At 27.5% G+C, this 1153433-nt stretch overlaps 9 protein-coding genes across 21 annotated transcripts in view; 5 read left to right on the top strand and 4 right to left on the bottom strand.

The window, feature by feature from the left end:
- smash (smallish) overlaps positions 1-355241 on the top strand; it is a 395735-nt gene extending 40494 nt beyond the window's left edge. For 3 of the 6 annotated variants that reach the window (XM_075289506.1, XM_075289508.1, XM_075289507.1), the window contains 6 exons: positions 145772-145841; positions 249132-249994; positions 265517-265723; positions 293171-293313; positions 293437-293593; positions 312327-317728. In XM_075289506.1, coding sequence (XP_075145621.1) covers positions 249755-249994; positions 265517-265723; positions 293171-293313; positions 293437-293593; positions 312327-317525 — 5946 coding nt within the window. In that variant the 5' untranslated portion in view covers positions 145772-145841; positions 249132-249754 and the 3' untranslated portion in view covers positions 317526-317728. Of the gene's footprint in view, positions 1-145771; positions 145842-249131; positions 249995-265516; positions 265724-293170; positions 293314-293436; positions 293594-312326; positions 317729-337260; positions 338870-343299; positions 344846-344911; positions 345226-349078; positions 349406-353554 lie in introns of those variants that run through there. The other 3 variants (XM_075289509.1, XM_075289511.1, XM_075289510.1) reach the window with 3 other exon arrangements.
- Positions 355242-357620: 2379 nt separating this feature from the next.
- LOC142220394 (kelch-like protein 28) lies at positions 357621-363896 on the top strand. The gene is made up of 3 exons (XM_075289505.1): positions 357621-357884; positions 358001-358444; positions 362582-363896. Exons 1-3 carry the CDS (start codon positions 357741-357743, stop codon positions 363734-363736), a joined length of 1743 nt encoding a protein of 580 aa, XP_075145620.1. The 5' UTR covers positions 357621-357740; the 3' UTR covers positions 363737-363896.
- Positions 363897-368872: 4976 nt separating this feature from the next.
- Nep2 (M13 family metallopeptidase neprilysin 2) lies at positions 368873-486139 on the bottom strand. 4 transcript variants are annotated; one of them, XM_075289501.1, is made up of 13 exons: positions 486081-486139; positions 485596-485725; positions 394016-394149; positions 391374-391769; positions 391089-391303; positions 387590-387766; positions 387152-387528; positions 386751-386768; positions 380871-380900; positions 376218-376627; positions 375893-376143; positions 369771-369957; positions 368873-369707 (listed from the first exon to the last, which is right to left on the bottom strand). In XM_075289501.1, exons 2-13 carry the CDS (start codon positions 485610-485612, stop codon positions 369556-369558), a joined length of 2364 nt encoding a protein of 787 aa, XP_075145616.1. In that variant the 5' UTR covers positions 485613-485725; positions 486081-486139; the 3' UTR covers positions 368873-369555. The 4 variants fall into 4 exon arrangements, with proteins under 4 accessions (XP_075145616.1, XP_075145618.1, XP_075145617.1 ...); XM_075289503.1 differs by lacking the exon at positions 380871-380900; XM_075289502.1 differs by lacking the exon at positions 386751-386768.
- Positions 486140-492090: 5951 nt separating this feature from the next.
- On the bottom strand, positions 492091-493543 carry LOC142220392 (cystathionine gamma-lyase-like). The gene has a single exon (XM_075289499.1). The coding sequence runs from the start codon at positions 493448-493450 to the stop codon at positions 492266-492268; it is 1185 nt and encodes a 394-aa protein (XP_075145614.1). The 5' UTR covers positions 493451-493543; the 3' UTR covers positions 492091-492265.
- Positions 493544-495438: 1895 nt separating this feature from the next.
- On the top strand, positions 495439-507587 carry Wdr33 (WD repeat domain 33). The gene is made up of 8 exons (XM_075289498.1): positions 495439-495739; positions 495809-496109; positions 496181-496450; positions 499131-499282; positions 500585-500682; positions 505709-505835; positions 505909-506142; positions 506203-507587. Exons 2-8 carry the CDS (start codon positions 495828-495830, stop codon positions 507431-507433), a joined length of 2394 nt encoding a protein of 797 aa, XP_075145613.1. The 5' UTR covers positions 495439-495739; positions 495809-495827; the 3' UTR covers positions 507434-507587.
- Positions 507588-521297: 13710 nt separating this feature from the next.
- Positions 521298-528666, bottom strand: Xe7 (A-kinase anchor protein 17A). Of its 5 annotated transcripts, XM_075289493.1 has the most exons (6): positions 527802-528662; positions 527256-527716; positions 524373-524630; positions 523497-523704; positions 522779-523434; positions 521298-522685 (listed from the first exon to the last, which is right to left on the bottom strand). In XM_075289493.1, exons 1-6 carry the CDS (start codon positions 528000-528002, stop codon positions 521560-521562), a joined length of 2910 nt encoding a protein of 969 aa, XP_075145608.1. In that variant the 5' UTR covers positions 528003-528662; the 3' UTR covers positions 521298-521559. The 5 variants fall into 5 exon arrangements, with proteins under 5 accessions (XP_075145608.1, XP_075145609.1, XP_075145610.1 ...); XM_075289494.1 differs by lacking the exons at positions 521298-522685; positions 522779-523434 and having other exon boundaries at positions 523636-523882; positions 527802-528666; XM_075289495.1 differs by lacking the exons at positions 521298-522685; positions 522779-523434 and having other exon boundaries at positions 523636-523873; positions 527802-528666.
- Positions 528667-530277: 1611 nt separating this feature from the next.
- DIP-gamma (Dpr-interacting protein gamma) lies at positions 530278-1064710 on the bottom strand. Its single transcript, XM_075289492.1, has 12 exons — positions 1063812-1064710; positions 815475-815661; positions 622975-623002; positions 541748-542041; positions 541561-541679; positions 538666-538873; positions 538423-538596; positions 538217-538345; positions 537687-537873; positions 537465-537613; positions 537334-537393; positions 530278-535252 (listed from the first exon to the last, which is right to left on the bottom strand). Exons 4-12 carry the CDS (start codon positions 541881-541883, stop codon positions 535098-535100), a joined length of 1317 nt encoding a protein of 438 aa, XP_075145607.1. The 5' UTR covers positions 541884-542041; positions 622975-623002; positions 815475-815661; positions 1063812-1064710; the 3' UTR covers positions 530278-535097.
- On the top strand, positions 747493-747879 carry LOC142222011 (uncharacterized). Its single transcript, XM_075291926.1, has one exon. It carries the CDS (start codon positions 747493-747495, stop codon positions 747877-747879), a length of 387 nt encoding a protein of 128 aa, XP_075148041.1.
- LOC142221983 (uncharacterized) lies at positions 930661-935944 on the top strand. The gene is made up of 2 exons (XM_075291889.1): positions 930661-935784; positions 935852-935944. Exons 1-2 carry the CDS (start codon positions 930661-930663, stop codon positions 935942-935944), a joined length of 5217 nt encoding a protein of 1738 aa, XP_075148004.1.
- Positions 1064711-1153433: the final 88723 nt, after the last annotated feature.

Below are 1153433 nucleotides of genomic sequence, written 5' to 3'. Positions count from 1 at the left end.
TATGAAAATTGTAAGGAGAAAATTGCCGTTATGGTGTGCAAACTCTCATTGTGTTGTCAACATATCCCCCTTCTCTATTTAAGCTCTAAGACTTATCCTCTCTTTGCTCTCTCTCGCTCCTTGGCTTCGTAATTGTTATATAAAAAGACTTTGTATGGATTTAAGTAAAAAAAAAAAACAAAAGAAAAAATTGTTGGCTGTTTCATTTTTGGTCACGTTGTTGGCTTGGCTTTGCAAACGGGCTTGTTGGCCAAACTAAGTTTCTTTAAGCGCGAATCGAACATGTGTTAATCTTAAATGGCCTTTTTATCAACGACCTGGTCGTTTCCCAGACAACCACAACAAAAAATGGTCATTGCACAAAAGTTATGTATGTTAGCGAATAACAATAAAAGGCAAAAAAAAAAAAACAATAAAATTAACAATAATGAAACCACACCGGCAAGGCAATAGAAAAACAATCTACATTCTCTCCATTTTAGGATGGTGAATAGTAGACCATAATAGTTTTTCTTTTTTATTTAAATTGTTTCATTTTTTGTTTTATTATTATAAAACTTATGATAATTTTTCTTTTGTTAGTTTATTTCACACCCCCATAAGATTTAGCCCATTCGATGGTGTCATGAATATATCTAACAATCCACCTTTTTGTTGTAAGAAAAAAGTTAACCGATAACCAGGCCAAAAATCGTGACAATTATAGTTGGTATTAAAATAAATTTCATTTTGTGTTTTTTTTTTTCGTCTTCCCGCTTTAGATAAAATTTAGAAATGCTTGCATTTTAATAGTGATTTAAATGAATTTGCTAGGGAAATGTTAGCATAAATAAAATTAAATAAGATTACGATAATAATGTCATTCGGTATTTATATGTGTGAATTTTGTTTTGTTTTAAAGGATTTTCTAAGCTTATATTCAAGTATAGAGGAGAAGTATTTAAAAACTATATGTAGATGGAGTAAGAGAGCAAATTTATTTTTGTATGTCTTAACGAACTTGAATCGAGGGTGCTCACAATAATAGAAAATGGTGGTGATTTATTCTTTAACATAGTCCCTTTCTAAGTCTATACATTTGGTCCAGTGATGCTACAACGTTTTAATTAGTATGAATTTATATAGTGAGCGTCAAATAAAGGTATACAAAAGGTTTGCCTTAGAAAAGTGTTTTAATGTGTAAAGTTTTTAATTTTAGGTTTTAGTAGATTTAAATACTTAAAAAAATAAATAAATAAATAATGAAATCGTAAATGTAAAGGCTAACATAAAAAATATTTCAGTTGTTGTTCTGTTTTAATTATTGACCTTTTGTTCATATTCTTAATTATTATAGTTTTAAAACTAAGAGAATGAGGAATATATTTTTTTTAATTCTTATGTACACTTTATTATGACGCTTATTGTATATTCTCTCCTGCAAAAAAAAAGGACTTCGTGACATCCTCGATCGTGTTTTAGTATTAGCCAGCAAGTGACTTTTTCATCAGAGAGAAGTTTTAAGTCTAATTCGCATATTTTTCTTTGCTAATTGGGGTCGGTTTTCATTCATCGATCGAGTAGGTTAGGTTAGGTGGCAGCCCGATGTATCAGGCTCACTTAGACTATTCAGTCCATTGTGATACCACATTGGTGAACGATCGAGTAATATAGCAATGTACGGCTATGCCTTTCATTTACCCTGCTCCAGGTAATCGATGTGTATACTTTGGTATGGCGCTTACTGTATGCTTACTGCAAAACAGCCTTCGTGAATCGATGACCTCCTCGATCGTGATTTAGTAGTGGCCAGCAAGTGACTTTTTGATAGGGCAGATATTTGTCGGTTTTCATTCATCGATCCTTTTAACTTCTTCAGGTAATAGATATGGGTGACATAGAATTAATACCTAATCTAATCTATAGTCGCCATCCCACAGTTGTGAACTTCTCTCTTACCACTGAGCGTGCCCGATGTTCAGCTCATAGCCTAGTACTACGAACGGCATTCCAGATTTTCGCAATCGTGATCGAAATTAGTGTGAATTTGTTCGTGTTCACGATAGGTTCATGTGACTTAGCCACGGTTGCCACTCGAGCCAAACTTAATCAAACAAAATTTGGAGAAAATTTTACCAAATTTTTATTTTATATAAAAATTTTGTAAAAATGCTATTTCTATAGAAAATTTTGTCAAAATTTTATTTCTGTAGAAAATATTATTTCTAGTAACATTTTGTCTAAATTTTATTTCTATATAAAACTTTGTCAAAATTTTATGTCTATAGAAAATTTTTTGCAAAATTTTATTTCCATAGAAAATTTTTGCAAAATTTTATTTCCATAGAAAATTTTTGCCAAATTTTATTTCTATAGGAAATTTTTACAAAATTTTATTTCTATAGAATAATTTTGTCAAAATTTTATTTCTAAAAAAAAATTTGTAAAAATTTTATTTCTATACAAAATTTTTACAAAATTTTATTTCTATAGGAAATTTTTACAAAATTTTATTTCTATAGAAAAATGTTGCCAAATTTTTATTTGTATAGAAAAATTTTGTCAAAAAATTTTTTTCTACAGAAAATTTTGTTAAAATTTTATTTCTATAGAAACTTTTGTCAACATTTTATTTCTATAGAAAATTTTGTCAAAATTTTATTTCTGTAGAAAATTTTGTCAAAATTTTATTTCTATAGAAAATTTTGTCAAAATTTTATTTCTATAGAAAATTTTTGCAAAAATTTATTTCCATAGAAAATTTTATCAAAATTTTATTTCTATAGAAAATTTTTGCAAAATTTTACTTCTATGGAAAATTTTGTCAAAATTTTATTACTATAGAAAATTTTGTCAAAATTTTATTACTATAGAAAATTTTGTCAAAATTTTATTTTTATAGAAAATTTAGAAAATTTTGTCAAAATTTTATTTCTATAGAAAATTTTGTCAAAATTTTATTTCTACAGAAAATTTTCTCAAAATTTTATTTCTATAGAAAATTTTCTCAAAATTTGTCAAAAAAAAAATGTTGTTAAAATTTTATTTCTATAGATAGGTTAGGTTATGTGGCAGCCCGATGTATCAGGCTCACTTAGACTATTCAGTCCATTGTGATACCACATTGGTGAACTTCTCTCTTATCACTGAGTGCTGCCCGATTCCATGTTAAGCTCAATGACAAGGGATCTCCTTTTTATAGCCGAGTCCGAACGGCGTTCCACATTGCACATAGAGAAGTTTTGAAATCCTCAGAAATGTCACCAGCATTACTGAGGTGGGATAATCCACCGCTGAAAAACTTTTTGGTGTTCGGTCGAAGCAGGAATCGAACCCACGACTTTGTGTATCCAAGGCGGGCATGCTAACCATTGCACCACGGTGGCTTCCTTCTATAGATAATCTCGTCAAAATTTTATTTCAATAGAAAACTTTGTCAAAATTTTATTTCTATAGAAAAATTTGTCAAAATTTTATTTCTATAGAAACTTTTTGCAAAATTGTATTTCTATAGAAAATTTTTGCAAAATTGCATTTCTATAGAAAATTCTTGCAAAACTTTATTTCTATAGAAAATTTTGTCAAAATTTTATTCTACACAAAAATTTATTTCTATAGGAAATTTGTAGGGTAAACTACACTAAATACTACTTGCTTTTCATCAATTACTGAATAACGTAACGTAAACATTTTTGTTTTTTTTTTTTAATTTTAATTTTTCCATATTTGATATTTCATTATTTTTCTTATAATCGAAAAACATAATTCATTCATTGGCTCCTCCTTTTCTGGTTTATTAATAAACACATTTTTAAAGCGTATATTGTATATTAATACAATTTCCCATACACCCATTAGAAAGTCAAGACTCTGGTTATCTCCCACTGAGATGATGGATTCTGTTTTGGGACGAGGTCGTCCATATACAAAGATGCATGAGTCAAAGTCATCAACCTTCACCTCGTCGCAATACCCCTCCAAAATTGCCCTCTTTTTATCTCTCTAATTATCGATTGGCAATGGATAGCAGCATTTTGGTTTAAATCATTCACTAGATGACGGTGAAGATGTTGTTGAAGAACAAAGGAGAAAACAAAAGCGATTTTGAAAATTTGCTGCTATTTGCCACAAATACTTATTGGAAGCTCCCTCCTAAAAACCCCCCACGTTAGCCCTCTTCACCAAACGTTGAAAAAAAAAAAAACTTTAAAGATGTGCTCGTTATTGAAGGGATTTGTTTTTATGGCAATTTCCACTGAGGTGAAGAAAGAAATGAGCAAAAATTTTAGGGGCCATTAGCGTTAGTGCGCATTATTGCTAGGCGCATGGAGAAGAGCAAATAACCAAAGAAGAATCATCAACGTTCAACTAAACCGATCGACCGACATATGTTGGAAAAATTCAAATGCGTATACACTAGACCACCATCAAAGGCCTCTAAGGAGCGAACGAGTGAGGGAAGAGAGTTACATCTGCTACTTTGGTTTTAGGTCGGATACATTTCATAGCGGTTGTATGCGAATCGGATGTCTTGTATTGCTTTCGATTGAAGGCAACAATGGTAGAGGTGAAGGACGTTGGCTTGATAGTCTTTTTTAGTTCGTTTTATTTTGAGATTTAGGGATGTCGTTTGGGAATATTAACCCAAATGTGAGTGTGAGGGAGGAACAATTTTTGAGAACAATTGTTTCACTTCAAAATCTAAAAAAAAAAATCAAAACTGATTGACCGATTAATTCCCTCTTTAGGTCTAATTTAGATATCGCATAGTTTCAATACTAAAAATGTTGACAAAATTTTCTATAGAAAAAAATTTTGACAAAATTATCTATAGAAATAAAATTTTGAGAAAATTTTGTATAAAAACAAACATGTTGACAAAATTTTCTATAAATATAAAATTTGGAGAAAATTTTCTACAGAAATAAAATTTTGACAAAAGTTTTTATCGAAATAAAATTTGGCAAAATTTTCTACCGAAATAAAATTTGAATAAAATTTGAGAAATAAAATTTTGACAAAATTTTCTATAGAAATAAAATATTGTGAAAATTTTCTAGAGAAATAAAATTTTGACTAAATTTTCTATCGAAATAAAATTTTGACAAGTTTCTACCGGAATAAAATTTGACAATATTTTCTATAGAAATGAAATTGTGGCATAATTGTCTAATAAAATAAAATTTTGACAAAATTTTCTGTAGAAATAAAATTTCGGCAAAAGTTTCTATAGAAATAAAAATTTGACAAAATTTTCTGTAGAAATAAAATTTTGGCAAAAGTTTCTATCGAAATAAAATTTGGCAAAATTTTCTATAGACATAAAATTTTGGCAAAATTTCCTACCAAAATAAAATTTTGACAAAAGTTTCTATAGAAGTAAAATTTTGACAAATTTTTCTATAGAAATAAAATTTTGACAAAATTTTCTGTAGAAATAAAATTTTGGCAAAAGTTTCTATCGAAATAAAATTTGGCAAAATTTTCTATAGACATAAAAATTTGGCAAAATTTCCTACCAAAATAAAATTTTGACAAAAGTTTCTATAGAAATAAAATTTTGACAAATTTTTCTATAGAAATAAAATTTTGACAAAATTTTCTATAAAAATAAAATTTTGACAAAATTTTTTACCGAAATAAAATTTTGAAAAAAATTTTCTACTGAAATAAAATTTTGATAGAAGTTTCTACCGAAATAAAATTTTGACAAAATTTTCTATAGAAATAAAATTTTGACAAAATGTTCTATAGAAATAAAATTTTGACAAATTTTTCTATAGAAATAAAATTTTGACAAAATTTTCTATAGATATAAAATTTTGACAACATTTTCTATAGAAATAAAATTTTGACAAGTTTTTCTATAGAAATAAAATGTTGACAAGAACTTAATTAAAATTTTGACAAAATTTCCCAAAAAAAAACATTCCGACAAAATATTCTGTAGAGGTAAATTTTTGACCAAACTTTATGAAGAAATAAATTTTTGCAAAATATTATTTTTATCGAAATGAAATTTGGCAAAATTTTCTACCGAAATAAAATTTGAAAAAATTTTCTATAGAAATAAAATTTTGATAACATTTTCTACAAAAATAAAATTTTCACAAATTTTTCTATAGAAATAAAATTTTGACAAAATTTTCTATAGAAATAAAATTTTTCTATATAAATAAAATTTTGGCAAAATTTTTTACCAAAATAAAATTTTGACAAAATTTTCTATAGAAATAACATTTTGGCAAAATTTTTTACCAAATAAAATTTTGACAAAATTTTCTATAGAAATAAAATTTTGACAAAATTTTCTATAGAAATAAAATTTTGACAAATTTTTCTATAGAAATGACATTTTGACAAAATTTTATATAGATATAAAATTTTGACAACATTTTCTATAGAAATAAAATTTTGACAAATTTTTCTATAGAAATAAAATGTTGACAAGAAATTAAATAAAATTTTGACAAAATTTTCTATAGAAATAAAACGTTGACAAAATTTTCTATAGAAATAAAATTTTGACAAAATTTTCTATAGAAATAAAATTTTGACAAAATTTTCTATAGAAATAAAATTTGGAGAAAATTTTCTACAGAAATACAATTTTGACAAAAGTTTTTATCGAAATAAAATTTGGCAAAATTTTCTACCGAAATAAAATTTGAAAAAATTTTCTATAGAAATAAAATTTTGACAAATTTTTCTATAGAAATAAAATGTTGACAAGAAATTAAATAAAATTTTGACAAAATTTTCTATAGAAATAAAACGTTGACAAAATTTTCTATAGAAATAAAATTTTGACAAAATTTTCTATAGAAATAAAATTTTGACAAAATTGTCTATAGAAATAAAATTTGGAGAAAATTTTCTACAGAAATACAATTTTGACAAAAGTTTTTATCGAAATAAAATTTGGCAAAATTTTCTACCGAAATAAAATTTGAAAAAATTTTCTATAGAAATAAAATATTGACTAAATTTTTTACCGAAATAAAATTTTGACAAAATTTTCTATAGAAATAAAATTTTGACAAAATTTTCTATAAAAATAAGATTTTGAGAAAATTTTCTATAGAAATAAAATTTTGACAAAATTTTCTATAGAAATAAAATTTTGACAAAATTTTCTATAGAAATAAAATTTTGACAAATTTTTCTATAGAAATAAAATTTGGACAAAATTTTCAATACATATAAAATTTTGACTAAAGTTTCTACCGAAACAAAATGTTGACAACATTTTCTATAGAAATAAAATTTTTAAAAATTTTTCTATAGAAATAAAATGTTGACAATAAATTAAATAAAATTTTGACAAAATTTTCTAAAGAAATAAAATTTGGAGAAAATTTTCTACAGAAATAAAATTTTGACAAAAGTTTCTATCGAAATAAAATTTGGCAAAATTTTCTACCGAAATAAAATTTGAAAAAATTTTCTATAGAAATAAAATATTGACAAAATTTTCTACCGAAATAAAACTGTGACAAAATTTTCTATAGAAATAAAATCTTGGCAAAATTTTCTACCAAAATAAAATTTTGACAAAATTTTCTGTAGAAATAAAATTTTGCCAAAATTTTCTATAGAAATAAAATTTTGACAAATTTTTCTATAGAAATAAAATTTTGACAAAATTTTCTATAGATATAAAATTTTGACAACATTTTCTATAGAAATAAAATTTTGACAAGTTTTTCTATAGAAATAAAATGTTGACAAGAACTTAAATAAAATTTTGACAAAATTTCCCAAAAAAAAAAAAAAACATTTTGACAAAATATTCTGTAGAAGTAAATTTTTGACCAAACTTTATGAAGAAATAAATTTTTGCAAAATATTATTTTTATCGAAATGAAATTTGGCAAAATTTTCTACCGAAATAAAATTTGAAAAAATTTTCTATAGAAATAAAATTTTGATAAAAGTTTCTACAAAAATAAAATTTTCACAAATTTTTCTATAGAAATAAAATTTTGACAAAATTTTCTATAAAAATAAAATTTTGACAAAAATTTCTACCGAAATAAAATTTTGAAAAAAATTTCTACCGAAATAAAATTTTGATAAAAGTTTCTACCGAAATAAAATTTGACAAAATTTTCTATAGAAATAAAATTTTGACAACATTTTCTGTAGACATAAAATGTTGACAAAATTTCCCAAAAGAAAAACATTTTGACAAAATATTCTGTAAAAATAAATTTTGAACAAAACTTTCTGAAGAAGTAAATTTCTGCAATATAATATTTTTTTGGTAGTTTTTGATAAGATCTTCTACGAAAACTCTGCGATTTCCTCCCTATTTATGGCATCCCTATTTATGATACTGAGCTCTTTACTTTTCAGTTCAGTGGATCTGAGTAGAGTATCTTGCATACAATGAGTTTTGGGTTGTTGTTGCGAACGCAATAAAGGTATTCCATGTTTGAAAACAAATTTGTGAAGGTGTGTATCTGGTTGGTGTTGTCGTCGGCTGGTCCGTTTGTCAGTCCTATCGTTCAACCATTTCTCCTCCCTCTCCCTCCCCTCCAACATTTGTATATGCGTCTGATAAGTCTTCTCTTGAAATGTGGATATGTTCTCTGATGTTATTGAATGGATTTTGCTCTGGCTTAAAACCGAGAAAATACTCACAAAAAATCATCTGCTTAACATGACAAACCTTCCATCCACTCAAGTTTGCCATGAGAGAAGCAACAAATGGTCTTCTTGTTGTTGTTGTTCAGTAACAACAAAAGCAGCACATTGAATTTTACCAGGTTTTGCTGTCGTTTGTTGAGTTGTGCAGTGAAAATTATGCGCAAATGCCACATGAAAATTTTCGCAAAACAGATTGAATTACAAAATAATAAAAAAAAAACAAACTAACGGACGGATGGATGGATTGTTAGGTTGGATGGATATACAAGTAACGCATCATAGCAGACCGTAATAATATCATATGCGATATACGTAGTAGGGAACAGGCCTTTACAATCGTCGCTTAGCTCTGATGTTGATCTCCAGTATGTGTGGAAATATTTGAAATTCCACCATCACCACCTCCTTCACTCCTGGTCTTGATTGATGGAGTATTGGAGTCAATATCATTTTTTTTACTTCTTTGTTTATGCCATTGTGAGTGTGTGTGACGCTTTCAGATCATCTTACTCTTGGCATCATCATATCATCACCAGTGTAATCGTCACTTTGGAATTTGTGACCATTTGGTGATATATGAAGGGTTAAATTTCTTATTTTGTGGAAACATTACACATAACCACAATCACCACCTTCGCTTCGGCTTTGGAAGGTCATTCTTGAGTAAATTAATGAAAGTGTAGCTGAGAGTCTTTGGATCGCAGATCACCCGTTGGGGGATTTGGAAAGCCCTTAATAATTGATTAGACCACCATCACCACCGGATCTGAAAAGCAATCATGCGTGAATCATCAAAACCAAAGAGAAAAGAGAGAGGAAGAAATACCATATCGAAGGGACACAACAGGTGGTCAAACACGGAAATGCTAAAATATGAAACTGACATCCGTTGCAGAGGGCAATTTTAGAAGCATTTTTTTAGTTTTTTTATTGGGAATCAGTAGAAGAGAGTTGAAAGAAGATTAGTTTGAATTTTTATTTTTTTAATTCAAACATATACCCATGGTAGTAATAAGAGCTAAGAAACTAAACGGGGGCGGAGCGATAACAACTTAGCTTATAAAAAATACCAAAGGCGAGTTTTTTTCAGCATAGTCTTTAGCGTTTTTACACCTAATTCAAAAATGTCCTCTGTATTAGCCATGATCTGTTCATTGCATCCAGAGAAGGAATATGAACACCTCCCAGAGCAAAATGTTATTTTTGGAAGGTGAATGTTTGTCGCAACTATGTTATTTTCTCGGACATTATGTACCATACTTCGACAATAATATTACGTTTGGCGAGAAAACAAAATTTTTGCGTAAAATTTAATTTTCATCCCATACGTTTTGTCAAAATTTTATTTCCATAGAAAATTTTGTCAAAATGTTATTTCTATAGAAGATTTAATCAAAACTTTATTTTTTTTTTGAAATTTAATCAAAATTTTATTTCTATAGAAAATTTATCAAAATTTTATTTCTATAGAAAATTTTATCAAATTTTTTTCTATAGAAAATTTTGGTAAAATTTTATTTTAATAGAATATTTTGTCAAAATTTTATGCCTATAGAAAATTTTGTCAAAATTTTATTTCTATAGAAAATTTTATCAAAATTTTCTTTCTAAAGAAAAATTTGTCTAATTTTTTTTCTATAGAAAATTTTGATAACATTTTATTTCCATAGAATATTTAGTCAAAATTTTATTTCCATACAAAATTTTGTCAAAATTTTATTTCCATACAAAATTTTTTCAAAATATTATTTCTATAAAAAATTTTGTCAAAATTTACTTCTATCGAAAATTTTGTCTAAATTTTATTTCTATAGAAAATTTTGTCAAAATTTAATTTCTATAGAAAATTTTGTCAAAATTTACTTCTATAGAAAATTTTGTCAACATTTTATTTCTATAGAAAATTTTGTCAAAATTTTATATCTATAGAGAACTTCTATAGAAAATTTTGCCAAAATTTTATTTCTATAGAAAATTTGTTAAAATTTTATTTCTATAGAAAATTTCGTAAAAAAATTATTTCTATAGAAAATTTTGGTACATTTTTTTCCATGAAAATTTTGGTAAAGTTTTTTTCTATAAGAAATTTTGGTAAAATTTTTTTTCCATAGTATATTTTGTCAAAATTTTATTTCTATAGAGAATTTTGTCAAAATTTTATTTCTGTAGAAAATTTTGTCAAAATTTTATATCTATAGAGAATTTTGTCAAAATTTTATTTCTATAGAAAATTTTTTCAAAATTTTATTTATATAGAAAATTTTGTCAAAATTTAATTTCTATAGAAAATTTTGTCAAAATTAACTTCTATAGAAACTTTTGTCTAAATTTTATTTTTATAAAAAATTTTGTCAAAATTTAATTTCTATAGAAAATTTTGTAAAAAATGTATTTCTATAGAAATTTTTGGTAAATTTTTTTCCATGAACATTTTGGTAAAGTTTTTTTCTATAGGAAATTTTGGTAAAATTTTATTTCCATAGAATATTTTGTCAAATAAAATTTTGTCAAAATTTTATTTCTATAGAAAATTTTGTCAAAAAGTTGTATGGAAATAACAACTTTTTTACAAAATTTTTTTTTCTATAGAAAATTTTGTCAAAATTTTATTTCTATGAAAAATTTTGTCAAAATTCTATTTCTATAGAGAATTTTGCCACAATTTTATTTCTATAGAAAATTTTGTCAAAATTTTATTTCTATAGAAAATTTTGTCAAAATTCTATTTCTATAGAGAATTTTGCCAAAATTTTATTTCTGTAGAAAATATTGTCAACATTTTATATCTATAGAGAATTTTGTCAAAATTGTATGTTTATAGAAAATTTTGTTAAAATTTTATTTCTATAGAAAATTTTGTCAAAATTTTATTTCAATAGCAAACTTTAACAAAATTTTATTTTATTTCTATAGAAAATTTTGTCAAAATTCTATTTCTATAGAGAATTTTGTCAAAATTTTATTTCTATAGAAAATTTTGTCAAAATTTTATATCTATAGAGAATTTCTATAGAAAATTTTGCCAAAATTTTATTTCTATAGAAAATTTGTTAAAATTTTCTTTCTATAGAAAATTTTGTAAAAAATTTATTTCTATAGAAAATTTTGGTAAATTTTTTTCCATGAAAATTTTGATAAAGTTTTTTTCTATAGGAAATTTTGGAAAAATTTTATTTCCATATAATATTTTGTCAAATAAAATTTTGGCAAAATTTTATTTCTATAGAAAATTTTGTCAAAATTTTATTTCCATACAACTTTTTTACAAAATTTTATTTCTATAGAAAATTTTGTCAAAATTTTATTTCTATGAAAAATTTTGTCAAAATTCTATTTCTATAGAGAATTTTGCCAAAATTTTATTTCTATAGAAAATTTTGCCAAAATTTTATTTCTATAGAAAATTTTGTCAAAATTTTATTTCTATAGAAAATTTTGTCAAAATTCTATTTCTATAGAGAATTTTGTCAAAATTTTATTTCTGTAGAAAATTTTGTCAAAATTGTATATCTATAGAGAATTTTGTCAAAATTGTATGTTTATAGAAAAAATTCTATGAAAAATTTTGTCAAAATGGTATGTTTATAGAAAATTTTGTTAAAATTTTATTCCTATAGAAAATTTTGTCAAAATTGTAGCATAAAAGTAAATTTCATTAAAATTAAGCCCACGAAATGTTTTCATAAAGATAAAGAAAATTTTCGTTAATGGTACGAATTGTGTCATTGTTTAACAGAAAATTCGTTATAATAACGAAAAATTTCCTTATAGTTACGAATTTGTTACGATGGCTTAATTTTAATGTGTGTGAAGATAAATACGAATTTGAAATTTGCAGCAAAAACTTAGCCGAGACACAAACCAACGCCAAAAATATTTTTCAACTTCGAATTTAGGATTTCAAATTCAAATTTGGATTTTTAGTATTTGGCTTATTATCCAAAAACTAAGCCGCGTGCGTTATAGAGACTAGGTTCAGCTTTCATACCCACAAAAGTCTTCATTAGAAAAGTATTTGTGAAAAGCGCATGTTGGAAAATACTTTCTCAACAAATTTTTACAATGGAGCCCACTATGCCAAAACTAAGCCGCGTGCGGTATAGAGTTTATGTTCATTGGAAAGGGTTTGAGCTCAGCTTCCATAATCATAAAAGTCTTCATTAGAAAAGTATTTGTGAAAAGCGCAAATTTGAAAATAAAATTTTCCTCAAATTTTTACAACGGTCCCACTGTGCCAAAACTAAGCCGCGGGCGGTATGGAGACTAGGTTCATTGGAAAGGGCTTGAGCTCAGCTCAGCACGCGCACAAAAGTCTTCATTAGAAAAGTATTTGTGAAAAGCATAAATTGGAAAATACCTTTTCAACAAATTTTTACAACGGAGCCCACTGTGCCAATACAAGCCAAATATTAAAAATTCAAGAATTTAAAAAAGTAAATTCGTATTTAAAGTGATGGTTTGTGGCTCGGCTAAGTTTTTGCTGCAAAATTCGAATTTATTTTCACACACATTTAATTTTAATGATACATTTTGAATTGAAATTAAATATTAAAAAAATAATAATTAATCAAAAAAAAAACAAAATAATTAATAAATAAATAAAAAATTTAATCCATAAATTATTTTTTTAATAGCCATGGGTGATTGAAACTACATATTTCAATTTCAATATTAATTAAAATAAATTTGTTTTTTTTTCTGTGTACTATACGATATTCAATTTTTCTGGCGATATTCTTAGGATGTTTTTTTGTTTATTCAAAGAATGTTACGAGACAGTGTAAGTAGGCACAGGGTGTTAATAAATTCTAATTGAATATTTCTATGGGATTTTTTTGTTGTTGAAATATTTAACAGTTTAGCTTTTACTTTAGAAAAGAAATGGTAACAAAATTCTTTGAGAGACTTGTAGTTTCTTCTTAATCAATTGACACCTTGCTAACTGTGTAAAGCGATCTCCAATGGCTTCCTAAAAACCCTCGTCACATTCCATTTGCTAGCTACCTTAGATTAGTTTTGTAAACATCGTCGTTGTTATTGAGACTTGCACTTGGCACTCTGGCAAACCAGATCGTTAGCCACATTGCATCAGATGACTGGCCCCCTCCAGAGGATAATGGAATGCTCTGAACAAACATCATTATAATGGCATATTTTGTCAAACTTGCAAAAATGTTAACGCTTTGGCTATAATGATATGGTTGGATGGATCGATCTATGGTAGACTAGGTGGTGTTTTTTTTTTAGTTTTGGTTAAACATGAGATCTATGATCAGCATATTGACAATATCATTGGTTTTTGTTTTTCTTATAAAGGCAGCAACACCACTTATAATGGTCTTTAGCTGACATCTCTGTAGTTAAAACCGTGGTGGTGGTGCTGGTGCACTTCATTGAGATGATGATTTTATAGAGACAACAGCGAACAAGAGCTTTTTTGGAACCAAACTCCATAGATGGCAGATGGTAGATGATAGTAACGCTGATGATGATGACGATGATGTGTTTGCGCCTATGTCTATGAGGGTTCAATGACTCCACCAATCCACCAATTTAGCTCGTTTTCCAATCTTTCCACTTTTGTTTGTCAATTTGAGAGTTGTTGTCAATTTAGCTTCAACACAATCGTTGGCATTGTTTTAACGATGATCACACTCTGGCTGGGATCACTATCATCATGATTATTATTATGTTAATAATATGCTTAATTTTGTGATTTTGTATTTCAAGATTCCCCCTGTTTTTATATATACAAAAAAAAAAAAAACTCCATCACTAATGATTGTTGTATCATATATCGAGCTTATCGAGCAAGTGTTTCACGTCTGTCTGTCCTGTCCGTTCTTCCTATTGGAGTTTTTTTTTCTTTTATTTTATTGCTACACTTTAATGATCAGTTTGGAGAATCGAATCAAATCGAATCACTTTCAATACAAAATTCGATGCACTTGGATTCGATGAAATCGAAACCATACGAAAATTACTAGGAATTTTTGTGGAGTGGGTTTAAGAAAAATAAAACAAAAATTGGAAGAGGAGGATGAGGCTATTTCCTTTCATTTCCCATTGCCACTTTAAAAAGTTAACTTCACAATCACTATCTCCACCATACCCCTTAAGATCTTGACATTGTGAAGTGAGTGAGAGAGAGAGCTACAAGATTGTTGAAGCAGGGATGGAAAATGCAGTACTATAGTACTTTTTCAGTACCGTTGTACCCCAGCGAATGATTTGGTACCTTTTTTGTGTAGACATTTTTGAGGCGATATCAGATTTATGGTACAATAGTTTTGACAAAATATTTTAATATTTTGAAAAAGGCTTTAACAAACTTATTTGTTAATAGTCTTTTACACATTTGGCAAAACACAAGTTCATGCGGGAAGAAAATTTCGATTTTGTAAAAGCCATAGTCAAAAACACGATTTTATTGACTTTCAAGAATATTTTAATCGAAAAAAAAAAAACTTTAGATAATTTTGTCAAAATTTTATTTCTATAGAAAATTTGACAAAATTTTATTTCTATAGAAAATTTGACAAAATTTTATTTCTATAGAAAATTTTGTCAAAATTTTATTTCTATAGAAAACTTTGCCAAAATTTTATTTCTATAGAAAATTTTGTCAAAATTTTATTTCTATAGAAAATTTTGTCAAAATTTTATTTCTATAGAAAATTTTGTCCAAATTTTATTTCTATAGAAAACTTTGTCAAAATTTTATTTCTATAGAAAATTTTGTCAAAATTTTATTTCTATAGAACATTTTGTCAGAATTTTATATTGATAGAAAATGTTATTAAAATTTTATTACTAAGAAAATTTTGTCACAACTTTATTTCTATAGATTTTTTTTTAACGGAAAATTTTGTTTCTATAGAAAGTTTTGTTAATTTTTTCTAGATTATTTTGTCAAAATTTTATTTGTAGTTTGTCAAAATTTTATTTCTATAGAAAATTTTGTCAAAATTTTATTTCTATAGAAAATTTTGTCAAAATTTTATTTCTATAGAAAATTTTGTCAAAATTTTATTTCTGTAGAAAATTTTGCCAAAATTTTATTTGTGTAGAAAATTTTGCCAAAATTTTATTTTTATAGAAAATTTTGTCAAAATTTTATGTCTATGGAAATTTTTGTCACAATGTTATTTCAGATGAAAATTATGTAAAAATTATATTTCTATAGAAAATCTTGTCAAAATTTTATTTCTATAGAAAATTTTTTCAAAATTTTACTTCTATAGAAAATTTTATCGAAATATTATTTCTGTAGAAAATGTTGTCACATGTTTTTCTATAGAAAATTTTGTCAAAATTTTTTCTATAGAAAATTTTGTCAAATTTTTTTCGATGGAAAATTTTGTAAAAATTTTATTTCACCACCGTGGTGCAATGGTTAGCATGCCCACCTTGCATACACAAGGTCGTGGGTTCGATTCCTGCTTCGACCGAACACCAAAAAGTTTTTCAGCGGTGCTTAACATGGAATCGGGCAGCAGTCAGTGAAAGGAGAAATGTTCACCAATGTGGTATCACAATGGACTGAATAGTCTAAGTGAACCTGATACATCGGGCTTCCACCTAACCTAACCTAACCTATGTCTATAGAAAATTTTGTCAAAATTTCGTTTCTATAGAAAATTTTGTAAAAATTTTATTTCTATAGAAAATGTCGTCAATATTTTCTTTCTATAGAAAATTTTGTCAAAATTTCATATCTCTAGAAAATTTTGTCAAAACTTTATTTCTATAGAAAATTTTGTCAAAATTTTATTTCTATAGAAAATGTTGTCAACATTTTATTTCTATAGAAAATTTTGTCAAAATTTTATTTCTATAAAAAATTTTGTCAAAATTTTATTTCTATAGAAAATTTTGTCAAAATTTCATTTCTATGGAAAAATTTGTCAAAATTTTATTTCTATAAGAAATTTTGTTCAAAATTTTATTTCAGATGATTTCTATGGAAAATTTTTTCAAAATTTTACTTCTATAGAAAATTTTTCAAAATTTTACTTCTATAGAAAATTTTTCAAAATTTTACTTCTATAGAAAATTTTGTCAAAATATTATTTCTGTAGAAAATGTCGCCAAATGTTTTTCTATAGAAAATTTTGTCTAAATTTTTCTATAGAAAATTTTATCACATTTTTTTTATTGGAAAATTTTTTTCTATAGAAAGTTTTGTCAATTTTTTCGATGGAAAATTTTATTTGTATTTTGTCAAAATTGTATTTCACCACCGTGGTGATTGGTTAGCATGCTCGCCTTGCATACACAAGGTCGTGGGTTCGATTCCTGCTTCGACCGAACACCAAAAAGTTTTTCAGCGGTGGATTATCCCACCTCAGTAATGCTGGTGACATTTTTGAAGGTTTCAAAGCTTCTCTACGTGGTTTCACTGCAATGTGGAACGCCGTTCGGACTCGGCTATAAAAAGGACGTCCCTTGTCATTGAGCTTAACATGGAATCGGGCAGAGAGAAGAGAGAAGTTCACCAATGTGGTATCACAATGGACTGAATAGTCTAAGTGAGCCTGATACATCGGGCTGCCACCTAACCTAATCTATGTCTATAGAAAATTTTGTCAAAACTTTATTTCTATAGAAAATTTTGTCAAAATCTTATTTCTATAAAAATTTTTTTCAAAATTTTATTTCTATAAAAATTTTTTTCAAAATTTTATTTCTTTAGAAAAATTTTGTCAAAATTTTATTTCTATAGAAAATTTTGTCAAAATTTTATTTCTTTAGAAAAATTTTGTCAAAATTTTATTTCTATAGAAAATTTTGTCAAAATTTTATTTCTTTAGTACATTTTGTCAAAATTTTTTTTCTATAGAAAATTTTGTCAAAATTTTATTTCTATAGAAGATTTTGTCAAAATTGTATTTCTATGTTGAAAATTTTGTCAAAATTTGTTTCTATAGAAAATTATGGCAAAATTTTATTTTTATAGAAAATTTTGTCAAAATTTTATTTCTATAGAAAATTTTCCCATTATTGTATTTCCGTAGAAAAATTTGTCAAAATTTTATTTCTATAGAAAATTTTGTCAAAATTTTATTTTTATAAAAAATTTTGTCAAAATTTTATTTTTATAGAAAATTTTGTCAAAATTTTATTTCAGATGAAAATTTTGTCAAAATTTTATTTCTATAGAAAAATTTGTCAACATTTTATTTCAATAGAAAATTTTGTCAACATTTTATTTGTATAGAAAATTTTGTCAACATTTTATTTTTATAGAAAATTTTGTCAAAATGTTATGTCAGATGAAAATTTTGTCAAAATTTTATTTCTCTAGAAAATTGTGTCTACATTTTATTTCTATAGACATATTTTTATCAAAATGTTATTTCTATAGACATTTTTATCAACATGTTATTTCTATATAAATTTTTGTCAAAATTTTATTTCTACAGAAATTTTTGTCAACATTTTATTTCTATAGAAAATTTTGTCAAAATTTTTGTAAGCGGATATTCAACCACAAAAAAATTAAAATTGGGAAGTTGACAAACAAAATTTTATTTTCTTTAAAGGGAGCTCTTGACAGTAATCTTCCAATGGAATTTTTGTTGAAATTTAGTGAAAGTACTTTTTCGCTTAAAAAAACAGTTTTTGTAGTTTCATAAAAAGTGTATTTTCCATCCCTGGGTTCAAGCGCCTTCTGCTTTGGTTCGATGAATGTGTGAATGTCATTGAAAGGGTGATGTAGAAGTGCTTTAATTTCTTCACATTTAATTAGGTGTGATAGCAGTTGTTTTCCTCATGTAATTTGATCATTGGACTTTGGTGGAGATCAACTTCATCATCATCACTTGCATCCAATAAACCGTTTCCATTTCCCCCTTTTTTATTATTTTGCTTTCCCCCTTTTTAATAATAGGTTGTTTGGAAAATAACGCAATATGTTCAGTGACTTTAACTTCATCTAAGCCATCTCATTTTATGCCAACCATGTCAGGCCATTCTAATTTGATTTATTTGTTCCAGCGCCCCCCAACTTCATGGCATAGTTTGTTTTCTCTTCCAAAGTTTCATATAAGCCACAATTTGAAAGTGTCATCATTAGAGAGATTGTGTTGGGTGGTGGGGGCGTAGGTATAAACTTATATGCAGATTTTAATAGAGTTTGTAGTTATTTATAATTATGTATATTTTTTCGTGAGATATGAGGCAAAAATAGTTCATGGATTGATATGAGATGAGTAGTATTAGAGCCATACTTGAGTTTTTTGTTTTGTTAAGGAATGTCATTAAATTATTTTCTTCTCTTGGAATTTGGAAAACAACATGCATACGCTACATACTATACTAACGTTTTTATTAAAAGAATGCCTAACAAATTTTAACATTTTGATAATCATAAATAAAAAATATAGTTTGTATTACCAAATCTGTCAAATAGGAATACTCTAACTATAGAAGAGCAAAGACACTTCAGCATAGATCTAAAAATATGTAGAGTTTTTTAGATCCCAATTTCCTTAATTCCCTCATAGGTCATATCAAACAATAAAAGAGTAAAGAATGATTCAGTGTAGAACTAAAAAAAAGTATAGAGTTTTAGTTCTTCAGAAGAAGCACTAACATACCTGCAATCAAATCTTGAAATCAATGTCCTTGTGCTACCTATTTTATCTTGCACACACCGATCATAGATTCTTTTATTGATCGATAGAGTGCATGACCCCTCATTGTAGCTATTGTTTTTTAAATATCAATTCCAATATTTGGTTTGATACTATACTTATATACTTTTAAATATTTGTAGAAGCAAAAGTCCTAAATTTTAAATATTTTGAAAAGTGAGCTGCACACATTAATGGGAGTTTATTTCAAGGCAATAAAATAGGCAATGAAATGTAATGTAGTAGTCACTTTGCCTGTATTAATTGATATATTTGTTAAAAAAATGCAATAATTTGTTTGAACTAAAAAAACTAGAATACTAATGAAGAAATAAATTAGAAAAAACGTAATAACTTTTTATCACCTATTTCTTATCGGTCAATAATAATATTATAGGCAATGAAAGGTAATGTAGTAGTGGGTTTCCCTGCATCAATTGTTATATTTGTTAAAAAAATGCAATAATTTTTTGAACTAAAATAAAATCATAAGAAATAAATTAGAAAAAAGGTAATAACTTTTTATCACCTATTTCTTATCGGTCAAATATTTTATTATTGTCAATAATTCCCTAATAGTTATTTTATGATTTGTCCTGAACGAAATGTAATGAATTGTTTGGTTTTTCTTAGTGTATTCCAGTCTATGAAGTTAATAAACACTTCTGAAAACTAAATATAATTGTCCGATTTTTTTGATATATTAGGGAGTATATTATGCCAAAAGATGTTTAACTTTCTCTCTCTATCTCTTTTATTATAGGTATCAATACAAAATGTTGCAAATTTTTCATAGTGTATTGCACACATAATTGCAAGTATATGGCAATGATAGATAACAGATGTGAAAATTTTATATAATTATAATATTTTCTATAACAATTCTCACAATGATTTAAGAGGCACATAATTTCCGAATTGAGCAATTTGCAGGAAATTGTAAAAAACTGGTAATAATATACTGCACACAACACTACAAACATATGGCAGTGATAGATAATAGATATGACATTTTTATGTATTAACAGGATTTTCTATATCAATTCCTAAAATTATTAAAAATGCAAGTAATTGACTAATCAATTTTTTTTTGTAGAAATTTGAAATGGTAAAATGAAATGTCCTGAACGATAAAAAAATGAATTGTTTATATGAAGTTAATGTACACATCAGAAAGATATATAAAGATTACAGATAAAAGACATTAAACCCAATAGAATTATCAGCTTTCTGATATATTAGGGCGTATCGTATGTCAAAAGATGTTTCACTTTCTCTCTCTTTTATTATAGGTATCAATACAAAATGTTGCAAATTTTTCGAAGGGTACTGCGCACATCATTGAATGTATATGGTAATGATAGATAACCGATGTGAAAATTGTATATAATTATAATATTTTCTATAACAATTCTCACAATAATTTAAGAAGCACATAATTTCCGAATTGAGCAATTTGCAGGAAGTTGTAAAAAACTGGTAATAATATACTGCACACAACACTACAAACATATGGCAGTGATAGATAATAGATATGAAATTTTTATGTATTAACAGGATTTTCTATATCAATTCCTGAAATTATTAAAAATGCAAGTAATTGACAAATCATTTTTTTTTTGTAGAAATTTGAAATGTTAAATATTGGCCAGGACTTTGTAAAACTCAGAAATTTTTTAAAGTGCACTGCTTATAGCACTTCAAAAGAGTATAGATAATAGATAGATTATATTGAAACCTATAGAAGAGAAAAATTTTTTCAAACCAATTCGTATAATAATTTAAATTTTGCAAATATATGGAATTTGATTAATTTGTTATTGAAAATTTTTAAAAGTTTTGGAATTTGTTAAAAGTTTGATGCACACATCATTGGCAATTGATGTTAATAACAGATGAAACATATCTTAACTTATGGCTAGTACTGGTTTTCGAAAATCAATTCGTATAACGATTTGGAATGGTCACAGACATATTACGTTTAGAAAATTTCTCTAAAATTCCATACTCCATAGAATTAAAATCGTCCTTATGATATTTTAAAACAAATGTGTTTAAGAAGTAGAAGTAATAAACAATTATTACCAAAAAGTGTCACAGTCTAATGCACACAACATTAGGAACAAATATTAGCGGCTTAGAACAGATACATGAATTCAATGTATATTTTATTTTTGCTACATCAATTCTAATATTGATTGAAAAATCGATTATATTTCGCTTTTTAATTCAAAAAATTAATGCTCTACTTTTTTTTCACAGTTTCTTATACAAATAAACGAAAATTAAAAAAAATATACATAATATTGAAATTTAAAAAAATTTTTGAATTTAATACTCAATGGAAATCATACACAAAGAGAAAAAATACTTTGAATTTAAATTTGCATTTAATTTGTATTTTTTAAATAAAGCCATATAAGTGAACAATACCATAGATATTGATAATCAAATTATTAAGAGGGCTTTAGGAATTTATCGCTTTGTTTGTTTCCGAACAATGTCATTTGAAATATACTTTCGAAATGCCTAAGACCTCAACCCACTCTATTATCTAGGCTGCAACTATAGCCATAAAAAAAATCTCCTATTGTTACCAGAACCATTGGCATTACCATCGCCATTATCATTCTATACTGCTGGTCGGTTCGATTCGGTCAATTGAGTTGAAGTCATGTGTTGTGATCTAATTGTGATTCTTGTGATGATGATCGTCATCATCAATGCTTGCACACACATTGGTCACACTTTTGTAAAAGAACAAATGAACATAATACACCATAGTCAAAGCAGCATATATTCAAAAGCACGTAGTACATATATACCATACACATTTCATATGATCATGTCATGATGTTACGGTCTGAAAAATCGACCATGAATAGTGGAAAAATCTTTTGTGAGGTTTCCATCTCCATAAAGCTATGTGCTCTGTGAAAGTTTCCAATTTCATAGATTTCATTTCGTACCCCCTTCAATCTAAATTATAACTGTAATTAGTTTATGTTAATGTCTATATGTTCGCTCGTTTTGATAGGGTAGATAGTAATCAATAATTTATGGAATTTATTGGCGTAATAATGCGGCAGATAGAAGAGAATATGGCATTATGTAATAAGGGAATAAATAAATATGTACAAGTTGTCTACCTAAATCCAGAATAGCATGAAATAATATGTGAAAAATAAATTTCTGAAAATATATATTAATGACTTTATTATTTTTAGCATAAAAAAACATTTCCGCAATCAAATCTTGAAATCAATGTGCTTGTGTTACCTATTTTATTTCGCACACACCAATCATAGATTCTTTTATTGATCGACAGAGGTTATGACCCCTCAACGTAGCTGTGGTTTTTTAAATATCAATTTCTATATTTATTTTAATAATATATCTCATCCTTTTTTAGATATTTGTAGAAGGGAAAGTCCTAAATTTTAAATATTTTGAAAAGTGAAAAGCACACATAAATGAGAGATTGTAACAATGTCATATAGTAAACAATGAAGGTTAGGTTAGGTTAGGTAAGGTTAGGTGGCAGCCCGATGTATCAGGCTCACTTAGACTATTCAGTCCATTGTGATACCACATTGGTGAACTTCTCTCTTATCACTGAGTGCTGCCCGATTCCATGTTAAGCCCAATGACAAGGGACCTCCTTTTTATAGCCGAGTCCGAACGGCGTTCCACATTGCAGTGAAACCACTTAGAGAAGCTTTAAAACCCTCAGAAATGTCACCAGCATTACTGAGGTGGGATAATCCACCGCTGAAAAACTTTTTGGTGTTCGGTCGAAGCAGGAATCGAACCCACGACTTTGTGTATACAAGGCGGGCATGCTAACCATTGCACCACGGTGGCTCCCAAACAATGAAACGTAATGTAACAGTCGATACCGTGTATCAATTGCTATATTTGTTAAAATTCACTTAAGAATTCAAAGTTTAAGAAATTTTCATGAAGCTTGAAAAAAAAAACTGAATAATGCTGAAAAAAAAAATTATAATGACAGTTTATTTTCTATAAAAAAAATTTGACATAATTTTAAAAAAATATTCTATAGAAATAAAATTTTGACAAAATTTTCTACAGAAATAAAATTCTGACAAAATTTTCTATAGAAATAAAATTTTGACAAAATTTCCTATAGAAATAAAATTCTGACAAAATTTTCTATGGAAATAACATTTTCAGAAAATTTTCTATAGAAATAAAATTTTGAAAAAAAATTTTATAGAAATAAAACTTTTACAAAATTTTCTAGAAATATAATTTTGATAAAATTTTCAATAGAAATACAATTTTGACAAAATTTCCTATAGAAATAAAATTCTGACAAAATTTTCTATAGAAATTGAATTTTGACAAAATTTTCTCTGGAAATAACATTATCAGAAAATTTTCTATAGAAATAAAATTTTGTAGAAATAAAATTTTGACAAAATTTTCTATAGAAATAGATTTTGACAAAGTTTTCTAGGGAAATAGAATTTTGACAAAATTTTCTATAAAAAGAAAAGATTGATATAACTTTCCTCTAGAAATAAAATTTTGACAAAATTTTCTATAGAAATAAAGTTTTGTGAAAAATTTTTATAGAAATAAAATTTAGACAAGAATTAGAACTTTGACAAAATTTTGTATGGAAATGAAATTTTGACAAAATTTTCTATGGAAATGAAATTTTGACAAAATTTCCTATAGAAATGAAATTTTGACATAATTTTCCTCTAGAAATAAAATTTTGACAAAATTTTCCATAGAAATAAAGTTTTGACTAAATTTCCTATAGAAATAAAATTTTGACAAAATTTTGTATAGAAATAAAATTTTGAAAAATTTTCTATAGAAATTGAATTTTGACTAAATTTTCTATAGAAATAAAATTCTGACAAAATTTTCTATAGAAATAAAATTTTGACAAAATTTCCTATAGAAATAAAATTCTGACAAAATTTTCTATGGAAATAACATTTTCAGAAAATTTTCTATTGAAATAAAATTTTGCAAAAAAATTTTATAGAAATAAAACGTTTACAAAATTTTCTAGAAATATAATTTTGATAAAATTTTCTATAGAAATACAATTTTGACAAAATTTCCTATAGAAATAACATTCTGACAACATTTTCTATAGAAATTGAATTTTGACAAAATTTTCTCTGGAAATAACATTATCAGAAAATTTTCTATAGAAATAAAATTTTGCAAAAAAATTTTATAGAAATAAAGTTTTGACAAAATTTTCTATAGAAATAGATTTTGACAAAATTTTCTAGAGAAATAGAATTTTGACAAAATTTCCTATAAAAAGAAAAGTTTGATATAACCTTCCTCTAAAAATAAAATTTTGACAAAATTTTCTATAGAAATAAAGTTTTGTGAACAATTTTTATAGAAATAAAATTTTGACAAGAATTAGAATTTTGACAAAATTTTTTATGGAAATGAAATTTTGACAAAATTTCCTATAGAAATGAAATTTTGACAAAATTTCCTATAGAAATGAAATTTTGACAAAATTTTCTATAGAAATGAAATTTTGACATAATTTTCCTTTAGAAATAAAATTTTGACAAAATTTTCTATAGAAATAAAGTTTTGACTAAATTTCCTATAGAAATAAAATTTTGACAAAATTTTGTATAGAAATACAATTTTGAAAAATTTTCTGTAGAAATTGAATTTTGACAAAATTTTCTATGGAAATAACATTTTCAGAAAATTTTCTATAGAAATAATATTTTACAAAAAAATTTTATAGAAACAAAATTTTGACAACATTTTCTATAGAAGTAAAATTTTGACAAAATTTTCTATAGAAATAAAATTTTGACAAAAATTTCTATAGAAATAAAATCTTGATAAAGTTTTCTATAGAAATAGAATTTTGACAAAATTTTCTTGAGAAATAGAATTTTGACTAAATTTCCCATAAAAATAAAATTTTGACATAATTTTCCTCTAGAAATAAAATTTTACCAACAAAATTTACTATAGAAATAAAATTTTGATAAAATTGTCTATAAAAATATAATTTTGAAAATTTTTCTATAGAAATAAAATTTTGGCAAAAAATTTCCTAGAGAAATGAAATTTTGACAAAATTTGACAAACTGCAATTTTCACAACATTTTCTAATGAAATATAATTTTGACAAAATCTTCTAAAGAAATAAAATTTTCACAAAATTTTCTATAAAAATAAAATTTTGCTATGGAAATAATATTTTGACAAAATTTTCTATAGAAATTTTTACAAAATTTTCTGTAGAAATAAAATTTTGATAAAAATTTCTATTGAAATAAAATTTAGACATAATTTTCTGTAGAAATAAAATTTTGTCAAAATTTTTTATAGAAATGAAAGTTTGACAAAATTTCCTATAGAAATGAAATTTTGACAAAATTTTTTATAGAAATAAATTTTAATAAAATTGTCTATAAAAATATAATTTTGAAATTTTTTTCTACAGAAATAAAATTTTGACAAAAAATTTCCTATAGAAATGAAATTTTGACAAAAAATTTCCTATAGAAATTTAATTTTGACAAAATTTCCTATAAAAATTTAATTTTGACAAAATTTCTTATAGAAATGGAATTTTTACAACATTTTCTACAGAAATGGAATTTTGACAAAATTTTCTATAGAAATAAAATATTGACAAAATTTTCTACAGAAATAAAATTTTGACAAAATTTTCTATAAAAATAACATTTTAACAAAATTTCCTCTAGAAATAAAAATTTAAAAAAAAAAATCTATAAAATTAAAATGTTGATAAAAATTTCTATAGAAATAAAATTTTGATAAAAATTTCTATAGAAATAAAATTTTGACAAAATTTCTATAGAAATAAAATTTTGACAAAATTTTCTGTTGAAATAAAATTTTGATAAAAATTCCTGTAGAAATAAAATTTTGACAAAATTTTCTGTTGAAATAAAATTTTGACAACATTTTCTATAGAAATAAAAGTTTGAAAAAATTTCCTATAGAAATAAAAAATTTCCTATGGAAATGAAATTTTGACAAAATTTCCTGTAGAAAAAAAAATTGAAAAAAAAATCTATAAAAATTAAAATTTTGACAAAAATTTCTATAGAAATGAAATTTGGCAAAATTTTCTGTAGAAATGTAATTTTGACAAAATTTCCTATAGAAATGAAATTTAGACAAATTTTTTTTTATAGAAATACAATTTTGACAAAACTTTCTATAGAAAATAAAAATTTGCCATAACTTTATATAGAAAACAAAAATTTGACAAAATTTTCTATAGAAATAAAATTTTGACAAAATTTACTATAGAAATAAAATTTTGACAAAATTTTCTGAAGAAATAAAATGTTGGCAAATTTTCCTGTAGAAATAAAAATTTGGCAAAATTTTCTATAAAATTAAAATTTTGACAAAATTTCCTATAGAAATAAAATTTTGACAAAATTTTCTATAGAAATGAAATTTTGACAAAATTTCCTATGGAAGTGAGATTTTGACAAAATTTCCTATAGAAATGAAATTTTGACAAAATTGTATTTAGAAATGAAACTTTGACAAAATTTCCTATAGAAATAAAATTTTGACAAAATTTTCTATAGAAATAAAATTTTGACAAAATTTCCTATAGAAAATAAATTTTCACAAAATTTCCTATAGAAATGAGATTTTGACAAAATTTTGTATAAATTCGATTTCTTTAAAAATTTTTTTTCAAAAATTTTCGTATTATTTCATACTATCAATGTATGTACATTGGAGAAAGTTATCCCTTTTTGTAGAAGTAGTCCCATGTTGGTGCATGCTAAAATTGTTAAAAACTTTAAAATTCGACACATTTACAATTCATAATATATTTATACACCCAAAAAAATATCTCTAATAGGATGGGACATTCATGCATTCGAAGAAAATACATTTTTTTTTATACTAACCACGAAATTTTGAACGAAAGCTTAAAAAAATAAGATTTTTTAAATTTGGTAGACTTGTGGTAAAATTTTCTTCAAATTTTGGTAGGTTATTAATGGTACGAATGGCAACCATGGTCTTACTGCGTTTAAATCACATAAGTTTGGGGGCATGATTGCCATCCAAGGTGCTATTTTAAGAGAAAATTACTGCCCTTTAGAATCTCATTCGTTTAATTTATCTTGGCTCTGAATAAATTCAAAATTTTTTTAGGCAAGGAGTTTACTTCGAAATGGGAACCTTTTAGTGATGAAAATCTAGTAATATATCAGTACTAGACTTTTTATACCGAACTTTATCCTGGATATATCTGTGGTCACCATGAAAATAGTGCTATCAAAAATACAGATCCCAGAATGTAGAATCCATAGCTGACATGTTCTAAGTATCTGTCCGTCTTTTTACTTATTTTATTATAAAGCATAAATTTGTGATGATTTCCCACTTTTTTTTATTCGCAATTAATATCAATTCAAAATTCCTTTTTTTTACGATTTAGCTTACATTAAATTATAACAGATTAATAAAAACGTTTTTTTTTTGGTTAATTCGATTTTATGAATATAGGCTCACTAAAAGAATTTTACTAAGCTATAAAAAAAATTGGAATCCATTTTTTTTTGGTAATTTATTTGATTTTCCATTCAAATTTCCCGTTTGACCATTAGAAAGTTTTTTGTTTTTGTTTTTGGAACTATACTACCAGGTCGGTCATTGGCATTTTGGCCATGTTTAACCAAAAATATCATAAATTTGTATTTAATTTACGATTTTCATATTCTTTCGTTAGGTTTTTATGGTATTATTGTTAGCAAATTTCTTCATTAATATTTACTGCACGTCGCTTAGTTTTCTGCATTATTTATGTTATTCGTTGTTAATTCTTATTTTTTTTATTAATTCTTTGTTTTTCTGAAACCCATTCTCCATTATTGTTTATGGTTTGACCCACATTTCACATTTACCTGGCTCATTTAGCCAAAGTAATGAAAACTACGCGATTTTTTTTATGGATAGCAAAAAAAATCTCTGTGTAAGATTTAATGGTTAATGGTGATGGTTTAAAAACCACCACGATATTGGAGAAGTCTAAGCCGCCACTGTCTAAGGGGTGAGGAAGGGGGTTACCAAAGAAGAGAATTAATTACAAGATACCATTTTAAAGACACTATAAAAATAATCAATTGATATTAGAACAACTTATAGCCATTGTTTGTTTTCAGAGAATTTAGTGGGAAATAAAAAAGTAAGAATGGATCTAGTTGAAGTAGCAACGAATCTCGTATACCCTGTACCATGGATTTTAAGAATTGGGATGGAGGAAATCGGTTTAAATAGCATTTTTTGCGGAACCCTGTTCCCTATGTTGTTAAGAAATTTTTATGGAAAATTTCAAGTCAATATCTCTAGGTCTTTGAAAAATAGTGAAACAGACAGGCAGATGGACGGATATGTTAGAGAGAATCTCATGTACCTTCCAATGTCTCACCCCCACTTTTCTTGGGTAATTTATTATGGGAATGACAAAGTTTGTATAACCCTAAGACAAAAAGGTTTTGGAGACCAAAGTAATATCAAAAGACTAACAGACGAACGGACATCTCAAAACTTCTCTACGATCAAAAATAATCTTTCGGTTGTCTCATTCCAAAACTATTATGCCTTACAATCGAAATGGCAATATCAGTTCACCCCCACCCTGTGATGAAGTCTGTAACATAAAAAAAAACAATCTCCAAAACATCAGACAAAATTTATTTTCCTCAACGTTTCGAATAAAATAAAATCCAATCAAATAAATTGCATTCTTCAACGTTTTACTGTAGACCACCATCATTTTATAAATATTTTGTATTGTTAATGTTATGAATTGAAATGAAATATGAGTTCACACAAAACAGAGGGCTAGTAAACACAATTCGAAAACAACAACACCAACCATAACAATGACATAAATATATATATATATAACAAAATAATTGAACATTGGTTGTATGAATAAAAGAAACAAGTGTGTCGTTGCGGTTGTGAACCCACCACCACCATTAATTTTAACCGAAAATATTTTATTATTGTTATATATCGATTTAATGAGAATCCAAAATCATTAAATCAAAATGAAGCATGGGTGTGTTTTATGATTGCCATGGTAAAAAAATATTGAAAGAATTGAAATGAAACCCTATAGGAAACCATTAAAATCTAAAGGTGATGGAACAGAAAAATAAATAATAAATAAAAAAATTAAATTTTATATCAAATAACAATTAATTTCGAAAAATGTCAATAAAAGTATGATTAAAAATAAAATATTAACAAACTTTATTTCTATAGAAAATTTTTGCAAAATTTTATTTCTATAGAAATTTTTTTCAAAATTTTATTTCTGTAGAAAATTTTTTCAATATTATACATCTAAAGAAAATTTTGTCAAAAATATATCTCTAAAGATAATTTTGTCAAAATTTTATTTCTTTCGAAAATTTTGTCAAAATTTTATTTCTTAAGAAAATTTTGTCAAAATTTTATTTCTTAAGAAAATTTTGTCAAAATTGTATTTCTATAGAAAAATTTGACAAAATTGTATTTCTATAGAAAATTTTCCCAAAATTTTATTTCTATAGAAAAATTTCTCAAAATTGTATTTCTATAGAAAATTTTCTAAAAAATTTATTTCTATAAAAATTTTTTGAAAAATTTTGTATCTATATTTTCTGAAAATTTTATTTCTATAGAAAATTTTCTGAAATGTTTTTGTCTATAGAAAATTGTGTCTAAATTTTATTTCTGAAAATTTTATTTCTATAGAAAATTTTCTGAAACGTTTTTGTCTATAGAAAATTGTGTCTAAATTTTATTTCTATACAAAATTTTCTGAAAATTTTATTTCTATACAAAATTTTCTGAAAATTTTATTTCTATAGAAAATTTTCTGAAATTTTTTTTTCTATAGAAAATTTGGTAATTTTTGTTTATATAGAAAATTTGGTAAAATTTTATTTCTGTAGAAAATTTTCTCAAAATTTTATTTCTATAGAAATTTTTCTCAAAATTTTATTTCTGTAGAAAATGTTTTCAATATTATATTTCTAAAGAAAATTTTGTCAAAATTATATCTCTAAAGAAAATTTTCTCAAAACTTTATTTCTATAGAAAATTTTGTCAAAATTTAATTCTAATGAATTTTATTTCAAAACTTTATTTCTATAGAAAATTTTGTCAAAATTTAATTCTAATGAATTTTATTTCAAATTTTTATTTCTATAGCAAATTTTCCCAAAATTTTATTTCTATAGAAAAATTTCTCAAAATTGTATTTCTATAGAAAATTTTCTAAAAAATTTATTTCTATAGAAATTTTTTGAAAAATTTTGTATCTATAGAATATTTTCTGAAATTTTTTTTCTATAGAAAATTTTCTGAATTTTTTTTTTTCTATAGAAAATTGTCTGAAAATTTTTTTCTATAGAAAATTTGGCAAAATTTTATTTCTATAGAAAATTTTCTCAAAATTTTATTTCTATAGAAAATTTTGTCAAAATTTTATTTCTATAGAAATTTTTCTCAAAATTTTACTTCTGTAGAAAATGTTTTCAATATTATATTTCTAAAGAAAATTTTGTCAAAATTATATCTCTAAAGAAATTTTTCTCAAAACTTTATTTCTATAGAAAATATTGTCAAAATTTTATTTCTAAAGAAAATTTTGTCAAAAAAATTTTTGTCAAGAAAATTTTGGTAAAATTTTATTCTATAGCAAATTTTCCCAAAAATTTTATTTCTATAGAAAAATTTCTCAAAATTGTATTTCTATAGAAAATGTTCTAAAAAATTTATTTCTATAGAAATTTTTTGAAAAATTTTGTATCTATAGAATATTTTCAGAAAATTTTATTTCTATAGAAAATTTTCTGAAATTTTTTTGTCTATAGAAAATTTTCTCCAAATTTTATTGCTATAGAAAATTTTTACAAAATTTTATTTCTATAGAAAATTTTCTGAAAATTTTATTTTATTTTGAGAAAAATTTCTATAAAAAAATTTTCAGAAAATTTTATTTCTATAGAAAATTTTGTCCAAATGTTATTCCTATAGAAAATCTGGTCAACGTTTTATTTCTATAGAAAATTTGGTCAAAATTTTATTTCTATACAAAATTTTGTTTGTATAGAAAATTTCTTCACAATTTCACTTCTATAGCAAAATTTTTCAAAATTTTATTTCTACAGAAAACTTTGTCAAAATTTTATTTCTATAGAACATTTTCTATTTCCAAAGAAAATATTTCTCTAGATTTGTATAGAAGATTTTATTTCTATAGAAAATTTTCTCAAAATTTTATTTCTACAGAAAAATTTCTCAACATTTTGTTTCTACAGAAGATTTTCTCAGAATAAATTCAGGCAGTTCATTAAACCCAACAATGAACCGCACTTGAACCTCCCGAAAAAAAGTTTTGTATTATAGCCGGCTTATGCCGAAATAAATTCAAAACAAACATATCTCTTTTCCTGAATTTATTCTGATAATTCGTTGATAGTTTCGCTGCAAGTAGAGGATGCTGATGAGGAATGTGGTAATTCCGAAACGTGCGTCCATCCAACCATCTTGCAGTCTATAGGGCTTTGCCCAAATAAATTTGACAAACATTCTTTTCCTCTGTTGGTTAAGCTACACTGTATTTTTTTTATATAATAAAACTGTAGCAGATTTTCTATAAATAAAAGTTTAACAAATTTTATTCTCTTTAACAAAAATGATTGATGATGTTTCCCTATGAAAATTAATTTCGACGGAATTTCGTTATTTCGTATATGTGTGATCGAATGGTATAAAGTACAAACTGTAATTTTTTCTACTACGTACTTCTTATCGCTTTTGTGGTGATAACATTGGTGAAAATTGAATATTTTCCGATAGCAAAAATAGGTATATATGTAAATTGATTGGCGTTCTTCCTAAATGATGAGATAAGGCTCGTGCGAAACAGCACGTTTTGGTTTCAGAGGTTATTACGAAATTGAAATAATCGTATGAGAAATAATTGTTAATGTTAAGAAAAATTTGAAGAGTCAGTAATTTTTGTACTAATCAATCAAATCAATGGTAGCTGAACGGAATATCAAAGAGTTTAAAGTGAGGGAAATCAGACGATGTGGGGCCTAAAAATAATTACACTACTACTTGTTGTATGTAAGCGATTTATAGAGGTTTTCCACAAGAGCTGATATAGAAACGTTAAGCCTTATGACAGTAGCGCCATCTGTATTTTTCACATGCTATTGTTAATTTCAGAGTTTTAGGTTAGGTTAGGTTTGTTGAATTTTTCTCTTATCCATGACTGTTGACAATGACTATTATTAACTCAATGAAAAGGGACATATTTTATAGCCGAGTCCGAATGGCGTTTAAAATTGAAGTGGAACGACGTTTGCTTAATTCATATATAGATGGCTCATCAATAACTCCCCACCGCTATGGTATCTCTATGTAGCGAATAGTCTAAGTGAGCCTGAAATATCTGGCTGCCACTATACCTAACCTAACCTAACCTAACCTAACAACTCCTCTACAATTACAAAAATATTTATAAATTTTCAATAAAACAAATTTATATTTAAATATTTAAAACATTATGATTATTAATAATATTTCTTTTTTTATATTTACAGGTAAATAATCATTTATTTCGATTACTTAAAAACCTATTGGTAAATATTTTTATACTCATTTTATACTCATTATTCGCAATATGTTCATATTTTAGTCATTTAAAAAAATAAATTTAATTTTTATTACAAAGAAAATACGAGAGCTCTTATAATTACGCTAAACATAAAACGGGTAGCACTCGTTGAACAGCGAATTGAGAAATTTGACTTTTTTCTATAGAAATAAAATTTTGAAATAAATAAAGAAATAAATTTTTGGATTTTTTTTATAAAAATAAAATTGTGACAAAATAAATAAAATTTGTGAAAAAATTTCTATAGAAATGCAATTTGTGAGAAAATTTACTTAGAAATAAAATTTTCAGAAAATTTTCTATAGGATTAAATTTTAAAAAAATTTCTATAGAAATAAAATTTTCCAAAAATTTTCTATAGAAATAAAATTTTCCGAAAATTTTCTATAGAACTAAAATTTTCCAAAAATTTTCTATAGAAATAAAATTTTGCAAAAAATTTTCTATAAAAATCAAATTTTGGAAAATTTTGTATAAAAATAAAATTTCAAGGAAATTTTCTATAGAAATAAAATTTTGCAATAGAAGTTGCTATAAAAATAAAATTTTGCAAAATTTTGCAATGAAATTTGCTATGAAAATAAATATAAAATTTGACAAAAATTTTTATAAATATACAATTTTGACAAAATTTTCTATAAATATAAAATTTTGACAAAATTTTCTATAGAAATAAAATTTTGACAATGTTTTTTATAGAAATAATTTTTTTTAACCATGCATTGACTAAACTACAAGTGTAGCTTAACCAACAGGGGAAATGAATTTTTCTGCACTCAAATCGATGATTTGACAGTGGCACTTAAGCCAATATTTGGTCATATTTCCTAATTTATTCTAAAAAAATTTAAAACCTGAAGATCTTCTATAGAAATAATATTTTGGCAAAATTTTGTTAGGGAAAAATTTTATGTAGAAATAAAATTTTGGAAAAAATTTCTATAGAAATAAAATTTTGACAAAATTTTCTATAGAAATAAAATTTTGACAACATTTTCTATAAAAATAAAAATTTGACAAAATTTTCTATAGAAATAAAATTTTAACAAAATTTTCTACAGAAATAAAATTTTGCAGAAAGTTTGCTACAAAAATAAAATTTTGACAAAATTTTCTATAGAAATAAAATTTTGAAAAAATTTTCTACAGAAATAAAATTTTCTATGGGCATAAAATTTGCAAAAAATTTCTATAGAAATAAAATTTGTGAGAAAATTTACTTATATTTTCTACAGAAATAAAATTTTCTATGGGAATAAAATTTGAAAAAAATTTCTATAGAAATAAAATTTGTGAAAAAATTTACTTATAAAAAAAAATTCAGAAAATTTTCTATAGGAATAAAATGTGAAAAAATTTGCTATACAAATCTAATTTTGACAAATTTTGTATAAAAATAAAATTTAAAAAAAACAAATTCTATAGAAATAAAATTTTGCAATACAATTTACTATTAAAATAAAATTTTGACAAAATTTTCTATAGAAATAAAATTTTGCAAAAAAGTTTGCAATGAAAATAAAATTTTCTGTAGAAATAAAATTTTGCAAAAAGTTTGCTATAAAAATGAAATTTTGACAAAATTTTGTATAGAAATAAAATTTTGATAAAATTTTCTACAGAAATAAAATTTTGATAAAATTTTCTACAGAAATAAAATTTTCTATAGGAATAAAATTTGAAAAAAATTTCTATAGAAAAAAATTTGTGAGAAATTTACTTAAAAAAATTTTTCAAAAAATTTTCTATAGGAATAAAATTTGAAAAAATTTGCTATAAAAATCAAATTTTGACAAATTTTATATAGAAATAAAATTCTAATAAAATTTTCTATAGAAATAAAATTTTCTATTAAAATAAAATTTTGACAAAATTTTCTATAGACATAAAATTTTGTAATAAAATTTGCTATAAAAATGAAATTTTCTGTAGAAATAAAATTTTGACAAAATGTTCTATAAAAATAAAATTTTGACAAAAATTTCTACAGAAATAAAATTTTGCTAAAAGTTTGCTATAAAAATAAAATTTTGACAAAATTTTGTATATAAATAAAATTTTGATAAAATTTTCTACAGAAATAGGAATAAAATTTGAAAAATTTTTCTATAGAAATAAAATTTGTGAGAAAATTTACTTTTAAAAAATTTTTCAGAAAATTTTCTATAGGAATAAAATTTGAAAAAATTTGCTATAAAAATCAAATTTTGACAAATGTTATATAGAAATAAAATTTTGCAATAAAATTTGCTATTAAAATAAAATTTTGACAAAATTTTCTATAGCAATAAAATTTTGAGATAAAATTTGCTATAAAAATGAAATTTTCTGTAGAAATAAAATTTTTACAAAATTTTCAATAAAAATAATGTTTGAAAAAATTTTCTATAGAAATAAAATTTTGACAATATTTTTTACAGAAATAAAATTTTGACTAATTATATATAAGTATAATTTGGAAAAATTTTTCCATAGTAGAAAAATTTACAAAATATTCTCCAGAAATAAATTTTTCATAAAAATTAGTTTTTCTAGAAATAAATATAAAGCAAATCATCACTTAAGTCAATATTTTGTAATATTTCCTAATTTGTTATAAAAAAATCAAAAACCGAAAATTTTCTATAGAAATAAAATTTTGACAAAATTTTCTATAGAAATAAAAATTTGACAAAATTTGCTATAGAAATAAAAATTTGACAAAATTTGCTATAGAAATAAAATGTTGACAAAATTTTCTGCAGAAATAAAATTTTGCAAAAAAAATTTGTTTACAAAATTTTCTATAGACAAAAATTTTGACAAATATTTTCTATAGAAATAAAATGTTATAAAAATAAAATTTTGACAAAATTTTCTATAGAAATAAAATTTTCAAAAAATTTTCTATAGAAATAAAATTTTCTTTAGAAATAAATTTTGACAAAATTTTCGATAGAAATAAAATTTTGTCAATATTTTTTCTAGAAGTAAAATTTTGGCAAAATTTTCTATAGAAGAAAAATTCACAAAATTTTCTTCAGAATTAATAATTTCTGAAAATTTATTTTCTCTAGATATAAAGAGCAAATCATTACTTAAGTCAATATCTTGTCATATTTCCTAATTTGTTCTAAAATTCTAAATTTAAAACCTGTTTATTAATGTCCTTTCCTAAAATCTATTCTCCTACCATCCTTCTCAAACAAATCAAATAAACCTTAGTCCCTGGTTTTATTACCAATTTCCATATGTGTTTTTACTACATCCCCAATTCGATTAAATATTATTGTAAATTCTTCAAGCAATGAATTTATGTCTTCCATTAATAATTTAAGTAATTGAAAATTCTATATATGCCAGAAAACATTCAAATAAATTTTTAATCTCAAAAATTATGATGCTTTTGATGCTTTTCGAGGTAAAATAAAATTGTTGGGCCCCCACAAAAAAAAAAAAAAAAAAAAAACTCTAATATGCGCATATCAAATACAAAATTTATTTATTCCAAGCATCAAGTTGATATAATTTTATTTTACAAATGTAATTTGTGTTAGTATTTCTTCTGTCTTTATTTGGCTTCATAAACAATTCCATTCATTTTATATAAAAAGGGGCTAAGGAATACCAATATCTAGACAGATATTTACGAATAAAAACAAAAAAAATTGGGAGACAAGTAGCACTAAGGATGGACAGACTCGAATGGCGAGCAGTTTGCCAGCCCATCACATTGCTAACCAGCCTTCTGTTTTCTATTTCTTCGAAAAGTGGCGTCTTAACAAACTCTAAATATAAATTTACAAACGAAAATAGCCCAAACGAAATAGCCCATAGTCTTAGTGGCTTATTTTGTTTAAATTTCTTTGTAAGAAATCTAGACTATCAGAATTTTTTTTTAACAAGAATAAAAAAAAATACAATCAAAGCAAAAACTTTGAAAAATAGAATTCCCATAAATACTATGGCATATATATTTTTTTTGTAAGGGGAGGATATTCTTTTTTTATATATAAAAATATTTATTCAAAATTGAAACATTGAAGTTCATACTGAAGGGAGTTGTTTTCCAAAGAGGAGGGCTTTGGGGCTTTTAAGTAATAAAATTGTATACGTACACCTTATTGTTCTCCCCCTTTTGTTGGTATGATTTTATGGTAGACCTTATGTTTAATGTACTCATATATTGATTTTTAATATTTTTAGTTTCATTGATTTTCCTCTAGTCATTAAATTCCTACATCATTTTTTTGTACAAGTTTTATGTCTGTCATATCATAAAAGATTACAAAATGTATGTATGTATGTTGTCTGGATTAACATTTTATTTGATTTGTTCGAGTGTCTATCATAAATATAAACATTTTTTATTATATTAATTTTACAAATCTTAGTTTTTTTTTGTTGATTTTTAAGGAATGTAAAATTATAAGTATAACACAAATTTTATTAACTAAAAATAAGGTCAAATGTTCTGCCGGGCCAAATGTAGGGTACCCTAAATAAAGATGGCATAGAGGAAATTAAAAGAAGGCTTGTTATTGTACTGCTTAGATTCACATGAATAACACAAATTTTGACAAAATTTTCTATAGAAATAAAATTTTGACAACATTTTCTGTAGAAATAAAATTTTACAAAATTTTCTATAGAAATAAAATTTTGATAAAATTTTCTATAGAAATAAAATTTTAATAAAATATTCTATAGAAATAAAATTTTGACAAAATTTTCTATAGACATAAAATTTTGAGAAAATTTTCTATAGAAATAACGCTTTGGGAAAATTTTCTATAGAAATAAAATGTTGACAAAAATTTCCATAGAAATAACCCTTTGAGAAAGTTTTCTATAGAAATACAATTTTGACAAAATTTTCTATGGAAATAAAATTTTGAAAAAATTTACTATAAAAATACAACTTTGACAAAATTTTCTATAGACATTTTTTTTAGCAAATTTTCTATAGAAATACAATTTTGACAAATCCTATAGAAATAAATGTTGAAAAAATTTTCTATAGAAAAAAATTTTTGAAAAATTTTTCTATAGAAATAAAATTATTTTATTTATTTATTTGCATATTTATCATAATTAAAATTACAATAAATTAAAACAAGATTTAAGCACTAGCAATAAAACTATCGGCTTAGAAATAAAATTTTGATAAAATTTTCTATAGAAATAAAATGTTGACAAAATTATCTATAGAAATAAAATTTTGGCAAAATTTCTATAGAAATAAAATTTTGACAAAATTTTCTATAAAAAAAAAGTTGGCAAAAGATTATGTAGAAATAAAATTTGGAAAAAAATGTATACAAATAAAATTTTGAGAAATTTTGCTACAGAAATAACATTTTGAAAAATTTTGACAAAATTTTTTATAGATATAAAATTTTAACCAAACTTTCGATGGAAATAAAATTGTGACAAATTTTGCTATAGAAATAACATTTGAACAAAATTTTCTATAGAAATAAAATTTTGATAACATTTTTTATAGAAATAAAATTTTGATAAAGTTTTCTTTAGATATAAAATTTTGAGTAAATTTTCTATTGAAATAAAATATTCTATGAAAATCTAGAGAAATATTTTCTATAAAAATAAAATTTTGAAAAAAAAATTCTATTGAAGTGAAATTTTAACAAAGTTTCCCATAGAAATAAAATTCTGACAAAATTTTCTATGGAATTTTCTATGGAAATAAAATTTTGAGAAATTTTGCTACAGAAATAAAATTTTGAAAAAATTTTCTATAAAAACAAAATTTTGAAAAAATTTTTTATTATAGAAATAAAATTTTGACCAAATTTTCTATAGAAATAAAATTGTGACAAATTTTGCAAAAGAAATAACATTTGAACAAAATTTTCTATAGAACTAACATTTTGACAAAATTTTCAATAGAAATAAAATTTTGACAAAATTTTTTATAGAATTAAAATTTTGACAACAATTTTTATAGAAATAAAATTTTGACAAAATTTTCTATAGAAATAAAATTGTGACAAATTGTGCTATAGAAATAACAATTTGACAAAATTTTCTATAGAAATAAAATTTTGACAAATTTTTTTTATAGGAATATCATTTGGACAAAATTTTCTATAGAAATAATATTTTGCAAAATTCTCTTTAGAAATACAATTTTCCCAAAATTTTCTGTAGAAATAAAATTTTGACAAAATTTTGACGAAATTTTCTATAGAAATAAAATTGTGACAAATTTTGCAATAGAAATAACATTTGAACAAAATTTTCTATAGAACTAACATTTTGACAAAATTTTCAATAGAAATAAAGTTTTGACAAATTTTTTTATAGAATTAAAATTTTTACAACATTTTTTATAGAAATAAAATTTTGACAAAATTTTCTATAGAAATAAAATTGTGACAAATTGTGCTATAGAAATAACACTTTCACAAAATTTTCTATAGAAATAAAATTTTGACAAATTTTTTTATAGGAATATCATTTGGACAAAATTTTCTATAGAAATAATATTTTGACAAAATTCTCTTTAGAAATACAATTTTCCCAAAATTTTTATAGAAATAAAATTTTGACAAAATCTTCTGTAGAAATAAAATTTTGACAAAATTTTCTTTAGAAATCAAATTTTGACACAATTTTCTGTAAAGATAAAATGTTGACAAAATTTTCTTTAGAAATAAAATTTTCTTTAGAAATAAAATGAAACAACAAAAAAACTATTGAAGTACATTTTTAACAAAGTTTCCCATAGAAATAAAATTTTGATAAAATTTTCTGTGGAAATAAACTATTGGAAATAAAATTTTGACAAAATTTTCTATGGAAATAATATTTTGAGAAATTTTGCTACAGAAATAAAATTTGAAGAAATTTTCTATAAAACAAAATTTTATATAGAAATAAATGTTTGACCAAATCTTCTAGAGAAATAAAATTGTGACAAATTTTGGTATAGAAATAATATTTGAACCAAGTTTTCTATGGAAATAACATTTTGACAAACTTTTCTATAGAAATAAAATTTTGATAAAATTTTTATGGAAATAAAATATTGACAAAAATTTTTATAGAAATAAAATTTTGACAAAATTTTCTATAGATATGAAATTTTGACAAAATTTTCTATAGATATGAAATTTTGAAAAAACAAATTCTATAGAAATACAATTTTGACAACATTTTCTGTAGAAATAAAATTTTGAAAAAAATTTCTATAGAAATAAAATTTTGAAAAAATCTTCTGTAGAAATAAAATTTTGACAAAATCTTCTGTAGAAATAAAATTTTGACAAAATCTTCTGTAGAAATAAAATTTTGACAAAATTTTCTATAGAAATAAAATCTTCTATACAAATCTAGAAAAATATTTTCTATAGAAATAAAATTTTTACAAAATTTTTTATGGAAATACACTATTGGATATACAATTTTGACAAAACTTTATATAGAAATAAAATTTTGAGGAATTTTGCTATAGAAGTAAAATTTTGAAGAAATTTTCTATAGAAACAACATTTTGACCAAATTTTTTATAGAAATAAATTTTTGACGAAATTTTCTATAAAAATTAAATTTTTACCAAATTTTCTATAGAAATAAAATTATGACAAATTTTACTATAGAAATAAATAACATATGGTCAAAATTTTCTGTAGAAAAAACATTTTGACAAAATTTTCTATAGAAATAGAAGTTTGACAAAATTTTCAATAGAAATGGAATTTTTGGCAACATTTTCTACAGAAATAAAATTTTGACAAAATTTTCTATAGAAGTAAAATTTTGACAAAATTTTCTATAGAAATAAAATTTTGACAAAATTTTCTATAGAAATAAAATTTTGACAAAATTTTCTATAGAAATAAAATTTTGAAAAAATTTTCTATAGAAATAAAATTTTGTAAAAATTTTCTATACAAATAAAATTTTGACAAAACTTGCTAAAGAAATATAATTTTGACAAAATTTTCTATACAAATAATATTTTGACAAAATTTTCTATAGTAATAGAAGTTTGACAAAATTTTCTATAGAAATAGAATTGTGGCAAAATTTTCTATAGAAATAAAATTTTAACAAAATTTTCTATAGAAATGAAATTTGACAAAATCTTCTGCTGAAATAAAATATTGAGAAAATTTTCTATAGAAAAAGTGGCAACCGTGACTCCAAGGGTCATGTCTATAAAGATCATATCTATTAGGGTCATTAGTAATAAATTCCAAATACTCAACCCTATTGAGTTTATAAAAAATATTTCTCCATATTTTACCTTTTATTTTCATTTAATTTTATTTTTTGAAAAAAAAAAAAACACGAAACCTCATAATGAGCCACATAGTGCGTAGCAGCAGCAGCATTGAAAAAATATGTTCTTGCAAGGAATTTCAGTTTGTATGAAATTGGAAGACGAGCACACATATTAGGCCGGGAAGAGTGGTGCGGCCAGAGGCCATAAATTCCTAAATGGCCGGCGATGAACAAAGCAAAAAGCAAAACTGTGCATAAAAATAGTATTCTGATGAGTCTAGTTTTGATGACAACCGTCACAGCATCTTTGCCAGCCAGTCATCTATGGCATTACAATCGCCAACCAAAAGTGAGAGAGTGCAACAAATGTTGCTGTTTAATACCTAAAGACCTGTGTCGGGGAGGGAATGAGACTGCAGAAATTTCTTGATAACAAAAAAATCTTTGCTACCCATGATGGTGATGAGAATGACGATGATGATTATTATGACGATGGTGGTGTTGTTGATTTTGATCATTATCTTCGGTGTGGATATTGGGCAAAAATGATGACTTCTGTATTTTTTTTCTGATATTTTTTGAAAATATCTAACATTGCATGGGCTAGGTGTTCGTTTTTCCACCAACTATGTTCCTGGGCATTAAAGTAACAAAAAATTGAGGGAAAAAACAAAAATCTTGCTTCTTCAGAATTCTTCAAAGCCTACATTTCTGAAATTCGAATTGACTGGTGAAGCATCACTTCAGTCATTCACTTCGAATGACCATTATCCATTGGACTATTCATCCATCTATCCATCCATCCATTCATCCATCCATCTATCGTCGTTGTAGTCATCATTCTAGGCTGTTATTTGAAATTTATGTCTAATCATGTCTAATCACATGAACAGTAGCACCAGCCAGCCAGCCTGCAAACATCCATAAATTAATGTTTTATGTGAAATTCTTTTGAATTCCGAAATAAATTTTAATTGAAATATCTGTATTTTCGTCTTTGAGATATGAGTAATAGGGATGTCAATTGGAGAAAAAAAAACTATATGATATAACCAAAAAACATATTAAATATCCTTTTAAATGGATGATAATACACCCAAAGAAAAAAAATACTTTCCCCCGAAAGGAAATTTCAGACAAACAGAATTCCTATTTATTATAAGTTTTCTTTTTTTTATTTTATAACAAATTAACTCGAATTTGTGAAAAATGATATATTTTTAAATTTTTTTGTATCTAGTTTAGAAGAATATTTTTTAGAAATAAACTGTTTTTTTTTTTTTTAATATTTTTTTACATTTTAAAATCCCTATTAGGACTGTGATTTTCTCAAACGACATACCTATCCATCTAAGCCATCTCACATCATGGAGTCAACATCACGATTATGATCGATTAAAATGATGAGTGAGTGGAAGGCAAACCAATATATGTTAGCTTATGGTTAATGATGATGCCAGTATACTACATAGAGTTTTTCTTGCGTGCGTCTGGAAGGCGGCTTGGTATTTAATTGTAGCCAACTCCTCCTTTTATGGGTACTGACCCCTGAAATATTGGCAGATGTTTTAGCGAATATTAAAAACAGGCTCAAAGCTAGATTCGAATTTTTAGCTGATGATGAAATTTTTCTCAGAAAAGAATATATAGATAATATTTCTATGTTGCTAATGAAATTGTAAAAAAAAACAAACAAACAAACAAACAAAAAAACAATTAAAAATTCCAAAATAGATTTTGCAAAATATTCTTCTTCAACTAAGAGGTGCTTCAGAAATTTTTAATAGAAATAAAATTTTCTATAAAACTAAAATTTTGACAAAATTTTGATACAATTTTCTATAGAAATGAAATTTTGACTAAATTTTCTATAGAAATAAAATTTTCACAAAGTTTTCTCTAAAAATTAAATTTGGACAAAATTTTCCATAGAAATAAAATTTTGACAAAATTTTCTATAGAAATAACTTTGACAAAATTTACTATAAAAATAAAATTTTGACAAAATTTACTATTAAAATAAAATTTTGACAAAATTTTCTATAGAAATAACATTTTGACAAAATTTTCCATAGAAACAAAATTGTCTATAGAAATAAATTGTTGACAATATTGCCTATAGAAGTTAAATTTTCTATGGAAATGTCCGTCTGTCCGTCTGTTCCTCCGTCCGTCTGTGAACACATTTTTGTAATCAAAGTCTAGGTCGTAGTTTTGGTGCAATAAACTTCAAATTTAGCACAATTATAGATTTTGGGTCAGAATGGAAGCCTGTTGATTTTGGAAGATATCGGTTCAGATTTAGCTATAGCTCCCATATACATATATGTTTTGCCTGATATGTACTTATATGGCTCCAGAAGCCAGAGATTTTCCCTGATTTGCTTTAAATTATGCACAAAGAGTGCAAACGATAGTGTCGTAAAGTGTGCCGAATTTGGTTTGCAATCGGTTCAGATTTAGATATAGGCCCCATATAAGATATCGCCCGATTTACACTCATATGACCACAGAGGCCATAGTAGTTTGATCAAATTTCCTATAGAAACACAAATTGGCAAAATTTTGTATAGAAATAAAATTTTGACAAAAATTTCTATGGAAATAAAATTTGATAAAATTTTCTATAGAAATAAAATTTTGACAAAATTTTCTATAGAAATATAATGTTGATAACATTTTCTTTAGAAATACAAATTTGACAACATTTTCTTTAGAAATAAAATTTTGACAAAATTTTCTATACGAATATAATGTTGACAAAATTTTCTATAGGAATATAATGTTGACATTTTCTTTAGAAATAAAATTTTGACAAAAATTTCTATGGAAATAAAATTTTGACAAAATTTTTTTATGGAAATAAAATTTTGACAAAATTTTCCATAGAAATAAAATTTTGACAAAATTTTCTATAAATCTAAAATTTTGAGAAAATTTTCAATAGAAATAAAATTTTGACAAAATTATCTATAGAAATAAAATTTTGACAAAATTTCTTATACGAATGAAATGTTGATAGAATTTTCTATAGAAATAAAATTTTGACAAAATTTTCTATAGAAATAAAATTTTGACAAAATTTTCTATAGATATAAAATTTTGACAAAATTTTTCTATAGGAATATAATGTTGACAAAATATTCTATAGAAATACAATTTTGGCAACAATTTCTGTAGAAATAAAATTTTGACAAAAATTTCTGTAGAAATAAAATTTTGACAAAATTTTCTGTAGAAATAAAATTTTGTCAAAAGTTTCTGTAGAAATAAAATTTTGACAAAATTTTCTATAGACATAAAATTTTTGACAAAAATTTCTATTGAAATAAAATTTCGATAAAATTTTCTATAGAAATAAAATTTTGACAAAATTTTCTATAGAAATAAAATGTTTACAAACTTTTCTATTGAAATAAAATTTTGACAAAATTTTCTATAAATCTAAAATTTTGAAAAAATTTTCAATAGAAATAAAATTTTGACAAAATTTTCTACAGAAATAAAATTTTGACAAAATTTTCTATAGGAATATAATGTTGACAACATTTTCTTTAGAAATAAAATTTTGACAAAATTTTCTATAGAAATAAAATTTTGACAAAATTTTCTATAGAAATAAAATTTTGACAAAATTTTCTATAGAAGTAAAAAGTTTATAAACTTTTCTATTGGAATAAAATTTTGACAAACTTTTCTATAAATCTAAAATTTTGAAAAAAATTTCAACAGAAATAAAATTTTGACAAAATTTTCTACAGAAATAAAATGTTGACAATATTTTCCATAGAAAAAAAATTTAGACAAAATTTTCTATTGAAATAAAATTTCGATAAAATTTTCTATAGAAATAAAATTTTGACAAAATTTTCTATAGGAATATAATGGTGACAGAATTTTCTATGGGAATATAATGTTGACAACATTATCTTTAGAAATAAAATTTTGACAAAATTTTCTGTAGAAATAAAATGTTGACAACATTTTGTATGGAAATAAAATTTTGACAAAATTTTCCACAGAAATACAATTTTGACAAAATTATCTATGGAAATAAAATTTTGATAAAAGTTTCTGTAGAAATCAAATGTTGACAAAATTTTCTGTAGAAATAAAATTTGGCAAAAGTTTCTTTAGAAGTAAAATTTTGACAAAGATTCTTTAGAAATAAAATTTTGACAGAATTTTCTATAACAATAAAATTTTGACAAAATTTTCTATTGAAATAAAATTTCGATAAAATTTTCTATAGAAATAAAATTTTGACAAAATTTTCTATAGAAATAAAATGTTTACAAACTTTTCTATTGAAATAAAATTTTGACTAAATTTTGTATAAATCTAAAATTTTGAAAAAGTTTTCAATAGAAATAAAATTTTAAAAAAATTTTCTACAGAAATAAAATTTTGACAATATTTTCCATAGAAATAAGATTTTGACAAAATTTTCTATAACAATAAAATTTTGACAAAATTTTCTATTGAAATAAAATTTCGATAAAATTTTCTATAGAAATAAAATTTTGACAAAATTTTCTATAGGAATATAATGGTGACAGAATTTTCTATGGGAATATAATGTTGACAACATTTTCTTTAGAAATAAAATTTTGACAAAATTTTCTGTAGAAATAAAATTTTGACAAAAGTTTCTGTAGAAATAAAATTTTGACAACATTTTCTATAGAAATAAAATGTTTACAAACTTTTCTATTGAAATAAAATTTTGACCAAATTTTTAATAGGCTAAAATTTTGACCAAATTTTTTATAGGAATAAAATTTTGGAAAAATTTGTCAATTTCGAAGATCATTTCCAAAGGTGAAGAAAATATCGGTAACTTCATGGAATATCCACGATTGTCCAAGAGCAGAAGATGGCACACCAAAGCGATATACGAAAAAACACTTCATGGACCGAATATCCGTCATCCGATAACTTCAAGCGAAAACAGTTGTGGTCGAATCGCGGTAAGACGAAGAAAACGGTGATCATATCAGGAAGGTTTTGCTATGTTTTTTGGTGGGATTTTCGGAGAATTGCGTAGAGAGAACTGCTCACCTACGACAAAACTCCTAACTTGAAAATGTAATGTTAATAAATGGATAATCTGAAGGGAGCAACCATCCAAAAGTGGCTATCTTTGACAATAGAAAAGGATAGCAATCACATGGTAACACTTGTGCAAAAAAATAATCTACGAAAATTTTAAGAAAATTTGAAGAAAATTCTACCAAAAATCAAAATCAAAAATAAAAAAAAATATGTTTTGAAGTTTCTGATGAAATATTTGTCGAAATTTTATATCTATAGATTTTTTTTTTAATTTTATTTCCATAAGAAATTTTGTCAAAATTTTATATCTATATAAAATTTTCGAAATAAAATTTTAACAAAATTTTCTGTAGAAATAAAATTTTGACAAAAGTTTCTGTAGAAATAAAATTTTGACAAAAGTTTCTGTAGAAATAAAATTTTGACAAAAGTAGAAATAAAATTTTGACAAAAGTTTCTTTAGAAATTAAATTTTGACAAAGATTTTTTTAGAAATAAAATTTTGACAGAATTTTCTATAACAATAAAATGTTTAGAAACTATAAATCTAAAATTTTGAAAAAATTTCAATAGAAATAACATTTTGACAAAATTTTCTACAGAAATAAGATTTTGACAATATTTTCCATAGAAATAAAATTTTGACAAAATTTTCTATAACAATAAAATTTTGACAAAATTTTCTATTGAAATAAAATTTCGATAAAATTTTCGATAGAAATAAAATTTTGACAAAATTTTCTATAGGAATATAATATTGACAACATTTTCTTTTGAAATAAAATTTCGATAAAATTTTCTATAGAAATAAAATTTTGACAAAATTTTCTATAGGAATATAATTTTGACAAAATTTTCTATAAAAATAAAATGTTTAGAAACTATAAATCTAAAATTTTGAAAAAATTTCAATAGAAATAACATTTTGACAAAATTTTCTACAGAAATAAGATTTTGACAATATTTTCCATAGAAATAAAATTTTGACAAAATTTTCTATAACAATAAAATTTTGACAAAATTTTCTATTGAAATAAAATTTCGATAAAATTTTCGATAGAAATAAAATTTTGACAAAATTTTCTATAGGAATATAATATTGACAACATTTTCTTTAGAAATAAAATTTTGACAAAATCTTCTGTAGAAATAAAATTATGACAAAATTTACTATAGAAATAAATTTTTTATAAAATTTGCTGTAGAAATAAAATTTTGACAAAATTTTCTATAGGAATATAATTTTGACAAAATTTTCTGTAGAAATAAAATGTTGACAAAATTTTCTGTAGAAATAAAATTTTGCAAAAAAAAAATTTAAATAAACACAATTTTGCAAAAAATTGTTAAAGAAATAAAATTTTGCAAAACAATTCTATAACTATAAAATTTTGACAAAAATTCCTATGGAAATAAAAAATTCGTAAAAAATTTCTATAGAAATAACATTTTGCGAAAATTTTCTATAGATATAAAATTTAGACAAAATTTCTTATGGAAATAAAATTAAAAAAAAAATCTATAGATATAAAATTTCGACAAATATTTCATCAGAACCTTCAAAATAATTTTTTTTGAATTTTGGTAGAATTTTCTCCAGATTTGCGTAGATTATTTTTTGGCACAAGTGTTACCATGTGATTGCTATCCTTTTCTATTGTCAAAGATAGCCACTTTTGGATGATTGCTTTTTTCAGACTGTCTATGTATTAACATTTACATTTCCTAGTTAGGAGCAGTTCTCTCTAGATAATTCCCCGAAAATCCCGCCAAAAACATAGCAAAGCCTTCCTGATATGATCACCGTTTTCTCCGGCTTAACGTGATTCGAACACAACTGTTTTCGCTTGAGGTTATCGCACGACGGACGACTGGAGCCACCGTGGTGCAATGATTAGCATGCCCGCCTTGCATACCCAAGGTCGTGGGTTCGATTCCTGCTTCTACCGAACACCAAAAAGTTTTTCAGCGGTGGATTATCCCACCTCAGTAATGCTGGTGACATTTCTGAGGGTTTCAAAGCTTTTCTAAGTGGTTTCACTGCAATGTGGAACGCCGTTCGGACTCGGCTATAAAAAGGAGGTCCCTTGTCATTGAGCTTAACATGGAATCGGGCAGCACTCAGAGAGAAGTTCACCAATGTGGTATCACAATGGACTGAATAGTCTAAGTGAGCCTGATACATCGGGCTGCCACCTAACCTAACCTATCGTACGACTGACATTCGGCCCATGAAATTATCTTTTCGTATATCGCCTTCTTGTGCCATCTTCAGCTCTTGGACAATCGTGGATATTCCATGAAGTTATCGATATTTTCTTCACGAAATTGACCTTCCATCAAAACCACAAATAATTAGTCTTCAATAAAGCAGAGTAGTTCATGCAATACGGTCTCAGTAAGCCTTATCATATTGACATGCCAAAAAGAGGATGAAATACGAGACGTATGGAAATTCGTATTAACCAGCGATGAACTATGTATTGCCACGTTTGTATAGATTGGTGTCTAGCACGTTCTTTTCAATAACTTAACAATTGGAATTGCTAACAATAAGCTCTTAATAGAATTGTAATAAAATGTAGAATAATAACCTAATGAACAAAAACCCAGCCTGCATCGTTATGAGGCTACCATTAATTTTTTCTTAATACCAAACTTGCTAATTTTTATTGATGATTCTTTCATTTCCGATGACATCATTTGTTTCTTTTAATTTTCCATACAAATTAAATATTGCACAAGTGTGTGTATTGAAATAACTCTCCCACCCAGAATTTATTGATCGCACCCCAAAAATAATGTGAGAAAATATTTTGGCAAAAATTTCTAATGTTTGATTCATGTCTATTTACATTTGTGTCGACAATTAATTGAGTTTTTGTCATAGAACATATGTTACATTTCATGATGTTCTCTAACTAAGACTTTGCCAAAAAATTGAGGAAAAACATTCATCATTAGAGGCAAATTAAAACAAAATTAAAAAAAAAAAAACACGCAAAGCAAGTAAAATTTTTAAAAATATGCGAACATATCTGTTTTGTATTAACGCTCGCATATTTTCAAAATTAAAGGTCTATTTGTGGTTTATATTCCTCAGAAGTGTACAAAGCGAAACAAAAAAACGCAAACATCATGTAGAATAATTAGTTTATTAATAGTTTGGCAAAAAAAATGTCTTAACAATGCGGGCCATAGGTGTATGTATGTCTGCCGCCAGTTTTCTGTATTTTTTTTTGTAAATAAAAATTTTTGTTTAGCAAATAAATAAAAAAAAAATTCAATAAAAATTTTTAAATTTGTGCCATTGCTTTACAAAAGCCAATAATATAAAAGCATTTAAAATAACTTTAAAAAATGAGTATATTTTTCATTAGAAGAATTTTTATATATCAATGATTTCAATCAATAACTCATGATATTCATAAAGATATTCTTTCCTATTAAAGTAGAATTCTGGAAAAAATCATTTATTTCTTAAATGTCATAATTCATTATTTTTATTGCCTTAAAACATTGAAGCTAATGTGTCGGCTTATTTTGTGTTTTTTTATTAACTACGCATATCAAAATTTATTGTCTTGCTTTTCAATTAAAAATTTATAGCTCGAGTTTATTGTGAAATAAACTGATGGTCCAAAAGTAAAAATAAAAAAAAAAAATAAATAATAATAATGAAAAAAAAAAAATATTTGCACCCGCACACACATTTGCTAAATATTGTGGAGGTTTCGCGTTCTTCCTCAATTTATAACAAATTTTAAAATTCCATGTAATTTGGAATTAAAATACAAATAAATTAAGTATGAAACAGATTAATCGAAATGGATGTAGCCCCATGGTTGCCATAGTTGGTAGAATTCTACCAAAACTAGAAATAAAATTTTGAAAAACTTTTCTATAGAAATACAATTTTGAAAAATTTTCTATTGAAATTTTTCGGAAGTTTCATGTGTGGTTAATTTTGGGTTTAGTGAACTACCCGATTTTATTCTAATAATTGGTTGATATTTTTGCTGCAAGTAGAGGATGCTAATGAGGAATTTGGTAATTCCGAAACGTGCGTCAACCCAACCATCTTGCAGTCTATAGGGCTTTGCCCAAATAAATTTGACAAACATTATTTTCCTCTGTTGGTTAAGCTACTCTTGTAGTTTAGTCAACGCAATGGTTGTTAAGCTGACATCAAAACAACAAATATGATTGAACTATAAACCAACAATAAAAAAACAAAACGGAATAAAATTTTGCAAAAATTTTCTATAGAAATAAAATTTTGCAAAAATTTTCTATAGAAATAAAAGTTTTCTATAGAAATAAATTTTCGACAAAATTTTTCATAGAAATACAATTTTGACAAAATTTTCTATATATAATTTCGATAAAATTTTCTATAGAAATAAAATTTTACAAAATTTTTCTATAGAAATAAAATTTTGCAAAAATTTGCTATAGAAATAATTTTTTTTCGTTTTGTTTGTTATTGTTGGTTTATTCTTCAATCGTTATTGTTTTTTTGTTGATTTCAGCTTAAAACCATGCAATGACTAAACTACAAGTGTAGCTTAAAATTTTGGAAAATTTTTCTGTAGAAATAAAATTTTGCAACAATTTTCTATAGAAATAAAATTTTGCAAAAAATTTCTATAGAACTAAAATTTTGCAAAAAATTTCTATAGAACTAAAATTTTGCAAAAATTTCTATAGAAATAAAATTTTTACAAAATTTTCTATAGAAATAAAATTTTGACAAAATTTTCTTTGGAAATAAAATTTTGACAAAATTTTCTATAGCAATAAAATGTTGACACAATTTTCTATAGAAATAAAATCGTTTGAAAAATTTGCTATAAGAATAAAATGTTCACAAAAATTTCTTTTGAAATAATATTTTAACAAAATTTTCTTTTGAAATAAAATTTTAACAAAGTTTTCTATAGAAATAAAATTTGGAGAAACTTATCTATAGAAATAAAATTTTGATAAAATTTTCTACAGAAATAAAATTTTGATAAAATTTTCTATAGAAATAAAATTTTTGAAAAAATTTTCTATAGTAATGATTTCTATAGAAATAAAATTTTAAAATTGAACTCCAATTTTTTCCTTGAAACTATAATTTTTTTTTTAACAAGTGAAAAAAATTACTTTTTTAATTTCTGTAAAAATATTTACTTATTTTTGTGATATCGGCGTGATGTCAGCGTTTGTAATACTGATTAGTTAAAATTTTCGAAAAATAATCGACATTTTCTAAAATTATTCTTCCTGGTGGGTTCACTGTTTTTTCAGTGTTTGTTTGTTTGTTATTGTTGGTTTATTCTTCAATCATTATTGTTGTTTTTGATTTCAGCTTAAAACCATGCATAGACTAAACTGCAAGTGTAGCTTAAAATTTTGCAAAAATTTTCTGTAGAAATAAAATTTTGCAAAACATTTCTATAGAAATAAAATTTTGCAAACATGTTCTACAGAAATAAAATTTTGACAATATTTTCTATGTAAATATAAAATTTTGACAAAATTTACTGTAGTAATAAAATTTTGCAAAAATTTTCTATAGAAATAAAATGTTGCCATATTTTCTATAGAAAAAAAATTTTACAAAATTTTCTAAAGAAATAAAATTTTGCAAAAATTGTCTATAGAAATAAAATTTTGCAAAAATTAAAAAAAAATAAAATTTTGCAAAAATTTTCTAGAGTGATGCAATTTTGTAAAAATTATTTATTGAAATAAAATTTTGCAAAAAATTTTTATAGAAATAACCCATTTTCTCTAGAAATAAAATTTTGAGAAAAAAATTTCTATAGTAACAAAACTTTGGCAAACATTCCTATAGAAATAAAATTATTATAAATTTTACTATAGAAATAAAATTTTGATAAAATTTTCTATAGAAATAAAATTTTGCACAAATATTTTTATGGAAATAAAATTTTACAAAAATTTTCTTTAAAAATAAAATTTTACAAAAATTTTCTTTAAAAATAAAATTTTGCCAAAATTTTCTATAGAAATAAAATTTTGCAAAAATATTTTTATAGAAATAATATTTTGACAAAATTTTCTATAGAAATAATTTTTTTTTTTATAGAAATAAAAATAACGGAAATAACATTTTGACAAAATTTTTATAAAAATAAAATCTTGCAAAAATTTTCTGTAGAAACAAAATTTTGCAAAAATTTTCTATATAAATAAAATTTTGCAAAAATTTTCTATAGAACTAAAATTTTGCAAAACTTCTATAGATATAAAATTTTGAACAAATTTTCTATAGAAATAAAATTTTGAAAAAAATTTTCTATATAAATATAAAATTTTGAAAAAATTTTTTATATAAATATAAAATTTTGAAAAAAAAATGTCTATATAAATATAAAATTTTGACAAAATTTTCTATATAAATATAAAATTTTTATAAAATTTTCTATAGAAATAAAATTTTTACAAAATTGTCTATAGAAATAAAATAAATAACAAAACAAACCGAAGGAAATAACATTTTGACAAAACTTTCTATAGAAATAAAATTTTGCAAAAATTTTCTGTAGAAACAAATTTTTGCAAAAATTTTCTGTAGAAAAAAAATGTTGACAAAATTTTTATAGAAATACAATTGTGGCAAAATTTTCTATAGAAATTAAATTTGAACAAATTTTCTATAGAAATAAATTTTTGAAAAAAGGTTCTATATAAATATAAAATTTTGACAATATTGGAAATAACATTTTGACAAAATTTTCTATAGAAATAAAATTTCGCAAAAATTTTCTGTAGAAACAAATTTTTGAAAAATTTTCTATAGAAATAAAATTTTGCAAAAATTTTCTATAGAAATAACATTTTGACAAATTTTGCAATTTTGCAACAATTTTCTGTAGAAACAAATTTTTGAAAAATTTTCTATAGAAATAAAATTTTGCAAAAATTTTCTATAGAAATAACATTTTGACAAAATTTTCTATAGAAATAAAATTTTTACAAAATTTTTTATAGAAATAAAATAAATAACAAAACAAGCCGACGGAAATAACATTTTGACAAAATTTTTATAGAAATAAGATTTTGCAAAAATTTTCTGTAGAAACAAAATTTTGCAAAAATTTTCTATAGAAATAAAATTTTGTAAAAATAGTCTATAGAAACAAAATTTTGCAAACCTTTTCTATAGAAATAAAATTTTGAACAAATTTTCTATAGAAATAAAATTTTGAAAAAAAATTTCTATATAAATATAAAATTTTGAAAAAAAATTTCTATATAAATATACAATTTTGACAAAATTTTCTATATAAATATATAATTTTGACAAAATTTTCTATAGAAATAAAATTTTTACAAAATTTTCTATAAAAAAAAAAATAAATAACAAAACAAACCGAAGGAAATAACATTTTGACAAAATTTTCTATAGAAATAAAATTTTGCAAAAATATTCTGTAGAAACAAATTTTTGCAAAAATGTTCTATGGAAATAAAATTTTGCAAAAATTTTCTATAGAAATAAAATTTTGACAAAATTTTTATAGAAATACAATTGTGGCAAAATTTTCTAAAGAAATAAAATTTGAACAAATTTTCTATAGAACTAAAATTTTGAAAAAAATTTTCTATATAAATATAAAATTTTGGAAATAACATTTTGACAAAATTTTCTATAGAAATAAAATTTTGCAAAAATTTTCTGTAGAAATAAAATTTTGCAAAAATTTTCTATAAAAATAAAATTTTTCAAAAATTTTCTATAGAAATAAAATGTTGACAAAATTTTTATAGAGATACAATTATGGCAAAATTTTCTATAGAAATAAAATTTGAACAAATTTTCTATAGAAATAAAATTTTGAAAAAATTTTCTATATAAATATAAAATTTTGACAAAATTGTCTATATAAATATAAAATTTTGACAAAATTGTCTATATAAATATAAAATTTTGACAAAATTTTCTATAGAAATAAAATTTTCATTTTCTATAAAAATAAAATTTTGACAAAATTTTCTATAGAAAAAAAATTTTGACAATATTTTTAATTTCTATTGAAATAAAATTTTGCAAAATTTTGACAAAATTGGATCCTCAAAATGAAATCCTGGCTACGTTTCCAGCCCGATTAACCAAATTCGAATAAATCCACAAAATTATGGAAATTTCCCACCAAATCCCGTAATTCCCAACTCAAAAATTTAATCCCCATCCATAGATACATATCCCAGTATGAGGAAAAAATCCCCAATAGTGGCAACAATGGTTGCAGAAAATATCCCAAAAATTATAGAAATTCCCCACCAAATCCTGTAATTCCCAACTCAAAAATTTCGTCCCCATCCATGGAAATATATCCATAGTTTGGGGAAAAATAACTCCAATAGTGGCAACAATGGTTGCAAAAAAAAATCCCAAAATTTACAGAAATTCCCCAGCAAATCCCGTAATTCCCAACTCAAAAATTTCGTCCCCATCCATGGAAATATATCCATAGTTTTGGGAAAAATAACTCCAATAGGGGCAACAATGGTTGCAGAAAAAATCCCCAAAACTATAGGAACTACCCACCAAATCCCGTAATTCCCAACTGAAAAATTTCGTCCCCATCCATGAAAATATATCTCCCGTTTGGGGAAAAAATCTCCAAAAGTGGCAACAATGTTTGCAGAGTTTGTCATAATTTCACGTTTATTTTTCATAAATTCGTGTTTCTTTTATTTGTCTAAAATTTCATTCCGTTGGAAAATAATTTTTCTTTGGGTGTATAAACTTTGCTTTTTCTGCTAATAAATATTCCATATATCTTCATCAAATCTACATCATACTTGCAACATTTTAGACTATCAATAGAAATTAAAAAACTATTACATTCCATTCCAATTTGCAACAACGTTTCAAAACATTCAATTCGTATTGATTCTCAATCATCAATAATAAATATAAATCATATATTTCCAATACTTCGTAACAATTCTAATAATTCTCTATTACTTGGAGACATAACCATGGCAAACGAAAAAAAAATCCCAAATGCCTTATCTATGGCAATATGACCTAGTCACACTTCGCAAAAAGCAATAACAGAAATGGTGAAAAAATTCCACCCATAGATAAGTTCCATCCGTTCGTTTTTATCTTACAAACCGAAATTGACATATTTTAAAGGAAATGTATGCCATTGAAATGTTGATGATAGCGTTGCATTAGCAAAAATATGAAAACGCCAAAAATATTTACTTAGTATGAAAATACTTGCAAAAAAACACAAACATTGTCTGAATGTTATTGGGAAAATTGGGTTTCGGCAAGATCTATTGAAGTAGAAAAGCAAACTTGAAGTGTAAACTTAGTAGCAATGGGAACATTTTGAGGAGATAAAGCGGGTACAGTTTTTAAATTAATTTATTTTTTTATAGGAAACAATTTTAAGAAATATTAACTATAAAAAAATATACAAAAAATTGTTGAACTAATCAAAAAATTTATTTATTTTCAAATATAGTTTTTATTTCTAATTGAAACCAAGACGGTGGTGCGTATGATTATTTTTAATTTATTCTAAAATGAGAATTTGCTATATGTAGAATTATTAGACAAGACATTGGTGCGTATGATTATTTTTAATTTTTCCTATTACTACATCTTATTTTTAAGACAAATAATAATTGAAAATCCTTACGACTGTAATTAAAATAATAAATCTAAAAAAATTAGTTGAGTCAATAAAAAAATTAATTGAAAGTGCTAATGAAATCAATTGATTTTTTTAATCAAATATAGTTTTAAAATATAATTGCAACCTGTACAGTGTTCGTATAATTATTATTAACTTATTCTACAATTATAATTGTTTGGAAACCAAGTAATGCCATTGTTGCATATGAATATTTTAATTTTTATCACTAGTAGAATTGCAAAGAAACAAGGTACAAGATATCGGTGCGTATGAAATCAATTAATTTTTAAATCAAGTATTTTTCGCCACAATAAGAATTGTAAGGAAAACAGATTCAAGACATTGGTGCGTATGACTATTATTAATTTTGTCTATTATTACTATTTGTTTTTAATCCACTTAAAGGTCAAACTATTTTAAGAATAAGTGAATGATTAAGTAAAACCGACTTATGTTAGTTTTAATGACGAACATGTCAATAATAAGTTTATATAAATTGAAATTATTTATTAATCAAAATACAAAATTGTTGTACAAAGAATGGGAGTCAATTAAATACTGTGACGTAAATTTTGTTTTTCAGATTAAAGTTTTATTATTCTATTGTTATACAAATTTCTATTTTTATATCATTTTGTTATTTTTTAAATTTTGGTATTTTAATTCTATTTAATTACAACCAAGACATTGGTGCGTATGATTATTTTTCATTTATTCTACAATTAGAATTGTTTGGTATTGACATTGGGGCGTATGATTATTTTAATTTTTGTCACAACATTAACATATTTTTTGAAAACAAAGTATAATATATATTAGAAAAGAACTGTCTCTGCGCATTACTGGGAATTATTTCAACAATAGCGTATGGCTATTTTCGATTTTTGTTAATATTAAAATTTGGGGAAAATTACCGCATTTTTTCATTTTCTAATTCACTTTAGTACAATAGCCTATATGACACTAAATAATTTTTCCAAATTTCTATTTATATATTATATTGTTATTTTTAAAAGAGGCATTTATATAATTCTATTTATTTACAACCAATACAATGATGCGTATGATTATTTTTAATTTATTCTACAATTAGAATTGCTTGGAAACTAGGCAATGGCATGGGTGCGTATGATTATTATTGATTCTTTTTTTTTTTAAAGCAAACTATTTTATTAATGAGAGAATTATGAGCATCTAGCATTTATATTTGGAAGAATTTACATGGAAATTTCTTTTAAAAAGTCGCTGTACATTGGTGCGTATGACTATTTTTAATTTTTGAGTACTCCATGAAATTTATAGACATCCGAACATTTTAAAACTCTGGTGAGTGCTAGTTACCATTTGGGAAAAATGTAATTAACGATTCAATGGAAGTAGCAACTTTTCTATATTTCCAAGAATTGTCACAGAATTTTGCTTTGAAAAAATCTATTTACAGTGGTGCGTATGACTATTTTTAATTATTGACTACTCAACGAAATCCATAGAAATCCGATATTTAGTATATATCTTTTAAACAATGAATGATTGATTCGTTATTAAAATTCTTAAATTTCATTAGGCAATATATGAAAACCTGAACAATTGATTTAAATAATACCAATTTTCCTTATTTTTTTTCTACAAATATGTCTAGTAAAACATCCCATTAAAATATGTCAATGTAATCCATACCCCCATATGTGGCACGTTCTCTTAGAGATATTCGTTAAAAACTATTTCGCCGTGCTTAAATTCAGTAGCATTATAGTCTAAGTGTGGCTGATTAATTAGAGCACTGGGTGACACCATCTCAAAACCGCAAACATATCTATGATTTTCAATTGATACTTAGGAAACTACATGGAAAATATCATACAAATTATGTCTCGTTGTGGTTGACACATTTTCTATGGCCAACTGGATAAAATATCAACCGCAATTATTGTAGTGAGTATAAAATTTAGTTAAGTAAAATATTTTTAATGATTATTAAAAAAAATCTATTAGTAAAAATACAAGACTAGTTGTCAAAAATCTTACAAATTTTTTTAATTAAAAATATAAATTTCTTTAAATGAAATTTTATTTAGACTATTCTGTCCATTGTGATACCTCAGTGGTGAACTTCTCTCTTATCACTGAGTGCTGCCCGATTCCATGTTAAGCTCGATGACAAGGGACCTCCTTTTTATAGCCGAGTCCGATCGGCGTTCCACATTGCAGGGAAATCACTTAGATAAGCTTTGAAACACTCAGAAATGTCACCAGCATTACTGAGGTGGGATAATCCACCGCTGAAAAACTTTTTGGTGTTTCATCGAAGCAGAAATCGAACCCACGACCTTGTATATGCAAGGAGGGCATGCTAACCATTGCACCACGGTGTTGGAAATAAAATTTTGACAAAATTTTCTATAGAAATAAAATGTTGACAAAATTTTCTATAGAAATAAAATTTTAACAAAATTTTCTATAGAAATAAAATTTTGACAAAATTTTCTATAGCAATAAAATTTTCTAAAGAAATAAAATTTTGACAAAATTTTCTATAGAAATAAAATTTATAAAAATTTTTTATAGAAATAAAATTTTGACAAAATTTTCTATAGAAATAAAATTTTGACAAAATTTTCTATAGAAATAAAATTTTGACAAAATTTTCTATAGAAATAAAATTTTGACAAAATTTTCTATAGAAATAAAATTTTGACAAAATTTTTTATAGAAATAAAATTTTGACAAAATTTTCTATTGAAATGAAATTTTGACAATATTTTCTATAGAAATGAAATTTTGACGAAATTTTCTATAGAAATAAAATTTTGACAAAATTTTCTGTAGAAATAAAATTTTGACAAAATTTTCTATAGAAATAAAATTTTGAGAAAGTTTTCTATAGAAACAAAATTTTGAGAAAATTTTCTTTGGAAATAAAATTTTGACAAAATTTCCTATAGAAATAAAATTTTGGCAACATTTTCTTTGGGAATAAAATTTTGACAAAATTTTCTATAGAAATAAAATTTTGACAAAATGTTCAATAGAAATAATATTTTGACAAAATTTTCTATAGAAATAATATAATTTTGACAAAATTTTCTGTAGAAATAAAATTTTGACAAAATTTTCTATAGAAAGAAAATTTTGACAAAATTTTCTATAGAAATAAAATTTTGACAAAATTTTCTGTATAAATAAAATTTTGGCAACATTTTCTTTGGGAATAAAATTTTGACAAAATTTTCTATAGAAATAAAAATTTGACAAAATTTTCTTTGGAAATAAAATTTTGACAAAATTTTCTTTGGAAATAAAATTTTGACAAAATTTTCTTTGGACATAAAATTTTCTATAGAAATAAAATTTTGACAAAATTTTCTACACAAGTAAAATTTTGACAAAATTTTCTTTTGAAATAAAATTTTGACAAACATTTTTGTAGAAATAAAATTTTGACAAAATTTTCTATAGAAATAAAATTTTCAAAAAATTTCTATAGAAATAAAATTTTGACAAAATTTCTATAGAAATAAAATTTTGACAAAATTTTCTATATAAATAAAATTTTGGCAAAATTTTCTTTTGGAAAATTTTCTTTTCTATAGGAATAAAATTTTGACAAAATTTTCTTTTGAAATAAAATTTTGACAAAATTTTCTACAGAAATAAAATTTTGACAAAATTTTCTATAGAAATAAAATTTTGACAAAATTTTCTATAGAAATAAAATTTTGACAAAATTTTCTATATAAATAAAATTTTGGCAACATTTTCTTTGGGAATAAAATTTTGACAAAATTTTCTATAGAAATAAAATTTTGACAAAATTTTCTTTGGAAATAAAATTTTCTATAGAAATAAAATTTTGACAAAATTTTCTACACAAGTAAAATTTTGACAAAATTTTCTTTTGAAATAAAATTTTGACAAACATTTTTGTAGAAATAAAATTTTGACAAAATTTTCTATAGAAATAAAATTTTCAAAAAATTTCTATAGAAATAAAATTTTGACAAAATTTTCTATAGAAATAAAATTTTGACAAAATTTTCTTTGGGAATAAAATTTTGACAAAATTTTCTATAGAAATAAAAATTTGACAAAATTTTCTTTGGAAATAAATTTTCCAAAGAAAATGACAAAATTTTCTACACAAATAAAATTTTGTCAAAATTCTCTATAGAAATATTTTTTTTTTAATTTTCTATAGGAATGAAATTGTGACAAAATTTTCGATAGAAATAAAATTTTGACAAAATGTTCAATAGAAATAATATTTTGACAAAATTTTTTATAGAAATAAAATTTTGACAAAATTTTCTATAGAAATAAAATTTTGACAAAATTTTCTAAAGGAATAAAATTTTAAGAAAATTTTCTAGAGAAATAAAACTTTGACAAAATTTTCTTTGGAAATAAAATTTTGACAAAATTTTCTATAGCAATAAAATGTTGACAAAATTTTCTATAGAAATAAAATTTTCTATAGAAATAAAATTTTGTACAGAAATAAAATTTTCTATAGAAATAAAATTTTCTATAGAAATAAAATTTTCTATAGAAATAAAATTTTGACAAAATTTTCTTTGGAAATAAAATTTTGACAAAATTTTCTTTGGAAATAAAATTTTGACAAAATTTTCTATAGAAATAAAATTTGGAGAAATTTATCTATAGAAATAAAATTTTGAGAAAATTTTCTACAGAAATAAAATTTTGACAAAATTTTCTATAGAAATAATATTTTGACAAAATTTTTTATAGATTTGTGCTAAATTAAAATATAAAATATTTTTTTTTTTGCAAAGAACTAAATTTTATACTGCATTTGTATTTTTATATGGATGTGTCATAATCCGTTAAAATTTGGTTAATTTGTTTGATTTTATACAAAAGAATATTAAAGCAAAATAAAAAAAAAATCAAAACAAAACCTTATAACAAAACTTGTCAAACCTCTTGATACCTTTTGATCTTTTGTCGTTAAAATATTCGCTATATGTGCAACTAGATTTTTGTTGTTTTTTAAATAAAATATTAATGATATGCTAATTTTTTGATGTCTTGTTAATTTTTATGTTTATTGTATGTTTTATTGAAATAAAAATTTATCAGCTTTAGCTTTGACATTGAAATAATGAAGAATATGTAAATACGGTCGACAATTCGGTTGGGCATAATTTGGGGTACCCTTTACCATGTATAACATATTAGAGAGATAATAAATCATAACCGTATATTGAGGGCCTTGTATAGCCCTCCAGAAATACCAGTACCTATAAATTCATTACAACTTGATTGATTCGATTATTTTATGTTTTTGGTAAACTTTGAAGATGAGACTGACGGACGGACATACCTATATCGTGTCAGAATTTCAATGTTTTTACAAACATAATGCTAAAGTTAGTATACCTCCCATTCTAAACAGGGTAAACAAAAAAAAAAAAGATAGTTATGGAAAATTTTTAACACATTTTATATCAAAATACTATAGTAAAATTTACTATACTCTTATGCTAAGTATGTCTTAAACCCCCTTTTGCATATTCTCCTAAGAAAATAAATCTATAAATTAGCTGTTTTCGAATTTTGTTGTCATGCGAGGTGGGAGTGTATTCAACTGAATGATTTATTTTTATGACATTTTTATTCTTGAAGTTTACTAATTTAAAGATTTATCTTGTTCTATTTAAAAGCTGATTTAGTGATCCAAACATAAAATTCAGATTAATGTTGTTTCTCAAGGTCTTTGATAACATAAATTATGCATGAGGTTTAAAGAATACGGAATATGTGGTATTTTTCTCCTAAAATATAATTGTTAAGAAATATTAAAAAAGAAAGAAAAAAAATATTTTTTAATATTTGAAGTGATATTTATAATATTGAACTTATGCGAAAAAACATAAATCACTAAAAAGTCCAGTTAAGCATACTAAACAAATTTTAAAATATTATTATTATTTTTTTTTTAATATAGTGATTACTGAATAATAGACTATTTCCATTGTATTTCACTAATTATTTTATAGAAAAAATAATTTGCTATCTAAAGGCCGGTACTATGTTCGGTTCTCGAGTTGGAAATCACTTTATTTTCGTGCTGACTTTTTCCCAAACAATCAAAATTATAAATGATAAGAAATATATTCCTGTTAAACCTTAATCCAATCTGAATTAAAAAGACAATACGTATCAATTATTTTAATAAAGTTACCGAGGAAATTCCAACGTGAAAGGCGAATATAGTACCGTCCTTACAGATTGCGTTTGGAAAGCAAATTGTTCGAATTAGTTGCAGGGTCATGGGTGCGTATGACTATTTTTAATTAATTATTACTTCATGATTTTTAGGAAAATCAGTGTATCAATTGAGTTAAATCCTCTGCTTTTAATCGCACTATTTTAATAAAATAACCGTGGAAATTTCAACGCAAAATGCGAATAAAGTACAGCTCTTAAAGGTTGTTTTTGGAAAGCAAATTGCAGGGTCATTGGTGCGTATGACTATTTTTAATTAATTATTACTTTATGATTTTTAGAAAAATCCAACGTATCAATTGCGTTAAATTATCTGCTTTTAATCACACTATTTTAATAAAGTAACCGAGGAAATTTCAATGCAAAAAGCGAATTTAGTACCGTCCTTAAAGATTGTTTTTGGAAAGCAAATTGCTCGAATTACATACAGGGACATGGGTGCGTATGACTATTTTTAATTAATTATTACTTCAGAATTTTTAGGAAAATCAATGAATCAATTGAGTTAAATTATCTGCTTTTAATCGCACTATTTTAATAAAGTAACCGAGGAAATTTCAACGCAAAAAGCGAATAAAGTACCGCCCTCAAAGATTGTTTTTGGAAAGCAAATTGCTCGAGTTGGGCACAGGGACATGGGTGCGTATGACTATTTTTAATTAATTGGTGCTAATCTAAATTATTGAACTAAAAATTTTAAAAATTTAAGAAACATAACAGTGACATAGAGTAGTTTTTGTTTAGTCATGTGCAAGAAGTCTATAATTGTGACCGAGAAAATTGAAGATATTTGAAAGTAGAATATCCAACTTTCTTGGAATTCTATGTCTGTTATTTATACAAAAATTGTTATCAAATAATATTAATTTTATAATCGCTATTCTTTATGTGAATACAAAATTTAAGAAAAATGCTTTTACAAAATAGCATTTTTTTATTATAATTATTTTTGTTATATATTATACAATTTTTAAAGATTTTTTTTTAATAATATATCTATATATTTTTATCTTTGCAGGTAATTAATTACCGTTAAAAGGTAATTTTAATAATTTTTAACTGATTCATATGAAGACGATGTATAAAATGATTAGGAAAGAGATTTCAAATATTTTACCAATGTGGCGTATAAGTATTATTATTTATGAGATATTTAAAAAAATCGCTTATAAATCGCTTCTTTTATTACATTTTAGATATTTTGGTATTTTGAATTATTTTTTTGAAGCAACATCAAAATTAGGGTTAGACTTTAACAATAGGTCTAAAAGTTTTAAGCAGATTGCTTGCTGTTTTTAAACTATCAAAAGCTCTTTTCTTTAGTATGAAATGGATTATTTCCCGTGGGTTAGGTCCACTGGATCCTGCAATATACTTTAATTACACATTTTTCCATTGGCTTTCCATAAAACTACTGGACTGCAAAAACTTGACATATAATTACACCTTAATACTAAGTATATATCTTACTACTATATGTAGACTACGTTAGAAACAAAATTTGATATATAAATATAAAAATTTAGGAATTTAATTATTTGCAACTAAAAATTTAATATTAGTATGATATGATGGGCAATCTTGTTCCCATCTCATAAGCCAAGGCCTTCCAACAACTATTTATACATATTAAGCGCAAAAACTATTATTTTTAATGTCTAATTTAAATTATATAGCTTATTTGAATATTCAGCCCATGTGGCGTATAAGTATTATTAATTAGGTCACAATTTACTAATTCCGTAATAACTTTTATTTCTTGCAATATTTTTCAAAAATTTAAATGGATTTAAAACTTATAGAATTTTTAGTCAACCTGAGAAGAGATTATTGCTAAAAAAATGTCTAACTTCTCTAGTGAAAAAGTCAATATTTGGAAAATTTGTTAAAATGGTCCAAAAAAAAATCCTATTATGATATGATGGGCAATCTTGTTCCCATCTCATAAGACGAGGCCTTCCAACAACTTCTTTTTTAAGAGATATAATAATTTTTTCGTATAGCTAAATTTAAATTATATAGCTAATTTTAATATTTGGCCTATGTGGCGTATAAGTATTTTTAATTAATTATTTTAATTAATTGAAGAAATTATCGCTAAAAAAATATTTAATTTCTTTTTTAAAAATCCGAATTTTTGAGTTATACCTAGTATTCCTAATTTAAATTATATATCTATTTTAATATTTGGCCCATGTGGCGTATAAGTATTATTAATTAGGTCACAATTTACTAATTCTTGCAATATTTTAGAAAAATTTTAATGTAAATGAAACTTTTAAAATTATGGAAGAAATTATCGCTAAAAAAAATATTTAATTTCTTTTTTAAAAAGCAGAATTTTTGAGTTATACCTAATATTCCTAATTTAAATTTAATATTTGGCCCATGTGGCGTATAAGTATTATTAATTAGGTCACAATTTACTAATTCTTTAACAACTTTTATCTCTTGCAATATTTTTCAAAAATTTAAATTGATTTGAAATTTATAGACTTTTAGGGTCAACTTGAGAAGAAATTATCGCTAAAAATATTTAATTTCTTTTTTAGAAAGCAGAATTTTTTAGTTATCCCGAATATTGCAAATTTAAATTTTATAGCTAATTTTAATATTTGGCCCATGTGACGTATAAGCATTATTAATCAGGAGACAATTTATTAATCCCTTAATAACTTTTATTTCTTGCAATATTTTAGAAAAATTTTAATGGATATGAAACTTTTAAAATTATGGAAGAAATTATCGCAAAAAAATATTTAATTTCTTGTTTAAAAAGCAGATTTTTTAGTTATACCGAATATTCCAAATTTAAATTATATAGCTAATTTTAATATTTGGCCCTTGTGGCGTATAAGTATTATTAATTAGGAGACAATTTACTAATTCTTTAATAACTTTTATCTCTTGCAATATTTTTCAAAAATTTAAATGGATATGAAACTTTTTAAAATTTTTGGAAGAAATTATCGCTAAAAAAATATTTAATTTCTTTGTTAAAAAGAGTTATAACTAATATTCGTAATTTAAATTATATAGCTAATTTTAATATTTGGCCCATGTGGCGTATAAGTATTATTAATTAGGTCACAATTTACTAATTCCTTAATAACTTTTATATCTTGCCATATTTTAGAAAAATTTAAATTGATTTGAAATCTATAGACTTTTAAGGTCAACTTGAGAATAAATTATTGCTAAACAAGATATCTACTTGTTCTTAAAATTCCTCAACAATTTTTTTTTGTAATTTTAGAATTTTCATTTCTATATCAGTGAGAGTGCTTCTTTTTTATAATTTTTCTAAAATCAAATATTTCATTTTTCTTTTTTCCCCGACTGTCTTTAATTGACACACTTGTTTGAATGACACCAGTTAAAAGTAATTATTATCATTCAGCACATAAGTGATGGAAATATACAAATATTATTGTTTTTTTATAATTGAATACTACAATACAACAAGAGGGCTTGTTAACGCCCCATTTGGAAAAGTGATGGCCAAGATGTAGATGGTGGTGAAGCCACAGACAATATCGTCATCACCATCACCATCAGTATCTTCATCTTTCACTATAAAAATTCACAATAAAAAAATATGACGGTGATCGATACAATGAATGGAGAATAACAAAAATTTATAAAAAAAATTTAATGAATTATTTGTACAACAATCAATTGAGGTTAAAAGTTTGACAAGCCAGACCAGCAACAATAACACCATTAGAAAGAAACCAAGTCGTCAAGTCAGTATTGTCTATGGAGGAAGTACATACAAATTTATGTGATCGTTGGGCTTAAGATGTCGATAGTTTCATTTTTGATGGCTTCGATTGACAGTTGACTAGCTTTTTGTAGCATTTTTCTTTCGTTTCGTTTTTTTTTTTTTTTTTGGTTACAAAAGCCAAGCGTGTAATAATGGCAATAATTCTTTTTGCCACTAATTTATTTGTTATGGAAAAAATGTATAAATGTGCCGTATTTCAAACTCCATTGTAAAGAACTTTCGTCTGATGGCCACAAAAACGTTTTAATGTTCAATTGTTCTGCTGTGATGACAGGCATAAACAAAAAGAATTGACTCGCTCTCTCTCTCTCTCTCTCTCTCTCTCTCTCTTACACGGCACCAAAAAGAATTCTTTTGAATTTATCCAGCCAGCAATAATGTCCAAATTTCTCCTTTATTCAAAAAGTAGAAAATATGTGTAAATCTTTTGAAATACAAAAAAAAAACAACAAATGGAGAATTTGGGATTTCTTTTTTAAATTTATTTGCTTAGGCTTTGTGCAAAGAATGTGATTTTTTTTTTGGGGGGAATTTTTTGAAGACAATTCTCTGGCCAACAACGACCATCACTCAAACATCATCAATATGAATATTATTTTCTTTTCAATGAGATGTTTTTGTGTCATTAGGTTCAATATTCTTAAGTAGTAAAATTTTAATGGAAATTTTTAATAAAAAATCTAAACAAACCAACATGAACATTTTTTTGTCTTTTATAAGAGCGGATTAAATTTATCTCCCTAATGGATTAAAGCCTAATTTAAATTATTTTAGATAAAAAAGATTTTTATTTTTATGTTCGCTCGCCTTTATTATCATCATCAAAGACACACTCTTTTTGTTTGCTTACAGATTTTATCTTTTTTTATAATTTACCTTATTAGTTATGACTTTATTTTTTTGTTTATAAATTTTCAACGGTTTCTTGTTCCATATTTTAAATAAAATTTGTGTGTGTTTGAAATGGCAAAGAAGTCTATCCGCACAAAATGAGTCAGAGTTTAGGTATTGGTCATAACAGAAAACAGGTTTTGTCACCAAACTCTTTGCTTATAATTTCTGGAGCAAAATCTTTAGGAGAAATATTTAAATGTATTAAAAAAAAAACAACCTTTTGTGATCATCTTATAGCACTAACGTTTAACACGTTCCAATGACATAAATTCTGGTTTAATAATTGCTAGATGTATATCCGTTTCTTCATATAGCTTTTTTAATTTATGTGAACAAAAATTTGAAGATAAAACAAGACCTAATTAATATTTCATAGCGAGGGAGGTTATGCAAGTTTTAGTAAATTCTTAGGAAAACCTAAAAATAATATTTAAAAATATTCTGAAAATATTATCACCTATGGAGATTGAACAAAACAGTTGTGAACATGCTCTTTTTGGAAAATTCTGTCAAACTTTTATTTCTATAGAAAATTTTCTCAAACATTTTATTTCAATAGAATTTTTTTTCAAAAAATTTATTTCTATAGAAAATGTTGTCAAAATGTTATTTCTTTAGAAAGTTTTATCAAATTGTACGAATTTATTTCGGCATAAGCCGGCTATCATGTAAAACCTTTTTCCGGAAGGTTCAAGTGTGGTTTACTTTTGGGTTTCTACCCTCCACCATAGGATGGGGGGTATATTAACTTGGTTAAGCTGCACTTGTAGTTCAGTCAATGCATGGTTTTAAGCGGAAATTAAAAAAACAACAACAATTTTATTTCTATAAAATTTTTTTCAAAATTTTATTTCTATAGACAATTTTGTTAAAATTTTATTTCTATAGAAAATATTGTTAAAATTTTATTTCTATAGAAAATTTTAACAAAATTTTATTTCTATAAAAATATGTATCAAAATTTTAATTCTATAGAAAATTTTTGCAAAATTTTATTTCTATTGAAAATTTTGTTAAAACTTTATTTCTTTAGAAAATTTTGTTAACATTTAATTTCTATAGAAAATTTTCTCCAAAATGTTATTTCTATAGAAAATTTTGTAAAAATGTTATTTCTATAGAAAATTTTGTCAGAATTTTATTTCTATAGAAAATTTTGCCAAAATTTTATTTCTTTAGAAAATTTTCTGCAAATATTTTCTGCAAATATATTTATATCTATAGAAACTTTTCTTAAAATTTTATTTTTATAGAAAATTTTATTTCTATAGAAATTTTTGTAAAAATTTTATTTCCATAGAAAATGTTGCCAAAATTTTATTTCTATAGAAAATTTGGCAAGATTTTATTTCTATAGAAATTTTGCAAAATTTTATTTCTATAGAAAAATTTTTAAAAATTTTATTTGTATAAGAAACTTTTTCAATATTTTATTTTATTGAGAACATTTTGTAAAAATTTTATATCTATAGAAAATTTTTGCATAATTTTATTTCCATAGCAAATTTTATCATTTTATATATATAGAAAATTTTGTCAAAATTTTATTTATATAGAAAATTTTGTCAACATTGTATTTATATAGAAAATTTTGTCAAAATTTTATTTATATAGAATTTTTTGTAAAAATTTTATTTCTATAGAATTTTTTTGCAAAATTTTATGATTATAGAAAATTTTTGTCAACATTTTGTTTCTATAGAAAATTTTGTAAAAATTGTATTTTTATTTTTATTTTGATTTCTATAGAAAATTTTGTCAAAACTTTATTTTTATAGAAAATTTTTGCAAAATTTTATTTCTATAGAAAATTTTCGTCAAATTTTAATTTCTATAGAAAATTTTGTCAAAATTTTATCTCTATAGAAAATTTTAGCACAATTTTATTTCTATAGAAAATTTTAGCAAAAATTTTGTCTATAGGAGAGTTTGCCAAAATTTTGTTTCTGTAGAAAATGTTGTCAAAATTTTGTTTCTGTAGAAAATGTTGTCAAAATTTTATTTCTATAGAAAATTTAAGCAAAATTTTATTTCTATAGAAAATTTTAGCAAACTTTTATTTCTATAGAAAATTTTAGCAAAATTTTATTTCTATAGAAAATTTTAGCAAAATATTTTTTCTATAGAAAATTTTTGCTCTATAGAATTTTTTTCAAAATACTAATTCTGTAGAAAATTTTGTCAAAATTTTAATTCTATAGAAAATATTCTAAAAATTGTATTTATATAGAAAATTTTCTCAAAATTTTATTTATATATAAAATTTTGTCAAAATTTTATTTCTATAGAAAATTTTTTCAAAATTTTATTTCTATAGTAATTGCAAAATTTTATTTCTGTAGAAAATTTTAGCAAAATTTTATTTCTGTAGAAAATTTAAGCAAAATTTTATTTCTATAGAAAATTTTAGCAAAATTTTATTTCTATAGAAAATTTTAGCAAATTTTTTTTTTTCTTTAGGAGAGTTTGCCAAAATTTTATTTCTGTGGAAAATTTTTGCTCTATAGAATTTTTTTCAAAACACTAATTCTGTAGAAAATTTTGACAACATTTTAATTCTATAGAAAATTTTGTCAAAATTTTATTTCTATAGAAAATTTTGTCAAAACTTTAGTTCTATAAAAAATTTTGTCAAAATTTTATTTTTATAGAAAATTTTCTCAAAAATGTTATTTTTATAGAAAATTTTGTCAAGATTTTATTTTTATAGAAAATTTTCTCAAAAATTTTATTTTTATAGAAAATTTTCTCAAAAATTTAATTTTTATAGAAAAATTTGTCAAAATTTTATTTCTATAGAAAATATTGTCAAAATTTCAATTCTATACAAAATCCAGTCAAAATTTCAATTATATAGAAAATTTTATTAATATTCATTCTATTTCTATAGAAAATTTTGTCAAAATTTTAACAAAAATTTAACAAACAAAAGTGTCGCCAAAAAAGTTTTGAAAATTTTCTTTGTGGATCTGAAAGTGGTGCATAATTGCCATAGAAGCGATGAAAATTTTATTTATATAGAAAATGTTGTCAAAACTTTATTTCAATAGAATTTTTTTGCAAACTTTTATGATTATAGAAAATTTTTGTCAACATTTTATTTCTCTAAAAAAATTTTGTAAACATTTTATTTCTATTTTTACCCTACGGAAAATTGGGATAAATTGCCACTGACGGACCTATCACAGAACTGGTACCTGTGCTCCAGTTAGTTGCAATTTTTAAATAGTCGTAATTTATTTATTTCCGTACTCGCTTGTTATTAAAATCTTAAATCCATTAAGATTTTAATATCAAGCATTTTCACATTTAGTGAAATAAAATGACATATTTCATTTTTTTTTGTTATTTCGGGTTCGATTGGGATGCCCAAATGAAAAAGATTTCTAAGAGTTATTCCGAGACTGGTTACTGAAGACCTGTCTATGGAGTGCTCCTGCTAAATTGTCCTAGGACGTGTCCTTTGAGATGAGTTCAAGACGCGTCCTAAAATTTAAATTTACCGCGTCAATGACAAACCCATGTTAAAGTCACCGGTTCCTTCCATACGTTTTGACCAGAACTGGGACTGTTCCATACACACCAGGGACTAGTCCTGTACCGGTTCTATGGTTGATCCATTTCGCGTAGGGTATTTTTATTTCTATAGAAAATTTTGTCAAAATTTTATTTCTTTAGGAAATTTTAGGAAATTTTTATTTCTATTGAAAATTTTAGCAAAATTTTATTTCTATAGAAAATTTTGTCAAAATTTTATTTCTATATAAGAACATTTTAACAAAATTTTATTTCTATAGAACATATTAGCAAAATTGTATTTCTATAGAAAATTTTATTTCTATAGAAAATTTTGTCAAAATTTTATTTCTATAGAAAATGTTGTCAAAATTTCAATTCTATAGAAAATTCTGTGAAAAGTTCAATTCTATAGAAAAAGTTATCAATTTTGTATTTTTATTTGTCAAAATTTTATTTCTTTAGAATTTGACAAATAAAAATACAAAATTGATAACATTTTCTATAGAATTGAACTTTTGACAACATTTTCTATAAAAATAAAATTTTGACAAAATTTTCTATAGAAATAAAATTTTCTATAGAAATACAATTTTGCTAATATGTTCTATAGAAATAAAATTTTGCTAATATGTTCTTATATAAAAATACAATTTTGCTAAAATTTTCTATAGAAATAAAATTTTGATAATTTAGCAAAATTATTTCTGTAGAAAATTTAAGAAAAATTTTATTTCTATAGAAAATCTCAGCAAAATTTTATTTCGATAGAAAATTTTGTCAAAATTTTATTTCTATAGAAAATTTTATTTCTATAGAAAAGTTTTAGCAAAATTGTATTTCTACAGAAAATTTTAGCAAAATTTTATTTCTGTAGAATATTTAATTATATTTCTGTAGAAAATTTTATAATTTTTTTTATTTCTATAGAAAATTTTAGAAAAATTTTATATCTTTAGAAAATTTTGTCAAAATTTTAGTTCTATAGAAAATTGTGTAAAAATTTTATTTCTATAAAAAATGTCAAAATTTTATTTCTATAGAAAATTTTTTATTTGTGTAGAAAATTTTGTCAAAATTTTATTTCTATATAAGAATGTTAGCAAATTTTTTTTCCATAGGAGATTTTGCCAAAATTTTATTTCTGTAGAAAATGTTGTAAAAATTTTATTTCTATAGAAAATTTTGTCAAAATTTTATTTCTATAGAAAATTGTGTAAAAATTTTATTTCTATAGAAAATGTTGTCAAAATTTTATTTTTATAGAAAATTTTGTCAAAATTTTATTTCTAAGAAAATTTTGTCAAAATTTTATTTCTTTAGAAAATTTTAGCAAAATTGTATTTCTATAGAAAATTTTTGCAAAATTGTATTTCTATAGAAAATTTTAGCAAAATTGTATTTCTATAGAAAATTTTAGAAAAATTTTATTTCTATAGAATATTTAATTATATTTCTATAGAAAATTGTATAATTTTTTTTATTTCTATAGAAAATTTTAGCAAAATTTTATAATTATAGAAAATTTTGTCAAAATTTTATTTCTATAGGAAATTTGGCCAAAATTTTATTTGTGTAGAAAATTTTGTCAAAATTTTATTTCTATATAAGAAAATTTTAGCAAAATTTTATTTCTATAGAAAATATTGTCAAAATTTTATTTCAATAGAAAATATTGTCAAAATTTTATTTCTATAGAAAATTTTCTCAAAAATTTTATTTCTATAAAAAAAATTTTGTCAAAATTTTATTTCTATAGAAAATGTTGTCAACATTTTATTTCTATAGAAAATTTTATTTTAAAATTTTATTTCTATAGAAAAATTTATTAAAACTATATAGAAAATTTTATAGAAAATTTTGTCAAAATTTTATTTCTGTAAAAAGTGTTGTCAACATTTTATTTCTATAGAAAATTTTGTAAAAATTTATTATTTCTATAGAATAAATTGTCAAAATGTTTTTAGTTACGAAAATTTCTTTAACGATAATTTCATTCTTTTTTGTTTTTTGTGAGAATGCTTTAATCTGTTTTTAAAGAAATAATTTATTAAATTCATTTTAGCACCTTTATTCATTATATTTGCAAATTAAATGAAATGTTCTAAAATGGATTCTATACTAAAATTTCGTAAATATTTCATAATTAAAAACACTTATACGCCAGGGGGTGCCCGAGGGTCAGAAATGGAAATTTTGTTGATTTTCTTTTCATATTCAAATTCAATTCTCAACAAATCGTCAATATTTAAATTGTCAAATTAAAAGTTCTCTTTGACATTTGACAGCTAATTTATAACAATAAATGTCTTTTTTTAACGGGAAATAGAAATATACACTAATTTATCACATTTAAGTTAAATGTTCTGAAACAAAAGAAAAAAAAATACACATATGGTATTTTGAAAAAAAAAAAAAAAAATAAATAAATAAAAAATATTTTGCACGTATGGCATTTTAGCAAATCAAAAAAAAAATATTTAAATTCTTTAAGAAATTGTCATATAACCGTTGATTTAAAAAAAAACTACCAAAGAAGAAACCGAGCAGAAAAGATGTTGTCGTTTTGTTTGACTGAATAAAAGTCATCGAAATAACCGTTTATTTATGTTTATTAGCATAACAATTAATTGTTTGCTTCATTAAAACTCTGCAGCTTTAGGAATAATAAACTAAAAAATCAGCGGCCAATTGACAACCAAATTGTTGAAGAGGGATAAAAAGACAAAAACAAAAAACAGCTACAAATAAGATTTAATTGACCATTATGATGCTGCTATGCCATAATACTGGGTGATATAATCATTGTTTTGAGGAGTTTTCAATCCAATCCAATATTGCTGATTTTGGTTTGCCAAACTCTTGGCAATTAAATCTTTTGGGTCTTTCCACATCTCACATATGCTTCAATTACAAACGGGTTTTATTAAAACAATTTGTTATTCGTTTGTTGTATATTTAGGATTTTGTTTAATATTTATTCTTTAGTTTGAAGCTTAATGATTTAAGTGTTTATTTTTTATGAAGGCACAGAAATTTAACACAATCAGTTTGGGTCTGATATTAAAATGATGGCAGACAAAAGCGGGTTGTTTTAATTAAAAAAAAAAAAATATTATGTGTTTGCATTGACATCATTTCCAGTATGTGGTGCAAGAATTTCGTAGATCTTTTGCAATTATCAAAGGTGTATAAAGAAAGACGAAAGAAATTTATAAATAATGAGTTTTTATTATTTTGTTGCTATGAGATATTTTATATTTAATTTATGGAAGAGAGTAGAGATCTAGAGGAGATTTGACTATATTTATGGAATTTGAACAGTTTCCGCGCTGAAAATGAGGTAATTTAGCGTTTACTTTCTTTAATTAATGTCAAAAGGCTAAATGTTAGGCAATATATTCTTTGAAAATTTTCCATCCAAGTTTTGGCAAGATTTTCTAAATTATAATTGTCCTAATGTATAGTTTTGCACTTTAAATTTGAATTTTTGGTTTTGGAAAACTGAATATAGTATTCACTTTAAGGCAAGATTTTTTGACGAATGTGTAAAATCATTTATGCCTTTCATATCAGATAAAAATATTTATATTATCTTAATCATTATCATTGAAGATCGTCTACCTTTTCCCTAACTATCTAGATGTTTAATTTTCCGATCCCTCGAGGCGTATAAGTATTATTAATAACAAGACAGTAGTGCGTATAAGTATTATTAATAAAAAAAAATTATTAGAGCGAATAAGTAATATTAATAGAAGACCAGCTAAATGTTGTTGTAAAGGCACAGCTTAAAAAAAAACACTTCCAAAAATTTTAGTTATTTTAACTACACAGGAATTTCAAGTTTTTTAAACTGGTTTCTTCATAGTTTGTATGGGTAGTTTTATCTTTTTTTTGTTTCACATAGTAAGAATTTATAAAATGGTACAAATTATTTAAATTTTGTTGAAAAAATCCTAATTCCGTTCTAGGAAAATTGCGAATTTTTGAAAAATATTTGTCTTCAAATGTTTCATCCAAGCGTTAAAAATTATTAAAATTTATATTATTAAAAATTATTTATATGGCAAAATATCAGAATTTTTTTAAATGCACATTCAAACCACTAAATTCGGATCACACCTTAAGAAGTGATGCAAATTCAGTGCCACTACTGTGGAAATTGTGGACATCCACCCTATGAAAAAGTCAATGTTAAATTCATCACTTCTGCCCCAATTTTGCACCACTTCAGGATCAAAAACATTTGTACAACTTTTCTTGTTGGGAGGTTATTGACAAGGCGGTAGTGCGTATAAGATTTTTTAATAATATTAATATTAGGACTTTTGTTTTAATATAGGGCACAAGGGAATATTACAAAAAAGACCAATAAAGTATAAATTATTCTACTGATGTGTTGTATTTGTCTCTGAAGAAAAGTAAGACCAAATAGGTTTCTCTTTATTTTTTTGTATTGAAAATTTAATGTTCTAGAGAATTCGCGGCATTTGGGATGCATAATTATTATTAATTATAACTTAAATTAGTTATTCTTCTGGGTCAGTTTAGTTTATAATCAAATTTATACAAATAACAGATATAACGGTTGAATTTATGTGACCATTGGTGCGAATAAGTAATATTAATAAGAGGTTATTGCTGCGTATAAGTATTATTAATTAATGTATTAATACAACTTCACAAACTACCACGTTAAATACTTATTTCACAGAAATTCAATTTGACCTTTGCTTCAAAATAGGGTTCAGCTTGTGTGATAACATCGTCCTACTATGAACATTTCTTCCCAACGATCACGCTTTTGGATTCTGAGAAAAGGAAATAATCGTTGGGTATCCGAGCTGGACAATGCCGAGAAACAATTCAAGTTAAATTCATGGATTTCCACCAATGTTATCACTAAATTGTGAATCGGTGTACTATCTTAGTGAAGCATGGTTTTGATTGAAATGTGGGAGGGAAAATCTGAAGTTAATTGCGCTCGAATCTGATCTTCCATATCATCATTTTGTCCTTATTATTGGTCACAATGGACTGAATAGTCTAAGTGAGCCTGATACATCGGGCTGCCACATAACCTTGGTCAAAAGTGATTGTCTCTGTTCATTGTTCTTCTCCATTTTTGTTGTACGATTTGCTTAAAAATACGCATCGTGTAACATTAAGGAAAGTTTGCCTTTCCCTATCACTATATTTAATTTCCCGATCGCTTGCTAAATATTAGTATTATTAATAACCAGACAGTAGATCGTATAATTATTATTAATAATATACCATCAGTGTGAATAAGTAATATTAATAGTAGGGCATTGTTGCGTATACGTATTATTAATAATATGCCATCAGTGCGAATAAGTAATATCAATAGCAATTTAGTTTAGGAGATATGGCCAAAAGAAGTTTTTCATATAAAAATTTCTAAATTTTTAAGATTTGGATGGAATTTTCAATTTTTTTTTGGGGGGTTGGTCACGAATTAAAGTCATTTCCGGTTAGTTTGGGAGATATGGCCAAAAGAAGTTTTTCATATAAAAATTGAATTTTTTTTGGATTTGGATCCTACTGATCCTTTCGGATCTTAATTCTCTTGAAGGTATGTAGTATCAATATCTCAGGTCGGGGACTTATAATTGCCTTAGGTAAATTAAATTTCTCATTTTTAGACCATCAGTGTGAATAAGTAATATTAATAGTAGGCCATTGTTGCGTATACGTATTATTAATAATATGCCATCAGTGCGAATAAGTAATATCAATAGCAATTTAGTTTAGGAGATATGGCCAAAAAAAGTTTTTCATATAAAAATTTCTAAATTTTTAAGATTTGGATGGAATTTTCAATTTTGTTGCGGGAGGTGGTCACGAATCAAAGTCCTTTTCGGTTAGTTTGGGAGATATGGCCAAAAGAAGTTTTTCATATAAAAATTGTTTTTTTTTAGGATTTGGATCCTACTGATCCTTTCGGATCTTAATTCTCTTGAAGGTATGTAGTATCAATATCTCAGGTCGGGGGCTTATAATTGCCGTAGGTAAATTAAATTTGGCATTTTTAGACCATCAGTGTGAATACGTAATATTAATAGTAGGCCATTGTTGCGTATACGTATTATTAATAATATGCCATCAGTGCGAATAAGTAATATCAATAGCAATTTAGTTTAGGAGATATGGCCAAAAAAAGTTTTTCATATAAAAATTTCTAAATTTTTAAGATTTGGATGGAATTTTCAATTTTGTTGCGGGAGGTGGTCACGAATCAAAGTCCTTTTCGGTTAGTTTGGGAGATATGGCCAAAAGAAGTTTTTCATATAAAAATTGTTTTTTTTTTTTTAGGATTTGGATCCTACTGATCCTTTCGGATCTTAATTCTCTTGAAGATATGTAGTATCAATATCTCAGGTCGGGGACTTATAATTGCCTTAGGTAAATTAATTTTGGCATTTTTTAAATATTTCCTAGGAAAAAACTTTTGGCGATTAGATAAAATTTCCTGGGAGCTTGATTTCATGTGACAATTATTTCTTCCGACTTTATACTTTCTCATAAAAAGCCTGACAAAAAATTTATTTTAATTATACCCATTCACTGGGTCGTATAAGAATTATTAATGGCCCAATGAGTTAGAATATATTGTCATATTCTCTATACAGAAAAAAATTTCACGAAAGTTTTTCTAATTAAAATTTTAACTGAGTTCTAAAAAATGTTCAATTAAAAATTTAATTGATTCAACAAATTTTTTAATTGAAACAAAAATCAATCACACAAATTAATAGTACCAATGAATTTTTTAATTGGATCAATTAATTTTTTAATTGACTGTCAATTAATTTTTAAATTAATACTATCATTTCTGCGATTGAAGACATTTCAATTAAAAAATTAATTGGATCAATTAATTTCGTGATTGAATTAATTTTTTTTGTGTAGGAAGAAGTTTTGCCAGATTAATAAAATTATCTATTGCCCAGATGTTATATGGGAGTGGGAATCATAGGCAATTAATTCTAGGTAATCCGAATAGCCCAGGCCGGGTACTTGTAATTGACCTTTGGCAATCGATCAAAGTGAAATTTGCATTTTTTAGATAACATATTTTCTAGTAATAGACTTTTTTCGAATAGATAAAATTATCTGGAGGCTTGATTTCATGTAAGAATTATTACTTCCAACTTCATATATAAAAAGCCTAAAAAAAATTAATTTTTATTTTCCGTATCCCCGGGTGCGTATGATTATTATTAATGACCCAATAATTTGGAATATATTTAATTACATAAAAAAAAATTCTGATTCAATCACTAAATTATTTGATCCAATTAATTTTTTAACGAAAATGATAGTACCAATCATAGTTTTAATTGGACATACAAAAAATGTTTGATTAAAAAATTAATTGATTTTATTAGTAAATTTCAATTAATTTTTTACTTAATACAATTAAAATTTTACTTGATGTTGATTAATTTATTAAACGTAACTATTTGTTTTATGTGTTTTTAGTTCGATTAAAAATTGCTTATTTGAAAAAAAAATTAATAACAATTTAAAAAAGAAATCCATGACATTTTTTATGTGACTTAGTCTTTCGAGTTTGATTAAAAAGTTAATTGTATCAACTAATTTTTTAATTAAAAATTTAAAGTTTTAATCATTGGCTTAATTAATTTAATGTTTTTATCTTGATTTTTTAATCATTAATTGTATTAATTAATTTATTAAATGAAAACAATTTTCAACTTCAACCATCTTTTTAGTGGGAAATATTTTGGTCCTATTTTTTTCTGTGTACTTGAAGCTTTTTTTCATATATTCTCTAGGGAAGAACTTTTGCCAAATCGTTAAAATTATCTATAGGCCAAAAATTATATAAGAATTTTGACATTCCTCCCCTGTTTGTTCATTTTTAATTTCCCCATCCATGGATGCGTATAAGTATTATTAATGGCCTCATAATTTAGTATTTCCTTTATAGTTTGTTTACCGATAACAAATTTTGAGAAATTTTTATGTGTAGTTTAGTTTGATTAAAACTTGGTTTTTTAAAATAAATTTTTTATTAACAATTAAAAAAAATCCATCACTTTTTTTAAGTGATGGATTTCGAGTTTGATTAAAAAGTTAATTGTTTCAATTAATTTTTTAATTAAAATTTTACAAATGTTTAATCATTGACTTAATTAACTTAATGTTTCTATCTTGATTAAAAAGTTAATTGTATCAATTAATTTATTATATGAAAATAATTTTCATCTTTTTAATTGGAATTATTTTGGTCCTATTTTTTTCTGTGTACTTGAAGCTTTATTTCATATATTCTCTAGGGAAGAACTTTTGCCACATCGGTAAAATTATCTGTAGGCCAAATATTATATAAGAATTTTGACATTTCTCCCCTGTTTGTTAATTTTTAATTTCCCCATCCATGGCTGCGTATAAGTATTATTAATAGCCTCATAATTTAGTATTTCCGTTATAGTTTGTTTACCGATAACAAATTTTGAGAAATTTGTATGTGTAGTTTAGTTTGATTAAAAATTGGTTTTTTAAAATAAATTTTTTATTAACAATTAAAAAAAATCCATCACTTTTTTTAAATGACTTAGTCTTTCGAGTTTGATTAAAAAGTTAATTGTTTCAATTAATTTTTTAATTAAAATTTTACAAATGTTTAATCACTGACTTAATTAACTTAATGTTTCTATCTTGATTAAAAAGTTAATTGTATCAATTAATTTATTAAATGAAAACAATTTTCATCATCTTAATTGGAAATATTTTGGTCTTATTTTTTTGCTGTGTAATTGAAGCTTTATTTCATATATTCTCTAGGGAAGAACTTTTGTCAAATCGTTAAAATTATCTATAGGCCAAAAATTATATAAGAATTTTGACATTCCTCCCCTGTTTGTTCATTTTTAATTTCCCCATCCATGGATGCGTATAAGTATTATTAATGGCCTCATAATTTAGTATTTCCTTTATAGTTTGTTTACCGATAACAAATTTTGAGAAATTTTTATGTGTAGTTTAGTTTGATTAAAACTTGGTTTTTTAAAATAAATTTTTTATTAACAATTAAAAAAAATCCATCACTTTTTTTAAATGACTTAGTCTTTCGAGTTTGATTAAAAAGTTAATTGTTTCAATTAATTTTTTAATTAAAATTTTACAAATGTTTAATCATTGACTTAATTAACTTAATGTTTCTATCTTGATTAAAAAGTTAATTGTATCAATTAATTTATTAAATGAAAACAATTTTCATCTTTTTAAATGGAAATATTTTGGTCCAATTTTTTTCAGTGTAATTGAAGCATTATTTCATATATTCTCTAGGGAAGAACTTTTGCCAAATCGTTAAAATTCTCTATAGGCCAAATATTATATAAGAATTTTGACATTTTTCCCCTGTTGGTTAATTTTTAATTTTCTCCATCCATGGGTGCGTATAAGTATTATTAATAGCCTCATAATTTAGTATTTCCGTTATTGTTTGTTTACCGATTACAAATTTTGAGAAATTTTTAATTGATTTAATCACCTGACAATATGATTTATGATTTGGACAATCTCTTTGAATATATGAACCTGTTGCCAAGGCTCTGGAATAATTGTATAAATGTCAATAACATTGCATATGGCGAGATGAGAAAACGTAAGCCTTTAGCTATTTTAATTATTTATCTTTATGGCAAAATGACAAATTACAAATATCTGGTGGCATCTAGTAAACGTTACAAACGATACATTGATTAACGCTGAATAAAAATTTCAGTAATAAATTAGAGATGTGTTTTGTTTTCCTATTTTTGTCAAAGACAACATTGGAAGTGGTTGGAAATGCTGGACTGGCTGCTGGTGTTTGCTTTCTTTCACGTAGATTAATATAAAAAAAATAAATAAAATTCACTGATAGGTCAAAACAAAAGTAAACAAGCAGATGAACTGGCCATCATTTAGAGAGACATAATATAGACAGAAGGCCAAAATTTACAAAAAGCTTAAATGAAATGCAAACAAATTTCAGTTTGGATTGCTTTTTTCGTTTTTTTTTTTTGAAGTCAAATAGCCATTATCGTAACAAAGTACCAATATTTAAAACAAAATAAACTATTTCTGTGTTTTTCTTTGTAAAATTTTTACCTTTATTTTTTTTCGTTTAATACAAACATTTTCGGAGACAAAATCAATAAGGCAATAGGCAAACATTCATCCCAGTAGTCAATCAAGCAGTGAAATGGTCAAGCAACCAGTAAATCTTGGAAATTGCTGATGAATAACTAAAGATGGTTATGGTCTGGCTAACTAACGATGACTCGGTTACAGCGGTGATGGAAGATAATGATGATGTTCATGAAAAGTCATGATCTGAAATGATGCTCTTCATTATGGGATGCCCGATGATGATGCTTTTGTTAATAATTGTAGACTGTGTCGCTGCTGTTGCTGCTGTAACAGTCATCCTCACCATTATTACCTTGCCTTGGATGCCTCATGCTGTAAACATTACAGATAGACTCTCAACCATTGTAATATATATTTTTTTTTACTGTTTACACCGGTGTTGGAGTGCATTGAACCAACCATTGCCGTCATTGTTATCGTCATTCTGCTGCTACATTCTTCGGGTCTTTGGTTTATACATGCCTTAGTGCTTCGATGGTTTGGTTGTTGTGGGGTGCTGGAATGCCCTGGCCTATGATGGCCGGTCTCGATGCCTTTCTTTAGCCTTTATGGTGTTTTTGTAATATTCACCTCATACCAGGCCAAAGTTAATGATGCTTATTATCATAATAATGAAGTTTGCCACATACCATAGAGCTATTTGGAAGTTTAGACCAGGGAAGGAAAATACACTATTTAAGAAAGTACAAAAAAGGTATTTACTTGAGCAAAAAAAAAAAAAAAAACAATTTTTTACTAAATTTCAACAAAAATTTCATTGGAAGATTATTGTTAAGAGCTCCTTTAGACTGAATTTTAAAGAAAATAAAATGTTGTTCGTAAAATCTTCAATTCTAAATATTGTTTGTTTTTTAGTTATATATCCGCTTAAAAAACGGTTGCCACAGTTGCACTTCATGGTACTTCATAAATTTTCTGTAGATAAATAAAAATAAATCTACGACAAAATTTTCTATAGAAATAAAATTTTCCCAAAATTTTCTAAAGAAATAAAATTTTGACAAAAATTTTAATAAAATTTTCTACAGAAATAAAATTTTGACAAAATTTTCTATGGAAATAAAATTTTAACAAAATTTTCTACAGAAATAAAATTTTGACAAAATTTTCTACAGAAATGAGATTTTTGACAAAATTTTCTATAGAAATAAAATCTTGACAAAACTTTATATAAAAATAAAATTTCGACATAATTTTCTATAAAAATAAAATTTTGACAAAATTTTCTATAGAAATACTATTTTTACAAAATTATCTATAGAAATAAAATTTTGACAAATTTTTCTCTAGAAATCAAATTTTGACAAAATTTTCTATAGAAATAAAATTTTAACAACATTTTCTACCTAAGTAAAATTTTTGACAAAATTCTAATAAAATTTTCTATAGTAATAAAATTTTGACAAAATTGTCTATAGAAATAAAATTTTGACAAAATTTTCTATAGAAATAAAATTTTGACAAAATTTTTTTAAAAATTTAATTTTTTACAAAATTTTCTATAAAAATAAAATTTTGACAAAATTTTCTATAGAAATAAAATGTTCACAAAATTTTCTATAGAAATAAAATTTTAACAAAATTTTCTACCGAAATAAAATTTTGACAAAATTTGAACAAAATTTTCTATAGAAATAAAATTTTGACAAATTTTTCTATAGAAATAAAATTTCAACAACATTTTCTACCGAAGTAAAATTTTTGACAAAATTCTAACAAAATTTTCTATAGTAATAAAATTTTGACAAAATTGTCTATAGAAGTAAAATGTTGACAAAATTTTCTATACAAATACCATTTTGACAAAATTTTCTACAGAAATAAAATTTTGACAAAATTTCTATAGAAATAAAATTTCGACAAAATTTTCTATAGAAATAAAATTTTATATAAATTTTTCTATAGAAATAAAATTTTGATAAAATTTTCCTCAGAAGGTTGGGTTAGGTATAGTGGCAGCCCGAAATATCAGCCTCACATAGACTATTCAGTCCATTGTGATACCACAATGGTGAACTTCTCAAAAACTTCAACAAAAATTCCATTGGAAGATTATTGTCAAGAGCTCCTTTAGACTGAATTTTAAAGAAAATAAAATTTTGTTCGTAAAATCTTCAATTCTAAATATTGTTTTTTTAGTTATATATCCGCTTACAAAAACGGTTGCCACAGTTGCACTTCATGGTACTTCATAAATTGTCTGTAGATAAATAAAAATAAATCTACGACAAAATTTTCTATAGAAATAAAATTTTCACAAAATTTTCTATAGAATTAAAATTTTCACAAAATTTTCTAAAGAAATAAAATTTTGACAAAATTTTCTAAAGAAATAAAATTTTGACAAAATTTTAATAAAATTTTCTACAGAAATAAAATTTTGACAAAATTTTCTATAAAAATACAATTTTAACAAAATTTTCTACCGAAATAAAATTTTGACAAAATTTCTATAGAAATGCCATTTGGACAAAATTTTCTATAGAAATAAAATTTTGACAAAATTTTCTATAGAAATAAAATTTTTACAAAATTTTCTACCGAAATAAAATTTTGACAAAATTTCTATAGAAATGCCATTTGGACAAAATTATCTATAGAAATAAAATTTTGACAAAATTTTCTATAAAAATAAAATTTTGACAAAATTTTCTATAGAAATAAAATGTGCACAAAATTTTCTATAGATATAAAATTTTGGCAAAATTTTCTATAGAAATAAAGTTTTGACAAAATTTTCTATAGAAATAAAATTTTGTTGTTTTTTTATTTCAGCTTAAAACCATACATTGACTAAACTACAAGAGTAGCTTAACCAACAGAGGAAAAGAATGTTTGTCAAATTTATTTTTGACAAAATTTTCTATTGAAATAAAATCTTGACAAAATTTTATATAAAAATGAAATTTTGACAAAATTTTCTATAGATATAAACTTTTGACAACATTTTCTACCGAAATAAAGTTTTGAAAAAATTTTCTATAGAAATAAAATTTTGACAAAATTTTTTGTAGAAAAAAAAAAACTGACAAAATTTTCTAAAGATATAAGGCTGTGACAATATTTTCTATAGAAATAAAATTTTGACAAAATTTTCTATAGAAATAAAATTTTGACAAAATTTTCTATGGAAATAAAATTTTGACAAAATTTCTATAGAAATACCAGTTTGACAAAATTTTCTACAGAAATAACATTTTGACAAAATTTTCTATAGAAATAAAATTTTGACAAAATTTCTATAGAAATAAAATTTCGACAAAATTTTCTATAGAAATAAAATTTTGGTAAAATTTCTATAGAAATATAATTTTGACAAAATTTTCTATAGAAATAAAATTTTCATAAAATTTTCTATAGAAATAAAAGTTTGACAAAAAATAATATAGAAATTAAATATGATGTTTTGTTAAAATTTTCTATAGAAATAAAATTTTGACAAAATTTTGTATAGAGAAAAAATTTTGACAAAATAAATAAAATATAAATAAAATATATAAATAAAATTTTGACAAAACTTTACGGTACTGACCAGAGAGACAAAGTATTGAAAAAAGTACTATAGTATTGCATATTCCATCCCTGGAACCATGTAGTAGATACCATCAAAATGGATACTGTTTTTATTCCGTGGTTACTTACGTTTAGCTTGTGGCTAGCCTAAATGACGACGAATGTCTAACCCTAGCCTGTCGCGTAATATTGGTTATAGTTTTATTTTATTTTATTTTTTTTTTGTTTTAACCAAGACACATTGGGGAGGAAAGATTAAAACCAGACCAAAAGGTAACCAAAACCTTTCTACTGATATGGTGTTTGTGTTTCAAATGAAGATTTCTTTAAACAAACGGGCTTCCTTTTAGTTTTTATTAAAATTTTGATATTCTACACAATTTGCGGCCTTTGGGGCGTATGACTATTAATAATTATAGCTAAACTTAGTTTTTCTTCATATTCTCTTTCATAGATCAGTTTAGAAATACAATTCAATTGATACAAATAGCACACATGACCGTTGAATTTGTATGGCACAAAAAATCTAAGGATTTTTTTATTTTATTAGGGGCCTCGCATCAGATCAGCTGACACATTCAGGTCGTTGTTTTATCTAATATTCGCTTTTCGTCTTTAGGAACTACTAAATAGGGATATCTATATTTCAAGGAATAGTATAATATAAATTATATTTTTTGGTAAAAACTTTTGTAGACATCGACAACTATTTTACTTATATTATGAGTCCTTTGGAGCGTATAAGTAATTAGGATTTTTTAATTCCATGGGTACGTATAAGTATTATTGATTATATTTTAATGCCCTTAGTGTTTATAGGTATTGATAATTATGATTTAATTATTGATTGTGATACTTTTCTCTTTTAAATGTCTATTCATGTAGTAGCATTTAGGTCGAAAACCTTTATTGTTAGTACCTATCTCATTTAATATCATAATTTATTATGGTTTTAAATTCTTTAATAAATAAATAAATAATATAGTAGCATTATGTCGGGCCAAGACTTGCAATTGACCTATGACAATCGATCAACGTGAAATTTTGAGAAATTAGTTGATATTTTATTTGACAGAATCTCATTGGTCTCGAAGTATTCCAAAAACTTCTTTCAATCTTTGTTCAGTTTAGTTTTGAGTCAGTATTGTTTCTCCTCATCTCTGATAAGATTTGGTGGAGGTGCGTCATTCTTTTAGACATTAATATGTCTCATACGAATTCTTATGGGACTACAAGTCCAGACTTACTAATGTCGTTCAGTAGTTTGGCGGTTCTTATATTATTATCCGCAGTATCCTCGTCATCCTGGTGACCTACGTCGTCTTTGGAAAATGTAGAAACTATTTAGCATTTTAGCTCAATATGAAACTTGTTATTTGATGCGTATAAGTATTATTAATTTTAAGTCCATAGGGACGTATACATATTATTGATGTCCATTGGTGCGTATAAGTGTTATTAATTGTGATTTAAATTATAATTGCAACACTATGCTCATTCAATTGCTTATTCATGTTTAGTTTATGTATCAAAAGACCGGGTATTTTTGCTATACTATTTATGACAAGTCATATATCTCTTTCTGGAATTATTTCAATATTTAAGATAGGATCTAAACATTCATCCTATGGTCAATATTTTATTAATTAAATTAAAAATGATCTTTTTTCTTTTTACACCACGTTGCAAAATTGGCAAAACCATTGGAATGTGATCATCATTATTAAGAATAAAAAAAAACAACAACAACAACAAATCACGTAATTTTTTTAATGCTGCCTATATCGTATTGACTTTAATCCGTAAATTATCATTTAGCTACGGTATTTGGCCTAAACAAAAATACTAAAAAAAACTTTATTTTGAGTGGTCTTTTTTCCTTTTTTATACCCAACTTCATTCTGGATTCGAGTTGAGTAATGTTGTTGTTTTTTACTTCATTATCATCATCATCATTTCATTTTTCCCCATAACATCTCCATGATTTGCTCCATTATCTTTCAGATGCTTTATTTTTTGTTTTTGTTTTTTTTTTATTATTATTTGAATTTAGGATTAAACATCTCAATGTATAAAAAAAAAAAAAAACACACCACTCGATCATCATCACCATATCACATCAACGAGTCTTATACATAAACAATTACTATAAAGTAAAGTAAATAGCCTTAACTAATTTCAATAAATTAGGCATTAAAAATTCATTGCTTGGTCATATTATTATTATGGCTGTGGTTGTTAAAGAAAGGAAATTAATATCCATTTGAAATGCGTTTAACAAATATGTATAACAAATGAGATAATTGTTAAGATTTTATGGGTACACACTTGTTAAAGCAAAATATAAACATTAATTTTAATACCAATTGAAAATGTTTTTGTTATACAAAATTTTATGGTGATGGAGATAATTAAGATGAATATGATATTTAGAGGACGGGGTGGATGAACTTGTTTTAGGAGTAATGAATTTTTTCCTAGTAGGTAGGATAGGGACTGTTAACGTGGATTTTTTTTATTATAGTAGAGAGCTATACCTTCAGGTTAATGGTATATAAAAAGGAGAAAATCTTACCTCAATGCCCTCCCAAAATTCACATTTGTCATCACATTTTGTTGGAATATCAAAAGTTAACTTATTTTCTCAGTAACAATTACGGTATATATAATTTTCTAAATTTATTTTAAATAATATAAAATTATTAACACTTATACGCACCAAGGTTAAGGTTTCAGCCTTTAGTGCGTATAAGTATTATTAATTATCACCTAAAATTAAAAATGCATTGCATATTAATTTCTATGGCATTTTAAATATAAATTTTTAAAAAATTTATATAAAAATCATATCCAGGTATTCGTAAAAATTTTATTTCTATAAAAAATTTTGTCAAAACTTTATTTCTATAGAATTTTTTGTCAAAAATTTTGTCAAAATTTTATTTTTATAGATTTTTTTTTTTCAAAATTTTATTTCTATAGAAAATTTTTTCAAAATGTTATTTCTATCGAAAATTTGGTCAAAATTTTATTTCTATATAAAAATTTTGACAAAATTTTATTTCTATAGAATTTTTTTCAAAATTTTATTTCTATAGAGAATTTTGTCAAAATTTTATTTCTATTCAAAATTTATTTCTATACAAAATGTTATTTGTATAGAAAATTTGTCAAAATTTTATTTCTTTGGAAATTTTTGTCAATTTTTTTTTTTTAATTTTATTTCCATAGAATTTTTTGTCAAAAATTTATTTCTATAGAAAATTTTGTCAAAATTTTATTTCATTCGTTTTGTTTGTTATTGTTGGTTTACTCTTCAATCATTATTGTTGTTTTTGGTTTCAGCATAAAACCATGCATTAACTAAATGCATTTTATTTCTTTGGAAAATTTTGTCAAATTTTTTTTAAATATTATTTCCATAGAATTTATATAGAAAATTTTGTCAAAATTTTATTTCATTCGTTTTGTTTGTAATTTTTGGTTTAATCTTCAATCATTATTGTTGTTTTTGGTTTCAGCATAAAACCATGCATTAACTAAACTACAAGTGTAGCTTAACCAACAGAGGAAAAGTATGCTTGTCAAATTTACTCCGAAATGGTTGGATGTACAGCTGTTTCGGAATTAGTTCATTCCTCATCAGCATCCTCTATTTGCAGCAAAACTATCAACCAATTATTAGAATGAATTTAGGTAATTCACTCAACCCAAAGTGAACTACACTTGAATCTCCCGAAAAAAGGTTTTTGATAGTCTAGTTAGGCTACTGCCTTAGCAAATTTGCAATTTTATTTCTATAGAAAATATTGTGAAAATTCTATTTTATTTCTATAGTAAATTTTGTCAAAATTTTATTTCTATAAAAAATTTTGTCAAAATTTTATTTCTATGGAAAATTCTGCCAATATTTTATTTCTATAGAAAATTTTATCAAAATTTTATTTCTATGGAAAATTTTGTCAAAAATTTATTCCTATGGAAAATTTTGTCAAAATTTTATTTCTATGGAAAATTCTGTCAATATTTTATTTCTATAGAAAATTTTATTTCTATGGACAATTTTGTCAAAATTTTATTCCTATAGAAAATTTTGTCAACATTTTATTTCTATAGAAAATTTTGTCAAAATTTTATTCCTATAGAGAATTTTGTCAAAATTTTCTTCCTATAGAAAATTTTGTCAAAATTTTATTTCTATGGAAAATTCTGTCAATATTTTATTTCTATAGAAAATTTTGTCAAAATTTTATTTCTATAGAAAATTTTGTCAAAAATTTTGTATCTGCAGAAAATTTTGTCAAAATTTTATTTCTATAGAAAATTTTGTTAAAATTTTATTGCTATAGAAAATTTTATCAAATTTTTTTTCTATAGAAAATTTTGTTAAAATTTTATTTCTATAGATAATTTTGTCAATATTTTATTTCTATAGAAAATTTTGTCAAAAATTTTGTATCTGCAGAAAATTTTGTCAAAATTTTATTTCTATAGAAAATTTTGTTAAAATTTTATTTGTATAGAAAATTTTATCAAATTTTTTTTTCTATAGAACATTTTTTCAAAATTTTATTTCTACAGAAAATTTTTGTCAAAATTTTATATCTATAGAAAATTTTGTCAACATTTTATTTCTATAGAAAATTTTGTCGAAAATTTTGTATCTGCAGAAAATTCTGTCAAAATTTTATTTCATTAGAAAATTTTGTTAACATTTTATTTCTATAGAAAATTTTATCAAAATTTTTTTTCTATAGAAAATTTTATCAAAATTTTTTTTCTATAGAAAATTTTGTCAAAATTTTCTTCCTATAGAAAATTTTGTCAAAATTTTATTTCTATGGAAAATTCTGTCAATATTTTATTTCTATAGAAAATTTTATCAAAATTTTATTTCTATGGAAAATTCTGTCAATATTTTGTTTCTATAGAAAATTTTGTCAAAAATTGTGTATCTGCAGAAAATTTTATCAAATTTTTTTTCTATAGAAAATTTTGCCAAAATTTTATTCCTATAGAAAATTTTGTCAAAATTTTATTTCTATAGAAAATTTTGTCAAAAATTTTGTATCTGCAGAAAATTTTGTCAAAATTTTATTTCATTAGAAAATTTTGTTAAAATTTTATTTCTGTAGAAAATTTTATCAAATTTTTTTTCTATAGAAAATTTTGTTAGAATTTTATTTCTATAGATAATTTTGTCAATATTTTATTTCTATAGAAAATTTTGTCAAAAATTTTGTATCTGCAGAAAATTTTGTCAAAATTTTATTTCTATAGAAAATTTTGTTAAAATTTTATTTGTATAGAAAATTTTATCAAATTTTTTTTTTCTATAGAACATTTTTTCAAAATTTTATTTCTACAGAAAATTTTTGTCAAAATTTTATATCTATAGAAAATTTTGTCAACATTTTATTTCTATAGAAAATTTTGTCGAAAATTTTGTATCTGCAGAAAATTTTGTCAAAATTTTATTTCATTAGAAAATTTTGTTAACATTTTATTTCTATAGAAAATTTTATCAATATTTTATTTCTATAGAAAATTTTGTCAAAAATTGTGTATCTGCAGAAAATTTTATTTCTTTAGACAATTTTGTTAAAATTTTATTTGTATAGAAAATTGTATCAACATTTTATTTCTATAGAAAATTTTGTCAAAAATTTTGTATCTGCAGAAAATTTTGTCAAAATTTTATTTCATTAGAAAATTTTGTTAACATTTTATTTCTATAGAAAATTTTATCAAAATTTTTTTCTATAGAAAATTTTGTCAAAATTTTATTCCTATAGAAAATTTTGTCAAAATTGTATTTCTATAGAATTTTTTTTCAAAAATGTTGTATCTGCAGAAAATTTTGTCAAAATTTATTTCATTAGAAAATTTTGTCAGAATTTTATTTCTATAGAAAATTTTGTCCACTTTTTATTCCATAGAAAATTTGGTCTATAGAAAATTGTGTCAAAATTTTATTTCTATAGAAAATTTTTTCAAAATTTTATTTCTATAAAAATTTTTCTCAAAATTTTATTTCTATAGAAAAATTTGTACATAGTTGTACTTCTGCAGAAAATTTTCTCAAAATTGTATTTTATAGAAAATTTTGGCAAAATGTTATTTGTATAGAAAATTTTGTCAAAATTTTATTTCTACAGAAAATTTGGTCAAAATTTTATTTCTACAGAAAATTTGGTCAAAATTTTATTTCTATAGAAAATTTTATAAAAAATTTTATTTCTGTAGATTTTTTTTTTCAACAGTTTATTTCTATAGAAATTTTTTAATTTTTTTTTAAACAGTAAAAAATCTATACCATTCATGGTAAATTTCTATCAACTGTGGCAATTGATTGATAGCATTTTAAAACATTTACATATTTAACTTTTTTGAAATTTCCTATAGGAAGTTTTTTTTTTGTAATTTCAAATGATTTTTATATTTTGTATTGCTCACATGATATATCTGTGCACATTTTGAAAAGCTTTATGCATACGAAAGTAAATCAATATAAGATTTCCTATTTACAATTCGTTTGTTAAAGATATCAAATTATTGTTTACAATTCCATGGTAAACATATGGTCGTTGAACTTGTAAGCCAGTGGCATGGTATTCTACAACTTTGTGTTTTAGTATTGTTTTTGTAATTTATTTTGTTGTTTTTTTTTTTTACACAAATAATGTGGCATAAAAAATATATTGTTAATTGTGTTTTACTCGAATTTGCAAACTAATACAATATTTTTTTTTGTGTGTTAATATGAAATTAACATGCAATGTTGAAGTGTTTTATAAATTAAGCAAATGTTGTAGGTAATTAAAATAAATGTGTTTTGTGGCACAACAACTTAAAGTAGTCTCTGGGGGGAAAACGATGAAAAGGAAAACAAATGAAAAACTGCTACAAAACTAAAGATTTCATTGTATTTCCCCTCTTTAATATACAATAAAAAAAAACCAAAACAATACAAAACACCATAAATATTTTCCTTTATGGTAGTTTCTTCGTTTATATTTATAAAGTATACATAGTATTTTTTCTGTGTTAAGACTTTTGGCCTCAAGGATTTTTAATTAAAGGCTCATATACAATTAAAGGCAAGCGCTTTTATGTTGCATTAAAAAAAAAAATAAATGAAATTGAAATGAAAATAATAAAAATGCAAAAAGCTTTAGAAAACAAGTCATGGTCAACCTCACAAACCAGACAAACTTTTTTCTTTGGCTGCTGCATTCACCTCTGTGGCCACTATAATGCTCTCATTCATCCGGGGAATCCATTTCAAAGTATAAAAATGAGTTCAGAGTTTTTGTTGAATTTCTTTTGGGAAATTCCACTGAGGTGTAGAATAGAGAAAAGATTTTGCATTGTTACAGAATCATGCAGTAAAGTGTGAAAAGCTTTTCTTGATTTTTGCTAAGTTGTATTCTAAAGCGGTAATGGGTTCAAGTGTTTGCCCAAGCAATTATAAAGGCTGGGTAAGACTTGGAAAAAAAAGGTTGGAATTTTTATCTTCAAAAAAGGTAAGAATTAATTAATACACTTTATGTCATGACCTCTATATATATTTTTGGAACACGAAATAATTTTCGTAGCATTAGAACAACATATAAATTTACTTCTATTTATTAATATGTGTGTGTCAATTTAACGGAAGTCGCTTGAAGATATATAAAAAACACCAAAACCGGGCCTTTTACAAAAAAATTTTATTGTTTTAAAATTTATTTTATAAAAAATGAGGTTTCATAACAAAAATTCGTATAGTAAATGCAAAATATTTTCGATGCAATAGCTTTTATTTAAAAGCTTGGAATCTTTTTAACATAAAGCTAAAAAAAAACGAAGCATTTATCTTATATAGATGGCGATTTATAAGTGAATTATGATACAAACTTTTTAATTAATATTACTTATACGTTCTGGTGGCCTGCTAACATAGATTTGTAAATTTTATAGAAAGCTATAGCAAAAAAATTTTTTAACAATATAATACAGAAAGTATCTTCACATTATATGTATTACTATTATTTATGATTTTGGAGAATTTATTACCAAAAATGAAATAAATTGATTTTGGAGAATTTATTACCAAAAATGAAATAAATTGAAAATTCAATGTACTTATACGCTATGGTGGGCTAATGTCAGAAACTCGTAAATTAATTTATATTTTTATATATTTATATTTTTTTTTAGTTGCATATATAACAAAAAAAAACAAACAATTTTAAAACGTTTTTTCTTTCTTATTTACAGGTACGTTGTTATGATTTAATAAAAAAAATACTTTGAGCCGAAGGTGAGTACAGTATACGTTTGCCACTCAAGCCAACAAAAATCTACCAAAATTTGGAGAAAATTCTACTAAAAAACTACCAAATACAAAAAAAAAATCTTTAGAAAATTTTGACACATTTTAATTTCTATAGAAAATTTTGTCAACATTTTATTTTTATAGATTTTTTTTTCAAAATTTTATTTATATGAATTTTTTTGTCAAAATTTTATTTATATAGAAAACTTTGCAAAATGTTATTTCTATAGAAATTTTTTCAAAATTTTATTTCTATAGAAAATTTTTGCAAAATTTTATTTCTAAAGAAAATTTTGTCAAAATTTTATTTCTATAGAAAATTTTGTCAAAATTTTATATCTATAGAAAATTTTGTCAAAATTTTATTTCTATAGAAAATTTTGTCAAAATGTTATTTCTATGGAAATTCTGTAAAAATGTTATTTCTATGGAAATTTTGTAAAAATTTTATTGGAATAGAAAATTTTGTCAAAATTTTATTTCTATAGATTTTTTTCAAAATTTTATTTATATAAAAATGTTGTTCAAAATTTTATTTATACTGAAAATTTTGTTCAAAATTTTATTTATACTGAAAATTTTGCAAAATTTTATTTCTATAGAAAATGTTGTCAAAATTTTATTTCTATAGAAAATTTTATCAAAATTTTATTTCTATAGAAAATTTTGTCAAAATTTTATTTCTATAGAAAATTTTGTCAAAATTTTATTTCTATAGAAAAATTTGTCAAAATTTTATTTCTATAGAAAATTTAATCAAAATTTTATTTCTAGAGAACATTTTATCAAAATTTTATTTCTATAGAAAATTTTGTCAAATTTTTATTTCTATAGATTTGTTTTCAAAATTTTATTTCTACAGAAAATTTTGTCAAAATTGTATTTCTATAGAAAATTTTGTCAAAATTTTATTTCTATAGAAAATTTTGTCAAAATTTTATTTCTATAGAAAAATTTGTCAAAATTTTATTTCTATAGAAAATTTAATCAAAATTTTATTTCTATAGAAAATTTTGTCAACATTTTATTTCTACAGAAAATTTTATCAAAATTTTATTTCTTTTTTGATTTTTGTGATTTTTCGATCTTTGTTTTTCAAATGAAAATTCTATGTTTTTTCGAGCTTGAGATCTATATGTTTTTTATTTATATTTTCTTCAATATTTCGCAATTTTCTTGAATTGCTTCTTCAGGAAGTATTGATATCAGTTACAACAACTAAACACAACACATATTTTTGTTAGAGACAGCGAAACATCACTGCTCTCGTCTGTTTTTAATATTGCACTGAGTGCAATATCGTCTGTTTTTAATATTGCACTGAGTGCAATATTAAAAACAGACGAGAGCAGTGATGTTTCGCTGTCTCTAACAAAAATATGTGTTGTGTTTAGTTGTTGTAACTGATATCAATACTTCCTGAAGAAGCAATTCAAGAAAATTGCGAAATATTGAAGAAAATATAAATAAAAAACATATAGATCTCAAGCTCGAAAAAACATAGAATTTTCATTTGAAAATTTTATTTCTATAGAAAATTTTGTCAAAATTTTATTTCTATAGAAAATTTTGTCAAAATTTTATTTCTACAGAAAATTTGTCAAAATTTTATTTCAAAAAAAAATTGTCAAAATTTTATTGCAATAGAACATTTTAGTTCTATAGAAAGTTTTGTCAAAATTTTGTTTCTATAGAAAATTTTGGCACAATTTTATTTCTATAGAAAATTTTGTCAAATATATTTCTATAGAAAATTTTGTCAAAGTTTTATTTCTATAGAAAATTTTGTCCAAATTTTATTTCTATAGAAAATTTTTTCAAAATGTGATTTCTATTGAAAATTTTGTCAAATATATTTCTATAGAAAATTTTTGCCAAATGTGATTTCTATAGAAATTTTTGTCAAATATATTTCTATAGAAAATTTTTCCATAATTTTATTTCTATAGAAAATTTTATCAAAATTTTATTTCTATAGAAAATTTTGTCAAAATTTTATATCTATAGAAAATTGTGTCAAAATTTTATTTCTATAGAAAATTTTGTAAAAATTTTATTTCTATAGAAAATTTTGTCAAAATGTTATTTCTATAGAATATTTTGTCAAAATATTATTTCTATAGAAAATTTTGTCAAAATTTTATTTCTATAGAAAATTGTGTCAAAAATTTATTTCTATAGAAAATTTTGTCAAAATTTTATTTCTATAGAAAATTTTGTCAAAATTTTATTTCTATAGAAAATGTTGTCCAAATTATATTTCTATAGAAAATTTTGTCAAAATTTTATTTCTATGGAAAATTTTGTCAAAATTTTATTTCTACACGCTCACAAAAAATCGCTTCTGTAACATATACTCCCAAACATATTTTGCTTCAAGCATATACATTTTTGGGTATTGCCCAAACATTTATATGTTTGATCTCTTCCAATATATAATATGTTTGAAAGCATATTAGTCTAAACAATATATGTTTGGGTACTCTAAGTTCCAAACATTTTGTATTTTTGCATCCAAATTCAATAATGTTGTCTTCCAAAAAACAATATGTTATTATGTGAACATATAATATGTTTGGAATCATTTTGCACCCAAAAATATTATATGCTTAAAAAAATTCTCCCAAACAATATTGTGCTCAAAATTTTATTTATTTATTTATATATTTACAATCATAACGAATTATGAAAATAAACAGGTAATATAGGTGCTAACAACATAGGTTTTCGACCTGAATGCTCAAAATTTTGTTTCTGCCCAATTGTATATTCCCCCACATCTTTCTCACGTCCACGAGATTTTTTAGTTCTTAGCACCTTTTTCTGTAATACAAACATTGTAGAAGAAATTATTCAATTGTATGATTTTTTTTATTTTAATTTTACCTTTTGCCGGACGGGGATTCGAACAGCGGACCACACAGTTTGTAAGGATCAAAGAAGTAGCTGATCAATTGCCCAAGGAAAAATAAAATGTTAATTTTGTAATAACAAGTAACAACCACCAACTTAATTCAATATCGCTCCCTGTTAAATAGCGCTCCAAGCTACTAAACACATATATGTTTATAGGCTATTTCTAAATTAATATATGTTTGCATCCAAGCATATTATATTTACAAACATTTTATGTCCCAAACATAATATGTTCTAACATATTAACATATATGTCCCAAACATGTTATGCTAGTTTATGAACATTATATGCTTGCACTCAAAAATATTGTGTTTAAAAATTTGTGTTCCAAACATATAATGTTTATAGCCAAACATATGAAAAACAGCCTTTTTCATCCGTGTATAGAAGGTTTTATCAAAATTTTATTTCTATAGAAAATTGTATCAAAATTTTATTTCTATAGAAAATTTTATCAAAATTTTTTTCTACAGATTTGTTTTCAAAATTTTATTGCTATAGAAAATTTTGTCAAAATATTATTGCTATAGATTTTATTACCATAAGTCTCATTTAATAAACTTTATAATCATTATCTGAATTCTTCTTCTGTGGGCCATATATATGGCAGCGTCCGTAATTGGTTTTCAAATATTTTTGCTTACCTAGATGTCTCGCCCCTGCATTATTTATAACACTTTTCATTGTCTACCATATCATAAAAGATCCTATAAAGTTTTTGTTTTGAAAATCCCCATGGATTTTATCCCGCATAAAATTAGCCACAAATTATGTTGCTGTTCATCGAAACAATATTAGTAAAGGTCACGCCAACACAATGCTGCTGCAGATGTTGAACGGTTATGTTTTTTTCTGTCTGCCTCGTTTAATTTTTTGGCCTCTGTTTTCAACCTTTTTGAGTCGTGATTAACCGGTAAAATGAAAAGAAAAAGACGAAAAAAAAACTTAAAACAGGCGCATAAGGCTCTTTCTTTTTGGCAGTTGATGTTTGAGTGGTTGACGATTTGGTTGGCTGGTTATTTTTTATTTTTATTTGAGTGACTGAATTTTTGCAAATATGCATACAATGTTAAAGTCTGGTTTTTTGGGTAAACAGGATTTTTTCTTGCAAATTCATTGGTAGGGTATATTCAACATTCATTTTTTATTTATAATGAAAATTCGATATGAAAATATAATGTAATTGTCAGGTGTTAGGTTTTGTTAAATTATGAACTAAGGATATTTTAGGGTATTTTTTTATTAAAAATTAGATTATTATAAAAAGTTAAACATTAAGAAAAAAGACACATTATTCTACAATATTTTAAAAATTTTATTTCTATAGAAAATTTTGTGAAAATTTTATTTCTCTAGAAAAGTTTGTCAAAATTTTATTTCTACAGAAAATTTTGTCAAAAATTTATTTCTATAGAAAATTTTGTCAAAAATTTATTTCTATAGAAACGTTTGTCAAAATTTTATTTCTATAGAAAATTTTGTCAAAATTTTATTTCTATGGAAAATTTTGTCAAAATTTTATTTCTATAGAAAATTTTGTCAAAATTTTATTTCTGTAGAAAATTTTGTCAAGATTTTATTTCTATAGAAAAATTTTGCAAAATGTGATTTCTATAGAAATTTTTGCAAAATTTTATTTCTGTAGAAAATTTTGTCAAAATATTATTTGTGTAGAAAATTTTTTGCAAAATTTTATTTCTATAGAAGATTTTGTCAAAAATTTATTTCTATAGAAAATTTTGTCAAAATTTTATTTCTATAGCAAATTTTGTCAAAATTTTATTTCTATAGAAAATTTTGTCAAAATTTTATTTCTATAGAAAATTTTGTCAAAAAATTATTTCTATAGAAAATTTTGTCAAAAAATTATTTCTATAGAAAGTTTTTGCAATTTTTTTTTCCTATTAAAAATTTTGTCAAAATTTTATTTCTATAGAAAATTTTGTCAAAATTTTATTTCTATAGAAAATTTTGCAAAATTTTATTTCTGTAGAAAATTTTGTCAAAATGTTATTTCTGTAGAAAATTTTTTGCAAAATTTTATTTCTATAGAAGGTTTTGTCAAAAATTTATTTCTATAGAAAATTTTGTCAAATTTTTATTTCTATAGAAAATTTTGTCAAAAATTTATTTCTATAGAAAATTTTGTCAAAATTTTATTTCTATGGAAAATTTTGTCAAAATTTTATTTCTATAGAAAATTTTGTCAAAATTTTATTTCTGTAGAAAATTTTGTCAAGATTTTATTTCTATAGAAAAATTTTGCAAAATGTGATTTCTATAGAAATTTTTGCAAAATTTTATTTCTGTAGAAAATTTTGTCAAAATATTATTTGTGTAGAAAATTTTTTGCAAAATTTTATTTCTATAGAAGATTTTGTCAAAAATTTATTTCTATAGAAAATTTTGTCAAAATTTTATTTCTATAGCAAATTTTGTCAAAATTTTATTTCTATAGAAAATTTTGTCAAAATTTTATTTCTATAGAAAATTTTGTCAAAAATTTATTTCTATAGAAAATTTTGTCAAAAAATTATTTCTATAGAAAGTTTTTGCATTTTTTTTTCCTATTAAAAATTTTGTCAAAATTTTATTTCTATAGAAAATTTTGTCAAAATTTTATTTCTATAGAAAATTTTGCAAAATTTTATTTCTGTAGAAAATTTTGTCAAAATGTTATTTCTGTAGAAAATTTTTTACAAAATTTTATTTCTATAGAAGGTTTTGTCAAAAATTTATTTCTATAGAAAATTTTGTCAAATTTTTATTTCTATAGAAAATTTTGTCAAAATTTTATTTCTATAGAAAATTTTGTCAAAATTTTATTTCTATAGAAAATTTTGTCAAAAATTTATTTCTATAGAAAATTTTGTCAAAAATTTATTTCTATAGAAAATTTTGTCAAAAATTTATTTCTATAGAAAGTTTTTGCAATTTTTTTTCTTATAGAAAATTTTGTCAAAATTTTATTTCTATAGGAAATTTTGTCAAAATTTTATTTCTATAGGAAATTTTGTAAATTTTTTTCTATAGAAAATTTTGTAAAAATTTTATTTCTATGGAAAATTTTGTAAAAAATTTTATTTCTATAGAAAATTTTGTCAAAATTTTATTTCTATAGAAAATTTTGTCCAAAATTCATTTCTATAGAAAGTTTGCAATTTTGTTCCTATAGAAAATTTTGTCAAAATTTTATTTCTATAAAAAATTTTCTCAAAATTTTATTTCCGTAGAAATTTTTGCAAAATTTTATTTCTGTAGAAAATTTTGTCAAAATGTTATTTCTGTAGAAAATTTTTTGCAAAATTTTATTTCTATAGAAGATTTTGTCAAAAATTTATTTCTATAGAAATTTTGTCAAATATATTTCTATAGAAAATTTTTCAAAGTTTTATTTCTATAGAAAATGTTGTCAACATTTTATTTCTATAGGAAATTTTGTAAATTTTTTTTTCTATAGAAAATATGTAAAAATTTTATTTCTATAGAAAGTTTTTGCAAATTTTTTTCCTATAGAAAATTTTGTCAAAATTTTATTTCTATAAAATATTTTCTCAAAATTTTATTTCCGTAGAAAATTTTGTCAAAATTTTATTTCTATAGAAAATTTGTCATAATTTTATTTCTATAGAAAATTTTATCATCATTTTATTTCTATAGAAAATTTTTTCAACATTTTATTTCTATAGAAAATGTTGTCAAAATTTTATTTCTATAGAAAAGTTTGTCAAAATTTTATTTCGTTAGAAAATTTTGTCAAAATTTTATTTCTATTGAAAATTTTGTCAAAAAATGTTTATGTTTTTAATCCTTACAGTATAACAAGTTCGTCGTATTCCTAAATAACTGGTATTTTTTGTTTCGTAAATTGTTTTTACAAAAGAGTTTGTCCTACGATTGAGCAAAGAAATTTATGTTTCACCATTAAGGTTAGCAGACATAACCTTCAGATTTTTGTTGGGTATGCTTTCTTGATGCTGAAAGCAAAGCCTTCACTTAAACACCAAGACAAGATTGTCATAAATAAGCATTAATATTATGTGACACAAACCATGATGGCAAGACAAAAAAATATCGCAAAAAACGATGAACGATTTCCTTGTAAATTTAATGCAAAACAAAGTCAATATCAATGGACAAAAATGTAAAATGTCATATTAAGTTAAGATTTAAATGAAAATCAGTCGATGGGATTAAATAAAAATCTCTGCAGTTGAGAAGGTGGAGGCCATTGAAATGCATGATGATTTTATGGTGATTGTACGGGGTAATGCAAACTTGCTCAATGTCATTGCAAAAAGTTGTTCTCTTCATCATCTTGGTTTTCTTGGCATTTTTTTTTTGTTGACCTGTAATACCATTACATTAACACCAACGATTAATCTTTGTATCAAAGTACACCAACTCAAAGAATGATTAATATCCCACACCCCACAAAAAAAAGCCAATTGACCATAATTATTTTTCATTTAAAAATACTTGATGTCATGATAGAGGCAAATACAAACTTTTGAGTGATTTTTTTAATCCACATAGACCAAAAAAAGAAATATCACTCACACACACACAAAGAAGGCAATGACTCCATTCATTGGTGAACTTGTCTTTTGTAAGCTGTCTTAGAGGAATGATTGAAAGACCGCGCAGTTTTGCACCAGCTCAAATGGATATTTTAATAAGGTCAGGGTCTTTGGCAAATTCTCTTAGTTGTATTGCCATTTTTTTGTTGCCATGTTTAAGCCACATTTAAGATATCTTATTTATTTGATTATTTTATGTTGTTATTTTTTGTTGCTAAAACATTGTTGCCCACCTAATGTTTTATCATTATTAATGAATTGTCGTGATTTCGACCACATTGTGTCCATGTTTGACATGGATCTACATGATGGAAATATTTATTATGTTTTTGTGTTAGAGATCAGTTTATTTTTGTTATCTAAAATTAATTGCTCTATAGTGATGTATTATTTGTAGGTGATCTAAGAGTGTTTTGTTTTGAAATCACTTTGAAATGTTGCAAAAGGTTATTTGTGTTGGTAGATATGACAGAAATATATGAAATATTGGGAAATTAGTATCACTTATACGTACAGGTGGCCAAAAAATGGAAAAATTTTAGATTTTGTTGGAAATTCATGGTGTTTGGGGGGTTAACCAAGTGATATCGTAGTGTTGACGGGTTGTTATTGCCGTAAAGATTTTTTATATAGTTTCTTATGGAATTTACTGTAAAAGTTATCGTGTTAAAGTTAATAAAAAGTCGATTTATTATTCGAAATTTCTTCTTTAAAATTTGTACTTTTAATTGTGAATAGGTTTTTGTTATCCAATGTCAATAGTTTATAGTTAAATGTTAGTTGGGAGGATATCTAGATGTCTTCGGTTTCGAAAACCAACTTAAATTATACAATAATCCCATGTAGTTTGGAATTTATCAGCGAAATATATGAAATACTTAATAATTATTATAACTCATACGTACAGGTGGTAAACAATTAAAAAATGAGTGATTTCTTAAGGAAAATGTACAAGGCCAGATTAGGTTATGAATTTAATGCTTAGAGCTGCACAATCAAGCTTCGTTAAATCGAAATTTTATTTCCATAAAAAATTTGGTCAAAATTTTATATCTATAGAAAATTTGGTCAAAATATTTTTTCAATAGAAAATTTTGTCAAAATTTTATTTCCATAGAAAATCTTGTCCAAAAATATATTTCTATAGAAAATTTAGTCAAAATTTTACTCCTATAGAAAATTTTGTCCAAATTTTATTTCTATAGAAATTTTTTTCAAAATTTTATTTCTATAGAAAATTTTATTTATATAGAAAATTTTGTCAAAATTTTAGTTATATAGAAAATTTTCTCAAAATTGTATTTCTATAGAAAATCTTGTCTAAATTTTATTTAAAGGGTGATTTGTTAAGAGCTTGATAACTTTTAAAAAAAAAAAAACGCATAAAATTTGCAAAATCTCATCGGTTCTTTTTGAAACGTTAGATTGGTCCATGACATTTACTTTTTGAAGATAATTTCATTTAAATGTTGACCGCGGCTGCGTCTTAGGTGGTCCATTCGGAAAGTCCAATTTTGGGCAACTTTTTGGAGCATTTCGGCCGGAATAGCCCGAATTTCTTCGGAAATGTTGTCTTCCAAAGCTGGAATAGTTGCTGGCTTATTTCTGTAGACTTTAGACTTGACGTAGCCCCACAAAAAATAGTCTAAAGGCGTCAAATCGCATGATCTTGGTGGCCAACTTACCGGTCCATTTCTTGAGATGAATTGTTCTCCGAAGTTTTCCCTCAAAATGGCCATAGAATCGCGAGCTGTGTGGCATGTAGCGCCATCTTGTTGAAACCACATGTCAACCAAGTTCAGTTCTTCCATTTTTGGCAACAAAAAGTTTGTTAGCATCGAACGATAGCGATCGCCATTCACCGTAACGTTGCGTCCAACAGCATCTTTGAAAAAATACGGTCCAATGATTCCACCAGCGTACAAACCACACCAAACAGTGCATTTTTCGGGATGCATGGGCAGTTCTTGAACGGCTTCTGGTTGCTCTTCACTCCAAATGCGGCAATTTTGCTTATTTACGTAGCCATTCAACCAGAAATGAGCCTCATCGCTGAACAAAATTTGTCGATAAAAAAGCGGATTTTCTGCCAACTTTTCTAGGGCCCATTCACTGAAAATTCGACGTTGTGGCAGATCGTAAGTCTATTCATGATGAAATGTCAAAGCATACTGAGCATCTTTCTCTTTGACACCATGTCTGAAATCCCACGTGATCTGTCAAATACTAATGCATGAAAATCCTAACCTCAAAAGAATCACCCTTTATATAGAAAATTTTGACAAAATTTTTAATTTCTATAGAAAATGTTGTTTAGTTTTATTTCCAAACAAAATTTTGTCAAAATTTATTTCTAAAGAAAATTTTGTCAAAATTTTATTTCTGTGGAAAATTGTGCAATATTTTATTTCCATAGAAAATGTAATCAAAATTTTATTTTCATAGAAAATTTGGTTAAAATTTTATTTCTATAGAAAATTTTCCAAAAATTATATTTATATAGAAAATTTTGTCAAAATTTTAATTCTATAGAAAATTTTGTCAAAAATTTGATTTATATCGAAAATTTTTTAAAAATGTTATTTATATAGAAATTTTTGTTATTTTATTTTTAATTTATTTGCAATTTTTTTGGTGTATTTTATTTCTATAAAAAATTTTGTTAAAATTTTATTTCTATAGATAATTTTCTCAAAATTTTATTTATATAGCAAAATTTTGTCGAAATTTTAATTTCTATAGAAAATTTTGTGAAAATTTTATTTTCATAGACAATTTTGTTAAGATTTTATTACTATAGAAAATTATGCCAAAATTGAATTTCTATAGAAAATTATTGCCATAGAAAATTTGGTGAAAGTTTTATTTATATAGAAAATCTTGTCAAAATTTTAATTTCTATAGAAATTTTTCTCAAATTTTGTTTCTATAGAAATTTTTCTCAAAATTTTGTTTCTATAGAAAATTTTCTCAAAATTTTATTTCTATAGAAAATTTTGTTGAAATTTTATTTGTAGAGAACATTTTGTCAAAATTTTATTTTTATAGAAAAATATGTCAAAATTGTATTTCTATAGTAAATTTTCTCAAAATTTTATTTCTATAGACAATTTTATCAAAATTTTATTTCTATAGACAATTTTATCAAAATTTTATTTCTATAGATAATTTTTCAAAATATTATTTCGTTTTGTTATTGTTGGTTTATTCTTCAATCATTATTGTTGTTTTTGAATTCAGCTTAAAACCATGCATTGACTAAACTACAAGTGTAGCTTAACCAACCGAGGAAAAGTATGCTTGTCAAATTTATTTGGGCGAAGCCCCATATACTGCAAGATGGTTGGATGGACAGCTGTTTCGGAATTACCACATTCCTCATCAGCATCCTCTACTTGCAGCAAACCTATCAACGAATTATAAGAATAAATTCGGGTAATTTACTCAACCCAAAGTGAACTAAACTCGAACTTCCCAAAAAGGTTTTTAATAGTCGGCTTTGCCCAAACAAATTTCATTTCTATAGAAAATTTTTTCAAAATTTTATTTCTATAGAAAATTATGTCGAAATTGTATTTCTATAGAAAATTGTGTCAAAATTTTATTTCTATAGAAAATTTTGTCAAAACTTTATTTCTATAGGGAATTTTCTCAACATTTTATTTTTATAGAAAATGTTGTCAAAATTTTATTTCTATAGAAAATTTTTTTAAAATGTTATTTTTATAGAAAATTTTGTCGAAATTTTATATCTATAGAAAATTTTGTCAAAATTTTATTTCTATAGAAAATGTTGCCAAAATTTTATTTCAATAGATAATTTTGTCAAAATTTTATTTCTATAGAAAATTGTGTAAAATTTTTTTTCTATAGAAAATTTGGTCAAAATTTTATTTCTATAGAAAATTTTTTGAAAATTTTATTTCTATAGAAAATTTTTTGAAAATTTTATTTCTATAGAAAATTTTTTGAAAATTTTATTTCTATAGAAATTTTTTTGAAAATTGTATTTCTTTAGAAAATTTTTATTTCTATAGAAAATTTAGCCAAAATTTTATTTATATAGAAAATTTGGTCAACATTTTATTTCTATAGAAAATTTTTTGAAAATTTTACTTTTATAGGAAATTTTGTCAAAATTTTATTTTTGTATATAATTTTTGTCAACATTTTATTTTTATAAAAAATTTTGTCAAAATTTTATTTCTATAGATTTTTTTTTGAAAATTTTATTATTATAGGAAATTTTGTCGAAATTTTATTTCTATAGAAAATTTTTTGAAAATTTTATTTCTATAGAAAATTTTTAGAAAATTTTATTTCTATAGAAAATTTTTTGAAAATTTTATTTCTATAGAAAATTTTATTTCTGTAGAAAATTTTTATTTCTATAGAAAATTTAGCCAAAATTTTATTTCTATAGAAAATTTTCTTAAAATTTTATTTATATAGAAAATTTTGTCAAAATTTTATTTCTATAGAAAATTTGGTCAAAATTTTATTTCTATAGAAAATTTTTTGAAAATTTTATTTTTATAGATAATTTTTGTCAACATTTTATTTTTATAGAAAATTTTGTCAAAATTTTATTTCTATAGATTTTTTTTTTGAAAATTTTATTATTATAGGAAATTTGGTCGAAATTTTATTTCTATAGAAAATTTTGTCAAAATTTTATTTCTATAGAAAATTTTGTCAAAATTTTATTTCTATAGAAAATTGTGTCAAAATTTTATTTCTATAGAGAATTTTTTGAAAATTTTATTTTTATAGAAAATTCTGTCGAAATTTTAGTTCTATAGTAAATTTTGTCGAAATTTTATTTCTATAGAATGGATAGAATGGATGGACAGCTGGTTCGGAATTACCACATTCCTCATCAGCATCCTCTACTTGCAGCAAACCTGTCAACGAATTATAAGAATAAATTCGGGTAATTTACTCAACCCAAAGTGAACTAAACTTGAACTTCCCAAAAAGGTTTTTAATAGTCGGCTTTGCCCAAACAAATTTCATTTCTATAGAAAATTTTTTTAAAATGTTATTTTTATAGAAAATTTTGTCGAAATTTTATAAATGAAATAAAAAAACAACAACGAAATTTTATATCTATAGAAAATTTTGTCAAAATTTTATTTCTATAGAAAATTTTGCCAAAATTTTATTTCAATAGATAATTTTGTCAAAATTTTATTTCTATAGAAAATTGTGTAAAATTTTTTTTCTATAGAAAATTTGGTCAAAATTTTATTTCTATAGAAATTTTTTTGAAAATTTTATTTCTATAGAAAATTTTTTGAAAATTTTATTTCTATAGAAAATTTTTTGAAAATTTTATTTCTATAGAAAATTTTTTGAAAATTGTATTTCTTTAGAAAATTTTTATTTCTATAGAAAATTTAGCCAAAATTTTATTTCTATAGAAAATTTTCTTAAAATTTTATTTATATAGAAAATTTTGTCAAAATTTTATTTATATAGAAAATTTTGTCAAAATTTTATTTATATAGAAAATTTTGTCAAAATTTTATTTATATAGAAAATTTTGTCAAAATTTTATTTCTATAGAAAATTTGGTCAAAATTTTATTTCTATAGAAAATTTTTTGAAAATTTTATTTTTATAGGAAATTTTGTCAAAATTTTATTTTTGTAGATAATTTTTGTCAACATTTTATTTTTATAGAAAATTTTGTCAAAATTTTATTTCTATAGATTTTTTTTTATTATTATAGGAAATTTTGTCGAAATTTTATTTCTATAGAAAATTTTTTGAAAATTTTATTTCTATAGAAAATTTTTTGAAAATTTTATTTCTATAGAAAATTTTTAGAAAATTTTATTTCTATAGAAAATTTTTTGAAAATTTTATTTCTATAGAAAATTTTTATTTCTATAGAAAATTTAGCCAAAATTTTATTTCTATAGAAAATTTTCTTAAAATTTTATTTATATAGAAAATTTTGTCAAAATTTTATTTATATAGAAAATTTTGTCAAAATTTTATTTCTATAGAAAATTTGGTCAAAATTTTATTTCTATAGAAAATTTGGTCAAAATTTTATTTTTATAGGAAATTTTGTCAAAATTTTATTTTTATAGATAATTTTTGTCAACATTTTATTTTTATAGAAAATTTTGTCAAAATTTTATTTCTATAGAATTTTTTTTTTGAAAATTTTATTATTATAGGAAATTTGGTCGAAATTTTATTCCTATAGAAAATTTTGTCAAAATTTTATTTCTATAGAAAATTTTGTCAAAATTTTATTTCTATAGAAAATTGTGTCAAAATTTTATTTCTATAGAAAATTTTTTGAAAATTTTATTTTTATAGAAAATTCTGTCGAAATTTTAGTTCTATAGAAAATTTTGTCAAAATTTTATTTCTATAGAAAATTTTGTCAAATTTTTATTTCAATAGAAAATTTTGTCAAAATTTTATTTCTATAGAAAATTCTGTCGAAATTTTATTTCTTTAGAAAATTTTGTCGAAATTTTATTTCTATAGAAGGTTTTGTCAAAAGTTTTTTTCTACCGAAATTTTTGTCAAAATTTTATTTCTATAGAAAATTTTTTGAAAATTTTATTTTTATAGAAAATTTTGTCAAAATTTTATTTCTATAGAAAATTGTGTCAAAATTTAATTTCTATAGAAAATTGTGTCGAAATTTTATTTCTATAGAAAATTTTGTAAAAATTTTATTTCTATAGAAAATTTTGTCGAAATTTTATTTCTATAGAAAATTTTGTTAAAATTTTATTTCTATAGAAAATTGTGTCAAAATTTTATTTCTATAGAAAATTATTTCTATAAAAAATTGTGAAATACTTCTTAGATGGAGATGAATATTTTACAAACTCTACCAAAACATTAAAAATTCTACCAAACAGTAAAAGATCTATAATTTTTGGTAGAATTCTACCAACTGTGGCAACCGTGTATGTTATCCACGTGCGGGTGCAGAATTATTTTTTTTTGTAATTTTGAAAGAAAACGGTTCATGGGAAGATAGACCCACATTTATCCTTTGCCTTATATGGTTTTAAGGCCAAAGATTTCACAATTTCCCTCCGATCATTATTTTTGTCTCAGAGATATTGTGGAGTACTTTTCTAATTGGCAGATTTTGGCGAAAACATCCAGGGTTATATTTAATAAAGTCCGTCCGTCCGTCTATAGACACATTTTTGTAATGGCGTCCATTTGCAATTTCAGACCAATCGTCTGGAGCAAGTGGTGTCACAATTGATCCCTATTGATTTGGCTAGGGACTGGTTCAATTGAAAATAAATATATCACCCACTTGTATCATTTGCCCTATATGTCTCTTAAGGCCACCGATTTCAGATTTTCCCTGCGATTTGTCTTTTTATCTTGGGAAATAAAAGGCCTTTTTAAGTACTTGTTTTTAATGGATTTTTAAATATAGCGGAACTTATTTAAAATAAATGCAAAATAAACCTCATTCCACGCACATATATGCTAAGCAATTTCTTGTATTCAATAAATTTTTATTACCACCATGAGTGCGACCACAGTCACATTCAGTCCCAGAGTCATTTGCCATCAATATCAACAGTAGCTTCAATATCATCAACACTAACCGTAGCTAAAGTGTCTGTTGTATACTTGTGTGTGTGTGTTTTTGTTTTACTTTTTCTCTCTCTCTCTCGCTAGCCACATTTACGAAATTTTGAGATCGTGCCAAAAATAATAAAATAAACACCGCACTAAAATGTCCAGGAAAAAACGCTAGCCATCATGGAATACAAATAAACAAAAGCTGCATGAAAAAAAAATCTGGAATATAAGAAACAGCGGCCTATAAAAGAAGGTCATAAAACTTCTGGCGAATGAGTCACCATGCTCCACTGAATGGACGGACAGATTTTTGTCTTGCGTTTTGCCAAATCGCAAAGAAAGAACAACAAGAATGATAAATTTCTTGCAAAGATCTATGGTCATCATGATCGACTGATGATCATTGTGGAATAAAAAAAAAAAACAAATATGGGAAAACTAGTTTTTTTTTTATTTGCAAATTATTATTATGCAGAGGTGCCTTCAATCATTATGAAATGTTTTTAGTGTGAGGATCATTGGGATGGAAAGGAAGATCATCCATTCATTCTTTAGCCGATAATTATTATGCTGTTATTTTAGGAAGAAGATCTTCGTTTAATTTGCAAAAAATCTTTGCAGTTGCTTATTTTTCTGATTTAATGTCGATTTTTTTTCCCTTGAAATGTAAAATAAGTTAAAGATCAGTCGTCATTAGCCCTCTAAGATAGATTTCAAATGTCAATAGTAGAGATGAAATTTATAGACTAATCCGTTCTTTTTATAAGAAGGAAGAGATTATAAAAAAATTGGGTATACACAAAAAAAATTTTTTCTGATTCAATCACGAAATTAATTGATCCAATTAATTTTTTAATTGAAATGTCTTCAATCACAGAAATGATAGTATCAATTAAAAAATTAATTGAAGGTCAATTAAAAAATTAATTGAACCAATTAAAAAATTAATTGATACTATTAATTTTTGTGATTGATTTTTGTTTCAATTAAAAAATTTGTTGATTCAATTAAATTTTTAATTGAATATTTTTTAAAACTCAATTAAAATTTTAATTGGGAAATTTTTCGTGAATTTTTTTTCTGTGTAGGGAACTATGTCACAAGGGTCTGTCCTAAGCAATTTTAAAATAACAAACTTAATCTGTCCCAATCGAGCCATTAACATCGTGGCTTTGATAAAAAATGTATTGCCTAGACAATGAATTTTTCACATGAAATTGATGCACTCATTAAAATTAAAGAAATTTCGGCATAATTTTTTTTTTGATTTGAAAATTTCAATTAATTTTTTTTAATTGCTTCAATTAAAAATTTAATAGGTGTTGCTTGCAAAACAATTACATTCTTGTATGACTTTGTGTGTTTAGTTTGATTAAAAAAATTGATTGTTTGAAATACTTTTTTTTTTAAATCCATCACCTTTTTTAATTGACTTAGTCTTTTGAGTTCGATTAAAAAGTTAATTGTATCAATTAAGTTTTTAATTACAAATTTAAAAATTTTCAATCACTGACCTAACTAACTTAATGCTGCTATCTTGATTAAAAAGTTAATTGTATCCATTAATTTATTAATTGAAAAAAATTTTCAACTTTAATTAACTTTTTAATTTTTATACCCTCCACCATAGGATGGGGGGTATATTAACTTTGTCATTCCGTTTGTAACACATCGAAATATTGCTCTAAGACCCCATAAAGTATATATATTCTGGGTCGTGGTGAAATTCGGAGTCGATCTGAGCATGCCCGTCCGTCCGTCTGTTGAAATCACGCTAAATTCCGAACGAAACAAGCTATCGACTTGAAACTTGGCACAAGTAGTTGTTATTGATATAGGTCGGATGGTATTGCAAATGGGCCATATCGGTCCACTTTTACGTATAGCCCCCATATAAACGGACCCCCAAATTTGGCTTGCAGACCCTCTAAGAGAAGCAAATTTCATCCGATCCGGATGAAATTTGGTACATGGTGTTAGTATATGGTCTCTAACAACCATGCAAAAATTGGTCCACATCGGTCCATAATTATATATAGCCCCCATATAAACCGATCCCCCGATTTGGCTTTCGGAGCCTCTAAGAGAAGAAAATTTCATCCGATCCGGCTGAAATTTGGTATATTGTGTTAGTATATGGTCTTTAACAACCATGCAAAAATTGGTCCAAATCGGTCTATAATTATATATAGCCACCATATAAACCGATCCCCAGATTTGGCTTGCGGAGCTTCTAAGAGAAGAAAATTTCATCCGATCCGGCTGAAATTTGGTACATGATGTTAGTATATGGTCTCTAACAACTATACAAAAATTGGTCTACATCGGTCAATAATTATATATAGCCCCCATATAAACCGATCCCCCGATTTGGCTTGCGGAGCCTCTGAGAGAAGCAAATTTCATCCGATCCGGCTGAAATTTGGTACATGATGTTAATATATGGTCTCTAACAACTATACAAAAATTGGTCCACATCGGTCAATAATTATATATAGCCCCCATATAAACCGATCCCCCGAATTGGCTTGCGGAGCCTCTAAGAGAAGCAAATTTCATCCGATCCGGCTGAAATTTGGTACATGATGTTAGTATATGGCCTTAAACACCCATGCAAAAATTGGTCGAAATCGGTCCATAATTATATATAGCCCAAATATAAACCGATCCCCAGATTTGACCTCCGGTGCCTTTTGGAGAAGCAAAATTCATCCGATCTGATTGAAATTTGGTACGCGGTTTTACTATATGATATTTAACAACCATGCCAAAAGTGGTCCATATCAGTCCATAATCATATATATAGCCCCCATATAAACCGATCCCGAGATTTGGTTTTGGAACCTCTTGGATGAGCAAATTTCATCCGAGTCAGTTGAAATTTGGTACATTGTGCTAGTATATGGCCGTTGACAACTATGCCTAACTAGGTCCATATCGGTCTATAGTTATATATAGCCCTCAGATAAATCGATCCCCAATCACACAAAAATTGGTCCATATCAACTTCATAATTGTATATAGCCCCCATATAAGCGACTCCCATATTTCAATTCTGGCTCCCTACGTACTGTGCAAAAGTCCATATCGATTCGTAATTATTTGTAGACTTACATACATTTTTGTCTAATGTATACCACGTGTGGACTAACTCACAATTTAGAAAACGATTTAATTCGATTATGTATAACAGTCTTTCGTAGAAGTTTCTACGCAATCCATGGTGGAGGGTACATAAGATTCGGCCTGGCCGAACTTACGGCCGTTTATACTAGGTTTTTCTTTGAGTGTTCATATAAAGAGGATGTAAATCTCAAAAAAAGGATAAATGACAGAGAATTTTTTTGGTATCGAAATTTCAATATTATTATGAAATTGAATTTCGTAATACCTTCTTATAGATATATATTTTTTGTCTCAATTTTAATAATATAGTATTTTTTTTGGTATTTACCGTGACCATACAAATTTACAATCATTTCGTTGTTGATAATATCTCTTTTTGTATGACTCTTCTTTTCATTTTATGGTTCTTTCTACAATTCCCACTGCGCAATTTTTGCAAAACCAATTGCATTCATGTGGAACCATATTTGCTTATTAATATGTACTATTCTACACCCACATAGTGTAATCATCCAAGGAGGATTGCTTTGTCATTCTGTAGCCATAATGATCAATGTTTGTGTTTGCAGTAAAATCCATTTTTGTTTAGTAAATATAGTTTTTTTAATCGTTTTCAATATTATTGGTTTCTTTATTTTCTGGACATTTGTTTGTTTATGTTTCCTTCCAAAACAAAACAATGCCATATAAATGATATTTAACAAGTATATACGGCTGTAAGTTCGGCCAGACCGAAGCTTATGTACCCTCCACCATGGATTGCGTAGAAACTTCTTCAACACTGCCATCCACAATCGAATTACTTGGGTTGCGGTAACGCTTGCCGATGGCAAGGTATCTTAAAACCTCCTAACACCGTCTTCTAAATTATAATTAAGTCCATACGTGGTATATATTAAATTAAACAAGTAAGGAAAGTCTAAAGTCGGGCGGGGCCGACTATATTATACCCTGCGCCACTTTGTAGATCTAAACTTTCGAAACCATATCACATCCGTCAAATGTGTTGGGTGCCATATATATACAAAGGTTTGTCCCAAATACATACATTTAAATATCACTCGATTTGGACAGACTTTGATAGACTTTTACAAAATATAGACTCAAAATTTAAGTTGGCTAATGCACTAGGGTGGAACACAATTTTAGTAAAAAACAAGTATATACAGCAGTAAGTTCGGCTGGGCCGAATCTTAAACACCCACCACCATGAATCAAATTGTTTCCTTTGAAATTTGATAGGGTATGAGGACAGATCAAGCAGAGCAGTTGAACCAGTACACTTTAAGAAGATAAATTTAAAGATTTTACCTATGAAGACTATATCAGATTCTTGATTGATAAGAACCATTTTTGTTTGAGTTTTAGAGGAATCATTAACATCTCTTGCAAGTGTGGAAGAAAATTATAAAATAACGTCTTGATTTGAAATTTTAAATCTGTAGATTTTCACACGAGAAATAAAATCTGGAAATTTTACATTGAGTTTCAAGCAATTTTCATGATCGGTGCGCCTTCTATACTCTCAAGAAGTGAAATCGGTCTATATGGAGGCATTACAAAATGGACCGATAAAAACTTAATTCAATACACGTTTTTGTGAGCCTTAAATACCAGAATATTTATAATTTCAGGCAAATCGGATAACAACTACGGTTTCTAGAAACCTAAGGATTTAAATCGGGAAATCGTTCTTATGGGGGCTATACTAAAATACGGACCGATACTCACCGTTTTCGGCACACCTCTTAATGGTCCTCAAATACCTCTAAACTTCCAATAGCAGGCAAATTGGATAAAAACTACGGTTTCTATAAGCCCAAGAAGTAAAATCGGGAGATCGGTCTATATGGGGGCTATACCAAAACATGGACCGATACTCACCATTTTTGGCACACCTCTTAACGATCCTCAAATACCTCCAGATTGCCAATTTCAGGCAAATCGGATAAAAACTACGGTTTCTATAAGCCCAAGAAGGAAAATCGGGAGATCCGTCTATATGGGGGCTATACCAAAACATGGACCGATACTCACCATTTTTGGCACACCTCTTTATGGTTTCAAAATACCTCTAGATTTTCAATTTCAGGCAAATTGGATAAAAACTGCGGTTTCTATAAGCCCAAGAAGTAAAATCGGAAGATCGGTCTATATGGGGGTTATACCAAAACATGGACCGATACTCACCATTTTTGGCACACCTCTTTATTGTCATAAAATACCTCTAGATTTCAAATTTCAGACAAATTGGATAAAAACTACGATTTCTATAAGCCCAAGACCCCAAATCGGGAGGTCGGTTTATATGGGGACTATATCAAAACCTTGACCGATATAGCCCATCTTCGAACTTGACCTGCCTGCAGACAAAACACAAGTTTGTGAAAAATTTCAGCACGATTGCTTCATTATTGAAGACTGTAGCGTGATTACAACAGACAGACAGACATCCAGACAGACAGACGGACATGGCCATATCGTCTTAGAATTTCTCCCTGATCAAGAATATATACTTTATATAGTCGGAAATCGATATTTCGATGTGTTACAAACGGAATGACAAACTTATTATACCCCCGTCACCATTCTATGGTGGTGGGTATAAAAATATGGGAAACATTTAAATCTGAAGTAATTTTAAGGAAACTTCGCAAAAGTTTATTTATGATTTATCGCTCGATATATATGTATTAGAAGTTTAGGAAAATTAGAGTCATTTTTACAACTTTTCGACTAAGCGGAGGCGATTTAACAAGGAAAATGTTGGTATTTTGACCATTTTTGTCGAAATCAGAAAAACATATATATGGGAGCTATATCTAACTCTGAACCGATTTCAATCAAATTTGGCATACATGACTATATTACTAATTGTACTCCTAGTGCAATATTTCAACCAAATTCGGCCAAAAATCTGGCTTCTGGGGCAATATAAGTCCATATGGGGCGAAAGATATATATGGGAGCTATATCTAAATCTGAACCGATTTCAATCCAATTTTGCACACTTGACTATACGACTAAGTGTTATGTTTGTACAAAATTTCAAGCAAATCGGTATAAAACTCTGGCTGCTGGGTCCATATTAGTGCATATCGGGCGAAAGATATATATGGATGCTATATCTAAATCTGAACCGATTTCAATCAAGTTTTGCACACTTGACTATACTACTAATTGTACTCCTAGTGCAAAATTTCAACCGAATTGGGCGAAAACTCTGGCTTTTAGGACCATATTAGTCCATATCGGGCGAAAGATATATATGGGAGCTATATCTAAATCTGAAACGATTTCAATCAAATCTTGCTCACTTGACTATACGACTAAGTGTTATGTTTGTACAAAATTTCAAGCAAATCGGTATAAAACTCTGGTTGCTGGGTCCATATTAGTGCATATCGGGCGAAAGATATATATGGGAGCTATATCTAAATCTGAAACGATTTCTTCCAAAATCAATAGGGTTCTATTCTGATCCAAATTAGGAACATGTGCCAAATTTGAAGTCGATTGGACTTAAATTGCGACCTAGACTTCCTAGACTGTCTATCTCAGCGTTGCCAATTTAGCTTTTTTCCCGCTAGATTTGGCTTTTTTTGAAGACGTTTCGCGGGAAAAAAATGCATTTAGCTTTTAGCTTTTTTTCTGGCTTTTTTTCATGACCCTTTTAGCTATTTTTGGCTTTTTTTATTTTCGACATGTTTCTATTGAAATATGGATAAATCGGCGTTTTTATCTATGCCTTGCTGCAAGTATAAGGGTTTCCACATATTTCAAAGCTCAGTTGAAACATTAATAATGAGTCCAGCCATTATGCGGGCATTTTTGTAGCAAATACACCTTGTTGTAAAGTTTTTTTCATTATATACATAACAGTTATCGTAAACTTTAAATCTACTATTACCATACAAATTTGTTAGATAAACTGTCAGTAAATTATTGGGAATATTATCATTTGATTCGTTTATCCTTTTTATGTTATTATAATATTCTAAAGTTATTACGATATTACTAAATTAAAATAGTAGATGTGAATAGCTTTGTGCACTGAAAAAATATTGTCGTCTCCTTAAAATACGAACGCGAATTTTTGTTATAATAACATTTGTGAATTTCTTTTATATAAACTGTTTTCCTTGTCCAAAAGACGATAAAGTCGTTTTGTCCTTATAATTAAGTGATTCAACTTAAAAATGGGCATGTTTTCATGAAAGAAGGAAGAATTAATGAAGTAGTCTTTAAATGTGAGGAGTTTTTGCATCTTAACCACAAACCAAAATAGCGTTCAAAAATAGAAGATGTTTTTCAACACTTTATTTTAAAAACGTATATATACAATAATTTCTACTTGAAGTCGAGTCTGAATTTGGAAATTTAAGTTGGCGTTAGCACGTTTTTAAAGCACTTTGATAGCTCATGAAGAAACGGAAAATGTTTTTACTGGGAAATGTAAACTATAGGTATTTTCTACAATTTAAATAAAAGTAATGTATTTCGAATTTTTCACAATTTCAAAACCAAACTAAAATTTTATTTAAAAAAATGACAAATCATTTTTTTTACCAAATCCAAAGCATGCTTAGATCATTTAATATTTTAAAATAACAAGTAAATAAAATAGAGGTGTTGGGAAGGTAGATATTGTTACAGTCTCACAGAAGTGGAATTAAAATGAAAATAATATGCATTGTAAGTGAAATAAAGCTTTTAAGTTTGTTAAATCATTTCAATCAAAAATGTGACGTTTGATACAAAAAATTTAGCTTTTTTCTAGCTATTTTTTTAGCATTTTTTAGCTTTTTTTAACTATTTTTTTGGGCAAAACTAGCGGTTTTTGGTGAAACAATTCTGGCAACGCTGGTCTATCTCGTCTCCTTCTGGGTGTTACAAACATATGCACTAACTTATAATACCCTGTTCCACAGTGTGGCGCAGGGTATAAAAAGACCGATTAAATACGTATATAATTCAGTTTGACAAAATTTTCTATAGAAATAAAATTTTAACAAAATTGTCTATAGAAATAAAATTTTGACAAAATTTTCTATAGAAATAAAATTTTGACAAAATTTTCTATGGAAATAAAATTTTGACAAAATTTTCTATAGAAATAAACTTTTGACAAAATTTTCTATAGGAATAACATTTTGACAAAACTTTCAATAGAAATAAAATTTTGACAAAATTTTCTATAGAAATTAAATTTTAATAAAATTTTCTATAAAAATAAAATTAAAAAAAAAAATATAAAAAGACCGATTAAATACGTATATAATTCAGTTTGACAAAATTTTCTATAGAAATAAAATTTTAACAAAATTATCTATAGAAATAAAATTTTGACAAAAATTTCTATAGAAATAAAATGTTGACAAAATTTTCCATAGAAATAAAATGTTGACAAAATTTTCCATAGAAATGAAATTTTAACAAAATTTTCTATAAAAATAAAATTTTAAAAAAAATTGTCTATAGCAATAAAATTTTGACAACATTTTCTATAGAAATAAAATTTTGGTAGATTATTTTTGGCTCGAGTGGCAACCATGATTATGAACCGATATGGACCAATTTTTGTGTGATTGGGGATAGGCTATACATAACTATAGACCGATATGGACCAATTTTGGAATGGTTGTTAGCGGCCATATACTAAAACCACGTTCCAAATTTGAACCGGATCGGATGAATTTTGCTCCTCCAAGAGGCTCCGGAGGTCAAATCTGGAGAACGGCTCATATGGAGGCTATATGTAATTATGGACCGATATGGACCAATTCTGGCACGGTTGTTAAAGATCCTATACTAACACCACGTTCCAAATTTGAACCGGATCGGATGAATTTTGCTCATCCAAGAGGCTCCGGAGGTCAAATCTGGAAAACGGTTTATATGGAGGCTATATATAATTATGGATTGATATGGAACAATTCTATTACGGTTGTTAAAGACCATATACTAACATCATGCACCAAATTTCAACCGGATCGGATGAAATTTTCTCCTCCAAGAGTCTCCGCAAGCCAAATCTGGGGATCGGTTTATATGGGGGCTACATATAGTTATGAACCGATGGTGACCAATTGTTGCATGGTTGTTAAAGACCATATACTAACACCATGTTCCAAATTTCAACCAGATCGGATGAAATTTTCTTCTCTTAGAGGCTCCGCAAGCCAAATCTGGGGATCGGTATATATGGGGGCTATATATAGTTATGAACCGATGTGGACCAATTTTTGCATGGTTGTTAGTGACCATATACCAACACCATGTACAAAATTTCAACCGGATCGGATGAAATTTACTTCTCTTTGAGGCTCCGGAGTTTAAATCTGGGCACCGGTTTATATGGGGGCTATATATAATTATGGACCGATGTGGACCAATTTTTGCATGGTTGTTAGTGACCTTATACTAACACCACGTAGCAAATTTCAACTGGATCGGATGAAATTTGCTTCTTCTAGAGGCTTCGCAAGCCAAATCTGGGGGTCGGTTTTTATGGGGGTTATACGTAAAAGTGGTTCAATATGGCCCATTTGCAATACCATCCGATAATACCAATACCATCAATAACAACTACTTGTGCCAAGTTGCAAGTCGATAGCTTGTTTCGTTCGGATGTTAGCGTGATTTCAACAGATGGACGGACGGACATGCTTAGATCGACTCAGAATTTCACCACGACCCACAATATATATACTAGAGGTGTGCACGTGAGTAATATTTTACTCACGCTCACGCACACTCAAGACGGACAAATCTTACTCACGCACACTCACGCACGATATTGTTTGGAAGGACTCACGCACACTCACTCACGAAAATGTCGTGACTCACGAAAAATACCGTGACTCACGAAAAATATCGTGACTCACGAAAATTGTCGTGACTCACGAACAATTTTTTGAATAATTTACCTTAGCGACGTGTCTGAACAGATGAGCATTATTAAAGTCGAGACCGTTATTACACTCTTAACATCCCAGGTGTCACTAAAATTGTAAATGAATTTAACAATTAAGCGTTTTATGTTGGTGAGCGGGATTATTTTCGTGAGCGTAAATCTTTACTCACGCACACTCACGAAGATAATATTTTCGTGACTCACGCTCACGCACGACGTTTTGGATTTTTAATCACGCTCACGCCGTTGCCATGAGCGTGACTCATGACTCACGCGTGAGTCACGAAAATTTTCGTGAGTCACGACAATTTCGTGTCACGTGCATACCTCTAATATATACTTTATGGGGTCTTAAAGCAATATTTCGATGTGGTCCAAACGGAATGACAAAGTTAATAAACCCCCATCCTATGGTGGAGGGTATAAAAATAATAAAAAACAAGTAAGTAAAGTCTAAAGTCGGACGGGGCCGACTATATTATACCCTGCACCACTTTGTAGATCTAAATTGTCGATACCATATCACATCCGTCAAATGTGTTGGGTGCTGAATATATAGAGGTTTGTCCCAAATACATACGTGATATCTAAATGTATGTATTTGGGACAAACCTCTATATATTCAGCACCCAACACATTTGACGGATGTGATATGGTATCGAAAAATTAGATCTACAAAGTGGTGCAGGGTCGATCTGGACAGAATTTGATAAACTTCTACAAATTCTATAGACTCAAAATTTAAGTCGGCTAATGCACTAGGGTGGAACACAATGTTAGTAAAAACAAGTATATACAGCAGTAAATTCGGCCGGGCCGAATTTTAAATACCCACCACCATGAATCAAGTATAATAGTTTACTATGAAAACTCTTCGTCGTAGTGGGTTACTTGATAATATATAGAATTGTAGGGGGTTCGATGACAAATCTTCTCCCAAACGAGCCAGCTCCCGAAGACAAACTTTAAAGATTCTACCTATGAAGACCAGATAAAATTCTTTATATATGAGAACCAATTTTGTTAGAGTTTTAGAGAAAATATAAACATATCGTGTATATGTTGAAATTACGCCTGGATTTAAAATCTTAAATCTGTAGATTTTTCCGCTTTTTTTTTAAATACAATGAGTAAAATCTGGAACTTTTACTTTCAGTTTGAAGCAATTTTCATGATCAGTGCGTCTGCTATATCCTGAAAGAAATGTATTCTTTTTTGAGAAACGTAATTTTAGACAAGCAAAGTTTTCTTTTGACACAAATTTTAGAGACAATCGTTGAATAAACGAAAACACTTAATAAGAAAAAGAAATTTCGTTTGTCTAAAATTTTATTATAGATTACTAATTTCCAGCAAATCGGATAAAACCTACGGATTCTAGAAGCCCAAGAAATAAAGCCGGAAGATCGGTGTATATGGGGGCTATACCAAAACATGGACCGATAGGCACCATTTGCTACTCACATATTTGTGATCTTAAAATATCTCCAGATTTTCAATTTCAAACAAATCGGCCAGAAAATATAGTCTCTAGACGCCCAAGAAGTAAAAATCGAGAGATCAGTCTATATGGGGGTTATACCAAAATATGGACCGATATACCTCAATTTCGGCACTCTTATTTGTAATCTAAAAATACCTCTAGATTTCGAATTTCAGGCAAATCATGTAATAAATACAGTTTATTATAGTTCAAGAATTTCAGGCAAAGCGGATGGTAAATATAGTTTCTAGAAGCCCAAGAAGCAAAATCGGGATATCAGTCTCTATGGGGGCTATATCAAAACATGGACCGATGAGCACCATTTTCGGCACACCTTTTTATGGTCCTCAAATACCTCTAGATTTCCAATTTCAGGCAAATCGGATGGTAAATATAGTTTCTAGAAGCCCTAAAAGCAAAATCGGGATATCGGTCTATATGGGGGCTATACCAAAACATGGACCAATGAGCACCATTTTCGGCACACCTTTTTATGGTTCTCAAATATCTTTATATTTCCAATTTCAGGCAAATTGGATAAAAACTACGGTTTTTATAGGCCCAAGACTCCAAATCGGGAGGTTGGTTTATATGGGGGGCTATATCAAAACATGGACCGATGCGGACCATTTTCGACACACCTCTTTATGGTCCCAAAATATCTTTAGATTTTCAATTTTATACAAATCGGATAGAAAACACTGTTTCTAGACGCGTAAGAAGCAAAATCGGGAGATCGGTCTATATGGGGGCTATACCAAAACATGGACCGATATGGACCATTTTCGACACACCTCTTTATAGTCCCACAATACCTCTAGATTTCCAATTTCAGGCAAATCGGATGGTAAATATAGTTTCTAGACGCCCAAGAAGCAAAATCGGGAGATCGGTCTATATGGGGGCTATATCAAAACATGGACCGATACGAACGATTTTCGACACACCTTCTTATGGTCCTAAAATACCTCTAGATTTTCAATTTCGGACAAATCGGATAGAAAATACTATTTCTAGACGCCTAAGAAGAAAAATCGGGAGATCGGTCTATATGGGGGCTATACTAAAACATGGACCGATACGGACCATTTTCGACACACCTCTTTATGGTCCCAAAATACCTCTAGATTTCCAATTTCAAGCAAATCTGATAAAAACCACGGTTTTTATAGGCCCAAGACCCCAAATCGGGAGGTCGGTTTATATGGGGACTATATCAAAACTTGGACCGATATAGCCCATCTTCGAACTTGACCTGCCTGCAAACAAAAAACTAATCTGTGCCAAATTTCGGGACGATAGCGCCATTATTGAAGGCTGTAGCGTGATTACAACAGACAGACAGACAGACAGACAGACAGACAGACAGACAGACGGACAGACGGACATGCTTAAATCGTCTTAGAATTTCTCCCTGATCAAGAATATATATACTTTATATAGTCGGAAATCGATATTTCGATGTGTTACAAACGGAATGACAAACTTATTATACCCCCGTCACCATTTTATGGTGGTGGGTATAAAAATATTATTTATTTACAAAACTTTATTTGAACATGGAATTTCATAATAATATTGAAATTTCGATTAACAAAGAAAATATAACCACTCATCTTTTTTTTAAGATTTACATCCCCTGTATCGAACACTTCCAGTAAAGTACGGAAGAAAATAAAATTTTTGCTTGTTTATATTAAATCAATATTAAAATAATAAATAAATAATAAAATATTAAAATAATAAAAAAATAATAAATAATAAAAAAATGTTATTAATGTAAACATTTTTATTTGAACATAGAGACGTATGAATAACATTAATTTATAACAATTTTTATATTTGTTTTTTTTTTTTATTATTAATTTTAAAGTATGTATTCATTTGTGTTAAATGAAAAGTGAAATGCTATCGAATATGTTGTTTTTGTAATTTACCGATAAAAGAATAGAATTCTTCGAAATAGGATATTTTGCTGCGTAGAAATTGTTCACTGGTGCGTATGATTGCTGTATAATTGTATAATTTACCGATAAAAGAATAGAATTCTTTGAAAAAGGATATTTTGCTGCGTAGAAATTGTTCACTGGTACGTATGATTGTTCCCTTTGTATTTTTTTTTTTTGAATTTTATAATAATGGTCATTTGGTTTCTCCCGCAATATTCATTGGAATTTATGAAATAAAAATATTAAAACCCGTAATAGAAATCATGCTATGTTAGAGTTACAGGTAATTAGTGCTAAAAGAAAAATTCTTTTGAATAGTATCATGGTATTGAATTGCAAAACATTTCTCAGAATAACTGAGTGTTTTTTTTTTTCAAATGGTTCAATATTTTTCCTATTTTGTAGTAATTTATTTTGGATTATATTACGGTTCTTGGAAATCTATATATTTTTTTTTTTTGGGAATAATTTTCACGAAGATTCATTTTGTTAGCAAAGATATAAATAGGATGGTAGAACACCAGAGCGTATAATTAATTTTAATTATGAAATATGATTAAATTTTTGGAAAAGGGCCAACATTTTAAAAAGTTTTTGTATACAATTAAATATTTTATGATTAATAATTTATGTCTAGACAGTTTTTAAATATTAAAATAATTAAAAAATAGATATAATATTAAAATAATATGTATCTAAATAATTCATATAAATCATACGCTACCATATACCCTATAACAAATATTCCGAAAGTTAGGAAATAATTTTAAGGCTTATTTTTAATTTTAACTCTTGCTATGAATAGTGTTATGACTAAGCACCAATTTGTCTTCTCAATTGATTACATTCCATATTCAAAAGTCTTCCATTGATCATCAATTATTATTAATTTCCAAGCCTTTCCTTAGACTTAATAATATTTCCCGAATTTCTTTCATTCCATTTGCATCGATTAATTACATCGGACAAATATGTTTAATATGACATGACCATTATGAATGTAATGTAATCATTTATTTTCTTGAAAACGTAGCGGCTCCATAAAGTATCCAGGTGCAAGAAGAAATTTAAGACATATTTTCCAATCTATTGAAAACTTGGGCAATATCTTTAGAATCTTTATTCATGAGATGTAGCTTATTCTTAGTTTCCACAAAAAAAAAGGAATCTGGGAGGAGGTAGTCAAATGAACACATTTTTGCAGCTGCATCAAAAACCACTAAACATAAATAAATTGTAGTGGCTGGCTATATGGGTGTGTGTGTGTGTGTTATACTCTCGATATCTGTGTGGTAAAAGTTTCCTGCTGCATTATTGGCTTTGGAAGGTATGCTCGTTTGGTGATCCATTAAACATGGAAATAGGGAAAGCTGGAATCACAAAACATATGGAAAAGAGGTTCAATTTTCCTTGTTGTTACCAACAACACAAACTCCAAAATCAATATCAGCTCACATTTTACCCCAACCCCACCAACCGCCTAGGAAGGAATTTATGATGGATGTTTTGTAAATGAACACCAACAAATTGAGAACAAATACGTGCCCTGGCACAGAGAGAACTTTCATGAGGATGCTTTGCGAAAACATAGCATATATTGAACGTTTTGGTACCACACAAATGAAAAATCACCCAAAGACATGCCAAGCCAGCCTCCATCATCAAGCTTCTAAAAATAAAAGTAAACTTCCATGACTTGACTCATTTTCTCCTATACTATTAAGGTATACATTTTCTTGTACACTCATGGTCTAGCTAGATAGCCATTTTTTTTTAATTTTTCCCCTTCAAGTGGGTGGAGACATGTTGGCGTCAATAATTTTCTACCATGTTTGGGTAACTTTTTCCTGTCACAAAATATTATAGAGAAATTTACCAAAATCCCTATGAAAATATATAGAAAAAATCAAACTAACATAAGGCCAACAAAATTTATTTTGTATACCATGGTAATTGTTAATGACACAAAAGTGTCATTATGAATATAAGAAAAATTTTATTTAAAAAAAAAAAAAAAAAAACTTAATGATGTTAACTTTAATTATGGTTACCATATTCGTATTTCATGTCTATTTTTTTATATATTGGATATGACGTCAATGAACAGAATTAAAGTGAAGGTTTTTTGTGATAAAGTCTTTCTTAGAAATTTACTAGAGAAAGTGAAAGGAAATATTGTTTTGCATGGAATTATTGCGTGCTATTTGATACAAGGAAATAATTTTTATCAATCATACGCACTATGGGACAACATTTAATTTTCATTATTTCACAATAAATTCGGGATGAAAATCATTCAAAAATTTTTATTTAAAAGAAAACCTAAATAAAATACAGGTGTGTATCAATCATGCGCATGGGTGGACTATATATACGCACTATGGGACAAAATTTCTTTTAGAAAAAAATCCACATATATGATTTGACAATAAAGTCGCGATGAAAGTCATTTAAAAAAATTTATTGAAATGAAACCCTTGTGAAGATACAGGTGTGTATGGAATTATTGCGTGCTATTTGATACAAGGAAATAATTTTTATCAATCATACGCACTGGTGGTCTATTGGAATACGCACTATGGGACAAAATTTAATTTTCATTATTTGACAATAAAGTCGGGATGAAAATCATTCAAAAATTTTTATTTAAACCTAAACCTAAATAAATAAAATACAGGTGTGTATCGATAATGCGTACGTGTGGAGTATATATACGCACTATGGGACAAAATTTTTTTTGCGAAAAAATTCCACATTTATGATTTGACAATAAAGTCGCGATGAAAGTCATTTAACAAAAATTTATTTAAATGAAACCCTTGTGAAAATACAGGTGTGTATGAAATGATTGCGTGCTATTTGATACAAGGAAATATTTTTTATCAATCATACGCACTGGTGGTCTACTGGGATACGCACTATGGGACAAAATTTAATTTTCATTATTTGACAATAAAGTCGGGATGAAAATCGTTCACACATTTTTATTTAAAAGAAAACCTAAATAAATAAAATACAGGTGTGTATCAATCATGTGCACGGGTGGACTATATATATACGCACTATGGGACAAAATTTCTTTTAGAAAAATTCCACATTTATGATTTGACAATAAAGTCGCAATGAAAGTCATTAAAAAAAAATTATTTAAATGAAATCCTTGTGAAAATACTGGTGTGTATGAAATTATTGCGTGCTATTTGATACAATGAAATAATTTTTATCAATCATACGCACTGGTGGACATAGTTATACGCACTATGGGACAAAATTACTATTCGTAAAAAAACATATTTATGATGAAAGGCATTAAAAAATTGTATTTAAATGAAAGCTTAATGAAAATACTGTTGTGCTTGAAATTATTGCGTGCTATTTGATACAATGAAATAATTTTTTATTAATCATACGCTCTGGTGGACATAGATCATACGCACTATGGGACAAAATTACTATTAGTAAAAATTCCATATTTATGATGAAAGGCATTAAAAAAATTATATTTAAATGAAAGCCTAAAGAAAATACTGATGTGCCAGAATTTATTGCGTCCTATTTGATACATTGAAATAATTTTTATCAATCATACGCACTATGGGGCAAAATTACTAATAGAAAAAAATTCCATCTTTAGGATTTGACAATGAAGTCTGAATGAAAATCATTAAAAGAAATTTGCATTGTAATGATCCCCTATTGCTTTTTATAGACATAAATGTATAACGAGAAGGATCACTCCGACTCATAATAATGGAATAATTTTTATCAATCATACGCACTATCAATCATAGACATACGAACTATGGGGCAAGATTACTATTAGAAAAATTCCTTATTTAAGATTTGACAATAAAATTGGGAAGAAAGTCATAAAAACAAGTGCACTTTTTCGCACATAAATGTATTAAAACAAGGGTCCCTCCTAATCATACTAATATAATAATTTCTCCCAGTCATACATACTGGTGGACTAAAGATATTTGTTGCAATGATTTCAAAATTTCTTTTAGAAAAAATTCTCTATTTAGGATTTGACAATCAACTCGGGACGAGAGTCATAATTAAAAATGCTTTAATAAAAACATTGCCATCATTTCATACACAAATATATGCCGAGCTTTACTATACCGATTTGTTTAAATTTTTTGAAATGGACAGGGAGGGAGAAGTCAAAATAACGTAAAATATTTACTTGAACATTTTCAGCTAATGTATTGAAAATTTCTGAGGTGACAAAATATTAACTCATCTAGGTTCAAAACATTTGTCTCCCTGATACAGAATACCCGTTATGGGTTTAAACCAACATTTTTATTAAGACTACCTATATCAAATCTACCGATTTTCTCTAGATAATATAGAAAATTTTGAAAAAAATGTCTATAGAAATAAAATTTTGATAAAATTTTCTGTAGAAATATACTTTTTAAAAAATTTCCTATAGAAATTAAATTTTGTATAGAAATAACATTTAGAAAAAAACTATCTATAGAAATAAAATTGTGACAAAATATTCAATAGAAATAAAATTTTGACAAATTTTTCTATAGAATTAAAATTTTGATAAAATTTTCTATGGAAATAAAAATTTTGATAAAATTTTCTAGAGAAATAAAATGTTGACCAAATTTTCTAGGGAAATAAAATTTTATACAATTTTCTAGAGAAAAAAAAATGTTGATAAAATTTTCTATAGAAATTAAATATTGACAAAATGTTTGTATAGAAATAAAATTTGACAATTTTTTTTTATACAAATAAAATTTTGACCAAATATTCTAGAGAAATAAAATTTTGATAAAATTTCTATAGAAATAAAATTTTTACAAAATTTTCTATATAAATCAAATTTTGATAAAATCTTCTAAATAAATTAAATTTTGACAAAATTTTCTAGAGAAATAAAATTTTATAAAATTTTCTAGAGAAATAAAATTTTATAAAATTTTCTAGAGAAATAAATTTTTTATAAAATTTTCTATGGGAATAATATTTTTCAAAAATTTTCTATAGAAATAAAATTTTAACAAAAATTTCTATAGAAATTTTGATGAAATTTTCTATAGAAATAAAATTTTGACAAAATGTTCTATAGAAATACAATTTTAAAAAAAATTCTATGGAAATAAAATGTGGACAAAAAAATTTGGCAAAAATTTTCATAGAAATCAAATTTTGAAAAAAATTTCTATCAAAAAAAAATTTTTGACAAAATTTTCTATAGAAATTAAATATTGACAAAAATTTTTCATTGAAATAAAATGTTGACAAAATTTTCTATAGAAATAAAATTTTGATAAAATTTTCTATAGAAATAAAATTTTGACAAAGTTTTCTATAGAAATAAAATTTTGACAAACTTTTCTATAGAAATAAAATTTTTACAAAATTTTCAATAGACATAAAATTTCCACAAAATTGTTTATAGAAATAAAATTTTTACAAAATTTTCAATAGACATAAAATTTCCACAAATTTTTTTATAGAAATAAATTTTTTACAGAATTTTCTATAGAAAATTTTGTTAATATTTAATTAACAAAATTTTCTATAGAAATAAAATTTTAACAAAAATTTCTATAAAAATAAAATTTTCTATAGAAATGAAATTTTCATAAAATTTTCTCTAGAAATAAAGTTTTGACCAAGGTTTCTATAGAAATAAAATTGTGTGAAAATTTTCTATAGAAATAAAATTTTTACAAAATTTTCAATAGACATAAAATTTTCACAAAATTTTTTATAGAAATAAAATGTGGACAAAATCTTTTATCAAAAATAAAATTTTGACAAAATTTTTTATACAAATAAAATGTAGACAAAATATTCTATACAAAAATAAAATTTTGCAAAAAAAATTTTCAAAACATTTGTCTCCCTGATACAAAATACCCGCTATGATTTTAAACCAACATTTGAATTAAGACTACCCATATCAAATTTTCTAAATAAAAAAAATTTGCAAAAATTTTCTGAAGAACTAAAATTTTGACAAAATTTTCTATAGAAATAAAATTTTGACAAAATTTTCTGGAGAAATAAAAATTTGATAAAAGATTCTATAGAAATTAAATACTGACAAAAAATTTTTATAGAAATAAAATTTGGACAAATTTTTCTATAGAATTAAAATTTTGACCAAATTTTTTAGAGAATAAAATTTTGATAAAATTTTCTATAAAAATTAAATATTGACAAAAAGTTTTTATAGACATAAAATTTTGATGAAATTTTCTATAGAAATAAAATTTTGTCCAAATTTTCTTGAGAAATAAAATTTTATAAAATTTTCTGGAGAAATAAAATTTTATTTAATTTTCTATAGAAAGAATATTTTGCAAAAATTATAGAAATAAAATTTTAACAAAAATTTCTTTAGAAATACAATGTTGATTAAATTTTCTATAGAAATAAAATTTTCTCAAAATGTTCTATAGAAATACAATTTTAACAAAAAATTCTATAGAAATAAAATGTGGACAGAATTTTCTATATAAAAATAAAATTTTGCAAAAATTTTCTATAGAAATCAAATTGTGACAAAATTTTCTATAGAAATTAAATATTGACAAAAAATTTTTATAGAAATTAAATATTGACAAAAAATTTTTATAGAAATTAAATATTGACAAAAAATTTTTATAGAAATTAAATATTGACAAAATTTTCTGTAGAAATAAAATTTTAACCAAAATGTCTATGAAAATACAATTTTCTATAGAAATAAAATTTTGATAAAATTTTCTATAGAAATAAAATTTTGACAAAGTTTTCTAGAGAAATAAAGTTTTGACAAAGTTTTCTATAGAAATAAAATTTTTACAATATTTTCAATAGACATAAAATTTTCACACAATTTTTTATAGAAATAAAATGTGGACAAAATTTTTTATCAAAAGTAAAGTTTTGACTAAATTTTTTATAGAAATAAAATGTAGTCAAAATATTCTATACAAAAATAAAATTTTGCAAAACTTTTCTACAGAAATAAAATTTGGAGAAAATTTTTATATCAAAAATAAAATTTTCAATCAAAAATAAAATGTTGACAACATTTTCTATAGAAATTAAATATTGACAAAAATTTTTATAGAAATAAAATTTTGACAAATTTTGCTATAGAAATAAAATATTGATAAAATTTTCTAGAGAAATAAAATTGTGATGAAATTTTCTATAAAAATAAAATTTTGACAAAATTTTCTGTATAAATAAAATGTGGACAAAATTTTCTATATAAAAATAAAATTTTGAGAAAATTTTTTATCAATATTTAAGAATTTTTTTTTTGACAAAATTTTCTATCAAAAATAAAATTTTGCCAATTTTCCAAAAGAAATAAAAATTTGACAAAATTTTCTATAGAAATTAAATATTGACAAAAAAATATTATAGAAATAAAATGTTAACAAAATTTTCTATAGAATTAAAATTTTGACAAAATTTTCTATAGAAATAAAATTTTGAAAAAAATCTATAAAAATAAAATTTTGACAAAATTTTCTATAGAATTAAAATTTTGACAAAATTTTCTATAGAAATAAAATTATCACTTACTAATAAGGGTGACCCAGTAAATGTCCCCTAAATAAAATGCTAACGACGACACTTATCTAAAGGCAACTTAGATATGGAGAGTCAAAGTCACAGGAGTCACTACCATAATCATATAATGATGATCATATGTTGGTTACCTACATAATTACAACTGCTAACGTACGTAATAAGTGGAAAAGATGCTACTTGTGGTCTCTTACACATTACTTTGCCTCCTTTTGTTTTCCATTGTAATTCTCTACCATTTTTTTATTTGCTTATCTTGTTTTAAGATTTCAACTCCCTCTATTACTCCATTAGATATTTTTTTCTCTGACTACTACTGTCGCTAGTGGCATATTGGTCATGATGAGGCCATAACAAAGAATAGATCTTGTCTTTAAATCTCTGGTATGAGATCCAAGACCAAAGAACGAACTCATCATACATGGATGGGGTGTTTAACACAGATTTCAATGCCGGCTTACTGAGATGGCTAAGAAGGATAGATGATGGTTAGCCAAAAAACAAAGATGGTAACTTGGGTTATTCTTCGCTTAAGATGGATAGTTACAGACTATCCAACAATTTCAAAGATGTGGATCATAAAATGATCATAATCATTAGACTGACCGGTAATGTGGCATGATGATGATGATGATTATGACCATTTCGCTTATTTGATTTTCCTCTACAAACAATTGACCATCATTTAGAAGATTTATTTTTAAAATACACGAATCAAACAAACAAACAACAGACAATTGGCAATAGCAATGAAGATTGGGATGATGATTTTGATGGAAATGGAAATATCATAATGATGGTGATCATCATCCTCGTCATCACCATTATCATCATCTCTAAATGTATTCAATGGTTCCTTGGAAATCCAAAAAGAAAACTCAAAGTAGAGTAAGCTCTTGGAAACTTGTTGCAATACAATATAGGTAGCCTGGTTGGCCAGTTGCAGCAGTTTTCACCCATATTGGATCTCTGGAATTGCATGTTCTGTAGGTTGCCTTGTTATGGTAGACCATGGAAAACGGGTATCTATCAAATAGTCAATATTAACCAATTGACCTTGTTTTTCTTTTGATTTTTTGCTTCGTTTTTCTTTTTTATCAGAATTTATGTGGGTGTTTATAAAGAATTATGGGTATTTTCGTTTTGCAGCAAAATGTCCAGGAAATCAATTGACCAGCTAAAAATAGTACAAAGAGAAATAGTTCCATTATGATTGAAGGATTTATTTGCTATGGTTGTTTTTTACGAAATATAATCACCCAGGATTATTTATTTCTATGGAATGTTGAAGTTAGCCCAACAATTAAAGCGACTCCATGAAATGAGGATATTGAGTAGGAAAAGACTAGGAAAATGTCGACGAATGGACATATCATGAAGAAATTTAGTATTATATTGTACACCACTACTCTGGTATAATAAGTTTGTGAAATAAAATTTTGACAACATTTTCTATAGACATAAAATTTTCACAAAATATTCTATAGACATAAAATTTTGACAAAATTTTCTATAGACATAAAATTTTGACAAAATTTTCTATAGAAATAAAATTTTGACAAAATTTTCTATAGAAATAAAATGTTGACAAAATTTACTATAGAACTAAAATTTGGACAAAATTTTCTATGGAAATACAATTTTTGAAAAATTTTCTATAGAAAAACATTTTGACAAAATTTTCTATAGAAATAAAATTTTGCCAAAATTTCCTATAGAAATAAAATTTTAATAAAATTTTTCTATAAAAATAACAATTTTGACATACTTTTCTATAGAAATAAAATTTTGACAAAATTGTCTATAGAAATAAAATTTTGCCAAAATTTTCTATAGAACTAAAACATTGACAAAATTTTCTATAGAAATAAAATTTTGACAAAATATATTATAGAAATAAAAATTTTGACAAAATTTTCTATGGAAATAAAATTTTGACAAAATTTTCTATAGAAATGAAATTTTGACAAAATGTTCTATAGAACTAAAATTTTGACAAAATTTTCTATAGAAATAAAATTTTGACAAAATTTTCTATAGAAATAAAATTTTGACAAAATTTTCTATAGAAATAAAATTTTGACAAAATTTTCTATAGAAATAAAATTTTGACAAAATTTTCTATAGAAATAAAATTTTGACAAAATTTTCTATAGAAATAAAATTTTGACAAAATTTTCGATAGAAATAAAATTTTGACAAAATTTTCTATAGAAATAAAATTTTTGAAACCATTTTCTATAGAAATGAAATTGTGAAAAAATTTTCTATAGAAATGAAATTGTGAAAAAATTTTCTATAGAAATAAAATTTTGACAAAATTTTCTATAGAAATAAAATTTTGACAAAATTTTCTATAGAAATAAAATTTTGACAAAATTTTCGATAGAAATAAAATTTTGACAAAATTTTCTATAGAAATAAAATTTTTACAACATTTTCTATAGAAATAAAAATTTTGACAAAATTTTCTATGGAAATAAAATTTTGACAAAATTATCTATAGCAATAAAATTTTGACAAAATTTTCTATAGAAATAAAATTTTTTACAAAATTGTCTATAGAAATATAATTTTGACAACATTTTCTATAGAAATAAAATTTTGACAAAATTTTCTATAGAAATAAAATTTTGAAAAAATTTTCAATAGAAATAAAATTTTCACAAAATTTTCTATAGAAATGAAATTTTGACAAAATTTTCTATAGAACTAAAATATACACAAAATTTTGCATAGAAACAAAATTTTCTATAGAAATGAAATTTTGAAAAAAAAAAATTCTATAGAAATAAAATTTTGACAAAATTATCTATAGAAATGAAATTTTGGCAAAATTTTCTATGGAAAAAAAAATTTTGACAAAATTTTCTATAGAAATAAAATTTGGACAAAATTTTCTATTGCAATAAAATTTTGGCAAAATTTTCTATAGAAATAAAATCATTGACAAAATTTTCTATAGAAATAAAATTTTGACAAAATTTTCTATGGGAATGAAATTTTGACAAAATTTTTACAAAATTTTCTATGGAAATAAAATTTTTGACAAAAATTTCTATAGAAATAAAAGTTTTGACAATATTTTCTATAGAAATGAAAATTGTTTATTCTGATTCTGATTTGGAAAAAATATTCTATAGCATTAAAATTTTTGACAAAATTTTCTATAGAAATGAAATTTTGAAAAAATTTTCTATATTAATAAAATGTTGACAAAATTTTCTATAGAAATAAAATTTTTGACAAAATTTTCTATAGAAATAAAATTTTTACAAAATTTTCTATAGAAATGACATTTTGAAAAAAAAAAAAAATTATAGAAAGATTCGTAGATTTATGGGGAAATTTTATTCAAATCTTGGTAGATTATTTTTGGCACGAGTGGCAACCGTAGCAGTGGTACGAGAAACTAAATTTCTGAATAAATAGATCAAAATGCTTTTGTAAGGTTTTAAAAAATAAAATGGCTACGATCACTGGAATAAATTTATCAGCTGGCTAACGAGTGGTTTCGAAATGATAGCAACCTGATGGTGGTTGGAATACATATCAGCCACACTGTACATATTGGCTGTGATACTTTTTTTTCAGAGCAATTTTTCTCATATACAGGAGATTTCGATTATATGTATCTCAGACTTCTCCTGTTGAGTGGATAGTAATTCAGTGATAGTACAGAATGGAGAGTTGATATTATTTCTGGAGAGTTTTCTTATATAGTGGAGATAATTTTCTATGTACTGTCCATACGTGCCACAGGTAATAGAGATCTCTCCACGTAGAAGATCTCTTCTTGTAGAATGTAGAGTTATTCGGTGATAGTATAGACTTGCACAATGACTGAAGATTTTTCACTCTTGACTCTTCACATTTCAAAATGACTCTTCACAAAAATGGATATTTCCCATTATAGTGGAGGCTTAGATAATTATCCAGACTGTAGAGTTGTGGAGAGTTATTCTGGCTTTTATTATGAAAAGAGAATGAAAGATTTGGAAAAAATGCGATCTGTTTCCAAATATTATTTTTTAGAGATTAGATTTAAAGCTTCTTGACCCGGAATAATACCAAAGTCCTCAAGAGAAATAGCAGAGTCTCTGAGTTCAAAAAAATCCAATCGTAAACAAATTGATAGATCATTCAATTACGGGAATCTTTCGTTTCCCTCTATTTCCCTTTCCGAAAATTCTAAAAATATCTCTCCATATTTAAATACTCATCATCTTTAGGAGGAAGATGGGTTATTATGGAATAACACTAAACAACAAGTACTTGAAGTGTATGTTCTTTTGTGTTTTGTGTGTTCTTTTTTTTTTGTGGGGACTCCCAGCCATAACTTGTTTCCACTATTCCCGCCATCAAACTCCCATCAACTGCCACTTGGCTTAAGCGTTTAGCTTGGAAGTAAGAGGTGAACAAATTTTTAGCTTGTAGCTGTCATTGTAGTTATTCACTTCTTCTTGATGTTCGTCGTCTTCTTCGTTATGTTGGGCTTTTTTTATGGGATTTAGAAATTTCCTAAGAACAAACATTTTACTCAAGTAGCCAGTAGTAGTTGAAGTGGCTGGTATTGTTGCTACACTTGCCGGTTGGTTTGTTTTTTATGATTATTCAGAATTTTGTTTGATTGTTGATGATGTTGTTTTTGGAATAGATTTACTACTAACCAACTACTGGTGTTTAACACTCAACACCATTTGAAGAGACTACACTCAAGTACCAGAATACATCAGAGGACTCTCAGAGTTGCTAACATGTGTGTTCTGCAGTGTAAAAAAACAAAACAAAAACAAAATGAAGACTCCAAAGGGGCAAAAGGTTTCTAGGTAGACCGCTGCAATTACCTGCATCTACAAAAAAAAAAAAAACAAACTGAATAAATTTCTTTTTAAACGATATGCCAAAAAAGATATTTGCATTTTTTTCTTGGCTTACCAAAAGACGCTTAATACGAGCAGCAAGAAAAATTGGTCGAAACTTATAAACCCTCTAGCAACATCCACGCTTGGTAGAATTCTAAAAAATAGTAGATTTTTTACTGTCTGGTAGAATATTCGTTTCCAACCAAAAGGTACTTCACAAATTTTCTATGGAAATAAAATTTTGGCAAAATTTTCTATAGAAATTTAATTTTGACAAAATTTTCCATAGAAATCACATTTTGACACAATTTTCCATAGAAATCACATTTTGACAAAATTTTCTATAGAAATCACATTTTTAGAAAATTTTCTATAGAAATCACATTTTGATAAAATTTTGTATAGAAATAAAATTTTGACAAAATTTTCTATGGAATTAAAATTTTGACAAAAGTTTCTATAGAAATCACATTGTAACAAAATTTTCTATGGAACTAAAATCTTGACAAAATTTTCTATGAAAATAAAATTTTGACAAAATTTTCTATGGAAATAAAATTTTGACAAAATTTTCTATAGAAATAAAATATTGACAAAATGTTCTATAGAAAAAAAATTTTGGCAAAATTTTCTATGGAAACAAAATTTTGGCAAAATTTTCTATGGAAATAACATTTTGACAAAATTTTCTATAGAACTAAAATTTTGACAAAATTTTTAATAGAAATCACATTTTGATGAAATAAAGCTCGAAAAAATAATTGTATAATTAGATATAATGCATTTGGACGTCAATTGCCTGTTTCGGTATCAGTCTAACATGAAATATAATAAAATTTTGTATAGAAATAAAGTTTTGACAAAATTTTCTATGAAAATAAAATTTTGACACAATTTTCTATAGAAATCACATTTTGACAAAATTTTCTATAGAAATAAAATTTTGTCAAATTTTTCTATAGAAATAAAATTTTTACAGAATTTTCTATAGAAATTACATTTTGGCAGAATTTTCTATAGAAATCACATTTTGACAACATTTTCTATAGAAATAAAATTTTGACAAAATTTCCTATAGAAATAAATTTTTGACAACATTTTCTGTGGAAATAAAACATTGACAAAATTTTCTATGGAAATAAATTTTTGACAAAATTTTCTGTAGAAATCACATTTTGGCACAATTTTCTATACAAATCACATTTTGATAAAATTTTCTATAGAAATAAAATTTCGACAAAAGTTTCTATAGAAATAAAATTTTTTTTCTGGATGATTATCGTTGACCTTTTTATGTATCTTTAAGAATTATTTTTCATAGTTTCGGCTATAGGTCGATTAAAAAACATAAATATGATGCTTTTCTTTTATATTTATTTCCAATATTTCGGTTGACTTCGTCAAAACCGTTTTCAAGGATTTGTTCTGGTGTACACAGCTTCACACTCTGTTTTACACTGAAAGTTAAATTCAGTACACCAGAACCAATCCTTGAAAACGGTTTTGACGAAGTCAACCGAAATATTGGAAATAAAAATAAAAGAAAAACATCATATCTATGTTTTTTAATCGACCTATAGACGAAACTATGAAAAATAATTAAGAAATAAAATTTTGACAAAATTTTCTATGGCAATAAAATTTTGACAAAATTTTCTATGGCAATAAAATTTTGACAAAATTTTCTATGGAAATTAAATTTTGACAAAATTTTCTATAGAAATAAAATTTTGACAGAAGTTTCTACAGAAATCACATTTTGATAAAATTTTCTATAAAAATCACATTTTGAGAAGAATAGCTATAGAAATAAAATTTTGACAAAAGATTCGATGGAAATAAAATTGTGACAAAATTTTCTATGGAACTAAAATTTTGACAAAATTTTCTATAGAAATAAAATTGTGACAAAATTTTCTATGGTAATTAAATTTTTACAAAATTTTCTATCGAAATAAAATTTTGACACAATTTTCTATAGAAATCACATTTTGATAAAATTTTCTATTGAAATAAAATTTCGATAGAAATAAAATTTTGACAATATTTTCTATGGAAATAAAATTTGGACAAAATTTTCTATGGAAATAACATTTTGACAAAATTTTCTATAGAAATTTAATTTTGACACCATTTTCTATAGAAATAAAATTTTAACAAAATTTTCTATGAAAATAAAATTTTAACAAAATTTTCTATGAAAATAAAATTTTGACAAATATTTCTATGAAAATAAAATTTTGACAAATATTTCTATGGAAATAAAATTTTGACAAAAGTTTCTATAGAAATAAAATTTTGACAAAATTTTCTATAGAAATAAAATTTTGACAAAATATTCTATGAAAATAAAATTTTGACAAAATTTTCTATAGAAATCACATTGTGATAAAATTTTCTATAGAAATCACATTTTTACATAATATTCTATAGAAATAAAATTTTGACAAAATTTTCTATAGAAATCACATTTAGCAAAATTTTCTATGGAAATAAAATTTTGACAAAATTTTCTAGAGAAATAAAATTTTGACAAAATTTTCTATGGAAATAAAATTTTAACGAAATAGAAATAATATTTTGATAAAATGAGAGAAATCATCACTTGTGACAGGGGAGGTCGGCTTATATGAGGGTTGTACCGTTTAGCTCACATCAATAAGAACTCTAAGGACCATATTTCAGTCGATAGCCCGTCTCGGAAATCCACAGACACACGGACATCGCCAAATTCACCCAGAATTTTACCACAACACAGAATATACAAAATTTACGGGGATCTGAGATCAATATTTCAATGAGTTACAAACAGAATGACAATGTTAGTATACGCTCATCCTCAGTTCGAGGGTGTAGTAAACCCCAAAACCATTTTACAACTGCCATACAGCTTTACCACTGTGTGTACCCATGATTCTCGCCGCCAAAAAAAAAACTACAACAATAGCCTAGAACGCGTGGGAATATTTTTTCTCCTCATCATAATTTAAACACTTTGTTTAAGCAAATAATTCTTACATTCTCTACCAAGACGAATGCAAGATCAAGTCAACAATGGAGAGAAATAAGAAAAAAGAGGCCTCCAAGAACTCTTCCACTCTTTGGAGTAGTGGCAAGCACTACTTCACTTAAGCCACACACAAATTATGACAAAACCCTCTAATAGCCAGAAGGGAGAATGCTACGCAAAATAAAGTTATAAAGTGCTCTATAGTTGGAACTTGAGTGTGGGGTAACAGACATATTTGCTACTGTTTGGTTGGTTTCGTTTTTTTTTTGCATCATCAGCATTTCACATCGGCTTCTTTGGCGAATTTTTATTTTGAAAATTCGCACCTCCATGGGCGAATAACAAAAAAAAATTATGTACAAGTAAAAGAAAAAAGGAGAAAAGAATTACAAGTCATTAACTGGCAAGAAACAGCAAGCAGACATACAGACAGACAGCCAGCCAGACAGAAGAGATTTTCTCCCCAGATTTACCCTTTATAGCCACAAAATTTTTTGAAGCACTTGGTATTTGTTGTCGGTGTTGAATAATGATTTAAGAATCTCTCTACCCACTTCTTTTTTGCAGGGGAATTGTTTATGCACACCTCAAGATGCCAAATACCACACGTTCCAATTATGGATGCTTAGAATAGGGATAAAAACACAATTAAAGGGTGATTCTTTTGAGGTTAGGATTTTCATGCATTAGTATTTGACAGATCACGTGGGATTTCAGACATGGTGTCAAAGAGAAAGATGCTCAGTATGCTTTGACATTTCATCATGAATAGACTTACTAACGAGCAACGCTTGCAAATCATTGAATTTTATTACCAAAATCAGTGGCAGAAAATCCGCTTTTTTATCGACAAATTTTGTTCAGCGATGAGGCTCATTTCTGGTTGAATGGCTACGTAAATAAGCAAAATTGCCGCATTTGGGGTGAAGAGCAACCAGAAGCCGTTCAAGAACTGCCCATGCATCCCGAAAAATGCACTGTTTGGTGTGGTTTGTACGCTGGTGGAATCATTGGACCGTATTTTTTCAAAGATGCTGTTGGACGCAACGTTACGGTGAATTGCGATCGCTATCGTTCGACGCTAACAAACTTTTTGTTGCCAAAAATGGAAGAACCGAACTTGGTTGACATGTGGTTTCAACAAGATGGCGCTACATGCCACACAGCTCGCGATTCTATGGCCATTTTGAGGGAAAACTTCGGAGAACAATTCATCTCAAGAAATGGACCGGTAAGTTGGCCACCAAGATCATGCGATTTGACGCCTTTAGACTGTTTTTTGTGGGGCTACGTCAAGTCTAAAGTCTACAGAAATAAGCCAGCAACTATTCCAGCTTTGGAAGACAACATTTCCGAAGAAATTCGGGCTATTCCGGCCGAAATGCTCGAAAAAGTTGCCCAAAATTGGACTTTCCGAATGGACCACCTAAGACGCAGCCGCGGTCAACATTTAAATGAAATTATCTTCAAAAAGTAAATGTCATGGACCAATCTAACGTTTCAAATAAAGAACCGATGAGATTTTGCAAATTTTATGCGTTTTTTTAAAAAAAAAAGTTATCAAGCTCTTAACAAATCACCCTTTATTTGTGGTTTTCCTTCATCATTATATGGCGGACTAAATGAAAAGAAATTCCACAATGTGGTAATTCTTTGCAAATTTTTGCAAATACTTCAATGAGCTACAGGAAATTGTTTAAGTTATGCAAAACTGATCAAAACTAGCCTTTGCGTGAAAATATAATGTAGTATTATAAAAAAAAAAAAAAATAATTAATTTAAATAAAATTATCTCTAGCAATCGGTTTATAATGGGGGTTCTAGCTAAAGTCCATAGCTTATAGCGTTCGGAGGATAGTGTGATTTCAACTGACGGACGGATATCGCAAGACTAACTCAGAAATTCACCAGGACCAAGAATATATTTACCTTTTTTGGTGTCTAAGTCCAATATTCTGATATCCTGCAAACGGAATGAAAAATTTCGTTTACCTCTATCCTGTGGTAGAAGAACGGAAGGACGGACGGAGAGACGAACACCACTTAAGCAAATTAGTATATTATCTTTCGTAGTTTATAGTAAAAACAACGGTTTAAATTCGCTTCCACCTATAGAGTGGGGCGCCTACATTAAATACTAGGGGTCATAGTTTCGACAATGCAAAAAAACGTTAATTTATTTCCTCTTTTTATACCCTCCACCGTAGGATGGGGGGCATATTAACTTTGTCATTCCGTTTACAACACATCGAAATATTTCTCTAAGACCCCATAAATTATACATATTCTGGGTCGTGGTGAAATTCTGAGTCGATCCAAGCATGTCCGTCCGTCTGTTGAAATCTTGCTAACTTCCGAACGAAACAAGCTATCGACTTGAAACTTGGCATGAGTAGTTGTTAATGATGTATGTCGGGTGGTATTGTAAATGGGCTATATTGGACCACTTTTAGGTATAGCCTCCGTATAAACCGACCCCCAGATTTGGCTTGTGCAGCTTCTTAGATAAGCAAATTTCATACGATCGAGTTGAAATTTAGTACGTGGTGTTAGTATATGGTCTCTAACAACCATGCAGAAACTGGTCCATATCGGTTCATAAGCATGGCTGCCACTTAAGCCAAAACTAATCTACCAAGATTTTATTTCTATAGAAAATTTTGTCAAAATTTTATTTCTATAGAAAATTTTGTCAAAATTTTGTTGCTATAGAAAATGTTGTCAAAATGTTATTGCTATAGAAAATTTTGTCAAAATTTTATTTCTATAGAAAATTTTGTCAAAACTTTATTTCTATAGAAAATTTTATTTTTATAGAAAATTTTAAATTTTAGACAGTTTTGCCAATTTTTTTTTTCTATAGAAAGTTTTGTCAAAATTTTATTTCTATAGAAATTTTGTCAAAAACTATATTTCTATAGAAAATTTTGTCAAAATTTAATTTCTGTAGAAAATTGCATATATATATTTTGTCAAAATTTTATTTCTATAGAAAATTTTGTCAAAATTTTATTTCTATAAAAAATTATGTCAAAATTTTATTTCTATAGAAAATGTTGTCCAAATTTTATTTTTATAGAAAATTTTATCAAAATTTTATTTCTATAGAAAATTTTGTCAAAACTTTATTTCTATAGCAAATTTTGTCAAAATTTTGTTTTTATAGAAAATTTTAAATTTTAGACAGTTTTGCCAATTTTTTTTTCTATAGAAAGTTTTGTCAAAATTTTATTTCTATTAGAAATTTTGTCAAAACTATATTTCTATAGAAAATTTTGTCAAAATTTAATTTCTGTAGAAAATTGTATATTTATTTTGTCAAAATTTTATTTCTATAGAAAATTTTGTCAAAATTTTATTTCTATAGAAGATTTTGTCACAATTTTATTTTTATAGAAAATTTTGTCAAAATTTTATTTCTATAGAAAATTTTGTCAAAATTTTATTTCTATAGAACATTTTGTCAAAACTTTATTTCTATAGAAAATTTTGTCAAAATTTTATTTTTATAGAAAATTTTAAATTTTAGACAGTTTTGCCAAAATTTTTTTCTTATAGAAAGTTTTGTCAAAATTTTATTTCTATAGACATTTTGTCAAAACTTTATTTCTATAAAAAATTTTTTCAAAATTTTATTTCTATAGAAAATTGTATATTAATTTTTTCAAAATTTTATTTCTATAGAAAATTTTGTCAAAATTTTATTTCTATAGAAAATTTTGTCCAAATTTTATTTTTATAGAAAATTTTATCAAAATTTTATTTCTATAGAAAATTTTGTCAAAACTTTATTTCTATAGAAAATTTTGTCAAAATTTTATTTTTATAGAAAATTTTAAATTTAAAATATTAAATTGTAGACAGTTTTGCCAAAATTTTTTTTTTTCTATAGAAAGTTTTGTCAAAATTTTATTCCTATAAAAATTTTGTCCAAACTTTCTTTCTATAGAAAATTTTGTCAAAATGTTATTTCTATAGAAAATTTTGGCCAAATTTTATTTTTATAGAAAATTTTGTCAAAATTTTATTTCTATAGAAAATTTTGTCAAAATTTTATTTCTATAGAACATTTTGTCAAAACTTTATTTCTATAGAAAATTTTGTCAAAATTTTATTTTTATAGAAAATTTTAAATTTTAGACAGTTTTGCCAAAATTTTTTTCTTATAGAAAGTTTTGTCAAAATTTTATTTCTATAGAAATTTTGTCAAAACTTTATTTCTATAAAAAATTTTTTCAAAATTTTATTTCTATAGAAAATGTATATTAATTTTTTCAAAATTTTATTTCTATAGAAAATTTTGTCAAAATTTTATTTCTATAGAAAATTTTGTCCAAATTTTATTTTTATAGAAAATTTTATCAAAATTTTATTTCTATAGAAAATTTTGTCAAAACTTTATTTCTATAGAAAATTTTGTCAAAATTTTATTTTTATAGAAAATTTTAAATTTAAAATATTAAATTGTAGACAGTTTTGCCAAAATTTTTTTTTCTATAGAAAGTTTTGTCAAAATTTTATTCCTATAAAAATTTTGTCCAAACTTTCTTTCTATAGAAAATTTTGTCAAAATTTTATTCCTATAAAAATTTTGTCCAAACTTTCTTACTATAGAAAATTTTGTCAAAATTTTATTTCTATAGAAAATTTTGTCAAAATTTTATTTCTATAGAAAATTTTGTTAAAATTTTATTTCTATAGAAAATTTTATTAAAATTTTATTTCTATAGAAAATTTTGTCAAAATTTTGTTTCTATAGAAAATGTTGTCAAAATTTTGTTTCTATAGAAAATGTTGTCAAAATTTTATTTCTATAGAAAATTTTGTCAAAATTTTATTTCTATAGAAAATTTTGTCAAATTTTTTTTTCTATAGAAAATTTCGTCAAAATTTTACTTCTATAGAAAAGTTTATCAAAATTTTATTTCTATGGAAAATTTTGTCAAAATTTTATTTCTAAAGAAAATTTTTTCTAAATGTGATTTCTATAGAAAATTTTGTCAAAATGTGATTTCTATAGAAAATTTTTATCAAAATTTTATTTCTATAGAAAATTTTGTCAAAATTTTAATATATGTACTTTGGTGTTAATACTCTACTTCATTTGAATTATTTTTATTTAGTTTGTTACGTTTGTTACTACGGTTTGTAGTCGAGATTTATGTGACTGTGGGGCAAAATGAAACTCTTTAATTGAATTGAAATGCAATCGCGTTTTCCAAAAATAAATAATATTAATGAAAAATCGCATAATTTTGATTGCCTGAAACTAAATCTATTAATATTTATAATAAGAGATTAATCAATGGTTGTTAGCTTTCCAATATTATACCATGTGTTGTGTGTTCCGTTTTTTTTTTTTCAATTAGATATTGAATTTTAATTCAGATGCACCTCTTAAAAATCATTAATAAAATGAATAGTTGGCATAGAAATAATATAAACTAATATTTTAAACTACTACTCCAACGTTGGATTTTTATAAATTGTTTTCCTTGGTGCATTTTCTTTTTTAAAACCCACACTTAATGATTGTACCACATTTCCTTGGCAAACATTATCATCTAGACCATTAAACATTCATGAAGATACGAGCAAACGAACATTTACCCGCAATTAGTCAAATCGTTAGTTTCCCATGTTTATTTTTAAACTTTTTGCTCATTTTTATATTTTTTTTGTTTGCATTACAAGCGTGGAGGCTACGACATATATGTATGGCTGAAAATTTCTCCAGAGTTACAGACAACTATTCTGTTAAAAAAAGATTTGGCGGATAAAAGAAAATTATATGTGTGTGAGAATTAGAAAAGTTTAAAATTAATTAGAAATTTTATAATAAAAAATTACCAAAAAATAATTTTCCAAAATGTTTCCAAGATCATTAAGACAATTAATGTTTAAAATAAGAAAATAGAATAAATTTCAATTTTATTAGTATAATTTGAAGAAAAAATTTAAAAGTCTCCACAATCCATTTTAAATTATGATCGGGGAGAAATCTGTAAAATGTAGTCAAGCAATTTCGTATTTTTCTAAAATTTTCCGCTTCATCGCGAAAGTCTCCAAAAACTCAAAGTTGATTCATATGTTATGATAAAGTATTTACAACTGAAAATATTATATTTTGTATTTTTTTTTTTTTTGAGTTTCCGATATTTTAGAGACATATTTTGGACTTAATAAGGATACACTAAACATTTTCTCAATTTTAATAAAATTTTATTTGAGCCTCAAAATCAAAAAAAAAAAAAAAAAACAAAATTACATTGCTGTTAGAAACCATTCACTACTTAAAAAAATTTTCTATATTTCTAAATTAGTTCTTTATTCGTTATGCACCATTACGAAAATGTCTCCACTATTGGTTACGTTTCAAAATAATCAATAATGTCTCCACTGCTGCTGAAAAGTTTTTTCCACTCAGAATATTTTTTCATTATTTTAGAAAGTCTCTTTAATTGATTCGTTAAAAAAATCAAAAATGTCTCCACTAAAGTTGCTGGAAAGTCACAACTAATTAGAAAATATTTTCTTTATTAATTATTTATAGAAATTTATCCTTTATAGATTACAGAAAATACTCCATCTCCTCCGATTGTAAGCATCTTTGCCATTATTCTAAGGAAAGTCCTTGTGTTATGCAAAGTCTCCATAATCTATATCCAATAGATATGGTGTCTAGAAAAGTGTCAATCATCTAGGATCAATCTAAAATATTTTTTCAACAAGTTTCTGTTATTGCCGATAAGTCTCCACAACAACGAAAAAGTCTCCTCTGCTTGGAAACAGGTTATTTACTAGTGAAACATCTATAAGGACCACCATAAACTTATTCGAAGTTGTAAACATTTTCCCCATTATTTTAAACAGTTTCCTTATGTCATGCAAAGTCTCCATAATCTATATCAAGTAGTTATGATGTCTGGGAATGTTACAATAATCTAGGATAGATGTACAGTATTTTTTACACAAGTTTTTTGCAACATTCGACAACTCTCCACAACAATGAAAAAGTCTACACTACTCAGAAAACAAAAAAATTCTGTACAAGGAAAATATCTATAAGGTACCACCATGAACTTGTTCAAGTTGTAAGCATTATTTTAAACAGTTTCTTTGTGTTATGCAAAGTCTCCATAATCTATATCTTGTAGTTAAGATGTCTGGGAAATATCAAATCGTCTAGGATAAACTTACAATATTTTTTAATCAAGTTTTTTACAACCTTCGACAACTCTCCACTACAACGAAAAAGTCTCCACTACATTGGGAAAATCTCCACTGCTTAGAAAAAGTTTCTTTACTAGGAAAACATCTATAAGGTACCACCATGAACTTGTTCAAGTTGTAACATAAGCATTATTTCAAACGGTTTCCTTGTGTTATGCAAAGTCTCTCTTGATCTATATATTGTAGTTAAGAGTCTGGGAAATATCGAATTATCTACGATAAACTTAAAATATTTTTTATTAAGTTTTTTTTACAACATTCGACAACTCTCCACTACATCGGAAAAAATCTCCACTACTTAAAAAAAAAGTTTCTTTACTAGTGAAACATCTACAAGATACCACCATGAACTTGTTCAAGTTTTAAGCATTTTTCGCATTATTTTAAAAAGTTTCCTTGTGCCATTCAAAGTCTCCCTAATCTACATTAAGAAGTTACGATGTCTGGGAAATATTCAAGTTTTGTACAATATTCGACAACTTTCCACTACATAGGAAAAGTCTCCAATGCTTAGAAATAAGGTTAATTACTAAGAAAACATCTATAAGATGCTATCATGAACTTTATCGAGTTGTATGAATTTTTTCATTTATTTTAAAGAGTTTCCTTGTGCCATGCAAAGTCTCCATAATCTATATTAAGCAGTTACGATGTCTGGGAAAGTTCCATTCATCTAGGATAAACTTACAATATTTTTTAATCAACTTTTGTACAACATTCGGCTACTCTCCGCAACTATGAAAAAGTCTTCAATACATTGGAAAAGTCTCCACTACTTAGAAAATTTTGTCTTTACTAAGAAAACATCTAAAATGTAATGCCATGGTACTAAATGATTGTCGTTTTATATCGTCCATCAGTTGTAAGAAGGTTCCCCATTATTGTAAACACTTTGCGTAAGTCATGCAGTCTCCATAATCTATATAAAGTTGATATGATGTCTAGGAATGTTCCATTCATATGGAATAAATTTGCATTGTGTTTAAACAAGTTTTTTTGCATTATTCAACAACTCTCCGCAACAAAGAAAAAGTCTCCACTACATTGGAAAAGTCTCCACTACTTAAAAGTTTCTTTACTAAGAAACATCTCCAAGGTAAAACCATGGACTAATTGCTTTTCGTTTTATATCGCCCATCGGTAAGCAGTTTTCCCCCATTATTTTAAACAGTTTGCTTGTGTCAATGCTAAGTCTCCATAATCTATATAAAATTGATATGATGTCTGGGAATGTTCCAATCATATGGAATAAATTTGCATTGTGTTTAAACAAGTTTTTTTTGCATTATTCAACAACTCTCCGCAACAAAGAAACAGTCTCCACTACATTGGAAAAGTCCCCACTACTTACAAAAAAGTTTCGTTACTAAGAAACATCTCCAAGGTAAAACCATGGACTAATTGCTTTTCGTTTTATATCGCACATCGGTAAGCATTTCCCCCCCCCCCCCCCCATTATTTTAAACAGTTTGCTTGTGTCAATGCAAAGTCTCCATAATCTATATCGAACATATATGACGTCTAGGAAATTTTCAATCATCTTGGATAAATCTACTATATATTTTCAAAAAGTTTCAACTATTTTCGATAAGTCTCCACTATAATGAAAAAGTCTACACTACATGGGAAAAGTGTCGTCTACTTAGAAAAATGTTTCTTTTATTAAGGACACATCTATAAGGCACCATCACCATGGACTATACGCTTTGCGTTCTATATTTTGTGTAGATTTTTCATTCAAGTGAACAAATAATGTGTATAATTTTTGCAAAAAACCTAAGTTTTTCACATATGCCCCATGTTTATGTCTACACTTTATACAATTATTTCTCATACAAATTTACTGGAATTTATTAGCTTCTCTTCTTTTTTACACACGTCTTTGTTCTCGTTTACCTATCTATGATATAATCTCACTCTGAGTATTGTATTTAAATCACATAATAGAATATGTGAAAAAATGGTCGGACAATTTCAAAGGTAATTCAATAAGTGCATGAAGTTCAAATGATGTGGCGATTTTCGGATTTTAAATTTGTGCCATATCACAGAATGAATATAAAATATTTTCAATTATACGATAATTAATTTTGTTCTTTTCTTTAATGTTCTCTTTGCAGATTTTATTCTTTCTAATGGAACTCTTGACAAAAACTCAACTTAACATTGAAATTATCTGAAAAACTTTAGGTAAGTTTGGAGGAAGTTTTTAATCCAATTATGATTATTAATGGGGAGATTCAAGAAAATATAATATTTACATATTTTTCTCTACACTTGTTTTTTAGTTATCTTTACTTTGTATTTGTTCTTAAGAAAAATTTGAAAGAAAAACCTTTTCGCTACCTTCTTTAAAATTAAAATCAGCTTACTCAAGCATTTGACAGGTAGTAGGCGATGAGTTTTTAGCCCACTTTGACCCCAATTTACAAAAAAAAAAAAACACATATCGCAATGCTTCTCTAGCTTTGCTCTCGTTCTCTCATTCTGCCCTCCCTCCATCATATAGCCAAGAATGCTAACTGGCATATGCAACTTTATTCCCCTTAACCAAAATGAGTCTCGTGTCCATTATAGGTGGGTACGGCATATGGATTGCACCAGCAAATCTAGGGTATATTTTGAAAGTCTGTATTCATATGATTTGTTTTCTGATTTAGTCAAAACGTGACAGCTGGGCACAGCCCATGTAAAAATTTGTTGGTAAATCATTAACGTATACAAAGCCACCATGTAAGAAAAATTCATAATGTTGGCCTGTCTTGCCTTAGCCATCTCCAGCGATCTTGCAATTCCAAATGCATTTAAGTTAAATTCAATTTAATTGATTGCGAATGTGTTATGGGCAAATAGATATGAATAGGCAAATGTCAGTCAGATGAAAAGAATAAAATGAAGTGTTTACGTTTGTTGCTAACAAAAGGGTAACTCCATTACATGTAGAGAAGAAGAAATACACTTGAAAAAATTATGATTAGAGAACAATTATGATAATCATTCATGGTAATAAATTTTATATCAATGGTATTGACAACGATTATGATAATGATATACTCTGGTATGTATGATTTATATTTATTAATTATCTAGTGGGAAAGATTTATAACATTTAAAGAGGAATTTGTTTAAAAAAATATGCCTCTCTTAAATTCAAAGAATATTGCTATAATATTTTTATGACATTAAAAAGCATGGGGGAGGAAAAAATCCTAGTTATTAAAATTTTTCTTAAAATTATCCATAATTAATATAAATCATTCGCACTAGAGGATCAATTCATATAAATCATACGCACTCAAGTATTAATTAATATGTATGATACGCCTTAATGTACTTCAATAATTTTCTTTAAAATGCATTATTACTAGCATTATTGAAGTTAAAAGTTTTGAAAATATTGATGGGATTTTAATATACCTTTTAGAAGGTTACGAAAAGTAGGAATTTAAAATTTTTGATAATTGTATTCATTTCATTTACCTCAACGAATGAAAATTTTATTTTTGTTAGTGTAATATACAAACAAATTGCAGATGATTGAAGAAGAAAAGTACGCCTTGATTACCTCCTGTAAAGCCAGATGAACAGGCAAATAAACTTATGCCACCAGGAGGACGGACAATCTGCAGCGTAGACAGATATATATTCGAAAAGTGAGACTTGAATGGAAACATGCATATAACCAAACCACACATTGCGTGTCATTTCTTTATGTTTATGGCATAACAAATAAAAATTATTTATGCTATTTTGCAATTAATGAAAGTGTACATTCTTTATACACATTGCTAATAAAGATAAATAAATAATGCATTTTTCAAATTTAACAAAATAATGCAATAAAATTTTTCAATAATTAATCAATTAGTTTTGTTGTTTTTTTTTTTTTTAAATTATCAATTGTAATGTATTTTATTTTCTATAAATTAAAAAGATAAAATAGTTTTAATATTTTTCTTAAAATTAAATTTCTACATTTAACAAAAAATATAAAAAAATCCATAATTTCATGTGATATTTTTTTTATATTTTTTAATTAATCATAATTATTATTACACCGCAAAAACTCTTCCAAAACTTTTACAATTAAAATTTTAATTGAATTTTTAAAAACATTATTTTTTATTAACTCAATCAATTTTTTAATTAAAACTAAATTTAATAATATCAATTAGTTTCTATAGAAATAAAATTTTGAGAAAATTTTCTATAGAAATAAAATTTTGAAAAAGTTTTCTATAGAAATAAAATTTTGACAAAATTTTCTTTAGAAATAAAATTTTGACAAAATTTTCTATAGAAATAAAATTTTTACAATATTTTCTATGGAAATAAAATGTTGACAATATTTTCTATGGAAATACAATTTTGACAATATTTTCTATAGAAATAAAATTTTGACAAAATTTTCTAAAGAAATAAAATTTTGACATAATTTTCTATAGAAATAAAATTTTGACAACATTTTCTATAGAAATAAAATTTTGACAAAATTTTCTACAGAAATAAAATTTTGAGAAAATTTTCTATAGAAATAAAATTTTGACAAAATTTTCTATAGAAATAAAATTTTGACAAAATTTTCTATAGAAATAAAATTTTGACAAAATTTTCAATAGAGATAAAATTTTGACAAGATTTTCTATAGAAATAAAATTTTGTCAAAAATTCTATAGAAATAAAATTTTGACAATATTTTCTATAGAAATAAAGTTTTGAAAAAATTTTCTAGAGAAATAAAATTTTGAAAAAAAAAATTCTATAGAAGTAAAATTTTGAACAAATTTTCTATAGAAATAACATCTTGAGAAAATTTTTTATAGAAATAAAATTTTGACAACATTTTCTATAGAAATACAAATTTGGCAACATTTTCTATAGAAATAAAATTTTGAAAAAATTTTCTATAGGAATAAAATTTTGACAATATTTTCTTTGGAAATACAATTTTGACAATATTTTCTATGGAAATAAAATTTTGACAATATTTTCTATAGAAATAACATTTTGACAAAATTTTCTAAAGAAATAAAATGTTGACATAATTTTCTATAGAAATAAAATTTTTACAATATTTTCTATGAAAATAAAATTTTGACAATATTTACGATAGAAATAAAATATTGCCAATATTTTCTAGAGAAATAAAATTTTTGACAAAATTTGCTATAAAAATAAAATTTTGACATAATTTTCTCTAGAAATAAAATTTTGAAAAAAGTTGCATAGAAATAAAAATTTTGACAAAATTTTCTATAGAAATAAAATTGTGACAAAATTTTCTCTAGAAATGAAATTTTGAAAAAAAATTCTCTAGGAATAAAATTTTGACAAAATTTTCTATAGAAATAAAATTTTGAGAAAATTTTCTTTACAAATAAACTTTTGCGAAAATTTTCTATAAAAATAAAATTTTGAAAAAATTTTTTATAGAAGTAAAATTTTGACAATATTTTCTATGGAAATACAATTTTGACAATATTTTCTATGGAAATAAAATGTTCACAATATTTTCTATGGAAATAAAATGTTGACAATATTTTCTATGGAAATACAATTTTGACAATATTTTCTATAGAAATAAAATTTTGACAAAATTTTCTAAAGAAATAAAATTTTGACATAATTTTCTATAGAAATAAAATGTTGACAACATTTTATATAGAAATAAAATTTTGACAAAATTTTATATAGAAATAAAATTTTGACAAAATTTTCTACAGAAATAAAAGTTTGAGAAAATTTTCTATAGAAATAAAATTTTGACAAAATTTTCTATAGAAATAAAATTTTGACAAAATTTTCTATAGAAATAAAATTTTGACAAAATTTTCAATAGAGATAAAATTTTGACAAAATTTTCTATAGAAATAAAATTTTGTCAAAAATTCTATAGAAATAAAATTTTGACAATATTTTCTATAGAAATAAAGTTTTGAAAAAATTTTCTAGAGAAATAAAATTTTGAAAAAAAAATTCTATAGAAGTAAAATTTTGAACAAATTTTCTATAGAAATAACATCTTGAGAAAATTTTTTATAGAAATAAAATTTTGACAACATTTTCTATAGAAATACAAATTTGGCAAAATTTTCTATAGAAATAAAATTTTGAAAAAATTTTCTATAGGAATAAAATTTTGACAATATTTTCTATGGAAATACAATTTTGACAATATTTTCTATAGAAATAACATTTTGACAAAATTTTCTAAAGAAATAAAATGTTGACATAATTTTCTATAGAAATAAAATTTTTACAATATTTTCTATGAAAATAAAATTTTGACAATATTTACTATAGAAATAAAATATTGCCAATATTTTCTAGAGAAATAAAATTTTTGACAAAATTTGCTATAAAAATAAAATTTTGACATAAAATTCTCTAGAAATAAAATTTTGAAAAAAGTTGCATAGAAATAAAAATTTTGACAAAATTTTCTATAGAAATAAAATTTTGACAAAATTTTCTCTAGAAATGAAATTTTGAAAAAAAATTCTCTAGGAGTAAAATTTTGACAAAATTTTCTATAGAAATAAAATTTTGAGAAAATTTTCTTTACAAATAAAATTTTCAAAATTTCAATTTCAATTTTTGAATTCGTCTTTATTAGTCTTCATTTCTCATTTATAATTACAATGTTTGGATGAGATTTTATCTTTTAGATATTGCTACAAATAAGATTATTCATCAGAGATATTAACAGTATGTTTCAATCTATATTTATCTATATATTTTTAAAGGGAAAATTAGGATAAAACCTTTATATACATTATCATAATCAGTTCAAATATTTTGGAATATGTATGACTATACAGGGATATTGCGGGAATAGCCACGATAAACATACGACTTCCGATTTGATAATTCTAATGATTGATGTATTAATAAAAAGTCTTATTCGCAGCAAGACCTTATCAGCGGATAAGGAGAATATTTTGCTTTGTTCATGTAATTAGAATTAAGCATGGCAAGAAATTCTTCCAATTTCATGTATCCTGTTTCGTTGTGGAGTATAGATGTAGAGTATCTCCAATGCTTATTATTTATCATCTTTAGGCATTTGTTTTGAAGAACTTGCAACTTTCTCAAGTTCGATTTTGCTGCTATGCACCAAATTGGACACGCGTATGTAATAGAAGGTCTAATTACACTTTTGAATAGCAGATTTTTATTTTCGTGATTGAGATACGAGTTTCTGTGAAGTAGTGACCATAAAGCAGTGATAGTTTTGAGCACCTTTTGGCGGATATCATCAATGTGTTTACCAAATGTGAGTTTTTTATCAAGTGTGACGCCTAGGTATTTTACACTATCAGATATAGTAATTCTCTCATTACCAAAGTTTAGACAACGTCTGGGCAGACGTTTGGGAGATTTATTAAACGGGAATATAATTGCCTGGGTTTTGGCTGGATTGATTTTTATTTTCCATTTAGTAAGGTATTTGCTGCAAGCTGTTAATCCTTTTTCCATCTTTTTTAGTAAGGCTTTCGTAAGCTTGCTGGAGGTGATTAAAGCCGTATCGTCCGCATAGTAAGCCGTTTTAATATAAGATGGTGTTTTAAAATCAGATGTGAAAATGGAAAATAATAATGGAGACAGTACAGATCCTTGGGGAAGTCCAGTGTTAAGTAGTTTTGGAGACGAATTGGCTGAATTGACTGACACAATGAATGATCGTGCCTCCAGAAAGTTTAAAACAACTTTGCATAGATATTTGGGAACATTGTTAACTAGCAATTTATATACTAGTCCATTATGCCAAATAGTGTCAAACGCTTTCTCAATGTCCAAAAGCACAAGACCTGTAGATCGTTTGGCACTTTTATTGCGTTTAATTAAATTAATTATTCGGTGAACTTGGTTGACAGCGCTGTGCTCTTTTCTGAAACCAAACTGAACGTCAGAAATCAAAGCATTTTCGGCAGAAAAATCATAAAGTCTAGTATGAATCACTTTCTCGTAGATTTTAGACAAGTTGCTTAAAAGGCTAATAGGTCTATAACTTGAGGGGTCCGTTTTGGGTTTATTGGGTTTGTGAATGGCGATTACCTTAGCAACCTTAAAGCTTTCAGGGAAATAATTCAGCCGAAGACAACTGTTTATTATATTTACAATAACTTTAAGAGCCTTTTCAGGTAGATTTTTAATCAACACATTGGAAATACCATCGAATCCGGGGGATTTTGAGGACTTTAGTGTAGAAATAATTCCGCGAATTTCAGCTAAGGAAGTTGGTATGATGGAATCTATATCCGGGTTTTCATTTTTGACCTTTTTAACCAATGAATATACCTTTTTATCTATTGAATGTTTAAAATGTGAAGTGATGCCGTTGGATTTAGCAAAGGTTTCTGCAAGTAACTCCGCCTTTTCCATATCAGTTACTATTTTATTATTGCAGTGGTTTAATGGAGGGACTTTGTTTTTACCTTTACCTCGAAGACTTCTACTAACTCTCCAAAAAGATTTATCTCCAGGTTTCATTTTTGTTAGAAAGCTCGACCACTCTTTATTACGATGAAGTTTTATCTTCTGGTCAATAATTTTGCTTAACAATTTAACACATTGTTCATAGTGAATTTGCTCCGTAGCATTTCCTGCACGTTGTTTCTTTCTTTTGTATGACCTTCTGGCCTTAATGAATTTTATTATTTCAGCTGGCAAATTGTAGTTGAAGCAACTGTTAACTTTGGGAGTAGAAGAGTCCCTTGCGTGCAAAACTGAGGAAGTAAAGTTTTCAATTTCTTTAGAAACTGATGCCTTACTGCTGAAAAGCTCGCTGCGTATCGAGATACTGTTATTAATGAGAGTTCTGAATTTATTCCAGTTTGTACGTTTGTAGTTATAGAAGCGCGATTCGATAGTATTCGCAACAGAACGATCAATAGAGCAAATAACTGGACGATGGTCAGACGGAAATCCAAACTCCAACACATCAACAGAGAGTTTAAGGTTCGAATTGGTAATTACTAAATCAATTATAGATGGATTCCGATTTCGTTGATAGGGATAGTATGTTGGTGAATCTGGATGGAGAATGTAGAAATTCGATCGGCTATGTATATCGAACAATGATTTACCGGCGGAATTGTTTGATGGGCAATTCCAACAAACATGCCTGGCATTAAAATCACCTAGAATTATAAACTCGCTATTGTTTGATGTTAGCTTACAAATATCGTTTCCAAAACTTGTTGAGTATTTTGGAGAGTAAGCGGAACATACTACAATTGATTTATTATTTATTATTAACTCAATAGCTATATTCTCAATTTTATCCGTAGGATATATTGGAAGTAGTTTGTGTTGAATACTTCTCCTTACAGCCAGAGCAACACCACCGCCACGAGAATCGTATCTATAAAAATAAAATTTTGCGAAAATTTTTTATAGAAGTAAAATTTTGACAATATTTTGTATAGAAATACAATTTTGACAATATTTTCTATGGAAATAAAATGTTCACAATATTTTCTATAGAAATAAAATTATGACAAAATTTTCTTTAGAAATAAAATTTTGACAAAATTTTCTATAGAAATAAAATTTTGAAAAAAAATTCTATAGAAATTAAATTTTGATAATATTTTCTATGGAAATAAAATTGTGACAAAATATTGCTCTAGAAATAAAATTTTGGCAAAATTTTCTATAGAAATAAAATTTTCAAAAAATTTTCTATAGAAATAAAATTTTGAGAAAATTTTTTACAGAAATCCAATTTTGACAACATTTTCTATAAAAAAAATAAAATTATGACAAAATATTGCTATAGAAATAAAATGTTGACAAAATTTTCTATAGAAATACAATTTTTACAAAATTTTCTATAGAAACAAAATTTTGACAAAATATTCTATAGAAATAAAATTTTGACAAAATATTTCTCAAGAAATAAAATTTTGAAAAAAATTTCTCAAGAAATAAAATTTTGAAAAAAATTTCTATAGAAATAAAATTTTGACAATATTTTCTGTGAAAAAAAATTGGAATATATAATTTTTTGTTAGGCATTTTTTTTTGCAAAATTTTCTTCAAATTTTGGTACAATATTTTTGGGAAGAATAGCAACCGTGGTACGTATACGTTAGGTGTCCAATCGAAAGAGCCATGTCACGTATGACTAATATTATTAAAGTATGCTAGTTTTGTTTTTGTTTTGTATTATAAGATGTTTTTTTTTTATTTTTTCTGGGGTATATAAAACGATAAATGTTTTTTATATCTTAAGTAGATTGTTTTCGATTTTTTTCAACCCAATATGAGTTTGTTTTGCGGTAGCAGCATTAGAAAATTATTTTTTTCCATGATTTACCATAATTATTATTATTACGTATACGTTTGGTATCCAATCCAAGGAACCATGAAACTTATGACTAATATTATAATAGTATACCAGTTTTGTTTTTGTATTATCAGCTGCAATATTTTTTTCTAAGGAATATATAAAAAATAAAATAGTTTTTATATCTTACCAGTTTTGTTTTTGTATTATCTGCTGCAATATTTTTTTCTAAGGAATATATACAAAATAAAATAGTTTTTATATCTTAAGTAGAATATTCTCGATTTTTTCCAACCAAATTTGTTTGTTGTGCGATTATTTTATAAACACTATCCTTTTACAACCGATTACATTTCGAAAATCTCAAAAAATATATGATATAATTATTGAAAGGTATATCCTAACAGCATTAGAAAATGGGAATTTTTTCGAATTTATTAGTTTATTTTTCAGTATACCATAATTTTTATTATTAATTATACGTTAGGTGTCCAATCCATGGAACCATGGTGCATATGACTAATATTATTATTGTATATCACTCATGTAACCTCTTAAACAGCTAGATTTTTAACTATTCTCAACCGTTTTCTTATGTTTAGAATACATTTTATCGCCAAAGTCTATGTCTTTATATTATATATTAATTTCTATGAAAAAAAAATTAATGTTATAAAATAATACAAATACCAAGTAATACTCTTAAACGGCGGAAATGTTAATGCTTCAATGGAATAACATAAAAATATAAAACTAAATGGATTTTCACTGGAAAATAAATACAACAAATAAAAGAAAAATAATCCACCTAATGGAAATTGCTTTACAAACAACATTTCTTAATTTTTTTAATTGTTCATCTGTCTATTCGTCCGCCCGTCCATCCGTCTGTCTGTCTATGTATTATAACAACTAATTAATTGTTGCAAGTCAATTGCAAATCTTTTGCAACGCATACCACAACGCATTTACGTGAAATGTAACAATCACCAATATTGAATGAATGCATAAACTAGCGATAACATTTTACCAACATTTCCGTTGTCGGCTGTCGATTGTGATTCGATGTGAGAAAAATAAAAAAAAGTATTGAAAGAAAAAAATTTACCTGCAACAATCCACAATGCAATGCAAAACAATTGCAGTAGCTATACTCCCCAAATCACAAAACTTAAATAGTAAGGGGGAAGCAAACTACACGTAACTAAGCAGAAGCAAGCTAACAATCATCGGCAAAGATTTTGCAATATCAAGATACGCACTTTTGAAAATTTTGAAAACTACTATATCCAACCATTGGTTTGGAGTCTAGTAATATTAAAGTCAAGCATACAGCTAAACATAATTTGGCTTCACTCGACATGTAAAAATGCACTTTGGTTTCCAAAAGTTTTAGATAAATGCCTGAAGAAGTTGCAACTTGGCAAAAAGTCTACAATATATGTTTTATAAAAGGGGGCAGTGTAAGCACTTAGGAAAAATTTGTCAAAATTTTATTTCTATAGAAAATTTTGTCAACATTTTATTTCTATAGACAATTTTGTGTAAATTTTATTTCTATAGAAAATTTTGTCAAAATTTTATTTCTATAGAACATTTTGTACATTTTTTTCTATCGAAAATTTTGTCAAAATTTTGTTACTATAGAAAATTTTGTCAAAATTCTCTTACTATAGACATTTTTTTCAAATTTTATTTCTATAGAAAATTGTGTCAAAATTTTATTTCTACAGAAAACTTTCTCAAAATTTTAGTTCTATAGAAATTTTTGTTATAATTTTATTTCTATAGAAAATTTGTCAAAATTTTATTTCTATAGAAAATTTTGTCAAAATTTTATTACTATAGAAAATTTTATTTCTATAGAAAATTTTGTCAAAATTTTATTTCTATAGAAGATTTTGTCAAAATTTTATTTCTATAGAAAATTGTGTCAAAATTTTGTTACTATAGAAAATTTTCTCAAAATTTTATTTCTATAGAAAATTTTGTATTTTTTTTTCTAACGAAAATTTTGTCAAAATGTTATTTCTACAGAAAATTTTGTCAAAATTTCATTTCTATAGAAAAATTTTTAAAAATTTTATTTCTATAGTAAATTTTGTCACAATTTTATTTCTATCGAAAATTTTGTAAACATTTTATTTCTATAGACAACTTTGTCATAATTTTATTTCTGTAGAAAATTTTGTCAAAATTTTATTTCTATAGAAAATTGTATCAAAATTTTATTTCTTTAGAAAATTTTGTCAAAATTGTATTTCTATAGAAAATTTTGTCAAAATTTTATTTCTATAGAAAATTTTGTCAAAATTTTATTTCTATAGAAAATTGTGTCAACATTTTATTTTTTTAGAAAATTTTGACAAAATTGTATTTCTATAGAAAATTTTCTCAAAATTTTATTTCTATAGAAAATTTTCTCAAAATTTTATTTCTATAGAACATTTTCTCAAAATTTTATTTCTATCGAAAATTTTGTCAAAATTTTATTTCTATCGAAAATTTTATCAAAATTTTATTTCTATCGAAAATTTTGTCAAAATTTTATTTCTATCGAAAATTTTGTCAAAATTTTATTTCTACAGAAAATTCTGTCAAAATTTTATTTCTACATTAAATTTTGTCAAAATTTTTTTTTCTATAGAAAATTTTGTTAAAATTTTACTTCTATCAAAAATTTTGTCAAAATTTTATTTCTATCGAATATTTTGTCAAAATTTTATTTCTATCCAAAATTTTGTTAAAATTTTATTTCTATAGACAATTTTGTAAAATTTTTTTTTTCTATAGAAAACTTTGTCAAAATTTTATTTCTATAGTAAATTTTGTCCAAATTTCATTTCTATAGAAAATTTTTTAAAGATCTTATTTCTATAATAAATTTTGTCAAAATTTTATTTCTATGTAAAATTTGGTCAACATTTTATTTCTATAGAATTTTTTTTTTTCAAAATTTTGTCAACATTTTATTACTATAGAAAATGTTGTCAAAATTTTATTTCTATAGAAAAATTTGTTACAATTTTATTTCTATAGACAATTTTGTAAAAATTTTATTTCTATAGAAAACTTTGTCAAAATTTTATTTCTATAGAAATTTTTGTCAAAAATTTATTTCTATAGTAAATTTTGTCATAATTTTATTTCTATAGAAAATCTTCTCAAAATTTTATTTCTATCGAAAATTTTGTAAAAATTTTATTTTTACAGAAAACTTTGTCAAAATTTTTTTATAGACGATTTTGTCAAAATTTTATTTCTATAGACAATTTTGTCAAAAATTTATTTTTATAAAAAATTTTGTAAAAATTTTATTTCCATAGAATATTTTGTCAAAATTATATTTCAATAGAAAATTTTACCAAAATTTTATTTTAATAGCGGGTCTTTGTCCAAACGTCATATATAACCTTCTTAAAAAACTTCAGGCAAATCGGAGAACTTTACTTGGTTATTGGTATCAATTCTATATATTCAAATTCCCATTCTCGCTACACCAACCTCTTTGCTAATGCGAATGCAAAAGCCTCCGCAAGTTTCTATTGTAAATTAAATGAGAAATAAGAAGACCCCATTCACAGGTTTGTTGTTGTTTCTCTTCATTTGCTTGCATTGTTGTTTGCATTTCCAAACACCACAACTTCACATATCTGAAACAATTGTAGAGCTACTATAATAATTTTAAAAATATCTGTCCGTCTGTCTGGCCGTTCATTTATTCATCCCTGTGTTGAAAAAAAATATACGGTTTTTGGTTGAACAGATAGATGTTTGTTTTTTTTCGAATCACATTACAATGCACTGCCTATACAGCATAAAGCCACAACGAGCATCAGCCACAATTAATGCGAAAAATATAAAATTCTCATAAATAACAATGTTCGCGAAAATCCATAGAAAAATCTTATGGCTTTTCAATGCAGTTGTTGGCGTTTAATTTGTGTTTTTTTGTTTTTGTTGAAAATTTCTGACCGAAAAATGGTGTATAATTTGAGGTCTATGTTAAAATCAAATATAAACTATGAAAATGAAATTTGTTTGTATTTATTTTGTGAGAGCTAAAGAAATAATACAATAATACTTTAAAATTGTTATAGCATAAAATGCTTTCAATGTGCCGAAGTGGATTGGCTAGCTAAAAAGAATGATGGTAGTGGGGGAGATAATTTGATGTAAAATTTTCATTGAGGGGAATTTGAGGGCCTTTCTGTTTAAAGGCATAAAATTAATTGATGTGGCTATATCATTACTTTATGGTGATCCATGCTTGTGGTCTCTATTATAAAATACCATTAGAGTCTATGTGTGTACAAAGCAGTGTTTGAATTTTTAGTACTTTCTTGTCATTGCTATATTTTAGTATTTTTATACCCTGCTCCACACTGTGGAACAGGGTATTATAAGTTAGTGCATATGTTTGCAACACCCAGAAGGAGACGAGATAGACACATGGTGTCTTTGGCAAAAATGCTCAGGATGGGCTCCTGAGTCGATATAGCCATGTCCGTCTGTCCGTGAATACATTTTTGTAATCAAAGTCTAGGTCGCAGTTTTAGTCCAATCGACTTCAAATTTGGCACAAGTATGTGTTTTGGCTCAGAATAGATCGCTATTGATTTTGGAAGAAATCGGTTCAGATTTAGATATAGCTCCCATATATATATTTCGCCCGATATGGACTTATATGGCCCCAGAAGCCAGAGTTTTACCCTAATTTGCTTAAAATTTTGCACAAGAAGAACAATTAGTACTATAGTCAAGTGTGCCAAATTTTATTGAAATCGGTTCAGATTTAGATATAGCTCCCATATATATCTTTCGCCCGATATGGACTAATACGGTCCCAGAAGCCAGAGTTTTACCCAAATTTGGTTGAAATTTTGCACAGGGAGTAAAATTAGCATTGTAGCTATGCGTGCCAAATTTGGTTGAAATCGGTTCAGATTTAGATATACCTCCAATATATAGCTTTCGGCCGATTTACACTCATATGACCACAGACGCCAATTTTTTGCTCCGATTTAGTTGAATTTTTGCACATGGAGTAGAATTAGCATTGTAGCTATGCGTTCCAAATTTGGTTGAAATCGGTTCAGAATTAGATATATCTCCCATATATAGCTTACGCCCGATTTGCACTCACATGACCACAGAGGCCAATTTTTAACTCCGATTTAGTTGAAATTTTGCACAGGGAGTAGAGTTAGCATTGTTGCTATGAGTGCCAAATTTGGTTGAAATCGGTTCAGATTTAGATATAGCTCCCATATATATGTTTTTCTAAATTCGACAAAAATGGTCAAAATATCAACATTTTCCTAATAAAATCGCCACTGCTTAGTCGAAAAGTTGTAAAAATGACTTTAATTTTCCTAAACTTCTAATACATATATATCGAGCGATAAATCATAAATAAACTTTTTCGAAGTTTCCTTAAAATTGCTTCAGATGTAAACGTTTCCCATATTTTTTTACTAACATTGTGTTCCACCCTAGTGCATTAGCCGACTTAAATTTTGATTCTATAGATTTTGTAGAAGTCTATCAAATTCTTCCAGATCGAGTGATATTTAAATGTATGTATTTGGGACAAACCTTTATATATAGCCCCCAACACATTTAACGGATGTGATATGGTATCGAAAATTTAGATCTACAAAGTGGTGCAGGGTATAATATAGTCGGCCCCGCCCGACTTTAGACTTTCCTTACTTTCCAATATTTAAATTGATATCGATCAAATCTAATCGACAGGTGATTCGCCAACAATTGTTCTACTTGAATATGCTCCATTAATAAATGTGTGCACTAATTGACTCATCGAAAATAATTTTTTCTCATAAAACATTTTTCCTACATGTCGAGGCAAATTGATATGGACATGTCATCAGTTCTTGATGATCCGTGTTCATGTTCTCTATTATAAAATACCATTAGAGTCTATGTGTGCAAAATTATATTTGAATTGGTAAGTTTGTTTGTCATTGCTGTATTGTGGTATATGATTTTAAAGCATATATGAATTGATATCGATAAAATCTCATTGACGGAAGATTCACCAATAATTCTTCAACTTTAGTAAGCTACATTAATAAATATAGGCACTAACTGACCCACCGAAAATAATAATTTTTCATAAAATATTTTTCCTACATGTCAAGGCGAATTGATATGGACATGTCATCAGACCATTATGATCCGTGCTCGTGTTCTCTATTATAAAATATTATGACAGTCTATGTGTGCAACATTATATTGGCATTTTTAATATTTGTTTGTCATTGCTCTATTTTGGTATATGTTTTTAAAGCATATAAGAATTGATATCAATCAAATCTAATCGACAGACTAATCACCAACAATCCTTCTACGTCAATATGTTACATTAATAAATGTGTGCACTAATTGACTGACCGAAAATAATTTTTTCTCATAAAACATTTTCCCTACTTGTCGAGGCAAATTGATATGGACATGTCATCAGTTTTTGATGATCCGTGTTCATGTTCTCTATTATAAAATACCATTAGAGTCTATGTGTGCAAAATTATATTTGCATTGTAAAGTTTGTTTGTCATTGCTGTATTGTGGTATATGATTTTAAAGCATATATGAATTGATATCGATAAAATCTAACCAACGGAAGATTCACCAACAATTCTTTTACTTGAATAAGCTATACTAATACATGTGTGCACTAACTGACTCACCGAAAAAAGAACTTTTTTCTCCAAAAACATATTTCCTACATGTCAAGACGAATTGATATGGAAATGTCATAAGGCCACAAATATTCGTGCTCGTATTCTTTATTATAAAATACTATTAGAGCCTATGTGTGCAACATTTTATTTTAATTATCATCTGTGCAAAATTTTTTTCGAATTTTTAATATTTGTTTTTCATTGCTGTATTGTGGTATATAATTTTAAAGCATATATTAATTGATATCGATCAACTATAATCGACGAACGATTCACCAATAGAACTTGTACTTAAATATGCTACATTTAAATATGTGTGCAATAAATGACACACAAAAATAAAAAACAAAATTTGGACATGTTATTGTTATCGACATGTCATCAGCATATAATTATTCGTACCAATGTCCTCTATTATAAAATACCATTACAGTCCATGTGTGCAGCGGTATGATACTTAAAATAAAAAATTAAGTAAAAAATTAACTAAAATTGAATTTAAGGCTTTAAAACTATGCGCAGATCGCAACCCTTTTTCCATCACTGGATAATTAACATCGATATGTGTTTATTTCGAGTTAGGTTTACTAGCATGGCTAAGTGCAACCATGACATGTTTTTGTGGTTGTGGTGGTGGTCGTCGTCGGGGAAAAATTGCTCTAAAGTTGCACTCCAGTAGCAAACACTGAATCAGCAACAGCAGCAATGTTTTCGATGGTGTATTCACGACATGGGTTTGGATAAATGAAATTCATGCACAACGCATAATTGCTGTTACACCCTGATTACGCGACCATACATGTTACATGCTGCCATATAGAGAAAAAGAGAAAAGTATAATTTATGCATCTCCCATACGAATACACAGGGGAAAATTATTATGGATAAAAATAGAGAGTCAAAATGTGTTTTAATTTATAATTAATCAATCAATTTTTGATAAATGATAAAGGCGATATATGGGTGTCTACGAATTAATAATTTCATCATTTAGATTTTATTTATTAATTGGAAAGAAAAGGGAGAACAATTCTTTTGAACATTTTCCTTTTCATTTTTTCCGTGTATAATTTGTTTTGCTTTTGTTTTGTTTCTTTCTTGCCCTGTGGGAATTTATGTATATGCAATAACACTTAAACATACTGCATGACGTGCCTGTACATATGAACGCCTTCATTGCCAACTTAGGGCATAACCAACTTCGTACTTTTGCAATATATATTTTTTTCCAACATCTTGTTGCATAGTAAAGCGAGCAGCTGGTATCCCTTTAGCTATTGCCGCTGTTGCTTCTGTTTCTATTCCAATAGCAAATAATATTTCAAATTGGCATTTATTTTAAGTATATTTTTCTTTAGTTCTTTTTTTTCGGTATGGCATAAAGACCCACCACAATGCAATATGAGGGTGGGCAAATACCTATGTACTTATGTGGTATTAACTCATAATTTTATTGCCATTTCAAATTAGATTGTTCTCTAAATGATGCTATTTATATGGAACGCTTTAGTAAAGGGACTAAAAAAAATTATAAAAAAATTGTTAAATTCTAATAAAAAATCAAACAAAAGAAAAACTATTTTTTTTAGCTTTTTAACTATCAAAAATTAAGGTGCACGCCTTTTAAAATTTGTCTTAGTCAGAAAAATTTTTTTGTGTCACAATAAAAAAAAAAAAATAATTAGAAGAATTAAACTAAAATCTTTTCCAGCATTTATCGAACTATCATAACGATTCACACGTAGAATCCGACCATGATGAAGGCTTTTTGAGTTTCGTCTCGCCCAAATTTGAGTTCCCAACGTCTCAAATATTTTTGATTTTTTTTTTTTTAGATTTCACTACCTCAGTTTCTGAAAGATGTGTTCTCGAATTTACTTCTTGAAGTTTTTAAAAGCCACATTATTTCTGGTTTTTATGAAATGTTGAATCTAGTGTTTTTTTAGTATCTTACAATTCTTTTAGAACACCGACGTCTCAAATATTTTTTCGATCCCCATAATTAACTCATTCGAATGTAGCGCTATTCTAACTTGGTGTCTCAAGGCCAGAGTTTCTGAGTTGGCTAGCGAATTGTTATGTTACTACCAAATACTGTCTAAGAATTTTCTATTATCCCTCTCTCTGGGCATTTTAGTTTGAGAGATGTGTGCACCATAATCTAAGCTTATTCGTTGTTTAAATAAAAAAATATATTTTTACCTAAAAACTCTCTCAAACCATAATATTTCGGATATTTATGAAATCGGGAATCCGATGGTTCAATTTTTTTGGATTTTTTTAAATTTCAGTTCCTCAGTTTCTATATAATTGGTTTACGAATTTACTTCTTCTCGAAGTTTTTCCAAACCAAACTATTACGGATTTAAAAAAAAAATTAGAATCTGATGTTATTTAGAATCTAAAATTCTTTTAGAACCGTGACGTCTCAAATATTTTTTCGATCCCCATAATTAACTCATTCGAATTAAGCGCATTTCTGACATAGTGTTTCAACTTTTCAAAGTTCCTGAGTTGGTTAGCGAATTGCTACGTCACTGCCAACTACTGTCTTAGAATACCCTATTCTCCCTCTCTCTGGGTATCTTAGTTTGAGAGATGTGTGCACCCTAATTTAAGCTTATTATTAATTTATTTAAAAAAAGCTATATCTTTACCAAAAAAACTCTCTCAAACCTATAACATATCGGATAATTACGTCTCAAATATTTTTTAATTTTTTTTTTAGATTTCAGTTCCTCCGTTTTTACATAATTGGTTTACGAATTTACTTGTTTAAGTTTTTAAAAGCCAAACTATGACGGATTTTTATGAAATTTGGAACCTGATGTTATTTAGAATCTAAAATTATTTTAGAACCCCGACGTCTCAAATATTTTTGGCTTCCGATCCTCATAATTAACTCATTCGAATTTTGCGCATTTCTGACTTAGTTTCTCAACTTGAAAATTCCTGAGTTAGGTTAAAGTGGCAGCCCGATTAAGATTCAGGCTCACGTAGACTATTCAGTCCATTGTTCCTGAGTTGGCTAGTGAATTGTTATCTCACTTCCAAATACTGTGTAAGAATATTCTCTTCCTCCTCTCTCTGGGTATTTTAGTTTGAGAGATGTGTGCACTTTAAATTAAGCTTATTCGTTTTTTTTTTTTTAATAAAAAAATATATTTTTACCAAAAGAACTCTCAATTTCATATACATTTTGGGTTTGGGAGCAGTTCCCGAGTTGTCACACTAATTATTATAGTACAACTAACTATATAATTCGATACAAATGTTCTTCCTTTCTCTTTGTAATATAATTTATGTGTGTCTGATGTACAACTATGAATTAAATAGATTCTATTGCAATATATTTGATAAATTAATCATATATCTAAACAGATATATGTCAGCAGAAAAACAGTACGGATATAATAATATACTATTATATGCATTTGATTTTGTGCCTAATATTACCTCAACAAACAAAACTAAAAAGATACAGATTCTGTGGGTTCTCTAATTTACAGTTCCTGAGCTGGCCAGGGAATTGTTACGTCACAATCAAATACTGTCTTAGAATACCCTATTCTCCCTCTCTCTAGATATTTAAGTCTGAATGATGTGTGCACCAGAAATTAAAAAAAAAAATATTTTACAAAGAAGCCTCAATCTTATATAAATTTTGAATTTATGATAACTTAAATATAATGGTCTCCAACTCAAAAACACGAATTGTTATATTACAACCATATACATAAATCGATAAAATGGTTCTTCCTTTCTCCATCTTATGTAGTTTAAGTCATGTGTGATGATCTACTACTATAAATTAAATTAAGTCCATTCATTATAATAATGAAAATCGCGCACATCAATATATTTGATAAATTAATCATATCTCTAAGCTATTTCATCACTTTCATATATGCTAGTTTAATTGCGTGTCAGAAATTTAATAGTAATGATTCGCCCTAAAGGGAATTAGCCCGCTCCACCATATATTAAGTTAAGCTTAAGCCCTAGGATATTACAAAGATATAAAATCGATCATTACATTTTGTAATTAAATTTCATGTTTTGTAATATTGTTCTTATATTGCCATATAAATAAATTTAAGAAGCTTTAATTTTTTTCTCCAGCCTTTTGTTTTAGTTTTCGTTGGTTTTTTGCTTATAAGATTACAACTTTGTGCTGTGGCTTGACCCCAAAGGGTCATAATACAAACACTTTGATAATATTACAAAATTTCGTTTTTTTATCTTGCCTCTCAAATTACAAATTGATTGAAAAAAAATAAAGTACTTTACCATAGCCACCACAAAAAAAAAAACAAAAAACAACGCCACCAACCAAGTCAACGTGCTGACCAGCGGCATACCAAAAAAGACCACCACCATGGCAATCAAGTACCGCTGCTTTACAATTTTTATTTTTTTTTTATTTTACAAATTACTCAATTAACACACTTTAACACATTTACAAGCCATAGACGATGATGATCAATGACTATGATGAAGTTTGATAAAAGTGGCATTAATTAAAAATTGGAAATTGTGAACAATGACCATAAAATTGTTTTTGAAAAACAAAAAATCATGAAATATGCAAACTCTTATAATGGTATTAATAAAAATATTAGAGCCTTTATATACACTGAGAAAAATTTAAGTTTTTTTTTGTGAAGACAACTTTCCAGATTTTCGGGAAAAATTCTGCAGGTTAGCAAAAATTATTTAAGACTACACAGAGAAAAATTAAAGTTTTCTTTTTTTGTGAAAATAACTTTCCAGATTTTCGGGAAAAATTCTGCAGGTTAGCAAAAATTATTTAAGACCAAAATTTCGGGTGATTAAGTCAGACTTCGGGTTATTAAGTCAGATTTAAGTCTGTAATGGATTGCGTTTTTGCCCCTATCGAAGAAGAACTGTGAAATTTAGATTCTTTTCTCTTTTCTGGTATCCATTTTTGGCGCACCCTCAAATAAAACTGAAGCTACCAGCCCCAAAAATGTCAGAAAACTTGCTTGTACCATGAAATGTCATCTTGCTAACGCCATATAGCGGAACCAGGTTGGACTTATACAACGCGAGATACAGATATAAAAAGCCATGGAAAAATTATGGATTACTTCTTACTGCATCAATAGTTTTTACAGGGTATATGAACTGATCTAGAGCTACTTTGGATAATAAGCGATTCAGCAATAATCATTTTACTAGAATACGAAACACTCATATATGTGTACAATAAATATCTCACTAAAAATAATCGCTCCCCGATAAAAAAATGTTCCTATGTACTGAGCCGAATTGATATTTTCATATAACCAACCTATGATGATCCGGGCTAATGTCTTCTATTATCATATTCCATTAGAGTCTATGTGTGCAAAACTTTTTTTGAATTTATTGTATTTTGTGGTATTGCTGCATTTTGGTATATGTCCTTAAAGCTTATATGAATTGATATAAGTCAACTCCAATCAATGGATGATTCACCAGCAATCCTTCTATTCGAATGTCATACAATTATATATGTGTGCAATAATTGACTCATCAAAAATATTTTCCTCATAAAATATTTTTATTTTGATGTTGATGCGAATTGATATGGATATCTCACCAACCTATAATGATCTGTATTAGTGTCCTCTATTATGAAATACTATTAGAGACTGAGTGTGCAAAACGGAGTTCGATTTTTTAGTATTTGTATTGGTATAAATCCTAGAAGCCTATATGAATTGATATAGATCAACTCCAGTGAATGGATGTTTCGCCAACCATTCTTCTATTTGAGTATTCTACATTTATCGATGTGTGAAAAATTAAACTCATAAAACATGTTTCTTAACTCTAAGGCGAATTGGTATGGGCTTGTCATTAGCCTATAATGATCCTTATTAGTGTCCTCTATTATCCAGCAACATTAGAGTCTGTGTGTGCAGAATGTTTCTTGAATTTTTAGAATATTGTGATATTGTTGCATTTTGGCATATGTCCTTGAAGCGTATATGAATTCATATAGTTCAACTCCTATCAACGGATGATCAAAACAATGCTTTTCTACTGCAATATACCACATTTATAGATGTGTGCAATAATAGACACACCGAACTAATTTTGTTTCTAGATGTTTAAGCGAATTGATATAGGTATGACAAATACCTATACTCATTCGTTGTAATGTCCCTTATTCGAAAATACCATTAGACACTGTGTGTGCAAATCGATGTATGTTGAATTTTTAGTATTTTTCAATATTACTGCATTTTGGTATATGGTTTTGAAGCTTACACACAAAAAAATATCAATTAATTTGATTGTCAATACAATTAAAATTATGTTTAAATTTGAGCTAACAACGTATTTTGTAAATACAATTACGATTTTAGTCACTTTAGCAACTAATTTTGTTATATCAACAAACATTTTGTTATATCAACAAAAATTTAGTTGAACTTCAAAATTTTCTGTAACAACAATTTATTGTTAGCTCAAAAATTATAGAAGAGAAGCTTATAGAAATTGTTATTGATTAACTCTAATAAACAGATGATTCACCACCAATCCTTCTACTCGGGTATGCAACATTTATACATGTGTGCGGTAAATGACTCATTACAGAGAATTTTCTCATAAAATATTTTTCTAGATACTGAAGCGAATTGATAAGGATATGTGATCAGCCTATAAGGATTCCTGTTAGTGTCCTTTAATATAAAATACTTTTAGAGTCTCTGTGTGCATAGTGGTGTTTGAATTTTTGGTATTGTTTGATATTCGGAATTTTGCTAGATGTTTTTGAAACATATAGGAATTGATATAGATTAACTATAATCAACAGATGATTCATCAACAATCCATCTACTTGTATATGCTACATTTGTACATGTGTGCAATAAATGAATCATTATAAAAAATTTTCTCTGGTTGAATTTTTAGTAATGTTTTTTTGAAACCTGTAGGAATTGATATAGATCAACTCAAATCAAAAACTAATTCAACCCTTAAACTTAAATATGCTACATTTTTACATGTGTGCAATGAATGTCTCGCCAAAAAGTAATGAGTTCCCATGAAACAGGCGAATTGATATGGACATATCATCGGCCTATAATGAATCGTGTTATTGTCCTCTATTATAAAATGCTATTATAATTTGTGTGTGCAAAGCGATGTATTTTTTTTTGTTTTGTAAAAGTAAAACTTAATTTCAATATATGTTTGACATCATGCATGGGCATTTCCACCTCGTTCCACTTGTAGAATGTTATGCTGCCCAGCGAAAAGGGGAAGTCCCTGTAGTCTTATTAAGCTAAACACAAAATTGTTATTGAGTATAAAAACCATCTCATTCCTCTTATAGTGCTAGGAAATTCTTTTAGTCCCATTATAGAAAAGACACAGCCAAGCATATTTGTATATATTATCAAACACTTTACCTAAATTAACGCCTGTCTATCCTTTATTGTTATTTGCAATATTTTTTTTAAACTCTTATTATTAAATTCATTATTAAAATGGCTGGTCATTTATTTGAATATTCTCCAAAAATTTTTATGACCACTACCGCTATGTAATGACCTTTTAATACCTTTACCTCCTTTCGGACGGCATTTGATTGTCCTCAAGATTATCAAGCATGATGATTGATTTACATGATGGTTACAAAATTTAAAGATTGACCAAAAAAGCCACCAACGCCAATCATCTTGTTACCACTGACATATTGAAAGGAATGTTGTTGCATAGTCTGTAAAGTATGGTTAGGCTAGCAGGGGGTTAGTGCAATACTACAACGCTGATGAAAAAAAAAAAAAAAAAACAACAACAAAACCACCATAAGACATCCAAATAATTTATAAATTACAAAATAATTTCCCAACACAACTCACAGATTGTATAGACAACGCATGCCATGGCAAAAAATAATATTGACACATAATAACAACTTAGAAAATATTATTAATATAATGGTAAACTTTAAACCGCAATATTTATTTTCGGGGGGAAAAACTATAAAAATGATAATGGATGGATTATTTTGGGGCCGATGATGATGATGGTGGTTCAGGTTGCTGTATTGGCAATGATCGATAGTTAATTCTAACTGGATTTTATTTGGGAAACTAGAAGTAGGCATTTTTGAAAAGGTTACTGCATTCATTTGGTAACTGACATCCGCATTTACTTAAGGCGAGATAAGAATGAATTATTTGTGATGTGGAAACCTAACATTCATTAACACTCCCATACGGTAATTGACAAAGAATAAATTTCACAAAAAGACATATGTATCGCTAGTAGGCGAAGTTATGGTTTAATAGGCAAAAAGAATATCAACAAGTATATATGGCCGCAAGTTCCGCCAAGCCAAATCTTAAGTACCCTCCACCAAGGCTTGAGTAGAAACTTCTACTAAAGACTGTCGTCCACAATCGAATTACTTGGGTTGCGGTAACACTTGCCAATAGCAAGGTATCTTAACACTACTTAACACCGTCTTCTAAATTGTTAGTTAGTCCATAAACAAAACAAAAAGACCGATTAAATACGTATTTAATTCAATTTGACAACATTTTCTATAGAAATAAAATTTTGACAAAATTTTCTATAGAAATAAAATTTTGACAAAATTTTCTATAGAAATAAAATTTTGACAAAATTTTTTATAGAAATAAAATTTAAACAAAATTTTCTATAGAAATAAAATTTTAACAAAATTTTCTATAGAAATAAAATTTTGACAAAATTTTCTACAGAAATAAAATTTTGACAAAATTATCTACAAAAATTAAATTTTGGCAAAATTTTCTATATAAAATAAAATTTTGACAAAATTTTCTATAGAAATAAAATTTTGAAAAAAATTTCTATAGAAATTAAATTTTGAAAAAAATTTCTATAGAAAAAAAATTTTGACTAAATTTTCTATAGAAATAAAATTTTGACAACATTTTCGATACAAATAAAAATTTTGACAACATTTTCTATAGAAATAAAATTTTAACAAAATTTTCTATAGAAATAAAATTTTGAAATTTCTATAGAATTTTCTATAGAAAAAAAATTTTGACAAAATTTTCTATAGAAATAAAATATTGACAAAATTTCTATAGAAATAAAATATTGACAAAAATTTTTTATAGAAATAAAATTTTGACAAAATTTTCTATAGAAGTAAAATTTTGACAACATTTTCTATAAAAAGAAAATTTTGACAAAATTTTCTATAAAAATAAAATTTTGAAAAAATTTTCTATAAAAATGAAATTTTGACAGAATTTTCTATAGAAATAATTTTTTTTTAAAGCAATACTTATCATAGTTTCGGCTATAGGTCGATTAAAAACATAGGATTGATGTTTTTATTTAAGTTTTATTTCCGATATTTCGGTTGACTTCGTCAAAACCGTTTTCAAGGATTTATTCTGGTGTGTACAGCTTCACACTCTGTTTTACACAGTGTAAAACTATGAAAAACGAAACTATGATAAGTATTGCTTAAAAATAAAATAAAAAGGTCAACGATAATCAATCAGAAATAGAAATAAAATTTTGACAAAATTTTCTATAGAAATTAAATTTTGAAAAAATTTTTTATAGAAATAAAATTATGACAAAATTTTCGATAGAAATAAAATTTTGAAAAAATTTTCTATAGAAATACATTTTTGATAAAATTTTCTATAGAAACAAAATTTTGATAAAATTTTCTAGGGAAATAAATTTTTTACAAAATTTTTTATAGAAATAAAATTTTGGCAAAATTTTCTACATAAAATAAAATTTTGACAAACTTTTCTATGGAATTAAAATTTTGACAAAATTTTCTATAGAAATAAAATTTTGACAAAATTTTCTATAGAAATAAAATTTTGACAACATTTTCTATAACAAAAAAATTTTGTACAAATTTTCTATAGAAATAAAATCTTGACAAAATTTTCTATAGAAATAACATTTGGAAAAAATTTTCTAAAGAAATAAAATTTTGACAAAATTTTCTATAGAAATAACATTTTGACAAAATTTTCTATAGAAATAAAATGTTGACAAAATTTTCTATAGAAATAAAATTTTCTATAGAAATACATTTTTGATAAAATTTTCTATAGAAATAAAATTTTCGCAAAATTTTCTATAGAAATAAAATTTTCGCAAAATTTTCTATAGAAATAAACTATTGACAAAATTTTCTATAGAAATAAAATGTTGACAAAATATTCTATAGAAATACATTTTTGATAAAATTTTCTATAGAAATAAAATTTTGATAAAATTTTCTATAGAAATAAAATTTTGACAAAATTTTCCATAGAAATAAAATTTTGACAAAATTTTCTATAGAAATAAAGTTTTGACACAATTTTCTATAGAAATAAAATTTTGACAAAATTTTCCCACCGTGGTGCAATGGTTAGCATGCCCGCCTTGCATACACAAGGTCGTGGGTTCGATTCCTGCTTCGACCGAACACCAAAAAGTTTTTCAGCGGTGGATTATCCCACCTCAGTAATGCTGGTGACATTTCTGAGGGTTTCAAAGCTTCTCTAAGTGGTTTTCACTGCAATGTGGAACGCCGTTCGGACTCGGCTATAAAAAGGAGGTCCCTTGTCATTGAGCTTAACATGGAATCGGGCAGCACTCAGTGATAAGAGAGAAGTTCACCAATGTGGTATCACAATGGACTGAATAGTCTAAGTGAGCCTGATGCATCGGGCTGCCACCTAACCTAACCTAACCTTGATTATGAACCGATATGGACCAATTTTGGCATGGTTGTTAGCGGCTGTATACTAACACCACGTACCAAATTTCAACCGAATCGGATGAAATTTGCTTTTCTTAGAGGCTCCGCAAGCCAAATCTGGGGATCGGTTTATATGGGGGCTATATATAATTGTGGATCGATGTGGACCAATTTTTGCATGGTTGTTAGAGACCATATACTAACACCATGTACCAAATTTCAACCGGATCGGATGAAATTTTCTTCTCTTAAAGGCTCCGCAAGCCAAATCTGGGGATCGGTTTATATGGGGGCTATATATAATAGTGGACCGATGTGGACCAATTTTTGTATGGTTGTTAGAGAACATATCGAACAGATCGGATGAATTTTTCTCCTCCAAGAGTCTCCGCAAGCCAAATCTGAGCGTCGGTTTATACGTAAAAGTTGTCAAATATGCCCCATTTGCAATACCATTTGACCTACATCAACAACAACTACTTATGCCAAGTTTCAAGTCGATAGCTTGTTCGTTCGGAAGTTAGCGTGATTTCAACAGACGTATGGACGGACGTGGCTAGATCGACTCAGAATTTCACCACGACTAGGAATATACATACTTTATGGGGTCTTAGAACAATATTTAATATACCCCCCATCCAATGGTGGAGGGTATAAAAATTAAAAATTCTAATTTGGAATAATAAATGATGTGTGAAAACAACAGTAAATTTAGACAAAATTTAAAACCTAAGTAAATAATAATTGAAGTTTTCAAAAAACCATAATTTTTGGAATTTTTTCTATATAACAGACTGAAGAAATTGTTTAATTATTGAATTGTTATCCCCACTTCCTTGGTTATTTGATTTTCAATCCACTTCAAATGTCATTGTTGGACACTTGTAGCAAGTGTCCACCTTATGTTGGTCTTATGCAGTTTTAGTATTGGGTTCTTACTTTTCGCAGCTGTTCATTGACATTTGTTTTTTTTTTTTTTTGAATCTCAGTACTCTGATGTCTATCTGAAATGATTGAAAAATCTATAATTTCCAATGTTAATTCTACAAACTATATGGCGAAACTAAATTGAACAGCCATTGAATAAGTTACTTTAGTATCCCAATGGTATTTGGTTACATTGCTAGCCTATGGTACTCAAGAATTACGATAATCTACAAAAATATTATTATTTTCTCATTAACATTGCACTTGCTATTGTCATCATCGATGTTATGTTGGTGGTATATTTGCTTCATTAAGGTCTCAGAACCAGAGGACTTTAAGTATTATTTTTTAGATTTTTTACTTCACAGTTTTTTTTTTAATATTAACTGTCTCTATGGTATTCTGCCAAGACAATCGTTTGGATTTTGTTTTTTCTTCTACCATACAACATTCATGAATTACTATAGGTGTGGTCTTCTATGTTTATGAGGGGCTTCCTGCCGTCAACTATAGTACATACCTCTGACATGAAGTACAAACAAAAAAACTATAGAAGCTAGGAGAAGAAGTAAAGAAAAAAAAAACTGCCAACTACCACCATCACCCCACTCACAGAAGAGTCATTAACAATTCCAAACCTTAAGTTTTTTGTGTACACACATAGTCCAAACAAAATGTAAAGTAAAACTAAATCAAAGTCTCTCTACCTGAAACCAAGAAATCGTATTTATTCAAAGCTTAGGTTTGCTGCTAGTTTGTTCCTCTCATGAAATCATGAAAGAAACACTTGTTGTCATCATCGTCATCATATTTGTTGATAAACAGCGACAACAGCGACATCAGAAATAGCTAAAACACTAACAACAATAACTAAGAAACAAAAAAAAAAAACATCCACACAACAACATCACGTCGGCAAATTCATAGCGATATGAATTTGTGTTCTGATGTTGTATTTGGTTGCACGAATATCTTAAAATGCCGCAGGTAAATTGAAAAAAAAAATACACACAACAACCACAGTGGTAGTCACAACATCCAAATGATTGAGAAGTGAATGACATAATTTAATAGAAATAGAAAATGTTTCATAGAATTTACTATGGGGCGTGGGAAGGAAAGTGAACTGAAATCTTGTGTAAAGGAAATGTAAATGCACACATAAGCCTGTCTATGCAATTTCTAAACAAAACTATCACATCATTTACAGAAATGTAATAGATTGTAAAAATCAATTAATTTTCTTTGATTTCATGATTCAATATATCCGAGTTCTACTCAAACCTGAGATTTTAAACGAATTGATAAAGTTCCAAAATACAATATGTTTGATTTAATGGAGAGAATTGTATATGACTCAATAATTAACGGTTATGTGTGCAAGAGAATTTATAGATAAATTGGGAATTAATCTAATCATCGGGATCAAACATTGCCAGCTAGAAAATGCACACAAGAACCCGTATATGAAATTTCCAAACAAGATGAATATATCATTTATCGAAATGAAATAAATTGTACATATCAATTCATATTCTTTGATTTCATGATTCAATATATCTGATTTCTTTTCAGTCCTGAAGTTTTAAACGAATTGATAAAGTTCCAATCTGCATTATGTTTCATTTATTTGTGAATATTGTATATGATTCAATAAATAAGGACTATGTGTGCAAGATAAATAGGGAATTAGTCCATTAGTCCATTAACTGCAACTATTACAAGATTGAGAATGCACACATGAACCCGTCTATGAAATTTCTAAACAAAATTATTATATCATTTATGGAAATGTAATGAGTTGTGAATATTAATTCATTTTCTTTTTTTATGTTAGCCTGATATCAATGCAGGCTGGTCCAATGTCAAAATCATTTAAACTAGAAATTATTACAATATTTATTCGAGCTTATTGGACAGGACGATTAAGGGAATTGACATTATTAAGTTACTGACTATACATCTCGCAAGCCTGACTATACATATATGTTTCAGTGTTGGCCACTACACATTTTCATAGTTTTCAGAGAGATCTGGCCGGGTGAGATGATTCAATTTGTTTCTTTTATGTTAATTTCTTATGAAATTTACATACGAGAATTATTCTTCCCAAATTTAACAATTTTTTCACCCGCACTGTGCATCATCTTTTCGTATAACTTTATTTTCTTTGATTTCATAATTCAATATATCTGATTTCTTTTCAGTCCTGAAGTTTTGAACGAATTGATAAAGTTCCAATCTGCATTATGTTTGATTTATTTGTGAATATTGTATATGATTTAATAGTTAAGGAGTATGTGTGCAAGCATTTAAGGCCAAATTGGGAATTAATCCAATAATTAACTGCAAATATTGCAAGATTGAGAATGCACACATGAACCCGTCTATGAAATTTCTAAACAAAACTATCACATAAGCCATCAAAATTAAATAGATTGTACATATCAATTAATTTTCTTTGATTTCATTACTCAACATATCAAAGTTGTATACAGTTCTGAAGTTTTAAATTAATTGATTAAGATCCAACTTAAATTGTGTTTGCTTTATTGGTGAATATTGTATACGATTCAATAATTGAGGGGTATGTGTGCAAGACAATTTAAGGATAAATTAGGCTAAATGATACATTAGGAATTACTCCAATAATTAACTGCAAATATTGAAAGTATGAAAATGCACACATGAATCCGTCTATGAAATTTCCAAACACAACGAGTATATCATTTATCAAAATGTATTAGATTGTAGATATCAATTCAGTTTCTTTGATTTCATGATTCAATATAGCTGAGTTCTATTCAGTCCTGAAGTTTTAAACGAATTGATTAAGCTCCAACTTAAATTGTGTTTTGTATATTGGCCAATATGGTATATGACTCAATAATTAAGCGAAATGTTTGCAAGAGAATTTAAGGATAAATTAGGCTAAAGGGTACATTTGGCATTAGTCCAATAATTAACAGCAAATATTGCAAGATTGAGAATACACACATGAACCCGTCTATAAAATTATAAACACATCGAGTATATCATATATAAAAATGAATTAGATTGTACATATCAATTCATTTTCTATGATATTGTGATTCACGTAGGTTAGGTGGCAGCCCGATTTATCAGGCTCACTTTGACTATTCAGTCCATTGTGATACCACATTGGTGAACTTCTCTCTTATCACTGAGTGCTAAGCTCAATGACAAGGGACCTCCTTTTTATAGCCGAGTCCGAACGGCGTTCCACATTGCAGTGAAACCTCCAGAAATGTCACCAGCATTACTGAGGTGGGATAATCCACCGGTGAAAAACTTTTTGGTGTTCGGTCGAAGCAGGAATCGAACCCACGACCTTGTGTATGCACGGCGGGCATGTAACCATTAGGTTAGGTTAGGTTATGTGGCAGCCCGATGTATCAGGCTCACTTAGACTATTCAGTCCATTGTGATACCACAGTGGTGAACTTCTCTCTTATCACTGAGTGCTGCCCGATTCCATGTTAAGCTCAATGACAAGGGACCTCCTTTTTATAGCCGAGTCCGAACGGCGTTCCACATTTCAGTGAAACCACTTAGAGAAGCTTTGAAACCCTCAGAAATGTCACCAGCATTACTGAGGTGGGATAATCCACCGCTGAAAAACTTTTTGGTGTTCGGTCGTAGCAGGAATCGAACCCACGACCTTGTGTATGCAAGGCGGGCATGCTAACCAATGCACCACGGTGGCTCCCATTAACCATTGCACTACGGTAAAAAAATGCACACATGAACCGATCAATACAATTTCCAAACATCGCTATCATATTATTTATCGAAGTGTAATATATTGTGCATATCAATTCATTTTCTTCGATTTCTAAGCTATATACAGTTCTGAAGTTTTAAATGAATTGATTTAGCTCCAACTTAACTTGTGGTTGCTTTATTATTGAATATGGTATTTACCTCAATAACTAAGTGGTATGTGTGCAAGAAAATTTAAGGATAAATTGGGAATTAATGTAAATACGTTGGAGAATAATGTATTTTGCCTATTTTCTTATAAACCTATTAGTCAAAAGCAATTGATATAGAGAAAACATTTGATAAATTATATTGATAATTAAATAATAGTTATTAGTTAATACTTCAAGGTAATGTGTGCAAGCATTAATAATAAAAAACTTGATGTGAATTCAAAGATAACTAAATACAAAATATTTTTTCATCATTTTATTTTATTTCTTTGCATTTTTCCATTCACTGTGCACCAGTCAATTCTTTAATCAAATAAACTAGAAAAATAGTTTAAGTAAACTGAAACAGAGGCGTCATGGAAACCATCTCGAGGTCAGCCACTTTGAGACCGTAATCAAATGAGAAGATTTAATGTGCAACGTGCAACATAGGAAAAATAAAAACTTTATAGTTTTGTTTTTATTTCATTGTCTATACCACAAAATGAAGATTAAGTATGGTCGTTTTTTTTTTGTATTCGTAATACATGCAGTTCAAATATATCTTAGTTTAAAGATCGACTTCATTCCATCATAGTCTATGTAAAATATGGGAGTTTGTGTTGTATTTTTTCAGGTTTTTTTTGGGGGGTTCATAGATTCTTTACCTTTTATGCAACAGAAGCTAAAAGTAAAAAATTTTATATACAAAACAATTTTGTTTTTATATATATAATGGCCATAACTATATAGTATAATATGAAAATTATTTTGAAGCCAGTTACACAGAGTCCAAAGAATGTTATTACGGTCGACAATGTTGTGGACCGTTGTTGTCATCCGAAATAGTTTATCCATGTAAATGAACAAATATGTCCATAATTGTTGGTAATCATTTCGGGGTGTTGTGTTGTTTTATAAGCACACTACAATTTAAGATAATTTGAATGATAATCTCAGGTGTATGAATATTGGTCATTTAAAATACCAACGGAATTTCGAAAGGTGTTTGTAGCCGGCTATAGTTCTATACAATCACCATTTGTATTGCAAATGATCGGGCTTTCCTTAATCGTGTTGCAGTTTATGCAGAACTAATACTGTAAATGTTGGTATATTAATATACAAATGGTAGTAAGCAATAATCTAGTCGTATAGTTTGTGGGGCCTTTTCGTGTAAGACATGAAAATATTCACTCTAAAAGCGTTGATGAAAATTTCATCATTATTTACACTTAACAAGCCTGTTTTAACACAAAAATTACAAAAATTAGATAGTCTTTGAAAATCCCCAGGCATATAACATATATGGATAAAGAAATAAGGTACAAGGCTGCTATGCAAAAGTGTAAAATTAGGTCTGTATAGTTTAGTATTCTCCTACTGGGGACACACGTAGTCGATTGCTACAAACCCCTAGGTCCATAAAACTTTAATTTGATTTAAACATAAATTTAATATTATATGCGGTACCTTCCGTACATTCCATTTAACAACAATCCAATTTTAATTATATTTTTAATTTTAACTTTAATTTTATTTTAGTTTTGAATTTTATTATATTTGAACATACATTTAATTTTAATTTTTTTAAAATGCACTTTAATTTTAACTCTATTTTAATTTCACTTTTAATTTTAATTCTATTTTAATTTCAATTTAAAATTAATTAAAAAAAATTATTTCTATAAAAAATTTGGCCAAACTTTAATTTCGATAGATCCGTGGTGCAGTGGTTAGCATGCCCGCCTTGCATACACAAGGTCGTGGGTTCGATTCCTGATTCGACCGAACACCAAACAGTTTTTCAGTGGTGGATTATCCCACCTCAGTAATGCTGGTGACATTTCTGAGGGTTTCAAAACCTCTCTAAGTGGTTTCACTGCAATGTGGAACGCCGTTCGGACTCGGCTATAAAAAGGAGGTCCCTTGTCATTTATCTTAACATGGAATCGGGCAGCACTCAGTGATAAAAGAGAAGTTCACCAATGTGCTATCACAATGGACTGAATAGTTTAAGTGAGCCTGATAGAACATTTTCTCAAAATGTTATTTCTATCGAAAATGTTTTCAAAATTTTATTTCTATAGAAAATTTTGTCAAAATTTTATTTCAATAGAAAATTCTGTCAAAATTTCATTTCTATAGAAAATTTTGTCAAAATTTTATTTCTATAGAAAATTTTGTCAAAAGTTTATTTCTATAGAAAATTTTGCCAAAATGTTATTTCTATAGAACATTTTTTCAAAATTTTATTTCTTTAGACAATTTTGTGAAATTTTTATTTCTATAGAAAATTTTATCAAAGTTTTATTACTCTAGAAAATTTTGTCATGAAGCTCCGTTAGTGTTGCGTTAACTAACGAACTTTTAAATCGTATTATGGACATAGCTGTCATCTTGTCTATATATTCCATATGCCAGTTAGGAATTTTTCAGTTAAAGTTAACCGGAGAGAAGATATTTGCAATTTCTTTTCTGTTAACTGGAAGTTAAAGCCAAACGGAGCTACATGAAAATGGCCGTAAATCACATAAATTTAATTTAATTTTATATACGGTGCCTTCCGTGTATTTAATTTTAATTATATTTTTAAATTCAACTTTAATTTTGTTTTTTTTTTTTTTTAACATAAATTTAATTTTTTAAGTGCATTTTAATTCTATTTTAAATTCAATTTTAATTACAAAAAAAAAATCTATAAAAAATTTTGTCAAACTTTAATTTCTATGGAACATGTTGTCAAAATTTATTAGTTCTATAGAAGTCTTTATCAAAATTTTATTTTTATAGAAAATGTTCTCAACATTGTATTTCGATAGAAAATTTTGTCAAAATTTTATTTCTATAGAAAATTTTCTCAAAATTTTATTTCTATGGGAAATTTGCCACAATTTTATTTCTATAGAAATTTTGTCAAAATTTTATTTCCATAGAATTTTTTTTTCAAAATTGTATTTCTATAGAAAATTTTGTCAAAATTTTATTTCTATAGAAAAGTTTGTCAAAATTTAATTTCTATAGAAAATTTTGTCAAAATTTTATTCCTATAGAAAATTTTGTCAAAATTTTATTTCCATAGAAAATTTGGTCAAAATTGTATTCTATAGAAAATTTGATCAAAATTTTATTTCTATAGATTTTTTTTTTCAAAATTTTATTTCTATAGAAAATTTTGTCAAATTTTATTGTTATAGAAAATTTTGTTAAAATTTTATTTTGAGAGAAAATTTGGTTAAAATTTTAGTTCTATAGAAAATTTTGTCAAACTTTAATTTCTATAGAAAATATTGTCAAAGTGTTATTTCTATCTCAATAGAAAATTTTGTCAAAATTTTATTTCTATAGAAAATTTTGTCAAAATTTTATTTCCGTAGAAAATTTTGCCAAAATTTTATTTCCGTAGAAATGTTTGCCAAAATTTTATTTCTATGAAAATTTTTGCCAATATTTAATTTTTTTATAGAAAATTTTGTAAAACTTTAATTTCTATAGAAAATATTGTCAAAATGTTATTTCTATCTCAATGGAAAATTTTGTCAAAATTTTATTTCCGTAGAAAATTTTGCATTGAAAATTTTGCCAATTGTTTTCTTTAGAAAATGTCAAAATTTTATCTCCGTAGAAGATTTCGCCAAAATTTTATTTCCATTGAAAATTTTGCCAAATTTTTTCTATAGAAAATTTTGTCAACATTTTTTTTTCTAGCTCTTTAGAAAATTTGGTCACAATTTTATTTCTATAGAAAATTTTGTCAAAATTTTATTTCTCGCTCTATAGAAAGTGTTGTAACAATTTTATTTCTATAGAAAATTTTGTCACAATTTTATTTCAATACAAAATTTTTAAAAATTTTATTTCAATAGAAAATTTTGCCAAAATTTTACTTCCGTAGAAATTTCTTCCAAAATTTTATTTCTATGAAAACTTTTGACAAATTTTACTTTTTTTATAGAAAATTTTGTAAAAATTTAATTTCTATAGAAAATATTGTCAAAATGTTATTTCTATCTCAATAGAAAAGTTTGTCAAAATTTTATTTCCGTAGAAAATTTTACCAAAATTTTATTTGCGTTGAAAATTTTGCCAAATTTTTTCTATAGAAAATTTTGTCAAAATTTTATTCCGTAGAAAATTTCGCCAAAATTTTATTTCCGTTGAAAATTTTGCCAAATTTTTCTATAGAAAATTTTTTAAAAACTGTATTTCTAGCTCTATAGAAAATTTGGTTACAATTTTATTTCTAAAAAACTTGTGTCAAAACTTTTTATTTCTTTCTATAGAAAATTTTCTCAAAAATTTATTTCTATAAAAAATTTTTTCACAATTTTATTTCTGAAGAAAATTTTGTCAAAATTTTATCTATGAAAACTTTTGTCAAAATTGATTTTTTTTTCATAGAAAATATTTGCAACATTTTATCTCTATAGAAAATTTTGTCAACATTTTATTTCTATAGAAAATTTTGTCAAAATTTTATTTCTATCTCAATAGAAAATTTTGCCAAAATTTAATTTTTTATAAAAAATTTTCTCACAATTTTATTTCTGTAGCAAATTTTGTCAAAATTTTATTTCTATGAAAACTTTTGTCAAAATTGATTTTTTTTTTATAGAAAATGTTTGCAACATTTTATCTCTATAGAAAATTTTGTCAACATTTTATTTCTATAGAAAATTTTGTCAAAATTTTATTTCTATCTCAATAGAAAATTTTGCCAAAATTTAATTTTTTATAAAAAATTTTCTCACAATTTTATTTCTGTAGAAAATTTTGTCAAAATTTTATTTCTATAGATAATTTTTTCAAAATTTAATTTCTGTAGAAAATTTTGCCAAATTTTTTCTATAGAAAATTTTGTCAAAATTTTATTTCTATAGAAAATTTTGTCAAAATTTTATTTCTATAGAAAATTTTGTCGAAATTTTATTTCGATGGAAAATTTGTCAAAATTTTATTTCTATAGCAAATTTTGTTAAAAGTTTTTTTTTATGTTATTTCTATTTTTTTTTTCTTTATTATTTTTCTTTAATTTCTTCTTACTTAATATATCCGCAACATGCTTTGACGCACGTGGTTCGCCAATAAATCAAAAAAAAATCACCATGGTAATTAAAGTGTTCTCGCTGGAGTGTAATAATATTTAGCGCTAAAACTTTATAAAACAAAGCCTATTTCCTTTTTTCAGTCTATGGACAAGGAATAATGGCTGTTGGTGATTATTGCCGTCGTTTGGGAAAAAGCCCAAAAAAAATTTAATGCTACAATTTTCAGAACTAAAGGAGCTTTCAACATAGCAACAACAAATCTTTTTCACAACAAATGACCAATAAAGAAAACAAAAATAAAACCTTACAAGATACCATAAAATCGGAAGATGATATGAGAATATCTTGTCCAACACACAAATCTTCTCTAATCCACAATCAGATATTGTGGACAGATTGTTATAGATGCGTTTCGCCACCTGTTCTTATGTTTGGTGAATCATCACTGCTTAGTCATTTCTGAGTTGAATATTAAAAAATAAAATCTAGCAGCCTCTAGCCTTAGATGTAGACTGTATACATGAACTTGGTTATTATTATTTGAAAGCACAGAAATCTATAAACTACACAATTTATTAATGGATTATTTCCAGTAATCCACTACTTATAGAAACTACATTTTTTAGAGTTATTAACGAATTTTTCTTTATTCTTGCAGGTATGCTTCTAATTTTCTCAAAAAGTTTTTGGTTGTAAGTATAAGATTTTTAAGCAATTTTTAGACATCATAAAATACCAAATAGCAATCTCTTTACATTTAGTAAAGACACACTCCCACTACATTTACACAAAAATAGAAAATTTATAATTGACTTTCAGAAATCTTATTCTTGAAATAGTGACAATAGTCTTTGACAATTCACATTTTAAATTATAATGCAAAACAAATTTTTAAACGCATCATAAAAATTTTCTGCTTTACTACCAATATCTTTTAACGTCCTTGATGATGGGGGTGATGATAAAGATTTTAAATATTTCGTTTACTTGTATAGCAAATCATTTGACAATTTTTCAAAAGGGACCATCTATAAAATTAAAATTTACGTATAAATTTTTGAATTGTGACAAAAATGATGTAAGACTTATTTCATGACCAATTGAAACATATTTCAAGATGATTAATATTGAGTTGACTAAATACAGTGGAAAGTTACACCAGAAAGTTTTTGCGTTTTTATTTTATAGGCAATTTTGAATAAAATTTAAACATTTTTTTCCTAAACTTGAGAAAATTTTCTATAGAAATAAAATTTTGACAAATTTTTTTTATAGAAACAAAATTTTGACCAAATTTTCTGTAGAGATAAAATTGTAAAAAATTTTCTATAGAAATAAAATTTAGACAAAATTTCCTATGGAAATAAAATGTTGGCGAAATTTTCTATAGAAATAAAATTTTGGCAAAATTTTCTATAGAAATAAAATTTTGGCAAAACTTTCTATAGAAATAAAATTTTAACAAAAGTTTCTATAGAAATAAAATGTTGACAAAATTTTTTATAGAAATAAAATTTTGACAAAATTTTCTATAGAAATAACATTTTGAGAAAAATTTCTATAAAAATAAAATTTTGACAAAATTTTCTATAGAAATACAATTTTGACAAAATTTTCTATAGAAATAAAATTTTGACAAAATTTTCTATAGAAATAAAAATGTTGACCAAATTTTCTATAGAAATAAAATTTGACAAAATTTTCTATAGAAATAAAATTTTGACAAAATTTTCTATAGAAATAAATGTTGATAAAATTTCGTATAGAAATAAAATAAAAAAAATTTTCTATAGAAAAAAAATTTCGCTAAATTTTCTATAGAAATAAAATTTTGTCAAAATTGTATAGAAATAAAATTTTGATAAAATTTTCTATAGAAATATAATTTAGACAAAATTTTCTATTAAAAAAAAAATCGTTAAATTTCTATAGAAAAAAAAATGACAAAATTTTCTATAGAAATAAAATTTTGCAAAAATTTTCTATAGAATTTAAATTTTGAAAAAAAAAAATCTATACAATTGAAATTTTGCCAAAATTTTCTATAGAATAATATTTTGACAAAATTTTCTGTAGAAATAAAATTTTGACAAAATTTTCTATAGAAATAAAATTTTGACAAAATTTTCTATAGAAATAAATTTTTTGACAAAATTTTCTATAGAAACAAAATTTTGACAAAATTTTCTATAGAAATAAAATTTTGACAAAATTTTCTATAGAAATAACATTTTTGGCAAAATTTTCTATAGAAATAAAATTTTGACAAAATTTTCTATAGAAATAAAATTTTGACAAAATTTCCTATGGAAATATAACTTTGACAAAATTTTCTATAGAAATAAAATGTTGACAAAATTTTCTATAGAAATAAAATTTTGACAAAATTTTCTATAGAAATAAAATTTTCTATAGAAATAAAATTTGGACAAAATTTTCTATAGGAATAACATTTGGACAAAATTTTCTATAGAAATAAAATTTTGACAAAATTTTCTGTAGAAATAAAACTTTGACAAAATACAGAAACAAAATTGGAAATAAAATATTGACAATATTTTCTATAGAAATAAAATTTTGACAAAATATTCTATAGAAATAAAAATTTTGATGAATTTTTCTATATAAATTTCGACAAAATTTTCTATAGAAAAAAAAACTTTTCACAAAGTTTTCTAGGGAGATAAAATTTTAGCAAAATTTTCTATAGAAATAAAATTTCGACACAATTTTCAATAGAGATACAATTTTGAATAAAATCTTGACAAAAGTTTCTAGGAAATAAAATTTTGACAAACCTTTTTATAGATATAAAATTTTGAGAAAATTTTCTATAGAAATAAAATGTTGACAAAATTTCGTATAGAAATAAAATGTGGACAAAATTTTCTATAGAAATAAAATTTTGACAAAATTTTCTATAGAAATAAAATTTTGCAAAAATTTTCTATAGAAATACAATTTTGACAAAATTTTCTATAGAAATAAAACTTTGACAAAATTTTCTATAATAATAAAATGTTGAGAACATTTTCTATAGAAATAAAATTTTGACATAATTTTCTATAGAGATAAAATTTTCTATAGAAATAAAATTTGGGCAAAAATTTCTATGGAAATAAAATTTTGACAAAATTTTCTATAGAAATAAAATTTTGAAAAAAAATTTCTATAGAAATAATATTTTGACAAAATTTTCTATAGAAATACAATTTTGACAAAATTGTCTAAAGAAATAATATTTCTGCAAAATTTTCTAAAGAAATAATAGTTTGACAAAATTTTCTTTAGAAATAAAATTTTGACAAAATTTTCGATAGAATTAAAATTTTGAAAAAATTTTCTATAGAAATAAAATTTTGACAAAATTTTCTATAGAAATAAAATTTTCTATAGAAATAAAATTTGGACAAAATTTTTTATAGAAATAAAATTTTGACAAAATTTTCTATAGAAATAAAATTTTCTATAAAAATAAAATTTTGACAACATTTTCTATAGAAATAAAATTTTGACAAAATTTTCTGTAGAAATAAAATTTTTACAAAAGTTTCTATAGAAATAAAATTTTGACAAAATTTTCAATAGAGATAAAATTTTAACAAATTTTTCTATAAAAATAAAATTTTAATAAATTTTTCTATAAAGATGAAATTTTGACAAATTTTTTTATAGAAATAAAAATTTTGCAAAAATTTGTCTATAGAAATAAAGTTTTGGCAAACTTTTCTATAGAAATAAAATTTTGACTAAATTTTCTATAGAAATAAAAATTTTGTAAAAAAATTCTATAGAAATAAAATTTTGACAAAATTTTCTTTAGAAATAAAATGTTGACAAAATTTTCAATAGACATAAAATTTTGACAAAATTTTTCTATAGAGATAACATTTTAACAAATTTTTCTATAAAAGTAAAATATTGACAAATTTTTCTATAAAAGTAAAATATTGACAAATGTTTCTATAGATATAAAAATTTTGAAAACAATTTTCTATCGAAATAAAATTTTGACAAAAAATTTTCTATAGAGATGAAATTTTGTAAAAATTTTGATTTTTGTCCCACTATAGATGTGCAACAAATACTTATAAATGTTCTATAAAACGCTGTATTATGGGTGTATAATATGCATGTTATATATATCCACTCTTGATTGCATCAACAGATTGTTAACATTCTAAATTTTTTTATTCTTAAAAACCATGACATGATTCAAGGCCATATGCCCATACCCAGTGCACAATGAGAAAATGCAAACAAAAAAAGACGCTTGGACAAATTTATTTTATGAAAGGCCATTGCAGAAATATTTAATTGTAGAAACATATTTGTTTCATGCATTTTGTATTACAAAATGTTTAGACTGGCTCGGAGAGTTATATTCAAGAAACAGCAATGATAGAAATCCCCCAATGGCCACGACCCAAGCATTAAGCTGCAATAGTGACAATGTGGAATGAGAATTTCTGCATCGGCAGCAGTCACGTCTATTGTAAACAAATCATACATCATGAAATGCCTCAACAAATGTTGAAGACCAAAACAAATCTAACATCCAAAACCAAATGAGTAGGCTACATCTCATTAGAAAAAAATGCTTGTATTTTTGTATAATTTTTGTTTTTTTGTTTTGTTAAATCCCAAAAGTCTATAGGAGATAAAAAAAATTTCGTAATAATTTTGCCTAAAGAAATCTTAGCCACTGGCAAATTTAACCATTTATGGTGTTAGCGTTTTTTTGTTTTGTTTTAAAGAATAAAAAAAACGGCCCACAACATTGGGCTTACGTTTCTTATAATCACGCACATTAACAATTTTAATGCTATTTTAAAAATTGCGAAAATACACTGAGTCATTAAAAAAATTATGAGATAGCAGTTAGACTTTAATGGAGACTAAGCAAAAAAAAAAATTTGAAGATTATAAGATAAAAAAAAAAAAAAACAAATGTTCAAAATAAGTTCTCATCCATCTCCAAAAACTTTCGTGGTATTTACTTACCTTTAAGGAATTTGTCTTCATTATTTATAAATCCATTCACTTAACTATGGTAGTTAGACAACTTCTACTGTCCAAAACTTCCACCTATAAACTTAACTCAAAAGTAAAAAAAAATAATTGTTGGAATTTTCTTCCCTCTTGATATTTGGATATAGCAAAAAATATTCTTCTTATAGAATTTTTATGAAAATTAAATTCCTCAATTGCAAATTACATCTACAACTACCCACCAAAGCGAAATAGTAATAAACTTTCGGTTTTGATTGCCTACTTTAGCCTGAAACTTGCTGACTTGACTTGTCGACCCGCCAGCAACTAGCAATACGTTTTTTGTTTTGTCTTATGATTTCTGCCCTCAAGTGCTGATGTAGTATGATTTCAGATTTGATTTAATGCATTTCTGGTATTTGGTTAGCTGTATCGGAGTAGCAGCAGAAGCGGCAGAATCAACATTTTCAATAGCCCGCAACAAAAACTTTAATCAAAAATTACTATTCTTCTCAAGAGAAAGAATGTGCAAAATAATCGTGATCTCTTCATTAGAAGAGTTTATTGATGTGCACTGAAAAAATTATTTTTCTATGTGAAGAAGTGTCTCAGCGACATAAAAAAATTGTGTCATTATTTCTATAGAAATTTTGTCAAAATTTTATTTCTATAAAATTTTTTAAAAATTTTATTTCTATAGAAAATTTTGTCAAAATTTTGTTTCTATAGAAAATTTTTACAAAATTTTATTTCTATAGAACATTTGTACAAAATTTTATTTCTATAGAAAATTTTTACAAAATTTTGTTTCTATAGAATATTTTTTGTAAGTAAATTTCTACAGCAAATTTTGTCAAAATTTTATTTTTATAGAAAATTTTCTCATAAGTTAATTTCTATAAAAAATTTTGTCAAATTTTATTTTTATAGAAAATTTTTTAAAAATTTTATTTCTATAGAAAATTTTTGCAAAATTTTATTTCTATAGAAAATTTTTGCAGAATTTTATTTCCATAGAAAATTTTCTCATAAGTTAATTTCTACAGAAAATTTTATTTCTACAGTAATTTTTGTCAATATTTTATTTATATAGAAAATTTTTTCAATATTTTATTTCTATAGAAAATGTTGTCAAAATTTTACTTCTATAGAAAATTTTGTAAAAGAACTTGTTTCCATAGAAAATTTTGTCAAAATTTTATTTCTGTAGAAAATTTTGTCAAAATGTTATTTCTCTAGCAAATTTTGTCAAAATTTCATTTCTATAGAAAATGTTGTCAAAATTTTACTTCTATAGAAAATTTCGTAAAAGAACTTGTTTCCATAGAAAATTTTGTCAAAATTTTATTTCTATAGAAATTTTTCTCATAAGTTAATTTCTATAAAAAATTTTGTCAAATTTTATTTTTATAGAAAATTTTTTAAAAATTTTATTTGTATAGAAAATTTTGTCAAAATTTTATTTCTATGGAAAATGTTTACAAAATTTAATTTCTATCGATCATTTATACAAAATTTTATTTCTATAGAAAATTTTGTCAAAATTTTATTTCTATAGAAAATTTTGTCAAAATTTTATTTCCATAGAAAATTTTTGCAAAATTTTATTACTATAGAATTTTTTTTCATAAGTTAATTTATATAAAAAATTTTGCCAAATTTTATTTTTATAGATTTTTTTTTAAAAATTTTATTTCTATAGAAAATTTTGTCAAAATTTTATTTCTATAGAAATTTTTGTAAAAATGTTATTTCTACAGAAAATTTTTACAAAATTTTATTTCTATAGAAAATTTTGTCAAAATTGTATTTCTATAGAACATATTGTGGAAATTTTATCTCTATAGGAATTTTTTTCCAAAATGTTATTTCTATAGAAAAATTTTGTCAAAATTTAATTTCTATAGAATATTTTTGCAAAATTTCATTACTATAGAAAATTTTCTCATAGTTAGTTTCTATAAACAATTTTGTCAAAATTTTATTTCTATAGAAAATTTTGTCAATATTTTATTTCTATAGAAAATTTTGTGAAAATTTTATTTCTATAAAAAATTTTGTCATAATTTTATTTCTATAGAAAATTTTGTCAAAATTTTTTCTATAGAATATTTTGTCAAAATTTTATTTCTATAGAAAATTTTGTCAAAATTTTTTCTATAGAATATTTTGTCAAAATTTTATTTCTATAGAAAATATTGTCAAAATTTTATTTCTATTGAAAATTTTAGTTCAATAGAAAATTTTGTGAAAATTTTACTTTTATAGAAAATTTTGTCAAAAATTTATTTCTAAAGAAAATTTTGTCTAAATTTTATTTTTGTAGAAACTTTTGTCAAAATTTTATTCAAAATTTTATCCCAACAGAAAATTTTGTCAATATTTTATTTCTATAAAAAATTTTTGCAAAATTTTATTTCTATATACAATTTTCTCATAACTTAATTTCTATGGAAAATTTTGTAAAAAGCTTGTTTCCATAGAAAATTTTGTCAAAATTTTATATCTATAGAAAATTTTTACAAAATTTTATTTCTATAGAACATTTTTACAAAATTTTATTTCTATAGAAAATTTTTACAAAATTGTATTTCTATAGAATATTTTTACAAAATTTTATATCTATAGAAAATTTTGTGGAAATTGTATCTCTTTAAAAAATTTGTGCCAAAATTTTATTTCTATAGACAAATTTTGCAAAATTTTATTTCTATAGAAAATGTTTGCAAAATTTTATTTCTATACAAAATTGTGACAAAATTTTATTTCTATAGAAAATTTTGTCAAAATTTTATTTTATAAAAAATTTTTGCAAAATTGTATTTCTATACAAAGTTTTGTGGAAATTGTATCTCTATAGGAATTTTTTTCAAAATTTTATTTCTATAGAAATTTTTTTTTTAATTTAATTTCATAGAAAATTTTGTCAAAATTTTATTTCTACGGAAAATTTTGTCTAAATTGTATTTTTATAGAAAATTTTGTCAAAATTTTATTTCTATAGAATATTTTGTCAAGATTTTATTTCTATAGAAAATTTTGTTAAAATTTTATTTCTCTAGAAAATTTTGTCAAAATTTTATTTCTATAGAAAGATTTGTCAAATTATTATTTCTATAGAAAATTTTGTGGAAATTTTATCTCTATAGGAATTTTTTGCCAAAATTTTATTTCTATAAAAAATTTTGTCAAAATTTTATTTCTATAGAAAAATTTGTCATAATTTTATTTATATAGAAAATTTTGTCAAAATTTTATTTTTATAGAAAATTTTGTCAAAATTTTATTTCTATAGAATATTTTGTCAACATTTTATTTCTATAGAAAATTTTGTCAAAATTGTATTTCTCTAGAAAATTTTTACAATTTTTTTTTCTATACAATATTTTTACAAAATTGTATTTCTATAGAAAATTTTTACAAAATTTTATTTCTATAGAATATTTTTTATAAGTATATTTCTATAGAAAATTTGTAATTTCTATAGAAAATTTTGTCAAAATTTTATTTCTATAGAAAATTTTGTTAAAATTTTATTTCTATAGAAATTTTTGTCAAATTTTCTATAGATTGTCAAAATTTTATTTCTAAAGAAAGTTTTGTCAAAATTTTATTTCTGTAAAATTTTTTTTTATATTTCTATATATCTTTATATTTCTATAAAAAATTTTGTTAAAATTTTTTTTTCTATAAAAAATTTAGTAAAATTTTTGTCTTTGAGCCTTTTTTGTGGAATAGATTTTTTTGAGTCTTTTGTGAATGTTCTTTGATACGTTTCTGTGTGTGAAAAACATATCTCGGAGACTTTTGTATGAAAAGAGGGTCTTAAAGACTTTCTATGGGAAAAAGTGTCTGTAACCGTTTTGTGAAGGGTCTTCGAAGCGGTTTTGAGATTTTGTTGCGGACAGAGTGTCCGAAAGTTATTTTTTTCAGAAGTGTCTTTGGGACTTTTTTTGGAAAGTATCTCTGAGACATTTTTGTGAAAATGTTTCCCTGAATCTTTTTTTGTGACAAAGTGTCTTTGAAAAAAGTGTCCATGGGATTTTTCAGTGGAAAAAAGAGTCTCCTTGACTTTTTTGGAAACTTTTTTTGTTTAAAAGATGTGTTGAAATATTGTCTGCGATTTCGTTGGTTAAAACAATGTTTCTAAAACCGTATCATAAAAAATGATTAAATTGAAAAAAGTATCCATGGGATTTTTCAGTGGAAAAAAGAGTCTCTTTGACTTTTTTGGAAACTTTAAAAGATGTGTTGAAATATTGTCTGCGACTTCGTTGTTTAAAATAATGTTTCTAAAACCGTATCATAAAAAATGATTAAATTGTCCATACGTTTTCTTTTTGTCTGGAGAAACAGTTATTTTTTTTTGTTTGGAAAATGTGGTATTGAGTCATTTTTTCTGGAAAATTTTTTCTTTTTTCTTACACAAATGGCACATTGTTACTGAAGAGCTTATCTTTGAGATAATTTTTTCCCATACATTTGTTTTTGAAATTTGGTTTTCAGAAACTAATTCTGAAATATTTTGTTCGAAAATGTGTATCCAATATATGTGTTTTTTTTTTGGTTTTTGGAAAATATTGTCTCTGGCATACATTTTTTTTTTGGAAATATTGTCTCTGCCATAATTTTTATTTTTTTTTTGGAAAATATTGTCTCTCGCTTACATTTTTTCGTGAAAAATCTTTGTAAATTGCAGAAAATCCTAAAAACTAAATATCTTTTAAAATATAATTTTCCGGAAAAAATAGTTTTTTTTTTTTATTATTTTTCGGAAAAAAATTGTTTCCCGAATATTTTTTCAGAAAAAATTCAGACATACTTCAATTATTGTATGTCTGAATTTTTCCTGAAAAAAAAAAAGAAATCCTAAATCATTGTGTCTCAATTTAACCAACAACCACTTCCCATAATTACCAGTTCATGAGAGTTTTTCGCTTTACCTAATTTAGAATATATTCTTGGCATATTTTCAGGCGGTACACGTGTCCACTCGAAAACATTATGACATAGAAATTTACTTCAAATTATTTTGATTTTATATTTTATTATTTTAATTTACTAAAATTTAATATTGAAAATTTTCCGAAAATATTGCACAATAAAAGGAATTAATTAAAAAAGTGGCACAACATGACAAAAAGTGTGGCACAAAAATATAAAAAGTGGTACACACAGACATAGAAATTTATTTCAAATTATTTTGATTTTATATTTTATTATTTTAATTTCCTAAAATGTAATATTGGGATTTACTATGAAAATTTTCCGAAAATATTTCACAATAAAAGGAATTAATTAAAAAAGTGGCACAACATGACAAAAACTGTGGTACAAAAATGTAAAAAGTGCTATACACAGAAAAGTGACACATTTTATTCAAAATCTTGCAGCTCTTTTCTATGTTTATTTTTTTAGGAGAAATAAAGTATATGATATTTTGTCGGTGTATTATAATAACGCTGTATTGAAAAGCAGAAATATATAAAAATTGAAAAAAAAAGATTGACTTTTCCAAACACCAGATAGTTATGGAAGGGGGGGCATATTATGGACATATGTATTCTTATTGCAAATAAACTCATGATCATATTCGATATGAATAGATCTTCAAACACACACCCATAGAATTGGAATTGTAAATAACCAATAAAAAAAAAAAAACAAATCTTCATACGTTCTGTTTTTAATTTAATTTCATATGCGAGTTCCAGAATAGTTTATAGCAAATCAAAAATTTCATATGTGAGGGGGCAACAACAGAAAGGGCAGCACAATCAGAACAAAGAGAGACCCAGCCAAGAAGGCAACACTAAAAATACAGCAATGCCATTTAATACCATAACGAATGCAATCGGATCGTATTTTCGCTTTCATATGCAACAATTGACGTTGCCAGTAATTGATCATTTTCAGTTCAGTTTTTGTGTATAGTATAAAAGCTTATTTGTTTAGTGAATAAGCAGTTTTTTTTCGTCGATTTCTATCCTCGACATTCAAAGGGGATTTTTTTTTCGGAATTAACAACACCCACTATTCCTGGTTGTGTTTTCGATGCTACTGACAACTTGAGATTTATTTGAATTTATTTTTGCCGTTTGAGGAGTTTTTGTAAATTGGATTATTTGTGGCATGCTGCAATGTTGTCTGCTCTCAAAAGTTTAAGGTTACGACAATTCAAAGGAAATACGCCATAAATTTTGGTAAACAAATCGCAAGATCACTTTAGTGATTTATGAACTCTCGTGGCCAAAGGAAATAGAAAAAAATTGGATTTAAATTTTTTATTAAATAGGAAAAAAATAAAACTTATTGGCGTGGAGAAAGTGCTATATTTTATTTGTTATTAGTATGTGGCAATAAATTGTATATTCCAAAAACTTTCTTAAAATCAATTCAGAAAAAGCAGCCTCTACCAAAGAAATTCTGTTTGCTGAAAGTGATTTCAAAATTAGCCGATTTGTAGCAATTCACTACTCTGGTTTTTTTTTAAGTTCTTCTTGGTTCATTAAATTCCCCTCTTTACTGACGCTATGAATGAACATCATTTTTTGCAAAATGTTATTTATAAAGAAAATTTTTGAAAAATTTTATTTCTATAGAAAATTTGATAAAATTGTATTTCTATAGAAAAATTTTGCAAAATTTTATTTCTATAGAAAATTTTGTTAAAATTTTAATTCTATAGAAAATTTTTATAAAATTTTATTTTTTGCAAAATTTTATTACTATAGAAAATGTTTGCAAAATTTTATTTCTGTAGAAATTTTTTCAAAAATTTTATTTCTATAGAAAATTTTGGCCAAAGTGAATTTTTATAGAAAATTTTTGCAAAAGTGAATTTCTATAGAAAATTTCGGACCCACTGTGTTGCAATAGGAAAAAGATAAAATTAAATAGGAAAAAAATAAAACTTATTGGCGGGGAGAAAGTGCTATATTTTATTTGTTATTAGTATATGGCAATAAATTGTATATTCCAAAAACTTTCTTAAAATCAATTCAGAAAAAGCAGCCTCTACCAAAGAAATTCTGTTTGCTGAAAGTGATTTCAAAATTAGCCGATTTGTAGCAATTCACTACTCTGGTTTTTTTTTTTAAGTTCTTCTTGGTTCATTAAATTCCCCTCTGTACTGACGCTATGAATGAACATCATTAGAGTCTTAATGAGGCCGTCAAAAATAATTAACATCAAAGACTTTGCCAAGAAATTGTTTTGAAAATACTTCAATGTAATAATCTCTCCCTTTCGCTTCAAGAAATGCGTTACAATGATGGGTCATTGTTTTGTAAGACACGGCTATTAGAAGAAAAACATGGGGAACTATTTCAACTGAATGCGAAACTTTATTGCGCTCAAAACTTCTTTTGATGTCTTGATGAATTAGGCTTCAACACAAGGAGAGAAAAAGATTTCTTCATTGCCCTTCATTGTAAGATAAATACGCCCAGTTTTTTATATAAAATAAATTATTTTATTAAATTACGATGAAGTTTTATATAAAAACTGATAATCGACAAAATATTTAAAAGTTCATAAAATGTTCTTAAATGATAAAAAACTAAAAATAAAATCTTTTTAATTAAATATAGTCATGCAAGGTCGACTATATTCGACTAAATTCGTGCGGTGTCGACTATATTATGTCCTGCACGTGGGTTACAGTTGCGAATATCCAGAAAGTGGCACAAAAAGTGTCTCCCGCAATACCAGGACATTTTTAAAAAGTGGCAAAAAAGGTGGCACATTTTTAGTTAGGAAAACTACGAATTAAATACATTTGCGAAAGTTTTGCTTATACCAATTGTAATAAGTAACTTTTCTAAATATACCCTAGAATCATTGAGTCTCAATGTAATCAAAAATTACTCCTCGTAATTAACAATTTTGGAGAGAATTCAAATTTACCTAGTATATAACTTTTTCTTGGGAGATTTTAATTAATAATAAATAATATAAAATTTCTATACTTATATATGGGGAGGCGACTATAGTATGCCCTGCACTAGTATGCCCTGCACTATAGTATGCCCTCCTCAACGGTAAGGATATCCCGAAAGTGGCACAAAAAGTGTCACACGCCAAATAAGGTCAGTAATCTTGCAAGAGTGGCGGAAAAAGGGTCACATTTTTCTCAAATTTATCCAACAATCATTGTGTCTCCATTTAACCAAAAATCTCTCGCCTTAATTAACAGTTTGGGGGAATTTTTCGTTTTTCCTACTATAGAATATTTTCCTAATATAGAATATTTGAAAATTTTATTTCTATAGAAAATTTTTGCAAAATTCTATAGAAAATTTTTGTAAAATTTTATTTCTATAGAAAAGTTTTGCAAAATTTTATTTCTATAGAACATTTTTGCAGAATTTTATTTGTATAGAAAATTTTTGCAAAATTTTATTTATAAAGAAAATTTTTGCAAAATTTTATCAAAAGTGAATTTCTTTAGAAAATTTTTGCAAAATTTTATTTCTATAGGAAATTATGACAAAATTTAACTTCTATAGAAAATTTTTGCAAAATTTTATTTCTATAGAAAATTTTTGCAAAATTTTAATTCTATAGAAATTTTTTGAAAAATTTTATTTCTTTTGGAAATTTTTGTAAATTTTATTTCTATAGAACATTTTTGCAGAATTTTATTTGTATAGAAAATTTTTGCAAAATTTTATTTATAAAGAAAATTTTTGCAAAATTTAACTTTTAAAGAAAATTTTTGCAAAATTTTATCAAAAGTGAATTTCTTTAGAAAATTTTTGCAAAATTTTATTTCTATAGGAAATTATGACAAAATTTAACTTCTATAGAAAATTTTTGCAAAATTTTATTTCTATAGAAAATTTTTGCAAAATTTTAATTCTATAGAAATTTTTTGAAAAATTTTATTTCTTTTGGAAATTTTTGTAAAATTTAACTTCTATAGAAAATTTTATTTATAAGAAAATTTTTGCAAAATTTTATTTCTATAGAAAATTTTTGCAAAATTTTATTACTATAGAAAATTTTTGCTAAATTTTATTTCTATAGAAAATTTCTGCAAAATTTTATTTCTATAGAAAATTTTTGCAAAATTGAATTTCTATAGAAAATTTCGGACCCACTGCGTTGCAATGGTTAGCATGCCCGCTTTGCATACATAGGGTCGTTGGTTCGAACCCAGTTTCGACCAAACACCAAAAAGTGTTTAGCGGTGGATTATCACACCTCAGTAACATTTTTAGAAAATTTTTGCAGAATTTTATTTCTATAGAAAATTTTTGAAAAATTTTATTTATATAGAAAAATTTTGTAAAATTTTATTTCTATAGAAAATTTTTGCAAAATTTTATTTCTATAGAAAAATTTTGCAAAATTTTATTTCTATAGAAAATTTCTATAAAATTTTATTGCTATAGAATTTTTTTGCAAAATTTTATTTCTCTAGAAATTTTTGCAAAATTTTATTTCTGTAGAAAAATTTTGCAATTTTATTTCTATGGAAAATTTTTATAAAATTTTATTTCTATAGAAAATTTTTATAAAATTTTATTTCTATAGAAAATTTTTGCAAAATTTTATTATTATAGAAAAACTTTTGCAAAATTTTATTCCTATAGAAAATTTTGTAAAAAGTGAATTTCTATAGAAAATTTTTGCAAAATTTTATTTTTATAGAAAATTTTGTCAAAAGTGAATTTCTGTAGAAAATTTTTGCAAAATTTTATTTTTATAGAAAATTTTTGCAAAATTTTATTTTTATAGAAAATTTTGTCAAAAGTGAATTTCTTTAGAAAATTTTTGTAAAATTTTATTTCTATAGAAAATTTTTGTAAAATTTTATTTCTATAGATTTTTATAAAATTTTATTTCTATAGAAAATTTTTGCACAATTTTATTTCTATAGAAAATTTTTGCAAAATGTTATTTCTATAGAAAATTTTGTCAAAATTTTGATTCTATAGAAAATTTTTATAAAATTTTATTTCTATAGAAATTTTTTTGCAAAATTTCATTTCTATAGAAATTTTTTATAACATTTCATTTCTATAGAAAAATTTAGCAATTTTATTTCTATAGAAAATTTTGTCAAAACTTTAATTCTATAGAAAATTTTTGTAAAATTTTATTTCTATAGAAAATTTTTGGAAAATTTTATTACTATGGAAAATTTTTGCAAAATTTTATTTCTATAGAAAATTTTGTCAAAAGTGAATTTCTATAGCAAATTTTTGCAAAACTTTATTTTTATAGAAAATTTTGTCAAAAGTGTATTTCTATAGAAAATTTTTGCAAAGTGTTATTTCTATAGAAAATTTTTATAAAATTTTATTTCTATAGATTATTTTTGCAAAATTTTATTTCTATAGAAAATTTTTATAAAATTTTATTTCTATAGAAAAATTTAACAATTTTATTTCTATAGAAAATTTTGTCAAAATTTTAATTCTATAGAAAATTCTTGTAAAATTTTATTTCTATGGAACATTTTTGCAAAATTTTATTTCTATAGAAAATTTTTATAAAATTTTATTTCTATAGAAAATTTTGTCAAAAGTGAATTTCTATAGAAAATTTTTGCAAAATTTTATTTTTATAGAAAATTGTGTCTCCATTTAACCAAAAATCTCTCGCCTTAATTAACAGTTTGGGGGAATTTTTCGTTTTTCCTACTATAGAATATTTTCCTAATATAGAATATTTGAAAATTTTATTTCTATAGAAAATTTTTGCAAAATTCTATAGAAAATTTTTGTAAAATTTTATTTCTATAGAAAAGTTTTGCAAAATTTTATTTCTATAGAACATTTTTGCAGAATTTTATTTGTATAGAAAATTTTTGCAAAATTTTATTTATAAAGAAAATTTTTGCAAAATTTTATCAAAAGTGAATTTCTTTAGAAAATTTTTGCAAAATTTTATTTCTATAGGAAATTATGACAAAATTTAACTTCTATAGAAAATTTTTGCAAAATTTTATTTCTATAGAAAATTTTTGCAAAATTTTAATTCTATAGAAATTTTTTGAAAAATTTTATTTCTTTTGGAAATTTTTGTAAATTTTATTTCTATAGAACATTTTTGCAGAATTTTATTTGTATAGAAAATTTTTGCAAAATTTTATTTATAAAGAAAATTTTTGCAAAATTTAACTTTTAAAGAAAATTTTTGCAAAATTTTATCAAAAGTGAATTTCTTTAGAAAATTTTTGCAAAATTTTATTTCTATAGGAAATTATGACAAAATTTAACTTCTATAGAAAATTTTTGCAAAATTTTATTTCTATAGAAAATTTTTGCAAAATTTTAATTCTATAGAAATTTTTTGAAAAATTTTATTTCTTTTGGAAATTTTTGTAAAATTTAACTTCTATAGAAAATTTTATTTATAAGAAAATTTTTGCAAAATTTTATTTCTATAGAAAATTTTTGCAAAATTTTATTACTATAGAAAATTTTTGCTAAATTTTATTTCTATAGAAAATTTCTGCAAAATTTTATTTCTATAGAAAATTTTTGCAAAAGTGAATTTCTATAGAAAATTTCGGACCCACTGCGTTGCAATGGTTAGCATGCCCGCTTTGCATACATAGGGTCGTTGGTTCGAACCCAGTTTCGACCAAACACCAAAAAGTGTTTAGCGGTGGATTATCACACCTCAGTAACATTTTTAGAAAATTTTTGCAGAATTTTATTTCTATAGAAAATTTTTGAAAAATTTTATTTATATAGAAAAATTTTGTAAAATTTTATTTCTATAGAAAATTTTTGCAAAATTTTATTTCTATAGAAAAATTTTGCAAAATTTTATTTCTATAGAAAATTTCTATAAAATTTTATTGCTATAGAATTTTTTTGCAAAATTTTATTTCTCTAGAAATTTTTGCAAAATTTTATTTCTGTAGAAAAATTTTGCAATTTTATTTCTATGGAAAATTTTTATAAAATTTTATTTCTATAGAAAATTTTTATAAAATTTTATTTCTATAGAAAATTTTTGCAAAATTTTATTATTATAGAAAAACTTTTGCAAAATTTTATTCCTATAGAAAATTTTGTAAAAAGTGAATTTCGATAGAAAATTTTTGCAAAATTTTATTTTTATAGAAAATTTTGTCAAAAGTGAATTTCTGTAGAAAATTTTTGCAAAATTTTATTTTTATAGAAAATTTTTGCAAAATTTTATTTTTATAGAAAATTTTGTCAAAAGTGAATTTCTTTAGAAAATTTTTGTAAAATTTTATTTCTATAGAAAATTTTTGTAAAATTTTATTTCTATAGATTTTTATAAAATTTTATTTCTATAGAAAATTTTTGCACAATTTTATTTCTATAGAAAATTTTTGCAAAATGTTATTTCTATAGAAAATTTTGTCAAAATTTTGATTCTATAGAAAATTTTTATAAAATTTTATTTCTATAGAAATTTTTTTGCAAAATTTCATTTCTATAGAAATTTTTTATAACATTTCATTTCTATAGAAAAATTTAGCAATTTTATTTCTATAGAAAATTTTGTCAAAACTTTAATTCTATAGAAAATTTTTGTAAAATTTTATTTCTATAGAAAATTTTTGGAAAATTTTATTACTATGGAAAATTTTTGCAAAATTTTATTTCTATAGAAAATTTTGTCAAAAGTGAATTTCTATAGCAAATTTTTGCAAAACTTTATTTTTATAGAAAATTTTGTCAAAAGTGTATTTCTATAGAAAATTTTTGCAAAGTGTTATTTCTATAGAAAATTTTTATAAAATTTTATTTCTATAGATTATTTTTGCAAAATTTTATTTCTATAGAAAATTTTTATAAAATTTTATTTCTATAGAAAAATTTAACAATTTTATTTCTATAGAAAATTTTGTCAAAATTTTAATTCTATAGAAAATTCTTGTAAAATTTTATTTCTATGGAACATTTTTGCAAAATTTTATTTCTATAGAAAATTTTTATAAAATTTTATTTCTATAGAAAATTTTGTCAAAAGTGAATTTCTATAGAAAATTTTTGCAAAATTTTATTTTTATAGAAAATTGTGTCTCCATTTAACCAAAAATCTCTCGCCTTAATTAACAGTTTGGGGGAATTTTTCGTTTTTCCTACTATAGAATATTTTCCTAATATAGAATATTTGAAAATTTTATTTCTATAGAAAATTTTTGCAAAATTCTATAGAAAATTTTTGTAAAATTTTATTTCTATAGAAAAGTTTTGCAAAATTTTATTTCTATAGAACATTTTTGCAGAATTTTATTTGTATAGAAAATTTTTGCAAAATTTTATTTATAAAGAAAATTTTTGCAAAATTTTATCAAAAGTGAATTTCTTTAGAAAATTTTTGCAAAATTTTATTTCTATAGGAAATTATGACAAAATTTAACTTCTATAGAAAATTTTTGCAAAATTTTATTTCTATAGAAAATTTTTGCAAAATTTTAATTCTATAGAAATTTTTTGAAAAATTTTATTTCTTTTGGAAATTTTTGTAAATTTTATTTCTATAGAACATTTTTGCAGAATTTTATTTGTATAGAAAATTTTTGCAAAATTTTATTTATAAAGAAAATTTTTGCAAAATTTAACTTTTAAAGAAAATTTTTGCAAAATTTTATCAAAAGTGAATTTCTTTAGAAAATTTTTGCAAAATTTTATTTCTATAGGAAATTATGACAAAATTTAACTTCTATAGAAAATTTTTGCAAAATTTTATTTCTATAGAAAATTTTTGCAAAATTTTAATTCTATAGAAATTTTTTGAAAAATTTTATTTCTTTTGGAAATTTTTGTAAAATTTAACTTCTATAGAAAATTTTATTTATAAGAAAATTTTTGCAAAATTTTATTTCTATAGAAAATTTTTGCAAAATTTTATTACTATAGAAAATTTTTGCTAAATTTTATTTCTATAGAAAATTTCTGCAAAATTTTATTTCTATAGAAAATTTTTGCAAAAGTGAATTTCTATAGAAAATTTCGGACCCACTGCGTTGCAATGGTTAGCATGCCCGCTTTGCATACATAGGGTCGTTGGTTCGAACCCAGTTTCGACCAAACACCAAAAAGTGTTTAGCGGTGGATTATCACACCTCAGTAACATTTTTAGAAAATTTTTGCAGAATTTTATTTCTATAGAAAATTTTTGAAAAATTTTATTTATATAGAAAAATTTTGTAAAATTTTATTTCTATAGAAAATTTTTGCAAAATTTTATTTCTATAGAAAAATTTTGCAAAATTTTATTTCTATAGAAAATTTCTATAAAATTTTATTGCTATAGAATTTTTTTGCAAAATTTTATTTCTCTAGAAATTTTTGCAAAATTTTATTTCTGTAGAAAAATTTTGCAATTTTATTTCTATGGAAAATTTTTATAAAATTTTATTTCTATAGAAAATTTTTATAAAATTTTATTTCTATAGAAAATTTTTGCAAAATTTTATTATTATAGAAAAACTTTTGCAAAATTTTATTCCTATAGAAAATTTTGTAAAAAGTGAATTTCGATAGAAAATTTTTGCAAAATTTTATTTTTATAGAAAATTTTGTCAAAAGTGAATTTCTGTAGAAAATTTTTGCAAAATTTTATTTTTATAGAAAATTTTTGCAAAATTTTATTTTTATAGAAAATTTTGTCAAAAGTGAATTTCTTTAGAAAATTTTTGTAAAATTTTATTTCTATAGAAAATTTTTGTAAAATTTTATTTCTATAGATTTTTATAAAATTTTATTTCTATAGAAAATTTTTGCACAATTTTATTTCTATAGAAAATTTTTGCAAAATGTTATTTCTATAGAAAATTTTGTCAAAATTTTGATTCTATAGAAAATTTTTATAAAATTTTATTTCTATAGAAATTTTTTTGCAAAATTTCATTTCTATAGAAATTTTTTATAACATTTCATTTCTATAGAAAAATTTAGCAATTTTATTTCTATAGAAAATTTTGTCAAAACTTTAATTCTATAGAAAATTTTTGTAAAATTTTATTTCTATAGAAAATTTTTGGAAAATTTTATTACTATGGAAAATTTTTGCAAAATTTTATTTCTATAGAAAATTTTGTCAAAAGTGAATTTCTATAGCAAATTTTTGCAAAACTTTATTTTTATAGAAAATTTTGTCAAAAGTGTATTTCTATAGAAAATTTTTGCAAAGTGTTATTTCTATAGAAAATTTTTATAAAATTTTATTTCTATAGATTATTTTTGCAAAATTTTATTTCTATAGAAAATTTTTATAAAATTTTATTTCTATAGAAAAATTTAACAATTTTATTTCTATAGAAAATTTTGTCAAAATTTTAATTCTATAGAAAATTCTTGTAAAATTTTATTTCTATGGAACATTTTTGCAAAATTTTATTTCTATAGAAAATTTTTATAAAATTTTATTTCTATAGAAAATTTTGTCAAAAGTGAATTTCTATAGAAAATTTTTGCAAAATTTTATTTTTATAGAAAATTTTGTCAAAAGTGAATTCCTTTAGAAAATTTTGTCAAAATTTTAATTCTATAGAAAATTTTTATAAAATTTTATTTCTATAGAAAATTTTTATAAAATTTTATTTCTATAGAAAATTTGTGCACAATTTTATTTCTATAGAAAATTTTTGCAAAATGTTATTTCTATAGAAAATTTTATCAAAATTTTAATTCTATAGAAAATTTTTATAAAATTTTATTTCTATAGAAACTTTGCAAAATTTTATTTCTATAGAAAATTTTTATAAAATTGTATTTCTATAGAAAATTTTGTCAAAATTTTAATTCTATAGAAAATTTTTGTAAAATTTTATTTCTATAGAAAAGTTTTGCAAAATTTTATTTCTATAGAAAATTTTTGTAAAATTTTAATTCTATAGAAAATTTTTGTAAAATTTTATTTCTATAGAAAATTTTTGCAAAATTTTATTTCTATAGAAGAGGTTTCCAAAATTTTAATTCTATAGAAAATTTTGTCAAAATTTTAATTCTATAGAATTTTTTTGCAAAATTTTATTTCTTTTTGACATTTTTGCAAACTTTAACTTTAACTATAGAAAATTTTATTTATAAAGACAATTTTGGCAAAATTTTATTTTGAAAAAATTTTTTGCAAAATTTTATTTATTTTATATATATAGAGCCACTATGGTGCAATGGTTAGCATGCTGCCTTGCATACATGGGGTCGTGGACTCGAACCCAGTTTCGACCAAACACCAAAAAAGTTTTACCGGTGGATTATCCCACCTCATTAATGCTGGTGACTTTTCTGAGTGTTTCAAAGCTTCTCTAAGTGGTTTCACTGCAATGTGGAACGCCGTTCGGACTCGGCTATAGAAAGGAGGTCCCATGGAATCGGGCAGCACTCAGTGATAAGAGAGAAGTTCAATACTGTGGTATTATAATGGACTGAATAGTCTACGTGAGCCTAAAATATGGGGCTATCTAACCTAACCTATAGAAGATTTTTGTCAACATTTTATTTCTATAGAAAATTTTGTCAACATTTTATTTCTATGGAAAATTTTGTCAACATTTTATGTCAAAAGAAAATTTTGTCAAAATTTGATTTCTATAGAAAATTTTGTCAAAATTTTATTTCACTAATGAGTGACACAAAAATATCGTCGCTGAAAAAAGACAGAATGGTGCATTCTGTAGACCAAAAATTTTCATTGCCACTTGAACTCGCTTACATTTTTGATGCCTTAAAGCTAAAGATACACAGAAAAATATTTCACGATTTTTTTTTCAATTAAAGCCTTAATTGAGTTTGAAAAAATATTCAATTAAAAATTTAATTGATTTAACAAATTTTTTAATTGAAACAAAAATCAATTACAAAAATTAATAGTATCAATTAATTGTTTCATGGGAACAATTGAATTTCAATTAATTTAATTGATACTATCATTTCTGTTATTGAAGACATTTCAAAAAAGGAATATGATCACCTCGGAAATTGTTCATCTTATTTCGGGAAGCATGTATAATATTGACTAGAAAACAATATTTTTTACAAAAATGCTCTTGAAAAAATTAAATTTTAATAAAATTCCATAAAAAATATTTTCTGTAGAAATTTCTTGGACCAAATCATATTTGTTGTATATTTTTTATAAATTTTACTATTTTTTCTGTTTTTTTTTTTAATTCACATTTCTTACTTAACACATGATTTCCATATGGCCCACTGCATGATATTGCCATTTTTTTATTACACATAAATGAACAATGAACTAAATACATCTGGAAATATGCCATATTCTATTTAATTACAATGAATTTCAACACATTTGATTTCCTCGATTGTATGACTCTACAACTCTTTTGTTTCATTCACATGCATCTAAGCTCGGCCTTTTTGTTTTTTGTAATCATATGCAGCTTAAGTGCAAACGTATAATTAAACAGTAAAAGTCGCTGGCTTGTTTTTTTTTATTTAAATTTCTTGTTATGGCATGAAACTATAAAAGGCATGTTCAAGTCATAGCCATGGTAAGATAGAGTTATTCATTTATTATTGTTCATTCCATAGATTAATAATATGGCTTTGTCTGTCCATCAAATAGCTCACATATGCATTCGCACAATGGAACTTGTTTGGTTGTTTGTTGCTTTAGGCCAACAATGTGTTGGCCGGTTTTTTTTTTTTTGTATTGGACCAGAAATTCTTTAAGATTATACTTAATTATTCGTTGGATATAGTTGTAATAAGAAATTGTTATCACTATTGGTATACAATCGCGAGTAAAAGAAGTACACAGAAAAAAGAAGAATTTTTATGTATGGGAAAACTGATCTACATGCAGAGATGGAATTTGATCATTCCATACATGTTTCAAGAGCAAAATGTTATTTAAACATTTTATTTCTTTAGCAAATTTTGTCAAAAGTTTATTTCTATAGAAAATTTTTGTAAAATTTTATTTCTATATAAATTTTTGTCAAAAACTTATTTCTATAAAAAATTTTGTCAAAATTTTATTTCTATAGAAAATTTTTGCAAAATTTTTTTTCTATAGAAAATTTTTGCAAATTTTTTTCTATAGAAAATTTTGTCAAATTTTTATTTCTAAAAACTAAAAAAATCCAGAAAATTATTTTCAGTGTAAAAAATCTTTACTTAGTATGTCTTAAACATATGTCATGATAGGCTATGCCATTGTCTATATTGTTGCTGTAGAAAATGTTAATCACTGCAGTACATTGTTTATAATTTCTTACCAATATATTTACTTATTATCTACAGCAACAATGGTGAGATAATGAAAAAAACTGAAACCAACTGTATTTACTGTTACCATACAAAACAATCAAATTAGCCTCTTATTTTTTTAAACAGGTGTTAAATAATTATTACTAATATGAGGTAACAAAAGAACATGACATTTGTATAGTTTACAAATATTTGTAGATAAAAGATTTCGTAGATGAAAAAAAAAAAAAATAATAATAAAATAAAAAATAAAATAAAAACAATTATAAAATAAATAGAACAGTTTAAACTAGTAAGGCCAAAATTTAGGAGGGATTGAATTTTTAATCCCACTTCCATGGAATGCATACAAAAATTTTCTTTGAAAATCTGCGTCAAAATGAACTGTACAAAGTGTTTTTTTTTGTCAAAAATTTCTGTAGACATAAAATTTTTAAAAATATTTTCTATAGAAATAAATTAAAAAAAAATCTATAGAAATAAAATTTTGCTAAAAATTTTCTATAGAAATTAAATTTTGATAAAATATTGTCTATAGAAATAAAATTTTACAAAAAATTTTCTATGGAAATAAAATTTTGCAAAAAAATTTCTATAGAAATAAAATTTTAATTATACAATTATTATTCGAGCTTTATGGACAGATATAGATTAAGGAACATGGTTAATAGAGCCATTGAAAAGAAAACGCCAGATACAAATCTATACACGCCTGAACTGTACATGTTTCGGTTCGGGCGAATGAACCTTTCCACAGCCTTTAGTATAGATCTGGCTGGGAGAGATAACTCAATTTTGGGCCCTTTATGCTAACTCCTTATGGAGAAAACATTTGGGAAATTTCCTCTTACAAATTGAATCATCTTTTCTCCCACTGTACATCATCTTTTCATATAACTTACAAGTCCCTTAATCTTATTTTTTGCAAAAATTTTGATAGAAATAAAATTGTGCAAAAATTTTCTATAGAAATAAAATTTTGCGAAAATTTTCTATAGAAATAAAATTTTGTGAAAATTTTCTAAAGAAATAAAATGATGACAAAATTTTCGATAGAAATAAAATTTTGACATAATTTTCGATAAAAATAAAAATTCAACAACGTTTTCAATAGAAATAAAAGTTTGACAACATTTTCTATAGAAATAAAATTTTGACAAAATTTTCTATAGAAATAAAATTTTGACAAAATTTTCTATAGAAATAAAATTTTTACAAAATTTTCTATAGAAATAAATTAAAAAAAATCTATAGAAATAAAATTTTGCTAAAAATTTCAATAGAAATTAAATTTTGATAAAAAAATGTCTATAGAAATAAAATTTTACAAAAAATTTTTTATAGAAATACAATTTTTACAAAATTTTCTATAGAAATAAAATTTTGCTAAAAATTTCTATAGAAATCAAATTTTGATAAAAATTTTCTATAGAAATAAATTTTGCGAAAATTTTCTATAGAAATAAAATTTTGAGAAAATTTTCTATAGAAATAAAATATTGACAAGATTTTCGATACAAATAAAATTTTGACAAAATTTTCTATAGAAATAAAAGTTTGGCAAAATATTCTTTAGAAATAAAATTTTTACAAAATTTTCTATAGAAATAAAATTTTTACAAAATTTTCTTAGAAATAAAATTTTTACACAATTTTCTATAGAAATAAAATTTTTATCATGACATATGATTAAGACCAACTAAGTAAGGATTTTGTACACCGAAAATAATTCAAAAAATTTTTTATAGAAATAAAATTTTTACAAAATTTTCTATAGAAATAAAATTTTGCTAAAAATTTCTATAGAAATCAAATTTTGATAAAAATTTTCTATAGAAATACATTTTGCGAAAATTTTCTATAGAAATAAAATTTTGAGAAAATTTTCTATAGAAATAAAATGTTGACAAGATTTTCGATAGAAATAAAATTTTGACAAAATTTTCTATAAAAATAAAATGTTGACAAAATTTTCTATAGAAATAAAAGTTTGGCAAAATATTCTTAAGAAATAAAATTTTTACAAAATTTTCTATAGAAATAAAATTTTTACAATATTTTCTATAGAAATAAAATGTTTACAAAATTTTCTATAGAAATAAAATTTTGACAAAATTTTCTATAGAAATAAAATTTTTATCATGACATATGTTTAAGACCTACTATGTAAGGATTTTGTACACTGAAAACAATTCTATAGATTTTTTTAGTTTTTAGAAATAAAATTTTGACAAAATTTTCTATAGAAATAAAATGTTGACAAAATTTTCGATAGAAATAAAATTTTGACAAAATTTTCGATAAAAATAATTGTTTAACAACATTTTCTATATAAATAAAATTTTGACAAAATTTTCTATAGAAATAAAATTTTTACAAAATTTTCTATAGAAATAAAATTTTTACAAAATTTTCCCTAGAAATAAAATTTTTACAAAATTTTCTCTAGAAATAAAATTTTTACAAAATTTTCTCTAGAAATTAAATTTTGATAAAAAATTGTCTATAGAAATAAAATTTTACAAAAAATTTTCTATAGAAAAAAATTGTGCAAAAATTTCTATAGAAATAAAATTTTGCAAAAATTTTCTATCGAAATAAATTTTGAGAAAATTTTCTATAGAAATAAAATTTTGAGAAAATTTTCTATAGAAATAAAATGTTGAAAAAATGTTTTCATAGAATAAAATTTTGACTACATTTTCTATACAAATAAAATTTTGACAAAATTTTCTATAGAAATAACATTTTTACAAAATTTTCTATAAAAATAAAATTTTGACAAAATTTTCTATAGAAATAAAATATTGACAAAATTTTCTATAGAAATAAAATTTTTACAAAATTTTCTATAGAAATAAAATTTTTACAAAATAAAATTTTTACAAAATTTTCTATAGAAATAAAGTTTTGACAAAATTTTCTATGGAAATAAATCTTTGACAAAATTTTCTATTGAAATAAAATTTTGAGAAAGTTTTATTTTAAAGTTTTGACAAATGAAAATTCGATAGAAATAAAATTTCGACAAAATTAAAAACAAAAATCTAAAATTTTGCAAAACAATTTTTTTTGCTTTGGTAATTTTTGGTAAAATTTTCTCAAAATTTTGGTAGATTATTATTGGCTTGTGTATATATACCTGCGACAAACAGGTTACATTTCCTTGTCCCAAAATGACATTATGCTCTTGAAACATTTTTTAGGTGATCATATTCCTCCTATGGGTGTGGTTTAAATCGCCTCGGGACACGTCTGATTATTATTCTCAAATTTCTCCAGGTGATTTTCGCCTTATTTCGGGAGCTAATTGGGTTTGATTCTGGCCTAATTCTTTTTGAAATACTCTTTTTATCCCCGAGTATATGTAAAATATCCCAATATGTCACAATATTTTTAAATTGTATTTTTTCTATTTAAAGACATTACTACACAATTCCAAGGTTAATGGGGTGTTACAAATGGAAAAATGGATGTCAATAGCGGTGTTGGGTATTTGCTGATGAGATGTTAATGCTTCTATTTTTTGTTAATAGAATTATGTGTATGTGTATGTTGTTGAAAAATCACTTAAGATAATTGGGAAAATGTAAAGAATTTTAAAAACATTTATTTTGCACTCAAAACCAAATTAAGATTCCTATACAAATAAATTTCAAGGAGAATTTCACAACCGATAGAAAAATACTAAAATATTCAAAAATATTTTGTAACTCATAATAAGGCACAAAAAAGTATTAAAAAAAAATACTTTATTTTTTATTTATTTAATTTTTAATTTATTTTTAATTTATTTATAGAAATAATAAATATTAAATGTTATTTTTATAAATATTTATCTTAATTAAAAAAAAAAAATTATTTAACTTTTTTATTTTATAATATTCCTAAAAAATCCCCTCTACTTAGTCAATCGGGAAAATGTCATGTTAAATAGCCATTAACTTTTCGAGCCTATATTTTAGATATTTACTTAAAATATCGTAGCGTTAAACATTAAAATAGTCTTGTCAACAAAACAGTGCTCATTTTCCCTTTTGAACAAGAGACAAAAACTACCAAAAAACCATAGCCTAAATACCAAAGTCATTAACCAAACTTCCGTTTCAAAGTTTAGATCGACAACAAAAATACAATAAACAAAATATCTGAAAAACAAAAAAGACAACAACATAATGTAGAATCCAACAGCATTCTAATGATACTAAAAACACCTAAAAACAAACTTAAAACTAAATAAATAAAAACAAAAAAACAAACCCCATTTACCATTATGGGTGAGGGAAAGAAACGTGAAACATTAAACTTCCGGTCACCATAGAGATAATCTATGGGACAAAAGCTAATGATACATCAATCAAAGTCAATAAAACAATATATCAATTAAATCTAGACCACACTATATAAAATCACCTGTTTCTTTATTGATAAAGATAAAAAAACAACTTGATGTGAACACGTGGAAGTCGAAATGGGTTCAATTGCAAAATGCTATCAATTGCAAAGAAACATGAAGCAACTTTTAAAAAGAATTTTCTATTATGTATTATATAATTTATAACAAATAAGGCATTATTATGTCGGTGGCCGCATATGGTAGCTATTCATAATAATTTATTCCAGATAGTTGCAATTTCTTATAAATTATAAATTTCTTAAAATTATAATTTTTATGAATTTCCAGTTTACTTTGTTTATATTAAATTTATTTGCCTGTTTCATCTTTATTTGAATCTTGTACGTCATTTGGGATTTAGTCACTGAAGTCTTTTCATGTTTAATTAAATTCAATTTATTGAATTTTATTTTTGATTAATTTATTTTAATTTTGATTTCAATTTGATTTAATTTAATTTGCAATTGAATTTTATTTAAATTCCAGTTGATTAATTTTTTGGTTGAATTGTCATCGATTTTTTTTGTGGCAATTTCCTTTAAAAAACATTCGAAATTTCTTTGAATATCATTGAAAAATTTACTTGAATTTTATTTCATTTCCAGTTGATTAATTTTTTGTTTGAATTTCATTCGAATTTAGTTTGAGTTTCCTATGAATTTCATTTGAATTTCCTATGAATTTAATTTGAATTTTATTTAAATTTCATTTAAACTACATTTGAACTATGAATGTTATTTGAATTAGATTCGAATTTGAATTTAGTTGAACTTCAAATAAATTTTAATTATATTGACCTGGATTGATGTTCAATAATTTGATGTTAGTATGAAATTTATTTTTTTTGAAAATTTATTCATGTGGACTTTAATTTTACATAATTTTTTTTAACTTTATTAGAATTTTCTTTGAATATCATTTGAAATTCATTAGAATTATCATTGACTCTTTTTTATACCTAATTTAATTCAATTTATTGGATTATATTTTTAATTAATTTATTTTCTTTTAATTTCATTTAATTTCAATTAATTTCATTTGTTTTTTATTTTAGTTTAAATTATCTCATATCTCATTTGATTTTCATTTAAAAAATGTATATGAGCTGACTTTTGTGTGAATTTTATTTGATTTTTAGGGGCGAGTTTTTTAAGATTGTTCTCCTATTGTAGGAATTTCGTTTTTGAAAATGATTTGAATTTACTTTGGTTTTTATAAGATTTTTATATAGTTTTTTTATGCCATGTAAAATTATTTAGTTTTTTTTTAATAATATACGTCAAATTTCAATTTGAACACCTTTGCTATCTATTGGAATTTCCTTAAAAACTCTATTAAAATATAATTTGAAACTGATTTGAATTTTATATTACTTTTGCCAGAATATTCTTTGATTACTATTGTAATTTACTTTAAACATTATTTTAATTTTCTTCGAATATCATTTGAAATTCATTAGAATTTTTATTGAACCCTTTTTATACTATAATTTAATTCAGTTTATTGGAATTTTCTAATTAGTTTCTTTTAATTTAGAATTTAGTTCTATTTGTTTTTTATTTGAATTACACTTGCAATTGTGGACTTTCTTACAAACTCTATTAAAAATAATTTCAAACTGATTTCAATGTTATATTACCTTTGCCAGAATATTCTTTGATTACTATTGTAATTTTCTTTAAATATTATTTGAATTTTCTTTGAAATTCATTAGAATTTTTATTGAAGCCTTTTTTACTATAACTTAATTCAGTTTATTGGAATTTTTAAATTAATTTAGTGTTTTTTTTTTTTTAATTTAGAAGTTAATTTCATTTATTTTTCATTTGAATTACACTTGCAATTGTGGACTTTCCCACAAACTCTATTAAAATATAATTTGAAACTGATTTGAATTTTATATTACTTTTGCCAGAACTTTCTTTGATTACTATTGTAATTTTCTTTAAACATTATTTGAATTTTCTTCGAATATCATTTGAAATTCATTAGAATTTTCATTGAACTCTTTTTATTCTATAATTTAATTCAGTTTATTGGAATTTTTTAATTATTTTAGCTTCTTTTATTTTAAATGTTAATTTTATTTGTTTTTTACTTGAATTCCACTTGAAATTGTGGAATTTCCCAAAAACTCTACTAAAATATAATTTGAAGCTGATTTGAATTTTATATTACTTTTGCCAGAATATTCTTTGATTACTATCGCAAATTTTCTTTAAACATTATTTGAATATTATTTGAAATTCATTAGAAATTTTATTGAACCCTTTTTATACTATAATTTAATTCAGTTTATTGGAATTTTTAATTAATTTAGTTGTTTTTTTTTTTTTTTAATTAGTAGTTAATTTCATTTATTTCGTATTTGAATACCACTTAAAATTGTGGAATTGTCCACAAACTCTATTAAAATACAATTTGAAACTGATTTGAATTTTATATTACTTTTGCCAGAATTTTCTTTGATTACTATTGTAATTTTCTTTAAACAATAGTTAATTTTTCTTTGAATATCATTTGAAATTCATTAGAATTTTCATTGAACCCTTTTTATACTATAATTTAATTCAGTTTATTGGAATTTTATAATTAATTTAGTTTCTTTTAATTTAGAATTTAGTTACATTTGTTTTTTATTTGAAATACACTTGCAATTGTGGACTTTCTTACAAACTCTATTAAAAATAATTTGAAACTGATTTGAATTTTATATTATTTTTGCCAGAATTTTCTTTGATTACTATTGTAGTTTTCTTTAAACATTATTTCAATTTTCTTTGAATATTATTTGAAATTCATTAGAATTTTCATTGAACCCTTTTTATACTATAATTTAATTCGGTTTATTGGATATTTTAATTAATTTAGTTTCTTTTAATTTAGAAGTTAATGTCATTTGTTTTTTATTTGAATTCCACTTGAAATTAGTGAAATTTTACTTTAATGCTGTTATAATACTTACTTTTGCACGGAATTTCTTTGTCTTTATTGTAATTTTCTTTAAACATCATTTGAATTTTCTTTGAATATCATTTGAAATTCTTTAGAAGTTTCATTGAACTCTTTTTATACCAAATTGAATTAAATTTATTGGATTTTAGGTTTAATAATTTATTTTTTCTTTTTATTTAGAATTTAATTTCATTTGTTTTTTTATTTGAATTCCACTTGAAATAAGCGGAAATTAACTTTAATGCTGTTTGAATATCATTGTGAATTTTTTTGAATTTTCTTTGAATATCAATTTGAAATTGATTAGAATTTTAATTTCATTGAACAATTTTTATATTTATTATATTATTTATAATTAATTTTTATTAATTTTGTATTAATTTTCATTTAACTTCGTTTCATAAATTTCATTTGAATTCCAGTTGAAATCATTTGAATTTCACTTTAATAGAGTGTACTTTATTACTAGTCAGCTTTGATATAATTTAATAGTTGAAATCATTTGAATTTAAAATTTTTATTGGATTTTATTTTTAATTAATTTTGTATTCATTTTGATTTAATTTCGTTTCATGAATTTCATTTGTATTCCAGTTGACATCATTTGAATTTCACTTTAATAGAGTGTACTTTATTACAATTCACCTTGATTTAATTTAATATTTACCTATCTTTGCTTTACATTGTTCAATTATTACCATGAAATATTGAATTACTTATAAATATTGGTCGACTTCTTATGATATTTCCTGATGATATTATGAATTGATTATTTCGAACATTATCCAACAATTTTAATATATTCTCCTAAAACATTTTTGCATGCGTAAGTAAGAGTAACCCCACTGATTTTATAGGAATTTTATATACATATAGAAGGTGGTCATTATTTTTTTTGTTCTTAAGTTGAAAAAGCAAACCAGCGAGACAAGAAAAATATACAAAATTATTAAATTAATAATTCAACATGCTTGCTGATGACTCTTGGGTAACTTTTTTAACATTTTCAATTTTTTTTTATTATTTCTTTATTTTATGTTATGGGCGATCATAATATTTAATTATGAGGTGGATCCGATAACCCTTTTGTCCGTCCAGCTGTCAAGAGTTATTTTGTTTTCTTCATCATCTGGATTCACATTGAAAAATGATTAAAAAAAAATAACTATCGGGCACGTGTAGGGGTTAAACTGTAAAGATTTTTTTATCATAAAATTCTCCAAAACGCACACACACCTCTAACCTCTTCGTACGAAAGTCAATTTTTCACTTTATTTTGACCAACTTTTCTTTTAGGGCCACAAGCAGAAAGTATGTAAACAATTTGAAAATTTGAACGTGTTGTATATTTTTTTTTTGATGAAAGGGTTTTGAAGAAAGTCGTCTAGTTGCACATCCATAAAAAACGGTTTCGTTTACACTGTAATGTTTGTTTGGGATTCTGTTTTTGTTTGCTTTGCTTGTCTTAAATTTTTGTGTTACAAAATCCCCCCAATTTGGTTCACTCGAAGCTATAAGACTTTGTTCAGGATGCACGTCAATATTGGGGCCAAAGAGTTGATCTTTGTAGCCTTTTTAGCAGAATTTTTTTTTTTTTTGGGACCTCTTTGCAATTTGTCTGTTCATATATCATTTGGGGAAGCCTTAAAGGGTGAGCGATTAATTTGTTAAATATTTTTTAATATCTCTAAAATAACCTCCTCGAAATTTTGGCTTTAAGGAATTATTTTTTTTTCAGTATGCCATACGTGATTTTTGTTCATGATACTTTGATTGCAGACAGCTGCTTGATGTTATTATTATCTCACATAATTTTTGTTAAAGAGTTAACTTACGTGTAGGTAATTTTTGGTTTTTTATACCCTCTACCATAGGATGGGGGGTATATTAACTTTGTCATTCCGTTTGTAACACATCGAAATATTGCTCTAAGACCCCATAAAGTATATATATTCTGGGTCGTTGTGAAATTCTGAGTCGATCTGAGCATGTCCGTCCGTCCGTCCGTCTGTTGAAATCACGCTAACTTCCCAACGAAACACGCTATAGACTTGAAACTTGGCACAAGTAGTTGTTATTGATGTAGGTCAGATGGTATTGCAAATGGGCCATATCGGTCCACTTTTACGTATAGCCCCCATATAAACGGACCCCCAAATTGGGCTTGCGAAGCCTCTAAGAGAAGCAAATTTCATCCGATCCGGCTGAAATTCGGTACATGGTGTTAGTATATGGTCTCTAACAACCATGCAAAAATTGGTTCACATCGGTCCATAATTATATATAGCCCCCATATAAACTGATCCCCCGATTTGGCTTGCATAGCCTCTAAGAGAAACAAATTTCATCCGATCCGGCTGAAATTTGTTACATGTTGTTAGTATATGGTCTCTAACAACCATGCAAAAATTGGTCCACATCGGTCCATAATTATATATAGCCCCCATATAAACCGATCCCCCGATTTGGCTTGCAAAGCCTCTAAGAGAAACAAATTTCATCCGATCCGGCTGAAATTTGGTACATGATGTTAGTACATGGTCTCTAATGACCATGCAAAAATTGGTCCATATCGGTCCATAATTATATATAGCCCCCATATAAACCGATCCCCCGATTTGGCCTGCGGAGCCTCTAAGAGAAACAAATTTCATCCGATCCGGCTGAAATTTGGTACATGGTGTTTGTATATGGTCTCTAACAACCATGCAAAAATTGGTCCAAATCGGTCCATAATTATATATAGCCCCCATATAAACCGATCCCCCGATTTGGCTTGCAAAGCCCCTAAGAGAAACAAATTTCATCCGATCCGCCTGAAATTTGGTAAATGATGTTAGTACATGGTCTCTAATGACCATGCAAAAATTGGTCCATATCGGTCCATAATTATATATAGCCCCCATATAAAACGATCCCCCGATTTGGCTTGCAGAGCCTCTAAGAGAAACAAATTTCATTCGATCCGGCTGAAATTCGGTACATGGTGTTAGTATATGGTCTCTAACAACCATGCAAAAATTGGTCCACATCGGTCCATAATTATATATAGCCCCCATATAAACGGACCCCCAAATTGGGCTTGCGAGGCCTCTAAGAGAAGCAAATTTCATCCGATCCGGCTGAAATTTGGCACATGGTGTTAGTATATGGTCTCTAACAACCATACAAAAATTGGTTCACATCGGTCCATAATTATATATAGCCCCCATATAAACCGATCCCCCGATTTGGCTTGCGGAGCCTCTAAGAGAAGCAAATTTCATCCAATCCGGCTGAAATTCGGTACATGGTGTTAGTATATGGTATCTAACAACCATGCAAAAATTGGTCCACATCGGTCCATAATTATATATAGCCCCCATATAAACCGATCCCCCGATTTGGCTTGCATAGCCCCTAAGAGAAACAAATTTCATCCGATCCGGCTGAAATTTGGTACATGATGTTAGTACATGGTCTCTAATGGTCATGCAAAAATTGGTGCATATCGGTCCATAATTATATATAGCCCCCATATAAAACGATCCCCCGATTTGGCTTGCAGAGCCTCTAAGAGAAACAAATTTCATCCGATCCGGCTAAAATTTGGTACATGATGTTAGTATATGGTCTCTAATGGTCATGCAAAAATTGGTGCATATCGGTCCATAATTATATATAGCCCCCATATAAACCGATCACCAGATTTGACCTCCGGAGTCTCTTGGAAGACCAAAATTCATCTGATTCAGTTGAAATTTGGTACGTGATGTTAATATATGGCCTCAAACACCCATGCAAAAATTGTTCGATATCGGTCCATAATTATATATAGGTCCCATATAAACCGATCCCCAGATTTACCTCCGGAGCACCATGGAAGAGCAAAATTCTTCCCATTCGGTTGAAATTTGGTACGTGATGTTAGTATACGGTATCCAACAACCATGCAGGAATTGGTTCCTATCAGTCCATAATTATATATAGCTCCCATATAAACCGATCGCCAGATTTGACCTCCCGTGCCTTTTGGAGAAGCAAAATTCATCCGATCTGGTTGAAATTTGGTAAGTGGTGGTAGTATATGATATTTAACAACCATGCCAAAAGTGGTCCATATCAGTCCATAATCATATATAGCTCCCATATAAACCGATCCCGAGATTTGGGTTTGGAGCCTCTTGGAGGAGCAAATTTCATCCGAGTGAGTTGAAATTTGTGGATGACAGTCTTTCGTAGAAGTTTCTACGCAATCCATGGTGGAGGATACATAAGATTCGGCCTAGCCGAACTTACGGCCGTATGTACTTGTTTTATTCTGTATATTGAGCGGAGAGTGTAGCATAACTAAAAGTCGACTTATTACATTTATTCTCCTTTGGTACTGTATGTCAATCTTGGTATTTTTTAAGCAATTACGTGTAACGTGAACCAATTCATATAAAATTTCGTTGTTTTTTTTTCATCTGTTGGGAGGTTTTGGAAATTTGTATGTGTCAAAAGAATGTTTGGTGGGCTATAACAGTTCTTTCTTGTCGACGCATAATTGTCTGACAAATGGTTTTGACCAATTCATCTTTCTTGGGGTCTTCTTTGGATCGTTTTTTTTTTTCTGAGCTGAGTTTGTTTTTGGTTTATTAGGGTTGTGCTGTTTTGCCTTTTATGGATTTGGTATTCATTGGAAATTTTGCACGCTTCGTGTTTGTAGGCTGACGCTTCGCCCGGTGGGTGTGCTGTATTTATCAGCTACATGCTTCATTTCATGCCAAGCTTTGCATAAAATATTTTGGGCTGTGTTTTTTAAGCTTCAAAGAAATTTTGTACTTTTTTTTGTTCATCCATGTGATCGGCATCAATCAAAGTCGTAAATAGGTCGACATTCATTATTTTCGTTGATTAAATAATGAATTAATTACAAACAATTTTGAAATGTTCTTTATTTTGGGATGAGGTTAATTTAATTTGCCTTTAGGCGACACAAGGGAGACCTCCCAGAGAATTTACGCAAATGGGATTTTATCAAAACAGTGCTCCAATCAATTTGGGAAAATTTTGCATACATTTGAAGTAATGAACATTTGTACTGAAATGCCGTTATGAGCTAATATCGGTTTCGAAATAACCTTCAAATCTCATCTGAAAAGAACCTACAAAAGTGGTCTGATTAGTAAGTTCGGTCATCTATAGTGGTAGCCCACTATTTTAGGCTTACATAGTGATACTACAGGTGGTTAAGTTCTTTTATCATTGAATGCTTTTCGATTCTATTCTTAGCTCAAATGGCGTTGGTAATATTTCTGAGAGTTTCAGAAATTTTAATTCTATAGAAAATTTTCTCAAAATTATATTTCTAAAGAAAAGTTTGTCAACATTTTATCTCTATGGAAAATTTGGTCAAAATTTTATTTCTTTAGAAAATTTTGTCAAAATTTTATGTCTATAGAAAATTTTCTCAAAATTATATTTCTAAAGAAAATTTTGTCAAAATTTTATCTCTATGGTAAATGTGGTCAAAATTTCACATCTATAAAAAATTTTGGCAAAATTTCATTTCTATAGAAAATTTTCTCAAAATTATATTTCTAAAGAAAATTTTGTCACAATTTTATTTCTATAGAAAATTTTGTCAAAATTGTATTTCTATAGAAATATTTGTTAAATTTTATTTCTATAAAAAATTTTGTCAAAATTTTATTTCTTTAAAAAATGTTGTCAAAATTTTATTTCTATAGAAAATTTTGTTAAAATTTTATTTCTATAGAAAATTTTGTCAAAATTTTATGTCTATAGAAAATTTTCTCAAAATTATATTTCTAAAGAAAATTTTGCCAAAATTGTATCTCTATGGTAAATGTGGTAAAAATTTCACATCTATAAAAAAATTTGGCAAAATTTCATTTCTATAGAAAATTTTCTCAAAATTATATTTCTAAAGAAAATTTTGTCAAAATTTTATCTCTATGGAAAATTTGGTCAAAATTTTATCTCCATGGAAAATTTGGTCAAAATTTTATTTCTATAGAAAATTTTGTCAAAATTTTATTTCTTTAGAAAATTTTCTCAATATTTTATGTCTATAGAAAATTTTGTCAAAAATTTTACAACTATAGAAAATTTTCTCAAAATTATATTTCTAAAGAAAATTTTGTCAAAATTTTATCTCTATGGAAAATGTGGTCAAAATTTTATTTCTATAGAAAATATTGTCAAAATTTTACTTCGATAGAAAATTTTGGCAAAATTTCATTTCTATAGGAAATTTTGGCAAAATTCCATTTCTTTAGAAAGTTTTTGTTAAAAATCTCATTTCTACAGAAAATTTTTGTCAAAATTATATTTCTAAAGAAAATTTTGTCAAAATTTTATTTCTATAAAATATTTTGTCTACATTTTTTTTCTATAGAATGTTTTGTTAAAATTTTATTTATATGGAAAATTTTGTCAAAATTTTACTTCTACAGAAAATTTTCTCAAAATTATATTTCTAAAGAAAAATTTTTCAAAATGTTAGTTTTATAGCAAATTTTGGCAAAATTTCATTTCTATAGAAATATTTGGCAAAATTTCATTTCTATAGAAAATTTTGGCAAAAATTTAGTTCTATAAAAAATTTTGTCAAAATTTTATTTATATGGAAAATTTTCTCAAAATTATATTTCTAAAGAAAAATTTGTCAAAATTTTATCTCTATGGAAAATTTGCTCAAAAGTTTTATTTCTATAGAAAATTTTGTCAAAATTTTTTGTCTTTAGAAAAGTTTGTCAAAATTTTATTTCTATAGAAATATTTGGCAAAATTTCATTTCTATAGAAAATTTTGGCAAAAATTTAGTTCTATAGAAAATTTTGGCAAAAATTTAGTTCTATAAAAAATGTTGTCAAAATTTTATTTATATGGAAAATTTTCTCAAAATTATATTTCTAAAGAAAATTTTGTCAACATTTTATCTCTATGGAAAATGTGGTCAAAATTTTATTTCTATAGAAAGTTCTTGTCAAAAATTTCAATTTCTACAGAAAATTTTTGTCAAAAATTTAGTTCTACAGAAAATTTTGTCAAAATTTTGTTTCTATAGAATATTTTGTCTACATTTTTTTTATAGAATTTTTGTTAAAATTTTATTTATATGGAAACTTTTTTTTGTCAAAATTTTATTTTTATAGAAAATTTTGCAAAATTTTATTTTATTCATGTTTTGTTGTTTATTGTGGGTTTGTACTTTAATCATATTTTTTAATGCTTTAGAAAATTTTGTAAAAATTTAATTCTATAGAAAAAATTTTCAAAATTTTGTTTCTATGGAAAATTTTTTCAAAATTATACTTCCAAAGAAAATTTTGTCAAAATTTTATCTCTATAGAAAATTTTGTCAAAATTTTATATCTATAGAAAATTTGGTCAAAATTTCTTTTCGATAGAAATTTTTGTCAAAATTTCACTTCAATAGAAAATTTTGTCAAAATTTTATGTCTATAGGAAATTTTCTCAAAATTGTATATCTCTAGAAATTGTTCTCAAAATTATATTTCTAAAGAAAATTTGGTCAAAATTTTATCTCTATGGAAAATTTGGTCAAAATTTTATTTCTATAGAAAATTTGGTCAAAATTTTATTTATATAGAAAATTTTGAACAAATTTTCTATAGAAATTAAATTTTGACCAAATTTTCCATAGATATACAATTTTCACAAAATTTTATTTCTATAGAAAATTTTCACAAAATTTTATTTCTATAGAAAATTTTTTTCAAAATTTTATTTCTAATATGTTTTGTCAGCCACTGTGGTGCAATGATTAGCATGCCCGCCTTGCATACACAAGGTCGTGGGTTCGATTCCTGCTTCGAACGAACACCTAAAAGATTTTCAGCGATGGATTATCCCACCTCAATAATGCTAGTTACATTTCTGAGGGTTTCAAAGCTTCTCTAAGTACAATGTGGAACGCCGTTCGGATTCGGCTATGAAAAGGAGGTCCCTTGTCATTGAGCTTAACGTGGAATCGAGCAGCACTCAGTGATAAGAGAGAAGTTCACCAATGTGGTATCACATCGGACTGAATAGTCTAAGTGAGCCTGGTACATCGGACTGCCACCTAACCTAAACTAACCTAATATGTTTTGCCAAAAGTTTATTTCTATAAAATATTTTGTCAAAAGTTTATTTCTTTAGAAAATTCGTCAAAATTATATTTTTGTCGAAAATTTTGTCAAAATTGTACTTCTATAGAAAATCGTGTCAAAATTTTATATCTATAGAAAATTTTTGCAAAATTTTATATCTATAGAAAATTTTGGCAAAATTTTATTTCTATAGAAAATGTTGTCAAAAGTTTATTTCTCCTCTTTGAAAAAACTATTAAGACATAAAGAATTCTACCAATCTACCAAACAGTAAGAAATCTGTTTTGGTAGGATTCTACGAACTATTGCAACCGTAGCGTATCCATGTTTCGTCGACTATTACAAAACTATGTTTGGATTTGACAGCGGCAAATATGTTTATGTTTGGCGAGAGAACAAAATCTGTGCAACAAACATGTTTCATGTTTCCCGGCCAAAAATAACATTATGATCTTTAAATGTTTTTAAGGTGATCACATTCCTTCGCCAAATATATCTGGCTATAGAAATTCATGGTTGTGGGGGTTCAAGAGCTTCGGCCTTTGTTTTCTTTTTGTTTAATTTTTGTAAAGTTTTTTCTGCTTTTTTTTTAATGTGAGATCTTTTTTAGTCTTGCCTTCAAAGTTCTAACTCCTTTGTTTGTGGTTTTTGGTTTTTGTACATTTTTTTTTTTTCAATTCATATGCAAAAATATTATCAATTTTAATTAAATTTTGTGGTTTTTTGTAAGAGGAGAAAAATAACAATGGTTCAAGTCTTTTTCAATAAACTCTCAGGGACATAAAAGTAACAGCATCCATTTTAGCCCAATGCCATGTTTCACTCAAGCCATCCGAAAGAGATGAGAAAGGATCACATCAAACATTCGTTTGAGATATGGCGAGACAGGCGAGACAATCACAAACCACAAAATTAATGTAAACGACCGGAAAATATCGTTACAACAAACGTTTTTACTGTCAAGAATAATGACGACATTACAACAACTGTGCTGGTATAGACCATGAGCCATTGCAACTTTTCGATATTACAGCATAACCGCAGTAGAGATATAATAGACCCCTTCACCTCCACCTCCACCTCCACCCCACCACACACAACCACCTCTGTAATGCCATCAAGCTTAGAAAAAATTCAATGATATAAACAATCAGGGACCATATGCCTTGGCTCTCTATACAAAATAAAGTTAGCCTTTGAAGTTGAAGTTTTGCCTTTTGTTGGGGATCTTTCTTGCTTCAGTATGGTGTTGTATTGCATGTAATGATCACACATCAAGATCACACTCGATTCGATCGATTGAAATGTGGATAATGAATGGGGGGCCCCTCAATCTTGAAATGTACAAGAACATGCAAGTTATTCATTATCTTACACACACAAGCAAACATCGTATACTACTCATACATATGCCAAAAACCAAAAGCAACAACAATCAAACTCCACAGTGAGTATTTTATGCATATGAAAATTGCATCAATTTAGAACAATCGCTCTTGGGGTGAAAACTGGAGAGAACAACCTTGTATGAGTGTGGTGAGAATACCGGAAGTACTTTATTGATTGTGACATGCAAAGGTTTTGGGAGCTTTTTTCATAAAGTATCGAAGAATAATATATGGATGAATGAATATTAAGAAATGGATAAATGAATATTGATATTGAATGATAGAAAGGACATTTAATTGGTGTCTTTAAAATATTTCCGATTCTAATTTGAGGTAACCGTAGCCCAAAGTTTGGGAATATATAAAGCAATGAGTATATTATAAAATTTCTTTGTTTTTTTTTTTTTTTTAAGAAACTTGTCCCTAATATTGTGTACATTCTGGTTGTTGTCTTTGATATTTCGGAACCTTAACAACAACAACAAATGTTCTTCTTGCGCAAGCAACTTTTGTTGGATATGGCTCATCTTGAAAGTCGACTACTGTTTACTTTCGGGCTCATGCTTGTATATCCATGAGTCATCACCCGTTATGATGTAATAGATGAATCACTGCGATCGTATTTTCGCATTTCTTTCGGCCAATCAACGAGACTTTTTTGAGCGATTGACAAATTGTGTGGGATCACGGTTACCACTTGAGCCCAAAATATTGTACCAAAATTTGGAAAAAATTTTACCAAACAAAACAATCTTATTTTTCAAAATTTTATTTCTAGAGAAAATTTTTCCAAATTTTTATTTCTAAAGACAATTTTATCAAAATTGTATTTCTATAGAAAATTTTGACAAAATTTTATTTCTGTAGAAAATTTTGACAAAATTTTATTCCTATAGATAACTTTCTCAAAATTTTATTTCTATAGATAATTTGGTCAAAATTTTATTTTTATAAAAAATTTTGTCAAAAGTTTTATTTCTATAAAAAATTTTGTCAAAAGTTTTATTTCTATAGAAAATTTTCTCAAATTTTATTTTCATTGCAAATTTTGTCAAAAATTTATTTCTATAAATAATTTTGTTAACAGTTTTACTTCTATAGAAAAATTTCCCAAATTTTATTTTCATAGAAAATTTTGTAAAAAAAATTATTTCTATAGAAAATTTTGCCAAAAATTTGTTTCCATTGTTAATTCTGTCAAAATTACATTTCTATAGAAAATTTTGTCAAAAATTTATTCCTATACAAAGTTTTGTCAAAATTTTAATTCTATAGAAAATTTTGTCAAAAATTTATTTCTATAGAATATTTTGTCAAAATTATATTTCTAAAGAAAATTGTTTCAAAATATTATTTCTATAGAAATTTTTGTTAAAATTTAATTTCTATAGAAAATGTTGCCAAAAATTTATTTCCATAGTTCATTTTGTCACAATTATATTTCTATATAAAATTTTGTCAAAATTTTATTTCTATAGAAATTTTTGTTAAAATTACATTTCTATAGAAAATTTTGTCAAAAATTTATTCCTATACAAAGTTTTGTCAAAATTTTATTTCTATAGAAAATTTTGTAAAAAATTTATTTCTATAGAATATTTTGTCAAAATTATATTTCTATAGAAAATTGTTTCAAAATATCATTTCTATAGAAATATTTCTCAATACGTTATTCCTATAGTTTTTGTCAAAATTTTATTTCTATAGAAAATGTTGTCAAAATTTTATTTGTTTTTTTAATTAGTTGACCTTTAAACTTTTAATTATATTTGTTTAGTTCGGCTTGAGGTCATGTGAATAAAAACAGATGTTGTTGTTTTTTGAGTTGTATTTTTATATTTAAAATTTTCCAATATTTCGAGACATCTCCGATGCTCGTCTTCAGGGAAATTACTTTAAACAAAAAGAAAAAACATTTAACACATTAACAAAAAAATATATCATTACATGAAAAACACAGATAATTACATTTAAATTTAAAGAACAGTGAACTTCTTTACAAGGGAGTATATTTACAACTAAAAGCTAATCTGTCTTTCTATATTTTTGTACAATATTTCTATAAATATGTGCACAATGGTCCGTATCAGTCTTAAAATTCATTCGTCTTTCTGCAGGTACATTTATAATATGTAGCATCTCCAGAGTAAATCTCCTTTTATAATTGGTTTCTTGCGTCAAAATATCTACGTCCTTAAAGTTTCTATAGAAAATTTTGTGAAAAATTCATTTCTATAGAAAATTTTGTGAAAAATTCATTTCTATAGACAATTTTGTGAAAATTTCATTTCCACAGTTCATTTTGTCAAGATTTTTTTGGTGCAATGGTTAGCATGCCCGCCTTGCATACACAAGGTCGTGGGTTCGATTCCTGCTACGACCGAACACCAAAAAGTTTTTCAGCGGTGGATTATCCCACCTCAGTAATGCTGGTGACATTTCTGAGGGTTACAAAGCTTCTCTAAGTGGTTTCACTGCAATGTGTAACGCCGTTCGGACTCGGCTATAAAAAGGAGGTCCCTTGTCATTGAGCTTAACATGGAATCGGGCAGCACTCAGTGATAAGAGAGAAGTTCACCACTGTGGTATCACAATGGACTGAATAGTCTAAGTGAGCCTGATACATCGGGCTGCCACATAACCTAACCTAACCTTGTCAAGATTTTATTTCTATAGAATATTTGATCAAAATTTTATTTCCATAGCTCATTTTGTCAAAACTTTATTTCTATAGAAAATTTTTTTAAAATTTCATTTCTATAGAATTTTTTTTCAAAATATTATTTCTATAGAAAATTTCGTCAAAATGTTATTTCTATAGAAAATTTTGTCAAAATTTTATTTCACGGTTGCCACGTGAGCCCAAAATATTGTACCAAAATTTGGAAACAATTTTACCAAATACCTACCAAACAAAACAATCTTATTTTTCAAAATTTTATTTCTAGAGAAAATTTTTACAAAATTTTATTTCTATAGAAAATTTTCACAAAATTTTATTTCTATAGAAAATTTTCTCAAAATTTTATTTCTATAGAAAATTTTCTCAAATTTTATTTTCATAGAAAATTTTCTCAAATTTTATTTTCATAGAAAATTTTCTCAAATTTTATTTCTATAGAAAATTTTTGTGAAAATTTAATTTCCACAGTTCATTTTGTCAAAATTTTATTTCTATAGAAAGTTTTGTCAAAATTTTATTTTTATAGAAAATGTTTTCAAAATTTTATTTCTATAGAAAATTTTTGTGAAAATTTCATTTCCACAGTTCATTTTGTCAAAATTTGATTTCTATAGAAAGTTTTGTCAAAATTTTAGTTCTATAGAAAATGTTGTAAAAATTTTATTTCTATAGAAAATTTTGTGAAAATTTCATTTCCACAGTTCATTTTGTCAAAATTTTATTTCTATAGAAATTTTTGTTAAAATTTAATTTCTATAGAAATTGGTGTCAAAATTTTATTTCTATAGAAAGTTTTGTCAAAATTTTATTTTATAGAAAATTTTGCCAAAATTGTATTTCTATAGAATATTTTATATATTTCTTTAGAAAACGTTGTCAAAATTTTATTTCTATAAAAAATTTCGACAACATTTTATTTCTATAGAAAAATTTCTCAAAATTTCATCAATATGTTATTTCTATAGTAAATTTTGTCAAAAATTTATTTCTATAGAAAATTTTGTCAAAATTTTATTTATATAGAAAATTGGTCAGCATTTTATTTTTATAGAATATTTGGTCAAAATTTTATTTCTGTAGAATATTTGGTCAAAATTTTATTTCTATAGAAAATTTTGTCTAAATTTCATATATAGAAAATTTTGTCAAAATTTCATATATAGAAAATTTTGTCAAAAATTTATTTCTATAGAAAATTTTGCCAAAAATTTTATTTCTATAGAAATTTTTGTTAAAATTTCATTTCAATAGAAAATTTTGTCAAAATTATATTTCTATAGAAAATTTTTTCCAAAAATTTCTATAGAAAATTGTCTCAATATATTATTCCTATAGAAAATTTTGTCAAAATTTTATTTCTGTAGAATAATTGGTCAAAATTTTATTTCTATAGAACATTTTCTCAATATGTTATTTCTATAGAAAATATTTTCAAAATTTTATTTCTATAGAATAATTGGTCAACATTTTATTTGTATAGAAAATTTTTTCACAATTGTATTTCTATAGAAAATATTGTCAAAATTTTATTTCTACAGAATAAGTGGTCAACATTTTATTTTTTTAGAAAATTTTGTCAAAAATTTATTTCCATTGTTCATTTTGTCAAAATTATATTTCTATAGAAAATTTTGTTAAAAGTTTATTTCTAAAGAAAATTTTGTCAAAATATATTTTTATAGAAAATTTTGCCAAAAATTTATTTCCATAGTTCATTTTGTCAAAATTATATTTCTATAGAAAAATTTCTCAAAGTTTTATTTCTATAAAAAAATGTTGTCAAAAGTTTATTTCTATAGAAAATTTCTCAAAATTTTATTTCTGGAGAAAATTTTTTCAAAATTTTTTTCTATTTCTATTTCTATATTCTATTTCTATAGAAAATTTTGTCAAAAATTTAGTTCTAAAGAGAATTTTATCAATTTTTTTTCTATAGAAATTTTTGTCAAAATGTTATTTCTATAGAGAATTTTTGTTAAAATTTTATTTCTATATAAAGTTTTGACAAAATTTTATTTCTGTAGTAAATTTGACAATATTTTATTTCTATAGAAAATTTTGTCAAAATGTTATTTTATTTCCATAGAAAATTTTTTCAACAATTTATTTCTGTAAAAATTATTTTCTAAATTTCATTTCTATAGAAAATTTTGTAAAAATTTTTTTTTCTATCAAACATTTTTGTTAAAATTTTATTTCGTTGGATATTGTAAAAATTTTATTTTATAGAAAATTTTGTAAAAATTTTATTTCTATAGTAAATTCCGGTAAATTGGAGTGCTGTTTTCTCCACAATCGTGCAACATTGGGGTTTTAAAATTTAAAACAATTTACTAATTGATATAGCATTAACAATAATTAATCTTTTTACTCCGAGACATGTGCTTTAGTAATAACTAAATATATTTCTTGTGTGCATTCCAAGGTTGTTTCAATCTCATGAGAGGTGACTGACGATCTTGCAATATAAGTTGGCACACAGCATCAATGGCTTCCGGAACAACAACAGATTTTCTGCGACCTTCATGAAATTTTCTTGGAGTGAAGTACGAAGGGGCTTCATTTTCATTTCATATCACAATTGGGAACCAATTGTGAACCAATGGTGTTTTAAAATTTAAAACAATTTACTAATTGATATAGCATAACCTACCATTAATCTCTTTACTCTGAGACATATGCTTTAGCAACACCTAAATATAATTCTTGTGTGCAATATATTACCAAAGTTCATTCTTAACTCAATTTAATACCTCAAGGGCCTTAGGTAGGCCCTCTCTCACTTCATATGGATCACTCAAACCGCAATAATCTAACAGTGATGTGATACGTTTTTTTATTTTATTTCGAGCTTTCATTCTTGTATTTGTACGGTTTGCTGCTGTTGCCGTGGTTACCTTGGTTACTTTTCAAAAATATGTTCAACGGCAAAACCTAAAAAGAAGAAATAAATACCACCCGAAATCGAAAACTCTAAACTGATCAGCAACATTTGTTTAACTCACTCAGACACGCAACATCATTGCTTGCATTGGATGAACGAATGAAAAAATCTTAAGTTTGGTGTTTGGTTTTTTGTCAGAATGAAAATCAAATCAAGTTTCTATTTTCCACTTCTATTTCTTTAGATTGTTTTATATGGCTTCATTTTCATGATAATTATCCGGTCAGAATATTGACTTTGTACGAGTCTATTTGAGAGGTGCTTAGATTGTTTTTGTGTTTGGAGAACCGACATGGTATAGAATTCAATTTTTTTTAGATTTGGAAAAAAATTTACTTAATATCCGTTGGGGTTTTTATCGTATTGTATGAAAATTAATTTGCAATTGTTAGCATTTCAGATATAGAGTAGAGCAGTGTAAAAAGTGTGATTTGAATGAAATTGACAAATAATGATTTGTTAATTTTTTTGGAGCTATTGCATTTCGATGTGAAATAAAATTGGCAGCTTAAAGGAAATAATGGCGATATCAAATAATCTCGTTTGTTAAAATGGTTTAAAAAATGTATCTTAGAAAACTAGCTCAAAATTTGTCATTTCAATTAGAGCTTCCATATAAAGCCTTAGGTTGGGGGGTCATTATTCCCATTATTAAATATTTAATATTATTCAATTGTAGTTTCTAGCGACGTTAAATCTCCCTCCATTAAATTTACAATTTTAATAAACCCCTAAAAAGAAATTAATCTAAAGAAAAATCAACTCTGTTATAAAAAGACACAAAAAAAAAACAATTAAAAATATTGCTTTCTATTTTCATAACTTCAATTTAAATGTCACTTTAGTTGTTACTTATGTACATTTCAATTATATTTCCTTTTCTTTTTCTTTTAATGGCTCTTCTCCAACCGTGGATTTTTATTATATTATAATACCGTGGCCATAACCAAACTGCCCAAGAAGCATACATTTTTTTGTTTAATATTTTTGGTAATTTTTCTTGTTTTTATTCAAACAATTTAAATGTCATTAACAGCATGACACCAACTGGCAGTTTATTTTTCAAAATCATCAAGACACACAATATGCCGAGATGAATTTAGGTACCAAAATTAACTCCCACTAATATAATTACCTTACATGGGAGCCCTGGACTACTAGACCGTTATATATAACAAGGCTAATTAAATGTCCATTTGTTTGGGATGTTTTATTTCAAGAAAAGTAGGTTACTACGATAGGTGATTATGTAAAATTTTATCTAATTATTATTATTTTTTATTAGTTTTAAATTAAATTTAAAATGACAATATTATCTTAAGAAATAAAATTTAAACAAAAAATTTTTATAGAAATACAATTTTGACAAAATTTTCTATAGAAATAAAATTTTGACAAAATTTTCTAAAGAAATAAATTGTTGACAAAATCTTCTATAAAATTAAATTTTTGACAAAATTTTATAATGAAATAAAATTTTGTCAAAATTTTCTAAAGAAATACAAGTTTGTCAAAATTTTCTATAGAAATAAAATTTTTCAATTTTAAGAAAATTTTCCATAGCAATAAAATTTTAACAAAATTTTCTTTACAAATAAACTTTTGACAAAATTTTATATAGAAATAAAATTTTGACAAAACTTTCAATAGAAATAAATTGTTGACAAAATTTTCTATAAAATTAAATTTTTGACAAAATTTTCTAATGAAATAAAATTTTGTCAAAATTTTCTAAAGAAATACAATTTTGTCAAAATTTTCTATAGAAATAAAATTTTTCAATTTTAAAAAAATTTTCTTTACAAATAAACTTTTGACAAAATTTTCTATAGAAATAAAATTTTGACAAAACTTTCAATAGAAATAAAATTTGGGAACATTTTCCATAGAAATAAAATTTGAAAAAAAAAAATTTCTGTAGAAATAAAATTTTATCAACTTTTCTATAGAAATAAACTTTTGAAAACATTTTTTTTGTAGAAATAAAACTTTGAGAAACTTTTCTATAGAAATATAATTTTAACAAAATGAACTATGGAAATAAGTTTTTGACAAAATTTTCTATAAAAATAAATTTTGAACAAATTTTCTTTAGAAAGAAACTTTTGACAAAATTTTCTATAAAAATAAAATTTTACAAAATTTTCAATAGAAATAAAATTTGAGAACATTTTCTATACAAATAAAACTTTCAGAAAATTTTCTATAGAAATAAAATTTTGAAAAAATTTTCTATAGAAATAAAATTTTGTCAAATTTTCTATAGAATATACTTTTGACAAAATTTTTGTTTTTTTTTTATAGAAATAAAACTTTCAGAAAATTTTCTATAGAAATATAATTTTGACAAAATTTTCTGTAAAAATAAATTTTTGAAAATTTTTTTTTTTTAAATAAATTTTGACAAAATTTTCTATAAAAGTAAATTTTGACAAAATTTTCTATAGAAATAAATTAAATTTGACAAATATTTTTTTCCTCTGTTGGTTAAGCTACACTTGTAGATAAGTCAATGCATGCTTTTAAACTGACATCAAAAACAACAATAAGAAATAACATTTTTGCCTAAAATTTCTATGGAAATAAAATTTTCACAAAACTTTCTATAGAAATAAATTTTTGATAAAATGTTCTATAGAAATAAAATTTTGACAAAGCTTTCAATAAAAAAAAAATTGAGAAAATTTTCTATAGAAATAAAATTTTTTCAAATTTTCTACAGAAATAATCTTTTGACAAAATTTTTTTATATAAATAAAACTTTTAGAAAATTTTCTCAAGAAATATAATTTTAACAAAATTTTCTATAGAAATACATTTTTCCGAAACGTGCGTCCATCCAACCATCTTGCAGTCTATAGGACTTTGCCCAAATAAATTTGACAAACATTCTTTTCCTCTGTTGGTTAAGCTACACTTGTAGTTTAGTCAATGCATGGTTTTAAGCTGAAATCAAAAACAACAATAAGAAATAAATTTTAGACAAACTTTTCTATGGAAATAAAATTTTGACAAAACTTTCTATAGAAATAAATTTTTGACAAAATTTTCTTTAGAAATAAATTTTTGACAAAATTTTCTATAGACATAAAATGTTGACAAAACTGTCTATAGAAATAAAATTTGAGAACATTTTCTGAAGAATTAAAATTGTGAAAAAATTTTCAATAGAAATAAAAATTTGAGAAAATTTTCTATAGACATTAAATTTTGAGAAAATTTTCAATACTAATGAACATTTTTGAAAAATAAACTATAGAAATAAAATTTTGACAAAATTTTCTATCGAAATAAAATTTGAGAACATTTTCTATAGAAATAACATAACATTTTTATACCCTCCACCACAGGATGGGGGTATATTACCTTTGTCATTCCGTCTTTAACACATCGAAATTTTGCTCTAAGACCCCATAACGTATATATCTGTTATTGTGGGACGGGGTGAAATTCTGAGTCGATCTAATCTAATCTAATCCGCCCGTCCGTCCGTCTGTTTAAGTCACGCTAACTTCCGAACGAAATAAGCTATCGACTTGAAACTTGGCATAAGTAGTTGTTATTGATGTAGGTCAGATGGTATTGCAAATGGGCCATATTGGACCACTTTTACGTATATCCCCCATATAAACCGAACCCCAGATTTGGCTGCGGAGCTTCTTCGAGAAGCAAATTTCATCCGATACCGTTGAAATTTGATACGTGATGTTAGAATATGGTCTCTAATAACCATGCAAAAATTGGTTGATATCGGTCCATAACTATATATAGCCCCCATATAAACTGATCCCCAGCATCTTGGAGGAGCAAAATTCATCCGATACGGTTGAAATGTTGTACATTGTGCTAGTATATGGCCGCTAACAACCATACGATCCCCAATCACACAAAAATTGGTCCATATCGCCAAAAATAATTGTCAAAATTTTATTTCTGTAGAAAATTTTGCCAAAATTTTACTACTATAGAAAATTTTGTCAAAATTTTATTACTATAGAAAATTTTGTCAAAATTTTATTTTTATAGGAAATTTTGTCAAAATTTTATTACTATAGAAAATTTTGTCAAGAATTTATTGCTATACAAAATTTTATTTCTGTAAAAAATTTTGTCAAACTTTTATTTTTATATAGAAAACTTTGTCAAAATTTAATTTCTATAGAAAATTTTGTCAAAATTTTATTTCTATAGGAAATTTTGTCAAGAATTTATTGGTATACCAAATTTTTTCAAAATTTTATTTATATAGAAAATTTTGTCAAAATTTTATTGCTATAGAAAATTTTTGTCAAAATTTTATGTGTATGGAAAATTTGTCAAAATTTTATTACTATAGAAAATTTTGTCAAAATTTTATTTCTATAGAAAATTTTGTCAAAATTTTATTATTATAGAAAATTTTGTCAAAATTTTATTGCTATAGAAAATTTTTATCAAAATTTTATTACTATAGAAAATTTTGTCAAAATTTTACTACTATAGCAAATTTGTCAAAATTTTATTGCTATAGAAAATTTTTGTGAAAATTTTATTACTATAGAAAATTTGTCTAAATTTTATTGCTATAGAAAATTTTGTCAAGAATTTATTGCTATACAAAATTTTGTCAACATTTTATTTCTGTAGAAAATTTTGCCAAAATTTTGTCAAAATTTTATTACTATAGAAAATGTTGTCAAAGTTTTGTTACTATAGAAAATTTTGTCAAAATTTTATTGCTATAGAAAATGTTGTCAAAATTTTATTTCTATAGAAAATTTTTATCAAAATTTTATTTTTATAGGAAATTTTGTCAAGAATTTATTGCTATACAAAATTTTGTCCAAATTTTATTTTTATAGGAAATTTTGTCAAGAATTTATTGCTATACAAAATTTTGTCCAAATTTTATTTCTGTAGAAAATTTTGTCAAACTTTTATTTTTATATAGAAAATTTTGTCAAAATTTAATTTCTATAGAAAATTTTGTCAAAATTGTATTTCTATAGAAAATTTTGTCAAGAATTTATTGCTATACAAAATTTTGTCAAAATTTTATTTCTATAGGAAATTTTGTCAAAATTTTATTGCTCTCGAAAATTTTGTCAACATTTTATTACTATAGAAAATTTGTCAAAAAATTTATTGCTATAGAAAATTTTGTCAAAATTTTATTTCTATAGAAAATTTTGTTAAAATTTTATTACTATGGAAAATTTTGTCAAAATTTTATTTCTATAGAAAATTTTGTCAAAAATTTATTGCTAAACAAAATTTCGTGAAAAATTTACTATAGAAAATGTTGTCAAAATTTTATTTGTATGGAAAATTTTCAAAATGTTATTTCTATGAAAATTTTGTCAAAATATTATTGCTATAGAAAAGTTTTGTCAAAATTTTATTGCTATAGAAAAGTTTTGTCACAATTTTATTACTATAGAAAAAGTTGTCAAAATGTTATTGCTATAGAAAATTTTGTAAAAATTTTAATACTATAGAAAGTTTTGTCAAAGCTTTATTGCTATAGAAAATTTTTGTCAAAATTTTATTTCTATAGAAAATTTTGTCAAAATTTTAATTCTATAGAAAATTTTGTCAAAAATTTATTGCTATACAAAATTTCGTTAAAAATTTATTTCTACGAAATGTTATTTCTATGAAAATTTCGTCAAAATTTTATTGCTATTGAAAATTTTTGTCAAAATTTTATTACTATAGATAATTTTGTCAAAATTTTATTTCTATAGAAAAAGTTATCAAAACTTTTTTTTTGTGTGTATGCAATCCATGGTGGAGGGTACATAAGATTAGGCCTGGCCGAACTTACGGCCGTATATACTTGTTAAATTTTAATTTTTAAATCTTAAATATTAAATTTTAAATGTTAAATTTTAAATATAAAATTTTAATTTTTAAATTTTAAATTTTAAATTTTTGAATTTTAAATTTTAGAGTTTAAATTTTAAATGTATAAATTTTAAAATTTTAATTTTAAATGTTTTAAATTTTAAATATTAAATTTTATAGTTTAAATTTTAAATATAAAACTTTAAATTTAAATTAAATTAAATTAAACGGTCAATATTGATCCACGTTTCAGACAGCTCTTTCCATCCAAATTATTTCGTTCTATATTTTATTATTCTTATATTGTACCGTAGTTCTGTAGTCTTAATTCATAAAGTTGGCAAAAATTGTTAATTCATTCAAATAAAATTGAAATTATGCAAATGTCACAAAATGAATTTATTTTGTTTACATTTTGCGTGAGTTGGATTGTCTTACCAGAGGCTTTTAGAGCTAATAGTGCTGTCAAACGAAACGGATCTAAATGTCTTGGACCATTTAAAGGAATTAAAGTTCAACAGAGATAAGTCATTTTGTAGCTTTTTTTTTTCTTTTTAAATCATTGGGCGAAATTTGTAATGCAAATGACCAATCATGACGAAGAGAAAAAACTCCCACTCTTGAATTGTGTGGAACAGTCATCTTAAGAAAAAACAAAAAGGGACTTAAAAAAATGACTTACTGTATATGAAAACTATTTATGGGCAATTTTATGAAAACAAAAAATATTTGACTTAAAAAATCGTTCGTTTTTCTTTCGACGGCCTATTGATATAGATATTGCATTTTTTTTCGATCTAAATAAAAATTCTCTGTGTTTGTTTTTTATTGTCTTATCTGTCAAAATACATGTTTTGGATTAAAAAAAATATTTTTTTGTTTTGTGAATGAAATCAAAATCTCCATTTAAAGTCTAAATCTAAATTCATTCATTTGTTCGTGCTCTTTTTTTGGTTTCCACTTTAATGACAATTAAATTTATACGTTTTTATAAAGACTTTCATAGATGTTATCTGCAAGCAGCTTTATTTTATGTTTACATTACAGACAACGGCTTTTGTGTTGCCTTCTTTTTGTGTTAACAAAAAATTATCATAAATTTTTGTAGGAAATTGTTTTATGTTTATTGTTATTAACTTAACTCCGTAAATTAATGGTACGAAAACAGATGGACAATGGAAGTGAAAGAACTAGTGAAAAAAAGACGGATAGTCAAACAGTCTATATATTGAAAATCAGATAAATATGCAAGATAAATGAATAGCTATTTTTGGGAAAGCTTAAGTAGTACATGATTTGTATTATTATGGTTTTAATTTACCTAAAAAATTTGAAGGAAAATGGTAAAGGAATGTACTTCATATATTCTATGGGGTTTTGTATGCAAATGGAATCAATTGTTTTATTAAAAAAAAAAATATAATAAAATATTTTAAGTGGCCTAATCTCTAGATTATTAAAGTAACTTTGGAGTAAAATTTATTAAAACAAAAATATTAAAGTCTTAATCATTTTAATAATTTTGTCATTAATAATTTTGTCTTAATCAGAAGCACACACGCAAATTGCTTGCAGTATGCAATGAAATACAAGAACGAAAACTTCTTCCCTCTTAGAGCTCTGCTTTATCAATTAGTACACTGAAAGAAGAGGTTTCTTTTTTCTGAGGAACGCAATTTTACAAAAAAACAATCATTTACCCTAGAAAAATAAACAAGCAAACGGAAAAGTTTAAAAAGAATATTTTGAACCGGAGAAAATTATTTTTCTCCATGTGGTGGATCATCCGCCGTACAGTCCTGACTTGGCACCGAATGACTTCTTTGTATTCCCGTCTGTACAAAATTAAATGAGAGGTCATAGTTTTTCGACACCTGAAGAAGCGATTAATGCGTTCAATCATAGTGACAAAAGTGCATCGACAAGTGGTTCAAACGCATATAAAATTGTAAAGATCTTAATGGGGATTATTTTGAATAACAATAAAGCGATTTTCGATTTTCGATTATTGATATTTATTTATTTATATTTTTTTTTATTCAAATTAAATAATAAAATAAATAAAATTCAAATTTTATTTTTTTTTTTTTCAAATTACGAAATATATAAGGCAACCCTCGGATTATAATTACATTCAAAAAAATTTCACTAAAGCCAATTTAACTTTATTTTAGTTCACGACATGGGAGCCACCGTGGTGCAATGGTTAGCATGCCCGCCTGTGTATGTAACATAAGGTCGTGGGTTCGATTCCTGCTTCGACCGAACACCAAAAAGATTTTTCAGCGTTGGATTATCCCACCTCAGTAATGCAGTTGACATTTCTGAGAGATTCAAAGCTTCTCGAAGTGGTTTCACTGCAATGTGGAATGCCGTTCGGACTCGGCTATAAAAAGGAGGTCCCTTGTCATTGAGCTTAACATGGAATCGGGCAGCACTCAGTGATAAGAGAGAAGTTCACCAATGTGGTATCACAATGGACTGAATAGTCTAAGTGAGCCTGATACATCGGGCTGCCACCTAACCTAACCTAGTTCACGGAATTATTATGTTTGGAAAAAGTTTCATTTACTCTAATATATATTTTTTGTGTATGTTAGTTAAATTAACAAAAAACCGAAAAAAATTATACACAAATGAACCATAAAAATTTACTAAATTCGTACTTCTCACAAAATAGTTCATTATTTGTATAAATTTGTAAATTTTATTACAAATGCGCCCATCAAGAACTTCGTATGACACCAAAGACATTCTTGCAATTTTGAAATCCAATTGCTTCCTTACAACTACAAAATTTTCCTTATATTAATTACAATTTTAAATGCGAGCTAATTTAACAAGTGAAAAAAATTAAATATGTCTAATAAATTTTCTTGAATTTGTCGCAACATTTTTTCGTAATTTTGTGATATCGGTGTGATGTCTGTTTAGTTCAAATTTTCTAAAAATAATCAAAATTTTCTAAAATTAACAAAAAAATGTTGTACCTAGTGGGTTCACTGTTTTTTTTTCTTTCAGTGTAGTTGAAATTCTCTAAAATTCGGTTGCACACATATATAGCTATAGTGGCATTTAAAACAGAAGACATTGCAATAGGAGTATTTGTTAAGTCAATTTGCTTACACAAACAAAAATGTTATCAATATCTGCAAAAAAAATTGTTAGTGAAAATCAGGGCTGTGGAGTCGGAGTCGGAGTCGGAGTCTTGGAGTCGGAGTCTGAAGATTTGGCTGGAGTCGGAGTCGGAGTCGTAAAAATTTTGCTCGACTCCGACTCCGGCTAAACCAAATTTTTTAAAACACTTCACATTTTTGTAACTAAAAAAGTTTTTACGCAAATTAGTTTCCAATGCGTTATGCATTCGATCAATGTACACCATGATTTGAAATGAAAATCAACTTCCAATTACGGCTATCATTTTATGTTTCCTAGAATGTTAGACTAGCAAATGGGCTGGATCGATCCATTTGAATCCCCATATCAATTTATTTGAAATAATTCGAATTTATTGTTTTTAATTTTATTTTAAGGCTATATACCTACACACATATGACAGAAAAAATTGTCAAAACTGTTTTTTATAGAAAATTTTGTCACTATTGTATTTGTATGGAATGTTTTGTCAAAATTTAATTTATATAAAAAAATTATTCGAAATATTATTACTATAGAAATATTTTTTTCTATAGAAAACTATGTCAACATTTATTTCTATAGGAAATAAAAAATAAAACAAGTATATACAGCAATAAGTTCGCCCGGGCCGAATCATAAATATCCACCACCATGAATCAAATATACTAATTTCCTTAGAAAATTTCATGGGGGTTTGATGACAGATCAGTTTAACCAGTTCGCATCCCGAAAATAAATGCAAAGATTTTACCTATCAGATTCCGGATTTATAAGAACTATTTTTGTTTGAGTTTTAAAGGAATCATAAACATATCCTGTAAATGTGCAAGAAAATTAAGAAAAAATACCTTGATTTGAAATCTAAAATCTATAGTACACCAACTGTTTTATGATTACGAGAAGTAATATCTGGCAAATTTAGATTTATGGTAAATGCACCTTCTGTACCCTCAATATCCGAAATCGGTTTATATGGAGGCCATACCAGCGTTGCAACTACGAATTTTTATTTTGGACCAAATTTTTCCAAAATTCGTACCAGGGGACCAGTTTTCTAATTTAAATTAATATAATTTAAAAGTTACAATTTTTCTAAAATTTTTCTTCGAAAGAAAATTTTTTCAAAATTTTATTTCTATATAAAATTTTGACCTCATTCTATTTCTATCGGAAATTTTGTCCATATTATATTTCTATAGAAAATTTGGTCCAAATTTTATTTCAATACATTTCATTTTAGTCAAAATTTCAATTTAGCCAAAATTTAATTTCTATAGAAAATGTAGCCAAAGTTTAATTCTATTGAAAATTTAGCCAAAATTTAATTTCTGTAAAAAATTTAGCCAAAATTTTATTTCTATTACATATTTAGCAGAAATCTTTTTCTATAGAAAGTTATCGCAAAATTTTATTTTTTCTTAAAATTTGTACAAAATTTTTGCATAATATTGTATCCCAAAATTTTTTAAGTAGCTTATTTCTATACAAAATTTTGTTAAAATTTTATTTCTATGAAAAATTTGTTAAAATTTTATTTCTATGAAAATTTTGTTAAAATTTTATTTCTATAGAAATTTTTGTCCAAATGTTATTTCTGCAGAAAAATTCCATTTGGTCTGACCATCGGACCAACTTCAATAATTTTTTGGGTCTATGTGGTCCAATCGGACTAATGGGGCTACGCCAAAAACATGGAAGGATACGTACAGTATTCAGCACATCTATTGTAGTTCTAGTATATAGACCCCAAAACGGAGGGCCGGTTTATAAGGGGACTATATCAAAAACTGGACCGATACACAATATATTCGGCACACCTCTTAATGGTCCTAGAATACCTCCAGATTTTCAATTTCAGGCAAATTGGATAAAAACTACGGATTGTAGAAGTCCAAGAAGTAAACTCGTAACATCGGTCTAAAAGGGGACTATATCAAAACTTCGTCCGATAATGACCATCTTCGGCACGCCTTGTAATGGTCCTTTAATACCTCTAGATTTCCAATTTCAGACAAATTGGATAAAAACTACGGATTCTAGAAGCTCAAGATTAAAACATGGTCCGATAATCACCATTTTCAGCACTCCTCCTTATAGCCCTAGAATACCTCTAGGTTTCCAATTTCTGGCAAATTGGATAAAAACTACGGTTTTTATAAGCCCAAGACCCCAAATCGGGCGATCGGTTGATATGGGAGCTATATCAAAACCTGGACGGATCTAGCTCATCTTCGACATGACAAACTTATTATACCCCTGTCACCATTCTATGGTGGTGGGTATAAAAATATTTTTATGTAGAAAATTTAGCCAAAATTTTTCTTCTATAGAAAATTGTGCAAAATTTTATTTACACAAAAAATTTTCCAAAATTTCTATTAATAATTTTTTAAAATTTTTTCTATAGAAAATTGTGCCAAAATTTTGTTACTATAGATTTTTTTTATACAAAATTTATACAACATTTTATGTCGATAGAAAATTTAGTCAACATTTTATTTTTATAGAAAATTTAGTCTAAATTTTCTTTCTATAGAAAATTTTGCAACATTTTATTTCTTTAGAAAATTTTATTTTTATTTACTACACAAAAATTTTTCCAAAATGTATTTATATTTTTTTCAAAATTTTATTTCTATAAAACAATTTGTCAAAATTTTATTTATATAGCAAAATATCTCAAATTTTTTTCTTACTGATACTCACTGCTAAGTCGAAAACTGGTAAAAGTGACTCAAATTTTGCTATATAAAAAATTATGAATGTTTCCCAAATATTGCACGAGATTTTGTAGAAGTCTGATTTCAGATTTTATCAAAATGTAGATCTAAATACAAAGTTGTGCAGAGTATGTTACAATCGGCGCGCCCGACTTTAGACTTTCTTTGCATTTTTATTTTTTGCTATAATTTTGTTACGTCCCATAACGTTAGATTTAAATTTTAAAATTTTAGGTACAGAGATTTTCTAGAAGTATATACAATTTTGTCTAAATCGATTCAGATTCAAATTCATGCATATGGGAATATAACCCTTTATAATAATTTTCGTCCACAAATACATATACTCTCGGTATCTTCTCATATTATGATGGGTATTTATATCATTATTTTATTTATTAAACATTGCCCTAAATTTGAAATAAAGAGTTTAATTGGTATAAATGCGAAATTAAGACCTTTCTTGACACAAAAATAAATACGATGCTTTATATCGATCCATATATATATCCCATATATACCCCCTCAATAGAACTACAAATTAGTGGTACTAAAATGAGATTTAGTTATATTACCCGGAGTCGACTCCGGAGTCGGAGTCGGAGTCGAGCTGATGAAAAATGCTGGAGTCGGAGTCGGAGTCGAGCAAAATTGGCTCGACTCCACAGCCCTGGTGAAAATTACAATGTTGGTTAGTTTTACATTAAAAATTCGTTAATTTAGTCTGCACTCACAGGTATTTGATATAGAGCTTAAAATAAGAATAGCGGGCAAGATATCAGCTCGCAAAATTTCGGTTATATCAATTCGCGTACACTCACAAAATTTAAAATAAATTGGTATCTAATATTCGCACAGACATTTTTATTAATGCTTCATGAGCATTGTGATTTGTGTTTATTTTGTATTATTTCATGTTTTAAATTGATTTAAACGTACATTTAAGGGAGTCATCGTGGTACAATGGTTAGTATGTCATACAAAAGGTCCTGGGTTCAATCCCAGTTTCGACTGAACACCAAAAAGTTTTTTTTTCTCTCAGTAATGCTGATGACATTTTGAGTGTTTCAAAGTTTCTCGTTCGTTAATTCAGTCTGCACACACGAATATTTGAAATGGAGTTTAAAATAAGAATAGCGGGCAAGATATCAGCTCTCAAAATTTCGGTTATATCAATTCGCGTACCCTTACACTGACAAAAATTTTAGCAATATGTGAAAAAAAAATAGTTAGTGAAAAATTACAATGATGGTTTGTGTTACATTAAAAATTCGTTAATTTAGTCAAAAAAAAAATAGTCAGGGAAAAATTACAATGATGGTTTGTGTTACATTAAAAATTCGTTAATTTAGTCTGCACACAAATATATGACAAATGGGAGTTTTAAATAAGAATAGCGGACAAGATATTAGCTCTCAAAATTTCAAATATCAATTCGCGTACACTTACACTGACCAAAATATTATCAATACGTGGAAAAGAATAGTTAGTGAAAATTACAATGATGGTTAGTTTTGCATTAAAAATTGGAATATTTGAAATGGCTTTTAAAAGAAGAATAACGGCCAAAATATCAGCTCTCAAAATTTCGGTTATATCAATTCGCGTACACTTACACTGACAAAAATGTTATCACTACGTGGAAAAAAATAGTTAATGAAAATTACAATGATGGTTAGTTTTACATTAAAAATTCGTTCATTTAGTTTGCACACACAGATATTTGATATGGAGTTTAAAATAAGAATAGCGGGCAAAATATTAGCTCACAAAATTTCGATTATATCAATTTGCGTACACTCACAAAATTTAAAATAAATTGGTATCTAATATTCGCACAAAATTTTTCAATTATACTCGATAAGCATAGTGATTTGTATTTATTTTGTATTCTTTCATGTTTTAAATTGATTTAAACCTACATTTAAGGGAGCCATCGTGGTACAATGGTTAGTATGTCATACAAAAGGTCCTGGGTTCAATCCGAGTTTCGACCGAACACCAAAACGTTTTTTTTTCTCAGTAATGCTGATGACTTTTTGAGTGTTTCAAAGTTTCTCGTTCGTTAATTCAGTCTGCACACACGAATCTTTGAAATGGAATTTAAAATAAGAATAGCGAGCAAGATATCAGCTCTCAAAATTTCGGTTATATCAATTCGCGTACCCTTACACTGACAAACATTTTAGCAATATGTGCAAAAAAAAATAGTTAGTGAAAAATTACAATGATGGTTTGTGTTACATTAAAAATGCGTTAATTTAGTCTGCACACACAGACATTTGATATGGAGTTTAAAATAAGAATAGCGGCAAGATATCAGCTCACAAAATTTCGGTTATATCAATTTGCGTACACTTACAAAATTTAAAATAAACTGGTATATAATATTCGGAAAAAAAAATTTTAATTATACTTGATAAGAATTGTGATTTGTATTTATTTTGTGTTCTTTCATGTTTTAAATTGATTTAAACGTACATTTAAGAGAGCCATCGTGGTACAATGGTTAGTATGACATACAAATGGTCCTGGGTTCAATCCCAGTTTCGACTGAACACCAAAAAGTTTTTTTCTCTCAGTAACATAATGCTAGTGACTTTTTTGAGTGTTTCAAAGTTTCGCGTTCGTTAATTCAGTCTGCACCCACGAATATTTCAAATGGAGTTTAAAAAAAGAATAACGAGCAATTTCGGTTATATCAATTCGCGTACACTTACACTGACAAAAATTTTAGCAATATGTGCAAAAAAAAGTTAGTGAAAATTAGAAATGGGAGTTTTAAATAAGAATAGCGGACAAGACAAAAATGTTATCACTACGTGGAAAAAAAATAGTTAATGAATATTACAGTGATGGTTAGTTTTACATTAAAAATTGGAATATTTGAAATGACTTTTAAAATAAGCTCTCAAAATTTCGGTTATATCAATTCGCGTACACTTACACTTTTTAGCTTACAAAAATTTTAGCAATATGTGCAAAAAAATAGTTAATGAAAATTACTATGATTGTTAATTACATTAAAAATTCGTTAATTCAGTCTGCACACACGGATATTTGAAATGGAGTTTAAAATAAGTATAGCGGGCAAGATATCGGCTCACAAAATTTCGGTTATATCAATTTGCGTACACTCACAAAATTCAAAATAAACTGGTATCTAATATTCGCAAAAAAAAATGTTCAATTATATTTGATAAGCATTGTGATTTATATTTATTTAGTATTCTTTAATATTTTAAATTTATTTAAACGTATATTTAAGAAAGCCGCCGTGATGCAATGGTTAGCATGGTCTACATAGATACAAAGGGTCCTGGGTTCAAACCCAGTTTCGACTGAACACCAAAATGTTTTTTTTTTCTCTCTCACTCAAAAATGGTGACATTTTTGAGTGATAATATTTTGACTAAATGCCTTTCTGACACGGCTATAAAAAGGAAGTACTTTGCCATTGAGCTATACATGGAACCGGACAGTAAACTGTGATAAGGGAGAAATTCACCAATGTGGTATCACAATGAACTGAATAGTCTAAGTGAGCTTGAAGCAACAGGTTGCCACTAAACCTAATCTAAATTACATAGTTCAAAGAACTTTACTGGCATACACTTAGGATCCATGAAATCCGTTGTTTTCCCCCCATATATGGTGACACTATTTAAAAATTTATGTTCTTGTTGGTATTTTATTTATTTCCTCTCTGTAGTGATACGTCTACAATTTTCCATGGTGCCAAACTATTTGCAATAGAATTTGCCATAGAAAGAAAATTCTTTACAAAAAAAACCTTCAACTACCCCAGATATGATTTCAAGTTAAAAGTTTTTCCTAAAGAGGGGAATGTTAAAATTGGTTAGACTAGAAAATCGTAGCATAACAATTAACACGATAGCAAATACAGCAATCATGGAAGTAAAAGAACCTCTACAATTATATATATGTACATATTCCATGTTAGATAGTTTAGCTTCTCTCAATGCCAATAAAGAAGATTCCTCGCCAAGAGATATCATAGAGCCTGGCGGGGAAATGAAAATATGAGGAAGCGGAGAAGAGTCTGAAGGTAGGTATAACATGAACCGGATAAAAATACTCCTATAATTAGTAGATATCATTTAATAGAAGACACTTAAAGTCTGTAAGTCCAGCTACAAAGCTGACTAGATGGCTCTCAAAATAATCATCCAAGTGGAGCCACAAAATTAATACCTCTTCAAATGTCCATACGTACATAGAGGAAGAGGAGGAGGGAACACATATAAGTGATTTGTTCGTCGTCCAAGACAATTCAGTGTGTCTGTCTATGACGACCCTCTTTTTTGTTTGCGATTTTTGACGTATAATAAATATTTCAATTAACATTTTCTTTCAATACATCTTTGGCAACGACATGATGGGCATAGTACCCATATAGTACATGACGATGATTACGAGTATGATGACTACTCCTCCAGCATCCATTCATTTATTATATGGGTATTGTATACCGCTTTAAAATAAGTGCAAAATTGAAAATTATTAAATTATATTACTATTAAACTGATGCAGGCGAATACTTTAATATGAATGTGACCTGAAATGCGGTCCATGTTAGGCCAATTGAACTGCATTTTTGTTTTGCTCCTTCTCTTCCATTTTTGTGTGCAATTGACCATGATGACGTTGATGGGTACTAGAATGAAAGTACACCATAATTTCGTTTTAGAGGCACAGTTGTAGTTTATTTAAAATTTAAAGGCTTTTTAATACAGTTGGGAATAGAAGAATGTGTAGCCGCTAGTGAGATAGAAAACAAGAAAAAAGAAAATTTTAATAAATTAAGCTTGGTTAGTCACAGTGACCAGTTGATATTTTTCCATTCAATTATGTTAAAAATTAATATAATATAAAATTATAAAAAAAAATTGAATGTATTTATATCTATTCTTTTTGTTTTTTTTTTGTAAAAAAAAAAACTAGAAATTTATTTAATTTTTTTTGTTAAAAAAAAATAAAAAATTAATTTAATATAAAATTATTTAAAAAAAAATTAATGTATTTATTTCTATTTTTTTTGTTAAAAAAAAATTGTTAAAAAATTAAAAAAAATTAAAAAAAATTAGAAATCTAAAAAAAAATAAAATCTCACTAAATTATAATTTAAATTAAGATTAGGCAAAGCGGCCGATATAATGAAATTTATATATTTAAATAAATATTTATTACATTTCGAATGTATCCATTTCTAGGTTTTATTAAAATAATAAAAACAAATAGAAATAAATAAATTAGAAACTAGTAAACAAAAGAAAATCTCAATAAATTAAATTAAGGTTAGTCAAAGCTATCAATATAACGTTTTCCTCCAAATTTTATTTAAAAATAATATAACATTAAATTAAAATAGAATAATGAATAAAAATACTACTAATTTATTAATTTCTATTTTTTAATTGTTTTAATCTCAAAAATAAAAATTAATAAATTATTAATTTTTTTATTGATTATTTTATATTAATTTAATGTTATATTAATTTTAAATAAAATTTGGAGAAAACCATTACAATGCCAGCTTAGACTAACCTTAATTTAATTTATTGAGATTTTCTTTTTTTACTTAAATTAATATAAAACAAGTATGTACGGCCGTAAGTTCGGCCAGGCAAAGATTATCCCAGTAAAAAGTGCGTCGCTAAAAAAATAGTGAAAATGTTCTTTTTGGATCCGGAAGTAGGGCAAAATCGGCGCAGAATCGACGAATTCAACACGGGCTTGTCATAGGACGGATGTCCACCATTTAAACAGCCGTTGCACTGAATTTGCATCACTCTTACTCTGTGATTCAAATTCAGTGTTTTGGATGTGAATTAAAAAATGTTGTCATATTTTGACAAATAATTCTTATAATTTTTTACAATTTTTAAGGCACTCTAACCCTTGTCCGAAACGTTTGAATTAAAAGATTTTTTTCGACAAATTTAGCCCATCACAAAGAATTAAAAACTTAAAAATTTCAATAATTTGTACCATTTTATTAAAGCTTACTATATTTTTAACCTTTCTGAAATAAAAAAAAAATAAATTTTCCCATTAAAAATAAGAAAAATGCGAGTTATAATTAATTGAATTAAAAGAACTTCCTGTGTAGTTGAAATAACGAACATCTTTGGGACTACATCTCTTGGAAGTGCTTTTAAAGTTGTGCCTTTGGAATAATTTCCAATTTTTTTTTGCTGGGTATGACAAAATTGACAAAATTTTCTATAGAAATAAAATTTTGACAACATTTTTTTGACAAAATTTTGTTTAGAAATTATATTTTGACAAAATTTCCTAAAGACATACAATGTTGACAAAATTTTCTATAGAAATAAAGTTTTGACAAAATTTTCTATAGAAATATAAAATTTTGACAAAATTTTCTATTGCAATAAAATTTTGGTAGATTATTTTTGGCTCGAGTGGCAATCATGATTTTTCTGTGATTGTGGATCGGTTTATTTGGAGGCTACAATGAACCAAATTTCAACCGGATCGGATGAATTTGGCTCCTTCAAGAGGCTCCGGAGGTCAAATCTGCGGATCGGTTTATATGGGGGGCTATATATAATTATGGACCGATATGGACCAATTCTGGCCATATACCAACATCATGTACCAAATTTCAACCGAATCGGATGAAATTTGCTTCTTTTAGAGGCTCCGCAAGCAAAATCTGGGGATCGTTTTATATGGGGGCTATATATAATTATGGACCGTTGTGGATCAATTTTTGCATGTTTGTTAGAGACCATATACCAACATCATGTACCAAATTCCAGCCGAATCGGATGAAATGTGCTTCTCTTAGAGGCTCCGCAAGCCAAATCTGGGGGTCCGTTTATATGGGGGCTATACGTAAAAATGAATCGATATGGCCCATTTGCAGTACCATCCGACCTACATCAATAAAAACTACTAGTGCCAAGTTGCAAGTCGATAGCTTATTTCGTTCGGAAGTTAGCGTGATTTGAACAGACGGACGGACGGACGGACGGACGTGCTTAGCGCTTATAATTATAAAAAAAAAATATATAATGTATTTATTTCAATTTTTTTATTAAAATAAAATAAATAAATTAGTAAATTTGTATTCATTATTTTATATTAATTTAATGTTATATTAATTTAATTAATAATTTATAGAGATTTTCTTTTTTACTCTTTTTCTAACTAATTTGAATGAATTTCAAAATCTAATTAACGTGAATATAAATATAAATATAAATATAAATATAAATATAAATATAAATATAAATATAAATATAAATATAAATATAAATATAAATATAAATATAAATATAAATATAAATATAAATATAAATATAAATATAAATATAAATATAAATATAAATATAAATATAAATATAAATATAAATATAAATATAAATATAAATATAAATATAAATATAAATATAAATATAAATATAAATATAAATATAAATATAAATATAAATATAAATATAAATATAAATATAAATATAAATATAAATATAAATATAAATATAAATATAAATATAAATATAAATATAAATATAAATATAAATATAAATATAAATATAAATATAAATATAAATATAAATATAAATATAAATATAAATATAAATATAAATATAAATATAAATATAAATATAAATATAAATATAAATATAAATATAAATATAAATATAAATATAAATATAAATATAAATATAAATATAAATATAAATATATATATATATAAATATAAATATAAATATAAATATAAATATAAATATACATATAAATATAAAATATAAATATAAATATAAATATAAATATAAATATAAATATAAATATAAATATAAATATAAATATAAATATAAATATAAATATAAATATAAATATAAATATAATTATAAATATAAATATAAATATAAATATAAATATAAATATAAATATAAATATAAATATAAATATAAATATAAATATAAATATAAATATAAATATAAATATAAATATAAATATAAATATAAATATAAATATAAATATAAATATAAATATAAATATAAATATAAATATAAATATAAATATAAATATAAATATAAATATAAATATAAATATAAATATAAATATAAATATAAATATAAATATAAATATAAATATAAATATAAATATAAATATAAATATAAATATAAATATAAATAAATATATAAATATAAATATAAATATAAATATAAATATAAATATAAATATAAATATAAATATAAATATAAATATAAATATAAATATAAATATAAATATAAATATAAATATAAATATAAATATAAATATAAATATAAATATAAATATAAATATAAATATAAATATAAATATAAATATAAATATAAATATAAATATAAATATAAATATAAATATAAATATAAATATAAATATAAATATAAATATAAATATAAATATAAATATAAATATAAATATAAATATAAATATAAATATAAATATAAATATAAATATAAATATAAATATAAATATAAATATAAATATAAATATAAATATAAATATAAATATAAATATAAATATAAATATAAATATAAATATAAATATAAATATAAATATAAATATAAATATAAATATAAATATAAATATAAATATAAATATAAATATAAATATAAATATAAATATAAATATAAATATAAATATAAATATAAATATAAATATAAATATAAATATAAATATAAATATAAATATAAATATAAATATAAATATAAATATAAATATAAATATAAATATAAATATAAATATAAATATAAATATAAATATAAATATAAATATAAATATAAATATAAATATAAATATAAAATATAAATATAAATATAAATATAAATATAAATATAAATATAAATATAAATATAAATATAAATATAAATATAAATATAAATATAAATTTAAATATAAATATAAATATAAATATAAATATAAATATAAATATAAATATAAATATAAATATAAATATAAATATAAATATAAATATAAATATAAATATAAATATAAATATAAATTTAAATATAATTTTTTTATTATTTTTTCCCCGAGGCTTATCTGTCCCCATGTGAAGTGGTTAGTTTCCTCTTTTCCCAGTATCTGAAAAACTTAAATTGCCTCTACGTACATACTTCTATCACTTTTAGAAGCCTTGTCCTATGCTTTAGGCCGCCTCTTCATGCGTATGTGGAGCATGCATTTAAAAGAAAGAAAAAAATCAAACTGCCTAAAAGAATTAACTTTAAATGACCCTTTTATTCCACTTACATCGTGCAGAAATTTCTCCATGGCAATTTTTCTTCATTTCAAACAAGCTCCAAGAGGGGGCCATAAAACTAAAGTGTTTGATTGTCAGACGTTTTTATATATTGTTGAGTTTTTGTGTGTGTGTTTTTTTTTTATTTTTTTATTTTATTTGCCATAGCAAATAATGCTGGAGTGTGTGATGACACAAACCATGTCAAAAGTTCTTGGGCCTAAGTCCGATGCGTTTTGTTAGTGTGATGATGAAAATAATAGCATTGACCAAGATCCGGAGATTACAGTTGATGGCTGCTGCCAGTTTCTTTGTGACTATTCAGATCTGGAATTTAGTTAAATAGGAATTTTTCTTTTTTTTTCGTTTTTATTTTCTCTTTGTTGATTTCTAAATGCCAAAGAGCTATAGGTCAGTTTATTTAAGCATTGGAATCAAATGGAGTTCCTGGATCTTATAGTTATGAAATGAAGAAGATGGAGATTTTTTTTTTAGAATTTGGAATAATACGACTAGGGGGATGTAATGGAATTTTGGTTTCGAAATAGAAGAGAATTTTATTTTTAGGTATCTCTAATAAAAATGATAAAATTATAATAGTACATTAAAATCAAAATTGAAACAAGTGAGTAAAGTAGAAAATCGCCTTGCCTATATCGTAGCTTAAATCACCCCTAGTAATTTCGAAAATAGGGCTATAAATATATGTGAAAGCTAAACCACTATTGTCAATAATTTCTAATACCCATTTTTAAATTAGATCGGATAATATATGAGGAAAAAGAATTTGTGAAAATCTTAATCGATGTTATTTTTTGTATTATGTAAAACGAACGCTTTGTTTTGTAATTTTCATCTCAATTTTAAAATTTCTCAACATCAATAAATATCATAAGATCATAACTCTTTTTCCAAATGGCATTTTAATCGCCCATAATTTGTCGCCTTTTTGTACGGCGGCAACATAAGCCAACCCTAAAACCAATAAAAAAAAATCGTAGGTTATCCATAAAATTTAACACCTTCATTTCAATCGAATATCAATAGGCCTCCAACTCTATTTCCACCCACACATGACAAACGAAAACACACTTTTTGTAGATTTAAAAATAAATATTTTATGACCATTATAAAATATGTGTGTGTGTTTTTTTTTTTAATTTTTTAAAAAGCATAAAGATCTTAATTAATGTTTTTTTTTTATTTCTTTCTCCACTTTCAGATATACAACTCTCAAAGAAATACGACAATAACCAATAAGCCCCAAAAAATTTAAAAATCAAAAAAAAAACCAAACATTTGTATTTAGTAAATGTGTGGGTGCTGACCCTACTAGCACGAACTCAAACAACAACTCTATTACACTGCATTTAAAGCTGCTGTCGCACAACTACATCTACTATCCAATTCAATGTGACCTTGTCAGTGTTTGAGAAATTTTCATATTCAAATTTGAATAGAAAATGCCATTGTAAAATGTTTCAAATCTATCCACAAGAAATACTACGAAATCCGTACCAAAGTTTATTTAGAATAACGACAAAAGGGAGCCCCATTCCGAAGGCTTAAAAACGAGAGGCTGTTTTTTAACCATCGCTTAACCAACCAACCATCCATCCCTTAAACAGCCTCTATCCCTGAAAAGTTAAGAAAAGAAAGCAACGAATTTATATATAAAAGAAAACGACTATTTTTTGTTTGTTCGTCATAAGTACAGGAAGTACTCCTGTCTAGTGCCGCACCTCAATACAGTGGTGAGGTCAAAATCATATCCTTTAAGGTCAACTTCCTTCATCCTCATCGTATACTCGACTCGACTATATTTGAAAAGTAAAGGCATTTGAAATGCCTACAGAATTTGAGCGAAGTGCTACATCGCCTTCGGCAAATGGTGTAACGACACAATCGGCAGGAAGTGTGGCCTCAGCAGCGCTGATTGCCTCCGAATCAAGTCAATCATCATTATCACAATTCAATGAGGACGGTATGACAACCCTGCCAACATCAGTCATGGATGGTGATATGTCAACATCACAAACATCGACTACGTCGAATAGCAGCAGTTGTAATGGTGGTAGAAAAACGGTAAGTTATCGAAAGAATAATGTTATTTACATAAGATAAATAGAAATAATAAATATAATAATCAAATAATTTTTTTCAAAAAATTCTATAAAACAAAAAATAAAAATTGTTTATAAAGATTAAATTTGACTATGGAGATAAAATTTAGCAAACCTTGTACAGAAAAATCATTTTGCAAAAAATTTCTATAGAAATTAAATTTTGCAATATTTACAAAAATTTTTTTTTGCAAAAATTTTCTTTAGAAATAAAATTTCACAAAAATGTTCTATATCAATAAAGATTTTCCAATATTTTCTAAAATTTTTTTTAAACATTTTTAAAACATTTTATGTGCAAACAAAAATTTGAAGGTATTTTACTTGCAAATAAAAATGTGCAAATATTTTATTTACAAACAAAATTTTCATAGTTTTTGTCTATAAATATAATATTGTAAACCTTTTACTAAGGAAATAAATTTTGCAAAAATTTTGTATAGTAAAAAAATTTTGCAAATATTTGTTATAGAGATAAACTTTTGGAAATATTAGCTATGGAAAATAATTTTTTTTTATAGAAACAGAAGATTTTGGAAAAATTTTGTAGAGAAATAAAATTTTGGAGAAATTTTTTGTATAGAAATAATTTTTTTGTATAGAAATAAAATTTTTGGGAAAATGTTTGTATAGAAATACAATTTTGCAATTGTTTTCCTTACAAAAATAATAATTATTTTTTTACAACAAAATGTTCGAAGATTTTATTTAAAAACAAAATCCTGTTTTTCAGTTTTTGCAATAACATTTTTGTGATAACAATAATATTCAAAGGAAACAAAGATTTTCAAATATTTTCTTTAGCACAATATTTTTTTTTTTAACCAAATGATGCGCATTCGAGACTGTTGCTGTACAAATTAGCCTACAGTACGTTTTTTTTTATTATGGTGTTATCTAAAAAAAATCTGTAGAAATAAAATTTTGCAATATTTTTTTATAGAAATAAAATTTTGGAAAACATTTTGCAAAAAATTTTTTTTAGAAATAAAATTTTACAAAAATCTATATCAATAAGATTTCTTTATTTTTTTTTCTATACAAAAAAAAACATTTTATTTACAAACAAAAATTTGAAAATATTTGAATTGCAAATAAAAATGTGCAAATATTTTATTTTCAAGCTTAATTTTCACAATTTTCTCTAGAAATATAATGTTGTAAAACTTTTGCTAGGGAAATAAATTTTACAAACATTTGCTATTGTAATAAAATCTTACAAATATTGGTTATAGAAATAAAGTTGTACAAAAATTGGTATAGAGATAAACTTTTGCGAATTTTGGCTATGGAAAATAAAATTTTGTAATTTTTTTTCTATAGAAATAAAATTTTACAAATATTTTCCTTACAAAAAATATTTTTTAACGTCTAACTATTCGAAGATTTTATTTAAAAAAATGAATCTCAAAATTTTGCAAAACATGTCTACAGGAAAAAAAAAAAAAAACAGTTTGCAACCATTTTTTGTTCAAATGAAATTTTAGAAAAATTATATTCACAAAATTTTGCAAATATTTTCTTGGGAACAAAATTTTTGCAAATATTGAGTATAGAAATAAAATTTAAACACTAAAACAAAATTAACAAAAATGAGTATTCACAAATTGTTGCAAATATTTTAGTTAAGTACAAAATTTGGCAAAAATTTTCTTATGAAATAAATCCAAAATTTTTTTAGAAAATTTGAGTATAGAAATAAAATTTAATAAACACTAAAACAAAATTAACAAAAATGGGTATTCACAAATTGTTGCAAATATTTTAGTTAAGTACAAAATTTGGCAAAAATAAATCCAAAATTTTTTTAGAAATAAAATTTTGCAAAGATTTCCTTTAAAAATTAAATTTTGCGCGTATTTCCTTACAAATATTATTTTCAAAATGTTTATTTTCACAAAATGTTTTGCAAACATTTTCTACCGAGATAAAATTTTGCAAATTAAATTTAAAAATAAAAAATCTTTTATAAAACAAATTTTCCAAAATATTAGTTAAAACAAAATTTTTAAAAACAAAATTTTTAACTAATATTTATAAACACTTTCTTTAGAATTGATTTTTGACAAACAACAAACAAAATTTCAAAATTTTCTCTGGCATTAATTTTGGCCAAAAATCTTTGACGAAAACGAAATGAAATTTTGCAAAAATTTTTATTAGAAAAATAATTTGCAAAAATTTTTTTATAAAAATAAAATTTTCAAAACATTTATTTACAGACAAAAATTTCGTAAAAATTTTCTCTGGTCATTAAATTTGACACAAAATTTTCGATGGATGTTTTGCTAATATTTTCTTTTCTCTAGAAATGAAATATTGCAAAAATTTCGTTAGAAAAAAATTTCCAAATTTTTTTTAATAAAATTTTCGAAACATTTATTTACGGACAAAAATTTTTTGAAAAATTTACTCTGGTCATTAAATTTGACAAAAATCTTCGATGGAAGGTTTGCTAATATCTTCTTTTCTCTAGATTTGAAGTTTTGTCAAAATTTTTATTAGAAATAAAATGTTGCAAACATTTTTTACAGACAAAATCTTTGTAAAAAATTTTTCTGGATATTAAATTTGACAAAATTTTTCGACGGAAACTAAGTTTTGCTAATATTTTCTTTTCTCTAAAAATGAAATTTGGCAAAACTTGTTATTAGAAAAAAAATTGCAAAATTTTTTTATAAAAATAAAATTTTCAAAACATTTATTTACAGACAAAAATTTTGTAAAAATTTTCTCTGGTCATTAAATTTGGCAAAAAATCTTCGATGGAATTTTGCTAATATTTTCTTTTCTCTAAATTTGTATTAGAAATAAAATTTTGCAAACATTTTTTTATAAAAATAAAATTTTCCAAAAAAGTTATTTAGATACAAACATTTTGTAAACATTTTCTCTGGACATTTAATTTGACAAAAATCTTCGAATCATTGCTTTCTTTCTTTTCTGTTTTATAGAAATGAAATTTTGCCAAAATGTTTACTAGAATTAAAATTTATTTGCAGACAAAGTTTTCCAAATGTTTTCTATAGTTTTCGAAAAATTTCTGGAGAAATAAAATTTTGCCATATTTTTCTATAGATTTTTTTATATATTTTATTTACAAAATTTTTTGTTTAATATTTTATTAACTCACAAAAAATATATTTAGAAACGAAGTTTTGCTAATATTTGCTTTTCTCTAGAAATAACATTTTGTAAACATTTTTATTAGGAAAAAAAATTGCAAACATTTTTTATAAAAATAAAATTTTCAAAACATTTATTGACAGACAAAAAATTTTGTGAAAACAGTTCCCTGGCCATTAAATTTGACAAAAATCTTAGACAGAAACGAAGTTCTGCTAATATTTTCTTTTCTCTAAATTTGTATTAGAAATAAAATTTTGCAAACATTTTTTTATAAAAATAAAATTTTCCAAAAAAAGTTCTTTACTAACAAACATTTTCTCTGGACATTAAATTTGACAAAAATCTTCGAATCTTTGCTTTCTTTCTTTTCTGTTTTATAGAAATGAAATTTTGCCAAAATTTTAATAGAAATAAAATTTATTTGCAGACAAAGTTTTCCAAATGTTTTCTATAGATTTATTGTTATATATTTTATTTACAAAATTTTTTTTTTAATATTTTATTTACTCACAAAAATTATATATAGAACTTCAATTTTGAAAAAAAATGTCCATAGAAACAAAATGTTGCAGAAATTGGCAATAGAGTTGAAGTTTTACCAAAAAATCTATAGAAATAAAATTTTACAATAGTTTTTTATATAAATAAAACTTAAAGGAGGCCTATAGAAATAAAACTTAAAGACAAGTCTACACAGAAAAAAATTTCCAATTAAAGTTTTAATTGAGTTTTAAAAAATATTCAATTCAAAATTTAATTTATTCAAAATTTGTTTTTAATTGAAACAAAAATTAAAAAAGTAGCAATTAATTTTTTTATTGACTTTCAATTATTTTTTTTAGTTTGATACTATCATTTCTGTGATTGAAGACTTTTCAACTTTTTTTTTGTGTGTATAGAAATAAAATTTTAGAAACAGTTTTACAAATTTTCGTGTAAATATCCCTTAGAAATAAAATTTTCTATGGAAACCAAAGTTTTCCAAAAATTGGATAGTAGAAATACAAAAATCTATAAAAATAAAATTTTGAAAAAAAAAAACTTTCTTCAGAAATTAAATTTTACAAACATTTACTTCACCGTATATCGTTATCCTTATCCCTTTATTACCATCAATTACTCCAGTCTATACAGCTTATTTCTGCCTAAGCCTATTTAAGTTTTCTAAGCTAAATCGTTTTAGTTACTTTCCATAGTTATGTTTCCTGCAACTTTATGTTCAATTTGAAAACATTTTGTTATTTTCTTGGTACTTCTCGTTTAAGGCTATCGATTTGAATGGCTAAAGTTTATAGTTGGTTTAAATTTGCCATTTTTGCATTTCTTTGCTTAGAATTATTTTATGGCTCTTTTTTTGTGATGGCATATGGAAAAATAGACTTTTGCTGGCTGACTTACAGACCGGGCGGTCGGTCTTATGACTTTCAGTTTATCTACCTTTTGGTTCTGGTAATCATTCTGGTTGAATGGTTAGTTGGTTGGTTGGTTGGTTGGATTGCTTAGTTTGAGAGGTTTATTGACTTTTTAAGTTCATATATATATGAGCTCAGTGATGGATAGATGGGTTGGTTGCATTTGAATGTAATAGGTTTTGCATTTGTTTTTTTTTTTGGGGGTGTTTCTAAAGGTCTTCTATGAGAGTAGTGAGGAGAGTCATAAACAACTTTCTCTTAACCTACAAAAATTGAATGTAAATATAAGAGTGAATTGATCTGGGGATAAATGGGGATCACTAATGATGATATTTGGTTGGAAATAGGCCAATCCATTTTAGGGATTTCATTTTATTGTTGTTGTAATTGTATTTCCTATTGTTGTTGTAATTTTTTTTAAAGATATTTTTCAGGTTAATGGAGGAACATTTTTTTCTATCATTCTTAAAATTTTTCCCAGTAGGAATACCATTTAAGGCACCATTTTGTTTTAAAAATTAATTGATTAACAAAATTGTTTTTAGAATAAATATTTTGCACAATTTTCCATATTACTAAAAGTTTGCAATATTTTCCTATAGACTTAAATTGTTGAATGTATTTTTATTTACATTATTTGTAAAAATTTTTAAATGATTATTTTGCAAAAATTGTCTATAGAAATAAAATTTTGCAAAAATTTTTTTACAGAAATATATTTTTTATAAAAAATTGTCTGTAGATATACAATTTTTACAAAAATTGACTATAGAAATAAAATTTTTGGTTGGATGTGGACAGATGCCAATCAATTTTAGGGATTTCATTTTTGTTGTTATTGTAATTGTTTTTCCTTCTGTTGTAATTGTTTCCTATAGGAATGACATTCAACGGACCTTTTTGATCTTTCCATAGAGTAACCGTGCAGAAATATAATTTCTATAAAAACTTGTCTGTAGAAATACAATTTTTACAAAATTTTACAACAATTGACTATAAAACTAAAATTTTTAATTGGATGTAGACATATGCCAGATTTTAGGGATTTCATTTTATTGTTGTTATAATTGATTTTCCTATTTTTGTTGTAATTATTTTTTATAGGAATGACATTCAAGGGACCTTTTTTTGTCTTCAATCACGAAATTAATTGATTCAATTAATTTTAATTGAAATATCTTAAATCACAGAAATGATAATATCGATTAAAAAACAAGCATATACGGCCGTAAGGCCGAATCCTACACTGTTAGAAAAATATGTTTTTCATATGTTCCGATATAAACAAAATGTGTTTCGGGCACAATTTTTAAACACAATATATAGGCCAAAAATTTAATATGCTTAAGTCTAAATATTATTTAATTTGAATGTTAGAAGGAGTATTCGGAATAAAGAGAATAGACATTCGGAACAAAGAGAATAGACTTTTGAAAAAAAAAACCGACATATTTGTATTACAGAAAAAGATGCGAAGAACTAAAAAATTTCGTGGAAGTGAAAATTATGTGAGGGAATGAACACAATCTTCTTTGGGGAATTCTTCCAAGCATATACTATTTTTGGACTCAAAATGCTTCCAAACATATAATATGCTCACAAAAACAAACATATTAATGTTTCGGCGGTATCCAATAATATATGTGCTTCCTGCAAAATATGTTTGGAACATATGTTAGAGAAGCGATTTTTTTTGAGGGTGTATGTACCCTCCACCATGGATTGCGTAGAAACTTCTACGAAAGACTGTCATCCACAATCGAATTACTTGGGTTGTGGTAATACTTGCCGATGACCTTGCCATCTTAAAACTTCTTAACATCGTCTTCTAAATTGTAAGTTAGTCCATACGTGGTATATATTAGACAAGAGGTATAACATATATAGGAAAGTCTACAAATAATTACGAACCGTTATGGACTTTTGTGTAGTAACTAGAGAGCCAGAATTGAAATATCGGGGTCGCTTTATATGGGGGCTATATACAATTATGAACCGTTATGGACCAATTTTTGTGTGATTGGGGATCGGTTTTTCTGAGGGCTATATACAACTATAGACCGATATGGACCTAGTTAGGCATGGTTGCTAACGGCCATATACTAGCACAATATATCAAATTTCAACTTACTCGGATGAAATTTGCTCCTCCAAGAGGCTCAAAAACCAAATCAGGGTATGGTTTATATGGGGGCTATGTATGATTTTGGGTCGATATGGACCAATTTTGGCATGATTGTTAAATACCATATAATAACACCACGTACCAAATTTCAACCGGATCGGATGAATTTTGCACCTCCAAGAGGCTCCGGAGTTCAAATCTTGGGATCGGCTTATATGGGGGCTACATATGATTACGGACCGATATGAACCAATTTTGGCATAGTTGTTAAAGACCATATACTAACACCACGTACCAAATTTCAACCGAATCGGATGAATTTTGCTCTTCCACGAGGCTCCGGAGGCCAAATCTGGAGATCGGTTTATATGGGGGTTATATATAATTATGAACCGATATGGACCAATTCCTGCACGGTTGTTAGAGACCATATACCAAAACCACGTACCAAATTTCAACCGAATCGGATGGATTTTGATCCTCCAAGAGGCTCCGGAGTTCAAATCTGGGGATCGGCTTATATGGGGGACCGATATGAACCAATTTTGGCATAATTGTTAAAGACCATATACTAACACCCCGTACCAAATTTCAACCGAATCGGATGAATTTTGCTCTTCCACGAGGCTCCGGAGGTCAACTCTGGGGATCGGTTTATATGGGAGCTATATATGATTATGGACCGATATGGACCAATTCCTGCATGTTTGTTAGACACCATATATTAAAACCACGTACCAAATTTCAACCAAATCGGATGAATTTTGCTCTTCCAAGAGGCTCCGAAGTTCAAATCTGGAGATCGGTTTATATGGGGGCTATATATAATTATGGACCGATATGTACCAATTCCTGCTTGGTTCCTGCCAAATCTGGGGTTCGTTTTATATGAGGGCTATACGTAAAAGTGGCCCATTTACAATACCATCCGACCTACATCAATAACAATTACTTATGCCAAGTTTCAAGTCGATAGCTCGTTTCGTTCGGAAGTTAGCGTTATTTCAACAGACGGACGGACGGACATGCTTAGATCGACTCAGAATTTCACAACGACCCAGAATATATACACTTTATGGGTTCTTAGAGCAATATTTCGATGTGTTACAAACGGAATGACAAAGTTAATAAACACCCCATCCTATAGTGGAGGGTATAAAAAATATGGGAAACATTTAAATCTGAAGCAATTTTAAGGAAACTTCGCAAAAGTTTATTTATGATTTATCGCTCGATATACATGTATTAGAAGTTTAGGAAAACTAGAGTCATTTTTACAACTTTTCGACTAAGCAGTGGCGATTTTACAAGGAAAATTTTGGTATTTTGACCATTTTTGTCGAAATCAGAAAAACATATATATGGGAACTATATCTAAATCTGAACCGATTTCAACCAAATTTGGCACGCATAGCTACAATGCTAAATCTACTCCCTGTGCAAAATTTCAACCAAATTGGGCCAAAACTCTGGCTATTAGAACCATATTAGTCCATATCGGGCGAAAGATATATATAGGAGCTATATCTAAATCTGAACCGATTTCAATCAAATTTTGCACACTTGACTATACTACCAATTGTACTCCTAGTGCAAAATTTCAACCAAATTGGGCCAAAACTCTGGCTTCTAAGACCATATCAGTCCATATCGGGCGAAAGATATATATGGCAGCTATATCTAAATCTGAATCGATTTCAACCAAATATGGCACGCATAGCTACAGTACTAAACCTACTCCCTGTGCAAAATTTCAAACAAATTGGGCCAAAACTCTGGCTTTTAGGACCATATCAGTCCATATCGGGCTAAAGATATATATGGGAGCTATATCTAAATCTGAACCGATTTCAATCAAATCTTGCACAATTGACTATATGACTAAGTGTTATGTTTGTACAAAATTTCAAACAAATCGGTATAAAACTCTGGCTGCTGGGTCCATATTAGTGCATATCAGGCGAAAGATATATATGGGAGCTATATCTAAATCTGAACCGATTTCTTCCAAAATCAATAGGGTTCTATTCTGACCCAAATTAGGAACATGTGCCAAATTTGAAGGCGATTGGACTTAAATTGCGATCTAGACTTTGATCACAAAAATGTGTTCACAGACAGACGGACGGACGGACATGGTTATATCGCCTCAGGGACCCACCCTGAGCATTATTGCCAAAGACACCATGTGTCTATCTCGCCTCCTTCTGGGTGTTACAAACATATGCACTAACTTATAATACCCTGTTTCACAGTGTGGCGCAGGGTATAATTAATTGATACTATTAATTTTTGTGATTTTTTTTCCAATAAAAAAACTTTATTGAATCAATTACATTTTTAATTGAATATTTTTTAAAACTCAATTAAGACTTTAATTGGTAAAATTTTCATAAATTTTTTTTCTGTGTATAAGCTAAAATATAAGTTTTTAGATTTTTTTATTTATATATTTCAAAGTATGGTATATATTTCAATTATCAAAATCGTATTAGATATGATCTCTATTAGAACAATATAAACAAAACTCTCCATAAAATTAAATAATAAATGAATTTCTCAGTTAGTGAAGATTTCGCAAAAAAATCCTTCTATTTTTTTTTTTTTTTGAAAACAAAACTTAATTTAGTTAATTTTTTCCTGAAAACTCCATAAAATTTCCCTGTGGAGACTTTTTTAAATTGCCTTTAGAACAGTAACAATTTATAGGAGACTTAAATTTTTGTACACTCCACTAATTATAATACGCAAAAAATTTTTTTGCGAAACCTTTTTAAGTTTTTACTGAAAACTCCATAAAATTTCCCTGTGGAGACTTTTTGAAATTGCCATAAGAATTCTAATAATTTATAGGAGACTTAAATTTTTCTACACCACTAATTAGAATACCCCATACTATTTCTTTCAATTGTTATTATATTCCCTGGTGCACTTGTGGAGACATTCTAAAAATTTTATAAATCTCTACACATTTCCGTAGATAATTCTTCCTTATCCAATTTCTTACAATTATGTCCATTACATGGCGACAACAATTGTTGTTTCCTTTCTCCAAGTTAATAACATCTGGCAGTTATGTCAAAGAAAACGCAGTCATTGCCCATTCACTCATTTGAAAATGAAAATGGCTTGTTTTGTCTCTCCTTAAAATTCCTATAACCCCCTCCCCCCAACAATTCTTCCCCAAGCCATAACCTTAGGCACTTACATGGGGATAATGCTAGGTACGGTGCCTTTATGTCGTCTGGCAAATAGACCCGCAAGCGGTTCTTATACAAAAAAAAAAAAAACATTTGATGACGTATAGCAAGAAAGAAGACGTCAAAGCGGCAAAGCTGTTAAAGCTTAAGCACGTTTGTAAATAAGCAAAGTAAATGAACGTCCATCCATCCCCCTGATCCTAAGACTATCGGGTCTTAGCATTCATGGTGTCTTGGTTAATTTGCTGTTTCTTACTTTTTGTTTTACCTGATGTTTGTTTAATACACAATTTTTGCGCCTTTTCCCTTCTCTATTGTGTTTTGTGGTTTTTAGGTGTCCTCTTAGTTATCTCTTTGCCACCAAATAAACATATGACATTGTTGTTCTTTCGGTGGGGACAAGAGGGATAGAAAGAAAGAAATACTCACAAACCACAACATTACCATACTCAATGAGAATACTTCCGTCAACATGATACAGTACTTAGAAATGTAGAAATTCTCAAGGCGAGGGTAGGGAAATTCATTTGAGGAAATTTTATGAAATTTTGTAAAATTAAATAAAAATGTAATTAACATTAAGCAAATGATAACGTTTTTGGAGACTTTTTTATGGTGAAGATTCCGTTAGGTAATTGTTACAGTGGAGACTTCATATCAGTATCTCGGGACTTTATTTGTAGCGTTGTTGTATCTAGAAATCTTATTTATGGGAATATTTTTTGGAAGTCTCCAAACATGTTCTTGGAGACTTTTCACAAACATCTCATATCGTTGGAATAAGTTATTGAGAGTAGAACTCAAAAATAGAAGAAAAAAAACTTGTTGGAGACTTTCTTAATGCAATTTAAGATCTCTGTTTCAAATATTTTATTTAAATACAAAATTTGGCAAAAACATTCTTAAGAAATAAATCTGAAATTTTGCTAAGATTTCCTTTAAATATAAAATTTTCTACGCATTTCCTTAGGTTAGGTTAGGTTAGGTTATGTGGCAGACCGATGTATGAGGCTCACTTAGACTATTCAGTCCATTGTGATACCACAGTGGTGAACTTCTCTCTTATCACTGAGTGCTGCCCGATTCCATGTTAAGCTCAATGACAAGGGACCTCCTTTTTATAGTCGAGTCCGAACGGCGTTCCACATTCCAGTGAAACCACTTAGAGAAGCTTTGAAACCCTCAGAAATATTACCAGCATTACTGAGGTGGGATAATCCACCGCTGAAAAACTTTTTGGTGTTCGGTCGTAGCAGGAATCGAACCCACGACCTTGTGTCTGCAAGGCGGGCATGCTAACCATTGCACCACGGTGGCTCCCTTTCCTTACAAATATTATTTCCAAAATTTTTATTTTCACAAAAAAGTAAATAAAAATTTATTTAACATTAAACAAATGTTAACGTTTTTGGAGACTTTTTTCTGGTGTAGATTATGTAAGGTAATTGCTACAGTGAAGACTTTATATCATTATATTAGGGCATTACTTGTAGCGTTGTTGTAACTAGAAGTCTTATTTATGGGCATATTTTTAGCAAAGTCTCCAATAAATGATTAGAAGTTCTTGGAGACTTTTCAAAAGCATATCATACCAATGGAATGAGTTGATGAGAGTAGAATTCAGAAATATAAAAAAAAAATTGTTGGAGACTTTCTTAATGCAATTTAATATCTCTGTTTGAAATATTTTATTTAACTAAAAAAAAATTGGCAAAAATTGTCTTAAGAAATAAATTCGAAATTAAAAATGAAATTTCGTACGCATTTCCTTACAAATATAATTTTCAAAATTTTTATTTTGTCAAAAAAAGTTAATAAAACAGTAAATAAAAATTTATTTAGCATTAAACAAATGATAACCTTTTTGGAGACTTTTTTCTGGTGTAGATTCTGTAAGGTAATTGTTACACAAGAGACTTTATATCTGTATTACGGGACTTTACTTGTAGAGTTTTTGTTAAAAGAAGACTTATTTATGGGAATATGTTTTGGAAGTCTCCAAAAAATTATTAGAAACTCTTGGAGACTTTTCAAAAACATCTCATATCATTGGAATAAGTTATTGAGAGTAGAACTCAAAAATATAAAAAAAATGTTCGAGACTTTTTTGAGACAATTTAATATCTCAGATTTGATTTGTAAGACTGCAGTAAACTTTTTTTGGAAACCCTTGTGAAGTACTGAAATATAATATTTCAGAATTTTTAAAGGCTCAAGAAACATCTAAAGAAATCTACAATAACATCGCTGTTGAGAATCGGAGTCCTCAAAAAAAATATTTTTATTTTATTTTTAAAAAAATAATTTTTTTGAGGACTCTCATTCTCAAAAAAAAAAACAAATATTTGTATTTTTTTATAAATAAAATAAAAATATTTTTTTGAAGACTCTAATTCTCAAAAAAAAAATATTTTATTTATAAAAAAATATTTTTTTTTGAGAAATCTCAAAAAAATCGTGTTATTTAAAAACTAGGAAACTTTTGGAGACTTTTTTTGTGATTTAAATTACTTAAAGTAATCCTTACACTGGCGACTTTATAAGTCGATCTATACCTTACTTGTGGCGTTGTAAGAAAAGTTGTTGGCGTATTTAAAGCATGTCTCCAAAAAATGAGACTTTTGGAGACTTTTTAAAAGCATATTGCACCCTAGGGATGAGTCGATGAATGTTTTTGAGAACCCGAAAGTCTTCAAAAATATAAAAAAAATATTGGAGATTTTCTCAATGAATCGGAAGTCTTCAAAAAATTGTACTCTACTTTTTGATTTTTTCATTAAATAATTCCCCAGATTCTTCAATATATGCAAGTTTCGTGTAAAATTTTTTTGCCGAACTTTTGAAGTATTTTCATAGCATTTATCTTAAACTGTTGGAGACTTTCTTAATGAAATAATTCCGCAGATTCTTCAATATATGCAAGTTCCGTGTAAAACTTTTTTAGCCGAACTTTTGAAGTATATTCATAGCGTTTATCTTAAAATGACTGAAAAACACTGTGGGATTTTATTCGAAGCAAAATATGCAATGGAGACTTTTTTTTATAAATTTTCTTTACCAAGACATAACTCTCCAAAAATATATGACTTAAGATTATATAATAAAAACCAAATGACATTTTCTACACGTCACTAGAAAAATTGAAAAAGTCTCCAAAGAGTCTTAAAGAACCCTTTTGGAAACATTTCCCACATTTTCCCCATATAGATTGTGACTATAGATTTGTATATAAGTAGATTAGTTCTTTACCTTTGGCGTTGTAACAAAAATCTTAGTAGTGCGAATATTTAAAGCAAGTCTCCAAAAAAAAATGAATAGAACATCTTGAAGATTTTTTCAAAGCATATCGTATCCTAGGGATGAGTTGTTGAATGTTTTTTAGACCTCAAAAAGTCTCCAAAAATATAAAAAACCTTGTTGGAGACTTTCTTAATGAATCGGAAGTCTTCAAAAATGTGCACTCAACTTTTGTACAATTTTCTATAAATAATTCCGCAGATTCTACTATATTTCCAAGTTTTGTTTAAGCAAGAAAGTCTCCAAACAATATGAAAAAAGTTCATGGAAACTTTCATAATGAATAGGGCGTATTAAAAAAATTGAAATCAACTTTTTGATTTTTTCTTTAAATAATTCCGCAGATTCTTCGATAAATGCAAGTTTCATATTTATGTGCGGCGTTGTAACAAAAATCTTAGTAGGGCGAGTATTTAAAGCAAGTCTCCAAAAAAATGAATAGAACATCTTGAAGACTTTTTAAAAGCATATCGTATCCTAGGAGTTGTTGAATATTTTTTAGACCTCAAAAAGTCTCCAAAAATATAAAAAACCTTGTTGGAGACTTTCTTAATGAATCGGAAGTCCTCAAAAATGTGCACTCAACTTTTGTACCGTTTTCTTTAAATAATTCCGCAGATTCTACTATATTTGCAAGTTTTGTTTAAACAAGAAAGTCTCCAAAAATATGAAAAACATTGATGGAAACTTTCATAATGAATCGGGTGTATAAAAAAAATTAAAACAACTTTTTGATTTTTTCTTTAAATAATTCCGCAGATTCTTCAATACATGTAAGTTTCATATTTTTGTGCGGCGTTGTAACAAAAATCTTAGTAGTGCGAGTATTTAAAGCAAGTCTCCAAAAAAAATGGATAGACCATCTTGAAGACTTTTTAAAAGCATATCTTATCCTAGGGATGAGTTGTTGAATGTTTTTTAGACCTCAAAAAGTCTCCAAAAATATAAAAAACCTTGTTGGAGACTTTCTTAATGAATCGGAGGTCTTCAAAAATGTGCACTCAACTTTTGTACCGTTTTCTTCTTTAAATAATTCCGCAGATTCTACTATATTTCCAAGTTTTTTTTTAAACGAGAAAGTCTCCAAAAATATGAAAAAAGTCGATGGAAACTTTCTTAATGAATCGGGCGTATAAAAAATTTAAATAAACTTTTTGATTTTTTCTTTGAATAATTCCGCAGATTCGTCAACACATGCAAGTTTCATGTTCTACGATATTTGCAAGTTTCGTTTAAACCAGAAAGTCTCTAAAATATGAAAAAAGTTGATGGAAACTTTGTAATTGAATCGGATGTCGTCAAACAATTGAAATCAGCTTTTTTATTTTTTCTTTAAATAATTCCGCAGATTCTTCAAAACATGTATAATTTTTTTCATGTATTATTTTTTTAGTGGAACTCTTGAAGTATTTCCATAGCATTCACCTTGATATGACTGAAAACACTGAGGAATTTTACTCGAAGCATAATATTCAATGAAGACTTTTTTGTTTATAAATTTTCTTGTCGAATTATAACTCTCCAAAAATATATACTTTAAAAATATTTAATAAAAACCAAACGATATTTTCTACACATCACTAGAAAAATTCGAAAAGTCTCCTTTTTGAAAACATATAGATTTGTGACCAAGCCAAAGCTTCTCACCAAAACTATTCAAAAAGTGTACTTCAAAATAAAACATTCTGAGAATTTCTTTAAATCCTCCCTAGTATATGGCAAATTTTTTTTTATACATTCCTCATTTCTGTTTTGTGAATTATGAGACGCGTATATTGGGGTTGCTATTGGCGACAATTTAAATGGATGGAAGAAGATGCCTACAGTTTTTCCCTTTCTTCTTGCCCATGGTGTTTTATTGTTTATTGACAATTGGTTTGTAGTTATGCCGCTGTAAATCTCCGACTCAAATAACCCGCATTTTAAGGGTTAAATGTTTGTTCTAAAGTGCTATTGCTTGTGCTCATGAGCGTTTTTAAAACCCACTTTATATTATGAGGGCCATGGACTAAGGTTGCTTGCCATAGTTGGCAGGTTCGGTGATTTTAAGCTCACCGACAAATTTGCAGTATACAATGATTTCTTGTAAACAGAACACATTTAATCACGTAGGCCCTATAGATTTAGCCTATATTTGAAGCAAAAACGCAAACATCCCTCCCCAGGGAGAAGCAAGAAACGTAATGGCTAGACAGGTGGCACCACACTGGGTAGTTATTGAGAAGACAACACCAGCAGTTCCAGCTAAATCATTCTTCTTTTATTCGCATATAACAATGTAACAATTTAAAGTTAATTTATTACTTTTCTTTCATTTTCAGTCAATTACTTCTCCAGATCCTACAGCCTATGTGGCAAAGGCTCGTGTCACTAGACCTACACCACCACCACCACCCTATAATCCAATGCAATTTGTACAAATAAAACCATGCAATTTATATCAAACAGCACAAGAACAATTAAAGAAAGCCGAAGAGGTGAAGAAAATTAAAGAAATACGCAAAGAGGAACCAGAAGATTGGCAAAATGTAAGTAGACATGAAGTATTGTATATTAAAGTTGAGAAAGGTCAATGCTATGATGAAAGGAAAAATGCAATTAAAGGCAATCACAAAGGGTGAATAGTTTCAATGAAGTTCAAATTCTGTCGTATAAGTAATATTAATTCATAAACTGTTTTTTTATATCGGTATTGAAGAAAGCTAGCAATTGATATTAGTGAGAAAATTGCTGATCAAATACGACCTTAGCCTGTCTTTTTAGATTTTAGAACATTTTTTACTGTGTGCATTCTTAGTGTCTTGTAAATGAAATCGAGTATAATTTATAAGTTATATACTCGTATGTTGAAATAATAAATAAATTGAATATATGATGAAATAAATGCGAATATATTCAATTAAACTTAAAATTCTAAGGCGGAGAGGACTTAATTCAAAGAGATTTTATTCTCCTTTTTAGATTCTTCCATAAATGTTTAACAAATTTGAATGTTATACGTGTCGTATAAGTAATATTAATTAATAAACTATTTTTTATTTCTTTATTGAAGAAAGCTAGGAATTGATAATAAGAAGAAAGTTACAGAATATAAACGATACACATCCACTTTTTAACATATTGGAATATTTTATCCTGTGTGCTTTCTTAGTCTTTTGTAAATGATTATAGTTTACAATGTATGTATTTTGAAATAATAAAAGAAATCAGTGCGAATATATTCAATTAAACTTCGAATACTTTGGTGAAGAGTCCTCAATCCAAATAAATTGAATTCTTCGTTTTAGATTCTTCTATAAATTTTGAACAAATTTAAATGTTATAAGTAATATTAATTAATAAACTATTTTTTATCTCTTTATTGAAGAAATCTAGGAATTGATAAAAGGGAGAAAATTACTGAACATAAACGACACACATCCGCCTTTTTACATATTGGTAGATTTTCTCCTGTGTGCTTTCTTAGTCTCTTGTAAATGAGTATAGTTTACAATATACCCTACGGGAAATGGATCAACCACAGGACTGGTACAGGACTAGTCTCTGGTGTGCATGGACCAGTCCTAGTTCTGGTCAAGACGTATGGAAGGGACCGGTCACTTTAACATGGATTTGTCATTAACCGGGTAAATTTACACTTTAGGGCACGCCATGGACTCGTTCCTAAGGACACGTCCTGGGGCATTTTAGTAGTAGCACTCCATAGACAGGTCCTCATAAACCAGTCTCGGACAAACTCTTAGAAATCTGTTTCAGTTTAGTTATCCGAATCGCACCAGAAATGAAAAACTTTTGAAAAATGTTGAACAACAGGTTATATTATATGTATATCCAATAAGATTTTTATATTAAGCGAGTATGGAAATCATTAAATTATCACGCGACAAACTGGATCACCGGTACCAGTCCTGTGATAGGTCCGTCAGTGGCAATTTGCACCAATCTAGGGTATATTTGTTGAAAAAATTAATTTAATCAATGCGAATATATTCAATTAAACTTCAAATACTTTGATGGAGAGGCTTCAATCCAAAGAGATTTTATTCTTCTTTTTAGATTCTCCTATAAATTTTTAATAAATTTTAATGTTATATGTGTCGTATAAGTAATATCAATTAAAAAACTGCTTTTAAGGAACACCTGGAATTGATAAAAGAGAGAAAGTTACTGAACATAAACGATCTTCGTCCACCTAATTACGTTTTAAAGGATTTTCTCCTGTGTGTCTTCTTAGTCTCTTGTAAATGAGTATAGTTTCAAATGTATATATTTTGAAATAATAAATTAATTCAGTGCAAATATTTTCAATTAAATTAAAACAAATTTTATAATGGAGAGTCCTTAATCCAAAGACATCTTCTATCAGTCTTTGACAAATTTAAATGTTATACGTGTCGTATAAGTAATGTTAATTCATGCATTTTTTTATATCTATATTGAAGAAATCTAGGAATTGAAAATAAAGAGAAAATTACTGAACATAAACGTAACACGTCCGCCTTTTTAGATTGTAGAAGATTTTCTTTTGTGTGCTTTCATGGTCTCTTATAAATGAAACTGAATAAAGTTTATAATGTATATATGTGGAAATAATAAATTAAATCAATGTGGAAATATTTCCAATTAAAGCTCAAATTTTATTGCGCAGGGTCATCAATCCATCGACAACTCCTATCAGTTTTTGACAAATGTAATTCCTACATTTTTATATCTATATTGAAGAAATTTAAGAATTGAAACTGGGTATCAGCGTTGCCAATTTAGCTTTTTTCCCGCTAGATTTGGCTTTTTTTGAAGACGTTTAGCGGGGAAAAAATGCATTTAGCTTTTAGCTTTTTTTCTGGCTTTTTTTCATGACCCTTTTAGCTATTTTTGGCTTTTTTTATTTTCGACATGTTCCTATTGAAATATGGATAAAACTTCGTTTTTATCTAAGTCTTGCTGCCAGAATAAGGGTTTCCGCATATTTCAAAGCTCAATTGAAGCCTTAATAATTATTCCAGCCATTATGCGGGCATTTTTGCAGCAAATACACCTTGATGTAAAGTTTTTTTCCTCGTATTCATAAAAGTTATCGTAAACTTTAAATCTACTATTACCATACAAATTCCTTATATAAACTGTCAGTAAATTATTAGGAATAATAGCATTTGACTCGTTTATCCTTTTTATGTTATTTTAATACGTATTCTAAAGTTATTATGATATTACTAAATTAAAATAGTGGATGTGAATTGCTTTGTGCACTGAAAAAATATTGTCATGAGGCCAAAGATTTCATGTCTTTAAAATACGAACGCGAATTTTGGTTATAATAGCATTTGTGAATTTCTCTTATATGTTATAAACTGTTTTCCTTGTCCAAAAGCCAATAAAATCGTTTTGTCCTTATAGTTAAGTGATTCAACTTAAAAATGGGTATCTTTTCATGAAAGAAGGCTAGGGTCAATTCTAAAAAATTCTTAAAATTAATTAAATAGTCTTTAAATTTGTGGAGTTTTTGTATCTTGACCACAAACCAAAATAGCGTTCAAAAATAGAAGAGGTTTTTCAACATTTTATACACAGAATAATTTCTACTTAAAGTCGAGTCTGAATTTGGAAATTTAAGTTGTCGTTAGCATATTTTTAAAGCACTGTGATAGCTCATGAAAAAAAAGCTGAAAAAACGAATAAATTCAAATTTGACTCTGAATCAATACCAAAATCATTAGTGTACAAAATCTTTGGAACAGAACATAGAAATAATTAAGGAAATAAAGTTTTGAATGTGGTATTATTTTTTTAACATCAAAAAAATGCAATAAAAAATTCGTAGTGATAGGATCAAAATAAATCTGCTATTTATTAATGGAATGGATTTACATTTACGAAAATTGGACAATAGGTTTGTATGGGAATTTTTCGAATAAAAGTTATTCAGTATAAACTTGCAAGACAGTTAGAATGGGTTTTATTCTCTTGGGTAATATTAGGTGAAGTGTACACGTTCACGAATTTATCATTAATTCAGTTAAAACGAAATATATTGATATTTTCTAATGCAGTTCTATGCGACATTGGACTTGTTGACGATTAACCAGCTGATAATTGCAAGTTTACCGGGAAAAAGTTTTTTACTAGGAAATATAAATGAAGGACTTGTGATAGTAATCAAAATGTATCGAGTATGCAAACAGAGCTAATATGACATAGATTTTCTTACAGTCTCGCAGAAATGGAAATGAAATGAATACAATTAAAATAATATGCATTTTAAGTGAAATAAAGCCTTTAAGTTTGTTAAATTTCAATCAAAAATGTGACTTTTGATACAAAAAAATTTAGCTTTTTTTCTAGCTATTTTTTAACATTTTTTAGCTTTTTTTGGCTAGTTTTTTGGACAAATCTAGCGGTTTTTGGTGAAACAATTCTGGCAACGCTGCTGGGTATAGTCTACAACGTATATAAAAATAAATTAAATCAATGTGAATATATGCAATTAAAGTTCAAATTCTATGACGGACAGCCTTCAATGCACAGAAATATATTTTTATTGATTTTAGATTCTTCCATAAGTTGTCAACAAATATTTATACCACAGGTGTCGTATAAGTAATATTAATTCATAAACTGTTTTTTTTTCACATCGGTATTGAAGGAGTCTAAGAATTGATAATAAGGAGAAAATTACTGAACATAAACGACAAACGTCCGCCTTTTTAGATTTTACAAGGTTTTCTCCTGTGTGCTTTCATAGTCTCTTATAAATGAAACTGAATATAGTTTACAATGTATATATGTGGAAATAATAAATTAAATCAATGTGAAAATATTTTCAATTAAAGCTAAAATTTTATTACGCAGAGTCATCAATCCATCGACAACTCCTATCAGTTTTTGACAAATTTAATTCCTACATTTTTATATCTATGTTGAAGAAATCTAAGAATTGAAACTGAGTATAGTATACAACGTATATAAAAATAAATTAAATCAGTGCGAATATATTCAATGAAAATTCAAATTCTATGCTGGAGAGCCTTCAATGCAGAAAAATAAAATTTTATTGATTTTAGATTCTTCCATATGTTTAAAAAAAATATGTAAACCACAGGTTTCGTATAAGTAATATTAATTCATAAACTGTTTTTTTCACATCGGTATTGAAGAAGCCTAAAAATTGATAATAAGGAGAAATTTACTGAACATTAACGACACACGTCCGCCTTTTTAGATTTTACAAGATTTTCTCCTGTGTGCTTTCATAGTCTCTTTTAAATGAACTGAAAATAGTTTACAATGTATATATGTGGAAATAATAAATTAAATCAATGTGAATTAAATGTGAAAATATTTTCAAATAAAGCTCAAATTTTATTGTACAGACTCTTCAATCCAAAGCTAAAATTTTTTATAGATGTTAGATTCTTCTATAAGTTTTTCTTGTGTGCTTTCATAGTCTCTTATAAGTGAAACTGAGTATAGTCTAAAACGTCTATATATATAAAAAAAATCAGAGCGAATGTATAAAATTAAAATTCAAATTCAATGCAGAAAAATAAAATTTATTGATTTTAGATTCTTTCATAAGTTTTTAACAAATATTTATACCACAGGTGTCGTATAAGTAATATTAATTAATAAATATTAATTTCTCACATCAGTCATGAAGAAAACTAGGAATTGATAATTGAGAGAAATTTATTGAACATAAACGACATAGGAACGCGTTGTTAGATTTTATAAAATTTTCTCCTGTGTGCATTCATAGTCTCTTGTAAATGAAACTGAGTATAGTTTAGAATGTATTTATGTGGGAATAATAAATATTATTACTCCCAAATGTAAAACTCAAGCATTCAGTGCTTCCACTATGTTGCTAAAACTATTTTCAGTCCTTTAGGTCGTATAAGTAATAATAATTCGTAAAGTCTTTATAAACTATTATAAATAACAGAGTTTGCAATTGATAATACAAAAAACTAAAGAGATTTTAATTAACATGAATCTCATCTTTTGGATTCTTTATGTATTCCTTATGTGTGCATACACTGAAAAAAAAATTACGAACATTTTGCCAATTAAAGTCTTAATTGAGTTTTAAAAAATATTCAATTAAAAATTTAGTCTAGTGCTTTCATGGTCTCTTGTAAATGAAACTGAGTATAGTTTAGAATGTATTTATGTGGGAATAAGAAATATTATCACTCCCAAATGTAAAACTCAAGCATTCAGTGCTTCCACTATGTTGCTAAAACTATTTTCAGTCCTTTAGGCCGTATAAGTAATAATAATTCGTAAAGTCTTTATAAACTATTATAAAAAACAGAGTATGCAATTGATAATACAAAAAACTAAAGAGATTTTAATTAAAATGAATCTCATCTTTTGGATTCTTTATGTATTCCTTATGTGTGCATACATTGAAAAAAATTTCACGAGCATTTTGCCAATTAAAGTCTTAATTGAGTTTTACAAAATATTCAATTAAAAATTTAATTGATTCAACAAATGTTTTAAGTGAAACAGAAATCAATTACAACAAGTATATACGGCCGTAAGTTCGGCCAGGCTGAACCTTATGTACCCTCCACCATGGATTGCGTAGAAACTTCTACTGAAGACTGTCATCCACAATCGAATTACTTGGGTTGCGGTAACACTTGCCGATGGCAAGATATCTTAAAACTTCCTAACACCGTAATATATACCACATAGTCCATACGTGGTATATATTAAACTAAAAAAGGCCGATTAAATACGTATATAATTAAGTTTAAAGTTTCTATAGAAATACAATTTTGACAAAATAAAATGTTGACAACATTTTCTATATAAGTAAAATTTGGAAAAAAATTTATATAGAAATAAAATTTATAAAAAATTTTCTATAGAAATAAAATTTTGACAAAATGTTCTATAGAAATAAAATTTTGAAAAAAGTTTCTATAGAAATAAAATTTTGACAAAATTTTCTATAGAAATAAAATTTTGACAAAATTTTCTATAGAAATAACATTTTGACAATGTTTTCTATAAAAATAAAATTTTGGTAGATCATTTTTGGCTCGAGGGGCAACCATGATTATGAACCGATAAGGGCCAATTTTTGTGTGATTGGGGATCGCCTATATATAACTATAGGCCGATATGGACCAATTTTGGCATGGTTATTAGCGGCCTTATACTAACACCACGTTGCAAATTTCAACCGGAATGGATGAATTTTGCTCCTCTAAGAGGCTCCGGAGATCAAATCTAGGGAACGGTTTATATGGGGGCTATATATAATTATGGACCGATATGGACCAATTCTTGCGTGTTTGTTGGAGACCACATTCTAACACCACGTTCCAAATTTCAACCGGATCGGATGAATTTTGCTCCTCCAAGAGGCTCCGGAGGACAAATCTGGGGATCGATTTATATGGGGGCTATATATAATTATTGACCGATATGGACCAAATCTTGCATGGTTGTTAGAGACCATATACTAACACCACGTACCCAATTTCAACCGGATCGGATGAATTTTGCTCCTCTAAGAGGCTCCGGAGATCAAATCTAGGGAACGGTTTATATGGGGGCTATATATAATTATGGACCGATATGGACCAATTCTTGCGTGTTTGTTGGAGACCACATTCTAACACCACGTTCCAAATTTCAACCGGATCGGATGAATTTTGCTCCTCCAAGAGGCTCCGGAGGACAAATCTGGGGATCGGTTTATATGGGGGCTATATATAATTATGGACCGATATGGACCACTTTTGGCATGGTTGTTAGAGACAATGTACTAACTCCACGGACCAAATTTCAATCGGATCAGATCAGTTTTGCTCCTCTAAGAGGCTCCGGAGGTCAAATCTGGGTATCGGTTTATATGGGGGCTATATATAATTATGGGCCGATGTGGACCACTTTTGGCATGGTTGTTAGAGACAATGTACTAACTCCACGGACCAAATTTCAATCGGATCAGATCAATTTTGCTCCTCTAAGAGGCTCCGGAGGTCAAATCTGGGTATCGGTTTATATGGGGGCTATATATAATTATGGACCGATGTGGACCAATTTTTGCATGGTCATTAGAGAACATATACCAACACCATGTACCAAATTTCAGCCAGATCGGATGAAATTTGCTTCTCTTAGAGCAATCGCAAGCCAAATTTGGGGGTCCGTTTATATGGGGGCTATACGTAAAATTGGACCGATATGGACCAATTTTTACATGGTTGTTAGAGACCATATACTAACACCATGTACCAAATTTCAGCCGGATCGGATGAAATTTGCTTCTCTTAGAGCAATCGCAAGCCAAATTTGGGGTTCCGTTTATATGGGGGCTATACGTAAAAGTAGACCGATATGGCCCATTTTCAAAAACATCCGACCTACATCAATAACAACTACTTGTGCCAAGTTTCAAGTCGATAGCTTGTTTCGTTCGGAAGTTAGCGTGATTTCGACAGACGGACGGACGGACAAGCTTAGATCATCTCAGAATTTCACCACTAACCAGATATATATGTTACTTTATGGTGTCTTAGCGCAATATTTCGATGTGTTACAAACGGAATGACAAAGTTAATATACCCCCCATCCTATGGTGGAGGGTATAAGAACAGTGTATGCAATTGATAATACAAAAAACTAAAATTTTAATTAACATGAATCTCATCTTTTGGATTCTTTATGTATTCCTTATGTGTGCATACACTGAAAGAATTCTCACGAACATTTTGCCAAATGAAGTCTTAATTGAGTTTTAAAAAATATTCAATTAAAAATTTAATTGATTCAAAAAATGTTTTAATTGAAACAAAAATCAATTACAAAAATTGAAATCAATTATTAAATTAAAATCAATTAATTTTTTAATGGGATCAATTAATTTTTTAATTGATTTTCAATTAGTTTTTTAATTGACTTTCAATTAATTTTTTAATTGATACTATCATTTAAGTGATTGAAGACATTTCAATTGAAAATTAATTGGATCAATTAATTTCGTGATTGAAGACAACAAATATTTTTTTTTTCTGTGTATTCACAATTTCATAATAGTTTCGTATATAATATTTTGCAAAAATTCCTTGTTTAATTGCATACCTTGTCTGCTAAAATTTTTCATTTTTCATTATTTTATCATGCGTATAAGAAAAAATAACCAATAGCAATAATTTCTTTAAGAATTCCATAAAACTCACCCACGTGCGCTATCATAAAAAAAACTAAATTTAATATATGTATAAAATATTGCATTTAAATATTTATTTGATTGAATATCATCATAGCTACTGTAAAGATTTGTTTCTATTCATCATTTGGCTTAAATTTTGTTTCTCTCTTGGCTTTGATAAGTATAAATCTTTGGTAAAAAAAAAAAAAAACAAAAATTGCACAATATTTCAATGTGACATGTAGAGTTGCATACATGACACACGGAAATTTGATGTGAGATCTGAAAAAAAAATCGAAAGAGTTGGAATAGTAGTATTGACATGAACGTGCATATCAATTCATAAAACTCAAACCCATGAAAATCCCCTCATCGAATTATAGTATATTTGAACTAACAAAAATGAAACCATATAAACTAGAGCGCACCATATATGCTTTTTTTGGTTTTTGAATTGAAGTTTCTCATGAAAAAGAAAAAAAAACAACAGCCATTGTCTGTGCAATAAAATCCATAAATTTACAATAAAGCTGCCTGCACAGCCCCAAAGTTTATTTGCAGTAGTGAATGATAAAAGTAGACGATTTTATTTAATTTCAATGCGATTTTGAAGCGATGTTGACTAGAAAGCAAATAAACTGATAAACTGCAGATATGCTTTAAGTATAACGAGTGCATGCTATACATAAACAATTCCCCCAAGATGCAATACAACAAATAAATTTAAAAAACAAAATCAAAAGAAACACCAAAAATCAAAACAATCAACAAATTTGTTAAACAAAGACAAGCGGCAGAGGTTTATGTCATTTTGGCAATCAGACGACAGACAACTGACACCACCATCACCACGATTTTGAGTAAAATTCGACAATGAGTTGAATATATGTATGAGCGGTTTTGTGGTCTGAATTAGCGCTTTGGTTTGATACATATTCGTGACAAATGTACAAAAAAGATTCAAACTCACGTAATCGTTACCCCCGAAAAGTAACAAGACACTTTTCACACAAAAAAAAAAATAAAAAACGCAGAAGCAGAATAAACAAACAAAAAATACTTTTCCTATAGCGTTTATATTTCTTCATCGTGTTTTCATCGTATTGAGCAATTCTACATGTTTTGGATTGGTCATATCATTTTGGTGACATGCGATCGATTTGGAAGAACTATAAATATATTCCCCAAATAAAGAAAATATAGTAAACGATTTTTGTTCAACACTTACAAAGAGTTGTCGTCCCATTCCAGAATAAACAATGTATAAAAAATTAAATTAATAAAACCTATTTAAATTAAAAAAAATTAAAAGTGCAATAAAAATTAAAAAAATAATATAAAAACTAAGATTACAATTAGAGTTAAGCTCAAATTTAAATTAAAATTCAATAAACTACTTGTTAGTTATAATTACATATATAAGAACTTCAATTTTATAAAATTATATATAATTAACATTATGTATAAATAATTATAAAAAAATTAGAATGTGAATTTTTAATCTTTAATTAAAACTTTTTTTAACTAATTAAAATTATATATAAATAATTGTAACATTATTATAATTTGAATTTAAATTTTAATCTTGAAAACATTTATTTAAAAATTAATTCAAATTTAAAAACTTGAAATTATGCTTTAAATTGTAATTGCAATAAAATAAAAGTCAATTTTAAAATTAGGGTTAAAATTCAATTTTTAATTTTATAAAATTGAAATTAAAATTATAATTTTTTATATATAATTAAAAACAAATTTAATTTATTATTTTATAAAATTAAAATTGTCACAATGGACTGAATAGTCTAAGTGAGCCTGAATCTTAATCGGGCTGCCACTTTAACCTTAACCTATAAAATTAGAAATTTAATTTAAATTTGAACTTGAATTTTAATGGTTTTTAATTTAAATTTAAATTAAATTAAAACCATTTAAATTTAACCTTAAATTGCAATCGCAATAAAAACAGTTAATATAAACAATTTAAATTAAATTAAAACCATTTAAATTTAACCTTAAATTGCAATCGCAATAAAAACAGTTAATATAAACAACTAATATTAAAATTAAGGTTAAAATTCAATTTCAAGATTTATATGTATAAAATTGCAGTTAAAATTACAATTAAAACTATATATTGTTTTTATATACATAATTGAAATTTGAATTTTATAAAATTTAAACTAGAACTACAATTTTAATTATATTTTCAATTTTATAAAATCAAAAATTTAATTTGAATTTGAACTTGAATTTTAATATTATTATTTTTTTTTAATTTTAAATCAAATTTTAATTTATAATTTTATAAAATTAAAAATTTATTTTAAATTTGAACTTGAAATTTAATCTTGAAAAAATTAATTTAAAAACTTCTTACATTTAATAACTTAAAATTATACTTTAAATTGTAATTTCAATACAAAACATTAATATTAAAATTAAGGTTAAAATTCAGTATCAAATTTGAATTTTATAAAATTGAAGATACAATTAAAATTATAATTTTTTTTTGTATATAATTAACAATAATTAAAATAATATTAAAATTAAAATTAAGGTTAAAATTCAATTTCAAGATTTATATGTATAAAATTGCAGTTAAAATTACAATTAAAACTATATATTGTTTTTATATACATATATTTAAAAATAATTGAAATTTGAATTTTATAAAATTTAAACTAGAACTACAATTTTAATTATATTTTCAATTTTATAAAATCAAAAATTTAATTTGAATTTGAACTTGAATTTTAATATTATTATTTTTTTTTTCAATTTTAAATCAAATTTTAATTTATAATTTTATAAAATTAAAAATTTATTTTAAATTTGAACTTGAAATTTAATCTTGAAAAAATTAATTTAAAAACTTTTTACATTTAAAAACTTAAAATTATACTTTAAATTGTAATTTCAATACAAAACATTAATATTAAAATTAAGGTTAAAATTCAGTATCAAATTTGAATTTTATAAAATTGAGGATACAATTAAAATTATATTTTTTTTTTGTATATAATTAACAATAATTAAAATAATAAAATAATATTAAAATTAAAAATAAGGTTAAAATTCAATTTCAAGATTTATATGTATAAAATTGCAGTTAAAATTACAATTAAAACTATATATTGTTTTTATATACATATATTTAAAAATAATTGAAATTTGAATTTTATAAAATTTAAACTAGAACTACAATTTTAATTATATTTTCAATTTTATAAAATTAAAAATTTAATTTGAATTTGAACTTGAATTGTAATCTTAATTTTAATATTAATTTTTTTTTTAATCTTAAATCAAATTTTAATTTATAATTTTGTAAAATTAAAAATTTATTTTAAATTTGAACTTGAAATTTAATCTTGAAAAAAATTAACTTAAAAACTTTTTACATTTAAAAACTTAAAATTATACTTTAAATGGTAATTTCAATAAAAAACATTAATATTAAAATTAAGTTTAAAATTCAATATCAAATGTTAATTTTATAAAATTGAAGATATAATTAAAATTATAATTTTTTTATATATATATATATATAATTAACAATAATTAAATTTTTTTATTTCAATTTTGTAAAATTACAATTTTAATTTGAGTAGGGAAAAATAAAGTTAAAATTACAATTAAAACTAAAATTTTTGTATTTATATTCAAAAATAATTAAAATTTTCATTTTATAAAATTTAAATTGGTACAATTTTAATTATAATTTCAATATTAAATTATTTTTAATTAAATATTAATTTTAATGTTAATTTTTCAATTTTAATTCAAGTTGTTTTCACTTTAATTTTAGTTATAATTAAACCTAAATTGAAAATTGAAAAAAATTAACATTAAAATTAAATGTACAATAAAAATTAAAACTCATTTATATTAAATAACATAAAAATAAAAATTAAAATTTTGTATACCTACCACAGTCTAGTGAAGATTATAAAAATAGACAAACTATTGTAACAAAATTAATATTAATTTCAAAATTTATTTATATAAAATTGAAATTAAAATTATAAATTTAATTTATAATTTTATAAAATTATAAATTTAATTTATAATTTTATAAAATTAAAATTTTATTTTAAAATTTTAAATTTTATCATGAAAAAGTTATTTAAAAACTATTTACATTTAGAAACTTAAAATTATACTTTAAATTGTAATTGCAATAAAAAAAAAATAATATTGAAATTAGGGTTAAAATTCAATATCAAATTTTAATTTTACAAAATTGAAGATACAATTCAAAATAATAATTTTTTATATATAATTAACAATAATTAAAATTTTTAATTTCAATTTGAATTTGAATTTTAGCTTGAAATTTAATGTCAATAGTTGAGATCTCAAGCTTAATAAAACTATTGACATTTATTGAAAGAAAAAGATCGAATAAAAACACCAAAAAAACAAGAATTTTAATCTTAATCTTAATTTTAATTTTAATATTATTATTTTTAACTAATTATTTTCATAGTTTTTATAATATATAATATAATTAAAATTAAAATAAAAATTAAATTAGGCTCACTTAGACTATTCAGTCCATTGTGGTACCACATTGGTGAACTTCTCTCTTATCACTGAGTGCTGCCCGATTCCATGTTAAGCTCAATGTATATATATATTTAAAAATAATTAAAATTTTAATTTTATAAAATTTAAATTAGAACTACAATTTTAATTATAATTTAAATTTTATAAAATTATTTTTAATTAAATCTTAATTTTAATGTTAATTTTTTAATTTTAATTAATTTTTTTTTCATTTTAATTCCAATTTAATTATAATATGCTATTTTAATTATAATTAAACCTACATTTGAATTTGGAAAAATTAACATTAAAATTAAATGTAAAATAAAAATTAAAACTAATTAATATTAAATAACATAAAAATTAAAATTTTGTATACCTACCACAGTCTGGTGAAGAGTATAAAAATAGACAAAATGTTGTAACATATTAAAAAATTAATATTAAATTCAAAATTTATTTATATAAAATTGAAATTAAAATTAATAAATTTAATTTATAATTTTATAAAATTAAAATTTTATTTTACAATTTTAAATTTGAACTTGAATTTTAATCTTGAAAAAGTTATTTAAAAACTATTTACATTTAGAAACTTAAAATTATACTTTAAATTGTAATTGCAATAAAAAAAAATAATATTAAAATTAGGGTTAAAATTCAATATCAAATTTTAATTTTACAAAATTGAAGATACAATTAAAATTATAATTGTTTATATATAATTAACAATAATTAAAATTTTTAATTTCAATTTGAATTTGAATTTTAGCTTGAAATTTAATGTCAATAGTTTTATTAAGCTTGAGATCTCAAGCTTAATAAAGCTATTGACATTTATTGAAAAAAAAGATCGCACAAAAACACCAAAAAACAAGAATTTTAATCTTAATCTTAATTTTACTATTATTATTTTTAATTTTAACTAATTATTTTCATAGTAGTTATAATATACTATTAAATTACATTTTTCATTTTATAAAATTTAAATTATAACTACAATTTTATAAAATTAAAAATTTAATCTTAATCTTAATGTTAATTTTTTAATTTTATTTTTAATTCAAGTTTTTTCACTTTAATTCCAATTTAATTATAATATACTGTTTTAATTATAATTAAACCTTAATTTATTACTATTGTAATTAAAATTAAAATAAAAATTAAGATTATAATTAAAATTAAAAGTAAAATTTGAAAATAAATTAAAAAATACATAAAAAAAATTTAAATTGAAATAAAACTTAAAAGCTTGTATACCTATCACAGTCTGGTGTAGAGTATACAAATAGACCAACTGTTGTACATATGGCATATGTAACATATTTGGCTCAATTCATCAACACCCATTGTAGAAAGGTGTATAGATGGTTAAAATAAAACATCCAAAATAACTCACTGGAATACTAAAATAGACCCAAATAAATATTATGTCCAACATTTGAAAATTATGCAATAGACTTTTTATGAAGATCTTAACTCAAATACAAAAATTTCAATCCACAAGGCACATACCGAAGACACAAAAAGTGAAACAAAATCCATTGCGAGTTTTTTGCTTTGTGTGCCATAATACTGATGAGGAGCACCTACCATTACTTTCTGTGAATTTTAATTATTTTTTTCTCATCGCTGATTATTCCATTTTTTGTCACACAAAAAAATAAACCAAATTTAAAGATTAAATAATCTCGTTCACGAACCGTCTTATGAGACTATGAATGAATTCATTTTTTATTGTATTTTGAGCTGGTGTATGAATGAAACTTTACTTTCCTTATAGTCATTGCCCGGATTTCATTTTAGTTTTGCAAAACACCAAAAAAAAACAATATGAAATATGAGTGAAATCAAGCATAAGAAAAATTGAACTTCATCATGAAATTATAATGACAGTTAATAAAGAGGGCTTAGTTTGTAGTTGTTCATACCTGTACTGGGAGAAAGGGGAAAAATACACTAGACTTCAAAATAAAAATTCAATCAAGTGGAAAATATGAATATTGATTTTATAATTCCCACTTTTACTTAATGGGTAAAAGAAGCGAAAATAGCCCAAGGAGAAAATATTAGTAATAAGAGAAAATTTGTCAACAAATGATGACATACAGAGACAGACAATCTGCAATCAAATCTTTATAATTCTTGCTCCTTGATTCCAAAATCGGCCATCTCTCGACAAGATCGGATAGCAGTTTATTATCCAGCTGACATTTTTGAATCGGAAATCTCAACTTGCGTCCCTTTATCTAAAGATTAAATTACATAGCATACTTTTAGGTGCATTCAGGAAAGTGTTAGTAGATTTGTAATTATCACTAAAACATGGCTATTATTTGAAACCAGGCTCCGAACCAGAATCTTTACAGGCATCGTTTTTATACCCTCCATCATAGGATGGGGGTATATTAACTTTGTCATTCGGTTTGTAACACATCGAAATATTGTTCTAAGACCCAATAAAGTATACATATTTAGGATCGTGGTGAAATTCTGAGTCTAGTTAAGCCAAGTATCGACTTGAAACTTGGCATAACTAGTTGTTATTCATGTAGGCCGAATGGTATTGCAAATGGGTCATATTGGCCCACTTTTACGTATAGCCCACATATAAACCGAACCCCCCAGATTTGGCTTGCGCAGCCTCTTAGAGAAGCAAATTTAATCCGATCCGGTTGAAAATTGGTACGTGGTGTTAGCATATGGTCCCTAACAATAATGCACAAATTGGTCCATATCGGTCCATAATTATATATAGCCCCCATATAAATCGATCCACAGATTTGACCTCCGGAGCATCTTAGAGGGGCAAAACTCATCCGATCCGGTTGAAATTTGGTACGTGGTGTTAGCATAAGGCCTCTAACAACCATGCACAAATTGGTCCATATCGGTCCATAATTATATATAGGCCCCATATAAATCGACCCACAGATTTGAATTCGGGAACCTCTTGGAGGATCAAACTTCATCCGAACCGGTTGAAATTTGGTACGTTGTGTTAGCAAGCGGTCTCTAACAACCATGCAAAATTTGGTCCATATCGGCCCATAATTTTATGTAGGCCCCATATAAATCGATACCCAGATTTGACCTCCGGAGCATCTTGAAGGAGCACAATTCATCCGACCCGGTTGATATTTGGTACGTGGTGTTAGTATTTGGTCTCTAACAACCATGCAAAATTTGGTCCATATCGGCCCATAATTTTATGTAGGCCCCATATAAATCGATACCCAGATTTGACCTCAGGATCCTCTTGGAGGAGCAAAATTCATCCGTTTCGGTAGAAATTTGGTACATTGCGCTAGTATATGGTCGCTAACAACCATGCCAAAATTGCTCGATATAGGTCTATAGTTACATTTAGCCGATCCTCAATCACAAACAAATTTGTCCATATCGGTTCATAATTATGGTTGCTACTCGAGCCAAAAATAATCTACCAAAATTTTATTTCTATAGAAAATTTTGTTAAGATTTTATTTCTATAGAAAATTTTGTCAAAATTTTATTTCTGTAGAAAATTTTGTCAAGATTTTATTTCTATAGAAAATTTTGTTAATATTTTAGTTCTGTAGAAAATTTTGTCAAAATTTTATATCTATAGGAAATTTTGTCACAATTTTATTTCTATAGAAAATTTTGTCACAATTTTATTTCTATAGAAAATTTTGTCACAATTCTATTTCTATCGAAAATTTTGTCAAAATTTTATTTCTGTAGAAAATTTTGTCAAAATTTTATTTCTATAGAAAAATTTGTCAAAATTTTATTTCTATAGAAAATTTTGTCAAAATTTTATTTCTGTAGAAAATTTTGTCAAGATTTTATTTCTATAGAAAATTTTGTTAATATTTTATTTCTGTAGAAAATTTTGTCAAAATTTTATATCTATAGGAAATTTTGTCACAATTTTATTTCTATAGAAAATTTTGTCACAATTCTATTTCTATCGAAAATTTTGTCAAAATTTTATTTCTATAGAAAATTTTCTCAAACTTTTATTTCTATAGAAATTTTTCTCAAAATTTTATTTCAATTGAAATTTTTTTCAAAATTTTATTTGAATGGAAAATTTTCCCAAAATTTTATTTCTATAGAAAATTTTCTCAAAATTTTATTTCAATTGAAAATTTTCGCAAAATTTTATTTGAATGGAAAATTTTGTTAAAATTTTATTCCTATAGAAAATTTTCCCAAAATTTTATTTCTATAGAAAATTTTCCCAAAATTTTATTTCAATGGAGAATTTTCTCAAAATTTTATTTCAATGGAAAATTTTGTCAAAATTTTATTTCTATAGAAAATTTTGTCAAAATTTTATTTCTATAGAAAATTTTGTCAAAATTTAATTTCTATAGAAAATTTTGTCAAAATTTTATTTCTATAGAAAATTTTGTCAAAATTTTATTTCTATAGAAAATTTTGTCACAATTCTATTTCTATCGAAAATTTTGTCAAAATTTTATTTCTGTAGAAAATTTTGTCAAAATTTTATTTCTATAGAAAATTTTGTCAAAATTTTATTTCTATAGAAAATTTTGTCAAAATTTTATTTCTATAGAAAATTTTGTCAAAATTTTATTACTATAAAAAATTTTCTCAAAATTTTATTTCTGTAGAATATTGTCTCAAAATTTTATTTCAATGGAAAATTTTCTCAAAATTTTATTTCTATAAACAATTGTAAAGTACCTCTTAGGAATATTTTGCGAAATCTACCGAAACATCAAGAATCTATGAAACAATAAAAAAACTACCATTTTTGGTAGAATTTTACCAGTTGTGGCAACCACGATCCTAACCAGAATCTTTACAGGTATGGGTTTGAAATATAAAGACTATTAAAATGAGATTCCTTTAGGCCATTGAGCTAAACACAGAATCGGACAGCACTCATTGTATTATGCGACAATAGTATGAAAAGCCTACACTGAAAAAAAAATATTTACGTAATATTAAAGATAACGCATCCTAAAATTTATGATGCGTAACTTACAAAGTATTAAGGACAATTTTTTTAAAATAATGACATTTTAATTAAAATAAAGTTTAATTAAAATTTTATTATTTTAAAACTTTTATTTATTAAATTCAGGACACAAATTTAGGAAATTTGCGTCCCTCCTTTAAAGTTTTATGTGTTTGAACAAATTTTCTTTAAAGAACAGAGACACATTTGTTTTTAATAGTCGGGAATATTTAATCTTTAGATTTAAAATAAAAACGCCTGAAATGTAGGCTAAGATTTATTTTGAGGAGTGAGCATCTTTGTTTTAATTTTGGAATTAAGAAAACATTTTTTACTTTGAAGTATGCATTACAATTTTGATTTTTAAACTGGCATTTGTTTCTTCGTGAATAGCTATATTAATATACCGCGATAAGAGAATGAAAATTCGATAAATGAAATCTCTATCCTAGTTTTAATTTAAAATAAATAAAGCCACATAGGTCACCAAACATTGTCTTTATTTAAAACAAATAGTGGCATCTTTGGCTCGGAATTAATACCAGAATCCTTAAGGGAAGTTCACAATCTTTGGATCCCAGTAAACTTTTCTTTGAATATAACCTTTGTTAATATTCCATACTTGTTTATAATATGTTCAATTCCTTTCATATTTTTAACTATGTCTGGATTTGTTTAAATATAATTTCATATGTATTCCACGAAAAAAGTTAAGTAACTCCCAAGACATTATGTTGATCATGTCTTGAGTGATAATTTTTTTTTTCAAATACATTTTCCGTTTCAATGTTGATTTGCAGTAGCTCAACTGTGGGAAAGGAAATCATTTAAGTATTTAACAATTTACAAATATTGGCATAAAAACTGTGTTGCCAGTGTTTTTTTTTCACATTATGTATTATTTAATTGCACCATAAATACATTTATTTAATTTAAAATGCAATATATATAACTGCGTATTAGCCATCAGGGTGTGTCTGAAGAGAAATTTGTATACGTTTATTGAAAATAAACATCATAATTATTCGGTTCGATTTCGGAAAGATTAAACGTGATATTTAATATGTTTAAGGTGTCTGAGAAGTAATAGAGAGTACAAAGTGTTTTTTTGTGTAATGTCACACATATTTAATGTAGCTATATACATTTTTTTCAAATAGTTTGCCGAATAAAAAAAAACTTTTTAAATGAAATTGTATTGCGTGTTGTGTTAATGCAAATTATGATGACTTATCCAATTGTATACATTATAAGGCAAAATACCCTAAGAATTCTTAATTTGCAAATTAATTTATTTATATTATTTTTTTTTTATTTTACACCTTCGCAATTCTTCTAATTAATTTCAAAAATAAAATGCATACTTTTTGTAAAATAATTTGCAGTACATATATTTAGACGCCATATAAACACACTAATGTATTGAGATTACAAACAGTATTGCCAGGTCATTTTTGGTTTAAAAACTGTAAATTATACCTGGATGGAATTTGCGTACATTTCTACTAATTTTAGCAAAGAGAGTAAAATCCATTTAAATTCTATTGCAGGTTTTTACTGGATAACTTTGATTTTGGAAAAGCAAACAAACAGGCCTATTGCTATCCCTTAGAATTATAAAAAAATTTAAACAATTAAAATTTTGTCAATCTCATTATCAAAAAGTTGCACAAAACAATTATACAAAACGTATAAATTTACTACTATACTCGTAGGCAAAAGGCAAGATGAATTTAATCCTTATCCTGTAGTAGTGGGTCAAAATTGTCCAAACCAATTTTTTTATAAGAATTTTATTCTAAAGAACTAGTTGAATTTTAAGCTCTGTTTGGCTGAGCCCTATAAAAAAAGTTCCAAAACAATGTTTAAAATACATATATATGAATAAATTTTTATTGGGCAAATTTTACCCACTAATTCAATGTGCGACATTTTTTTAAGTACAGGATAAGGGTTTAAAAAAAATTAAGAATTTTAAACGAATTTTTTAGTTTTTTTATTTTCATTTAATTGAAAATTACTTTTTGAACTTGACTGAGTTGCAGTTAAAAATTTTTTGATTCCATACTTTATGGCTCTTGCGCGTGTTTTTTGGAAAGATTATGATATGAGAAGAGATCAATAGAATTCTTAATGTTTTGGTACTTCATAAATAAAAATAAAATTTTTGCAATATTTTTATAGCAAGAAAATTTCTACAAAAATAAAATTTTGTACAAATTTTCTGTAGAGATAAAATTTAGCAAAAATTTCTGTGGAGATAAAATTTTGCAAAATTTTAAAATTTTGTAAAAATTTTCTATAGAGATAAAATTTTGCAAAAATTTTCTATAGATATAAAATTTTGGAAAAATTTTTTATAGATATAAAATTTTGCAAAAATTTTCTATAGATATAAAATTTTGCAAAAATTTTCTATAGATATAAAATTTTGCAAAAATTTTGTTAGATATAAAATTTTGTAAAAAATTTTGTATACACACAAAAAAAAATGTTTCTGATTCAATCACGAAATTAATTGATCCAATTAATTTTTTAATTGAAATGTCTTCAATCACAGAAATGATAGTATCAATTAAAAAATTAATTGATCCAATTAAATATTTGATTGATACTATTAATTTATATGATTGATTTTTATTTCAATTAAAAAATCTGTTGAATCAATTAAATTTTTAATTGAATATTTTTTAAAACTCAATTAAGATTTTAATTGGAAAAATTTTCGTGAAATTTTTTTCTGTGTAGAGATAAAATTTTGTTAAAATTTTCGATTGAGATGAAATTTTGCAAAGAATTTTCTAAATAGATAAAATTTTGCTATAGAGATAAAATGTTGACAAAATTTTCTATAGTAATAAAATTATAACAAAATTTTCTATAGAGATTGACAAACTTTTTTTCTATAGAAATAACATTTTGCTAATTTTTTTTTTGTATAGTAGAATTTTGCAAAACTTTCCTATAGAGACAAAATTAGGCAAAAATTTTCTATAGAGATAAAATTTTTTATAAATTTTCTGTAGAGATAAAATTTTGCAAAAAAAAAATCTATAGAGATAATATTTTGCAAAAAAAATTCTATAGAGATAAAATTTTGCAAAATTTTCTACAGAGATAAAATTTTGCAAAAATTTTCTATCTATATAAAATTTTGCAAAAATTTTCTATAGAGATAGCATTTTGCAAAAAAAAAAAATTCTATAGAGATAAAATTTTGCAAAAAAATACTTTTTTTGTTTGGTAAAATTTTGGCAATATTTAGCAAAAAATTTCTATAGAAATAAAATTTTGCAAAAAAAAATCTATAGAAACAAAATTTTGCTAAGAACTATTTTTTGTGTTTGTTAGAATTTTGGTAAAATATCCACCAAATTTTGGTAGATTTTGACCATTTCTTAGGATTTTGGTATTGATTCTGAACCAAAGATGCCGCTTCTTTAAAATCTAGGATCAATAAAATTAAGTTATCGAATTTTCATTCATCTCTATAGAAAGTTCTATAGAGATAAAATTTTGTAAAAAAAAACTATAGAGATACAATTTTGCACAAATTTTCTAAGAAATAAAATTTTGCAAAAATTTTCAATAGAGATAAAATTGCAAAACTTTTCGAAAGAGATAAAATTTTGCAAAAATTTTCTATAGATATCAAATTTAGCAAAAAAAATCTATAGAGATAAAAGTTTCCTATAGAGATAAACATTAATAAAAACTTTCTATAGCAATAAAATTATGACAAAATTTTCTATAACAATAAAATTTTGCAAAACTTTTCGAAAGAGATAAAATTTTACAAAAATTTTCTATAGATATCAAATTTAGCAAAAAAAATCTATAGAGATAAAAGTTTCCTATAGAGATAAACTTTCTATAGCAATAAAATTATGACAAAATTTTCTATAACAATAAAATTTTGACAAACTTTTCTATAGAGATAAAATTTTACAAAAATTTTATATAGAAATAAAATTTTGCAAAAATTTTCTATAGAAATAAAACTTTGCAAAAATTTTCTATAGATACAAAATGTTAATAAACTTGTCTATAGAGATAAAATTTTGCATACAATTTCTATAGAAATAAAACTTTGCAAACATTTTCTATAGCAAAAAAAATTATGAAAAAAATTTCTATATTAATAATATTATAATAAAATTTTCCGTAGCAATAACATTTTGACCGACTTTTTTATAGAAATAAAATTTTGCTAAGAAATGCTTTTGTTGTTTGCAAAAAATTTCTATAGAAATAAAATTTTGCAAAAAAAATTCTATAGAAATAAAATTTTTCTAAAAACTATTTTTTGCGTTTGTTAGAATTTTGGTAGACTTTTACCTTCTCTTAAGGATTTTGGTAGTGATTCTGAACCAAAGATGCGGCCTTTTTAAAATAAAGCCAGTTTTGAACACCCTATCTGGCTTTAATTCTAGGATCAATAAAATTAAGTTATCGAATTTTCATTCATCTCTATAGAAAGTTCTATAGAGATAAAATTTTGTGAAAAAAATAATCTATAGAGATACCATTTTGCACAAATTTTCTAAGAGATAAAATTTTGCAAAAATTTTCCGTTGAGATAAAATTGGGCAAAAATTTTCTATAGAGATAAAATTTTGCAAAAAAAAAAAATCTATAGAGATAAAATTTTGCAAAAAAAATCTATAGAGATAAAATTTTGCAAAAAAAAATATATAGAGATAAAAATTTCCTATAGAGATAAACTTTAATAAAAATTTTCTATAGCAATAAAATTATGACAAAATTTTCTATAACAATAAAATTTTGACAAACTTTTCTATAGAGATAACATTTTGCAAAAATTTTTTGTAGAGATAAAATTTTGCAAAAATTTTCTATAGAGATAAAGTTTTGCAAAAATTTTCTATAGAGATAAAATATTAATAAAGTTGTCTATAGAGATAAAATTTTGCATACAATTTCTAGAGAAATAAAATTTTGCAAAATGTCTATAGCAATAACATTTTGACAAAATTTTCTATAGAAATAAAATTTTGACAACATTTTCTGTAGTAATAAAATTATGACGAAAAATTTCTATAGTAATAATATTATTGTTGGTTTTGTTCTTTAAGCATTGTTGTTGTTTTTTTATTTCAGCTTAAAACCATACATTGACTAAACTACAAGAGTAGCTTAACCAACAGAGGAAAAGAATGTTTGTCAAATTTATTTGGGCAAAGCCCTATAGACTGCAAGATGGTTGGATGGACGCACGTTTCGGAATTACCACATTCCTCATCAGCATCCTCTACTTGCAGCAAAACTATCAACCAATTATCAGAATAAATTCAGGCAGTTTATTAAACCCAACAAAAACCACACTTGAACCCTCCGAAAAAAGGTTTTACATTGATAGCCGGCTTATGCCAAATAAATTCGAAACAAACATATCTCTTTTCCTATGCCACTGTCAAATCATCGATTTGAATTCACATGGCTGGGTTTATTTTGAGCGTGCCTCCTCTTCTTTTTCCATTTGTTTTGTTTTGTTATTGTTGGTTTTGTTCTTTAAGCATTGTTGTTGTTTTTTTATTTCAGCTTAAAACCATACATTGACTAAACTACAAGAGTAGCTTAACCAACAGAGGAAAAGAATGTTTGTCAAATTTATTTGGGCAAAGCCCTATAGACTGCAAGATGGTTGGATGGACGCACGTTTCGGAATTACCACATTCCTCATCAGCATCCTCTACTTGCAGCAAAACTATCAACCAATTATCAGAATAAATTCAGGCAGTTTATTAAACCCAACAAAAACCACACTTGAACCCTCCGAAAAAAGGTTTTACATTGATAGCCGGCTTATGCCAAATAAATTCGAAACAAACATATCTCTTTTCCTATGCCACTGTCAAATCATCGATTTGAATTCACATGGCTGGGTTTATTTTGAGCGTGCCTCCTCTTCTTTTTCCATTTGTTTTGTTTTGTTATTGTTGGTTTTGTTCTTTAAGCATTGTTGTTGTTTTTTTATTTCAGCTTAAAACCATACATTGACTAAACTACAAGAGTAGCTTAACCAACAGAGGAAAAGAATGTTTGTCAAATTTATTTGGGCAAAGCCCTATAGACTGCAAGATGGTTGGATGGACGCACGTTTCGGAATTACCACATTCCTCATCAGCATCCTCTACTTGCAGCAAAACTATCAACCAATTATCAGAATAAATTCAGGCAGTTTATTAAACCCAACAAAAACCACACTTGAACCCTCCGAAAAAAGGTTTTACATTGATAGCCGGCTTATGCCAAATAAATTCGAAACAAACATATCTCTTTTCCTATGCCACTGTCAAATCATCGATTTGAATTCACATGGCTGGGTTTATTTTGAGCGTGCCTCCTCTTCTTTTTCCATTTGTTTTGTTTTGTTATTGTTGGTTTTGTTCTTTAAGCATTGTTGTTGTTTTTTTATTTCAGCTTAAAACCATACATTGACTAAACTACAAGAGTAGCTTAACCAACAGAGGAAAAGAATGTTTGTCAAATTTATTTGGGCAAAGCCCTATAGACTGCAAGATGGTTGGATGGACGCACGTTTCGGAATTACCACATTCCTCATCAGCATCCTCTACTTGCAGCAAAACTATCAACCAATTATCAGAATAAATTCAGGCAGTTTATTAAACCCAACAAAAACCACACTTGAACCCTCCGAAAAAAGGTTTTACATTGATAGCCGGCTTATGCCAAATAAATTCGAAACAAACATATCTCTTTTCCTATGCCACTGTCAAATCATCGATTTGAATTCATATGTTTGTTTCGAATTTATTTGGCATAAGCCGGCTATCAATGTAAAACCTTTTTTCGGAGGGTTCAAGTGTGGTTTTTGTTGGGTTTAATAAACTGCCTGAATTTATTCTGATAATTGGTTGATAGTTTTGCTGCAAGTAGAGGATGCTGATGAGGAATGTGGTAATTCCGAAACGTGCGTCCATCCAACCATCTTGCAGTCTATAGGGCTTTGCCCAAATAAATTTGACAAACATTCTTTTCCTCTGTTGGTTAAGCTACTCTTGTAGTTTAGTCAATGTATGGTTTTAAGCTGAAATAAAAAAACAACAACAATGCTTAAAGAACAAAACCAACAATAACAAAACAAAACAAATGGAAAAAGAAGAGGAGGCACGCTCAAAATAAACCCAGCCATGTGAATTCAAATCGATGATTTGACAGTGGCATAGGAAAAGAGATATGTTTGTTTCGAATTTATTTGGCATAAGCCGGCTATCAATGTAAAACCTTTTTTCGGAGGGTTCAAGTGTGGTTTTTGTTGGGTTTAATAAACTGCCTGAATTTATTCTGATAATTGGTTGATAGTTTTGCTGCAAGTAGAGGATGCTGATGAGGAATGTGGTAATTCCGAAACGTGCGTCCATCCAACCATCTTGCAGTCTATAGGGCTTTGCCCAAATAAATTTGACAAACATTCTTTTCCTCTGTTGGTTAAGCTACTCTTGTAGTTTAGTCAATGTATGGTTTTAAGCTGAAATAAAAAAACAACAACAAGTAATAATATTATAATAAAATTTTCTGCAGCAATAAAATTTTGACCAACTTTTTTTATAGAAATAAAATTTTGCTAAGAAATACTTTTTTTGTTTGGTAGAATTTTGGTAAAAATTTCTATAGAAATTAGAGAAATTTTGGTAGATTTTGACCTTATCTTACGGATTTTGGTATTGATTCGGAACCAAAGATGCGGCTTCTTTAAAATAAAGCCAGTTTTCATTTTCATTCTCTTTGTCGCGTATATTAATAACGTTATTCATATACAAACAAATGCCAGTTTAAAAATCCAAATTTTAACGGATACTTCAAAGTCGAAAAATATTTTCTTAATTCCAAATAAACTTTAAACCAAAAATGCAAAATTCTCAAAATAAGTCTTAGCCTATATTTGAAGCATTTTTATATTAAATCAAAGATTCAATATTTCGCTTAAAGCTTCAATATTTCACATTTTTTCTATAAATCAAAAATGTGTTTCTTTACTTTAAGGAAACTTATCCTTAGTTCGAAGACATACGAATTTAATCGAGGGATGCAAATTTCTAACATTTATTTTTGAAACAAAGATTGTAATCTTTATTTTAATTTAAATTTTATTTTATTTTAATTAAAATTAATATTAATATTGTGTAAATTGCGCATCCTAAATTAGGTTGCCTTAATTGAAGTTGCTTAGTCTTTAATATCACCTAAATATTTTTTCAGTGCAAATATCCATGTTATTTTATTTTATTTTATTTTAATTTAAGATTAATATTACTTTTGTGTAAATTTTGCATCCTAAAATTTAGGTTGTGTAATCTTTAAATCACCTAAATATTTGTTTCAGTGCAGATATCGCACACTAAGAATCATACGCCTCTTCAAATTTAGGGCAATAAATTTAAACTAAATAATAAAAAAACAATTTCAATAAATTTCTTTGTTTCTAGGAATACTTCTTGCCATTGAAAAAAATTTGTAAATGTATTTTTTTTTTTAATTTTGCACTACAAACCAAACCGTTGCCTTGAACCTGAATAACGATGAAAATATACAAAAGTTCTTTTGTCTAGATTTTTTTTTACTAGAGACGTGATGAGAATCATAAACCAAAAATAGAGTTCAATAATGACTTGAGGACAATGCATTCATCCAATGAATAGACCTGGGTGGAGCTAGAGTTAATGATTGGTGGTCATCATCTAATCATAGAAGCCACTGAAACCCACAAAAAAGTCTACAACTTTAAATAGCGAGAGTAATGGATAGTTTTGAAAAGAAAAATGTAATCAACAGGTGAAATTTTTCTGAAAATTGTTTAACGTTTCAACAATTAAACACCAATTTAATATTCCAAACACAGGCCTAATGTTGTTGAAAAAAACAACAAAATGATGGTGATGATATCGACAGTAATAAGCTAATGATTCTTGGGAACAAAGAAGGCTAAAAGCCTTAGTGTAATTGCATGAATGACACAACTAAATAAATACCAGCTCATCATAGAGTGTGGGGGTGGCTTTTAAAACTTTCTCCTTTTTTGGGAATATCCATCCAATAAATAAAATATTTACTATGCAGACAGTAGCCGATAATGAATAATTAAAAATTCTTATTAATTTTTTTTTTCATTTTTTTACAATTCTCTTTTCATAAAACCAATATGATGAATGTGATGACTGGCTTTAACTAAAACCTCATTTTCGTTTTGAAATACTTTTCCCCGATTGTATGTTTGTATGACTACCCCGGCTTTAGAATCTGGACAATTGGAAGTCATCACGTAGAAAACGTGTTGAACACATTATCGATCGTGTGGTGGAGGTTAAAAAACTGGAATTGGAAGAACATGATCGAACTCGTAGAAAATCGAAAACATTTTCCGAAATGATTGAAGACAGGTATGTTTTATGGTGATGACCTATATGTCTAAAAAAACTAAATTTTGGTATTATATTTTTACAAAAGAATTTCCATTTAAAATATTTCCAAGTTATAAATATTTTTTTTTGTATCTCCTATAGAGTCGAAAGAGTTGGTCGACCTGCTCTTAAAAAATTAGCATCATTGGCCGTCTACAATGAAGATGAATCAAATGATTTAAGCGATTTGGGTATTGGCACCAGTAGTGCCAGCGGCAAAAGCAGTTTATCTGAGGACTACGATAACAATAGTGTTATGGTGAGTACATTATTATTATATAATATTTTTTTATTTGTTTTTCTTGAAATGAAATATTTTTGAAAATAAAAGGGGATCTCCACTGGAAATAGCGACTAAAATTTTATTAAAAAAAAAAAAAAAAACAAGTAGGGAAAGTATAAAGTGGGGCGGGGCTGACTATATTATACCCTTCACCAGTATGTTATCAAAATTGTTGATACCATCTTAACAGCTTCAAATTTGTTGTGAGCTACACAAAAAAATATCACCAAAATATTTCCAATAAAATGGTTGATTGAAGTTGAAAATTTTTCAATTAATAAATTATTTGATAAATTAACTTCTTAATAAAGATAGAAACAATAAGTTAATTAATTTAATGATTGAACATTTTAAAATTTGTATATAACTATAGACCGATATGAACCAAGTTTACTATAGTTGTTAACGGCCATATACTAGCACAAATGTAAAGTTTCAACTGAATTGGATGAATTTTGCTTCTCTTAAAGGCTTCGGAGGTTAAACTGGGGATCGGTTTATATGGGGGCTATATATAATTATGGACCGATTTGGACCAATTTTTGCATGAATGTTATTCTAACACCACGTACCGAATTTCAACCGGATCTGATGAAATTTGCTCCTCAAAGAGGCTCCGGAGGTAAAATGCGGGAATCGGTTTATATGGGGGCTATTTATAATTAGGGACCGTTTTGGACCAATTTTTGCATTGATGATAGAGACCATATAATAACACCACGAACCAAGTTTTAACCGGATCGGACGAAATTTGCTCCTCAAAGAGGCTCTGGAGGTCAAATCTGGAGGTCGGTTTATATAGGGGCTACATATAATTTTGGACCGATTCTTGCATGGTTGTTAGAGACTATATACTAACACCACCTACCAAATTTCAACCGGATCGGATGAATTTTGCTCCTCCAAGAGGCTCCGGAGGTCAAATCTGGGGATCGGTTTGTATGGGGGGGTTATATATAGTTATGGAAAGATATGGAGCAATATTTGCATGGTTGTTAGATACAATATACTACCACCACGTACCAAAACTGGATCGGATGAAATTTGCTTCTCTAAGGGTCTCCGTAAGCCAAATCTGGGGGTCGGTTTATATGGGTGCTGGGAGCCACCGTGGTGCAATGGTTAGCATGCCCGCCTTGTATACACAAGGTCGTGGGTTCGATTCCTGCTTCGACCGAACACCAAAAAGTTTTTCAGCGGTGGATTATCCCACCTCAGTAATGCTGGTGGCATTTCTGAGTGTTTCAACGCTTCTCTATGTGGTTTCACTGCAATGTGGAACGTCATTCGTAAATGTGTTCACAGACAGACGGACGGACATGGCTAGATCGACTCAGGGGCCAGCCCTGAGCAATATTGCCAAAGACACTATGTGTCTATCTCGTCTATTTATGGGTATTGCAAACACATGCACTAGCTTATAATACCTTGTTCCACAGTCTGGCGCAGGGTATAAAACCTTAATCCAAAGACCTAAAATCTTCAAAATAAACTGAATGAACATATCATCAAACTGCTAGAAAGACTTTTTCAATACGTAAAGTCAACCTTCTAACATCATCTAGCGGAACCCGATCACATGCGAGGTATAGATAGAGAACGCCATCTTTTGGAAAAATAACAATTGTTTTTTTTTATTATTTTTTTTTTTTTGCTACACCTAATAATCAATTTAATCATAAATGAAATATTTGTATTATTTTCCAATAACTTTCATTTTTATGATAGACATTTTAAATTTGCCACCCAACAAAATGCTGCTCTTTGGGGTGTCCTCCCATAGCTTAACTTAGCCGCCTATTATATCTCCGTTGGAAATCCATTGAACTTTTCACACCTTTTCCATCCCGACGTAAAAAAATAAACTACGCCCAAATTTTGACAAAATTTTCTACAGAAAAAAAATTTGACAAAATGTTCTATAAAAATAAAATTTTGAAAAAATCTTATGTAGAAATAAAATTTTGATAAAATTTTCTATAGAAATAAAATTTTAACAAAATCTTCTATAGAAATAAAATTTTAACAAATTTTTCTACAGAAATAAAATTTTGCAGAAATTTTCTATAGAAATAAAATTTTGCAAAAATTTTCTATAGAAGTAAAATTTTTCAAACATTTTCTATAGAAATAAAATTTTGCAAACATTTTCTAACGAAATAACATTTTGACAAAATTTTCTATAGAAATAAAATTTTCACAAAATTCTCTACAGAAATAAAAATTTCACAAAATTTTCTATAGAAATAAAATTTTGCAAAAATTTTCTACAGAAATAAAATTTTGCAAAAATTTTCTATAGAAGTAAAATTTTGTAAAAATTTTATATAGAAATAAAATTTTGCAAAAATTTTCTATAGAAATACAATTTTGACAAAATTTTCTAGAGAAATAACATTTTGACAAAATTTTCTATAGAAATAAAATGTTAACAAAATTTTTATAGAAAAAAAATTTTAACAAAATTTTCCATAGAAATAAAGTTTTGACAAAATTTTCTATAGAAATAAAATTGTGACAAAAATGAAATAAAATTTTGCAAAAATTTTCTATAGAAATAAAATTTTGCAAAAATTTTCTATAGCAAATAAAATTTTGCAAAAATTTTGTATAGAAATAACATTTTGCAAAAATTATCTATAGAAATAAAATTTTTACAAAATTTTCTAAAGAAATAAAATTTTGCAAAAATTTTCTATAGAAATAAAATTTTGACAAAATTTTCTATAGAAATAAAATTTTGATAGCATTTTCTAAAGAAATAAAATGTTGACAAAATTTTCTATAGAAATAAAATTTTGCAAAAATTTTCTATAGAAGTAAAATTTTGCAAGAATTTTCTATAGAAATAAAATTTTACAAAAATTATCTATAGAAATAAAATTTTGACAAAATTTTCTATAGAAATAAAATTTTGACAGCATTTTCTAAAGAAATAAAATGTTGAAAAAATTTTCTATAGAAATAAAATTTTGCAAAAATTTTCTGTAGAAATAAAATTTTGCAAAAATTTTCTATAGAAATAAAATGTTGAAAAAATTCTCTTTTTCAATTAAATTTTCAAAAAATTCTCTATAGGAATAACATTTTCACAAAATTTTCTATAGAAATACAATTTTTGTTTTGTTATTGTTGGTTTGTACTTCAATCATATTTGTTGTTTTGATCTCAGCTTTGACAATGTTTGTCAAATTTATTTTGAGCAAAGCCCTATAGACTGCAATATGGTTGGATGGACGCACGTTTCGGAATCACCACATTCCTCATCAGCATCCTCTACTTTCAGCAAAACTATCAACCAATTATCAGAACAAATTCTGGTAGTTCAACAAACCCAAAGTGAACCACACTTGAACCTTCCGAAAAGAGATTTATGATAGTGGGCTTCTGCCGAAATAAATATTTGTACAAACATTTCTCTTTTCCTTTGCCGCTTTCAAATCAACGATTTGAGTTTAGCAAAATTTCTACAGAAATAAAATTTTAACAAAATTTTCTACAAAAAAATAAAATTTTAACAGAATTTTCTATAGAAATAAAATTTTGACAAAATTTTCTATAGAAATAAAATGTTGACAAAATTTGCTATAGAAATAAAATTTTAACAAAATTTTTTATAGAAGAATTTTTATTGTTGTTTTTGATCTGAGCTTAAAGTCATGCATTGACTAAACTACAAGTGTAGCTTAACCAACAGAGGAAAAGTATGCTTGTCAAATTTATTTGGGCAAAGCCCTATAGACTGCAGGATGGTTGGATGTACAGCTGTTTCGGAATTACCACATTCCTCATCAACATCCTCTACTTGCAGCAAAACTATCAACCAATTATCAGAATAAATTCGGGTAATTCACTCCACCCAAAGTGAAATACACTTGAACCTTCCGAAAAAGGGGTTTAATAGTCGGCTACTGCCTATTTTTCTATTTCTATTTTTTTGTTTGATAGTTGTTGGATAGAATCTTTTCCAAATTTTGGTTTAAATTTCTCCAAATTTTGGTACATTATTTTTGGCTCGTCTGACAACTGTGGTATTGATTCCGAGCCAATGAAACGGTCTATTGAAATAAAAATACATTGAAGGCACAATTTTCTTAAAGACAGTTTTATTAATTTTGAAGAATTTTTCTGAATTATTAAAGCCAAGTTAATAAGGTCAACCCCAAAAAAAATCTTTCATATTAAGATGCAAATTTTTAAATCGAATCACATAAGGACGTGAAATCTTTGGCCTCATGAGAACATTTTTTGCAGTGTGTATTATTTTCCAATAACTTTCATTGTTATGATAGAAATTTTGAATTTGCCACCCAAAAAAAAAATGCTGCTCTCTGGGGTGTCCTGCAATAGCTTAACTTAGCCGCCTATTATATCTCCGTTGGAAATCCATTGAACTTTTCACACCTTTTCCATCCCGACGTAAAAAAGAAACATTAAACTACGCACAACTCGTATGCCAATTTTCGTTTCTCCAAAAAGTCATTAGTTAGCCACCAAATAGACAAGATAGACATTTATGGCAAAGAAGCAAAAAAGAACAACAACAACAACGAATAATAATCTTTACAAATCCCAATGATTTTCGAAAGTTGTTAAAGGCGCAATTTCAGGCACTGTTGTGATTTTTCGCTCTTTTTTTGTTACAAATCTAGAACTGGGTCAAACTATTTAGCAAATGAAATGGACAAACATAAGTGGATAGTTGGATGAATGGATGAGTGTTTGTATGGATATGGTTTAGATGGAATGAAAGATGTCTGGACGGTGAATGCAGTAGCTTTTGAAAAATGCCATAGAAAAAAATGAATATTTCTCTATGAGTGACTGGCTTTGCAAAAAATTCGAGAAGCTTGAAGCAATTAGTCAAGACTGATTTTTTTTTTTTCGAGAAAAAAAAACTGTAGTCAAATCATTGATCATTCAGTGATATCTTAAATTGCAAACAGTTATGTTACCTTTTTTTGCGCGAATTTATTTTTAGCTACTCAAATTATAAATCATAGCTACGGTTTCGGTATAATGATAATAGGGATGTCTATTGAGAAACCGGCATAAAAGATGGAAAATCCCCCATAATGAAAAGATGACTTTGGACAACATTTTCCATAGCAATAAAATGTCGATAAGATTTCGTAAGCCAATAAAATGTTGACAAAAATTTATATAAAATAATAATAATTTTGACGAAACCTTTAAGAAAAATTATTTTTTTTATAAAAGTTTTCTATTACATTAAAATTTCTATAAATACAAACTAATTTTGATGAAATTAAATTATTTTAAATTTTTTAATTAAAATAAAGATTTAACAAAATATTTTATAAATTTAAATCTAAATTTCCGAAAAAAGTATTTTATATTATTTGTTAGGCCGATAGCCGATAGCCTCTAGTTGCTAGTGCCTGTAGAAATAAGTTTATTGTAATTTGTAATTATAATAAATTAAATAATAAATAAATAAATTATATTATATTGTTTGTTGGTTTCTTCTTTAACCTTTTCATGAATAATTTGATGTCAACTACAAAGAATTTTTTGACAATTTTTTTATTTTAGTTTATACAAAGAAAATTATAAGAGAAAATTTTCGAAGAAATTATATAAAATTAAAGTAAAAAATATAATTTTTAAATTTTCTACTAAATTGATAAAACTATGAAAACAAAGTTCTTCAAAATATTTTCAACAAAAATAAAATTTGATCAAAGTTTCAATGTAAATTTCAAACTACATTTTAGATATACAAGGAAAAAAAATTAAGAACAAATTGTTGACGATTTTTATAAATATTTTTTATTTTTTAAATTCTACAATGAAAATTATAGGAGAACATTTTCGACTCAATTGTATAAAATTTTCTATTATTAAAATTTAGTTTTATCAAAATTTTAATAGTAGAACATTTCGTAAAATTTTATTATTTTTTTTAATTATATGAGAGGTTGGCTGATAAGTCCCCGATCTAACAAAGAAAAACACATTTTTTTGTCAAAGTTCGTTTTTATTATTCAACATAGTTCCCTTCAAGAGCGATACAACGATTATAACGACCTTCCAATTTTTTGATACCATTTTGGTAGTACTCCTTCGGTTTTGCCTCAAAATAGGCCTCAGTTTCGGCGATCACCTCTTCATTGCAGCCAAATTTTTTCCCTGCGAGCATCCTTTTGAGGTCTGAGAACAAGAAAAAGTCGATGGGGGCCAGATCTGGAGAATACGGTGGGTGGGGAAGCAATTCGAAGCCCAATTCAGGAATTTTTGCCATCGTTCGCAATAACTTGTGGCACGGTGTGTTGTCTTGGTGGAACAACACTTTTTTCTTCTTCATATGGGGCCGTTTTGCCGCGATTTCGACGCTCCTTTCAAACGCTCCAATAACGCCATATAATAGTCACTGTTGATGGTTTTCCCTTCTCAAGATAATCGATAAAAATTATTCCATGCGCATCCCAAAAAAACAGAGGCCATTACTTTGCCAGCGGATTTTTGAGTCTTTCCACGCTTTGGAGACGGTTCACCGGTCGCTGTCCACTCAGTCGACTGTTGATTGGACTCAGGAGTGTAGTGATGGAGCCATGTTTCATCCATTGTCACATATCGATGGAAAAACTCGGGTGTAAAGGGTGATACGGTCAAAATTTGGTCAAGGGGAAACGCGTGTAAATCGGTGAAATCGTTTATTTAAAAAATCAAATTAAATTTCTTTTTCAAGTTCAATTAGTATAAAATTCAGGAAAAATATTCAGTTAGGCTTTCGCTTTTCCAAATCCGAATTGCCGGGCCTCACGCTTGACACCTGCCATCAGATTTTGTACAGCCACCTTGTCAACCTTCTTCGCCGCAGAAAGCCAGTTTGCCTTGAACTGCTGCTCGTCCTTAGCAGTTTTTTTGGTCTTCTTTAGGTTCCGCTTGACAATAGCCCAGTATTTCTCAATTGGGCGGAGCTCTGGCGTGTTGGGAGGGTTCTTGTCCTTGGGAACCACCTGCACGTTGTTGGCGGCGTACCACTCCATGGCCTTTTTACCGTAATGGCAAGATGCCAAATCCGGCCAAAACAGTACGGAACAACCGTGTTTCTTCAGGAAAGGCAGCAGACGTTTATTCAAACACTCTTTCACGTAAATTTCTTGGTTGACAGTCCCGGAAGCTATGAAAATGCTGCTTTTCAAGCCACAGGTACAGATGGCTTGCCAAACCAGATATTTCTTTGCGAACTTTAACAGTTTTATGTGCTTGAAAATATCTGCTACCTTTCCCCTTCCTTTTGCCGTATAAAACTCCTGTCCCGGAAGCTGCTTGTAGTCGGCTTTGACGTAGGTTTCGTCGTCCATTACCACGCAGTCAAACTTCGTCAGCATCGTCGTGTACAGCCTCCGAGATCGCGCTTTGGCCGTCGTATTTTGTTTATCATCGCGATTTGGAGTCACTACCTTCTTGTAAGTCGATAGTCCGGCTCGTTTTTTGGCTCGATGTATGGTTGTAAACGATACACCCAGCTTATTTGCGGCATCTCGGAGAGAGAGGTTAGGGTTTCGCTTGAAACTACCGGCAACTCTCTTTGTCGTCTCAGCGGCTTCCGGTTTTCGATTTCCTCCCGATCCAGACTTCCTGGCTGTCGACAAACGTTCCCCAAACACTTTAATTACATTTGTAACGGTTGATTTGGCAGCGTTTTAGCGATTTTGCCAGCTTTGCGTGCGAGTAGCTCGGATTTTCGCGATGCGCGAGCAAAATTTTGATACGCTGCTCTTCTTGATTGGACGGCATTTTGACAACTGAAGAGTGAATTCCAAAATCAAAATAGGAGCAACATTCTACACACACACACATCTTCAAAATGAGGGGTGTTCAGGTTTTTTAAATGCAAAATTGAAAGAAGTTTATATTGACCAAATTTTGACCGTATCACCCTTTACTAAACGATGGGTCTCAGATTTTTCCTTCTTGGCGTTACATACAAATGCACAAACTTATTATACCCTTTACCACAGTAGTGGTGAAGGGTATAAAAATATGAGAAAAATTTTGGACGGAATTATTTATATCATTTGTAGAAAAAAAAAATTGAAAAAAATTTTCTACTCAATTAAATCTTGTATGCAAATAATATTTTCACTAAATATCTACGAATATAAATTATGAAAAAAAAATCAATGCAAAGATTCTACAAAAAATAACTATAGGGATTTTTTATAAACAAAAATAAAAAAATATAATTGTATTCAAAAAATTGGACTAAAAAATTTCTTTGTTGCAAATTAAAAAAAAAAAAAATATGAGTAAACTAAAATAAAATAAATAAATAAATAAAATAAAAATATAATTTTAACGGACATTTCTTGAAAAATTAAATTTTGATAAAATTTTCTATAAAAATAAATTTTAATAAAATTTTCTATAAAAATAAATTTTGATAAAAATTTCTAAATAAAAACACAGTTAAAAAAACTTTCTATAAAAATAAATTTTGATAAAATTTTCTATGGAAATAAATTTTGTTAAAATGTTCACCAAATTGTCTATGAATATTAATTATGACAAAAAATTATGACAAGATTCTGTGAAAAAATAAATATAAATATATAAATATAGTTTATAAAAAATACACAAAAATTGAAAAATTTGATACAAAATTTAGACAAATTTTTCTAAATGATAAATTGCTAATAAAATACATTCCATTACAAAATATATTTGGAATTTGCTTTTTGACAAGGTTTCTTGCAAAAATCTCTTGGATTTTTTTTCCAATTTCTCAAATGATATCCCTATATTCCAACCAATCGAAACCTTAAACTTTAAAGTTCATGCAACTCCATATCTAGTTTAAGCTTAATTCATGACTTCGTTTTAGTCTTTTTTGCCAGTTTAGGTTTCTCCAATGAAAAAGAAAGCGTTTTTTGTGGTTAAAAAAAAAATTTCACAATTATTTTCGGTGCAAAGTTGTGGCATTGGCTTTTGTATTTTTCTTCAAATTTAAAACAGATTATTCGCAATTAACTTTGAAATATTATTGAGGCAATAAAGACTCCATAAACAGTTGTGGTGTGGTATATATAGTTTTTCTCAGGTTTTTTTTTGTGAAGATTTACAACGACATACATACATACTTCACGTTTTTAAAGTTTCTCAAGTGGAATTGACATGTTATAAAGCAAAAAAAAACGACTTATAAAGATTATCATAATAGAAATTATGAAAAATGATATGGTATATTTTCGCATGCCAACACTCTGTTAAGTACAGTGGTTTAAATACTATTTGTAATGCAAATATTTTATAAACAATGAATCTACCAAAATCAAACCATAACTGTTATACTTGAGTTATAACAGTCGAAATACAAGATATATATTGTTCTAATCTCAATCGATTTTCTTTAGTCAAACAACATTTCCATATTGATTTTTTTCCAATGAAAATAATAACCAATATCTTATAGCTACCCCAATCCCACTGTGTTTTATTTTTTTTTTATTCAATCTGTGCTAATTACGTTTAATTGTTGCACAAAAGCCGTCATTCATCGTCCCCATTGTCGCTGTCGTCGACATATCGTTTGCGTGTCTATCATAAAACTTTTAATTTGCGCCAAGTTTAGCGTTATTTTCCATGCTGCTTGTCAACCGGTATTGAATGATTAAAATCCAAAACATTAGCCACCTCTTTTTCAACTACCAACAATCACTCATTTCAGCCCAACCAGCCAGGCTAACTAACACCCATTCCAAGTCAGATCTGGTGACTGTCGGCACCAATAAAAAAAAAGCTACCGCTAAGGGAAAACTGAGAAGAGTATTATTGTATATCTCCTCACATCTAATTAAAATCGCAAGAATAAAATTGGATTGAAAAAAAAGACAAACACAAATGACACCTCAAAAGGTGTAACAAACCGTCATTTAGTCATAAACGGTACATCGATGCAGATATGGATAATCTCCGGAGGTATCGAGAAGCAATGAAATAATTCCCCAATTAATGAATAAAATTAACTAAATGAATTAATACAATTTCCATGTATGTCGATGGGTCCTGTTAGCGTTGCCTAAGGGGATATGTTGGGACAAGGGTGGGAATAGAATAGGTATGATATAGGTCTAGGATGGGGATAGTATAGCGATGGGGTAGGGATAGGATAGGGATAGAATAGGGATAGAATAGGGATAGGATAGGATAGGGATAGGATAGGGATAGGATAGGGATAGGATAGGATAGGGATAGGGATAGGATAGGGATAGGATAGGGATAGGATAGGGATAGGATAGGGATAGGATAGGGATAGGATAGGGATAGGATAGGGATAGGATAGGGATAGGATAGGGATAGGATAGGGATAGGATAGGGATAGGATAGGGATAGGATAGGGATAGGATAGGGATAGGATAGGGATAGGATAGGGATAGGATAGGGATAGGATAGGGATAGGATAGGGATAGGATAGGGATAGGATAGGGATAGGATAGGGATAGGATAGGGATAGGATAGGGATAGGATAGGGATAGGATAGGGATAGGATAGGGATAGGATAGGGATAGGATAGGATAGGATAGGGATAGGATAGGGATAGGATAGGGATAGGATAGGGATATGATAGGGATATGATAGGGATATGATAGGGATATGATAGGGATAGGATAGGGATAGGATAGGGATAGGATAGGGATAGGATAGGGATAGGATAGGGATAGGATAGGATAGGATAGGATAGGGATAGGATAGGGATAGAATAGGTATAGGATAGGGATAGAGATAGGGATAGGATAGGGATAGGATAGGGATAGGATAGGGATAGGATAGGGATAGGATAGGGATAGGATAGGGATAGGATAGGGATAGGATAGGGATAGGATAGGGATAGGATAGGGATAGGATAGGGATAGGATAGGTATAGGATAGGGATAGGACAGGCATATGATAGGGATAGGATAAGGATAGGAATAGGATAGGGATAGGAATGAGATAGGGATTGGATAAGATAGGGATAGAATAGTGATATAGGAATAGGAATAAGATAGGGATTGGATAAGATAGGGATAGGATAGGGATAAGATAGTGAGAGGATAGGAATAGGATAGGAATGAGATAGGATAGGTTAGTGATAGAATAGGGTAGGATTATGAATAAGATAGGGATAGGAAGTGAGAGGATAATGATATGATAGGATAGGAATATGAATATGAATATGAATAAGATAGGAATAGGATAAGGGTAGAATAGGGATATGATAGGGATTGGATAGGATAGGATAGGATGGATAGGATAGGGATAGGATAGGGATAGGATAGGGATATGATAGGATAGGGATATGATAGGATAGGGATATGATAGGATAGGAATAGGATAGGGATAGGATAGGGGATAGGGATAGGATACGATAGGATAGGGATAGGATAGGGATAGGATAGGGATAGGATAGGGATAGGATAGGGATAGGATAGGATAGGGATAGGGATAGGATAGGGATAGGATAGGGATAGGATAGGGATAGGATAGGGATAGGATAGGGATAGGATAGGGATAGGATAGGGATAGGATAGGGATAGGATAGGGATAGGATAGGGATAGGATAGGGATAGGATAGGGATAGGATAGGGATAGGATAGGGATAGGATAGGGATAGGATAGGGATAGGATAGGGATAGGATAGGGATAGGATAGGGATAGGATAGGGATAGGATAGGGATAGGATAGGGATAGGATAGGGATAGGATAGGGATAGGATAGGGATAGGATAGGGATAGGATAGGGATAGGGATAGGATAGGGATAGGATAGGGATAGGATAGGGATAGGATAGGGATAGGATAGGGATAGGATATGGATAGGATAGGGTTAGGATAGGCATAGGATAGGATAGGCATAGGATAGGATAGGCATAGGATAGGATAGGATAGGATAGGATAGGATAGGGATAGGATAGGATAGGATAGGATAGGATAGGATAGGGATAGGATAGGAATAGGAATAAGATAGTGAGAGGTTAGGATAGAAATAGGATAGAAATGAGATAGGATAGGATAGTGATAGGATAGGGTAGGAATATGAATAAGATAGGGAGAGGATAGGGATAGGATAGTGAGAGGATAGTGATATGATAGGATAGGAATATGAATAAGATAGGCATAGGATAGGGATAGGGTAGGGATAGGATAGGAAGTGATATGATAGGGATAGGATAGGAATAGGATAAGTGGAGGATAGTGATAGGATAGGATAGTGATAGGAATAGGATAGGAATATAAGAATAGGATAGGAATAGGATTGGAATAGGATAGGAATAGGATAGGAATAGGATAGGAATAGGATAGGAATAGGATAGGAATAGGATAGGAATAGGATAGGAATAGGATAGGAATAGGAAAGGAATAGGATAGGAATAGGATAGGAATATGACAGGAATAGGATAGGAATAGGATAGGATAGGGATAGGATAGGGGTAGGGATTGGATAGGATAGGGATAGGATCGGGATAGATATAGGCTAGGGATAGGATGGAGATAGGATAGGGATAGAATAGGATAGGGAGTGTGATAGGACAGGGATAGGGTTAGTATAGAGATAGCCTAGGAATGGGATAGGATAGGATAAAAATATCATAGGGATATGGTGGGAATTCGATGGGGATATGATAGGGATTGGATAGAATAGTGCTAGGTTACCTATAAAATCCGACATACATTTTTTATCCGTGTTATTATGTAGAATTTCCCCCATTTTAAAAACTCTATACATCTATCATGTGTGTCATCTACAAGTGTATGGACCATTTGTTTTGATTGTCCATTTGTTTAGCTAATGACTACTCGTACTGATTGCTAATTTTTCATTTCAAAATAAAAATAGGAGAATACGTCATAGCAAATACGAAGAATAAGTTGAGCAGATAGACAAACGGCATAGACTTTGGGATTACACAAAAGAAAATACTTGCATCCTAAGTGGTGAGATATGCTTCAATTGATTTCAATGATACTACAATTTTGATTCACAATTATTTCGTCATCATTTTTAAATTCTCTTGATTGTATACAACTCATTAATTAATTTTATGACGATATTTGCAATGACGATTAAGCAATTTTGCCATTTGTAATCGATATTTTTTGAATTCATTACTAAGCATTTAATGTGAGAGAGCAATGCAAGTTTGCTGTGGTTTGCCTCTCGACTCGAATTTTTTTGTTTTGTTTTCAATTTTGTATATAAACAAATAAAAACCGTTTGCATTATTTGTTTCCTTCTTAATGATCATTAACATCACCATGTGCCATTCAGAAATTATTAACAATAACAAAACACACCCCTACATATTTATATATTGTGTTTTTATTAATTTTTTATTATAAATTCTTAATGTTTTTTTTTGCTAAGAGATACCATTCATATGGCATCATCATTAACACTCGCCATCATTATCACAATCATGGTGGTGTTGATAATAATGATCATTATCTTTATTAATTTTTGTATTATTGAGATGAGAATATTGTTGTTGCTTTTGCCAATTTTTTATTAATTCAAGTGACTAGGTATACACATCTATCTTTCACGAAACAATGGCGTAGCTAAACATGAAATTGAAGAATTTCGTTCTGCGAAATATTTTAATGAGTTTTCATGTGTTTATTATTATTATTATTATTTTGTTTTTGTTTAATTTTGAAGAGGTGTTAAAAGAATATTTGAAAACCAGATTAGCATTCATTCATTAGGCTTTAACAGTTATGCTAAGCAATGCTTGTGCTAGTGTAGGTATGTGTATTTATATGCTCTCTCTCCCTCCCTCTTCTTATAGTGAGAGAAATATTTCTAGAAATCGACTTGTTTGAGTGTTCACATAAGATTTTTTAGAGTTTAGAGTGCATAAATATAAGTTTTAACGTTTATTATTATTTTTGTTTAATCTTGAAGAGGTGTTAAAAGTATATTTGAAAACAAGTTAGAAGAACCCTATCTCCACCTTAGCATTCATTCATTAGGCATTAACAGTTATGTTAAGCAATGTTTGTGATAGTATATTTATATGCTCTCTCTCTCCCTTTTCTTATAGAGAGAAAAATATTTCTACAAATCTACTTGTTTTAATATTCAAATTATTTATATTTTAGAGTGCATGAATAAACTTTATGTCACGAATTTCGATAGCATGATGAAAAATTATCGCTTTAGAAGATCTGGATATTGGTTTATATGAGAATTTCTATCAACTTATATGACAATATGTATAGTACTTAGCATTTCTTCTATGTTTATTAGAGAGTACATTCATTACTTTGGCAGTGAATTTCAGGCTAATAAATTCATAGATGAGTATTAAAGACTCGTAAGTATTAGTTAGTGCTGAAGAAATTTATCAGTTTATAGAGTTCTAGGAACAGATCCAATTTAGTTTTGATATAAGGCTGTTACTAGCTGGGTTGCCATTATGGTCCGATCGGACCAAAATTGGTCCAACAAATTATTAATTTTTAAATTTGGTCCGATGATGGACCAAATCGGTACTTTTTTCAAAACTTGCTATAGAAATAAAATTTTGACTTAATTTTCTGTAGAAATAAAATTTTGACAAAATTTTCTATAGAAATAAAATTTTAACAATATTTCCTATAGAAATAAAATTTTGTACAGAAACTTAAACAAATTTGTATAGATACAAACTTATGCAAAAATTTTGTAAAAATTTTATATAGAAATTAAATTTTGCGACAACTATCTACAGAAATAAAAGTTTGACAAATTTTCTATAGAAATAAAATATTGTCAAATTTTTCTATAGAAATAAAATTTTGGTTAATTTTTCAATAGGAATAAAATTTTGGTGAAATTTTCTATAGAACTGAAATTTTGACAGATTTTCTTCAAGAAATTAAATTTTGGCAAAATATTCTATAGAAAGAAATTTTGACAAAATTTTTTAATGAACTAAAATTTTAATTAAGTTTTCTACAGAAATACACTTTTGACAAGATTTTCTATAGAAATAAAATGTTGACCACATTTTCTATAGAAATAAAATTTTCTACAGAAATAAAATTTTGACAAAATTTTCTATAGGAATAATATTTTGATAAAATTTTCTATAGCAATAAAATTTTGTCAAAATTTTCTATAGAAATAAAATTGTGACAACATTTTTTTTAGAAAAAGACTTTTGTACGGAAACAAATTTGTATAGATTCAAATATTTTGTATAGGAAGAAAATTTTGTAAAAATTTTATATAGAAATAACTTTTTGCGAAAATATCTATAGAAATCAAAGTTTGACAAATTTTCTATAGAAATAAAATATTGACAAAATTTTCTATAGAAATAAAATTTTGTTTAACTTTCTATAGGAATAAAATGTTGGTTAAATTTTCTATACAACTGAAATTTTGACAAAATTTCTTCAAGAAATTAAATTTTGGCAAAATATTCTATAGAAGTGAAATTTTGACAAAATTTTTTACTGAACTAAAATTTTAATTAAGTTTTCTACAGAAATACAATTTTGACAAGATTTTCTATAGAAATAAAAATTTGACAACATTTTCTATAGATATAAAATTTTCTACAGAAATAAAATGTTGACAAAATTTTCTATAGAAATAACATTGTGACAAAATATAGGAAGAAAATTTTGTAAAAATTTTATATAGAAATAAATTTTTGCGATAATATCTACAGAAATTAAAGTTTGACAAATTTTCTATAGAAATAAAATATTGACAAAATTTTCTATAGAAATGAAATCTTGACAAAATTTTAAAATGAACTAAAATTTTGATAAAATTTTCTACAGAAATAAAATTTGGACAAAATTCTCTACAGAAACAAAATTTTGTCAAAATTTTCTATAGAAATAAAAATGTGACAAAATTTTCTATATAAATAAAATTTTGACAAAAATTTTTATGGAAGTAAAATTTTGACTTAAATTTTTATAGAAGTAAAATTTTGGTAAAATTTTAACCATTACATGTTGGTCCAAAATAAAAATTCATTGAGACAATGCTGGTTACCAGTTCAGTTTAATGATTGGCATTTGTTTATCCGTCTTTTTTTTAATGAACTAAAATTTTGATAAAGTTTTCTACAGAAATAAAATTTGGACAAAATTCTCTACAGAAACAAAATTTTGCTAAAATTTTCTATAGAAATAAAATTTGGACAAAATTCTCTACAGAAACAAAATTTTGCTAAAATTTTCTATGGAAATAAAAATTTGACTAAACTTTATATCGAAAATTTTGGAAAATTTTTACCCTTTAAATGTTGGTCCAAAATAAAAATTCATTGTGGCAACGCTGGTTACCAGTTCAGTTTAATGATTGTTATTTGTCCATACGTCTGTTTTTTGTCCTTTGTTCCAAGTAGAGGTTTCTATTTGTCCACAAATTTAAATCTTGGTCTCTCAACTTTTTCTTATCATAATCTATGTTTTTCATCACTACTGTGGTATAGGTCGATTTAGCGAGGTCCATTTGTCAAAGAGGAAGAGATTCCTTCTCATTGTGTACTAATGCTCAAATCACGTACATTCAAATCGGCACTCACACTTCAAAATATTCAAATTCTTAAAAACATTACAATTCTAATAATAATAAAAACTTACGTCATTTTATAAAGGGGCGTCCAAAAATAAAAAAAATAAAAAAACAAATAAACATTAGAACTTCAACAACAAACTAATCAATAATACTTTAAGCTTAAAAGCAAAGCCAAGTTAAATGCATATACCCTAATACCAGAGAGTTTCTCACTCTATCCCTTTCTCTTACTCTGTCTCTCTCTATTCACCACTCTGCTACTCGTATATCATACGGAAATCCATAGCTCAACACAAAAGTCACGAAATCAATCATAAGCTTAGGCAAAAACTCAATAAAAACTAAAACCATATTAAATAAATATAGCACTAAACTTAAATAAACAAATATGTGAGAAAATCATATTCTCCACTTCAATATTCGATCTGTCTCCCTCGTTGCTTTTACGGTATCGTCCCTACCACCAAAGAGAATTTTATGGACGCTACTGAACCAGTTGACAGTAGGGTATGTGTCATACAATGGAAATAAGTGTTCAAAGACCGAATAACATCAACCAAAAACCAACAACGTAAAAAATGACAATAGAAATGGCAAATAAAACACAAACAACAACAACACAAATTCTTGATCACTGTCTATGTCTGGGTTGTTGTTTTTTTTTATTGTAGAGAAACAACCACCACCAACATCATCATCATTATTCGTATATTTTCAAATGCTAATGTATTATTTCGCATGAAATTGTTTATAAATTATTTTGTTGAGAGAGAGTGAATGAATGAATGAGCTAAGAAAAAAAATTCACAAAAATCTTAACACTTTACACAGTCACGTATTAAACGTTCTACGAAGAGGTCTACTTTGTTTAATTTCAAATCAGACGAACAAAACATAAAAAAAAAAAATTTCGTTACTTTTTGAAATAAATCGAAAACACAAGCGAATGAAAACTTAAACTTAAACGAAATCAGTGGAGTTTATTTTTGTTGATTGATCTTATACCAACATATAACATCAATTAAACACTAGCAATTTGAAGGTAAAACGGAACAAAGAAAGTGTCAAAAGAAACACTTTCACACCAGTAACATTTTCGACAATGGAAAAGTGAAGGTTGACCAGCAGTGAAAAGTCATATGAATTAAGTGCAAAAAATGTGGTTGACGCTAGAAAAATTAAAATAAATAAACATACATATATACATATGTGTTTACTCAATCATATGGTTAATGAGCAAATTAAAAACAAAAAGAGAGAGGGAGAATCAAAAAAGTCATTGTTATGAATTGCATACCTTAAAAGAGTATAACGGTTTTTATTTGATTTAAGGGAAAAGGAATGTTTTGCAGCATTGATACTACAAAGGAAATAAACGGAGATTTTCCTATATAGCTCTCATTCTTATTTCAAAGAGCAAACACTGTTATTCTCTCACCTAAGCATATATGGCATTTAAGAGAATATTGAGTTGCTTATAGTGAATGAAGAAGCATAACTAGCTAATCAATCTATAACAAACGCATTGTTTTTGTATTATAATGCAAGGAGCGAGACAAACATGTGTTGTTTTTGTATAAAACGTTTATTTATTAATCTTTTTCGCACTTAACGTTAAAATATACTAATGTTTTTATTATGTCATCATAATATTTTTATATTAATTTGAATTCTCTTTTGAATTAGTTGTCTATTAAGCAATTTGCAATGGTAGGGTTTACTGTGAAAAAATATATATTTGAAATATAATAACAAAAAATGAACAATGGATGGGAAAGTACCTGATCTCAGTACTGTGAGAGAAATTTTCAAATTTGAAATTGTGCCGGTCCTTGAACCCCAAAATGACTTCATCATCATTTAATTAAATGGGAATCTCCGCTAATTATAGAATTCAATGTCAAATATTTTAGATGGGATGAAATGTTAATACATAGGCTGACACAGATCGCAAAAGAGCTTAAGGAAAATTATTTAAAAAAATCAGATTCGTTGAATCATTTTTAAGTACATATCGAAAAATTGCAGTGAAACAAAATTTTTGACAAAAATTACACTTTCCTTGGGTACATTCCATGAAGATCCCCTACTAAATCTTATATTTTGCTTCATAAAATCAAATGTTTTTCTATTTAATATCATATAAAAATTTTCTCGTTCCTTCCATTCTTTTGCAGAGTGACAACGCCGCCGAATTGGACAAAGCCATATCGAATAGCAATCATAAAGCCCCCACAGATAGCACAACACGAGAATACATTTCATCACCTGGCTACGAGACCTCTTCCAGCACAGCACCAGCTAGTACGCCCGATCCATGTGAATACACCTACGAGGGTGCCATACAAGATTACAAACAACGTGTCTCACGAGCAGCCGCCGCATCTGGTCAATCTTCACAGGTTCTAAATAAATTGGCCATAACCACTCAACCTTTGCAAAATCATTCGAAGGAATCAACACCCGAAAGAGCTTGCAAAGAGACCATCTCAGCATATCCTCCACGAAGAGGTAGTAAAATTGAAGATCGCCTCATAGGTTTTGAGGTACAATCGCCCAGCGAAGAGTGTGTGGTATTGGGTGAAAAGACTAAAGTTGATTTACCAAAAATTGATATATCCAAGCGTAAGGAAATCTTTGAGTCCCAAGCAGCTGCTAACGATACCAAAATCCAAAGTCAAACAACTGGGGATAATAGGACAATAGCCACAGCTAGTGGTGTGCCACGTGTAACATTGCGCGATCGTTTCAAGCCACAGGAGACAAGTGGTGAAAGTTCCGATTTGCCAGCAGCCAAAAAGGACGTTCGTCGTATGTCTGGTGATATAACCAGCATTAAGGAACGTCTACAAAGCTTGGAACAACAAAAGCAATTAGTCAATGGTGCAAATGGTGGTGCCAACAAATCAACTGCCAATAAATTAGTCGATATACCAGTGCCACCGCTAAAAGAGCGATTATCTAGTTTACAAAACGCTGTAACCAAAGAGGAAGTAGTACGCAAGGCGCCCGTAGCTTTGGTCGATGCCCGCCAGCTGGAGATAATGAAAATCGAAGAGGAAAAGGCCAAGCAACAGACGATTAAGAAGGAAGATTCAACAAAGGACTCAAGTCCAGTTAGCAATACGCAAACCACCATCAATACAACCATCACCACTACAATCATCCAAAACGAATTTAGCGAAGTTGATCGCGACGACAGTGGTATTCATACCGCCGATGATATAGACGTCCCAGAGGATCGTCTTCAAACCGAGCATATCAAACAGCAACAGGAACTCAAATTAAACGCCGCCATTGAAGCTTTGGCCATGGAAGAGAAACAATTCGCTGAGGCAGCCAATGCCGTGAATCAAATTGAGGCCGAATTCGAAGAACTCACTTTGGGCTCTTCGGTGGCTCTGCCACCTTTGGCTTCCAGTAATGGTCCTGCCTCTACGGCCTCATCGACCAGCATTACTAATGATCATATGGAATATAGTGTAAGTTCTACTAACCAACAATCAGAAAATATCCCTTGCTTAGATCCAACTTCCAACAACACCAAAACCAATCCTCCTAGTCAGAGTATTGATACTAGTAACCGTAGTAGTGATAATAATAACAATAATAGTTTGTTGCAAAATTCTGTGGTGAAGGGTAATATTACGAGTGAGGGAGCAGATGATAAGGCATTAACATCGGCCAAGATCACTCCTAATCTAAGGCGAAAGCCTACAAATGAAATGGTCCATGCTAAAAATCTTTTGAGAATATTTAAGGATACTTTTCAAAATGATATAGAATTGGATGAAGATGAGGATAGGCAAGAACATGAAACCAAAAATATACCAGAAAAGCTAGGAAATGATAAGGGTTTCCAAGGTAAGCTTTTACATTTGAATTTGGAAAAGATGGAAACTCCTAGTGAAAATGTGGTAGATTCCAAAAAATCCTCAATTACCCAGGCAGCTACAACTCCTAGCAAAACTCCTCTAAGTCCCATACTTTCTAGACCAAATCCTTCCTCTCCTCAACCTATATCTACAACAATGATTCCTCGTTGTGTTACCCCCTCGGGAAAACCTCCCATGTCCCCCTTGACAATACGTTCAACTACTAAATTTAGGGAAGAAACACCACCCAATAGCCCTTTGGCCAATCGTAAACATGATTCCCAATTTAGTATTAATGGTCGTGTAGAGATTTTTAACTCTAAGAACTATCAACCAAAATCTCCTATCATCACCACAAAGATAACATATTTGCCCCAGATTACTCCAGCCCCCAGTGGTAGTAATACAAGCGCTAATGTTGCAACTCCTAAGAATTCAGTTGCATCTTCGCCAGCGAATGGTAATATCATATTACCGCCAGGTCAACAGCAACAGCAACAACCATCAGTCGGATCAGCCACAGAGATAACCACAACATCTACAGTTATTCAACCACCGTTGTCAACTGAACAAGCAATGTTGCAAACAATTGCCGCCAAGAAATCATTGTTCGAAGCGAAATCAATGCCATCTCGGCAAATGGGTAATGAACCTCGGGTATTAGATAAAGCCCATGGCCCAGCCAGTAGCAAAGCCAAACCAAATCAGAATCAGAGTGAAGCAATGAAGCATCAACAACCACAATTACCAACGGCAAAAGCAACAACTTCACCAGCAACCCAACAACAGCAGCAGCAACAACAACCAACTGAAGTAGTTGTATGTGCTCCACCAATAACAATTGTCAATCCAGATGAGTTACCGAAACCGAATACAGTTAAAAACCTTTCTAGTTGCTTCCAACAACATGATGTCCCAGCTGCTGCTGGTGGTGGTAAATTGATATCACCCAAACCGATGGCGATGCGTTCACGCATACCTCAAGCCACGCCACCACAATCACCCATTACAGTTAAGCGCACTAATGGAGAGAAATCTACTTCTATAGAGGTTACAAAGAATGGCTCATCGAATCCGTTAGATGATGACGAAAAGAAGTTATCAGTGATTTCCTCATCATCATCATCATCGACGACGACATCCCAATCTACTGCATCCACTGTAATTGAGGTCAACAAAACATTATCGGTAATGTCAAATACTTCAACACTCTCCAGAGACTCGGCCATAATACCTCCCACAATAGTGGAGACAAATGCTCAAATACACAATGAACCCAGGAAGGAAGAAAAAGAAGAGACGCAAAGCATACAAATCAAGTCATCTACAAAGGAGGAAACTAATAAACAAGAACTCTCCAAAAATAAAACAAACGATATGAAAAAAGTCTCAACTACCAGCGAGGAAGACTCTAAAATAGAATCTCTCCCTCCAAAAGATGAGGAGAAGTCCTGCAAATCAACTCCAAGCCATATACAAAAATCGTCTACTAATGCTACTAAAGCATCGGAAGCTTCTACCAATTCAATTGCTACCCCTGGTGCTGAAGTAAAATCCCTTGAAGATATTGATATGAAAGCCTTAATGCAGGATTTCCTTCAAACCGAAATCCAGTTCTCCGAGACTTGTGAAACAAATCCCTTGGCACAAATCAATGCTCCTTTCATGTCCAAATTGGAACCTCTTAAAATGATTGATGATGTAGAAGATCAGGTCTACACACCCATTGCATCATCAGTAGTAGAAGATTTAAAGGCCAAGGATACACAACAATCATCGGATCAAGTTGATGCCAGTGTAAATCCTATTAAAATAACACCTGGAGTAAGTCTTCCTCAAAGCAAAAAGCCTCCTCTAACTATTGATGTTAGTCATGGCAATGTAACCAACAAATCTGCAAAAACACCGATTTCTCCAATCTCTCCCACATCTCCAGCTTCTCAGCTATTCAGAACAACAAAACCTTTGGTGGTCTCTACACTATATGATAAATATGTTTCCAATGATCAAAAATCTCCTATGAGGGACATGCAACCTCCCAGTAATATGAGACCTGTGGTGGCATCAAATAAACCAAAACCAAAATCTGAAGAGGAGAAGAATACAGTTCCATCTATTGTGGTACCAGCTGAATTACCTCATTTGGTAGATTGTCCTGCCAATGATTCTACACTCTTTAAATTGGCCTCATCAGCTCCACATTCTCCCATCAGTTCGCCTCGTTCTCCCCTTAGTTCGCCCTCTTCTCCTAGAGCGACTAATGAAAACTCCATGGACATGGATTCGGCCTTATGTTCCAGTATTTTAACCTCCATGGCAGCTACCCCAGATTTTGTCAATTTCGATCGTCAACATACTGTGGAAGAAGAAGTTTGCCAGAAAATCGATGTGGATGCTTTGCCCGCCGATAAACAAATACCCATAACAGGATTTAAGGATATCTCCAAAACGGATATTAAACAGACCAAGGGACTACCCAAGGTTATTTGTAAAATGCAAGATGCTCCAGCCACGCCCAGAGCGGTGGAAGAGGAATTATGTCAAAAGGTAGATGTCCACAGTTTGCCCGATGATAAGCAACAACATAAGACTGCTTTCAAGGCCGTATCTCCCACGGAAATAAAGAAATGTGATAATGCCTTATTTGGTACCTTTACCCCACCCCATTCACCCATTACAGAAGCAAGGGCGGCCCATTCCAAGGCCCTTATCGAGACATGTGAGAAAATTATTGCCGAGGAGAAGGAGGTCAATAATCAATGGAAATCCACATTACCCAGCCTATCGCCCAAGACCACACCGGTGGCGCAAAGGAAATCCAAGATTCCAAAACCTTTGCCTAATTGCTGTACCACCACCGAGTCCATGAATGAGGCAGATGTTAAGAACGATAAACCTGTGGTGACTTCGCGTCAGTCTCAACCTTCATCACCCAAAGATGATGCTGTGATAGCACGTATGCATGTGGTGGAAACACAAATCAAGGTAACCACCACCACTCCACCCACCTCTCCAAAATTGCCAACATCTCCAAAACCTCAAGCTTCACCCCATTTGGGCAGGAAAACTAAAAATATTTTTGATTTTCTAAAGAAAAATTTCGGTGTGGGCCATCACAAAGAGGAAGAGCCCCCACAAGCCGCGGAGGTTGAATCCTATAAACCTTTGGATCAGCCTTCCACTTCTCCCATAGAACCAAAAGCTATAGTTTTAACAGAAAAAGATTTACAAAGTCTAAATCAGGTTCAATACAATGAAATTCATAATGTGGATAATTCGAAATTCTATTTACCTGCTGATGATGTAGCTCCACCTCCATTACCCAAGACACCAGCTCCTGTCAATATTGAGATAACCCGTAAAATTATTACCAATGAAATTCTCGAAGATGGTAAAACAGAAATGGAACTGACTAGTGAGATTGATGCTTTATTGGATGTAGAATTGAATAAATTGAATCATGAAATTGAGGAATTGGATAAAGCGGCAGTAACAAAATAATTAGTTATGGAAAATCCCCCAGGGTGGGGGGAGGGTATACGAATATAGCTACTAGTACTTGAGAATACATATTTATTTGTGGTTATAAGTATGAATGAAATCTTCTATAGAAAATTTTGCCAAAATTTTATTTGTATAGAAAATTTTGTCAAAATTTTATTTCCATAAATAATTTTGACAAAATTTTATTTCTATAGAAAATTGTGGCAAAATGTTATTTCTATAGAAAATTTTGCCAAAATTTTTTTCTATAGAAATTTTTTTTCTATAGAAAATTTTGTCAACATTTTTATTTCTATAGAAAATTTTTTCAAAATTTTATTCCTAAAGAAAATTTTGTCAAATTTTATTTCTATAGAAAATTTTGGCACAATTTTATATCTATAGAAAATTTTGGCAAAATTTGATTTCTATAAAAAAATTTTGTCAAAATGTTCTCTATAAAAACATTTCGGCAAAATTTTATTTGTATAGCACATTTTGCCAAAATTTTATTTATATAGCAAATTTTGCCAAAATTTTATTTTTATAGAAAATTTTGACAAAATTTTATTCTATAGAAAATTTTACCAAAATTTTATTTCTATAGAAAATTTTGCCAAAATTTTATTTATATAGAAAATTTTTGGCAAAAATTTATTTGTATACAAAATTTTGGCAAAGTTTTATTTAAATAAAAAATTTTGGCACAATTTTATTTATATAAAAAATTTTGGCAAAATTTTATTTATATACAAAATTTTGGCAAAATTTTATTTATATACAAAATTTTGCTAGAATTTTATTTCTATAGAAAGTTTTGTAAAAAATTTATTTCTATAGAAAATTTTGCAAAAATTTTATTTCTATAGAAAATTTTGCTAGAATTTTATTTCTATAGAAAGTTTTGTAAATATTTTATTTCTATAGAAAATTTTGCCAAAACTTTATATTTACAGAAAATTTTGCCAAAATTTTATTTCCAAAGAAAATTTTGCCAAAATTTTATTTCTATAGAAAAATTTACAAAAATTTTATTTCTATAGAAAATTTGGCGAAAACTTTATTTATATAGAAAATTTTTGGCAAAATTTTATTTATATACAAAATTTTGGCAAAATTTTATTTATATACAAAATTTTGGCAAAATTTATTTAAATAGAAAATTTTGCTAGAATTTTATTTCTATAGAAAGTTTTGTAAAAATTTTATTTCTATAAAAAATGTTGCCAAAATTTTATTTTTATAGAAAATTTTGCCAAAATTTTATTTCCAATTTTTATTTTATTTTCTATAAAAAAATTGTGAAAAATTTATTTCTATAGAAAATTTTGGCAAAATTTTATTTCTATAGAAAATTTTATAAATATTTTATTTCCATAGAAAATTTTGTCAAGATTTTATATCTATAGAAAATTTTGGCAAAATTTTATTTCTTTTTTGGCAAAATATAATTTTTGTCAAAATTTTATTTTTATAGAAAATTTTACCAAAATTTTATTTTCATAGAAAATTTTGTTAAAATTTTATTTCCATAGAAAATTTGGGCGAAATTTTATTTCCATTGAAAATTTTGTCAAAATTTTCTCTATAAAAACATTTTGGCAAAATTTTTTTTATATAGCAAATTTTGCCAAAATTTTATTTCTATAGACAATTTTGCCAACATTTTATTTCTATAGAAAATTTTGCCAAAATTTTATTTCTATAGGAAATTTTACCAAAATTTTATTTCTATAGAAAATTTTAGCAAAATTTTATTTCTATAGAAAATTTTGGCCAAATTTTCTCTATAAAAACATTTTGGCAAATTTTATTTGTATAGCAAATGTTGCCAAAATTTTATTTCTATAGAAAATTTTGCTAAAATTTTATTTCTATAGAAAATTTTGCCAAAATTTTATTTCTATAGAAAATTTTACCAAAATTTTATTTCTATAGAAAATTTGGCCAAAATTGTATTTATATATAAAATTTTTGGCAAAATTTTATTTGTATAGAAAATTTTGGCAAAATTTTATTTGTATAGAAATTTTTGGCAAAATTTTATTTATATAGACAATTTTGGCAAAATTTTATTTATATACAAAATGTTGGCAAAATTTTATTTATATACAAAATTTTGCTAGAATTTTATTTCTATAGAAAGTTTTGTAAAAAATTTATTTCTATAGAAAATTTGGCAAAAATTTTATTTCTATAGAAAATTTTGCTAGAATTTTATTTCTATAGAAAGTTTTGTAAATATTTTATTTCTATAGAAAATTTTGCCAAAATTTTATTTTTACAGAAAATTTTGCCAAAATTTTATTTCCATAGAAAATTTTGCCAAAATTTTATTTTTACAGAAAATTTTGCCGAAATTTTATTTCTATAGAACATTTTGGCAAAATTTTATTTCTAAAGAAAATTTTATCAAAATTTTATTTCAATAGAAAATTTTGGCAAAATTTTATTTCTATACAAAATGTTGGCAAAATTAAATTTTTTAATTTGGTTTGCTGCAGTTTCACAATCACAATAAAAATGTATGTTTATAGCGTTTTTTGTCAACTGCTCAATTTTTCTGGTTATATAATGGTTTTGTGTTCTCTACTCTTGAATCATTAAAAATAATTGCATAATATTTAAACTTGAAATTTACAAGAAATTTACATAAAAATCAAATCTACATAAAATAAGAAATCAGACACCAACAATAACAGCCAAACAGGCAAAGTCAATTGCTTCGAAGCGTGTGCGGTCGGTCGGTGATTGACTTAAATATGAAAGGTGAGACATACTCAAGTTAATGACAACCTCGAGCAATCATATAAAACGCTATACAAATCCCCAAATGAAAACGTCAAGGAACGGTCAATTACTATGGTCATTAATTCAAATATAATAAATAAATATATCCAACTGGTTTTTCAAACCCGAAATGCCCTCTATTTTCCCCCTGCCCTATATAGTAACAAAAACTATGTCCTTCCTGTTCTTTCAATCTTTGTTGCTCTATTAAATTCAAAAGGAAACCCACACTTGAATGGTATACCATAATTAAATAAATTACAACACAGTCGTTTATAGAACCACAGAAAATTATACATTTATATGAGATATCAATCCCATAAAGATTTGAAATTCATTGGCGAGACACAACAAAATAGATATTTTAAAACTAATGGTTACTTTTTATATAAAAAAAAAGAAATTTATTTATTTTTTTTTAATTCTTTCATAAAACTAAAATTCAAATCGAAACTACTGTTTAATAATCGTCTTACAACTTTGAGAAGCATATGTAAATTTTCAAGACAATTATTCTCGAATAGCAAATTCCATGTCTAGGTTTTCAGATATACACATATGTAAATGCTATTTGTTTGATACCGGGAAATATCACAATCGAAACCTACACCATTTTTGAAAATAACTGTATTTTTATGTCTTTAGTTTTTTTTTTTCTTTCTTCTTTCTTTTGTTAGAGATATGGATTTAATTCCTTCGTTTTTATTGTTTTTTTTTTTTTTGTTAATATATTTTTCTAATTTTATTTATATGTTATATTATTATTTAACTTATGTATATTATATTCTTTTATGAAAAATCTAAAAAAAAATGTTTTTAAAACACTTAATAAAACATATGAAATTTACCAAAAAATTATAAAACAAATATATGAATAATGAATTTTATAAAAAAAACCCCAAAAAAATATTTCAAATGTTGTTTTCTTTTTTCCTTAATGAAAACAAAAAAAAAAAAAACAAACCTATACACAAAAACAAACAACATTGTCACATTACACATTTTATCAATCATCCAGTTCATCATAAAATCTTTACTAAAATTCATTTATTACATAATTAAACTAAAAATTGTTATAATATTAAAGAATAACAAATTATTAAACTTTTAAATATTTGTATATTTTACATTACACTAATCTAAATTATTATAACCAATGGAAATTCGTTTACCAGTGGCTTGGCATGTAATCATAACCATAGCGATTGGCGGCACATGCTCCCGCGACGAAGATATACAATATGCAGCAATTAATCGTCGCCAAAAAAAGTAGTGAAAATGTATAGGCTTATCATAGGACTAATGTGTCTACCATTTCAACAGCCGATGCACTGAATTTGGATCGCTTTTTAAGGTGTGATCGGAATACAGTTTTTTATGGCCTGTTCCTGTATATCGAACGAGAACTTTCTTTCGTATTCCAAACGAAAGAAAATTGATTTTTGTTCTTTTATTTCGAAAAGCAAGTCACTTCATATATTGTTGTCGAGTAATAAACGAACGTATACAATAAGTGTCAAAAAAAAGTAAAAGTATTGTTAACATTTGAATGAATTCTCAGGCCAAAAATTTTAAAATACTCATTTTTAATAATCAATGTATTCCCATACAAACGAATCGAACTTTCAAAAATAGAAAAACCCAAATTCATTCGAATTCGAGTGACTGCCTTTCTTTCGAACTGGTTTTCGTTCGATATACAGGAACAGGGCATTAGATGTGAATTAAAAAATATTGTGGTATTTTGCGAAATAAATAATTTTTTTATGATATTAAATGAATTTTAATGCATTCAATTGCTTGTTTGAAACGATTGCCATCAAATAAATTCGCAATTTTTCTAGAATGGATTTAGAATTTTTTTTAACGAAATTTAAATAAATTGTCTCATTTTAAAATTCTTAGCCTGTTTATAACTTGTTCGGAAACATAAAAAGTTAAAATTACCGATTTAAAATATAAAAAAGCGAATTATAAAAAATTTTATCAAAAGAACTTCCTAAGAAATTAAAACAACATTGGGAGGACATTTTTGGAAGTCCTTTTGTGGAAGTGCTTTTAGAACAACATCCATTTTTGCTGGGTATTTCTTATATCTTTTTTCTTACCACTCATTGTATGCACCAACAAAAAAAAAAATAAACCTCATTTTATGCTGTAAGGAGCAGATATTGAAAACGGCTACTCACGTTTTAGCTGATACCGGATATTTGTCGCCCGGCAAAGAAGGCGAAACATATGAATACTATCATTTTAACTTAATCCATGGATGATTTGAATCATTAAATTTTAATTAGACTATAAGATTGGTCATAGTCATACAACTAATCTTAAATACAATTGGAACACCTGTATATGAATTTTCATCAGATAATTGTTAATCGACAAATTTATTTCGGCTCAAACTTTTGCCGCTACTATTTACTATAAAAATTGGGTCGATTTCATTCTCTGATCATAATATCAGTAGAGAATATACAATATACAATATATTTTTTATTTATTATTTATTTATTGTTTTTCATTATCAGTAAAAAATGTTCATTTGTTCTCTCTTATGACATGATCGTTATAAGACAGAAAATGATTTATGCATTTTTTTCTGACATTTAATCGAAGTAATCTTGAATTTCATGGTTAATTGAAGAATAAGGACCATTTTATATATACATTATATATTTTATTAAATTTACAGAACTTTAAGGTTAATGCAAAATTGATAAATAATGCCTTACAGTATATAAAATTAAGATTTTGGTATTTCCGAATTTTTGGTGTCGACCAAGGAGTCAATTCATCTAATTTTAATGTTTTTATGCCCATCACACCGGGTATTTTGAATGTCGGCTATTCTCAGTATTAAAAAATTGGACTATTTTCCCAAATCTTGTTTTCATTTAATTACATATAACACGATTTTGATTAAAAAGCTTTCTTTACCTGCTACTAGTTATTAATTTTACTAGAACAATGTCAAAAACTCTCTCTCTCACACTCTCAAATTTTCCGAATAAAAGTAGTAAATGTTTTCTGTGCGTTTGATATTCGTCAACACAATTAAAAACAAAAGAATTCAAATTACAATCATCAATGTTTGCCAAATATTCATTCATTCATTTTATTTACATTTAACAAATTTTTATTAATACTCATATTCAGCAACTATTTACCAATTTTTTTATATTTCCCTGCCCAATGCTGTTAAATAAATTTTGTACACTTAGATAATTTTTGACATAACTCTCTTTTACTGATTTTACTGAGAGTAAAGTTAAGTTATCTGATATGTATCTCCACAATTATGATTGGTGAGAGCGTCATCTATATCAAAGAATGAGAGTGTTGTTGTCAATGAGTTCATAACATCTCCGTTATGTACATCATCACACATATGTGTCTATGAAGATCTCATCAGAAATACATATTACCCATAAGATTATTTAATTGTAATTATTAACCTATTTTATTAATTATTATTTAATGATTAACGTATATTAAATAAAATTTCATTTAATCATTTTCACATTTATTCAAGTTGTAGATGCGAATCTTTTACAAATTGCTCGAATTTACGTAACTACCTATTAAAAAAAAGAACAATTAACAGCATTTTTTTTTAAAGAAAATAACAGTAATTAATGTTTGATTTTCGATTATATGTTTAATATTTTACATTATGTCATGTTTAATGTTTCTACCATCTCATACTCTCAAAAATTTTAAAAAGAAGTTCAACTCGAAACACTTTTCACACTCTATACTCTATACATTTAAACTTCAATCAGTTTGATAAAAACATTACACATTGAAAGAATATATTTGAGGAACGAAATTTTAGACAAACAAAGATTTATTTTGATGCAACAAAAATTTTTGTTAAAGCAAATAAATCGATAAACAGATAATCGTTGCAATTCTTTAATTCTTATTGGAAATTAGGGTTTATTTACTTAAAAAAAAATTACATAGAGAAATTTTATTTGTCTGAAATTTTGTTTCGGTATTCTTTGGTTATACAAAGTGTTTTTTTCACTTATTGTCACAAATTAGGAAGCTCTCGTTCTCTTGCTATTTCTGTATTCATGAAATATAATTTTGATAGAAAACATGCCTTCCATTTCCATACCCTGCAAAAATTTAAACTGTTACCCAAAAAACTTATTATAAAAATTACTTTTAATTATTTATTTTGTTGGATTTGTTAACAAGAACAAAATATATTTATAATTAATGACATAATTCTATTCATCTCTTTTTCTCTTTGTGTCATTGTCTTGGAATCACAAAAAAATTAAAAACAAAAATCCAAAACAGTTTAAATTTAAAAATTTCTGCCCTCAATTGCTTTTGCGTCATGCTAATCAAGGTAAGCCTGTAAATTATATTGAAAACGAATATTGAATGAATATTGAATTGTATGAATTGTTTCCAAAGTTTAGTTTGTTCTTGTATTCCCATGAATGCTCTGAATTTTATTGGTTTTTATTTTGATGGTAATTGTGCATGAGGTATAAATGGTAATTATTTCTTTGATTTTATAATTAAAAAAAAAAATAATAAAAATAAATAAAATGTTTAAATTTTAAAATTTTGAACAATTTTAGCTTAGGTTTCCCTGGGGTCTTAAATTGTAAATTTAATCTAACTACCTCAGGCAAACTCCACGGGTTTTAAAAAGTGTATTCCGTTTATTATACCAATATGGAACTTTCCTCGCAATGAGTCTGATATCCGGTTTTGCTTAACGGGAAGCTTAAAAAAATTTTAAATTTTGCACCATTTTAGCTTAGGTTGTCCTGGGATCTTAAATTGTAAATTTAATATATGTACCTACCTCAGGCAAACCAATATGGAACCTTCCTCGTTATACGTCGGATATCCGGTTTTGCTTAATGGGAAGCTCAAAAAAAGCAACTCGAATAAAAATATCTTCTATTCCTTTGATGGCAAATGAGACTCTAATACCTCCTCCTTTTTTAAAATCAGTTCTAGCCTTAGCTAGTCATCACACATTTCCGTCGGGTTCCTGAGTTCCTATAATATTTAGGTTAGGTTATAGGGGATGAAGTCAACCCTTATAAAAAGATACATTTTATCAAATATTCGATTACCGCAGGGATGATAAATGATGTTGACAAAAAGTACTAAAAATGTATTTAAAATGTACTTTTCAAAGCCAAAAGGTGCTCAAATTATATAATATCAAATTTAAAGACTATTGTAAGAGTATACGTACATTTAAATCTAGACCTATTTGGACAATTTGTTTTAGATTTTCTAAAAAAATCTTATTTTTTTCTGCAGATAATTTTGTAAAAATTTTATTTCTATAGAAAAGCCAAGATTTTATTTCTACAGAAAATTTAGTCAAAATGTTATTTCTATAGTAAATTTTGTCTAAATTTTATTTCTGTAGTAAATTTTGTCAAAATTTTATTTCCATAGAACATTTTGTCAAAATTTTATTTCTATCGAAAATTTTGTCAAAATTTTATTTCTATAGTAAATTTTGTCAAAATTTTATTTCTATAGAAAATATTGTCAAAATTTTATTTCCATAGAACATTTTGTCAAAATTGTATTTCTATCGAAAATTTTGTCAAAATTTTATTTCTATAGAAAATTTTGTCAAAATTTTATTTCTATAGTAAATTTTGTTAAAATTTTATTTCCACAAAAAATTTCGTCAACATTTTATTTCTATAGAAAATGTTGTAAAAATATAGACAATTTTGTCAAAATTTTATTTCTATCGAAAATTTTGTCAAAATTTTATTTCTATCGAAAATTTTGTCAAAATTTTATTTCTATCGAAAATTTTGTCAAAATTTTATTTCTATAGAAAATTTTGTCAAAATTTTTTTTTTAGTAAATTTTGTCTAAATGTTATTTCTGTAGTAAATTTTGTCAAAATTTTATTTCCATAGTAAATTTTGTCAAAATTTTATTTCTATAAAAAATGTCAAAATTTTATTTCCATAGAACATTTTGTCAAAATTTTATTTCTATAGTAAATTTTGTCAAAATTTTATTTCTATAGAAAATTTTGTCAAAATTTTATTTCTATAGTAAATTTTGTTAAAATTTTATTTCCACAAAAAATTTCGTCAACATTTTATTTCTATAGAAAATGTTGTAAAAATATAGACAATTTTGTCAAAATTTTATTTCTATCGAAAATTTTGTCAAAATTTTATTTCTATCGAAAATTTTGTCAAAATTTTATTTCTATCGAAAATTTTGTCAAAATTTTATTTCTACCGAAAATTTTGTCAAAATTTTATTTCTATAGAAAATTTTGTCAAAATTTTTTTTTTAGTAAATTTTGTCTAAATGTTATTTCTGTAGTAAATTTTGTCAAAATTTTATTTCCATAGTAAATTTTGTCAAAATTTTATTTCTATAGAAAATGTTGTCAAAATTTTATTTCCATAGAATATTTTGTCAAAATTTTATTTCTATCGAAAATTTTGTCAAAATTTTTTTTCTATAGTAAATTTTGTCAAAATTTTATTTCTACAGAAAATGTTGTCAAAATTTTATTTCCATAGAAAATTTAGTCAACATTTTATTTCTATGTTATAGTAAATTTTGTCAAGATTTTATTTCTATAGTAAATTTTGTCAAAATTGTATTTCTATAGTAAATTTTGTCAAAATTTTATTTCTATAAAAAACGTTGTCAAAATTTTATTTCCATCAAACATTTTTCAAAATATTTCTATAGAAAAATCAAAATTTTATTTCTATCGAAAATTTTTTACAAATTTTATTTCTATAGTAAATGTTGTCAAAATTTTATTTCTATAGAAAATGTTGTCAAAATTTTATTTACATAGAAAAAAATGGTCAAAATATTATTTATATAGAAAAAATTTGTCAACATTTTATGTACATAGAAATTTTTTTGAGAATTTTTATTTCTATAGAAAATTTTGTCAACATTTTATTTCTATAGAAAATTTTTTGAAAATTTTGTCATAAATTGATTTCTATAGGAAATTTTGTCAAAATTTTATTTCCATAGAAAAATTTGTCAAATTTTTATTTCCATAGAAAATTTTCCCAAAATTTTATTTCTGTAGTAAATTTTGTCAAACTTTTATTTCTATAGAAAATTTCCTTCAAATTTAATTTCCATAGAAAATTTTGTCAACATTTTATTTCTATGTTATAGTAAATTTTGTCAAAATTTTATTTCTATTGTAAATTTTGTCAAAATTTTATTTCTATAGAAAATGTTGTCAAAATTTTATTTACATAGAAAAAACTGTCAAAATTTTATTTACATAGAAAAAATTTCTCAAAATTTTATTTACATATAAATTTTTTTGAGAATTTTTATTTCTATAGAAAATTTTGTCAACATTTTATTTCTATACAAAATTTTTTGAAAATTTTATTTCTATAGAAAATTTTGTCAAAAATTGATTTCTATAGGAAATTTTGTCAAAATTTTATTTCCATAGAAAAATTTGTCCAATTTTTATCTCCATAGAAAATTTTGTCAAAATTTTATTTCTGTAGTAAATTTTGTCAAACTTTTATTTCTATAGAAAATTTCGTCAAAATTTTATTTCCATAGAAAATTTTGTCAACATTTTATTTCTATGTTATAGTAAATTTTGTCAAAATTTTATTTCTATAGAAAATGTTGTCAAACTTTTATTTCCATAGAACATTTTGTCAAAATATTTCTATAGAAAAGTCAAAATTTTATTTCTATCGAACATTTTGTCAAAATTTTATTTACATAAAAAAAAACTGTCAAAATTTTATTTACATAGAAAAAATTTGTCTAAATGTTATTTACATAGAATTTTTTTTTTAAAAATTTTATTTCTATAGAATTTTTTTTGAAAATTTTATTTCAATAGAAAATTTTGTCAAAAATTGATTTCTATAGGAAATTTTGTCAAAATTTTATTTCCATAGAAAAATTTGTCCAATTTTTATTCTATAGAAAATTTTGCCAACAATTTATTTCTATAGAAATGTTTGTCAACATTTTATTTCAATAGAAAATTTTGTCAAAAGTTTATTTGCAAAATCTACTAAAGTCAAGAATACTACCAATCTACAAAACAATAAAAAATGTACCATATTTTGTAGAATTCGACCAACTGTGGCAACCGGCTCAGGGGCCGGCTCTAAGCATTATTGCCAAAGACACCATGCGTGTGTTGCGTCTCCTTCTGGGCGTTTCAAATATATACACTGTTCCTCAGTGTGGCGAAAAAAAAAACACATTTACAGACGAATGTGGTATAGACAATATTCAAAAATGTTGATATCCTGTAATAAAAACTAAAATATCCTCATTTTGGAATATGTTTATTTCTTCAATGTCCGTTATTTATAATTTTTTGAGTTGAGTTGATATTTGAGAAACGTTCACATTTAGGGCAGAATAACTCTATATAGAGTAATAGTGATGGAAAAGTACCAAATGGCTTGCGGTCGTACCACGGTGCTTTTGGCAGTCGAAATGTATCAAAAAAACAAAACACAAAAGTGTCAACTTTTTCAACCCTGGCTTACTGTCGCTATGCTTGTGTTTACTTCATTTGGCGATAGCCATTTCGCACATAAACCAGTGGTCGCTCACCGACAGACGCTATAGTTGTGTTTTTCAATATCCAAATGTTTGATTTACAAAAATCGTGTATCCTTACAAATTTTTTTTTTCAAAGGAGAAAGTAAAAAACCTCAATAAAATAACTCTATAAGGAACCCATCAAGCGACAATGTCTTCAAAATGTCGGTAATCAATTTTTCCCATTTACCACCCAGTCTAATCGAAAATGAAATCAGTGAAGCACAATTACCAATATGCAAGGTGCCATTTATCGTCCACCACCCCCACAAATGCATGTGCGTGTTTTGTTATGTTTAATGTATTTTTTCTTATTTCGTTTTGTTTGCTTACTTCTTGCCTATTTTTCATTCTAGTTTAAAAAAAAAATCTATATGTACATAAAATGCTTTCCGTATTGTCGTTAATGTTTAGTTTGTCGTACTATTTTAAATCTCCTTTTATTTCCCAAATGACCTCTCTGACTTGGTTGTTCTACGACTGTAGCCCCGCCATAAAGCTATTTACTGTTGGTATGCACTGAAGAACTAAGGAATACATTTTAGCTAGCTTTTCTTTTCCCTTTTTGGATTTTCCTCCAATAATGTTGACAATTCGAAAATATTTGTATGCATTTGTTAAGAGTAGACTACCATTAGACTCTTTGTAACGTGTGAATGCTATTGTTGAATAGTACGGCACATATAATATTTCAGTGCATACTTTTAGGCTTAAAGCACTAAAAGCATTTTCACCACATACAGCATAGTCACAATAGTGTTGCCACATCACAATGGGAGAAAGTAAGGGAAATCGTAGTAGAATAGATATTGGGAATAATAATATTAATATTAATTTATTAATTAATATTAATATTAATTTATTACAATTTAATACAATATTTAATATGATAAAATAGTAGGTATATGATGCCAAATTTTTATTTCATGTTAAATACAAATGTAATTGATTACTGTCTTTAATTGTTGTATGAGATATGAATATAAGTCTTCACAAAATTTTGTTCATACCAATACCATTAAAAGAACCTTATGCTTAAATATATTCATCTCATCCTCACGAAAATTTTAATAGACAATAGATTTCACATTCAACATCTCACTTAACAAATTGAGTGACCTCGCGAGCATAAGTAGGAATTTTAATGACTAAGACTTTTTGGCATTTTTTTAAATGTATTTAATTTTCTCTGAACTCAACGATGGCAATCATGTTTCTGCTTAAAATGTAATTCAGTCTTGTGCAATGTTGCTTCGTTGCTCTTTAACCCTTTGTTGGCCAAACTTTTAGGGTTTTCTTATCGAGATTGTATGTCACAGCTGTTAATACCCCATGTAGTTCAGTTCACCATTTTCATTTGTTTCCATTTATTTTATTTACCATCTGTCTCTTCGCTTAGCATGAACACTTACTAAAACAAGAACATTTTCGATTTGTTGTTATTTTATTTTGCTAATTATCAGTTGGTTTTTTGTTTTTCTTGTTTTCGTTTTTTATCTAACGTTTATATGACCAAATTGTCCATGTTTGCGATTTTTTTTTGTTCTAGCCTTTGTGCTTAAATATCTGCGTATAATAGAATATCCACACTATCAGTGCAATTTGTCAATCAGTTAGTTTGTCGATGTCAACGCTAAACGGTGTACGATTTATCTGTCTTTGTTTTACGATGAAAAATTAATTTTGACCGGAAATTAAAATAAAATATTTAACATACGGATAAGAAAAATTCCTACTTTTTTGTAAAGTAATACAATAAAACTTACTGTTAATATTTTATTTTAGTTGAGAAAGTTTTAAAATGGATAAATCAAAGAAATCAATGTTGAATTCAACTGAGGTGAGGACTTATTAACGTTTTTCAAAATAAATTAGACAAAATGAAATTTGAAAAATGTATAAAAACTCTATCTTTGGGGTTCAGAAAATAATTTCGCAATTTTATTGCTGAACAATTTACACAAAATAAATCTAAAAGTGTTTTTAGAATGGCAAAAAAGTAATATAAATTTTTTTGGGGTACAATGAGCGTATATTTAATATTATTTATAATCATATTACTTATACAACCTATGGTACTCTTTTATTAATATTAGTCATACAACACAATGTCCAAATTATTTTAATAGGAGACTGATTTAATTAAGGTTACACAAGAAGTAATGAAAAATGTTGAACATTGAAAACGTTGGAATACAATTTCCTTACAACTTATGGAATTTTAGAAAATATTCTTACCTTTTCTATAAAATAATAGATAGAAGCTAAGAGAAATATTAAAATGTATAAACAAACCAAATAAATGTTGAAATCAACTGAGGTAAGGACTTATTAATGTTTTTCAAAATAAATTAGACAAAATGAAATTTATAAAATGTATAGAAACCTTATCTTTGGATTTCAAAAAATAATTTCGCAATTTTATTGCTGAACAATTTACACAAAATAAATCGAAAAGTGTTCTTAGAATGGCAAAAAAGTAATATAAATATATATTTTTTTCGAGTACAAGGAGCGTATATTTAATATTATTTATAATCATATTACTTATACAACCCATGGTACAGTTTTTATTAATATTAGTCATACAACACCTTGTCCAAATTAAATTAATTGGAAACTAATTTATTTAAGATTATACAGGAAGTAATAAAAATTTTTTATTACATTTAAATTACCATCAATGATATGCTTTGTGAACATTTCATTATAACCCTACGGGAAATTGGTGCAAATTGCCACTGACGGACATATCACAGGAATGGTACCGGTGCTCCAATTTGTCGTAATTTTTAAATATTCATAATTTATTGATTTCCTTACTCGCTTGAAATTAAAATCTTAACCTATTGTTCAACATAGTTCCAAAGTTTTTCACTTCTGATGCGATTCGTTCCAAAAAGGGAACAGATTCCCAATAGTTTGTCCGATACTGGTTCATGATTACCTTTCTAGGGAGTGTTCCTACTAAATTGTCCCAGGACGTGTCCTTTGGAATGAGTCCAAGACGTGTCATAAAGTGTAAATTTACCCCGTCAATGACAAACCCATATTAAAGTGACCGGTCCCTTCCATACGTTTTGACCAGAACTGGGATTGGTCCATACACACCGGTCCTGTGGATGATCCATTTTAATTTATCGAATTTAAGTGAAAACACACAAATACCAAATCGTATAAAAGAAGGATTCTAATTTGGGAAACATTGGGATTGTTTATATTCTAATTTGGGAAACTTGTGATTGTTTTTTATGTTAGAAATATACAAATTGTCCAAATTTTAACTTCTTTACCAAATTGTTATTTTATAATACAATTTGTGAATCCTGTCTGACAAACGGACATCGTTCGATCTCCTCGGAATTACAACTTGTTTTTATAAGACATCTTCTTCCCTTTGTAGTAGCAATTTCTATTGAAACTTTTGGAACCCAAGTTCTGAGATACATACACTAAATTTGTAAAAATTTGGGAAGCCAAAGTTACAAATTTGGGAGTCATCATTCTGCAATGGTTAGCATTCCTTCATTGGTTCATCTCAGTTTCGACCATTGATGAGATAGAAGTTGACAATGGACTAAAAAGAGCCTGAAATAATTGGCTATTATACCAGACTTAATCTAACTTATACAAAATTCAAAAATAATCTATTATTTTGCAAAAATTTGTTTGCAATCCCATTGAATATTCAATTCTATAAAATATAAACTTATATAAAATATCATTAAAGGTTTTCTCATTTCCCCTCCAACTATTTGATTTTCGCCCTTAAATATCCAATTATCTACTTTAGTCCATGATAAAAGTTGTCCACATATGTATATGGTATATAATTAAGTTAATTATAAGTTTCAATATCACACGCATACAAGATTCCCCCTAAAATTGTCAAACGTCAGAACCATCCCAACTATGATTGATTCTTTACTCCCACCTCTAATGGCTACAAAATCGAAATATACTTATTTTTGTCTACATTGGGTGGTATGAAACCTTATCAATGGTATTCGCCTTTTTGTTTGTTTTCCATTTGTCGACAAAGAAAATTAGCAATATTGGCTTGGAGGGGTAAACTTAAATCGGTGTAATGGCGATAATGGAAGATAATAAGGGTTCACTTTTTCCAAATAGTCCCCCTCATTCTTTTAGCCCTCAAGTCTCCATAGACGAAGAATTGTATGTAATAGATATGGATAAATTTGAAAAAAGAGATTGAAAGTAATGGAAGAAATGGGTTTAGTTTAAGCTGCAAATATTTGTAGTAAAAACAGACAAAAACGTCATTTAAAAAGAGACAAAACTTGCACACATAGTAAAATCTACCATTTTCTGAAAGTAGATATAATGATGATTATTCTAAAATAGTTAATGTTATCTAGTCAATTCGTATAGTGTTTTAAGATTTTTTGAAGAAAATGATCAATGCAAATATAAGAGGGTTTCAATCTGAAGTCAAGATGTTAGCATTTAAAAATATTCTTTAAAGCGTATTTAAACTTGACAAAAATGTCATTTAAACAAAGAAAGATCTTGCACACTTATTAAACTCTGCCATTTTCTGTAAGTAGATATAGTGACTAATAATCCAAAATAGTTCATGTTATAAATTCAATTCATATAGTAATCCAATATTTAGTCTTTAAAGCGTATTTAAACTTGACGTAATTTAAATAAGGAAAAGTCTTGCACACTTATTAAACTCTATCATTTTCTGAAAGTCGATATAGTGACTAATAATCCAAAATAGTTCATGTTATAAATTCAATTCATATAGTAATCCAATATGTTTGTGATCTTTAAATCGGATTAAAATTTTCATAAATGAAATTGTTTCCATTTTTTTCGAAATATTTATAATATTCAAACGAACAAACAGCAACTGTTCATTGTAATGAAAATTATATAAAAAATATATGGGAACTGATCTATTCTAATATAGCGCGTAGTTTGTTATACTTTTATTTTCTCTTTAATTTAAAATAAAAATCGTTTATGTGTGCAGCTTAAATCAGTAAAATCTTTTATGCTTAAATTTTTTTAGTGCAAAACATTAAAATAAATTCTATTGCTATAATTTATAGATTATAGAAAAGTGTTCGAAATATTTTTTTTTTTCATTTTTATAAATATTGTGTTCCTCTAGTATTTTCTATACAATCTCTATAAATTTGTATTGATGTATTTATGCAGCTACTATCCAGCCCATTTTAAAGTTTTGAGAAAATTGGAATCTTTTTTAAAGCTGTTTTTTAACATTAACATCAAATTGGTATTTATACCAATACCGCAAGGTTTCCTTATAATGAATACTTCGATCATAAAATAATAAATTCATCACTCGACGAACATCAGATCTCGAAAATAAAGATTAATTTAGAATGAATTCGTCAGCCTAGACACTTGACATCGATAATATACATACATTTGAAAATATATTTGAATTGATGTATCACCATACTAGGCAATATTAGTTTGGCTAATGTCTTATGTACTATTCCGTCTATATTTTGATTCTGTGTGCACTTACTAACTATCATTAAATTTTAAATGAATTAATGCAATACATATAAAGGGTGATACGGTCAAAATTTGGTCAATATAAACTTGACGTATTTCTTTCAATTTTGCATTTAAAAAACCTGAACATCCCTCATTTTGAAGGTGTGTGTGTAGAATGTTGCTCCTATTTTGATTTTGGAATTCACTCTTCAGTTGTCAAAATGCCGTACAAGCAAGAAGAGCAGCGTATCAAAATTTTGCTCGCGCATCGCGAAAATCCGAGCTACTCGCACGCAAAGCTGGCAAAATCGCTAAAAGTTGCCAAATCAACCGTTACAAATGTAATTAAAGTGTTTGGGGAACGTTTGTCGACAGCCAGGAAGTCTGAATCGGGGGGAAATCGAAAACCGGAAGCCGCTGAGACGACAAAGAGAGTTGCCGGTAGTTTCAAGCGAAACCTTAACCTCTCTCTCCGAGATGCCGCAAATAAGCTGGGTGTATCGTCTACAACCGTGCATCGAGCCAAAAAACGGGCCGGACTATCGACTTACAAGAAGGTAGTGACTCCAAATCTCGATGATAAACATCGAGACGGCCAAAGCGCGATCCCGTAGGCTGTACACGACGATGCTGACGAAGTTTGACTGCGTGGTAATGGACGACGAAACCTACGTCAAAGCCGACTACAAGCAGCTTCCGGGACAGGAGTTTTATACGGCAAAAGGAAGGGGAAAGGTAGCAGATATTTTCAAGCACATAAAACTGTCAAAGTTCGCAAAGAAATATCTGGTTTGGCAAGCCATCTGTACCTGTGGCTTTAAAAGCAGCATTTTCATAGCTTCCGGGACTGTCAACCAAGAAATTTACGTGAAAGAGTGTTTGAATAAAAGTCTGCTGCCTTTCCTGAAGAAACACGGTTGTTCCGTACTGTTTTGGCCGGATTTGGCATCTTGCCATTACGGTAAAAAGGCCATGGAGTGGTACGCCGCCAACAACGTGCCGGTGGTTCCCAAGGACAAGAACCCTCCCAACACGCCAGAGCTCCGCCCAATTGAGAAATACTGGGCTATTGTCAAGCGGAACCTAAAGAAGACCAAAAAACTGCTAAGGACGAGCAGCAGTTCAAGGCAAACTGGCTTTCTGCGGCGAAGAAGGTGGACAAGGTGGCTGTACTAAATCTGATGGCAGGCTTGAAATGGATGATGGCTTGAAAAAGAAATTTAATTTGATTTTTTAAATAAACGATTTCACCGATTTACACGTCTTTTCCCTTGACCAAATTTTGACCGTATCACCCTTTATATCAATACCGCAAGGTTTCCTTATAATGAATACTTCGATCATAAAATAATAAATTCATCACTCGATGAACATCAGATCTCGAAAATAAATTTTAATTTAGAAATTGAATTTGAATGAATTCTTAAGCCTTGACACGTGACATCGATAATATACATACATTTGAATTGATGTATCAGCATACTAGGCAATATTAGTTTGGCTAATGTCTTATGTACTATTCCTTATATATTTTGATTCTGTGTGCACTTATTAACTATTATTAAATTTTAAATGAATTAATGTAACACATTGCGATATATAATCAATTTCTTCGAGATTTCGAGTTTCATTTCGTTTCAAATTGTTTGTGTGTGCAGCTTTTAAGAAATTTTGTGATTTTTTTTTTATTACAATATTTCTATGCAACTAGAAAATTTTGTTTGGGCGCATTTTAATAACAAAAATCAGGATTTTGAAAAGACAAATTGATTAGAGTAATTGAAATAAGAGATCAATTGCCTTAAAATTTAATCTTTCATATCGAGGAAATTTATTTATGAGTGCGGCACACATAAATTATACATTTTTGCTTTTTTTTAAGTTTTTAGATATAAATTTATTAAATTAAACTCAATTTATCTGAACCTTCACATTGTATATAATAAAAAAATAGCATATTAATTGATCTATAGCACTAGACTAAACGTCCTGCTTTACTGATATCTGTATTGGAATAATTATTAATTTTTATTTATGTGTGCATCTTAGATAAATAAAATTCAATATTTTTATTAATTTACAATGTCATACGAATTGTTCTAGAATATTTCACTAGATTGTTTATTTCTGTGATATGTTTATTTTAATTTCTTCTGACTTTCGTTTAAGTGTGCAGCATTTTTATATATTTTAGCTATTAATTATTTAAAATTTTTTTTTGAAAATTTTCTTTGTTTATCTTATATTTGATGTGCATGACTTCGTGTTTTTTTTTTTTTTTGTATAGCAAATGATTACATTTGATTTTTGTGTATATTGATGTGTGTGCTATATATGTGTGATGTCCTGGTCAATAATTGACATGTTTGTTTGTAATATTTATTCAAGGCACTGTTATATTTATTTACATGAAGCATTTAATCAAACTTAAATTTTTTTTGGAAATATTTCATTTGACAAATAAACCCAAGCTATGCAATTATTTTAAAAGTTACTTTATTTGTTTTATAATTAAACATTGATTTACTTTGGTATTTAATAAACTTAAACCAATATTAATAATATAGTTTTTTTTTATTAATTTTTTTAATTTATAAATATCTTTAAAATACTTATAAATTTCTGTGCAATAACCTGGGCTTTATTAAAAATGTTTATGTGTTTTTTTCTCTTTTTCTTAATTATGCCGCAAATTTTCTAAATCCATTTGGAACAAAAACGAATGAATTTTGGGATTATATATATATGTGTCTATGCTATATATGCTGCATTTAAAAAAAATGGCTTAACATAAAATGCTTGCTGCCTGAATTTCTTGTGTGTGGTTTGATTAATCCATTGATGTGATATGAAAAATTCAAATAAATAGATCAACGAAGCTCTGGAATCGGCGCTGGCAGCAATTGACAAAGAGTCCAGCCTCCAGACGGCGGAGGAATATTTCCCACAGCAGCCAATTGTCCCATCCAGTAATACTGATAGCATCAACAACTCTACCACCATCACCACTACCACCTGTAGTTCTAGTATCACTGCAAGCCGTAATAGCAAGATAATGCAAAAGACAGAAATTATAACATTGACAAATAAAACTGACGAAGAGAAATTTAAAAAGATACAAAACGAAATAGAACCACAAATTGAAAAGAATAATCAAAATGTTGTTCCTTGTATAATGGAAATGAAAGAAAAATCGGAAGAGGAAATTTCCAAAGAGCCCATTTATGAGAATGTCAATTCGACCACGAGTGTTATTGAAATATCGGTTAATCATAGTACCAAACAACAACAACAACAACAAATGAAGAATAATGATGGACAACAACAACAACAAAGAATCATTCCAAGTATGAACATTAAACAACAACAAAATCAACAATTACCACCTTCATCATCACAAATGAAATCCGATCAATTGTTAATGTTGCAATCTAATCAAACTGATGATGTATCCAATCAAAATTTATCTAATCAATTAAAAATTAGTCAAATTAACAACAGTTTTAATAGCTGTCCAATGACAAATAACCAATTTAGTAACAGTAACAATAATATGAATAACAATAACAACAACAACAAAAACAAAAACCAAATGAATATCAACAAAACCAACAACAACAACAGCAAAAACAATAATGATAGTACAGTAGTTGATGATTTAACAAACGCTTTTGCTAATACAACAACAATTTGCCCAATTAGCCCAAATAAAAATGCCACAAATGGCACCATTGAAAATGAGCCACTAACCCAAATGGCCTCCATTAATAATACCAACAACAACAACAACAACAAAACTTTAAGTAGAGACAACATTCAAAAAACCATTTTAAATGAATCTGTTACCATTGAACAGATAATGCCTAACACCAATATATCTCCCGAAGATATCTCCAACACAACAGCTGTTGCTGCAACAACCATTGATTCCACCGAACCCTATTATCAGGTTCCCAAATCAAGTGAACCCTATTATGATGCTCCCAAACATTTGAAACCCATACCAGTGTATGAAAACATAGAGATTTTCTTTAATGGCTCCAGTCTGACGGGAGAATCTTCAGTTCAGTTGCAACCACCCAAAGAGAAACCACCACCACCCCCTATAGAATCTCCTCCACTATTCGATGATGTGGATAGTACTCATACGACTGATACCTATTCGTCATCGGAAAATACCTATGAGACTTTGTCGCGACATCAATTGAATCAACATAATCAACACTATCAACAGAATCTTCAAGATCATCCTTCACCACCAATGAAACGTATGAACTCCACCAAACGTATTAAAAAAGAATTGCGTAATAAACGTTCCAGTTTTCTGGGTATTGAGGGTAGTTCCTTAGACGATGATGATTCATATTTGGAATTGACCGTGGCCCCACCACCCGACATGGCTCAATTGTTACAGGAGGAAAGACGTTTGGAGAAGCAATTGTATTTAAAGGCGGGATTGTGTGATAGCTCTGATACAGGTAAGTGAAAAAGAATTAGAAACAAAATTTTGATAAAATTTCCATAGAAATCAAATTTTGATAAAATTTCGTATAGAAAATAAAATTTTTACAACATTTTCCATAGAAATAAACTTTTGACAAAATTTTCTATAGAAATAAAATTTGATAAAAATACAATTTTGATAAAATTTCCTATAGAAATAAAAATTTTACAAAATTTTCTATAGAAATGCAATTTTGACAAAATTTTCTATAGAAATAAATTTATGATAAAATTTCCTATAGAAATAAATTTTTCACAAAATTTTCTATAGAAATAAAATTTTGACAAAATTTTCTATAGAAATAAAATTTTGACAAAATTTTCTTATAAATAAAATTTTGACAAAATTTTCTATAAAAATAAAATTTTGATAAAATTTTCTATAAAAATAAAATTTTTATAAAATTTCCTATAGAAATAAAATTTTTACAAAATTTCCTATAGAAATAAAATTTTGACAAAATTTCTTATAAAAATAAAACTTTGGCAAAATTTTCTATAGAAATAAAATTTTGACAAAATTTTCTATAGAAAAAACAATTGATAAAAATAAAATTTTGAAATATAGAAATAAAATTTTGATAAAATTTCCTGTAGAAATAAAATTTTGATAAAATATCATATAGATAAAATTTTCTATAAAAATAAAATTTTGATAAAATTTTCTATAAAAATATACTTTCCTATAGAAATAAAATTTTGATAAAAATTTCCTATAGAAATAAAATTTTGACAAAATTTCCTATAGAAATAATACTTTGGCAAAATTTTCTATAGAAATAAAATTTTGACAAAATTTTCTATAGACATAAAATTTTGACAAAATTTTCTATAGAAATAAAATTTTGACAAAACTTTCTATAGAAAAAAAATTGATAAAAATAAAATTTTGAAATATAGAAATAAAATTTTGATAAAATATCCTGTAGAAATAAAATTTTGATAAAAAATTCTATAGAAAATAAAACTTTGACAAAATTTTCTATAGAAATTAAATTTTAATAAAATATCATATAGAAATAAAATTTCGATAAAATTTTCTATAGAAATAAAATTTTGATAGATTTTCCTATGGAAATAAAATTTTGATCAAAATTGCTATAGAAATAAAATTTTTACAAAATTTTCTATAGAAATAAAATATTGATAAAATGTTCTATAGAAATAAAATTTTGACAAAATTTTCTATAGAAATAAAATGTTGACAAAATTTTTTACAGAAATAAAATTTGACAACATTTTCTATAGAAATATATATATTTTTTTGTTGGTTAAGCTACACTTTTAGTTTAGTCAACACAATGGTTTTAAAGCTGAGATCAAAACAACAAATATGATTGAAGTACAAACCCACAATAAAAAACAAAACACGAATGAAGTAAGAGGAAGCACGCTCAAAATAAACCCAGCCAACTGCACTCAAATCGATGATTTGATGGTGGCAAAGGAAAAGAGAAATATTTGTATGAATTTATTTCGCCATAAGCCGGCTATCATAAACCTTTTTTCGGAAGGTTCAAGTGTGGTTCATTGTTGGGTTTAATGAACTGCCTGAATTTATTCTGATAATTCGTTGATAGTTTTGCTGCAAGTAAAGAATGCTGATGAGGAACGTGGTAATTCCGAAACGTGCGTCCATCCAACCATCTTGCTGTTTATAAGGCTTTGCCCAAATAAATTTGACAAACATTCTTTTCCTCTGTTGGTTAAGCTACTCTTGTAGTTTAGTCAACACAATGGTTTTAAAGATGAGATCAAAACAACAAATATGAAATAAAATTTTGACAAAATTTTCTATGGAAATAAAATGTTTACAAAATGTTCAATAGAAATAATATTTTGACAACATTTTCTATAGAAATGAAATTTTGACAAAATTTTCTATAGAAATAAAATGTTGACAAAATTTCATATAGAAAATAAAATTTTAATAAAATTTTCTATAGAAAATAAAATTTTGACAAAATTTTCTATAGAAATAAAATGTTGACAAAATTTTCTATAGAAATAAAATTTTGATAAAAGTTCCTATAGAAAATAAAATTTTGACAAAATTTTCTATATAAACAAAATTTTGATAAAATTTTCTATATAAAATAAAATTTTGACAAAATTTTCTATGGAAAATAAAGTATTGACAAAATTTTCTATAGAAATAAAATTTTGATAAAATATTCTATAGAAATAAAATTTTGATAAAATTTTTTATAGAAATAAAATTTTGACAAAATTTTCTATAGAAATAAAATTTTGACAAAATTTTCTATAGAAATAAAATTGCCTATCAAAATAAAATTTTGATCAATTTTCCTATAGAAATAAAATTTTGATAAATTCTCCAATGGAAATAAAATTTGGAAAAATGTTCCATATAAATAAAATTTTTACAAAATTTTCTATAGAAATAAAATTTTGATAAAATTCTCTATAGAAATAAAATTTTGACAAAATTTTCTATAGAAATAAAATGTTGACAAATGTTCAATAGAAATAATATTTTGACAACATTTTCTGTAGAAATAAAGTGTTGACAAAATTTCCTATAGAAAATAAAATTTTAATAAAACTTTCTATAGAAAATAAAATTTTGACAAAATTTTGTATAGATATAAAATGTTGACAAAATTTTCTATAGAAATAAAATGTTGACAAAATTTTCTATAGAAATAAGGTTTTAGCAAAATTTTCTATAGAAATAAAATGTTGACAAAATTTTCTATAGAAATAAAATTTCCTATAGAAATAAAAATTTGATAAAATTTCCTATAGAAATAAAAATTTGATAAATTCCCCAAATAGAAATAAAATTTTGACAAAAGTTTCTATAGAAATAGAATTTTTGCAAAATTTTCTATAGAAATAAATTTTTGACAAAATTTTCTATAAAAATTTTACAAAATAAAATTTGTTTGATTGGTAGTTTTTTGTTAAAATTTTCTGAAAATTTAGGTACATTATTTTTGGCTCGAGTGACAACCGTGATTATCTAGGGCATTTAACCGCAATATAAAAAAATGCCTAGTTTGAAAAACACTGTGGTGAAGGTAACATTAAGTGGAGGATATTCGATATACAATCAAAAATAATTGCATATCGTAAGGAGAAAAAATTTTTTATCATGTTTAGCTAAGACGTGAACCTCATTCTAGACGTTATTTGGCAACGCTTTTATTGAAAAATGCAGTCAGTAGGAAAATACAAGAGAACAGTTTGCGTCGTCGTCAACCAGTTCAGTTTTCTGCCGGCTTTACGAAACGTAAGGAAAATAGGATTTAGAACCTACTTTTGTAGTAACAAATGTTCTTTTTATAAATTTGTTCATTCTATTATTGTTTTTTGGCAAACAATTTGAAATTATAACTGTCGATGTCTATATAACCAATTTATCAAAATAGCGCTTCGACCGCATTGTCGGTACTACCAAAGCTGCAGGCATTGTACGACATCTATAACTTTTGACATTTGTGTTCTTTGCAGAAGATATCATTTCGTCCTCTTGTATTTCCTCCTCTTTGGAAAAATGTTATATGAGGACTATCTTACAATCAAATAGCTGCACAGAAAAAAATATCACCAAAAGTTTTTCAATTAAAATTTTTATTGAAGTTTAAAAAATATTCAATTAAAAATTTAATTAGTTCAACAGATTTTTTAATTGAAATAAAATCAATCACAAAAATTAAATGCATCAATTAATTTTTTAATTGGAACAATCAATTTTTTAATTGACTTTGGTGGTTGATACGATCATTTCTGTGATTGAAGAGATTTCAATAAAAAAATAATGTAATTTCGTGATTAAAGACAAATATTTTTCTGTGTATGAGAAGCAGTGTTGCCACTATCGTGAATTTTTCCCCAAATTGGGTATTTTCTTTTGTGGATGGGAACGAAATTGTTGAGTTGGGGATTTTATGGGGAATTTCTAGTACACATACCATCTCCATTTTGCCCAGTTGTACTTCTAGTTTTATATCGGAAAAATTTCAGTCGCACATTTCGGCAATTTGGAGACAAAAATTGTCAAAGAAATGCAATTAAACTCGCACAAAATTTGTTTCATATCATAAGGAGTGTAATGCATCGGTTTTCTCCAGAAATAGCTTGATGTGTGAAGGACATCAAGCTATTGCAAGCAGAGAATTAAAGAGTTTTAAGGACATGGTTAGGAAACGAATTGCGGATGTATGTAAGGCAAAGAGTCAGTAGGATAATATCGTTTTGTTTGTATTATACAATCATTCGAACACTGTATCCATTTTTCGAGATAACCAAAATCGATCTTTTTTCAATTGAACTAATATCGCAGACAAAATGCAAAATGGTTCATAGAAATTTAAAAAAAAAAATTGGTTTATATATAGTTAAATAAATACTAATAATTGCATTCATTCCCAACTTTCAGGTGAAAGTCGTGACTCTGGAGTCTCTGAGAATCATTCGCGTCAAAGTAGTGAACATTATACAAATTCTTCAGAAGAGAATGAACCGCAGGATGACACCACATCACCTTTAACTTTACAAACACCCATCACTTTGGAAACAGCACCCAATGATATGATCTATCAAAATGAAGGTCTTCTGACAGTTGCCCCCACTCCACTTCTACAAACTGTAAAAGGTAATTCAGCAGAATCATGGACAGAATCGGCTACAGTAGCAGCTGCAGCTACCCAATCTTTAACGGAAGCCACAGCAACAGCTAATGCAAAAATGATGTCAATTGAAGAGAAAATACGTGAACAAGAAGAAGTACTAAGAGTCGAAAGAGAACTGTTACAGCTAGAGCAAGAAGAACTTAAACGACAAAGAGAAAATCTGATGCTAAGAGAGAATATGGCTCGTCGTGAATTACAACATGGAGCAAAAATGCTTATGTCAGCAAATCGAAGATCTTTACAGGATCTTAATGGTTTGGGTGCGATAACTGTGCCAACGGGTGGAGGTAATGTTAATATTGATAATAGAATTATGCCTCCGAGCAATGGTGACATATATCAAGTTAATCAAATGAATGGCTACCCTGCTGGTCCAGTTCATTATAATCAGTCACAGCCAAAGCAATTACATCAGCTGACACACCAACAGATCTATGCTAATATTCCAAATTTACAACAACAATACTACCAAATGGATACCGACTATCGCAAGTCAATGTCGGATATTAATGAATTCTCGAAGCGTATGATTCAGCCACCAGTGCCACCCTCAAAGCCTATGAGAGCCATGCATATTAACACGAATGTTAGCAATGCGAATAACATCAGCAGTAGCAACAACAACAACACCACGAATGGTGTAATACACAATGGCATTGGTGTCGGTGTTGTGGAACATGGATCAGATTTCTCTTCACGCCAAAGACATTCATTAAATTCCACACATTTTGGTGGTTCTTTGGTAAAAATTGCCTCGGGCCCTACAGCAGCTCCACGAAGTGGGGTGGTGCCTCATATCTATTCAAATTATCATCATCAGTCAGAGCAAAATTTGAATGTTTCAGTGAATAACACGAACGGTAGCAGCAATCCTCAAGCCATCAATCAGTCACTGTATCCTGGTAATATGTCACGCAATACGTTGCATGCTTTGAGTGCGACACCTAAACCCAAATACACAGATGGCTGGGTGCAAGTACAACAGCGAAAAAGCTACGATAGTAATTTAACCAATGATCCAGCTTGGATATCAGCTTATCAACAGAAACGCAAGTCTATGCCAGATGCCTATCATGGTCACAACAGTAGTAATCATTGGTTGGTTCAAGAAGCTGAGCAAAGGCGTTTATTGGAACAACAACAAAGACGTGTGCAATCTTCCTCTAATACACCAACACATGGAGCCAATAAGTTAACGAATTCAGGCTCATCCAATGGCAAACCATTGCCAGACTCCATAATACAGACCCTAACGGAGAGAGTGCAAAGTAAAGGCATTGGTGATCGTAAACGGTGAGTTATCCTTAATACAAAATTGCAATTATTCAATAAATGTTAATATTTTTTCCCCCATTATAGCAATAACATGGATAAGAGTCCTTTACATTCAGCCTCCCAGTATCATCATTACAATAAAACGAACCAAGTTCAAACAGGCCAAATACCCCAACAGCAGCAACAGTCCTCAACCACCACCGTCTCTTCATCGTCAGTGTCCTCAAATCTAGTTACAACACACCGCCATACAACAATGACATCATCCTCATCCAATGGTCAGTTAACCAGTACGAGTAACTCTGCATCCCAGGATAAGGTTTTGAGTGTCAGTGGCAAAAAGAAGTGCTCCCATTGTGGCGACGAATTAGGTAACTACTACTGCATCTATATGGGTTGTGAGTGTTGAATGTTTACGCATAATGCAAATTACGTACAAAAAAAATGCCAAGTCATGTAGTAATCATTCAATCATTCATAGATCTGAAATTGTAAATGGTTGACATATTTATAGTTTATTCACCGGATATTTAAGAATGTGAAACACATCGCCTTGCCATTTCATTTACTTTTGAACTTTTTAAATTATTGAAAATATCCACCATCTCAGGAATGAACCTAAGAAAACCCTTACCATATAATTAACCAGTTTGTCGCCTTGAGAGTTGGGTAAAATTTATCATAGTCCTTCCATACCAAAAATTTTTACGATGTCAGTTTCAGGTAGACGTTGCCGTGAAGATTTTCGAAAAACTGTTCAAGCATGGTGCATTATAGCTTCGGCTACAAATGTATAGCACATTATGGGTTAAGTTCCTTTGCTCGTTAGGATTAACATATAAATTTGACAAACTCTGGTTCTTCAACCAACCACATTCCGGATTAAGTTCCTCTGCGCTTTAGGATTTTAATTTGGACAAAATCTGCGTCTCCGAACAACCAACAACCACCGTCTTTCTTCTTACTTTATTCATTATTGTATCTGTTTTTCAATAAGGAAGCATGCATATAGCGTTGCCAATTTGCCTTTTTCCCGTTAGATCTGATTTAAGTCTTTTAGGAACAAAACTACGTTGTTATGTTGGTGTTGTAAAAGTTTTAATGTAGTTTCATTCATTTTATTCTATGGTTTGGTAGTTCAATTAGTAGCCAGATCAAGGAACTCTGCGACAAGGATGGGGTGTGTCCAGAGTGATCTGTTGGAGAGACGGGTAGGCTTAGCTGGGCAAGCGAGTGTCATGTGGCTCTTAATTACAGATGGGACACACGTCAGCTACGCTGCTATCAATCACTGATAAGTAGGAAATGAGGCGGCTGCACTTGCTTGATCTTAGTTGGGCCAAAACTACTCTTGTCTGCCGTGGGAGGTCTCTCTCCTCCGGTGCTATGGGCGGTGATCGAGCTCCGAGAACATGATTAACTTTGTAGCTTCTCAACGCTTCAGCTACATTATCCTCATAAATCCTCTTCAGACCTTTCTGGTATGCTGCCTGATCTAGAGACTCCCTTTTATAACGCTGGATCACGCGCTCTAGAAGGTGAAGATCAACCCTTACATTCCTGGGTGGAGGTTGCCTATCCACAAGATAGCAATTTGCATGACAACTTCGATAGAAAGAGGTGCTGCTTTGACAACATGTAATTGTGTCGACGTACTGGGATGATCTTGGTCTCCACATAAAGTTGATACAGGGGTGTACTGCGGTGACATGCTGTTGCAGTTCTAAGGTCAGCATTCTGACAGGTCTGTATGTCATTCCACTGCGTGTCGCTCGTTTGAGATGTCCACACTGGCGCTGCACTTACCCGCCAATTGCCTTATATGTAGTCAACAAGGTTTCTTTGTCCGCACACCAAGTGCTGCCGACAAGCGACTTGAGGACCTTGTTTCTACCGCGAAGCTTATCACAAGTTACAGTGGCATGGGCAGACGACTTAAAAAGGCTGTCGAATCTGACTCCGAGAATTTTGGGGAATTTGTAGTCGGAATTACTTCGACGTTGACTGCGGAGATATCTTGTTGCAGTTCTAAGGTCAGCATTCTGACAGGTCAGTATGTTATTCCACTGCGTGTCGCTCGTTTGAGATGTCCACACTGGCGTTGCACTTACCGGCCAATTGCCTTATATGTAGACAACAAGGTTTCTTTGTTCGCACACCAAGTGCTGCCGACAAGCGACTTGAGGACCTTTTTTCTACCGCGAAGCTTATCACAAGTTGCAGTAGCGTGGGCAGACGACTTAAAAAGGCTGTCGAATGTGACTCCGAGAATCTTGGGGAATTTGTAGTCGGAATTACTTCGACGTTTACTTTGACATTCGACTGCCTGCGTACTTCCGCCGACCATGTAGTGAATAGAGTGACTGAGGATTTGGTGGGAGATATCCTCAAATTTCTTGCAGTGAAATAACTGGTAGGTAAGGTTAGGTTAGGTGGCAGCCTTATGTATCAGGCTCACTTAGACTATTCAGTCCATTGTGATACCACATTGGTGAACTTCTCTCTTATCACTGAGTGCTGCCCGATTCCATGTTAAGCTCAATGACAAGGGACCTCCTTTTTATAGCCGAGTCCGAACGGCGTTCCACATTCCAGTGAAACCACTTAGAGAAGTTTTGAAACCCTCAGAAATGTCACCAGCATTACTGAGGTGTCATAATCCACCGCTGAAAAATTTTTTGGTGTTCGGTCGAAGCAGGAATCGAACCCACGACCTTGTGTATGCAAGGCGAGCATGCTAACCATTGCACCACGGTGGCTTAACTGGTAAGATCAGCGGGGTAGACATTCAATCGATCGCAAATGTCACTAGCGTTGTTATGGTTTTCCACATATTTCAAAGCACAGCCCAAACTCTAACAATAGTTCTTGCCCCACGACTTTAAGGTGGATATTAAGTTCGAGTTTAAATGGACAGTTAAAGAAAAGTAATCGCTAAAATCGAAAATAGATCTGTAAAAAAATGATTACATTTTTGTGGAAAGTTTTATTATAACGTGGTGGGGAATGATCCAAAGCAATAATTAAAAAAGATTATTTTAGTGCGTTATTTCTGGTGTTTAGATTTCTTAAGGAAATCTAGCGGTTTTCTGATGAAACAATTCTGGCAACGCTGCCTACATAGCTTCTAGATAGTAGGAATTACAAAAGGTCGAAATTTTCTCTTCTGCAAAGAAGACAAATGTCAACCGTATAGATGTCGCACCATGTTTGCTGCTTTGGTATTACCGACGTTGCATCGGCAGTTATAATTTCAAATTGTCTGCCAAAAAAGATTAATAAAATGAAAACATTAGGAAGTAGGTTCTAAATTCTATTTTTCTTAGGTTTCGTAAAGCCGACAGAGAAATGAACTGGGTGACGCCGACGCAAACTGTATGATATTTTAGAGAAACGCCGACAAAAACTGCATGATATTAGAAAAAATTTCCTCATGACTGCCACCTACTAATGCAATTTCACTTCCCAGTTTCGTTCTCTTGTATTTCCTACCCTCTGTAGCTTCATTTGTACCGACAGGGAGAAATATTTTATTAATTTTTTATTTTAATGGAATGGTACCCGAAGTTATTGAAAAAAACTGGCATATTGTAACTAATTCATGGCTATTATTATTGTTATGAACCTCCCGGTCGTCGTTCAATAAATATAAACATTTTGCCTGAAAGTAGGCTTTAATTTTTAAGCTCAGAACTTTGTTCTTGATATCATATCGAACACACATATTGCAAATAAATCGTAGGGTCTTTCCGAAAATGTCCACCAATCTTAAACTAGAGTAAAATCTTACTCATGTCATGACATTTCTAACGGAAATATTCCGTTCGAAATATAGTAATCAGCCAACCACTGTTATTATTTTTTTTGTATCACCCTGTTCTCGTTCTCATATTTATTGTTCATGCCTGAAAGTAGGCTTCACTTTTAACGAACCGAAATTAATCATCGCTCAAAATTGGTATTTATTTCTGCGTTAGTCTTTTTCTATTTTCGCTCTGCTATTAGAAATGAATTTAGTTTAAATTAAATACTAAAAAATAACTCGATATTTACTTGAAACCATAACCCTATTTATCCTCTGTTTTTTATATAAAAAATATAAATTACTAAAGATTTTTATATCTCTTCTTCTTGTTACATGCTTTACATGGGATTTACATGTTTTATTTTTTCATTTTCAAACTTGTATATTTTTATTTCTTGGTTTCGTCTTATTTATTATTTTTTGTTTTGAAATTTTTACAATCAAAGATATGGGTTGTACCAATGATAGATGTCGCCACACTCATCGCGAATTGAAATATATAGTTTGGGTGTAGTTATTTTACATCAAAATGAATCCATAATAATGATAATAATATGAACGAAATATACGATTTTTTTTACTATTTTACAACGACTACCAAGAAATTTTTGCTAAATGCTTAAAAAATCATAAATTTAAGAAAAAGTCTGATTTGACTGCCAATAAGATTTGCCGAAACCACCCACCAACCACAATAACCAAAACCTTTACACGAACGCATATTAAAATATCTACAAAACGAATTATACCGAAAAAAAAACGCCGCAATAAAAAATGGTTTCACACTTTTTTGAAAATCCCCAATTATATTTTGATGGTAAATATTTTTTATAAAATAAATAATAATAGCAAGACTACTGCAATCACTGGAGTTGTTATATTCTTTTAAAATACCCTATCAACTTCAGATGGTGAAATACAGAAATGTCCAATTATAGAATTTTTCAAATTTCTTATGTTTAAATTAAACCTTAAATTTTTAGTTTTATGGAATTTTAAATTCTTTACTCTTTTTTAACTATTTTTGTTTTTATTGATTATTTAGAGATTTTTTTATATTGTAAAAATAAAAATTGCTATTTTGTTTTTTAAAACTTCTTATCTGTCTGTATGTTATTAAAAGAAATTAAATTAAAGTAAATTACATAAAGTATACAAAATTTAGTTTAATTTTTGTTTTTGTTGCAATTTCAAATTTAAGCCTAATTTTTTGAGGTTTTAATCATAATCCAAAATGGACAAGTTTAAAGTTTTATTTTTTAAAATTTTACATATAATTATTATTTTTTAATTATTTTATTTTGTTTATTTAATTATTTTTTAACTTCAACATTTTGATATTTAAACTTTTACACTTGTATATTTAAATTAAAAAAAAAAAGTTAAAGCGAATAAGTGATTTGTCCTACTATATATTATTTTTTTAATTTATTTTAATATATATATTAAAATTGTATTTTTAATCATTATTCAAACTAGACATTTATAAACTTATTTATATTTTAGTGTACATTTTTGTTTAAATTTAAGAATCATAGATTCCTCTTTTTTTATATAAACTTCAGTTCTAATTTTTTACGTTTAAATCAAACCTTGAATTGTTAACTTTATCAAATTAAATCAAGTTAAATTAATTTCTAATTTGCACTAAAAATTAAAATTTATGTTTTCTATTTTTAATCGTTATTAGAATTGTGTTTTTGTTTTAGAATATTTTAATGTACATTTATATTTATTAAAAATATTTAAAGTATACACTAAGATATTTGGAATATGAGGACACAGAAAATTAACGAAACCTTTGATTTAATTAAGAATATTTTAAAATACACTTATGTTACAAATTTAAACTTAGACAATTTCTAAAATCACAACAAATTAAAAAAACGTTAAGTATATATCGATGCCCTCATTCCAGAGTACGCTAAGTCGACTTAGCATGTTTTGATGGAGTTCGCTGTTTGATGTGAATTGTATCCTGTCAAAATTTCGAATTTATTGGACATTTCTATCAAAAGTTATAGTTAATATTGTACTTAGCCTGTGTCTAAAGTTTTAAAAAATGTCCAATTGAAAAAGGGCAAAAAGCTTTGTTTGGTCTAAGTCATTTTTAGCCATGTTCTATTATTACTATTTTGAGTTCGTACATATCAAAAAAAAAATTATAAAAAATATGATTTTAAGACCGAAAATAAGGGAATTTCTATCTTATACGGGTTTTGAGAAATTTCAAAAAACAAAACTTGTTTCTTGTTTCCTGTAAAATTCACTTTTTAGATTTAGCACACTTTGAAATGTAGACATCGATATGTATTCAGTTATTTAACCAAGTAAAGGCAAATAAGCGATTTATCTTATTATATATTTTTAATTTATTTTAATATATTTTAAATTTGTATTTTGAAATATAACTATTTTTTAGTTTTAATTATCATTTGAAATAGAGATTTTTATATTTATTTATAATTTCGATTACAATAATTTTAAAATTTATATATCGTAGATTCGTTTTGTTTTTTATATTTCATATTTTAATTTTTATATATAAAAAAAAACTAAAATATAAATTTTATACATTTTTATATATCCTTATTAAATAAAAATTTTCAACATTTATATTTTGTTCTATTAAGAATATTTTAAAATACAGTTATGTTACAAATATAAATTAAGATAATTTCTAAAATCACAGAAAATTCCAAAAAAAAAAAACTTAAAGTATATATGTTCTAAGTTAATTATATATTTTTAATATATTTTCAATTAGTATTTTGAAATATAAATACTTTTATACCCTCCACCATAGGATGGGGGGTATATTAACTTTGTCATACCGTTTTTAACACATCGAAATATTGCTCTAAGACCCCATAAAGTATATATATTGTGGGTCGTGGTGAAATTCTGAGTCGATCTGAGCATGTCCGTCCGTCTGTTGAAATCACGCTAACTTCCGAACGAAATAAGCTATCGACTTGAAACTTGGCACAAGTAGTTGTTATTGATGTAGGTCGGATGGTATTGCAAATGGGCCGTACCGGTTCACTTTTACGTATAGCCCCCATATAAACGGACCCCCAAATTTGGCTTGCGAAGCCCCTAAGAGAACCAAATTTCATTTGATCCGGCTGGAATTTGGTACATGATGTTAGTATATGGTCTCTAACAACCATGTAAAAATTGGTCCATATCGGTCCATAATTACATATAGCCCTCATATAAACCGATCCCCCGATTTGGCTTGCGGAGCCTCTAAGAGAACCAAATTTCATCCGATCCGATTGAAATTTGGTACATGGTGTTAGTATATGGTCTCTAACAACCATGCAAAAATTGATCCATATCGGTCCATAATTATATATAGCCCCCATATAAACCGATCACCAGATTTGACCTCCGGAGCCTCTTGGAAGACCAAAATTCATCTTATTCAGTTGAAATTTGGTACGTTAATATATGGCCTCAAACAACCATGCAAAAATTAGTCGATATCGGTCCATAATTATATATAGGCCCCATATAAACCGATCCCCAGATTTGACCTCCGGAAGAGCAAAATTCTTCCCATTCGGTTCAAATTTGGTACGTGATGTTAGTATATGGTATCCAACAACCATGCAGGAATTGGTTTCTATCAGTCCATAATTATATATAGCTCCCATATAAACCGATCGCCAGATTTGACCTCCGGTGCCTTTTGGAGAAGCAAAATTCATCCGATCTGGTTGAAATTTGGTACGTGGTGGTTAGGTTAGGTTATGTGGCAGCCCGATGTATCAGGCTCACTTAGACTATTCAGTCCATTGTGATATCACAGTGGTGAACGTGGTGGTAGTATATGATATTTAACAACCATGCCAAAAGTGGTCCATATCAGTCCATAATCATTTATAGCCCCCATATAAACCGATCCCGAGATTTGGTTTTGGAGCCTCTTGGAGGAGCAAATTTCATCCGAGTGAGTTGAGCTGTGGATGACAGACTTTCATAGAAGTTTCTACGCAATCCATGGTGGAGGGTACATAAGATTCGGCCTGGCCGAACTTATGGCCGTATATACTTGTTTTTAATTTATTTTAATATATTTTAAATTTGTATTTTGAAATATAACTATTTTTTAGTTTTAATTATCATTTGGAATAGAGATTTTTATATTTATTTATAATTTTGATTACAATAATTTTAAAATTTATATTTCATAGATTCGTTTTGTTTTTTATATTTCATATTTTAATTTTTATATATAAAAAACTAAAATATAAATGTTATACATTTTTATAAATCCTTATTAAATAAAAATTTTCAACATTTTTTGATCTTTTAAGAATATTTTAAAATACACTTATGTTACAAATATAAATTAAGATAATTTCTAAAATCACAGAAAATTCTAAAAAAAAACTTAAAGTATATATGTTCTAAGTTATTCAATTAGATATTTTTATATATATTTTAAATTTGTATTTTTAAATATAAATATTTTTAAATATAAATATTTTTTATTTTGAAATAGAGATTTTTATCTTTATTTATATTTTCGATTACAATAATTTTAAAATTTATATATCAAGATTCGTTTGTAATACATATTTTAATTTTTATATTTTTTATAATTATTTATTTTGTATTTTGAAATATTACTATTTTTTATTTTTAATTATCATTTGAAATAAAGAGTTTTATAATGATTTATATTTTCGATTACAATAATTTTAAAATTTATATATCAAGATTAGTTTTGTTGTATTTCATATTTTAATTTTTTTTTTTATAAAAATATTATATATTTTTATAATTCATTTAATTTATAATTATTTATTTTTGAATATTTTAATTTATTTTTTGTTGTTTGTTTTATAATTGTTTTTTTTTTCATTTTGTTTCTTTTTATGTTCCGATTATCTCATCTTACCAAAAACTAGGACGTGGAGCTGCCATGATCATCGAATCGCTGTTACTATTTTATCACATCAATTGTTTCAAATGTTGTGTCTGCCATGTCCAATTGGGTGATGGCCTCAATGGTACCGATGTACGAGTACGCAATCACAAATTACATTGTCAAAATTGTTATTCCAGTGATGATGGCATTAAGTTCAGTTGTGTTTGAAATGCAACCAGCCAGCAAACAAATAGGGAGATATCCTCAAAGACGGAGAAAGAAATTTCGGAATCAATTACACTTCAAATATTCTTGGAAAAACTACTTACAAGAATTGTTGTTATTGTTAGTTAGTAAGTGAAGGCTTATAAAACAACAACAACAAAAAAGAGAAACACAACACATATAAGTATACAGGCAAAGAAAAATCAATCACATAATCATATACAAAAACACACATATATACATTTATATAAATATATACACACCCACACGCACTTACATATATATATATATACACACTTACACTATCCACTATACAACTCTTATACATATTTGTTAACTAAGTTAATCAATAATGTATTTGAATGTAATTTGTTAAATTTTTTTTAATGATAAATGTGTATTTCTTTTCTTATCTCATATACGAAAATATTGGAAGAACAAAAACAAATTTTTTAAATATTTTCTAAAAATGTTTAAGAAATCAAAAATATTTTTTTCTTTTTGTAAATTTTCTCTTATCCATTTTCAATCTATTTGTAATTGGTGTTTGTTTTTTTATTTTCTACAAAAAAACACAAGTCAATTTCATATTAAATAACGCTCGCTCTCTTTTTGCAAAATATCAATTCAATTATTGAATGTGTAACGAAAACCAAAAGAACGAAAAAAAAAATCTTATCTGAAAATTTTTGAAAATTTATAGAAATTTTGCTGTTTTTTAAAATGCAAAACATTTTATTGCTTAATAGTATTTATATACAAAAAAAAAATAAAATCAAAAAAGAAAATCTCTATATGGAATGTTACCCTAAATATGAATGTTTATGAAGTTTAAAAAAATTAAACCCCCCCCAAGCATGGATAAAACTTGTTATGAAATTTAAAACCGAATTATACAAAACAAACAAAAAAAAAAAACAAAACATAAAATATTTACAAATATTTATAAAATATTAACGACTTGCAAAAAAATCAAACAAAAATACGAAATCTAAAATTGTATCATATCATTATTTAATTTTTTATTTTTATTATTATTATTATACATATTATTACTATAAATATTAAGTTAAAAAAAATGTTTTAAGACAAAACAAAAAATAATAACATATTTTTTTTTCAACACAAATGTTTTTGAATATAATTATTGCATATACTTACTTATACGAATATCTAATATATTTGAAAGCCTAAAATAAACCTACGACTCTTTGAAACAGAAGTAAACCAAATTTGGTGGATTAAAGGATTTATGTATTTTCTATTGCTTCTTTATATATATACCCCCTAATGCTTTTAAATTATTTGTTTTTATATTTTGTTTTTATTTTTTTCTTCCTCCCTTTCTTTTTAACCTTTAATTGAAGAATACACTCTTCTCGAAGTTAATACAAACAGTGTTAAAACATAATAATTGTAAATTTCAATTTCTTAATATAATTTGGACCCAAGTCTATGTATAAGTTTAACAAATAAATAAAATAAAAAATTACAAAAAAATATTTATTCTGCTTAAATTTTCTTAGAAAAAAATGGTGAAAGAGTAGAGATGAAAAAATGATTAATTTAAAATTTTAAAGAAATACAATTTTAACAAAATTTTCTATAGAAATAAAATTTTAACTAAATTTTCAGAAAATTTTCTATGGAAATAAAATGTTGACAAACTTTTCTAAAATAAAACGTTGACAAAATTTATTATATAAATAAAATTTTGACAAAATTTTCTTTAGAAACAAAAAATAAATTTCTTATAGAAAAAAAATTTGACAAATTTTTCTATAAAAAATAATATTTTGACTAAATTTTCTATAGAAATTAAATTTTGACAAACATTTCAATATAGAAATAAAATTTTGACAAAATTTTCTATAAATATAAAAATTTTGACAAAATTTTCTTTAGAAACAAAAACTAAATTTCCTACAGAAATAAAATTTTGACAAAATTTTTTATAGAAATAAAATCTAGAAAAATGTTTCTGTAGAAATCAAATGTTGTCAAATTTTCTATAAAAATAATATTTTGACAATTTTCTATAGAAATAAAATTTTGACAGAATTTTCTATAGAAATAAACTTCTGACAAAATTTTCTATAGAAATCAAATTTTGACAAAATTTTCTATAGAAATAAACTTTTGTCAAAATTTTCTATAGAAAAAAAATCTTGAAAAAAATTTCTACAGAAGTAAAATTTTGACAAATTTTCTATAGAAATAAAATTTTGACAAAATTTTCTATAGAAATAAAATTTTGACAAAATTTTCTATAAAAATAAAATTTTGACAAAATTTTCTTTAGAAATAAAAAATGAATTTCCTATAGAAATAAAATTTTGACAAAATTTTCTATAGAAATAAAATCTAGAAAAAATTTTCTATAGAAATCAAATTTTGGCAAATTTTTCTATAAAAATAATATTTTGGCAATTTTCTATAGAAATAAAATTTTGAAAAAATATTCTATAGGAATAAAATTTTGACAGAATTTTCTATAGAAATAAACTTCTGACAAAATTTTCTATAGAAATAAAATTTTGACAGAATTTTCTATAGAAATAAAATTTGGACAGAATTTTCTATAGAAATAAACCTTTGACAAAATTTACTACAGAAATAAAATTTTGACAAAATTTTCTATAAAAATAATATTTTTACAATTTTCTATAGAAATAAACTTTTGACAAAATTTACTACAGAAATAAAAGTTTGACAAAATTTACTACAGAAATAAAAGTTTGACAAAATTTTCTATAGAAATAAAATTTTGACAAAATTTTCTATAGAAATAAAATTTTGACAAAATTTTCTATAGAAATAAAATGTTGACAAAATTTTCTATAGAAATAAAATTTTGACAAAATTTTCTATAGAAATAAAATTTTGACAAATTTTCCATAGAAATAAAATTTTGTCAAGATTTTCTATAGAAATAAACTTTTGACAAAATTTACTACATAAATAAAAGTTTGACAAAATTTTCTATAGAAATAAAATTTTGACAAAATTTTCTATAGAAATAAAGTTTTCACAATATTTACTATAGAAATAAAATTTTGACAAAATTTACTACAGAAATAAAAGTTTGACAAAATTTTCTATAGAAATAAAATTTTGACAAAATTTTCTATAGAAATAAAATTTTGACAAAATTTTCTATAGAAATAAAATTTTGACAAAATTTTCTATAGAAATAAAATTTTGACAAAATTTTCTATAGAAATAAAATGTTGACAAAATTTTCTATAGAAATAAAATTTTGACAAAATTTTCTATAGAAATAAAATTTTGACAAATTTTCCATAGAAATAAAATTTTGTCAAAATTTTCTATAGAAATAAACTTTTGACAAAATTTACTACATAAATAAAAGTTTGACAAAATTTTCTATAGAAATAAAATTTTGACAAAAATTTCAATATAGAAATAAAATTTTGATAAAATTTTCTATAAAAATAAAATTTTGACAATAGTTTCTATAGAAATAAAATTTTGACAGATTTTTCTATAGAAATAAAATTTTGACAAAATTTTCTATAGAAATAAAATGTGGACAAAATTTTCTATAGAAATAAAATGTTGACAAAATTTTTTATAGATTTTATTGTTTGGTAGAATTTTCTCAAAATTTTGGTAGACTATTTTTGGCTCGAGTGGTAACCGTGGAGATAGTTCTTTCCTATGATAGATCCGTCAGTGGCAATTTTCACCAATTTCCCATAGGGTATACACCGAGTAAATTCAGTAGTCATCTTTTAAACTCATTATGGAAACCCTCATATACCCTAACCGTTATTTTGACAAAGCATATGTCAAACATAACGGTAAACAAGGTACTGCGCATGCCATAAAAATGTCAAGGCATACCAAAACATTCAATGAAAACTGTTATAACAAGAGGACAAACCAACGGGGAAAGTTGTAATTTAATTATAAGAAAAAAATAAAGAAAACATCCTCCATAGAATCAACAAACAAATGTTGGCCAAAATATTGCAAAAATGGATCACAAAGAGACCATAACGAAGAAAACCAACAATAGTGTGGATTTAACCAAACAGGAACAAATGAAACCACGCTCATTTATACGAGGAACTAGTGGTCATTTGCTACAACAATTGAATGAGTTTAGGAAAAGGGAGCAGGTATGTATTCGGGGGTTGTATGTTTACTAAATAAAAAAGAAAAGCACAACAAACTCTACCCACCCCTTTTTTGTGTGCTTGCAATTTGCATATTCCTTCAAATCTTCAATTTCTAGTTTACCGATGTTGTCCTCTTGGGAAATGATGGTACACGGATATCAGCCCATCGTAATATTTTGGCGGCGGCCAGTCCCTACTTTATGGCCATGTTTAGTGGCCATTTCCCGGAGAGTGAACAGGCTGAAATCTATTTACCTGAAATTGATACACAATGCTTGCAATTGGTTGTGGAATTCATATATACTGGCCTGGTGGACATCAATGATGATTATGTCCAACAATTAATGCAGACAGCTTCATTTCTTCAATTGGATCATTTGTCGGATATGTGTGGTGAGCACATGGGTGAACTATTGGATCCGGAAAATTGTTTGGGTTTTAAACATTTTGCCGAGAAGCAAAACAATCAAATTCTATTAGAAATGTCTAAGGATTTCATTATAACACATTTCCAGGACGTGGTCCAGTGTGAGGAGTTCTATGAGATGTCCTATGAAGAGGTAAGAATGACATTTAATTTCATTTACAAACGACTCGAACTTTGAAAAATATCCAAAGAAAAAACGAAATTTTAGACAAAAGAATTGCCCTTTTAATATAAATTAGTTTCTGTAAGAGCAAATAATCCCGAATAGCAATTTAACTTTTCAATTGAAGTTTTCCAATAGAAGTTTTCCAATAGAAACTCTTTTTCAGCCAAGCTGAGCTGAAGTTTTCCTATAGAAAACAATATTCAGCTAAGCTGAATTGAAGTTTTCCTATAGAAAACTATATTCAGCCTTGCTGAATTGAAGTTTTCCTATAGAAAACTGTATTGAGCCAAGCTGAATTGAAAGGAAAACTATATTCAGCCAAGCTGAATTGAAGAAAACTATATTCAGCCAAGCTGAATTGAAGTTTTCCTATAGGAAACTATAATCAGATAAGCTGAATTGAAGTTTTATTATAGAAACCCTTATTCAGTTGAAGTTTTCCTCTAGAAACCCCTATGGAAAACTATATTCAGCCAAGCTGATTTGAAGTTTCGGAAATTGTATTCAGCCAAGTTGAATTGAAGTTTTCTTATAGAAACCCCTATTCACCTAAGCTGAATTGAAGTTTTCCTATAGAAACCTCTATTCAGCCAAGCTGATTTGAAGTTTTCCTATAGAAAACTGTATTCAGCTAAGCTGAATTGAAGTTTTCTTATAGAAAACTGTATTCAGCCAAGTTGAATTGAAGTTTTCCTATAGAAAACTGTATTCAGCCAAGCTGAATTGAAGTTTTCCTATAGAAACTCCTATTCAGTCAAGCTGAATTGAAGTTTTCCTATAAGAAATTGTATTCAGCCAAGTTGAATTTAAGTTTCCTTAAAGAAACCCCTATTCAGCTAAGCTGAATTGAAGTTTCCCTATAGAAAACTGTATTCAGGCAACCTGAATTCAAGTTTTTCTATAGAAAATTATATTCAGCAAAGCTGAATTGAAGTTTTCGTATAGAAAGCCCTATTCAGCCAAGCTGAATTGAAGTTTTCCTATAGAAAACTAAATTCAGCCAAGCTGAATTGAAGTTTTTCCATTGAAAACTGTATTCAGCCAAGCTGAAATGAAGTTTTCCTATGAAATCTCCTATTCAGTCAAGCTGCATTGTAGTTTTCCTATAAAACCCCTATTCAGTCAAGCTGAATTGAAATTTTCCTATAGAAAACTATATTCAGCCAAGCTGAATTGAAATTTTCCTATAGAAACTCCTATTCAGGCAAGCTGAATTTAAGTTTTTCTATAGCAATTCCTATTCAGCCAAGCTGAATTGAAGTTTTCCTATAGAAAACTATATTCAGCCTAGCTGAATTGAAGTTTTCCGATAGAAAACTATATTCAGCCCTGCTGAATTGAAGTTTTCCTATAGAAAACTGTATTCAGCTAAGCTGAATTGAAGTTTTCCTATAGAAAACTATATTCAACCTAGCTGAATTGAAGTTTTCCTATAGAAACCCCTATTCAGCCAAGCTGAATTGAAATTTTCCTATAAAAAACTTTATTCAGCCAAGCTGAATTGAAGTTTTCTTATAGAAACCTATATTCAGCCAAGCTGAATTGAAATTTTCCTATAGAAAACTTTATTCAGGCAAGCTGAATTGAAGTTTTCTTATAGAAACCCCTATTGAAATTTTCCTATAGAAAACTTTATTCAGCCAAGCTGAATTGAAATTTTCCAACTGTATTCAGCTTAGCTGAATTGAAGTTTTCCAATAGAAAACTTATTCAGTCAAGCTGAATTGAAGTTTTGCTATAGACAACTGTATTCAGCCTAGCTGAATTGAAGTTTTCCTATAGAAAACTATATTCAACCAAGCTGAATTGAAGTTTTCTTATAGAAACTCCTATTCAGTCAAGCTGAATTGAAGGTTTCCTATAGAAAACTTTATTCAGGCAAGCTGAATTGAAGTTTTCTTATAGAAACCCCTATTCAGCCAAGCTGAATTGAAATTTTCCTATAGAAAACTATATTCAACCAAGCTGAATTGAAGTTTTCCTATAGAAACTCCTATTCAGTCAAGCTGAATTGAAGTTTTCCTATAGAAAACTTTATTCAGGCAAGCTGAATTGAAGTTTTCTTATAGAAACCCCTATTCAGCCAAGCTGAATTGAAATTTTCCTATAGAAAACTTTATTCAAGCAAGCTGAATTGAAGTTTTCTTATAGAAACCCCTATTCAGCCAAGCTGAATTGAAATTTTCCTATAGAAAACTTTATTCAGCCAAGCTGAATTTAAATTTTCCAACTGTATTCAGCTTAGCTGAATTGAAGTTTTCCAATAGAAAACTTATTCAGTCAAGCTGAATTGAAGCTTTGCTATAGAAAACTGTATTCAGCCTAGCTGAATTGAAGTTTTCCTATAGAAAACTGTATTCAGCTAAGCTGAATTGAAGTTTTCCTATAGGAAACTGTATTCAGCCAAGATGAATTGAAGTTTTCCTGTAGAAAACTGTATTTAGCCATGCTGAATTGAAGTTTTTCTATAGAAAACTGTATTCACACAGGCTGAATTGAAGTTTTCCTATAGGAAACTGTATTCAGCCTAGCTGAATTGAAGTTTTCCTATAGAAAACTGTATTCAGCTAAGCTGAATTGAAGTCTTCCTATAGAAAACTATATCCAGCCAAGCTGAATTGAAGATTTTCTATAGAAAACTGTATTCACACAAGCTGAATTGAAGTTGTCCTATAGGAAACTGTATTCAGCCAAGCTGAATTGAAGTTTTCCTGTAGAAAACTGTATTTAGCCAAGCTGAATTGAAGTTTTTCTATAGAAAACTGTATTCAGCCAAGCTGAATTGAAGTTTTCCTATAGAAAACTTTATTCAGGCAAGCTGAATTGAAGTTTTCTTATAGAAACCCCTATTCAGCCAAGCTGAATTGAAATTTTCCTATAGAAACACCTATTCAGTCAAGCTGAATTGAAGTTTTCCTATAGAAAACTTTATTCAGCCAAGCTGAATTGAAGTTTTTTATAGAAACCACTATTCAGCCAAGCTGAGTTGAAGTTTTCCTATAAAAAACTGTACTCAGCCAAGCTGAATTGAAGTTTTTCTATAGAAAACTATATTCAGCCAAGCTGAATTGAAGTTTTCGTATACAAAACTGTATTCAGCTAAGCTGAATTGAAGTTATCCTATAGAAAACTATATTCAGCCAAACTGAATTGAAGTTTTTCTATAGAAAACTGTATTCACCCAAGCTGAATTGAAGTTTTCCTATAGGAAACTGTATTCACCAAAGCTGAATTGAAGTTTTCCTGTAGAAAACTGTATTCAGCCAAGCTGAATTGACTTTTTCCTATAGATAACTATATTCAGCCAAGCTGAAATGATGTTTTCCTGTAGTATCTCCTATTCAGTCAAGCTGAATTGAAGTTTTCCTATAAAATCCCTATTCAGCCAAGCTGAACTGAAATTTTCCTATAGAAATTACTATTCAGCCTATGCGGAATTAAAGTTTTCCTATAAAAACTCCTATTCAGCCAAGCTGAATTAAAGTTTTCCTACAGAAACTCCTATTCAGCCAAGCTGAATTAAAGTTTTCCTATAGAAACTCCTATTCAGCCAAGCTGAATTGAAGTTTTCCTATAAAACCCCTACACAGCCAAGCTGAATTGAAATGTTCCTATAGAAAACTATATTCAGCCAAGCTGAATTGAAGTTTTCCTATAGAAAACTGTATTCAGCCAAGCTGAATTGAAGTATTCATTTCAATTGCTTCTAATCTTTTTTATTTGATTTTAAAGAAAATTGTTTAGCTTCAAAATTTTAGAATCATTGCTTTTCTTTCGATGTGATTTTCGTCCGATTAACGGAAACAAGGCATACCATACCATGACGTGATGGTGTGTATTAATTAGGGTTTGGAGCAAAATTTTATTTCTATAAAAAATTTTGTCAAAATGTTATTTCTATAGAAAATTTTGTCAAAATTTTATTTCTATAGAAAATTTTGTCAAAATTTTATTTCTATAGAAAATTTTGTCAAAATTTTATTTCTACAGAAAATTTTGTAAAAATTTGATTTCTATAGAATATTTTGTCAAAATTTTAATTTTTATAAAATCGTTTTTTTTATGAAAAAAAATGCTACTAAAATATGTCCATCTTTCTTGCAGTTGGTTCCCATTCTCAGTAACAATGAGTTATTCATGCACTCTGATGATACAATTCTTCAAGGTATTGTACGCTGGGCCGAATACAAACCTGAGGAACGTTTACCTTATCTGTCACAACTCCTGCGTTTCATACATCCGATGTGTGTGTCAGCCGACATGACAAGATCACTGACCACCTTACAAAAACAGAATGATTGCTCACAATGGCTGAGTGAGGTTCAACATTATGAGGGTAGCTCGGAATGGCGTATATTTCTGGTGGATAAAATGGGAAGAAATCCAGAAACATGTCGCTTTGATCTCAAAACTGGGACAATGTTAACGCTCAAACCTCCACCCAGACCCGCATTTGCCATTAGCTTGGCGGCATATAAAAATATTCTCTACATCCAGGGAGGCAGTATAGGTCGAAGCACTAATAATTGTTACTATTACAATATCTATCGTGATCAATGGCATGATTTGGCTCCATTGCAAGTGAAAAGATCCCATCATCGTTCTCTGATTGTGAATGAGAAATTATATGCCATTGGTGGCAACTCTTCCAATGGCATTACAAATTCAGTGGAATATTTAAATTTGGCTACCAATAAATCGGATTTTTGTAAACCCATGTTGGTGCATCGAAGTTCCATGGGTGCTGTGGTGCATGGCGAATGTATGTATGTTATGGGTGGTGAAGAGGAAATACGCAGCTACAATTGCCTGGAACGTTATGATCCTCGAGAGAATTCTTGGCATTTCTTAGCTCCCATGAACGATGTCAAGGGCTATTGCTCAAGCGCTGTACTTGGTGACTATATCTATTGCTGTGAAGGTTTGGGTATGTGCATGGAACGCTATGATATGCGTGCCAATCGTTGGGAGGTTCTGGATTTTGGTGAAGAACGCGAATTCTATGAGATATTCACCGTGGACAATCAATTGTATTCGACTTGTGGTGATTTTATAGCCCACTATGAAATGGATACAAATAAATGGGTTGTGATCCACAGATTTCCTTTTCTACGAGATTGGGATTATGCTGTGGCTATGAATATGGTCAATTATGGTATGGAAGAGGAGGAGGGCGAGGACGAGGTGGAGGAACAAAAGGAGTCCTTAGAAAACGGGAAAACTATGGATGAAGAAGACCCCGAGTTAAGGAAAAAGTGACTATGGCAATAATTAAGCAACGAAATGTTGATGGTGTTTTTTTTATTTTGTAGTTGCAAATGTGAAATGTTAGTGAAAATATTGATAAAATGAATCTGTGTTTTTTTATCATTTAAAATAAACTTAAAATTACCAAAATAATTGTAGATGACAATATTAAGTTTTATTGTGTTTTATTATGGTATGGATGTGTGTAAATAGGCATTATGAAAATGGGCCCCTGGAAATAATCAGTTCAAAATCAAAATTTTCTTTCTAAAGAAAATTTTGTCAAAATTTTATTTCTATAGAAGAGTTTGGCAAACATTTTATTTCTATAAGAATTTGTTTCAAAATTTTATTTATATAGAAAATTTTACCAATTTTTTTTCATCATTGTTGTTGTTTTTTTTTTATTTCAGCTTAAAACCATACATTGACTAAACTACAAGAGTAGCTTAACCAACAGAGGAAAAGAATGTTTATCAAATTTATTTGGGCAAAGCCCTATAGACTGCAAGATGGTTGGATGGACGCACGTTTCGGAATTACCACATTCCTCATCAGCATCCTCTACTTGCAGCAAAACTATCAACCAATTATCAGAATAAATTCAGGCAGTTCTAACGAAAATTTTGTCAAAATTTTATTTCTAACAAAAATTTTGTCAACATTTTATTTCTATAGAACATTTTGTCAACATTTTATTATTGTAGAAAATTTTTAATTTTTTTTATAGAAACTTTTGTCAAAATGTTACTTTTATAAATCACCCCACACACATGTAGGGTGACGCTTCATAATAAATATGAGCCCCATGAATTTTAGCCCCAACAAAACTGAAGCATGAAAATCGACCCCAAAATAAAATTAGGGTTCATTTTCTCTTTTGATTAAAGGACCGTATGAAAATGCTGGTATCTCAAAATGAACCTCAAAACCCAAATAGAACGGAGCACTAATTATTGGATGACGCTTCATAATAAATATGAGCACCAAGAATTTTAGCCCCAACAAAATGTAAATAAAGCTCTCTTTTGATTAAAGAACCATATAAAAATGTTAGTATTTCAAAATGAGCCTAAGACACGGTTGACAAAATACTACCAAACAAGAAAATCGTATTTGATCAAAATTTTATTGCTGTAAAATTTTTGTCAATATATTATTTCTACAGAAATCTTAGTCCAAATCTTATTTCTGTAGTAACTTTTCTCAAAATTTTAGTTCTATAGAAAATGTCAAAATTTTATTTCTAAAGAAAATTTTGTCAAAATTTTATTTCTAACGAAAATTTTATTTCTATAGAAAATTTTGTCAAAATTTTATTTCTAACGAAAATTTTGTCACAATTTTATCTTTATGGAAAATTTTGTCAAAATCTTATTTTTATAGAAAATGTTGTCAAAATTTTATTTTTGTAGAAAATTTTGCAAAAGTTTATTTTTATAGAAAATTTTGGCAAAAATTTATTCTTATAGAAAATTTGACAAATTTTTTTATAGAAAATTTTGTCAAAATTTTATTTCTACAGAAAATTTTATCTAAATTGTATTTTTATAGAAAATTTTGTCAATTTTTTTTTATAGAAAACTTTGTCAAAATTTTATTTTTATAGAAAATTTTGTCAAAATTTTATTTCGATTATTAATTTTATTCGGCTTGTGGTCATAACCAAGCCGAACAAAATTAATAATCAGAATAATCATAAAATAGGTCAACAATACTCAAAAAGACGTACAAATTTTATATCTATAGAAAATTTTGTCAAAATTTTATTTCTATAGAAAATTTTGTCAAAATTTTATTTCTATAGAAAATTTTGTCAAAATTTTTTTTTCTATAGAAAATTTTGTCAAAATTTTATTTTTTAGGAAATTTTATTTCTATAAAATATATTGTCAAAATTTTATTTCTATTTGTTAGAATTTTATTTTTATAGAAAATTTGGTAAATTTTTTTTGTAGAAGATTTTGTTAATAGTTTTATTTCTATAGAAAATTTTGTCAAAATTGTATTTTTATAGAAAATAATTCACCCGAGACATTGTCTATAGGATGAAGTCTTAAACTCCGGCCGAACTCCCGCACGAATAAACCAAATTTGATGCTATCCTTTGGCAAAAGTGTGTATACACAATCAAAAAAATGATTTTTTTTAATTCCAAATATTGGGGTTTATTTTCATAAAGGCCGCAAAAATAAAATTAAACAAGTAAGGAAAGTCTACAGTCGGGCGGCGCCGACTATATTATACCCTGCACCACTTTGTAGATCTAAATTTTCGATACCATATCACATCCGTCAAATGTGTTGGGTGCTATATATAAAGGTTTGTCCCAAATACATACATTTAAATATCACTCGATGTGGACAGAATTTGATACACTTTTACAAAATCTATAGACTCAAAATTTAAGCTGGCTAATACACTAGGGTGGAACACAATTTTAGTAAAAAATATGGGAAACATTTAAATCTGAAGCAATTTTAAGGAAACTTCGCAAAAGTTTATTTATGATTTATCGCTCGATATATATGTATTAGAAGTTTAGGAAAATTAGAGTCATTTTTACAACTTTTCGACTAAGCAGTGGCGATTTTACAAGGAAAATGTTGGTATTTTGACCATTTTTGTCGAAATCAGAAAAACATATATATGGGAGCTATATCTAAATCTGAACCGATTTCAACCAAATTTGGCACGCGTAGCAACAACGCTAATTCTACTCCCTGTGCAAAATTTCAACTAAATCGGAGTTAAAAATTGGCCTCTGTGGTCATATGAGTGTAAATCGGGCGAAAGCTATATATGGGAGCTATATCTAAATCTGAACCGATTCCGACCAAATTTGGCACGCATAGCAACAATGCTAATTCTACTCCCTGTGCAAAATTTCAACTAAACCTGAGTTAAAAATTGGCCTCTGTGGTCATATGAGTGTAAATCGGGCGAAAGCTATATATGGGAGCTATATCTAAATCTGAACCGATTTCGACCAAATTTGGCACGCATAACAACAATGCTAATTCTACTCCCTGTGCAAAATTTCAACTAAATCGGAGCAAAAAATTGGCTTCTGTGGTCATATAAGTGTAAATCGGGCGAAAGCTATATATGGGAGTTATATCTAAATCTGAACCGATTTCAACCAAATTTGGCACGCATAGCAACAATGCTTATTCTACTCCCTGTGCAAAATTTCAACCAAATTGGGGTAAAACCCTGGCTTCTGGGACCGTATTAGTACATATCGGGCGAAAGATATATATGGGAGCTATATCTAAATCTGGACCGATTTCAATAAAATTTGGCACACTTGACTAGAGTACTAATTGTTCTTCTTTTGCAAAATTTTAAGTAAATTAGGGTAAAACACTGGCTTCTGGGGCCATATAAGTCCATATCGGGCGAAATATATATATGGGGGCTATATCTAAATCTGAACCGATTTCTTCCAAAATCAATAGGGATCTATTCTGAGCCAAAACACATACTTGTGCGAAATTTGAAGTCGATTGGACTAAAACTGCGACCTAGACTTTGATTACAAAAATGTGTTTACGGACAGACGGACATCGCTATATCGACTCAAGAGCCCACCCTGAGCATTTTTGCCAAAGACACCATGTGTCTATCTCGTCTCCTTCTGGGTGTTGCAAACATATGCACTAACTTATAATACCCTGTTCCATAGTGTGGAGCAGGGTATAAATACTCACCAAAAAACACAAAATTGTTGTTTCCCATTTAATTTTTCGGTGTACTACTCACAGTTGCCACAGTTGGTAGAATTGTACCAAAAATGGTAGATTTTTTAGTGTTGGTTAGAATTATAGAAATCCTGATGTTTTGGAAGATAGTCCTCTCCAACTAAGAGGCAAATCACCAATTTTCTATAGAAATAAAATTTGGACAAAATTTTCTACAGAATAAAATTTTGGCAAAATTTTCAATAGATATAAAACTTTGACAAAATTTTCTATAGATTTAAAATTTGGCAAAATTTTGTATAGAACTAAAATCTTGACAAAATTTTCTATCAAAATAAAATTTGGACAATATTTTCTATAGATATAAAATTTTGACAAAATTTTCTATAGAGTAAAATCTTGACAAAATTTTCTATAGATATAAAATTTTGACAACATTTTCTATATGAATAAAATTTTGATAAGATTTTCTATAGAAATAAAAATTTTGTCAAAATTTTCTATAGAAATAAAATCTTGACAAAATTTTCAATAGATATAAAATTTTGACAACATTTTCTATATGAATAAAATTTTGATAAGATTTTCTATAGAAATAAAAATTTTGACAAAATTTTCTATAGAAATAAAATTTTGACAAAATTTTCTATAGAAATAAAATTTGGACAATATTTTTTATAGAAATAAAATTTTGACAAAATGTTCTATAGATATACAATTTTGACAACATTTTCTATAGAAATAAAATTTTGACGAAATTTTCTATAGAAAAAAAATTTCTGTAGAAATAAAATCTTGACAAAATTTTCTATATGAATAAAATTTGGACAATATTTTTAATAGAAATAAAATTTTGACAAAATTTTCTATAGAATAAAATGTTGACCAAATGTTCTATAGATATAAAATTTTGACGAAATTTTCTATAGAAATAAAGTTTTGACAACATTTTCTGTAGAAATAAGATCTTGACAAAAAATTCTATAGAAATGAAATCTTCACCAGATTTTCTATAAAAATTATATTTTGACAAAATTTTTTATATGAATAAAATTTTGACAAAATTTTCTATATGAATAAAATTTTTGCAAAATAAGTTTTTTTTAGTTTGATAATTTGTTTATAAAATTGTCTCCAAATTTTGGTATTTTGGATTATTTTTGGCTCGAGTGGCAACCGTGGTCCCACTTTATTTAGGTTTTGGGGCTAATTTTCATATTTCATATTCATATTCTAGGGCAGTGTATACAAAAAAATTGTTAACTTGTCTAAATAAGGATGTGAAATATTGTGTCCCATTAGATAGACGGTTTTAACGCTATAGATGATAAAAACAACAGACTTCAGATGGATACTTATTTCTCCTGGGCCTTACGGAGTTAGATGTGAAATTGTGAAATTGGACCCCTAGAACCTTACAAAATAAATTCCAATCTGTATAAAATTTTCTTAATAATTTCACATTTATTTAATACAGTTTTTATCGACTTATTTTTTAATTACAATTTTATTTTTGTTTCTTCTTTTGTTCGGATTGCTACTAAATTGATATGCTATGTTTTTTTTATTTAAAAACGTTGAGATAGGTATAAAAAATGACAATGATTAAAATTTTTAATAATTTTAAATCAATGTGTTAATTCCAAAATATTTTTCATTAAATTCTTTTGGCATTTATCGAAAATAAAAGATATACAAATTTTAGTGTTTCCTTAAATAAAAATATATAGTACATGCATTCACATACATAGCGGTTTCAGGTGCATTCTACAAAATAATCTGTAAAAATTTGCACATAATAAGTATTTAAATAAAAACAAACAAAAAAAAGGGAAATATAATCAAAAGACATTAAAAAATAAAAAAAAAAATAATATAGATAATAAAAAAGCTTCATAAAGTGACCATGTTCATTTGTATAATTAAACTAAACACAAAATTACTCTTAAAACTAAAACAAATAATATTAAAGAGATTGTGTGTGTGTGAGAGAGAGTGTTGAGGTGAAAGAGAAAAAATAAAAAAACAATCGTATAGAGACAAAATTACAAAAAGTGTTTTAGAAACCTCTTTGATAATCCGTTATGTGATGTATGGGGGAGTGGTGAATATGGAAAGTATGGTGATTTACCAAACTTCACATTTGTTAACGGGATTCATTGGTGCTCCTTCGGGACACTGGAAATCACGTGAGAAATCTTTCATATTACTCATTGATCCCAAAACACGGAATTCATTGGGTGAATGGACACCAGTTGTAATACGCATTTTAAGAGTTTCTAAAAAGAAAAAGAGAGCATAATAATGATATTTCATACCATTTGGTTTTTATTTCCCCTTACCTTTTCTGTAAACGGCACACCAGGTCTGAGCAGCCGAAATCCAAAACATTTGCTCAGGGGAATAATTTAAACCTGGCAATTTTGGTTCTTCACCATTTTGTTGCACCCATTTTTTGTAGGCAATATATGACTCCTTAATGCCACCATTATCGGCAATATTTTCACCTTGTGTGTTAATACCATTGAGCTGTATTGATATTCAAAAATTACAAAAAAATTAAAAATTTTTACAATGTCCGAATTTTGTTAAATTTGTTGTAACAATTTTAAGTTTGTAGAAAAGTATACTGATTTTTTTCATAATATTGCGTTAAAGTTATTGTTTTAAGGAAAATATATATTCGTTGAATTTTTATTGGCATGCAATTTCAAATAATTTCAAATAAAAATAAATATATTTTTATAAAATTATTGTTAAGAAGTTATTTATGTTAATTTTCTTTTTAATTTCCTTGTTATAGAAATTTTAAATTAAAATAATTTAAAGTAATTAAATTTTTAAGTTGATAGGAGATTTCCTCGAAATTTTATTTTTATAGGAAAATGCATATATATTATTTAAACTCAGGCATTTATAATCTCCTCCTTTGTGGAAATTTTAGTTTTATAGAAAATTTTGTTCAAAATCGCTTTTTATGGAAAATATTTTAGATTTATGTTTATAGAAATATTAGGTTCATAAATTTTATAGCTGATGGCTTTAACAGCCAATGCTTCTTTTCTCTTTTCATTATACATTTACTGTATGATTAAAATAAACAATAAATAAATAGTAAATAAATTTTAATGTATGGAAAATTTCCTCGAAAGTTTATTTTTAAAGGAAATTTGATCAAAATGTAAAATCTTTCATTTATAAAAAAATGTCCTCCAAATTTTATTTTATAAAATATTTAATCACATTTCCATTTTTATAGGAAAAATGGACGAAATTTTATTTTTATAGAAAATCTACAATTTTATTTGTATGGCAAATGTCATTGAAATTGTATACAAAATTCTTCTTCAAAGAAAATTTTGTCCAAATTTGATTTATATAAAATTTTCTTTTATGATTTAAAAAAAATTTATGAAATTTGATACATATATAAAATTCCAACGAATGTTTATTTTTAAACAAAAAATAGACAAATTTTTATTATTTTAGAAAACACCTTATAATACGAGTATAATTTACTTAATGGAAAATTTCATCGCAATTTTATTTTAAAAAAAAGATATCTTCGCAATTTTATTTAAAAAAAAAGATATCTTCGCAATTTTATATTTATAGAAAAATTTGTGGCAATTTGATTTTTATGGGAATTTTTTTTAAAGATGTCTTCACAACTTTATATTTATAAAAAATTTTGTTGCAATTTGATTTTTATGGGAAATTTCTTCGAATTTATGTTTTTATAGAAAATTTGCTTAAATTTTTTTGTTATAGAAAATTTTGTCGAATTATTTATAGAAAATTTCTCCAATTTAAAATTTTTAACTTTTATTGAAAATTTCGTCACAATTTTATTTAAAAAATAAGTTTTCGCAATTTTATATTCATAGAAAATTTCGTCGTGAATTTGAAATTTCCCATAAATTCTAGTTATTTTTATAGAAAATTTCTTCGAATTTTTTTTATAGAAAAGTTCGTCAACATATTTTGCTTGTATTCTTTAACATTTCAATGTCAATTTCGTTTATTTATTACAAGATGTTCTCCAAATTTTATTTTATAAAACATTTTATCAAAATTCTATATTTATAGAAAAAATGGACAAAATTTAATTTTTGTAGAAAATTCACTAACAATTTTAATTTTATGGAAATTATATTTTTATAGATATATTCATTGACATTTTATTTTCAATGAAAATATTCTCGGAATTTAATTTTTAGCGAATATTTCGCCAAAAAATTTTATTAGAGAAAATTTCATACAAAATTTTGAAAAATTTCATCGAAATTTTCTTTTTATAAATACTTTCGTCGAAATGTATTTTTATAGAAAATTTCGTCGAATTTTATTTTTTATAGAAAATTTCATAGGAATTTTGATTTTTATAGAAAATCCCTATTAAATTTCTTAAAATTTAATTTTTATTTATTCATTTGTTTTTTTAGAAATTTTATTTTTTGAAAAAAATCATCAAAATTTAATTTTTGTAGAAAATTTCGTCGAAATTTGATTTTTACAGAAAAAATCGTGAAAATTTTATTTTTATAGAAAATTTCGTTGAAATTAGTTTTTTATAAAAAATGTTGTCGAACTTGTTTTTTTACAGAAAATTTCAACGAAATTGGATTTTTACAGATAATATTGTCGAGTTTTAATTTTTATAGAGAATTTCGTCTAATTTTGTTTATAGAAACATTTTATTTTATAGAAAAGTTCAACATTTTATTTTTATAGACAATTTCGTCGCAATTTTATTTTTTATTTTATTTAAAGAATCTTGTCTAAATTTTTATAGAAAAATTTGTCCAAATTTTTTGTATTGTAGAAAATTTTGTCCAAATTTGATTTTTATAGAAAATTTCGTCGAAATTTAATTTTCATAAAAAATTATGTCCAAAAATGTTATTGTTATTGAGAAGTTCGTCGTCGTTTTATAAAAAACATCGTCAAAAAACTATAAAATTATTTTTTGATGAATATGTTTTTGGTTTTATAGAAAATTTTGTTGAAATCTGATTTTATATAGAGAAACATTCGTCGAAATTTCATTGTTATTGAAAAATTCTTCAAAATTTTAGTTTTATAAAAAACTTCGTCAAATATTACTTTTTTATAATTTTGGCAAAATTTTAATTCGACGAAATTTGATTTTTAAGGTTCGAGTTTAGCCGCTTCAAGATTACTCTTCTAATAATTTATATTAAAGAATATAATTATGAAAAGTTACTTTGGGCTATTCCCCATCAAGTTTGCATCAAAAAGTTATAATTTTATATATTTTTTTTTACTTATTTAGTTATGATTTTAGCGGATAAACTTACTACCAACCTTTATAGAAAATTTCGTTGATTTTTTGTTTTTGTTGAAATCTCGTCGAAATTTTTCTTTTATGGAAATATTTTTACTGAAAATTTCCTCAAAATTTTCTTTTTATTTCTTCGAATTTCTTCGAAATTGTATTTTTATTGAAAATTTCATGTGTTTTATTTATATACCTTTTTATACCCTCCACCATAGGATAGGGGGTATATTAACTTTGTCATTCCGTTTGTAACACATCAAAATATTGCTCTAAGACCCCATAAAGTATATATATTCTGGGTCGTGGTGAAATTCTGAGTCGATCTAAGCATGTCCGTCCGTCCGTCTGTTGAAATCACGCTAACTTCCGAACGAAACAAGCTATCGACTTCAAACGTGGCACAAGTAGTTGTTATTGATGTAGGTCGGAGGGTATTGCAAATGGGCCGTATCGGTCCACTTTTACGTATAGCCCCCATATAAACGGACCCCCAGATTTGGCTTGCGGAGCCTGTAAGAGTAGCACATTTCATCCGATCTGACTGAAATTTGGTACATGGTGTAAGTATATGGTCTCTAACAACCATGCAAAAATTGGTCCATATCGGTCTGTAATTATATATAGCCCCCATATAAACCGATCTCCAGATTTGACCTCCGGAGGAGCAAAATTCATCCGCTTCGGTTGAAATTTGGTACGTGGTGTTATTATATGGTCTCTAACAACCATGCCAAAATTGGTCCATATCGGTACAAGTAGTTGTTATTGATGTAGGTCGGATGGTATTGCAAATGGGCCGTATCGGTCCACTTTTACGTATAGCCCCCATATAAACGGACCCCCAGATTTGGCTTGCGGAGCCTGTAAGAGTAGCACATTTCATCCGATCTGGCTGAAATTTGGTACATGGCGTAAGTATATGGTCTCTAACAACCATGCAAAAATTGGTCCATATCGGTCTGTAATTATATATAGCCCCCATATAAACCGATCTCCAGATTTGACCTCCGGAGGAGCAAAATTCATCCGCTCCGGTTGAAATTTGGTACGTGGTGTTATTATATGGTCTCTAACAACCATGCCAAAATTGGTCCATATCGGTCCATAATTATATATAGCCCCCATATAAACCGATCCCCAGATTTGGTTTGCGTACCCTCTAAGCGAAACAAATTTCATCCGATCCGGCTGAAATTTGGTATAAGGTCTCTAACAACCATGCAAAAATTGGTCCATATCGATCCATAATTATATATAGCCCCCATATAAATCGTTCTCCAGATTTGATCTCCGGAGTCTCTTGGAGAAGCAAAATTCATCCGATCCGGTTGAAATTTGCAACGTGGTGTTAGTATGTGGACGCTAATAACCATGCCAAATTTGGTATGATTATATAGTTATATATAGCCGATCCCCAATCACACAAAGATTGGTCCATATCGGTTCATAATCATGGTTGCCACTCGAGCCAAAAATAATCTACCAAAATTTTATTTCTATAGAAAATTTTGCCAAAATTTTATTTCAAAACACATTTTTTTTCAAATGTTATTCCTATAGCAAATTTTGTCAAACTTTATTTCTATAGAAAATTTTGGCAAAATTTTATTTCTATAGAAAATTTTAATTCTATAGAGAATGTTGTCAAAATTTTAATTCTATTGAAAATTTTGTCAAAATTTTATTTCTATAGAAAATTTTGTCAAAATTTTATTTCTATATAAAATTTTGTCAAAATTTTATTATTACAGAAAATTTTATCAAAATGTTATTTTTATAGAAAATTTTATCAAAATGTTATTTTTATAAAAAATTTTGTCAAAATTTTATTTTTATAAAAAATTTTATCAAAATTTTATTTTTATAGAAAATTTTGTCAAAATTTTATTTTTATAGAAAATTTTGTCAAAATTTTATTTTTATAGAAAATTTTGTCAAAATTTTATTTTTATAGAACATTTTGTCAAAATTTTATTTTCATAGAAAATTTTGTCAAAATTTTATTATTAAAGAAATATTCGTCAACATTTTAGTTTTATAGAAAAATTAATAATTAAAAGGTTTCTACAGTATATATTTCTAATAAAAATTTCGCCAATTTTTTTTTTTTAATTTCGTCGAATTTCCGTGATTATTTTAGAAAACTTCGACGAAATTTTGTCGAAGTTTGATTTTTTTTAGAAATATTTGTCAAAATTTTATTGTTATTGAAAAATTCGTCCAAATTTAGTTAAAAAAAATTTCATCCAAAAACAAGTTTATAGAAAATTTTGTCAAAATTTCTTTTATAGATCATATTGCAAAAATTTTATTTTTATAGGAAATTTTGTCAAAATTGTATTATTAATGAAAAATTCGTCAAAATTTTATTTTTATAGAAAATTTTGTCAAAATTTTATTTTTATAGAAAATTTTGTCAAAATTTTATTTTTATAGGAAAATTTATCAAAATTTTATTTTATAGAACATTTTGTCAAAATTTTATTTTCATAGAAAATTTTGTCAAACTTTTATTTCTATAGAAAATTTTGTCAAAATTTTATTTTTATAGAAAATTTTGTCAAAATTTTATTTTTATAGAAAATTTTGTCAAAATTTTATTTTTATAGAATATTTTGTCAACATTTTATTTTTATAGAAAATTTTGTCAAAATTTTATTTTTATAGAAAATGTTGTAAAAATTTTATTTTTATAGAAAATTTTGTCAAAATTTTATTTTTATAGAAAATTTTGTCAAAATTTTATTTTTATAGGAAAATTTATCAAAATTTTATTTTATAGAACATTTTGTCAAAATTTTATTTTCATAGAAAATTTTGTCAAACTTTTATTTCTATAGAAAATTTTGTCAAAATTTTATTTTTATAGAAAATTTTGTCAAAATTTTATTTTTATAGAAAATTTTGTCAAAATTTTATTTTTATAGAACATTTTGTCAACATTTTATTTTTATAGAAAAGTTCGTTTAACTTGTTTTTACAGAAATTTCGTGGAATTTTTATCTTTTGTGGAAATAGATTTACCTAAAATTCCCTCAAGTTTCTTCAAAATTATATTTTTGAAAATTTCATGTGCTTTATTTTTTAATTAATTAAAATTTAATGCAAAATATGCTGCATAGTTCTTGCTTCACTTTATTATCACATTATGCATATACTCACATTCAATCCAGTTTGTCTGTCTGTAAAGTTGCCATATTGTTCGATAATACATTTGGCCTTTTCCAAATAGGCCTTCTGAGTGTCGGGGGCCCACCAATCCACCAAGTTACCCTCAAGATCAAAAGTACGACCTTGATCATCAAAACCATGAGTAATTTCATGACCAATAACATAACCGATGGCACCATAATTCATATACTTGGGACGATGGGCATTAAAGAAATGACCTTGTAAAATACCAGCAGGGAATTCTGGAAATATAAAACGGAAAGATTAATTAGCATCAAAAATGTTTCATTTTCTCTAAAAAAAAAATTAGACTTACGTATACTATTTTCAATGGCCGAGTAGAAAGCATTCACCACAGCTGGGCGGGCATGACGAATCCAATCGGTTTTATTCACAGGCAATCGTAGCTTATTGAAGGAATAATCCGTTCCGAAGACATTCATCTTTAGGAACGATTCAAAATACTTATCGGCATCAATGTCTAGTTTACGATAATATTCAGCCAATTTTTCATTATCCAACATTTCATCGGGATAACCAATGTGGGTTACCATATGTTCCAATTTCCTTTTAGCTTCCGCTTTAGTCTTGTCATCCATCCAAGACACAGTATCCAAAATATGTTTGAAGACATCACGTATGTTATTGACCATTTCCAAAGCATTCGATTTGGAGTCTTCTTTAAAGAATTTACGCACGTACAGGGAACCCACTGAGATGGCTAAGCTGTTTTTGGTATTTTTTTTTTTTTTGAATTGGATGATATTTTGTTTTAAAGGATTGCGGTTTTGGATAGCAAAAGGGGGTTTGCAAAATAAATTTTTATGAAATTTTATGAAGTCCAATGGATGATAATTTCAGTAGAATTTGGATTTTTGCATTCACATTAAAACGACATTGATGTTTGGCAAATTTAAGAAGGGGTGTGTGATTTTTATAAAAATTGAATATTGAATGGTTGTGGCGGTGGCGGTGTTGTTTGGTATTTATGGTAAAGGAGTTTTAGTTATTTTATTTTAAAATGAAAATAAATAAAATAAAAACAATTGTTATTAGGTTTAGTTTACAAAGTTGTGAGATTTTTTTTAAATTGTTAGACAAGTATATGGATACCTTAATTGTAAAGAATATGAATTCGAAGGGCAATTGTTTTCATAATATAACCCTAATTTTAAATATTTGGTATATAAGCCAATAATAAGTGTGAATAAAGCTAAATACCGTTTGCTATACGAATATGGATTTACATAAAAAAGATGGATTTAAAAACAACCATAAGACATTATTTACGTGTTGGGAATTTTAAATAATCGAATTAACATTGTCCCTCGATTGTGGTAAATACAGTCACCTTATTTTGATTTTTAATTTTGCAAAATTCATTGGAATGTAATGGAATGCGTTCAATTGTCCATTGTTAAACAAAGGCTACATTTGAAATGGAAAAATCATATTGCCAAAATTGTATGAAAATGATTAATGGCTTTGTAACATAAATCATGGACAATTTCTGACATTTTTTTGTTCCACTTGATGTGGGGACGTGTCAAGTGGGACATGAATGGAAATTTTACTGGGAAGACAAACACGTGAATATTTTAATTATGAATATTTTAACCAAAATATACATATATATGTATGTGGGTCAGTCTTTAAGGAACACAGAGAGAAAAAAATATCACAATAATTTTTGTCATTAACATTTTGATTAAATTAAAAAACAAAATTCAATTTAAAATTTCATTGATTTAAATAATTCTTTAATTAAAACAAAAACCAATCACAAAACGTAATTGTAGCAATCAATGTTTTAATCGGATCTATTAATTTTTTATATTGATCAAATATTTTTTTAATTTAAACGTTAATGATTTGATATTAGGTTAGGTGGCAGCCCGATGTATCAGGCTCACTTAGACTATTCAGTCCATTGGTGATACCACATTGGTGAACTTCTCTCTTGATTTGATATTGTGATTTGTGTAATTCAATTGATCAATTAATTTTTTTAATTGAAACCTTGATTGAAGTTGCTAAATAAAGGGTGATTCTTTTGAGGTTAGGATTTTCATGCATTAGTATTTGACAGATCACGTGGGATTTCAGACATGGTGTCAAAGAGAAAGATGCTCAGTATGCTTTGACATTTCATCATGAATAGACGAACGATCTGCCACAACGTCGAATTTTCAGTGAATGGGCCCTAGAAAAGTTGGCAGAAAATCCGCTTTTTTATCGACAAATTTTGTTCAGCGATGAGGCTCATTTCTGGTTGAATGGCTACGTAAATAAGCAAAATTGCCGCATTTGGAGTGAAGAGCAACCAGAAGCCGTTCAAGAACTGCCCATGCATCCCGAAAAATGCACTGTTTGGTGTGGTTTGTACGCTGGTGGAATCATTGGACCGTATTTTTTCAAAGATGCTGTTGGACGCAACGTTACGGTGAATGGCGATCGCTATCGTTCGATGCTAACAAACTTTTTGTTGCCAAAAATGGAAGAACTGAACTTGGTTGACATGTGGTTTCAACAAGATGGCGCTACATGCCACACAGCTCGCGATTCTATGGCCATTTTGAGGGAAAACTTCGGAGAACAATTCATCTCAAGAAATGGACCGGTAAGTTGGCCACCAAGATCATGCGATTTGAAGCCTTTAGACTATTTTTTGTGGGGCTACGTCAAGTCTAAAGTCTACAGAAATAAGCCAGCAACTATTCCAGCTTTGGAAGACAACATTTCCGAAGAAATTCGGGCTATTCCGGCCGAAATGCTCGAAAAAGTTGCCCAAAATTGGACTTTCCGAATGGACCACCTAAGACGCAGCCGCGGTCAACATTTAAATGAAATTATCTTCAAAAAGTAAATGTCATGGACCAATCTAACGTTTCAAATAAAGAACCGATGAGATTTTGCAAATTTTATGCGTTTTTTTTTTTTAAAAAGTTATCAAGCTCTTAACAAATCACCCTTTATATTATATGATTAAAGGCGAAAAAATGTGTTTTTTTTTACCTATGTTGTCTTAATTATTATTACTAAATAGCTTGTCTTATTTATTTTATTACAGTTCTTACTATTAATGAAAAATGTCATTTCCTCAGTGAAAAAAAAATCTTGTTTCATTGAAAAAATTACTTGCCTCAATTTTGAAGCTTCGTAATATTAACGAGTTTTGACATTAAAATTAAGTCAACGCTACTGTTCCATATTTACATTGAAACTTTTCGTTAATGCAAAGATTTTTCTCGAAATTTGATTTTTATAGAAAATGCCCACTAAATTTCGTAAAATTAAATTCTTATAGAAAATTTCGTTGAAATTTTAATTTTATAAAAAATCTCCTTAAAATTTTATTTGTTTTTTTTTTTTAGAAAAAGTTGTCGAGATTTTATTTTTTGAAAAAAATCTTAATAATTTTATTTTCATAGAAAATTTGGTCGAAATTTGATTGTCATAGGATCTTAGTAGAAATTTGATTTTTATAGAGAAATTCGTAAAAATTTTATTTTTAATAGAATATTTTGTCGAAATTTGTTTGTTATCAAAAATTTTGTCGAAATTTGATTTTTACAGACAATATCGTTGAAATTTTTCTATTAAATATCGAAACCTTTCTTATAATTAATGAACATATTTTGTCGAAATTTGTTTGTTATCAAAAATTTTGTCGAAATTTGATTTTTACAGACAATATCGTTGACATTTTTCTATTAAATATCGAAACCTTTCTTAATGAACATTTTCATTGTCATAGCAAACAATGTTCCTTGTGTCAAGGAAAAAATTTCTTTGACTCAACTTTAGAGATTAGTAATATTAACGAAGTTTGACTTTAAACCATAACTTGAAGAAAAATTTACCATAAATCTAGCAAACAAATATTTCTATAGAAGATTTTGTCAAAATTTTATTCCTAGGGAAAATTTTGTCAAAATTTTATTTCTATAGAAAATTTTGTCAAAATTTTATTCTTAGAGAAAATTTTGTCAAAATGTTATTCCTATGGAAAATTTTGTCAAAATTTTATTTCTGTAAAAAAAAAATTGTCAAAATTTTATTTCTATAGAAAATGTTGTCAAAATTTTATTTCTAGAAAACGTTATCAAAATTTTATTTCTATAGAAAATTTTATCAAAATTTTATTAGGTTTTTTTTTTCTAATAATTAGCGTCTTGTGGGACGTAGGGGCACAATGTAGGGACTTTTTCACCCAACGAAATTTTTAATAATTTTTACATTTTGGTGGTTCTAGAGGAGGTAGTAACCATGCTTACCACTCGTGAAAACAAAATCTACCATAACATGAAGAAAATTTTACCATAAATCTAGCAAACAAATATTTCTATAGAAAATTTTGTCATAGTTTTATTTCTAAAGAAAATTTTGTCAAAAATTTATTTCTACAGAAAATTTTGTCAAAATTTTATTCTAAAGAAAATTTTGTCAACATTGTATTTCTATAGACAATTTTGTCAAAATTTTATTTCTATAGAAAATTTTGTCAAAATTTTATTTCTATAGAAAATTTTGTCAAAATTTTATCTCTATAGAAAATTTTATCAAAATTTTATTTCTAGTACAATTTTCAAATTTAAACATTTACAGAATATAAAATGAAGTGACATAATCTATGTTAGATAAAATGTTCATGTGATCGTATATGTGTCGAAAATATTAAATAAGTGTAAAGAACATATTTTTGGAATTGGACATGATTTTGAAATGAAGAAGCATTCTGAAGACATTTACCACATTTGAAGATATTTATTTATTTATTATTAGCAATATTCATGATTTAGACCCAAGATGTTGATTTTATGATTCATTAAATAATTTTTATAACTATTTTATATTTCTAGTCTTCTATTCTATTTTAGAATTCTACTCTTCTATTCTATTCTAAGGTTTTCTTCTATATTTAGAATTTACTAATATTAATTTCAAAAAAATATATAAAATTAAATACCCATAAAATTCACTCTCCGTACCCAAAACCCTGTAAACATAAAAGAAATAATAAAATTGTTGCATATATCGAAAAAAGTAGTAAAGAATTAAACAAATAACAAATCAACAATTTCGATCTGAACATAAAACGTATTTCAACTAAAAACATCAAATGTAAGAAATGGTAAATTAATGAGTTAATCAATCAAGAACTTACAGTTGATATCGAAGGGAGTAGAAAGAGCAGAAATTTTATATCTTAATATTCCTTACCCGTCACAAAATTGTCCTCTATTTAGGCTAAAAAAATGGCATACACGCAGAGAAGGAATATGATCACCTCAAATATGTTTCAAGAGCAAAATGTTATTTTTGTATGGTGACCATGTAACATGTTTGTCACTAAAATGTTATTTTCTCGTCAAATATAACCTGCTTGCCGAAATCAGATACATGATTTCCGAGAAAAACCATGTTACATGGTCACCACCCAACCATGTTACATGGTCACCACCCAAATATAACATTTTGCTCTTAAAACATGTTTGATGTGATCATATTCCTTCTCTGGGTGTAGATTCTATCTAATAACGAAGTTTTAATGCAGCAGCCTATTTTCATCCAAGATTTTATCAACCCAAGACTATGCAATTCGTCTTAAAATTATATTGTAATGCATAACACAAATCTTCCAGGGAAAATATTTTTTTTCTTTCGCACTGAAAACATTTAGGGCTATTGTCCTTAATTTAAAAATCTCAGTTTAGAAAACTAGACATTATTTAAATCTCAGCAAAACTGGTGACTTGTATTTAAAGATTAGATGGATTTTGGTATTAAATTTCCAAGCCCAAATATTTTAATGAAGCAACCCCTCAAGAATTTACACACTTCAATTTAGGATAACCATTGCAATTCTCATTTTTTTTTAGGAAAACTATCGTATTTTGAAATTTATTTATATTTTTTTTACTTTACCGTAAATATATTTGGTCTTAATAAAACCACTAAAGAAAGTCTGAATTTGACCATATTCTATCATAAACCAACACTTCGATTCTATATAAGTAAGTGGTGCGTGTACGTATTGGGTGTAGTAATAAAAATCGATTTTTTTTACAAAGGATGGATTTATCTATAGATTTTCAATTCAAATGAAACCTTTTCCAAAACAAATGAAACCTTTTTCAAATCAAATGAAACTTTTTCCAAACCAAATGAAACCTTTTTCATTCATTTATATTGGAGACTTATCGACTAACGAATACGGTTTCCACTGGTGCCAAAAATAACTTACCATAATTTGAAGATAATTTTATTACAAATCTACCAAAATTAAAAAAAAATCTATTTGAAGTCAAAGTTTTATTTCTATACAAAAACATTACAAAATTTTATTTCTATAGAAAATTTTGTCCAAATTTTATTCTATAGAAATTTTGTCAAAATTTTATTTTATAGAAAATTTTGTGAAAATTTTATTTCTATAGATAATTTTGTCAAAATTTTATTTCTATAGAAATTTTATCAAAATTTTATTTCTATAGAGAATTTTGTCAAAATTTTACTTCTATAGAAAATTTTGTCAAAATTTTATTTCTATAGAATATTTTCACAAAATTTTATTTCTATAGAAAATTTTGTCCAAAATTTTATTCCTACACTGAAAAAAAGCATACTCGGTTCCAAAGATTTTGTCTTTACTTTAAAAAATTTGGTATTGATTCCGAGCCAAAGAAGCGGAGAATACAAGTAAGGATACTTTTAAGACACAATTCTCTTTTAAATTTAGGTTTTGTGTACTTGCTTCTAGGAAGCAAATTTTAATTTTTCGCTTTCTCAGCTTTTTTTCTTCATATGCTATCAAAGTCCTTTAAAAACGAGTTAACGGCAACTTTGTTTTCCAAATTAGGACTCGACTTCCAGTAGAAATTATGCTATGTTTGAAGTAAAAAACTTCTTTAAAATAAAGTTTTGAAAAACATGTCCTATATTTGAACTATTTCTTGCTTTGTAGTCAAGATGCAAAAAGACAACAAATTTAAAGACAATTTCATTAAATTTAAAGAATTTTTCTGAATTATTAAAGTCAAGTTGACCTTAGCCTATACATTTTGTCTTTCATGTTAAGATACCCATTTTTAAGTCAAATTACTTAATTATAAGGACAATACGACTTCATTGAAAAGTTTATCGACTTTTGGACAAGGACAATAACTTTTTTTAGAAAAATGCATCTTCTATGCTAAGCAAAATTTGTATTCGTATTTGAAAGACATGAAATCTTTGACCTCACGACAATATTTTTTCAGTGTATAGAAAATTTTTCCAAAATTTTATTTCTATAGAAAATTTTGTCAAAATTTTATTTCTATAGAAAATTTTATTCTATAGAAATTTTGTCAAAATTTTATTTTATAGAAAATTTTGTGAAATTTTTATTTCTATAGATAATTTTGTCAAAATTTTATTTCTATAGAAATTTTATCAAAATTTTATTTCTATAGAGAATTTTGTCAAAATTTTATTTCTATAGAAAATTTTGTCAAAATTTTATTTCCATAGAAAATTTTGTGAAAATTTTATTTCCATAGAAAATTTTTCAAAATTTTACTTCTATAGAAAATTTTTCAAAATTTTACTTCTATAGAAAATTTTGTCAAAATTTTACTTCTATCGAAAATGTTGTCAAATTTTTATTTCTAATTAAAATTTTCTAAAAATTTTATTTCTAATTAAAGTTTTCTCCAAATTGTTTTCTGTATATAGAAAATTAAAGTACTTCTTAGTGGAAGAGGAAGATTTTGTAAACTCTACCAAAATATCAAAAATTTTACCAAATTTCACAAACTGTTATTTCTATAGAAAATTTTGTCAAAATTTTATTTTTGTAGAAAAATTTCACAAACTTTTATTTCTATAGAAAATTTTGTCAAAATTTTATTTCTATAGAAAAATTTGTCAAAATTTTATTTCTATAGAAAAATTTGTCAAAATTTTATTTCTATAGAAAATTTTCACAAAATTTTATTTCTATAGAAAATTTTGTTCAAAATTTTATTCCTATCGAAAATTTTGTCCAAAATTTTATTTCTATAGAAAATTTTGTCAAAATTTTATTTCTATAGAAAAATTTGTCAAAATTTTACTTCTATAGAAAATTTTGTCAAAATTTTATTTCTATAGAAAATGTTGTCAACATTTTATTTCTATAGAAAATTTTCACAAAATTTTATTTGTATAGAAAATTTTGTCCAAAATTTTATTCCTATAGAAAATGTTGTCCAAAATTTTATTTCTATGGAGAATTTTGTCAAAATTTTACTTCTATAGAAAATTTTGTCAAAATTTTATTCTATACAAATTTTGTCAAAATTTTATTTTATAGGAATTTTATCAAAATTTTATTTCTATAGAGAATTTTGTCAAAATTTTATTTCTATAAAAGTTTTATCAAAATTTTATTTCTATAGAGAATTTTGTCAAAATTTTATTTCTATAGAGAATTTTGTCAAAATTTTATTTCTATAGAAAATTTGGCAAAACTTTATTTCTAATGAAAAGTTTCACAAAATTTTATTTCTATAGAAAATTTTCACATAATTTTATTTCTATAGAAAAATTTCTCAAAATTTTATTTCTAATGAAAATTTTCTCCAAATTGTTTTCTGTATATAGAAAATTGAAGTACTTCTTAGTGGAAGAGGAATATTTTGTAAACTCTGCCAAAACATCAAACATTTTACCAAATTTCACAAAATATTATTTCTATAGAAAATTTTGTCAAAATTTTATTTTTATAGAAAAATTTCACAAACTTTTATTTCTATAAAAAATTTTTCTCAAAATTTTATATCTATAGAAAATGTTGTCTAAAATTTTATTTCTATAGCAAAATTTGTCCAAAATTTTATTTCTTTAGAAATTTTGTCAAAATTTTATTTCTTTTAGAAATTTTGTCAAAATTTTATTTATTTTCCTCTGTTGGTTAAGCTACACTTATAGTTTAGTCAATGCATGGTTTTAAGCTGAAATCAAAACAACAACAATGATTAAAAAATTTCTATAGAATTATTTCCATAGAAAGTTTTGTGAAAATTTTATTTCTATAGAAATTTTTGTCAACATTTTATTTCTATAGAAAAATTTTTCAAAATTTTATTTCTATAGAAAATTTTCACAAAATTTTATTTATATAAATTCTCAAATTTCTCAAAGTTTTATCTCTATTGCAAAATTTCTCAAATTTTTATTTCTATAGAAATTTTTCTCTAAATTGTTTTCTGTATATAGAAAATTTAAGTACATCTTAGTGGAAGAGGAAGATTTTGTAAACTCTACCAAAAATCAAAAATTCTACAAAATATCACATAATTTTATTTCTATAGAAAATTTTTTCAAAATTTTATTTCTATAGAAAATTTTCTCAAAATTTTATTTCTATAGAAATGTTTTTCAAAATTTTATTTCTATAGAAAATTTTCACAAAATTTTATTTATATAAAAAAGCTTCTCATACTTTTATTTCTATAAAAAATGTTTTCAAAATTTTATTTCTATAGAAAATTTTGTCAACATTTTATTTCTATAGAAAATTTTATCAAAATTTTATTTCTATAGAAAATTTGCACAAAATTTTATTGCTAGAGGGAGCCACCGTGGTGCAATGGTTAGCATGCCCGCCTTGCATACACAAGGTCGTGGGTTCGATTCCTGCTTCGACCGAACACCAAAAAGTTTTTCAGCGGTGGATTATCCCACCTCAGTAATGCTGGTGACATTTCTGAGGGTTTCAAAGCTTCTCTAAGTGGTTTCACTGCAATGTGGAACGCCGTTCGGACTCGGCTATAAAAAGGAGGTCCCTTGTCATTGAGCTTAACATGGAATCGGGCAGCACTCAGTGATAAGAGAGAAGTTCACCAATGTGGTATCACAATGGACTGAATAGTCTAAGTGAGCCTGATACATCGGGCTGCCACCTAACCTAACCTAACCTAACCATTGCTATAGAAATTTTTTCAAAATTTTATTTCTATAGAAAAATTTCACAAAATTTTATTTCTGTAGAAAAATTTCACAAACTTTTATTTCTATTGAAAATTTTCTCAAAATTCTAATTCTAGAATTTTTTTTTTAAATTTTTTTCTGTATATGAAAGATTGAAGTACTTCTTAATTGGAGAGGAAGATTTTGCAAAAACTACCAAAACATCAAAAATTTTACCAATCTACCAAACAGTCAAAAATAAACCATTTTTGGTAGAATTTTACCAACTGTGGAAACCGTGTTTACGAAACGATACGGATCTATTTCGCTTGTTTTTCATAGGCGTTATATAGCAAAATACCATAGCAAAAATGTATACAAAATATTTAGCAATAAATATTCACTGGCATGTCTCGAACTTGCTTCCTGATATTTTCAAAAGAAACCCCAAGATGTAGTTAGAGTGCTATACCCTGAATGACACACTTTTTTCCATAGCTGACTCAGCAAGTTGAGGCGTCCTTTTTATAAAGCCAAGGTTCATCCCAACTTTGAAGCGAACAAATTTTTAATATTAAAAAAAATAGTTAGACAAAAATGTAAAAAAAAAATATTTTTTTTATCGATTCAAATAAACATCCTAAATAAAAATTCTGAAGCAATAAAATGGATAGGAAATAAAAATCGAATTATTATTGTTTCCGTTAATGAACATAAAAGCATCATTAATTTTTATGAGAATCCACAAAACGAATATTTGTGTTAAGCAAATGGTGTAAATTAGTTCAACAAGTGATCGATAGATAATGCACAAAAAATAAAACGAGAAATGCAACTGAACATATTAGCGCAAACAAAAACAATGGATAAGGGTGAGATAGATAATAAATATTTATGATATTTTTTATCTTACGTATCTTCATCGTCATCGCTAAAAGAGTATGGAGAGAGAGATATAAAGAAAAAAAGAAAAGAAAAAGAAATAATAACATATACACATATCCTTAGAGAAACGTAACAAACACGACGAACGTTCGTTACCACACACACTAACACACATACACAAAGATCATACAACAAGAAACAAACGAGGTTAAATGAAATGAAAACGGAAACGGATTTTTTACACACATACATCGATGTGCTTACACATACATACTACATACTGAAGACATATGAACTACAACAAAAACCATTAAGAAAACATCAATAAATTGAAATTACTTCACATGCATATTTCTAAATAAAAATCCATCCCATGCAAATTTCCTCCAAACCAAACAAAAACTCATGAAATTTCTAACAAAAACCTACCTTCCTGAGGAAATGTCTACACATTCCTTCCAACGAGCCTCTTGCTCTTGACGTCCCGTCAAGGCGGTGGCATATTGTAATTGTCTCTTACGGAATTCCTCTGACAAAAAGGCCACCGAGAAGGCATGAATACGCCACATCATATAATTGGCAATGGTACGTTTATCAGTGCGTTGTAACAGCTCTCCCAATTCTTCCATAAAACTGGGTACCGATACATTGATAACCTCATCTTCTTCGACGCTGAGACCTTTGGGAAGTAGGGCATTGATATAGTCCAACCATTGGACATAGGGATAAGCTTCTTGAACTTCTTTAATTGTTCGCAAATTATATAATTTATTAGAGTCACGTCTTTGTTCATTGGACCAGGAGATCTATGGTATGAAAAATATTTCTTAAAATCACAGAATGTTAAAAAAATCTGATTTTACTTACATTGGCCAAATCCATTTCGAATTGCAGTGACTCGCCTAATTCCTTAGTGGCCTTGTCTTTATCAGCTCCAAAAAGAACAGCCATATCAACCATATATTCATAGTAGGCCTTTACAAGAGTCTCATTGAAGCCCTTGATTAAATATTCACGACTCAAACCAATGGAGGCTTGATCCAGCTATAGAAAAAAAAAAGAAAAAAAATTGAAAATAGGATCAAAGGGATGCCTAATGATCTTAGGTACACAGAAAACATATTTTTATCCAATTAATTTTATACCCTCCACCATAGGATGGGGGGTATATTAACTTTGTCATTCCGTTTGTAACACATCGAAATATTGCGCTAAGACCCCATGAAGTATATATCTGGTTAGTGGTGAAATTCTGAGTCGATCTAAGCATGTCCGTCCGTCCGTCCGTCTGTTGAAATCACGCTAACTTCCGAACGAAACAACCTATCGACTTGAAACTTGGTACAAGTAGTTGTTATTGATGTAGGTCAGATGGTATTGCAAATGGACCATATCGGTTCACATTTACGTATAGCCCCCATATAAATCTATCCCCAGATTTGGTTTGCGGAGCCTCAAAGAGAAGCAAATTTCATCCGATCCGTCTGAAATTTGGTAAATTGTGTTAGTATACGGTCTCCCATAACCATGCAAAAATTGGTCCACATCGGTCCATAATCATATATAGCCCCCATATAAACCGATCCCCAGATTTGAACTCCGGAGCCTCGTGGAAGAACAAAATTCATCCGATTCGATTGAAATTTGGTACGTGGTGTTAGTATATAGTCTCTAACAACCATGCAGGAATTGGTCCATATCGGTCCATAATTATATATAGCCCTCATATAAACCGATCCCTAAAATTTGACCTCCGGAGCCCCGTGGAAGAGCAAAATTTATCTGATTCGATTGAAATTTGGTACGTGGTGTTAGTATATAGTCTTTAACAACCATGCGGGAATTGCTCCATATCGGTCCATAATTATATTTATCCCCCATATAAACCGATCCCCAGATTTGACCTCCGGAGCCTCTTGGAAAAGCAAAATTCATCCGAATCAGTTGAAATTTTGTACGTGATGTTAGTATATGGTATCTAATAACCATGCAGGAATTGGTCCATATCGGTTCATAATTAACTATATATATAGCCCCCATATAAACCGATCCCCAGATTTGACCTCCGGTGCCTTTTGGAGGAGCAAAATTCATCCGATCTGATTGAAGTTTAGTACGTGGTGTTAGTATATGGTCTCTAACAATCATGCAGGTATTGGTTCATGTCAGTCCATAATTATATATAGCCCCCATATAAACTGATCCCGAGATTTGATTTTGGAGCCTCTTGGAGAAGCAAATTCCATCCGAGTCAGTTGAAATTTGGTACATTGTGATAGTATATGGCCGTTAACAACCATGCCTATCTAGGTCCATATCGGTCTATAGTTATATATAGCCCTCAGATAAACAGATCCCCAATCACACAAAAATTGGTCCATATGAAGTTCATAATTGTACACAGAAAAAAATTTCCGTAGTTAAACTAAGGCTAAATTTAACTTATTTTTATTGGAAAAAAATTATTTGCTTGTAGTTAAATTTTATTATTTTTATCGAAATTTTCTACAGCTTAATCAAATCTTACTTTTTTTAAGTATGTCTCAAAAATTTTATGAACTAAACATGAGTATAAAGTTCAATGACCGTACACATAAGTTTAATATGAACTAAAACAAATGAAAATTTTCGTACGATTCCCAAAAATAGTAAGAATGAACACCGTATGGTTAAAATGGTCATTATTTGGCGCCAATGATTTTCTTCTTTACTTTTAGTTAATTTTTTCTTCGATGGGATGATGTAATTTCGTCAACTGCAGTTAAAAAGTACAACAGGGCATTAAAATTTCCTGGTTTTAACAACGCTTTGTGGAAATCTCAAAATGTGGAGTAAAATTTAGTTCAATTTTCGTGCGTGGTAGTTCATTCTTCCTATAAAACAGTTAACTTTTTTTTCGGTGTATATAGCCCCCATATAAGTGACCCCCATATTTCAATTCTGGCTCTCTAAGCACCGTGCAAGAGTCCATAACGATTCGTAATTCGATTGTGGATGACAGTCTTTCGTAGAAGTTTCTACGCAATCCATGGTGGAGGCCGAAATTAAATTTTAAATTTTTTATTTAAAAAAATTTTTATAGCAATTATAAAATTAATTTAAAATTTTAATTGATTTAATTTATTTCATTAATTTCGGTGAAGAAGTTTTTTTTTATCAAAAATTAATTCAATTAATTAATTTATTAATTGAATACTTTTCATATTCAATTAAACCATTAAGGCTTTCCTATGTCAATTATTCACACAAAAAATATCAACACTATTTTTTCAATTAACATTTTAATTGAATTCGAAACAAAAGATCAATGAAATGATTAATTGACTCAATAAATTTTTTAATTAAAAAATATTATATCGCAATTATAAAATAATTTAAAAAGTTAATCGATTTAATTTATTTATTTAATTTCGTTAATGAATTTGTTTTGGGTCAAAAATTAATTCAACCAATTAATTTATTAATTGAATATTTTTAATATTTAATTAACCCATTAATTGAAAGGCTTTCCTATGTTAACACAGAATATGAATATACCAATTACCAAATTTTAATTCAACCAATTAATTTATTAATTGAATATTTTCAATATTTAATTAACCCATTGATTGAAAGGTTTTTCTATGTTAACAGAGAGTATGAATGTACCAATTACCAATTTTTTTTAAACATTTAATGGACTATTTTTTGTCATGTTTTTTTCGGATTCAAAAATTAATTCAATCAATTATTCTATTAATTGAATATTTTTCATATTGAATTAACAAAAATAATTAAAAGGCTTTCCTATGTTAAAATATTAACAATTTTTTTTTTCAAATAACATTTTAAATGAATTTGTAAATTTTAAAAATTAAAAATTTAAAGATTAAATGAAGCACAAAATTTAAAAAAAAAATTTTGAAAAGTTACAAATGGACTTAACTATTTTCTGCCATTTTTTTCGGATTTAAAAATTAATTCAACCAATTATTCTATTAATTGAATATTTTTCATATTGAATTAACAAAAATAATTAAAAGGCTTTCCTATGTTAAAATATCAACAATTTTTTTTTTCAAATAACATTTTAAATGAATTTGTAAATTTTAAAAATTAAAAATTTAAAGATTAAATGAAGCACAAAATTTAAAAAAAAAAATACAAAACTTTCTTGAATTAATTACATTTTTAATTGGATCAATTAAAGTTTTAACTGGTGTCAGATATTTTTATTATCAATTTCTTGCTTCAGGCAGTTTCAAGTAAAAATTAATTGGTTGAATTAATTTCGTGATTGAAACCAAAAATATTTTTTTTCTAAGTTCTAATTTGTTACCGCCCAAAGGTATACTACAAAAACGTCACCCCCTAAAAGCATACTTACATCGATAATGCGTTTTGTACTATTCTTTAAGTCTACACCAATGGAGAAATCCACAATGTAATCCATACTAAAGCCCATTTGACGGAATTTCTTCACTGTCTGATGCCAAGTCCAAGAATTATCGCTATCCCAGGCATCTCCTACAATAACAGGCCAACCACCTAATTTTTCAGCAATATCCTTGATGGGTTTAGCCCCCATCGATTCAATCAAAGCTATAAATTCAAAAAATTAATTATTATTTCTAAATTCGAAAAGGAAAAATTATTTTTTTTTATCTCTTACTTTTATTCATACAGGCTCTGTACAAAGCATTTGGTAATCGGAAATGTTTTGGATCAGTTTCGGGCCGTTGTTCAGCAACAATATCCTTCAATTGCTCTTGCAATTTATCCGATATAATGGAGAATGTATTAACAGCTACCTTATCATCGGGAATATTAGTCTCTTCAATATAGGTACCGCATGCAAAACGATAGAAATCATCACATGGTTCTATTTCCGGTTTCATTTTACTCAATACCGCCGAAGCTGTATGAATACATTCTGTAGACAGGCATACATTGGAGTCTTTTTTGGTATGTTCATCTTTTTTATGCGTAGACTCTGGAACTTGATTTTGGGTGGGTTTATTAGTTGCTCCATGTAAAGGTAGATTTGTTGGAGTGTTGGGTGAAAGTTCTGCAGAGGAAAAAATTATGGAATAAGGACAAATTTTATTTATATAGAATTTGTATAAGTAATTCAAGATATCGCTTAATCCGAGCACTTAAAGAAGATCCCCTAGATTTGGTTGATTTTTTTATTTTATAAGGCACTTTCATAGATGTTAAAAAATATTAGAATTTTTTATACCTTCCACCATAGGATGGGAGGTATATTAACTTTGTCATTCCGTTTGTAACACATCAAAATATTGATCTAAGACCCCATAAAGTATATATATTCTGGGTCGTGGTGAAATTCTGAGTCGATCTGAGCATGTCCGTCCGTCCGTCCGTCTGTTGAAATCACGCTAACTTCCGAACGAAACAAGCTATCGACTTGAAACTTGGCACAAGTAGTTGTTATTGATGTAGGTCGGATGGTATTGCAAATGGGCCATATCGGTCCACTTTTACGTATAGCCCCCATATAAACGGACCCCCAAATTTGGCTTGCGAGGCCTCTAAGAGAAGCAAATTTCATCCGATGCGGCTGAAATGTGGTACATGGTGTTAGTGTATAGTCTCTAATAACCATGCAAAAATTGGTCCACATCGGTCCATAATTATATATAGCCCCCATATAAACCGATCCCCCAATTTGGCTTGCAGACCCTCTAAGAGAAACAAATTTCATCCGATCCGGCTGAAATTTGGTACATGATGTTAGTATATGGTCTCTAATGACCATGTAAAAATTGGTCCATATCGGTCCATAATTATATATAGCCCCCATATAAACCGATCACCAGATTTGACCTCCGGAGTCTCTTGGAATACCGAAATTCATCTGATTCAGTTGAAATTTGGTACGTGATGTTAATATATGGCCTCAAACACCCATGCAAAAATTGGTCGATATCTGTCCATAATTATATATAGGTCCCATATAAACCGATGCCCAGATTTGACCTCCGGAGCATCTTGGAAGAGCAAAATTCTTCCCATTCGGTTGAAATTTGGTACGTGATGTTAGTATATGGTATCCAACAACCATGCAGGAATTGGTTCCTATCAGTCCATAATTACATATAGCTCCCATATAAACCGATCGCCAGATTTGACCTCCGGTGCCTTTTGGAGAAGCAAAATTCATCCGATCTGGTTGAAATTTGGTACGTGGTGGTAGTATATGATATTTAACAACCATGCCAAAAGTGGCCCATATCAAAAGTGGCATAATCATTTAGAGCCCCCATATAAACCCATCCCGAGATTTGGTTTTGGAGCCTCTTGGAGGAGCAAATTTCATCCGAGTGAGTTGAAATTTGTGGATGACAGTCTTTCGTAGAAGTTTCTACGCAATCCATGGTGGAGGGTACACTGAAAAAACAGTGAACCCACCAGGAAAGATAACTTTCGATTAATTTTAGAAAATTTAGAACTTTTTTAGAAAAATTTAACTAAACGGTATTACAAGCGCTGGCATCACTCCGATATGGCAAAAATAAGTAAATATTTTTCGACAAATTCAAGAAAATTTATTAGACATAACTAAATTTTTTCAGTAGTTAAAGAAAATTTTGTAGTTTTAAGAGAAATCTTGGAGTTCAAAATTGCAAGAATGTCTTTAGTGACATACGAAGTTCACGATGGACACATTTTTGGTAAAATTTACAAATTTAAAGAAATAATGTACTATTTTGTAAGAAATACTAAATTAGGAAATCTTTATGCTTTATTTGTGTATAACTTTTTCCCGTTTTTTAGTTCATTTAACTAACATACGCAAAAAATTATTTGACTAAAATAAACTTTTTCCAAACATAATGATTCTATGAACTAATATAAAGTTAATATGGCTTTAGTGAAATAGAGAGTTCACTTTTTTTTGAGTGTACATAAGATTCGGCCTGGCCGAACTTACGGCTGTATATACTTGTTTTTTATTAATAATTTGGAATTTTACTCAAGGATAATTAGAAAATGAAAATTTTCTATTAGAAGCAGACATTTGAAAAAAGCTTGAATCCAACTCGCTTTCTAAGGATAATTTTGAAATTTTATTAAACATAAGTGTTTATCACCATTGTTCAAAGTATGTACCATATATTGAAAATTTTGTTATTAATAATTTGGAATCTTACTCCAGGGTAATTTGAAAATGGAACTTTTGGAAGCAGACATTTGAAAAAGGCTTGAATCCAACTCCAACTAGATTTTCCCCAACTCTAAGTAAACTTAAACTAGCAATTTAAAAATAATTGCATTTTATTTATTTACCTTCAGCCATTTGATTTGAGAGTAAAACAAACGTCAATCCCACGACTAAACCAATCACAGCAATACAGGCGAAAATCGACACCAAGGTTAGACATCTCTCCAGTGTTGTACGTCTACGCCACCAATTGGGATTTCTGAAATTCAATAAGAAGAGAAACGATGGTAAACCACCAAAGAAAGTATAAGTCAAACGAAGATAAAAAAGCAAAATAAATAAATGTTAATATTCGATTGATGGTGGACAACTTAACTTCCTACTTCATGCAATAGGAAGTATTTCCCGTGTGGCAAAAAAGAAAAAAAAATATACAGCTTAACTGCCATAAAATTGAATAACTATAGAAATAGGCTTAAAGAAAGTAAGCAAATAAGGTCGAAAGTTTGAGCAAGACCGAATTGTAGATACCCTACATTATGCTTTGAACATCAAGAATTCTCCTAAATTCAATAGATTACACCGATTATTACTTTGGATGAGATTAGATCTAATGCAGATTATAGATCTACATTCGAAGAACTGAAATGGTTTTCATATTTCCAAATTTTAATGAATCGAAAATTCGGCTTCTAAAATTTCTAAAAAGTATTTTTAATTTTTAAAAAGTCAAAAAGTCGAATAATAAACCTTTCCTTCGGCTTTGATTTCTGATTACAACCCGAAAAATATGTTACCAAGGGAATGGCAAAAACAATATACCTGCTATCCTAGGATGGAGCATATGAAAAAAAAATCATTTATCTCCTTTGTAGACATTGTCATCCTCAAACTTCATCACATAGTCTAAACTTCATAAATATTTATGCGGTTTGCACATCAAGTCTGATGACTGACGGCCGTATCTCACAGTATCCATGCATCTTAAATCGCGGTTTTCTCTTCAATGCAAGTAATTGCATTGTTATCCACATGGTATATCCATGTTTATTTATATTTTTGTCTAGCTTCCAGAGATTTTTAATGTTTAATGAACATTAAAACCAGCTCATATAGACTTCCCTCTGACTACTATGGTGCATGCTACATATTATCCAGTTTTTTACTTCATACTCTAACCAAATCGTGCAACATTACATTAAATAAACTCCAAGATCTCAACAACCAGATAATTTATGCAAATCAAATAGAAATAGATTGTGACCAATGTTAACATTATACAAAAGAGATAATGGAAAGCATTTAATATTTGTCTAACAAATAATAAGCAAATAGCATCATCATTATAATTATTGTTTATCAATGGTGACAGTAACAATATTACAATTATAATTTTATACAATTTTATTTTTCTTTTAATTAAGCATATTGTGAAAGTTTATACAAATTAAATAGTCTGAAATTTGTATCCATTTTAAATGCATTTTTCTTGTTAGTCTTCAATAGGCAATTAACCTTTTTTCTTCAATAAACGATTGCACACAAATACAAGATTAATATACTATAAGAGGTTATTAATCAATTAACTCTATATATATTTTAGGAAATTCATAGCAATTATTTTAAATGCACGAAAATACCAACATAACCAATCCTGAACAACGGCGAAATTAACATTGCCAAAAAAATTGATTAGAAATATGTTATTTTAATACATTTTATAAATAAAGGAGCATTAATATTTATCAATGGTGACAGTAACAATATCACAATTATAATTTTATACAATTTTAATTTTCTTTTAATTAAACATTTTGTGAAAGTTTATACATATAAAATTGTTAGAAAATTGTGTCCATGTGAAATTTTTGAAATGCATTTTTCTTATTAGCCTTCAATAGGTAATAACATTTTTTCATCATTAAACGATTGCACACAAATACAAGATTAATATACTATAAGAGATTATTAATCAATTAACTCTATATATATTTTAGAAAATTCATGTCAGTTATTTTAAATGCACAAAAATAGTATTTTTTAAATGCACAATTAAACGGCCAAATTACGGTACCAAAAATAGATTGTAAATATTTTAATATATTTTATTTTTGACTTATTATTTATCAATTGTGACAGTAATAATATTACAATTTTAATTTACTTATAAATAAACATTTTTTGAAACTTTATACAAATTAAATTGTTAGAAAATTGTGTCCATTTGAAATTTTTGAAATGCATTTTTCTTGTTACTTTTCAACCTTTTTCCTTTTTCATCATTAAACGATTGCACACAAATACAAGGTTAATATACTGTAAGAGATTATTAATCAATTAACTCTATATATATTTTAGAAAATTCATAGCAATTATTTTAAATGCACAAAAATACCAACATAACCAATCCTGAACAACGACCAAAAAAATTGATTGGAAATATTTTAATATATTTTATAAATAAAGGAGAATTAATGTTTATCAATGGTGACAGTAACAATATTACAATTATAATTTTATACAATTTTATTTTTCTTTTAATTAAGCATATTGTGAAAGTTTATTCATATTAAATTGTTAGAAAATTTTGTCCATTTGAAATTTTTGAAATACATTTTTCTTGTTAGTCTTCAATAGGTAATTAACCTTTTTTCATCATTAAACGATTGCATACAAATACAAGATTACTGTCGTGAGACATCAAAATCATATATCGAGAATAAATAGGGTAAATAGGACTGCACTCATCTATATGACAGGTGCCATGAGGACCACAGCCACTGCCGCTCTGGAGGTACTGATGGGATTTATCCCACTCGAGTTACACGTAAGGAAGACGGCTGAACTGACACTTCTGAGACTTAGGAGCTTGAACACGCTGGAGAGGACAGCCTGCAGGCATACTGAAATTCTGGCCGGGCAGTATAGAGAGACGGGCCATAAGGCCACGGAGCATGTTTATCATCACAAACCGACATACATTATACCAAGTATGGAGGAGTGGGAAGACAGCAGGATACCCTTCGGAACCCTGAACATGTATACGGACGGATCAAAGATGGAGGAAGGAACGGGCAGCGGAATCTATTGTAGTGAACCAGGAATAAGGGAGTCTTACACGCTGGATAGTGATTGCAGTATTTTTCAGGCTGAGATTTCTGCGATCACAAAGGCTGCTGAGTCGCTGTTGCCTGACTGTCTCAGGCAGCTATAAAGGCATTGTGCAGTGCTGACATAAGGTCTAGGGTAGTCAGCCGCTGTCGTAGAGAACTCAAGGTTCTCACTGAACAGCATAATATAACTCTGTGCTGGGTACCTGGGCACTATGGGATAATAGGAAATGAGAAAGCGGATGTGCTGGCTAAGGAAGGTGCTCGTGGAACGAACAACGTCCTAGCGGACATTTTTCCTCCACTATCTTCCTATCATTACAGGATAGAGGTTAAATATGATGAGCAATGGCGAAGACGCTGGGTCTCTTTGGATGGTTGCGAGCAAACCAAGTTTGGGAGCCACCGTGGTGCAATGGTTAGCATGCCCGCCTTGCACACACAAGGTCGTGGGTTCGATTCCTGCTTCGACCGAAACCAAAAAAGGTTTTCAGCGGTGGATTATCCCACCTCAGTAATGCTGGTGACATTTCTGAGGGTTTCAAAGCTTCTCTAAGTGGTTTCACTGCAATGTGGAACGCCGTTCGGACTCGGCTATAAAAAGGAGGTCCCTTGTCATTGAGCTTAACATGGAATCGGGCAGCACTCAGTGATAAGAGAGAAGTTCACCAATGTGGTATCACAATGGACTGAATAGTCTAAGTGAGCCTGATACATCGGGCTGCCACCTAACCTAAACTAACCTAACCTAACTGTGAAATTTTGTTGTCGATGAACAGAGAGGAATTACCGCCATTGATTGGTATCATAACAGGACATAACACACTTGGGAAACACATGGTAAGAATAGGACTTAAAGACAATGATATCTGTAGATGGTGCCTGGACCCGGATGTTACGGAGGACTCGTACCACTTCCTGTGTCAGTGCCCAGCTTTATCCTTTAGAAGAAACAAGATACTGGGCTCCTTTTCCTTTCAGGCTCTCACTGATCTGCGGGGGTGCAGCTTAAGGAACATACTTGCATTCATCAGGGCCTCTGGTTGGTTATTCTGAGATTTCTTTCAAAGAGAACGAGCAGGTGGAAGTTTCTGGGACAAAGCGGACCGCATCGGAAGGAGAAAGATTGAAAAATCAATTCGAGGGATCACAAAGACCTATACTGGTCTAAGTGGGTATCAATTCAAGAACATTGATGTCACCCTCTACAACCTGACCTAACCATAACAGATTATTAATCAATTAACTCTTTATATATATATTTTAGAAAATTCATATCAGTTATTTTAAATGCACAAAATAGAATTATTTTAAATGCATAATAAAACGGCCAAATTAGCGTTGCCAAAATAGATTGTAAATATTTTAATATATTTTATTTTTGACTTATTATTTATCAATTGTGACAGTAACAATATTACAATTTTAATTTACTTATAAATAAACATTTGTTGAAAGTTTATACAAATTAAATTGTTAGAAAATTGTGTCCATTTGAAATGCATTTTTCTTGTTAGTTTTCAAAAGCTAATTAACATTTTTTCATCATTAAACGATTGCACACAAATACAAGATTAATATAGTATGGTAGAATCTATTGACTCTATATATATTTTAGAAAATTCATATCAATTACTGTAAATGCACAAAAATACCAACATAACAAATCCTGAACAACGACCAAATTAACGTGGCCAAAAACATTGATTGGAAATATTTTAATATATTTTATAAAAAAGGGAATTATTATTTATCAATGGTAAAATATGTATACTAAAATATGTCTACGAAATGTTCATAAAATTGTTTTATTATAATCAAGAATTTATTTAAATTAATATAAAATAAATCGTTACAAAAAGGTGCCCAATGTATCTTTAATTTTTTCTCTACATATTATGTCTTATTATCTTCATGATTAAATCAGTGCACACAAGAGTAGTTTAAATATATTTTTTAGCCTAATATTATCCAACAATCTACATAAGTGAGGCATAAAAAGCATATGACCTTACTATTAACCTTAAAATGGGTATTTTTACATAAAAAATGCAATTGAATTGGGGCAATTTGTTATAAAAAATTGGTTCGGAATCAATAACAGAGTCTTTAGTGTAAAGACAAACTCTTTGGAACCAGACAAGCGATTTCTTTCCAGTGTATAACCACAATTTTCATTTCATTAACTCTTAAATGTCCACTGTATCTTTAAAGATACATTCAGAAAAAAATTCTTACGTCTTGAAATTTTGACCGAATTCTATTAAATTAAGTTTGATGCATTTAAAATATCATAACGCTATTTGATAAAAAAATCAAAAAAACTACAAATTGGAAGTTAAATAATATTTTCCAAAGATGAAAGTAATGTTGGTAAAAAATGTTTGTAATAAAAAAAATATCTCTATTATCTACTAAAATCAAATTGTTTATTTGTAAATAAAAACCTAGTTAGCTGATAGCCTAAGTAGCTAATGCTAGATTTTTCTCTATTATTCTTATATTTACTATAAGTTTAATAAATAAATAAATAAAAACCTAGTTTAATGCGCACTGTACTTTTTAAGATACAACCATTATTTTTTTCCAAGAAAAAAAATTAAATGTGGTATTCATATCCCACCAAAAAAATTGGAAGTTTTTCTGAAGGCAAGACTTTAAAAGCACATCCAAAAATGTCTTCCCAAAGGTGTTCTTTATTTTAACTACACAGGAAGTTCTTTTAATTCAATTTTTTATAACTCTCGTTTTTCATATTTTGAATGGGTAATTTTAACTGTTTTGGTTTCAAATTGGCTAAAAACGGACTAAGAATTAATAATATAGTAAAAATTATTTAAATTTTGTCAAAAAAAAAAAATGTTAAATCCATTCTAGAAAAATTGCGAGTTTTTGGAAATATTTGAGATAAAACGTTTCAGACAAGCATTAGGATGCATCAAAAATTATAAATAAAATTTAAAAAATATTTTTTTAGCATAATATTACAAAATTTTTGATTTCACATCCAAAACACTGAATTCTGATCACACCTTAAGAAGTGATTCAAATTCAGTGCAACAGCTGTTAAAATGGTGGACATCCGTCCTATGACAAGTCTATATTAAAGTCATCGCTTCTGCGGCAATTTTGCACCACTTCCGGTTCCAAAAAAAAAAAAACATTTTCACTACTTTTTTGGCGACGCTTTTTTGCTGGGATGTTCTTTTTTAACCATTTAACCATTATATATTTTTTCGGAGGAATCGGTGATCTTGTGCATTTAAGGGTTAAATTATTTTATTTGGAAAAAAGGAAAGCCATAGACCATGCCTAAAGGGTGATACGGTCAAAATTTGGTCAAGGGAAAACGCGTGTAAATCGGTGAAATCGTTTATTTAAAAAATCAAATTAAATTTATTTTTCAAGTTCAATTAGTATAAAATTCAGGAAAAATATTCAGTTAGGCTTTCGCTTTTCCAAATCCGAATTGCCGGGCCTCACTTTTGACACCTGCCATCAGATTTTGTACAGCCACCTTGTCCACCTTCTTTGCCGCAGAAAGCCAGTTTGCCTTGAACTGCTGCTCGTCCTTAGCAGTTTTTTTGGTCTTCTTTAGGTTCCGCTTGACAATAGCCCAGTATTTCTCAATTGGGCAGAGCTCTGGCGTGTTGGGAGGGTTCTTGTCCTTGGGAACCACCTGCACGTTGTTGGCGGCGTACCACTCCATGGCCTTTTTACCGTAATGACAAGATGCCAAATCCGACCAAAACAGTACGGAACAACCGTGTTTCTTCAGGAAAGGCAGCAGACGTTTATTCAAACACTCTTTCACGTAAATTTCTTGGTTGACAGTCCCGGAAGCTATGAAAATGCTGCTTTTCAAGCCACAGGTACAGATGGCTTGCCAAACCAGATATTTCTTTGCGAACTTTGGCAGTTTTATGTGCTTGAAAATATCTGCTACCTTTCCCCTTCCTTTTGCCGTATAAAACTTCTGTCCCGGAAGCTGCTTGTTGTCGGCTTTGACGTAGGTTTCGTCGTCCATTACCACGCAGTCAAACTTCGTCAGCATCGTCGTGTACAGCCTCCGGGATCGCGCTTTGGCCGTCGTATTTTGTTTATCATAGCGATTTGGAGTCACTACCTTCTTGTAAGTCGATAGTCCGGCTCGTTTTTTGGCTCGATGCACGGTTGTAGACGATACACCCAGCTTATTTGCGGCATCTCGGAGAAAGAGGTTAGGGTTTCGCTTGAAACTACCGGCAACTCTCTTTGTCGTCTCAGCGGCTTCCGGTTTTCGATTTCCCCCCGATCCAGACTTCCTGCCTGTCGACAAACGTTCCCCAAACACTTTAATTACATTTGTAACGGTTGATTTGGCAACTTTTAGCGATTTTGCCAGCTTTGCGTGCGAGTAGCTCGGATTTTCGCGATGCGCGAGCAAAATTTTGATACGCTGCTCTTCTTGCTTGGACGGCATATTGACAACTGAAGAGTGAATTCCAAAATCAAAATAGGAGCAACATTCTACACACACACACCTTCAAAATGAGGGGTGTTCAGGTTTTTTAAATGCAAAATTGAAAGAAATACGTCAAGTTTATATTGACCAAATTTTGACCGTATCACCCTTTATAAGACGTTAAGTTCAACTACATTTTAAACTATAAAATTGTATATAATTTTTTTTTTTTTTGACAATATACATTGAGAGAAAAATTTCCATTTTTGAGGAACGAAATTTTAGACACTAAAAATATTTTCTTTAAAAGTGATTTTCTTGGGTTAATTTGTATAAGAAAGGGGAATTTCGTTTGTCTAAAACTTTCTTTGGTTGTATATAAAAATTGTTTTGAATATGGGCATATAATTTGTGTGTGTGTGTTTATACCCTTCACCACTACTGTGGTACAGGGTATAATAAGTTTGTGCATTTGTATGTAACGCCAAGAAATAGTGGTTCTGAGTAGATTTAGCGATGTCCGTCTGTCTGTCTGTCTGTCCGTCCGTCTGTCTGTATATGTAATTTTGTGCACAAAGTACAGCTCGCAATTTAAGCCCGATCGTCCTCAATTTGGCATAGGGCTGTTTCTTGGGACAGAGACAATCGCTATTGGTTTTGGAAAAAATCGGTTCAGATTTAGATATAGCTGCCATATATATTTATCCCCGATTTGGTCATAGTTAGCGTGTTTCTCAACCAATTTTCTTGAAATACCGTACATCCAAATATTTTATGAATCTCGAAAATCTTGCAAAATATCAACCAAATCGGTTCAGATTTAGATATAGCTCCCATATATATCTTTCGTCTGATTTATACTCATATGACCACAGAGGCCAAAGTTTACTACCGATCTTCGTGAAATTTTGCACAGAGGGTAGAATTGACATTCTACCAATGCTTGGTAAATTTGATTGAAATCGGTTCAAATTTAGATATAGCTCCCATATATATCTTTCGTCCGATTTGAACTTATATGGCCATAAAAGCCAGAGTTTTGCCGTGATTTGCTTCAAATTTTGCACAAGGGGTACGTTTAATAGTATTGTTAAGTGTGTCAAATTTTGTTAAAATCGGTTCAGATTTAGATATAGCTCACATATATATCTTTCGCCCGATTTGAACTTATATGGCCATAAAAGCCAGAGTTTTGCCCTGACTTACTTCAAATTTTGCACAAGCGGTACTTTTAACGATACTATTGTATGTGCTAAATATGGTCAAAATCGATTCAGATTTAGATATAGCTCCTATATATATATCTTTAGTCCGATTTGAACTTATATGGCCTCAAAATCCAGGGTTTTGCCGTGATTTGCTTTAAATTTCGCACAAGGAGTTCGTTTAGTAGTATTGGTAATTGTGCCAAATTTGGTTCAAATTGGTTCAGATTTAAATATGGCCCCAAATATATCTTCCGTCCGATTTGCACTCATATGACCAGGGGGGCCAAAGATATACTACCATTTACATGAAATTTCGCATAGATAGCAGAATTATTATTCTAACTATACATGTCAAATTTAGTCAAAATCGGTTCAGATTATATATAGCTCCCATATATACGTACACCAGAGTTGGGGAAATATGGTAGACTGTTACACATTTTAGACCCATTTTCAATGGAAGTTTCCCCCAATTAACTGGATAGCGTTAGCCGATTTAAATTTTTATTCTAGAGATTTTGTAGAAATAAAAAAATTGTCTCCTTTATATAGCTTCCAGCAAATGTGAAGTAGTTGAGATGGTAACACAAAGTTTGGCCTACATAGGGGTGAAGGGTATAATATAGTCGGCCCCGCCCGACTTTAGAATTTACTTACTTGTTTTTTTTTTTTTTCAATTTAATTCATATGTTTTGCTCTATTTGCAAAATTTATCAATATAATAATATTAACCGAATTTTTGTTGAAGATAAGTGAATATAAAATGTTGCGTGTGCAATCATCGCATGTTCATTAAAATTTTAGTTTCATAGAGCTATTAAAATATTAACAAAACATTTATTCATTAAAATAAAATAAATGCATAGACGAAAACTTAAATTAATTAAAAACTGTAAATAAAAACCATCACAATAGATTTTCGAAAAAGCATTGTAAAAAATCAAAATAATTTTGATTTATCGAAATCTTGATGTTATTATATTTAATCAAATTATTGAGTATGACAAAATCTGCAATCGCTGTTGTCATATTCACTGATCATATGCAACTTGGCGCCATAAGTTAAGACATGAATATCTTGTCTTATCTAAGATATTGCTTAAGATAGTTGCTTGTAATAGTTAATGCCTTTAATTGGACTTTTTTCAAAGTGCTAGGCAGTGAAAATATAATTTTTAATTGTTTACTTCCTTTCGCTTTAAACAAAACGATTAAAAAAGATCAAGCTGCTAAATAATGATGTTGCAACTGCACTATAATGAAATGAGAGGAATTTTTTTTTCTTAAAGTAATCCAAAACGTTATGTTCAACAGTAATTAAGTAATTGCAATTGTATACAATTTGTTTATATTGTAACACAAATATGTTCAAAGACACGAGAACAAATTTATCTCATAAAAACGAATTGTTCATGAATTTTCCCAAAGAAAATTAAAAAAAAAAATAAACTAGAGTTGTGAAATTTCGACAAATATATAGAAATGAAATTTTAAAAAAAATATCCTATATATAGGAAATAATTGATAATTTTCTATGGAAATGAAATTTTAACAAAATTTTCTATAGAAAGCAAATTTTGACAAAAATTCCTATAGAGATGAAATTTTAACAAAATTTTCTATAAATAGAAACTAAATCTCGACAAAATTTTCGGACATAAATTCCTATAGAAATAAAATGTTGACAATAAAAACGAATTGTTCATGAATTTTCCCAAAGAAAATTAAAAAAAAAAATAAACTAAATTTATGAAATTTCGACAAATATATAGAAATGAAATTTTAAGAAAATTTCCTATACATAGGAAATAATTGATAATTTTCTATGGAAATGAAATTTTAACAAAATTTTCTATAGAAAGCAAATTTTGACAAAAATTCCTATAGAGATGAAATTTTAACAAAATTTTCTATAAATAGAAACTAAATCTCGACAAAATTTTGGGACAAAAATTCCTATAGAAATAAAATGTTGACAAAAATTCCAATAGAAATACAATTTTGAGAAATACAATAGAAATACAATTTTAAGAAAATATCTTATACAGCTGAAATTTTAACAAAATTTCCTATGGAGATGACATTTTGATAAAATTTCCTATAGAAATGAAATTTTGATAAAATTTGTTTTGTTTTGTTATTGTTGGTTTTGTTCTTTAAGCATTGTTGTTGTTTTTTTATTTCAGCTTAAAACCATACATTGACTAAACTACAAGAGTAGCTTAACCAACAGAGGAAAAGAATGTTTGTCAAATTTATTTGGGCAAAGCCCTATAGACTGCAAGATGGTTGGATGGACGCACGTTTCGGAATTACCACATTCCTCATCAGCATCCTCTACTTGCAGCAAAACTATCAACCAATTATCAGAATAAATTAAGGCAGTTTATTAAACCCAACAAAAACCACACTTGAACCCTCCGAAAAAAGGTTTTACATTGATAGCCGGCTTATGCCGAAATAAACTCGAAACAAACATATAAAATTTCCTACAGGAATGAAATTTTGACAACATTTTCTATAGGCATGAACATTTGATAGAAATGAAAAATTTCCAAAAGAAATGAAATTTTGACCAAATATCCTATAGAAATGATAAAAATTCAAAATTTCCTATAGAAATGAAATTTTGTCTAAATTTCCTATAAAAATTAAAGATTCACTAAATTACCTATGGAAATGAAATTCTCACTAAAATACTCTAGAGAAATTAAAATTTGACAAAAATTCCTACGGAAATGAAATTTTTACAAAGTTTCCTAAAGAAATGAAATTTTGATAAAAATTTCCTATAGAAATGAATTTTTTATAAAATTTTCTATGGAAATAAATTTTTATTGTTGTTTTTGATTTCAGCTTAAAACCATGCATTGACTAAACTACAAATGTAGCTTAACCAAAAGAGGAAAAGAATGTTAGTCAAATATATTTGGGCAATGCCCTATAGACTGCAAGATGGTTGGATGGACGCATGTTTCGATTAAAGAACAAAAACCAACAATAACAAAACAAAACGAAATAAATTTTTGATAAAATTTCCTATAGAAATTAAATTTTGACCAAATTTCTTATAGAAATGAAATTTTTACAAAATTTCCTATTGCAATGAAAATTTGACAAAGTTTAAATTTTGACAAAAATCCTATAGAAAAGAAATTTTGATAAAATTTCCTATAGAAATGCAATTGTGACAAAAATTCCTGTAGAAATGAAATTTTGACAATATTTCCTGAAGAAATAAAATTTTGACAAAATTTTCTAAAGGAATAAAATTTTGACAAAATTTCCTATAGAAATAAAATGTTGACAATTTTTTTTCCATAGAAATAAAATGCTGACAAATTTTTTCCATAGAAATAAAATATTAACAAAATTTTCTTTAGAAATAAAATTTTGATAAAAATTCCTATAGAAATACAATTTTTACAAAATTTCTTATAGAAATAAAATGTTGACAAAATTTCCTATAGAAATGAAATTATGACAAAATTTCCGTTAGAAATGAAATTTTGACAAAATTTCCTATAGAATAACAATTTTTACAAAATTTCTTATATTTTGACAAAAATCCTGTAGAAAAGAAATTTTGAAAAAATTTCCTATAGAAATGCAATTGTGACAAAAATGAAATGAAATTTTGACAATATTTCCTGAAGAAATAAAATTTTGACAAAATTTTCTAAAGGAATAAAATTTTGACAACATTTCCTATAGAAATAAAATGTTGACAATTTTTTTTCCATAGAAATAAAATGCTGACAAATTTTTTCCATAGAAATAAAATATTAACAAAATTTTCTTTAGAAATAAAATTTTGATAAAAATTCCTATAGAAATACAATTTTTACAAAATTTCTTATAGAACTAAAATGTTGACAAAATTTCCTACAGAAATGAAATTATGACAAAATTTCCGTTAGAAATGAAATTTTGACAAAATTTCCTATAGAATAACAATTTTTACAAAATTTCTTATAGAAATAAAATGTTGAAGAAATTTCCTATAGAAATGAAATTTTGACAAAATTTCTTATACACAGAAAAAAATATCACCAAAATATTTCCAATTAAAAAGTTAATTGAAGTTGAATGCTTTTTCAATTAATAAATTAATTGATACAATTAACTTTTTAATCAAGATAGAAACATTAAGTTAATTAAGTCAATGATTGAAAATTTTAAAATTTTTAATTAAAAATTTAATTGATACAATTAACGTTTTAATCAAATTCGGATGACTAAGTCAGTTAAAAAAAGTGATGAACATTTCTTAATGCAAATCAAAACTCTAAGCCAATTCAGAAAGTAATTGAAAATAGTTACCTTTTTAAATAAAAAATTAATTGGGGTTTGCATTCAAAATCAATTAAATTTTTAATTGAATCAATTAAAAAATTAATTGAAAATTGCTAATAACATCAATTAATTTTTTAATCAAGAATTTTTTCTATGCCCAATTAAAACTGTGATTGATACTATCATTTTCGTGATTGAAGACATTTCAATTAAAAAATTAATTGGATCGATTAATTTCGTGATTGAATCAGAAATTTTTTTTTGTGTGTAGAAATGAAATTTTGAAAATTTCCTAAAGAAATAAAATTTTGACAACATTTGCTAAAAAATTAAAATTTTGACACAAGTTTCTATAGAATTGTAATCTTGCCAAAATTTTGGGACAAAATTTTCTATAGAAATAAAATTTTGACAAAAATTCCTATAGAAAATAAATTTTGACAAAATTTCCCATAGAAATGAAATTTTGATTTCCTATAGAAATACAATTTGACAAAATTTTCTATACACAGAAAAAAATATCACCAAAATATTCCCAATTAAAAAGTTGATTGAAGTTGAAAACTTTTTCAATTAAAAAATTAATTAATACTATTAATTTTTTAATCAAACTAGAAATAATAAGTCAATTAAGTCAATGATTGAAATTTTTTAAATTTTCAATTAAAAAATTAATTGATAAATTAACTTTTTAATCAAACTCGGTATAGTAACACAGTTAAAAAATATTGGATATATTTTTTAAATTCTTAATTAAAATTTTTTGAAATTATACATTTTTGAATCAAATTAAAAATGATTAAAAATAGTTATAGAAAGTTATTGAAATATAGTATAGCGATTACAAATAGTTTCGTTTTTAATTAAAACATTAATTGAATTTTTCAATCAACATCAATTAAAAATTTAATTGAATCAATTAAAAAATTAATTGAAATTTGCTAATGAAATCAATTAATTTTTTAATCAAGTATTTTTCTGATGTGATTGATACTATTTTTTTCGTGATTGAAGACATTTCAATTAAAAAATTAATTGGATCAATTAATTTTGTGAGTGAAACTGAAAATTTAAATTTTGACAAAAATTTCCTATAGAAATGAAATTTTGACAAAATTTCTTAAAGAAATAAAATTTTGACAAAATTTCCTAAAGAAATAAACTTTCGACAAAATTCCCCATAGAAATGAAATTTTGACAAAATTTCTTACAGAAATGAAATTTTGACAAAATTTCATATTGAAATGAAATTTTGAAAAAAATTCCTAAAGAAATAAAATTTTGACAAAATTTTCTAAAGAAATAAAATTTTGATAAAAGTTCCTGAAGAAATAAAATTTTGACAAAATTTCCTATAGAAATAAAATTGTGACAAAATTTTCTAAAGAAATAAACTTTTTTACAAAATTTCCTAAAGAAATAAAATTGTGACAAAATTTCCTAAAGAAATAAAATTTTGACAAAATTTCCTAAAGAAATAAAATTTTGACAAAATCTCTTAACAAAAATAAAAGTTTGACAAAATTTCCTTTAGCAATGAAATTTTTGAAAAATTTCCCACAGAAAAGAAATATTGACAAAATTTCCTATAAAAATACAATTTTGACAAAATTTCTTAAAGAAATAGAATTTCGACAAATCTCTTAACAAAAATAAAAGTTTGACAAAATTTCCTATAGCAATGAAATTTTGGAAAAATTTTCCCACAGAAAAGAAATATTGACAAAATTTTTTTATATAAATTTATATAAAAAAAAATAATATTGAAATTATTATATTGCCTACCAAAAAAAATAAATAATTTAAAATTTTTCCATCAATAACTTTTTTATATTTGACATTTCAGTTCATATTTGATATGTTACTTAATAAATTTCAATTTTAATTTTTTATGGATTTTGTCTATTGGTTTTGTCCTTTAAACAAATGCGATTACCAGTACAATGTGTCAGCATTGTAGGCATGTTACTTTTTTACTTAATTCTTTTTAATCCGTAATCTATAGACTACCTTGAACAATAGGTAAAAAAGGCAGATACACCCAGAGATAGAGGTTAAGTGAGTCTACTCAATGTGGTTTACATTGTTAGTGGAACATAACAATTTTGAGCAGAAAAAAATTGAAACACAGTACTTGACCCAAAAATTGTTCGAAGAGATATAAAACAAGACACATCAGTCTAAGACAATCGATTGAATAGGCTGATATATTCAATATCTTTAATATTGAAGGTTTGGATATAACATAAAAGGTTGGCATGTTGGCATAATTAGCTTATAAGGTAACGAATATAAAGTCGAATATTTTACCAAGTCAGATCTCAAATACTTTCCATCAAGGATCGCTTACAAAAAATATTTCAATGACATGTATCCTCTAAACGAAGCATAAAAATGTCAAGGATAAATCAACTACTCAATTTTCCTTATTTATAATTTAATAAATATATTTACCATATAATTATATTGGTTAATAACACTACAGTTAATTATTTAAATTTTTGTTCTATTACAAAAAAAAACAAACGCAAACGAACCTATACTTAATAGGCTTTGAATTTTTAGAACTCTATAAAAAAATCCAGTGAAAATTCAGTTCAAGGTTCATAGATTTAAATATTAATAAACAATTAAAACCGTGTTTTTGTTTTTGCTTGTTGCTCGAGTCTGTTCATTTATTTTTTATTTAGTTGTACTTATTTTAGATGTGAAACCCCACAATGGATTTGGTGCTCATTGAGCGTGTACAAATATAACCAATTTTTATTACTTTTCGTCTTTTTTTGCCGCAAAATCTAAGCCATCCAAATAAATTCAGCCATTCGAGTATGCTATGGTACACTACGAATAAAATGTTAAAATAAATATATATCTAATAGAGTAGCGAATCCATAAAAAGTGCTTAAATGAACATCAACAAAACAAATGAATTACAATTGCAAATAATGACGCACCTATGGCACCCAGATTTGATTCGAACGTAATTATTCTAGTTAATGTTGCCTTACATACCAAAAGTAAACAACAATAAAAACAAACAGCAGTAATTTTTTTTTTCAAAAATCAAAAAATAAAATAAGTTTTAATGGGTAACAGTGTGGGTCATGAAAAAAATCTACAATAAAATTTTTTAAAATATCCTATGGAAATGAAATTTTGACAAAATTTCCAACAGATGTGAAATTTTGACAAAATTTCCTATAGATGTTAAATTTTAACAAAATTTCTTATACAGCTGACATTTTAACAAAATTTCGTATGGAAATAAAATTTTGACAAAATTTATAGAAATGAAATTTTGAAAAATTTCCTATAAAAATTAAAATTTGACAAAATTTTGACAACATTTCCTATAGATGTGACATTTTAACAAAATTTCTTATACAGCTGAAATTTTAAAAAAATTTCGTATGGAAATTAAATAAAATTTCCTATAGAACTGAAATTTCGGCAAAAATTCCTATACAGCTGAAATTTTAACAAAATTTCCTACGGATATTAAATTTTGACAAAATTTTCTATAGAAATTAAATGTTAACAAAGTTTCATACAGGGAGCCACCGTGGTGCAATGGTTAGCATGCCCGCCTTGCATACACAAGGTCGTGGGTTCGATTCCTGCTTCGACCGAACACCAAAAAGTTTTTCAGCGGTGGATTATCCCACCTCAGTAATGCTGGTGACATTTCTGAGGGTTTCAAAGCTTCTCTAAGTGGTTTCACTGCAATGTGGAACGCCGTTCGGACTCGGCTATAAAAAGGAAGTCCCTTGTCATAGAGCTTAACATGGAATCGGGCAGCACTCAGTGATAAGAGAGAAGTTCACCAATGTGGTATGGACTGAATAGTCTAAGTGAGCCTGATACATCGGGCTGCCACCTAACCTATCCTTCATACAGAAATTAAATTTTGACCAAATTTCGTATAGAAATGAAATTAAAAATATATATATCCAATAGGACTTAAATTTTGACAGAATATTCTATAGAAGTGAAGTTTTGACAGAATATCCTATAGAAAAGAATTTTGGCAAAATTTATAGAAATAAAATGTTGACAAAATTTATAGAAATGAAATTTTGAAAAAATTTACTGTCGATAATACATTTTGACAAAAATTTCATATGGAAATTAAATTTTGGGAAATTTTCCTACGGAAATGAAATTTTGACAAAATTTCCTATAGATGTGAAATTTTAACAAAATTTCTTATACAGCTGAAATTTTGACAAAATTTCCTATGGAAATGAAATGTTGACAAAATTTCCTATAGATGTGAAATTTTAACAAAATTTCCTATAGAAAAGAAATTTTGACAAAATTTCCTATAGTGATGAAATTTTAACAAAATTTCTTATACAGCTGAAATTTTGACAAAATTTCCTATGAAAATTAAATGTTGACAAAATATAGAATATAGAACTGAAATTTCGACCAAATTTCCTATACAGCTGAAATTTTAACAAAATTTCCTATGCCAATTAAATTTTGACAAAATTTTCTATAGAAATTAAATGTTAACAAAATTTCCTACCGAAATTAAATTTTGACTGAATATTCTATAGAAGTGAAGTTTTGACAGAATATCCTATAGAAAAGAATTTTGGCAAAATTTATAGAAATAAAATTTTGACAAAATTTATAGAAATGAAATATTGAAACAATTTCCCGTCGATATTAAATTTTGACAAAAATTTCATATGGAAATTAAATTTTGAGAAACTTTAGATGTGAACTATAGATGTGAAATTTTAACAAAATTTCCTATAGTGGTGAAATTTTAATAAAATGTCCTATACAGCTGAAATTGTAACAAAATTTCCTATGGAAATGAAATTTTAACAAAATTTCCTATAGAAAAGAAATTTTGACAAATTTCCTATAGAGATGAAATTTTAACAAAATTTCTTAACAGCTGAAATTTTGACAAAATTTCCTATGGAAATAAAATTTTGACAAAATTTCCTATGGAAATGAAATTTTGACAAAATTTCCTATAGTGGTGAAATTTTAATAAAATTTCCTATACAGCTGAAATTTTAACAAAATTTCCTATGGAAATGAAATTTTGACAAAATTTCCTATAGAAAAGAAATTTTGACAAAATTTCCTATAGAGATGAAATTTTAATAAAAATTCCTATACAGCTGAAATTTTAACAAAATTTCCTATGGAAATGAAATTTTGACAAAATTTCCTATAGAAAAGAAATTTTTACAAAATTCCTATAGAAAAGAAAATTTTACAAAATTTCCTATAGAGATGAAATTTAAAAAAAATTTCCTATGGAAATGAAATTTTGACAAAATTTCCTATGGAAATGAAATTTTGACAAAATTTCCTATGGAAATGAAATTTTGACAAAATTTCCTATAGCAAAGAAATTTTGACAAAATTTCCTATAGAGATGAAATTTTAACAAAATTTCCTATAGAGATGACATTTTGACAAAATTTCCTCTGGAAATGAAATTTTGTCAAAATTTCCTATGGAAATAAAATTTTCCTATAGAAACGAAATTTTGACAAAATTTCCTAAGATGTGAAATTTTAACAAAATTTCCCATGGAAATGAAATTTTGACAAAATTTGGACAAAATCTCTCATTGATAGGAAATATTGAGAAAATTTCTTATAGGAATAGAATAGTGACAACATCTCTTATAGAAATTAAATCTGCTATAGAAATAAAGTTTTGACAAAATGAAATGAAATTTGAACAAAATCTCTCACTGATAGGAAATATTGAGCAAATAGGATAGAATTGTGACAACATCTATAGAGATGAAATTTAAAAAAAAAATTCCTATAGAGATGGCATTTTGACAAAATTTCCTCTGGAAATGAAATTTTGACAAAATTTCCTATAGAAATAAAATTTTCCTATAGAAATGAAATTTTTTCAAAATTTCCTATAGATGTGAAATTTTAACAAAATTGCCTGTACTGCTAAAATTTTAACAAAATTTCCCATGGAAATGAAATTTTGACAAAACTTCCTTTAGAAATTAAATGTTGACAAAATTTTCTATAGAAACAAAATTTTGACAAAATTTCATATAGAAATGAAATTTTGACAAAATTTCATATAGAAATGAAATTTTGACAAAATTTTTCTATAAATGAAATTTTTACAAAATTTTCTATAGAACTGAAATTTTGGCAAAATTTTCTACAGAAATGAAATGTGGACCAAATTTCCCATAGGAATGAAATTTTGACAAATTTTCCTACAGAAATTAAATTTTGACAAAATTTTCTATACAAATGAAATTTCGGCAAAATTTCCACTGGAAATGAATTTTTGACAAAATTTCCGCTGGAAATGAAATTTTGACAAATTTTCCTATAGAAATAAAATTTTCCGATAGAAATGAAATTTTGAAAAAAAAATTCCTATAGAAATGAAATTATGACAAAATTTCCTATAGAAATAAAATTTTGAGAAAATTTCCTATGGAAATGAAATTATGACAAAATTTCCTATAGAAATAAAATTTTGAGAAAATTTCCTATGGAAATTAAATTTTGAGAAAATTTCCTATGGAAATGAAATTTTGAGAAAATTTCCTATGGAAATGAAATTTTGAAAAAATTTCCTATGGAATTTGGAATTTTGACAAAATTTCCTATAGAAAAGAAATTTTGACAATATTATTTTTGGAATCTTTTTAATTTTTAAATACCATAAAATAAAATATAAGATACATTTATCTTTAATCTTTTTTCATATCTCTATATACCTTTTAGCATTAAGAAAATTTACCATATTTTTAAATTGTATAAAAAAAATTACAAAAATACATTAAATGTTTTAACAATTGCCTTTCACCTTACATTAAATTCTGCAACGTCAAACTGTCATTACTAACATTCATCTAAATAGGCCAATTAATCGTTAGCCGCTCATCCAATGAATGAATGGTATCTGTTGGGTGATATATTCATTGAAATGTTAGGACATTCGTAAATATCTGCCAAAACCACATGTCACATGTACTATATGACCACAACAATTAACCAAATATAGACAATTACATAAACAATTAAAGATGGTCTCTGTTGTTTCAGGGTGTTTCTTAAATTCATACTTTGATGAGGACATACAATGAGCATAAAACTAAAGTTCATAAACATTAATTTCTTTACACATTTTGTTGTCACAAAAACTCAAGCTAAAACCACGAATCAGTCATTACAAAATCTTACAATGAGGCCTTTATAGTGTACAGTCGTCATAATTGTAAGAGATTTCAAATTACAAGAGAATGTGAAATTGAAAGCAAATGTATTTGGTTTAGCAATATTAGGGTGTCCTCAAATTTTTAATCTAATTCTTATCAATATTTCTGTATGATATTTTGTCATAACTATCTCTACAGGATCTTTTTAAATTTTATTATTTGGGAAATTTTGTTAAATTATAATTTATAAATTACAAATTATCTCAAATTTCATTTCCACAAGAAATTTTGTTAAGAATGTATTTTTATAGGTAATTTCGACAACATCTCATTTATATATTTAGCACATTTTGTTAAAATTTCATTTCTATATCACATTTTGTCAAAATTTCATTTCTATAAAAAAGTTTGTGAAAATTCTATTCCTATAAGAAATTTTCTCAATATTTCATATCAATGGGAGATTTTGTCCAAATTTCATTTCTATAGGAAATTTTGTCAAAATTTCATTTCCACAATAAATTTTGTCAAAATTGCATTTCTATAGGTAGTCTTGTCAAAATTTCATTTCTATAGGAAATTTTGTCAAAATTTGATTTCTAGAGGGCAATTTTGTCAAAATTTTATTCCTGTAAGAAATTTTCTCAATATTACCTATCAATGGGAAATTTTGTAAAAATTTTATTTCTATAGGAAATTTTGTCAAAATTTTATTTCTACATGAAATTTAGTAAAAATTATTTTTCTATAGCGAATTTTGTCAAAATTACATTTCTATAAGAAATTTTATTAAAATGTTTATTAGTATAGGAAATTTTATCAAAAAGTAATTTCTGTAGGAAATTTTGGTAAATCTTCATATTTCTGTATGATATTTTATCATAATTATTTTTCAGATTTTTTTTTATTAATTTTATTATTTGGGAAATTTTGTCTTATGGAAATGAAATGTTTTCATCAAATCTTCATTTCTCATTTACCTATCAAAATTTCATTTCTCATTGTCAAAATTTTATTTTTATACAAACAATCCCATTTATGTTGCACATTTTGTGAAAACTTAATTTCTATACCACATAGGGGTTTCTTTCCCGGACTTTTTGCATTCCCGGGAAAGCGGGAATTTTTTTCGGATTTCCCGGGATCCCGGTCAAAGGGAAACCTTCTTTGATGTGGAATCCATTTAGACATTTGATATTGAATCGCCTAAAGCTACGGTTATAAGGCGCTCTCTGGACAACTAACAATATATATTATGTTGAAATGTTTTCAAAATTCCCTATCCATATCAAAATTTCATTTCTCATTGTCAAAATTTTATTTTTATACAAACAATCCCATTTATGTTGCACATTTTGTCAAAACTTAATTTCTATAGCACATAGGATTTTCTTTTTCCCGGAAAACTTCCCGGGAAAGCGGGAGCGAAAAAATAGCAATTTCCCGGGAATTCCCGGGGTCCAAAACCCTAATAGCACAGATTGTCAAATGTTATTAGTATAAGAAATTTTGAAATATTTCCTATCAATGGGAAATTTTGTCAATATTTAATTTCTATAGGAAATTTCGTCAAAATTTTATTTCAATAGGAAATTTTGTCAAAATTTAATTTCTACAGCGTATTTTGTTAAAATTTTACTTCTATAGAAAATGTTGCCAAAAATTCATTTCTATAGGAAGTTTTGTCAAAATTTCATTTCTATAAAGAATTTTGTCAAAATTTAATTTCTACGGAAAAAAATTCATTTCCATAAGAAATTTTGTCAAAATTTTATTTATATAATAAGAAATTTTATTTATTTATATAAGAAATTTCCTCAATTTTCCCTATCAATTTTGTCAAAATTTAATTTCTATAGGAAATTTTCTCAAAATTTCATTTCCTCGCAAATACAATCTAACATAATACTTGTCAATATTTCTGTATGATATTTTATTATAATTATTTTTCAGGATTTTTTTAAAAATTATTTTATTTGGGAAATATTGTCTTATGGAAATGATTTTTTTTTTTAATTTCCTATCCCTATCAAAAAGCATTTCTATAGAAAACATTGTCAAAATTTCATTTTTATAGCAAATTATGAAAAAATCTCATTTATGTAGCACATTTTGTCAAAACTTGGTTTATATAGCACAGTTTGTCAAAATGTCATTAGTATAAGACATTTTTTAAATATTTCCTATCAATGGGAAATTTTTTCAAAATTTTATTTCTATAAGAAATTTAGCCAAAATTTTATTTCTATAGGAAAATTTGCAAAATTTTATTTCTAGAGGAAATTTTGTCAAATTTCATTTCTATAGGAAATTTTGTCAAAATTTAATTTTTCTGGGAAATTTTGTCAAAATTGTCTTTCTTTAGGATATTTCGTCAAAATTTCGTTTCCATAGGAAATTTTGTCATAATGGCATTTCATGAGAAAACTTTATGAAAATTTCATTTGTCAAAATTTACTTTCTTTACAAAAATCTATTTTTGTGGATTTTTTGTGTTATAATTGTTGTTTTCGTAAGTAAGTATCCATTTAGTTATTTATGTTTTTTTATACCCTCCACCATAGGATAGGGGTATATTAACTTTGTCATTCCGTTTGTAACACATCGAAATATTGCTCTAAAACCCCATAAAGTATATATATTCTGGGTCGTGGTGAAATTCTGAGTCGATCTAAGCATGTCCGTCCGTCCGTCTGTTGAAATCACCCCAACTTCCGAACGAAACAAGATATCGACTTGAAACTTGGCACAAGTAGTTGTTATTGATGTCGGTCGGATGGTATTGCAAATGGGCCACATCGGTCCACTTTTACGTATAGCCCCCATATAAACGGATCCCCAAATTTGGCTTGCGATTGATCTAAGAGAAGCAAATTTCATCCGATCCGGCTAAAATTTGGTACATGGTGTTAGTATATGGTCTCTAACAACCATGCAAAAATTGGTCCATATCGGTCCATAATTACATATAGCCCCCATATAAACCGATCCCCCGATTTGGGTTGTAGAGCCTCTGAGAGAAGCAAATTTCATCCGATTCGGCTGAAATTTGGTACATGGTATTGGTATATGTTCTCTAATGACCATGCAAAAATTGGTCCATATCGGTCCATAATTATATATAGCCCCCATATAAATCAATTCCCAGATTTGTTCTCCTGAGAGTTTTGGAGGAGCAAAATTCATCCGATACGGTTGAAATTTGGAACATGGTGTTAGAATGTGCCAATGAGAATCTTTTCTCAATGAATACTGAGTGACACAATAGATATGGGCACTTGAACAACCAAAGCATACAAAAGCTATCGCGAGAGAAAATGGTGAAAGGGTTGAAAGTGAACCAATCTGAGGCTGTTGAAAAATGCAAAACATGTATGCTGAGTAAAATTCATACGTTGCCGTTTCCAAAGGAGTCAGAGACAAGATCGACTGAGCTGTTACAATTGATACATACCGACGTTTGCGGCCCTATAAATGTGAAATCACTTGGCGGTTCGAAGTATTTTGCAACATTTATAGACGATAAATCCCGATTCACGTTTGTTTATTTTCTGAAATCAAAATCTGAGGTCTTTGAAAAATTTAAGCAATTTCATGTGCTAGTAGAGAGGCAGACCGGCCAGAAAATAAAAGCATTGAGAAGCGACAATGGTGGTGAGTACGTGAGCAAAAAGTTTGATTCATATTTAAGAGAACATGGCATAGTAAGACAGTTGACGGTACCCTACACACCGCAACAAAATGGTGTAGCCGAGCGGGCAAACCGTACATTGGTCGAAATGGCACGTTCAATGATGATTCACGCCAATGTATCGAAGTCGTTATGGGCAGAGGCAATAAATACCGCAGCCTATTTGCGAAACAGAAGTCCTACGAGTATACTGGGAAGTAAAACACCGTATGAAATTTTTTGTGGCAAATGTCCATATGTTGGTCATTTGAAAACATTTGGATCGTTGGCGGTAAGTTTGAAAAAGTCCCATAAACATAAATTTGATGCTCGGGGAGAGGAATACACTATGGTTGGGTACTCTTTGGTTTCAAAAGCCTATCGTCTATATAATAGCCGCACACGAGGCATAATTGAGAGACGAGACGTCATGTTTGATGAGACGAAGTTGGTGGGCCAAAGAGACGAAGTTGCCGAATATGATGAGAAAGATGATTTTTTAAATGTTTGGTTTAAGAGAGACCCAATTGAGAGAGGCACAAATGAAATTGATTCAACCTCATCGACAAGCGACAGCAAGGGGGTGGTTAATGATGCCGATGCAAATAATGTTGTTAATGACGATTCGGATGAAGAAGTTAATGAAGAAGTTAATGATGAAGCTAATGATGATTTCGACACAGCTGATGAAAATTCTGATGAAGAGAGGCAAATTAAAATAGGACCTGGCAGGCCTAGAATATTAAGGACAGGCGCTCCAGGGCGGCCAAAGAAAATTTATAATCAGATTTTTACAATGTGCGACGACATGATACCTGATGATGTGAGTTCAGCTTTATCTTGCGAGAACAAAAATCAATGGAAAAAAGCCATGAGAGCACAAATAAATGCTTTAGAGAAAAATCAAACATGGGATTTGGTCGATTTGCCACAAGGGCATAAGGCAATTGGTTCGAAATGGGTTTTTGCCCTCAAACGAGATAAAGAAGGCATGATAGAGAGATATAAGGCACGGCTAGTAGCAAAGGGGTGCAGCCAAGAATATGGTGTTAACTATAAAGAGACATTTGCACCCGTTGTACGTCATGCTACTATACGCACCATATTGGCAATAGCTGTTCAGGAAGAAATGCATTTGCACCAGGTGGATATAAGCACGGCTTATTTGAACAGTAATCTCGATGACATAGTTTATATGAAACAGCCCGAATGCTTTATCAATGCTAGTGAACCGAATAAAGTTTTGCGACTGAAAAAAGCTATTTATGGTCTAAAGCAGTCAGGGAGAAACTGGAATGAAAAGCTAGATGGCGTTTTACGTAATCTTGGATTTTCACCGTGCGAGAACGAACCCTGTCTTTACAAGGGAGATTTCAAAGGCTACAGAATGTTGGTTGCAGTATATGTAGATGATCTAATAATAGCATGCAAGAGCAAGGAGGAGATAATGAAATTCAAAATGCGGCTAGCGAAAAATTTTGAATTAACGGACAAGGGTATTTTGAGCTATTTTTTTGGCATAGAAATCACACGTGAGGGTGAAACCGGTCCAATAAAAATATGTCAAAGTAAATACATTTCTAATCTTTTGAGGCAGCACAATATGGAAAATAGCAAAGCTGTGGGAACACCTCTTGATCCTGGTTATAACGGCAAATGTAATAATGACTGTGAGCTAGCAGATAAAGAAAAATATCAGTCAGTCATTGCAGCCTTATCATTTCTTGCTGTGACCACTAGACCCGATATTCAGCATTCAGTATCGAAATTGGCACAACATAATACAAATCCTCATGCTGAACATATAGTTGCCGTAAAACATATTCTCCGATATTTGCGAGGCACTGCCGAATTTGGACTTAAATTTGAAACAGGAGACAGCGTAGTACATGGTTATGTAGATTCCGGCTGGGGAAGTGATGCAATCGATCGAAAGTCCTACACTGGTTATGTATTTTTCATTGGTAATTCAGTTGTATCTTGGGAATCGAAAAAACAGCAGACCGTTGCGCTTAGTACTACTGAAGCAGAATATATGGCAATGTCGAACGCCTCCAAAGAAGCCATATATTTAGGAAAATTTTTGGAAGAGCTTGGATATTCTGATGGTTCACCGATACAATTAAATGTCGATAATCAAGGAGCAATCAAACTAGCTATGAATCCGGTATACCACAACAGGACGAAACACATTGACATAAAATTTCATCATGTGCGAGAGGTTATTCGCAGAAAAGAAATCGAGCTGAGATATTGCCCCACCGAAGAGATGATCGCTGACATCATGACGAAGAATTTATCCAAGACAAAGCATAATGAATTTATGAAATTAATGAAAATGAAATAAATTTGTAATTAATTTTCTTTTTGGTTTTTTGTTTGTAAAGAAACATCCAGTTTGAGGAGGAGTATTAGAATTTGGCAACTCTAGTTACAAACTGTATGATTCTCTCTCTCTTTCCTTTATATGTATTTATATTTTTGTACTCCAATGAAGTTCTTTGTTATGTTTATAATTTAGTCTTAAATGTTCACTTGAAATAAACACATATTACAACATAACAAACACGCAAGAATTGGTCCATATCGGTTCATAATTATATATATCCCGCATATAAACCGTTCCCCAGATTTGATCTCCGGAGCCTCTTGGAGGAGCAAAATTCATCCTATCCGGTTGAAATTTGCAACGTGGTGTTAGTATAGGCCGCTAATATCCATGCCAAAATTGGTCCATATCGGTTCATATTCATGGTTGCCACTCGAGCAAAAAATAAACTACCAAAATTTTATTTTTATGGAAAACATAGTCAAAATGTTATTTCTACAGAAAATTTTGTCAAAATTTTATTTGTATAGAAAATTTTGTCAAAATTTTATTTCTATAGAAAATTTTGTAAACATTTTATTTCTATAGAAAATTTCGTCAACATTTTATTTCTATAGAAACTTTAAACTTAATTATGGACTACCTTGTAATTTAGAAGACGGTGTTAGGAAATTTTAATATACCTTGCCATCGGCAAGTGTTACGCAACCCAAGTAATTCGATTGTGGATGACAGTCTTCAGTAGAAGTATCTACGCAATCCAAGGTGGAGGGTACATAAGCTTCGGCCTGGCCGAACTTACAGCCGTATATACTTGTTTTTTTTTTTTTTTAATTTGCCTTTTGTTGACGTTTGGTTTTGCTAACCATTTACTATGGCTAATGACTGGCACTACCATTAATAATATTATATTGTTGACAACATCATTGGGTTTTGTTTTTCGTTGCGTTCAACTTTTTATTGTTTTCAAACATTTATTTAAATAAAAAATTATGATTATTTAAAGCATAGAGGAAAACATGAAAAACAAGAAAGTATTACACTTGTCAGATTTTTTTTCTTTACAAAGTATGCAACAGACACAACATCCGCCGTGCATGATATCTGCAATAGTCGATGACAACACTCATAAGTGTGAAGAACATTTTTAAAAACCACCAGCCATTTTCAATTAATCTCAAAGATATTTTCAGAACCATTGACCATAATTTGGCGGCAAATATCCCATGGTAAGCGAGAAAGAAATTAATTTTCCTCCCAAAAAAAAAAAAAACAAGCAACAAGTGCTTAAAGCGAAGTATTTCGCAAATAGTCTGCTTGCAATTGGCCTTTGCGGTAAGAAATGTGCCAGCATCACTCAACTCGACCAATCTTATAGGTGATTAATGAGGGGGCTTTTCTCTATAACACTTTTTTTTTGCCGTCACACCTCTTTGAAGTGTATTTGCAATTTCATGCATCTCTTGAAATCAATTTAACACCCTCAAGAGCAAAAGAGAACAGTTGACTGTGGACAGAAAAAAAGAAGAAACTATATTGACTTTAATATGGTCGATTTGAAATTCAAATGAAATCTGGCCTTAGATTTTAACGACTCTCTGGTTGACTGATTGAATTCTCTTCAAAGTCATTTCCTTCCTGTTGAGTTGTGATGGGCCAACGTTTTTATGGCCAATCCTGGGGGGGGGGGGAAGCTTACTTTGTTGGGATTAACAAATGTGGATGAATTCATCATACCCATCGATCTACATCGCATTGGGTGCCAAGTGTCTATTCCCCTGAATATCTGCTAAATAAATGCAGAGAAATAACTACTATCCTATTTTCATATGATGTGTTTGTGTAAATTTTGGGAAAATCTCTGAAGGTCAGTCAGTGCTTAATTCATTGCCAAATGACTTTACAAAGGATTTTTGCTAGATTTTATGATATTTCGTGTGGAAATTTTGTGGATTATAAAAGAATTAAAAAGTATATAAGAAATATAATTTTGGAGTAAAGGCCGGTATTCGTCTTTCACAGATGAAAGCGAAAACAAAAATGCAAAAAGGAGTGAAAATATGGTTTTTGTTGACCAATATGAGTTGAAATAATTGATCCAAGGAATCAATTGCAAAATAAATCAATCAAATGGAACAAATTAAAAAAAATCCTTTCTATCAAACAAATAAATAAACAAGTAAGGAAAGTCTAAAGTCGAGCGGGGCCGACTATATTATACCCTGCTCCACTTTGTGGATCCACATTTTCGATAGCATATCAAATCCGTCCAATGTGTTGGGTGCTATATATGAAGTCTTATATAAAGGATTATGTTCCCATATACATACTCGTATATTTAAATCTGACCCGATCTGGAAAAAAATTGTTAGAGTTCTACAAAAATTTTAAACTTTAAATGTAGGTCGGCTAATGCCCTGGGGTGGAACACAATGTTAGTAAAAAACAAGTAAGTAAAGTCTAAAGTCGGGCGGGGCCGACTATATTATACCCTTCACCCCTATGTAGGCCAAAATTTGTGTTACCATATCAACTACTTCACATTTGCTGGAAGCTATATAAAGGAGACAATTTTTTTACTTCTACAAAATCTCTAGAATTAAAATTTAAATCGGCTAACGCTATCCAGTTAATTGGAGGAAACTTCCATTGAAAATGGGTCTAAAATGTGTAACAGTCTACCATATTTCCCCAACTCTGGTGTACGTATATATGGGAGCTATATATAATCTGAACCGATTTTGACTAAATTTGACAGGTATAGTTAGAATAATAATTCTGCTATCTATGCGAAATTTCACGTAAATGGGAGTATAACTTTGGCCCCCTGGTCATATGAGTGCAAATCGGACGGAAGATATATTTGGGGCCATATTTAAATCTGAACCAATTTGAACCAAATTTGGCACAATTACCAATACTACTAAACGTACTCCTTGTGCGAAATTTGAAGCAAATCACGGCAAAACCCTGGATTTTGAGGCCATATAAGTTCAAATCGGACGAAAGATATATAAGGGAGCTATATCTAAATCTGCATCGATTTTGACCATATTTAGCACATACAATAGTATCGTTAAAAGTACCGCTTGTGCAAAATTTGAAGTAAGTCAGGGCAAAACTCTGGCTTTTAAGACCATATAAGTCCAAATCGGGCGAAAGATATATATGTGAACTATATCTAAATCTGAACCGATTTTAACAAAATTTGACACACTTAACGATACTATTAAACGTACCCCTTGTGCAAAATTTGAAGCAAATCACGGCAAAACACTGGCTTTTGTGGCCATATAAGTTCAAATCGGACGAAAGATATATATGGGAGCTATATCTAAATTTGAACCGATTTCAATCAAATTTACCAAGCATTGGTAGAATGTCAATTCTACCCTCTGAGCAAAATTTCACGAAGATCGGTAGTAAACTTTGGCCTCTGTGGTCATATGAGTCTAAATCGGACGAAAGATATATATGGGATCTATATCTAAATCTGAACCGATTTGGCTGATATTTTGCAAGATTTTCGAGACTCATAAAATATTTGGATGTACGGTATTTCAAGAAAATCGGTTGATAAACACGCTAACTATGACCGAATCGGGGATTAATATATATATGGCAGCTATATCTAAATCTGACCCGATTTTTTCCAAAACCAATAGCGATTGTCTCTGTCCCAAGAAACGGCCCTATGCCAAATTTGAGGACGATCGGACTTAAATTTCGAGCTGTACTTTGTGCACAAAATTACATATACAGACGGACGGACGGACGGACAGACAGACAGACGGACATCGCTAAATCGACTCAGAATTTAATTCTAAGCCGATCGGTATACTAAAAGATGGGTCTATGACCAATATTTCTTGGCGTTACATACAAATGCACAAACTTATTATACCCTGTACCACAGTAGTGGTGAAGGGTATAAAAATATGGGAAACATTTATATCTGAACCATTTTTGAGCCAACTTCGCACAAGTGTATTTATGATTTATCGGTCGATAGATATGTTTTAGAAGTATAGGCAAATTGGAGTCATTTCTACAATTTTTCGACTTAGAAGTGGTGATTTTATAAGGAAAATGTGGGTATTTTGGTCATTTTTGTCCAAATCGGAAAAACATACATATGGAAGCTATATCTAAATCTGAACCGATTTCAACCAAATTTGACAAGCATAGTAACTATGTTGATTTTACTCCCTGTGAAAAATTTCACATAAACCGGATAACAACTTTGACGTCTGTGGTCATATTACTCAAAATCGGGCGAGAGATATATATGGGAGTTATACCTAAATCTGAGCCGATTTCAACCAAAATTAGCATACACATCAAGAACCTTAATTCTACTCCCTGTGCAAAGTTTAAAATAAAACGGAGTAAAAATTTGGTTTCTGTGGTTATATATGTCTAAATCGGGCGAAAGATATATATGGTAGCTATATCTAAATCTGAACCGATTTCAATAAAATTTGGCATATTTGACTACAGTATTAATTTTTCTCTTTGTGCAAAATTGCAACGAAATTGGGGTAAAACAGTGGCTTCTGGGGCCATATAAGTGCATATCGGGCGATAGATATAAATGGGAGCTATATCTAAATCTGAACCGATTTCTTCGAAAATCAATAGGGCTTTATTCTAACCCAAAACAGAAACTTGTGCCAAATTTAAAGTCGATTAGACTGAAACTGCGACCTAGACTGTGATCACAAAAATGTGTTCACACACGCAAAAAAATAATTCTTTTCTCCCAAACGAAATTTTAGACAAAGACGTTTCTAATTTGCTTTGCGCAGCAAGGGAGTTTATTTGGAAGAAAAGTATATACTTTTTGTGATAAACGTTTATTCCTTTCCAGGATGTAAAACAATTTCATAAAGACTAACTCAAAAAGACAATCTTTTCTGGCTAATTGCATTTTGCTTCACATTTTTCTCTCTTCCTCGAGGTTTTTTAGTTCTTAGCACCATTTTCTGTAATACAATGTAGAAGAAATTATTCAATTTTATAAATTTTTTAAATTTTATCTTTCGCCTGGACGGATAATCGAACCGGGTACCATGCAATTTGTAATCCAACACACTATCCACTGGGTTACGTAGCTGTTATTGTCATCAATAGAAAATTATCGTTCTAAGTTATATTTTTATAGCATAGTTTGCGGCGAGCACAAGACGATTAAACAAGTTTTATTTAACAGAAACATACATTTTTTTTGGGCACTATGGATCAGTGGTTGCTACGTCCGCCTTGCATACCAAGAGTCCTGGGTTCAATCCCGAAGACCAAAAAGTTTTTTTACATATATTCCAGATATGTTCGGAAGAGTCCGCAAAGGTGTTCAACATTACATACTACTATATTAAATTTTTACTATGTGTAACTATTTGTCTTATTAAAGACTTAAAGTCAGAAAAGAACAGTGCTTGATATAAACGAAATGGACTGTGTTGTTGGTTCAAAAGTATTTTTTTTTATTAAAAAAAAAAATAATAATTTTGTAACAAACGATTTTTTTTAGTGATAAAAGTTTAAAATGTTCCAATAAATTCAAAAAACTCTAACAAAAGAAAAGCATTTTCGGTACACTTTTTTTGCGTGCAGATAGACGATCGGACCAAAATTGGTCCAAAAAATTATTAATTTTTAAATTTGGTCCGATGGTCGGACTAAATGGAATTTGGTTGATTTTGGTCCATTTTCGTCAAATCGGTATTTTTTCTCAACATTTTTTATAGAAATAAAATTTTGACAAAAGTTTCCGTTGAAATAAAATTTTAACAATAATTTCTATAGAAATAAAATTTTGCCAAAATTTTGTATAGAAATAAACTTTAAAAAAATTTCGTATAGACACAAAATTATGCAAAAATTTTACATAGAAATAACATTTTGCGATAACTTTCTATAGAAAAAAAATGTTGACAAAACTTTTTATAGAAATAAAATTTCAACAAAATTTTCTATAGAAATAAAATTTTAACAAAATTTTCTATAGAAATAAAATTTCAACAAAATTTTCTATAGAAGTAACATTTTGAGAAAAATTTCTATAGAAATAAAATTTTAACAAAATTTTCTATAGAAATAAAATGTTGACAAAAATTTTCCGTAGAAATAATATTTTGAAAAAAAAATTCTATAGAAATAAAATTTAACAAACTTTTCTATAGAAATAAAATTTTACAAAATTTTCTATCGAAGTAAAATTTTAACTTTTAAATGATATTAAATTAATTTGGAAAAATCTTGATCCAAAATAAAAATTCATTAATTTCGTCATAGAATCAGAAATATATGTTTCTGTGTGTAGGAAACAAAAAAAATATTCCATTTTCAAAACCACAATAACTACATAAGGATAAATGAATCGTCTGAAATTTTCCTAGAATTTCACCCATCCTTGCAAGTGGGACCTCTTTCAACAGCACAGAAGCCATTAAAGTCACATAGAACAAACAGAAAACTTCTATGTTTATGGATGCTGGCAAAAACAAAAGGAAACTACTTTAAATTACATTTGCACATCTATTAAATTTGCCATAAAAACATTCGAAGGTGAATGAATGAAATGCCAAACTGCAGCGAGGGTTAGGCAGGAATCGGCTATTTAAGCAACAATTTAGTATTCCTCTGTTGAAATGAAAACAGCATGTTTTGGCTATGGAAGTGGAATCGAGCTATAAGCACACCGAAATAAGCCATATGACTTAGGCAACAGGTATATTGCCATAATGTCGGGTTCAAATGTTGGCATGACACGCATTTCAGTTGGCCACTGGAGATGGTTATTTCACATTTCTTTTGGCTAGCGGTAAGAGCCGTAAGCTACGCTGAGTAAGTAAACATTTTAACGCTTCGCTTATGAATTGGTATGCCAGTGGTTAGGTAGACATCGTGACTTTTGCTTTCTAGTTTGACTGTATATAGATGTGTGTGTTAAGTTGTCGGTTTAACTTTGACTTTAGTATTAATTAGTTAATAATTTAAACAATAATACACAGTGAGAAAATATCTGGTCTCAAGAGCTTAAAGTAAAATTGGATCCATGTCTTCCACCTTTAATAATTCTTTTAAAAAGTATTTAAATCGTGAAGGCACAAATTGGTACATTTTGTACTGTTTGGTAGTTTGGTAGAATTCTTGATGTTTTGGTAGATTTTGCCAGTTATTCCTTTCCAAATATGAGGTATTTCACAAATTTTTTACAGAAATAAAATTTTGACGAAATTTTCTATAGAAATAAAATTTTGACAAAATTTTCTATAGAAATAAAATTTTAACAAAATTTTCTAAAGAAATAAAATTTTGACAAAATTTTCTATAGAAACACCATTTTGACAAAATTTTCTATAGAAATAAAATTTTAACAAAATCTTCTATAGAAATAACATTTTGACAAAATTTTCTATAGAAATAAAATTTTGACAAAATTTTTATATTCTATAGAAATATAGAAATAAAATGTTGATCAAATTTTCTATAACAATAAAATTTTGACAAAAATTTCTATAAAAATAAAATTTTGACAAAATTTTCTATAGAAATAAAATTTTGACAACATTTTCTATAGAAACAAAATTTTGACAAAATTTTCTATAGAAATAAAACTATAACAAAATTTTCTATAGAAATAAAATTTTAACAAAATTTTCAATAGAAATAAAATTTTGACAAAATTCTCTACAGAAATAAAATGTTGACAAAATTTATATATTCTATAGAAATAAAGAAATAAAATTTTGACAAAATTTTCTATAACAATAAAATTTTGACAAAAATTTCTATAAAAATAAAATTTTGACAAAATTTTCTATAGAAATAAAATTTTGACAACATTTTCTATAGAAAAAAAAATTTTGACAAAATTTTCTATAGAAATAAAACTATAACAAAATTTTCTATAGAAATAAAATTTTAACAAAATTTTCTATAGAAATAAAATTTTAACAAAATTTTCTATAGAAATAAAATTTTGACAAAATTTTCTATAGAAATAAAATGTGACAAAATTTTCTATAGAAATACAATTTTGACAAAATTGTCTATAACAATAAAATGTTGACAAAATTTTCTATATAAATAAAATTTTAACAAAATTTTCTATAGAAATAAAATTTTGAAAAAATTTTTCTATAGAAATAAAATTTTGACAAAAATTTCTATAAAAATACAATTTTGACAAAATTTTCTATAGAAATAAAATTTTGACAAAATTTTCTATAGAAATAAAATTTTTACAAAATTTTTTATAGAAACAAAATTTTGACAAAATTTTTTATAGAAATAAAATTTTAACAAAATTTTCTATAGAAATAAAATTTTAACAAAATTTTCTATAGAAATAAAATTTTGACAACATTTTCTATAGAAACAAAATTTTGACAAAATTTTCTATAGAAATAAAACTATAACAAAATTTTCTATAGAAATAAAATTTTAACAAAATTTTCTATAGAAATAAAATTTTGACAAAATTTTCTACAGAAATTAAATTTTGACAAAATTTATATATTCTATAGAAATAAAGAAATAAAATTTTGAGAAAATTTTCTATAACAATAAAATTTTGACAAAAATTTCTATAAAAATAAAATTTTGACAAAATTTTCTATAGAAATAAAATTTTGACAACATTTTCTATAGAAACAAAATTTTCTATAGAAATAAAACTATAACAAAATTTTCTATAGAAATAAAATTTTAACAAAATTTTCTATAGAAATAAAATTTTAACAAAATTTTGACAAAATTTTCTATAAAAATAAAATGTGACACAATTTTCTATAGAAATACAATTTTGACAAAATTGTCTATAACAATAAAATGTTGACAAAATTTTCTATAGAAATAAAATTTTCTATAGAAATAAAATTTTGAAAAAAATTTTCTATAGAAATAAAATTTTGACAAAAATTTCTATAAAAATAAAATTTTGACAAAATTTTCTATAGAAATAAAATTTTGACAAAATTTTCTATAGAAATTAAATTTTGACAAAATTGTCTATAACAATAAAATGTTGACAAAATTTTTTATAGAAATAAAATTTTAACAAAATTTTTTTATAGAAACGAAATTTTGACAAAATTTTCTATAGAAATAAAATTTTAACAAAATTTTCTATAGAAATAAAATTTTGACAACATTTTCTATAGAAACAAAATGTTGACAAAATTTTCTATAGAAATTAAATTTTGACAAAATTGTCTATAACAATAAAATGTTGACAAAATTTTCTATAGAAATAAAATTTTAACAAAATTTTCTATAGAAATAAAATTTTAACAAAATTTTATATAGAAATAAAATTTTGATAAAATTTTCTACAGAAATAAAATTTTGACAAAATTTTCTACTGAAATTAAATTTTGACAAAATTTATATATTCTATAGAAATAAAGAAATAAAATTTTGAGAAAATTTTCTATAACAATAAAATTTTGACAAAAATTTCTATAAAAATAAAATTTTGACAAAATTTTCTATAGAAATAAAATTTTGACAACATTTTCTATAGAAACAAAATTTTCTATAGAAATAAAACTATAACAAAATTTTCTATAGAAATAAAATTTTAACAAAATTTTCTATAGAAATAAAATTTAACAAAATTTTGACAAAATTTTCTATAAAAATAAAATGTGACACAATTTTCTATAGAAATACAATTTTGACAAAATTGTCTATAACAATAAAATGTTGACAAAATTTTCTATAGAAATAAAATTTTAACAAAATTTTCTATAGAAATAAAATTTTGAAAAAAATTTTCTATCTGGTCTGGTCTCAAGAGCTTAAAGTAAAATTGGATCCATGTCTTCCACCTTTAATAATTCTTTTAAAAAGTATTTAAATCGTGAAGGCACAAATTGGTACATTTTGTACTGTTTGGTAGTTTGGTAGAATTCTTGATGTTTTGGTAGATTTTGCCAGTTATTCCTTTCCAAATATGAGGTATTTCACAAATTTTTTACAGAAATAAAATTTTGACGAAATTTTCTATAGAAATAAAATTTTGACAAAATTTTCTATAGAAATAAAATTTTAACAAAATTTTCTAAAGAAATAAAATTTTGACAAAATTTTCTATAGAAACACCATTTTGACAAAATTTTCTATAGAAATAAAATTTTAACAAAATCTTCTATAGAAATAACATTTTGACAAAATTTTCTATAGAAATAAAATTTTGACAAAATTTGTATATTCTATAGAAATATAGAAATAAAATGTTGACAAAATTTTCTATAACAATAAAATTTTGACAAAAATTTCTATAAAAATAAAATTTTGACAAAATTTTCTATAGAAATAAAATTTTGACAACATTTTCTATAGAAAAAAAAATTTTGACAAAATTTTCTATAGAAATAAAACTATAACAAAATTTTCTATAGAAATAAAATTTTAACAAAATTTTCTATAGAAATAAAATTTTAACAAAATTTTCTATAGAAATAAAATTTTGACAAAATTTTCTATAGAAATAAAATGTGACAAAATTTTCTATAGAAATACAATTTTGACAAAATTGTCTATAACAATAAAATGTTGACAAAATTTTCTATATAAATAAAATTTTAACAAAATTTTCTATAGAAATAAAATTTTGAAAAAATTTTTCTATAGAAATAAAATTTTGACAAAAATTTCTATAAAAATACAATTTTGACAAAATTTTCTATAGAAATAAAATTTTGACAAAATTTTCTATAGAAATAAAATTTTTACAAAATTTTTTATAGAAACAAAATTTTGACAAAATTTTTTATAGAAATAAAATTTTAACAAAATTTTCTATAGAAATAAAATTTTAACAAAATTTTCTATAGAAATAAAATTTTGACAACATTTTCTATAGAAACAAAATTTTGACAAAATTTTCTATAGAAATAAAACTATAACAAAATTTTCTATAGAAATAAAATTTTAACAAAATTTTCTATAGAAATAAAATTTTGACAAAATTTTCTACAGAAATTAAATTTGGACAAAATTTATATATTCTATAGAAATAAAGAAATAAAATTTTGAGAAAATTTTCTATAACAATAAAATTTTGACAAAAATTTCTATAAAAATAAAATTTTGACAAAATTTTCTATAGAAATAAAATTTTGACAACATTTTCTATAGAAACAAAATTTTCTATAGAAATAAAACTATAACAAAATTTTCTATAGAAATAAAATTTTAACAAAATTTTCTATAGAAATAAAATTTTAACAAAATTTTGACAAAATTTTCTATAAAAATAAAATGTGACACAATTTTCTATAGAAATACAATTTTGACAAAATTGTCTATAACAATAAAATGTTGACAAAATTTTCTATAGAAATAAAATTTTAACAAAATTTTCTATAGAAATAAAATTTTGAAAAAAATTTTCTATAGAAATAAAATTTTGACAAAAATTTCTATAAAAATAAAATTTTGACAAAATTTTCTATAGAAATAAAATTTTGACAAAATTTTCTATAGAAATTAAATTTTGACAAAATTGTCTATAACAATAAAATGTTGACAAAATTTTTATAGAAATAAAATTTTAACAAAATTTTTTTATAGAAACGAAATTTTGACAGAATTTTCTATAGAAATAAAATTTTAACAAAATTTTCTATAGAAATAAAATTTTGACAACATTTTCTATAGAAACAAAATGTTGACAAAATTTTCTATAGAAATTAAATTTTGACAAAATTGTCTATAACAATAAAATGTTGACAAAATTTTCTATAGAAATAAAATTTTAACAAAATTTTCTATAGAAATAAAATTTTAACAAAATTTTATATAGAAATAAAATTTTGATAAAATTTTCTACAGAAATAAAATTTTGACAAAATTTTCTACAGAAATTAAATTTTGACAAAATTTATATATTCTATAGAAATAAAGAAATAAAATTTTGAGAAAATTTTCTATAACAATAAAATTTTGACAAAAATTTCTATAAAAATAAAATTTTGACAAAATTTTCTATAGAAATAAAATTTTGACAACATTTTCTATAGAAACAAAATTTTCTATAGAAATAAAACTATAACAAAATTTTCTATAAAAATAAAATTTTAACAAAATTTTCTATAGAAATAAAATTTTGAAAAAAATTTTCTATAGAAACAAAATGTTGACAAAATTTTCTATAGAAATTAAATTTTGACAAAATTGTCTATAACAATAAAATGTTGACAAAATTTTCTATAGAAATAAAATTTTAACAAAATTTTCTATAGAAATAAAATTTTAACAAAATTTTATATAGAAATAAAATTTTGATAAAATTTTCTATAGAAATAAAATTTTGACAAAATTTTCTATAGAAATAAAATTTTGACAAAATTTTTTATAGAAATAATATTTTTACGAAATTTTTTATAGGAATAAAATTTTGAAAAAAAATTCTATATAAATAAAATTTTAGAAAAATTTTCAGTAGAAGTAAAATTAAAAAAAAAATCTATAGAAATAAAATTTTGACAAAATTTTCTATAGAAATAATATTTTGACAAAATTTTTTATAGAAATAAAATTTTGTCAAAATTTCCTATAGAAATAAAATTTTTACAAAATTTCATATAGAAATAAAATTTTGACAAAATTTCATATAGAAATAAAATTTGGACACAATTTTCTATAGAAATAAAATTTTAACAAAATTTTCTATAGAAATAAAATTTTAACAAAATTTTCTATAGAAATAAAATTTTGACAAAATTTTCTATAGAAAAAAAAATTTTGACAAAATTTTCTATATAAATAAAATTTTGACAAAATTTTCTATAGAAATAAAATGTTGACAAAATTTTCTATGAAAAGAAAATTTTATACAATTTTCTAAAGAGAATTTTCTATAGAAAAAAATGTTCTATACAAAATTTCCCTCTTGGGAAGACCCATTTAAAATTTAACACAGTTACAGTTGCAGGGCATATTTATGCTCCCAAAAATTGTCGTTAATAAGAAGTAAACTTCTAAAATAAAATGATAAAACTTTTTTTAAACACTTTTTCGGCCCCAATTAATTTTTTTAGTGATAAAGACTTGGACGTACTTTCGATTTGTTTGAAGGTGGTGTAAAATATTCTAATAGAGATCGAAAAAGGAATATTTTTAAAGATACAATTGAAAAATAAACTTTGAATTGACATGATAATGTAAAGTAGTTCCTTTTTCATCGAAACGTTGAAAGTTACAAAACCAAAGGTCGATTTTTTTCAGTAATAGCAAAATTTTAAAAATCCACTAAATGAGCATTGATAAATAATAAATAGGCCATAAAAAAGATTTCATAAAAATATTCAGTAGGAATGGAATATCATCGATGAAAAGAACTGTTCACCGAAGGGAAGGGGTGATCGCCAAAGCGGGGGCCTATCTTGAAGCAATACAAAACGCTGGTGTAATTTTTTTCTTTCAGAGAAACTATTTTTTATTTAAAGTGTACCCTTTAAGTTGCTTATACGTCTAGTGGAATTTCCTGATGATTATTTACTCTGTTATATGATTTTTATTTGCACTTCTCTTGTTAGCCTGCTATTTTTATGAAGATTTCATTTACGTGGAGTGCAGAATTATGGTTCGCTCGCAACAATAATTACCATAGGACACGTACAAGTCAAAAGTACAAAAAAAGGTTGTGACAAAAAGGTTGCATCGTAAGATGATGATAGAAAATAGGCAAGGGATTAAAGCTTTTACATTAATAATTAAACATTAATTATAAAAGGTCAAAGTATAAATCTTACTAAATTTATTTATATTTTGTTTATTTTACAAAAATGAAAAAAATTATACTAAAGGCTATGGAAATTTGAAATTTGAAATTGTCTACAAATGTGAGATCAATCAATATATTTAGATACAGGCTGCACTCATTGATATGAGAGATGCCCATTCTAATCATTTCGTGTAAAAACTTTTCTTCTATGGGCACATGTCATTCACATATTTTTTACTTTCGTTTTCGGAAGAACCAATCCTATTTAATATTGAATAATTTCCCAACTGGTGCCAATGACATATTGTGTCAATCATCCTCATATTGATATTTTGCTTCCTTTTATTTTCCTATTATAGTTTCTCAGACAAAATATTCTCGATGATTATTGTGGGTAAATTTAATAAAAAAAACAATAAACATTGACGTTTAAATGTCATTTTTATATTAACCACTAAATTTTCCACAAGATGTGCACATCATTTTATCTATTACAAAATATATAACAAAAGCAAATCAACTAAAACAAAAACTGTGATATTGTAGGTTTATTGTCAAAGTCATATGGGAAAATATTTGTTTGGAATATTAAAATTATTTCAGTTTTGTTTTTTGTTTGTATTATTTGTTTGTCATCATCACTTTTGTTTTTCATGGTGAAGGTGTCAATTTAGACAGCTTTATATGCCTTTCGGTTCGATTGTATTCATATTCAAAGGAGAAATAGGAAGATGAACAAGGTAATAAAGTCTTTGAATATATTTAAAAGGTATATATTACAAAATTCCCCATTATATAAAAAGCTATTGAGATTTTTTTTTGTTTATTAGCGAATGCCCGATTTTTTCATTTCATTTCGTTTAAGGGAAACCCTCTCTCTTCTATAGTTCGAAAAACACCGTTGTCTTGGCTATTATTTTATTTTGAATTATTGGCCTTACCGTCCCCCACATATTCTGGCTTGTTTAGAATTAATTTCTTTTCTATTTTTTTTTTGTCTTGTAAGTAAGCACGTACTTGTATTCAATATTTTTAATTGAAAATCATGATCATGATTCCTTGTTGTAACAATAATAATAAATCTTTTGATAATTAACAAATATTTCATTTATATTGAGTTTTTGCAAAATATCTATGGGCAATTCAATGATAAATCTACACAGAAAAAAATATCACCAAAATATTTCCAATTAAAAAGTTAATTGAAGTTGAATATTTTTTCAATTAATAAATTAATTGATACAATTAACTTTTTAATCAAGATAGAACATAAAGTTAATTAAGTGAATGATTGAAAATTTTAAAATTTTTAATCAAAAAATTAATTGATACAATTAACTTTTTAATCAAATTCGGAAGACTAAGTCAGTTAAAAAAAGTGATGAACATTTCTTAATCCAAATAAAAACTCTAAGACAATTCAGAAAGTAATTGAAAATAGTTACCGTTTTAAATAAAAAATTAATTGAGGTTTGCATTCAAAATCAATTAAATTTTTAATTGAATCAATTAAAAAATTAATTGAAAATTGCTAATGACATCAATTAATATTTTAATCAAGAATTTTTTCTATGCCCAATTAAAACTGTGATTGATACTATCATTTTCGTGATTGAAGACATTTCAATTAAAAAATTAATTGGATCAATTAATTTGGTGATTGAATCAGAAAAATTTTTTTTTGTGTGTACAATAGGTTTATTATATTTTAGTACTGGGTAGCTAAGATATGACGGACTAAGGAGAAAATTCAGTAATTGTTTATTCGGAACATGTACAAAAAAGGGGCAACCCTGGCATTTGCGGTTTAAACACAAGCACTTCAATGTTATTGGATAAATGGGTCAAGTTTTCCAATAAGAGGTGTTACTTCGGTATTATTTTTATTTTTTATCACTAATATCAATAAATGATAGGATGTTTTCTTACTATAAAGAGGAATGTATGATATTAATTAGAGGTGTGCGCGTGACTGAAGTGTCATTCACACTCACGCACATTCACGAAGCAAAATGTTCATACACGCACGCTCACGCACGATACGTGTGGTAGCCAATCCCTCTCACGCACATTCACGAAATGAAAACCAGTACTCACGCACTACCTACTTTTAATGACTCAAGTTCACGCACGATTCATGACAATTCATATGATTCACGACAAATTCACGAGACTCACGGCATTTTCCAAACGGAAATCAGCAAAGGTAACAAAATTCAAAAATAGAATATAGTTCGAGAGCTAAATTAATTTCAGTTAACATACGAGTATGAAATTAATCTCGGTTTTTTTTTCGTGAGCGTGATTTTGCTGAAATTTTATTCACGCACATTCACGAACCGATTTTATTTCTCACGAACACTCATGCACGTCATATTTATTTTAGTCCAATTCACGCACATTTACGAGACTTGCTTTGGATTTTGTTCACGACTCACGTGATTCACGTGTGAATCACGCGTGTCACGAAAATTTCGTGTCACGTGCACACCTCTAATATTAATAATGAAAAGCAATAACATCCAAATGACCACTACAACCACGTCTACAGGATAAAATTGTTCTTATGAAATTTCCATAGCCAAACCGCAAAAGTGGCTTCCATATACCCTTAATGGCACGGTGGCTGCAATGGTTAATGCCCGCCTTGCATACACAAGGTCGTGGGTTCGATTCCTGCTTCGACCTAACACCAAAAAGTTTTTCACCGGTGGATTATCCCACCTCAGTAATGCTGGTGACATTTCTGAATGTTTCAAAGCTTCTCTAAGTGGTTTCACTACAATGTGGAACGCCGTTCGGACTCAGCTATAAAAAGTAGGTCCCTTGTCATTGAGCTTAACTTGGAATCGGGCAGCACTCAGTGATAAGAGAGAAGTTTACCAATGTGGTATCACATTGGACTGAATACTCTAAGTGAGTCTAATACATCGGGCTGCCACCAAACCTATTTGCACTCAATAGCCTAAAAATTATATTTTCAAGGGTTGAATGCTGAGCTGATGACGTAGAACTTATGTTTCAAGTCGCTATAGGCTAAATCGCAAGATTTAGTCCGGATTTAGCCCGGAAATACAATTTTAAGAAATTTTTCTACAGGAATAAAGTTTGGACAAAATTTTCTATAGAAATAAAATTAAGATAACATTTTCTATAGAAATAAAATTAAGACCAAATTTTCTATAGAAATTTTGACAAAAGTTTTATAGAAATAAAAGTTTGACAAAACTTAATAAAAAAATTACGAAATTTTTCTATAGAAATAAAGTTTGGACAAAATTTTCTATTAAAACAAAATTTTCATAAAATCAAAATTTTGACAAAATTTTCTATAGAAATAAAATTTTTATAAAATTTTCTGTAGAACAATTGACACAATTTTCTAAAGAAATAAAATTTTGATAACAATTTCTATAGAAATAAAATTTTGACAACATTTTCTATAGAAATAAAATTTTAACAAAATTTTTTATAAAAATAAAATTTTAACAAAATTATCTATAGAAATATAATTTTGACAAGAATTTCTTTGGAAATAGAATTAAGTCGACATTTTCGATAGAAATAAAATTTTGACAAAATTATCTACAGAAATATAATTTTGACAAAAAATTTCTTTGGAAATAAAATTAAGACGACATTTTCGATAGGAATAAAATTTTGACAAAATTTTCTATGAAAATAAAATTTTGACAAAATTTTCTATAAATATAACATTTTGATAAACATTTCTATAGAAATAAAATTTTGACAAAATTTTCTATATCCCTTTCCGACCGTGTACGCACAATTCTGCGGGTAAGTTTAAGTCTCTATAATTTATTTAATATATAACGTACTGCGATAAGAGCGGCAAAAACATAATTGTGTATGCTCTCTCTTTGTCTAAGAATGTGAAGAACCGTTATAAATATTTGTTTTTCATATTAATTTTGTAGTTTCAGCAGTGAACTTTGCGTATTTGTAAAAATGAGTGGAAGAGGTAAGTTTGCAAATAAATTAAAATTATTTAAATTGTGGAATATTTCATCAAACAAGTTTTTTCAATAAGAAAACATATTAAATATTGTATGCAAACAGTAACTTCGTGATTATTTTGTGTTTTTTGTATTTTTACGTCCGGGCTTTTACCGGAATTTACGGGACTGCAACAATTGTGCGTATCCTGAAAAAACAGGATACAACATCAAACTGAACAAACTTAATAATTTAAAATGTTCTTTGTACACATAAATAACAGAATTCAAAAATTTAGGAAAATCTATCACGTGGATCGGCTATAAGTCGGAAAGGGATATAAATAAAATTTTAACAAAATTTTCTATAAAAATAAAATTTTAATAAAATTGTCTACAGAAATATAATTTTGACAAAAATTTCTTTGGAAATAAAATTAAGACGACATTTTCGATAGGAATAAAATTTTGACAAAATTTTCTATAAAAATAACATTTTGATAAACATTTCTATAAAAATAAAATTTTGACAAAATTTTCTATAAAAATAAAATTTTGACAAAATTTTCTATAGAAATAAAATGTTGACAAAATTTTCTATAGAAATAAAATTTTGATAATCATTTCTATAGAAATAAAATTTTGACAAAAATTTCTTTGGAAATAAAATTAAGACGACATTTTCGATAGGAATAAAGTTTTGACAAAATTTTCTATAAAAATAATATTTTGATAAACATTTCTTTAAAATAAAATGTTGACAAAATTTTCTATAGAAATAAAATGTTGACAAAATTTTCTATAGAAATAAAATTTTGATTAAAATTTCTATAGAAATAAAATTTTGACAAAATTTTCTATATAAATAAAATTTTAACAAAATTTTCTATAAAAAGAAAATTTTAACAAAATTGCCTACAAAATTTTGACAAAAATTTCTTTGGAAATAAAATTAAGACGACATTTTCGATAGGAATAAAATTTTGATAAACATTTCTATAAAAATAAAATTTTGTCAAAATTTTCTATACAAATAAAATTTTGACAAAATTTTCTATAGAAATACAATTTTGGCAAAATTTTCTATAGAAATAAAATGTTGACAAAATTTTCTATAAAAACAAAATTTTCTATAGAAATAGAAAATGTTCTCAAAATTTTACTTCTAAAGAAAATTTTGTGAAAATTTTTACTTCCATAGAAAATTTTGTTAAAATGTTATTTCTATAAATAAATTTTGTTAAAATTTTATTTCTGTAGAACATGTCAAAATTTCTCATCTTCTGTAGAAAATCTTCCCAAAATTTTATTTCTATATAAAGTATTCTCAAAATTTTATTTCTTTAGTAAATTTTGTCAAAATTTTATTTCTATAGAAAATTTTGTAAAATATTGTGTCCAAAAATTAGAAAATTATGTCTAAATTTTGTTTCTGTAGAAAATGTTCACAAAATTTCTTATTTCTATAGAAAATTTTGCCAAAATTTTAATTCTGTAGAAATTTTGGAGCAACTGCAGTTTATGGGCCCCTCACCGAATTGCTTAAAATTAATATATGTTGTGTCATTCGATTAGCTGATTCCAACAAAGTGACCCATACCCGGGGGAAGTACCCGGGTCTTGAGATATAGCCCTCCAAAGAGTCAATAAAAACTTGATATATCTCTTTTGTTTTTTGCCCAAGCGTGACAAATTTGGTATCATATGAAAGCTTATTCAATGCACTTTTATACTGTATATATATTTTTTTAATTTAATTTAGTTTGGGAGATAAAAATAAAAAAAGAAAATTTTTACCCAAATTTTTTGTTTTTTTCCTTATATCTCAAAAACGCTTCGATTATACCCTAACATTTTTTATATATAGATTGAAAGCCTATATTCTGGCGTTTTGATTGATGTACAACATGTATTTATAGGTCCACTTTTAGTAAAGTTATGAAATTTTTATTCTGAGTAGAAGAAGTTTTATTACTGAAATAATTTTTGTATGTTATAAGTATTAACCCAAAGGGGGAGAGTAGCCGGCCTTCGGCCGGGGTTTAAGACTTTCTCCTATGGACAGAGTCCAAAGTGGGCTAACGCTTGCCCAAGGGGTGAAATGTAGCCGGCCTTCGGCCGGGGTTTAAGACTTTCTCCTATGGACAGAGTCCTAAGTGGGCTAACGCTGGCCCAAGGGGGGAAATGTAGCCGGCCTTCGGTCGGGGTTTAAGACTTTATCCTATGGACAGAGTCCAAAGTTGGCTAACGCAAACATAAGGGGAGAAAATATTTCAGTAATAATACATTTTTCTTTTTCTTCTCAGAATAAAAACTCCATAACTTTGCTAAAAGTGGACTTATAAAGACATGTTGTACATCAATCGAAAGGCCAGAATATAGGCTTTCAATCTATGTGTAAAACATGTTAGGGTATAATCGAAGACTTTTTGAGATATAACGAAAATAAAAAAAAATAGGGTAAACATTTTATTTTTTTATTTATATCTCCCAAACTAAATTAAATATTAATTTTTTTGCGTATAAAAGCGCATTGAATAAGCTTTCATATGATACCAAGTTTGTCTAGATTGGGCAACAAAAGAGATATATCAAGTTTTTATTGACCCTTTGAAGGGCTATATCTCAAGACCCGGGTACTTCCCCCGGGTATGGGTCACTTTGTTGGAATCAGCTCACCGAATGACACAACATATATTAATTTTAAGCAATTCGGTGAGGGGCCCATAAACTGCAGTTGAGCCGAAATTTTTCTCAAAATTTTATTTCTTTAGTAAATTTTCTCAAAATAATATTTCTATGAAAAAATTTGTCAAAATTTTATTTCTATAGAAAATTTTGTCAAAATTTTATTTCAATAGAAAATTTTACCTAAACTTAATTTCTTTAGAAAATTTTGTCAAAATTTTCACTTCTATAAAGTATTTCGTCCAAATTTAACTTCTATAGAAAATTTTATTTCTACAGAAAATTTTGCCCAAATTTTATTTCAATAGAAAATTTTCTCAAAATTTATTTCTATAGAAAATTTTCTCAAAATTGTTGTCTAAACTTATGAGTTTAGACTTACATCTTGTATATCACCTATTGTTTATTACGTTTGAATAATCAAAGATGCTTTGAATTACTAGATTTAAAACCACTGTATATTATTGTGAATTGTTCATTTATGGTTAAAATATTTCATGGCAAGTAAATGTAGAACAAAACAACCACTTACATATCTGCATTACAACGGTGAGCACACACTACCCAAATACATTTGAATTCAAAATCTTAATACTCCCTCTTTTATTTCTCTACCTCTTGTACATGATATCTCTTTTCGAGAGATGTTATGTCTGGCTCAGCGCATCAATCTGAATTCTTCTTCTGTCATTGAAGCCCCCTCCCGTCTCTGAAGTTTACCCAAGCGACCTGCTCCATACATACAGTCCACTTGCCTTGCGGACCTCGGTACAGCACATCACTACTCTCGTCCCGACTCCCACTCTTACATATCACAACAATTGTATTTCTATAGAAAATTTTCTCAACATTGTATTTCTATAGATAATTTTGTCAAAATTTCATTTCAATATAAATTTTTGTCAAAATTTTGCTACAAACATTTTACAAGCTCCCCGCGAAAAAGTATTGTGAAACATGTTTGAGGTGATCATATACCTTCTCTGGTTGTATTCACGAGCTCATCACTCACACTAACTACGTGTCATTTGGTAATTTAAATTTTAGGAAAAATATTTGGAGGTTCTCGATAAGAAAACAAAAAATGATTCGTGTTCATTGCCACTATTACTTACATTATTTTGAAAGGAATAATTGAATACACTTTATGGGAAATACATACCTGCAAAGAAACAAAACGATGGTAAAGGTTTATTAAAGTGAACCTTCATTTAGTTTCATAATATTAAATATCAAATAATAATAAATAAATATTTTCTCCGAAACGAAATTTTAGACCATAGAATGGAATAACTTCAACAACAAAATAATACTTCGTTCGTCAAAAATTCCGTTTCCCAAAGTAAAAATTTATTTTTTGCATGTATTAATTAAGCACTAATCAATTAAATTCTAAATACTATATATTAAATTATTTAAATTAATAATTTACTACAAACAAATTTAATTTAGAATATATACATTATTTTTCTTATGGAATGATTCATATAAACATAAACATTTTAAATTATAAAGTTATCAATTTAATTTAATTAATTTAAAATATTTAAATTATTTAAATTAATAATTTACTACAAACAAATTTAATTTAGAATATATACATTATTCTTCTTATGGAATGATTCATATAAACATAAACATTTTAAATTATAAAGTCATCAATTTAATTTAATTAATTTTGTAATGAAACGAGCTGAATAAAGATGTTATAATATAAAATAATATAAATGGGAAAAAGTAATTAAGACGATGTAAGTTATTATCATCTCACATTTGAAGTGAAGTGGCTGTAGACAGTTACAAATTAATTACAATTTTTACACAAATAACATTCGTATAGAAGATTCTCCTTTCTCAGCTAATAAATAATGACTTTCAGAAATTGTCAAATTTACAAAGATGATCAAGCAGTTTTAAATATTTACAAAAAAAAAAAATTAATTATATTAAATCGAATGGAAATTATATGCACCTAGATTTTGTGTACAATTGGAAATTCTACCGGAAATAGATGTGATACATTACATTACTCCATACGAGCTCATTTACTATATGTGTGTAAGGCTATATTTGGATAAAATATTCATTAAATGATTTCTGGAAATTTTCGGAAATTAAAATTAAAAGTGTTTACGATATTGCTAATTAATGCTCATGGCCAATAGAGGCTTCTACGTAACTATTATGTTTTGTTTATAACCTTCATCTATCCACGTTCTAGTTCAATAGCTTACGATGATCAATTAGTTTCAATTTTGTATATTTTTTGATTGAGGTGTTTCGTATCGAAATTACAAATTCTATTCACAATAGACATTCTTGTAAATAATTTATGCCTATTAAAAATAGTTTTATTTTTGTTGGCTCAGGGAGTGTTGAAAATAAAACCATTGCTAACGTATTTAGCACACATATGGTAGACAATTGTCATCATAAAATCGAACAATTTGCAACCTTACATATTAATGTGGAAATTCGCGGCCATTATCAAATGACAGCAATTACAACGCAAGCACAACAAGGTGTTACAAAATTCATGTGTAACATGATTAGAACCAAATCTAATAATGAAAAACAATTTAACAAGAAATTTTGAAAATTAAGAAATACTGAAAGGTTTTTGAAAATTGTCGAGAGTTTTACTAAACAATTATTTTTTTAATAATTAATTAATTTTTTAACTGATTTAAATAAAAAATTATTATTAAAATTGAATTGAAGCTTCATTATATAATTAATTTGAATCAATTAAAAAGCTAAATGAGTTTTCCAATCGACATCAATTAAATTTTTAATTGAATCAATTAAAAATGTAATCAAATTAAATTTATCAATTAACTAAAAATGTTATCAAATTAAAATTTTAATTGAATCAATTAAAAATTTAATTGCATTAAATTAATAAACGTTTTAATTGAATCAATTAAAAATTTAATTGATCATATCAATTAATTTTTTTAATCAAATATTTTTTATGCCCAATTAAAACTTTAATTTTCGTGAATGAAGACATTTTTATAAAAAATAAATTGGATTAAATAATTTCGTAATTGAATCAGAATTTTTTTTTGTGTATTATGGCCAAATTTGAGAAAATCGGGTGACACTTAAATATGGAAACTATATCTAAATCTTAAACGATTTCGAAGATACTTTGCAGGTATAGTTACTACTATAGAAGATTAGATTTGGCCAACGGTGAGTAAGATCGATTAATACATAAACGTTTTATGGCCAAAATGTGGGAAAATCGGGCTATGTATCGCGTCACACATTTCAAAAAATTGTAAAAATATTTTGTTTTGCATAAAATTTTTCGCTATTTTTCGCTATTTTTCGCCGCCATTTTATGAACGAAAACACCCGTAAGCAAGCACATAGATTTTACAAAAATCATAAAATAATTAAAATTATTTTTAAAAATTACGCTCCAAAAGTTTATTTCTATAGGAAATTTTGTCAAAATTCTATTTCTGTAGACAATTTTGCCAAAATTTTATTTCTATAGAAAATGTTGTCAAAATCTTATTTCTATAGAAAAATTCATTTTTATAGATTTTTTATTTTTATAGAATTTTTTTTCAAATTTTCATTTCTATAGAAAATTTTATCAAAATTTTATTTCTATAGAAAATTTTGTCAAAATTTTATTTCTATAGAAAATTTTGTCAAAATTTTATTTCTATAAAAAATTTTGTCAAAACTTTATTTCTATAGAAAATTTTGTCAAAATTTTATTTCTATAGAAAATTTTGTCAAAATTTTATTTCTATAGATAATTTTGTCAAAATTTTATTTCTATAGAAAATTTTGTCATAATTTTATTTCTATAGAAAATTTTGTCAAAATGTTATTTCTTTAGAAAATTTTGTCAAAATTTTATTTTGTCAAAAGTTTATTTCTGTGGAAAATTTTGTCAAAATTTAAAAAATTTTGTCAACATTTTATTTCTATAGAAAGAAGAAGAATTTTCTATAGATATATTTATGAAGTACCTCTTTGATATTTGAATATTTAGAAGTAAATTTTCGTCCATAAATACAAGGTGACCAAATTCCCATTTTCATATTTCGAGCATTAGACTAAGAGACGATCACTACTCTCTTAGGGTTGCGGTTCAAAATCGTGACTTATTGAAGCTTGCTGGATTTGAAAAGATTGTTATTTTTAAATTATTACAGATTTTCTGCAGCAGAGCCTATTGCTTTATTTTTTTTTATTTTTTAAACTTGTCAAAAATGTGTTGGAGATTTTTGAGAGGAATTTAAATTTAAATTGGAGATTTTTGGGGACGAAAACGGCATAATTTGGGGACAAGAGTTAGAAAACTACTGGCAACTCTGGGAACTATATCTAAATCTGAACCGATTTCGATGAAATTTTGCACACTTAAGAGGTAGTGATTTAAATTACTTTACGCTACATTTGGAGAAGCGCAATGAGAGAATGAAGCCGACCCATATTTGTCGGCGGCGGCTGACACAAAATTTGATCCAATTTTTTCCAAATTCAATAGTGTTCGTTTTAGTGACACAAAAATGCCATGTACCCAATTTCATCAAAATCGGTTAATGATTGCGACCGTAATAACAAATAGATGGACAGACGGACACCACGGGCTAGAGCGATCGGTATACATATATTTAATGGGTTCTAAAATCAATATTTCTGGTAGACACATTTCTTGGCAGATCAAAGTTATTATACCCTGACTACTAATGAGGTTTTGGGAATAAAAAAATTTTCTGGCTCATATAATTCTAACGTACACGTGGTTTATTTAGTTCTTAGCATTTTTTTCTGTAACACTAACAAATAATCGAACCGCGAACACGGTTGCCACAGTTGGTATAATTCTACCAAAAATGGTAGATTATTTACTGTTTGGTAGATTTGTAGAATTCTTGAAGTTTTGGTAGATTTTGCAAAATTTTCTATCGAAAAAATTGTTGACACAATTTTCTATAGAAATAAAATTTTGACAAAATTTTCTATAGAAATAAAATTTTGACAAAATTTTCTATAGAAATAAAATTTTGACAAAATTTGCTATAGAAATAAAATTTTGACAAAATTATCTATAGAAATAAAATGTTGACAAAATTTTCTATAGATTTAAAATTTTGACAAAATGGTCTATAGAAATAAAATTTTGACAAAATTTTCTATAGAAATACAATTTTGACAAAATTTGCTATAGAAATAAAATTTCGACAAAATCTACTAAAGAAATAAAATTTAAATTTTGACAAAATTTTCTATAGAAATAAAATTTTAACAAAATTTGCTATAGAAATAAAATTTTGACAAAATTTGCTAAAGAAATAAAATATAAAATTTTGACAAAATTTTCTATACAAATAAGATTTTGACAAAATTTTCTATAGAAATAAAATTTTGACAAAATTTTCTATAGAAATAAAATTATGACAAAATTTTCTATAGAAATAAAATTTTGACAAAATTTTCTATAGAAATAAAATTTTGACAAAATTTGCTAAAGAAATAAAATTTTGACAAAATTTTCTATAGAAATAAAATGTTGACAAAATTTTCTATAGAAATAAAATTTTGACAAAATTTTCTATAGAAATAAAATTTTGACAAAATTTGCTAAAGAAATAAAATTTTGACAAAATTTTCTATAGAAATACAATTTTGACAAACTTTTCTATAGAGATAAAATATTGACAAAATTTTCTATAGAAATAAAATTTTGACAAAATTTGCTATAGAAATAAAATTTTGACAAAATTTTCTATAGAAATAAAATTTTGACAAAATTATCTATAGAAATAAAATTTTGACAAATATAGAAATAAAGTTTTGACAAAATTTTCTATAGAAATAAAATTTTGACACAATTTTCTATAGAAATAAAATTTTGACAAAATTTTCTATAGAAATAACATTTTGACAAACTTTTCTATAGAAATAAAATATTGACAAAATTTTCTATAGAAATAAAATTTTGACAAAATTTTCTATAGAAATAAAATTTTAACAAAATTTGCTATAGAAATAAAATTTTGACACAATTTTCTATAGAAATACAATTTTGACAAACTTTTCTATAGAGATAAAATATTGACAAAATTTTCTATAGAAATAAAATTTTGACAAAACTTGCTATAGAAATAAAATTTTGACAAAATTTGCTAAAGAAATAAAATTTAAATTTTGACAAAATTTTCTATACAAATAAGATTTTGACAAAATTTTCTATAGAAATAAAATTTTGACAAAATTTTCTATAGAAATAAAATTATTTTTCCATTTGTTTTGTTTTGTTATTGTTGGTTTTGTTCTTTAAGCATTGTTGTTGTTTTTTATTTCAGCTTAAAACCATACATTGACTAAACTAAAAGAGTAGCTTAACCAACAGAGGAAAAAAATGTTTGTCAAATTTATTTGGGCAAAGCCCTATAGACTGCAAGATGGTTGGATGGACGCACGTTTCGGAATTACCACATTCCTCATCAGCATCCTCTACTTGCAGCAAAACTATCAACCAATTATCAGAATAAATTCAGGCAGTTTATTAAACCCAACAAAAACCACACTTGAACCCTCCGAAAAAAGGTTTTACATTGATAGCCGGCTTATGCCGAAATAAATTCGAAACAAACATATCTCTTTTCCTATGCCACTGTCAAATCATCGATTTGAATTCACATGGCTGGGTTTATTTTGAGCGTGCCTCCTCTTCTTTTTCCATTTGTTTTGTTTTGTTATTGTTGGTTTTGTTCTTTAAGCATTGTTGTTGTTTTTTATTTCAGCTTAAAACCATACATTGACTAAACTACAAGAGTAGCTTAACCAACAGAGGAAAAAAATGTTTGTCAAATTTATTTGGGCAAAGCCCTATAGACTGCAAGATGGTTGGATGGACGCACGTTTCGGAATTACCACATTCCTCATCAGCATCCTCTACTTGCAGCAAAACTATCAACCAATTATCAGAATAAATTCAGGCAGTTTATTAAACCCAACAAAAACCACACTTTGCCCAAATAAATTTGACAAACATTTTTTTCCTCTGTTGGTTAAGCTACTCTTGTAGTTTAGTCAATGTATGGTTTTAAGCTGAAATAAAAAACAACAACAATGCTTAAAGAACAAAACCAACAATAACAAAACAAATGGAAAAAGAAGAGGAGGCACGCTCAAAATAAACCCAGCCATGTGAATTCAAATCGATGATTTGACAGTGGCATAGGAAAAGAGATATGTTTGTTTCGAATTTATTTCGGCATAAGCCGGCTATCAATGTAAAACCTTTTTTCGGAGGGTTCAAGTGTGGTTTTTGTTGGGTTTAATAAACTGCCTGAATTTATTCTGATAATTGGTTGATAGTTTTGCTGCAAGTAGAGGATGCTGATGAGGAATGTGGTAATTCCGAAACGTGCGTCCATCCAACCATCTTGCAGTCTATAGGGCTTTGCCCAAATAAATTTGACAAACATTTTTTTCCTCTGTTGGTTAAGCTACTTTTGTAGTTTAGTCAATGTATGGTTTTAAGCTGAAATAAAAACAACAACAATGCTTAAAGAACAAAACCAACAATAACAAAACAAAACAAATGGAAAAAGAAGAGGAGGCACGCTCAAAATAAACCCAGCCATGTGAATTCAAATCGATGATTTGACAGTGGCATAGGAAAAGAGATATGTTTGTTTCGAATTTATTTCGGCATAAGCCGGCTATCAATGTAAAACCTTTTTTCGGAGGGTTCAAGTGTGGTTTTTGTTGGGTTTAATAAACTGCCTGAATTTATTCTGATAATTGGTTGATAGTTTTGCTGCAAGTAGAGGATGCTGATGAGGAATGTGGTAATTCCGAAACGTGCGTCCATCCAACCATCTTGCAGTCTATAGGGCTTTGCCCAAATAAATTTGACAAACATTTTTTTTCCTCTGTTGGTTAAGCTACTCTTGTAGTTTAGTCAATGTATGGTTTTAAGCTGAAATAAAAAACAACAACAATGAAATAAAATTATGACAAAATTTTCTATAGAAATAAAATTTTGACAAAATTTTCTATAGAAATAAAATTTTTACAAAATTTTCTATAGAAATAAAATTTTGACAAAATTTTCTATAGAAATAAAATTTTGACAAAATTTTCTATAGAAATTTTTTGACAAAATTTGCTAAAGAAATAAAATTTAAATTATGACAAAATTTTCCATACAAATAAAATTTTGACAAAATTTGCTATAGAAATAAAATTTCGACAAAATCTGCTAAAGAAATAAAATTTAAATTTTGACAAAATTTTCTATAGAAATAAAATTTTGACAAAATTTGCTAAAGAAATAAAATTTAAATTTTGGCAAAATTTTCTATACAAATAAGATTTCGACAAAATTTTCTATAGAAATAAAATTGTGACAAAATTTTCTATAGAAAAAAAATTTTCACAACATTTTCTATAGAAATAAAATTTTGACAAAATTTTCTATAGAAATAAAATTTTGACAAAATTTTCTATAGAAATAAAATTTTGACACAATTTCTATAGAAATAAAATTTTGACAAAATTTGCTATAGAAATAAAATTTTGACAACATTTTCTATAGAAATAAAATTTTGACACAATTTTCTATAGAAATAAAATTTTGACAAAATTTGCTATAGAAATAAAATTTTTACAAAATTTGCTATAGAAATAAAATTTTGACAAAATTTTCTATAGAAATAAAATTTTGACAAAATTTTCTATAGAAATACAATTTTGAAATATTTTTTACAGAAATAAAATTTTTGACAAAATTTTCTATAGAAATAAAATTTTAAATTTTCTATGGAAATGAAGGTTAGGTTAGGTATAGTGGCAGCCCGATATTTCAGGCTCACTTAGACTATTTAGTCCAATGTAATACAACAGTGGTGAACTTCTCTCTTATCACTGAGTGCTGTCCGATTCTAGGTTAAGCTCACTGACAAGGGACCTCCTTTTTATAGCTGAGTCCGAAGGCATTCCACATTGCAGTGAAACCACTTAGAGAAGCTTTGAAACACACAGAAATGTCACCAGCATTACTGAGGTGGGATAATCCACAGCTGAAAAAGTTTTCGGTGTTTGGTTGAAACTGGGGTTTAACCCACGACCCTGTGCACCACGGTGGCTCCCGAAATGAAATTTTGACAAAATTTTCTATAGAACTAAAATTTTGACAAAATTTTGTATCGAAATAAAATTTTGACAAAATTTTCTATGGAAATGAAATTTTGACACAATTTGCTATAGAAATAAAATTTGGACAAAATGTTCTATAGAAATAAAATTTTGACTAAATAAAAATTGGAAAAAATTTTGTCTAGGAATAAAATTTTAAGAAAATTTTCTATAGAAATAAAATTGTTAGTAATGTTTCTATAAAATAAAATTTTTAAAACATTATCTACAGAAATAAAATTTTGACAAAATTTTTTATAGGTGAGAAATTTTGACAAAATCTTTTATGGAAGTACAAATTTTGAGAAAATTTTCTACAGAAACAAAATTTTAACAAAATTTATTATAGAAATAAAATTATTACAACATTTTTTATGGAAGTAAACATTTTTACAAAAATATCTATTGAAGTTAAATTTTGATAACATTTTCTATAGAAATTAAATATTGTCAAAATTTTCTATAAATTCAAAATATTAATTTTCGTGTTAGATCATCAATATCAAAATCGATTCTAAGTAAGGTCTCCATTTTTGTAGAAATAGAAACTTTCTCTTGTTGGTTGGTCCAAATCGTTATAACATTTACAATTTGACACATTTGCAATTCAAGAAATATTTATGTTATATAACCAAATAAATTGTCGCTAATAGAAGAGATCAAAATATATGGTACTATAAATACTGAAATAACTTCCAAAATAAAATAATAAAACATTTTTTTCGAAGAAAAAATTTTCATACTAACCACAAAAAGTTGATCAAATAATTTAAAATAAGGATTTTTTAAATTTGGTAGATTTTTGGTAAAATTTTCTTCAAATTTTAGTAGATTATTTTTGCTACAAGTGACAACCGTGACCCTGAACCCTTCTCTTTGCAATCAAACACACTATTAAATGGCTCATGTAGACCTTTATTGTCATCAACACGCAATAACGCCCAAACATCGCATACATTGCAGAAGTTCTCTTTTAGACCATATTGTTGGGCACACACAAGCTGGTGTAATGAAACTTTATTTATTATTATTGTTTTGAGTTTAGCTTAAAACCATACGTTGAATAAACAACAAGAGTACTTTGACCAACAGAGGAAAAGTATTTTTGCCCAATTTATTTGGGCAAAGCCCTTTAGACTGCAAGATGATTGGATGGACGATCGTTTCGAAACTTCCACATTCCAAAACTATCAAACAATTTTCAGAATTTAACAAAAAGAGATATCCTATAATAAATAAATAAATCTATATAAGTTTTCAAGCCTACTTCAATACAATTTCCATACAAAAACAAATACGGGTTTTCTACGCGATTACATTGAAAGATGATTGACATTGTCTACGTTGAAAAAATATTAATTAATTAGTAGCAATAGTAATATTGATGCCAATACAATATGCAGATCATGCACAAGTTTACGATAATGTATATTTGTGTCTCTGTCATATAGACAGCTATATATGATGAAATGGGTTAGTATGCCATATTTATAAGGTTTGGTTTGGTCTCCTCAACACTTAGCCTCAAGTCACAAATAGAACCGTTGCATATAAATAAAAATTATTTTTTATAAAAAAAATACAAAACAAACTACACCCTCACAAAAAATCGCCTCTGTAACATATACTCCCAAACATATTTTGCTTCAAGCATATACATTTTTGGGTATTGCCCAAACATTTATATGTTTGATCTCTTCCAATATATAATATGTTTGAAAGCATATTGGTCTAAACAATATATGTTTGGGTAGGCTAAGTTCCAAACATTTTGTATTTTTGCATCCAAATTCAATAATGTTGTCTTCCAAAAAACAATATGTTATTATGTGAACATATAATATGTTTGGAAGCATTTTGCACCCAAAAATATTATATGCTTAAAAAAAATCTCCCAAACAATATTGTGCTCAAAATTTTATTTATTTATTTATATATTTACAATCATAATGAATTATGAAAATAAACAGGTAATATAGGTGCTAACAACATAGGTTTTCGACCTGAATGCTCAAAATTTTGTTTCTGCCTAATTATATATTCCCCCACATCTTTCTCACTTCCACGAGATTTTTTAGTTCTTAGCACCTTTTTCTGCAATACAAACATTGTAGAAGAAATTATTCAATTTTATTATTTTTTTATTTTAAATTTACCTTTTGCCGGACGGGGATTCGAACAGCGGACCACACAGTTTGTAAGGATCAAAGAAGTAGCTGATCAATTGCCCAAGGAAAAATAAAATGTTAATTTTGTAATAACAAGCAACAACCACCAACTTAATTCAATATCGCTCCCTGTTAAATAGCGCTCCAAGCTACTAAACACATATATGTTTATAGGCTATTTCTAAATTAATATATGTTTGCATCCAAGCATATTATATTTACAAACATTTTATGTCCCAAACATAATATGTTCTAACATATTAACATATATGTCCCAAACATGTTATGCTAGTTTATGAACATTATATGCTTGCACTCAAAAATATTGTGTTTAAAAATTTGTGTTCCAAACATATAATGTTTATAGCCAAACATATGAAAAACAGTCTTTTTTATCCGTGTAGCTTCTTAAGTTTTTTTATATAAACCATTTTCTTTGCAATTTACACGCAATTTGTAGGATTTTCTGTTGCAAGAAGTCACGCAGCCAGTGGATCCTTAAAAGGCCAAAATTATTTGGCCACCTTGCTTGAAACACAAGGTCTATTATTACAATGCCATTTAGCTATTTTGAAAGTTTTTGTTGTAATTATTTTTGTTGATATTGGCATGCATTGGGTTAACCTTAAAGTGTTACCTTAAGTTTGCCTTATTGGCTAAAACACGAGAGCGTTGAATGGCGTTAAATGGACGTTTCCAGCGAATGACATTGAAATGCGTTATTGTGAATTTTGTCACCAATAGAAATAAATATAAACGGCCATTAATTCGGCCCGGTTAAATCTTATGTAGCCTCCTTCATGGATTGCATACAAAGTTCTACTACGAGTAAAGATCCACAATCGAATTACTCGTTGGTTGTGGTAACTTATCTTAAACTTTCGTAACATAATCTTCAAAATTGTTAGATAAAAAGGCAATTTAATGTTTAATTTATTTTGTACGTGTAATTATATTTAAATTAAATTTTTCGGTTTTTTCTACAATGCTCAAAAGTCAATATTTTATAGGAAAACTATTTTTAAATCTCAGAGAAATCAAATATTCTACTCAATTACAAGCCCAATAACATACCAATATCAATTTGACTAAAATAGAAATTTCAAAAGATAGCATCAACCTTAGACTATTAAAAAGTGATTAAGCAATTTGTTCATCCGTTTTTGTTTTGCTTTTGATTTCTATGCAGTTCATAAAAGCTAATTTAACTTGGATTGCAAACTAAACAATTTGGAATAGGTACATAGATGGATGCGAGGGATAAGCCATTGCTCTATTTGCAATAAATTGCAAAATCATTTTTGTCATCGATCAAATTGAGGGAAAGAAATATTTCAAATGTCTCCGAGTAAATAATGTTCTATTGCTGAGCTTAGATTTTTTAATTAGCCTCTACGCGACATAAACGAGATAATCTTCAATAATTTTGAGAAGAGATCAACTATCAGATAACTATTGAGTACTGAAAGTTTTGGAATAATATAGAAAATATTTAATTTGTATCAAGGTTGGTCTTCAAGGTGTGGGATTTGATATATTAATTTGTGGTTTATTAAGATTTTCGCAAGATTCGAAATTGTATACCCATATTGGTATTTATTACTGGCAATGGTTAGTAGCATAAATCTCATACATCCTTTCATAATATTTCTCTCGTATGCTCTTCTGAGAACACATTGCTAGGAAATCTACGGCATGTGTAGAAGGTTGAATCAATTAATCACATAATAAAGTTTTTTTTTTTCCTTGGCTAGAAGTCGATAAACCTTTCAATGAAGCCGTTTTGTCCTTATAATTAAGTCATTTGACTTAAAAAAGGGTATCATAACGTGAAAGAAAAATTTTTTTGGGTAAAGGTCAACTTGACTTTAATAATTCAGAAATTAAAATTAATTTATTAAAGTCAAGTTGACCTTTACCCAAAAAATTTTTCTTTCACGTTATGATACCCTTTTTTAAGTCAAATGACTTAATTATAAGGACAAAACGGCTTCATTGAAAGGTTTATCGACTTCTAGCCAAGGAAAAAAAAACTTTATATTAGAGAAATACGTCTTGTATTCTAAGCTAAATTCACATTCGTATTTTAAGGACATGAAATCTTAGGCCGCACGACAATATTTTTTTTTTTCAGTGATAGTGTGATTGCTTTATATTTGGCTGGAAACCCTATCGTTAGAACCCTCCATCATTGCAAATAAATCTCATATTCACATACACACAAAAAAATTTCACGAAAATGTTTCCAATTAAAATTTTAATTGAGTTTTAAAAAATATTCAATTAAAAATTTAATTGATTCAACAAATTTTTTAATTGAAACAAAAATCAATCACAAAAATAATAGTATCAATTAATTTTTTAATTGGATCAATTAACTTTTTAATTGGCCTTCAATTAATTTTTTAATTGATACTATCATTTCTGTGATTGAAGACATTTCAATTAAAAATTAATTGGATCAATTAATTTCGTGATTGAATCAGAAAAAAATTTTTTTGTGTGTACATTTCGTTAAAACCCTTTTACACTCCCAATACTGGAAGTGTGGCATCACTTCCAAAATGTGGACGAGAAACCGGGTAACAAAACCAGAAATGATCTGAAAAGTGAAAGCCACTCCGTATTGGTAGAAAACTTTCTCGTGAGCTGAACATATTGTGAGAATGGAATCAGCGGGTGAAAATTGAGTTTGGTCTAAAAAATTTCAACAAAATTTCAAAGACGTCAACTGAAAATTTGTATCTTCAATTGGCCATCAGAAATTATAACGGGCGATTGTCGCTTCCCGCTCATATTCATCGAACGTGGGGTCCAAATCGACCATGGGGTCCAAATGAATGAAAATGTCTTAAAGGCAGTATTGAAACCCTGGGTAGACAAACCTTTCAACCGCTGACCATGGACATTCCAGCAGGACTCAGCACTTTCGCACTCACGCACGTGTCTACCAAAAATGGCTTACAAAGAAAATTCGTCGCTTCATATCTACCGCATAATATCCACCAAAATTTCCGGATCTCAATCCATTAGACATTTGCCCCTGGGGCAAAACCTAAAACCAGTGCTGCCAGTATTTTTCCAGCTCTTGTCCCCAAATTATGACGTTTTCGTCCCCGAAAATCCCCAATTTAGAATTAAATTCCTCACAAAAATTCCCAATACATTTTTGGGAAGTTTTTGTTTTTTAATAAAGCAAGAGGCTCTGATGTAGAAAATCAGTAATAATTTAATTTAGACTTAAATTCCTCACAAAAATTCCCAATACATTTTTGACAAGTTTTTTTTTTAATAAAGCAAGAGTCTCTGCTGTAGAAAATCAGTAATAATTTAAATTTTGTCAAATCCAGCAAGCTGTAATAAGATCAAGATTTCGAACCACAACACAAGAGACAGGTGACAGTCTTCCAAATGCTGGAGATATGAAAATGGGAGTTCGATCACCTTGTATTTATTAACGAAAATTTACTTCCAAATATTCATGTAGTAAAATTGAGTGGTAGATACGTTGCCAAAGTTGATAGAATTCTACAAGAACAGGTAGATTTTTTTATTGTTTGGTAGATTGGTAGAATTTTTGAAAAAAAAAATCTAAATAGAAATAAATTTTTGAGAAAATTTTCTATATAGAAATAAAATTTTGACATTTTCTGTAAAAGTAAAATGTTGACAAAATTTTCTGCAGAAATAAAATTTTGACAAAATTTTCTGTAGAAATAAAATTTTGATAAAATTTTCTATAGAAATAAAATTTTGAGAAAATAAATAGATATACAAAAATAGAAATACAATTTTGAGAAAACTTTTTATAGAAGTATAGAAATAAATTTTATAGAAAATAAAATTTTGAGGAAATTTTCTGTAGAAATAAAATTTTTATAAAATTTTCTATAGAAATAAAATTTTGAGAAAATAAATAGAAATACAAAAAAAAAATAAAACTTTGAGAAAACTTTTTATAAAAATAAAGTTTTGAGAAATTTTTCTGTAGAAATAAATTTTTTATAAAATTTTCCAGCAAAAAAAGCGTCGCCAAAAAAGTAATGAAAATGTTCTTTTTGGAACCGGAAGTGGTACAAAATTGACGCAGAAGCGATGAATTTAACATGGGCTTGTCATAGGACGGAAGTCCTCCAGTTCAACAGCCGTTGCACTGAATTTCCATCACTTCTTTAGGTGTGATCCGAATCCAATGTCTTGGATGTAAATTAAAAAATTCTGTGGTTTTTTGTCAAATAAATAATTTTTATAATTTTTTGTAATTTTTAATGGATTTCTAACGCTTGTCTGAAACGTTTGACCTCAATCAAGTATTTTCACAAATTCACAATTTTTTCAAATTGGATTTAGCATTTTTTTCGACAAAATTTAAATGATTTGCACCATTTTATGAATTCTTACTCTAAAGCAAAAAGGTTAAAATTACCCATTAAAAGTATGAAAAAACAAGTTATAAAAAATTGAATTAAAAGAACTTCCTGGGTAGTTCAAATAAAGAACACCGTTGGGAGCGCATCTTCTGGAAGTGCTTTTAAAGTTGTGCCTTTGGAAGAACTTCCTAATTTTTTTTCTCAAGACGGCGTTTCGCCGGAAATGAAGAAATAAATAGAAATAAAATTTTGAGACAATTTTCTATATAGAAATAAAATTTTAATAAAAAAAAAGAACTCAGAAATTTCGTCCCCATACTGAAAAAAATATTTGCGTGATATTAAAGATTACGCAACCTCAATTTGGGGATGCGCAATTTACACACTATTAAGGACAAATTTCTTTAAAATAATAAAATTTTAATTAAAAGAAAGTTTATAATCTTTGCTTCAAAAAATTGTTTCATTAAATATAGGACACACATTTTTAACATTTGTGTCCCTTCGTTAAAGTTACATGTCTTTAAACTAAGGCAAATTTTCCTTAAAATAAAGAAATACATTTTTGATTTAAAGAAATTGTCCTTAAATTAACTGAAATATTGAATCGTTAGATTTAATATAAAAACGCTTCAAACATAGGGTAAGACTTATTTTGAGAATGTAGCATCTTTGGTTTAAAGTTTTTTGGAATTAAGAAAATATTTTTTACTTCGATGTATCGGTCATAATTTGGATTTTTAAACTGACATTTATTTGTATGTGAATACCTTTATTAGCATCCTCAATTTGGTGGTAAATCCCCAATACTGGCAACACTGACTAAAATTGCCAATGTGTCGATCATCTTAAGACGGCGTTTCGCCGGAAATGAAGCAAAATACCGCAGAGCCACTTTCGTGCAGCATGTGATGGCTTTGTCGACCTTTTGAAGGCCATAATTCATGCCAAAGGTAGCCAATTCGAATAAATCTAAACTGATTAGAAAATTTGATGTTATTTCCGATATTTTTTGCTTTGGATCAATAAAAACCTATAGCGCTTTACTTTGTTGTATTTCATATCAGCCACCCTGTATTTTCCGATCTAACGCACACACGCAGAGAAGGAATATGATCACCTCAATCATGTTTCAAGAGCAAAATGTTATTTTTGGATGGTGACCATGTAACATGTTTATGGCAAAATGTTGTTTTCTCACCAAAAATTATATGCTTGCCGAAATCAGACACATAATGTCCGAGAAAATAACATGGTTGCGACAAACATGTTAAATGGTCACCATTCAAAAATTACATTTTGCTCTTGAAACATGGTTGAGGTGATCATATTCCTTCTCTGGGTGCAATTAATTTAGAGAGTAGATGGTTCATGCACCACGAAATTGTCCTAACATACCAATATATCGGTAAACGGTTGCTAACCACGCTGCACACTAATTGCTTCAGTCGAAGTGAGAGCAAATAAAATTTGCTGACATGAGTCTTTTGAGAAAAATTAGTCTTACTAGACTACCCACGATCACTGTCAAAAAAAACAATATTTATATAGAGCTCTGCATTGATCTTATAAGGCACTTGGTGCTATGTACAAAATTGTATTTTTAACTTAAAGAGTCATATTATTTAGCTTATTTTGTAAGGTATTGCATGACTCTCATCACTTTCCTTCTGCCTGATGCCATCATAAGCAGTTCAAAGACCTTAAGTCTTGGGATTCTTTCAATTATTTCTATAGACAATAAGAGTGTCTTGTATGACTTAATAAAGGCAATTATTACTTCGTATTACTTGCAAAAATCGTTCTCTTTTTTTCGCTTCCATTGTTAGCTAACAATTACTTTAGATATGGTCAGTAAAAAATCTCATCATAATTACCTCGTCTGGTCTCTTACCTTTAGCAAAGATGTTTCAATTGCGTGTAAATCTCACCAAAAATTAACTTCATTTGGAAATAAATTCTTATATTGCCGACTATTAATATTCGCCATGAGTTGGCAACTCCTTATGTGGACATTTGCTATAACAATTACCAAACCGCAATAATCCAAAAAATGACTTTTAAAGAATTGCGAAAAAATATTGCCAGAAAAGAGTAAACACAAGAAATAATTTTTTATGCTAATTTTCGTTTCCCAAAAATATTTTCGGAACTAAATTTACATAAGTAAGTGTGGTCAATGTCATGAATTGACTTCATTAAATCAACATTTTTTTTTTTTCATTGAAAAAAATGTTTTTTTTTTTAAGTTTATTTCTCCAAATTTTGTTTGTTTGGAGTTGAATAACTTTCATCCTTTGATAAACTTGCTTCAGACAAGCTTTAGACTTGTTTTTGTTATTTTCGTATTTTCTTTTTTGGCCATATTGTTAGCCAAATTGGCAACCTGTTGTTGCTTTTTTGGATGCACCTTTGCGGCCAGTGGTTGTTGCACTTTATAACTGTAGTCTTTTCCACTTGATTGTTTTTGAGTGGATTGCCAACTTAAATGGATTTCCGGTATTTTTTTTTTTTTTTTTGTATTGCATTCATACGTTATCTGAATATATGTGCTTGAATTCAGGCCGTATGGGGGTCTGTCAACATTTCCGTTTTGTCGCATGCAATGATTTAATGACAAAATTTAACTAATATTATAGCAAATTGGTTTAATTTTTATTAACTTCATTAACTTAACAAAAAAAAATCGAACGAAACGAATCAAATTAAAATATCGAATAAAAGGAAAATGAATTCAAAATTGCCGTTATTAATCATAAGTCCAAATTAATTAAAACGAAAAAATCTTACAATCTTCCATTAAAACCAATTGATTAAATAATCAAAGTGGACCTGAAATAATGGGCTGTCACTATAACCTGCACTGAGAAAAATATATTAAATTATTATCATCTTAAATTATTATTAATTTATATAAATATTTATACATAATAAATTCTTATATACCAAGTAAAAAAAGCGTCGCCCCAAAAGTAGTGAAAATGTTCTTTTTAGATCCAAAGTGGTGCAAAATAGGCGCAAAAGCGATGAATTTAACATGGGCTTGTCATAGGATGGATGTCCACCATTTCAACAGCCGTTGTACTGAATTTGAATCAACTATTGGGGTGTGATCTGAATTCAGTCTTTTGGATGTGAATTAAAAAATGTTGTGATATTTTCCTAAATAAATAATTTTAAAATTTTCTTTATTAATTCCAATGCACTCTAACGCTTGTTTGAAACGTCTGACCTCAAATTTTTTCAAAAATTCGCAACTTTTCTAGAATGGATTTAGCATTTTTATCGACAAAATTTGAATAATTTGTTCAATTTTATTAATTCTTACTCTGTTTTTAATCTATTTGAAACAAAAAAAAGTAAAAATTACCCATTTAAAACATGAACAAGTATATACAGCAGTAAGTTCGGCCGGGCCGAATCTTAAATACCCACCACCATGAACCAAATATTAGAGCTTCCTTTGAAATTTCAGGAGGGCTTGAGGACTTGAGGACACTACCCGAAGATAAATTTAAAGATTTCACCTATGAGAACTATACCAGATTCTGGATTTATAAGAACCATGTTTGTTGAGTTTTAGAGGAATCATTAACATCTCTTGTAAGTGTGCAAGAAAATTTTAAAATAACGTCTTGATTTGAAATCTTAAACCTGTAGATTTTAACCCGAGAAGTAAAATCTGGAAATTTTACATTGAGTTTCAAGCAATTTTCATGATCAGTGCACCTTCTATACCCTCAAGAAGTGAAGTCGGTCTATATGGAGGCATTACCAAATGGACCGATAAAAACTTAATCCGATACACGTTTCTGTGAGCCTAAAATACCAGAATATTTACAATTTCAGGCAAATCGGATAAAAACTACAGTTTCTAGAAACCCAAGGAGTTAAATCGGGAGATCGTTCTTATAGGGGCTATACTAAAATATGGACCGGTACTCACCGTTTTCGGCACACCTCTTTATGGCCTGAAAATACCTCTAGATTTCCAATTTCAGGCAAATTGGATAAAAACTTCGGATTCTAGAAGCCCAAGAAGTAAAATCGGGATATCGGTCTATATGGGGGCTATACCAAAACATGGACCGATACTCAACATTTGTGGCACACCTCTTTATGGTCCTAAAATACCTATAAATTTCCAATTTCAGGCAAATTGTATATAAACCACGGATTCTATAAACCCAAGATGTAAAATCGGGAGATCGGTCTATATGGGGGCTATACCAGAACATGGAACGATACGGACCATTTTCGGCACGCCTTTTGATGGTCCTCAAGTACCTCTAGATTTTCAATTTCAGACAAATTGGATAAAAACTACGGTTTCTATAAGCCCAGGACCCCAAATCGGGAGGTCGGTTTATATGGGGACCATACCAAAACATGGACCGATGCTCACCACACCTTTTTACGGTTCTAAAGCACCTCTCGATTTCCAATTTCAGGTAAATTGGATAAAAACTGCGGTTTCTATAAGCCCAAGAAGTAAAATCGCGAGATCGGTCTATATGGGGGCTATACCGACACTCACCATTTTTGGCACACCTCTTTATGGTCATAAAATACCTCTAGATTTCAAATTTCAGGCAAATTGGATAAAAACTACGATTTCTATAAGCCAAAGACCCCAAATCTGGAGGTCGGTTTATATGGGGACTATATCAAAACCTGGACCGATATATCCCATCTTCGAACTTGACCTGCCTGCAGACAAACTACGAGTTTGTACAAAATTTCTGCACGATTGCTTCATTATTGAAGACTGTAGCGTGATTACAACAGGCAGACAGACAGCCAGACAGACAGACAGACGGACAGACGGACATCGTTATATCCTCTTAGAATTTCTCACTGATCAAGAATATATATACTTTATATATTCGGAAATCGATATTTCGATGTGTTACAAACGGAATGACAAACTTAATATACCCCCGTCACCATTCTATGGTGGTGGGTATAATAAAGAACATCTTTGTGAGGGCATTTTTGAAGTGCTTTTAAAGTTGTGTCTTTAGAAGAACTTCCAAAATTTTTTGCTGGGTATATTTTCGCATTGTTGTAATATATATGTACTTTGAATTGAATTATATATATTCATAATTGGTAGTCCATTGTAATTTATATAAATTTATTTTTGTTGTTATAAATTTTTAATATATCAATTTAATTTATCCATTGTTCACACTTTTTCTAAATCATTAATATAGTTTTTCATTTTTAAGAAATAGATGAACCTTGATTTATTTTTTGTTTTACCCAATTATAATTTATTATTGCTATTTTTTTTTTTAATTTTATATTAGTTAAATAGTTATATATGTAAAGTTATTTTTGTGGTATTTTTGTAACCATCTTCTATTGGCCTATATGCTTAGTTATTTTCACAATAAATATAAAAATAACAAGTATATACAGCAATATTTATTTTTCCTTTGAAATATTTTTCCGTTTGAAAATTCTTCGTCGTAGCGGGTTACTTGATAATATGAGTATAGAGAATTTCAGGGGGTTTTCCTCCCAAGCAGATCAGTTCAACCAGTACGCTTCCCGACGATACATTTAAAAATTCTACCTATAAAGACTGGTTCAAATTCTGGATTTATAAGAACCATTTATTTATTTGAGCTTTAGGGGAATCATAATCATCTCGTGTAAGTGTGAAAGCAAATGATTAAATAACCAGAAGTAAAATCTGGAAATTTAACATTCAGTTTCAAGCAATTTCATGATCAGTACACCTTCTATATCGGTCTATATGGCGTTTCTAGAATCTAGAACCCAAATCGGAAGACCTATTTATAGGTCCTAAAAAACCTCCATATTTTCAATTTCAAGCAAATTGGATAAAAACTACGTTTTCTAGAAGCCCAAGAAGTAAAATCAGAAGATTGGTCTATATGGGGGCTATATCGAAACACGGACCGATACACGCCATTTTCGGCACACGTATTTGTGATCTGAAAATACGTCTAGATTTTCAATTTCAGGCAAATTTGATAGAAATTACGGATTCTGGAAGTCCAAGAAATAAAATAGGGAGATCGGTCTATATGGGAGCTATATCAAAACATGGTCCGATAATCACCATTTTTGGAAAACCTCTTTATTGTCCTTTAATACCTCTAGATTTTTAATTTCAGGCAAATTGGATAAAAAACTACAGATTATAAAAGCCCAAGAAATAAAATCGGGAGATCGGTCTATATGAGGGCTATACCAAAACATGGACGGATACACGCCACTTTCAGCACACCTTTTTATGGTCCTAAAATACCTCTAGATTTGTAATTTCAGGCAAATTGGATAAAAACTACGGATTCTAGAAGGGGGCTATACGAAAACGTGGACCGATACACGCCATTTTCGGCACACGTATTTGTGGTCCGAAAATACCTCTATATTTTCAATTTCAGGCAAATTTGATAAAAACTAGGAACTTTAGAAGCCCAAGAAGTAAAATCGGGAGATCGGTCTATATGGGAGCTATATCAAAACATGGACCAATACTCACCACGCCGATATCACAAAAACAAGTAAATATTTTTCGAAAAATTCAAGAAAATTTATAAGACTTTACGGCCATTTTCATGTAGCTCCGTTAAGATTTAACTGCCAGTTAACAGAAAGTAAATTGCAGATATCTTCTCTCCGGTTGAATTTAACTGAAAAATTTACAGCAGTTAGCTTCATAACTGACATATGGAATATATAGCCAAGATGGCAGAGAAGTCCATAGTATGGTTTAAAAGTTCGTTAGCTAACGTAGCACTAACGAAGCTTCATGAAAATGGGGGTTAAATGTTTCATTTGTGTATAATTTTTTCCCCTTTTTGTAGATCACTTAACTAACGTACGCAAAAAATTATTATATAAACGAAATTTTTTCCAAACATAATAATTCCATGAACTAAAATAAAGTTAAATTAACTTTAGTTAAATAGAGGGTCCACTTTTTTTTGAGTGTATACATCGACACTTTAATAAATTTAATAATATACGAATTTTATTAATAAACGATATACTCTTAATAATAATGTTATAATACAAAGAAATAATGATAATATGTTTTTATTTTTTTAATGTAAACATTTAAGAGATTTGCATTCACACAATAGTCCTATAATTGACCACTAATTTTATTTCCGATATCTAAAATATTCTATTCAACGTTAGATTAAAAAAAAGCATCCCAACCAAACAATACGCCCTATGATCACGCAATCGTGCTGGGAAAAAACAATTGTAATATTTCCTATATACCTTTGTACATACATTAGTGCTATTATATTTTTTTTTTTGTGATCACAATTTACTATGGAGCATATTATCTTGTAGGGTGAATGATTGAAATGTACGCATGTCCACGAGAGCAAATCAAAAGGAAGATAGATATTGAGGCCTTGTTAGGTTATAGCATCGAAATAACTACCTCGAATCTATGCCAAAAAAAGATTAGATGCTTAAGACTCACGTTAATTTTCTATAGAAATAAAATTCTGACAAATTTTTCTATAGAAATAAAATTTTGACAAAATTATCTATAGAAATAAAATTTTGACAAAATTGTTCTATAGAAATACAATTTTTGATAAAATTTTCTATAGAAATAAAATTTTGACAAAATTTTCTATAGAAATAAAATTTTGACAAAATTTTCTATAGAAATAAAATTTTGACAAAATTTTCTATAGAAATAAAATTTTGACAAAATTTTCTATAGAAATGAAATTTTGTCAACATTTCCTATAGAAATAAAATTTTCACAAAATATCCTTTAAAAATAAAATTTTATTAAAAATTTTTTATAAAAATAAAATTTTGACAAAATTGTCTATAGAAATAAAATTTTGACAAAATTTTCTATAGAAATAAAATTTTGACAAAATTTTCTATAGAAATAAAATTTTGATAAAATCTTCCATAGAAATAAAATTTTTACAAAATTTTCTATAAAAATAAAATTTTGTATAGAAATAAAATTTTTGACAAAATTTTCTATAGAAATGAAATTTTGGCTAAATTTCCTATAGAAATAAAATTTTGACAAACATTTTTATGGAAATAAAATTTTGACAAAATCTTCTATAGAAATAAAATCTTGACAAAATTTTCTATAGAAATAAATTTCTGACAAAATTTTTCTATAGAAATAAAACAAAATTTTGACAACATTTTCTATAGAAAAAAATTGACAAAATTGTCTATAGAAATAAAGTTTTGACAAAATTTTCTATAGAAATAAAATTTTGACAAAATTTTCTATAGAAATAAAATTTTGACAAAATTTTCTATAGAAATAAAATTTTGACAAAATTTTCTATAGAAATGAAATTTTGTCAACATTTCCTATAGAAATAAAATTTTCACAAAATATCCTTTAAAAATAAAATTTTGATAAAATTTTTTTTATAAAAATAAAATTTTGACAAAATTGTCTATAGAAATAAAATTTTGACAAAATTTTCTATAGAAATAAAATTTTGACAAAATCTTCCATAGAAATAAAATGTTTACAAAATTTTCTATAAAAATAAAATTTTTTATAGAAATACAATTTTTGACAAAATTTTCTATAGAAATGAAATTTTGGCCAAATTTCCTATAGAAATAAAATTTTGACAAAATTTTTCATAGAAATAAAATTTTGACAAAATTTTCTATAGACATGAAATTTTGTTAACATTTCCTATAGAAATAAAATTTTCACAAAATATCCTATAAAATTAAAATTTTGATAGAAATTTTTTATAAAAATAAAATTTTGACAAAATTTTCTATGGAAATAAAATTTTGACAAAATTTTCTATAGGAATAAAATTTTGATAAAATTTTCTATAGAAATAAAATTTTGACAAAATCTTCCATAGAAATAAAATTTTTACAAAATTTTCTATAAAAATGAAATTTTCTATAGAAATAAAATTTTGACAAAATGTTCTATAAAACTAAAATGTTGATAAAAACGAATGACAATAAATATAAAATTTTGGAAAAATTTTCTACAGCCAAAAATATTTTGAAAAAAAAATCTATAGAAATAAAATTTTGTCGATATTTTCTATAGAATTAAAATTTTGACAAAATTTCTACAGAAAAAAAAATTGAAAAAAATTTATATAGAAATAAGTTTGATAAAAATGTCTATAGAAATAAAATTTTGACAAAATTTTCTATGGAAATAAAATTCTAACAAAATTTTCTATAGAAATAAAGTTTTAACAAAATTTTACATAGAAATAATATGTTAACAAAATTTCCTATAGAAATAAAATTTTGTCAAAAATTTCTATAAAAATAAAATTTTGACAAAATTTTCTATAGAAATGAAATTTTGACAAAATTTTCTACGATATGTTACAATAAAAATGTCTATGATATACAATTTTGTTTAGTAGTTTTTTGTAAAATATTCTCCACATTTTGGTAGATTATTTTGGGCTCGAGTGGCAACCGCGAGCACTATATGATCTTCTTGAAAATGGTGCTTAATGTTATTGTGAATTACTCAAACATGTTTAGCCAGTATTAAAAAAATATATTCATAGTAAAAACCTTACTTTACCTTCAAAGGCCCTCTGTATTGGCATTTTATACCCCCCCATTTACTCTCTGGATACTAAGTTAATTGTAAACGTATTGTAAATGAAACATCTTCCCATATATTCTTCAGTTTCTTTTTGATGACGAATCACCACGAACAATTTCAATAGTAGCACTCATGTTAATTGTTAACTTGTAGAAATCAGATTTCATCTGTTTTCTGCAAACACACCTTTTTTTATTGGAATTTTTTTCTTGTAGATTTTTTGTTAATTTTTATTATTTCATTTTAAATATTTAACCAATGTGTTTTGTTTCTACTGACAATTAACCAACAAGCAATTCTTTTGTTCAAGCTCTCGTTATACATATTTTTTTTTTAAATTTTTGGAATTGTTTGTTTTTAAGATAGCTCCATTGTGGTTACTGCGATTTCAAATAATATCGCAATTATTATATGAAAGGAATGAATTTATATATTGTTTGCTTTTTTTTTCAGGAATTCCTTAAATATTGTTTTGGGAGAAAGTAAGCGGTAAGCTTTAAAATTTCTGTAACTATTTTTGAAATAATATTTTACTAATTTTATAAAACCTACACCCAAAGAAAAAAATATTTTCCTACGCAACGAAATTTTAGACGAAAAATTGACGTTTTTTTTTTAACAATTAATTAAAAGCTCGAATTATGGACAAAGTAGATTAAGGAACTTGATCAATAGAGTCATTGAAAAGAAAACGCCAGATACAAATCTGTACTATTATTATTTATTTTTTTAGAGCCGATTTTGTGATGAGCAATTCAATGATTTAAATTTAAAATGTTTATTTTTAAAAGAAAGCTTTGTTTATCTAAAATTTCCTTCTTCACAATAGGAAACTCTTCATTTAGTGTAGGATTAAAGTTGATTTCCTTATCCAATATATATACCTATTTTAAATAGGTATTGCAGAAATTCAGCTGGGAATTAATATCAAGACGCTTGATTGAAGTTTAGACTCTTCGCACCATATGTACCAAGCATAGCTTTGCTCTCAGTGTATTCATAGTTGCACACATTTTTCTATTGTAATTCACTTTTATACTTCCTAGCAGGATGCAAGTTTTTATGCGACTTGTTTGTGGCAATTAAATAAAATGCGCCAATATAAAACTACACTCAAAAAAAGTTCACTTGGATCCTAAGATTTTTCACTTTCCCATAAGGGTTTTTTTCATATGAATACCAATCCAAAGATGTTGATCTTCCCTTAAGGATTTTGGTATTGATTCAGACCCAAAGATGCGGCTTCTGTATTATAAACAAAATTTTTAGGGTCCTATATATATATAGAAGATTTTGTCAAAATTTTATTTCTATGCAATTTTTTTTTCAAAATTTTATTACTATAGAAAATTTTGTCAAAATTTTATTTCTATAAAAAATTTTGTCCAAATTTTATATCTATAGAAAATTTTGCCAAAATTTTTATTTCTATAGAAAATTTTGTCAAAATTTTATTTCTATAGAAAATGTTGTCAAAATTTTATTTCTATAGAAAATGTTGTCAAAATTTTATTTCTATACAAAATTTTATCAAAATTTTGCTTCTATAGAAAATTTTGTAAAAATTTTTTTTCTATAGAAAATTTTGTAAAAATTTTGTTTATATAAAAAATTTTATAAAAATTTTATTTCTATGCAAAATTTTGTCAAAATTTTATTTCTATAGAAAATTTTGTCAAAATTGTATTTCTATAGACGAATTTTTTATATGAATAAGGATATTGATATTGATTCTGACCCAAAAATGCGCCTTCTCTATTATAAAATAAAGATATTTTTAGGGTCCTATATATATAGAGAACATTTAGTCAAAATTTTACTTCTATAAAAAATTTTGTCCAAATTTTATTTCTATACAAAATTTTGTCAAAATTTTATTTATTTATAAAGAAAATTTTGTCAAAATTTGATTTCTATACAAAATTTTGTCAAAATTTTATTTCTATACAAAATTTAGTCAAAATTTTATTTCTATAACAAATTTTCTCAAAATTTTATTTCTATAAAATTTTATTTCTATTCTCTATTTTTCTAAATTTTATTTCTATAGAAAATTTTGTCAAAATTTTTATTTCTATAGAAAATTTTATCAAAATTTATATTTCTGTAGAAAATTTTGTCAAAATTTTATTTCTATAGAAAATGTTGTCAAAATTTTATTTCTATACAAAATTTTATCAAAATTTTGCTTCTATAGAAAATTTTGTAAAAATTTTATTTCTATACAAAATTTTGTAAAAATTTTGTTTATATAGAAAATTTTTTAAAAATTTTCTTTATATAGAAAATTTTGTAAAAATTTTATTTCTATAGAATATTTTGTCAAAATGTTATTTCTATAGACGATTTTTTTATATGAATTGGTATTCAAATTGATTCCGACCCAAAGATGCGGCTTCTCTATTATAAAATAAAGATATTTTTAGGGTCCTATATATATAGAGAAAATTTTACTTCTATAGACAATTTTTTCCAAATTTTATTTCTATACAAAATTTTGTCAAAATTTTATTTATAAAGAAAATTTTGTCAAAATTTTGTCAAAATTTTATTTCTATACAAAATTTTGTAAAAATTTTATTTCTATAACAAATTTTCTCAAAATTTTATTTCTATAGAATTTTTTTTATATGAATACCGATCCAAAGATGTTTATTCCTTAAGGATTTTGGTATTGATTCCGACCCAAAGATGTGGCTTCTCTATTATAAAATAAAGATATTTTTAGGGCCCTATACAAATCTATGATCAATAAAATTAAAATTAGGATACAGATCACATTTATCGAATTTTCATTCTCATTTTGCCATCTATTAATAAAGCTACAAATGCAAGTTTAAAAGTCCAAATTGTGCCACAATACTTCAAAAGAAATTTTTTTTTGTTAATTTCCAAAAAAAATTTAAGCCAAAGATAAAATATCCTTAAAATGGGTGTAGCCTACATTTGAAGCTTTTTTCTCTTTAATCCAAAAAATCAATATCTCAGTTAATTTAAATACTATTTAAATCACAAATGTTTTTTCTTTAATTAAGAAAAATTTCCCTACTTCAAAATATACGAGTTTAACGAAGGGACTCCTATTTTAAAGATCCGTGTCAAAAATTTACAGAAACCCTTTTTTAAGCAAAGACTATGAAATTTATTTTATATAAAAATTCTTAATTTAAAAACAAAAATGTGTTCCTAATATTGCGTAAAATTCTTTAACAAAGGGATGCTAATTTCCAAGATCCATGTCGTAAATTTAAAGAAACCCATGTATATAGCAAAGATTATGAACTTTCTTTTATATAAATATTCTTAATTTTAAAGAAATTTGTCCCTAATATTGCGTAAATTGATTGTCCTGAAATTAAAGGTTCTGGTCAATAGTTTTAGCAGTGTAGTAATCAAAACAGTAAGAAAAAAATGTTTTCTTTACTTTAAGGAAAAATTGATGCAAAATATCAAAAATTCCTAAATTTAATGAAAATAGTATTTAAAATAAAGATTATGAACTCTCGTTAAAAAAATCCTTTATTTTAAAGAATTTTGTCCTCAACATTGTGCATTTGCAATTACATTTGCTTTCATATTAGTTCAATATTTTTTTCAGTGTGACAAGTAAATAAAAGTGCAAACAATTTCTTGAATCACCATCATTGATTTAATAAAAAAAACTCCAGCAAATCAATGTGGAAAAGTAGCTTTTCATTTCTGTTACATATTCACACAATGTTGGAGGAAAATAAATATATCATAAGAAAACTTGTTTGAAAATCTATGATTTTCCTATTGAGTTTGATCGTGTGAAACCATAACCTAACGGATTTAGAGAAGTCAAATGGTAAATCAATATTCAAATATTGTGATGAAAATGGCTTCTTTCTTAATCCATGAAACTAAATAAACAAAAGATTTGGTTGGTTAATAAATAAACTTACTCACAAATGTATGAAGAATTCGTACTCGCTAGAAATTCTCGCTAGAGATTATATGATATTCCTGCCTAAATTGGGAGGAAAAACATTTGGAACCGTGTTATCGACTGTTATTAAAACTCCTATTTTGCTGTAGATAATTAATGTTTCCAAGAGAATTTTTTGTAGAGCTACATACAGCCTTTTTCGCGACATGATAATTAATTCTATAAGATCGTTGTTATCGACTTTTTACCTTTTATTCCATAACAAAAAATCGCAGAACCATATGTGGTGCTTCACCTATCCCTTATCATTCATCTTTAAATCCAACTCAACAATTTTCATTTAATTAAAGACATATACCGAAATTTTAAATTCTCTTTAAAAAAAAAAGAAAAAATCCCAGAATTCTATGATTTTTCAAAGACTTGACCAAAAATGACATCTCTAAATCGTTTGGTACTGTGGTCTGTCTTAGTTGTACACACACACCTATTGAGACAGCGGTATAGCACCTATAAGCAAATAGCGGTTGGACGCATGAACAGAAAGACTAACGAAAAATTGAAATTTCAAATATAAACCCGTTTTGACACCAAAACAAAAAAATCTTGGTGCTGGTAAGGTTTGCAAGTCAATGAATTGCTATGAAATTTCCATTTACCGGCCGCCACAGAATCGAAAGGGGGACAATAGCCTAGTCGATGTGCCTATCACAGGCAACACAACTGTCACAAAGGTTCAATGTACAAGTTTGGCATTATTGTTTTTTGTGTTTTTTTTTTTTTTGTTATTTTTTTTTAATCAAAGACCCAAAAACTTGAATTGCTGCATTTATCGGTTAGTTCACCCGGTTTCAATGGTCATAAATTATTGTAATTCATTCAAATTTTTGTATTGTTTTGTATTGTTTTTATTATAAGGCATTGTTTAATTTTTTTTTCAGTAATCAAAAATGAAAATTTTTCCATAAATCTAAGTTAATAGCAGGTACTTAATCATTACTGTCTTTTTTGGAATTTCAATGAGAATTTTGTTTTTAATTTCCAAATTCATATTAATTCCCACTCTCATCTCCCATATGGGGTTAATGTGATCTAAATCAATAATCAAGTTTTTTTTTTATTATTTGAATATTTTCTTTCCTCTTTCTTTTGAAAGTTACAAACTTTAACTGTTTTTTCTAATATTATCATTAATTCAAAAACAAAAAAAAAACTAATTCAAACGCACCATACAACAACCCAGCAACCCGACTCATCGGTAGTCGGTTATAGAAAAAAAGTGAAACCAAAACTTGTTTATGGGTTTTCGATTAATTTTGTTGTTGTTAATTTACGTGTGTTGACTTTTTCTGAATGTAAAGAATTAATTTTATGTGTTTTTTGGATCAACTTTCTTATTTTGTTGTTTAACATCTTGAAAATAAATGGTGTTAAATTTCTGGGTAATTGATTTTGATACTGGTTTTATGATTAGCCTATCGTTGATGATAATTTGTGGAAGCAAAACTATTTAAAAGAAATATAATATTTAAATTATATTTCTATAGAAAATTTTGTCAAAATTTTATTTCTATAGAAAATAAATTTTAAAATTTTATTTCTCTAAAGGGTTTTGTCAAAATTTTAGTTATATAGAAAATATTGTCAAAATTTTATCACTATAAAAAATATTGTCAAACTGTTATTTTTATAAAAAATTTTGTCAATATTTGATTTCTATGGAAAATTTTATCAAAATTTTATTTCCGTAGAAAAGTTTGTAAAAATTTGTCAAAATTTTATTTCTATAAGAAATTTTGTCAACATTTATTTCTGTACAAAATTTTGTAAAGATTTTAGTGGTATAGAAAATTTTGTAAAAATGTTATTTCCATATGAAATTTTGTCAAAATTTTATTTCTATAGAAAATTTTTGCAAGATTTTATTTCTATAGAAATTTTTTGCAAATTTTTTTTTTCTATAGAAAATTTTTGCAAATTTTTTTTAATATAAAAAAATTTTGCAAAATTTAATTTCTATAGAAAATTTTTGCAAAATTTTTTTTCTATAGAAAATTTTTGCAAAATTTTATTTCTATAGAAAATTTTGTCAAAATGTTATTTCTATGTTATTCTATAGAAAATTTTGTAAAAATTTTATTTCTATTTGAAATTTTGTCAAAATTTTATTTCTATAGACAATTTTTGCAAGATTTTATTTCTATAGAAATTTTTTGCAAAATTTTTTTTTCTATAGAAAATTTTTGCAATTTTTTTTAATATAAAAAAATTTTGCAAAATTTAATTTCTATAGAAAATTTTTGCAAAATTTTTTTCTATAGAAAATTTTTGCAAAATTTTATTTCTATAGAAAATTTTGTCAAAATGTTATTCCTATAGAAAATGTTGTCAAAATTTTATTTCTATAGAACCTTTTGTCAAAATTTTATTTCTAAAGGAAATTTTGCAAACATTTTATTTCTAAAGAAAATTTTGCAAACATTTTATTTCTATAGAAAATTTTGTCAAAATTTTATTTCTATAGATTTTTTTTAACATTTTATTTTGTAGAAATTTTTTTTCACATTTTATTTCTACAGAAAATTTTGTCAAATTTTGTTTCTATAGAAAATTTTGTCAAAATTTGTCCTTCTATAGAAAATTTTGTCCAAAGTTTATTTCTACAGGAAATTTTATCAAAAATTTTATAGCTAGAGAACATTTTGTCAAAATTTGATTTCTATACGAAATTTTGTCAAAATTTTATTTTTGTAAAAATGTTATTTCTATATGAAATTTTGACAAAATTATAATTTTTTTGTAAAAATTTTATTTCTACATGAAATTTTGTCAATTTTTTTTTCTTTTTGTCAAAATTTTGTTTCTATAGAAAAGTTTGTCAAAATTTTATTTCTATAGAAAATTTTGTCACAATTTTATTTCTATAGATTTTTTTAAACATTTTATTTTGTAGAAATTTTTTTCACATTTTATTTCTACAGAAAATTTTGTCAAATTTTGTTTCTATAGAAAATTTTGTCAAAATTTGTAATTCTATAGAAAAATTTGACCAAATTTTATTTCTACAGGAAATTTTGTCAAAATTTTATTTCTATAGAAAATTTTATCAAAACTTTATTTCTATAGAAAATTTGGTCAAAATTTTATTTCTATAGATAATTTTGTAAAAATTTTATTTCTATAGATTTTTTTCAACATTTTATTTTGTAGAATTTTTTTTTCACATTTTATTTCTTCAGAAAATGTTGTCAAATTTTGTTTCTATAGAAAATTTTGTCCAAATTTGTACCTCTATAGAACATTTTGTCCAAATTTAATTTCTACAGGAAATTTTGTCAAAATTTTATTTCTATAGAAAATTTTATCAAAACTTTATTTCTATAGAAAATTTTGTCAAAATTTTATAGCTAGAGAACATTTTGTCAAAATTTGATTTCTACTTATATATGAAATTTTGTCAAAATTTAATTTTTTTTTGTACAAATGTTATTTCTATATGAAATTATTACAAAATTTTAATTTTTTTGTAAAAATTTTATTTCTACACCGAAAAAAAATTAAACTGTTTTATAGGAAGAATGAACTACCTCGCACGAAAATTGAACTAAATTTTACTCCACTTTTTGAGATTTCCACAAAGCGTTGTTAAAACCAGGAAATTTTAATGCCCTGTTGTACTTTTTAACTGCAGTTCACGAAATTACATCCTCTCATAGAAGAAAAAATTAACTTGAACTTATGAACTTATGTGTACGGTCATTGAACTTTATACTCACGTTTAGTTCTTAAAATTTTTGAGACATACTTAAAAAAAGTAAGATTTCATTAAGCTGTGGAAAATTTCGATAAAAATAATAAAATTTAACTACAAACAAATAAATTTTTTCCAATAAAAATAATTTAAATTTAGCGTTAGTTTAACTACGGAAATTTATTTCTGTGTACATGAAATTTTGTCAAATTTTTTTTCTTTTGAAAATTTTGTCAAAATTTTATTTCTATACAAAATTTTGTCAAAATTTTATTCCTATATAAAATTTTGTCAAAATTTTATTCCTATACAAAATTTTGTCAAAATTTTATTTCTATACAAAATTTTGTCAAAATTCTATTTCTACCATTTTTGGTAGAATTCCACCAACTGTGGTAATTCTGCATGCAAGAGCTGCATATCGGGCCTTGGGGGTAACATGGATACCAATAATGAGAGAAAATGTAAAATGTCGATAATAACAGTCTATTCGTTATATATCATTTTCACTTACAATACAGCATTTTACATTTGAAATGAAATCTTTTTCTTATAGGATTTAAAGAATTTCCTATTTGACAACGAACTATGGTGAAGTGAACAAAAATTTATTGCTGAATATATGCAATTACATTTGAGTTTCACATAGATTACACAATGGGAAAAACCATTGCAATCTCTAATATAAATATTAAGTAAGAATAATTTGTCTCTTCACGGAAATCATGCAACCATTAAAATATTTACATAAATAATTAATAATCATTAATTTTGTATTTTTTTTGTTTTTTTTTACATAAATATTGTTCTTACATATTATAGGATTTCTTATGAATATAGCTGAGTATGAACTTCATGTGAACTTAAGCCAAACCGCAACAAAAACTAGATTTTATGAGAAATTATACAGATTCAAAGAAGACCATTCTTTTTTAACATATTTTCCCAAAAAATAAGTGTTAATTTATTGACATATATAAATAGATAATTTGAAAAATAAATATTGGTTAAAAGAAAGCTGAAGAATTATTTTCAAAGCTATAACAAAGTAAACGTGTCAAGGTGTCTAATAAGCCTGGGATCATTTTCACCTACAAATTGTAAATATATTGCATTCAATCGATTGCATCTTTCTATCTTTATTTTGTTTATATTGATTTGAAATTATCAGCTATTAAATATTGAAAAGTATTCAATGTTTGTGTGTGTTTTTTGTTTAATATTAAAGAAAAGACATTAATCACATCACACAATCCATCTAAGTACACAAATCTGTATTGGATTTTTTTGACAAGCCACAAAATAAATGGGGTTAAAAGTTAATGGGGAATTTTGTAACACAAAATATTTATAAATTCACATGGTTATTATTGCTACACTTAAAACAAACAACTTAACCAGATTCAAAATATGTTTTTACTAAACAAAATTGAGAATTAATAAATCGTCAAAAATCATTGGTAGATTTTGCAAAGAGAAGAAATAAACTTTCGACAAAATTTTCTACAGAAATAAAATTTTGACAAAATTTTTTATGGAAATAAAAGTTTGACAAAATTTGCTATAGTAATAATTTTTTGATAAAAATTTCTATAGAAATAAAATATCCACAAAATTTTCTATAGAAATAAAATTTTGAAAAAATTTTATATAGAAATAAAATTTTGACAAAATTTTCTATGGAAATAAAATTTTGACAAAATTTTCTATAGAAATAAAATTTTTACAAAACTTTCTATAGAAATAAAATTTTCACAAAATTTTCTATAGAAATAAAATTTTCAAAAAAATTTCTATAGAAATAAAATTTTGACAAAATGTCCTATAAAAACAAAATTATCTGTGGAAATGACCTTTTGACCAAATTTCCTATAGAAATAAAATTTTGACAAACTTATCTATGGAAATGAAATTTTGACAATATTTTCTATAGAAATAAAATTTTGACAAAATTATTATATAAATAAAATTTTGATAAAATATCTGTATGGAAATAAAAGCTTGACAACATTTTCTATAGAAATAATTTTTTGATAAAATTTTCTATAGAAATAAAAATTTCACAAAATTTTCTATAGACATAAAATTTTGGAAAAATTTTATATAGACATAAAATTTTTACAAAATTTTCTATGGAAATAAAATTTTGACGAAATTTTCTATGGAAATAAAATTTTGACAAAATTTTCTATAGAAATAAAATTTTCAGAAAATTTTCTATAGAAATAAAATTTTGACAAAATTTCCTATAAAAATAAAATTTTGACAAAATTATCTATGGAAATGACATTTTGACCAAATTTCCTATGGAAATGACATTTTGACCAAATTTCCTATAGAAATAAAATTTTGACAAACTTATCTATGGAAATGAAATTTTGACAATATTTTCTATAGAAATAAAATTTTGACAAAATTATTACATAAATAAAATGTTGACAAAATTGTTTATAAAAAAAAAAAATTTGACAATATTTTCTATAGAAATACAATTTTAACAAAGTTTTCTATAGAAATAAAATTAAAAAAAAATGTTCTATATAAATAAAATTTTAAAATAAAATTTTGACAAAATTTCCTATAAAAATAAAATTTTGACAAAATTATCTATGGAAATGACATTTTGATCAAATTTCCTATGGAAATAAAATAATTACCAAATTTCCTATAGAAATAAAATTTTGACAAAATTATCTATGGAAATGAAAATTTCTATGGAAATAAAATTTTGACAAAATTATCTATGGAAACGAAAATTTCTATGGAAATAAAATTTTGACCAAATTTCCTATAGAAATAAAATTTTGACCAAATTTCCTATAGAAATAAAATGTTTACCACATTTCCTATAGAAATAAAATTTTGACAAACTTATCTATGGAAATTAAATTTTTACAATATTTTCTATAGAAATAAAATTTTGACAAAATTATTATATAAATAAAATTTTGATAAAATTTTTGTATGGAAATAAAAGTTTGACAAAATTTTCTATAGAAATAATTTTTTGATAAAATTTTCTATAGAAATAAAATTTTCACAAAATTTTCTATAGACATAAAATTTTGGAAAAATTTTATATAGAAATAAAATTTTTACAAAATTTTCTATGGAAATAAAATTTTGACAAAATTTTCTATGGAAATAAAATGTTGACAAAATTTTCTATAGAAATAAAATTTTCACAAAATTTTCTATAGAAATAAGATTTTGACAACATTTTCTATAGAAATAAAATTTTGACAAAATTTCCTATAAAAATAAAATTTTGACAAAATTATCTATGGAAATGACATTTTGACCAAATTTCCTATGGAAATGACATTTTGACCAAATTTCCTACAGAAATAAAATGTTTACCAAATTTCCTATAGAAATAAAAATTTGACAAACTTATCTATGGAAATGAAATTTTGACAATATTTTGTATAGAAATAAATTTTTGACAAAATTATTATATAAATAAAATTTTGACAAAATTTTGTAGAAATACAATTTTGACAAAATTTTGTAGAAATAAAGGGTGATTCTTTTGAGGTTAGGATTTTCATGCATTAGTATTTGACAGATCACGTGGGATTTCAGACATGGTGTCAAAGAGAAAGATGCTCAGTATGCTTTGACATTTCATCATGAATAGACTTACTAACGAGGAACGCTTGCAAATCATTGAATTTTATTACCAAAATCAGTGGCAGAAAATCCGCTTTTTTATCGACAAATTTTGTTCAGCGATGAGGCTCATTTCTGGTTGAATGGCTACGTAAATAAGCAAAATTGCCGCATTTGGAGTGAAGAGCAACCAGAAGCCGTTCAAGAACTGCCCATGCATCCCGAAAAATGCACTGTTTGGTGTGGTTTGTACGCTGGTGGAATCATTGGACCGTATTTTTTCAAAGATGCTGTTGGACGCAACGTTACGGTGAATGGCGATCGCTATCGTTCGATGCTAACAAACTTTTTGTTGCCAAAAATGGAAGAACTGAACTTGGTTGACATGTGGTTTCAACAAGATGGCGCTACATGCCACACAGCTCGCGATTCTATGGCCATTTTGAGGGAAAACTTCGGAGAACAATTCATCTCAAGAAATGGACCGGTAAGTTGGCCACCAAGATCATGCGATTTGACGCCTTTAGACTATTTTTTGTGGGGCTACGTCAAGTCTAAAGTCTACAGAAATAAGCCAGCAACTATTCCAGCTTTGGAAGACAACATTTCCGAAGAAATTCGGGCTATTCCGGCCGAAATGCTCGAAAAAGTTGCCCAAAATTGGACTTTCCGAATGGACCACCTAAGACGCAGCCGCGGTCAACATTTAAATGAAATTATCTTCAAAAAGTAAATGTCATGGACCAATCTAACGTTTCAAATAAAGAACCGATGAGATTTTGCAAATTTTATGCGTTTTTTTAAAAAAAAAAGTTATCAAGCTCTTAACAAATCACCCTTTACAATTTTGACAAAGTTTTCTATAGAAATAAAATTTAAAAAAATGTTCTATATAAATAAAATTTTGACAAAATTTTCTATATAAATAAAATTTAGAAATAAAATTTTGACAAAATTTCCTATAAAAATAAAATTTTGACAAAATTATCTATGGAAATGACATTTAGACCAAATTTCCTATGAAAATGACCTTTTGACCAAATTTCCTATAGAAATAAAATGTTTACCAAATTTCCTATAGAAATAAAATTTTGACAAAGTTATCTATGGAAATGAAAATTTCTATGGAAATAAAATTTTGACCAAATTTCCTATAGAAATAAAATTTTGACCAAATTTCCTATAGAAATAAAATTTTGACAAAATTATCTATAGAAATAACATTTTGACAAAATTTTCTATAGAAATAAAATTTTGACCAAATTTCCTATGGAAATGACATTTTGACCAAATTTCCTATAGAAATAAAATGTTTACCAAATTTCCTATAGAAATAAAACTTTGACAAACTTATCTATGGAAATGAAATTTTGACAATATTTTCTATAGAAATAAAATTTTGACAAAATTATTATATAAATAAAATTTTGATAAAATTTTTGTATGGAAATAAAAGTTTGACAAAATTTTCTATAGAAATAATTTTTTGATAAAATTTTCTATAGAAATAAAATTTTCACAAAATTTTCTTTAGACATAAAATTTTGGAAAAATTTTATATAGAAATAATTTTTTTTACAAAATTTTCTATGGAAATAAAATTTTGACAAAATTTTCTATGGAAATAAAATTTTGACAAAATTTTCTATGGAAATAAAATGTTGACAAAATTTTCTATAGAAATGAAATTTTCACAAAATTTTCTATGGAAATAAGATTTTGACAACATTTTCTATAGAAATAAAATTTTAACAAAATTTCCTATAAAAATAAAATTTTGACAAAATTATCTATGGAAATGACATTTTGACCAAATTTCCTATGGAAATGACCTTTTGACCAAATTTCCTATAGAAATAAAATGTTTACCAAATTTCCTATAGAAATAAAATTTTGACAAAGTTATCTAAGGAAATGAAAATTTCTATGGAAATAAAATTTTGACCAAATTTCCTATAGAAATAAAATTTTGACCAAATTTCCTATAGAAATAAAATTTTGACAAAAATTTCTATAGAAATAAAATTTTGACAAAATTTTCTATAGAAATAAAATTTTGACAATATTTTCTATAGAAATAAAATTTTGACAAAATTTTCTATAGAAATAAAATTTTGACAAAATTTTCTATAGTAATAAAATTTTAACAAAATTTTCTATAGAAATGAAATTTTGTCAAATTTTCTAATGTGATTTCATTTGTGAGAAAAAATTGCATCCATAACTTACGGACAAGCAATCTTAGTACATACCACAATATTTTTGTCAGTGTAATATTCATATTTAAATTAATAATTGTAGTTGTTTCATTATTGTATAACAAAAACAAAAAAAAAACTTGTAGACAAAATTCTACGTCAGCAACGAAGGGTCATCCCAAGGGGGTTCACCATAAGTCATAAAATTTTAATTGAGATCACTAAAATAAAGATTTAAATTTTTGTCAAAAAATTTAATAGCAAAAACCAAATGATCTCAAATATTAATTCATCAAACACGAGTCTTTAATAGTAGTGAAATTTCTTCTGGAAAAAAAATATAATACAAAATATTGAGCAGATGTTTCGCATGAATAAAAGTCGGCGGTGGGATACTCTAAGTCAATTGCTTTTAATCAAAAATCACTGGCTTAGAGCATCATTGGTTGGCTTGGTTGGTCTTTTATATTTGTGGTCAAGTCTGGTTTGTACTGGTTGTCACAGTATTTGCTGCGGTTTGGGCTCTTCACTTCTGTTTTAATTTCGTGGGTGGATCATTAATTTAGCTTCCAGCTTTGTAGTTTAAAACAATTAAACAGTATTTCATTTCTTTATTAATTATTATATAGAGGGAAGTCTTGCTTTCGCCGACAGAGACTTTGGGAATGGACTTTGAATCACAGTAAGAAATCTTCTTGCTTTTCAATTGGCAAATATACAAATATTAAGTGATTCAATGTAAACATTGTTATTAAACAAATGATATCATGGTGTTAAACCTGTATTGTTAGATTTTAATCCTGTCTGAAGAAATCACATGATTTCAATAAATATTGCATTGGAGTCAATGAATGCAGCCAAGTTTTACGTTTAGCCCATTTCTACACTAACTCGTTTACTCACTCTTTAAAGCGATTTTTATCCACTTTTGAAATTTATTTCAATAATTTCCTTCCTTAAACTTCATGGCCAATAAGCTCGAATAAATATTTTAATAATATGTTATTTGAAATATATTTTGAAAAGGGTATGTTCAGTAAGAAATTGGTCAAAGTAAAGTGGTTCACAGCAACTGATTTGTTTTTGAGAAAAATTTATGTTTTGGGCTTTTATTTTAGTATTTTGGGCTTTTATTTAGCTTGTTTTAAAATGCTTTATGTGTTGTTAAAACCTTTTTGCATTGCTTTTTTTAACAATTTATTTTATTAATTCGATATTTATTTTGAATGTAGTGTGTTCAGTTGAAGAATATTGGAATTTATGTGTATTTAGGCCTACCTGAGAAAACTTGCGTTTTGAAACATCTTTTTAGTATAAATAAAATGTCATGTTTTAATATATTTATTAAAGCTATATTCCTATACATATGTTCGTCATTCGACTTTGCAAAACTTTTCACCCGTTCATAACACTTTGAGATCTTTTTGTTTCACTTTCGCCACAATAACAAAAAATCAAAATTTATCCAAAATTCAAATGTATGCAAATTTTGCTCAAAGGAATCTTTATATACCAGTGTCGACATAGCTATAAGCATTTTTGTCTATTAGAAAAAAAATACCAAAAATTTCACATGTAGTACTTTGAAAATAGTATGTTCAGTGGGAGCACATTTAACTGTGAACACTTGGCACTCTGAAATTGTTGAATGTTTTGCTTATCCTATACTCATATACACTCTTTTTCTCATAATTTTTTTTTTTTTTTGCATAAATATTTCAACGTTCACATCGCTTTGAGGAGAGGACGGGAGAGAAAACATTGTTTTATAATTATTTTCAAAACTCGACACTGTTATAAGCGGGTTTTCTTTTAATTTATTTCTAAAATATGTTTTTCAATAATTCGGCATCTATTTTGAAATGAGTATGTTCAGTGGGAGAATAATTAAAATTAAGCAAGCTCAAAATCGGACTCTGTCTCTGCATAATTGTGTTGTGGGCTATGTTTTTAGTATGAGGAAAATGATTTGTTTTAAAAAGCTTATAAAGGAGAAACATTTGAATTTCCAAAAAAAAAAGATGCGTGGTGTGAACACCGTTTCAATCTCTAAATGCACAAGATCACCGATTCCTCAGAAAAAATATATAAATGCAAAATGGTTAAAAAAGAACATCTGCATACAACATTTTTTTTTTCAAACCAAAAATTATGTGTTTGTTTTTTTTTTTTTTTTTGAAAAAAGTGGTTGTATCTTAAAAAATTTAGTAAGCATTAAACTAAGGGCGTTTTCGATTCGCAAAAAATATGTTGCCTTGGTGTTACACTACTTTTTCCCTAATTGACATTTCGCCCAAATGATAGTGTAATTCTAAAGTTATTGTTAATTTATAATATTGTGAGGTATAAAGGATCCAAAATCTATGACAGTGTTCTTGATATGTTGCAATCAATTTCGAGAATGTTGCACCTTTTTTCCCAATCGAAATCGCCATAACTTTTAATTAACAAATAAACATTTGATTTTAGTAGAGAGTAGAGAGCAGAGAAAAGAGATAGTTTAACATTACACAATTTTTTACCAACATTACCTTCAACTCTACTAAATATTATTTAACTTCAAAATTTTAGTTTCTGTAATTTTTTATACCCTGCGCCACACTGTGGAACAGGGTATTATAAGTTAGTGCATATGTTTGTAACACCCAGAAGGAGGCGAGATAGACACATAGTGTCTTTGGCAATAATGCTCAGGGTGGGTCCCTGAGTCGATATAACCATGTCCGTCTGTCCGTCAGTCCGTCCGTCCGTCCATCCGTCTGTCTGTGAACACATTTTTGTTATCAAAGTCTAGGTCGCAATTTAAGTCCAATCGCCTTCAAATTTGGCACATGTTACTAATTTGGGTCAGAATAGAACCCTATTGATTTTGGAAGAAATCGGTTCAGATTTAGATATAGCTCCCATATATATCTTTCGCCCGATATGCACTAATATGGACCCAGCAGCCAGAGTTTTTATACTGATTTGCTTGAAATTTTGTACAAACATAACACTTAGTCGTGTAGTCAAGTGTGCAAAATTTGATTGAAATCGGTTCAGATTTAGATATAGCTCCCATATATATCTTTCTCCCGATATGGACTAATATGGTCCTAAAAGCCAGAGTTTTGGCCCAATTTGGTTGAAATTTTGCACAGGGAGTAGATTTAGCATTGTAGCTATGGGTGCCAAATTTGGTTGAAATCGATTCAGATTTAGATATAGCTCCCATATATATATTTCGCCCGATATGCACTTATATGGCCCCAGAAGCCAGAGTTTTGGCCCAATTTGGCCAAAATTTAGATCTACAAAGTGGTGCAGGGTATAATATAGTAGGCACCGCCGGACTTTAGACTTTCCTTTTTTACTAAAATTCCACCCTAGTGCATTAGCCAACTTAAATTTTGAACCTATAGATTTTGTAAAAGTCTATCAAATTCTGTCCAAATCGAGTGATATTTAAATGTATGTATTTGGGACAAACCTTTATATATAGCACCAAACACATTTGACGGATGTGATATGGTATCGAAAATTTAGATCTACAAAGTGGTGCAGGGTATAATATAGTCGGCCCCGACCGACCTTAGACTTTCCTTACTTGTTTTTGTTAATTTGATTTTCAATTTTGACTTTGACTCAGAAGTACTACAAACTTTATTTCATAGAATTCGGTTAAAATTTTAAAATGTATGAATTTAAAAAATTTTTTTGAAAATTTTACTTCTATAGCAAATTTTGTCAAAATTTTATTTCTATAGAAAATTTTGTCAACATTTTATTTCTATAGAAAATTTTAACAAAATTTTATTTCTATAGCAAATTTTGTCAAAATTTTATTTCTATAGAAAATTTTGTCAAAATTTTATTTCTACAGAAAATTAAGATGTATGAATTTAAAAAATCTTTTTGAAAATTTTACTTCTATAGCAAACTTTGTCAAAATTTTATTTCTATAGCAAATTTTGTCAAAATTTTATTTCTATAGGAAATTTTGTCAACATTTTATTTCTACATAAAATTTTGTCAACATTTTTTTTTTCTACATAAAATTTTGTCAACATTTTATTTCTATCGAAAATTTTGACAAAATTTTATTTCTATAGCAAATTTTGTCAAAATTTTATTTCTATAGAAAATTTTTCAAAATTTTATTTCTACAGAAAATTTTGTCAAAATTCTATTTCTACAGAAAATTTTGTCAAAATTTTATTTCTATAGAAAATTTTGTCAAAATTTTATTTCTATAGAAATTTTTCAAAATTTTTTTTCTATAGAAAAATGTTGTCAAAATTTTATTTCTATAGAAAATTTTGTCAAAATTTTATATCTATAGAAAATTTTGTCAAAATTTTATTTCTATAGAAAATTTTGTCAAAATTTTATTTCTACAGAAAATTTTGTCAAAATTTTATTTCCATAGAAAATTTTGTCAAAATTTTATTTCTACAGAAAATTTTGTCTAAATTCTATTTCTACAGAAAATTTTGTCAAAATTTTATTTCCATAGAAAATTTTGTCAAAATTTTATTTCTATAGAAAATTTTGTCAAAATTTTATTTCTATAGAAAATTTTGTCAAAATTTTATTCCTACAGAAAATTTTGTCAAAATTTTATTTCTATAGAAAATTTTGTCAAAATTTTATTTCTATAGTAAATTTTGTCAAAATTTTATTTCCATTGTAAATTTTGTTAAAATTTTATTTCTATAGAAAATTTTGTCAAAATTTTATTTCTATAGAAAATTTTGTCAAAATTTTGTTTCTATAGAAAATTTTGTTTCTATAGAAAATTTTGTCCAAATTTTATTTCTATAGAAAATTTTGTCAACATTTTATTTCTATAGAAAATTTTGTCAAAATTTTATTTCTATAGAATATGTTGTCTTTACCGCTTGCGGAAGCTGGTGAGCCCTCGAATTCTTGAATACTAGTAAATTATTCACTTCTAGATTTTTTAGGTTAAATCGCGCACAGAAATCTATGGATGTTTGGTTGCTGTATAACGGCGCGAGTCTTCTCCTGTGATGGAAACACCAAATATTTTCTTAAAAGGTTCAATGTAGTCCCGCGTCCGTTTTTTATATGAAATGTTTGAATGCCACGAAAGCGCAATCGAACCGGCTTGTACATCTTACCAAATTCAAATTAGTCAAATTTGTTAGGAACTTCTGGCCTATCTGCCTAACAAAGATTTGGTAAGAATTGAGGTGGGAAACTGCTTGCCAAGAGCATTTAATCCATACCGCATGCTTGGAAATAATAATTTGTCATGTTCGAACGGTTTCGATTACCATATATCAGATTTTCATGAGTCCTACCAAGTAACAAAAATAATTTGTATTTATTTCTCTCTGGACCAAGCGCATTGTCCCAGCAAAATAAATTTGGAAGTTCTTCTAAAGGCACAACTTCAAAAGCACTTCCAAAAATGTCCTCCCAAAGATGTTCTTTATTTTCACCACACAGGAATTCAATTTTTTATAACGCGATTTTTCATATTTTTAATGGGTAATATTACATTTTTTGTTTCAAATGGGTTAAAAATTAATAAAATAATACAAATTATTTAAATTTTGTCGAATAAATGCTAAATTCATTAATATCATTAAAAATCATAAAAAAATTATAATTTTTTTTATTTAGAAAAATAATACAAAATTTTTTAATTCACATCTATAACACAGATTTGGGATCACACCTAAATAAGTGATAAAATTCAGTGCAACTGCTGTTGAAATGATGGACATCCGTCCTATGACAAGTCCCTATTAAATTCATTGCTTATGCGCCAATTTTTCACCACTTCCGTATCCAAAAAGCTCACTTTCTCTAATTTTTTGGCGATGCTTTTTTTCTGGGGAGTTAGAAGGGGATTATAAACAAAAAAACCGCCACTATTCCAAAATTTCTCATCTTTTTTGTTGGCTAAGAACTTTTCGGACCACCTTCGTATAATCGTCTCTCCACGACAGTGGCTCTTTCTTACTCTTTTTTTGCTTTTAATCACACTTGATTATCCAAACTTACATGAATATTGTAATAAAATCAAGTTCATTAAATACTGAGTAGCGACCTCCAAAATTAGGGTCGTCATTAAGAAATTCAGCAAAATATATATATAAAAAAGAATAAACGGATTGCATAAGATGTTAAATACAAATAAACAAAAATATTTACTTATATTTTTTGTTTTTAATATTCCAATATTTGGATAAGTTCCTTTAATTTTGTAATTTCATAAAAAAAAAAACTTTATTATTTATAAATTATTTTTCTTAAAAATAATCATTAATAACTCCATTCAAACTTACTTGATAACGGTCTGCATTATGCGACTTTTAATAATCTGCTAGATTTAAAATGTGATTCCTTTCGCTGGTATTAGGAGCACTTTGGTATATTGGTGTTTTCAATAATGATTTTTCTTTTTTTTTTGATTTTCTTTAAAAAAGAAGACACAAATAAATAATTAAAAAATAAAAAAAACACAAAGAAATTATAATAAAAAACACACAAAAACTTATTAATTTAATTTATAAAAATTTCTTGATTTGTTTCTTTAAGTTTTATATATTAAAAAATATATAATTCGTTTTCCAAATCCACAATTAATGCTTTCCCATAATTCACCAAAAATTGTTTAATTTCTTTCGTTCTAGTCCACTGACTCTGAATTCGATTTTCAAAATCCATTAACAACCGTTATTTAAGCTAACACACCCGCACACAACAATCTTGTTGTTATTATTGTTACTATTTTACTACTATTTTGTTTTTTTTTTTCTTTTAGATTTACCGTTGTATTTCGGTTTAGTTTGGCATGCGTTGCGTTTTCATTCGTGTATTGCTGGCGATTAACGATCGAAAACTGAAGTTAAAATGTTAACGAAACATTGTTTTTATATGGGAATCGTAACAAGTCAAACCAACTAACAAAAGCAGCACCAAAAGCAGTGCAGCGACAGCGACGTAACTCTTGATTACCTACCAAAACAAAATGCCCACACTCACGCAACAAGCATCAGCCTAGGTCGTCGCCAACGTAAACATTTACGTTAACTAAATAGTCTCATATACACGCCGCAATGAGAATGGTGAAAAACAAACATGCCATTAGAAACCATTGTTGCGGATATTTGAATACAGATAACCCAAAAGGCCCTCACACTTGCTGAAATAACAAAGAAAAGGGAATACAAATAAAAAAACTTACCGGTAATTTCTTGTTTTATTCTCCCACCTATTGAAGGATGCTATGAGAACAGTGGCAGCGCTGTTAACAACGACGCTACGTTGCCAATACTGTATATCTTTAGGAATGCAAATACTTAAGCACACTTGGCAACCCTATTAACCGGAAATAGTTTGAATGCACACACATAAAATTTTGTTGCCTACTTTTAGGCAAAAGAAAACCAAGCTACCAGGGATGGAAAACGCTATCTTTAAGAAAGTACAAAAAAGCTATTTTGTTTTTGAGCGAAAAAGTACTTTTCACTAAATTTCAAACGAAATTCCCTTGAAAGATTATTGTCAAGAGCTCTTTTAGACTGAATTTTAAAGAAAATAAAATTTTGTTTGTCAACTCCGCTTCCGAAGACTACAGTAGTATTGTAATCACTGTTGCCTCAGTTGTACTCCATGGTACTTAATAAATTTTCTGCAGATAAATAAAAATACATTTTTGGCAAAATTTTCTAAAGAAATAAAATTTTGACAGAATATTCTATAGAAATAAAATTTTCTGCTATGACAATAAAAGTTTGACAAAAATTTCTATAGAAATAAAATTTTGACAAAATTTTCTACGGAAATAAAATTTGGCAAAATTTTCTATATAAATAAAATTTTGACAGAATATTCGATATAAATAAAATATTGACAAAATTTTCAATAGAAATAAAGTTTTGACAAAATTTTCAATAGAAATAAAATTTTAACAAAATTTTCAATAGAAATAAAATTTTGACAAAATTTTCTATAGAAATAAAATTTTAACAAAATTTTCTATAGAAATAAAACTTTGACAAAATTTTCTATAGAAAAAAAATTTGGACAAAATATTCTATAGAAATAAAATTTTGACAGAATATTCTTTAGAAACAAAAGTTTGACAAAATTTTCTACAGAAATAATATTTGGCAAAATTTTCTACATAAAAAAAAATTTTGACAGAATATTCTATATAAATAAAATTTTGACAAAAATTTCAATAGAAATAAAGTTTTGACAAAATTTTCAATATAAATAAAATTTTGACAAAATTTTCAATAGAAATAAAATTTTGACAAAGTTTTCTATAGAAATAAAATTTTAACAAAATTTTCTATTGAAATAAAACTTTGACAACATTTTCAATATAAATAAAACTTTGACAAATTTTTCTATAGAAATAAAAAATTTGACATAATATTCTATAGAAATAAAATTTTGATAAAATTTTCTATAGAAATAAAATTTTGATAAATTTGTCTATAGAAATAAAATATTCTATAGAAATAAAATTTTGATAAAATTTTATATAGATATAAAATTTTGATAAAATTTTATATAGAAATAAAAGTTTGACAAAATTTTCAATAGAAATAAAATTTTAATAAAATTTTCTATAGAAATAAAATTTTGACAAAATTTCTATAGAAATGAAATTTTTGCAAAATTTTCTATATAAATAAAAATTTGACAAAATTTACTATAGAAATAAAAATTTGACAAAATATTCTATAGAAATAAAACTTTGACAAAATTTTCTATAGAAATAAAAGTTTGACAAAATTTTCAATAGAAATAAAATTTTCTATAGAAATAAAATTTTGACAAAATTTTCTATAGAAATGAAATTTTTGCAAAATTTTCTATATAAATAAAAATTTGACAAAATTTACTATAGAAATAAAAATTTGACAAAATATTCTATAGAAATAAAACGTTGACAAAATTTTCTATAGAAATAAAAGTTTGACAAAATTTTCTATAGAAATAAAAGTTTGACAAAATTTTCTATAGAAATAAAATTTTAACAAAATTTTCTATAGAAATAAAATTTTGACAAATTTTTCAATAGAAATAAAATGTTGACAAAATATTGTATAGAAATAAAATTTTGACAAAATGTTCTATAGAAATAAATTTTTAACAAAATTTTCTAAAGAAAAAAAATTTTTACAAAATTTTCTAAAGAAATAAAATTTTGACAAAATTTTCTATAAAAATAAAATTTTGACAAAATTTTCTATAGAAATAAAATTTTGACAAAATTTTCTATAGAAATAAAATTTTGACAAAATTTTCTATAGAAACAACATTTTGACAAAATGTTCTATAGAAATAATATTTTGACAAAATTTTCAATAGAAATAAAATTTTGACAAAATATTCTATAGAAATAAAATTTTGACAAAATGTTCTATAGAAATAAATGTTTAACAAAAGTTTCTAAAGAAATAAAATTTTTACAAAATTTTCTAAAGAAATAAAATTTTGACAAAATTTTCTATAAAAATAAAATTTTGACAAAATTTTCTATAGAAATAAAATTTTGACAAAAATGGACTGAATAGTCTAAGTGAGCCTGATACAACGGGCTGCCACCTAACCTAAACTTTCAATCACTGAAAGCTACTTAACGCTTCTTACACTGAAAAAAAAATGAATGAAATTTTAGACAAACAATTTTTCCAATTATCAATTTCTATTTTATTTAGACTTACACACCGCTGAATGCCACATCTTATTTCGGGTTTTCACATGATAGAGTGTATTTTCCTCTATCTTATTATCGTAAGTTCAACATCACATTTTCTAACGTTTTTATCATATCAATTGATGATAGGTCATTCCGCTTTAAGAGTAAATAACCTGAATCATTTTTTTTAGAAAGTTGATAGACCAGTAACACCATATCAGAATGGTATTTGAGGTTCTTACTCATTAATGAATTTACCAAAATAAATATATATGTTCAATTGCAAAAACGTAAATAAATTATTTATTTTTTTGTGGAATATTATCAATTGATTAATTCCTTAAAAAAATATTTTGTTGAAGGTCATTACCTGGATTACTGGATCACATTTACATATTAACAAATGTATGCAAGTATAACACACGTGATTTACTCCTTTATGTTGTCGCACAATATCAATTTGGTAACAAACACTTTTTATGATCTCTTTTTCAACTTCTGGACGTTACTCAAATGTCATTGACTTTCTTTTGCGGAATATTCAATTATATACCGAATTTCCTTGTTTCCATTGATGTTGTTTTTGTGTATTGTGGCATATAATAAACCAAACCAAAAAGATGTCAGATTCTTGCTTTGGATCTAATTATTTATTCTAGCCACGAAACATGGATAATTTGTTTTCATGATCTTATTCATACGACGTCGATTACGATGAACAGTAGTAGTATTTCAGTGGAAAACAGTTAAAATGATATATTGATACCATTTTAACCTTTATTGAGAAGTAAACAAATAATTGAAATTATTGTTTGTTTATTTTTAACTGAAGGTAAGGATTTAGGTATGACTATTCAACCTGTGGCAATGAGTTATTCATTGTGTATTAAACTCATTAAATTCCTTATGTACATATTCAAAAAGTTGTCTGTCAATCGGAATCTATTTGTTTTTTCTCGGAAAACTCCTAAAAAATCAAAATACCTGGATCAAGATTGTGCCTGTAAGAAACAATATAAACCAATATTTTCGGTATTTGCTAAGAGAATTTTCTTCAGGATGCTGTTATCGTCTTTTTAAGCCCGGAATGAATAGCGTAAATTTCGTTTGCGTGCAAATAACACAGTTTTATCATGTATATCTTATGGGAGTACAATCGATAACAACGCCTCACGGAATTTTGCTTAGGAAATAAATAGCAAAACATTTCTTATGGATAGCGGAAATTACCGCTAGAGGTGAATACCGGCCTTTTAGAATGAAAGTACCAATTGTTTACATGTTCTCCCATTTCTTTCCTATATGGTAAAACTGCGTTAGTGGCTTGCAATAGGAATTTTGCCTTGCTGCATAGTTCTGACGAAGTTCTTGGGAAGATTCTTCTTGCATGCCAATGACACAGCATGTATCACATCGAAGCGATTATTTGCAGACCTCTTAAAACTTTTACACACACAATGATTTAATAAATTAAAGTTTTGCTGCCATGAGTTGTCAAAATCTCTCCAAAATATGTTTTTGACAACCCTGTTATTAACAAAAATTTTCATTAGAGGTGCGTACCAGCTTACGAAATTGAACGCTACCGAAAATTTCGTTAGCATAAATAACAATGCATTTCTTATGGGAACGAAATTTTTCGCTAGAGGTGCATACTAGAAGTGTGCACGTGAGTAATAGTTTACTAACGCACACTCACGACTGAAAAATCATACTCACGCACGATATTTTTGGTAGGACTCACGCTCACGCACACTCACGCACGGAAACGTCGTGACTCACGAAAAATACCGTGACTCACGAAAAATATCGTGACTCACGAACAATTTTATGATTAATTTACCTTACCGAAGTGTCTTAAAACATGAACATTATTAAAATCGAGAGTATTATTAAACTCTTAACATCCCAAATGTCACTAAAATTGTAATTGAATTTAACTCTTAAGCGTTTTATGTTGGTGAGCAGGAATATTTTCGTGAGTGTAATTCGTTACTTACGCACACTCACGAAGATATTATTTTCGTGACACACGCTCACGCACGACATTTTGGTTTGTTAATCACGCACACTCACGCTGTTGTCATGAGCGTGACTCACGCACGAATCACGAAAATTTTCGTGAGGCACGACAATTTCAAGTCACGTGCACACCTCTAGTGCATACCGGCCTTTAAGGCCGGTATGCACCTCTAGCGAAAAATTTCATTCCCATAAGAAATGCATTGCTATTTATGCTAACGAAATTTTCGGTAGCGTTCAATTTCGTAAGCTGGTACGCACCTCTAATGAAAATAACAGGGTTGTCGAAAAACATATTTTGGCAGCAAATATTTAATTTATTACAATCATTGTGTGCGTAAAAGTTTTAAAAGGTCTGTAAATAATAAACAATTTATTTGAGGAATATTTGGAACATATATTAACAATTTTTAAAAGCGATTAGCTGGTTTAAAATTTGTGTACACAGCCCTGTTTTTTTGTTGTATACTTAAATAAATTTTTGCTACCGAAAATTTCGCTAGAGGTGCATACCGGCCTTTAAGCTCTACTCCAATGATTGTGTTTAATTATTCGTATGGAAACAGAGTTGTAAACAAATTTAGCATTTTCAAACACTTTACATAAATATGTCGCATTGCAACACTTACTTTCCAAACGGCGCCTAACTAAATGACAGTAGATTTATATACTCTACACCACAGGACTCCTAACCAAGCAATGTCAATCGTTTTGTAATGCACTAAAATATTGGAAATATTGGTCCATTTGTGTTATGAAAGCTTATTTTTAAAACATCAGCAAAATTGGCTACCCTTTTAATAAAGTTAAGTATGTACCTTTAAGCCCACTATGCAGTTTTGTCACGCATTTCTTATGGGTGCAAAATGTAAACAATCAATAATACCGTAAAAAATGTGAACAATCGATAACAACGGCTCATGGAATTTTCGTTAGCAAATATGACAATGCACTTCTTATGTGTAGCGGAAAGTGCATAACGGCCTTTAGAAATTATAAAGATGGATACCGGTTTAAAATCGGCTTAGGATTTCTCTGTTAATATCATAATTTGTTACTCTTTCCGCTGCCTATATCGAACATTAAAAGCAAAAACAAATTGAAATATCAAAGGTTTTTTATTTGTTCATTTAACCAATTTTTTGCTGCTACGAAACAAACAAGACAAAAGTCCTTGTTGTTCCTTCCCTGTATCCTATGTACATCCTGTTTCAATTTTTTTTTACAAATAAATGTATGAAGAATAATACAAACAAAAACTTTATATAAATGCTTTAAACAGATTGAGCTTTTTTCAAAGCTTCAGAAATATCAGCAATCAAATCGTCTACATCCTCCAGGCCAACTGATAGACGAATCAAAGAATCAGTAATTCCTAACTTTTTCCTATCTTCTGCTGGTACAGAGGCATGTGTCATTATAGATGGTAGCTCCGCAAGGCTTTCATATCCTCCTAAGCTTTCAGCTAAAGCAAAAATTTTGAGATTTTTCAAAAATACACTCGAGTTTTCCAGATTTCCTTTAATGTAAAACGAGAATACGCCACTGTAACCATAAGTCTGTTTTAAGGCGATTTCATGTTGAGGATGTGAGGGAAGGGCCGGATGCAAAACCTTTTCGACATAAGGATGAGACTCCAAGAATTTAGCCACAGCAACAGAATTTTTAAAATGTTGCTCCATACGCAAGGCCAGAGTTTTCAGTGACCGATTAACTTGATAACAATCAAATGGTGATGGCACTATTCCAGCAGCATTTTGTAAGAATTTCAATCGATTGTAGAGAACTTCAGAATTCATGGTAACACCTCCCATAACAACATCAGTATGACCATTCATGTACTTCGTTAAAGAGTAGCATACTAAGTCTGCTCCCAATTCCAGTGGTCTTTGGAAATATGACGTCAAAAAGGTATTATCTACAGCAAATATAATGTCACCAGACTTGTGGACAATTTCACCCAATAGCTGAATATCTGCTACTTTCATCATGGGATTTGTGGGAGTTTCAACCCAAACTAATTTTGTGTTGGGTTTAATGGCGGCTTTAAACTCTTCAATATTAGTAGGGTCAACGAAGGTTGCCTCTATACCAAATCGAGTAATTACTTGTCTTATTAAACGATTAGTACCACCATAGACATCGTCACCAAGAACAACATGATCACCACTGGAAAGCATCGTTAAAACAGCAGTTGTGGCTCCCAAACCAGACGAAAATGTGAGTCCGTATTTGGCATTATCTAGAGAAGCCAAACATTGTTCCAAAACATGACGTGTTGGATTTCCACTTCGCGAGTATTCAAATCCCCTGTGTTGTCCGGGGCCATCTTGTTTGTAGGTCGTACTCAATGAAATCGGTGGAATCACAGATAAACTATTCCACTGTTCTGGATCCTGTCCAACATGGATGGCCTTTGTTGCAAAACCGGCCGGTTGTTGTTTAAAGCCGCCACTCATCTCGAAAATAAATAAAACTGAAGCAGGTGGTATGGCCCACGAGGCGAAGATGAATCTGTCGAACTAAGATATTGGTTAGATCTAAAAAAAAGATATCAAATCAAATACATATTGGGCAAAGATCATTTAGGGAAAGATAACATCTAGCTCTCTTTTAGTGAGATAGAATATTTAAAGGTTGTATTTGGGATTACCATTAGCGTAGCTAGACAATTTTCCTAGGGGGGGCTATAGCCCCCCTAGCTAAAAAATTATAGACTGAACTTATAGGTTCAATTATTGTTTAATTTCATAAAAAAGAATACAAAAATAGACATAAAAATAATATATAATAAAGGAACTAAAAGTAGTTCCACACTTTTCCCAGCAAAAAATTGGAATTTGTTTTAAAGGCACAACCTTAAAAGCACTTCCAAAAATGTCCGCACAAAGAAGTTAATTATATTAACTACACAGGAAGTTTTTTACTTCAGTTTTTTCATATTTTAATGCGTAATTTTTGTTTTCTTTTTTCAAATAGTTTAAAAACGAGTAAGAATAAATAAAATGGTAAAAATTATTCAAATTTTGCCACAAAAATGCTAAATCCATTATAGAAAAATCGATAATTTTTGAAAATATTCAAACAAGCGTTAGAATGCATTAAAAATCAAAAAAATATAAAAATTATTATAAATTAATGTTTCTTGAAGCTCGAGGTCTTTATAAATATTTGTATAATTCTAACAAAAGGTCGACCAAAAATCAAATAAAAAACGAATAAATAAAAATTATTTATTTGGGAAAATATCACACAATTTTTTAATTCACATTCAAAACTCTGAATTCGGATCACACCGTAAGAAGTGATGCAAATTTATTGCAACGGCTGTTGAAACGGTGGACATTCGTTCTATGACGAGTTCCTATTACATTCATCGCTTCTCCGCCAATTTTGCACCACTTCCGGACCCAAAAAGAACATTTTCACTTCTTTTTTGGCGACTCTTTTTTGCAGCATTATTAAGATATTAATTTATGAAAGAATAGTTTTAATCACAATTACTATTTTTAATTAAGATGACTAAACCAGACTAAACAATATAATTAATAAAGGAGCTTTACAGCCTGTTTCTGTATGTCGAATGATCTCTGTGGATCGACTAAAATGGAAACAACCAGCTGAATTTATAACCAAAAAACAGCTGTTTCTATGCATTTCAGTCGATCGATTGAACTCGTTCGACATACAGAAACAGGCTGTTAGTTATTCAACTAAACCATAAGTTCAATCACAGCTCTATTTCATAAATATCAGACTTCAAACATTGCCATCGGCAACTGCTACCACAACACAAGTAATTCGATTGTGCATGAAAGTCTTTAGCGGAACTTTGTGTGGTTGTATATACTTGTTTAATTTTTATAAAAATGTAAAATCGTAAATAGGTTTTCAAATTCTGGGGGGGCTAAATTTTTTCTGGGGGGGTCTAAGCCCCCTCCCCAGAGGCCTTCCTACGCTTATGGGGATTACTAGTATTAGAAATGCTATCCATAACATCCAGAACCCACAATGAAATCAATGGTCACAAAAAACCACTGTCTATAAAAATTTTTCTACAGTTATTTTTGTTCTACTTTGAGCAGTTTTTTTTTCTCGGTTAAGGTGGGTATTAAGTTCGACTTTTTTCACTAAAGTGAAAACTAAAACAGTAAAAAAAGGCATAAAATTATACATATTTGTTGCAGATTTTATTATAACTTGATGGGGAATAGCCCAAAGCAAGTTTTCAAAAAGTTTGTATTCCTTAAAAAGTATTATTAGAGAAAAGTAATCGTGAAAAAATGGCGATTTTAGCGGCTAAACTCGAACTTAATACTCACCTTTACCAATTTATAATAGTGACATCTATATACGACGTTGGAAGTAAAAACACGACATCTATACTTATATGGTCTAGACGCTAAAATAATACTCTTACCAACACTTAATCACGCAAACACTACCCGCTAATCGACGTTTTTATTGAAGAAGAAGAAGCACGAGCATAGTGCAAAAAGACAGCACGCATTGTTTAATTTAGAAAGAAAAGTAAAATTTGGAATAGAAAATTGGAGTGTGTAAATTTAAAAATGTGGTCTTTTGGTCCATCAAGCATTTGGTGAAAGTATAAAGTGAAGTCGAACATTTTTTTTGGATTAGGATTTCACAAAGAAACAGTTGGAAGGTCAAAGTGGCAAGTCAATTTTTCCACAAAGAGAAAGAAAACACGCGTCATAGTAAAAAATCCTAAATCCTTACATAAATTTGTAAGTATCAAAGTAATGTATATATCTCCTAATATAAACTTTATTATTTTGTTTTTTCACCCGCTGTAGACCTTCTTAAACATAAAAAATGGATGTCTCGCAACCCCCGCCACAACTGACAGCTCCCTCACACCTAGCCACGAATATAAGTGTACCTCCGCCCATGCCCGGTTCACATGGTCACTATAGGCCACATTATCACCATAACCATCATGGAAATCCCAATAAACCCTATTTCAAATCTTTTGGTTCGGGTGGTTTTCAAAGACCTCATCAAATGACACAGGATGATTTTGATGGTAAACGTCTGAGAAAAAGTGTTATGCGTAAGACTGTTGATTACAATGCCTCCATAGTAAAGAAATTAGATGTAAGTTGTAAAAACAACTCATTTAAATATTCTCGAATTAGTTCATTTATTGACGGGTTTACATTTTTTAGGCCCGCCTATGGCAACGCGATTCCAGAGATCGCTTTGCCTTACAACCGGAAAGCATATATGTGCCAGAACTTTTACCTCCTTCCAGTTATTTGGATAACCCTTCAAATGCTGTTACCACCAGATTTGTCAAAACTGCCACAAATAAGATGAGATGTCCCATCTTTACTTTGGCTTGGACGCCTGAAGGAAGGCGTTTAGTGACGGGAGCAAGTTCGGGTGAATTTACCTTATGGAATGGCCTGACTTTCAATTTTGAAACTATTCTACAGGTAAGTGATATTTGTTTTTCACCCTGTTCTGGTCATTGCAAGACTTTACCATCATCTAGAAACTTCGGCGAGAAGTTTAAATTATATACGTATGTATTAAAAAACATACGCAAACTTCTCAATAAGATTGGCATCTTTCGGTTAAGGCGAGCATCTGCCAACCATTCAAAATGTTTGGGAAAAATAAGAAAATCCCATAATATTTGGAATGGTACGATATATTTCTTTCATCGTAAATAAAATAGCTACAAGCATATACTTTGAGAGACCTTTACGCCCAATGCACGGATCAATACAAGTAAAATTTTTGAAAATGCATTTTTATTTATGTCGAGAAATTCGGAAAATCGAATTTACTGTAAAGTTGTATAATTGATTTTTCAAAAAAAATTAAAAATTACCTTCTCAAAATTTAGGACAAATAAAATTCGACTTTTTATTTTATTTGCTCGATAAATAAATTAATAAATCTATGGCGAAAGATTCTAATTATCGAGAAGTTGGAAAATGTTGTGCTATAGGGCGTTGGGTGATTAAATAAATGAATAAATAAATAAATATAATCAACGTCCATAGTCATCCATTGCTGCCGAACTAAGGCCACAAAATTGCATAGTAAATTTTATTGTAATTGATCCCCACGATTAGTTCTAATTTTTCATCCATATTTCTTCTTGTCCAGTCTAGCCATAGCATTTTAATGTAGGTCGCACAAAGAGACGACTGTAGTCTTTGACGGAGATAGTCGCTACGTGATAGAGGTTTTTTGAAAGATGTGCAGTACTAAAAGGTGATTTGTTAAGAGCTTGATAACTTTTTTTTTAAAAAAAACGCATAAAATTTGCAAAATCTCATCGGTTCTTTATTTGAAACGTTAGATTGGTCCATGACATTTACTTTTTGAAGATAATTTCATTTAAATGTTGACCGCGGCTGCGTCTTAGGTGGTCCATTCGGAAAGTCCAATTTTGGGCAAATTTTCGAGCATTTCGGCCGGAATAGCCCGAATTTCTTCGGAAATGTTGTCTTCCAAAGCTGGAATAGTTGCTGGCTTATTTCTGTAGACTTTAGACTTGACGTAGCCCCACAAAAAATAGTCTAAAGGCGTCAAATCGCATGATCTTGGTGGCCAACTTACCGGTCCATTTCTTGAGATGAATTGTTCTCCGAAGTTTTCCCTCAAAATGGCCATAGAATCGCGAGCTGTGTGGCATGTAGCGCCATCTTGTTGAAACCACATGTCAACCAAGTTCAGTTCTTCCATTTTTGGCAACAAAAAGTTTGTTAGCATCGAACGATAGCGATCGCCATTCACCGTAACGTTGCGTCCAACAGCATCTTTGAAAAAATACGGTCCAATGATTCCACCAGCGTACAAACCACACCAAACAGTGCATTTTTCGGGATGCATGGGCAGTTCTTGAACGGCTTCTGGTTGCTCTTCACTCCAAATGCGGCAATTTTGCTTATTTACGTAGCCATTCAACCAGAAATGAGCCTCATCGCTGAACAAAATTTGTCGATAAAAAAGCGGATTTTCTGCCAACTTTTCTAGGGCCCATTCACTGAAAATTCGACGTTGTGGCAGATCGTAAGTCTATTCATGATGAAATGTCAAAGCATACTGAGCATCTTTCTCTTTGACACCATGTCTGAAATCCCACGTGATCTGTCAAATACTAATGCATGAAAATCCTAACCTCAAAAGAATCACCCTTTATAAGTATCGGACAGAATTTACACATTTTGTAATATAGTTTTGAATAAAAATAGAAATGGTGAAATATAGAGCTTTTTTTACAGCGCTTCCCAGTGTAGAATTGTGAAACTCCTCCAGGGGCCAATGTATCTCGTTAATTCTCACAAACTCTTGACTTCGAACCAAAAAGCTGTGAATGAAAAGCTTCGATGATAGTCACTTGCACCAGAGATAGCTTAAAACCAATATCGATCTAAAGGAAAATGGCTTTCAAATTAAAAATTGATCTTTAGTGTTGGCCAAATGTCGGCAGAACAAGCATGAAAAATCGGAAATGACCTATTGAAAAAAATTGAATTTTGAAAGTCGACTTTCTGCCACTTTGGAACTGCCTGTTTTATTTTTGAAAATTTGAAAAATATCGACTTTTGATTTTATTCAATACCGACGTAAATGGCGATATGCGACTGTTTACGGCTATTCAGTAAAACCTCATTTCTATTAGAATTCACGTCGTAAAAATTAGATAAACTTTTTTGTTCACTATGAAAAGTCGGTTATGGGGATTTTCATCAGCATAAAAAATGTATCACCCGTGTAAAACAAAAATTAAAACCATTTAGGCGAATTTTAGGATCACGAAAAGTTAACTTTAATTTTTTCCAAGAACATTTTAAAAATTTTCAAAAACTTTAGTCAAAAATATTCTTCAAATTAGAAAGGAATCTTTAAGTCGACTTAGAATCAAATCCTTTGCTAACTTACAAAATATGGTTTTGTAGTTTCCACAAGCGTTATTGGCTTCTCCAAATATTAAATAGGTCGACTTTAAGGAACTCAACTACTTCAAATGTTCTCTCAAATAGTTTCCTATATACGACCTCTATTTCTTGCATTGAATCGGGAAATTGGGAGTACATTCACCCTATCATACAATTAAGTTAATAAAAAATGCATTTTTATTTTTCTTTCTCATTTCAGGCACACGATACATCCGTTCGTACAATGGTGTGGTCGCACAATGACAGTTGGATGGTGACCGGAGATCATGCAGGTTATGTCAAATACTGGCAATCAAATATGAACAATGTGAAAATGTTCCAAGCCCACAAGGAAGCGATTAGGGGAATAAGGTATAGCTTGTCATACATTTTTACTATTCTCATTATTTTGCATTATCTTAAATGTTTAATATCCAAATGAAAAAAAAAATATTTACAACATTTATTAGAGATGAAAACGAACGATCAAATAAATAAAATCGTTTTAGGGTTTTCCTTATAGGCTAGCATATCATAGTAGTTGTAAACAAAAATCATATTCTCTTTAGATCTGGTGATGGTTTGAGCTGAGCTTGTGTTGTGTGCATGTGTTCCTAATAAAAAATAAAGTTTAAGCACTTAAAGCCCACCAAACCAGCCACACCACCAGTTTTTCCAGTATTACAGTATTTCTCTTAGTCTGTAGTCTTCTCATGATAGAGAACAGCAATTAAAAACTGTGATAATTTTTACTGTTTCTATATAATTCAATAAAAAGCCAAAGACTGTTTTTATTTTTTTTAACCCAAAAATATTCATGTTTTTTTCTAAAATAAAAAGAACAATAAAATCAAATATGTTTCATGACAACAAAACCAAACTAAACGTTTTTGATTTTTCACTAAAATTGAAATGCGGTTGGTTTAACTCGGAATGAAGTCTACAAAATTATTACCCCCCATTTCCATAGTATATTCTACAACATCCATGCATCCTTTGGCGGCGTTAAGATACTAAAACATATCCATATTACTTCACACATACACACACTAAAATAACTTAGCTCTGCGTTTCATGGAGGCCGCTCTAAATTTTAATTATTTTTTCAACATTTTGTTTATCTTTCTAATATTAAAACAAAAATCTATTTTATTTTTTGATTTGTAAAACATAAACAATAAAGAACTATCTTCTCAATAAAAAAAAAGTATTAACCACAAACACCATATTTTTTCTAAATGTTTAGGGCTTTTTTTGTTTCATGTAAATAAAGTTTTAATTATTGAACAAAAAGCAAGGCTTTGGCATTTTTATTATTACTCGTAAAAGTCGTTTAAGCAAAAAGTATCCAAAATCAAACAACCAACATACTACAAAACAAACAACTCCTAATTATTTTTCTTAACAATTTTTTCTTAATAAACATTTTATTTCCTTTCTCCACGTTCATGTTATACCGATAATAAAATAAAAATATACCGAAAATATCGTCATTTGGGCTCTGCGACTCCGACCAATTCTACAATAAAAAATTCATATTTCAATTAATTATTTTTTGTATTAAAACAAAATATTAAACATCTTCTCAAATCAACTGAAAACCAATCGATCATCATAATCCATTACTTTAATATGTGGCTCTGCTGTCTCCGGTTCCCCCCGTAACGAATACAGTTTCAGTCCGTCGGATAGTAAATTTGTCAGCTGTAGCGATGATGGCACATTACGTATTTTCGATTTTCTTCGGTGCCAAGAAGAGAAAGTTTTAAGAGGTAAGTACAATTCATTTATGATTCATTCTAGAAATGGGATAGAAGATTTTTAATTGTGTTTTGAGGACGTTATTTTGCATTATTCCGTTGTTACGTGTTTTTAATGTTGAATAGTTTTAGTACAATTCCGGAATATTCTGAATTTTTAAAGGCACATTTATAAAAACAAAAAAAATATGTGGGTCAAATGCATAACAATCGTAGCCAGCTGATATAAAGTTGGCTGTATTTAAAAATTATTGTCTTTTTTTTTAATTTAATCTTGAATATCTCGAAAAGCACAATTAAAATGCCAATTTAACGAATTACAATGTACTACTCTAAATTTTGAGGAAATTTTAATTCATACAAAATTTTACTCCCTTTTTACAAAAAGTATTTGTTAGCTAGTCATTGTATACAATGAAGGCGATCCTAAATACCCCAGCAAAAAAAAAAATTGAGACTTTTTCCAAAGTCACAAATTTAAAAGCACTTCCAAAAACGTTCTTTATTTTAACTTAACACGGGAAGTTCTTTTAATTTAATTTTTTATAAATCGATTTTTATTTATTTTATTTATTTAACTCATTTTACAACCAAGCCGAAATGGCCATATACGGTTACAGGGATACTCAAAATAAAGAATTACATTAAATTTACTTAAAAAAAAATTATAAAAATAATTAGGACTACAATCAAGGACTGCAAAAACTTGACATTATTACACCTTATTACTAAGTATATATCTTACTACTATATGTAGACTACGTTACAAAAACCATTTGATATATAAATATAAAAATTTAGGAATTGATTACTACTCTCAAATGCCTACTAACGCAGGTTATTAACCAATAAGTTTAATTATTTGCAACTAAAAATTTAATATTTAAATAATATATATTTTTATGTTAACAATTTTTAATCCTCGAACTTATATATTTGAGTTATTTTATATTTGATTTCTAATTTTTGTTTTTTATTTAAAAAAACTAACTAGGACTGCATAAACTTGACATATAGTTGCACCTTAATACTAAGTATATATCTTAGGTTAAACAGCGTTGGGAACTACAATATGTAGACTACGTTACAAAAACAATTTGACATATGTATATAAAAAAGCAACAAAAAAAATTAACTGATAATTAGGAATTGATTACTATTCGCAATTTTTCATATTTTTAATGGGTAAATTTAACTTGTTCTGCTTCAAATAGGTTAAAAACGAAGTAAGAATTAATATAATGGTAAACATTATTTAAATTTTGTCGAAAAAAAATGTTAAATCCATTCTAGAAAAATTGGGAATTTTTAATAATATTTGAGGTCAAACGTTTTAAACAAGTTTTAGAATGTATTAAAAATCATAAAAAAAATATAAAAATTAATTATTTGGCAAAATATCACAGAATTTTTTTAATTCGTATTCAAAACACAAATGACACACCTTGATAAATGATGCAAATTCAGTTCAACGGCTGTTGAAATGGCGGACATCCGTCCTATGACAAGCCTATGTTAAATTCATCGTCTCTGCGCCAATTTTGCAACACTTAGGGATTCCTACTTTTTTGGCGATGCATTTTTTGCTGGGACGTAATGTTTTGTAACAACAACTATATGACCAAAAATTTCCAATTAAAAATTTGATTGAATTTGAAAACGCAATCAATTAATAAATTAATTAACTTTTTAATCAAATGAAAGAATAGAGTCAATTAAAATAATATCATTGAAAATTTTTAAATTTTTTAATTAACATTTAATTATCCCAATTAAAATTTTAATTATATTAAAAAATATTTCCAATTAAAAACATATGAAATTTAAAATTTTAAAAATTATAATAATCTATTCTTTATGATTTCTTATTCAATTATGGCTCAAATCTAAAACTAATATTTAAAAGAAAACACAAAATCGTATGAAACCTACAAGAAAATTATTCCAACTAATAGTAAAATAATTATAAATATATAATTGGTTATATTATTTAAAAAATTGAGTCTTTTGGCAAAAATCAATTACATTTTTAATCAAACCCATTAAAAATATCAGTAACATTTTTCCAATTAAATTTAAAAAGTTAAAAATATCACTAGCATTTTTCAAATTAAAATTAAAATTTTAATTGTACTCAAAAATTTTTTCAATTAAAAACTTATTTGGCTCAACAACTTTTTTTACCGAAACAAAAATCAATCACAAAACTTAATAATATCAATTAAATTTTTAATTGGATAAATTAATTTTTAATTGACGTTGGTGATAGATACTATCATTTCTGTGATTGAAGAAATATCAATTAAACATTAATTATGTATGAATTGTATTTTGTGATTGAAGACAAAAACTCAATCACAAAACTTAATATTATCAATTAAATTTTTAATTGGATAAATTGATTTTTAATTGACGTTGGTGATAGATACTATCATTTCTGTGATTGAAGAAATTTCAATTAAACATTATGTATGAATTGTATTTTGTGATTGAAGACAAAAAATATTTTCTTCTGTGTAAATATCAATACGTTTTTGTGTTTTTACCGTGCGGGGAAGGGGAGGTCTTGTTTTTGTAGAAGTGATTGTGGTCACAAAACTTAAATTATTATTTAATTGTCCTCCTTTTTCAATTAATTTATTGATAGATTCCATAAAAAAATTCTTATGATTTTTAGCACTTTCTGATGTGTTTTTTTTTCGATTATAATTATAGTTTTTCTATGGATTTGGATAAAAATTTTATAAAACACAATATATTAATAAAAATATATAAACGAATTATTTAATAACAAAGATTTTAAATTATATTTTTGATTGTAAATATATTTTTTTATTTAATTAAAATATTAATTGGTTTAATTAATATTTTAATTAAAAGGGTAAACTTTTGTATCATTTTCTTAGCTGATATTAATATGTAATTAAAAATATTAATTATGTCAGTTAATTTTTTTTTTTTTTGATTAATTTTTCAACTTCAAACAATTTTTTAATTGGAAATATTTTGGTTATAGTTTCTTCTGTGTAAAAAATAATCCCGAGGCATGAAAAAAACGCCAATTGACTTAATGCTTTATGTGTATACAGAAAAAAAATTTTTTGTCTTCAATCACGAAATTAATTGATCCAATTAATTTTTAATTGAAATGTCTTCAATCACAGAAATTATAGTATCAATCGCCAAATTAAAAAGTTAATCGTCAATTAAAAAGGTTAATTGTTCTAAATAAAAAATTAATTTTTATTGTTGAACCTATTAAATTTTTAATTGAATATATTTTTTTTCATTCAATTAAAATTGTAATTGGAAAATTGTTGGTAATATTTTTTTCTTTGTACCTGAAATAGCGAAAGTTCATTTTAACTAATCTAACATAGGAAAAACTTTGTTTTTGTAAACAATTGTGGTACACACAAAAAAAATTTTTCTGAATCAATCACGAAATTAATTTATCCAATTAATTTTTAATTGAAATGTCTTCAATCACAGAAATGATAGTATCAATTAAAAAATTAATTGAAGGTCAATTAAAAAGTTAATTGATCCAATTGAAAAATTAATTGATACTACTATTTTTGTGACTGATTTTTGTTTCAATTAAAAAAATTTTTGAATCAATTAAATTTTTAATTGAATATTTTTTAAAACTCAATTAAAATTTTTCCAATTAAAATCTTAATTGAGTTTTAAGAAATATTCAATTAAAAATTTAATTGGTTCAACAAATTTTTTAATTGAAACAAAAGTCAATCACACAAATTAATAGTATGAATTAATTTTTTAATTGGTTCAATTAATTTTTTAATTGACCGTACATTAATTTTTTAATTGATATTTCTGTGATTGAAGACATTTCAATTAAAAAATTAATTGGATCAATTAATTACGTGATTGAATCAGAAAAAAAAATTTTTGTGTACATAAATATAGTCAAAATTTCCTCCTTATGGACACTTTCTATTATATTTTTATTTTGGTGATATTTTCTTTTATTTTATTAATATTATTATTTTTTTTTTTAATTTTGATATTATGGGAGTTATTAAATATAAATTTTGTAGTTCTATATAAATCAGATTTGCAATTATAAGAATAAACGTTTTAAAGGACACTCAGGTGAAGAAAGGGGGTTGTCTGTTGCTCCACAGACCGATTTAAGGTTAAGAGATTCCTTTCTCAGAGCCGATTACGATTATCGTTTTGTTTTTGAAACACTCAGACATGTCATAAGAATTTCTGAAAAGAGATAAACCATAGTTGAAGAATTTTTAGTTTTCACCCGAAACTGGGTTATACTCCTTGACTATTTGTATGCATTGTAAGCTGATTAGTTGATTGAGTAATTCCCATTTCCATGAGGTTTCGTTTGAGAAAGGTTAGCTATTCAATGTTTAATCCATACAACGGATCTATATATAATCCTTCCTATATATTAATATATCAGATAGGAATATAACAGTGATGAAAATTTTCCTTTTTTTAACTGTCAATTAAAGCTTGAGTTACATGCAGAATTGCCGTTAATCGATTTAAAGAAATCAGAAATATCAATAAAATCTTCTACAAAAAATGTTTTTCTTTAAAGAAAAATTTCGAAATAGATTTTAGATATCTACACAGAAAAAATTCACGAAAATTTTTCCTATTAAAGTCTTAATTGTGTTTTAAAAAATATTCAATTAAAAATTTAATTGATTCAACAATTTTTTTAATTGAAACAAAAATCAATCAGAAAAATTAATAGCATCAATTAAATTTTTAATTGGATCAATTACTTTTTAAATGAATTTCAATTAATTTATTTATTGATAGTATCATTTCTGTGAATGAAGACATTTCAATTAAAAAATTAATTGGATCAATTAATTTCGTGATTGAATCAGAAAAAAATTTTTTGTGTGTATAGAACCCAAAAAGAAGCTTCCAAAAAATGCATAAAAATCCAACCTCTTGACATTTAAAAAATCCCAATTTAATTTATTTGAATTTCAAATTTTTCTACAGTAAGTGTTAATTAATTTCGTACTTTTTTCAGGTCATGGTGCTGATGTCAAATGTGTTCATTGGCATCCACAAAAGGGTTTAATTGTTTCAGGCAGTAAGGATAATCAACAACCCATAAAATTATGGGATCCAAAAAGTGGAACAGCCCTTGCCACATTGTAAGATCATTATTACCTAAAATCTTGCTGACGTAGAATTTTTAAATGCAACTTCTTTTTCTTTTACTTATAGACATGCTCACAAGTCAACAGTAATGGATTTGAAATGGAATGATAATGGTAATTGGCTGATAACAGCTTCTCGTGATCACTTACTTAAACTTTTCGATATAAGAAACCTAAAAGAAGAAGCTCAAGTTTTTCGTGGACACAAAAAGGAGGCTAGCTCTGTATCATGGCATCCGATACATGAAGGCCTTTTTAGTTCTGGTGGTTCCGATGGTTCAATACTATTTTGGAATGTTGGGTAAGTGTGAAGAAATTTAAAATTTTTAGATTTCCATATCAATTTGAGTAAATTTTATAGAACCGACAAAGAAATTGGTTGCGTTGAAACGGCCCATGACAGCATTGTTTGGACATTGGCCTGGCATCCTTTGGGTCATATTTTGTGTTCCGGTTCAAATGACCATACTATTAAGTTCTGGACACGAAATCGACCGGGCGATTTGATGAGAGACAAATACAATTTGAATACCCTACCAGCTAGTTTGGCAGCTTTGGATGATGGTGAATATGATGATGCCATTATACCTGGCATGGGTCCTGAAGATAAGGTAGAATTTACTGAAAGTTTAACGGCCGATAAAGGTTTCATTCCCGGCCTGGATTTGGATCCTTCGAAGAGTTCTATGCGCGATCAAGAAAAGAAGGTGCCGTATAGTAAGCCTATACCAAGAAACTTTCAAGTCCAATGGGCTGGTCCCCGTAGGCCGGACGATATGGATGACGATTGCTATAGTGTTCGCGATAGACGTCAAGACAATAGCGGTTTAACACCACAACAAGTTAGTGAAAATTGTATAGAAGCCATGTTGGCCAGTGGAGTGCTCACCACAATGGATCCCCAAGCTATTGTGGGTATTTTAGTTTATGGACGTTTCATACGTGTCCATCCGGACTCAAGACTTATGTTGGCTGTACGCCAAGGCCCTGACTATTTGAATAATTACATAGATGCTGGTAAACTAGAAGAGCTTAGAGATGTGGTACCAGCCAGAGATAGATCCAGTTCTATGTCGCCCACCTTAGAAAGTCGTGAAAGTTCTCCGCCCTCAAAGAAAAGCCGTTTTGAGCCGCGACAACATAATCCCCAGGCGGTTTTTGTTAAAGAATTGCTAAGTCTAAAGAAACCATTTCTGCCTTGTTTGCTCAATATGAAATCGTTAGCAACGTCATCAGAGCGTTCAGAATCACCAGAACCTAACAGCAACAACAACAACAATAATAGTAGTAATAACAGCAACAACAATGCGAATTTTCAATCACCAAATAATCAAGGCTCTTGGTCCAATAACAGTAATTCCCCTTGGAATAATGGACCAAATCATAATGGTTTTAACAATGACAAGAATAGTGACATGTATTCCAATCAACAAAACTCCAACTCACACAACAGCAACAACAACAAGAATAACAATAATAACAGTAGTAATAATTCAAATAGACGTAATCGACGTAACCGTGGTGGAAATAACAATGACGGCGGAGGCAGTGGTGGAGCCCGCAATCGTGGTCGCAGCAATCGTCGTTTTTAGATTTTTTTAATTCCGTTTATGAGCTTATTCTGACCTCTGCTACTTATGATTGTTGAGTGTTGTATGAGTTCATTGCTCTCCTTTTAATAAGAATGTCCATTGTTACTAATAAAGTTAGGAATATGTGATCGATGATCTTTGGAAATTGAGATAATATCGATGATGTTTTTAAGATTTTTAAACGTACTTTTGTCATTGCTTAATTTTTTATTAGCTGTCATAATACATTTAATTTATTTGGCCGAAAGGGCATTAAAATTCTTCCACATTTTGGAAAATTCGTCTATCGGCTTCTGTTATTATTCCATATTAAAAAAATTGAATATTTTTATCAATCCAAGTTTTAGATGACTTTCATGTTGCCGTTGTATTGAGAGTCGATTTTTTTGTCTTTGGCTACCATCCAATATGAACGTGATATATAGATTTATTAATTTTGAAAATTGTTGATTGTTCCATTTATCGATATTGAAGATAATCAAACACCGATTTACACCGATTTATAGATTCTATTTATCGATGTTGGCAATCGGATTTTAAGACAATAACATATTGATTTGTCATTTTGGCTCCAGAAGTTAATTTATCAATCATTAACAATCTATTTATCGATTTTGAAGTCTACTTATCGATATTGAAAATCGTCTTTTTCGGTCCATTTTTGAAGACCATGATAAGATCATTTATCGTTTTTTAAGATCATCCAAAATTTGTTAATCAAGAGATCGTCAAAATTTCATTCATCGACACTGAAAATCATCCAGAATCGATTTATCGATTTTAAAATCTATTTATCAATCTTGAAAATCGGATTTGAAGACAATAAAAGGTTGATTACGCTTTTAGGATCGATTTTGAAAATAACAAGTTAATTTATCGATCATCAAAAGTCTATTTATCGGTTTAGAAGTCTACTTATCGGTGTTGAAAAAAATTAAAACTTCGTACGTCGTTTTGGATCCATTTTGAAGTTTATTTATCGGGTTTGAAGATTATCAAAAATCGTTTTTTTGGATTTTTCAGATATCGGGGCAGATTTTTAAATCGTGAACAAAATATTCGTTCAGTTTCAAGATTGCGAAAAATCGTTTTCGGCTTTTGTAACTATTCCATATTCAAGAAAAAAAATGGTGAATATTTTGATAAATCCAAAGTTTAAAGGGCTTTCCCGTTATTGAGAATCAATTTTTTGTCTTTGGCTACCACCAAAGATCGATTTATAGATTTGAAATATTGTGAAAAGTCGATTTATTAACTTTGAAGATCGTCAAAAATCCATTTATCGATATTGAAGATCATCCAAATCCGATTAATCGATTTTGGAGTCTACTTATCGATCTTGAAAATCGTCTTTTTCGGTCCATTTTTGAAGACCATGATAAGATCATTTATCGTTTTTTAAGATCATCCAAAATTTGTTAATCAAGAGATCGCCAAATTTTCATTCATCGACACTGAAAATCATCCAGAATCGATTTATCGATTTTAAAATCTATTTATCAATCTTGAAAATCGGATTTGAAGACAATAAAAGGTTGATTACGCTTTTAGGATCGATTTTGAAAATAACGACAAGTTATATTATCGATCATCAAAAGTCTATTTATCGATTTAGAAGTCTACTTATCGGTGTTGAAAAAAATTAAAACTTCGTACGTCTTTTTGGATCCATTTTGAAGTTTATTTATCGGGTTTGAAGATTATCAAAAATCGTTTTTTGAATTTTTCAGAAATCGAGGCAGATTTTTAAATCGTGAACAAAATATTCGTTCCGTTTCAAGATTGCGAAACCTCGTTTTCGGGGTTTGTAACTATTCCATATTCAAGAAAAAATTGTGAATATTTTGATAAATCCAAAGTTTAAAGGGCTTTCCCGTTATTGAGAATCAATTTTTTTGTCTTTGGCTACAATCAACGATCGATTTATAGATTTGGAATATCGAGAAAACTCGATTTATCAGCATTGAAGATAGTCAAAATTTCATTTATCGATATCGGTATATCATCCAGAGCCTATTTATCAATTTTGAAGTCTACTTATCGATCTTAAAAATCAAATTTGCTTAGTCTTTTTGGGTCCATTTTGAAGATAATTTATCAATCATCAATTTCGATTTTGAAGTCTTTTTATCGGTGTTGAAGAGAATACATATCGGTACGTCTTTCTGGATCCATTTTGAAATTAATTTATTGGGTTTGAAGACAATCAAAAATCGTTTTTTGGATTTTTGAGAAATTGAGGCAGATTGTTAAATGGTGAATATTTTGATAAAACCAATGTTTAGATGACTTTCCCTTAATTGTGAAAACTGGCTTTATCAATTTTAAAGATCGTCAAAATTCCATTTATCGATATCGGTGATCATCCAAAGTCGATTTATTGATTTTGAAGTATACTTAACGATCTCGAAAAAAGAATTTGATTAGTCTTTTTGGGTCCATTTTGAAGGTAACATAATGACAAGTTAATTTATGGATCATCAAAAGCCGATTTATCGATTTTATGTATACTTATCGGTATTGAAATTTGGATTTGAAGACAATAAAAATTTGATTCGTCTTTTTTGCGTCCATTTTAATGATCATGAGAAGTTCGTTTATAGATTTTGAAGTTCATCAAAAAATGATTTATCGATTTTGGATGATATCGAGCCAGGTTTTTAGTCCATGATAATAATAATTTGTTCAGTTTCAAGATTGTGAGGCATTTGGCCTTTTTTTTTAGAAAAAGTCGATTTTGGATGCTAATGTTATAAGAGAATTACAGTGAAATCTTTGAAACCCGGACACCTCTCAAAGGTGAACAATTGTCGTGAGACGTTGCCTATATTAAAACATTAATCTCTCATAAGTGAAAACCTCCCAAATGTGAACAAAATTTAGACGACCCAGGGTGTCCACTTTTGGGCAGTTTCACATTTTGAGATGATGGTCTTGACTTCGTCAACTAATTTATAATTAGCTTCCGCAACAATTGAAAATTCCAGTTGGAAATTTAAAAAAGACAGTTAGGCCCTTCAAAAAAAAAAAGAAACAATGTTAGAAATTCCATAGCCAACCAGGATTAATCTTCTTATCGTTTTGTATAATATTCAATAATAAAATTATTTTTGAGTGGATTTATTATTTCAATATTTTGAACTAATTTCAATGTTTTATTTTTTTTTTTGTTTTTTTTTTTAATTCTTGCAATTTATTTTCAATTTTCCTTGTTTGGAAATAAATTTGATTCCTAAACCAAAATTTAATTTAATTTCTATATTGTATTTTTTATATTCTTGAAATTTATTTAAATTTTCCTTGTTTGCAATTAACTTTGCTTCCTAAATTAAAATTTAATAAAAAAAAATTATGTTATAAAATTTAGGATAGTCGAAAATTTAACTATTCATGAAAACATCGTACATTTTTCTTTATTTTCTAAAAAATTCTAAAAATCTTAAAAAAATGATTTTTAATGATGACCAAATTCAACCAAAAGGCTCTCAATACCACGATGAAAACTAGTCCAAAAATTAAAAATCATTTTCGGCACTTTATAAATTTACAACAACAAAACGTAACATCGGATATTGACAGCTGTTTCGCTGACGTTTTTCTATGAGTGTATATAACATCAGAAAATGGCATTTTCCTATTTTGCTATAGCAAAAAACAGCGAATGCTGTTTTGCAGACGATTTGTTTTTATGAGTGTATACGATATCTCAAAATGACATCTAATTTCCAATTTTTCTATAGTCGAAAATTGATTTATTTATAAAATTTAAAAATATCTCACTATAACTTGATTTTACAAAGATCCAATTAAATATTCCTGGTTTTTCATATACAGAAAAAAATTCTCGAAAATTTTTCCAATTAAAATTTTAATTGAGTTTTCAAAAATATTCAAATAAAAATTTAAATGATTCAACAAATTTATTAATTGAAATAAAAATTAATCACAAAAATTAATAGTATCAATTAATTTTTTAATTGACTTTCAATTAATTTTTTAATTGACTTTCAATTAATAATTTTAATTGATACTATCATTTCTGTGATTGAAGACATTTCAATTAAACAATTAATTGAATTATTTAATTTCGTGATTGAATCAGAATTTTTTTGTGTAGGATAACAAAAAAAGTTTAGTATTTAAAAAAACCCCCAATAACAAATTAAGTTTTGAATTATTTTATATAATAGAACAAAGAAACTATTTTTCAATTGTTTTAAAGCTATTGTTTCTCTAAAATAGGTTTATTTGTACAAAAAAAAATATATTATAATTTAATTTCCAAAAAATTTTATGTATCTCTCATATGAATTTGTTTTAGGGAAACAATCAATAAATTAACGATTTTAATTCCTCCTTCCTTCATAGTTTTTTTTCTGTATATCAACCCTCAAGTTGTTTTCTCAATTGCACGCTATTATTATTGTAAAACCATTTGTTATATTAATATATGCGCTATATTCTGAGCGCCTTTTGTTTTCTCTTTTTTTTTTATATTTTTTGTAAAGTTAAGCTAAATCTTATAATGAAAAAAAAATAAAATTTATGTAAAGAAATAAGATAACTAAAACAAAAGATGGAAAAAATATAAAAATATATATGATTAAAACCACAACAAAACTATGATGTAAAAAACAAAAACAAAATATATGGTTATTTAATTTAAATTATTTCCTACTTATATTTGCATCCATTATGCCACTACATAATTTCAAAATTCTTATGTTAAATTATATTTGTGTAATTTCATAGAAAAAAAGCAAAATTTGGATGTATACAATATTGTCCCATTTCCTTTATGAGCCTTTGGAATATTTTTATTGTGCTTAGATTTATCGAAAAAAAATCTTTCTCTTTAAAAGTTCAATGGTAAGTACTCTCAAAATTAAAAGTTAGTAAAACGGTCTATTTTTTGGAAAGACCAATTTTCAGAGTCACGGACACGGTTGCCACAGTTGGTAGAATTCTATCAAAAATGGTAGATTTTTTACTGTTTGGTAGATTGGTAGAATTATTGATGTTTTGGTAGATTTTGCAATGTATTCTTCTCCAAAAAATTTCTATAGAAATAGAATTTTGACAAAATTTTCTATAGAAATAAAATTTCGACAAAATTGTCTATAGAAATAAAATTTTGACAAAATTTTCTACAGAAATAAAATTTTTTATAGAAATAAAATTTTCACAAAATTTTCTACAGAAATAAAATTCTCTATAGATATAAAATTTTTACACAATTTTCTATAGAAATAAAATTATGACAAAATTTTCTATAGCAATAAAAATTTGACAAAATGTTCTATAGAAATAAAATTTTGACAAAATATTCTATAGAAATAAAATGTTGACAACATTTTCTAGAGAAATAAAATTTTGACAAAATTTTCTATATAAATAAAATCTTGACAAAGTTTTCTATAGAAATAAACTTTTGACAAAATCTATAAAAATACAATTTTAACAAAATTTTCTTTAGAAATAAAATCACAAAATGTTCTATATAAAAATTGACAAAATTATCTATAGAAATTAAATTTTGACAAAATTTTTATGTTTGGTAAAATTTTGACAAATAATTTCTATATAAAAATAAAATTTCTATATAGAAATAAAATTTTTTACAAAATTTTCTACAGAAATAAAATTTTGACAAAATTTTCTACAGAAATAAAATTCTCTATAGAAATAAAATTTTTACACAATTTTCTAGAGAAATAAAATTATGACAAAATTTTCTACAGAAATAAAATTTTGACAAAACTTTCTGTAGAAATAACATTTTGACAAAATTTTCTATAGAAATAAATGTTGACAAAATTTTTTAGAGAAATAAAATTTTGACAAAATTTTCTATATAAATAAAATCTTGACAAAATTTTCTATAGAAATAAACTTTTGACAAAATCTATAAAAATACAATTTTGACAAAATTTTCTATAGAAACAACAATTTTGACAATATTTTCTATAGAAATAAAATTTTAACAAAATTTTCTTTAGAAATAACATTTTAACAAAATTTTCTTTACAAATAAAATTTTAACAAAATTTTCTTTAGAAATAAAATCACAAAATGTTCTACATAAAAATTGAGAAAATTATCTATAGAAATAAAATGTTGACAAAATTTTGTATACAGAAATAGAATTTTAACAAAATTTTTATGTTTGGTAAAATTTTGACAAATAATTTCTATATAGAAATAAAATTTTAACAAAATTTTCTATATAGAAATAAAATTTGGCAAAAATTTTGTAAAATTTCCTCCAAATAGTGGTAGATTATTTTTTGGTTCGATTGGCAACCGTGACACTGAACCATAGAAGAACGTCTGAAACATCAAGCGAATGCAGTCGCCTCGTTTGGTTTGAGATTCGCGTTCACCTAGATGTCGATATCTCGAAAATATCGAAAAAAACAAATTCCCAAATATAAAAAGGAGGTAACTTGTCATTGAGCTAAAAATAAAATCGGGCAGCACTCATTCATAAAACAGAGTTCACCACTTATGGTTTTACAATGGACTGAATTTTCTAACTGAGCCTGAAATAACGGACTGCCACTATACCTATCCAAAATTTTCTATAAAAATAAAATTTTGACAACATTTTTTTATAGAAATAAAATTTTGACAAAATGTTCTATAGAAATAAAATTTTGACAAAATGTTCTATAGAAATAAAATTTTGACAAAATTTTCTATAGAAATAAAATTTTGACAAAATTTTCTATAGAAATAAAATTTTGACAAAATTTTCTATAGAAATAAAATTTTGACAAAATTTTCTATAGAAATACAATTTTGACAAAATTTTTTATAGAAATAAAATTTTGACAAAATTTTCTATAGAAATAAAATTTCGACATAATTTTCTATAGAAATAAAATTTTGGTAAAATTTTCTATAGAAATAAAATTTTGACAAAATTTTCTATAGAAATAAAATTTTGAGAAAATTTTCTATAGGAACAAAATTTTGAGAAAATTTTCTATAGGAATAAAATTTTGACAAAATTTTCTATAGGAATAAAATTTTGACAAAATTTTCTATAGAAATAAAATTTTGACAAAATTTTCTATAGAAATAAAATTTTTGACATAATTTTCTATAGAAATGAATAGAAATAAAATGTTGACAAAATTTTCTATAGAAAATTTCAATAGGAATAAAATTTTGGCAAAATTTTCCATAGAAAAAATTTTTGGCACAATTTCCTATAGAAAAAAATTTCGGCAAAATTTTCTATAGAAATAAAATTTCGACATAATTTTCTATAGAAATAAAATTTTGGTAAAATTTTCTAAAGAAATAAAATATTGCCAAATTTTCTATAAAAAAAAAAATATCGACAAAATTTTCTATAGGAACAAAATTTTGAGAAAATTTTCTATAGGAATAAAATTTTGACAAAATTTTGTTAAGAAATAAACTTTTGACAAAATTTTGTTAAGAAATAAAATTTTGACAAAATTTTCTAAAGAAATAAAATTTCGACAAAACTTTCTAAAGAAATAAAATTTCGACAAAATTTTCAATAGATACAAAACTTTGAAAAAATGTCTAGTTTTTATTTTCGTGTATCTATCAAAGTCCATTGCAAGTTCTCCCTTTTTGTAGAAGTAGTAACTGAAATAACTAAAATAAAATAATAAAACATTTCTTTCGAAGAAAAAACATTTTTGCATACTAACCACAAAATTTTGATCAAAAACTTCAAAACAGGAATTTTTATTTGGTAAAATTTTCTTAAAATATTTGTAGATTATTGTTGGCACCAATGGCAACCGTGGTTGCATTACCAATCACTCTCTAACCACACAAAACATGTCCATATCGGTCTATAGGTAGATCTAGCCACACAATACACCATAAATCGACTTCTTGAGTGGTAAAAAATAACGAAAATTGTCGTTATAGGCCAAAATTTCTTTGACTTTGTAGCCCGAAATGAAGCAACTTCCTTTTTCCGTTCCTTTCGAGATACTAGAGATACAACAGTCGAAAATCGAATTTTTTTCTGTAAAAAAATCGAAAGATCGAGTTCGATTTTTGTATTAGTGACCAAAGTCAACCACTGCATTTTTAATAGTTGGTCCCAAATATTTTTTTATTTTATTTTATTTCATATATTTTATAAATAAATTTACAAAATATATTGATAGGGTGCCGGATAGCAGAGATCATATGCACCCATCCATTTCCAAAAAAATACAAGTTAACTTAACTAAACTAATCTATGACAAAAAAAAACATTAGAATAGAAATAAAAGTAGATCAAGAAATTAAAAAGTTAAAAAAAAAACTATATTATTTAAAACTGTTTTCTGTTCTAAATGTCACATATGTTATGGATCCGAAGTGAAGCCCGAATCTTTGGAAGCATATCGGCTCTGGAGCAATCTAATAATTCAGTCAATGTAGAGTCAGTCCTTGAGGAAGCACATTCAGCAAGGATATGTTTGACCGTAAGAGGGATGAAACAAAATTGACACATAACAGCCTCAGTATCGTCATAATAATGTCTTGTGTTAAAAATACACTTGTTAACTCTAAGTCGGGAAAGTAAAATACACTCGGGCCTACTGAAAGAGGGATAATAATTCGGTCGATCCAATGATGGGTTGACCTCATGAAGAAAAGTCGTCGATTGACTCCAACAATTCATGTCCTTCCTTCGTCTCGCGGCTCGAAAAGGGGTGATAATCGATACGGGAAAAGAGGGAGGGTCAGAAAAGTGCGGGAGAGACAATGCCTCCCTAGCAGCTCTATCCGCGTACTCATTACCCCCTATGCCGATATGGGACGGAATCCAGAGGAGTGTAACTTCCGAAGACAGGGGGATAGAAAAAATAGAGTCGAAAGTTCCCCTACGGTTATTATGAGCGGATCTCATCACACTTAAACTATCAATACAAAGAAGAGTCCTACCTCCGACGTCAGACGCAAAGTCGAGGGCAGACATCAAACCTGCCAATTCAGCAGTAAAAATTCCAGTGCCATCAGGTAGTCTAGCGCTGATTATAGACTCAAATGCACCATCGGAATTACGTCTAACCACTGAATAAGAAGTGCGAGTCCCATCGAACGAACCGTCTGTAAACAATACGTTATCAGGTCGAAGAGCATCGACCTTCTCTAGAAAAAGTGTCTTGAAGCAGACGGAATTCGTGTCACTCTTCTTATATGTCGACAGACCGAAGTCAAATTTAAAATTCCTAGCCTGGGGCCTTGCACGACGTGGTCTATTAGGTACCCTTATACCATACTTATTCAAAAGGCCCAAAATCCTGTCAATGGAGGTGGGTCTACCATGTGTATCAAACTCAATGTGACGCCAAAAGGTATCATGCAGTCCGTCAGAGGGCAAAGTTATGGATCTAGAGGCCAGGTTCATAGAGTTCTTCTCCAAAAGAGAGAAAAAATCTACAAATCTGCCCTCAATTCTCAGAGCCTCCACAGGTGTGGCACGAAGAAGTCCGGTTGCAGTACGAAAACATTCGTTAAGAGACGCATTCAGGGCTGAAATATTCGACCTCGATGTCCAGCCATAAATCGTCACCACATGAGAGAGTACACCCGAGGTCAATGCTCTACAGATGTTGACGGCAGTATCCATATGGGGTCCCCTGGATCTGGGACAAATCAATATCATCAGATTATTAATCTCCGTAAGTCTGTTTCTCAGCCTCTTGACATGCCTATCCCATAAAAGATTCCTAGAGAAGATCAACCCAAGTATTCTCAGCTCATCCTCGACCGGTACGTCAGAGTCCCCCAGTGAGACATGTTCAATACGACACCCTCTCCGCCTACAAACGTGTAAGGCCTCCGTCTTTTCAATAGGAATTACTGCACCCGATGATGCCGCCCAATCCTGTACGGCCTGATTGAAATCAGAAAGGCAAAGCTCAACATCTTCTGGGTCACCAGAAGAGACGGCAAAAATATTGTCCGCGTAGATGCCGACAAAGTCAACACCCTCAACCGCGGAGACGGCTCTGCTCAGTGAATTCGCATAAACATTGTAAAGGAATACAGAGAGAGGCGAACCCTGGGGCACCCCATTATCAAGTGGAAAAGAGTCCGAGAGATATCCGTCGATCTTGATTAAGATCCTACGGCCAGAGAGAAACGATAATAATAAATGAAGCAAACGCTTCGGCACACCCCATCTATTAAGCTCAACTATAATTCCAGTAATAACCACTCGGTCAAAAGCCTTTTCCAAATCTTGTGAGATAACCAGACTGTGTCTGCCAGCTGACAGATTCGAACGTAGGATCTCCTCCAACTCATGACACAAGGTATGTACACCACGTCGTGGCAAAAAAGCATGTTGATTCAACGCAAATAAATGGACAGTCTCTTGTAAAAAACGTCTGACCAGTAATTTCTCGAGAACTTTGGAAATGACAGATATTAAAGAAATGGGTCTATAACCCTCAAGACCACCTGGGTCTTTACCTCGTTTCGGTATCGGACAGAGGACAGCTATCTTCCAATCATGAGGGAAAGTACCTGATAACAATATCATATTATAAAGTCCGCAGAGCCTCTTCCTAAAATCCAACGGAGCATTCTTTATCATAGGGTAAGTGATCCTATCCAATGAGGGCGTAGACCCCCTCAGAGTGGAAAGGGTGTCGTCAAGTTCACGAACGTCAATAGGACGTATGAGGCCTGGAAAAACCTCAGTGTACGTCTCCAGTCGACGAATATCAAGCTGATATTTGGAATCCATCACCATTTGGTCAAATGCGTCGTCCGAGCTAAGTGAGCTCCAGTAGTTACCAAATCCATTCGCAATGTCGCGAGGATGTGAAAAATTCACGCCGTCGATCCTGACAGCGGGAAAGTTCCTAACTCTGGCTGTCCTCAATTTAGTGACCCTGTTCCACAGGATCCTCACGTCCAAAAAGGGATTCAAAGAATTCAAAAAGTTAGTCCAAGTCTGTCTTTTCGATCTCCTGTAAGTAATACAATTATCCGCACTACGGAACCGCTTGAAGTCCCTCCAAGCTTTGGATCTCTGACGAATCAGCTTAGAAATGAGAGAATTAAACCAAACTGGCCTAGGTTTCGGGGTTGGCCTTCTCGTAGAAGGCATAGACTCATTGGCGGACCTCCTGAGCAAGCGTTTGACCTGGGCTGCCTCCCTGTTGATGTTATCGGAGGAATGGAAGATGGAGTTATATTGTGTAACCTTGGACTGAAAAAGAGACCAGTCAGCTCTGGAGTCTATAAAACGGGGGATAAATCCCCGTTTTGGCGTAGAATGGTGGGTGGAGATCTTGATGGGGAAATGATCGCCAGATTCCGGTAGCTCCAAGCAAGTCCAGCTCAGATAGGGCGCAAGAGCAGAATCGCACATCGTAACATCAACCGCAGTGAGGGTATTACGTGTATTCAATAGAGTAGGTGATCCGTCGTTAAGAATCAAAAGACCCCTATCATTCGCGAAATTCTCCCAAAGCTCACCACTACGGGAGGTAAAAGCCGAACCCCAAAGTGTGTTCTGAGCATTCAAATCCCCGAGAACAAGTCGGTGACCCGCGGCAAAATCATCAATCTGATGGATAATGTCCCGACTAACCCTAAGGTCGCATTCCTTGTAAATATTGGTAATCGACAAAGTGTTGCCAAAGTCGATGGTCACCGTCTGGAAAAGTAGATCGCCCGAGGAGGTGGTGTGTCGCGATACATTCAATCCGTTACTCACGAAAATCGCTGTTCCTGACTTAGAGTATGTGTATTCCTTATTATGATGAAGTGACCTGTAAAGTGGGAGATGTAATAGATGTAAGTCCCTCGACGTGATATGTGTTTCCTGAAGTACTATAATGTCCGGACGGTGTAAGGATACGAGAAGCTCCAGGGCGTATTTATTATTCAGAAAGCCCTGAATATTCCATTGAAGTATGGTGACATTTAGATCAAAAACCATAAGAAATTAATAAAAAAAGAACATAAATTATGCACATTCAAGGGAACAATATTAAGAAATAATGAAATTAAAAAGTAATAAAATTAAGTCTTGTATAGTGGATTTGAAGAGGTTTTCTTAAAAGTATCAGGTGAAATTAAAACATTTAAGTTGGGAAATTTTTTATATGCCTGACTGCAAGGCGATAAGGAGTTATCCAAATCGTTAGGTTCTGAATTGTCAGGAGAATTTTAATCTTTTGTTTCAGATGATGGCGTTTTTGAATACGGCAAGGCAGGGTTTGATGTATCTGTGGGAAGATCAAATTCGTCCATTGTAAAGTCAGTAATTGGAATATCTTGCGTGTCAGAAGAAACGGAAGTTATTTTGTTGGAAGAAGTTGATGTTTGTTTTACTAAATTGTTGGAAGGTGTAGAGTTGTGTTGAGCTGTCTTAGAGACTGGTGAGGCGGTTGAGAGTTCTTGTAGAATTATTTTTGAGGTAGACGATTGAATTATGGGGTTGAGTTTTACGTTAGGTGTGATAGAAGTGGTGTTTTGATTGTTATTGGTGATTGTTGATCCTTCTATAGTTTGTTCCTGGCTAGTATTCAGGTCAGCGGAAGGAACTACGGTTAGTCTTTCATTGTTAGATGATAACATTTGGGCATATGAGTGTCTTGGGGTAGAAGCTTCAATGAGGTGTGCAGGCGGGTCTTCGTTGAAAATGCGCCAAGCTTCACGAGCTGTACAACGGAAGTTTATTTTTATTTTGTTGACTGATTTATGTTCCAAAAAACTTTGGCATTTACTGTCGTTAGATGAATGAGTATCAATATTGCAGTTAACACAGAATTTTTTTCCACAAATTTCATGACTCGTAGTCACACCACATATCTGGCAAACCTGTATTCGTTTACAATGATTCTTGGTGTGTCCCAGACGCTGACATTTTTTACACCGAAGAGGATTTGGAATGTATTCGTTAACAATCACTTCTTGATATCCAACTTTCATACGTTTTGGTGGATGTATATCGTCAAAAGTTATCACAGCGGCGCCGGTAGCAACCAGTTGTTTGTTTTCGTTTGCCATGATCTTACGGACGTTTGAAATTGAAGGCATGTCTTTCTTTAATTCTGCAAGCAATTCGTCTTCAGGTATATTGATGATTTTTTTGCAAAATATTCTCCCGAATATTTTTTTATGAAGACAAAATTTCACTGGAATCGAATCAATATATTTTGCGTTCAAAAATTTTTGGGCTGCTTTGAGATTGTTGGCCTTGATAAGAAGATCACCACTTTTTAACTCTGTAACTTCTGCATAGTCTTTACTAATGTGTGTTAATCCACGTCCAATCTGGAATACGTTGTGAGCTCCAAGTGATTTGGTTTCATTAGTAGCATCAGTTGATATAGCAGTTGCAATTAAAAATCTAGGAAGGTGATCGTAATTTGGTAGTGTATTGCTTAAATTGGGGAAGTCATTTGGATCTAATACGCTGCGTTTGGTTCCAGCAAGCTTTCGCCTTTTGTTTGTTGGGTCCAGCGCACTGAACCTATTATAGTTGGGGGGATGAACCCCATTCATTTCGGTATATTAAAGCCCAATACAGGAGAAGAGTTATTAAATCTTCTTTAAACAAAAAAATTAACTCCAAAAAACAAATAGAAAGAGACAGGTATAGTTTCAGTACAAGAGTACACAACAATAATCGCCCGTGTCACAGAAAACAGATGTTTACTCGGCAAATGCCAGAACACGACTGGGTCCCAAATATAATCGAGAAGATTCCGAATTGGATGGGTATCTTTTTATGCTGACAACTCATCAAAACATTAAAAAAAAAACGTCGTCAAAAGTCGACTTTCAAGTTGAAAAGTCTACTTTTCCAAAATACCTCCACTACGTATGCTCTAAATTAAACTACTTCTAGGTATATGTTTCGATAACATTATTTATTTATTTTTATTTTTTATTAAAAATAATATTTCAATGGTTGTTTATATTTTTTTATATAAATTCTCAATCTCTAACTGTTCTACATTTTAAAAAATTACATTAAAAAAAAAGAGAAGAATTTGTTTAAACTAAAAAAATGGGGCGTAGTTTATAATTTAGCAATTATACAAAAACACTTTTTTTACACAAATTACCATGAAAATGTAAGTGATGTAAAAAAAACGTAAAATCTCCATAACTTAACAACTAGGACTGCGATCCAAAGAAGCTAGCCTCAAATTACGCCCTGATGTCTTTTTGTGACTTGAGACTGGTGGCGGCGATTTATGTTTGATAGTTGTGCCACTGCGTTCTGAAGATCTACGTTGCTTTGAACTACGCTCCGAAGATCTACGACGAGAATTATGCTCTGTAGTCGGATGTTTGTTGTTGCTGTGGTTATCCGATGTGGAATTATGACGTGAATAGCGATCCCCCGAAGAGGTGTTTTGAGATGAATTTTCCCTTTCGGAATTATGTTTATACGAACTGTGACGATGATGATCTGATGATGTTGAATGGTATCTATCACGCCTTGAGGATCTTTTATCATCCCTATCGTCACGTTCATCACGCTCATCTCTTGAGGAATTTTTATCTTGAGCCGATTCATTTGCCGAGTGTTCAGATGTAGCATGACCACTGTCTACATTGGAGGCCGAGGATGAATTGTTGATTATTATGGTTTGATTAGTGGCATTGTGAGCCAAAACATCTTTATGGCGTTTTGTGAAGGTTTCCCTGATCTCTCGTTTCTCATTGCGTATACGCTCTTGCATATCCTTTTCTATGGTACTTTTGATTATTTCGGCAGATTTTACCAGTTCTTCGGTTTCGATTACCACTTTCCGGGGTGCCGGCGACGAACGTCTATCCCTGCTACTGTTATCACGTCGAGACCAAGACCTTTTAGAATGTGTGCGGGATCGTGAACGTGATCTTGATTCATGGGAAGACGAACGAGAACGCCTTGTTGAGACTAGTTTTCTATTCACTTTCTCCGGAGGTCTCTGTTGTATGGGAGATTTCGAACGAGATGATTTGCTTCGGTTTTTATCATCTCGAGATCTGTCACGTGACCGAGAACGGGAACGTGATTTGCTTTCAGATCTAGAATAAGATCTTGAACGTGACCTGGAGCGTTTAGAATAATGACGATGGCGTGACCGTGAGCGTGATCTAGAACGACTACGACGATCTCTAGATCTTGAACGGCTAGAGCGAGAACGGCTTCGACGATCACGAGATCTTGAACGTGAAGACCTGGATCTGGAACGACTTCGACGATCCCTAGATCGAGAACGGGAACGTGAACGTGAATAGCGTCTGAAATTAAGAGGGGGAATGAAATTAAATGTCACGACAAACTTCATAAATCACTACAAATAGACTTGCAAAAGAAATGGTTATTCATCTTACCTTCCTCTGGAATAGGATTTATGATAGCTACCACCATCCTCATCATCATCGTAACGACGATCTCTATCATCATTATTATAATGATATTTACTATAATGAGATGAAGATGATTGTCCTTCATAGCCTCGACCACGACCACCACGTCCTCTTCCTCGACCACGTATACGTGGAGCAAATCCACGATAATTAACCGAAACGGGAAATGTGGGAGGACGATACATAGGGGCAAGACCGGGAAACAATGCAGGTATATTGCCATAGGAAAACATCGATAAAGATTTCATCCATTCACTGGCTGCTTCTGTATTATAATTGGCACCCAAAGCAGCTATTGTTTTGAAAGGATTTCCAGCGGCAGCAACATTAGCAGCGGCTACAGCGGCAGCTGCAGGATTGGCTATGGCTGGAACTGCTTCACCCGTACTATTGCCAACTTTGGGAATAACAGGTATTGGCTCTTTATCCTTTTTGCTCTTCAATAGACCCATTAATGGTGTCTTATTTTTAATATCATCGACCAATTTTTGTTGGTCGCTTAATAGTTTTTCCGTGGCAGTTTTATATTTCTCCACCAAACGTTCACGCATTGTATCACGGGCCATTTCCATTTGATATTTTTGTGAGGATGTTGAACCATGTTTGGCCAAATGTTTTAACTGTACAACAAAACAATTTCAATTTCAAAATATTCTGTGTGTAAACAATTTCATTTGCTTACCTTTATACGACTGAAAAGTTGTTCCAATATTCGTATACTTTCCAATTTCCTTTGGGCTATCATTAGCTTCCGCTCTTCGACGCGTATCTTTTGCGATATCTCTATGGAACCCTTTTCCTGAATCTTCTTTAGATGTTTCTCTTTACGTTTCTCTTCACGTTCTCGTTGCCTTTCCAATTCAGCAAGTTTCTCTTGTTCTTCTTTTTGCCTGTAATTTTGTTGTTTTGCAGGATTGCATTCTCTTTGCTTTGTTATTTTGCATTTTGTTTTTCTTTCTTTTTAATAGAATTTGTTTTCTCTTTGGTTTGGCATTTTTTTTCTATTTTCTTATTCTTTAACCAGGGCATGGTTGGTTTCTTAAGAAATGTGCTAAACTACTGAGAAAGCTTTGTAAAGACATGAGCATTTAGCCAATGGGAAAGGAAGGGCGGTTAAGAATGATTTCGTTTTCAATTGGGGAAAATTTCAATATTTCATTTTATGTTTTCTTTAATTATAAAAACTATACCTTGGCAGAAATTTTAGCAAACATTTTATGGAGGATTTTCGATGGTTCATAATTTAAATTCTTTTCTCTCTTACATCTCTTAAGATTTAAGGCCTACTTTTTCAATCTCTGACAACGATTAATAAAAAAGCTGATAATTCGATTAATTTAAATTAAAAAAGCAGACAAAAAGTGTTACTAACCGATGGTTTATCATACATCCTTAAAAAAATCCTACAAAAGTTTTTTTTGTCAAACAAAATGGCTGGCTCATGTTTTTACAATTGAAATTTAGCAATCAATAATTATTAGAAAAGACTTTTTGGGGTTTTTTTTTTGTAGAATATTTTGGTTGACCTTCACATTAGATGTAAAGGAAATATACGTACTTTTGCTCCTCCAATTTGAGTAGTTCCATTTTCTTTTTCCTTTCTACTTCCTCTTCTTCGGCTTTAGCTTTGGCTATTATATGTTTGCGAACTCGTTCTCTACGTTGAATTTGAGCATCACTCAAATGTTTTGTTGTATCGAACGTTACACCAATATTGATGGCTTGTGTCTTGTCAATGAATTTCTTAACCAATTTCATACCTCGAAACTCATCCATAGCTCTGACAAAGCCAACATATTCATCAAATTGGACATAGCTAAAAACAAACAAAAAGAGATTATTTTGAAAATAAAATTTGGACACTGAATCGATTTTTTAAAAAAGATTTTCAAATTTGCTTGTAAAGTCGTTTAAAAACTGTGTAAGAAAAAAAAACTAATAAAAAAATTTTGGTTGTATCGCATTTCATATTAGAACCTTGAGAATTTGGGTTATGAAGCTTTCTTGTCTTAATTTCCAAGCGGTTACCAATGCAAGAAAAAGAATTTAGGTTTTGTTGAAAACCCCGATATTTTGGATCCACGTTTGAACTATTCAGTCCATTGTGATACCACAGTGGTGAACTTCTTTCTTATCACTGAGTGCTGCCTGATTCTATGTTAAGCTCAATGGCAAGGTACCTCCGTTTTATAGCAGAGTCCGAACGGCGTTCCACATTGCGGTGAAACCACTTTGAGAAGTTTTGAAACACTAAGAAGTGTCACCAGCATTACTGACAGGGGATAACCCACCGCTGAAAAAATTTTTTGGTGTTCAGTCGAAACTGGGGTTGAACCCCCGACATTACGTATGTAAGGCGGGCATGTAAACCATTGCACCACGGTGGTTCCCGTGGTGCAAGCGGGGGTTACCAATGCAAGAAAATGACTCTAGGATTTGTCGAAAACTCCGAGTTTTGACTTTTGGATCCACTTTCACATCCCAAATTCTGATGGCGAATTATTTTAAGAACTTGTGTCTACCACAAAATTTTATAATGGATTAATTGGGGTCAGAACAAAAATATCCTTCGGTGGTACTGAAATTACTCTCAGTGATTTCACATAGTTTCCCGGTGCTTTTTTACACACAAGTGTGGTCTATAAATTCAAATTAGCGAAAGGGCGTGAAAAACTACAACAAGAAGGAATATAATCTAGAACTTCCCAAGGATATAAACCAGTTAAGCATGTAAGCTTTCATTTGATTACAAGTTCCTCAGACATATTGCAATGCTATATAAGGTCCCATGTTCCCAAATCCACTTCCAGGTGAAAGTTAATCAAATCCACGATTTTCGTGTCCTACAATCCACTTTCACCGGAATTTTCGTGAAATCAATTCACTTGCAAAAGTCTTGGTGAAAGTTGAATTATGTCAAAGATGGGTGTAGTTCCGGTTAAAAAAAGTACTCGCGTAAAAAATTTGAAATGTTTTATATTTAATACATGAGTTTTATTAAAACTGCGTCATTTTTAATTAAAAAAATAATAAATTATAATAAGTCTATTGATTCCACTTATTTTGATTTCCGCCTTAGTGACTCTTTGTATGAAGGCGGGCATGTAAACCATTGCACCACGGTGGTTCCCGTGGTGCAAGCGGGGGTTACCAATGCAAGAAAATGACTCTAGGATTTGTCGAAAACTCCGAGTTTTGACTTTTGGATCCACTTTCACATCCCAAATTCTGATGGCGAATTATTTTAAGAACTTGTGTCTACCACAAAATTTTATAATGGATTAATTGGGGTCAGAACAAAAATATCCTTCGGTGGTACTGAAATTACTCTCAGTGATTTCACATAGTTTCCCGGTGCTTTTTTACACACAAGTGTAGTCTATAAATTCAAATTAGCGAAAGGGCGTGAAAAACTACAACAAGAAGGAATATAATCTAGAACTTCCCAAGGATATAAACCAGTTAAGCATGTAAGCTTTCATTTGATTACAAGTTCCTCAGACATATTGCAATGCTATATAAGGTCCCATGTTCCCAAATCCACTTCCAGGTGAAAGTTAATCAAATCCACGATTTTCGTGTCCTACAATCCACTTTCACCGGAATTTTCGTGAAATCAATTCACTTGCAAAAGTCTTGGTGAAAGTTGAATTATGTCAAAGATGGGAGTAGTTCCGGTTAAAAAATACTCGCGTAAAAAATTTGAAATGTTTTATATTTAATACATGAGTTTTATTAAAACTGCGTCATTTTTAATTAAAAAAATAATAAATTATAATAAGTCTATTGATTCCACTTATTTTGATTTCCGCCTTAGTGAATTTTTGGGTGATTTGTGCAACCCAGTTGGTTACAGAAAAGTTCAAAAAAGAACATGGAATTAAGAACACAAAATTTTCACGTTCGTGGATTTGACGTGAATAGTGGAATTGAAGTGGATATTCTGCATAGAGTAGAATATACAATAACTTCTGTATGGTAGGTGATTATAATTACCATTACTCCCATACGACTCATTTATATCTGCCAATCAACTAAACTAAACTGCTGAAAATTGTTATCAGCTAAACTGCTGAAAATTGTTAAGTTAAAAATCACCGGAGAGAATATAAATGCAATTTACGCTTTATTAACTAACAATTAAAGCCTAATACGGCATACACATTATACTTCCAAAAACCACTTTAACTAGATTTCAACTGGCATTTGCTTTATAAAAAGTCTCGAAAATGTGGATTTTGAGTGTAATGTGTAGAGCCTATTACAGAGTTACATGAAATTGGCCTTTTAAGGGGTTTATAAAATACGGTTGCAAATTCTACATTTTGTTTACAGACCACCAGCACTGCCGACATAAAATTCAAGTAGTTTGACAAATGAGACTATTTTTTCTAGATATTTGTAAAAAATAAAATAGTCTTGTTTTTCTTTTTGTACTTACGCTTCAAAGAGTATCTCTTGGTCAAAACCAAATGTTTTCATGCCATTGATATCGGTATTCATTTTATTACGATACGGGTCACATATGGGTATATCCACGCAACGTATGCAGCCAAATTTTTCAAATATTCTCTTGAATATACCCTCCGATGGCTTCACATTATCATCGTTCTCCATGTGACGGGGACAAAACCATTTAATTGGCAAATGGGTAATATGTATGGTATCAGGTCTTTCGCCTGCCTTCATTTCATCCATTTTATGAGCATCACGAAAGAATGAGTCCCAATCATGACGTGTAGGAAACTCATCTTTGGCTTCAGACACCCGCACACGAAAGCTTTCATGAAATCCTGATATTTTCAAGGATACACCATCCAGGCGATTAATGCAAGATCTCAAACGTGATCGATCATCCAATTCGGCCTCGAAACGTATGAAATCGACTGTAGTCTTGGAGACCTGTAGGACACAGAAATTTGATTAACATTAGTTACATTTCCAATAGTTATTTAGGGTAACATTCCAGCCAAATTTCGTGTCTCACCTTCAGCACTAGGAATTTATCCGGTTTCAAAGCATGACTTAGCTTTTCCATGATGTCTAGATTAGAAATGGACTTGCCCATCTTATTCAAGGGCAATGCCACCGATATATTCAACTTGGCCAAAGGCTTGAGATATAGGCTGTGCGGCATATACAATGGAACACAATCGGCCACATGTTGTATGGTCTGGATATTCATCATTATAGATATTTATTTAAAAATTTTGTTAAGTTGTTTTTTGTTTGCCAGCGTCGCATTAAATATTTTGTGAAGGTCGTAGAGGTTTTACAAATATTTTTGTTTCGTTTTTTTTTTTGTATATTTTTATCATAAATACATTTAATTAACAAAGAAAAATAATTTATTTAATCGCAAAGCGATGTCCGAATGTATATATGTATATGGGAAGAAAAAATATGTAAAAATGGGGGGTACCTCACGAAATTATGAAATTTGGACAGTGGTAATTGGGGACAAAGAATGATTTAGAGAAAGGAAAAATCGATATTATCTATCTGTAGCTAAGTAAAAATAACATTAATATCTTAGAAAAACTATCTTAAAAACTAGAAAACTCCACAAAGAAACTCAATATATGTATTTTCCTTTTTTCCGGTCTCGCTGGGCTTCAGAAGACGATTTTATAATTTTTTTTTCACGTCACACAATTCTCTCTTGTTTGAGTCTCTGCAAACGCTAATTAAACGTTTACTTTAGCTATTAATACAATAAAAACGATATGTAGAATATTCTAATGAATATTTTCTCCACGAAATGTCCTTAGTTTAATTTTTGTAATTAATTAATTTTTTCCGCAGATAGCATGTAGACTGAGTTGATACCGACGACAATATGGCATTACTGTTACGCGCTTTACAGACTATCAGTTATTCCGGACGACAGTGCTCGTGTTGAACATATCCCATATATTGTGCACATTATAAGTTAAGTCCGAAGGCATAATCGATTCTGCTGTATGTTTATGGGATCGATAACACATTTACCAATTATTTAGTCATCGCCGACAAGTCTTATCGATCCGACACACTGTAAGATTCTTTACAAACACCGACATTCCGTCCGGAATAACTGATAATCTGTAAAGCGCATTATTCTAATAGATGTGGCATCTATGTTATTCATTTCAAGTGAATAGCAGTGTTTGTTATGCCACCTTCACACGGTGAACTAAATCGCCCTTTAGGCCGAAACACAATGAAAAAAACAGGCATATGATTTGGCTTTTTTCTATGCTTTAAAGCGCCATCCAGATTATAACTTTTCTTTCTTTACAAATACAGACATTCCGTCCGGAAAAACATTTAGTCTGGACGACGCATTATAAAAAAGGAAGCCTACGTGAATGGTCTATTACAAATCGAATCTTAGGGAGCGTTCAGACTTAAGGAAAAATTGTGTAATGCGCCGGATAGTTAAAAAGTTTTTCCGGATGGAAGATCTGTGTTTATAAAGAATCTTACAGTGTGTCCGAACGCTAAGAAATGTCGGACGTAAGTAAAATAACGATAAATGTGCTATCGATCCCATTAATGCACCGTCCAGACTATAAGTTTTTCCGAACGGAATGTCTGCGTGTGTTTGTAAAGAATCTACGCTGTCGGCGATGACTAAATACATGTCAACAAGCTGCAGTATCCATTATGTCGTCGAACATAACTTATAATGTGACCAATATCAGGGATATGTTTGACACGAGCACTGTCGTCCAGACGGCGCATTATGCTCTTTACAGACTATCAGTTATTCCAGACGGAATGTCGGTGTTTGTAAAGAATCTTACAGTGTGTAGGATCGATACGACTTGTCGGCGATGATCCCATAAATATGCAGCAGTATAGATTATGTCTTCGGACTTAACTTAAAATGTGCACAATATATGGGATATGTTCGACACGAGCACTGTCGTCCGGAATAACTGTAATGCGCATTAAGCCTAGACTAATGCGTCGTCCATATTATACGTTTATCCGAACAATAATGGCCGTGTCCAATTTTTTAGACATATCACAGATATTGGTCACACTCTGAGTTATGTTCGGGGCATAATGCACCGTTCAGATTATAAGTTTTTTTTTTCGAACGAAATGTCTGTGCTTTAAAGAATCTTGCAGGGTGGCTAAACTAAGAATTGTCGGCGATAAGTTAAATATCGATAAATGTGTTATCGATCACACTAACAAGTAGTAGCTTCGATTATGCGTCTTACAGACTATAAGTTTTTCCGGACGGAATGTCTGTGTTTGTAAAGAATCTTACAGTGTGTCCAATCAATACGACAATTCGTTGATGACTAAATAATCAGTAAATGTGTTATGGATCCCATAAACATGCAGCATTATCGATTAGGCCTTCGGACTTTCATGTTAAACATTACTAGCTCTATCACACAACTCTCCAAATTATCACTCCATGCAGTTCGTAGAGTTTTTCATTTTGTTTGGTTTTGAAATAAAACTAAATTTTATCTTATTGAATGCATGTTTTTTATTTCACTTTCGATTTCTTTACAATATCATCAATTTTCATTGCATTATATTTCGATATTTACTATTATATAGTATCATGAAATCATGTTTGATTTAGCTTGGTTTTTATTACAATAGCTAGACACAACATTATCCATTAAAAAAAATACAGATCATGTATGTCATCGTATTAGCTAGTTTGGGAAAGGAGGGACTTAAATACAGTATTTGTAATTTTTATAAACTAGTTTTAATACTTATGTTAACAAAAACAATTTACATGTTAATTGCAATTGAATAATATCGAACGAAATGTTAAAATGTACATGAATTTTGAAAGTTGCTATCAATTTATGTTGTTCGTATGCACCCAACAAATTGGAAAATTTTCAAAATATATTTGAATTAATCTCCTTTTCGAACATGAAAAAATAAGGGAGATACTGCTGTTAACCGTGATAATATTTGATTTTCATCTGTGAATAAACGTCAAAAATTTTACTACTACCTATTACACTCCATTTATGCGCCGTGCAGACTATAAGTTTATCCGGACGACAGTGCCCGTGTCGAACATATCCCATATACTGACCATATTATAAGTTAAGTTCGAAGGCATAATCGATATTGCTGCATGTTTATGGGATCGATAACACATTTACAGAGTATTTAGTCACCGCCGACAATTCGTATCGATTGGACATTCTGTAAGATTCTTTACAAACACAGCCATTCCGTCCGGAAAAACTTATAGTCTGGAGAACGCACTAAACCATGCTAATTTAGGTTTAAATGTTTTTGTATAAGCAATTTCAAATTTTTAATAAAATATTTCCAAAATTAACTTTAACAATTCATTCGATATATTTCTTGTTTTTTTTTTTTCAATACAATATTTCACTATTTCCTATGGGATTTTGACACATGGATTTGCAGAAAAAATATTTTGGTATTTTCTTTGGGTTGATTTTTTTGCTTTTTTAATTATTGTATTTATTTAATTTAATTTTTTATGTTTTTTTTTTAAATGCATTTAATATCATTTATTCTCTTTTTTTGGTTTTATTCAATTTGAATACTTACATTATGAAATTAGAATCTAACCTGGGTTCTCCATGTCAAACCAAACACTTTTGTTCGCCTGAAGTGCTTATACAGCTGACTTTTATTAATTATAAATTCAAAAGTTTTTAACATTTTAGTCGAACGATAGAATTCACTTTACACAGAGAATTTGGCCGTACTATAGGTTTGTTACGAACAGTGGATATGAAGATGCGTCAACAAATGAAGAAGATCTACTTTTATTGTCAGCAAATTGTACTACACAATATGGCTGGGGTATTCTTTTGCATTTTTTTACGATCAAACTATACTCGAAATGCTTTTTTGGGTTTGGCAAGTTTTATTTCGAAACAAAAGCGAGATTTTAAATGTCAAAAAGGTGATTTCGAACACAGTGTGACCAGTCAAAAAGGTGATTTCAAACACAGTGCCTTTAACTTGAGCTTACAACATGTTTCTGTATGCCGAACGAGGGCTATCAATCGACTCAAATGTATAGAAAAGGCTGATTTCTGGTTATAAATTCATCTGTTTGTTTCCATTTCAGTCGATCGATAGAGGTCGTTCGATATGCAAAAACAGACTGTTAATAAAAACATGCAATTTCTTATTTTTAAAGTCAACATAACACTAGCCACTCATAAGTAATACTATGTCTACACTATGCTCAAAATTTCGCTATTTCGAGGTTTACAAATCACCTTTCGTTATGTGCGGCTCATAGTAACAACTTAAGATAAGTACTATATTCGCTTTTCGAGTAGAAATTTTCGCGGTTACTTTATTAAAACAGTTCAATACAAAGCAGATAATTTAACTCAATTGATGCGCAATTTCTTGTTCCTCTAAATTTCGGCAAGACATTATGAGAATATGTTTGTTTTCATTTATAATTTTGATTATTTTAGGGAAAGTAATCGAGAAAATAAAGTGATTTTCAACTCGAAAACCGAACATAGTACTGCGTACGAAATATTTGTAAAAAAAATACAGTGTATTCAAATGCTAAGAATTGTCAGCGGAAAATAAAAATTTGATAAATGTGTAATCAATTATATTAATAAGCTGCAGTATCGACTATCCAATCGAACGGATAAACAGTAAGAACGCGTCTTATGCGCTTTACAGACTATCAGTTATTCCGGACGGAATGACGGTGTTTGTAAAGAATCTTACAGTGTGTCGGATCGATACGACTTGTCGGCGATGACTAAATAATCGGTAAATGTGTTATCGATCCCATAAACATGCAGCAGTATCGATTTGCCTTCGGACTTAACTTATATTGTGCACAATATATGGGATATGTTCGACACGAGCACTGTCGTCCGGAATAACTGATAGTCTGTAAAGCGCATTAAATGTGTATTTCATAAAGGACAGATATAATAGATATTACAGATTATTTATGTGATCGATAACAAATGTATCGATTTTATACTTATCGCCGATAATTCTTAGCGTTTGGCCACACTGTAAGATTATTTACAACCACAGACATTTCCTCCGAATAAACTTATAATATGAACGGCACACAATCCGTACAACATTTTGGAGATTTTATGTAAAACAAATACCAACGCTGGCTTGAATCAAATGGAATCGTTATGCGCCGTCCAGACTATAAGTTTATCCGGACGACATGCTCGTGTCAAACACATCCCAAATATGGGTTACACTATAAGTTATGCGTCTTACAGACTATACGTTTTTCCGGATGGAATGTCTGTGTTTGTAGAGAATAGTACAGTGCGTCCAATCGATACGACATTTCTTTGATGACTAAATAATCGTTCAATGTGTTATCGATCACATAAACATGCAGCAGTATCGATTATGCCTTCGGACTTAAGGGCACCTTATACGGTCGGATAAACCCTGCGACACAACACGTTGCGGCGACAAATCCGATAGTATAAGGTCGTGTTCGGCTGTCGTGGGGACGTGTTGGTATAAAATCAAAACAACTTTGATTTTTTCTGGTTTGGTGATACAAATTATTGAGTGTAAGGGGATGTTCGACAAACATTATCAAAGACAAATTTATTTTTACATTAAAAACAGGCATTTCTGCAATAAAATTTATGATGGATCGCCAATTCTGGTTGAAAATTAAAGAAATATATATATCTAAACCAGTATTGTGGCAAAAACGTGGAAAAATTCCACTTCCAATCAATGGAAAACCATGCGACAAGTATTTTGAAATTCATCAAGTAATTTGTAATATATTAAATGTGGATTACTTCAGGAATCATTGTTTTGACACATGTACCAAGATTTTTTGTATTATTTTCTTCCATTTTTTCAGTAATAAATGGTTTCACCCATAAATCTTCATACAACTTCATTGTTTGTTTATGCTTCTTCTTATTTTTTCATGTTGTCATCACATTTGTTCGTGCAGTGTATGGGCAAAACTTGAACGAACACACAACAAATAGACGAACCTCTGTCGGAGTGTTTATCCGACCGTCTAAGGCCCGCTTTATGCTCAAAGACACAATCGATATTGCTGTTTGTTTATCGATATTTTACTTACGTCCGACAATTCTTATCGTTCGGACATCCTCTTTAAAAACACAGACATTCTGTCTGTGTCATTCTGGAAAAACTTATAGTCTGGACGGCGCATTGGAGGGTAAATCAGCGTTGCCATATTTTTTATGTAAATCTCTAAAAAGTCTTCAAAATAGAAGTACGTTGTGTGAGACATATCATTCTAATTTTTTGTTATTAATTAGTATTATTTTATCGATTGCTGCTTTTAACTTGGATGTTGGATTAATTTGTATTTGCAACAAAAAATTAATTATAATTTATTTATATACACAGATACTTAGTATCCACTGTTCGGGGTTGTTGGAAGGAGAAGATATTTTATAAGTTAATTTGATACGTTTCTAAACGATATTTCTTCCGGTATATTATATATAATAATAAGATGCGTTGCTTAGCACGTCAATTTAATTTTTTGTTTCTTATTTGTTTAATACTTTTGAGCGTGTGGGATTATGTTTCGTTTTCTTTCATTTGAAATGTTTTTCAATATTCGGGATTTATTCTTTTGGTTTTTAACTTTTCCTTTGGTTTTTGTTTAGTTTTGTTAACAAACTTATATTAGAAATAATTTATTGTAAATAATTTTAATGATGACAATATGTATTTAATAATATTCTCTTTTTTTAATAATACACACGATGAGTTGGGAAAATACACTCACTAGATTTTCTATACCAAATGGTCAAAAAAGGGGATTTCATTTGGTAAAAACACAGTGAATGTGATTTTCTTCCATACCAAGCTGACTCTCTCTCTAGCTCTCTCACCGTTAATCACAAAAATGAAGCTTAATATGCATATGGATGTGTATGTGACATAAGTTTCTTTTTTTTGGTTTTTTCTCTAGTTTTTTTTTCTGCAATTATTAATCTTAATTTTTTTTTTTATAAATTATATTCGTAATTCATGAGTATTTATTGTATGACAGTGTAAGCGCAGGGAAAAAAGCGATGTTGCTGTTTGCCTTATTCCTTCGCTTTCGCTCTTGCTACCTCTCTTGTTGCAATCTCTCCTTTATGATCTCTTTTCTTTTCAATATATGTAAGATGATTGAATATGTATGTACTGAGTTTATATGGGCGTCTGTATGTATATGTAGGTATATTCCTTGTAAGTATATATATGTATACAATTATACATGTGTGTGGTGTATATGAGAATTTTATTCTGTGCTCAATTTGCATCATCTTAGAACTAAAGTTGTAAATAAGTATCTCAGGATCGTTGTGATAGGTGAGCATAGGATGTGTGTCGTTATCACAAGATGCACTGAAACATGTTGCCATGATATTCGATGTCTTGATGCCGATAGAGCTGAATTTCGAGATTCTTCTAGACCTGTAAGAAAAATAAATGTGAAATAATTAATTAGGACTTCAAATTAGACCATTTATAGTATTTACGTTAACATTATGCTCAAAAGATGAAATTTCACTTTCGAGCACAATGTGAACCTAGTGTTATATCTCATTCACATTATACTTCCAAAATCCACTTTACCCAGATGATAAAAAAAGGATTTCAAATCTACATTCAGTAGATTTTGAGCCTAATGTGAATGGGCTATTTTGCGCCGGCCAGACTATAAATTTATCCGGACGACAGTTCTCGTGTCGAACATATCCCATATATTGGTCACCTTATAAGTTAGGTCCGAAAGCATAACCGATACTGCGCATGTTCATGGGATCGATATCACATTTACCGATTATTTAGTCATCGCCGACAATTCATATGGGTTGGGCACACTGTAAGATTCTTTACAAACACAGATATACCGTCCGGAAAAACTTATAGTCTGTATGACACAATAGAATTGGAATCTTAGGGGGCGTTCAGATTTAAGGAAAAATTGTGTTATGCGCCGTCAAGATTATAAGTTTTTGTAATGCGCCGTCCAGACTATAAGTTTATCCGGACGACAGTGCTCGTGTTGAACATATCCCAGATATTGGCCACACTATCAGTTAAGCCCGAAGACATAATCGATATTGCTGCTTGTTTATAGGATCGATAACACATTAACCGATTATTTAGTCATTGCCGACAATTTGTATCGATTGGCCACACTGTAAGATTCATGTAGCTCCGATAGGCTTTAACTGTCAGTTAACAGAAAGAAAAAATTAAAATATCTATTCTCTGGTTAACTATAACTGAAAAAATTTAAGCAGTTACGTTTCTAACTGGTATATGAAATATATATGCACGATGACAGATATGTACATACCACGGTTTATGCGCTTTACAGACTATCAGTTATTCCGGACGACAGTGCTCGTGTCGAACATATCCCATATATTGTGCACAATATAAGTTAAGTCCGAAGGCAAATCGATACTGCTGCATGTTTATGGGATCAATAACACATTTACCGATTATTTAGTCATCGCCGACAAATCGTATCGATTCGACACACTGTAAGATTCTTTACAAACACCGACATTCCGTCCGGAATAACTGATAGTCTGTAAAGCGCATTAGAAGTTCGTTAGCTAACGTAGCACAAACGGAGCTTCATGAAAATGGGGGTTAGTGTGGCTAATATCTGGGATATGTTTGACACCAACACTCTCGTCCGGATAAACTTATATTGGATTGGATTAGATTGGTTGTACAACTAATCTCATAACCATTCCGATAACCTCAATTTGATTTTATAATGGAGAAATGTCCGCCTCCGGATATAAAAATTTATATCGGCTTAGCAGTCAAGCCGCTGTCGCCGAAGGCAAAATTTTGGTATAAGCCGCCGTCGATACAAATGGGTCGGCTTCATTCTCTGCTTTTGAGCAAGATTGCGAAATTATTTTAGAAACCGAATATTGAATAATTGTGAATCGAAACATCAAAATATTGACAGAAAATACAACAATTAATAATACATTTTTCTATTTTTATTAAATATTTTGGATTAATTGGCGGCTAAATTTGAGTCGAGATGAGTCGATATATTCGGCGGCGGCGTCGACTGCTAAAATCGGCGGCGCGAAGGAGAATAACCAGAGAATGAAGCCGCCGAGTCGCGCCGCCGATTTTAGCAGTCGACGCCGCCGCCGAATATGTCGACTCATCTCGACTCACATTTAGCCGCCAATTAATCTAAAATATTGATTTATATCAGAAAAATTTAATAATATTTGTTATAGTTTTTGCCAAAATTTTTAACTTTCCACTTTCAATTAATTAGTTGTACAACTAATCTCATTACAATTCGGAAAACTTCAAATTGATTTTATAATAGATAATTTTGCGCCGCCGAACAGACAATTTTTTATCGGCTTAGCCGTCAAGCCGCCGCCGCCGGAGACAAAAATTTAGTATTAGCCGCCAACGACAAAAATGGGTCGGCTTCATTCTCTGAGAATAACTTCGATTTCTTTGGTTTTTTCTAAGTAAAAATCTATATCCGTACTTACCACCAATAAAATTCAGCTGATCATCATTGATGGTTGCTATACCAGGATGTAATTTTATTTCTGGAAGAGGAAAAACGAAAAGGAGCCGTGTAAATAATTTAAACGTCTTTAAATTATTTCCAATTGTTTACCATATAATCGGAGGGTTCCTTCAGCTCGACCCAAAGAATTTGTGCTCACACAATGATATGTGCCCACGTCCGAAGGTGAAAATGAACGAACTGTGAGAAGCATAATACCACGATAGCCATCTCTTCTCTCAGTTATGGAATATTTTGGACTAGAATTTAAGATGAGATAAAGCATATGAATTGGGGATATTCGAATGATAATTTAGCGACAGATAACCATACCCATCTAATAGCATCTCTGGTCCTGGTTGTCCCATTTCCAATGCACTATTCGTATTGCTTGATGTTCGAGCACCTTTAAGCCAATAAGAGACGGGAGAGGGTGAAGCTTCAACTTGACATTCTAGCTGGACATCTGATCCCAAAGGCGTCCCTAATAACTGACTGGGAGCTCGAACCATTGGAGCAACTGCAGTGAAAAGAAGGGAGAGATAATAATGAAATTAACGAGTTTCAAAACAAGAACATAAAAATGAAATTTGGAACTGAAATGTTTTCTGGTAGCTCAAATTTCAGGACCATAATACTAACAGCCTGTTCCGAACGAGCTCAATCGATCGACTGAAATCGACACAAACAGCTGAATTTATAACCATAAATCTGCTGTTTCTATGCATTCCAGTCGATCGATAGAGCTCGATCGACATCGACAGAAACAGGCTGTAATACTTTTGCAGATTTTTACTTGTACTTCGAATTTGAACTCAGATTAAAGAATATTAGGGTGTTCGTTTAATTGTTTTTGGACTTACATTGCACACTTAGCGACACTCTTTTGCTAACAGCTGGTGGCACATCATTGGAAGCTATGCATAAATACGCTCCCATCTGTCGACGCTCTAGGCGAGCTAATTTTAAAGCAGGTCCTTGATATGAGTCCACTGGTGATCAAAAATCAAAAAAAAAAAAATCAAATGAGAATAATAAAAAATCTTCATGCTTTCAATTCCTAATATACCTCGCATCAGTTCTCTACTTCCTGGTTTTCGCAACAGAATCATTTCACCATCTTCTCGACGCCATGTTACTCTTGGTATAGGATTACCGGTAGCCTTACAAACCAATGTAGCATCTTCTCCCTCCTGAACAGCTAAATCGGATGAAGATTCTTCATTTATGATATCTGGAGGAACTATAAAGGGAGGGAATAATGGTTATAGAGAAAACATATTTTCGGAGGTCTGTCTCACTCAAGCCTTACCTTGAACATCGATACATCCAACCTGTTTTTTCATGGGACTCGTATTGATCTGGCACATGTAGCATCCTCTGTCGCTTTCACGTAATTTACTTATTTTCAATTTCCACGTGTGCATATCTTCATGCATGACACTAATGCGAGCATTATGGGTTACCACACGACCTTGAAGGGCCAGTACTGTCTGATCGGATGCACGAAGCCAACCAACCTGAAAAAAGGAGGAGAGTAATGGTAAGTATTATTTGATTGAGAGCAAGGAGTAAGGAGACAATTAAAAAAGAGTGATAGTAATTTCTTGTTTTTTAAACAATCATAAGATCAGTGTTTGCATTTAGGTGTTTTTTTTCGGAAATTTTAGCAAGACCAGTATTTATGTTGTTTAAGAGAGAGTCACCTCGTTTGATTGACGGAAGCAGTGAGGTGGCAGCGCAGAAATAAGGATTGCATAATTTAAATATGTTCAGTGGCGCCCGAGCAGGAAACGAATTACATAAACCTAAATATAATGTTGATGATGATGCCTGAAGTGCTTGGAGGTAAAGCATTGGAGCCACCGTGGTGCAATGGTTAGCATACCTGGGATAGATCATCCCCTCTCAGTAATGCAAGTGACATTTCTGTGTGTTTCAAAGCTTATCTAAGTGGTTTCACTGCAATGTGGAACGCCGTTCGGACTCGGCTATAAAATTAATCATTGAGCTTAACATATAATCGGACAGCACTCAGTATAACAAAGAAGTTCACCACTGTGGTATCACAATGGACTGAATAGTTTAAGAGAGCCTGACGTAACCTATGGTTTTGCAACAATAATCGGCAAGTAATCCAATTTTGCAGGGCGGAAATGTGGATTTCAAAATTTAAACATATTCAGTGGCGTCCAAGCAGGGACCCGACAATTTTATCTTTGATATAGAGTGAGGCATGTACTACATAAACCTGAATGTAATGTGTTGATGATGATGTCCGAAGTGCTTGGAGGAAAAGTTATGATTTTGCAGCAACAGTCGGCCATTAAACCAGTTTTGCCGGAACACAAAATTTTTCGAGTAAATGGGGATCGAATTTCGGTCAGTCTTTCCATAACTACGTACTCATAAAGTTCTAATGAGATCCTCCGACTACGTGGAGCAAAAGACGGTCTTTGAGGAGTGGTAACCATGACCGATACAATCATTCCATAATTATCAGCAGGATCTAGTGAAAACTGACCACTACTCGTGGACGAAACCAAAGTTGATGGATTGGATCTTCTTATACACCATACTGGAATATTTTTAGTGCAAACGCCGAAAGGCAATATTCAGGAATTACTTCCTATGGTGGATGCTATCCTCTCCAAGCTCCCATCGTTGTCATCATCTAGTAGAGGAAAACATTAGCAGATCGATCCTCAAATCACTCAATGACCACCCAAATGTATCCAAGAAGAAGGACACGGTACATTGTCAAAATCCACAATTCTACTCTGTTGGCTGTGTGGCCGGAGTGCTGGTGCTGGTGCTGGATAATTATAGTTGGTCATTAACTGGACTACTCTTATGGTGTATTTACATGGAGTGTCACTGATAGGTAGGAATTGAGGCCACAGTATTTGTCTGATCGTAGTTGGGCCAAAACTATCCTGGTATGATGGTCGAGCTCCGGGAAAATGATTAACCCAATAGCTTCTCACCGCTTCTGCTACTATATCCTGATAAATCCTGTCAGTCCTGTCTAGTTTTCTGCCTGATCTAGAGGTTCTCTTTTGCAAGGCTGGATCTTGCATTCTAGAAGGTGAAGACAAACCCTTACATTCCTGGGTGGTGCTTGCCTATCCACAAGATGGTAATTTGGATGGCTACTGCGATAGCAATCCTGGATAGTGCTTTGACAACATGTAATTGTATCTACGCACGGGGATGGTCTAGGTCTCCGCTTAAAGATGATCCAGGGTTGTTCTGCGGAGACATCATGTCGCAGTCCTACGGTCAACGTTCCGACAGGTATGTTATTCCACTGGGTGTCGCTTGTTTGAAGTGTCCACACTGCCACCGTATAGTTTACCTCTGACAGGCCAAATGCCTCGTATGTAGTCAACAAGGTTTCTTTGTCCGCACCTCAAGTGCTGCCGGTAAGGGCTTGAGGATCTTCTTTCTACCACGGAGCTTATCACAAATTGCACACACGATTGGCGCCCGCATAGAACCCAACGTTTGGTCACTGCTGGTAGAGACTTGTTCAAGGGATGTTTGGTCAAGTACTCAACCACCAGTATTCCCAGATGCTTCAACATTAGCAATGAAATTCCTTCAGGGCCTAGTGCCTTGTATGGTTTTGTGCTGTTGATGAAATGATAACTTCGGCTGTGGTAAATTGTGGTATGTCACTGACTCGGAGACCACGGCCATGAATGACTCTACTTTTCGCACTATCACTCTTGGGATGCTCAACAAACTGTGGGTTTAAAAAACTCGCGCATCTCTTCTGATCATTTGCCGTCAGTGTCCGAGATCCCATCGTCCTTTGTATTTGGGTTCGAGAGAGCTCTTACTCTTGACCACAGCTTACCTGTGGTGGTGGCTAGATTACAATGGTTCAGGTGCTTAAACCATGTGTGCCGCTTGTGTGCGTCTCACTATATCACTAATCTAAAGAATCAGTCCCCTGATTCTTGGGTCAGCTTTTGTTTTTCCTAATTTGAAGCGGTGGCAGCCCCGTAGTTGTCATGTTTTTGATCTTCATATAGTAAGTAGGCAACTCTGCTTATGTTTTCTCTTTATGCCACGATAAAGTCAATCCTCTCTCCCATTGTTATATAAATCTCTCCCTTTGTTTTTGATGAATTTTAATTTCAATTAAATTCTCTTTCTCATCAAACTCATCTCGGTTTCTTTACTCTTCTCTCTTACTCACCTTATTTTTTCCTAAATTTCTCACTGAACACGCCAATATCGCTTCTCTGCCCGCTGGAAATGTAACATTGTTTATTGTTCCTATAAATTCTGGATCTGGATCGAGCTGCATTATGGGATCTGAACATAAAATTAGAAAATATACGAATAAATATCAAATGCAAATACAGGACTATCACAAATCTCACCATTCATACCATTCATCATTAGTTGTGACTTTATAGATGGACAGTTTAGGGTCACATATAGGAATGTGACCATCAGGGTTCTTTGCAATATTTCCATGGTGCATTTGCTAAGTAGCCTTCTTGGATTAATATTCATTTTTGAGGAGAATCCTTGAAAGAATCACAGTTGTTTTAAATATATGCTCACAAACAAAACTAAACTATTATTGTGCGGTTTGAGTTACACGCAGCCCTCTTCTATTGGATGCGAGTTTTGTTTTTTTTATTTGGCATTCATGGGATTTTGATTGTAATCTGAAAATAAAGGAAATGAAGTTAATATTAATTTCCCCAATTTAATTCAAGTGAAATATAATTTTATTATTAATATGACATTATATTTAAAAGATTATAAAAAAATATGAAGCAAGAACAAGAGAAGTTTTTAGATCAGCCCATTCTATATGGAAATTTCCACTTTTATTTTGTAGAATTTATATAGAAAAATAATAAAATTTAAATTATATAAATTTTCTGCTCAATTCTTTACCGTCCATCGTTGCCACAGTAAACTTTAATTTTGGGCCATCATTTTTCCATAATTTGACCAAAATTTCGCACCAGTTGACCATTTATACAAATTAAATTAATATCGTTTAATAGTTAAAAATATTCCAAAATTTCACTTCGATAGAAAATTTTTTCAAATTTTTATTTCTATAGAAAATTTTGTCAACATTTTATTTTTATAGAAATTTTTGTCAAAATTTTATTTCTATAGGAAATTTTTCTCAAAATTTTATTTATTTATATATTTACAATCATAATGAATTATGCAAATAAACAGGTAATATAGGTGCTAACAACATAAGTTTTCGACCTGGCTCAAAAATTTTATTTCTATAGAAAAGTCAAAATTTTATTTCTATAGAAAATTTTGTTAAATTTTTATTTTAATTTTGTTAAAATTTTATTTCTATAGAAAAATTTTAACAAAATTTTGACAAAATTTTATTTCTATAGAAAATTTTGACAAAATTTTATTTCTATAGAAAATTTTGTCAAAATTTTGTTTAAATTTTTTGTTTTGTTTAATTTTTGTTTTAATTTTGTTAAAATTTTATTTCTATAGAAAAATTTTAACAAAAATCTATTGGAAATTTTATTTACATAGAAAATTTTGTCAACATTTTATTACTATAAAAAATTATCGCAAAATTTTATTACTATAAAACATTATCGCAACATTTTATTTCTGTACAAAATTTTTACAACATTTTCTTCCTAAAAGTTTTGCCAATTTTCTTCCTATACAAAACTTTTGCAAATTTTATCTATACAACATTTTTGTAAAGTTTATTTCTGTTCAAATTTTGACAAAATTTTATTTCTATAGAAAATTTTGACAAAATTTTATTTCTATAGAAAATTTAGTCAAATATTTAGCTCTAGAATACAAAATTTAGTCAAAATTGTATTTCTATAGAAAGTTTTTAAATTGCCAAAATTCAAAATCAACCAAATTCCATTTGGTGCGACCATCGGACCAAATTTAAAAATTAATAATTCCTTGGACCAATTTTACTGCGATCGGAACAAAATGGCAACCCTGTTGCCGTCTCAATTTTATTTTTGAATGTTAACGAACTTTGGGGGAATAACGTCTTAATATATTAAAGTTCTAAGTACGCCTTAAGTTTCGTCTGATTTTAGCTTTCTATCACTTGTTTCTATGGCACACATATATAAATTAAATAAATCATTCGCACCTATGTCAATGAAAATAATATTTTTCATACGCACCCAAGAACGACAATAAAATTAATCATTTCCTATTAATTTTACCTTATATACAAAAAAATCTTCCCTTTTATTACTATAGAGAATGTTGTCAAAATTTTAAAAATGTTAAAAATTTTATTTCTTTGAAAAATGTAAAAAAAATATTATCAAAAATTATATACATTTTATGGTTATTTTTAACGTCTCAGTTTTATTTGAGAATATTAAATACACACCACCTTACATTGAAGTGAAGGGGTAAGAAAGCCTTAAGCAAATGGGCGACTTTTTATCACTTTTTTTATAAATCATAGGCACCCATGTCAATCAAAATAAAATTCTTCATACGCACCCAAGAACAAAAAGAAAATTATACATTTCCTAATAATTTTACAATATATAGAAACTATTCTTCCCTTTTACTACTATAGAGTATATTGTCAACAGTTTTGCATTTTTAAAATATTTGTAGAAATATTATTCCTATAAAAATGTAAAAAAATATCAAAAATTATATAAATTTTCTGATTAATTTTTATCTTCTCAGTATTATAAAATTTCATAAGGGGTAATAAATTTTTTGAGGTATCACATCACATAACAATGAAGTGAAGGTGTAAGAAAGCCTTAAGTAATGGGCTGTTTCGTCTAATTTTAGCTTTTTATCATTTGTCTCTCTAGGGCACATACAAACATTTAATAAATCATACGCTCCCATGTCAATCAAAATAAAATTTTTCATACGCACCCAAGAACGAAAAGAAAATTAAACATTTCTTAATCATTTCACTATATAGAAACAAAATTTTTTCCTTTTATTACTACGTATTGTAAAAACTTTTGGATTTTTCGAATATTTTGTAGAAATTTTATTTCTATAAAAAAATTATAAAAATTTTCTGATTAATTTTTACCGTCTCAGTTTTATTTGTGAATATTAAAATTTCATAAGGCGTAAGTAAACTTTTGAGGAATCACATCACAATACAGTGAAGGTTCAAGTACAACCTAAGTAATGGGCTGTTCCGTCTGATTTTAAAAATTAAATAAATCATACGCACCCATATCAATCAAAATAATATTTTTCATACGCACCCACATCAATCAAAATAACATTTTTCATACGCACCCAAGAACGAAAAGAAAATTAAAGATTTCCTAATATTTTACTATACAGAAAAAAGTTTTCCCTTTTATTACTATATATTGGCAACATTTTTTGATTTTTCGAATATTTTGTAGAAATTTTATTTTCATAAAAAATGTAAAAAATATTACCAAAAATTATATAAATTTTCTGTTTATTTTTATCGTTTCAGTTTTATTTGCGGATATTAAAATTTCATAAGGCGTAAGAAAACTTTGGAGGAATCATATCAGAATGCATTGAAGGTCCAAGTGAGACTTAAGCCATGGGCTGTTTCGTCTGACTTTAAAAATTTAATGAATCATACGCACCCATATCAATCAAAATAATATTTTTCATACGCACCCAAGAACGAAAAGCAAATTATAAATTTCCTAATAATATAGAAATAATATTCCCATTTTATTACTATAGGGAATATGGTCAAAAATTGTGAATTTTTCGACTATTTGGTAGAAATTAAATTTCTATAGAAAATGTAAAAAAAACGCTATTAAAAACTATATGCATTTTCTAATTAATTTTTACCGCTTTAGTTTTATTGTTGATTAATAAAATTTAAGAAATAGTGTGTTTCCTATGAGTTTAGCTTTTTAAACTTAATCTTAAAATTTAATTTTTACAAAAAAAAAATAAATAAATAAAAAGATATGTATTATTAATAATTATATAATAATTATACATTTTCCGATCGTCTCATTTTTATTTGTGATTACTGAAATTTCATAAGGCGTAAGAAAACTTTGGAGGAATCACACATAGTAAAGGTCTAAATAAGCCTTAAGAAATGCTGGGTTTCCGTTGATTTTAGCTTTTTGTCTCTTGGTTAGGGATCAATATATCATATCCATGGCAATCAAAATAATATTTTTCATACGCACCCAAGAACTACGAACACATTAAATATTTCCTTTTGATATAGTAATGTATAGAAATAAGTTTTGCCTTTTATTACTTTACAAAATGTTGTCAAAATTTTTACATTTATGAAAAATTTTGTAGAAATTTAATTTCTAAAGAAAATGCAAAAAATATCAAAAACTATATACATTTTCGAGTTTATTTTTTTTACAGTTTCAATTTCATTTGTGAATGTTAAACTTTTATGAGGCTCAAGCTAAATTTTGGAGGAATCATATCACAATGAAGTGAAGGTCTAATTATGTATTAGGTAATGGGCTGATTTGTCCGTCTTTCACTTATTTCTATAGTCTACACATAAAAATTAAATCAATCATACGCACCTATGTCACTCAAAATAATATTTTTTATACGCACCCAAGGACACCATTTTATAATTTCACATCCGATGTTATTTTAAAACATTAAAAAATTAAATAAAGCAGTTTTAAAATAAATTTTTTATTCATTTCAACCAACTAAAGGAAGTCAAATTTTTTTCAGCCCATCTGTTGAGTAGACAATCCACCACATATAAATGTATAAACCTGATAAAAAAAATTTATGCAAATTTTTGGTTTGGAAGTCATTGGCAATAAATTGATATTATTGCTCAACACTTTTCCCTAATGCCAGTAAATCCATAATGATAACTTATAGAACCAAAAAATTTCAATATAATATACTACAATATAATATACTACAAAAAAAATATACAAATAAAACAACAAAGTTGGAATTTTATTAATAAAAACAAAAGAAACAAAGCCAAACTAAACTAAAAGAAACAAACAAATTTAAAGGATTAATTTTAACATAGATACACATGGCCGTGTGTATATTATGTATCAACAAATTTACATTCCCATATATATTGGTGTAGGTTTACAAAATTTGAATTAGTTACAAAATTTCCAAGTGAAAAAAAAATAAACATTGAAATATTTTTATTTTGATTATTTATAGTTTGTGATAACTCAAGGGTGTATTTTTGTGTGAGTGGTAAATAGAGTGAGTGGATGAGTACAAATATGAGAGTGAATATGAATATGAATCAGAGGGCATAAGCATATGAGTATGTGTTTGTGTATGCGTATGTTTGTGAATTGGTTGGTATTCTATGAAATAGGGATTTTTTTTCTGTAAAGTTTGCGATAACGAATGTGTAACATATTTCATATATGAATTCTGATGATAAATAATAACAAGGACAAGAACAACAACATTGCATACAACAACACCAAAAACATCATAATCGTCATCATCATAAATACGGTAACATAAGACTAACATTTATTATGTCAACTTTATTCGGTATGTGAAATGGTAAGGATTCGCTTGGGAGAATTTGTATATCCTTTTTTTGGAGAGTATAATTGCCAAGGATTCGTATTTTACCAAGAAGGATACTTAGTGAACCGTTTTCCTTTCATGTTGTTGTTGTTGTTCGACAATAATTTGCTTCTAGATAGCCATATATAAAGGTGTATATATTTATTACTTTGGATGATTTACAGTTATAGTTCTGGCCTTGTCCATAATCCATCAACAATTTATGGAAACGGAAAAGAGATAGAGGGAATGTGTGACCGTGAAGAAAATATGTTATTCTATATGTAATCATTTATTTTTGATTTCGAAAGCCGGTGGGTATAAAAACAAGGTAATATGAACTAAGGTGGGTATGGAAAATATTTTTTCCATATGTTGCCTATCTTCTAAGAAGATGAGTTTTCCAAGTAAATCATTAAGATTTCAAATGGTGCGACTATGATAAAAAAATTACCGGCAGACGACATATACATGTCATAGCCGTAAAATCTTTAAAATCAAACTTGTCAAAGTAAAATTAAAATTGAAACTAAATTAAATATTAACTTCATATCGAATATTTTAATATTTATCAAATATTTTTATGAATTCATTATTGTAAATTGTTTGAAATAAAGATTACTACTACTACTACTACTACTATGATAAAAAATATGACATAATTTCCTTTAAAAATGAAATTTTGGAAAATTTCCATAAAAATGAAATTTTAAGAAAATTTCTTATAAGAGTGATATTTTCATAAAAATTTCCTCTAGAAATGAAATTTTGACAAAATTTCCTATAGCAATGAAATTTTGACAAAATTTCCTATAGAAATGAAATTTTGACAAAATTTCCTATAGACATGAAATTTTGACAAAATTTCCTATAGAAATGAAATTTTGACAAAATTTCCTATAGAAATGAAATATTGACAAAATTTCCTATAGAAATGAAATTTTGACAAAATTTCCTATAGAAATGAAATTTTGACAAAATTTCCTACAGAAATGAAATTTTGACAAAATTTCCTAGAGCAATGAAATTTTGACAAAAATTCCTATAGAAATGAAATTTTGACAAAAATTCCTATAGCAATGAAATTTTGACAAAATTTCCTATAGAAATGAAATTTTGACAAAATTTCCTATAGAAATGAAATTTTGACAACATTTCCTATAGAAATGACATTTTGACAAAATTTCCTATAGAAATGACATTTTGACAAAATTTCCTATAGAAATGAAATTTTGACAAAAATTCCTATAGTTATGAAATTTTGACAAAATTTCCTATAGAAATGAAATTTTGACAAAAATTCCTATAGAAATGAAATTTTGGAAAAATATTAAAATTTCCTTTTGTTATTGTTGGTTGGTACGAATTTATTTCGGCATAAGCCAGCTATCATGTAAACCTTTTTTCGGAAGGTTCAAGTGCGGTTCACTTTTGGGTCTAGTAAACTGCCTGAATTTATTCTGATAATTGGTTGATAGTTTTGCAGCAAATAGAGGATGCTGATGAGGAATGTGGTAATTCCGAAACGTGCGTCCATCCAACCATCTTGCAGTCTATAGGACTTTGTGCAAATAGATTTGAAAAACATTATTTTCCTCTGTTGGTTAAGCTACGCTTGTAGTTTAGCCAATGCATGGTTTTAAGCTGAAATCAAAAAAATTTCCATAAATATGAAACTTTGAGAAAATTTTCTATAGAAATTAAATCCTGGCATATTTTCCTATGAGAAATTATATTTGCCAAAATTTCCTATATAAATGAAATTTTACCAAAATTTGACATAGAAATGCAAATTTTACCAAAATTTGACATAGAAATGCAAAAAATTTTCCTATAGAAATTAAAGTTTCACAAAATTTCCTATAAAAATGAAATTTTGAGAAATTGTTCTATGGAGATGAAATTTTGAGAAAATTTCCTATAGAAATGAAATTTTAAATTTCCGATTAAAAATATTTTAAAAATTTCCCAAAGTGAAATTTTGTCAAAATTTCCTAAAGAAATTCTATTTAGACCTATCTTCCTACAGAAATGAAATTTTAAATTTTGAAAAAATTTCCTATAGAAATGATATTTTGAGAAAATTTCTTATAGAAATGAAATTTTGAGAAAATTTCCTATAGAAACGACATTTTGACAAAATATTCCATAAATATGAAATTTTTAGAAAATTTCCTATAGAAATGAAATTGTGACAAAATCTCCTATAGATTAAAATTAAAAAAATAAATCGTATAGAAATGGAATTTTGAGAAAATATCCTGTAGAAATGAAAAATTTGACAAAAATTCCTAAAGAAATGAAATTTTGACAAATTTTCCTATAGAGATGAAATTTTGACAAAATTTCTTCTAAAAATGAAATTTTTAGAAGAAGTTTCCTACAGAAATTAAATTTTGACAAAATTTCATATAGAAATTAAATTTTGACAACATTTTCGGTAGAAATGAAATTTTGACAAAATTTCCTATAGAAATGAAATTTTGACAAAAATATCCTATAGAAATTAAATTGTGACCAAATTTCCTATATAAATCAAATTTTGACAAAAATTCCGTTAGAAGTGGAATTATGACAAAAATTTCTATAAAAATGAAATTTTGACAAAATTTCATATAGAAATGAAATTTTGACAACATTTTCTGTAAAAATGAAATTTTGACAAAAATATCCTATAGAAATTAAATTTTGACCAAATTTCCTATATAAATCAAATTTTGACAAAAATATCCTATAGAAATTAAATTTTGGCCAAATTTCCTATATAAATCAGATTTTGACAAAATTTCTTATAGAAATTAAATTTTTACAAAATTTCCCATTAGAAAAAATAAATTTGTGCAAAATTTCCAAAAGAAATGAAATTTTGATAACATTTCTCACAGAAATGAAATTTTGACAAAATTTCTTATAGAAATGAAATGTTGACAAAATTTCTTATAGAAATGAAATTTTGACAAAATTTCTTATAGAAGTGGAATTTTGACAAAATTTTCTATAAAAATGAAATTTTGACAAAATTTTTATAGAAATAAAATTTTGACAAAAATTTCCTATAGAAATGAAATTTTGACAACATTTTCTATAGAAATGAAATTTTGACAACATTTCCCATAAAAATGAAATTTTGACAAAAATATCCCATAGAAATTAAATTTTGACCAAATGTCCCATATAAACCAAATTTTGACAAAATTTCTTATAGAAATGAAATTTTTACAAAATTTCCCATTGAAAAAAGAAATTTGTGCAAAATTTCCAAAAGAAATGAAATTTTGATAACATTTCTTATAGAAATGAAATTTTGACAAAATTTCTTATAGAAATGAAATGTTGACAAAATTTCTTATAGAAATGAAATTTTGACAAAATTTCCTATAGAAGTGGAATTTTGACAAAATTTTCTATAAAAATGAAATTTTGACAACATTTTCTACAGAAATGAAATTTTGACAAAATTTCCTATAGAAATGAAATTTTGACAACATTTTCTATAGAAATGAAATTTTGACAAAATTTCCTATAGAAATGAAATTTTGACAAAAATATCCTATAGAAATTAAATTTTGACCAAATTTCCTATATAAATCAAATTTTGACAAAATTTCTTATAGAAATGAAATTTTTACAAAATTTCCCATTAGAAAAAATAAATTTGTGCAAAATTTCCAAAAGAAATGAAATTTTGATAACATTTCTCACAGAAATGAAATTTTGACAAAATTTCTTATAGAAATGAAATGTTGACAAAATTTCTTATAGAAATGAAATTTTGACAAAATTTCCTATAGAAGTGGAATTTTGACAAAATTTTCTATAAAAAGGAAGTTTTGACAAAATTTCCTATAGAAATGAAATTTTGACAAAATTTCCTATAGAAATGAAATTTTGACAAAATTTCATATAGAAATGAAATTTTGACAACATTTTCTATAGAAATGAAATTTTGACAAAATTTCCAATAGAATTGAAATTTTGACAAAAATATCCTATAGAAATTAAATTTTGACCAAATTTCCTATATAAATCAAATTTTGACAAAATTTCTTATAGAAATGAAATTTTTACAAAATTTCTCATTAGAAAAAAGAAATTTGTGCAAAATTTCCAAAAGAAATGAAATTTTGACAAAATTTCTTATAGAAATGAAATTTTAACAAAATTTCTTATAGAAATGAAGTTTTGACAAACTATCCCACACAAATGAAATGTTGACAAAATTTCTTATGGAAATGAAATTTTGAGAAAATTTCCTATAAAAATTTAACATTAACAAAAATTTCCTAAAGTAATTAAATTTTGATAGAATTTCTTATAGAAATGAGATTTTAATAAAAATTCCTATAGAAACGAAATTTTAACAAAAGTTTCCCAAAAAAATCAAATTTTGACAAAATTTCTTATAGAAATGAAATTTTAACAAAATTTCTTATAGAAATGAAGTTTTGACAAAAAATCCCACAGAAATGAAATTTTGACAAAATTGCTGATGGAAATTAAATTTTTACAAAATTTCCTATAGAAATGAAAATTTGAGACAATTTTCCATAAATATGAAAATTTGAAAAAATGTTCCATAATATTAAATTTTGACAAAATTTCCTAAAAACCTCGGTTAGGTTATGTTAGGTGGCAGCCCGATGAATCAGGCTCACTTAGACTGTTCAGTCCATTGCGATACCACATTGGTGAATTTCTCTCTTATCACTGCGTTCCACATTGCAGTAAAACCACTTAGAGAAGCTTTGAAACCCTCAGAAATGTCACCAGCATTACTGAGGTGGGATAATCCACCGCTGAAAAATTTTTTGGTGTTCGGTCGAAGCAGGAATCGAACCCACGACATTGTGTGTGCAAGGCGGGCATGCTAACCATTGCACCATGGTGTCCTAAATTTTGGCAAAATTTCCTATAGCAATCAAATTTTGACAATATTTCCTATAAAAATGAAAATTTTTACAAAATTTGCTATAGAAATGAAAGTTTGACAAAATTTCCTATAGAAATCCAATTTGAAAAAAAATACTTTAGAAATTAAATTTTGATAAAATGTCCTGTAGAAATGAAATTTTATCAATTTTTTTTTCTAGAAATTAGGTTTTGATAAAATTACCTTTATAAAAAAGTGAAGTGAAGGAAATACCGCTATAAATATTGTAGGGATATAATAGAAAGGCAAAAACGCACACATTCCTTAGGCCACGTACATGTGCGACATTCAAACCAAAATGCCATTATCCTTAGAAATGACAAATATGATACTCTCACACCGCTATAGGGTTCACACTCTTAGTGACATTTGCATTGAAACGTCTGTGGATCGGGATCGCATATCATTCACCCGTATACCCAAACCAGAGACATGTCTAAGTATTCTTAGTGACATGCTGATATATGGAAGAGAGGGCATAAGCCCACTTACTCACAATAATGCATACATATAATTCACATACACATGCCCATATATACATGTGCATATCTTTGTCAAAACAAGAAATTGTATTCTTAGGCTGTTAGTGATGCTTCTACCATACAACTGGTTTTATTATTATTTTTACTTTTTATCAGGATAAAATGTCACAATATATATAATGTTAAAGCTCACCTAAAGTTAGTCATCTTACGTACGGGAACTCAGACAACTATGGATTTAAATAACTTTGGGGTGAAAGGCTATGAAGAGAGGGTGAGAGTGAGGGAGAGTGAGTGAGAAATGAAGAGATATTGTAGAGGCTTGTTGGAAATCCATGACTTGAAAATGGATGGTTTACCTTCAAAATACATTTAGAATTTAGATTGCAAATATGCGTTACCGCATACAAAATCCACCAGACAAATACTCATACAGCTCAAACCAAGTGTATACATGTACTCACATACATGCATATACATTTAAATTCCTTACAAACTATCACACATTGCAAGAGACAACATGTGCAGTGATACATGGAAATACATACATAGCTTTGCTAATATAGCCGCACAAACAAATGAACCATGGTGCATAAAAGTGAATAAATAGTTCCAAAATTTTACATAATAAATTTCATAAATTTCTTTTTTTCTTACTTTCATTCCTTTAGAAAATTTTGTCAAATATGAGTTTTGTAGGAAGCTTTTCCAAAATTTCATTTCTATAGGAAATTTTGTCAAAATTTCATTTTTATAGGAAATATTGTCAAAATTTCATTTTTATAGGAAATTTTGTCAAAATTTCATTTCTATAGGAAATTTTGTCAAAATGTCATTTCTATAGGAAATTTTGTCAAAATTTCATTTCTATAGGAAATTTTGTCAAAATTTCATTTTAATAGGAAATTTTAATTTCTATATGAAATTTTGTCGAAATTTAATTTCTATAGGAAATTTTGTCAAGATTTCATGTCTATAAAGAATTTTCTCAAAATTTCATTTCCATAGTATTTTTTTTTTCAAAATTTCATTCTACAGGAAAATTTCTCAAAATTTCATTCTACAGGAAAATTTCTCAAAATTTCATTTCTATAGGAAATTTTGTCAAAATTTCATTTCTATAGGAAATTTTGTCAAAATTTCATTTCTATAGGTAATATTGTCAAAATTTCATTTCTATAGGAAATTTTGTCAAAATTTCATTTTTATAGGAAATTTTGTCAAAATTTCATTTCTATAGGAAATTTTTTCAACATTTTATTTCTATAGGAAATTTTGTCAACATTTTATTTCTATAGGGAATTTCTTTGAAAAATTAGCGCACTATTAAACATAATGAAAGCTATATCTTGATTTCACCTGTGTATGTAAACTTTTGCCCTAAACTGTATACCATTCACATGTTCTACTGTACACCATTCTCACTACCAATCACACGCATCCAAATGTGCATTCATTCTTCTTGCATTTGTTAGACATGTGTTGAGTGGTAAACGTGAAGAGGATTAATGTCATTTTTCCATATCTCAAAGTGCCACATTGCAAAGTGAATCCCAAAGAAGACTTAGACACCCATAGACCAAGAGGATTTACACTTTTGACCTAAGCTGAATATAGTACCTATGCTCAACAGCAGATATGAAGATAGAAATACTTGTTTTTTCCAGGTACACAAAAAGGAAGTGATGGATAATTTTCTATCCATTGAAATCTCTTCATATGTATCTTCAATGAAGCAATTGCAAATTAAAAGGAGTTGGTCATTTATGTAAGAGTGAAGAGGTTTTTTGTTATTGATGGAGAGTAAAACATGTGTGTGGCGATAATCCAAGGTAATAGAGATCAATGGAGCCTTTGTTCGGTTACCAAAGAAACTCGTTTTGTAGAATTGGAGCTGTATAGAGTTTTGCCATTTGCCATTTATAGTAATAGATCTTATTTGAAATTTAAATATATGGCATTGGAAATAGAGATTTCGCGTCATATACTCCGATCTTAGGTTTCTATAGAGATTTTGGAATTTCTGGCCTTTGATGAAATGAATGTTTCCAACTCTCATTTCAAGATAATGGTTTGGGAGACTTAAGGGCATTAGAAACCTTGAACTTCAGGATTTCAAAATTTTTTCCTGTTGATAAATAAAATTCACTCTATTGGACACTGTGCTATATACATACATAGAGTTATGTCTGTGTGCCAACAGCGGTCACTTGTTAGGAGCATTCAAATTTGTAAATCATTGTCTATGAAGAATTTGGAATTCGGTAGTAGCTTTGTATATGAGAGCCTAGAATCAGAGGTCAACGTCACGTTTTAACTACAGACCGAAGACCCAGTGTTTGAACTGTATATTAAAACCTCAGTGCTTGAACTACAGCTCGAAACTTGAGTGATGTAATGTTTAAATACCATAGACAAGACGATGGTTTGCTTTAAGATAACTTGGGTTTCGCAATTAGTTATTATATATGACAGTCTGGGGTCAGTAGCAGCTTCGGGTCTAAACCAGGGTTGAACCACAGGGAAATGTCTGTGTCTTTCAACTGAAGTTTGTGAAGGGTCAGTAATGGAACCACAGATCCAAGTGCCAGCGTTTGAACTGTGGATGTAAGTCTCAATGATTAAACTAAATGTCAAAATAAAATTTTGACAAAATTTTCTATAGAAATGAAATTTTGACAATATTTTCTATAGAACTAAAAAAAATTTGACAAAATTATCTATAGAAATAAAATTTTGACAAAATTTTCTATAGAAATAAAATTTTGACAAAATTTTCTATAGAAATTAAATTTTGACAAAATTTTCTATAGAAATAAAATTTTGACACCTTTTTCCATAGAAATAAAATTTTGACAAAATGTTCTATAGAAATAAAAAAATTTGACAAAATTATCTATAGAAATAAAATTTTGACAAAATTTTCTGTAGAAATAAAATTTTGACAAAATTTTCTATAGAAATAAAATTTTGAAAAAATTTCTATAGAAATAAAATTTTGAAAAGATTTCTATAGAAATAAAATTTTGAAAAAATTTTCTATAGAAAAAAAAATTTGAAAAAATTTCTATAGAAATAAAATTTTGACAAAAGTTTCTATAGAAATAAAATTTTGAAAAAAATTTCATTTTGAGAAAATTTCCTATAGAAATAAAATTTTGAGAAAATTTCCTATAAAAAGAAATTTTGACAAAATGTTCTATAGAAATAAAATACATTTCTACAGAAATAAAATCTTGGCAACATTTTCTACAGAAATAAAATTTTGACAAAATTTTCTGTAGAAATAAAATTTTGACAAAATTTTCCAGAGAAATGAAATTTTGACAATATTTTCTATAAAACTGAAAAAATTTTAAAAAAATTATCTATAGAAATATAATTTTGACAAAATTTTCTGTAGAAATAAAATTTTGACAAAATTTTCTATAGAAATGAAATTTTGACAATATTTTCTATAAAACTAAAAAAATTTTAAAAAAATAACTATAGAAATAAAATTTTGACAAAATTTTCTATAGACAAAAATTCTGACAACTTTTTCCATAGAAATAAAATTTTGACAAAATTTTCTATAGAAATAAAATTTTGGCAACATTTCCTACAGAAATAAAATCTTGGCAACATTTTCTACAGAAATAAAATGTTGACAAAATTTTATATAGAAATGAAATTTTGGCAATATTTTCTATATAACTAAAAAATTTTGATAAAATTATCTATTGAAATAAAATTTTGACAAAATTTTCTATAGAACAAAAATTCTGACAACTTTTTCTATAGAAATAAAATTTTGACCAAATATTCTATAGAAATAAAAAAAATTGACAAAATTATCTATAGATATAAAATTTTGACAAAATTTTCAGTAGAAATAAAATTTTGACAAAATTTTCTATAGAAATAAAATTTTGACAAAATTTTCTATAGAACAAAAATTCTGACAACTTTTTCTATAGAAATAACATTTTGACCAAATGTTCTACAGAAATAAACAAATTTGACAAAATTATCTATAGATATAAAATTTCGACAAATTTTCTGTAGAAATAAAATGTTGACAAAATTTTCTATAGAAATAAAAGTTTGACAAAATTTTCTATAGAAAAAAAATTCTGACAACTTTTTCTATAGAAATAAAATTTTGACCAAATGTTCTATAGAAATATAAAAATTTGACAAAATTTTGGCAATATTTTCTATAGAACTAAAAAATTTTGACAAAATTATCTATAGAAATAAAATTTTGACAAAATTTTCTGTAGAAATAAAATTTTAGAAAATTAACTATAGAAATAAAATTTTGACAAAATTTTCTATAGAAATAAAATTTTGATAAAATTTTCTATAGAAAAAAAAAATTCTGACAACTTTTTCTATAGAAATAAAATGTTGACAAAATGTTATATAGAAATACAATTTTAACAAAATTTTCTAAAGAAATAAAATTTTGAAAAAATTTTCTATAGAAATAAAATTTTGACAAAATTTTCGATAGAAATAAAATTTTGAAAAAAAATTCTATAGAAATAAAATTTCGACAAAATCTTCTATAAAAATAAAATTTTGACAAAATTTTCGATAGAAATAAAATTTTGACAAAATTTTCTATAGAAATAAAATTTTGAAAAAAAATTCATTTTGACAAAATTTCCTATAGAAATAAAATTTTGAGAAAATTTCCTATGAAATGAAATCTGAGCAAATTTCCTATAGAAATGAAATTTCCTATAGAATTAAAATTTTGACAAAATTTTCTATAGAAATAAAATTTTGACAAAATTTTGTATAGAAAAAAATTCTGACAACTTTTTCCGTAGAAATAAAATTTTGACAAAATGTTCTATAGAAATAAAATTCTGGCAACATTTCCTACATAAATAAAATCTTGGCAACATTTTCTACAGAAATAAAATTTTTACAAAATTTTCTATAGAAATAAAATTTTGATAAAATTTTCTATAGAAATGAAATTTTGGTAATATTTTCTATAGAACTAAAAAAATTTGACAAAATTATCTATAGAAATAAAATTTTGACAAAATTTTCTGTAGAAATAAAATTTTGACAACTTTTTCCATTGAAATAAAATTTTGACAAAATGTTCTATAGAAATAAAATTTTGACAAAATTTTTTATAGAAATGAAATTTTGACAATATTTTCTATACAACTAAAAATTATCTATAGAAATAAAATTTTGACAAAATTTTCTGTAGAAATAAAATTTTGACAAAATTTTCTATAGAAATCAAATTTTGACAAAATTTTCTATAGAAATAAAGTTTTGAAAAAATTATTATAGAAATAAAATTTTGACAAAATTGTCTATACAAATAAAATTTTACAAAATTTTCTATAGAAATAAAATTTTAAGAAAAAAATTTTCTATAGAAATAAAATTTTGAAAAAATTATTATAGAAATAAAATTTTGACAAAATTGTCTATACAAATAAAATGTTGACAAAATTTTCTATAGAAATAAAATTTTAAGAAAAAAAAATTTCTATAGAAATAACATTTTGAGAAAATTTCCTATAGAAATGAAATTTTGACAAAATTTCCTATAGAAATGAGATTTTGACAAAATTTTCCATAAATATGAAAGTTTGACAAAATTTTCCATAAATATAAAATTCTGAGAAAATTTCCTATAGAAATAAAAATGTGAGAAAATTGTCCATAAATATGAATGTTTGAAAAAATTTTCCATAAATATGAAATTTTGGAAAATTTCCTATATATATATATATATATATATATATATATATATATATATATATATATATATATATATATATATATATATATATATATATATATATATATATATATATATATATATATATATATATATATATATATATATATATATATATATATATATATATATATATATATATATATATATATATATATATATATATATATATATATATATATATATATATATATATATATATATATATATATATATATATATCGGTGCCCTCATTCCAGAGTACGCTAAGTCGACTTAGCATTTTTTGATGGAGTTTGTTATTTTTTATTCGGATTGATTGAATTGCATCCTGTCAAAAGTTCGATTTTGTTGGACACTTCTATCAAAAGTTATGGTTAATATTGTACGTAGCCTGTGTCTAAAGTTTTAAAAATTTCCAATCCATAAATGGCAAAAAGCTTTGTTCGGTCTAAAGTGGTCTAAGTCATTTTTAGCCATGTTCTATTATCACTATTTTGAATTTGTACATACTAAAAAAATTTACAATAAACATGATTTTAAGACCTTAAAAAGTGATATAAGATATAAAATCTTATACTGTTTTTGAGAAATTCCAAAAAAAAATTGAACTTGTTTCCTGTAAAATTCACTTATTAGACTTAGCGTACTTTGGAATGGAGATATCGATATGACATTTTAACAAAATTATCTATAGAAATAAAATTTTGGAAAAAAAATCCATAGAAATAAAATTTTGACAAAAAATTCTATGGAAATAAAATTATGACAAAATTTTCTATAGAAATAAAATTTTGACAAAATTTTATATAGAAATTAAATTTCGACAAAATTTTCTATGGACATATTTTGACAAAATTTTCTATAGAAATGAAATTTTAACAAAATTTTCTATAGAAATATGTATTTGGGATTTTTTAAATTTGGTAGATTTGTGGTAAAATTTTCTTCAAAATTTGGCAGATTATTTTTTGGCACGAGTAGTTAAGTTAGGTTAGGTTAGGGGCAGCCCGATGTATCAGGCTCACTTAGACTATTCAGTCCATTGTGATACCACATTGGTGAACTTCTCTCTTGGCATGAGTAGTAACTGTGGTCTTAGATCACAGGTTGGGGATATTTATCTAAACAATAAACCATGAAATTATATGGTTTCTGTGCATTTTATTTAAATAATTAATGAAACTTTAACCTATATATGTATATGTTCTCTCTCCCCTGTCTCACTTACATACATACAAAGAAAATGTCATTCAGAAAAGTTGTGCGACAAGCCTTATACCAATAAAATTCATTTCTAATCCAATCCTCGTTTCATAATATGTTTCGAAATTTCTTGTTCGTAAAGAATGAAAGCAAAAACAAAAAAAAAAAAAAAACATTTGAGATTGCTAGGACATCTAAACCTTGAACGTTTGTAGCATTTCCATTGCCTCCCGTCCAAATACATTGTATATACATGCATATGCTCATGTATGACAAATATGATACATATGTAAAGGGTGATTTGTTAAGAGCTTGATAACTTTTAAAAAAAAAAAAACGCATAAAATTTGCAAAATCTCATCGGTTCTTTATTTGAAACGTTAGATTGGTCCATGACATTTACTTTTTGAAGATAATTTCATTTAAATGTTGACCGCGGCTGCGTCTTAGGTGGTCCATTCGGAAAGTCCAATTTTGGGCAACTTTTTCGAGCATTTCGGCCGGAATAGCCCGAATTTCTTCGGAAATGTTGTCTTCCAAAGCTGGAATAGTTGCTGGCTTATTTCTGTAGACTTTAGACTTGACGTAGCCCCACAAAAAATAGTCTAAAGGCGTCAAATCGCATGATCTTGGTGGCCAACTTACCGGTCCATTTCTTGAGATGAATTGTTCTCCGAAGTTTTCCCTCAAAATGGCCATAGAATCGCGAGCTGTGTGGCATGTAGCGCCATCTTGTTGAAACCACATGTCAACCAAGTTCAGTTCTTCCATTTTTGGCAACAAAAAGTTTGTTAGCATCGAACGATAGCGATCGCCATTCACCGTAACGTTGCGTCCAACAGCATCTTTGAAAAAATACGGTCCAATGATTCCACCAGCGTACAAACCACACCAAACAGTGCATTTTTCGGGATGCATGGGCAGTTCTTGAACGGCTTCTGGTTGCTCTTCACTCCAAATGCGGCAATTTTGCTTATTTACGTAGCCATTCAACCAGAAATGAGCCTCATCGCTGAACAAAATTTGTCGATAAAAAAGCGGATTTTCTGCCAACTTTTCTAGGGCCCATTCACTGAAAATTCGACGTTGTGGCTCGTTAGTAAGTCTATTCATGATGAAATGTCAAAGCATACTGAGCATCTTTCTCTTTGACACCATGTCTGAAATCCCACGTGATCTGTCAAATACTAATGCATGAAAATCCTAACCTCAAAAGAATCACCCTTTAGTATCGCTGTGGTTGTGTTCGATAGGAATGTTGCACACAGCAATTTGACACTGCCATGAATGAATGAATGAATGTACATTTCACATCTGAATTGGTGTGTATGTGTGGGTAGGTGCGATTGGACAAAGTGTCCATATGGGTGGCATCACTGGTGTTTGTGCGTTAGGCGACAACTAACATAGCTCTCTCTCTCTCTGGATTGGTGTGAACTAAGAATAACACATTTTCTGATTGTGTCTATGCGAGGTGGTGTGTCATTGGGATTTTGGATGTCAGGGTGGGTGTGTGTGTGTGTGGATGGGGGCTTATATTTGATTGTATACCGGAAATTGTTATGCATTTTGTTGTTCTCAACATTGTTGACATTGATGTTCTTGTTGTTGGGAGTTATTTGAAAAATCAAAATGTTAAACCTTTCGTCATTTTCATGGTAGCAATCTTTTTCAGTGGCATAGGCGGCCAAACGAATGAATGCAAGTTTGGATGACAAAGAATGATGGTAATTTTGTTCGGAGTGTGTGGGTGTGTGTGTATTGGTGTCTGTATTCAAAAAAGAGAGTAGCAAGAAGATTAGAGATAACTATAGTGAGACTATGTCACAATAAATTGTTGGTGTTTTATAACCTCATGAAGCCATAGGCAAAAATATATTGAATATTGGCTTGGTATCTCAAGGTCGTTGTGAGTATTTTACTTAAAAATTAAATAAAAGCTAAAAATTAATTAAATTAAAAATAAAAATTAATTAAGTTAAATATAATATTAAAATTTAATTATTAAACATTTTTTCAGCTTTGCATTTTTATACACCAATTTAAATAATATAATAGTTTTTTCCTTTTTGTCTATCCATTGTTTTGATGCGGACCTACCCTAAGGTTCGTGTTTGCAAAACTTTCCATAGTTTTGTATATTTTATAGAAATATAATTTTGACAAAATTTTCTATAGAAATACAATTTTGATTAAATTTTCTTTACAAATACATTTTTGACAAAATTTCCCATTAAAAACTAATTTTTTGCAACATTTCCTATAGAAATAAAATTTAAGAAAGTAGAAATGAAAGTTTGACAAAATTTCCTATAGAAATAAAATTTTGACAAAACTTTGTATAGAAATAAAATTTTGAGTAAATTTCCTATAAAATGAAATTTTTACAATATTTCCTATAGAAATGAAATTTTGACAAAATTTTCCATAAATATGAACGTTTGACAAAATATTCCATATATATGAAATTCTAAGGAAATTTCCTATAGAAATAATAATTTGAGAAATTTCCATAATTTTCCATAAATACGAAATTTTGAGAAAATTTCCTATATATATGACATTTTGGCAAAATTTCTTATTGAAATGAAATTTTGAAAAAAAATCCCATTAAAAAATAGTATTAAAATTAAATTATTAAACATTTTTCCAGCTTCAAATTTTTATACAATAATTTAAAACATATAATATTTTTTTCCTACCCTAAGGTTCGTGTTTGCAAAACATTCCATATATTTGTATGCTCTACCAGGGATACAGGTACATAGTTTTGAAGGTGTGACATTCTATGTATGCCTGAAAATGGCTTTTGTGTTAATCTTTGTTTTTTTTTTTTCGTGTGTGCGGTTAAAGTCATTTGAAATGCCAAAAATTTCAAAGGCGGAACTAAAAAAAGCTTTTCATTTTTATTTTGTGCCTCAAAATTGGATACAGGCCCATATGTGGCAACAGCTATACAGTGTGATACAATGCTACACAGAAAAAAAAACACGAACATTTTTCCAATTAAAGTCTTAATTGAGTTTTAATTATTTATTATTCAATTAAAAATTTGATTGATTCAACAAATTTTTTAATTGAAACAAAAATGAATCACAAAAATTAATAATATCAATTATTCTTTTTATGGGATCAATTAATTTTTTAATTGTTACTATCATTTCTGTGATTGAATACATTTCAATTTCTGTGATTGTGGACATTTCAATTAAACATTAATTGGATCAATTTTCTGATTGAAGAGAAAAAAATATTTTTTTTGTGTGTAAGGACATACACTGAAAAAAATATTTATTTGATTTTTTATTTTAAATTTTAGGATGTGTAAAAAATAATAAAAAAAATTCTCTAAAATAATGAGATTTTAATTGAACTAAAATTTATAATCGTTGCTTCAAAAAATTGTTTATTTATTTATTATTTAATTTATTATAACTACAAATTACAATAAACTTTTTATACGGGCACTAGCAACTAGAGGCTATCGGCCTATCAAAAAATTGTTTTATTAAATTAAAGACACACATTTTGCAAATTTGCGTCGCTTCGTTAAAATCGTATGTCTTCGAACTAAGGCAAATTTTTCTTAAAGTAAAGAATTTTTGAGTTAAAGAAATCGTCCTTAAATTAACTGAAATTTTGAATCTTAAGATTTAAGATAAAAAATCGGACAAAACTTTCTATAGAAATACAATTTTAACAACACTTTCTATAGAAATAAAATGTTGACAAGATCTTCTGTAAAAATAAAATGTTGACAAAATTTTCTATAGAAATAAAATATTGACAAAATTTTCTGTAGAAATAAAATATTGACAAAATTTTCTATAGAAATAAGATTTTAACAAGATTTTCTATAGAAATAAAATGTTGACAAAATTTCCTATTGAAATAAAATTTTAACAAGATTTTCTTTAGAAATAAAATTTTGACAAAATTTTCTATAGAAATAAAATTTTTAACAAGATTTTCTATAGAAATAAAATTTTGACAAAATTTTCTATAGAAATAAAATTTTTAACAAGATTTTCTATAGAAATAACATTTTTACAAAATTTTCTATAGAAATAAAATTTTGACCAAATTTCCTATAGAAATAAAATAAAATTTTGACAAAATTTTCTATAGAAATGAGATTTGAACAAGATTTCCTATAGAAATAAAATTTTAACAAGATTTTCTATAGAAATAAAATTTTGACAAAATTTTCAATAGAAATAAAATTTTTACAAAATTTTCTATAGAAATAAAATTTTGACCAAATTTCCCATAGAAATCAAATGTTGACAAAATTGTCTATAGAAATAAGATTTTAACAAGATTTTCTATAGAAATAAAATGTTGACAAAATTTCCTATAGAAATAAAATTTTAACAAGATTTTCTTTAGAAATAAAATTTTGACAAAATATTCAATAGAAATAAAATTTTACAAAATTTTCTATAGAAATACAATTTTGACAAAATTTTCTAAGAAATAAAATGTTGACAAAATTTTCTATAGAAATAAAATTTTAACCAGATTTTCTATAGAAATAAAATTTTGACAAAATTTCCTATAGAAATAAAATTTTGACAAAATTTACTATAGAAATAAGATTTTAACAAGATTTTCTATAGAAATAATAAGGTTTTGTATAGAAATAAAATTTTAACAAAATTTTCTATAGAAATAAAATTTTGACAAAATGTTCTATATAGAAATAAAATTTTAACAAAATTTCCTATAGAAATAAAATTTTGACAAATTGTTCTACATAGAAATAAAATTTTGACAAAATTTTCTATAGAAATAAAATTTTGACAAATTTTTCTATATAGAAATAAAATTTTGACAAAATTTTCTATAGAAATAAAATTTTGACAAAGTGTTCTATAAAAATAAAAATTTTAACAAAATTTTCTGTAAGAAATAAAATTTTGACAAAATTTTCTATAGAAATAAAATTTTGACAAAATTTTCTGTAGATATAAAATTTTGACAAAATTTTCTATAGAAATAAAATTTTGACAAAATTTTCTTTAGAAATAAAATTTTGACAAAATTTTCTATAGATATAAAATTTTGACAAAATTTTCTATAGAAATAAAGATTTGAAAAATTTCCTATAGAAATAAAATTTTGACAAAATTTTCTATAGAAATAAAATTTTAACCGGATTTTCTATAGAAATAAAATTTTGACAAAATTTCCTATAGAAATACAATTTTGACCAAATTTCCTATAGAAATAAAATTTTGACAAAATTTTCTATAGAAATAAGATTTTAACAAGATTTTCTATAGAAATAAAATGTTGACAAAATTTCCTATAGAAATAAAATTTTAACAAGATTTTCTTTAGAAATAAAATTTTGACAAAATTTTCTATAGAAATAAAATTTTGACAAAATTTTCAATAGAAATAAAATTTTTACAAAACTTTCTATAGAAATAAAATTTTGACCAAAACTTCCTATAGAAATAAAATTTTGACAAAATTTTCTATAGAAATGAGATTTTAACAAGATTTCCTATAGAAATAAAATTTTGACAAGATTTTCTATAGAAATAAAATTTTGACAAAATTTTCAATAGAAATAACATTTTTACAAAATTTTCTATAGAAATAAAATTTTGACCAAATTTCCTATAGAAATAAAATAAAATTTTGACAAAAGTTTCTATAGAAATGAGATTTGAACAAGATTTCCTATAGAAATAAAATTTTAACAAGATTTTCTATAGAAATAAAATTTTGACAAAATTTTCAATAGAAATAAAATTTTTACAAAATTTTCTATAGAAATAAAATTTTGACCAAATTTCCCATAGAAATCAAATGTTGACAAAATTGTCTATAGAAATAAGATTTTAACAAGATTTTCTATAGAAATGAAATGTTGACAAAATTTCCTATAGAAATAAAATTTTAACAAGATTTTCTTTAGAAATAAAATTTTGACAAAATATTCAATAGAAATAAAATTTTACAAAATTTTCTATAGAAATAAAATTTTGACAAAATTTTCTAAGAAATAAAATGTTGACAAAATTTTCTATAGAAATAAAATTTTAACCAGATTTTCTATAGAAATAAAATTTTGACAAAATTTCCTATAGAAATAAAATTTTGACACAATTTACTATAGAAATAAGATTTTAACAAGATTTTCTATAGAAATAATAAGGTTTTGTATAGAAATAAAATTTTAACAAAATTTTCTATAGAAATAAAATTTTGACAAAATGTTCTATATGGAAATAAAATTTTAACAAAATTTCCTATAGAAATAAAATTTTGACAAATTGTTCTACATAGAAATAAAATTTTGACAAAATTTTCTATAGAAATAAAATTTTGACAATTTTTTCTATATAGAAATAAAATTTTGACAAAATTTTCTATAGAAATAAAATTTTGACAAAGTGTTCTATAGAAATAAAAATTTTAACAAAATTTTCTGTAAGAAATAAAATTTTGACAAAATTTTCTATAGAAATAAAATTTTGACAAAATTTTCTGTAGATATAAAATTTTGACAAAATTTTCTATAGAAATAAAATTTTGACAAAATTTTCTATAGAAATAAAATTTTGACAAAATTTTCTATAGATATAAAATTTTGACAAAATTTTCTATAGAAATAAAGATTTGAAAAATTTCCTATAGAAATAAAATTTTGACAAAATTTTCTATAGAAATAAAATTTTAACCGGATTTTCTATAGAAATAAAATTTTGACAAAATTTCCTATAGAAATACAATTTTGACAAAATTTTCTATAGAAATAAGATTTTAACAAGATATTCTATAGAAATAAAATTTTGACAAAATTTTTTATAGAAATAAAGTTTTGACAAAATTTTCAATAGAAATAAAATTTTGACAAAATTTTGTATAGAAATAAGATTTTAACAAGATTTTCTATAGAAATAAAATTTTGACAAAATTTGCTATAGAAATAAAATTTTGACAAAATTTCCTATAGAAATAAAGTTTTGACAAAATTTTCAATAGAAATAAAGATTTGACAAAATTTCCTATAGAAATAAATATTTTGATAAAATTTTCCATATAAATAAAATTTTGACAAAATTTTGTATATAGAAATATAATTTTGAAATATAATTTCTATAGAAATAAAATTAAAGTCGTATGTCTTTGAACTAAGTCAAATTTTCCTTAAAAAAAGAACACACATTTTTGAGTTAATGAAATCGTCCTTAAATTAACTGAAATATTGAATTTTAAGATTTAAAAATAGGCTGAGACTTATTTTGAGGATTTAGCTTTATTGGTTTAAAGTTTTTTTTTGGAATTAAGAAAACATTTTTTGCTTTGAAGTATCGGTTATATTTGAATATTTAAATTGATATTTGTTTTTACGTGAATACCTTTATTAATACACTGCGAAAAGAGAATGAAAATTCGATAAATGAGATCTGTATCCTAATTTTAATTTTATTGCTCCTAGATTTAAAACCAGATAGGTCGCTAAAAAATTGTCGACTTTGAAAAAGAATAACCTTAAAAAACAAAACTTAATATCCTTCAAAGAGTTAACACTCACCCTATACATATGCCACGTATAGGTTCTTTTCACATTCATAGGATTCCTTAGACTCTGGTCTGTTTGGTAATAATATTTTTTTGATAGGAATCTCCTATCTATGCCTGTTCTATGCCATTAATCTTAATGACAATTCGTATCTCATCTCTGTGTGAAATTTGAAAATCTACTAAATCTATGTTAAAAAAAATGTTGCCAATATAAATAACAAAACATTGGTTTTTGTGAACTCGCAAAAATCTCATATATATGCTCAATATATCAAACAATACAAACAAACATTGGAATACATCAACTTGCAATGTTATTTATTAAAGTAATTTTCTTGTTCTGCACCATGGGTTGGTTGATTAGAGGAGCATAGAAATGGATGGTTATCTACTGAAACAGAATCACATAGACTACAAAGGTATATGAAAAAAGCAAAACCTAATTTTTTCTACAAAATTATTTAAGTCCAAAAAAGTTCCTTTAAAATATTTTTCGGATGAATGTATTAAATTGTTATGAAATAAAATATCTCTCAAGTTTAAATAACATTTTGGGTATTGTGGAAAGAAATCGATCGAACAAAAAAAAAAAAAAAAAAAAACAGAAAAAAAATTAAGGTAGGCCACGTTTCCTTATAAATCGGGATCAAATCGTTTTACAATTTATTTATTTTTTAAGTTCTCAAATAGTATGGCAAATTTAACGAAATGTGTCTCATTGAACTTTTTTAACTTATTTAAATAACATATATGACCAAAATAACACTGCTTATTGGAAAAAATTAAATAAATCATACGCATCAGTGTCTGACTAAATAATATGTTGCATACGCACCCAAGTACAATATTGAAATTATTCTCATTTAATACCTCTAATAATATTTGAGAACATTTCTTATTGCAAACCCCTAATAAAAATTAAATAAATCATACGCATCAATGTCCTCCTAAATAAAATTTGTCATTCGTACCCAAGTACGTTATTTAGTTTATTCTCATTTTATATCCCAGTCATCAAGAACAATTGCAACATCTGGGGCTCCAAAAATCCAAGAGGTACTGTTGAGAAGTCTCTCCACCCTTAATGTGTGACTATTTTGTAAACCGGTGCGGTGGGGTCTAAGAGCCTTACATAAGGCATTCAATTTACTATTATGCAAAATTTGATGAAAAGGATATGACCCTGGTAGAAAGAAAACATTCATTGTTTTCTTTGAATACCAAACTAACACTACTTAGGAAATCTTAATAAAAATTAGATAAATCATATGAATCAATTTCCGCCTAATTAATATTTTTCATACGTATCCAAGTACGCTATTTAAATTTTTCTCATTTTATAGCCCTTGGGGTGATATGAAGGATATAATTAAAGTTGCACTACTTTGAACCTTTATTACTTCCCAGCACAAACATTTGGAAGGTGTTCTAAAGGCGCAAGTTTATAAACACTTCCACATATGTCCTCCAAAAGATGTTCTTTATTTTAACTACACAGGAAGTTCTTTTAATTTAGTTTTTTTCCATAACTCGCTTTTTACACATTTTTAATGGGTAATTTTAACTTTTTTGTTTAGTTTAAAAACAAAGTAAGAATTAATAAAATGGTACAAAATTATTTAAATAATATTGAAGAAATGCTAAATCTATTCTAGCGAAATGCAAATTTTTGAAAATATTTGAGGTCAAATGTTTCAGACAAATTTTGTGATATTTTTCCAAATAAATAATTTTTATAATGTTTCAAAATGTTTAATGCATTCATATTAAAAATTATAAAACATTATAAACATTATTTATTTGGAAAAATATCACAAAATGTCTTAATTCACGCCCAAAACACTGAATTCGCATCAGACCTTAAGAAGTGATGCAACTTCAGTGCAACGGCTGTTGAAATGGTGGACATCCGTCCTATGACAAGTCCATGTTAAATTTACCGCTTCTGTGCCAATTTTTCACCACTTCCGAATGCAAAAAGAAAATTTTCCCTACTTTCTTGGCGACGCTCTTTTTTTGCTGGGATCATTTAATATTATTTTAAAACACCACTGTTTGGAAACCCTAAAAAAATGAAATAAATCATACGCATCGGCTTCCGCCTAATTCAAATTTTTCATACGCACCCCAGTACGTTATTTAGTTTATTCTCATTTTATACCCCAAATATATGATTTGTCTGGGAATGTGATGCTGATATAAATTACCGTGGCTTATTGCTATAAACTTATATTTCCTCTACATGGAAAAAGAAATTGATAAAGGTCATTTGTACATGATAATTGGGGCTATAGGCGGCGAAAAATATATAGAGAAGATTTTGTCACCATTTTACTTCTATAGAAAATTTTGTCAACGTTTTATTTCTACTTTAAATTTTGTCACTATTTTATTTCTATTGAAAATTTTGTCAACATTTTATTTCTATAGAATTGTTTGTCTAAATTCTATTTCTATAGAAAATTTTGTCAAAATTTTATATCTATAGAAGTTTTGTCTAAATTTTATTTCCATAGAAATTTATGTATATAACATTTTTATTTCTGTAAAAAAATTTGTAAAAAATTTAATTTATATAAAAAAAATTACCAAATTTTTTTCAATAAAAATTTTGTACAAAATTTAATTTCTATAAAAAAATTTACCAATTTTTTTATACCCACCACCATAGAATGGTGACGGGGGTATAATAAGTTTGTCATTCCGTTTGTAACACATCGAAATATCGATTTCCGACTATATAAAGTATATATATTCTTGATCGGGGAGAAATTCTAAGACGATATAACGATGTCCGTCTGTCTGTCTGTCTGTTGTAATCACGCTACAGTCTTCAATAATGAAGCAATCGTGCTGAAATTTTGCACAAACTCGTCTTTTGTCTGCAGACAGGTCAAGTTCGAAGATGGGCTATATAGATCCAGGTTTTGATATAGTCCCCATATAAACCGACCTCCCGATTTGGGGTCTTGGGCTTATAGAAACCGTAGTTTTTATCCAATTTGCCTGAAATTTGAAATCTAGAGGTATTTTATGACCATAAAGAGGTGTGCCAAAAATGGTGAGTATCGGTCCATGTTTATGGTATAGCCCCCATAAAGACCGATCTCCCGATTTTACTTCTTGGGCTTATAGAAATTTCAATTTACCTGAAATTGGAAATCTCCTTGGGTTTCTAGAAACCGTAGTTTTTATCTGATTTGCCTGAAATTGTAAATATTCTGGTATTTTAGGCTCACAAAAACGTGTATCGGATTAAGTTTTTATCGGTCCATTGGGTAATGCCTCCATATAGACCGACTTCACTTCTTGAGGGTGTAGAAGGCGCACTGATCATGAAAATTGCTTGAAACTCAATGTAAAATTTCCAGATTTTACTTCTACAGATTTAAGATTTCAAATCAAGACGTTATTTTATAATTTCCTTGCACACTTACAAGTGATGTTAATGATTCCTCTAAAACTCAAACAAAAATGGTTCTTATAGATCCGGAATCTGATATAGTCCTCATAGATGAAATCTTTAAATTTATCTTCGGGAAGTGTCCTGAAGTCCTCAAGCCCTCCTGAAATTTCAAAGGAAACCCTAATATTTGGTTCATGGTGGTGGGTATTTAAGATTCGGCCCGGCCGAACTTAGTGCTGTATATACTTGTTTTATAAACAATTTTGTCAAAATTTTATATCTATAGAAAATTTTTTCAAAATGTTATTTTGTAAAAAATTTAATTTCTATAAAAAATTTATCAATTTTTTTCTATAAACAAATTTGTCAAAACTTGGGTACGTATGAAAAATATTAGTAAATAACAATTTATAAACGTATTTATTTATATATGAGTTTTAATATATTAAAATAATATTGGGTATTAAAAGAGAATGAATTCAATATCGAACATGGGTGTGTATGAAAAATATTAATTAAGCGGACATTGATGCGTATGATTTATTTAATTTTTATGGATCTAGGAATAAAGTAAGTCTAAATATTTAAATTATTATTTATTGTAGTCTCCTAAAAATAATCATTACAAAAACAAACAAGTATATACGGCCGTAAGTTCGGCCAGGCCGAAGCTTATGTACCCTCCATCATGGATTGCGTAGAAACTTCATCTAAACACTGCCATCCACAATCGAATTACTTAAGTTGCGGTAACGCTTGCCGATGGCAAGGTATCTTAAAACCTCCTAACACCATCTTCTAAATTGAATGTAAGTCCATACGTGGTATATATTTAATCAAAAAAGATCGATCCAATACGTATATAATTCAGTTTGACAAAGTAGACATAAAATTTTGACAAAATTATCTACAGAAATAAAATTTTCTATAGAAATAAAATTTTCACAAAATTTTCTATAGAAATACAAATTTTGACAAAATTTTCTATAGAAAGAAATTTTTGACAAAAATCTCCACAGAAATAAAATTTTAACAAAATTTTCTATAGAAATAAACTTTTGACAAAATTTTCTATAGAAATAAAATCTTGGTAGATTATTTTTGGCTCGAGTGGCAACCATGATTATGAACCGAATAAAATTTGAACAAAATTTTCTATAGAAATAAAATTTTGACAAAATTTTCTATAGAAATAAAATGTTGACAATGATGAAAATTTTATTATGAACCTAATAAAATTTTAACAAAATTTTCTCTAGAAATAAAATTTTGACAAAATTTTCTATAGAAATAAAATTTTGACAATTTGAACCGAATCGGATGAATTTTGCTCCTACAAGAGGCTTCGCAAGCCAAATCTGGAGATCGGTTCATATGGGGTCTATATATAATTATGGACCGATGTGGACCACTTTTTGCATGACTGTTAGAGACCATATACCAACACCATGTACCAAATTTCAGCCCGATCGGATGAAATATGCTTCTCTTAGGGGCTCCACAAGCCAAATCTGGGGATCGGTTTATATGGGGGCTATATATAATTAAGGACCGATATGGACCAATTTTTTCATGGTTGTTAGAGACCATATACCAACATCATGTACCAAATTTCAGCCGGATCGGATGAAATTTTCTTCTCTTTGAGGCTCCGCAAGCCAAATCTGGGGATCGGTTTATATGGAGGCTATATATAATTATGGACCGATGTGGACCACTTTTTGCATGATTGTTAGAGACCATATACCAACACCATGTACCAAATTTCAGCCGGATCGGATGAAAAATGCTTCTCTTAGGGGCTCCACAAGCCTTATCTGGGGATCGGTTTATATGGGGGCTATATATAATTAAGGACCGATATGGACCACTTTTTGCATGATTGTTAGAGACCATATACCAACACCATGTACCAAATTTCAGCCGGATCGGATGAAATATGCTTCTCTTAGGGGCTCCACAAGCCTAATCTGGGGATCGGTTTATATGGGGGCTATATATAATTAAGGACCGATATGGACCAATTTTTGCATGGTTGTTAGAGACCATATACCAACACCATGTACCAAATTTCAGCCGGATCGGATGAAATATGCTTCTGTTAGAGGCTCCACAAGCCAAATCTGAGGGACCCTTTATATGGGGGCTATACGTAAAAGTGGACCGATATGGCCCATTTGCAATACCATCCGACCTACATCAATAACAACTACTTGTGCCAAGTTTCAAGTCGATAGCTTGTTTCGTTCGGAAGTTAGCGTGATTTCAACAGACGGACGGACGGACGGACGGACGGACGGACGGACGGACATGCTTAGATCGACTCAGAATTTCACCACGACCCAGAATATATATACTTTATGGGGTCTTAGAGCAATATTTCGATGTGTTACAAACGGAATGACAAAGTTAATATACCCCCATCCTATGATGGAGGGTATAAAAATGTCGGAAAACTTGGGCTGAGATTGCTTGATCATATCACCATTGTCATTTCTTAAACTTTTGCCATATCTGTCTTTGAACTCGCTCGCCATATAGATCTTAATAAGTTATTACACAATTTAACTAAACGAATTGTTGCTATAGTTTTTATTACAATGTCATATAAATAAATTAAAATAAAATTCGATTATTCTTCCAAGCACTTAAATAAATTTGCCACATATTCTTTGTTCAAGCTAATTTCTTACAAAATATGAGAAGTAATCAAAATCTTTAGCTATTTATTACCACAAAATGATAAGTTGCATTTAATAAATCTACCTCAAGACCACTTGCAAGGCAATCGCATTTTATATCCATAAAGCTCTTACTCTTATAGTCTTGGTAACCCAGTGAACAGTGTTGAGAGTGTTTCTCGTTGTTTAGGTAAGGTTTGTAGGGAAAATGTTTGTGTTGAAGAAATAAAAATATGCCGATATTTACATCGGCTAAAGAATTCAAGCAAACAAAAAAAAATATTTTTTTGCAATATATTTTATAAATAAATAAAAAAATATATATTCATCTTTTTCTTATGTTGTATTGAGATACAACCCAGCTCTCTCTTATTGAGAGAGCAAATGTCACTGTTGTATAGAGCTATGGATAGAAATTGGTTTTTAACACAGTTTTTTTTTTCATGGAAATGCATTATGCTAAAGAAGCCAAATTGACTAGGAATTATTCGCTGGGAATTAACCACGTTAATGTATTTTACACATAAGTATATGTATGTGTGAGTGTGTGAAAGTTCAAGCATTTGGCATACAAATAATTACATTTACGCATACAAATTCATGCAATTGAGAATTCACCTATACATTCCAATATGTGTAAATAGCCTCTCACATTCTAAAGCAGTGTTAAGGGGAAACCCAAAGAGGCCTTCCAATAAAAGGCCTAATTATACGGAGCAAAAAACTCATGTATTATTATTTTGATGTTGTAGTTGAAGCACAATGGATTAGATTTACTGATATGAGCTAACAAATATTGACAGAATGTATCAATATTTGAAAATATTACTCCAGAGATCCTATCACTCGAATCGACTCACAAGGAACATCTCCCCACCGTTCAATATTCATTAAACATGTGTGTCTAGAAACTGGGATCTGTTCCATCCTTGCCGTGAAAAATAACATTATGCTCTTGGGGTGGTCATATTCATGCTCGGGGTTTAGTGAAACTTTCAACACATGAATGACTGCCTTTCATTGGAGTGAGCCTTTGGCTAGTTCGCTTAGTTTTGTAATCATGAGTTTGCTTCGTAAATGTGCGAAAATGTGTTGTAGAAAAAAAATTTTTGTCAAAATTTCTATAGAAAAGAAAATTTTGCCAAAATTTTCCATAGAAATAAAATTTTGACAACATTTTCCATAAAAATAAAAATTTTGCGTCCATCCAACCATCTTGCAGTCTATAGGGCTTTGCCCAAATAAATTTGACAAACATTCTTTTCCTCTGTTGGTTAAGCTACTCTTGTAGTTTAGTCAATGTATGGTTTTAAGCTGAAATAAAAAACAACAACAATGCTTAAAGAACAAAACCAACAATAACAAAAACAAAACAAATGGAAATTTTGACACAATTTTATATAGAAGGAAAATTTTTGACACAATTTTTTATAGAAATAAAATTTTAACAACATTTTTATAAAAATAAAATTTTCTATAGAAATAAAAATTTTGACAAAATTTTTTAAAGAAATAACATTTTGATAAAATTTTCTGTAGAAATAAAATATGAAATTTTGACAAAATTTCTATAAAAATGAAAATTTTGTAAATTTTTTTTTTTTGAAAAATTTTTTCTATGGAAATAAAATGTTGACAAAATGTTCTATAGAAATAAAAAAAAAATTCTATAGAAATAAAATTTTAACAAAATTTTCTTTAGAAATAAAATTTTGACAAGATTTGCTATAGAAATATAATTTTGTCAAAATTTTTTTGACAAAATAATCTACAGAAATAAAATGTTGACAAAATGTTCTACAGAAATAAAAAAAAACTATAGAAATAAAATTTTGACAAAATTTTCTGTAGAAATAAAATATGAAATTTTGACAAACTTTTCTATGGAAATAAAATGTTGACAAAATGTTCTATATAAATAAAAAATTTTCTATAGAAATAAAATTTTGACAAAATTTTCTATAATTATAAAATGTTGACAAAATTTTCTATAGAAATAAAATTTTGACAATATTTTCTACAGAAATAAAATTTTGAAAAGATTTTCTATAGAAATAAAATTTTGACAAAATTTTTTATAGAAATAAAATTTTGACAAAATTTTCTGTAGAAATAAAATATGAAATTTTGACAAACTTTTCTATGGAAATAGAATGTTGACAAAATGTTCTATACAAATAAAAAATTTTCTATAAAAATAAAATTTTGATAAAATTTTCTATAATAATAAAATGTTGACAAAATTTTCTATAGAAATAACATTTTGACAATATTTTCTATAGAAATAAAATTTTGAAAAGATTTTCTATAGAAATAAAATTTTGACAAGATTTGCTATAGAAATATAATTTTGTCAAAATTTTTTTGACACAATTATCTACAGAATTAAAATGTTGACAAAATGTTCTATAGTAATAAAAAAATTTCCATAGAAATAAAATTTTGACAAAATTTTCTGTAGTAATAAAATTTTGACAACATTTTCTATAGAAATAGAATTTTGACAATATTTTCTAAAGAAATAAAATTTTGAAAAGATTTCCTATAGAAATAAAATTTTGACAATATTTGCTATAGAAATATAATTTTGTCAAAAAATTTTTGACAAAATTATCCACAGAAATAAAATTTTGTCAAAATGTTATTTTTATAGACAACTTTTCTTTTCTATCGACAATTTTGTCAAATTTTTCTTTTCTATAGAAATTTTGACAAAATTTTCTTTTTATATAGAAAATGTTGGCAAAATTTTATTTCTATAGAAAAATTTGCCAAAATTTTCTACTAAAATGAAATTTTGACAAAATTTTCTATAAAAATACCGTTTTTACAAAATTTTCTATAGAAATACAATTTTGACACAATTTTCTATAGAAAGAATGTTTGTCAAATTTATTTGTGCAAAGCCCTATAGACTGCAATGTGGTTGGATGTACAGCTGTTTCGGAATTACCACATTCCTCATCAGCATGTTGTACTTGCAGCAAAACTATCAGCCAATTATCAGAATATATTTGACAAAATATTCTATATAAAAAGAAAATTTTGTCAAAATTTCTATAGAAAAGAAAATGTTGTCAAAATTTCTATAGAAAAGAAAAATTTGACAAAATTGTCTAGAAAACTAAAATTTTGACAAAATTTTCTATAGGAATAAAATTTTTAATAATATTTTCTATAGAAATAAAAATTTTACAAAATTTTCTATAGAAATACAATTTTGACAAATTTTTCTATAAAATAAAATTTTGACAATATTTTGTATGGAAATAAAATTTGGACGAAATTTTCTATGGAAATAAAATCTTGACCAAATTTTTTATAGAAATAAAATTTTGACAAGATTCTAACATTGCAATACTTCTTTCCAAAATTTAAAAATAAGATTTTTTCATTGGGTAGATTTTTGGTAATTTTTTTTTGTAAATTTTGGTAAAATATTTTTGGCAGTGGTAACCGTGACCACTAGACCAACGATGAACAGTAAATTCCAAGTGGTACTCAACAATTTGCTGGACAGTGGACTTCCAAGAAATCAGGAAAACAAATCGCCAAAGTTGGATAACTCTACACCACCTCAATGCGAGGTCTCATACATCGGTCCAAACAACCAATTTTTTGAGTACTCAAAACTTCGATGTGATGGGTCGTCCGCAGTATAGTAATGACTTGGCATCGAATCACTTCTTTTTATTCCCGTACGTGAAAAAATTAGTAAGAGGTCAACGTTTTTCGACACCAGAAGATGCTGATAATGCCAGTTTTGCAAATACCTCAATACCTCAAAATGGCAAAAATGCTTCTTGAATTGGTTTAAATGCATGCAAAAGTGTATATATATTAATGGGGAATGTTTTGAAAAAAAAAAAAACAATAAAACTATTTTTGATTAAAAATACTTATTTTTGTTTTCTAAACCCGAAAAATAAAAGGCAACTTTCGTAGGTATATTTCATATGACGCTACTTAAAATTTCAAGGCCCATCATAGAAGCCAATTTTCAAAACCCTTTTATATCCTTTCATGTCTTTAACATCCTTCTATGTACGAATTATAGGCCTGCAAAAGTATTGCACAAACATATGTAAATGTGTTTTAGGCCTATGTGTGTGTGTATTCGCATGCGTGTGAATGCAATGTACGACAAACATAATTGGAATTTCCTCATCGGAATCCCAATTGAGTAATAAGGCATCTGGTGCATTATAAATAATCCCATATCGGAGGCATTTCAAGCATGTGTAAATTCCTTAATAAAACCATAAATTAAATGCCATTTTGCTAAAACAAAGCTGAATAATAATACCTAACACATTTACATTTGGCAGTAGGTCAACGCAAACAGGAATCAAACAGCAATAGGTTTGATTTTTGAAATGCCTAATAGAAGTAACAAATGTCCTGGATATTGTTGTTGTTATCGCAGCACAAAACTGCAGACATGAGCGATGTTTTGAGTAGATTTTTATATAATCACTGTGATTAGTGAGTAACACATAACAAGGATGACTATTAACATACAGTACCAATTACTTTTTAGATTGCTACTCGGTTAATATTAATGTATGGTAGTATCATCACTGTTTCACTTTTCTCTTTGAAGCTTCTCTCACTCTTTTTCTCTCTATATCACATAAGAGTCACGGCTGCCACAGTTGGTACAATTCTTCCAAAAATTGTAGTTCTTTTTACTGTTAGATTGGTAGAATTCATGGTACGTAATAAATTTTTGACAAAATTTTCTATATAAATAAAATTTTGACAAAATTTTCTATATAAATAAAATTTTGACAACATTTTCTATAGAAACAAAATTTTGACAAAATTTTCTATACAAATAAAATTTTTACAAAATTTTCTATGGAAGTAAAATATTGAAAAAAATTTTCTATAGAAATGAAGTTTTGCCAAATTTTCTATAGAAAAAATTTTGACAACATTTTTTTATAGAAAAGAAATTTTTGAAAAAAATTTCCATAGGCATAGAAATAACAAATTTTTGACAAACTTTTCTTTAGAAATGAAATTTTGACAAAATTTTCTATAGAAAAAAAATTGACAACATTTTTTATAGAAAAGAAAATTTTGAAAACATTTTCCATAGAAATAAAGTTTTACAAAATTTTCTATAGAAAAAAAATTCTGACAAAATTTTCTATAGAAAAGAACATTTTGACAAAATTTTCTATAGAAAAGAACATTTTGACAAAATTTTCTATAGAAAAAATTTGGCAAATTTTCTACAGAAATAAAACTTTGAAAAAAATTTTTGTAAAAATAAAATTTGACAACATTTTTTATTAAAAATTAAATTTTGTAAAAATTTCTGTAAAAAGAAAATTTTGTCAAAATTTTCTATAGAAATAAAATGTGGACAAAATTTTCTATAGAAATACAATATGGACAAAATTTTCTATAGAAATAAAATTTTGACAACATTTTCTATATAAATAAAATTTTGTCAAAATTTTCTATAGAAATAACATTTTGACAAAATTTTCTATAGAAAGAAAATCTCGACAAAATTTTCTACAGAAATAAAATTTTGGCAAAATTTTCTAAAGAAAAAAATTTGACAAAAGTTTTTGTATAAATAAAATTTTCACAAGATGGTCGATAGAAATGAAATTTTGACAAAATTTTCTATAGAAATAAAATTTTCAAAAGATAGTCGATAGAAATAAAATTTTGACAAAATTTTCTCTAGAAATAAAATTTTGACAAAATTTTCTATAGAAAAAATTTGGCAAATTTTCTACAGAAATAAAATTTGGAAAAAATTTTTGTAAAAATAAAATTTGACAACATTTTTTATAAAAAAGAAAATTTTGTAAAAATTTCTGTAAAAAGAAAATGTTGCCAAAATTTTCTATAGAAATAAAATGTGGAAAAAATTTTCTATAGAAATAAAATGTGGACAAAATGTTGCCAAAATTTTCTATAGAAATAAGATGTGGAAAAAAATTTCTATAGAAATAAAATGTGGACAAAATTTTCTATAGAAATAAAATTAAAAATTTTTTTTTAAAATAAAATTTTGACAAAATTTTTTATAGAAATAAAATTTTGACAAAATTTTCTACAGATATAAAATTTTGGCAAAATTTTCTATAGAAATAAATTTGACAAAGATAGTCGATAGAAATGAAATTTTGACAAAATTTTCTATAGAAATAAAATTTTGACAAAATTTTTTATAGAAATAAAATTTTGACAACATTTCCGTAGAAATAAAGTTCTTACAAAATTGTCTATAGAAATACAATTTTCTACAGAAATAAAATGTTGACGAAATTTTCTATAGAAATAAAATTTTGATAAAATTTTCTATAGAAATAAAATTTGTCAACATTTTTTAAAGAAAAGAAATTTTTGAAAAATTACTGTAAAACTAAAATTTTGCCAAAATTTCCATTGAAATAAAATGTGGACAAAATTTTCTATACAAATAAAATTTTGACAAAATTTTCTATAGAAATAACATTTTGACAAAACTTCCTATAGAAATAAAAATACAAAAAAAATATTATTTTGCAAAAATTTATTTCTATAAAAAATTTTGTCAAAATTGTACTTCTATAAAAAATGTTGTCAAAATTGTATTTCTATAAAAAATTTTGTCAAAATTTTATTTCCATCGAAAATTTTGTCCACATTTGTTATAGAAATACAATTTTGACAAAAATTTTTTATAGAAATACAATTTTGACAAAATTTTTTATAGAAATAAAATTTTGACAAAAAAAAAATTTTTTTTTTTGATAGTTTTTGGTAAGAAGCGTAATATAGAATCACATGCTTTCTCCGACCAAAACTTTCTGGAAATTCAAGAAAATCTTGTTGTTGACTCTGGCTTTTACAAAATCGAGATTTTCTTGCCGCATGAACTTGTCTGTTTTACCAAAATATTAAAATACTTTGTAAAAACTATTGTACCATAAATCTGAATGGGCTGAAGACTGTATACACAAAAGGTACTAAATCATTCGTGGAGATACCACGGTACTGATCAGGATGAAAAAGTGTGTATTGAAAAAATTATTATTGTACTGTTTTTTCCATCCCTGCTCTGAAGCTAATAAGGAACTACTGCTAGAAATAATACGCTATCGCTGTCTCGCTCTAACACATTTATTACGGCAATTATTGGTAGCGCGACAGATGGACATATAATTTTTATTTTTAGCCAGCAGTCTGAAAGGATGTACTATTCCATAGACGAAATGAATAAATAAATATGTTAAATAAATAAATGTAATCAGGCTTAGATCGATGATAGTGATTCTCAATCAATCGGTAAACACAAATTAATGACCCCCACACAAATTTTTTTACCACTTCCCGTGAATATAATTTTAGTTACATTTGCTTTAATTCATCATTTCAATAAAGTAATTATCTTAAACCCCCACCCCCCACAAAAAACAAAAATCATTTGTCTTCTCTATGGGAATTCCCTTGTCTGAGCTGTGTGCCAGTGTGTTCATGTGGAGGTATGTGTGTTTTATTTGATTTTTTCTCTCTCTTTATATACACTGTTGGCCCCCTCCAAAGACCTCTTGCTCTTTCGTCTCTATTGTGTTGACGTTATGTTTACCTTTGAGCTTCAACCAAAACAACAAGAAAAAGTGGAACTCAAATACGGACACAAACAAAAATTGTTTATTTTGTTGCGGTCTTTCGTGGATGTCTTTTGCAGCTATAGAAGCTAGAATGTGAGTAAGTATTTTTTTAGATTTTTTGGCATAAAATTTGTTTAGTTCAGTCCTTGAGTTAGTGTGGCCGTGTGTGTGTGTGTGTGAGTGTGTGTGTGTCTAAGGTGAACTTGTGTTATACTCTTCTTTTTCTCTTTCTTTCTATTGCCCCATAAGGATATCAGATTTTCCAAAGTTATCCCTGTATTTTGTGGATTCTCTATTTCTCCCCTTTGTAGAATATATGTTAGTGTGTTAAATATATGGGTGACTGTCAGTGTGTGTGTGTTTATAAGCTTTAATGAAAATGAGCTTAAAAAAATTAAATGTAATTTTCATGTTGGCATTGGTCTTATTTTCTTTGGCTTTTATTTTTATTTGTTGTTCTCTTGTTTTGTTTTATTTTTTGTTTTTGGTAACAGTTTGTGGTTTTAACCTGTTTCTATTTGCCATAGTACAGTGGAGATATGTACAGGAAACTTAATGGGTACCTTAAAGAAATTTGCCAAAATTTGGGAATGTCTTATATAATGAAATATTTACTAAACTAGAACCGTTGGACTGTGGTATTAGGCGTTATTATGACAGCGTTCGTCCTTGTGCCAAAAAAAACCCTGTACCAAAATTTCGTCAAAATCGGTTAATAATTGCGACAGGAATCCTGCGAACAAAAAATACATGGACAGACGGACGGAGAGACACCAAGGGCTAGATCGACTCAGGAGGTGATTCTGAGTCGAACGGTATATATTTTATGCAATATTTCTGTTAGGCACATTTTTTGGCAGATCAAAGTTATTATACCCTGACCACTATGTGATTTAGGGTATTAAAAGTCACAGATCGAACAGCTTAAGGACAGAAGAACAAAAGGAAGGATGATGTCTAGGAATTTGAATATAAATTTTCTATATAAAGATGAATAGCTAGATGGATTGACGGGCATAAAGGGTGGCTGATATGTTTTGCAACTAACTTTAGTTTGCTATGATTTTTGTTCTTTAAAACCTAACAAAAGCATTTTGATCTATTGCATTTAGAAAACATATATTGGCGTTGAAATTCAAGGATAGTAGTGTGATTGCTTTATATTTGTCTGGAAAGCCATAAGAGGACAAAAAATACTTTTTTATGTGAAAAGAAACTATTAAAAAAGTCAGAACCTTTGGTCCCAAAATTTAGTCCATTTACGTCCATCTTAATAAATTACCCCACTGTGCTAAATTAAAGTCTTGATTTGTTTTATAATCTCTTTCTCTTTTTGTTCACTTCTTTCACCATTGTTTACTGCAGTTTTAGTTTATTTGCTCTCCTTTGAGTAGGAAGGAGCTTACTCTGTGGAGTTCTTTTGGCCTTACCTCAACTAATTGATAATGTATATTTTAGAAAAATTTTCGGTTTTGGTTTTTGTTTTTTTTTTTGCTCTCCTTGGTATGTGATGTGGTATTCGGGTATGAAGAGGTGAATATATTTTTATTTTTACAGCAGTAGCAATAGTAGGACTCGTAGTGGTCTTGTGTATAATTTATCCTTAGGGAATGACTCATTTCGACAAAATGCTAATACCCTCTGCCTCTCTCTACCCATTGATGGTTATTGAGTGTGGCAGTTTGGTTGAAAGGCGTTATCCGTAGGAGGTATGGAGTGTGAAAATTACAAATTATATTCGCCAATTTTCCTAATGGCTAATGGTGGTTTGGTTTGTTTTTTGGTTTTTGTTTTTGCGTTGCCTCCAAACGCTGCCGTTTTAAATATTTCCACCTAAGCCAAAAAATTGGTGTTAAAAGCCAACGAATTATAGAATTGCACATAAGGGAATTGAGTGAGAAAATTCGGGCAAATGTTTTTGTGGAAATGGTTATGGTTTTATGTGTCTCGATTTTGTTTTTTTTTTTGGGATCTTTTTTGAAGTGAAGACGAAATCAAGAGAAAAAAATCCTTTGGGTATTTTTTGGAACTTAAAGGATAAGAATATTAACCATGGATGCAATTTAGTTTGAGAACTAAAATGCTATCGTGTAGTACATACTTTCAAGCGGTTGCAGTCGAAATTGTAGCTTGATCAGACTCGTAGTCTAGTATCGAAGTGGGATTAAATGCTACGTACTGTAACTATTCTCGATCGATGTGTATCTTACAGTTCAATTTTTGATAGGACTCATTTTTGTTACCTTAATATAGTGTAAATTTCGTATTCTAAAATTTAGTTTGCATAATCTATCATATTAGCTGAATATTTTTATCAGTGCCCGTGTGATGAAGTTACCAAAATCTACGATGTTTTAATGACACTCTCCCAACTAGAGGTGTGTGCTTAAATCATAAGTTAGGCTTGAAAATTTTTAAAAAATTTTGTCAAAATTTTATTTTTCTAGAAAATTTTGTCAAACTTTTATTTCTCTAGAAAATTTTGCCAACATTTTATTTCTCTAGAAAATTTTGCCAAAATTTTATTTCTCTAGAAAATTTTGTCAAAATTTTATTTCAAAAGAAAATTTTGTCAAAATTTTATTTGTATAGAAATGTTTGTCCAATTTTTTTCTATAGAAATTTTTATTTCTATAGAAAATATTCTCAAAATTTTATTTCTATAGAAAATGTTTGAAAATTTTTATTTCGTTGTTTTTTGTGTTTTTTTTTTTTTGATTTCAGCTTAAAACCATGCATTGACTAAACTACAAGTGTAGCTTAACCACCAGACGAAAAGAACCAACGATGAAGAAAGTGGTAATTCGGAAACGTGCGTCCATCCAACCATCTTGCAGTCTATAGGGCTTTGTCCAAATAAATGTGACAAACATTCTTTTCCTCTGTTGTTTAAGCTACACTTGTAGTTTAGTCAATGCATGATTTTAAGCTGAAATAAGTAAAAAAAAACAACAACAATGATTAAAGAAAAAAAAACAACAATAACAAAACAAATTTTATTTCTATAGAAAATTTTGTTTAAAGTTTTTTTCTATAGAAAATTTTGTCAAAATTTTATTTCTATAGAAAATTTTCTCAAAATTTTATTTCTATAGAAAATTTTTGAAACATTTTGTTTTGTATAACCTTTTTTTTCAAAATTTCAATTCTATAGAAAAATTTTGTCAAAATTTATATTTCCATAGAAAATTTTGTCAAAATTTTATTTCTATAGAAAATTTTGTCAAAAATTTTATTTCTATAGAAAATTTTGTCAAAATTTTATTTCTTTAGAGAATTTTGTCAAAATTTTATTTCTATAGAAAGTTTTGTCAAATTTTTATTTCTATAGAAGATTTTGTCAAAATTGTATTCCTTTAGAAAATTTTGTCAAAATTTTATTTCAATAGAATTTTTTTTCAAAATTTTATTTTGTCAAAATTTTATTTTGTCAAAATTTTATTTCTATAGAAAATTTTGTCAAAATTTTATTTCTATGGATAATTTTGTCAAAATTTTATTTCTATAGAAAATTTTCTCAAAATTTTATTTCTGTAGAAAATTTTCTAAAAATTTTATTTCTATAGAAAATTTTTGAAAAATTTTATTACTATAGAATTTTTTGTCAAAATTTTATTTCTATAGAAAATGTTGTCAGAAATTTTATTTCTATAGAAAATTTTGTCAAAATTTTATTTCTATAGAAAATTTTGTCTAAATTTTATTTCTATAGAAAATTTTGTCAAAATTTTATTTCTATAGAATTTTTTTCCAAATTTTATTTCTATAGATTTGTCAACATTTTGTCAAAATTTTATTGCTATAGAAGATTTTGTTAAAATTTTATTTCTATAGAAAATTTTGTAAAAATTTTATTTCTATAGAAAATTTTTGAAATTTTTTTTTGTATAAAAATTTTTGTCAAAATTTTAATTCTATAGAAAATTTTGTTAAAATTTATATTTCTATAGATAATTTTGTCAAAAATTTTATTTCTATAGAAAATTTTGTCAAAATTTTATTTCTATAGAAAATTTTTTTAAAATTTTATTTCTTTAGGGAATTTTGTCAAAATATTATTTCTATAGAAAACTTTATTAAAATTTTATTTCTATAGGAAATTTTGTCAAAATTTTATTTCTATAGAAAATTTTGTTAAAATTTTATTTCTATAGAAAATTTTGTTAAAATTTTATTTCTTTAGGGAATTTTGTCAAAATATTATTTCTATAGAAAACTTTATTAAAATTTTATTTCTATAGGAAATTTTGTCAAAATTTTATTTCTATAGAAAATTTTGTTAAAATTGTATATCTATTGGAATTTTGTCATAATTTTATTTCTATAAAAAATTTTGTCAACATTTTGTTACATTAGAAAGTTTTGTCAAAATTTTATTTCAATAGAAAGTTTTGTCAAAATGTTATTTCTATAGAAAGCTTTGTCAAATTTCATTTCTCAAGAAAATTTTTGCAAAATTTTATTTCTATAAACAATTTTGCCAAAATTTTATCTCCGTAGAAAATTTTGTAAAAATTTTTATTTCTATAGAAAATGTGGTTAAAATTTTATTTCTATAGAAAATTTTTTCAAAATTTTATTTCTATAGAAAATTTTGTCAAAATTTAATTTCTATAGAAAATTTAGTCAAAATTTAATTTCTATAGAAAATTTTGTCAACATTTTATTTCTATAGAAAATGTTGTCAAAATTTTATTTCTATAGAAAATTTTGTCTAAATTTTATTTCAACAGAAAATTTTATCAAAATTTTATTTGTATAGAAAATTTTGTCAAAATTTTATTTGTATAGAAAATTTTGTCAAAATTTTATTTTTATAAAAAATTTTGTCAAAATTTTATTTCTATGGATAATTTTGTCACAATTTTATTCCTATACAAAATATAGTCAAAATTTATTTCTATCGAAAATTTTGTCAAAATTGTATTTCTATGGATAATTTTGTCAAAATTTTATTTCTATAGAAAATTTTGTCACAATTTTATTCCTATACAAAATTCAGTCAAAATTTTATTTCTATAGAAAATTTAGTCAAATGTGTACTTCTATAGGATAGAAGTAACCTAGATCATTCTCCCCCACCAATTTCCCTCTCATCCGAAAGACTCTTTCCATGACATCTCTATATGGTCTCCATATTTTCCTTTAAAAATGCATAAATCCATAACCCCATTAAATTAAAATTTTGAAACTACGTTTTCATGCATGTTACAACTATGAAGTTAAATTCCCATTAAAATAACGTTAATGAAAATGTACTTGCTCCCCCACAAAAAAAAAAAAAAACACTGCTGACCTTAACATCTACATTTACTCGCTTGGAAAATTTCTGCGAGTAACCAAAAAAGAGACCAAAAATTTTATAAGTACGTACGCAGAGAACCAACAATTTTGAGTACCAAAAAATGGTAATAGTAACTGGAACAATAGCATCAGTTTATATCACAAAAATAAAAAATACCGATACACTATCAACAAAACAAGAGCGAGTTGGTAGAGCAATCATATTGGAAAGTGGAGAGTGAGAAAGAAATAGAGGACAGTGCTAAGTAATGTCCTTCTTAGTAACTGCAATAAAATTTGAATATACTGGCCTAGATTAGAAGCCTCGCAATCTGAAGATTCCGAAATTCTGGGTATGTAGGATTTTCTACAGGTATCTATATTATCCTCTGATGGTATCTTTTGATCACGGTTACCACATGCTAGATTTTTTACCGTTTGGTAGATTGGTAGAATTGTTTATGTTTTGGTAGATTTGACTATATATTGACTTCTATAGAAATAAAATTTTGTCAAAATTTTCTGTAGAAATAAAATTTTGACAAAATTTTCTGTAGAAATAAAATATTGACAAAACTTTTTATAGAAATCATATTTGTGGCATTTTTTTTTTTTTTGAAATCAAAATTTTGACAAAATTTTCTGTAGAAATAAAATTTTAACAAAATTTTATATGAAAATGAAATTTTGATAAAATTTTCTATGGAAATAAAATTTTGACAAAATTTTCTATGGAAATAAAATTTTGACAAAATTTTCTATGGAAATAAAATTTTGACAAAATTTTCTATGGAAATAAAATTTTGACAAAATTTTCTAAAGAAATAAAATTTTGAGAAAAATTTCTATAGAAATAAAATTTTGACAAAATTTTCTTAGAAATAAATTTTTGATAAAATTTTGTATAGAAATAAAATTTTGACAAAATTTTCAATAGACATAAAATATTGACAAAATTTTCTATAGAAATAAAAATTTAACAAAAGTTTCTATAGAAGTAAAATTTTGATATAATATTCTATAGAAATAAAATTTTGACACAATTTTTTTGACAAATTTTTCTATAAAACTAAAATTTTGACAAAGTTTTCTATAGAAATAAAATTTTGACAAAATTTTTTTATAGAAATTAAATTATTACAATAATTTCTATAAAAAAAAAGTTTTGACAAAATATTCTATAAAAAAAAAATTTCTGTAGAAATAAAATTTTAACAAATTTTCTATGGAAATAAAATTTTGACAAAATTTTCTAAGAAATCAAAAAAAATAATTTGACACACATTCTTTTCCTCTGTTGGTTAAGCTACTCTTGTAGTTTAGCCAACGGAATGGTCTTTAAGCTGAGACCAAAACAACAAATATGATTGAAGTACAAACCAACAGTAAAAAAACAAAACGAATGAAGTAAGAGAAATCACGCTCAAAATAAACCCAGCCAACTACACTCAAATCGATGATTTGAAATTCCCAAAGGAAAAGAGAAATGTTTGTACAAAGATTTATTTCGGCATAAGCCGACTATCATAAACCTTTTTTCGGAAGGTTTAAGTGTGGTTCGCTTTGGCTTTGGTGAACTACCGGAATTTGTTCTGATAATTGGTTGATAGTTTTGCTGCAAGTAGAGGATGCTATGTGTACTTCGTCCAAACATACAAACAGTCTTGAATGCGCATCACTATGATAAATGCATTTTGCAATATTTAGTTAATTTAAACTAAATACTAGTTGTTTAAAATAGTAAAATTTAATTTCAAAACCTACTATTCAAGCTGTCAAATTGAATAAATACACAAACAACAACAGCAACAGCTGTGGCAAAATAATCAAAATAACCCGAAAAGTAGTGGCCATAAAAATGTACCCCAAAGCATCCAACCAACACGCAAACCAAAGAAGCCAACACATAAACACACAAAAAATAACAACAAAAACACATACCTGTGTGCTTTAGGGGAAACACTTCATTGTAGCCACACACACACAAACACCCATCTTCACATGGCCCCAGCAAGGGGAGTAAATTATAGTGCAAAGTACCATGAAAACACTCTGAGGCATACACTCTCTCACTCTTTCTCTCTCACACTCGCACAGACAAGCACACACTTATGTTATTTTCATTTTTAATTATAATCCAAAGAAAATTAAATCGTATGACCAAAGCACAAAAAAATAAAAACAACACCAACAGCAAAAGAGAACATAGAGTAAACACATGGACAAGTCGCACATTTACACATTCAAGTCTCTGCGGAATGTGGCCAAGCGTACAACATCAAATAAACGAGTAAAAGAGCCAAGCCGGCCACTGGCCATAAGTCCATGTAGCACAGAATGAACTATCGTCCAATACACATGGAAGCGTTTACACAAGCTCACAACTTAAGATGAACAAGTTTTTTTAAAATAACATTCACTTACTCATATCCATGAACAGACACATATAACATTCATACATTTATATATATACTCGTCCGTTCTCTTTGTATATCTCAGGGGATTCATTTGTCTATGATTTTTGGAGATAATAGAGATAATACAGTGACTCAAATGGGGAAAAAATGTGATCTGGACACCTTTTTAGGCGACTAAAAGGAATCTTTTTAGTTGGCTGACTTTATAGGAAACTGAAATGAGTCTTTGGAAGTACTTTTTATAGACGATTGGAACGAGATTTCGTAGACGACTAAAAATAGTCTTTGTAGATGAGGTAGAGCAATCATATTTGAGAGTGAGAGAGAGGGGAGAGTAAAGAAATATCCTTCTTAGTAACTGCAATAAAATATTAACATTCTGCATCCCCAGAAAATAAATTTTATATTTAACGAGAAAACAACATGTTTGCGGTAAAAATGTTCCATGTTCCCCCATCCAAAACTCTTTTTAGTTAGCTGACTTTATAGGAAACTGAAATGAGTCTGTGGAAGGAGTTTTTTTTTTTTTTTTTTTTTTTTGTTTATTTATTGTTTCTTTATAACGTTATAAATTTACAAATTTCATAGTATGGCCTCAGCGCCTTAAGGCATTGTAGAGGCTCGTTGGCAACATATAATATAATCTTAGATTTTTAAATTTTCATTCAATACATTAACTTAAAAAAAAACTCGAGGTTAGAACTAAAATTATATTAGGAGTTCATCGATGTTTGTTTTCAAAAATTCCTTTATTCTCACTTTAAAAACAGAGATACTTGAAACAGACTTGATTTCACTGGGCAAACTATTAAATCTTAAACTGCCAGAATATTCAATTCTTTGTTTAGTTGTTTCACTTCTGCATAAAACCACATTTAGCATATTATTATTACGAGTGTTTATGTTGTGACTATTGGACAAGAACGAAATTGTATGATGTCCTATTTTATGCAAACATTTGTATACATATAACAATAGTTGAAGGTTATAAGTTCCGTGAATTGGTAAAATAAGAGGGAAAACATCTTTATACAGGGCAAGCGTAGGGTATCCTATAGGCAAATTTGCCACTGCTTTTAATGCCTTATTCTGCATTCTTTGCAGAGTCCTTAACTCCGCACTCTTCCTGTGCGCATAAATTATAGCCAAATAGTTACAATGGCTTTGAATCAGAGCCTGGTAAATCAAAAGTTTAGTCCTTTGGTCAAATCTATTCCTAAATTTTCGCAAAATTCCTACAGCTGGGGCAATTTTGGATTTCACATACCGTATATGTTGATCCCAGGCTAGATTACTTTGTAATTGCAATCCTAAATATTTCAGTGAACCTGTCTCCTTTAATTCCTTCCCATCAACATTTATTCTAAACGTGTCACTAAATCGAAACCGTGGCCTGAAACGTATTAATTTTGTCTTGCAAGCATTTATGAAAAGTCTGTTAAGACGAGCGTACTCCAATATTAGAGCGGAATCTCGCTCCATATAAGGCCTAATACCGTCTTCATGTTTATATGGATATAGTAGACATATGTCGTCAGCGTAAATAAACATCCTCCCATACAACTGCAATCTACCTATATCATTTATATAAATTAAAAAAAGAAGTGGACCTAGCACACTACCCTGGGGAACACCATGACTTAAACTCCTGAAATCACTTTTCTCTCCATTAATTTGGACGAATTGTTTCCTATTCTCCAAATAGCTACCAATAAGTGAAAGTTCCCTGTTGCGAACACCGCAAAAACTAAGCTTTCGTATCAAAATCTCATGATCAATAAGATCAAATGCCTTACTGAGGTCATAAAAAATTCCAGCGACTCCACTGTTCCCTTTATCAAGTCCACGACATATAAAGTTAATAACATTCACAGCTGCTTCCTCGGTACCACATCCCCTTCGAAAACCAAACTGATAGTCATTGAGAAAACCAGTGCTATTTAGAAATGAGAACAGATTACTATATATCAGCTTCTCAAATATATTGCCAATTATTGGCAGTACTGATATCGGTCGAAATTTATCTACCGTTAACGAACGCTTCTCCTTCGGAATTGGAATTACCTTATGAATCTTCAATATATTAGGATATGTGGCAGTATCGATCATATTGTTGAAAATTCTTGCGAAGTAGGGTGACAAAATTTCACTACATACCGAAATAACCTTAGGGGTTATTCCGTCATGCCCACAGCTCTTCCCTAATACTAGTTCTGATACTATAGTTCTCACAACCTCTTCCGTAGCATATTGTAAGCGAAAAATATCCGAACTAAATTGTAATGTACCTAATGAATTACAATCGTCCCCCGGATAACTTATGATGTTCCCTTTAATCTGATTCACAGAATCCAAAAAATAATCATTCAATATTGCTACCTTCCTGGCATCACTCAAAATCGGCTCACCGTTACTGTCCATTAATGTTGTGAATTTATTAGGGCTTCTACCCAGAGTATCATTTTATAGACGATTGAAACGACATTTCGTAGACGACTAAAAATAGTCTTTGTAGATGACTAGGACGAGTCTTTGTAGACGACTAAATGGAGTCTTAGGAAGGAGAATTTAGAGACGACCAAAAACGCTTTTATAGACGACAGGAACAATCTAGACGACTATTCCTGTCTCAGTATATACGTCTCTAAAGACTCTCTGGAATGAGTCCTTATAAACGATTGGAAGGAGTCTTTAAAGACGACTTGAACGAGTCCTTATAGACGATTGGATGACCAAATAAGGGCGAGTTCTGTAAAAATATAAACATATTGCCCTAATGTTATATCACTTTTTCCCGACGACGACTAGAATCTAGAATCGAATTGATGTTCACTTAGACCACTAAAGTCCATTGTGATTCCTCGAGGTAATTTTCCCATTTTCTTCTTCGTGGGGTAGTCTTCTTTAAACTTGCTTAAAACGCCCAACCAGATACCCACATGGAGGTGACTATGTTTTTTAAGCTGCACTACCACAGATTGGCGAGAGCCTGAAAGAAAAATGAGCCCCGTATCTTGTTTGTTCTAACGGGTAATGATGGACACTGGTACGGGAAGTAGAACGAGTTCTCCGTAACTTGCTGGTCCAGACCACGGTTGCCATAGTTGGTAGTGTTCTACGAAAAATGGTAGTTTTTTTTTTATTGTTTGGTAGGTAGGTAGAATTCATGACGAGTTGGTAGGTTTTGCAAATTATTCCTCTCCTACTAAGGGGTACTTCTCAAATTTTTTTTAGAAATAAAAATTTTGTCAAAATTTTCTATAGGAATAAAATTTTGATAAAATTTTCTAAAGAAATAAAATTTTGAAAAAATTTTTTATAGAAATGATATTTTTGGTAAAAATTTTTATAGAAATAAATTTTTTACGTAATTTTCTATAAAAATAAAATTTTGACAAAATTTTCTATAGAAATAAAATTTTACAAACATAAAATTTTAACTAAATTTTCTATGGAAATAAAATTTTTTTATGAAATAAAATTTTGACAAAATTTTCTATAGAAATAAAATTTTGCCAAAATTTTCTAAAAAGAAAATGTTAACTAAAGTTTCTATAGAATAAAATTTTGACTAAATTTTCTATAACACTAAAATGTTTACACAATTTGCTATAGATTTTTTTTAATGAAATAAAACTTTGAAAAAATTTTCTATAGACATAAAATATTGACAAAGTTTTCTACAGAAATAAAATTATTATATAATTTTTGTATAGAAATAAAATTTTGACAAAATTTTCTATAGAAATAAAATATTGACAAAACTTTCTATAAAAATAAGATCTTGATATTTTGATTTTCTATAAAAATAAAATTTTAACTAAATTTTCTATAGAAATAAAATTTTGGCAAAATTTATTTATAGAAATAAAATTTTCACAAATTTTTTTAATGAAATAAAATTTTGACAAAATTTTCTATAGAAACGACATTTTTACAAAATTTTCTGTAGTAATAAAATTTGTACAAAATTTTTGATAGAAATAAAATTTTGACAAAATTTTGTATAGATAAAATTTTGACAAAATTTTCTATAAAATAAAATTTTGGCAAAATTTTCTGTAGATAAAATTTTGACAAAATTTTCTATAAAAAAAAATTTTGGCAAAATTTTCTATAGAAATGACATTTTTACAAATTTTTTTATAGAAATAAAATTTTAACAACATTTGCTACAAATAAAATGTTAACTAACTTTTTTATAGAAATAAAACTTTGGCAACATTTTCTATAGAAATAAAATTTTAACAAAATTTTCTATAGAAAATTTGCTATATAAATAAAATTTTGACAAGACTTTCTATTGAAATAAAATTTTGACAAAATTTTCTATAGAAATAAACATTTGACCAAATTTTCGACAGCACTAAAAATTTTACAAAATGTTTCTATAGAAACAAAAATTTGATAAAATTTTCAAAGAAATAACATTTTGAAAAAATTCTCTAAGAAATACATTTTTGACTAACTTTGCGATAGAATTAAAATTGTGTAAAGTAATATTTTTTGTTTGGTAGTTGTTGGTAAAATTTTCTCCAAATTGTGTTAGATTATTTTTGGCTCCAATTTGCCAATTAAGGGCCTCAATTTTTCTCTGTTCATCGCAAACGGATTTTCACAATAGTGCGAAAAATTCAAAAGTTACTATTAATTCATAATATCGTTGATGATCCAAAATCCAAACGCTCTGAGAAATTCGGTTATATCAGGTAAAAAATTGCGAAAATTTTCACCCTTTGTAGAGGTGAAAATATATATTAAAAGCTAAAAACATGATCCCCTATAGTCTTTCTTCGATTTTATAAAATTTACAATCTTCCAAATGCATTCAAATACAGTTGAGCAGTGCACCAATTTGTGCATCAATTTGTTACCCTAAAATTCTTAACCTGTCATCGTGGCTAAATGTATAGAAGAGAATAAAATACAAATGAAAACTATACCAGTATACTTAGTAGGATTATAAAAATCTTTGAGAATGATTTCCTAGAAACACCATAGTCCACAAGGCGGTCTTAAATAATGAAGAGTAAAAGGACAAATTGCTTGGTTTAAGCTATGGAAAACTATAAGACTCACTCTCTCTCTCCCTTTTCTCTAAACCACTATAACTTACCAAGAGAATAACTGTAGTTTGGATGTGTGGACTTGCTAATATCTGATGTAGCTGTATGAGTGTGTGTGTAGATGAGTCTGGTAGAGATGAGTGTTAATTCAAAGTATTACTGGGAATTTCAGTTTCCGATAAGAATAATTATTAGAACTCTTTGTTTTTTTGCTCTCTCCTTCTCCCTCTCCCTCTCTATCAAAGACATACAAAATGACCAATGTTGTAATTCCTTAAGTCTTCTGGTATAGCATGTATTTTTTTTTGAGTTTTTTGGTTTGTATTTAAAGTTTTTCAAATAAATAGAAAGGGATTTATATATTCAACAGGAATGGACAGTTTTAAAATAATACTCGCATTCTCTCTCACCAAGTTCTTTACTCTCTTAGTCATTATGCCCTAGAGTGTATTTTACACTTTTAATGGACATTTCATGTTAAACACCAAAGTAATGGAAATTAAAAAAAAATATTAAGTGGACTTTTGTTTTTTGGTAATTTCTTCAGGCATGTAAAGTTTAGAAGAGAATGTGAATAGATGTGTGTTAACTACAAGAGTATGTGAGTTGTTAACAAACCCCCCTCAGAATTACTTATAACTTGAAACATAAACATATTTTCATATTAACACACAGTTTTTATTATCATTTTTGGTCATACCAGAGAGAAAGAACTTATTAAACTGTCTAGTTTTTAGTTACCCTTGGTAATTTGTTTGGGTCCATCACGTACTAAGTTTAATTATATTGTTGATGATATCATGAGAGTTTCATCAATTCATTTAAATGTAAATGACAAGACCACAAATTTTATGCTGAAATTGGTAAAATGCTCCTCTTTGATAAGCATGGACTACATTAAAAGATATTTACATTTCAAAAATATTTGCTGGAAATTGCTCGGGGGAGTCTTCTACTATATTAGATGATAGTGCTACTAGAATTACTGCCGTATGCATTTTAATAAGGCCTACTTTTTAAATGCCGTGTGATAAATATGACAGCTATCGGATTATTATTCATTCATTGGTATTCTTAATTAAATAGTCAGAGTTTTTATTTTGGTTTCTTATGTTTCTAAAAGTATTGCACTGAGGTGGCGTAGCCTCAGTATTCTATAGAAAATTTTGTCAAAATTTTATTTCTATAGAAAATTTTGTCAAAGTTTTATTTCTATAGAAAAATTTGTCAAAATTTTATTTCTAAAGAAAATTTTGTCAAAATCTTATATCTGTAGAAAATGTCAAAATTGTATTCTTATAGAAAAAGTTTTCAATATTTATTTCTATAGAAAATTTTGTCAAAATTTAACTTCTATAGAAAATTTTGTCAATATTTTATTCCTATAGAAAATTTTGTCAATATTTTATTTCTATAGAAAATTTTGCTAAATTTTTATTTCTATAGAAAATTTTGTCAAACTGTCAATTCTATGGAAAATGTTGTCAAAATGTTATTCTAATTTGGTCAACATTTTATTTCTATAGAATTTTTTTGTATAGAATATGTCAGTATTTTTCAGTATTTTTTTGGGAGCCACCGTGGTGCAATGGTTAGCATGCCCGCCTTGCATACACAAGGTCGTGGGTTCGATTCCTGCTACGACCGAACACCAAGAAATTTTTCAGCGGTGGATTATCCCACCTCAGTAATGCTGGTGACATTTCTGAGGGTTTCAAAGCTTCTCTAAGTGGTTTCACTGGAATGTGGAACGCCGTTCGGACTCGGCTATAAAAAGGAGGTCCCTTGTCATTGAGCTTAACATGGAATCGGGCAGCACTCAGTGATAAGAGAGAAGTTCACCACTGTGGTATCACAATGGACTGAATAGTCTAAGTGAGCCTGATACATCGGGCTGCCACATAACCTAACCTAACCTAACATGTCAGTATTTATTTCTATAGAAAATTTTGTCAAAATTTTATTTCTATTGAAAGTTTTGTCAAAATGTTATTTCTATAGAAAATTTTGTCAAAATGTTATTTCTATAGAAAATTTTGTCAAAATTTTATTTCTATTGGAATTTTGTCATAATTTTATTTCTATAGAAAATTTGGTCAAAATTTTATTTCTATAGAAAATTCTGCCAAAATTTTATTTCTATAGAAAATTTTGTAAAAATTTTATTTTTATAGAAAATTTTGTCAATATTTTATTTCTATAGAAAATGTTGTCAATATATTATTTCTATAACAAATTTTATCAACATTTTATTTTAATAGAAAGTTTTGTCAAAATTTTATTTCTATAGAAAATTTTGTGAAAATGTTATTTCTTAAAAAATTTTATTTCTATAAAAAATTTTTCTAAAAATGTTATTTCTATAGAAAATTTTGTCAAAAACTTTATTTCTATAGAAAATTTTGTCAAAATGTTATTTCTTAAAAAATTTTATTTCTATAAAAAAATTTTCTAAAAATGTTATTTCTATAGAAAATTTTGTCTTAAATTTTATTTCTATAGAAAATTTTGTCAAAATTTTTATTTTTTATAGAAAATTTTGTCAAAATTTTATTTCCATAGAAAATTTTATTTCTATAAAAATTTCTAAAAATGTTATTTCTATAAAAAATTTTGTCTTAAATTTTATTTCTATAGAAAATTTTGTGAAAATTTTTTTCTATAGAAAATTTTGTCAAATTTTTTTTTTCTAAAGAAAATGTCCAAAATTTCATTATTTCTATTGGAATTTTGTCATAATTTTATTTCTATAGAAAATTTGGTCAAAATGATATTTCTTAGAAAATTTTATTTCTATAAAAAATTTTTTAAAAATTTTATTTCTATAGAAAATTTTGTCTTAAATTTTATTTCTATAGAAAATATTGTCAATTTTTTTTCTATAGAAAATTTTGTCAAAATTTCGTTTCTAGAGAAAATTATTGCAAACTTTTATTTCTATAGAAAAATTTGTCAAAATTTTATCTCTGCAGAAAATTTTGTCAAAATTTTATTTCTATTGGAATTTTGTCATAATTTTATTTCTATAAAAAATCTTGAAAATTTCTATAAAAAATCTCTAAAGAAAATTTTGTCGAAATTCTTTTTCTACAGAAAATTTTGTCAAAATTGTATTTCTATTGGAATTTTGCCATAATTTGATTTCTATAGAAAATTTTGTCAACATTTTATTGTCAGAATGTTATTTCTATAGAAAATTTTGTCCAAATTTTATTTCTATCAAAAATTTTATCAAAATTTTATTTCTATAGAAAATTTTGTCAACATGATATTTCTTAGAAAATTTTATTTCTATAAAAAATTTTTTAAAAATTTTATTTCTATAGAAAATTTTGTAAATTTTTTTTCTCTAGAAAATTTTGTCAAAATTTCGTTTCTAGAGAAAATTTTTGCAAAATTTTATTTCTATAGAAAAATTTGTCAAAATTTTATCTCTGCAGAAAATTTTGTCAAAATTTTATTTCTATTGGAATTTTGTCATAATTTTATTTCTATAGAAAATTTTGTCAAAATTTTATTTCTGTAGAAAATTTTGTCAAAATTCTTTTTCTATAGAAAATTTTGTCAAAATTGTATTTCTATTTAAATTTTGCCATAATTTTATTTCTATAGAAAATTTTGTCAACCTTTTTTTTCATTTTATCGTCAGAATGTTATTTCTATAAAAAATTTTGTCCAAATTTTATTTCTATCAAAAATTTTATCAAAATTATATTTCTATAGAAAATTTTGCCAAAATGATATTTCTTAGAAAATTTTATTTCTATAAAAAATTTTTTAAAAATTTTATTTCTATAGAAAATTTTGTCTTAAATTTTACTTCTATAGAAAATTTTGTCAATTTTTTTTTCTATAGAAAATTTTGTCAAAATTTCATTTCTAGAGAAAATTTTTGCAAAATTTTATTTCTATAGAAAAATTTGTCAAAATTTTATCTCTGCAGAAAATTTTGTCAAAATTTTATTTCTATTGGAATTTTGTCAAAATTTTATTTCTTTGGAAAATTTTGTCAAAATTTTATTTCTAAAGAAAATTTTGTCAAAATTATTTTTCTGCAGAAAATTTTGTCAAAATTATTTTTCTGCAGAAAATTTTGTCAAAATTGTATTTCTATTGGAATTTTGCCATAATTTTATTTCTATAGAAAATTTTGTCAACATTTTATTTCTAAAGAAAATTTTGTCAAAATTTTATTTCATTAGAAAGTTTTGTCAAAACTTTATTTCAATAGAAAGTTTTGGCAAAATGTTATTTCTATAAAAAATTTTGGCAAAATTTTATTTCTATAGAAAATTTTGGCAAAATTTTATTTCTATTTAGTTTTGTTAGTTGACCTTTGGAATTTTACAATTTTGGGATTATTTGTTTGGCTTGAGGTCATGGACTAATGAAAAATGCTCATGTCTAACTGATGAGCATTGTAAGGAGAAAGTCTATTACTTTGTAAAATATAATATCTCGCTGAAGATGATCACCGATGGTGTATCGAAATATCCGAGAACAGCAATATTTCAATAAAAAGTAATGAAAAACACTAACACCAGCATTTTTCATTAGTCCATGACCTCAAGCCAAACAAATAATCCCAAAATTGTAAAATTTTATTTCTACAGAAAATTTTGTCAAAATTGTATTTCTATTGGAATTTTGTCATAATTTTATTTCTATAGAAAATGTGGTCAAAATTTTATTTCCAAAGAAAATTTTGTCAAAACTTTGTTTCATTAGAAAGTTTTGTCAAAATTTTATTTCAATAGAAAATTTTGTCAAAATGTTATTTCTATAGAAAATTTTGTCAACGTTTCATTTCTAAAGAAAATTTTTGCAAAATTTTATTTCTATAGAAAATTTTGCCAAAATTTTATCCCTGTAGAAAATTTTTAAAAAATTTTTATTTCTATAGAAAATTTGGTTAAAATATTGTTTCTATAGAAAATTTTGTCAACATTTTATTTTGTATATCAAATTTTATCAAAATTGTATTTCTATTGAAAATGTTGTCAAAATTTTATTTCTATAGAAAATTTTTGTCGATATTTGATTTCTTTAGAAAATTTTATCAAAATTTTATGTTAATAGAAACTTTTGTCAAAATTTTATTTCTATAAGAAATTTTGTCAAATATTTTAATTCTATAGAAAATTTTGTCAAAATTTTATTTCTATAGAAATAATATTATTATTTCTATAGAATTTTTTCAAAATTTTATCCCTATAAAAAATGTTATTTGTATAGGAAATTTTGTCAAAATTTTATTTCTATAGAAATTTTTGTCAAAATTGTATTTCTATAATAAAATGTTATTTCTATAGAAAATTTTGTCAAAATTTTATTTCTATAGAAATATTTTTCTATTGAAAATTTTGTGTTAAATTTTATTTCAATAGAAAATTTTGTCAAAATTTTATTTCTATAGAAAATTTTGTCAAAATTTTATTTCCATGGAAAATTTTATCAAAATTTTATTTCCATAGAAAATTTTGGCAAAATTTTATTTCTATAGAAAATTTTGTCAATTTTGTTTGTGAAACGTCCGCTTTTCGTAGGGTCCAAGTTTGAGAGGTTTTATTGTATTTATTTTATTAAATCTGAAATCGAAATTGTGATGTTTAACAAACGGCAAAATGTCAAACTATTGGTTATAAAAAATCTAGAAGACCCCACTAGTTGATTGCTATGAAATTTCCACCTTGTGTTTGTTTTTTATTGTTTGTTTTTGAAAATTTTCTCATTTTTCAGTATTAACTTTTTCTCTGGGTGCTTAGTAGATAATCACCTGCTAACTTCAAATATAACAAATTGCTTCGCTTCATAAGTCCTTTTCAGACTTAGACCATAGTCTTTTTTAATATCTTTGAGTGAAGGTCTATGTATGTATTTTATGCATTTCACCAGTGTAGGTATGTACCCTCCATACCTTCTTTCTCATGCACAGTCACACACACTCCAACTCACCCAGTTGCATGATCTCATGAATAACTCAAAAATACCGAGTTTTGAAAAATGACTTCAATTTTGGTTTCACTTGTTGTTGGTGTTGGTTGTTGCTAGTTTTTTTTCTCGAAATTTCATGCTCTCATCCAATACAAAAGAGACTGAGAGCAATTTTTCATTTAAGCACTTTTAATTGTCTCAACTGCAGTTTTTCGTGTGCGAACAAATTTATCATAGAGTTATGTTGGTTATTAATTTTTCAAAATTTGTTATTGTTGTCATTGTGGTGGTGTCGTAACATTCCAAAGCTTACCTAATATTGAGAGAAATTGCAATCATCTGTGCCAGCTAGCTAGGTGCATTAAAAAGTCATTTTAAAATCCTTGGATTTACAGCATAGAAATGTGCTTGAATTACTTAAGTAATGAATGGAAACATGTGGGCAAGTTTCACTTTAATCTTTTGATTGAAGGGTAAAGCAAATAACTAAGGTTTAGAGTTAGATGAGGCGAGGCAATTTCTAGTAAGTTGCTATACACCGTTTGAATTATCGCCAAATTGATGAAAAAACTTAAGAAAATTGATTAATAAATTATGTGGAAGATTCGATAGTACTGGATCTGATCTCCATAAATCACTCTAACGTAGCTGATCCATTCCATATGGAAGTGGAGACTGTTGTTTTTATCAAAACGGATTAACAAATCCCCAGGATGCGCTATGAATACGTGCTCCATGCAAATGATTTTCATGGGGCTCATATTCATGATCATGTTTCATTTGGGGGTTTGAGACCTATTCACGGAATTTAGGTATCCGATTAAAACTTTTACCATGAACTTAGCTACTACAATAGAATTGCCTGACGATTCTAAGTCGATTTGTACATTCAGTGTAAGACTATTATATCCGGTAAGTATATCTTCATATCCTCCAAAGATTTTTTTTGTAGTCTGACCACATAGTGGTGTAGGGTATACATAAAAACTCGTTAGTTAATGTTTTATTTTCTTCTCCTCTAAACTTCATCGAAAAGCGTTTCCTATGTTTGCTTTTCACGTTTATTGTCGATGGTTATGGTATGGTAGGTGGAACACATACACAAGAGATTCTCACATTATAGTTGATGGTATGAAGGTGTTATTTCCGGTGCATAAGAGTCTTTAGATTTAGCTTTTGTGTTGCCTTACTTTGGCTGCAATTTTCTGCAATTTTGGTGAGTACGGAACATCCCATTCCTATTGTGGCATGCACAATGCGATAGGAAAGGAGAAAAACATTGGAATAAATGAATCAGAAAAAAAATGTTACTGGGTACTTTACATAGAAAATGGTTTGGATTCATGGTTGCCACAGTTGGTAGAATTCTACCAAAATGTCGATTTTTTGTTTGGTAGATTGTTAGAATTCTTGATGTACTAAATTTGAGAAGTACTAAGAGGTACTTCTTAAATTTTTCTATAGAAATAAAAATTTTGTCAAAATTTTCTGTAGGAATAAAATTTTGATAAAATTTACTACAGCAATAAATCTTTGACAAAGTTTTCTATATAAATAAAAATTAAAAAAAATCTACAGAAATAAATTTTGACAAAATTTTCTATATTAAAAAATTTTGACAAAATTTTCTATGGAAATAAAATTTTGACAACATTTTCTATGGTAGTAAAATTTTGAAAAAGAATTTCCATAGAAATATAATGTGGAAGACAAAATTTTCTATAGAAATAAAATTTTGACAAATTTTTCATTAGAAATAAAATTTTGTCAATTTTGCTATAAAAATAAAATTTTGATACAATTTTCTAAAGAAATAAAATTTTGACAAAATTTTCTATAGCAATAAAATTTTGTCAAAATTTTCTATAAAAATAAAATTTTGAAAAATGTTTCTATAAAAATAAAATTTGGATAAAATTTTCTAAACAAATAAAATTTTGATAAAATTTTCTAAAGAAATAAAATTTTGACAAGAAATAAACATTAAAAACAATTCTAAAGAAATACATTTTGACAAAATTTTGACAAGAAATAAACATTAAAAAAAATTCTATAGAAATAAATATTGACAAAATTTTTTATATTATTTTAACATTTTGACAAATTCTCTATGGTAGTAAAATTTTCAAAAAATCTAAAGATATATAATGTTAAAGACATAATTTTCTATAGAAATAAAATTTTGTCAACATTTTCTATAAATATAAAATTTTGAAAATTTTTTCTATAAAATTAAATTTTGATAAAATTTTCTATAGAAATAAAATTTTGACAAAATTTTCTATGGAAATAATATTTTGACAAAACTTTCAATAGAAATAAATAGAAAATTTTCTATAAAAATAAAATTTTCTGTAAAAATAAAATTTTGAAAACTTTTTCTATATAAATAAAATTTTGATAAAACTTTCTATAAAATTAAATTTTGATAAAATTTTCTATAGAAATAAAATTTTGAAAAAATTTTCAATAGAAATAAAATTTTGACAAAACTTTCAAGAGAAATAAAATATTAACAAAATTTCCTATATAATATATATAATTTTGACAAAATTTCCTATGGAAATCAAATTTTTACAACATTTTCTATGGTAGTAAAATTTTGAAAAAAAAAAAAATTTCCATAGAAATATAATGTGGAAGACAATATTTTCTATAGAAATAAAATTTTGACAAAATTTTCAATGGAAATAAAATTTTGTCAAAATTTTCTGTAAAAATAAAATTTTGAAAACTTTTCCTATATAAATAAAATTTTGATAAAACTTTCTATAAAATTAAATTTTGATAAAATTTTCTAAAGAAATAAAATTTTGACAAAATTTTCAATAGAAATAAATTTTTGACAAAACTTTCAAGAGAAATAAAATATTAACAAAATTTGCTATAATATATATAATTTTGACAAAATTTCCTATGGAAATCAAGTTTTGACAACATTTTCTATGGTAGTAAAATTTTGAAAAAAAAATTTTCCATAGAAATATAATGTGGAAGACAATATTTTCTATAGAAATAAAATTTTGTCAAAATTTTCTGTAAAAATAAAATTTTGAAAACTTTTTCTGTATAAATAAAATTTTGATAAAACTTTCTATAGAAATAAAATTTTGACAAAATTTTCTATAGCAATAAAATTTTGTCAAAATTTTCTATAAAAATTAAATTTTGAAAAATTTTTCTATAAAAATAAAATTTGGATAAAATTTTGATAAAATTTTCTATAGAAATAAAATTTTGGCAAGAAATAAAAATTTAAACAAAAAAAAAAATCTATAGAAATAAATTTTGACAAAATTTTCTATGGGAATAACATTTTGACAAAATTCTCTATGGTAGTAAACTTTTGAAAAAAATCTATAGAAATATAATGTGGAAGACAAAATTTTCTATAAAAATAAAATGTTGACAAAATTTTCTGTAGAAATAAAATTTTGTCAAAATTTTCTATAAAAATAAAATTTTGATAAAATTTTTGTATAAAATTAAATTTTGATAAAATTTTCTATAGAAATAAAATTTTAACAAAATTTTCAATAGAAAAAAAATTTTAACAACGTTTTCAATAGAAATAAATTATTGACAAAATTTTCTATAAAACTAAAATTTTGACTAAATTCTCTATAAAATAAAATTTTTGACAAAATTTTCTATAGAGAAAAAATTTTGATAAAATGAAAATAAAATTTTGATAAAATAATATAGAAATAATGTTTTGACAAAATTTTCTATGAAAATAAAATTATGTTAAAATTTTCTATAGAAATAAAATTTTGAAAAAAATTTCTATGAAAATAAAGTTTTGATAAAATAATATAGAAATAAAATTTTGACAAACTTTCTATAGACATAAAATTTTCACAAAATTTTATATATATATAAAATTTTGACAAAATTTTCTATAGAGATAAAATTTTGACAAAATTTTCTCTGGAAGCAAAATTTGGAAAAATTTTTCTATAGAAATAAGATGTGGAAAAAAATTTATATGGAAATAAAATTTTGACTAAATTCTCTACAGAAATAAATTTTTGACTAAATTCTTTATAGAAATAAAATTTTTATAAAATTTTCTATAAAAACAAAATTTGGAAAAAAATTTCTATGGAAATAAAATTTTGACAAAATGTTCTATAGAAATAAAATAGTGACAAAATTTTCTATAGGAATATGTTTTTTGTTTTTTTTTTCTCTAATCCCGAAATACAAGAGCCAACTCTCGTATTACTTTAGTTTAGTTTTTTAATAAAAATTATTTTACATATTATTACAATTTTTAAATACGAGCTAATTGGACATGAAGATTGAGGAATTGGTATTATTATGCTATTGAAAAGAAAATGTCAGATACCCATCTTACAAGCCTGGCTATACATACACCCTCAAAAAAAAAAATCGCTTCTGTAACATATACTCCAAACACATTTTGCTTCAAGCATATATATTTTCAGGATTGGTCCAAACAAAATAATGTTTTTATTGTTCAAACATATTATGTTTCACCTAAGGGCATACACTGGTAGAAAAAAAATTTAATGAAATTTTCTTTATGTGGATATATTTTTAAAACGTTAGTTGGTTGCTTCCATTATTTTACTTACAGCATACTCTCTACGTGTAGGTCTCTCTTTCTAAACACATATGTATATGTTTATAGGCTATTTCTAAATTAATATATGTTTGCATCTAAGCATATTATATTTACAAACATTTTATGTCCCAAACATAATAGGTTCTAACATATTAACATATATGTCGCAAACATGGTATGGTAGTTTATGAACATTATATGCTTGCACTTAAAAATATTGCGTTAAAAAATTTGAGTTCCAAACATATATTTTTTATATTATATGCTTGCACTTAAAAATATTGCGTTAAAAAATTTGAGTTCCAAACATATAATTTTTACATCCAAGCATATGAAAAACAGTCTTTTTCGTCCGTGTATGTTTCAGTGTCGGCCAATCCACATTTCCATAGTCTCTAGCAAGATCTGGCTGGGTGAGATGATTCAATTTGGGTCTTATATGCTAATTTCTTATGAAAATTACATACGAGAATCATTTCTCCCAAGTTGAATCATTTTTTCATCACCACTGTGCATCATCTTCTCATATAGCTACAATCCCTTAATCTTATTTTTTCGATTTCAATTTGTTACTACATTACTGCAACAATAGATTGAAATCTGAAGGCATTGCTGAATTCACCTGATTGGTGAACGATAACACAATGTCTTGTTTCTAGTCAACAACAACTATTGTGATATTTGTTTGAAACTGGTTTCAAGGTCACAAGAACAATTCTAACGACAACATTAGTCGTGTTTTGTTTTCCTTTTACGACGGGCTCATCGTAGCTTACTATTTTTAATTATTATTTTTATTATTTTCTCACAGAAACACACGGTCGTTTAAATTGGTAACACTGCGTGTCATATATCTGTCGATTTACTTCATTATAAAACAATTTCATTTATTGCTCTAAGGCATTTTACATGTTTATATATTAAAAAATATTTTCCTATATCATTACCCATAGTGTAAGGCAAAAAAACATATCTCACCCATACCCAATTATATATGGTAGAGTGAATGAATATAGGTGAGAAAATTATGGTTGAGTGTTGGAGAGGAGTTTCTCTAGGTGTTCATGGAGTGAGAGTGTAGTGTGTATGGTGAATTGAGCAAGCAAGCATACGTATTATAATGGTTATGGTTGGGCATAAAGTACCAAACATTTTTACTCTTCAATTGTTGATGTTGTAGTTGTTGTTGCTGTTTTTTTGCTATTGCTCTGGTGTGAATATTGTACTACTTGTTATGGTGTTAGAGTGAATAGTAGAGGAAGAAGCAGCAATCAGCCAGTGTTGTTGCTATAGCTATGCTACTTACTACTGGTTTTATTCGATGTTGCTGTTGCGGTGGTTTCTTGTTGAGGTAAAGTGCAATTTTTTGTGTAAACTGAATTTACCACAAACATACGCAATGCATTGCACTGCTGCTTTACTACAATCCCAACAACACCACTATTGCCTCAACTTGTTTTTGGGGTTTAAACATGAAAACACACACACACAGACATTTACACCCCCACCCATATTTACATTTATAAACACCCATCTAACGGAAATGTTTCATTTATGACCCTCCCCCCCAGAAGAAACAGGTGCCCAAAACTTCAATTACAATTTTGGGCAAAGGTGGTTTCTTCTCTACTAAAAACCAGTAAGGAAAGTCTAAAGTCGGGCGGGGCCGACTATATTATACCCTGCACCACTTTGTAGATCTAAATTTTCGATACCATATCACATCCGTCAAATGTGTTGGGGGCTATATATATATAAAGGTTTGTCCCAAATACATACATTTAAATATCACTCGATCTGGAAGAATTTGATAGACTTCTACAAAATCTATAGACTCAAAATTTAAGTCGGCTAATGCACTAGGGTGGAACACAATGTTAGTAAAAAATATGGGAAACGTTTAAATATGAAGCAATTTTAAGGAAACTCCGAAAAAGTTTATTTATGATTTATCGCTCGATATATATGTATTAGAAGTTTAGGAAAATTAAAGTCATTTTTACATTTTTTCGACTAAGCAGTGGCGATTTTACAAGGAAAATGTTGGTATTTTGACCATTTTTGTCGAAATCAGAAAAACATATAAAGGGTGATTCTTTTGAGGTTAGGATTTTCATGCATTAGTATTTGACAGATCACGTGGGATTTCAGACATGGTGTCAAAGAGAAAGATGCTCAGTATGCTTTGACATTTCATCATGAATAGCCGAACGATCTGCCACAACGTCGAATTTTCAGTGAATGGGCCCTAGAAAAGTTGGCAGAAAATCCGCTTTTTTATCGACAAATTTTGTTCAGCGATGAGGCTCATTTCTGGTTGAATGGCTACGTAAATAAGCAAAATTGCCGCATTTGGAGTGAAGAGCAACCAGAAGCCGTTCAAGAACTGCCCATGCATCCCGAAAAATGCACTGTTTAGTGTGGTTTGTACGCTGGTGGAATCATTGGACCGTATTTTTTCAAAGATGCTGTTGGACGCAACGTTACGGTGAATGGCGATCGCTATCGTTCGATGCTAACAAACTTTTTGTTGCCAAAAATGGAAGAACTGAACTTGGTTGACATGTGGTTTCAACAAGATGGCGCTACATGCCACACAGCTCGCGATTCTATGGCCATTTTGAGGGAAAACTTCGGAGAACAATTCATCTCAAGAAATGGACCGGTAAGTTGGCCACCAAGATCATGCGATTTGACGCCTTTAGACTATTTTTTGTGGGACTACGTCAAGTCTAAAGTCTACAGAAATAAGCCAGCAACTATTCCAGCTTTGGAAGACAACATTTCCGAAGAAATTCGGGCTATTCCGGCCGAAATGCTCGAAAAAGTTGCCCAAAATTGGACTTTCCGAATGGACCACCTAAGACGCAGCCGCGGTCAACATTTAAATGAAATTATCTTCAAAAAGTAAATGTCATGGACCAATCTAACGTTTCAAATAAAGAACCGATGAGATTTTGCAAATTTTATGCGTTTTTTTTTAAAAAAAAGTTATCAAGCTCTTAACAAATCACCCTTTATATGGGAGCTATATCTAAATCTGAACCGATTTCAACCAAATTTGGCACGCATAGCAACAATGCTAATTCTACTCCCTGTGCAAAATTTCAACTAAATCGGAGTTAAAAATTGGCCTCTGTGGTCATATGAGTGTAAATCGGGCGAAAGCTTTATATGGGAGAGATATCGAAATCTGAACCGATTTCAAGCAAATTTGGCACGCATAGTTACAACGCTAATTCTACTCCCTATGCAAAATTTCAACTAAATCGGAGCAAAAAATTGGCCTCTGTGGGCAAATGAGTGTAAATCGGGCGAAAGCTATATATGGGAGCTATATCTAAATCTGAACCGATTTGGCTGATATTTTGCAAGTTTTTCGAGATCAATAAAATATTCGGATGTACGGAATTTGAGGAAGATCGGTTGATATACACGCCAATTATGACCAGATCGGTGAAAAATATATATGGCAGCTATATCTAAATCTGAACCGATTTTTTCCAAAATCAATAGGGATCGTCTTTGAGCCGAAACAGGACCCTATACCAAATTTTAGGACAATCGGACTAAAACTGCGAGCTGTACTTTGCACACAAAAATACATCAACAGACAGACGGACAGACAGACAGACAGACAGACAGACAGACAGACGGACATCGCTAAATCGACTCAGAATTTAATTCTAAGCCGATCCGTATACTAAAAAGGTTGGTCTATACTTACTCCTTCTTGGCGTTACATACAAATGCACAAACTTATTATACCCTGTACCACAGTAGTGGTGAAGGGTATAAAAATTGTGGATATAAAATGAAAAAGCTGTGATTGTGGCTGTGTGAGTGCGAGTGCGAGTGTGTGCATCAACTGGTCATAGTTTGTTTCAATTTAACTAAAGTAAGATTTAGGTTTATTTTGCGCGAACATATACGTGGAACACAGCAATTTGGTGGAAAGATAGTTAGTGGTGTGGCGTGAAACAAAAAAATATATGAAATTATGGCAAAGAGATGCGTTGTTATCGGTGATGTTATCATTTGATTTGATGTTCATTGGTTGGAATTCATTATTAGGGGAGAGGGAAAAAAGGCAAAGTGCTTAAGGGGTTTGAGGCCATCATTTTAATGTGTTAAAAACAAATACATTCTATGAAACAGTAGTAAATGTACTTCCAGAGAAATCTTGTTAAAATTTTATTTCTATAGAAAATTTTGTCAAAAATTTATTTCTATTGAAAATGTTGGCAAAATTTTATTTCTATAAAAAATTTTATCAAAATTTTATTTCTATAGAAAATTTTGTCAAAAGTTTTATTTCTATTGAAAATTTTGGCAAATTTTTATTTCTATAGAAAATTTTATAAAAATTTTATTTCTATAGAAAATTTTGTCAAAAGTTTTATTTCTATTGAAAGGTTTGTCCAAATTTTTATCTTAAATCTTAAGATTTAAAATTTCAGTTAATTTAAGGACGATTTCTTCAACTCAAAAACTTGTGTTCTTTACTTTAAGGAAAATTTGCCTTAATTCAAAGACATACGATTTTAATGAAGCGAAGCAAATTTGCAAAATTTGTGTCCTTAATTTAATAAAACAATTTTTTGAGGAGGCTACCATGGTGCAATGGTTAGCATAACCTAAACCTATGGTTAGCATGCCCGCCTTGCATACACAAGGTCGTGGGTTCGATTCCTGCCGAACACCAAAAAGTTTTTCAGCGGTGAATTATCCCAACTCAGTAATGCTGGTGACATTTCTGAGAGTTTCAAAGCTTCTCAAAGTGGTTTCACTGCAATGTGGAACGCCGCTCGGACTCGGCTATAAAAAGGAGGTCTCTTGTCATTGAGCTTAACATGGAATCGGTCAGCACTCAGTGATAAGAGAGAAGTTCACCAATGTGGCATCACAATGGACTGAATAGTCTAAGTGAGCCTGATACATCGGGCTGCCACCTAACCTACTACCAGAGAAGGAACATGATCACCTTCTAGAGCAAAATGTTATTTTCGGAGAACATGTAACATATTTGTGACAACCATATTATTTCCTCGGACATTATATAACTGATTTTGACAATAACAAAAATCTTCCCATCCAAAAAAAAAAAAAAAAACAGGAGGCCATCACATTCCTTTCCGTAATGTAGATGGGGTAGAAATAATTGCATTTGGACCACGGTTGCCACTCGTGCTAAAAATATTGTACCAAAATTTGAAGAACATTTTACTTCTATAGAAAATTTTCTTAAAATTTTATTTCTATAGAAAATTTTGTTAAAATTTTATTTTTATGGAAAATTTTGGCTGAATGTTATTTCTATAGAAAATTTTGTCAAAATTATACAATATTAAATTATACAATATGATTGTGGGAGAGGAAACCAAACAGTAAAAAATCTACAGTAAAAAATCTTTTTGGTAGAATTCTACCAACTCAGGAAACGGTGATTTGCACATTAACTCCTCAATCAAAAAGAGCTTCCAAAAACAGTTTGATCTTAAAAAACTTATGATCTTGAAGTAATGTACATTTGAATCACATTCATTCAATTTTACATGCGTCCATGCTTAGGATGGAAATACGCAATTATCTCATCCGTGTCAGAGTTTATGGCTTGGAAGTTCTTTGAAAAGGATACGTTTGCTATTCCGTTTGTAATATGTTACGGTTTCAGGCGTTACAACGATGTCCGTCTGTCTGTTGTAAGCACACTAAAGCCCTCAATAATGACGATATGGTCTTGAAATTTGGCGGGTTTTCCACGAATTTTTCTCTAGAAATAAAATGTTGACAAAATTTTCTATAGCAATAAAATTTTGACAAAATTTTGTATAGAAATAAAATTTTGACAAAATTTTTTTAAAACAATAAAAGTTTGCAAAAAATTTTGCAACAATTTTCTGTAGAGATAATATTTTGCAAAAGTTTGACAACATTTTCTATAGAAATAAAGTTTTGACAAAATAAAAATAAAATCTTGACAAAATTTTCTATAGCAATAAAATTTTGACAAAACTTTCTATAGAAATAAATTTTTGACAACATTTTCTATAGAAATAACATTTTGATAAAATTTTCCATAGCAGTAAAATTTGACAAAATTTACTATAGCAACAAAATTTGGACAAAATTTTCTATAGCAGTAAAATTTGACAAAATTTTTTATAGCAATAAAATTTTGCAAAAGTTTTCTATAGCAATAAAATTTTGCAAAAGTTTTCTATAGCAATAAAATTTTGACAAAATTTTCTATTTTTTGTAGAGATAAAATTTTTCAAACATTTTCTATAGAAATAAGTAGAGGATGTTGATGAGGAATGTGGTAATTCCGAAACGTGCGTCCATCCAACGATCTTGCAGTCTATAGATCTTTGCCCAAATAAATTTGGCAAACATTCTTTTCCTATATTGGTTAAACTACTCTTTTAGTTTAATCAACGCAATGGTTTTAAAGCTTAGATCAAAACAACAAATATGATTGAAGTACAAACCAACAGTAAAAAAACAAAAAAAAAATTTTACTATAAAAAATTTTGTCAAAAATTTATTGCTATAGAAAATTTTGTCAAAATTTTATTTCTGTAAAAAAATTTTTTCAAAATTTTATTGCCTTAGAAAATTTTGTCAAAATTTTATTTCTATAGAAAATTTTTTCAAAATTTTATTTCTATATAAAGCTTTGTCAAAATTTTATTACAAATAGAAAACTTTGTCAAAATTTTATTTCTGTAGAAAATTTTATTTCTATATAAAATTTTGTCAAAATTTTACTTCCATAGAAAATTTTGTCGAAATTTTGCTTCTATAGAAAATTTTTTCAAAATTGTAGTTTATGAAATACTTCTTAGATAGGAAAATCTACCTTAATATCAAAAATTCTTAAAGTAGTGCGCATTTGAATCATATTCAGTGAATGTTATAAGCGTCTATGTCTTAGGCCCTCAATAATCCCATGATATGGTCTTGAAATTTGGCGGGTTTTCCAAAAAAAATCTATAGAAATAAAATTTTGACAAAATTTTCTATAGCAATAAAATTTTGACAAAATTTTCTATAGAAATAAAATCTTGACAAAATTTTTTATAGCAATAAAATTTTGACAAAATTTTCTATAGAAATAAAATTTTGACAAAATTTTCTATAGCAATAAAATTTTGACAGAATAAAATTTTGACAAAATGTTCTATAGCAATACAATTTTGACAAAATGTTATATAGAAATAAAATTTTGACAAAATTGTCTATAGAAATAAAATTTTGATAAAATTTTCTATAGCAATGAAATGTTGACAAACTTTTAATAGCAATAAAATTTTGCAAAAGTTTTCTATAGCAATAAAATTTTGACAAATTTTCTATAGAAATAAAATCTTGAAAAAATTTTCTATAGCAATAAAATTTTGACAAAATTTTCTATAGAAATAAAATGTTGACAAAATTTTCTATAGAAATAAAATTTTGACAGAATAAAATTTTGACAAAATTTTCTATAGAGATATAATTTGCCAAAACATTTTTGTAGTGATAAAATTTTCCAAAAATTTTCTATAGAAATAAAATTTTGACAAAATTTTAACAAAATCTTCTATAGAAATAAAATTTTGACAAAATTTTCAATAGAAATAAAATCTTGACAAAATTTTCTATTGCAATAAAATTTTGACAAAATGTTCTATAGCAATAAAATTTTGACAAAATGTTATATAGAAATAAAATTTTGACAAAATTTTCTATAGTAATAAAATTTTGACAAAATTTTCTATAGCAATAAAATTTTACAAAGTTTTCTATTGAAATAAAATTTTGACAAATTTTCTATAGCAATAAAATTTTGACAGAATAACATTTTGACAAAATGTTCTATAGCAATACAATTTTGACAAAATGTTATATAGAAATAAAATTTTGACAAAATTGTCTATAGAAATAAAATTTTAACAAAATTGTCTATAGAAATAAAATTTTGATAAAATTTTCTATAGCAATGAAATGTTGACAAAATTTTAATAGCAATAAAATTTGCAAAAGTTTTCTATAGCAATAAAATTTTGACAAAATTTTCTATAGAAATAAAATCTTGAAAAAATTTTCTATAGCAATAAAATTTTGACAAAATTTTCTATAGAAATAAAATGTTGACAAAATTTTCTATAGAAATAAAATTTTGACAAAATTTTCTATAGCAATAAAATTTTGACAGAATAACATTTTGACAAAATTTTCTATAGTAATAAAATTTTGACAAAATTTTCTATGGAAATAAAATGTTGACAAAATTTTCTATAGCAATAAAATTTTGACAATAGTAATAAAATTTTGACAATAGTAATAAAATTTTGACAATAGTAATAAAATTTTGACAAAATTTTCTATAGCAATAAAATTTTGACAAAATGTTATATAGAAATAAAATTTTGACAAAATTTTCTATAGAAATAATATTTTGACAAAATTTTCTATAGCAGTAAAATTCGACAAAATTTTCTATAGCAATAAAATGTTGACAACATTTTAATAGCAATAAAATTTTGCAAAAGTTTTCTATAGCAATACAATTTTGACAAAATTTTCTATAGCATTCGCTATAAAATAAAAAATTCTATAGCAGTAAAATTTGACAAAATTTTCTATAGCAATAAAATGTTGACAACATTTTAATAGCAATAAAATTTTGCAAAAGTTTTCTATAGCAATACAATTTTGACAAAATTTTCTATAGAGATATAATTTGGCAAAACATTTTTGTAGTGATAAAATTTTCCAAAAATTTTCTATAGAAATAAAATTTTGACAAAATTTTAACAAAATTTTCTATAGAAATAAAATTTTGACAAAATTTTCTATAGAAATAAAATCTTGACAAAATTTTCTATTGCAATAAAATTTTGACAAAATGTTCTATAGCAATAAAATGTTGACAAAATGTTAATAGCAATAAAATTTTGCAAAAGTTTTCTATAGCAATAAAATTTTGACAAAATTTTCTATGGAGATATAATTTGGCAAAAATTTTTTGTAGCGATAAAATTTTCCAAAAATTTTCTATAGCAATAAAATTTGAAAAAATTTTCTATAGCAATAAAATGTTGACAAAATTTTAATAGCAATAAAATTTTGCAAAAGTTTTCTATAGCAATAAAATTTTGACAAAATTTTCTATGGAGATATAATTTGGCAAACAATTTTTGTAGCGATAAAATTTTGCAAAAATTTTCTATAGAAATAAAATTTTTTATAGCGATAAAATTTTGACAAAATTTTCTATAGTAATAAAGATTTGACAAAATTTTCTATGGAAATAAAATATTGACAAAATTTTAATAGCAATAAAATTTTTGCAAAAGTTTTCTATAGCAATAAATTTTTGACAAGATCCTTATAGAGATATAATTTGGCAAAAATTTTTTGTAGCGATAAAATTTTCCAAAAATTTTCTATAGAAATAAAATTTTCTATAGCGATAAAATTTTGACAAAATTTTCTATAGTAATAAAATATTGACAAAATTTCCTATAGAAACAACATTTTGAAAAAATTTTCAATGGCAATTTGATAGTATTTTTGTAAAATTTTCTCTAAATTTTGGTAGATTATGTTTGGATGGAGTGCCAACCATAGTTGCAACCTTTACAATTCTCCCATGGGATATTTGCAATCATAAACATTTTTGGCTATAGTCACTTGATATTTAATTACATTTTTAGTTTCATTACGTTTTTAGGAAATAGTTTGGTGAAAAATTTTCCCTCATTTTCGAAAACTTAAATTTATGAAATTTTTCAAACAACACATAACCAAGACCAAATCTAATGTGGCTATAAGGAATGACTTGATTTCATATGTCGCACACTCAAATATGTGCCTGTGTGTGTGTGTGCGTCTAAGCTTTATACCACAGATTGCTAAATGTTATTAAGTAAATATGTATAAATGTCTTTATCCTTTGGAAAATATTACCCCAAATTAATTTCAAGGATTATTGAACTTATTTTCCTCAAATTCCAACGTCACTCTTTCCTATCCACCCCCGCCCCCAAAATAATCTAAGCCATAGCTTTGCTTTCATTCAATTCTTCCAACTGGATGTGGTGAGAAGTTTGATATGTATTAGTTGAGTAGTTGTGAGGAGGGGTGGGAAGGGGAGAGAAGTGGTTTCTGAATTTACTTAACACTTGTAGTTGTAACTTTAAGTTGCATAGTTCTTGAAATTATTTCCCTAGAACAAGAACTAAGAACATCAACCTATACAACTCTACTCTGTATGTTTATCATGCAATGCCATTTATTTGTGTGTGTGTGTGTGTGTGCGAGCGAGTGTGTGGCCATAAGCCATATAGATGGTAGTATGTATTTGTGTACATTGCGGATTCTAAATGCATGGTTGTGTGTGTGTGTGTATGCTTCACAATCATTATTAGAACAAACCATTTGTTTGTGGTTTGTGAGAAATATATTTGCTGGGTGATGACGGGTGACGAGTCTACCATAGGGGGTGTTATTGCAAAACCCAGAATGGTAACTAAGGTAATTTTTTGTAATTAATTTTTATATCCTTATAGAGGATACCAAAAATATTTTTATTAATGGTCAATGTACATACATTCCTTATACCAAAGGATTACGGATATAAAAAGAAAAATTGTGGTTACCAACATGCAACAGGTGGTTTAGATTTCCGAGAATTTAAAAGAATGACTAGAGAAATTAATGCCAACATGTTTAGAGAAAATATTTCTGCGGAATCTAGGAGGACAGAAGGCAAAATACTTCTAACATTAGCTTTGATTATTTTCGTTTCACCTTAGATGAGAAAGTGGTAAAAAAAGAAGTGTCGAAAAAGTTGCTACAATTTGGCCAGTTTATTGAAAATTCCTAGATAAAATTTTGATACAAAGATCTGCATGCTCAAGTAAAAAATGTAAAATAAAGCTTATATAAATAAGGGACAAGTTATGTTCTAAGGGAGCGAGATTTAAACGAATTAGTACGGTCGAAAGTTTGGCCAGAACGAATCTTATATACCACAATCGAATTACTTGAGTTGTGGTAAAAGTTCTCGATGGCATAATACATTGTTAACATTGTCTTCTTTAGTTCTTGATCGGGATCAAGAGGCTCCGCAATCCAAATCTGGGGGTGGGTTTATAAGGGAGCTATACTTTACGTAGTGGTCAGATATGACAATACCATTCGACCTACATCAATAATAGCTACTTGGGACAAGTTTAAAGTCGATAGCTTGTTTCGTTCGCAAGAGAAGCGAGATTTCAACAGACGGACGGACATGGCTAAATCGACCCAGAATTTCATTACGCATACTTTATGGGGTCTGAGAGAAATGAAAATCTTAATATACCGCCCATCCTATGGTGGAGGGTATAAAAAGGCGGAAGTTATGCAAAATCTGAACATTTCTTTAAAATACAGCATGTATGCTATCTCTGCTTGGATTCTCTCGTTGCGTTAGAATTAAAAGAGGATTTCGGTTCCCCTTGTCTGATATTGGCCTAAGCCAATATTCGGCTTGTTGTGCGCTCTAATATCGTATTTCCATCGTACCAGGAACTATGTGTCTCTAATGAATTCCCTAATTTGTTGCCATTTCCGGTTTCCCAGGTGGGCCAGATGCCAAATCATCTCTCTCCCGATTGGGGTAATTCCTTGCCTAGTAAAAGCAGAGCAGTACCAAAGAAAATGTTCCCATGTCTCATCATTTTCAAAACACGCTCTACATGCGTGCTGCTCCTCACAGATGCTCGGCATAGATGTGTCGTCCTACTACCCTTGAGTAGTTCTCCAGCCTTTTTCTTATCTGAGTCAACCCATAGTATATTCATCTTCCTTCCTACCCTTGCGTTGGTTTTTCTTCAAAATTTTATTTCTATAGGCAATATTGTAAAAATTTTATTTCTACAGAAAAAATGTCAAAATTTTATTTATATAGAAAAATATGTCAAAATTTTATTTCTATAGAAAATTTTGTCTCAATTTCATTTCTTTAGAAAATTTTGTTAAAATTTTATATCTCTAGATAATTTTGTTTATTTTTTTACAAAAATTTATTTAGGTCTATGGAAAATTTCTTCCAAATTTTATTTCTATAGAAAATGTTATCAAACTTTATTTCTATAAAAAATATTATTAACATTTTATTTCTATTTCCTATCTATAGAAAATTTTGTCAAAATTTTATTTCTATCGAAAATTATGTCAAAATTTTTATTCTATAGAAAATTATGTCAAAATTTTATTTCTATAGAAAATTATGACAAAATTTTATTTCTATAGAAAATTATGTCAAAATTTTATTTCTATAGAAAACTTTGTCAAATGTGTATTTCTATAGAAAATATTGTCAAAATTTTATATCTATAGAAAACTTTGTCAACATTTTATCTCTCTAGAAAATTTTGTTTCTTTTTTATTTTTATACAAAAATTTATTAAAATTTTAGGTCTATGGAAAATTTTTTCCAAATTTTATTTCTATAGAAAATGTTGTCAGACTTTATTTCTATAAAAAAATTGTTAACATTTTATTTCTATTTTCTATCTATAGAAAATTTTGTCAAAATTTTATTTCTATAGATAATTATGTCAAAAATTTATTTCTACAGAAAATTATGTCAAAATTTTATTTCTATAGAACATTTTTTTAAAACTGTATTTTTATAGAAAATTTTGTCTAAATTTTATTTCTATAGAAAATGAAATAGAAAATTTTTATAGAAAATTTTGTCAAAATTTTATTTCTATAGAAAATGTTGTCAAAATATTATTTCTATAGAAAAATATGTCAAAATTTTATTTCTATACAATTTTTTTTTCAATTTTGTATTTCTATAGAAAATATTGTCAAAATTTTATATCTATAGAAAACTTTGTCAACATTTTATCTCTCTAGAAAATGTTGTTTCTTTTTTATTTTTATACAAAAATTTATTAAAATTTTAGGTCTATGGAAAATTTTTTCCAAATTTTATTTCTATAGAAAATGTTGTCAAACTTTATTTCTATAAAAAAAAATTGTTAACGATTTGTCTAAATTTTATTTCTATAGAAAATGTTGTCAAAATATTATTTCTATAGAAAATTATGTCAAAATTTTATTTCTAAAGAATTTTTTTTCAATTTTGTATTTCTATAGAAAATATTGCAAAATTTTATTTCTATAGAAAATTTTGTTTCTCTTTTATTTTTATACAAAAATTTATTAAAATTTTAATCTATGGAAAATTTTTTTCCAAATTTTATTTCTATAGAAAATGTTGTCAAACTTTATTTCTATAAAAAAACTGTTAACATTTTATTTCTATTTTCTACCTATAGACAATTTTGTCAAAATTTTATTTATGTAGAAAATTATGTCAAAATTTTATTTCTATAGAAAATTATGACAAAGTTTTATTTCTATAGAAAATTATGTCAACATTTTATTTCTATAGAAAATTGTTTTCAAAATTTTATTTCTATAGAAAAGGCTGTGAAAATTTTATTTCTAAAAAAATTTGTAAAAATTTTATTTCTAAAGAAAATTTGGTCAAAATTTTATTTCTAAAGAAAATTTTGTCAAAAATTTTTACTTTAGAAAATCTTTTCAAAATTTTATTTCTATAGAAAATTTTATTTTTGTAAAAAATTTGTCAAAATTTATTTCTATAGATTATTTTCGTAATGTTTATTTCTATAGCAAATTTTGTCAAAATTTTATTTCTTTAGAAAATTTTCTCAAAACTTTAGTTTTATTACTTTAGTAAATTTTATTTCTTTAGAAAATCTTGTGAAAATTTAATTTCTATTGAAAAGAAAATTTGTCAAAATTTTATTTCTGTAGAAAATTTTGTTTCTTTAGAAAATTTTGGCAAAAATTTATTTCTATAGAAACATTTTGTCAAAAATTTATTTCTATAGAAAATATTGTCAAAATTTTATTTCGTTAGAATTTTTTTTAAATACTATTTCTATAGAAAAGTTTGTGAAAATGATATTTATATAGATTTTTTCAAAATTTTATTGCTATAGAAAATTGTATTTCTGAGAAAATTGGAGAGAATGGGTGTCCCAGGACCATCTTACTGCCCTCATAATGTCACATTCGGCAGCCATGGTCACCTCAGGTATACGATAATGGGTTATTGCAGCATCCGCTGTTTCACCCACCGTTTCCCCTATTATTCTTTGATGTTTCAGCATGTTTTTGGTGTTTCCGTCAATTCTGCCAACATCTTCAATCTAATCGAAGCCATTACGGCTACGCTTTAGATTTAATCTAGTTTGTCATTATTGATAATACCCAATTTTGCTTGACATAGTCATATGTAGGAGTATGATTTAGTTAACCTTTTCAAACTTACTAATTTACTATCCATTAGTATCGCTTCAAACCCATTAAAATCCCAACAAAACTTTCCGCATTTTCTAGTCTCACAATTTTTAATGAAGAATCTTTTACCAAAACCATAAACAAAATTAAAAGCCAATAATCGTTTTTAACACCTCAACCAATCATATGGTGATTATATTTCAAAACTTTCATCAATTAATACACTCTCATTCAGAGTTATTAAGAGTAAGTAAAATACACTCTCATTCAGAGTTATTAAGAGTAAGTAAACTTATTCAAGACTTAATCTAGGCTAATAACAATGAGATTTTGATAAGTTTACCTTAAAAACTTAATAAAAATGTTCAAAGACTTGTTGTCTTATAGCTTAAGCCATACATAGGTTTGTGTGCATGTGTGTGATAAACTATAAGAGAAGCTGAGAGTGTTTGTATATTTGTAGCTCTCCATGTTAATGTGACATTGCTAACCCTGGTGTGACTTTAAAATTTTTGTTTGTTTGCCCCATAAAACCGCATGCAGGTCAAACATACTCACATAAACACACACACACACGATCTAACCCAAAATATGGATGATATCTTCTCTCTCACTCTCTCTCCTGGTTGTTTTTTCTCTTGTGATGCTTTGCACTTATCTTGTGCCATAAAGACAACATGTAAACAATATAAATCTCTGCAGGTATATTTTGTTTGGCTTTTATTTTTGAGAGCATATGCTGTGTGTGTGAATGTATATTCGTGTGTTTGTGTACACAAGTGGTCGGTGTGGTTGGTTATTCAGCAATAATTCCTGTACCAATTTGTAATCGCATTCCAATCAAAGTTTTATCTTAATGAAAACGATGGTAATCTTTTGAAATGCCATAAGTAAACAACTCAAACTACAGCCAAACATACCAAATGGTATTCTGGCCATGGCTGGCAGGCAGTAGGAGCAACAGACAAATCCAAGCAAGGCCCCAAGCTCAAAGGAATGAATGAACACAATGGCCAACAATACAAACCAATGCAATGAAGCAACAAACGACCAAAACTTTTTTAAATGCATTGCTACGTGAGTGGCACTCAAGTAAATCTACACGTGTATGCATCTGTGTGTGTGAGTATATGCTCAAGAGGAAACCTCTGCGTTAAATTGGATCTACATTTGCCTATCTGCATGAGTTTGTGTGTAAGTATGTGAATCTATCCATTACAACCACACCGGCAACGTTAACATGGACGAGAAAACATCCATAAAAGTCTTTACATTTATGAAAGAATCGTAGAGAGAATGAAGAAAGGAAACAATGAAGAAGGTCTAGTAACAAAAAAAAAACCGACTACTACCAAAGACCATATCCTGTGGCGACACAATGCCATTTAAGACAACAACGACAAGAACAATTAAAAAAACAACAAACCCCAATGTGAACCTCCTCCGGATGACAACAATAAAAGGTATAGTCAGTGGTAGCTTTATAGTTTATGGAAGTGGAAGTAGTGCACTAGCACTGACAGCAATGACAACGACAACGACATTAACTACCGAGTCATCAGGTACGTTGAGCAGACATTGTTTTCCTTCAAAGGAAACGGAAACTCATACATACACGCACTGACACTCACGCATTCACCTGTACGTGGAAGTAGCTTTGATTACGAAGGTATTTAACGTATGTAACGTTTGTGTGGGCGCGTGAGTGTATCCGTAAAAGTAGTTTTGTAGGTAAAACCCCCACAAACAATTTTCCATAAAGGTGGGCTGTAGGGTGTACCGATAAATGTTTTTATCCCCGGTAACATATACAGGGTGGCAAAGCGAAAGCACAAAAGTCGGAAACAACAACATCAAATTTTAGAATTAATTTGGTACGAATAGTGGCCTCCAAAAGCCGACAAAGCCATCACAAACAGCTCGAAATTGGCCCTGCGTGGCTTTTGTACGGTAGAAATGAAGCGTGAAATCTCCTTTTTAAGCCATTTTTGTAGAAAATGTTGTCAAAATTTCATTTCTATAAAAATATTGTCAATATTTTATTTCTATAGAATATTTTGTTAAAATGTTATTTCTATAGAAAATTTTGTTAAAATTTTATTTCTGTAGAAAATTTTGTTAAAATTTTATTTCTATAGAAAATTTGGCAAAATTTTATTTCTATAGAAAATTTGGCAAAATTTTATTTCTATAGAAATTTTGGCAAAATTTTATTAAAAATTTTGTTAAAATTTTATTTTTATAGAAAATTTTATTTGTACAGAAAATTTTGTTAAAATTGTATTTTTATAAATAATTTTTTCAAAATTTTATTTCTATAGAAAATTTTGTCAAAATTTTATTTCTATAGAAAATTTTGTTAAAATTTTATTTCTATAGAAAATTTGGCAAAATTTTATTTCTATAGAAAATTTGGCAAACTTTTATTAAACATTTTGTTAAAATTTTATTTTTATAGAAAATTTTATTTCTACAGAAAATTTTGTTAAAATGTTATTTCTATAGAAAATTTTGTTCAAATTTTATTTCTGTAGAAAATTTGGCAAAATATTATTAAGAATTTTTTTAAAATTTTATTTTTATAAAAAATTTTGTCAACATTTTATTTTTATAGAAAATTTTGTTTCTACAGAAAATTTTGTTAAAATTTTCTTTTTATAGAAAATTTTGTCAAAATTTTATTTCTAAAGAAAATTTTGTCAAAATTTTATTTCTATAGAAAATTTTGTTAAAATTTTATTTCTATAGAAAATTTAGCAAAATTTGACTAAACATTTTGTTAAAATTTTATTTTTATAGAAAATTTTGTTAAAATGTTATTTCTATAGAAAATTTTGTTAAAATTTTATTTCTGTAGAAAATTTGGCAAAATTTTATTTCTGTAGAAAATTTGGCAAAATTTTATTAAAAATTTTGTTAATATTTTATTTTTATAGAAAATTTTGTCAACATTTTATTTTTATAGAAAATTTTATTTCTACAGAAAATTTTGTTAAAATTTTATTTTTATAGAAAATTTTGTCAAAATTTTATTTCTATAAAAAATGTTGTCAAAATTTTATTTCTATAGAAAATTTTGTTAAAGTTTTATTTCTATAGAAAATTTAGCAAAATTTTACTAAAAATTTTGTTAAAATTTTATTTTTTAGAAAATTTTGTTAAAATGTTATTTTTATAGAAAATTTTGTCAAAATGTTATTTCTATAGAAAATTTTCTGAAAATTGTATTTCTATAGAAAACTTTGTCAAAATTTTATTTCTATAGAAAATTTTGTCAAATTTTTGTTTCTATAGAAAATTTTGTCAAAATTTTGATTCTATAGAAAATGTTGTAAAAATTGTATGCATTGAAGAAAATTTATTTTTATAGAACATTTGGGTAAAATTTTATTTTTATAGAAAATTTTGTCAAACTTGTATTTCTATAGAAAACTTTGTCAAAATTGTATTTCTATAGAAAATTTTGTCAAAATTTTATTTTGATAGATATGCTTGCAAATTTGTTTAGGCATTAGCCTTGATAGTCGGCTAATGCCTAAACAAATTTGACTTTTTTCAGGAGGTTCAAGTGTAGCTCACTTTGGGTTTAGAGAATTACCCGAATTAATTCTGATAATTGGTTGATAGGTTAAGCTACACTTGTAGTTTAGTCAATGCTTGGTTTTAAGCATAAATCAAAAATATCAATAAATTTATATCTATAGAAAATTTTGTCAAGATTTTATTTTTATATATAATTTTGTCAAAATTTTATTTCTATAGACAATTTTCTGAAACTTTTATTTCTGTAGAAAATTTTTTAAAAATTTTATTTCTATAGAAAATTTTGTCAAAATTTTTTTCCTATAGAAAATTTTGTCAAAATTTTTTTCCTATAAAAAATTTTGTCAAAATTTTATTTCTATAGAAAATTTTATTTCAATAGAATTTTTTGTCAAAATTTTATTTCTAAAGAAAATTTTGTCAGCATTTTATTTCTAAATATAGAAAATTTTCTCAAATTTTTATTTCATTCGTTTTGTTATTGTTGGTTTTTTTCTTTAATCATTGTTGTTGTTTTTTATTTCAGCTTAAAACCATGCATTGACTAAACTACAATGCAATAGAAAATATTGTCAAAATTTTTTATCTATAGAAAATTTTGTCAAATTTTTATTTCTGTAGAAAATGTTGTCAAAATTTTATTATATAGAGAATTTTGTCAAAACTTTATTTCTATAACAAATTTTATCAAAATTTTATTTCTATAGCTAATTTTGTCAAAATTTTATTTCTACAGAAAATTTTGTCAAAATTTTATTTCAATAGATATTTTGTCAAAATTGTATTTTTTATAGAAAATTTGATCAAAATTTTGTTTCTATAGAAAATGTTGTCAAAATTTTACTTGTATAGATAACTTTGTCAAAACTTTATTTCTATAAAAAATTTTATCAAAATTTTATTTCTATAGCTAATTTTATCAAAATTTTATTTCTATAGCTAATTTTGTCAAAATTTTATTTCTATAGCTAATTTTGTCATAATTTTATTTCTACAGAAAATTTTGTCAAAATTTTATTTTTATAGAAAATTTTGTCAAAATTGTATTTTTATAGAAAATTTGATCAACATTTTGTTTCTATAGAAAATGTTGTCAAAATGTTATTTCTATAGAAAATTTTGTCAAAATTTTATTTCTATAGAGAATTTTGTCAAAATTTTATTTCTATAGAAAATTTTATTCCTTCCCTTACCAAGTTGCACTTCTGTAAGCTTTTTTGTGTATGTTTATTATGACTTCTTACGAACGAACGATTTTGTGCGAAGAGATATTAGTAAAAATAAATGGCCATAAGTATAATTGCATCACAAAATTGACTTACTTTGGTATTTTTTAAAAACCTTGGTATTCTGAAAATAAATAAGAAAAAATAAATAATAAGTGAATTGAACATTTTCAATTTATTTTCGTTAAACTCTAATATCATTTATTGCTGGTAAATACATGGTATGCAGGTATGTGGGTATATCTCTATTATCTGACAACACAATCTAACGATGGTTAAATACATGAGGAATAACAACGACAAAAAACGTTTATTCTGCAACAATCTCTCGCTCTCTCTCTCTTTCTCTCTCTCTCGGATATATACCAAAATGTTACTGTTGTCTTTCCATGGCTATGATAAAAGTGATGAGACGATTGAGAAATAACTATACAGAGGATATAAAACTACTACAGTGGTTATGGTGGATAAGTGGAGGGGGTTCAGCATTGCAAAAGGTCGGCAATAATACAAAAGAAAAACAATACAGCTTTAGTAGCTAACATCAGTAAAGAGTCCATGAATGACGAAGGCAAGATCCGGAGGCAAAAATTGCCGAATTGTGGTCTTTGTTTCTACACGTTTTTTCGTTGGTCCTCGATTTTTCTTTAGCATGCGTTCACACATGACTTGCAGTATTCACCACCACCACCATCACAGCACCATCACCATTCAAGAATTGCCAACATCAACGCTACCAGCAGTAGTAACAAGCTAACGGGCATTAAACATTGCCCCTAGCAAGAAAGCTATTGCACCTTGATGGTCTCTGGGGAGGGTAGTGCGGCCACATTCGTTTGCAATTGTTGTTTTAATTGATCAGGTTGATTGCGCCAAGTCAACCTTATGACTTTGTTGCCGTTGGCAGATTTTCTGCTAGTTTTTATGCTGTTTGTGTATATCTGCTGTGGTTGTTGTTGTTGTTCTTATTGGATGTTCACCAACCAACAAACCCCAATGCAGGCATCCAACCAAGTCAACCAGTCAACCAAAATACTACTAAAATGTGCAATTTTGTATAACTATGGGATTGAGTTGAAGTGATAAATATAATCAGTGTGCATGAAAAGTCCTGCGTTGGATGTATGAAAAAATCAATTCAATTGAAACTAAATTTAATGTAGTTCAGTTGAATGAAATTCGAATAAAGCAAAACAAAAACATAAATAAATTTCTTTAATAATAAATTTTTTTTAATAATTTAAATAAATAAAATATTCGAAAACAACAACAAAATCAAATCCAATACACATTAAAATTTGAAGCGCATAACAAATAAAATAGGAATTTCTTTCGAATGAAATTCAAAGGTAGTTTTCAAATAAAATTCAAGCTTCAAAATTTGAAACGCTTAAGTAATAAGATTCGAATTGCTTTCGATTGAAATTCAAAGGGAGTTTTCGAATAGAATTGGAGGGAAATTGAAGTGGAATTGCAAAAATTCCTAAATTCCTAAAGGTATTGCTATGAATTTCCAGTGATATGAAATGATTTGATATGTGATATGATATGATATGGTATGATATGATATGATATGATATGATATGATATGATATGATATGATATGATATGATATGATATGATATGATATGATATGATATGATATGATATGATATGATATGATATGATATGATATGATATGATATGATATGATATGATATGATATGATATGATATGATATGATATGATATGATATGATATGATATGATATGATATGATATGATATGATATGATATGATATGATATGATATGATATGATATGATATGATATGATATGATATGATATGATATGATATGATATGATATGATATGATATGATATGATATGATATGATATGATATGATATGATATGATATGATATGATATGATATGATATGATATGATATGATATGATATGATATGATATGATATGATATGATATGATATGATATGATATGATATGATATGATATGATATGATATGATATGATATGATATGATATGATATGATATGATATGATATGATATGATATGATATGATATGATATGATATGATATGATATGATATGATATGATATGATATGATATGATATGATATGATATGATATGATATGATATGATATGATATGATATGATATGATATGATATGATATGATATGATATGATATGATATGATATGATATGATATGATATGATATGATATGATATGATATGATATGATATGATATGATATGATATGATATGATATGATATGATATGATATGATATGATATGATATGATATGATATGATATGATATGATATGATATGATATGATATGATATGATATGATATGATATGATATGATATGATATGATATGATATGATATGATATGATATGATATGATATGATATGATATGATATGATATGATATGATATGATATGATATGATATGATATGATATGATATGATATGATATGATATGATATGATATGATATGATATGATATGATATGATATGATATGATATGATATGATATGATATGATATGATATGATATGATATGATATGATATGATATGATATGATATGATATGATATGATATGATATGATATGATATGATATGATATGATATGATCATATGATATGATATGATATGATATGATATGATATGATATGATCATATGATATGATATGAAATTCTAAATATCGTATCAAATAAAATTCTAATAAATTTCAAATTCATAAAACAGTAAAATTCTTATGAGTTTCAAATGAATTTAAAATATTTTTTTTTTAAATGCAGCTCTAATGATTTTCAAATAAAATTATAAGAATTATAAGAATTTTCAAATATTAAAGAAAAACTAAAAAACTCAACATAAAACTCAAATAAAATTCTAATTAATTTCAAATTAAGTAACGAAATTCTTATGACGTTCAAATGAAATTTTATTTATTTAATGATTTTAAATTAAAACTAAAAAACAAATCCAAAGCAATTCTAAAATTAATTTCAAATAAAATTCTAATAAACTTCAAAATTTTTCAAATTAAATTCTTATGTGTTTTAAATGAAATTCTACTGAATTTTAAATGGATTTATATTTATCTAAGATATTAGTCATTTAAAATGCAACTTTAATGAATTTCATATGAAATTCCAATAATTTCTATATGACATTCAAATAAATGTGCAATTAAATTTTAATGATTTAGAAAAAACAAAGTCTAAAAAAGTTCAAATTAAATTCTAAAATTAATTTCAACTAAAATTTTAATAAATTTCAAATGAAATTCTTATATATTTTAAACGAAATTCTAATGAATTTTAAATTAAATTGTATTTTTGGATTTTTCCAACTCTAATGAATTTCAAATAATTTCCAAATCAAATTTTAATAAATTTTAATGATTTAGAAAAAAACAAACTCTAATGGAACTGCAAAAAAATGCGTACATGGAATATTTACACATTTTTAGTGAATGAAATTCAATTTTACACATGAAAACAATTCCAAATGAAATTCTAATGAATTACAAATGCAATTTTAATGTATATAAATATATGTATGAATGAATTTCAAGTCGTATTCTAACGAACTTCAAATGAAATGAAATTTAAATTATAATGAATTAATCAATGAATGGATGTATGCTTGAATTTCAAGGAATTTCAAATGAAATTATTAATGAACTTCAATTTAAATTATAATGAATTAATCTCTAAAGAAATTCTTATGAATTTTAAGCAAAGTGCAAAAGTAAATGAAACTGAAGTCAATAGTTTACATATTGATTTCATATAAATTCACCTGCTCCCCATTTGTGGTTAAGCTGTACTTTCTTTTGTCCACTCTTAACCATTGGTCCAATTTTCCCTGAGTATAATGAAAATTCGCCCCCATCAGTGGACAATGGTTGTGCTTTCCTTAATGAGAAAACGTAACAATGGGAAAATCTATTTTGAATTGCCAAGAAAAAAATGGAAAATGAGAAGACAACAAAATGTTTTATTTTGCTGATGCATATCAATGCGTTTCCTGGCACACGCACAAGAATCCCACTTGGAAAATGCATGGGGTCTTTCTGTGTAAATGGTGTAAAGGGTTTATGAAACTTCTATAAGAAAAATTAGCTATAAAATGTTTTTACATATTTGAAATATAATTCAAAACTATTTCAAAGGAAATTCCAATTAAATTATTTTTTTTTTTAAATAAAAACTAAAGTTTTAAAAAATTAATTGATTTTTTTCAATTGACATTTAAATTGGTTTTATTTTATAATTTAATTGGTGTAAAATGGTGGGTCGAAAAATTCAATAATTTTTTTTATTTAAGTTTACAAATTGTTTATTATATTATTGTTTATTTATTTATAATTATTTTTTCTTTAAATGAAATGTTTTTGATTAAATAACGAATTTTTTTGATTAAATAACGAAATTTTATTTCTAAAGAAAATGTTGGCGAAATTGTATTACTATAAATATTCCTATAAATGGTCCAATTAATTTCTAATTGTAATTTCTTCAATCACAGAAGTAATAGTACCAATTAAAGAATTAATTATATTTAAAAAAATATATACTTGCTTAAAAAATTAATTGATTTCTTCTGGGTCTTTTAATTAAATTTTTAATTGATTTCAATTCAAAATTTAATTGATTTTGGTCGAAAATTTTAAATTATTTTTTTTTGTTTAAGGTTGTTAATTATTTTGTAAATTTATTTACTTATAATTACTTTTAGTTTAGATGAATTTTTTGTTTTTTTTGTTTGAATAACGAAATTAATTTATTCAATTAATTTTTTAATTGTAAGTTCTCCACTCACGAAAATGTTAATATCAATCACGGAATTAATTAAAAATAAATAATATTAATTAATTAATTAAATAATATAAAACATACTTTATTAAAAAATTTATTGATTTCTTCTGGGTCTTTTGATTAAATTTTTAATTGGTTTTAATTCATAATTGATTTGATTTTGGTCCACTCACGAAAATGATAATATCAATCACAGAATTAATTAAAAATAATTAATATTTTAATTAATTAATTAATTAAATAATATAAAAATATAATTGCTTAAAAAATTAATTGATTTCTTCTGGGTCTTTTAATTAAATTTTTAATTGGTTTTAATTCATAATTGAATTGATGTTGGTCGAAAAAATTAATTATTTTTTTAATTGAGTTTATCAATTATTTATTATATTATTGCTTATTTATTTATAAAATAATTATCAATTATTTATAATTGATTTGATTGGATGATGCTCCTATAGCTAAGAGCACATAGCGTATTATTTTTAAAAATATATTTAAATTTAATATTTTTTATTTAAAAATATGTTTTTTATATTATTTTAATAATTGGGAAAATTAATTTATTAATTAAAAATTAAAAAAAATGTCCACTCATTTTCTTTATTGACTTTATTTTTCTCATTTAACAAATTCAATCTATTTTTAATTGAAAATATTTTATTCTGTGTACTTTCCTTGCTAGAACTCGTTTGTATCAAAATGTGAATCCCACCTCACCACAAAGCCATTAACAATATCACAAAAGACTACGGGTAAATACTCATACTTGTGTGGTGGCGATCCAAGGCACACTGTAAATGCTGTAGCAATTCAGCATTTACTCACTTTTCGAAGAAGCTTAAATCAAGCTATTGGACTTTAGTGGCCAATGGCATAATTTTTACTCACGCACAATGCATAGGATGAAAACAAGATTCAAGTTGGCGACTATTGAGGCTACTAGCCACGGTAATGGTAACAGAGAGTCCTAACCGTTCTGGCTATCTACCCTACTGCCGCGATGTCTCTAGACCATTTAGATGATGGGTTGTTGCATTTTTCACTATCAGATCCTGTGAATGATACTCGTCGTTTTCTGAAAGGACAAATGGGCGTTGGATGGCCAATACACACAGAGATACAGATGATACTGATACATCACTTAAAGTGTGTGGCTCCTCGCTTTGTGTTTCTGTTTTCAAGAGGGTTTTTGTGTATGTGTGTGTTTTTTAATTTCTGTTTCTCTTTTTTTCTCCCCATTGTCCTTCTTCATTTTGACTAGCAATTTTATTTATTGTTTTAAGAGGAATTTCGAAGCGAACATTTTTGTTTGCCCATTGTTGCATTTTTCAGTGGCTTTTTGAGCTTTATTGGATTTTTTTGGTATTTTGTTCTTATGTTAGGCATGCTGAATTGTGTAACACAAATACTAGTGAATTCAACAGAAAGATAAAGAGAAGGAGGGGTAGAGAGAGAGCGAGAGCGAGCAACTACTAGGAAGAGAAAAATGCAAACCCCCTTCAAAGAAAACACACACACATACACACACTTGAGAGCAATGTAGTGATTCAAGCATTACACTTAGAGAGACAATGCAATTGCGTTTATTGAAGAAAACCCCCTCCCCCCTCAACACCTCTTCCACAGGAATGAGAAGTAACAGAAAAAAATTTAATTACTTATTGGAGGATGAAAATTAAATGAAAATTATAAAAGAATGAAATAGTTTCTCACAACACATTTCCAGCGTGATTCCTTCCATTTCAATGCACAATTATTTTATTCTGTGAATTTTTCTTTTGATTATACCCTACATTATTATTGGGTCGTGATATAATAACTTTGCCATGGTTATATTAGGTAAAGTTAGGTTGCCTTGATTTAATGTTAGGCTGACTCTAGATCACGGTTTCCACACGTGCCAAAAATTTAATAAAATTTTACAACATTTTAATAAAATTTTACAAAAAATCAATCAAATAAATAAATTCCTATTTTAAAGTATTTGATCAAAATTTGTTTGGTTGTGTTTTATTATTTTATTTTAGTTATTTCAGATACTACTTTTACAAAAAAGGGAGAACTTACTCACAATGGTAGTTGGATCTAACACGAAAATCAAAATTATTTCTAAAGATAATTTTGTCAACATTTTATTTCTATAGAAAATTTTGTTGAAATTTTATTTCTTTAAAAATTTTTGTCAAATTTTTATTTCTTTAGAATATATTGTCAAAAGTTTATTTCTATAGAAAATTTTGTCAAAATTTTATTTCTATAAATAATTTTGTCGCAATTTTATTTCTAAAGAAAATTTTGGAGAAATTTTATTCCTATAAAAAAATTTAGTCGAAATTTTGATTCTAAAGACAAATTTATTTCTTTAGAAAATTTTGTACAAATTTTATTTCTATAAAAAATTTTGTAGAAATTTTTTCGATAGTAAATTTTGTTAAAGTTTTATATCTTTAGAAAATTTTCTCAAAATTTTATTTTTATAGAAAATTTTGTCAAAATTGTATTTCTTATTTTGTCAAAGTCTTATTTCTACAGAAAATTTTGTCAAAATTTTATTTCTGTAGAAAATTTTCCCAAAATTTTATTTTTATAGAAAATTTTGTAAAAAGTCATCAATTTATTTCTATAGAAAATTTTGTCAAAATTTTATTTCTATAGAAAATGTAGTTGAAATTTTATTTCCATAGAAAATTTTATTAAAATTTTATTCCAATAGAAAATTTTGCGAAATTTTATTTCTATAGAAATGAGATTTTGTCAAAATTTTAGTTTTATAGAAAATTTCGTCAAAAAATGTTTTTTGAGAAAATTTCGTCAGAATGTTTTGTCGAAATTTTAGTCCTATAAAAAATTTTGTCAAAATTTTATTTCGTTAGAAAATTTTGTCGAAATTGTATGTAATTTTGTCAAAATTTTATTTTTTCAAAATGTTATTTTTTAGAAAATTTTGTCAATATTTTATTACAATAGAAAATTTTGTCGAAATTTTATTGCTGTTGAAAATTTTCTCAAAATTTTATTTTTATAGAAAATTTTATAAAAAGTCATCAATTTATTTCTATAGAAAATTTTATCAAAATTTTAATCCAATAGAAAATTTTGTTGAAATTTTATTTCTATAGAATATTTTGCCAAAAATTTATTCCAATAGAAGATTTTGTCGAAATTTTATTTTTATAGAAATGAGATGTTGTCAAAATTTTAGTTTTATAGAAAATTTATTCAATTTTTTTTTTTTAAGAAAATTTCGTCAGAAAATTTTGTCGAAATTTTATTCCTATAGAAAATTTTGTCAAAATTTTATTCCTTTAGAAAATTTTATCGAAATGGTATGTAATTTTGTCAAAATTTTATTTATTTAGAAAATTTTGTCAAAATGTTATTTTTTAGAAAATTTTGTCAATATTTTATTACAATAGAAAATTTTGTCAAAATTTTATTTCTGTTGAAAATTTTCTCAAAATTTTATTTTTATAGAAAATTTTGTAAAAAGTCATCAATTTATTTCTACAGAAAATTTTATCAAAATTTTATTCCAATAGAAAATTTTGTTGAAATTTTATTTTTATAGAAAATTTTATCAAAATTTTAATCCAATAGAAAATTTTGTTGAAATTTTATTTCTATAGAATATTTTGCCAAAAATTTATTCCAATAGAAAATTTTGTCGAAATTTTATTTTTATAGAAATGAGATGTTGTCAAAATTTTAGTTTTATAGAAAATTTATTAAAAAAAATTTTTTTAAGAAAATTTCGTCAGAAAATTTTGTCGAAATTTTATTCCTATAGAAAATTTTGTCAAAATTTTATTCCTTTAGAAAATTTTATCGAAATGGTATGTAATTTTGTCAAAATTTTATTTATTTAGAAAATTTTGTCAAAATGTTATTTTTTAGAAAATTTTGTCAATATTTTATTACAATAGAAAATTTTGTCAAAATTTTATTTCTGTTGAAAATTTTCTCAAAATTTTATTTTTATAGAAAATTTTGTAAAAAGTCATCAATTTATTTCTATAGAAAATTTTATATAAATTTTATTCCAATAGAAAATTTTGTTGAAATTTTATTTCTATAGAAAATTTTGCCAAAATTTTATTCCAATAGAAAATTTGGCAAAATTTTATTTCTATAGAAATGAGATTTTGTCAAAATTTTAGTTTCAAATTTTATTTTTATAGAAAATTTTGCCAAAATTTTATTCCAATAGAAAATTTTGTCGAAATTTTATTTCTATAGAAATGAGATTTTGTCAAAATTTTAGTTTTATAGAAAGTTTCGTCAAAAAATTTTGTCAGAAAATTTCGTCAGAATATTTTGTCGAATTTTTTTTCCTATACAAAATTTTGTCAAAATTTTATTTCTTTAGAAAATTTTGTCGAAATTGTATGTAATTTTGTCAAAATTTTATTTCTATAGAAAATTTTGTCAAAATGTTAGTTTTTAGAAAATTTTGTCAATATTTTATTACAATAGAAAATTTTGTCGAAGATTTATTTCTGTTGAAAATTTTCTCGAAATTTTATTTTTATAGGAAATTTTGTAAAAAGTCATCAATTTATTTTTATAGTAAATTTTATCAAAATTTTATTCCAATAGAAAATTTTGATGAAATTTTATTTCTATAGAAAATTTTGCCAAAATTTTATTCCAATAGAAAATTTTGTCGAAATTTTATTTCTATAGAAATGAGATTGTGTCAAAATTTTAGTTTTATAGAAAATTTCGTCAACATTTTATTCGAATAGAAAATTTTGTCAAAATTTTATTCCTATAGAAAATTTTGTCGAAATTTTATTTTTTGTCAAAATTTTATTTCTATAGAAAATTTTGTCAATATTTTATTACAATAGAAAATTTTGTCGAAATTTTATTTCTATAGAAATAAAATGCATGAAAGTTTATTTATGATTTACCGATCGATAGTTATGTATAGGAAATATAGGCAAATATGAGTCATTTTGACAAGTTTTGCGACTTAGCAGTGGCGATTTTCTAAAGAAAATGTGGGTATTGTGGCCATTTGTGCCATATCGGAAAAACATATATATTTGGCAGCTATATCTAAATCAGAACCGATTTCGACCAAATTTGACATGCATAGTTAGAATGTTAATTCTACTCCCTGTGCAACATTTCATGTAAATCGGATTACAAGTTTGGTGTCTGTGGTCATATGAGGGAAAATCGAGCGAAAGATATATATGGGAGCTATATCTAAATCTGAACCGATTTCTTCCAAAACCAATAGGGTTATATTCTGATCAAAAACAGAATCTATTTAGTGCCAAATTTGAAGATGATTGCACTAAACCTGCGACCTGGACATTGATCACAAAAATATGTTCTCAGACAGACGGACATGACTATATCGACTCAGGGACTCACCCTGAGCAGTATTGCCAAAGACGCCACATGTCGACCTCGTGTCCTTTTGTCAACGGAATTATATGGAGCGAAGGAAGATATATAAAGACTCTAGTTCCTCTGACGGTAGAAGACGATAGTGATGGCAAATATGGAAATCGGTACGAATTGTATTTGTTACAAGAGATGGGACGAAGGAACGATTTAAAGAAACTAATTCCTTTATATAAAAGATTTTGCCCAAGACTAATAATCAGTTCAAGACTACGACATCTTCCGGAGATTTTGGTGGCCATTGCGTAGTAGATGTGAAGCGAGGAATCAGTAAGACAGTCTTGGTCGATGCGTGCTGATGGAATATCCATGGTCTGCAACCGAAATGTTTGTTAGCCCAGGCATTAGTACTGTCTGTAGGACATGTAGGATCCACATGACATTCGGCATTTATAATCGTAGATGTATCCTTGGGTGTGCATCAGTCCATCCGTACTGTCTAATAAAGTCATTTTTGCCCATAAATTTAGCAATTTCTCCTATTTTTTTATTTTTCTGATATAACCACCTTCCATTTCTCATTTCCCATCATATTCCTTGAAGCTTTACATTCGCAAAAGTTTAATTTTACAAAATGAAAAGTTAGGAGCGTGAAACACAAGCAACCGAGCCCTATGCTCGGTGTACCCCCAAAACAATTTTCGGTTTGAGAAACTTTGAAATTCTTCACAAAGATAATTAAAGAGCAATTGCAAATCTAAAGTATTTTGAGTGCACATAGTTTCAGGCGGTTGGTCATCTTGCCTCCTGCAAGAATAAAAGTGGAGGATGGGGCAGAGGTCTACAATACATTAGCACAAAAGAAGTTTTTTTTTGTTCTTTCATGCTATTAAATACTGACATTGTTTGAAGTGTTCAGTTCAGTTCATTTGTTTTTGTTTTATTAGTCTTAGTGGTTTACAAAGACATAAGGCCATGTGGGGAATGGAATTTTTCATTTAAGTTTTCTGTTGTGTTTGTTTTTTTTTTATTTCTGAAGGTTCTCAGTTTAAAATCAGAACTGGGGAATTTTATTAAATGGGAAAAAAGGGAATTGATTTAATCGGTAAATGTAAGACAATTTAGGCAACTTTGATTCCAATTATATAAAAATACTTAAGGAGATTTAAAGCAAGCAATCTGGCTGAGATAGCTGCCATGAATTTGTTGGAGGACAAAAATGGGTTCGATGGAAGAGATAAACCCAAAGAAAAACTAAAGTCCTCCGGAAAGAAATTTTAAGAAATAAAATTTTGACAGAATTTTCTAAAGGAATTAAATTTTTTCAAAAATTTTCTATAAAAATAAAATTTTGACAAAAATTTCTATAGAAATAAATTATTGACAAAATTTTCTATAGAAATAAATTTTTGACAAAATTTTCTATAGAAATAAAATTTTGTAAAAATTTTCTATAGAAATAAATTATTGACAAAATTTTCTATAAAAATAAAATTTTGACAAAATTTTGTATAGAAATAAAGTTTTGACAAAAATTCTCTATAGAAATAAATTATTGACAAAATTTTCTATAAAAATAAAATTTTGACAAAATTTTCTATACAAATGAAATGTTGTCAAAATTTTCTATAAAAATAAAATTTTGACAAAATTTTCTATAAAAATGAAATTTTGACAAAATTTTCTATAAATATAAAATTTTGACAAAATTTTCTATAGAAATGAAATTTTGACAAAATTTCCTTTAGAAATAAAATTTTGACAAAATTTTCTATGGAAATAAAATAAAGCTTTGACAAAAATTTCTAAAGAAATAAAATTTTGACAAAAGTTTCTACAGAAATAAACTTTTGACAAAATTTTCTATAGAAATAAAATTTTGACAAAATTTTCTATAGAAATACAATTTTGACAAAATTTTGTATAGAAATCAAGTAAAATTTTCACAAAATTTTCTTTAGAAATAAAAATTTAACAAAATTTTCTACAGAAATAAAATTTTGACAAAATTTTCTGTAGAAATAAAATATTGACAAAATTTTCAGTAGAAATGAACTTTTGACAAAATTTTCTATAAAAATAAAATTTTGGCAAAATTTTCTATAAAATTAAATTTTGACAAAATTTTCTATAAAAATAAAATTTTGACAAAATTTTCTATAGATATAAAATTTTGACAAAATTTTCTATAGAAATAAAATTTTGACAATATTTTCTATAGAAATAAAATTTTGACAAAATTTTCTTTAGAAATAAAAATTTAACAAAATTTTCTACAGAAATAAAATTTTGACAAAATTTTCTGTAGAAATAAAATATTGACAAAATTTTCAGTAGAAATGAACTTTTGACAAAACTTTCTATAAAAATAAAATTTTGACAAAATTTTCTATAAAAATAAAATTGTGACAAAATTTTGTATAGAAATAAAGTTTTGAAAAAAATTTTCTATAGAAATACAATTTTGACAAAATTTTCTATAGAAATACAATTTTGACAAAATTTTCTATAAAAATAAAATTTTGACAAAATTTTCTATAAAAATAAAATTTTGACAAAATTTTCTATAAAAATAAAATTTTGACAAAATTTTCTATAAAAATAAAATTTTGACAAAATTTTCTATAAAAATAAAATTTTGACAAAATTTTCTATAGAAATAAAATTTTGACAAAATTTTCTATAGAAATATAATTTTGACAAATTTGTCTATAGAAATAAAATTTTGACAAAATTTTCTATAGAAATAAAATGTTGACAAAATTTTCTATAGAAATAAAATTTTTAGAAAATTTTCTATAGAAATAAAATTTTGTAAAAATTTTCTATAGAAATAAATTATTGACAAAATTTTCTATGGAAATATTCATTTCCACCACACAATGGCCACCAATGCATTTCGGAGAGTAATATTTGTTAGTAAAAAATACAAAAGTGTTGAATTCGGCCAGTTACCGAATTTCCTTTTCTCCGATGAGAAGTCATTCCAAATAGAGCAGTTTGTGAACAAACAAAATGATCGGGTTTACTTGCCTATGAGGTCAGCTAAGAAGATGGTAATGTGTGGGCTGTCGTAATGGTAGATTATAGACCGTGAGATCAAAATAAATGCCGAATATTATCGGGAAAATGTCCTAAAGATAGCATTGCTGTGTCGGGCAGACAAACATTTCGGGCGAAGACCATGGACTTGTTTCAATCTTAATTCTATATAACTGACCATAAGTCTAATGAGTCGATTCTCTTCTCGATCTCCTCTTGTCTTCTCTTCTCGCTACCTTCTTCTCTTCTCTCCTAAACCCTCTGTAATGCTTATTCTTATAACTGACCACAAGTACAAAGAGTCGATTCTCTTCTCGATCCCTTCTCTTATCTTGTCTCCTAAACCCTTTGTAATGTCCGTTACATGTTTTAGTATTTAACTCTTCTAAAATGTCTCCATAACTGACCAAAGATCATACTGAGTCGATCTCTTCTCATTCTCCAATCTCTTTGATATTCCCACCCATAAACTTGATTAATCGAGAATTCCTATCCGGTTTTTTATTCTATGGATCCCTAGTGCTAATAAATTAAATTGTAATTTCCAACTATGTACTCTCAATGTTCTTGTGGTCAACAGTATGTATACGAGTGCATTAGCATTTGGTATTAAGGAACTCTGGTCTTTAGCCTGGTAACTACCATAGAAGAGATTTCATTTAGCAATTTTACCGATTGATTTTTCTTGTATACTGATTGGTTAAACTGGTTATTGGTTTTTGTGTAATTGTCATAAGTACAGGATTTTTACGGGTTACAATCATCAATTGTTGTTGTTGTTTTTTCCATTCCAAAGACAATTGATACGAGTTGCAAAAATGTTGTAATAATGAATCAAGAAGGCAGAAAGTTGAAAGTAAAATACTCGGAAATGAACACTGGAAGACTAACTAGGCTGTCCATTCACACCAATTGAGGACTTAAACCTATGACATATGCCATCATCATCCTCATCATCATATAAGACTTAGAGAGAACATGATTGTTGAACATTGTTTGTCCTCATAGGCAGCACACCACTAAGGGTTCTTATGTTCTGTCTCTTCCGTCAACTGTCTTTCTATGTGTCTGTCTGTCTGTCTGTCATTTACATATATCTTTCGTCCATGCATTTGCATGCAATCTAGACATTCATTGTTTAAATGTATGCCCTTAGCTAAACTCCTCTTTATCACTCCTCTTCTAGGAATATTCTCTTGCAATGGAAAAAAATTCTCTCAGTCCCCCCCCCCCCCCCCCCTATGGCTATTTTCCTCGAATTGGCATTTGACTGCTTTTGCTTAGTATGTAAATGTTTAGGCACTCTATAATGTGAATTGTGCATTGCTCAATTGCAGTTTTACACACATACTTGTCATGAGAATACTGCTGGGCCAGAGTATTTGCCTCTTAAAGTTGGGTGAATTGTTTTAACATACACACACTCTCACACCCATGCGAAAACTTTCACACTCTCCACAATATAGGCAAGCAAACAAGTGCATGTGCGAGAGAAAGAGTGTGGGGTGCATGTGTACATCTTGTACTCACCTCATTTTGGTAGGCTCACAGATGAAGAGCATCAACAATCATATTGTACTCACACTCAATCTCACTTCCTTATCAAACACTTGTACACACATTCACACCCCTAATCAAATATGGTGAAGGCAATTGGACAATTCATACTGCAACAAACATACGGCATACGACAGAGTGGCTTTGTATATTTGTAGAGGTGCTTTCTTTTGGCAACCATCATGGCTGTAAGCCCTTTTTCTTTACAATTTTTTTTTACTATTCCTTGGTTGAATCAGTGCCAGTGTTTTTGTGAGTGTGTATGTGCGTGCGTGTTTGTAAAAAACCAAGAACCAAAGTAATGGCAAATAAAAAAGAAACACCCAAACCCCCGAATGGGTTAACAGAGAAAATTTCACAAAAAACCCAAATACAGAAGCCTACCAAAAAAGTCATCATTGTTTGGCTTTTTTGCTTGCTTTTGTTATTGTTCTGTCGTTCCTAGTCTCGTTTATTCATTCACTCCCTATGCCATTGATGGAGTCTATCAAACATTGAAATGGTCTATGGCAAATGAACAACAACAAAACTTCTACCAAAAAAAGGCTTGTAAACCCAAAAATTCATGGAAACAAACAAAATCAGAAAAAAGTTTGCCAGAAAAAAAGAGAAAATAATACCAGGGCATTGTGTGAAAAAAAAACGACCTAACTTTTTAAGACTTTAAAGGCTTAAAACCACACCCCCCCTTTGAAAGTGCCTTCAATACCTAACAGAAAATAAATCAAGCCTGTTAATGGCAAATCATTTGGAAGGCCAGATACAATATGGGATTTAGTATTCAAATCATTAAGAATATTTTTTTTTATCAGAGACACGTTTTTAAGAAAACAGTATCTCAGAGACTCTGTTTTCAGAAAAAATTTGGACACATTTTTGGAAAGTGTCTCAGAGACTTTGTTTTCAGAAAATGGACTGTTTACAGAAAAAATTATGTTTCTGAGACATTTTTTCTGAGATATATCATATTTCACAAAAAAAATGTTTCAGAGACACTTTTTCACAAAAAAGTCTTCTTCAGATGTCTTTTTCACAAAAAAAAAAATGTTTCACAAAATAATGTCTCACAGACACTTTTTCCACCAAAAAATATTTGAGAGCCACTTTAAAAACAAAATGTCTCAGAGATACTTTTTTCAAACAAAATATCTCAAATAATCTTATTTTGTGGAAAAATTAGATTTTTGTTGAAAAAATGTCTCAGAGACACTTGTTTCTACGAATGATGTCTCCAAGATACATTTCCACAAACAAGTCACTGAGACACTTTTTTCGCAAAAAATGTCTCATAAACGCTTTTATACAAAGTGAGACATCAGAGATTGTTTTTTCAGACATAATGTCTCAGAGACACTTTTTTCTACCAATGATGTCTCTAAGACTCACTTCCACAAACAAGTCTCAGAGACACTTTTTCCACCAAAAATAAATTTTGAAAATTTTGTTTTTTTTTGCGGAAAAAATGTCTCAGAGACACTTTTTTCTACCAATGATGTCTCCAAGATACATTTCCACAAACAAGTCTCAGAGACATTTTTTTTCGCAAAAAATGCCTCATAAACGCTTTCGCACAAAATGAGACATCAGAGATTCTTTTTTCAGACATAATGTCTCAGAGACACTGTTATCTACCAATGATGTCTCCAAGACTCATTTCCACAAACAAGTCTCAGAGACTCTTTTTTTTCGCAAAAAATGTCTCATAAACGCTTTTACACAAAACGAGACAAATAATGTCTATCAGACACTTTTTCACAAAAAATGTCGCAGAAACACTTTTAAAAAATGTCTCAGAGACAGGGTTTTCAGACAAAATGTGTCTGACACTTTGTTTACAAAAAATGTCTCGGAGACACTATTTCCACAAAATATGTCTCACGGGCTCTTTTTTCACAAAAGCTGTAGTCTCAGAGACACTTTTAAAAAATATGAGACATCAGAGATTCTTTTTTCAGACATAATGTCTCAGAGACACTTTTTTCTACCAATGATGTCTCCAAGACTCATTTCCACAAATAAGTCTCAGAGACACTTTTCCACCAAAACATCTCAAAAACACTTGTTTCACAAAAAATTTCTCAGACACTTTTTTCTACCAATGATGTCTCCAAGATACATTTCCACAAAAAAGTCTCAGAGACACTTTTTTTTGCAAAAAATGTCTCATAAACGCTTTTACACAAAGTGAGACATCAGAGATTCTTTTTTCAGACATAATGTTTCAGAGACACTTTTTTCTACCCATGATGTCTTCAAGACTCATTTCCACAAACAAGTCTCAGAAACACTTTTTCCACCAAAAAAGTCTCAGAGACACATTTTTCACAAAATATGTCTCAGAAACGTTTTTTTTTAACAAAATAATGTCTCACCGACACTTTTTCCACCAAAAACTGTTTGAGAGCCACTTTAAAAACAAAATGTCTCAGAGATACTTTTTTCACACAAAATGTTTCAGAGACAGGGTTTTCAGACAAAATGTGTCTGACACTTTGTTTACAAAAAATGTCTCGGAGACACTATTTCCACAAAATATGTCTCACGGGCTCTTTTTTCACAAAAGCTGTAGTCTCAGAGACACTTTTAAAAAATATGAGACATCAGAGATTCTTTTTTCAGACATAATGTCTCAGAGACACTTTTTTCTACCAATGATGTCTCCAAGACTCATTTCCACACACAAGTCTCAGAGACACTTTTTTTCGCAAAAAATGTCTCATAAACGCTTTTACACAAAACGAGACAAATAATGTCTCTCAGACACTGTTTCGCAAAAAATGTCTCAGAGGCACTTTTCCACCAAAAAAACCGCAGAAACACTTTTTTCACAAAAAATTTCTCAGAGACGTTTTTTCACCAAATAATGTCTGTCAGACACTTTTTCACAAAAAATGTCGCAGAAAAACTTGTAAAAAATGTCTCAGAGACAGGGTTTTCAGACAAAATGTGTCTGACACTTTGTTTACAAAAAATGTCTCGGAGACACTATTTCCACAAAATATGTCTCAAGTGCTCTTTTTCACAAAAGCTGTAGTCTCAGAGACACTTTAAAAAAATATGAGACAACAGAGATTATGTTTTCAGACATAATGTCTCAGAGACACTGTTTTCTACCAATGATGTCTCCAAGACTCATTTCCACAAACAAGTCTCAGATACCCTTTTTTTCGCAAAAAATGTCTCATAAAAGCTTTTACACAATACGAGACAAATAATGTCTCTCAAACACTGTTTCGCAAAAAATGTCTCAGAGACACTTTTCCACCAAAAAAATCTCAGAAACACTTTTTTCACAAAAAATTTCTCAGAGACGCTTTTTCACCAAATAATGTCTGTCAGACACTTTTTCACAAAAAATGTCGCAGAAACACTTTTAAAAAATGTCTCAGAGACAGGGTTTTCAGACAAAATGTGTCTGACACTTTTTTTTCGCAAAAAATGTCTCATAAAAGCTTTTACACAATACGAGACAAATAATGTCTCTCAGACACTGTTTCGCAAAAAATGTCTCAGAGACACTTTTCCACCAAAAAAATCTCAGAACACTTTTTTCACAAAAAATTTCTCAGAGACGCTTTTTCACCAAATAATGTCTATCAGAAACTTTTTCACAAAAAATGTCTCACAGGCAGGTTTTTCAGACAAAATGTGTCTGACACTTTTTTTCGCAAAAAATGTCTCGGAGACACTATTTCCACAAAATATGTCTCACGGGCTCTTTTTCACAAAATCTGTAGTCTCAGAGACACTTTTAAAAAATATGGCTCAGAGACACTTTTTTACAAAAAAAAAAGCCTCAGATACGACTTTAATCAAAAATTACTCTAAGGTACTTTTTCACAAAAAAAGTCCCGGAGACACTTTTCACAAACAACGTTTCACTGTTTTCACCAAAAATGTCTCAGAGATTTTTTTTCCAAAAATGTCTAAGAGACAGAAAAAATATCTCTGCCAAAATTGTCTCATAGACTATTTTTTTTACAGAAAATATCTCACAATCACTTTTTTGATTGTTCTTTTATTTTATCGTATACTTTGACAAAAAGTATAAGGAAAGATAAGTAACAAAATTGTAAAAAAAATGTCTCCAAAACTTTTTTGTAAAAAAAAATGTCCCTGAGACATTTTTGGTGAAAAAGTGTCTCTCAGATATTTTTTCTGAAAAGAGTCTATGAGACACTTTTTATGAAAACAGTATTTTGGAGATATTTTTTGGTAAAAAAAACGTGTATTCGAGATATTTTTTTAGAGAAATCTGTGAAAATTTTTTGTGATAAAAGTGTCTCTTGGAAATATTTTCAGAGATACTTTTTCTCGGAGACACTTTTCCACAAAAAAAAAAAAAAAACAAAAAACAAACCAGAGACACTTTTTCATAAAAAATGTCTCAGGGACGCTTTTTTCACCAAAAAATGTCTTTCAGACACTTGAATAAAAATTCTTATCTGAGACATTTATTTTTGCTGAAAAATGGCTGTGAGACATTTTTTGTGAGAAAGTAGTTCTGAGATATTTTTTGTGAAAAATGTGTCATTGAAACATTTTGTTTTGTGAAAATGTGCCATCAGACATTTTATTGCGAAAAGAGCCTCTTTGACATTTTTGCGAAAAAATGTAGTGGAGAAAAACGTATTTCTCAGACATTTTTTGTGAAAAGAGTGCTCTGAGACATTTTGTGTGAGGAGTGCTTCTCTGAAAAAAAAGTGTCTGCAAAAGTGTCAATGAGATATTTTTTCTGAAAAAAAGATTTTCAGTTTTTTTTTTTCCATAAAAGTCCCGAATCAATATCTAAAAAAGCTAAAAGTGAAAGCATTCGATGTCGTGAAAATCTAGCAAATATGACTTTTTATTGACAGCATATGAAACGAAAGTAAAACAAAAAATGGACTTTAAACATGTGAGTCGCCTTTTTTCTAAGAAATCATCTTCAATGACCACCATTACAAACCTGTTGATGGGGGAGAAACATAAATTCGACATAAAAAAGAAATGGGTGTATCATGGGACATCCTAATCGATTTTGTGGACATTTTGATCAAATTCCCTGTTATTTTGCAATTATATCAAATCCACTTATGGCAAAGGACTTCGTTTCTCCACCCATGAACTCGATTCAATTGGATTTGCAATAAATGTTCACACCTTCTTTGTAGTTCACAAACACACACACACACATACAAAATCCTTCCACACTCGTACAATACTGAGGATTCACTAGCAAAAGACCAAGTGTTAACGAAAATCGTATTTACTTCAATGACGATAAGTAAGTCTATGGTTGTCTTTTCCGCTTTAAGCTATAGAAAGTATTGAAGTTAATTGGGATGGATGAGAAAAACAAAAAAACAGAAAAACGAGAAACGAAAATCTCTTTAATGTTATAATTTTTAATGACATACCACCACTGAATGACAAAATCAACACTAAAAATGGTTGGACGTTATAATGATGTACCGAGGGTGGGCAGTTTGTTTTAACCGCCATCTGAGATGAAGAAAATCAAAAGAACGTCAAAGAACGAAAGGAGAAAAAGCTTAATACCCGTATGTATGTTAGTCTTTGAAAGGCATATGAGTTACAAAGATATTTGTTTTACAATTTTAAAAACACACTGGGATGAATAAACCCATTATTGGGGTTGCTGCCGACTGTGATAGACTTGGACTGGGTTGCTTAGACATTTTTTGTGAAAAAAGTGTCTATGAAACAATTTTTGTAAAAAAAGCGTCTCTGAAACTTTTTTTATCTAAAAAAAGTTCAAGGAAACTTTTTTTTGCCACAAAAAATTTCTCATAGACACTTTTTTCCTAAAAAAAAAGTCTCAGATACACTTTTTTCCAAAAAAATGTCTCAGAGACACATTTATCACAAAATATGTCTCAAACGCAGTCTCAGATACACTTTTTTCACAAAAAATGTCTCATAGACACTTTTTTTGTGAAAAAGTGTCTCTGAGACATTTTTTGCGAAAAAAGTGTTTCTGAGATATTTTTGTGAACAAAATGTATCTGAGACCGTGATTGAGACAATTTTCGTGATGAAAGTGTCTCTGAGACACTTTTTGTAAAAAGGGTCTCTAAGATATTTTTTGCGAATAAAGTGTCTCTGAGACATTTTTTTGCAAGAAAAGTGTCTATGAGACATTTTTTGTGAAAAGAATGTCTCTGAGACATTTTTTGTGAGCAAAGTGTCCCTTTGTGAATAAATGTCTCTGAGACATTTTTTGTAAACAAAGTGTCCCTTTGTGAAAAAGTGTCTCTGAGACATTTTTAGTGAAAAAAGTGTCTCTGAAACATTTTGTCCCTTTGTGAAAAAGTGTCTCTGAGGCATGTTTTTTGCGAAAAAAGTGTCTATGAGACATCTTTTGTAAAAAAAGTGTATCTAAGGTATTTTTTGCGAAAAAAGTGTCTCTGAGACATTTTTAGTGAAAAAAGTGTCTCTGAAACATTTTGTGTGAAAAAAGTGTCTCTGAAACATTTTGTGTGAAAAAAAGTGTCTCTGAGACATTTTTTTGTGAAAAAGTGTCCCTTTGTGAAAAAGTGCCTCTGAGACATTTTTTTGCGTGAAAAAAGTGTCTTTGAGAAATTTTTTGTGAAAAAAGTGCCTCTTTGTGATAAAGTGTCTCTGAGACATTTTTTGTGAACAAAGTGTCCCTTTGTGAAAAAGAGTCTCTGAGACATTTTTTGTGAAAAAACTGTCTCTGAGACATTTTTTGCGAACAGAAGTGTCTCTGAGACATTTTTTGTAAAAAAAGCGACTCTGAGACATTTTTGCGAAAAAGGTGCCTCCGCGACATTTTGTGTGAAAAAAGCGTCTCTGAGATATTTTTGTGAAAAAAATGTATCTGAGACCGTGTTTGTGACATTTTTTGTGAAAAAGTGACTCTGAGACATTTTTGCGAAAAAGGTGTCTCCGCGACATTTTTTGTGAAAAATGCGTCTCTGAGATATTTTTGTGAAAAAAATGTATCTGAGACCGTGTTTGAGACATTTTTTGTGAAAAAGTGTCTCTGAGACATTTTTTGCAATAAAAGAGTCTCTGAGACATTTTTTGTGATAAAAGAGTCTCTGAGACATTTTTTTTTTTTGAAAAAGTGTCTCTGAGACATTTTTTGTGAGCAAAGGTCCCTTTGTGAAAAAGTGTCTCTGAGACATCTTTTCTGAAAAAAGTGTCTCTGAGACATGTTTTGTGAAAAAATTGTCTCTGAGACATTTTTCGTGGATAAAGTGTCCCTTTGTGAAAAAAGTGTCTCTGAAACATTTTTTTGTGAAAAAATTGTCTCTACTTGTAAGACAGTTTTTTTTTTTGTGAAAAAGTGCCTCTGAGACATTTTTTTTGAAAAAGTGTCTCTGAGACATTTTTTGTGAGAAAAGTGTCTCTGAGATTTTTATACCCTTCACCACTACTGTGGTACGGGGTATAATAAATTTGTGCATTTGTATGTAACGCCAAGAAATAATAGTCATAGACCCATCTTTTAGTATACCGATCGGCTTAGAATTAAATTCTGAGTCGATTTAGCGACGTCCGTCTGTCTGTCTGTCCGTCCGTCTGTCTGTATATGTAATTTTGTGCACAAAGTACAGCTCGCAATTTAAGTCCGATCGTCCTCAATTTTGGCATGGGGCCTTTTTTCGGGTCAAAGACAATCGCTATTGATTTTGGAAAAAATCGGTTCAGATTTAGATATAGCTGCCATCAGGGTTGGCCTGTCACAAACTGTGACTTTTGCGACATACGTTTGCGACGGTATAATACGTATGTCGCAAAAGTCGTAAACCTACTATAGAAAACCAAATTTTGAATAGAAGAAATCCTGAACATTTTTTAATTTAGTTTGACAGCATTTGCTGTGAGTTTCTGCAGAAATTTGTGAAAGTTTTCCCATGGTCAAGCCTATTTTCTTAGGTGGTATCGAAATTCCCGTTAGTGAGTGTGTAAAATACCTTGGAGTTATATTGGACAGGAGACTGAACTTAAAGCTAAGAAAGGACGAGAAAATCCACGGTTACCCTGTACTCGTGCAAAAGGCAATAGGGAAAATGTGGGGACTAAAACCGAAAATTGTGAACATTCCTAAGAATTGAAACTTCTTCGCACCTACCATCATCTTGGATATCATCGAATTCGCTGCCTAGCCGAGGCGACTAAAGTATTTTCAGTTTGCGACTTTTGTTACTTTTTCTACATTTACGACGCGTATGTGACGTTTACGACGTTTACAACTTTGCGACAGTCGCAAACCTAAAAAAGTTTGATACAGACCATCTCTGGCTGCCATATATATTTATCACCGATTTGATCATAATTCACGTATTTATAAACCGATCTTCTTCAAATTTCGTACATCTGAATGTTTTGTCGGTCACGTAAAACCTGCAAAACATCAGCTAAATCGGTTCAGATTTAGATATAGCTCCTATATATATCGTTCGTCCGATTTGCACTTATATGGCTTCAAAAGCCATAAATTTGCCCTGATTTGATTTAAAATTTGCACAAAGTGTAGGTTTTATAATATGGTTAACTGTGCCAAATTTGGTTGAAATCGGTTCAGATTTAGATATAGCTCCCATATATACCTTTCGTCCGATTTGGACTTATATGGCCTCAAAAGCCAGAACTTAACCCTGATTTGCTTCAAATTTAGCACAAGGAGTACGTTTAATAATGTTGTTAACTGTGCCAAATTTGTTTGAACTCGGTTCAGATTTAGGTATAGCTCCCATATATATATTTCGTCCGATTTGCACAAAAGCCAGAGTTGAAGCCTGATTTGCTTCAAATTTTGTAAATATACGCCAGAGTTGAGTAGAATGTTTCATATTTTAGACCCATTTTCAATGGGAGTTTCCTTCAGTTGACTCGATAGTTTCCACAGAGAATATATTTAATATGCTTTTTTATGTAATTGGTTCAGATTTCGTAGTCATATTTCACACTGTAATACCACACTTTCCACAAAACGGTCAAGTTTTAAATAAACTAGGCCAAATAATATATCATAACCCACAATTGACCACATATAATGCCGAGATTTAACCAATATCCTTGTAAAAGCGCCACTGTAGCAACAATTTTAAATATTACTTAAATTTTCCTTTATCTCGAATACGTATTTCTCGCTCGATAAAGCGTAAATATTATTTCGTACAATTGCATTAAAATTGCGCTAGCTTTATATTTCCCATATTTTGTAACTAACATTGTGTTTCATCCCAGGGTGTTAGCCGATTTAAATTTTAATTCTAGAGATTTTATAGGAGTACAATAAATTGTCTCCATATTGTATATAAATTATATAAATATTTCTAATAAAAACCTTCATAATAACTCCCAACAAATTTGAAGGAGCTGAAATGGTAACACAAATTTTTGGTCTACATAGTGGTGAAGGGTATAATATAGTCGGCCCCGCCCGACTTTAGACTTTACTTACTTGTTTTATCCTAAAAAAGTGTTCTTGAGGTATATTTTGTGAAAATTGTGTTCCTTTGTGAAACAGTGTCTCTGAGACATTTTTGTGATAAAAGTGTCTCTGAGACAGTTCTATGAAAAAAGTGTCTCTGAGCACGGTTATCACAATGGTCGATTTTTTACAGTTTGGTAGAATTCTTGATGTTTTAGTAGATTTTGCAAAATAATCCTCTCCAAGTAAGATGTATTTCATAAATATTCTATAGAAATAATATTTTGAGAAATTTTGCTATAGAAGTAAAATTTTGACAAAATTTTCCATAGAAATAAAATTTTGCAAAAATTTTCTATAGATATAACATTTTGCAAAGATTTTTGGCTTTGCCAAAATAAATTTGACAAACATTCTTTTCCTCTGTTGGTTAAGCTACTCTTGTAGTCTAGTAGGGAGCCACCGTGGTGCAATGGTTAGCATGCCCGCCTTGCATACACAAGGTCGTAGGTTCGATTCCTGCTACGACCGAACACCAAAAAGTTTTTCAGCGGTGGATTATCCCACCTCAGTAATGCTGGTGACATTTCTGAGTGTTTCAAAGCTTCTCTAATTGGTTTCACTGGAATGTGGAACGCCGTTCGGACTCGGCTATAAAAAGGAGGTCCCTTGTCATTGAGCTTAACATGGAATCGGGCAGCACTCAGTGATAAGAGAGAAGTTCACCACTGTGGTATCACAATGGACTGAATAGTCTAAGTGAGCCTGATACATCGGGCTGCCACATAACCTAACCTACTCTTGTAGTCTAGTCAACACAATGGTTTTAAAGCTGAGATCAAAACAACAAATATGAAATAAAATTTAGACAAACTTTTCTATAGAAATAAAATTTTGACAAAATTTTCTATAGAAATAAAATTTTTAGCAAAATTTTTTATAGAAAAAATTTTGACAAAATATTTTATAGAAATAAAATTTTGAATTTTGAAATTTTCTATATAGAATTTTGACAAAATTTTCTAGAGAAATAAAATTTTGACAAAATTTTCTAGAGAAATAAAATTTCAACAAAATTTTCTATAGAAATAAAATTTCAACAAAATTTTCTATATAAATAAATTTTTGAATTTTATTTCTCTAGTAAATTTTGTCAACATCTTTTTTAGGAAATAAGATTTGTTTGTTTGGTAGTTTTTTTGGTATAATGTTCTCCAAATTTTGGTAGATACTTTTTGGCTCGAGTGGTAACCGTGTCCCTGAGACATTTTTTGTGAAAAAATATGTCTCTGAGACATTTGGTGAAAAATGTTTCAGGGACACTTCCTATTTGCAGCTCTGAGAGTATATGGAGATGATATAATTTAGTTTAAAAATTATTTTTAAATGAATAAGTATGTTCACGCATATGAATGTGTAAAATTTTCCCCATTTCACTTTTCAAAATTTGCATTTTCCAATGGTTGAACATTTTCAATGTTTTTTTTTTTTTTTGTAATTCCGATTACAATCCCTTCACCCTATGAGAGAATTTATACAACAAAAAACCCTATTCTCTTGTTTTTAAAAATTTTACTATCCCTAGCCAAGCCCTTATTAAAGCAAATTTTGTTTCATACAAACCTACCAAAATAAGTATGCCCTAGTTTTGTATTTCTCAACTACATAAGACTCTAAATGAGTGATTGAAATCTAAAATAGTAAAGGAGTACAAAAACAAAAATCGAATGAAAACTTTTCAACATATGCTTTTATAAACAAAAATCCTTAGAATTTGAGAGTTTTGGTACTCATCTAGTAGCTCAATATTGGTTAAAGTTAATAATCATTTGCCATAACAAAACACAAAAAACAACAAAAACAAAAAACTTCAAGCCATAGTGCATGATTCAGTGAATTCGCAGCAAAAGTATTCATTTCTCTGCTGTACGGGTATGTGTTTGCCTTCTTTTGTGAAGACACACACACGTATTAATGCATGCATATGAATCCATGCACATTCCACTCATAACTTTGTATATAAATATGCATGATCTCCAGTGCCATTACCCCACTCTCTCCCACTGACATCGCTCTCCAACATTCTAATGGTTTTTTTTTTGTTGTTTTGAAGAGTTTTGAAAGCTGATAGCATATGCTGATATAGTGAGGAGGGGATGGGTTTGGAGCAAAGAGTAAATATCCAATGAATGCTCTGTATGTGTTTGTCTAAAGCTCAGAAAAAGGCTAACGGAGCCGGAATGTTGGCATGAATTAATTTAGCAACATTTTTAATTGAGCGCAATTAATTTGCACATAAAAAAAGAACAGCATCCCCCCACACACACATAAAAAAGCTAACGAAACGTAGGAATGAACACAAACTCCAAACAAACGAACCGAAACAAGAATAAAAATTTCTGAAGGAAAACTTTTTTTTTGTTCGTTTTTTACTTGGAAAAATATAAATTTTAATGTAAACTCATATAATGTATGAGTATGTTTGAATCGATGTATGTGTGTGTGTGTGTGCATGTAATAAATGCTCATACATACTCGTGTCAGATTATTTACACACATTAGGGTGTGTCAAACGCTTGTAATTGTGCTTAATGATGTTTGTACAAATTGGAAGAAAAAGGGGTAAGTAATTCAAGGATACTTTTTCGGATGAAGAAATCTAAAGATGTGATGTGGTGTAAACATTTGTATTGAGGGGGGGGGGGGGAACTTTAAAGTTTGCTGAAACTTGAAATTTAAATTTTGTAGAGTACTCATAAAAAACGTCCAGCGGGGCATTGGCTTCTGTTTTATATCCGTAATCATGGTATGAGCAATACAATTAGGCTTGCCATTTAGTTGGCCAGAAATCTGATTCCAGAGTAAAATCAAAGGAAAAATGCAAGAACAATTGATGTGAAATTCCGCAGCAGTATAACAGGATTTCAATTCACAAATTATTAATTTTTAAAAAAATTAAACTAGTAATTACTGTGAAAACTCTCAAACTTGGATACTCCGAAAACGGCACACACATCACAAGTAACCTCTCATAAGTGGATACCTTCAAAATTTGGACAAAATTTAGGCGACCTTGAGTGTCCATTTCTGGGAGGTTTCAAAAATACTTACTGCTCAATCAACTTAAAAAATTAGCCATAAATAAGGTGTAACGGCATTCATTCTATACCGTAACAAGATTTTTTCCACGTTCCCTTGGCTAAATATTGGTTCGACTTCTATATGGCAACCATGGCAAATCGAGTATTTGGTTTTATCCAGAGGAGAATTTGTACTTAGGTTAAGTTTGATATAGTGGCAGTCCTATATTTCAGGCTCACTTAGACTACTCAGTCCATTGTGATACCACATTGGTGATCTTATCTGTTATCACTTCTGCCCGATTCTATGTTTAGTTCAAGGAACCCCCTTTTTATAGCCAAGTCCGATCGTCGTTCCACATTGTGGTGATGGGGGCTATCCCAAAAGATGGACCGATAGGCGCCATTTTCGGCACAACCTATTTATGGTCCCAAAAAACCTCTAGATTTCAAATTTAAAGAAAATCGGATTGAAAATACGGATTCTAGAATCCCAAGTAGTAAAATTGGGAGATCGGCTTATATGGTGGCTTTAACAAAACATGGACCGATACTCACCATTTTCACCGCACCTAATTGTGGTCCCAAAATACCTCTAGACTTAAAATTTCAGGTCTTATTTGTGATATTAAAATACCCCTAGATTTGCAATTTCAGGCAAATCGTATAGAAAATAGATTTTCTAGACTCCCAAGAAGTATAATTGGGAGATCGTTCCATATGGGGGCTATATCAAAACATGGACCGATACTCACCGTTTTGGGCACATCTCTTTATGGTCCTAAAATACCTCTAGATTTCAAATTTGAGGCAAATTGGGTAAAAACCACGGATTCTAGAAGCCCAAGAAGTATAATTGGGAGATCGTTCCATATGGGGGCTATATCAAAACATGGACCGATACTCACCGTTTTCGACACACCTCTTTATGGCCCTAGAATACCTCTAGATTTTCAATTTCAGGCAAATTGAATAAAAACTACGGATTCTAGAAGCCCAAGGCCCCAAATCGAGGGATCGGTTTATATGGGAGCGATATCAAAACCTGAACCGATATAGCCATCTTCAAAATTGGCCTGGCTATAATGTATAACTGTTCTCAAATATATACACCAAGGCATATTAATGTTAATTTATTTGTAAATTCTTTTAAATTTTGTTTGATATTCAACATTGCCAACTTTTTGTATTATTGTCATCATCTCTGTTATTTTTATGTGCTATTGTTTTTATGGGATACCTTTCCATAGCCATCGCTCTCATTTTCTCTTAGGAATTCTCAGAGTCACGATATTGAGTGTACATGCTTTTGCTTAAAATCGAGAAAACACAACTCGGGAACAATTGCAAATTGTGAAGAATCACTTCTCATATGTTGAGAAGATAAAAATACATGGAGAGTCGGTAAGCCTAGATAAAATCAAAGATCAGGAGAATATGAAAAATATAAAGGACTTGGCATTAGAAGTGATTTGATTTGCAGAGGGAAAAATTCTAGTAGGCTTTCTCCATTAGAAGTTAGCATATAATACTCAAATTGAGTCACTATCCCCAAGCCCGTTCTATATTGAAGAATAGTGAAACCTGGAGATTCTTTTCGGCGTTAATAGATAATAAAAAAACTTTGGTAATCTCTTAAACATGGAGAGAACATATAATCTAGAGAATCTTCTAAATGTTCAAAATCTCTAAATTCGTTATATATATGCAGTTTCCAAACTGTGAGAAATTAACATTATCTGGAAAATTATTACAATGTGGAGAGTCATGTTAACTCTCTTTATCACAATGTGTAGACTTAACATAATGGGCTAATTTAATTAACATTATGTTTATATATGTTAGTCTCTTTTTGTCTCTCACACTCTAACATCGTTACAAGTCTAATGGAAACACTCATATATGTATTTCTCATCTCATTGTCTTTTGTTAAGATGTTGATTTATCATTTAAATTCTTACTATACAAATTATAAGCTTAATTGGCATCTCAAGTTTGATGAACTGATATTTGCTTAAAGCATATCAGCAAATATGGTAACACCACTCTTTGCTCTTACTTCTTTTATGCCTGCAACAATAGCAACTACAACCTCCCTCACAAGGCTGGTGCAAGTACGGATGGGTGTGTGTGACAAAACATCTCCTTCGCATTGTAGGATGGGTGTGTGCGTGTGTATGTTGTACATATGTTAGGCAAATTTGCTGGTGTCATTGTTGCCATTTTTTCTGGTTTGTTCTTTCAAAAAAAAAAAAAAAACAACAACAACAAAGACAACAAAGTTTTACTCCTGCAAATATGCTACTCTATATGCTGTGCATTGTTGTTGTTGCTTTGGCTTTTAGACATGATATTGGTGTTGTTGTTGTTGCGCTCTCTTGTTTAGCTAGATATTGTCTGTTTTTGGCATTTTCTGCTTGAAATATTCTGTATGAAATGGCCATTTAATGAAAAAAAAAATTTAATTGTTTTTGCTTTTGTTCATTTATGAGAGATAAATACAAAAAATAGATTGCACTGTGGGATGATGGGTATATAAAATTTATTCATGGGGAAAATTAAAAAAAAAATATTAAAAGAAAAAAAATCTAGAAATATTCTTAATTTAGGAGGGAGAGATAAAGAGAGAAAACTTAAAGGTAAAAATAATAATAAATTACTTTATAAGCGAGAGAAATATTAGATTGCACATTGGAGCAATAAAATGGAAATGTATTCTCTATTTCCATTTCCATTTTTGTGCAAAATATAAATTCTATTTATAATTTAAGTATGGTGTAGAGAAGTTCACAGTGGGACGATAACTAGGAAATATAGTAAATTCGATTTCGGTTTTAGTAAAAAATTATAAATTTGTATTTTAAATAATAAAAAAGTATTATGTGGAAGAGAAAAATTACACTGAAAGAAAAATGCTGGTTAATTTTAGAAAATTTAGATTATTTTCAGAAAATTTTAACTTAACAGTATTACAAACGCTGATATCACGCCGATATTACAAAAATAAGTAAATATAATAAGAGATAAAGTTTTGCAAAAAATTTCTGAAGAGATAAAATTTTGTAACAATTTTCAATGGAGATAAAATTTAAAAAAAAAATCTGTAGAGATAACAATTTGGAAAAAAATTCTATAGAGATAAAATTTTGCCAAAAAGTTCTGTAGAGATAAATTTTTGCAAAAGTTTTCTATAGCTATAAAATGTTGACAAAATGTTATATGGCACAATAAAAAAAAAACAATTGAGAAAATAAATATAAATATAGCAAAAAATGTTGAGAAAATTTCCTATAGCAAATTTTGAGAAAATTTTCTATAGAAATAAAATGTTGACAAAATTTTCTATACCACTAAAATTTTGACAAAATTTCCAATGGAGATAAAATTTACAAAAAAATATCTGTAGAGATAACATTGTGCAAAAAAATCTATAGATATAAAATTTTGCCAAAAAGTTCTGTAGAGATAAATTTTTGCAAAAGTTTTCTATAGCAATAAAATGTTGACAAAATGTTATATGGCAAAAAAAAAAAAAAAAAAAAAAACAATTGAGAAAATAAATATATATTGCAATAAAATGTTGATAAAATTTCCTATAGCAAATTTTGAGAAAATTTTCTATAGAAATAAAATGTTGACAAAATTTTCTATAGCAATAAAATTTTGACAAAATTTCCTATAGAAATAAAATTTTGACAAAATTTCCTATGGCAATAAAATATTCAAAAAATTTTCTACAGCAATAAAATATTGGCAAAATTTCTTTAGCAATAAAATTTTGACAAAATTTTCTATAGCAATAACATTTTGACAAAATTTTCTATAGCAATAAAATTTTGGCAAAATTCCTTTAGCAATAAATATTTGACAAAATTTTCTATAGCAATAAAATTTTGACAAAATTTCTTTAGCAATAAAATTTTGAGAAAATTTTCTATAGCAATAAAATTTTGAAAAATTCCTTTAGCAATACAATATTGATAAATATTTTTCTTTGGTCAAATTTTCTCCAAGTTTTGGTAGATTATTTTTAGCTTGAGTTTCCTATTGCCCCTATCTACTACTTCGTTTGACTATAATCTGGAGACATAAGAGGTGGTGGTTCGTACTGTCCCTATCTACCATTAAGGATAACCATAACTAAGAAAATGGAATTGGAATAATTACTGATGTAAGAAGACCCTGTTGAACCTCACTCTAATCAGACAGCGTAAAGAGATCTAAGAAGTTAACTGTTTAACGAGATTTTTTCTCATCTGACAGTGCAAAGAATTAACAGGAATTGATTAACGAGATTCCTACTGTCCCTATCTACCACGAAGCAAAAGGGAATGGACGAGGAGTATTTCGTGGGGAAAGAAGGCCCTATTGAATTTGACATAGTGTTAACGTTTCGAAAAAGGCAAACCCAATATATAATATTAGTTTATAGGAGAGAAAAGTGGAACGATAAATAGGGACAATTTTAAGGTCATATGGGAAAGAAACATTAGATTGCATAGTGGGATAATAACTAAAAACTAAATTTATCAGGGAAGGCCAATAATATAAAAAAAATCAGATAAAAAAGATTTATTTCCATGAATTTTTTTCTGATTTCTATAAAATTTTCATAAATCGAATAATTACAGATATTTGGAATATGAAATGAATTTTCATTTTCATAAAAGTTTTTTCTGATAAATATTAGGGAAGGCCAATAATATAAAAAAAAAAATCAGATAAAAAAGATTTATTTCCATGAATTTTTTTCTGATTTCTAGAAAATTTTCATAAATCGAATAATTACAGATATTTGGAATATGAAATGAACTTTTATTTTCATAAAAGTTTTTTCTGATAAATATTTGTATAAATTTTTTAATTTATTTATAGATATCTTATTTACCTTCCTTCGATATTGCACAGCTGAACTCTATTAATCCTACTCGATTTAATTCAAATTGTCTTCTGTCATAAGGCTTGAAATGAATTGATATCCTGTAAAGTGTATTCATACTATGGTTCATTGTCACGCAATTGTATTACTGTGGACATGCAAATTAAATGATTGCTCATTTAAATTACAATTCCAATTACATTTTCAATTACATATTTATTATTTGTCTGGCTTGTTGACCATTGTGCCCATTATAGCCGTCATCATTAAATCGTTTGTTTGTGAAAAATTATGGGCCATCTTTTCTCGTGTCTGTGGTTCACACATTCGTATGGCATGGATATAATTTATTTAAACGTGGAAATTTACAAAGAAAAAAAAAAAAAACAGAAAACCAATCAGTATGCCATGGTCACAAAAAAAAAAAAACAAAGGGTGACAATACAAAATGTTGTGTGGCAGGGATTTATTTCGGGAGTATGGGTATAGAATTTTTTTTCATGAAACAAAAAAAACGGGAATATTTTTTATAAAAACGGAAATGAGAATATTTTCGTTTTTATACTTTATACTTTAGTGTACATTTTTACTTATAACATCGTAATTGATTAAATCGTATGGTCTAAAGATATATTATAAAGAGTTTATAAATATCCCTATCTGCTGGCTTTAAGATTCTGTTGAGCGCGACATTCATCTGTATTAACTATAGAAATAAAATTTTGTCAAAATATTCTATAAAAATAAAATTTTGACAAAATTTTTTATAAAATAAAATTTTGACAAATTTTTTTATAGAAATAAAATTTAAAAAAAATATTCTATAGAAACAAAATTTTGGGAAATTTTTCAATAGAAATAAAATCTTGACAAAATTTTCTATAGAAATAAAATTTTGGCAAAAATTCCTATAGAAACAAAAATTTTGAAAAAATTTTCTATAGAAATAAAATTTTGAAAAAATTTTCTGTAGAAATAAAACTTTAACAAAATTTTCTATAGAAATAAAATTTTGCAAAATTTTCTACAGAAATAAAATTTTGACAAAATTAGCTACAGAAATAAATTTTAACAAAAATTTAAAATTAGGCAAACATTTTTGTAAAAATAAAATCATGACAAAATTTTCAATAGAAATAAAATTTTTTACAAAATTTTCAATAGATCTAAAATTTTGATAAAATTTTTATAGCAACAGAAATAAAATTTTGACAAAATTTTCAACAGAAATAAAATTTTGAAAATATTTCCTATAGAAATAAAATTTTGACAAAATTTTCCATAGAAATAAAATTTTGACAAAATTTTCTATAGAAATAAAATTTTGAAAAAAAATTCTATAGAAATAAAATGTTGACAAATTTTTCTGTAGAAAGAAAAATTTTGACAAAATTTTCTATAGAAATATAATGTTGACAAATTTTCTATAGAAACAAAATTTTTGACAAAATTTTCTATAGAAATAAAATTTTGAAAAAATTTTCTATAGAAATAAAGTTTTGACAAAATTTTCTATAGAAATAAAATTTAAACAAAATATTCTGTAGAAATAAAAATTTGACAAATATTTTCAATAAAATAAAATTTTGACAAAATTTGTAAAAAAATAAAATTTTGACAAAATTTTTTATAGAAATAAAATTTTGAAAAAAAATTCTATAGAAATTTTATTTATATGAAAACTTTTCTATAGAAATAAATTTTCGACAAAATTTTCTATAAAAAAAAATTTGGCAAAATTTCTATAGAAATAAAATTTTGACAAAATTATCTATAGAAATAAAATTTTGACAGAATTTTCTATGCAAAAAAATTTTCGACAAAATTTTCTTTAAAAGTAAAATTTTGACAAAATTTTCTATAGAAATAAAATTTTTATAAAAATTTTGTATAGAAATAAAATTTTGATAAAAATTTTCTATAAAAATAAAATTTGACAAAACGGACGTGGAATAAATTGACGGGAAAGAAGTTTCTGTTTAGTTTGACTCTAATCTGGCATTGTAAATAGACATACGAAGTTAAGTGGTTAATGGGGTTTTTTGTTTCATCTGGCAGTGTAAGGAAAGAAATTTGTGAATGGATTAACGAGATTGCTACTGTCCCAATCTACTACGAAGCACAAGAGAATGGACGTGGAATTATTTTTGGGGAAAGAAAGTCCTGTTGACTTTGGCTCTAATATGGAAGTGACTTTGACTCTAATCTGGCGGTGTATTTAGCTAATCCATATCCATTGGAACGGATCTTGATGAGATCGACATTAATCTGGCTCTGTAAGAAGACATACAAATACCTTATAACATACATTTTGGTCACATTACCAAAATGTTTTAATTTTTTGTCAACTCATATACAATGGCTAGCAAAAGTATTTCCCAAATATCTACCAATTTAAAATGATTTTTTGCAAGGTATTTCCGACAGTATCATTGTGATAATATCCTCTCCCACACACACACATAGACGGTTTAAAATGGTGGTAAACATTTTAATAATTTGCAGTACAATTTTTAGAGTATCACTCGCCCAATATTTCGCCAACATTGTTTAGAAATACAGCATTTTCCCAACAATCCCATACCATTTCAACCGTCACAATCTCATTCTCTCTTCCTCTCTCCTCTCTCCTCGAAAACTTTTCTCCCAAGTGGCTAGACATTAGAGTAGGGTTTTGTTTAGGTTAACGCAAATGAACAATTTTTGCTTCAGGTGGCATGTTTAGTCACTTACTTAACAACGGATTAGGGCAGTATTCATAGTCAGAGATGTTTTTTGAGTTGAGTTCTCAGGTCGTGGATTGTTGTTGGAGTTTTGTTCTGTCGTTGAAGTTGTGTTTTTTTTGGGGCGTTTGGCAAAAAAAGGACGAAACACACAAACAAAGCTTAACACAAACAACATTAAAAGAATTTAAGCCTATAAGGGCAAAAGGCACTTAATGAAAACAAGCCAAAAAAACCATCCAAATGAGACAAAATGAGCCTGGAAATGCTTACAAGGATACATGACAAGTAATGTCAACATGGACTAACAAGACTACAATAAGACAGTTTTGATGATAAAAAAACATACACAGATGATAAATGAAAATATGAAGGCCAAGGAATATTCTAATTCCGGATTATAGTTTTAATTTTATTTTTATTTTGTAATTTAAATTTTATTTTTTAATTTTAATTTTAAATTTTAAAATTTAAATTTTTTCATTTTAATTTTAATTTTACGTTTAATTTTAATTTTTTTTTTCAATAAAATTAAAATTGAGTTTTATTTATTTTTTTTTAGCTTAAGGAGATTGACAATTTAATGTTAAGGAGATTTGTCATTTTAAGAAATAAAATTTAATTTTATTTTTCCCAGTGTATAGTTAAATAATGTAAATTAGATTTATTGTAGGACTCTTTAATATTTTTTGGTGTCTAACATTAACGTGAAATTTCCCAACTAAATGGTCATGTAAATTTTTTTTTATGAATGAGACCCCAATGACAGTAGGAATGAAGTACGACTTTAGAAATAACAAAAATATAAAATTGTCTTTAATTTTATTAAAACTAAATTGAATTTTTAAAGACCCCTAAGGAATTTCTAACTTGAAATGAAGCGTAGATGTGATTATGACAAACCCAAGATGATGACAGTAAAATATGTTTTTCTGGTCCATGGGTCTTTTCAATACTTACCCTCCTCCTTCCTCTTACTGAGACGATTGTGCTGTCTGTCTTGATGTCAGTCATTTTCAAGTCTTTCAAAAATGATCAACAACAATGATGACAATGAAGAGCCATCCTAAGATGGTTTTAATTAAAATTAAAAATATTTGTTTTGAAATTGTCTTGAATATGACAAATATTTATGAAATTTTCTACTGCAAATTTGTAAATGCTCTCGTTTCATTTGTTTTTTTTTTGTTATTTTCCAGAGACCCTAAAGAAATATTTGCAGTCTCTGGAGTGAGGGTAAAGTGGACGAGGTCATTGTGTATGTACCAAAATAAAATGAATACTGTTAAATTAAATTGAGCATGAAAGGTAATGGGACTAAAGAAATTTGTTTATGTTTGCCCAAAATTTTATTTCTATAGAAAGTTATGTCAAAACTTTATTTCTGTAGAATTTTTTATTTCCATAGAAAATTTTGTCAAAATTTTATTTCTATAGAAAATTTTCTAAAAATTTTATTTCTATAGAAAATTTAGTCAAAATTTTATTTCTATACAAAATTTAGTCGAAGTTTTATTTCTATAGAAAATTTTATCAAAATTTTATTTCTATACAAAATTTAGTCGAAGTTTTATTTCTATAGAAAATTTTAGCAAAATTTTATTTTTTATAGAAAATTTTTTCAAAATTGTATTTCTATAGAAAATTTTGTCGAAATTATATTTCTATATAAAATTTTATCAACATTTTATTTTTTATAGAAAATTTGTCAATTTTTTTTTTAGAAAATTTTGTCAAATTTTATTTCTATAGAAAATTTAGTCGAAATTATATTTCTAGAGAAACTTTTGTTAAAGTTTAACTTTTATATCAAAATTTTGTCAAAATGTTATTTCCGTAGAATTTATTAGAGAAAGTTGGTCAAAATGTTATTTCTGTAGAAAAGTTTGTCAATATTATATTTCTATAGAAAATTTTGATAAACTTTTATTTCTACCGCAAATTTTGACAAAATTTTATTTCTATTGACAATTTTGTCAAAAATTTTATTTCTATAGAAAATTTTGTCAACATTTTATTTCTATAGAAAATTTATTCGTAGTTTTATTTCTATAGAAAATTTTATCAAAATTGTATTTTTTATAGAAAATTTTGTCAAAATTGTATTTCTATAGAAAATTTCGTCAAAGTTTTATTCTATGGAAAATTTTATCAATTTTTTTTTTATAGAAAATTTTATCAAAATTGTATTTGTATAGAAAATTTTGACAAAATTTTATTTAAATAGAAAATTATTGTGAAAATTTTATTTTACAATAACCGTAGTGCAATGCTAACCATAGTGCAATGGTTAGCATGCCCGCCTTGCATACACAAGGTCGTGGGTTCGATTCCTGCTTCGACCGAACACCAAAAAGTTTTTCAGCGGTGACACTTCTGAGGGTTTCAAAACTTCTCTAAGTGGTTACACGACGTTCGGACTCGGCTATAAAAAGGAGGTCCCCTTGTCATTGAGCTTAACATGGAATCGGGCAGCACTCAGTGATAAGAGAGAAGTTCACCAAAAGTGGTATCACAATGGACTGAATAGTCTAAATGAGCCTGATACATCGGGCTGCCACCTAACCTAACCTAACCTATTTCTGTAGAAAAGTTTTTCATTATTGCTACCGCAAATTTTGACAAAATTTTATTTCTATTGACAATTTTGGCAAAAATTTTATTTCTATAGAAAATTTTATCAAAATTTTATTTTTTATAGAAAATGTTGTCAAAATTGTATTTCTATAGAAAATTTAGTCAAAGTTTTATTTCTATAGAAAGTTTTATCCAAATTTTATTTTTTATAGAAAATTTTGTCAAAATTTTATTTTTTATAGAAAATTTTGTCAAAATTGTATTTCTATAGAAAATTTTGCCAAATTTTATTTAAATAGAAAATTATTGTGAAAATTTTATTTCTGTAGAAAATTTTGTCAAAAGTTTATTTCTGCCGAAAATTTTGACATTTTATTTCTACCACAAATTTTGACAAAATTTTATTTCTATAGACAATTTTGTCAAAATTATATCTTTATAGAATAATGTATCAAAGTTTTATTTCAATAGAAAAATTTGTCAAAATTGTATTTCAATAGAATTTTTATTTTTTAAATTTTATTTCTATAGAATACTTGTAGGTTGACAAAATTTTATTTCTATAGAAATTTTATTCCTAGAGCAAATTGTGTCAAAATTTTATTTCTATAGAAAATGTTGTTAAAATTTTATTTTTATAGAAAATTTTGCCAAAATTTCATTTTTATACCCACCGCCATAGAATGGTGACGGAGGTATAATAAGTTTCTCAGTCGGTTTGTAACACATCGAAATATCGATTTCCGACTATATAAAGTATATATATTCTTGATCAAGGAGAAATTTTAAGACGATATAACCATGTCCGTCTGTACGTCTGTCTGTCTGTCAGTCTGTCTGTCTGTTGTAATCACGCTACAGTATTCAATACTGAAGCAACCATGCTGAAATTTTGCACAAACTCGTCTTTTGTCTGCAGGCAGGTCAAGTTCGAAGATGGGCTATATCGGTCCAAATTTTGATATAGTCCCCATATAAACCGACCTCCCGATTTGGGGTCTTGGGCTTATAGAAATCGTAGTTTTGATGCAATTTGCCAGAAATTGGAAATCTAGAGGTATTTTTGGACCATAAAGAGATGTACCGAAAATCTTGAGTATCGGTCCATGTTTTGGTATAGCCCCCACATAGACCAATCTCCCGATTTTACTTCTTGGGCTTATAGAAACCGTAGTTTTTATCCAATTTGCCTGAAATTGGAAATCTGGTGGTAATTTAGGACCATAACGAGGTGTGCCGAAAATGTTGAGTATCGGTCCATGTTTTGGTATAGCCCCCATATAGACCGATCTCCCGATTTTACTTCTTGGGCTTATAGAAACCGTAGTTTTTATCCAATTTGCCTGAAATTGGAAATCTAGAAGTATTTTAGGACCATAAAGAGGTGTGCCAAAAATAGTGAGCATCGGTCCACGTTTTGGTGTGATCCCCGTATAAACCGTCCTCCCGATTTGGGGTCTTGGGCTTATAGAAACCGTAGTTTTTATCCAATTTGCCTGATATTGAAAATCTAAAGGTATTTTCGGGCCATAAAGAGTCGTGCCGAAAACGGTGAGTATCGGTCCATATTTTAGTATAGCCCCCATAAGAACGATCTCCCAATTTAATTCCTTAGGTTTGTAGAAACCGTAGTTTTTATCCTATTTGCCTGAAATTGTAAATATTCTGGTATTTAAGGTTCACAAAAACGTGTATCGAATTAAGTTTTTATCGGTTCATTTGGTAATGTCTCTATATAGACCGATTTCACTTCTTGAGAGTATAGAAGGCGCACTGATCGTAGAGAAATTTTTGCCAAAATCTTTTGTCATGAAAAAGTTATATGAGTTGAGCAATGATATTTTTTTCTTTGGAAAAACTCTTTATTTTTGGACAAAAGAAAGTCTGGACTATTGGAGTTTTTGTTTTTTGATTAATTTTTTTTTTAGATATACTCAATAAAAATATTTAATATGTTCAAAAGGTTGTAGATGTTTTATCTACTTTGTTATGTATTTTTGAAAAGTTATAAGGACTATGGGGCGTATGATTTACATTAATACAAGATATTTTGAGTAAATTATCAATAGCATAAGAATGGTTAATGATACTCGTAAAGTTTTCAATGGAGAGGAAAGTATACCTAATACAGAAAGCAAATACAAAACAAAAAGCATCAGAAAATTAAAGAAAAAAATTTGCTATTAACAAAAATATTTATATTTATCCGAAGATTATGTCTGGCCTGCTGGAGTACTTGAAACTTTTATGATTGATTAAAGTTAGCCACTTCTGCGGACATTTTTGGGCATCACCTGATATAATACTACGTAAAAAGATGCGTTTCTTATATTAATTTTTCTTCAAATGTGCGAGTGGAAGCACAAAAGGTTGTAGACATTGTGTCTATTTTGTTAGAAATATTGAAAAGTTATAAGGGCTTAGGGTGCGTATGATTTATACTAATATAAGAGATCTCGATTAAATTAGCAATAACATACGAAATGTCAATGATAATCATAAAGTTTTGAAAAGAGAGGAAAATAGACATTGTACAGAAATCAAATACCAAAAAAAAAAAAAAAAACAATTCAGAAAATTAAGGAAAAATTTTGCTATTAACAAAAATATTTATATTTATCCGAAGATTAAGTCTGGTTTGCTGAAGAACTTGAAACTTTTATTAGTGGTCAAAGTTAGCCACTTATTCGGACATTACCTTTCGTATCACTAGATAAAATAATTCGTATTTTATAGTAAACTTGTTTCAAATGGACGAATGGAGGGTTGTAGACATTGTATCTATTTTGTTAGTATTTCGAAAAGTTATAAGGACTACGGTGCGTATGATTTATATTAATATAATACATCTCGATTAAATTAGCAATGACATACAAAATGTCAATGATACTCGAAACAATTTTCAGTGGAAAGTAAAGTAGAGAGATTACAGAAAGACAATACCATTGGGACAATTAAAGCAAACTGTTTATATTAACAGAAATATTTATATTTTTCCAAGGAGAAAGTCTAGTCTGCTGCAGTACTTGAAACTTTTATAATTGGCCAAAGTTAATCGCTTAATTGCATGGTTTTAAAATACTAGACAGTTATAATTAATATTTTTTTAAATTAATTTTAATGAAATTGCCTCACTATTATTTGATTAAAATGAGATCATAATATTTCAAGGTTCTTTTAAACCAGTGTCTTTGTCTACACGACTCATAAAGCACAAGGACGATATTGTGAAGCTCTTTTTAAGCACAATCTCTGTCGTATTAAACAAATACTTTTAGAGATTTTTTTTAAATATATAGCTAGGTAATATAGCACTTTACTTTCGCTAAAAGGAACATAACTCAAATTCATTTTATGGGGAATATTCTTAATATTTAACGGAAAGACTTTTGTGCGTATGATTCCTATTAATAGAGGAGCATTTCCATTAAATGTTCAATAAATAATGACTGAATTATGTTATTAAAAAAAAAAAAAACAAATAAAAACAAATCGTTTAAGATTGCAGATGACAATATGATATGACTTATGTATTTTCAATGAAATCTCCTTAATTAAATCTAGGCTATATGGCGGTTATATAAAATAAAGAAAATAACACGAAAATGGAAATTTTAAATATTGAATTATAAAAAATTTTCTCAAATTTGTATTTCTATAGAAAATTTTCTCAAAATTTCATTTCTATAGAAAATTTTCTGAAAATTTCATTTCTATAGAAAATTTTCTAAACAATTCATTTCTTGAGAAAATTTTGGCAAAATTGTACTTCCATAGAAAATTTTGTCAAAATTTTATTTCTATAGAAAATTTTGTCAAAATTGTATTTTTATATAATTTTTAATTCAGTAGAACTTGTTTTTATACCCTCCACCATAGGATGGGGGTATATTAACTTTGTCATTCCGTTTGTAACACATCGAAATATTGCTCTAAGACCCCATAAAGTATATATATTCTGGGTCGTGGTGAAATTCTGAGTCGATCTAAGCATGTCCGTCCGTCCGTCCGTCCGTCCGTCTGTCCGGCTGTCCGTCCGTCTGTGGAAATCACGCTAACTTCCGAACGAAACAAGCTATCGACTTGAAACTTGGCACAAGTAGTTGTTATTGATGTAGGTCGGATGGTATTGAAAATCGGCCATATCGGACCACGTTTACGTATAGTCCCCATATAAACCGATCCCCAAATTTGGCTTGGGGAGCCTCCCGGAGCAGCAAAATTCATCCGATCCGGTTGAAATTTGGTACCTGATGTTAGTATACGGCCTCTAACAACCATGCAAAAATTGGTCCATATCGGTCCATAATTATATATAGCTCCCATATAAACCGATCCCCAGATGTGACCTCCGGAGCCTCTTGGAGGAGCAAAATTCATCCGATCCGGTTGAAATTTAGTACGTGGTCTTAGTATACGGTCTCTAACACCCACGCAAAAATTGGTCCATGTCGGTCCATTATTATATATAGCCCCCATATAAACCGATCCCCAGATTTGACCTCCGGAGCCTCTTGGAGGGGAAAAATTCATCCGATCCGGTTGAAATGTGGTATCTGATGTTAGTATACGGTCTCTAACAACCATGCAAAAATTGGTCCATATCGGTCCATAATTATATATAGCCCCCATATAAACCGATCCCCAGATTTGACCTCCGGAGCCTCTTGGAGGGGCAAAATTCATCCGATCCTGTTGAAATTTGGTACCTGAGGTTAGTATACGGCCTCTAAAAACCATGCAAAAATTGGTCCATATCGGTTCATAATTATATATAGCTCCCATATAAACCGATCCCCAGATTTGAACTCCGGAGCCTCTTGGAGGAGCAAAATTCATCCGATCCAATTGAAATTTAGTACGTGGTGTTAGTATATAGTCTCTAACAACCATGCAAAAATTGGTCCATATCGGTTCATAATTATATATAGCTCCCATATAAACCGATCCCCAGATTAGACCTCAGGACCCTCTTGGAGGAGCAAATTTCATCCGAGTCAGTTGAAATTTGGTACATTGTGCTAGTATATGGCCGTTAACAACCATGCCTAACTAGGTCCATATCGGCCTATAGTTATATATAGTCCTCAGACAAATAGATCCCCAATCACACAAAAATTGGTCCATATCAAGTTCATAATTCTATATAGCCCCCATATAAGCGACCCCCATATTTCAATTCTGGCTCTCTACGTACCGTGCAAAAGTGCATGTCGATTCGTAATTATATTTAGACCTACCTATACATAACTTTTTTGTCTAATATATAACACGTGTGGACTAACTCACAATTTAGAAAACGATGTTAAGAAGTTTTAAGATACCACAACCCAAGTAATTCGATTGTGGATGACAGTCTTTCGTAGAAGTTCCTACGCAATCCATGGTGGAGGGTACATAAGATTCGGCCTGGCCGAACTTACGGCCGTATATACTTGTTAACACTTCGTTTCTATAGAATTTTTTTTTCATAATTTTATTTCTATAGAAATTTTATTTCCATAGAAATTTTTCTAAATATTTCATTTCAAATTTTGTCAACATTTGATTTCAATAGGATTTTTTTTTTAACATTTGATTTCTATCGAACATTTTTTCAAAGTTTTAGTTCTATAGAAAATTTTGTGCAAATTTTATTGTCAAAATTTTATTTCTGTAGACAATTTTGTCACAATTTTATTTCTACAGAAAATGTTGTCAAAATTTTATTTTATATAAAAATTTTTTTCAAAATTGTATTGTCAAAATTTTATTTCTATAAAAAATTTTCTCAAAATTTTATTTCTATAGAAATTTTTGTTAACATTTTATTTCTATACACTTCCATAAAAAATTGTGTCCAAATTTTATTTCTATAGAAAATTTGGTCAACCTTTTATTTCCGTAGAAAATTTTCTCAATATTTTATTTCTAAAGAAAATTTTGTCAAAGTTTCAGTTTTATAGAAAATGTTGTCATAGTTTTCGTTTTTTAGAAAATTTTGTCAAAACTTTCTTTTTATAGATTTTTTTTTTTAATTTTGTATCTATACAAAATTTTCTCAAAGTTTTATTTGTATAGAAAATTTTCTCAATATTTTATTTCTATAGAGAATTTTGTCCAAATTTTAGTTTTATAGAAACTTTTGTCAAAAATTACTTTTTATAGATTTTTTTAAATTGTATTTCTATACAAAATTTTCTCAAAGTTTTATTATTATTAGAGGTGTGCACGTGACACAAAATTGTCGTGGATCAAGACAATTTCGTGACTCACTCTGATGGCAACGGTGTGAGTGTGCATGAGCGTAATTATCAAATCAAAAGTCGTGCGTGAGCGTGAGTCACGAAAATAATATCTTCGTAAGTGTGCGTGAGTAACGAAATTCGGAAAAATACGCTCATCAAAAACCCGACCACGGACATAAAACGCTTACGAGATGAATTCATTTACAATTTTAGTGACACCTGGGATGTTAAGAGTTTAATAACGCTCTCGATTTTAATCATGCTCATGTTTTCAAACACGTCTCTAAGATAAATTAGTCATAACATTTTTCGTAAGTCACGGTATTTTTCGTGAGTCACGACATTTCGTGCGTGAGTACAAATTTTCTTTTCGTGAGTCCTACCAAACAATATCGAGCGTGAGTGTCCGTGAGTAAGATTTTTCCGTCGTGAGGGTGCATGAGCGTGAGTAAAATATTATGTACGTGTACATCTCTAATTTGTATGGAAAATGTTCTCAACATTTTATTTCTATAGAAAAATTTCTCACCATTTTATTTCTATAGAAAATTTTGTCAACATTTTATTTCTATAGAAATTTTTTTCAAAATTTTACTTCCATTGAAAATTTTGTTTCTTTAAAAAATGTTGTCAAAATTTTATTTCTATAGAAAATTTGGTCAACAGTTTTTTTCCATAGCAAATTTTCTCAATAATTTATTTCTATTGAAAATTTTCTAAACATTTTATTTCAATAGAAAATTTTCTCTAAATTGTATTTTTTTAGAAATTTTTCTGAAAATTTCATTTTTATAGCAATGTTTCTACAAAGTTTATTTCTATTGAAATTTTTGTCAAAATTTCATTTCTATTGAAATTTTTTTCAAAATTTCATTTTTATAGAAGAATTTCCCAAAATTTTATTTCTATATAAAATTATTACAATTATAGTTTGTGAAGTATCTCTTTGTTGGCGAGGAGTAGTTTGCAAAATCTATCAAAACATCAAGAATTCTACCAAACAGTAAACAATCTAGCATTTTTGGTAGAATTCTACCAACTGTGGCATCCGTGATAAACGAGTATCTTGGTCTACATTACTTTTAAAGCAAACGCAAGTGCCGGTTAAGCTGTTTTTATACCCTTCACCACTACTGTGGTACAGGGTATAATAAATTTGTGCATTTGTATGTAACGCCAAGAAGGAGTAATCATAGACCAACCTTTTAGTATACGCATCGGCTTAGAATTAAATTCTGAGTCGATTTAGCGATGTCCGTCTGTCTGTCTGTTGATGTATTTTTGTGTGCAAAGTACAGCTCGCAGTTTTAGTCCGATTATCCTAAAATTTGGTATAGGGTCCTATTTCGGCTCAAAGACGATCCCTATTGATTTTGGAAAAAATCGGTTCAGATTTAGATATAGCTGTCATATATATTTTTCACCGATCTGGTCATAATTGGCGTGTATATCAACCGATCTTCCTCAAATTTCGTACATCCGAATATTTTATGGGTCTCGCAAAACTTGCAAAATGTCAGCCAAATCGGTTCAGATTTAGATATAGCTCCCATATATAGCTTTCGCCCGATTTACACTCATTTGCCCACAGAGGCCAATTTTTTGCTCCGATTTAGTTGAAATTTTGCACAGGGAGTAGAATTAGCATTGTAGCTATGCATGCCAAATTTGGTTGAAATCGGTTCAGATTGAGATATATCTCCAATATATAGCTTTCGCCCGATTTACACTCATATGACCACAGAGGCCAATTTTTAAATCCGATTTAGTTGAAATTTTGCACAGGGAGTAGAATTAACATTGTATCTGTGTGTGCTAAATTTGGTTGAAATCGGTTCAGATTTAGATATACCTCCCATATATAGCTTTCGCCCGATTTACACTCATATGACCACAGAGGCCAATTTTTTGCTCCGATTTAGTTGAAGTTTTGCACAGGGAGTAGAATTATCATTGTAGCTGTGTGTGCTAAATTTGGTTGAAATCGGTTCAGATTTAGATACACCTCCCATATATAGCTTTCGCCCGATTTACACTCATATGACCACAGAGGCCAATTTTTAACTCCGATTTAGTTAAAATTTTGCACAGGGAGTAGAATTAGCATTGTAGCTATGCGTGCCAAATTTGGTTGAAATCGGTTTAGATTTAGATATAGCTCCCATATATATGTTTTTCTGATTTCGACAAAAATGGTCAAAACACCAACATTTTCCTTGTTAAATCGCCACTGCTTAGTCGAAAAGTTGTAAAAATGACTCTAATTTTCCTAAACTTCTAATACATATATATCGAGCGATAAATCATAAATAAACTTTTGCGAAGTTTCCTTAAAATTGCTTCAGATTTAAATGTTTCCCTTATTTTTTTTTTACTAAAATTGTGTTCCACCCTAGTGCATTAGCCAACTTAAATTTTGAGTCTATAGATTTTGTAAAAGTCTATCAAATTCTGTCCAAATCGAGTGATATTTAAATGTATGTATTTGGGACAAACCTTTATATATAGCACCAACACATTTGACGGATGTGACATGGTATCGAAAATTTAGATCTACAAAGTGGTGCAGGGTATAATATAGTCGGCCCCGCCCGATTTTATACTTTCCTTACTTATATATATATTAGGTTTAGAACATCTTACTTTGGTTTAGAGAAAATTATTTCAAATTCGTTTCATGGGGAGTATTCTTAATATTTTGAACATTTGTCTCAGGTTCTATGGTGCGTATGATTCACATTAATATAAGAATATTTGCATAAAATGTTGAATTTTTCATGACTTCATTATATTATTAGAAAAAACATTGCCGATTATTGCAGCTGACAATATTTTTGAATTATGTGTATACAATAAAACACTATACTGTATTTAATTTTGTATTATTTTCCATTTTGAAATTTCTTTTTTTTTTTTTTGGTTTTCAAAAAACAAATCTAACAACGAATGTAATTTCCATGAAAATCTATTAAAATGGCTACAATGTACGACTGTATGTCCCTAAATCACTAAATTCTAACATACACACAGAACACTTTTATATATCATTCAAAATTGTTATTTAAGTAAGATTGACATTGACATGCTGTCAATGAGACGTTTACAGCATCACAGTGAATATGAATGGCATGGTACATCGAACATAATAGCGGGAAGGCAGACAATTACAACGCATTATCACCCTTGTGCGAGTTAGGACTAAGCACAACACACAACAAAATGAAAACAATAAAAATGTGCATGACTGTGTTTTGTGTCTAAATGGATGATTCGGGAATGAATGAATCAATGAATGAATGAATGTGAATGTGAATGTGATTGAATCTATCACTGAAATGACGAATGACATTCTGTTAATCCCACCTCTATCTCCCCTTCCCTCACCACAGTGAAAGGGAAAGGCAAAAAGTTAAACGGAAAAATAATTACCAATCATTGTTTAGATTAAAAAGCCAATGATATTTGACACCAAAAGCAATCATTCAATCATTGACTTAGATGGGACATAAGGGGGAAATTTTCTGTTTTTTTTTTTAGGGATTTTTTTATTACATAGCAAGGGATTATGGGTAGCTTAAACGATTACACATGGGGAGAAAAAGAGGTTTATTGTATGCATTGTGGGTCCATATCATCAAAATAAATAATAACAATAAAAAATACCCTTTCCAATTCCCTACAATAAATTCTCTCGAACAGAGAGAAAATTGTAGACTCTCGAGAGTAATATAGAAGTCTTCACTTGAAACCTCCACAAAAGAAGGTAGAAATATTGATCAGACCAAATCATACATAGCTTTCACATTTCGCAACAATAAATTCTCCCAAATATATCAACACTGTTGAGTCTGGAGAGTAGAACACAAGTCTTCACTTAAACACAACACACATATGGGAAAAGGCTTTGGTAGCAGCCAGCTATGTTAGCTTCAAATATATGTGTCAGTCTATTATGATATCTCGGGTGGTGAATTTCTCTCTTAGTTATATACCCAATAAAGAAGATCTCATTCTCCTCCCATAACATAGAGAAGTTCTCTCCTTACATCATGTTGAACTCTCTACCAACATAATCTGCAATGGTTATGACATATATGTACAGTATGTCAAGAAAGTCTTTTGACATTGCCAAATATTTCAAATTCCAGAAATAATTGAAGTAAAAATCGAGTTGTTAATTCGTTTTGAGAAAAATAAAATATGTATACTTTGCAAAATACATAATAAAATATTTTTTAAAATTAAATTATATTTAATTTTGGAACAAAACATAATTTTTATCCTATTGTCAAAACACTTTCTTGACATACTGTATATACGTCTAATTAGGTTTCCATATTTTTCTTCATATTCACAACAATATCCTTAACATTTCTAACCTTGTAGCTGTCATTTGTAGTACATCCAACCATTGCAGTAAGCTATTTTTCATTTCTAAGAAATTAATTTTAATTTTCATGCCCAGAGGCACAATGCTTCCTGGCTTACAATGTTGCTGTCATCAAACAAAAGACAAAATTATGCTTCACAAAAAAAAATATTAAATATACAAAATGACAATGATTTCTTTTCATCTTGTTTGTTGTTTCGTATTAATAAAATTTAAGTCAATAATAAAACTTAATTAAAATGCAAAGAGACAATTGTTTTCATAATTTTTACTTTGAGGAAGCAGATACATATAACATATGAACATTTGTTTATGTTTTTTTCCGAAAAAGTTTGATTTAATTAAAATTGTGAGCAAGAGTGTCATATAACCCTTAAGCTAAATTCTATTTAATGCATGTTCATATCAATTGACAAGGAAATTAGAAGGAAAGACAGTAATTCGACTACAGGACATAGACTAGGATTGGCCGGAATGAATAGTTGGGGCAAAAATCATACCAGTATCTAAAGGCTGATGATGATTTTGTTAAAATTTTTATTACTATAGAAAATTTTATAAAAATTTTATTTCTATAGAAAATTTTGTCAAAATTCTATTTCTATAGCAAATTTTGTTAAAATTTTTATTACTATAGAACATTTTTTTATGACTATAGAAAATTTTATAAAAATTTTATTTCTATAGAAAATTTTGTCAAAATTCTATTTCTATGGAAAATTTTGTCGAAATTTTATTTTTAAGCTGAAATCAACAATAATAATAAAATTCTATTTCTATAAAATTATTTATCAAAATTTTATTTTTATCAACAATTTGTCAAAATTTTATTTCTATCGACAATTTTGTCAAAATTTTATTTTAATAAAAAAATTTGTGGAAATTTTATTTCTATAGAAAATTTTGTCAACATTTTTTATAGAAAATTTTAACAAAATCCTATTTCTATAGAAAAATTCGTCAACAATGTTATATCTATAAAATATTTTGTAAAAGTGATATCTCTATAGAAAATTCTGTCCAAAAATTATTTCTAACATATAAAAAATTCTGTCAAAATTTAAATTCTATCGAAAATTTTATTTCGTGAGAAAATTTTGTTTAATTTTTATTTCTATACAAAATTTTGTCCAAATTTTATTTCTATAGAAAATTTTGTTAAAATTATATTTTTGTAGAAAATTTTATAAAAATTTTATTTCTGTAGAAAATTTTATTGAAATTTTATTTCTATAAAAAATTTTGTCATAATTTTATATCTATAGAAAATTATTGTAAAAATGTCATTTCTATTAAAAATGTTGTCAAAATTTTATTTCTCCACAAAAATTTTTTTAAATTTTATTTCTATAGAAAATTTTGTCAAAATCTTATATCTGTAAAATTTTGTCAAAAATTTTTTTTTAAGAAAATTTTAACAAAATTTTATTTCTATAGGAAATTTTGTCAAAATCTTACATCTGTATAGAAAAATTTTGTCCAAATTGTTTTCTTAAGAAAATTTTAACAAAACTTTATTTCTACACAAAATTAAATTTTTATTTCTATACAAAATTTTGTCCAAATTTTATTTCTATAGAAAATTTTGTTAAAATTTTATTTCTATAGTAAATTTTATCAAAATTTTATTTCTGTAGAAAATTTTATCACAATTTTATTTCCAACGCAAATTTTGATAAAATTTTATTTCTATAGAAAATTTTATCAAAATTTTATTTCTGTAGAAAATTTTATCGAAATTTTATTTCTATAAAAAATTTTGTCATAATTTTATTTCTATAGAAAATTATTGTCAAAATTTTATTTTTATAAAAAATTTTGTCAGAGTTTTATTTCTCCACAAAATTTTTTCAAAATTTTATTTCTAATCAAATTATTTCTGTCAAAATCTTATATGTGTTAAATTTTGTCAAAAATTTTTTTAAGACAATTTTAACAAAATTTTGTTTCTATAGGAAATTTTGTCAAAATCTTATATCTGTATTGAAAAATTTTGTCTAAATTTTTTTCATAAGAAAATTTTAACAAAATTTTATTTCTACAGAAAATTTTGTCCATATTTTATTTTTATTGAAAATGTTGTTAAAATCTTATATCTGTATAGAAAGGTCTTGTCTTAATTTTTTTTTCTTAAGAAAATTTTAACAAAATTTTATTTCTATAGGAAATTTTGTTAAAATTTTATTTCTGTAGATAATTTTGTCAAACGTTTGTGTCTATAGGAAATATTGTTAAAATTTTGGTTTTATAGTAAATTTTGTCATATATTATTTTTTATAGAAAATGTTTTCATAGTTTTATTTCTATAGAAAATTTGGTTAAAATTTTATTCTATAGACAATTTTGTCAAAATTTCTCTAGATAATTTTGTGTCTATAGAAAATTTTGTTAATGCTTTAATGTCTACAGCAAATTTTCTCTAAATTTTATTTCTATAGAATATTTTATCAACATTTTATTTCTATAGAAAATTTTGTCAAAATTTTATTTCTATGGAAAATTTGGTCAACATTTTATTTCTATAGAATTATTTATCAAAATTTTATTTTAATAAAAAAATTGTGGAAACTTTATTTCTATAGAAAATTTTGTCAACATTATTTTATAGAAAATTTTAACATGATCCTAGAAAATGTTGTCAAAAATGTCATTTCTATAGAAATTTTTTTAAAAGTATTATCTCTATAGAAAATTCTGTCAAAATTTTATTTCTATAGAAAAATTTGTCAAAATTTTAATTCTATCGAAAATTTTATCAAAATTTTATTTCTATAAAAAATTTTGTTAAAATTTTATTTTGTAGAAAATTTTATAAAAAATTTATTTCTGTAGAAAATTTTATTTCTACAGAAAATTTTGTCACAATATTATTTCCATCGAAAATTTTGTTAAAATTTATTTCTATAGGAAATTTTATCAAAATTTTATTTCTATAGAAAATTATTGTCAAAATTTTATTTCTTTAAAAAATTTTGTCAGAATTGTATTTCTACACAAAATTTTGTTAAAATTTTATTTCTATAGAAAATGTCAAAATTTTATATCTGTATAGAAACATTTTTGTCAACATTTTTTTCTTAAGAAAATTTTAACAGAATTTTATTTCTATAGGAAATTTTGTCAAAATTTTATTTCTATACTAAATGTTGTCAAAATTTTATTTCTGTAGATAATTTTGTCAAATGTTTGTGTCTATAAGAAATTTTGTTAAAATTTTAGTTTTATGGTAAATCTATAGAAAACTTTGTCGAAATTTTTTTATTTACAATTTTGTCAAAATTATACTTCTATATAAAATTTTGTCATAGTGTTATTTCTATAGAAAATTTGGTTGAAATTTTATTCTATACACGCAAAGAAAAAAAACGTTTGGAAAACGTGTACCGAAAACGTTTTTCTTTTGTTAGAGTTTTTTGAATTGCTTCGAAAATTTTAAACTTTTATCACCAAAAAAATTCGTTTGTTACAAAATTTTTATTTTTTCAATAAAAAAAGTTATTTTTGAAACAACAACGCAGTCCATTTCGTTTATATCAAACACTGTTCTTTTCTGACTTTAGGTCTTTAATAAAACACATTTTATAGTTCAAAATTTAATATACTACAATGTAATGTTGAACATTTTTTCGGAATCTTCCGAACATATCTGGAATATATGTTAAAAAAACAAAAAAACAAAAATAAAAAAACTTTGGTCGAAGCAGGGATCGAACCCACGACCCTTGGCATGCAAGTCGGACGTAGCAACCACTGCTCCACGGTGCCAAACTAAATGTTTGTTTGTGTTAAATAAACTTTGTTTATTTGGTTCGTGGGCGCCGCAAGCTATGCTATATAAATATAACTTATATGGGTAATTATCTATTGGTGACCATAACAGGTACATAGCTCAGTGGTTAGTGTGTTGGCTTACAAAGTGCATGGTCCGCGGTTCGATTCTCCGTCCAGGCGAAAGGTAAAAAAAAATTAAAATTTATAAAATCATATAATTTCTTCTACATTGTTGGTATTACAGGAAAAGGTGTTAAGAACTAAAAAACCCCGTGGATGTGAGAAAGATGTAAGGGAAAATGCAATTAGCAAGAAAAGAATGTTTTTTTTTTTTTTTGAGTTTGTCTTTATGAAATCCTGGAAAAGAATAAACGTTTATCACAAAAAGTATATACTTTTCTTCCAAATACACTTACTTACAGCGAAAAGCAAATGAGAAACGAACTTTGTTTGTCTAAAATTTCGTTTGGGAGGAAAGAATTATTTTTTTGCGTGTAGGAAATTTTGTCAACATTTTATTTCTATAGCAAATTTTCTCAAAATTTTATTTCTATAGAAAATTTTCTCAAAATTTTATTTCTGTAGATAATTTTGTGTCTATAGAAAATTTTGTCAAAATTTTTAGTTCTATAGAAAATTTTGTTAAAATTTTATTTCTATAGAAAATTTGCTCAACATTTTATTTGTATAGAATATTTTGTCAACATTTTATTTCTATAAAAAGTTTTGTCCAAATTTTATTTCTATAGAAAATTTTGTCGAAATTTTAATTTTATGGTAAATTGTGTCATAATTTTTCTTTTATTTACAATTTTGACAAAATTTTATTTCTATAGAAAATTTTGCCATAGTTTTATTTCTATGGAAAATTTTGTTAAAATTGTCTTCTATAGAAATCAAAAATTGTATTTCTATAGAAAAATTTTTTCTGGCAAAATGGCGAGGTCTACTTTACAAATTCCAAGGGTCTGCAATGATTTACCAAAGTTTCGGTCGAGGGGGTTCGTCTGAATTAAAATTCTACCCAAACCCATATTTTTAGTATCCCACTCCATTAATAAGCTTCCACAAATAAATGTGTTAACTCATATTATATCAATACCCAATTCTCATTTTTTTGTTTGCTTCATATATAAAGTCATCATTCCCGCCTCACTCCCATACCCCTTTAGAGAAATTTCTTTTGCACATCATTGTTTTATGTCTTGCACATATAAGCAATACAATAGCCTTGTTGGCCTATCCCATTTAGAATACAATCTCAAGCCCATAAGTAAGCTTGTGCTAATGTCTTCATATCTTTTGCACATCTCTCACTCTCTCCTTCTCACCCCATTACTCTTACACACAGCCCCTTAAGTGTATTCAAGCAACAGCCATCATTTTGGTGATTTCTCTTGTTAGTCAATGGTAGTAGTGGTGAGATACTCAAAAAGGCAAATAGACTGAGTGACCCAACAGAGGGCCGGAGGGTATGTAATTACTTTTCCATTCACTTGTCTCTTCGTTGTAAAGCGGCAAGTGACCATCCAAATGAACGAACATTCAAGAGAGATTTCAGTTCATTTTGGATCGTTAATTATGGAGTAGATTTGTATGGCAGTTTACCCCCTGCGGTTGTGATTTGTGGTCACTTTTGTGACCATTATCATCCTTGGGGAAATTAACATTAACTATTCAAACTTAAATTACACCTCTCGTAGCACATACAACAAAAACAAGACACACACATAGGCCTACACGCACATTGGAAGACCCATAGCGGATCATCCGCTTGGTGTGGTATGGTCGAATGGTGTAGACATGCAAAAAACCCAAAATGGAAAAGAATCAAAGCAAACGATAACAGCAGTAAGCGTAGCCATCGCCATCATCAATATCGGGCATCTTGGCTTTCTCAGGTCATTCAACAGTCACTCCATCGTCAGTCAGCCAGGCATGTCCAACAAAAGCAAAAAATATAAGCTAACGAACAAACAAATTTCCCAACCACATGTACTACTCTGTTATGGTTAAGGATAAGTACCTCCTGCCATGGTTAAGTGTGTGTGCGTGTGGGGGTGTGTACATGTCTCTGTCAGGGAAAGCCTATCTATGCGTTTGAATCTGGTCCTATCAAAAATCTAATTTTTGTGAGGGCCCAAGACATTTCACACAAAGTCCATTCATTTGTGCGTCCTTATGTCCGTCTCTTTATCCCGCTGTCTGTCCAATAGCTTATCTTATGTTAGCTCCAAACTTAAGACAAGCATTCAAACAGCACAAACACCTTGTATAGTCGTAGGAAAATCCCTCATCTACCATCACAGTAGATGAATGATAACTTTGAACTAAGAAATCTCATGGACATTCTCAAAGAAAGTGAATGTTTTCAAAGGATACAAACACACAGAAAAAGAAATAAAACAAAAAAACCGGAAAGAATAAACCTTAGGTGTAAAGCGACTTTTATACGCCCTCATGGGATAAAAAATTCCAATTAAATTTGTATAAATTTAAATTAAATGTGAAAAGAATTATATTAAATTAAATTGAAATGATTCAAATTTATTCTTACTTAAAATAAATTGTTTCGTATTCAAATGAAAATCTAATAGAATTCAAATTAAATTCAAACTTTATTGAAAAATAAAATCTTCAATTAAATTCAAACTAATTTCAAATGAAGAAAATCTAATAGAATTCAAACTAAATTCAAAGGTAATTCAAATAAAATTCTAAATTATATGTAAACTAGTTTCCAATTAAATTCATGCAAAATTCACAAGTGTTTCAAAAAATCCATCAAACTTCGAGAAGAGTAACCCCAAAGAAATTTAAACGAGAGCTAGGTCATATTCGTATGTCCATGTAATAAAAATCATACGATGTTCAAATGGAATTCAAACGAAATTGAAATGGTACAAATCTATTAAATACAAATTAAAATAAAGTGACATTTGGAAGTTTTAATTGAAACTCAAATTAATTTCAGATAAAATTTCAATGAAAATCATATAGAGTTCCATACAAATGAAGTTTGATCTCAATTGATGATTGAAGTAAAACTCAACTTAATTTCTAATAAAATTCTAGTGAAAATTATACAAAGTTCCACTCGAATACAAATCAAATTCTAATCCAATTTTAATTTTCAATTTTGTTAATTTTTAATATAAAATTGAAATTTATACGAAATTCTACTGTAGTTCCAATGAAGTCAAATAGAATTCAAACGAAACTCAAATGATATAATTCTAGTGTAGATCAACCAAATACAAATTAAAATAAAGTGAATTTCAAAATAAAATTAATTAATTTCAAATTTATTTATTCATTCTATCTCAATGTAATTGAAAATAACATATAGCCTTGACATGGAATGATAATGGAATCCATATGTATTTCAAATCGTACTCATATGAAGATCATGTTATTTAAAAGTAAATTCAATTTATGAAATTTAAACTAAAATATTCAAATAGAATCCAAAGGGAAATCCAAAACGAAATCAATTTCACATCAATAACAAATAAATTCCAAACAAAATGAAAATGAAGAAAATTTCTTTGTCAACCGCCTCTCTACTGGTAAATGGGTTTCAATTCAAATTTTAATGGAAACTTAAATTAATTTCATATAAAATTTCAGTGAAAATCATGTAGAGTTCCATTCAAATGAAGTTTGATTTCAAGTGATGATTTAACTAAAATTCAAATTAATTTCAAAGAAAATTCAAGTGACAATTATAGGAAGTTCCATTCGAATTCAAATCATTTTCAAAATAAAATTCTAATGCAATTTTAAAATAAATTTTAAATTTTTTAATATACGATTAAAATCATACGAAGTTGAATTTCTGTGTAAGTTTCTATGTTTTAGTTTCAAATTCTACCTGAAGCCCACTAAGCACTAGAAATATATTGGAATTCAAATAAAACTCAAATGAAAATGAATAGTATTTTATTATTTAAATTTTATATGAATTTAAATTCAAATGAAGTTTCAAATTAAATTGCAAGCCACAGTGGTGCAATAGTTGGCATGCCCGTCTTGCATACACAGAGTCAATTCTTTGAAATTCGTATTAAAATGTGGTGATTATGAAATTTGATCTCAAGTGATGATTTAACTAAAATTCAAATTAATTTCAAAGAAAATTCCAGTGAAAATTATACAAAGTTCCATTCGAATTCAAATCATTTTCAAAATAATATTCTAATGCAATTTTAAAATAAATTTAAAATTTTCAATATATGATTAAAATCATACGAAGTTGAATTTCTATGTAAGTTTCTATGTTTTAGTTTCATATTCTACCTGAAGCTCACTAAGTACTGAATTAAAATTAAATTAATTTCATATAAAATTTCAGTGAAAATCATGTAGAGTTCCATTCAAATGAAGTTTGATTTCAAGTGGTGATTTAACTAAAATTCAAATTAATTTTCAAAGAAAATTCCAGTGAAAATTATAGAAAGTTCCATTCGAATTCAAATCATTTTCAAAATAAAATTCTAATGCAATTTTAAAATAAATTTTAAAATTTTTAATATATGATTAAAATCATACGAAGTTGAATTTCTGTGTAAGTTTCTATGTTTTAGTTTCAAATTCTACCTGAAGCCCACTAAGCACTAGAAATATATTGGAATTCAAATAAAACTGAAATGAAAATAAATATTATTAAATTTCTATGTGAGTTTATATGTTTTAGTTTCAAAATTTACCAGAAGCCCACTAAGCACTAGAAATATATTGGAATTCGAATAAAATTTTATGTGAATTTAAATTCAAATGAAGTTTCAAATTAAATTGTAAGCCACAGTGGTGCAATAGTTGGCATGCCTGACTTGCATACACAGAGTCAATTCCTTGAAATTCGTATTAAAATGTGGTGATTATGAAATTTGATCTCAAGTGATGATTTAACTAAAATTCAAATTAATTTCAAAGAAAATTCCAGTGAAAATTATACAAATTTCCATTCGAATTCAAATCATTTTCAAAATAAAATTCTAATGCAATTTTAGATTAAATTTTCAAATTTTTAATATACAATTAAAATCATACGAAGTTGAATTTCTATGTGAATTTCTATGTGAGTTTCTATGTTTTAGTTTCATATTCTACCTGAAGCCCACTAAGCACTAGAAATATATTGGAATTCAAATAAAACTGAAATGAAAATAAATATTATTAAATTTCTATGTTTTATTTTCAAAATTTACCTGAAGCCCATTAAGCACTAGAAATATATTGGAATTCAAATAAAACTCAAATGAAAATAAATATTATTTTTTATTATTTAAATTTTATATGAATTTAAATTCAAATGAAGTTTCAAATTAAATTGCAAGCCACAGTGATGCAATTGTTGACATGCCCGCCTTGCATACACTGAATCAATTCCTTGAAATTCTAATTAAAAGGTGGTCATTGAAATTGTCTCAAGGCTCCAAATCCAATTAAATGTAATTTAAATAAAATTGCATTCAAATGTATTTCTTATTTTAAGTGGAAATTTAAATTCAAATAAAATTAAAGTTGAATTCAAATGAAATTTAGGTTGATATGACATTTTTAGATTTAGTTAAACGAATTCAAATGCAATCAAAATTAAGTACAATTTAGACAAAATTCAAATAAAATTCGAATGAAAAAATAATAGTTTCTTTATTTGAATTCAAATGGATTTCTAGTATTTAGTGGACTTAAGGTGTAATTTTAAATGAAATTCAAATAGAATTCAAGTGAAATTAAAATTCATAACATAGTTTTAGATGTGGTTAAACTTTATTTAAATAAAATAACAACTAAATGTCATTTTCATATAGCTCCGGTAGGTTTTAACTCCGCTTAATTTTAAATAAAAAATTTTCAGCAGTTAAGTTCCTCACTGGCATATGGATATATGATAGGGCCATGATGACAAATGTGCCCATAGTACGGGTTAAAAGTTCCTTAGCTTATGTAGGACTAACGGATCTTCATGAAACTGGGGGTAAGTGATATTTAAATTCAAATAATATTCAAATGAAGATAAAATATTTGCTTCATTTGAATTCAAATGCATTTCTAGTGTTTAGTGGACTTCAGGTGAAAATTTATATGAAACTACAATGGAATTTAATTGAAATTCAAACACATATGATATTTGTAGGTTAAGATCAACTAAATTTAAATGAAACCATTACAAATCCAATTTAAATAAAATTCCAATGAAGAAATAATATTTACTTTCTTTGAATTGTGTTTGAATTCAAATTCATTTCTGGTGATAAGTGGACTTTACGTGAAATTTTAAATTTTTTTATGTCATTTTTAAATTTACCAGATTTTTAAATAATTCATATTATAGTTAAAATCATTTTTTAATTTTTTGAAAGCTTAAAATACAATTAAAATTAATACTCGTTACAATTGAAGTATTATGCTGACATTCATTGTAAAGCTAATAGGGTTGGAAATCTCCTCCCTCTGCTATTTTCAATTCTTTCTTATCCTAGACCTTATAGCATTTCCACTTCTATTTCTTGACTATTTGGGACCCTTTTGTGCATATTCATCGTACTGAAAAGATCTTAGTTTCAGAAGCAACCAAAGCCAAATGCTCCAGTTTAATTCCTTAATCCATGAAATGGACATGGACGCCTAATGGCTTTCACTTCCTTTAAGGCAGACAACAGAACAATTCCAACGAAGGACTATAATATTAATAATAATAAATTTAAAATAATAATAATAATTTCATTTGAAACGTGAGGAAATTTTTCAATTAATTGGGGGCTTGTAAAATTATGACGAACTCCTTATTAATGAGGGAGAACGAGGTTAGGCAAAAAACAAAATGAAGGGATAAAATCTTATTACAAAGAAAATCCAATCAACTTTGGCTAAAGGATGCTGGGCTCTGGGATTTGGTTACTAATGGCCCTTATGGTATTTAAATAAGCCCATATCAATCAAATTAATACCAGGCCAAAATGAAATGGTGGCTACTTTAATTTTCATTACTAATTGAAATGGTACAAGGGCTAGAAATAAATCAATCTTGTCAGGTTTTTTTTCTTCACTAAAATGAGATTTAATTCTTGGAATAAAATGTTTTTGTATTATAAAAAATGGAAATAATGGAATAGGGTTTTTAATTTTTGTTTGAAAGCAATTAATATTTTCATTTAATTTTCGAGAATATATTGATTGAAAGCATTCTAAATAAATATAATAGATGAATAATAGTAGGAATGACTTTTTGACAAAATTTCCTATAGAAATAAAAATTTGCTAAAATTTTCTATAGAATTAAATTTTGCAAAAATTTTCTAAAGAAATAAAATTTTGTAAAAATGTTCTATAGAAATAAAATTATGCAAAAATTTTCTATAGAAATAAAATTTTGCAAACATTTTCAGTAGAAATAAAATTATGACAAAGTTTTATAGAAATAAAATTTTGACAAAATTTTCTATAGAAATAAAATTTTGACAAAAATTTCTATAGAAATAAATTATTGGCAAAATTTTCTATAGAAATAAAATTATGACAACGTTTTATAGAAGTAAATTATTGACAAAATTTTCTATAGAAATAAAATTTTGAAAAAAAATTTTGAAAAAAAAATTGAAAAAAATCTATAGAAATAAAATTTTTTAAAAATGTTCTGTAGAACTAAAATTTTGCAAAAATAAAATTTTGCAAAGTTTTTCTATAGAAATAAAATTTTCCAAAAATATTTCATAGAAATAAAATTTGTACAAAGTTTTCTATAGAAAGAAAATTTTTATAATTTTCTATAGAAATGAAATTTAAAAAAAAAATTGTATAGATATAAAATTTTGCAACAATTTTCTATAGAAATAACATTTTGCAAACATTTCCAATAGAAATAAAATTTTGCAACAATTTTCTATAGAAATAAAATTTCGCTATGGACAATTTTCCCAGTAGTATTATATTCTTAATACTGTTAAAAAAGAAGAATCTTTTTATCTTTAATATTTATCGGTAATGCCGAGTTTCAAAAGTAATATTTAATATAGAGATTGATTAAAATTACTACAAGTAGTAGATGGCAACAGTAGGAATCTCGACTTGAGAACTTTCAGTAGGATTATATTTTTAGTCCTGGACAGAAATAATATTTTTATCTTTATCTAAAATATTTGTAAGTAATTGAGTATTGAAAAATAAGTAAAATTACTACAGGTAGTAGATAAACTCAGTAGGAATCTCGACTTGTGAAAAATTCTCCAAATATTTTTATGTAGGATTATAAGTGGTAATTGAAAATAGCATTTATCAATTCGTGTAAAGCAATCTTTTAATTATTAATTTCTATTTCTATACAAATATTTATTTATATCGATACAAATAGAATTTTGCAAAAATTTCCTATAGAACTAAAATTTCTTATAAAAATAAAATTTTGCAAAATTAAAACTTTTACAAAATACTTCTACAGAAATAAAATTTTCCAAAAATATTTCATAGAAATAAAATTTTGATAAAATTTTCTATAGAAAGAAAATTTTGATAAAATTTTCTATAGAAATAAAATTTTGCAAACATTTTTTATAGACATAAAATTTTCCAAATATTTTCTATGGAAATAAAATTTTGCAAACATTTTCTACATTTTCTAAAATTTTTCAAAATTTTTCTATAGAAATAAAATTTTGCTATGGACAATTTTCCCAGTATCATATTCTTAATACTGGTAAAAAAAATCTTTTTATCTTATATATTTGTAGGTAATATCGATTTTCAAAAGTAAAATTTAATATAGAGATTGATTAAAATTACTACAAGTAGTAGATGGGAACAGTAGGGATCTCGACTTGGGAAATTTCAATAGGATTATATTTTTAGTCCTGGACAAAAATAATCTTTTTATCTTTATCTAAAATATTTGTAAGTAATGCCGATGGTTTTAAAAAGTAAAATTGAGTATTGAAAAATAATTAAAACTACTACGGTAGTAGATGGACACAGTAGGAATCTCGACTTGTGAAAAATTCTCCAAATATTTTTATGTAGGATTATAAGTGGTAGTTGAAAATAACATTTATGAATTCGTGTACAGTAATCCTTTAATTATTAAATATTGACTTGGAATTTTGCAAAAATTTTGTAAAGAAATAAAATTTTGCAAAAATTTTCTATAGAAATAGAATTTTGCAGAAAATTTTTATACAAATAGAATTTTTTGCAAAAATTGCCCATATAACTAAAATTTCTTATAGAAATTAAAATTTGCAAAAATAAAATTTTTACAAAATTTTCTTTAGAAATGAAATTTGTACAAAATTTTCAATAGAAGGAAAATTTTAATAAAATTGTCTATAGAAATAAAATTTTGCAAATATTTTTCATAGACATAAAATTTTCCAAATATTTTCTATAGAAATAAAATTTTGCTAACATTTTCTATAGAAATAAAAAATTGCACAAATTTTCTATAGAAACAAAATTTCGCTATGGACAATTTTCCCAGTATCATATTCTTAATACTGGTAAAAAATGTATGTTTTTATCTTATATATTTATAGGGAATGTCGATTTTCAAAAGTAAAATTTAATATAGAACAATGATTAAAATTACTACAAGTAGTAGATGGGGACAGTAGGAATCTCGACATGGAAAATTTCAATAGGACAAAAATTTCCTGGACAAAAATAGTATTTTTATCTTTATCTAAAATATTTGTAAGTAATGCCGATGGTTTTCAAAAGTAAAATTGAGTATTAAAAAATAATTAAAATTACTACAGGTAGTAGATAGACATAGTAAGAATATCGACTTTTAAAAAATTCTCCAAATATTTTTATGTACGATTATAAGTGGTAGTTGAAAATAACATTTATAAATTCGTGTAAAGTAATCATGTAATTATTAAATATTGATTTGGAATTTTGCAAAAATTTTGTAAAGAAATAAAAGTTTCCAAAAATATTCTATAGAAATAGAATTTTGCAGAAAATTTCTATAGAAATAGAATTTTGCAAAAATTTCCTACAGAACTAAAATTTCGCTATGGACAGTTTTCCCAGTATCATATTCTTAATACTGGTATCATATTCTTAATACTTTTTAGAATCTATAGTAGATGGGAATAGTAGGAATCTCGACTTGGAAAATTTCAATAAGATTGTAGTTTTAGTCCTGGACCAAAATAATATTTTTATCTTTATCTAAAATATTTATAAGTACTGCCGATGGTTTTCAAAAGTAAAATTAAGTATTGAAAAATAATTAAAATTACTACAGGTAGTAGATAGACACAGTAGGAATCCCGACTTGTGAAAAATTCTCCAAATATTTTTATGTAGCATTATAAGTGGTAGTTGAAAATAACATTTATCAATTCGTGTAAAGTAATCATTTAATTATTAAAACGTATATGCAAAAAAGCTAAAGAAAACTTCAAGCCTACTTTTACCATATAAATTCATTCGATAAACTGTCAATAAATTGTTTTGCATATAAGCATAAATATTTACTAGGAATTTTACAAAAGTTTTGTAACAAAATAAAATTTTGCAAAAATGTTCTATAGAATTTTGCAGTAAATATCTATAGAAATAGAATTTTGCAAAAATTTACTATAGAACTAAAATTTCTTATAGAAATAAAATTTTGCAAAAATAAAATTTTTACAAAATTTTCTATAGAAATAAAATTTTGCAAAAATTTTCTATAGACATAAAATTTTGCAAAAAATTTCTATAGACATAAAATTTTGCAAAAAATTTCTATAGACATAAAATTTTGCAAAAAATTTCTATAGACATAAAATTTTGCAAAAAATTTCTATAGACATAAAATTTTGCAACAATTTTCTATAGAAATAAAATTTATCTATGGACAATTTTACCAGTAGGTTTGTATTCTTAAACCTGGCAAAAAGAATATATTTATCTAAAATATTCATAGGTAATGCCGATTTTCAAAAGTAAAATTTAATATAGAAAAATGATTAAAATTACTACAGGTAGTAGATGGAAACAGTAGGAATCTCGACATGGGAAATTTCAATAGGATTATTATATTTTTGGTCCTGGACCAAACAAAAATCCTTTTAGTTTTATCTAAAATATTTGTAAGCAATGACTATTTTCAAAAATTTAATATTGAAAAAATGATTAAAACTACTACACGTAGTAGATAGAAACAGTAGGAATCTTGACTTGGGAATATTGAAAAAATGATTAAAACTACTATACGTAGTAGAAGGGAACAGTAGGATTCTCGACTTGGGAATATTTCACCAAACATTTTTAATGTAGGATTATAAGTGCTAGGTGAAAATTACATTTTTCAATTCCTGTAAAGTAATCCTATTATTCTTAAATATTGACTTATTTCTTATATTATTATTTACTTGACACTCCTTTGATATGACCCCCCTTGGCTATTTTATTTAGTTCCATTTTTTATAAAAACTGTCACCTACTAACGGGGCTCTATTATCAAAACTCTTTTGCCAGACCATAATAAAATGTCCAAGATGTTTCCTCTGTGGTTTTTTTTATTAGTTGTTCGTATTGTTCGTAAGATCCTTGCCTTTAGCAAATGAAAAACAAAAACAAATTTTGACATTTTGTTGGATCTGTCACTTTTACCCTCAAATAAGGTACAAATGCCTGCCGGTTTTTTGACTTGTGTTGGTTTGTTTTATGTTATCATATTTTTCAAATCTCAACAATACCGAGCTTTATTTTTTTTTTGTAATTTTACTTCTACTTCTATTTTGCTTTGTTTTTTACTTATTGACCTTTTTATCTCTTTTCAAGACCGAAATATTTTTTTTGGCCTAGAACAAGCCCACAATTTAGAGAAGCAATCTTTGTCAACGGCATTGTCCTAGTTGTGGACAAAGTGCTTCTGTGCTAAAGTTTTCCAGTTTTCGATTTTTTGTTTTGTTTTCTGGTATTGTTAGGAAAAATTTTTGTCTTTAAATCATAAATTGTTAGCTAGCATGAATATGGATGAATTCCATATCACAGGAGAAGAGACATGAAGCAAAGATAGATATGTCACATGGTATATGGTATATTTTATAAAAGACAAAAAAAAACAAAGCAAAAGTTCAGGAACATTTTTTATAAATATGGACAAATTTTCTATATAAATATAAAGAAATAAAAATTCGACAAAATTCTATAAAGAAATAAAATTTTAACAAAATTATTTATAGGAATAAAAATTTGACAAAATTTTCTATAGAAATAAAATTTTGACAAAATCATCTATAGAAATAAAATTTTTTATAGAAATAAAATTTTGACATTTTTTATAGAAATAAAATTTTGACATTTTTTATAGAAATGAAATTTTGACAAAAATTTTTATTGAAATAAAATTTTGTATATTGTGACAAAATTTTCAAAATGTTGACAACATTTTCTATAGATATAAAGTTTTGGCAAAATTTTCTATAGAAAAAAAATTTGCAAAAATTTTCTATAAAAATAAATTTTTGCAAAAATTTTCTATAGAAATAAAGTTTTGAAAAAAAATTTATAGAAATAAAATTTCGAAAAAAATTTGTATTGAAATAAAATTTTGAAAAAAATTTTCTAGAGAAAAAAAATTTGCCAAAATTTTCTATAAAAATAAAATTTTGCAAAAATTTTCTATAGAAATAAAGTGTTGATAAAATTTTATATAGAAATAAAATTTTGACAAAATTTTATTTCTATAGAAATAAAATTTTAAAAAAATTTTGTATAGAAATAAAATGCTTGCAAGATTTTTCTGTAGCAATAAAATTTTGCCAAAATGTTCTATGGAAAGAAAAATTTAACAAAATTTTCTATACAACATTTTTTTATGGAAATAAAAATAATTTCGTATAAATGAATTTTTGGTTGTAGTCAATTCTTTTCTTAACTCTACCATGTTCGTGATTGAAGCAATTTCAATTAAATACTTATTACCGGATTTCTCACTCTATGGCATTACTGATACTTAGGCAGAAGGATATACGATTGCGCGATTGAATGATTTGATATGGACAATTATAGCTACCATTAACAACAAAGAAAGATGCCTGGGTAACTGTATTAACTCATCTAGGTCCTTTGGCATTCGCCATACACTTCAACCCCCATAGCCGTGGTACCTTTTTATCATTGCAAAACATTAATCAAAATGTAGATTTTAAATGTCAAACTTTTCTCTGTGAACACAACAAACAGAAGTGCCAGCAACAATAAGAACAAAAAAATTGTTAAAGATAAATAATCGAATCGAACCAAAAACCTTTGCAAACACCATTCCCCTCTCATCCACGGTGTTGGCAATAAATAGCACAGATGCTTCAAACAAAAATTTAAGGGAAAAACAAGGACAGTGGGAATGAATGGATGCAATTGATTTCTTGACAATTAATCGAGTTTGTTTGCTGAAATAAAATCTTGACAAAAATAGAAATTAAACCTTTTAAAAAATATTTATAGAAATAAAATTTAAACCGAATTTCCTATAAAAAAGTTTTAACACAATTTCTTATAGAAATAAAATTTTGAAAAAATTTTCTATAGAAATAAAATTTTGAAAAAAATTTCTATAGAAATAAAATTTTGACTAAATTTTCTATAGAAATAAATTTTGAACAATTTTTTTAAAGAAATAAAATTTTGAGAAAATTTTTTATAGAAATAAAATTTTAAGAAAATTTTCTATAGAAATAAAATTTTGCGAAAATTTTCTATAGAAATAAAATTTTGAGAAAATTTTCTATAGATATAAAATTTTGAGAAAATTTTCTATAGATATAAAATTTTGAGAAAATTTTTCTATAGAAATAAAATTTTGAGAAAATTTTCTATAGAAATAAAATTTTGAGCAATTTTTTATGGAAATAAAATTTTGAGAAAATTTTCTACAGAAATAACATTTTGAAAAATTTCCTATAAAATTAAAGTTTCAACAAAATTTCTTATAGAAATAAAATTTTGACAAAATTTTCTATAAAAATAAAATTTTAACAAAATTTTAACAAAATTTTCTATAGAAATAAAATTTTGACAAAATTTTCTATAGAAATAAAATTTTGAGAAAATTATCTATAGAAATAAAATTTTGAGCAAACTTTTTAATAGAAATAAAATTTTGAAAAAATTTCCTATAGAAATAAAATTTTGAGAAAATTTTCTATAGACACACAATTTTGACAAAATTTTCGAATTACTCTCGTGAACGATGTTCGCTGAAATAAAGTCTTGACGAAAATAGAAATAAAACCTTTTAAGAATTTTCTATGGAAATAAAATTTAAACAGAATTTCCTATAAAAACAAACATTTAACACAATTTCTTATAGAAATAAAATTTTGACAAAATTTTCTATAGAAATAAAATTTTGAGATAATTTTTCTATAGAAATAAAATTTTGAGAAAATTTTCTATAGAAATAAAATTTTGACAAAATTTCTATTGAAATGAAATTTTGAGAAAATTATCTATAGAAATAAAATTTTGACAAAATTTCTATAGAAATAAAATTTTGAGAAAAATTTTTTATAGAAATAAAATTTAAACAGAATTTCGTATAAAAATAAAGTTTTAATAAAATTTCTTATAGAAATAAAATTTTAACAAAATATTCTATAGACACAAAATTTTGACAAAATTATTTACAGAAATAAAATTTTGACAAAATTTTCTATAGAAATAAAATTTTGACAAAATTTTCTATAGAAATAAAATTTGAGAAATTTGCCATAGAAATAAAATTTTGAGAAAATTTGCTACAGAAATAAAATTTTGAGCAAATTTTTTTATAGAAATAAAATTTAAATAGAATTTCGTATAAAAATAAAGTTTTAACAAAATTTCTTATAGAAATAAATTTTTGACAAAATTTTCTATAGACATACAATTGTGACAAAATTTTCGAATTTACGAAATTTCGAATAAAATTTTGAGAAAATTTTCTATAGAAATAAAATTTTGACAAATTTTGTATAGAAATAAAATTTTGAGAAAATTTTCTATAGAAATAAACTTTTAACAAAATTTTTTATAGAACTAGAAATTTTGACAAAATTATCGATTGAAATAACATTTTGATAAAATATTCTGTAGAAATACAAGTTTGAGAAGATTTGCTATAGACATTAAAATTTTAACAAAATTTTCTATAGACACAAAATTTTGACAAAATTATTTACAGAAATAAAATTTGGACAAAATTTTCTATAGAAATAAAATTTTGACAAAATTTTCAATAGAAATAAAATTTGAGAAATTTTTTAATAGATATAAAATTTTGAGAAAATTTTCTATAGAACTAGAAATTTTGACAGAATTGTCGATAGAAATAAAAATTTGATAAAATATTCTATAGAAATACAATTTTGAGAAAACATTAAAATTTTAACAAAATTTTCTATAGACACAAAATTTTGACAAAATTATTTACAGAAATAAAATTTTGACAAAATTTTCTATAGAAATAAAATTTTGACAAAATTTTCTATAGAAATAAAATTTGAGAAATTTTTTAATAGATATAAAATTTTGACAAAATTTTCTATAGAACTAAAATTTCGACAAATTTTTCGACAGAAATAAAATTTTGCCAAAACTTTCTATAGAAATGAAATTTTGAGAAAATTTTCTATAGAAACAAACTTTTGACAAAATTTTCTATAGATATAAAACTTTGACAAAATTTTCGATAGAAATAAAATTTTTACAAATTTGTCAAATTATGACAAAATTTTCTATAGAAATAAAATTATGACGAAATTTTCTATAGAAATAAAATTTTGACAAAATTTTCTATAGAAATAAAATTTTGACAAAATTTTCTATAGAAACAAAATTTTGACAAAATCTTCTATAGAAATAAAATTTTGACAAAATCTTCTATAGAAATAAAATTTTGAGAAAATCTTCTATAGAAATAAAATTTTGAGAAAATTTTCTATGGAACTAAAATTTGAGAAATTTGCTATAGAAATAAAATTATGACAAAATTTTCTATAGCTTAAATTTTAAATATGAAATATTTTCTCAGCCTTTCGCCCACTGTGCCATAGTAGTTTGCAAGCCAATCAAATTGCTAAAGATATATGGTATATACAGCATCATACCATGGCCATTGTTTGCCGAAATGAACGGGTGTCAATGAGAAATGTTTTGTCGCTAGTGTTGTTGCAAACTCGGGATGGTGGATGAGATGGCGGCGGCGACAATGATGATGGGATGTTTGCCTATTGACAATGGTGTTTAACCATAGCAGCATTTCTTTTGGGCTAGTTAAAAATGCAAACATCCAAGACAAATGTTTTTCCATTGCTTTTGGTATTCGCAATTCGTTTTCCTATATTCTATTGTGAGATATTCTGGTGGCGTTACGCTTCATTCCATTTTCTCCATTTTATTCTATTTCATTACATTCCATTCTATTCTATTCAATTCCATTCATCTCAAGTCGATGTTTAAAGTGCTATTTCATCTTCATTAGCCATAAAGGACCGTTTTATACACATTTATTATGGCCTTGAAGGACACAAGACAATGGTGGGAACACCAACACCATCATCGTCAACAGGAGCAACGACAACGTAACACAACACAAGCAGTGGCAACAGCAACAACAACAAAATTGATGTGGTGGCCATTTATATTCACAGTTACACCCATGGCAAATCTTATCCTTTGGCCCAGAGTCTAGAATTAAATCCTTCACTCTCCTTATCCTCCGCTCATACTCTCTCTCTCTATATATCTTTCTCCTTTACCATTGCCACCAAAATAATGGGGATTTTTGGTGTTAAACACAATTTGATGAAGCTTATAATTTATGGTTTTAAAATAAGTTGTTAAGCAAATATTGTATTCGTATATAACGTATATATATTGACAATCACACACACACACATAGAAACGAATGAATAAATACGAATATGTATGGTTATGTGTCTATACATACCCTGTAGTGTAAGCTAACAACTGCACAATGGGTTGATATTGAGTAAAACCCTTTGATTGTTTCTTGAGATTGAAATTATTTTGATTTACCTGGAAGCAAAATGGAAATAAATAAATATTTTAGCATATGAAGGAAGTTGAAAAAAGTTTAAAGGAAAGTTTATTTAAAAAAATGAATTATATATAGTAGATGGGGACAGTAGGAATCCAACAATATCCCAATTTTTCATACAAGAACATTGGGGATGGATGAATGCGATTTGAAATCTTGACAACAATAGAAATAAAATCTTCTATATAAAAAAAGTTTAAACAAAATTTCTATAAAAATAAAATTTTGAGAAAAAAATTCTATAGAAATAAAATTTTGACAAAATTTTCTATAGAAATACAATTTTCCAAAAATTTTCTGTAGAAATAAAATTTTGAGAAAATTTCTATAGAAATAAAATGCTGACATAATTTTTCATAGAAATAAAATTTTGACAAAATTTTCTATAGAAATAAAATTTTGAGAAAATTTCTATAGAAATAAAATTTGGCAAAATTTTCTAAAGAAATAAAATTTTAACAAATTTTTCTATAGAAATACAATTTTGCAAAAATTTTCTATAGAAATTAAATTTTGGCAAAATTTCTATAGAAATAAAATTTTAGCACAATTTTCTATAGAAATATAATTTTGGACACAATATTCCATAGAAATAAAATTTGCAAAAATTTTCTATAAAAATAAAATTTGCAAAAATTTTCGATAGAAATAAAATTTGCAAAAATTTTCTATCGAAATAAAATTTTGGCAAAATTTTCTATAGAAATACAATTTTGACAAAAAAAATAGTGTAGATGGGAACAGTAGGAATCTTGTTATAGAATGGGAATAGACCAATTTAGTAATTTCGGTTGTAATATATCAAAATACGAATTCTCGCCAGCTTAAACTACAACCAGTGATGAAGCTAAGTTCTTTAAGAATCACATTCGTTCTGCAAAGTTTCTAGCCGTTAGTATTTTGTCGTTTGGAAATGGGTATAATTTCAAAAGACGGACGGACATGTTTTGAACGATTCCCAACTGAATTATGCTCAATAATATGTTATACTTTGTGGTTTCTGAGACCACTGCTTCGAAGGAAAAGAAACTGTTAATATTTATTCTTTGGTGGAAGGTTAGAATTCCCAAGGTAATAGATAGGGACAGTAGGAATCACGTAATAAAATGTATGAGTACTATAGTGGTATTTCCAGTATTATTATATCAGCATTTGATTAAGCTCATAAATACAATTAAGTTAGGAATGAATATGTTGTTATATCAAACATTCTATGGTGGAAAGGTAAAACAATAAAAGGTAATAGATGGGACCATAGGAATCTAGTAACAGAATGTGTGCCTACCAAATGAGCCACCGTGGTGCAATGGTTAGCATGCCCGCCTTGCATACACAAGGTCGTGGGTTCGATTCCTGCTACGACCGAACACCAAAAAGTTTTTCAGCGGTGGATTATCCCACCTCAGTAATGCTGGTGACATTTCTGAGGGTTTCAAAGCTTCTCTAAGTGGTTTCACTGGAATGTGGAACGCCGTTCGGACTCGGCTATAAAAAGGAGGTCCCTTGTCATTGAGCTTAATATGGAATCGGACAGCTCTCAGTGATAAGAGAGAACTTCACCACTGTGGTATCACAATGGACTGAATAGTCTAAGTGAGCCTGATACATCGGGCTGCCACATAACCTAACCTACCCTACCAAATTAAATAAATCGAATTTAATTTATTAAAAAACGATAACTATTTATTTGAAATTGTATCAGGCGTTGTCAATAAGTACTAATTGGGCCATCGTCGTTAAAAAAAAAGTTTGAAGCCCTAACGGCTTGTGTCATTTGGATGGAGAAATTTGTGCAGATGGATGGAGGGGCGAACAGATCGATTCAGGATATCACCACAATGAACAATACACCTATTTCGTAGGGTTTAAGGTATCGTATTAAGAGGCACTTCTGGTTGTAGTTATACGACCAGGGGCTAAGTGGATAATATTCATACACCAAAGTTAAAAGCAGTTTTCTGGTGTCCTTCAGAAATTTGGACAATTGCACCAGGAAGACGGACGGACATGGCAAAAGCTAAATTAGTTTTCGTCATGGTCAAAAAAACTACGTGTATACATTCTACGTCATCAAGCCTTTGATGTGTTATAATGTATTGACACTAATATGCATCCTAGAATTAGGAAACATAAAAGTAATAGATGGGAACAGTAGGAATCACTTAATATTATGGGTGCAAACTAATGCAGTTAAACAAATCAATCAAAACCTGTTTGAAAATCTTCTAAATACAGTTAAATACAAATGCAATATCCTATATGTCGTTGAACCGAAATTTGAAAAATGTAATGCAATTCAAACTCTAAAAATGCACGCCATTTTCTTGTGTCCTTCCAAAATTTGCAAGGAAGACGGACGGACGGACATGGTAAGAGCCACATAAGTTTTGAATACCATTAAAAATATGTGTATATAATTCTTACGTCTTCAAGCTTTTGATGTGTTGTAAGGGATTGATAGTAATAGACATCCTGTGATGGAAGCGTAGGAAAAGAAAAATTAGTAGATGAGAACAGTAGGAATCACGTAATTTTAAGGATGAGGGTGGGTGAAAATTTCCCGAATACACTGAAATACAAATATAATATGTCGTTGAATCGCACATAGCAAGATGTAATGCTATTCATACTCCAGAGTTGCAGGCCGTTTTCTTGTATCCTTACGAAATTAGGACGATTTCACCAGGAATACGGACGGACGTGGCAAGATCTACATAAGTTTTCATCGCCATCAAAACAAAACAATGTATATACTTTTCAGCTCCTCAAGTTTTTAATGTGTTACAAGCGATTGATATTAATAGACATCATGTTCTGGAAGAGTAGAAAAAGAAAGAGGTAGTAGATGGGGACAGTAGGAATCACGTAATATTATAGGTGCGGACTAAAGCAGTTATTCAATTTTTAATGATTCAAAATTTGTTTTACTATGACATCTTGGTTATGGAAAATATCAAATATATTGACTAAAAAATAATTATTATTTTCATACAGATGATTTTGGCCAATGTACTAAAGCTTCTTAAATTTTTACACAATATCTTAAAAACATCCTTTTATAAAAGTAGAGCATCATATTATGTAGATCCCACCCCCACTTTAATCCTATCGTGCTTATTTTAATATTCTATCGTTGTATCCAATATTAAATATCCTTCAACCCAATGTATTCCTATTTGCGGATATTCAATTTAAAATTGGGTTCTTCTATTCAAACCATTTGCAGTTTGATTGTGTACTTGTGTGTATATATGTATGTGAGTGTGTCTGTATTTATATGTGAATATTTCAATAGAGACATAAAGTAAATAGAAAATGACATGGATTTCTAGTGTGGTATGAGAGGAGAATTGATAAATCATAGTCTTGTGGTTTCATTCATCCTTGTGCATAGTTTCATACAAACACATACACACCCATACACATACACACATGAATTTCAGAACGAACATCCTCTTATATCTTTTCCAAAAATTCGTAATTTGCAAAGGATGCAAAAAAAAAATACTAAAAATATTCTGGGGGTATAGAAATTTAACACAACCACAATAAATTTAATATTTATTTTAAAAACTTATAAATTTTCGATAGGGTTCTGTGTGTATGGAAGAATTAACCGACATAGCTTCCTTAACCTATATTAGATGGCCTCTAGGGTAGTAACATAACTTGACGGCCAGATCGGAAAGAGAGAGAGGGAGAGAGTGAGAGGTAAGTAAATGGGTAAAGGGATTTTGGGAAAACTATTAAAAGGATAAGAGTCCTTAGTGACATTGGAAAATTTCAATAAGGCTTTTGTTATATTATTGAAGTAATAAGGAGATTAATATTTGACTTATTATGCAATCGAAAGGCAAATTGTATGTTAAGATCTAGCAGTTAATGTAGAATACAATGTGACACCTAGTTGGAAAAAGTTTCTATTAAAGGCCACGTTTCTCTATTTTTAATTTTTTTGTTGAATATTTTGTCAATTTATTAATATAGAAAATGTTGTCAAATTTTTATGTCTATAAAAATTTTTGTCAAAATTTTATTTCTATAGAAAATTTTGTCAAAATTTTATTTCTATAGAAACTTTTTGTCAACATTTTATTTCTATAGAAAACGTTGGCAAAATTTTATTTCTATAGAAAATGTTGTCAAAATTTTATTTCTATAGTAAATTTTGTCAAAATTTTATTTCTATAGAAAACTTTGTCAAAATTTTATTTCTATAGAAAATTTTGTTAAAATTTTATTTCTATCAAAAATTTAGTGAAAATTTTATTTCTATAGAAATTTTTTTCTATAGAAAGTTTGTTAAAATGTTATTTTAATACAATTTTTTTTTAAATTTTATTTCTATAGCAAATTTTGTCGAAATTTCATTTCTATAGGAAATTTGTCAAACTTTTATTTCTATTGAAGATTTTGTCAAAATTTTACTTATATAGAAAATTTTGTAAAAATTTTAGTTCCATAGAAAAGTTTGTCAAAATTTTATTTATATAGAAAATTTTGTCAAAATTTTAGTTCTATAGAAAATTTTGTCAAAATTTCAGTTCTATAGAAAATTTTGTAAAATTTTTTGTTCTGTAGAAAATTTGATTTTTGAATTTACTTAGAAAATTTTGTTAAAATTTTATTTCTGAAAATTTTAATTAAATGTTATTTTAATAGAACATTTTGCCAACATTTTATTTCTATAGACAATTTTCTTAAAATTTTATTTCTATAGAAAATTTTGTCGACATTTAATTTCTATAGAAAGTTTTGTTAAAATTTTATTTCTATCAAAAATTTTATTTCTATAGAAAATTTTGTTAAAAGTTTATTTCTATCAAAAATTTTGTGAATATATTATTTCTGTAGAATTTTTTTTTTCTATAGAAAATTTGTTAAAATGTTATTTTAATATAATTTTTTTTTTAATTTTTTTCTATAGCAAATTTTGTCAAAATTTTATTTCTATAGAAGATTTTGTCAAAAATTTATTTATATATAGAAAATTGTGTCAAATTTTTATTTCTATACAAAATTTTGTCAAAATTTTAGTTCTATAGAAGATTTTGTCAAAATTTTATTTATATAGAAAATTTTGTCAAAATTTTAGTTCCATAGAAAAGTTTGTCAAAATTTTATTTCTTTAGAAGATTTTGTCAAAAATTTTATTTATATAGAAAATTTTATCAAAATTTTAGTGCTATAGAAAATTTTGTGAAATTTTTTGTTCTATAGAAAATTTTATTTTTGAATTTACTTAGAAAATTTTGTCAAAATTTTATTTCTATAGACAATTTTCTTAAAATTTTATTTCTATAGAAAATTTTGTCAAGATTTAATTTCTATAGACAATTTTCTCAAAATTTTATTTATATAGAAAATTTTGTCAAAATTTAATTTCTATTGAAAATAATATAAACATTTTAAATCTATAGAAAATTTTGTCGACATTTAATTTCTATAAAAAGTTTTGTTAAAATTTTATTTCTATCAAAAATTTTATTTCTATAGAAAATTTTGTTAAAATTTTATTTCTATCAAAAATCTTGTGAACATTTTATTTCTATACAACATTTTTGTCTATAGAAAATTTGTTAAAATGTTATTTTTTTTCTATACCAAAATTTGACAAAATTTTATTTCTATAAACAATTTTCTTATAATTTTATTTCTATAGAAAATTTTGTTAAAATATTATTTTACTTGAAAATTTGTTAAACGGTTATTTCTGTGGAAAATTTTGTCAAGATTATATTTTTATAGAGAATTTTCTCAAAATTTTATTTCTGTAGAAAATTTTGCTAAAATTTTATTTCTATAAACAATTTTGTCAAAATTTTATTTCTATAGGAAATTTTGACAAAATTTTATTTCGATGGAATATTTTGTCGAAATTTTATTCCTATAGCAAATTTTGTCAAATTTTTGTTGTATAGAAAATTTTGTCAAAATTTTAGTTCTATGAAATATCTTGTCGAAATTTTATTTATATAGGAAATTTCTAAAAATTTTACTTCTGTAGAAAATTTTGTCAAAATTTTATTTCTATAGAACATTTTTGTAAACATTTTAATTCTATAGAAATTTTATTTCTATAGAAAAAGAAATTCTATTTATATAGAAGGGAGCCACCGTGGTGCAATGGGTGGGCATGCTAACGCCCACCTTGCATACACAAGGTCGTGGGATCGATTCCTGCTTCGACCGAACACCAAAAATTTTTTCAGTGGTGGATTATCCCACCTCAGTAATGCTGGTGACATTTCTGAGGGTTTCAAAGCTTCTTTAAGTGGTTTCACTGCAATGTGGAACGCCGTTCGGACTCGGCTATAAAAAGGAGGTCCCTTGTCATTGAGCTTAACATGGAATCGGGCAGCACTCAGTGATAAGAGAGAAGCTCACCAATGTGGTATCACAATGGACTGAATAGTCTAAGTGAGCCTGATATATCGGGCTGCCACCTAACCTAAACCTAAATCTAATTTATATCGAAATTTTGTGAAAATTTTATTTCTATAGAAAATTTTGTCAAAATTATATTTCTATAGAAAATTTTGTCAAAATTTTATTTTTATAGAAAAATTTGCTAAAATTTTATTTCTATCGGAAATTTTGTAAAGATTTTGTTTCTATAGAAAATTTTGTGAAAATTTTATATTAATAGAAAATTTTGTCAACATTTTATTTTTATAGAAAATTTTGTCAAAATTCTATTTCTATAGAAATTTTTGTCAAAATTTTACTTCTATAGAAATTTTTGTCAAAATTTTACTTCTATAGAAAATTTTATTTTTATAAAAATTTTTATTAAAATTTTATTTCCATAGAAAATTTGGTCAAAATTTTATTTCTATAGAAAATTTTGTTAAAATTTTATTTCTATCGAAAATTTTGTCAAAATTTTATTTCTATAGAAAATTTTGTAAAAATTTTATTTCTTTAAAAAATTTTGTCAAAATTTTATTTCTTTAAAAATTTTTGTCAAAATTTTATTTCTTTAAAAATTTTTGTCAAAATTTTATTTCTTTAAAAAATTTTGTCAAAATATTATTTCTATAGAAAATTTTGTCAAAATTGTATTTCTTTAAAAAATGTTGTCAAAATTTTATTTCTATAGAAAATTTTGTCATAATTTTATTTCGTTAAAAAATGTTGTCAAAATTTTATTTTTATAGAAAATGTTGTCAAAACTTTATTTCTATAGCAAATTTTGTCAAATTTTTGTTCTATTGAAAATTTTGTAAAAATTTTATTTCTGTAGAATATTTTGTCAAAATTTTATTTCTATAGAAATTTTTTTTCAAAATTTTTATTCTATAGAAATTTTATTTCTATAGGAAAAGAAGTTTTATTTATATAGACATTTTGTGAAAATTTTATTTCTATAGAAAATTTTGTCAAAATTATATTTCCATAGAAAATTTTGTCGAAATTTTATTTTTATAGAAAAATTTGATAAAATGTCATTTCTATAGAAAATTTTATATAAATAGAAAATTTACCTAACGTTTTATTTCTATATAGAAAATTTTGTCAAAATTTTATCAAAATTCTATTTCTATAGAAAATTTTGTCAAAATTTTATTTCTATAGAAAATTTTGTCAAAATTTTGTTTGTATAGATAATCCCTGCTGTAATTATACTAGGCAGTAAGGCTAAGTGTACTATATTTGATTGCAAGCCGATTTTGTGTGTCATTCTAAAATTTGCACGATTTCATCAGAATGACGGACGGACGTGGCAAGAGCTTCTTACATTTCCTTCAGCATCCAAAATACACATAGTTTATTTGTTGTAAAACCATTAATTTGATGTTGTGCAATACATTGATATTAAAAGTATATCTAACATCCTCTGGTCAAAAGATAGGAAATGGTAATAGATGGGGACAGTAGGAATCACGTAATAGTATGGGTGGGCATAATAATGCAGTAAGTCAATTTTTTAATGAATCTAAAATATTTTCTCATAAGTATTATAGGGTATGTCCAAATATTGAAAAAAATTCCCTAAGAATTTTATATTACGAGACCTTGGATATGCAAAATATTAACTTATTGACTAACATTTTGGATATTACTTCCATACATACCGAAAAAAAACAAAGCAAACAAAAGAAAAACTTTTCGGCCAAACAATCAATTGCCACACACACTCACCAAATTTCCCACCTTAACGCACGAGCCATCAATGTCAGATTTCAACTTTGTTTCAATTGGCAATCAACTTTGCACGTTGCGTGCCAAAATTCCAATGAGTTTGGTGTATGCCTCTGCCACCAAAACGAAAAACACAAACGAACAAATTTTCTTGAAGAGTGAATATGTGCTGCTCGTTCCTTCATTCATTCATTGATTCAATCCACTTACAAGTAGTTTGGTTAATTGGACAGCTCCAAGAAAAGCAATCAGAACAATTTACCAAAACATTTAACAGCAAATTAAAAGGACAAACTTTTTTTGGTTTGTTTTTGGCACACACTAGGGATTAAAAGCATCGGGGGTAAATTAAGCAAATTAATTGCAGCCGCAACACTCACTCATAATAGATTGAACAAAATAATATTGACGAAGATGATGAGAATGGAGATGGGGTTGGAAGTAAAAGTTTCCACGAAAAACTTGTCATACTTATGATAAAAATCGATTGTGATAGATTTGCAACGTAGGGGGTTTGTGTTTTCTTTTCCTATGAACAAACACTTGAAGAAGTAGACGAATACGAAACTAATCTAAAGAAATCAAATATGCATGAGAGATATGAAAAAGGAATTTGGAATTTTTCACATTGGCACAAATGTATGTCAAGTAAGGAAAATTGTGAGAATTTTAATTGAATGAGTTATTAACGGTAATTGGGATAATTGAACTAATGGCCAAATAAATTTGATAAGAGGAAATTTTATTAAATGGGGTCATATTTAAAAAGCCTCCACGCACAGAATTGGAAAGAATGGTCATAGGAGAAAATCGTTTAATATGAGAAATAAAATTTTGACAAAATTTTCTATAGAAAAAAACTGTGACAACATTTTTATAGAAATAAAATTTAGATAAAATTTTCTATAGAAATAAAATTTGGACAAAATTATCTATAGAACTGAAAGTTTAACAAAATTTTCTATAGAAATAAAATTTTGATAACCATTTTCTATAGAAATACAATTTTGACAAAATTTTTGATAGATATAAAATTTTGACAAAATTTTCTGTAGAAATAAAATTTAGCAAACATTTCTTTAGAAATCAAATTTTTCAAAAATTTTCTTTATATATAAAATTTTGACAAAATTTTCTATTAAAATATAATTTTGACAAAATTTTCTTTAAAAAATATAATTTTGACAAAATTTTCTATAAAATAAAATTTTGACAAATTTTTTTTCAGAAAAAAAAATTCTGTAGACATAAGATATTGACAAAAAATTTCTATGGAAACAAATTTTGAAAAAAAAAATTTCTATTGAAATAAAATTTGGACAAAATTTTCTATAGAAATAAAATTTTTACAAAATTTTCTATAGAGATAAACTTTTGGCAACATTTTCTATAGAAATAGAATTTTGCCAACATTTTATATAGAAATAAAATTTTGACAAAAGGTTTCTTTAGAAAAAAATTTATCAAAATTTTCTATAGAAATAAAATTTTGACAAAATTTTCTAGAAAATAAAATTTTGCCAACATTTTCTATAGAAATAAAATGTTGACAAAAAGTTTCTATAGAAATAAAATTTTGACACAAAGTTTCTGTAGAAATAAAATTTTGACATAAAGTTTCTTTAGAAAAAATTTAAACAAAATTTTCTATAGAAATAAAATTTTGACAAAATTTTCTATAGAAATAATATTTTGACAAAATTTTCTAGAGAAATAAAATTTTGACAACATTTTCTATAGAAATAAAATTTTGCCAACGTTTTCTATAGAAATAAAATGTTGACAAAAAGTTTCTATAGAAATAAAATTTTGACAAAAAGTTTCTTAGAAAAAATTTAACAAAATTTTCTATAGAAATAAAATTTTGGCAAAAAGTTTCTTTAAAAAAAAAATTAAACAAAATTTTCTATAGAAATAAAATTTTAACACATTTTCTAAAGAAATAAAATTTTGACAAAATCTTCTATAAAAATAAAATTTTGACAAAATTTTCTATAAAAATAAAATTTTTACAAAATTTTCTATAAAAATAAAATTTTGACAAAATTTTCTATATAAGTAAAATTTTGACAAAATTTTCTATATAAATAATAATGTTGACACAATTTTCTATATAAGTAAAATTTTGACAAAATTTTCTATAAAATAAAATTTTGACAAAATTTTCTATAAAAATAAAATTTTGACAAAATTTTCTATAGAAATAAAATTTTGACAAAATTTTCTATAGAAATGAAATTTTGAAAAATTTTCTATAAAAATAAAATTTTGACAAAATTTTATATATCAATAAAATTTTGACAAAAAATTTTACAGAAATAAAATTAATCAAAAAAAAAAAATCTGTAGAAATAAGATATTGACAAAAAATTTCTATAGAAACAAAGTTTGAAAAAAATTTTCTATTAAAATAAAATTTTCTATAGAAATAAAATTTTTACAAAATTTTCTATAGAAATAAACTTTTGGCAACATTTTCTATAGAAATAGAATTTTGCCAACATTTTCTATTGAAATAAAATTTTGACAAAAAGTTTCTATAGAAATAAAATTTTATCAAAATTTTCTATAGAAATAAAATTTTGACAAAATTTTCTAGATTAATAAAATTTTGACAACATTTTCTATAGAAATAAAATTTTGCCAACATTTTCTATAGAAATAAAGTATAAAAATATAAAAAAAAAATATAAAGTATAAAAATATAAAAAGTTTCTATAGAAATAAAATGTTGACAAATAGTTTCTTTTGAAAAAATTTATACAAAATTTTTCTATAAAAATAAAATTTTGACAAAATTTTCAATAAAAATAAAATTTTAACAAAATTTTCTATAAAATAAAATTTTGACAAAATTTTCTAAAAAATAAAATTTTGACAAAATTTTCTATATAAGTAAAATGTTGATAAAATTTTCTATAAAAAAAAATTTTGACAAAATTTTCTATATAAATAAAATTTTCTATATAAATAAAATTTTGACAAAATTTCTATATAAGTAAAATTCTGACAAAATTTTCTATAAAAATAAAATTTTGACAAAATTTTCTATAGAATTAAAATTTTTACAAAATTTTCTATAGAAATAAACTTTGGCAACATTTTCTATAGAAATAGAATTTTGCCAACATTTTCTATTGAAATAAAATTTTCACAAAAAGTTTATATAGAAATAAAATTTTAACAAAAGGTTTCTTTAGAAAAAATTTTATCAAAATTTTCTATAGAAATAAAATTTTGACAAAATTTTCTAGATTAATAAAATTTTGACAACATTTTCTATAGAAATAAAATTTTGCCAACATTTTCTATAGAAAAAAAATGTTGACAAAAAGTTTCTTAAGAAATAAAATGTTGACAAATAGTTTTTTTAGAAAAAAATTATACAAAATTTTCTATAGAAATAAAATTTTGCCAACATTTTCTATAGAAATAAGATGTTGACAAAAAGTTTTTATAGAAATAAAATTTTGACAAAATTTCCTATAGATATAACATTTTGACAAAATTTTCTATAGAAATAAAATTTTGCCAATATTTTCTATACAAATAAGATGTTGACAAAAAGTTTCTATAGAAATAAAATTTGACAACATTTTCTATAAAAATAAAATTTTGATAAAATTTTCTATATAAGTAAAATTTTGTCATTTTCTATATAAATAAAAAAAATGTGTAGAAATAAGGTATTGCCAAAAAAATTTTTAAAAAAAAAAATTTTTGAAGAAATTTTCTATAGGAATAAAATTTTAACAAAATTTTCTATAGAAATAAACTTTTGGCAACATTTTCTATAGAAAGACGATTTAGACAAAAATTTTTATAGAAATAAAATTTTGACAAAATTTTCTTTAAAAAAAATTAACACAAAACTCTCTATGGGAAAAAAATTTTAACAACATATTCTATAGAAATAAAATTTTGACAAATTTTTCTAGAGAAATAAAATTTTCACAACATTTTCTATAGAAATAAAATTTTGCTAACATTTTCTATAGAAAAAAATTTTGACAAAATTTTCTATAGAAATAAAATTTTGACAAAATTTTCTATATAAGTAAAATTTTGACAAAATTTTCTAGAGAAATAACATTTTGACAACATTTTCTATAGAAATAAAATTTTGACAACATTTTCTATAAAAATAAAATTTTGACAAAATTTTCTATATAAGTAAAATTTTGTCATTTTCTATATAAATAAAAAAAATCTGTAGAAATAAGATATTGACAAAAAAATTCTATAGAAAAAAAAATTTGAAGGAATTTTCTATAGGAATAAAATTTTGACAAAATTTTCTACAGAAATAAACTTTTGGCAACATTTTCTATAGAAATACGATTTAGACAAAAATTTTTATAGAAATAAAATTTTGACAAAATTTTCTTTAGAAAAAATTAACACAAAATTCTCTATGAGAATAAAATTTTAATAACATATTCTATAGAAATAAAATTTTGACAAAATTTTCTAGAGAAATAAAATTTTCACAACATTTTCTTTAGAAATAAAATTTTGCCAACATTTACTATAAAAAAAAAATTGGCAAAATTTTCTACAGAAATAACATTTTGACAAAAGTTTCTATAGAAATAAAATGTTGACAAAATTTTTTACAGAAATAACATTTTTACAAAATTTTTGATAGAAACAAAAGTGCGACAAATCTTCAATAGAAATAAAATTTTGACAAAAAATCTGTAGAAATAAGATTTTGACAAAAAATTTTCTATAGAAATAAAATTTTGACAAAATTGTTTACAGAAATAAAATGTTTACAAAATTTTTGATAGAAACAAAATTTTGATAAAATCTCTATAGATATAAAATTTTGAAAAAATTTTTTAAAATATGTTTATGACCAATTTATTTGCCATTTTCACTAAGTACTCTTTAAACAAATTTATGCCAATGACCATTAGGAAATTTCTTAATATTACCATCATCGTCATAACACTATGTCAAAAAACATTTTCCAATCTCATCTCAGCTTCCGTTTCTTTGATCTAAAATGCAACTTAGCACGTCAAAGCCAAATACGAAACCACCCTGATAAAGTAAAACTGAAACTACAGATGCTACATTGATTACTTTAGTTAAATGCTTTCAAATGATTCCATTACCTTTAACTAAAAAGGCTATCATCAAAGCGCGTTGCCGTGGCTAAAGAAATGGGCTAGTGGTCTTCAGCATCCTTCAGCTATACTTTATGGGTAGTCACAACCGTTAATATTCCAGCCAAAGCTACCTGATACCATTACACAAAATTAATTTTTATCGTTTCTATTAAAAAAGACAGACGGACAAGAAAATAAATAGGGAACATGTAGTTAAAAGATATTTACCAGTTGGATGATATTTAAACGGTGGCGTAGGAGCAAAGAAGTTATGAGGGGAAAAACTGCAAAAGGAAAACTGCAGATGCAATAAAAGCTGGCATAAAAAGTAACACCAAGATTGCAACATGAAAAATAAATTATAATAATGCCACTTTTCTTAAGCTCCAACTGTGAGCAGTATTAGTTGCTCTAGCAATCAGCAAGAATAGAGATGTCGGGGAAGAAATTGGCATTGATACAAAAGGAAATGCCTTTGAGAAAAATTTTATTTTATTTATTTTAATTAAAGTAAATTAAAATGCAATAAATTACATTGATTTACATTACAGATAATACAAACATAAATAAATAAAAATATATATTTGTACTCTATATTTGTACCATATCCCTTGCGAACTTAAGATCTAAGATGACATTGCTATTTAAGTTTTAAGTTTTCAATTTTAATTGCAATTTAATAATAAATTTATTTTAAATGTAAGTTTAATTAAATTAAAATATAATCCAATTTTATCTTATTACATTTAGTTTAATTAAATTAAACTGAATTATTTTCTTATTTTTATAAGAAAATTTCACTAAATTTCATTTCCACAGAAAATTTTGCCAAAATTTTATTCTTAGATGAAATTTTTGTCAAAATTTTATTCATGCAAAAAATGTTTGTTTCTAAGAAAATTTTGTCAAAATTTTATTCTTTGATGAAATTTTTTTTAAAATTTAATTTCTATAACATTTTTATCAAAATTGTATTCTTAGAGATATTTTCGTCAAAAATTTATTCCTACAGAAAATGTTGTCAAAATTTTATTTCTCAGAAAATTTTGACAAAACTTAACTTCTATAGAAAGTTTTGTCATAATTTATTCCTAGAGAAACTTTTGTCAAAATTTTGTTCCTGCAGAAAATTTTGTCAAAATTGAATTTCTATAGAAAATTTACTTAAGATTGTATTTCTGTTTTGTCAAAATTCTATTCCTAAAGAAAATTTTGTCAAAATTATATTCCTAGAGAAAATTTTGTCAAAACATTGATCGAAATTTTTTTTTGTCTAAATTTTATTCCTAAAGAAAATTTTGTCAAAATTTTATTCCTAAAGAAAATGTTGTCAAAATTTTATTTCTAGAGAAAATTTTGTCAAAATTTTATTTCTTTAGAAAATTTTGCCACTATTTTATCTCTAAAGAAAACTTTGTCAAAATTTTATTCCTAAAGAAAATTTAGTCAAAATTTTATTCATAGAGAAAATTTTGTAAAAATTTTATACCTAAAAAAAATTTGTCAAAATTTTATTCCTAGAGAAAATTTTGTCAAAATTTTATTTCTCTAGAAAATTTTGTCACTATTTTATCTCTAAAGAAAACTTTGTCAAAATTTTATTCCTAAAGAAAATTTTGTCAAAATTTTATTCCTAGAGAATATTTTGTAAAAATTTTATTCCTAAAGAAAATTTTTGCAAAATTTTATTCTTAGAGAAAATTTTGTCAAAATTTTATTTCTCTAGAAAACTTTGCCACTATTTTAACTCTAAAGAAAACTTTGTCAAAATTTTATTCCTAAAGAAAATTTTGTCAAAATTGTATTACTAAAGAAAATTTTGTCAAAATTTTATTTTTATAGAATGTTTTGTTAACATTTTGTTTTCAAGAAAATTTCTAAGAACATTTTGTCAACATTTTATTTTCAAGAAAATTTTGTCAAAATTTTATTTCTATTTTCTATAGAAATAAAATCGTGACAAAATTTGAGAAAATATTATTTTCGTTAGAAATTTTTTTTCATAATTTTATTCCTAGAAAAATTTATGTCAAATTTTTATTCCTACAGAAAATTTTGTCATACTTTAGTTATTCTCAATTAAAAAATATTTTAAATAATATTTGTGATTTTTGTGAACATTAAAGGTAATTTAATTTTTGTATTTAATGTAAATACAAAATCCCAGATGATAGTTAGTTGCATTAACCGAAATAGTGGAATAAATATTAAAACAAATCAATAATCGATTGTTTCTATGATATCAAGCCGAACAAAATTAATAACCAAATTTTAATCCTAGTGGATTTCTTTTTTCAAGAAATTATTTCTAAAAAAAACATATATATTTCTAAAACGTAAACAATTTTGTCAAAATTTTATTTTTATAGAAAGTTTTGTCAACATTTTGTTTTCAAGAAAATTTTGTCAAAATTTTATTTCTAGAGAAAATGTTGACAAAATATTATTTCTTTAGAAAATTGTGTCAAAATGTTATTTCTATAGAAAATTTTGTCATAATTTTATTCCTAGAAAAAATTGTGTCAAAACTTTGTTCCAAAAAATTTTTTTGTCAAAATTTTATTTCTAAAGAAAATTTTGTCAAAATTTTATTCCTAGAGAAAATTTTGTCAAAATTTTATTTCTATAGAAAATTTTGTCAATATTTTATTCCTAAGAAAGTTTTGTCAAAATTTTATTCCTATAGAATCTTTGTAAAAATTTTATTCTTAAAGAAAATTTGTCAAAATTTTATTCCTATAGAATCTTTTGTAAAAATTTTATTCTTAAAGAAAATTTGTCAAAATTTTATTCCTAGAGGAAATTTTGTCAAGATTTGATTCCTAGAGAAAATGTTGTCAAAATTTTATTCCTATAGAATCTTTTGTAAAAATTTTATTCCTAAAGAAAATTTGTCAAAATTTAATTCCTATAGAATCTTTTGTGAAAATTTTATTCCTAAAGAAAATTTGTAAAAATTTTATTCCTATAGAATCTTTTGTAAAAATTTTATTCCTAAAGAAAATTTGTCAAAATTTTATTCCTAGAGGAAATTTTGTCAAGATTCAATTTCTCTAGAAAATTTTGCCACTATTTTATCTCTAAAGAAAACTTTGTCAAAATTTTATTCCTAAAGAAAATTTTGTCAAAATTTTATTCCTAGAGTAAATTTTGTAAAAATTTTATACCTAAAAAAAATTTGTCAAAATTTTATTCCTAGAGAAAATTTTGTCAAAATTTTATTTCTCTAGAAAATTTTGCCACTATTTTATCTCTAAAGAAAACTTTGTCAAAATTTTATTCCTAAAGAAAATTTAGTCAAAATTTTATTCCTAGAGTAAATTTTGTAAAAATTTTATACCTAAAAAAAAATTTGTCAAAATTTTATTCCTAGAGAAAATTTTGTCAAAATTTTATTTCTCTAGAAAATTTTGCCACTATTTTATCTCTAAAGAAAACTTTGTCAAAATTTTATTCCTAAAGAAAATTTTGTCAAAATTTTATTCCTAGAGAATATTTTGTAAAAATTTTATTCCTAAAGAAAATTTTTGCAAAATTTTATTCTTAGAGAAAATTTTGTCAAAATTTTATTTCTCTAGAAAACTTTGCCACTATTTTAACTCTAAAGAAAACTTTGTCAAAATTTTATTCCTAAAGAAAATTTTGTCAAAATTGTATTACTAAAGAAAATTTTGTCAAAATTTTATTTTTATTGAATGTTTTGTCAACATTTTGTTTTCAAGAAAATTTCTAAGAACATTTTGTCAACATTTTATTTTCATGAAAATTTTGTCAAAATTTTATTTCTATTTTCTATAGAAATAAAATCGTGACAAAATTTGAGAAAATATTATTTCTTTAGAAAATTTTGTCATAATTTTATTCCTAGAAAAATTTATGTCAAATTTTTATTCCTACAGAAAATTTTTTCATACATTAGTTATTCTCAATTAAATAATATTTTAAATAATATTTGTGATTTTTGTGAACATTAAAGGAAATTTAATTTTTGTATTTAATGTAAATACAAAATTCCAGATGATAGTTAGTTGCATTAACCGAAATAGTGGAAATAAATATTAAAACAAATCAATAATCGATTGTTTCTATGATATCAAGCCGAACAAAATTAATAACCAAATTTTAATCCTAGTGGATTTCTTTTTTCAAGAAATTATTTCTAAAAAAAATATATATATTTCTAAAACGTAAACAATTTTGTCAAAATTATATTTTTATAGAAAGTTTTGTCAACATTTTGTTTTCAAGAAAATTTTGTCAAAATTTTATTTCTAGAGAAAATGTTGAGAAAATATTATTTCTTTAGAAAATTGTGTCAAAATGTTATTTCTATAGAAAATTTTGTCATAATTTTATTCCTAGAAAAAATTATGTCAAAACTTTGTTCCAAAAAATTTTTTTTTGTCAAAATTTTATTTCTAAAGAAAATTTTGTCAAAATTTTATTCCTAGAGAAACTTTTGTCAAAATTTTATTTCTATAGAAAATTTTGTCAATATTTTATTCCTAAGAAAGTTTTGTCAAAATTTTATTCCTATAGAATCTTTGTAAAAATTTTATTCCTAAAGAAAATTTGTCAAAATTTTATTCCTATAGAATCTTTTGTAAAAATTTTATTCCTAAAGAAAATTTGTCAAAATTTTATTCCTAGAGGAAATTTTGTCAAGATTTGATTCCTAGAGAAAATTTTATCAAAATTTTATTCCTATAGAATCTTTTGTAAAAATTTTATTCCTAAAGAAAATTTGTCAAAATTTTATTCCTATAGAATCTTTTGTAAAAATTTTATTCCTAAAGAAAATTTGTAAAAATTTTATTCCTATAGAATCTTTTGTAAAAATTTTATTCCTAAAGAAAATTTGTCAAAATTTTATTCCTAGAGGAAATTTTGTCAAGATTCAATTTCTCTAGAAAATTTTGCCACTATTTTATCTCTAAAGAAAACTTTGTCAAAATTTTATTCCTAAAGAAAATTTTGTCAAAATTTTATTCCTAGAGAAAAATTTTGTCAAAATTTTATTTCTATAGAAAATTTTGTCAATATTTTATTCCTAAAGAAAGTTTTGTCAAAATGTTATCCCTATAGAATCTTCTGTGAAAATTTTATTCCTAAAGAAAATTTGTCAAATTTTTATTCCAAAATTTTATTCCTATAGAATCTTTTGTAAAAATTTTATTCCTAAAGAAAATTTGTCAAAATTTTATTTCTCTAGATAATTTTGCCACTAAGAAAACTTTGTCAAAATATTATTCCTAAAGAAAATTTTGTCAAAATTTTATTTTTAGAAAAAGTTTTGTCAACATTTGGTTTTCAAGAAATTTTCCATGAACATTTTGTCAACATTTTGTTTTCAAGAAAATTTTGTCAAAATTTTATGTCTATAGAAAACGTTGAGAAAATACTATTTCTATAGAAAATTTTGTCAAAATTTTATTCCTAGAGTAAATTTTGTCAAATTTTTATTCCTACAGACAATTTTATCAAAATCTTATTTCAATAGAAAATCTTGCCACAATTTTATCCCTAAAGAAAATTTTGTTAAAATTTTATTTCTATAGATAATTTTGTCGAAATTTTATTTCTATACTTTTTTTTCAAAATTTTAGTTCTAAGGAAAATTTTGTCAAAATTTTATTCCTAGAGAAAATTTTGTCAAAATTTTATTCTTAAAGAAAATTTGGTCAAATTTTTATTTCTGTAGAAAATTCCTATAGAATCCTTTGTAAAAATTTTATTCCTAAAGAAAATTTGTCAAAATTTTATTCCAAAATTTTTTTCCTATAGAATCTTTTGTAAAAATTTTATTCCTAAAGAAAATTTGTCAAAATTTTATTCCTAGAGAAAATTTTGTCAAAATTTAATTTCTCTAGAAAATTTTGCCACTATTTTATCTCTAAAGAAAACTTTCTCAAAATTTTATTCCTAAAGAAAATTTTGTCAAAATTTTATTCCTAGAGAAAATCTTGTCAAAATTTTATTTCTATAGAAAATTTTGTCAAAATTTTATGTCTCTAGACAATTTTGCCACTATTTTATCTCTAAAGAAAACTTTGTCAAAAATTTTATTCCTAAAGAAAATTTTGTCAAAATTTTATTTTTATAAAAAGTTTTGTCAACATTTTGTTTTCAAGAAAAATTTCAATGAACATTTTGTCAACATTTTGTTTTCAAGAAAATTTTGTCAAAATTTTATTTCTATAGTAAATTTTGTCATAATTTTATTCCTAACAAAATTATGTCAAATTTTTATTCCTACAGAAAATTTTGTTATACTTTATTCCTAGAGTAAATTATGTCAAATTTTTATTCCTACAGACAATTTTATCAAAATTTTATTTCAATAGAAAATCTTTTATCCCTAAAGAAAATTTTGTTAAAATTTTATTTCTATAGATAACTTTCTCGAAATTTTATTTCTGTACTTTTTTTTCAAAATTTTAGTTCTAAAGAAAATTTTGTCAAAATTTTATTCCTAGAGAAAATTTCCTATAGAATCTTTTGTAAAAATTTTATTCCTAAAGAAAATTTGTCAAAATTTTATTCCTATAGAATCTTTTGTGAAAATTTTATTCCTAAAGAAAATTTGTAAAAATTTTATTACTATAGAATCTTTTGTAAAAATTTTATTCCTAAAGAAAATTTGTCAAAATTTTATTCCTAGAGGAAATTTTGTCAAGATTCAATTTCTCTAGAAAATTTTGCCACTATTTTATCTCTAAAGAAAACTTTGTCAAAATTTTATTCCTAAAGAAAATTTTGTCAAAATTTTATTCCTAGAGAAAAATTTTGTCAAAATTTTATTTCTATAGAAAATTGTGTCAATATTTTATTCCTAAAGAAAGTTTTGTTAAAATGTTATCCCTATAGAATCTTGTGTAAAAATTTTATTCCTAAAGAAAATTTGTCAAATTTTTATTCCAAAATTTTATTCCTATAGAATCTTTTGTAAAAATTTTATTCCTACAGAAAATTTGTATAAATTTTATTTCTCTAGATAATTTTGTCACTATTTTATCTCTAGAGAAAACTTTGTCAAAATATTATTCCTAAAGAAAATTTTGTCAAAATTTTATTTTTAGAAAAAGTTTTGTCAACATTTGGTTTTCAAGAAATTTTCTATGAACATTTTGTCAACATTTTGTTTTCAAGAAAATTTTGTCAAAATGTTATTTTTATAGAAAACGTTGAGAAAATATTATTTCTTTAGAAAATTTTGTCAAAATTTTATTTCTATAGTAAATTTTGTCATAATTTTATTCCTAGAGTAAATTTTGTCAAATTTTTATTCCTACAGACAATTTTATCAAAATCTTATTTCAATAGAAAATCTTGCCACAATTTTATCCCTAAAGAAAATTTTGCTAAAATTTTATTTCTATAGATAATTTTGTCGAAATTTTATTTCTATACTTTTTTTTTCAAAATTTTAGTTCTAAGAAAATTTTGTCAAAATTTTATTCTTAAAGAAAATTTGGTCAAATTTTTATTTCTATAGAAAATTCCTATAGAATCTTTTGTAAAAATTTTATTCCTAAAGAAAATTTGTCAAAATTTTATTCCACACTGAAAAAACAGTGAACCCACCAGGAAGAAAACTTTTGATTAATTTTAGAAAATTTTGAATATTTTTAGAAATTTTTAACTAAACTGTATTACAAGCGCTGGCATCGCGCCGATATCAAAAAAATAAGTAAATATTTTTCGACAAATTTAAGAAAATTTGTAAGACATAGATAATTTTTTCCCCTTTTTGAAGAAAATTTTGTAGTTTGAAGGAAAAAATTGGAGTTCAAAATTGCAAGAATGTCTTTAGTGACATACGAAGTTCATGATGGACGATTTTGTAGTAAAATGTACAAATTTGAAGAAATAATGAACTATTTTATGACAAATACGAATTTAGTAAATCTCTATCCTTAACTTGAGTATAATTTTTTCCCGTCTTTTAGTTCATTTAACTAACGTACGCAAAAAATTATTAGAGTAAATGAAACTTTCACCAAATATAATAAGTTCATGAACTAAAATATAGTTAAATTGGCTTTAGTGAAATAGTGAGTTCACTTTTTTTTGAGTGCAAAATTTTTTTCCTATAAAATCTTTTGTAAAAATTTTATTCCTAAAGAAAATTTGTCAAAATTTTATTCCTAGAGAAAATTTTGTCAAAATTTAATTTCTCTAGAAAATTTTGCCACTATTTTATCTCTAAAGAAAACTTTCTCAAAATTTTATTCCTAAAGAAAATTTTGTCAAAATTTTATTCCTAGAGAAAATCTTGTCAAAATTTTATTTCTATAGAAAATTTTGTCAAAATTTTATTTCTCTAGACAATTTTGCCACTATTTTATCTCTAAAGAAAACTTTGTCAAAAATTTTATTCCTAAAGAAAATTTTGTCAAAATTTTATTTTTATAAAAAGTTTTGTCAACATTTTGTTTTCAAGAAAAATTTCAATGAACATTTTGTCAACATTTTGTTTTCAAGATAATTTTGTCAAAATTTTATTTCTATAGTAAATTTTGTCATAATTTTATTCCTAAAAAAAATTATGTCAAATTTTTATTCCTACAGAAAATTTTGTTATACTTTATTCCTAGAGTAAATTATGTCAAATTTTTATTCCTACAGATAATTTTATCAAAATCTTATTTCAATAGAAAATCTTTTATCCCTAAAGAAAATTTTGTTAAAATTTTATTTCTATAGATAATTTTGTCGAAATTTTATTTCTGTACTTTTTTTTCAAAATTTTAGTTCTAAAGAAAATTTTGTCAAAATTTTATTCCTACAGAAAATTTTGTCAGAATTTTATTCTTAAAGAAATTTTTTTTTTAAATATTATGTCTATAGGAAATGTTGTCAGAATTTTATTCTTAAAGGAAATTTGATCAAAATTTTATTTCTATAGAAAATTTTGTCAAAATTTTATTCTCAGAGAAAATGTTGTCAAATTCTATTGTTATGAAAATTTTGTTAAAATTTTATTTTTATAGAAAATTTTATCAAAATTCTATTTGTATAAAAAATTTGTGAAGTACTTCTTAAGCGAAGAAGATTTTTTTACCAAAAACTACCAAAAGATCAAAAACCATTTTTGGTGGAATTTAAATTAAAATTATATAGCAAAAAAAAAAAATAAAATAACTTCATTATATTATGTGATATAATTTATTGTGTAATTATTATATAATACAATTTATGTAATGTGCTTTATTATTGGTTTGATTTTCTCTATTCTTCCACATAGGATATCCCTATCTACACCTCTCTAATATCAGCAACGATTTTTCCTTACACCATTCCACATTGGTGTACAGTTATCTGAAACTATTTTCTTCAATGAAGGTAAAATGGTTGGCATTTGGGGTATGAGTGGGTGGGTGCAAATAGCTTAGTTTACTTGTGCCGCCTTTTAAGTCTTTATATTCCTTATTGCGGTTCTGGATCTGACGTTGTTGCCAATCTCACGCACAAGATGTAATCACAAAATATACTAAAGTAGTTTGTATATATTTTTCACTCTCACAGATTATTTGACAAATACACACACACACACACACAGACATATACTCATACTTGGAAAGATGTGTATGTAAGGAAATGCAAGTAATATAAAGACAGTGGTTTTGGAAATGTAGCTTAGGACTGACTACAAAGAAGAAAGAGCTTAAATAAGCTATAGACGATTATATGACATTTATTAAATTGATTATTTATTTAATAGTAATGCTATAGCTTGGCCATTTTTTTTTACTTTTTTAGTGTTAACTCAGGTATATTTATGCAACGTTTAGTTTTGAAATTTTTTCAGTGTAAGCCATTTTTATTTTTTTCCAGTTTCTAAATTTTTAAAAATTTGCTTATCTTTAAGAAATATGAAATAAATATGAAGAATACACACAAGAAGTTCCACAAATATACACAAAATATACAAAAAATTTTAATTTTGCTGTTCACCTACATTCGTCTATAAGTTTTTTTTTAATTAACCATTATACTACGTTGGGTATTAGGTCGTATTTTTCATGACCGAATTTTTTACTGTTGGATTATAATTAAAAGTTCTTACTACTCAGCATGAATTCTGCATTGAGTGATAGAAATTCGTGCACTGAGTGATAGAAATTTTTAATTATATTCGAACAGTAAGTAATGCGGTGATGAAAAATACGACATGGGTCATCAAATGACCCCAACGTAGTATAAGGGTTAAAAAACAAGTAAATAAAGTCTAAAGTCGGGCGTAGCCGACTATATTATACCATTCACTACTATGTAGACAAACATTTGTGTTACCACCTCAACTGCTTCAAATTTGCTAGGAGCTAAAGGTTTGCATTTCCAGATACAAATACTTTATTTATTTTATAAATGATATTAGTTAGATCTCGCCAAGATATGTGGTCAAGTGTGGGTTGTGATATATTATTTGGTCAAGTCGGGCGACTTGGAGCCTTATATAAAACTCAACCGTTCTGTGGAAATTCCGGCATTACAGTGTGTAGGATATGACTAATGGTGATTTTGATTGGTAAAAAATATGTTGCATATTTTACACCTTACCCCCATAAATCGAAAATTTTTGTTCGATTGGAAAATTCAGTGCAGACTAACCCAAAAGGTGCACGTTCGATTGACGAGGTGTTACCCATCGCAAGAGCAAAAGTACAACCCATTTTACACCGTAGCTGGTCTACGGTGCAGATTGTTACACTTTCATTCAGATGTTGAAGACGCTTTTATTCTTCAACCTAAATAATAGCGTTGTTGCAAATACAAAAGAAAGTGCGTGACGCGTGTATAGTGGTTGCTTTACAATTTCTTCAACACAGCTGATTAATTTATCAAGAAGAAGCATATCAATTGTTTAGTGCCGCGACAACAAAATTCGATATTAAATATTTTTAATATAATAGCAAAATGCAAAGGACAAATGCGTTTTTTTTTTGCCAACACCATTGTAGATGCACTATTGGAGGGTAGTTCTTCTGACGACGATGAAGAAGTTACAACATCATTGCTTGGACGAAATGACCAACGGCGAGTTAAAAACTTTGTTGAGGATGTAATTAATTTGTACTCTGAAGTAAAGGGTGATTCTTTTGAGGTTAGGATTTTCATGCATTAGTATTTGACAGATCACGTGGGATTTCAGACATGGTGTCAAAGAGAAAGATGCTCAGTATGCTTTGACATTTCATCATGAATAGACTTACGATCTGCCACAACGTCGAATTTTCAGTGAATGGGCCCTAGAAAAGTTGGCAGAAAATCCGCTTTTTTATCGACAAATTTTGTTCAGCGATGAGGCTCATTTCTGGTTGAATGGCTACGTAAATAAGCAAAATTGCCGCATTTGGAGTGAAGAGCAACCAGAAGCCGTTCAAGAACTGCCCATGCATCCCGAAAAATGCACTGTTTGGTGTGGTTTGTACGCTGGTGGAATCATTGGACCGTATTTTTTCAAAGATGCTGTTGGACGCAACGTTACGGTGAATGGCGATCGCTATCGTTCGATGCTAACAAACTTTTTGTTGCCAAAAATGGAAGAACTGAACTTGGTTGACATGTGGTTTCAACAAGATGGCGCTACATGCCACACAGCTCGCGATTCTATGGCCATTTTCAGGGAAAACTTCGGAGAACAATTCATCTCAAGAAATGGACCGGTAAGTTGGCCACCAAGATCATGCGATTTGACGCCTTTAGACTATTTTTTGTGGGGCTACGTCAAGTCTAAAGTCTACAGAAATAAGCCAGCAACTATTCCAGCTTTGGAAGACAACATTTCCGAAGAAATTCGGGCTATTCCGGCCGAAATGCTCGAAAAAGTTGCCCAAAATTGGACTTTCCGAATGGACCACCTAAGACGCAGCCGCGGTCAACATTTAAATGAAATTATCTTCAAAAAGTAAATGTCATGGACCAATCTAACGTTTCAAATAAAGAACCGATGAGATTTTGCAAATTTTATGCGTTTTAAAAAAAAAAAAGTTATCAAGCTCTTAACAAATCACCCTTTAGAAGTAAGATCAATAAAAATATATAAAATCCAGAGTTTTAACAATTTCCCTTAGTTCAAAAAAAATTTGCATGTTAGTCGAGATTCCAATAATAGTTGTTAATAATAATCGAAATATTTCCGCCAAATTTCTTCTGTTTTGATTTTATATCAGTGTTGCACCTTTTTTGTTCGTTTTCACACGCAAACGGTGTTGTCAATGCAAGGGGTTTCGGCAACACTGTGGTAACACCATAAAATGTATTACCATTTGTATGCAACACTTTTTTCCCCAAACGAAATAACCATAAGATATGGGGAAATCATCACAGAATTTTGTGTAAAGTCTGGGAATTTTGGGCCATATTGGTATGAACCGGAAAAAACGAATATATGGAGGCTTTATCTAAATCTGAACCAAATTAGATTAAACTTGGCACACATTAAATATATTCTCTGTGGAAATTATCCAATCAATTGGAGGAAAATCCCATTGAAAATGGGTCTAAAATATGAAACAGTCTACCATATTTCCCCAACTCTGCTGCACGTATATATAGGAGCTATATATAATCTGAACCGATTTTGACTAAATTTGACATGCATACACTCAAAAAAAAAAGTTTACTTGGATCCAAAGATTTTGACCTTCCTTTAAGGATTTTGGTATTGATTCCGAGCCAAAGATTCGGCTTCTTTAAAATAAAGACATTTTTTAGGGATCTCCCTGGCTTTAAATCTAGGATCGATAAAATAAAAATTGGTTACAGATCTCATTCATCGAATTTTTATTCTCTGTTTGCGATATAAATATTAATAAAGGTATTCATATACAAACAAATTCCAGTTTCAAAATCCAAATTGTGCCAAGTACTTTTAAAGTAAAAACTGTTTTCTTAATGCTAAAAAAACTTTAAACCAAAGATGCAAATCCTTAAAATAAGTCTTAGCCTATATTTGAAGCATTTTTATCTTAAATTTAAAAATTCAATATGGCAGTTGAGTTAAAGACGGTATCTTTAAATTAAAAATGTTTTTCTTTATTTTAAGGAACATTTGCTTTACTTCAAAGATCTACAACTTCAACAGAGGGAAGCAAAATTTCAAGATTTGTGTCCTTAATTTAATGAAAAAAAAATTTTTTTGAAGCAAGGATTATAAACTTTCTTTTAATTAAAATGTCATTATTTTAAAGAATTTTGTCCTTAGCATTTCATAAATTTCGAGTCCTAAAATTTAAGTTGCATAATCTTCCATATTAGGTCAATATTTTTATCAGTGTAGTTAGAGTAATAATTCTGCTATCTCTGTAAAATTTCACGTAAATGGGAGTATAACTTTGGCCCCCGTGGTCATATGAGTGTAAATCGGGCGAAAGATATATATGGGAGCTATGATTTATTTTGTTTCTTATTCGATCTATATCTAAATCTGAACCGATTTCAACCAAATGTGGCACACATAACGACACCATTAAACATACATCTCGTGCAAAATTTGAAGCAACTCAGGGCAAAACTCTGGATTTTGAGGCCATATAAGTTCAAATCGGACGAAAGATATATATGGGAACTATATCTAAATCTGAACCGATTTTAACCAAATTTGGCACACATAACGACACCATTAAACATACATCTCGTGCAAAATTTGAAGCAACTCAGGGCAAAACTCTGGCTTTTGAGGCCATATAAGTTCAAATCGGATGAAAGATATATATGGGAGCTATATCTAAATCTGAACCGATTTCAATCAATTTTACCAAACATTGGTAGAATGTCAATTCTACTCTCTGGGCAAAATTTCACGAAAATCGGTAGTAAACTTTGGCCTCTGTTGCCATATGAGTCTAAATCGGACGAAAGATATATATGGGAGCTATATGTAAATCTGAACCGATTTGACTCATATTTTGCAAGTTTTTCGAGACTCATAAAATATTCGGTTATACGAAATTTGAAGAAAATCGGTTGATAAACACGCCAATTGTGACCAAATCGGGTATAAATATATATGACAGCTATATCTAAATCTGAACCGATTTTTTCCAAAATCAATTGCGATTGTCTTTGACCCAAAAAACGACCCTGTGCCAAATTTGAGGACGAGCGGACTTAAACTGCGACCTGTACTTTGCGCACAAAAATACATGAACAGACAGACAGACAGACGGACGGACAGACAGACAGACGGACATCGCTAAATCGACTCAGAATTTAATTCTAAGACGATCGGTATACTAAACGATGGGTCTCAGACGTTTCCTTCTTGGCGTTACATACAAATGCACAAACTTATTATACCCTGTACCACAGTAGTGGTGAAGGGTATAATAATAAAGGGTGGTTAAAATTTCAAGGGCCGATGTTGATTTTGAATAAAACACAAACAATTTAGGAAATTATTGTAATTTTATTTTATTATGATATATTGGTATTACTCAATGATGTATGGAACAAAATATCGGCTAAATGGGCGCCGCGACCTCGGTGGCACACCTTCATCCGATGGTCCAAATTTTCGATGACGCTGAGGCATAATGGAGGTTCTATGCCGTTAATGTGCCGAATTATCTCATCCTTTAGCTCTTGAATTGTTGCTGGCTTATCGACGTACACCTTTTCTTTCAAATAACCCAAAAAAAAAAAATTCCAACGGTGTCAAATCACATGGTCTTGGCGGCCAATTGACATCGCCATTACGTGAGATAACACGGCCATTGAATTTGTTGCGCAAAAGACCATTGTTTCGTTAGCTGTGTGGCAAGCGGCACCGTCCTGCTGAAACCACATATCGTCCACATCCACATCTTCCAATTCGGGCCATAAAAAGTTCGTTATCATCTCACGATAGCGAACACCATTCACAGTAACTGCCTGACAGGCCTCATTTTGGAAAAAATACGGCCCGATGATGCCGCCAGCCCATAAACCGCACCAAACAGTCACTCTTTGTGGGTGCATTGGTTTTTCGACAATTACTCTTGGATTCTCATTCGCCCAAATGCGGCAATTCTGTTTACAGTGACCAATCCACTGAGGTGAAAATGTGCCTCATCACTGAAGATGATTTTCTTCGAAAATTGATCATCCACTGTTGCCATTTCTTGGAACTATTTAACACGTTGTTGGATTGTGTATCTCTCCATGGTTCAAATTGAGTAAGTCTGAAATAGAGGAATGTCAAATAAAATTCGGAAAAAACTTGGCGTTTAGGAGTGGTTCACATTCAACATCGGCCCTTACAATTTAACCACCCTTTATATTCTCGGTCACCTCCTGAGACACTCATATTTATCTAAATCCCACATCAATACAATTCTCGATTTGAATTTAAACGCCATTGTGTTGATACTACTGTTCAATAATGTTAAACTTTGCAGCAAACTAGTTAACATTCATTGAATAAATTCATTCATTGCTGGTTGTTGTTGCTGTAGTAGCTGTTATCATTGGCAACGTCGTAGTCGTCTTCGTTGTTGCTGTTGTTTCTTTCTTCATAATCATTACTTTTATCTTTAATCTTCCACCTGCGACATGGTACAAATGCATGTTTTTGTCATTTTTTCAATTAATATTACAAACAAACCCACACACACACACACAGACTCTCAGCAACAGAAACTCAGCCATAAGCAAGGCGCACACATCCCCACCCACACCCACATACAATGCTCATGCAATGAAACTTAAACAGCTCTAGAATATCCACAGTTAAAAGAAAATAAGTAAACAGCAATGAACATTGCAGACACACTAACAACACTTTGCCATAATAACACAAGGGGCAAGCAGCGGCAACAACAACAATAGCAACTCTACCGAAGATAAGGAGAGTAACCTCTTTGTAAATAAACTAACGATGACGACAAGCTTTCTTTAAACGAAAAAGCAAACAACGCAATACATACGAGTATACCTATAGTACTCCCCACACCCCCCCCCCCCGCACTAACCAAAAATTGTTATGCTAGGACAATGAGAGAATGAGAGCGGAAGGGGTACACCACCTACTAATCGCATACAGAGACACTCATTCAAAAGGTTTGCAATTTACAAACATATTTTATTGCTCACAAACATAAATGTTAGGTCTCGAACTTAGACCGACAATCGTTCGTTGGTTGCTACGTTCGTTGGAACACAAGAAAGCACTTTCAAAGAACCTGAATAACAAGACAAAGATCTAAGAGAAATATGTACGTAGAAGACCATGAGGTAAGGAGAACTAAAAATGCGATTATATTTTCTTTTGTAGTGTTGCTGCTGTTTCTGTCACAATCTCTTTTGTTTGTCTCGTTGCATTACCAAAGGTGGCAGAGGGATTGCTAACATTAGTTTAGGGATGCCACATGGAGATGTGAAGCAACGAGGAAGGATTTGATTGTAATCAAATTAATGTAATTTCATTTAAATTAATTGAAATTAAATTAAGCAAGTATATGCAGCCGTACGATCGGCCAGGCCGAATATTATATACCCTCCACCATGGATTGCGTAGAAATGTCTACTAAAGACTGTCATCCACAATTAAATTACTTGGGTTGCGGCCGATGGCAACAAGGCATCTTAAAATTGTTTAACATCATCTTCTAAATTGTAAGTTAGTCCATGTGGGACATATGGTAGACAAAAAGAAAGGTCGATTAAATACCTATATATTCAGTTCTTGACCGGTATATATAGGGAAGAACTAATTATGAACCGATTTGAACTTTTGTGCGGTAATTATACAGCCAGAATTGAAATATGGGGGTCGCTTTATATGGAGGCTATATACAATTATGAAAACGAGTCGACCAAAAATGGCAGATTTTTTACTGTTTGGTAGATTGGTAGAATTCTTGATGTTTTGTAAGATTTTGCAAAATATTCCTCTCCAACTATGAAATGCTTCATAAATTTTCTATAGAAATAAATTTTTGACAAAATTTTCTATAGAAATAAATTTTTGACAAAATTTTCTATAGAAATAACATTTTGACAAAATTTTCTATAGAAAAAAATTTTTGACACAATTTTCTATGACAATAAAATTTTAGTAGATTATTTTTTTGGCTCTTAGAGACTCCACAAGCCAAATCTAAGGATCGGTTTATATGGGGGCTATATATAATTATGAACCGATGTGGACCAATTTTTGCATGGCTGTTAGAGACTATATACCAACACCATGTTCCAAATTTCAGCCGGATCGGATGACATTTGCTTCTCTTAGATGCTCCGCAAGCCAAATCTGGGGATCGGTTTATATGGGGGCTATATATAATTATGAACCGATGTGGACCAATTTTTCCACGTATACCAACACCATGTACCAAATATCGGACGGGCCGGATGAAATTTGCTTCTCTTTGAGGCTCCGCAGGGCCAAATCTGGGGATCGGTTTATATGGGGGCTATATATAATTATGAACCGATGTGTACCAATTTTTGCATGGTTATTAAAGACAATATACCAACACTTTGTATAAAGTTTTAGCCAGATCGGACGGAATATGCTTCTCTTAGAGGCTCCGCAAGCCAAATCTGGGGATCGGTTTATATGGGGGCTATACGTAAAAGTGGACCGATATGACCCATTTGCAATACCATCCGTCCTACATCAATAACAACTACTATTGCCACGTTTCAAGTCGATAGCTAGTTTCGTTTGGAAGTTAGCGTGATTTCAACAGACGGACGGACGGACGGAAATGCTTAGATCGACTCAGAATTACTCCACGATCCAGAATATATATACTTTATGGGGTCTTAGAGCAATATTTCGATGTATTACAAACTGAATGACAAAGTTAATATACCCCCCATCCTATGATGGAGGATATAATAATTTCAATTTTTATACCCTTCACCACTACTGTGGTACAGGGTATAATAAGTTTGTGCAGTTGTATGTAACGCCAAGAAATAATTGTCATAGACCCATCTTTTAGTATACCGATCGGCTTAGAATTAAATTCTAAGTCGATTTAGCGATGTCCGTCTGTCTGTCTGTCCGTCCGTCTGTCTGTATATGTAATTTTGTGCACAAAGTACAGGTCGCAGTTTAAGTCCGATCGTCCTCAAATTTGACATAACGTCTTTGTTCCGGTAGAAGACAATCGTTATTGATTTGGGAAAAAATCGGTTCAGATTTAGATATAGCTGCCATATATAGTTATCACCGATTTGAACATAATTCACGTATTTATGAACCGACGTTCTTCAAATTTTGTACATCTGAATGTTTTGTCAGTCCCGTAAAAACTGCCAAATATTAGCTAAATCGGTTCAGATTTATATATAGCTCCCATATATATCTTTCGTCCGATTTGGATTTATATTGCCCCAAAGCGAGAGTTTTGCCCTGATTTGCTTCAAATTTTGCACAACGAGTACTTTTAATGGTATCGTTAATTGTGCCAAATTTAGTTGAAATCGGTTCAGATTTAGATATAGCTCCCCTATATATCTTTCGTCAGATTTTGACTTATATGGCTTCAAAAGCCAGACTTTTGCCCTGATTTGATTAAAATTTTGTACAAGGAGTATGTTTTATAGTATCGTTAATTGTGCAAAATTTAGTTGAAGTCGGTTCAGATTTAGATATAGCTCCTATATATATCATTCGCCCGATTTGGTCTAATATGCCCACAGAGGCAAAAGTGCTACTCTGATTTACGTGAAATTTTGCAGAGGGAGTAGAATTGAACTTGAAACTTTGCACAGGCAGTAGAATTAAGGTTCTGCATATGCGTGTTTATTTTGGTTGAAATCAGTTCAGATATATATCTTTCGCCCGTTTTTCCGTCATATGACCACAGAGGTCAAAGTTGTTATCCGATTTACGTGAAATTTTGCACAGGGAGTAGATTCAACATAGTAACTGTGCATGTGAAATTTGATTGCAATCGGTTCAGATTTCGATATAGATTCCATATATATGTTTTTCCTGGCCGAAATACCTACATTTTCCTTATCAAATCGCCACTGCTAAGAAAACTTATCAAAATGACTCAAATTTTCCTATTACTCTATTACAAATCTATCGCCCGATAAATCATAAATACACTTTTGCGAAGTTGCCTCAAAATTGGTTCATATTTAAATGTTTTCCCTATTTTTTACTAACATTGTATTCCACCTCAGCGCATTAGCCGACTTAAATGTAAAATCTATAAGTATTGCAGAACTCTGTACAAATCTGCTCAGATATACAGATTATGTGTATGGATTCATATAGCATCCAACACATTGGACGGATTTGATATGGTATCGAAAATGTGGACTTACAAAGTGGTGAAGGGTATAATATAGTCGGCCCCGCCCGACTTTAGACTTTCCTTACTTTTTAATTTTAATTTTAATTTTAATTTTAATTTTAATTTTAATTTTAATTTTAATTTTAATTTTAATTTTAATTTTAATTTTAATTTTAATTTTAATTTTATTTTAATTTTAATTTTAATTTTAATTTTAATTTTAATTTTAATTTTAATTTTAATTTTAATTTTAATTTTAATTTTAATTTTAGTTTTAATTTTAATTTTAATTTTAATTTTAATTTTAATTTTAATTTTAATTTTAATTTAAATTTTAATTTAAATTTTAATTGTAATTGTAATTTTAATTGTAATTTTAATTTTAATTTCAATTTCAATTTGTTAATGGAAATGGAATATAATGAAATTGCTATCCTCAATGACATCCCTAATACCTTAGCCAAAGAGTCTAGTGTGTGTTTTCATAATCAGCGGGTGGCTGTTATAATTTTAGTTATTGCCAAGCATACACATTAACACACCCATTTACAAAGAAGGCACAGGTGGTCGCTTCTGAGTAGGTGCTGGGGTGTGTGTATGTGTAAGGGGTTAAAGATTGTAAAAAATGTTGCAATTATAGCAATTGCTGTATTATCTCACATCAACATACATCTATGACAAAACAACTAAACCAACAACAAATGTAAGTAAGTGACAATAGCAACAACATAAACAGGAAAACCCTGCAGCAGAGTTAATATCAAAATAGAGCGGCAACATTTTTCTCCTCATATGTGCAAAAACATACACGAGACACTCTCATTGAGACCATAAAGAGCAGATGATATGGGCTTGTTTTGTTTTTTTTAAGTAGCTGTGAAATAGATTGAATGGCACAGACAATAACACACCAACATAAATGAGAACTTAAAAATGTGAAGAGATTTGCCCTCAGGCTCAATGGGGTGTATTTTAATAAAGAAAAGGTCCCTTGTAAATCCTTATCTTAAGATATGACGTATGTGTCGGGATATTAAATGTTTGTCAGGAAGGGTAAAAGCGATCTTCTATTTGAAGAGGGATTTTATTAGCTAAACTTTTGAGTAAGAATTGGGAGGAGCATTGGAAATTTTTGTAATCATTTATTAAGGTTATTAAGTTGTAGGTAATCTAATATATCCAAATCCCTTCGAGCCTACTGTTCAAAGTTATCTCCTATTTTTTTAAAGAAAGAAAATTCTACAAAGAAAAAAATTCTTTGCAATCAAGACTCAAAAAAATAAAAAATAATAAAGATGATTTCATTATTTTTTTAAGAATTTTTCAGAATGATTAAAGCCAAGTTGACCTTAGTCAAATGAAATTTTCTTTCAAGATACTCAGTTTTAAGTCGAAACGACTAACTATATGAAAAAAAAACGACTTCCTTGAAAAGATTATCAACTTTTGCACAAGGAAAAAATCTTTACATGGGAGAAATACGTCTTCTGTGGTGAGCAAAATTCGTATTTTAATATTCAGTTTTTTGACATCCAGATTTTCTGGATGTAGCAAATTTCATCCGATCGGGTAGAAATTTAATACATGTCAGTATATGCCCTCTAATAAGCACGCAAAAATTGGTCCAAATCGATTCATAATTATTTGAAGCGTCCATATAAAACGATCGCCGGATTTGACCTCCGCAGCCTTGTGAAGGAGCAAATTTCATCCGAAGCGGTTGAAATTTGCTCCTTCAGTAAATGCTTTTTAATAATCATGCAAAAAAAGTGGTCCATACCGGTTTATAATTTTATATAACTTCAAAATAAATCGACTTCCAAGATTATCTACTTCAGGAGCCTCATGAAATAACAAATTTCATACGGTCGCGTTGAATTTGGCATATTAGTTTTTTCTTATACCCTCTGTAAAAAAAATTTGCCTACCAGAAATATTGATTTTAGATCTCATAAAATGTATACCAATCGACTCAAAATCACTTCCTGAGCACGGTTGCCACTCGATCAAAAAAAAAAAAAAAAACAAAAAGCTACCAAAGTTTTGAGAAAATTTTACCAAAAACTACCAAACAAATAAATCGTCTTTTCCAAAATTTTGTCAAAATTTTATTTGCAAAGAAAATTTTGTCAAAATTTTATTTCTTTTGAATATGTTGTCAAAATTTTATTTCTTTAGAAAATTTTCTCATAAACTTATTCCTATTCTATAGAAAATTTTGTCAAAATTTTATTTCTATAGAAAATTTTGTCAAAATTTTATTTCTATAGAAAATTTTGTCAAAATTTTATTTCTGTAGAAAATTTTGTCAAAATTTTATTTCTTTAGAAAATTTTGTCAAAATTTTATTTCTATAGAAAATTTTGAAAATATTTTATTTCTATAGAAAATTTCCTCAAAATTTTATCTCCACAGAAAATTTTTTGCAATATCATCTGACCTACATCAAAATTTGGTTTCTGTAGAAAATTTTGTCAAAATTCTATTTCTATAGAAAATTTTGTAAAAATTTTATTTCTATAGAAAATTACCTCAACATTTTATCACCACAGAATTTTTTTTGCAATACCATATGACCTACATCACAATTTGCTTTCTGTAGAAAATTTTGTCAAAATTTTATTTCATAGACAATTTCGTCAAAATTTTATTTCTATAGAAAATTTTGTCAAAATTTTATTTCTATAGAAAATTTTGTCAAAATTTTATTTTTATAGAAAATTTTGTCAAAATTTTATGTCTTTAGAAAATTTTGTCAAAAGTTTATTTCCATAGAAAATTTTGTTAAAATTTTATTTTTATAGACAATTTTGTCAAAATTGTATGTCTTTAGAAAATTTTTTCAAAATTTTATTTCTATAGAAAATGTCCTCAAAATTTTATCTCCACAGAAAATTTTTTGCAATACCATCTGACCTAAATCAAAATTTGGTTTCTGTAGAAAATTTTTGTCAAAATTTTATTTCTATAGACAATTTTGTCAAAATTTTATTTCTATTGAAAATTTTTTCAAAATTTTATGTCTTTAGAAAATTTTGTCAAAATTTTATTTCTATAGAAAATTTTGTTAAAATTTTATTTTTATAGAAAATGTTGTCAAAATTTTTTGTCTTTAGAAAATGTCCTCAAAATTTTATCTCCACGGAAAATTTTTTGCAATACCATCTGATCTACATCAAAATTTGGTTTCTGTTGAAAATTTTGTCAAAATTTTATTTCTATAGAAAGTTTTTGTCAAAATTTTATTTCTATAGATAATTTTGTCAAAATTGTATTTGTATAGAAATATAATTTTATTTCTATAGACAATTTTGTCAAAATGTTATTTCTATAGAAAATTTTATCAAAATTTTATAACAATGGAAAATTTTGTAAAAATTTTATTTCTATAGAAAATTTTCTAAAAATTTTATTTCTATAGAAAATTTTATGTGTTAGATTTTTTTTCAAAATTTTATTTCTATAGACCATTTTCTCAAATTTTTATTTGTATAGAAAATTTTATCATAATTTTATTTCTATAGAAAATTTTGTCAAAATTTTATTTGTATAGAAAAATTTCTCAAAATTTTATTTCTATAGAAAATTTTTTCAAAATTTTATTTCTATAGAAAATTTAGTCAAAATTTTATTTCTATAGAAAATTTTGTCAACATTTTATTTCTATAGAAAATTTTGCCAAAATTTTATTTCTATAGAAAATTTTGCCAAAATTTTATTTCTGTAGAAAATTTTGTCAAATTTGAATCAAACTAAGATATAGCTCTCATATAAAGGGTGATTCTTTTGAGGTTAGGATTTTCATGCATTAGTATTTGACAGATCACGTGGGATTTCAGACATGGTGTCAAAGAGAAAGATGCTCAGTATGCTTTGACATTTCATCATGAATAGACTTACTAACGAGCAACGCTTGCAAATCATTGAATTTTATTACCAAAATCAGTGTTCGGTTCGAAATGTGTTTCGCGCTTTACGTCCGATTTATGGTCTACATAATCGACCAAGTGAGCAAACAATTAATGCGATTGTGACCAAGTTTCGCACTCAGTTTACTTTATTGGACATTAAACCAACCACACGAATGCGTACAGTGCGTACAGAAGAGAATATTGCGTCTGTTTCTGAGAGTGTTGCTGAAGACCGTGAAATGTCGATTCGTCGCCGTTCGCAGCAATTGGGTTTGTGTTATTCGACCACATGGAAGATTTTACGCAAAGATCTTGGTGTAAAACCGTATAAAATACAGCTCGTGCAAGAACTGAAGCCGAACGATCTGCCACAACGTCGAATTTTCAGTGAATGGGCCCTAGAAAAGTTGGCAGAAAATCCGCTTTTTTATCGACAAATTTTGTTCAGCGATGAGGCTCATTTCTGGTTGAATGGCTACGTAAATAAGCAAAATTGCCGCATTTGGAGTGAAGAGCAACCAGAAGCCGTTCAAGAACTGCCCATGCATCCCGAAAAATGCACTGTTTGGTGTGGTTTGTACGCTGGTGGAATCATTGGACCGTATTTTTTCAAAGATGCTGTTGGACGCAACGTTATGGTGAATGGCGATCGCTATCGTTCGATGCTAACAAACTTTTTGTTGCCAAAAATGGAAGAACTGAACTTGGTTGACACAGCTCGCGATTCTATGGCCATTTTGAGGGAAAACTTCGGAGAACAATTCATCTCAAGAAATGGACCGGTAAGTTGGCCACCAAGATCATGCGATTTGACGCCTTTAGACTATTTTTTGTGGGGCTACGTCAAGTCTAAAGTCTACAGAAATAAGCCAGCAACTATTCCAGCTTTGGAAGACAACATTTCCGAAGAAATTCGGGCTATTCCGGCCGAAATGCTCGAAAAAGTTGCCCAAAATTGGACTTTCCGAATGGACCACCTAAGACGCAGCCGCGGTCAACATTTAAATGAAATTATCTTCAAAAAGTAAATGTCATGGACCAATCTAACGTTTCAAATAAAGAACCGATGAGATTTTGCAAATTTTAGGCGTTTTAAAAAAAAAAGTTATCAAGCTCTTAACAAATCACCCTTTATATGCATCACCCGATTTCGACAAAAAGGGTCACATTGCACGTTTTTTTCTAACCGATGGTCTTCAACTTTGGCACAATGTAATTTTGTTCAATGTAATTTTTATCAAAATCGGTTGAGATTCGGATATAGCTTTCATATGTATGTATTGCCCGATTTTCCCAAATTTGGCCATAAAACCCTTATTTATCAACCGATCTTGCTCAAAGGTGGTTTACTCTATTCTTCTATAGTACTAACTGTATGGGCAAAAAATAATGGAAATTAGTTCAGGTTTAGATATAGTTCCCATATATGCGCATTCCCTGATTTTCTAAAATTTGGTTATAATAGCCATATTTATTAATCGATCTTACTAAAATTTAGCACAAGAAAACCTTCTGTAGTGTCAATCGAACCTGCAAAATATCATCAAAATTGGTTAAGATTTAGATATAGCTCCCATATATATGTATCGCCCGATTTTGAAAAATGTCGCCCTAATAACCTTATATGTGACCATATTGGCCATATTTAGTAACCGATGTTACTCAAATTTAGCCCAAGGTAATATTCTATAATATCAACAAAATCTGAAAAATATCGTCGGAGACGATTCAGATTTTGTTTCGCCCGATTTTGAAAAATGTTGCCCTAATAATAAAATTTTTGACCATAATAGCCTCATTTCATTTTTCGATCTTACTAAAATTTAGCACAAGGTTACCTTCTTTGGTATCATTCAAACTTGCCAAATATAATCCAAATCTGTTCAGTTTTAGATATAGCTCTCATGTATCGCCCGATTTTCCAAAATTTGGCCATAGAACCCTTATTTATTAATTGATCTTACTAAAATTTAGCACAAGATAACCTTTTGTGCTATCCATCAAACCTGTAAAATATCATCAAAATCAGTTCAAATTTCGATATAGCTACCATCTATATATGTTACTCCCGATTATCCAAAATTTTGCCATAATAGCCTTATTTATTAACCAATGTTACACAAATGTATTAGTCGATGTTTTTTGGAATTACATAGTGGTCTTACATAAATATTTCCGATTTTACTTAATTGTTTTATATAACTTCTCAATATAAATCGATATTCAAGATTTTATATATTTTAATTATTTATTTTAAAATACGTATTTTCTGCACAAGAAATTTTTAGCCTTACGAAAATATTATTTTCAATGTGGATTTTTTTACTACATTTATCTTTAAAATAATATGCGTGTGGTTAAAAATTGTTATAACAACAACAATTTTGTATCTCAAACTTTTGTGTTTTTTTTTTCAAAAAAATTTTTTCAACAAAAAACTAAGTAATAATTGTCTTACCTGAAAACCTCAAACGAGTGAGTATGAGTTTTCAAATTCATTGTAATTTAGGTATTCACTTTAATTTCCAACATAGAAACAATATTTTTGTGGTTTTTATTTTCAGTTATGTTGAAGCCACTTATGTGTAAGTAATAAATACAAGAACTCCCACTTGAGAGTTACGAATTTTCGAAGGGATTATCAAAACTTTTGGCACACACACACAAAATATACACACATATACTCACACGCATATGAAACTCAACAAAGAACTGAACTTAACTCATCACAACTCTACTCAACTTGACTCAGCTCACAGGCATAACGAACGAACACTGAACACTACTTCAAAGTTTTCTATTTCTCAAAGGAAACTGCAACTGTTTGATGGTGGGCCAAACTCAAAAACAACGAAAAAAGTTCATATGCTGCTTAAGTGAAATAATACAGCTCGCATGCACACACACACAAGCCTGTGTGTTCAAATAGTTACAAACATAGAGGTAAAGTTCTCTAAAACACACGCATATGCTCTTTACATGGGTGATAGAAAAATTCACTTACTCTCTCTCTCGCACATTCACTCATACCCATGGCTATATCTCAAGCCATAAGTTCAACTTTCTATGAGCTTAAGGTTTTGAGTTCTGCGAGGTTTGTATTACACACAAATTTGCTTGTGTGTGAAAGTTCAAGCGAATGTGAATTTATGTTCACAACATGGTATCTAGACTGAGACTGCCTACCAGGCAGGCCAGCATTCAGCCAGCCAGGCAATTATTTGTATAAACAATTTTTGTGTTCACATGCTTATGTTCGCTTTGTAATAAGACAACTATGAGTACAGTATCATACACATACACACACACTCGCTGACACTCTCATAAACAATTTGTAACTGAAATACAAAGTGCTGCCAAGCGCTCTAGTGTATGGTATAGCTTTCCAAATCCTGGCAACTTCAACTACTTGATCCTTTGTGGCACACTCAAAAGGATCTCTTTCGTTTTGTTTTTGTTGTTGTTAGATATGTCTCTTGTGTGCAAAAGATGATAGTTTGTTTGTTTGTTGTACGCTGCTGCTAGTGATGCCACTATAGTTGTTGTTGTTATAAACATATAATTGTTTAAGTATAATTTTCCAGCTAGCTGCACTCGAAACAACACCAACAACAACGACAACAAGAACACAAGACAAGAAATAAATAAAAACGCTAAAGAATAGAAGCCCATTCAAATCTATTTTAAGTGTTGCTTTATATTATATGTAGATATATGTATGGGTACGCATGTGGATGTGTGTGTGTGTGCGTCTGCTTTTGAATGAGTTAGAAAAAAACATGTTTTCATATCTTTTCGAAAAGAAAATTTCCTAAATTGTATGGGTGTATGGAATGGATGGATCTACTGAAGCATTTGCATACATCTATGAATGGGCTTTAGTCCTTATAATCAAATACACTAGGAAAAAATTAATTAAATATCCTGTACAAATAATTAAATACGGCGAACAAATAATCACGTATTAAAGTTAAGGGCCGACTATAGAAGATGCCTTAAAGAAATCCTCTATTTATAAAATTACAGTCTTACTTTTCTAGAGTGAATTTCTATACAATGAAACTCTCTCTCTCTCTATAATGAATAAATTTCAAAAACACTGCTTTTTCGTTCCCATTTTCTTATATTCTGATATAATTTCTGTAAAATGGTGTAATTTCCTGGTCTTGTCAAGATCTATTATAGGGAAGTTCGACTGTATTTCATGTTAGTAATTAATTTTCTTTTTAAAATTATGTAATAAAATTGAAATAAATAAAATTAATTTGATAGAATTGAAGCTAAATAAGTTTAATTTGAATAAAATTTGTATTTATATTTTTATTTATTTTTTAACTATTTATATTTATTTTTTAACTTAGTTTTTATATTATCCGAATTTGTATACAATTTGCCAGAAATTTAAAATCTCGGATTTTTTTGATTCCATGACGACCTATGCTAAATGTCGGTCCTTGATCAGTGATATCGCCACAATATTGAATTTATTATTTGAAGGCATAGAAAACCAATATGGTTTACATTGGTTCTTAAATTTTGACAATAGAAAAAAAAAAAATGAAAAAAAATATAGAAATAAAATTTAGAAACATTTTCTATAGAAATAAAATGTTGACCAAATTTTCTATTGAACTCAAATTTTGACAAAATTTGCTATAGAAATAAGATTTGGCAAAATCTTCTATAGAAATAAAATTTTGACAACATTTTCTAAAGAAATAAAATTTTTACAAAATTTTCTATTGAACTCAAATTTTGACAAAATTTTCTATAGAAATAACATTTTGACAAAATCTTCTATAGAAATAAAATTTTGAAAAAATTTTCTTTACAAATAAATTTTTGACAAAATTTTCAATGGAAATAAAATTTTGACAAAATTTTCGATAGAAATAAATTTTGTCAAAATTTTATATATATAGAAATTTTTTGCAAACTCATATTTCTATAGAAAATCTTGACAAAATTTTTATATAAATAAAATTTTGGCAAAATTTTCTATAGAAATAAAATTTTGACAAAATTTTCTATAGAAATAAGATTTTGCAAAAAAAATTATATAATAAAATTTAGAAACATTTTCTATAGAAATAAAATTTTGACATAATTTTCTATTGAACTTAAATTTTGACAAAATTTTCTATAGATATGACATTTTGACAAAATTTTCTATAGAGATAAAATTTTGACAAAATTTTCTTTAGAAATAAAATTTTAACAACATTTTCTATTGAACTCAAATTTTGACAAAAATTTCTATAAATATAAAATTTTGACAAAATTTTCTATATATAAAAAATTTTAACAAATTTTAGAATTTTGACAAAATTTTCTATATAAATAAAAATTTGACAACATTTTCGATAGAAATAAAATTTTACAAACGTTTCCTATAGAAAAAAAATGAAGACAAAATTTTCTATAAATGTAAAATTTTGACAAAAATTTTTTATATATACAAAATTTTAACAAAATTTTCTATAGAAATAAAATTTTGACAAAATTTTCTATAGAAATAAAATTTTGACAAAATTTTCTATTGAACTCAAATTTTGACAAAATTTTCTATAAATAAAAAATTTTTACAAAATTTTCTATAAAAATAAAATTTAGACAAAATTTTCTATATATACAAACTTTAACAAAATTTTCTATAGAAATAAAATTTTGACAAAATTTTCTATAGAAATAAAATTTTGACAAAATTTTCTATTGAACTCAAATTGTGACAACATTTTCTATAAATATGAAATTTTGACAAAATTTTCTATAAATAAAAACTTTTAACAAAATTTTCTATAAATAAAAAATTTTAACAAAATTTTCTATAAAAATAAAATTTAGACAAAATTTTCTCTAGAAATAAAATTTTGACAAAATTTTCTATGTAAATAAAATCTTGACAAAATTTTCGATAGAAATAAAATTTTACAAAAGTTTCCTTAGAAATAAAATTTTGACAAAATTTTCTATAGAAATTAAATTCAGACAATATTTGCTATGGAAAAAAAAATTGGCAAAATTTTCTATAGAAATAAAATTTTGACAAACTTTTCTATAGAAATAAGATTTTGACAAAATTTTCTATAGAAATAAAATTTTGACAGAATTTTCTATAGAAATAAAATTTTGACAAACTTTTCTATAAAAATAAAATTTTTACAAACTTTTCTATAGAAATAAAATTAAGACAAAATTTTCTGTTGAACTCAAATTTTGACAACATTTTCTATATATATAAAATTTTGACAAAATTTTCTATAAATATAAAATTTTGACACAATTTTCTATAAATACAAAATTTTAACAAAATTTGCTATAGAAATAAAATTTTGACAAAATTTTCTATAGAAATAAAATTTTTGACAAAATTTTCTATAGAAATAAAATTTTGACAAAATTTTCTATTGAACTCAAATTTTGACAAAATTTTCTATAAATATAAAATTTTGACAAAATTTTCTATAAATAAAAAATGTTAACAAAATTTTCTATAAAAATAAAATTTATACAAAATTTTCTCTAGAAATAAAATTTTGACAAAATTGTCTATATAAATAAAATCTTGAAAAAATTTTCGATAGAAATAAAATTTTACAAAAGTTTCCTATAGAAATAAAATTTTGACAACATTTTCTATAGAAATTACATTTAGGCAATATTTGCTATGGAAAAAAAAAATTAACAAAATTTTCTATAGAAATAAAATTTTGACAAACTTTTCTATAGTAATAGAATTGTGACAAAATTTTCTATAGAAATAAAATTTTGACAGAATTTTCTATAGAAATAAAATTATGACAAAATACAGAAATAAAATTGTGCAAAAATTTTTTATATAAATAAAATTTTTGATAAAAATAAAATTTTTGAAAAAATTTCTACAACAATAAAATGTTAGCATTTTCTTTAAATACAATATACAACATTTCTTTCGGTTAAAAAACTTTTTTTGTACTAACCACAAAAATTTGATCAACAACTTCAAAATACCAGTTTTTGAATTTGGTATATTTGTGGTAAAATTTTGGTTGATTATTTGTGGCACGTGGTAACAGTCCTCTTTAATATTAAATTTATTAGCTTTGGTGTGTTTGAGAAGTGTAATGGGGCGTATACATTCGTTTGAATTTAAATTCCTTATACGCCTAGATGGCAATATAAAGAAGTATCAATCGGTTTATTTAATTTCATAATACTCTAATCGGAGATCTCTCTGATTATAGGTGAATTGAATTTTAAGTTTAATAAGATTTTTTTTTTAATTTTGTTAAATATTAGAATTGTAAAAAATACTAGATACATTTTATTTTAATTTTAGTTTTAGCATTTAATTTAATTCATTTGCGATTATTTTATTGAATTCTTTTAAAATTCGATCGAGAGTTTGGTTACAAATTTTCGTTGCCTATGCATCGGAGATTTTATAGTATTAAGAAATAATGATATTATAATTTTAAACAAATTTCCACCCATTTGCAAACGTTTTTCTCACTGTATTCGTTTTGGGTGCGATTTAAGCTAAATTGCTTTGTCGCTTCCTGACTTGATCCATTTAAGTGGCTTGGCGTTAGTTAGTCATTGTCTGTTTGCCCCCAGCTTGGGGACGTAGCAGTTTCAGTTCCTCTTCCTGATGCTCTGCTTGTCGTTCATTTGTTTAGATTTTATTTTCATATGGAAAAGAAAAGAAAAGAAAAAAAAAAAACAAAAAATACGACGATGCCAATGGTGCCGTTTCTATTTTGATTGTGCCACACACTTAACGACAGAGACAAGTTCTGGTGTCATTCAGTAATGGTGAGAGCACATTGGCAGTAACATCTTCAGTTTTGCATCACAATCAACAACAATTTCATCATTCTCATCGTCATCATCGTCATTTTCATCTCCATTATCATCACTGACAACAACAGTTGCCATCAGAAATACCATTATCATCATCATCATAATCATCACCAAAACGGCTATAACATCCTGTGCGATTGTGTGAGTATGTGTGCGCCCGCGCGCCAAACCAACACCAGATGCCTCCTGCTAACCAAAGACATTCATCCAACATCAAGCAAATTGTCTGTCATATTCAACGAATGAAGAACAAGTTGGCACGCGCATTATGCCACCACACTAATGGCAGGAGGCATGCATTTCTCCGGTTTAGTTTCTTGTTGTGTTTTTTTTCCTTATGCTTTGCTTCCCTAATTTAATGTTCACCAACGCGTTTTCATGCGCTCATGCGACGAAAGACATCATTGCTATGCCAGTTTAAAATTTGCATTGTGAGAAAAAAAAACAGAGAGATGAGATGTATGAGAATGGGTAGCAAAAGGCCTCATATTCACAGTCATAGTCAAAAATTTATTTCTACAAAAATTTTGTCAAAATTTAATTTCTTTGGAAAATTTTGTCAAAATATTATTTCTATAGAAAATTTTGTCAAAATTTAAATTTATAGAAAATTTTGTCAAAATTTTATTTCTGTTGGAAATTTCGCAAAAATTTTATTTTTATTAAAAATATTGTCAAAATTTTATTTCTTTGGAAAATTTTGTAAAAATTTTATTTCTATAGAAAATTTTCTCAAAATTTTATTCCTATAGAAAATTTTCTCAAATTTTTTATTCTATAGAAAATTTTTGCAAAATTTTATTTCTATAGAAAATTTTGTTAAAATTTTATTTTTATAAAAAAATGTTGCCAAAACTTTATTTCTATAGAAAATATTGTCAAACCTTTATTTCTATAGAAAATTTTATCAAAATTTTATTTTTATAGAAAATTTTGTCAATATTTTATTTTTATAGAAAGTTTTGTCAAAATTTTATTTCTATAGACAATTTTGTCAAAATTTTATTTCTATCGAAAATTTTGTCAAAATTTTATTTCTACAGAAAATTTTTGCAAAATTGTATTTCTATAGAAAATTTTATCAACCTTTTATTTTGCCAAATATTAATTTCTATAGAAAATTTTGTCAAAATTTTAATTCCTCGGAAAATTTTTCAACATTTAATTTCTATAGAAAATTTTTTCAAAATTTGTATGTCTATAGAAAATTTTGACAAAATTTTATTTCCATAGAAAATTTTGACAAAATTTTATTTCTATAGAAAACTTAGTCAAAATTTTATTTCTATAGAAAATTTTGTCAATATATTATTTCCATAGAAAATGTTGTCAAAATTTTATTTCTATAGAAAATTTTGTCAAAATTTTATTTCTATAGAAAATTTTGTCAAAATTTTTTATCTATAGAAAATTTTGTCAAAATTTTTAGTTCTATAGAAAATTTTTGCAAAATTTTATTTCTATAGAAAAGTTTGTCAAAATTTTGTTTCTATAGAAAATTTTGTTAAAATTTTATTTCTATAAAAAAATGTTGTCAAATATTTATTTCCATAGAAAATATTGTCAAACCCTTATTTCTATAGAAAATTTTTTATTTTTATAGAAAATTTTGTCAATATTTTGTCAAAATTTTATATCTATAGAAAATTTTGTCAAAATTTTATTTCTGTAGGAAATTTTGCAAAAATTTTATTTTTATTAAAAATATTGTCAAAAATTTATTTCTATAGAAAATTTTCTCAAAATTATATTCGTATAGAAAATTTTTTCAAAATTATATTCCTATAGAAAATTTTTTCAAAATTTTATTTCTATAGAAAATTTTCTCAAAATTTTATTTCTATAGAAAATTTTATCAAACTTTTATTTTGCCAAATATTAATTTCTATAGAAAATTTTATCAAAGTTTTAATTCCTCGGAAAATTTTTCAACATTTAATTTCTATAGAAAATTTTGTCAAAATTTTTATTTCTATAGAAAATTTTGTCAAAATTTTATTCCTATAGAAAATTTTGTCAAAATTTTATTTTTATAAAAAAATTTGTCAACATTTTATTTCTAAAGAAAATTTTGTAAAAATTTTATTTCTATAGAAAAGTTTGTCAAAATTTTATTTCTATAGAAAATTTTGTTAAAATTTTATTTTTATTAGAAATATTGTCAAAAATTTATTTCTATAGAAAATATTGTCAAACCTTTATTTCTATAGAAAATTTTGTCAATATTTTATTTCTATAGAAAATTTTGTCAAAATTTTATTTCTATAGAAAATTTTGTCAAAATTTTATTTCTGTAGGAAATTTTGCAAAAATTTTATTTTTATAAAAAATTTTGTTTAAATTTTATTTCTAGAGAAAATTTTGACAAATTTTTAATTCAATAGAAAATTTGGCCAAAATTTTAATTCTATAGAAAATTTTGCCAAAATTTTAATTCTATAGAAAATTTTCTCCAAATTTTATTTCTGTTGGAAATTTTGCAAAATTTTTGTTTTCATAAAAAAAATTTGTTAAAATTTTATTTCTATAGAAAATTTTTGTCAAAATTTTATTTCTGTAGAAACTTTTATCAAACCTTTATTTCTATAGAAAATTTTGTAAAAATTTTATTTTTTAGATTTTTTTTTAAATGTATTTCATAAGCAAATGTTGACAATTTTATTTCTATAGAAATTTTTGTTAAAATTTAGTTTCTAAGAAAATTTTGCCATAATTTTATTTCTATAGAAAATGTTGTCAAAATTTTTTATCTATAGAAAATGTTGTCAAAATTGTTTATCTATAGAAAATTTTGTCAAAATGTTATTTTTATAAAAAATTTTGTTAAAATTTTATTTCTATAGAAAAAATTGTCAACATTTTATTTCTATAGAAAATTTTGCCAAAATTTTATTTCCACAGATTTTTTTTTCTTCAAAATTTCATTTCTTTAGATTTTTTTAAAAATTTTATTTCTATAGAAAAATTTTCTCCAAATTTTATTTCTATAGAAAATTTTCTCAAAATTTTATTTCTGTTGGAAATTTTGCAAAATTTTTATTTTTATAAAAAAATTTGTTAAAATTTTATTTCCATAGAAAATTTTGTCAAAATTTTATTTCTTTGCAAAGATTTGTCAAAATTTTATTTCTATAGAAAATTTTTGCAAAATTTTATTTCAATAGATAATTTTGTCAAAATTTTATTTCTGTATGAAATTTTCTTAAAAGGCCCTATTGTAAAATGCCCTTAACATTCCACTTCTTCTTATTGTGTGTGTGCGTGTTTGTTAATGCAAATATCTAGATGCACATGCATTTATATAAGCAATCCTTAGATTTCTGTTTAGTATCGGTGTTGCCACTTTTCCGCTTTTGTACACTTCCGCTAATTCGAACCAAACATAAAGAGAGAAAGAGAGCTAAGTTTTTCCTGCTGTATAATCCTCCTTCAAATTGCTTCTATAGAAAACTCTGCCTTTCACTCTCATCGCATTCTCAGTTTAGTTTGTTTCCTTTGACCTGACTGTTGCATACAAAGTGCAAATCTTATTTATTTCGCTCTTTTGAACGAACATGGGTGTGTGTGTGGGTGTGGGAAAAATCCAACTAAATGCACGGCTGTGGTTTGTCATAAGATATCATTAGGATTTCAAAGGTTGGAGTGGTATGGTGGTGGAAAGGCAAGGGGTTGCAACTAACATCACCATAAGCCTCAAAGAGAAAAAGTTGAATTTTTCTGTTGTTTGTTTTTATTTTGTGTTCCATTCCTATGTAGAAATTTTACTGCCAAAGCAAAAATCCCAAACTCAAACCAAGCTCTTGAGTTCTCCATGTAAAGGTTACAAACTCTGTGTGTGTGTTTGAGTGGGATAAAATCCTGGCTGTGGTGGGTGAATTGGTCCTTTATTGCTTATGAAGGCGGCGGTTTATTGAAGTAAACATTTATAATTGAAAGAATCAGTGGCACTTGTTTCTACGGATTTTTTTATTGGTCTTGGTATTAAGACGACTCTGTTTTTATTAGGACTGAATATCCTTTTGCCATGAATTTGGGATTAAAAAGAACTTTGTGAGTACAAAGACCTTTTGCGATTTTGCAATTTCCTTACATGGTGTGGATGATGTTAAAGAACCAAAGACAATCGTGGGATCTTTATCCTCGATTAATGTGGCGAATGAACGAATATTGGCCAATGCTATGGAAAAATAAATTTTTGGAATATAATTCAAAGGTAAAGGCGCCTACATTGGAGCCATTGTTGTGCAAAGGTTAGCATGGACACCTCGCATATACTGTTTTTCAGAGATGGATTATCCTCTCTCAGTAATACTGGTACTATTTTTCTGAGTGTTTCAAAAGTTTCGCTAATGTGAAACGCATTTAGGACTCGGCTAAAAAAAGGGATGCACCATGTCACTGAGCTAAACGTAGACTAGGGCAAAATTCATTGATTGGAATGGTGGAACTGTAGGCTCGAAAATTTCTGTGGTGGAAGAGTAAGTCCGATGATCTTTGTGGTAGAAACAGTGGGCCCGAAGGTCTCTAAGGTGGAATATTAGGTCCGAAGGTCTCTATGTTGAAACAGTGGGCCCGAAGGTCTCTGTGTTGGAACAGTAGGCCCGAAGGTATGTGTGCGGAACAATGGGCCTTAAGGTCTCTGTGTGGGAACAGTAAGCCCGATGGTCTCTGTGGGAGACAGAAAGCTTGAAGATCTCTGTTATGTAACAGTCTTTGTCCTAGGACAATAGGCTCGAAGGTCTTTTTGGGAAACAGTAGGCTCGAAGGAGCGCTCCCCACACGAACCTTCTCTCTGTGGGGAAAGATTAGGCCTGTATGTTTCTGTGATCTAAAAGTCTCTGTCCTGAAACATTTTCCCGAAGGCCTCTGTGGTGGAACAGTAGGTCCGAAGGTCTGTGTGGGGAACAATGGGCCTGAAGCTCTCTGTGGTGGAACAGTACGCCCGAACGTCTCTGTGGCGGAACAGTAAGTCCGAAAGTCTCAATTCTCGAACTTTAGGTCCGAAGGTCTCTGTGAGGAACATTAGCCCCGAAGGACTTTGTGGTGGAACAGTAGGCCCGAAGGTCTCTGTGGTAGAACAGTAGGACCGAAGGTATGTGTGGGGAACATTAGCGCCGAAAGTCTCTGTGGTGAAACAGTAGTTCCGAAGGTCTCTGTGGGAACAGTAGGTCCGAAGGTCTCTGTGGTGGAACGGTAGATCCAAAGGTCTCTATGATGGAACAATAGGCGCGAACGTCTGTGTGGGGAACAATGGGACTGAAGGTCTCTGTGGTAGAACAGTAGGCCCGAAGGTGTTTGTGGTAGAACAGTAAGCCCGTAGGTCTCTGTGGTGGAACAGTAGGTCCGAAGGTCTGTGTGGGCAACAATGCGCCTGAAGGTCTCTGTGGTGGAACAGTACGCCCGAACGTCTCTGTGGCGGAACAGTAAGTCCGAAAGTCTCTATTCTGGAACTTTAGGTCCGAAGGTCTCTGTGAGGAACATTAGCCCCGAAGGACTTTGTGGTGGAACAGTAGGTCCGAAGGTCTTTGTGGTGGGAAAGTATGCCCGAAGGCCTCTATGGTGGAACAGTAGGCCCGAAGGTCTCTGTGGTAGAACAGTAGGAACGAAGGTATGTGTGGGGAACATTAGCCCCGAAAGTCTCTGTGGTGAAACAGTAGTTCCGAAGGTCTCTGTGGGTACAGTAGGTCCGAAGGTATCTGTGGTGGAACGGTAGATCCAAAGGTCTCTATGAGGGACCAATAGGCGCGAAAGTCTCTGTGGGGGACAATAGGACTGAATGTTTCTGTGGTAGGACAGTAGACCCTAAGGTGTTTGTGGTAGAACAGTAAGCCCGTAGGTCTCTGTGGTGGAACAGTAGGTTAGGTTAGGTTAGGTTAGGTTAGGTGGCAGCCCGATGTATCAGGCTCACTTAGACTATTCAGTCCATTGTGATACCACATTTGGTGAACTTCTCTCTTATCACTGAGTGCTGCCCGATTCCATGTTAAGCTCAATGATAAGGGTGGAACAGAAGTCCGATGTTCTGTGTGGGGAACAATGGGACTGAAGGTCTCTGTGGTGGAACAGTACGCCTGAACGTCTCTGTGGCGGAACAGTAAGCCCAAAAGTCTCTATTCTGGAACTTTAGGCCCGAAGGTCTCTGTGAGGAAAATTAGCCCCGAAGGACTTTGTGGTGGAACAGTAGCCCCGAAGGACTTTGTGGTGGAACAGTAGGCCCGAAGGTCTCTGTGGTGGACCAGTATGCCCGAAGGCCTCTATGGTGGAACAGTAGGCCCGAAGGTCTCTGTGGTAGAACAGTAGGAACGAAGGTATGTGTGGGGAACATTAGCCCCGAAAGTCTCTGTGGTGAAACAGTAGTTCCGAAGGTCTCTGTGGGTACAGTAGGTCCGAAGGTATCTGTGGTGGAACGGTAGATCCAAAGGTCTCTATGAGGGACCAATAGGCGCGAAAGTCTGTGTGGGGGAACAATAGGACTGAAGGTTTCTGTGGTAGAACAGTAGGCCCGAAGGTGTTTGTGGTGGAACAGTAAGCCCGTAGGTCTCTGTGCTGGAACAGTAGGTCCGAAGGTCTTTGTGGGGAATAATGGGCCTGAAGGTCTCTGTGGTGGAACAGCAGGTCCGAAGGTTTCTGTGGTAGAACAGTAGGCCCGAAGGTCTGTGTGCGGAACAATGGGACTAAAGGTATCTGTGGTGGAACAATAATTCCGAAGGTCTCTATGGTGGAATAGTAAGCCTGAAGGTCTCTGTCCTGGAAAATTAGGCCCGAAGGTCTCTGTGGTGGAAGAGTAGGCGCAAAGGTCTCTAGAGTGAATAAGTAGGCTCGATGGTCTTTGTGGTAAACGTGAGTTCGAAGGTCTCTATGGTCGAAAAATAGGCCCTAAGCTCTCTGTGAAAACAGTATGCCTAAAGGACTATGTGGTGGAACAGTAGGTCCGAAGATCTTTGTGGTGGAACAGTAGGTCTGAAGATCTCTGTGGTGGAACTGTAAGTTCGAAGGTATCTATGGTGGAACAGTAAGCCTAAGGTTTATGTGGGGAACAGTAGACCCGAAGAAAGCATGAAGGTCTCCGTGATGTAACAGTCTCTGTCCTAGGACAGTAGGCTCGAAAGTCTTTGTGGGGAACAGTAGGCTCGAAGGAGCGGACTGCTCACCAGCGGACTGAACCTTCTCTCTATGGGGGAACAGTAGATCTCTGTGATGTAAAAGTCTCTGCCCTGAAACATTTGATTGAAGGTCTCTGTGGGGAACAGTAGGATCGAAGGTTGCTGTGGAGAACAGTGACCAGAAGGCCTCTGTGAAGAACAGTACTGCCGAAGGTTTCTGTGGAGGAACGGTAGGCCCGAAGGTCTCTGTGAGGGATACTAGGCCAGAAGTGAAACAGTAGATCTCTGTGGAAAACAATCGGCCCGAAAGTCTCTGTGGTGGAACAGTAGACCCGAAGGTCTGCGTGGGGAACAATGAGCCTAAAGGTCTCTGTTGTGGAACAGTAGGTCCGAAGGTCTGTGTCGGGAAAAATTAGCCTAAAGGTCTCAGTGGGGAACACTAGGCCCGAATGTTTCTGTGGTAGAAGAGTAGGTCCGAAGGTCTCTATGGTAGAACAGTAGGCCTGAAGTTCTCTGTAGTGAAACAAAGTCTCGATGGTCTTTATGGCATAACAGTAGGCTCGAAGGTATCTGTGGAGGAGCAGTCGGGCCAAAGGTGTTTGTGGTGGAGCAGTAGGCATGCAGTTCTCTGTGTAGAACACTGGGACCAAAAGTCTTTGTAATGGAAGAATAGGTCTGAAGGTCTCTGTCGGGAACAGTAGGCCCGACGGTCTCTATGGTGGAACAGTAGGTCCGAAGAAAGCTTGAAGGTCTCTGTGATGTAACAGTCTCTGTCCTAGGGGAACAGTAGGGTCGAAAGAGCGTAGTGAAGGTCTCCGTAGTGAAACAATAGGCTCGATGGTCTTTATGGTATAACAGTAGGCTCGAAGGTATCTGTGGAGGAGCAGTCGGACCAAGGCCTCCAGTTCGCTGTATGGAACACTGGTCCCAAAGGTCTTTGTAATGGAAGAGTAGGTCCGAAGATTTCTTTGGTGGAACAGTAGGTCCGAAGGTATCAGAACTGGAACCGTACGTGCATCTATGTAATTAGCTTGCTTCCTCAATAATTATTTCGGAAATTAGCTAAGTGTTTTCGTAATTATTTCGCTTCCGCACTAATTATTTCGGCAATTAGCATACTTTCGTACTAAGCGCTTCGGCATTTAGCTTGCTTCCGCCCTAAGTGTTTCAACCATTAGAATTCTTTCGTACTATGTGCTTTGGCATTTAGTTTGCTTCCGCACTATTTGATTCCGCACTTTTTGCTTCCATATATAGCTTGCTCTCGACCTAAGTGCATCGACATTATTAAAATGTTCACCTTTCAAAAATTTTGAAATCCACGACTTTCGAAATCATATATTTTTATATATTTTTCCTTCAGAAAATAATTAGCTTTTCATATTCCTCTCTCTCTCTCTAGTTTTGTTTTCACAATAACCTAGTAAACTATAAAGCCTTTGGCAATTTATTCCACCTATCTTGATATTTAACAAGTAGATTTCTTTAAATAAGATTTCTTTAAATATCTCAAGAGAGCAATTTAAATTTTTAATTAACTCAAACAAAAAATTAATTGAATAAAATTGTAATCCATATAAATTAAATTATATCGACTAATTTAATTCTTAAGAATTCTAGATAAGACTACAAATTACCCAGAGCCAAATAGAGTTTCTTATATTCCCATAACAATTGCAGCATACATATATGTATTATTTGCTTATATTACTAAAATTCTCATTACTTTTCCTCTGTCAAATTATTCCAAATTACATTAATTCCAATGAATTTGTTACCAATTAAGCAATTATTTTTATTGCAAAACTTAAGTAAGAACTTTAGAGGAAGCTGGAGAAAATGGCAAACAACAACAAAAACTAAGGAAACTAAAGCAAATGCAATGTCATGTAATGTAATTCCTTTGCAAACGCCTACTTTTTTTTTTCAATGAAGACTCTAAAGAGATCGACCCTACTTGTCGTGTGTGTGTGTGGGAGTGTTTGCGAGAAGGCCAATTCACACTTTACTCTTTATTCTTCTTGATATTTGTCCCTCTTTCTTTTTGTTGTTTTGTTTGTTCTCTTTATCTTTTAGTCTGTGTATTTATGTGTAGTGTTTATGTTGTTGTTGTCTGTTTCTGCTGTTGTTTGAATGAAATCTTTTGGAGTTGCTGTCGCTGTTACATTTAATAGCATTAAACTTAATGCATATTTGGTGTATCTCACACACAAATTGAAACTTACACACAAACACTTTTGAACTATTTATTGCAATATAGCGGCAAAGTGAGCTAAGCCACTAAGCACAGTGGGCATTATAGAAAGGCATTATAAACGGAAATTTATACCATATCAGTTATGAGTTTGTGGCGACACTATTTCAAATCCTACTTTTGTTTTTATACCCTCCACCATAGGATGGGGGGTATATTAACTTTGTCATTCCGTTTGTAACACATCGAAATATTGATCTAAGACCCCATAAAGTATATATATTCTTGGTCGTGGTGAAATTCTGAGTCGATCTGAGCATGTCCGTCCGTCCGTCCGTCCGTCTGTTGAAATCACGCTAACTTCCGAACGAAACAAGCTATCGACTTGAAACTTGGCACAAGTAGTTGTTATTGATGTAGGTCGGATGGTATTGCAAATGGGATATATCGGTCCACTTTTACGTATAGCCCCCATATAAACGGACCCCCAAATTTGGCTTGCGAGGCCTCTAAGAGAAGCAAATTTCATCCGATCGGGCTAAAATTTGGTACATGGTGTTAGTATATGGTCTCTAACAACTATGCAAAAATTGGTCCATATCGGTCCATAATTATATATAGCCCCCATATAAACCGATCCCCCGATTTGTCTTGCAGAACCTCTAAGAGAAGCAAATTTTATCCGATCCGGCTGAAATTTGGTACATGGTGTTAGTGTATGGTCTCTAACAATCATGCAAAAATTGGTTCACATCGGTCCATAATTATATATAGCCCCCATATAAACGGATCCCCCGATTTGGCTTGCAGAGCCTCTAAGAGAAACAAATTTCATCCGATCCGGCTGAAATTTGGTACATGATGTTAGTATATGTTCACTAATGACCGTGCAAGAATTGGTCCCTATCGGTCCATAATTATATATAGCCCCCTTATAAACCGATCACCAGATTTGACCTCCGGAGCCTCAAAGAGAAGCAAATTTCATCCGATCCGCCTGAAATTTGGTACATGGTGTTAGTATATGGTCTCTAACAACTATGCAAAAATTGGTCCACATCGGTCCATAATTATATATAGTCCCCATATAAACCGATCCCCCGATTTGGCTTGCAGAGCCTCTAAGAGAAGCACATTTTATCCGATCCGGCTGAAATTTGATACGTGGTGTTAGTATATGGTCTCTAACAACCATGCAAAAATTGGTCCATATCGGTCCATAATTATATATAGCCCCCATATAAACCGATCACCAGATTTGGCTTGCAGAGCCTCTAAGAGAAACAAATTTCATCCGATCCGGCTGAAATTTGGTACATGATGTTAGTATATGCTCTCTAATGACCATGCAAAAATTGGTCGATATCGGTCCATAATTATATATAGCCCCCATATAAACCGATCGCCAGATTTGACCTCCGGAGCCTCTTGGAAGACCAAAATTCATCTGATTCAGTTGAAATTTGGTACGTGATGTTAATATATGTCCTCAAACACCCATGCAAAAATTGGTCGAAATCGGTCCATAATTATATGTAGGCCCCATATAAACCGATCCCCAGATTTGACCTCCAGAGCATCTTGGAAGAGCAAAATTCTTCCCATTCGCTTGAAATTTGACATAATTATATATAGCTCGCCAGATTTGACCTCCGGTGCCTTTTGAGAAGCAAAATTCATCCGATCTGGTTGAAATTTGGTACGTGGTGGTAATATATGATATTTAACAACCATGCCAAAAGTGGTCCATATCAGTCCATAATCATTTATAGCCCCCATATAAACCGATCCCGAGATTTGGTTTTGGAGCCTCTTGGAGGAGCAAATTTCATCCGAGTGAGTTGAAATTTGTGGATGACAGTCTTTAGTAGAAGTTTCTACGCCATCCATGGTGGAGGGTACATAAGATTCGGCCTGGCCGAACTTACGGCCGTATATACTTGTTTGTTTTAAATTATCTAGTAGTCATAGATTATTTTTTATTTCAAGTGATATATGTTTGTACTTTATATAAATTTAGGATTAACTAAGTAGCCTTAGACTTATGTACGATTTTCTCAAGACAATTGATTTTCATTATTTGTAAAAAAACAAAATTATTGCTTTTTGGGATTGATTTCTACATTGGTGATACCGACGAAAACCGTTGTTATATCAATTTAAATTTGCAAAATGCCTGGCGACAACAACCATTTAGAAATATCTCGTGTTGCGGTAAAGGTTCCACGATTCTGGCGACAAAATCCTCGATTATGGTTCCGGCAATTGGAGTCACAATTTATTACATCTGGAATTACTGCTGATGAGACCAAGTTCCACACATTAGTAGGTTCAATCGAGAGCAACATTCTAAACCACGTAAGCCATATTGTAGAAAATCCCCCAGAGGAAAATAAGTATAGGACTCTTAAGGATGCATTATTGAATGAATTTGTGGAATCTGAAGAAAAGCGTTTACGACCACTTTTGGAAAATGTAAGTATTGGTGACAACAAACCTTCGGTATTGCTAAAAGAAATGCGTGAATTGTCTTGCGGCATTGCTAAGAGAAATGCGTGATATCTGAAGAATTGCTAAGAACATTATGGATTCAACGTCTTCCCTCAACTACAAAAGCTATACTTTCGGTAAGTGAAGACAGAATTGAGAAACATGTTTTTATGGCGGATAAAATTTACGACCAGTAAGATACTCAGTTAGCGCTAGTACGGAGGCAGACCGATTGTCTTGTCTTGAAAAACAAATACAAGAAATTGTCTCTAAAATTGATGCCCTTTCAACTGACCGCCAGCACCGAACTCAAAGATATTCCCGCAGCTCCTCACGAAACCGCAACAAATCCTTTACATCATCGGCTCTTTGTTGGTATCATAAGAAATTCGGCGCACAAGCAACAAGATGTCGATCTCCTTGCGACTTCAACCGTTCGGGAAACCATTAGACCCCTCATCTAAGGTGGCGGGTGAGGGTGGTCATCAAATAAGTCGACTGTTCATTCAAGATTTCGAATCGAAGTACAGGTACCTCATTCATACTGGGGCCTATATTTCCGTTCTACCAGCCAACCAGCAAGACAAGATTAAATCACCCAACTCTTTTGTACTTTACGCTGCTAACAACACTAAAATTAACACTTATGGTACACGAATTATTAATTGCAATATCGGACTCCGACGACGCTTTCTTTGGTCCTTCATCATTGCTGATGTAACATAGCCTATCATAGGTTCCGATTTCTTAAAACATTATGGTTTACTGGTTGATGTAAGAAATAACCAATTGGTAGATAGCAAAACGTATCTGAAATCTCCTGGTATATTCTCACCTCCGAAAAGTTTAACAATTAAAACCATATCTGACGATACGGGAAAGTTTCGTTCTGTACTTAAAGAATTTGCTGATGTCACTACTCCAAGTATAAAGCTTCCGCCCGTAAAGCATAATGTGCTACACAATATTGATACAAATGGCCCAGTTGTGTGTGCCAAACCCCGCCGACTATCTCCTGAAAAATTAAAAGTGGCAAAAGAGGAATTCGAATAAAAAAAAAAAAACAAAAAAAAAATACTATAGAAATACAATTTTGACCAAATTTTCTATAGAAATAAAATTTTCTATAGAAACAAATTTTTGACAAAATTTTCCATAGAAATAAAATTTTAACACATTTTTTTTTTTAAATAAATTTCTAGCAAAATTTTCTATAGAAATAAATTTTTGACAAAACTTTCCATAGAAATAAAATTTTGACAAATATTTTCCATAGAATTAAAATTTCTACAAAATTTTCCATAAAATTAAAATTTTTACATAATTTTCTACAGAAATACAATTTGGACAAAAATCTCCATAGAAAATTTCTATAGAAATAAAATTTTGCCAAAATAAAAAAAAAATTAACACAATTTTCTATCGAAATAAATAGACATGAAATTTTGACAAAATTTTCTATAAAAATACAATTTTAATAAAATTTTCTATAGACATACAAATTTGACAAAATTTCTACAGAAATGAAATTTTGACAAAATTTCTATAGAAATAAAATTTTAATTAAATTTTCTATAGTAATACAATTTTTGAAAAAAAAATCATTTTCTATAGAAATAAAATTTTGACAAAAAAAATTTTATAGCAATAAAATTTGGTGAAAATTTTCTATAGAAATAAGATTTTCACAACATTTTCTGTAGAAAGTAAATTTTGACAAAATTTTCTATAGAAATTAAATTTAGAAAAAAATTTCTATAGAAATAAAATTTTGACAAAATTTTCTATAGAAATAAAATTTAAACAAAATTTTCTATAGTAATAAAATTTTGAAAAAAAAAATCTATAGAAATAACATTTAGGCAAAATTTTCTATAGAGGTAAAATTTTGACAAATTTTGTCAAATTTTCTATAGAAATAAAATTTTTAAAAATTTTCTTTAGAAATAAAATTGTGACAAAATTTTCTATAGAAATAAAATTTTTACAAAATTTTCTATAGAAATAAAATTTTTACGAAATTTTCTATAGAAATAAAATTTTAATAAAATTTTCTATAGAAATAAAATTTAAACAAAATTTTCTATAATAACAAAATTTTTGAAAAAAAAAAACATTTCTATAGAAAAAAAAATTTGTCAAAATTTTCTTTAGAAATAAAACTGTGACAAATTTTTCTATAGAAATAAAATTTTCACAAAATTTTCTATAGAAATAAAATTTTGGAGAAATTTTCTCTAGAAATAAAATTTTGCCAAAATAAAATAAAATTTTGACACAATTTTCTGTAGAAATAAAATTTTGACAAATTTTCTATAGAAATAAAATTTTGACAAAATTTTCTTTAGAAATAAAACTATGACAAAATTTTCTATAGAAATAAAATTTTGACAAAATTTTCTATAGAAATAAAATTTGGAGAAATTGTTCTATAAAAATAAAATTTTGACAAAATTTTCATAGAAATAAAATTGTGACAAAATTTGCTATAGAAATAAAACTTTGACAAAATGTTTTATAGGAAAAAAAATTGACAAAATTTTGCAAAAATAAAATAAAATTTTGACACAATTTTCTGTAGAACTAAAATTTTGACAAAATTTTCTATAGAAATAAAATTTTGACAAAATTTCTATAGATATAAAATATATAAAATTTTGACACAATTTTCTATGGAAATAAAATTTTGACACAATTTTCTATAGAAATAAAATTGTGACAAAATTTTTAATAGAAATAAAATTTTGACAAAATTTTCTATAAAAATAAATTTTTTACAAAATTATTTATAGAAGTAACATTTTGACAAAATTTTCTATAGAAATAAATTTTTCGCAGAATTGTCTATAGAAATAAAATTTTGAGAAAATTTTCTATAGAAATAAGATTTTCACAAAATTTTCTATAGAAATAAAATTTTTAAAAAATTTTCTATAGAAATAAAATTTGGAGAAAATTTTCTATAGATATAAAACAAGTGAGTAAAATAGGAAGTCGGACGGGGCCGACTATATCATACCCTAAACCATCCCTACTGAATTAGTAGACATTCTTATCAATGGTGTAGGTTAGGGTGATAATCTTCATTTTCATGTTTAAGAACATAAAGGTGTACATGTTTATGGGAGTCTTGTCACAAGCTGAGCAGAAATGTCCAATATTAGGAGCTATAGTTGAATTTGCACCTACAGAGTTAAAATGTTACTAATATTGAGTCCATTATTAAAAAAGAGGGAATCGCTAAATTACTTGTGGGTAATAAATCCAAATATGTAAAAATCGGGAAATATTATTTTGTAAGAGCTACATGTAAGTCTAAATACTATGGGCTAGTACACCAAATTTTGAAATTTGAGTAACATTGGTTAATAAATAAGAGTGTTATGGCAAAATTTGGGAAAATTGAGCGATGCATATATATGGCATCTATATCTAAATCTGAACCAATTTGTATAATATTTTGCAGGTATTATTGATACCACAGGCGGTTATCTTGGGCAAAATTTGGGTACTATCAATTAACAAATGAGGCCTCTATTGTCAAAAATAAGGTTACTAGGGCCAAATTTGGCAAAATCAGGCAATACATATATATAGAAGCTATAGCTAAATCTGAACCGATTTCGATGATTTTTTGCACATATTGTTAACACTATAAAATATTCGACTAAGCCGAGTTTAAGTAAGATCAGTTGATAAATAAGGGTTCTATGACCTAATTTGAAAAAATCGAGAGCTATATCTAAATCTGAACCGATTTCGATGAACATACAGTTAGTGCTATCGAAGATTAAATTTAGCCAAGGAAGAAATTCTGAGTCAATCGGTATATATTTTATGGGGTCTAAAATCAAACTTTCTGGTAGGCACATTTTTTGGCGGATCAAAGTTATTATACCCTGACCACTATGTGGTTTAGGATATAATTAGGACAAAATTTTCTATAGAAATATAATTGGCAGAAAATTTTCTACAGAAATAAAATTTTAACAAAATTTTCTATAGAAATAAAATTTTGACAAAATTTTCTATAGAAATAAAATTGGCAGAAAATTTTCTACAGAAATAAAATTTTAACAAAATTTTCTATAGAAATAAAATTTTGACAAAATGAAATTAAAATTTTGACACAATTTTCTATAGAAATAAAAAATTTTATAGAAATAAAATTTGGACAAAATTTTCTATAAAAATAAAATTTTAACAAAATTTTCTATAGAATTGCACTGGTTAGCATGCCCGCCTTGCATACACAAGGTCGTGGGTTCGATTCCTGCTACGACCGAACACCAAAAAGTTTTTCAGCGGTGATTTATCCCACCTCAGTTATGCTGGTGACATTTCTGAGGGTTTCAAAGCTTCTCTAAGTGGTTTCACTGCAATGTGGAACGCCGTTCGGAATCGGCTATAAAAAGGAGGTCCCTTGTCATTGAGCTTAACATGGAATCGGGCAGCACTCAGTGATAAGAGAGAAGTTCACCACCGAGGTATCACAATGGACTGGATAGTCTAAGTGAGCCTGATATATCGGGCTGCCACATAACCTAACCTAACCTTCTATAGAAATAAAATTTTGAAAGAATTTTCTATAGAAATAACTTTTTAAAAAAATTTTCTATAGAAATAAAAATTTCACAAAATTTTCTACAGAAATAAAATTTTAACAAAATTTTCTATAGAAATAAAATTTTGACAAAATTTCTATAGAAATAAAATTTTGACAAAATTTTCTATAGAAATAAAATTGTGACAAAAATTTTTATAAACATAAAATTTTTACAAGATTTCTATAGAAATAAAATTTTGACAAAATTTTCTATAGAAATAAAATTTTGACAAAATTTTCTATAGAAATAAAATTTTGACAAAATTTCTATAGAAATAAAATTTTGACAAAATTTTCTATAGAAATAAAATTGTGACAAAAATTTTTATAAACATAAAATTTTGACAAGATTTCTGTAGAAATAAAATTTTGACAAAATTTTTTATAGACATAAAATTTTGACAAAATTTCTATAGAAATAAAATTTTGACAAAATTTTCTACAGAAATAAAATTTTAACACAATAAAATTAAATTTTTGACACAATTTTCTATAGAAATAAAATTGTGACCAAAATTTTTATAGACTTAAAATTTTGACAAGATTTCGATAGAAATAAAAATTTCACAAAATTTTCTATAGTAATAAAATTTTGACAAAATTTCTATAGAAGTAAAATTTTGACAAAATTTTTTATATAAAATAAAATTTTCTACAGAAATAAAATTTTAACAAAATTTTCTACCGAAATAAAATTTTAACAAAATTTTCTATAGAAATAAAATTTTGACAAAATTTTCTATAGAAATAAAATTGTGACAAAAATTTTTATAGACATAAAATTTTGACAAAATTTTTTATAGACATAAGATTTTGACAAAATTTTTTATAGACATAAAATTTTGACAAAATTTCTATAGAAATAAAATTTTGACAAAATTTTCTATAGAAATAAAATTTTAACACAATAAAATTAAATTTTTGACACAATTTTCTATAGAAATAAAATTGTGACAAAAATTTTTATAGACATAAAATTTTGACAAGATTTCTATAGAAATAAAATTTTGACAAAATTTTTTATAGACATAAAATTTTGACAAAATTTCTATAGAAATAAAATTTTGACAAAATTTTCTATAGACATAAAATTTTAACTAAATAAAATAAAATTTTTGACACAATTTTCTATAGAAATAAAAATGTTTATAGACATAATTTTCTATAGAAACAAAATTTTAACAAAATAAAATTAATTTTTTGACACAATTTTCTATAGAAGTAAAAATTTTTATAGAAATAAAATTTTGACAAAATTTTCTATGGAAATAAAATTTTAACAAAATTTTCTATAAAAATAAAATTTTGACAGAATTTTCTATAGAAGTAACATTTTGACAAAATTTTCTATAGAAATAAAATTTTCACAAAATTTTCTATAGAAACCTTGTTGTTTGCATAATTTCCTTGGGAGCGAATGCTTGATATTAATAACTTTTAAGGACTTTTATCGCCACTGTGCCTGGTAAACTGCATGGCATGAGAAGTTCCTACAGCCTTTTTCTATTAGCGCTTTTGTTTTAGTTGGGTCCATATTGCATCCTTTGCTGATGCTTTTTTTGTTTCTGTTTCTGTATTTCATGAAACTCTATTTTCGCGTTTGTTATTTAGCGTAAAGAAGCTCTTGCTATATTGGCCTTGGTCCAACAAGAGATTTTTTCGAAATGCTCCTGTGCAGTATTTTTTTTTTCTTTGTTCAAAAAACACACTGAACATGTTATCCTGGTGCATAAGAGGAAAATTTTTTCTCTCTCCCCGTCGCTTTTGCCAAGTATAAGTGTATGTTATGGATGTGTTGGTGTTTGAGTAGCATAGAAATGCTTACTAAGGCTATGTAAAGAAAGTTGGTTCGACGAGACGGGGGAGATCAAGGCGAGTGTAAGTAAAAAGGATTTTTCTTTTCGTCAAGGCGTTAATTCACTTTGAACATAGCTTCGTTTCGTTTATTTATTTTAGCAAAACATACTTATTTATATAAATTTATAAGTTTGTTTTCCTTTTGGAAAAAATCCATCTCTTTACTTTTTTCACTCCCAATTTCTTCTTTCTTTTCCTTTCCTGATTGTGTTGTGGGACGGACACATTTGTTTTTTTTTTCCTTTTTTTTGCTATGGATTTTGCCTTGATTCCGTTTGATTCAGTTTCCGTTTTTATCTTTGTGTGGTAGTTGTTGATGTTTTTAGTTTTAGTTGATTTCATTTTTCGCTGTTGGCATGTTTTTAAAGTCTCTACTTTGCCTTATATGCTTTGATTCTGTTGGTTTATTTTTATTTATTTAGTTTAGTGTTTTTTTTTTCATGACTTAGAGCGGATTGTTTTTAACAAAGGGGAATAGGGTGTATACAATGAAGATAATCACATTTTTTGATTTTAACTAAATTTTCTCAGAGTTGATTTTATTTTGTATATCCTTTTTAAGTCATTCGCCAAGGAGATTTGTCCTAGTTGCCTGTATATTTTAAGTTAGTTAAGTTAAGTTAAGTTTTAAGTTAGTTAAGATTAGAATGATCTATGAAATTCGGAGCCGTGATTATATCAGAATTGAAAACATGTCATATCCTTAGAATGTTTTTTTTTTTCAATGAAAATTCTCTATGTTATTGGAAATAAAGATTTTTTTTACTATAGATCTTTTGAATTTATTCTTCTTAATGTAAATATGGCATAATCAAGTTATCGATAATTGGGCCCTTGGAGCGTATGATAAATAAAAATTTATTTACATTGGATACTATTGCGTATACTCATTATAAGCATATACATTGGTAATTAATTACGTATACGCATGTTAGTACCAATGCAAAATATGTACGATACCCAAATACATAAAAAAGATCTGGCAAAGACGAAAAACTAAATGCCAAGGAGCTAACAAAATTTAAAGGGAATTTAATTTTTGAAACTATATTCCTTGAAACTAGGATGGTAGACTTTAGTAGACTATGTTAGACGGTCCTAAAAGGCAGAAACTAAGTTCCAGGCGAAATTTCCTCTAAAAATAAAATTTCGAGGAAATTTGCTATAAAAGTGAAACTTGAAAACTCTATAAAAAGAATCAACAAAAAAAACATTAAAAAAAATCGATTAAATTTTCTATAAACCTAAAATTTCGACTAAATTTTCTATAAAACTAAAATTTTGACAAAATTTTCTATAATAATTAAATTTTGACAAAACTTTTTTATAGACCTAACATTTCGACGAAATTTTATATAAGACTAAAATTTGGACGAAATTTTCTATAAAACTAAAATTTCGACGAAATTTTCTATAAAAATAAAATTTCGACAGAATTTTCTATTAATATAAAATTTCGACAAAATTTTCTATAAATATAAAACATGGTCAAATTGTTCTATTAATATAAAATTTCGACAAAATTTTCTTTAATTATAATATTTCGACGATTTTTTTTTACAAAACTGAAATTTCGACGAAATTTTGTATAAAAATAAAAAAAGTCGACAAAATTGTCTATTAAAATTATTATTCTACAGAAATAAAATTTTGACAAAATTTTCCATAAAACTAAAATTTTGACGACATTTCTATTAAAATAAAATTTGGACCAAATTTCCTATAAATATAAAATTTGGACAAAATTTTCTATGAATATAAAATTTCGACAAATCTGTCTATAAATATAAAATTTCGACAAAATTTTCCATAAAAACAAAATTTCGACAAAATTTTCTATTAAAATAAAATTTCTACGAAATTTTCTAAAAAAACTAAAACTAAAATTTCGACAAATATTTCCATGGAATTAAAAATTCGACGAAATTTTATATAAGACTAAAATTTGGACGAAATTTTCTATAAAAAATAAAATTTTGACGAAATTTTCTATAAATTTAAAATTTCGACAAAACTTTCTATAAATATAAAAATTCGACAAAATTTTCTTTAAGTATAATATTTTGACGAATTTTTTTTTTACAAAACTAAAATTTCGACGAATTTTGTATAAAAAGAAAAAATTCAACTAAATTTTCTATGAAAAAAATCTATAGAAATAACATTTTGACGAATTTTCTATAAATACAAAATTTCGTCAAAACTTTCTATAAATATAAAAATTCGACAAAATTATCTTTAATTATAATATTTCGACGAATTTTTTTTTTACAAAAATAAAATTTCGACGAAATTTTCTATAAAAATAAAATTTCTACGAAATTTTCTATAAAACTAAAATATCGGCAAATACTTCTATGAAATTAAAAATTCGACGAAATTTTATATAGGACTAAAATTTGGACGAAATTTTCTATAAAAACTAAAATTTTGACGAAATTTTCTATAAATACAAGACTTCGTCAAAACTTTCTATAAATATAAAAATTCGACAAAATTTTCTTTAATTATAATATTTCGACGAAATTTTTTTTACAAAAATAAAATGTCGACGATATTTTGTATAAAAATAAAATTTCTACGAAATTTTCTATAAAACTAAAATTTCAGCAAATTCTTCTATGAAATTAAAAATTCGACGAAATTTTATATAAGACTAAAGGACGAAATTTTCTATAAAAACTAAAATTTTGACGAAATTTTCTATAAATACAAGATTTCGTCAAAACATTCTATAAATATAAAAAATCGACAAAATTTTCTTTAATTATAATATTTCGACGAAATTTTTTTTACAAAAATTAAATTTCGACGAAATTTTGTATAAAAATAAAAAATTCGACAACATTTTCTATGAACAAAAAAATTCTATAGAAATAAAATTTTTACAACATTTTCCATAAAACTAAAATTTTGACAAAATTTTGTATTAAAATAAAATTTGGACCAAATTTCCTATAAATATAAAATGTGGACCTAATTTTCTATGAATATAAAATTTCGACAAATCTGTCTATAAATATAAAATTTAGACGAAATTTTCTAGAAAAATAAAATTTCTACGCAATTTTCTATAAAACTAAAATTTCGACAATAATTTCTATGAAATTAAAAATTCTACGAAATTTTATATAAGACTAAAATTTGTAGAAAATGTTCTATAAAAAATAAAATGTTGACGAAATTTTTTATAAATATAAAAATTCGACAAAATTTTCTTTAATTATAATATTTCGACGAAATTGATTTTTTCCAAACCAAAATTTCGACAAATTTTGTATAAAAATAAAAATTTCAACCAAATTTTCTTTGAAAAAAATCTATAGATATAACATTTTGACAAAATTTTCTATTAAAATAAAATTTGAACTAAATTTTCTATAAATATAAAATTTGCACAAAATTTTCTATCATTATATATATTTTCGACAAATCTGTCTATAACTATAAAATTTCGACGAAATTTTCTATAAAAATAAAATTTCTACGAAATTTTCTATAAAACAAAAATTTCGGCAAATACTTCTATAAAATTAAAAATTCGACGAAATTTTATATAAGACTAAAATTTGGACGAAATTTTCTATAAAAATAAAATTTCGACGAAATTTTCTATAAAAATAAAATTTCGACGAAATTTTCTATAAAAATTAAAATTTTGACGAAATTTTCTATAAATACAAAATTTCGTCAAAACTTTCTATAAATTTCGACAAAATTTTCTTTAATTATAATATTTCGACGAAATTTTTTTTACAAAAATAAAGTTTCGACGAAATTTTCTATAAAAATAAAATTTCGGCAAATACTTCTATGAAATTAAAAATTCGACGAAATAGTATATAAGACTAAAATTTGGACGAAATTTTCTATAAAAATAAAATTTCGACGAAATTTTCTATAAATACAAAAACTTTCTATAAATATAAAAATTCGACAAATCTTTCTTTAATTATAGTATCTCGACGAAATTTTTTTTACAAAAATAAAATTTCGACAAAATTCTATAGAATTAAGATTCTATAGAAATAAAATTTTTACAACATTTTCCATAAAACTAAAATTTTGACAAAATTTTGTATTAAAAAAAAATTTGGTCCAAATTTCCTATAAATATAAAATGTGGACCAAATTTTCCATGAATAAAAAATTTCGACAAATCTGTCTATAAATATAAAATTTCGACGAAATTTTCTAGAATAATCAAATTTCTACGAAATTTTCTATAAAACTAAAATTTCGACAATAATTTCTATGAAATTAAAAATTCTACAAAATTTTATATAAGACTGTAGAAAATTTCCTACTTTCTATAAAAAATAAAATGTTGACGAAATTTTTTATAAATATAAAAAATTCGACAAAATTTTCTTTGATTATAATATTTCGACGAAATTGTTTTTTCCAAACCAAAATTTCGACAAATTTTGTATAAAAATAAAAATTTCAAACAAATTTTCTATGAAAAAAATCTATAGATATAACATTTTGACAAAATTTTCTATTAAAATAAAATTTGAACCAAATTTTCTATAAATATAAAATTTGCACAAAATTTTCTATCATTATATATATTTTCGACATATCTGTCTATAAGTATAAAACTTCGACGAAATTTTCTATAAAAATAAAATTTCTACGAAATTTTCTATAAAACTAAAATTTCCACAAATATTTCTATGAAATTAAAAATTCGACGAAATTTTATATAAATGTAAAATTTCGACAAAACTTTCTATAAATCTAAAAATTCGAAAAATTTTCTTTAAAGATAAAAATTTCGGTATTTTATCGGGGAAAGTGAAATAAAAAATTCGACGAAATTTTATGTAAGACTAAAATTTGGACGAAATTTTCTATAAAAATAAAATTTCGACGAAATTTTCTATAAAAAATATAATTTTGACGAAATTTTCTATAAAAACAAAATTTCGACAAAACCTTCTAAATTTGTGGGTCGTTTATATGGGGGCTATACGTAAAAGTGGACCGATACCATCCGACCTACATCAATAAAAACTACAAGTTTCAACTCGATAGCCTGTTTCGTTCGGAAGTTAGCGTGATTTCAACAGACAGACGGACGAACGTACATGCTCAGATCGACTCAGAATTTCACCACGACCCATAATATATATACTTTATGGGGTCTTAGAGCAATATTTCGCTGTGTTACAAACGGAATGGCAAAGTTAATATACCCCCATCCTATGGCGGAGGGTAAAAAAATACGTTTGATCGACATATGTCCCCATTTTTGGGATTTTGGTAATTTTTGATACCACTTTTGGGAATGGTATATTCAGCAATATTTCTTAAAACAATTTTCCCAGCAAAATTCAATAAAAATCATAATGGTATCACAGTTAGTTCAATTCAAAATTTTAATTCACAAAAAATCTGAATTTAAAAAAAAATTGTTCCGTACCCAAAAAAATTCAAATTTGATGGGACTAATCCTGACGGCAGAAGATAGATGATGAAAAAGAAGAAAGAAACAACAATGAAGAATCACAATGGACCCATATGGTCTAGGTGAAAACCAATTCCTTGTCCAGAAATTGTGTATCATTCTTTATAACCTAAACTAAAATTATTTTACGATAGCTCGAATGGAAATTACATTAAAAAAAATATATATAGAAAAATGAACATCCTTAACATTGCTCGTTTTACTACGAGACTACGCTTCAAAATTTAAAAATTTTAGTTAGTTTTGTTACCTTTTTGGGAGCTTCATGCAGTACATATTTTTTTTTTGATATTTACCTGTAACGAAGAAAAGATTAAAATATTAAAATATAAATTAAATTTTTGTTTCTAAAAAAACTCTCTTGTATTTTTTTGTTAATAATTATCATATATATTTTTTCTTATTATTTTATATAATTATTTCTATAGTATAAATCCATTCATGGAAAATATTTTCCATTCTATACGAACAACAAAATCGAAAAAAATCTCGAATTTTTATTTTATATATGAAAATTCATGACTCTGCCGACATGTTTTCATTCAATAAAATTTCTTCTAATTAATGGATTATTTGGTTTCCTATTTTATTTAATATCATCATGTCATCATTAAAAAGTTGAATTTTGTTGTGTTTGTGTTTTTTTTTGAAATCTACAAACTCTCTATTACTTTCTATAGTGGGCCGTATATCACTAAAGAGCTTGAATTTTTTTTGTTTGGTTTTTCATCACTGCTTGTTAATGTGTGTTTTTATCATAGAGCAAAGTTTTTGTGTTTTTTTTACAAAAATATTGTTGTTGTCACATCTGAAAGGATATGGTGATCTATGTATCATTTTGTTGTTGTTGTTGTTTTGCATCAGTATCCTTGTTTCGCTAGCATTTTTATATCTATTCAAAATAGAAACATCTAAACTAAATTATAGTTTTGTATAAATCTTCAAGGGTATCATCATCGAATGCAATGCTCTCTAGCAAAATAATCGCATATACACCTGTACTAGGGTACACTAGGGTGGATGATAATAATATTTAATAATTGCCATGAAGTGACCTACTTGAAGTCTTTGCACACCGAAATTTTATTTCTATAGAAAATCTTGTCAAAATTTTATTTCTATATAAAATTTTATTTCTACAGAAAATTTTGTCAAAATTTTATTTCTATAGAAAATATTGTCAAATTTTATCTCTATAGAAATTTTTGTCAAAATTTTATTTCTTTAGAAAATTTTCACAAAATTTTATTTGTAAAGAAATTTTTATCAAAATTGAATTTCTTTAGAAAATAGTGTCGAAATTTTATTTCTATAGAAAATTTTGTCAAAATTTTAATTCTATAGACAATTTTGTCAAAATTTTATTTCTATAGAAAATTTTCCCAAATTTTATTTCCATTGTAAAATTTTGTCAAAATTTTATTTCCATAGTAAAATTTTGTCAAATTTTTTATTTATTTAGAAAATTGTGTCAAAATTTTATTTCTAGAGAAAATTTTGTCAAAAATTTATTTCTATATACAATTTTATTTCTACAGAAAATTTTGTCAAAATTTTATTTCAAAAGAAAGTTTTGTCAAAATTTTATTTCTATAGAAAATTTTCTCAAATTTTATCTCTATAGAAATTTTTGTCAAAATTTTATTTCTTTACAAATTTTTCACAAAATTTTATTTCTAAAGAAATTTTTATCAAAATTTTATTTCTTTAGAAAATTGTGTCAAAATTTTATTTCTATAGAAAATTTTGTCAAAAATTTATTTCTATATAAAATATTATTTCTTTAGAAAATTTTGTCATAATTTTATTTCTATAGAAAATTTTGTCAAAATCTTATTTCTATAGAAAATTTTGTCAAAATTTTATTTCTATAGAAAATTTTGTAAAAATTTTATTTCTATAGAAAATTTTGTCAAAATTTTATTTCTATATAAAATTTTATTTCTTTAGAAAATTTTGTCAAAATTTTATTTCTATAGAAAATTTTGTCAAAATCTTATTTCTATAGAAAATTTTGTCAAAATTTTATTTCTATAGAAAATTCTTACAAAATTTATTTCCATAGTAAAATTTTTTCAAAATTTTATTTCCATAGTAAAATTTTGTGAAAATTTTATTTCCATAGTAAAATTTTGTCAAAATTTTATTTATTTAGAAAATTGTGTCAAAATTTTATTTCTATAGAAAATTTTGTCAAAAATTTATTTCTATATACAATTTTATTTCTACAGAAAATTTTGTCAAAATTTTATTTCAAAAGAAAGTTTTGTCAAAATTTTATTTCTATAGAAAATTTTCTCAAATTTTATCTCTATAGAAATTTTTGTCAAAATTTTATTTCTTTACAAATTATTCACAAAATTTTATTTCTAAAGAAATTTTTATCAAAATTTTATTTCTTTAGAAAATTGTGTCAAAATGTTATTTCTATAGAAAATTTTGTCAAAAATTTATTTCTATATAAAATTTTATTTCTTTAGAAAATTTTGTCAAAATTGTATTTCTATAGAAAATTTTGTCAAAATCTTATTTCTATAGAAAATTTTGTCAAAATTTTGTCAAAATTTTATTTCTATAGAAAATTTTGTCAAAATTTTATTTCTATATAAAATTTTATTTCTTTAGAAAATTTTGTCAAAATTTTATTTCTATAGAAAATTTTGTCAAAATCTTATTTCTATAGAAAATTTTGTCAAAATTTTATTTCTATAGAAAATTCTGACAAAGTTTATTTCCATAGTAAAATTTTGTGAAAATTTTATTTCCATAGTAAAATTTTGTCAAAATTTTATTTATTTAGATAATTGTGTCAAAATTTTATTTCTATAGAAAATTTTGTCAAAAATTTATTTCTATATAAAATTTTATTTCTTTAGAAAATTTTGTCAAAATTTTATTTCTATACAAAATTTTTTCAAAATTTTATTTCTATGGAAAAATTTTTTAAAATTTTATTTCTATAGAAAATTTTGACAAAATTTATTTCCATAGTAAAATTTTTTCAGAATTTTATTTCCATAGTAAAATTTTGTCAACATTTTATTTCCATAGTAAAATTTTGCCAAAATTTTATTTATTTAGAAAATTGTGTCAACATTTTATTTCAATAGAAAATTTTGTCAAAATTTTATTTCTATAGAAAATTTTGTCAAAATCTTATTTCTATAGAAAATTTCTTTTCTATAGAAAATTTTATTTCTATAGAAAATTTTGTCAAAATTTTATTTCTTTAGAAAATTTTCACAAAATTTTATTTCTATAGACAATTTTGTCAAAATTTTAGTTCTATAGCAAATTTTCACAAAATTTTATTTCTATAGAAAATTTTCACAAAATTTTATTTCTATAGAAAATTTTGCCAAATTTTATTTCCATAGTAAAATTTTGTCAAAATTTTGTTTATTTAGAAAATTGTGTCCAAATTTTATTTCTATAGAAAATTTTCTCAAATTTTATCTCTACAGAAAATTTTCCCAAATTTTATCTCTATAGAAATTTTTGTCAAAATTGTATTTCTTTAGAAAATGTTCACAAAATTTTTTTTCTAAAGAATTTTTTATCAAAATTTTATTTCTTTAGAAAATTGTGTCAAATTTTCATTTCTAGATAAAATTTTGTCAAAATTTTTGTCAAAATTTTATTTCCATACAAAATTTCTGTGAAAATTTTAGTTCCATACAAAAATTTTGTCAAAATGTTAGTTATTTGGGAAATTGTGTCAAAATTTTTTTTCTATAGAAAATTTTGTCAAAATTTTATTTCGATAGATAATTTTGTCAAAATTTTATTTCTGAAGAAAGTTTTGTCAAAATTTTATTTCTAAAGAAAGTTTTGTTAAAATTTTATTTTTATAGAACATTTTCTCAAATTTTATCTCTATAGAAAATTTTGTCAAAATTTTATTTGTTTAGAAAATTGTCACAAAATTTTATTTCTAAAGAAATTTTTATTAAAATTTTATTTCTTGAGACAATTGTGTAAAAATTTTATTTCCGTACAAAATTTCTGTGAAAATGTTATTTCCATACAAAAATTTTCTCAAAATTTTAGTTATTTAGAAAATTGTGTCAAAATATTAGTTAGTTAGAAAATTTTGTCAAAATTTTATTTCTATAGAAAATTTTGTCAAAATTTTATTTCTATAGAAAATTTTGTCAAAATTTTATTTCTATAGAAAATTTTGTCAAGATTTTATTTCTATATAAAATTTTGTCCAAATTTTATTTCTATAGAAAATTTTGTCTAAATTTTATTTCTATGGAAAATTTTGTCAAAATTTTATTTCTATAGAAAATTTTGTTAAAATCTGATTTCTATCTAAAATATTGTAAAAATTTTATTTCTATCGGAAATTTTGTCAAAATTTTGTATTGATAGAACATTTTGTCGAAATTTGAGTTTAATAGAAAATTTTGTCAAAATTTTATTTTTATAGAAAATTTTGTTAAAATTTTGTATTAATAGAAAATTTTGTCAAAATTTTATATTTATAGAAAATGTTGTCAAAATTTGAGCTCAATAGAAAATTTTGTCAAAATTTTATTTTATTTCTATAGAAAATTTTGACAAAATTTATTTCTATAGAAATTTTTGTCAAAATTTTATTTCTATAGAAAATTATGACAAAATTTTATTTCTATGGAAATTTTTGACAAAATTTTTCTTCTATAGTAAATGTTGTCAAAATTTTATTTCTATAGAACATTTTGTCAAAATTTTATTTCTGTAGATTTTATTTCTTTAGAAAATTGTGTCAAAATTTTATTTCTATAGAAAACTTTCTCAAGATTTTATTTGAAAGAAATTTTTATCAAAATTTTATTTCTTTAGAAAATTGTGTCAAAATTTTATTTCTATAAAAAATCTTGTCAAAATTTTATTTTTCAGATCTAGATATAGCTTCCACATATGTCTTTCGGCCGATATGAACTTATGTGACTTCAGAAGCAAGAGTTTTTCAATGAATTGGCAGAGGAAGTAGAATTAAAATTCTTACTATGCATGCCAAATTTGGTAAGGATCGGTTTAGACTTAGATATAGCTGCCATACAGAAACAAATTTGTGCAAATCGGCTCATTTTTAAACAAATTTGAAGTATTTGAGATGTTATCGAAAATGTAGTTTAACAAAGTGGTTCCGGGTATCTATAATCGGCCCCGCCCGACTTCGGACTTTCCATACTTGTTTCGTAATTTATTTTCCCTTAAAATTCCTACTGACTACCCACCACCCCAATGCCCATCTCTCCTTAACACTATAGTGTTTGAGATTCACAGTGATTTTTAACAACATGCGAAACTATAGAAAATAAAGTTATATCTTGTTAGTGCTAAACCTTGAAACTTTTTGCTGCTGCTGTTGTTTTTCTTTTTCTCTGCTACTGGATGGTGTATTCAGGTGGTGCATTTATTCAACTTGTTTGGTATTATATTCCAATAGGGGGCAACACTGTAACGTGTTTGCTTTATATGTGTACGTGTGTGTTTATGTGGATAAATGTGTGTCCATATGTCTTCATGTTGTATGTCGCATTGAAATGATAGGCTCTGAGAAAGTGAGAGAGGGTCTTCTGTGAGTGCATCCTCTTGTTTTATGTTCTCGCATACTTTGAACTTTCTTTTTTGTTGTTGTTGTTTTGTTTTCACTATAGTGATATATATTGTGAATGCAAAAAAAACAAATGTTTTTATTTTATACAAACTCGCACATTTCTATATCTACATTAACAGGGAGGCTTACACACTTGAAATATACTCACAAACCCTATGTATAGGGGAATTTATCATTTGTAATGTAATCAAAGGGGTTCTCAGGGTTACTATCTTCTCCTCCGCCCTCTCTCCACCATATAATTGTAAGGTTAGTGGGTGATGTTTTGTTTTACGTAAAGAATACTGGTTTCAAACGATAGTGTAATCATGTCAACCCAGGTTGCTAAGAAAGGGAGTTGAGAGCATGGTTGCCGCAGTTGGTGGAACACTAGCAAAAAAGGTAGATTTTTTACCTTTTGGTACATTTTGCAAGATATTCCTCTCCACCTAAGAGATACTTCACATATTTTCTACATAAATAAAATTTTCTATAGAAATATAATTTTGACAAAATTTTCTATAGAAATATAATTTTGACAAATTTTTCTATAGAAATAAAATATTGCAAATATTTTCTATAGAAATAAAAATTTGACAAAATTTTCTATGGAAATAAAATTTTGACAAAATGTTGTATAGAAATAACATTTTGACAAAATTTTCTATAGAAATAAAAGTTTGCATACATTTTCCATAGAAATAAAATTTTGACAAAATTTTGTATAGAAATAAAATTTTGACAAAATTATCGTTGAAAATAAATTTTGACAAAATTTTGTATAAAAATAAAATTTCTATAGAAATAAAATTTTGACAAAATTTTCTATTGAAATAAAATTTTGACAAAATGTTTGTACAGAATTAAATTGTGACAAAATTTTCAATAGAAATAAAAGTTTGCAAAAATTTTCTATAAAAATAATATGTTGACAAAATTTTCGACGAAAATAAATTTTGACAAAATTTGTATAAAAATAAAATTTTCAGAAAATTTCTATAGAAATAAAAGTTTGCAAAAATTTTCTATAGAAATAAAATTTTGACAAAATTTTCTATAGAAATAAAATTTTGACAAAATTTTCGATGAAAATAAATTTTGACAAAATTTTGTATAAAAATAAAATTTTCAGAAAATTTCTATAGAAATAAAAGTTTATAAATATTTTCTATACTCGTAGAAATAAAATTTTGCAAAAATTTTCTATAGAAATAAAATTTTGGCAAAATTTTCTATTGAAATAAAATTTTGACAAAATTTTTGTTCGGAACTAAAATTGTGACAAAATTTTCAATAGAAATAAAAGTTTGCAACAATTTTCTATAAAAATAAAATATTGATAAATTTTGGCAAAATTTTGTATAAAAATAAAATTTTCAGAAAATTTCTATAGAAATAAAATTTTGTAAAAATTTTCTATAGAAATAAAATTTTGACAAAAAGTTCTATAGAAATAAAATTTTCACAAAGTGTTTTATAGAAATAAAACTTTGCCAAATTTTGTATGGAAATAAAATTTTGACAAAATTTTCTATTGAAATAAAATTTGGACAAAATATTTTTAAGGAACTAAAATTGTGACAAAATTTTCTATAGAAATAAAATGTTGACAAAATTTTCCTTAGGAATAAAAATTTAAGCAAAATTTTCTATACAAAATTTTTTATAGAAATAAAATTTGGAGAAAATTTTCTATAGAAATACAATTTTGACAAATTTTCTATAGAAATAAAATTTATATAAATAAAATTTGGAAAATTGTCTATAGAAAATAAAATTTTCAGAAAATTTCTATAGAAATAAAATTTTGTAAAAATTTTCTATAGAAGTCAAATTTTAACAGAATGTTCTATAGAAATAAAATTTTCACAAAATTTTCTATTGAAATAAAATTTTGACAAAATCTTCGATGAAAATAAATTTTGACAAAATTTTGTATAAAAATAAAATTTTGCAAAAATTTTCTATAGAAACAAAATTTTATAAAAATTTTCTATAGAAATAAAAGTTTTGACAAAATGTTGTAAAGAAATAACATTTTGACAAAATTTTCTATAGAAATAAAAGTTTGCAAAAATGTTCTAGAAATAAAATTTTGACAAAATTTTCTACAGAAATAAAATTGTGACAAAATTTTCGATGAAAATAAATTTAGACAACATTTTTTATAAAAATATCATTTTCAGAAAAATTCTATAGAAATAAAATTTTGCAAATATTTTTTATACTTTTAGAAATAAAATTTTGCAAAAATTTTCTATAGAAATAAAATTTTGACTAAATTTTCAATAAAAATAAAAGTTTGCAAAAATTTTCTATAAAAATAAATTGTTGATAAATTTTGACAACATTTTCGACGAAAATAAAGTTTGTCAAAATTTCGTATAAAAATAAAATTTTCAGAAAATTTCTATAGAAATAAAATTTTGTAAAAATTTTCTATAGAAGTCAAATTTTAACAGAATGTTCTATAGAAATAAAATTTTCACAAAGAGTTCTATAGAAATAAAACTTTGCCAAATTTTGTATGCAAATAAAATTTTGACAAAATTTTCTATTGAAATACAATTTGGACAAAATATTTTTAAGGAACTAAAATTGTGACAAAATTTTCTATAGAAATAAAATGTTGACAAAATTTTCCTTAGGAATAAAAATTTAAGCAAAATTTTCTATACAAAATTTTTTATAGAAATAAAATTTGGAGAAAATTTTCTATAGAAATACAATTTTGACAAATTTTCTATAGAAATAAAATTTATATAAATAAAATTTGGAAAATTGTCTATAGAAAATAAAATTTTCAGAAAATTTCTATAGAAATAAAATTTTGTAAAAATTTTCTATAGAAGTCAAATTTTAACAGAATGTTCTATAGAAATAAAATTTTCACAAAGAGTTCTATAGAAATAAAACTTTGCCAAATTTTGTATAGAAATAAAATTTTGACAAAATTTTCTATTGAAATAAAATTTGGACAAAATATTTTTAAGGAACTAAAATTGTGACAAAATTTTCTATAGAAATAAAATGTTGACAAAATTTTCCTTAGGAATAAAAATTTAAGCAAAATTTTCTATACAAAATTTTTTATAGAAATAAAATTTGGAGAAAATTTTCTATAGAAATACAATTTTGACAAATTTTCTATAGAAATAAAATTTATATAAATAAAGTTTGGAAAATTGTCTATAGAAAATAAAATTTTCAGAAAATTTCTATAGAAATAAAATTTTGTAAAAATTTTCTATAGAAGTCAAATTTTAACAGAATGTTCTATAGAAATAAAATTTTCACAAAGAGTTCTATAGAAATAAAACTTTGCCAAATTTTGTATGGAAATAAAATTGTGACAAAATTTTCTATTGAAATAAAATTTGGACAAAATATTTTTAAGGAACTAAAATTGTGACAAAATTTTCTATAGAAATAAAATGTTGACAAAATTTTCCTTAGGAATAAAAATTTAAGCAAAATTTTCTATACAAAATTTTTTATAGAAATAAAATTTGGAGAAAATTTTCTATAGAAATACAATTTTGACAAATTTTCTATAGAAATAAAATTTATATAAATAAAATTTGGAAAATTGTTTATAGAAATAAAATTTTGCAAAAATTTTCAATAGAAATAAAATTTTGCAAAAATTTGCTATAGAAATAAAATTTTGACACAACTTACTATAGAAATAAAATTTTGACAAAATTTTCTATATAAATAAAATTTGGAGAAAATTTTCCTTAGAAATAAAAATTTAAGCAAAATGTTCTATAGAAATAAAATTTTGACAAATATTTTCTATAAAAATAAAATTTTCACAAATATTTTCTATATAAATAAAATTTTGTCGAAACTTTCTATAGAAATATAATTTGGCAAAAATTTTTTATAGAAATAAAATTTGGAAAACATTTTCTATAGAAATAAAATTTTTACAAAATCTTCTATATAAACAAAATTTATATAAATAAAATTTGGCAAAATTGTCTATAGAAATAAAATTTTGCAAAAATTTTCTAAATTTTTTTTGACGAAATTTGCTAAAGAAATAAAATTTAGTCAAAAATGTTCAATAGAAATAAAATTTTGCAAAAATTTTCTATAGAAATAAAATTTAGCAAAAATTTGCTATAGAAATAAAATTTTCCAGAGAATTAAAATTTTGACAAAACTTGTAAAAAAAAATTCAATTTTAACAAAACTTACTATAGAAATAAAATCTTGATAAAATTTTATTTCTAAAATTTTGACAAAATTTTCTAAAGAAATAAAATTTTATATAGAAATAAAATTTTGACAAAATTTTCTATAGAAATAAAATTTTGACAAAATTTTCTATAGATATAAAATTTTGACAAAATGTTCTATAGAAATAAAATTTTGTCGAAACTTTCTATAGAAATATAATTTGGCAAAATTTTTTATAGAAATAAAATTTGGAGAAAATTTTCTATAGAAATAAAATGTTGACAAAAATTTCTATAGAAATAAAATTTATATAAATAAAATTTGGCAAAATTTTCTATAGAAACAAAATTTTGACAAAATTTTCTTTAGAAATAAAAATTTGGCAAAATTGTCTATAGAAATAAAATTTTGCGAAAATTTTCTAATTTTTTTTTTGACGAAATTTGCTAAAGAAATAAAATTTAGTCAAAAGTTTTCAATAGAAATAAAATTTTGAAAAAATTTTCTATAGAAATAAAATTTAGCAAAAATTTGCTATAGAAATAGAATTTTCCAGAGAATTAAAATTTTGACAAAACTTGTAAAAAAATACAATTTTGACAAAACTTACTATAGAAATAAAATCTTGATAAAATTTTATTTCTAAAATTTTGACAAATTTTTCTATAGAAATAAAATTTTCAGAAAATTTTCTATAGAAATAAGAGTATGACAAAAAAATGAATTTTTTTGCTTGGTAGTTTGTTGGAAAAATTTTCTCCAAATTTTGGTGGATTATTTTTGGCCCGAGTGGCAACCGTGGTTGTGAGTGGGAGAATGAGAGTGCGGGACAGAGAGAGGTGGTCATGGTTCAACAATGCGAGAATAAGCGAACTAGTGACACTTTTCAGATAGATTCAAAGTTCTGGAGGTTACTGCATTTTTTGTTCTTCTTTGGTCCATGATGATGGTGATGCTAGCGAGGGATACTATTTTTTCTTCTTCTGGGTAACTGTAAATTCAAAAAGTTTTGTGAAAATTCTGACATTTCATATGCTTGGTAGTTATACTCAGAGAACGCATAGTCTTTACACAGAACACATTTCGTTTCCCAAAAAGCAATAGTATGCATTTCATTTGCTCTATCACACACACACACACGTACATACACTCATGTACAAACACTGACAAATGACACATTACACATGAATGGCTAAAGAACTTAACTGATGGACTAACGGATGGCCAAACGAACGAACAAATTCTGTTTCATTCATATCATAGGACAATATGTTGCAAGTTCCCCCCGCTCCCCGCCTGTATATCTTGCTTGCGATAAATGCGATACCAACTTCCTTACTCTGTCTCATTGTATAAAACCAGGAAGACGAGACAACACAACTTTTGACGGTGTCGTTGAAAAACAAAAGTGGTAGCCCATACCGGGTTAATACAGCTGGCAAACATTTTTTGGATGGGGGGTTGTCACATTTCTGCAGCGTTGATGATGTTGAGCTGCCAAAATCGGATATGCACCATGTTGTATTAAATTAAATGCTCCACCGAATGGTGTATACCACCAACACCACCACCACCACTGAATGCTTGAATTGGATGCGAACGGACGGATGGATGGATAGATGGGAAACTTTGACTCTTTGACCACCGGGCCGGATCGTATCGGATGTGGTTGTTGGAGTTCTTTAATTTTTTTTTGGTTGGTTTTTGAATTTTAAATGTAATGAAATTGTCACAGCAGTGTAATATAATCAAGTGCCGCAATATGGAAATATTTTAGTGGTTGAAAAATACATGGGAAAATTTTCATTTTCGAATAGTTCGTTTTTTTTTGTTAATTCTTCACAATGAAGATGTTTTGATTTGGTAAAAAGGGGAGGAAAACCGAATCATTAGAATTTTTAAAAGTTTTTTAATACAAAATTTAAAGAAAAATTTGTTGTTGTTTTTTTTTTCTTGCTGTCGATTACCTGATAAAAGAACCACAATTTTTTTTGTCATTTATTTACTAGCATGTCCAAATCGAGAATCTTCAAAAACTATATCTACGATATTTAAGTCTGCAAAACAAAAAACACAATGATACCAAGTCTGTATACTCCCTTCTCAATTGCCAAATATCCCAAGTGTCATTTTAAAACTAATTCCGAGTTCATTAAATCCTCTCCAAATTGAAAACAAAAGCCAAACAGCTTTATACAACTTCACAACAAATTCCCTTGGCTTAGATTTACTATATCACCCATGTAGAGACATGGCGAAAAAGTTTTACAACAGCCCAAAGCATATGTTTTCCCCGCACCCCCACTTCCCCTTTATGTGTATCATTGTACAAATGTGTCCACAGTTCTTTGCATTAATCCCTAACAAATGTTTAGCTATTCGAGGATAATTGTCTCTTTTTTTTTTTTTTGGCACAAAGAGTCAAATAATGTACTTGACATAGTGTAGAACCGAAAATTGTGATTTGGAAGGGGGGGTGGAGAAGATAAAGAGGATGCTGTGGAAAATTATTTTGCTCAACTCAACTTTAGTTGAACTTATTAATAATCCTTAAATATAGGGAAGAAAAGCAAAAACATTTAAGGACTTGAATTTTTAATATTACTAATACGCAATATGGTTCACAATGGTAAATTATCCTCTAATTTGGTATTCACAATAGACTTTGATAACATGAAATAACATGAACATTTGTAAATATATTGAATTTATAGAAAATTTAGTCAAAATTTTCTTTTTATAGTAAATTTGGTAAAACTTTTATTTCTATAGAAAATTTTGTTTCTATAAAAAATTTTTGACAAAATTTCATTTCTATAGAAACTTTCGTTAAAATTATATTTCTGCAGAAAATTTTGCAAAATTTTATTTCTATAGAACATTTTGTCAAAATTTTATTTCTTATTTGTTGTTTTGATCTCAGCTTTAAAACCATGAGTTGACTAAACTACAAGAGTAGCTTAACCAACAGATGAAAACAATGTTTGTCAAATTTACTTGGGCAAAGCCCTATAGACTGCAAGATGGTTGGATGGACGCATGTTTCGGAATTACCACATTCCTCATCAGCATCCTCTACTTGCAACAAAACTATCAACCAATTATCAGAATAAATTCGGGTAGTTCACTAAACCCAAAGTGAACCACACTCGAACCTTCCGAAAAAAGGTTTATGCTAGTTGGCCTCTGCCAAAATAAATCTTTGTACAAACATCTCTCTTTTCCTTTAGAAAATTTTGTCAAATTTTTATTTTTATAGAAAATTCTGTAAAAATTTTATTTCTTTAGAACATTTTGTCAAAATTTTATTTCCATACAAAAACTTGTCAAAATTTTATTTATATGGAAAATTTGTTCAAAATTTTATTTCTATAGAAATTATTATCAAAATTTCATTTCTATAGAAAATTTTGTCAAAATTATGTTTCTATAGAAAATTATGGCAAAATTTTATTTCTACAGAAAATTTTGTCAAAATTATGTTTCTATAGAAAAATTTGTCACAATTTTGCTTCTATAGAAAATTTTGTCAAAATTTTATTTCTACCGAAGATTTTTTCAAAATTTTATTTCTCATTGTTTGTGAAGGCACGCCGCAGATATTCACCAACAATGACAATCTACGCAAGAATTAAAAAAAAAAATATTCTATAGAAAATTTTGTAAACATTTTTGTTTTGCTAAACAAAATTTTATTTCTGAGGAAAATTTTTTCAAAATGTAGTTTCTATAGAAACTGTTTTCAAAACTAAAATTCTATGGAAAATTTTGCCAAAAATTTTATTAACATGGAAAATGTCAAAATTTAATTTCTATAAATTTTTTTTTCAAAATTTTATTTCTATAGAATATTTGGCCAAATTTTATTTCTGTAGAAAATTTTGTCTTAATTTTATTTCTATAAAAATTTTTCTCTAAATTTTATTTTTATAAAAATTTTTTGTCAAAATTTTATTTCTATAGTACATTTTGTCAGGATTTTATTTCTATAGAAAATTTTTTTCAAAATTTAATTTCTATAGAAAATTTTTTTAAAATTAAATTTCTATGGAAAATTTTGCCAAAAATTTTATTAACATGGAAAATGTTGTCAAAATTTAATTTCTATAAAAATTTTTTTTAAAATTTTATTTCTATAGAATATTTGGCCAAATTTTATTTCTGTAGAAAATTATGTCTAAATTTTATTTCAATAAAAAATTTTCTCTAAATTTTATTTTTATAAAAATTTTTTGTCAAAATTTTATTTCTATAGTACATTTTGTCAAGATTTTATTTCTATAGAAAATTTTATCAAAATTTTATTTCAATAGAAAATTTTGTCAAAATTTTAGCTCTATAGAAAATTTTATCAAAATTGTATTTCCATGGAAAATTTTGTCAAAATTTTATTTCTATAGAAAATTTAGTCAAACTTGTATTTCTAAAGAAAATTTTGTCAAAATTTTATTTCTTTAGAAAACTAGTTTAATTGTTTCATGGTATGTCCTTGGGGAGAAATGAGGTCTCCCTGTGCCCTTTTATTTTACCCCAACCAAATGTTAAAAAAATCATATACCTCATATAAATTTCACAATCTCCCCCAAGTTCTCCGTAAAATTTCAGTAAGTCGACAAATTTTAGTTTTTCACTGTACTTTAAAAAAATGTGGTACAAAGGGGAGGCCTCGACCAAATATCGAAAAATAAAATAGATGTTCTTTGCCTAGACGCTTCCTTCAACCTTCCCTGAAAATTTCAACCAAATCGGATAATATTGTTCCAATTTTGAAAAAGTCGGGCAAGGGGGAGGTCTCTTGCTGTCCAAATATTGAAAAATCAGGAGCCCATAATAAATTCATAATTCCACGGCGTGTTCTCCGCAAATCCCAAGTTAATCAGAGAATTTTTGTTTTTTTACAGTACTTTACACAAAAATCGTATAAAGGAATGGTCCACCTCTGCGACCAAATATCGAAAATTAAAGTAGCGGGTCTTTGTCTAGACATCACTCCTAAATTTCCTTGGAAATTTCATCCAAATCGGAGAACTTTGGCCCAATTTTGAAAAAGTCGGGCAAGTACGATGTCCTCCTCCCACGCCAGATATCAAAATATGTGGTACTCCATTTTGACCACATGATTACCCTCGACGTTCTCCCAACATATTTCATGTGAAAAAAATAAAATTATTTTATAACAAAAGCAACTGCGATGAATTCAAATTATACATTTTTGCAATGTGCGCTGTATGAAAAAAAAGATTTTCCGTTGAAACTTTTCCTTAAATTTCTTTACTATAATCCTCACGGAGCCCGAGACCTTTCCAACGAATACAAAACCGTAGTAATCGGTTCGTGCGTCCTTGAGTCAGGAAGGAAAACTCGACTTATTTTTATATAGTAGATTTTTGTTAAAATTTTATTTTTATAGACAATTTTTGCAAAATTTTAGCTCTATAGAAAATTTTGTTAAAGTTTTATTTCTATAGAAACTGTATTTCTTTAGATTTTTTTCTAATTTTTATTTTGATAGAATATTTTCTCCAAATTTTATTTCAGTAGAAAATTTTTTCTATAGAACATTTTGCTAAAATTTTATTTATTTAGAAAATGTTGTCAAAATTTCTATATCTATAGAAAATTTTGTCAACATTTTATTTCTATAGAAAATTTTGTCAAGATTTTATTTCTATAGATAATTTTGTCAAAATTTTATTTTTATAGAACATTTAGTCAAAATTTTATTTCCAATAAAAATTTTCTCAAAATTTTATTTCTATAAAAATTTTTGTCAAAATTTTATTTCTATAGAAAATTTTTTCAAAATTGTATTTCTGTAAAAAAAGTTCATAAATTTTTATATATATACAAAATTTTATCAAAACTTTAGCTATATAGACAATTTTGCCAAAATTTTAGCTCTATAGAAAAGTTTGCCAAAATTTATTTCTATAAACAATTTTGTCAAATTTTTATTTGTATAGAAAGTTTTTGCAAAATATTATTTGTATACAAAATTTTGTTAAAATTGTATTTCTATAGAAAAATTTGTCAAAATTTTATTGCTATAATTTTTTTTTCAAAATTGTATTTTTTTAGAAAAATTTATCAATTTTTTTTTCTATAGAATACTTTTTCAAATTTGTTTCTATAAAAAAATTTTTCAAATTTTTTTCTATAGAAAATTTTCTCAAAATGTTTTCTACAGCAATTTTTATCAAAATTTTATTTCAGTTGATTTTCTCAATATTTAGTTTCTATAATTTTTTTCAATATTTTATTTGTATAGAGAATTTTGTCAAAATTTTATTTCTATAGAAAATTTTGTCAACATTTTATTTTTGAAGAAAATTTTGTTAAAATTTTATTTCTATAGAAAAGTTGTCTAAATTATATTTCTATCGAAAATGTTGTCTAAATCGTATTTCCACAGAAAATTTTGTCATAATTTTATTTCTATAGAAAATTTTGTCAAAATTTTATTTCTGTAGAAAATTTAGACAAAATTTTATTTCTATAGAAAATTTGTCAAAATTTTATTCTATAGAAAATTTTCTCAAAATTTTTTTCTATAGAAAATTTTCGGAAAATTTTTTTCTATAGACAATTTTCTCAAAATTTTTTTATAGAAAATTTTCTCAAAATTTTTTTCTATAGAAAATTTTCTCAAAATTTTTTCTACAGCAATTTTGATCAAAATTTTATTTCAGTTGATTTTGTCAATATTTGGTTTCTGTAATTTTGTTTTTTTTGCAATATTTTATTTCTATTTGTCTATTTGTCAAAATTTTATTTCCATAGAAAATTTTCCAAATTTTATTTCTAAAATTTTTGCAAAATTTTATTTCTATAAATAATTTTGTTAAATTTTTATTTGTATAGAAAGTTTTTGCAAAATATTATTTCTATACAAAATTTTGTTAAAATTTTATTTCTATAGAAAAATTAGTCAACATTTTATTTCTATACAATTTTTTTCACAAAATTGTATTTTTATAGAAAAATTTGTCAAATTTTTTTCTATAGAAAAATTTGTCAAATTTTTTTCTATAGAACAATTTTTAAAATTTTTTTCTATAGAAAATTTTCTCAAAATTTTTTCTACAGCAAGTTTTATCAAAATTTTATTTCAGTTGATTTTGTCAATATTTGATTTCTATATTTTTTTTTTCAATATTTTATTTGTATAGAGAATTTTGTCAAAATTTTATTTCTATAGAAAATTTTATTTCTGAAGAAAATTTTGTAAAAATTTTATTTCTATAGAAAAGTTGTCCAAATTATATTTCTATATAAAATGTTGTCTAAAACGTATTTCTATAGAAAATTTTCTCCAAACTTTATTTCTACAGAAAATCTTTGTCAAAATTTTAATTCTATAGATTTTTTTTTTCAAAGTTTTATTTTTATAGAAAAATTTGTCAAATTTTTTTCTATAGAAAAATTTGTCAATTTTTTTTTCTGTAGAAAAATTTCTCAAAATGTTTTCTACAGCAATTTTTATCAAAATTTTAGTTCAGTTGATTTTCTTAATATTTGGTTTCTATAATTTTTTTCAATATTTTATTTGTGTAGAGAATTTTGTCAAAATTTTATTTCTGAAGAAAATTTTGTCAAAATTTTATTTCTGAAGAAAATTTTGTCAAAATTTTATTTCTATAGAAAAGTTGTCTAAATTATATTTCTATAGAAAATGTTGTCTAAATCGTATTTCCACAGAAAATTTTGTCATAATTTTATTTCTGTAGAAAATTTTGTCAAAATTTTATTTCTATAGAAAATTTGTCAAAATTTTTTTCTATAGAAAATTTTCTCAAAATTTTTTTCTATAGAAATTTTCTCAAAATTTTTTTCTATAGAAAATTTTCTCAACATTTTTTTTCTATAGAAAATTTTCTCAAAATTTTTTTCTATAGAATATTTGCTCCAAATTTTTTCTGCAGCAATTTTGATCAAAATTTTATTTCAGTTGATTTTGTCAATATTTGGTTTCTATTATTTTTTTTTTTTTTTTGCAATATTTGATTTCTATTTGTCTACTTGTCAAAATTTTATTTCCATAGAAAATTTTGTCGAAATAGAAAATTTTCCAAATTTTATTTCTATACAAAACTTCGTCAAAATTTTGTCAAAATTTTAATTGTATAGAACATTTTGTTCATAATTTCTTTTTATAGAAAATTTTGTCAAATTTTTATTTTCTTTGTAAAGCATGGTATATTTCTGGAATATTTGATTTCCATTTGCAGTTTGTTTTTTCATTTCAAGATCCTTTGATGGTCCATTAAGATATGGAAATAATTAAAAAAAAAAACCTGGCACCCAGGATTTTAATCGTTTTTTCCATAACTACAGCCACCACCACCTCCCACCAGAAAATCATTAGAAATTCCAATTTCAAAAATGCTCAAATCAAATCTATTGTGTAATTTGTTATTGAATTCATTCATTTCGAGAGTTGTTTTTTTCTAAACAAATTAAAATAAATTGTTATTTATTATTGTTAACAAGGCAACAACATATGGTGGCAGTTGGGTTTGCAATTGGGTGTGTGTGGAAGGGAGGGGTATGGTTGTATATTGTAAACCTATGTCAATATCAAAAACGACCGTAGAAAATGGTAAGGAGAGGGGGTTAGAGGCATTTGGGTCTGGCTTTTGGTTGTGGTAGTGAGTCTGGGCAAACCTCAATGCACTAAATAAAAACAATATTGATTTAGAAAATGAAATACCAATCAGAACAGCAAATCAAACAATTAAATTTAGCCAAATGTTGAAAATTTCAACAGCCTCAACGCCATACCCCGCCCGCTCCAGGAATCTAATAAAGAGCCAAACCAATGCAAGGCTCTATGCTATCGCTGTGACACAATTCAATCCTCGTCAGTCTGGCCCGGAACACATATGGCCACAAGTGTTTTTTTTTTTTTTTGAAATTTTTGTGGGGCAACAACATATCGGATATAGGTTGGTGGGGGGTATTGGTTTTTTTCCTGTGATGCGGTCTGCCTTTGAAGGGAAGGAAGTCTGCGTTTTGCCAAATTTATTGTGTATGTTCAAGTAAATAAAATGAAATAAATGAATTATACACTTCCCCAAAACAGATTTTTTTTCAATTCGTTATATTTTTTTTTTTTTGGTGGCCAATGTTGTTTCTGTTTGTGATTCGGTTTTTTTTTGTTTTTAATGCCTATGTAGAAAGAGAGAGAGAGGGAATTTTTTTCGCTGACTCTGGTTTACCATCGAAAACAAGAATTACATTCACTTATTTAATAAAAATACACACACACACACAACAATGTTCACACATCTATACATACATATAGAAATTTATAAAAATTGTATATTCATTTATATCACGACATTTGTATGGTTGATGGTGTTATTGAGTGTAAGTGGGAAATGCCCACTTACACTCACACACACACCCACGTCCATGTGTATAGTATAGTACATCATACTTGTGTATGAGGATCATAAAATTGGTACTAAAAATTTACGCAATATGTTGATGCGACCGCTAACAAGACTTGGACTTGGTGTATAAAACAATCCACACGGCACAGTGGATATAATAAAACAAGTACGTACAGTAGTACGTTCGGCATGGCCGAATTTTATATACCCATCAAGCAGAGCAGTTCAACCATTACACTTCCCGATGAAAAATTTAAAGATTTTACCTATCAGATTCTGGACATTTTTGTTTGAGTTTTAGAGGAATCATAATCATCTCATGTAAGTGTGATTTGAAATCTAATATCTGTAGATATTTATCCCAATTATTTAAATGATTACGAGAAGAATCTGGAAATAAATGGTGACACGGTCAAAATTTGGTCAATACAAACTTGACGTATTTCTTTCAATTTTGCATTTAAAAAACCTGAACACCCCTTATTTTGAAGGTGTGTGTGTGTAGAATGTTGCTCTTATTTTGATTTTGGAATTCACTCTTCAGTTGTCAAAATGCCGTCCAAGCAAGACGAGCAGCGTATCAAAATTTTGCTCGCGCATCGCGAAAATCGCGAGCTACTCGCACGCAAAGCTGGCAAAATCGCTAAAAGTTGCCAAATCAACCGTTACAAATGTAATTAAAGTGTTTGGGGAACGTTTGTCGACAGCCAGGAAGTCTGGATCGGGGGGAAATCGAAAACCGGAAGCCGCTGAGACAACAAAAAGAGTTGCCGGTAGTTTCAAGCGAAACCCTAACCTCTCTCTCCGAGATGCCGCAAATAAGCTGGGTGTATCGTCTACAACCGTGCAACGAGCCGGACTATCGACTTACAAGAAGGTAGTTACTCCAAATCGCGATGATAAACAAAATACGACGGCCAAAGCGCGATCCCGGAGGCTGTACACGACGATGCTGACGAAGTTTGACTGCGTGGTAATGGACGACGAAACCTACGTCAAAGCCGACTACAAGCAGCTTCCGGGACAGGAGTTTTATACGGCAAAAGGAAGGGGAAAGGTAGCAGATATTTTCAAGCACATAAAACTGTCAAAGTCCGCAAAGAAATATCTGGTTTGGCAAGCCATCTGTACCTGTGGCTTGAAAAGCAGCATTTTCATAGCTTCCGGGACTGTCAACCAAGAAATTTACGTGAAAGAGTGTTTGAATAAATGTCTGCTGCCTTTCCTGAAGAAACACGGTTGTTCCGTACTGTTTTGGCCGGATTTGGCATGTTGCCATTACTGTAAAAAGGCCATGGAGTGGTACGCCGCCAACAACGTGCAGGTGGTTCCTAAGGACAAGAACCCTCCCAACACGCCAGAGCTCCGCCCAATTGAGAAATACTGGGCTATTGTCAAGCGGAACATAAAGAAGACCAAAAAAAAAACTGCTAAGGACGAGCAGCAGTTCAAGGAAAACTGGCATTCTGCGGCGAAGAAGGTGGACAAGGTGGCTGTACAAAATCTGATGGCAGGTGTCAAGCGTGAGGCCCGGCAATTCGGATTTGGAAAAGCGAAAGCCTAACTGAATATTTTTCCTGAATTTTATACTAATTGAACTTGAAAAAGAAATTTAATTTGATTTTTTAAATAAAAGATTTCACCGATTTACACGCGTTTTTCCTTGACCAAATTTTATCACCCTTTATTACAATCAGTTTCAAGCAATTTTCATGATCAGTAGAAGGCGCACATACCCTCAAGAAGTGTTATCGGTCTATATGGAGGCCTTACCAAATGGACCGATAAAAACAAAATCCGATACACGTTTTTGTGATTCTAAAATACCAGTATGTTTACAATTTCATGGAAAATCGGATAAAATCTATGGTTTCTAGAAACCCAAGGAGTTATATTGGGAGATCGGTCTATATGGGGGCTATACTAAAACATGGACTGATGCTCACCTTTTTCGGCATACCTCTTTATGGCCCTAAAGTACTTCTAGATTTAAAATTTCAGGCAACTCGGATAAAATCTATGGTTTCTAGAAACCCAAGGAGTTATATTGGGAGATCGGTGTATATTGGTACTATATCAAAACATGGACCGATGCTCACCGTTTCCAGCACACCTCTTTATGGCCCTAAAATACTTCTACATTTAAAATTTAAGGCAAATTGGATAAAAACTACGGTCTATAGAATCCCAAAAAATAAAAATCATTTCCAGCGCACCTAAAAAACTCCAGAATTTCAGGTAAACTGGACAACAACTACGGGTTTTACAAGACCAAAAAATTAAATCGGGAGATCGGTCTATATGGGAGCTATGCTGAAACATTGACCGATACTCACCATTTTCGGCGCACCTCTTTATGGTCATAAAATTCCTCCAGATTTCCAGCTCTCAGGCAAATTGGGAAAAACTATGGAATCTAGAAGACCAAGAAGTAAAATCGGGGAGCCACCATGGTGCAATGGTTACCATGCCCGTGGGATCGATTCCTGCTTCGAACGAACACCAAAAAGTTTTTCAGCGGTGGATTATCCCACCTCAGTAATGCTGGTGACATTTCTGGGGGTTTCAAAGCTTCTCTAAGTGGTTTCACTGCAATGTGGAACGCCGTTCGCGCTCGGCTATAAAAATGAGGTCATTTGTCATTGAGCTTAACATGGAATCGGGCAGCACTCAGTGATAAGAGAGAAGTTCACCAATCTGGTATCACAATGGACTGAATAGACTAAGTGAGCCTGATACATCGGGCTGCCACCTAACCTAACCTAACCTAACATCGGCAGATCTCTTTATTGCCTTATAATACGTCTAGATTTTAAATTTCATCAAATTGAATAAAAACTGCGGTTTCTATAAGACCAAAACCCAAAATCGAGGGATCGGCTTATATGGGAGATATATAAAAACCTGGACCGACATAAATAAAAATAAAAATAAAAATTCTAAATTTATTATTATTTTTTTTAGAAATAACTTTTTGGGAAAATTTTCTATTGAAGAAAAAAATTCTGACAAAAATTTCAATAGAAATAAAATTTTCACAAAATTTCTATGGAAATAAAATTTTCACAAAATTTTCTATAGAAATACAATTTTCAGAAAATTTTCTACAGAAATAAAATTTTGTTAAAATTTTCTATAGAACAAAAAAATTTTGACAAAATTTTCTTTAAAAATAAAATTTTGACAAAATTTTCTTTAAAAATAAAATTTTGACAATATTTTCTTTAAAAATAAAATTTTGAAAAAATTTTCTGTAAAAATAACATGTAGATAAATTTTTTTTTTTTAACTAAAATTTTTACAACATGATAAACATTTACCAATTTTACTTACAAATAAAAGTTTGAGAAAATTTTCTATAGAAATAAAATTTTGACAAAATTTTCTATAGAAATAAAATTTTGACAATGTTTGCTTTAGAAATAAGATTTAGACAAAATTTTCTATAGAATCAAAATTTTGGTAAAATTTGGTATAGAAATAAAATTTTGACAATTTTGCTATAGATATGAAATTTTGACAAAATTTTCTATAGAAATAAAATTTTTACAAAATTTGCTATAGAAATAAAATTTTGACAAAATTTTCTTTAAAAATAATTTTTTTTTTACAAAAAATTTCTATAGATATAAAATCTTGAAAAAATTTTCTCTACAAACAAAAAGAAAATTGAGAGAATTTTCTACCGAGAAATGTTGACAACATTTTCTATAGAAATAAAATTTTGAGAAAACTTTCTATAGTAAAAAAATTTTGACAAAATTATCTATAGAAATAAAATTTTGACAAAATTTTCTATAGAAATAAAATTTTGCCAAGATTTTTAATAGATATAAAATTGTGACAAAATTTTCTATAGAATAAAAATGTTCACAAAATTTTCTATAGAAATAAAATTTGGTAAAATAATCTGCAGAAATCAAACTGTGACAAAATTTTCTATAAGATAAAAATGTTTATAAAATTTTCTATGGAATAAAAATTTTGATAAAATTTTGCCAAAATTTTCTATAGAATTAAAATTAAAAAAAAGATCTATACACAGAAAAAAATTTCACGGAAATTTTTCCAATTAAAATTTTAATTGAGTTTTAAAAAATATTCAATTAAAAATTTAATTTAATCAACAAATTTTTTAATTGAAACAAAAATCAATCACAAAAATTAATAGTATCAATTAATTATTTAATTGGATCAATTAATTTTTTAATTGACCTTCAATTAATTTTTTAATTGATACTATCATTTCTGTGATTGAAGACATTTCAATTAAAAAATTAATTGGATCAATTAATTTCGTGATTGAACCAGGAAAAAATTGTTTGTGTGTAGAAAAAAAATTTTGACAAAATTTTCTGTAGAAATAAAATCTTGACAAAATTTTCTACAGAAATAAAATTTTTACAAAATTTTCTATAGAAATAAAATTTTGACAAAGTTTTCTATATAAATAAAAATTTTACAAAATTTTCTGTAGAAATACAAGATTTTGACTACATTTTCTATATAAATATAGAAATGTTGACTACATTTGCTAATAGAAATAAAATTTTGACAAAATTTTCTATAGAAATAAAATGTTGAAAAAAATTTTCTTTAAAACTAAACTTTTTTATAGAAATACAATGTTGACAACATTTTCTTACAAATAAAATCTTGACAAAATTTTCTATAGAAACAAAATTTTGACAACATTTTATGTGGAAATAAATTTTAGACACAACTCTCTAAAGAAACAAAATTTTGACAAAATTTTCTATTGAAATAAAATTTTGCCAAAATTTTCTATAGAAATAAAATTCTGCAAAAAACTTATAGAAATGAAATTTTGACAAAATTTTCTATAGAAATAAAATTTTGACAAAGTTTTCTCTAGAAATAAAATTTTGATAAAATTATATATAGAAGTAAAATTTTGACAAAATTTTCTGTAGAAATACAAAATTTTGAAAACATTTTTTATAGAAATCAAACTGTAACAAAATTTTCTATAAGATAAAAATTTTTACAAAATTGTCTTTAGAAATAAAACTTTGACAACATTTTCTATAGAAATACAATTTTGCCAAAATTTTCTATAGAAATAAAACTGTGACAAAATTTTTTACAGAATTAAAAATTTACAAAATTTTCTTAGAATTAAAATTTAAAAAAATCTATAGAAATAAAACTTTCTGTAGAAATAAAATTTTGACAAAATTTTCTTTAGAAATAAAATTTTGACAAATATTCAATAGAAATAAAATTTTGACAAAATTTTCTGTAGAAATACAAGATTTTGACATTTTCTATAGAAATAAAATTTTGACAAAATTAAAATTTTCTATAGAACAAAAACTTTGTTAACATTTTCTATATGTTAGAAATAAAATTTAGACAAAATTTTCTATAGAAATAAAATTTTCTTTAAAGCTAAAATTTTCTGTAGATATAAAATGTTGACAAAATTTTCTTTAAATCTAAAATTTTCTATAGAAATACAATGTTGACCCCATTTTCTTACAAATAAAATCTTGACAAAATTTTCTATAGAAACAAAATTTTGACAAATTTGTCTGTAGAAATAAAATTTAGACAAAACTTTCTATAGAAATAAAATTTTGACAAAATTTTCTATAGAAATAAAATTCTAAAAAAAAAAATCATAGAAATAAAATTCTGCAAAAAAAAATTATAGAAATAAAATTTTGACAAAATTATCTATAGAAATAAAATTTTGACAAAATTTTCTATAGAAATAAAATTCTGTAACAAATTCTATAGAAATAAAATTTTAACAAATATTTCCTTAGAAATAAAATTTTGATAAATTGTTCTATAGAAATAAAATTTTAACAAAATATTCTATAGAAATAAGATTGTACAAAGATTTATTTAGGCAGAGGCCAATTATCATAAACCTTTTTTCGGAAGGTTCGTGTGTGGTTCACTTTGCGTTTAGTGAACTACCCGAATTTATTCTGGTAATTGGTTAATAGTTTTGCTGCAAGTAGAGGATGCTCATGAGGAATGAGGTAATTCCGAAACGCGTGTCCACACAACCATCTTGCAGTTTATTGGGCTTTGCCCAAATAAATTTGACAAACATTATTTTCCTCTGTTGGTTAGGCTACTCTTGTATATTAGCCAACGCAATGGTTCTAAAGCTGAGATCAAAACAACAAATATGAAATAAAATTATGACAAAATTTTCTATAGAAATAAATTTTCTATAGAAATAAAATTTTGACAAGATTTTCTTTGGAAACAAAATTTTGACAAAATTTTCTGTAGAAATAAAAATTTTGACAAAATTTTCTATAGAAATAAAATTTAGACAAAACTTTCTATAGAAATAAAATTTTGACAAAATTATCTATAGAAATAAATTTTTGACAAAATATTCTACAGAAATAAAATTTTGACAAAATTTTCTATAGAAATAAAATTTTGACAAAATTTTCTCTAGAAAGAAAATTTTGAGAACATTTGTTATAGAAATAAAATTTTGACAACATTTTTTATATAAATACAATTTTTACAAAATTATCTATAGAAATAAAATTTTGACAAAATTTTCTCCAGAAAAAAAATTTTGACAAAATTTTCTCTAGAAATAACATTTTAACAAAATTATCTCTAGAAATAAAATTGTGACAAAATTTTCTACAGAAATAAAATTCTATGAAAAAATTCTATAGAAAGAAAATATTAAGAAAAATTTCCTTAGAAATAAAATTTTGATACAATTTTTTATAGAAATAAAATTTTGACAAAATTTTCTATATAAATAAAATTTTGACAAAATTATCTGTAGAAATAAAATTGTGACAAAATTTTCTCCAGAAAAAAAAAATTGACAAAATTTTCTATAGAAATAAAATTTTGACAAAATTTTCTCTAGAAATAAAATTTTGACAAAATTATCTATAGAAATAAAATTGTGACATAATTTTCTATCGAAATAAAATTCTGTAAAAAAATTCTATAGAAACAAAATTTTAACAAAAATTTCCTTAGAAATAAAATTTTGATAAAATGTTTATAGAAATAAAATTTTGACAAAATTTTCTATATAAATAAAGTTTGGACAAAATTATCTATAGAAATAAAATTGTGACAACATTTTCTATAGAAATAAAATTTGGACAAAATTTTCTCTAGAAATAAATTTTTGACATAAATTTTCTATAAAAATAAAATTTTGACAAAATTTTTTATGGAAATAAAATTTTGACAAATTTTTCTAAAGAAATAAAACTTTGTTAAAATTTTCTATAAAAATAAATTTTTGACATAAATTTTCTGTAGAAAAAAAACTTTGACAAAAATTTCTATAGAAATAAATTTTTGAAAAAATTTTCTATAGAAATCAAATTTTGACAAAAATTTCTATAGAAGTAGATTTTTTACATAAATTTTCCATAGAAATAAATTTTTGACATACATTTTCCATAGAAATACAAAATTTTCTATAGAAATACAATTTGGACAAAATTTTCTATAGAAATCAAATTTTGACAAAATTTATAGAAATCAAATTGTGACAAAATTTTCTATAGAAATCAAATTTTGACAAAATTTTCCATAGAAATAAATTTTTGACATACATTTTCCATAGAAAAAAATTTTTGACATAAATTTTCTATAGAAATAAAATTTTGACAAAATTTTCTATAGAAATCAAATTTTGACAAAATTTTCTATAGAAATCAAATTTTGACAAATTTTCCTATAGAAACAAAATTTTGACATAAATTTTCTATAGAAATAAAATTTTGAAAAAATTTCCTATAGAAATAAAATTTTACCAAGATTTTTAATATATATACAATTTAGACAAAATTGTCTATAGAAATAACCTGTGAGTTATTTTTTATGCTTTGATACCACTGTAATCGATTTATACAGAATTTTTGTACATGATGAGTTAGCTGTCGTACATTACACATGGCGTTACCAATTCAGCAAAACATATCGCCATCATATCAAAATGAATAGTTGAAATGAATATTACTTTATTTTTTTTTTGTTTTTAGTTCAGCAAATAAAAACAAAACGAAGATAAAACACAACAACTGTGTATTTTTCAAAACGGAATTGAATTTAACTAAAATAACAATGTCGAAAGAGATTGAAATCGGACTAACAGAGAGAAAATGCAAATCCACCACAAAAAATCCACTCAAGCCATACAATTGCGATGTGACACTACAATCTGTGTGAAAAAAATATATAATATGTATATGTTATTTTTTTTTAATTATTTTTATTTCTTTCTTCAAAAATGTTTTTATTTTTTCGGGGAAATTTTGTTTTGTTTTTCTTTTTTGTATTTTTTCACCAACATGAAACACTATGAAAAATTGGCTTCATTGAACTTAAAAAACGGCAATGTTTCAATATGTGATTGAATGGCGCCATTTTATTTTGACCAAAAGAGTTTTTCAAATTTTAACCCATTGAATTGAAATATTACTGAGAGGATGATATTTTTCTAAACGACAATTTGAAATAGTCTAAATTTAAATTGAAAATGCTCATCTCAGGTACTATTCCTATAAAAGTAAAAAAATATAAAATCTCATCAATATAAATTATTTCTTAAAATATTAATAAAATAATCGAAAAAAAAAACATTTCTCAATATCAGAATAAATATTGTACTCTGACCATACAATGGTATGGGATATACAAAATAAAAACATCTATATTGCGTTAATTGTGTGTCTTTACCATATATATTTTTGATATTTAAACGATTTTAAGATTAATGAGATAATACCATTACTCGGTAATAAACACAGATGGTTTTGTCAGTTTAAGAAATTTCTATTTGTGGGGTCAGTCATATCATTATGCTCCTTATTATCCACCATGACGATAGGATTTCACTGCTAATGATTGAAAAATAATCTAACTTACATTGAGAGAGAGAGTGAGTGAGAGAGTGGGAGGAAGAGAGAGAGAGAGAGAGAGCATAATAAGTTCATTAATTACAATTTCATCAAATACCAATTTATATCGTCTTACATACTCCCACAGTTCGTACTCACGCACATACACACACGTATATACGGATGCTCAATAATTCTCAGAATAACAAAATACTTAGAGCCTATACAAATGTATGGGTAATTGTTTCTTGTCATTGTTTGGTTTGGGGAGGGAGGCCGCAATAATACTCATTGTGAATGATTTACACCATTCAAAGAAAAAAATCAGAGAAATTTAATACAACCAAATAACAGCTGTGCTCTAGATAGGACAGACGAAACGAAAAACAAGTAAATAAGGACGAAAGTTCGGCCCAGCTGAAACTTATGTAGCCTCCACCATAGATTCCGTACAAAGTTCTATTCAAGACTGTCATGCACAAACGAATTACTTGGGTTGTGGTAACAGTAATCGATGGCAAGGTATATTAAACCGTCTGATCATTGTCTTCTAAATTGTACGTTAGTCCATATGGAGTCTATGTTCGATAAAAAAAAGACAGAATAAATACCTACACTCAAAAAAATAAGGTTTACTTGGATCCGAAGATTTTGACCTTCCCTTAAAAATTTTCGTACTGTTGATAGAGGTGGCTTGTGTCACATATGGTAAAGACATTTTTTCGGGACCTACATAGCTTGAAATCTAGGATCGATAATTTTTCTTTTGCGATATATTAATAAAGCGGCTATAGACAAACAAATGCCTGTTTAAACATCCAAATTGTAATAGATAGTTTAACGTATAAAATATTTTTTTATATTCCAAAAAACTTTAAACCAAAGATATAAACTCCTCAAATTAAGTCTTAGCGTATATTTAAAGCATTTGTATCTTAAATCTAAAACTTAAAAATGTCAGTTAATTTCTGGACGATTTGTTTCAAAACAACATTTTTCTTTTAGTCTAAGAAAAATTTGCCTTAATTCAAAGGCATATGACTTTAACGGAGGGACACAAATTTCAAACACTTGTATCCCAAATTTAACGACAATATTTTTGCAAGCACAGATTATAAACTTTCTTAACAGTGTGTAAATTGCTCATCCTAAAATTTAGTTTGCATAACCTTTAAAATATTTTCTAAGTGTTTATAAGGTTTCTTAATCGTTTTATAAAAATAAGTTTATAAAAAATATTTCAACCGAATCAGATGAAATGTGTTCTTTCGAAGTTAAATACTGAGTGGTTGGGAGCAAAATTTTAAGAAATTTATTAACAAAAATCTACCAAATTTTTTAAATTTTTATTTCTTTTTTTTGCAATTTTGGGATCATTCGTTTGGCTTGAGGTCATGGACTAATGAAAAATGCTGGTGTTTTTTTATACCCACCACCATAGGATGGGGGGTATATTAACTTTGTCATTCCGTTTGTAACACATTGAAATATTGATCTAAGACCCCATAAAGTATATATATTCTGGGTCGTGGTGAAATTCTGAGTCGATCTGAGCATGTCCGTCCGTCCGTCCGTCTGTTGAAATCACGCTAACTTCCGAACGAAATATGCTATCGACTTGAAACTTGGCACAAGTAGTTGTTATTGATGTAGGTAGGATGGTATTGGAAATGAGCCATCTCGGTCCACTTTTACGTATAGCCCCCATATAAACAGACCATCAAATTTGGCTTGCAGACGCTCTAAGAGAAGCAACTTTTATCCGATCCGGCTGAAATTTGGTACATGGTGTTAGTATATGGTCTCTAATGACCATGCAAAAATTGGTCCACATCGGTCCATAATTATATATAGCCCCCATATAAACCGATCCCCCAAATTGGCTTGCGGAGCCTCTAAGAGAAGCAAATTTCATCCGATCCGGTTGAAATTTGGTACATGGTGTTAGTATATGGTATCTAACAACCATGCCAAAATTGGTCCACATCGGTCCACAATTATATATAGCCCCCATATAAACCGATCCCCCGATTTGGCTTGCAGAGCCTCTAAGAGAAACAAATTTCATCCGATCCGGCTGATATTTGGTACATGATGTTAGTATATGGTCTCTAATGACCATGCAAAAATTGGTCCATATCGGTCCATAATTATATATAGCCCCCATATAAATCCATCCCCCGATTTGGCTTGCGGAGCCTCTAAGAGATCCGGCTGAAATTTGTTAGATGATGTTAGTATATGGTCTCTAATGACCATGCAAAAATTGGTCCATATCGGTCCATAATTATATATAGCCCCCCATGTAAACCGATTACCAGATTTGACCCTCAGAGCCTTTTGGAGAAGCAAAATTCATCCGATCTGGTTGAAATTTGGTAAGTGGTGGTAGTATATGATATTTAACAACCATGCCAAAAGTGGTCCATATCAGTCCATAATCATTTATAGCCCCCATATAAACCGATCCCGAGATTTGGTTTTGGAGCCTCTTTGAGGAGCAAATTTCATCCGAGTGAGTTGAAATTTGTGGATGACAGTCTTTCGTAGAAGTTTCTACGCAATCCATGGTGGACGGTACATAAGATTCGGCCTGGCCGAACTTACGGCCGTATATACTTGTTTTTCATTACTTTTTTTTATTGAAATGTTGCTGTTTTCGGATATTTCGATACACCATCGGTCATCATCTTCATCGAGATATTATCTATAAATTGTAATAATTTAAATATTAATCAGTATTAACTTTTACAATGTTAGCAACAAAACTATTACGTTAATTGTATTTACATGTTACAAAGTTATGGACTTTCTCCTTACAAAGCTCATGTCTAACTGACTGATTATTTTAATTGTGTTTGTGATTTTTTATTAGATTTCTGTAAATCTGTGCACAGTGGTCTGTGTCGGTTTTGAAGTTCATGCGTTCGTCAGTGGGAGTATTTATTATATGCAGCATCTCCAATGTATATCTCCGCTTAGTATTCTCTTCGATCGTCAGTATTTCAACATTTTTGAAATTTGGTATGTGTCCTGTGGTTGTGCAATGTGCTGCAAGGGCCGTTTTTTTTGTTCTAAGGGCTTGTCTTTCATCTTTTGGTCAGATTTGGTCAGAAAGTCTTGTTTTTAATTTGGTCCTAGTGGTGCCAACATAAGCCATTGGACATGGATTGTTTTCGTCCCCATCGTATTTCATTTTATATACTACATTCGATTTGCCTTCCATTTTTATCTTAGTTTTAGTTTTGTTAAAAAGGTCATATATTGTTTTGTTACACTTTTGGGCCAGTTTTTTTTATTTCTATAGTAAATTTAGTATTTTTTCTATAGACAATTCTGTCATACTTTAATTTCTATAGAATTATTTGTCAAACTTATATTTCTATAGAAGATTTTGTCTAACTTTTATTTCTATAGAAAATTTTGTTAAAATTTTATTCGTAGAGCAAATTTAGTAAAAATTTTATTTCTATAGAAGATTTAATCAAACCCTCATTTCTGAAGAAAACTTTGTGAACATTTTTATTTTTATAGAAAGTTTTGTTTAAATTTTATTTCTGTAGAAAATTTTAACAAAATTTTATATCTCTAGAAATTTTTTTTTAACTTTTATTTTTGTAGATAATTTTATCATAAAATGTTGATAGAAAATTTTATTAAAATTTTATTTCTATAGAAAATTTTTCAAAATTTTATTTTTGTAATATTTTTATCAAAATTTTATTTCTTTAGAAAATTTGGTCAAATTTTTAGTTCTATAGAAGATTTCGTCAATATTTAATTTCTATAAAAAATTTTGTCAAAAAATTATTTCTATAGAAATCTTTGTCAAAATTTTTGTTCTATAGAAAATTTTGTGAAATTTTTACAACCTTTTTCTCATAATTTTGGATTGAAATCCAATAGCTACTACATGAATTGTCACTATGTGAAGGAAAAAGAATCATTTATAAGAGCATAGACTTTAGTATACAAAAAAAAAAAAGAATATCATCCATATTTTTCCAATAAAAATTAAAACTATATATCTAAAGATTTAAGTGAGATGCCTATATGCCGTGGATACTCTTAAGTTCTGGTAAGCGTATCATTGCGTGTCAACATTTTGATATACGACAAGCCATAAAAACGATTTACCAAAACTTAAACATATCGCAAGATTAAAACAAGTAAGGAAAGTCTAAAGTCGGGCGGGCCGACTATATTATACCCTGCACCACTTTGTAGATCTACATTTTCGATACCATATCACATCCGTCAAATGTGTTGGGGGCTATATATAAAGGTTTGTCCCAAATACATACAATTAAATATCACTCGATTTGGACAGAATTTGATAGACTTCTACAAAATCTATAGACTCAAAATTTAAGATGGCTAATGCAATAGGGTGGAACACAATTTTAGTAAAAAAATATGGGAAACATTTAAATCTGAAGCAATTTTAAGGAAACTTCGCAAAAGTTTATTTATGATTTATCGCTCGATATATATGTATTAGAAGTTTAGGAAAATTAGAGTCATTTTTACAACTTTTAGACTAAGCAGTGGCGATTTTACAAGGAAAATGTTGGTCGAAATCAGAAAAACATATATATGGGAGCTAAATCTAAATCTGAACCGATGTCAACCAAATTTGGCACGCATAGCAACAATGCTAATTCTACTCCCTGTGCAAAATTTCAACTAAATCGGAGTTAAAAATTGGCCTCTGTGGTCATATGAGTGTAAATCGGGCGAAAGCTACATATGGGAGATATATCTAAATCTGAACCGATTTCAACCAAATTTGGCACGCATAGCTACAATGCTAATTCTACTCCCAGTGCAAAATTTCAACTAAATCGGAGTTAAAAATTGGCCTCTGTGGTCATATGAGTGTAAATCGGGCGAAAGCTACATATGGGAGATATATCCAAATCTGAACCGATTTCAACCAAATTTGGCACGTATAGCTACAATGCTAATTCTACTCCCTGTGCAAAATTTCAACTAAATCGGAGTTAAAAATTGGCCTCTGTGGTCATATGAATGTAAATCGGGCGAAAGCTATATATGGGAGCTATATCTAAATCTGAACCGATTTCAACCAAATTTGGCACGCATAGCTACAATGCTAATTATACTCCCTGTGCAAAATTTCAACTAAATCGGAGCAAAAACTTGGCCTCTGTGGGCAAATGAGTGTAAATCGGGCGAAAGCTATATATGGGAGCTATATCTAAATCTGAACCGATTTGGCTGATATTTTGCAAGATTTTCGGGACTCATAAAATATTCGGATGTTCGGAATTTGAGGAAGATCGGTTAGGTTAGGTTAGGTTATGTGGCAGCCCGATGTATCAGGCTCACTTACACTCAAAAAAAAGTGAACTCTCTATTTCACTAAAGCCATATTAACTTTATATTAGTTCATAGAATCATTATGTTTGGAAAAAGTTTATTTTAGTCAAATAATTTTTTGCGTATGTTAGTTAAATGAACTAAAAAACGGGAAAAAGTTATACACAAATAAAGCATAAAGATTTCCTAATTTCGTATTTCTTACAAAATAGTTCATTATTTCTTTAAATTTGTAAATTTTACCAAAAATGTGTCCATTGTGAACTTCGTATGTCACTAAAGACATTCTTGCAATTTTGAACTCCAAGATTTCTCTTAAAAATACAAAATTTTCTTTAACTACTGAAAAAATTTAGTTATGTCTAATAAATTTTCCTGAATTTGTCGAAAAATATTTACTTATTTTTGCCATATCGGAGTGATGCCAGCGCTTGTAATACCGTTTAGTTAAAATTTTCTAAAAAAGTTCAAAATTTTCTAAAATTAATCGAAAGTTATCTTTCCTGGTGGGTTCACTGTTTTTTCAGTGTAGACTATTCAGTCCATTGTGATACCACAGTGGTGAACTTCTCTCTTATCACTGAGTGCTGCCCGATTCCATGTTAAGCTCAATGACAAGGGACCTCCTTTTTATAGCCGAGTCCGAACGGCGTTCCACATTCCAGTGAAACCACTTAGAGAAGCTTTGAAACCCTCAGAAATGTCACCAGCATTACTGAGGTGGGATAATCCACCGCTGAAAAACTTTTTGGTGTTCGGTCGTAGCAGGAATCGAACCCACGACCTTGTGTATGCAAGGCGGGCATGCTAACCATTGCACCACGGTGGTTCCCTGAGGAAGATCGGTTGATATGCACGCCAATTATTACCAGATCGGTGAAAAATATATATGGCAGCTATATCTAAATCTGAACCGATTTTTTCCAAAATCAATAGGGATCGTCTTTGAGCCGAAACAGGACCCTATACCAAATTTTAGGACAATCGGACTAAAACTGCGAGCTGTACTTTGCACACAAAAATACATCAACAGACAGACAGACAGACAGACAGACATACAGACATACAGACAGACAGACGGACATCGCTAACTCGACTCAGAATTTAATTCTAAGACGATCGGTATACTAAACGATGGGTCTCAGACTTTTCCTTCTTGGCGTTACATACAAATGCACAAACTTATTATACCCTGTACCACAGTAGTGGTGAAGGGTATAAAAAAACAAGTCTATACGGCCGTAAGTTCGGCCAGGCCGAATCTTATGTACCCTCCACCATGGATTGCGTAGGAACTTCTACTAAAGGCTGTCATCCACAATCGAATTACTTGGGTTGCGATAACACTTGCCGATGGCAAGGTATCGTAAAACTTTTTAACACTGTCTTCTAAATTGTAAGTTAGCCCATACGGGGTATATATTAAACAAAAAAAGGCCGATTAAATACGTATATAATATAGTTTGACAAAATTTTCTATAGAAATGAAAACTTGACAAAATTTTCTATAGAAATAAAATTGTGACAAAATTTTGTATAGAAATATAAACTTGACAAAATTTTCTATAGAAATAAAATGTTGACAAAATTTTCTATGGAAGTAAAATGATGACAAAATTTTGTATAGAAATAAAATGTTGACAAAATTTTCTACAGAAATAAATTTTTTACAAAATTTTTTATAAAAATAAAATTTTGACAAAACTTTCTATGGAAATAAAATTTTGACAATCATTTCTATAGAAATAAACGTTTGACAAAACTTTCTATAGAAATGAAATTTTGAGACAACTTTCTATAGTAATAAAATTTGACAAAATTTTCTATGGAAATAAAGTTTTGGTAGATTATTTTTGGCGATATGGACCAATTTTTGTGTAATAAGTCATCGGCTATATATAACTAAAGACCGATATTGACCAATTTTTACATGGCTGTTAGAGGCCATATATTGACAAAATGTACCAAATTTCAACCGCATCGGATGACTTTTGCTATATATAATTATGGACCGATATGGACCAATTTTTGCATGGTTGATAGATACCATATACTAACACCATGTACCAAATTTCAACTGGATCGGATGAATTTCGCTCCTCCAAGAGGCTCCTGAGGTCAAATCTGGGGATCGGTTTATATGGGAGCTATATATAATTATGAACCGATATGGACCAATTTCTGCATGGTTGTTAGAGACTATATACTAACACCACGTACTAAATTTCAATTGGATCGGATGAATTTTGCTCCTCCAAGAGGCTCCGGAGTTCAAATCTGGGGATCGGTTTATATGGGAGCTATATATAATTATGAACCGATATGGACCAATTTTTGCATGGTTGTTAGAGGCCGTATACTAACATCAGGTACCACATTTCAACCGGATCGGAGGAATTTTTCCCCTCCAAGATGCTCCGGAGGTCAAATCTGGGGATCGGTTTATATGGGGGCTATATATAATTATGGACCGACATGGACCAATTTTTGCATGGGTGTTAGAGACCGTATACTAAGACCACGTACTAAATTTCAACCGGATCGGATGAATTTTGCTCCTCCAAGAGGCTCCGGAGGTCAAATCTGGGGATCGGTTTATATGGGAGCTATATATAATTATGGACCGATATGGACCAATTTTTGCATGGTTGTTAGAGGCCGAATACTAACATCAGGTACCAAATTTCAACCGGATCGGAGGAATTTTTCCCCTCCAAGATGCTCCGGAGGTCAAATCTGGGGATCGGTTTATATGGGGGCTATATATAATTATGGACCGACATGGACCAATTTTTGCATGGGTGTTAGAGACCGTATACTAAGACCACGTACTAAATTTCAACCGGATCGGATGAATTTTGCTCCTCCAAGAGGCTCCGGAGGTCAAATCTGGGGATCGGTTTATATGGGAGCTATATATAATTATGGACCGATATGGACCAATTTTTGCATGGTTGTTAGAGGCCGTATACTAACATCAGGTACCAAATTTCAACCGGATCGGATGAATTTTGCTGCTTCGGGAGGCTCCCCAAGCCAAATTTGGGGATCGGTTTATATGGGGGCTATACGAAAACGTGGTCCGATATGGCCGATTTTCAATACCATCCGACCTACATCAATAACAACTACTTGTGCCAAGTTTCAAGTCGATAGCTTGTTTCGTTCGGAAGTTAGCGTGATTTCCACAGACGGACGGACAGCCGGACAGACGGACGGACGGACGGACATGCTTAGATCGACTCAGAATTTCACCACGACCCGGAATATATATACTTTATGGGGTCTTAGAGCAATATTTCGATGTGTTACAAACGGAATGACAAAGTTAATATACCCCCATCCTATGGTGGAGGGTATAAAAACAAGTATATACGGCCGTAAGTTCGGCCAGGCCGAATCTTATGTACCCTCCACCATGGATTGCGTAGAAACTTCTACGAAAGACTGTCATCCATAATCGAATTAATTGGGTTGTGGTATCTTAAAACTTCTTAACATCGTTTTCTAAATTGTGAGTTAGTCCATACGTGGTATATATATTAGACAAAAAAGACATGTGTAGGTAAGTCTACAAATAATTACGAATCGATATGGACTTTTGCACGGTACGTAGAGATCCAGAAGAGAAATATGAGGGCTATATACAATTATGAACTTGACATGGACCAATTTTTGTGTGATCGATTTATCTGAGGGCTATATACAACTATAGACCGACATGGACCTAGTTAGGCATGGTTGTTAACGGCATATACTAGCACAATGTACCAAATTTCAACTGACTCGGATGAAAGTTGCTCCTCCACGAGGCTCGGTTTATATGGGGGCTATATATGATTATGTACTGATATGGACCACTTTTGGCATGTTTGTTAAATATCATATACTACCACTACGTACCAAATTTCAACCAGATCGGATGAATTTTTCTTCTCCAAAAGGCACCGGAGGTCAAATCTGGGGATCAGTTTATATGGGGGCTTTATATAATTATGCACTGATTTCGACCAACTTTTGGATGGGTATTTGAGGCTATATATTAATACCACGTACCAAATATCAACTGATTCAGATGAATTTTGGTCTTCCTAGAGGCGCCGGAGGTCAAATCTGGTGATCGGTTTATATGGGGGCTATATATAATTATGCACCGATGTGGACCAATTTTTGCATTGGTGTTTGACGCCATATATTAATACCACGTACCAAATATCAACTGATTCAGATGAATTTTGGTCTTCCAAGAGGCTCCGGAGGTCAAATCTGGTGATCGGTTTATATGGAGGCTATATATAATTATGCACCGATGTGGACCAATTTTTGCATGATTATTAAAGACCATATACTAACACCATGTACGAACTTTCAGCCGGATCGGATGAAATTTGTTTCTCTTAGAGGCTCCGAAAGCCAAATCGGGGTATGGGTTTATATGGGGGCTATATATAATAATGGACCGATGTGGACCAATTTTTGCATGGTTGTTGGAGACCATATACTAACACCATGTACCAAATTTCAGCCGGATCGGATGAAATTTTCTTCTCTTAGAGGCTCCGCAAGCCAAATTTGGGGATCGGTTTATATGGGGGCTATATATAATTATGGACCGATGTGGACCAATTTTTGCATGGTTATTAAAGATCCTATACTAATACCATGTACCAAATTTCAGCCGGATCGGATGAAATTTGCTTCTCTTAGAGGGTCTGCAAGCCAAATTTGGGGGTCCGTTTATATGGGGGCTATACGATATGACCCATTTGCAATACCATCCGACCTACATCAATAACAACTACTTGTACCAAGTTTCAAGTCGATAGCTTGTTTCGTTCGGAAGTTAGCGTGATTTCAACAGACGGACGGACGGACGAACGGACATGCTCAGATCGACTCAGAATTTCACCACGACCCAGAATATATATACTTTATGGGGTCTTAGAGCAATATTTCGATGTGTTACAAACGGAATGACAAAGTTAATATACCCCCATCCTATGGTGGAGGGTATAAAAATTCAGCCTTTTCCGCCTTTTTTTCATAGTTTGTTTACAAATTTAGCGATCATATGTCTTCTAAATATGTCACATGTATCAAATTCGTTTTTCGTATTTTTATGTTGACTATATTAAGAAATTTATCCTAATCGCTTTAGTTTTTCAATATACTCTCTTAAATGATGGTGTTAATGTTTTGATTTACTTACCAGAAATACTAACAAGTTCACTCATCAAATACTTCCCGTGATATTCTCTCTAAATCACATGCCAATATCGATATTATAAAACCAATTGAAAAGAGAGAGAGAGAGTTGATGAGATAAGAGAGATACAAGCAGTGAGATGAGATTCAAACACTCACAAACCATCCACCAGCCAAGCGAATAAACGCACCTTGTAATAGCTACACACACACACACACTCAATGAAGCAGGCTACTTGTATGTGAGTTACAACAAGCATCTAGGGAAATTACATGGAAAACACACACTCGGGATTCATAGTACTCGTATGGTCGTTTTAGCGTACAACAACATTTGTTAGCGTTCTAAACCATAAAACTAAGCCAATATCGAACAACTGAATACAGAGTCGTCATGAGGACATATGGGTAAATGAACAGTCACCCGCCTACAATTTATCCAGGCAGGACCATCAACAGAAACAATCATACCAATTCAAAAAAAAAAAAAAAAAAAACAACACCAACACAAATGAAGCTTATTTTGTAAAAAAAAGCACAACAAACTGTAGTAAAATTTGTAAAGGCAACATCAATGACACTACCAGCAGATGTGTGATGGAATATTTTTTCTTCTCTACAGCCTATGATTTTTTGTCGTGTTTTTTTGTTTGCACTCGAAACAATGAAATCGGAGTGCAAAAACAAGGAGGAATAACAAGAAAAAAACAAAAACATATAAACGAATTGAAATGAAATGGCAATGCATTAAATCACAAAAAACATGTATAGTGTAGACATAAACAATTACACATACATATATGGGTTATTCACAGAAAAACATAACACAAACATTTTTGCTATAAAAAATTTTAATTAAATTTTATAAAATTTGTAATTCAAAATTTTATAGATTCTATTTCAATTATTTTCTAGATTGAAACCATAATTTTAAGAGCACATAAATTTATTTTACTAATTATATTTTTAATTATTATTGTAATTATATATTATAAATAATTTGAAATTAAAATGGATTTGAATTAGATTTGAATTTAATTTGAAACAAAACTTATATTTGAATTTCAATTGAATGGATGAAAGTTCATTTCAATTTTATTCAAACTTCGTATACAGGACATTTGCTTTGTGTATGAAAGTTTTTCTAAATTTCGATTTTCTTAATTATTTAAATTGTTATTACAATCGTTCGAAAAAAGATTGAATATTAAAAAAAAAAAAAAAACAATTTATTAGAATTTCCATTAAATTCTATTTGAATTTCAATCAAGTGCAAATGTTCTCCTTGGATCTTGCAGAGGTACAAAATTGGCACACGAGCGATGAATTTAATATGGGCTTTTCATGACATATGTCCACCATTTCAACATCCGCTGTCGAATTTCATTTTAATGAATTTCGTTAAAAGTTTGTTGGAGTTGATTGAGTTTGGTATGAACTACTTTTAAATTTCATTAGAAATTCATATAAATGTTTATATGATTTCCTTTTGAAGGGCAACTTAATAAAACATGCCTTTTATATGAATTTCACTTGAATTTTATATAAATCCTTTGACTTTCATATAATTTTAATATGAAGGTTAGGTTATGTTAGGTGGCAGCCCAATGTATCAGGCTCACTTAGACTATTCAATCCATTGTGATACCACATTGAATGTCATTCGAATTTAAATTGAAGTATTTTTAAGTTTTTAAGATTATTTATTTGATTTTAAATTGAAGTACATTTGATTTGTTTAATATTGACTTAATCAATTTAATTATCATATAACAATATATTGAAATTTACTTAAATTCTATACAAATTGATTAGATTTTCTTCCATATGAACTAGATTTGAATATAAATTTTAATCTATATACATTTACATTTAGTTTGGATATCATTTGAATTTAATTTGAAGTTTGTTGGGATAGAGTGAATTTCAATGACAAGATACCTCCTTTTTGTAGCCGAGTCCGAACGGATTGCAGTGAAACCACTTAGAGAAGCTTTGAAACCCGCAGAAATGCCACCAGCATTACTGTGGTGGGATAATCCACCGCTGAAAAACTTTTTGGTGTTCGGACGAAGCAGGAATCTAACCCACGACCTTGTGTATGCAAGGCGGGCATGCTAACCATTGCACCACGGTGGCTCCCTTATCATTGAGCTTAACATGGAATCGGGCAGCACTCGGGCTGGAATCGGGCAACACTCGGGCTAACCTAACCTGAATTTGATCAGAAATATTTTTATTTAATCAGAATTTGTATTGAGGATAACTTTCACCCTAAAATGGAAATTTACACCCAAATGATTAATTTGGGTGTAATTTTCAAGGATTGGTACGAAATTTATGAACTGGGGACTTGGAGATTTGTTAGGGAAATTCCCCAACAAATCCCATATTCATTTCTCAAGCATATCTGTGGTCTTGCGTCACGAAATCTTGTTCTTATTGTATTTAAAATAACCCAGCAAAAAAAAATTTGGAAGCTTTTCCAAAGGCACAACTTTAAAAGCACTTCCAGAAGATGCACTACCAATGTTTCAAATAGGTTAAAAACAAGGTAAGAATTCATAAAATGGTACAAATCATTTAAATTTTGTCGATAAAAATGCGAAATCCAATCTGAAAAAATTGTGAATTTTTGAAAATATATGAGGTGAAAAGTTTCCAACAAGCGTTAGAATTAAATTAAAAATTATAAAAAATTATTTATGTGACAAAATATCACAGATTTTTTTTATTTACACCCACAGCATTGAATTCGGTTCACACATAAACAAGTGATGCAAATTCAGTGCAACGACTGTTGAACTGGAGGATTTCCGTCCTATGACAAGCCCTTGTTAAATTCATCGCTTCTGTGTCAATTTTGCACCAATTCCGGATCCAAAAAGAACATTTTCATTACTTTTTTTGCGACGCTTTTTTTGCTGGGAAATTAAAATTATTTTTAAATTATTATTAATTTTCTACGGCAGACCCTATGTAATTTTTTTTATAAAATTTTGTCACAAATTTTATTTTTTTTTAAATTTTGTCAAAATTTTCATTTTTATAGAAAATTTTGTCAATATTTTATTTCTACAGAAACTTTTTCAAAATTTTATTTCAATAAAAAATTGTGCCAAATTTTGTTAAAATTTTAATTTTTTAGAAAATTTTGTCAAAATGTTATTTTTTATAGAAAATTTTATCAAAATTGTTTTTCTATAGAAAATGTTGTCAATATTTTATTTTTCTAGAAAATTTTTCTCAAAATGTTATTTCTATAGAAAATTTTGTCAACAATTTATTTCTATAGAAACTTTTTCATAATTTTATTTCAATAAATAATTGTGCCAAATTTTGTTAAAATTTTAATTTTATAGAATATTTTATCAAAACTTTATTTTTTATAGAAAATTTTGTCAAAGTTTTATTTCTATAGAAAATTTTAAAAATATTTTATTTTTTTAGAAAAATTTTCTCAAACTTTTTTTCTATAGAAAATTTTGTCAAAATTTTATTTCTATTAGAAATTTTCGTTAAAATTTTATTTCTATAGAAACTTTTTCATAATTTTGTTTTAATAAACAATTGTGCCAAATTTTGTCAAAATTTTATTTTTATAGAAAATTTTGTCAAAATGTTATTTTTATAGAAAATGTTGTCAAAATAGTATTTCTATAGAAAATTTTGTTAATATTTTATTTTTGTAGAAATTTTTTTTTCTGTAGAAAATTTTCTCAAAATTGTATTTTTATAGAAAATTTTGTCAACATTTTCATTTTTTTAGCAAATTTTCTCAAAATTTTATTTCTATAGATAATTTTTCATAATTTTATTTTAATAAACAATTGTGCCAAACTTTTTCAAAATTTTTATTTTTATAGAAAATTTTCTCAAAATTTTATTTCTATAGAAAATATTGTCAAAAAATTATTTCTATAGAAAATTTGGCAAAATTTTATTTCTATAGAAAATTTTGTCAAAATTTTATTTCTATAGAAAATTTTGTCAAAATTTTATTTCTATAGAAAATTTTCTCAAACTTTTATTTCTATTAGAAATTTTCGTTAAAATTTTATTTCTATAGAAACTTTTTCATAATTTTGTTTTAATAAACAATTGTGCCAAATTTTGTCAAAATGTTATTTTTATAGAAAATGTTGTCAAAATAGTATTTCTATAGAAAATTTTGTTAATATTTTATTTTTGTAGACATTTTTTTTTCTGTAGAAAATGTTCTCAAAATTGTATTTTTATAGAAAATTTTGTCAAAATTTTCATTTTTTTAGCAAATTTTCTCAAAATTTTATTTCTATAGATAATTTTTCATAATTTTGTTTTAATAAACAATTGTGCCAAATTTTGTCAAAATTTTTTTTTTATAGAAAATTTTGTCAAAATGTTATTTTTATAGAAAATGTTGTCAAAATAGTATTTCTATAGAAAATTTTGTTAATATTTTATTTATGTAGAAATTTTTTTTCTGTAGAAAATTTTCTCAAAATTGTATTTTTATAGAAAATTTTGTCAAAATTTTCATTTTTTTAGCAAATTTTCTCAAAATTTTATTTCTATAGATAATTTTTCATAATTTTATTTTAATAAACAATTGTGACAAACTTTTTCAAAATTTTTATTTTTATAGAAAATTTTGTCAAAATTTTATTTGTATAGAAAATGTTGTCGAAATTGTAGTTCTAAAGAAAATTTTGTCAATATTTTATTTTTGTAGAAATTTTTTCTCAACATTTTTTTTTCTGTGGAAAATTTTCTTAAAATTGTATTTTTATAGAAAATTTTGTCAAAAATTTCATTTCTATAGATAATTTTTCTATAGATAATTTTTTCTATAGATAATTTTTCATAATTTTATTTCAATACAATATTTTGCCAAATTTTGTCAAAATTTTATTTTTATACAAAATTTTGTCAAAATTTTAGTTTTATAGAAAACTTTGTTAATATTTTATATTTGTAGAAAATTTTTCAAAATTTTATTATTTTTTTCTATAGAAAATTTCCTCAAAATTTTATTTCTATAGAAGATTTTCTCAAAATTTTGTTTCTATAGACAATTTTGTCAAAATTTTATTTCTATAGAAAATTTTGTTAAAATTTTATTTCTATAGAAATTGTTCTCAAAATTTGTATAGAAAATGTTCATAAAATTTTGTCAAAAATTCATTGGGAATTTTTCGTAAGAAATTTGAATTTAAATTTGGAATTAAATCGACCCAAGTTGGGCAATAGAGTTAAAAAAAATTCTCTGGTATCGAGTTTGAAATTTATTTGGATTCATTTCGAATTTTATAAGAATTTCGCATGTTTGTTTTTGTTTTCTAGTAATTAATTAATTTGAAACCTGAAATCGAAATTTTAATTTAATTTTATTTTATTTAATATAGTTTTATTTCTCAATTAAGTTAATTAAAAGTATATTTACTGTCTATTTACTCCATTTTATTCTATTAAGTTCATATATTTACTTTATATTTACTCCACTTACTATGGATGTACCCATATACATTAACCTACAAGCACATGGCATTACAATACTCTCACTCTACCTCTCTATCTCACACACAGATATTTGTGGGTTTGAAGTATTGTTGTTCACATATCGAAATCAAATAAATTGATTGATTTATCAAACAAACAATACCACAAGAAATAAACATAAACCATCACACATGATGGCAGTACAGAGTACAAAAACAGAGAAAGAATGCGGGAGAGTGTGAGCATGTGTGTGTGTGTGAACAACTAAGAGACACGTTAGCTAGAGGCCAGGCATATTACAATATTTCTCATATGTATCGTTACGTATACACAGAAAAAAATTTCCGTAGTTAAACTAACGCTAAATTTAACTTATTTTTATTGGAAAAAAATTATTTGCTTGTAGTTAAATTTTATTATTTTTATCGAAATTTTCCACAGCTTAATGAAATCTTACTTTTTTTTTAAGTATGTCTCAAAAAATTTATGAACTAAACGTGTATAAAGTTCAATGACCGTACACATAAGTTCAATATGAACTAAAACAAATGAAAATTTTCGTACGATTCCCAAAAATAGTAAGAATGAACTACTGTATGGTTAAAATAGTCATGATTTGGCGCCAATGATTTTCTTCTTTACTTTTAGTTAATTTTTTCTACTATGAGATGATGTAATTTCGTGAACTGCAGTTAAAAAAACAACAGGGCATTCAAATTTAGTGGTTTTAACAATGCTTTTTGGGAATAAAATTTAGTTCAATTTTCGTACGTGGTAGTTCGTTCTTCCTATAAAACAGTTCACTTTTTTTCGGTGTACGTTCAATGTTCAAATGACACCACACCACATTTGGGGGGGTGTGGCAAAATAAGTTTGGTTAACATATCAATAACACACACACATACATATACATCCATATATAATATGATAACACATACAATTTTAGCTTCATTTATAGGTAGGTAGGTAGAAATGTCAATATAATCTGACACAAGAATATCACAAACCAAAAAAATATACAAAAATTAAATACCAGCTCATGTCATTGTTTTTTGGTTTTTATTTCCGTTCCTTTATATTGACACTTTGACAGGATAATTATAGACAAGGACATTGTCAGGTCAATCTATCATGAAATAAGTCTTTTTTTTATGATGAAACCAAGCAAATTTTGTTAAAACAATTAATATTTTTATTGAATTTAGTTTATATTTAGTTATGATTTTAATTGCAAAAAAAAATAAATAATTAAAAGATATCTTTTTCTGATTAATTAAAAAAATATTAGTGCATCATTGAGTTCTAGCACTAAACCAATTATGCTCTATATGCGACGCTGCCCAGCAAAAAAAGTGTCGTGAAAAAAATAGTGAACATGTTTGTTTTTTTTTGTATGCGGAAGTGGTGCAAAATTGGCACAGAAGCGATGAATTTAACATGGGCTTGTCGATGAATTTAATTAAACTTTTGGTGACGATGCTCCGTCAAAGACCAGTGTTCATCGATGATGTGGTAGTTCATTCACAGTTGCCACATTAGAATTCTACCTTTTTTCTACAGAAAGAAAATTTTTAAAATATTTTCTATAAACATAAAATTTTGAAAAAAAATTGTATAGAAATAAAATTTTGACAAAATTTTTAATAGAAATAAAATTTTAACAAAATTCTCTATAGAAATAAAATTTTTTATTCGTTTTGTTTTTGTTGGTTTTGTTCTTTAAGCATTATTGTTGTTTTTTGATTTCAGCTTAAAACCATGCATTGACTAAACTACAAGTGTAGCTTAACCAACAGAGGAAAAGAATATTTGTCAAATTTATTTGGGCAAAGCCCTATAGACTTTTCCTCTGTTGGTTAAGCTACACTTGTAGTTTAGTCATTGCATGGTTTTAAGATGAAATAAAATGTTGAGAAAATTTTTTATAGAAATAAAATTTTGACAAAATTTTCCTTAGAAATATAATATTTACAAAATTTTTTATAGAAATAAAATTGTGATAAAATTTTTTAACGAAACAAAATTAAAAAAAACCAAAATTCTAAAGAAATAAAGTCTTAAGAAAATTTTCTATTGATAAAACATTTTCAGAAAATTTTCTGTACAAATCTAATTTTAAAAAAATTTTCTATAGAAATAAAATTTTGACGAAACTTTCTAATAGAACAAAAAAATATTGATGAAATTTTTTCTATAGAAATAAAATATGATAATCATTTCTATAGAAATAAATTTTTGACAAATTTTTCTAACGAAATAAAATTTTAACAAAATTTTCTATAGAAATAAAATGTTGAGAAAATTTTTTATAGAAATAAAATTTTGACAAAATTTTCGTTAGAAATATAATATTTACAAAATTTTTTATAGAAATAAAATTTTGATAAAATTTTTTATCGAAATAAAATTAAAAAAAAAAAAACAAAAAATTCTAAAGAAATAAAGTCTTAAGAAAATTTTCTATTGATAAAACATTTTCAGAAAATTTTCTGTACAAATCTAATTTTAAAAAAATTTTCTATAGAAATAAAATTTTGACGAAACTTTCTAATAGAACAAAAAAAATATTGATAAAATTTTTTTATAGAAATAAAATATGACAAACATTTCTATAGAAATAAATTTTTGACAAATTTTTCTAACGAAATAAAATTTTAACAAAATTTTCTATAGAAATAAAATGTTGAGAAAATTTTTTATAGAAATAAAATTTTGACAAAATTTTCCTTAGAAATATAATATTTACAAAATTTTTTATAAAAATTAAAAAAAAAAATTTATAAAAATTTAAATAAAATTAAAAAATTTTTCTATAGATATACAATTTTTTGTAGAAATATAATTTTAACAAAATTTTCAAAAGAAAAAAATTTGTGAAAATTTTCTTTAGAAATAAAATTTTGACGAAACTTTCTAATAGAAATAAACTTTTGATAAAAACTTTTCTATAGAAATACAATTTTGACAAAATTTTCTATAGAAATAAAATTTTGAGAAACTTTTTTATGGATATAAAATTTTGACAAAATTTTCTATAGAAATAAATTTTTGAAAAAATTTTCTATAGAAATAAAATTTTCACAAAATTTTCCTTAGAAATATAATATATAAAAAATTTTCTATAGAAATAAAATTTTGATAAAATATTCTATAGAAATAAATTTTTGACAAAATTTTTTACAGAAATAAAATGTTGATAAAATTTTCTATACAAATAAAATTTTGACAAAATTTTTTATAGAAACAAAATTTTGACAAAATTTTTTATCGAAACAAAATTTTGAAAAAATTTTCTATAGAAATAAAATTTTGAAAAAAATTTCTATAGAAATAAAAAGTTTATAAAATTTTCTATATAAATATAATTTTAACAAAATTTTCTAACGAAATAAAATTAAAAAAAAAAAATTCTATAGATATACAATTTTTGTAGAAATCTAATTTTAATACAATTTTCTATAGAAATAAAATTTTGTGAAAATTTTCTAAAGAAATAAGATGTTGACGAAACTTTCTAATACAAATAAAATTTTGACAAATTTTTCTATAGAAATAAAATTTTGAAAAAATTTTCTATAGTAGTAAAATGTTGATAAAATTTTCTATAGGAATAAAATTTTGATAAAATTTTCTATAGAAATAAAATTTTGACAAAATTATCTATAGAAATATATTTTTGACAAAATTTTCTATTGAAATAAATTTTTGAAAAAAATTTCGTCTAAAAAATTTACCAATATCCTCTAGATAAAAAATTTAACAAAATTTTCTAAAGAAATAAAATTTTGACAAAATTTTCTATAGAAAAAAAAATTGTGAGAAAATTTTTTATGGATATAAAATTGTGACAAAATTTTCTATAGAAATAAATTTTTGACAAAATTTTCTATATAAATATAATTTTAACAAAATTTTCTATAGAAAAAAATTTTGACAAAATTTTCTAACGAAATAAAATTAAAAAGATTTTCTATGGATATAAAAATTTTTCTAGAAATCTAATTTTAACAAAATTTTCTATAGAAATAAAATTTTGTGAAAATTTTCCATAAAAATAAAAATTTGTGAAAATTTTCTATAGAAATAAAATTTTGACGAAACTTTCTAATAAAAATAAGATTTTGATAAAAAAATTTTCTATAGAAATAGAATTTTGACAAAATTTTCTACAGAAATAAAATTTTAACAAAATTTTCGATAGAAACAAAAATCTTGACAAAATTTTCTAAAGAAATACAATTTTAACAAAATTTTCTATAGAAATAAAATTTTGACAAAATTTTCTATAGAAATAAAATTTTGACAAAATTTTCTATAGAAATAAAATTTTGAGAAAATTTTCTATAGAAATAAAATTTTGACAAAATTTTCTATAGAAATAAAATTTTGACAAAATTTTCTATAGAAATAAAATTTTGACAAAATTTTCTATAGAAATAAAATTTTGAGAAAATTTTTTATGGATATCAGATTGTGACAAAATTTTCTATAGAAATAAAATTTTGACAAAACTATGCTCTAGATAAAAAATTGTGACGAAATTTTCAATAGAAATAAAATGTTGACAAAATTTTCTATAGAAAGAAAACTTTGACAAACTTTTCTATAGAAATAAAATTTTCTATAGAAAAATATCATGAAAAAAATTTCTAAAAGAAATACAATTTTAAAAAAATTTTCTACAGAAATAAAATTTTAACAAAATTTTCTATAGAAGAAAATCTTGAAAAAAAATTTAAAAAAATACAATTTTAACAAAATTTTCTATAGAAATAAAATTTTGAGAAAAATTTTTATGGATATAAAATTTTGACAAAATTTTCTATAGAAATAAAATTTTGACAAAATTTTCTGTAGAAATAAAATTTTGCAAAATTTTCTACAGAAATAAAATTTTGAAAAAATTTCGTCTAAAAAAATTAACAAAATATCCTTTGGATAAAAAATTTTACAAAATTTTCAATAGAAATAAAATATTGACAAAATTTTTTATAGAAATAAAACTTTGACAAAATTTTCTATAGAAATAAAATTTTAACAAAATTTTCTAATAGAAATAAAATTTTGAATTTTGTCCCTTTCCCCTCTCCGCACATTCTGATTTATGGAATGTTTCATATTTTTAATTTATTGATTTTTTGAATTTCCATAAATAAAACCAAACAAATGCCCTGGATGGGGGTGTGGACGTATTTATTTTTATAGACAAAAATAGAAAACTTTCCAAACTTATGAAATAGCCTGTCGGTGTTTACCATAAAAATGTTCCAAATCGATAACTCAATATGGCTTTTCATTTCAAATCAAAAACTTTTACAATTTCACATAAACTAACCTAGACCATGGTCCATGTCTATGATTGTGGCATCATAGGGCAGATGATGGAGTGAAGGGGGAGGGGGGTGGGGGTTGGGAAACTATACAGATTGAGTTTTACAGAGTGTCATAAATGAGTCACAATCGTAGAACATTTTTCAAATAAATGTTCATTTCTGGCAGTAGATTTCAACACCTTGCCCACCACCACCATATAAACTCTGATTCTTGTGATTTTTTTTTGGCAATTTTTCGAAAAACACTTCAAACTTAGTGTGCCGTGACAAAAACGTAAAGATTGAAATAAATTGGCTGGGGCTAGGGTCATGGTCTAACTTTTTTGGTCGACGTGGAGGGCTAACGTCTCCCCCCAACCAAAGTGGGAGTGTAGCGAATTTCTTTAGGGAGGCCAAACAAAAACCAGAAAACGTTGTACAACTGTTTTAAGAGGATACGAAAAAAATCCCCCGTAAATTTGTTACTTTTTCATGGTTTTTTTCTTGGGATATTTTTGGGCTTTGCTATGTGGTGGCAGTGAAGAATACCCTAAGACATTGGTGTCGTGGAAACGTTTCATCCGGCAAGTTCTACGAATCACGTACCAGTAATTGTTCGGCAATAAATTGTTTTTTGTTTCTTTGGCAATTCTTTCGTTCATGATTTCTAGCTTTTCTTTATTTTTTCTCCAAGAAAAAGAAACAAAAAAAAAAATGTGGAAGATCTCTGTTTTGGTTCATTTCGTCAGCATATCAGGCAGGTGATGGCAATGACGATGACGATTTGTTTCTGTTGTTGTTTTGTTTTTTTTTTTGACTTGAGTTGAGGCGGATGAAGGTGAAAACATTGGAATATTCTTTATCGTTATAGCTTGAGTGAGAGGAATAGGGTTCTGTTTGTATATTTGTAATGCAAAGGGAATTTTCCCTGACCTCAGGGCTAATATCAAAAAGCCCTTAAATTCTCAAAAATAATTGGTGTCCGCACAAATAATCGAGTTTACGAGACGAATTTTTTATTTGCAAACGATTTCCCCCTTTTTTAACCGTATCGCCTAAAAGTATGCCAAGAAATTTTCTTTATCTATTATCCTTCCATTGGCCACCAGAACCCAAGCGAGCGATGCCAGTGGTAATGATGTGAGCCGCGGTAACGGCCAATATGCGAGTTATATTTCGGGATTAGAGAACAAAAACAAATATTAAGCGAAGAGTGTGATGATGTACGGTCCGTAGCCTACGTCCTAAATAATTGTCTGGCCAAGGCTTCAATACTGTCTTTAGGTTAGTTTCCCGCTAAAAGGGTTGTTTTTTTTATATTTCAGGATTAAAGGTCAAAAAACAAATATTAATCACCGAAAATCGCTGTAGTGTTTTTCAAAATATTCCTTTATTAAAGTCGTTACATGCCAATTTGAACCAATAGTCGAAACATGTTTGCCACTCTGATTGAGATATCTCCAAAAAATGCATTCTGGACGCATCCAACACTTGAAAAACGTTGACCTCTCATTTTAGTTTTTATGTACGGAAATCATTTAATGCCAAGTCAGGACAACACGGCAGATAACCCATCAAATCGATGTTTTGAGTGCTCAAAAATGTAGTTTTTTAAGTCGATCTTTGAGTGTTGTCATTGTCCTGGTAAAGAGTTATCCGTCTTCCTCGCTTGATTTTCCTGATTTCTTGGAAGTTAACTGCCAAACAAATGGGTTGTATACCCCTCAGAATTGACTGTGACTGCGTTGTTCTAAGGTACGATTGCGACATGTCCAGCTTTTCCGAAAAAAAACACTCGATCCTTTACTTGGAAGCGCTTCGTGCTCGAGAAAATCTTGTCGGAATAGGCTTATCGGGAAACACCAATACAATCGATTGCTGTTTACTTTCGAGCTCTTACTGGTAAAACCATGATAGCCGCACTTTCAAGAATTGCGGTTGTTTTTTTGGAGCATTTCTATCGACCAATTAACCACTTGATCGGCAATGACAGTGATGACGGAATAAGGATGACATTGGGGGCGCCACACACGACAGAGACTCAGAGGTCTATAGAGCACGATTGCCACAATCACACAAAAAAAAATTTTTCTGATTCAATCACGAAATTAATTGATCCAATTAATTTTTAATTGAAATGTCTTCAATCACAGAAATGATAGTATCAATTAAAAAATTAATTGAAGGTCAATTAAAAAAATAATTGATACTATTAATTTTTGTGATTGATTTTTGTTTCAAATAAAAAAATTGTTGAATCAATTAAATTTGTAATTGAATATTTTTTAAAACTCAATTAAGATTTTAATTGGAAAACTTTTAATGATATGTTTTTCAGTGTACCTTTTTTTCTGTTTGGTAGATTGACAAAATGCTTGATATTTTGAAAAACATTGCTCTCTAACAACAATTTTTTACAACAATTTTGCACAACAATAAAATTTTGACAAAATTTACTACAGAAATAAAATATTGACAAAATTTCCTATAGAAATAAAATTTTGATAAAATTTTCTATAAAAATAAAATGTTGACAAAATGTTCTATAGAAACAAAATCTTAGAAGAAGGTTCTATAGAAATAAATATTTTTACAAAAACAAAAACATTAACATAACCACAAAACTGAGATAGAAAAATTTAAAAAAGATAAAATGTTGACAAAATTTTCTTTAGAAATAGAATTTTGACAAAATTTTCTATAGAAATAAAATTTTGACAACATTTTCTACAGAAATAAAATATTGACAAAATTTCCTATAGAAATAGAATTTTGACTAACTTTTCTATGGAAATAAAATTTTTACAAAATTGCTATGGAAATAAAATTTTGACAAAATTTTCTATAGAAATAAAATTTTGACAAAATTTTTATGGAAATAACAATTTCAATAAAAATACAATTGTGACAAAAATGTTTATAAAAATAAAATTTTGACAAAATTTTCTATAGAAATAAAATGTTGACGAAATTTTCTATAGAAATAAAATTTTGAAAAAATTTTCTATAGAAATAAAATGTTGACAAAATTTTCTGTAGAAATAAAATTTGGACAAAATCTTCTATAGAAATAAAATTTGGACAAGATTCTGTATAGACATAAAATTTTTACAAAATTTCTATGGAAATAAAATTTTCAATAAAAATAAAATTGTGACAAAATTTTTTATAGAAATAAAATTTTGACAAAGTTTTGTACAGAACCAAAATTTTGAAAAAATTTTCTATAGAAATAACATTTTGGCAAAATTTTCTATAAAAATAAAATTTTGACAAAATTTTGTATAGAAATAAAATTTTGACAAAATTTTCTATAGAAATAAAATTTTGGCAAAATTTTTTAGAGAAATAAAATTTTGACAAAATTTTCTATAGAAAAAAAATTTTGACAAAATTTTGTATAGAAATAAAATTTTGACAAAATTTTCAACAGAAATAAAATTTTCTATAGAAATAAAATTTTGACGATATTTTGTACAGGAATAAAATTTTGCAAAAATATAGAAAAAAATGGGAAAAAATTTAAAAAATAAAATAACCACAACAATAGGATCGAAAACTTCAAAAAAGCTATAGAAATAAAATTTTGACAAAATTTTCTATAGAAATAAAATGTTGACAAAATTTTCTATAGAAATAAAATTTTGACAAAATTTCTATGGAAATAACATTTTCAATAAAAATAAAATTGTGACAAAAATTTTTATAAAAATAAAATTTTGACAAAATTTTCTATAGAAATAAAATTTTGACCAAATTTTCTATAGAAATAAAATTTTGAAAAAATTTTCTATAGAAATAAAATGTTGACAAAATTTCGTGTAGAAATAAAATTTGGACAAAATCTTCTATAGAAATAAAATTTGGACAAAATTTTGTATAGAAATAAAATTCTGACAAAATTTTCTAAAGAAATAAAATTTTTACAAAATTTCTATGGAAATAGAATTTTCAATAAAAATAAAATTGTGACAAAATTTTTTATAGAAATAAAATGTTGACAAAGTTTTGTACAGAAATAAAATTTTGAAAAAATTTTCTATCGAAATAACATTTTGGCAAAATTTTCTATAGAAATAAAATTTTGACAAAATTTTCTAAACAAATAAAATTTGCAAAAATATAGAAAAAAATGAGAAAAGAATTTAAAAAATAAAATAACCACAACAATAGGATCGAAAACTTCAAAAAAGCTATAGAAATAAAATTTTGACAAAATTTTCTATAGAAATAAAATTTTGAAAAAATTTTCTATAGAAATAAAATTTTTAAAAAATTTTCTATAGAAATAAAATTTTGACAAAATTTTCTATAGAAATAAAATTTTGACAAAATTTTCTAAAGAAATAAAGTTTTGAAAAATTTTTCTAAAGAAATAAAATTTTGCCAAAATTTTTTAATGAAATAAAATGTTGACAAAATTTTCTATAGAAACAAAATTTTGACAAAATTTTCTATAGAAATAAAATTTTGACAAAATATCTATGGAAATAAAATTTTCAATAAAAACAAAATTGTGAAAAATTTTCTACAAAAATAAAATTTTGACAAAATTTTCTATAGAAATAAAGTTTTGACAAAATTTTCTATAGAAATTAAATGTAGACAATATTTGCTATGGAAAAAAATTTTTTGACAAAATTTCCTATAGAAATGAAATTTTGACAAAATTTCCTATAGAAATGAAATTTTGACAAAATTTTCTATAGAAATAAAATTTTGACAAAATTTTCTATAGAAATAAAATGTTGACAAATTTTTCTAAAGAAATAAAATTTTGACAAAATTTTCTATAGAAATAAAAGTTTGACAAAAGTTCTTGTAGAAATAAAATTTGGACAAAATTTTCAGAAATACAATTTTCTATAGAAATAAAATTTTGACAATATTTTGTATAGAAATAAAATTTTGCAAAAGTTTTCTATAGAAAAAAAAACGACAAAAAAATTAAAAAAATAATAATAAAATAACCACAAAAATAGGATTGAAAACTTCAAAAAAGCTAAATTGTTGACAAGATTTTCTATTGAAATAAAATTTTGAAAAAAAAAAATTCTATAGAAATTAAATTATGACAAAATAAAATACAAAAAATTACAAACAAACACACACACACACACACAAAAATATGATCAAAAACTTCAAAAATATTTTTTTTAATTTGGTAGATTTGTGGTAAAATTTTCTTCAAATTTTGATATATTATTGTTAGCACGAGTGTCAACCGTGCTATATAGTCCTACCAGTGCAGCGTTATGCTAGTTGGAAGACCACCATATGCCAGCGATGATGAGAGACGGCTGCTTAGAGAAACCAGGTGGTAGTTATCCTAGCTAAGATCTGACATTTCCATGTATTTCAACAGTTACCTCTCTCTCTTCTTCTCCTTTGTCCAAATTGTGGACAATCGCCTAACATCACGAGACATCACTTGGCGTGTCTTACAAAACCTACCGACTTTCGGACTTCTTTTTTATAATAAAATAAAAAAATAGGAAAAAATATTGGGCTGTACTTTATTGCAATATCAGCCACCCTGTGTTCTAGGTTAGGTTTGTGTGTGGTACTGTTAATGTGTGTGGCATCAATGCAAGATTAAATCTCAACTTTCCGCTTCTTTGGTATCTACAGACCCATCCCCTAGACATACATGCTTCCCGGCATCAGATACAGTGAAAACTTTGAAAGGTGGGCATTCACGTCGCCTAAAATTGTCTCCACATTTAGGAGTTGTCCAGTTATGAAAGGTTAATTTTAATATGTTAATATAGCAAAAGTCCCTAGATAACTGTCCACATTTGAGAGAGAGTTGTTCGGTTTTCAGCGTGTCCAAATTTGAGAGATTTCACTGTACATAAATACCGAGAAAATAATATGGTTGCGACAACCATGTTACATGTTTCCCCTTCAAGCATAATGTTATGTTCTTTAAACATAGTTCAGGTGCGCTCATATTCCTTCTCGGGGTGTGTCGATCATTTCAAGACGGTTCTTTGCCAGGATTGTGGCAAAATACCATAGAGACATTTTCGTGCAGCGTGCAGCTTTGTCGACGGGTCATAATTCGTGTCAAAAGAAGCAAATTTGAACAAATTTAAAGTGATTCTAAGAAATGATGTTCGACAATTTTTGTTTTTAATTTAAACAAATTTTATACACCTCACTTTACTTTTTTGCATCACATATCAGCCACCCTGTTGATTCGGCCGAGCTCCTAGCATCCTTTGCCTTTTCATTTTTTATTATTAGCAAACCCTAATCTCGATATTTGATACGAATGGTAGATATTTGTTATTTAAGGGTATATTTTGTGGTAAGACTGACTTGACTTGACTTACCTGATGATGGGCTTTTGTTCTTCGACGTCAACGTCGACGTTGTTGCTATTGCTGTTGCCAAAAGTTATTTGGATCCTTGTACAACAATGCTTTCTTCCAGACCACTTGAGAGTGGTAAGAGTGTGTATTTTTGTTTTTTTTGCCAAAGCTTTTTCTTGCTTTGTAATAAATCAATTTTACGCACCACCTGAAAACGAAAAACAAATTAAAGTCATTAAATCAAAAACCAAATCAACATCACACAGCTCAACTTGAAGAGCTATGCGAAGAATGAAATGCAAGAACAATACCGAAAACAAAAAAATGCCAACATTTGTAGCATTAACATTAACAATAGCAATAGCAGTAACAAAAACAACAACAATAATAATACGAAGAATAACAAGGACAACAAGATTTTATTGTTATATATGTATATAGAATAATAATACTCTCCCTTCACCAAGGTCTCAATCTCTTCATTTATCACTCTCTGTCTCTCCCTCTCTCCATCACTATTGAGGACCCTTAGGCTCTTGAACAAAACTTGAAGTTTAACAATAGACCAGAATAGAATCGAATTCGAACAAAAGTGTGGAGTGGATGAGTAAGTGAGTAAGAGATGCTGCTGGAAAAAAAGAAACACAAGCACACACCCATTTATACTCACAACAATAGCAATAACAACAAATTCAATATTATAATGAATACTTTGGCGCCGGTATAATATTTAGTTTTTTTGCCCCTCAGCTCTGAGCTTTCCCTAAGCATTTACCTTTTCACTAAGTTTCCCCCTTCGTGTGGCCCCCTGCAAAAAAAAACTAAAGTTATGGAAAATATCATATGCTTTAGGCTGAATGAATGAATGTTGAGAAGAGAGTTGAAGTGAGAGAGAGATAGAGAACATAACACAATATGATGGGGGAGAGTTATAAACCTATACTATTGCCTGCTTGATTTCACCCATCTCGCTATAGGTGAGATTTATCCACTTGAAGTTAAAGTATTTTTCATATTCAAAGTTGATGATTACAATGCAGTAGAGTTTTACTAGTGAGAGAGAGGGTGGAGACGGGGTTATACAAAAGTGACCATCTTAGCATAATGATGATTCTCCAATACTACTTCCACTGCTACTATAGCCATAGGCAGAGAATTTATTTAAATGCTTAACATCGCAAACTCCTTAAATTTAATGCTATGGTCCAGAGAGTTTGTGGTGGGGGGAGGGGGTGTTTAAGGACTGCAGTGTTTTTTGTTTTTGTTGGCTTTTCTTAGTAACGGCTTAAAGACTTGCCTTTAAGATAAATGATGTTGCCATAACCACAAATTCCTATTTTGAATTGAATACCTGAATGTGGGGGCCATAATAGGCAAGAACGAACAAAAACAAAAAAATATGCTTAAATATATCTACCGGCCATCTATAATTCCTATATATTTGTAGCTATGGAGTATGGAGATTTTCAATATGGAAATGCGATTTGTTTTTCTACCTTGAGTGGCTTTCATGATAATCTTCCTTATGAAAAATTAATCAACTTAAAAGGTATTTACTTGGACTTTAATATTTTACCAACCATATGGCAATGGATTATATTCAGATCAGGAAATTTGGGGCATTATTTTATTTGTTCCTTTGGGGGTGGGGCTGGTAGTTATTAATTTTGGTTTAAATAGCTTAACGTATGAGTCTGTGGAGAATTATGGAATAGGATTTAGGTTCTCCTCATCATTTTGTAATTTTCCCAAAAGATTTCATTAACAAATCTATGGTACATAAAACTGGCAGATAATTGTGGTTGATCTTTAAGGCGGTCAAGTGCGAAGAAAGGTTATATTGGTCCAGTTTTAAGGTGTTGTCAAATGATTTTAAAATATTTCGGTGATATAACATATTAAACATATTTTACACAATTTTCCACAGAAATAAAAATTTGACAAAATTTACTATAGAAATACAATTTTGACAGAATTTTCTTATAGAAACAGAATTTTGATAAAATTTTCTATGGAAATGAAATCTTGACAAAATTTTCTATAGAAATAAAATTTTGATAAAATATTCTGTAGAAATAAAATTTTGACAAAGTTGTGTATAGAAATAAAATATCGATAATTTTTTTTATACAAATAAATTTTTGACAAAATAAATTTTTTTGTTTGGTAATATAAAATTTTGATAAAATGTTTTATAGAAATAAAATTTTGACAAAATTTTCTACAGAAATTAAACTTTGAAAACATTTTCTATAGAAATGAAATTTTGATAAAATTTTCTATAGAAATTCAATTTTGACAAAAGTTTATATAAAAATAAAATTTTGACAATATTTTCTATAGAAATTAAGTTTTGATAAAATTTTCTATAGAAATAAAATTTTATAAAAAAATCAAATGGAGAGACCCAAATCTATTTAGGGACAATATCAAACCATGGAGGTTTCTTGGTAGGTTGTTTGAATTCTTGCTGTTTTGGTAGATTTTTGAAAATATTCCTCTCTAGCTAGGAAATACTTAACAAATTTTCTACAGAAATAGAATTTTGACAAAATTTTCTATAGAAATAAAATTTTGATAAAATTTATATAGAAATAAAATTTTGATAATGTTTTCTGTAGAAATGAAATTTTGACAACATTTTTTATAGAAATAAAATTTTAACTAAATTTTCAATAGGAATTAAATTTTGACAAAGTTTTCTATAGAAATTAAATTTTGACAAAATTTTCTGTAGAAATAAATTTTTGACAAAATTTTCTATAGAAATAAAATTTTGACAAAATTTTCTAGAAAAATTTGAAAAAATTTTCTATAGAAACAAAAGGTTGACAAAATTTTCTATAGAAATGAAATTTTGACGAAATGTTCTATAGAAATAAAATTTTGATAAAGTTTTTTATAGAAATGAAATTTTGACAAAATTTTCTATAGAAATAAAATTTTGAGAAAATTTCTATAGAATAAAATTTTGAGAAAATTTCTAAAGAAATTAAATTTTGACAAAGTTTTCTATAGAAATTAAATTTTGACAAAATTTTCTGTAGAAATAGAATTTTGAGAAAATTTTCTATAGAAACGAAAAGGTTACAAAATTTTCTATAGAAATTAAATTTTGACAAAATGTTATATAGAAATAAAATTTGGATAAAGTTTTTTATAGAAATGAAATTTTGACAAAATTTTCTATAGAAATAAAATTTTGAGAAAATTTCTATAGAATAAAATTTTGAGAAAATTTCTATAGAAATAAAATTTTGACAAAATTTTCTATAGAAAAAAAATTTTGACAAAGTTGTGTATAGAAATAAAATATCGATAATTTTTTTTTTATACAAATAAAATTTTGACAAATTAAATTTTTTTGTTTGGTAATATAAAATTTTGATAAAATGTTTTATAGAAATAAAATTTTGACAAAATTTTCTATAGAAACGACATTTTGAAAACATTTGCTATAGAAATGAAATTTTGATGAAATTTTCTATTGAAATACAATTTTGACATAAGTTTCTATGGAAATAAAATTTTGACAACATTTTCTATAGAAATGAAGTTTTGATAAAATTTTCTATAGAAATAAAATTTTATAAAAAAATCAAATGGAGAGAGCCAAATCTATTTAGAGACAATATCAAACCATAAAGCGAGAGGTTTCACTTCAAAAGATTTATTCCCATTTAATAAGACACACACTCACACAGAGTCGCTAGAAGTCTGCCAAAAATTGCAGATTTTTTTTATTGTTTAGTAGATTGTTTGAATTCTTGCTGTTTTGGTAGATTTTGGAAAATATTCCCCTCTACCTAAGAGATACTTAACAAATTTTCTATAGAAATAGAATTTTGATAAAATTTTCTATAGAAATACAGTTTTGATAAAATTCTGTATAGAAATAAAAATGTGATAAAATTTTCTACAGAAATAGAATTTTGACAAAATATTCAATAGAAATAAAATATTGATAAAATTTTTAATAGAAATAAAATTTTGATAAAGTTTTTTATAGAAATTAAATTTTGACAAAATTTTCTACAGAAATGAAATTTTGACGAAATGTTCTATAGCAATAAAATTTTGATAAAGTTTTTTATAGAAATGAAATTTTGACAAAATTTTCTATAGAAATAAAATTTTGAGAAAATTTCTATAGAAAAACAATTTTGACAAAATTTTCTATAGAAACAAAAATTTTGACAAAATTTTCTATGGAAACAAAAAGTTGACAAAATTATCTATAGAAACAAAAAGTTGACAAAATTATGTATAGAAAAATAAAATTTTGACAAAATTATTTATATAAATAAAATTTTGATAAATTTATCTATAGAAAAACCAATTTTTACAAAATTTCCTACAGAAATAAAATTTTGGCAAAATTTTCTGTAGAAATGAAAGTTTGACGAAATGTTCTATAGAAATAAAATTTTGATAAAGTTTTTTATAGAAATGAAATTTTAACAAAATTTTCTATAGAAATAAAATTTTGAGAAAATTTCTATAGAAATAAAAATTTGACAAAATTTTCTATAGAAACAAAAAGTTGAGAAAATTATCTATAGAAAAATAAAATTTTGACTAAATTATTTATATAAATAAAATTTTGATAAATTTATCTATAGAAATAAAAATTTTTACAAAATTTTCTATAGAAATAAAATTTTGATAGAATTTTCTCTAGAAATAAAATTTTGGCATCCCCTAGACAGACCCATCCCCTAGACATACATGCTTCCCGGCATCAGATACAGTTAAAACTCTGAAAGGTGGACATTCTATAGATATAAAATCTTGAGGAAATTTTTAAAAGAAATAAAATTTGAACAAAATTTTCTATAGAAATAAATATTTTATAAAATTTTCTATAGAAGTAAAGTTTTGACAAGATTTTCTTTTGAAATAAAGATTAGATAAAATTGTCTATAGAAACAAAAATTTTGACAAAATTTTCTATAGAAACAAAAAGTTGACAAAATTATCTATAGAAAAATAAAATTTTGACTAAATTATTTATATAAATAAAATTTTGATAAATTTATCTATAGAAATAAAAATTTTTACAAAATTTCCTATAGAAATAAAATTTTGGCAAAAGTTTCTATAGAAATAAAATTTTGATAGAATTTTCTCTAGAAATAAAATTTTGGCAAAATTTTCTATAGATATAAAATCTTGAGGAAATTTTTAAAAGAAATAAAATCTGAACAAAATTTTCTATAGAAATAAATATTTTATAAAATTTTCTATAGAAATAAAGTTTTGACAAGATTTTCTTTAGAAATAAAGATTTGATAAAATTGTCTATAGAAATAAAATTTTGATAAAGGTTTTTTTAGAAATGAAATTTTGACAAAATTTTTAAAAGAAATAATATTTTGATAAAATTTTCTATAGAAATAAAATTGTGACAAAATTCTCTATAGAAATAAAAATTTGAGAAAATGTTATATAGAAAGAAAATTTTGACAAAATTTTTAAAAGAAATAAAATTTGAACAAAATTTTCTACAGAAATAAAATTTTGACAAATTTTTCTATAGAAATGAAATTTTTATAAAATTTTCTATAGAAATAAAATTTTGACAACATTTTCTATAAAATAAAAGTTTGACAATTTTTTCTACAAAAATAAAATTTCGACAAATTTTTCTAAAGAAATAAAATTTTGAAAAAATGTCTATGGCTTCCATCACGAATAACTTTATTTCGGAATGTAATAGAATGGGAAATGCTTTTGTAAGTCTGGAAGCAATAAAATGAAATTCCACTGAAATAAATCTGTCAGCTATCAAATGAGCGATTAAGAAATGATAGCAAACCTGCAATTCATATTAACCCACCTGTAGGTGTCTTACCGAATGACCTCAGCAGGAAATTGCAGCATGGATGAGAGTGAAAACCTGAAATCCACTAAGAGGTCCTGATATCGGAGCTATTAATTAAATGTATGACGGGAAAAATGGCTGTAAAGTCCAAAATCCATAGAATAGCATCGCATATCAATCACCAATTCCATTGTTGATCTCGGCAAATGTAACCTCTCTTTGAATTCTTTATTTTGTTTGTCATGTCATATTACCAACCAAAAAAAAAAAAAACAATACAAAACTATTTGGGACTCCTCCATCTTCGAAAATATTTCACATTACTTTAGTGAAGTTTGAAATTCACTTAACTGGTCTCAAATCCCCAAATCTATTTCAGAGAAAACTGAAATTATTTTTCTTTTCTTTACTAGGGAGGGACCCATCTCACTCCCTCCCCCTTCCACAGCTGAGTTTCAAGCATTATTCTGTGGGGCACATATTTCAACTAACTTTGGCCCCTCTCAAGGCAAAAAAAAAAAAACAAAATAGAAAACATACGTGAATTCCAAATCAGCCAAGAAAACCAAGTTGGAAAAGGTAAAACATGAGACTTGCATCAATGAGCTGTCTCTCCATTATGTTAACAGTTCCCCAGATAGAAGACTTTTTTTGTTATGTCTTCAGAGGGTCCTTTGGGAGGATTACCACCATTGGCCTATGTTGGCTTTATATGATAATGCTGGATGTGTGGCTGTTGTTGTTGTTGCCACTAAATAACTATAGTTTCTTGTTTTCGTATTCCTGGACAACTTTCCGAGTTTCTTGTAATAATTGTTGTTGTAGTTGTCTTTTGCTGTTGTTGTTATTGGTGGTAATAATTTGTTGTTATATTCCTCCGTTTTGGGTATTATTTGGCTCGAAAGTAGAAAATTACATGGAAAACTTTATCTTTAACATTAGGTTAGATTGGAAGGTAAGAAGGTAGGTAAGTGAGTTAGGATTTCTATGCCCATCACTGGTTCACCCATTCGTTTGTCTTACAGTTTAACTTGGACACTTTGTTGTTATTGTGAGATGTTGGTTGGCAGCAATTGTTGGATAGTTGTTTGGTTACGAAAGAGAGAAAGATGCTGATAGAGATGCCGATAGAGATACAGGAATAAATATTATTACCAAAGAGAAAATTTATATTTTCCAAGGATTTGTACAGAAATGGGTAGAAATGGGAACATTTCATTTCATTTCATTACATTCAATTCAATTCCAAATTATTTTATTTTATTTTATTTTATATTATTTCATTTTCAATTTAATATAATTTCATTTAATTACATTTCATTTAATTTTATTTAATTTTATTTAATTTAATTTTATTTTATTTTATTTTAGTTTATTTTATTTCATTTCATTTCATTTCATTTCATTTTATTATTTTATTTTATTTTATTTTTTTATTTATTATTTTTTATTTATTTATTTCATATTACTTTATTTTATTTTGTTTATTTCATTTCATTTAATGTTGTTTTTTATTTTATTTTATTTCTTTTCATTTCATTTCATTTTATTTTTTATTTTGTTTCATTTCATTTTATTTTAATTTATTTTATTTTATATTATTTTATTTTTTATTTTAATTTTATTTTTTACAAAATTTTCTATGCAAATAAAAATTTGAAAAGATTTTCTATTGAAATAAGATTTTCAAAACATAAAATTTTGACGAATATTGTCTATAAAAATAAAATTTTGTTTGTTTTTTTTATTTTATTTTATTTTATTTTATTTTATTTAATCTTATCTTATTTTATTTTATTTTGTTTTATTTTATTCATTTTACTTTATTTCATTTTATTATTTTTTTATTTATTATTTTTTATTTATTTATTTCATTTTACTTTATTTTATTTTGTTTATTTCATTTAATTTTGTTTTGTTTTTTATTTTATTTCTATTCTTTTCATTTCATTTCATTTTATTTTTTATTTTGTTTCATTTCATTTTATTTTAATTTATTTTATTTTATATTCTTTTATTTTTTTATTTTAATTGTATTTTTTACAAAATTTTCTATGGAAATAAAAATTTGAAAAGATTTTCTATTGAAATAAGATTTTCAAAACATAAAATTTTGACGAATATTGTCTATAAAAATAAAATTTTGTTGGTTTTTTATTTTTATTTTATTTTATTTTATTTTATTTTATTTTATTTTATTTTATTTAATCTTATCTTAGTTTATTTTATTTATTTTATTTCATTTTATTTTATTTTATTTTATTTTATTTTATTTTATTTTATTTTATTTAATCTTATCTTATTTTATTTTATTTTGTTTTATTTTATTCATTTTACTTTATTTCATTTTATTATTTTTTTATTTATTATTTTATATATATTTATTTCATTTTACTTTATTTTGTTTATTTCATTTCATTTTATTTTTTATTTTATTTTATTTCTTTTCTTTTCATTTTTTATTTTATTTTATTTCATTTCATTTTATTTTGTTTTAATTTATTTTATATTCTTTTATTTTTTTATTTTAATTTTATTTTTTACAAAATTTTCTGGAAATAAAAATTTGAAAAGATTTTCTATTGAAATAAGATTTTCAAAACATAAAATTTTGACGAATATTATCTATAAAAATAAAATTTTGTTTGTTTTTTATTTTTATTTTATTTTATTTTATTTAATTTAATCTTATTTTATTTTATTTTATTTTATTTTATTTTATTTTATTTCATTCATTTTACTTTATTTCATTTTATTATTTTTTATTTATTATTTTTTATTTATTTATTTCATTTTACTTTATTTTATTTTGTTTATTTCATTTCATTTCATTTTATTGTATTTCTTTTCTTTTCTTTCCATTTTATTTTATTTCATTTCATTTTATTTTAATTTATTTTATATTATTTTATTTTAATTTTATTTTTTAAAAAATTTTCTATGGAAATAAAAATTTGAAAAGATTTTCTATTGAAATAAGATTTTCAAAACATAAAATTTTGACGAATATTGTCTATAAAAATAAAATTTTGTTTGTTTTTTTTATATTTTTATTTTATTTTTATTTTATTTTATTTTATTTTATTTTATTTTATTTTATTTTATTTAATAATATCTTATCTTATTTTATTTTATTTTATTTTATTTTATTTTATTTTATTTTGTTTTATTTTATTCATTTTACTTTATTTCATTTTATTATTTTTTTATTTATTATTTATTTATTTCATTTTACTTTATTTTATTTTGTTTATTTCATTTCATTTCATTTCATTTCATCTTATTTTTTATTTTATTTCTTTTCTTTTCATTTTATTTTTTATTTCATTTTATTTTATTTTAATTTATTTTATATTCTTTTATTTTTTTATTTTAATTTTATTTTTTACAAAATTTTCTATGGAAATAAAAATTTGAAAAGATTTTCTATTGAAATAGGATTTTCAAAACATAAAATTTTGACGAATATTGTCTATAAAAATAAAAGTTTGTTTGTTTTTTTATTTTTATTTTATTTTATTTTATTTAATCTTATCTTATTTTATTTTATTTTTTTATTTTATTTAATCTTAACTTATCTTATTTTGTTTTGTTTTATTTTATTTCATTTTTTTATTTTTTTATTTCATTTAATTTCATTTCCTCTCAACTCTTTTTGTACCCTCCACCATAGGATGGGGGTATATTAACTTTGTCATTCCGTTTGTAACACATCGAAATATTGCTCTCAGACCCCATAAAGTATATATATTCTGGGTCGTGGTAAAATTCTGAGTCGATCTGAGCATGTCCGTCTGTCCGTTCGTCCGTCTCTTGAAATCACGATAACTTCCGAACGAAACAAGCTACCGACTTGAAACTTGGCACAAGTAGTTGTTATTGATGTAGGTCGGATGGTATTGCAAATGGACCATATCGGTCCACTTTTACGTATAGCCCCCATATAAACGGACCCCCAAATTTGGCTTGCAGACCCTCTAAGAGAAGCAAATTTCATCCAATCCGGCTGAATAGTGTTAGTGTATGGTCTCTAATAACCATGCCAAAATTGGTCCATATCGGTCCACTTTTACGTATAGCCCCCATATAAACGGACCCCCAAATTTGGCTTTCGATTGCTCTAAAAGAAGCAAATTTCATCCGATCAGGCCGAAATTTGGTACATGGTGTTAGTATATGGTCTCTAACAACCATGCAAAAATTGGTCTATATCGGTCCACTTTTACGAATAGCCCCCATATAAACCGATCCCCCGATTTGACCTCCGGAGCCTCTTAGAGAACCAAATTTCATCCGATCCGGCTGAAATTTGGTACATGGTATGTATATGGTCTCTAATAACTATGCAAAAATTGGTCCACATCGGTCCATAATTATATATAGCCCCCATATAAGCCGATCCCCAGATTTGACCTCCGGAGCCTCTTAGAGGAGCAAAATTCATCCGATACTGTTGAAATTTGGTATGTGGTGTTAGTATATGGTCTCTAACAACCATGCAGAAATTGGTCCACATCGGTCCATAATTATATATAGCCCCCATATAAACCGATCCCCCGATTTGGCGTGCGGAGCCTCTAAGCCGATTTGGCTTGCGGAGCCTCAAACGGATCGGATGAAATTTGGAACATGGTGTTAGAATGTGATCTCTAACAAACACGCAAGAATTGGTCCATATCGGTCCATAATTATATATAGCCCCCATATAAACCGTTCCCCAGATTTGATCTCCGGAGCCTCTTGGAGGAGCAAAATTCATCCGATCCGGTTGAAATTTGCAACGTGGTGTTAGTATAAGGCCGCTAATATCCATGCCAAAATTGGTCCATATCGGTTTATAGTTATATATAGCCGATCCCCAATCACACAAAAATTGGTCCATATCGGTTCATATTCATGGTTGCCACTCGAGCCAAAAATAATCTACCAAAAATTTTAATTTTATGGAAAACATTGTCAAAATGTTATTTCTATAGAAAATTTTGTCAAAATTTTATTTCTATAGAAAATTTTGTAAAAATTTTATTTCTATAGAAAATTTTGTAAAAATTTTGTTTCTATAGAAAATTTTGTCAAAATTTTATTTCTATAGAAAATTTTGTCAAAAATCTATTTCTATAGAAAATTTTGTTAAAATTTTATTTCTATAGAAAATTTTGTAAAAATTTTTTATCTATACAAAAAGTTTATAAATTTTTTTTTCTATAGAAAATTTTTCCAAATTTTATTTCTATAGAAAATTTTTCCAAATTTTATTACTATAAAAAATTTTGTCAAGATTTTATTTCTATAGAAAATTTTGTCAAGCTGAATTATTTTTATACCCTCCATCATAGGATGGGGGTATATTAACTTTGTCATTCCGTTTGTAACACATCGAAATATTGCTCTAAGACCCCATAAAGTATATATATTCTGGGTCGTGGTGAAATTCTGAGTCGATCTAAGCATGTCCGTCCGTCCGTCCGTCCGTCCGTCTGTTGAAATCACGCTAACTTCCGAACGAAACAAGCTATCGACTTGAAACTTGGCACAAGTAGTTGTTATCGATGTAGGTCGGATGGTATTGAAAATGGGCCATATCGGTCCACTTTTACGTATAGCCCCCATATAAAGGGACCCTCAGATTTGGCTTGTGGAGCCTCTAACAGAAGCCTATTTCATCCGATCCGGCTGAAATTTGGTACATGGTGTTGGTATATGATCTCTAACAACCATACAAAAATTGGTCCACATCGGTCCATAATTATATATAGCCCCCATATAAACCGCTCCCCAGATTTGGCTTGCGGAGCCTAAAAGAGAAGCAAATTTCATCCGATCCTGCTGAAATTTGGTACATGGTGTTGGTATATGGTCTCTAACAACTATGCAAAAATTGGTCCACATCGGTCCATAATTATATATAGCCCCCATATTAACCGATCCCCAGATTTGGCTTGCGGAGCCTAAAAGAGAAGCAAATTTCATCCGATCCGGCTGAAATTTGGTACATGGTGTTGGTATATGGTCTCTAACAACCACGCAAAAATTGGTCCACATTGGTCGATAATTATATATAGCCCCCATATAAACCGATCACCATATTTGGCTTGCGGAGCCTCAAAGAGAAGCAAATTTCATCCGATCTGGCTGAAATTTGGTACATGATGTTGGTATATGGTCTCTAACGACCATGCAAAAAAGTGTCCATATCGGTCCTTAATTATATATAGCCCCCATATAAACCGATCCCCAGATTTGGCTTGTGGAGCCTCTAAGAGAAGCATATTTCATCCGATCCGGCTGAAATTTGGTACATGGTGTTGGTATATGGTCTCTACCAATAATGCAAAAATTGGTCCACATCGGTCCATAATTATATATAACCCCCATATAAACCGATCCCCAGATTTGGCTTGCGGAGCCTCAAAGAGAAGAAAATTTCATCCGATCTGCCTGAAATTTGGTACATGATGTTGGTATATGGTATCTAACAACCATGCAAAAATTGGTCCACGTCGGTTCATAATTATATATAGCCCCCATATAAACCGATTCCCAGATTTGGCTTGCGAAGTCTCCAAGAGAAGCAAATTTCATCCAAGCCGGTTGTAATTTGGAACATGGTGTTAGTATATGATCTTTAACAACCGTGCCCGAATTGGTCCATATCGGTCCATAATTATATATAGCCCCCATATAAAACGTTCTCCAGATTTGACCTCCGGAGCCTCTTGGAGGAGCAAAATTCATCCAATCCGGTTCAAATTAGGAACGTGGTGTTAGTATATGTTCGCTAACAACCATACCAAAATTGGTCCAATCACACAAAAATTGGTCCATATCGGTTCATAATCACGGTTGCCACTAGAGCCAAAAATAATCTACCAAAATTTTATTTCCGTAGAAAATTTTGTCAAAATTTTATTTCTATAGAAAATTTTGTCAAAATTTTATTTCTAGAGAAAATTTTGTTAAAATTTTATTCGGTTCATAATAAAATTGTCATCATTTTCAAAATTTTATTTCTATAGAAAATTTTGTTCAAATTTTATTCGGTTCATAATCATGGTTGCCACTCGAGCCACAAATAATCTACCAAGATTTTATATCTATAGAAAATTTTGTCAAAAGTTTATTTCTATAGAAAATTTTGTTAAAATTTTATTTCTGTAGAAATTGTTGTCAAAATTTTCTTTCTATAGAATATTTTGTCAAAATTTTTATTACTATAGAAAATTTTGTTAAAATTTTATTTCTGTAGAAAATGTTATCAAAATTTTATGTCTACTTTGTCAAACTGAATTATATACGTATTGGATCGATCTTTTTTGATTTAATATATACCACGTATGGACTTACATACAATTTAGAAGATGGTGTTATGAGGTTTTAAGATACCTTGCCATCGGCAAGCGTTACCGCAACTTAAGTAATTCGATTGTGGATGGCAGTGCTTACAAGAAGTTTCTACGCAATCCATGATGGAGGGTACATAAGCTTCGGCCTGGCCGAACTTACGGCCGTATATACTTGTTTTGTTTAATATATACCCCGTATGGTCTAACTTACAATTGAGAAGACGGTGTTAAGAAGTTTTAAGATACCTTGCCATCGGCAAGTGTTACCGCAACCCAAGTAATTCGATTGTGGATGACAGTCTTCAGTAGAAGTTTCTACGCAATCCATGGTGGAAGGTACATAAGCTTCGGCCTGGCCGAACTTACGGCCGTATACACTTGTTTTTCTTTTCTTTTCTTTTTTTTTTTCTTCTCTTCTATTCCTTTCTCTTCATTCTCTTTTCTTTCTTTTGTGTTATTCTCTTCTCTCCATTTCATTCCTTCCGTTCCGTTCCCGTTCTTTCCCTTCTTACTACACACAAAGAAAATTTCATTAAAAGTCAGCCAACGAAAATGTTTCATTGATATAACGAAAAATTTTCAGTAATACAATGAAAATATTCGTTAATAGTACGAAACGTTGCGTTGATTAACAGAAAATTCGTTATAATAACGAATAATTAACGAATTTGTTTCATTGGTTGACTTTTAACGATACATTTCGTTAATATAACCAAACTTTTTCTATTAGTGTATACTCCTATCGTCTCGTCCCTTTTCGCTCTGTTCCTTTCCTTTCTTCTCTTCTGCTCCCCTCTCGTTTTCTCTTCTCTTCTTAATTCTTCTCTCCATTCCTTTCCTTTTCTTCTCCTCCGCATTCCTATCCTAGCCACGCCTCGCCTTTCCTTTTTATACCCACCACCATAGATTGGTGACGGGGTATAATAAGTTTGTCATTCCGTTTGTAACGCATCGAAATATCGATTTCCGACTATATAAAGTATATATATTCTTGATCAGGGAGAAATTCTAAGACGATATAAGCATGTCCGTCTGTTCGTCTGTCTGTCTGTCTGTCTGGCTGTCTGTTGTAATCACGCTACAGCATTCAATAATGGAGCTATCGTCCTGAAATTTGGCACAGAATCGTCTTTTGTCTGCGCGCAGGTCAAGTTCGAAGATGGGCTATATCGGGCCATGTTTTGGTATAGCCCCCATATAAACCGACCTCCCGATTTGGGGTCTTTCGCTTATAGAAACCGTAGTTTTCATCCAATTTGCGCGAAATTGAAAATCTAGAGGTATTTTGGAACCTTGAAGAGGTGTGCCAAAAATGGTGAGTGTCAGTGCATGTTTTGGTATAGCCCCCATATAGACCGATCTCCCGACTTTACTTCTTGGGCTTATAGAATCCGTAGTTTTTATCCAAATTGCCTCAATTTCAAATTCTAGAGGTATTTTAGAACCATAAAGAGGTGTGCCAAAAATGGTGAGTAGCGGTCCATGTTTTGGTATAGTCCCCATATAAACCGATCTCCCGATTTTTCTTTTTGGGCTTATAGAATTCGTAGTTTTTATCCAATTTGCCTGAAATTTAGAACTAAATCCAGAATCTGATATAGTCCTCATAGGTGAAATCTTTAAATTTATCATCGGGAAGTGTCCTCAAGCCCTCCTGAAATTTCAAACGAAACCCTAATAATTGGTTCATGGTGGTGGGTATTTAAGATTCGGCCCGGCGGAACTTACTGCTGTATATACTTGTTTCTTTTCTTATATTGTGTTTTTATCGCACTTCCTTTCCTTGTTTTTCATCCTATGTCCATCCCTTTCCTTCATTTCATTAAATTCAATTTAATGTAATTTACAGCAATGCAGAATTTTCAATTATTTTTTTAATTCTCTATATGGCATCCCTATCTTTTGGGGACCTTACGAACTTTTATTTTATGGATATTCTCCATGTTGGAAGACCCAAGTCAAAAACAAAACAAACTACCGTAAAGAAAATGAAGATGAAATTGAAGCTGAGAGAAAAGTTTATAGAGTTCCGTGTTATGTGGGCAGGGGGTGGGGCGGAAAGGGTAGCGCCATATCCGGGAAGAGTTGAGGTGCTGTGAAAAAGTTCCAAGTTCTAACTTTGTTTATTTGTTTGGTGTTACTGATGTTGTTGGCAATGTTGTTGGTGTTTGTCTTCTTGTTATCCCCCTTGCCATAGACCAAACTTTGCTTGTTATTATTATCCAAATGTTGGGCAAACAGTAGTAGATTTAAAGGTGTGGAATAACTAGAAATGCATGCCACCACCATCACCACCACCATCGCCACCTCCAACACCTAAAGCGATAAGAGTTGGCGGATGATGGTGAATCTACAAGGGGATGGGGGGAATAAATATTTTTGTTGTTGTATTTGTCGATTCTCAAAGGTATTAAAGGCCAATATTTGTAATACACTTTTGCGAAGAGGTTACGCACTAAGCCTCAATCGCATCTTCACCAATGTCCCTTTTACAAGTGTCAAACTTTTATATTGAACTGAATAGCATTGTAGGAAAGGTGAGAGAATAAGAGAGACAGAGAGAAAGAGAAAAAGAGAGAGCAATCACAGGTGCAGGGAAAATCTATTTGAATGTTTATTACATTTTCAGTCTTGTGTTTGTAATTGAGTCTCATAGAAGATTTTAGTTCTTTGTTTACCAGTGTCTGCGAGTATTCTGTCATATTTACGCAGACTCTCAATAGTCAAGATCTATTTTTAGCTCTTCTTTAAACTCCATCAGAAGCGGACTATACGGTACCGTAAGCTTAAATGACGATCATTTGTGTGAACAGAGCAAAATTCATTTAAATAGTAGGTGGGTACAGTAGGAATCTAGTTGATTAGTAGACGGAAACAGTAGTCCATGTAGTAGTTGGGGACAGTAGGAATCTTTGCAATCAGGTGTAGTAAACTGAAATCTTTTATTTTCTTATTAAATTGTGGAGGACCCAACACAATCCTGCGGTACGTGCCATAAGGGAATATATTAAATTGCTCGGAAATAATACGAGACCACAAAACGTGGTGAACAACCCAGCAAACAAAGCGTCGCCAAAAAAGTGGTGAAAATGTTCTTTTTGGATCCGGAAATGGTGCTAAATTGGCGCAGAAGCGATGAATTTAACATGGGCTTGTCATAGGACGGATGTACACCATTTCTACATTCGGTGCACCAAATTCGCATCACTTCTTAAGGCGTGATGCGAATTCAGTGTTTTGGATGTGAATTAAGAAATTTTGTGATATTTTGACAAATAAATAATTTTTAAAAATTTTTATGATTTTTAACGCTTGTCTGGAACGTTTGACATAAAATATTTTCAAAAATTCGCAATTTTTCTAGAATGGATTTAGCCAAATTTAAATAATTTGTACCATTTTATTAATTCTTAATCTGTTTTGAACCTATTTGAAATAAAAAAATTTAATTTCCCTTAAAAATATGAAAAAAGCCAGTTATAAAAAAATTGACTCAAATGAACTTCCTGTACAGTTAAAAATAAAGAACTTCTTTGGGAGGACATTTTTGGAAGTGCATTTAAGGTTATGCATATAGAAGAACTACCAAATTTTTTTGCTGGGAGATTGCCAGACGGCAATGAAGGCAATAGCGAACACTACCTTTTGATGGCGCGAACCGTATGATCAACGAATACTCGGAATACGTCAGAATCCGCATCATATGGATGTCGGAATAAGAGGAAACATAAAGGCAAATGGAGTGGCGATAAGAGCTAGGACACATAGGGAAGTGAACATAGAGAACATAGAGGCAACGCGAGTCGATTTGGATGAATGGGTCCTTGGTCCTTATAAAGCGATGTAGAGCAATGCAATGGTTGCAAAGGCGACGAAAATACTATGGGGGGGATCCAGACAAGAAAAAGTTAGGAGAACAGGAAAGTAGGATGACGGTCAGAAAGGCCGTGGGCATAATGACCGGATACCTAGAATTGAGAGGATAGTGCATTTAGAGCGTATGTGTGGATAGTAGAATATCATGCTAATAGTAGTTAGGAACAGTAGGAATTTAGGCATATAGTAGGTAGAAACATTAGGAATATAAATACATAGTACTGAGCCTATAGGGACCAGATCACAGTCATTGCCTTCATTGTCGTCGATTTATAACACACACACACAGAAAAAAGTCAGTTGTTAAGCTGATGCTAAAATTAATTTATTTAATAATTATTTCTTTACTTTTAGCTCATTTTTGCTTTTATGAGAAGGAAGAATTTCGTAAATGTTAGTTAAAAATTACAGTAAATTTTCGTCATTTTAACGATGCATTATGGAAATGGAATACAATTCAATTCAATTATCACACGAGACAGTTTAGCTGTTTTTTTTTTTTCATTTTCATTTGTCCATTTTTGATGCACGCTCAATCAATCGCAAAACTGACAAAAAAAGCTATTTCAAAAGAAATGTCATATTACTAAAGCCAACTAGAGGAAGCCGATCAAATTTGTACAATGCCAGTGGAGAAAGTAGCAGTTCATGCTTATAGTAGTTAGGAACAGTAGGAATCTATGCATATAGTAGGTAGAAACAAAAGGAATCTAAATACATAATACTGAGTCGATAGGGGGTCAGATCTGGAAAATGCGATCGATATGAATGCTAATGGCATTGTTTTCACAGATATTTGAGATAATGCTTTGTTTTTATGGGGCAGCACTTCGATTTTTTTCATATGCCGCGGTCGTTTTAAGGGTAGGGCTACCTCATGAATTTAATATTAGTGGGGCCATCTATGTATGGTGTAGGGAATTTTTTTGTCATACGATTGTTAAACCATATTAAAGGGTGATACGGTCAAAATTTAGTCAATATAAACTTGACGTATTTCTTTCAATTTTGCATTTAAAAACCCTGAACACCCCTCATTTTGAAGGTGTGTGTGTGTAGAATGTTGCTCCTATTTTGATTTTGGAATTCACTCTTCAGTTGTCAAAATGCCGTCCAAGCAAGAAGAGCAGCATATCAAAATTTTGCTGGCGCATCGCGAAAATCCGAGCTACTCGCCCGCAAAGCTGGCAAAATCGTTAAAAGTTGCCAAATCAACCGTTACAAATGTAATTAAAGTGTTTGGGGAACGTTTGTCGACAGCCACGAAGTCTGGATCGGGGGGGTATCGAAAACCGGAAGCCGCTGAGACGATAAAGAGAGTTACCGGTAGTTTCAAGCGAAACCCTAACCTCTCTCTCCGAGATGCCGCAAATAAGCTGGGTGTATCGTCTACAACCGTGCATCGAGCCAAAAAACGAGCCGGACAATCGAAGGTAGAAGAAGGTGACTCCAAATCGCGATGATAAACATAATACGACGGCCAAAGCGCGATCCCGGAGGCTGTACAAGACGATGCTGACGAAGTTTGACTGCGTGGTAATGGACGACGAAACCTACGTCAAAGCCGACTACAAGCAGCTTCCGGGACAGGAGTTTTATACGGCAAAAGGAAGGGGAAAGGTAGCAGATATTTTCAAGCACATAAAACTGTCAAAGTTCGCAAAGAAATATCTGGTTTGGCAAGCCATCTGTACCTGTGGCCTGAAAAGCAGCATTTTCATAGCTTCCGGGACTGTCAACCAAGAAATTTACGGGAAAGAGTGTTTGAATAAACGTCTGCTGCCTTTCCTGAAGAAACACGGTTGTTCCGTACTGTTTTGGCCGGATTTGGCATCTTGCCATTATGGTAAAAAGGCCATGGAGTGGTACGCCGCCAACAACGTGCAGGTGGTTCCCAAGGACAAGAACTCTCCCAACACGCCAGAGCTCCGCCCAATTGAGAAATACTGGGCTATTGTCAAGCGGAACCTAAAGAAGACGAAAAAAAAACTGCTAAGGACGAGCAGCAGTTCAAGGCAAACTGGCTTTCTGCGGCGAAGAAGGTGGACAAGGTGGCTGTACAAAATCTGATGGCAGGTGTCAAGCGTGAGGCCCGGCAATTCGGATTTGGAAAAGCGAAAGCCTAACTGAATAGTTTTCCTGAATTTTATACTAATTGAACTTGAAAAAGAAATTTAATTTGATTTTTTAAATAAACGATTTCGCCGATTTACACGCGTTTTCCCTTGACCAAATTTTGACCGTATAACCCTTTATGCAAGGGTAGACGGACGACTAGCAAATAGACCATCGATTCAGATTAGGTAGTTCTTTGACGTTCAGTATAGTAAAATTGTCTAAAGAGAATGATTCGGGCAGACACAATTTTACATAACCTTCGATTATAACCTAAAATAACGATAATCTTACACTTCCAATGTCGTTGAGCATTTTGCTACTAAACAAATTCAAACAATTTACGAAAGAAATTTGTTTGCAACTCTTTAACTCCATATAAAATACTCCCATTTTGATTGTATCTTAATATTATAATGGCTCCACTTTTTGCATTGCATCTTTTTCTTTAAGTTTCAAGAATCCACTTATTTGGAATCGTGACAATGTGCTTCATTTGGTGAGCTGGCTCTGTGTTCTCTGGGAGAGGAGTTGTAAGAGTGTCTACGCAAGAGTTTATAAACACGTGTTTGTGTGTGTGTGTGAGAATGTATCTTCAATAATATTAAATTAAAGTTGTGTTCTTAGACATGTCCAAGTATGTGTATGTTTTTTTTTTGGGTAGTAAAATAAAATTTAATTTTTATTTCATTTCATAGTTTTACTGTCTTCCAAACAAAAAATCCCATCGTTTTATTCACTCTCTATATTTCCCCCAGATCTCTTTCTTCTCTTTACTTTCTTGAGAATAAAGTTGGCATTACATTTATTCACGTGTCTATCGCTACGTGCGTGGGTACTGACGAACGTGAGCCGAAGTTGATTCTCTTACATGTCGATGTGAAGGTGAATTTTATGTTTGTGTCTATTTGACGATGTGCAAGAGTCTGCCTATGTCAAATACGTGTTCGATGTGGGCTAAAGGTGGTGGTGGTGGTGCCCTACTCTAACACTATTGTATCGCCCCCTTAGACATGGTTCTTCTTAGGATGAAACTTTTTTTTGGTTTTTTTTTTCAAAATAAAATAATGCTTCCACGTCTTTCAAAGAGGTCTATAGCGTATGATTTTTATTGGAAAAAATATATGTGAGGTTTGATTCGTTTTTTGTTTTGGGGTTTCTCATTGTGATTTTCATGGCGTGAATGTGCCAAAAAGTGGCACTATGGGATTGAGCACTAGTAGTGGGGAAGTAAATTTTTGTTTGTTTTTTCTTATAAAGTTATACTTTTAAAAGTTTCCAATGGAGGCTCCCTGAAAAATGCCCCAAATGAAGGATGCAAAAGTGAATTACAACTACGGTGTTCCCTGTTGGTAGAATTCTGCCAAAAATGGTAAAGTTTTTACTGTTTCGTAGATCGGTAGCATTCTTGAAGTTTTGGTAGATTTTGTAAAAGCTAACTGTAGAGAAAATTTTCTATAGAAGTAAAGTTTTGTGAAAATTTTCTCCAGACATAAAATGTTGAGAAATTTTTCTAAAGAAGTAAAATTTTCTATAAGAATAAAATTTTGAAAAACTTTTCTATAGAAATAAAATTTCAACAAAATTTTCTATAGAAATAAAATCTTGACAAAATTTTCAATAATTTTGTAACAATTGTGAGATAATTTTCCATAGAAAATTTTCTAAATTTTCAACAAAATTTTCTGCGAACTAAAATTTTCTATAGAAAGAAAACTTTAACAAAATTTGCTATATATATTTTTTTTTTGACAAAAATTTCGATAGGAATAAAAGTTTGAGAAAATTTTTTCTAGAAATAAAATTTTGACAAAATTTAGCTCTTATGGCAAAAATTAGAAATAAAATATTGGCAAAATTTTCTACAGAAATAAAATTTTCTATAGAAATAAAATTTGGGCAAAATTTTCTATAGAAATAAAATTATGATAAAATTTTGATAAAATTTTCAATAGAAATAAAATTTTGAAACAAATTTTCTATAGAAATAAAATTTTGACAAAATTTTGCTATTATGGCTAAATTTTAGAAATAAAATTTTGGCAAAATTTTCTACAGAAATAAAATTTTAGCAAAATTTTCTATAGAAATAAAAATTGGGCAAAATTTTCTATAGAAATAAAATTTGGGCAAAATTTTCTATAGAAATAATATTTTGGCAAAATTTTAGAAATAAAATTTTGGCAAAATTTTCTATAGAAATAAAATTTTGACAAAATTTTCTACAGAAATAAAATTTTGAGAAAATTTTCTACGGAAATAAAATCTTAAGAAAATTTTCTTTTGCAAAATAATTTTGAGAAAATTTTCTATAGACGTAAAATTTTGAGAAATTTTTTTATAGAAAAAAATTTTAATAAAATTTCCTACAGAAATAAAATTTTTACAACATTTTCTATGGAAATAAAATTTTGACAAAATTTTGTATAGGAACAAAATTTTGACAAAATTTTCTATAAACATAAAATTTTGAGAGAATTTTCTATAGAGGTAAAAACGTTGACAAAATTTACTATAGGTTAATTTTTTTTTGCAATAGAAATAAAATTTTGATAAAATTTTCAATAGAAATAAAATTTTGAGAAAAATTTTCTATAGAAATAAAATTTTGACAAAATTTAGCTATTATGGCTAAATTTTAGAAATAAAATTTCGGCAAATTTTTCTATAGAAATAAAATTTTGGCTAAATTTTCTATAGAAATAAAATTTGGGCAAAATTTTCTATAGAAATAAAATTTTGGCAAAATTTTCTATAGAAATAAAATTTTGGCAAAATTTTGTATAGAAATAAAATTTTGGCAAAATTTTCTACAGAAATAAAATTTTGAGAAAATTTTCTATAGAAAAAAATTTTGAGAAAATTTACTATAGAAATAAAATTTGGGCAAACTTTTCTAAGGAAATAAAATTTTGGCAAAATTTTCTATAGAAATAAAATTTTGACAAAATTTTGCTATTATGGCAAAATTTTGGAAAAAAATTGACACCATTTTATAAGAAATAAAATTTCGACAAAATTGTTTATACGAAAAAAAAACTTTGACAAAATTTTTTATAGAAATAAACTTTTGATAACATTTTCTATAGAAATAAATTTTTGATAAAATTTTCTATAGAAATAAAAGTTTTATTATATTTCATGTTAGCCGGATACCGAAACAGGCAATTGACGTCCAAATTTCTATGGAAAGTAAATTTTGACAAAATTTTCTATGGAAAAAAAAATTGAGAAAATTTTCAACAGAAATAAAATTTTGAGAAAATTTTCTACAGAGAAACAATTTTGAGAAAATTTTCTATAGAAGTAAAATTTTGAGAAAATTTTCAATAGAAAAAAAATTTGATAAAATTTTCTACAGACAGAGAAATAAATTTCTATAGAAATAAAATTTTGATAAAATTTTCTATAGAAATAAAATTTTTATTATATTTCATGTTAGCCTGATACCGAAACAGGCAATTGACGTCCAAATTTCTATGGAAAGTAAATTTTTACAAAATTTTCTATGGAAATAAAAGTTTGACAAAATTTGGGCAACATTTTCTATAGAAATAAAATTTGGGCAAAATTTTCTATAGAAATAAAATTTTGGTAAAATTTTCTATAGAAATAAAATTTTGGCAAAATTTTCTATAGAAAAAAAATTTTGGCAAAATTTTGTACAGAAATAAAATTTGGGCAAACTTTTCTATAGAAATAAAATTTTGTCAAAATTTTCTATAGAAATAAAATTGTGACAAAATTTTGCAATTATGGCAAAATTTTGGAAAAAAATTGACAACATTTTATAAGAAATAAAATTTCGAAAATATTGTTTATACGAAAAAAAAACTTTGACAAACTTTTGATAAAATTTTCTATAGAAATAAAATTTTGATAAAATTTTCTATAGAAATAAAATTTTTATTATATTTCATGTTAGCCTGATACAGAAACAAGCAATTGACGTCCAAATTTTTATGGAAAGTAAATTTTGACAAAATTTTCTATGGAAAAAAAAAATTGAGAACATTTTCAACAGAAATAAAATTTGGAGAAAATTTTCTACAGAGAAACAATTTTGAGGAAATTTTCAATAGAAGCAAAATTTTGAGAAAATTTTCAATAGAACAAAATTTTGATAAAATTTTCTACAGACATAAGATTTTTACAAAATTTTGTATGGAAATGAAATTTTGACAAAATTTGGGCAAAATTTTCTTTAGAAATAAAATTTTGGCAAAATTTTCTATAGAAATAAAATTTTGGTAAAATTTTCTATAGAAATAAAATTTTGGCAACATTTTCTATAGAAATAAAATTTTGGCAAAATTTTCTATAGAAATAAAATGTGGGCAAACTTTTCTAAAGAAATAAAATTTTGGCAAAATTTTCTATAGAAATGAAATTTTGACAAAATTTTGCTACTATGGCAAAATTTTGGAAAAAAATTGACAACATTTTATAAGAAATAAAATTTCGACAAAATTGTTTATACGAAAAAAAAAACTTTGACAAAATTTTTTATAGAAATAAACTTTTGATAAAAATTTCTATAGAAATAAAATTTGGACAAAATTTTCTATAGAAATAAATTTGGACAAAATTTTCTATAAAAAAAATTTTATAAAATTTTGACAAACTTTTTTATGGAAATGAAATTTTGGCAAAATCTTCTATAAAAAAAAATTGACAAAATTCTTTATGGAAATAAAATTTTGACAAAATTTTCTATGGAAATAAATTTTTGACAAAATTTTCTATGAAAATAAAATTTTGACAATATTCTTTATGGAAATAAAATTTTGGCAAAATTTTCTTTGGAAATAAAATTTTGACAAAATCTTCTATGGAAAAAAAATTGAGAAAATTTTCAACAGAAATAAAATTTTGAAAAAATTTTCTACAGAAAAACAAATTTGAGAAAATTTTCTATAAAAGTGAAATTTTGAGAAAATTTTCAATAGAAAAAAATTTTTATAAAATTTTCTACAGACATAAGATTTTTAAAAAATTTTCTATGGAAATAAAATTTTGACAAAATTTTCTACAGAAATAAAATTTTTACAACATTTTCTATGGAAATAAAATTTTGACAAAATTTTGTATAGTAACAAAATTTTGTATAGAAATAAAATTTTGAGAGAATTTTCTATAGAAGTAAATACTTTGACAAAATTTTCTATAGAAGTTAAATTTCTTGACAAAATTTTCTACAGAAATAAAATTTGGGTAAAAATTTCCTTAGAAGTAAAAAATGTCCTATAGAAGTAAGTAAATTCTCCCTTATTGTAGAAGTAGAAAATTTCCTTTGTTGGTGCAAGCTAAAATCGTTACAACATTTAAAATTCGAAACATTTGCTTTTCAAGGGGTTTTTATATATTTATATTCGAAAAAAATTGTCGGTATTAGGAGATATTGCAATTAAAATATTTATATCATGTTGCAAATACTGAAGTGTACTTCTAAAATAAAATAGTGAAAAAATTTCTTTGGAAGAAAAAAAAATTCATCTAACCTCGGAATTTTGATCAAAAACTTGAAAATTTGTAAACTTTCTTAAAATTTTTGTTGGATTGTTTTTGGGTCGATTTTTGGGCGCCGTGATTCTAGCCCGTGAAAATCGGGAAAAATTCCCGAAAAAAGGCAACTTGAAAAATTCTACAAAATTTATGAAAAATTCTCCAAAAATTATTTACGAAATATACCAAATTTTAAAGCAAATTGCCCAAATTTAATATACAATTGTTAAATTTCAAACACGTGTATTTTTCAAAACTAAAAGATGTATTTTTTTTCTTTGTTTTGATTAAGATAAAAGTGAAAGGAAAAACCTGACAAACAGTGAACGGACGGATCATGTAACGAATTTAATAATGCTATTTCCAGACACTCTTTATGGCTTGTGATACATGGTGATGTTGTTGAAATTGTCTTTATTTAGGAACTTAATCTGATCACGGTAAAACCAACTAAATTGCGTTAAAATAGATTTCTGACTAAAACTGGCTCTGGTTTGGAAGAAAGCTAATTATTTCAAGATTCGCATATTAACTTTGAAAAATTAGAACTTCACGTATAACCGTGTAACCCAAAATCGTCTATAATATTCAACTGCATTTCAAATTCTCCGTATCCATCTCAGTTTTCACTGTTTAAGCTTATGGCTATCATTAGGAACAAATTTTGCACGTCGTTTTCTTTCACATTTTAAGGCATTTCATTTTTATTGTAGCATAATCCCAGGCGTGAGCTCATATTTGCTTTACCATACAGCAGTATATGGGGCATTCCATGGTAATGTACATTTTAATAAACATTAAATGAAAACATGGTTATAATAAAATTTAATTTAATATTAATTTAAATCCAAAATAAAATTAAAAAATCCTCCAAATTTCAAACTACCATGAATTGCGTAGAAAGCTTTGCTAAAGACATCCTTAATTGATTTTTTTTTTGGCTTGTGGTAACACTTGTCAATGGTTATGTAACATTAAACTTCTTTACATTGTCTTCAAAATTTGATGTTATTCTTCTTAATTTGACAAAATTTTCTAAAGAAATAAAAACTTTAGAAAAATTTTCTAAAAAAATACAATTTTCTATAGAAATAAAAATTTCAGAAAAATTTCTATAGAAATAAAATGTTAACAAATTTTTCTATAGAAATGAAACTTTGAGAAAATTTTCTATAGAAATAAAATTTTGACAAAATTTTCTATAGAAATAAAATGTTGACAAAATTTTCTGTAGAAATAAAATTTTCACATAATTTTTCTATAGAAATAAAATGTTGACAAAATTTTGTATATAAATAAAATTTTGACAAAATTTTCTATAGAAATAAAATTTTGACAAAATTTTCTATAGAAATAAAATTTTGACAAAATTTTCTATAGAAATAAAATTTTGACAAAATTTTCTATAGAAATAAAATTTTGAAAAAATTTTCCATAGAAATAAAATTCTGACCAAATTTTCTATAGAAATAAAATTTTGACAAAATTTTTATAGAAATAAAATTTTCAGATAATTTTCTATAGAAATAAAATGTAGACAAAACTTTTTATAGAAATAAAATTTTCCAAAAATTTTCTAAATAGTAAAATTTACTATTTAAATAAAATTTTGACAAAATCAAATCAAATTTTCACAAAATTTGCTATAGAAATAAAATGTTCAGAAAACTTTCTTTTTAGATACAAAATTTATAGAAAATTTTCTAGGTTAGGTGGCAGCCCGATGTATCTAGCTCACTTAGACTATGCAGTCCATTGGGATACAACGTTGGTGAAATTCTCTCTTATCACTGAGTGCTGCCCGATTCCATGCTAAGATCAATGACAAGGGACCACCTTTTGATAGCCGAGTCCGAACGGCGTTCCACATTGCAGTGAAACCACTTAGAGAAGCTTTGAAACCCTCAGAAATGTCACCAGCATTACTGAGGTGGGATAATCCACCGCTGAAAAACTTTTTGGTGTTCGGTCGGAGCAGGAATTGAACCCTCGACGTTGTGTATGCAAGGCGGGCATGCCTTGCAGAAACAAAGAAATACAATTTTCTATAGAAATAACATTTTTAGAAAATTTGCTATAGAATTAAAATTTTCTATAGAAATAAAATTTTCAAAAAATTTTCTATAGAAATAAAATTTTCAAAAAAATTTTTATAGAAATAAAATTTTCAGAAAATTTTCTATAGAAATAAAATTTTCAGAAAATTTTCTAAAGAAATAAATTTTTGAAACAATTTTCTAGAGAAATAAAATTTCGACAAAATTTTCTATAGAAATAAAATTTTGACAAAATTGTTCTATAGAAATTAAAATTTTGACAAATTTTTCTATAGAAATAAAACTTTCAGAAAATTTGCTATAGAATTAAAATTTTCTATAGTAATAAAATTTTCCAAAAATTTTCTATAGAAATAAAATTTTCAAAAAATTTTCTATAGAAATAAAATTTTCAGAAAATTTTCTAAAGAAATAAATTTTTGAAACAACTTTCTAGAGAAATAAAATTTCGACAAAATTTTCTACTAGAAATAAAATTTTGACAAAATTTTTCTATAGAAATTAAAATTTTGACAAAATTTTTGACCTACCTATGGCATATCCCATATGTGCCACAATTATTCACCACTCGTTGATGTTTTCTCTTATTTAGTTGCCCACCTCGGATTTGCTACAATAATCTTAGAAAATTTTCCAAAACCCAAACCTTTATATACGACTCGTATTTTTTGTTGGGACGTGCAAATACGTTAGTCTATGGCCAACGAACGAGGTATGTGTGAAAATATGTGAACGTGAGCTTCTTTAAGATTTTGATTTTTGCAAACACACATACACACGCACACATCTCACACGAACCCAAACGCAGCCATTCTCTTCAACACCTAAACATTCACATTTCAATGAAATTGATTACAATAACAATTATTCGAGACTTTGACTTGCTGAATGTTTAAGGTGGGTAGGAAGTGTATGACTAAGAGTTTGTGAAAGGGACGAGAGTGTAAGAGCACGGCAGGCATATGATTGTATGTGCGGTTGAGTGATTTTCTATGGAATTCATTTTGGGGCTAAACCGCACTGTCTTTCTGCCAAACGAAATGAAATTTCATTTGGAATTTTTCCGGGTAAAATAGGCACATTTAAACATGTAGTCTTATACTGCTGGTATAGTCAGACATATACATACAAACATTTGTTGAGGGATCTCGATACTAAGGTGGAAGGGGGAGGTATGTTATAGCCGTGTCATTGTGTGTAGGTGTGAATGTTGAAGAATTGGTTTTAACACCACTCATAGGAGATTTCCTCTGCATGGTAGGTGTCTTAGACTCATTCTCTCCCTCTATAGGTGTAAATGTGTGTATTCATACCTGTTTCGTATTTTGGCAAATAAATGGCTTTGTTCCACTGTGTATTTAGTGATAACAAGAGAATCTTGCCTTCATACAGTGTTGCCAATATTGGGAATTTTTATACCCACCACCATAGAATGGTGACGGGGGTATAATAAGTTTGTAATTCCGTTTGTAACAAACACATCGATATATCGATTTCCGGCTATATAAAGTATATATATTCTTGATCAGGGAGAAATTCTAAGACGATATAAGCATGTCCGTCTGTCTGTTGTAATCACGCTACAGTCTTCAATAATGGCGCTATCGTCCTGAAATTTGGCACAGATTCGTCTGTTGTGTGGAGGCAGGTCAAGTTCGAAGATGGGCTATATCGGTCCAAGTTTTGATATGAACCGACCTCCCGATTTGGGGTCGTGGGCTTATAACAACCGTAGTTTCTATCCAGTTTGCCTGAAATTGGAAATCTAGAGGTATTTTAGGACCATCAAAAAGTGTACCGAAAATGATGCCTGTCGATCCATATTTTGGTATAGCCCCCATATGGACCGATTTCGCTTCTTGGGCGTCTAGAAAGTGTATTTTCTATCCGATTTGTCTGAAATTGAAAATCTAGAGGTATTTTAAGACCACAAATTGGTGTGTCAAAAATGGGGGGTATCGGTCCATGTTTTGGTATAGCTCCCATATAGACCGATCTCCCGATTTTACATCTTGGGATTCTAGAATCCGTAGATTTTACCCAATTTTCCCAATTTAAAAAAATCACAAAATTTGTTATATTAAAAAAATGGTGACAACAGTTTCTATATGACAATATTTTGAGAAAATTTTCTCTGAAAAAAAAATTTACAAAAATTTTCTATAGCATTAAAATTTTGACAAAATTTTCTATTAAAATAAAAATTTTACATTTTCTATAGAAATAAAAAGTTTACATTTTCTATAGAACTAAAATTTTGACAAACATTTCTAAAGAAATAAAATTTTGACAAAATTTTCTAAAGAAATAAAATTTTTACAAAATTTTCTATAGAAATAGAATTTTTTCCATTTTTGTTTTTATACCCTCCACCATAGGATGGGGGTATATTAACTTTGTCATTCCGTTTGTAACACATCGAAATATTGCTCTAAGACCCCATAAAGTATATATATTCTGGGTCGTGGTGAAATTCTGAGTCGATCTGAGCATGTCCGTCCGTCTGTTGAAATCACGCTAACTTCCGAACGAAACAAGCTATCGACTTGAAACTTGGCACAAGTAGTTGTTACTGCTGTAGGTCGGATGGTATTGTAAATGGGCCATATCGGTCCACTTTTGCGTATAGCCCCCATACGGACCCCCAAATGTGGCTTGTGATTGCTCTAAGAGAAGCAAATTTCATCCGATCCGGCTGAAATTTGGTACATGGTGTTACTATATGGTCTCTCACAATCATGCAAAAATTGGTTCATATCGGTCCACTTTTACGTATAGCCTCCATATAAACGGACCCCCAAATTTGGCTTGCAATTGCTCTAAGAGAAGCAAATTTCATCCGATCCGGCTGACATTTGGTACATGGTGTTACTATATGGTCTCTAACAACCATGCAAAAATTGGTCCATATCAGCCCACTTTTACGTATAACCCCCATATCAACGGACCCCCAAATTTGGCTTGCAATTGCTCTAAGAGAAGCAAATTTCATCCGATCCGGCTGACATTTGGTACATGGTGTTACTATATGGTCTCTAACAACCATGCAATAATTGGTCCATATCGGTCCACTTTTACGTATAGCCCCCATATAAACGGACCTCCAAATTTGGCTTGCAATTGCTTTAAGAGAAGCAAATTTCATCCGATCTGGCTGAAATTTGGTACATGGTGTTAATATATGGTCTCTAACAACCATGCAAAAATTGGTCTATATCGGTCCATAATTATATATAGCCCCCATATAAACCGATCCCCACATTTGAACTCCGGAGCATCTTAGAGGAGCAAAATTCATCCGATCCGGCTGACATTTGGTTCATAGTGTTACTATATGGTCTCTAACAACCATGCAGAAATTGGTCCATATCGGTCCATAATTATATATAGCACCCATATAAACCGATTCCCAGATTTGGTTTGCGGATCCTCTAAGAGAAGCAAATTTCATCCGATCCGGCTGAAATTTGGTACATGATATTAGTATATAGTCTCTAAGAACCATTCAAAAATTGGTCCATATCAGTCCATAATTATATATAGCCCCTATATAAACCGATCCCCAGATTTGAACTCCGGAGCCACTTGGACGAGCAAAATTCATCCGATCCGGTTGAAATTTGCAACGTGGTGTTAATATATGGCCGCTAATAATCATGCCAAAATTGGTCCATATCGGTCTATAGTTATATATAGCCGATCCCCAATCACACAAAAATTAGTCCATATCGGTTCATAATCATGCTTGCCACTCGAACAAAAATAATCGAGCAAAATTTGTCGAAATTTTATTCCTATAGAAAATTTTGTCAAATTTTATTTCTATAGAAAATTTTGGCAAAATTTTATTTCTGTAGAAAATGTTATCAAAATTTTAATTCTATAGAGAATGTTGTCATAGTTTTAAATCTTTTGAAAATCTAGTAAAAATTTTATTTCTATAGAAAATTTTGTCAAGATGTTATTTCTATAGAAAATTTTGTTAAAATCGTATTTCTATAGAAAATGTTGTCCAAATTTTACTTCTATAGAAAATATTGTCAAAATTTTATTTTGTCAAAATTTTATTTCTATAGAAAATTTTGTCAAACTAAATTATATACGTATTCAATCGGCCATTTTAAGTTTAATATATACCACGTATGGACTTCGTGGTATATATTACGGTATTAGGAAGTTTTAAGATACCTTGTCATCGGCAAAAGTTACCGCAACCCAAGTAAATCGATTGTGGATGACAGTCTTCAGTAGAAGTTTCTACGCAATCCATGGTGGAGGGTACATAAGCTTCGGCCTGGCCGAACTTACGGCCGTGTATACTTGTTTTTTTTCATAAAAACTTCTCCAAAAGTTTTTTGGGGATTTTTGTGAGGAATTTTAATTTTAATTAAAGATTTTTGGGAACGAAAGCAAGAGCCAGCAAAAATACTGGCAACACTGCCTTCATATTCTTTCACCTTGCTGTAAAAGGTAAAATTGATGCTTATTTATATATGTGTGGGTGTGTGTTTGTGTGCGTGTGACATAACATCCCATTACAGGGTTAGTAAAACAATCACATTATTATGGCATAAAATTTGTTCACATTGAAAAATTAAGTATAGAAAAAATTCCCTTGAACATTTGTGTGTCACCTGTTCGTATTTATTCTCTGTTTTTTTCATTTGGATTTTTTTTTTGTGTTTTCTGTGCTTGTTGTTGTTTGCTCTTTGCTACTGTGTTTTCCTTTTAACATCAATGTTGGTACTAATGATTCTTTCTGCACCCTGTGCCCATTTAATACTCCTCGGTGGGTAATTTGTAAACAGTGGCAATAAAAATAATGACATTGCCATTTAATGCATTTTTACATTGGGTCCAAGCATAAATTCTAGTTAGATAAATAATGTTTAAATTTAATATATATGAATTTATATAAAATTTAAAACAAATTTTATTCAATTCATTAATTTCAACACAAATTTAAATCACATCCAATAAAACACCTTTCTCAGAGCTTGTATTTACCATTTCCAAAAATGTATTCCAGGAAATGCAAGGATATCATAACCAGATACTACAACCACAAACATGGTGTTTTGTATTTTCCTTTTATACTTTTTTCTATTTTTTCGAAGCTTTAATGAAACTCAAAGCTTGAACAGGAAATAAAACTCTAGAAAAGTAAACAAGCAAAACCTGTAATACAATGACATTTACTTAAATAAATTTACTCAAGCTTCAAATTATAATCTAAATAAGTTTAAAAAATTATTTTCATTTCTATAAAGAAATAACAAAAAGAACACTCAAAAGCAAAAAAAAAAATAAGAAAGAAAGAAAAGAATCACATTTCCATGGTTTTGCCTAAGGGAGCTACACTTTAAAATGCATTTATTGCATTACTAGAGCAAGTGAGAGAGAGCGAGAGAGAGAGAGTGAGAGAATTAGATGAAGAGGAAGAAAATCATAGCCTTAGGTTTGTTTCAAGTACTTTTATTCATATTAAGCACAAGTACAAGACAAGGAGCTGAGGTAAAACTAGGGTTATGGTTGAATGGTAAGTGAGGGTTTATAAATATGTGTGTGTGTGTATGACATTATTTCAGTAGAGAGAGAGAGAGAGAGTGGGCAATATAGACATTGTACGACATTTACGCCATAGAATGTTTTTAGTCTATGTAAAACAGTTATTTTAAAATAAAACAAGTAAAAAAGTCTAAATTCGAGCGGGACCGACTATATTATACCCTGCACCACTTTGTAGATCCACATTTTCGATACTACATCAAATCCGTCAAATGTGTTGGGTGCCATATATAAGGCTTATGTTTTCATATACATATATTTAAATCTGGTGTGATCTGGGCAACATTTTTTAGACTTCTGTAGACTTAAAATTTAAGTTGGCTAATTCCCTGTTTGGCAAAATGTTTGTAAAAAAATATGGGAAATTTGCAAAAGTGTATTTATGATTAATCCATCGATAGATATGTATTTGAAGTATAGGAAAACTGGAGTCATTTTTAAAATTTTCGACTTAGCAGTGTCGTTTTTACAAGGAAAATGTGGGTATTTTGGCCAATTTTGCCGAAATCAGAAAAACATATATATGGGAGTTATATCTAAATCTGAACCGATTTCATAAGACTCCTTGTGTGAAATTTGAAGCAAGCTGAAATTCTGGCTCCTGAGGCCATATTAGTAGATATCGGGCGAAAGATATATATGGGAGCTATATCTAAAATTGAACCGATTCCTTCCAATATCAATAGGGTTCTATTCTGACCCAAAACACATACCAGCGCCAAATTTGAAATAGTTAGGACTCAAATTGCGACCTAGACTTTGATCACAAAAATGTGTTCACAGGCGGACGGACAGGGCTAGATCGACTCAGGGGCCGGCCCTGAGCAATATTGTCAAAGGCACCACATGTCCATCTCGTCTCCTTCTGGGTGTTGCAAACATATGCACTTACTTATAATAACCTGTCCCACAGTGTGGCGCAGGGTATAAAAATAATATGGTGATTTAAAATAAATTTAGAATTAGAAATAAGTAAATCGTTTAAAAATTTCATTAAGAAATAAAAGAAACCAAGTATGTAGGTAGAACATTCGGTCAAAGATAGTATATCCCCAATATCCTTAGGTGGTGGGAAAAAAATATCGCCTTACCGATGAATAAAATGTTGACAAAATTTTCTATATATATTTTGACAAAATTTTCTATAGAAATAAAAGTTGCACAAAATTTTGTATAGAAATAAAATTCTGACAAAATTTGCTATAGAAATAAAATTCTGCAAAATTTTTCTATAGAAATAAATTTTTGACAAAATTTTCTAAAGAAATAAAATCTTGACAAAATTTTCTAACGAAATAAAATTTTGACAAAAATTTCTATAGACAGAAAATTAAACCAAAATCTTCTATAGAAATAAAATTAAGACAAAATCTTCTATAGAAATACATTTTTGACAAAATTTTCTATAGAAATAAATTTTTGACAAAATTTTATATAGAAATAAAATTCTGACAAAATTTTCTATAGAAATAAAATTCTGACAAAATTTTCTATAGAAATAAATGTTTGACAAAATTTTCTATGGAAATAAAATTTTGACAAAATTTTCTATAGAAATAAAATTTGCACAAAATTTTTTATAGAAATAAAATTCTGACAAAATTTTCTATAGAAATAAAATTCTGACAAAATTTTCTATAGAAATAAAATTCTGACAAAATCTTCTACAGAAATAAATTTTTGACAAAATTTTCTATAGAAATAAATGTTTGACAAAATTTTCTATAGAAATAAAATGTTGACAAAATTTTCTATAGAAATAAAATTCTGACAAAATTATCAATAGAAATAAAATTATAACAAAATTTTCTATAGAAATAAAATTATAACACAATTTTCTATAGAAAAAAAAAAATTTGACAAAATTTTCTATAGAAAAAAAAATTTTTACAAAATTTTCTATAGAAATAAAATTTGCACCAAATTTTCTATAGAACTAAAATTCTGACAAAATTTTCTATAGAAATAAAATTCTGCAAAAATTTTCTATAGAAAAAATTTTTTGACAAAATTTTCTATAGAAATAAAATTTTGACAAAATTTTCTATAGAAATAAAATTTTGACAAAATTTTCTATAGAAATAAAATTTGCACAAGATAAAATTGAGACAAAATCTTTTATAGAAATAAAATGTAGACAAAATATTCTATAAAAATAAAATTTTTTCAAAATTTTCTATAGAAAAAAAAATTCTCCAAAAATTTTCTATAGAAATAAAATTTAGACCAAATTTTCTATAGAAATAAAATTTTTATAAAATTTTTTTTAGAAATAAAGTTTTGACAAAATATTTTAGAAATAAAATTAAGACAAAATCTTCTATAGAAATAAATTTTTGACAAAATTTTCTATAGAAATCAAATTAGAACAAAATATTCAATAGAAATAAAATTTTGACAAAATTTTCTATAGAAATAAAATGTGGACCAAATTTTCTATAGAAATAAAATTTTGAAAAAATTTTCTATAGAAATAAAATTTTGACAAAATTTTCTATAGAAATAAAATTGAGACAAAATCTTTTATAGAAATAAAATGTAGACAAAATATTCTATAAAAATAAAATTTTTACAAAATTTTCTATAGAAATAAAATTCTGACAAAATTTTATACAGCAATAAAATTCTGCAAAAATTTTCTATAGAAATAAAATTCTGCAAAATTTTTCTTTAGAAATAAAATTTTGACAAAATTTTCTATAGAAATAAAATTTTGATAAAATTTTCTATAGAAATAAAATTTTGACAAAATTTTCCATAGAAATAAAATTTTGACAAAATTTTCCACAGAAATAAATTTTTGACAAAATTTTCTATAGACATAAAATTAAGACAAAATCTTCTATATAAAAAAATAGACAAAATTTTCTATAGAAATAAAATTTTGACAAAATCTTCCATAGAAATAAAATTTTGACAAAATTCTCTATAGAAATAAAATTGTGATAAAATTTTGAAAAAAAAAAATTCGACAGAAATAAAATTTTGACAAAGTTTTCTATAGAAATAGATTTTTGATAAAATCTTCTATAGAAATAAAATTAGGAAGTAATTTTGCGTAAAAGTAAAATTTTGACGAAATTTTCTTAGAAATAAAATTTTTAAAAAATTTTCTATCCAACTAAATTTTTGACAAAATTTTCTATAAAATCAAAATTTTGACAAAATCTTCGATACAAAAAAAAAGGCAAAAATTTCTATAGAAATAAAATTTTGACAAAATTGTCTATATATTTTCTATAGAAATGAAATGTGGACACAATTTCCTATAGAAATAAAATTTTGAAAATAAATCTACAGAAATAAAATTTTGACAAAGTTTTCTATAGAAAGAAAATGTGGACAAAATTTCCTATAGAAATAAACTGTGGGCAAAATTTTCTATAGAAATAAATTTTTGACAAACTTGAGACAAAATCTTTTATAGAAATAAAATGTAGACAAAATATTCTTTAAAAATAAAATTTTTACAAAATTTTCTATAGAAATAAAATTCTGACAAAATTTTCTATAGCAATAAAATTCTGCAAAAATTTTCCATAGAAATAAAATTCTGCAAAAATTTTCTATAGAAATAAAATTTTGACAAAATTTTTTATAGAAATAATATTTTGATAAAATTTTCTATAGAAATAAAATTTTGACAAAATTTTCCATAGAAATAGAATTTTGACAAAATTTTCTATAGAAATAAATTTTTGACAAGATTTTCTAAGACATAAAATTAAGACAAAATCTTCTATATAAAAATAAATGTTGACAAAATTTTCTATAGAAATAAAATTAAGACAAAATCTTCTATAGAAATAAAATTTTGACAAAATTCTCTATAGAAATGAAATTGTGACAAAATTTTCTATAGAAATAAAATTTTGACAAAATTTTCTATAGAAATAAAATTCTGCAAAAATTTTCTATAGAAATAAAATTTCGACAAAATTTTCTATACAAATGAAATTTTGACAAAATTTTCTATAGAAATAAAATTTAGACCAAATCTTCTATAGAACTAAAATTTAAACAAAATTTTCTATAAAAATAAATTTGTGAAACAATTTTGCGTAAAAGTAAAATTTTTGCGAAATTTTCTTAGAAATTAAATTTTTTCAAAATTTTCTATCCAACAAAATTTTTGACAAAATTTTCGATAGAAACAAAATTTTGAAAAAATCTTCGTTACAAAAAAAAAAAAAATTGACAAAATTTTCTATAGAAATAAATTTTTGACAAAATTTTCTATAGAAATAAAAGTTTAAAATTTTTAGAAAATTGTCTACAAAAATAAAATTTTCTATAGAAATAAAATTGTGACAAAATTGTCTATAGAAATAAAATTTTGACTAACTTTTCTAAAGAATTTAAATTTTGAAAAAAAAAAAACTATAGAAATACAATTTTCTATAGAAATAAAATTTTGACAAAATTGTCTATAGAAATAAAATTTAGACAAAATTTTCTATTGAAATTACATTCTATAAAAAAGTGGCAAAATATTCAATATTTTCTGTAAAAAAGTTTAAGAAAACGAGTTCGTGACACCTAGAGGAACTGGCTGTTATTGTTACAGAACAGATTTCGAAAATTCTTCAACGAAATCCCCAATTCCGCAAATTAAAAATTTCGCGCCCATTCAATGGAAAAACAAAACATAAACCCAATCTGGAAGTAAAAACACTGATCCCAATAATCACTGTAAATCTTTACTTTTTTAAGTTTTTGCTTTAAGGAAATATTCAGAATTCATCAACGGTGGTATTGTACTGGACATTTGTTGCATGTTGAAAAAATCTTTTGTCGTTTTCACTTTTTCCCCAGTGGTTTAATTATTTTGTAGTTTTTATGTATTTACTTTAGAACATGAATTCTCCAAACATCGTATACAAGGATAAAGGTCGTAATATCTACAGAGCCATAAAGGATGAATTATGAAAGGGCCTTGTAGTCTTCCATAGAGTACAATGCTGCATTGGTACGAAGAGAGAGCCTTCTGTACCGCTGTCCTATGCGCGACATCAATCATTGTGTGTCCCTTGTAATCTAGAACCCGATGACCTTGGCTGTAGCTAGTGGCTAAGGGCTGCAGCTGATGGGTAATTTTTGCCAAATTTTAATTCTATAGAAAATTTTGTCAAAATTTTATTTCTATAGAAAATTTTGTCAACCTCTTATTTCTATAGAAAATTTTGTCAACATTTTATTTCTATAGAAAATTTTAAGTCTATAGAAAAATTTTGAAAATTTTATTTCTATAGGAAATTTTCTGAAAATTTTATGGCTATAGAAAATTTTATTTCTATGGATATTTTTTTTAAATTTTATTTGATTATTGTTGTTTTTAAGTGTAGTTCACTTTGAGTTAAGTGAATTATACGAATTTATTCTGATAATTGGATGATAGTTTTGCTGCAAGTAGATGATGCTGATGAGGAATGTGGTAATTCCCAAACATCTGTCCATCCAACCGTCTTGCAGTCTATAGGGCGTTGCCCAAATTACTTTGACAAGCCTTCTTTTCCTCTGTTGGTTAAGCTACACTTGTAGTTTAGTCAATGCATGGTTTTAAGCTGAAATCAAAAACAACAATAAATTTATTTCTATAGAAATATAGAAATTATAGACATTTTGTCAAAATGTTATTTCTATAGAAAATTTTGTCAAAAATGTATTATTTATACATAAAAAATTTTGTTGTTATGTAGAAAATTTTGTCGAAATTTTATTTCTACAGAAAATTTTGTCTAAATTTTCTTTTTATAGAAAATGTTGTGGAAATTTTCTTTTTATGGAAAATTCTGCCAAAATTTTATTTGTATAGAAAATTTTGTCAAAATTTTATTTGTATAGAAAATTTTCTGAAAATTTTATTTCTTTAGAAAATTTATTGAAAATGTTTTATTTCTATTTATTGAAAATTTTGTTTCTATAGAAAATTTTATTTCTATAGAAAATTTTGTCTAAATTTTCTTTTTATAGAAAATGTTGTGGAAATTTTCTTTTTATGGAAAATTCTGCCAAAATTTTATTTGTATAGAAAATTTTGTCAAAATTTTATTTGTATAGAAAATTTTCTGAAAATTGTATTTCTTTAGAAAATTTATTGAACATTTTATTTCCTTCGAAAATTTACTGAAAATTTTGTTTCTATAGAACATTTTCTGAAAATTTTATTTCTACAGAAAATTTTTTAAAAATTTTACTGCTATAGAAAATTTTTAGTAAATTTTATTTCTATAGAAAATATTGTCAAAATTTTATATGTACAGAAAATTTTCTGAAAATTTTATTTCTTTAGAAAATTTATTGAAAATTTTATTTCTATAGAAAATTTTCTGAAAATTTTATTTCCTTCGAAAATTTACTGAAAATTTTGTTTCTATAAAAAATTTTCTGAAAATTTTACTTCGATAGAAAATTTTTTGAAATTTTTTTGAAAAATTTATTTCTATAGACAAATTTGCCGAAACTTTATTTCTGTAGAAAATTTTTCCAAATTGTTTTACATTAAAAATTTTCTGAAAATTTTATTTATATAGAAAATTTTTTCAAAATTTTATTTCTATAGAAATTTTTTTCAAAATTTTATTTGTATAGAAAATTTTCTGAAAATTTTATTTCTTTAGAAATTTTACTGAAAATTTTATTTCTATAAAAAATTTTATTTTCTTCGAAAATTTACTGAAAATTTTGTTTCTATTTTCTGAAAATTTTATTTCTATAGAAAATTTTTTGAAAATTTTATTTCTATAGAACAATTTGTCGAAATTTTATTTCTGAAGAAAATTTTTCCAAATTGTTTTACATTAAAAATTTTCTGAAAATTTTATTTCTATAGAAAATGTTTTCAAATTTTATTTCTATAGAAAATTTTCTCAAGATGTAATTTCTTTAAAAAAATTTTGTAAAAATTTTATTTTTATAAAAAATGTTGTTAAAATTTTTTTTTTCGATAGAAAATTTGGTCAAAATTTTCTGAAGATTTTATTTCTATAAAAAATTTTGTCAAAATTTCATTTCTCTACAAAATTTTGTAAAGATTTTATTTCTTTAGAAAATTTTCTGCAAATTTTATTTGTATAGAAAATATTGTCAAAATTTTATATGCATAGAAAATTTTCTGAAAATTTTATTTCTTTAGAAAATTTACTGAAAATTTTATTTCTATAGAAAATTTTCTGAAAATTTTATTTCCTTCGAAAATTTACTGAAAGTTTTGTTTCTATAGAAAATTTTCTGAAAATTTTACTCCGATAGAAAATTTTTTTGAAAAATTTATTTCTATAGACAAATTTGCCGAAACTTTATTTCTGTAGAAAATTTTTCCAAATTGTTTTACATTAAACATTTTCTGAAAATTTTATTTCTAAAGATAATTTTATTTCTATAGAAAATTTTCTCAAAATTTTATTTGTATAGAAAATTCTCTGAAAATTTTATTTCTTTAGAAATTTTACTGAAAATTTTATTTCTATAGAAAATTTTCTGAAAATTTTATTTCCTTCGAAAATTTACTGAAAATTTTGTTTCTATAGAAAATTTTCTGAAAATTTTATTTCTATAGAAAATTTTTTGAAAATTTTATTTCTATAGAAAATTTTATGAAAATTTTATTTCTATAGAAAAATTTGTCGAAATTTTATTTCTGTAGAAAATTTGTCCAAATTGTTTTACATTAAAAATTTTCCGAAAATTTTATTTCTATAGAAAATTTTCTCAAAATTTTATTTCATTAAAAAAGTTTGTAAAAATTTTATTTTTATAGAAAATTTTGTTAAAATTTTTTTTCTATAGAAAATTTTGTCAAAATTTTCTGAAAATTTTATTTCTAAAGAAAATTTTGTCAAAATTTCATTTCTCTAGAAAATTTTGTAAAGATTTTATTTCTTTAGAAAATTTTCTGCAAATTTTATTTCTATAGAACATTTTCTGAAAATTTTATTTCTATAGAAAATTTTCTGAAAATTTTATTCTATAGAAAATTTTCTCAAAATTTAATTTTTAGAGAAAATTATCTGAAAATTTTATTACTATAGAAAATTTTGAAAAAAATTTTCTGAAAATTTTATTTCTATAGAAATTTTTCTCAAAATTAAATTTTTAGAGAAAATTATCTGAAAATGTTATTTCTATAGAAAATTTTCTAAAAATTTTATTTCTATAGAAGATGTTGTAAAATTTTGTTTTTCTTTTGTCAAAATTTTATGTTTTTTTCTATTTGGTCAAAATTTTATTTCTATGGAAAATATTGTCAAAATGTTATATTTATTGAAAGTTATTTAATCAGTCAAACACAGGCGATCGTATTTATTTTAAAATTGTAATTTGTTGAGGTGAAAGTTGATACCACATTTAGAAATATCTACTCTGGGAGTGATATAATAATTCCGTTGCCTCTTCACAAAATTAAGCTCTTTCTCAGTTCTCTATTCTGAAAACTGCAAATTTGAGAAAGATGTTTGTTACTCTCACCGAATTAAAATTAAGGCCTTATTAAATACCCTCACTGTTAAATATCAACACAACTCTGAGATTCTCACATAAAAACCTAGTGAGGAATGTACAAAGAAGGGAAGAGAGAGAGCGAAACAATTGTTTGTTTATATTGTGACAATGGTAGTTATTAAACATATTTTTTTGTTGTTGTTTAATTTTGCCTTTATCCCTGTTGTGTAGTGGTCGTTGCTATTGTTGTTGTTGTTGTTTTTGTTAATGGCTTATGCTCTCAACACTCAACAGCAATGTGAGGAGTGTAAGAGTAAGCAAAAAAACAGAAACACCGAGAAATATGAACTAACATTGGCCACAATAACAACACCGATGTCCTTAGAAACTGAAGTAGCCCGAAGAGGTGGTAATGCTCCAAAAGTGGCAACTATCACCACCAACAACAACATACCGCCTCAATGTGATGACGAGTATCCTCTTGTACTCCGTTATGGCCACTTAAGTCATAACAATGTCTCAAAATAGTTCTAAAGACTTTAATCTTTTGTCCCTTTTGGCCAAAGGCAACACCAGCAATAACAACCGAGTTATTTAATTAAACAACAACTTAAAAAACACACACACACGGACAACGATGACAACAACAACAAAAAGGGCAAACATAGAGAGGCAACAAAAACAACAACAACAGCACCATAACAATGCTACTACTGATGATGGAGAACCCTACACAATTTCAGGACAATAGTGCTGATGATAGAGAAGAGCATGATGATGATGATGACGATGATGATTGGAATGTTGGTGATGATGTAGATGTCAAGAGCCAGGATGACACTGACAATGACGAAGAGGATAACGAACTAACGAACAAACGAACAGAGGTTCTTGTTAAATGAGAAAAGCTTAAGCGAACATCTTCTATAGCCCATAACCAGAAGCTGGTACTCAAGCAGATAATGCTTTTAACATTCTCATGTCATCATGTTTTATTGGGGAATTTTGTCATTCTGTTGCTAATGCTTCAAAAGTAGGGAAGCTGAGTAACATGTACCTGGTCCTATTTGCAAAGGAACAAGAAACAAAAAAAAAACACACACAAACCTTAACAGACTTAAAAAAGTGAACTGTATAACGACAACCATAGCAAAAGACATATGAGTGTGAATAAAAAAAATCAAAAGTCCTTTAGGACTAAAGCAAGATCTAAGTAGCTATTGAGTTGTAGGGGGAGGGGGGGGGGGGTGTGGTTTCATAAAATATTGCGCTCTTCTATTTTTCTCTCTCCTCCTTTCTTTTTACTGTGTCCCTTTTCTTAACCATAATAGTTATGTTTAAATTTCATTCCTTATCAAAAAGTAAAATATTGGTTAGTCAAAAAGATGAAGAAATCTCACTAGCACAGAGTAGCCGAAAACTTAAAAACTATTTCCTTTGTAGGTATGGAGGGTAATCATATTACATTCTTGTCTCAAGAGTTTTTACGTTTCTTGACGTAGTTGTTAATAACAAAAGCTGCAACTCCTGTCCCACTACCACCATCACCGATTGCAACACTCCTCCTCTGCCGAAGTCTCAACTTTGGCACTTCGGTTTTTTTTAAGTTTGTTTTTTGTTCTCTTCTACATTTTCTCCTGAGAAAATGAGTTAAGATTGAAGACGAAAAAAAAAAATAGCAACGCAATCCCAATTTCTTATCCTGTGTAGAGGTTTCTGTTTTTAAGTCTTGTCATATGGGTGTGTAAAACACTCGAAAATTCTTGGTCCAGTAAAAGAGTGGACGACCAAAAAGTTGACACCTAAAACTCTTCTGTATAGTAAAGTTGGATACCCCATTTGTATATAAGACTTTGATATGTAGAAGAGTATGATACCCAAACTCTTCGGAATAAAAGAGTTTGATACCCAAAGTCTTCTGTGTACCTTACCTTTCCTATATGGAAGAGTTTGATTCCAATACTCTTCTGTATGGAAGAGTATGATACCCATACTCTTCTTCTCTATGGAAGAAAATGATACCCAAACTATTCTTTAAGGAAGAGTATGATACCCAATCTATACTGCAGAGACACAAGAAGTCTTTTGCATGGAGAAGTATGAATCCCAAACTCTTCTGTATAGAAGATTTTGATATCGAAACTCTTCTGAATGGAAGAGTTCTTCGGTATGGAAGAGTTTGATACCCAAACTCTTCTGTACGGAATAGTTTGATACCCAATCTCTTCTTCTGTAGGGAATAGTTTGATACACGAACTCTCCTCTATGGAAGAGCTTGATACCTAAACAATTCTGTAAGGAAGAATTTGATACACGAACTCTTTTGCATGGAAGAGTATGATACCCAAACTCTTATTTAAGGAAGCATTGGATACCCAAACTCTTCTGTATAGAAGAGTATGATACCCAAAGTCTTTTTTAGGGAAGGGTATGATACCCAAATTCTTCGGTATGGAAGAGTATAGTACCCAATCTATTCGGTATAGAAAATTTAGGTACCCAAACTCTTCTGTAGAGTATAAAACCCAAACTCTTATTTAAGGAAGCGTTGGATACCCAAACTCTTCTGTATAGAAGAGTACGATACCCAAACTCTTCTTTAGGTAAGAGTATGATACCCAAATTCTTCAGTATGGAAGAGTATGATACCCAATTTCTTCGGTATATAACATTTAGGTACCCAAACTCGTCTGAAGAGTATGATACCCAAACTTTTCGGTTAGAACAGTTTGATATACAAAGTCTTCCGTATGGAAGAGTATGATACCCAAACTCTTCTGTATGGAAGAATATGATACCCAAACACTTCTGTACGGAAGAGTGTGATAACCAAACTCTTCAGTATGGAAGAATGCGGTACCCAATCTCTTCGGTATGTTAGGTTAGGTTAGGTTAAGTGGCAGCCCGATGTATCAGGCTCACTTAGACTATTCAGTCCATTGTGATACCACATTGGTGAACTTCTCTCTTATCACTGAGTGCTGCCCGATTCCATGTTAAGCTCAATGACAAGGGACCTCCTTTTTATAGCCGAGTCCGAACGGCGTTCAACATTGCAGTGAAACCACTTAGAGAAGCTTTGAAACCCTCAGAAATGTCACCAGCATTACTGAGGTGGGACAATCCACCGCTGAAAAACTTTTTGGTGTTCGGTCGAAGCAGGAATCGAACCCACGACCTTGTGTATGCAAGGCGGGCATGCTAACCATTGCACCACGGTGGCTCTTCGGTATAGAAGATTTTGGTACCCAAACTCTTCTGTAAGGAAAAGTTTGATACCCGAAATCTTATTTAAGGAAGAGTATGCTACCCAAACTCTTCTGTATGGAGGAGTATGAATCCTAAACTCTTCTGTATGGAAGAGTATGAGGCCCAAACTCGTCGGTATTGCAGAGCATGATACCCAAACTCTTCTGTATGAAAGAGTATGATACCCAAACTCTTCTTATGGGAAGAGTATGATACCCAAATTATTCGGTATGGAAGAGTATGGTACCCAATATCTTCGGTATAGAAGATTTAGGTATACACACTCTTCTGAAGAGTATGATACCCAATTTCTTCGGTATAGAAGAGACTGATACCCAAACTCTTCCGTATGGAAGAGTATGATACCCAAACTCTTCGGTATGGGAGAATATGATACCCAAACACTTCAGAACGGAAGAGTGTGATACCCCATTTTTTCGGTATCGAAAATTTAGGTACCCAAACAATTCTGAAGAGTATGATACCCAAACTCTTCGGTGCAGAAAAGTTTTATACGCAAACTCTACCGTATGGAAGAGTATGCTACCCAAACTCTTCGGAATTGAAAAGATTGATACCCAAACTCTTCTGTATGGAAGAATATGATACCCAAACACTTCTGTACGGAAGAGTGTGATAACCAAACTCTTCAGTATGGAAGAGTGCGGTACCCAATCTCTTCGGTATAGAAGATTTTGGTACCCAAACTCTTCTGTAAGGAAAAGTTTGATACCCGAAATCTTTTTTAAGGAAGTGTATGATACCCAAACTCTTCTGTATGGAGGAGTATGAATCCTAAACTCTTCTGTATGGAAGAGTATGAGACCCAACCTCGTCAGTATTGAAGAGCTTGATACCCAAACTCTTCTGTATGAAAGAGTATGATAACCAAACTTTTCGGTATAGTAGAGTTTGATACATAAACTCTTCCGTATGGAAGAGTATGATACCCAAACTCTTCGGAATAAAAGAGTATGATACCCAAATTCTTCTGTATGGAAGAGTATGATACCCAAACTCTTCTTTAGGGAAGAGTATGATACCCAAATTATTCGGTATGGAAGAGTATGTACCCAATATCTTCGGTATAGAAGATTTAGGTACCCACACTCTTCTGAAGAGTATGATACCCAATTTCTTCGGTGTAGAAGAGATTGATACCCAAACTCTTCGGTATGGGAGAGATTGATACCCAAATTCTTTGGTGTGGGAGAGATTGATAACCAAACTCTTCTGTATTGAAGAATATGATACCCAAACACTTCTGTACGGAAGCGTGTGATACCCAAACTCTTCGGTATGGAAGAGTATAACTCTTCGGTATAAAAGTTTTAGGTACCCAAACTCTTCTGAAGAGTATGATACCCAAATTTTTCCGTATGGAGGAGTATGAATCCTAAACTCTTCTGTATGGAAGAGTATGAGACCCAAACTCGTCGGTATTGAATAGCATGATACCCAAACTCTTGTGTATGGAGGAATATGAATCCTAAACTCTTCTGTATGGAAGATTATGAGACCCAAACTCGTCGGTATTGAAGAGCATGATACCCAAACTCTTGTGTATGGAAGAGTATGATACCCAAACTCTTCGGAATGATATCCAAACTCTTCTGTATTGAAGAGTATGATACCCAAACTCTTCTGTATAGAAGAGTTTGATTCCAGCCACTTTTGTGTGGAAGAGCTTGAAACCCAAATTCTTCTGTAAGGAAGAGTTCAATACCCAAACTCTTCTGTATTGAAGATTTTGATATCAAAACACTTTTGTAGAGAAGAATTTGAAAACCTAAGTCTTCTGTATAAAAGAGATGGATACCCAAACTCTTCTGTATGGAAGAGTATGAAACCCAAACTCTTTTGTATGGAAGAGTTGGATGCCCAAACTCTTTTGTAAGGAATAATTTGATGCCCAAGCTATTCTTTACGAATGATTTTGATATCCAAACTTGTCTGTATAGACGAGTTTGCTACCTTAAATCTTGGGAGCCACTGTGGTGCAATGGTTAGCATGCCCGCCTTGCATACACAAGGTCATGAGTTCGATTCCTGCTTCGACAGAACACCAAAAAGTTTTTCAGCGGTGGATTATCCCACCTCAGTAATGCTGGTGACATTTCTGAGGGTTTCAAAGCTTCTCTAAGTGGTTTCGCTGCAATGTGGAACGCCGTTCGGACTCGGCTATAAAAAGGAGGTCCCTTGTCATTGAGGTTGACATGGAATCGCGTATAACTCAGTGATAAGAGAGAAGTTCACCAATGTGGTATCACAATGACTGAATAGTCTAAATGAGCCTGATACATCAGGCTGCCACCTAACCTACCTTAACTCTTCTGTAAAGAAGAATTTTATGCCTAAACTCTTTAGTACAGAATAGTTTGGCACTCAAACTCTCCAGTATAGAAGAGCAGTTTGGAATTGTAATTAGTACCCCTCAGATCTTGTATATCTTAAACTATTAATCAAGCATAAAATTAAAAATTTTTGTGTGTAAGGACATGTATGTACAAGAACATGTAGTTTTCTCCAGTATAGAATTTGAAATGTATCCTTGATATCATTTATTTTTTTGGGGTTTAATTTTATTCTGGTGTAAGCCATGAGAAACCTATATTCTTTAGGACCTTAACTATTTCACTTTGAGGTACTTTACGTTCTTGCTACTTGAGTTTGGAGTTTGGCAAACTCTACTACATCATGGTGTTCTATTATTGTTTGCTTCTTGATGTTTTTTTCTGCTGCAATTCGTTTCTTCAGCTATGGAGAATAAAACAAAAACTTATTTCTTTCAGTGGAGCGACAAAAAAATATACGAACCAGAAAAAACCTACATCAGCATCATATGAGTGAGTAGTAGATAAAAAACAACAGAGAAGACATAAGATGAGGAAAAAAATGAGCAAGACAATAGGAAAGTAGACAAAAGGAAACACATTGAAGGAGTTATTATATTTCCAGTTTGAAGTGTTCCCTGTTGGTTTTTTTGTGTGTGTGCTTGGTCTTACTCACCATTATTCCACAGCTCTTAAGGAGTCAACACTTTTCCTAGGATTAATGTGTTATTTTAAGTTAAAATAATGTCTCTTTTTCTATTGTTTTGTTCTGAGGGTTTTTGAAGGCGGGCAGAGGGTTATATTTATGAAAACTTTAAATTGTACTGTGGATTCGGTGGTGTTTTTTTTCTATACTTTTGCTGGTAGGGTGTGAAATGCAATTTGTGGGCGGAAATGTAAAACATTTATCATCCTTTATACATGTGTGTGTGTTGGTGAGAGTGTTTCTGTTTTTTTGTTAAACAGTTCAGAGTTGAAGTTATGACATGAAGAATAATGTTTGCTAATTCATATGCTGTATCGTTTTGTTAAAAAAACTCAATAGTTAATGGTGCTCAGGGATATATTAAGGAAATGGACGGGGGTATAAGCAGTGTTGCAAGTATTTTGCTGGCTCTTATCCCCAATTTAGGATTTCTATGGAAAATTTTGTCAAAATTGTATTTCTATTAAAAATTTTGTCAAATTTTTTTTTACAAAAAAAAATTTTTTCTATAGAAAATTTAGTCAACATTTTATTTCTCCCGAAAATTTTGTCAAAATTTTATTTCTGTAGAAAATTTAGTCAAAATTTTATTTCTCTCGAAAATTTTATCAGAACTTTTATCTATAGAAAATCTTATCAAAATTTTATTTCTATAGAAAATTTTGTGAAAATTGTATTTCTATGGAAAATTTTGTCAAAATTTTATTTCTATAGAAAATTTTGACAAAATTTTATTCCTTTATAAGTTTTTATTAAAATTTTATTTCAATAGAAAATTTTTTCAAATTGTATTTTTATAGAAAATTTTGTCAAAATGTTATTTCTATAGAAACTTTTGTAAAAATTTTATTTCTATAGAACAATTTGTAAATTTTTTTTTCGGAATTTTATTGCTATAAAAAATTTTGTCAAAATTTTATTTCTATAGGAAAATTTTGTCCAAATTTTATTTCCATAGAAAATTGTGTCAGCATTTTATTTCTATAGAAATTTTTGTCAAAATGTTATTTCTATAGAAAATTTTGTCAAAATTTTATATCTATAGAAAATTTTGTCAAAATTTTATATCTGTAGAAAATTTTGTCAAAATTTTATTCCCATAGAAATTTTTGGCAAAAAAATGTTTTTTCTATAGGAAATTTTGTCAAAATTTTATTTCTGTAGAAAATTTTGTCAAAATTTTATTTCTATAGAAAATTTTGTCAAAATTTTATTTCTATAGAAAATTTTGTCAACATTTGATTTCTATGGAAAATTTTGTCAAATTTTTATTTCTATAGAAAATTTTGTGTAAACATTTTATTTCCATAGAAAATTGTGTCAAAATTTCATTTCTATAGAATTTTTTGTCAAAATGTTATTTCTATAGGAAAATTTTATCCAAATCTTTTTTCCGTAGCAAATTGTGTCAGCATTTTATTTCTATAGAAATTTTTGTCAAAATTTTATTTCTACAGAAAATGTTGTCAAAAATTTATTTCTATAGAAAATTTTGTCAAAATTTTATATCTGTAGAAAATTGCGTTAAAAAATTATTTCTACCGAAAATGTTATCAAAATTTTATTTCTATAGAAATTTTTGTCAAAATTTTATTTCTATAGAAAATTTTATAAAAATGTTATTTCTATAAAAAATTTTGTCACATTTTTATCTCTATAGAAAATTTTGTCAAAATTTTATTCCCATAGAAAATTTTGTCAAAAAAAAAAATTCTATAGAAATTTTTGTCAAAATTTTATTTCTATAGAAAATTTTAACAAAATGTTATTTCTATAGAAAATTATGTCAAATTTTTATTTCTATAGAAAATTTTGTCAAAATTTTATTCCCATTGAAAATTTTGTCAAAAAAAAAAAAATTTTTCTGTAGGACATTTTGTCAAAATTTTATTTCTGGAGAAAATTTTTCATAAAATTTATTTCTATAGAAAATGTTGTCAAAATTTTATTCCCATAGAAAATTTAGTCAAAAAAATGTTTTTTCTATAGGAAAATTTGTCAAAATGTTATTTCTGTAGAAAATTTTTCATAAAATTTATTTCTATAGAAAATTTTGTCAACATTTGATTTCTATGGAAAATTTTGTAAAATTTTTAATTCTATAGAAAATTTTGTAAAAATTTTATTTCCATAGAAAATTGTGTCAAAATTTCATTTCTATAGAATTTTTGTAAAAATTTTATTTCTATAGGAAAATTTTGTCCAAATTTTATTTCCATAGAAAATTGGGTCAGCATTTTATTTCTATATAAATTTTTGTCAAAATTTTATTTCTATAGAAAATTTTGTCAAAATTTTATTTCTATAGAAAATTTTGTCAAAATTTTATATCTATAGAAAATTTTGTCAAAATTTTATTCCCATAGAAAACTTTCTCAAAAAAAAAAATTCTATAGAAATTTTTGTCAAAATTTTATTTCCATAGAAAATTTTAACAAAATGTTATTTCTATAGAAAATTTTGTCAAAATTTTATTTCTATAGAAAATTTTGTCAAAATTTTATTCCCATGGAAAATTTTGTAAAAAAAAAAAAAAATTTCTATAGGACATTTTGTCAAAATTTTATTTCTGTAGAAAATTTTTCATAAAATTTATTTCTATAGAAAATGTTGTCAAAATTTTATTTCTATAGAAAATTTTGTCAACATTTGATTTCTATAGGAAATTTTGTCAAAATTTTATTTCTGTAGAAAATTTTTCATAAAATTTATTTCTATGGAAAATTTTGTCAAATTTTTATTTCTATAGAAAATTTTGTAAAAATTTTATTTCCATAGAATATTGTGTCAAAATTTCATTTCTATAGAATATTTTGTCAAAATTTTGTCCAAATTTTATTTCTATAGAAAATTGTGTCAACATTTTATTTCTATAGAAATTTTTGTCAAAATTTTATTTCTAGAGAAAATTTTGTCAACATTTTATTTTTATAGAATATTTTGTCAAAATTTTATTTCTATAGAAAATATTGTCCAAATTTTATTTTCATAGAAAATTGTGTCAAAATTTTATTTCTATAGAAAATTTTGTCAAAATTTTATTTCTATAGAAATTTTTGTCAAAATTTTATTTCTATAGAACATTTTATAAAAATATTATTTCTATTAAAATTATGTCAAAAATTTATTCCTATCTAAAATTTTGTCAAAATTTTATTTCTATAGAAAATTTTGTGAAAATTTTATTTCTATAGAAAATTTTGTCAAAATTTTATATCTATAGAAAATTTTGTCAAAATTTTATTCCCATAGAAAATTTTATCAAAATTTTATTCCCATAGAAAATTTTATCAAAATTTTATTCCCATAGAAAATTTTGTCAAAAAAAAAAATTCTATAGAAATGTTTATCAAAATTTTATTTCTATAGAAAATTTTAACAAAATGTTATTTCTATAGAAAATTTTGTCAAATTTTTATTTCTATAGAAAATTTTGTCAAAATTTTATTCCCATAGAAAATTTTGTCAACATTTGATTTCTATAGGAAATTTTGTCAAAATTTTATTTCTGTAGAAAATTTTTCATAAAATTTATTTCTATAGAAAATGTTGTCAAAATTTTATTTCTATAGAAAATTTTGTCAACATATGATTTCTATGGAAAATTTTGTAAAATTTTTATTTCTATAGAAAATTTTGTAAAAATTTTATTTCCATAGAAAATTGTGTCAAAATTTCATTTCTATAGAATATTTTGTCAAAATTTTGTCCAAATTTTATTTCCATAGAAAATTGTGTCAACATTTTATTTCTATAGAAATTTTTGTCAAAATTTTATTTCTATAGAAAATTTATTTATTAGAAATTTTTTTTTATTTCTATAGAAAATTTTGTCCAAATTTTATTTCTATAGAATATTTTGTCAAAATTTTATTTCTATAGAAAATTTTGTCCAAATTTTATTTTCATAGAAAATTGTGTCAAAATTTTATTTCTATAGAAAATTTTGTCAAAATTTTATTTCAATACAAATTTTTGTCAAAATTTTATTTCTATAGAAAATTTTATAAAAATGTTATTTCTATAGAAAATTATTTCAAAATTTTATTCCTATCTAAAATTTGTCAAAATTTTATTTCAATAGAAAATTTTGTCAAAATTTTATTCCTATATGAGTTTTTATTAAAATTTTATTTCAATAGAAAATTTTGCCAAAATTGTATTTTCATAGAAAATTTTGTCAAAATTTCTATAGAAAATTTTGTCAAAATTTAATTTCTATAGAAACTTTTGTAAAAATTTTATTTCTATAGAACAATTTGTAAAATTTTTTTTTCGAAATTTTATTGCTATAAAAAATTTTGTCAAAATTTTATTTCTATAGAAACTATTGTCAAAGTTTTATTTCTATAGAAAATTGTTCACAAAATTTTATTTCTAAAGAAAATTTTATAAAAATTATGTCAACATTTTGTTTCTGTAGAATTTTTTTTTTCTAAATTTTATTGCTATAGATTTTTTTTTGTAATTTTATTGCTATAATAAATTTTGTCAAAGTTTTATTTCTATAGAAAATTTTGTCAAATTTTTATTTCTATAGAAAATTTTGTATTTCTGTCAATTTGTGTCAAAATTTCATTTCTATAGAATATTTGGTGAAAATTTTATTTCTATAGAAAATTTCGTCAATATTTTATTTCCATAGAAAATTGTGTAAAAATTTTATGTCAATAGAAAATTTTATTTCTTACAATGATTTATCAGCCTACATATACTATGTCAATTTTATCCTTTTGCCTATATTCAGTATTTGCATATTCATTATTCTCTACATCTTTTTGTGTCGCCGGGGTTTAACTATGAATTCACAAATTAATGATTTGTGTGATCCAATCTTTATTGCAAAATATTATTATTATAGACATTTTGAATTATTTGCTCAAAATTAATTTCCATTATTGTTATGTTAATACAATATTTACCATAGGAATGGTAAATTTGAAATCAAAAATCAAAATTTTGGGCAATTAAACTGAAATGGGAGATAATTTCAACCGTCATTACCCCAAAAGATAATTATGATGAATGCATAATTAAAATATTTCATGTCATTTGTTTGGATGAGGCGACTTGAATTCCATACATAAACTTCTTTCGTTGAGTATATCAAATGTATGGCATACTTTTAGGATTATTGTAATCATTAAAATTAATGCATAGTTTTAGGCACTCATTCAATTAAGTTATAAATGAATGAAAATAAAACCACTCATATTCATACAATCTCATCAAATATGCTATGAAGCAATCTAAGCCATCTAAAGCAATCGAGCTTCTCTCAAGCCCACCTCACTCTCTAATTTTCTTTCATACTCATAAACAAATTTCTTTATACACACACACATACACTTACACATTGCAAAAGTCTGAGAATATGCAATAACAATTTATAATTTAATTTCCATTTGAAACGAGAAATCACTATTAATCTGATATACAATGATAATAAATCCATTTAAATATAACATAGCCAGCAGCGGCAGCACTCTACAGACAGTAGGCATTAACATTGGATACCAACATACAACATACAGACATTTTAACTTATGGATGGACTTTTATTTGGTGTATTTCTATGTCTATGTGTGTGTATTTGTTTTTGTAGCAAATCCATTCATGATGTTAATGATAATGATGGCTGTTTGGTCTTAAGGATTCTCAAAGTGTAAACATTCAAACAAAAGATACATTTTCAAACATGAACACGATCAAATACAATGGCAATAACAATAACAATAATGGGCTCAAAAAGTCGAATAACAATTATTTTATTATATGCCACCAGCAGCAATAGCAACAGCAACACCAACAACCCAGGCATGATAATGCCACGCTTGACGGGCACACAGCATGGGTTTGTCTGTAATTTACCTCCTTTTCCCCTTTACGAAACAAGTAAGCCATGCCATAATCAGACTTAGTCTCATCGACCCACACACACACACACACAGACGCCAATAAGCATTCCTATATGAATTGAAAGGAAACGGAAAAGCTAGCAAGTCAGTTAAAATAACAACAGAAGTAACAAAATCAACACCAATACCAGCAATACAAGAAGGCAATACAATTGTCTTCGACATTGGTAAATAATACCAGGACAGTGGTATAAAAGGTATGATGGGAAAAAAATTTAACAAGAAAAAATATTCTTCTTTCGAAACCAAACAAAATGTTGACAAAATTTTCTATAGAAATTAAATTGTGACAAAATTTTCTATAGAAATAAAATTTTGAAATTTTGAAATTTTCTACAGAAATAAAATTTTGACAAAATTTTCTGTTAAAATAAAATTTTGACAAAATTGTTTATAGAAATTTTTTATAGAAATAAAATTTTGACAACTTCTATAGAAAGAAGTAAAATTTTGACAAACTTTCCTATAGAAATAAAATTTTGACAAAATTTTATATAGAAATAAAATGTTCAAAAATTTTCAATAGAAATAAAATTTTGAAAAAATTTTTACAGAAATAAAATTTTTAAAAAATTTTTACAGAAATAAAATTTTGACAAAATTTTTTATAGAAATAGAATTTTGACAAATTTTCTATAAAAGTAAAATTTTGACAAACTTTCCTATAGAAATAAAATGTTGACAAATTTTTCTAAAGAAATAAGAGTTTGACAAAATTTTCTATTAAAATAAAATTTTGACAAAATTTTCTATAGAAATTAAATTGTGACAAAATTTTCTATAGAAATAAAATTTTGAAAACATTTTCTACAGAAATAAAATTTTGACAAAATTTTATATTAAAATAGAATTAAAATAAAATGTTGACAAAATTTTTTATAGAAATAAAATTTTTTTATTCGTTTTGTTTTGTTATTGTTGGTTTTGTTCTTTAATCATTGTTGTCGTTTTCTTGATTTCAGCCTAAAATCATGCATTGACTAAACTACAAGTGTAGCTTAACCAACAGAGGAAAAGAAATAAAATTTTGACAAATTTTCTATAGAAGTAAAATTCTGACAATCTTTCCTATAGAAATAAAATTTTGAAAAAATTTTCTATAGAAATAAAAGTTTGACAAAATTTTTTATTAAAATAAAATTTTGACAAAATGTTCTATTAAAATAAGATTTTGACAAAAATTTTCTATAGAAATACAATTTGGACAAAATTTTCTATAGCAATAAAATTTTGAAAAAAAAAATCCTATAAAAATATAATTTCGACAAATTTTCCTATGAAAATAAAATTTTGACAAAATTTTGTAAAGAAATAAAATGTTTGACAAAATATTCTATAGAAATAAAATTTTGAAAAAATTTTCTATAGAAATAAAATGATGAGAAAATTTTCTATAGGAATAACATTTTGACAAAATTTGTTATAGAAATAAAATTTTGACAAAATTTTCTATAGAAATAAAATTTTGACAAAATTTATAGAAATTTTTTATAAAAATAAAATTTTGACAACTTCTATAGAAACAAGTAAAATTTTGACGAAATTTTCTATAGAAATAAAAGTTTGACAAAAACTTCTATAAAAATAAAATGTTGACAAAATTTTCTATAGAAATTAAATTGTGACAAAATTTTCAATAGAAATAAAATTTTGAAAAAATTTCTACAGAAATAAAATTGTGACAAAATTTTCTATTAAAATAAAATTTTGACAAAATTTTTTATAGAAATAAAATTTTGAAAAATTTCTATAGAAGTAAAATTTTGACAAACTTTCCTATAGAAATAAAATTTTGACAAAATTTTATATAGAAATAAAATGTTGAAAAATTTTCTAAAGAAATAAAAGTTTGACAAAATCTTCTATAAAAATAAAATGTTGACAAAATTTTCTATAGAAATTAAATTATGACAAAATTTTCAATAGAAATAGAATTTTGACAAATTTTCTATAGAAATAAAATTTTAACAAAATTTTCTATAGAAATAAAATTTTGACAAAATTTTCTATAGAAATAAAATCTTGAAAAATTTTTCTACAGAAATAAAAGTTTGACAAAATTTTCTATTCAAATAGAATTTTGACAAAATTTTCTATTAAAATAAAATTTTGACAAAATTTTCTATTAAAATAAAATTTTGACAAAATTTTTTATAGAAATAAAATTTTGACAAATTTTCTATAGAAGTAAAATTTTGAAAAACTTTCCGATAGAAATAAAATTTTGAAAAAATTTTCTACAGAAATAAAATTTTGACAAAATTTTCTATAGAATTTTGACAAATTTTCTATAGAAATAAAATTATGACAAAATTTTCTATAGAAATAAAATTTTGACAAACTTTCCTATAGAAATAAAATTTTGACAAAATTTTCTATAGAAATAAAAGTTTGACAAAATTTTCTATTAAAATAAAATTTTGACAAAATTTTCTATAGAAATTAAATTGTGACAAAATTTTCAATAGAAATAAAATTTTGACAAAATTTTCTATTAAAATAAAATTTTGACAAAATTTTTTATAGAAAAAGAATTTTGACAAAATTTTTTTATAGAAATAAAATTTGGCAAAATTTTATATAGAAATTAAATGTTGAAAAATTTTCTAAAGAAATAAATGTTTGACAAAATTTTCTATAAAAATAAAATTTTGACAAAATTTTCTATAGAAATTAAATTGTGACAAAATTTTCAATAGAAATAAAATTTTGAAAAAATTTCTACAGAAATAAAATTTTGACAAAGTTTTCTATTAAAATAAAATTTTATTGTTGTTTTTGATCTCAGCTTAAAGCCATGCATTGACTAAACTACAAGTGTAGCTTAACCAGAGGAAAAGAAATAAAATTTTGACAAATTTTCTATAGAAGTAAAATTTTGACAAACTTTCCTATAGAAATAAAATTTTGACCAAATTTTTTATAGAAATAAAAGTTTGACAAAATTTTCTATTAAAATAAAATTTTGACAAAATGTTCTATTAAAATAAAATTTTGACTAAAATTTTCTATAGAAATACAATTTTGACAAAATTTTCTATAGAAATAAGATCTTTTTCAAAACTTTGCTATATAAATAAAATTTTGACTAAAATTTTCTATAGCAATAAAATTTTGAAAAAAAATTCTATAAAAATATAATTTCGACAAATTTTCCTATGAAAATAAAATTTTGACAAATTTTTGTAAAGAAATAAAATGTTTGACAAAATATTCTATAGAAATAAAATTTTGAAAAAAATTTCTATAGAAATAAAAAGGTGAGAAACTTTCCTATAGAAATAAAATTTTGACAACATTTTCTATAGAAATGAAATTTTGACAAAATTTTCTATAGAAATAAAATTTTGACAAAATTTTCTATAGAAATAAAATTTTATGGGAAACATTTTAATCTGAACCAATTTTGGGCCAACATCGCAAAAGTGTATTTATGATTTACCGGTTGAGAGATATGTATTAGAAATAAAAGAAAACTTGAGTCACTTTTTCGACTTAGCAGTGGCGATTTTACAAGGAAAATGTGGGTATTCTGGCCATTTTTGCTTTAATCGGAAAAACATATATATGGAAGCTATATCGAAATCTGAACCGATTTGAACCAAAATTGACATGCATACTAAGTATTTTAATTCTACTCCCTTTGCAAAATTCACGTAAATCGAACTGCAACTTTGACCTTTGGGGTCATATGACGGAAAATCAGGCGAAAGATATATATGGAAGCTATATCTAAATCTAAACCAATTTCAATAAAATTTAGCACACTTGACTACACTATATATTGTACTCCTAGTGCAAAATTTCAATCAAATTGAGCTAAAACTCTGGCTTCTGGGGCCATGTAAGTCCATATCGGGCGAAATATATATATATGGGAGCTATATTTAAATCTGAACCGATTTCAATAAAATTTAGCACACTTGACTATAGTACTGATTGTTCTCCTTGTGCAAAATTTCAAGCAAATTAGGGTAAAACTTTGGCTTCTGGGTTCATATAAGTGCATATCGGGCGAAAGATATATATGGGAGCTATATCTAAATCTGAACCGATTTCTTCCAAAATCAATAGGGTTCTATTCTGACGCAAAACAGAAACTTGTGCCAAATTTTAAGTTAATTGGACTTAAACTGCGACCTAGACTTTGGTCACAAAAATGTGTTCACAGACAGACGGACGGACGGACAGAGGGACATGGCTATATCGACTCAGGGACCCACCCTGAGGATTATTGCCAAAGAGACCATGTGTCTATCTTGTCTCCTTCTGGGTGTTGCAAACATATGCACTAACTTAAAATACCCTGTTCCACAGTGTGGCGCAGGGTATAAAAAATATTAAAAAATGTCCTTATATTAATTTTTAATTGATTTATATAAGCCCTCAAAATTATTTTTTATTTTTAGTTTTTAACATTACGTTTAATTCAGTAGGGGAAAGTTTAATTGTTGACTAAAAATTATTTTTTTCTCCCTCATGTATTGAAACCACTGTTTCTGCCTAACAATCATTTTGATAAAGATATTTCCCACCATAAGAATTCGTAACGCATATCGTATGGTAAGAGGGTGATGGTGTCAATGGCAAACATTCTTTCAATTCGTTCTTATTAACCATAGCGAACATTATTATGGTGAGAGGGGAGAGAAAACTTAATGAAGATATCCGATTTTATTGGCAACAAAAACAACAGCGTCTAACAACGGCGGCAAACGGCAACCATATTCGCACAAACATTTTCTTTTGACGGGGCAAACTCGTTGTCTCATTGGCAACGTTGACTATGTGGCAACTTAACAAATGATTTCATTATTTTCCACCAAAAACCCCATTGCCCTAAAGGCCTCACCATAACGACAGCAACAACAACAACTAACCCCATCTTCGCATAGCCAATCCCCATCCCTCCACAGGATACTTTGAGCAAAGCATTGAGAGCAAATAGCAACAAACGAACAAAAAAGACACAATTAGTTTTTCGCGTTTGTCGGTGGGAAAAAGCCATAATTACCTTCTCCTTCTTTTTGAAAATGATTCTTTGTTGGTCCAAGTCTTCATTTCCCAGTCATTCATTAAATTTGGCCCCCTCCGTCCCACTCCCACGTCTTTAGTAGACATTTCCGTTTACCATTGACAGCCTGTTTTTTTTCTCCTAAATAGAACTCATCAGAATGGGCATAGTAGTTAGCATGGCAGAGAGATGGTATTCTGAAGAAATGTAAAATAAAGATGTTTGAACTTTAACAAGTAATTTGTGATAGGGGGAAAATGGCAAAGGGTCCAGCACAATGGGAAACGTTTTACCAAATAATGATGTCAAAACTTTAAAGTTAATTTAAAGATGCAGACGAGATAGATACACAAGGTTAGGTTAGGTTAGGTGACAGTCCGATGTATCAGGCTCACTTAGACTATTCAGTCCATTGTGATACCACATTGGTGAACTTCTCTCTTATCACTGAGTGCTGCCCGATTCCATGTTAAGCTCTATGACAAGGGACCTCCTTTTTATAGCCGAGTCCGAACGGATTGCAGTGAAACCACTTAGAGAAGCTTTGAAACCATCAGAAATGTAACCAGTATTACTGAGGTGGGATAATCTACCGCTGAAAAACTTTTTGGTGTTCGGTCGAAGCAGGAATCGAACCCACGACCTTGTGTATGCAAGGCGGGCATGCTAACCATTGCACCACGGATACACAAAGTCTTAGGTAATATTGTCAAAATCAATATTTTTTTTGTAAAAATTTTATTTAATAAGAAAATTTTGTCAAAATTTATTTTTATAGAAAATTTTGTTAAAACTTTATTTCTATAGAAAATTTTATTAAAATTTAATTTCTATAGAACATTTTTCTATAGAAAAATTTTATTTAATAAGAAAATTTTGTCAAAATTTATTTTTATAGAAAATTTTGTTAAAACTTTATTTCTATAGAAAATTTTATTAAAATTTAATTTCTATTTTCATATAAAATGTTGTCACAATTTTATTCCTTTAGAAAATTTTGTAAATATTTTATTTTTATAAAAAATTTTGTCAAAATTTTATTTCTATACAATTTTTTTCAAAATTTTATTTATTTAGAAAATTTTACAATTTTTTATTTCTATAGAAAATTTTGTCAAAATTTTATTTCTATAGAAAATTTTGTCAAAATTTTATTCCCATAGGAAATTTTGCAAAATTTTTTTTTTATAGAAAATTTTTTTAAAGCTTTATTTCTATAGAAAATTTTGCCAAAATTTTATTTCTATAGGAAATTTTGCCGAAATTTTATTTCTATAAAAAAATTTTGTCGAAATTTAATTCTATAAGAAATTTTGTCAACATTTTATTTCTATAGAAAATTGTGACAAAATTTAATTTCTATAGAATATTTTGTCAAAATTTTATTTTTATAGAAAATTTTTGTCAAAACTTCATTTCTATAGAAAATTTTCCCAAAATTTTATTTCTATAGGAAATTTTGCCGAAATTTTATTTCTATAGAAAATGTTGTCACAATTTTATTCCTTTAGAAAATTTTGTAAATATTTTATTTCTATAAAAAATTTTGTCAATATTTTATTTCTATACAAATTTTGTCAAAATTTTATTTATTTTGAAAATTTTACAAAATTCTATTTCTATAGAAAATTTTGTCAAAATTGTATTTCTATAGAAAATTTTGTCGAAATTTTATTCCCATAGGAAATTTTGTCAAAATTTCATTCTCATAGGAAATTTTGTCAAAATTTTATTCCCATAGGAAATTTTGTCAAAATTTTTTTTATATAGAAAATTTTGTTAAAGCTTTATTTCTATAGAAAATTTTGTCATACTTTTATTCCCATAGAAAATTTTGCCAAAATTTTATTTCTATAGAAAATTTTGCCGAAATTTTATTTCTATAAAAAAATTTTGTCGAAATTTAATTCTACAAAAAATTTTTTCAAAATTTTATTTCTATAGAAAATTTTGTCCAAATTTTAGTTCTATAGAAAATTGTGACAAAATTTAATTTCTATAGAATATTTTGTCAAAATTTTATTTCTATAGAAAATTTTTGTCAAAATTCCATTTCTATAGAAAATTTTCTCAAAATTTTATATTTTTGGAAAATTTTGCCAAATTTTATTTCTATAGAAAATTTTGTTCAAATGTTATTTCTATCGATTTTTTTTTTAATTTTACTACTATAGAAATTTTTTTATTAAAATATTATTTCTATAGAAAATTTTGTCAAAATTTTATTTCTATAACAAATATTCTCAATTTTTTTTATAGAAAATATTGTTAAAACTTTATTTCTATACAAAATTTTATTAAAATTTAATTTCTATAGAACATGTTGTCAAAATTTTATTTTTATAAAAACTTTTGTCAAAATTTTATTTCTATAAAAAATTTTGTCACACTTTTATTATTTTAGAAAATTTTTTAAATATTTTATTTCTATAATATATTTTGTCAAACTTTTATTTCTACAGAAAAATTTGTCAAAATATAATTTCTATAGAAAATTTTGTCAAAATTTTGTTTCGTTAGAAAATTTTGCCAAAATTTTTGTTCCATAGAAAATTTTGTCAAAATTATATTTCTATAAAAATTTTTGTCAACATTTTATTTCTATAGAAAACTTTGTCAAAATTTTATTTCTATAGAATATTTGGTCAAAAGTTTATTTCCATAGAAAATTTTGTCAAAATATTATTTCTATAACAAATTTTCTAAAAATTTTATGTGTATAGAAAATTTTTTTAAAACTTTATTTCTATAGAAATTTTTTTTTTAAATTTAACTTCTATAGAAAAATTTGTTAAAATTTTATTTCAACAAAAACTTTTGTCAAAATCGTATTTCTATAGAAAATTTTGTCAAAATTTTGTCAAAATTTTGTTTCTTTAGAAAATTTTGTTAAAATTTTGCCAAAATTTTATTTCTATAGAAAAATTTGTATAATTTTTTGCTATTGAAAATTTTGTCAACATTTTATTTCTATCGAAAACTTTGTCAAAATTTCATTTGTATAGAACATTTTGTCAAAAGTTTATTTCCATATAAAATTTTGTCAAAGTTTTATTTCTATCGAAAATTTTGTCAAAATTTTATTGCTATAGAGAATTTTGTTAAAATTTTATTTCTATAGAAAATTTTGTCAACATTTTTTTTCTATAACAAATTTTCTCAAAATTTTATTTCTATAGAAAATTTTGGCACAACTTTATTCCTTTAGAAAATTCTGTGAAAATTTTATTTCTATAGAAAATTTTGTCACAGCTTTATCCCTTTGGAAAATTCTGTGAAAATTTTATTTCTATAGAAAATTTTCTCAAAATTTTATTTCTATAGAAAATTTTCTCAAAATTTTATTTCTATAGAAAATTTTCTCAAAATTTTGTTTCTTTAGAAAATTTTGTCAAAATTTTGTTTCTTTAGAAAATTTTGCCAAAATTTTATTTCTATAGAAAATTTTGTCCAATTTTTTACTATAGAAAATTTTGTCAAAATTTTATTTCTATCGAAAACTTTGTCAAAATTTCATTTCTATCGAAAACTTTGTCAAAGTTTATTTCCATAGAAAATTTTGTCAAAACTTCTGAATTAATTTCTATAAAAAATTTTGTCAATTTTTTTTCTATAAACAATTTTGTCAAAATTTATATATTTTTTTTTTCAAAAAAAAATTTTTGCTTCTATAGTTATTTTTGTCAAAATATTATTTCTATAGAAAATTTTGTCAAAATTTAATTCTATAGGAAATTTTGTCAAAGTGTTATTTTTATAGAAAAATTTTATCAAAATTTCTCGAAAAATAATTGTGTAATTAGATATAATGCATTTGGACGTCAATTGCCTGTTTCGGTATCAGGCTAACATGAAATATAATAAAATTTTATTTATATAGGACACTTTGTCAAAATTTTATTTCTATAGAAAATTGTGACAAAATTTAATTTCAATAGAATATTTTGTCAAAATTTTATTTCTATAGAAAATTTTGTCAAAATTTTATTCCCGTAGGAAATTTTGTCAAAATTTTATTCCCATAGGAAATTTTGTCAAAATTTTTTTTTTTATATAGAAAATTTTGTTAAAGCTTTATTTCTATAGAAAATTTTGTCATACTTTTATTCCCATAGAAAATTTTGCCAAAATTTTATTTCTATAGAAAAATTTTAGTTCTATAGAAAATTGTGACAAAATTTAATTTCTATAGAATATTTTGTCAAAATTTTATTTCTATAGAAAATTTTTGTCAAAATTCCATTTCTATAGAACATTTTCTCAAAATTTTATATTTATAGAAAATTTTGCCAAATTTTATTTCTATAGAAAATTTTGTTAAAATTTTATTTCTATAGAATTTTTTTTTTTAATTTTAAAACTATAGAATTTTTTTTATTAAAATATCATTTCTATAGAAAATTTTGTCAAAATTTTATTTCTATAACAAATATTCTTAAATTTTTTTATAGAAAATATTGTTAAAACTTTATTTCTATACAAAATTTTATTAAAATTTAATTTCTATGGAACATGTTGTCAAAATTTTGTTTCTATAAAAACTTTTGTCAAAATTTTATTTCTATAAAAAATTTTGTCACAATTTTATTACTTTAGAAATTTTTTTAAATATTTTATTTCTATAATAAATTTTGTCAAACTTTTGTTTCTACAGAAAAATTTGTCAAAATATAATTTCTATAGAAAATTTTGTCAAAATTTTGTTTCGTTAGAAAATTTTGCCAAAATTTTATTTCTATCGAAAACTTTGTCAAAATTTTATTTCTATCGAAAACTTTGTCAAAATTTAATTTCTATCGAAAACTTTGTCAAAGTTTATTTCCATAGAAAATTTTGTCAAAACTTCAGAATTAATTTCTATAAAAAATTTTGTCAATTTTTTTTCTATAAACAATTTTGTCAAAATTTATATAATTTTTTTTTTCAAAAAAAATTTTTTGCTTCTATAGTTATTTTTGTCAAAATATTATTTCTATAGAAAATTTTGTCAAAATTTAATTCTATAGGAAATTTTGTCAAAGTGTTATTTTTATAGAAAAATTTTATCGAAATTTCACGAAAAATAATTGTATAATTAGATATAATGCATTTGGACGTCAATTGCCTGTTTCGGTATCAGGCTAACATGAAATATAATAAAATTTTATTTATATAGGACACGTTGTCAAAATTTTATTTCTATAGAAAATTTTGTCAAAATTTTATTCCCATAGAAAATTGTGTTAACATTTTATTTCTATAAAAATTCTATAGAAACGATTATTTTCTCTCCAAATTATTAAATTATACCCACTGTTTACTAACTTCACAATTGCCAAGAATTTTATTTCTTGTTTGAAATTAAGAAAAATTCCATCAACAACTGCCCTATCTTACAATTACACCATTACTTGTCAGAGTTAATGTAAAAGTATTGAAATTTGAAAATAATAAATAACTTAATTTACTCTACCTCTCGCTATCTCTCTCTCTGTCTTACTCACTCACTTCATGTAGAGGCCCCTGTCTCAATGAAATAACAAAAAACACAGATAAAGATGAGGACATTGGCAAAGTAATTTAGACTTGAATGAAGTTTCCAAGAAATTTTATGGTTAATAAAATAAAGTAATCGAAACTTTTTGGCCTACATCCCAATCCCCATGGGGGGTAGGATTAAAGAGCGAGTCAGTTGACTAGCTGGTCGCTTGAGAGCAGGATTAATTACTTTGTGGCATCAGCAGCCAACTACATTCAACCCTAAGACCTGGAAGTAATTAAAGCAATGATGCTCTGTTTTCACTATGGAATTTTCCTTTATCCACCACTACCACTACCATAATGTGGAGGAGTGAAATAAATTCTTTAGTTCAATACTTTTTTTTTGCGCTCTTATTATGCCATCGAGTGTAATATTTTTGCCTTTTGAAATTGATGCTTGTCGAATTGCAAAATTAACGTTGCTTTGGGATAATCATTGGGAATTTAAGAGGGCTTGAATTTAAATTTATAGTTAACATAACTAAAATCTGCTACGAATTTAATGAAAGAGAGATTCTCACTATACACTGAAAAAAAAAAAAAAATAAACCAATAATTTCTATACACTGAAAAAAAAAACAGTGAACCCACCAGGAAGAAAACTTTTGATTATTTTTAGAAATTTTTGAATTTTTTTTAGAAATTTTTAACTAAACAGTATTACAAGCGCTGGCATCACGCCGTAATCAAAAATAAGTAAATATTTTTCGACAAATTCAAGAAAATGTATTAGGCATAAATAATTTTTTTCATTTTTTAAAGAAAATTTTGTAGTTTGAAGGAAAAAAATTGGAGTTCAAAATTGCAAGAATGTCTTTGGTGACATACGAAGTTCATGATGGACGCTTTTGTAGTAAAATTTACAAATTTGAAGAAATAATGAACTAATTTATGAGAAATACGAATTTAGTAAATCTATATCCTTAATTTAGGTATAATTTTTTCCCGTCTTTTAGTTCATTTAACTAACGCACGCAAAAAACAAGTAAGGAAAGTCTAAAGTCGGACAAGTAAGGACAGTCTAAAGTCGGGTGGGGCCGACGATATTATACCCTGCACCACTTTGTAGATCTAAATTTTCGATACCATATCACATCCGTCAAATGTGTTGGGGACTATATATAAAGGTTTGTCCCAAATACATACATTTAAATATCACTCGATCTGGAGAGAATTTGATAGACTTCTACAAAATCTATAGACTCAAGATTTAAGTCGGCTAATGCACTAGGGAACAAGCAATTTTAAGGAAGCAATTTTAAGGAAACTTCGCAAAAGTTTATTTATGATTTATCGCTCGATATATATGTATTAGAAGTTTAGGAAAATTAGAGTCATTTTTACAACTTTTCGACTAAGCAGTGGCGATTTTACAAGGAAAATGTTGGTATTTTGACAATTTTTTTCGAAATCAGAAAAACATATATATGGGAGCTATATCTAAATGTGAACCGATTTCAACCAAATTTGGCACGCATAGCAACAACGCTTTTTCTACTCCCTGTACAAAATTTCAACTAAATCGGAGTTAAAAATTGGCCTCTGTGGTCATATGAGTGTAAATCGGGCGAAAGCTATATGTGGGAGCTATATCTAAATCTGAACCGATTTCAATTAAATTTGACACGCATAGCAATAATGCTAATTCTACTCCCTGTGCAAAATTTCAACTAAATCGGAGCAAAAAATTGGCCTCTGTGGTCATATGAGTGTAAATCGGGCGAAAGCTATATATGGGAGCTATATCTAAATCTGAACCGATTTCAACCAAATTTGGCACGCATAGTAACAATGCCAATTCTACTCCCTGTGCAAAATTTCAACTAAATCGGAGCAAAAAATTGGCCTCTATGGTGTAAATGAGTGTAAATCGGCCGAAAGCTATATATGGGAGCTATATCGAAATCTGAACCGATTTCAACCAAATATGGCACATAGCTACACCGATTTCAACCAAATTTGGCGCATAGCTACAATGCCAATTCTACTCCCTGTGCAAAATTTCAAACAAATTGGGGTAAAACTCTGGCTTCTGGGACCGTATTAGTCCATATCGGGCGAAAGATATATATGGGAGCTATATCTAAATCTGCACCGATTTCAATAAAATTTGACACACTTGACCATAGTACTAATTGTTCTTCTTGTGCAAAATTTTAAGCAAATTAGCGTAAAACTCTGGCTTCTGGGGCCATATAAGTCCATATCGGGCGAAATATATATATATGGGAGCTATATCTAAATCTGAACCGATTTCTTCCAAAATTAATAGGGTTCTATTCTGAGCCAAAACACATACTTTTGCCAAATTTCAAGTCGATTGGATTAAAACTGCGATATAGACTTTGATTACAAAAATGTGTTCACGGACAGACGGACATGGCTATATCGACTCCGGAGCCCACCCTGAGCATTTGTTGCCAAAGACACCATGTGTCTATCTCGTCTCCTTCTGGGTGTTGCAAACCTATGCACTAACTTATAATACCCTGTTCCACAGTGTGGCTCAGGGTATAAAAATATTTTATAGAAATAAAATTGTGACAAAATTTTCTATAGAAATAAACTTTTGACAAAATTGTCTCTAGAAATAAAATTAAAAAAAAAAAAATTATAAAAAATAAAATTTTGACAAAATATCCTATTGAAATAACATTTTGACAAAATTTTCTATAGAAATAAAATGTGGACACAATTTTCTATATAAATACAATTTTGCAAAAAATTTCTATATAAATCAAATTTTGCAAAAAAAAAAAATCTATAGAAATAAAATTTTGACAAAATTTTCTATAGAAATAAAATTTTGACAAAATTTTCTATAGAAATAAAATGTTCACAAAATTTTCTATAGAAATAAAATGTTCACAAAATTTTCTATAGGAATAAAATTTTGCAAAAAATTTCTAAAGAAATAAATTTTAGCAAAAATTTTCTATAGCAAAAGTTTGGAAAAATTTTCTATAGCAAAAGTTTGGCAATATTTTTTATAGAAATGAACATTTTGACCAAATTTTTATGGAAATGAAAATTTTTACAAAATTTTCTATAAAAATCAAATTTTTCAAAATTTTTCTATAGAAATAAAATTAAAAAAAAAATATATATAGAAATAAAATTTTGCCAAATTTTTCTATAGAAACAAAATTTGGAGATTAATTTTTATAGAAATTAAATTCTGACAAAATTATCTATAGAAATAAAGTTTTAACAAAATTTTTTATAGAAATACAATTTTGACAATTTTTTTATAGAAATAAATTGTTGACAAAATTTTCTATAGAAATAAAATGATGAGATATTTCTATAAAAATAAAATTTTGGCAAACTTTTCCCAAGATAAACAATTTTTACAAAATTATCTATAGAAATAAAAAATTGACAAAAATTTCTATAGGAATAAAATTTTGACAACATTTTCTACAGAAATAATAGTTTGACAAAATTTTCTATAGAAGTAAAATTTTAACAAAATTTTCTATAGAAATAAAGTTTTAACAAAATTTTCTACAGAAATGAAATTCAGACAAAATTTTCTATAGAAATAAACTTTTCCCACAATTTTCTATAGAAATAAATTTTTTTTAACTTCTTATACAAAATACAACTTTGATCAAATTTTGTATAGAAATAACATTTAAAAAAAAAAATCTATAAAAATAAAATTTTGACGGAATTTTCTATAGAAATACATGTTTGGCAGAATTTTGTATAGAAAAAAATTTTAACAAAATTATGTATAGAAATAAAAATTTGATAAAATTTGCTATAGAAATAAAATTTTGATAAGGTTTTCTATAAAAATAAAATTTTGATAAAATTATCTATAGATATAAATTTTGTAAAAAAAATAGAAAGTTTTTACCAAATTCTCTACAGAAATAAAATTATGAGAAAGTTTTCTATAGATATAAATTTTGTAAAAAAAAAGTTCTATAGAAATAAAATTTTAACAAAATTTTCTATAGAAATAAAATTTTGCCAAATTTTTCTATAGAAATAAAGCTTTGATAAATTATAGAACATTTAATGAAAAAGAAATGATGTCTATACACTAAAAAAAAATTAATTCAAAAATTTTCTATAGAAATAAAATTTGTACAAAATGTTTATAGAAATAAAATTTCTACAAAATTCTCTATAGGAATAAAATTTTAGCAAAATTTTCTATAGAAATAAAATGTCGACAAAATTTTCTATAGGAATAAAATTTTGTCAACATTTTCTACAGAAATAACAAGTTGACAAAATTTTCTATAGAAATAAAATTTTGACAAAATTTTCTATATATATAAATTTTGTAAAAAAAAAATTCTATAGAAATTAAATTTTAACAAAATTTTCTGTAGAAATAAAATTTTGCAAAATTTATCTATAGAAATAAAGTTTTGACAAATTATAGAACATTTAATGAAAGGGAAATGATGTCTATATACTAAAAAAAATTAAACCAAAAATTTTCTATAGAAATTTGAAAAAAATTTCTATAGACATAAAATTTGTACAAAATTTCCTAACGATATAAACTTTTATCAAAATTTTCTATTTAAATAAAATTTTGACAACATTTTCTGCAGAAATAACAATTTGACAAAATTTTCTATAGAAAAAAAAAACTTTTAACAAAATTTTCTATTGAAATAAAATTTCGACAAAATTTTCTATAGGAATAAAATTTTGACAAAATTTTCTATAGAAATAAAATTTTAACAAAATTTTCTGTAGAAATAAAACTTTGACAAAATTTTCTATAGAAATAACATTTTGACAAAATGTTCTATAGAAAAAAAATTTTTACAAAATTTTCTATAGAAATAAAATTTTTACAAAATTTTCTATAGAAATAAAATTTTTACAAAATTTTCTATAGAAATAAAATTTTGACGAAATTTTCCATAGAAATAACTTTAGACAAAATTGTCTATAATAATAAAATTTTGACAAAATTTTCAATACAAATTAAATAAAGTTTTAACAAAATTTTTTATAGAAATAAAATTTTGACAAATTTTTTATAGAAATACATTTTTGACAAAATTTTCTATAGATATAAAATTATGATATATTATATAAAGATAAAATTTTGACATACTTTTCCAAAGATATACAATTTTTACAAAATTATCTATAGAAATAAAAAATTGACAAAAATTTCTATATTAATAAAATTTTGACAACATTTTCTACAGAAATAACAATTTGACAAAATTTTCTATAGAAATAAAATTTTAACAAAATTTTCTATAGAAATAAAGTTTTTGGACAAAATTTTCTATAGAAATAAAAATTTGACAATATTTTGACAAAATTTGTGATAGGAATAATATTTTGGATAAAATTTTTCTATAGAAATAAAATTTTGTATAAACATAAAATTTTATCCTATTGCAGATGGAATAAAAATTAGTTGATTTAAATATTAACGAAGTTTTGACTTATCCTCACCTGACTAGAATCAATCAAAATAAATTGGCTACATGAATTTGATTTATTTTTCTCTGAATATTTGTATGTGGAGAAATTCTCTAGGAATTTATTATTTCCTGTAGAATGACTTACTATTATCAAATGCTTTAAATAGGAAAAAATGGAAAAAACAGTGAATTGATTACTTTTTTACAACATTGTGAATGGTTAAATAGATACTCGTACCATAACCATGGCAGCCACAAGCACAGTCATTGCAAAAGTTTAACCAATAATTGCAATCCTCAAACCAAAGAAAGTTTTACTCGTTTTTCGTTTTTTTTTTTTTTAGTTTTTTTGCTGTGCAATTCCAATAAAAACGCACCTGCATTATTTGCTGACTTTTCAAAAGAAAGGCATTACACACGTCTTTATAACACCCACAGAAATTTTCCACATTCTCATTCTTTAGTAGTAGACACACACACACACACACTGATAGACAACAAAGAACGGTTACCCTTACACAGCAGGATGAAAATTTCATACTAAAAATATAAAAAAAAATAAAGAATCCTTAGAGAACCTTCATCGGAAAAAGAAACTGTGAACTCATTTTGTTCCGGTTTGTTTTGTGCTTGAAAAGCAGTGAGCTAGCAGTCTGCAGGCAGGCAGGCAGGCAAGAAGGCAGGAATCCAGGCGGCTTCCTTTGTCAGTTAGTCAGAAAAATACAATTTGATTGCAATAGCAATCTGAATCTTTAACCCCTTCTAACCCGTCCCCTTATTCATTCTCTAATAGGAGCGAAAGGAGGGAATTTTCCAAGTCATTCTTCTTTTCCTATGGTACAACAAGCAACAAGAGAAAAAAACCCAAAATAATGAAGACTATGAAGAAAAATCACGAACATGGAAAGAAAAAAAAAACAAGATGAACAATTTTCACTGTCTTCATTTTAGCCTTGTTAAAATTCTTATTATTTCTTCAAGCCTCCAAATATAATGGCTGAGATGGGGTAGCAAAACATCGAGGCTCGGAAATTTGGTTTGGTTGAATTTTTTTGATATCCTCCCTCACAAAGAAATTCTAGCTATGACATTAACATTTCAATGGATGGTTATGATCTTCAGTCCTATTAAGGAGACCTAGGGAATTAATGTTTCGTGGAGACTTAAAAGGGGGAAAGTGGAGTAAAGCTTGAACTATTTAAACCCTACAATACATGGAAGCCATAGCTACCGAGTGTGATATTTGAAAAGCCAGTAAAATGGTCCTGGGAGAATGTGACCACAGAATAGATACCAGATGCAGAAATAGCTGCAACACCGATGGATCGCAGATGGGTGAGAGAACGGGAACATCGAAGCCACAGCTGCCGAGCATGACATTCTGAAACCAGTAAGATGGTCAGCGGAGAATGGGACCCCAGAATAGATACCAGATGCGGAAGAAAGTGCAACACCGATGGATCGAAGATGGGTGAGAGGATGGGACAATCGAATCCACAGCTGTCGAATGTGACATTCTGATGTCAGTAAGTTGGTCCGGGGAGAATGGGACCCCAGAATAGATACCAAATGCAGAAATAGCTGCAACACCGTTAGATCGAAGATGGGTGAGAGGAAGGGAACGTCGAAGCCACAGCTGTCGAGCATGGCATTCTGAAGTCAGCAAGATGGTCATGGTAGAATGGCTCCCCAGAAGAGATACTAGATGCAGAAATAGCTGCAACACCGATGGATCGAAAATGGGTGAGAGGGCGGGAACATCGAAGCCATAGCTGCAGAGTGTGACATTCTGATGTCAGTAAGTTGGTCCTGCGAGAATGGGTCCACGAAATACATACCAGATGCAGAAAAAGCTGCAACACCGATAGATCGAAGATGGGTGAGAGGAAGGGAACGTCGAAGCCACAGTTGCCGAGCATGGCATTCTGAAGCCAGCAAGATAGTCGTGGTAGAATGGTTCCCCAGAACAGATACGGGAACATCGAAGCCATACCTGTCGAGTGTAGAATTCATATGTCAGTAAGTTGGTCCTGGGAGAACGGGACTCCAGAACAGATACCAAATACAGAATATGGTGCAACACCGATAGATCGCAGATGGGTGAGAGGACGGGAACATCGAAGCCATACCTGTCGAGTGTAGCATTCATATGTCAGTAAGTTGGTCCTGGGAGAACGGGGAACTCCAGAACAGATACCAAATACAGAATAAGGTGCAACACCGATAGATCGCAGATGGGTGAGAGAACGGGAACATCGAAGCCACAGCTGCCGAGCATGACATTCTGAAGCTAGTTAGATGGTCATGGTAGAATAGCTCCCCAGAACGGATACCAGATGTAGAAATAGCTGCAACACCGATGGATCTCAGATGGATGAGAGGACGGGAAAATCGAAGTCATAGCTGTCGAGTGTAACATTGCGACGCCAGGAAGATGGTCAGAGAAAGGGACCCCAGAATAGATACCAGATACAGAAATAGCTGCAGCATCGATGGATCGCAGATGGGTGAGAGGAAGGGAACGTCGAAGCCACAGCTGCCGAGCATCACATTCTGAAGCCAGTAAAATGGCTCTCCAGAACAGATACCAGATGCAGAAATAGCTGCAACACCGATGATTCGAAGATGGATGAGAGGGCGGGAACATCGAAGCCATAGCTACAGAGTATGGCATTCTGATGTCAGTAAATTGGTCCTGCGAGAATGGGTCCACGGAATACATACCAGATGCAGAAAAAGCTGCAACACCGATGGATCGCAGATGGGTGAGAGCACGGGAATATCGAAGCCATAGCTGTCGAGTGTAAGATTCAGATGTCAGTAAGTTGGTCCTGGGAGAATGGGACTCCAGAATAGATACCAAATACAGAATAAGGTGCAACACCGATGGATATCAGATGGATGAGAGGACGGGAAAATCGAAGTCATAGCTGTCGAGTGTAAAATTGCGATGCCAGGAAGATGGTCAGCGGAGAATGGGACCCCAAAATAGATACCAGATACAGAAAAGCTGCAACACCGATGGTTCGCAGATGGGTGAGAGGAACGTCGAAGCCACAGCTGCCGAGCATGACATTCTGAAGACAGTAAGATGGTCATGGTAGAATGGCTCCCCAGAACAGATTCCAGGTGCAGAGATAGCTGCAACACCGATGGATCTCAGATGGATGAGAGGGCGGGAAAATCGAAGCCATAGCTTCAGAGTGTGACATTCTGATGTCAGTGAGTTGGTCATGGGAGTATGGGACTCCAGAACAGATATCAGATGCCGATATAGCTGCTACACCGATGGATCGAAGAGGGGTGAGAGGAAGGGAACGTCGAAGCCACAGCTGCCGAGAATGACATTCTGAAGTCAGTAAGTTGGTCCAGGGAGAATGAGACCGCCAGAACCCAAATCTGGTATCTGGTTGGAAATAGCAGATGGGTGAAAGGACAAGAACATCGAAGCCATAGCTGTCGAGTGTAACACTCTGGTGCAATGGTTAGCATGATCTGCATACACAGGGTCGTGGGTCCAAAACCCAGTTTCCACCAAACACCAAAAAGGTTTTCAGCGGTGGATTATCCCACCTCAGTAATGCTGGTGACATTTCTGAGGGTTTCAAAGCTTAACACCGATGGATCGCAAATGGGTGAGAGGACGGGAACATCGAAGCCATAGCTGTCGAGTGTGACATTCTGATGTCAGCAAGTTGCTCCTGGGAGAATGGGACTCCGGAGCAGATGTGATATCTGTTGGAAATAGCTGCTACATCAATAGATCGAAGATGGTTGAGAGGAACCAAACACGATATCCTATTCCGATTACCGAAACACATCACAATCCTGTAGGCAAAAAAGCGTGCCCTAAGGGAATGTGTTAAATCGCACGGGAATAACAAGACGCCACAAACCGTTTTCATAGATTGCCAGAGGGCAATGAAGCCTATAGCAGAGAATACGCTTTGACTGCAAACCATATTGGGTATGAATATTTGGTAGATTTGTAGAATTCTTGATGGTTTGGTAGATTTTGCAAAATATTCTTCTTCCTTCCAAAAATTTTCTATAGATATAAAATTTTGACAAAATTTGCTATAGAAATAAAATTTTGACAAAATTTTCTATAGAAATATAATTTTGGTAAAAATTTTCGATAGAAATAACATTCTGAAAAAATTATTTATAGAAATACAATTTTGAAAAAAATTTCCATGGAAATAAAATTGTGAAAAATTTTCCGTAGAAATAAAATTTTGACAAAATTTTCTATAGAAATAAAATTTTGACAAAATTTTCTATAGAAATAAAATTTTGACAAAATTTTCTATAGAAATAAGATTTTGACACAATTTTCTATTCAAATATAATTTTGGTAAAATATTTCTATAGAAATACAATTTTGACAAAATTTTCTATAGAAAAATTTTTTTTTTACAAAGTTTTCTACAGAACTAAAATTTTGACAAAATTTTCTGCAGAAATAAATTTTTTACAAAATTTTCTAAAGAAATAAATTGTTGACAAAATTTTCTATATAAATAAAATTGTGACAAAATTTTTATAGAAATAAAATTTTGACCAAATTTTCTACAGAAATAAAATTTTCAGAAAATTTTCTATAGAAATAAAATTTTGACAAAATGTTCTATAGAAATATAATTTTGGTAAAAATTTTCTATAGAAATAAAATTTTTACAACATTTTCGATAGGAATAAAATGTTGGTAAAATTTTTCTGTAGAAATAACATTTTGACAAAATTTTCTAAAGCAATAAATTGTTGGCAAAATTTTCTATAGAAAAAAAAAACGTTTTGACAAAGTTTTCTATAGAACTAAAGTTTTGACAAAATTTTCTATAATATTAATATTTTGACAAAATTTTCTATAGAAATAAAATTTTGACAAAATTTTGCATGGAAATAAAATTTTGAAAAAATTGTCCATGGAAATAAAATTTTGAAAATTTTCTGTAGAAATAAAATATTGGTAAAAATTTTGTATAGAAATCAAACTATTACAAAATTTTTCTATAGACATAAAATTTTTACAAAATTTTCTAAATACATAAAATTTTCTTTAGAAATAAACATTCGACAAAATTTTCTATAGAAATAATATTTTGACAAAATTTTCTATAGAAATAAAATTTTGACAAAATTTTCTATAGAAATAATATTTTGACAAAATTTTCTGTAGAAATAAACTTTTGACAAAATTTTCTATAGAAAAAATATTTTGACAAAATTTTCTATAGAAATAAAATTTTGACAAAATTTTCTATAGAAATAATATTTTGACAAAACTTTCTATAGGAATAAAATTTTGACAAAATTTTCTATAGAAATAATATTTTGACAAAACTTTCTATAGGAATAAAATTTTGACAAAATTTTCTATAGAAATAATATTTTGACAAAACTTTCTATAGGAATAAAATTATGACAAAATTTTCTATAGAAATAATATTTTGACAAAATTTTCTATAGAAATAAAATTTTAACAAAATTTTCTATAGAAATAAAATTTTGACAAAATTTTCTATAGAAATAATATTTTGACACAATTTAGTATAGAAATAAAATTTTGACAAAATTTTCTATAGAAATAAATTTTTGACAAAAGTTTCTACAGAAATAAACTTTTGACAAAATTTTCTATAGAAATAATATTTTGATAAAATTTTCTAAAGAAATAAAATTTTGACAAAATTTTCTATACACATAAAATTTTTACAAAATTTTGTAAATATATAAAATTTTCTTTAAATTTCTTTAGAAATAAACTTTTGACAAAATTTTCTATAGAAATAATATTTTGACAAAATTTTCTATAGAAATAAAATTTTGACAAAATTTTCTATAGAAATAAAATTTTGACAACATTTTCTATAGAAATAAAATGTTGACAAAATTTTCTATAGAAATAAAATTTTGACAAAATTGTCCATGTGAATAAAATTTTGAAAAATTTTCTATAGAAATAAAATATTGGTAAAAATTTTCTATAGAAATAAAATTTTGACAACATTTTCTATAGAAATAAAATTTTGACAAAAATTTCTATAGAAATAATATTTTGACAAAACTTTCTATAGAAATAATATTTTGACAAAATTTACTATAGAAATAATATTTTGACAAAATTTTCTACAGAAATAAAATTTTGACAAAATTTTTTTATACACATAAAATTTTTACAAAATTTTCTATAGAAATAATATTTTGACAAAATTTTCTATAGAAATAAAATTTTGACAAAATTTTCTATAGAAATAAAATTTTGACAAAATTTTCTATAGAAATAAAATTTTGACAACATTTTCTATAGAAATAAAATGTTGACAAAATTTTCTATAGAAATAAAATTTTGACAAAATTTTTTACAGAAATAAAACTTTCAAAAAATTTTCTACAGAAATAAAACTTTCAAAAAATTTTCTATAGAAATAACATTTAAACAAACTTTTCTATAGGAATAAAATTTTGACAACATTTTCTATAGAAATATAATTTTGGTAAACATTTTCAAAAGAAATAAAATTTTGAGAAAATTTTCTATAAAAATAAAATTTTGAGAAAATTTTCTATATCAATAAAATTTGGCAAACTTTTCTATAGGAATAAAATTTTGGAATTTTTTTTTTATAGAAGTAAAAATTCGGCAAAATTTTCCATAAAAATAAAATTTTGACAAAATTTTCTATAGGAATAAAATTTTCTATAGAATTAAAATTTGGACAAAATTTCGTAGGGAAATAGAATTTTGGCAAAGCTCCTTTATTGAAATAAACTTTTGACAAAGTTTTTTCTTATAGAAATAAAATTTTGGTAAACATTTTCTATATAAATAAAATTTTGAGAAAATTTTCTGTAGAAATAAAATTTTGAGAAAATTTTCTATAGAAGTAAAAACTTGACAAATTTTTTTGTTTTATAGAAATAACATTTTGATAAAATTTTCTATAGAAATAATATGTTGACAAAATTTTCTGTAGAAATAAAATTTTGCAAAAAATTTTCTATAGAAATAAAATTTTGCAAAAAAATTTCTATAGAAATAAAATTTGGAGAAAATTTTCTATAGAAATAACAGTTTGACAATTCGAGTCGGTCGTCTTTAATTGTTTAGTTTTCTTTCACTGTGTTCCGCCATCGCTGATTGAGTGCTATAACATCAGCGTATAGAAACAAGCGATTAGGACACACTTCAGTCATAGCAAACAAGGGATAAAATGACACCATCCTTTTGAAACAATAAAGTGACATTAGGAATCTCAATGCCAGAAGCTACGAAAAATAACTTGCGGAAAACAAATCGTATGACTCTTTAGCCTTTTCTTGTCTATCCATTTGTCCTTGATTGACTCTATTGAAATAGACAAACTCAGTTAGTCGTCACAGTGATTTTATTTCAGTAACGAAAATAGCAAAAGACTCACGGAAAACCATGGTCCTTTCTCCAAAATTTAATTCAAATGGAATCTTGAATTTCAAACGGAATGGAGGAAACGCCAAACCAGCAAATACTACCTCAAGGATTTAGAAAAATTTCAACTCATCTCATAAAATCACCATCATATGCGAAGGTTGTATGACAATTTTTCATAATTGGCAGGTGTTTGTATTGCCACTGGAATTTCGCTGAAATTTCCCCTGCCGCATGTCCCTCATCAAAAGAAAAATACTATCATCCCTCGTAAAGAAATATAGACATTATACCAACCCAGGATACCACCATATGGTATTGATGGATGAACCCACCAGTCTCAAACAAAAAAAAAAAAGGATAGACAGACACGGAGACAAATGATTGCTTGGCGGTATTTACAGACTCCAATGCTGGGGTAGGGTAACCTAAGCTAAGGTAACATTTGTGCAAATTAATTCCATTAAAATGTAACCGCCACTTGACATTGGTGTTGGCATTGGCATTGGCGTTGGCGTTAGCATTGGAAAACCGGCAATTATCAATGCCTCGATGGCATTCAATTAACATTGGTGTCAGATGATAGAAAAAATGCCCCAAGAGCAGTGGCAACAGCAGGGATGCTTCGTTTATCTCATATTTTGAATGTACATGGGGCTTAACTAAAGGCTATAATCAATCAGAATAAACTCTCAAGGCCATATGGGGGTTTTTGCGAGGAATTATGGTGGCTATGGAAAATGTTTGTATTACGTTTAGAAAAAATTGGGTTGTTTTCTATACAAGTTTTAATAGGGCTGGCGAAGGGTGTAATTAGCATTCACATGATCTCCACTTCTACAACTCTTAAAAAAATCACCCTTTACTTAACACATACTGTGTAATTAGCATTCACATGACCTCCTTGGAGGCAGGGATCCACTATGAAAATTTTTCTTGAACCAATTAACAAAGTTTTAATTCATTTCTACAACGCCTGTATCCCACTGTCTTAGACACAGCATGGCAAAATATTTGCAAAAAGATCTATGGTTTGGCCAAAAAATTATAATGATGTTGTCTATAATATTGGCCTTTGTCTTGTTTCGTTTTGCTCTTTAATCAGCTTAAATATTCCCTACGGTCATAGGAAAATTTTCAAGATTTTTTTTTGCGTTGCCAAATTGGGTTTTTGCAATACCCAAAAGAAAGTTAGACCACAGAATCTTATGAGTAGCAAGCCCCCTTCTCACCCTAAAGTGTAGTTTGGTGCAGGGTTACCACATTTGGTAGAATTTTGAGAAAATTTTTACAAAATTTTCCATAAAAATAAAATCTTGATAAAATTTTCTATAGAAATAAAATTTTGACAAAAATTTCAAAAGAAATAAAAATTTAATCAAATTTCTATAAAGTTTTGATAACATTTTCTATAGAAATAACATTTTGATAAAATTTTCTACAGAAATAAAATTTTAACAAATTTTTTCTATAGAAATAGATTTTCTGTAGAAATACAATTTTGACAAAATTTTTATATAAATAAAATGTTGACAAAATTATATATCGATATAAATTTTGTAAAAAAAAATCGATAGATATAAAATTAAACAAAAAAAATATAGAAAAAAAATTTTGCAAAATTTTCCTATAGAAATAAAATTTGGAGAACAATTTTTATAGAAATTAAATTTTGACAAAATTATCTATAGAAATAAAGTTTTACAAAAAATTTTTATAGAAATAAAATTTTGACAAATTTTTTATAGAAATAACCGTTTGAAAAAATTTTCTATAGAAATAAAATTATGAGATATTTCTACAAAAATAAAATTTTGACAAACTTTTCCAAAGATATACAATTTTTACAAAATTATCTATAGAAATAAAAAATTGACAAAAATGTCTATAGGAATAAAATTTTGACAACATTTTCTACAGAAATAACAATTTGACAAAATCTTCTACAGAAATAACAATTTGACAAAGTTTTCTATAGAAATACAATTTTAACAAAATTTTCTATAGAAATAAAGTTTTAACAAAATTTTCTACAGAAATGAAATTCAGACAAAATTTTCTATAGAAATAATTTTTATATAACTTATACAAAATACAACTTTGACTAAATTTTCTAAAGACCAAAAATTGTCTATGAAAATAAAATTTTAACAAAATTTTCAATAGAAATAAAATTAAAAAAAAATAAAAATAAAAATAAAATTTTGACAGAATTTTCTATAGAAATACATGTTTGGCAGAATTTTCTTTAGAAAAAAATTTTAACAAAATTATCTATAGAAATAAAATTTTAATACAATTTTCTATAGAAATAAAATTTTGATAAGGTTTTCTATAAAAATAAAATTTTGATAAAATTATCTATAGATATAAATTTTGTAAAAAAAAGAATAATATAGAAATAAATTTTTTACCAAATTCTCTACAGAAATAAAATTATGACAAAGTTTTCTATAGATATAAATTTTGTAAAAAAAAAAGTTCTATAGAAATAAAAAGTTTTAACAAAATTTTCTATAGAAATAAAATTTTGACAAATTTTTCTATAGAAATACAATTTCGACAAAATTTTCTATACAAATATAATTGTGACAAAATTTTCTATAGAAATAAAATTTTGACAAAATTTTCTTTTTTTCCACAGTGTGGCGCAGGGTATAAAAAATCTATAGAAATAAAAATTTGATAAAATTTTCCAAAGAAATAAACTTTTGAGAACATTTTCTATAGAAATAAAGTATTAACAAAATTTTGTATAGAAATATAATTTTGATAAAATTTTCCAATTTTGACAAAATTTTCTATGGAAATAAGATTTTTACAATATTTCCTATAAACATAAAATGTTGATACAATTTTCTATAGAAATAAAAATTTGTCAACATTTTCTCTAGAAATAAAATTTTGGCCAAATTTTCTACAGAAATAAAATGTTAACAAAATTTTCTATAAAATTAAAAGTTTGATAAAATGTTCTATAAAATGTTGAGAAAATTTTCTATAGAAATAAAGTATTAACAAAATTTTCTATAGAAATAAAATTTTGACAAATACAATATAATTTTGATAAAATTTTCCAAAGAAATAAAATTTTGACAAAATTTTCTATTGAAATACAATTTCGAGAAAATTTGCGATAGAAGTAAAATTTTTACAATATTGTCTATAGAAATACAATTTGAAAAAATTTTCCATAGAAATAAAATTTTGACAAAATTTTCTATAGAAATAAAATATCGCACAAAATTTTCTATAGAAATAACATTTTGACAAAATTTTTTATAGAAATAAAATTTTGACAAAATTTTCTATAGGAATATAAGTTTGATAAAATTTTCTATAGAAATAAAAGTTTCACAAAACTTTCAATTAAAATAAAAATTTTAATAAAATTTTCTATAAAAATAAAATTTTGTAAAAGAACATTTTTTGTTTGGTAGTTTTTTTCTCCAAATTTTGGTAGATTATTTTTGGGTCGATTGGCAACCGTGGTTTAGAAATACAATTTCGAGAAAATTTTCTATAGAAGTAAAATTTTTACAATATTTTCTATAGAAGTAAAATTTTTACAATATTTTCTATAGAAATACAATTTGAAAAAATTTTCTAAAGCAATAAAATTTTGACAAAATTTTCTATAGAAATAAAATTTTGACAAAATTTTCTATAGAAATAAAATTTTGACAAAGTTTTCTATAGAAATAAAATTTTGAAAAAAAATTCTATAGAAATAAAATTTTGACAATATATTCTCTAGAAATAAAATGTTGGCCAAATTTTCCATAGAAATAAACTTAAAAAAAAAATTCTAAGAAATAAATGTTCTATAAAATGTTGAGAAAATTTTCAATAGAAATAAAGTATTAAAAAACTTTTTTATAGAAATATAGTTTTGATAAAATTTTCCAAAGAAATAAAATCTTGAGAAAATTTTCTATAGAAATACAATTTTGACAAAACGTTCTATGGAAATAAAATTTTTACAATATTTTCTATAAAAATAAAATGTTGATAAAATTTTCTACAGAAATAAAAATTTGACAACATTTTCTCTAGAAATAAAATTTTGGCCAAATTTCCTATAGAAATAAAATTTTAACAAAATTTTCTATAAAAATAAAAGTTTGATAAAATGTTCTATAAAATGTTGAGAAAATTTTCTATAGAAATAAAGTATTAACAGAATGTTCTATAGAAATAAAATTTTGACAAACTTTTCTATAGAAATACAATTTTGATAAAATTTTCTATACAAATATAATTTTGATAAAAGTTTCCAAAGAAATAAAATTTTGACAAAATTTTCTATAGAAATAAAATGTTCACAATAGAAATAACATTTTAATAAAATTTTCTATAAAAATAAAATTTTGGAAAAGTAGATTTTTTGTTTGGTAGTTTTTTGATAAAATTTTCCCCAAATTTTGGTAGATTATTTTTGGGTCGATTGGCAACCGTGGTTTGCAGGGGGGAGGTGGAAAGTAAGAGAACAACAGGATACCCATGTATCTTCTTCTTTGTCTTCAGACAATTCATAGTCATAGACTGTAAACTATAGGTGCCATTAAATTAAGGTATTTGCCATAGGTATATCGCCCACATCGGCTAAGGCCAATATTCGCAACACTATGGTTGTTGTAAGCGTGGCCATGTATATGCTAGACTGGACCAAATGGAAGGTGGTAACAGAAATATGGCGATGCGTTGGTGAGGGGGGACAGGACCAACCACTATTATTGCCTCCACCACCAATAAGGCCAGCATCGCATGCCTATGACAGCCAGCTAGCCAACCAGTGAGCCATTTTGCTAGCTAGCTAGCAATCATTTTCCACTACCACCACCATTACCACCGCCACCGCTACCACTACCAACACTCATTATGATTAGCATCAAAATGAAAAACCACAGAATTAATTAAAATTAATGATTTGAAAACCAAATTAGTGGCACATTAATTAAAAACACAACAACACAAAATGAATACCTTGCCATGACAAGAACAACAACAACAACAATAATAATGACAACAACAATAACAATAATAATAGCAATGGCAATGGCATCAGCAATACTTACCACGGTGACAACAACACTAACAACCTGAAAAGCATTAGCAACCAACCACAGGAGCAATGGTAACGACAGTGGTGGCATCCGAAGCAGAACAAGCAGTAGCATAAGTAGGGATGCCAATAAAGGAAACTAATTGAAATCCTACACACGGAGAAGAAATATGAAAGCCTCTAGGAGGTTTCAAGAAGAAAATATTTTTTTTTTTTTTGGAAAGGGATACATGATACTAACATTTTTACCAAAAAAAAACTACCCAACAAAAATATTTTAATTTGCAAAATTGTACTTCAATAGAAAATATTTTCCAAACTTTATTTCTATAGAAAATTTTCTCAAAATTTTAGTTCTATAGAAAATTTTCTCAAAATTTAATTTCTATAGAATTTTTTTTCAAAATTTTATTTCTATAGAAAATTTTGTCCATTTTTATATATAGAAAATTTTGTCAAAATTTTATATATATCGAAAACTATCTCAAAATTTTATTTTTATAGAAGATTTTCTCAAAATTTTATTTGTCTAGAAAATTTTATTTATATAGAAAATTTTCTCAAAATTTTATTTCAAAAGAAACTTTTGTTAAAATTTTATTTCTATAGAAAATTTTGTCAACATTTTATTTCTATTGAAAATTTTATTTTTATAGAAAATTTTCTCCAAGTTTTATTTTTATAGAAAATTTTCTCAAAATTTCATTTCTATAGAAAATTTTCTCCAACTTTTATTTATATAAAAAATTTTGTCAAAATTTTATTTCTATAGAAAATTTTGTCAAAATTTTATTTCTATAGAAAATTTTCTCCAAATTTTATTTCTATAGAAAATGTAGTCAAAATTTTATATTTATAGAAAATATTCTCAAAATTTTATTTCAATAGAAAACTTTTATTTATATAAAAAATTTTGTCAAAATTTTATTTCTATAGAAAATTTTCTCCAAATTTTATTTCTATAGAAAATGTAGTCAAAATTTTATATTTATAGAAAATTTTATTTCTATAGAAAATTTTCTCTAAATTTTATTTCTATAGAAAAGTTTGTCAAAATTTTATATCTAAAGAAAATTTTGTTAAAATTTTATTTCTATAGAAAATTTTCTTCATATTGTGTTTCTATTGACAATTTTCTCAAAATTTTATTTCTACAGAAATTTTTCTTAAAATTTTATTTCTATAGAAAATGTTGTAAAAATTTTATTTCTTTAGAAATTTTTCTCAAATTTTTATATCTATAGAAAATTTTCTCCATATTTTATTTCTATTGACAATTTTCTCAAAATTTTAGTTCTACAGAAAGTTTTCTTAAAATTTTATTTCTATAGAAAATGTTGTAAAAATTTTATTTTTTTAGAAAATTTTCGCAAATTTTTATGTCTATAAAAAATTTTCTCAAATTATTATATCTATACAAAATTTTCTCAAATGTTTATATCTATAGAAAATTTTGCCAAAATTTTATATCTATAGAAAATTTTGTCAAAATTTTATATCTATAGAAAATTTTATCAATTTTTTTTTGCTATAGAAAAATTTTATCAAAATTTTATTTCTATAGAAAATTTTCTTAATTTTTTCTATAGAAAAATTTCTCAAAATTTGGTTTTAAAGTGTAAGAATAGCATTTTAAGATACTCTAACATTGCTAAGAAATGTCTTTTCTCTCTTTACTCTTCTCTCATTTTCTTTAACATCTCAAAGTGGCATCCCTAATATTCACGCAGACATTTAATGAAATGTGACATTGAGTGGTAGTACTCGAGTCGTAAAACATCAATTTCTAATAGAGGCCAACAAAGACAGAAGGCATTGTATGTGTGGCTGTGTGTCGGGAAGAAATATTCCAACAGCAACAATGACGACAATGATACCACGAAACAATTTAGCGGCAATGGCGTTGGCGTGACAAAGTGAAAGGGAAATCTTATAAAAAGCTTAATTTATATTAAGAGTTTAAGCCCTTTTCTACTCTTTAGGTAAAACCCAAAGAGCAGATGTGCAAAGGTAAGTACAGAGCACACACACACACTCACTCATACTTATACGCAGTCTCTCACACCAAAAATATGGTATAAGGATTACAAACACAGCTATGCACCCGACCCCCCGCTTGCTAGATATTTTCATAGGCATATCCAATGGCATTGCCATAATAAAATAATGAAGAGTTTCATCTCTAGCCAAGCATAAAATATCAAATATCATTTGTTTATTTATTTTTTTTTTGTTTTGGAAAATGGAGGAAATTGTTAGAGATCCAAAACTCTCTGAGAGAAATTCCCCAACTTATAGGCCCTCTCTCAAGTATCAAGAATTATGGTTTTGTGTTTGCTTTGAGCCATTTGCCACTGTGACCTTTTTGCTATTTGAAGGTAAAGTCATAAATACAACTACTGATGTTTGTATGAGTGCGTGTTTTTTTGCTTTCTTTTGTGGTTTTTAAAAATAACTCTAGGCTCGTATTTCCAGCAATGGGGTAAAAGTTTTAGTTGTTAATGTTATTTTAGGTAATATTCTTGTAATCAAATATAAATGATATTGTTTAAAGGATACTTATTGGTTTGGTTGGGGGATGTTGGTAGAGGATGGGAAGGGGGGTAGTCTCATATTTCCAAATTAATTGGTGTAGCTAAGAGTTGACAGAGGGGCTAACTAAGCCATGTAAAGAAAATTTTAGTCGTACCCTTTGATTATATACCGTATACCTTTGAAATTTAGTATAAATTTTATACTAAATTTCATTATAACATAATGGTGTCTTTGGCAATAATGATCAGAAATAAAATGTATACTATTTTCTAAGAAATAAAATTTTGATAAAATTTTCTATAGAATTAAAATTTTGACAAAACTTTCTATAGAAATAAAATTTTGGTAAAAATTTTCTATAGAAATAAAATTTTGGTAAACATTGTCTATAGAAATAAAATTTTGACAAAGTTTTCTATTTTTGACAACATTTTCTCGATGTTTTGGTAGATTTTGCAAAATATACCCCTCCAACCAAGACGGAATTCACAAATTTTTAATAGCAATAACATTTGGACAAAATGTTCTATAGAAATAAAATTTTTTAAAGAAATAAAATTTGACAAAATTTTCTATAGAAATAAAATTTTGACAAAATTTTCAAGAGAAATAAAATTTTCGTAAAAATTTTCTATAAAAATAAAATATTGACAACATTTTGACAAAATTTTCTATAGAAACAAAATTTTCTATAGAAATAAAATTTTGACAAAATTTTCTATAAAAATAAAATTTTGACAAAATTTTCTATAAAAATAAAATGTTGACAAAATTTTCTATTGAAATAACATTTTGCCAAAATTTTCTGTGGAAATAAAATTTTGACAAAATTTTCTATAGAAATAAAATTTTGACAAAATTTTCTATAGAAATAAAATTTTGACAAAATTTTCTATAAAAATAAAATTTTGACAAAATTTTCTATAAAAATAAAATTTTGACAAAATTTTCTATAGAAATAAAATTTTGGCAAAATTTTCTATAGAAATAAAATTTTGACAAAATTTCTATAAAAATAAAATTTTGACAAAATTTTCTATAGAAATAAAATTTTGACAAAATTTTCTATAAAAATAAAATATTGACAAAATTTTCTATAGAAATAAAATGTTGACAAAATTTTCTATAAAAATAAAATTTTAACAAAATTTTCTATATAAATGAAATTTTGACAACATTTTCTATAGAAAAAACATTTTGACAAAATTTTCTAAGAAATAAAATTTTGACAAAATTTTCTAAGAAATAAAATTTTGGTAAAATTTTCTACAGAAATAAAATTTTGGAAAACTTTTTCTATAGAAATAAAATTTTGGTAAAAATTTTCTATAGAAATAAAATTTTGGTAAAAATTTTCTATAGAAATATAATTTTGGTAAAAATTTTCTAGAGAAATAAAATTTTGACAAAATTGTCTATAGTAATAAAATTTTGACAAAATCTTCTATGGAAATAACATTTTGACAAAGTTTTTTATAGAAATAAAATTTTGACAAAATTTTCTATAGAAATAAAATTTTGACAAAATTTTCTATAGAAATGAAATTTTAACAAAATTTTTTACAGAAATAAAATTTTGACAAAATTTTCTACAGAAATAAAATTTTGACAAAGTTTTCTATAGAAATAAAATTTTGAGAAAATATTCTAAAGAAATAACATTTTGACAAAATTTTCTATAGAAGATTTTTTTATTTGGTAGTTTTTGTTAGAATTTTTCTATACAATTTAATAGAATTTTCATCAAATTTTGGTAGATAATTTTTGGCTCGTGTAGCAACCGTTGTCACGTTGCGTTTTTCGACGCACCGATGTCTTTGGCAATAGCTCCTATGCATATGTATCTCCCGATTTCGACAAATGTGGTCACGTTCACCGTTGCCACAGTTGCTAGAATTCTACCAAAAATTTTAGATTTTTTACTGTTTGGTAGATTGATAGAATTCCCGATGTTTTGGAAGATTTTGCAAAATATTCCTCTCTAACCAAGAGGTAATTCACAAAATTTTAATAGCAATAAAATTTTGACAAAATTGTCTAAAGAAATAAAATATGACAAAATTTTCTATAGAAATAACATTTTGACAAAATTTTCAAGAGAAATAAAATTTTGGTTAAAATTTTGTATAAAAACAAAATTTTGATAAAATTTTCTATAGAAATAATTATAAATAAATAAAATTTTGGAAAAACTTTCTATAGAAATAAAAGTTGACAAAATTTTGTATAGAAAAATTTTTACAAAATTTTCTATAGGAATATAATTTTGACAAAGTTTTTTTATTTTTGACAACATTTTCTATGGAAATAAGATAATTTGACAAACTTTTCTATAGAAATTAAATTTTGACAAAATTTTCTACAGAAATGAAATTTTGACAAAATTTTCGACAGAAATGAAATTTTGACAAAATTTTCTATAGAAATAAAATTTTTTATAGAAATAAAATGTTGACAAAATTTTCTATAGAAATACAATTTTTATAACATTTTCTATCGAAATCGGTTCAGATTTAGATATAGTTTCCTATATATGTTTGCATAGCTCGATTTTCCCAATTTTGGCCGTAAAACCCTTATTTATCACCCGATCGTACTGAAAGTTGACTTAACAATTGCCGTGCTATATAAATGGATACCGCACCATTTCCGAAAATTATAAATGTTTGGAAATGTTTTCTTTTTGCTTTTGTAGTTAAAAAGTATAACTGGTCATTATATTTTCTTTGTTCTATCAATGCCTTATGAAAATCTCCAAAAGAGTTCAATTAGTTCAATTTTTGCCCAAAAAAACGATAAGTCTCTTTTATCTCCCTAGAAACATAAGAGAAAATGGGAAAAGTTGTGTTGGATTCCCGTTCAATTGACTTTTTGTTTTATCATTTAAAGGTGAGGACTATATCTGGTTTCCACATAGAAACCTGCTTTTTTTTCACGGTTCTTTTTTTACCCTTCACCACTACTGTCGTACAGGGTATAATAAGTTTGTGCATTTGTATGTAACGCCAAGAAGGAGTAATCATAGACCAACCTTTTAGTATACGGATCGGCTTAGAATTAAATTCTGAGTCGATTTAGCGATGTCCGTCTGTCTGTCTGTTGATGTATTTTTGTGTGCAAAGTACAGCTCGCAGTTTTAGTCCGATTGTCGTAAAATTTGGTATAGGGTCCTGTTTCGGCTCAAAGACGATCCCTATTAATTTTGGAAAAAATTGGTTCAGATTTAGATATAGCTGCCATATATATTTTTCACCGATCTGGTCATAATTGGCGTGTATATCAACCGATCTTCCTCAAATTCCGTACATCCGAATATTTTATGGGTCTCGAAAAACTTACAAAATATCAGCCAAATCGGTTCAGATTTAGATATAGCTCCCATATATAGCTTTCGCCCGATTTACACTCATATGACCACAGTGGCCAATCTTTTACTCCGATTTAATTGAAATTTTGCACAGGGAGTAGAATTAGCATTGTAGCTATGCGTGCCCAATTTGGTTGAAATCGGTTCAGATTTAGATATAGCTTCCATATATAGCTTTCGCCCGATTTACACTCATATGACCACAGAGGCCAATTTTTTGCTCCGATTTGGTTGAAATTTTGCACAGGGAGTAGAATTAGCATTGTAGCTATGCGTGCCAAATTTTATTGAAATCGGTTCAGATTTAGATATAGCTCCCATATATAGCTTTCGCCCGATTTACACTCATATGACCACAGTGGCCAATCTTTTACTCCGATTTAATTGAAATTTTGCACAGGGAGTAGAATTAGCATTGTAGCTATGCGTGCCAAATTTGGTTGAAATCGGTTCAGATTTAGATATAGCTCCCATATATATGTTTTTCTGATTTCGACAAAAATGGTCAAAATACCAAAATTTTCCTTGTAAAAGCGCCACTGCTTAGTCGAAATGTTGTAAAAATGACTCTAATTTTCTTAAACTTGTAATACATATATATCGAGCGATAAATCATAAATAAACTTTTGCGAAGTTTCCTTAAAATTGCTTCAGATTTAAATGTTTCCCATATTTTTTTACTAACATTGTATTCCATCCTAGTGCATTAGCCGACTTAAATTTTGAGTCTATAGATTTTGTAGAAGTCTATCAAATTCTGTCCAGATCGAGTGATATTTAAATGTATGTATGTATTTTGGACAAACTTTTATATATAGCCCCCAACACATTTGACGGATGTGATATGGTATCGAAAATTTAGATCTACAAAGTGGTGCAGGGTATAATATCGGCCCCGCCCGACTTTAGACTTTCCTTACTTGTTTTTAATAAAATAATTTCGAAAGACGAAATGTTAGCCAAGCAATACCCTGGATATTCTGCATTTATGATTTGAAAAGATTTAATAAAAATATAATTGTTGTGATATATTCTTTTGCACTTTTATCTTAGAGTTCTGATGAAAAAACCTAGTATCCACCTTAATCTGTGAATCTATTTATTGGCATATGTTTCCCCTAAGAGAATTTCGTAAATTTTTTCTCTCAGTTTGCAATTTTCGAAATTTAATATATTCCACTTTCAGCCACTCTAACACTTAAAAACCACTAAATGTGTTTAAGTTTCTAAGTTCTCTCCCTCTAAAAGGTAGCTAAACAATCGTTCTCACTTTAACCAATTTAGGTGATTCTCTCTCTCTCTGTATGTGTGTGTGTATAACTATGAGTAAAGTGAACATCGATGAGTATGCTCTTAATTCTTATGGCATCATCAAAAGCTTAGCGGTGACTTAACACCGTATATCCACAAAATCTTCTCTTTTTAGCCCTGAAACGAGAAAACACTACAATTCCACCTACCCCTCCCCCTCCTCTTCTTACATCATATAAAAAGCAAAAATGCATTAAACTTAATTTATAGACATGATAGTGGAAAAACAATGGCATTCTTCGTTTTCTTTGTGCTGTCGATGTCGTTAGAGAGTAGAAGAGCTTCTCATATCATTCTGCTCGTATGATATTTAGTGGTGAAACTGTGTAGTAGCCGCAGCAGCAGCAGCAGCAGCATCAGCTCTATTTACCCCATTTCCCCATTAAGCTCTAGAAAAGGAAACATAATATGACCAGGAAAACGAGAAGTGGGGAATGAAGAGGCCACCATAGAAATGAGTTAAATTTGTGGTTCCTCTTGTGGTGGACATACATACCTACATAGAGGCAGTGTGTACAAGAGTATTATAGGCAGACAGTATATACTTATAAAAAAAAAAGTGAGAGTGCCGACATGAGATGTGATTGTTTCGTTAGTTTTACTGTTGTGACAAAAAAAAAAAACAACAAAATAAAATTTCCTTTTTGTTTTAACCGAGATGAAAACATGAACAAAAAATTATTCACTACCAATTTTTTTATCTTATTCGCCCGTTACATTATGTTTTCATTTTTTGAATGTTTTATGATAAGGGAATCAAGCAAAATATTTGCAGATGTAGCAATGTTGTTGTTCTTATTCATTTTTTGGCAAATGCTATTTGTTCGTATAAAATTTTTGCTTTTCATAGCTCAGTTTGATGGCTTTGTCAACATAATTTCCCCAAAAAATAACATTTCATAATTTTTTGGTATGGCACAAACGTAAAACATGTGATGAGAGGGAGAGTGATTTATAACATATTCACAGTGAAAGGAAAGCATTTTGCATTAACAGAACAAACCCGTTTCTTTCAGCCAATGATAGTAATCATAAATATGTTAGTAGGAAATATTTCATCTTTTTTTTTGTAGAAAAATTCATGAACATTTTCATTGTGTTTACGAAATTTTTTCTTTGACTCAAATTTAATGACAAATTAGTGAACTTCTCTCACAACTAAAGTTCAAAGGAAAATCAAGTTATATTCAAATGATTTTCCAATGGAATGCAAATCAAAAACATTTAAAATAATTCAAGTTAACTGAAATAAAAAAAGCACTAGTGTTGAGAAATTTTTATAAATATGATCTTCTCTCACATGTAAAGTTCAAAGGGAAATTAAGAGATTTTTCAAATGTTTTTTAAATGCAAATCAAAGCCATTTAAAATACTTCAAGTTAACTGAAATAAAAACGAGTATACACGGCCGTAAGTTCGGCCAGGCCGAAGCTTATGTACCCTCCACCATGGATTGCGTAGAAACTTCTACTGAAGACTGTCATCCACAATCGAATTACTTGGGTTGCGGTAACACCTGCCGATGGCAAGGTATCTTAAAACTTCCTAACACCGTAATATATACCACATAGTCCATACGTGGTATATATTAAACTAAAAAAGGCCGATTAAATACGTATATAATTAAGTTTAAAGTTTCTATAGAAATAAAATTTTGACAACATCTTTTTTGGAAGTAAAATTTGAAAAAAAATTCTATAGAAATAAAATTTGGAAAAAAATTTCTATAGAAATAAATTTTTGACAAAATTTTCTATAGAAATAAAATTTTGACAAAATTTTCTGTAGAAATAAAATTTTTACAAAATTTGCTATAGAAATAAAATTTTGACAAAATTTTCTTAAGAAATAAAATTTTTACAAAATTTTCTATAGAAATAACATTTTGACAATGTTTTCTGTAAAAATAAAATTTTGATAGATTATTTTTGGCTCGAGTAGCAACCATGATTATGAACCGATATGGACCAATTTTTGTGTGACTGGGGATCGGCTATATATAACTATAGACCGATATGGACCAATTACGGCATGGTTATAAGCGGCCTTATACTAACACTACGTTGCAAATTTCAACCGGATCGGATGAATTTTGTTCCTCCAAGAGGCTCCGAAGATCAAATCTGGGGAACGGTTTATATGGGGGCTATATATAATTAAGGACCGATATGGACCAATTCTTGCGTGTTTTTTAGAGACCACATTCTAACACCATGTTCCAAATTTCAGCCGGATCGGATGAGTTTAGCTCCTCCAAGAGGCCCCGAAGGATAAATCTGGGGATCGATTTATATGGGGGCTATATATAATTATGGACCGATATGGACCAATTCTTGCATGGTTGTTAGAGACCATATACTAACACTACGTTCCAAATTTCAACCGGATCGGATGAATTTTGCTCCTCTAAGATGATCCGGAGGTCTAAACTGGGGATCGCCTAATATGGGGGCTATATATAATTATAGACCGATATGGACCAATTTTGGCATGGTTGTTAGAGATAATATACTAACACCACGTTCCAAATTTCAATCGGATCGGATGACTTTTGCTCCTCTAAGGGGCTCCGGAGGTCAAATCTGGGGATCGGTTAATATGGGGGCTATATATAATTATGAGCCGATGTGGACCAATTTTTGCATGGTTGTTTGAGACTATATACTAACATCGTGTACCAAATTTCAGCCGGATCGGATGAAATTTGCTTCTGTTAGAGCAATCGCAAGCTCAGTTTATATGGGGGCTATACGTAAAAGTGGACCGATAGGGACCAATTTTTGCATGGTTGTTAGAGACCATATACTTACACCATGTACCAAATTTCAGCCGGATCGGATGAAATTTGCTTCTCTTAGAGCAATCGCAAGCCAAATTTGGAGGTCCGTTTATATGGGGGCTATACGTAAAAGTGGACCGATATGGCCAATTTGCAATACCATCCGACCTACATCAATAACAACTACTTGTGCCAAGTTTCAAGGCGATAACTTGTTTCGTTCGGAAGTTAGCGTGATTTCAAAAGACGGACGGATGGACATGCTCAGATCGACTCAGAATTTCACCACGACCCAGAATATATATACTTTATGGGGTCTTAGAGCAATATTTGGATGTGTTACAAACGGAATGACAAAGTTAATATACCCCCATCCTATGGTGGAGGGTATAAAAATCACTAGTGTTGATAAATTTTTATAAATATGATCTTCTCTCACATGTAGAGTTCAAAGGAAAATTAAGTGATTTTTCAAATGTTTTTCTAATGCTATGCAAATCAAAAATTCTTTTTTTCTAATGCTATGCAAATCAAGTAAATTGAAATCAAAATAATTTCACTTCGAAATAAATATAATATGAAATTCATATTAATTTCAAATGAAATTCCAATCAATTTTACAAAAAAAAAAAACAATAAATTTCTAATGAAATTAAAGTAGAGAAATAGGGGGTTTGGCGCTTTGGTCCCCAGAATTTTTTTCGCTATAGAATCATTCTTGGTCCAGAGTAAATGTTTGTTTGGGCCATCCTCCAAAACATTATTTCCATTAACGTTCATGGTAAGCTGTCAAAATCTTTGGGAGCACAATTTTTTTTTCTAAAGCCGTATTGGTTGGTATCTTACCAAATTCCGAGGATGTCGTCATATTTGCAAGGACTTACCTAAAATGATAAGATGAGAGTAATAAATTGATTAGTAAGATTTTTAAATCTAGGATTGATTTTTTAATATATTAGTTATAAAAGAGCGTTAAATGTGATTCAAGGTACAAAGATATGACTTTACATCAAGTTGGTACCATTAGATATTTGAATTTAAGTGAATTTCAATTCCAAAGACTTGGAATAAAAAACTCAAATTCAAAAAAACTCTAAAGGAAGCAAAAAATATTTCTTGTTAAACTTTTGAAAAATTTCAAGTGTAATAAATATAAAAGTTAATTTTAAAATATTACATGTAAGATTCTGTGTCAAAGGTGGAATAAGTTTGTAATGAATTTCAAGTTCATTGGAATGCAAATGGATTTCCAATTAAATTCAAAGATAATTTATATTAATCATTTGTTTTTTTTTTTTTTTTAACAAGCTTAAGAATTTAGCAAAGTCAAAAACAACTCAATGGTTACAAACAAAATTAAATTGCAAAATAATTAAAATTTATTTCATACAGTATTGAGATCGAATGAATTGCAAACGAATTGAAATTAAAAAATTGAATGACCTCAAAATTTAATAAAACAAATTAAATTAAAGTGAAAACGATATAAAATTAAAAAAAAAACTTCTAGAAAAGTCACAGAAGTTTATTACGAATTTCAAAGGGACTTCAAATGGAATGCAAGGGTAATTCTAATTAAAGTCAAACTTAAAGTTAAATTTGCAATTTGATGACAAAAACTTAAAAGAAACTCCTAGGGAATTTCAATAAATTTCTAATAAAGGATATCAGAAGCACGCGATGAGTGCACATGGCTCAGACGAATCTGGGAATTTGTCCTTCCATCGGGCTATCCCATTTATTTGTTCGGAATATTATATGTGCTCTTTTTTATTTACTTATATTTTTGAGCATAAATCACATTTTTACCATATCAAATTCAAGAAAACTAGTGAAACCCCTAAGAAATTCAAATAATAGTCAAATGAATATTTTAGAAAAGTCAAAGAAGTTTATAATGAACTTGTAACGGAAATTCATTGGAATTCAAGTCGAATTTAAATTAAATTCCAAATGAAAGTGAAAATTGACAAAGAATTTTATGATGAATTTCTAACTGAATTCCATAGGAATTTAAATTTATTTCAAATTGAAAGTGAAAAATTGACAATGAAGCTTATAATGAATATCTTACGGAATTCTATTGGAATTCAACTCGAATTCAACATAAAATCAAACTTTAAGTGCAAATTGACAAAGAATTTTATTATGGTTTTAAAACGGATTTCAATTGGGATTCAACTCGAATTCAAATTTAAAGTGAAAATTGACAAATAAGTCTATAGTGAACTAATAAAGGAATTCTATTGGAATTCGAATTGAATTAAATTCAAAATGAAAGTAAATATTGACAAAGAATATTATAATTCCATTGCTATTAATCTCGAATTGAAATGAAATTCAAACCTAAAGTGAAAATTGACAAAGACTAGAAAATTCCATTTAAAGTTGAATTAAATTCAAAATGAAAGTGAATATTGACAAAGAATATTATAATTCCATTGAAATTCAACTCGAGTTCAAATTAAATTCAAACTTAAAGTGAAAATAGACAAAGAAGTTTATTATGGATTTCTAACGGAATTCTATTGGAATTGAACTCAAATTCAAGTTAAATTCAAACTTCAAGTGAAAATTGACAAAGAAGTTTATAATGAATTTCTAATGGAATTCCCTTGGAATTCGAGTCGAATTCAAATTAAATTCAAAATGAATGTGCAAATAGTCAAAGCATTTTATAATGAATTTCTAACTGAATTCCATAGAAATTTAAATCGAATTCAAATTAAATTCAAATTGAAAGTGTAAATTGGCAAAGAAGTTTATAGTGAATTACTAACGGAATTCCGTTGGAATTCGTGTTGACTTAATTTCAAAATGATAGTGAAAATTGACAAAGAAGTTTATAAGTCCATTGCACTTCATCTCGAATTCAAATTAAATCCAAACTTAAAGTGAAAATTGACAAAGAATAGAAAAATCCATTGAAATTCAACTCGAATTCAAATTAAATTCAAACTTAAAGTGAAAATTGACAAAGAAGTTTATTATGGATTTCTAACGGAATTCCATTGGAATTGAACTCGAATTCAAATTAAATTCAAAATGAAAGTGAAAATTGACAAAGAAGTTTCTAATGAATTTCTAATGGAATTCCCTTGGAATTCGAGTCGAATTAAAATTAAATTCAAACTTAGTGTGCAAATTGACAAAGAATTTTATAATGAATTTCTAACTGAATTCCATAGAAATTTAAATCGAATTCAAATTAAATTCAAATTGAAAGTGTAAATTGGCAAAGAAGTTTATAGTGAATTACTAACGTAATTCCGTTGGAATTCGTGTTGACTTAAATTCAAAATGATAGTGAAAATTGACTAAGAAGTTTATGAATTTCTAACGGAAATCCATTGGAATTCAACTCGAATTCAAATTAAAATCAAAATGAGAGTGAACATTTACAAATAAGTTTATAACGAATTTCTAACGGAATTCGATTGGAATTCGACTCGAATTCAAATTACATTCAAACTTAAAGTGAACATTGTCAAAGAAGTTTATAGTGAATTACTAACGGAATTCCATTGGAATTCGAGTTGAATTAAATACAAAATGAAAGTGAAAATTAACAAAGAAGAGAAGAGAAAATTCCATTGATTGCAACTCGAATTCAAACTTAAAGTAAAAATTGACAACGAAGTTTTTAATGAATTTCTAACGTAATTCCATTGAAATTCAACTCGAATTCAAATTGGAGGTGAAAAATTAACAAAAAAGTTTATAATGGATTTCTAACGGAATTCCATTGGAATTCAACTCGAATCTAAATTAAATTCAAAATGAAAGTGAACATTGACGAAGAATTTTATAATGAATTTCTAACTGAATTCCATAAAAATTTAAATCGAATTCAAATTGAAAATTGACAAAGAAGTTTATTATGAATTTCTGGTGGAAATCCATTGGAATTCTACTCAAATTCTATTAAAATCAAAATGAAAGTGAAAATTGACGAAGAATTTTATAATGGAGTTCTAACGAAAGTCCATTGTTGAATTTCAATGGAATTCAAGTCGAATTCCAATTAAATTCAAACTTAAAGTGCAAATTGACAAAGAAGTTTCTAATGAATTTCTAACAAAAGAGAAGAGAAAATTCCATTTATTTCAACTCGAATTCAAACGTAAAGTAGTAAAGAATTCCATTGAAATTCAACTCGAATTCAAACATAAAGTGAAAATTAACAAAGAAGTTTATAATGGATTTCTACCGGAATTCCATTTGAATACAATTCGAATTTAAATTAAATCCAAAATGAAAGTGAAAATTGACGAAGAATTTTATAACGAATTTCTATCTGAATTCCATAGGAATTTAAATCGAAATCAAATTTAATTCAAATTGGATGTGAAAATTGACAAATGAGTTTATAATGCATTTCAAAAGGAATTCAAATAGATTTCAAATTAAATTCAAACTTAAAGTGCAATTCGACAATGAAGTTTATAATGAATTTATTACGGAATGCCATTGGAATTCAACTCAAATTCAAATTAAATTCAAAATGAAAGTGAAAATTGACAAAGAAGTTTATAATGAATTTCTAACGGAAATCCATTGTAATTCAACTCAAATTCAAATTAAATTCAAAATGAAAGTGACGAAGAATTTTATAATGAATTTCTATCTGAATTCCATAGGAATTTAAATCGAAATCAAATTTGATTCAAATTGGATGTGAAAATAGACAAAGAAGTTTATAAAGAATTTCTAATGGAATTCCATTGGAATTCAAGTCGAATTCAAATTAAATTCAAACTTAAAGTGCAAATTGACCAAGAAGTTTATAATGAATTTCTAACGGAATTCCGTTGGACTTCAAATCGAATTAAAATTAAATTCCATTGGAATTCAACTCGAATTCAAATTATAAATTCAAAATGAAAGTGAAAATTGACACAAAATTATTCAAGTGAAAGTCATAAGGAAATATAAACGAATTTCTATTAAAAGTCATCAGAAGCACACGATGTTTCCACCATTGTAAGACGGATCTGTGGTTCTGTCTTTCCGTCCACATATCCATTGATTTGCTCGTAAAATTAATTTTACTCTTATTTTTATTCCAAATTTCCTTTGTAGTTGGCAAAAATACCTATACTCTCTCCTGGAAACCCTCTAACACCCAACATAATTCCCAAGTAATAGGATGCCTGTCATTGTCTATTGATGGTGTTACAATAAAAATGCTTTAAATGAATTCAAGTTGGGAGGGGAGTTGAATTACCACCTTAGGGTAATTGTGACTACCCATCGACGTGAATACTTTTGCTGCTGTTGCTTCGGCTGCGGCTGCCTCTATTGCTACTCTGCAAACTACCAACACTTGACACTGGAACATATTTAGAAGTTAAAATCTAGCCTCCATGGCAAGAGCAAGAGCATGGAACCATGGAAAATTACCACCACCAAAAGAATGCCAAAGAATGTTAAGTGTTAAAGATTTTATGCTGAGATTTTTTTTGTGTGCATATTTTCCAAACCACTAACACACGCTTAACGTGGATGGTTGGACAGCACAAAGTAAACACACACCGAGACACCCACTCATACACACTAATAAATGAACAGCAGAGCATAATCATCAGCCTCAGCATCATCATCAGTATCAGTATCAACATGGCCCAGAGCCATGGAAAGGATATTTAAAGAATATTTAAATTATACACCTTATAAAGTAGTGGATGAAAGGGAAAAAATATCCCATACAACAAACCCCTCGTCAAAAAAAATTGTTTTTTTTTTTACTTTGCATTGTCACGTATTTTTACTTTTCCTCCAATATCACAAAATTGAAGCTAAGGCAAATGGTATTTCCTTGCTCTAAGTTTATCTTCCTCCTGATAGCTAGAAGGAATGGAGGTTAGTTTACCTACCCCAAATGGGTGATGATATGCCGCTATTCGATATCCTTCTTAAGTCAGCCAAAAGTCTGTTATGGGAGCATAGGAATGAGGTATTTTGCGTGCCTACTTGGGTTTGTTTTCTTTGTCTCCAAGCTCCCTAAACTTGTGACATTGTCGTTGTCTGTTTGGTTTTTATTTTATTTGCTACCTTTACGAGGTGAAAGGTGGAATTATCTTCCAAAGAATTTGAGCTTTAACATCAGACCAAATAATTGATTACAATCTCAAGTGAACTTTTTACGACCACTACTTTATTGTTCGAACAAAGATAATTTTTTTTTTTGTAGTTGATTTTTTTTCTTTCGTTCTTTGGTGAAGCCACAAAATACAATTACCCAACCAACCAATCAACTTGCCTTCCAACCTCCTCCATAAGAATTTGGGGAATTTTCGATGTCTCCAGAACGAAGACCAAGATTGAAGGTTATTGAATGTTTGTGATTTTATTGGAATTTTTTCATTTGCTCCATAGAAATGAATTCTAGGTCACATTAAGGGGCAAATTGTAGTAAATCTTTCGATAGCAGGAAGGAAATAGTTTTTTTGTGGGGAGGAGAGGGGGAGCAAGTGGGGATAATGTATTTGCCTTGGCTAGTATTAAGAAAATTTGTTTTCAATAAAATAGAAAACAATTTGAATTTATATTTTATTTGTATGGGAAAAAAATACCAATCATTGGAGGATAAAAAAATAAATCTTTCTAGAGATTTCCACAGAGAAAAAAAAAGTAGTTATTTAATCATAGAAATAAAATTTTGACAAAATTTTCTATTTAAAAAAAGACACGGAAGAATGAGCGAAAATGTATCGAATATATCATAAACAAGCATCGACACAAAGGAAGCTTAGTGTACAGTGACTTGCGAAACGAACAGCAGCACACGAACTCAAGTTAGTTATTTTCAATAAATTATATCTTAAATAATATTGTGATTTTTGTGAACATTAAATGTAATTTAATTTTTGTATTTTATGTAGATACAAAATCCCAGAAGATGGTAAGTGGCACTAAACGAAATATTGGAAATAAATATTAAAACACATCAACAACCGATTATTTCTATGACCTCAAGCCGAACAAAATTAATAATCAGAATAATCATAAAATAGGTCAACAATACTCAAAAATACGTAAAGAAATAAAATGTTGACAAAATTTTCTATGCAATAAAATTTTCACAAAATTTTTTATAGATACAAAATGTTGACAAAATTTTCTATAGAAATAACATTTTGACAAAATTTTCTATAGAAATAAAATTTTGACAAAATTTTCTATAGAAATACAATTTTGAGAAAATTTTCTATAGAAATAAAATTTTGACAAAATTTTCTATAGAAATAAAATTTTGACAAAATTTTCAAAAAAAAATAAAATTTTGAGAAAAATTTCTATAGATATAAAATGTTGACAAAATTTTCTATAGAAATAAAATTTTGACAAAATTTTCTATGCAATAAAATTTTCACAAAATTTTTTATAGATACAAAATGTTGACAAAATTTTATATAGAAATAACATTTTGACAAAATTTTCTATTGAAATAACATTTAAAAAAAATTCTTTGGAAATAGAATTTTGAAAAAATTTCTACACAAATAAAATTTTAAACAAGATTTTCTATAGAAATAAACTTTTGACAAAATTTTCTATAGAAAAAAAAAAATTTGTCAACATTTTTCTATAGAAATAAAAATTTGACAAAATTTTTTATAGAAAAAAATTGTTGACAAAATTTTCTATGGAAATAACATTTTCACAAAAATTTTTATAGAAACAAAATGTTAACAAAATTGTCTAAAGTAATAAAATTTTGACAAATTTTTTTTAGATACAAAATTTTCTATAGATATAAAATTGTGACAAAATTTTCTATAGAAATAAAATTTGGCAAAATTTTCTATAGAAATAAAATTTGGCAAAATTTTCTAACAAAAAATAAAATTGTTGTTGTTTTTTTATTTCAGCTTAAAACCATACATTGACTAAACTACAAGAGTAGCTTAACCAACAGAGGAAAAGAATGTTTGTCAAATTTATTTGGGCAAAGCCCTATAGACTGCAAGATGGTTGGATGGACGCACGTTTCGGAATTACCACATTCCTCATCAGCATCCTCTACTTGCAGCAAAACTATCAACCAATTATCAGAATAAATTCAGGCAGTTTATTAAACCCAACAAAAACCACACTTGAACCCTCCGAAAAAAGGTTTTACATTGATAGCCGGCTTATGCCGAAATAAACTCGAAACAAACATATCTCTTTTCCTATGCCACTGTCAAATCATCGATTTGAATTCACATGGCTGGGTTTATTTTGAGCGTGCCTCCTCTTCTTTTTCCATTTGTTTTGTTTTGTTATTGTTGGTTTTGTTCTTTAAGCATTGTTGTTGTTTTTTTATTTCAGCTTAAAACCATACATTGACTAAACTACAAGAGTAGCTTAACCAACAGAGGAAAAGAATGTTTGTCAAATTTATTTGGGCAAAGCCCTATAGACTGCAAGATGGTTGGATGGACGCACGTTTCGGAATTACCACATTCCTCATCAGCATCCTCTACTTGCAGCAAAACTATCAACCAATTATCAGAATAAATTCAGGCAGTTTATTAAACCCAACAAAAACCACACTTGAACCCTCCGAAAAATAAAATTTTCACAAAAATTTTTATAGAAAATTTAACAAAATTTTCTAAATTAATAAAATTTAGACAAAAAATTTTTTAGATACAAAATTTTCTATAGAAATAAAAATTTGACAACATTTTCTATAGAAATAAAATGTTGACAAAATTTTCTATAGAAATTAAATTTTGACAAAACTTTCTATAGAAATTAAATTGTAAAAATAATTTCTATAGAAATACAATTTTTACAAAATTTTTCTATAGAACTAAAATTGTGACAAACTTTTGCTATAGAAATAAAATTTTGAGAACATTTGCAATAGAAATAAATTTTGACATAATGTTCTATAGAAATAAAATTTTGACAAAATTTTCCATAGAAATAAAATTTCAGAGAAAATTTTCTATAGAGATACAAGTTTGACAAAATTTTCTATTGAATTAAAATTTTGCCAATTTTCTATAGAAATAAAATTTTGACAAAATTTTCTATAGAGATAAAAATGTTGACAAAGATTTCTATAAAACTAAACATTTGACAAAATTTTCTATAGAAATAAAATTTTGACCACATTTTCTATGGAAATAAAATTTTAACAAAATTTTCTATAGAAATTAAATTTTGAAAGATTTTCTTTAGAAATAAAATTTTAATAACATTAGAAATAAAATTTTGACAAATTTTCTATAGAAATAACATTTAAAAAAATTCTTTGGAAATAGAATTTTGAAAAAATTTCTATACAAATAAAATTTTCAACACGATTTTCTTTATAGAAATAAAATTTTTACAAAATTTTCTATAGAAATAAAATTATGACAAATTTTCTATTGAAATAAAATTTTGACAACATTATGCTATAGATATAAACAACAACAAACAAAAAATGACAAAATTTTCTATAGAAATAAAATTGTGCAAAAAATCTTCTACAGAAATGAAATTTTGAGAAAAATTTCTATAGAAAAAAAAATTATGACAAAATTTTTTATAGAAATAAAATTATTACAAAATTTTCTGTCGAAATAAAATTTTGACATAATTTTCTATAGAAACAAAATTTTGACAAAATTTTTTATAGATATAAAATTTTGCAAATTTTCTATAGAAATGAAATTTTGACAAAAATCTCTATAGAAATAAAATAATGACAAAATTTTCTATAGAAATAAAATTTTGACAAAATTTTCTATAGAGATAAAAATGTTGACAAAGATTTCTATAGAACTAAATAATTAAGAAAATTTCTATAAAAATAAAATTTTCAGAAAAAATTTCTATAAAAAAAATTTTTTTGACAAAATTTTTTATAGAAATAACATTTTGACAATACTTTCTGTAGAAATAAAATTTTCAGAAATTTTTCTATAGGAATAAAAATTTCAGAAAATTTTCTATAGAAATAGAATTTTGACAGAATTTGCTATAGGAATAAAATATTGACAAAATTTTCTATAGAAATGTTGAGAAAATTTTCTATAGAAATAAAATTTTGACATAATTTTCTATAGAAACAAAATTTTGACAAAATTTTTTATAGATATAAAATTTTGCAAATTTTCTATAGAAATGAAATTTTGACAAAAATCTTTATACTATTTTCTAAAGAAATACAATTTTGACAAAATTTTCTATAGAAATAAAATGTGGACAAAATTTTCTACAGAAATAAAATTTTGTCAAAATTTTCTATATAAATAAAATTTTGAAAAATTTTCTATAGATATAAAATTTTCTATAGAAATAAAATTTTCTATAGAAATACAATTTTTCGGAAATTTTTAACAAATGTTTCTATGGAAATATAATTTTCTATAGAAATACATTTTTTCGGAAAAATTTTTCTAAATGACATTTTCAAAAAATTTTCTATAGAAATAAAATTTGAAATTTTGACAAAATATTCTATAGAAATAAAATTTTGACAAAATTTTCTATAGAAATAAACGTTTGACAAAATTTTCTATAGGAATAAAATTTTGACAAAATTGTAATCCAAGCTACATTATTCACAGCTTAGTTAGGACTTTCATTGATGAAAATTTTTCAGTTAAACTTAAACGCCAGCGAAACTCGCTTCAATTTATTGTTTGTTAACCGACAGCTAAAGCCTATTAGAGCTACATGAAATTGTTCGATGGAGACGATGTAGTTTACTAAGAAATTTAAGATATCGGTCGATGTACTGAAAACTCATTGTATTGTAGTGATATTACAGAATTACTCTCTTTCATATGGACATTGGCTAGGTCCTTTGGATATGTTGGCCATTTTTACATTCTGATTGTCAACATTGTTGCTGTTGTCCTTGTTCGTATTGCTGTTGATTTTGTAGTTGCCGTTGAGTTGTATTGTTGAGGTTGATGTTGTAAATGAGCAATAAAATATCATGTAATGAATTGAAATCCTTGGGGCCAGCTGGCCAATTACACAGGATAAGTAATGACCAAACACCTGAATGAAATTATATTTGGTTCATTCTATTTGTTCGTTGGTTTTTCCTTCCTTCCTTCGAGCTTCCCAAAACTATCCAATGGACAATGTTATTGTGTTGGGATAGCTGATGTTGGTAGTATTGCCAGAACTTCGACTTGAATGTCCTTGTGAATGGGAATTTTTCTCTTGATTTTTATAAAGGGATTCTTATGATTTTTCTTTGGGAAAATCTAATTTATTTTTATTTCATTTGCAAGGAATGTTGAAAGATCTAGAATATTTTCTTTTTTGTTGGAATTTCTTGCAGATTTTTGTGTCTTACTCATATCTCTCTCCTGCCTCAGGGTTCTGATTTAAGACTCTATTCTTTTTGGTTCTTGGATTAGAGCTTTAAAAGCTCACTTTGATTTGTATGTAAATATGAAAATATTCCAGCCGAAAAGAATATTTGAATACAAAGTGGTAAGCTGCATTTGTAGAGAAGAGCTTAGGTTATCACATAAGGAAGATTATTCATTATCTCATTGAAGCTAGAGAATACCTAAGACATTTAAAATCGAAACGAAATGTGTAACAAACATATATTAAATAATAATCTACTCATGCTACATTGGAAAACATCATCTCGTACGATTTTTTTCACAATTTTATTTCTATAGAAACTTTTGTTCAAATTTTATTTTTGAAATTTTTTCTATCGAAAATTTGTCAAAATTTTATTTCTATAGAAAATTTTGCCAAAATTTTTTTCCAAAGATTTTTTTTTTAAATTTTATTTCTATAGAAAATGTTGTCAAAATTTTATTGCTATAAAAAATTTTGTGAAAATTTGATTTTCATAGAAAATCAAAATTTGATTTTCATAGAAAATCAAAATTTGATTTTCATAGAAAATCAAAATTTTATTTCTATAAAAAATTATGTCAAAATTTTATCTCTATTGAAAATTTTCTCAAAATTTTATTTCTATAGAAAATGTTGTCAAAAATTGATTTTTATAGAATATTTGCAAAATTTTATTTCTATAGCAAATTATCTCAAAATTTTGTTTCTATAGAAAATTTTGTCAAAATTGTATCTTTATAGAAAATTTTCTCTGAAATTTTATTTCTATTGAAAATTTTGTCAAAATTTTATTTATATAGAAAATTATGTCAAAATTTTATTTTTATTGAAAAATTTCTCAAAATTTTATTTCTATAGCAACATTTTGTAAAAATCTTAGTTCTATAGAAAAATTTTGTAAAAATTGTATTTCTACAGAAATTTTTTTTACAATTTTATTTCTATAGAAAGTTTTGTCAAAATTTAATTTCTATAGACAATTTTATCTATAGATATAACTATAGAAAATTTTGTCAAAATTTTATTTCTATAGAAAATTTTGTCAAAATTTTATTTCTATAGAAAATTTTGTCAAAATTTTATTTCTATAGAAAATTTTGTGAAAATTTTATTTCTATAGAAAATTTTGTCAAAATTTTAGATCTATAGAAAATTTTTTGAAAATTTTATTTGTACAGAAAATTTTGTCGAAATTTTATTTCTATAGAAAATTTTGTCAAAATTTTATTTCTATTTAAAATCGTATTTCTATAGAATTTTTTTTTTAAATTTTACATCTATAGAAAATTTTCTGAAAATTTTATTTCTATAGAAAAATTAGTCAAAATTTTATTTCTACAGAAAATTTTGTTGACCTTTTATTTTTATTTCTATAGAGAATTTTGTCAAATTTTTTATTTCTATAGAAAATTTTGTCAAAATTTTATTTCTATAGAAAGTTTTCTGAAAATTTTATTTCTATAGAAAATTTACTGAAAATTTTATTTCTATAGAAAACTTTTTGAAAATTTTACATCTATAGAAAATTTTGTGAAAATTTTATTTCTAATGAAAATTTTATTTTATTTTATTATTTAGCCAAAATTTAATTTTTATTTTTTTATAAAAAATTTTATAAAAAATTTTGTCAAGTTTTTTATTTGTACAGAAATTTTTGTCAAAATTTTATTTCTATAGAAAATTTTGTCAAAATTTTAATTCTATAGAAAATTTTCTGAAAATTTTACTTCTATTGAAAATTGTATTTCTATAGAAAATTTTTTGAAAATTTTATTTGTATAGAAAAATTAGTCAAAATTTTATTTCTATAGAAATTTTAGTCAAAATTTTATATCTACAAAAAAAAAAATTTTCTAAAAATTGTAATTCTATAGAAAATTTTGTCAAAATTTTATCGCTTTAGAAAATTTTTATTTCTAATGAAAATTGTATTTCTATACAAAATTTTCTGAAAATTTTATTTTCTGTATTTCTATAGAAAATTTTATTTCTATAGAAAATTTTCTGAAAATTTTATTTCTATAGAAAATTTTCTGAAAATTTTATTTCTATAGAAAATTTAGTCAAGATTTTATTTCTACAGAAAATTTAGTTAACATTTTTTTTTATTTCTATAGAAAATTTTGTCAAGTTTTTTATTTCTATAGAACATTTTGACAAACTTTTATTTCTATAGGAAATTTTCTGAAAATTTTATTTCTATAGAAAATTTTGTCAAAATTTTATTTCTATAGAACATTTTTTGAAAATTTTAGATCTATAGAAAATTTTCTGAAAATTTTATTTCTATAGAAAATTTGTTGAAAATTTTATTTCTATAGAAAATTTTATTTTATTTTATTATTTAGCCAAAATTTTATTTTTATTTTAGTATAAAAAAATTTATAAAAAATTTTGTCAAGTTTTTTATTTGTACCGAAAATTTTGTCAAAATTTTATTTCTATAGAAAATTTTGTCAAAATTTTAATTCTATAGAAAATTTTCTGAAAACTTTATTTCTATTGAAAATTGTATTTCTATAGAAATTTTTTTGAAAATTTTATTTGTATAGAAAAATTAGTCAAAATTTTATTTCTATAGAAATTTTAGTCAAAATTTTATTTCTACAGAAAATTTAGTTAACATTTTATTTTTATTTCTATAGAAAAGTTTGTCAAGTTTTTTATTTCTATTAAAAATTTTGTCAAAATTTTATTTCTATAAAAAGTTTTGACAAAATTTTATTAATATAGAGAATTTTGTCATAATTTTACTTCTATAGAAAATTTTATTTCTATAGAAAATTTACTGAAAATGTTATTTCTATAGAAAATTTTTTGAAAATTTTACATCTATAGAAAATTTTATTTCTATAGAAAATTTTCTGAAAATTTTATTGCTATAGAAAATTTACTGAAAATTTTATTTCTATAGAAAATTTTGTCCAAATTTTATTTCTATAGAAAATTTTGTCAAAATTTTATTTCTATAGAAAATTTTTTGAAAATTTTACATCTATAGAAAATTTTCTGAAAATTTTATTTCTATAGAATATTTTGACAAAATTTTATTTCTATAGAAAATTTTGTCCAAATTTTATTTCTATAGAAAATTTTGTCAAAATTTTATTTCTATAGAAAATTTTGTCAAAACTTTATTTCTATAGAAAGTTTTGACAAAATTTTATTGCTATAGAAAATTTTGTCAAAATTTTATTTCTATAGAAAATTTTCTGAAAATTTTATTTCTATAGAAAACTTACTGAAAATTTTATTTCTATAGAAAATTTTCTGAAAATCTTATTTCGATAGAAAATTTTTTGAAAATTTTACATCTATAGAAATTTTTCTGCAAATTGTATTTCTATAGAAAAATTTTTAAAAATTTTATATCTATAGAAAATTTTCTGAAAATTTTATTTCTATAGAAAATTTTTTGAAAATATTATTTCTATAGAAAATTTTGTCAAAATTTTATTTCTAGAGAAAATTTTGTCAAAATATTATTTCTATAGAAAATTTTGTCAACATTTTTTTTCTATAGAAAATTTTGTCAAAATTTTATTTCTATTGAAAACATATTTGCCATTATTAAATTTTAAATTAATATGTAATTACGTAAAACGATCATCTTCATTTAAGAGTAATAACACTGTAATCGTTCTTACAATCACACACACTAGCATTTAATGCTCTTTATTACTGTCACTAACTCTCCCTTTCTCTCTCTCTCTCGCTCTTCTAGAACTTCTCTCTTACTCAATGTGATTTCTTTCGACCATTGTATGTCCACATCTCACTAAGAAATAATTCTTGTAATGTTTGTTTTCATAGAGTTGTTGTAGTCAAATTGAAGTATTGTTGTTACTAGTGTTGCTACCATTGTTGCTGTTATTGTTGTTGCTGGTCACTATTGTAGTAGCAATAGTAATAGTAGTGGTACTTGTTGTTGTTATTCTTTGGAATATTTATTGTGGTAAACAACTTATTTATCACATAAATTACAGTATAAAACTTTTGTTTATTGTTTTTTTTTCGTGCTATATGTGTACACATCTATGTTTCTTAGTATGTGTGTGTGTGTGTGTGTGTGTGCATACATCTTCGCTATACAATGCGTGCCTGTGCCATGGAGAGTTTTCTTGACTCCTTAGTTTGTATATTGTTAGTGTGGGGGGATGGCTGTGGGTTCCTTACTTGTTTATTGTGCATATGCCTGAAAACATGCATGGGGAGTTTGTTTCTCTACAAATATCTTTAACTTTTGTTAGTTTCTTTTCAACTACTACTGCTAGTACAAGTCTGCTACTACTACCACCACCAGTGCATCTACAGCTTCACTGACAAGAAAGTTCGTTTTACTACTACTACTACTACAACTACAACACAACTATATTTACTATAAAAGATTTTCTGTAGAAAAGACCAATTGCAATCTTAACGACCATTTTATGAAAACGAACACGGAGGACTTTACCTCTGAAGCCCCTTGATATGAAATACTACACACACACACATATACATACTCTTGAAGATTTATATACAAGAATCCCCCAAATGCGGCAATATGAGAAATCATAAAACTCATAAACGCACTATGCTAACATTCAATGTCCGTCCTGGCATTCGTAGAGCAACCTAGTAGCAACGAGAACCGCCTGAGACTATTTTACAAAGAAATCAAAATGAAAAATGTAAAATCTTAATATTTTACAAAATATATTCATATGGTGTCTGGCAAAGCAATTTTTTGCAACAAACATAGCTGCTAGTTTGCATTTGCAAATTGGCTAAAATTGCTCAGTGTACAAATGCTTTTTCTATGGCACGAAGTCAATATTTATTTACCATTACAAGTAAAATAGATCTTAGTTTTAATTTGATTTAGATATTTTTTTTTGAGGGGGTGGGGAAAAATAAACACAAAGTCAATAAATCAGAATCCTGATTGTAAACAAAATTTCTCATGATTTGTTTGTGATAAGGTTTTTGTAAAAGAAACAAAAACAAATAAAGTGTAACTGAATAAGGGATAACTATAAACCGATAAGTAGGAATTTTCGGTGGTGCAGTGTATCCGACAGCTGACAGGTTTATTCCAAGCATAGTCGCTTTAGTCCATACGTGGTATATATTAGATAAAAGAGCACATTAAATACGTATATAATTCAATACTTGACCGGTATATATAGGGAAGTCTATAAATAATTACAAACCGATATGAACCTTTGGCCAGAATTGAAATAAGGTGGTCGCTTTTTACGGAGCTATATGCACTAATGAACCGATATGGACCATTTTTTGTGTGATTACACGGACGAAAAAGACGGTTTTTCATATGTTTGGGTGTAAAAATTATATGTTTGGAACTCACTTTTTTAACACAATATTGTAACGGAACGAAATACAACAAGTATATACGGCCGTAAGTTCGGCCAGGCCGAATCTTATGTACCCTCCACCATGGATTGCGTAGAAACTTCTACGATAGACTGTCATCCACAAATTTCAACTCACATGGTTGTTAAATATCATATGCTACCACCACGTACCAAATTTCAACCAGATCGGATGAATTTTTCTTCTCCAAAAGGCACCGGAGGTCAAATCTGGGGATTCGGTTTATATGGGAGCTATATATTATTATGGACTGATAGGAACCAATTCCTGCATGGTTGTTGGATACCCTATACTAACATCACGTACCAAATTTCAACCAAAAGGAAGGAATTTTGCTCTTCCAAGGTGCTCTGGATGTCAAATCTGGGGATCGGTTTATATGGGGCCAATATATAATTATGGACCGATATCGACCAATTTTTGCATGGGTGTTTGAGGCCATATATTAACATCACGTACCAAATTTCAACTGAATCGGATGAATTTTGGTCTTCTAAGAGGCTCCGGAGGTCAAATCTGGTGATCGGTTTATATGGGGGCTATATATAATTATGGACCGATATGGACCAATTTTTGCATGGTTGTTAAAGACCATATACTAACACCATTTACCAAATTTCAGCCGGATCGGATGAAATTTGCTTCTCTTAGAGGCTCCGAAAGAAAAATCGGGGGATCGGTTTATATGGGGGCTATATATAATTATGGACCGATATAGACCAATTTTTGCATGATCATTAGAGACAATATATTAACATCATGCACCAAATTTCAGCCGGATCGGATGAAAATTGTTTCTCTTAGAGGCTCTGCAAGCCAAATCGGGGGATCGGTTTATATGGGGGCTATATATAATTATGGACCGATGTGGACCAATTTTTGCATGGTTGTTAGGGACCATATACTAACACCATATACCAAATTTCAGCCGGATCGGATGAAATTTGCTTCTCTTAGAGGCTCCGCAAGCCAAATCGAGGGATCGGTTTATATGGGGGCTATATATAATTATGGACCGATATGGACCAATTTTTACATGATCATTAGAGACCATATATTAACATCATGCACCAAATTTCAGCCGGATCGGATGAAAATTGTTTCTCTTAGAGGCTCTGCAAGCCAAATCGGGGGATCGGTTTATATGGGGGCTATATATAATTATGGACCGATGTGGACCAATTTTTGCATGGTTGTTAGAGACCATATACTAACACCATGTACCAAATTTCAGCCAGATCGGATGAAATTTGCTTCTCTTAGAGGCCTCGCAAGCCAAATTTGGGGGTCCGTTTATATGGGGGCTATACGTAAAAGTGGACCGATATGGCCCATTTGCAACACCATCCGACCTACATCAATAACAACTACTTGTGCCAAGTTTCAAGTCAATAGCTTGTTTCGTTCGGAAGTTAGCGTGATTTCAACAGACGGACGGACGGACGGACATGCTCAGATCGACTCAGAATTTCACCACGACCCAGAATATATATACTTTATGGGGTCTTAGAGCAATATTTCGATGTGTTACAAACGGAATGACAAAGTTAATATACCCCCCATCCTATGTTGGAGGGTATAAAAAGTATTCGTCCTTACATGCATTTATATAATTGTGCTTCACGTTGTTTGGTATAAAGGGTGATACGGTCAAAATTTGGTCAAGGGAAAACGCGTGTAAATCGGTGAAATCGTTTATTTAAAAAATCAAGTTAAATTTCTTTTTCAAGTTCAATTAGTATAAAATTCAGGAAAAATATTCAGTTAGGCTTTCGCTTTTCCAAATCCGAATTGTACAGCCACCTTGTCCACCTTCTTCGCCGCAGAAAGCCAGTTTGCCTTGAACTGCTGCTCGTCCTTAGCAGTTTTTTTGGTCTTCTTTAGGTTCCGCTTGACAATAGCCCAGTATTTCTCAATTGGGCGGAGCTCTGGCAGGGTTCTTGTCCTTGGGAACCACCTGCACGTTGTTGGCAACGTACCACTCCATGCCCTTTTTACCGTAATGGCAAGATGTCAAATCCGGCCAAAACAGTACGGAACAACCGTGTTTCTTCAGTAAAGGCAGCAGACGTTTAGTCAAACACTCTTTCACGTAAATTTCTTGGTTGACAGTCCCGGAAGCTATGAAAATGCTGCTTTTCAAGCCACAGGTACAGATGGCTTGCCAAACCAGATATTTCTTTGCGAACTTTGACAGTTTTATGTGCTTGAAAATATCTGCTACCTTTCCCCTTTCTTTTGCCGTATAAAACTCCTGTCCCGGAAGCTGCTTGTAGTCGGCTTTGACGTAGGTTTCGTCGTCCATTACCACGCAGTCAAACTTCGTCAGCATCAGTCAGTCGTGTACAGCCTCCGGGATCGCGCTTTGACCGTCGTATTTTGTTTATCATCGCGATTTGGAGTCACTACCTTCTTGTAAGTCGATAGTCCGGCTCGTTTTTTGGCTCGATGCACGGTTGTAGACGATACACCCAGCTTTTTTGCGGCATCTCGGAGAGAGAGGTTAGGGTTTCGCTTGAAACTGCCGGCAACTCTCTTTGTCGTCTCAGCGGCTTCCGGTTTTCGATTTCCCCCCGATCCAGACTTCCTGGCTGTCGACTCACGTTCCCCAAACACTTTAATTACATTTGTAACGGTTGATTTGGCAACTTTTAGCGATTTTGCCAGCTTTGCGTGCGAGTAGCTCGGATTTTCGCGATGCGCGAGCAAAATTTTGATACGCTGTTCTTCTTGCTTGGACGGCATTTTGACAACTGAAGAGTGAATTCCAAAATCAAAATAGGAGCAACATTCTACACACACACACACCTTCAAAATGAGGGGTGTTCAGGTTTTTTATATGCAAAATTGAAAGAAATACGTCAAGTTTATATTGACCAAATTTTGATCGTATCACCCTTTAGTCGAAAAGTTGTAAAAATGACTCTAATTTTCTTAAACTTCTAATACATATATATCGAGCGATAAATCATAAATAAATTATTGCGAAGTTTCCTTCAGATTTAAATGTTGTGCTAATCCAACAGCAGAGCTTATGTCCACATGAATCTCTGCTGATATATACAGCACAGTGATATATTATTGGTCGTAGAGTTTTACTTTGTTTCATTCAATGATGGCTGATATTTCACTGCAAAAAAACAAATATAAATACCTTTTATCACTTTATGGTCTAGAGTTCGCCCTGGAAATTTTACCTAGAGGTAATTTAATAAATTTCACCTAGACGTTGTCCTATATAATTCAAATAAAACGGAAAAGTAATTAAAATTATTTGGATAAGGGGAAGTCCCACCCCCATCAGGGGCTAGAGTCAGATCCGGCTTTCCTATCAGATATTCAAATTTCCATCGTTTGTGCTATTGTCTATGGCCCAGCATTGTATACTTTGGTCCATTTCTTGTAGCTGTATCCATCACAAACATACTTTTATTTATTCCACTGAGACCGATATCATTTATCAAAGCCATAAAGGTGGCGACAATAAAAAACAAGCTCCAAATGCGAAACATAACAATAAAAATCCATCAAAAAGTTAAAGTGGCGTAGTCAAAGACAAATCTTTTTTTTTTGTAATTCGTTAATTTTTTTGCAAAAGAACATTCAAAGGCTTTTTCTCTCTCCTTCTCTCACACACACATTCTCTTTAGAATACTGAATCATACACCCACTCTCCCACATATTAACTCTTGCTCATTCTCTTTTACTCCCTGGTAAGACCACCATTCTGAAAAATCAAAGTAAAATGCATAACTCATAGCACCAAAAAAATAGAGTTAAAGTTATTGAAGACTTGATAGCGCTATGCTATGCAAGCGGAAGTCAGTTTCTCTGAAAGATTTCTCCGCTGATGCATTAAAAATTAAACATAATTCTTGTGTTTTATATTTGTTCAAAATCCAAACTTTTACAACAAAAAGAAAATCCTTTTTTCCTCGGAAAAGAATTTATTCGAATGGCAAAAAATTGAGGGAAAAAAGCATAAAACTCATGGCGTTGAAAAGCATAGTTTTACTTTTAACGATGTAAAGCAATTTCTGTTTACCAAACTTGGTTCAGTTCTTGTGATATAGCTTCTCTATCTTCTCCTCCTTTCTCTCTCTCTCTCGCACTCTCTCTGATAGAGGAAAATTCATTGCTTATGGTAGCATTACTATTTCTAGTCGTTGTTTTTTTTCGGTTGTTTTGTTTTAAACGCAGCAGTTGTTTATTCTTTATGATGAGTGAAAGAAATTTATTTAATAAAAAATCGTTTACAGCCACCAACCAAACACAGAGGGACGAAACAAAGCAATAAGGAAAAAAACTTCGAAAAGCTCACTGAATGCTTAACAAAAACCAATATTTTTTATTCTTCTATGAGAAATAATATTTGGGAAAAAAAGTTTTTGCTAAAAATATTCGAATATAAACATCAAATGTTTACACAGTGGGATGGAAAATATGAGAGGATTTACAGACAAAAACTAAATGATCGGCCAAATAACAAGTTTAATTTTACATAAAAACTACCAAACAAAAAATCTTTATTTTGCAAATTATATTTTTTATTTAACATATTTATTTACAAGGCTAATAGCAGCCATAATATATATTTTCAATTCAATTAAATATAATTCAATATTCCAAGTGGGCCAGAAGGGACTCTATAGGTCAGTAAGAACCACAGCGAGTCAGAAAGGACTCCCAAGCTAGTTATTCGAGATGGGTCAGAAGGGACCCCGTTGAGTTAGTAAGGGCTCCGCGGTACTCAATAAGGTTCAATATATATAAGCAGATGGGTCAGGAGGGACCCTATTGAATCAGACACAGTTTTAAAAGTGCCACTATGGACGGTAAGGGCGCGAAAACAGGATAATAGAAGCAGTAATTGGATGAGCAGGATCACAAAATGTTTCTAATTTAGAAGGCAACACCACTTGGCAACACCCCTTGGATTAGAATCTCTGTTGTTGAGATTAATAATTTCCTTGATGGCAGGAATCGGATCGGTTAAAGAAATCAATGAATAGACCGAATTAAAGTTTTTACACAAAACATTAAGGGGATTAAATAATTTCATAGTTAAAGTTCCTAGTTAAACGATTTTGAACATTGTAGAAAATTCTCGATGTCAAATAGTGTGAATCAGTATCTCCATTAATAAGTTTAGTTAAAAACACAATACCGTACATAAACCGTCTATGTTCAAGAGATGGAAGATCAATTAACATAAGACGATTAGAATATGGAGGCAAATCGTATAAATTATTCCAGCCAAGCCCACTCAAAGCAAAAATAAGAAACTGCTTCTGTACAGATTCAATACGATAGAACAACGATAACTCGGTGACCAGATGACACACGTATACTCTAATATCAGTCTAACCAGAGTCGTAAAGAGCCTCTTCGTAAGATAAGGATCAACAAATTTCTTAGACCATCTCTTAATGAAACCCAAAACACCAGCTGCCTTATTGACACATCCCTCAACATGGAGACCAGAGTCAAGCCTGGAATCAAACAATACACCTAAATCATTAAATCTAAGCACATTCTCAAGTCTATAATTCCCAACATAGTACTCAGTCTGTTCACAAACTCTACGAGAAAAAGTCATCTTCTTACACTTCACAAGAAAATAAAATTTTGAAAATTTTGTCAAAATATTATTTCTATAAAAGATTTTATCAAAATTGTTTTTCTATAGAAAATTTTCTCAACATTTTATTTGAATAGACACTTTTTATAAAATTTTGTCAAAATTTTATTTTTATAGAGAATTTTATCAAAATTTTATTACCATAGAAAATCTTCTCAAAACTATATTGTATAGAAAATTTTGGCAAAATTTTATGTCGATAAAAAAATTTTGTTAAAATTTTACTTCTTAGAAAAATTTCGTCAAAATTTTATTTCCATAGAAAAAATTTGTTAAAGTTTTACATCTATAGAAAATTTTTGTCAAAATTTTATTTCTATACTAATTTTTTTCAAACTTGTAAAATGTAAATACAATTAATGTTATATTTTTGTTGCTAAACATTGTAAAAGTTAATACTGTTAAATATTTAAATTATTACAATTTATAGATAATATCTCGCTAAAGATGATCACCGATAGTATATCGAAATAGCCCAGAACAGCAACATCTCAATAAAAAAGTAATGAAAAACAACAACACCAGCATTTTTCATCAGTCCATGTGTTGGTGGAAATACAGTGAAACCACCAACGCATCTTATATTTTACATTTATTTATATTTTTTATTTTATTTAAGTTAAAAATCAATATATTTTTGTTATTTTCCATTTCTTTTAATTCATAAAAAAGTACATTTACATTTCTTCACTATTTCATTAACATACAGATTAATATATATATCCAACTTGAATTACATATTAACACACTTATTAATATATTTATATATATGTAAAATTTGAATGACATATTAACATACTGATTAATATATATACATATGTTTGCTGGAACAAATGCAATTGTTTTGTTTGAAAGCTACAATGTTTGCTCAGTTGCTGCCAGGTTCGATCAAACGGTTTGATCGAACATTGTTGCTCTCAGTGCATTCTTGTATACGAACAATGTTTGCATGCATTGAATGGACTTGCGCTTAAATTGTTGTTGCTTTGTAGATTAATGTTTCAATATTTTTTTTCATATTCCAATATTTTTATAGCGGTTCGCAGAGTTTTGACTCAATTTAAATTTTTGCAACATGGTTTCATCCAACATTGTTTGCTTCAATTCGCTCTCTCTGTTTTTGGCAGTGGACGAGACAACAACCAGCAGCGCTAAGTAGCTTTACAAACTAACAATTTCTGTTCTTTTCATTTCAGCAAATTTGTTCTTGAACATATGTATATACCTACATGTATATACATGAATAAAATAAATTTGTGACCAAAATTCATTGAATTTTGATGAAATTTTTCTTTGCATGTGTATTGGGAATTGAAAGTTTTTTATCGGTTTTATTTTTCTGAAAAACGAAAATTCTTTGACATAATTATTTGGTGCCGAAACCCGGGAATCTCGTTCCATTTTTTCTATTTGATAAATCATTGGCTAGGATTCCAACACGTGTAGGCTTATTTGGTGAAAATTTGTTGTGTGACCAAGTGAATTTATTGGAAAATTTGTGCACGTTAAATAAATAATTATGAGTTCGCTCGAAGTTTTAATAGTTAATCAAAGGGACACATTGCAATTGCTTGTGAAATATGCAAAACGATTTGAAAAGAAAGCAAAAAGCGAGAAAACTCATGGTTATTTGAACACTTTAGTACAACGAGTTGACGAAATTTTCAATAAATTTGAGGACCAACATGATAAAATTGTGAGTGTAATTCGCGATACGTCGCTAGACGTGGACGATGTTCCTTATATGAAGGAAGATGTTTATTTCGATTTTACGGAAAAATATTTGGAATTTAAAGGTCGAATTATTGACGCTTTACCGGAAAATTCGATAACTAATTCTCCATTGGCGAGCACTTTTGTTGCCCCTAGTAATCGTACTGATGCCGCTATTATTTCTGATTCACGTTTGCCAAAAATTAATTTACCGAAGTTTTCTGGAGAATACGTTGAATGGGTACCATTTCGCGACATGTATTGTTCCTTGGTCCACAACAATGGATCGCTAAATAGGGTTCAGAAATTTTATTATTTGAAGGGAACACTTTCGGGCGAAGCCGCTAATCTTATTAAGACCATCCCGGTCACTGAAGCTAATTATGACTCGGCATGGGAAGTTTTGGAATCTAGATACCATAACAGGAGAATGCTTGTTGGGAATCTAGTTTCCAAACTTTTTAATATACCGAAATCCGATGGGGGTTGCCAGTCAATTAGGGTTTTGCTAGATTTCGCCAGGGAATGTCTTTCCTCTTTGGGGAATTTAGACATAGACACTTCCAATTGGGATCCCATTCTTGTTCATTTGTTGGTGCAAAAACTTGATTTGCAGACAAGGAAAGAATGGGAAAATTCTTTGAAATCGAGTACCAATTTGCCTTCACGTAGTGAATTATTTACATTTCTTGATAGAACATTCCGTACTTTGGAGTCATTGGGAAATGAGTTTTCCTCCTCATCAGCTTCGAAGTCTCACTCGAAATTTTCGAAATCCACAAAGAATTCTAACTCGTTCAAAAAGACTTCTTGTCACACTGGAAAAATTTCGAGACAGACTCCGACTGAGTGTATTTATTGCGGAAAGTCCCATTCTATTTCAAAATGCTATAAATTTTTAGCATTATCTGTGCATGGCAGAAATGAATTTCTGTCCGATAAATCAATTTGCCGCAATTGTCTTTCGGTTGGACATGACCAAAACAATTGTGGTTCACCCTTTCGTTGCGTTATTTGCAAACAAAAGCACCATTCTGTTTTACATGCTGATGGTTTATCGGGACAGGTTTTTTCAGCGGAACCGTTGGTTTCATCTACTTCGAATTCTGACACCAATCCTTCCAATCGATTTACGACACATAACGCGAATGTAATTCGATCAGTGTTGTTGTACACGATACGATTGCATGTTTGCACGAATCGTGGCACATTTCCTTTAAGGGCCCTTTTAGATCCCGGCTCTCAGGGATGTTTGATTTCCGAATCGGCGGTACAGCTGATGGGCCTTAAGAGGACCAAATCTCACTGCACTGTTGTGGGCATAGGTGATGGTAGTGGGAGCGTCTCTAAATTTATGGTGGACATTGAATTGTTTTCGAGGAGAAACATATCAGTACTTTCATGTACTGCGCTAGTCCTTACCAAGTTATCATCGTATACGCCTGATGCCTGTGCAAAGAGCATTTCTATGCCTGACATCAGTGAGGATGATTTGGCGGATCCGCGTTTTTATGATTCTGATCCCATTGATTTGATTCTAGGTTCAGATGTGTGTTTCGAGGTGAAAATTCCGTCCCAGTCTTTCATACATAATGGTATGTTTTTCCAAAATACTCACTTCGGTTGGGTATTTTCTGGATCGGATAGAAGCTTATCTACCCATAGGCTTCATATACATCACGTCAATTTGGACGCCATATTACGTTCTTTCTGGGAACAGGAGGAAATATGCTCCGATAGAGACATGTCAAATGAGGAATTGGCTTGTGAATCTTATTTTGTTGACACCACAAATCAGACTGAAACTGGACGATATATGGTGAAATTGCCATTTAAATCCATTCTATCTGATGGTTCGGGTCCAGAAATTCAAAACAATATTTTGAATGCATTTAGACGATTGCGTCAGTTGGAAATTTCATTTTCCAGAAGACCAGAATTCGCTCAAAGTTATAAAAACTTTATGAGTGAATACGAGTCATTAGGTCATATGACTAGAATTGGTCATTATCCTGATCATGTCCGTCGGGACTCATATTTTTTACCGCATCATGGTATTTTCAAGGAGCAGAGTACTACTACCAAACTCCGCGTGGTGTTTGATGGCAGTAGTCATAGCCAGGGCCACAAGTCACTCAATGAGGAACTTGCCGCTGGACCTGCTCTTCAGAATGATATCTCATCCATTTTAACGAAATGGCGGAGACATAGGATTGCCTTTGGAGCAGACATAGAAAAGATGTTCCGCCAAATCGATGTTCATCCAGAACATCGAAAATATCAGCAGATATTATGGCGAGCAAATCCTTTTGAAGATATTTCAATTTTCGAGTTGAATACAGTCACTTATGGTACCACCAGTGCACCATATTTGGCTATTCGTGTTTTACAAAAACTTGCTGAGGATTACAGATCCCATTTTCCAAGCGCTGCTGAGGTTTTAATGTCAGAGTCATATGTTGATGACATTATTTCCGGGTCTGATAATCTCTCAGATGCAAGTAAATTACAAAAGGATTTGTGTGCCCTTTTAAATAAGGGTGGCTGCAATTTACGGAAATGGGTTACGAATTCGCAAGAGCTTCTTGCTGCAATACCCTTTGATTGCAGGGACCCATCGATTTCCATTGATTTCGATCGAAACAACAATGTTGTCAAAACGCTAGGTATTCAATGGAATACAAGCGATGACACATTTTCGATCAGGGTTAACTTTGATGAGCGAGAATCTTTCTCGAAAAGATCTATCCTTTCAGAGTCGGCAAGAATTTACGACCCTCTGGGGCTATTGACTCCGTCTACAGTTGTCTCGAAGACTATATTCAAGAGGCTCTGGGAGGATAGCATTGATTGGGATTCTAAGATTCCAAATGATATTGAGAGGGATTGGATAAATCATCGATCTTCACTAAAGGATTTATCAAGCCTCAAAGTCCCAAGGTGGATTGGCTGGTCTCCAAATTCTGTCGTGGAGCTCCATTGTTTTTGTGATGCTTCCTCTGTGGCATATGCGGCAGTAGTTTATGCACGAATTTTGACTCCAGGTGGTATTCGAGTTTCTATTTTGCAGGCAAAATCGAAAGTTGCACCAGTTAAGACAGTTTCGATACCACGTCTCGAACTATGTGCTGCTAAGCTTTTAGCATTATTGGTTCAAAATGTTAAAGAGTCACTAAAGAATTTACCTATAGAGACCACTTACTTTTGGAGTGATAGCTCAACAGTTTTGAGCTGGATCAGAAAGTCTCCGTCCCATTGGACAGTTTATGTGGCGAATAGAGTGGCGGACATTCAAAGACTTAGCGACCCTTTTCAATGGAGGTATGTACCGACGTCGCTTAATCCCGCTGACTGTGCGTCACGGGGAATTTCTGGCACGGAACTTTTGAATAATGACACTTGGTGGTTTGGCCCAAGATTTTTGAGGGAATCCACGGATTCGTGGCCTCGTAATTTACCTCAATTTAATACTACGGAGGAGCAGAGAACGAAAATTTCGACTCATGCTTTGAACGAAAAAACCTATCCTGAGATTTTTTTGAGATACTCGAAATTTAACAATTTGATTCGTAGCTTCTCATTATGCTATCGATTCATATATAATTGTAGAAAGCCTGATGCGAGGCGCACAGGAGTTTTAACGTCCACTGAGATAAATGATACACTTTACAGAATTTTGAAAGTTGCTCAAAAAGTTGATTTTCCTATAGAAATTGAGCAGCTTTTAAAAAATCGTCCCATTAGGAGTAGTTCACTACTGAAACTCATGCCCTTTCTCGATACATATGGTCTAATACGGGTAGGTGGCAGGCTGCAAAACTCTAGTTTTGACTATGATATTAAGCACCCCATTATTTTGTCGAAAAATAACCCCCTGTCTAGACTAATAATAACGGATTCGCACGAAAAAACTCTACATGGTGGAATTACATTGACAATGTCATATGTTAACCGCAGGTACTGGATCTTATCTGGTAACCAGTTGGCAAAGTCAATTATCCACAAATGTATGAGGTGCTTCCGACAATCTGCGAAAACGGCTCAACAAATAATGGGTAATTTGCCTTCTGTTCGTTTGAACGCCACTAGACCTTTCAAACACAGTGGGGTGGACTTTGCAGGCCCCATTATGTTAAAAATTTCCACTATCAGATCTGCTGTTGTTACAAAAGGATATATTTGCCTGTTTGTTTGCATGGTTACGAAAGCCCTTCATTTGGAAGCAGTTTCAGATTTGAGCACTAGCGCTTTTCTGGCTGCGTTTAAAAGATTTGTGTCACGTCGAGGTGGCTGCACCGATATATACTCGGACTGTGGTACCAACTTCGTAGGAGCATCAAAGGAACTACAGGTGCTCCACAATAGGTCACAGAAATCTTTACCAGAAGAGCTACGACATGCGCTAAGTAATGATGGTACGACTTGGCATTTTATTCCGCCAGCTTCTCCTAATTTTGGAGGATTATGGGAAGCTGGCGTAAAGTCTGTCAAATATCATTTAAAACGAGTGGTACGTGACAGACTTCTTAGTTTTGAAGAATTGTCCACATTGTTGTGTCAAATAGAAAGTATCCTGAACTCCAGGCCACTATGTCCACTATCACCGGACCCAGCTGACTTCGATGCACTTACCCCAGCTCATTTTCTGATTGGCGAGCCCACAAATTGCATTCAAGATGAGACTTTGCTTGACGTCAATATAAACCGGCTGACTAGATGGAAATGCATTGAAAAAATCAAGCAACATTTTTGGAAACGCTGGCATAGTGAGTACCTCAACCGTCTCCAATCGCGTCCCAAATGGCTAAAGCAAAGTGAAAATGCTAAAGTCGGAGACTTAGTATTGGTTGCTGATGAACGTATTGGACCGGGACAGTGGCTACTTGGCCGAATTAAAGAAATCCATCCTGGAGGAGATGGTAGAACAAGGGTTGTATCAGTTTCTACTAAAAACAAAATCTTAAAAAGACCTATTTCTAAAATATCTTTTCTTCCAGCTAACAATCATATCAACTGATAATCACAAAATCATTTCGTGTCATACCGCCAGCATCAATTATATCATCATCACATCAACTGCAAATACATGATTTCATCTTCATCATCAACAAACATTTTCAAATTTCATCAGTATTCCACTTTGCCATATGTCCACGAATGGAGCCTACACCATAGCGCTGTGAGTCGGAGCACAGCGGAGCCAAGCTCGACTAAAGTACTCCCAACGGTAGGCCAATCTGGACTATATTCATCAGACTTAAGAACATCCGTTCTTTAGGGGGGAGAATGTTGGTGGAAATACAGTGAAACCACCAACGCATCTTATATTTTACATTTATTTATATTTTTTATTTTATTTAAGTTAAAAATCAATATATTTTTGTTATTTTCCATTTCTTTTAATTCATAAAAAAGTACATTTACATTTCTTCACTATTTCATTAACATACAGATTAATATATATATCCAACTTGAATTACATATTAACACACTTATTAATATATTTATATATATGTAAAATTTGAATGACATATTAACATACTGATTAATATATATACATATGTTTGCTGGAACAAATGCAATTGTTTTGTTTGAAAGCTACAATGTTTGCTCAGTTGCTGCCAGGTTCGATCAAACGGTTTGATCGAACATTGTTGCTCTCAGTGCATTCTTGTATACGAACAATGTTTGCATGCATTGAATGGACTTGCGCTTAAATTGTTGTTGCTTTGTAGATTAATGTTTCAATATTTTTTTTCATATTCCAATATTTTTATAGCGGTTCGCAGAGTTTTGACTCAATTTAAATTTTTGCAACATGGTTTCATCCAACATTGTTTGCTTCAATTCGCTCTCTCTGTTTTTGGCAGTGGACGAGACAACAACCAGCAGCGCTAAGTAGCTTTACAAACTAACAATTTCTGTTCTTTTCATTTCAGCAAATTTGTTCTTGAACATATGTATATACCTACATGTATATACATGAATAAAATAAATTTGTGACCAAAATTCATTGAATTTTGATGAAATTTTTCTTTGCATGTGTATTGGGAATTGAAAGTTTTTTATCGGTTTTATTTTTCTGAAAAACGAAAATTCTTTGACACCATGACTTCAAGCCAAACGAATAATCCCAAAATTTTGCCAAAATTTTATTTTTTATATATAGAAAATTTGCCATAATGTTATTTCAATAGAAAATTTGGGTAAAATGTTATTTTTATAAAAAATATTGTCTAAACTTTATGTCTATAGAAAAATTTGTCGTAACTGTATTTCTATAGAAAAATATGTCAAAATTTTATTTCTAAAGGAAATTTGGTGAACAGAACAGCAACATCTCAATAAAAAAGTAATGAAAAACAACAACACCAGCATTTTTCATTAGTCCATGACCTCAAGCCAAACGAATAAAGAAAATTTTGTCAACATTTAATTTTTATAGAAGATTTTGTCGAAATTTTATTTCTATAGAAAATGTTTACAAAATTTTATTTTATAGAAAATTTTGTTAAAATTTTATTTCTTTGGAAAATTTTTTTGAAATTTTATTTCTAAAGAAAATTTTATCAAAAATTTATTTCTATAGAAATTTTTGTAATTTTATTTCTATAGAAAATTTTGTTAAAATTGTACTTCAATAGAAAATTTTGTTAAAATTTTATTTCTATAAAAAATTTGGTCAAAAATTTATTTCTGTAGAAATTTTTGTAAATTTTATTTCTATAGACAATTTTGTTAAAGTTTTACTTCGATAGAAAATTTGTAAAAATTTTATTTCTAAAGAAAAAGTTGTCAAAATTTTATTTCTATAGAAAATTTCCGGAATATTTTATTTCTATAGAAAATTTTCTGAAAAATTTATTTCTATAGAAAATTTTCTGAAAAATTGTATTTCTATAGAAAATTTTGTCAAAATTGTATTTCTATAGAAAATTTTGTCAAACATTTATTTCTCTAGAAAATTTTATAAACATTTCATTTCTATAGAAAATTTTGTCAAAATTTTATTCCTATAGAAAATTTTCTGAAAATTGTATTTCTATAGAAAAAATGTATCACTAAGAAAATGTTCTGAAAATTTTATTCTTATAGAAAACTTTCTGAAAATTTTATTTCTATAGAAATTTTGTCAAAATTTTATTTCTATAGAAATTTTGTCAACATTTTATTTCTATAGAAATTTTATCAAAATTTTATTTCTATAGAAAATTTCCTGAAAATTTTATTTCTATAGATAATTTTCTGAAAAATTTATTTCTATAATAAATTTTGTCGTAACTTTATTTCTATAGAAAAATATGTCAAAATTTTATTTTTATCAAAATTTTGTCGAAATTTTATTTCTATAGGAAATTTTGTGAACATTTTATTGCTAAAGGAACTTTTGTCAAAATTTAATTTTTATAGAAGATTTTGTCGAAATTTTATTTCTATAGAAAATTTTTACAAAATTTTATTTTATAGAAAATTTTGTTAAAATTTTATTTCTTAAGAACATTTTGTTGAACTTTTATTTCTATCGAAAATTTTGATAAAATTTTATTTCTATAGAAAATTTTGTCCAAATTTTATTTCTATAGAAAAATTTTGTCAAAATTTCATTATGAATATTTCATAGTTAAGGAAATTTTGTCAAAAATTTATTTCTATAGAAATTTTTGTAAATTTTATTTCTATAGAAAATTTTGTTAAAATTTTACTTCAGTAGAAAATTTTGTTAAAATTTTATTTCTATTGAAAATGTTGTCAATATCATATTTCTATAGAAAAAGTTGTCAAAATTTTATTTCTATAGAAAATTTCCTGAATAGTTTATTTCTTTGGAAAACTTTCTGAAAATTTTATTTCTATATGAAATTTTGTCAAAATTTTATTTCTATAGAAATTTTGTCAAAATTTTATTTCTCTAGAAAATTTTATAAACAGTTGATTTCTATAGAAAATTTTGTCAAAATTTTATTCCTATAGAAAATTTTCTGAAAATTTTATTTCTATAGAAAAAAATTTATTATTTATTTATAGAAAACTTTCTGAAAATTTTATTTGTATATGAAATTTTGTCAAAATTGTGTTTCTATAGAAATTTGTCAAAATTTTATTTCTATAGAAATTTTATCAAAATTTTATTTCTATAGAAAATTTCCTGAAAATTTTATTTCTATAGAAAATTTTCTGAACAATTTATTTCTCTAGAAGATTTTGTCAAAATTTTATTTCTTAAGAAAATTTTGTCAAAAATAAATTTCTATGGCATATTTGGTGAAAATTTTATTTCTATAGGAAATTTTGTGAAAATTTAATTTCTATAGAACATTTTGTCAATTTTCAGAAAATGTTATTTCTATAGAAAAAAATTTATTACCATAGAAAAATTCCTGAAAATTATATTTCTACAGAAAATTTTCTGAAAAATTTATTTCTCTAGAAAATTTTGTCAAAATTTTATTTCTTAAGAAAATTTTGTCAAAAATTTATTTCTATGGCATATTTGGTGAAAATTTTATTTCTGTAGGAAATTTTGTGAAAATTTCATTTCTATAGAACATTTTGTCAATTTTCTAATAATTTTATTTCTATAGAAAAAAATTTATTACTATAGAAAATTTTCTGAAAATTTTATTTTTATAGAAAACTTTCTGAAAATTTTATTTCTATATGAAATTTTGTCAAAATTTTATTTCTATAGAAATTTTGTCAAAATGTTATTTCTATAGAAATTTTATCAAAATTTTATTTCTATAAAAAATTTCCTGAAAATTTTATTTCTATAGAAAATTTTCTGAAAAATTTATTTCTATAAAAAATTTTGTCAAAATTTTATTTCTATAGAAAATTTTGTCAAAAATTAATTTCTATGGCATATTTGGTGAAAATTTTATTTCTATGGGAAATTTTGTGAAAATTTCATTTCTTTAGAACATTTTGTCAATTTTCTGAAAATGTTATTTATATAGAAAAAAAATTATTACTATAGAAAACTTTCTGAAAATTTTATTTCTATATGAAATTTTGTCAAAATTTTATTTCTATAGAAATTTTGTCTAAATTTTATTTCTCTAGAAAATTTTATAAACAGTTTATTTCTATAGAAAATTTTGTCAAAATTTTATTCCTATAGAAAATTTTCTGAAAATTTTATTTCTACAGAAAAAAATTTATTACTATAGAAAATTTTCTGAAAATTTTATTTTTATAGAAAACTTTCTGAAAATTTTATTTGTATATGAAATTTTGTCAAAATTTTATTTCTATAGAAATTTTGTCAAAATTTTATTTCTATAGAAATTTTGTCAAAATTTTATTTCTATAGAAAATTTTTTGAAAAATTTATTTCTCTAGAAATTTTTTCAACATTTTATTTCTTAAGAAAATTTTGTCAAAAATTAATTTCTATAACATATTTGGGGAAAATTTTATTTCTATAGAAAATTTTGTGAAAAATTCATTTCTATAGAACATTTTGTCAATTTTCTGAAAATTTTATTTCTATAGAAAAAAAATTTATTACTATAGAAAACTTTCTGAAAATTTTATTTCTATAGAAAACTTTCTGAAAATTTTATTTCTATATGAAATTTTGTCAAAATTTTATTTCTATAGAAATTTTGTCAAAATTTTATTTCTATAGAAATTTTGTCAAAATTTTATTTCTATAGAACAATTTCTGAAAATTTTATTTCTATAGAAAATTTTCTGAAAATTTTATTTCTATAGAAAATTTTCTGAAAAATTTATTTCTCTAGAAAATTTTGTCAAAATTTTATGACTTAAGAAAATTTTGTCAAAAATTAATTTCTATGGCATATTTGGTGAAAAAATTATTTCTATAGGAAATTTTGTGAAAATTTCATTTCTATAGAACATTTTGTCAACATTTTATTTCTGTAAATTTTTTTTTTTAATTTTTTATGTTCTGAAAATTTTATTGCTAAAGGAAATTTTGTCAACATTTTATTTCTATAGGAAATTTTGCAAAATCTACCAAACAGTAAAAAATCTACCATTTTTGGTAGATTTTGCACACTTACATACTCATATTCCATAAAAAGGAATATTCTACCAACCTTTTTGTATCATTTCAATAAAACTCACCCCATAGTGCAAACCTCAAAACCCCCCATTTACCGCCCTAGAAGACCTTAACAAACAGCAAAGTGATGAGAAACAAAAAACAAGAGCGAATGTCGAGGTTTAAGGAAGTGTGGCCATGCAACAAATTACGTTTCATTAAATATTTATAAGATTTGTTTACATATTTGAAAATTCTTTTTTGTTTTTTTTTTTTTGTTTCGTTATAACTCGTTGTTGTTCCTTTTTTAAATGCCATTTTTGTCGTTGTCCCTTAAATTCCACCCATATTCCTTCAAACGGTCTGTTCTAGCCAAAAACAATATGGTGTGGTATCGCTTTCCTGATGCCAAAATGGACTAAAATGCCAGTATTTTGGGAAAGACCAAAGAAGGATGCAAAGGAGGGGGTATGGGGAAACAGGATAAGCGACATGAATTCTACACTTTTAAAATTTTCACACATCGTTGAGTTTCATTTTCTCGATGGTAGAAGAACAAAACACATCAGCAGTAACAACAACACCAACAACGATAATAACAATAAGAAAAACAGTGACATAAAAACACCTCACATACACACACACACATGCTTATGTTTAAAATTTTCACCATTTATTCGTATTTATAGCAATATGAGTATGTGGGTACTACGAGTATGTGTTCGCTTATTTTGATATACATGAATATGATGGTGGAGGGGGGGGGGGGGGATACAATATCGAGACCGCAACCAAGGCAAACGTAAGACTTGAGAAATTTTATTAACTGAGCTGTCGACTAAGAAAAGCAATTGAGGGCACTGAATCATTACCATTAGCCCGGGGGTAAGAAAAGAGGATTTTTCGAAAATATTTTAAAATTTAATTTGAAGTTAAACAACAAGACTTGTTAGTGGTTTCCTATACCAAATACGAACTATTCAAGGATAATACATATGCATATATAGCAATTCATATTAACTAAGAGGAGTTAGTTTATATTTTTGTCCCTGAACCAAATTTAGTTTAATATAAAATTTAATTTTCAGTTAAGTTTTTTATACAAATATTAAAAATAGAAATATAATTTTACGGGAATTTTCTATAGCAATAAATTGTTCTGAAAATTTTCTATAGAAATAAAAATTTCAGAAAATTTTCTATGGAAACAATATTTTTTTCTATAGAAATAACATTTTAAAAAGATTGCAATAGGAATAAAATTTTGAGGGGATGTTTTCTAGAAATAAAAGATTGCAAAATTTTAAATAGAAATAAGGTTTTGAAAAAATTTTCTATTGAAATAATATTCTGACAACATTTTTTATAGAAATAAAATGTTGGCAAAATTTTCTATAGAAGTAAGATATTGAAAAAAAAATTGTATAGGTCAGAAAAATGAAATAGGTTGTTAGTACCTATTTCATTTAATATCATAATTTATTATGGTTTTAAATTCTTTAATAAATAAAAGCAAGTAAAGGGTGATTCTTTTGAGGTTAGGATTTTCATGCATTAGTATTTGACAGATCACGTGGGATTTCAGACATGGTGTCAAAGAGAAAGATGCTCAGTATGCTTGGACATTTCATCATGAATAGCCGAACGATCTGCCACAACGTCGAATTTTCAGTGAATGGGCCCTAGAAAAGTTGGCAGAAAATCCACTTTTTTATCGACAAATTTTGTTCAGCGATGAGGCTCATTTCTGGTTGAATGGCTACGTAAATAAGCAAAATTGCCGCATTTGGAGTGAAGAGAAACCAGAAGCCGTTCAAGAACTGCCCATGCATCCCGAAAAATGCACTGTTTGGTGTGGTTTGTACGCTGGTGGAATCATTGGACCGTATTTTTTCAAAGATGCTGTTGGACGCAACGTTACGGTGAATGGCGATCGCTATCGTTCGATGCTAACAAACTTTTTGTTGCCAAAAATGGAAGAACTGAACTTGGTTGACATGTGGTTTCAACAAGATGGCGCTACATGCCACACAGCTCGCGATTCTATGGCCATTTTGAGGGAAAACTTCGGAGAACAATTCATCTCAAGAAATGGACCGGTAAGTTGGCCACCAAGATCATGCGATTTGACGCCTTTAGACTATTTTTTGTGGGGCTACGTCAAGTCTAAAGTCTACAGAAATAAGCCAGCAACTATTCCAGCTTTGGAAGACAACATTTCCGAAGAAATTCGGGCTATTCCGGCCGAAATGCTCGAAAAAGTTGCCCAAAATTGGACTTTCCGAATGGACCACCTAAGACGCAGCCGCGGTCAACATTTAAATGAAATTATCTTCAAAAAGTAAATGTCATGGACCAATCTAACGTTTCAAATAAAGAACCGATGAGATTTTGCAAATTTTATGCGTTTTTTTTTTTTTTAAAGTTATCAAGCTCTTAACAAATCACCCTTTACAAATACCATGTACCAAATTTCAGCCGGATCGGATGAAATTTGCTTCTCTGGGAATCGGTTTATATGGGGGCTATATATAATTATGGACCGATATGGACCAATGTTTGCATGGTTGTTAGAGACCATATACAAACACCACTTACCAAATTTCAACCGGATCGGATGAATTTTGCTCCTCTAAGAGGCTCCGGAGTTCAAATCTGGGGATCGGTTTATATGGGGGCTATATAAAGTTATGAACCGATATGGACCAATTTTTTCATGGTTGTTATAGACCATATACTAATGCCATGTACCAAATTTCAGCCGTATCGGATGAAATTTGCTTCTCTTTGAGGCTCCGCAAGCCAAATCTGGGGATCGGTCTATATGGGGGCTATATATAATTATGGACCGATGTGGACCAATTTCTGCATGGTTGTTAGAGACCATATAGTTACTCCATGTACCGAATTTCAGCTGGATCGGATGAAATTTGCTTCTCTTAGAGCAATCGCAAACCAAATTTGGAGGTCCGTTTATATTTGGGGCTATACGTAAAACTGGACCGATATGGACCAATTTTTGCATGGTTATTAGAGACCATATACTAAAACCATGTACCAAATTTCAGCCGGATCGGATGAAATTTGCTTCTCTTAGAGCAATCGCAAGCCAAATTTGGGGGTCCGTTTATATGGGGGCTATACGTAAAAGTGGTCCGATATGGCCCATTTGCAATACCATCCGACCTACATCAATAGAAACTAATTTTGCCAAGTTTCAAGTGGATAGCTTATTTCGTTCGGAAGTTAGCGTGATTTCAACAGACTGACGGACGGACATGCTCAGATCGACTCAGAATTTCACCACGACCCAGAATATATATACTTTATGGGGTCTTAGAGCAATATTTCGATGTGTTACAAACGGAATGACAAAGTTAATATACCCCCATCCTATGGTGGAGGGTATAAAAATATCCATAGAAATAATTTTTTACAAAACATGGACATAAAATTTTGCAAACATTTTCTATAGAAATAAACTTTTTGAAAAATTTTCTATAGAAATAAAATTTTAGGAACATTTTCTATAGGAACAGAGTTTTCCGAAAATTTTCTGTAGAAACAAAATTTTCAGAAAATTTTCTTTAAATACAAAATTCTCAGAAATTTTCAGAAAATTTTCTATAGAAACAAAATTTTCAAAAAATTTTCTATAGAAATAAAATTTTGAGAAAATTTTCTATACAAACAAAATTTTATATAGAAATAAAGTTTAAAAAAATTCTATAGGAATAAAATTTTGAGGAAATGTTCTATAAAATTTTGCAAACATTTTCTATACAAATAAACCTTCTGCAAAATTTTCTATAGAAATAAAATTTTGGCAAAATTTTCTATAGAAATAACATTTTGAAATAAAATTTTGCGAACAAACTTTTGATATAAATTTCTATAGAAACAAACTTTTCTATAGAAATAAAATTTAAAAAAAACTTTCTATAGGAATAATATTTTGAGGAAATATTCTATAGAAATAAGATTGTGAAATTAAATTTTGCAAACATTTTCTATAGAAATAAACCTTCTACAAAATTTTCTATGGAAATAAAATTTTGGCAAAATTTTCTACAGAAATAACATTTTGGCAAAATTTTCTTAAGAAATAAAATTTTGACAACATTTTCTATAGAAATGAAGTTTTCCGAAAATTTTCTATCGAAATAAAATTTTCCGAAATTTTCTATAGAAATAAAATTTTCTATATAGATAACATTTTCCGAAAACTTTCTAAAGAAATAAAATTTTCCGAAGATTTTCTATAGAAATAAATAATTTTTTAAAATTCTTTCTGTATACATAAAAATTTGGCACAATTTTCCAATGAAATAAAATTTTACAAAAAATTTTCTATGGAAATAATATTGCGGAAACTTTCTACAGAAATAAAATTTAAAAAAAAAATGAAATAAAGTTTTAAAACATTTGCACTGGGAAAAAATTTTGACAAAATTTTCTATAGAAAATTTATTTGCAGAAAATTGTTTATTTCATAGAAATAAAGAAATCAATTTATAATAATGAATTTTTTTCAAAAATTTTCTAATAAATTTCAATTTCCTGTTACAATATTTTTGGAATAAATTCTCAAACTTTATGAAAAAATAAAATTCCACATTTTTAAATTGCCCTCCCAATAATTAAATTTAATTGAATTTATCTTAACTTAATTGTCCTTAAACTTTATATTCTTACATATATACCAAGTAATTACTGTATAACGAATTCGTCCTAAGGCAGCTGTAAATTTTATCTATACCATTTCTAAAGCTAGCATTATTTCATTTTATATCTTCATTCTTCCTAGCATTGAATATACCGTCATCAAAAAAATACCCTTTTGCTATAAAACTTTGAACTTAATTTCATTGCGAGACATAACTCTATTGTCACCTTTATTTGGGCTCATTCTATTCCAACATTGGTAATGGGAGCATTCCTTCTTTACCATTTTCCATATCATAAAACTACAACAAATTTTCTTCACCTCATAAGTAAAAGAATCTAATTTTCTCTTTATATTCTATCAAGTATATTTTTTGACCATTATTATGTTGCCCAGGAACATCTTCGAGGAATCTTCGCCTTAGCCTTATGCCTTCCACCGAAAAAGAGATTTTCACATACGTGACATAGACATATAAAATAAGACAATATAATGGCCACAAAGAATAAATTTTAAAGCATTTCCATAAACTTTGACTTTGATATTTCCTGACAACCTTGCTGGTGTCATTAGGGTATAATTTTATTCACTCCTTCTGAGGTGGTTGGCCCTGCAGAGGATGATGATGATGATGAAAGGATCATCCATTTCTTAGGTGAAGCCAAATATGAAATGGGATACCTTCAATGATATATACAACGTAGCTAAAGAGAGAGAACGGGTGGGATAATAAAAGGGAAATATATTTATGAGAGTATGGATATGTGCGTGTGTGTCTCAATGGCTTATGGCTTGGCGTGTATACCTCACCGGATATACGATGCGTGCCGTTGTCTGTGTATTTTGTTTTTTGCTGATGAGGTTGTTCATTTCATTGTCGGCATTTCGGATTGTGCTCAATGTCTCCACCGTGGTATTCTGGGTTAAGAAGTGTCTGCAAGAAATTCCCTTCACATGAGTATATGTGTGTCCCACTTCCGGCTTATTGCTTAAAGGCCATGTCTCGTGCAAATTTCCCCGAAAGCGAATGGATAAGTGTAAGCAAATTATTTTGTTTATATTATAAAGTTTCGCCATGTAAGCACGGTTGCCACTCGGGCCAAAATTAATTTTGACAAAATATTATTTCTACAGAAAATGTTGTCAAAATTTTTTTCTATAAAAAATTTTGACCAAATCTTATTTTTATAGAAGTTTTGTCCAAATTTTATTTCTATACAAAATTTCCTCAAAATTTTATTTCTATAGAAAATTTTGTTAAAATTTTAATTCTATAGTGCCAAAATTTTATTTCCATAGAAAATTTTGCAAAAATTTTATTTCTAAAGAAAATTTTGTCAAAATTTTATTTCTATAGAAAATTGTGTTACAATTTTATTTTTTTAGAAAAATTTTAAAAAATGTTATATCTATCGAAAAATTTAAACAAAGTCTTATTTCTACACAAAAATTTGTCAAAGTTTTTTTCTCAAAATTTTATTTCTATAGAAAATTTTTGACAAAATTTTATTTCTATAGAAAATGTTGTCAAAATTTTATTTCTATAGAAAATTTTGTCAAAATTTTACTTCTAAAGAAAATTTTTTCAAAATTTTATTTCTATAGAAAATTTTGTCAAAATTTTATTTTTATAGAAAATTCATTCAAAATTTTATTTCTATAGAAAATTCATTCAAAATTTTATTTCTATAGAAAATTTTGTCAAAATTTTATATCTATAGAAAATTTTGTCAAAATTTTATTTCTATAGAAAATTTTGTCAAAATTTTATTTCTATAGAAAATTTTGTCAAAATTTTAGTTCTATGGAAAATAATGTCCAAAATGTTATTTCCATAGAAAATTTTGCAACAATTTTATATCTAAAGAAAATGTTGTCAAATTTTTTTTTTCTATAGAAAATTGTGTTAAAATTTTATTTTTATAGAAAATTTAGTTAAAATTTTATTTCTTTAGAAAATTTTGTCAAAATTTTATTTCTATAGAAAATATAGTCAAAATTTTATTTGTATAGAAAAATTTGTCAAAATTTTATTTCTATAGAAAAATCCAAAATGTTATTTCCATAAAAAAATTTGCAACAATTTTATTTCTATAGAAAATGTTGTCAAAATTTGTTTCTATAGAAAATTTTGTCAAAATTTTATTTCTAAAGAAAATTTTTTCAAAATTTTATTTCTATAGAAAATTTTGTCAAAATTTTATTTTTATAGAAAGTTTTGTCAAATTTTATTTCTATAGAAAATTCATTCTAAATTTTATTTCTATAGAAAATTTTGTCAAAATTTTAGTTCTATGGAAAATAGTGTCCAAAATGTTATTTCCATAGAAAATTTTGCAAAAATTTTATTATTAAAGAAAATGTTGTCAAAATTTTTTTTTTCTATAGAAAATTGTGTTAAAATGTTTTTTTATAGAAAATTTTGTTAAAATTTTATTTCTTTAGAAAATTTTGTCAACATTTTATTTCTATAGAAAAATCCAAAATACTATTTCAATAGAAAATTCTGCAAAAATTTTATTTCTAAAGAAAATGTTATTTGTATAGAAAAATTTGTCAAAATTTTATTTCTATAGAAAAATCCAAAATGTTATTTCCATAAAAAAATTTGCAACAATTTTATTTCTATAGAAAATGTTGTCAAAATTTTATTTCTATAGAAAATTTTGTCAAAATTTTATTTCTAAAGAAAATTTTTTCAAAATTTTATTTCTATAGAAAATTTTGTCAAAATTTTATTTTTATAGAAAATTTTGTCAAAATTTTATTTTTATAGAAAGTTTTATCAAAATTTTATTTTTATAGAAAATTTTGTCAAAATTTTAGTTCTATAGAAAATAGTGTCCAAAATGTTATTTCCATAGAAAATTTTGCAAAAATTTTATTTTTAAAGAAAATGTTGTCAAAAATTTTTTTCTATAGAAAATTTTGTCAAAATTTTATTTCTATAGAAAATATAGTCAAAATTTTATTTGGATAGAAAAAATTGTCAAAATTTTATTTCTATAGAAAAATCCAAAATGTTATTTCCATAGCAAATTTTGCAAAAATTTTGTTTCTAAAGAAAATGTTGTAAAAATTTTTTTCTATAGAACATTGTGTTAAAATTTTATTTTTATAGAAAATTTTGTTAAAATTTTATTTTTTTAGAAAATTTTATAAAAATTTTATTTCTATAGAAAATTTAGTAAAAATTTTATTTGGATAGAAAAATTTGTCAAAATTTTATTTCTAGAGAAAAATTTTGTCAAAATGTTATTTCTATAGAAAAATTTGTCAAAATTTTATTTCTATAGAAAATTTTGTTAAATTGTATTTCTTTAGAAAATTTGTCAAAATGTTATTTCTATAGAAAATTTTGTCAAAATTTTATTTCTTTAAAAAATTTGCCAAAATTTTATTTCTATAGAAAATTTTGTCAAGATTTTATTTCTATAGAAAATTATGTTAAACTTTTTATTTCTATAGAAAATTTTGTCTAAATTTTATTTCAATAGAAAATTTTGTCAAAATTTTTATTTCTGTAGGAAATTTTTTCAAAGTTTTATTTCTATAGAAAATTTTATTTCTATAGACAATTTTCTAAAATGTCAATATTTTATTTCTATAGAAAATTTTGTCAAAATTTTTTTTCTATAGAAAAAATTTCAAAAAATTTTATTCCTATAGAAAATTTTGTCCACATTTTATTTCTATAGACAATTTGGTCAAAATTTTATTTCTATAGAAAACTTTGGCAAACGTTTATTTCTATAGAAAATGTTGTCAAAATTTTATTTCTATAGAAAATTTTGTCAAAATTTTATTTCTAAATAAAATGTTCTCGAAATTTTATTTCTAAAGAATATTTTTTCAAAATTTTATTTCTATAGAAAATTTAGTCAAAATTTTATTTTTATAGAAGGTTTTGTCAAAACGTTATTTCTATAGAAATTTCGTTCAAAATTTCATTTCTATAGAAAATTTTCCAAAAAATTTGCCAAAATTTTATTTCTATAGAAAATTTTGTCAAGATTTTATTTCTATAGAAAATTATGTTAAACTTTTTATTTCTATAGAAAATTTTGTCTAAATTTTATTTCAATAGAAAATTTTGTCAAAATTTTTATTTCTGTAGGAAATTTTTTCAAAGTTTTATTTCTATAGAAAATTTTATTTCTATAGACAATTTTCTAAAATGTCAATATTTTATTTCTATAGAAAATTTTGTCAAAATTTTTTTTCTATAGAAAAAATTTCAAAAAATTTTATTCCTATAGAAAATTTTGTCCACATTTGATTTCTATAGACAATTTGGTCAAAATTTTATTTCTATAGAAAACTTTGGCAAACGTTTATTTCTATAGAAAATGTTGTCAAAATTTTATTTCTATAGAAAATTTTGTCAAAATTTTATTTCTAAATAAAATGTTCTCGAAATTTTATTTCTAAAGAATATTTTTTCAAAATTTTATTTCTATAGAAAATTTAGTCAAAATTTTATTTTTATAGAAGGTTTTGTCAAAACGTTATTTCTATAGAAATTTCGTTCAAAATTTCATATCTATAGAAAATTTTCTCAAAAAGTTTTTCTATAGAAAATTTTGTCACCATTTGATTTCTATAGAAAATTTTCTCAAATTTTATTTCTATAGTAAATTTTCTCAAAATTTTATTGCTATAGAAGATTTTGTCAAAATTGTATTTCTATAGAAAATTTTGTCAAAATTTTATTTCTATAGACAATTTTGTAGAAGTTTTATTTCTATGGCATATTGTATCAAAATTTTATTTGTATAAAAAATTTTGTCAAAATTTTATTTATATAGAAAATTATGTCAAACTTTTTATTTCTACAGAAATTTTTGTCTAAATTTTATTTCAATAGAAAATTTTGTCACAATTTTATTTATATAGAAACATTTGCCAAAATTTTATTTCTATAGAAAATTTTCTCAAAATTTTATTTCTTTAGAAAATTTTGTCAAAATTGTATTTCTATAGAAGATTTTGTCAAAATTGTATTTCTATAGAAAATTATGTCAAAATTGTATTTCTATAGAATTTATAGACAATTTTGTAAACTTTTATTTCTATAAAAAATGTTGTCAATATTTTATTTCTATAGAAAATTTTGTAAAAAAATGTTCTCTATAGAAAAAATTTAAAAAAAAATTTATTTCGATAGAAAATTTTGGCTTAATTTTATTTCTATAGACAATTTTGGCAAAATTTTATTTCTATAGAAAATGTTGTGAAAATTTTATTTCTAAAGAAAATTTTTTCAAAATTTTATTTCTATAGAAAATTTAGTCAAAATTTTATTTTTATAGAAAGTTTTGCCAAAACTTTATTTCTATAGAAAATTCGTTCAAAATTTTATTTCTATAGAAAATTTTCTCAAAAAGTTTTTCTATAGAACATTTTCTCAAAATTTTATTTGTATAGAAAATTTTCTCAAAATTTTATTTCTATAGAAAATTTTGTCAAAATTGTATCGCTAATGTTATTTCTATGGAAAACTTTGTCAAATTTTTATTTATATAGAAAATTATGTCAAACTTTTTATTTCTGTAGAAATTTTTTTCAAAACTTTATTTCTATAGAAAACTGATGTGCCTCTTAGTTGGAGAGGTATATTTTGCAAAATCTACTAAAACATTGAGAATGTTACCAATATACCAAACAGTACAAAATCTACCTTTTTGGGTGGAATTCTATCAACTGTGGCAACCGTGCATGTAAGTCTACCTTGCGAGTCCTCTACCCCAACCATCTCCTCTCCGCCAATTCTTCAATGTATTTGTTTGTCTGAGGGTTTTTTCTCTTTAATGATTTCGAAACCTCATCGTCATCAACATGCCGTTGTTGACGTAGCAGTAGTAGAGTCATCAGTCGAAATCAGTCGAAATCGACATCCGCATTAACATCAGTATTCGCATCATTGTTGTTCCGCATTACGTCTCCAGTGTCAAATTTCCTCCGCCTCATAGGGCTGCCTTGTTGAAAAGTAAACAGCATTTCACTGAGTATCATCATAATAATAATAATCAAAATGTTATGAACATTGGTGGTTCTCGTCGTTGTTGTTTTTCGCTTCGAAATTCCACCAAACTGTGAGGGTTTCGTTGGTGGGAGGGAGAGAGTTGCTTGTGCTGAGACAAAACATTGAGCATTTGCCAGTGTTAAGGCGTGTTAACTTTGTAAGATATTTCACTGTCAATAAAAATTTTCTACTTCGATAATTTTCCAAATCTGAATTTTAAATTTTGTTACAATACTGCGGCATAAATATGCCGTACGTTGCTGTGAAACCGCGTAGGAAGAGAGCCGTCAAGCAGCCAATGCACACAGTTATCTTGAAATTTTGAAATACGTCCGTTTGTCTGTCCGTCTGTAAGGTCCTTATATTTTGCCAATGTTTAGGTGGCAGTTTACATTTTCTCAACCAATGTCAATATAAAATATGTACAGCAAATACACTAGAAAAATTCGATCATTGATATATCTAATAAAGAAATGAAGCTGATATCTTAGCGAATTTAGAGAGGAATGGATTTTAGGGAGTTTTTATTTTGTTTTGCCCTTAAGCAAATAAATTGGTCTTGATATAGCTGAAGGACCTATACTGGTCAGCAGAGCAAATAGGCAGGAAAATTTTATTTCTATAGAAAATTTTGTTAAAATTTTATTTCTATAGAAAATTTTGTCAAATTTTTATTTCTATAGAAAATGTTGTCAAAATTTTATTCTTATAGTTCTATTGAAAATTTGTCAAAATTTTACTTCCATAGAAAATTTTGTCAACATTTTATTTCTGTCGATGAAATTTCAACAAAATCTTATTTCAATAACAAATATTGTCACAATTTTATTTCTATAGAAAAAAATTAACAAAGTCTTATTCCTATAGAAAATTTTACCAAATTTTCATTCCATAGAAAATTTTGTCCAAATTTTATTTCCATAGAAAATTTTTTCAAAATTTTTTTCTCTAGAAAATTTTGTTAAAATTTTATTTGTATAGAAAATTTTCGTCAAAATTTTATTTCTTAGGAAAATTTTCGTCGAAATTTTATTTCTATGGAAAGTTTTCTGCAAATTTTTTTATAGATAATTTTGTTAAAATTTTTATTTCTGTAGGAAATTTTGTCGAAATGTTATTTCTATAGAAAATGTTGTCAAAATTTTATTTCTGTAGAAAATTTTGTCAAACTGTTATTTCTATGGAAAATTTTGTCAAAAGTTTAATTTCTATCGAAAATTTTGTCAAAATTTTATTTCTATCGAAGAAATTTCAATTAAATCATATTTCAATAGCAAATATTGTAAAAATTTTATTTCTATCGAAAAATATCAACAAAATCTTATTTCTATAGAAAATTTTACCAAATTTTCATTCCATAGAAAATTTTGTCCAAATTTTATTTCTATAGAACATTTTGTCAAAATTTTATTTCTATAGAACATTTTGTCAAAATTTTATTTCTTAGGAAAATTTTCGTCAAAATTTTATTTCTTAGGAAAATTTTCGTCAAAATTTTATTTCTATGGAAAGTTTTCTCCAATTTTTTTATAGATAATTTTGTTAAAATTTTTATTTCTGTAGGAAATTTTGTCAAATTTTTATTTCTATACACAATTTTGTCAAGATTTTATTTCTATAGAAAATTTTGTCAAAAGTTTAATTTCTATAGAAAATTTTGTCAAGATTTTATTTCTATCGAAAAAATCTCAACAAAATCTTATTTCAATAGCAAATATTGTTAGAATTTTATTTCTATCGAAAAAAACTCAACAAAATCTTATTTCTATAGAAAATTTTGTCCAAATTGTATTTCTATAGAAAATGTTGTCAAAATTGTTTTCTATAGAAAATTTTGTTAAAATTTTATTTGTATAGAAAATTTAGTCAAAATTTTATTTCTATGGAAAGTTTTCTCCAAATTTTTTTTTATAGATAATTTTGTTAAAATTTTTATTTCTGTAGAAAATTTTGTCAAAATTGTATTTCTATAGAAAATTTTGTCAAAAGGTTAATTTCTATAGAAATTTTTTTCAAAATTTTATTTCTATGGAAAGTTTTTTCCAAATTTTATTTCTATAGAAAATATTGGTAAAATTTTTATTTTTGTAGGAAATTTTCTGAAAGTTTTATTTCTATAGAAAATTTTTTCAATATTTTATTTCGGTAGAAAATTTTGTCAAAATTTTATTTCTATAGAAAATTTTGGTGAACAATGTATTTCTTTAGAAAATTTTGTCACAATTTTATTCCTATAGAAAATTTTGTAGAAATTTTATTTATATAGAGAATTTTGTCAATATTTTATTTCTATAGACAATTTTGTCGAAATTTTATTTCTATAGAAAATTTTGTCAAAATGTTATTTCTGTAGAAAATTTTGTCAAAATTTTATTTCTATAGTAATTTTTGTAAAAATTTTATTTCTATAGAAAATTTGGTCAAAGTTTTATTTCTTTTTTCTTTTTTTGTCAACATTTTTATTTTTTATAGACAATTTTCTCAAAATTTTATTTCCATAGAAAATTTTCTCACATTTTTTTTCTATAGAAAAGTTTGTCAAAATTTTATTTCTACAGAAAATTTTGTCAAAATTTTATTTCTATAGAAAATTTTGTCAATTTTTTTTCTATAGAAAATTTTGTCAAAATTTTATTTCTGTAGAAAAATTTCGTCAAAATTTGATTTCTATGGAAAGTTTTCTTCAAACTTTATTTCTATAGAAAATTTTGATAAAATTTTTATTTCTGTGGGAAATTTTCGCAAAGTTTGATTTCGGTAGAAAATTTTGTCAAAATTTTATTTCTATAGAAAATTTTGGTAAAAATTTTATTTCTGTAGAAAATTTTGTCGAAATTTTATTTATATAGAGAATTTTGTCAATATTTTATTTCTATAGAAAATTTTGTCAAAATTTTATTTCTATAGAAAAAATTTCAAGCAAACCTTATTTCCATAGAAAATGTTGTCCAAACTTTATTTCTATAGAACATTTTGTCAATTTTTTTAGAAAATTTTGTCAATTTTTTTTTTAGAAAATTTTCTTACAATTTTATTTGTATAGAAAATTTTGTCAAAATTCTATCTGTTTTTATTTCTGTCGAAAATATTGTCACAATTTGATTTCTATAAAAAATTTGTCAATATTTTATTTCTATAGAAAATGTTGTCAAAATTTTTTTTCTGTAGAAAAAAATTCAACCAAATCTTATTTCAACAGAAAATGTTGTCCAAATTTTTTTAATGAAATTTTTGTCAATCTTTTTTTTTAGAAAATTTTGTCAAAAATTTTTTCTTTAGAAAATTTTGTCAATTTTTTTTTAGAAAAATTTCTAAAATTTTAATTGTATAGAAAATTTTCTCAAAATTTTATTTGTTAGGAAAATTTTGTCAAAATTTTATTTTTGTAGAAAATTTTCGTCAAAATTTTATTGCTATGGAAAGTTTTCTCCAAATTTTTTTTTTATAGAAGATTTTGTTAAAATTTTTATTTCTGTAGGAAATTTTGTCAAAATTTTATTTCTATAGAAAATTTTGTCAAAATTTTATTTCTGTAGAAAATTTTGTCAAAATTGTATTTCTATAGAAAATTTTGTCAAAATTTTATTTCTGTAGAAAATTTCGTCAAAATTTAATTTCTATGGAAAGTTTTTTTGTCAAAAATTTTTTCTTTAGAAAATTTTGTCAATTTTTTTTTTAGAAAAATTTCTAAAAATTTTAATTGTATAGAAAATTTTCTCAAAATTTTATTTGTTAGGAAAATTTTGTCAAAATTTTATTTTTGTAGAAAATTTTCGTCAAAATTTTATTGCTATGGAAAGTTTTCTCCAAATTTTTTTTATAGAAGATTTTGTTAAAATTTTTATTTCTGTAGGAAATTTTGTCAAAATTTTATTTCTATAGAAAATTTTGTCAAAATTTTATTTCTGTAGAAAATTTTGTCAAAATTGTATTTCTATAGAAAATTTTGTCAAAATTTTATTTCTGTAGAAAATTTCGTCAAAATTTAATTTCTATGGAAAGTTTTCTCCAAATTTTATTTCTATAGAAAATTTTGTCAAAATGTTATTTCTGTAGAAAATTTTGTCAAAATTATATTTCTATAGAAATTTTTGTAAAAATTTTATTTCTATAGAAAATTTGGTCAAAGTTTTATTTCTATAGAAAATTTTGTCAACATTTTTATGTTTATAGAAATTTCTTTCAAAAGTGTATCTCTTTAGAAACTTTTGTCAAAATTTTATTACTATAGAAAATTTTGTCACCTAAAAATTGTCTCAAAAACTTTCACTTTACAATTTCTTTGAGTGTTCTCTGGCACCAATATTTGCAAATTGTGGAGAAAAAAATGTAAGGAGCATATACAACTTGATGGACAGACTGCAAAGAAGTTCATTTTGGCGGTTGTGCTAGTGGCGGTGGAGGTGGCACATTGTGATTCGTTTTTCCTGCTGCTGTCGTATTCTTTGACAATTCATTTCACGCTTTCGCGCCATAAACATAAAAAATAACGAAATCCTAATAGTATTTCGTATTCGTTTTCACTTTTTTTTGGTAGTACATTGCAACTGAATACAAGAGGCGGGGGCGGGCGTTGGCCAATTTCTTAAGCTGAAGGATAAGAAATTTGATTTTTTTTGCGAGGTTTTTGGTGGGGCTTATTTCCATTCTTGGGGTTTCCGTTTCCTTTTTTTTTTTGGTAGCAGGCTTTTGAATGAACAGCGATAAAATTAATAAAAGAAGGCCAAAAAAGTGGTAGGAAAATGTAGGAAAATTGTCAGCAAAAGAAAACGAAGAAAACCCAAACGAGCGAGCTGGTCCTATGTCTTGACAAAAATAGGAAAAGTTTGACATGATTTGTTATGAATTTGAAATTTTAATTCAATTTGTCGCATCGCTCAAGACATTTTTTTGTTTTGCTTAAAAGAGGAAATGATAGGCAGCAGCTATTATTCAAATCAAGGGAGGGGGTAGTGGAGTTATTTTTCTCCTTAACAATGAATGATGGGTCTATAAGTGCCAAGGATTAAATCCTTTCTTAGCCTTATTTTTATAAAAATCCCATAGATGTCCACACCAATCATAATTATGTCTGCCAATGATAGATTCATCTATGGCAACAAGAAAAAGGAAAATTTGAAGCAATCACCTAAACCAATTTCATTGAGACAATGGTTATAGTGGCATATTTCCAAATAGTCCTTCTAAAGGACATTTTAAAAGTATCACTTCAATAATCTTAATAAGCCTTGTATCCTGTCTGTTATTGACAGTATACATAACCATTTTAGGATTTAATTAAAATTACTTAGAATGAGGGGGGGGGGAGGAAGGGAGAGTTGGAGGGCTATTAGTGTTATAGCATTAGGGTTAGCAAGAAAATTGACCCCATCGCTTTATGGGGGGTCGAAAATACTTTGGGTAATCCAAATGTAATTCTTACGAAAGATATCATTTCATTGTGGTTGTGGTCATAAGAATATTTTTCCCTTCTTGGAAATTTGTTATTATTATGTCATCATTTATATAAAATATTTCCGTAACCAAAACCATTGTTAGCCAAAGGGGTAAAATTTTCCCATACAATGCAAAGTGAAGAGGGTTATATTTGTGTGAGAATAGAAATGAAGAATGTTAGCGAGTGAATGTGATAAGTGATACTTTTGGTATAATACACTAAAATTTTAGTCAAAAAGGTATAACCTCTCAAACAGACGATAGGTTAGGTATAGTGGCATAAAACTAAAATTTGGACAAAATTTTCTATAGAAATAAAATTCGGATAAAACTTTTTAGAAATATACAATTTTGACAACATTTTCTACAGAACTAAAATGTTGACATAGTTTTCGCGATAGATAAAATTTTAACAAAATTTTCCATAGAAATAAAATTTTGACAAAATTTTCTACAGATATAAAATTTTGTAAAAATTTTCTATATAAATAAAATTTTGACAAATTTTTCTAAATAAATAAAATTTCGACAAAATTTTCTATACAAATAAAATTTTGGGTACACTTTCTATAGAACTGAAATTTTGACAAAATTTTTATTTAAAAATAAAATTTTGACAAAATTTTCTATAGACATAAAATTTTGATAAAATTTTCTATAGAAATAACATTTTGACAAAATTTTCTATAGAAATAAAATTTTAACAAAATTTTCAATAGCAATACAATTTTGACAAAATTTTTATATAAAAATAAAATTTTTACAAAATTTTTTTCAGAAATAAAATTTTGACAAAATTTTCTATAATAATAAGCTCTTGACAAAATTTCCTATAGAAATAAAATTTTGACAAAATCTATATATATAAAATTCAATCTATGTTTGTTTATTTGTTTGTTTGTTTGTATGAACTGAGTTGGCTCCGAAACGGCTGAACCGATTTACTTGAAACTTTCAGAGATCATAGGGGACGTTCATGTGGTGAAAATAGGGTACCTCATTTTTTGACACCTGGTCGCGGAGGGGGACCTCCCCTTTGTCGGACTTTTTGAAACTTGGAACAAAATTATGCGATTTGCATGAAATTTTCATTGAATGTTGGGGTTGGCATCTAGACAAAAATCCGCTACATTATTTTTCGATATTTGGTCGGGGAGGGGGGCAACCCCTTTGCCCGACTTTTTTTAAAGTACAGTGAAAACAAAACTAAACTCCCCCGACTGAAATTTTACGGAAAAATGGGTGAGGTTATGAAATTTATATCAGGTTTCTGATTTTTTAATAAAAATAAAAGGGCATAGGGAGACATCCGCTTCTCTTAAGTACATACAGAGAAACAATTAAACTTTACCGAGTTACTTGAAATTTACAGAGGACTGGGGAGAGATCGTAACCTCTGTCAACCGTAATAGTTGATACCTGATTTTGTGATTTTTGGACGGAATAGAGGCCGCCCCTTTAGGCTTATAATTTGCTTGACATTTTCTGGGACGTTTACCAAAGATACGCTTTTCGACATTTGGTCGGGGAGGAGGTCCTCCTCTAAAACTGCCAAAAAAAAATGGCTCTATTAACAATGTTCCTTAATCTATATCTGTCCATAAAGCTCGAAAAATAATTGTATAATTAGATATAATGCATTTGGACGTCAATTACCTGTTTCGGTATCAGGCTAACATGAAATATAAAAAATTAAAGTTTTCTTGAAATTTACAAAGGAAGCGGGGGAAAAGGTTATAAATGAAGAGGCAACCTTCATTGCCCCACACTTGAAGGAAAGTTTCAAGAATTTTCGGTGTTTGTCGATATTGTATCGGGGAAAGTGACGTCCCTTTAAAACAATAGAGCAAAAATTAAACATCTCCGATGTGCTTGAAATTTACAGGGAACGTGGGAGGAGGTGATGAAATTTATACATGATTTTTAAATTAATATATGATTTTTCGATATCTGGTTGGGGAAGGGGAAAATTGAAATAAACTTTGTCGATTTACTTCGATAGAATTTATAGGGACCATTGAGTAGTTGCGAAATTAATATAGGGTACGTGATAGTCCGATATCAGGTCAGAGTGGAGCGAAGGTGGGGAGAGAGTTCCCTTTTGTCGGTTTTTTCTCTTAAATTGAAAGTGGAGGGTTGTCCGTAAATGGGAACTCGGTATATAATTTTATGATTTTTGCACAGGCTTCTTTCTTCCAGACTTCTTATTAGTAAAGAGAGGGTTCCCTTTTGTCCGTTTTTTTTTTCTTAAGTTGAAAGTAGAGGGTTGTCCGTAAATGGGAACTCGGTACATAATTTTATGATTTTTGTACAGGCTTCTGCCAGACTTCTTTTTAGTAAAGAATTTAAATTTACATGAAATTGGCAGCCAACGTAGAGGGTGCATTATTTTCCAACATTTTAGCAAATGTTAATGTGGTAAAATTTTTTACTACTTTTGCCTTTTCCGATTTATTGGATGGGAAACAGTAATTCTTCGTATGTTATTATAGTATAGAGCTTAATTTTCAGATATGTTGAGGAGAAGGATACCTTTCCTTGACAAACCAAACTTAAAATTCACAAGAAATATAGACAAAGGTACACCCTCTCCCGCCGTATTTGTACCTATAAACGAAAAATCAAGTAGTCCGATTTGTTTAAAAGAATTCAAATCTTTTCGAATTTGTTTTCAGCACGAAGGATATAGTTGACTAAGTTAACGCAAAATGTTCCTCCAAATACGCTTCGGAAGGCGCAGCGAAGCGGGCCGGGTTACGCTAGTGTTCTATAAAAATAAGCTCTTGAAAAATTTCCTATAGAAATAAAATTTTGACAAAATTTTTATATAGAAATAAAATGTTGACAAAATTTTCTATAGACATAAAATTTTGACAAAGTTTTCTATAGAAATAAAATTTTGACAAAATTTTCTTCAGAAATACAAATTTGACAACATTTTCTAGAGAAATAAAATTTTGACAAAATTTTCTATAGAAATAAAATTTTGGGTAAATTTTCTATAGAACTGAAATTTTGACACAATTTTTGTATAGAAATAAAATTTTTACAAAATTTTCTACAGACATAAAATTTTGACATAATTTTCTATAGAAATAAAATTTTGACAAAATTTTCTTTAGAAATAAAATTTTGACAAAATTTTCTGCAGAAATAAAATTTTGACAAAATTTTCTTTAGAAATAAAATTTTGACAAAATTGTTTATAGAAATAAAATTTTGGAAAATTTTTCTATAGAAATAAAATTTTTACACAATTTTCTATAGAAATAAAATTTTGACAAAATTTTCTTCAGAAATACAATTTTGACAACATTTTCTAGAGAAATAAAATTTTGACAAAATTTTCTATAGAAATAAAATTTTGACAAATTTTTCTAAATAAATAAAATTTTGACAAAATTTTCTTCAGAAATACAATTTTGACAACATTTTCTAGAGAAATAAAATTTTGACAAAATTTTCTATAGAAATAAAATTTTGGGTAAATTTTCTATAGAACTGAAATTTTGACACAATTTTTGTATAGAAATAAAATTTTTACAAAATTTTCTACAGACATAAAATTTTGACATAATTTTCTATAGAAATAAAATTTTGACAAAATTTTCTATAGAAATATAAACTCTTGACAAAATTTTCTATAGAAATAAAATGTTCTATATAAATATATTCTATATAAATAATTTTCCATAGAAATACAATTTTGATATATTTTCTATAGAAATAAAATTTTGACAAAATTTTCTATAGAAATACAATTTTGACAAAATTTTCTTCAGAAATACAATTGTGACAAAATTTTCTATAAAAATAAACTCTTGACAAAATTTTTTATAGAAATAAAATTTTGACAAAATTTTCTATAGAAATAAAATTTTGACAAAATTTTCTATAGAAATAAAATTTTGACAAAATTTTCTATAAAAATAAACTCTTGACAAAATTTTCTATATAAATAAAATTTTGACAAAATTTTCTATAGAAATAAAATTTTGACAAAATTTTCTATAGTAATAAAATTGTGGCAAAATTTTCTACAAAAATAAACTCTTTACAAAATGTTCTATACAAGTAAACTCTTGTCAACAGTTTCTATAGAATAAAATCGTGACAGCATTTTCTATAGAAATAAAATTTTGACAAAATTTTCTATAGAAATAAAATTGTGGGAAAATTTTCTATAGAAATAAAATTTTTACAAAATTTTCTATAGAAATAAAATTTTGACAAAATTTTCTATAGAATAAAATTTTGACAAAATTTTCTACAAAACTAAACTCTTGACAAAAGTTTCTATAGAATAAAATCTTGACAACATTTTCTATAGGATAAAATTTTGACAAAATTGTCTATAGAAATTTCTATAGAACTAAAATTTTGACAAAATTTTCTATAAAAAAACTCTTGACAAAATTTTCTACAAATATAAAATTTTGTCAAAATTTTCTATAGAAATAAAATTTTGATAAATTTTTCTAAATAAATAAAATTTTAACAGAATATTCTATAGAAATACAATGTTGACAAAATGTTATAATTAAATAAAATTTCGACAAAATTTTCTATGGAAATAAAGTTTTGGGTAAATTTTCTATAGTTATATAGATATAAATATATAGATATATAGATTTTTTATAGAAATAAAATTTTGACAAAATTTCCTATTGGAATAAAAATTTGAAAAAATGCCTATAGAAATAAAATCTTGACAAAATTTTCTATAGAAAAAAAATTTTGACAAAATTTTTATATAAAAAAAAATTTGACAAAACTTTCTTCAGAAATACAATTTTGACAAAATTTTCTATAAAAATAAGCTCTTGACAAAATTTCCTATAGAAATAAAATTTAGACAACATTTTTATATAGAAATAAAATTTTGACAGAATTTTCTATAGAAATAAAATTTTGACAAAATTTTCCATTAAAATAAACTTTTGACAAAATTTTTTATAGAAATAATATTTTGACAAAATTTTCTTCAGAAATATAATCTTGACAAAAATTTTCTTCAGAGATAAATTTTTGACAAAATTTTTTATAAAAATAATATTTTGGACAAATTTTTCTATAGAAATAAAATTGTGGCAAAATTTTCCATTAAAATAAACTTTTGACAAAATTTTTTATAGAAATAAAATTTTGACAAAATTTTCTTCAGAAATATAATCTTGACAAAAATTTTCTTCAGAGATAAATTTTTGACAAAAATTTTTATAAAAATAAGATTTTGACAAATTTTTCTATAGAAATAAAATTGTGGCAAAATTTTCTATAGAAATAAAATTTTGGCAAAATTTTCTATAAAAATAAAATTTGTACAAAATTTTCTATAGAAATAATATGTTGACAAAATTTTCTATAGAAATAATATATTGACAAAATTTTCTGCGGAAATAAAATTTTGACAAAATTTTCTATGGAAATAAAATTTGGACAAAATTTTCTGTAGAAATAAAATTTTTACAAAATTTTCTATAGAAATAATATATTGACAAAATTTTCTTATGAACTAAAATTTTAATAAAGTTTTCTACAGAAATAAGGTTTTGACAACATTTTTTACAGAAATAAAATGTTGTCAAAATTTTTTTATAGAAATAAAATTTTAAAAAAAATGTTCTATAGAAATAAAATTGTGGTAAAATTTTCGATAGAAATAAAATTTTGAGAAAATCTTCTATAAAAACACAATTGTTATTGTAGTTTTTGATTTCAGCTTAAAACCATGCATTGACTAAACTAGTAGGTTAGTCAACAGAGGAAAACTATGCTTGTCAAATTTATTTGGGCAAAGCCCTATAGACTGCAGGATGGTTGGATGGACGCAAGTTTCGGAATTACCACATTCCTCATCAGCATCCTCTACTTGCAGCAAAACTATCAACCAGTTATCAGAATGAATTCGCTTAACCCAAAGTGAACTACACGTGAACCTCTCCGGAGGTTTCAACCGTCTGGGAGTTTTTCACATACTTTAAGGCTCAGATATATAAAAAAAGAGATTGTATTTGTCAGGCTACTATAAAATTGCCAAAATCTTTAATCTATTATAAAACACGGAACATTTTAGTGAAATTATAGTTTCGTCATATGACTCAGTTTTCTTTTTGAATATTTTATTTTGAAGGTGGTTGCATATTTTAAGGCTTATGTAAAAAATACAGCATATCACTAAGGCTAACATATAATAGGGACAATATTAAATACAGAAAATACATTTTCAATACCCTGTTTTTATCATTAACCTTATTTCCTTATTAATACGTTGAGATAAATCATAATCCATAGTACAATAAAATAAAAATCTCTTTCTTGTCACCTCAAGTTATACCCAGCTTTGATGCAGGTGTCAACATTAAATAAAGTTTTACAATTAGTTGATATACAAAATTTCAAAATATTTTATTTAAATTGCAATTCTATGGTATTACTTATTTTCCTAAATTTATTTTTCAAATTTTATTGCATACTTTAAGGAAATATAGTAGATAATAGAACTCGTAAGCATATCGCCCACGAAAACAGTAAACTGTTATAGAATCCCAGTCATCACTTATCCATGCTAACTAACCATCGGTGATTGTCTGTCTATCTATTTTCCATGGCATCATTAAAATAAATTTCTTATCAATTTGTTGAGATAATTCTTAATCCATAATAAAATAAAATTGTTGCCCTTAACATGGCATGGCATAAAAAAAAAAACTCACCTAAAAAAGGCCATAAGAATTTAAAGTAAATCATATTATTTATATCCATTACTCCATCTTCCAATGTCTTTGCCTAATGATTTAGATTTGATTTCCGAAAACGAAAAGTTGACGGTTCAAAGTAATCAGCCGTAGAATATTTTTTAACATTAGAATTTAATTTGATTGAATTGAATTGATGATGGAAAGCCAAGGAATCGAGCATGTGAGTCAAAGACAGGAATTGAATAAAAGAAATTCCCTTTTAAGTACGATTGGGGAGAGTGGTAAGATATGGGACAATCCACAATACTATAGAGTTCCGACCCCTCATAGTAAAGCTCGTGACATTTCTGAGTGTTTAAAAGCTTCTCAAAGTGGTTTCCCCGCAATGTGGAACGTCGTGATGCTATAAAAAGGAGATCCCTTGACAAAGTTTTCTATAAAAATAAAATTTTGACAAATGTTTCTAAAAAAAAAAATTGACAAAATTTTCTAAAGAAATAAAATTTGGACTAAATTTTCTATAGAAATAAAATTTTGACAAGATGTTATATGGAAAACAATGTTTACAAATTTTTTTATAGAACAAAATGTTTACAAAATTTTCTACAGAAATAAAATTCTGATCTCTTCCCTATCGCTATATTTAACGAATGACCCATATAGTTGAACATATATGTGCCCCTTAGAGTTTAAAAAAGCCAACCTCTTCCGTTGCTCTTATTACTCAGCCGAAGCTTAAGGACGGATGCCTGGTAACCTGGTGGAACACTGATTATGTCGCATCTAAAAGCCAATCTTATCATTGAGGATTTTATGGACTTGCCTGGCTTGCTTTACCTTCTTACTGTCTAATTTTGTTTTCAGCTCCTGGCATTTCGTCCCCCTCTGACAGTCTCTGTCTGTTATCAATCAATAGAAATATTTTCGAAATGATGATTGTTCACATTTCCCTGCCGGCTGTTTCTTTTTTTGCTTAACGTCTTTGTTTTCCCCAGTGTTTTTTAGATTTTGAAATCTTTCGTTTGTCTTCGTTCGATTTTTTTTTTCATTTTATTCTTGCCATTGTCTTATCATTAAAAATCATTTTGTCTGTGATTGTATTTTTTTTTATTTCTTGGTATTTTGTGGGATTTTCTTTTTGTATTTGGAATTTCCTCTTGTTTTTTGTTTTTTTTTTTTTGCCTTCAGACTCCATCATCTTCATACTTCTGTCAATTTGTAATTGAGTTCATTCGCTGCTTGGTCGTTGAAGTAACAGAGGGAAAATTATTTCTTGAAATCGAAAACGTTAAAGGTATTATTACAAAAGTAAATTATGCATATCAATCGATTTGATTGGAAACCAAGGAAGCATTGAGGGCATTTGGGGATTTTTGTTCCAGCAGTTGAAGCCGATTTAAATTTTCGTTCTTTTTTTTTTCTTCATCTTCATTTGGTCTTTTTGAAGTATACCTTTTGTGCGGGGGTTCCATATTAAAATTCATGTAAAATAGGGCCATAGAAGTCAAATGGTCAAAAGTGCTCTTTTTTTGTTAGGTGGATTTTGTAAAACGAGTCCCGAAAATGGGAATACTTTCAGTTTCAAATTTTGTTTACTCTAGGATTGTTGTCTAGGATTATGAAGGTAAGTGATTCCTAAATAGGCAATAATCAATCAGGAGATTAGTCATTGTCGTTGAGACCTTCAGACTTTCAGCAGTATTATAGTCTTTGAAAAAATAAAACACAACAGTAAAAATAAGGGAAATCGGGAAAATAAAGGGTGATATTCTATGAACTATAGGCCTCATACCATGGACATTCCCACAGGACTCAGCACAATCGCATTCAGCCCACAAAAACCTAGAATGGCTTAAAAAGGAGGTTCATCGCCCAATGGCTACCAAATTCTATGGATCTCAATCACGCTTGCTACAGTTTGACAAAATTTTCCATGGAAAGGAATTTTTGACGCAATTTCCCACTGAAATAAAGTTTTGACAAAATTTCCTATGGAAAATTTTTGATTTCTGTTGAAATAAAATTTTATTTGAATAAAATTTTTTATAAAAATAAATTTTTGGATAAAATTTCCTATAGAATTACAATTTTGGAAACATTTTCTATAGAAATAAAATTTTGACAAAAATCCAACAGAAATAAAATTTTGATAAATATTTGCATAGAAATAAAATTTCGACAACATTATTCTATACAACTTTTTGCCGAAATTTTTTACTCTACTCTATTTGAAAAAAAAAAAAATTTCTATAGAAATCAAAAATTTTGATAATATGTTCTATAGAAATAAAATTTTGACAAAATTTCCTATAGAAATAAAATTTATAGAAAATTTTCTATAGAAATAAAATTTATAGAAAATTTTCTATAGAAATAAAATTTTGGAATAAAACCAGACTTGAATAATTTTGTTCTTATAAAAATAAGAATATTTCAACAAAATTTCCTAATTTTGCAACAAGTTTCTATAGAAGTAAAATTTTGACAAAATTTCCTATAGAAATAAAATTTGGCAAAATTTTCTATAAAAATAAAATTTTGATAACATTTTCTATTGAAATAAATTTTGGCACAATTTTCTATAGAAACAAAATTTTGACAAAATGTTCTATAGAAATAAAATTTGGCAAAATTTTCTATAGAAATAAAATTTTGATAAAAATTTCTATAGAAATCAAATTTAGACAAAATTTTCTATAGAAATAAAATTTTGACAAAATTTTCTATAGAAATCAAACATTATTTTCCTCTGTTGGTTAAGCTACACTTGTAGTTTAGTCAATGTATTGTTTTAAGCTGCAATAAAAACCACAACAATGCTTAAAGAACAAAACCAACAATAACAAAACAAAGAGAAATCAAATTTAGACAAAATTTCCACAATTTTATATAGAAATACAATTTTTACAAGCTTTGCTATAGAAATACAATTTTTACAAGCCTTGCTATAGAAATAAAATTTTGACAATTTTTCATAAAAATAAAATTTTGACAAAATTTTCCTTTACAAATAAAATTTTGATTTCTGTTGAAATGATTTAAATGATGTTTTTTTTATAAAAATTAAATTTTTTTTCCCTCGTAGGTGCAACCTAAAAATTTAGTTTAATGAATTTTTCCTTCTATGCAGTTAATGTTATATGGCCATCACTTATGTTCTCTCCAAGAGTCCCCACTCCATACAGATATCTAGCAATTTATTCCCTATTATGGTCATAATGGCAGTAAAATTGGGTAGATTACATGCCTATCCATTGTTTTTATTTTTTATTTTGAGGTATTTTATTTAGTTCCATTGAAAGTTAATTTTCTCAGAAAAATTTTTCAATTGAATTTTCTCATAGTAATGAATAATGTCCCCTTTTTTATTTACTAGATTTTTATTCATTGGGACCATAAAAAGTAATCAACGTGTTTAGAATATCTTAGTATTTATTAATTTTTGTAATTTTGTTTTGTAGTTTAAATGTTCTCATAGCCTACTTTGGAAATACAATTAATTTTCTCTTCTTTCCAATTTTCTTTGGCACATCTCTCAAAGAGAAGGGGACCATAAAATTATGGGATTCGCATGAATTCCATAAACTATGCCACTCACCTCACTTATATTTGCCTAGGTACCTTTTAACAAATTACTGTCCTTCCTGCCCATTTCCACCAAAAAAAAAAAAAAAAAAACATGCTACATATTTTGCGACTAGCAATAAATCCCCAAAAGTGTACTCTGAATTTTTTTTGTAATTTATCAAAGTATTCGGTATAAAAAAAACATATAATATGGGAAAACCTCTGGCATCCAAAGCGGGACCTAAGACTAGTCACAGCGGTTAAATTGCCAATAACTACACCAAAAAAAGATGCCAAAATGGCAAAAACAAAACGAACAAAAGTATGCGACGAATTTTAATTTATCGAATATACCCCAAAAGTAGGCACTATTTTTTTACGGTGATTTATTTCGATATGCCGCAAAAGCTTTTCGTTAGGTAATTTAATGACTTCGATTGTGAATATGTGTATGGCATTGTGTGTGTGTATAAGTTTCATGACAATTTGTTTTTTTTTTTCACTCCCGAGTTTGTTTTCTTAATGCCAAGTAAAAATAAGTGAATAACATAAGGTGAAAAAAAAACAGAAAACAATCTGGTAAAAAAATCCAAAAAAATAAGACACTCTTCCAAAAAATTGAAATCAAAAGGTAAGCGGCAAATGGAATTTGTGAATAACAACAACAGCAAAACAACAAACTTGAAAAATAAATTCTTTGGATTTTCGTTATGGTTGTTTTATTTTTCTATTTTGTTGTAAAACTAAACGTGTAAACGTTCAACTACAATAATTCATTTACAGTTAAGTAACTTTCTTTTCTTTTTTCTTTGTTTAGGGGGGAGAAAGTATGCACGAATGGCCATTCGGTCATCCTTTACGAAAAACTTCCTCCTTACAACAATGACATTAACGAAAAAGTAAAATGAAACAATAATAACAACAGCCGGAGTAAGTAACATACGGATGTCAGAGAGATTCTAGTCTACCTTTTTACTGATTTTCTTCATCAGCCAAATTGATGTAGTGAGAGAAAAAAATTGTTTGTCTTAACAAAAAATTAAGAGCTAATAATATAAAATAATAATGATAACGAATAAATGAATTAATTATTTTATTTTATTTTATTCATTTCATTTCATTAATTTAATTCAAATAAATTAAATTTCATTAAATATACTAAATATTAATTTTGATTTTGGTTAAAATTTTATTTCTATAGGAAATTTTGTCAAATTTTCATTTCTATAGAAAAATTTATCAAAATTTCATTTCTAACGAAAATGTTCTCAAAATTTCATTTCTATAGGAAATGTTCTCAAAACTTCATTTGTAGAGGAAATTTTGTCAAAATCTCATTTCTATAGGAAATTTTGTCAAAATTTCATTTCTATAGAAAATTTTGTCAAAATTTCATTTCCATAGGGCATTTTGTCAAAATTTCATTTCTATAGGAAATTTTGTCAAAATTTCATTTCTATAGGAAATTTTGTCAAAATTTCATTTCTATAGGAAATTTTCTCAAAATTTCATTTCTATAAGAAGTTTTGTCAAAATTTCATTTCTATAGGAAATTTTGTCAAAATTTCATTTCTAAACGAAGTTTTGTCAAAATTTCATTTCTATAGGAAATTTTCTCAAAATCTCATTTCTGTAGGAAATTTTGTCAAAATTTAAATTCTATAGGAAATATTGTCAAAATTTCATGTCTATAGGAAATTTTGTTAACATTTCATTTCTATAGGAAATTTTGTCAAAATTGCATTTCTATAGAAAAATTTATAGAAATTTAATTTCTAACAATATTTTCTCAAAATTTCATTTCTAACAAAATTTTCTCAAAATTTAATTTCTACAGGAAATTTTGTCAAAATTTCATTTCTATAGAACATTTTGTCAAAATTTAATTTCTTAGGAAATTTTGTCAAAATTTCATTTCTAAACGAAATTTTGTCAAAATTTTTTTTTCTATAGAAAAATTCATCAAAATTTTATTTCTAAAAAAAATTTTCTCAAATTTAACTTCTATAGGAAGTTTTTGTTTAAATTTTATTTCTTACGAAATTTTCTCAAAATTTAATTTCTATAGGAAATTTTGTCATAATTTCATTTCTATAGAACATTTTGTTAAAATTTCGTTTCTATAGGAAATTTTATCAAAATTTCATTTCTAAACGAAATTTTGTCAAGATTTCATTTCTAAACGAAATTTTGTCAAAATTTATTTCTATGGAAAAATTCATCAAAATTTTATTTCTAACGAAAATTTTGTCAAAATTCAACTTCTATAGGAAATTTTTGTTTAAATTTTATTACTATCTGAAATTTTGTCAAAATTTTATTTCTAACGAAAATTTTGTCAAAATTTCAATTCTATAGGAAATTTTTGTCATGATTTTATTTCTATAGAAATTTTCTCAAAATTTCATTTCTATAAAAATTTTCTCTAAATTTCAATTCTAAGAAATTTTGTTAAAATTTAATTTCGACTCGAATTTCTATTTTTGCAAAATTTTATTCTTATAGAATATTTCTCTGAAACTTTATTTATCCACAAAATTTTGTCAAAATTTTATTTCCATAGAAAATGTTGTCAAAATTGTATCTTTATAGAAAATGCTATTTCTAACGAAAATTTTATTACAAAAAAAATTGAAAATTTTGTCAAAATTTTATTTCTAACGAAAATTTTCTCAAATTCTCATTTCTATAGGAAATTTGATCAAAATTTCATTTCTATAGGAAATTTTCTCAAAATTTTATTTCTATAGGAAAATTTGTCAAAATTTCTTTTCTATAGGAAATTTTGTCAAAATTTCATTTCTATAGGAAATTTTGTCAAAATTTCATTTCTATAGGAAATTTTGTCAAAATTTCATTTCTAAACGAAATTTTGTCAAAATTTCATTTCTAAACGAAATTTTGTCAAAATTTCATTTCTAAACGAAATTTTGTGAAAATTTGATTTCTATAGGACATTTTGTCAAAATTTCATTTCTATAGGAAATTTTGTCAAAATTTCATTTCTATAGGAAATTTTGTCAAAATTTCATTTCTATAGGACATTTTGTCAAAATTTCATTTCTATAGGAAATTTTCTTAAAATTTCATTTCTATAGGAAGTTTTGTCAACATTTCATTTCTATAGGAAATTTTGTCAAAATTTCATTTCTAAACGAAGTTTTGTCAAAATTTCATTTCTATAGGAAATTCTCTCAAAATCTCATTTCTGTAGGAAATTTTGTCAAAATTTCAATTCTATAGGAAATATTGTCAAAATTTCATGTCTATAGGAAATTTTCTTAATATTTCATTTCTATAAGAAATTTTGTCAAAATTTCATTTCTATAGGAAATTTTGTCAAAATTGCATTTCTATAGAAAAATTTATAAAAATTTCATTTCTAACAATATTTTCTCAAAATTTCATTTCTAACAAAATTTTCTCAAAATTTAATTTCTACAGGAAATTTTGTAAAAATTTCAATTCTATAGAACATTTTGTCAAAATTTAATTTCTTAGGAAATTTTGTCAAAATTTCATTTCTAAACGAAATTTTGTCAAATTTTTTTTTCTATAGAAAAATTCATCAACATTTTATTTCTAAAAAAATTTTTCTCAAATTTAACTCCTATAGGAAGTTTTTGTTTAAATTTTATTTCTTACGAAATTTTCTCAAAATTTAATTTCTATAGGAAATTTTGTCATAATTTCATTTCTATAGAACATTTTGTCAAAATTTCGTTTCTATAGGAAATTTTATCAAAATTTCATTTCTAAACGAAATTTTAAAAAAATTTATTTCTATAGAAAAATTTATCAAAATTTTATTTCTAATGAAAATTTTCTCAAAATTTAACTTCTATAGGAAATTTTTGTTTAAATTTTATTACTATCTGAAATTTTGTCAAAATTTCATTTCTAACGAAAATTTTGTCAAAAATTCAATTCTATAGAAAATTTTGTCAAAATTTCATTTCTATAGGAAATTTTCTCAAAATTTCATTTCTATAAAAGTTTTTCGAAAGTTCAATTCTAGGAAATTTAAATAAAATGTAATTTCTACTCGAATTTCTATTTTGGCAAAATTTTATTCTTATAGAATATTTCTGTGAAATTTTATTTATCCACAAAATTTTGTCAAAATTTTATTTCTATAGAAAATGTTGTCAAAATTGTATCTTTATAGAAAATTTTATTTCTAAAGAAAATTTTCTCAAAATTTCATTTCTACAGGAAAATTTTTTAAAATTTCATTTCTACAGGAAATTTTGTTAAAATTTCATTTCTATAGGAAATTTTCTCAAAATTTCATTTCTATACGAAATTTTGTCAAAATTTCATTTCTACAGGAAATTTTGTCAAAATTTCATATCTATAGGAAATGTTGTAAAAATTTCATTTCTAAACGAAATTTTGTAAAAATTTCATTTCTAAACGAAATTTTGTCAAAATTTATTTCTAAAGAAAAATTTATCAATTTGTTTTTCTAATGAAAATTTTCTCAAAATTTCAATGCTATAGGAAATTTCCATAGGAAATTTTGTAAAAATTTCATTTCTATAGGAAATTTTGTAAAAATTTTATTTCTAAACGAAATTTTGTCACAATTTATTTCTATAGAAAAATTTATCAAAATTTTTTCTCTAACGAAAATTTTCTCAAAATTTCTATTCTATAGGAAATTTTGTCAAAATTTCCTTTCTATAGGAAATTTTCTCAAAATTTCATTTCTATAGGACATTTAGTCAAAATTTCATTTCTATAGGAAATTTTGTTAAAATTTAATTTCTACTCTTATTTCTATGTTTGCAAAATTTTATTCTTATAGAATATTTATGTAAAATTTTATTTTTTTATTTTGTCAAAATTTTATTTCAAAATTGTATCTTTATAAAAAATTTCATCAAAACTTTATTTCTAACGAAAATTTTATCAAAAAAAAAAAAATTGGAAATATTATCAAAATTTTATTTTTATCGAACATTTTCGCAAAATTTCAATTCTATATGAAATTTTGTCAAGATTTTATTTCTAAAGAAAATTTTCTCAAAATTTCATTTCTACAGGAAATTTTGTTAAAATTTAATTTCTACTATTATTTCAATTTTTACAAAATTTTATTCTTATAGAATATTTCTGTAAAATTTTATTTTTCCACAAATTTTGGCAAAATTTTATTTCTATAGAAAATGTTGTCAAAATTGTATCTTTATAGTAAATTGTATTTCTGTAGAAAATATTCTCATAATTTGATCTCTATGGAAAATGTTCTCAAAATTTGATTATTAACAAAAATTTTCTCAACATTTGAATTCTATAGGAAATTTTGTTAAAATTGTCTGACTTAAAAAAAATTAGGAGTTAATAGTATTAAATAATAATGAGTTAAAACAAAAGTAACTTCATTTTATTTCATTTTTTATTATTTTAATTTATATTTATTTTGTGTTTATTTTATTTCATCTTATTTCATTAATTTAATTTATATGAATAAAAATTAAATAAATATATTAAATAATAATTTGTCTCCTTTACTAGAACCTTCAGAGTGTATTTTCTCAAATTTTCGTTCTTCACGCTCAGGTGCGTGAAGCTGGGATTTTTTTTTATTATTTTCCTTCGTCCGTAATAAATGATGCCTCTCGTCTTAATTTTTTACTCAGTTTAAGGAGGTAATAAAAACAAACTTGAAATAATATTTCGTTGTTCTATTTCAACTGCCTTTCTCTGGCAACAAACTGAACTTTCTTTTGGACATTTCATTGGTTGTCCAGTATTTCGTTTAAGTTTATCGTGAGATGGAGATTTTTTTTTAGGATACCCCTTCCAAACAATGTCAGGCTAAGATTAATAACAGCATCTTCTACCAGGTTTTTGTATATCAAATGACATTTCTTTGTGAAAACAAACAATTGGTGAACAATCCAGGTAGGAGCAGGATGCGATGGGGTAAGGGAAGGTTGCTGTTGTTGTTTTTGTTGTTCTAGATTATGGTCCCATTGGCGAAGGAGTTTTAGGTAATAACATAATATTTGAATATTTATCTACTTAACTTTTATTGTTTTCACTTCACTTCACCCATTTATATCCCTAACTCCATAACAAATTATGACGGAAGTTTGAGAGAGGTTATATACAGATATGGGATTTGGTCAAAGATAAAGGAAATTAAAACAATATAGGCTTTTAGGTGACTACAATTTCTTTGAGAATATATATGTGCCTTAAACCATTATGTCAGATACGAGGTACGTTGCCAGAAGCTTAGGCAAGGGACATTTCACAAACTACCCAATGTCACTATTCCCCATCCCTAACCAGACATCGAAAAATCATATTCCCTGTATAAATTTAATCATCTTCTCCCAATTTCAAGTAAATCGGAGAAGGTTAGATTTTGCTCCTTTTTTTGTAAAGTGACGTCACTTTTTCTGCAAATTCCAAGAAAATTTGTAAACTTTCCTTCAAGTTTCATAGTGTGGGGCAAAGAGAAGCTTCCCGTTCAAATACCCAAAAATCAAGTACACCATATTTATTTCAATACATTCCCCTACGGCCTTTGTAAATTTCAAGTAAACTTGAGATTTATAGGTTTTTTTTTCAGTTTTAGAGCAGGTCTCCCTCCGCGTCCCAATATCGAAAAATGATATAGCGTATATTTGTAGACTTCCCAGAAAATCTCAAGCCAACTATTAGCCAAATTTTTAAACACCAGGGCAAGGGGAGGCCCCTCTTCCCTTCAGAATATTACAAAATCAGACATCCAAAATAATAATATAACCTACCCCACATTCTCTGTAAATTTCAAGTAAATTGGACCATTTTAATTGTTTCACGGTATGTACTTGAGGAGAAAGGAGGTCTCCCTGTGCCTTTTTATTCTTGCCCGACCAACTATTAGAAAATCATATACCTCGTATAAATTTCATAATCTCCCCCAAGTTCTCTGTAAAATTTCAGTAAGTCGACAAATTTTAGTTTTTTCACTGTAAAAAAAGTCGGACAAAATGTCAAGCAAATCGGATAATATTGTTATAATTTTCAAAAGGTATGGGGGAGTTCCCCCTTCTCGTCCAAATATTAAAAAATCAGGTACCCCATAATAAATTCATAACCTCATGGTATGTTCTCTGTAAATCTCAAGTAAATCAGATTATTTTTTTACTGTACTTTAAATAAAAATCGTATAAAGTGGTGGTCCACCTACGCGACCAAATATCGAAAAATAAAGTAGCGGGTCTTTGTCTAGACATCACCCCTAACCTCCTTGGAAATTTCACCCAAATCGGAGAACTTTGCCCCAATTTTGAAAAATCCGGGCAAGGGGATGTCCCCCTCCCCTACAAGATATGAGGTACCCTATTTTCACCACACGATTACCCTTTACGTTCTCAAAACATTTGTCATGTGAAAAAATAAACTTATTTTATAGCAAAAGCAAATGCGATGAATTCAAATTATAAATTTTTGTAATGTAAATTTTCTGAAAATTTTAGGTCTACCTAAAAATTTCTTTCCATGGAAATTTTTCTGAAAATTTTATTTCTATGGATTTTTTTTTTCTCAAAATTTTATTTCTATAGAAAATTTTCTCAAAATTTTATTTCCATAGAAAATTTTCCGAAAAAATTCTTTTCATAGAAAATTTTATTTCCATAGAAATTTTTCTCAACATTTTATTTTTACAGAACATTTTAGTAATTTTTTTTTTTATAGAAAATTTTTGGAAAATTTTATTTTTTATAGAAATTTTTTGGAAAATTGTATTTCTATAGAAAATTTTCGGAATATTTTATTTTTATAGAAAATATTTTATTTCGGAATGTAGAAAATTTTCGAAAAATTGTATGTCTGTAGAAAATTTCGAGAAATTTTATTTTTATAGAAATTTTTGAAAAATTTTATTTCTATAGAAAATTTTTGAAAAATTTTATTTTGATAGAAAATTTTCTATTTTTCTACAGCAAATTTTGTCAAAATTTTATTTCTATAGTGAATTTTGTCAAAATTTCATTTCTATAAGAAATCTGGTCAAAATATTATTTTTATCAAAAAAAAAAAAAAAACTTTCCTAAAATTTCATTTCTATAGCAAATTGTTTCAATTCCATTTCTAGAAGAAATTTTATCAAAATTTCATTTGTATAGGAAATTTTTTCACAATTCCATTTCTATTTTATCAAAATCTCATTTCTATAAGAAATTTTATCAAAATTTCATTTCTATAGGAAATGAAATTTGTCAAAATGTAGGTTTTATAGGAAATTTTGTCAAAATGTCATATTTATATATATTTTTTTCAAAATTTAATTTTTAAAAGATTTTTTGTCAAAATTTTACTTCTATAGGATTTTTTTTTTAAATTTCATTTCTATAGGAAATTTTGTCAACATTTCATTTCTATAAAAAAAAAAAATCTTTATAGGATATCTTGTCAAACTTTAAATTCTATAAGAAATTTTGTCAAAATTTCAAATCTATAGAAAATTTTGTCAAAATTAAAAATCTATAGGAAATTTTGTCGAAATTTCATTTTTATAAGAAATAATGTCTAAATTTAATTCCTATTAGAAATTTTATCAAAATTTCTTTTATATAAAAAGGTCTCGCAATATTTCATTTCTATTGGAAATTTAGTCAAAATTTAATTTCTATAGTGAACTTTGTCCGAATTTCATTCTATAAGAAATCTTGTCAAAATATTATTTTTATACAAAAATTTCTTAAGGAAATTTTGTCTTTAGTTTGTGTTTTAGTTTTACAAAAAATTATCTCAAAATTTCATTTCTCTAAGAAATTATGCCAAAATTTAATTTTTATAGGAAATTTGGTCAAAAATTCATTTCTATAAAAAAGTTTATCTCTAAAGGAAATTTTGCCAAAATTTTAATTCCATAAGAAATTTTGTCAAAGTGTAATTTTCATAAGAAACTTTTGCAAACTGTCATATTTATAAGAATTTTTTTCAGAATTTAATTTTTACAAGAAATGTTGTCAAAATTTTATTTTTATAAGAAATTTTGTCAGAATTTTACTTCTAGAGGAAATTTTTTTAAATTTCATTTCAATAGGAAATTTTGTTAAAAGTAAACGTATGTTTAGAGGATATTTTGTCAAAATTTAAATTATATAATAAAATTTTGTCAAAATTAAAAATCTATACGAAATTTTGTCGAAATTTCTTTTTTATAAGAAATTATGTCAACAAAATTTTTTTCTCAAAATATCAATTTTGTAAGAAATTTTGTAAAAATTTAATTTCTTTAGGAAATTTTGTCTAATTTTCATTTCTATTGGAAATTCTGTCAAAACTTTATATTTACGAAAAATTTTCACAAAATTTCATTTCTATAGGAAATTTTCTCAGAACCTCATTTCTATAGAAAATTTTGTCAATATGTCATTTCTATCGGAAATTTTATCTAAATTTCATTTCTATAAGAAATTTTGTCAAAATTTCATTTCTATAGGAACCTTTGTCATAATTTTACTTTTTGTCAAAATTCCATTTCGATAAGAAATTTTATCAAAATTTAATTTCTATTGGAAATTTTCTCAGAATCTCATTTCTATAGAAAATTTTGCCAATATGTCATTTCTATCGGAAATTTTATCTAAATTTCATTTCTATAAGAGATTTTGTAAAAATTTTATTTTTATAAGAAATTTTGTCAAAATTTGACTTCAATAGGATTTTTTTTTTTCAAAATTTAATTTCTACAGGAAATTTTGTTAAAATTTCACTCCCATAAAAAAAGTATGTTTACAGGATATTTTGTCAAAATTTAAATTGTATAAGAAAATTTTGTCAAAATTAAAAATCTAAACGAAATTTTGTTGAAATTTAATTTTTATAACAAATTATGTCAACAAAAATTTTTCTCAAAATATTTTGTAGGAAATTTTGTAAAAATTTCATTTTTATAGGAAATTTTGTCTAAATTTCATTTCTATAGGAAATTTTGTCTAAATTTCATTTCTATTAGAAAATCTGTCAAAATTTTATTTTTATGAAAAATTTTCTCAAAATTTCACTTCTATAGGAAATTTCCTCAGAATCTCATTTCTATAGAAAATTTTGTCAATATGTCATTTCTATCGGAAATTTTATCTAAATTTCATTTCTATAAGAAATTTTGTCAAAACTTTATTTCTATAGGCACTTTTTTAGGATTTTACTTCTGTAAAAAATTTTTGTCAAAATTTCATTTCTAGAAATTTTTTCAAATTGTTTCTTCTATAGAAAATTTTGTCAAAATTGTGGAAATGTTGTCAAAATTGTATCTTTATAGATAATTTGATCAAAACTTTATTTCTAAACAAAATTTCTCAAAATTCTAGTCCTATAGAAATTATTCTCACAATTTCATCTTTAAAGAAATTTTTATTTATTATCTCTATAGAAGAAAATATTTACACAATTTTATCTCTATAGCAGATTTTTTCAAAATTATAGTTTAGTTTTATTGAAATTTTTTTTTTGCAAAATGTTATTTCTAGTTGCTATATTTTTTCAAAGTTTTGGTATAGGAAAATTTTTCAAAATTTAATTTCTAATAAAAATTTTCTTGAAATTTTATTTCTAAGAAAATTTTTTAAAATTGTTTTTTTCTATAGAAAAATTTGTCCAAATTGTGGAAATGTTGTCAAAATTGTATCTTTATAGACAATTTGATCACAACTTTATTTCTAAACAAAAATTCTCAAAATTCTAGTCCTATAGAAATTATTCTCACAATTTTATCTTTATTTATTATCTCTATAGAAGAAAATATTTGCACAATTTTATCTCTATAGCAGATCTTTTCAAAATTATATTTTATTTTTATTAAAATTTAAGTTTTCAAAGTGTAATTTTCATAAGAAACTTTTGCAAACTGTCATATGTATAAGAAATTTTTTCAAAATTTCATTTTTACAAGAAATGTACTTAAACCTTAATTTTTATAAGAAATTATGTCAACATTTTACTTCAATAGGAAATTTTTTCAAAATTTCATTTCTATAGGTAATTTTGTTAAAATTTCACTCCTATAAAAAAGTATGTTCACAGTATATTTTGTCACAACTTTATTTTTTGTCATAACTTTATTTCTAAGAAAATTTTCTCAAAATTTTATTTCAATAAAACATGTTGTCCCCATTTGATTGGCATAGAAAATTTTCTTAATTTTTTTTTTTGGAAAAATTTTTAAAAATTTTATATCTATAATTTTTTTTTCAAAATTTGTTCTCTATAGAAAATTTTATCAAAATTTTATTTCTAACGAAAATTTTATTTTGATTGCAAATATTGCCTCAATTTTCTCACAATTTTACTTTTAACGAAAACTTTCTCAAAATTTTATTTCTATAGACCATTTTGTCAAAATTTTATTTCTATAGAAAATTTTGTCAAAATTTTATTTCTATAGAAAATGTGGTCAAAATTTTATTTCTATAGAAAATTTTGTCAAAATTTTTTTTCTATAGAAAATTTTGTTAAAATTTTATTTCTTTAGTAATTTTTCTCATAATTTAATTTCTAAAAAAGATTTCTCAAACTTTTCATTCTATAGAAAATATTCTCAAATTTTTATTTCTATTGGAAAATGTATCAAATAATAATTCCTATAGAAAGTTTTGTCGAGAAATTTTATTTAAAATATTGTACTCTTATGTTTTAAGATTTCCACATTTTTCAGCTTTTATCCTTAATTACCTTAATAAAAACTTTTGTTTTTTATCTCATTCGAAAAGTGACTTGCATAAATAACAAGGGTAGGAAAAACGATTGTTTTTCTATTCGTAATAAAAACAATAACCATACTACTTCCGTTCTAAATTTCCTATTATATCCTTTGGTTTAGGGTTTTAGTAAGGGATGTGGCTACGGTTTAAATTGCTTGGGTTTACCTAGCTTCAGCTATAAATCATTTAAATAGATTATTATGTGAAAATTTGTTAAAACCAAATAAAAGTTAAACATTAGCCTTAGAAATATACAATTTTCTATTGGTACCTTTGCATGGGTGTAAATACGTTTACCTTTGCTATGGAAATTTTAAATAATTTAGAATATAAAGTAAGTCTGTTTGTGTATGTACCTTTATCAAAAGTATTTAACACAACTATCAGAAAAGGTTTTCCAGGAAATAAAATAAAACTATTTAACCCATGAATCCCTGATGAAAACCACCTACACATATTTTGGATTTTATGAAATTGTTCTTCCCCTTTTTTGTTTTTTTTTTTTGAATACCACACAGAACCAAGAACACTAATGAAATGCTTGCCGGAAAAAATGTTTAAATCTCATATAGGCCAATCTTAACCATTGTGAGGGAATACAAATGAAATTGATAATGAATTTCTGTGGTTGTTTTTATGGTGATTTTATCCCTAGATGATATTGTTTGTACCTGGTGTTTTTGTGGGGATTTTTTGTTTTTACAAAAATTCGTTACATATTTTTTTCCTCTCTCGTTCACAAACACAATCAGCATATCTGTAACAATCAAACACAAAAAAAAACTTCGCTTGCATATACAAGCATTAAATTAAAACAAAACAAGTATATATGGCCGTAAGTTCGGCCAGGCCGAATCTTATGTACCCTCCACCATGGATTGCGTAGAAACTTCAACGAAAGACTGTCGTCCACAATCGAATTACTTGGGTTGTGGTATCTTAAATCGTTTTCTAAATTGTGAGTTAGTCCATAACAGGTTGGCTGATAAGTCTCCGGTCTGACACGTAGATGGCGTCGCTAGTATTAAATGCATATTATTTTTATACAGTACCAACCTTCAAATGATTCGTGTCAAAATTTGACGTCTGTAAGTCAATTAGTTTGTGAGATGGAGCATCTTTTGTTATTGTAAAAAAATGGAAAAAAACGAATTTCGTGTTTTGATAAAATACTGAAGGGAAAAAATACGGTGGAAGCAAAAACTTGGCTTGATAATGAGTTTCCGGACTCTGTCCCAGGGAAATCAACAATAATTGATTGGTATGCAAAATTCAAGCGTGGTGAAATGAGCATGGAGGACGGTGAACGAAGTGGACGCCCGAAAGAGGTGGTTACCGACGAAAACATCAAAAAAATCCACAAAATGATTTTGAATGACCGTAAAATGAAGTTGATCGAGATAGCAGAGGCCTTAAAGATGTCAAAGGAACGTGTTGGTCATATCATTCATCAATATTTCGATATGCGGAAGCTCTGTGCAAAATGGGTACCGCGCGAGCTCACATTTGACCAAAAACAACAACGTGTTGATGATTCTGAGCGAGTTTTTCCGTCGATATGTGACAATGAATGAAACATGGCTTCATCACTACACTCCGGAGTCCAATCAACATTCGCCTGGGTGGACAGCGACCGGTGAACCGTCTCCGAAGCGTGGAAAGACTCAAAAGGTCGCTGGCAAAGTAATGGCCTCTGTTTTTTGGGATGCGCATGGAATAATTTTTATCGATTATCTTGAGAAGGGAAAAACCATCAACAGTGACTATTATATGGCGTTATTGGAGCGTTTGAAGGTCGAAATCGCGGAAAAACGGCGCCATATGAAGAAGAAAAAAGTATTGTTCCACCAAGGCAACGCACCGTGCCACAAGTCATTGAGAACGATGGCAAAAAATCATGAATTGGGCTTCGAATTGCTTCCCCACCCACCGTATTCTCCAGATCTGACCCCCAGGGACTTTTTCTTGTTCTCAGACCTCAAAAGGATGACCGCAGGGAAAAAAATTTGGCTGCAATGAAGTGGTGATCGCCGAAAAATGAGGCCAAAATGGTATTAAAAAATTGAAAGTTTATACTCGTTGTCGTTATACTCGTTGTATGGCTCTTGAAGGGAACTATGTTGAATAGTAAAAACGAATTTTGACAAAAAAATGTGTTTTTCCTTGTTAGACCGGGGACTTATCAGCCAACCTGTTACGAGGTATAAATTACAAAAAAAAAAGGTATGTGTGGGTAAGTCTACAAATAATTACGAATCGATATGGACTTTTGTACGGTACGTAGAGAGCCAGAATTGAAATTAGTGGCTTATATGGGGGCTCTATACAATTATGAACTTTATATGGACCAATTTTTGTGTGATTGGGGATCGATTTATCTGAGAGCTATATATAACTATAGACCGATATGGACCTAGTTAGGCATGGTTGTTAACGGCCATATACTAGCACAATGTACCAAATTTCAACTGACTCGGATGAAATTTGCTCCTCCAAGAGGTTCCAAAACCAAATCTCGGGATCGGTTTATATAGGGGCTATATATGATTATGGACTGATTTGGACCACTTTTGGCACGGTTGTTAAATATCATATACTACCACCACGTACCAAATTTCAACCAGATCTGACGAATTTTGTTTCTCCAAAAGTCAGTACCAAATTTCAACCGAATCGGTTGAATTTTGCTCTTCCAAGGGGCTCCGGAGGTCAAATCTGGGGATCGGTTTATATGAGGCCTATATATAATTATGGACCGATTTCGACCAATTTTTGCATGGGTGTTTGAGGCCATATATTAACACCACGTACCAAATTTGAACTCAATCAGATGAATTTTGGTCTTCCAAGAGACTCCGGAGGTCAAATCTGGTGATCGATTTATATGGGGGCTATTCATAATTAATGACCGATGTGGACCAATTTTTGCATGGTCTTTAGAGACCATATACTTACACCATGTACCAAAGATCGGATGAAATTTGCTTCTCTTAGAGGCTCCGCAAGCCAAATCGGGGGATCGGTTTATATGGGGGCTATATACAATTATGGACCGATATGGACCAATTTTTGCATGGTTGTTAGAGACCATATACTAACACCATGTACCAAATTTCAGCCGGATGGGATGAAATTTGCTTCTCTTAGAGGGTCTACAAGCCAAATTTGGGGGACCGGTTTATATGGGGCCTATATATAATTATGGACCGATGTGGACCAATTTTTGCATGGTCAGTAGAGACCATATACTAAGATCATGTACCGAATTTCAGCCGGATCGGATGAGATTTCCTTCTCTTACAGGCTCCGAAAGCCAAATCTGGGGATCGGTTTATATGGGGGCTATATATAATTATGGACCGATGTGAACCAATTTTTGCACGGGTATTTGAGGCCATATATCAACACCACGTACCAAATTTCAACTGAGTCAGATAAATTTTGGTCTTGCAAGAGGCTCCGAAAGCCAAATCTGGGGATCAATTTATATGGGGGCTATATATAATTATAAACGGATGTGGACCAATTTTTGCATGGTTGTTAGAGACCATATACTAACACCATGTACTAAATTTCAGCCAGATCAGATGAAATTTGCTTCTTTTAGAGGCTCCGCACGCCAAATCGGGGGATTGGTTTATATGGGGGCTATATATAATTATGGACCGATGTGGACCAATTTTTGCATGGTTGTTAGAGACCATATACTAACACCATGTACCAAATTTCAGCCGGATGGGATGAAATATGCTTCTCTTAGAGGCTCCGCAAGCCAAATCGGGGGATCGGTTTAATTATGGACCGATGTGGACCAATTTTTGCATGGTCATTCGAGACCATATACTTACCCCATGTACCAAATTTCAGCCGGATCGGATGAAATTTGCTTCTCTTAGAGGCTCCGCACGCCAAATCGGGGGATCGGTTTATATGGGGGCTATATATAATTATGGACCAATTTTTACATGGTTGTTAAAGACCATATACTAACACCATGTACCAAATTTCAGCCGGATCATATGAAATGTCCTTTTCTCAGAGGCTCTGCAAGCCAAATCTGGGGATCGGTTTATATGGGGCCTATATATAATTATGGACCGATGTGGACCAATTTTTGCATGGTCTTTAGAGACCATATACTAACACCAGCCGGAACGCATGAAATTTGCTTCTCTTAGAGGCTCCGCAAACCAAATCTGGGGGACAGTTTATATGGGGGCTATACGTAAAAGTGAACCGATAAGGCCCACTTGCAATACCATCCGACCTACATTAATAACAACTACTTGTACCAAGTTTCAAGTCGATAGCTTGTTTCGTTCGGAAGTTAGCGTGATTTCAACAGACGGACGGACGGACATGCTCAGATCGTCTCAGAATTTCACCACGACCCAGAATATATATACTTTATGGGGTCTTAGAGCAATATTTCGATGTGTTACCAACGGAATGACAAAGTTAATATACCCCCCTTACTATGGTGGAGGGTATAAAAATACCCACAAGCGCACACATACACAGATATCAATTTGAAAATAATACGATATTCAATGAGCATCGTAAAATGAAATCAAATAAATCGTTTTTCTATCATTTTGGTAATTTGAACAAAATTTTATTTGTTTTTGGTTTTCAATACCAAAAAGAAATTGCTTTGTTCTTTACTACTATTGGGGAAAGTTGTTTTTTTTTTTGCAGGGAGAGAAATATACAACAATTTGTTTAACTACAAAGCCCTAAAGTATGCTATGATTATTGTTGAGTATTTGCGCTGTTACTATTTTTGCCTCTTAATGAAGTACAGTTTTTTTGTGGAATTTTTTCTCAAAATTTTATTGTTATATAAAATTTTCTCAAAATTTTATTTCTATAGGATTGTTTGTCAAACTTTTATATCTTTAGAAAATTTTTTCAAAATTTTATTTCTAAGTTCAGTGGTAACTTGCAGAACAGCAATGGGAAATAGACTGAATCACCGGATGAGACAATAGACCTGTTATTGGAAACGCACTTCCCAGAGTGTGAGATCAGACATACAACGGATATTCGTATTTCTATGGACCGCAGAGGAACGGAGAGGGATATATTAGGTTTGGTGACCATGGAGAGCGTTAAATGGGCGATTGACAATTTCGGCCCATATAAATATCCAGGCTTGGACGGGCTATACCCCTGTATGCTCAGGAGTCTTTCGATATCTTGCGTGAATCTTAAGTGGAGTTGATGAGAGCCTCATTGCGTCTTGGATATATACCAAGGACTTGACGGAAGGTTAAGGTAATCTTCATTCCTAAATTCGTATTTCTATAGACCACAGAGGAACGGAGAGGGATATATCAGGTTTGGTGACCATGGAGAGCGTTAAATGGGCGATTAACAGTTTCGGCCCATATAAATCTCCAGGCTTGGACGGGCTATACCCATCTATGCTTCAGGAGTCTTTCGATCTCTTCGGTGAATTTTATGTGGAGTTGATGAGAGCCTCATTGCGTCTTGGATATATACCAAGGACTTGACGGAAGGTTAAGGCAATCTTCATTCCTAAATTCGTATTTCTATAGACCACAGAGGAGCGGAGAAGGATATATTAGGTTTGGTGACCATGGAGAGCGTTAAATGGGCGATTGACAATTTCGGCCCTTATAAATCTCCAGGCTTGGACGGGCTATACCCATGTATGCTTCAGGAGTCTTTCGATCTCTTGGGTGAATCTTATGTGTAGTTGATGAGAGCTTCATTGCGTCTTGGATATATACCAAGGGCTTGGAGGAAGGTTAAGGTAATCTTCATTCCTAAAGCGGGAAAGATATCACATGGAACGGCGAAGGATTTTTAGACCAATAAGTTTATCATCCTTCTTGCTAAAGATGATGGAGAGGATACTGGATGATCATATAAGGAACCAGCTAGGCATGAAACTATCAATCTGTCAGCAAGCGTACATTAAGGGTAGACCTGTAGAATGTGCCCTGCACTCAGTGGTGCATCCAGGCTTGGACGGGCTATACTCATGTATGCTTCAAGAGTCTTTTTATCTCTTTGGTGCATCTTATGTGGAATTGATGAGAGCCTCATTGCGTCTTGGATATATACCAAGGACTTGACGGAAGGTTAAGGTAATCTTCATTCCTAAAGCGGGAAAGATATCACATGGACCGACGAAAGATTTTTAGACCAATAAGTTTATCATCTTTCTTGCTAAAGACGATGGAGAGGATACTGGATGATCATATAAGGAACCAGCTAGGCATGAAACTATCAATCTGTCAGCAAGCGTACATTAAGGATAAATCTGTAGAATCTGTCCTGCACTCAGTGGTGCATCACATAGAAAGATCCATGGCATATGGCGAATATACATTGGCGGCGCTTCTGGACATTAAACGAAACGAAAATTGATAAAGTAGTACAGGCATGTGAGAAGAATGGTGTCGAGGAATTCGTTATAAAGTGGATCGAGGTGATGCTGCTAAGCAGGGACATGGTGGTCGAGCTAGCGAACTCCACAAGGAGGGCTAGGTCCACTAGAGGATTGCCACAGGCAGGGGTAATATCACCTTTGCCATGGCTACTGGTGGTGAACGAGGTATTGATTTGGCTTACCAGTAGGGGCATCAAGGTAGTGCCATACGGGGATGACATTGTGATAATGGTTTTGGGGGAAATTCCTGAACTCTATTTCGGATGTGCTGAGCGGGTCTTTGCAGTATCTTTCGGAGTAGACAATAGGATGCGGATTAGACGTAAACCCTGGAAAGACGGAGCTGGTACTGTTCACCAGGAGGAGAAAGGTTGTCGGTTACAAGTCGCCTGAATTCCAGGGCACGAAGCTGACCCTCTCGAAATCAGCAAGATACCTGGGAGTTCTTTTGGATTCCAAACTATGCGGGCCTATGCGGTATTATACTCGTGCCAGAAATTGGTCGGGCAGAGATGGAGAATGGCCTCATTCTCTTCTTCTCTTTTTGGCAGGCTGTGAAGCCGCGGTTGTAAGACCTGTGGCCACATATGGTTGTCATGTTTGTTGGACAATCGTGAAACACCAACATCATATGTCGAGAATAAATAGGATAAATAGGACTGTACTTATTTATATGACTGGCGCCATGAGGACCACAGCCACTGGCGCTTTGGAGGTACTGATGGGAGTTATAGCACTCAATTTACACATAAGGAAGACGACGGAACTGACACTTCTGAGACTTAAGAGCTTGAACACGCTGGAGAGGACAGCCTGCAGGCATACTGAGATTCTGGCCGGGCCGGTATAGAGAGACGAACCATATAGCCACGGAGCATGTTTATGATAAACATGCTCCGACATACATTATACCAAGTATAGAGGAGTGGGAAGACAGGAGGATAGCCTTCGGAACCCTGAACATGTATACGGACGGGTCAAAGATGGTGGAAGGAATGGGCAGCGGAATCTTTTTGGCTGGCTTTATAACGCGGTTGTAAGACCTGTGGCCACATAGGGTTGTCATGGTTGGTGGACAATCGTGAAACACCACAATTCATATGTCGGGAATAAATAGGATAAATAGGACTGCACTTATTTATATGACAGGTACTATGAGGACCACAGCCACTGCCGCTTTGGCGGTACTGATGGGAGTTATCGCACTCGATTTACACGTAAGGAAGACGACGCTGGAGAGGACAGAATGCAGGCATACTGTGATTCTGGACGGGCAGTATAGAGAGACGAACCATATGGCCACGGAGCATGTTTATCATAACAAACCGACATACATTATACCAAGTATAGAGGAGTGGGAAGACAGGAGGATAGCCTTCGGAACCCTGAATATGTATACGGGCGGGTCAAAGATGGAGGAAGGAACGGGCAACGAAATCTATTGTAGTGAACTAGAAATAAGGGAGTCTTACACGCTGGAGAGTGATTGCAGTATTTTTCAGGCTGAGATTTCTGCGATCACAAAGGCTGCTGAGTCGCTGTTGATGCGGCCGTTATTCAGAAGCGATATCAGCTTCTTCATCGACAGTCAGTCAGGCAGCTATAAAGGCATTGTGCATTGCTGACATAAGGTCTAAGGTAGTCAGCCGCTGTCGTAGAGACTTCAAAGTTCTCACTGAACAGCATAATATAACTCTGTGCTGGGTACCTGGGCACTATGGGATAATAGGAAATGAGGAAGCCGATGTGCTGGCTAAGGAGGGCGAAATTTTGATGTCGATGAACAGAGAAGAATTGCGGCCACTGATTGGTATCATAACAGGACATAACACGCTTGGGAAACACATGCTAAGACTAGAACTTAAAGTCGGTGATATCTGTAGATGGTGCCTGGACCCGGAAGTTACAGAGTACTGGGCACTAACATATGGGATAATAGGAAATGAGGAAGCTGATGTGCTGGCTAAGGAGGACGTTTTTCCTCCACTATCTTCTTATCATTACAGGATATAGGTCAAATATGACGAACTATGGCGAAGACGCTGGGTTTCTTCGGATGGTTGCGAGCAAACCAAGTTTATATGGGACAAAAAGAAACGTAGGAACTGCGAAATTTTGATGTCAATGAACAGAGAAGAATTGCGGCCACTAATTGGTATCATAACAGGACATAACACACTTGGAAAAGACATGGAAAGAATAGGACTTAAAGACGATGATATCTGTAGATGGTGCCTGGACCCGGAAGTTACGGAGGACTCATACCACTTCCTGTGCCCGGGACCAGCTTTATCCTTTAGAAGAAACAAGATACTGGGCTCCTTTTTCTTTCAGGCTCTCACTGATCTGCGGGAGTGCAGCTTAAGGAACACACTTGCATTCATCAGGGCCTCTGGTTGGTTGTTCTGAGATTTCTTTCAAAGAGAACGAGTACGACATAAGGTCTAAGGTAGTCGGCCGCTGTGGTAGAGACTTCAAAGTTCTCACTGAACAGCATAATATAACTCTGTGCTGGGTACCTGGGCACTAACATATGGGATAATAGGAAATGAGGAAGCCAATGTGTTGGCTAAGGAGGGCGCTCTTGGAACGAATAATGTCCTAGCGGACATTTTTCCTCCACTATCTTCTTATCATTACACGATAGAGGTCAAATATGACGAACTATGGCGAAGACGCTGGGTTTCTTCGGATGGTTGCGAGCAAACCAAGTTGATATGGGACGAAAAGAAACGTAGGAACTGCGAAATTTTGATGTCAATGAACAGAGAAGAATTGCGGCCACTGATTGATATCATAACAGGACATAACACACTTGGTAAACACATGGTAAGAATAGGACTTAAAGACGATAATATCTATAGATGGTGCCTGGACCCGGAAGTTACGGAGGACTCATACCACTTCCTGTGCCCGGGTCCAGCTTTATTCTTTAGAAGAAACAAGATACTGGGCTCCTTTTTCTTTCAGGCTCTCACTGATCTGCGGAAGTACAGCTTAAGGAACATACTTGCATTCATCAGGGCCTCTGGTTGGTTGTTCTGAGATTTCTTTCAAAGAGAACGAGCACGACATAAGGTCTAAGGTAGTCGGCCGCTGTGGTAGAGACTTCAAAGTTCTCACTGAACAGCATAATATAACTCTGTGCTGCGTACCTGGGCACTATGGGATAATAGGAAATGAGGAAGCCGATGTGCTGGCTAAGGAGGGCGCTCTTGGATCGAATAATGTCCTAGCGGACATTTTTCCTCCACTATCTTCTTATCATTACACGATAGAGGTCAAATATGACGAACTATGGCGAAGACGCTGAGTTTCTTCGGATGGTTGCGAGCAAACCAAATTGATATGGGACGAAAAGAAACGTAGAAACTGCGAAATTTTGATGTCGATGAACAGAGAAGAATTGCGGCCACTGATTGGTATCATAACAGGACTTAACACACTTGGGAAACACATGGTAAGAATATAACTTAAAGACGATGATATATGTAGAGGGTGCCTGGACCCGGAAGTTGCGGAGGATTCGTACCACTTAATGAGCCAGTGTCCAGCTTTATCCTTTAGAAAAAACAAGACACTGGGCTCCTTTTTCTTTCAGGCTCTCACTGATCTGCGGGAGTGCAGCTTAAGGAACATACTTGCATTCATCAGGGCCTCTGGTTGGTTGTTCTGAGATTTCTTTCAAAGAGAGCGAGCAGGAGGAAGCTCTGGGACAAAGCAGGCCGCATCGGAAGGAAGAAGATGGAAAGATCACAGCGAGGAATCACAATGGACCTATACTGGTCTAAGTGGACATCAATTTCAACACAAAAATCGATGGCATCCTCACAACCTAACCTAACCTAACCTAACATGGGAAATTTTGTCACATTTTTATTTCTATAGAAATTTTTAACAAAGTTTATAAAAATTTTATTTCTATAGAAAATTGTATAAAAATTGTATTTCGATATAAAATTTTATTTCTATAGGAAATTGTGTCCAAATTTTATTTCTATAGAAAATTTTGTCAAAATTTTATTTCTATAGAAAACTTTTGCACAATTTTATATCTATAGAAACTTTTTCGCACAATTTTATTTCTATAGAAATTTTTAACAAAATTTTATTTCTATAGAAATTTTTAACAAAATTTTATTTCTATAGAAAATTTTATAAAAATTTTCGACAGAAAATGTTATCAAATTTTTATTTCTATAGAAAAATTTATAAAAATTTTATTGCGATAGAAAATTTTGACAAAATGTTATTTCTATAGAAAATTTTGTCAAAATTTTATTTCTATAGAAAATGTTTGCACAATTTTATTTCTATAGAAAATTTTTCGCACAATTTTATTTCTATAGGAATTTTTGTCAAAATTTTATTTCTATAGAGAATTTTGTCAAAATTTAATTTTTTTGTATAATTAAGGTCAAAATTTTATTTCTATAGAAAATTTTTGCAAAATTTTATATCTATAGAAATTTTTTTCAAAATTTTATTTCTAACGAAAATTTTACCTCTTAATGAAGTACACCTTTTTTTTGGAAAAAATGACAATTTAAGCTTTATTAAAGCTGCTTTAAGTTATTAAATTCTTTTAATGCTAATAAATTAATTTAAAAAACAAATCAAATTATTTCATTTTATTAATTTTAACTTAATTTTCTATAGTGTAATTTAATTTGCCTTCATTAAAATCATTGTAAATTCATTTAGATTTTTATTTTATTTCAATTGTAAATACGATGGAATTTTTTAAATCATTGTTTTCTCTATTACACTCCGGGGTTTGTCCTATGATTGTATTCCAACGAGAATATGTGTGTGAGTGTGTGATTTTGTGTTGGTATGAGTGAAATAGAGTAAATAAAAATTTGCTTCATAACAAAATTAAATTAAAAACTTAAATATTTTAAACAATTTATTTTGAATAACTGGAGGTACATTGTTTCCCTTGGCTGGGGATTGAGTGTGTGGGTGAGCGAGTACAATTCAGCCTAAATAATAATAAATATTTTTGAAAATGTTTAGCATATTTAACTAAAATCAGATATCTGATAAAAATTACCCAAAGCCATTGCTACCAGACAACAGTGGTTTAGGTGATTTTGTGTAATGAGGGGCTTATAAATACGGCAAAAAATATGGCTTATTTGTGAATATTTGCCCAAATGTTTTGATTTGTGGTCGGAATGTAAAAGGCAATTGATGTTGCAAATTTTCAAAATGTTTGCAGGATCTGAAGGCATGTACATTAGATGGAGTACAATATCTTCAAAACAAGTGAACCCACAAGGAAAGAACATTTATTAGACATAATTATTTCGTCTTTTTTTTCGCTTGTCAAAAATTGTGGTCGTAAATTCCAAAACGACATTCGTAGATCGAAAATTTCGATTGGGAGAAAGAATTTTCTTATGCTTATACAGTAATTGTCTAGAAAGGCTATAGGCAGCTTTTTCCATTGGGATATAATTTTTATTGCATATACTTAGGCGCTCTCTAATATATGGCGAAGTAAACGGAAATCCTTTGTTTCTTCCTACGAAATTGAAGGCTTTAATAATACGATTTACGTCAAAAATGTGCCATTGTGGTCGACATTGCTTGAATATTGCCTACGTGATTGATCTGTAGCATTTCGTGGAGAAGATTTCTATAGAAAATTTTGTCAAAATTTTTCTTTCTGTAGAAAATTTTGTCAACATTTTATTTGTATGGAAAATTTTGTAAAAAATTGTATTTCTATAGAAAATTTTGTCAAAATTTTATTTCTACAGAAAATTTTGTCAAAATTTTATTTCTATAGAAAATTTTGTCAAAATTGTATTTCTATAGAAAATGTCGTCAAAATTTTATTTGAACAGAAAATTTTGTCAACATTTTATTTCTTTAACAAATTTTGTCACAATTTAATTTCTATAGAAAATGTTGTCAAAATTTTATCAAATTTTTAATTCTATAGAAGATTATGTCAAATTTTTATTTCTATAAAAAAATTTTGTCAAAATTCTATCAAAATTTTATCAAATTGTTAATTCTATAGAAGATTATGCCAAAATTTTATTTCTATAAAAAAATTTTGTCAAAATTTTATTTCTATGGAAAATTTTGTCAAAATTTTATTTCTATAAAAAAATTTGTCAAAATTTTATTTCTATAGAAAATTTTGTCAACATCTTATTTCTATAGAAAATTTTGTCAAAATTTTATTTCTATAAAAAAATTTGTCAAAATTTTATTTCTATAGAAAATTTTGTCAAAATTTTATTTCTATATAAAATATTGTCAAAATTTTGTTTCTAAAGAAAATTTTACCAGAATTTAGTTAATATAGAAAATTTTGCTCAGATTGTATTTCTATAGAAAATGTTGTCAAAATTTTATTTCTATAAAAAATATCAAAATTTTATTTCTATACAAAATTTTGTAAAAATTTTATTTCTATAGACGATTTTGTCAAAATTTTATTATTATAGAAAATTTTGTCAAAATTTTATTCTATAGAAAATTTTATTTTTATAGAAAATTTTGCCAAAATTTTATTTTTATAGAAAATTTTGCCAAAATTTTATTTCTATAGAAAATTTTGTCAAATTTTTTTTCTATTGAAAATTTTGTCAAAACTTTATTTCTATAGAAAATTTTGTCAAAATTTTATTTCTATAGAAAATTTTGCCAAATTTTATTTCTGTAGAGAAATTATGTGCAAATTTAATATCCATAGAAAATTTTCGTCAAAATTTTATTTCTATAGAAAATTTTCGTCAAAATTTTATTTTTAAAGAAAATTTGTCAAAATTTTATTTCTATAGAAAATTTTCTCAAAATTGTATTTCTATAGAAAATTGTGTCAAAATTGAATTTCTACAGAAAATGTCAAAATTTTATTTCTAAAGGCAATTTTGTCAACATTTTATTTCTATAAAACATTTTGTCACAGTTTAATTTCTATAGAAAATGTTGTCAAAATTTTATCAAATTTTTAATTCTATTGAAAATTTTGTCAAAATTTTATTTCTATAGAAAATTTTCTCAAAAATTTATTTCTATAAAAAATTGTGCCAAAATATTATTTCTATAGAAAATGTTGTCAAAATTTAATTTCTATAGAAAATGTTGTCAAAATTTTATTTCTATAGAAAATTTGGTCAACATTTTATTTCTATAGAAAATGTGGTCAACATTTTATTTCTATAGAAAATTTTGTAAAAATTTTATTTCTGTAGAAGATTTTGTCAAAATTTTATTATTATAGAAAATTTTGTCAAAATTTTATTTGTATGGAAACTTTTGTCAAAATTTTATTTCTATAGTAAATTTTGTCAATATTTTGTTCTTATGGAAAATTTTGTCAAAATTTTATTTTCATAGAAAATTTTGTCAAAATTTTATTTCTATGGAAAATTTTGTCACAATTTTATTTCTATAGAAAATTTTGTCAAAATTTTATTTTCATAGAAACTTTTGCAAAAATTTTAGTTTTATAGAGAATTTTGTCACAATTTTATTTCTATAGAAAATTTTTTCAATATTTTGTTTCTATTGAAAATTTTAGCAGAATTTAGTTTATATAGAAAATTTTGCCTAAATTGAATTTCTATAAAAAGTTTTGTCAAAATTTTATTTCTATAGAAACATTTGTCAAAATTTTATTTCTATAGAAAATTTTGTCTCAATTTAATTTCTATAGAAAATGTTGTCAAAATTTTATCAACTTTTTAATTCTGTAGAAGATTTTGTCAAAATTTTTTTCTATAGAAAAATTATGTAAAAATTTTATTTCTACAGAAAATTTTGTCAACATTTTATTTCTATAAAAATTTTTTTCAAAATTTAATTTCTATAGAAAATGTTGTCAAAATTTTATTTCTATAGAAAATTTGGTCAACATTTTATTTCTATAGAAAATTTTGTAAAAATTTTATTTCTATAGAAGATTTTGTCAAAATTTTATTATTATAGAAAATTTTGTCAAAATTTTATTTCTATGGAAACTTTTGTCAAAATTTTATTTCTATAGTAAATTTTATCAATATTTTGTTCTTATATAAAATTTTGTCAAAATTTTATTTCTGTGGAAAATTTTGTCAAAATTTTATTTCTATAGTAAATTTTGTCAAAATTTTATTTCTATAGTAAATTTTGTCAGAATTTAGTTTATATAGAAAATTTTGCCTTAATTGTATTTCTATAGAAAATTTTGTTAAAATTTTATTTCTATGGAAAATTTAGTCAAAAATTTTATTTCTATAGAAAATGTTGTCAAAATTGTATTTCTATAGAAAATTTTGTTACAATTTTATTTCTATGGAAAATTTAGTCAAAAAAAAATTCTACCATTTTTGTTTGAATTCTACCAACTGTGGTAACCGGGGCTGACCATCCGTCCGTCTTTCTGTCCGTTTACCCATCAATTTGCTTAAGATAAGAAGTGTAAATTATGTGAGGTTTTGATGAATTTCGGAAAACACGAATTTTGAGCCCCTATTGGGAATCTTATTGTGAACCAAAATGTCGATTTTATGATTTTGGAAATGTCATTTTTTAATTTTTCTTAGGGTCATTATTACTTTTTTATTTCTTTACCACACTATGTCATTCCTTTCGTTTTTTTTTAATTTTAAGCACCAGTTTAATATAGCAAATAATTCTTAATCGTCAACCTCATTTGAACTACATTTTCAGTGCCTATCTTTAGGCGCGTTGTAAAATTCCCATTTTTGGATTTTTGCTTGAATGCTTCACTTTGGTTTCGTTATGAGTTCTTCACAAAATTTTGAATGTCTTTCCATTTCTAGTAGTGTATACAAGTTAATGATATATATGAAATTCTAATAATTCATGGAAACTGGATGATAGGTCCATTAGTGGTAATTCCACAAATTTTTCATTTTTTTTGTTAATTATTTTCCATAATAATAGATGGCTTCCATTATTTTTTCAATAGTTTTTAAACACCAGATTATGCTAGTAAATAATTCATAAAATAAATAATTTATTAAGCTCATTTTATTTAATTTTTCTGTGTCTATCTTTAGGCTCTATTAAATTTTCCCATTTTGTAGACGCTTTTATTTCGACGGATTGTTTACTATTTTGGAATGTCATTCTATTGTTAGTAGTGTATACAATTTAATGATTTATATGAAAATGTAATAATTGATAGAAACCGGATGATTGCTACGAATCTTGCAGTTTGCTCCAATTTCTCGTAGTGATATTATTATTATTATTATTACGATTTTAATTATTTCCCATAATAATATTTTGCTTGAAGTATTTTTTTAAATAATTTTTCAACAGCTGATTAACCTTGCAAATAATTCTTAATCATATGCTTAAATTCTCAAGCATTAAAATATTTAAGCTCATTTTAATTACTTTTTCAGTGTCTATCCTTAGGCGCATGTAAAAACATCCCATTTTAAAGCATACACAAACACAACACCACAAATTATTTATTCAGAATTTTTTTTCCAATTAAATATTGATGATCAACAAAGAGATGAATGAATTGCTACTTCCATCAAATATACATTGAATATTTTCCATAGACCATTACCTGGGTTATTAGGAAGAATACTGCCTGAATTACTGTCACCTACAAAATGCATTGGCATTTCATTTTAAAACCATTTTTGTTTTTGTTCTTTTGTATAGCCCATGAAATCCATTACAAAGTTGTCAACATTTTAATAAACCCACAAAGGATGGATGCTATAGACGAATATAGCCAACGCCGGCTTAGCCAGCCAGTCACCCGATGTGTGTGTGTGTGTGCATAATGACTTCAACAATTCCTGCATACCTTTAGGCGAATGCTGGACAAATTTCCACTCACAATTAGTAGAATACGTTGTTGTCTATGGCGTCCTAGTGAATTCGACAAAAAAACAAAAATGAGAATAGTTGGCATATTTTCATTGAGCCAACATAGTCATGGATATATCGTTAGCAAATGTGGTTTATTTATTGCAGCTATGGCAGTAGTAGTAGTAGTGTAGTCATTCCCCCTCCACCACCCACTTAATAGGACATCATTGCAAATTGCTATGAGATTTTTTTTTAGATTTTATTTCGAAGTGATTGGCAAATATCAGAGTAAACAAAAATTTGACAGCTAATGGTGAAACAAACGCAAAAAAATGCATCCAATATTCATACAAAGCATATTTTCAGGCACAAAGTCTTTTATTTAAATGAGAAGAAATCCTAGTCATGAAAGCCTAAAAATATGTTTCACAATTATAATTCTCGTTTTGACTACGAAACCTTTTGCTCAACGAAAACCAAGGGATGAAATCCTATAAACAACTTTGCGAATATTATAATCATAGCCCACAGTTACAAATATTTCTTTAACTTATAATTAAAGTCATTATATTTTAGTGAATCTCCAAAAAATATTCCACGAAATTTTCCATGAAACTCCTAAGACTAGGCAATGCATTTCTAATAGCGACATGCTCAAAAACCTTAGCTATCATAGAAACATTGAAGCACAAGAATTTCGAGAGAAAGAGCGAGGGAGAGAGCAAGGCATAAAAAGCATAATTAAGTATTTCCAACAAAAATGTCCTTCAAACGGGAAACACTATAAATGCACTCTGTACTAAGCATTACACAAACGTTAATTAAAAAATAATGATAAACGTGCTTACATCGGTGTGAGAAGAACGGAAGAAAGATATGACAGCCAACAAACTTCATTGTGACAACGAATAATTGTCGGAAAACGAAATTGTCTTGTAATGCTGCTGCTGCTACTAATGTTAAAGATGTTGAAGATGTCGACGTAAATGATGACGAAGATGATTTTTATAAAGCTTCTACAGAATTTGACGCAAAAAACACAGAAAAAAACAAAACGACGACAACCAGAATCAAATGCAATACTTTATTATGAACAAAGTGAGCTCCTAAAAATAGGCAACATTTGGTTGGTTGCATTTTTCAGCACTAAATATCCAAAGCCCAAATGTATACTATAAGCATATTATAGATGTAAATAGGAATTTCTATGGAATGTAGGAAACGTAGAGTTAGTTGAAAGGCCCTCTGAGTAAAATTTTCTTACGATCATTCTTTGACAAAATTAAAAAAAAAATATATATATATATATAACAATACAATTTTTATGCTATATACAATATCAAAATAAATGAAATTTTCTATAGAAAACAAATTTGACGAAATTTTTTTATGGAAAATAAATTTTCACGAAATTTTCTATAAAAATAAAATCTCCATAAAATTTTCATTAAAAATAAAATTTGTACAAAAACTTTCTATCGAAACAAAATTTTGATGAAACTTTCTATAGAAAGGGAGCCACCGTGGTGCAATGTTAGCATGCCCGCCTTGCATACACAAGGTCGTGGGTTCAATTCCTGCTTCGACCGAACACCAAAAAATTTTTGAGCGGTGGATTATCCCACCTCATTAATGCTGGTGACATTTCTGAGGGTTTCAAAGCTTCTCTAAGTGGTTTCACTGCAATGTGGAACGCCGTTCGGACTCGGCTATAAAAAGTAGGTCCCTTGTCATTGAGCTTAACATGGAATCGGGCAGCACTCAGTGACAAGAGAGAAGTTCACCAATGTGGTATCACAATGGACTGAATAGTCTAAGTGAGCCTGATACATCGGGCTGCCACCTAACCTAACCTTCTATAGAAATAAATTTTGGACAAAATTCCCTGTTATAAAAAAACTTGAAAAAGTTTCTTTAAAATAAAATTTTAAAAAAATTTTATCCACGAAAGTTTCTACAGAAAGAAGAAATATTCTATAGAAATAAAAATTCGACAAATCTTTCATTAGAATAGAAATTTTGAGAAAATTTTCTATAGAAATAAAATGTTGAGAAGATTTTCAATAGAAATAAAATTTTGAGAAAATTTTCGTTAAAATAAAATTTTGTTTTTTTTTTTTTTAATTTTTCTATAGAAATAAAATTTTGAGTAAATATTCAGTAGAAATAAAATTTTGAGAAAATTTTCGTTAAAATACAATTTGAGAAATTTTTGTATATAAAAACAAAATTTAATAAAAATTTCATTAGATATATATTATCATTAGATATTTTCGTTAATATACAACTTGAGAAATTTTTCTATAGAAAAAATTGACAAAATTTCCATTAGATATAAAATTTTGTGAAATTTTTGTATAAAAGAAAATTTTGACAAAACTTTTGTTAGAAATAAAATTTTGAGAAAATTTTCGATAGAGATAGAATTTTGATGAAATTTTCTATAGAAATGAAATTGTGACAAAGTATTCTATAGAAATAAAACTTTTATAAAATTTTCTTCAGAAATAAAATTTTGCAAAAATGTTCTATAGAAATAAATGTTTGTAAAAATTTTCTACGACAATAAAATGTTGACAAAATTTTCTATACAAATCAGATTTCGACGAAATAAAATTTTGACAAAATTTCCTATAGAAAGCAATATTGGAACAATTTTCTATAGAAATAAAATAGATTTCTAAAGATATATATTTTTTTGGGCAAAATTTTCTATAGAATACAATTTTGACAACATTTTTTAAAATGTTGACGTTTAGACGTTTGACACAATTTTAAAGAAATTTTCTATAGAAAACAAATTTGACGAAATTTTTTATGGAAAACAAATTTGACGAAAATTTCTATAAAAATAAAATCTCCATAAAATTGTTACAAAAGCTTTCCACAGAAACAAAATTTCGATGAAACTTTCTATAGAAATAAACTTTGGACAAAATTCCCTGTTAGAAAAAAACTTAAAAAAGTTTCTTTAAAATAAGTTTTAAAAAAATGTTATCCACGAAAGTTTTTTCTATAGATTGGCATATTTGAAGAAATGTTCTATAGAAATAAAACTTCGACAAATGTTTCATTAGAAATAAAATTTTGAGAAATTTTTCTATAGAAATAAAATTTTGAGAAAATTTTCAATAAAAATAAAATTTTGAGAAAATTTTCAATAGAAATAAAATTTTGAGAAATTTCTCTATAAAAGAAAAATTTGACAAAACTTTTGTTAGAAATAAAATTTTGAGACAATTTTCTATAGAGATAGAATTTTGAGGAAATTTTGTACAGAAATAAAATTGTGACAAAATATTCTATATGAAACTTTCTATAGAAATAAATTTTGGACAATATTCCCTGTTAGAAAAAAACTTGAAGAAGTTTCTTTAAAATACAATTTTAAAAAATAATATTCACAAACGTTTCTATAGAAAGACAAATTTGAAGAAATATTCTACAGAAATAAAACTTCGACATATGTGTCACTACAAATAAAATTTTCAGAAAATTTTCTATAGAAATAAAATTTTGATAAAATTTTCAATAGAAATAAAATTTGGAGAAAATTTTCGTTAAAATAAAGTTTTTTTTTGACAAAATTTTCTACAAAAATAGGTTTTGACGAAATAAAATTTTTAACTAAATTTCCTATAGAAAGCAATATTGGGACAATATTCTATAGAAATAAAATATATTTCTATAGAAATAAAATTTTGGCAAAATTTTCAATAGAAATTCAATTTTGGCAACATTTTCTGTTGAAATAAAATGTTGACAAAATTTTCGATAGAAATTTGACACAATTTTAATGAAATTTTCTATAGAAAACAAATTTGACGAAATTTTTTATGGAAAACAAATTTGACGAAATTTTCTATAAAAATAAAGTCTCCATAAAATTTTCATTGAAAATAAAATTTTTACAAAAACTTTCTACAGAAACAAAACTTCGATGAAACTTTCTATAGAAATAAATTTTTGGACAAAATTCCCTGTTAGAAAAAAAAAACTGTATAAAGATTCTTTTAAATAAAATTAAAAAAAATGTTATTCAAGAAAGTTCTATAGAAAGACAAATTTGAAGAAGTGTTCTATATAAATAAAATGTCGACACATGTTTTATTAGAAATAAAATTTCGAGAATTTTTTTTATAGAAATAAAATTTTGAGAAGATTTTCAATAGAAATAAAATTTTGAGAAAATTTCGTTAAAATAAAATTTTGTGGAATTTTTCAATAGAAATAAATATTGAATAGAAATAAAATTTTGAGAAAATTTTCAATAAAAATAAAATTTGGGAAAATTTTCAATAGAAATAACATTTTGAGAAATTTCTCTATAAAAGAAAAATTTGAGAAAACTTTTGTTAGAAATAAAATTTTGAGACAATTTTCTATAGATATAGAATTTTGAAGAAATTTTCTACAGAAATAAGATTGTACAAAATTTTCTTCAGAAATAAAATTTTGCAAAAACTGTCTACAGAAACAAAATTTCGATGAAACTTTCTATAGAAATAAATTTTGGACAAAATTCCCTGTTAGAAAAAAACTTGAAGAAGTTTCATTAAAATACAATTTTAAAAAATAATATTATGATAATTAAGAAATATTCTACAGAAATAAAACTTCGACATATGTGTCACTACAAATAGAATTTTGAGAAATTTTTCAATAGAAATAAAATGTTGAGAAAATTTTCGTTAAAATAAAATTTTGAGGAATTTTTCAATAGAAATAAAATTTTGAGAAAATATTCAATAGAAATAAAATTTTGAGAAAATTTCCAATGGAAAAAAATTTTCAGAAAATTTTCAATAGAAATAAAATTTTCTTTAGAAATACAATTTTGAGGAATTTTTCTATAAAAGAAAAATTTTACAAAATTTTGTTAGAAATAAAAGTTTGAGACAATTTTCTGTAGAGATAGAATTTTGACTCAATTTTCTATAGAAATAAAATTGTGACAAAATATTCTAGAGGAATAAAACTATTACAAAATTTTCTTCAGAAATAAAATTTTGCAAACATTTTCTATAGAAATCAATTTTTGCAAAATTTTCTATAGAAAGAAATGTTTGGAACAATTTTCTACGGAAATAAAATGTTGACAAAATTTTCTACAAAAATCAGATTTTGACGATATAAAATTTTTAACAAAATTTCCTATAGAAAGCAATATTGGGACAATTTTCTATAGAAATAAAATATATTTCTATAAAGGGTGATACGGTCAAAATTTGCTCAAGGGAAAACGCGTGTAAATCGGTGAAATCGTTTATTTAAAAAATCAAATTAAATTTCTTTTTCAAGGTCAATTAGTATAAAATTCAGGAAAAATATTCAGTTGGGCTTTCGCTTTTCCAAATCCGAATTGCCGGGCCTCACACTTGACACCTGCCATCAGATTTTGTACAGCCACCTTGTCCACCTTCTTCGCCGCAGAAAGCCAGTTTGCCTTGAACTGCTGCTCGTCCTTAGCAGTTTTTTTGGTCTTCTTTAGGTTCCGCTTGACAATAGCCCGTAATGGCAAGATGCCAAATCCGGCCAAAACAATACGGAACAACCGTGTTTCTTCAGTAAAGGCAGCAGACGTTTATTCGAACACTCTTTCACGTAAATTTCTTGGTTGACAGTCCCGGAAGCTATGAAAATGCTGCTTTGCAAGCCACAGGTACAGATGGCTTTCCAAACCAGATATTTCTTTGCGAACTTTGACAGTTTTATGTGCTTGAAAATCTCTGCTACCTTTCCCCTTCCTTTTGCCGTATAAAACTCCTGTCCCGGAAGCTGCTTTGACGTAGGTTTCGTCGTCCATTACCACGCAGTCAAACTTTGTCAGCATCGTCGTGTACAGCCTCCGGGATCGCGCTTTGGCCGTCGTATTTTGTTTATCATCGCGATTTGGAGTCACTACATTCTTGTAAGTCGATAGTCCGGCTCGTTTTTTGGCTCGATGCACGGTTGTAGACGATACACCCAGCTTATTTGCGGCATCTCGGAGAGAGAGGTTAGGGTTTCGCTTGAAACTACCGGCAACTCTCTTTGTCGTCTCAGCGGCCTCCGGTTTTCGATTTCCCCCCGATCCAGACTTCCTGGCTGTCGACAAACTGTCTCCAAACACTTGAATTACATTTGTAGCGATTGATTTGGCAACTTTTAGCGATTTTGCCAGCTTTGCGTGCGAGTAGCTCGGATTTTCGCGATGCGCGAGCAAAATTTTGATACGCTGCTCTTCTTGCTTGGACGGCATTTTGACAAGTGAAGAGTGAATTCCAAAATCAAAATAGGAGCAACATTCTACACACACACACCTTCAAAATGAGGGGTGTTCAGGTTTTTTAAATGCAAAATTGAAAGAAATACGTCAAGTTTATATTGACCAAATTTTGACCGTTTTTTTAGAAATAAAATTTTGTCAACATTTTCAATAGAAATTCAATTTTGGCAACATTTTCTGTAGAAATAAAATGTCTATGGACACAATTTTCGATAGAAGCTTGACACAATGTTCGATAGAAATTTGACACAATTTTCTATAGAAATAAAATTTTTACAACATTTTCTATAGAAATAAAATGTTAACCAAATTTTCTATAGAATTCAAAATTTGGCAAAATTATTTTTATAGAAATACGATTTTGACAAAATTCTCTATAACTCTCAACAAACACATAATTTCAATGAAACTTTCTGTAAAAATTTCTATAGAAATAATATTTTATAAAAGTTTTCTATAGAAATAAAATTTTGACAATATTTTTAAAAAAATTTGACGTAATTTTTTATAAAAATAAAAAGTAGACAACAGTTTCTATAAAAATAACAATTAGACAACATTTTCTATGAAAATAAAATTTTGACAAAATTTTCTATAGAAATAAAATCTTGACAAAATTTTCTATAAAAAATTAATTTTTGATGAAATTTTCTATACAAATAAAATTTTGACAAAATTTTCTATAGAAAAAAAATATCGACGAAATTTTCTATAAAAATAAAACATTGATGAATATTTTTATAAAAATCGATTTTCGGCGAAAGGTTTTATAGAAAAAAAAAATCGGCGACTTCTTTTATACAAATAAAATTTCGGCTAAATTTTTTATAGAAATAAAATTTCAGCTAAAATTTTTTATAGAATCAAAATTCAGACGAATTTGCTATAGAAATAAAATTTCGATGAAATGTTCTATAGATATAAAAATTTGACGACCGTTTGTATAGAAAGACAAAGTTGAAGAAAAATTCTATATAAATAGAATTTACGACGAAATTTTCTTTTACAAATAAAATTTTGGACATAATTTTCTATAGAAATAAAATTTCATCAAAATATTCTATAAAAATGCTTGAAAATTTGTTTAGGCAATAGTCGACTATCAAAACCCTTTTTTTCGGAAGGTTCAAGTGTAGTTCATTTTGGGTTTAGTGAATTACCCGAATTAATTCTGAAAATCGGTGGATATTTTTGCGGCAAGTATATGATGCTGATGTGGAATGATATGGGATGATAATTCCGAAACGTGCGTCCATCCAACCAACCTTGTAGTCTATAGGGCTTTGCCCAAATAAATTTGACAAGGATAAAATTCCTCTGTTTGTTTAGCTACACTTGTAGTTTAGTCAATGCATGGTTTTAAGCTAAAATAAAAAAAATAAAAAAAAACAAGTAGATCTAGACCACTTTGTAGATCTAAATTTTCGATACCATATATAAAGGTTTGTCCCAAATACATACATTTAAATATCACTCGATCTGGAAGAATTTGAGAGACTTCTACAAAATCTATAGACTCAAAATTTATGTCGGCTAATGCACTAGGGTTGAACACAATGTTAGTAAAAAACCATATGGGAAACGTTTAAATCTGAAGCAATTTTAAGGAAACTTCGAAAAAGTTTATTTATGATTTATCGCTATATATATATATGTATTAGAAGTTTAGGAAAATTAGAGTCATTTTTACAACTTTTGGACTAAGCAGTGGCGATTTTACAAGGAAAATGTTGGTATTTTTACCATTTTTGTCGAAATCAGAAAAACATATATATGGGAGCTATATCTAAATCTGAACCGATTTCAACCAAATTTGGCACGCATAGCAACAATGCTAATTCTACTCCCTGTGCAAAATGTCAACTAAATCGGAGGAAAAAATTGGCCTCTGTGGTCATATGAGTGTAAATAGGGCGAAAGCTATATATGGGAGCTATATCTAAATCTGAACCGATTTCAACCAAATTTGGCACGCATAGCAACAATGCTAATTCTACTCCCTGTGCAAAATTTCAACTAAATCGGAGTTAAAAATTGGCCTCTGTGGTCATATGAGTGTAAATCGGCCGAAAGCTATATATTGGAGCTATATCTAAATCTGAACCGATATCAACCAAATTTGGCACGCATATCTACAATGCTAATTCTACTTCCTGTGCAAAATTTCAACCAAATTGGGGTAAAACTCAGGCTTCTGGGACCGTATTAGTCCATATCGGGCGAAAGATATATATGGGAGCTATATCTAAATCTGAACCGATTTCAATAAAATTTGGCACACTTGACTATAATACTAATTGTTCCTCTTGTGTAAAATTTTAAGCAAATTAGGGTAAAACTCTTGCTTCTGGGGCCATATAAGTCCATATCGGGCGAAATATATATATATATATGGGAGCTATATCTAAATCTGAACCGATTTCTTCGAAAATCAATAGGGATCTATTCTGAGCCAAAACACATACTTGTGCCAAATTTGAAGTCGATTGGACTAAAACTGCGACCTAGACTTTGAATACACACAAAAAATTTATTTTTCTGATTCAATCACGAAATTAATTGATCCAATAAATTTTTAATTGAAATGTCTTCAATCACAGAAATGATAGTATCAATTACAAAATTAATTGAAGGTCAATTAAAATGTTAATTGATCCAATTAAAAAATTAATTGATACTATTATTTTTGTTATTGATTTTTGCTTCAATTAAAAAATTTGTTGAATCAATTAAATTTTTAATTGAATATTGTTTAAAACTCAATTAAAATTTCAATTGGAAAAATTTTCGTGACATTTTTTTGTGTATACAAAAATGTGTTCACGGACAGACGGACATGGCTGTATCGACTCAGGAGCTTACCCTGAGCATATTTGCCAAAGACACCATGTGTCTATCTCGTCTCCTTCTGGGTGGTGTAAACATATGCACTAACTTATAATACCCTGTTCCACAGTGTGGAGCAGGGTATAAAAAACGACAATAACGATTACTAACTAACAAAATGTTGGGCAAAATTTCCTATTAGAATAAAATTTGAAGAAATTTTCTTCAAAAATAAAACTTCCATAATTTTATTTTCCAAGAAAAAATGTTTTACAAAATTTTCTATAGAAATAAAATTTTGCAAAATTTTTTTTTTGGAATTGAATGTGTTCAAAAAAAATGTTAACAAAATTTTCTATAGAAATAAAATTTTGCAAAAGTTTTTTTTTTGGAAATTGAATGTGTTAAAAAAAATTTTAACAAAATTTTCTATAGAAAATAAATCTTGAGAAAATTTTCTATAGAAATAAAATGTCGAACAATCCTGGGGCCCTATGTTTTCTCCAAGCCTTAAAATTTACCACCATGGATTTTCAATGGCTCGGTGAGTAGACATTTTGAATGCACTTAGAAGATTTACATAGTGTGATGAATTTTTGCAACATATTACAAATTTTCAACAAGTGACAGACAAGGATTTAGCTGTTCCTTGTGTTGCATGCTTCCTTTGAATCTCATTTGTTTTTTCTTTAACCTTCGGAGTTGTCTAGCAGTTTTTGAGTTTTTTTTTTTATTTTCTTGTTTTTATTTTTTTGCGTATGGGGACTCTGTAGTTGTACTATAATGTGATGGATTTAGTGATTGATGGACTTGGAGATAATTACAAAACTGGTGTAGAATATTCTGACATGTTCTTTCTAGGTAATAACCTAATTATGATAGTTTTTCCATACATAGATGTTTTGTGGTGTACAGAGGACATTTTCTTGTTAAAAGTTTTGATCCTAGTTAACAAAGATCAACAAAGGTAACAAAATTTTTGAGACCATGTGAAGATTATTTTACGTATTTTCGAATAATCATTTAGGAACATCCATATTAAATAAGGCTTACCGTAGATTAGTAAGATCACATCACATATTACCTAAAATTATAAAAAAAAAAATTAATTAGTAATAATATTAGGTTATGGGAGATATTGTCCAGATATATAACAATTAAAAAATGCACAAAAACTATTAAATCTAAGATATCGCTGGGGACTCTATATGGGGTGCTTAAATTTCCTCGTCGTTAGACTTTTTTCATTTTTATATGTGAGAATTACTATTGTTTTACTCAAAATGGTAGTCAATAAATATTAGAGGAGTACTTGTATTTGTATAACGATGTTTGTATAGTTTTGTTTTATTATGATTCGAAATCCTAAAAGTAGGCAACACTTATTTTTAAAATACAACTGGAAAATTGCTAGAGTTATTGAAAATGGTCAATAAAAATTGGAGAGTTATTTATATTGTGACATCTGGTCGGGAAGGTAGACCTCTACTTAGCCTTTTTGAAAAACCGTCCGGGGATCTATGAAAGGGGGACCCCTGTAGCTGTAAAATTTTAATCAGAATAATTTTTGTGATTTATGCGAAAACTAAAAGGGAGGGCATGTGGTAAAAATTGTGGATGATCGTGAGGGAGATCTCGCCTTGATCGACTTTTTGCAAAATTAAAAATATTTTTCGATTATTTCGATCTTTCATTTTGTCTTCATTTAATCGATTTAAATACTCCTTTTCCTACTATAGAAAATTATTGCCTACTTTTAGGCTTACAAGGTGTCGCTTTAAAATATTATGATATGGGAAGGAAAAACGTAACATTGTGCGCAAAAAACGGTTGTTTGTTAGGCCACTAATTATGAGCCACCGCGGGCAATACATATATATGAGAGCTATATCTGAATTTGAACCGATTTCAATGACTTGAAGGGTGATGAAAATTGAATTGCAGACTTGAAGGGTGATGAAAACTATTACTTTGTGTCAAATTTGATGAAGCGCAACGTGACCCCATTTGTCGAAATCGGGCTATACATATATATGGAAGCTATATCTAAATTTGATCTGATTATTTGCCAAATTCAATAACGTTCGTCGTTGTGCCCAAAAGGTACCCTCTAGCAAATTTCAACAAAATTGGTTAATAATTGCAATCGTTTAATAATTGCGACGGACGAACGAACGAACGAACGGACGAACGAACGGACGGACGGACGAACGAACGGACGGACGGACGGACGGACGAACGAACGGACGGACGGACGGACGAACGGACAGACGGACGAATGGACAGACGGACGAACGGACGACCATCAAGCGCTAGATCAAGGTGATCCTGGGTCGATCGGTATATATTTTATGGGGTCTAAAATCAATATTTCTGGCAGGCACATTTCTTTTGGCAGATCAAAGTTATTATATCCTAACCACTACACAGAAAAAAATTTCACGAACATTTTTCCAATTAAAATCTTAATTGAGTTTTAAAAAATATTCAATTAAAAATTTAATTGATTCAACACATTTTTTTAATTGAAATAAAAATCAATCAAACAATTAATAGTATCAATTATTTTTTCAATTGCTAGCTGATGGCCTCAGTTGCTAAAGCTTCCCCTTATTTTTTCCCCCCATACTCATCTTATATTTACTATAAGTTTAGTATAGTTTTAAATAAATAAATATTTTTTTCAATTGACTGTCAATTAATTTTCTAACTTATACTATCATTTCTGTGATTGAAGATATCAATCAATTAATTTCGTCATTGAATCAGAAAAACAAGATGTTTGTGTTTGATTGATGTTTGTTTCAATTATAACAAGTATATACGGCCGTAAGTTCGGCCAGACCGAATCTTAGGTACCCTCCACCATGAATTGCATAGAAACTTGTACTAAGGACTGTCATCCACAATCGAATTACTTGGGTTGCGGTAACACTTGCCTATGCCATTGTATCTTAAAACTTCTTAACACCGTCTTCTCAATTGTAAGTTAGTCCACACGGTGTATATATAAAACAAAAATAAAAAACGGCCGATTAAATACGTATATAATTCAGTTTGACAAAATTTTGTATAGTAATAAAATTTGGAAAAATTTTCTAAGGAAATAAAATTTTGACAAAATTTTCTATAACGATAAAATTTTGAAAAAAATTTCTACAGAAATAAAATTGTGACAAAATTTTCTATAGAAATAAAATTTTGACAAAATTTTCTATAGAAATAAAATCTTGACAAAATTTTGTATAGTAATAAAATTTTGACAAAATTTTCTATAGAAATAAAATTTTGACAAAATTTTCTATAGAAATAAAATTTGGAAAAATTTTCTATAGAAATAAAATTTGGAAAAATTTTCTATAGAAATAAATTTTGGAAAAATTTTCTATAGAAAAAAAATTTTGACAAAATTTTCTATAACGATAAAATTTTGACAAAATTTTCTATAACGATAAAATTTTGACAAAATTTTCTATAACGATAAAATTTTGAAAAAAAATTTCTACAGAAATAAAATTGTGACAAAATTTTCTATAGCGATAAAATTTTGAAAAAAATTTCTACAGAAACAAAATTGTGACCACATTTTCTATAGAAATAAAATCTTGACAAAATTTTCTATTGAAATAAAATTTGAAAAAAATTTCTATAAAAATAAAATCTTGACAAAATTTTCTATAGAAATAAAATTTGGAAAAATTTTCTATAGAAATAAAATTGGAAATTTTTTCTATGGAAATAAAATTTTGACAAAATTTTTCTATAGCGATAAAATTTTGAAAAAAAAATTATACAGAAATAAAATTGTGACAACATTTTGTATAGAAATAAAATTTTGACAAAATTTTCTATAGAAATAAAATCTTGGCAAAATTTTGTATAGTAATCAAATTTTGACAAAATTTTCTATAGCGATAAAATTTTGAAAAAAAAATTTATACAGAAATAAAATTGTGACAACATTTTCTATAGAAATAAAATTTTGATAAAATTTTCTTAAAAATAAAATTTTGACAAAATTTGCTGTAGAAATAAAATTTTGACAAAATAGACATAAAATCTTGACAAAATTTTGTAAAGTAATAAAATTTTGACAAAATTTTCTATAGAAAAAAAAATTTGGAAAAATTTTCTATAGAAATAAAATGTTGACAAAAAAATGTTGTACAGTAATAACATTTTGATAAAATTTTCTATAGAAATATAATTTTGACAAAATTTTCTATAGAAATAAAATTTTGGCAGATTATTTTTGGGCATCGGCTATATATAACTATAGACCAATATGGACCAATTTTGGCATCGTTGTTAGCGGCCATGCCAAAATTATAGAAATAAAATTTTGACAAAATTTTCTATAGCAATAAAATCTTGATAAAATTTTGTATAATAATAAAATTTTAACAAAATTTTCTATAGCGATAAAATTTTGCAAAAAATTTCTACAGAAATAAAATTGTGACAACATTTTCGATAGAAATAAAATGTTGACAAAATTTTCTATAGAAATAAAATTTTGACAAAATTTTCTATAGAAATAAAATCTTGACAAAATTTTGAATAGTAATAAAACTTTGAAAAAATTTTCTATAGAAATAAAATTTGGAAAAATTTTCTATGGAAATAAAATTTTGACAAAATTTTCTATAGCGATAAAATTTAAAAAAAAATTCTACAGAAATAAAATTTTGACAAATATTTCTATAGAAATAAAATTTGGAAAATTTTTTTATATAAATAAAATTTTGACAAAATTTCACATAGAAATAAAATTTTGATAACATTTTCTATAGAAATAAAATTTTGGCAAATTTTTCTATATAAATAAAATTTTGACAAAATTTTCTATAGAAATAAAATTTTGACAAAATTTTCTATAGAAATAAAATCTTGACAAAATTTTGTACAGTAATAAAATTTTGACAAAATTTTCTATAGAAATGAAATTGGGAAAAATTTTCTATAGAAATAAAATGTTGACAAAATTTTGTAAAGTAATAATATTTTAACAAAATTATCTATCGTAATATAATTTTCACAAAATTTTCTATAGTAATAAAATTTTGACAAAATTTTCTATAGAAATAACATTTTGGTAGATTATTTTTGGCGATCGGCTATATATAACTATAGACCGATATGGACCAATTTTTGCATGGTCGTTAGCGGCCATATACTAGCACAATGTACCAAATTTCACCACGTACCAAATTTCAACCAGATCGGGTGAATTTTGCTAATCCAAGAGCTCTGGAGGTCAAATCTGTGGATCGGTTTAAATGGGGGCTATATATAGTTATGGATCGATGTGGACCAATTTTTGCATGGTTGTTAGAAGCTATATACTAACACCATGTATAAAATTTCAGCCGGATCGGATGAAATTTGCTTCTCCTAGAGGCTCCGCAAGCCAAATCGGGGGATCGGTTTATATGGGGGCTATATTTAATTATGGACCGTTGTGGACCAATTTTTGTGTAGTTGTTAGAGACCTTGCGGAGCCTCCAAGAGGATCCAACAGTGAGGCGTGGTGCACACAAACCCCGGGGAATAAAGAATATATAGATTTCTACACTGATGGCTCCAAATTGGATGGATATATATTCTAATGATCTGGAACTTCGAATAGCGAAAAGATTACCTAATCACTGTAGTGTTTTTCAGGCTGAAATATTAGCAATAAGAGAGGTGGCGAATTGGCTGAGAAGTAATGTTCCAAAAAATGTTGGCATTAATATATACTCAGACAGTCAACCTGCAATAAAATCCTTGGACTCTGTGTTCCTCAACTCGAAAACGGCCATCGACTGCCGCAAATCTCTCAATGAGGTGGCTGAGCAGTACAATATTCACCTAATATGGGTGCCTGGCCATAGGAACATACCGGGGAACTGCGAAGCGGATGAGTTGGCAAGGCTAGGGACTACCTTACATATTCCAGGGGAACTAGAATCTGTTGGTATGCAGCTGGCTACCTGCAAGCTCATGCTGCGTGAGAAGGCTTTTATGATGGCAAATGTTCGATGGGAGAATTGCAAGGGTTGTAACGACACCAAGCAAATATGTTATGGCCCCATTTAAACTTAAACCGCAGACTAGATATGCTAGTGTTCTCGAGACGTCAGATATCACTCCTGATATCTGCTATAGCGGGTCGCTGACTGATAGGCGATTTTGCAAAAACTATAGGCGCGAAGTATAATGACTATTGTACGAGATGTCATGATGCGGAGGAAAAGGAATCAATTAAACACCTCTTGTGTGAGTTTCCTGCATTTTGTGTAAAGCTCAAACAACTTTTAGGAGCATATAGCTTCAGATTACTGGCGGATCTGGAAAACGTTAACTTAAGCAGTCTGCTAATGTTTTTCGAACAAAGAAAAATAATCAAGAAGGTTCAGCGGTTAAAACTAGAAGTGCCCATATGTAATAGGTACTTTTTGTTAATGTGGTAACAATGGACTGAATAGTCTAAGTGAGACTGAATCTTAATCGGGCTGCCACTTTAACCTAACCTAACCTTCGTTCAGAAGTTAGCGTGATTTCAACAGACGGACGGACATGCTCAGATCGACTCAGAATTTCACCACGTCCCAGAATATATATACTTCATGGGGTCTTAGAGCAATATTTCGATGTGTTACAAACGACAATGATAAAGTTAATATACCCCCCACATCCTATGGTGGAGGGTATAAAAATTGTTGAATCAGTAAAATTTTTCATTAAATATTTTTTAAGACTCAGTTAAATGAAATTTTTTCCAGTGCCCGAAATATTAAGTGAACATTTTTGACTGGATGGAACACTGCTGGAAGTTTCCTCCCAGATCACAACTGGTTGTAGATGGTACAAAAATTTGGGATATTGGAGATGAAGATCTGAGCAAATTCCTTTTAAGAAAATCATACTCAAAAACTCACCCTTTATAATAAAAAAAATCGTAATAATCAAAGTAATTTTATGATGACTCCCAAAATGGTTTCTTAAGTCACACAACTTTACTTAGAAATCTCCTCTTTGTGTTTGTTTTTGTTTTTTTTTTTTTAGAAGAAACAAGGAAAGGATTTTAATTTACAGAAGCAGAAGTTTGAACTTATGATTATAGTTTTCCTTTTTACCCCTATTCTAAAATCTAGCATTAGTAAATCCCATAGTTTTTTTTTGTTTCGTAAGGAACACCAAAATACAGAAAATGCAAAACATTTTAAAATGTGCCTAATACACTCGCACTCGTAAACCCACAAAGTTCAATTTTCATTTTCTTTTGCTAGTTGGCCCCTTTCAACTTTTTCCTCTATTTTAAAGGCTTACATTTGCCATTTGCAAATCCCCTCCATAAATGTTGTGAGCTATGTTTTTGGTTGGCGTATTAAACAAAAAAAAAACCCTTTTGCCAGCTAACAACCAAAAAGAGAGAGAATAGTAAAGAAGGAGAACAAAATGAAAATCACAACAACAACAACAAAATAAACAGTCAACCACAGAAGCTTCAAAAATCTACAACAATAACCTCGAATAGAAACCACAAAATAATGTCTACTTTGTGGTATTCTGAACTATGCCTGGTCTCTATAAATTTTTGTTTCTTCCATTCTGCTGTTTGTATAACATCCAGAGTTAATGCTCTTTTCACATGACTGTGATCCAGTTTCATTTCGTTTGCTTGTTTGGTTTGGTGGATTTTTTTTTTTGGGGAGGGATAGGATATTCTGAAATGTTGCTGGCATCATTGTGCTTTCATGTCTTTTTTTGGAGTGATGCTTAGGCATTAGCGTTGCCATAACGAATTTGTATTCTGGACCAAGATTTTAAAAAAATTGGATCAAAATCCCTACCAGCGGATCATTCTTCGAAATTAAATTAATAAAAATTGAAAAGTTAAAATTTTTCCAAAATTTTACTTCGATAGAAACTTTTGTCAAATTTTTATTTCTATTCAAAATTTTTATTTCTATATATTTCTATTGAAAATTTTGTAAAAATTTTGTTCCATATAGAAAGTTATCGCAAAATTTTATTTCTATATAAAATTTTTACAAAATTTTATTCGTATACAAAATTTTTGCATAAATTTTTGTAAAGTTTATTTCTGTACAAAATTTTGACAAAATTTTATTTTTATAGAAAATATTGTTACAATTTTATTTCTATAGAAATTTTTGTCAAAATTTTATTTCTATAAAAAATTTTGTCAAAATTTTATTTCAATAAAAAACTTTGTCAAAATTTTATTTCTATAAAAATTTGTCAAACTTTTATTTCTATAAAAAATTATTGCCAGTCCTACAAAAAACAAAATATTGTCAAAACTTTATTTCCGTGGAAAACTTTGTTAAAATTTCATTCTAAAGAAAATTTTGTCAAAATTTTATATCTATAAACAATTTTGCCAAAATTTTATTTCTATCGAAAATTTCATCAAAATTTTATTTCTACAGAAAATTTTCTAAAAATTTTATTTCAGTAGGAAATTTTCCAAAAAAAAGTTTTTTCTATATAATATTTTCTAGATATTCTACTTCTATAGAAAATTTGTCAAAATTGTATTTTTATAGAGAATTTTGTCAAAATTTTATTTCTATAGAAAATTTTGTCAAGATTTTATTTCTCTAGACAATTTTCCCAAAATTTTATTTCTATAGAAAAAAATTTTTTTTATTCTAATAATTTTATTTCAATAGAAAAAATATTTCTATAGAACACTTTCCAGAAATTCTATTTCTATACAAAAAATTTCAAACTTTTATTTTTATAGAAAAATTAGTCAAACTTTTATTTCTATAGAAAAATATATATAGACAATTTTGCCAAAATATTATTTCTATAGAAAATTTTGCCAAAATTTTATTTCTATAGAAAATTTTCTCAAAATTTTATTTCTATAGAAAATTTTGTCGAAATTTTATTTCTATAGGAGATTTGTCAAAATTTTACTTCTATATATATTTTGTCAACATTTTATTTCTATAGAAAAATATAGCAAGTTCTACAGAAATAAAATATTGTCAAAACTTTATTTCTGTAGAAAACTTTGTAAAAATTTCATTCTATTTCATTTTGCCAAAATTTTGTTTCTATCGAAATTTTTTTTAAAATTTTACTTCTATAGAAAATTTTCTCAAAATTTTATTTCTATAGAAAATTTTCAAAAAATTTTATTTCAATAGAAAATTTTCAAAAAAAGAAGTTATTTCTGTAGAATATTTTCTTGAATTTATATTTCTATAGAAAAAATTGTCAAAATATTATTTTTATAGAAAATTTTGTCAAGATTTTATTTCTTTAGACAATTTTCTCAAAATTTTATTCCTATAGAAAAAAAAATTTTTTTCTAAAAAATTTATTTCAGTAGAAAGTTTTCCAAAAAGAAGTTATTTCTATAGAACAATTTCTAGAAATTCTTTTTCTATAGAAAAATTTGTCAACATTTTATTTTTATAGAAAATTTTGTCAAAATTTTATTTCTTCAGGAAAATTTTTAAAAATTTGATTTCAATAGAAAATTTTCTAAAAATTTTATTTCTATAGAAAAATTTTCAAAAAAGTTATCTCTATAGAAGAATTTCTAGAAATTCTATTTCTAAAAAAAATTTGTCAAAATTTTATTTCTATAGAAAACTTGTCTTTTATTTCTATAGAAAGTTGTCGCAAAATTTAATTTCTATAGAAAATTTTTACAACAGTTTCTTTCTATACAAAATTTTTGCTTAATTTTGCATCTAAACAATTTTTTTTTAACGTTTATTTCTGTGCAAAATTGTGACAAACTTTTATTTCTGTAGAAATGTTTGTCAAAATTTAATTTCTATAGATTTTTTTGTCAAAATTTTATTTCTACAGAAAATTTGTCAAAATTTTATTTCTGTACAAAATGTTGACATAATTTTATTTCTATAGAACATATTGTTAAAATGTTATTTCTATAGAAATTTATGACAAAATCTTATTTCTACAGAAAATTTTGTCAAATTTTTTTTTTATAGAAAGTTTCGAAAAAAATATCAATTTGACGAACATGGACCATAAATTTTATTTCTATAAAACTTTGTCAAACTTTTATTTCTACAGAAAGTTATTGCAAGTCCCGCAGACATAGAATAGAGTCAAAACTTTATTTCTGTAGAAAACTTTGTTAAAATTTCATTCTATAGAAAATTTTGTCAAAATTTTATATCTAAAGAAAATTTCATCAATTTCAAAATTATTTCTATAAAATATTTTGTAGATATTCTACTTTTTCTTTTCTCAAAATTTTATTTTTATAGAAAATTTTGTCAAAACTTTATTACTATAGGAAATTTTGTCAAGATTTTAGTTCTTTAGACAATTTTCTCAAAATTTTATTTCTATAAAAAAAAAATTTTTTTCTAAAAATTTTATTTCAATAGAAAATTTTACAAAAAAGTTATTTCTATAGAACATTTTCTAGAAATTCTATTTCTATAGAAAATTTTGTCAAAATTTTATTTTTATAGAAAATTTTGTCAAAATTTATTTCTATAGAAAATTTGGCAAAATTTTAGTTCTATAGAAAATTTTGTCAAGATTTTATTTCTTAAGAAAATTTTCTAACAATTTTTTTTCCATAGAAATTTTTCAAAACATTTTCTTTCAATAACAATTTTTCAAAAATAATTATTTCTATAGAAAATTTTCCAAAAAATTTATTTCTATATATTCTCGAAATTCTATTTTTATAGAAAAATTTTTAAAATTTTATTTTTATGGAAAATTTTGTCAAAATTTTATTCCTTCAGGAAAATTTTTAAAAATTTGATTTCAATAGAAATTTTTATAAAAATTTTATTTTTATAAAAAATTTTCCAAAAAAGTTATTTCTATAGAAAATTTTCTAGATATTCTATTTCTAAGAAAAAATTTGTCAAAATTTTATTTCTATAGAAAATTTTGTCAATATTTTATTTCTATAGAACATTTGTCAAACTTTTATTTCTATAGAAAGTTATCGCAAAATTTAATTTCTATATAAAATTGTTACAACATTTTCTTCCTATACAAAATTTTTGCATAGCTTTGTATCTAAAGTTTATTTCTGTACAAAATTTTGACAAACTTTTATTTCTATAGAAATTTTTGTCAAAATTTTATTTCTATAGAATTTTTGTCAAAATTTTATTTCTACAAAAATTTTTGTCAAAATGTTATTTCTGTACAAAATGTTGACATAATTTTATTTCTATAGAACATATTGTTAAAATGTTATTTCTATAGAAATTTTTGACAAAATTTTATTTCTACAGAAAAATTTATCAATTTTTTTTTAAGAAAATTTTGAAAAAAATACCTATTTGACGAAGATGGACCAACAATTTTATTTCTATAAAAATTTGTCAAACTTTTATTTCTATAGAAAGTTATTGCAAGTCCTACAGAAATAAAATATTGTCAAAACTTTATTTCTATAGAAAACTTTGTTAAAATTTCATCAAAATTTTATTTCTATAGAAAATTGTCAAAAAAAAAATATTTCCATAGAATATTTTCTAGATATTCTACTTCTATAGAAAAATTTTGTCAAAATTTTATTTTTATAGAAAAGTTTGTCAAAATTTTATTTTTGTAGAAAATTTTTAAAAATTTTATTTCTATAGAAAATTTTGTCAACATTTTATTTCTATAGACAATTTTCTCAAATTTTATTTCAATAGAAAATCTTCCAAAAAAGTTATTTCTATAGAACATTTTCTAAAATTCTATTTCTATAGAAAAAATTGTCAAAGTTTTATTTTTAAAGAAAATTTTGTCAAGATTTTATTCGTTAAGACAATTTTCGACAAATTTTATTTCAATAGAAATTTTTCAAAAAATTTTCTTTCAATAAAAATGTTTCCAAAAAAAATTATTTCTACAGAAAATTTTCCAAAAAAGTTATTTCCATAACACATTTTCTAGAGATTCTATTTCTATAGAAAAAATTGTAAAAAATTGTATTTTTAAAGAAAATTTTGTCAAAATTTTATTTCCATACATTTTATTTCTTAAGACAATTTTTTCAAAATTTTATTTCTATAGAAAATTTTGTCGAAATTTAATTTCTATAGGACATTTGTCAAAATGTTATTTCTATAGATATTTTGTCAACATTTTACTTCTATAGAAAGTTGTAGCAAGTTCTACAGAAATAAAATATTGTCAAAACTTTATTTCTGTAGAAAACTTTGTTAAAATTTCATTCCATTTCAGTTTGCCAAAATTTTATTTCTATCGAAAATTTTTTTAAAATTTTATTTTTATAGAAAATTTTCTCAAAATGTTATTTCCAAAAAAAAGTTATTTCAATAGAATATTTTCTAGAAATTTTATTTTTATAGAAAATTTTGTCACGATTTTATTTCTTAGACACTTTTCTGAAAATGTTATTTCTAAAATGTTACATTTTCTAGAAATTCTATTTCTATAGAAAATTTTGTTAAAATTTTATTTCTATAGAAAATTTTGTCAAAATTTTATTTTTATAGAAAATTTTGTCAAGATTTTATTTCTTAGACACTTTTCTGAAAATGATATTCCTACAGAAATTTTTTTTTTTCTAAAAAATTTATATCAATAGAAAATTTTCCAAAAAGAAGTTATTTCTTTAGAACATTTTCTAGCAATTTTATTTCTATAGAAAATTTTGTCAAAATTTTATTTTTATAGAAAATTTTGTCAAAATTTTATTTCTATAGAAAATTTGGCAAAATTTTATTTCTATAGAAAATTTGGCAAAATTTTATTTCTATAGTAATTTGGCAAAATTTTATTTCTATAGAAAATTTGGCAAAATTTTATTTCTATAGAAAAACTGTCAAAACTTTATTGCTGTAGAAAATTTTGTTAAAATTTCATTCCATTTCATTTTGCCAAAATTTTATTTCTAAGAAAATTTTCTCAAAATTTTATTTCTATAGAAAATTTTCTAAATATTTTATTTCAATAGAAAATTTTCAAAAAAGAAGTTATTTCTATAGAATATTTTCTAGAAATTATTTTTCTTTAGAAAAAATTGTCAACATTTTATTTTTATAGAAAATTTTGTCAAGATTTTATTTCTTTAGACAATTTTCTCAAAATTGTATTCCTATAGAAAAAAATTTTTTTTTCTAAAAAATTTATTTTAATAGAAAATTTTCCAAAAAGAAGTTATTTCTTTAGAACATTTTCTAGAAATTCTATTTCTATAGAAAATTTTGTCAAAATTTTATTTCTATAGAAAATTTTGTCAAAACTTTAAAAAATTTTGTCAAAATTTCATTTCTTTAGGAAATTTTCTCAAAATTTTATTTTTATAGAAAATTTTCTAAAAATTTTATTTCAATAGAAATTTTTCTAAAAATTTTATTTCTACACAAATTTTCCAAAAAAATTGTTTCTATAGAAAAATTTCTCGACATTCTATTTCGGTAGAAAAATTTCTCGAAATTCTATTTCTAAAGAAAAAAAATGTCAAAATTTTATTTCTATAGAAAATTTGTCAAACTTTTATCGAAAAATTTTATTTTTATATAAAATTTTTACAGCATTTTTTCCTATACAAAATTTTTGCATAATTTTGTAGCTATACAAATTTTTTAAAGTTTATTTCTGTATAAAATTTTGCCAATATAATTTCTATAGAAAAAAATTGTTAAAATTTTTGTCAAATTTTTTTTGTACAGAAAATTTCGTCAAAATTTTATTTCTGTACAAAATTTTGTTAAAATTTTATTTCTATAGAAATTTTTGTGAAAATTTTCTTTCTACAGAAAATTTTGTCAAAATTTTATTTCTACAGAAAAAAACCGATTTGTCTAAAATGGACCAAAATCAACCAAATTCGATGCTCGTACCAAATGGAATTTATGTCCGATCGGACCAAAATGGCAACCCTGTTAGGCATATTCGCGCCCCCACCCCTCTAACCATTGAATGGCTTTACCTTACTGTAATCGCTTCTCAGCGAAACAGATGAGCAATGTCTAATGATGCTAACGACATCATACTTTATCGAAAATCCCAAAAAGTGTGCAACATGTATGTTAGACATGCAAGTGCCTAAATGTATGCACCACCAGTTTTCCAAATCACTCGTTTTATCTTAATGGTGAAAACACACAAACGTACACACACACCCATCTATAGACCGTTATGCTAACCCATAAAGAAGAAAAACATCAATTTGAGGCTTTAAAATACCTCAGCCACAAGGTATGCTTTGGTTTTTTTTTCTATTCATCCTATCTATAAACAAACGCACAGACCCATCCACATATACTTTCACCCCAAAAAAAAAAACGGTATAAAAAGGAAAACGAATAGAAACTTCACTCCACAAAATATGCTATATGTTAAGCCTTTTAAAAATGCGAAAACATATGTTTCAGTTACCCAAAAGCAAATGACTTTTCATGAGTTTCTAGGTTTTTTTTTATTTTTGTGTAAACCCCGGAGAAGCGGGATGAAGCGAAGGAGAAGCAGTAGTAGAAACAGGTGGAGGTGGAAGAAAATGGCAAAAGTACCAGGTTTTACTGGTATATCAGTGTAAAACCGTGAATTGATTTGAATACCCAATCATGGATGCAGATACATGGACTTCGGCAAGCCGCGAATAGATAGATGCTGGGCCCACCATATGAACACATGTCATTCCCAAATGGTGGCACCACTTATTTAGCTTGGTTTAACAACAGTTGTTAAGCCAAATAGTTGATAGCTTCAGTTCAGAATGTGCATATTTTAGTGCGGACAGGTTATTGAAGCCAACGAAAACAGCATAGGTTTTGGCTTTACCTGGATATGTATATTTGGTAAGATAAAAAAAATAAAAACGAAAAAATATATTTTATAGCTTAAATTCCATATATTCAATAACTGATTGTATATTTCGTTTTTGAAATTGTAAATATATATTTTTTTAACCAGTTAGCTTAGGTTTCTGTTCCAGTGAAATCATATCTAACCGAGATTAAGATTATTTACCTTTTGCCGGTACCCGGATTAAATGCCACAAAGACTACAATAATTAAAAATATATTTTTTATTTTTTTTTTTCAAAGAAGAGCCCAAGGTTGCCTCTCAAATATCATTTCAGTTTACAATACTTGCAAATATAGAAGTCTCGTTATAATTATAGAGAAACTTTTGAATAAAAGCAAGTGTGTATTGTCTTATCTTATATACACTGAAGAACACAATTTTCGGCAAAAAAAGTTTTCTTGGAACTAAGAACTTTTCTTTTAAAATTCCCTACTCCTTGAAAAATGCCATATAAATGTACGAAATAAGCTGATAGCTTCCCAGCAAAAAAAGCGTCGCCAAAAAAGTAGTGAAAATGTTCTTTTTGGATATGGAAGAGGTGCCAAATTGAAGCAGAAGCGATGAATTTCCCAGCAAAAAAATTTGGAAGTTCTTCCAAAGGCACAAAGCACTTCGGAAAGATACACTCCCAATGATGTTCTTTATTTTAACTCCCCAGGAAGTACTTTTAATTAAATTTTTTATAACTTGGTTTTTTCATACTTTTAATGGGTAATTTTAACTTTTTTGTTTCAAATAGGTTAAAAACAGAGTAAGAATTCATAAAATGGTACAAATAATTTAAATTTTGTCGAAAAAAATACTAAATCCAATCTAAAAACCAGTAAGGAAAGTCTAAAGTCGGGCGGGGCCGACTATATTATACCCTGCACCACTTTGTAGATCTAAATTTTCGATACCATATCACATGCGTCAAATGTGTTGGGGGCTATATATAAAGGTTTCTCCCAAATACATTCATTTAAATATCACTCGATCTGGAAGAATTTGATAGACTTCTACAAAATCTATAGACTCAAAATTTAAGCCGGCTAATGCACTAGGGTGGAACACAATTTTAGTAAAAAAATATGGGAAACATTTAAATCTGTAGCAATTTTAAGGAAACTTGGCACAAGTTTATTTATGATTTATCGCTCGATATATATGTATTAGTTTTAGGAAAATTAGAATAATTTTTACAGCTTTTCGATTAAGCAGTGGCGATTTTACTAGGAAAATGTTGGTATTTTCACCATTTTTGTCGAAATCAGAAAAACATATATATGGGAGCTATACCTAAATCTGAACCGATTTCAACCAAATTTGGCACGCATAGCTATAATGCTAAATCTACTCCCTGTGCAAAATTTCAACTAAATCGGAGTTAAAAATTGGCCTCTGTGGTCATATGAGTGTAAATCGGGCGAAAGCTATATATGGGAGCTATATCTAAATCTGAACCGATTTCAACCAAATTTGGCACGCATAGCTACAATGCTAATTCTACCCCCTGTGCAAAATTTCAACTAAATCGGAGTTAAAAATTGGTCTCTGTGGTCATTTGAGTGTAAATCGGGCGAAAGCTATATATGGGAGCTATATCTAAATCTGAACCGATTTCAACCAAATTTGGCACGCATAGCTACAATGCTAATTCTACTCCCTGTGCAACATTTCAACTAAATCGGAGTTAAAAATTGGCCTCTGTGGTCATTTGACTGTAAATCGGGTGAAAGCTATATATGGTAGCTATATCTAAATCTGAACCGATTTCAACCAAATTTGGCACGCATAGCTACAATGCTAATTCTACTCCCTGTGCAAAATTTCAACTAAATCGGAGTTAAAAATTGGCCTCTGTGGTCATATGAGTGTAAATCGGGCGAAAGCTATATATGGGAGCTATATCTAAATCTGAACCGATTTCAACCAAATTTGGCACGCATAGCTACAATGCTAATTCTACTCCCTGTGCAAAATTTCAACTAAATCGGAGTTAAAAATTGGCCTCTGTGGTCATTTGACTGTAAATCGGGCGAAAGCTATATATGGGAGCTATATCTAAATCTGAACCGATTTCAACCAAATTTGGCACGCATAGCTACAATGCTAATTCTACTCCCTGTGCAAAATTTCAACTAAATCGGAGTTAAAAATTGGCCTCTGTGGTCATTTGAGTGTAAATCGGGCGAAAGCTATATATGGGAGCTATATCTAAATCGGAACCGATTTGGCTGATATTTTGCAAGTTTTTCGAGACCCATAAAATATTCGGATGTACGGAATTTGAGGAAGATCGGTTGATATACACGCCAATTATGACCAGATCGGTGAAAAATATATATGGCAGCTATATCTAAATCTGAACCGATTTTTTCCAAAATCAATAGGGATCGTCTTTGAGCCGAAACAGGACCTTATACCAAATTTTAGGACAATCGGACTAAAACTGCGAGCTGTACTTTGCACACAAAAATACATCAACAGACAGACAGACGGACAGACAGACGGACAGACAGACGGACATCGCTAAATCGACTCAGAATTTAATTCTAAGACGATCGGTATACTAAACGATGGGTCTCAGACTTTTCCTTCTTGGCGTTACATACAAATGCACAAACTTATTATACCCTGTACCACAGTAGTGGTGAAGGGTATAAAAATTGATTTTTTGAAAATATTTGAGTTCAAACGTTTCCGACAAGCGTTAGAATCCATTAAAAATTATAAAAATTATTTATTTGACAAAATATCACAGAATTTTCTAATTTAGATCCAAAACATTGAATTCCGATCACACCTACAGAAGTGATGCAAATTCAGTGCAACGGCTGTTGAAATGGAGGACTTCCGTCCTATGACAAGCCCATGTTAAATTCATCGCTTCTGAGTCAATTTTGCACCACTTCCGGATCCAAAAAGAACATTTTCATTACTTTTTTGGCGACGCTTTTTTTGCTGGGTTAACATGGGGTTGTCATAGGACGGATGTCCAAAATTTCAACAGCCGCCGCACTGAATTTGCATCACTCCTTAAGGTGTGAGGCGAATTCAATGTTTTGGATGTGAATTAAGAAATTTTGTGATATTTTGACAAATAAATAATTTTTAAAATTTTTTATGATTTTTAATGTATTTAATAATTTTTAAAATTTTTTATGATTGTTAATGCATTATTTACTTCACTTATTTCACTTTATTAACAAATAATATGAAATTATTAGTTAATTAATGTTAGCTATAGCTACATAGGCCTTAAGCCGTCTAAATGCATTATAACGCTTGTCTGGAACTTTTGTGATCAGATATTTTCAAAAATTCGAAATTTTTCTACAAAGGATTTAGCATTTTTTCGGCTAAATTTAAATAATTTTTACCATTTTTAGAAGTTCTTTTAATGTTGGGCTTTGGGAAGAACTTCCAAATTTTTTTACTGGGTTATAATCGAGGAATTCTATTCAACTTTCAATTTGAACATTTTTGCCCAAATTTATATATCTATAGAACTTTTGAAAAATTTTATTTCTATAAATAATTTTGTCAAAATTTTGTTTCTATAGAAACTTTTGTCAAACATTTATTATTATTGAAAACTTTTGCTAAATTTTATTTCTATGGAAAATTTTTGCAAAATTATATTCGAATGGAAAATTTTGTTAAAATTTTATTTCTACAGAAATTTTTTCAAAAATTTTATTTCTATAGAAAATTTTCACAATTTTTTTCTATAACAAATTTTTTCTATAGGAAATTTTGTCAAAATTGCATTTCTATAGAAAATTTTTGCAAAATTTAAATTCTATAGAAAATTTGGCGAATTTTTATTTCTATACAAAATTCAGCAAATTTTTTTTTACAGAAAATTTTCACAAATATTTTGAAAATTTTTATTTCTATACAAAAAAATGTTAGCAAAATTTTATTTCTATAGGAAACTTCATGAAATTTTATTTTTATAAAAAATTTTGCATAATTTTATTTCTATAGAAAATTTTTGAAAAATTTTATTCCTATGGAAAATTTTTTCCATACGTTACTCTATAGAAAAATTTTGAAAAATTTTCGTTTATAAAATTAATGCAAAAGTTTTATCTCTATAGAAAATGTTTGCAAAACTTTATTTCTATAGAAAATTTCGCTAAATATTATTTATATACAAACTTTTTTCAAACATTTTTTTCTATAGAAAATTTTTGAAAAGCTTTTTTCTATAGAAATACTTTATTCCTATACAAAATGTTTGCCAAAGTTTATTTCAATAGAAAATTTTGTCAAAATTTTACATCTGTAGAAAATTTGTAAAAAATTGTACATCTATAACAAATTTTTGCAAAATTGTATGCCTACGAAAAATGTATTGCAAAATTGTATTCCCATGGAAAGTTTTGTTAAAATTTTATTTCTATAGAAAATTTTGTTAACATTTTATTTCTACAGAATATTTTCACAAATTTTTTGCAAAAGTTTATTTCTATAAAAAATTTAGCAATATATTATTTCTATAAAAAATTTGGCGAAATTTTATTTCTATAACAAAATGTCGCAAATTTTATTGCTATAGAACAGCGCTTCCCTAATGGGAGGGGACATCATTATTAATAATATTTTTAGGTTTTGTTAACATTTTTTTCTAATTTTTTGGGTAAACAAATTTTGTTTTAGGTTGGAGGGGCGCAACGAAGTCGAAACAGTTTTTGCGGGGCGCAAAGCAAATAGGGTTGGGAAGCTTTGCTATAGAAGTGTTTTGAAAAATTTTGTTCCATAAGGAACATTTTGTCTAAATGTTACTCTATAGAATTTTTTTGAAAAATGTTCATCTATAGAAAATTTATGCAAAAGTTTTATTTCTATAGAAAATTTTTGCAAAAGTTGTATTTCTATAGAAATTTTTTGCAAAATTGTATTTCTATAGAAAATTTTATTTCTATAAAAGCTTTTGAAACAAAACATCGATGATTAGTTTTTGGTCAAGGCAAAGCGATATGTTTGTACAACAATTTATTCAGGCAAAAGCCGACTATCAAAAATCTTTTTTCTGGGGATTTCCAGTGTAGTTCACTTTGGGTTTGGTGAACGATTCAAATTTGTTCTGATAATTGGATGATAGTTTCACCGCAAGTAAAGGATGCTAATGAGGAATATGGTAATTCCCAAACGGCGTCCATCCAACCATCTTGTAGTCTAAAGGGATTTGCTCAAATACATTTGTCAAACATAGTTTTCTTCTGTTGGTTAAACTACTTTTATAGTTTCGTCAATGCATGGTTTTAGGCAAAAATCAAAATGGTGATGAAAATTTTATTTCTTTAGAAAATTTTGTAAAAATTTTATTTCAAGAAAATATGTGCAAGATTTTATTTCCATAAACAAATTTTTGCAAGATTTTATTTCTATGAAGATTTTTTTTTTAATTTTATATCAACAAAGATTTTTTTTTTAAATTTTGATATCTATGGCAAATTTTCGTAAAGTTTTATTTCTTTAAAAAATGTTTTAAAAATCTTGTATTTAAAGAAAATTTTTGCAAAATTTTATTTCAATGCAGATTTTTTTAAAATTTGATATCCCTAGCAAATTTCCGTAAAGTTTTATTTCTAAAGAAAATATTTGTCAAAATCTTGTATTTAAACAAAATTTTAAAAATTTTGATTCAATAGAAATTTTTGTCAAAATTTTATTTCTATATTTATATATTTCTTTAGAAAATTTGGTCAAAGTGTTATTCCTATTGATAAAGTGTTATTCCTATAGATATATTATTTCTCTAATATATAATTTTTGATAAAATTTTATTTCTATAGATTTTTAAAATTTTATTTCAAAAATTTTTTCTATAGAAAATTTTCACAAATTAGTTGCAAACGTTTATTTCTATAAAAAAAAATGGTCAACATGTTATTTAAACAGGAAATGTTTGCAAAATTATATTTCCTTAGAAAATTTTGTCCAATTTTATTTCTATAGAATATTTTGTCAAAATTTTAATTCTATAGAAAATTTTGCCATAATTTTATTTCTATAGCAAATTTTGTCAACGCTTCATTATACCCGCCACCATAGAATGGTGACGGGGGTATAATAAGTTTGTCATTCCGTTTGTAACACATCGAAATATCGATTTCCGACTATATAAAGACGATATAACGATGTCCGTTGTAATCACCCTACAGTCTTCAATAATGAAATGAAATTTTGCACAAACTCGTCTTTTGTCGAAGATGGGCTATATCGGTCCAGGTTTTGATATAGCCCCCATATAAACCGACCTCCCGTTTTAGGATCATAGGCTTATAGAAATCGTAGCTTTTATCCAATTTGCCTGAAATATGATTTCTAGAGGTATTTTATGACCATAAAGAGGTGTGACAAAAATGGTGAGTATCGGTCCATGTTTTGGTATAGCCCCCATATAGACCGATCTCCCGATTTTACTTCTTGGGCTTATAGAAACCGCAGTTTTTATTCAATTTACCTGAAATTGGAAATCTAGAGGTATTGTAGGACCACAAATACGTGTGCCAAAAATTGTGAGTATCGGTCCATATTTTGGTATAGCCCCCATATAGACCGATCTCCCGATTTTACTTCTTGGGCTTATAGAAACCGCAGTTTTTATCCAATTTGCCTGAAATTGAAAATCTAGAGGTACTTGAGGACCATCAAAAGGTGTGCTGAAAATGGTCCGTATCGTTCCATGTTTTGGTATATCCCCCATATAGACCGATCTCCCGATTTTACATCTTGGGTTTATAGAATCCGTAGTTTATATACAATTTGCCTGAAATTGGAAATTTATAGGTATTTTAGGACCATAAAGAGGTGTGCCAAAAATTGTGAGTATCGGTCCATGTTTTGGTATTGTCCCCATATAAAACGACCTCCCGATTTGGGGTCTTGGGCTTATAGAAACCGTAGTTTTTATCCAATTTGTCTGAAATTGGAAATCTAGAGGTATTTTAGGACCATAAAGAGGTGTGCCAAAAATTGTCCGTATCGTTCCATGTTTTGGTATAGCCCCCATATAGACCGATCTCCCGATTTTACTTCTTGGGCTTATAGAAACCGTAGTTTTTATCCAATTTGTCTGAAATTGGAAATCTAGAGGTATTGTAAGTCCACAAATACGTGCGCCAAAAATTGTGAGTATCGGTCCATATTTTGCTATAGCCCCCATATAGACCGATCTCCCGATTTTACTTCTTGAGCTTATAGAAACCGCAGTTTTTATCCAATTTACCTGAAATTGGAAATTGAGTAGTATTTAGAACCGTAAAGAGGTGTGCCAAAAATGGTGAGCATCGGTCCATGTTTTGGTATGGTCCCCATATAAACCGACCTCCCAATTTGGGATCCTGGGCTTATAGAAACCGTAGTTTTTATCCAATTTGTCTGAAATTGAAAATCTAGAGGTACTTGAGGACCATCAAAAGGTGTGCCGAAAATTGTCCGTATCGTTCCATGTTTTGGTATAGCCCCCATATAGACCGATGTCCCGATTTTACATCTTGGGTTTATAGAATCCGTAGTTTATATACAATTTGCCTGAAATTGGAAATTTATAGGTATTTTAGGACCATAAAGAGGTGTGCCACAAATGGTGAGTATCGGTCCATGTTTTGGTATAGCCCCCATATAGACCGATATCCCGATTTTACTTCTTGGACTACTAGAATCCGAAGTTTTTATGCAATTGCCTGAAATTGGAAATCTAGTGGTATTTTCGGGCCATAAAGAGGTGTGCCGAAAACGGTGAGTATCGGTCCATGTTTTGGTATAGCCCCCATATAGACCGATCTCCCAATTTTACTTCTTGGGCTTATAGAAACTGCAGTTTTTATTCAATTTACCTGAATACGTGTAAATACGTGTGCCAAAAATTGTGAGTATCGGTCCATGTTTTGGTATGGTCCCCATATAAAACGACCTCCCGATTTGGGGTCTTGGGCTTATAGAAACCGTTGTTTTTATTCAATTTACCTGAAATTTGAAATCTAGATGTATTGTAGGACCACAAATACGTGTGCCAAAAATTGTGAGTATCGGTTCATTTTTTGGTATGGTCCCCATATAAAATGACCTCCCGATTTGGGGTCTTGGGCTTATAGAAGCCGTAGTTTTTATCCAATTTGTCTGAAATTGGTAATCTAGAGGTATTTTAGGACCATAAAGAGATGTGCTGAAAATTGTGAGTATCGGTCCATGTTTTGGTATGGTCCCCATATAAAATGACCTCCCGATTTGGGGTCTTGGGCTTATAGAAACCGTAGTTTTTATCCAATTTGTCTGAAATTGGAAATCTAGAGGTATTTTCGGGCCATAAAGAGGTGTGCCGAAAACGGTGAGTATCGGTCCATATTTTAGTATAGCCCCCATAAGAACGATCTCCCGATTTAACTCCTTGGGTTTCTAGAAACCGTAGTTTTTTATCCGATTTGCCTGAAGTTTTAAATATTCTGGTATTTTAGGCTCACAAAAACGTGTATCGCATTAAGTTTTTATCGGTCCATTTGGTAATGCCTCCATATAGACCGACTTCACGTCTTGAGGGTATAGAAGGCGCACTGATCATGAAAATTGCTTGAATCTCGGGTGAAAATCTACAGATTTAAGATTTCAAATCAAGACGTTATTTTATAATTTTCTTGCACACTTACAAGAGATGTTAATGATTCCTCTAAAAATGGTTCTTATAAATCCAGAATCTGATATAGTCCTCATAGGTGAAATCTTTAAATTTATCTTCGGGAAGTGTCCTCAAGTCCTCAAGCCCTCCTGAAATTTCAAAGGAACCCCTAATATTTGGTTCATGGTGGTGGGTATTTAAGATTCGGCCCGGCCGAACTTACTGCTGTCTATACTTGTTTCTATATAAAATTTTATTTCTATAGAAATTTTTCCACAATTTTGTTTCTAAAGAAAATTTTCAGAAATTTTTTTCTTTATAGAAAATTTTCGGTAAATTTTACTTCAATATGAAATTTTCTGAAAATTTTTGTTTCTATAGAAAATTCTCGGAATATTTAGATTCTATAGAAAATTTTATTTTTATGGGAAATTTTCTCAATATATTATTTCTAGAGAAAATCTTAGCAAGATTTTATTTCTATAGAAATTTTTGCCAAAATTTTATTTCTTAATACAATTTTTTCAAATTGTTGTTCCAAAGAAAATTTTTGCAAAATAAGATTTCCACAGGAAATTTTTGTAAAATTTTATTTATACAGAAAATGTTGTCGCAATTTCATTTCTATGGAAAATTTGTTCAAAATTTTATTTCTAAAGAAAATTTTTTCAAAATGTCATTTCTATTGAAAATTCAGTCACACTGAAAAAAGTAGTGTCGTGGGGCCAAAGATGTCCTTAAAATACGAATGCAAATTTTGCATAGTATATAAGACGCATTTTTCTAAAACAAAGTTGTTTTCCTTGTGCAAAAGTCGATAAAATTTTCAATGAAGTCGTATTGTCCTTATAATTAAGTGATTTGCCTTAAAAATGTGTATCATAACATGAAAGAAAAATTTTTTGGGGTAAGGTCAACTTGACTTTAATAATTCAGAAAAATTCTTTAAAATTAATGAAATTGTCTTTAAATTGGTTGTCTTTTTGCATCTTAACTACAAAGCAAAAAATCGTTCAAAAATAGGAAATGTTTCTCAACTCTTTATTTTTAAGACGTTTTTTACTTGAAACTTAGCAAAAATTTTACTGGAAGTCGAGTCTGAATTTGGAAAATAAAGTTATCGTTAACTCGTTTTTAAGGGACTTTGATGGCTTATGAAGAAAAAAAGCTGAAAAAACGAAAAATTAAAATTTGCTTCCTAGAAACAAGTATGTAAAACCCAAATTTAAAAGAGAAGTGTGCCTTAAAAGTAAGGATACTTTTAAGACACAATTCTCCACTTCTTTGGCTCGGAATCAATACCAAAATTGTTAAAATAAGGAAAAAATCTTTGGAACCGGGAATGCTTTTTTTTTCAGTGCAGTCAAACTTATTTTGCCTATTAAATATTTCGACTATTCCTTTCATATTATCCACCTACCTATCCCCCCCCCCCCCAAAAAAAAAACTCCTTATTTAACTCTTTGCTTAACGGAAAATCAAATCATAAATCAATTTCTTCATCACCATTCGATTCCTTTTTCCACCACTATAATTTCCTAGTAAAATTTCCATCTTAAATATTCTCTATAACATTGGGTATCCATTTGGTAAGCTTTTTGATCCACTTTTGGTGACAATGATAGAGAGACACAAAGCGAGAATGGTAGGTAGGTAGAGAGAGAGAAAGCAAGTGTGGAAAATAAAGGTAAGAGGAAAATCCTTTTAGAACTGATCTTTAAAATCTGATTAAAGCACTTTATGTTCGTTCACTTGTAAATAATCGACACGATTTTTTCTCGGTTTTTGTTTTTTTTTTTTGTTTTGTTCACTTCTTGCCATTTGAATGAATGGCTAAGGGTTTTTTTTTTTGTAGTGGGTTTTGTCTCACAGTGTCATCGTCACCAGGATACAGAAACATTACGTTACGATACGTTTTGATTTTTCTGTGCCGTTGAGTGTGTAAATCCTCTTGAATGACTTGAAAGCCATGGAGGAAGCTCTTGTATGCTGTGGAATAAAACGAACGATGAAAGTTGGAAACTTGAAACGAATCTCAAATTGAATTGAATTCTCGACTAAATAATCAAAGAGTTTTGAGGAGGAACACGAATAAGCATCGAGGTTACTGGCGATGAAGTAGAGAGCTCTGTTTCTGGAGGAGGGAGGGTGGTAAAAAAAACGACAAAAGACAATTGCATTGATTTCATTTGTGGCAAAAGTGGGAGAAACACAATAACAAGATGAAAATCATGCATACATCAATGAAGAGCTGCTAAAGGCATCCTGTAAAAGGCAATCTCTACTGTATTGGTGGCACACCAAAAACCTCTGGTATTTATTCCATGTGCCAGTAACTCTTAACGAGGTATTGGACATATCCACATGCATTTGGCATTGGGTTACCAAATCAAAAAAAAAACTAAAAAAAACAACAACAAGGCGTGAAAAGAGGTTGGCAAAAAGGCCTGCTACTGGAGACCACTTTTTTAAGTTATTCCCAAAATCTTTCATTTCCATTCTGTATTGCAGTTACCTTACCATTGACTGGTTTCTTTGACCGAAGTGATACTCAATGAGAATAGATTTAGGAATAATGGAGAAAGAAACTATTTAAAAGCCTTCGTCCCTAATCGTTTGCAATAGACTCTATTGACCATAGAAACCTCTACTGCTGGTATTCTTGACATTCAATATACGTAGTCTTCAAGTGGAAGGGTCTTATGCAAAATTCGTCAAAAAACGATAAACCATCACTGGAGGTATTGGGTTCGATTCCTGCTTCGACCGAACACCAAAAAGTTTTTAAGCGGTGGATTATCCCACCTCAGTAATGATGGTGACATTTCTGAGGGTTTCCAAGCTTCTCTAAGTGGTTTCACTGCAATGTGGAACGCCGTTCGGACACGGCTATAAAAAGGTGGTCCCTTGTCATTGAGCTTAACATGGAATGGGCAGCACTCAGTGATAAGAGATAAGTTCACCAATGTGGTATCACAATGGACTGAATATTCTAAGTTAGCCTAATACATCGGGCTGCCACCTAACCTAACCTAACCATCACTGAAGGTAGGGAGTGTACTTCGTTGGATAAGAACCCAGTGTGAAACGCATGCAAGGAATATCTAGACCCCACAAAAATATTTGACCTTAAGAATTTTTTTAGGAACCTTTTTTTAAGCGTTAACATCCAACTTGAGGCACGTGCTGACTCTAATGGATGCTTGAAGAGTGCAGTTCGTGTAAGGTCTATTGGTTCCTTAAAGAGATGTTTCGTCATTTGATATCAGTGAACACATGTCGGGCATTCATCCTGAAGTGCGATTTTCAGGTGTTTACAGCGCATACCATCTCACTATCTACCCCAAGTGTAACCCATCAACGCATTAAACTGACAACCTATTACATTGAACGAACAAAATTACCTTCCTTCTTTCGTTCGTCCGAAAACGACGTTTATCCGTCAAAAAACGTGTTTAGACTGGCGCCCTAGAATTGTGATCTATATAAACTACGAACTTTTTAGTTGCGATTCATAAACAAGTTCTTACACTTGAAGAGAACTGCGTTTCTTTGATCCCTCTCCCGTCTTTAAAGTAGAAAGCTGTCTTTTGATTTTTACATTAAACGAGAGATGTTTCGCTAGTCGTGTTCCTCCTTGATCCCATCTATATTCTCGTACTTACACTAGCGCCGTGCTCTCTCTATAGTCGTGCGTTTCTTTGATCCCATCCATACCCAAAAGGAGAAAGCCTCTCAGCTAGGATGGAACCCACGATGTGGTGGCGGTAGATATGGAAAAAATCTAACGATCTTGGATAGGGAAAGCAAACTTCAAATGGAAACCAAATATTCCAGGAAAATACCATGAACCGTTTCTGTGAATCTAATCCCCAATTCTGCTTATATTCCCACATTACTAGTGTCGCTAATCAGATGACTAAATGACCTTCGTTCTCTTTTTAACTCATCCCCGATATAGGCCTTTAATCTGCGTCTTTAAATGTCATCTTCAATGCCGCTCTCATGCCTTTAATGGTGTCGCCGATCAGGTAGCTCTCGGAACCGTCTCTGTGAATGTCACCCTCAATGTAAAGGGTGATACGGTCAAAATTTGGTGAAGGGAAAACGCGTGTAAATCGGTGAAATCGTTTATTTAAAAAATCAAATTAAATTTCTTTTTCAAGTTCAATTAGTATAAAATTCAGGAAAAATATTCAGTTAGGATTTCGCTTTTCCAAATCCGAATTGCCGGGCCTCACGCTTGACACCTGCCATCAGATTTTGTACAGCCACCTTGTCCACCTTCTTCGCCGCAGAAAGCCAGTTTGCCTTGAACTGCTGCTCGTCCTTAGCAGTTTTTTTGGTCTTCTTTAGGTTCCGCTTGACAATAGCCCAGTATTTCTCAATTGGGCGGAGCTCTGGCGTGTACCACTCCATGGCCTTTTTACCGTAATGGCAAGATGCCAAATCCGGCCAAAACAGTACGGAACAACCGTGTTTCTTCAGGAAAGGCAGCAGACGTTTATTCAAACACTCTTTCACGTAAATTTCTTGGTTGACAGTCCCGGAAGCTATGAAAATGCTGCTTTTCAAGCCACAGGTACAGATTACTTGCCAAACCAGATATTTCTTTGCGAACTTTGACAGTTTTATGTGCTTGAAAATATCTGCTACCTTTCCCCTTCCTTTTGCCGTATAAAACTCCTGTCCCGGAAGCTGCTTGTAGTCGGCTTTGACGTAGGTTTCGTCGTCCATTACCACGCAGTCAAACTTCGTTAGCATCGTCGTATACAGCCTCCGGGATCGCGCTTCGGCCGTCGTATTTTGTTTATCATCGTGAGTTGGAGTCACTACCTTCTTGTAAGTCGATATTCCGGCTCGTTTTTTGGCTCGATGCACGGTTGTAGACGATACACCCAGCTTATTTGCGGCATCTCGGAGAGAGAGGTTAGGGTTTCGCTTGAAACTACCGGCAACTCTCATTGTCTTCTCAGCGGCTTCCGGTTTTCGATTTCCCCCCGATCCAGACTTCCTGGCTGTCGAAAAACGTTCCCCAAACACTTCAATTACATTTGTAACGGTTGATTTGGCAACTTTTAGCGATTTCGCCAGCTTTGCGTGCGAGTATCTCGGATTTTCACGATGCGCGAGCAAAATTTTGATACGCTGCTCTTCTTGCTTGGACGGCATTTTGACAACTGAAGAGTGAATTCCAAAATCAAAATAGGAGCAACTTTCTAAACACACACACCTTCAAAATGAGGGGTGTTCAGGTTTTTTAAATGCAAAATGGAAAGAAATACGTCAAGTTTATATTGACCAAATTTTGACCGTATAACCCTTAGGCTTTATTCCCTCATCAATTGTGTCCCCGATCAGGTGATTGATTGACCTTCGGTATCTTCTAAATTGATCCTCTATCTAGCTTTCTAAAACGCGTCTGTGATTGTCATCCTCAATGTAGCCTTTCTTCCCTCATCACTTTATCATTCTTTCCTCCTTCATTCCTCCTCCTTTATTCCTTCATCAGTGGTGTCGTCGATCAGGTGTTTGACCTTCGGTCTCTTCTGAATTTATGCTCGATCTAGCTCTCGGGACAATGTTTGTGAATGCCACCCTCAATGCAGCCTTTATTCCTTTATCACTAGTATCGCCGATTGGGTGATAGATTGACATTGGGTTCTTCTTAATTGATCCTCGATCGAGCTCTCTAAGACGCGTCTGTGAATGCAGCCTTTATTCTCTCATCAATGATTTCGTCGATCAGGTGACTGAATGACCTTCGGTCTCTTCTTAATTTAGCTGCGATCTTGCTCTCTGAATCGAGTCTTTGATAGTCATTCTCAATACAGGTTGGATTGGTCCTCGGTCTAAATATCTCTGAACCGCCTTTGTATGAGATCCATCCTCAATGCAGACTGTATTACCTCATCAATAGTGTCGTCGATCAGGTGATTGTTTGACCTTCGGTCTCTTCTTAACTCATCATCTATATAGCTCTCTGGACCGCGTCTTTGAATGTCATCCTCAATACAAACTGTATTCCCACATCAATGGTGTCGTCGATCAGGAGATTGTTTGACCTTCGGTCTCATCTGAATTGATCCTGAGTATAGCCATCTGAACCGTGTCTGCATGAGATTCATCCTAAATATACACTTCATTCCCTCATCAATGGTGTTGCCTATCAGGCGATTGAATGACCTTCGATATCTTCTTAACTCATCCTCGATATGGGTCTATGAACTGCGTATTTGTATGCCATCCTCAATGCAGCCTGTATCCAATGGTGTCGTCCATTAGGTGATTGAGTGACCCTCGGTATCTTCATAATTGATCCTCGATCTAGCTCTCTAAACAATATCTGCGTGGGTTTTATCCCCAATACATCCCGCATTTCCTAATCAATGATGTCTTCGATCAGGCGATTGTTTGACCTTCAGTCTCTTCTTAATTTATCCTCTATATAGCTCTCTGAACAGTGTCTGCGTGATTTCTCCCTCAATTCAGCCTGTAGTCCCTCACCAATAGTGTCGTCGACCAGCTGGTTGAATGACCTTCTGTCTTTTCTTAATTTATCCTCGATCTAACTTTCTGAACCATTTCTGTGAATGCCACCCTCAATGCAGCCTTTATACCTTCATCACTAGTATCGCCGATTAGGTGATAGATTGACATTGGGTTCTTCTTAATTGATCCTAGATCGAATTCCGTCATCAATGGTTTCGTCGATCAGGTGATTGAATGACCTTCGGTCTCTTCTTAATTTAGCCGCGATCTTGCTCTCTGAATCGCGTCTTTGATAATCATCCTCAATGCAGGCTGTATTGCTCCTCGGTCTAAATATCTCTGAATCGACTTTGCATGAGATCCATCATCAATACATCTTGTATTCCCTCATCAATGGTGTCATCGATCAGGAGATTGTTTGACCTTCGGTCTCTTCTAACTCATCATCCTAACTCATCATCTAACTCATCATCCTCTATATAGCTCTCTGAAGCGTGTCTGCGTGATTTCCCCCCTCAATTCAGCCTGCATTCCCTCACCAATAGTGTCGTCGACCAGCTGGTTGAATGACCTTCGGTCTTTTCTTAATTTATCCTCCATCTATCCTCTCGGAACCATTTCTATGAATGCCACCCTCAATGCAGCCTTTATTCCTTCATCATAAGTGTCGCCGATTAGGTGATAGATTGACTTTCGGTCTCTTCTTAATTGATCCTCGATCGAGCTCTCTAAGACGCGTCTGTGAATGTCATCCTAAATACAGCTTGTATTTCCTCATTAATGGTGTCGAGGATTATGTGATTGTTTGACCTTCGGTTTCTTCTTAATTTAACCGCGATCTAGCTCTCTGAATCGCGTCTTTGAATGTCATTCTCAACGCCGCATGCATTCCCGCAATGGTTTCGCCCATCAGGTGATGGATTGGCATTTTTAATTTACTCCCCATCTAGCTTTCTGAACCGCGTCTATGAATTTCATTCTCAATACTTCCTGGATTCGGTAATCGCTGGTGTGATTGATGATTGATCCTCAGTCTAACTCTCTGAACCGAGTCCGTGAGTTTCACCCTCAATGCTACCTGTAATCTCTCATCACTGATGTCGGGTGATTGATTCATCCCCAGTCTGAAGCTTCCATCCTGGAGGTGGCATGATTTGGTCGTTGAAGCGACTACAGTGGGGTCGTTTTGGGTGTTCTTTTCTGAGAGGATTCACTGGCCAAGAATTGTAGTGAGAAGAGTTGACAGTTTGCCGACATTCTTTTAAATCTTAAACACTTTGAAGAAATAAGTAGAAAACATGTTTCGTTATGCATTCCTTCCTCCTTTTCACAAGTAACCAATTGTGGAAGGCCTTCTTTAAAAAACCTGAATACAAAAGGCCTTTGAATATCATTACTTTACCTTTTTCCCCATTAACCACAAAGTAAAGAAAGACAATCGAAACATATACGTGTAGTTTGAAGATAGTATAGATCGCAAAAGGAAATCTCCCTTCTTCCAATATTTCATCATGCGAAAACATATACAAATGTGGACGCAAAGGAGCTTAAAATAGTATATTGTTGTTGTTGTTGCTATTGTGTTCTCATCTGTTTTTATCAATCGTCATCGTTCCCATCGTCATCGTCGTCAACAAAACCTAAGGATGTGCAAGGACTTTCCGTTCTGGCTTTGGTCATGGCACAAAACACACAAAAACAGGAGTACCAAAGTGAAACAAACAGTATCATCCATTTACTTCTCTCGTCGAAATGTATTACACTCTAGGGAAATGATGAGAAAATGGAATGGAAATTCTTATGGCACAACACAAACTACAAACTTCTACTTTCAGACCAAAGTAGTTTTTGTTTTCACAACGTAACCAAGGAACACAAAAGGAAATAGTAACGATAATAACAGTAACAGCAACAACAACAACCACATCTTTGGTAGGACTAGCTACGACTAGTGTACTACACATAACCCTACAACTGTGACCATGATGAAGAAACAGCCCCCCCCCCCCCCCCCCCACAGCCGTATATATACGGAGGGACAAAAGTGCAATCGAATCATAGAATCATTGTATTTTGTACCGCATGGGGTTAGTGGAATTTTTAGAATGGGGAGGAACGATAGTCGAGGGGATAAGTGAATTGTGAAGGACAAAGATCCGTATTCGAAAAAGTTTTCGTACATAGTCATCAGATGGAGTCGTATGAACAAATGATCGCAAAGTAAGGATTGATGCCTCGAAAGGTTATGCTGAGTTTTTGGGTCGATTAGAAAAGTACCATCCACTGTGAACAGCGCCAGCCTGGTTGAACTTAACTGCCAACAAGCGATGAGACTGAAACAAGCAATATGAAAAGACGGGCAGGTCTTTCACAAGGAGAGCTTGGCTGGGAAGTATTGGAAAGGTATGGCCCATTGTGAGCTGCTCCAGCTTGCTTGAATTTTTTGACAACAACATTTGCTGAAACTGAAGCTCGTAATCGGAAGAAATCGCCAGGTCTTTTTTATGGAGAGTTTGGCTAGAAAGTTTTTATGTATTCAACCAAATAAACCTGACCTTGCGCCATAAGACAACCATCTATTTCTGTAAATGCAGAACTATATTATTAGTAGAAATCTGTGAAAATTACTTGTCATTCTTTTTCGACGAGGAACCACAAAATTATTTCCAATCAGCCATCCGCCCATAGCTTTAGCTTGGAGTAGAAATGGGTTTCTGTAACAAGTCGAATTAAACTGAAAAGAAGGGAGCCACCGTGGTGCAATGGTTAGCATGCCCGCCTTGCATATACAAGGTCGTGGGTTCGATTCATGCTTCGACCGAACACCAAACAGTTTTTCAGCGGTGGGTTATCCCAGCTCAGTAATGCTGGTGACATTTCTGAGGGTTTCAAAGCTTTTCTAAGCGGTTTCAGTGCAATTTGGAACGCCGTTCGAACTCGGCTATAAAAAGGAGGTCCCTTGTCATTGAGCTTAACCTAACCTAACCTATGTCCTTTTATTATGCCTATTAGTGGTCTCAAATCATCTCTATGTGTGGCCATCACAAAATCAGACTTTTTACGGCTCTTGACGTCCCATATCAGTTTGATTTGTTCACAGTTTGATTTGCTCACAGTTCGCAGTCTCCCAGTTCGGAAGTTCAACGTACTTTCCATAAATCATTGTATTTGACACTGATCTTGTAAGTACGGTATATAAAGAATGCGGGGAGGAAGACATCGGTAACGATGTTATTCGTCCCGTGTGTGCCTTCTTTAGCCAGCATATCCGCCTCATCATTACTCATTATTCAGTTCCATTATGCAGTTCAGTGAGAGCTCTAAACTGACTACGACAGCGCCTGACTACTTTCGATTACTCATTATTCAGTTCCATCATGCAGTTCAGTGAGAGCTCTAAACTGACTACGACAGCGCCTGACTACTTTCGATGTTACGTTCGGATTTCCGAAAACCTTTATTACTGCCTGGCTGTCGATGAAGAAGCTGATATCGCTGCTGACTATCGGCCTCATCAATAGCAGTCCTGGAGCTTTCGTAATGGCAAATTACTCCGCCAGAAAGATGCTGCATCCACCATCCCTTTTGTATGAGTCCCTAATTCGCAACTCTTCGCAGTAAATACTATTGCAAGTGCTTTTCTCCATTTGCGAAACATTCGTATAAATATTCAGGTATGCGTCCGTCTGGTGACAGTAAAAGTCGGTAGGACCTCGAACTCTATATATGTATATATAATACCATCTAATCGAGAAAGCCTAAGTGATTTAATAGAACTATGATCCGATTGAAACTTATTTTGAATTTACGGACACCGGGGGCGCCATCTATTGGGAAGAACATGTACACACTACGACGTTGTTGAGGTCAGCTGTCTGTTAGTGGATGACAACTTTGTGTGTGTGTGCGTGTGGGTAACGTAGCTGCTGCCTGTAGAATGAGAGCGGAGTTGGCGAATCGGGACAGTTGGTGTTCGACAGCTGTAGAGGTAAGAGGTCTCGAGTGGAGTAAAGCTACACTCCAAGGAAGGTAAGCAGTAGTGTGGTAGGTGGAATTAAGCTCCCAGAGGAGTTGAGCTCCCAGTGGCGTAACAAGAGAAGTTGAGCTCCCAGTAGCATATAAGGAGGAGTTAAGCTCCCAGTGGCGTATCAAGAGGTGTTGAACTCTCAGTGGCGTAGCAAAAGGAGTTGAGCTCCCAGTAGCGTATGAGGAGTTAAGCTCCCAGTGGCGTATCAAGAGGTGTTGAGCTCTCAGTGGCGTAACAAGAGGAGTTGATCTCCCAGTGGCGTAACAAGAGAAGTTGAGCTCCCAGTAGCATATAAGGAGGAGTTAAGCTCCCAGTGGCGTATCAAGAGGTGTTGAACTCCCAGTGGCGTAACAAGAGGAGTTGAGCTCCCAGTAGCGTATAAGGAGGAGTTAAGCTCCCAGTGGTGTATCAAGAGGTGTTGAGCTCTCAGTGGCGTAACAAGAGGCGTTGAGCTCCCAGTGGCGTAACAAGAAGAGTTGAGCTCCTAGTAGAGTAGAAGGAGGAGTTAAGCTCACAGTGGCGTATAAAGAGGTGTTGAGCTCTCAGTGGCGTAACAAGAAGAGTTGAGCTCCTAGTAGCGTATAAGGAGGAGTTAAGCTCACAGTGGCGTACCAAGAGGTGTTGAGCTCTCAGAGGCGTATCGAGAGGAGTTGAGCTCCCAGTGGCGTAACAAGAGGAGCTGAGCTCCCAGTAGCATATAAGGAGGAGTTAAGCTTCCAGTAGCGCATCAAGATGAGTTGAGCTCCGAGTGGCGTATCAAAAGGAGTTAAGCTCCCAGTGGCGTAACAAGAGGAGTTGAGCTCCCACTAGCGTATAAGGAGGAGTTAAGCTCACAGTGACGTAACAAGAGGAGTTAAGCTCCCAGTGGCGTATCAAGAGGAGTTGAGCTCCCAGTGGAGAGTTGAGAGGAGTTAAGCTCCACATGTGCAACCAGTAGGGTTGAGCTCCTAAAGCGTAGCAGTCGTAGTGCAGTAGGAGAACCCTTTCCCATATTCTATCCTGATCCCGAAGGACGAACCGATCACGACTAGAGACTCCTGGTTATCAGTAGAAAATTGGTTTTATATTACGTTGTATTTAATTATTATTTAATAAATATACTTTACTTGGCTGAACTTTAATTTCGCTTCTTTTCATTTAATTCTGTCACAGAAGGCCCGAAATAAAAAAAAAAATAGTAATGAACCTAGACACCCGGCTAACCATTCTAGCTTAGGTGGAAAAACGTCGTTACACTCTTTCCACTCCTCTGTACTTGGTATAATCGATTTCAACTGGACCTCGTATATGTTATACGTTGAGTCGCCATAAAGTCTCTCCTAATATCTCGCCCAACTGAAGCAACGAGTTCCGTGTGTCTACATGCCGCGTTTTCGAGCGAGTCCCGGCTCTTCAGCCTCATGAGTATAACCTCCGCTGTTTTTCTGACATGGTGCGCGGAATATCGGGCAGCTCCCATTGATAAAAGTGAAATTCTTCTTCTCGGAAGTCCACAAAAATCTTACCAAATCTCACATAAGACTCATATCTCCCACAATCTCAATCCACCCTATGACATATTCCAATATCTCAAAGGTACAAACGTGCTTACGAGCAATTGTTTGTTGTTGGTACATTGGTAATTGTGACTTGAGCATAAATACGCTGCAATGACATAGCCAAAATGAATCTAACGAACATTGGGAAATTACACACTCATACACACACAGAATGCACCAATAGGACAAATGTAACACCAAGCCAAACAATGCAAAAAAAAAGTAAGAAGCCAGCAGCAAAAAATACACACAGACACAATCGACACACACTCACACAAATAAGATAAACATAAGGTATCAAACACCTTAAAGCTCGTCGTTTCCGTGTCCTCTTAGTTGTGTACCGTTTTGTGCTCTTCAATGGCATACTCTCCACAATATTCACAAAATCAGATGGGAGAGGGGAACGAACACAACAATTGAAACGACACAAACACAAACTATTCTTATAAACGTGCGTAAATATACGATATTGTCTAGATATTTGTACTGCATTGTGTACATAACTGTGTGAGCGTGTGTGTGTATGTGTGTTTGTATGAGAATAAAATTTGAGGATAGTTATTTCCTTAGTTTGCGCTTAAGTGCATACATGTGCCTGTGTCTCTGCAATTCGTACGTGTGCAAAATGTTTTGTCTGCTGCTACTACACAGCAACGATAGAAAATTATTTATTTTAATGTCAGCATCTTAGCATTGCGAGGGGCGGTAATGGTAGTTTAGTGCATAAGTTATTGTCTTGGATTATTAACAAACGGGGCGTTACGTTTTAAAATGAATCAAATTTATCATCTCAAAACATACTCGAAGTATGAGATGTGAGTAGGAATGCTCTTGATTATATTGGAAAATGCACGCAACTCAATTCCTACACAAATTCCAATCTTAGTAGGAACATATGTTGCAACAATTTCCGGATCAGCAGAGAAGGATGCTTAATAAGGATTCCAATTCTTGTGGCACAACTATCCAGTTTAATTGGAAAACATATCATCTCAGTTGGACAAAATTAAGCAACAGGAAGATTTTAATCAGCGGCAGATCAATCAGCTCTAGACGATTACTAGTAAATTTGGGAATATCACATAATTAAGTTGCGAACAATATCCATTAAATTGACCAATACTCACTTAAGTTATTTTCTCTGAATTCTATATCACAATCCTATAAAAAACCCAACCATACATATCCTATAATAGTCTTAATTTGCTTAAAAAAGATTACCAACAATACGGAGAATGGAGACTTTCTGTAGTATGCATAATCTTAGTAGGGACATAATTCGTGAGAAATTCAATGAGAACGACTCCCAGCTCATTTGAGAAATATACTTCACTGCTTGGAGGGAATTATGTGGGAGCACTTTCGCCCTAGAAAGTCACCCAAGTTAGATTGTAAAGACTTTCAATTCAATGGTGACAACATACCCGAGATAGACTCCCCACGCATTTGTTAAAAACTCCCAAAGCAGCGGATTGAAAAAACTCCACTCTACTCGATTAGGAATGGCTCCAACACCTTCCGACTTATTAGAAAAGGCTCCCTCTTAAATGCGAAGGACTCCCACATCAGTATTGAAGGACTTATAGCTGAGTTGACAATATCTTCCAACTCAGTTAGGGTAGCCTACCCGCTCATTTCGGGTCGACTCTCATCGTAGCTGAGAAATACTGTTAATTCAGATGTGAGAAGTATTCTTCACTTTGCTTGGGGCGACTTAGGTGGGACGACTCTCATCATAGGTAGGAAGACTTCCAAGGTAGATTGGAAAGACTTTTAATTCAATGGTCAATGGCTCCCAACAAAGCCGAAAAAGACTCCCAACTCAGATAGAAAAGATTCTGAAAGCAATTGGGAGACATTACTTGCATCGTTGGGAGATACTGGCACCATAGCAGAAAAAAAAAGCAAATGAGAAGTATCCCAACTAAGTTGAAAACACTCGGATTGAGAAGTCTCCAAACTCTAACGGGAAAGACTCCCAACTCAGATGGAGCAACCTCTAAACTGTAAGGCGTAAGCAAATTTTAGAGGCATATATCTTTAGATTACTGGCGGACCTGGAAAACGTTAACTTAAGAAGTTTTTGGAACAATCCAGTTGGTTCAACAGAAGAAAATAATCGAGAAGGTTCAGCGGTTAAAACTAGAAGTGCCCATATGTAATAGGTACTTTAAGTTAATGTGGTATCACAATGGACTGAATAGTCTAAGTAAAACTGAATCCTAATCGGGCCGCCACTTTAACCTAACATAACCTCTAAACTTCGTTAGGAAAAGATTCCCAACTCAGGTGGAAAAGACTAACAACTAATTTGGGAAAGGGTCCCAACTCAGTTGGGAAAGACTCCCATCCTAGTGGGGAAGGACTCCAAACTCAATTGTGAAAGACTCCCAAATCAGTTGGCAAAGGCTCCAAAATCAGTTAGGAAAGACTCCCCCCTTGTTGAGAAATTCTCCCAAATCAATTGACAGTAAATTAAGACTGCAAACTCACTTGCGAAAGACTCCCATACCATTTGGGAAGGACTCGCAGCTCAGTTGAGAAATACTCCCACATCAGTTGGGTAGGACTCCAAAGTCAGTTTGGAAATATACCCAACTCAATTATCAAAGGTTCCAAAACCAGTTGGGAAGTGGGAGTCCCGCCCTATTTGGGAAGAACTCCCAAATCAGTTGGGAAAGACTTCGAAATCTATTAGTAAAAACTCCAATATACCTGAAAAAGAGTCCCAACTCAGATGAAAGAGCCTCTGAAAACAATTGGGAAAACTCCTAACGTAGTTGGGAAATACTCTTCACGCAGCTGAAACCTTCAGATGTTAAAGAAACTTAGTTGACGTAACTCGGGCAAAACTACCAACTCGGCTAAGGTCCCACCCAGTGTAGTAGGACTTCCAACTAAGTTGGGAAAGACTCCCAACCCATTTGGGAAATTCTGCTAAAACAGTTGGGAAAGACTCGCACCACAGTTGGGATAGACTTCCAAGTCAATTGGGAAAGAATCCCAACTCAATTGAGCCCTACCCAATCACGTGGGAAAGACTCACAACTCAGTTGGGAAAGACTCCCACTCCCATTTGGTAGGGCTACTAACTCACTTGGGAAATACTCCCAAATTCAGCTGGGAAATACTCCCAACTCAGTTTGGAAAGACTCCCAACTCAGTGGGGAATAACTCCCAACTCAATTGGGAAAGACTCCCAACTCAGCTGGGAAAGACTCCCAACTCAGTTGGGAAAGACTCCCAACTCAGCTGTTAAAGACTCCCAACTCAGTTGGGAAAGACTCCCAACTCAGTGGGGAAGAACTCCCACCCCATTTGGGAAGGACACTTAAATCAATTGGGAAAGACTTCCAACTCAGTGGGGAAGAACTCCCAACTCAATTGGGAAAGACTTCCAACTCAGTGGGGAAGAACTCCCAACTCAATTGGGAAAGACTCCCAACTCAGTGGGGAAGAACTCCTACCCCATTTGGGAAGAATTCTTAAATCAATTGTGAAATACTCCCAACTCAGCTGGGAAAGACTCCTAACTCAGTGGGGAAGAACTCCCAACTCAATTGGGAAAGACTCCCAACTTAGCTGGGAAAGACTCCCAACTCAGTTGGGAAAGACTCCCAACTCAGTTGGGAAAGACTCCCAACTCAGTACGGAAGAACTCCCACCCCTTTTGGGAAGGACACTTAAATCAATTGGGAAAGACTCCCAACTCAGTGGGGAAGAACTCCCAACTCAATTGGGAAAGACTCCCAACTCAGTTGGGAAAGACTCCCAACTCAGTGGGGAAGAACTCCCACCCCATTTGGGAAGGACACTTAAATCAATTGGGAACGACTCCCAACTCAGTTGGGAAGAACTCCCAACTCAATTGGGAAAGACTCCCAACTCAATTGGGAAAGAACTCCCAACTCAATTGGGAAAGACTCCCAACTCAGTTAGGAAAGACTCCCAACTCATTTAGGAAAGACTCCCAACTCAGTTGGGAAAGACTCCCAACTCAGTTGGGAAAGACTCCCAACTCAGTGGGGAAGGACACTTAAATCAATTGGGAAAGACTCCCAACTCAGTGGGGAAGAACTCCCAACTCAATTGAGAAAGACTTCCAACTCAGTGGGGAAGAACTCCCAACTCAATTGGGAAAGACTCCCAACTCAGTGGGGAAGAACTCCCACCCCATTTGGGAAGGATTCTTAAATCAATTGGGAAAGACTCGCAAACAAGATGGAAAATACTCCCAACTCTGTTAGGAAAATATCCCCAACTCACTTAAAAAAGACTACCAAGCCGATTGGGAAGAACTCACTCATCTCGATTAGGAATGATTTCTATAGACCTCAGTTGGGAAAGCCTTCCACCCCAATTTGGTAGGGTTCCTAACTCACTTGGGAAATACTATAAACTCAGTTGGGAAAGACTCCCACCCCATTTGGGAAGGACTCTCAAATCAATTGGGAAAGACTCGCAACCAAGATGGAAAATACTCCTAACTCTGTTAGGAAAAGATCCACAACTCATTTAGAGAAAACTACCAAGCCGATTGGGAAGAATTCACTCAACTCGGGAAGGACTCCTCGGTCAATTTGGAATGTCTCCCAACTCAATTAGGAAAGACTACGCGCTCAGTTCGGCCATTAATATGGGTAACACCTTCAACATAGTTGAGCATGACTCCGAACTGGGAAAAACACTCAATTCAGATGAAAGGAATTTTAAAGCAGTTAGCAACTTGACAAATAATTGTAACATAGTTGGGAAACACTCCAATATAGCTGAGAACACTCAGATATAGATGATTACCTCCAATACAGCTGACAAAACTTAGATTGGAAAGGCTTGCAAAGACTCATTAATCAAATGGGAAGGAATCCTAAGTCAGATGAGAAAGAATCCACCTAAGGTGGGAAATATTCCCAACATAACTGAAACAAAACTCCCAACTCAGGTGGGTAAACTTCCAACTCAGATGGAGAAGTCTCCCAATATTGGGGATTACTCCTAAATCAGTTAAGAAATATTCCCAATATGGATGGGAAAGTCTGCACCATAGTTGACAAAACTCAGATGGGGCAAGATTTCCACTTCAGTAGTTGAAGATTTCCAACTCTGCTGCAAAGGATTCTCAACTCAGTTGAGAAAGATCTGCAACTCTATTGATGAAGTGATAATGACTTCCAACCCTGATATGAACAAATTCCTTCATTTAGTTCGGCGATCAAGTGATCTTGATGTAGCAGATGTTGGCAAATAGTCTGGAATTGAAAAAAATTTGTGTATTAAAATTGTGGTGGTTATGCAGACACATATAAACCGCCACTGAAAAGTAGCTTGGGATGATGACTCATGACTCTTTGTATGCCACACGGATATCCTAGCCATTGGCCCACAAACCTTCTCCTATTTCTTTAAAATCAATAAATTCAATTTAAATTTAAAGCCAAATAACTTTCTACGCATGGTATGCAACAAGTCAAAACAAATAATAATTTCACCAAATTATTTGCCACACATGACCAACTCCTAAGCTTTCGATTGCATTCAAAGAAACTTTTTAATTTCCCCAAAAACTAAATTGTCCCTCCCTCCGCATAAAAGAAACTTTTTCCCAAAAAAATATTTCGTTATTAAATCTAAAACAAAATTGTTTTGATAGACCATCCTTAACTCAACTTAATCGCATATGGATAAAATATTCATACAATATTTATCACTTCCGTCAGAACCCCACTTATCCTTGGCCGAGAGTATACATTGCATATGGAAGGAAGCACCAGTCATATGTCTTCGCTTTTTTGTGTGTGTAGGGAGGGAAGAGAAAAAATAAATTCAAAAACATTTGCAGCAAAAAGAACAAGCAACAACGCTTACTACTCGTCGTACACAACAGAAAGATAATGGAAAATTGTGGGTTTCTCCTGTTTTTCTCCTTGCGAGAGTTATAAATTTAGCCGGTTTGGCAAAACAAAAAAACACACAAACTAGGACAACACAAATAGGGAAGAAAAGGAAACATAATGAAGACCATGTACAACTTTCATAGATTGCAAGGATTTTGAGGCCTTAAAAGATTCCCATATTCCTAGGGATTTTATTTATTAAGAAATCCCTGGCATTTCAGAGCGTATGAATTTGTGAATTTATCCAAGTAGGTTTGAGGCTTTATATTGCCTCGAACCTGGGGGGAATAACACAAACAGAAATGTCAATAGCGATGATTCAGTTAACTTGTGGTTATAGACGATTGAAGTCTTTTGAGAGCCTTTTCCAATTGTGTTGGGAGCACGGTTACCACAGTTGGTAGAATTCTACCAAAAATAATAGATTATTGTTTGGTAGATTGTTAGAATTCTTGATGTTTTGGTAGATTCCAAAATATTCCTCTCCATTTCCTGTGGAAATAAAAGTTTGACTAAATTTTCTATAAAAATAAAATTTTGACAACATTTTTTATAGAAATAAAATTTTGAAAAAATTTTCTATAGAAATAAAATTTTGACAAAATTTTTTATATAAATAAAATTTTGACAACATTTTCTATAGAAATACAATTTTAACAACATTTTTTATAGAAATAAAATTTTGACAAAATTTTTTATAAAAATAAAATTTTGACAACTTTTTCTATAGAAATAAAATTTAAACAAAATTTTCTGCCGTAGAAATAAAATAAACTATTGAGAAATTTTTCTATAGAAATAAAATTTTGAGACGATTTTCTATAGAAGTAAAATTTTGACAAAATTTTCTATAGAAATAAAATTTTGAGAAAATTTTCTCTAGAAATAAAATTTTGACAAAATTTTCTATAGAAATAAAATATTGACAAAATATTCTATAGAAATAAAATTTTGACAAAATTTTCTACAGAAATAAAATTTTGACAAAATTTGCTATAGAAATAAAATTTTGACAAAATTTTCTATAAAAATAAAATTTTGACAAAATTTTCTATAGAAATAAAATTTTGACAAAATTTTGACAAAATTTTCTTTAGATATAAAATGTTGACAAAATTTTCTAGAGATGTAAAATTTTGAAAAAATTTTCTATAGATATAAAATTTTGACAAAATTTTCTATAGAAATAAAATTTTGACAAAATTTTCTATAGAAATAAAATTTTGACAGAATTTTGGCAAAATTTTCTATAGAAATAAAATTTTGACAAAACATTCTATAGAAATAACATTTTGAGAAAATTTTCTATGGAAATAAAATTTTGAGAAATTTTTCTATAGAAATAAAATTTTGAGAAATTTTTCTATAGAAATAATATTTTGACAAAATTTTCTATAGAAATAAAATTTTGACAAAATTTTCTATAAAAATAAAATTTTGAGAAAATTTTCTCTAGAAATAAATTTTGACAAAATTTTCTATAGAAATAAAATTTTGACGAAATTTTATATAGAAATAAAATTTTGACAAAATTTTCTATAGAAATAAAATTTTGACAAAATTTTCTATAGAAATAAAATTTTGACAAAATTTTCTATAGAAATAAAATTTTGACAAAACTTTCTATAGAAACATAATTTTGACCAATTTTCTATAGAAATAAAATTTTGACAAAATTTTCTATAGAAATAAAATTTTGACAAAATTTTCTATAGATGTAAAATTTTGACAAAATTTTCTATAGAATTAAAATTTTGACAAAATTTTCTACAGAAATAAAATTTTGACAAAATTTTCTATAGAAATAAAATTTTGACAAAATTTTCTATAGAAATAAAATTTTGACAAAATTTTCTATAGAAATAAAATTTTGACAAAATTTTTTATAGAAATAAAATTTTGATAAAATTTTCTATAGAAATAAAAGTTTGACAAAATTTTCTATAGAAATAAAATTTTGAGAAAATTTTCTATAGAAATAAAATTTTGAGAAAATTTTCTATAGAAATAAAAGTTTGACAAAATTTCCTATAGAAATAAAATTTTGAAAAAATTTTCTATAGAAATAAAATTTTGAGAATTTTTTTATAGAAATAAAATTTTGACAAAATTTTCTATAGAAATAAAATTTTAACAACATTTTCTTAGAAATAAAATTTTGACAAAATTTTCTATAGAAATAAAATTTTGACAAAATTTTCTATAGAAATAAAATTTTGACAAAATTTTCTATAAAAATAAAATTTTGACGAAATTTTTAATAGAAATAAAATGTTGACAAAATTTTCTATAGAAATAAGATTTTGACGAAATTTTTAATAGAAATAAAATGTTGACAAAATTTTCTATAAAAATAAAATTTTGTCAAAATATTCTATAGAAATAAAATTTTGACAAAACATTCTATATACAAAATTTTCTATAAAAATACAATTTTGACAAAATTTTCTATAGAAATAAAATTTTGACAAAATTTTTTATAGAAATAAAATTTTGACAACATTTTCTATAGAATTAAAATGTTGACAAAATTTTCTATAGAAATAAAATTTTGACAAAATTTTCTATAGAAATAAAATTTTGACCAAATTTTCTATAGAAATTAAACTTTAAGAAATTTTTCTATAGAAATAACATTTTAAGAGAATTTTCTATAAAAATAATATTTTCCCAAAATTTTCCATAGATATAAAATAGGAAAAGAGATATGTTTGTTTTGAATTTATTTCGGCATAAGCCGGCTATCATACAAAACCTTTTTTCGGGAGGTTCAAGTGTGGTTCATTGTTTGGTTTAATGAACTGCCTGAATTTATTCTGATAAACGGTTGATAGTTTTGCTGCAAGTAGAGGATGCTGATGAGGAATGTGGTAATTCCGAAACGTGCGTCCATCCAACCATCTTGCAGTCTATAGGGCTTTGCCCAAATAAATTTGACAAACATTCTTTTCCTCTGTTGGTTAAGCTACACTTGTAGTTTAGTTAATGTATGGTTTTAAGCTGCAATAAAAAACAACAACAATGCTTAAAGAACAAACCCAACAATAACAAAACAAAAAGAATGGAAAAATAGAAATAAAATTTTGACGAAATTTTCTATAAAAATAAAATGTTGACAAAATATTCTATAGAAATAAAATGTGGACAAAACATTCTATAGAATTTTTTTTGTCAAAATTTTATTTCTATAGAAAATTTTGTCAAAATTTTCTATAGAGATAAAATTTTAACAAAATTTTCTATAGAAATAAAATTTTGACAAAATTTTCTATAGAAATAAAATTTTGACAGAATTTTGACAAAATTTTCTATAGAAATAAAATTTTGACAAAACATTCTATAGAAATAAAATTTTGAGAAAATTTTCTATGGAAATAAAATTTTGACAAAATTTTTCTATTAAAATAAAATTTTGAGAAAATTTTCTATAGAAATAAAATTTTGACACAATTTTCTATAGAAATAAAATTTTGATAAAATTTTCTATAGAAATAAAATTTTGAGAAAATTTTCTACAGAAATAAAATTTTGCCAAAATTTTCTATGGAAATCAAATTTTAAGAAATTGTTCTATAGAAATTACATTTTAAGAAAATTTGCTACAAAAAAAATATTTTCCCAAAATTTTCTGTAGATATAAAATTTTGACAAAATTTCCCATAGATATAAAATTTTGACAAAATTTTGCATAGATATAAAATTTTGACAAAATTTTCTATAGATATAAAATTATGAAATTTGAAATAAATTTTTGACAAAATAACCTCATTAAATTTAATTTGGAGACTTGGGAGTTTTCGTTAACTTAGATGGGCATTTTTAACATCAGAATAGGGGATTAATTTAGGTCTTATTTTGGAGCCTTGTTTTGCAGTTCATGGATTTCTATTTAAAGGGATAAGCCTGCTTCTCTTTTTTGCTACAAAAAATCACAAAATTCCAAGGCCCTGCGTAGAAGTGAAAAACATCATCACTCCTTTTTACACTATTATCACACAAAAGCCCAATACACCATATTTGTATGAACCCATAGATATAGCAACTAAGGTACATACATATACCACATTCCATTTGGATGAATTTATATTTGCCGTAGAATGTCTAACAAGGGTATGACAAAAAAAAAAAACAAACAAAAACAAAATAAGGATAACAAAAAAAAAACAAGTTCAAGCCAAATATATTCAGTAAGAATCTTTTTTCCCTTACACTATGATCGTAGCATCTGTATTCGCTCTGACTATGTAACGCACCACAAACAAAACAAAAAAAAAAACAAAACATCTATAAATCTTTAAGTAAATCTTAAACTAAAATCTATAACAACAGAAAGTGTTTTTCGTTTGAATATATAGGGAAATCCTCAAGTAACCCGGAAACTAAGCCATTTCAAAGTACCACAGAGACCACAAGGAAAAGATGCAAAAACAAAAACAAGAACATGAAATCGAAAAAAAGAAAAATTGCATAGCATCATTGAGCTAAGCTTAAGGCAGAATCCAAAAGGTTCCCATAATGAAATAAAGAAGATGCCATTAAAGGTAGCTTTGGTTTCCATGAAAATATTTGAATATTTAAAGTTGAAACGATTTGTTCGACAATCATATTTGAAAACAAATGAAGATAGAGCAAATGTCGGTAGAAGATGATCTTAAAGGAAGACCAGTACAATTGTAAATTTTCTAAAAAGTTTATACGTAGAGAAAATTGTTGCAAAATTTTAATTCTATAGAAAATGTTGTCAAAATTTTATTTCTATAGAAAATGTTGACTCAAAAAGTTTTTTTCTAAAGAAAATTTTGTCAAAATTTTATTTCTATAGAAAATTTTGTCAAAATTTATTTCTATAGAAAATTTTGTCAAAATTTATTTCTATAGAAAATTGTGTCAAAATTTAATTTCTATAGAAAATTTTGTCAAAAATTTTTTTCCATAGAAGATTTGGCAAAATTTTATTTCTATAAAAAATTTAATCAAAATTTTATTTTGTTAAAATTTTATTCTATAGAAAATTTTGTTAAAATTTTATTAAAAATACTGTCAAAATTTTATTTTAGTTCTATAGAAATTTGTGTCAAAATTTAATTTCTATAGAAAATTTTGTCAAAAATTAATTTATATAGAAGATTTGGCGAAAGTTAATCAAAATTTTATTTTGTTAAATTTTATTTTAGTTCTATAGAAAATTTTGTCAAAATATTTTTTCTACAGAAAATTTTGCCAAAATTTTATTTCTATAGAAAATTTAGTCAAAATTTTATTTCTATAAAAAATGTTGTTAAAATTTTATAGAAAATACTGTCACAATTATATTTCTTTAGAAAATATTGTCAAAATTTTATTTTAGTTCTGTAGCAAATTTTATCAAAATTTTATTTCTATAGGAAATTTAGTCAACATTTTATTTCTATAAAAAATTTTGTTAAAATTTTATAGAAAATATTGTCAAAATTATATCTCTTTAGAAAATATTGTCAAAATTATATTTCTTTAGAAAATATTGTCAAAATTTTATTTTAGTTCTATAGAAAATTTTGTCAAAATTTTATTTCTATAGAAAATTTAGTCAAAGTCTTATTTCTATAGAAAATTTAGTCAAAAATTTATTTCTATCGAAAATGTTCTCAAAATTTTGTTTCTATAGAAAATTTTGTCAAAAATTCATTTCTATAGAAAATTTTCGCAACATTTTATTTCTATAGAAAATTTTCGCAACATTTTATTTCTATAGAAAATTGTGTCAAAATTTAATTTCTATAGAAAATTTTGTCAAACATTTATTCTATAGAAGATTTGGCAAAATTTTATTTCTATAGAAAATTTAATCAAAATCTTATTTCTATAGAAAACTTTGTCAAAATTTTATTTCTATAAAAAATTTTATTTCTATAGAAAATTTTATTAAAATTTTATAGAAAATATTGTCAAAATTATATTTCTTTAGAAAATATTCTTAAAATTTTATTTTCGTTCTATGGAAAATTTTGTCAAAATGTTATTTCTATAGAAAATTTAGTCAACATTTTATTTCTATAAAAAATTTTGTTAAAGTTTTATAGAAAATATTGTCAAAATTATATTTCTTTAGAAAATATTGTCAAAATTATATTTCTTTAGAAAATATTGTCAAAATTATATTTCTTTAGAAAATATTGTCAAAATTTTATTTTAGTTCTATAGAAAATTTTGTCAAAATATTATTTCTATAGAAAATTTAGTCAAAATTTTATTTCTGTAAAAAATTTTGTTAAAATTTTATAGAAGATATTGTCAAAATTATATTTTTTTAGAAAATATTGTCAAAATTTAATTTAAGTTCTATAGAAAATTTTGTCAAAATAATATTTCTACAGAAAATTTTGTCAAAATTTTATTTCTATAGAAAATTTAGTCAAAATTTTATTTCTGTAAAAAATTTTGTTGAAATTTTATTTTATTTCTATAGAAAATTTTGTCAAAATTTTATTTCTATAGAAAATTTTGTCAAAATAATACTTCTACAGAAAATTTTGTCAAAATTTTATTTCTATTGAAAATTTAGTCAAAATTTTATTTCTGTAAAAAATTTTGTTGAAATTTTATTTCTATAGAAAATTTAGTCAAAATTTTATTTCTATAAAAAAATTTATTAAAATTGTATGGAAAATATTGTCAAAATTAGAGATACGTTTGTACGAATTTATTTCGGCATAAGCCGGCTATCATGTGAAACCTAGAGGATGCTGATGAGGAATGTGGTAATTCCAAAACGTGTGTCCATCCAACCATCTTTCAGTCTATAGGGCTTTACCCAAATAAATTTGACAAACATTCTTTTCCTCTGTTGGTTAAGCTGTTTTAAGCTGAAATCAAAACCGACAACAATTAAATTTCTTTAGAAAATATTGTCAAAATTTTATTTTAGTTCTATAGAAAATTTTGTCAAAATTTTATTTCTATAGAAAATTTTGTCAAAATTTTATTTCTATAGAAAATTGTTGCAAAATTTTAATTCTATAGAAAATTTTGTCAAAATTTTATTTCTATAGAAAATTGTTGCAAAATTTTAATTCTATAGAAAATTTTGTCAAAATTTTATTTCTATCGAAAATATTGTCAAAATTATATTTCTTTAGAAAATTTTGTCAATATTTTATTTCTATAGAAACTTTCGTGAAAATTTTATTTCTATAGAAAATTTCAACATTTTATTTCTGTAGAAAATTTTGTCAAAATTTTCTCAAAATTTTAATTCTATGGAAAAATTTCTCAAAATTTTATTTCTATAGAAAATTTTGACGGAGTTTGTGATCTTTCCCATTCAAATTGGGATCTTACCAATTTGCATTGGGAAATTTTTCCTAACTGAATTTGGTTTGTAGACTTGGGAATTTTCTTCAACTGAGAAGGATGTTTTAAACATAAGATTAGCAATTCATTCGGGACATAGTTTGGAGCCTTTCCGCATTGTTTTTAATGTTCTTACATGTGAAATATGAGTCCTTGTCAGTCTCTTACAACTGAGTACAAATTCTATTGAACTGCGTGTATAGTCCTTCCCAGTTCCTCAACTGAGGTTGATGTTTTAAACATCAGAGTAGGGATTCATTTAGGACTCATTGTGAAGCCTTTCCTCATTTCCTTGTGAAATACGAGCCTTTGTCTAATTCTTCCAACTGTATAGGAATTCAATCGAACTGGGTGAAAAATCCTTCCGATTTAATTTTGTTTTGTTTAACTTAAATTTCTAAAGAGATTAAATTCATATGATCGATACCTTAATTATATTTCCTATATTACGAAGTAGCAAATAAAAATACAATTTTGTTGTCTTATTCTGTCCATTAAAAAATAAACCATTTTTTTCTGCAACTGAAGAGTGTCAAAACTAAAGTCAATGTAAAATATTTTCAAGTATTCTTGTATTTCATGTTTTTTTTTTTCGATTTGCTTTATTAAGTTGTGGTTACAATGAGAAATGTCACCACACTTTTCAAATTCTCAAAATTCTATCGTCATGAGTGAAAATCTATGAAAAGTTTGATTTTTATTTTGTTTTCTTGCTATCAACCACCCAACCATCGGTTTGTGTTTAGCAAAATGATTTTTGATGAACGGATGAATGATTTTCTAAATGAAGCGAACACGTTTTAAGATGTTTCTTTAGTCATGCGTCTAATGGAGAACACTTTAAGGAGTAAAATTTAAATGAACACAAAAATGTGGTTTTCTAGTAGAATTATTTTGAAAAACTATGACAAGTGTTGTGGCAAGGAAATCTAAGAGGAGGAGATATAGAAATAGGATTTAAAGTGAAAAGATTCTGGATAAGAAAAGGGACGATTTTGGGGATAGATAGAAAAATAACGAAAATACTTAAAAATAATTTAAGTCCAAATGGATATCATACCAAAATGGATGTTCCCAAATGGGTGGTAAAATTTGGCAATTTTAAACATTTTCGTTAACGACAAAATAACTTAAAGTTGAATATTTTTATTTTAAGTAGCCACTTTATCTATTCCATTTCACTGAAAAAATATCCATAATATGAAAGATTATGCAATGTAATTTACGTAATATTTAGGGAAAATTCTTTAAAGAAAATTTATAAATATAAAATTCAATCTATGTTTGTTTATTTGTTTGTTTGTATGTTCCGAGTTGGCTCCGAAACGGCTGAACCGATTTACTTGAAACTTTCAGAGATCGTAGGGGGCGTTCATGTGGTGAAAATAGGGTACCTCATTTTTTGACACCTGGTCGCGGAGGGGGACCTCCCCTTTGTCGGACTTTTTGAAAATTGGACCAAAGTTGACCGATTTGCTTGAAATTTTCATTGAAGGATGGGTTTGGTATCTAGACAAAGATCCGCTACTTTATATTTCGATATTTGTTGGCGGAGGGGGACCTCCCCTTTGTTCGACTTTTTTTAAAGTACAGTGAAAAAACTAAAATTCTCTAAATTATCTGAGATTTACAGAGAACATGCGGTGAGGTTATGGAATTAATATGGGGTACCTGATGGTTTCATACGTGGACGGGGAGGGGACCTACTCTTGCCCTACTTTTTTAAACTTGGAACAAAATTATGCGATTTGCTTGAAATTTTCATTGAATGTTGGGGTTGGCATCTAGACAAAAATCCGCTACATTATTTTTCGATATTTGGTCGGTGAGGGGCGCCACCCCTTTGCCCGACTTTTTTTTAAAGTACAGTGAAAACAAAACTAAACTCCCCCGACTGAAATTTTACGGAACAAATGGTTGAGGTTATGAAATTTATATCAGGTTCCTGATTTTTTAATAAAAATAAAAGGACATGGGGAGACATCCGCTTCTCTTAAGTACATACAGAGAAACAATTAAACTTTTACCGAGTTACTTGAAATTTACAGAGGACTGGGGAGAGGTTACGATATTAATAGTTGATACCTGATTTTGTGATATTTGCTTGACATTTTCTGGGACGTTTACAAAAGGTACGCTACATCACTTTTCGATATTTAGTCGGGGAGGAGGTCCTCCTCTAAAACCGCAACAAAAAAACAACAAAAACATTGAATAGTTTCGAAATTAATATAGGGTACGTGATAGTCCGATATCAGGTCGGAGTGGAGCGAAGGTGGGGGAGGGTTCCCTTTTGCCCGCTTTTTTTTTTTCTTAAATTGAAAGTAGAGGGTTGTCCGTAAATGGGGACTCGGTACATAAGTTTATGATTTTTGCACAGACTTGTTTTTAGTAAAGAACTTAAATTTACATGAAATTGGCAGCCAACGTAGAGGGTGCATCATTTTCCAGCATTTTAGCAAATGTTAATGTGGTAAAATTTTTTACTATTTTTGCTTTTTCCGATTTATTGGATGGGAAATATAGTGCTTAATTTTCAGATATGTTGAGGAGAAGGATACCTTTCCTTGACAAACCACACTTAAAATTCACAAGAAATATAGAAGAAGGTACACCCTCTCCCGCCGTATTTGTACCTATAAACGAAAAATCAAGTAGTCCGATTTGTTTAAAAGAATTCAAATCTTTTCGAATTTGTTTTCAGCACGAAGGATATAGTTGACTAAGTTAACGCAAAATATTTCTCCAAATATGCTTCGGAAGGTGCAGCGAAGCGGGCCGGGTTACGCTAGTATAACAATAAATATGTTAAATTTTTCTATGCCATAAGGTATTGCCAGTATTAGAAGCCCATTTTAAGGCAAGATACTATTTCTATAGACATACAATTTCGACAAAATATTCTATAGACAAAAATTTTCTATAGAAATAAAATTTTAATAAAATTTTATATAGACATAAAATTTTGACAAAATTTTCTATAGAAATAAAATTTTGACGAAATTTTATATAGAAATAAAATTCTGACAAAATTTTCTATAGAAATAAAATTTCAAATAGAAATGAAATCTTGACAACATTTTCTACCGAAATAAAATTTTGATAAAATTTTCCATAAAAATTTGACAAAATTTTCTACAGAAATAAAATTTTGACAAAATTTTTATAGCAAAAAAATTATGACAAAATTTTCGATAGAAATAAAATTTTGACAAAAATTATCTATAGAACAAAGTTTAGAAAAAAAAAAATTCTATAGATATAACATTTTGACAAAATTTTCTATAGAAATAAAATTTTAACTAAACTTTCTATAGAAATAAAATTTTGACAAAAATTATCTATATAAATAAAGTTTTGAAAAACAAAATTCTATAGAAATCAAATGTTGACCAAATGTTCTATAGAAATAAAATGTTGACCAAATGTTCTATAGAAATAAAATTTTGACTAAATTTTCTATAGAAATAAAATGTGACAAAATTTTCTATCGAAATAAAATTTTGACAAAATTTTCTATGCAAATAAAATTGTGTCAAAATTTGCTTTAAAAATAAAATTTTGTCAAAATTTGGTATATAAATAAAATTATGACAAAACTTTCTATATAAAAAAATATGATAAAATCTTCTATAGAAATAAAATTTTGACCAAATTTTCTATAGCAATAAAATTTTGCCAAATTTTCTATAGAAATAAAATTTTGACTAAATTTTTTATAGAAATAAAATTTTGACTAAATTTTCTATAGAAATAAAATTTTGACAAATTTTTCTATAGAAAAAAATTTTGAAAAAATTTTCTATAGAAATACAATTTTGACGAACTTATCTATAGAAATAAAATTTAGACAAAATTTTCTATAGAAATACAATTTTGACGAACTTATCTATAGCAATAAAATTTTGACAAAAATTATCTATATAAATAAAGTTTTGAAAACCAAAATAAAATGTTGACCAAATGTTCTATAGAAATAAAATTTTGACAAAATTTTCTATAGAAAAAAAATTTTAACAAAACTTTCTATAGAAACAAAATTTTGACAAAAATTATCTATATAAATAAAGTTTTGAAAAACAAAATTTTATAGAAATAAAATGTTGACCAAATGTTCTATAGAAATAAAATTATGACAAAGTTTTTTATAGAAATAAAATTTTGACTAAATTTTATATAGAAATAAAGTTTTGACAAAATTTTCTATAGAAATAAAATTTAGACAAAATTTTCTATAGAAATAAAGATTTGAAAAAAAAAATCTATAGAAACAAAATTTTAACAAAATGTTCAACAGAAATAAAATTTTGACAAAATTTTCCACAGAAATAAAATATTGACAGAGTTTTCTATAAAAATAAAAATTTTACAAAATTTTCTATAGAAATAAAATTTTGACAACATTTTCTACAGAAATAAAATTTTAACAAAATTTTCTATAGAAATAAAATTTTAACAAAATTTTCTATAGAAATAAAATGTTGAAAAAGTCTTCGATAGAAATAAAATTTTGACCAAAATTATCTATAGAAATAAAGTTTAAAAAAAAAGTTTCTATAGAAATAAAATGTTGACAAAATTTTCTCTAGAAATAAAATTTTGACAAAATCTTCCATAGAAATAAAATTTTGACAAACTCTTCTATAGAAATAAAATTTTAAAAAACTATCTATAGAAATAAAGTTTTGAAAAAAAAAATCTATAGAAATAAAATTTTGACAAAATTTTCTATAGAAATAAAGTTTTGGAAAAAAATCTATAGAAATAAAATTTTAACAAAAATTTCTATAGAAATAAAATTTTGACCAAAATTATCTATCGAAATAAAGTTTTAACGAAATTTTCTATTGAAATAAAAAAATTTTGACAACATTTTCTATACAAATAAAATTTTGACAAAATTTGCTATAGAAATAAAATTTTGTCAAAATTTGGTATAGAAATAAAATTATTACAAAATTTTCAAAAAAAATGATAAAATCTTCTATAGAAATAAAATTTTGACAAAATTTTGTATAGAAATAAAATTTTGACAAATTTGTCTATAGAATTAAAATTTTGACAAAATTTATATATATAATTAACTATAGAATTAAAATTTTGACAAAAATGTTTATAGAAATAAAATTTGGAGAAAATTTTCTATAGAAATGAAATTTGACAAACTATTCTCCAACAAATTTTTTTGACAAAATTTTCTATCGAAATAAAATTTTGACAAAATTTTCTATACACATAAAATTTTGTCAAAATTTGCTAAAGAAATAAAATTTTGCCAAAATTCGGTATAGAAATAAAATTATGACAAGATTTTCAAAAAACTTTGCCAAAATTTTCTATAGAACTAAGTTTTTGACAAAATTTTATAAAATAAAATTATGATAAAATTTTCTATATATAAAAAAAATTGAGAAAATCTTCTATAGAAATAAAATTTTGACAAAATTTTCTATATATAAAAAAAAATTGATAAAATTTTCTATAGAAATAGAAATTTGATAAAATTGTCTATAGAAATATAATTTTGACAAAATTGTCTATATTTTCTATATATATATATATATATTCCCTATCGTGACCTTTGTTGTGTTATGCAGAATGAACAAAGACATGAATCATAATTTTCTTTATTTTTGTAAAGCAATCCAGAGACCATCCTGTTTATAACAAGATTCTTAAGCTACCAAAAATAGATTTAATTTTCTCCATGGAAAAAGCTTTCATAATTTTCCTAGAAAATTCACTACTTAAAAACGGTTCTCTTGGCTCAATTGTTTTTCCAAAAACCACCTTTAAAGAAATTTTTCGAGATTTGTTTTTTGCGTTGAAGAAGCAACAAAAAACTCATGAATGCTTTCTGTTTGCTTTGTTACAAAACAAACTCAAGAGTTCCTTTTTCCCCTGTTCCACCCACTCCGCTTTTCTTAGTCGTTTTTAATTGCAACTGACCTTTGAAATCCAAAGACGTCTATTAAAGTACCACTTTCAAAAATTTTCAACACCATTAAAGCGAGAAGGTAGCAAATGAAACAAACAACGAAAAATCTCTTTTTTCATAGTGGGTCATAAATAAAGACGATAGCAAGGAGGGATGGAGGGATGGAGGGAGAGAGAATTTCTAAAACCGAAGGCTACGATACACAATAAAAAACAGCGTCATTTGTATCCATCCGCTGCCATTGATTTGTGGGATTTGCTAAGCGTTCATTTTGATTTGCTGTATTTTTCGGTGAGCATGCGAGAGGCGGCAATTGGGGTGGCCAAGATTTTTGTTTACTTAGGAACACGTTTCAGTTCGCTGCTGCTGTTCCCCAAAAAGTGTGCCAAAAGTTTAATTAATCATCTTTTGTTTTTATTGTTGCCAATTTTCCCACCGACGTGTTTTAATTTTTTTTATTTTACTTTAAACGCGGCAAAACTCTCCGAAAAGACAACAATCTTCACTTCGTCGGTTTGTTTAGACAGTGGTTCTGGTTGGGAACTTGAATCTAAGCATAACGATTATCTACTCAAAAAGAATTATTTTTAGATTTATGGCCAGTTGAAGTTTTCGGGTGAGTTAACTTTTAATCCTTATCAACCACGAAAACTTCATGAAGACTCGTAGAGGCGAAAGTAGAATTTCCATTGAATAGTGAAGATTATGTTGCCTACTTTTAGGGGCTAAGAAATTTTATTCTATATTAAAGATCAATTTCTTTGATTATTTTTTTTAAACACTATGGGCATATTCTTGGACAATTATCCGTATATGTTCCGGGTAGCATGAGGTGACATCTAGACAACGCTACTATTATTTTTCGATATTTGGTCGGCGAGGGTTTTTTTAGAGCACAGTGAAAGACGTGATATTTATTTGGACAAGGAGGAGGACCTCTCCCTTGCCCGAGTTTTTTAAAGGTGGAAGTTAATAAGGGTTAATTGATTTTGTAATATATGAATGTGAAGGGGACTTCCCTATTGCCTGACTTTTTGAAAATTGAACCACATTTCTCCGATTTGCTTGAATTTTTCAGTGATGGTTGGGGTAAAAACGACGCTCGCTAGAATTCTACCGAAAATGGCAGATTTTTTAATGTTTGGTAGATTGGTAGAATTTTTGATGTTTTGGTAGATTTTGCAAATTATTGCTCTCCAACTAAAAGGTACTTTACGAAATTTATATAGAAATAAAATTTTACAGACATTTTATATAGAAATAAAATTTTGACAAAATTTTCTATAAAAATAAAAAAAAAATTGACTAATTTTTCTATAGAAATAAAAATAAAAGTTTGACAAAATTTTCAATAGAAATAAAATTTTGATAAAATTTTCCATAAAAATACAATTTTGATAAAATCTATAGAAATCTATAGAAATAACATTTTCACAAAATTTTCTATGGAAATAAAATTTTGACAAAATGTTCTATAAAAATAAAATTTTGACAAAATTTTCTATACAAATAAAATTTTGACAAATTTCTATAGAAATAAAATTTTGTCAAAAGTTTCTATAGAAATAAAATGTTGACAAAATTTTTAATAGAAATAAATTTTTTCCATAATATGGGAGCCACCGTGGTGCAATGGTTAGCATGCCCGCCTTGCACACACAAGGTCGTGGGTTCGATTCCTGCTTCGACCGAACACCAAAAAGTTTTTCAGCGGTGGATTATCCCAACTCAGTAATGCTGGTAACATTTCTGAGGGTTTCAAAGCTTCTCTAAGTGGTTTCACTGTAATGTGGAACGCCTTTCGGACTCTGCTATAAAAAGGAGGTCCCTTGTCATTGAGCTTAACATGGAATCGGGCAGCACTCAGTGATAAGAGAGAAGTTCACCAATGTGGAATCACAATGGACTGAATAGTCTAAGTGAGCCTGATACATCGGGCTGCCACATAACCTAACTTAACCTAACCTAACCTTCCATATAAATAAAATTTTGATAAAATCTTCTATACACATAAAATTTTGAGAAAATTTTCTGTAGAAATAACATTTTGACAAAATTTTCTATAGAAATAAAATTTTGACAAAATTTTCAATAGAAATACAATTTTGACAAAATGTTGTTATAGAAATAAAATTTTTACATACTTTTCTATAGAATGTAATATTTGACAAAATTTTTCTATAGAAATAAAATTTTGATAAAATTTTCCATAAAAGTAAAAATTTGATAAAATCTTCTATACACATAAAATGTTTACAAAATTTTCTATCGAAATAAAATTTTGACAAAATTTTCTATAGAAACAAAATTTTCTTTATAAATAAAATTTATTCTATATTAAAGATCAATTTCATTAAACACTATGGTAAATTTTGCAAATTATTCCCCTCCAACTAAAAGGTACTTCACGAAATATTTATAGAAATAAAATTTTACAGAAACTTTATATAGAAATAAAATTTTGACAACATTTTCTATAGAAATAAAATTGACTAAATTTTCTATAGAAATAAAAATAAAAGTTTGACAAAATTTTCAATAGAAATAAAATTTTGATACAATTTTCCATAAAAATATAGTTTTGATAAAATCTTCTATACACATAAAAGTTTGACAAAATTTTCTATAGAAATAACATTTTCACAAAATTTTCTATAGAAACAAAAATTTTTCAAAATGTTCTATAAAAATAAAATTGACAAAATTGTCTGTAGAAATAAAATTTTCACAAAATTTTCTATAGAAATAATATTTATTCTATATTATCATCAAGATCAATTTTTTTAATTAATTTCTTTAAACACAATGGGCATATTCTTGGAGACAAAATTTTACAGAAACTTTATATAGAATGAAAATTTTTACAACATTTTCTGTAAAAATAAAATTTTGACTAAATTTTCAATAGAAATAAAATTTTGATAAAATTTTTCATAAAAATAAAATTTTGATAAAAAAAGATTTTCACTACACATAAAATTTTGAGAAAATTTTTTATAGAAATAACATTTTGACAAGATTTTCAATAGAAATACAATTTTGACAAAATTTTCAATAGAAATAAAATTTTGACAAAATTTTGTTATAGAAATAAATGTTTACATAATTTTCTATAGAATGTAAATTTTGACAAAATTTTCAATAGAAATAAAATTTTGACAAAATTTCCTATAGAAATAAAATGTTGACAATATTTTCTGTAGAAAGTAAATTTTGGCAAAATTTCCTACAGAAATAAAATTTTCTATAGAAATAAAATATTGACAAAATTTTCAATAGAAATGAAATTTAGATAAAATTTTCCATAAAAATACAATTTTGATAAAATCTTCTATACACATAAAATTTTGAGAAAATTTTCACTAGAAATAACATTTTGACAAAATTTTCTATAGAAATACAAATTTGACAAAGTGTTCTATAAAAATAAAATTTTGACCAAATTTTCTATAGAAATAAAATTTTGACAAAATTTTCAATAGAAATACAATTTTGACAACATTTTGGTATAGAAATAAAATTTCATTTCTATAGAAAATTTTGACAAAATTTTCAATAGAAATACAATTTTGACAAAATTTTGTTATAGAAATAAAATGTTTACATAATTTTCTATAGAATGTAAATTTTGACAAAATTTTCCATAGAAATAAAATTTTGACAAAACTTCCTATAGAAATAAAATTTTGACAATATTTTCTATAGAAAGTACATTTTGGCAAAATTTCCTATAGAAATAAAATTTTGACAAAATTTTCTATAAAAATAAAATTTTGACAACATTTTCTATATTAATAACATTTTGATCAAATTTTCTATAGAAAAATAAAATTTTGACAAAATTTTCTATAGAAATACAATTTTGAAAGAATGTTCTATAAAAATAAAATTTTGACAAAATTTTCTATAGAAAAAAAAATTTGGCAAAATTGTCTATCGAAATAAAATTTTGACAAAATTTTCTATAGAAATAAAATTGTGACAAAATTTTCTATAGAAATAAATTTTGACAAAATTTTCAATAGCAATACAATTTTGACAAAATTTTCTATTAGGATAAAATTTTTACATAATTTTCTGTAGAATGTAAGTTTTGACAAAATTTTCTATAGAAAGTAAATTTTGGCAAAATTTCCTATAGAAATAGAATTTTGACAAAATTTTCTATAAAAATAAAGTTTTGACAAAATTTTCTATAGAATGCAAATTTTGATAAAATTTTCTATAGAATGTAAATTTTGATAATATTTTCTATAGAAATGAAATCTTTAAAAAGTTTTCTATAAAAATAAAATTTTGACATAATTTTCTATAGAAATAAAATTTTGACAAAATTTCCAATAGAAATAAAATGTTGACAAAATTTTCTATGGAATGTATGTTTTTGGTAAATTTTTCTTAAAATTTTACTAGATTATGTTTGACACGAGTAGCAACCGTGCTAGTAACTTAAAATCAAAAACAGCTTGATCTAGTTATAAAATAGCTACATTGGCATTACTGTTAACTATACAGTTCTCATATCAAGATTTTGATACATTAGAAAGAAATTGATAGTGTTAGTATACCCCTCCCCACCTTTACTATGGAGTAATATACAAAACCACTGTGCTCCCAAAATAATTGCATTTGCTATGCTTCCCATTTGCAATTCTCTTGCTCTCATTTTCCAACAGCTTTGCCTTTTGTTTTTGTTTTGTTGTGGCTTCCGCACTCTGTTTGTTGTGGCGCGCCAAAAATTTAATTATCAAAAATTTTAACGATTTGTTTGTTGGCACATTAGAAAAACAAAACACAAAAAAAACACAATTCAGTTTTTTTTTTGTTTTGTTTTGTTTTGTTGATTTGAATTTCTTTAATGGTATTAGTGAGTGGAGAGAAAACAAACTCACCTTTTAAGAGGTCAAAAGACGTCCAGATGTTAACGTTAACGGCTGATGATGTACCAAACAAAACTGCACACACACACACACATACACACCAAAATAAATGGTGGATACTCGAATGGTTTATTTTGTCTTTTGTTATTGCATCGATGGGTGGGTGAAAGGGGGACGGTATGTACACTGAGGTAAATGTATTTCTCCACACAATAGGAAATTTAGTATTTTCTTTTTTTTTTATTATTATCACTGACTCTTGTCACAAACACTCATTCACGCACGCGCGCACACATACATAAGGTTATTTGCAATCTTTTGAATAATTAATTTTAATTTGTTTTCTTCTGTTCTCTTTTGCTTGTTGTTGTTGTTTTTGTTATATTTCTATACACACTTTAGCTTGTTTTTGTGATCATAAATGAGGAAATACAAAGTGTAGAATTATGAGGCCAGTCGAAAAAGGTTGAGGGCTCATTTATTTTTGTTTTTCTCGAAAGTTTTTTGGGTTTTATTCTGTTTTTGTTTTTGCATAAATTGTCAATTATTTAATTTTATGTGCCGCCAAATTGTTGGGGTCTTTAATATATTGAGGCTGTTTTTTGGGTGGCGGGTTAGAATTTGTTAAAGGATTTTGTAGGATTTGAATTAATTACATTTTGTTTTTAATGAAAATTAAATTTTGTATATTTTTTTCTCCACGCTCATTTGGAAGAAAGTGTTAAATTTCATTGGGTCTTAATTGTAAGGAATTGGCTTAGTTATAAAAAAAAACACAACTTCACTTAGTTTTTTTCTGATTATTGTTTACTTCCAATTGAATACACTTTACAAAGGGATTGTCACTGATTTTAAGGGAAACTTCAATCGATGGTATTGACATTAGCTTTTGTTAAAATCGTTTCTTTTAAAAGTAAGCGTGTTTTAGATTTTACAAAATTCTTTTCTCTTAATTTTGTAAATTTTATTTTTTAGGAATTTTTTTATGGTTTTTTTTTGTACTTAAAAACACGTGGTATTATTTCACATAACTTTTAAAGTGTTTTATTCCTTTGATATTTGGGTTTTTTATTTTCTTTTAATAATTTTTGGTAATGTTCGATATTAATTTTTATTTAAAATTACATAGCTTTTATTGTTTTTCTTAATTGCGATTTTTAATGTTTTTTGTAGTTGAGAATTTTTATATTGGTTGTCTTTTATATTCCATTTTGAAACTGAAAAAAAGAATATAGATTTGTTATTCAATAAGAACAATAGCAATTTGAATTTGAAGAAATTTATTATTAATAACCGATTAAAAATTAAAATATTCTACTTTGTAGAGGAAAAATATATTTTAAACAAAATCTTAACTTGAGAACAAATTTCCGAATACTTTCGAAAGAAAAATCAACTATAAGGGATTGGTGTTGTAGAAGGTCTAGATTTGGGAAAAATGGGCACCAAAGTCTTTGCACACCCAAAATAGGCTGTTAGCTATGAAAACCTTTAAAAAAAATCCACAAAATGTCGGTACCTACACTTGCCCGAAAAAATATTCGTACAACAAGCCCATGCCACAAGAAGCCTTTTTAAACCATTGAAACAATACATGAAAGATGGAAAAAATTTTTGTTAGGAATACATTAACTTACGTATTTTTATTTTTAACAATTAATATTAAAAAAAATATATTACACATTTGGCACATATAAGAAAATAAAAATAAAGTAGAAAAATTCATTAGAAAAATTATTCGTACACATTAAGTGATTTCTGATTTGTTCTACATTTTGCAGTCTTATAAACTGGGATATCACCTCAGAAAGTCGACTAGGCATTGATTTGACCAGTTTAGTTGTTTCGTCCTCGCTAATTTTGTCACATTCAGCCATAATAACATTTTTAAGCATTTCCTTTGACGATATTGCAAGTTGCCGTATTTTAGGTTCCAATAAGTACCACAAATGCTCTATATGGTTAAAATCTGGCGATTGGGGAGGCGAATTGAGCTGATGTTTCGTATTATATAGTAACCACAACTTCACATTTAATGCGGTGTGTTTTGGATCGTTATCTTGCTGGAACCAATAGTCATCTCCAAGGCCAAGTTTCTCAACACTTTGGCGTAAATTTTGCTTAACAGTCGCCAAAATACTTAGTTTTTGCCTCTCTGTTAACTTGGAAGGACGCCCGCTACGTGGTTGCGACAGTATAGATCCGGTGGATTTGAAGTTTTTTTATGACGTATTGGACAGATGAATGGCTTCTACCTATTATATTTGCAATTTCACGCAGAGTTTTCTTCTCTTCGTGCAATTTTAATATAATTTTTCTTTCATCAAGGCTGATTTCCTTTATTTTCGGGCTCATCGCTAATTTTTTTTTTTTGCAGTGCAGACATTTTTCCATACACAATTTTTTTAAAACCCGTTTTAATTTGATTCCCCTTATTATGCAATGCGTGTGGGATTCCCCGAAGTAAGCTTGTACGAATACTTTTTCTCGCTGCAAAATTAAGGTAGTTAATATATCAGCATTGTAAAACAATGTAGTATAGGTACAAAGTTCTGGACACGCGTTAAAAAGTATGTAAATTGTACAACAAATCAATGATGTTAAATTTGTAAAAATATAATCTGTCCAAGGTATTGATTTAGGATTCGAAAAAATATATGTGCATATGTACGAATATTTTTTCTGGCAAGTGTATATCAACTGAACGTCTACCTTATATACCCTCATAGTCAAAAAAAAAAAAAGTTTTCTTGGATCCAAAGATTTTGACCTTCCTTTATAGATTTTACTATTGATTCCGAGCCAAATATGCGGATTCTTTAAAATAAGGAACTTTTTTTGCAACCTAGCTGACTTCGAATCTAGAATCTATAAAATTAAAATTAGGATACAAATCTCATTTATCGAATTTTCATTCTATTATATTAGGTTAGGTGGCACAGCCCGATGTATCAAGCTCCCTTAGACTATTCAGTCCATTGTGATACCAAATTGGTGAACTTCTCTCTTATCACTGAGTGCTGTCCGATTCCATGTTAAGCTCAATGATATTAATAAAGCTATTCACGTACAAACAAATGCCAGTTTAAATATTCAAATTATGACGGATACTTCGTAGTAAAAAATATTTTGTTAATTCCAAAAAAAATAAAAAAAAAAAACTTTAAACCAAAGATGCTAACTCCACCAAATAAGTCTTAGCCTATATTTGAAGTTTTTTATCTTAAATCTTAAGAGTCAATACTTCATTTAATTTAAGGACGATTTTTTTTAAATCAATAATGTGTTTCTTTACTTTAAGAAAATGTTGCCTTAGTTGAAAGGCATGCAACTTTAACGAAGGGATGCAAATTTTCAAGATGATTGTCCTAAATGTATTAAAAAACAAGTATAAACGGCCATAAGTTCGGTCAGGCCGAATCTTATGTACCCTCCACCATGGATTGCGTAGAAACTTCTACGAAAGACTGTCATCCACAATCGAATTACTTGAGTTGTGGTATCTTAAATCGTTTTCTAAATTGTGAGTTAGTCCATACGTGGTATACGTTAGACAAAAAAAGTATGTGTAGGTAAGCCTACAAATAATAACGAATCGATATGGACTTTTACACGGTACGTAGGGAGCCAGAATTGAAATATGGGGGTCGCTTATATTTGGGGGCTATATACAATTATGAACTTGATATGGACCAATTTTTGTATGATTGCGGATCGATTTATCTGAGGGCTATATATAACTATAGACCGTTATGGACCTAGTTAGGCATGGTTGTTAACGGCCATATACTAGCACAATGTACCAAATTTCAACTGACTCGGATGAAATTTGCTCCTCCAAGAGGCTCCAAAACCTAATCTCGGGATGGGTTTATATGAGGGCTATATATGATTATGGGCTGATATGGACCACTGTTGGCATGGTTGTTAAATATCATATACTACCACCACGTACAAAATTTCAACCAGATCGGATGAATTTTGCTTTCCCAAAAGGCACCGGAGGACAAATCTGGGGATCGGTTTATATGGGTGCTATATATAATTATGGACTGATATGAACCAATTCCTGCATGGTTGTTGGATACCATATACTAACATCACGTACCAAATTTCAACCGAATCGGATGAGTTTTGCTCTTCCAAGGGGCTCCGGAGGTCAAATCTGGGGATCGGTTTATATGGGGGCTATATATAATTATGCACCGATTTCGACCAATTTTTGCATGGGAGTTTGAGGCCATATATTAACACTACGTACCAAATTTCAACTGAATCAGATAAATTTTGGTCTTCCAAGAGGCTCCGGAGGTCAAATCTGGTGATGGGTTTATATGGGGGCTATATATAAAAATGGACCGATGTGGACCAATTTTTGCATGGTTGTTAGAGACCATATACTAACACCATGTACCGAATTTCAGCCGGATCGGATGACATTTGCTTCTCTTTTAGGCTCCTCAAGCCAAATCGGGGGATCGGTTTATATGGGGGCTATATATAATTATGGACCGATGTGAACGAATTTTTGCATGGTTGTTAGAGACCATATACTAACACTATGTACCAAATTTCAGCCGGATCCGATGAAATTTGCTTCTCTTAGAGGCCTCGCAAGCCAAATCGGGGGATCGGTTTATATGGGGGCTATATATAATTATGGACCGATGTGAACGAATTTTTGCATGGTTGTTAGAGACCATATACTAACACCATGTACCAAATTTCAGCCGGATCCGATGAAATTTGCTTCTCTTAGAGGCCTCGCAAGCCAAATCGGGGGATCGGTTTATATGGGGGCTATATATAATTATGGACCGATGTGAACGAATTTTTGCATGGTTGTTAGAGACCATATACTAACACCATGTACCAAATTTCAGCCGGATCCGATGAAATTTGCTTCTCTTAGAGGCCTCGCAAGCCAAATCGGGGGATCGGTTTATATGGGGGCTATATATAATTATGGACCGATGTGGACCAATTTTTGCATGGTTGTTAGAGACGATATACTAACACCATGTACCAAATTTCAGCCGGATCGGATGAAATTTGCTTCTCTTAGAGGCCTCGCAGGCCAAATTTGGGGGTCCGTTTATATGGGGGGGCTATACGTAAAAGTGGACCGATATGGCCCATTTTCAATACCATCCGACCTACATCGATAACAACTACTTGTGCCAAGTTTCAAGTCGATAGCTTGTTTCGTTCGGAAGTTAGCGTGATTTCAACAGACGGACGGACGGACGGACATGCTTAGATCGACTCAGAATATCACCACGACCCAGAATATATATACTTTATGGGGTCTTAGAGCAATATTTTTTTTTTTTTTTATTATTTTCATCTATGGATTAAACCCTTACAGACTAATTTAATATATTACATTATATACATATTGTTTGTTAATATATCAAGTATTTAATAATAATGTTATCTTTTTCTTTACATTGTATTTCTCTTCTGACAAATCAAGATAATAATAAAATTTATTGAATTCTTTACAAAGACGGCGAAGTGGATCGTTGTTTTCAAAGTTCGTTCGAAAGTATTCAATGTGGAGCAGTTCAAAGTTGCGGGTAGGTCTAAAGGGAACATTGAATGATATGCTGTTAATAAGGAACTCAGATTTAAATCTTCCGTTAATTAAATCAACCATAAAACAGATATTCAGCATGGTACGTCTACTTTTCAGTGTAGGTAATTTGATGAGCGATAGTCTTTCTTTGTAAGACGGCAAGGTTTCAGGTGTCCAGTTATTCCGACGTAAACAAAACAGTAAAAATTGTTTCTGAACAGATTCAATACGATTGCAATGAATTTGGTACTGTGGGTCCCAAATTACAGATCCATATTCCAGGATAGGACGCACAAGTGAAGTATATAAATTTCTTGTAACAAATGGGTCAGAAAATTCCTTACTCCAGCGCTTGACAAATCCAAATGATCCATAGGCCTTATTTACAGTCATAGAAATGTGAGATCTAAAATTTAGCATGCGATCCAAAAGTATTCCAAGATCTTTAAAGGATTCAACAGTTTCAAGCGTTGTGCCATTCAAGTTATAATTCGTGTCGATATAATTTAATCTATAAAAAGAGATATGCTTGCATTTCCTTATGTTCAGTTCCATCATATTTGATGAGCACCATCTGTACATGCTATTCAGATCAGATTGGAGTAAGGATTGGTCATCACTATTCCGAATAACCTTTATAATTTTAACATCGTCAGCATACATGAGAGTGTAACCATATTTAATGGCTGATGGAAGGTCATTTATAAATAAGCAGAACAATAGAGGGCCAAGATGACTGCCTTGTGGAACACCCGAAGGCACATGTATTGATTTTGAAATAATGTTATCAAATACTACAAATTGTGTACGATTCTTTAGATAACTTTCAAACCAGGATACCTTTAATTCACTGAAGCCCATGCGATGCAGTTTGTACAGTAAAAGTGAATGGTTTACTTTGTCAAACGCCTTACTAAAATCAGTATAAATGACATCAGTCTGTAAACGATCTCTAAAGCCTTCATTAACCATTGTAGTCAATTCCAAGATATTTGTTATGGTCGAACAAGATTTACGGAATCCGTGTTGTTTAGGCGATAGAAGAGAGGAGACTTGATGATTCAAACTATCAGAAATAATTTTCTCCAACAGTTTTGGAATAGCACTTAATTTAGCAATGCCTCTATAATTCGTAATATCTGACTTGCTTCCATTTTTAAATAGCGGAATGATAAATGAATTCTTCCACAATGTAGGAACGTGACCTGTGCGCAAAGATTCATTAAACAGAAATGAAAGAGCAGTCGAAAGAGAATGAGCACAATATTTGAGGATGTTACTGGGAATCCCATCAGGGCCCGGGCGATATGAACATTTTATCTTTTCCATATAACTCATCACAATATCAGGAGAAATAAATGGAGTAGTGAATGTCGAATATTCCTGTATCTTATATGGGTACGCATCAGATTGCTTGAAATCCTTATGGCAGTAAGTTGTTGCAAAGAACTTTGAAAACAAATTACATATAGATTCATTATCATCCCCTTCAACAGCACCATAGTGAAGGGTTCTTGGATACACATTTGATTGACGTTTAGAATTAACAAATCTGTAAAATGACTTTGGATTAAGCTTCAGTTCATTTTTAATTTTCGATAAATAATTGTTATAGGATTGTTTATTCCAAGTTTCCCGGCCCAGATCCTCGACACCAAGAGGCTGGTTGGTATCAAGGACGATTTAAGCTAGTCGCATTTGAGGACCAGAGGTCTATAGAATGTTTTAAAGCTGCTCTGATACTAATTGGTGAAGTTTGGGAAGGAGCTGCTCTAGAGTTAGTCGAGAAGAAAGACATACCGGCTAGACCTAGAGCACATGCCTGGATACCTGCAAACCCTTCTGACCCTGAATCTATTTTAAATAGACTGAAACGATGCAATCCAGATCTTCCAACAGCTGATTGGAAGGTTGGCCGTTTGGATGAAGTGGATGGACCAAGACGGCATGCAGTGTTTATATTGAACACTCAGTCTTTGCCACATCTGGCAAAGTCCCAGGGCCGTGTATGTTATGGCTTTCATTATATCCAAATGAAGGTGTATAAAAACGATCAGCTAAAGGATTCAGAAATGGACAAGCCTCTGTCTGAATCAGAAGTAAGCGGATCCTCTTGCGAAGTCGAGGGAGATACCAAAGTTGAAGACATGGATAGATACCGTATGCGTGAGGAGGCTTCTATTGCCTCAGAACTCACCAAAGTCGAACCTATGGTTATTGCGAGAGTCACCGATATCTCTGAAGAGGACATTCTTGATGACTCGATCGAAGCGGCTGATGTGACGGTTGTTGAAAATCTCGATGGTCCTACGGATCCTCCAGATAAATCTTCATCATTGTAAGGCTGCATGTGCTGCCTTAAAAGTTCTCCTGATGAAAGGGGACATAGATATAGTTCTTATTCAAGAACCATATGTTTACAAAAACAAAATATGTGAATTAAGTACTCCGGGGTTCAAACTATTGCAGTATACTGGTAATGATGTAAATCGAGCCTGTATAATTGCTAAAAACGAGCTCAATTTGTTTCTGCTTCCCTCAATGTGCAATACAGACACTGTCGTTGCAAGTTTAGAAATAGCCAAATGCAAATATTGGGTATCTTCGGTCTACATGGGACATGACAGGGAGATGCCTCCATATGCCGTTAAGACCTTAGTGGAGGAGTCACTGAAAACAAAGGCGAAACTCATTATGGGATGCGATGCGAATGCACATCATAGTATATGGGGAAGTAGTGATACTAATGCAAGGGGAGAGTCGCTAATAGAGTTTATTTTGCGTACTAATCTGGTAGTTTGCAACAAGGGAGATGTCCCAACCTTTGTCACTAAAAACAGGCAAGAGGTTTTGGACATCACCTTGGCCTCGCAAGAACTAAATGAAATGATATCTGAGTGGCGGGTTTTAAGTGAACACAGCTTCTCAGATCATCGCTACATCAGTTTCAAATTTGATGTTCATATCACCAAGATCATATTTCCGCCAAATGTTAGGAAAGCTGACTGGAATAGGTATAGGGAATCGTTCAATATGATGATACCGGAAATAACAGAGACAAATATGAGAAATGTGCAAGATATCGAACACGCAGTGGAGCGGATTACTAAGGCCTTCAACATCTCACTGAAAGCTGCATGCCCTAGAGGAAAGCCAAGGGGGAAACATCGACCACCATGGTGGTCTACGGAATTAAGTAATATGAGGAAATCCTGCAGGAAGCTCTTTAACAAGGCAAAGTCCACCAGAGCCCCTGAGGACTGGGACGCTTACAAGAAGAATCTGAGAGGATACAAGCGAGAACTGAGAAAGGCTCAGCATAACTCTTGGAATGCTTACTGCAGCAGTATTGAGAATACGTCCGAGGCTTCCAGACTACGGAAGGTTCTAGCATCCACCAACTCCGCTCCAGGTTTCATTAAAACATCGGAGGGCAATTGGACAACGTCCAGTAAGGAGACGCTGGAGGTACTATTGGACACACATTTTCCTGGAAATCAGACGGTTGAACCATGTACTGGCGGTGCCACAGTTGCTCAGCGGTCGTTTCCTGTCGAGGAAATTGTATCGGAAACTAGAATAAGATGGGCGCTAAATAGCTTTGGACCATTCAAATCCCCTGGACCTGATGGAATTACTCCGGCGGAGTTACAAGCTGTAACTGACAAAATTATCCCCTGGTTGTCGGTGATATATAAAGGATGTATCAACTTATCATATATCCCAGGAAAGTGGAGGGAAACAAAAGTCGTTTTCATACCTAAAGCGGGAAAAGCCTCTCACTCGAGGGCGAAGGATTTCCGACCAATCAGCTTATCCTCATTCCTACTTAAGACTCTGGAGAGGATGATAGATATTTATCTTAGAACTAGCATCGATTCAAGTTTGTTCTCGAAACGACAGCATGCATACTCGAAGGGCAGGTCTACTGAGACCGCACTACATGAACTAGTCAGCTTTATTGAAAGCTCACTATCTGTCAAAGAATACACAATCGTGGCGTTTCTAGACATCGAAGGGGCGTTCAATAATGTCCATCCGAGCTCGATATTAAATGGACTGACAACTCTGAATGTTGATCCATGTATACTCAGGCTGTTAGACGAACTGCTAATGAAGAGACGTATTTCAGCCACACTAGGACAAGCAAACATACAAAGGTATGTGAACAGAGGCACTCCCCAAGGAGGAGTCCTATCACCTCTTCTTTGGAATGTTGCTATAAATAGCCTTCTGGTTACTCTAGAAAAAGAAAGGATAAAAGTGGTGGCATACGCAGATGATGTGGCTCTGGCAGTCAGGGGAAAATTCCCATCCACAATCAGAGATATTATTCAGAGGGCCCTCCGGATGACTGAGAAATGGGCGAAAGACAATGGTCTTGGGGTAAATCCTGCAAAGACAGAATTAGTCATGTACTGCAACGATCGCAAAACTCCCACGGTTAGGCCTATTTCCTTAGGGGGTATTGAAATTCCCTTTGGTGAATGTGCAAAATACCTTGGCGTTATTTTGGACAGGAAGCTGAACTTTAAGCTTAATATTGAAGAAAGGGCGAGAAAGGCAACTGTAGCTTTGTACTCGTGCAAAAAGGCAATAGGAAAAAAGTGGGGACTGAAACCAAAAATTGTGCATTGGCTATACACGGCAGTGGTTAGACCTATAATGCTATATGGTGTTGTAGTCTGGTGGCCGGCACTTCAGAAACCGACTTGTTTAGATAAAGTTCAGCGTATGGCGTGTTTGTGTATTTCAGGCGCATTCAGCAAGACAGGAACAAATTCCCTTAATGTCGTGCTGCATCTATTGCCTTTAGACATTTTGGCCAAACAGTCAGCTGCAACAACGGCTGTGCGGTTGCGCGAACTATCGCTGTGGTCGGAAAAAGGTTACGGTCACAGTTCTGTCCTCAAAACAATGCCAGATGTGCCTAACGTAGTGGATTACACTTTGGCGAGTCCACTTTTCGACAAAAAGTTTGAGACTCTAATCCCCAACAGTGAGGCGTGGTGCACACAGACCCCGGGGAATAAAGAATATATAGATTTCTACACTGATGGCTCCAAATTGGATGGACAAGTGGGGTTCGGAGTATATTCTAATGATCTGGAACTTCGAATAGCGAAAAGATTACCTAATCACTGTAGTGTTTTTCAGGCTGAAATATTAGCAATAAGAGAGGTGGCGAATTGGCTGAGAAGTAATGTTCCAAAAAATGTGGGCATTAATATATACTCAGACAGTCAACCTGCAATAAAATCCTTGGACTCTGTGTTCCTCAACTCGAAAACGGCCATCGACTGCCGCAAATCTCTCAATGAGATGGCTGAGCAGTACAATATTCACCTAATATGGGTGCCTGGCCATAGGAACATACCGGGGAACTGCGAAGCGGATGAGTTGGCAAGGCTAGGGACTACCTTACATATTCCAGGGGAACTAGAATTTGTTGGTATGCCCCTAGCTACCTGCAAGCTCATGCTGCGTGAGAAGGCTGTTATGATGGCAAATGTTCGATGGGAGAATTGCAAGGGTTGTAACGACACCAAGCAAATATGGCCCCATTTCAACTTAAACCGCACACTAGATATGCTAATGTTCTCGAGACGTCAGATATCACTCCTGATATCTGCTATAACGGGTCGCTGCCTGATAGGCGATTTTGCAAAAACTATTGGCGCGAAGTATAATGACTATTGTATGAGCTGTCATGATGCGGAGGAAAAAGAATCAATTAAACACCTCTTGTGTGAGTGTCCTGCATTTTGTGTAAAGCGCAAGCAACTTTTAGGAGCATATAGCTTCAGATTACTGGCGGATCTGGAAAACGTTAACTTAAGCAGTCTGCTACTGTTTTTGGAACAATCTGGTTGGTTCAACAAAGAAAAATAATCAAGAAGGTTCAGCGGTTAAAACTAGAAGTGCCTGTGTGTACTTTTAGTTAATGTGGTATCACAATGGACTGAATAGTCTAAGTGAGCCTGAATCTTAATCGGGCTGCCACTTTAACCTAACCTAACCTAACCTTGTTTATTCCACAGGTTGTATTCTGAACGAGCAATTGAGTAGTTTGCATAGTCAGTCACACATCCAGATTTTTTATACTTTTTATAAAGTTTATTCTTTCTATTCTTCAAGTTACGTAATTTACTGTCATTCCAAGGTGGACCAGTGTGAGAAGTTATTCGAATTAATGGAACAGATTGGGCTATGAATGAATTCAAAGTTTCATAAAATGTATTTATTGATTCATCAAGATTTCTCGCTGGTAAGATTTTATTCCAATCCACATTTAATAGTAATGAGTTCAGTTTTTCATAATCAGTTCTATTAAATATTTCGATGTGTTACAAACGGAATGACAAAGTTAATATACCCCCATCCTATGGTGGAGGGTATAAAAAAGATTAATTTTTAATTAAAGAAATTTGAAAATACATAACAACAGATTCAACATGAATAAAAAACTACTCCATTAGCAAATCAACATAACTAACATAAAAAGCTAGTAATAAGTCTCATAAAACATTATCATAACGAAATAATTAAAAATAAGAAAAAAAACATCAGAAAAAAACTGAATTAATGAATTTTCATTTTAATTGTAAATGATTTCATTTTATTTGACAAACATTTGATTTGATTTGAAAAACAAGGATTCATTAAAAAGTGAAAGTGCTATAGAGAATATATACATTCTTCCATCATTTACCCATCTTTTAAACCGTACTATGGAAATATATATTTTACCCAAAATGAACTCTCTATTTCACTAAAGCCAATTTAACTTTATTTTAGTTCATGGAATTATTATGTTTGGAGAAAGTTTTCTTTACTCTAATAATTTTTTGCGTACGTTAGTTAAATGAGCATAAAGCATAAAGATTTACTAAATTCGTAATTCTCACAAAATAGTTCATTATTTCTTTAAACTTGTAAATTTTACTAAAAATGCATCCATCATGAACTTCGTATGTCACTAAAGACATTCTTGCAATTTTGAACTCCAATTTTTTCCTTCAAACTACAAAATTTTCTTCAACAAGTGAAAAAAAATATTTATGTATAATAATTTTTCTTGAATTTGTCGAAAAATACTATACTACTTATTTTTGTGATATCGCCGTGATGCCAGCGTTTGTAATACTGTTTAGTTAAAATTTTCTAAAAATATCAAAAATTTTCTAAAATTAACCCAAAGTTTTCTTCCTGGTGGGTTCACTGTTTTTTCAGTGTATATTCACACATGTCAGATGTTTTGAAATTATTTTTTATATATTATTATTAAAAAAAAATCCTTACTGTATATTTAATTTTCTTCTGAACTTTTGTTTAGTTATAATTTTTTAAAATTTTTTTTTTATACAATATTTTCCTCATTTTGTTACTCTTAAATTCCTATTTATTATGTTTTAGTATCACTCTATCTCATTTTATTTATTTTCCTTTTTTGTTTTGCTCGAAAATTTAATAAAACTGTTTACCCTTTTCCCAAGTAGTTAAAATGCTCAACGATATACTTCTACGTGATTTAATGAATATGCATTTCTCTTATTGCACTTGTTGGTGTTTTTGCTGTTGTTGTTTGTTGTCTTTGTTACTATTCGACTCGTCTCCTATAAGATTTGTTTTTCAAAGTAGCAATAGCCTAGCACATAGAAGCTTCTTTACACACACATACACAAACACACACACAATGCTTTGCCATAAAATTCCCAACTTTAATTACGTTCTAGGGCACACAAACTTTGTTTAGATTTTTTCGTTGTTGTTGTTTGTAGTTTTTCTGGTTAGGGGCTCTAAAGCCGGGAATTATACGTGCCCCTAAGCTAGAGACGGCAGCAGCAGCAAGAACAACGACGATGATGATGATGAGGAATATTCACGACCCGTATGGCAACATTGCATTCGTTTGATAATGGCAACGAATATAAACAACGGACATTTGAAGAGTGTAGCAACGACGACTGCAAAAGCGCGAATAATAGAATTCAACGGGCGGATAACGATGATATGATGACTACCACTACCACCACTACTAACACACTAACACTGCAATGTACAAAAACTGCATTAGAACTACTTGCGTTGAATGTAGCAGCAAACAGCATTTGGTGTGATGTTTGTTTTTGCTTGCAAAGCTAAGAGGAGTCATTGAAGTGAGTAAGGAAGCAAGAGGCTGTGGCTAAGCCGGAGAGACTTTAAAATGGTGGAGTGGAGAACACTGAATAACGAAACAAAGATCCCCATCGTTGAAAACACACAGAGAAATTACGCATCAAGCTTGCACACACACACACACACACTTTTTGTAAAAATACACACAAGCAATTCCACTATAACAAAGTGCTATTTTACAACTCGTAAATCCTTTGGCGCGACAACGTAAAGTATTTTGTTGGGGATAAACACTATGCTTGTGTGTTTAAGGCGACAAGCCGGGTGGGGGGGTTGAGAGTCGTATGGGGTTTTTCAAAGGTAAGTAGAGAGCTTCGTATATTTTAATGAATAACAAAACGGGAGAGGTGAAGAGAAGAGAGAGAGCGAGTAAGAGACCAGCCACTACCGTTAGGTAAACTCACTGTTGTTTAGTTCTTCGAGTATTTGTTTTTGTTGTTCTTTTAGAGAACGCGCGCGTTTTTTGTTTTTGTTGTTGTTTTGCTTTTTTGTCTTGCCCATTCGCTTGGGTTCTTTGTAAAGCGTGCTTTATGCGCGCTTTTTAATATTTTGCCCCCCCTTTTGGTTGTTTATGGTGAAAATTAAGTATGCTGCTAACGTGATTGTTGTTGCTGTTATTCATGCAATGCACATACAGAACTGTCCCATAAAGTCTTAAAAATCTGCAGGACAACCAACCAACCAACCAACTATGCCATGAAATCATATCACCAGAAAAATCTTCGTAGAATGGGAAAGGGGGCGTGGGGGGGGGGGGGGGCGTTGGCTTTATAATTTGGAAAAATCACCAGCATCAAACCATTACAGCGGCATCCTTAAAATTATCCATTACACCATGGTAGATGGATGGATGGATGAATGAATGAATGGCCTCGCAACTTGCTGCTGGCTATGGTTGGTGTGTGTGTGCTGGTGATGACAAAAACAAGCGAAAAAGGTAATAACAATGTCAGTAATGCGGTCGGTGGATTTTTCTCAGGGCCAAAATATCAAAAAAAAAAACAATAGAGCTCAGCCATAAAGATTAACCATGAACCAAAAAAAGCGGTTTAAACAATGAAATTTGGCTAAGGGGGGAATTAGTAGGTATTTTTGAATTTTTCCAAAAAAAAAAATCCACTTTCTTCCTTTGATTATCTCAAATTAATACAATTTTCTTTTTCTTTAACAATTAATTAAATTTTAGTTTTCCTGAGCATATGTTGCCTTACTATGATTTGCCAGTTGTTCATATATTATACCGTAAATTTCCTTTTTCATTTCATTTTGTTTGTTTTTGTATTATTAACTCTAAGTATTACACACACACACGCACATATACACACTATCAAAGACGACTCCAACGAGGAGTATGTTCACTTATACTCAAACAAACTATTAACTGCATTTGTTTAGTTTCATATACGGGGCTACGTAGTTTTAAGTTTTCTCTTTATTCGATTCGTTCTAAAAGTCGTTTGAAAAAATTATCAAAATTTCCGTTCCTTTCGCATTAGGACAACCGTTTGCTAAGACGTACTCTCAATAACTGAATTCTGTATTTGATGTGTGTTTACGAGAATAGCATAGTACATTGGACGAACACTAACCCAGCAGCAATAGCATAAAGTGCACAAACAGAGACGAATGAACGATTGAGCATCCGAGTAAAATCCGAGCTAGGAAAACACAAAAGTGTTTAAAACAAAACAACAACAGCAACAACAAACTAAAGCCTAACATTGAATATATTTGATGATACAAATAGTATTGGTTGTAAAATCTTAAAACTTCTTAGAAATATAGATAACGGTAAACCAAAAAATGAGAACAGAGAATTCAAAGAGAGATATTTGATAAAGAAAAACACGAAATCCCATATAGCAGCATCATAGTCGTCAAAGAACAATCTTAGCATAACATGGGAAGAGAACAGAAGGCTGATAGCTCTCACACTCTTCCCATTTATTGAAATCTTATGTGGGCTCTTTTAAATCAATGTTAAATCAGCATCATCATCAAATTGAAGTTATGTTGCATGAGAGACTATGTTAATTTCAATAACATGAATTGGCCCTTTAACAGTGGTATATATTAGAGTTTTTCATGTTGAAGGCCGAAGAGAGTTGAACTATGCTATGAGTGTGTGTACGTATGACAACAAGATAACATCAAATACCGAAGGTTACACGAAGTCTGTATTTTATAGGGAAACGTGAAGCATTAGATATTGCAATAAGTGTTGTCAACGCGTCTAAATGATGTCTTTAAAAATTAAATGGAGGATTTTATACCACAACGATAGGAGAGGAATTTCAAATTTGTTTACCTGTGAGTGAAGCCATAAAATATTGGTCTCAGATCCATTGTTGCAATCAAAAATCATGAAAAAATTAATATAAAAAATCCTAGAATGGTCTAAAGTACTAAAGATGAAAATGGGAAGTTTGTAAAAATTATTTGATACCATCAAATACCGAAGGTTACACGAAGTCTGTATTTTGTAGGGAAACGTGAAGCATTAGATATTGCAATAAGTGTTGTCAACGCGTCTAAATTTTGTTTTTAGAAATGAAATGGAAGATTTTTTATACCACAAAAATCGGAGGGATTTAAATTTTGTTTACCTGTGAGTGAAGCCATAAAATATTGGACTCAAATCCATTGTTGCAATCAAAAATCATGAAAAAATTAGTATCAAAAACCCTAGAATGGTCTAAAGCATTATTTGATACCATAATTGGGAAGCACTAGAAATAAGAGTAAGGATATGGTCACACTAGGCAAATATTTTACCAAAATGAGTGTCAAACATTTTTCCACAACCATTTTCCAATCATCTGAATAACGTTTTTGGAATATAATCCCACCATGATGTTATATACAGGGCTGCCAAAATTTCAAGAATAATCATCACTTTTTTCCGAAAAAATCGTCATAATCGTCACTTCCATTTAACAAATCGTCGAAAAATCTGCAATTTTAATAATATTAAAACTAAACTAATTTTTTGGTTAAAAACAAAAATATTTATTTCATATAAAGAACAGAAAATTCACACAACTATGCATTTCAACAAAACAATCATAATGAATTCAGTCTTGTATAAAAAATTAAAAAACAAAAAACATTTTTATGCAATGCTATGCTATTCAAAAAATAATATAAAAAATATTTTTTTTAATATATATTTTTACTTCCGCAAGTTTTTTATTTAAAAATAAAAATAAAGATCTTTGTGATGCCCGATTTTCCAAAATTTGACAGTTTGCAAACATTTTAATAAAAATAAATTTTTTTTTAAATTTTTCTTAGAAATACAATTTTGCAAAAATGTTCATAGAAATACATTTTTGCCAGAATTTATTATAGAACAAATTGCTAAAAACGTTCTATAGAAATACATTTTTGCAAGAATATTCTATAGAAATAAAAATGTCCGTAAAAAAATCTACGGATATAAAGGCTTGAGAAAGTTTTCTATATAAAATAAAATTTTGACAAAATTCTCTATAGAAATAAAATGTTGACAAAATTTTTTATAGAAACACAATTTTGACAAAATTTTCTATAAAAATAAAATTTTGACAAAATTTTCTATAGAAATAAAATTTTGACAACATGTTCTGTAGAAATAAAATTTTAACAAAATTTTCTATAGAAATAAAATTTTGACAACAAATTTCTACAAAAATAAAATTTTGTCAAAATTTGCTATAGAAATAAAATTTTGACAACATTTTTTATAAAAATAAAATTTTGACAAAATTTGCTATAGAAATAAAATTTTGACAAAATTTTCTATAAAAATAAAATTTTGACAAAATTTGCTATAGAAATAAAATTTTGAAAAAAAATCTATAGAAATAAAATTTTACCTAAATTTTCTATAGAAATAAAATTTTGACAAAATTTTCTATGGAAATAAAATTGTGACAAAAATTTCTATAGAAATAAAATTTTGCCGAAATTTTCTATAGAAATAAAATTTTGACAACTTGTTCTGTAGAAATAAAATTTTGTCAAAATTTGCTATAGAAATAAAATTTTGACAAAATTTTCTATAAAAATAAAAATAAAAATAAAATTTTGAAAAAAATCTATAGAAATAATATCTATAGAAATAAAATTTTGACAAAATTTTCTATAGAAATAAAATTTTGACAAAATTTTCTATGGAAATAAAATTTTGACAAAATTTTCTATAGAAATAAAATTTTGCCGAAATTTTCTATAGAAATAAAATTTTGACAAAATTTTCTATAGAAATAAAGTTTCGCCGAAATTTTCTATAGAAATAAAATTTTGACAACTTTTTCTGTAAAAATAAAATTTTACCAAAATTTTTCTATAAATTCCATAAAAAATATTTCTTTCTAATAAAACAAAATTTTTATATATACTAACCACAAAAATTTGATCAACAACTTCAAGATATTTTTGTAATTTGGTCCATTTTTGATAAAATTTTCTTCAAATTTTGGTGGATTTTTTGGCACGAGTTGCAACCGTGATACTAATACTGTAGATGTAAAGTGAGGTATAGCTCCTACATGTATGAAATCTCTAGCAAAAACTTGCAATTTCTCTATCTGACTATTGTCAAATGTATTCTGTCGTTTGGTGGCTCTAAATGTGTAAACGAATTGCTTCTAGTTCAATTTTTTGAACTGAGCTAATATCGTCATTTTTGGTAGAAAAATCGGAAAATTGGCATTTGCTATTTTTTGAGTAAAAAATCGTCAAAATGCCGATAAATCGGTACAATTGGCAGCCCTGGTAATATATCCAATATGAGCTAAAAAATTTAGCTGGTTTGGCTGTGGCGACAGACTCTTTTGGAATTTCTGTCAAATATTTGCCCAGGGTGACTATAGCTTAAGTGTTGTCAGTACTTATTTACAATAAAAACCCGAAAGTAATTGCAAATTATCCAAAAACGAAGTTGAGTGAAAAAGAAGACATTCTTCACCAAAAAAAATTGATTTCTCAAAATTGATTGATCCAATTAATTTGTTAATTGAAACTTCTTCAATCGCGAAAATGATAATATCAATCACATAATTAGAAATACAAAATATACTTGATTAAAAAATTAATAACTGGTTAACTGGTATCATTAAAAATTTTATTGATTTTGGTCGAAAAACTCAATTAATTTTTTTTATTGAAGTAATCAAATATAGATAGTGTTATTGTTTATTTATTTATAATTATTTTTCCTTTAGATGCAATATTTTTTGGTTGTAATTTTACATGAGCTTATACTTTCTTTTAATTATATTTTTTTTAATTTTTATAAATATTAATTGGGATAATTAATATTTTAAATGAATATGTGAAAATTATGAATTATGTGAAAATCATTTTATACCCTACACCATAAGATGGGGATATATTAACTTTGTCATTCCATTTGCCATTCCATCGAAATATTGCTCTAAGACCCCATAAAGTATATATATTCTGGGTCATGGTGAAATTCTGCGTCGATCTAGCCCGGTCCGTCCGTCCGTCTGTTGAAATCACGTTAACATCCGAACGAAACAAGCTATCGACTTGAAACTTGGCACAAGTTGTTGTTATTATTGTAGGTCGGATGGTATTGCAAATGGGTCATATCGCACCACTTTTACCTATAGCCTCCAAATAAACCGACCCCCCCCAGATTTGGTTTTCGGAGCTTCTTAGAGAAGCACATTTTATCCGATCCGGTTGAAACTTGGTACGTGGTGTTAGTATATAGTCTGTAACAACCATACAAAAATTTATCCATATCGGTCCATAATTATACATAGTCCCCATATAAACCGACCCCCTCTTGTAGGAGCAAGATTCATCCGATCCGGTTGAAATTTGGTATGTGGTATTAGTATATGGTCTCTACCAACCACGCAATAATTGATCCATATCGGTCTATAATTATATATAGCTCAAACATAAACCGATCCCCAGATTTTACCTCCGGAGCTTCTTGGAGGAGAAAATTTCATCCGGTCCGGTTGAAATTTGGTACGTGGTATTAGCATATGGTCTTTAACAACCATGCACAAATTTATCCTTATCGGTCCATAATTATACATAGCCCCTATATAAACCGATCCCCATTTTTGACCTTCGGAGCCTCTTGTATGAGCAAATTTTACCCGATTCAGTTGAAAATTTGTATTTGGTGTTAGTATATGGACACTTCTACAACAATGCAAAAATTAGTCCATATCGGTCTATAGTTATATATAATTCACAGATAAACCGATCCCCGGATTATACCTCCGGAGCTTCTTGGAGGAGAAACCTTCACCCGATGCGGTTGAAATTTGGTACATGGTGGAAGTATAAAGTCTCTCCCAACCATGCAAAAATGTATCCATATCGGTCCATAATTATATACATAGCTCCCATATAAACCGATCCCCAGATTTGACCTACGGAGACTCTTGGAAGAGTAAAATTCATCCGATTCGGTTTAAATTTGATACGTGGTGTTAGTATATGGTTTCTAACAACCATGCAAAAATTGGTTTATATCGGTCCATAATTATATATAGCTCAAACATAAACCGATCCCCAGATTTTACCTCCGGAGCTTCTTGGAGGAGAAAATTTCACCCGATTCTGTTGGAATCCGGTACGTAGTGTTAGTATATGGTCTCTAACAACCATGGCAAAATTTATCCATATCGGTCTATAAATATATATAGCCCCCATATAAACCCATCCCCAAATTTTACCTCCGAAGCACCTTGGAGTATAAAATTCATCCGATTCAGTTGAAATTTTGTATTTTCTGTTAGTATATGAACACTAACAACCATGCAAAAAACAGTCCATATCGGTCTATAGTTATATATAGCTCCCAGATAAACCGATCCCTAATCACACAAACATTGGTACATACCGGTTCATAATTGTATATAGCCTCCATATAAAGCGACCCCCATATTTCAAATGCCTCGATTTTTATCTGATCTGGAGGGAAAACGGAATGTTATTTCTTAGCGTCCTTCCCCAACCACTCTTGTACGATTCTATGCTTATAACAAATTTTCTGAAGAGTTGACAACATTGAAATAATTACCTATAAATTACATTACCCTCTAAGACATTTATGAATTGCTTAAATTAAACACTCTTTTGTCAACAATGTTGTTGTAATGCTGTCCGATACGGTGCGGTTAAAAGAATTTCTTTTAAAATCTCATTAAGATGTCATGTTAACGATAACATTTTCTCAAAAGCCAAACTTATGTAAAGGTCATGTAAGCGAGATATGAAGAGTTCCTATGTGAAGAGCATACTACTTAACATATAACTTTAGTAGGGCGTGTGAGTATTTATGTTGATTTTCTGTTAAATTCTCTGTTACTCTCATCTCATGCAGCCATATGATGAGTATGTATTTGTGTTGAGTAAGGCCTTCAAAATTGTTACAGCGCCACCACAAGACCACAGCACTATAACGATGTCGACCACCAAACCGCTATTTTCATCATAATGAACTTTATGTTGATGCTGATAGCGACTGTGTTGGTGCTGCAATTCCACATGGAGGATAAACAATACGTGAACACACACACACGCGCACACACAATCTTTCTCATCCAAGCTCACACAACTTTGGTAACGAAATTTTTCCCTTGTTTTTGGTGACGATGTCCATCCGTTCGTCTATTGTTGTATTTGGATTTTTTTTTTGTTCTCGCTTTTTGTTTTTATTTTGTCAATATTTATTTCACTCTCTCTCCCATAGTATTTTCATAGAGTGAGAATTTTGTCGTTGCAAAGGATATTTGTGAGTGTTTGTGAGGTGTTATTATACTTTAGCATTTTGTGAGCTATAATATTGTGAGAGTATAAAAGGAAACGGAAGTTCAAGTATCCGCATCTGGCAGCACGAAATTCACACTTTTACAGAGTTTATTTTTACGATTAATTTTTGTGCTATTGTATGTGATAGACATAAAAGAAGCAAAAAAACAAACTCTGTTCAATTATAACACTGATATACACCGGGCAAACAAAAAAAAAAAAACAACAAATAATAGTAATAACTGGAACAGTGTGTGGAAAATGCTATTATTGGTTGAGTTTGATTCGAAGTTAAATTCGACAAAAGTTAATAACTCTTCTTATTCTTATAAAAATTAAAAACAAAAAATACTCCAATTCAATTAAAATTTAAATTATAATGGAATTGATTCTCCACGAAAATTCAAATGAATTTTCAATGATATTCCAATAAATTTAAAAGAAAGTTTCAATGAAATTTCCAATGAATTTCAAATTATTTACAAAGAGTGAAATTCACAAGAAATTCCAATGATTTTCAAGTGTAATACGAATAAATTTTTGTCAGTCAGAGTCTCATTTGTTGTAATATCTACTATGATAAAATCTCATTAAATGAATTGTATTTAAAAATTAAACTAATAAAGAAGAATTTGAAAATGAAAAAAACGAATAAATTTAATTTTTTACAGCAAAGTGATGCAAAAAACCTCTCTACGGTAAAATTATTTTTCTATAGAATGTAGAGCAAAGTGATGCAAAAAACCTATTTTCTGCAAAAATTCTATTGAAAATTTTGTCAAAATTTTATTTCTTAGAAAATTGTGTAAAAATTTTATTTTTATAGAAAATTTTGTCAAGATTTTATTTCTAAGGAAAATTTTCTCAAAATTAAATTTCTACAGAGAAATTTTCCAAAATTTTATTTCTATAGAAATTTTTTTTTTTTTTTTGTCAAAATTTTATTTCTATAGAAAATGTTGTCAAAATTGTATTTCTACAGAAAATTTTGTCAAAATTTTATTTCTAAAGAAAATTTTGTCAAAATTTTATTTCTAGAGAAAATTTTGTCAAAACTTTATTTCTAAAGAAAATTTTGTCAAAATTTCAGTTTTATAGAAAATTTTGTCAAAATTTTATTTCTATAGAAAATTTTGACAAAATTTTACTTCTATAGAAAATGTTGTCAAAATTTTATTTCTATAGAAAATTAAAAAAAGTTAAAATTTTATTTCTATAGAAAATTTAGTCAAAATTTTATTTCTAAAGAAAATTTTCTCAAAATTTTATTTCTATAGAAAAAATTTCCAAAATTTAATTTCTATAGAAAATTTTGTCAAAGTTAATTTCTATAGAAAATTTTGTCATAATTTTATTTCTATAGAAAATTGTGTAAAAATTTTATTTATATAGAAAATTTTCTCAAAATTTTATTTCTATAGAAAAATTTTCCAAAATTTTATTTCTATAAAAAATTTTGTCAAAATTTTATTTCTATAAAAAATTTTGTCAAAATTTTATTTCTAAAGAAAATTTTGTCAAAATTTTATTTCTGCAGAAAATTTTGTCAAAGTTTTATTTCTAAAGAAAATTTTGTCAAAATTTTATTTCTATAGAAAATTTTGTCAAAACTTAATTTCTGTAGAAAATTTTGTCAAAATTTTATTTCTATAGAAAGTTGTGTAAAAATTTTATTTATATAGAAAATTTTCTCAAAATTTTATTTCCATAGAAAAATTTTCCAAAATTTTATTTCTAGAAAAATTTTGTCAAAATTTTATTTCTAAAGAAAATTTTGTCAAAATTTTATTTCTGCAGAAAATTTTGTCAAAATTTTATTTCTGTAGAAAATTTTGTCAAAATTTAATTTCTATAGAAAATTTTGTCAAAATTTTATTTCTATAAAAAATTTTGTCAAAATTTTATTTCTATAGAAAATGTTGTCAAAATTGTATTTCTACAGAAAATTTTGTCAAAATTTTATTTCTACAGAAAATTTTGTCAAAATTTTATTTCTATAGAAAATTTTGTCAAAATTTAATTTCTATAAATAATTTTGTCAAAATTTTATTTCTATAGAAAATGTTGTCAGAATTGTATTTCTACAGAAAATTTTATTAAAATTTTATTTCTATAGAAAAATTTTCCAAAATTTTATTTCTATAGAAAATTTTATTAAAATTTTATTTCTATAGAAAAATTTTCCAAAATTTTATTTCTATAGAAAAATTTTCCAAAATTTTATTTCTATAAAAAATTTTGTCAAAATTTTATTTCTATAGAAAATGTTGTTAAAATCCAAAATTTTATTTCTATAAAAAATTTTGTCAAAATTTTATTTCTATAGAAAATGTTGTCAAAATTGTATTTCTAATGACTAAAGAAAATTTTGTCAAAATTCTATTTCTAAAGAAAATTTTGTCAAAATTTTATTTCTATAGAAAATTTTATTTCTATAGAAAATTTTGTCAAAATTTTGTTTCTATAGAAAATTTTGTCAAAATTTTGTTTCTATAGAAAATTTTCTCAAAATTTTATTTCTATAGAAAAATTTTCCAAAATTTTATTTCTATAGAAAAATTTTCCAAAATTTTATTTCTATAAAAAATTTTGTCAAAATTTTATTTCCATAGAAAATGTTGTTAAAATCCAAAATTTTATTTCTATAAAAAATTTTGTAAAAATTTTATTTCTTAGAAAATGTTGTCAAAATTGTATTTCTACAGAAAATTTTGTCAAAATTTTATTTCTATAGAAAATGTTGTCAAAATTTTATTTCTACAGAAAATTTTGTCAAAATTTTATTTCTAAAGAAAATTTTGTCAAAATTCTACTTCTAAAGAAAATTTTGTCAAAATTTTATTTCTATAGAAAATTTTGTCAAAATTTTATTTCTTTAGAAAATTTTGTTTCTATAGAAAATTGTGTAAAAATTTTATTTATATAGAAAATTTTCTCAAAATTTTATTTCTATAGAAAATGTTGTCAAAATTTTATTTCTACAGAAAATTTTGTCAAAATTTTATTTCTAAAGAAAATTTTGTCAAAATTCTATTTCTAAAGAAAATTTTGTCAAAATTTTATTTCTGTAGAAAATTTTGTCAAAATTTTATTATTAAAGAAAATGTTGTCAAAATTTTATTTCTATAGAAAAAGTTGTAAAACTTTTATTTCTATAGAAAATTTTGTCAACATTTTATTTCTATAGAAATTTTTGTCAAAATTTTATTTCTATAGAAAAGTTTGTCAAAATTTTATTTCTGTAGAAAATTTTGTCAAAATTTAATTTCTATAGAAAATTTTGTCAAAATTTAATTTCTATAGAAAATTTTGTCAAAATTGTATTACTATAGAAAATTTTGTCAACATTTTATTTCTTAAGAAAATTTTGTTAAAATTTTAGTTCTATAGAAAATTTTGTCAGAATTTTATTTCTATAGAAAATTTGTGGAGTAACTCTAAATTGGAGAGGAATATTTTTCAAAATGTACCAAAACATCAAGAATTCTACCCAGCAGTACAAAATCCACCAGTTTTGGTAGAATTCTACACATTGTGGCAGCCGTGATTGTCAGCCTTGTGTGAATTGGTATCTGGTATTTTCTTTTCAATAATAATACCAATGCCTTAATATTCATGTCCAATAAGCTCGTATGAAAATGTAATAAAGGATTTTGTCGTAAACTTTTGATGAATATATTTTTTGTCGTAATAGTTTATTTTATATAAAATTTGATATTAATTTATAAAAAAAAAAAACATTTTTTCAACTCACAATTTCCCTTTATTTATGCAAAAATAAAACCTCCTTTTGGCAACACTGCTATTTTGGCCCAACAGTGATTTCTCTTACAAATTCTCATACCCTCCATTGTTTATTCACATTCTCTTATTTTATGCTCTTTGAATGCTTGAATCTATATATCATGTATCAGTGGATGCTGGAACAAATATAAGTATGAGAGCATGTGTGTGCGTGTGTGAGTGTGAATGAATATGTGTTTTCTCAAAATTTTTGGTCAAAACCACGAAATTATCAACAAAAATCCAACATATTTGTGGTGCTTAGAGAGGCGTGAGTTTGAATGGAGGCTTAGGTCTAGGGTGGTGGAGATATATGTACATGTACGTGTGGGCTATTGAATAGAAATATGCCGTATGTGTGTGTTTTTTGTTCCTTATTTCGTTAATACTACCGAAAAAGAGTAATAACGAGGTAAATATATGAATGAATATAACAACGAAGAATCCTAGGATGGATGGAGGGATAGATGGATGGATGAATGTTTGGCTGGAATGACTGTATGAATGTATGGACCATACTTGTGCGAATATAAGTATTCGTGTATTTTTTGTTGCCAGCTTCTCTATTGAATGAAGAGAAACAAAATTGTTAGACATTGAGAGGGAGAGACTCTCAGCCTATGAGGTCGGCAAAGGGGGAAGAACTAAATAAGGAAGTCTAAAAATGAAATGATACACTTAACTTTCTCTTTACTGATTTAACATAATCACTAATGTCAACGTTGGCAATGTTTAATGATGTTACAACTCACACACATACACACATCCGCACAACACTGGAATATTATGGGTTCACACTGGTTAGTGTTGATGATGTTTGATTTGATGTCTGTTTGTGTGTTTGCTGTGGAGTGTTTCCTTCTCAGTGACGGCAACCACTGTTTCTGTGATAATAATAATCACCATTATCATCATCATTATCACTCCACCATCATGAATCAGACAACAGACTTTTGTGCAACAACGACAACAACAACAATGCAGCCATAAAGAAAATAACAATGATATAAGATACACGTTGATGATCTGCATAGACTGAATGAACGAATGAATGAGCGAATGTAGGAATGAGTAAAACGTACATAATTAAGGAGTCTTCTTTTGTAGGTCATGAATCGGAAATTTTGTGAACAAGAGACATTGGGATATTGGACGAATTGCAGGATAAGACAAAAATGAATTTTAGCAATGCAAGCAAAAGTGCTGCATAGGTTGAAATTACATCACTAATTATAATTTGTGAGTGAAGAAGTCAAATAAGTAACAAATCGATAGAAGTTCTCAACAACGTTGAGTCTGCCTCCGTCTAAATTTCTATAGAAATAAAATTTTTACAACATTTTCCATACAAATAACATTTTAATTAAATTTTCTATAGAAATAAAATGTTAACAAAATTTTCTATAGAAATAAAATTTTGACCAACATTTTCTATAGAAATAAAATTGTGACGAACATTTTATATTTTGACAATATTTTGACAAAATTTTCTATAGAGGTAAAATTTTCAGAAAATTCTCTATAAACATAAAAATTTTACAAAATTTTCTATAGAAATTAAATTTTGATAAAATTTGCTGTAGCAATAAAATTTTGACAAAACTTTCTATAGAAATAAAAATTTTGACCAAGATTTTCTATAGTAATTTTATTTTGACAAATTTCTATAGAAAAAAAAAATTTTGACAAAATTTTTATAATAATCTAATTTTGACAAAATATTCTATAGAAATATAATTTTGGCAAAAATTTCCTATAGAAATATAATTTTGACAACATTTTCTATAGAAATAAAATTTTAACATAATTTTTTATAGATATAAAATTTAACAAAAATTGTCTATAGAAATAAAATTGTGACAACATTTTCTATAGAAATAAAATTTTGACAATATTTTCTATAGAAATAAAATTTTCATAAAATTTTCTATAGAAATAAAATTTTCGGAAAATTTTCTACACCGAAAAAAAAGTGAACTGTTTTATAGGAAGAATGAGGTAGTTCATTCTTCCTATAAAACACTCACGAAAAATGAACTGAATTGTACTTCACATTTTGAGATTTCCACAAAGCGTTGTTAAAACCAGAAAAATTGCATGCCCTGTTGTACTTTTTAACTGCAGTTCACGAAATTACATCATCTCATAGAAGAAAAAATTAACTAAAAGTAAAGAAGAAAATCATTGGCGCCAAACCATGACCATTTTTACAGTAGTTCATTCTTACTATTTTTGAGAATCGTACGAAAAGTTTCTTTTGCTTTAGTTAATATTGAACTTATGTGTACAGTGATTGAACTTTATACTTACGTTTAGTTCATAAAATTTTTGAGACATACTTTAAAAAAGTGTGGAAAATTTCGATAAAAATAATAAAATTTAACTACAAACAAATAATTTTTTGCAATAAAAATAAGTTAAATTTAGCGATAGTTTAACTACGGAAATTTTTTTCTCTGTATAGAAATAAGATTTTCAGAAAATTTTCTATAAAAATAAAATATTCAGAAAATTTTCTATAGAAACAAAATTTTCAGAAAATGTTCTATAGAAATAAAATTTTCAGAAATTGTTCTATAGATATAAAATTTTCAGAAAATTTTCTATAGAATAAAATTTTGACAAAATTTTCTATAAAAATAAAATTGTGAAAAAATTTTCTATAGAAATAAAATTTTAACAAAATTTTCTATAGAAATAAAATTTTGACAATATTTCCCAAAGAAGTAAAATTTTGATAAAACTTTCCATAGAAATAAAATTTTGACAAAGTATTCTATAGAAATCAAATTGTGACAAAATTTGCTATATATAAATAGAATGTTCGGAAAACTTTCTACAGAAAAAGAAAATTGTGACAAAATTTTCTATAGAAATAAATTTGTGACAAAATTCTTTATAGAAAAAAAATTTTGATTCAATTCCCTATAGAAATAAAATTTTGATAATATTTTCTAAAGAAAAAAAAATTGACAAAATTTTCTATAGAAATAAAATTTTTACAAATTTTGTTATAGAAATAAAATTTTGACAAACTTTTCTATACAAATAAAATTTTGACAATATTTTCAAAAAAAAAGAATTTGACAAAATTTTCCATATGAAAATAAAATTTTTACAAATTTTGCCATAGAAATAAAATTTTGACAAAATTTTGTATTGAAATACAATTTTGACAAAATTTTCTATTGAATTAAAATTTTGACAAAATGTTCTATTGAATTAAAATTTTAACAAAATTTTCTATAGAAATAAAATTTTGACAAAATTTTCTATAGAAATAACATTTTAACAAAATTTTCTATAGAAATAAAATTTTGACAAAATTTTCTATAGAAATAACCTTTTGACAAAATTTTCTATAGAAATAAAATTTAGACAAAAATTTCTATATTAATTAAAGTTTGACAAAATTTTCTATAAAAATCAAAATTTTCTATAAAAAATCAAATTTTGACCATAGAAATAAAATATTGACAAAATTTTCTATATAAATAAAAATTAGACACATATTTCTATAGAAGTAAAATTTAGACAACATTTTCTATCGAAATGAAATGTTCTATTGAATTAAAATTTTGGCAACATTTTCTATAGAAATAAAATTTTGATAAAATTTTTTATAGAAATAAAATTTTGACACAATATTCTATAGAAAAAAAAATTAGAAAAATTTTTCTATAGAAATAAAATTTAGACAAAATTTTCTATCGAAATAAAATTTTAACCAAAATTTCGATAAAATTCAAATTTTGACCAAAATTTTCTATAGAAATAAAATTTGGACAACATTTTTTATAGGAATAAAATTTTGACACAATTCTGACAAATTTTCTATAGAAATAATATAAAAAATTAATAACAAAATTTTCTATAGAAATAAAATTTTAACCAAAATTTCGATAAAATTCAAATTTTGACCAAAATTTTCTATAGAAATAAAATTTGGACAACATTTTTTATAGGAATAAAATTTTGACACAATTCTGACAAATTTTCTATAGAAATAATATAAAAAATTAATAACAAAATTTTCTATAGAAATAAAATTTTGACAATATTTTCTAAAAAGTAAAATTTTGATAAAAGTTTCCATAGAAATAAAATTTGCACAAAGTTTTCTATAGAAATCAAATTGTGAAAAAATTTGCTATATATAAATAGAATGTTCGGAAAACTTTCTGCAGAAAAAAAATTCACAAAATTTTCTATAGAAATAAAAGTGTGACAAAATTCTGTATAGAAAAAAGAATTTTGCTAAAATTTTCTACAGAAATAAAATATTGACAATATTTTCTAAAGAAAAAAAATTTGACAAAATTTTCTATAGAAATAACATTTTTACAAATTTTGCTATAGAAATAAAATTTGGATAAACTTTTCTATAGAAATAAAATTTTGACAATATTTAAAAAAAAAAAGAATTTGACAAAATTTTCTATAGAAATAAAATTTTTACAAATTTTGCCATAGAAATAAAATTTTGACAAAATTTTCTATAGAAATAAAATTTGGACAAAATTTTCTGTTGAATTAAAATTTTGACAAAACTTTCTATAGAAATACAATTTTGACAAAATTTTCTATTGAATTAAAATTTTGATAAAATGTTCTATTGAATTAAAATGTTGACAAGATTTTCTATAGAAATAAAATTTTTACAAATTTTGCTATAGAAATAAAATTTGGACAAACTTTTCTATAGAAATACAATTTTGACAATATTTTCAAAAAAAAAAAAAAATAATTTGACAAAATTTTCTATAGAAATAAAATTTTTACAAATTTTGCCATAGAAATAAAATTTTGACAAAATTTTCTATAGAAATAAAATTTGGACAAAATTTTCTGTTGAATTAAAATTTTGACAAAACTTTCTATAGAAATACAATTTTGACAAAATTTTCTATTGAATTAAAATTTTGATAAAATGTTCTATTGAATTAAAATGTTGACAAAATTTTCTATAGAAATAAAATTTTGACAAACTTTTCTATATAAATAAAAATTAGAATCATTTTTCTATAGAAATAAAATTTAGACAAAAATTTCTATTTAAATAAAAATTAGACAAAATTTTCTATAGAAATAAAATTTTGACAAAACATTCTTTTGAATTAAAATTTGACAAAATTTTCTATAAAAATCAAATTTTAACCAAAATTTTCTATAAAAATCAAATTTTGAGCAAAAATTTCTATAGAAAAAAATTTAGACAAAATTTTCTATCGAAATGAAATTTTGACAAAATTTTCTATTGAATTAAAATTTTGACAAAATTTTCTATAGAAATAAAATTTTGACAAAATTTTCTATAATGATCTAATTTTGACAACATTTTCTATAGGAATAAAATTTGGACATAATTTACTATCGAAATGAAATTTTGACAAAATTTTCTAGTGAATTAAAATGTTGAAAAAATTTTCTCTAGAAATAAAAATTAGAAAATTTTTTCTATAGAAATAAAATTTAGACAAAATTTTCTAACGAAATAAAATTTTGACAACATTTTCTATTGAATTAAAATTTTGAAAAAATTTTCTATAGAAATCAAATTTTAACCAAAAATTTCGATAAAATTCAAATTTTGACCAAAATTTTCTATAGAAATAAAATTTGGACATATTATTGAAAAAATTTTATATATAAATAAATTTTTGACACAATTTTGAAAAAAATTGTATATATAAATAAAATTTTGACAAAATTTTCAATAGAAAAAAAATTTGGCAAAACTTTCTATACAAATAAAATGTTTGGAATATTTTCTATAGAATTAAAACTTCAAGAAATTTTTCTATAGAAATAAAATATTGACCAATTTTTCTATAAAAATAAAATTGTGATAAAATAAGAGTTTTTTGGTAAAATTGTCCAAATTTTGGTAGAATTTTTTTTTGGCTCGAGTGGCAACCGGTGGTACCTGCGAGCCATTTAACACATGCCTTTATGCCACACAGGTAGCATTTTCCTATTTTCAATTTAGGCGGCCATGGGTGGGCGGCCATGGGTCTCCCCTTATTTTCTATAGAAGATATTCCTCAATTTTGCCTTTGGTGTATCTTTTTCTATAACTGTTTAGTCGTGACCTTCCCTAGAAGACAGTCAAGTCCAAATTTCCCCACTCTCTCGTTGTAGTACACCATTGCCAGGACATATTTTAAATATGTCCGAGTGTAAAAGTGATATCCTAATGGATGCTAGTATTTTGTCTTCTCTCCTCTCACAAATCGACCCATTTGAAGATACATATCTCATAGTCGGCTAGTCGGCAGGCATATCCCTGTATCCTAGGTAACCACTCCTTCTTGATGGTGGACAAAGCTGTAAGCATTCAAACATACGCTTGCTTATACACAGGCCAATACCGGTATTCCTCGGAATCATGCAGCCTTTGACTATAGAGAGAAAGGATAATAGGCCAACCACCACTATACACTCACACATGTTGAACATTTTGACCTTTGGCCGTAAATGCTGTTAAAACAATTGAACTTGTACGAACTTTATCCTATCGAAAATGAATGAGATTGGGAGGGGGCGAGGGGAGGTAGTTGTGTTTGTGTTGGAAAAAAGGATGATAAAAGACACAGACCAGGTCTTTGGACAATGGAGTGGGCTATTGTGATAGAGAGCAGTGATGAAATGCTTCACCAAGGTGCATATTTAATTGGCCTGCAGCTTTATTCACCGGCAAAGTAATTAAAGTTGTCCGTTTTCCACGTTACACACATCCATCCTATGGCAGATATTAAGCTAACACAACAAAGTTGAAAGGGCAAACTGGTCCGTGTTATAAGTGATCATTTGTTTGGGGCAAAACTTAAATTGGGGCGAATACGGGGAAGGAATAAATTATTCGAAGGTCGAAACGAATTAATATAATTTAATTTGTAGTGAAATATACATATACAGGGTGGCTAATAAATGATGTAAAAATGTATATCGCCATAGATTTTCATTTTATTGTTCAAAGGAAAAAAATGAAAATCTTAAAAACAATTGCGGAGGATGTACACAGAAACAATTCCCATAGTTAAACTAACGCTAAATTTAACTTATTTTCATTGGAAAAAAATTATTTGCTTGTAGTTAAATTTTATTATTTTTATCGAAATTTTCCACAGCTTAATGAAATCTTACTTTTTTTAAGTATGTCTCAAAAAAAAATTATGAACTAAACGTGAGTATAAAGTTCAATGACCGTACACATAAGTTCTATATGAACTAAAACAAATGAAAATTTTCGTACGATTTCCAAAAATAGAAAGAATGAACTGCTGTATGTTTAAATGGGTCATGATTTGGCGCCAATGATTTTCTTCTTTACTTTTAGTTAATTTTTCTTCTATGAGATGATATAATTTCGTGAACTGCAGTTAAAAAGTACAACAGGGCATTAAAATTTCCTGGTTTTAACAACGCTTTGTGGAAATCTCAAAATGTGGAGTAAAATTTAGTTAAATTTTCGGGCGTGGTAGTTCATTCTTCCTTCACTTTTTTTCGGTGTAGTTCATTCATGGTTGTCACTTGAGCCAAAAATAATCTACCAAAATTTGGAAAAAATTTTTCCAAACAACTACAAGACAAAAAAATCTGATATTGCAAAATTTTATTTCTAAAGGGTGATACGGTCAAAATTTGGTCAATATAAACGTATTCTTTCAATTTTGCCTTTAAAAACCCTAAACACCCCTCATTTTGAAGGTGTGTGTTTGTAGAATGTTGCTCCTATTTTGATTTTGGAATTCACTCTTCAGTTGTCAAAATGCCGTCCAAGCAAGAAGAGCAGAGTATCAAAATTGTGTTCGCGCATCGTGAAAATCCGAGCTACTCGCACGCAAAGCTGGCAAAATCGCTAAAAGTTGCCAAATCAACCGTTACAAATGTAATTAAAGTGTTTGGGGAACGTTTGTCGACAGCCAGGAAGACTGGATCGGGGGGAAATCGAAAACCGGAAGCCGCTGAGACGACAAAGAGAGTTGCCGGTAGTTTCAAGCGAAACCCTAACCTCTCTCTCCGAGATGCCGCAAATAAGCTGGGTGTATCGTCTACAACCGTGCATCGAGCCAAAAAACCACCCGGACTATCGACTTACAAGAAGGTAGTGACTCCAAATCGCGATGATAAACAAAATACGACGGCCAAAGCGCGATCCCCGACCATGCTGACGAAGTAATGGACGACGAAACCTACGTCAAAGCCGACTACAAGCAGCTTCCGGGACAGGAGTTTTATACGGCAAAAGGAAGGGGAAAGGTAGCAGATATTTTCAAGCACATAAAACTGTCAAAGTTTGCAAAGAAATATCTGGTTTGACAAGCCATCTGTACCTGTGGCTTGAAAAGCAGCATTTTCATAGCTTCCGGGACTGTCAACCAAGAAATTTACGTGAAAGAGTGTTTGAATAAACGTCTGCTGCCTTTCCTGAAGAAACACGGTTGTTCCGTACTGTTTTGGCCGGATTTGGCATCTTGTCATTACGGTAAAAAGGCCATGGAGTGGTACGCCACCAACAACGTGCAGGTGGTTCCCAAGGACAAGAACCCTCCCAACACGCCAGAGCTCCGCCCAATTGAGAAATATTGGGCTATTGTCAAGCGGAACCTAAAGAAGACCAAAAAAAAACTGCTACGGACGAGCAGCAGGTCAAGGCAAACTGGTTTTCTGCGGCGAAGAAGGTGGAAAAGGTGGCTGTACAAAATCGGATGGCAGGTGTCAAGCGTGAGGCCCGGCAATTCGGATTTGGAAAAGCGAAAGCCTAACTGAATATTTTTCCTGAATTTTATACTAATTGAAATTGAAAAAGAAATTTAATTTGATTTCTTAAATAAACGATTTCACCGATTTACACGCGTTTTCCCTTCACCAAATTTTGACCGTATCACCCTTTATTTTGAGGGCAATTGCAGGACTAGTATGAAGACAAATTTTTACAACACCGTTGTTTTTTAGGCAACGAGAGTACGCAGGGTAATCGTATTTTCTAAGTCTTTAAAGAGACCACAAATTTGTTTACCTATTTTAGGGACATATCAATGATGGCTTAGTTTTATATATGAAAAATTTTTTAAAAAATGTATTTCTAAAAAATTTTATTTCTATAGAAATCTTTGTTGAAGTTTTACTTCTATGGAACGTTTTTTATCAACATTTTATTTCTATAAAAAATTTTGTCAAACTTTTATTTCTATAGAAAATTTTGTCAAAATGTCGTTTCTATATAAAACTGTGTCACAAATTTATTTCTATAGAAAATTTTGTCAAAATTTTATTTCTATAGAAAATTTTGTCCAAGTTTTGTTTTTATAGAATATTTTGTCAGAATTGTGTTTATATAGACGATTTCATTAACATCTTTTTCTATAGAAAATTTTGTCAAAATTTTATTTCTTTAGAAAATTTTGTCAAAATTTTGTTTCTATAGAATATTTTGTCAAAATTTTGTTTTTATAGAAAATTGTGTCGAAATTTTATTTCTATAGAAAATGTGGCAAAAATTTTATTTCTGTAGAAAAATTGGTCAAAATTTTATTTCTAGAGGAAATTAATCAAAATTTTATTTCTATGAAAAAATATTTTAACATTTTATTTCTATAGAAAAATTTGTCAAAATTTTATTTCTATGAAAAAATATTTTAACATTTTATTTCTATAGAAAAATTTGTCAAAATTTTATTTCTAAAGCAATTTTTGTCAAAATTTAATTTCTATAGAAAATTTTGTCAAAATTTTATTTCCATAGAAAATTTTGCCAAAATTTTATTTCCATAGAAAATTGTGTCAAAATTTTATTTCTATAGAAATTTTTGTCAAAGTTTTATTTCAGTATAAAATTTTGTCAAAATTTTAGTTCTATAGAATATTTTATCAAAATTTTATTTCTAAGAAAAATTTTGTCAAAATTTTATTTCTATAGAAAATGTTGTCACAAATTTATGTCTATAGAAAATTTTGTCAAAATTTTATTTTGATACAAAATTTTGTCCCAGTTTTGTTTATATAGAATATTTTGTCAAAATTTTGTTTCTGTAGACGATTTCATCAACATCTTTTTCTATAGAAAATTTTGTCAAAATTTTATTTCTTTAGAAAATTTTATCAAAAATTTTGTCAAAATTTTATTTCTTTAGAAAATTTTATCAAAAATTTGTTTCTGTAGAAAATTTTGTCAAAATGTTGTTTTTATAGAAAATTGTGTCGAAATTTTGGTTCTGCAAAAAATGTGGCTAAAATTGTATTTCTGTAGAAAATTTGGTCAACATTTTATTTCCATAGGAAATTTATCAACATTTTATTTCTTTGAAAGAAATTGTCAACATATGATTTCTATAGGAAATTTATCAAAATTTTATTTCTTTGAAAAAAATTGTCAAAATTTTATTTCTACAGAAAATTATGTGGACTAATATGGTGCAAGAAGCCAGAGTTTTTGCCCAATTTGTTTGAAATTTTGCACTAGGAGTACAATTAGTAGTGCAGTTAAGTGTTCAAAATCTGATTGAAATCGGTTCAGATTTAGATATAGCTCCCATATAAAGGGTGATTCTTTTGAGGTTAGGATTTTCATGCATTAGTATTTGACAGATCACGTGGGATTTCAGACATGGTGTCAAAGAGAAAGATGCTCAGTATGCTTTGACATTTCATCATGAATAGACTTACTAACGAGCCACAACGTCGAATTTTCAGTGAATGGGCCCTAGAAAAGTTGGCAGAAAATCCGCTTTTTTATCGACAAATTTTGTTCAGCGATGAGGCTCATTTCTGGTTGAATGGCTACGTAAATAAGCAAAATTGCCGCATTTGGAGTGAAGAGCAACCAGAAGCCGTTCAAGAACTGCCCATGCATCCCGAAAAATGCACTGTTTGGTGTGGTTTGTACGCTGGTGGAATCATTGGACCGTATTTTTTCAAAGATGCTGTTGGACGCAACGTTACGGTGAATGGCGATCGCTATCGTTCGATGCTAACAAACTTTTTGTTGCCAAAAATGGAAGAACTGAACTTGGTTGACATGTGGTTTCAACAAGATGGCGCTACATGCCACACAGCTCGCGATTCTATGGCCATTTTGAGGGAAAACTTCGGAGAACAATTCATCTCAAGAAATGGAGCGGTAAGTTGGCCACCAAGATCATGCGATTTGACGCCTTTAGACTATTTTTTGTGGGGCTACGTCAAGTCTAAAGTCTACAGAGATAAGCCAGCAACTATTCCAGCTTTGGAAGACAACATTTCCGAAGAAATTCGGGCTATTCCGGCCGAAATGCTCGAAAAAGTTGCCCAAAATTGGACTTTCCGAATGGACCACCTAAGACGCAGCCGCGGTCAACATTTAAATGAAATTATCTTCAAAAAGTAAATGTCATGGACCAGTCTAACGTTTCAAATAAAGAACCGATGAGATTTTGCAAATTTTATGCGTTTTTTTTTAAAAAAAAAGTTATCAAGCTCTTAACAAATCACCCTTTATATCTTTCGCCCGATATGGACTAATATGGTTCTAATAGCCAGAGTTTTGGCCCAATTTGGTTTGGAAATTTTGCACAGGGAGTAGAATTAGCATTGTGGCTATGCGTGCCAAATTTGAAATCGGTTCAGATGTAGATATATCTCCCATATATAGCTTTCGCCCGATTTACACTCATATGACCACAGAGGCAAATTTTTAACTCCGATTTAGTTGAAATTTTACACAGTGAGTAGAATTAGCATTGTTGCTATGTGTGCCAAATTTGGTTGAAATCGCTTCAGATTTAAATGTTTCCCATACTTTTTAACTAACATTGTATTCCACCCTAGCCGACTTAAATTTTGACGGCCTTATCCATAAAAAATCATTAACGTGCACTCTAAACCAGTGATAGCTGTCACGCTCTTTTTATTCTATAAGCCTTATATAAAAATAGGTATTCATTAATCATTAATAACACTATTATAGTTATCATGCGTTTTTAGTGATAAGGTGGCAACACATGTCGTTACATCTTGTCATTTTCATCGTAGTGATGAAGATCGAATTATAACCGGTTGATCTTAATAGAAATAAAGTCTCAACATTTTAATGATTTTGTGGCGAAACATAATTTTCCAAGCTAAATTAATTTATACAGAATGCATTACTCACAATATACAATCATTTTATAATTAGTCAATATGTTAGTATCAATATTAGTATTAATCGAACCGGATTGTATTCGAATATAAAGTCTATTGTTATTAAAAACACATCACTAATCTAATGGAATTCATCTATTTAATTTCTCGAGCTAATTTTCGACGCATTTTTCATTAAAGTAACAAAAGGAAGTTTAAGATGACGTTAAATTTACATAATGTTGTTAGGTATGAATTTTGTACGTCTATTTCTGCAGTTCTCTTATTTGGATTAGTATTTTGCAAAATGGCATAAAAATACGGTTTTATAAGAAAAGATCGCCCATTTTATACGCGTTGGCATATAATGATATACAAAATAGCATAAAACAGCGATAAATTAATAGGTATTGTCCAAAAAAAGCATTTTGCAATTTTATCAAAGAGTTAAAGAAGGGTACATCCTATAATAAATTTTTACAATTTACCAAAGACTTCTTAAGGGTTAGGTAAGCTATTAATCCTTTATGAATGCTATTTTTCACGAAATAGTTTATCAATCGTTTATAAACGTCGATTCACTTTTTATGAATACGGTTGTGAGTCTATAGATTTTGTAGAAGTCTATCAAATTCTGTCCAGATCGAGTGATATTTAAATGTATGTATTTGGGACAAACCTTTATATATAGCCCCAACACATTTGACGGATGCGATATGGTATCGAAAATTTAGATCTACAAAGTGGTGCAGGGTATAATATAGTCGGCCCCGCCCGACTTTAGACTTTCCTTACTTGTTTTTCTTTTAATTATTGTTGTTGTTTTTTTGATTTTAGCTTAAAACCACGCATTGATTAAACTACAAGTGTAGCTTAATTTATTTACGAATTTATTTCGGCATAAGCCGGCTATCAAGATTCAAGTGTGGATCATTGTTGGGTTTAATGAACTGCCTGAATTTATTCTGATAATTGGTTGATAGTTTTGCTGCAAGTAGAGGATGCTGATGAGGAATGTGGTAATTATTATAGGACTTTTCCCAAATAAATTTGACAAACATTATTTTCCTCTGTTGGTTAAGCTACATTTGTAGTTTAGTCAATGCATGGTTTTAAGCTGAAATCAAAAAAACAACAACAATGAATAAAAGGATAGACAATTTTGTCAAAATTTTATTTCTGTAGAAAATTTTGTCAACATTTTATTTCTATAGAAAAATTTGTCAAAATTTTATTTCTATAAAAAATTTTGTCAAAATTTTATTTCTATAGAAAATTTTGTCAAAGTTTTATTTCTATACAAAATTTTGTCAAAATTTTATTTCTAGAGAAAATTTTGTCAAAATTTTATTTTCATAGAAAATTTTGTCAAAATTTTATTTCCATAGAAAACTTTGTCAAAATTTTATTTCCATACAAAATTTTGTCAAAATTTTATTTCTATAGAAAATTTGGTCAAAATTTTATTTCCATAGAATATTTTGTCAAAATTTTATTTTTATTGAAAATTTTGTCAAAATTTTATTTCTATAGACAATTATGTCAAAATTTTATTAAGAAAGATTTGTCAAAATGTATTTCTATAGAAAATTGTGTCTTGATTTTATTTTTATAGACAATTTTATTAAAATTTTATTTCTATAGAAAATTTTGTAAAAGTTTTATTTCTATAGAAAAATTTGTCAAAATTTTATTTCTATAGACAATTTTGCCAAAATTTCATTTTTACATAAACATGTTGACTTATTGTCCAGACACTTTTGAAATTCGTCATAAGTATTTATGACGATGAGTTTAATTTATCTGGCATTAAAAAAAAAACAAGTCCGTTCAGTTCGACGGTTGATGTTAAATTTTTATTCGCTAGGAATTCCTCAATATTTCAATAACTTCTTTTCCATAAAAATCAATATTATCCACATACAGCATTTTCCCCTTTAGGGAGATTAAATTCCCCCCCCCATTCAATTTCATTAGAACATTTTCATACGTTTATCGTAGCCAATGCAATGAATTGCTATCAATTCCCATGGCCTATAACCAACCATCATTGGAGATTAAACGAATAAAACTAAAGTCTGCCGTTTATAATCGTATTTCACTTGATCAACCTTTGCAAAATAACCTATTTGCCATGGCCTAATTAACATTTTAAATTAGAAAAATTAATGCTTTTTTTCTTTATTTCCATATTATCTCACTGAAAACCACTTTAAATCGCTTTAAATCAACAAACGTATACTCCTACAAAGAATATAATCTCAAAACAAAAAATCGTTTAAGTTGTTAATCTAAAATTAGAATGGAGCGAGGGATGGGGTAGGGTCCAAAAAGAGCTCCAAACAATTCCCACAGTGATTAGTATCAGTATGGCTTACATCGGAATCAGCGTCAGACGGTGAAGGCAAACGCATACCATCACCATACTACCGCCAGGTCATTAATCATATTTTCAAATGGAATGTAGAGTCCTAATGATGGTCCTCGTCGTTCGTTGTAGACGCTATGGTCTTTGTGGTAGTCGCCTGCTTATGCTACGTGACATTCAAACCCTCTGTTTAGTGAGTTAGTGTGTGTATGTATGTGTGTGTGTGTGTGTGAGAGCGGTTGAGTGCATTGCTGGAAAAATTATTCAATATTGAAGGAAAAATATCCTTGTGGACGAGAGGCTGTGTTTGTTGCCCGTTGCTTGGTTGGTTAGTAAGGCTGTTGCCAGCGTCTACAATCAATTCCTGGGGGTAACAAATCAATTACATTGAATATTTTCTTGCTATGATGGGAGCCAAAAAAAGGATACTCGCTGTGGTTGCTTATCCTTTGAAGTCCTTAAATTATGAGTGCTGCCATAAAATAAAATAGGAATGCCACCAGATTTGGGTTTGGGAAAAAGAGTAGAATTCAGTTTGGAGTTTAGTTTTAGCATCACAAACAAGACGAATGCGATAAACGATAGAGATGTGATGGATGTTTCTGAATTTTTTTTTTGTGAATGATTTGTGAGAAGTGTCATTCGAATTTAAAATATAGGACTATTTAAACTGTGAAGATCCTTTTAAGCGGAAACAGAAATTTCGGAGGCATTTTAATAAATATTCAATGTGGTGGTAAGAAATGAGTACTATACTCTCCATTAGAGGCAGCGTTGCCAGTATTGAGGATTTTTCCCCAAATCGGGGATATTTTTCCATGGATGGGGACGAAATTTTTTAGTTGGAAATTTGGTGGGGAGGTTAGGTTTGGTATAATGGCAGCCCGTTATTATCGGCTCACCAAGGCTATGAATATTCAATGAGGTGGTACTGGCCGCGTTGCCAGTATTGCAAATTTTTCCCCAAATCGGGGATATTTGGCCATGGATGGGGACGACAATTTTGAGCTGGAGATTTGGTGGGGAGGTTATGTTAGGTATAATGGCAGCCCGTTATTATCGGCTCACCAAGGCTATGAATATTCAATGTGGTGGTACTGTCCATTAGAGGCCGCGTTGCCAGTATTGGGTATTTTTCCCCAAATCTGGGATATGTTTCCATAGATCAGGACGAAATTATTGAGTTCGAAATGTCGTGGGGAGGTTAGGTTAGGTATAATGGCAGCCCGTTATTATCGGCTCACCAAGGCTATGAATATTCAATGTGGTGGTACTGTCCATTAGAGGCCGCGTTGCCAGTATTGGGAATTTTTCCCCAAATCGGGGATATTTTTTCGTGGAGGGGGACGAAAGTTTCGAGTTGGAAATGTCGTTGGAAGATTAGATGGTGGTAAAAAATGAGTACTATATAGTACTGCTCCGCAAAGGCAGCATTGCCACTATAGGGGAGTTTCCCCAAATCTGGGATATTTTTCCATAGATCGGGACGAAATTATTGAGTTGAAGATTTGGTGGGGAGGTTAGGTAAGGTATAATGACAGCCCGTTATTATAGACTCACCTAATCTATGAATAATCACTTTGGTGGTACATTAAAAACAGCGTTGCCAGTATTGGGGATTTCACTCCAAATGGGGAATATTTTTGATTTGGAGATTTGGTGGGGAGCTTAAGTTAATTGTAATGGCAGTCCGTTATTATAAGATCTCCTAGACTATTAATATTCAATGTGGTGGTAAGAAATGAATATTGTACATTAAATGCCACCTATGCCAGTATTGGGGATTTCTCCTCAAATCTGGGATAATTTTCCATGATAGATAGTGATGCAATTTTGGATTTGCGAATTTGGTGGGAAAGTTAGGTAAGGTAATGGCAAACCAATTTAGAAATGATAGCAACCTTAAATTGGCCCCAGGGACGCATTTATCAGAAAATGCCTCACAGACAGATTTTCCAGAAAAATGTCTACAGTCACTTCTTTCAGAAAAAAATGCCATAGAGACACTTTTTCCATAAAAAATGTCTCAGAAACACTTTTTTCGCAAAAAAAATCTGAGAGACACTTTTATATTAAAAAATGTCAAAGCGACACTTTTTTAACGAAAATGTCACAGCGACACTTTTTTCACAAAGACACTTTTTCACAAAAAATGTCTCATGGACACATTTATCAAGAAATGTCTCACCGACAGACTTTCCAGAAAAATGTCTACAGACAATTCTTTCCAAAAAATGCCATAAAAACCCTTTTTCACAAAATGTCTCGAGACACTTTCTTCACAAAAATGCCACGGAGACATTTTTTCCCAAAAAATGCCTAAGAGAAACTTTCTCCCCAAAAATGTCTCAGTGTCAGGTTTTTTCAGAAAAAATGTTTCAGGGTCAGATTTCATTTCACAAAAATGTCTCAGAGACACTTTTTTCACAAAAAATATCTCAGAGACACTTTTTTCACAAAAAATGCCTCAGAGACACTTTCTCCCCAAAAAATGACTCAGAGTCACTTTTTCACAAAAAATGTCTCAGAGACACTTTTTTCACAAAAAATGCCACAGAGACATTTGTTCCCAAAAAATGCCTCAGAGACACTTTCTCCCCAAAAATGTCTCAGTGTCAGGTTTTTTTCAGAAAAAAGGTTTCAAGGTAAGATTTCATTTCACAAAAAATGTCTCAGATACACTTTTTTCACAAAAATGTCTCAGAGACACTTTTTTCACAAAAAATGTCTCAGAGACACTTTTTTTCACAAAAAATGCCTCAGAGACACTTTTTCACAAAAAATGTCTCAGAGACACTTTCTCCCCAAAAATGTCTCAGTGTCAGGTTTTTTCAGAAAAAATGTTTCAGTGTCAGATTTAATTTCACAAAGATGTATCGGAGAAACTTTTTTCACAAAAAATGCCTCAGAGACACTTTTTTCACAAAAAATGTCTCAGAGACATTTTTTTCACAAAAAATGTCTCAGAGACACTTTTTTCACCAAAAAATGTCTCAGATACACTTTTTTCACAAAAAATGCCTGAGAGACACTTTCTCCCCAAAAAATGTCTCAGATACACTTTTTTCACAAAAAATGTCTCTGATACACTTTTTTCACAAAAATGTCTCACAGACACTTTTTTCACAAAAAATGTCTCAGAGACACTTTTTTCACAAAAAATGCCTCAGACACACTTTTTCACAAAAAATGTCTCAGAGACACTTTCTCCCCAAAAATGTCTCAGTGTCAGGTTTTTTCAGAAAAAATGTTTCAGTGTCAGATTTCATTTCACAAAGATGTATCGGAGAAACTTTTTTCACAAAAAATGCCTCAGAGACACTTTTTCACAAAAGTGTCTCTGAGTCACTTTTTTCACAAAAAATGTCTAAGAGACACTTTTTCACAAAAAATGTCTCAGTGACACTTTTTTCACCAAAAAATTCTTAGAGACACTTTTTTCACAAAAAATATCTCAGAGGCACTTTCTCCCCAAAAAATGTCTCAGAGTCACTTTTTTCACAAAAAATATCTTAGAGACACTTTTTTCACAAAAAATGTCTCAGAGACACTTTTTCACAAAAAATGTCTCAGTGACACTTTTTTCACCAAAAAATTCTCAGAGACACTTTTTTCACAAAAAATATCTCAGAGGCACTTTCTCCCCAAAAAATGTCTCAGTCACTTTTTTCATAAAAAATGTGTCAGAGACACTTTTTCACAAAAAATATCTCAGAGACACTTTTTTCACAAAAAATGTCTCAGAGACACTTTTTTCACAAAAAATGTCTCAGAGACACTTTTTTCACAAAAAATGTCTCGGAGACACTTTTTTCACCAAAAATGTCTCAGAGACACTTTTTTCACAAAAAATATCTCAGAGGCACTTTCTCCCCAAAAAATGTCTCAGAGTCACTTTTTTCACAAAAAATATCTCAGAGACACTTTTTTCACCAAAAATGTCTCAGAGACACTTTTTCACAAAAAATGTCTCAGTGACACTTTTTTCACCAAAAAATTCTCAGAGACACTTTTTTCACAAAAAATATCTCAGAGGCACTTTCTCCCCAAAAAATGTCTCAGAGTCACTTTTTTCACAAAAAATGCCTTTCACAAAATGCCTTTTCACAAAAAATGTCTCAGTTACACTTTTTTCACCAAAAAATTCTCAGAGACACTTATTCACAAAAAATATCTCAGAGGCACTTTCTCCCCAAAAAATGTCTCAGAGTCACTTTTTTCATAAAAAATGTGTCAGAGACACTTTTTCACAAAAAATATCTCAGAGACACTTTTTTCACAAAAAATGTCTCAGAGACACTTTTTTCACAAAAAATGTCTCAGAGACACTTTTTTCACAAAAAAATGTCTCAGAGACATTTTTTTCACAAAAAATGTCTCAGAGACACTTTTTTCACAAAAAATGTCTCAGAGACACTTTTTTCACAAAAAATGTCTCAGAGACACTTTTTTCACAAAAAATGTCTCAGAGACACTTTTTTCACAAAAAATGTCTCAGAGACACTTTTTGCACCAAAAATGTCTCAGAGACACTTTTTGCACAAAAAATGTCTCAGAGACACTTTTTTCACAAAAAATGTCTCAGAGACACTTTTTTCACAAAAAATGTCTCAGAGACACTTTTTTCACAAAAAATGTCTCGAGACACTTTCTTCACAAAAAATGTCTCAGAGGCACATTTTTCACAAAAAGTGTCTCTGAGACATTTTTTGTGAAAAAGTGTCTCAGAGACACTTTTTTCACAAAAAATGTCTCAGAGACATTTTTTTCACAAAAAATGTCTCAGAGACACTTTTTCACAAAAAATGTCTCAGAGACACTTTTTTCACAAAAAAATGTCTCAGAGACACTTTTTTCACAAAAAATTGTCTCAGAGACACTGTTTTCACAAAAAATGTCTCAGAGACACTTTTTTCACAAAAAATGTCTCAGAGACACTTTTTTCACAAAAAATGTCTCAGAGACACTTTTTTTCACAAAAAATGTCTCAGAGACACATTTTTCACAAAAAATGTCTTAGAGACACTTTTTTCACAAAATATGTCTCAGAGACACGATTTACCCAAAAATGTCTCAGTGGTTTTTAGATAAAATGTTTCAGGGTTAGATTTCATTTCACAAAAAAATGTCTCAGAGACACTTTTCCACAAAAAAATGTCTCAGAAACACTTTTTCACAAAAAATGTCCAGATACACTTTTTCACAAAAAATGTCTCAGAGACACTTATTCACCAAAAATGTCTCAGAGACACTTTTTTCACAAAAAATATCATAGAGACACTTTTTTCACAAAAAAATGCCACAGAGACACTTTTGCACCAAAAATGTCTCAAAGACACTTTTTTCAAAAAAAAATGTCTGAGAAACAATTTTTTCACAAAAAATGTCTCAGAAACACAAATTTGCATTTCTATAGAACATTTTGTCAAAATTTTATTTCTGTAGACAATTTTATCAAAACTGTATTTCTAACGAAAATTTTGTCAAAATTTTACTTTTATAGAACCCTGGAGATATTTTAAAATATAATCAACTGCATTTCCTCCAAAGTAATCTCTCAGTCGAGGCGGTGGACACTTATTACATCCCTAACATTTGTATACGACCCTATGAGGATATATCAAAGGACAATAATAGCAACCTCTATACTTTCATATGTACTCATGACATTGATGTGATCCTTATTGCCCACCTACTTCGTTAGGAGCAAAACCTCAAATATTAAGAACTTTTGCAATTTTCCTGGTTAGTTGGTTGCTAGCCTTCTGGATATTCTTACTCATCATTCTCATAGTCACCAAGAGCTCAACAGCAACATCCTGCAATCAAAATAGCCTATCTGAGTATGAAGAGTTAAGTTGGCAAATGTCTCCAAACTATCTTCAAACCAAGACTATGGCATAAAGCAATACTGGGTACATAAATTAGTTGTACAACCAAAACTTTCATCGTCAATCTGTGAGGGATATTTTACACTGATGCCATCTCAAGACATATATCCTTGTAGTACCTTGAGTGGAGTTCTATGTCTAGTGGCTGGCTAACCAAGAGCTTTACATGTTCCCGCAAACTTTCTAGTATTGTGTCCTAAGATCCAGGCATTGTGTTGCCATTGTGTTATCCTACTGCAGTTTGCAGTTCACGAAATCGCCTTTATGGAAAAGTTTCTACTCTGCCACCAATGAAAATGTAATGCTGCACCCATAGTTAAAGACATCTTCCATCTTTTCGATTTTCAGACAAATTTTCCAAGAACTTTTCATGTTGAGTGTCCTACATTTGGCCGACATATTTTTCAACGTTTGCAAGGACACTTATGACAGAGTATAAATGTGGCGCGTTGGATAGTTAATATGTTAGTTCAAAAGTGCAATCACAGCAATCATTGAGACAACTTTATATTCTTTCGGTTCTTATGATGAGAATTTCATAATGAAAATAATGTTGTGGGATGATGATAGAGAAAGAAGAAGAACAAACACATAAATTCGTGGGATTTCATATATAAACGCTTTCAGTATTAAGTGATAACAAATAGGAAGGATCTATAGAACATTTTATCAAAACTTTATTTCTATAGACAATTTTGTCAAATTTTTATTTCTATAGAAAATTTTGTCAACATTTTGTTTCTATAGAAAATTTTGTCAAATTTTTATTTCTATAGAAAATTTTGTCAACATTTTGTTTCTATACAAAATTTAGTCAAAATTTAATTTCTATAGAAAATTTTTGTCAATATTTTATTTCCATATAAAATTTTTGTCAAAATTTTGGTTTTTATAGAACACCTTATCAAAATTTTATTTCTATAGAAAATTTTATCAAAATTTTCGTTTTTATAGAAAATTTTGTCAAAAAATTATTTCTACAGAGAACTTTGTCAAAATTTATATTTCTATAGAAAGTTTTGTTAAAATTTTATTTCTAAAGAAAATTTTGCCAAAAATTTATTTTTATAGAACAATTTGTTAACATTTTATTTCTGTAGAAAATTTTGTTAGAATTTTATTTCTATAAAAAATTTTGTTAAAATTTTTTTTCTAATAAAAATTTTTTCAAAACTGTATTTCTACCGAAAATTTTGCCAAATTTGCTAACATTTTATTTCTTTAGAAAATTATGTCAAAATTTAATTTCTATAAAAACTTGGTCACTTTTTTTTTACAAATTTTTGTCAAACAGAAAGAAATAATTTTATTTCTATGGAAAATTTTGTCAAAATTGTATTTCTGTTAAAATTTTAATTCTAACAAAAATGTTGTCAAAATTTTATTTCTATCGAAAATTTTGCAAAATTTACCAATATTTTATTTCTATAAAAAATTATGTCAAAATTTAATTTCTATAAAAACTTGGTCAACTTATTTTTTTACAAAATTTTGTCAAAAAGAAAGAAAAAATTTTAGTTCTACAGAAAATTTTGTCAAAATTGTATTTCTATTGGGATTTTTTTTTTATTAAAAAATGTTGTCGAAATTTTATTTCTATAAAAAATTTTGTCAAAATTGTATTTCTATAAAAAACTTTGTCAAGATTTTATTTCTATAGAAAATTTTGTCAAAATTGTATTTCTGTAAAAATTTTTGACAAGATTTTATTTCTATTAAAAATTTTGTCAAGATTTTATTTCTATAGAAAATTGTCTCAAAATTTTATTTCTACAGAAAATTTTCTCAAAGTTGTATAGAAAATCTTGTAAAAATTTTATTTCTATAGAACATTTTGTCAAAATTTTATTTCTATAGAAAATTTTGTCAAAATTTTATTTCTATAGAAAATTTTGTCAAGATTTTATTTCTATAGAAAATTGTCTCAAAATTTTATTTCTATAGAAAATTTTTTCAAAAATGTATAGAAAATTTGGTCAAAATTTTATTTCTATAGTCCAATTTGTTAAATTTTTTTTTCTATAGAACAAGTAAGGAAAGTCTAAAGTCGGGCGGGGCCGACTATAACATATTATACTCTGCACCACTTTGAAAATCCACATTTCGATACTATAATTTCAAAATTTTTCAAAGTTTTATTTCTACAGAAAATTTTGCCAATTTGCTAATATTTTATTTCTATAGAAAATTATGTCAAAATTAAATTTCTACAAAATTTGGCCAACTTTTTTTTTTAATCTTGTTAAAAAGAAAGAAATAATTTTATTTCTATAGAAAATTTTGTCAACATTTTATTTCTATAGAACAATTTGTTAAAATTTTTTTTCTATAGAAAAATTTGTTTAAATGTTATTTCTATAGAAAATTTTTGCAAACTATGATTTTGATAGGAAATTTTGTCAAAATTTTATTTCTTTAGAAAATTTTTTGAAAATTTCATTTCTACAGAAATTTTTGCAAAATTTTATTTCTGTAGAAATTTTTCACAAAATTTTATTTCTATGGAAAATGTTTCGGTAGAAAATTTTATTTTATTTATTTGTCAAAAAGAAAGAAATAATTTTATTTCTATAGCAAATTTTGTCAACATTTTATTTCTATGGAACAAATTTTATTTTTGTAGAAAATTTTGTTAGAATTTTATTTCTGTGGAAACCTTTGTCAACATTTTATTTCAATAGACAATTTTGTTAGAATTTTATTTCTATAGAAAATTTTGTCAATTTTTTTCTACAGAAAATTTTGTAAAATTTTTATTTCTCTATAAAATTTTTTCAACATTCTATTTCTAAAGAATATTTTGTCAAAATGTTATTTCTATAGAAAATTTTATGAAAATTGTATTTCTATAGAAAATGTTATAAAATTTTTATTTCTATAGAGAATTTTATCAATATTTTTCCCAAAATTTTATTTCTATAGAAAATTTTCCTAATATATTTTATTCCTATAGAAAATTGTCGAAAAATTTTATTTCTTTAGAAAATTTTCGGAAATTTTAATTTCTATAAAAAATTTTTGCAAAAATTTTATTTTTATTACAAATTTTGTCAAAATTTCATTTCTATAGAAAATTTTGTCATGATTTTATTTCTATAGAAAGTTGTTTCAAAATTTAATTTCTATAGATAATTTCGTCAAAATTTTATTCCTATAGAATATTTTCGAAAAATTTTATTTCTTTAGAAAATTTTCGAAAAAATGTACTTCTATAAAAAATGTGTGCCAAACTTTTATTTCTATAATTTTTTTTTTTTTTAATTTTATTTTTATAGACATTTTTTCAAATTTTTATTTCTATAGAAAATTTTGCCAAAATTTTATTTCTATAGAAAATTTTGTCAGGATTTTTTTTTCTATAGAAAATTGTCTCAAATTTTTATTTCTATAGAAAATGTTGTCAAAATTTTATTTCTACAGAACAATTTGTTAAAAATTTTTTTCTATAGAAAAATTTGTTTAAATGTTATTTCTATAGAAAATTTTTGCAAAATATGATTTTGATAGGAAATTTTGTCAAATTTTTATTTCTTTAGAAAATTTTCTGAAAATTTAATTTCTACAGAAATTTTTGCAAAATTTTATTTCTGTAGAAATTTTTCACAAAATTTTATTTCTATGGAAAATGTTGTCTAAAGTTTATTTCATAGGAAATTTCGTCAAAATTTTATTTCTATAGAAAATTTTGTCAACATTTTATTTCGATAGAATATTTTGTGAAGATATTATTCTTATAGCAGGTTATTTCAAAATTGTATTTCTATAGAATATTTTAGCAAATTTTTATTTCTATAGAGAATTTTGTCAAAATTTTATTGCTGCGGAAAATTTTCCCAAATTTTTATTCCTATAGAAAATTTTCGAAAAATTTTATTTCTTTAGAAAATTTTCGAAAAAATGTATTTCTATAAAAAATGTGTGCAAAATTTTTATTTCTATAAAAAGTTTTGTTAAAATTTTATTTCTATAGAAAATTTTGTCAAAGTTTTATTTCTATAGAAAATTTTGTCAAATGTTTATTTCTATGGAAAATTTTCTCAAAATTTTATTTCTATAGCAAATTTTGTCAAAATAGTATTATTTAAAATTATTTTTTCTTAAAATTTCTTTACCCCAAAAAATGAATTAAAACTAAAACTAAAATTTAGTTTCTTTTTCCATCAAAAAAAAAGCTCCTTGCATTATAGCAATCTGGGGAAACCAAGCAGAAACTCCATTAATCAATCAAAAGATTGTTAACGCTTCAATGCACTGAAATGTTCTCGAACCACTTTTCAATAGCCCAATGTCAATGTGTCTATTAATTTGTTAACAATCTCCCATTTTTCAGTTGCTGCCAACACTCCTTTTTATATATTTTTTTGTTTCTTTAGTGCTTGACATTTTTATTATCTTGACAATAGCGGGGTAGTTCACAATTGAATTTTCGGTTTGGTTTTCGTTGTTGGCGATGCTTGGTAATGTCCATGCAAACTGGAATATTTCGCAAGGAATGATGTAGAACAAAAGCAAAAACCCAGAATATCTTTCATAAAAAGTCCAAAAGAAAAAGAAATACCAAAAAAAAATAACAAAAAAAAAAAAAGCTGAAAATTCATAACTCTTTCATCATGAAGAAATTTGATTGTATATGTAGCTGGGAAAGGAGGAAGCCATGCTTTGGTGGATTGTCTTTCATATTTTATTTTAATATTTTGTTCGTTTTATTTTATTTTTTTTTTATTTTCGTTATCTAGAAATTTGGTTTGTCTGTTTATCGATTGTATCCGTTTATCGTTCAATTTTTGTTGTTTTTATTTAGTTCGCTTCCTTGTTTTTTTTTTTTTTTGTATTAGACCATTTTTGCGCTCTCTCACTCACTCTTAATATTTTCCTATTTATTTTCCTCATAGTCGAAATAAATAAAAAAAAACACACACAACAGAAGGAATAAATAAATTTTTCTTCTTATATCGACCCTTAAATAATTCTTTCGTCGGATGTTGTCATTGTTGATATATTTTTTTTTTTAGTGTTATGTCCATGAATGTATTTGAGATTTATTTTTATATATTGTATATTTTTACAAGCTCTGGGTCCTCAGTCTCCTCAGCCTCGTTGTTAGTCCTCATCTTTCATAGCCGTCATGCAACCTCCACAACAGCATCAAAGCTCTTCTATCAGGATTCAGTAACAGTAAAGTCACAAACGTACAAAAAACAAAGGCTACATCTGTAGGAGAACACCATGGAGACAAATGTTACATATTCGCAGATGAACGAGAGTTCCCAGGGTTATGAAGCATAGTGTTTTCTACAGGAATTCGACGAAAAAAAAAACAACAAAAATAATATTAATAATAGAAATAAATTTTTGACAAAATTTCCTATAGAAATAAAAATTTTACTAAGTATTCTATACAATTAAAAGTTTTAATTTAATAAAATTTTGGCAAAATTTCCTATAGAAATAAAATTGTGATAAAATTTCCTATAGAATTAAAATTTTGAGAAAATTTTCTACAGAAATAAAATATTGAGAACATTTTCTATAGAAATAAATTTTTGAAAACATTTCTTATAGAAATAAAAATTTGACTAAATTTTCTATAGAAATAAAGTTAAAACAAGTATAAACGTCTGTAAGTTCGGCCAGGCCGAATCTTATGTACCCTCCACCATGGATTGCGTAGAAACTTCTACGAAAGATTGTCATCCACAATCGAATTACTTGGGTTGTGGTGTCTTAAATCGTTTTCTAAATTGTGAGTTAGTCCATACGTGGTATACATTAGACAAAAAAAGTATGTGTAGGTAAGTCTACAAATAATTACGAATCGATATGGACTTTTGCACGGTACGTAGGGAGCCAGAATTGAAATATGGGGATCGCTTATATGGGGGCTATATACAATTATTGATACGGACCAATTTTTGTGCGATTGGGGGTCGATTTATCTGAGGGCTATATATAACTATAGACCGATATGGACCTAGTTAGGAATGGTTGTTAACTGTCATATATTAGCACAATGTACCAAATTTCAACTGACTCCGTTGAAATTTGCTGCTCCAAAAGGCTCCAAAACCAAATCTCGGGATCGGTTTATATGGGCGCTATATGTGATTATGGACTGATATGGACCACTTTTGGCATGGTTGTTAAATATCATATACTACCACCACGTACAAAATTTCAACCAGATCGGATGAATTTTGCTTCTCCAAAAGGCACCGGAGGTCAAATCTGGGGATCGGTTTATATGGGTGCTATATATAATTCTGGACTGATATGAACCAATTCTTGCATGGTTGTTGGATACCATATACTAACATCATGTACCAAATTTCAACCGAATCGGATGAATTTTGCTTTTCCAAGGGGCTCCGGAGCTCAAATCTGGGGATCGGTTTATATGGGGGCTATATATAATTATGGACCGATTTCGACCAATTTTTGCATGGGAGTTTGAGGCTATATATTGACACCACGTACCAAAATTTCAACTGAATCAGATGAATTTTGGTCTTCATAGAAAATTTGGTCAAATATTTACTTCTACACGGAAGCCACCGTGGTGCAATGGTTAGCATGCCCGCCTTGCATACACAAGGTCGTGGGTTCGATTCCTGCTTCGACCGAACATAAAAAGTTTTTCAGCGGTGGATTATCCCACCTCAGTAATGCTGGAGACATTTCTGAGGGTTTCAAAGCTCCTCTAAGTGGTTCCACTGCAATGTGGAACGCCGTTCGGACTCGGCTATAAAAAGGAGGTCCCTTGTCATTGAGCTTATCATGGAATCGGGCAGCACTCAGTGATAAGAGAGAAGTTCACCAATGTGGTATCACAATGGACTGAATAGCCTAAGTGAGCCTGATATATCGGGCTGCCACATAACCTAACCTACTTCTACAGAAAAATTTGTCAAAATTTTACTTCTATAGAAAATTATGTCAAAATTTTATTTCTATGGAAAACTTTGGTCAAGTTTTTATTTCTATAGAAAATTTTGTCAAGTTTTTATTTCTATAGAAAATTTTGTAAAAATTTTATTTCTGTAGAAATTTTTGTCAAAATTTTGTTTCTATAGAAAATTTTGTTTCTATAGAAAATTTTGTTAAAATTTTGCTTCTATAGAAAATTTTGTCAAAATTTTTTTTCTATAGAAAATTTTGTCAAAATTTTGTTTCTATAGAAAATTTTTTCAAAATTTAGTTCTAGAAAAAGATTTGTAAAATTTTAGTTCTAGAGAAAATTTTGTCAACATTTTATTTCTATAAAAATTTTCTCAAAATTTTGTTTCCTTAGGAAGTTTTGTCAAAATTTTATTTCTATAGAACATTTTCTCAAAATTGTATTTCTATAGAAAATTGTAGTCAAAATTTTATTTCTATTGAAAATTTAGTCAAAAATTTATGTCTATAGAAAATTTTTGTCAAAACTTTATTTCTATTGAAAATTTAGTCAAAATTTGATTTCTATAGAAAGTGTTGTAAAGATTTTATTTCTATAGAAAATTGTGTCAAAATTTTGTTTCTATAGAAAATTGTGTCAAAATTTTATTTCTATAGAAAATTTTGTCAAAATTTTATTTCTATAGAAAATATTTTGTTAAAATTGTGGGTTTGATTCCTGCTACGACCGAACACCAAAAAGTTTTTCAGCGGTGGATTATCCCAGCTCAGTAATGCTGGTGACATTTCAGAGGGTTTCAAAGCTTCTCTAAGTGGTTTCACCGCACAGTGGAACGCTGTTCGGACTCGGCTATAAAAAGGAGGTCCCTTGTCATTGAGGTTAACATGGAATCGGGCAGCACTCAGTGATAAGAGAGAAGTTCACCAATGTGGAATCACAATGGACTGAATAGCCTAAGTGAGCCTGATATATCGGGCTGCCACATAACCTAACCTACTTCTACAGAAAAATTTGTCAAAATTTTATCTCTATTGCAAATTGTGCCAAAATTTTATTTCTATAGATAATTATGTCAAGTTTTTATTTCTATAGAAAATTTTATTTCTATAGAAAATTTTGTAAAAATTTTATTTCTGTAGAAACTTTTGTCAAAATTTTGTTTCTATAGAAAATTTTGTCAAAATTTAATTTCTCTAGAAATTTTTGTCAAAGTTTTTTTTTTCTTTAGAAATTTTTTTCAAAATTAGTTCTAGAAAAAAATTTGTAAAATTTTAGTTCTAGAGAAAATTTTGTCAACATTTTATTTCTATAGAAAATTTTCTCAAAATTTTATTTCCTTAGGAAGTTTTGTCAAAATTTTATTTCTGTAGAAAATTTTCCCAAAATTTTATTTCTATAGAAACTTTTGTCAAAAATTTATTTCTATAGAAAATGTTTGTCAAAACTTTATTTCTATAGAAAATTTTGTCAAAATTTTGTTTCTATAGAAAATTTTTTCAAAATTTTATTTCTATAGAAAATTATGTCAAAATTTTGTTTTCGGAGGAAATTTTTCCAAAATTTTATTTCTACAGAAAATTTTGTTTCTAAAGAAAATTTTTTCAAAATTTTTTTCTATAGAAAATTTTGTCAAAATTTTATTTCTATAGAAAATATTTTGTTAAAATTGTGGGTTCGATTCCTGCTTCGACCGAACACCAAAAAGTTTTTCAGCGGTGGATTATCCCAGTTCAGTAATGCTGGTGACATTTCTGTGTGTTTCAAAGCTTCTCTAAGTGGTTTCATTGGAATGTGGAACGTTGTTCGCACTCGGCTATAAAAACGAGGTCCCTTGTCATTGAACTTAACATGGAATCGGGCAGCACTCAGTTATAAAAGAGAAGTTCACCAATGTGGTATCACAATGGACTGAATAGCCTAAGTGAGCCTGATACATCGGGCTACCACCTAACCTTACCTACTTCTACAGAAAATTTTGTCAAAATTTTATCTCTATTGCAAATTGTGCCAAAATTTTATTTCTATAGATAATTATGTCAAGTTTTTATTTCTATAGAAAATTTTATTTCTATAGAAAATTTTGTAAAAATTTTATTTCTGTAGAAATTTTTGTCAAAATTTTGTTTCTATAGAAAATTTTGTCAAAATTTTGTTTCTATAGAAAATTTTGTCAAAATTTTGTTTCTATAGAAATTTTTTTCAAAATTTAGTTCTAGAAAAAGATTTTTAAAATTTTAGTTCTAGAGAAAATTTTGTCAACATTTTATTTCTATAGAAAATTTTCTCAAAATTTTATTTCCTTAGGCAGTTTTGTCAAAATTGTATTTCTATAGAAAATTGTTGTCAAAACTTTATTTCTATTGAAAATTTAGTCAAAATTTGATTTCTATAGAAAGTGTTGTCAAGATTTTATTTCTATAGAAAATTTTGTCAAAATTTTGTTTCTATAGAAAATTTTGTAAAAATTTAGTTCTAGAAAAAAATTTGTAAAATTTTAGTTCTAGAGCAAATTTTGTCAACATTTTATTTCTATAGAAAATTTTATTTCCTTAGGAAATTTTGTCAAAATTTTATTTCTATAGAAAATTTTCTCAAAATTTTATTTCTATAGAAAATTTTGTCAAAAATTTAATTCTATAGAAAATTTTTGTCAAAACTTTATTTCTATTGAAAATTTGTCAAAATTTGATTTCTATAGAAATATTGTCAAGATTTTATTTCAATAGAAAATTTGGTCACAATTTTGTTTCTATAGAAAATTTTCTCAATTTTTTATTTCTATAGAAAATTTTGTCAAAATTTTGTTTCTATTGAAAATTTTTTAAAAATTTTATTTCTATAGAAAATTTTGTCAAAATTTTATTTCTATAGAAAATATTTTGTTAAAATTGTGGGTTCGATTCCTGCTTCGACGGAACACCAAAATGTTTTTCAGCGGTTGATTATCTCACCTCAGTAATGCTGGTGACATTTCTGAGTGTTTCAAAGCTTATCTAAGTGGTTTCACCGCAATGTGGAACGCCGATCGGACTCGGCTATAAAAAGGAGGTCCCTTGTCATTAACTTAACATGGAATCGGGCAGCACTCAGTGAGAAGAGAAAAGTTCACAACTGTGGTATCACAATGGACTGAATAGTCTAAGTGAGCCTGGCACATCGGGCTATCACCTAACCTAACCTACTTCTACAGAACATTTTGTTGAAATTTTTTCTCTATTGCAAATTTTGCCAAAATTTTATTTCTATAGAAAATTATGTCAAAATTTTATTTTTATGGAAAATTTTGTAAGAATTTTATTTCTGTATAAATTTTTGTCAAAATTTTGTTTCTATAGAAAATTTTGTCAAAATTTTGTTTCTATAGAAAATTGTGTCAAAATTTTGTTTCTATAGAAATTTTTTTCAAAATTTTATTTCTGTAGAAAATTTTTTCAAAATTTTTTTTCTATAGAAAATTTTTTCAAAATTTAGTTCTAGAAAAAAATTTGTAAAATTGTAGTTCTATAGAAAATTTTGCCAAAATTTTATTTCTGTAGAAAATTTTGCCAAAATTTTATTTCTGTAGAAAATTTTCTCAAAATTTTGTTTCTATAGAAAATTTTTTCAAAATTTAGTTCTAGAAAAAACTTTGTAAAATTTTAGTTCTAGAGAAAATTTTGTCAACATTTTATTTCTATAGAAAAATTTCTCAAAATTTTATGTCCTTAGGAAGTTTTGTCAAAATTTTATTTCTATAGAAAATTTTCTCAAAATTGTATTTCTATAGAAAAATTGTTGTCAAAACTTTATTTCTATTGAAAATTTAGTCAAAATTTGATTTCTATAGAAAGTGTTGTTAAGATTTTATTTCTATAGAAAATTGTGTCAAAATTTTGTTTCTATAGAAAATTTTTTCAAAATTTTATTTCTATAGAAATTTTTTTCAAAATTTTATTTCTATAGAAAATTTTGTCAAAATTTTATTTCTATAGAAAATTTTGTCAAAATTTTATTTCTATAAAAAATATTTTGTTAAAATTGTGGGTTCGATTCCTGCTTCGACCGAACATCAAAAAGTTTTTCAGCGGTGGATTATCCCACCTCAGTAATGCTGGTGACATTTCTGAGTGATTCAAAGCTTCTCTAAGTGGTTTCACCGCAAAGTGGAACGCCGTTCGGACTCGGCTATAAAAAGGAGGTCCCTTGTCATTGAGCTTAACATGGAATCAGGCAGCACTCAGTGATAAGAGAGAAGTTCACCACTGTGGTATCACAATGGACTGAATAGTCTAAATGAGCCTGATACATGGGTCTACCACCTAACCTATCCTACTTCTACAGAAAAATTTGTCTAAATTTTATATCTATTGCAAATTTTGCCAAAATTTTATTTCTATAAAAAATTATTTTTTTTTTTCTATAGACAATCTTTTCAACATTTAGTTCTAGAAAAAATTTTGTAAAATTTTAGTTCTAGAGAAAATTTTGTCAAAATTTTATTTCTTTAGAGTGTTTTGTCAAAATTTTATTTCTGTAGAAAATTTTCTCAAAATTGTATTTCTATAAAAAGTTTAGTCAAAATTTTATTTCTATAGAAAACTTTTTCAAAATTTTATTTCTATAGAAAATTTTTGTCAAAACTTTATTTCTATTGAAAATTTAGTCAAATATTGATTTCTATAGAAAGTGTTGTCAAAATTTTATTTCTATAGAAAATTTTGTCAAAATTTTGTTTCTATAGAAAATTTTTTTCAAATTTTTTTTTTCTATAGAAAATTTTTTCAACATTTCATTTCTGTAGAAAATTTTGTCAAATTTTTATTTCTATAGAAAATTTTGTCAAAATTTTATTTCTATAGAAAATTTTGTAAAAAATTTATTTCTGTAGAAATTTTTGTCAAAATTTTGTTTCTATAGAAAATTTTGTCAAAATTGTGTTTCTATAGAAAATTTTGTCAAAGTTTTTTTTCTCTATAGAAAATTTTTTCAAAATTTAGTTCTAGAAAAAAATTTGTAAAATTTTTGTTCTGGAAAAGATTTTGTCAAAATTTTATTTCTATCGAAAATTTTCTCAAAATTTTATTTCTATAGAAAATTTTGCTAAAAATTTGTTTCTATAGAAAATTGTTGTCAAAACTTTATTTCTATAGAAAATTTTGCTAAAAATTTATTTCTTTAGGAAATTTTGGTCAAAACTTTATTTCTATTGAAAATTTAGTCAAAATTGTATGTCTATAGAAAGTGTTGTCAAGATTTTATTTCTATAGAAAATTTTTTCAAAATTTTATTTCTATAGAAAATTGTGTAAAAATTTTATTTCTATAGAAAATTGTGTCAAAATTTTATTTTTATAGAAAATATTTTGTTAAACTTTTTACTTCTATAGAAAATTTGGTCAAAATTTTATTTCTTTAGAAATTTTTTTCAAAATTTTAATTTTAAAGAAAATGTTGCCAAATTTTATTTCTATAGAAAATTTTATAAACATATTATTTCAATGTAACCACAGTGTAATCTTGCAACTGCTGGTTGACATCGTTGTACCCATTGGGTACCCTTGCCCTGGTCCCCTTGAAATCGTAATCGTCATCGTAATCAAATGTAATGTTGTTTTGTGACTATTTCCGTTTGTTTCCGTTTGCTTGTTTTCTTCTGCTTCAAGTGTGGCTTGTTTTTCCGAATGGTATTTCTTCATTTGAGGCACGTTGCTGGGGTGTTTGGCTCTACCAGATTCTGGCCTTTTGACTCACTTCGTGTGTTTGTTTCTTTTATTATTGCAAGTCCCACATTTATGACCATTACAATACAATATCGAATCTTATGAGTACATTTTTATATTATTTTACGTTAACATTTTTTTCCATTCCATTCTGCGAAAGCAAGTTTCAAGTGTTCAGGTCTTTGATGGGCTTCACATAGGTCTTGGCCAACACCACCACCGCCTCCCAGCCCATGAAGGAATATCTGGTGAGCCATGACCCAAAACCCAGTAACTTTGGGGTTTGCTATGCAAGGACATGAGATGAGGGCATCCAAGGTATGGGCCAGCAGATCTTGGTTTTGTTTTTCAGTTAGCCAGGGCAGTAGTAAGTAAATATAGCTACAGCAACAACAACAGCAATAACAATAAGACGAAAGAGAAATAACAAAAGGAAAAAACGGAAGAAAAGTTGTTTCAATAAAATGTATGCGAATGTTATGCGAATTGAGAGATTTTAGCATAAGAAACGCATTTAAATTTGTTACACTCACGTTTTATGTTCAACTCAAATGCTACTATGTCCCCCTCATTCCCACACACACACATACCCCGTTACAGGACTTAGGACATTACATGCCACACTGCAGAATAGACTTTTAGGAGGACTAGAACTGACACTCTACCACTACTGCCCGTCGTGCTATTGCTACTGCTGCTACAGGACATTCACTACCATCATAAATTGTCGTCTTTGGCATTGTCGTTCTTGTTTGTATCGTCCTGGTACATTTCATTTAGGGCTCTCTTTGCATTTTTGTGTATTTTTTTGTGTTTTGTTTGTTTCTGTTTGGTTTGCTTTTCGAGAATGCCGCTTTTTTATTTTTGCTTATCGTTTACATTAAATTTTTGACTTTTTACCTCGACTGGTTTGCCTGGTGATGATGCCGAATCTAAGAAAAGAAAAATACAGGATTACAAACAGGAGAAAGCAATACAAGTGCCAACTATGGTTTATGCATAGTGGGAGGAAATTCGGTTTTCTTTCAACATTTTAATTCTATAGAAAATTTGGTAAAAAATGTATTTCTAAGGAAAATTTTATTTCAATAGATAATTTTGTCAAAATTTTATTTCTCAAAGTTTTATTTCTCTAGAAGCCATCGTAGTGCAATGGTATGCTTGCCCGCCTTGCATACACAAGGTCGTGGGTTCGATTCCTGCTTCAACCGAACACCAAACAAAAAGTTTTTCAGCGGTGGATTATCCCACCTCAGTAATGCTGGTGACATTTCTGAGGGTTTCAAAGCTTCTTTAAGTGGTTTCACTGCAATGTGGAACACCGTTCGGACTAGGCTATAAAAAGGAGGTCCCTTGTCATTGAGCTTAACATGGAATCGGGCAGCACTTAGTGATAACAGAGAAGTTCACCAATGTGGTATCACAATGGACTGTCTAAGTGAGCCTGATACATCGGGTTGCCACCTAATCTAACCTAACCTTTTCTAAAAAATTTTGTAAAAATTTTATTTCTATAGAAAATTTTGTCAAAATGGTATTTCTATAGAAAATTTTGTCAAAATTTCATTTCTATGGCACATTTAGTCAAAATTTTATTTCTATAGAAAATTTTGTCAAAATTTTATTTCTATAGAAAATTTTGTCAACATTTTATTTCTATAGAAAATTTTGTCAAAATTTTATTTCCATGCAAAAATTTTGTAAAAATTTTATTTCTATCGACAACTTTTTATTTCTATGCAAAATTTTGTCAAAATTATACTTCAACAGAAAAATTTTGTCAAAATTTTAATTCTATAGAAAATTTCGGCAACATTTTATTTCTACAGAAAATTTCCGCAAAATATTATTTCTATAGGAATTTTCTCAAAATTTTATTTCTATAGAAAATTTTGTCAAAATATTATTTCTATAGAAAATTTTGTCAAAATTTTATTTCTATAGAAAATTTTGTTGAAATTTAATTTCTCAAAGTTTTATTTCTCTAGAAAATTTTGCCAAAATTTTATTTCTCTGGAAAATTTTTTCAAAATTTTAATTGTATAGAAAATTTTTTCAAAATTTTAATTGTATAGAAAATTTTTTCAAAATTTTAATTGTATAGAAAATTTAGTCGAAATGGTATTTCTAGAGAAAATTTTGTAAAAATTTTATTTCTACGGAAAATTTTGTCAAAATTTTATTTCTATGGAAAATTTTGTCAAAATTTTATTTCTATGGAAAATTTAGTGAAAATTTTATTTCTATAGGAAATTTTGTCAAAATTTTATTTCTATAGAAAGTTTTCTTAAAATTGTATTTCTATAGCAAATTTTCTCAATATATAATTTATATCGATAATTTTGTCAACATTTTATTTCTATAAAAATTTTTGTCAAAATTTTATATCTATAGAAAATCTTATTTCTATAGAAAAATTTGTCAAAATTTTATTTCTTTAGCCAATTTTTTTTTAATATTTTATTTATATAAAAAATTTTGTCAAAAATTTTTTTATTTCATTGTTCTTGTTTTTGATTTCAGCTTAAAACCATGCATTAACTAAACTACAAGTGTAGCTTAACCAACAGAGGAAAAGAATGTTTGTCAAATTTATTTGGGCAAAAGCCCTATTGACTGCAAGACGGTTGGATGGACGCACGTTTCGGAAATACCACATTCCTCGTCAGCATCCTCTACTTGCAGCAAAACTATCAACCAATTATCAGAATAAATTCAGGCCGTTCACTAAACCCAAAAGTGAACCACACTTGAACCTTCCGAAAACAGGTTTTGTATGATAGCCGGCTTATGTCGAAATAAATTCAAAACAAACATATCTCTTTTCCTATGCCACCGTCAAATCGTCGATTTGAATGCAGTTAGCTGGATTTATTTTGAGCGTGCTTTTTCTTCTTTTTCCATTCGTTTTATTTTGTCATTGTTGGTTTTGTTATTTAAGCATTGTTGATGTTTTTTTATTTCAGCTTTTTTTATTTCAGCTTAAAAATTTTATATAGGAAATATTCTCAGAAAGTCATTTCTATAGAAAATTTTCTCAAAATTTTATTTCTAATAAAATTTTTCATACTTTTCTTCTATCGAAAATTTTGTCGAAATTTTTGTCAGGAATTTATTTCTATAGAAATTTTTTTCAACATTTTATTTCTATAGAAATTTGGTCAAAATTGTATATCTATAGAAAATCTTATTTCTATAGAAAATTTTGTCAAAATTTTATTTCTGTAGACAATTTTTTTAATATTTTATTGATATAATTTTTTTTTCAAAAATTTATTTCTACAGAAAATTTTGTCATAGTTTAATTTCTATAGATAATTTTCTCAAAATTTTTTTTCCTAAGAAAATTTTATTTCTCTAAAAATTTTTTTCAAAATTTTATTGTATGAAAATTTTGTCACATTTTTTATATTTTATATATTTATATTTTATATTTTATATACAGAAAATTTTCTCATAACTTTATTTCTATAGAAAATATTCTCAAAATTTCATTTCTATAGAAAATTTTCTCAAAATTTTATTTCTAATAAAATTTTTGTCTTAATTTCATTTGTATAGAAAATTTTGTCAAAATATTATTTTTATAACCATTTATGACAAAAGTTTATTTCTACGGAAAATTTTGTCAAAATAATATTTATATGAACATTTTTGTCACAAGTTTACTTCTATGGAAAATTTTGTCACATTTTTATTTGTACAGAAATTTTTCTCCTAACTTGTTTTCTATAGAAAATATTCTCAAAATTTTATTTCTATAGAAAATTTTGTCAAAATTTTATTTCCATAGAAAATTTTGTCAAAATTTTATTTCTATAGAAAATTTTGTCAAAATTTTATTTCTTAGACGGTTTTATGGAAATTGTATTTCTATAGAAAATTTTCTCAAAAATTTATTTGTATAGAAAATTTTGTCAACATTTTATTTCTATAGAAAATTTTCTCAAATTTTTATTTCTAATAAAATTTTCTCAAAATTTTATTTCTAATAAAATTTTTTATAATTTTTCTTCTATAGAAAATTTTGTCGAAATTTTTGTCAGGAATTTATTTCTATGGAAATTTTTGTCAACATTTTATTTCTATAGAAAATTTGGTCAAAATTGTATATCTATAGAAAATCTTATTATACCCTGCTCCACACTGTGGAACAGGGTATTATAAGTTAGTGCATATGTTTGCAACACCCAGAAGGAGACGAGATAGACACATGGTGTCTTTGGCAAAAATGCTCAGGGTGGGCTCATGAGTCGATATAGCCATGTCCGTCTGTCCGTGAACACATTTTTGTAATCAAAGTCTAGGTCGCAGTGTTAGTCCAATCGACTTCAAATTTGGCACAAGTATGTGTTTTGGCTCAGAATAGATCCCTATTGATTTTGGAAGAAATCGGTTCAGATTTAGATATAGCTCCCATATATATATTTCGCCCGATATGGACTTATATGGCCCCAGAAGCCAGAGTTTTACCTTAATTTGCTTAAAATTTTGCACAAGAAGAACAATTAGTAGTATAGTCAAGTGTGCCAAATTTTATTGAAATCGGTTTAGATTTAGATATAGCTCCCATATATATCTTTCGCCCGATATGGACTAATACGGTCCCAGAAGCCAGAGTTTTACCCCAATTTGGTTGAAATTTTGCACAGGGAGTAGAACTAGCATTGTAGCTATGCGTACCAAATTTGGTTGAAATCGGTTCAGATTTAGATATAGCTCCCATATATAGCTTTCGCCCGATTTACACTCATATGACCACAGAGTCTAATGTTTTGCTCCGATTTAGTTGAAATTTTGCACAGGGAGTAGAATTAGCATTGTAGCTATGGGTGCCAAATTTGGTTGAAATCGGTTCAGATTTAGATATATCTCCCATATATAGCTTTCGCCCGATTTACACTCGTATGACCACAGAGGCCAATTTTTAACTCCGATTTTGTTGAAATTTTGCACAGGGAGTAGAATTAGCATTGTTGCCATGCGTGCCAAATTTGGTCGAAATCGGTTCATATTTAGATATAGCTTCCATATATAGCTTTCGCCCGATTTACACTCATATGACCACAGAGGCCAATTTTTAACTCCGATTTAGTTGAAATTTTGCACAGGGAGTAGAATTAGCATTGTTGCTATGCGTGCCAAATTTGGTTGAAATCGGTTCAGATTTAGATTTAGCTCTCATATATATATGTTTTTCTGATTTCGACAAAAATGGTCAAAATACCAAAATTTTCCTTGTAAAATCGCCACTGCCTAGTCGAAAAGTTGTAAAAATGACTCTAATTTTCCTAAACTCCTAATACATATATATCGAGCGATAAATCATAAATAAACTTTTTCGAAGTTTCCTTAAAATTGCTTCAGATTTAAACGTTTCCCATATTTTTTATTAACATTGTGTTCCACCCTAGTGCATTAGCCGACTTAAATCTTGAGTCTATAGATTTTGTAGAAGTCTATCAAATTCTGTCCAGATCGACTGATATTTAAATGTATGTATTTGGGACAAACCTTTATATGTAGCCCCCAACACATTTTACGGATGTGATATGGTATCGAAAATTTAGATCTACAAAGTGGTGCAGGGTATAATATAGTCGGCCCCGCCCGACTTTAGACTTTCCTTACTTGTTTCTATAGAAAATTTTGTCAAAATTTTATTTCTGTAGACAATTTTTTTAATATTTTATTCATATAAAAATTTTTGTCAAAAATTTATTTCTACAGAAAATTTTGTCAAAGTTTAATTTCTATAGATAATTTTCTCAAAATTTTATTCCTAAGAAAATTTTATTTCTGTAAAATTTTTTTTCAAAATTTTATTGTATGAAAATTTTGTCACATTTTTATTTGTACAGAAAATTTTCTCATAACTTCATTTCTATAGAAAATATTCTCAAAATTTCATTTCTATAGAAAAATTTCTCAAAATTTTATTTCTATTAAAATTTTTGTCTTAATTTTATTTCTATAGAAAATTTTGTCAAAATATTATTTCTATAAACATTTTTGTCATAAGTTTATTTCTATGGAAAATTTTGTCAAAATTTTATTTCTATAGAAAATTTTGCCAAAATTTTATTTCTATAGAAAATTTTGACAAAATTTTATTTCTTAGACGGTTTTATCGAAATTGTATTTCTAAAGAAAATTTTCTCAAAAATTTATTTGTATAGAAAATTTTGTCAACATTTTGTTTCTATAGAAAATTTTGTCAACATTTTATTTCTATGGAAAATTTTGTCAAAATTTTATTTCTATAGAAAATTCTACCAATCTACAAAACAGTAAAAAATCTACCATTTTTGGTAGATTTTTTCCAACTGTGAATGTGGTATCGTAATGGATTGAGTTGCTTAGGTAAACCGGAATTAAAACAGGCTGCCATTGTAACAGAATCTAAGCCACGATTGATTTATATATGGCTCACTCAAAATATAGACTGAAAAATCTCATCACAAACTTTACTTTTTTTTCAACTTTTTTTGTTTATTTATTTTCTTTTTTAGCTCACACCTTTAGTGATATAATTTTGTTAAAATTCCACCCATTATCTTTAATTTTTATTCCGTAATACAAGACAAAAGTAAAGTGATATAGACATCTAAGTTAGATTGCCATTGAAATTTATGGCATAAGAAATATTGTGTGGGGTAAGTTTTTCGAAGTGCCTTCGCCCTTTCCCACATATCCCCTGGAGAAGGAAAGAGCAACTTCAATCAGAGTTTATAACGTAAATCTGACAAATATGTACAACTATGGCAATGAACAAATGAATCAAATTACCCCCCAAAAAAATTTAGGTTTAGCCTATAGCAAATAATTCTCCATTCATTCATTCACTCAATGATTATTTGCATTTTTAGTTAAATCAAATGAAATGAAATGAAATGAAATAAGAAGACTTTGTATCTCATAAAACTTCTTCGAAACTTTGAGAACTCTTCTTTTTTTGTTAAAGTGGGGGAAGGGGATGAAATCCAGGTATTGGTTAGTGATTTGCCTTTTTTTCTCTGGCGAAAGGACAATAACTGACATCCCTAATATCCATAGCATGTGACCTCCACTCATCCATTGAAAGGACTCTCAAAAACTGTCTACAGTGAGGATTGTATTAAAATTTGATGAAAATCAAATATCAAAGGAATATGCCTGTAATTTGATTTAGTCTTACTTGATTTGCACTTCAACAATTCTGTTAAAACAAAAATTGTCCTTTTTTTGTGGAGATGATAGACAAGATGGGAACCACATGAATGATTCATTAACAAATTCACTTCAATATGAATTTGAACAATCAGCATTTTTAGGTTTTGGTTTTGGGATTGGAGCTCGATTTTATAGGAGTTTCAAATATTTGTGCTACTTGTTTGATTCTCAGAGGAGAATTAAATTGAAATTTTGTATGTATTTGATTTTTTAAAATTCGTTATAAATGTGATATCCTTAAGGTATGGCAAGAAAGTGAAGAAACATACTTTGCTTAAACTCTCTGAATTTGATTGATACATTTCTTCCATAGAACTGTTGATGCAGGCATTTGCAGTAATTGATAAGGACAATTTTTAGGGTTATGCATATACAATTAAAACTATGGGAAATAAGTACCTTTACCAAGTTTACCTTTCGTACCTTGTAGAAAGATTGTCCACGGATTGCACAAGGCTCAATCTTCGAACCGAATCTCTGGAATTCGACATTAACGAAATACCTGAAGATACCTACACTAGAGGTGTGCACGTGAGTAATAGTTTACTCACGCACACTCACGACTGAGAAATCATACTCACGCACACTAATTTTTTGGTAGGACTCACGCACACTCACGCACGAAAACGTCGTGACTCACGAATAATTTTATGATTAATTTACCTTACCGAAGTGTCTGAAAACATGAGCATTATTAAAATCGAGAGTGTTATTAAAGTCTTAACATCTCAGGTGTCACTAAAATTGTAATTGAATGTAACTCTTAAGCGTTTTATGTTGGTGAGCAGGAATATTTTCGTGAGTGTAATTCGTTACTCACGCACACTCACGAAGATATTATTTTCGTGACTCACGCACACTCACGCTGTTGTCATGAGCGTGACTCACGCACGAATCACGAAAATTTTCGTGAGTCACGACAATTTCGTGTCACGTGCACACCTCTAACCTACACCAGACGATACATTCCTTATTGGCCACGCTGAATGTGATGAAATCGAGAACTACTGACGAAGTTCAACTCAAACTTTTCCAAACCATGATCACGGTTGCCACAGTTTGTAGAATTCTGCCAAATGAGGTAAATTTTTTATTACTTGGTAGATTGGTAGAAATCTTGATGCTTTGATAGATTTTGTAAAACATTCCTGTCCCATTAAAAAGTAACATAAATTTTCTATATTAATAAAATTTTGAGAAAATTTTCTATATAAATAAAATTTTGAGTAGATTTTCTATAGAAATAAAATTTTCTATAGAAATAAAATTTTGAGAAAAATTTCTATAGAAATTTTGGAAAACAAAATCTACAAAAAAAAATTTGGAAATAAAATTATGACATAATTTTCTGTAAAAAAATTGACAAAAATGCTCTACAGAATCAAAATTCAACAAAAACAAGTAAGGAAAGTCTAAAGTCGGGCGGGGCCGACTATATTATACCCTGCACCACTTTGTAGATCAAAATTTTCGATACCATATCACATCCGTCAAATGTATTGGGGGCCATATATAAAGGTTTGTCCCAAATACATACATTTAAATATCACTCGATCTGGACAGAATTTGATAGACTTCAACAAAATCTATAGACTCAAAATTTAAGCTTATGCACTAGGGTGGAACACAATGTTATTAAAAAAAAAAAGTCTAAAGTCGGGCGGAGCCGACTATATTATACCCTGCACCACTTTGTAGATCTAAATTTTCGATACCATATCACATCCGTCAAATGTGTTGGGGGCTATATATAAAGGTTTGTCCCAAATACATACATTTAAATACCACTCGATCTGAAAGAATTTGATAGACTTCTACAAAATCTATAGACTCAAAATTTAAGTCGGCTAATGCACTAGGGTGAAACACAATGTTAGTAAAAAAATATGGGAAACGTTTAAATCTGAAGCAATTTTAAGGAAACTTCGAAAAAGTTTATTTATGATTTATCGCTCGATATATATGTATTAGGAGTTTAGGAAAATTAGAGTCATTTTTACAACTTTTCGACTAGGCAGTGGCGATTTTACAAGGAAAATTTTGGTATTTTGACCATTTTTGTCAAAATCAGAAAAACATATATATGGGAGCTATATCTAAATCTGAACCGATTTCAACCAAATTTGGCACGCATAGCAACAATGCTAATTCTACTCCCTGTGCAAAATTTCAACTAAATCGGAGTTAAAAATTGGCCTCTGTGGTCATATGAGTGTAAATCGGGCGAAAGCTATATATGGGAGCTATATATAAATCTGAACCGATTTCAATCAAATTTGGCACCCATAGCTATAATGCTAAATCTACTCCCTGTGCAAAATTTCAACTAAATCGCAGCACAAAATTGGCCTCTGTGGTCATATGAGTGTAAATCGGGCGAAAGCTATATATTGGAGCTATATCTAAATCTGAACCGATTTCAACCAAATTTAGCATGCATAGCTACAATGCTAAATCTACTCCCTGTGCAAAATTTCAACTAAATCGCAGCACAAAATTGGCCTCTGTGGTCATATGAGTGTAACTCGGGCGAAAGCTATATATTGGAGCTATATCTAAATCTGAACCGATTTCAACCAAATTTAGCATGCACAGCTACAATGCTAATTCTACTCCCTGTGCAAAATTTCAACCAAATTGGAGTAAAACTCTGGCTTCTGGGACCGTATTAGTCCATATCGGGCGAAAGATATATATGGGAGCTATATCTAAATCTGAACCGATTTCAATAAAATTTAGCACACTTGACTATAGTGCTAATTGTTCTTCTTGTGCAAAATTTTAAGCAAATTAGGGTAAAACTCTGGCTTCTGGGGCCATATAAGTCCATATCGGGCGAAATATATATATGGGAGCTATATCTAAATCTGAACCGATTTCTTCCAAAATCCATAGGGATCTATTCTGAGCCAAAACACATACTTGTGCCAAATTTGAAGTCGATTGGACTAAAACTGCGACCTAGACTTTGATTACAAAAATGTGTTCACGGACAGACGGACAGACGGACATCGCTATATCGACTCAGGAGCCCACCCTGAGCATTTTTGCCAAAGACACCATGTGTCTATCTCGTCTCCTTCTGGGTGTTGCAAACATATGCACTAACTTATAATACCCTGTTCCACAGTGTGGAGCAGGGTATAACAATAGAAATAGACAAAATTTTCTATAGAAATAAAATTTGGAAAATTTTCCATGGAAATAAAATCTTGACAAAATTCTCCATAGAAATACAAGTTTGACAAAATTTTCTATGCAAATAAAATTTTGACTTAATTTGCTATAGAAATAAAATTTTGACAAAATTTCCAATAGAAATAATATTTTGATAATGAATTTTTATAGAAATAAAATTTTCTATATAAATTATTATTTGACAAAATTTTCTATAGAACTAAATTTTTTAGAAAATTTTCCATAGATATAAAATTTTGAGAAGGAATTTCTATAGAAATAAAATTTTCTATGGAATTAAAATTTTTAGAAAATTTTCCATAGAAATTAAATTATGACACAATTTTCTATAGAAATTAAATTTTGACAAAATTTTCTACAGAAACAAAATTTTGACAAAATTTCTATAGAAAGAAGATTTTGACAAAATTTTCTATAGGAATAAAATTTTGTCAAAATTTTCTGCAGAAATAAAAGTTTGACACAATTTTCTATAGAAATAGAATTTTGACAAAATTTTCTATACAAATTAGATTTTGACACAAATGTAATAGTAAGGTTTTGACAAAAATGTCTATAAAAATAAAATTAAAAAAAAAACAATAGAAAAAAAAATTTTGAAAAAAGATATTTCTACATAAATAAAATATTTTCAAAAAATTATATATAAGTAAAATTTTGACAATACTTTCTATATAAATAATATTTTGACAAAACTTTCTATGACAAAATTTCCCATAGAAATGAAATTTTTACAAAATTTTTCATGGAAATAAAATCTTGACAACATTTTCCATAGAAATACAAGTTTGACAAAATTTTCTATGCCAATAAAATGTTGGCTAAATTTGCTATAGAAATAAAATTTTGACAAAACTTTCTATAGAAACAAAATTTTAACAAAATTTTCTATAGACATAAAATTTTGACAATATTTTCTAAAGACATAATATTTTGATAAAATTTGCCATAGAAATAAAATTTTGACACAATTTTCTATAGAAATCAAATTATGGCAAAATTTTGTATAGAAATAGAATGTTCGGAAAATGTTCTATAGAAATAACATTTTGAAAAAATCTACTAAAGAAAAAAATATTGACAAAGTTTTCTATAGAAATAAATTGTTTAGCAAATTTTCTATAGTACTAAAATTTTAAGAAAATTTGCTATAGAAATAAAATATTCTGAAAATCTTCTATAAAAATAAAATTTTTTATAGAAATAAAATTTTCAGAAAATTTTCTGTACAAATAAAATTTTCAGAAAATTTTCTACAGAAATAAAATTTTCAGAAAATTTTTTATAGAAATTTTGACAAAATATTCTATAAAAATATTTTTTTTTACAAATTTTTCCATAGAAATAAAATGTTGACAACATTTTCTACAGAAATAAAATTTTGAAAAAATTTACCATAGAAATGGAATTTTTACAAAATTTTCCATAAAAATAAAATGTTGACAAAATTTTCCATAGAAATAAAATTTTTACACAATTTTCTATAGAAACTAAATTTTGAGAAAATTTTTTATAGAAATTAAATTTGACACAAATTTCTATAGAAATAAGATTTTGACAAAATTTTCTATAAAAAATTAACACAATTTTCTATACGAATAAAATTTTGACAAAATATTCTATAGATATAGAATTTTGGAAAAATTTTTTAAGGCATAATATTTTGGCAAAATTTTCGGTAGAAATAAAATTTTAACAAAATTTTCCATAGAAATTCAGTTTTGACAAAAGTTTCTATAGGAATAAAATTTTGGCAAAAGTTTCCATGAAAACGAACGAACTGACGGACATCGGTAGATCGATTTAGAATTTCAAATCGATCAAGAATATAAATTGTTTGAAACCAATATGTGTTAGACAAGGAATGACAAAATCAGTATACCCTTCCCCTTCTAATGTGGGGTTAGAGACTGACACTCAACTACATAGCCTGCCTTTATACGGCCTTTAGTGCATTCTACAATGTGTCCTGGTAAAATTGTATTGTTTTCATTTTTATTATATTTTTTGTTGTCTTATGCCCTTTTGTTGTTGTTATTTTTTATGTGCAATTTTATTTTTATTTTCAATTAAAATTAAAATTGCGTACATCCTCACTGGAAATACCAAAGGCATAAGAATCCATCCGCAACAGAAAGCAAACCAAGAAAAAGAAAAAAAAGAAAATTGAATTAAAAAAATTACGGCTTTTCTCAAGTCAAAGAATCTAGAATGGACGACGTTTAGCATTCAGCCATTCATTCATCCATTCTAGGCAAGTTGGAAAATTACAAAGAGGGAGAAAATTTTTTTAGAAAAAATAAAACCAAAAACATGGTCAAAAGAAACTCGAAAGACAACTGATGTTGAGATAATATAAACAAATAACAACAAATTAGTTTACAGCTGATAACAATCTTATGGTCCTTCGACCACTTGACCATAGCCCGAAAAAAAGGGTATAGAGTCCTTTGTGTTAGAGAAAACAACAATCCCTCTTTCTCTCCCTCTCTTTTTTTTTGTAGCTGTTTGTTTGTTACAACGCACTAAAATGCAAAACTGTCATTTGCCAGTAATTGCAGGAAATAAAACAAATTTTTGGCATGTTGCCAAAATGCTAAAAATATCAACCATCCTACTGTCCATCCTACTGTCAACTACCGATTTTCAACGCAATAGTAGATTTGCTACTCGGATAATAAAGGTTTTCAGTGTTAATAGCCATGTTGTCAGCCAGTAACTTAAACTGCCACCCCTCTCTCTCTCCCTCTCTCACACTCTACTCTACTCTCTAGTATAATCAGGATTTTATTACAGGGACAAAATTAACCTTTTATTCAATTAAATTTTATGCCTTTCGTTTGAAGTGAGTAATTTTAGTTGAAGGTGGTTAGATTTTATGAACCTGACTGCTTGAGTGGTGGCTTACCGCCATTTGGATCAATGCTCCCCGACTGTAATGACAATGTCGTTGTTGTTGGTGTGTTTTGTTAAACATTAAAGGAGTCCTTTGATTGTCAAACAACATCAACGTTATCATCAGTTGCTAGGATTAGGATGTGATTCATGTACATTTTATCCTTTCGCTTCATTTGAGTGTAGGGTGATAATATCTCTAAGCACCTACACACACACACACACATACACACACAATCACATATAAGGATAGTTTGTCATAAAGTAAAGATCTTCATGAATTGTTAATAACCTCGATAGTAAATTTTAGTGATTGAGCCATAAAAGGGATGTGACGTTAAATACTCTCATAAAATTATCAACAGGAGCTACATGGAATCCTTGAGCATTGAAATGAGTTTTGCATTTTGTTATGGGAGTTTAAATTTTTTTTCCACTATGTTACTTCCCAAAAAAGAAGGAAGTTACTCCATAAAGAACCATAAAAAATAAAAACTATGTAGAAATTTAAAAAAAAGTATATATGGCACTATGTTCGACCCGGCCAAACCTTAAATACCCACCACCATGAATCAGGTATAATAGTTTCCTTTAAAAATTCTTCGTCGTAGCTGCAAGTACCATATATTCAGGTTCTGGATACATGACCACGGTTGCCATAGTTGGTAGAATTCTACCAAAAGATTTTGCAAAATATTCATATTCAACGTAAGGTGTGTATAAAGATCAACTTTAGCCGCTAAAATGCAAACTTAATAAGTAACAAGTATATACGGCCTTAAGTTCGGCCAGGTCGAATCTTATGTACCCTCCACCATGGATTGCGTAGAAACTTCTATGAAAGACTGTCATCCACAAATTTCAACTCACATGGTTGTTAAATATCATATGCTACCACCACGTACCAAATTTCAACCAGATCGGATGAATTTTGCTTCTCCAAAAGGCACCGGAGGGCAAATCTGGGGATCGGTTTATATGGGAGCTATATATTATTATGTACTGATATGAACCAATTCCTGCATGGTTGTTGGATGCCCTATACTAATATCACGTACCAAATTTCAACCGAATGGGAAGAATTTATCTCTTCCCAGGTGCTCCGGAGGTCAAATCTGGTGATCGGTTTATATGGGGGCTATATATAATTATGGACCTATTTTTGCATGGTTGTTAGAGACCATATACTAACACCATGTACCAAATTTCAGCCGGATCGGATGAAATTTTCTTCTCTTTGAGGCTCCACAAGCCAAATCGGGGGATCGGTTTATATGGGGGCTATATATAATTATTGACCGATGTGAACCAATTTTTTCATGGTTATTAGAGACCATATACTAACACCATGTACCAAATTTCAGCCGGATCGGATGAAATTTGCTTCTCTTAGAGGCTCCGCAAGCCAAATCTGGGGATCCGTTTATATGGGGGCTATATATAATTATGGACCGATGTGGACCATGGTTGTTAGAGACCATATACTAACACCATGTATCAAATTTCAGCCGGATCGGATGAAATTTGCTTCTCTTAGAGGCCTCGCAAGCCAAATTTGGGGGTCCGTTTATATGGGGGCTATACGTAAAAGTGGACCGATATGGCCCATTTGCAATACCGTCCGACCTACATTAATAACAACTACTTGTGCCAAGTTTCCAGACGATAGCTTGTTTCGTTCGGAAGTTAACGTGATTTCAACAGACGGACGGACAGGCTCAGATCGACTCAGAATCTCACCACGACCCAGAATATATATACTTTATGGGGCAATATTTCGATGTGTTACAAACGGAATGACAAAGTTAATATACCCCCATCCTATGGTGGAGGGTATAAAAAGTATAAAATTATAACTCTTAGTTGCTAATAGCATGGATTCGATGCTAATAAATGGATTATTAAAGAAAAGTAATCGTGAAAAAATAGCGATTTTAGCGGCTACACTGATATTCAATAGCCACCTCAAAAGGTACTCCACAAATTTTCTATAGCAAAAAAATTTTGACAAAATTTTCTATAGAAATAAAATTTTTACAAAATTTTCTATAGAAATAAAATTTTGACAAAATTTTCTATAGCAAAAAAATTTTGACAAAATTTTCCATAGAAATAAAATTGTAACAAAATTTTCTATAGAAATAAAATTTTTACAAAATTTTTCTATAAAAATAAAATTTGGACTAAATTTTGTATAGAAATAAAATGTTGACAAAATTTTCTATAGAAATAAAATTTTGCAGAATTTTCTATAGAAATAAAATTTTGACAAAATTTTTTATTGTAACAAAAAGTTCGACTAAATTTTCTATAGAAATAAAATTTTGACAAATTTTCTTATAGAAATAAAATTTTGACAAAATTTTCGTTAGAAATAAAATTTAGACAAAATTTTCGTTAGAAATAAAATTTAGACAAAATTTTCGTTAGAAATAAAATTTTGACAAATTTTCTTATAGAAATAAAATTTTGACAACATTTTCTACAGAAATAAAATTTTGACAAAATTTTTTATAGAAATAAAATTTTGACCAAATTTTCTATAGAAATAAAATTTTAACTAAATTTTCTATAGAAGGTTATGTTAGGTTAGGTGGCAGCCCGACGTATCAGGCTCACTTAGACTATTCAGTCCATTGTGATACCACATTGGGGAACTTCGCTCTTATCACTGAGTGCTGCCCGATTCCATGTTAAGCTCAATGGCAAGGGACCTCCTTTTTATAGCCGAGACCGAACGGCGTTCCACATTGCAGTGAAACCACTTAGGGAAGCTTTGAAACCCTCAGAAATGGCACCAGCATTACTGAGGTGGGATAATCCACCGTTGAAAAACTTTTTGGTGTTCGGTCGAAGTAGGAATCGAACCCACGACCTTGTGTGTGCAAGGCGAGCATGCACCACGGTGACTCCCAATTTTCTATAGAAATAAAATTTTGACTAAATTTTCTATAGAAATAAAATTTTGACAAAATTTTCTATAGCATAAAAATTTTGACAAAATTTTCTATAGCAAAAAAATGTTGACAAAATTTTCTATAGAAAAAAAATTGAAAAAATTTTCTATAGAAATAAAATTTTGACAAAATTTTCTATAGAAATAAAGTTTGACTATATTTTCTATAGAAATAAAATTTTGACTACATTTTCTATAGAAATAAAATTTTGACAAAATTTTTTATATATAAAATAAAATTGTGACAAAATTTTCCATAGAAATAAAAATTTGACAAAAATTTCTATAGAAATAAAATTTTTACAAAAATTTCTATAGAAAAAAATTGAAAAAAATTTCTATAGGAATAAAATTTTGACAAAATTTTTTATAGAAATAAAATTTGGGCTATATTTTCTATAGAACTAAAATTTAGACTACATTTTCTATAGAAATAAAATTTTCTATAGAAATAAAATTTTGACACAATTTTCTATAGAAATAAAATTTTGGCAAAATTTTCTATAGAAATAAAATTTTGACAAAATTTTTTATAATAACAAAAAGTTTGACGAAATTTTCTATAGAAATAAAATTTTGACTAAATTTTATATAGAAATAAATTTTTGACAAAATTTTCTATAGAAATAAAATTTTGACAAATTTTTTTATAGCAACAAAAAGTTTGACTAAATTTTCTGTAGAAACAAAATTTTGACTAAATTTTTTATAGAAACAAAATGTTGACTAAATTTTCTATAGAAATGAAATTTACATAAAATTTTCTATAGAAGTAAAATTTTGACAAAATTTTCTTTAGAAATAAAATTTTTACAAATTTTTTTATAGAAATAAAATTTTGACTAAATTTTCTATAGAAATAAAATTTTGACAAAATTTTCTATAGCAAAAAAATTTTGAAAAAATTTTCCATAGAAATAGAAATTTTGACAAAATTTTCTATAGCAAAAAAAAAATTGACAAAATTTTCCATAGAAATAAAATTTTGACAAAATTTTCTATAAAAATAAAATTTTGACAAAATTTTCTATAGCAAAAAAATTTTGACAAAATTTTCCATAGAAATAAAATTTTGACAAAATTTTCTATAGAAATAAAATTGTGACAAAATTTTCTATAGAAATAAAATTTTGACAAAATTTTTTTATTGAAATAAAATTTTGACTAAATTTTCTATAGAAGTAAAATGTTGACAAATTTTTTTATAGAAACAAAAAGCTTGACTACATTTTCTATAGAAATAAAATCTTGACTACATTTTCTATAGAAATAAAATTTTTACAAAATTTTCTATAGAAATAAAATTTTGACAAAATTTTTTATAGAAATAAAATTTTGACTACATTTGCTATAGAAATAAAATTTTGACTAAATTTTCTATAGAAATAAAATTTTTACAAAATTCTCTATAGAAGAATTCTCTATAGAAGAATTTTTTATAGAAATAAAATTTTGACAAAATTTTTTATAGAAATAAAATTTTTACAAAATTTTCTATAGAAATAAAATTTTGACAAAATTTTTTATAGAAATAAAATTTTGACAAAATTTTCTATAGAAATAAAATTGTGACAAAATTTTCTATAGAAATAAAATTTTGACAAAATTTTTTATTGAAATAAAATTTTGACTAAATTTTCTATAGATATAAAATCTTGACTAAATTTTCTATAGAAATAAAATTTGTACAAAATTTTCTATAGAAATAAAATTTTGACAAAATTTCTTATAGAAATAAAATTTTGACAAATTTTTTTGTAGAAATAAAATTTTGACTAAATTTTCCAAAGAAATAAAATTTTGGCAAAAATTTTCTATAGAAACAATATTTGTATATAATTTTCTATAAATTCCTAATCTTTAAAACTTTTTATTTTCGTGTCAGCACTTACAAGCCAAAAAGTAATTTTGGGGAAAGGACATATTGAACCCACAACCCTTTGTGTGTGGGTAGTGGACATGGTCATCATTACACTACGGCATCTCTGACGACTTAAACAAACAGAAACTGTATTTTCTACTTAAAATGGCATTTTTTTCCTTTTATAGAAGGTTCTGCTTGTCCAAATATTCCTTCGGTTTAATGACTTTTTTCACCAACCCCCCAGAAAATATTAACTGTCTTTGAACTAAATCGTTGCCAAATATTAAATTTTTAATAACATTAAAAATATTAATAAATGCCTTAATAGCAGCATATCTAGGTTAAATATTAAAATGTACATATTTCTATAGACTGCGAATATTTTGCATCCCCCATTTCTTAGTGAGTCGATGGTCCTAACTTTCCCCCATGCTGAAAATTCACTTTTAAAAACAATTAATTCACATAGCCTATTTAAGAATTCGTTGCATTCACTGAAAGCATTCGAGGATAAACATTTTTATTTCCTTCGTTCCGTTTTTTTTTACTTTTCTTTTCTACAGAGCTTTTGTTGGTATGAAAACAGCAGTGGCAGAAACAAAAACCAAAATGCCAACAGAAAATAACGCCAATAATGAAATGGCGCAGACATAGCGCTGAAATAAATAAACAAACATTCATGAATGGCTGTTATATCCTTTTGGGGAGCCTAAGGAAAGCCTTTAAGGAAACCAGCAGCAGTCGCCGTCTCTAAAGCTGTCTCTACCACAGAGATGATCCTTACAGCGAGAGTATTGAGTCAGACGACTACTTGTGCATACGGTTGCCACAGTTGATAGAATTGTACCAAAAATGGTAGATTTTCTACTGCTTGGTATATTGGTAAAATTTTTAATTTTTTTTTATAGAAATAATTCTATTCTATAGAAATAAAATGTGGACAAATTTTTCCATAGAAATAAAATTCTGACAAAATTTTCCATAGGAATAAAATTTTGACAAAATTTTCTAAAGAAATAAAATTTTGACAAAATTTTCTACATAAATAAAATTTTGACAAAATTTTCTACATAAATAAAATTTTGACAAAATTTTCTACATAAATAAAATTTTGACAAAATTTTCTATAGAAATAAAATAATGAAAAAATTTTCTATAGAAATAAAATTCTCATAAAATTTTCTATAGAAATAAAATTTTGACAAAATTTTCTATAGAAATAAAATTTTGATAAAATTTTCCATAGAAATAAAGTTTTGACAAAATTTTCTATAGAAATTAAATTCTTACAAAATTTTCTATAAAATAAAATTTTGGCAAAGTTTTCTATAGAAATAAATTTTTGGCAAAATTTTCTATAGAAATAAAATTTTGACAACATTTTCTACAGAAGTAAAATTATGACAAAATTTTCTATAGAAATAAAATTCTGATAAAATGTTCTATGGAAAAAAAATTGTCTAAAGAAATAAAATTTTGACAAAATGTTCTATAGAAATAAAAATTTGAAAAGATTTTCTATGGAAATAAAATTTTGATAAAATTGTCTATAGAAATAAAATTTTAACAAAATTTTCTATAGAAATAAATATCTGACAAAATTTTCTAAAGAAATAAAATTTTGACAAAATTTTGTACATAAATAAAATTTTGACAAAATTCTCTATAGAAATAAAATTTCGACAAAATTTTCTATAGAAATAAAACTTTGACAAAACTTTCTACATAAATAAATTTTTGACAACATTTTCTATAGAAATAAAATTTTGACAATATATTCTAGAGAAATAAAATTTTGACAAAATTTTCTATAGAAATAAAATTTTGACAAAATTTTCAATATAAATAAAATTTTGACAAAATCTTCTATAGAAATAAAATTTTGATAAAATTCTCTATAGAAATAAAATTTTAACAAATTTATTTATAGAAATAAAATTTTGACAAAATTTTCTATTGAAATAAAATTTTGACAATATTTTCTATAGAAATAAAATTTCGACAAAATTTTCTATAGAAATAAAATTTTGACAAAACTTTCTGCATGAATAAAATTTTGACAAAATTTTCTATTGAAATAAAATTTTGACAATTTTTTCTATAGAAATAAAATTCTGAAAAAAATTTCTATTGAAATAAAATTTTGACAAAATTTTCTATGGAAATAAAATTTTGATAAAATTGTCTATAGAAATAAAATTTTGATAAAATTGTCCATAGAAATAAAATTTTGGCAAAATTTTCTATTGAAATAAAATGTTGAAAAATTTTTCTATAGAAATAAAAATCTGACAAAATTTTCCCAAAAATTAAAATTTTGACAACATTTTCCATAGAAATAAAATGTTGAAAAGATTTTCCATAGAAATAAAATTTTGACAAGATTTTCTATGGAACTAAAATTTTGATAAAATTGTCTATAGAAATTTTAACAAAATTTTCTATAGAAATAAAATTTTGACAAAATTTTCTATAGAAATAACATTTTGATAAAATTGTCTACAGAAATAAAATTCTGACAACATCTTCCATAGAAATAAAATGTTGACAAGATTTTCCATAGAAATACAATTTTAACAAATTTTTCTATAGAAATAATATTTTGACAAAATTTTCTATAGAAATAAAATTTCGACAAAATTTTCTATAGAAATAAAATTTTGACAAAACTTTCTACATAAATAAAATTTTTACAAAATTTCCTATAGAAATAAAATTTTGACAATATATTCTATAGAAATAAAATGAAATAAAATTTTGACAATTTTTTCTATAGAAATAAAATTTTGAAAAAATTTTCTATTGAAATAAAATTTTGACAAGATTTTCTATGGAAATAAAATTTTGATAAAATTGTCTATAGAAATAAAATTTTAACAAAATTATCTATAGAAATAAAATTTTGATAAAATTTTCTATAGAAATAAAATTTTGGCGAAATGTTCTATAGAAATTAAATTGCGATAAAATTTTCTATAGAAATAAAATTTTGATAAAATTTTCTATAGAAATAAAATTTTGCAAAATGAGATTTTTTTGTTTGGTACTTTTTTTGGTAAAATGTTCTGGAAATTTTTGTAGATTACTTTTGTTCCGAATGGCAACCATTTTTGTTCAATCGTCATTAAGTCTATGTCTGTTATTTTAACTGTGTGTTAATACGAATGTGGTGAATGTATTTGTAGGCCAGTGATGCCAACACAATTTGCTAAAGGTAAATAAATAGGGACACCCCCTTGGGACCATTCAAATGGATCTTGTATGACAAATACTCGGTCCAGCTTTAGGTAAAGCCCCCATACAGACCGATCTTCCGATGTGACTTCTTGGGTTTCTGGAGACTATATGGTTTTTATCCGAAGTGCTTGAAGTTGGAAATCTAGAGGTATTTTAGGATCACAAATAGGAGGGCGCACGTATGTATATATTAATGGTTTGGGAATAGCCCCCATATATGGACCGATCTATCGATTTGACTTCTTGGACTTTAAGAATCCTAAATTTTTATCCGATCTGCCTGAAATTCGAAATCTAGAAGGATTTTAAGTTCTCATAATGACAACCCTACCCCTGTTTATTTTTGCTTAATCTAAGAGCTGCACAGACACAGGACAGTAGAATACGCTAGACATTCAGCCTGTTGGGCTAAAAACAAACCCAACAGCCATCTGAATGCGAACTGTATGAGTGTTTTAAATGAATTCTTGGGTCATTTTTTGTGATTAATAAAAAATGATTCTTTTTGGCAGCCACTTCTGCTCTGGCTACTCATCTCTTCAACTGCGTGTTTGTTGGATATTCACACACATACACACACACAAGCTCCAGGAAAACGTCTCTCATCTATATTGCAATGGTCAGTTGTAGATTTCGAAATTTTTGCGTTTGTTTTTTCCTTATTTCTTTTCTTCTTTTGGGGCCAAAAGTTTTTTATGATTATTTTCATTTTTTTGTTCTGTTTGCTTCTTTTATTCTTGTTCTTGGCCATTTAAATTGCTCATTCATAATGTAATTGTTTAAATGTTGCTCAAAATAGTCATAAAATCATTGAGAAAGGCATTCGTATACTAAAGTATTTGTACAGTTTTGTGCGTGTGTCTATTTGCTGTTATACGTGCCACAATGGGTTAAAATTTTCTTAGTATAAGAAAAAAAAAACAAATCCACATTTATTTTAGAGTCAGAAATTTGGCATCCCACTGGGTGACAAAAAATCCTGTTCATGCTTCAGCCTTGCTGAAACGAGTTTTCTTTAGGAAATCATTAATTCAGCTTGGCTGAATAGCCATGCTGAATAGGGTTTTCAATAGGAAAACTTCGATTCAGCCTTGCTGAATGGAGTTTTCACTATGAAAACTTGGATTAAGCCTTGCTGAATAGAGCTTTCAATAGGAAAACTTCGATTCAACCTTGCTGAATAGAGTTTTCAATATGAAAACTTCGATTCAGCCTTGCTGAATAGAGTTTTCACTATAAAAACTTCGATTCAGCTTTGCTTAATAGAGTTTTCAATAGAAAAACTTCAACTCAGTCTTGCTGAATAGAGTTTTCAATAGGAAAACTTCAATTTAGCCTTGCTGAATAGAGTTTCCTACAGGAAAACTTCACTTCGGCCTAGCTGAATAGAGTTTTATTTTGGAAAACTTAATTTCGTCTTGGTTGAATAGAGTTTTCTGTAAGAAAACGTCAATTCAGCCTTGCTGAATAGAGTTTTAAATATAAATACATCGATTCAGCCTTGCTGAATAGAGTTTTCACCATAAAAACTTCGATTCAGCTTTGCTGAATGGAGATTCCAGTAGAAAAATTTCGATTTAGTCTTGCTTAATAGAGTTTTCAATAGAAAAACTTCGATTCAGTCTTGCTTAATAGAGTTTTCAATAGGAAAACTTCAATTCAGCCTTGCTGAATAGAGTTTCAATAGGAAAACTTCAATTCAGCTGAATAGGAAAACTTCAAAACAGCCAAACCGAATAGAGTTTCCTACAGGAAAACTTCAATTCGGCCTAGCTGAATAGAGTTTTATTTTGGAAAACTTAATTTTCTTGGCTGAATAGAGTTTTCTGTTAGAAAACGTTAATTCAGGCTTGCTGAATAGAGTTTTCAATATGAAAACTTCGATTCAGCTTTGCTGAATAGAGTTTTCACTATAAAAACTTCGATTCAGCTTTGCTGAATGGAGATTTCAATAGAAAAACTTCGATTCAATCTTGCTTAATAGAGTTTTCAATAGACAAATTCAGCCTTGCTGAATAGAGTTTTCAATAGGAAAACTTCAATTCAGCTTTGCTGAATAGAGTTTTAATAGCAAAACTTCAATTCAGCCAAGCTGAATAAAGTTTTCAATAGGAAAACTTCAATTCAGCCAAGCTGAATTGAGTTTTCTATAGGAAAAATTCAACTCCGCCCGGCTGAATAGAGTTTTCTATAAGAAATCTTCAACTCCGACAGGCTGAATGAGTTTTCTATGGGAAAACACCAATTCAGCCACGATGAATTGAGTTTTCTATAACAAGTCTTCAATTTAGCCTGGCAGCAAAGAGTTTTCGATAGAAAAACTTCTTATCTCCCTAGCTGAATAGAGTTTTCTATAGGAGAACTTCACTTTAGCCTGGCTGAATAGAGTTTTCAATGGGAAAACTTCAATTCAGCCTAGCTGAATACAGGTTTCTATAGCAAAACTTCAATTCCAGCTAGCTGAATAGAGTTTTCTATAGGAAAAATTTTGTGACCTTCCAAAATTGATTTCAAATTGTCGCTTAAACAAACATTCTTCCATCTTCGAATAACCAGACCCATTGTGCAAAATAATATTATTTGTATTCACTTCAATGGTCAGGCAAATAATAACAAATTTGAAAGGACACCTTAAGAACAAAACAATGAAGCTGAATATAAAGAATTGAAACATTTGTACGATGTGTTGGTTTTCCTTTTCATCTCAAATTTGCAGGAATGTATTCTCGTCTTATATCGTCTTTTTGGGGAATATTTTTGTGTTTATTTTCTTAAATGGCCAATGAGTACTTTGTTTCATCATTAAACATAAAATATAAAGTACACAAATAAGCAACACTTGGTGCTCCACAAAGCACAATAGAATCCTTCAGTTCAGGCGAGACAGAGAGAAAGAGAGGGAAAACGTAAGCACTTTAAAGCTTGTACGTGAATGAGCCTTGAATGGTCTATTGTGAGGCCTTACACACATATTGTCTTGACAATTTGGCACAGTGTAAGCATACTTATGTGAAGATTACGTGCTAAGATTTATAATATATTCCTGCCCTCACCGCCACCAACAAAAATATGATAAACAGTTATACCCTATAATAACGTAATTTAATAGACGTAATGTTCATTTTACCTCGAATGATACCTACTAATGGAAGACAGCAGTTTTGTAAATCTATGACAATGCTGAGCTAAATGGCAGCTGGTATCATTTAGAGATGTTAAATAAAATCTATTCAATACAAAGTACTTTTGGCACATTTAGCATGCTACGAAAAAATTCCACGAGATACATAAAATGATAGGAGAAACCCAAATTCAGCCTGGCTAAATATAGTTTTTTTTTTATTTTTTTTTTTTATAGGAAAACTTCAATTCAGTTTTCTGTAGAAAACCTTCATTCAGCTTAGCTGAATAGATTTTTCTATAGGAAAACTGCAATTCAGCCTATCTGAATAGAGTTTTCTCTAGGAAAACTGCAATTCATCTAAGCTGAACAGAATTTTCCACAGATGAATTTCAGTACATTCAGGCTGAATAGAGTTTTCTATTCGAATATTTAAATTCAGTCTGGTTCAATAGATTTTTCTATAGGAAAACTTTAATTCAGCCTGGCTGAAAAGAACTTTCTATAGTTCTCAATTTAGTTTTCTACAGGAAAACTTCAATTCCGTCTAGCTGAATATAGTTTTCTATAGGAAAACTTCAAAACAGCCTAGCTGAATAGAGTTTCCTACAGGAAAACTTCAATTTGGCCTAGCTGAATAGAGTTTCCTACAGAAAAATTTCAATTCGGCCTAGCTGAATAGAGTTTTCTATAGGAAAACTTCATTTCATCTTGGCTGAATAGAGGTTTCTGTTGGAAAACGGCAATTCAGCCTAGCTGAATAGAGTTTTCTATCGGAAAACTTCAATTCAGTGTAGCTGAATAGAGGTTTCGTTAGGAAATCTTCAAAACAGCCTAGCTGAATACAGTTTCCTACAGGAAAACTTCAATTCGGCCTAACTGAATAGAGTTTTCTATAGGAAAACTTCATTTCATCTTGGCTGAATAGAGGTTACTTTAGGAAATCTTCAAAACAGCCTAGCTGAATACAGTTTCCTACAGAAAAACTTCAATTCAGCCTATCTGAATAGAGTTTTCTATAAGAAAACTTCAATCTAGGCTGGATGAATAGAGTTTTCTATAAGAAAACTTCAATCTAGGCTGGATGAATAGAGTTTTCTATGGGCAAATTTCAACTCAGCCCGGCTGAATTAAGTTTTCTATCGAAAAACTTCAATTCCGCCTGGCTGAGTAGAACTTTCTATAGTTCTGAATAGAGTTTACTACAGGAAAACTTCAATTTCGTCTAGCTGAATATAGTTTTCTATAGGAAAACTTCAAAAAAGCCTCGATGAATAGAGTTTCCTACAGGAAAACTTCAATTCAGAATATAACTTCAATTCTGAATAGTGTTTTCTATTGGAAAACTTCATTTCATCTTGGCTGAATAGAGTTTCCTGTGGGAAAACGTCAATTCAATTTGCTGAATAGAGCTTTTATAAGAAAACTTTCAATTCAGCCAGGCTGAATAGAGTTTTCTATAGCAAAACTTCAATTCAGCCTAGCTGAATAGAGTTTTCTGTTGGAAAACTGCAATTCAACATGGCTGAGTAGAGTTTTCCAAAGGAGCACTTCAATTTAACCTGGCTGAATAGAGTTTTCCAAAGGAGCACTTCAATTTAACCTAGCTGAATAGAGCTTTTATAGGAAAACTTGCAATTCAGGCTGGCTGAATAGAGATTTCTATGGAAAAATTCCAATTCAGCCTAGCTGAATAGAGTTTCCTATAACAAAACTTCTATTCAGCCCAGCTGAATAAAGTTTTCTATAGGAGAATTTCAATTAAGCCTAGTTGAATAGAGTTTTCTATATGAAAACTTCAATTCAGTTGGGCCGAATAGAGTTTTCTATAGAAAACTTTATTTAGCCTAGCTGAATAGATTTTTCTATAAGAAAACTTCAATCTAGGCTGGCTGAATAGAGTTTTCTATGGGCAAATTTCAACCCAGCCCGGCTGAATTAAGTTTTCTAACAAAAAACTTCAATTCAGCCTGGCCGAATAGAACTTTCTATAGTTCTGAATAGAGTTTTCTACAGGAAAGCTTCAATTTCGTCTAGCTGAATATAGTTTTCTATAGGAAAACTTCAAAGCAGACTAGTTGAATAGAGTTTCCTACAGGAAAACTTCAATTCAGAATAGAACTTCAATTCTGAATAGATTTTTCTATTGGAAAACATCATTTCATCTTGGCTGAATAGAGTTTCCTGTTGGAAAACGTCTATTCAATTTAGCTGAATAGAGCGTTTATAGGAAAACTTTCAATTCAGCCCGGCTGAATAGAGTTTTCTATAGCAAAACTTCAATTTAGCCTAGCTGAATAGAGGTTTTATAGAAAAACTTTCAATTCCGCTTGGCTGAATAGAGTTTTCTATAGAAAAACTTCAATTCAGCTTAGTTGAATAGAGTTTCCTATAACAAAACTTATATTCCGCCCAGCTGAATAAAGTCTTCTATAGGAGAATTTAAATTCAGCCTAGTTGTATAGAGTTTTCTATATGAAAACTTCAATTCAGTTGGGCCAAATAGAGTTTTCTGTAGGAAAACTTCAATCAAGGCTGGCTGAATAGAGTTTTCTATAGGCAAATTTCAACGCAGCCCGGTTGAATTAAGTTTTCTATCGAAAAACTTCAATTCAGCCTGGCTGAATAGAACTTTCTATAGTTCTGAATAGAGTTTTCTACAGGAAAACTTCAAAACAGCCTAGCGGAATAGAGTTTCCTAAAGGAAAACTTCAATTCAAAATAAAACTTCAATTCTGAATAGAGTTTTCTATTGGAAAACATCATTTCATCTTGGATGAATAAAGTTTTCTGTTGGAAAACGTCAATTCAACCTAGCTGAATAGAGCTTTTATAGGAAAACTTTCAATTCAGCCAAGCTGAATAGAATTTTCTATAGCAAAACTTCAATTCAGCCTAGCTGAATAGAGTTTCTTATAACAAAACTTCTATTCCGCCCAGCTGAACAAAGTTTTCTTTAGGAGAGTGTCAATTCAGCCTAGCTGAATAGAGTTTCCTATAACAGAACTTCTATTCCGCCCAGCTGAATAGAGTTTTCTATCGGAAAACTTCAATTCAGTCTAGCTGAATAGAGTTTTCTATTGGAAAACTTCATTTCATCTTGGCTGAATAAAGTTTTCTGTTGGAAAACGTCAATTCAACCTAGCTAAATAGAGCTTTTATAATAGAGTTTCCTATAACAAAACTTCTATTCCGCCTAGCTGAATAAAGTTTTTTATAAGAGAATTTCAATTCAGCCTGGCTGAATAGAGTTTTCTATAGCAAAACTTCAATTCAGCCAGCTGAATAGAGCTCTCTATAGGAAATCTTTAATTCAGCTCGGCTGAATCGGCTTTTCTATGAGTTTTCATAGAAAAACTTCTATTCAGCCAGGGTCAAATTAAGTTTTCGAAGGGAAAATTTCAAACTTCTCTCACAATGACGCTAAGAAAATTTTCCTTCCGAAATTTTTCTCTACTCAGAAATTTTTCGAAATGTTTGAAATATTTACATTATCTAATCAATTCATTAAACAATCCACATTTCCTTAATAAAGCAAATAAATAAAAGTCTCCAATATTTATCATATATGGAGCCACACACTTTAAAACATTCACACCCAATTTTCATGCAATGGAAATTGACTAATGTTATTTGCTGAATAATTTCAATAACTTCAATTGCAATTGGCAACTGGCACTCAATCATAAAAATTTTGAATTCAATTCACATTTTCTACTTACTCTCTAGTTTAGGGCAATTTGCATAAAATTTATGCACACTCCTTGTCAACGAACCAACCATCGAACCATACCCACCAGCATCAACACCAAACCATTAGGACATAAGCATTATCCCCTTAAAGGATTGGATGCATTCCAAAAATTGTCAAATATTGAAAAGATATGTAAACATTCAATAAGTCGTGTAATTGATGTTTAACATTGCCTGATGGCCTAAATGATTTCCATTTAAAGCGATGGATAGCATCGGAATGATCAATATGCCAATGTTGTTGTTGTTGAGGAAATTATTAAGCGATAAATGCAATGATAATTTTCAAATTGAGTTGTCATTTTGATATTTCAGTAAACATAGAATGGTGCAAAATTTTTGAATTTTAAATCGAAGGTTGGCTATTGAGATGGAATATAAAAAATTTAAATGGAAAACTTTATTTAGGCAGGCTGCATTGAAGATTTCCTTTAGCGAACTTTATTCAGTTAGGCTGAATTGAAGGTTTGCTATAGAGACCTCTATTCGACCATGTTGAATTAAAGTTTTCCTATAGGAAACTCCTAACAGCTAAGCATAATTGAAGTTTTCCTATAAAACACTCAATTCAGCCAAGCTTAGTTGATGGCTTCCAATGGAGAACTCTATTCAACAGGGCTGATATAACGTTTTTCTATAGAAAACTATATTCAGCCATGCTATTTTTTTCCTATAGAAACCCTATTCAGCCAAGTTGAATTGAAGTTTTCCTAGAGAAACCTCTATTCAGCCAGACCGATTTGAGGTTTTCCTGTAGACACCCCTATCGAATTACCAATTCAGAAAAACTGAACTGAAGTTTTCCTATAGAAAACTATATTAAGTGAAGCTTAATTCAAGTTTTCCTATATTAAACTCTATTCAGCCATGCTGAATTAAAGTTTTCCAATTGAAAACTTTTAGTAGCCTAGTTGAATTGAAGTTTCCCTAAAGAGAACTGAATTCAGCCAGGTCAAATTGCAGTTTTCCTATAGAAACCCTTATTCAGCCAATCTGAATTTAAGGTTTCCTATAGAAACACCAACTCAGCCAGGCTGAAATGAAGTTTTCCTGTAGAAAACTCTATTCAGCCAGGCTGAGTTAAGGTTTTCCTATAGAAAGCCCTTTTCAACCAAGGTAAATTGAAGTTTTCCTTCAATTTACCTTGAATTAAAGTTTTCCTATGGAAAACTCTATTCAGCCAGGCTGAATTGAAGTTTTCCTGTAGACACCCCCACAGAAACATAAATTGAGCCAAGCTGAATTGAAGTTTTCCTATAGGCAACTAGGAAACCAGGCTGAATTGAAGGTTTCAAATTGAAAACTCTTAGTAGCCTAGTTGAATTGAAGTTTTCCGACAGAAAACTCTATTCAGCCAGGCTGCAATGAAGTTTTCCTAGAGAGAACTCAATTTAGCGAGGCTGAAATGAATTTTTCCTATAGAAAACTCTATTCAGCTAGGCTGAAATGTAGTTTTCCTGTATAAAACTCTATACAGCCAGCCTGAATAAAAGTTTTATTATAGAAAGACCAATTCAGCCAAGCTGAATTGAAGGTTTCTTAAAGAGAACTGAATTTAACCAGGTCAAATTGAAGTTTTCCTATAGAAATCTCTATTCAGCCAAGCTGAATTGAAGGTTTCCTATAGAAAAACCAATTCAGCCGGGCTGAAATGAAGTTTTCCTATGGAAAACTCTATTCAGCTAGGCTGAATTGTAGTTTTCCTGTATAAAACTCTATACAGCCAGCCTGAATAAAAGTTTTCTTATAGAAAGCTCAGTTCAGCCAAGCTGATTTGAAGGTTTTTTTTAAAGAGAACTGATTTAAGCCAGGTCAAATGGCAGTTTTCCTATAGAAATCCCTATTCAGTCAAGCTGACTTGAAGGTTTCCTATAGAAAAACCAATTCAGCCAGGATGAAATGAAGCTTTCCGGTAGAAAACTCTATTCAGCTATGCTGAAATGTAGTTTTCCTGTATAAAACTCTATACAGCCAGCCTGAATTAAAGTTTTCTTATAGAAGGTCAATTCAATTAAAGAGAACTGAATTTAGCCAGGTCAAATTGCAGTTTTCCTATGGAAAACCCTATTCAGCCAAGCTGACTTGAAGGCTTCCTATAGAAAAACCAATTCAACCAGGCTAAAATGAATTTTTCCTATATAAAACTCTATTCAGCTAGGCTGAAATGTAGTTTTCCTGTATAAAACTCTATACAGCCAGCCTGAATAAAAGTTTTATTATAGAAAGCCCAATTCAGCCAAGCTGAATTGAAGGTTTCTTAAAAAGAACTGAATTTAGCCAGGTCAAATTGCAGTTTTATAGAAATCCCTATTCAGCCAAGCTGAATTGAAGGTTTCCTATAGCAAAACCAATTCAGCCAGGGTGAAAGGAAGTTTTCCCACAGAAAACTCTATTCAGCCTGGCAGAAATGTAGTTTTCCTGTATAAAACTCTATACAGCCAGAGTGAAAGGAAGTTTTCCCGCAGAAAACTCTATTCAGCCAGGCTGAAATGAAGTTTTCCTATAGAAAGCTATATTCAGCCAGGCTTAAGTTTTCCTGCTGAAAACTTTATTCAGACAAGCTGAAATGAAGTCTTCCTATAGAAATTATTGAATTAAAGTTTTCTTATAGCAAGCTCAATTCAGCCAAGCTGAATTGAAGATTTTGTAAAGGGAACTGAATTCAGCCAAGCTGAATTGAAGGATTCCTATAGAATAACCAATTTAGCCACGCTGAAATGAAGTTTTACTCTAGAAAACTCTATTCAGCCAGTCTGAAAAGAAAGGAAAAAAACTCTATTCTACTCATATACAAAACTAAATTTAGCCGGGCTGAATTAAAGTCTTCCTATAGAAAACTCTATTCAGCCAAGTTGAATTGAAGTTTTCCTATAGAAAACTCTATTTAGCTATGCTGAATTAAAGTTTTGCTATAGAAAACTCCATTCAGCCAAGCTGAATCGAAAATTTCCTACAGAAACTCTATAAAGACAGGTCGATTTTTTCCTTCCTAATAATGTTCACCTGGTGCTAACTATCTTTATCTTACCTTATCCCCACAGATGCCGGGTTGATTAATTCCAATTTCAATCATCCAGAATTTTTTTTGTTCCTTTGAATACTAGCCCTAAGCTATTT

The sequence above is a fragment of the Haematobia irritans genome, chromosome 1 (genome assembly GCF_050003625.1).
Source record: "Haematobia irritans isolate KBUSLIRL chromosome 1, ASM5000362v1, whole genome shotgun sequence".
NCBI classification, from domain to species: Eukaryota; Metazoa; Arthropoda; class Insecta; order Diptera; family Muscidae; genus Haematobia; species Haematobia irritans.
This window is presented reverse-complemented; position numbering and strand designations above follow the sequence as displayed.

Excerpts from the sequence above, each read along its gene's own strand:
- LOC142220394 (XM_075289505.1), top strand. The coding sequence starts at position 357,741 with ATGGATCACAAAGAGACCATAACGAAGAAAACCAACAATAGTGTGGAT. Across the intron at positions 357,885-358,000 it reads AGTTTAGGAAAAGGGAGCAG|TTTACCGATGTTGTCCTCTT; the intron begins GTATGTATTCGG and ends TTCAATTTCTAG. Across the intron at positions 358,445-362,581 it reads ATGAGATGTCCTATGAAGAG|TTGGTTCCCATTCTCAGTAA; the intron begins GTAAGAATGACA and ends TCTTTCTTGCAG.
- Wdr33 (XM_075289498.1), top strand. The coding sequence starts at position 495,828 with ATGGATGTCTCGCAACCCCCGCCACAACTGACAGCTCCCTCACACCTA. Across the intron at positions 500,683-505,708 it reads AGAAGAGAAAGTTTTAAGAG|GTCATGGTGCTGATGTCAAA; the intron begins GTAAGTACAATT and ends TACTTTTTTCAG. Across the intron at positions 506,143-506,202 it reads ATACTATTTTGGAATGTTGG|AACCGACAAAGAAATTGGTT; the intron begins GTAAGTGTGAAG and ends TAAATTTTATAG.
- Nep2 (XM_075289501.1), bottom strand. Across the intron at positions 387,767-391,088 it reads GTACAAAACGCATTATCGAT|CTGGATCAAGCCTCCATTGG; the intron begins GTAAGTATGCTT and ends TTTTTTCTATAG. Across the intron at positions 376,144-376,217 it reads GGCCATTGAAAATAGTATAC|AATTCCCTGCTGGTATTTTA; the intron begins GTAAGTCTAATT and ends TTATATTTCCAG.
- LOC142221983 (XM_075291889.1), top strand. The coding sequence starts at position 930,661 with ATGAGTTCGCTCGAAGTTTTAATAGTTAATCAAAGGGACACATTGCAA. Across the intron at positions 935,785-935,851 it reads GAGGAGATGGTAGAACAAGG|CTAACAATCATATCAACTGA; the intron begins GTTGTATCAGTT and ends CTTTTCTTCCAG.
- Xe7 (XM_075289493.1), bottom strand. The coding sequence starts at position 528,002 with ATGATGAATATCCAGACCATACAACATGTGGCCGATTGTGTTCCATTG. Across the intron at positions 527,717-527,801 it reads ATAAATTCCTAGTGCTGAAG|GTCTCCAAGACTACAGTCGA; the intron begins GTGAGACACGAA and ends TGTGTCCTACAG. Across the intron at positions 523,435-523,496 it reads AACTTTTCAGTCGTATAAAG|TTAAAACATTTGGCCAAACA; the intron begins GTAAGCAAATGA and ends TTTGTTGTACAG.
- DIP-gamma (XM_075289492.1), bottom strand. The coding sequence starts at position 541,883 with ATGAATATTAATCCAAGAAGGCTACTTAGCAAATGCACCATGGAAATA. Across the intron at positions 538,346-538,422 it reads AAGTAGAGAACTGATGCGAG|TGGACTCATATCAAGGACCT; the intron begins GTATATTAGGAA and ends TTTGATCACCAG. Across the intron at positions 537,614-537,686 it reads CCAGAGATGCTATTAGATGG|TCCAAAATATTCCATAACTG; the intron begins GTATGGTTATCT and ends CTTAAATTCTAG.
- LOC142220392 (XM_075289499.1), bottom strand. The coding sequence starts at position 493,450 with ATGAGTGGCGGCTTTAAACAACAACCGGCCGGTTTTGCAACAAAGGCC.
- LOC142222011 (XM_075291926.1), top strand. The coding sequence starts at position 747,493 with ATGCCTGGCGACAACAACCATTTAGAAATATCTCGTGTTGCGGTAAAG.